This window comes from Amblyraja radiata, chromosome 22 (assembly GCF_010909765.2).
Source record: "Amblyraja radiata isolate CabotCenter1 chromosome 22, sAmbRad1.1.pri, whole genome shotgun sequence".
NCBI lineage: Eukaryota > Metazoa > Chordata > Chondrichthyes > Rajiformes > Rajidae > Amblyraja > Amblyraja radiata.
Genome location: NC_045977.1, coordinates 25,583,867 through 26,737,299, shown reverse-complemented (window position 1 = coordinate 26,737,299; position 1,153,433 = coordinate 25,583,867). Strand labels below are relative to the sequence as shown.

Below are 1,153,433 nucleotides of genomic sequence, written 5' to 3'. Positions count from 1 at the left end.
GGAATGGAGGGTTATGGTATGAGTGCAGGCAGGTGGGACTAAGGGAAAAAAGTTGTTCGGCACGGACTTGTAGGGTCGAGATGGCCTGTTTCCGTGCTGTAATTGTTATATGGTTATATGGTTAATGTGACTTTGTGGTGAATGGCTTTCACTAAACTCAGAAAACCTATTTGCAAATCCATTGCAGCACTGCCTGTGTCTGGGTCATTTCTACTCTGTGCATTTGGTTTCTCAACGTCTCCCGGATTTGCTTTGCTACATCTTGTCTGTAAATTGATATTTGTCAGTCACTACTGGTTGCTGGGTGCATGGCAATAATGAAAACTGAATTTAAGACGTTTGCTTGGTGGAACTCGCCCCTTTTTGTACCACAAGGACAGGACTTTTCTGTTATATAATGGCCCAAGATGATTCAAGTCACTCCACAGTCAATGAAATTCTTTGAATCTGTCGTTATTACTTGATATAGGAAATGCGCTGCCGGTCGAACGGTTTAATGACAATCTGATACTTTCACAGTCATTCTTAATGTGTCCGTTTTTTAATTCCAGCCTTTAAATAAAGTTTGAGTTCAGATTCTCAAGGTTGGATTTGAATTTTCTGGATCATTACACTAGTAATTAAGTGACTATGTTCTGCACTTATGGTCTGCATAAAAGCAGTTTCAGCTGGTAAAGTAGTTGAAATTACAGAATCCTGCAACATTGGAGAAGGCTTTTCAGCCCACTCAGCTTGTGCCAGCCCCTTGAAACATCTATCCAATTATTTTCACTAAGTAAGTAAGTTTATTGGCCAAGTATTCACATACAAGGAATTTGCCTTGGTGCTCTGCCCACACATAACAACATGACATACAGTGACAGTTACGAATGACTCAGAAAACACTAAACATTAATAATAATAAAACACCATTGATCAAACATGTGAACCAACAAAATACCAGATCAAAGGGAAGCTACAGATTTTTGGCTGTTGAGTAGAGCAACTACTCGTGGATAAAAACTGTTTTTATGTCTGGCTGTGGCAGCTTTGACCGTCCGGAGTCGCCTTCCAGAGGAAAGTGATTCAAAGAGTTTGTGGCCAGGGAGAGAGGGGTCAGAGATGATCTTGCCCGCTCGCATCCTGGGCCTTGCAGTGTACAGTTCGTCAATGGAGGGAAGGTTGCAGCTCATAAACTTCTCAGCTGATCGGATGATTCGCTACAGCCTCCATGTGTCGTGCTTGGTGGCTGAGCCAAACCAGACCATGATGGAGAAGGTGAGAACAGACTCTACGATGGCTGTGTAGAATTGGACCATCATTGCTCTCCTCCATCATCTTTGTAATCTTTACCTTTGCAAGAACTTTACCTTTGCAAGTTACTATTGATTGTGCTTCCAAAGGAGTGTTCTCAATCACTATGGCAATGAGGGCCTTCTCCTTAGCTAGTGCCATATCCCACACCACTGTGCTTGCACTCTCTCAATTTTAAGCCATTCCTTCTAGCCAGTTTGTTTTTAATTACTTCATCCTCCCATCAGCCTGAGCGATCCTTCAGTCAAATATTTTCTAACTGGTGCCATAGGTTTGCAAAAGAAATAGGTGGAGCAAAAAACTGCTTGAAAACTATTGCAGCCGTAATGAGATAACATCACTGTCATAGATACTGCAGTGCCAATTAATCTGCTGCAGAGGATATGCTCTACTCATTCTCAAATGGCTGCAATTGATTATATGTTTACCCATGGTTGTTAAAAAGATTAACTAATCATTTTACAACAACAACTTCAATTTTCAAGTCAGAAAATGCGCAAAGCATTTCACAGGAGAAACGAAGGCATCTATACCACGGCCAAAATGTAGACAAAAATGCTGGAGAAACTCAGCGGGTGAGGCAGCATCTATGGAGCGAAGGAAATAGGCAACGTTTCGGGTCAAAACCCGAAGGTTTTTGAAGGGTTTCGACCCGAACGTTGCCTATTTCCTTCGCTCCATAGTTGCTGTCTCACCCGCTGAGTTTCTACAGCATTTTTGTCTACCTTCGATTTTCCAGCATCTGCAGTTCCTTCTTAAACAGTCGAGGAAATGTGGCTGGTTTCAAGTTTGATTGGGATTTTCTCTCCGCTCACCCTATCCCACATTTGGGGTGTCACTAGCAATAGGTTGCCAGTGCCCATGTCTGGCAGCATGAGTGGATATAAGCAAGGCAGCCTCTCTGGCACATGCCACACCTCTCTCTGGAGATCTTTGCGGCAGATCACCTATTAAAACACCAGCCACGTACAGAATTTGTAGCTGCAGCAAAGAAACCAGCCAGTAACTAAATTGCAATGAATTGATCCGTTTAAGTAAATGCTGGGCAGGATTATTTCGTGCTGCTTATCAATTTCTCAGCTGTAGCAGGTAGAGAAGATGTGTACTAGGGTGTTGAGCTAATGAGAGTATTGTTCACATAGCATTTGCACAAACCTGCTCTGCATGCTTCCAACAGGCATTATTTCATGCTCTCTCATGCTTTAACCAGGTGTGTTTTAAGGGGAATCAGAACAAGTGTGGGACGACCCATCCAAGGATATTTTGTTCCTCAAATTTCACCCATAGTATCCAAATGATGAACAGCATTGTGCCCAGTGAATTGTCACCTTAACATCAGACCAGTATTAATCCAGAATTCAGTTGCCAAGCAGCAGATGTAGGCCACAGTCACTACTCCATCTATTTATTATCACAAAAGCCTTAATTTCCCTATGTAACCATTATGAAACCACCTAATGGAACCTCCCCAACCTCAAATCAGATTTCCCACTGATGAGATCAGCTCTGTTGGTTTATGAGCCTCCCAATAGTTAGTAATTGACTTTGTCAGGCTTTGTCACCAGGTGCGAAAAATGGAATGAGAGGGAGAAAAGTGAAATGTTGGGACAAATCGCAAGTTAGTTCCTTCCCCAGGTTGGTCCCATGTTACAGGAACTTCTTCTTTACATTCTGGAGCGGTCCACTTCCAGTTTATCCTGCCTTCTCATTGACTGGTCCACACTTTCAGGAGTGACTGCTTTTGTATATCAGTGCAGGAAGGAACTGCAGATGCTGGTTTAATCCAAAGATAGACACAAAATGCTGGAGTAACTCAGCGGAGCAGGCAGCCTTCTTCTTTGAATATCTGCTTGTCTACCTGTCTACAAATGGTCATTATTTGATTCTGACGTGGTCATGATGGATTAAATAAAATGGAGGAGGAGCAAAGAGCGAGGAGGAGACAGTGGAGGAAGGTGACAATGCTTTGTCAGTGTCTCAGAACACGCAGACAAGAGACACTCCAGTGCAGTATGGGGAGAGAGTTGCATTGTCATAGAAGCTGTCTTTCAGAGGGTCACAGAGAGGTAAAACTTGGAAATAGGCCCTTCAGCCCACCAATTCTGTGCTGACCAACAACTACCCAATTTTTCACTCATCCTACATTAATCCCTGTTATTCTCCTGACATTCTCATCAACTCCTCCTTCCCAGATTCTACCATTTACCTGCACATTATGGGGCAATTTACAAAGCCCAATTAATTTACCAAACCCACACATCTTTGGGTTGTGGGCGGGCATAAGGAGAATGTGCAAACTCCACAGAGATGGCATCTGAAGTCAGGATCGAACCTGTGTTACTAGAGCTGTGAGGCAGTGCCTCTACCTACCTTCCCCACGGTGCCTCACCATTTCAGACGATGAGCTAACCCAAAGCTCCACTTTCAATCCAGGCGAGGGGAAAAGATCCATGGCGATACTTCAGTTACCAAGATTAATATTCATCTCTTGATCAGCATAATTAGGGCGGCACAGTGGTGCAGCAGTGGTGTCCCCGGGTTGGATCCTGACTACGGGTGCTGCCTATATAGAGTTTGCATGTTCTGCCTGTGACTGCGTGGGTTTTCTCCCGGGTGCTCCGGCTTTCTCCCACATTCCAAACACTTGCAGGTTTGTAGGCTAATTGGCTCCTGTAAATTGTCCCTAGTGTGCAGGGTAGAACTTGTGTACAGGTGACTGCTGGTCAGCGCGGACAGTGGCCTGAAAGGTTCTGTTTTCATCCTGCTGCACCCCTAAACTAAACTAAACTAAAAAATAAATCAATGCACAGAATATCTGATCAGCGTTATATTGCTCCTTGCGGGAACTTGCTGTGTGCAGATTGCCTGCTCCAAATCCCCCATTATTCCGCAGTTCAGAACTACTTCAATGGTTATAAATTGTTTTGGTGGGGGGGGGGGCTCCTTAAATGGAGGTGAAAACCACCACATAAATGTAAGTCTTTCTTGCATTTTAAACTTTGTCAAACGAGGTGAAGCATCTCACTGTGGAGCAGCTTGCACGGGGCTGAGAGGAAATGGCAACATCTCAGTACTTCTGAAAGGTACGCGGCCATTCCCGTTCTTGAGAAGCTTGGCTGGCATCAGCATGAACTACACATTGTCAAGCTTATCCCCGTGCTAACACCTTATGATCTGATAGAATTCCCAGAGTTCCAATATTCTGGCACAATGCTTTTAGTTCCCAATCATAGCCATTATGAAAAAGCTGTTCCAATTTGATTTGCTTCAGTCTGTTGGCTTATAGATAAACCTGTCTGTAGTTCCGCTTGGACTGAACGTGCAACTAATTGACAACAAATATCCATGTTTTTATTTTATCAGCTGCTGCACTAGATTTTATGGTTGAATTTTACCTGTCATCCTGAAATAAGTAAAAATACATTTACTGCAAATCTAATCCTTTACCAATAAATAGGTTTCCTTTTTTTTTAATATCCTGCATGGTGTGGGAAGTTAATATTCATATCAGAAAAGTGATAGAATGGCAGTAAACTATTTCTTTGGAGAAATGGGCTGAAAGCAGAGGAAAAAGAGAGACAGTCCTGAGGGGGGGAATTGTAAGGGCAATCGGTGTGGGTTTGCGAGGGTCTATATCGGAAGCACTGGGCAATGATGCCTGGTAACCATTTTTATTTGCCTAATGCCCCCATTTTCTGCCATTTTTTATTTATTGTGCGCCATTCTGGTCACCCCATTACAGAAAGGATGCGGAGACGTTGGAGCAGGTGCAGAATTTCACCAGAATGCTGCCTGGATTAGAGGGTCTCAGCTACAAGGAAAAGCTGGACAAACTTAGATTATTTTCAGTGCAGCCTCAGAGGCAGAGGAGAGATCTGACAGAATGTGTATCAAATCATGAGAGGCATACGGGTCAGGTAGCCAGTCAGAACTCTTTTGCTAGAATGATAATCTCAAATTTCAGAAGACATGGCTTTAAGGGCTGAGGGGGGGAGTATAAAGAGCACGACTTTTACACAGAATGTTGGATGCCTGGGACGCACTGCCAGGGGTGGTGGTGGAAGCAGATATGATAGTAGCATTTAGGAGGCTTTTAGATAGGTACATGAATACGCGGGGCCGGCATGGACTTAACATCACCCCTGGAGGGGAGCTTTGACCGCCGGCCCTGCAGTCTACGGTGCTTCTGGCTGCGGCGGGGACTTTAAATCTTGACCGCCGGCCTGCGGCCTACAACAACTTAAAGCCGCGGTCTCCAGTGAGGAAGAGCCGATCCTGGACTGACTCTGGACTCTGGTCCTGACCACGGGGGGGAAATGGAGGAGGACTGGCCAAATTTTGTGCCTTCCACCACAGTGATGAATGCTGTGGTGGATGTTTGTGTTACAGTTTTATTGTGGTTGTGTGTTCTTTATTATTGTATCGCTGCAGACAACCCAAATTTCCACCAGCCTGGCTGTGTGGCAATAAATTATATCTATCTAATCTAATCTAATATGCAGGGAATGGAGGGATATGGATCATAGGCAGGCAGAAGGGACTAGTATAATATGGCATCATTTTCGATATAGACCTCATGGGTCCGAAGGCCTGTTCCTGTGTTGTACTATTCTATACAGTGTATGTTATCTCCCTCCGAATGGCAATTCTTTGAATTTTAAATTATTCAACTACATCCATGCCCTCTCCCTATCACAATCTGTAACCTCCACTAGCCCTTAACCTATACCAGATATTTGCACTTGTTCAATATTTGCCTCTTGCACACTTCAGACTTTAATTGTTCCAACACAAATGGTCATGATTTCAGCTGCATAATCTATGGAAAGGAAAGGCTTAGAGAGGTATGCACAAACGCACGCAAATGAGATTAGTGTAGATAGGTATCTTGGTCAGCATGGACGAGTTGGTCCGAAGGGTTTGTTTCTGTGCTGTATAACTCTGAGACTATATTCTAACATTCCAACCCCTGCCCCACCCCAACTCTCCTCCATATTAATATTCTTCAAAGTCCCCCACCTGATCTTAATATCTCTTCTGGTTTAGTATCAAATTTTGTTTTATAGCAGAGAAACAAGCATCTGCAGTTCTGGTTTACAAGAAAGAGATACAAATTACAAGAGTAACTCATTGGTTAGGCAGCAACTGTGGAGGATATGAAAAGGTGACATTTTGAGTTGGGACCCATCTTCAGACTGATTGTGGTGAGAAAGCTGGAAGAGAGGAAGGGCGGTACAAAGCCTGGTGAGTGATAGGTGGACACAGGGGGTTCTTTCAGTTAGATAGTTGGACCAAAGGCCAGAGATGAATAGGCCGTTGGATGTGAGATGAGGAAAGACGAAGTGAAAATTGCGAAGCCACAGGAAGGAATATAGATGGAATGGGAGGGGGAGGGGAGAAATGACTGCTCGTCCTGGTGGGACACAGGGAAGAGAGGGGGGAAGTGGGGAGATGATGGGGTGGAGGGTTTTTGTAGATAGCTACCTGAAATTGGAGGAATCAATGTTCACACCGTTAGGTAGTGTAAGTTTTGAAGCACCTCAGTAAAAAGTCTTTGCATGTTTCACCGTGTTAAATCTCCATATGGAAGGGCACATTGAACTTGTTTATGGAATAGAACCTGATGGTGAAGTAGGCAGGAAATGTCTGCTGCTGCTGCTCGATGTCCCCTGTAAAACTATAATTAGGAAATGCACATTGACTACAGATTAGAAGTGCACGGGTTAACGTACATTTGGTCAAATTGAGGGTGGACTGGGCGAAGATATTGATTTGGTCTTTTGGAACAATTAAGTCATGTAAGTAAATGAAGGAGAGAGCTTCTGACTGATAGTATTAGAAAAGCAGGGCGGCTTGGGGTCCCAGTGAATCGAAGACACCATGTTGACCAATGCTAATTCTTTAGTGCTGCTCACTTCAGCGCTATCTTTAAAACTCCATGTTTCATTGTGAAAAGTCATGATAATTATCTGGGTCATTCAATATTACTTTGGAACATTTCCAGGGCTCTTTGTGGGGTGATTACTATGTCAGACACATGTCAGGTCATCGTCAGAGTCACACAGCACAGAAACAGGCCCTTTGGTCCAACTAGTCCATGTCAGCCAAATACCTAGCTAGTCCAATTTGCTCATTAGTTTAGTTTAGTTTAGAGATACAGCACAGAAACAGGGTCCCACTGAGTCTGTGCCGACCAGCGATCCCTGTGCACTATCCTACACACTAGGGACAATTTACAATTCTTACCAAAGCCAATTAACCTGCAAACATATACGTCTTTGGAGTGTGGGAGGAAACTGGAGCTCCTGGAGAAAACCCTCACAGTCACTGGGAGAACACCTGAACTACGTATAGACAGCTCCCGCAGTCAGGATCGAACCCGGGTCTCTGGTGCTGTAATGCAGCAACTCTACTGCAGTGCAACCGTTTGACACATGTTTGACACATGTCCCTTTAAACCATTCCTATCCACATGACCGCATTCTCAGCATTGCCAGGGTATTAAGACTACCTAGCCATGAGAGTGACCACTGTTGGTGGTGGCAGCACCATGCTGGACTGGCAGCCACCCCCTTATCCTACATGGTGTCAGTGGCCAGCCCGTCAAACCAGTGCTGCGATGGCCTATGATGGTTCACTCTGCTCATCCAATGCACCAATTCTCCATAGCATGAAACACCACTCATCTCACTACAACGCACCCCGCCCCTCCTCTCTCATGCACATGCTCTGCTACCACCAACCCTCCCAATATCCTTCATTTTGAACTCGCAAAAAAACAAGGAAGGGGAAGAGATATTCAAAACTAAAATAGGACATGTCAAAGGTTGTTGGGAAAAAAGAGATGAGATGAGAGGAAATAGTGAGAGTTGGGAAAGTGACCCTGATAACACACCTACTAGTAGGTAAGTGATATCAAGCTAATGGATTTTCTGGAGAGCACACGAAGGGGCAAGGAGAAACTTAATATTTAATATAACTACTTCATTCCACTTTATAATTAGTTTTTCTTTAAATACCTCTTCACCTGGGTACAGTAAGAGTGCAGCCATTCACAATGGAATATCCTGGTTGTATAATGAGCATAAATCTAGCTATTAATTTCAAAGTTATCCTGGGATGAATATGAAATATTTTTTGAAGAGTGTATGCTTGCATGTGTCTATATGTGCGTGTTTGAATGTGCGCAAGTGTGCACGTGTGTACGGGTGCGCTTCTGTGTTTCTGTTTGTTTGTGTCGAATTTTGTGTAATAGTGTGTGTGTTTGAGTATGTGTTATGTGTATGAAATTGTGTGTATCCATGAGTTTGAGTATTTAGTTTAGTTCAGTGATACAGCATGGAAACAGGCCCTTCGGCCCACTGTGTCCATGCCAGTGATCAATCATACATGCACTAGTTCCATGTTATCCCAGTTTGCATCCTACATTCCAAGGGCAATTGACCTCTAAACGTGCGTATCTTTGGAGTGTGGGAGGAAACGGAAGCACCCGGAGAAAGCACACCCTTGGCACAGGGAGAATGTACAAACTCCACACAGACAGCACCAGTAGTCAGGATCAAACCGAGGTCTTTGGTGCTATGAGGCAGTAGCTCTACCACTGTGCTGCCCTCAACTTGTTATAGTACCTGCCTGAATTACTTATTTTGGCAATTTGTTCCATAAACCCACCACCCTCTGTGTGAAAAGGTTGCCCCTCAGTGTATCTGAGTGTACGTGATTTTATGTTTGTTTCTGTATGTGTGTATACACGTGTGTGTATGTGTGTGCGTGTGTGCTTGTGTGTGTGCTCACACCCGTGCATTAGGGGATTGAGAATGGACCTGTGATTTAGTGGATATATTTCCTCATTCCTCAACAATGTTTTACGACACAGAAAATGCTGGAAATTCTTATCCAAGCATGTGGGGGGGTGGGGGGGGGGGGGGGGGGGGGATAGGGGCAATTAGGTGAAAGGGAGTGGAGGTCAGGAGAAATTGGGTGATTGAGGGGGGGAATGATGCAAACTGAAGGAAGGGTGGCGAGTGTCTCAAGGAATAGTAACTACAGAATAATTACCTGTGATTGCCAAATGTGTTGTGAGTTCTGAGTATCTAACCTTGCAAATGTCTTGTCAGTGGGTTTATGTATTGAAGGACATTGAGCTGCTATTCCTGGACCACATCTCAGTGGAGTTCGTCCAGGTCACATAATATTTACAATGTCACTGCATGAAAACACATGTTTTAACCTGAAATTAATAGTCCACGATGTTGCACAGGAGTCTAACCAGATGAAAATTGGCACCGAGCCACATAATTAATCAGACAGAGCTTAATCAAAGAGGTAACATTTCAGGAATAATTTAAAGGAATTAGAAGAAGGGGAAAGTCTGAGGTTTTAAACAGGGAGTTTCGGAGCCCAGAGCCTCCAGCAGCAGACAGCAAAGTCCACGGGAGATGAGTGGCTCAGGGGATGACCAGGAGGTTGCAACTGGTGAAAGGTATGGGAAGAGTAAAACATGGGGATAGTCACAGAGCGAGGGCGAGCTGAGACTTTGTGTGAATTGAAAGGCAAGGGTGAAACTAAGACATTAACTAACCACTAGATCAATGGGCATGGGGGTGACCGATAAACAGGCCTCTATTTAACTTCACAGAGAGAAAGATGAGGGAACTACCAGGAGGGCATTGGAATGGTAGCTCGAGGTAAGGATGAGGATTTTGGCAGCAGACATACCGTGGGTGGATAGAGGTTTGTAATCTTATAAAGATTGAAGCACCTTCAAGCCAAAGAGACCCAAATGTGATCCTGAGCTGTCAGTGTGGAGTTTGCATGTTCTCCCTGTGACTGTGTGGGTTTCCTCTGGGTGCTTTGGCTTCCTCCCATGTTCCACAGATGTGCAGGTTTATAGGTTAACTGGCCTCTGTAAAATTGTCCCTAACGTGTGGAGAGTCGATATGCAAGAGGGATAGTATAGAACGTATGTGAAGGGATGGCTGAAGTGGACTCTGATGGCCTGTCTCCCTACAGTATCTTTAAACTAAACAAAAACTAAACTGGTTTTGGTCAACATAGAAAAATCATAGAAAGTTACGGTTTGGTGGGGGCTCATTCAGCCGATGGAATTCCTAATTCTCGTCCTAAACGCCTGCATGTTGCAAAGCTCCAGGTACTTTCTACAGTGTATGTGATGGGATTTTCTGCCTCCACTTCATAATGCAGTGAGTTGCAATCCCCTCCTCTTCTGGGGTGAAGCATATCTCCTCAATCTTCCCACCAATTCATCTGCTCCTCCCAGTCATTGGCCCCTTTGCTACAGGAAACCAGTCCCTCCTTTTCACCGATCGATGCCTCTGATAAGTTTAGATGTTAAATCTCCTCTCTGAATACCGAGTTCCCCCCCCATTGATGTAACCCTCGGCTCTGTCTTCATAGACTTCCAATGTGCCCACTCTGACCCCGTCACAGTCTCCTAGTTCTTTAGCGGGCACACACACTGGTCAGCTGTTGCCTTGCGAGTTTTTTTACTGTTCCTGTCTAAGCTCCCTGTTCGTATATTCCATGCCTAGCTGATAAAGGGAAATATCCTGCAGCTTTTTCAGCAATCATTTTCCCGGTTGCCAGCATTTATTGCCCATCCTAACTACCCTCTGGAAGATTGGAGTGACCTAACTTCTTGAAGTCCTGTTGTGAAAGGCTCCCATTTGCGCTGTTGAGGAGGAAGTACCAGGATTTAGACCCAGTGATGATGGAGGCCAAGCAATGTATTTTCAGATCGGGACGGCATATAATGTGGAAGAGAACCTGCATGTGGTGGTTCCCCGATGCATACGTCGTCCCTTTACTTCCTTCACCCTCCTAGGTTTGGGAGGTGCTGTAGGAGTAGCCTGGGTGAGTAACTGCAGTGTGTTTTTGCAGATGATACACAATGCTGGAAGGAATGACTGTTTAGAGTGGTCAATGGGGTCTCAATCGTACAGGTTTCTTTCTTGGAGAGTTGCAGGAACTGCGCTCATCCAGGCAAGTGGAGAGTATTTCATCAACCTCCTGCCTTGTGCCATGCAGATGGCAGCACGTCTTGTGGGTGTCAGGTGGTGATTCATCCTCCTCCTGCCCGCCTTCTCTACCTGGCTCCCTTCCGTCACTTCATCTGTAGATTTGCTCTCTGAGGTTGCTGTCTTCCTCCATGCCCACTCTTCCTGAGTGATACAGAGAATATTGGCTGGGTAGCTCAGTGTACTGTCAACAAGATGCTTATGTTGCTTCAGCCTGAGACCGAGAGGGATGTGAAGACATTTGCCATAGCCTTGCACTAATGGAGGTAATTACTGCTCATCGGTACTGGCTGTTGGACATTAGGAGTAACCAAGTGATTCATTTTAAATCTGCTGATGTTGAGAATAATTTGCTTAGAAATGTTATTTGTGCTGTGTTCTGAATAACTTGCTAATTGTTATGGAGCTAGAAGATTAAAACCCATCAATCTCTAAATCTGCATATAGATGTCACTGTATTGATGGCGGGATATGATGCACTGAGTTGAAATCTAAGTCTCTTTGGGAAAAAAAAGTCAATTAAAAAAAAACTCAGTTGGGGGAATTTTGCAAGTGCTTCTCTTGCACAGAATTGAATTCTGTCAATGTTTTCTTGCTGTTGGCTCAGTGGCTTGCTTCAGAGTCATTAGGAACATAAGGAAGTGAACACCCTTCCTTTGCTAGCAGTCTAGGTTCTTCAGGCAATGATGTTAGCGATAACAAGGTGACCTGATAAGTGACCAGGCAGATCAGCTCAGTCTTGGGCATTCAGTCAGAGTTGAGGAGAAATTCCTTCTCCCAGAGGATAGTAAATGCTTGGCATTGTCAACGCAAGAGGCTGTGGAGTAGATCTAAGACTTCTGGATATTAGGAGAAACATGGGATAGGGATTTACTGCAGGACAACAATGTTGAAGTAGAAAATGAGCCATGATCTTACTGGATAGCAGAGCAACAACAAGGGGCCGAATGGTTCATGCTGCCCTTATTTCCTGTGTACCTCAGTGGAAAGAATAGATGCAAAGGATTGAATGGTATTCTCTGTGGTACTTTGACTTGACTGTTCATCAACATGGAAATTACATATTATAATAAAAACATGTTTTGATTCGAACAAGAAAATGATGAGAAGAATCAAACTGCTTAAACAGATACAAAGTATTCCTTATGGTGGTCTAAGTGACATCAAATTACTCTGAAGCATTTTCCCCTCTGACTATAGTCTTGACACCAGGATTGGTGAAAAGAATTGACTATTCCACTAAGAAAGACACTGCATATTTGGGAGTATCTGTGTATATGAAAGCGAGAGAGAGAGAGAGTGAGAGAGAGAGAGAGAGAGAGAGAGAGAGAGAGAGAGAGAGAGAGAGAGAGAGAGAGAGAAAGAGAGATAGAGAGAGAGAGAGAGTAATAGCTGATACAGAAGAGAAATCAGAATACTCTCTATCTCTTGAAATCTATCTATAAATACGTACCTCTAGCTTAGCTCTCGACTCTCTGCTCACTATACCGAGAGATGAGATATAGAGCGTGAGATAGAGACAGAGAAAGGGAATGAAGACAGAGTCAGAGACCTCTGCTACTTTGGGTCTAGTGCATAGATTAATGGTGGAATCTGTGGAAGTTGAAGAAAAGTGGAGAAAATAAAATGGCAGTAGTGTAGTATTAGTATAAACTGGTGTTTGATAGCATGTACTAAGTAGGCTGAAGGGTCTGTTTCTTTGTATGGCTGTATGATTGTGTTCAGGATTCTTACCCTAAACCCATGTATTGGACCACTAAGCAAAGCCATGCACAAAAAGAGGGTGCTGGCATTACAGCTCTCTCTCTCTCTAAAATTTAGATCACATCAGAGAGTGAACACAATTCTAGATTGAGATTGAATTATTTAACGTGGGGAGAGAATTTCAGAGACTGATTGAGAAAATTGCTTAATTGGCCCTCTTAAGTTGAATAGATTTATGATTGTAATTATCTTTCATAAATCACCCCTGTTTTAACTGGGATAACAGTTGCTAAATTGCTAGTGGAATGAATTCATCTCAGGTAATCTTTGCTTGGGAAGGCTGCACTATTATTTTAACCTCCTCCTTTATTATTCTTGAAGAACCATTGTATTAACAACTATGCACGCGGTGGTAATTTGGACTAAGGGTGGCGTTCTGTACAAGAACACATTAAAGGGCCTATCCCACTTGGGCGTCATTTGCGCGTCACTCAGATGGCGCGCGAAGATTTTGTACATCCCAAAATCCTGGGGGCGCCACACACGGCCGCGCGTCAATGCCCACGTCACCACGCACCATGCGCGCGTAAATGAGCACCATGCACGCGTAATGAGCACCATGCCCACGAAATGCGCACCATGCGTGCATCACGTGCGCGTCATGATCCGCGCGTTGCGCGTCGTGACGCGTAAATTATGTCGCGTAAATGACGTGCAAATGACGCCCAAGTTGGACAGGCCCTTAAAGATGCAGCATTTCACAGAGGAGACGGCCTGTAGGACTGATGGCTGTGGGCCGAATATTCTATACCTGATAATGTAAAAATGACAGGTTTTTTAAACAATGAGTCAGTGCTCAGGGGCACAGTCGAATGTTTCAGCAGTCGTGTGTACATGTGAGCCAGTTTCACCCACCAGTGTGGAACAATTAGTTTACATCACTTTCTCTTCACCTGCTCGCCCTGTTAATGTGCCAGGAGTCATTTTCTTGCTGCCTTCTACCATAATACATACTGAAGTCATGATAGGCAGTCTACACCCAGAGCTTGCAATACACTGCATGAGGAGCACCATAAGTGCATAAGCACATGACAAGGAATAAGAGTAGCAGTATGCCTTGCGACCGTTTGAGCCTGCTCCACTGATCATCATGTTCATGGCTGATCTACCTCTGTGTGGTTTTCCATACCCATCAACATTCAGAAATCCATTAATTCCCACTCTGAAGGAACTCAGTGACTGAGACTTCAAGGGCCTTTGGAACAGATGATTCCAGAGTTTCGCCACCCACAACCCAATGAGGTTTTTCACAATGTGCCACACCATAATGGGTGTGCCATACAATCATGGTGCACTGCATCAAAGGCCATTTCAGTTACCAATTGCTGCCACAAACATCAGCAGCATACTGTAGGTAGCATTGCATTTTTTTCAATGCCACATTGCAGAGACTTTTGTAGCCATTGTAGCAGGAGGCGATCATATTGTGCCAACATCAATCCTCTCGAGGGAGAGTCTGGTAGAATCGGAGTCAGGCAACCCAGACTCGGGTCCTTTGGCCAAACAAGTCCACGCCAAGCACCTGTTCACATGAATTTAACACCAATCCTATTTTATCCTTCCTACAATCTCATCAACTCCCAACACCCAATAGCATCCCTTGTCTACACACTAGGGGCAGCTTACAGCGGCCAATTAACCTAACAAAGGTCACACCGTTAGGAGAAGGGACACACACAGATTACCTGGGAAAACCCATCTGCCACAGGGAGAACATGCAACCCTATGCTCTTAATATAGTTACAGAAACCTTTGCGATTCTCCTTTGCCTTTTCTACCAAGGAGTTCTCCTGTCATGTATGGGGGGCAATCTCATATGTTGTGATTCTGCCGCTGAGATGGGATGCAAATGTGGCTCTGGCTGGGAGGAGCGCAGCTGAGTTCATAGAGTAATGAGGAATGATCTGGAAATGGTCATCATCGCTCTTCACTCCATCCAAAGTGCATCCTCAATCAGTGCACCTGAGGTAAGCAGCATTTCACCATCAGTCCTGTTTGCTGGGAATCTGTGCTGAGATATGGGGCTGTTCCCCAGCCTCCCGCACAACGTAGTTATTAGTGCCAACAGCTAAAGGGTCTCACTGAGACAAAGACTCCAGCACCTCAGACATGAATGGGTTTGTCCATTTTGTTTGGACAAGATGGGGAGACAGGGCCAGGGTCTGTGGTGAGGAAGGTCAACAGTTCATCTGGACAGTAAGTGATGCAGCACAAAGAACTTTGCACGGTTTATACTGCATACATTTCCGTCTGTACATAAGCTGATCTGAGGCTATGAGGAGGAACACCTCAACTTGAAACGCTGTGTTCCTGGCATGTAAATCTGACTGAACAAATCTCCTCTGTGTTCCTTTGTCTTGCCTGGCCAAAGCAAATGTTTCTGGGCAGCCTTCCCATTGATACCACAGGATCTTGTGAAGAGCTTCCTGATACTGGAGTAAGTATAAAAGATGCAAGATAAATGTGAGTGTATTACACAGAAGTGAATAGCCCAGCGATCGTATTGAGGTTTAAAGTCTCCGAATTTTGGTTATTGAGTGCTGGCTGCAGCATTGAGATAAGCTGTCCTGCATTGATCGCTAGGTATTGATCTAGGGAATAGGTAATAGGCTCATTCGTATGCCAGCTTGCACGTACATTATCTTTGGTGTTCACTGAAAGGCAAATTAATTCTGAAATAAGTACTATTCCTGTAACTGCAAGTTAGATTCTGAGGTAGTTTGAACTACCCTCAGCTCACCTCACATACATAGCCCTACAGCATATCAATGGAGAGAATATAACCTCTTTTCTTTGTCCTGATCTTTGGAGCTGTGGGGTTGCTTGCAAGTTATCTAGCCAAGCGCTTCTCTGATACTAACGATGAGATGAATTACATTCAACTGGGATCATTCAGGGAAACCCACCTTCCTTAAACTCCCTTCTGCTTTATGTTCTATCATAGAGCAGCCCTATCTATTTATATTCAGCCAAGATTATAAATTACAGTGAACATTGAATTCTCCCAATTTTGTTAGTCCTTGCTGTCTCCTACCCTTCCTCAGCCCTCCTGCTGTCTCCTCCCATCCCCCAGCCTTCGGGCTCCTCCTCCTTTTTCCTTTCTTCTCCCCCCCCCCCACCCCCCATCTGTCTGAAGAAGGGTTTTGGCCCGAAACGTTGCCTATTTCCTTCGCTCCATAGATGCTGCTGTACCCGCTGAGTTTCTCCAGCATTTTTGTGTACCTTATAAATTACAATGGCTTCCTCAGCAATCCTCAGAAAAATCCTAGGTTGCATTCTCGTTTTGTCCAGTGCTGCACATCTCACATTGCAAGAACATGCAGACAGCAATACCTCCTTCGCTTCATAGATGCTGCTGCACCCGCTGAGTTTCTCCAGCATCTTTGTGTACCTTCGATTTTCCAGCATCTGCAGTTCCTTCTTAAACAGTACATTTATGATTGTTTCAGAAGAGTATGCAACAGATGAATGTTGTCCCAAGGCAGCCAAGACTTGGGACTTGGACCTGTTCTTTTTCCAACCGTTAAGGTAATCTCTAGTTCAGGAAACAGTGCAAAACGGGAGATAACAATTCAATTGCCCATTTTATACTTCCTCTGATTCTCAATATCATCATAAGTGATTAATCAGTTTGCTATTTATTGACTACGCCATTTCTTGTTCTAAAATTACCAAATACATCTCTGCATTAAATCTTATCCAAAAGCCATCTACCTAAACCGTGAATTCATATCACCCTGAGATCATCAGCTGTTCTCTAAATAGTTCACCATGTTCTCTAATTTGTGAGCTCTGAATATTTTTCCCTTTGTATCTGACTCTAGTTCATCCAGAAAGGATTGGCTGGTCCTATGTGTCAGCAACGATTCTACACCCGTGTGGTCTGAAAAACAACCTCTCTTCTTCTTTGGCACCAGTTACAGTACTTTAAGGAGCCATTGGTTTCAACCTGAAATATTCTGTATTGTTTGGGATCAGTGACTATCAGTGGGCTGAGCAGCGAGTTGCCAGCTCCTGATGTAGGAAACCTTAGCCCCTGCCCCAGGTACTTCCTTCAGGCTTTCTGCTCTACCTGTGACGTGATTGCCCCCTCACCAGCCCAGCTGTCAGCCAGTCAGCAAACAGTGCTCGCTCACTACAGGTGCCCTGCCTCACAGTAACAGCGACACATGTTCAATCCTGACCATGGCTACTGTCTGCTCACAGTTTGTACTTTCTCTTGATGGCTGCTTGAGTTTCCACCCGGTGTTCTGGGTTCCCCTTACATCCCAAACATGTTCAGGTTGGTCGGTCACTTGGCCACTGTAAATTGCCTCTAGTGCAAGTGGATAGTGGAATCTAGAGGGAGGAAATGGGAATTTGGGGAGAATAAGTGACAGAATAAATGAGTAGAGAATGGGATTGCGCTATGAGATTCGATGGGCCAAATGTCCACTTCTATGTCATAGTGATATATGGAATGTTGGAAGGGTGGGTTTACAGAACTAAATGAAGATGAGCCCTTTAGTGGAATTAATGATGGTTTGCATTGAAGTGGTTCCATGCCTCCCTTTACCAGTGTCAAACACTGGCTGACTACAACAGTTGAAGGAGTCCGCCTGCTTCTTTGGAAGACGGTGCTGACCCATGTTCCTTGCTGGGGACCACACTACACTCAGGCAGTGGGCCTTGCAGTATTATGAATTGCAGTATTAGGAAGTCCAAAACCAAATGCATTCTGCTAGTGAGGACAGGTTAACTCAAGGACAGTTTTGCTCACATTTCTAAGACCACAAGCACCCATTAGGAGAATGATCTCCTTATTTCTTGGTAGGATTCACGTTCAACCCGGCACACTGAATTCTATCTGTCTAATCCTCAGCTCCCTTCTGCTTTTGCACTTACAGCCTCCCCTCAAGTGTACCTGAGCAGTTGCAAAAACTCCCAATAGTGGTGAGTTCCATTTTCCCTCTTTGGGTGAAAAGGTTTTGTCTGCATTCCCCGTTGGTGACAATCTTATATTGATGGCCTCTAGTTGTTCTCGTTCCCACAGGGGGGAACAATCTCATCCTATCCACTCCATCACAACCTTTCACGCATTAAAAACCTTCGAAAGATCACCTCAAGAGAAGAGAGACGGGTGTTCACCATCTCCTGCTGTTGTACCCTCACATCTCAGATAACATCCCTGTGAATCACCTCTGCAGTGTTTCTATTTCTTTTGTGCATGACAACCACATTTGTACACAGTGCCGTGTGTGTGGTCTAAACAAGGTACAATTTAGCTTTAGCACAACTTACCGACTTTTCAATTCCATTCCTTTCAAACTAAACCCCTGTGGCTGATCTGCTTTATTAGTGTTCTTGCTGGCGTGCTCGAACCTTTATTGGTTGCCGTGTTTATACTCAGGCGGAGTTGCCAACAATCCCTGATTGTAGCAGACACTCTGTGTCTGTTCTGTGTGACATTGATTGCAAGGCACCAATTCTCCCAATCAGCTGACATCACCCAGAGCTCCACACACACCCCCACCCACAAACCTATCCGTAAGACCACCTTCACCCACAACATCATCCACAAACCCAACTGTAACCCTAGCCTCAGCCACAACGTCTCTCCCAGGCACACCCCCATTCACAAACCCAACTGTAACTGCACCCCACCCACATTACGCACAACCCAAACGTCATCCCACCCCACAACATCCCAACCGCACCCCACCCCACTTCCCCACACCTTTGCACACACATCACCCACACCCCCAACCACAGTTCACCCACTGACCACCCATATGCCATCTATACCTCTACCCACCATATCAACCATGCCCCGCACACAACTCCACTCACACCAACAGTCACAAACCACCCACAACTGCTCCAACTATACATCCCGCCAATAACCCATAGCCCACCTACAACTCTGTCCATTACTCCATCCACAATTGCTCCCACCACATCACCCATAACGTGTCCCATTCACAAACATAGCTGGTAACCATTGAAAAGCTTGGGTAGGTTTTATGTGCCTTTATGTTTTTATACCTGTGCAAGAAGCAGAAGAAAATAACTATTTTTCGATTGGAACTGTCGGGTGAGAATAGTTCAGTGCTGCCCTGCTTCAGCGGTCCTGGGTTCAAGAACCAATCCAGAGGTGGTTAGCCTTTCATTGAGGCAACAAAGACAACTGAAAGCAGAACCGATGAGATCTCTCTGTTGTCCTGCATAATATTTAACAAATCTTCCTTTCTGTGCACAACTAATGTTGCAGATCATTGAAGGATTGCAACGAAATTCCTTGTCTGAAGTGCTTCCTTCTCAAGTTTCTCCGTGTCTTTGATGTGTTTAAAATCTTTCACCAGGTGTAATGCTGTGGTATGCCAAGCCTTTCATTGCTAATTCTGATAGATTGAACAGTACACTTTAACATTTAGTTCCTTCTTAAACAGAAACTCGTGTGCTCAGTAAATGGACTGTGTGACATTGGAAGCAAAATATTGATTCATGTTCCACAGTTAAAGGGAAGTGAAGTGTGTGACATTTTGAGCAATAAAGATCCATAGAGACTGGTAATTTCCACAAAGATACCATGACTTAAAGAATGTAAGTTGGAGCGTGGTGGTATGGTGCATTAACCAGATAGATCTGATCATCTGATTATCATGTCCGAAGTCTCGACCCAAAACGTCGCCCATTCCTTCTCTCCATAGATGCTGCCTCACCTGCTGAGTTACTCCAGTATTTTGTGTCTAGCTCTGATCATCTTTCTAATTCAAGCTACCTGCCTTTATTTTATTGCCCAGTTGGCGTATCAGAGTCGCATGGCAAAATAAAATGCTAAACATAGAAACATAGAAACATAGAAATTAGGTGCAGGAGTAGGCCATTCGGCCCTTCGAGCCTGCACCGCCATTCCATATGATCATGGCTGATCATCCAACTCAGTATCCCGTACCTGCCTTCTCTCCATACCCTCTGATCCCCTTAGCCACAAGGGCCACATCTAACTCCCTCTTAAATATAGCCAATGAACTGGCCTCGACTACCCTCTGTGGCAGAGAGTTCCAGAGATTCACCACTCTCTGTGTGAAAAAAGTTCTTCTCATCTCGGTTTTAAAGGATTTCCCCCTTATCCTTAAGCTGTGACCCCTTGTCCTGGACTTCCCCAACATCGGGAGCAATCTTCCTGCATCTAGCCTGTCCAACCCCTTAAGAATTTTATAAGTTTCTATAAGATCCCCTCTCAATCTCCTAAATTCTAGAGAGTATAAACCAAGTCTATCCAGTCTTTCTTCATAAGACAGTCCTGACATCCCAGGAATCAGTCTGGTGAACCTTCTCTGCACTCCCTCTATGGCAATAATGTCCTTCGTCAGATTTGGAGACCAAAACTGTACTCAATACTCCAGGTGTGGTCTCACCAAGACCCTGTACAACTGCAGTAGAACCTCCCTGCTCCTATACTCAAAGGGATTCAATAGGTGAGAAAGAAGTGTTGGTAAATGGCTCATGGCTCAGTGGTTAGCATCAACGTGGTGGGCTGAAGGGCCTGTTTCTGCTTGACTCTAGAAAGAGAACTTTAGTTCTGATGGGGGATCTGGATGAAAGAGAATATAGTTTAAGTTAGAACCAGGCAATTTAAACATGAGGATAGACACAAAAAGCTAGTGTAACTCAGCGGGATAGGCAGCATCTCTGGAGAGAAGGAATGGGTGACGTTTTGTGTCGAGACCCTTCTCCAGAGATGCTGCCTGTCCCGCTGAGTTACTCCAGCTTTTTGTGATAAAATCTTCCGTTTAATCCAGCACCTGCAGTTCCTTCCTACACAATTAAATAATGAAAAGAGGAACAATTTTGCCCAAGCAATGGGGGGTGGGAATCATCTGCCCCAACAGATTGTTGATGCCGGATTGGAGAGAGAGGCTTCAATTGAAGTCTTGAAAACTGTTTCACAAAAATGTCACTTAATTCACCCCCTTGTAAGTAGGAAACACAAATCAATATTTTACTTCCAAGGTTGGCCGTTGACCACAAGGGCTCCTCGGACAGGAGTGCCACTCCTTCAGCCTGGAGTTCAACTGCACATGACATCATCTCCATCCTACAGGAGTCCTCACTGCCAGACACGTCCAGTGGGTGAAGGGATGGATCTTTGGGGAAAAGGGCTGCTGCCTACTTTCTCTGCCCACTCACGCCTCTGCACTCTCCAGCCTCACAGCTGAAACAGAGAGCTGCACAAGCATTAGCCTAGTGTTGGAAATTACCACAGATCACCAGAACAGAAGCTTATAGAGTTACAGAGAGGCAGAGCACAGAAACAAGCTCATCGGCCCACCGAGAGTACATGTTGACCATCAAGCACCCATTTACACTAACTACACTAATTATTTTTTTATCATTCTCCCCAGAGTCCCATTAATTCCCCCCGGATTTTACCACTCTCCTAGACATTGGGGGCCATGTAATCTATGAACTCACACACCTTTGGGATGTGGGAGGAAACCCATGCAGTCACAGGGAGAGTGTACAAACTCCACACAGACAGTGCCGGAAGTCAGGATTGAACCTGAGTCTCTGGCAATGTGAGGCAGCTGGCTCTGCTCAATGGGATGGGACCACATTGGTTTTGGAGGGTGCCCTACGGAATGGACCAAGCAGTTGGTGAACCTTCATCACTGTGAGACAGTAACAGAGTGCATAATTTATTTTCTAAAATTCTACCCCTTAAGTGAATGTGAATTTTGCTGGTACATATGATTCATCCCTAATTGCCCTGTGGAGGCTGTTAATGATTAGAATTAGAGGGACTGGGGTCACGTACAGGCCAGACCAGGTAAATACGAAATATTTCCTTCCCTGAACGATGTTAGTGAACCATTGTGTTTTTAACCACATTTCCTGGTCACTGTTTCAGAAACTAATACAATTCCAGCTTCATTTAATGACGAGAATTTAAATTCCCAGCTGCCACAGACATGTCCCCAGGAGCAGAGGTCCAGAATTCTATCTGCTGGAGCAGAAACATGATGGACTCCCAGTCAGACAGCTGGTTTACATGGGAAACCTGCAAATTAAAGTTCCCCATTGCAAACCAAGTGAACTACTTCACCCTCCAATACTTAACACCAACACAACACCCAATGATCAGTGGACAGAGGCCAAATAATGCACAGAATAACCTTACACCTGACCGTGTGTCCAGTTGCATTGAATGTGACACATCAATGAAGGAAACCCTGCTCCAATTATTGTAATAGCTCACAATGACATCTCTATATTTGCCATTAAGAAGCACTTCACTTAAAGTAGTCTGTATAAAAAATACATCCTCACTTTGCAGGCTGATCACATTGATTCCATGGAATGTCTATCACATTTCACCCCTCGTTGAGGTCCCACACTTGTGCAGGAGATAGCATTGACCAGCTCCTACCTATGGAAGGCTGGGTAGATCTCCAGGGCCCTCGAAACAGGTCCTCCCTGCTGGCTTGTATCGTGTTGACCAGGCCTTGCTTACCCATGTGAGTGACCGTGGCAGGGGTCTTCCATTCCAACAGAGCCACTACAGTGTGGGACAAATGTTTGGGAAGGGAGGGATATCCCTGGTTTAGTGGTATATTTCTGAGCATAAGCACGCTGACATCATTTCAAATTGGAGTTTGGCCAACATTGCAATCACTTGTAGTGGTCCCAGAAAGGCTATTTCTGTTTGCATGCCAAAAACTAGAGTAACCCAGGGCCTCAGCAAAGAAGTCTGTGGAAGGATATGAAAACACTTTGGATGAATGGGCAAAGATTCAGATTTAGATTGGTTTTATTGTCATAAACATCAGGGTGCAATGAATTTCCTTGTTCAATTGATGCTCATATGGTAAACTGCATACAAAGTAACGATAGGTACAGGGACAAAATAACAATGAGAAGGACAGATGGAGTTAAATGCAGGGAAGTATGAGAAATCCACAAGTACAAAAAAGTTTTCTATTTAAATTGTGTGAGGCTATTAAAAGTTGGAGTTCGGAAAGATCTGTATGTCCTCACATAAGCATCAAAGGTTCCTGGAAATTAGATTCACCCTCTAGTCGTGCCAGACCATGCAGCTCTCTGGATCTCTGGAAGAATTCCTGGGACTGGATAAAGGGCCTGTCCCACTGTACGAGGTAATTCAAGAGCTCTCCTGAGTTTAAAAAAAAAAATCAAACTCGTGGTAAGCACGTAGAATGTACGTAGCGGGTAAGTCGGAGCTCGGGGCGTCTCTTAGCAGCTCGTAACGCTAACGGCGGGCACTCGGGAAACGTGGTAAGCTCGTGAGGACTCGTGAAGATTTTTCAACATGTTGAAAAATGGCCACGAGAGCCCCGAGTACCTACGAGCGGCTATTACCGTAATTCTCCAAGTTTGATTCAGGGGAAACTTGGGAGAAACATAGAAACATAGAAAATAGGTGCAGGAGTAGGCCATTCGGCCCTTCGAGCCTGCACCGCCATTCAATATGATCATGGCTGATCATCCAACTCAGTATCCTGTACCTGCCTTCTCTCCATACCCCCTGATCCCTTTAGCCACAAGGGCCATATCTAACTCCCTCTTAAATATAGCCAATGAACTGGCCTCAACTACCTTCTGCGGGAGAGAATTCCAGAGATTCACCACTCTCTGTGTGAAAAAAGTTTTCCTCATCACGGTCCTAAAAGATTTCCCCCTTATCCTTAAACTGTGACCCCTTGTTCTGGACTTCCCCAACATCGGGAACAATCTTCCTGCATCTAGCCTGTCCAACCCCTTAAGAATTTTGTAAGTTTCTATAAGATCCCCCCTAAATCTTCTAAATTCTAGCGAGTACAAACCGAGTCTATCCAGTCTTTCTTCATATGAAAGTCCTGACATCCCAGGAATCAGTCTGGTGAACCTTCTCTGTACTCCCTCTATGGCAAGAATGTCTTTCCTCAGATTAGGAGACCAAAACTGTACGCAATACTCCAGGTGTGGTCTCACCAAGACCCTGTACAACTGCAGTAGAACCTCCCTGCTCCTATACTCAAAGAACTCTTGAATTAGCTAGTACAGTGGGACAGGCCCTTAAGGAGAAACTGGGAGCAGCTGTGTTACACATTGCAAATAGTCCTATGGTGAAAAGGTCCCCGTTGTATTAACGGCAATTACTTGAAGGTGAATGAAGAGTTCTCCCGACAGCAGCTACAGTATGGTGGCAGAATAGGCTGCCATTAGGGTGAGGGACCCACATAGTCTGCTGTTTCCCAGGCACTCCCTCAATGCTTCTAATTTATCAGCTTGTGATGAAACCTGACAGGGTAGATGGTAGATGGGGTGAGGATGTTTTGCTTGTGGGGGATTCCGAGAATTGGGGGAGGAGGAGGGCTCGTGGCTCGGGATAAAGGGCCTCCTATCTAAGATGGACATGATGAAAAAAATTCTTCTTGCAGAGAGTTTTGAAATTCGGTGTCTCAGATACCTGTGAATGTGAGCCGCATTGTATTCAAGGCTGAGGTAAATGTGAAAGATGCAGAGAAATCAATGTTTACAGACAACAGGGAGGAAAGTGGAGCTGAGGCTAAGTTCAGGTCAGCCATGTCCACATTGAACGGTAGTGCAGGCTCCAGGGACTGCTTGATGTACTCCAGTTCCGACTTCTTCTGTTTTTAATTTTTTTTAAACCTCTGGATAGAGTGTGCTTGGAGCACTACCTTCAATTGTGCCTTTGAGGGAGTTCATTGCCGGTTCACCAGAACGACACTGCTTGAAAGGACTAAAATGCAAAGACAGGTAGATAGATTCGTTATGTAGAATGTAGAGGATATCAGGCTGATGCAATTTGGGTTTTCCAAATGGTGAAATGATGTGACAGGGATGGGACTAGAGAGGAGCTCTTTTCCCTGGAGAGGTAACCTAGTACAAAGGAGGCATAACCTTAAAGTTAGCGCCAGACACCACATTGTGATATCAGGAAACGTCCGATATGCTTCTTACAAAACCTCTGACCTATGCTTCTTACAAAAACCTTGAGGCTGATTGAAAAATTGAAACTGAGATTGTTGGATTTTTGATAGGCACACGTATGATGAATTACAGAGGCAAGGTAGCTGGATAGAAATGGAAAAAAAAAGACAACTTGTTTGGGTGTCTGACTACTGGTCGGGCTGAATGGCCTGCTCCTATAACCAGATCCCAGTTCTGTGCAAGCGAATGATTAGCTCAGAAGATTACTGGAGTATTATTGCTGTGTTAAGAGAGGGGGAGTTGACTCCCTCTTGCTTTAAAATGGACACAACGGCTTGAACGTATCCTTCATTGTAAAATTAGGTGTCAGGTCAGCTTCAAATTGTACATTCTTCAAAAAAAAAGTGTTTCAGGGAAATAGTGGAGCCCACTGTCCATGTTGTTGAATAAGTGGGCATTTTCCAGCTACACAGGTTGTCCAGGCTGGTGATATGAATCAAACGCCAGCTGGCTAGCTGCATTGCATTTGTGATTTATGACCTTCCCACTCAGCACTGAAATGGCCATTAGTAATATTCCGATACCAGGGATGATGCATACTGCTGCAATCTTGTTTTCAGTGCCTGGGAGATCTTTCCCATCACTTTTCTGACCTCCATGGTCACCCTGTTCCCTCCGCACTGCTAATAACAGGGTTCCAATACCTCTTCCTCAGTCAAGAACATTGGAAAGGAATGCCCAGGGGTGCGTTACAGGGCAGAATCTCAATGAAGGCTTTATCAAGGTAAAGTGTTCAATTTGACCCAATTAGTTACTTGTTTGAAAAAGAGTTGAAGTGAGAGCGACAGCCGAAGAAAATAATTCAATTGCAATAAGGAAGGAAAGACAGAAATGCCATTCATTTTTAAAATTCCCTTTCCCCTTTTGTCAGTGGTGTCCTGGATGAGGGAATGGGGAGAGAAATCAGAGAACAGTTGCAGAGAAGAGTTTGCCACAGTTTGATCCCTTGAATTGCAGTCTAATTCTTTTCTTTTGGAAAAACGGGTGATTCAATAAGACAAGGCTATTAAGTTCCTTGAGCCTACTTAACCATTTAATGGCCAATCTGTACATCAGTTCTACATCCCAGCCAAGCCATCCCACCCATTAAGCATCTATTAGTGACAGTCTTCAGAGTAAACAGTTAATAGCCACCATTCACTGCCATTTGTGTAATGAGCTCCAACCATCCAGCACAGCCGGTAGAGCTGCTGCCTGACAACGCCAGAGACCCTGGGTCAATCCCGACCTTGGGAGTTATCTGTGTGCAGTTTGATGCTCTCCATGTGTCCAGGTGGATTTCTTCCAGGTGCTCTAGTTTCCTCCCACATCCCAAAGACGTGCGGGTTTATAGATTAATTGGCCCCTGTAAATTGTCCCAAGTGTGTAAGGAGTGCATGCAAGAGTGGGATAGCATAGAACGAGGTGTGAATGGTGAATGGATGGTTGGTGCGGCTCTGCGGGTGAAAGGCCTGCGCCAAGCTGAATTTTTCAATCAATTCGATCAATCTGCTCCCCTTCACATGAAAGATGCCAAAACATGTCTCTGAACCCTTCAGGTAAAAATCCACACATTTAGAGCATGTCTCTCAGCAAGGAATCAGTTGATTCACAACTCTGTGGCGGAGGTGTAGTGTAGGACGGTGGATTTGTATCACAGGGAATTTTCATTTGAATGAAAAGAAGAAAAGAGTTCAGGAAATAATTCATATATGAAGCCAAAGCAAGAGTCAGGAGCAGTAAATGAATTACTGAGACTTTAGTAGAGAAAACCTGTCTCTTGGGGTTAGAAACTGGAGAAATATAATTTAATAAAGGATGGACATGTGTAAACATAACCTCAGGAAAAATAACTGTTTATGCAATTTGTGCTGGGTCTGGTCGGGAGGACAAGGGGATACTCACAAATGAGGTGAGCCTATTTCTTGACCTGATGCTGATCATTATTGTGGCGCTTGCTTGTATCCTGCAGCCTGCAAAATTTGCTGGCTGGAAGACCACTACATTTTGGGAAGAGTAAGCTATATCCTGAACCAACTTGACAATACTCCAGCGGCACGTAGTGTGTATCCCGTAGATCACAGAATCCTGTATTACAATGCTGCTCGGAACAAACCCATAGCTAAGATCACAACATCTTGTCCAAACAGTCTTGGCCAACAAGCAGTCCACAAGGAGTCAGATAACCTGCTCATCCGCTCTGCAGACACCTTGAGGCAGGTGCCAAGGGGTTGAGACTTTGCCGGTGCTGACAGGGAAGACCCCTCTCACATCTAGCCATGCGAGATCCTGGTGCTTGTTTGAAAGTTCTGGCAATGAGGCATTCTCCCAATTCACATTGACAGTCCATTCAGGGGACCATCATACAGAATCTACTGCCAAGGCTCTGTGGGGCCCTGCCTCTGCTTGGCACTGAGGTGTTTCACTGCACAGATGTAATGCTGGGCATGACAAACGGTGACGCATGTAATGAATTGTTTGGTACAAGGACTATAGATAATCAGAGAGATGTCCACTTGCAGTTACACCAGCAGCTTAGGAGATAGAGACTTTCAGACACAATATCAATGTTATTTTCTTCCGCAGGATATTCAATAATAAAGATCTTTCTAATAGCTATAAATTTTGTTTCATTACTGCAAGTTCAAAATACAAAAGGTTGCACATTATTTAATGGAGTATCTTTACACAATTGTCAATAGAAGCAATACCTAGTCAATTTCTAGGGCCACCCCTGGTGAAACTGTGTTATTAGGAAACAATTGTATCTGATTACTGTTGGAGGTTGCCTGAAAACTTTTCTTTTTCCTGCACTGTTTTTTTGTTTTGGCAAGACAACTTTTCTCATTCGTGTCAATTTCCAAAGTCACTTAAGTAGTTCTCTACTTCTCGAACAAAGTCACATGACAACCAATTCGGTCAGCATAATGTGTACCCTAATTCGTCGATCATGTGATATCTAATTCACGGTATGAAAACGTACGTTATAGCAGAACTACATGTACTGGGGAAAAACAAGAAATCCTTCAGCGGGAGGTAGCAGCCCATGGAGACATTCTGGAGTCGTGTTAGATAAGGTGAATGCGACAGGTCACATCAGGCAAACAATGACTAATGGATGAATCTGCTCTGACAACTTATCTGGATATCGTTGGTATAATAGTAGTAGCTGCTGTGGGGGGGGGATGACGAAGCTAGGTGGTCAGCAAGGAATCAAGGGAGTCTCAAGGAATTAGTGTTGTGAATGTATAATCAGTGGTGGGGGAAATTGGATAGCAGTAATTGACAAGGTGACAGACCAGATGGTCCCTATATCTCAATGACAAAGACATTTTCCTAGAGGATATCAGGATACGTGCTCCTTGCACTTGTTAATGGAGGTCATTGCGGAGGTAATGTGAGAGGGCTTCATGCGGATAGCTTACAGTAACGGAATGGAGTAGGGGTTGTCTTCCCATTGCAGGGTCACCCTGGAACAGTGAACAGTAGTGGATGAGGTAAGGTCCAATAGAATCAGATAAACCTGCATCTGCTGGTGAATTGGCAATCCAATCTTTTGGTCAATAACCTGTCAACCTAAGTAAGTAGAATGAATGCTGTGTCAGAGTGGGTGGTCAGGGGTTGGAAAGGACAGTGGTTTATAATGGGGGTTTAGGACTTCAGAGGTGCAGGCAAGGGCTTGGTTAGGAGATCAGTGACTATGGAAGTGTGGTGATAAGTGGAGCATCAGCGACTGGTCAACTGAGATTTCAGAAGGGCTGCAGTAATTGAATCTTCCTGGGGCAGAGTACACAGAGCTGGGACGGGAGAGGCAATGTGGTCATAGAACAATGCAAGCATGTGACAGGGACGGCTTCATCCATGATATTGAAAGTAGCTCGCTAACATGAGAGCTCAACGTCAAAGAGAACACAGGCTGACAAGTTTACAGGGAGGGAGAGATTGGAGACAAGTGGTGAACATGGAGAATGAGCAGCAAGTGAATTGAACTGGAGGTTGAAATTACCAGAGATGTGAAGTAGCTTTAATGGAAAGGCTGAGGGTGGAAAGCAGTGAAGATAGCTTAATAAGAAAATTATTATTGTACTCGGGTGGGCGGAAGGAAGCGACAATTTTAAATGAGAGGAAAGAAGAATGGAATTGGGTGAGTTGCTCAAAGGAGGGGAAAGTGCCAGAAGAGTAGGAGGACAGACAGAGGCTGATTTTCTAATGCGAGCTTCACTCCTACAGCAACGATCTGGGAGAGGCAAAGGGGGGGATGCATCTCTTTGGGAGCTAGAGTCATCACCGTGATCCACAGTACCAGTGTCTCATCCACAATAATCGTGTTGGCTGGGAACCGTTCTCGCAGTGGGAGGGATGATGATAGCTGACCCACAGGCAGGGTCCACTCAGGTGGGGGCGGGCAAAGAGAATTGGGCAAGGAGGAGATTGAGGAGTTCACCTGAAATGACTGCTGTTATCTCAACACTTCCCACAGTGCAGGTTCAAGACCTTTCCTCTGAGCAAGAGGAACATATTCTGTGTGCCGACCTACTCTGCTTTGCTTCTTGCTGCTGCTGCAGCTCTGACTGTGTCTGTTGCAGCAGAAGGCAAGGAAGTGAGACAAATGCATTGGATTCTGTATAAACATCGCCTCATCACAACGTAAACACTTCAGCTTTTATTCCAACATAGTTGATGCAAATTATACAACATATTTTGCATTCATACAGCCCTGCTAACACAGTCCTACGCCCCTGAGCATAGGGGCAGCATTAAACACGAGGCAGACAGCAAGCTGAAGGAAGAGGCAAAGCTTTGGTGTCAGAGGAAGGTCTGAAAGAACGGCCAGAGGCAGCTGAGTGGGTCGGAGAGGTTCAGAGAGGGGATTCCAGAATACAGGAGCAGAAGGCATGGTCATGGACACTCACAAACACACACATAGGGACATGCACAGATGCACCCCAACATATGTGCGTATGCAGACACATGCATGCAGATACACTCCTATAACCACAGATGTGCACAAAAGCAGGCTCAAACACTACACAAACACACACATACATGTACAAAGGTGCAGATGCAGGCACACACACACATACAGGCAGGTACAGACATGCTTATCCACACAAAGACAGACAGACACATTTTTAGACACACGTACTAACACACAAATAACAACACGCAAACTGACGTGGCAGGCACACATCTACATAGGCACAAAAGCAGTCGCACTCACAGATACCACCATTATGAAGCGATACTGATCTAAATGCCTGTCATTTCTGCAGAGAAGCTTTGCAATTCAGTCAATTAGCTGGAAAAACCATGTCGCTCAGGATATAGTTTAAAAGCCTTGAAGGGAAGCTTTCCAATTTAATGAGGTGCAGCTGGTACAGATATCAATACTTTGAATCCGAAGTTTAGCTGCAAGCCATGATTTGAAAGCCACATATAAGATACAGAATGCATAGGGGAGGGAGGGATCCAGCAAGCCCCAGGACTGCAGCACTGTTTCCCAGTGATAGTGTCCTGTGCTGTCAGGCTCCGGGGTGGGGGTGGGGGGGGGGGGGGAGCAGCCTGACAACCGTAAAACATAATGTTTTTACCCAAAGCAAAGTTCCCCTCACAGAACCATCGCCCCTCCTGCACTAAGCTGGTAAAGAGAAAGTAAAGCTATAGATCACGAGTGAGACCTTGCGGCGAATCTACTTTTGCACACATTTGGGAGCAAGTTAAGACCTTGGAGATGGTGCACTGAATAGTAATGCCTGCTCCATTCCTGTGGAAAGACTGGGAGTTTGGGAGGTTAACTTACTCTACGATAGTTAAGAGAGTTACAAGGTTATTGAGGAGTCTATTTGTTACATAGGTGCAAAAATATAAGAGGAGCTAGAGACAGCCAGAAATTCAGGTAACATCTGTGGAGGGAAATGGACAATCACATTGAGGCCCTTCATCTAGAACTTGATAAAGGGCCCCGACCTGAAATGCTAACTATCCATTTCCCTCCAGAAGTGCTGCCTGTTTCGTTGCTCTCCGCTATGTAGCTACCGGTTTTAAAGTCCGCATTCTCCCGGGTCTCTGTTTTCACACAGGAGGTTGCTCTAATCTAGATTCTCAGAAAGGGCAGCAAAAGCAGATTCCTAAGTAATGTTAGCTAATAAATAACTGAAAAGAAAATGGTAGGCTTGTTTGGTAAGTTAGATAACATGGAATCCAGAATTAGCTACTGGATAGGGGAGGACATTTTTCTGTAATAAGAGAATTCATGTCTGAGGGGTGACATTACTGAGGTGTACAAGATCATGAATGACAACCTTTTTTTCTCATGGCCGATATTTTTAAAACTAGAGAAATAGGCTTATTGAGAAAGGGGAGAGATTTAAGGGGGACATCAAGGGCAACCTTTACACTGAGAGTAGTCTGTATTTAGAAAAACCTGCCAGAGGAAGCCATCAAAGTGGATGCTGTTACACTTTTAAAAGACATTTGATATTGGAGAGGAAGGGTTTAGAGGGCACTGATTGGGCAAATGCAGGCAAATGGAACTATCTCAGTATGAAATTGGCATGGACAAGGTGGGCCAAATGGCCTATTTCCATGCTGTATAGCTCCATAACTTAGTGGTGAGCTCCTGGTTCTAGACTCCCTCAGCCGGAGGACACAGTCATTCACCCTTAAAATCCTGCGGGACATGGACTGAACAACTTCTGCAAAGAACCAATTGAGACACTCTAGTCTGGCATCAGGATAATGAAAGGACGATGTCTGTGCTTCCTGGACTACCAACAATTTCACGAGGTCACGTGGAGATGGAGGATCCTGGTCGCCCATCCAGGAACCTCAGTCTTCACAGGTGAACTCAGACTGATTGTTAGCATCAATCCAAAAGAGAGTGATATTTATCTGCTCCTCTAGTGCGTGACATTCATGCTTCGATATTGATATTGGAGTTAGTTTATTATTGTGCTGAGGGTTGTACTCACACCCTGAGTGTGAGCAGTACCACTGTCACTACACTTGAACACACAGGCTGTTTGAATACATGTCTGAACATGCTTTGAGGACATGTCCAGATACACTGCGTGGGCACATGCCTGTACAAGCTCTGTGTGAGTCATGTCTGAATACATTGTGTGTGGATACATGTCTGTACAGACTGTGAGTACATATTTGTCTGTACCTATTCTGTATATTTGTCTGTGCAAACAATATGTCTGTGCACACTCAGTTTGGGTACATGTTTGTTTGTGTGGGTGGGTGAGAAAATGTGAGTATACCCCTACACACGTACCATGAGCAGTGTACATGTGTACACTGTAAATAGTCTGAGGGTGAACAGTGTGAGGGTTAGTACATTGCTGTAGTGTCTGAGTGTGAGCCGTGCGTCCCATTGTTAGTAATTTCCCATACACAAGCAATGTAAGTGTGAGCAGATGCATGCACACAGTTTCAGTGTGAGCCGTGTGTGGGTGGCCACACATATATGTACACTGTGGTTCATCACTATGTTTGAGTACATAAATGAACAGCACAGGGGGGAGTAATGCTGCACACACTGAATGAGTGCACTCTTGTGCACATTCTGAGTGTGTGCAGATTGTATGCACTCTGTGTGTGAGTACACCACTGTACACACTGAGTGAGAGCAGTATGGGTGCACACACTCCACATAAACAGTACATGTGAGGATATAGCTGTGCGCTTTCTGTGAGTGGAGTGTGAATGTGAGTATACGATATGATACGATAAAACTTTATTCATCCCTGGAGGGAAGTTGCTTCTCTGCCAACGTGAACAGTAGGGAGTCCAAAGCTCACCTTACATATGTGACATGTTAGCAGCTAATCGATGCTAACATGCCTTCCTCTCCTCTCCAAGTGGTTTGCGACCACCATAGCAGGGCAGCGCCCATGATGAATGTCTGCAGCAGGCCCGCTATCTGATGCGACCCGTAATTATGAAGCAGCTTTGGCTCAGCCTCAGTATAAAATCTGAATGTCATTCAAGTGTGAATTCAGCTTGAGTGTACATAGGCTGCAGTCAGCAGCAACCTGCAGGAATAGTCACACATCACTTGTCACACCGTACCAGCGGCAATGGAAACAGAGAGAGAGTGAGGGCTGTTGGCTCTCATTTCCAAAGCTCTATCGCTGCACATGCACTATGCACAACAGCATGCACACAATGCATTTCTCCTGCACGACAGCGGGTGCAGAGCCACTAGTGTAATTCCCATCCCCTGATTCTATATAATACATTTGGCTGGTGGTTGAGAGCAACTCTAAAATGAAATGTTGATACGTTTTGCAGATATGACGCATGTAATTAAAAATATTCATATGCACTTGAGTTCAACTCATATAGAATTAATTATTTTAAAGTGCATCTCATGATATTATGTAAACAAATGAAATAGCCATCTTACATCCAGAAGAGCAAATGGAGAGCGCGTTATGAATATATTTTGGGATGTTTTAGAGTAAAACGAAAACCGAAGGCCATTCGGGGCCTTGAGCCTGTTCTCATCATTAATAACATCTTAAGAACAGGGATTTGGAATTAGCCAGATGGGCCCATCGAGAACGTGCTGCGTTGAATAGTTTCATGGCTGAATTTCTATCTCCAGCCTCTTCTTCAATCACTTGGTCGGTTCCCTTATTGACCCAAACAATCATCCATGAAGAGACCCAATGACTTAACCTCAACACTCTGGGCAGCAGATTCCACATATCCACAGCATGCTACATGGAGATGTGTTTTTATTACAGCTCGAATTGGCCAACCCATTATCATAACATTATGACCCTGGTTCCCAACGCTCTGAGCACTTCCTCTATTTTCTCTTCAGAATTTTATAGGATTCAATTCCCGTTCTTCAAAACACTGGAGAATACGCGCCTATTTCATTCATTCCTCCCCTCAAAGATTCATGGTAACCTTCTCAAAGGGTCGATGTAACTGCTCCGAGACACGTTTGGTTGAGAGACCTAGGGTCAGGGAATGTTGAAGGAAGGGAATGGGTGACATTTCAGGTCAAGACCCTCCTTCAGACCGAAGTAGGACCAAAACATCACCGATTCCTTTTCTCCAGAGACGCTGCCTGAGTTACTCCAGCATTTCTATAGTCTATCTTCGATGTAAACCAGTTTCTACAGTTCTTTCCTACACATAGGTTCAGGGAATGGTCTTGTAAATGCCCTTTGTAGCTACAACTGGCCGTGCTACACCTGTATATGGAGTAGGCCATTTTACTCATCCACTATGCTCTGCCATTTAGCAACATTGTGGCTGATCAATTATGAGTCATAGGATTGTATCTGCCCTCAGGATTGCATGCATGCCCCATGGTAATCTCCTACTCTTTCCACATCCATAACACTGCCAGATATCACCCCTGCCTCAGCTGAGACCTTGGACTACCTAGACCAGTGGCTGACTAAGCTACCTCTGTCCATGTGCCAAGAGCACTTCAAGCACCCTGGTGGCCGCTGACCTCCATTGGCTCCCAGTTAAGCAACACTTTAATTTTAAACTTCTCATGAAGAAGTCCCAACTCTGGCCTTATCCACCCCACCACTACCTCAGTGTGTTCTCAAACCTACAACCCTACGATAGATCCGTTCTTCTCCGGGTCTGGGTTCCTGATAATTGATGTACCTCTGCATGTGAAAATCTAGTAAATGGAAAGTAAGGCGAGGTCACACTTGTCGGTGAGAGGAATGAAAAGGCACATCATTCTCTAAATGGAGAGGGACTGCAAACGAGTTACAGTCAGAGGAACATAGGTAATTACCGACATGAATCACCAAAAGTTACCAGGCAGATCCAACAAATAACTGATAATTGATTGTATATTTATTTGTTGCATTGTTACATTTAATGTGCTTGTGAAGCTGCACCAATTAAGAATTTCATTGATCCAATCCTGGTGCATATGATTATTTAACACTTTTGACTCTCTTGGCTCTTAACTCCCTGCAGATGCTGTCAAGGTCTCCCCTCGGTGTCCCACTCCACCTCTCAAACGCAAATCCTTGCATCTTCCAACTCCACCCATCCATGCCCAAGCCTCACACATGACACCTTCCAAACCCTGCCTGACCCTCTCATTACACCACATGATCTTTCTCCAACACCACCTGTCACCTCCCTTCACCTTTCAACCCCTGTCTAATCATTCCGCTAAATCACCTGGTCCAATGCCCAAGGCCTCCAATCCCAGCCAAACCCTTCCACCAAGTCACCGGATGCATGCCCACCTCTTGTCCCCACCCTTTATATCACATAATTTCCAGCACCCCCCCCCAACCCTCACACCTTCTATTCCATGCCCTGTCCCCCCCCCCCCCCCCCCACCTCCTCGCTCTAGCCCAATCACCAAATCCTTGTCCAGTCCTCCCATCATAGCCCTGTTATCAGACCCTGACCTCCCATCAGACCACTCGATCCATGCTCCACTCCAGTCCGCACCAGTACCTAAACATATGTATCAATAGGCCCTGAAATCACTCTTAAATCTCCATTTCCAATCATTTGAGCTTCTGCCCCAAGTTCTGGCTATGTCCAGGCTCCCTCCACACCCTTGAGATCCTGAGAAGCTGGCTCTTATACCAAGCTATTGGCTGAAATCTCTAAAATGTTAGTGCTTATTTCATTCAATAATGCTCCAGAGACATCTTAAAAGGTTAGCGATCTCTAAATGCTGTTGTCATTGAGAAAGTCCTGAAATTTCCTTTATCTTGTCTGACCTAAGCTTTCTAATGCATGTGGGAAGAACATTGGTCGAGATCTTACAACAAATACCCCTGGACCTCTTGCAGTAGATGATGGGTGATTTAGCCAAAGCACTTGAATTGGTGTGCAGCACCTCAGGTTGATGTTGCAGCCAAAGTATGATGTCTATGACAATCCTTTAGTTATCAGTTGATCAATAGGACCTTTGCACTTTGTTGGAACTGAGCAAATTGTGAGAAGCATGGCGTTTAGAAGGCAGAGGGGACAGTGATGATGATCTTACATCTGAACAATCACTCAGTGTTTCTCTTCCTCTCTTGCTACTACAGGTGAAGATGAACAGTATCCTGCCTTGGTCTTACTTCAGTGAGATTGGAAACTCTTCAATAAGACAGCCAGCTCTGTGGATCTGAGGTAAGAGTTCTATGTCACCTGTCCAACGACAATGCGTATTGTTCAATATTTTTAACAGTTTGATTTACAAAAGACATCCTTTCGTCAGTTCCTCAGGGGTTGCAAGTCACATTGTCCACTATTTACACCTTTTAAACAATTTGAAGAAAGCTGGGCGAGGAGTAACAGTTGAGATTTGTCACAATTTTAGTTAATGTTGAGCTGAATCTGAAAAGGTTTCATCTCCCAAATCCTTTAGAAAAGCCATAATTGTTGCTTTATTGTGCAAAGCAGGATCTTTGAGAGCATATCTATTTATGCAGTGATCTAAAGGCTAACATTATTCACACTAAAAGCATTTGCCTGCAGGCTTTTAAACCTTTCCCAGCACTGGAAAATATCAGTTCTACCAGTTTATGTGGAGAAGCTTTGAAAGAAATACCATTAAAAACTCTCCAATTCGTTCTCCCGCTCTCTCCCCGTCTCCATCTTCTACTCTTTTGTTCTCTCCTTCTCCTTTCCCTACTCCCGCCCCCTCGATCTGTACCACCTCTCCCTTTCTGCCTTTCCCTCTCTTTTCCCCTCTGTCCCTCCTCTCTCTCCCTTTTCTCCCCTTCTCTCTATTACTTCCTCCCTCCTCTCTATTTCTCACTTTCTCTCTATCTTTTCACCCCTCCCCCCCCCCCCCCCCCCCCCCCCCCCCCCGCTAAAAAATGCTGATGTTGTCAGGATTTGAGTATTTGGACACTTCTCCCTCTTCTCATGGAAGTTCTTCCCACTTTGACTCGGATGCTGAAGTCACCAGCATATTCCAACATCTCCCCTTGTCTTTGGCCAACATCTGCAAACTCATCTTTATCAACTGGGGATCAGGGACAGGGCCCCCTGGGCCAGGAACCACAGCACAGAATCATCCAGAACCTGGTGTGGTCATGGGCTGTTTGACCCAGCTAGTCAACTGCAGTATTGCATTTCTCACAAGCTTCCTCACACTCCTGTACAGCTCAGCATACTGTCCTTTTTATTTTCTTCATAATGTATTTATCTGTTGCTCATCCATGCCATTAAAGCCACTCTCTGGGTAAAGACACTGATCCTCACCTTGGTCCTGGATTTAGAAGCTAATTTATATTAATGGTCTTCGACTTTTGACTTGCCACATGTAAAGGATATCTGTTGCTCTCCATAACTGTTACAGCCACCCCACCATTACATGAACCTCCTCCTCTATTAATTACCGGAACTAATTCAGGTAGGCGAACTACTTGAAACCTGCCTGATATGTGCAGCTCAATAATGGACCTGGACATTGGATTTACCAACAGAAAGCTGATCAGTTGTTTACTTACCACCTTCTGAATGAGATAGATTCACCACATCCTGCATCCAAAACCCCTCTCGATATCCATGGTATGTTGAAGCAGGCATTAAGACCTCGCTGAAGTGGTTAATAATGTACAAGCACTTTGAACCATGTACAACTCTTTGTCAGATCGCAGTGGGGCCCAGCTGCTCTCTCATTCCCAACAACAGCTTTATTGTAAAAAAAAATTCCCATCCTCTGATCTCCATTCACGCCTCCTTGTATATTAAACACATACAGACACCAATATCATTCCAATACCTTGCCAGTGATGGTTAGTTTGAACAGAGCCATCAATGATCCACAGCAAGATGGGAACCAGGAGTGCCAGTGACTGGGAAGTTTTCAAGTAAAGGAGATTAATCTAACTTAGCCCTCTGCCGTATCTTTCAGTCAGTCCAACATCCTTCTCAGCCACAAGTTGATAACCTGACACTTCCCAGTCCGTGGTCCATTAGCCTTTACCACAGACATAGATTCATCCCCTTCTGTCATTGTGTCCTGCCCAGCCAGAACACTACAACACTTCTGAAAAGCATTGACATACAACATGTCTTTTGTTGCTACAGCTGAATGCACAAGGAGCATTACAAGCCTGGTTAATGATCGCCTCGTGGTACCCCAGCCCATAGCCAGATCCCAAAAGGATGGATGGAGCTGCAGGGTGGAGAGGAATTGCAGTAATCAAAAGCAATAAAGGGTCAGGAAAGAGGAAGAAAGGTGTGGTGGGTCAGAGAGACACACAACAGCGAGTGACAAAAGCTGAACAACTCAGTGAGGGTGAGTGGGAGGCTCTGGCAGGGAAGTGAAATACCAGAAGCTCAAAGGCCAATGAAGAATAAATGGAGCTTGTTTCCCCCTTAGACTGTGTTAAGACAACATCCACGACCTACATTTGAACAGTGGCATAGACTAGTGTAAGCTTGCAAAGCAATACAACCTGAAATAGGTACCTTCACTTGCAGTGTCTATCTGGAAATGTCCACTGTCCAATACCCTGAATATATTGTTTCTTCTTTATATGTTAAATGTATTAACTCCTGCTGTGAAACAATCCCACAGATCTGATAAGTTGCCTCAGCCACATAACTATTCTAAGTAAATGATGTCAGCTCTGGAAGATGAAAGAGCCAAAACCCTTTTTTTTTTAAATTCTCAGATATGCAGAGCAGCAGAAAGTAGGGAATATAAACAATATAATAGTCATTATTGCTAGAGGGTATGAGTACAGGATTCCTACCTCAACGATACAGGGCCTTGACCAGACTGTATCAGGGATATTGTGTATTTTATCTTCTTACCCGAAAATGCTATACCTGTTAGAGGGAGTGTATCAAAGATGAGCTAGACTAGTTCCAGGGCTGGCTGATCTGTCATCTGAGGAGCGGTTGAGTTGTCATGGACTCTATTCTCCACAGAAGAATGGGAAGTTATCTCAATTAAATGCATTCACTGTGGTGGTTGGGAAGTCCAGAGAGCAGTCCTGAACTACTATCCTGATGACCCTCGGACTATCTTTGATCAGACTTTACTGGCTTTAACTTACCGCTAAACGTTATTCCCTTATCATGTATCTTTGCATTGTAAATGGCTCGATTGTAATCATGTATTCTCTTTCCGCTGACTAGTTAGCACACAACAAAAGCTTTTCTCTGTGATAATAAGCTTTTCACTGTGACACGTGACATTAAACTAACTAAACCAAGTCCAGAACAAGGATCATAGTTTAGCTTGTAAAAGGCTGAAATGAGGAAACATTTTTTCACACAAGGATAGTCATCTTTGGAAGGGGGATGTGGAGCCTCAGTTATTGATTGTGTTCCAAACTAAGATCACTATTTCTGGATATTAAAGGAATCAAAGGATTTGGGGATCAAGCAGGAAAATGGTTCTTGAGGAGGAAGATCAGCCATGATAGACACAAAATGCTGGAGTAACTCAGCGGGGCAGGCAGCATCTCTGGAGTGAAGGAATGGGTGATGATTTAATCCAGTATCTGCAGTTCCTTCCTACACAAGATCAGCCATGACCTTGGCAGAGATCAGGCCTAGTTTGAAGGGCCAAATGGCCTACTTTAAAAGACAGTATTTTATTTCTACTCCTTGCCTTGAGAAAGTGATGGAGAGGTAAAACTCAGCGATCCAGCAACATGGACAGAGAAGGCCGTGTGGCAACTGTTTTGAGAACCAGTTGGAGGGGAGTGTTATCTTTATTCATTCCTCAAACAATACCCAAAAGGAGATTATCCGGTCATTTTCCTTCCCTGCTTTGCGAGCTTGCTGTGCATAATTTGTTTCTAGCCTTTGGAAGGTGCTATATCATGCAAGTTCTTGCCTGGGCTTAAGTTAGGATAAGGCAAGGAGGAACAGGCTGAGGAGCCTCACACAGTGTTTCACTGTGGGGTGCAACAACAAATACGTCCTCACTATTTATTTGGTTTGCTTGGTTAGACTGGTTCACCGAGTCCCCTTGCTGAGCTCACGTTTGTAGTCAACAACTGACAGGCTGTGCTGAAACAATCAGACACTTGATAAGATCGCTTCTTTTGGAACAAGATTAAATTGTGTCTTGAAGACGATGGCAATTTAATAAGTTGTCAGTCAGGGCTCGGCCGAAAGTGAGGAGCGAAATACATTAAATTTCACCTTTTAGATCTATTTTCTGGAATGGGTTGACACTTCTGATGGTTATGAATTCCAGGTTTCCTTTCCCACATTCCTAATACAGGCAAATATGATTAGTGTGGATGAGCAAAAATGTCAGCATGAACATTATGAGCCAAAGGGCCTGTTTCTCTGAAGATAAACACAGTAACTGGAGTAACTCAGCGAGTCAGGCAGCACCTCTGGAGAAAAGGAATTGGTGACGTTTCGGGTCGAGATCCTTCTTCAGACTGAGATACAGGGGAACGGGAAACGGTATAATAAAAAGGTACAAGGAAAAAATGAATGAAAGGTATGCAAATGTACAAATCAAAGCCAATAATGATAATCAAGGAAAGGTGGAGCCCACAATGGTCCATTGTTGGCTGTGGAGAAGGTGATAACGAGTGGATACAAACAGTGAAAGTCAGCAGGGCGACAGTGAAACTAGTACAATACTATTCCATTTATTGTCATTTGGACCTCAAATGAAGTTCAAACGAAATTTGGTTTCTGCAGTCATACAACAAGAAAAGACCCAAGACACACACCAACACAATTTATACAAACATCCATCACAGTGAATCTCCTCCTCACTGTGATGGAAGGCAAAGTCTTGTCTCTCCCCTGCTCTCCATTCTTCTCCCGATGTCAAAGCCCCCGGCGGGCGCTAGCAAGTCCGGGTCGCCTTCAACCCCCCATCGGGCGGGAGAAGTTGCCGTTGTGGGTCTCCCGCCCGATGGGACTCGCGAGCTCCCGATGTCACCATCCACCGGACCTGTGACTGGAGCCTCCGAAGCTCCAGAGTCGGGCCGCAGGGCAGGGGAGAGAGGGATGGAGAGAGAGGTAATGCAAGGGTTACTTGAAGTTAGAGCAATCAATATTTATTCTATTGGGTTGTAAACTGCCCAAGCAAAATATGAGGTGCTTTTCTCTGCTGTACAACTCGAAGACACAATCTCAGCCTCTCCCTCAACTTGCTTTATGCTGAGATCACTATTCAACACTTCATCTCTTGCTCTCGCCCTGAAGCCCTCTGGTGATGTCGGCCTACACAGCTTGCACGAGGATTGACAGCTCAAGAGTTGTGTTGCCTGACTGACTGATCTTCCCCCCATTCTTTGCTCTGATTATGTCCCACACTCACTAGCTCCGGATTCCATCTGCATCTTGCAATTAAAACAAACCACATCTGTGTTATAGCATTCAAAACAAAACTCAGAAAAATAACTCCAGACAATTGCACACAAATTATCAACCCACTCAAGTTTTATGAATAAATGTCAAATATTTACCATGGCAACAGCTCCACAAACTTCATCCTTCACAAAAGCTATTCACTATAAGCTATCTGAAGGGGAAAGCAAGGGTTAAGGTCACAACACTAATCGCTGTTCTGCGTACAGAGAAATAGTGAAGACCTGATTATCAATTACAATGTCGACTGTCCATTTCCCTCCACAGATGCTACTTGACCCACTGAGTTCCTCTAGCAGATTGTTTTGTTGCTTCAGATTTCGGCAGCAGAAAGCTCTTGTGCCTCTATAAATTATATATACCGTATTTAGACTCAATAGTTATAAATCAGGGTGATTTAAATCTGGGATCTGACATCAACAGGAATGTCAGAATGGAAGTTGTTGTTTAACCCTTCTCTTGAAAAAGAATTTGGGGAATGGACTTCAGTGGTTCAATGACATGCTGAAATATATCAGGGAGTAGGGAGCTGAGTGTTGCCCTCCTAACCAAAAATGTTGAAGAGGGCAAAGCCATAGACATTTGTCTATATGGACCAGGCTGCTCTGGAAGATTAGATCAAAAGGGATCCAGGGAGAGCTAGCCGACTGGGTAGAGAATTGGCTTGCTGGAAGCAAGCAGAAGGTGATAGTGGAAGGTTATTTTTCAGACTGGAGGCCTGTGACTGGTGGTGTGCCTCAGGGATAGGTGCCGGGCCCATTGATGTGTGTAGTTTATATCAACAATTTCGATGAGCATATACAAAGCACGATAAGTACGTTTTCAGATGACATTAACGTGGGTGGTAGCGTAGATAGCGAAGATGGTTATAAAAAATTACAGCAGAATCTTGATCAGCTGGGCAAGTGGGCTGAAGATAAGTGTGAAGTGTGGCACTTTTGGAGGTCAAATCAGGGTAGTACCTTCACAGTAATGGGCAGGGCACTGGGGTGTGTTATAGAGCAGAGGGATCTAGGAGTGCAGGTACATAGTTCCCTGAAGGTGGCGTCACATGTACGTGGTCAAAAAGGCTTTTGGTACATTGACCTCCATCAGTCAGGGTGTGAGTATATGAGTTGGGATGTTATGTTATTGTTGTATAAGATGTTGGTAACGCTGTATTTGGAGTATTATGTTCAGTTTTGGTAACTCTGCTATCGGAAGGATGTTGTTAAGTTGGAAAGAGTGCAGAGACAATTTACGGGAATGCTGCCAGGACTCAAGGGCCTGAGCTGTAGAGAGGTTGAACAAGCTAGGACTTTATTCCTTGGAGCGAACGAAGTAGGCTGATGGAACTATATAAGATCATGAGCAGAATATTCTATCTATTGATCCCTCAGCCTTCTTAGCCTGAACTGGACCCTGTCTCTATTCTGTGTGCAATCATGCCAAACTGAAGGAAGTTTCAAAGTAAAAGATATTTCGTGCAGGACAGCACAACATTCAAATGTTGAAATTGAAACTAGTATAAATGTATAACCAAGCATAAGTAGAGGAAGGTAATGCACCACACTTGTCCGTACAATCTATCACATCCATGCTAAGGAAACCAAGAGCAACTTAAGCGCATCCCACATCTTGGCCCATATTTCTGAAGATGACACCATGCAGCCTTTCACTGTATCTCGGTCCACGTGACAATGACAATTATTACCAATACCATTACCAAATTGTGTTCATCCAGATGCTTTTGAAGTGTGCAGAGGGCTTCTACTTCTGCCATCCGATCATCCAGGTGAGACCAAACTCCCACCACCGTGTGAACACACTTTCCTGCAATTTCCCCTCTGATCCTTGCATCCATTTCCTCAAATCCATCCACCAACTGAACACATTGGTAAATAGATCAAGGTCCACCATTCTCCCAGCCCCTGTAGTAAATGGTTGTTGCATTGTGGCATGGTAGATACTGTTCATGGGCCAATGCCCAAGGCATCAATGTCAGGATACCTGACTGGGATGTGTTCAGAGAGGTCACTTTAGGTTGGGCTGAAGAAGGCTTCGTCAGGGCACGGAAGTGAGACCGCAGCATGGGAGGTCCAGAGGTGGTGTTGGCCATGTTGGTCTAATTGAAAGTGACAGGGGATCTCTGCATATTGCTGTGCACCACCTGCAAATGGCCAATGTCCTCCATGCATTAGTGGCCCAGAAGAAGAAAATTATTTACTTAGTAAATCACTCATTTTGGTTTATGTTTTGTTTTTCATACAAATTGGACGGCTTAACCACAAAACAGTTGTGCTGACTGTGGTGTTGTAGTGCCCAGTCAAACCTCTGGTTCTTCCACTGGCACATTCATGGCCTTCTCCTGTGCTATCATAGATCCTTGCCAGCCTATGAACCTCCTGGCGGGAAATTGCCTGGGGCTGGGAAGGATCTATGAGAGTACAAATGCCTGTGATTTTGGCAGTCGGACACTGCAGGTAAAAATCCAGTGATCAAACCAATTTTGATCACTAAATACACATCAACTAAAAGTCGGAAGTCCCTGCATCTGGAACCCAGCTCCCCAAATGATGTTAACCTAAGTGTACCATCAACAATTTGTCTTCAGCAAGATTTTCAGCCACAATGGACTGAAGAACAATCCTAATTCTGTTCCCTCACAGCAACTGGCCAACTTTCAATGAGAGTGACTTTTGCAAAGGCCCAGGCTTATCTCTCCTGCAGACAACCCGTGGCCGACAACTTTAGGTCAATGCCCAAAACTGAGAAACTGTGGTCTTAGCCAATACACCCTCTGGGAGGCGGGCGGGCGGGGGGGGGGTTGGGGAGTTCACCAACACCCGCTCGCCCCTCACTACCTAAAGCGAGTGGCTAGAAATGGCAAGCAAACAGCCTTACAGAACAAGGTATTCTCTCTACTGAGAGAGCACCTGGGAATGTCCTGGGGCAAGGCTCTGAGAGTGAGCAAGACCCTGGCTTTGAGAGTAGTTGCATGTATGTGTGTGATCTGGCATAATTGGAGCTATGATCACAGGCTGCCTCGTGGATGGACAGCCTGCATGGACATAACTCCTGCAAAGCTTGGCTGGAGATGGTAGCGGGTGCTGCCCCTTTCATCAGGTGCCTTTCCACAACATTTCACTGAAGAACATCGCACCAGAAGAACATAAGAACAGGAGTTTGCCTTTGATCCTGCTCCACCAATTGCCATTAACATTACTATGCATACAGAGTGCCCTTTTGTGTAGGAAGGAACTGCAGATGCTGGTTTAAACCAAAGATAGACACAAAAAGCTGGAGTAACTCAACTAGTCAGACAGCATCTCTAAAGAAAAGGAACTCCAGAGCCAACAATATCATGAGAGACCCCTTCCACCCCTGCAACGGACTGTTCCAGCTGCTACGGTCAGGCAAACGCCTCCGTTGCCATGCGGTGAGAACGGAGAGGTTGAGAAGGAATTTCTTCCCAGAGGCCATTCGGATTGTAAACGCCTATCTCACCAGGGACTAACTCTACTGAACGTTTTTCCTTCCATTATTTATTATGTAAAAGAATATGTGTGTTATGATTGTGTTTATAGTTTGTTTGGTTGTTTGTCTTTTGCACAAAAGTCCGCGAGCATTGCCACTTTCATTTCACTGCACATCTCGTATGTGTATGTGACAAATAAACTTGACTTGACTTGAATAGGTGAATTTTCTGGTCAAGACCCTTCTTCTCAACCCAAAATGTCACCTATTCCTTTTCTCCATAGATGCTGTCTGACTTGCTGAGTTATTCCAGCTTTTTGTGTCTATTTTCAGAGTGCCCTTTTCTTCCATAACCCAGGATACTCTAGTCCCCCGTTCTGTGCAAGGGTAGGTGAAAACCACGCAGCAGGAGCAAACAAATTGGGACCTAACCTTTCCAATGTAGGCAACCTGCTCAAGGCTGCATTGACGCAGTTGTCATCTACACATAACCCTGATTTCAGGTGTTGCACAGATGCATTTCTGGGTTTGTTCCTCTGTGATTGCTGTGCAGAGCTCCATCCAACATCAACCCACTTTCACTCAACCTCAAGCTTCACATGTTGGCAGCGAGTTAGTTTGGAGGAATGTGGGCTCGGTCGCTAGCATTAAGTGTGTTATGGAGTCAAACAGCCCTCTTGTCCATGCTGACCATTAAGTCCCCATCTATACTGATTCTATTTACCTGGTCACCAGTTGTACCTCAGTTGGTAGCAAGAAACTCACACGGCACCTCTTTCTCCCTGCTGGTGCCAGGGTGCTGAAACAACTCCTCCACTCCTGAGATGCTGGAGGGTTGGGAACCTCATGGATGGGAACATGTGGACCTGCCACTTACTTTCCTGCTTTACCTTTGATCCAATGCTAGGTTGCCATGGCAACACACTCGATTTCAAGCTTCCACCCCCTGTTGATCTCGCTGACTAATCCGAGCTGCAACCTACACAGGGTTTCTTTTTAATTGTTTTCAGATAAAATGTTATTTTTCACGTCTGAGTGGAGGGCTTGCAGTGGGTGCCGAGAGATGATTTCCTTCTTTTTAATTGGCTTACTGCAGGAGATCTTGGCCAGCGACAGGACGCATTTCTATTTGATGTGTGCGTACCAAACAGCCAGCTCAGGTTGATATCACAGGCAATCTGCAGAGTGCTCCTTTTCCCAGAATCCAATCAGTTTCAATCCCACAACCAAAAAAATCAATGTTGAGCCTTACACAGTTATTCTTCTATTTCCATAACAATATATTGGAATGTATGCCTTCAGAGTTATAAACCAACCATTGGACTTCCTGCCTTATGTGCGGTTTTGAAATTTTGAAGAAGACAAATGGGAGCAGCGGTGCTGGCTCGAAGGGCCGAATGGCCTCCTCCTGCACCTAGTTTCTATGTTTCATTCTTGCGTTTAAATCTCCCCAAGTCCGAGCTCCTGTTTATCTGTATCATCCTATAATTTTGCTGGATCTCTATGCTCCAGAGTCGAAACTTCCCGTGTGATCTCATGGCCTTCGTACCATTACAAGCAGCTGCCCAGCAATGCCTCCACAGCTCTGGCCTTGAAATCCCCCCTCCCCCACCTCTCGACATTTTCTCTTTCTTTAAGACCCTTCACAAAATCTCTCTCCTCCAGCAAGCCATTAGTGACATGTCCTCATCCTTTCTAGGTGGCTGCCCATCAAAAGTTTCCCAACAGTGTTCCTGCAATGTACCTATGATCTTCATTATGGGATAAAGTATGAAAAGTATGAAATACAAGTTCTGCTGTTGGTATGTGTGAGGGTAATTGACCAGTTAGGCAGATACATTTGTCTGCCAGCCCTCATTTCATTGTCCATTTAAACAGCCAACAGCAAAAGCTTTGTTTTCTAAATAAAATGGCCAATTGTCTTACAAATGTTATCTGACACAGGAAGAGGTAATTCAACCAATTGGGTCTCAGCGAGCAATCCTTTCTCTCACTCTTCTTATTCTGCCGGCACCTGCAACTTATTGCTCACATATGGCCATTATCAACTCCCCTTTGATTCTAGAGCCAAAAACAAACTGCTGCAGGATCTTAGTGGGTCGGGCAGCATCTGTGGAGGGAAATAGACAGATGACGTTTCAGATCAGGACCGTTCTTCAGACTAATGGGGTAGAGGGGAGGTAGCTGGGAGAGGTGAGGGAAGGGGTGGATCATTAATGGCAAGTGTGGGAAGATTGGCCAGATGGGTGGAGAGTAACCAAGGCTGTAGGATTAGGTTTATTATTGTTGTCACGTGTACTGAGGTACAGTGAAAAGCTTTGTTTCGCATGCTGTCCAAACAGATCAGTTATGCATACCATAGATGAATGCAATTAAGTCAAACTCAAGTACATAGGTAGAGCAAAGGAAGAAGACACAGTCCAGAATATAGTTCTCAGCATTGTAGTGCATCAGTTCCATCGATGAAGTCTAATGTCTACAATGGGGTCGAGGTGAATCAGACAGTACCCTCGCTTATGGAAGGACTGTTCAGAAGCTTGATTACGGAGGAGCAGAAGCGGTTCCAGAATCTGGAGGTGTACGCTTTCAAGCTTCTGTACCTTCTGCATGACGGGAGCAGAGAGAAGAAGGAATGACCAGTGTGGGACAAGTCTTTGATTATGTTGGCTGCTTTTTCTAAGGAAGTGTAGATGGAGTTAATGGTGGGAAGTCTGGTCTGTATGATGGCTGGGCTACATCTCTGTAATTTCTTGCAGTGGAGAAGATAAAAGGGTGCAGGTGGTGGAATCTGATAGGAAAGGTGGGGGACTTTAGAGGGAGTGATAGTGGGTCTAAAGGAACTATGGTGGGGGAAGGTGGAACAGGAAAATATGGGAACTAGAGTAAGGAGGAGTGGAAGATGAGTAGATGGAGGATGGGAAAGGAATTGGGTGGGGGGGGCAGGGGTAATTGAATGGAAGTTGGGCAAGAGGTGGGTGGGGCTGGGTAGATAAGGAGGGGGCATTACCTGAAATTGTAAGATTAAATGCTCATGTCATTGGGCTGTAGGCTACCCAAGCGGAATATGAGGTGTTGTTCCTGCAGATTGTGTGTGGCCTTACACTAGCAGTGGAGGAGGCCAAAGAGAGAAAGGTCAGTTTGGGAATCGGAAGGAGAATTAAAATGGCTAACAATGAGCAGCTTCAGTGTGTCATGGCAGACCGAGGGCAACTGTTGGGCATGATGGTCACCTAGTCTATGCGTAGTCTCGCACATGTAGAGGAGATACTGTGGCCCCCTTTGATTCTAATTCATCTTGAAGCTTGATCAAAATAGTCGGTTCAAAGAAACATTTTGAGGGAGAGAGGGGAACAGAAAAAGCGATGGAGGGTCTGACAATGATGATTCTAAACGTTAGGGTGGAGGGAGTGAAGGTGGGGGATGGGGAAGCCATTAAACTAAGTATTCAAGAGGTTCGACCCCTGGAACAGCTCTGGGCAGAACACAACTAATCAGCTGCTTTCATGCAAGGCCATGATATTCAAGTTATTCCTGAGCATTGGTGAATTTCTGGACATTCACTGGGTCACACTCATTCTTACCGTGCCCTTTGCCCTCCCAATAGTCAACCCACTCAGAAATGATTTAACGATCTTTGTGATGCAAGAATGATATTTTTTTCTTTTTGTCAAGCAGAGTACTTTCCAGCAGCAGCATTGACATGTCTATTGATCATGACAAGAAATACCTGCCATCCTCACATCATCCTAAATGTTTTAAATTGACTTTGTTTTAAAGAAAATGTCCTACCGAAGGTCATGTCACAAAATGCTTCTCCATCTTTTAGCATTGACAATGAGCACATTTGAAGTAATATTCACCAATAATAGGGCCTTGAAGTCAGAAAATAGTATTCACTGTCCCCGTTTATCAGACATAAAACATAAGGAAAAGTAGCTGGATTAAACCATTAAGTCCATATCAGCTCCATAATTCAATATCATGGTTGATTTTATACCTCAAAGCTATTTTCTTGCATCAATCCCATATCCCTTGATTTCCTCCCTATCCAAAAAGCTGTTCTGAATATAGTCACGGACTGTTTCTGCAGCTTACCTGAATAGTGTTGAAAATGTCAGAACTCTCTGGATGGAGATATTTCTTCTCACCTCAGTCCTGAATGACCAACTCCTTATTCTGATATTCTGTCCCTGAGTCCCAGAGATTGCAGCCAGATTAAATTAGATCCTTGTATCTATCCTACCAAGACCTGTAAGAATTTTGCATATTTTAATAAGATCACACCTCATTCTTCCAAACAGACACACAATCCATTTAATCTCTTCATTGGTGGGGGAGCAAGACACAATATTCCAGGTGCGGCCTCACCAGGAGCTGATGTAATTGCAGCGAGACATCTTTACTCGTACTTGAATTCTCTTCCAATAGAATTTAGACACAAAAAAACTGCAGATGCTGGTTTTACAAAATAAAAAACACACACAAAACAGTGTAGCTCAGCCGGGTCAGGATAGCAACTCTGTTTATCCCCCCTCACTTCCCTGTCCCCCATCCATATGTGCACCCATTTCTCCCACCATCCCGCCCCTCTTTCGGCCACCCCCATCCCCTTCCACCTATACCCCTTCCTCTGGATTCCCATTTCACTCTTCTCCTTATCTTACAGCCTTTTGTCTTATTATCATCTCTGGCCTTTGTCCACCCATCTGCCAACAAAATCCCACCTCACCTGTATCTACCTATCACCTGCCTGGCTTTGTCCAGCCCTCACCTCTTCTCCCTACTACAATTAGTCTGAAGAAGGGTCCTGACCTGAAATGTCACCCATCCATGCCCTCCAGAGTTGTTGTCTGACCTGTTGAGCTAGTCCTTTGAGTTTTCTCTTCCAATAAAGGTCAACATTACAACTGCCTTCACTAATTCATGCAGCCTATGAATATTCTCTTGAAACCAACCATTCTGCAACCTCGTGACAGTCTACACTGCAGCTCAACTCTGTATCATCAGTCAGTCTTGAATATATTATACTTGGGCCTTTCATTCAAATCACAAATATAGATTGTGAACCCCCACCACTCATCCCTGAGCACTGACACCCTCATCCCACACCAGTACACATTCCAAACCTAATAATTTGGTCTTGCCCTCTGTTTTGTGTCCGTTAATCAACCCCTTTAGCACCTTATCCAAAGGCTTTCTGAAACCAGTTCCCCCTTAGCTGTCCTGCTACTCAGAAAGCTCTAATAGATTTGCCAAACGCAATTTCTCGTTCACGACTGCTCAGGCCTAATATTATTTTCCAAGTCCCCTGTTGTCTCTTCCCTAATATTAGATTCTAGCTTTTTCCCTGCTCTTGACGTCAGCATAACTGGTTTGTGGTTCCATGTTTTCTTTCTATCTACTTTCTTAAAAAGAAAGATTATGTTTGGTAACTGCAGTCTGTGGGAATCATTGCAGGAACTATGGACCACTGGTGCATCATCTATTTCCATATTCAACTCCTTCTAAAAGCTGGTGTGCAGGTCATCAGGTCCCGTGGATTTATTGACTTTCAGCCCCATTAATTTTCCCACAGCCTTTTTTTCCCACTAATGCTAATTTATTACCGCAACCCATTCTCTCTAGACATAGTACTCTCACATATTTCTGCAATATATTTTATGTCTTCTTCCCTGGAAGGCATAAAATACTTCTCTAAAATTGATGTGATTTCCTTTTCCCCCATTATCATTTCTCAGCCTCAGTCTATGAGGGACCTACATTCAAATTTTTGTGTGTTTTGTCACTCTTGCTTCCTAAATTTCAATACATTCCCTTTCATAATCATTGACCTGTCCCTCCTTTTGCTGAATTCTGAAATCTTTCCAACCCTCAGCCTTACTACACGTTTTGACAATGTTATAAGCCTTCTCCTTCAATGTAATACCATTATTAATTTCATTGTTAGATTGCTTGAACCATTTTTTTTTGTTGGGTTTTTGGATCTTAAAGGGGATATGTTACATACAGTGCATTCAGAAAGTAATCAGACCCCTTCACTTTTTCCACATTTTGTTACATTAGCCTTATTCTAAAATGGATTACATTCATTTTTTTCATCATCAATCTACACACAATATCCCATAATAAAAAAGCGAAAACAGGTGCGTAGAAATTTTTGCAAAATAATTAAAAAGAAATAACTGAAATATCACGTTTACATAAGTATTCAGACCCTTTACTCAGTACTTTGAGGCACATTAGGCAGCGATTACAGCCTCAAGTCTTCTTGGGTATGACGCTACAAGCTTGGCACAAGTGTATTTGGATAATTTCTCCCAGTCTTCTCTGCAGATCCTCTCAAGCTCTGTCAGGTATGATGGGGAGCGTCGGTGCACAGCTATTTTCAGGTCCTCCAGAGATGTTCGATCGGGTTCTTCATGGGATCTGGCTGGGCCACTAAAGGACATTCACAGACTTGTCACAAAGCCACACCTGTGTTGTCTTGGCTGTGTGCTTAGGGTCGTTGTCCTATTGGAAGGTGAACCTCCGCCCCAGTCTGAGGTCCTGCACGCTCTGGAGCAGGTTTTCATCAGGGATCTCTCTGTACTTTGCTCCTTTCATCTTTCCCTCGATCCTGACTAGTCTCCCAGTTCCAGCCACTGAAAAACATCCCCATAACATGATGCTGCCACAATCACACTTCACCATAGGTATGGTATTGGCCAGGTGATGAGCGGTGACTGGTTTCCTCCAGACGTGAAGCTTGGCATTCAGGTCAAAGAGTTCAATCTTGGTTTCATCAGACCAGAGAATCTTGTTTAGGTACCTTTTGGCAAACTCCAAGCGGGTTGTCATGTGCCTTTTACTGAGGAGTGGCTTCCGTCTGGCCACTCTTTCATAAAGGCCTGATTGGTGGAGTAATGCAGATATAGTTGTCCTTCTGGAAGGTTCTCCCATTTCCACAGAGGAACTCCGGAGCTCTGTCAGAGTGACCATCGGGTTCTTGGTCGCCTCCCTGACCAAGGCCCTTCTCCCCCGATTGCTCAGAATGGCCGGGCGGCCAGCTCTATGAAGAGTCCTGGTTCTTCCATTTAAGAATGACAGAAACCACTGTGCTCTTTGAGACCTACAATGCTGCAAAAATTGTTTTATACCCTTCCCCAGATCTGTGTCTCGTCACAATCCTGTCTTGGAAGTCTACAGCCAATATTTTTCTTGGCTTGGCTTATGCTCTGACATGCACAGTCAACTGTGGGGCCTTATATAGACAGGTGTGCCTTTCCAAATCATGTCCAATCAATTTAATTTACCACTGGTGGACTCCAATCAATTGTAGAAACATCTCAAGGATAATCAATGGAAATAGGATGCACCTAAGCTAAATTTTGAGTATCATAGCAAAGGGTCTGAATACTTACGTAAATGTGATATTTCAGTTATTTCTTTTTCATTACTTGGCAAAAATTTCTAAACACCAGTTTTCGCTTTTTTATTATGGGGTATTGTGTGTAGATTAAAAAAAAAGAATTTAATCCATTTTAGAATAAGGCTGTAATGTAACAAAATGTGGAAAAGGTGAAGTGGTCTGAATATTTTCTGAATGCACTCTATACTGTCATTCCTTTTAACATTATTTCCCAATCTACTACAGCCAATTTTTGCTTGATACCTTGTAGAATCATTTCTTCAGATTTAAGACTACGATTTTGGATTGGAATAAACCACATTCAATGTTAATACAAAATTCAATCATATTATGAGCGCTCTCTCCTAATGACCCCTTAACTAGAAAATTATTCATTGATCCTTTGTCATTGCATAATACTGGATTTGAAATAGCCGACATCAATGGGTTCCTCAACAAAGCGGTTTTGAAAACGAGCTCTTTATTAATTTATCCTTTAACAAAATTACTATTATTTTGGATTGTCTGTCCATATACAGATCGGAATCACTTATATTTCCCTGCATTATGATTGTTACATCTATCGCTGGTTTCCTGTTTACACTCTGATCTGCATTATCACTGTTAAGCGGTTGCTGCCAACTCTCACCAGTGTCTGTTGCCCCTTCTTTCCTACTCCACTCACACTGCCTGGTGGTTTGTCTGAGCTATGATGCTTTCCACCTCCTTAGTTGTCACAGCTCTCTTTCCACCTCTTCCATTTTGCTTGTGCTGCCCAAAGAATCACAAAACACTTCATTACAAGCATGATTACATTGCAAACATGACTACATAATGAAGAGTAGACAATATTCACTTATTTCCCTCCGTGCCATCAGTTTCCCCATCTTACTACACATGCTGCATGGATTCAGATCGAGAACCTTCAGTTTCGTCCCCTGTTCTGACAATTGAAGGGCACTCTCCCAAGTTATGCGCTGTCTGTGTCTAACATCCTGCACTATTGCTTGCCCCTAAAAGTGAATGTCTAAAGGCCATTTCTGAAGCTCCTTTGCCAGTGAATAACACAGGAGAATGAACTTTGCTAATTTCATTGATGGGAGGCAGGTCATAGACCCTATGTGATTCAGAACTTGACCGTCATAGGGTTTGTTCCCTTCAACAAGATTTGAGTGGGTTGGCCAGTTACAGTCAATGAAAATGTCAGAAAACTGCAGATACTGGAACTCTGAAATAATAATAGGAAGTGCTGGAAACACACAGCAGGTCAGGCAGCATCTGTGGAGGGAGATAAAGGAGCATGCTCTTGAAATATTAACTTTGTTTCTCTTTGTCTGACCTGCTAAGTGCTTCCAGTATTTTCAATTATTTATGTCATTACAGCCTTGCCACAGACATTGTAGTTTGAGTCTTCCTTGCTTAGAAATATATCCCCGGTTATCAGAGCTCAATGTAACGGCTGTATATTATTCTGACTCCAAAATTGGAAGCTAAAGAAAGTGAAATCCAGAAGTCGGGATTGTGCTACTGCTATTGACCGAGAATTAATTTCCAAGCAAAACAGTTAATTTTGGAGAGTTCTGCTTTTGTAGCATTTGGATTGGATTTTGTGTCTGTGGCTCAGAAATAACAAGTATTTGATTTTAACAAAACTTGCACTGGTGGCTATCAATCCTTTTAAAGATCCCAAGCCTTAAAAACAAGCTTCCTGTTTGCTTGATTCATTCTATATTAGTTTCCACCATGACCAGCAATGCCAACACTACTTCAATTTGTAAGAAAATGAAAGGAGAAAATGCTGGAAAGACTCAGCGTGTCAGATGGCATCCCACATTGCTTGACCTGCTGAGTATTTCTAGCATCTTCTGTTGTTATTTCAGATTTCCAGGCTCGGCAATTTTTGTGATTTTCATTCCATTTATAACTTGCTTTTGTTGAAGCAAAAATGTCCCAGGACGGCACAGAGGTTTTGTCAAAATACAATAAACCTGTGCGTAATGGGATGGTGTCACCATGGGACACTGTGTGAGTAAGAAACTGCAGAAGAGGCAGGACTAACCTGTGGGAAAGACTGCAGGGACTGGTGGGCTCGCTGGCATCCACTGGTGGGTGAGTGTGCATGGGGGCACGAGGGGAGGCAGGAGAGACACTCGGGGAAGCTCGTGGGTCAGGGGAAGTCAGGGAACCAACAGCGGGAGCAAACCAGCCTGACATGAAGGCATGATGAGCTCCATTGCTGACCCCCAATGGACTGGCTGCCATTCCAACCAGCACACCCCTCCCACGACCACTCCACCTCAACACCACATCTCCTCACACCTCCAGCCCGACATCCCTCACTCTCAAGGCCTCACATACCATAATCTCACAACCTCACATCCACCCACACTCCCAATATCACAACCACTCACACTCACAGCCTCACCTCCACCCACACTCTGCCCCCACATCCACCCACACTCACAGCTCCATATTCCGTCACACTCCCACTCCACATTCCTCACTCTCCCAGCCGCACACCTCCTCACCCTCAGCCCCATATCCCCTCACATTGAATTCTCCAATTTGAGGTAACTACCTACATACAACCCCCGTTCCCTGTGCCCCACCTGGACTCACAGCCATTTCTACCTTTCTCATCTTTTGCCTTTTCATCTTGGCCTTTGTCCAACCATCTGCCAATTAAATCCTCCCTCACCTTTATCCGCCTATCCATCACCAGGCTTTGCCGTGCCCGTCCTCTCTTCCAGCTTTCTCCTCCGCCCACCATAATCAGTCTGAGGAAGGGTCCCGACCCGAAATGTACCTATCCACATTCTCCAGAGATGCTGCCTGACCCGTTGTATTACTCCAGCACTTTGTGTCTATTTTTGTAAACTAGCATCTACAATTCCTTGTATCCATTTGTCTGAATGCTACCCACCTCCCATGAGATATCTATCTCCACAAGTGGTTACATGAAGACAGAGAGTCAACCCCTGCACCCCACTAGCAACACGTCCGAGAGGCTCCCCCTTTCCTGGGAAAAGACCCAGCGCAGCCTGGTGGAATTTAACGTAAATCTACCCTCCGTCTTCTTACACTGGCCTCACTTTGCACCCAAGGAATTGGTGGAAGCCACAAATAACAGAGGCATTCGCACACTTACATATACGGTGCAGCTGGGTCAGCGGTGACGGGAGATTGGGAAATGGCAATGACTAAAGGAAATGACTGGTTTGTGAAAAAAAATAATTGTTGAGAATCCCCCCAATGAATCAATCAGGATAACTGGCGGAAACCTGTATTCTTTCATCGCTCTCAACTGGTGGTTGCCATTACTCATTAAAGCACAATCTGTCACCAATGAGTGTGAGTAGTGGGGGTAGAGTCAGAGCTGATTGTGTCTCACACTGAGTCTTTCAAATCACATACAAGGTGGTGTGTGTGACTCTTGGTTCCTTGGGAAATAGCTCTTTTTGTTTTAGGAGTGTCCCTGTGGGTCGGACCTCTGGGATACTGAAAAGAAGAACAACTCTGGGGTAAGAATAAGGCTGCCAATTCCGGTTGGCGGCATCCTTAAGGTTGTACCCTCCTACCAGCCACGCATCCTCCACCCACACGCCAATCCTCGCCAGGAAACCTGGAGAGCAACAAGGTCTGCGTTACCTGACTGGATATGTCTCAAATACTCACTTTGCTCTGTTTTTTTTGCCACATTAATGAACATAAATATTCAAAGAATATGGAAAAAGGCTTTTAATAAAACAGCTGTGGCTTTACTCCCAGCAGTGCCCAGAGGTGGAGGTTTTTTTGCTATAGCGGGAGGCTGCCTGAGAGATAAAAGCTTAGTGGAGCCTCTGCGTTTGTAGCTTCGGGACTTCCACTCCGCCTTCCATATATGGAAGCAAGGATTCAGCTTTTACCTGCACTCTGCCTGCCTGTCCTGTTGGCCCTTCCAATTTTCCACCTATCCCTTCCTCCTGCCCATTGCTTCATGTCCAAATGCAAATTTCCCCCAGAGTAGAGTTGGCCTGGGTACTTCCCTGGAGCTACACCATAACTTACCCAGGAGTGAAGCAGGGATCCAGACTACTGCCACAGTAACACATAGTTGCAGAACGTTGACATTTCCAATGTTCTTCACAACAGCAATGAGTAAACAGAATTTTACGGCAAGACCTTTGACTAGATGTTAGGGTTTGAACAGCAACTACACAAGAAGAGAGAGATGTGTGAAGATTTAAGGAGGCAGTTACTATCCGGCTGGCCATCACTCATGAGAGAAAGGGACAAAGGCCAACACCTTCAGTCTGGGGAGGTGTAAGAGGCTCCAAGTCACCCAGAAATGTCCCAGTGTGGAAAATTGATGGACAGAGAATGAGCTCTCAATCCTTGGCCTATACCAGTGTTGTGATGCTGGTTCAGTGGCTGTTCCGGAAGGATCATATCAGGAGTTAGAACCCGGGTCATTTATGGGGTGGAAGAAGTATTAAGGCTGGAGTGTGAGGGTGCAGAATGTGTCCATGGGTGGCACAGTGTGGAGGATGTGTGTGTGTGTGTGTCGTGAAATGTGGAGGGGGTGTGGGATAGTGCAATGTATGGGGGTATGGGTGATGCAGCGTCTCTGGGTGTGATGTAGTGTGTAGGGGTTTATGGGTGGTGCAGTGTGTAGGGTGTGTGTGTTTGTGTGTGTGTCAGTGTGGAGGGTGTGTGTGTTTGTGTGGAGCAGTGTGTGTGGGTCAGTGTGGAGGGTGTGTGTGTGTGGAGCAGTGTGTGTGGATCAGTGTGGAGGGTGTGTGTGTGGTGCAGTGTGTAGGGGTTTATGGGTGGTGCAGTGTGTAGGGTGTGTGTGTGTGTCAGTGTGGAGGGTGTGTGTGGGTTAGTGTGGAGGGTGTGTGTGTGTGTGGAGCAGTGTGTAGGGAAGGGTGTGTGTGTGGGTCAGTGTGGAGGGTGTTAGTGTGGAGGGTGTGTGTGTGTGGGTGGTGCAGTGTGGATTGTGTGTGTGGTGCAGTGTGAAGTGTGTGTGTGTGAGTCATGCTGTGTGTGGGGTGTTTGGGTGGTGAAATGTGGGTCTGGGTGGTGCAGTCTTTTGTGGTGTGTGGCTGGGTGGTGCAATGTAGAGAAGATGGGGCAATGAGAGGAAGGTGGAAGCTTGTTGCTGTGTGGTTGCACACGCTGATTGTGGAGTGTGGAGGATTGGTGCTGCTGTGAGGAGTGGGTAGAAATTGGAGTGGTGAAATGAATCTCTAATTCAACATGTAACTTGCCTAAATTGACTCAATGGTAGATGAGGAGTTGGAGACTAGCACCGTGTTTATACTAAAATCATTTTGTACATGACCTGCACAATGGCTTCTATTGGGAAAATTTGGATCAGACCTTTCCAGTCAATATGATTCGTCCTTAAGGGGCTAACAATTTTCCTGTGATATTTGCACAGTTGAAGAAATCAAAGAAAAAAATATGGAGGGATATAGATCAAGGCAGAGCAGAATAGGTTTTGCTTCATGTTCGGCATGGACATTGAGGGCCCTAGACCATGTTCCCATCCTGTACTGTTCTTTCTATATTTAGGAACGAGGCCCACACTGGGGAATTACAACACAGCTACTGTATCTGCATCTGTGAATTGCATGCTCCATATTTATCAGAACATACCTAAGTCTCAAGTGCTCATTGCAAATATGTGTAATAGAAGTGCACATTAATATCTCTGCAGAATAATGAGTAGCTTTTGCACCTCTTGTGGGTAAGACAGGGTTGATTGGGATGTGGGGTGGCCTTACACACTGAAGTCACGTCCTCCCTTCCCCTTCTTTCCTCATCTCTATGCTGACCTGTCATGCTGCTATTCTGTGGTCGGCATGGAGAGAACTGTCTGAGACCTTTCTCCCATGAATACCCAGTTGCAATGATGCAGCAGCGATCTTTGCAGACAGCTCCAGACAAGAGCTTTTAACGCAGCACTAATTTTTAAAAGGAAAGCTTCACCTATGACCTTATTTTTATTGGTGGGGGAGGGGTGGGTTGTTCCTTAATCCAGTGTAAGCTCTACACAAGTCACATATTCAGCACAGGGTGAGGTCCATTTTCTCCTCCATTTGACCCTCGCGGTGATGGAGCGAAAACAGAAAATGGTGGAAACATCCAGCAGGTCAGGCAGCCCCTGTGAAGAAAGAGTTAACATTTCCGGTAAATGATCGGCCATGGATCACTGGGAATGAAAGAAAGTTGTAAAGAGCGTGAGGAGAGTTGTTTAGTACAAAGGGAATATATTTGATAGTGTGAGGACAAGGTTGCCATGGGGATAAACAATTGATGAAGCCATCTGGTTAACAAATGAATGGAACAGTTAGATGAAGAGAAAACAAATCAACATGCAGGAATTGTGCAGTGTAGCCCGGAGCAATGAAATGGGAAGCAGAAATATCTTGCAAATCTGGAGAGGAAAGAATTGGATTCATATTATAGATTGCTAGATTGATAACCTACAGCAGAATTGGCCAGTATTGAAACATTGAATTCAATACTGCATCTGGAAAACAGAGAGAGGGTGGGTGATATTGCATCTGGGATGTTGAAAATGGAAAAGAGCACCAGGAGAGATGTATAGATATTACCTGCTGCCTACTGCTAGTCAAAGAAAAACGGAGAGTGGATACTGATCAGGGAATATGGGAGAGACTGCAATTCTCAGTGCTAAACTCAAGGAGATCTTTAATATTTCAACAAGATTCAATGGGGAAATTGCAGGGAAGCTACAACCGCCTACAGGGAACTTAGAACGAAAGTGTTAGTCACTAATATTTCCCTGAAGCAGACCACTTCAGAGTAGAGTGCTTGTGAAAAGCAGGTGCAATGTGTTGGTGGGAATGGAACATATGAAGGAGAAACAAATAGAAGGTTCTATTGACAGAGAGCAATGAAGTTGGGGAAAGGAGGTTGGCACTGAATGGCATGTGTTGCTGCTGAACTCTCTATATGTTTGGGGAGCAGAATCCCACCTGCAGAACTTTTTCTGACGGCTGTCTGTTGGCCTTCACTGGACAGAAGCAAGAGCAGGATTGTCCAGAGTACGACAGTGCACTGCAGGAGAGTGGGCAGATTGGACTTGCCTATTAATCCAATCGAGCCGAAGAGCTGACATGTATTTGCTCAACCAAATCGCATTCCTGCTGATTTAAACTCCATGCCAGGAACCTCCTATTGGTGAGTGCTCCACTGGTATTGCAGCGAAGGCTGGCATCTTCAGGAGCAGAGTGCAGAAAGCTGGTTGATAAATCGGAGAGCGTGATGAGAGCTGATTCAGCCAAGTTAGAAATCAACGGTCATCTGGTACAATCTGCAGGACATCTCTCTCCTCATTTGCCTGAGAATCAAAGGTGTACGCTTTTCACAAGGAAGTGGCTTACCTGTTCCCGTTTACTTAGTTAGTTAGTTAGTTAGTTCGTTAGTTAGTTAGTTAGTTAGTTAGTTAGTTAGTTAGTTAGTTAGTTAGTTAGTTAGTTAGTTAGTTAGTTAGTTAGTTAGTTAGTTAATTGTCATGTGTACCGACTGAGGTACAGTGAAAAGCATTTGGTGCGTGCTAACCAGTTGCGGAAAGACAATACATGATTACAATCGATCCATTCACAGTGTGCCAATACACGATAAAGCAACTAACATGAATAACGTTTATTACAAGATAAAGCCAGTAAAGTCTGATCAAAGTTAGTCTGAGGGTCTCCAATAAGGTAGATAGGAGTTCAGGACTGCTCTCCAGTTGTGATAGGATGGTTCAGTTGCCTGATAACAACTGGGGGGAAAACTGTCCCTGAATCTGGAGGTGTGAGTTTTCACACTTCTATACCTTTTCATCCTTGATAATGCTGGTGGCCTTGCCGAGGCAGCGTGAGGTATAAATGGAGTTAATAGGTTGGTTTGTGTGATGACCTGAACTGTGTCCACGATTCTCTGCAATTTCTTGCGGTCTTGGATGGAGCTGTTCCCAAACCATGCTGTGATGCATCCCGATAAAGATGCATCCCGATCTGTCACTGTGTACAGATTTCTACGGCGCATCTGTTCAGAGAGCCATCTCTTTCCCTCATAGTCCCACAGACAGGTGTTCTTCCACCGGTCACACTATGCAAAGGGCAAGGCATCAATGCCATCCTGACTACGTATCTCCTTAATTCTGTGATAACCTTCCAGAGTGGAACCTTCCAGAGGTGACACTTGCGTTATTTGTTATGATGTCAATGATGCCCTGGTATTGATTGACTGCTTCAAGCCTTCATTCTTTACTGCTAGTCCTGAGGTCTCTCTTCCTCACCTGATTCAGACCGTTTCTTTCTCTGTGATCCTGAATCGCCCTCTGCCATTGCTTCCCATTGCTTTGTCTTCTTTCAGTCCTCTTCCATGGCATCTTCCTGTCTTCTGTTTCCATTCTGTTTATTCTTTCCTTTGTGCAAGCTTCATGCTGCCTTGAAATTTGTAAGTTGAGTAACTAAAAATCTTGTGGTGATTTTCAACAACGTGAGCCATCATTTGCAGTGTTTGTTATTCCGTATCTATGTTTTAGTCCAAAGTTCTGTTAATAATGGAAATTGTTCCATACATTCCTCGGACATTGTTTTCTCTCTATTTGATGTATCTCCATTGTGTGCAATGTATGTGGAGCTTGTAGTCAAAATCCAATGGGCCCAGTGCTGCTACATCTTGTGAGAAAGAGACACAGCACTTTCTGTTCAAATATGACCAAAATAAGCAGCATACCAGCACATGGCTTCCAGACTCAGAACCCTCTATTGCTCGACAGTTGGGAGGATTGGTTGATGATTAAAAGTATAGCCCCTTGCAATCTCTGAATAACGCAAGCCCAAACAAATGCAATTCATAGCTCACAAAAAAAGCTCAAAGCAACTGTATAATTTACCAAATTAAAACAGTCCTAATTAAATTAGAAGCTGCTGGAAACACTGAGCAGATCAGGTAACATTTGTGGAAGAAGAAACTAAGTCAATGGTTCAGGTCAAAGACGGCAGGCACGGTGGCACAACAGTAGAGACCCGGGTTCGATCCTGACTGCGGGTGGTGCCTGTACGGAGCTTGTAAGTTCTCCCTGTGACCTGCGTGGGTTTTTCTCTGGGTGTTCCGGTTTCCTACCACACTCCAAAGACGTGCAGGCTTGTAGGTTAATTGGCTTTGGTCAAACTTGTAAATTGTCCCGAGTGTGTGCAGGACAGTGTTAGTGTGCAGGGATCGCTGGTCGGCACGGACTCGGTGGGCCGAAGGGTCTGTTTCCGTGCTGTATCTCTAAACTAAATTAAAAGACCCTTTGATAGAACATTCTTCAACGTGAAATATTATCTCTGTTTCTCTTACCACTGACCTGCTGAGTTTTTCCAGTTTTTATTTCAGTTTTTGAGCATCTTGTGATTTTCATAAAATACCAAGCCAATGCTGATCTTGAGAAGTAGATGGCAATAATGACTGAAGGATGCTCTTAAGTAGCCCCAAATATGGTTGCAGAGGAGATAAATAAAGGGTCAACAGCGGAGTGAACGTTATTGGTTGGATTAAGCAGGGAGCATGAGATCAGTGCGGGGTAGCAGACCAATGGGGGTGGGGTGAGGACAGCAGATAATTCAACAATGGGGATAGGGTGAGGGCAGAACAACTGATCAATCAGGGTAGGATGTGCAGAACAACAGACCAATGGGGTTTGGTGAATAAAGATGGACAACTGACCAATGGGGTTGGGTGAATACAGGGAATAACTCACCAATGAGTTGGGGTAGCTGCAAATGGACAACTGGTCGATGTGGATGGGATGAGATCTGGGGAATTAAGGAATTGATAGCTTACAGAATATGGTCGTTTTCTGCATTAGTTTTAGACAGACCCATTTATATGCGAGGAAGAAAAATTAGTATTTAGACTAAATTAGCATTGATACATCATGTCATCACACAACTGAAGCAGCCTAAAGTGTCTCATAAAGAGTAAGTTCTATGGGTAGTCTTGAATGCGATATTAACAGGGAACTTGTGTTTTGTTCCTGACTCTCTGTGCGTTAGCAGAGAGAACAGTCACCCACCCTGGTTTTTTTTCCTGGTTTCAGTGACCACACTTGCATCATGCATTATTAGAGTCATAGATTCATAGAGTCATATGGAAACAGGTCCTTCAGCCCAACTTGCCCCAGCTGACCAACATGTCCCATCGACACTAGTCCCTCTTCTGCCCAGTTGTGACAACTCCTGACATTGGGTTTATTAATGGAAGAGGCTCAACTTGGCCACTTGGACCTAGAAATATGCCAATGTAGCCAGGCCAAGTTTGAATTCAGTGGCTTAACTATTTGTTCTCTGCCTGAATTCCATAGTTTGCTTCAGACACTATGCAGAAGAGGAATAGATGTTGGTTAAGAAGTAAGGATTCCTTTAGAAATCACTACAGGTTAGCAGCCTAAAGTCTAAGATGATCTTCTCACCACTGCTACCCCACCACCATATTGTAATGTAAAATATGTAGGCAATTGATGAAGATTGCATTGTACAGGGTTTCAGTGAAACTCCTATTGTCCAGGAATAAATAGTGTAATGCACAGTCATTTACCTAGAGTATGAGAATCAAGAATCTGAGGAAATAGATTTAAGATGAGGGTGAAAGGATTTAAAAGGAACCTGAGGGGCAACTATTTTACACAAAGGGTGTTAGGTATATAGAACAGGCTTGCTGGAGGAGATAGTTGAGGCTGCTCCTATCACAATGTTTAAGAAACATTTAGACAGGTACATGGATATGATAGGATAAGGAAGGATATGGGCAGATAGGACATGTTGGGCAAGTTGGGCTGAAGGGCCTGTTTCCATGCTGTATGACTCTGAATCTATGACTCTAATAATGCATGAATAATGGGCATGGAGAGAATGTAGCAGAAACACTGTCGTCCTCAAAAATTAGAAGAATAACAATCAAATTCAATGATGAAATTATCTTAAATGCAAAGATATAGAGGGGGAGTAAAGAGGAGAGAACAATTGCGAAGCTTAAGGTCTTCATGTGCCTGTGTATTCTGAGGGCTGTTGAAAGTTAATTATCTCATCATTCACACCTAGGCTTTGTGCTGATTAAAAATAATCTGTATATAAATAGAGTTTAGCTGTGCATTTGTCCCAGAGATTCATTGGTGACCGCCATGTGTGAGGAGCTGCCCAGTCGACTGGCGTCTGTTAATAAAGAGTTCAAGCCCTTGCTTTCAATGGGGGTATATTTGTGGATTTAATTAACACTCATTTACTGCAACCAGAATGAACAGGGCCATAAGTCCCAGAATGATGAGTTTATTCATTTAAGACTTAAATATCCCGCTGGAGTGGTGATCTCTTGCAGCAGATAGACATGCATGGATTAGATCAAAAACCCTGAAGCTGTGAAGTATTTCACAAGAACAGGAGCAGAGGTGGTGAAACTACTAAACCAGCAATCTGAGGTTTGGTCTAATGATCTGGAAATTACAAGTTCCACACTGGAACTGTTAATTGCTAAATCTGGAATGGCAGTACCAGTAATGGACTATGAAACTACTGAACTGTCACAAATACCTATCTGCTTCACTGAGGAAGTCTGCACTGCTTTGCCCCATCAGGCTCCTGACCCAGAGCAATGTGGTTTGCTCTTAAATGCCTGAATTACTACATCAATCTTCATCACACAGATGACACTGACTGAAGAAGCTCACTCACCATCACCTTTGGGAAGGTAGTTTGGGGGTGTCCAATAAGTGCTGGCCTTGGCAACCTTATCCACATGAGATGCAAATGAAAGCCAAAGTTGAAAGCATTATAGTATCTGCCCAAAGGGATCTTATTTTCCATATCGAGGTGCAACTGAAGAGGTGGGTTGGTGGTGGTCTTTTTTTAAGTCAGTCGGTAGCTGATCCTGTGGAGTTTAGTGCAAGTGGCAACTCATCACACTCAACTAGAACAATGACCATGAAGAATTCTCCTTAACTCTTCTATGGGATTGTCTCAGAGTGGGAAATAGTCCAAAACCAAAGTTGCATCAACATTTGGAATCAGATCCAGGCAATAATTTTTTTAAAAGCATAACAGTCGAGAAGATAAAATAATTATTCTAGACTGGAGAACAATTGATGAGTTGGAGTTTAAGGAAGGGATTATGTATGGCAGGAAGAAAAATAAGAAGTTACTAAACAACAGATAAAGACAAAATATTTGTTTTTGTTTTAGGACAAAACTTGCCCTGATTTAAGGATTGGGGGGGGGGGGGATACAGCTACAATAATTAATTCCTAATTCATATGCTCCTGGAGTGGAAAGGGGGAGTTTAAGATGCTATCCTATCTTGAACAAGATCTTAATCACCTTCCAATATAATCGCAAGTGAGTTAGTTTAGGATTTGTCCCAATTTCCAGGAGAGGAGCCATCCAGAGTGTCATTTTTAGTTGTGCCCCAACTCCTGGGATTCGTGAAGGGGACAAGCTGTCTCCAAGTGAGTTATTGGATGCTGTAAACTTATTTCTAATGGGTTTTGGTGAGAAAGAAGTCAATGCATCTCAATGCTTGGTCCATAATTCTTCTCACTCGTCAGGAGAAGTTGATGTTCCTGAAAAAGCTTCCCAGTGCTATCAAGTGCAAAGTTATTTTAGCATTACGGGGCTGCTGGTTTCCCTTTATAAGTAACCGGAGGTACAACTTAACCCGTTAATGACAGCATAATAAGGAAACATATTGGGTTGACTAAACTTGGCAGGGTCTTCCCAACCAACTGTGTGCTGATTTGTATTTGGGCACACTGGGGATAATTGGATCGTGTACCCACCCCCCTGGTGCTCATTTAGATGCTCACTGTTCGTATCTAAATCATACAAAATATTTTTATGGTTTCATGTTGTGAGCTTCCACCCATTGGCCCAGGACTTTGCAAAACCTTGGCAACTGCTGAAGAGACCACCCGTAGCGAGTAAACTGAACCTAGTTGGTCATCATTCCAGTTGAAGAAAACTGGGCAAGATCTGACCTGGTACTTGGGGATAAAATGATCATTGGTCTTTTCACTTTTTTCCCTCTGTTGTGCAATTTCTCAGATCAAGAAGCAAGCTGGGAATGTAGCCCCAAATAGCCTCTTGCATTGCCTCCATTTATTTTACAGTTATAAGTGCAGGATTATGGGCTATCTATTGATCATCCTATTTATTTCAATTCTCTTAGTACTTCCTCAGCCCTGCCTCTGGTTCAAGGAGAGGAGAATAAAATAAAAGCTCTTCCGGCTGTTCACAGTGGAACAGATGCATCTCCCTCGGGGAATGTTTAGCGAGCAGGGAACATACTACCGTGAGTTCAGGAATGCTATTGATGGTTATTGTTCAGCAGGAGCTCCAGGTTATAAGGCTAAGAGGAACAGTGACGGGGAGGGAATGGCCAGTTGGTCCACTGGGTCTGTCCACACCTGTGATATTTCAAGCATCAGGATTATTCACAAAAACATAAGAGGCCAGAATACAGTGAATCTCAAATATTCCTGGGCCACAAAAGGAAGATGGAAAATTAAGTGTTGAAAATTAAACATTTTAAAAGAAAATCAAATGTCATTTTCATTTTATATATTTCTGAGCATAACACTGAAAAACATGAAAATCTAACAAAGGGATATAACCATATAACCATATAACAATTACAGCATGGAAACAGGCCATCTCGACCCTTCTAGTCCGTGCCGAACATGTATTCTCTGCTAGTCCCATATACCTGCGTGATATGTGGTTGCTCAGACTGCAAGAAACCTTCAAATTGCAAGATCCCCTTCTGCTGCAGTGTGGCACAACAGTAATTGCTCCAGTTTCACTGAGGTGATGGCCCCAGCTTGGAGACTACACTTGACAATTCCATTGGTGGACAGGTGCCAGGTACATTCCAGGCAGTTTCATTCTTTTCACCAAGCCGATAGCTAATATATTGCCACTTCATCCTTCCCCTGCAACCAGCGTGGCCACGTTTGGACCAGTTCCAGGAGATTTCATCACAAGACCTCCCACCTTCCATCACACCTGTTACAAATTGCCAGGAATGGTTTTCCTGCCCTTCCAGCTCTGTTGACAAGTCAACAGATCTTCTTATCTAAGTGGATGACACATTCCAGGTCAAAGAGCCTGTCTTCCCAATAATGTTCAAAGAAAATTTAAAGAGAAAATATTTTTGAATGACTATGATTTTGGTCCTGGGTTTGCAGTATTATGGAGGTTAAAAATGAATCCCTTGAAACTCCAAGTCATTCCTGAATGGTTGCAACCCTCTCCCATGTGGAGATTTGCCCTTTGTTTGAATCTTGGATTCTGCATCATTCATGTTTGGAGGCCTGTATTTTACTGGCGCACTTTTGACCTAACTTTAGAATTTGTTTGCACAGAGCATGCTAATTGATGGTTGAGTCCAAAATCAAAATCAATAAAGGGTACAGCACAAACTGGGGCAGCTGAGACATTATTGGCTGACGCACAGGCTCTTCTTTTCACCTTTTCATATGTGTAGACAGGTCAGGGAGACGTTTTGAGTGACACAGTCATTTTGAGTGATACAGCAGCCATTTTGAGTGATACAGCAGCCATTTTGAGTGATGCAGCAGCCATTTTGAGTGATGTGATGCCATTTCATTGAGTTTACTGGTGCATTTTGGAGATTTACAGCCATTTTCATTCTGACGACAAGCCATTGTAAAAGTGTGATCTTCGATTGGACAACGAAATTGAAACGGTAAGTCCAAATCTTTCTTTTAATTTCTTTGCTTTGCTTACTTTAAGGTTTGGTCTTTGGCCTGGTCCATAGAAATATACACATATAATCTGTTTCCATGAGAATGAAGCCATGTTTCCCTGACAATCCTGATACCATACGATCACGTATAAGACATTATCTATTATTGTAATGTGAGTAATTATCAATCTGCAAAACAGACTCTAGTGCTCTTGATGGCTCAATGGGTAAATGCACAACCATGATAAGCCAGGTGTAAGATCATCTATTTAGCCCCAAAACCCAAGTGGTGGCAAGAGAAGGGGAGAAAAAGTGTTATCCAGTTACGTTAGGTGCGAGGGATGAGTGGAAAGGATGGATGTGCGGGCATCCTTCGGTTTGCTGTGACACATGCATGTGATCAGCCATGGGAAAAACAGCCTTACTTGTGACCTGCTGGTGAGCATGGGTTGTTGAGGAGGTGGGGGTAGGGTGAGGTGGGAATAAACAGAGGGCAACCTGCTGCCCCTTCACTGATGAGGCCCAGCAATAACTGAGTCCATTCTCAAGAGCTGCAAGAGCCTTCCTCCCATGGCCCAAGGTCTTAATAGGCTTAAAGGGCTTAAGACCCAACCTCCCATGGGGACACAGGTGGAGAACCAGGCAGAGGCCAATGCCTTCCCTGGTGTTTGTCAGTACCTAGCCTGTACCTCTCAATAGAGCCGATCAGATCAGAAGTGAAGGGTGCAGCTCTAAGATGGTCATCTCACTCACAATGAGGGCACGTTTAGGCCGGCACCAGTGGGAGCGAGGGTCTCCTTTAAATTGGCCAGGTGCGCCTATCATTGATTGGCACTGCCGTTACAGAGATTTTCTTCATCAACTTTGACTCATGCCCTGATCCTTCAAACGAAACTGAACCTTGGCTGGAATGAAGGAACAGCACGCCACCGACACAGGGATTTATCAAGCATCCTAACTCCAGCGGGTCCAAAATGTTTGGTGTGTTGAGTTAGGTGGGATGATTTATGGGTCTATCTTCTGATTTTAATCCAGCTCTTTTGCCGGCTGCAATTTTACTCCCAATTATATTGTGCAGCACGGTTCGTCAGAATGGAACTCATAAATCTCAAGCTACAGGCAAAACACTTTTGTTACAATAATAACTCAAACTCCTTCCTGCTATTGACACTGCGGATGTGGGTCTGTTGTTTAGTGTGTCCCGTTCAAACTGACACCTGTCCATCACAACCAATTATGCCTGTGACACATGACATCCTCTATCAGGAAGGAAGATTGACAGGTTCACAGCAAGCTTTAATAGGTGTCATGGTTTTGCTCGTACGTCTTGTTCGGGGGTTATTGGTGTGCGGTCAGTTCCGGAGACACGCCGAAGCACTGTGGCGTATTTCGCCCTTGGTTGTAGTTCGAGCTACGCAATGTCAGGGCTCTGTGGTCGGCTTCTTGCAAGGAAAGATGAACCCTATGGTCAGCTCCTACGGTACTTGGCAGTGTTATATTGTGGCTATCACACTTTAGAGACTCACTCTGGCACCCTTACCATGAAGTGCCCTGTTGCAGACTTTGCTTAGGGACTCAGTGTGTGCAGTAAATGTGCTAAACAAGTGCTGAAGCCCACCACCAACTTCAGAGTGGAGGTACATGGCCGATCGTGACGTGCGGACATTTTGAGTCCAGCATGAATTTATATTAATTCACTCTTTCATTTCTTATCACTGCTATCTCATTCACTCTTTCTTCTTTATCTTTAGCATTCACCATCCACCTCACTTTCTTATGTGCACCCTCTGTAATCACAGTGGGAGAGGCTCCATAGATGCACCTCGATTAAGCGTGAAGAACAATGTACAGGCTGAATGGATAACAATATTGCAAAGGAATCTCATCACCAACATATGTTTCAGACCTGTTCCACGTAGTCAATTCTTTGTTGAATGTAGCGAAAAAATCAAGAGATAGAAATGACCATCAACAATTGCTCAATTACCTTTTCCCCGACATTGAACAAAATTCATTCCAGCCATACTAGATACCATAACCTGGGTCCAAAGCCTGGCTATGAATTTCAGGCATAAAAAAAACAAACTGCGAGAGGACTTCAGCGGGTCAGGCAGCATCTGTGAAGGCAGGGGGACGGCTGACATCGCAGGTTAAGACCCTGCATCAGGAATCTGCATCAGATCCTGATGCAGGGTCTCAGCCTGGAATATTGGCCATCCCTCTGCCTCCACAGATGCGGCCAGCTCTGCTGTGTTTCTCCAGCAGTTTGTATTTGCTCCAGATTCCAACATCTGCAGTATCTTGTATGTCCTTTCTAAATGCCTCACCCTCACTCCTTCTCCTTCCTTCATTCTCTTTCAAAATCTCCCTCTCCGCTAATTAAATGGTCTAACTTAATTCCCCGACTACCAATTTTTTACCGTCGGGCGCTCTTTCCTCTCACTTTCCCATCCACTCTCTCGGCAAACTTTATCCATCTCTCTCTCTCTCTCGGCAGCCCTTCCCCGTTCCGCATCTCGATCTTTTTCATCCCCAACTTCTCTCTTGTCACCTCCAACTATGAAGTGTCAGGCTGTGACACTTCACTGATAATCATACTGACAATCTGGCTTCTCGTTGGACTGGATCGCTTGACAAAGATCCTCTTGGTGAAGTCCGGAGGGGCTCCTCACTATTCCCGCGGCCCACCTGTCATTGCCTGTCTCATTTTGGGCCTGCCTCGCTCTTCTCTTTTTGGATTAGTTTCTATACCTGTCTCTGTGTATTTGTCCTTGACACACTGACATTCCCTGTCTCCTCCATCTGCACTAGGCTTTCAGTTAAGGACTATTAAGAAGAGGCCTCGTTGCTTAGTTGCATAGAAAGAATTCTGCTGCTGGAATTTTGTCAGCTGCCAGTTATTTTACATTTGGGCCACATTCCCCCCTGGTCACATGCTCCAGTGTCTCTATGTGGTCTCTAATGCTAAGGAAGCAACTTCCTGCCTTATCAACATCAATCATATTGTTGGTGCAGTAGAGAGTTATACCAGACCCTTGGGACATTGGTTTGGCTTCTTTTAGAAGCGAGATTGTTAAGGATGTTTACTCGAGACATTCAAACTCGAACAGGACATTGCGTAAGTGTTCAGGACAAATTGGTTCTATTAGCAGAGGGCTTAAGAGTCGGGGGGGGAGATGTTATTGATAGACAAATGAGGTGGATGGGGACTTAAGAGACATGAGTTTTTATGGGTGACTTTTCTTCTCTCATTCCTTCCCTCCAGAGATGCTGCCTGTCCAGCTGAGTTATTCCAGCATTTTGTGTCTATCTTCGGTGTAAACCAGCATGTGCAGATCCTTCCAACTCATGAGTTATAACGGTTTGCTGGAAAAAGAGGCAGTCTAATTGGCTAAGGTAAATGACCCCTGGTGTGTAGATGGGAGGTGGGAGGAGGTGTTAATGAAAAATTGGGAGAATAACATAAGATTAAAGTAGGATTAGTATAAATGGGTAGTTGATGGTTGGCACAGACTCAATGGGCTGAAGGGCATTGTTCTGTGTGACTCCATGACTCTTTGGTCCAGTGCAGCATATATTTCCTGCAAAAAAAATAGCTTCAGTCTGTGCCACTCCTCATTTCCCACCACACCAATCTTGTGACCTGTAGTGACCCCAGTAGTGACCCCAGTAGCATAGGCAGGGATCAAACCTCTCAACCGAACCCTCTGTACTACATGTGTTACATCATTGAGCCCTCACTGTTTCTTGTGGGAGACCTGTTTCAAAAGTCCAGGTAAATGCCCCTTATCCAGCCCAAGGGTGGTTAGTTGTGCATTGATGTAGAGTTCGATGGGCTTCATAATCATTGGCAAAGAACGGAGTGGGGATCAGACCTCTCACCTGGTGGGCCAGAGGTGGGGATGATCAACACTAAATCGGAGCTGCACTAGAGCACACTTTCTTTCACTGCCCTGCATACCGATGAGGTAGCGCAATTAATTGAGGCTGAACTATGTAGAAGCAAACGCACTAAAAAGCCTCCACATTCCTCTCATTCAGCATTTTCCATCACTGCAGAGATTTTCCAACCCAGAGGTGAAAGGGCAGTCTGTTGACTCACTGGCCCAGGGGTGAAGTCTTTCCTCTCACTTTACACCGTTCTTTTTAATAACATGTCCTTCGCCTTCCCTTGAAAATGCACCATTTTGAAAGTGGACAATATGAAAGTTGGTGTTATTGTGGACAGTGAGAGAAGTTGTATAAGGCTGCAGCACAAACAGATCAGATGGAAATTTGGACAAAGCACCAGCAGATGGGATTAATTCCCAACACATGCAAGGTGGCGCATTTAAAACCGGGTAGGACATTTATAGTAAATGGTAGGGCATTGAAGAATATTGATGTGGCCCAAGTCCATAGTTTACAGAAAGTGGCAAGACAATTGGATGGGGTGGTGAAGGTAGCTTATGGCATGCTTGCCTTCACAGGTCAGGGCACGGAATATAAGAGAATATAAGAGTGGGCCCAACATTTATGTTGCAACTTTACAAAACACTGGTTAAACTGCCCTCAGAATATTGCGTGCAGTTCTGAACACTATAGGAAGAATGTTGTTTCACTCGAGAGAGCGCAGAGGAGGTTCACCAGGATGTTGCCTGGACTGAGGACTTTAGTAATGGGAAGAGATTGGCTGAGCTACACTAATTTTGTCATGAGCAGAGGAGGTCGAGGGTGACCTGGTAGAGATATATACATATATATCTATATATATAAGATGATTGGAGGCCAAGATAGGGCAGATGTCAGAATCTTTCTTCCCACTGCATGGATATTAAATTCAAGAGGGTATTGGTGTAAAGAGAGAGGAAGGGGTTTTAAAGGGGAACTGATAGATGTCTTTTACATAGTTGATATCTTTGAACTCACTGCTAGAGAAGGTGGTGGAATTAGATACAATCACTATCTCTCAGAGGCATCTGGGCAGACAATTAAATAGGCAAGGCATGGAAGGACACGGTCCTAATGAAGGCAAATGGGATTATTATCCATGGGCTGAATGGCCTGGCTCTGTATATTATGTCAGTGTGACTCTGTGGTAGTGTGTTGGCTCACTGGCCCATGGATGAAAGGCTGCATCTTAATTTACTGGGCCAGGGTGAAAAGGCAGTGTTTTGACTCACTGGCCCAGGGGTGAAAGGGCACTGGGTTGACTTACTGTCCTATTCATCTATTGTACACAAAGTCGCTGCCATCTTTCTACATGGTAACAAAAGCCCTACCAAATTAGACTGCACTGGGGACCTGAGGTAGTGATGGGGATATCAAAATCGAGCCTTTCTCTCTTTGATTACTGATTGTTGCCTGTCTGAAGGCAGTCAGAATAACTAGACGGATCTCACAGAGCCGTTTAAAAAGAATTCATCAATATTGAAAGCAGCTCAGTGGCGGGGGATTGAAGGAGTTTCATCTCCTGCAGGCTGTTCCTCGGGCAGCCTCCCCTGAAGGCTCCGAGTCCAGCTAAATTGCCTGACTCAGACTCCAGTGGGAATGCAAACTCCGAAGATTACCATCAAACTTCGCAAATACATTAAAAAGCTGCAAAATGAGTCCCCTAGTCTTTCGATTCAAAGAACTTACACGAAACAGCTCGATAACTGTTCCAGGGGATTTTAAAATATTTAATTCATCCCGGCACATGTTACATTTCCGTTCAATTTCCAGATGAAAAGCTGTCAGAGTGGGTTGGCACAAAGTCTCTGCGATCTCTCCCATCCCTAGAGCCAAGACTGGGACTGATTGTGAAACTGCTAACCTATAACTTCCCAGCCCCTTCCTCCTGTTTAACTCTCCCTCCGCTCTCCGCAATTTTCTCCTCCGACATCTCTCCTTTCCTCAATCACCATCCCTTCATCCACACCTTCCTGCTCCCGCTCTTCTCCTTTTCCATCCTCTCATCCACACTGTCCTCCAGCACCCATTCTCCATCTTCCCTCCATCTTCATCCCCTCATTCACACCTTCCTCCCTCCTCATATTCCCACCCTTTCTCCTCTCTGTCTATTCCTTCCCTCACCCTCCCCAACTCCTCCTCCATCTCTTCCCTATTCCCTGACTCCTCCTGCTCCTTCCCTCCTCCCTTACTCCTTCCTCCTCCCACGTCACCGTATCCACCTCCTCTTCGTTCTCCTTCTCTTCTATTTTAGCTGCTCTTCCATCCTCAGCAATCTCCTCCTCCCTCTCGTTGACCTGTTCCCTGAACCATTGACCGGACACAGATCGATGAGAGAGATTTCCTCACTTCACAATTACAGCCCTCTCTCTGTGCAAACCCTCCCTAACCTGGGTTCATTTAATATGCTCAGCTAATTGGATTTCCTATGTCCTAATCTGTGTGCAGTTGGGGCCCATTCTGTGGATCTCTTCTCGTCACCTTTGCCATTTCCTTTAATTAAGAGGTTTCACTGTGGTCCTGCCTGCAGAGAACTGACTGAGTTTTCTGATGGATCTGTTCCCTGCTTGCCAATTCTATTACATGCTGCAGCCTCTCACTCGAGTGTTCTTTATTAATTACACCAGGGGCAGCACATTTTCAAAGGGCTCTTTGGTAAGGATGGATTGAAGATAATATATTTTCATTCCATTCCCAGCTTTCCTGACTGCACAATTTGGACTTGCACGCCAGGGTAATACTGAAGGCGTCCTGTTCTGTCAGAGATGCCATCTTTCAGATACTTGGTGAAGCCCAAAGTTCATACTTACCTTGTCAGTTGGACTTTGGCCACTATTCGGAAAAATTCTCCCTGGTGTCTTAGGCAAGGGTTTCTAAAGTGCACTGAAATCAAACTCCAGTGGTGTCCAGGGCAAAGAGGGAATGTGATAGGAGAAAGGCTGAGCTGGGGGTTATGAGCCCAACCAAGAGGTGGATAAGGTACTGATGGAGCAAGGATAAAGTGTGTGAGTTGGATTGATTATTACGGTTTGGATTGGTGTTACAATGAATTGGTGCATTTGGTGAGGGATTTTGGTAACCAGGGGCGTTGGGGGTTTAGGATTGGTCAGAATCATTGAGACTCAGAGGATTGGGGCCATTAGGGGTTGGAAGTTTGTATCTAGGTCCAGTTAGGGGTGCAGCAAGGTAAGGGGCCTAGTTAATGGAGATGGGGAGGGATCAGGGGTAGATAGGTGAGAGGATGCTGATACTAAGGTGCCAAATGTGGGTGTGAATGGTAAGCGATTCTTAGTGGGGTCCAGTTCAGTGCCACATTGATAAAATTGATTCATTCTGAAATGACTGCCTTGGGAAAAAGGGGTCTGATTCTGACAACAGTGCTCCCTCTGAGGTGCTGTACATGCTGAAATCAGGACCTGGGATTGGGCAAGATCACTGGACTAATGTAAATGACTGGGAATCGCTTTTGAGACTGGGAAAAGTGCATTTTCAATTGCATTGAATTGCTCAGGCATTTTCTGACCATCATGATGTTACAATGCATGGAATCTTTCCATACACATATTGGCCAGCATGTTAGCTCCTATACAACTGTGACTGCTTTTCAGAAGCACATTAATTGGCTCTGGGTAGCACAATGGTTCGGCAAGTACAGATTTCACAATGTCTCAGCTCTCTGACCCGTGCTGTCTGTGTAGAGTTTGAACGCTCCCCCTAAGACTGCGTGGATTTCCCCCAGGTGCCATTCCACATCCCACAGACGTGGTGATTGCTGAGAATGAATTCCCTGAAGGAAGCCGAGTTGATGGCATGTGAGAGAGGATAAATTGCAGAGACAGAGGGACACGTGTGGGGGATCCACACTGATGGGATTGCTCTGCTGGGAGCTGGTAGGAACACATTGGGCTGAATGGCCTCCTCTGTGCCACAACAGATTAGTGAGCAAGGTACTTTGGGATTTCCTGAGGCTGGGAAAGGTGCCAATTGCAAACTCTTTTACTGTTTCCCTTTTAAAGATGATTATTGTGGTTCACCGACTCCTCCGTCCCCTGGTACTTCTAAATCTTCTTATTTCATCGGTCATGGTGGCGGGGGGCGGGGGGGGGGGGTTGGGGTTGGGGGGGGGTTTGGGGGGGGGATTGAGAGTGCAGCTGTTGCTGTGATGGTTGTATGTCTGTGCCCTATTTAACTGAGATTATATGGTGAATGGATGTGCAATCAGTCAGGGGAAGGCAATCTGAGGAGCAGCTCATCGATATGCACACCCTTTATTCTCATGCACATTGCAGTGAATTCTACTGGAACAAAGGTAAACCATCGAATACCTCTCGCCTGTTCCCCCAATCAGCTAGATAACCTCACCACATCCATCTGCCTTACTTCCATTACCCTAACTACTCTTGCACTGAAGATAGACACAAAGTGCTAGAGTAAAGGGCCTGTCCCACTGTGCGAGGTAATTCAAGAGTTCTCCCGAGTTTTCCCCCGATTCGAAATTGGAGAGTGTCCGTGGATGTCTCGTAGCGGCTTGTACGAGTAAAAAGTAACCATTTTTAAAATTACGAATATTTCTTTACTCGTGGACAATTTTCACAGTGTTGAAAAAACGTCACGAGTTTACCGGATTTCCCGAGTACTTACCATTACTCGTACAAGCTGCTACGAGACATCCACGGACTCCTACGGACCCGCTACGGACATTCTCCAAGTTCGAATCAGGGGAAAACTCTTGAATTACCTCGTACAGTGGGACAGGCCCTTAACACAGCAGGTTAGTCAGCATCTATAGGGAAAAAGGGATAGGTGACATCACAGGTCAGGCCCCTTCTTCGGGGATCCTTCAGGGGTCGGGATCCTTCTCTAAACTCTTGCATTGATTCTTTTTTCCATCTTCATTCAAGGGATCTGACTCTGCAGGCTGAGCCAGCATTTAATTGCCCATTCCCAGCTACCCTTGACAAGGTGGTGGTAAGCTGCCTTCTTGAACGGTTGCAGTCCTTGAGGTGTGGGTACACGCACGATGCTGTTAGGGAGATGGTTTATTACTGACGTAACAGAGGAGATGCTGCAGCCAATTTACATAGAACAAGATCCCACAGTGATAACGACCAAGCAATGTTGGTGCTGTTGGTTCGAGGGTAGCAATTGGCCAGGACGTTGGAGGAAACTCACCTCTCCTCTTCAGAAGAGTAATATGCAATCCCTTATGTCCGCCTGGAAGACCAGGAAGGGCCCTAGGTTAGTGTCTCTTTTACAAAGGGAGGCAGGGCTTCGGTGGTAGAATAAATCACAGAATGCCAGCATTTCTGCTATGTGGCATCCCAAATATAAACTATGGGCCAGAAGTGATAAGTATATCTTGCTGTGTTTTTTTTTGCCATGTTTTTGGACAGTGCCCTACTCCCCCAGGAGCTGGAACGCCAACAAATTGAAATTATATAGCACCTGTCATATAAGGTCATAAAAAGCAGGACAGACCCTTTAGCCTTTCATGCCTGCCTGCCTGCCAGGGCCGATCTATTACCTCCATATGAGAGAGAGAATAAATTGCATTAAACCCGCATCCCTTGTTTCACTCGATATCCAAAAATCGTGTGAATCACAATAATCAATCTTTAGCCTGAATTTCCTGAACATTTGAGCCTCCGCACCACTTTAGCTTAAAGATTTCCGAGGAGTTCACCATGATCTGGGTGAAGAGATGTCTTCTCATCACGGATCTATTGCTTTGCCACCCCCTCCCTCTTGTGTTGAAGCTGTGACCCCTGCTTCAACACAGCGCAGCCAGCGATACATCATCCTTGCATCTACCCTGTCAACACTTGTAAGAATTTTGCACATTTCAATGAGATCATCTTTCATTATTCTAACATCAAGGAACCTGCTGAATCTCCGGGCCGACGATAAACCTGTCATTTCAGGAAACAATCTGATGAACCTTCACCTCACTCTCTTCATCACACAGTGAAAGCTCGTGCCACCTCTCCACAGTGCTATCAAACAAGACTGACGTTAAACAAATAAAGAGGCACAGATAACCAAAGGCTTGCTGGACAAATAGATTAAAAAGTATGTCTTAATGGATAAAATAGAAGAGAGGCAGGCAAGTTTAGTAAGTGGTGCAGCTAGTAGAGCCGTTGCCTCACAACCTGAGAGATGCGGGTTCAATCTTGACATTGAGTACTCTCTGTGTGGAGTTTGCATGATCTCCCTGTGAATTTCCTCCTGGTGCTGCAGTTTCCTCCCAATCCCAAAGACATGTGGCCTGATGGATTAGCCAACCACGGGAAGCTTGATTCTATGCGTAGGAGAGTGGTAGGATCTCCGGGGAGTTAATGAGAATATGTGTTGAATAAAAAAAGGATTAAATCAGGATTAATGGAAATGGGTGGTTGTTGGTAGGTGCAGGCTTGATGGGCCAAAGAGCTTGTTTCCGAGCCGTTACTACCCAAGCGAAACCCCAGCGGTATGAACATTGAAGGTACACAAAAATGCTGGAGAAACTCAGACTGAAGAAGGGTTTCGGCCTGAAACGTCACCTATTTCCTTCGCTCCATAGATGCTGCTGCACCCGCTGAGTTTCTCCAGCATTTTTGTGTACCTTCGATTTTCCAGCATCTGCAGTTCCTTCTTGAACATTGACTTCCCCAATTTCAGATAGTCCTTGCTTTCTCCCTCCTTCCCCCTCCCCCTTCCCAGCTCTCCCACAAGCCTACTGTCACCGCCTCTTCCTTTCTTTTTCCCGGCCCCCCCCCCCCCCCATCCCCCAACATCAGTCTCAAGAAGTGACTCGACCCAAAACGTCGCCTGCTCCTTCTCTCCATAGAGGCTGCCTCACCTGCTGAGTTCCTCCAGATTTTTGTCTACCTGTCATTTATCTATGGTCACTCTTAGAGAGAACCAGCTGGCCAAGTTTGGATAAAAGTCAGTAGAACAAACTTTTTCCCAAAATTGGTCAACGAAAGGCATACTCACTTCAAGAAATAATTAATCCCTAGTCTGTGGGCCTGACTGGCAAGACCAGCAAGTATGTTCATTCCCAGCTGCTGATGAGAAGATTGTTGCAAGGTGCGTCATTGAGTCTTGCAGTTCTTGTGGTGAAAGTACTTTTAACTGCAGCTGGGCGTGACATTTTGGGAATGGTGAAGGTTTACAATATATTTCTAGTTTGGACAATATGTTACTTGGAGAGGACTGTGGATGTGTGAGGGGAAGTGGGGAGGGGGGGCAGGAGGGGGGGAGGGAATGGCAGGACAGGCTAAGTCAGTGACAATAGGGAAGAAATGCAAGGGTGAACGTTCAAATCCCAATATCACTATTGATTGACCATTAATTTGTTGTCCTTTTATGAATTGGATAAAGGGGTAATTCTCAGGGAAGGATTTGTCCAGGGAATCAAACTGCCTGCAGCATAAAACATCCTCAAAAACAACTTATACTGTAGGTGTGGCCACAAGCCCATGCAAGGCATGAGCCCTCTGCGCTATTCCACAACAACCTGCCAGACCTGCTCATGGCCTCAGCACTTTCCCGCTTGTTCCCCACAGTCCACAATTTAACCCTGGACGATTACCGATCTCCGTCTTGAACACATTTAACACCTCAGTACTAAGAGAATTCAAAAGTAGCAGGGACCCCAGAGAGGGAAAAGTCAATCTCACAATGGGGACCAATAATACTGAGACACTGTCCCTTGTTTTTAGATGACCCCCGTGAGGGTGGAACATCCTTTAAGCAACAAATTTGTCAGTCCCTCAGAATCTTACAGTCAGGCACCTTCTCGTTCTTCTGAACTGCAGGAAGAATTATCTAATTCTACTTAATCTTTCCTTCATCACTGCAATCAGTCTGAAGAACCTTGCCTGCATTCCCTCCAGATCACACATTGAGTTCTTCAACTTTAGGTAATTATCTCCTATTCCTTCTTTCCTTCCCTTAACTCCCACTCCCCACCCTGGTGTGCTCACATTTCTCCCACCATCTTCCTCTCCTCAGTCACCATGGTCCTTTCACCCCCTTGTTACACCCATTTCCCCATATATCTCCCCTCTTTCCCCTCCGTCCTGTCCCTTTCTTCCCATATCCCTCCCTCTCAATTTGCATTTCTCTCCTCCGCTTATCTGATACCCTTTTGTCTCATTTTCACCTTTGCCTTTGTCACTTATTCTACTCATCTGCTACCCCCCCCCCCAACACCGCCCCCCCCCCCCCTGGATTCACCTATCGCTTGCCAGGCTTTGTCCCACCCCCCACTTCTCTTTTCCAGTTTTTAACTTCTAAGTACAATCAGTCTGAAGAAGAGTCCCAACCTGATATGTAGCCTGCCTAGTTGTTTAGTTTATTGTCACGTGTACTGAGATACAGTGAAAAGCTTTTGTTATGTGCTCAGTGGAAAGACAACCATCCCCTACCAGGATGGCCTTAGAGCCCTCCGTTTCTTCCTCGATTGCTGATCAATCCAAGTTCCCTCTACTAACGCTCTACTCCGCCTGGCGGAGCTGGTCCTCACACTCAACAACTTCTCCTTTGACTCCTCCCACTTCCTCCGTCCAAAGCACTCACATGGGCCCCAACTATGCCTGCCCCTTTGTAGGGTACACTGGTCCTATCCCCGAACTCTATCCGTTACATTGATGACTACCTCCTGCACCCATGCAGAACCCATGGACTTCATCAACTTCACCACCAATTTTCATCCTGCACTCAAATTTACTTGGACCATCTCCAACACCTCCCTCCCCTTTCTTGATCTCACTGTCTCCATCACAGGAGATAGACTATTGACTGACGTCAATTACAAACCCACTGACTCCCACAACTATCTCAACAACACTTCTTCCCACCCTGCTTCCTGTAAAGACTCTATCCCCTATTCCCAATTCCTCTGTCTATGCCGCTTCTGCCCCCAAGATGAGGAGTTCCATACTAGGACATCCAAAATGTCCTCATTCTTTGGGAATGGGGGGGTTCCCCTCTCCCATCATAGATGAAGCCCTCACTCGTGTCTCCTCGGTACCCTGCAGCTCCGCCCTTGCTCCCCCTCCCCCTAGTCGCAACAGAGAGAGTCCCCCTAACCCTTATCTTCCACCCCATCAGCCGTCGCATTCAACGCATAATCCTCCAAAATGTCCGCCACCTTCCACCCCATCAGTGGTCGCGCCAGCTTCTCATTTTCACCCAACAAACAGCTAACAATGGCCTGTTTCCTTTATCATCATTACTTTATGCATATCTATCATTCAATGTTTTTTATCTCTCCACATCACCGTCTATATCTCTCGTTTTCTTTATCCCTAACCAGTCTGAAGAAGGGTCTCGACCCGAAACATCACCCATTCATTCTCTCCAGAGATGCTGCCTGTCCCGCTGAGTTACTCCAGCTTTTTGTGTCTATCTTCAGTGGAAAGACAATACATGATTACTATCGAATCATCTACAGTGTATATATACATGATAAGGGAATAACGTTTAGATAAGGGAAGAACATTTAGGGTATGAGGGAATGTCCATTCCCTCCCTTGACCCATTGAGTATTTCCAGCACTTTGTGTTTTGCTCAAGATTCCAGCATCCGCAGTGTCTTGTGTCACTGGCTTGAAGTTGATTCCCCTTCAGGGGGCAGCGCTAGGCAAATACCCCTCTGCCTCTCAACACCAGTCACATCTTCATAAGCACTGGTGCTTTGTGCCAGCAGATGGCAGTGTTTGACCCTGTCACTCTCATAAGTAGTTCAGTACGAAGCAGCTTCCAAGTGAATGGGCGATTCATTACTATCTCTTTACAAAAAGGCAGGGGAGAGGAGAGTCACTGATGTCCATTGCCCACGTTTGTGTAAAATTGATGAGAGTGAGGTGACTGTCCAGTTTATAGCCCCCTGGGCTGACTCCACTTTCAGTTACAGTATTTACTTCCCTGGCTGAAGGTGATCCTGAGGCCATATTTTCCTGCTCAGAACAAACTGAACTCACAGATGATGGTCTCCTGTGGAGTCCCACCAGTCAGTACAAACAAAGCAGTGGAGCGTGGAGATTGCCATTGGTATCTGTTTTATTATTGTCACTTGTATTGCATGCTGTACAGGCAAATCATATCATACATGATACATCAAGTAATTTAAAAGAGAAAATAAATAAAGTACAGAATATAATCTCACAGCTACAATGCCATGATCATATTGAATGGCGGTGCTGGCTCAAAGGGCCAAATGGCCTACTCCTGCACCTATTGTCTATTGTCAAAGAAAGTACAGATAAAAATAGTGCGAGGGACACAAGGAGGTGGATTGGAAGATCAGGGATTCATCCGTCTGTTCCAGTGTCTGTAACAATGGGGGGGAAAGCTGTGCTTTAACCTGGTGGTACAAGCTTTCTAGCATTTGTATCTTCTGCCCGACTGGAAAGGCAAGAAGAGGGAATAACCAGGATGTGAGTGGTCCTTGAGAATGTTCGCTGCTTTCCCAAGGCGGTGTGGTATAGATGGAGTCAGTGGGTTGAAACTTGGTTTGTATGATGGCCTTGGCAGTGTCCACAGAGCAGTTGCCATTACAAGCAGTAACGCATCCAGATAGGATGCTGTCTTTGGTGCATCCTAAAGATGTAGGGATGGCCTCAGTCTGACCTCATCTACTCTGGACGATTACTTTCTTTCTGAACAAATGTACAAACCTCCTGCCCACCAACGTTGGCTGTCATTAGGCCAAGCAGCAAAGTGATTAATAGATCACAGCCTTGGATCAGCAGAGTTACTCCATCTAAATACTGGAATGATTAAACGCACTGTTTTCAATCCCAACATACATTCACTATCCTTCCCACTCACTGCACCCTTCTCCCTGCCTGGAATTGAACCAGCTTGTTCACAGCTTTGGTGCCTTTTTGGACCTCGGCTTCGGACCACGTCTCCATATCATCACTTAGATTGGGAATAGACACAAAATGCTGGAGTAACTCAGCGGGACAGGCAGCATCTTTCGAGAGAAGGAAGAGGTGACGCCTCAGGTCGTGACCCTTCCTCAGACGTAGATTGGGAATATTTTAGGCAGGATGTTGCCAGCCTCTGGTAAAATACTCACCCTCTGCTTTGTTACATTGAGACATGTATTTTGGGGTCTTCTCAGAATGCCTGGAGTCTGGGATGCGCTGCCTGGAATGCACTCATGACATCTAAGAAACTATGTCAAGTACAATCAGTCAACAATTAGTCGACAATTAGTCAGGAATTGCCAAGGCATAGATAGCTATGGACCTACTGTGGACATGGTGGGCCACGGGGCCTGTTTCTTTGCTGTGACTCCATGAGTCCATGGATTTGGACTCTTCCATGCACTATAGGTCAGATTCCCCAGTAAACCTAAAACTGGGGGGGGGGGGGGGGGGGGGGGGGGGGGAGTAACAGTGCAGTGTACAGGGCAGAGACCACAAAACAAATGGAAGATTACCCCAAAGATTTCTTGATCTCAGAGTAAATTTGTTCTTTTCATAGAAATCACCTGATCCGCATGAGCAATGTAGTCTGAGATAATAGACTTGGTGTACCTATTGCTACAACTTAAGGCAGTGTGTTCCAGATTCCAACAACATGTACACAGCTTCCACCTGAAGTTTCCTACACAACTTCCCCAATTCAGACACTATGTTACAAACGTCATATTATGATTTGTACACAAGCTGTTGGAACCTGGAATGCTCTGCCTGGGATGGTGGTGGAGGTGGAGACGCTCCCAACAGTTAAGAAATATCGGGACAAGCACTTAAAACGCTCAGGCATTGAAAGGCTAAGTGCTGGGAAATGGGATTAGTGGAGACGGTAAGATATTTGATGGTCAGCATGGGCATGATGGGCTGAAAGGCCTGTTTCTGTGCTGTGTGACTCTATGACCAGAACGCCCCAAGTATATCCTAATTCTCAGCGTTTTCTGTACAGCAGGCACTAGCTGGAGAACCATAATGCCAAATAAAGATATTTCACTCTTACTTCCTCCCATAAATGCTCTGCTCATTCACCCTGTTTTTATTACCCGTTATGCTGTTTGTTCTCCACATTATTAAAAGGACAAAGACGTAGAAGCATTATATCACAACAGTAAGGTTATCTAAATCAGCCTGGACTGGGGACGTTGCATAGAAAAGTGAAGGCAGAAGGAAGACCTAATAGGGATCTCTGACAACGTGAACAGTTTTGGTGAGATAGATCGAGACAGAAAGTATACACTACTCTCAGGGGCCATAAATAGAAAGTAATCCTCAATACATCCATCAAGAAATTCAGAGGGGATTTGTTCAGCCAGAGAGGGTGAGCAAGTGCCCTGCTTACACAACGGCGCTGGACGAATGGAGTTGATATAGTTAAGGGCAAGCTCAGTCCACAGGAGAGGGAGAAGGGTTCATGAGGTGATGATCAAGAGTCAAGAGTGTTTTATTGTCATATGTTCCAGATAGAACAATGAAATTCTTACTTGCAGCAGCACAACAGAATATGTAAACATAGTACACTGTAAACAATATAATAAACGAGAGATAAAATAAAAAGTTCAGTGTGTGTGTATATGTATACATAATCATAAATACACAGTGATGTGAGTAAGGTGACAAGAACATCGGGGGGGCGGGGGGGGATGGGGGGGACCAGGCACCCCAAACAGGTGTGCCTACTTCTGTGCTGTAAATCTGAGAGAAAAACAGATGATGCCACAGATATTCAGCAGATAAGTAAATAAGAGTGGGAGCTGGTTGTTCAGCCCTTCAAACCCGCTTTGCCATAACACCGGGCAATCCTCTGTCTCAATATCTCTGATCTCTCCCCTTTCCCTTCAACACAGACCAGCATCGTCTATGGAGAGCTAATGCTACCTGACCTACTGAATAATTTCCAATATTTCCCATTATTTTCTCATCTGCAACTTTTCATCTTGGAAATCTATCTTTTTATTTATCTTGTTACTATTCTATGTATCTATCCTATAATGTTATAGTGAGTTAAATTATTTACCCAATGATACTACAATAAACTTTAGTAAGTAGGAACTAGAGCAGAAGTGGGCCATTCAGCCCATTGATCCTGGCCCACTGTGCAGCTGGATGACAGCAGCTCCAAAGTTTTGCTTCGGACTTACCCGAGTTCCCAGGCCAGAATTATTAATAACAACTGCCTCTGAGGGAAATTGCTAATCCTATTCATACTCATTCTGCACTTTCTCCAAACCCCTAAGCACTTGTTTGAATACAGTTTGATAGTTCTGACAAGAGTGTGGTGAGGTTATTGTGGACAGCAGGGGGCTGTGCACTGGACATGATTGTTACATGATACATAGATCAGAGTTACAGAAATTCATAGTCGCACTGCCCATTGAGTCCACCATGAGCATCAAACATCCATCTATACTCATCCCACTTTATTGCCCATTCCCACATTCCCATCAGTTCCCACCAGATTCTACCATTCACCTACACACTAGGGGCAATTTACAGTGGCTAGTTAACTAACTGGAAGGAAAGTTAACTATGGGAGGGAACTGGAGCATCCGAAAGAAACCCATGTGGTCAGAAAGAGAATGTACAAATTCCACACAGACAGCACCCAAGTGCTGGGAGGTAATGGTTTAATTAGCTGTGCCACTGTGTCATTAGTGAAGAGGGGTATCTTGGACTGAATTGATTTAGTTCAACTGGCTGACTTTCCCCTGCCCACACGAGTCAAGGTAGACTTCAATCTCACTTATTTGACAACTTCACCTCGTTCCTGACCCTTCATTTCCCAAGTTCACAGAATTTACTCCCCAAAAAAAAGATAATGGAGTGTATAAACCTTGTGCACAGAAACTAGTAGCAACATGTCAGTCACTTGTCTAATCCTGCTATATAATAGTGCTGCATGGATCCGCTAGACTATTTACAGAAAGCCTTTGATAAGGTGCCGCGTGTGATGCTACTAAACAGGATAGGAGCCCATCAAATTAGAGGTAAGGCTCTAACATGGATAGAAGATTGGCTGACTGGCAGAAGGCAAAGAGTGAGAATAAAGGGAACCGTCTCTGATGGCTGCCGGTGACTAGTGGCGTTCCACGGGGGCCGCTATTGGGTACGCAAGGTTTTCACATTGAAAGTAATGATCTGAATGCTCTGAAAGACTTGGACAGGTTGGAAGAGTGGATAAAGAAGTGGCAAATGGAATACAGGGTGACAAAGTGTATGGCCGTGGTAGAAGGAATAAAGGCATAGACTACTTTCTAAATGGGGAGAGGATTCAGAAATCAGAGGTTCCAAGGGACTTGAGAGTGCCTGTGCAAGATTCCCAAAAGGCTTATTTGCAGGTTGAGTCACCATAAGGAAGGCAAATGCAATGCTGGCATTCAGTTTGAGACTGGATGAGACTAGCTTACTAGAACGGTGAAGACAAGTCTGTCTCTGTAGAGCACTGTACAATCTCTTTGGATTCTAATTTATCATCTGCAAAAACTATATCAAGTTCCTTTTTTTGCCCTGATGATTTCTCTCAAAGGGTACTCCTACACCCCCTGTACTCCTCAAGGGAGTCATAATCCCAGCTGCCTATACATGGCAAATCCCTGCTTTTTTTTGTTGACCAAAGCCTCAACATCTCTTGTCATCCAGGGTTTCCCACTCCTGCCAGCCTTGCCTTTCATTCTAACAGGAATATGCTGGCCCTGAACTCTCCCATTCTCCCATTTAAAACCCTCCCGTTTACCTAATATCCCTTTGCCTGAAGCCACCCCCAATCAACTTTTGAAACTTCCTGTCTAATCCCATCAAAATTGGCACTGGTTTTAAACAGCTGCCATTGTACAACAGGCACTGGTATTTCATATTACAATCTGTCACTGCATAACAGTGAGGAACAGCTGTATAACACAGGGATAATATTAGTGGGCACAGGTATGTAACTGTAGAACACAATGGTAGGCTCAGGTGTATACCTGTATACCATAGGGGTGACAGGGGCTATAGCAGAGATATTTGCATCATCTTTAACCATGGGTGAGGTACCAAAAGCCAAGATCATGGCTAAGGTTGTGCTTTAATTTAAGAAAGGGTGCAAAGACAAGTTGGGAACAACAGGCTAATGAGTCCAACATTAGTGGTGGAAAAGTTACTGCAGGGATTCTTGATGTGGAGTAGGGACCAATAACAAAACGTATTCAGTTAGTTCGCCATTTCTTTGATCCCCATTACTACTTCTCCAACATCATTTTCCTGCAGTCCAATGCCCACTCTTGCCCATTTTTATATATATGAAAAATCATCCCAGGATCAGTGCCCTCTGGCACTGTGAGGCAACAGCTCTACCAGCTTGCCACTGTAAGCCTGAGAAAGAGGAGCATCTCTTTGGGCACGGTGCAGCCTTCAAGAATCAATATCAAATGCTCAAACTTAGATAACCCATTTACTCTGTCATCAGTCATTTGCACTGTGTACTGATTCAGGTGTGATATTGACTCTGTTTTCTCTCACCATTAGTATGGTCTCATCTACTGAGCATGTACTTTAGACTGTAGGCTTTAGAAATTCAGCACGGAAATGGGCCCTTTGGCCCACCGAGTCCGCGCCGACCAGCGATAACCACAGACACTAGCACAATTCTGCACACTAGGGACTATTTACAGTTTTACCGAAGCCAATTATAACAAACCTGCACGTCTTTGGAGTGTGGGAGGAAACCGGAGTACCTGAAGAAAACCCATGCAGTCACAGGAGAATGTACAAACTTCCTACAGATGACACCCTTACTTAGGATCGAACCCAGCTCGTTGGCACTGTAGGGCAACAACTCTACCGCTGCACCACCTTGCTGCTGTTAGCAACACGTTACACTTGTTTGTCTGTATTCATCAACCTGTAATTACACCCTCCACATCCCCCCAGTTAGCCCATTGGACGAGAGGAGATGTGCAATTTCTACTGACAGCATTCCTGCCCCACACTATCACAGACTGTCCCTGCATCTTTTCTTCCCCATCCTAAACTTCTCTCAAATTTAAAACTAACAAGTGTTTTTTTTCTCTTGTCCAGATCTAGCAAACTCCTTCAATCTGAAACATTACCTCTGTTTCTCATTCCACAGATGCTGCCTGACCTGTTGAATATTTCCAGCATCTGCAATTTTATTGATTTACATTGCTGGTCGGTGCAGATTAATCAATACTGTGTTCAGTACCAGTGTGTACGGGTCTGTCACCATACACTGCTGTAATACTGTACTGGCTGGGAGAGATGTGTTCCTGTATAACACTGTAGTACCATACTGAGGGTCTCAGACATGTCCTTGTATAAAACTAGGATGCAGAACTGCAGGAAAATGATCCATTGCCATATGACTGGGGTGCCAGCAGGTGGAAATAGCTTTACACAACGGCACATTACTGACTGGGGCAGATTAGTGATTTGAGAACAGTTCAGTATTGTACTGAGGAATGCAGGTCGCGCAGTATAACACTGGGGTACAGCACGGGGAAGGACAGGTCTGCTACTGGTCTGGCATTATCAGGGTGTAGCACGAAAGGACACAGGTCTGCCATTGTATTGCAGGGAATCCGTCGGGCACTGATCTGTCATTGTATTTTCACACAGAGAGTGGTGAATCTCTGGAATTCTCTGCCACAGAAGGTAGTTGAGGCCAGTTCATTGGCTATATTTAAGAGGGAGTTAGATGTGGCCCTTGTGGCTAAAGGGATCAGGGGGTATGGAGAGAAGGCAGGTACAGGATACTGAGTTGGATGATCAGCCATGATCATATTGAATGCCGTTGCAGGCTCGGAGGGCCGAAATGGCCTACTCCTGCACCTATTTTCTATGTTTCTATGTTTCTATGTATTACTCAAGGTTTCATATCTGCTACCACATTTACTAGATGACATGACCAAGGTACATTATTAGTTGGAACAGGTCTGTAACTGTATAATATTGGGGTACAGTACTGGTGGGGACACATCTGTTACTCTATGACACTAGGGTACAGTACTGGTGGGAACGTGTCTGTCACTATATAACTGGGGTACAGTACTAGTTGAGACAAGTCTGGCACCATATAAAACTGGGATACAATACCAGCATGGACTGGTCTGGTATTCTCCCACTGGAGTTGAGTCCTGATGGATCCAGAATGTCACTGTATTACACTGAAGTATACTACAAGCAGCGGCAAATTTATCATTGGGGTAGAGTACTGGTAGGGGCTGGTCTGTCACGGTAGTAATAACGTTCAGTACTGGTGGGGACAAGTCTGTTATTATATACCATTGGTTGCACTACTGGTGGGAATAGGTCTGTCACTGAGTAACACTGGGATACAATACTGGTGTACACAGAAAATGTCACTGTATGACATTTCACTGTTTCACACAGAGGGTGGTGGGTATATGGAAAGAGCTACCAGAGCAGGTAGTTGAATCAGGTGCAATAACAACATTTATAGGTCACTTGGACAGGTACATGGTTAGAAAAGCTTTAGAGGGACATGGACCAAATGTGGGCAAATGGCACCAGCTTAAATGTGTCATCTTGGTCAGCATGGCTGAGATGGACCGAAGAGCCTGTTTACGTGCTGTATGACTCCACGACATTGGGGTGCACAACTGGCGGGGACACATCCATCCCAGTGTAACACTGGGATACGGCATTGGTGGACCCAGAAATGTCAGTGCATGACACTGAGTTGCATCACTGATCTCTGCAGGTCTGTCTGTGTATAATATCGGAGTAATATCAAGGAGGAACAGAAAATGGGTCATGACTCCCCTCCACCATTTAATAAGATCCTGGCTGACCTGACTGTAAACTCAGTTGCCTATTCCTACCTACCAATGATAATATTAACCCCCGTCCCCCTCCTTAGCTTATCATGGATTTATCTTCCTCGCCTTTAAAAATATCACTCTCCTTCCATAGTTCTTAGAAAATGCGAGCTCACAATTCATTGTAAAATTCTCTGTTCTAAATGGACAATCCCTCATTTGTAAACAGTGACCTCCTTACATTGACGCAGTCAACCCTTCAGGGTTCTTTATCCCTTCTCCTCTCACTCTTCTGAACTTCAGCAGACACAAACCTAGACTGTTCAACCTTTCCTCACGACCACCCGCCTACACCACATATCAGTCATGTTAACTCTCTCTGAACATCCTACCTGAGACAAGGAGACCAATAAGTATATAGTACTCCAGATGTCGTATCAGAAATTATCTATATCACTGAAGCATAACCTTTCCTACTTTGTATTCTATTCCTCTCACCATATACAATAACATCCTGTTAGGTTTCCCAATTGGTTGCTGCAACTGCATCATTACCCACTCATATAACCATTCAATATCCCTCCGCAGCCTCCTCTTCACAACTTACTTTTCCATCTATATTTGCTACATCAGCAAATTTAGCAACTGTTCCTCCCGTGCCTTTCTCCAACCCATTTATATTATTTGTGAATGGTTGTGACCCCAGGACTGATCCCTGCGGCACATCACTTGTAATAACTAGCCAACCAGAAAATAATAATAATTTATACCTGTTTAAGAAGGAACTGCAGATGCTGGAAATTCGAAGGTAGACAAAAATGCTGGAGAAACTCAGCGGGTGAGGCAGCATCTATGGAGCAAAGGAAATAGGCAACGCTTCGGGTCGAAACCCTTCTTCGGTCTGAAGAAGGGTTTCGACCCGAAGCGTTGCCTATTTCCTTTGCTCCGTAGATGTTGCCTCACCCGCTGAGTTTCTCCAGCATTTTTGTCTACCAATTTATACCTGCTTGCTGCTTTATCAGTTAATTTTCTATCCATACCAAAATGGTACCTCCTATACCATGTGTTTTTATTTTGCACAGTAAATATTGTTGCTATGCAGTACAGGTCAGTCCCTTTACTACATTGAGATACTCTGCTGCTGGGAGTAGTGAGTACCTGTGTAGTAGTTCTTATTCAGTTACTGTTTCAGGGTGACACTAAACAGAAATAGGCCCTCGAGCATATTGTATCCACACCGACCATCAAGTAACCATTTACATTAATCCTATACTAATCCCATTTTATTCTTCCCGCATTCCCATTAACTCCCACTAGATTCTGCCATTCACATCTGCACTAAGGATAATTTACAGTTGCCAATTAACCTGGCAACCAACATGTATTTGGGATGTGGGAAGAAAGAGATCCACATAATTACAGGGAGAACATGCAAACAGCGCTGGAGGTCCGGATTGAACCCGGGTTGCTGGGGCTGTGTGGCAGCAGCTCTACTAGATGCACCATTGTGCCACATTGGTGCGCTATACTGGGGGTGGGGGTCTGTCACTGCACTACACTGGGATAACATACCAGTGGGTATGTGTGTCATTGTTTAACCGTGGGGTGCTGTTCTGGCCATCAGAGGTCTGACACTGTAAGAAAGGAATATTAGACATTACGAACTGGGCTACGGTACTAGCATTTTCCTGGCATTTCTTCTGGCTTATGATTATCTTGGTATCTGTCTTAAATAGGCATTATCCTGGTCATTCCCCAGGCTTCTGTTGGTCTGGATATTTTGCATTTCTTTTCTCGGTTTGCTGGCAGATGTTTATCCTGGTGAGGGCTTATCTTGGTATTTATTCTGATTATTTTTTTTCATAGTGTTTACACTGGCAGGTGTTCCTCCTTGTACAGATTCCAGCCCATATTATTCCTGGCTAGCACTTCTGGTATTAGAGCTTTTCCTGACCTGTATTTATCTTGTTTTTATGTACAGGTTTGTGCTTTCTCCAGTATCGATCCAGCCTCATGTTCTGCTATTATTGTGGCCTATAGTTTTTAGCCTGACTGGTACAAATCTTGGTCGGTATCATAGTCGATGTTTATCATGATATTCTGGCTGCTAGTTGCTTTCTTGGTGATCCTTATATTTATTATATATGACATATTTTATCATAAATAGAGGAAGGCCATTTGGCCGTTTGTGTCTAAATTGGCCATCAGAGACATCTCTCAAGTGTCGTTCCCCACTATTTCCTTGTAACCTATTGAATTAAACATGCCTATTAACGCTTAGTGATTCTTCTACCATTTACCTAAACTGGTGGTAACTACAGTGAATTTTATAACCAGCACATCTTTAAGATGCTACTGCTTCTCCTGATACTTTATATAGTTCTGGTATTTATCCTGGCTTGTGTTTTCACTCCCACATTTATTCCAACATATATCCATTTAAAATACATTTAAAGACATGCATTTAAAAGAGATTTGGACAGTTACATGCATAGGAAAGGTTTAGAGGGATATGGGCTGATTGCAGGCAGGTGGGACCAGTGTAGGTTGGGCAGGAGTACCTGTATTCATGCTGTATGACTATGTGACTTTATATTGACTGTTTTGTGGGGCACTATGTTCTGTCTTCAATGGCCAACTTGGGTTTCTCTTTGTATTTCAACTCCCTTTCCTTTTCACACACCAACCGGCCTATCCTCAGGCTTCGCCACTGCTAGGGTAACACCAGACACAAACCAGATACACAACACCTCATGTTTCACATGGATCGCAATGGTATGAACACTGAATATTCCAGTTTCAGGTAACCTGCACTGCCAGGGTTCCTCTCCCACTGTTGCCGTCAACTCATGAAAAGGTGCAATTTATTATTTTAAACAAACTAGGGCCATGAAGGCAGAGCTGTACAACATGGACTGGCCAACGAGGTTAGGGCGTGGATCAGTCAAGGTGCAGTGGCAGGCAGTTAAAGACATCTGTCACATTGCAGAAAATATATTCCAATGAGAACGGAAATCACCAAAATGCAGATGCACAATCTGTGGTGAAATGAAGAAGCTTGGTTCAGTATCCAAGGAAAAGCATCTATTTGTACAAACATGGCGTAGATTCAGATTCAACAGAATGATTATCAGATTCAACAGATTGATTAAAAGATTAATATGAAGTAAAATTAGTGTGCAAGATAAATTCTTGAAGAAATGTAAAAACAGTGTAAGGTGCACACAATGTTTAAAAAAGCGAAGACAATGTGTATATTGGTCCTATAGAAAATGAGTTTGGTGTATTAATAATGGAAAACAAGGAAATGGCAAATAATTTAATAGATATGTTTGCAACGGCCTTCATCACAGGGGACACAGGTAGCATTCCAGAAATAGTTGTAAATTGGGATTGGAAGAGAGAAAAAATCAGGAAAATGACATTCACTGGAGCAGAGGCACTGTTGAAACTGTTGGATCCATGGGATGACAGGTCTTGGATCCTTATGGACGTCATCCATGAGCCTTAAAAGAACTAGCTAATGAGGTAATTAATGAGTTGGTTTTTGTTTTCCAGAATTCCCTAGTTTCAGGGAAGGTTGCATCAGAATTATAAGATTGGAAATGTAGCAAACTCTTTGTTTGAAAAGGGAATGCAAGAAAATGCAGGCAACCACAGGCCAATTAGCTTAACATCTGTCACAGGGAAAATGTCAAAAGTTATTACTATAGATGTAGCAGAGCACAGAAAAATTGAAAGTAATCAAGTAACGCCAGCAGGATTTTTTTGGAAGGCAGATCAGGTCTGACAAAATCACTGGAGTCCTTTAAAGAATTAACATGTGCCGTTCCTAAAGGGGAACTGATGGAGGTACCATATTTAAATGTCCATACTTTTAGAATCATAGACACATAGAGTTATATATCATGGAAATAGATCCTTCGGCTTGACTGTCCATGCCAACCATGTTGCCTAACAGGCTAGGCACATGTGACTGCATTTGGCTCATATCCTTCTGCATGTTTTCTATCCATGTACACATGCCAATGTCTTTTAAACATTATGATTGTTCTCACCTCTACAACGGAGAAGAGGCAATGGCTGCAGTCTAAGTGGTTAATTCCCGGGATGGCGGGACTGTCATATGTTGAAAGAATGGAAACATAGAAACATAGAAAATAGGTGCAGGAGTAGGCCATTCGGCCCTTCGAGCCAGCATCGCCATTCATTGCTGATCGTCCCCTATCAATAACCCGTGCCTGCCTTCTCCCCACATCCCTTGACTCCACTAGCCCCTAGAGCTCTATCTAATTCTCTCTTAAATCCATCCAGTGATTTGACCTCCACTGCCCTCTGTGGCAGGGAATTCCATAAATTCACAACTCTCTGGGTGAAAAAGTTTCTTCTCACCTCAGTCTTAAATGACCTCCCCTTTATTCTAAGACTGTGGCCCCTGGTTCTGGACTCGCCCAACATTGGGAAAAATGTTCCTGCATCTAGCTTGTCCAGTCCTTTTATAATTTTATATGTTTCTATAAGATTTTCCCCTCATCCTTCTAAACTCCAGTGAATACAAGCCTAGTCTTTTCAATCTTTCCTCATATGACAGTCCCGCCATCCCAGGGATCAATCTCGTGAACCTACGCTGCACTGCCTCAATCACAACGATGTCCTTCCTCAAATTAGGAGACCAAAACTGTACACAATACTCCAGATGTGGTCTCACCAGAGTGGAGCGACTGAGCTTGTATACACTGGAATTTAGAAGGATGAGAGAGGATCTTATTGAAACATATAAGATTATTAAGGGATTGGATACGCTCGAGGCAGGAAGCATGTTCCCGATGTTGGTGCAGTCCAGAACCAGGAGCCACAATTTAAAAAAAAGGGGTAGGCCATTTAGAACGGAGTTGAGGGAAAAACCTTTTCACCCAGAGAGTTGTGAATCTGTGGAATTCTCTGCCCCAGAAAGCAGTGGAGTCCGATTCTCTGGATGCTTTCAAGAGAGAGTTAGATAGAGGTGTTAAAGATAGCGGAGTCAAGGGATATGAGGAGAAGACTGGAATGGGGTACTGATTGTGGATGATCAGCCATGATCATAGTAAATGGCGGTGCTGTCTCAACGGGCCGAATGGCCTACCCCTGCACCAATTGTCTACTGTCTATTGTCTATTGTATTCAGCCCGGTTAACTATTTTCCTGGTATTGGTCTTGTTTTGTGCTTTTTCCCTAATTCATGCTGGCCAGAAATCTTCCCTGCATTTAATCTGGCTGGTGCCTTTCCTGTTTCTTAGGATAAATTTTTAATCTCAATATATATCATCACTGGGTTTATCCAGGTATAGTATATATCCTGGTGAATATTTATCATTTTCCTGTTTTCTCTTTGTGGGTATTTACTCTAGTTAAAGATTTTCCTAATTTTTTGACTGGCTACTGCTTTTCCTGGTATTTATGCTGGCCTGGATTTATCCTGATCCATAACTGGGATTCAACCTGGCCAGTGTTCCTTCTGGCATATACCCTATACCCTAAGCTATTTATCGTGGTTGGGGGTTGCCTGGTATTTATCCTGGTTAATGCTTGTTTCTTGTGTCTATCTGAGCAAGTATGTTTCTTAGTATTTATATACACACTTACTCACATACAGCTCAAGAGCAGGAGTTGACCACTCAGCTCCTCAAACTCCTGCAACATTTAATGAGATAGTGGCTGACCTGCTCGCAACCTCAAGTCCACACTCGTATCCACCCCCATTAATTTTTCACGACCACCCTTGATCATCAAAAAATTACTGCCACCTGCCTGAGGAGATGGTTCAAAGACATATTCCTCTGAGAGAATTTTTTTTTTCTTATTTATGTCTTCTTACTTTTAAACTATCCACACCCCCCCCCCCCTAATTTTAGATTCTACCATAAAGGGAAACAGCTTCTCCATGTCCACCATGTAAACACTCTATTGACCTTGCATCTTTCAATCTAGTCTCACTATCTTACGAACCTTATGTTACCAGTCCTTTCCCATTAGCCACCCCAATTTGTCTTTCTTAAAACCATGTTGCCTTTATCTGGTTACACATGCTTTGCTACAATATCTTTAATAACAGCTTCCAATATTTTCCTTTTGGTATGTGTTATGCTGAATGGTCCTTAGTTTCTTGTTTTCTGTCTCCCTTTTGGAATAAAAAAAGTACCATTTACCATTTTTAATAGAACGTTACACATATCAAGGAACCATTCCCTGATATTTATCATGGTTGGAGTTTTCCTGGTACTTAACCTGATGAGCACACTGATATTTACCCTGGTCACTATTTCTTCCTGGTATTTACCCGAGTTGCTGTTTTGTCTCATTCTTATACTGACTGATATTTATCATTCAACCATGGGTAGATTAACACTGAATCTCTCATTGGTGATTTTTGGGAGCTTGCTGTGCCCATATTGACTGTTCCCTACACATGCACCAATAGCTAGGCTTGTACAGTTCAGCAAAGGCTGTAAGATGCCTTCCTGAGGCCCAAAGAAAAATGTTATATCACTGCCTGCTCTTTGTATCTTATTTTCCATTACCTGGGAATGAATTTGCTGTTTGCTCATTAAACATGCAAGTGTAGTTTTCCCAGGCCTCGGAGATTACCTTTGGCAGGTCCCTGATTGGAAATCTCTGATTAGCAATGTAGTGATTGATGACTCTGCTCTCTCTAGATGATAGACTCGCTGGCCACCCAGAGGCACTCATACGCTCAGGCAATGCAAACCAGCTTTGTAAATTGGTCCCAGCAATGTATCAGGTCCATGCAAGGATTTTTTTTTAACTTCATGTTTTAGATTAACACTGTAAATAATAACAACCAAATAGAAACACAGAAACATAGAAAATAGGTGCAGGAGGAGGCCAATTGGCCCTTCGAGCCTGCACCACCATTCATTGTGATCATGGCTGATCATCCACAATCAGTAACCCATGCCTGCCTTCTCCCCATATCCCTTGATTCCTCTAGCTCCTAGAGCTCTATCTAACTCTCGTTTAAATGCATCTGGTGAATTGGCCTCTACTGCCTTCTGTGGAAGAGAACTCCACAAATTCACAAAGTCTCTGAAAACGTTTTTTCTCATCTCAGTTTTAAATGTCCCTCCCCTTTATTCTTAAGGCCCTTTAAATGGCCCCTGATTCTGGACTACCCCAACATTTGGGAACATTTTTCCTGCATCTAGCTGTTATAATTTTATACGTTTCTATAAGATATCCTCTCATCCTTCTAAATTCCAGTGAATACAATTCCAATCTTTCCTCATATGACAGCCCCGCCATCCCGGGGATTAACCTCGTGAACCTATGCTGCACTGCCTCAATAGCAAGGACGTCCTTCCTCAAATTAAGAGACCAAAACTGCAAACAATACACCAGATGTGTTCTCACCAGGGCCTTGTACAACTGCAAAAGAACCTCTTTACTCCTATACTCAAATCCTCTCATTATGAAGGCCAACATGCCATTAGCTGTCTTCACTGCCTGCTGTACCTGCATGTTTACTTTCAGTAACACATGCATGTACAGCTTTCAATAACACATAAGATGAGAAATTAGTTCAAAACATTTAACAGGGGCTGCATGGAGTACATTTGCAAAGGTTGTTAGTGTTAGATTAATGAATTCTGTGAAGGCTGTGTTGGTTGGGATCTGGCCAGAAATGGAATTGAAAGTTACATTGATAAATGATTATCGGTGATTAGATAAATTAAGTAGCGATTTTCAGGATTCACCAGTGTTACCAGGAGGAAAGATGATTATGCCTGAAAAATTCCCTTTGGGATGTGTAAGTTCTGCAGGCACTTCTAGTCCTGGATTGATTGCAAGGCTGGGGAACCTGCATCAAGGATCAGTTCCCATTGCACACATTCAAGATATATGTTCCACATTCCCACCAAAAGCAAAGCAACTCGACAATGAGATCTCCTGACCTACACCTCTGAAATACACTGAACAGAGTTCAAAAACAATCCAATAAAGCAAGTGGCTCCAGAGCAGCAGCAGCTGAGAGAAAGGTGGAAGATAAATGACAAGGAGAAACCAGGTCCCTAAACCAACTCATTTTATTAACATCTGAGCTGCCACCTAAACTTTTTGTTGATGTGATTTGCTAAAACCAATTAAAAATCTACAAGGACATTTTTCTCCAGATACACATTAATTGCTGGGAAGAATGTGTGTGTGTGTGAATCTATCTGTCAGTGTCTATGTGTAATTGTGTGTGTTTTATGAGTGTCAGTGTATATGTGGGAATGTTTATATGTATGGGTAGATGAGTGTGTTCATGGATGTGAGCACAGGTATAGATGTGTTTGTGTGTGGGTGAGTAGCTGGGTCTGTGTGAGTTGGGCAGTAGTGTAGATGTCTACATACATGTGTGTCGGTGGATATTTGTATGCCAGAATTGGTGTGTGTGTTTGTGCAGAGAGTGTATGTAGGGCATGTGTGTTAAAGGGGTATATGTGTGAGGAGGTAAGTGAGTGAGTGTGTGTGTGTGTATACATGTGTGTCTGAATGTTTGTGTAGGGTGTGTGTATATGTGTTATAAGGATATATGTGTGGCGTGTGAGTGTGTGTGTGTACCTGACTTTAGAACCCACTGCGTTATGCATCACTACAAACATGCACAAAGTGCTAGATATGGAACACATCTGGCAGTTCAAACCTGGGCATCCATGAGGTGGTGTGAATCATCAGCAGCTACAGGATTGTATTCTAACTGAACCTCTCTCCTCATAGTTAGGCACATCTCTCATCCCTCCACTCTCTTCAAGCCTGGTTCAGTGAGGTGCAGAAAGATATGGTGGGGGCAATGTATAGAAGAGCAAGGTGACTACCTTCATCCCGTTGACCAGAGACTAAACTGGACTAGTGACATGAATACCCCTGGCTTCAAGACCAGGTCCAACACCGGGTACTGTACGCCATCCAGGACAATGCAGCCACTTACTTTACATACCCTCCACTACCCCACACATGCATTCCCTCCACCATCGGATGGTCAGTGACTGCAGTATGCACTGCTACAAAATGCACTGCAGTTACTCACCGAGGCATCTCCAAAAGCACCTTCCAAACCATGAGCTCGACCATAAAGAGGTCAAGGGCTAATGCATGGGACACCATCACCTGTAGAGTTCTCTGCTCCAAAGTAATACCTAATATCTGACATGGATATCTTCTTGTTCAAAAGGGAACTGCAGATGCTGGAATATCGAAGGTACACAAAATTGCTGGAGGAACTCAGCGGGATCAGTTCCCAGTCTGAAGAAGGGTTTCGGCCCGAAACGTCGCCTATTTCCTTCGCTCCATAGATGCTGCTGCACCCGCTGAGTTCCTCCAGCAATTTTGTGTACCTTGGATATCTTCTTCATCACTTGGCCTGAATCTGGCTCCATATTAAATTACACTGAGGGAGCACCTTCAACTAAAGAACTGCAGCAGTTTAAATGCTGGCATTGTCTGTACCACCCACATTCCCTCAATGAAGTACAGGACGGTTGTGCTGAGACCACAAAAGGGGTTGGTTAAGCCACATGGTCTGTTCACCACTCTACAGCGAGAGAGGATAGGATTCAGGCCTGGGGCAGTGAAATGAAGAATTAGTTGGTTTCAGTTCCAGGGTTCTGTGAACCACCCATTATCAGTGCCCAGCTCTGGTTTATGAGTCTGCAAGCTTCCTTCAGCATGGGGATAACTCCCTGTTTCATCCATAGGCTTTGAGCTCCAGTGCACTTCTCAACTCCCGACAGGTGGATGCTGAAAAGAGAAGATACAGTATTGGGGCACCCCATTGAAGATTTCTTACTATGGAGTACAAGCTCAGTATTCACTTTGCAGAGTCCAGTTACACAAAGTATTGGATGTTGGGTCGGGTTGAAGCTTGCTGAGGTGATCCCACCACTCACACATGCCATGGTCTTCCGCTCCCACAGTCGACTAATGCCAACATCAGGTACCCCTCAACACATCAGGCCAGTCCACTGCACAACATTAGTAATTTTTGACCATGTCTCTTGTGCCTTTGGCATTCCCTCAGTACGTTAGAAGAGTCCGGGTACTGGGAATTTATGTGTTGAGTTTACAAGTCAGAATAGAGGAGAGGAAGTTTCATTTTTGCCAATCTCTGCTAATCCCAACCAGGCAAAGTCCAATGCCAGGCTTCCACCCCGAGCTTTACAGTATTGACCTAAAGTCAAGTCATTCTGGTATCTATACTGAAGAGTCTAGGAAGGTACTACAGATGCTGGTTTAAACCAAAAATACTGGACACAAAATACTGGAGTAATTCAGAGGGACAGTCAGCATCTCTGGAGAGAATGAATGGGTGACGTTTCGGGTCACGATTTTGGGTCGTCTGATGAAGGGTCTCGACCTGAAATGTAACCCATGCCTTCTCTCCAGAGATGCTGCCTGTCCCGCTGAATTACTCCAGCATGTTATGTATACGTCCATTGGCCTTCCAGCTCATTGCATGACCAATGGGACCTCCTCACTACAGGGATGGAGTATACCTTAAACACTTCTCCTGCCATTAAATTACAGCCATTGTTATAAACATAAGTATGACAACCCATGTCACCCACTCTGCCAAACACCTCCCAGCTTAACCATGCTTGGCAGGTCCTAATGAGCCTTGATTCCGACCGGTAAACCCATCATCAATACCTATTATCCATCACTAGAAATCAATGATATTTGTAGTGTCAGAAATGGAAACAACATATCGTCAGTAAAACCCAGGACGGGAATAAATAAACAACGGAGCAATTAGGGGGGAAAAGCAGCGAGACAGAGTGAATGGTGAAAGGAAAGTTCCATTTATTCAGAAGATGGAGCCCTCCAAACAGTCACACCAGATTAGGCTGTGTTAATCAAACCAGGCCAGTGCACTCTCTCAAACCACGACCAGATAACACTCTTTCGAGTTTGACCAGATAACATCCATCGAAGTGGATAAGTGTGAGGTTATCCACTTTGGTGGCAAAAACAGGAAGGCAGATTATTATCTGAATGGTGTCAGATTAGGAGAAGGGGAGGTGTAACGGGACCTGGGTGTGCTTGTACATCAGTCACTGAAAGTAAGCATGGGGATTGGTCAGGCTAGATGCAGGAAAAATGTTCCCGATGTTGGGGGAGTCCAGAACCAGGGGTCACAGTTTAAGAATAAGGGGTAGGCCATTTAGGACTGAGACGAGGAAAACCCTTTTCACTCAGAGAGTTGTGAATCTGTGGAATTCTCTGCCTCAGAAGGAGGTTTTCAAGAAAGAGTTAGATTTACCTCTGAGGGCTAAGGGAATCAAGGGATATGGGGGAAAAAACGGAATGGGATACTGATTTTGGATGATCAGCCATGATCATATTGAATGGCGGTGCTGGCTCGAAGGGCCGAATGGCCTACTCCTGCACCTATATTCTATGTTTCTATGTAAGTAAGCTGTGTCCCTCCAGAAGCCAAGCTAAGCAATGCCTAACAAATCATGACCAGTGCCCTCTCTTGTTCCACCCAAGTATCTTCTGTTGAGCCTGTCCAGATCATCAATGTCATGCCAGTCTGGATTCCAGCCATTGAACTATTTATGACCCCTCCCTGGAGCAAGACTTCATCCCTGCTTTGAACCAAATAAAAACTACCATCATCCTAGTTAGTTCCCTTGATCAAGTCCAGCCAAATCCCCTCCATCAAACCAATCTGTTCAGTCAGTTTGAATCGCCTCCAGAAACCAAGCAAGGACCACATCATGGAACTAGGGTGGCATCTTCTCTTTCACACCAGTGCCTGAGCCAGAGCTCTGCCTCCTATTCCCAAACCCCCAGATGATCTACAGCAAGGACGCAGGTGGGGGCTGGGGGCTGCCTCACTCTGTATTGAGCTGCCCTGTTGCAAGTGACCGGGACTTGTGCACGGGTAGCTGTTACCATTGCATTCTTCTTATAAGCAGGGCAATGAGACAGTAAAATACTGTCTATTATACTTACACTGAGCTCACATTAACTCCACCAGCTCTCTATCAACTTCCCCCTAGTGGTATCGCAGGTCCTGAGTTAAAAGCCACAGAAGCTTCAGCAGGTTCTAGTTAGCTTAATTATTTTCCATTTAACGCATGCATCCTTTAAATCATTTTTATTAAAAAAATTATTGCATTGCAATTGTTTACCAGAATCCCTCGGTAATTCAAATTACTGATTTAGGAGTTACTGAAATCCAAATGTGACAAATCCAGCCTGCATGTGGTCTCAATAGATTGCACTGAGGTAGTAAATTATTTCCAAGGATCACCACAGAACACTATAAGTCACCATCTTATATTGAATTGAGTAAGACGATATTTAAATTTCACCAACAGCTTGGTCAAAGAGGTTTGGACGAGTTTTAAGGGGACAAGAGTAACAGAGCATCTCAGGAGTGAGCTCTGGAGTTTGGCAATGTCGGCAGAAGTCAAAGCCACCAAAGATGGACCCTACGGACAGAGAGGGCTTTGATGCTGGAGTGATAGAGTGATGCAGTGTGGAAACAGACCCTTCGACCCAACTTGCTCTCACCAGCCAACAATGTCCCAGCTAGACTAGTCCCACTTGCCTGCGCTTGGTCCATATCCCTCTAAACCTGTCATGTCCATGTACCCGTCTAACTGTTTCTTAAACAATGGGATAGTCCCAGCCTCAACTACCTCCTCTGGCAGCTTGTTCCATACACCCACCACCCTTTGTGTGAAAGTTTGTTTCAGGGTTGGGGGGGTGGGGGGGGGGGGGGTGCTGGGGCTAAAATAAGAATAAGTCCCGCACAATTCCTTGATATCCTAGCAATATCCTTGCATAAGGAGGGTGCTGTTGGAACTGAAGACTCCAACACTGGTGGGGAAGGTGGTGGCTGATGGGGTGAATGGACAGGTGGTTTGTATGTGGTGCATTCTTTGCATGTTTACACAGGACAGTTCCCAGTGCATGGCCTCAAGACTCTCTGTTACACCACAAGTGTTCCTTTTCCACTTTGCATGATCATGGGCCAGGATTCCCATGAATCAACGAGGCTCCAGCACATGAGCTTTGAGAAAATCCCTGAGGAAAGTGCTTCCTCCATCTATGTGGTACACTCTTGCCGTGACCAAAATTAGAATAGAGAGTGCGAGATTGGGCTTGCGGCTGATATGGCCGAGAATGTAATCAGCTCTTCAGCACTGGAGACATCAAGCCGGGAAAGAACACAAACGGGTTCTCTTATCCTGCCAGTGGATTTGGAGGGTCTTGTGGACACAGCCTTGGTGGTAGCTCGTGGTCCTTCGCCATAAGTAGTCCAGGACTCAGACGCATACAGAAGAGCAAGGATCATTGCTGCACAGTAGATCATGATTTTCGTACTGGGTTTAAGGTTTTGATCTTCATACATCCTTTCCCCAATCAACCACTGGCTGTGCAGGTGCACTAGAAGTGGTGGTGAATTTTATCATCGATGTCTGCCTTCAGTGAGAGAATGTTCCCAGGATATGGGAAACAATTCATGTTTTCGAAGGTGTAGTCATGGATATTAATTGTCCAAGAGTGCTGTTATACAGTGGGGCAAGGTTAACTATGTTATTTTGTTGGAGGACATTGTAGATGGCCTTGACATATACATGGCTATATCTTCTCTGCTCTTTCCACCCACCATATGCACTCTAGATCACAGGTTTTCTGTTGAACTTTGGTCTTCAGGTACCTGTAGAGCTGTTTATTTCTCCGAGAGGCATGGTGGAACTTCTAATTCAAGAACACCTTGTGTTTGAGTTTTATTGTTTCCTGGATCTCCTGGTCATTCTCAGGAGCTGTTTCCAAGCTCTAAATCTATGACTCCATTATTTAAAGAACATTGTAAATGTGATGAAAGAATTTCAAAGCTTTACTTGACTAAAAGCAGAGATGAATGGGTTGTCTTATGAGGAAAGGATAAATGGGACATGTATCCACCAGAGATTAGAACAGTGAAGCAACTAGGTTTAAACAAGGGGGTTGGCAAAGTAGATGCAGAGAGAATAAGTTCACTCATGGAGTGACTTTAGAAGTGCTCATGGTTGAGGACTTTGGGGTAGTCTAGAACCCATGAACACTGTGGCCCTTGTTGGCTGAGAGTAAACAGGTTGTCTGTGAGATGCCGGCTGCAAAGAGCTCTCTTTGTGTGATCCTTGTCATCTTCAACACACAGCTTCTATAGCAACTTACATACCCAAAAGATGCTCAACTTGGCTATTAGCAGTGTAGTCATTCTAATGAGGGGATAAGTGCAGAAGCCAATTTTGGCATAGCAGGATACTACTGATAATGATCAGCTGATTTTGGTTAAACAATAAATATGATATCAGACACAGTTCAGCGCCCAATCCCCTCGCCAACAAAACATGGCATATCTATCTGATATCAACAGAGATGGAGGTTTCCAATGATTTGTTTCAATAGGCAGCAACTTTAAAGATCTTCCTTTGTGCTCCAGAATGAGAGATTGAGGCAGAGGCAAGACAGAGCCTTTCAATGGCCATCGGTGACAATCCTTCTAAAGTAATTCTTGTTGTTGTCGTTCGAAGTTAAAAAAAACGAAAGGCAGGTACTATTCAGCACATCAGGCAGTGTCTAAGGAGAGAAAAAATTAGTTAATGTCTCAGCCTGATTGACCTTTCATGGGGACTTGGATAAGTTTGAAATCAAATTTGTTTTAAATTACAAAGAGGGAGGCTGGAGAGAACAAAATAAATATTTGTGAATGTGCAGAGATCAAGAGACATTTTAAATATGATACAATAGGCATGGCAGGATTAGATTTGTTCCCGTAAATGTTGATTTCATTTCATGCTCATAGAGTGACAAGAAATAATTCCACTGTTAACAATAGGAATTCATTAATAAAAAGCACCAAATATTAACTGCAACAAATGACCTCATATTTTTGATTACTTTGCAATCTTTTATTTTTTTTACCGCCTTAGGAGCTATTGCCAAATGAGTAGAATGAATGAATGCATGTATGATTTACAGATTCATGCATTTTATGATTTTACTCTTTGACAGATGGTATCATGAAGCTTTAATAGTATTTGTCCTTTAACATATTGTCTGCCTCACAACCCTAGTTCTGTGAAATGCTGAAAAGTCAAATCAATATACATCAAAATAAATTCCTAAAACTAAGCAGCGATGTTCTCTGACACAATTCATAAAAATAAAAATAAAATTCCATCAAGCCCCAGTTATTGGGCAGGAAATCAGCAGCCAATTTATCATTCACAAACAGCAGTTTGAAAATGACCAGGTAATCTATTTCTGTGATGTTGTCCCAGGGCACCGGGATCAACCACACCCCCGATTGACTTCTAAATATTCCTTTCACATCACTGAAGAAACAGACAGGAGCACAACTTGGCAACTCAGACAATGCATAGTCTTTTCCTGTGACTGGATAGCAGGCAACAACAAAAGCTTTTCACTGTACCTCAGTACAGGTGACTATAATCAACTAAACTTAAAAGACAACCCGCTCCAATAGTGAAGCACTCCTTCAGCACTGCCCAGGACATCATTTAGATTTCTGCAGTCAAGCACTGGTTGGGGGCCTGCGCCCTTATCCTCGGGAAAACAAGCAATGCCACCTGAACAAAGCTCCACATCAGAACCAGTCTCAGAAGGAAGACATTTCTTCTTTTCTCCCAAATTGGATTTGTGAGGAATTCCCTTGTATTTGAGATCTTAAAAATTGGAACATTTCTCTCCATATTAAACTTATCTAATAGAGTCAAAATGTTAATGGTTATCTCTAATTTTTTTTTCAAAATTAAAAATCTCCAAACTATTCAGTCTATTGAGTCTTGATTTGCACTTTCTCCATTGCTTACTAAAATGGGCATAGCTCACTAAGTAGCACCTATTGGCTGTTCCAAATATGTTTAATAACCTTCAGCTTTGAATCCTCACCCCCTGGTGATAAAGTGCCAGTGAACTGTGTTTGCTATCATGATGCTGTTTGCAATGATTTATTTACCTGGTTCTTCAGTCTTTTGATTCTCTGCCTCCATTCAGTTTTGGAGGACTAGATGTTATTCCTGTCCAAGGTGTATTATCTGACACGTATACACCCTAGGAACTCTCTCCTTTGCTTCAGTTTGGTTAACTCCCTTTGCTTCTCAAACTGCTTCTTAGTCAACTGACTCTTCATTCAACTACTTCCCCCCTCCCCCCTTCCACCACCCCACATGCTCTAACCCTGGATATATGACACACTGCCTGCGGCATTTGGTGAACCAAATGGATTTTCATGTCAATCCAGCCACTTCACTTTTGTTGCACCACCACCATCTTTCCAGCGGCAGTCATTTTTGATGGATTAGACGTGCTCAGGGTCGCTGGTTATTAACTGAAACAATGAAAAAGACCAAAGGGCACATTGGATCGACACTCACTCCTTGAAAGCCCATTAAGCAGATTTGCAGGTTTGCGATTGTCTGTGGCTCAGCAGGGATCCACGTCACAGCTTCAAAGGCTAATGTGTTCAATCTGCTCTCCTGAAGCTTAAGCACACAACTTGGGCTGATGCACAGTGGGCGTGCTTCATAGTTGGAGATGCTATTTATGGATGAGATGTTAAACTGTCTGTCTGGTGAGGTTGGTGCAATAGCACTATTTGGAAGACGAGCATTAATTTCTCCCTAGCGTCCTGGATAACATTGATCCATCTTCTACACCACAGTCCCCGACCACCACATCAAAGTATTATCACATCATTATCACATCATTAGCATTGGGAACCTTGCTGTGTAAAATTTGTAGCCAAGTTTAGAAACATAGAAACATAGAAAATAGGTGCAGGAGTAGGCCATTCGGCCCTTCGAGCCTGCACCGCCATTCAATATGATCATGGCTGATCATCCAACTCAGTATCCTGTACCTGCCTTCTCTCCATACCCCCTGATCCCTTTAGCCACAAGGGCCACATCTAACTCCCTCTTAAATATAGCCAATGAACTGGCCTCAACTACCTTCTGCGGGAAAGAATTCCAGAGATTCACCTTGCCTGAAAGACATCATTCATTGCTCTTTGTTCCATTTTTCACAGGACCAAAGATAGACACAAAAAGCTGGAGTAACTCAGCGGAACAGGCAACATCTCTGGAGAGAAGGAATGGGTGTATTTTCGGGTTGAGACCCTTCTTCAGACTAGGACTATTCAGATGGAGCTTCAGGACCATCTTGTTTCAGTCTGATGTCAATACTAGGAACTGCAGATGCTGGTTCTTGCCCCTCTGCCCCTCCTCTCTTCCGGCTTTATCCCCAGCCACCACAATCAGTCTGTAGAAGGGTCCCAACTAAAAACATCACCTATCCATGTTTGCCAGAGATGCTGCCTAACCTGCTGAGTTACTCCAGCACTTTGTGTCTTAAAAATAAAATCAGTCTGATGTCTTCTGACACTTAACTAGTCCTCCTTCTCTCAGGTGAAGATCATCCACTTCAGGCACAGGCCTGGTTTCACTCTCCAAGAATGCCGCAATCTGCTGAGTGTTTCCAGCACTTCATATTTGCAGCATGATTTTGCTTTCACTTAATTTCTCCATCATCTCTCTGCTATTTTCAAGCTGGCTGCTATTTTTGCTCGGGGCGCTTTCACTTCTTTTCCTTGGTATTGTAATTATTTTTCCAAAGCATTAATTTTTAATGTCCTCGTTCCTGTGACTGATGCTGTTTAATAACTGAAATTACTCCAGTGTTCTTAGGACCATTTAAGTGTATGTGTCATGGTTGATTAATCTGTTCAAGCAACCAATTCTCCAACCTGATGAGGCTCCACTGCGCTTGATGTAAACAAGTTCACAAAGAGTTAAACACACTCAATAAATGTTTCATGGGCAGGAAGCCGGGGATTCAATGATTTTAGATTAAAAATAAGCACTCATTCATTTTAACGTATGCTTCCTTTTAGCTCGGGCCTGATTACAAATTTATGATTTTAATTTATTACTATGATCCTTCAGCAGTGCTGGGTCTGGCTTTTGTGAGCCAATTCATCACACTGCGTGACAAAGTGGATCAGACCACCTAATTCAGCAGAGAGGGAAAATAACTTCCTCATGCTGGGCACTAAATCTCCCGCACAAAATAAAAATAGTTAGAACACAGAACTCTCATTTTTGTTGAAATAAAAACAGAAAGTGTTGGAAGCACTCAGCAGTTCAGGCAGAAACTATGAGAGAAAAAAACTCAGTCCACATTTCAGCGTTCATTCTGATAGGAAGGTCTTCAGCCTGAAATGTGAACCATGTTTCTCTCTCCACGGATGCTGCCTGACCTGCTGTGTGTTTCCAGCACTTTTGTATACATTTCTTCAGACTGATTTCTAAATGTATCTCTTTAAATGTATTTCTCCAACTATTCTTTTGTGACAATGATCACAATATTCTAAATGTTTGCTAGAAAACATTCCCTATAGAATTAATTCATTGTTATCTTATAGATATAATCCTTTGTTTTGGATTTATACACTACGAGCATTATATTTCCTCATTTTAGCTTCCTTTATATTGAAACTGCTCAGCCTCATTCTTCCTTGAACCAGGAATGTTCAGCCTTTCCCATAGAAAAGAGTTTAGTTTAGTTTAGATTAGAGATACAGCAAGGACACAGGCCCTTCGGCCCACCGAGTCCGCACCGAACAGCGATCCCTGCACAATAACACTATCCTACACGCACTAGGGACAATTTACAATTATACCAAGCCAATTAACATACAAACCTGTTCGTCTTTGGAGTTAGGGAGGAAACTGAAGATCTCGGACAAAACCCAAGTGATCATGGGGAGAATGTACAAACTCCATATAGACAGCACCTGTAATCGGGATCGAACCAAGGTCTCTGGCGCTTTAAGCGCTGTAAGGCAACAACTCTTCCACTGTGCCACCGTGCCGCCTCTTTTCATCATTATATAATGATTTTCCAGTCTGATCATGAAAGAAAACTAGGTGGAATTATGAGTAAGGATAAGAATCCAAAGAGTCTTCAATAGGCTATGAACAAGCTGGGTGGGCAAAAGCATGGTAAATAATATACTGCAGGAAAATGTGAGATCATTCACTGGGCACAAAATAGATACACAATTTTGTTTTAAATGGTGAGAAGTTGGATAATGTTCAAAGGAACCTAAGCATCATTGTACATGTCAGAAAAAGCAAGTGCCAGTGCAGCATGCAATTAGGAAAGCAGATGGCATGTTGGCAAGAGGATTTTATGACACGAGTAAAGATTTTTCACTGAAGTTACATAGGAGGTTGGTGAGGCCACATCTGGTGAACAGCTTTGAATTCCCAAAATTCTGACACTACTTGGCAGACAGGATTTTTTCCCAGGCTGAGGAGTCTAAATCCATGACCTGGTTAGAACCATTTGCTTGGTTAGGACTAAAACCTATGTGTTCAAGTTCCACTCGAGCACCATGAGCCCTTCACCTTGACTGACTAACATCCGTACTGCGGTAACATCAGTGTGCTGCAATGTTGAGGGAGTCATTTAACAGATGAGAAATTGAACCTAGCCCATGCCTGCCTATTCAGTGAATGTAAAAGTTAATGTTATACATTCTAGCCAGTGTCTGGACCAACATGTACCTTCAACCGACATCATGTAGACTGATGATGTGGTCTTTGTCACATTGCTATTAGTGGGACCTTACTGTGTAACAGCATTACTATACCAACTGCACAAATACTTTGAGATGATCCTGAGAATATGAAAGACAATTTATTTTGAACAATCCTTCGGGTTTGATCTAGTATATGTCCTGAGCAAGTGTTGCAAGGCAATTTCCTCATGCACTCCACTCCTCTTATGACAAAGATCAACAATCCAATTCCCTGCCCAACGTTTGCTGGACCTACATCTTGCATTCCAACTGGCCCAGCCATCTTCAGCTGCTTTCCCAATGACCTTCTTTCCATCATAAGGTTGCATCCGGGCATATGCAACTGAAGCACTCCTCTTGTGCCGAGAGGCAGTCACAGGGAACATTAAGGCATGGGCTGATATTATAAGTGAGACACGCAAGGTGTGTAATGCAAGTCATCAGGGATGGTGCCGGGTCAGCAATGACGACAGCAACATTCGCAGTATGGTAAACACATGTAATATGTTTTATTAATTGTGCCATGAAAGTCCAGGTCCATGTGGGAACACAGCTAGCAGAGAGGCACCACATTCTTTCTACCTTCCAATCTCTATTTTGTTCACTTCCACTATCCCACTATGGCTGCAGTGTGTACAACTATAAAATGCAATGCTCTTACAGACCCAGACTAATGACCAATTTCATGGCCTCTACAACTAAGAAGAACAAGAATATCAGGAACTTGGGAACAGGTTCCCCTCCACATCCTGACTTAAATACATTGGTTGTTTTGTCAATCACCTCCAACCTATGTCTCCTAGATCTTATTCTCTCTACCAATGGGAACAGTTTCTCTCTGTCTATTCCGTCAAGACCATCCATGCTTTTAAATATCAGATCCTCCACTCTAAGGAGAACCCCAGTCTCTCCACAGAACTAACTTATCCCTGGAATCATTTCCAAATCTCTCCAAAGACCTCAAGTCTTTCATGTAGACTGGTGCACACAATGCACCAGTTGTTGTCAAACCTGCTTTTCATGATAGTTCATCATGACTTCCTTGCTCCTGTTCATTAGAGCGGGTCAGACAGCATATCTGACCTGCTGAGTTACTCCAGCTTTTTGGGTCTATCTTCAGTTTAAACCAGCACCCACAGTTCCTTTCTACACTTCCTGTACATTACACCTCTATTTAAAAAGCCCAGGGTCCTGTATGCTTTCTGTAATCACTTTCACAACCTGCCCCGCAACCTCAATAGACTATTCACAAAAATGCCCAAATCTCTGTTTTTGTTGCCCTTTTAGACTTGTGTCCAACATTTATATGGGCTTTTATTATTTTTGCTAAGAAAATGTAACACTTCACATTTGTCGGCATTAATTTTTTCCGCCACCTATCTGTCTATTCAACCAGCCAAGTATATAATCTCCTTTTTCTGTGACTGTCTTCCTCCCAGATCACTGTTCCTTGAAGTTTTGTATCATGCGCATATTGGAAAGAAATGTCCTTTATACACCATTCGAAATCATTGACATATTTGAAGAAAAGCAGTGGTCCTGAATGATCGGGAAGGGACACTGTTGTCCTCTCCATTCTAGCCCAAAGTGCAGGCTTTCACCTCAACTCTGTTTCCTACTATGTAGCCAAGAGACCCATGCTGTTTAAATTTCAGTCCTTTGATTCAATGTGAATTTAATCATTCTCCCTTTGCTGACAGTCTTCCCAGCGGCCAAGATCTTCTCTTAAGACCTTCCCACCTCTAGCTTTCCCGTCCACCTTCAACCCCAGCTCTCTGACCAACATTTGACATTCTCCTTTATATCTGTGTGTGTGTGTGTGTAGCTCAGCGTCAGCTTTTCTTTGATAACACTCCTGCAGTGCAGCTCGGGTCTTTGGCTACAATAAAGACCCCACAGTTGAATGGAAATTTTGATTATTGATGCTGGTTGTAACTTGAAATATCTTGAGTCACCAGAGGACCCGGCAAATGATTCCAGCAATCCAGACAAATCGTCTGCTCTTAACAGAAGTGTCATTTCCATCTAACATAGCCCCAATCCACCACCGTTTTGACGCAATTCAGCTCATTATATCTTTTAATCATTTTAATTTTTTAAAATTTGTTATTGAAGCTCTTGAAGGATTGAGTGTATAATGTAGAGACGGCACCAGGTGGCTTCAAGTATGACCAGGCTTCTCAAATAGATTAGCAATGTCTTCATAGCCTTGAGAGTGTTCAATATCCTTGAAAACACCACTATCTCTCCAGTTTCATAATATAATCTCGTAAAATGACATGTAAGGTTATTGTGCTTTAACTTATTCTCAGAGCCCGCATGTTCGGTTTTCAATGACATTTCTTATTTCCAACTTTCTTCTTTGACTTGCTCCAGATTTGTAATTAACAATGTTCTTGGTTCTGATTTGAGTCACAATGACTCAGCCTGATAGTCTCCTTTTATTTGCTGCGCATGTTATCTGGCAGATCTGCAATAGATGTGGATGGAGAATTCACTGCTGAATTGTGCCCTCCATTCCCTCCTTGGTTGTAGGGATGGGGGAAGGGTTTCCTTTCTACAGTGCATTTTTATAATCTATGGGGTAATCCTCAACACATTACACAGAATTAGATACAGTAAACCCTTGTAATAGTGGGCCATAGGAAGGGAATGGTGTCTGTTATTGCCGATTGTCCACAATAACCGAGTAAGGTATTATTATTGTATGTAGTTAACGAAATAACTGCAGATGATGGTCAATACACAAAAGGACACAAAGTGCTGGAGGAATTCAGCAGGTCAGGCAGAATCTCTGGAGAACATGGATGGCTTCAGACCCTTCTTCAGACTGATTCAGTCTGCTGAGTTACTCCAACACTTTGTGTCATTTCACCATAAAACCAGGTGCCAATGCCACTGGTCTGCACTAACGAGCCCCTTCTTCACCAGATGCTGCACGGCCCAGATTACACGGCTGTTGTTGCAGCTCACGTTACAGCCAGTGGCCGTCAGCTTTCTTCAGGCCACCGCCGGCACCAACGACAGGATGCGCTCAGTCACCATGGGCCTACCTCCCCTCTCACGAGCTACCCCATCACTTTCTCCCCTCCTCGCTTCCAAGGTGGAGAATGTTGGCAGGCAACTCCAGAGGAGGTGGAGGAGGAGGTGGGAGCAATGGAGTGGACAAAGCAACAGCAAAATGACGAGGAGATGGGGGTGGAGTGGGAGGGAGAGCCTGTGGACAAAGCAATGGCCAACAGAAAGAAGCGGCAGTTGGTGAGAGGGGAAGGAACCCCACAGTGATCAAACGAATCCTGTCGGTGAAGAAAGCGCAGTCTCCAGGGGCTACAACATGAGCCGCAACAACAGCAGTGTCTACCCGACAATGCAATGGGTGAAAAAGGGCTCGCTGGTGCACCTTACGAGCTGGGTGTGGCGTCTGAAGCCAGGGCTGGGTTGGCAGAACCGACCACTATAACCAAAATCTGTCATAAAGGGGTCAGTTAAAATGAACGTTTACTGTACCATGTATAGTCGGAATAGTGTAGGAAAGTATCCTATAAACAGCAGTATAATAACAATGTAATTCTATTCATTTTCAGCAATGTGGTTGTAGGGTGGGTATTGGCCAGAGCCGAGGGAACTCTCCCCTACTCATCTTCAAAATAATGTCATGAGATTTTATGTTTGTCCAAACGGACAGTTTTATACCTCATTCAAAAAACACCTCCTCTGCAATCCTTCAGTAATACATTGGAGCATGAGAGTGTACTTAAGCTCCAGGGTGGAAATTAAACCTATGACCTTCTGACCCAGATACCTGAATAAGCCTTGCTAATACTACACTAATTCTTTGAGCTGTTCCTTACCAAAAGAAATGCTGGGAATATTCTGTACATTTGGCAGCATCTAAAGAGGGAGAAGTAGAATTCACAATGATGATATTGATAAGAAGAAATCTTGTGGTGAAAGATCATCAGCTTGAAACATTAACTCTTTCTTTCTCCACAGCTGCTGCCTGATCAGCTGAGTGTTTCCAACTCTTGATTTTTTAAATTTCAGATTTCAGGCATCTGCAGGTTTTTGCTTCTAATTTCTTCCTACTCTTTCTTCATGCACAAGCTAATAACCGTTGCTCCAGCAGTCTGAGAAGCCAATTGCCTCAGCATGCTCCTGGAGTTTTACAAATGGTTTAGGACACAAGGAGTATTTGGTTAAGGATCATGCGTCTGCTTTACCATTGTGTAAATTGCATTGAAATATAATTTACATTAGTGATGTATTTCCTAAGTCACCCTATGCGAGTGTAAACAAAATGATCCACAGAAACCAAATAAATTGGAAGCCCACGTGATTAATTCTCAGTTGCGATTAATGCTCTTGCCCTTACAATGCTGAACAAACAGTAATTTTTGTATCATAAACACACTGGGGTGATTTAATAGAGCAAATATTAATCACTGCAAAGACTAAGCTGTGCGCGGTGCCTCCTCTTTCAGTCAGGCTGGTGGTGGTGTTGCTGTTAGCACTCCTAAACCTTTAACTTTCAATCAAGTCCATATTTAATTGCTTCACCTTTAGCAGCCATGCCTTCAGCTGACAACCCACTGAGCACTGGGTTAAAAAAAAACACACAATTTGCTGGGGAACTGAGCAAGGCTCCCAACCCAAAACACTTCAATCATCCAATGATTATCTTCCATCAATGCTGCTTGACCCATTCAGTTCCTCCAGCAGTTTGTTTCTTGCTTGAGCTTCCAGCATCTGCAGTCTCTTGTGCCTGCCTGACTCTGGGACCTAACACTAATAGTTTAGGATGGAAAATACAAGGAGTTTTTCAAAGACTGATGGGGTGTTGCTGGTAATTGAGCCAGTCAGTGAATGGGTCAAAGGTACACAAAATTGCTGGGGAAACTCAGCGGGTGCAGCAGCATCTATGGAGCGAAGGAAATAGGCGACGTTTCGGGCCGAAACCCTTCTTCATGGGTCCCTAATGGGTCAGTAGTGTTTCCCCAGTCTGAGTCGGCTCTCAATCTTAAATTTCAGTAGAAAGAAGTGGCTCTCCATCACAGCCTGGTGGGTGGACATAGAATTACATCCGAGATTGCTGATCACTCAAAGGGAGTGACTTTAACCCATTTGACCCATTCAGATGCAGCCCGTGAAATATTCATCAGTTCTCCATGCTTAAACACTGTCCCTCAGCCCTAGCACCCTGGCTCCAGTTCCCATGAGAACTCTGGCATCTTCAAGTCACCAACCATCCCAACTTGGGCATGAAGGCCAACCTATCCACCACTGGGCACAAGGGATCAGACAGCACCGTGGGAGCACTTCCTCTACATCGAATGTAGCTGTTCAAAGAGAAGGAGCTTCTCATGGGCTATCAGAGATTGGCATTAAATATCATGGTTAAATAGAAACAGCAAAGTCCCAAAGCTGAGGACAAGATAGAGAAATGGTAACAGAGAATGCTGGAAATAATCAGCAGGTCAGGGGGCATCTGTGGAGAGAGAAAATGTTAACTCTTCAAGTCAAGGACATGAGAAGCTGCAGGTCTGGAATCTGGATCAAAAATTCAAACTGCTGGAAGAACTCAGTGGGTAAGGCAGCATCTGTGGAGGTAAATAGATAGTTGACGTTTCGCGTCAAGACTCTGCATCAGGACTAAGAGTGTAGAGGGGAGACAGCCAATGTACTGAGATGAGATGAAGGGGCAAGGCCGGAGTGACAGGTAAGAGGGGGAATCTGGTGAGGGGAGGGGTGATGGGCCGATGGAGCAAGAAGGAGGGATGGATTCAGTAGACAGTGGCCAATGGTGTTAGGTAGCAATAGGAAAGAAAAGAGAAAAATGGAAGGTAGAACACAAAATGCTGGAGTAGCTCAGCGGGACAGGCAGCATCTCTGGAGAGAAGGAATGGGTGATGTTTCGGGTTGACACCCTTCTTCAGTCCGCCTGTCCTGCTGAGTTACTCCAGCATTTTGTGATCTACCTTCGATTTAAACCAGCATCTGCAGTTCTTTCCTACACAATGAGAAAAATGGGGCAGATGGAGCTAAGTGGGAGGAAGGGATGAATGGAGGTAGAGACAGAGGCTAGACTGTGGTAGGTTGATGAGATAAGGAGGGATGGTGGGCAGATGAAACCAGTGGGGAGGGAAGCAGTTCGTACATTTGATATTCAGGAAGGATAGACAGAAAGGAAGAGGAGGTGGGGTGGCATTGCTGATTATAGAGGAGATTAATGCAATAGCGAGGAGAGACATTAGCTTGGATGCTGTAGAATCGGTATGGGTGGAACTGTGAAATGGCCAAGGGCAGAAAACACTTGTTGGAGTTATATACAGACCACCAAGCAGCAGCAGGGAGGTTGGGGATAGCATCAAGCAGGAAATTAGGGATGCGTGTAGCAAAGGTACAGCAGTTATCATGGGTGACGTTAATCTACATATAGATTGGGCCAACCAAACTGGTAGCAGTGCTGAGGAGGATTTCCTGGAATGTATACGGGATGGGCTTTTAAACCAATATGTAGAATGGAGGGTTATGGTCTGAGTACAGGTAGATGGGACTAGGGGAAAATAATTGTTCGGCAAGGACTTGTAGGGCCGAGATGGCCTGTTTCCGTGCTGTAATTGTTATATGGTTATATGGTTATAGAAGAAACAACTAGAGGACAGGCCATCCTAGACTGGGTATTGTGTTCATCCCTGTCTGGTGAAAAAATAAAACGGGGAAGGCAGCTCCACCTTGGTTAATGAGGGAAATGAAGGATAGTGTTAAATCCAAGGGAAAGGCATATCAATTGGCAGCAATTGATATGCAGCAAGCCGGAGGACTGGGAGAAATTTAGAACTCAACAGAGGAGGACAATGGGGGTTAATTAAGAAGGGGAAAAAAGAGCATGAAAGAAAGCTTGCGGGAAATATAAAAACTGACTGTAAAAGCTTCTTTAGATATCTAAAAAGGAAAAGATTAGTGAAGACAAATATAGGTCCCTTACAATCAGAGACAGGTAAATTTATAATGGGAAACAAGGAAATACAATGTTCTCTCGACTCTAGATCAGTTCCTGTGTACTGGAGGGTAGACAATGTAGCCCCACTTTTTAAGAAAGGAGGGAGAAGAAAACGGGGAATTATAGACCAATTAGCCTTAAATCAGTAGTGGGGAAGGTGCTTGAGTCAATTGTTAAAGATGTTATAACAGCTCATTTGGAAAGCAGTGACAGGATCGGTCAAAGTCAGCATGGATCTATGAAGGGGAAATCATGCTTGACTAATCTACTGGAATTTTTTGAGGATGTAACAAATAGAATGGATAAAGGGCCTGGCCCACTTGGTGATTTGTTCGCTGACTGTCGGCATCATTGACTGACGAATTAGGACACCGAAAAAGTCACGCCGTGACGCGCCGCGTCATATGACGTATTAACGCGCGGTGTTTCCTCAACATTATTTTTGTGTCGCCGCTCGATTTTGAAATGTTCAAAATCTTTCGGCGACCCTGAAACGTCAATCAATGATGCCGGCAGTCGCCGAAAAAACAGGCCTTTAAGGGAGAGCCAGTGGATGTGGTGTATCTGACTTTCAAATAGCCTTTGACAAGGTCCCACACAAGAGATTAGTGTGCAAAACTAGAGCACATGGTATTGAGGGTAGGGTATTGACATGGATAGAGAACACGTTGGCAGACAGGAAGCAAAGGGTAGGAATTAACATGTCCTTTTCAGAATGGCAGGCAGTGATTAGTGTGGTGCCGCAAGGCTCGGTGCTGGAACCCCAGTTATTTACAATATATATTAATGATTTAGATGAGGGAATTCTCCAAGTTTGCGGACACAAAGCTGGGTGGCAGTGTGAGCTGCGCTGGGGATGCTATGAGGCTGCAGGATGACTTGGATAGGTTGGGTGAGTGGGCAGATGCATGACAGATGCAGTATAACGTGGATGAATGTGAGGTTATCCATTTTGGTGGCAAGAACAGGAAGGCAGATTATTATCTGAATGATGTCAGATTAGGAAAAGGGGAGGTGCAAGGACACCTGGGGGTGCTTGTACATTAGTCACTGAAAGTAAGCATGCAGGTACTGCAGGCAGTGAAGAAAGCTAATGGCATGTTGGCCTTCATTGCAAGAGGATTTGAGTTTTGGAGCAAGGAGGTCCTACTGCAGTTGTGCAGGACCCTGGTAAGACCACACCAGGAGTATTGTGTGCAATTTTGGTCTCCTAATTTGAGGAAGGACATTATTGCTATTGAGGGAGTGCAGAGTAGGTTGATTTCCGGAATGGCGGGACTGACATATGATGAAAGAATGGATCGACTGGGCTTGGACAGGCTAGATGCATAAAAAATGTTCCCGATGTTGGAGGAGTCCAGAACCAGTTTAAGAATAAGGGGTAGCCCATTTAGGACTGAGATGAGGAAAAACCTTTTCACCCAGAGTTGTGAATCTGGAATTCTCTGCTACAGAATGTAGTGGAGGCCAATTCACAGGATGTTTTCACGGGAGAATTAGATTTAGCTCTTAGGACTAAAGGAATCAAGGGATATGGGGAAAAGCAGGAATGGGGTATTGATTTGAGATGATCAGCCATGATCATATTGAATGGCAGTGCTGGCTCGAAGGGCCGAATAGCCTAAACCTGCACCTAATTTCTATGTTTCTATGGAAACCAGAAGGACAGAGAACGGAACGCAGGGAATATGGGTTACCATAAATTGTAAGTTCAATATTCACATCATTGGGTTGTAGACTACCTAGGCAGAAAGTAGGATGCTTTTTTTTTTAAAGCTCTTCAGTCGATGGGCTTTAATTGCAGCTGCAAGCAATCAGAGATACAGGAGCTTCAAGTTGCAGAGAAAGGGGGGCAGAACACATTACAAAAGGGGAAAGGACAGATGACAGAAGTTTAAAGGAGGTGAAAATGCAGAATCATTCTCCAAACACGCCAAAGGAATTTGGAACAGAATTTAAAATGTGCTATAATCTTTTGTTGAGTTGTTGAACTTGTTGAGCTCAGGGTCGGGCAGGCTGTCATGTGCCCACTCAGAAGATGAGATGCTGTTTCACAAGCTTCCTCTGGCTTTTCCTGGAACCATGTCGGGGGCTGAAGGAGGAGAGGTCAGAATGAGAATGGAGTGGTCTGGAGAATTAAAGTTACAGTCTGCCAGCAGCTCTAATCGCTTGCAGACGGAGAGGCGTTCAGACAAGGGTCGGCAAATGGCACAAGAGCTGGCCACGTGAGGATAGTGAGAAGGTTTTAGACTGCAGAGAGATAGAGATGGTACACAAAAATGCTGGAGAAACTCAGCGGGTGCAGCAGCATCTATGGAGCGAAGGAAATAGGCGACGTTTCGGGCCGAAACCCTTCTTCAGACTGATGGGGGGTGGGGGGAGAAGGAAGGAAAAAGGGAGGAGGAGGAGCCCGAGGGCGGGGGGATGGGAGGAGACAGCTCGAGGGTTAAGGAAGGGGAGGAGACAGCAAGGGCTAGCAAAACTGGGAGAATTCAACGTTCATGCCATCCGGACGCAAGCAACCCAGGCGGAATATGAGGTGCTGTTCCTCCAATTTCCGGTGTTGCTCCCTCTGGCAATGGAGGAGACCCATGACAGAGAGGTCGGATTGGGAATGGGAGGGGGAGTTGAAGTGCTGAGCCACCGGGAGTTCAGGTAGGTTATTGCGGACTGAGCGGAGGTGTTCGGCGAAACGATCGCCCAACCTCCGCTTAGTCTCCCCGATGTAAATCAGCTGACATCTAGAGCAGCGGATGCAGTAGATGAGGTTGGAGGAGATACAGGTGAACCTTTGTCGCACCTGGAACGACTGCTTGGGTCCTTGAATGGAGTCGAGGGGGGAGGTGAAGGGACAGGTGTTGCATTTCTTGCGGTTGCAACGGAAAGTGCCCGGGGAGGGGGTGGTACGGGAGGGAAGGGAAGAATTGACAAGGGAGTTGCGGAGGGAGCGGTCTTTGCGGAAGGCAGACATAGGGGGAGATAGGAAGATGTGGCGAGTGGTGGGGTCACGTTGGAGGTAGCGGAAATGGCGGAGGATTATTTGTTGTATTTGCCGGCTGGTGGGGTGAAAGGTGAGGACTAGGGGGACTCTGCCCTTGTTGCGAGTGCGGGGATGGGGAGAGAGAGCAGTGTTGCGGGGTATGGATGAGACCCTGGTGCGAGCCTCATCTATGGTGGCGGAGGGGAATCCCCGTTCCCTGAAGAACGAGGACATTTCCGATGCCCTGGTGTGGAACGTCTCATCCTGGGAACAGATGCGGCGTAGGCGGAGGAATTCGGAGTAGGGGATGGAGTCTTTACAGGGGGCAGGGTGGGAAGACGTGTAGTCCAGATAGCCATGTGTGTCAGTTGGTTTGTAGTGTATGTCGGTCAGAAGTCTATCCCCTGCGATGGAGATGGTGAGGTCAAGGAATGGTAGGGAAGTGTCGGAAATGGTCCAGGTGTATTGGAGTGCCGGATGGAAGTTGGTTGTGAAGTGGATGAAGTCAGTCAGTTGTGTGTGGGTGCAGGAGGTGGCCCCAAAGCAGTCATCAATGTAATGGATGTAGAGGTCGGGGATGGGGCCCTGGTACGTATTGAACAAGGATTGTTCAACGTACCCGACAAAGAGGCAGGCGTAGCTGGGGCCCATGCGTGTGCCCATAGCTACGCCTTGTGTTTGGAGGAAATGGGAGCAGTCAAACGTAAAGTTGTTGAGGGTGAGGACCAACTCCGCTAGGCGGAGGAGGGTGTCAGTGGCTGGGTATAGGTTGCTCCTCTGGTCGAGGAAGAACCGGAGGGCTTTGAGGCCATCCTGGTGGGGGATGGAGGTGTAGAGTGACTGGACATCCATGGTGAAGATGAGGGGGTGAGGGCCTAGAGAGTGGAATGCGCGGAGGCGGCGGAGAGTGTCTGAGGTGTCTAGAACATAGGTGGGAAGGGATGTGACCAAGGGGGATAGTATGGAGTCAAGGTATGTGGAGATGAGTTTGGTGGGGCACGAACAAGCAGAGACAATGGGTCTGCCGGGAGAGCCGGGTTTGTGGATTTTGGGGAGAAGGTAAAAACGGGCCGTGCGGGGCTGGGGAACGATGAGGTTGGAAGCTTGGTCGGGCAGGGCGTGGGAATTGATGAAGTCGGTGAGGGTGCTAGATATGGTGGCCTGGTGCTCGTCAGTGGGGTCATGGTCCAAGGGTAAGTAGGAGGAGGTGTCCGAGAGTTGGCGTGTGGCCTCAGCTTTGTAGAGATCGACGTGCCAGACTACCACGGCACCTCCCTTGTCGGCTGGTTTGATAACCCAATCTGGGTTTTTGCGGAGTGATTCAATGGCAGTGCGTTCAGGGGGGGAGAGATTGGAGTGAGACAGGGGAGTGGAGAAGTTGAGGCGGTTGACGTCGCGGCGGCAGTTCTGGATAAAGAGTTCCAGAGCCGGGACGTTACGAGAGGGGTTCCACGAGGAGGGGGTGCATTGGAGACGGGAAAAAGGGTCATCATTGGGGGAAGATAGAGATGGACAGGCAGAAAAGTAGCAATGAAATTTAATCCAGGGAACTGAGGTAATATATTCGGGGAGGCAACAAGGATGGGACGATATTGGGCGATGTAGGGAAACTAAAGAACTGTGGAGCATACACACACAGTTCCTTCAAGGTAACTGGACAGGACAGCAAAGACACATGTGAGATATACTCCTTTGTTAGCCAAGCTACAGTGGCAGGGAGGTTATGATGAAGCGTACACACACTCAGGAGGCCACAACGTGTGCATTGTGTGGACTTCCAGTCCCCAGATTATGGGAAAGGTGCGCTGACACTGAAGAGGCTGCAGAGTGGATTTACAAGGATGATGTTAGGACTGGAAAAGTTGTAACAATGAGGAGTGATCGGGAAGGCTGGGTATGTTCCTTTGGCGCTGAAGAGGATGAATGGATAATTGAGAGGTATAAGATTATCAGCAGCCCAGATGGAGTAGATGAAAAACTAAAAACTACCGATGCTAAAAATCGGAAATAAAAGCAGAAAATGCAGGAAGAAAATGCAGCGTCTGCTGAGGGAGAGACAGGATCAGTGTTGGAGACTTTAAAATGATGGGTCAATGGATCAGAGCGGACCTAGAACTTGTGATGTGGCTGGGTCGCTCTTCTTTGACTGGAACAAACACTGTGGGCTGAGTAGCCTCCTTTACATAGTCCGTTATTCTATTATTCACACTGCGTTTGATTTCCCCAAAGCGGAGGAGCCCAAATCATGAGCAGTGAATGCATGACCCTAAGTTGACTGAAGTATAAGTAAATTGTTGCTTTGGATGGGGAAGGAAGATGTCAAAGGGCATCTCTGTGAATGCACCCCAGGGTTCAGGAGGAAGGGGAACAGCCCACAGAAGCAGTTTTATTTCAGATTTTAGAGATACAGTGCAGAAACAGGCCCTTCGGCCAACCCAACCCACACCGACCAGCGAATCCCGCACACTAACACTATCTTACACACACCAGGGACAATTTACACATATATCAAGCCAATTAATCTACAAACCTGTACGTCTTTGGAGTGTGGGAGGAAACCTAAGATCTCAGAGAAAACCCACACGGGTCACAGGGTGAACGTATAAACTCCGTACAGACAGCACCCTTGGTTGGGATCGAACCCAGGTCTCTGGCGCAGCAATGTTGTAAGGCAGCAACTCTACCGCTGCACCACCCTGCCGCCCTTGTTCCTACAGAATGCTGTAGGGGGAGGGTGGGAATGATGTGTTGGACTGTGGCATTGTGTCAAAGGGTATGGAACCTTGAATGCAGAGGTGGGTGGATGGAAGGTGAGGGCGAAGGGAACACAATCCTGACCCCAAGTATAAGTGGGAACAGAAGGGCAGGGAGTGCCACGGACATGGTCAAGGACTCGGGCCATTCTAGTGGATGGGGAAAACCACAACTGAGGAAAAGCAATGTCAAGGCCAGACACAAAATGCTGGAGTAAATCAACGTGTCAGGCAGAATCCCTGGAGAATATGGATAGGTGACATTTTGGGTCAGGACCTTTCTTTAGACTGATTGCAGAGGTAGGAGGAAAATTAAGCTAGAAGTATGGAGGGGCAGGGCAAAGTATAGCAGATTAGATGTGAACACAGATGAGGGAAGGTTTTGACAGGCAGATGGTTGGACAAAGCAAAGTCACGTTGGAAGCATTAGTATGGAAGTGACATAGATGTGATGTAACACCTTGATTCAGTCCTCAAACATGAAGCCTGGCTCTTCGTGCCACTTTAATGCTCCATTTCACTCACACTATGAGTCCTCCGTCCTCTTGCTTCAAAATTGTTTCAACAAAGTTCAAATGCAGGCGACCTGCTGAATTATTCCAGCACATTGTGTCTTTTTTAGTAAAGCAACATTTGCATTCCTTGTTTCTACTCAATTCAAAGTTTCAGATCATCAGTACATCCTGCAATTTTACTTCAGACTTTTAGCATATTTCTTCAAGTATATTTTTATATCCAGCTCCTGGAGACTTGTCTGACCTTGCACCATCATCCCTTTCAGCATTTCCACCCTCTGATTTTACACACAATGACAGACCTATCTTTTGCTCTCTAACTTTCATTCTTCCCTTAAACCTATTTGTGGCTATTTGTGCAGGTCTTGAGTCATTTAGCCATAGGCCATAGAGAGATACAACTCAGAATCAGGACCTTCGGCCCACAATAATCAGCGAGCACCAATTGACACTAATTCCACACCAGTACATTTCATTCTTCTCATATTCCCACAACATCCCCTTAGATTCTACCATCCACCTACATACTAGGTGAAATTTAGTGATGTCCTTCGGATGTAGAAGGAAACAAGAAGAAACCCGGGCGGTGACAGGATGATCGTGAAAACTCTATACAGACTGCACAGTTATTATCAGCTGCAGCTTGATAAAATTGTTAAAGAGTCTTGATGTGAGGCACTGACTCTATTACTCACTCCAGTGGGGGCTATCTGATCTGCCGAGTATTTAGACTTCCGGATGATAATTCAGATCTCCACCATCCACAGGATTTGTGCTCTATGAAGAAAGGCATGGATAACTCAGAAGAGGTGGTGGCCTGTTTCACTTTGGAATCAGACTGCCGACTCTGAAGATCCATTTGAACACTCACAGGAGTAAGAACAGTCATTGGCAACTCCCTCTGATTCAACCAATCCAAGCCATTTTCTTAATGACATCTACACAAAGAAAGGTAAAAGAGAAAAATAACATTAAAGGACCCAAGCCAATTGAGATATAATCCTTTGGGGATTGAAACCAATCCAGTCCACTCTGGCCATGATTAGCCCATCTTTTGTACGAAGACATCTTATGCAACTCATAAATAAAGGCAGTTCTCCTGAAGGACTGATTAAATATATATAACAAATGATCTTCTTACTAAAGGTGTGATCTATAACTGCTTGGTGTATGGTGAATGATATTGGCAATGCATGTTGTGGGTAGTGTAAACTGGAGACAGCCCAGAATGAGATAGTTTCTGCCATTGTAAGCCAACGACACCAATTTACAAACAGCACCAAGATTCACACAATGGGTTGGAGCCATCTGTCACATAGAAACTCATCCATCCCTCGCCAAGATGAATTCCATTTGAAAGCACAAAATGAGACGAGCTACAGGGAAGTGAGCCACAAATAGATTTTTGCTTCTCTTACGATGTTTATTGGGATGCTGAGGTCCTAACCATCCATTCTGCCATGGACCCTGTGTTCATTGAGCCACACTGGTTCCAAGTCAGATTTAAACTAGCATCAGCTGTCCTTTCCTACACATGTCCGGAGTATTTGAAATACTGTGTGCAGTTCTGGTCTCTCTATTACAAGCAGGATGTGAAGTCTTTGGGGCGGGTACTGGTTTACCAAAATGTTGCCTAGATTATAGGGTTTTAGCGATGGTTCATGAATTGTTTTTTCCAGAGCATTGGAGATTGACGGGTGATTTAATAGAAGGATGAGAATTATGAGAGGCATAGATAGGGTGGTCAGCATGGTTCAGTACATGGGATATTGCGTCTCACGAATCCGATTACGTTTTTTGAAGAAGTGACCAAAAAAGGTTGACAAGGGCAAAGCTGTAAACGTTGTCTATATGGATTTCAGCAAGACATTTAATAAAGTTCTGCATGGTAAGCTGCTCTGGAAGGTTAGATCGTGTGGGATCCAGGGAGATCTAGCCGATTGGGTAGAGAATTCATGGAAGGAAGCAGAGGGTAATGGTGGAAGGTTGTTTTTCAGACTAGATGCCTGTGACCAGTCATGTGCCTAAAGGATTCAGAGCTTGGCCCTTTGCCGTTTGTGCTTTATATCAATGATTACGATGAGAATGTACAAGACATGCTAGTAAGTTTGCAGATGACACTAAAGTGAGTGGTGTCATTAAGAGCGAAGATGATTATCAACAAATACAGCAGGGTCTTGCTCAGTTGAGCATGTAGGCTGTGGAATGGTTAATGGAGTTTTATGCTGATAAGTGCAAGGTGTTGCATTTTTGGAAGTCAACCCTGAGCAGAACCTTCACAGTCAATGGCAGGGCTCTGGGGAGTGTTGTAGAGCTGGGATCTAGGAGTGCAGGTACATAGTTCCTTGAAAGTGGTCAAGAGGCTTTTGGCACATTGGCCTTCATCAGTCAGGATATTGACAGGCAGCCTGTCCCGCAGAGTTACTCCAGCATTTTGTGTCTAACTTCAATTTAAACCAGCATCTGCAATTCTTTCCTACACATATTGAGTATAGATGTTGAGACATTATGTTAGTTGTACAAGATATTGGTGAGGCCGCATTTGGAGTATTGTGTTCAGTTTTGGTCACCTTGCTGTAGGGAAGATGATGTTAAGCTGGAAAGAATGCAGTGAAGATTTACGAAGAAATTGCCAAGACTTGGGGGCTTGAGCCATAGGGAGAGGTTGGGCAGGCTAGGACTTTATTCCTTGGAGCACAGGAGGCTGAGGGTTGATCTATTAGAGGTATATAAAACCATGAAAATTATATGGTAGATGACAGTCTTTTGCCCAGAGTAGGGTAATCAAAAACCAGAGGACATAGGTTTAAGGTGAGAGGGGAAAGATTTAATATTAACCTGAGGGGCAACATTTTCACACAGGGTGATGAGTACTGTATATGATGAGTATATGTCAGAGCAGGCAGGTATTATAACAATATTTTAAAAACATTCAGATAGGTACATGGGTAGGTAATGCCTAAGGTACTAATCCTGCTGAAAATTCTCTGCATTCTCTCCAGTGCAATTGTGTTCTTCATATAATGTGGAAATCAGACTTGCACACAATACCTCAGCTGTCACATAACAAATATTTTATAAAGTCGTACCATAACTTTCTGCTCTTACATTCATTGCTTTGGATGATCAGTATCTCAAGTGTCGGAGTTCAGTGATGATCAGACTGAAGAATGGTCCCGACCCAAAATGTCATCTATCCTGAGATACTGCCGCACCTGCTGAGTTACTTCCGCACTTTGTGTCTCTTTTTGTAAACCAGCATCCGTGGTTCATTATTTCTATTCATCATTCCCAATACCTCTTACACCTGCTTAAGCACATTATCTACCTGTGCTGTCACCTTGCAGGGTCCTTGGACTTGTCGGTCCCTCTGTTCCTTTGTACTCTTTCGGGCACTATTCATTGTGCATGCTAACATTATTAGTCCTCCTGCAATACACTCTGATAGGTCACTCATATCAAATGAACAAGGTTGTTATGGATGCCGCTTCAGAGGAATCAGTACAAACAGATGAAGCTCAAAGGCTGTGGCTTTTAGGTAATATACATTTTCAAGATTTGACAGATGAGTCTTAATAGTTGAGAGACGAGTCATTAAAATAATTGGAAAAGACTTAGAAAAATAATAGAAATATTCTGATGAAAGGTTATTGATCTGAACTATTAACACTGCTTTGGCTCTATCAATGCTGACCTTTGATTTCGAACCATTTCCACATTTAACATTTCCATTTCTAACATTTGCAGTATTTTGGGGCAGACTTGATGGGCTGAATGCCCTACTTCTTATGGTTCATACACACTTTGTCATGTCTTGATACAGTGCATTCAGAAAGTATTCAGACCCCTTCGCGTTTTCCACATTTTGTTATGTTACAGCCTTATTCTAAAATGGATTCAATTCATTTTTTTAAATCATCAATCTACACACAATACCCCATAATAAAAAAAAGTGAAAACAGGTGTTTAGAGAATTTTGCAAAGTAATTAAAAAGAAATAACTGAAATATCACATTTACATAAGTATTCAGACCCTTTACTCCGTACTTTGTTGAGGCACCTTTGGCAGCGATTACAGCCTCAAGTCTTCTTGGGTATGATGCTACAAGCTTGGCACAAGTGTATTTGGATAATTTATCCCATTCTTCTCTGCATATCCTCTTAAACTTTGTCAGGTTGGATGGGGAGCGTCAATGCACAGCTATTTTCAGGTCCCTCCAGAGATGTTCGATCGGGTTCAAGTCCGGGCTCTGGCTGGGCCACTCAAGAACATTAGCAGACTTGTCACAAAGCCACTCCTGCATTGTCTTGGCTGTGTGCTTAGGGTCGTTGTCCTGTTGGAAGGTGAACCTCCGCCCCAGTCTGAGGTCCTGCACGCTCTGGTACAGGTTTTCATCAGGGATCTCTCTGTACTTTGCTCCGTTCATCCTTCCCATCGTTCCTGACTAGTCTCCCAGTTCCTGCCATTGAAAAACATCCCCACAGCATGATGCTGCCACCACAATGCTTCACCGTAGGTATGGTATTGGCCAGGTGATGAGCGATGCCTGGTTTCCTCCAGACGTGACACTTGGCATTCAGGCCACAGATTTCAATCTTGGTTTCTTCAGACCAGAGAATCTTGTTTCTCATGCCTTTTGGCAAACCCCAAGCAGGCTGTCATGTGCCTTTTACTGAGGAGTGGCTTCCACCTGGCCATTCTACCATAAAGGCCCGATTGGTGGAGTGCTGCAGATATAGTTGTCCTTCTGGAAGGTTCTCCCATCTCCATAGAGGAACTCTGGAGCTCTGTCAGAGTGACCATCGGGTTCTTGGTCGCCTCCCTGACCAAGGCCCTTCTTCCCCGATTGCTCAGTTTGGCCAGCTCTATGAAGTGTCCTGGTGGTTCCAAAGTTCTTCCTTTTAAGAATAACTGAGGCCATTGTGCTCTTCAGGACCTGCAATGCTGCAGAAATTGTTTTATACCCTTTCCCAGACATGTGTCTTGACACAATCCTGTCTCGGAGGTCTACGGACAATTCCTTCGTATTCATGGCTTGGTTTTTGCTCTGACATGCACTGTCAACTGTGGGACATTATATAGACAGGTGTGTGCCTTTCCAAATCATGTCCAATCAATTTAATTTACCACTGGTAGACTCCAATCAAGTTGTAGAACTTGAGAACATCTCAAGGATAATCAATGGAAACAGGATGGAACAGACTCAATTTTAAGTGTCATAGCAAAGGATCTGAATAGTTACGTAAATGTGATATTTCAGTTATTTCTTTTTAATTACTTTGCAAATATTTCTAAACACCTGTTTTTGCTTCTTCATTCTGGGGTATTGTGTGTAGATTGATGATAAAATAAATGAATTTAATCTATTTTAAAATAAGCCTGTAACGTAACAAAATGTGGAAAAAGTGAAGGGATCTGAAAACTTTCTGAATGCACTGTATGTGAGTGAATCCTTAATCAATTAATTTGTTCTCTTAAGGCAGTTCCCCTGCAAAGTATCATGGAATGTTTTACAGTGTTAAGGAGGTGATATAAATGCAAATTGTAGTAATTTTTTACGGAAAACAAAGGAAGTCTTATTGACGCAAATATCAAGATTTGCTGAAATTGCTTCCTCCTTTTACTTTATCTCACTGATTTCATTGTAAACAAACCAGGTCTTAAATTTGGAGCCTGAAATGCTCCTCTTCAGAACGCGAGTCAGTCCACATTTCCCAATTCCAAAATGGTATCAGTCAAATTTGATGGGTTGCAACTTGCATTCATACTGTATGATATGGCTCCAACTGTCTCAAGAAGGAACTGTATTATGTAACGCATTTCATTATTAAAAGGGCAATCAAGGGCAAGTGTCCAGTGCAAGATTCCAGGTATCCAGTATTTTGTGTTTTGTTGAGTATTATTATCCAGGCCACCGGGGAATGTGTCTACTCTCAGTAGTGCCATGAGATCGTTTACAGCACTCAGTCAATGCTGCATTGAAGTGTTAGCCTAGATTAGGTGCTTAAAGGGGTTGTCCCACTGCGGTGACCTAATCCGCGAGTTCAGACGAGTTTGCCCTCGACTCATACTCGCAGAATTGTCGACATAAGGTCCTAGGAGGTCTTTGTAACTCTCCTTCATGCTCGGGAGTAGTCCCCGCGTATTCGTGGCCTCAGCTAGGTCGCGGCATATTTTTCAACATGTTGAAAAATGCCCGCGACTAAAAAAAGGTCGCCATGGAAAAAATCAATACTTTTTTTACTAGTAGGTTTAGTTGAAGTAGGTCTTAGTTGGTCGGCATGTTATTCGTAGGTAATCGAGGGTAGTCAAAGGTAATCAAAGGTAGTCGAAGGTAGTCGTATATAGTCTTCAACATAGTCAAATGGAGGTCGAAGGAGATCAAAGGAGGTTGTCTTCACTCTCTACTATTCTGTGTCCAATTTTCCCGAAGCTAGTCTTCAACATAGTAGGAAGTCGAAGGAGGTCTTCTACATAATCGAAGGAGGTCTTCAACATGACATTTTTTCAAACTCTCCTAAACATGCCAATTAGGTCGCCGCAGTGGGACAGCCCCTTAAATCCCTTGGAGGGATTCAAATCCACAACCCTCAAATGGAGAGAGTAGCCTTTCTGTACAAGTACGCAGGACACAATCCTCTATCAGTATAACGCTACTGATTTCATCCTGTCCTGGTATCTCAGTTCTCCAGAGGTACAAAGTATGTCAGATTTCAAGTTGTCTATCCAGGTTTTCGGGTTGGTTATTGTGCTGTTTTATTCATTTATAAAATGTAAGGCAATGCAAGCATTGTCTTGAGAAGGCAGTGTTGAGCCACCTTCTTGAATTATTGCTGCTCTTCCAGTAATGGCATCGCCTTGGTGCTGTTAGTAGAGGTTTCTATTCGGAAATTATGCATTATTCATAAAAATTGCAATGAACATTCCAGTTAACATTGTTAGTACAAATCATGTCATTCCATTTACATTACATCAACATGGCATAGATTTTCCTCCATAAATGCTCCGTGAGCAAACAGCTCATGTGGTTTTACACAGGTTCCAGCCCCACAGTGTGCAGTGGGAAGAAAGCCTGAAACTGGCCTTTCTCGTGCAGCCTTTGCTTTGGCTGCAAGCCTCAGCACATGGTCTTGACCTTAGAATCTGCCGACCTGCAACACTCATCATGGACAACACCTTGCAAGGGCAGTTCCAGAGAGTTGTGTGCATACCAGATGGTGTCTTTCACCAACCTGATAGTCTTCCATCACAGTTGATATTTCTCTCACTGTACCTTCCTGGGAACAGCGCACAGAGTCCTACGATACACAGCTGTTTGGGAAGAACCTCAACAAAGACCACAGCATCTCGGTCCAGATCTTCTTGGCAAACACCATTCCAGGAGGAGATGGATGGCACTCATCTTCAGAGTAGGCACTTTGAGGGTAACACACGTGGAGCATGGATTAAGGATCTGACAGGCGGGATCTTCGTAAGAGCCTTTAGCTCAGCAGCAATAAAGGATATGTGATGTGAAATTTAGAATACCGGCACGTGGTTGTAAAGTATCTACCCCTCAGGGGTTCCTGTATCTGCGGCCCTTGATTGTGGAGGTTGTGTTTGAGAGATATCGATAAGCCTTGATGAGGTACTGTACAGACTGAAGGTGATGGAGCAGGTGAATGACGAGTTGGAGGACAGGGTACCCATCATTCGGGCTACATTGTCCTGTGTGGTGTCATACTTTGGAATGTTGCCGCTTCGTTCACCCAGGCGAGTGGAGGGAATTCCATCACATTATTGATATGACTGGCAGATGGGTGAGTCAGGAGATGAGTTGGTCACAAGGGGATACAAAGCCTCTGAAGCCACTGTATTCATGTGGCCAATCTTGTCGAATTTCTAGTCAATGCTGACCGAAATGGCACATACATTGCTTGTCAAGGGGAGCTGGTTGAACTCTATTGTTGCGAGAGATGATTGCATGGAGCACTTGTGACCTGTATGTTACTGATGATGCAATGTCCCCTCGCTTAAGCTGGCCACACATGTGGGTATTTCCTGCACTGCCCATTCCATGGCCTTGTGTAAAACTTTGAGGAAGTTGAATTTGAGATTAGGGAGCCATGGACTCAAAATTCTCAGTTAATACAGTTGGCAGCTTTGATTTATCTTGAAGAAAGTGAAAGCTTGTACCACTCTGCAGGTGCTTTTTACAGATTTGTGCCAAGGTATTTTGCAACTGGTGAAGTCCAATCACTTTGTTCACAACAAGTTTCATAAACACCAATAATACAGTGCAGATTACGACCTTTAGATGTTGGTCTAGGGGTAAACATTGCAGAATAATGGGGAGGAGTCCTCAGTCTTCTTCAATTAGTATGGTGAGATATTCCTCCTGCATCTAAGAGAGCAGGTTTAATGCTTCATCCAAAAAGGTGGCATCTTTGACAGTGCAACACTCCTCTCAATATTGCACTGGGAATGTGAATCTAGATTTTAGGTTTGAGTTTAAAAAAAACTGCTGGAATTTGCTGGCTGACCCACTGTGTTCCTCCAGCAGTAAGTGTTTTGCACAAGATTTTAGCATCTAACATCTGTTGTGTCTCCATTTGAGTTTTGAGGTTTAACTTCCTGGAGTGGAATATGTTACAGCCTTCAGTGTGAATGCACAAAACTGACAACTGAACGGGTGCATCCCATGACTGGATTATTTCTAGCCACCTTCTGTCTCATGCCCCCCTTTCTCCTTAGGGCATACATCACTGGGAGATGTTTGCGCAAATGTAATATTTCACCTATTTGTCTGTTAATTAGCACAGAAGGCATGACACACAAGCATGGTCTTTCCACCTGCCTTGTGTACTTGCCAAGAAGGGATAGTGAGGAAAATTGCAGCTAATTGATTTTCTTCCCTCTAGCTTAAGGATGTGCACACTGATTAAGAGCAGCTAACTCAGTACAGATCGGGATTGGAACCTGTGAATGTTCGTTCTATATCATACTACGCCATGCATTTATCCATTGAATCATCTGGAGAGATAAGACCTGTTTCAAGCCAGACAAATAGTATCAAGTCCTTAACAAGCTTGCAGGATGACTTTGAATATTTCCAACTCCTTCGTCAAAGAAAGAGAACTTCACCTCTGATCCCAATATTGAATCTTCCCTCTAATGGTAAATTCTCATGGAAAAGTTGGAAAAGCCCAATAGCATAACAACTGTCCAAACCTCCTCCTTTCTCCTGGTTTTCAAGAAGCACTGAGTTGTGGAAATCTTGCTGGACCCGACAGGATTCCACAATTTCAAGGTATTTAAACCCACACAGAATATCAAACAATAAAACCAAAGCCAAATAAATCATGTGGTATTTAAGTTTAAAAGGCCTTGTTAATAGAAATAGGAAGTAATTTTTGGTCAAAAGTGATCATAGATCAGCCTGATTAAAATGTCTTTTCTTCCCCTTTCTCAGGACAACCAGGACAAGCTGTTGAAACTAACTCAAGGAATGTATGCGAATGGGGCACAGTCCACAAAAGAATTCAAAGAGAACTTTGTGCAGAGACAAACTGGACAAGGAAATTGGCATGAAATGTACAAGCAAGGAAAAGAACTCCATCTCAGTTCAATAACTAGCATTTCTAACCAAAATGAATAAACTTGAGCCCTGCAGAATATCTCAACTTGTTTAGCAGTTGCTGCTATCACTAAGTCTTTGCCCTCAAGTCCTCGGAGCAGACGGGGATGGCTCTGCACAGCCTCGCTCTCTGGGTCTGCCTCGCATCGCTGATGAATGCTGTTGGTGTTTCTGGTGACTGCTGGCTCATCGAAGGAGAGAAAGGATTTGTTTGGCTGGCAATCTGCAGTCAAAACCAGCCCCCTTACGAATCCATCCCTCAGCACATCAACAGCACCATCGTGGACCTCCGTCTGAACGAGAACAAGATCAGAAGTGTCCAATATTCATCGCTCAACAGGTTCGGCAACCTGACAGAACTCAACCTGACCAAGAATGAGATCTCCTACATCGAGGACGGAGCCTTTTCCGCCCAGTACAACCTGCGCGTTTTGCAGTTGGGCTTCAACAAGCTTCGGAACATCACCGAGGGCATCCTGCATGGACTGGGCAGGCTGGAGTACCTCTACCTCCAGGCCAATCTCATCGAGGTGGTGAGTCCAAACTCCTTCTGGGAGTGTCCCAACGTGATGAACATCGACCTGTCCATGAACAGGCTGCAGTCGCTGGAAAGCACCACCTTCCTAGGCCTCGGCAAACTCTCCACCTGCGAGCTCTACGGAAACCCCTTCTACTGCTCCTGCCAGCTCCTGGGCTTCCTCAAGTGGCTGGTGCAGTTCAACAACGCCACCAGGAACTACGACCGGATGCAGTGCGAGTCCCCGTCCCTCTACGCGGGCCAAGCTTTGCTGAGCCAGAGCCAGACTCGGAGCGCCTACAGTTTGCTGGTCTCGTCCTGCGGTGACATCTACACCCTGGACCCCAAGCATTTGCCCACACGAGCTCCCCCCAGCACAGCTCCCTCAGATAGCCCCTGTGGGGGCGAGGACTGCTCCTCGGGAGATGATGCCACTCCAATGATAGCCTTCCATTCCCCCACCCATGAAGCTCAGGCTCCGGTGATCAAGGTGGAGAAGGTCACCTATACGACCGCCACCTTGTTGGTCCAGATACCCCGGCCCTTCAGTAAGATGTACATCCTGGTGCAGTACAACAACAGCTTCTACGCTGACATAAAGAAGCTGCAAACGGATCAAGAGGTGATTAGGCTGGATCGGCTGCAGCCCCACACGGCCTACACCTACTGTGTGGCATCCATCCGCAATGCCTTAAGGTATAATCAGACATGCATCACCTTCTCCACAGGGATCGAGCGGGCGAGGGGCACTGTGCCCCCACCGTCCACCGCCACCCACTACATCATGACCATCCTTGGCTGCCTCTTCGGCATGGTCATAGTGCTGGGCTTTGTGTACTACTGCCTGCGCAAGAAGAGGCAGCAGGAGGAGAGGCACAAGAAGGCCAGCGGGATGACCAAGGCCATCATCGAGCTGAAGTACGGGGCGGAGATGGAGGCCAGCGCCATCTCCCAGCTGGCCCACAAGGGCCCCCCGCCCTGCGAGGCCACACCCAGGTCGCCATTCCTGCCGTCGCCGGGGGGGCCCGAGCACCACAAGCCGCAGGAGCTGAGCGAGACGCCCAAGGCCACCAAGGGGAACTACATCGAGGTGAGGACGGGGGAGCACACCGGCCTGCGGGATCCCGAGGGAGGAGGAGGAGGAGGAGGAGGAGGAGGAGGCCAGGGGCGGAGTTCGGTCGCCGAGATCTCAACCATCACCAAGGAGGTGGACAAGGTGAACCAGATCATCAACAACTGCATCGACGCCCTGAAGTCAGAGACCAGCTCCTTCCAAGGCGGCAAATCCGGGGGTGCCGTCTCAATGGAGCCTCAGGTGCTGATGATCACCGAGCAGGCCCAAGGCAAGCCAGCCCTCCTGTCTCCTCTCTCTCAAGAGAGCTACCACCCTCTGCAGAGGCACAGCAGCGTGGAGGCCGCGCCCAAACGTCCCAGTACCTCGTCCAGCGGCTCCGCACGGAGCCCCAGATCCTTCCGCTCGGAGGGCTCGGCGCCGGCCCACGCCTGCAGGTCCGAAGCCCAGTACATCGAGAAGACGTCTCCAGTCGCGGCCGACAGCCCCGGGGCAGTCCCGCGGGCGCATCAACGCAGCGAGCACCGGCACACGTACCCGAGCCGGCGGCAGGGCGAGCAGTCGGCCGCGGAGGGGCCCAGCGGCCACAGCAAGTCCTTCATCCTGGAGCCGCTGAGCCGAGGCCGCAGGGACGTGGCGTACTCGCAGCTGTCGCCCCAGTACCACAACCTCAGCTACTCCTCCAGCCCCGAGTACACCAGCAAGCCGACTCCGGGCATCTGGGAGCGCTTCAAACTGCACAAGAAGAGGCACAAAGAGACGCAGGAAGAGTACGTCGCCGCGGGCCATGCCCTGAGGAGGAAGGTGCAGTTTGCCAAGAATGAAGACTTGCACGACATCCTCGACTACTGGAAGGGTGTCTCCAACCAGCACAAGTCCTGAGTCTTTGACGCATTCAGACTAACATTGGACCAAAAGACCCAAAAACTTTATAGCTGCTGTTTTTAACCTGATCAGTTCACCTGTTCATAAGAACTTTAGCCTCTATCACATGTCTGTGCACCAAAATCTTCCAAACTGAACTCTATAACCTGTACAAAGGATTTCATTTTTTATCGCGCACATATAATATATAAATATATATACACCCAGAAGCCTTGGAATATCAGATATAATTTATCGCATGACTCTCTCCTGTAACTGTGACTCACTGTGGTGTACATGGGGCATTGTTCGTTGTACAGTGCACACTGTGACTGGACTGTACTATGTAATTGTAGCTCACACACTGCTCACACCCTGCGTTATACAGTAATATTTACCAGTTAAACCCCTCCTTCCCTGGAGTTCTGTACAGATAAATTTCTATATTTGCAATGATGTTTCTGGGTTTTTTTCACCTGTTTGTACCAGGTTTTAACCGTGGGTTTTACAGAACAGTTTGTTTGATTTCCGATGAATGTCTGAGCACTGACCGCAAGCATTGGATAAAACTGGACTGACAAAAATGAGATGAACTGAATGGTTTCTTCTGTCGCATTATCACTGGTCCAAGCCACTGGCTCTCTCAGTGAGAGGATATTGTCAGTGAGGTAAAGAGTGCTTTGATAGGGCTGAACTGTGGACTTTCACAGCCTCATAATGTTTCAGTGTCAATGTGCTCCAGCACATTGTAAATTGAGTGCCATACATAGCACTAGTCTCATTGTTATAGAAAAGGACACAGGGGCAGTGGAAATGGTGCAAAGAAGGAATCAAAAGGGCGATACCAGAAATGAAAGCAAAATACTAGTTAGAAAAGATAGAACTGATTGAACGAGGAAGTGGCAATCCAAAGAAGGTACTCGATGGGGCATGTGTAGAGTTACTGAAAATTGTAAGTCATAAATATGGTAGTAAGTCCAAAAAGGGAGTTCAAGGGACATTTGTTTCTTCTGGTGCTGAGGTGGGGACTCCAGAACTAGTGGTCATAAATACAATAGTTATGAATAAATCCAATGGAGAATTCAGTAGGTACCGGCATTCGAAGGGTGTGATTAAAATTTGGAACACACACAACCCTATAGAGGAGTTAAAATTAATAGCACTGATGCATTCAAGGGGAAGTTAGATAAGTCTGCAAGGGAGAAGGCAGTGGAAGATGAACCATCACGTGGAAAGATAAAAGGCTGAAAGGAAACATGGAGCAAAAACATAATGGATCAGTTGGGATAAATGGCATATTTCCAACATGTTAATACTTTGTAATCATTTGCAATAAATTGCCCCATTTTCCTTTCCAATTGAATTTTACCTTTCTGTCTGTCTAAAGATAATTTTACCCGCATGCTCCTCCCATATCGCTCAACATCCCTTTACTCTGAGGCCACTCTGATATTTAAGGTGCTGTTACTAGGTGCTATATTGAATATTCACATTCACTATTAAGGTGCTGTCACCAGCAAATCCCAAGATAATAAAGATAAAATCAGGATTTGCAGTTCAATATTGCCTTTCGCAGCCTCGATGTTTCATTGTCAGTCGCACTGAACTAGTCACTGTTGCAATGTAGAAAGCATGACAGCCAATGTTGGGGGCATATGAAGATCCCAAGAAGTAGCAGTCAAGTAATGGCCAGATGGAAGCGTGGGGCCAAGTAACAGAAAGACATAGGATACTAAATATGTTTTGACCTGATGGATTTTGAGAAGCTTCGTCTTGTGGAAGAATTAAAAACAAACGAGTCATTGTAAGACGAGTGATCAGCAAATATTCCCCAAATAGTTGTCAGAATATTTGCATTGAATATTGGATCTATGGAGCTCTTTTCCTCGAAGGCAGTGGAAGCAGGGTCTTTGAATACTTTTAAGGCAGAGGTAGGTTTCTTGGTAAGAGGGGATGAGAGGTTACAAAATGTAAACATGCATGCAGAGTTGGCATTACAATCAAATGATCTGACATGATCAAATTGATGGGCAACTTTGAAGCATCTGCTTTGGTGATGAATGGTGAGGAATATATGCAGGCTGGGATCCCGGAGCAAACTCCCCCTCCACTTTCAGCCAATGCAATGAATATATTAATGTTCACCTGCGATACATTCATGGCTGCAGGAAAAGCTGCATCTTTAGACAAATTGGACAACTTGCTTTGGCTCCTCACTCAGCCTTCTGGGAAGTTTGTAAATGCAAGACCCATTCCTTCACATCAGCACCCACAGGAGATGCCTTGTTTCAGACCACATGTAATTCCAGCTAGATTAGATGATGCATATCTGTTAATGGAGGCTCCTCTCTAAATTGAGAGATTTGCTGATCATTTGCCTCATTGCTGGTGGAGAGATCTCATTACATAGTATTCACAGGATGTAGAAGTCAGTATTTATGATCCATCCTTCATTGTCCGTGTGCAAAGTAGCTTGGCAGTGCATTTCAGAGTGTAGCTAACAGACAATTGCAATGCTGTGGTCCTGCAAAGGTCAAACTAAGTCAGGATGCTTGACATCTTTCCTTAATGACCAACAGGTGTTCCTGATGGGTTTTATGATGATCAGCAGTTTCATCTTTACCATTTGCCTTTTCAATTCCAAATGTTTTCATGAATAGAGTTTAACCTCTGAAATTTGTGTTTCTGTTCATTAATCAAGTCTTTGGACTATTTCAATAACAGAATCAATATTCTCGTTGTCCAGAGGGCAGCAGAGCGATTTTGTGATTAGGTTGTATTTCAGGATACATCTTGACATTGCGCATCGCTTTAACAAAGGGGACTTGAATAAAAGTAAAGAGTGAGATTTAACATGGGCAATTGATTTGTGAGTGGGCATTTTACAGGTTGCAAATATTAAGATATACTTATGAGTTTTTTCTGTGAACAGCCCTCGGGAACCACATGAGCAAGCCAGACTACCAGATACACCAGGACACCTCCCATTAACTAAGGAACTTTGTCATGAGCTATCCCCCTTCCTCAGTCAGCAGGCCATCCCCTACATTCACTATGTGTAATTTCTAGCTCTTTCCACAGTCATTCTTTGAGTTCCCTTTTGCCGTACGTGGAATAATGTTGAATAAGATGATGGTTATCTCGTCTTAACTCTACAAGAAGATGAAAATACTCTTCCTGGATGACATATTACTTTCCTTTCTCTGTTTTACCAAAAAAATACTATCTCATGACTTATTTTCTAAGCTCTAGATACAGCCTCTGGTCTCCTTCCCCACATCCATCTTGGAAAAGTTTTCCCTCCACTATTTCTTTCCAATTATAATGATTCAATGATACTTTATTGTCAAATATACCTAGGTACAGTGAAATTCTTTATTTTTACATGCAATCCGGTAAATCATATCTCGGTATCAATCAGTCATTCTTTTCTCGTTAAGGTAGTATGAAACGTGGATCAGCTGGAGAAGATTCATTGCCTAAGACACTGTCCCTTTGAATACGTCTTGTGTATTCAAAGGCATCAACCCTTAGATCATGAATCTTGACACTTGATCCTTCCTTTCAGTATGACATTTAAAATACGGGCATGTTCTTACTGGAGTGCCTCTTTGCCCAGAGAATGGTAAAACCGTGGAACTCACGACCACATAGAGTGCTTGAGATGAATATTGGAGACATACAAGCACATAGTAGATAAGAAGAATGTGTTAAGATTGCACAAGCCCGAGCATGGACCTGTAGGGGTGGAAACAAAGAGCAGGTATTAATGGGTCCCTTTCAGAATAGCAGGCAGTGACTAGTGGGGTACCGCAAGGCTCGGTGCTGGGACCGCAGCTATTTACAATATACATCAATGATTTAGATGATGGGATTCAAAGTAATATTAGCAAATTTGCAGATGGCACAAAGCTGGGTGGCAGTGTGAACTGTGAGGAGGATGCTATGAGAATGCAGGGTGACTTGGACAGGTTGGGTGAGTGGGCAGATGCATGGCAGTTGCAGTTTAATGTGGATAAATGTGAGATTATCCACGTTGGTAGCAAAATCAGGAAGGCAGGTTATTATCTAAATGGTGTCAAGTTGGGAAAAGGGGAAGTACAACGGGATCTGGGGGTCCTTGTTCATCAGTCAATGAAAGAAAGCATGCAGGTGTAGCAGGCAGTGAAGAAAGCGTATGGCATGTTGGCCTTCATAACAAGAGGAGTTGAGTATAGGAGCAAAGAGGTCCTTCTGCAGTTGTACAGGGCCCTAGTGAGACCACACCTGGAGTATTGTGTGCAGTTTTGGTCCCCTAATTTGAGGAAGGACATTATTGCTATTGAGGGAGTGCAGTGTAGGTTTACAAGGTTAATTCCCAGGATGGCGGGACTGTCATATGCTGAGAGAATGGAGCGGCTGGGCTTGTATACTCTGGAATTTAGAAGGATGAGAGGGAATCTTATTGAAACATATAAGATTATAAAGCATTTGGACACGCTAGAGGCAGGAAACATGTTCCCGATGTTGGGGGAGTCCAGAACTAGGGGCCACAGTTTAAGAATAAGGGGTAAGCCATTTAGAATGGAGATGAGGAAACACTTTTTCACACAGTGAGTTGTGAGTCTGTGGAATTCTCTGCCTCAGAGGGCGGTGGAGGCCGTTTCTCTGGCTACTTTCAAGAAAGAGCTAGATAAGGGTCTTAAACATAGTGGAGTCAGGTGATGTGGGGAGAAGGCAGGAACGGGGTACTGATTGGGGGATGATCAGCCATGATCACATTGAATGGCGGTGCTGGCTCGAAGGGTCGAATGGCCTACTCCTGCACCTATTGTCTATTGTCTATTGTCTATTGTCTATTGATCCAGTTATTTAATTTCACTCTTTATAATCATAATCAGAAAAGCTGCAACAACAATGATCTAATGAATTTCAGTCAGAATCAGCAAATATATTGTTTTCTGTTTCTCCTAGCATTCCATCAAATGTAACCCGCTGAGGGGGGACCTGCATAGTTCTTGAGTATTATGATGGAGTTCAGAAGGGAAAAGGTTTACAAAGTCTAAGACATCTTCCACTATTTTATTATCTTACCAATGTTCTCTTGTTTTGCAGTGCCTCAGTCTTCCAGTTATCCTTCCTCTCAATGCCCAAATTGGTCTCACTCTCCCTTTCTCTTCCAGTCCTGCAACCTTTCTTTGCTTGCACATTCTCAACAGTGAATGTCTCACTGGCTGCTGTGTATTGAGTTATCCAGCATTAACCTCTCCTTCTGAAAAAAGCCCATTCTTTGCTCATCCGTCTTACTCTGGGTGGCAAATTCTATTTGATAATGCTCTTGTAAAACTCTTCAGCATGCCTTACTATCTTGCTGTATTAAAGCCTTGTTATTCCCTATGTCACCCTTCAATCTTCTTTCTGAAGTAGGTTGGATGGTGTCACTTTAATAAACCTGTCACTCATCTGCCAGCACTTTTATATACCTTTATGACACCGGGGATCAGAAGTTATTGCAGTACTGCAACAGTGGTTTAGCCCTGTTTCTGAATGCTTAACATAACCTCCCTGTTCTTCACTGCTGGGGATGAATTACCATGTTCTTCTGCTTGCCGCTAATCGATTGCTTCCTTACTTCCAGTGAAGAAAATGGTAAACATGTTTTCCACAATTTTGCACTTCCCGCACGAAATGCGATAACAGAAATATTTGTGTTATATACTCGCATTAGCCAACCTTGCACCTATTCCTCAGGTTTTAGTAACATTACTCTGAATGCTGTCTTGTCTCCCCACAAACACCTCCTGCTGCCACCACCACCATATATATTTCATCTGAAATACCATCCTTAAAAGAGCTGTGAAGGTAGTCCAGCATCAACACACTGTCGGCCATAGTACTTTCTATCATTTTACGTGACATATCTTTGATAAAGATTCCTTTATCTTTTCCACCATCAATGTTCGGTATTAGTCTTAGTTCCTTGGCCTCTTTTTAACTTTAGGAATTACAATATCTGCCAGTTTTCTGACACTGCTCATCATTGCAGTTCATTTTTTAATGTTAATATAATAGCACCTGTACTCTTTCTTCTTATGACCTCTTACAATGTGAATGGAAACAATCTATCTGGTTATCCCAAGGTTATATCTTTCGTAGATTTGATTAGTTTATCTATTATTTCATATAGTTATGTTACCTTTTGTGATTTCTTCTTCCAATATCATGTCCACTGAATTAGGCTCCTCGGTAATCATTGAGGTAAATATTTCTACAATTTTACTGCAATTGGCTAAAAGGAAATGGTTCAGTAGAGAAAGTTGCTGCTGGCTTTCAAGGAAAGGTCGTGCTCAAGCCATAGACTGGCCTAAGAGTGAAAATCTTATCCATGGAATACCTGGGAGGGCTGCAATTGCCCAAGTCCTGGTTAAAGACAACAATCATTGTTTTGTTGTCATGCTCCCTGATGGGGTTGTGGTGGAAAAGGTTTGTTACAAACCAGGGGCCATATATAAAATATGGCCAGCAATGCCCAAACAAGAATTTGAATGAAATTCTATAATGAAGGGAAAAAAGTGGATGGGGAACTCCATTCATTTAGAACGGTTACACTGTTAGCATAGACATGTTCAAAGGATAAGCATAAAGGATAGAACGATGGGTAAGGCAATGGGTAAAGACTCATGGGGTACAATAAATGGCACCGACCAACCAGTTGAAATGGCGCATGTCTGCACTGTAAATTTTAATCAGTACCTAATTCCTTTCAATCTTCTTTCCTTATGTTGTCTTTGCTACCTGGACAGAAATGCACACAATATTTTCCTTATTGCCACAGGAATATCGTGCATGAAATGCCCAGTTTAAAGACTTGGTCTAAACAGGACTCTCGTTTTTCGAGCTGTGCTGAAGCTGGATAATTGCTTGTAATGGGTAAAGTGGCTGTTTACATTCCTTAATTAATGCACTTACTGGAGTGCAAAAATTACCCATGTACAGCAACTTGGCTGCCAGGCAAGCACAGCCCTGAAAATTGGTCCACAGTGCAAACTCAATTTAATGCTTGTGTGCACAGCTAGATAACTGTGCAAATATTCAGAGACCATGACAGGGAAAGAACAGAGAAGTAAAGTTTCAGCATTGAAAGGATGTCAGCCAGTTACAGTCAAGTTTGATTTTAAAATTGTGAAATTGGTTCGGTGAAATGCGGGAACAGAAAACTTATATGTGAACAATTTTTCAAAACTTTGATCCAATTGAACGTCTAATAATCATCCAATGTAATTCCTATAAGAATTAAAAGGTGGGATTGAGTGAGGGGTGAACGGCTTCCTGTGTGTATAACAGCGTGGCAAAACAGCCAGAAGCAGGGTCACAACTGTTTGCTAATTGTTTGGATGCCACTGGTTGTGGATTGTTTCTGACCTGCAAACAGTTGTAGTGTGACTTATGCCTGCTGGAAGAACAGACAGACCATGATATCACTCAATGTGCAGCACTGCTTTGCTGCCAGTACTGTCACAGTGGAACCTACCCATCTGATGCCATGCATCAACCTCACACAGTTGACTTCATGCTTCACAGCTACACCAAGGCTACTTAAAGGGATCATCTTTAATACATGGCAGCTTGGTGGCTGATTGCTTCAACTCAGTTTCTGACTGGTGCTTTCCCTAGCCATTCCCAGGCATTGTTACTACTGCCACCGAGAATAACCGAGTTGAGGAGTTTATTGTCATATGCACAAGAACAGTGAGGTACAGGTACAGTGGAGAACCTTGCTTGCAGCAATGTCATGTCTCATGTATCTTGTTCTGTTTATGAGTGTTGGCAGACCAATTTTCCTCCTGGGATAAATAAAGTTCTATCGTATTGTATTGTGTATATATGTATATTACACAAACATTTCTAAATAAAGAAGACTGCAAAGCATTAATGCAAAAACTAAATTGGAAAGAAAAACATAGAAACATAGAAAATAAGTGCAGGAGGAGGCCATTTGGCCCTTTGAGCCAGCACCGCCATTCATTGTGATCATGGCTGATCAGCCACAATCAGTAACCTGTGCCTGCCTTCTCCCCATATCCGCTAGCCCCTAGAGCTCTATCTAGCTCTCTTTTAAATTCATCCAGTGAATTGGCCTCTACTGCCTTCTGTGGCAGAGAATTCCACAAATTCATGACTCTCTGGGTGAAAACGTTTTTTTCTCATCTCAGTTTTAAATGGCCTCCTCTTTAATTTTAGACTGTGCCCCCTGGTTCTGGACTCCCCCAACATTGGGACACTGTGAATCACACAAATCATTGCCCCGTATCTCAGCAGCAACCTTGATCCTGTGGCAGTACTTTGATACTTTAACCCCAAAGTGTGCCTAATGGGAGATAATGGTTCTCCATGGTGATGTGCTCTTTATAATCCCAACACACAAAGCATTAAAGTGGGTACAGAGATACATCTACAATAAACCTACCGACCCACATTTATCTGGGCCACGCTTCCTCCCACCATGCCGCTTGCAAAGACACTATTACCCTCCCTCAATTCCTCCATCTCCACTGCTTCTGCTCCCAAGATGGGACATTTTTTCTTGGACATTCAAGATGTTCACTCATCCCTTCACACCCAAACCACCCTAGTCCAAGGTACTTTTCCCTGCAATGGTAGGACCTGCCCCTATACCTCATCTCCACCAGGGACCCCAGCAGTCCTTCCAGATGAGACAGAGGTTCACGCGCACCTCCTCTAACCTCATCTAGTGCATCCAGTGTTACCAATGTGGCCTCCTGTACATCGGCGAGACCAAGCGTAGACTCGGCCACCATTTCATTGAAAATTTGTGCTACTGAACCTCCCAGATGCTAACTATTTTAACTCCCCTTCCCATTCCCACATTGACCTTTCTGTCCTTGGCCTCCTCCACTGCCAGGGTTAAGCCACATGCAAACTGGAGGTACAACACCTCATATTCCGCTTGGGTAGCTAACAACCCAATGGTGTGAACATTGAATTCTCCAATTTCAGATAACCAACTGACCCCCCACAAACTCCCCCCCCCCCCCCCCCTCCGCCATTTCTCCCCTACATCACCCCCCTCTCATAATCCCCTCACTTTCCTCCCCTGCGCCCCACGCTACTTTCATTCCTCAGGTTTCATATTCCACAACTCTTCAAACATGTCTCACATGTTCTTTTCTTATCTTGGGCCTTCGTTACAACTATCTGCCTATCAATCCCCTCTCCCCCCCCCCCCCCTCCCTTCGCCTATGTCAACCTATTACCTGCCACACCTTGTCCCGCCTCTCCCCTTTTCCAGTTTTGCAAGACAATTTTCTTTTCTTTGTCAATTTCCAAACTTTTAAGTAGTTCTCTTTTCCCGATGGGAAATGCATTATAAGCAAATCAAACTGTATAGTACATATATATCAATGATGTTAAATACATTTTGTGACATGGAACCATGTGTGATAATAAAGCACCCAGAGTGTCCCAACCCTAAACATGACCCATCTATTTCCCTCCATAGATGCTACCTGTCCCACTGAATTCCTCCATTATTTAGTTGTTTGCTCAAAATTCCTGCATCTAATTTCTGGGATAAGGGGACTTTCCCATCAAGGAAGCCGGAAGTTGTGTCTTTGCAGTTCAGAAGAATGAGGGGCGATCTTATTGAAATTCATGTATATAAGATTCTCAGGAGAAACCATAGAGTAGATATTGAGAACTTCAGCCAGTGAGAATGTTACAATCATGGGGACATAAGTTCAAGGTAAGGGGTCAGTCATTTAATACTGATGGACATAGGTCACTTCTTATCACAGAGGATTCTGAATCTCTGGAAATCTCTGCTGTAGAGGGTTATGGACACCAGATCATTAAATTGCTTTATAGTTTTTATTGTTTAGTTTATTCCCACGTGGACCGAGGTGCAGTGAAAAGCTTTTGTTGCCTGCTAACCAGTCAGCGGAAATACAATGCATGATTACAATCGAGCCATCCACAGTGTACAGATACATGATGAAGGGAATAATGTGAATGACCTTTGGTACAAGACAAAGCCAGTAGAGTTGAACATGAAACAGAACAACACAGGAAACAGGCTCTTTGGCCACAAGGTCTATGCCAAACATAATGCCAGGTTAAACTGATTGCCTCTGCCTGCATGTGATCCACATCACTTCATTCCCTGCACCATGATGAAGAGGAACAAGTAGTTGAGGTTTAGTGTAGATCAACCATGATCACAGTGAATGGTTTGAAGGGATGAGAGCAATTCCTTCGCTTGTGTTCTTGCGAGTGGTTTGTGATGTTGCACGTCACATTTTCTTTTTATATATGGTTTCTGCATGTTCCCATCGATAGACTTGACATGCCCAGTCACTTCCAAAGGGTCCATCTCCAGTATGAGCGGTCATAGATCTGTCATTCGCTTTACTCAGTACAGATATTACATTTTTTTCCAAGGAGACTCGAGAACAAACATGTCAAATTTTCTCTGTCTCCCTGAAAATCTCTTTGGTAATGAACATCAGAGGAGAGTATCTGTTTTGGGAGTCTTGTGCCAGAAAATGCTGGCATGAGGCACATCCACCAGAGATGGTTAAGGTGAGCTGAGGCTTTAGGTTGTGGATGTTGTTGCTGGCAGCGGCTGCCTGCAGTCCGTTTGTCTTTTTTCTTTTTTTTTGGTCCTGTTAGGAGTATGTTTTTTGTTTATTTTTAGCTGTGTATATGTGGTGGTGTGGGGGGGGGTGGAGGGGGGGGGGGCTGCGGCTGCGACCCGACTTCGGAGCTTCGGCCGTGGGCCATGTGGACGGTGGAGTCGGGAGCTCGCAGGTCCCTGGTGGGGGACCGATTTTCGGGGAGCTCCCGCAGTGGCAACTTAGCCCACCCGAATCGAGGGGTTTGAATTGGCCCGGTGCAGGGCCTTACATCGACCGGCACGGTTTAAACGGCCGCGGGACTTAACATCGCCCACTGGGGGCTTTAACATCGGGAGCCCTGGTCGCCTCGACATTGCAATTTGGCTGCCTGACCGCGGGAGGAGAACAAAGGACAGAGAAGAGATAAGACTTTTGCTTTCCATCACAGTGAGGAGGTGTTTGGAGATTCACTGTGATGGATGTTTATGTGGAACTGTGTTAATTGTGGGTTGTTTTTTTTTTTTGCTGTTATGGCTGCAGGAACAAAATTTCGTTCAAATCTTGCTTGTTTGAATGACAATAAAGGGCAATTGAATTGAATTGAATTGAATTGGAGAAGATAAGGACCATGTTCATTTATGAAGGCAGAGTCGGTGGTACCTCTCCAATGCTCTGAACTGCCTGTTATAGGTGGTCCAGGTCTTCGGTTGTACAGGAGACCATGCTAGCTGTTAGACATAGAAACATAGAAAATAGGTGCAGGAGTAGGCCATTCGGCCCTTCGAGCCTGCACCGCCATTCTATATTGTCACGGCTGATCAACCAGGATCAGTACACTGTTCCTGTGTTCTCCCCATATCGCTTGATTCCATTAGCCCTAAGAGCTATATCAAACTCATTCTTGAATACATCCAGTGAAATGGCCTCCATTGCCTTCTGTGGCAGAGAATTCCACAGATTCACAACTCTCTGGCTGAAAAAGTTTTTCCTTATCTCAGTCCTAAATGGTCTACCCCTTATTCTTAAACTGTGACGCCTGGTTCTGGACTCCCCCAACATGGGGAACATTTTTGCTGCATCTAGCCTGTCTAATCCCTTAAGAATTTTATATGTTTCTATAAGATGCCCTCTCATCCTTCCAAACCATGACCATGCACTGATAATGGGTTTGAGGCCATGGTCTTTGAATACTCCTTTCCTCAGAGGACTAAAGACTGTGTTGGTGCACTGAAAGCAATGGTGAACATCACGACAGATATATGTCCGAGTGATGTCATGATCCATGTGTAGGAAGGAACTGCAGATGCTGGTTTAACCCAAAGATAGACACAAAATGCTGGAGAGGCGGGACAGGCAGCATCCCTAGATAGAAGGAATGGGTGACATTTCGGGTTGAAACCCTTACTCAAACTGAGTTACTCCAGCATTTTGTGTAACATTTTGGTGTTAACAATGGATGACGTTTCGAGTTGAGACTCTTCCTCAGACTGGGCCTTGATTGGAAACGTCACCCATTCCTTCTATCCAGAGATGCTGCCTATCCCACTGAGTTATGCCAGCATTTCTGTGTCTATGTTGTGATCAATGTTTGCCAGAGTCTTGGTTCATTTAATGGTTTATGATTGTTGGAGGCTGTGTTTTTTAGCAGGAAAACCTTGACAGGGGATATTTGGCTCTGGATGTTGCATGTTAGCCCATCCTTTAGAATGCTTCAGTGAAGGAGTCAACAATGACTTTGAGCACAGTTGCACGTGCACTTGTTCATAGAGGAGATCTGTGTAATACAAAATCAATGATTGAGGTTGAGGTGACTGCATTAAATGTAAAAGTGTGTGACTGGGTCAATGAGTGTCAGTCGCAAGACCTGATTGAAGGAGGTTGATGTTGTTGATCACGTGGTGAAGTCTGTGGGAAATGGGGAGTTAGTACGATGTTTCCCTTGAGTTATTCATTGACCTTGACAAAATAGATAAGATTATTGCATACTTTATGGCATCTAGATCTTTAAAGCTATTTTCTTGACTGTAGGTATCTCCTTCCACTGTTTTCCACTGAGAGAGGTCCAGAGACCCTTCCTGCCCCAATACCAATCCCTACTCTCATCAAATGTGAATGCCTTCCATTTACCTCTCTTGGAATCTTAAGAGCAAAGAGGAAAGTTATTCATCCCATGATTTCTGTGCAAGCTCATTGAAAAAGATTTCCAGTTTGTATACCACTGTCCTTTCACTTGGCCCGAGACAATATGCAATTGTTTTAAAGACTTTTGGCACCATGCTCAGCACAGTTGGTAGAACTGGAATCTCAGAGTCAAACATTTCACACAATCTATGCTATTATTCAGTTACCGTCAACCACCTGAGGAGTGCTCTTCACAATATTGGAAAACCAGCTGGTTACTGACATTCAATAAAAGTTGGCTATCACTTGAAAGGCACTGCTTTGATGTTTATCCCAGTCAGATAAGCTGCAGTTGTGCACTGTTTAACAGTAAAACCATAACATTTCAGTAACATTTTTCTCCACCTCATCCTGTCCCAAAGCAAAAAAAGTGCGATCACTGTTGTGATGAAGGAAGTATGCTATAATTTGTCAACAGCAAGTGATAATCTGTCCCAGTAATGTTATTTCAAGGACTAACATTGGCCAAGACTTCTGTTGACTGAGACATGGACAGACATTGATGTAAAGCCTCCATTGAAAGGCAAACTGCTCTCATGTCCTGCAGCCTTGTAACCTTTTGATTCAGAGGCAAGAAGCAATTCACTGAGGACCAGTCTGAAGCTAGGATGCTTCAATCAGTAACAGAGAGCTGCCTGAATTCTTTAAATTAATCTGAGCTCTTGTCAGGAGAGGGTGGTGGGGAAGGAGGTGAGGGTATGGTGGGGGGTGGGGGGGGGGGGGTCAAGGGATGCTTGGAAACAGTAAATGAAATAAACTGAAGGTCTTTCCAACTCGCATCTGCTATTCAGGCACACAGCTGCCCTTCAGTGAATTAAATCATGCTCGTGTCAATACCAGGAAAGGCTGTTAAATACATTTAGTATATTTTATTAATGAACCATTTATGTAAGCCTTATTAAACTGTGCACTTGGATGGAACTCTCAGGTTAATGACACAAGAAGCCTTGTGTTTTATTAGCAATGAACATAACTGCAAATTCATAAGTCAATCGCTGGAGATTTCATTGAAGCAAATAACGATTTTCTCATTGGGTGTATCTCTGACGTAATCACAGCAAGCTATCTAGTTAGTCATTCATTATCTTTCCTGATTGCTAATTTTATCATATCCCATCTCATTTTGACTCCGATTCTCTCACGCCCCATGCAGCACTTGCCTGACTCTAAGCCAATGTGCTCTCACTGCTTTCAGCTGCTGTCATCTTCACCAGGCTGCCAGGAGCTAGCTTGCCAACAGGCGTCTGTGTTGCTTGGCTGATGGCCATCTCACTGCTGTTTTGGCCAGATACTGGTTCAAGCCCAAGGGCTACATCTTCAGTACGTAATCAGTGCTGGACTATTGGAGACGCCACCTCTTGGGGGACGGGTGGCACTGATGCACCACCTGCCATCCCAGGTGGGCGTTCCAAGGTCCCATGATAGCACAGGTATTCAGCCAACACAACCAAGTTCTATCTATTGAGTGCCACAAAAGTGATAAAATGTCCTATGGAGCATTATTCATTAAAAGGTGACATTGAAGTACAAACAGGCATCCAGGCATGGATGGGGGAGGTGTTAAAGTGCCTTGAAGAAGGAAACAGATTTGGAAGCTGAAGATATGCTGCAAATGGGAGAGCAGTCACATTTTGGGTTGAGTAAAAGGAGAAAAGTGGAGGCTTTGGAGAGTGAGCAGAAGAGGTTCACTAGAATGCTGCCTGTATTAGAGAATATTAGTTATAAGAAGAGGTTGGACAAATTCAGTCGTTTTCTCTGGAGCATTGGAGGCTGAGGGAAGACCTGATAGAATAACACAATTATGGGAGGCGTAGATCAGTAGACAGTCTGAACCCTTTTCCCAGTTTGGAAATGTTAATTAGTAGACGGAAGAGCTCTTAAGGTGAGAAGGGGAAAGTTCAAAGGAGATGTGCAAGACAGGTTTTTTGCGCAGTGGTGGGAGCCTAGAATGTGCTGCCAGGGCTGGTGGTGGAAGCAGATAAGATCATGGGATTTAAGAGGCTTTTAGATAGGTACATGGATATGCAGGAATGAAGGGTTATAGATCACATGCAGGCAGAAGGGATTAGTTTGATTTGCACCATTATCGGCACAGACATAGTGGGCCGAAGGGCCTGTTCCTGTGCTATATGTTTTATATGTTCCATGAGGGTGCAGAGAAATTGAGTTTAAGTTTAGTTTTCGTCACGTGTACCGAGGTACAGTGAATATCTTTTGTTGTGTGCTAACCGGTCAGCGGAAAGACAAGACATGTTACCAATTGAGCCGTCCACAATGTATAGAGCTCAAACGACTGTGGAAGAGACTGCAGACTGGGAGGACCAGTGCCTTGGAGGAATGGGAATTTGTGTTGACGGTATACATAGCTGGTGAGGATGTGGAGAGCAGGGCTCTGAATTAACTAGAATGTGGTGTTGGTTGAAGGCCTGGCTGCACATAAGAAAGCATGTTTGGGGAAGAAGGGGGTCACAACGAGCAATGAGAGGATGTGGTCTGGAGCTCATCTCAGCTCAAGTGTACGAACATGCTGCTTCTATTCCCATATGTCATCTCAGCCTCAGACATATTCCGAGAAGGATAGAGCTAGTGGCTGGGAAACGGGCTCTGCAACTGGTCTCAGTATTGCCAATGTATAATTGGAGGGATTTCTTGTCTGACCAACGGTTGGACAATTTAGAAACGCTGCAGAAGACAAGGGATATGGTGGTGAGCACAACCTGGACATGATCACTATATGCAGGCAGATTGTTGGTTTGAGTTCAGATGAAGAAGCCAAAGAGAGGAATGTAAATGACTTTTGAGATACAGCACGGCACAGGCCTTTCAGCCACCGAGTCCGCAACGACCAGCGATCGCCCTGCACACTAGCACTATCCTACACTCTAGGGACAATTTACCATTTTACCAAAGACAATTAACCTACAAACCTATAAGTCTTTAGAGTATGGGGAGAAACTGGAGCACCCTGAGAAAACCTACATAGAACATAGAAACATAGAAAATAGGTGCAGGATTAGGCCATTCGGCCCTTCGAGCCAGCACCACCATTCAATATGATCATGGCTGATCATCCAAAATCAGTACCCCATCCTGGCTTTTTCCCCATATCCCTTGATTCCCTTAGCCCTAAGAGCTAAATCTAATTCACTCTTGAGAACGTACAAACTCAGTACAGACAAGTGTTCAAGTGTTCAAGTGAGTTTTATTGTCATGTGTCCCTGTATAGGACAATGAAATTCTTGCTTTGCTTAAGCACACAGAAAATAGTAGGCATTTACTACAAAACACCCTTAGTCAGGATTGAACCCGAGTCTCTGGTGCTGTAAGGCAGCAACTCTACCACCTGGCCAGATCTGTCCGTGGAAGATCTTATGCATGAGCAGGATGGGGAGCCTTTATGGTGAGCTTTTGAGCTCAGAGAGAATTATAAATACATATGGGCAGCACAGGAGGATGGTCTGGCCCATCCACTGTAATGACTGGAAACAGATGCCAATGGGTGAGGAGAGTGGGGCCCCAGTCCCTGGGGGTCCAGACGCATTACAGTGAGATGCATACCCTGAGAGGCCAATGCATTTTAACTCAGCTGTGAAACCCAGATCAGCACACAGTAACCAGAGTTCTCTAACGTGTTGTATACTCCATCTCACCAAGTGTAGAGGCCAGAATTTCATTCGTCTTTGTGATTAGTCTGCAGCTACTAACATTTGAGAATGATTGAGGCCCAAGTCTCATTGGTTTAATCTTTTCAACATTTAGGCTCAGAGCAAATAATATCAGAGCAATACAGCAAATAAATAAGCCTTTTGGTCCAATTTGTCTGTGCTGACCAAGTGCCCGTCTAAGTTAGTCCTGTCTGCTTGTGTTTTGATCCATATAGGTCTCTCTATTCTACATTATTCTCTAGAGCCCTACCATTTACTGTGTAAGTCCTGCCCTGTCTCAATTTACCAAAATGCAATATCCTGAGTTAAATTCTATCTGCTATTTCTTGGCCCGGTTCCCCAGTTCATCTGCATTCTATTGTAATCATAGATAACCCCCCTATTCACTGTCCCCGACACCACCTATTTTCAAGATTCAAGATTCAAGAGAGTTTATTGTCATGTGTCCCTGATAGGAGAATGAAATTCTTGCTTTGCTTCAGCACAACAGAACATAGTAGGCATGCCACTTGCAAAAACTTACTAACCATGTTAACAACATGGTCATTCAGATTATTAATATCGATGACAAACACCCAGTACTGATCACTGCAGCACATCACTGGTCACAGGCCTCCAATTGTAAGTGACAGCCACTCTCTGACTCGTTCCATCAAGCCAATTTTGTATCAAATTGGATAGCTCACCCTCGATTCCATGTGACCATCCAGACCAGCTTACCATGTTTAAAAGGCCTTGCTAAAGTCCACGTGGACATCATCTACTGCCTTTCCCTCATTAGCTCGCTTCATAAGAGAACTCAAAGAAACATGTTATACCTGTTTGTGTTCAAACTGGATGATTACATATTCAGCTAGGTTACTAAAGCTTTTACATTCATTGAATTGCTTTCATTTATGTTGCGTATGGTGCTACCTGCCATTGTATCAATGATGAACTGGAAAAAAGTCACCTGCTATTGCAATATCCAAGTCATTAATAAATGTGGTAAACCATTGACATCTCAATAAAGATCCCCACTAACTGTCACACCGACCCACTAACTCTGCACACAGTCTGCGCTTCAGTCCCATAATGACTTTTTGTGTGCAGTTTTGGTCCCCTAATTTGAGGAAAGACATTCTTGCTATTGAGGGATTGCAGCGTAGGTTTACAAGGTTAATTCCCGGGATGGCGGGACTGTCATATGTTGAGACAATGGAGCGGCTGGGCTTGTACACTCTGGAGTTTAGAAGGATGAGAGGATATCTTATTGAAACATATAAGATTGTTAAGGGTTTGGACATACTAGAGGCAGGAAACGTGTTCCCAATGTTGGGGAAGTCCAAAACCAGGGGGCACAGATTAAGAATAAGGGGTAAGCTATTTAGAACGGAGACGAGGAAACACTTTTTCTCACAGAGTTGTGAGTCTGTGGAATTCTCTGCCTCAGAGGGCGGTGGAGGCCGGTTCTCTGGATACTTTCAAGAGAGAGCTAGATAGGGCTCTTAAAGATAGCGGAGTCAGGGGATTTGGGGTGAAGGCAGGAACGGGACACTGATTGGGAATGATCAGCAATGATCACATTGAATGGCAGTGCTGGCTCGAAGGGCCGAATGGCCTACTCCTGCACCTATTGTCTATTATAATAATAATAATAATAATAATAACTTTATTTATAAAGCACTTTAAACAACTACAGTTGCCACAAAGTGCTGTACATGAGAACTCATGAACAAAAAGCTATTACAAACAATTAAAAACCATTAAAAACCGTAAAACGAAGGACTATAAAAAACACACTAAAAATTAAAAGACATTAAAAGCACTAAAAACAGGAGCAATGCCTCAGCCAGTGTCGAAAGCCAAAGAATAAAAATGTGTTTTTAGGGAGGATTTGAAGATGGCTCACCCTCTATTGACTTCCTGAGAGGAATTTGTCAACTGTCTTCTGGAAGTCCATGCGAATGTCATCCATTGACTTTCCTCTCCCCAGGAGTTTAGTCACCTCTTTAAAAAACTTAAATCAGGTTTGTGAAGCTTGACTTTAACTTTACTCATCACACTTCCGTTCACTGAGCAGCTGAAGATTGTCAAGGTGCATGCTTGCATTGTCAGTGCCAGGCTCTCAGCAACAGATATAATTCCCTGTTTTGCGACTCCCGACTCTCTTGAACAACACGGTGACATCTGCGTCTTTTCCAATCGAAAGGACTTTCCCTGAATCACGAGACCTCCGGAAAATTACTGGCAGGATGTTCACAGCATCCTCCAAATACCTTCCGTTAACACCTTGGGAAGGATAACAATTTGCCCTGAGGGGCACATTTAGTGCCACCATTTCATTTTGCACATGCATTGTGCTTACATTCATTATAGTGAATCTTACTTTTTTTAAATACTTATTTTATTGAAATGATTGTATTATTTGAATCCTCTACTGGGAACCCTGACACAATGTAACATATAAAATGTTCTTATTTTTATTTACAATATCACCATTGTTAATGCCAATGGTGTCCACTTTTACCCCGGGACACTCTTTTTCTTAATATAATTATAAAAAGTTTTGGGTTGCTTTAACAATGCTTGGAACTATTGATTCATACTCTCTTTTTCTGGGTCTTATTATCTCGTTTGGCAGTTTTTTTACATTTTTGGTTTCCTTCCCAGTTACTGAAATCTGTGCCAATATTTGCATTTTTGAAATGTTTTTCATTTAATTGTATGTTGTCCATCACCTCACTAGTAACCAGAACCGACAAATGTTGGGCATATAAAACCAGTTATGTATCATGGTAAAGACTTTGCAAATGCTTCCCTTGATCCTCTGTCCTTTTCAGAACTGAGTCTGGCTTGAACTAGTTGGCTGCAGGAAGTGTCCTGAACACATTTGAGAAATTCACTATCTTTCCTGCATGAAGGCTCTATGTATATGTGTGTACAGGTCTGTGCGTTTGTGTGTAAGAATGCCAATATTTGTGTGCGTGTGTTTGCATGTGCATATCACTGTGTGTGTATGCATTTGTGTGTGTGTGTGTGTGTATGAATATGCATGCATTCGAGTGCATGCATCAGTCTGTGTGTGTGCATATGTGCATTTGTGTGTTGATGTATGTGCGTGGATGAGACAATGCATGTATGTGTGTGTGCTTGTGTGTGTGTGTTTGTGTTCATGACTGCACACATATTTGTGTGTGCACATTATTGTGCATGCATATTTGTGTGTGTGAGGTTTTGGAGAAGGGAGTGAGGGTGACTGAGAAATCTTGATAATGCAGTGTGGCTAATTGTGCGTGTGCATGCTTGTGTGTGTATGTTTGTTTGTGTTTTATGTGTTCATTTATGAGTGCACGTAAAAGTGCGTTAATGTGTGCGCACATGTATGTGTGTGCATGCAAGTATGAACATATGTGTATGTGTGAATGTGCAATTGTTTGTTTTCAAGTGGGATTGTGTGTGTGTGGGGGGGTGTGTGTGTTTGTGTGTGTTGGTGTGGGGGTGGTGTTATTTGGTGGTGCAATGTTGTGGATATGAGGCTTGTGAGCAAGGTAAAGGATTGGGAAGGTCACAGCCTACATGGTGCCAGGTAAGACACATCTCGAACCAACCTGAAATTATATTGGAGAGGGAAGGGGAATTTCTAATTATAGAAATCCATGGACCAACAACATTTAAAAGAGTCAGAACAAGTTCCTTATTGTAGAGCCAATGACTATAATTCAAAACTGGTTTATATTACCTGGAATATTACTCAATTTGTGCATTATGCCTGAAAGTGGCATCACAAGTATATAGGGTGGTAAACAAAGCTTTTGGCATGCTGCCCTTCATCAGTCAGCGAATTGAGTACAGAAATTGGGACATTATCTTGTAGTTGGACATGATTGTACAAATGTGAGACCACATTTGGTATATTGCCTTCAGCTTTAGTCACCGTGCTATAGGAAAGATACCGTCAAACTAGGAAGAGTGCAGATAAGATTAACGTGGATGTTACCAGGACGATGGCTGAGCTATAGGGAGGGTTGAGCAGGCTGGGACTTTATTACTTGGTGCTCAGGCTGAGGGGTGATCAGGAGAGGTGCATGAATTCATGAGAGATCTAGATGGGATGAATGCACAATCATTTCCGAGCGTAGAGACATCAAGAACTAGAGGGCATAGATTTAAGTTGAGAGGGGAAAGATTTAATAGGAACCTGAGTGGAACGTTTTCACACAGAGGATGGTGGGTATTCCCTTATCATTATTCTCTTATCATGTATCTTACATACTCTACATGGCTCGATGGTAATCATGTATTGTATTTCTGCTGACTGGGATGGCTCTGCTAGACTCAATGGGCTGAATGGGCTCCTGTGCCATAGGAACTTCTCAGTAACTTATAGAACACTTATTAAACATCCTGTTTCCCAAGTGTCCATCAAAACTTTAAATGCAGCATAAGTTGCTTTTTATTCATTTTTCTCAGAATCGGAGAATCTTATAGCATGGATATGAACCCTTGCAGCCCACTTCATCCATGCTGACCATTATGCCTATCTATGCTAATTTCATTTGCCCGCAGTAGGCCGGTATCTCTCCACTCCTTCCTATCCTAGTGCCCATCCAAATGGCTTTTCAATGTATTCGCCTATCATTAAATGCCCTTGAGAGGTTGGTGGGGAGACGGCTTCATCCATTGCTATAGTCCTTCAGGTAAGATGCTCCCAGTTGTTGGGAAGGGAATTCCAGGATTTAGAGCCACAGAGACATAGATCACAGAAACAGATACTTGAGCCGAATAGGACCTCATAGCATGGGCGTGTCAACCATGCTGCGAGTTTGAGTCGAGGGCAAACTCTTCTAAACTCGCAGATTAAGTCGCCGCAGTGGGACAGCCCCTTTACTCATCCATGCCGAGCAAAATACCCATCTAAGTTAGTTTCACTTGCTCGTGTTTGACGCATATCCCTCTGAATATCTCTTATCCATGTATCTATCCAAATATCTTTTAAATGGTGTTATTGTACCTATTCAACTACATCCTCTAGCAGCTCATTCTCTCTCTCTCTCTCTCTCTCTCTCTCTCTATATATATATATATATATATACATAATATATCTTATAGTTATATATAGGTATGTGTTATATATAGGTATAGTTATATATAGGTATATATATATACAAAGGGGACCTTTTTCAAATAGAAGGTGGTATATACACACACACACACACACACACACACACACACATATATATAATAAAAATATATTTTATATACATACATATATATATATTTATATATTTATATATATATATATATATATATACATAGGTATATAAAATATATATTTATTATATATATGTATGTGTGTGTGTGTGTGTGTGTATATATATACATATATATATATACCACCTATTTGAAAAAGGTTCCCCTCAGATTCCTATTACGGTATATCTTTCAACTCTCATCTTAAACCAATGCCCTCTAGTTTATGATTCCCCAATCCTGGGTAAAAGACGGTGTGCATTTACTCTATATATGCGCCTCATGATTTTATATACCTTTCAGATTACCCCTCGGTCTCGTATATGCCAATGAATAAAGCATAAGCCTGCCCAGCCGCTCCCTATAAATCAGAACCTCGAATCCTGGAAACCATCTCGTAAATCTTTTCTGCACTCTTTCCAGCTTAATGGCATCTTTCCCTGTTGCAATTTGAACAACCCAAAACTGAACACAATATGCCAAGCTTGGCCTCACCAACGGCTTGCACAACAGCAACATATCATCTCCACATTTCTTCTCTAAGTCCTGGCTGATGAAGGTCAGCGCGCTAAAAGCTTTCTTCACTACCTTCTCTACCTGTGATTAAACCATTAACAATGAAGGTGCATCATGTATATCTAAGTCATGATGGTGTTTGTTTTGCTACTCTTCTCATTGGCTGTAAAGGTGATGTGTTCGGGAGACGCTGTAACAAGCTAGTAATTACAGTGTATTTTATAGATGATGCACACGGCAGTTGTTGTGCGTAAGAATGAACATTTAGGGTGGTGGGTGGTGTGCCAACCAAGCACCTGCTTTGACCTGGTCAGTGTTGAGCTATGTTATAATTTGTTGGAGCTGTACCTATTCCACCACACGGCTGAATCCTGCCATAGATGGTGGAAAGCCCTTGGGGTATCAGGGTTTGGTCATTTGTCACAAGACTGGCTCTTTGCAATGCTGTGTTTTTTGTGGCTGAGTTCAATGGTAAACACCAGTGTATTGATGGTAGGGACCTCAGCAATGGTAATGCCATTGGATGTCAAAGACATGGGGTTAGAATCCCCCTTGTTGGAGATGGTCACTGCCTGGCATTTTGAGTGTGAATGTTGCCTGTCAGCTCTTGCCAGAATGTTGTCCAGTTCTTGTTGCATGCAGATGTGGGAAGCCTCGTTGCCAAAGGGTGTAAACATTGTACAGATATTCTTACTTCCAACTTTATGATGTAGGAAGGTCTGAAGATGGTTGGGTCCAGAACACTGCCCTGAGAGAGTTCTGCAGAGAAGTCCTGGACTGGGATGGTTGACCTCCAACAACCACAACCATCTTCCTTTGTGCAAGTTATGATCTGAAGCACCATTGTGTTTACACCTTGATCGTATGAACTTCAACTCCTTGGCTCCTTGGGCAAATGCTGCCTTAATATCATAGGCAGTCACTACCACCTCACCTCTGGAATTTAGCTCTTTGGTCCACGTTTGCACCAAGGCGGTGATCAGGTCAAGTCCATACTACACATCAAAGAGCTGGTTATGAATGAGTAAATACCACTTGATATCACTGCTGACTACAACTTCCATCACTTTGCTAATGCTTGAGATTGATTAGGTGCTAATTAACTAGATTAGAATTGTCCTTTTTTTTAAAATGGAGCTCACCTGGGGTATTTTCCACATTGTCGGGTAGATGCCAGTGTTGTGACTGTACTGGAATAGCTTGGTTAACGACATAGCTAGTTCTGCAGCACAAATCTTCAGTTCTATACCTGGGATGTTATCTGTCCCCATGGCATTTACTGTATTATTTTTACCTACTTTATTATCTATTTTATTAAAGACATTATACATTATTGTAATGTGTAATTATTTTGTATTGTGTATTTACTTTCTATGCATAACTTGCACTAAAACACTGGGAAAAATGTGACATACTCATCGCCTTGTGAAGACACAAAATGCTGGAGTAACTCAGCGGGACAGGCCACATTTCTGGATAGAAGGAATGGTCGAAACCCAGTCTGAGGAATGGTCTCGATCCGAAATGTCACCCATTCCTTCTATCCAGAGATGCTGCCTGTCCCGCTGAGTTACTCCAGCATTTTGTGTCTATCTTCAGTTTCAACCAGCATCTACAGTTCACCTGCACCTCCTCCAACCTCATCTATTGCATCCGCTGCTCTAGATGTCAGCTGATCCACATCGGTGAGACCAAGTGTAGGCTTGGCGATCGTTTCGCCCAACACCTCCGCTCGGTCCGCATTAACCGACCTGATCTCCCGGTGGCTCAGCACTTCAACTCCCCCTCCCATTCCGAATCCGACCTTTCTGTCCTGGGCTCCTCCATTGCCAGAGTGAGCACCACCGGAAATTGGAGGAGCAGCACCTCATATTCCGCTTGGGCAGTCGGCATCCCAGTGGCCTGAACATTGACTTCTCCAATTTCCGGTATCCCTTGCTGTCTCCTCCCTTTCTCAGCTCTCCCTCAGCCCTCTGGCTCCTCCTCTTCCTTTCTTCTTCTCATCCATCTGCTTTTGTTCATTCTCCACTGTTTGACACTGGACTAGTTCTCGATTAGGTTGACTGTCCTCTGATTAAATTTTACTTTGTATGCCTCATTGTCACCTCCCCCTTGCTAACAACATTTTCCTTGATTCCTCATCCCCTTTGATCTCTCATTTTCACACCTTACCCTTCCATATCTCTCGTTTCCCTCTCCCCTGAACTCTTAGTCTGAAGAAAGGTCTCGACCCGAAACTTCACCCATTCCTTCTATCCAGAAATGCGGTCTGTCCCGCTGAGTTACTCCAGCATATTGTGTCTATCTTCGGTGTATACCCGCATCTACAGTTCCTTCCGACACATGTCATTCTCTACTGCTCATTCCTCACTTCAATACGTTCTTGGACCTTGACGCCACCAGCATTAATCCTCTCAGCGAGACAAGAGGGAGAATTATTTCTGTCTCGACGCAGACACATTGTTTCCACAGTTATGAAAGAAAGAGGGACATGCAGGTCTGGGGCAAACAGCAGTAAAATCAGTAAATAAATGCCCTTCATAAGAAAGTGGAGAGTCACCTTCTTGAATCACTGCAGCTCTCACAGCATTGGTAGGGAGGATGGAGGTGGGGGGGGGGGTTCTACGAATTAGACCAGGCAGTAATAAACTGATGTAATATTATTCCAGGTCAACAATGCAGCCACATACATTGAAATATCCTGTGCAAATGTGAATAATTTATCTTCCATCAGCATTCTTAGTCTCAACCTATCCATTAGGGAAACCACCTCAAGCTGCTGATACACAGCCACCAAGTGTAAGTACTGCACCATTTCCACGTCATCCCCCCTCCTGCTGTGCCCCTCTCCCTCCCTGGTTTCTTGAATTGGGGACCAGAGCACATAGGTTTAAGGTGAAGGAGAAAAGATTTAATAGGAATCTGAGGGGTAACTTTTTCACACAAAGGTGGTGGGTGTATGGAACAAGTTGCCAGAGGGAGTAGTTGAGGCTCGGACTATCCCAACATTTAAGAAATAGTTAGACAGGTACATGGATAGGACAGGTTTGTTGGGATATGGACCAAATGGGGGCAGGTGAGATTAGTGTGGGGCTAGAGGCTGGGGACTTGTTGGCTGGTGTAGGCAAGTTCGGCCAAAGGGCCTGTTTCCACGCTGTATCACTCTATGACCCTATAAATCCCTCTCTCTCACTCCACCCTTCTCTCTCTCCATCCTTCCCTCCCTCCATCTCTTTTTCTCTCTGAGAACAGCCTAGCAGCTTTCAACTTGACCGCACACATTTGTTGTATTTAATGACAGAAAATCATCTCCCTCTCTTGTTCGTTCGATAGTTCAGTTCACAAATTGTCCGCTGATCATCAGATTGGACAGTCCCCTGGCAATAAACGGGATTGGATCATCTGTCAATGGGGTCTCCAGAGTTTGAAAGGTCGTAAAGAAAACACCTGAAGCATATCAGTGATTAGATTAGGAGTTTAATGAACAGGTTAAACGACTATGCCTTTAAATCATCTGGAGCAACTTCCAGGATTTTCTACATCAGTTTCTTCGCTACATCGTAAATCATCGCATTTTGTCTGTCAAACCACAAGCTCCATACATTTCTAATTTCTACAACTGGTTGGTAATAACCACAGCCCTGAGCCTTCAGTAATGTTTGGTCCATATGTCTGCGGTTGGTTAGGATCCTCCACCCATTACATCTCCTTCTTTGCCAGCCCCTTGGGTTCGAGGATGACTTGCTCCCACTCTGGTGCTTTGGCTCTGAGCTGGCTGAAGAGGCTGCGGTGGGAACAACAGATTATAAGGGGCAGGAGGTGGCTGATGAGGCAGGCAGGCAGGTGGGTTGTTTGTGAAGCGGTGGGCTCCTTATACTGCTGGTATAGAGCTTCCATGTGCTGCTGATATACATACACAAGGTTCTCAGTGGCATCCCATACCTGCCATGGGCCAGGAGATCAGAGGGATTACTGTATGTTGCATGTCTAGCACATCTTCTTTTGGGCACATCCATCATTTTCCTCTGTCTGTCTCATGAATTCTTCTCCAGCAGAGCTCGGAGTCTACTAGGGGATCCTGATGGCTTGACCAAAGGAGGCAGCTGGATCTCACTAGGACCTCAGCGCCGAGGATGTTGCTTGGGAGAGGATACCAGTGTTGGTTTGCTTCTCTCCCCGGTGAAGTTGGAAAGTATTAGAAGGTGCTGTTGGTGGGATCTCTCCAACACCCTGGGGCGGCTGCAGTAGGTAGTTCAGGTCTCAGAAGCACCATCAGTACTGCACCACCAAAGGACAGCAAATCCCTTGTTGATCAATAATGGGCTGCCCTCACATAGAAACATAGAAAATAGGTGCAGGAAGAGGCCATTCGGCCCTTTGAGCCAGCACCGCCATTCATTGTGATTATGGCTGATCGTCCCCTATCAGTAACCCGTGCCTGCCTTCTCCCCATATCCCTTGACTCCACTAGCCCCTAGAGCTCTATCTAACTCTCTCTTAAATCCATCCAGTGATTTGGCCTCCACTGCCCTCTGTGGCAGGGAATTCCATAAATTCATAACTCTCTGGGAGAAAAAGTTTATTCTCACCTCAGTCTTAAATGGCCTTCCCTTTATTCTAAGACTGTGGCCCCTGGTTCTGGACTCGCCCAACATTGGGAACATTTTTCCTGCATCTAGCTTGTCCAGTCCATTTATAATTTTATATGTTGATTATTCACATGCTGAGTATTCCCAGCATTTTCTATTTTTCTTTCTCCATGTGCGGATCTCTAACCAGAGGACACAAATTAAAGATAATGTGTAGAAAATCTAGAGGGTAAAAGAGAATTGTTCCTTTGCAGTAAGTTGTTATGATGCAGATTACGTTGCTCAAGAGACAAAGGCAGGTTTGAGGATAACTTTGAAAAGGAAGTAAGATATATGCTTGAGAGCCAAATATTTGTGGGGTTACAGGATAAAGTTGGGGGGAGGTGAATTTATTTACAGCACTTCAAAAGAGTTAGCATGGGTGGGGTGGATCCAAAGCTTCCTTCTGCTGTCAAACTCCATGAGCTTATTCCACCTCTTCCTCTTCCTCACGCTTGCAATCCACATTTCTATTTGGTTGGCCAGCATGTTAGTGGGCAATATTTATCTGTTTTCCATGATGGCCATAATGGGATCTTGTTGTGGAGCATGTGTCTGCTGTGGTTCCTGTACATCAGTGAATACACTTCCACCTTTAAATGTGCGTAAAGTGCTTTGGTATGAACTGAGATCATGAAATGTTAGTGGAATCACAGGTTCTTCCACTCTATCCTAATGTTTCTGCTCCCCCTCCTCCTCTGTGTATTCCTGTGCTGAGGAGCCTGTCTCTTTCATTTCTCAGTCACCTTTATCACCAGTCTGTATTCTTCTGCTTCTGGTTGGCACTGCCTTCCCTCCACTGCCAACTGGGCCAATTCAAAGTCTCTATCCATCTGTTCCTGAGAGCTTGTACGCTTTACATCTGACAGATTATTTTAATTTGAATTTTAAGCAGCCTTGGTAACATCTTGAGTGATATTTGACTGACTTTACCATTTGTTTAGTTGCTTGTAGCAAATTAGGATCATCTATAAAACCAAACCTTGTATTTTGTTTTACTGCTGGTCCAAATTTAACAACTATTCACAATCTATTCCCTCCAAGAGCAAAACAATCACTTTATATGGCACAGATAAATGTTCCTGATCATTCAGGTAATAGAATACAAAAAATGGTTCTTCAAATACTAACCAGCATGTTTGACATGTTCTGTTTTGAATGTCTGATAGTATTGGAGAATAGAGACAGGATGATACAGTGGTGTGGCTAATAGAGTTACTGTCTCATAGCTCTTAGTAAACTGGGTTCAATACTCACCTCCCGTGCAGTCTGCATGAAGTTTGCATGTTCTCACTTTAACTGTGTAAATGTCCTCCAGGCGCTCTGGTTTCCTCCCACATCCCAAAGACATGCAGTTTGCTGGATTAAATGGCTGCTGTAAATCAGCCTTCTCATAGAAGTGGTCAGTAGAATCTGGGAGGAATTGATGAGAATGTGAAAAGAAGAATCTTGATCAGTCGGTGGTTGGATTGAGGAATGGTTGATGGAATTGAATACAGAGAAATGTGAGGTGTTGTATTTTGGGAAGACTAACATGGGCAGGACCGACACAGTGAATGGCGGGGCTCTGGGGAGTGTTATAGACCAGAGAGGTCTAGCAGTGCAGGTATATAGTTGATTGCAATGGCATCACAGGTAGATAGGGTGGTCAAAAAGGCTTTTGGCTCATTTGCCTTCGTCGGTCAGAGTATTGAATATAGAATTTGGGAGGTCATGTTGTAGTTATATAAGATGTCAGTGAGACCGTACTTAGAGTATTGTGTTCAGTTCAGGGCACCATGTTATAGGCAAGATGTTGTCAAGCTGGAAGATTTACGAGGATGTTGCCAGGACTCGAGGGCCTGATCTATAGGGAGCGGTTGAGCAGGTTAGAATAGGATGATTGTAATCTGTTGCCTGATGGCAGACTCAATGGAAGAACCTATTTCTGTGCTGTCAGGCTTCGTGTCTCAAGTATAGCAGGACTATGGGATTTTAATCCAGATGCTGTGTGGCGCATGGATATATTCAACAGCCATTCTCACTTCGTATCCCGATACTTTTCCAGAATCCGTCAAAGATTGCAAGAGTTTGCCACATTCATAAAAGCCTCTGGAAATCACTACTATCAATCGCAAGTGATCAATAGCTCCATATGTAGGGGCTGGATATTGTGCACAGAACAGACCTCTCTCTGATGTTCTATAGTTTCTCAAAATTAACTTGATCCAAATTTATAAAACGTTGTAAATAGCATCTGCAGTTCCTTGTTTTCATTCTTCATAAACCATTGTGTCAGACCTCAGCTAGAGTACTTCGTGCAGGTCTAGTCATTATAGTATGAAGGATGTGATCATGCAGCAGAGGGTGCAATGGAGAATCACCAGCATGCTGCCGAAGGGTGGAGTGTTTCAGTTATGAGGAGGCTGGAGAAGCGGGGTCTGTATTCTCTGGAGTGGAGATGAGGGACGTTAATCAATGGGGGGGGGAGATATATCTAATTATGAGAGGTATAGATATGGTAAACCGCAGAAATCCTTTCCCAAAATCAATAGATAAAACTAGGAGGCATAGATTTAAGGTAAGGCACAGGAGAGAAAGGAGAGCTCTCAGTGGGGTCATTTTCACCCTCAGAGTGATTTCCTGGAATGCACTGCCTAAGATAGTGGTGGAAGCAGACTCACGGACTACATTTGAGATGTGACCAGACAAGCATGTGAGTTGCTCAGCTAAAGAAGGCCATGGGCCAACAGTTGAGTGAAGGGATTATAGACAATAGACAATAGGTGCAGGAGTAGGCCATTCAGCACTTCGAGCCAGCACCAACATTCAATGTGATCATGGCTGATCATCCCCAATCAGTACCCCGTTCCTGCCTTCTCCCCATATCCCCTGTCTCCGTTATCTTTAAGAGCTCTATCCAACTCTCTCTTGAAAGCATCCAGAGAATCAGCCTCCACTGCCTTCTGAGGCAGAGAATTCCAGATTCCCAACCCTCTGAGTGAAAGAGTTTTTTACTCATCTCCGTTCTAAATGGCTTACCCCTTATTCTTAAACTGTTGCCCCTGGTTCTGGACTCACCCAACATCGGGAACATTCCTGCCTCTAGCGTGTCCAAACCCTTAATAATCTTATATGTTCCAATAAGATCCCCTCTCATCCTTATAAATTCCAGAGTATACAAGCCCAGCCGTGCCATTCTATCAACAAATGACAGTCCCGGGAATTAACCTTGTAAACCTGCGCTGCAATCCCTCAATAGCAAGAATGTCCTTCCTCAAATTTGGAGACCAAAACTGCACACAATACTCCAGGTGTGGTCTCACTAGGGCCCTGTACAACTGCAGAGGGACCTCTTTGCTCCTATACTCAACTCCTCTTGTTATGAAGGCCAACATGCCATTCGGTTTCTTCACTGCCCGCTGTACCTGCATGCTTACTTTCAGTGACTGATGAACAAGGACCTCCAGATCTTGTTTTACTTCCCCTTTTCCCAACTTGACACCATTCGGATAATAATCTGCTTTCCTGTTTTTGCCACAAAAGTGGATAACCTCACATTTATCCACATTAAACTGCATTTGCCATGCATCTGCCCATACCCAACCTGTCCAAGTCACCCTGCAACCTCATGTGGATGATCAGCCATGATCACTGTGAATCACATGATCGCTGGCTCGAAGGGCCAAATTGGCCAACTCCTGCATCTATTGTATATTGTCTATTGGCTATCTGACCCTATGACTCAATGACAAACCAACCTGGTTTCACCAGAGGGATAACAATCAGAAGAACACCCCTGGCAATCAGAAAACATCCCAAATAGTTAAATCAATATCCTACAGGGCTGAACCAAATTATCTGAAAATCCACTCAACAGAAATACAGATGAAGTACCACACCTCCACTCATACTATTATTCTTTTACCAATATTCTCAAATTTTAGACATTTCCCCCAAAACTTTGAATGCTTCTAACACCTTTAAGATAGCAGTATATCAAATGAATTTTACAGGAGATTATCAAACAAGGCTTTGCATGGCGACTTTAGAACAGAAAACTAAAGTAGATAAAAAGTTTTACGGATTATTTTAAAGGAGCAGAGGAAGGTGGAGTTCAAGGTCCAGACAGCTAAAGGCACGTCTGCTGTCGGTGGTGCCATTAGAACCAGTAGAAGTTGGAATTGCTCCTGCAGAGTTTGAGGCACAGAAGGAGCTTGAAGATAAGAAGGAGCTTGAAGATAAGAAGATAAGGCTATTGTGGGGTTTGAATGCAAGGATACAAATTTACAATTATAATGCAATTTAAAATTTCGACATTAGCTAATAATACAACTGCGATCCATTGCATGCATAAGTGGTTCCCAACTTGAGGAAAGTGTGTCTGGTTCTGCCTTCTCACCAGCAAGAGGAGATTCACGTTCTCTACCCTAGGACGTCCTTTCACTACCCTACAGATCTCAACCCAGTTATCCTCGCTCTGCTCCACTTCAAGGCTCGATACGTAAAGTGTCAACATACATTGATGCTGCAGCAGAGGGTTACATTCACAGGATGTTAGGGCTGAATTTGGGGAATTAGGTGCAGTTAAAGCATTTCAGAGAGAGTCACAGATGTTTGCCAATCAAGCAATTAGTCACACTCATATGCTTCAATGACAATAGCATAGGTTTCTCCCATTTTCATGTCGTGAATCCCACTTAAACTGGGTCCTGTAAGCAGGAATATAGGTACTACTCTGCATTGGTGCCTAAAGATTAGTGTGAATAACGATAAAATCTGGAACTTGCTTTACTCGAGGCAAAGAGTTCATCTAAACATGCAAGCATGATTATGTAATAGCCTTACACACAATTTGTAATCAGCTCCCCATTTACAAGTCCTCATTTTGTGCATACATTACTGCCTGCAATCTGAGCAGTTTATGAATATGCATGTGTGCTCTGATTAAATATACATACTCATCTCATCAAACTGTATCCGAGTTCTTTCCTCCGAGCCTCACCAGCGCAGACATTGGATCAATGAAATCCAGCCTTTCAGCGGTAACGAACAAGCATTCTGGTCATGTTCCTGTCTTGATTTGTTCCATTACACCTGTCTATACACTCGTGAAAGCACTTGCTTTCTTTTTAACAAAATCATAATGTGATCCTTTTGAAGAAATTCTGACCAACGTAAAGAGGTTTCCCTACAATCGGATGCATGAATGAAACCGGACGTTTCAAAATGAATGGATCGGGTTAATGAATGATTTCAAGTCATTAAATGTTATCAGATTAATCCTCCTCATTTGGCTGGGATTCCTGAGAACAGGAGTGTCTCCAAAGCACCTCAATTCAGGCACATTTAACATAACATCCCAAGTAAACTTGCATTCAGATTCTTAAAGCACAGGATGTGGCCGTCCATACCAACAATTTCATCTGGCTCTTTGAAACAGCTATTCAATTAGCTTTTCTCTTCACTCTGCAGTAAATTCCACTGTAACATGGCCCAGTCACACAGACCCCCATTGAGATTAAATTCCACACTCACCTCTGACTTCTCATTTACCTCTCCCTGTTCTATTTTGCTTTGAAACATCTTTGGGTTGCTTTGATCCGCAGTGACCTGTTATTTTGCTAAAGTTACACCAGGATGCACTGCCTCCCCTTGCAATCCCCCACTGGTCAGCAGCCAATGCTGATTGTGCCATTTCACGCTCCATATCGTGTTGGTGGTTGAAAATCAAAAAATAAACTCCAGGTGCTGGAAATGTGAAAAAGAGCAAAACATGCTAGAAACATTCAGCAGGGCAGGCGGCACCTGTGGAGAGAGAAACAAAGTTAATGTTGCAGGTTGGAGACCTTTCTTCAGAATCGGGTGGGCCATTTCCTATCTGGTCAGATGCATCACACACAAAGCACCAGCAACCAAAGACCAATTGCATCCAATCATCAGGGTCTCAGGTTCATTAGACTCCTTCCTTTCCTCAGCAGGTGTTGTTCTGGTCACTGAAAGTGAAAGTCACAGATCCTCCATGCTTCAACATGTGCACTTAGGTAGAGTTGGAAACATGTTCCTGATGTTGGGGGAGTCCAGAACCAGGGGCCGCAGTTTAAGAATAAGGAGTAAGCCATTTAGAACGGAGACAATGAAACACTTTTTCTCACAGAGAGTGGTGAGTCTGTGGAATTCTCTGCCTCAGAGGGCGGTGGAGGCTGGTTCTCTGGATGCTTTCAAGAGAGAGCTAGATAGGGCTCTTAAAAATAGGGGAGTCAGGGGATATGGGGAGAAGGCAGGAACGGGGTACTGATTGGGGATGATCAGCCATGATCACATTGAATGGCGGTGCTGGCTCGAAGGGCCGAATGGCCTACTCCTGCACCTATTGTCTATTGTCTATTGAGTTTGACCTCTTAGTTGACCCCACAATAGTATTTCAAAGGAAAGTGGGTGAGTTGTCCCGAGGCTCCAACCAATCAATATCCCTCGGCCAAAATCACTAAAAGCGATTGCTGGTCTTTACCTCTTTACTATTTCCAGAAATAAAAATCTGCAGGTGCTGGAAACACCAGATGAAAACTGAAAATGCTGGAAGGTCAGGTAGCATCTGAGCAGAGAGAGCGAGAGAGAGACAGAGTTAATGAAGCATCCTTCATCAAAACTCCACTGACACTGTTGTTCTCCCAATCGACCTAATCTGCTGAATGATTTCTGGGTTTCGTTTTTTCCCTGGGAGCTTGCTGTGTGTGAATTGGCTGGTATGTTTCCAAACACCACAGTGCTGCACTTCAAAGCACTTCAATGATGGTGAGAGCCATGGGACGTTCTGAAATTATGAATATAAATGCAAATTCTTACTTTGTTTCTTGCAAGCCAGTCAGATGCAAACTTTTTTTGAGTTATCTTATCTCTTTAGTCTCAGAGGGGTGTTCTGTACTGGAGCATTAGCTCCTCATTTAATATCTCACTATATAAGACATTTAAAAAGTGATAGAGTGTGTCCCTACAGACAACGTCTGCCAGTAACAGAGTCCTTCTTTTCCGGCATTGTTGATACTTGTGTCGGCTAGATTCTCATGGGGACAGCTCTACAGCTCCCAGGGCCTGGACTAACATTACAATTTCAGCTTTGATGCAGTGTTACATCTCATTACTATCTTCATTCACACGTTGCAAAGCAACGGCTGTAAGGGATGGATGCACCAGTGTTTGCAAATTAAAGCAAGGTCATGACTGTATTTATATCTGCATTCACCCAGTATTTTAAAAATTATTTGCACCTTCTGGAGGCACTATTCCTTTCTCTCCTCAATGTGTTGACTGATGGACATGTCCATGCAGTACAAACAACCCTCTAATGCTTTATCTTTATACATTGACCTAGTGGATGTTAACAGACACATTGCCCAAGGTGTGTAAAAGGTAGGGGAAGTCTTATCTTATTCCCGCAAACAAGATGCCTGGTGGGGTATTGATCAGCAACAATATCCTTAGCATAATCGAAAAACCATATCCATCTCCCGGCCCTGGTCCAGGGACAGAAAACCAATTCCTTAGCTCAATCTCACAGAGAATAATGGGCCTGTCCCACTTACGCGACTTTTTCGGCGACTGCCGGCACCCGTCATAGGTCGTTGCAGGCCGCCGAAAATGTTCAACATGTTGAAAATCCAGAGGCGACCAGAACAAGGTATGACTCTTTGGGCGACTACTCACGACCATACAGGCTTCACCCCGCGACATGTTGCCGGGGTGTCGCCTGTATGGTCGTGAGTCGTCTCCTCAATCGCCCAAAGAGACGTAACGAATTGCTGGTCACCACTGGATTTACAACATGTTGACGTTTTTCTGCGACCTGCAACGACCTATGACGGGAACCAGCAGTACCCGAAAAAGTTGCCAAAAAAGTCGCGTAAGTGGGACAGGCCCCGTAAGAGCACTAATCTCTCCCAACAACTGACTACTTGTCCCAGCCAGACAATTCCATGCAGTACTGAGGACTGCAACATTGTTGCAGTTTCCACCCTCTTCCTGGGTGATTTGCTTCCACTCTGGTTCTGTGGGTTCTAAGGTGGCCAAAGAGGGCTACATGGGATCCGCAGACTGTGGATCAACAGATGGAGCAGGAGGTGCCCGACGGAGTGGACATGAGAAAGTTTATGAGATGGTCTGTTCCTTCCACTCATTACACTGAGCGTTGTGCATGGAATCAATGTCCTCTTTCTCCACTTCGGGCACTCCTGGGTCAGACGAATCAGTGAGGATATCATTATTTCAAGAAGCCTTTTCACACATCCTTCAATCTTTTCTTCGGTCCACTGGGTAATCTCTTCCTGTGACAGACCTCGGAATAGTGTATCCATTTCCATGTAGTGAGGAGCCGGCCCATGAAACACAAATGAGTGAAACCAGGACTTCAGTACAGGGGGCACGGATGCTGATATGTTTGTTTCTTTTCCCAGTAGAGTTTGAGAAATTTGCCTTTGGTGGTATCTTTCTAGTACCTTGAGGCATCTGCTGTAGGTAGTCTAGGTCTCAGAAGCATGTCAGAGGCAGTGATCATTATTGGACACACAAGAGATTACAGACGCTAGAATCTTGAGCAAAACATGAACTGCTGTAGCAGCTCAACAGGTCAGGCAGCATCTGCCAGAGGTAAATATACAGACAACATATAGGGTCAAGACCTTTTTTTTCAAACATGCACATATTCAAGTGACTTTTGCCGATATCAGAAAATCCTTCAAAAGGGTGAACCCTTGGAAAAGGTCCAGCCCTAATGGTGTACTTGACCATGTTCTCAAAATCTGCATGGAGCAGCTGGCCGGAATTGTCGCAGAGATTTTCAACTTTTCATTCGTATAGTCCAAATTCCTCACCTGCTTTAGAAGAACATCCATAATCCAAGAAGAGCAAGGTGACATACCTCAATGACTATCGACTGATGGCACTCATGTCCATTGTGATGAAGTGCTTTGAGAGGTTGGTTAAGATGCATACCAACTGCTGCCAATTCCCTCCTTAGTAAGGACTTGGACCCACTACCTGCCCCTCCCCCCCCCCCCCACCCGCCACAAAAGACCAAAAGGGGTTGTTAGCTTGATGGCTCTCCACTCTGCACTGGACCATTTGGACAAGACCATACTTCTCTTTTCCACCATTCTTCCCCCAACTACAGTCAATCTGAATAAGAGTACTGACCTGAAACATTATCTGTCCATTTCCCTTCCTAAATGCTGTCTGACCCACTGAGCTCCGCTGGCACTTTTTTGCTCAAGAACACATATATCAGGCTGCTATTCATCGACTCAGCACCAAACTACTATGACTTTGTGTAGGTTGCCTTACGTACTTCGTCTTGCACTATTATCATTTGGTTAATAAAACTGATTATTTATTGTCTTATTTTTTATTGCATAGTTATTTGTTGTGTTGCCTAGATTGCTGAAACAAATTTTAAAAAATCACAGTTCTGTTCCCAATACAAATAACAATTAAACACTCTTGACTTGACTCATGATGACTGAGGCTGGCCTGACTTTGGCTCTGGAGTACAGGGATCTCTATTATTCAGTAGACCCTGGGCTTTATGCCAGGGCTGAGGTCCAGTTCTTCAAACCATCTATTCTTCAGTTATTTAGTACTAGTGCATGGAAGGCAGCGGTGAATTCCAGAATCTTGACGTGGAGGTGTAGTTGCATGGCGATGGCAGCTTGGTAAAGGGTGTTCGTTAGTGTGGATGTGAGACCCATTTTCTCATACGCACAGTGAACAAATCAATAATCAGTATCAGTATCAGTATATCTTTATTGTCATTTTCCTGAGTACTCACATACCCAGAGGAAACAAAAAAACGTTACTCAACCAGTGTCCATTCAGTGTGCAGTACAAATAACAACAAATAACTAGAAATAAAAAACATATATCATGAACAAATTAAACTAAACACTCTACTCTCTACTAAACATCAACAGGCGTTCCGATCGACAGCTGCTGCAGTGTGTCCAGGTTGATGGTTGGTGCGCGATACTTTGGCAGGGGGCTAAGTCCGTTTATCAGTCTTATAGCCTGCGGGAAGAAGCTGAGGAGCATCCTGCTGGTTTTGCAGCTAATGCTCCTGTACCTCTTCCCAGATGTCAGGATGGAGAATATGTGATGCGATGGGTGGTAGGGGTCTTTGATGATGGAGATGGCTCTGTTGATACATCTCTTCCTGTATATGTCCAGCAAGAAAGGGAGTGGAGCACCAATAATCCTGCTGGCGGTCTTCACAATCCTGTCAAGTTGGTTCAAAGCTCCACATCCACAAACGCCCACCCAAGCAGCTTAATGATTTTGGCTGGAGTGACATAGAAATATAGAAAACTACAGCATTTGAACAGGTCCTTTGGCCCACTATGTTTATGCTGATCATTATGCTGGGATAAACTAATCTCACCTCCCTACATGTGATCCATGCCTAAATCTAAAAGCTTCTTAAATGCCCTATCATATTTGCTACCACCCCTGGCAGCATATTCCAGGCACCCAAACACATTGCCTCGCACATACCCTTTAAACCTCACCCCTCTTAAAATTATGCCCTCCACTATTTGATATTTCCATCCTGGGGGAAAGGTTATGACTGTCTACCCTATCTATGCCTCTCATCATTTTCTATACTTTTAGCAGATCTCCAAAGTCTCCACTTCATAAGGTTCATTTATTCTCACATACACCAATTGGTGCAGTGAAATATCACTGGCCATGTCAATCATACAATTTAAAAAAGCAACAGACTCAAAAAGCACATTTTAACATAAACATCCATCACAGTGACTCCTCCACATTCCTCATTGTGATGGAAGGCGAAATAAAGTTCAAGTCCTTCCTGTCCAAGTACTTCCTCCCTGTAATAGGGCGAGCAGAACTGCATGCGATATTCCAAATGCAGCATAACCAAAGGCATATCGAGCTGCATCGAGACTTCCTGACTCTTATACTTAATGCCCCAACCAATGAAGGTGAGCAAACTATATCCCTTCTTTACCACTCTGTCTGCATGTGTTGCCACTTTCAGGGAGCTATGGCCTTGCACCTCAAGATCCCTCTGCACTTCAATGTTGCTGACAGTCTTGCCATCAACTGTATACTTTCCTCTTACATTTGAGCTCACAAAGTGCCACACCTCACATTTGCTCGCATTAAACTCCATCTATCATTTCTCCGCCTATTTGTGTAGTTGAATTTTTCCTGCTGAATACTTTGACAGTCTTCCTCACTGTCCAGAACTTCAGTTGTCTACACACTTACTAACCAACCAATTTATATTTACATCCAAGTCATTTATATACATGACAAACACCAGGTCCAACACAGATTGCTGGGGAACTCCACTGGGCATAGACCTGCAGCCATAGTAACAGCCTCAGAATAATGCCTTGGCAGTGGAGTGCCAGTGTCCCATTTGTCCCATACATTATCTCCACCCCTGTGGCAAGCTTGTAGGAGTGAGGTGTAGCAGCAGCAGGTGAGATGGTTTGAGAATTACCGGGGCAATGAAGAAGCTTTGCAGGACACCCCTCTGTACTGAGATCGGATCTCAATGTCGTCAGATCAGATCTGTTGTACACATTAATGTATTCAGATTGTACCTAATATACACTTGAGGAGGACTTTGGGACTTGAGGAGGACTCTACATGGATAGGACAGGTTTGGAGTGATATGGACCAAGCGCAGGCTAGTGGGACTAGTGTAGCTGGGACACTGTTGGCCAGTGTGGGTGAGATGGGCCGAAGGGCCTGTTTCCACACTGTGTCACTCTATGACTCTGGTGGTGACTTTCTCTGTGGCGAACAACAAGGAGATCTTCTATGGATACCACTGTTGGAAGGTCCAAAGATGATCACGAGAGCACAGCATCACTGAGGTCCTCCAGCATTTCCTCCTCTTTCTAAACATGGAAGATACAATGGGGTTTTTTGACCAAAGCTCCTGTCCGCTAAGTTTCACAATAGTGGTGATGTTGCCTGTTCCTGAGGCCTCAGCTGACATTTGGCCTTTAGGGTTTCTTGTCAGTTATGATGGATCGGGAGGCCAGACCAGACAGGTTGCTGATAGACATGGTCAAGGATATTCGTAACAAGGTCAAAGCTGAAATGAGGATGCTCTTTGCAGTGTTCCTTCTCAGAGGTGCTGATATTCTTTTCCAGAGAGGCTGGTAGAGAATCCAATCCAAGAACACAGTGTGTTTAGTGTTTCCTGGATCTTCCGATCATTCTCGTAAAACCAATCAAATTTGGTGATTAGTCGAGAGTCAAGAGTATTTAATTGACACATGTACTGGGAAAATAAAAAATAAAACCTTATTTGCTGCAGCTGTACAGGCACAATAACAACATAATAGACAATAATATTATAAACTGTCAGTTATACTTGGTAACTAGATCGTAATATTGCAAGTATATATTGAAACCTACATAAGGTCCAGAGTAGCTCGTTGCTGAGGTAGGGTTGAGGATAGGATTGTGCAGGATAGTTGATGAGTAGCAGTTGTTCTTGAAACCTGGAGCTAATGGTTCTCGGAGTCCTGTACCATCTTCCTTCTGGCAGAAGAGAAATGAAAAACCGGTCAGAGTGTGAGACTTTGATAATGTTAGCTTGAGGCAGTGGGTCCTGTTCAATGGAGGGAAGGTAAATACTCATGATGTTTTGAGCAGTCTTTCTATTTCTGCAGTCTCCTAGATCCCTGGGCCTTTGAGTTACTGAGCCAGGCAGTGAGGCAACCAGTCCTGGTGATTTCTGGTAGAGAAGATAAGAGTCTCTTTACAGGTGCTCATGATGGACGATTTCAGGGCAGACCAGATCCCATGGACACTGTGGCTCTTGCTGTTTGGTGATTTTGGTGTATCATTTGTTTTGGGACCAGACTGTGGGAGATGACTGAACAGATTAGGTGACAGTCATCAGCAGTGATCATGACATGGGCTTCTTGCAGCCTCTGGCATGAGCGTTGATGAAGTCTAACAGGTATCAGTGCTTGCACTGGAGGTGATGCAATGAGATCTTGTATTTATCTCACTGATGAAACAGGGAGTTGGGTATGACAAGACCATTTTGCTGGAGAAATTATTCTACTGAAGTTAGATTTCCAACTCTACACGCTAGAGGCAGGAAACATGTCCCCGATGTTGGGGGAGTCCAGAACCAGGGGCCACAGTTTAAGAATAAGGGGTAAGCCGTTTTGAACGGAGATGAGGAAACACTTTTTCACACAGAGAGTTGTGAGTCTGTGGAATTCTCTGCCTCAGAGGGCGGTGGAGGCCGATTTTTCCAGATACTCTCAAGAGAGAGCTAGATAGGGCTCTTAAAGATAGTGGAGTCCAGGGATATGGGGAGAAGGCAGGAACGGGGTAGTGATTGTGGATGATCAGCCATGATCACATTGAATGGCAGTGCTGGCTCGAAGGGCCGAATTGCCTACTCCTGCACCTATTGTCTATTGTCTATTGTCACTCATTGTCAACCTCACTTTGCTAGAGGAAACCACTACCTCTGACTCACCCAGGAGGATCAGATTGTCTTCCTCTGGGACATGTCTTCCTCTAGTGTTTCCTCAAGGTCAGAGTGGAAATCCTCTTGGACCTCATCCTTGGTTTCCAGCTTTGGGGCATTTGCCCTAACACCCTGGCACGTTGGGCGAGGAGGAGATGTTCACATCCTGGGGGGAGTTATTAAGGTGTCAGACTGGCTCCTTCCTCCATCAGAAGACGCACCCACTGCATTGTTCCGTGTCCGTGTCTCACTTAGGGCAGTGATGTGGGTGTCGCAGATCGAAGGCCAAGCAGTGTTCAGGTGTGTCACTGTCGGGGCTGTTAATATGGTGTCCTGATATCCAAGGTCCCCAACGCCATACTGTGGAATATGAAGCTGCCTGTGTGTGGGCTCTTTTAACAAGTGGTGACTGTTACAATACATACTTCAGAGAGTGAGGTCCTGATCCAGTGGCAAAAGAGACCAAGATGACTAGAGATCAGAAAACAACATGTGGAGGAAATCAATGGGTCGGGCAGCATCTGCGGATGGAAATGGACAGATGAGGCTTCAAGTCAGGTGCCTTTCTCTGACTGGAAATCAAGGACTGCTGCCTGGTCATTAACACACACAAATACACACAGGTGGGCATGCACTTAATCACTTGTCTAAACACATGTGTGTACTCTTGGCACAGATACTCTTGCCCACTGAGGTTGGAAACATATACCAGCTGTAGTCAGGCTGTAAATGCGATTCATTCTACCTGATGCTCTTTCAGACATGACCATGGCGAGCTGATTTCATTGCATCAGATTGAATTAATTGAAAGCCTGTGACACAGCTCAATTAATAACCACCATTCGGAGTTCTGTTCCATCCTAATGAAGTCAACATCTTCAGTTCATCTGCTGCTGTCTCAATCTGAGTTATCGCTTTAATTTATTTGTGACAGCTTTATTTTAACGGCACCTAGTTTCAGTCCCACTGCGAAGGCAGAACAACCACTAAATATACAAATAACTGGTATGCTAAGGCAGTGTGTGAAAGAAGCTGATAAGAGGAAGAGACGAGGGTAAATCAAGGGGCTAAATAGCACTGTCTGTTTTAGTGGACAAGGAAAAGGGGACAACAAAAGTTCCTCAATGGCTGTACAGTGGTGCAGCTGATGGAACTGTTGCTTCATATCACCAGAGACAGATTTTATCCTGACCTCAGTTCCTGTACGCAGTTTGCGTGTTCTCCTTGTGACTACGAGGGTTTCCTCCAGATGTCCTCCAGATTCCCTCCCATGTCCCAAAGATGTGCGGGTTTATAGATTAATTGGCCACTGCAAAATTGCCCCCAAATTGTAGGGAATGGATGCGAAAGTAAGATAACATAGAACTAGTGTGAACGGATTTTCGATGGTCGGGAAGGACTCAGTGGGCTGAAGGGTCGAAAAGCCCGATACCACTGCAAAACATAAGGCCCCACAAAACATTGGAGTTAAATGCACCTTCAATTAATCTTGATCAAGGTGCAAAGAGGAGCCACACGTTGCGATATATTTCAATAACAAAAGCTTGCATTTGCTTAGCAACTATGGTTAAATAGCTCAAAGCATTTCACAGGCATCTTGTGTAATCAGGCAAATGAAACCAAGACCAAGTCACAGACTTTAACCCTCGAGCTGTCTCCTCCCATCCCCCCGCCCTCGGGCTCCTCCTCCTCCCTTTTTCCTTCCTTCTCCCCCCCACCCCCCATCAGTCTGAAGAAGGGTTTTGGCCCGAAACGTCGCCTATTTCCTTCGCTCCATAGATGCTGCTGCACCCGCTGAGTTTCTCCAGCATTTTTGTGTACCTTCGAACTTCCAGCATCTGCAGTTCCTTCTTGAACCCCAAGTCACAGAGTCCAGCTTGAACTCAGTGGCTGAAACGCTCCCACCTCACCTGCACCGTAACTATTCCATGATCTCTTCTGCAGTGACAGGGAGAACTGGTCAAGGAGCTTATTTTTATGGAAGCGTAGAGAATGTTTAGTAAACCACAGAAGTTAGAGTTATGCAGGTCGAATCAGAGTATCTGTGGTGGGTGATGGAAACTTACCCTTCATGATATGTAAAATGTGGTTATTGATGTCATCATGCTGGAGCAGGGGTGTGGAATTGAGCCCGTTCTCCTGCTTGGGCTTCATCCTTCCCCTCGTCCAGTGTTGTTAAATAACATGCAGTGTTAGAAATCCCCCAAATGCCACCTGGCCATTGGGACTATTAAGAAATCACTTGTCACGTTGGATCACAAAAATGTCAGGCTGCTTGGACACAAGCACACACACTCACTCTCACTTTCAAACACACCCACACACGCTCACATGCGCTCACATGCGCTCAAACACATACACGCACACCCTCACACTGACACTCACACAGCATTGAACATAGAACAAACAGCACAAGAACATGCCGTTCGGCATGGACAGTCGGCCGAGTTAAACTAATCTCTCTGCATGCACGTGATCCGTATCCCTCCATTCTGTGCTTATCCCTGTGCCCATCTAAAACCTCTTAAACAAAAGTATTATTTCTGCTTCAAACAAACTTTAAAAAATCAAAGCACCCAGTTAGTCCCAACTGCCTTCTATCGATTACATAATTTAGTTTAAGAAACCCACGCAGCCCCTTGTTGATAAGCATGAATTCACTTCAGGCTATTATGTCTGTAGCTATATATTCCAGCGGTCATAACGAACTCGAAAGCAAAATAAACCTATTTTTTATACTAACTCCTTCTCCTTCATTTGTAGCTAAGATAATATTTTTAAAAACATAGCAGGGAGAACAGTACAGCACAGGAAATGGTCCTTCAGCCCACAATGTCTGTGCCGAACATTATGCCAAGTTAAGGGCCTGTCCCACTTTGCGATTTTTTTGGCGACTGCGAGCGTCAGTGACTGACGCCCATAAAACCATCAAGTTAAACGACATACACGCCGACGTATGCTATCCTGCGGGTGACTCCCGGTTAGGGTTAGGGTTACGGCTAGGGTTACGGTTAGAGTTAGGGTTAGGGTTACGGCTAGGGTATCCATGTACCTATCTAAAAGCCACTTAAACGACACTATTGCATGTGCTTCCACCACCACCCCTGGATGGTGAGTTCCAGGCACCCACCCCTCTGTGTAAAAAACACCCTGCACTTCCCCTCTCTGACCTTAAAGCTACTCCCTCAAGTCTTTGACATTCGCTCTCCTTTATCCCCCGCCCCCACAATCAGTCTGAAGAAAGGTCTTGACCTGAAACGTCACCTATTCCTTTTCTCCATAGATGATGCCTGACCCACTGTGTTACTCCAGCATTTTGTGTCTATGTTTGAAATATAAGATAGGCACATGTGTCGGAAGGAATTGCAGATGCTGGTTTAAACCAAAAATAGATACAAAATGCTGGAGTAACTCAGCGGAACAGGCAGCATTTCTGGAGTGAAGGAATAGGTGACGTTTCGGGTCAGGACCCTTCTTATTCCTTATTTCTTTTCTCCAGAGATGCTGCCTGTCCCGCTGAGTTACTCCAGCATTTTATGCCTAGCTTTGATTTAAACCAGCATCTACAGTTCCTTCCTACACAATTTGGAATATAAGATAGCTGTTTCAGGATCCTGACATCAGGCATGTGAGTGTAGCACAGGTAAATGTAGCACACTGAGTGCATCTAGAAATGTCTGGAAGGGCAGGATTCACTGCTGACCTTGAATTTTGCTCTCTTTCCTATACACATGTAAATACAAACACATTTACGTATGCATGCGCACACCACACACATGCACTCTCATGCAGTTTTACATTCACTCAGGTGCAAATATCCTTTCTCACATGTACACATACATACATACATACATACATACATACATACATACATACATACATACATACATACATACATACACAAAGATATGTATACATACTGATATAGAAACATATATTTACACACACATACAAACTTACAGGGCCATATTCACACACGTGCACAATGTTTTTCCTCACACACACACACACTCATGTACACAGGCACTCACGCTGCCGCTTTGACCCATCCTCATACATAACAGAAACTGTCACAAGAACAAGACCTACATGATACTTTCAAGAGAGAGCTAGATAGGGCTCTTAAAGATAGCGGAGTCATGGGGATATCGGGAGAAGGCAGGAACGGGGTACTGATTGGGGATCATCAGCCATGATCATATTGAATGGTGGTGCTGGCTCGATGGAATGACCTACTCCTGCACCTATTATCTATTGTCTATTGGATACTCACACGTCGCCTTCCTCCACACTGCGCCATTCTCTGACTTCACCCGCAGCCCTCATGGATACAGTGTGTTATTGAGTTCTCTGTAAGGATGAGAGGTATAATCCATCAGAGGTAACTCAATCATGATCAGAGAGCTGGGCATTTCATTGCAGGTAAATAATGGGAACAGTTTTGCACGCTGTGGAAAACAACAGTGTACAAGGTTAAAGCTCACAGACCCTTCAGCGAAGCAGCATCATCACTCTCTCTACCACTAGATTCTAAACTCATCCCAAACCCAACCAATCTTTATTCACTGTCTAGCAGCATCTGAGTGTGGAAAAGTGAGATACTTACATTACAGTACATTCAGCTGAGAAGGAAGAAACATACTGTCTCTTTGAAATAACTATTCATCTAATCCCACTGTCCCCTGCACTTTCTCCACAGCCCTGCATTTTGTCTTCATTTTAATCTAAGTTCCCATTGAAGGTTATGATAGAATCTGTTTCCACTTTGGGGGCCAAGTGTTGTATGCTGGGAAATTTCCTCCTAAATCCTCCTTGATCTTTCTGTCCATTTTCTCTATCCTGCTACTTTGACCTCTCGTTATTGACCTTCCCGGCAGCAGAAACTCTTCCTCGCTGTTTAACTAATCAAACAACCTCCACATATAGATGCTTCCCGATTCCAAAGGTCAAATACATACTTAAATTCTAGAAATAGCATTTCTAGAATTTGGCCTCCTTAGAAGGATATGGAGGCCAAATCAATGGATATTTTAAAGGCAGAGGTAGGTGGATCCTTGATTAGTTTGGGTGCCAGGGGTTATGGGGAGAAGGCAGGAGAATGGGGTTGAGAGGGCAAGTTAGATTAGCCATGATTGAATGGTGGAGTAGACTTAGGCCAAATTGACTAATTCTGTCCCTAACATATGAACCTATGAAATGGTTGGGAGCTTATTTAAGATTAAGGTGGAGGTGAGGATAATTACTCTTAAAAGGAAATTAGAATTAGAAGAGGGGTCAATATGTTAGGGACAGGCAGGGCAGTGGTTAGGATTAGGGGAAGAAGTTTGGGTTAGGAAGAAGTGTGAGGTCTGGGATGGGATGTGGGAGGGAATAGGTGGTAGGTAGGTGCTGAGAACTGGAGTAAAATAGGTTAGGAAGTGGATTAGGAATGGAAATCGGTTGGGAATGAAAAGTATGTGAAGGAGTTAAATTGAGGACAGGGGTTGAGATTAGGAAGGGTTAGTTTAAGGGGCTGGGGCTATGAGTAGAAGGATTTGGTTAGCAAAGGGTTAAGGTTGTTTGGAAGAGGGGTTAGGATTAAGGTGAGGGGTAGTGGTTGTGCAGAGAGGGCTAGGGGGTTATCCTGAGATGGGAAGGTCAACATCGTTCTGAAATAGCCTGAAACCCGGATATGTACTGGTTCTTGCTCGGAGAGAGTTCTTAAATAGCAAAGCGATCCGAATAAAACATGTTGCCCAATTATCTTCACACTGCCGCTCGGTGTTTTGTTTTCCAGAAAAGCGGATGAAATTATCTGAAGATATGAGCTGGGAATACACAACGAGCAAAGGCGCAGCAGAAGCTGAAGAATGGATAGGGAAATAACGGCACTTCAGTTGCACGGCTAGAGGTTTGAGAGCGGTTCTGTTCCTGGGCCCACAGAAATAAGTTACTTGTTTAGCAGTTGCTGCTATCACTAAGTCTTTGCCCTCAAGTCCTCGGAGCAGACGGGGATGGCTCTGCACAGCCTCGCTCTCTGGGTCTGCCTCGCATCGCTGATGAATGCTGTTGGTGTTTCTGGTGACTGCTGGCTCATCGAAGGAGAGAAAGGATTTGTTTGGCTGGCAATCTGCAGTCAAAACCAGCCCCCTTACGAATCCATCCCTCAGCACATCAATAGCACCATCGTGGACCTCCGTCTGAACGAGAACAAGATCAGAAGTGTCCAATATTCATCGCTCAACAGGTTCGGCAACCTGACAGAACTCAACCTGACCAAGAATGAGATCTCCTACATCGAGGACGGAGCCTTTTCCGCCCAGTACAACCTGCGCGTTTTGCAGCTGGGCTTCAACAAGCTTCGGAACATCACCGAGGGCATCCTGCGTGGACTGGGCAGGCTGGAGTACCTCTACCTCCAGGCCAACCTCATCGAGGTGGTGAGTCCAAACTCCTTCTGGGAGTGTCCCAACGTGATGAACATCGACCTGTCCATGAACCGGCTGCAGTCGCTGGAAAGCTCCACCTTCCTAGGCCTCGGCAAACTCTCCACCTGCGAGCTCTACGGAAACCCCTTCTACTGCTCCTGCCAGCTCCTGGGCTTCCTCAAGTGGCTGCTGCAGTTCAACAACGCCACCAGGAACTACGACCGCACCCAGTGCACGTCCCCGGTCGAGTTTGCCGGCTGCCCGTTGCTCGGGCAAGGCCAGGCCGGCTCCCGAGATGCCCTGTCCTCCTTGGCCCTCATGTGCAACGAAGATCTTTACCCTCTGGACCCCAGGTCTGTGTACACGGAGAAGCCCACGACCACCGCCGCCTCCGACAGCCCTTGCGAGGCGGAAGACTGCCCCTCGGGCGAGGAGTCGACGCCGCTGATCTCCTTCCAGACGCCTGTCATCAGGGTGGAGGTGACGCCGGAGCTGAAGCTGAAGGAGGTGACTTACACCCGGGCCACGCTGCTGGTCCGCAGCTCCCCGTCCGCCGCTGCCCCCAGCCTCCTGGTGCAGTACAACAACAGCGTGGCCAGGGACGTGAAGAGCCTCGGCGCCGAGGAAGAGGAGATTGAGGTGGAAGAGTTGTCCCCCGACACCAACTACACCTACTGCGTGGCCTCGGTGCGCGACTCCCGGCGTTACAACCAGACGTGTGTCAGCTTCTCCACCCGGGCCAGGGTGAGAGCCAAGCCGCTGCCCGCCGCTGCCAGCACCACCCACTACATCATGACCATCCTGGGCTGCCTGTTCGGGGCGGCCATCCTCCTGAGTGTCACCTACTACTGCCTGCGCAAGAAGAAGGAGGAGAGAGTGAAGGGCAAGAGGCCGGGAGATGCCAAGAAGACCATCATTGAGCTGAAGTACGCCCCGGAGCTGGAGACCATCACCATCACCCAGATGGCGCAGAAACCCGTGCCGCCTTCCGACCTCATGTCCTCCCGCCTGCCCTACCTGCCCTCGCCCGGGGCATTGGGCGAGTACGACGTGCAGGAGGCGATGGACAGTCCCACCACCAGCCGGGGCAGCTACATGGACGTGAGGACGGCGGAGCACCCGTACCACCGGGACCTGCTGGAGAGCATGTTCGCCGAGAGCCACGACTCGGCTGCCGAGATCTCCACCATCGCCAAGGAGGTGGACCAGGTCAACTTGATCATCAACAACTGCATCGACGCGCTGCAGACCGAGAGCAGCTCCTTCCGCGGGCCGGGGCCTGGCGTGTCCGTGGAGTCACAAGGCTTCCTGTTGGCCGAGCAGTCCCTGAGCAAGCCAGGCTTCCTGTCGCCCGTGTACCACGACAGTTACCACCCGCTGAAGAGGCACAGTAGCATGGACGCGGCGCCGAGGTGCCCCAGCAACGCGTCCAATTGTTCGGTGCGCAGCCCCCGGTCGGTGCGCTCCGAGATCTACGCTTGCCCGCGGTATAAGCCGGAAGGCAAATACATTGAAAGGACCTCTCCGGCACGCAGTGTTGTCCTGGGCGGGACTCCGTGCCGAATTGGGAGAGCTGAAGCGGGCCAGATACAAGCCTACGGTGACCACTCGCACCTCTACGCTGGCTTGCACTCCGGAGAGAGGAAGCAGGCGAGGAGCCCCAGCCCTTGTGTGATGGAGGCGCCGCATCGATCTCGCTCCCGCAGAAACCTGGCCTACACCCAGTTCTCCCCCCAGTACCACAGCGTCAGCTACGCCTCCAGCCCGGAGTACTCCAGCAAACCCGCCAAGGGGGTGTGGGAGCGCTACAAACCCCACGAGAAGTGGCACAGAGAGGAGGAGTACCTCGCCGCCGGCTACGCGCTGAGAAAGAAAGTCCAGTTCGCCACAGATGAGGATTTGCATGATATTCTAGATTACTGGAAGGGGGTTTCCAGCCAACATAAATCATGATCCCCAATTTACCGGGACTTTAAATTGGGCACACGAAAAAAAGGAAACGTTCAAAGTGTCCGTTTTTATTCTTAAAAAGAAAATATTCTTGAAATTAAACTTTGAAACTGTAAAATAATGATTTACAAATATATATTATACGAGCCCACTCATACATATATATATAGAGAGAAAACATCTACCTATATATTATATATGAGAATATAATATATGTTTATAAAGGTGGGACGAGGGAGATAAGGACACCCAGAAGCCTTGGAATATCAGATATAATTTATCGCATGACTCTCTCATGTAACTGTGACTCACTGTGGTGTACATGGGGCATTGTTTGTTGTACAGTGCACACTGTGACTGGACTGTACTGTGTAATTGTAGCTCACACACTGCTCATACCCCCGCGTTGTACAGTAATATTTACCAGTAAAACCCCCCCACCTCCCCTGCAGTTCTGTACAGATAAATTTCTATATTTGCAATGATGTTTCTGGGTTTTTTCGCCTGTTTGTACCAGGTTTTAACCGTGGATTTTACAGAACAGTTTGTTTGATTTCCGATGAATGTCTGAGCACTGACCGCAAGCATTGGATAAAACTGGACTGGCAAAAAAAAAAGAGATGAACTGAATGCTTTCTTCTGTTGCACTCTCACTGGTCCAAGACACCGGCGCTCTCGGTGAGAGGAAAGTCCGCACTGCCCGCGGGGGCAAAGATTCAAAAGGAAGATAGCGAAGGGGGGAGAGGCAGAAAGAGAGAAAAGGAAATAGGAAAATATGAGAGAAAATTAAAATAAACACTTAGAAAGTGCTCTATTTCCACAGCATCATTACCTATGAGGTTGATGAGTGTATTTGCCAAACGCATATTAACTCCTTATCCAGTGAAGCTTTCAGGTGAACCATCCTTGGGAGGTACACAAAAATGCTGGAGAAACTCAGCGGGTGCAGCAGCATCTATGGAGCGAAGGAAATAGGCAACGTTTCGGGCCGAAACGTTGCCTATTTCCTTCGCTCCATAGATGCTGCTGCACCCGCTGAGTTTCTCCAGCATTTTTGTGTACCTTCGATTTTCCAGCATCTGCAGTTCCTTCTTGAACAATCCTTGGGAATGCCAGGGCAATGGACTGATGTCTGGTTCCTGCTCCGTCATTTACTACTTTGACACCCCTCCCCCGCGTTCCCCACCCCATCAACACACACACAACCCGAAACATCACATATCCACTACGTCCCCACGCAGATGCTGCCTGATGCTGAGTTACTCCAGCACTTTGGAGCACTATCTGCTCGGTCACATATATCGGTGGACCTCTGAAGATATTTGCAAACATGACCTCCATTCCTATCTCATGCACCTTTCCTGCTGAGAATATAGAGAGAGGCACAAGGAGCTGCTCAAGGATTCTTGAGCAAAACACAACGTGGTGCTGGCACTCACAGGGCCAGGCGGCATCGGTGGAGGAAATGGACAGACTACGTTTCGGGTCAAACCCGCTGAGGTCCTCCAGCAGTTCGTGCACCGTGGAGAATATCGATCGGTGGGTGCTGCCACCTTGCAATGTTTCAACGCGTAATATCCACTGAGTACAATGTCAGCTCAGAGTGAACTTTAGTGAATGGGGGATTTCAATGAGGTCACAGCCACGGTATAGTAAACCCTCGATATGATACATCTCTTTATAAAGGATTTCGGTTATATCCGACCGAGCGTCCCTGCAATAATCAGACACCACTCTCTTTAAGAATATAGGCTGCTCCTTCCACTGTGAAGGCCATAGAAATTGACAAGTCATGGAATTGACTAGATATTGAAATTTGACAACCAATTGCTCCCATGGACACTTAACTCTATTGAACAATGCAATAAACAGCCTTTAGTATGTTTAGCTTGCAGTAACAAAAATACATTTTTAGCTGTACAAAATAACTTTGTATATTCAGCAAGTTAGGCAGGTTAGTGTCGTTGGAAGAAGATATGGAGTTAACATCTAAGGTTTGTGTCCTTTCACCCTGAACTCCTGGTGGGAAATTGGTGATGGGAATCTCACAGAGCAGGACAGGGTTTCCTCACCCCACCGCGCTGCCCCTGACCTCTCATTTCCCTCTCAATCTCCGAGTGCACAAATTAGCAATAACTGGTGCAGGTCCCCCTCGTGGGCGGCTGCGCTCTGCTTGGTGAGCGAGGTCCCACAGGGCTCTCAGTGACGAGGCTGCAGGATTATGATCCGGTGCCCAAGCAATGATGTTAATGGGGAGGGAGAGCTCACTCGGCAATAGTGGACAATAGGCGACAAAATACAACCCCCCCCCACCATCGTCCGTTATAATAAGGGTTTAATGTACAGCTAAATACTAAAAATAAAATATAACTATAAGCAGAGGGCATTTATCAGGATGTTGCCAGGACTCCAGGGTCTGGGATATAGGGAGAGGTAGAATAGACTGGGACTTCATGCTTTTGAACACAGGAGGCTGAGGGGTGATCTTAGAAAGATGTATAGAATCACGAGGGGGATAGACAGGGTAAATTCACAGTCTTTTTCCAAGGGTAGATGAATCACAAACGAGAGGGCATATGTTTAATGTGAGAGAGAAAGGATTTAATAGGAACCCGAGCTGCAACTTCTTAACACAGAAGGTCACCCATTCCTTCTCTCCAGAGATGCTGCCTGTCCCACTGAATGACTCCAGCATGTTGTGCCTATCTTTGATTTAAACAAGCATCTTCAGTTCCTTCCTAAACATTTAAAAGATATTTGGACATGTGCATCGAGAGGAAAGGTTTTGAGGGCTGTAGGCCAAATGTGGGAAAATGGGACATTGAATTGGGGAATTTTGGTTAGCATGGACAAGTGGGCCAAAGGTCCTGCTTTATGTTGTATGACTCAGGCTCTATGACTCTAAACTCAGTTAATCGCATAATTTAAGATGGGAAAGCAGGTCAGGTTACATGTTGCGACTGCTGTAGGTGGGAGCTGACAAAAAACGTCAGCTGTCTATAGTTCAATGGAGTCGATGAGTTAGAGTTTGAACTTTAGTCACATCAATGCACCAGCAAAGAACATCATTACATATATACTTTCTTCCAAGAAGCAAATACACCTTTCTGATTAAATATTACACAATGTATTTGTCAGTCAAGTGGAGTGGTCATGTGTGAAGAATCAGAAGGCAATGTTAGAGGAGCCCCAGCCATTGCACATATCTAATAGTATGCATTGTTCCAGCCCATGTGAATAAGAGCATAGACTACAGTTGCATGATACAGGGGTCTGTTCAAGTTAGGAGAATGAATAGCAATGTAGAACAAAAAGGGAACAGTATACCACTAACTAGGATAAAATAGATAAACAGTTGACCCATCAGGACCATACCAGCTCCTCCATATTAGTCCCGTTCCTTTCTTATTTTCCCAACAGTCCTGCAACTGCTTCTTAATGCAAGGCTAAGGATGTCTCTTCAGAGAGGAATTAGGTTATTTTAACATCAGAGGATTGAATGTGTGGCTCAAACATTGGTGTGGAAGGAATGGGTTTCAGTTTATGAGTAATGGGGACAGAAAAAAGTCATTCTGTTGAGTTGGATTTCATTTAGATCATACCAGGATTATAGTTGTAGATAAGGCTTTAAACTAAATAGTTAGTGGGGTAGTAGAGGAGTAAATCAAGTTAAAGAGAAGGGCCAGGTTAATAATGCAATGTAATGAAATGGGTCTTGATATCTAGATTGTGTCAGAGAGAGGCAGTGCATTAAAACATTAGATAATCCCTCCAATTAGAGTCAAAACAGGGACAAATGGTGAAATCAAAATGAGCTATCTCAATGCATACAACAAGATAGGAGAATTAATAACACAAATATAATGGATGCAATCTAATTACCTTTGCAGATATATGGTTGCAAAGTGACCAAGGTTGAGAATTAAGTATTCAAGGTTTCAACTTTTATAATAGGTAGACAAAACGGAAAAGGAGGAAGGTTGGCCTTGTTAATTAAAAGATACGATGGTGAATAAAAAGGATTACTGGTCAGAAAGGCAGAAAGTAGAATCAGGTTGGTTGGGTTAGAAATAATAAGGAGCAGGGAACAATGGTGTGAGTTGCCTATTGCCCCCCAAAGAGCGGTGACATTGGGATAAACCAAGAAAATAAAGGCACATGTACAAATGGCAATGGAAGAATCCTGGAGGATTTGGATTTCATATAGATTGGGCGAAATAACTAAGCAGTAATGCTGTCTGTGGTGTACTTCAAGAGGATCCAGAAATGTGAACAAGCAAAGACATTGGAATGGAATATAAGGTGGAAAAATATGAGTTCATCCACTTTGAGAGAAAAATAGAAAGAACCTAAGGGAATACGAGCAGGAGATGGCCATCAGATCCCTCAATGCTGTCCCACCATTGAATACGATCATTGCTAATCTCCCCCAGATCGCAACTCCACTTCTGTGCCAGTTCCTCATAACCCTCAATTCCCCATTCTTTCAAACATGTATTTCCCTTCTCTTTTAAGAGCCTCTGGTGATCTAATGCCTACAACCTTTTCAGGTGGAGAATTCTGGAAATTCGTTACTTCGGCAAGAAAAAAATCCTACGCTGCTCAGTTTCAAATGACTGGCCTGTTTTAACTGTGACCATGTTCCCTTGTTTGAGACTCTCCAAACACATCGTAACATTTAAATGGTGGGAGCTTGAAAGTTGTTTTAGAGGAATCTAGGTAGGTCCTTGTACATGAACCACTGAAAGCTAACATGAAGATGCAAAGTGGTTTGTTGGTCTCTCTTGCCAGAGAATTTCAATGCAAAAATTCGATATTCCTTCATAATTTTGCAGAGCCCTGGTGAGATCAGACTTGGAATATTGTATGCAGGTCTGTTTTCCCTACAAAAAGTAGTGTGTCCTAGTGATGGAGGGGTGGAATGAAGGCTGATTCCCGGGGATTTATGAGTAAACAGGATAGGTCGAAAATGATTAAAGATTTTCTCATTGAACTGTACAAAACTCTTCTAGTTTAGAGATAAAGGGCTGAAACAGGAAACAGGCCCTTCGGCCCACTGAGTCCACGCCAACCAGCAATCCCCATACACTAGCACTATCCTGCATACAAAGGACAATTTATAATCTTTTTCTAAGTCAATTAAATCTACAAACCTGTACGACTTTGGAGTGTGGGAGGAAACCGGAGCACCCGAGGAAAACCCACGCGGTCACGGGGAGAACATACAAATTCTCAGATGATCAGGCAGCATCTGTTTTGTAAGCCGGCATCTGCAGTTCCTCGTATCCATGAAGTAGAAACTATCTGTCCTTACCCAGTCAGATCCAGTCTCCAGTGCTGATGCTTAATTGTTCCTGAAATGGTCTGGCAAGACATCCAGTTCAAGGGCAATTAAGGATGGGCAATAAACGATGGCCTTGCCAGCAGTCCTCTGAGACAAAATGACAGGCATTGCCGTGAGAAATTCACCGCAAAGGAATTCCAGAAACCCATGTTATTTATCTATAACATAACACCCGCAATTGGACATTTGTGGCAGAATAAACATTAATCCTGTCCTCCAATTTATTTTTATGTCCATGGAGTTAGCGAGAGTTAAATGATGAAATCACACAATTTTGGCAGAGCCAACACAACATCAGCTGGAAGGCAGAAATGTGAGTTTCTATGGGAGATTATTCATTTTACTTATATGTCATGTTGTTTCAACAATCCCAGTTAATAAAGTGATGCAACACAGAAGTGAACTCCTCCATGTCCATGGCAACCATCCGTGCTAATCCCCTTTACCAGTACTTGGTGCATAGCTTTGGTGATTCAAGTCCTTTAGTCCTCTTTGTAACCATTTTGCCTGCAAGTATTCAAAGGTGAAATCTAGCTATCTTTTTCTTCAACAATATTCCACCCTAACTGCTTTTCTCAATCACTCCTCTCCCTCTTTGCCTTTGCTAGAAATGAGAATCATAGTACAATCCCATTAACAGTCAATGATACACATTGTGTAGGAAAGAACTGCAGATGCTAGTTCAAATCGAAGGTAGACACAAAATGCTGGAGTAACTCAGTGGGACAGGCAGCATCTCTGGAGAGAAAGAATGGGTGGCGTTTTGTCACCCATTCCCGAAACGTCACCCATTCCCGAAATGTCACCCATTCCTTCTCTCCAGAGATGCTGCCTGTGCCAATGATACACATTGTTCGATCTTTAGACATCAAGGGAATCAAGTGGTTGGTCCAGAAGAGTGGTGCTAAACGGAAAGATCACCCATGATCTTATTCAATAATGTAGCAGGCACGATGGGCTCAAAACCTACTCCTGCTAATATTTTTTTGTTGGTTCCACAGCACATTGGAACCCCACAGTCCTGCACCACATCCAGAATTAAAATCCACCTTTGCTTCTTTTAGAAATTTGGTTTAACGTTGTTTACTTGTTTCTTTCCTTCCTGTTGTGAGCATACCAACAACTTGTAATTATATAGAAAACGAAAAAAACTGCTGATGCTTGAAATTTGTAATAATAACAGCGAATGGTGGAAACACTGAGCAGATCTTCAGCATCTTCGGAGGGAGACGCAGAGTCGAGGTGAAGTGAGAAAAGAGTTATGCTTTAAGTTGCAGAGAAGTAAACGACGGAGGGAACAAAGGGGATGAGTGTGACAGGGTCTAGACCTAGAGAAGCTGAAGGACACTTTATTATTGCCGTGTTGGCTGAGAGAGATGGTTAAGGTTTGCTAAACCCAAATTATCTGCCTGGAGGAGATTGTGTAGTTTAGTTTAGTTTAGTTTAGTTTGGAGATGCAGCACAAAAACAGGCCCTTCGGCCCACCAAGTCCACACCGATCAACGATCCCCGCATATTAACACTAACACCCCCTAATTTGCTAGGGACACTGGGGACATTAGAGACAATTTGCACATACCACTTATACAATTAACCCACAAGCCTGTACATCTTTGCAGTATGGGAGGAAACCGAAGATCTCGGAGAAAACCCACACAGTCACGGGGAGAACGTACAAACTCCGGACAAGCACTGTAAGGCAGCAACTCTACCGCTGTGCCACCGTGCCACCCGAGATGTAGAGAGACATATAGATGGTATACAGGTATAGATGTATAGAGAGAGAGGGAAAAGTAAATAGACCATGAGCTACTTGAACCAGGAGACTGATCGGGGAGAAAAGATGAGGTACGAAGTTAAGCTAGCCAAGAATATAATGGAGGGTAGGGAAATCTTCTTTAGGTATGTGAAGAGGAAAAAATGTCCTTGTTCCCCATAATAAATTCACCTTTTTCGGTCTTCAAGGATCTAACTTTGGTCTTAACTAATTTTTTCCTCTTCACATACCTAAAGAAGCTTTTACTATCCTGATTTATATTCTTGGCTAGCTTACATTTGTACCTCATCTTTTCTCCCCATATTGTCTTTTTGGTTATCTTCTGTTGTTCCTTAAACATTACCCAATCCGCTTGCTTCCCGCTCATCTTTGCTACGTTGTACTTCTTCGCTTTAATTTTTATACTATCCCTGACGTCCCTTGTCAGCCATATTCGTCCCTTTCTCCCCTTGGAATCTTTCTTCCTCCTAGGAATGAACTGATCCTGCACCTTCTGTATTATTCCTAGAAACACCTGCTATTTTTGCTCCACTATCATCCCTGCTAGTGTATCTTTCCAGTCAACTTTGGCCAGCTCCTCCCTCATGGCCCCATAGTCCCCTTTATTCAACTGCAACACTGACACCTCTGATCTAGTCTTCTCCCTCTCCAATTGTAGGTTAAACTTGACCATGTTATGGTCACCGCCTCCTAATGGCTCATTAACTCGAGGTCCTTTAACAAATCCAGTTCATTGCATAACACTACATCCAGAATTGCCTTCTTCCTGGTAGGCTCCAATACAAGCTGTTCAAAGAATCCATCACGAAGGCACTCTACAAAGTCCCTTTCTTGGGGTCCAGTACCAACCTGATTTTCCCAGTCGACCTGCATGTTGAAATCTCCCATAACAACCACAGCATTACTTTTACTACATGCCAATATTAACTCCTGATTCAACTTGCGGCCTATGTCCAGGCTACTGTTTGGGGGCCTGTAGATTAGTCCCATAGGAGTCTTTTTATCCGTACAATTCCTTAGTTCTATCCATATGAACTCCACATCTCCTGTTTCAATGTCACCCCTTGCAAAGGACTCTATTTCATTCCTCACAAACAGGGCAACCTCACCCCCTCTGTCCACCTGTCTGTCTTTTCGATAGGACACAATAGGACACGAAAAGCTGGAGTAACTCAGCAGGACAAGCAGCATCTCTGGAGAGAAGGAATGGGTGACGTTTCGGGTCGAGACCCTTCTTCAGACTCAGATTTGTTAATGCATTTTAAATAACAAATGGTAAAGTTGTTGTAGGTGTGGAGTAAACCACACATTACTGTTGCTGTACAAGTTGGAGAATTTGGACAGCAAGAGCTAAGAATCCTAGTTGTATGGTTTTAGTTAGAAACAAGACAGAAACATCAGCAGCAATGTGCACTTGCATGCTAACTTAAATATAATAACATTTTCTACAGTGCCATGTGGATAAAAGGACAAATTAACCAATAGCTTAGTTAAAGCAATGATTTTTAAAAGATCTTTGTGAAGGGGATAGAAGTAGACAGAATAGGTCAAGTAAGGGAATTCCAGAGGCTTAGACACCTAAAATGACCTCTTCTTAAAACACAGGATAAATACAGGATAGACCCAAAAAGCTGGAGTAACTCAGCAGGACAGACAGCATCTCTGGAGAGAAGGAATGGGTGACATTTCGGGTCGAGACCCTTCTTCAGACAGGTCTGAAGATGATTATGCTCCTTTTATGCTGGAAACATGGTAAAACATGGTGAAAATATGGTTATGCTGATTTAGGTTTACGTTGCAAATGGGAAATTGAGATAAACAATTCAACAGCACTGAGGTATAGTTATGAAGAGCTAACCACATTCCTTAAACGCTCCTGAATAAAATGAATTTCATCGGTTAGAAAGGCGAGGCTACATGGGCTCACCCCATGCTGGTTTCAAACATTCCAACAACAATAAAACAAATGGAGCACAGCACAAGTGTCACAGCAGGTTAACAAAGAGTTCCTCTGAGTGCAGTACAATGATGAAATAATTGCAATGGGGCTTTATTTTCCCCAAGACTTGTCACCGACAATAGTACCAATTACCATTCCCTCCTCTACTTAAAAAAACATTTGTCATCGGGCCTGCAGTCGATTCTGCTCTGGTGTACAGCAGCCAGATGGTACGTTCCATTACAGCTGTGCTTGCAAGCTCTGCGAATGAGAGGGAGTTAAAGATGCTCCAGCCAGTGCCTACTCATCTAGCCCAGAGGAAAGCGAGACTAGGGAGCAGGGATCATGCAGTGATAACAAAAATAGTTTCTCCTTGTCTGACATTGTCAAGCAATGGACTGGGAGAGATAATTGGCTTCAAGTTGAGCACGGAGTAGGCTACTCAGTTGTCTTCAAATTTGTCTTTGAGAGTCACCCACCATGTTGGCTGGTGAAGCTGTGCAGAATCCACACTGACAGAATGAATCACATTCTCCCCAGCTACTAACAATCCGGTTAAGTTTGAGACCAGGAGCTTGTAAGGGCAGTGGATGGTGGAGCGAGATAATGTGAGTTGAAGTCCAGAGGCAGATACTGAGGTGGTAGAAGACTTGTCTTTCTCAAGAATCTTTCACCATCTGAGAAAGTTTTCAAAGTGCTTTCCAGTCAATGGCATTGATTGAATAAAGGAAACAAGTGTCGTTTTACGCACAGCCAGATCCTACTAATGTGATAACAACAGTCTGAGGTGTTGCAATTTGCAAGACAAAGCGACATTTTCCATTGCTGCTCTTCAAAATAGTTATGTTAGATCTCTCATCCACACAGCTGATATGGTGAGAATGATGAGACCAAATACAGTTTAGGTAATGCTCTGCTGAGCACCTGCATTCTGTCTGCTGTGGCCATCTGTATCTCCCAGTTGCCAACCATATTAATTCCCCTTCCCATTACAGCACGAACCTCTCTGTCCTCAGCCTCCTTCACTGACAGGGACAGGCAAAATACAAACTAGAGGACCAGCACACTATATTCCAAATAGGAAGTCTACAGGCCAATGGCATTCAATTGAATTCTCCAATTTCAGATAACCCACACCTATTCTTTCCTGTCCTTTTTCCCCCTTGCTTCCCACATATCCTTTGTCCCTTTCATAGGCAGTGTGGGTTAGCTAACTTTGAGAATACAATGTGTTTAAGAAGGAACTGCAGATGCTGGAAAATCGAAGGTACACAAAAAAGCTGGAGAAACTCAGCGGGTGCAGCAGCATCTATGGAGCGAAGGAAATAGGCAACGTTTCGGGCCGAAACCCTTCTTCAGACTGATCGGGGGGGGGGGGGGGGGGGGGACAAGAAAGGAAAAAGGAGGAGGAGCCCGAAGGCTGGGGGATGGGAGGAGACAGCAGGGGGACTGAGGAAGGGGAGGAGATAGCAAGGACTAACAAAATTGGGAGAATTCGATGTTCATGCCCCAGGATGCAGACTCCCCAAGCGGAATATGAGGTGCTGTTCCTCCAATTTCCGGTGCTGCTCGCTGTGGCCATGGAGGAGACCCAGGACAGAGAGGTCGGAGACGGAGTGGGAGCGGGAGTTGAAGTGCTGAGCCACCGGGAGGTCAGCTTGGTTATTGCGGACCGAGCGGAGGTGTTCGGCGAAACGATCGCCCAACCTCCGCTTGGTCTCACCGACATAGATCTGCTGACAACTAGAGCAGCAGATGCAATAGATGAGGTTGGAGGAGATGCTTGAGAATACAATGTTTTTGCCATGTGTGTTGTAGACTGCCCAGTGGAACATGATGCACTGCTCCTGTTTTGTGTTAGGCCTAACTCTGACAACTCAGTGTGGGAATGTAAAGGGGAATTAAAATGGCTGGCAACCAGGAGATACAGCCGACAACAGTGAGCAAACAAATCACAAATGCAGTTTCACAATATCTAAAGCATGTCCTCAATAATACAGGGAACAGTGGGAAGCACTCACAGTTATGACATTCCTCAGGGTAGGTCACTAGTTTGTTTACTTAGATTATTGAGCAAAGAACGAACTCAACGGGTCAGGCAACATGTGGAGATGGAGGGACAGACAACATTTCAGGTCGGGACCTTCGTTACGATCCAACATCTACAGTTTCCTGCGTCTCTTGTTTAGTTTGTTGTCATATACACTGGGGTGCAATGGAATTGCTTGTTCGCATGAAGCTCACATAGAAACATAGAAACATAGAAATTAGGTGCAGGAGTAGGCCATTCAATATGATCATGGCTGATCATCCAACTCAGTATCCCGTACCAGCCTTCTCTCCATACCCTCTGATCCCTTAGCCACAAGGGCCACATCTAACTCCCTCTTAAATATAGCCAATGAACTGGCCTCGACTACCCTCTGTGGCAGAGAGTTCCAGAGATTCACCACTCTCTGTGTGAAAAAAGTTCTTCTCATCTCGGTTTTAAAGGATTTCCCCCTTATCCTTAAGCTGTGACCCCTTGTCCTGGACTTCCCCAACATCGGGAGCAATCTTCCTGCATCTAGCCTGTCCAACCCCTTAAGAATTTTGTAAGTTCCTATAAGATCCCCTCTCAATCTCCTAAATTCTAGAGAGTATAAACCAAGTCTATCCAGTCTTTCTTCATAAGACAGTCCTGACATCCCAGGAATCAGTCTGGTGAACCTTCTCTGCACTCCCTCTATGGCAATAATGTCCTTCCTCAGATTTGGAGACCAAAACTGTACGCAATACTCCAGGTGTGGTCTCACCAAGACCCTGTACAACTACAGTAGAACCTCCCTGCTCCTATACTCAAATCCTTTTGCTATGAAAGCTAACATACCATTCGCTTTCTTCACTGCCTGCTGCACCTGCATGCCTACTTTCAATGACTGGTGTACCATGACACCCAGGTCTCGCTGCATCTCCCCTTTTCCTAGTCGGCCACCATTTAGATAATAGTCTGCTTTCCTGTTTTTGCCAGCAAAATGGATAACCTCACATATATCCACATTATACTGCATCTCACGGAATAACTCAGCAACAAAAGATTGCAATTCTGTCACCAGGTGCTTCACATGTGCACTCACCCAGAGGAGGGACACCAGGGGGAGGCACAAAATTCTTCAAGCTAGAAGTGGGGAGAATTAGGGAGAGAGTTCTAGAGGCCAGGCTGAAAACTGAATAGAGTGGGAGATCCAGAACCTCTCCCTTTGGACTTACTGTCAATAGAGAAGATGGTGCTGAGACATTGCATCTCTACAAGATGTTTCAATTTTTGAACATAGTATCTTAATGGTAAATTACTGACTCATTGTGGCCTAAGGTGCCCAGATACATCATGTAAGGCAGGCATAACATCTCCCTCATGTCTGCTATCGATAGTTCCTGGTAGACAGCTGGTTACTTATATATCCAAATCCCACAGCATGGGAGAGGCATATTCCGTGCTTTGTGCTTACCTCAGCTCTTTGAAAGTATTTGCACCACCCCTTTGAACTTTCTTCACGTTCCTGCTCGTTTTCTCCACTTCAAATATTGATGCCGTGCCTGGATTCAGATCCCAAAACCTGAAGTCGGTTTTTAGAAGTGGAGTTCTTTGTTGCTAATTGGATCAATAATTCTGCTGTGAAATGACAGTGTCTATGTCAGCGCTTGAATGACTACTGGATGTGTGCCAAAACTTACAACAAAGCAGAAATGCTTTATTTAAAGATCAATAAACTTGGAGGGCAGAGGAGTGAATTGTTGCCTGTCCCTAATGCTGCGGATTGCTGTGTCCATATACGAGGGGAAGGTATAAATAGGTCTGCTTAAACACGTGCATGGGTGTGGGCAAGGACGGTTGGGGAGAATGGGGACACCAGAGATGGAGGTGGGGCCCAGAAGGAACATTCACTCTTCAGCTGGCAGTCCCCTCCTGACCAAGGAGAGAGGAGGCTTTGCAAGCTGCCCACTCTACCACCATCTTGTGCCCAGATCAGTTCTCACTGTAGTCAGGGCCCGATGACATTGGGGTGCCATCACACATTCAAGCTACTTCAATCAACACAAATCCCATATGCAACTTCAACCTACGTTGACCAGATAACATCATCAGGTCCCAATCAGCATGTTTAAAGGAGGGCTCCATTGGCTTGGGGAAGAGTGCTTAATTGCCCATTCCATATCTGGGCAAATTGAAAACAGCAGATCCATGAGGAGCGCCAATGTGGACGTCTTTAGACTTTAGAGATACTGCGCGGGAAGCAGGCCCTTTGTGCACCGAGTCCTGCCGGCCAGTGATCACTCCATACACTAGCACTATCCCACACACTAGGGACAATTCACCATTTTCACTGGCCAATTAACCTACAGACTTGTACACCTTTGGAATGTGGGTGGAAACCAGAGAACCCGGAGCAAACTCAGGCACCCACAGGGACACTGGATAAACTCCGTGTAGACAGCACCCATAGTTAAGATTGAACCGGGCCTCTGGCATTATAAAGCAGCAACTCTACCACTGTGCCAGCACTAATTGCCACCCCTAATAATCATTCATTGAGTTTTTACCTGGTAAGTTCCAGCCACCCTCTGGGTTCATCACTCACAACCCTGTGTCTTACACCATTGTATCTAAAACTGTATTTAAAAAGCAGGCATTTCATATGTTCAGGAAGAGACACAGCACCAATGAAAGGAAGGGAAGGTTTAGCAGAGCGGCCATATTGTGAGAAAGGCCACAGTGAGACTAAGTGCAGAACCGAAGCTTTGGTTCAAGAGGGCTGAGAGAAGTGTAACGGTAGGTTTAGGTACAGTCTCTCTTTCTGTGTACATTTTTCCTAGGTTTTTGTTGTCAGACGGAATAGTGGAATACTGTCCCTGCAGGATGTAGGAAGTCAAGACGATTTCCAGTGCCCCCGAGGACTACACCTGCAGCAAGTGCGTTCAGCTCCAGCTCCTTACGGACCACGTTAAAGAACTGGAGCTGCAGCTGGATGATCTCAGGATAATCCGGGGATACGGTATGAGAGTGTCATAGATAGGCATTACATGGAGGTGGTCACACATATGGCATAAAGCAGATGGGTGACCATTGGGACAGGGCCTAGGCAGAGAGTGCAGGAAACCCCTATGCTTTATCTTGTAAAACTGAAACATGAAGTCTATGCTCAATGCTCTGACTGCTGAAGCCCAATGTGCCGAAAGCCTTCTTGAACACCCTATTTGCCTGTGATGCCACTTTCAAGAAACTACATACCTGCACTCCTAGATCCCTCTGCCCTACAACACTCCACAGAGCCCTGCCATTCACTGTGCAGGTCCTGCCCTGTTTTGACTTCACAAAATGCAACACCTCGCACTCCTGTGTATTACACTCCATTCACCATTCCTCAGCCCATCTGCCCAATCGATCAAGATCCTGCTACCTTTTTTGAGCAGGATGAGCAGTGGATGAGGGGAACGGGAACTAGTGGGAGGAGTGTGTGGCTGATGGGCAAATGGAGTAGGTGAGGAGTGGAGGAAGAAATAGCGTGACAGGGGACAAGGGTGGTGGGGGTGATTTATGTGGGAAGGAAGGAGGAGAGAGAAAGGGACAGAGGGGTGTGGTTTACCTAAAATTGGAGAATTCAGTGTTCATTCCATCAGTTTGTAAACTACCCAGGTGGAATATGAGATGCTATTCCTCCAGTTTGCATTTCGCCTCACCCTGGCAGCAGAGGAGGTCAAGGACAGATAGGACAGTGTGGGAATGGGAGATGGAATTGATACGGCTGCCAACCAGGATGTGTTGTTAGCCAGAGAATTTCACAGCTTGGCTTCCAGGCAGCTGAAGGCGGGTACAGCTGTCAACAATGGAGAGAAGGTAGCGGACACCTTGCAAGAAGCCAGATTTGGAGTAGCACAGGATGGCTGATGATGGGGAGGAGTGAGACAGTGAGAGGATTTGAAAACAAGATTGAGATTTTCCAACAGAACTGACTTGCAGAAGATTTTGCAGGGCCCAAGGCAGTGAAGTGTTCTATTGGTTTACTGATAGTACAAACATTAATTACACTCATATTGCAAAACCGATTAGAAGGCACCTGATTATCCAGTTCTTGAGAGAAATATAGATTCAGCAAACCAGAAATCGCATGTTACACAAAACAGCTATGAAGACCTGGCTGCATCTACCAGAGTGGTCCTGGTCACCGATTAACTTGACAGACATGGGCAGAATCTTTGCAGTCCTGGGCATCTTCTCTAGTCTCTTCAGATCCAACCTCTCCTCAAGCCCAGCCCTTGTATTACAAGTGAAAGCTCAGCCTGCCTGAATAGAGCCTCAAAATACATACCCATGACATCTCTAATTGGAAGCTCCGGTTTTGAAAGAGCTGTCACACTGTCTAGTGTTTGAGAAGCCTATCTCCCCGACTAATCTGAGGAATCTTTAATGACCTGATCAGGTCAAGTACAAAGGAGTGAGCTGGCATGTTGAAAGTTTTATCCTTCTGCAATCAGCTAACAGCACCGAGCAGGAATCAAACCAGTCAAATCTGTCCCTGTGTGAATTAGTGATCATGTCGTGAACCAATTCTATCAATGTGTGCCTTTTTCAAACACAAATCAAAGACAAAACTTTGCGTCAAAACCATTCATCCTTTCCTTTACACTTGAAGCACTGTGAGAGAACAATATTTCTAGTTTCTGGAAGCTATTTTTTCCAGATAACTCTTCAGGTTCAGGCATCAGTGGGCAGGTCGGTATTTATTATTCATCATTGATAGACGGTGATCCATCCTGAAGAAGAACAGTTCTTCCGTGACTCATACCGATACATAACCATCAACCAACAGTATTGATCATGATCATATGTGGCACTTGCTCTGTACAAAAGAGCGGTGCAGTGGTTGCAGCAGGTAGTGCTGCTGACTCACAGCTCCAGTGATCTGGGTTCATTCCTGACCTCCAGAGCTGGCTGTGTGGCATTCGCACATTCTCCCACTGACCATCAGGGTCCTCTCCAAATCACAATGACGTATGGGTTGGTGGGTCAATTGGCCTCTGTAAGTTTCTCCCGACATGTTGGTGGATGGCATAGCCTAGAAGGACAATAAGAATATGGGTAAAATAAAGTCAGATTAATATTGTATAGTTGTTCTTGACAGTCAGTGTGGACTCGATGGGCTGAATGGTTTCCATGTTTCCATGCTGAATGGGTATGGCTGCAATGTCTCCCACATTACAAAATTGACCACTCCAAATACAATTCATTGGATGAAAAGCATCTCAAGGATATCCAGTAGCTGCGAAAGTTTCCGTGAAGATACAAGTCATTCCTTCCTCATAGCTGAGTTGGTTGTAAATAGCTGGTGTAAACGTTCTACTATCATTGTGCCATCTGACTACTGACAGTGCTCTGTTTATGTATGAGTCCCTTTTCTTAGAACAGTCTATAAGACGATTTCTCTGTGACAGTTTTGTCCATTTTCTATAGCTATCCATATTGTATCACCCTGCAGACACTAACCACAGCTCTTTGAATCCATTGAATGATCGCCCACGCATTTCCCATAATTAAACTAATGGAATATATACTGTACCCAGTGATTAATGAACACCATGAAACATTTTTTATTGCGATTACTGGCTTGAAAAATGGTTTATGAATGTTCAGGGGAATTTGCATCAATTCGGATTTGCGTACATCAGGTCATCCTAACCTGAGGAGTCTCTCTGCAGGTACGGTGAAAAGTAAACTGGTTGAGATCTGGTCTTCCTTGCAACTTCACAATTCCTGTTTATAGGAAGATGTTCCTCTGTTTCAGTCGATCAATTGTAACTGAGCCCATCATGGGCATGTGAGAGATGAGTTAATGTTCTCTTAATCTGCCAATATTAAATAAAGCACTCAGAGGTGCCATTCACATCCTCAGCCCATTTCAATGCATTTTATAGCCAATAATGTAGTTTTTACTTTAAATGTTTTCACCATGGAAACACCACCATTAGCTTGCACACAGTAAGACCCCAAGAGCACTATGAGGACAGATAAACTGTTTGTTTTTGCAATATTGGTGGAGGGATATGGATGGAGCTAGATGTTCGGGAGTGCTCCCCAAGTCAAAATAATCGTTTACACCCACTTGAAAAATCTGCACAAAATGTCAGTTTAACTCTTTGTTTGCCAAACGACCAAAACTGCCTGCAAACTGATGACTGATGGAAGAGGGGAGAAGCGAGAGTGACCGGGGTGACACTCATCCTTAATCATGCTGGTGGCCTTGCCAAGGCAGCATAAAGTGTAGATGGAGTCAATGGAAGGGAAGTCGGCAGTGGTCTAGGCTACACTTACAACTCTCTACAATTTATTGCGGTCTGAGAGGGAGCTGTTCCCAAACCATGCTGTGATGCATCCCAATAAAATGCTTTCTGAAGAAGGATCTGAAGAAGGGTCTCAACCCAAACGTCACCCATTCCTTCTATCCAGAGATGCTGCCTGTCCCGTTGCGTTAACTCCAGCATTTTGTGTCTGTCGTCAAAATGCTTTCTACGGCAGATCTATAGAACATAGTGAGGGTTGTTGGGGACATGCTAATCTTCCTAAGTCTTCTGAGGAAGGAGCTGCTTTCTTGGCCATTGCATTGATGTGGCTGGTCCAGGACAAATTGCTGGTGATATATATTTGTAAGAACTTGATGCGTTGAACCATCTCAACTGGTGCCATCAATGTATAGAAACATAGAAACATAGAAAATAGGTGCAGGAGTAGGCCATTCGGCCATTCAATATGATCATGGCTGATCATCCAACTCAGTATCCTGTACCTGCCTTCTCTCCATACCCCCTGATCCCTTTAGCCACAAGGGCCACATCTAACTCCCTCTTAAATATAGTCAATGAACTAGCCTCAACTACCTTCTGTGGCAGAGAATTCCACAGATTCACCACTCTCTGTGTGAAAAATGTTTTTCTCATCTCGGTCCTAAAAGACTTCCCCTTTATCCTTAAACTGTGACCCCTTGTTCCGGACTTTCCCAACATCGGGAACATGTTGGGGAAACTTTGTATAACATCAATGTGCTACTTTGCTTCCTGAATTTGATCACAATCTTCTTTGTCTTGCTGACATTGAGGTTGTTGTCTTGGCACCAGGTTATGAAGTTCTCAATCTCCTTCCTGTACTCGATCTCATCATTATTTGATATCCGGCTCGCTACGGTAGTGTCGTCTGCGAATTTATAAATTGAGCAGGATTGGTATTTGGCTGCACAGTCATGAGTGTATAAGGAGGATAGGAGGGCGCTGAGATTACATCCCTGATGGGAACCAGTGTTGAGTATTATCGTAGAAGATGATTTGTACCTTTCCGCACTGATTGTGGTCGGTCTGTTGGTCAGGAAGTTGAGGATCCAGCTGCAGAGGTGAGTGCTGACTCCAAGTTCCAGGAGTTTGGAGATGAGCTTGGATGGGATAATGGTACTGAAAGCAGAGCTGTAGTCTATGAATAGAAGTCTGACGTAGGTGTCTCTCTTATTCAGATGTTCCAAGGGTGAGCGTAGGGCCAGGGAGATGGCATCTGTTGTGGCAGTAGGTGAACTGCGGTGGACCAAGGTTGCTTGGTCGGATGGATTTAATGTGTTCCATAACCAGCCTTGAAGCACTTCTTGATGGTGAATGTCAAGGTCACTGGATGATAGTCTTTAAAGCATGCGATCTTGCTTTTCGTTGGCACCGGTATGATAGTGGTCTCCTTGAAGCAAGTGGGTACCTCAGAGCAGGGAGAGATTAAGATACTCCCGCTAGTTGGTCTGTGCAGTTCCTAAGGACGGGTCCAGGGACTCCATCCAGGTCAGGTGCGTTTCGTGGGTTCAACTTCAGGGAGGCTGATCCAACTTCTGCAATGAAAAGGCTCACTTGAGTCTGAGAAAATGGATGTCATCACCCAGTTGGCCTTCTACTCAAAGTGAGCACAGAATGTGTTAAGTTCATCAGGGAAGACCGCACTATCAGCAATGATGCTGCCTGACTTTGCTTTGCGGCATGGTATTCAGGCCTTGCCACACTTTGTCCCGGTATTATCTCTTGGGATTCCTGATGCATATACTGCCCTCAATATCAGTAGATACTATGGTCTCAAACTAATAAACAAAGGTATTTCTAGAAATGTTACCTGTTGGTGTCTTCACAAAGCTGAATTTTACATTGCTTTGGTGGAAATTGTACAGTTGTCCACAACAGTGTTTGATCCTGTCTGGATCCGGATGGTGTGGCGGGCACCAGTGCTTATACTCTTAAACATGCATTTCTCCAACACAATGAATCCGTGTTTCATCCAGATCAATGAAGTCAGAAGGAGGGGGCCAGTCAACCTAATGAAGCTGAATGCTCTGCTCTCTCCTCGTTTGTAGTCACTCCTACTTCTACCTCTTTCCATCGTCCTTCCACATCACTTACGATTTCTGTTGTCTCAAACATTTTATTAGTCCCAGTTCTGAGCATGCCTGATGATTGATGGAATTGTTTACACAATTGGATTAGGCAGACCTGACAATTGCAGTTAGTTACCGAAACCAGTTCACAACAGGATCTGGAATAAAATTGCTTACACCAGAAAGAAAAAGAATCTTGCAATTCCAAAGTCTACAGGACTTGCTCTTTGACTTTATGTAACTATTGATTATGGAGGAGCCATCCAATAATTCTGCATTCTCGAGAAGGTGACTTTTATTTCTTTGAATTTTGTTTGCACTTTCAATTTCCCATTGTTAACTTGAATCTCCTGCAGGTCACAGTAGTGCGTAATTTGCCTTCTAATCGCTCTCCACATACAAACTTTCAACCCAGTGTTTATGGTCCATTAGGTTTTCTCCCAACTTTCAACATCTTCAATGTAGAATGTAGATTTCTATTGATCGGGAGAGCGTGTTTGAGGAACCATGTGTCCTATTCCTGTTGCTAATTTCGAAGTTAGTGATACATGGCAATACATTTATTAGACATTGCCTTGGGGCAGAATCATTAAAGTCTGGCCCATCCTGCTGTCTGGGTCACCTTTGGAAAATGTTCTGAGAGCTCCCCCAGATGCCTGGACAAAGTTCATCCCTCCTCTCCAGAATTCACCCCCTCCCAGTCATCGCGTGGAATACAGCTACCACCAAGCTGTGGTTAGGCCAAAATACACAACGCATCAGTTGAGATAAGTATTTACATCCATCGTAGTCTGAAGCATTGTGACTTGACACAATGTGCAGTAGGTTTTGGGGATGGATTGGATGGGAACACATCCGGGTAGGAATTTCACTCGGAAGCAGTAATGTCACTCACCAGCTCATTAAGCACCAAATCGACTGAACATCTTGACACAGTCAAAGCATACAGCGACTGACCTTTGTTACATTCACATTATTAGAACAGTGCTGCCAGAGGAGGTAGTTGAGGTACGTGTAATATTTAAAAGATAACTGGAAACGTACATGGGTAGGGGAGTCTGGAGGGAGCATTGCACACAGAATCGTTTTCCCAGAATGAAAATATCAAATACGAGAGGTCATAGGTTTAAGGTGAGAGGAGCAAAGATTAAAGGAGATGTGAAGGGCAAGAATTTTACACAGAGGGTGGTGGGTGCCTGGAATATGCTGTCAGAGGTGGTAGTGGAGGCAGATACGATAGTAGCATTGAAGAGACGTGTGGATATGCACACGGACATTGAGGGAATGGAGGGATATGGATCACATGCAGGTAAATAACGGCATAGACAATAGACAATAGGTGCATGAATAGGCCATTTGGTCCTTCGAGCCAACATCGCCATTCACTGTGATCATGGCTGATCATCCACAATCAGTACCCCGTTCCTGCCTTCTCCCCATATCCCTTGACTGCGCTAGAAGGGCCTCTTTGCTCCTGTACTCAACTCCTCTTGTTATGAACAAGGGAGGCCCTGACCACGAGGAACAGTGGAGGAAGAGACTGACTTTGGTGCCTTCCCACACAGTGGGGAACTTTGATTCTGCTGTGTGGGGATGTTTTAGGTCAAATTCTATAGTGTGTGTTCTTTATTTATTTTTTTTATTGTATGGCTGTATGGGAATTTCATTTCACTGTGCCATCTGGCACATGTGACAATTAAATGTATCTTGAATCTTGAATCTTGAAGGCCAACATGCCATTAGCAGTTTGGCATAGACAGTGTGGGCCGAAGGACCTATTTCTGTACTGTTCTAGGTTCTATGTTCTCTCTAATCTTATCAGTAAATCAGAGAATTATGAAACTGCACACCGCCATCAGAAATCAGTCTTGACCCAACCCTTCCTAAAAGTAATCCAATTTGCTCTATCGTACCAGCGAGAAGCATTAGAAACTAGGTGTTTCAAGTGACTACAGATGCTGGAATCTGGAGTATCATATAATCTGCTGGAGAAACTTGAGATCAGCATCTGTGGAGGAAAATGAACAGTTGGTGTTTCGGATCGAGACCCTTCATCTGGATTGAAGGTTCACAGAGTAGTTAGATTTTAGATAGCTGTAAAGAAGGGTAGCATTGCATTAAGTAGTACTGTAAGGTTTGCAAAATTCATGAGTTTAGGATAGAAAACTAATCCAAATAGGATGATTTCAAGGTAACTGAGGTAAAGTGGGGACAGAGATTGAGAAGCATTTGCCATATTCTACTAACTCACCAGACGTTCAGGCAAAGTACAAGGGGCCTTGTTTTATGGAAAATGCACCATTGTTCCAAAAAAAAAGGCAAACCAGACAATGATAGCAATTCAGTTTAAATCTAAAACTGGCTCAAAGGTAGAACATGGTAAATGAGACAAGAGAATAGGAGAGGGGACCTACCCCAGGATAAGTGCTGGAAGCATTGTTTTTTATGGTGCACTCGATGACTTGGATGAACATGTGGGGAGATTTTCCTTGAATTTGTGGATGGCACACACCTGGGGTAAGCTGTAAGGAAAATAGTGAGGATGCAAAGTGCTGGAGTATCACAGCGGGTCAGGCAGCACCTCTGGAGAACATGGATAGGAGATGTTTTTGCTTGGGACCCTTCTTCAGACTGATTGTAGGGGGGGTGGGGGGGGGGGGGAAGGAATTTGGAAGAGTGGAGAGGCAGGAGAAAGCATGGCACATGGTAGATGGGAACAGGCAAGGAGGTTTTTAAAAGGCAGATGGGTTGGAACAAAGGCCGAGGATAAAAGGTGAAGGTGTGAGACATTAGGATTGAAGAGTTACAAATTATGAAGCCAGATGGGGGAAAGAAGCGGGGGGGGGGGGGGGGGGGGGGGGGGGGGGGGACGAGGAGGAGAGAAATAGATGGGAGTCCAGATGGGGCACAAGGGAGGGAAGTGGGGCAGAAAGAGGTGTGTGAAGGAGAAAGGGGTGGGATTGAGGTGGAGGTTTGATAGAGGTTACGTAAAATTGGAGATAATAAGACTGAGGTGAGTGGTGCTATGGCCAGAGCTCTTAGCTTCACCGCCAGGAGACTGGAAGATTGGCACTCGGACTTGCGTCCAAATCCCAACATGGCAGCTGCTGAATTTAAATCCAAATGCAAAATAAATATTGCTTTTAAAAAAGTCAGAAATGGGAAGCCCGCAAGTAATGGGTTGTTGTAAAAACCTATCTGACACTGGTTTTTAGGGAGGAATCCTGCCACATTTTCCTCCTCTCGCCTACTTGTGTGACTCCAGCCTAACAAGTTGGTTGAGCCTTAACTGTCTCTTTAGTCCAGGGGCAATTAGTAATGCACGGTGAATTCAACTGTGAGAAGCTCCCTGACTGGCCAAACAAGCAGCAGATGCCCAGTAAAGTGTGAACTGATACACTTTGGCAGAAAGAATAAACAGAAACACCGATCTGAATAGTGTTTCTGCACCAAAGGACCTGAGAGAATGTGTATATAAATCCTTCAAAATAGCAGGGCATGTGTGAGAGAGTAGTTACAAAACATATGGAATCCTGGAATATATAAAGAGTGCTAAAGGAGGGCTATTAGATTGAACCTGTATAAAACACTGGTGCAACTGGAGTACTGCATCACCAAACTTTGGAAGGGTGGAAAAGTCTCAGCGTAGGTGTAGAAGAAATATACTAGAAGGGTCCCAATGTTACAACGGGGAAGATTGGGTTTTTCCCTTGCAGCAAAGGAGGTTTGGAAGAGATTTTCTAGGTAGACAAAAATGCTGGAGAAACTCAGCAGGTGCGGCAGGATCTATGGAGCGAAGGAAATAGGCAACGTTTCGGGCCGAACACCTTCTTCAGACTGATGCAGGGCGGGAAGAAGAAAGGAAGAGGAGGAGCCAGAGGGAAGAGGGAGAGCTGAGAAGGGGAGGAGACAGCAAGGGCTACCGGAAATTGGAGAAGTCAATGTTCAGGCCACTGCTGGGATGCAGACTGCCCAAGCGGATTATGAGGTGCTGCTCCTCAAATTTCCGGTGGTGTTCACTCTGGCAATGGAGGAGGCCCAGGACAGAAGGGTTAGGGTTAGGGTTAGGAAGTTCTCAGGATGTTCTTGAATGTTCCGAAGCTCAGGAAGAGTTTTTGTTTGAGGCCTCACAGAATTTACGAAATGATCAAAACAAGTTAAATGGCAAGGGGAAAAGAATGAATCAAGAAGCTTCCATCGGCTTTTCATCCCAGAGGATTGAAAACACTTGCAAAAGGCTGGCACAAAGAAGGCATGAAAAAAGGAATTAAAAGCATCATTTACAAAAATGGTACTTAACTTCAATCGTCAAGAATAGATAGACTGGGAAATGTCAGTTTCACAGAACACACGTTCATAAATGTAACCTCATCAACTGGTTGTTTCTCAAGGGTAATTATGGAAGGACAATAAATGTTGGCCTTTCCTGTGATCCCCCCCCCACCCCTCCCCCCCAAATAACGAAAAATAAAGAACTTGCATTGAGAGCGAGTTCAGATATAGTTTCACAAATGAACTTTAAACACACTTTTCTGTCCATTTCTGGTGAAGGCTTCTTGGCCGAAATGTTGCCCCCGTTTTTCTTCCGACATATAAATACTCCTGACATATAAATACTCCTGAAATTCTCTGTTTTGTATTAGATTTCCAGTTCCTACAGTTTATTTTCCTAACCAATGAACGAACTGATTCATAAGTTCATTAGCCATAGGAGCAGAATTGGGCAATTCGGCCCATTGAGTCTACCCTGCCATTCAATCATGGCTGATCTATCTTTCCCTCTCAACCCCATTCTCCTGCCTACTCCCCATAACCCTTGACACCCTTACTAATCAAGAACCTGTCGATCTCTGCTTTAGAAATACCCAATGACAGTTTCCACAGCCATCGGCGGCAAATTCCAAAGAAATTCCTCCTCATCACCTTTCTAAAGGTACATTCCTTTTATTCTGAGGCTGTGCCCTCTGGTCCTAGATGCTCAACATTCACTCTATTCAGGCTTTTCACTATTTGGTGAGTTTCAATGAGGTGCCCCCTCGTCAAGGAGGTCCCCCTTATCTTACACTACCCCTCCTCTCCGTGCCAATTGTTAGGAATTGTGAGCCAGTTTTAGCTATAAATTGTTGTACTACCATGGAGTAGTTGGGATTAGGGAGTGGGAAACTGTCACGGCTCACGGTGGCAGAGGTCCATGGACTAGTCCATCCTACCGATCCAAATCCTCTGCATTTATCCCTATTCTGCTGCTCAGCCTATTCCCAGGCAGATCGATAAACTGCCTTCAATTCCGTGAGCTTCAATAATGACTGCAATATTTTCTGAAATAATTTATTAAATACCTTCTGCAAAGTCCCTGTTAACAATATCAATTCGCTGGTCTAAACATCTCTTATCAGAAATAACAAGGACATTTTCAGAGGTAGACAAAAATGCTGGAAAAATTCAGCGGGTGAGGCAGCATCTATGGAGTGAAGGAAATAGCCAATGTTTCGGGTAAAACCCTTCTTCAGACCTGACGTTTCGACCTGAAACATTGCCTATTTCTCCAGCATTTTTGTCTACCCTTGATTTTCCAGCATCTGCAGTTCCTTCGTAAACAGAACATTTTCAAACATGGTTTGCTCTTCGCAAATCTATGCCAGCTCCACCAATTCAATAGAGAATTTGTCTCGTCTCACTGTCATTGAATAAAGATGAATACTTCTCTACAACAAACATCAGGCCCACAAGTAGTCCACATTTCCCTGTTTTCCATCTTTTAATCTTTCATCAATAGCAGAGCGACATACACAGTTTTCCAACCTACAGGGGCAGATTCCATATCAAGAGAACTTTGGAAAATTATAGTGAGAATACTTGCCTGGAACTCATTCATTTCCCTTAAGGGGCTGTCCCACTGCGGCGACCTAATCTGCGAGTTTAGAAGAGTTTGCCCTCAACTCAAACTCTCAGCATGGTCGACACTAGGAGGTCCTATGAGGTCACTGGAACTCTCCTGCATGCTCGAGGGAAGTTCCAGAATACTCACGGCCTCAGTTTTGGCCGAGGAACATTTTTCAGCATGTTGAATTGGTCGGCATGGTTCTTTTGAACTCGTAGTGCTGTGGAGTGGGGTCGCTATGTAGTTACAGGCAGTCGAGGGCAGCCCTAGGCAATCTCCTTCACTGACCGGACATTTTAATTGGCTCATTGGAGTTTTCAGAACCAAGGAAAACTGACCGGTAAGTTAAATGCCCGCTAAACTTTATTATATTGTCTGGCTTCTTACTTTTACTTCTTACTCCACTCCTTCTCCCTCCCCCCCCCCCCCCCTTCTCCCTCCCCCCCCCCTTCTCCCTCCCCCCCCCCTTCTCTCTCCCACCCCCCTTCTCCCTCCCCCCCTTCATCCCTCCCTCTCCCCCCCTTCTCCCTCCCCCCCCACCCATTCTCCCTCCACCCTTCTCCCTCCCCCCCTTCTCTCTCCCCCCTTCTCTCTCCCCCCCCTTCTCTCCTCTCCCCCCCCTTCTCCCTCCCCCCTCCCCCCTCTCTTCTCCCTCCCCCCCCCTTCTCCCTCCCCCCCCCTTCTCCCTCCCCCCCCCTTCTCTCTCCCCCCCCCCTCTCCCCCCCCCCTTCTCCCTCCCCCCCCCTTCTCTCTCCCCCCCCCTCTCTCCTCCCCCCCTCCCCCCTCCACCCCCCTTCTCCCTCCCCCCCCCTTCTCCCTCCCCCCCCTTCTTTCTCCCCCCCCTTCTCCTCCCCTCCCCCCCTCCTCCTCCCCCCCCTTCTCTCTCCCCCCCCTTCTCCTTCCCCCCCCTTCTCTCTCCCCCCCCTCTCTCCCCCCCCCCCCCTTCCCCCCCCCCCCTTCTCCTCCCCCCCCCCTTCTCTCCCCCCCCCCCCCCTTCTCCCCCCCCCCCCCCCACGTTCTCTAAAGGACTTACCGTTACTGTACCAGCCGTCTTTTACCTTCCTGTCCATTGCGGGTGTGAACTTCAGACAGCGCTCCCCCGTTTTCCCTGGCCCCCGCCTTCGCGGTGTGTGTGTGTGTGTGTGTGTGTGTGTGTGTGTGTGTGTGTGTGTGTGTGTGTGTGTGTGTGTGTGTGTGTGTGTGTGTGTGTGTGTGTGTGTGTGTGTGTGCGGTTGGTCGATCTAGCTCGCGGTTTCATCGCTGACGGTCGATGTTTCAGGCGAGTGCCCTTGAGCTTGAAGGTCGAAGACAGTCTCTGAAAGGTTGCGTCAGTGGGACAGGCCCTTTACCCCTTGGGATAGAAACCAGAAATATCTCAAGCTTCACTGATATTATTTCAATTCTCACTGTTACACAGTTCTTTATAATTTTGTTGAGTCTTTCTCCATTATTTATTACTTGTTATGTCATGCTGCGGCAATCATATACTTTTCCTCCATTGTAAATGGTGATGCAATGTTATCATTCATGATAACAGGTCGCCATCCTGTTTTTAGAGATTCTGCATTGTTCCTGGTACCCCACCTTCTTAAGAAATTTGTAAAAAAAAATAGGTGAATTTGATCTCCCTTGAATTTCATACTCCCTTTTCATAGCTCTTCATACCTCTGCCCTCAATGTCACAACCATTTGTATCCGTCTCAGTCACCAGGATCTCAACTGGTTCTCATCCTTCTTTAAGTTTACCTCTTCAATCATTCATGGTTTTGCTTAGCAACCAGATCTCTTGCCCTTGGGGATATGAACTGGTTCTGTGTCACAGTGACACCTTCGCTGGGCATGCCAATGTTCTGCTGTGTTGTTATGTGTTGGCAGATGTACCCACTTTTCAGTGATGAATTTTTGTCTCAACCCTGCTCACACGGAGAATCTTTGTAATTGTTTATCATTTCTGCCTTCTCAGTGGACCTGATCAATTGTAGATAAGTGTTCCCATGCTCAGTCTGTCTTATTGGTCAAGGCCAAAGATGATATAATCTGTTCTCTTGTTGATTCTTAGTTAACTGTTGCACAAAACTATTCTGAACACACTTTAGAAAATCTTTCCCATTCTGATGGTGAGCAATGAATCAGTGTTCTTGTCAGATTCGTTGTGAGTAACCAGCAAAGCAGATTCAGGCCTTGTCAGTTCTGGGACAGGAGGCCCCTTGGGAATACCGCAAAGCTTGGGGAGACAATTGATTCCAGCAGCTGACTGAAAATGATAAGGATTTCAGTTGCACTACACATCTTAAATGAAGAAACCTTTCAAATGTGAGTCTCAGTCTACGGGAAAGATAAAATCCTCCATCAAAACCAAGCGGTCACGGGAGCGCAGCGGTAGGTTTGATGCCTCACAGCAAATGTAGCGTCGGAGACCCGGAGACTACGGGTGCTGTCTGTACGGAGTTAGTTTGTACATTCTCCCCATGACTTGCGTGGGTTTTCTCCGTGATCTTCGATTTCCTCCCACACTCCAGACGCACAGGTTTGTAGGTTAATTGGCGTGGTGAATGTAAAAATTGTCCCTAGTGGGTGTAGGATAGTATTAGAGTGCGGGGATCGCTGGTCGGCGCAGACACGGTGGGCCGAAGGGCCCGTTTCCACGCTGTATCTCAAAACTAAGCTAAACTCAGTCTGAAGAAGGGTTTCGGCCCGAAACGTTGCCTATTTCCTTCGCTCCATAGATGCTGCTGCACCCGCTGAGTTTCTCCAGCTTTTTTGTGTACCTTCGATTTTCCAGCATCTGCAGTTCCTTCTTAAACACTTAAGCTAAACTCTCTTTGCTTTATGTCTTCTGCCATCCCACAGTTACTACTGGGCATGAAATACTCTTAAATCCTTTTCGACAGCATTATTCTCTCCATTAGTTCTCCTCTGCCTTCTTACTTCTCTCTCATTAACGATGAGGATGAGATTTCATCCCTAATCACGAAGGCTATTCCGCCCTCAATCATGTCCTTCCCCCACCAGATTGTTACTACATGGTGTCCACAACCGGATGTCCCCCTCACATTTCTTGTGGAATCCCGGGTGTACTAGCCAGAGAGATATTTATACTAACAGACTCTAGGAAGACACTAGGGAAAGAAAGATGACAGCAAGCACATAATGAAGAGCACAGTGAAGGAAGGATACATGACCATCACCTGGTCAAAGTCAACATGAGGAAGTAGAGTTGAGCCAACACATCTCCATGAACTGACCCTGAACAAAGAAATAACAGGTCCAGTTGTATTGTGAACTGACATCTTGTGAAAGAGACCATCCGATGAATTGCAAATCTTCCACTTTTACAATGAAAGAACCAAATATAGCAGGGGAAGGAGAAAGCTGGGAGGGAGGTTCGCAATTCATGCCTCTTCTATCCTTATTTCACACTTTTTGTGTTTTCATCTCTGGTCTTTATCCAACCATCTGCAAATCAATCCCACGCCCCTCCGTCACATGTATCCACCCATCACTTGCCAGGTTTTGTCTCACCCCACCTCTCCTCCACCTTCCTCCCCCCACACTACTGCAATCAATCTGAAGAAGGATCCTGACCCAAAACATCACCTATCCATGTTTTCCAGACTTTGTCTGGCCCACTGACTTACTGCAGCCTTTGTGTCTTTTTCTGTAAGATCCAAATGGTTGAGGTAATTGTGCAGCATTGCCAGCAAGGATTTGATGGAGTTAAAGAAACATGGCTTTTAGCCATATAATTAACTGTAGGGAACTAAGCAATGAGAGAAAGGTATGCAACAAAATGTAACAAAAGATGCCTTATGAGATATCCAGCAGCAGTGGCTCTAGCTCTGAAGAAGGAGACCTTGAGTCAGGCACCTAGAGAAGAAGATCAAACCCCAGCCAAGATCAAACCCCAGCCAGGTTCATCTGGAGCGGCCAATATCTAAATACAGGCATCAGTCTGAAGAAGGGTTTCGGCCCGAAACGTCACCTATTTCCTTCGCTCCATAGATGCTGCTGCACCCGCTGAGTTTCTCCAGCACTTTTGTGTACCTTCGATCTCCAGCATTTTTGTGTACCTTCGATCTTCCAGCATCTGCAGTTCCTTCTTGAACACATCTAAATACAGGTAGTGAGTTCTGGAAGTTGTAAAAGTAAACTAGAGTTGTGTAACTAAAAAAATTGTGTAACTAAAGAGATAAGTAATTCTTTGAGTTACATAATGAAGTTTGAGTTGGTTTAACTTAATTATTAGTCAAAGACGTTGTCAGGTGCTGCGCCCTTATGTGCTGCATCTGCCTGACTGGACCTCTCCAAATCCAAGTCCTCACCCTTGGCTGAAGTGACCCATACTGCCTGACTGATTGTCTGTTGAAATTCTCCCTGGGCTACAACTTCCAACATTCCCACAAGCCAATTTTTGTAACCCACATTCTTGTTCCTCCAAAACATTCCTACCTGCCAACTTAAGAACTGAATGCATTTCCATTCCACACGCTCGTCGTCTTTTTCCAGCTCCATGCAGAGTTTGAGCTCCAAATACAGAAAGTTATCCTCAGTCTTGACACCTGAGTGAACATGGAAATAATGCTGAGATGTACCACCAACACAGATAACGGATCTGACAGCAATTTGTTAACAAGCAAGCACAGACTGCAAGCAATTCTTTCATTACTACCTGAGCAGGGTTATTGGATAATGACTATTTTGATAAATACAGAGCAAACTGCAGTCTCAGAAGCAATCAGGTAAACCATTGTCTGTTCCAGAGCCCTATTGTTTTGAATGAGAAACCTGCTGGGCTGAGATACAGTACACCAAAACATGATAATCATCCATCCAAGCCTGCACCTTCCAGTGGATCAACAGCAGCTGAAACCGGCAGATACAGCCGGATGTCGGCCCAACTGCTGGGCAGATTCACTCAGCACATAAGCTGGCCATTCAGCCCATCGACCCTATACTGGCTCTTTGGATCATCTATCCAATCAGTCCTCCACATCTTGGCCATTCCCTGCAAAATTACAAAAACAACAAAACCTATCCATGTTTCCCAGAGATGCTGCCTGACCTGCTGAATTACTCCAACATGTTGTGTCCTTTTGTGCATTAACCAGCATCTGCAGTTCCTAGTTTCTACAAAATCTTCCCAAGTGTATATCTCACTTCCTCTTGAAATAATAGTTCCCACCACATTTTCTGACACTCGATTCTGAATAATAACAACTCACGGCTCACTGAACTATCTCTTCTTCATGCCATTAATTCATTATTTTCAAATCCATACACCGACCCCTGGTTACCTCCTGCCATTGGAACTCAATTTCCTCATCTACTCTGACAGAGGTCCCTCGTTTTGCATTGACTCTGATATATCAGCTCTGAGGTGAGAAATCATAGTCACTCGACATAACCTTTCTATGTAACATTCCGGCCAATCTTTGCTGAGAACGTTTCAGTCTGGCCCCAGGACCTTCAGTGAATGGTGAAGATTATTGGGGCTGCAGCGACTTTTGGACGAGTTCTACATATTTGTTCACTCACCAGAATGAGATTTCAATCCATGTCACAAAGGCAATGCCATATGGCACTATTTTGTCTATTGACCGGATTCTGGTACCCCCAGCGTAGGAAGGAACTGCAGATGCTGTTTTAAACCAAAAACAGACACAAAATGCTGGAGTAACTCAGCTGGGCAGACAGCATCTCTGGAGGGAAGGATCCCCAGGGCAGACTACCTGCCATGGCTATTCCCCATTCATTGTGTGTTCCCCTGCCTTGTCAGTCATCACCAGCCATTATGCTCATGGTCTCTAACATGCAGGTGAGAGGTCTCTGTGTCAGCCGACAACTCGTCCCCAGTTGTGTGAATCTGTTTCAAAAGCCTTGAACTCCTAGATAAATGGTGGTGCCTAGAACTGGCCATGATGCTACTTGTTGCTTTGAATACAACCAGGAGACCGAGGTGTGACTTTGTTGTGAGCTGTAGATTAAAGGAACCATTTTGCATCAAAAATCATGCAAATACATCTCAAAACATAACTGCCAGGTATGAGCCTGAGGTGCAAGTGTGATTTCTGTTTCTTTTATGTATCCTCACCCTCTCTCATTCCTTAATTTCCTCTCATCCTCCTTACGTCTTTCCTCACGGCTTGCCCACTGACGGCACAATGCAAGTGGTTTCCCGCTGGGAAGGATAGAGGTGGGAAGGTTTCATTATACAGATGAAATACAAAACAGACACCACCATCAGATTTCTCATTGACTTGAAACGTTAACTCTGTTACTTTCTCCTGCAGACTGTATTTTCGGTTTCCATTTCAGAACATGAGTATCTGCAAACATTTGCATTTTTACTCATCAGTCTCGACTGGAATCAGAGCCAGGTCTCATTGCCCGCACTCTCTGCAGGTACAGACCTAAGGGCCTGTACCACTTGGGAGTCATTTGCGCGTCATTTACGCGACATCCTAAAAATTGGTTGGCGCATGGTGACGCGCGCATGGCGCGAGGTGAGGCATGGTGGCATATGCAGTGACGCGCCGTAATACGCGGCGCCCCAGGATTTTGTGAGGCTCAAAATCCTCGCACGCCACCTGCGCGACGTATCTCTTGTGCATGCTGACGTACTGATGACGTACACTGACGTACTGACGGCGTACGTGTAGCGCGTGGTGACGCATGGTTACGCACAATGACGCACAAACGTTGCCTGTGCTACTTTATTATGCGTCACCGTGTGTCAACGTCCGTAACCATGCTCCGCCCGTACGCCATCAGCGCACCATTTGCGCGTCATTTGAGCACCGCACCACGTGACCAGCCGGGTATAAAGCGCGAGTAGTTTCGAAAAATTTTCACCATAGTAGCTTTGATTTTCACTGGGAAAATCCTTGCCACGGAGATCGGACTAGGTACGAACAACATCACAAATGGCTCCCAAATGGGGCAGGGCCCTCAGGGGCACTTGGCGCTCGACTTCCGTACTGCTAGACGATTTACGCGCGACGGTCACCACCGGCCTGTCGTGTAAATGACGCGCAAATGGCACCCAAGTGGGACAGGCCCTTTACTCTGGTAATGACTCCAACTGCCTGTGGCCGTATCAATACCATCCCAGAGTTCACCTCCATTCACTGTAACCTTGACCAGCTCTTGAGTGTCATGTACCATTCCTTTACCTGCGAGGGTATGGAGGGAATTTTACTAATGTATTGAAATGGTTTCTGCCCCTGTGGCAATACAGCAATCTGACAATGTGCCCACATGTAGTTCAAAAACAGAAATATCCAAACCACAGCTGGCAGCATTGGCTGAATCATGTGGTCAGAATTCCCCAGTTAGATTGTAGTCCTGTAACCCGTCCCTGCACCCACTTTGTATATTTAATGTTATATTTATCTTTCTCCTCAGCACTTGTGCTCTCTTTAACTTCAGTCGATCGCCTTACATATTTGAGAATTCATATTTAAGTTAATCAATACAATTATTCTCTGGAGGTTTGTACAGTTGCTGGAGCTTGGGGGCAGAGCAACTCACGGCCTGGATTTGTTCTGTGGATTTCTTCACTTCACTTAATGCTTTGGTACATTAGGAGCCATAATAGGAGAAGGGGAAAAGTGTGGCTGAGGTTTACAGCGAGATTGCCCATTAGCTGGCATTTCAGACCGATTTCTGATCACTGTGTTCATCTGTGGCCCAGTTGGGCAGTGCCCACACTGCTACATTCGAAGGCTATGGAGACTGATAACAAAACCTCAGCTGATACAAGCGGACCCAGTGGGAGAGGGAGTTAGACAATAGATTAAAAAGCAGGACGTCCAGGGTATTGATCTCCAGATTACTCCCAGTGCCACACGCATGGGTTCAAGTGAACGAAGTGTCCTGTGGGAAAGATTTTTGGGACCAGTGACCATTGAGGCTCTCATCAAGAAAAAGAAGGCATGGGGCAGGTATAGGCAACTTGGCTGAGATTTGGGAACTGAGGAGCTTGCTTAAGAAGGAAATAAGGAGGGCAAAAAGGGGGCAGAAGATAGCTCTGGCAAATAATATGAAGGAAAATCTATAGTTTAATAAGCTCATAGGATTCAAAATGATGGGGCCAGATTAGGTTCGTAATATGGATACCTAGATGCTTTTAAACCATTATTTGTGATTCAAGCTAAAACACACCTCTACTTGGGAAATAGCTGCTAGATTTCACCAGAATTCCCCATATTTCAGCAGCCTGTGAAATATTTGGGATGTCCTGTGCAGCATTGATTTTTTTAAATTATCTACCAGAACAATAATAGAAAAGGAATGAAAATATTTCAACACTGAGCGGGCTTCTGGTGGGATTAGCAACAGGTGTGGGATTTGGTGAAACGATCTGCATCAAAGTCTGTTCCTGAGCCAGGATGTTTGTCCCAATTCCCTTATCTGAGCCTCCAAGAGAAGGCGAGCCAGTGAACTAAGACCCTGGCACCACATGCAACTCCCACCACTGTCAAGGCACCGTGGTGTGAATGAGAGAGAGAAAGGAAATCACGTTGTTCTCTGGCAGAGGCAAGTGGATATGGGGAACTGGAGAGAATTGTGCTCAGCAGCCAAGAGAACTAATTAACTGATTAAATGCATAGTGGAGTACCAAACTGGGGAAGGGAACAAGGAGAATTTAAATTGAACCCGTCCTATTTGAACGGATATTGTGTCTCTGTTGATGGAGTTAGCAGAAGCACATTCCCCTCGCCCTGGTGGAAACAAACATTGGCCTGCGCTGGACTTTGCATCATGAATGCAGAGTCTGTGCAGATGTCAACTTGCCTCAGACATGCTCTTGGATAAAGCTTACTGCAGTGATTAAGCCCTTTCACGCTGGCCTCTTTTGACACTTGCTGCTCTTGGCTCAGTCCCAGTCTCTGCCTCACTTTGGGCTGGCAGCTCGTGGCTTGTGTTGGCTGGCGTCTACTCGCTGTATTCTGAAACCTTGGCCCTTGGCAGGGAACTGAAGATTACAACGCAAATCCCTTTCGCAAGTTCCACAAATGCCAACAATATACTCTACTAGGGAACAAAGTGCAAGTATTTTGCTTATTGAGTAAGAATGCCATTTTGAACATCAATTTCCCAACATCTCCAACGGGAGCAACTAATGGTTCAGGACAAGGATATGGTTACCTTAGTACATCATTAATCCCCGAGTTCAAATCTATCTGACAGCCAGGGAATGCTTTCCATTAATTTATAGAATCAGAATCACACAGCATGGAAACAGGCCTATTGGCTGACAGCGTATGTCCACTGTGGCTTTTTGCCTACACCAATGCCATTTTATTCTCTCCAAATTCCCATCAACTCGCCCCATGTTCTACCAGCACAGGGGCAATTTACAGAGGCCAACTAACTACCAACCCATACGTCTTTGTGATGTGGAAGGGACTGGGCATGGGGGGGGGGGGGGGGAGGGGGGGGTGTGGAAGCCTTGTGGTCACAGCAAGAATGTGCAAACTCCACACAGACAGCATCTGAGATCAGGAACAAACCCTGGCCTTTGGAGCTCCCGGGCAATGGCTCTACGGGTCGCACAACAACAATCTTGCCTTTAAATGCCCTTTGAACTGACCAAGGAAATAATTTGGTTACTACTGATGGGGAAATATTCAAATGATGCACTGCTCCTCATGGAACAAGAGAGCGCACACGAGGATTGAGCAATGCATTGTCAAGATGGTTGAGAGACTAGAGATGAAGTAGAGCAAGAGTGAAAACAAGCGACATAAAGAGAGAGACAGACAGACAGACAGACAGACACGCAGATATAGAAGCAGAGACTGAGACAGACAGAGAGGGGAGCAGGAAAGGAAAGAGAGACAGAGAAAGGAGGAAGATTCCAGAATGGCAGACACAAGACGGAGACAAAGAGCGACCACACCACAACGAGGGAGAGCAAAAGAGAGAGTGGGGAGAATAATAGAGAGATAGTGTCAGAGAGAGTAGATGGGGAGTGACATATGGAGAGAGGGAGGGAAAGTGGCACATAGAGAAAGTAATAGCGGATGAGACAGAGGTAGATAATGACAAATAGACACAATGGGAGAGTGACAGAGAGAGGGCGGCAGATAAAGTGATGGAATGGCTGATAGAAAGAAGTGGAATGACTGAGCAGGAGAGTGACAACAGGAGAGAGGGAGAGTGAAAATGGGAGATTGGCAGAATGACATAGAAGTGCAGAGAGAATAAAAATGGGAAGAAATAAAGCGGTGGAGTGATTGAGAAAGATGGGGAAACATATGAGAAGCAGAGAGAGGAAACGGAGTAGGTCTGCATGAATCAGGTAGAAATAGAGAAAGGGAGAGGCTACTCAGAGAACAGTAGTGAGCGAGATAAAGAAGAAAAGCATCAGGACAGAAACAGTAGGATGAGAGGTAGAGGCGCTACACACTGATACACAGGAAGACAGATAGTGTTGGCAATAAGAAAAGAGAGTGCAAGAGGGGGAGGGGGAGGGGGAGGGGGAGGGGGAGGGGGAGGGGGAGGGGAGAGGGAGAGGGAGAGGGAGAGGGAGAGGGAGAGGGAGAGGGAGAGGGAGAGGGAGAGGGAGAGGGAGAGGAGAGAGGAGAGAGAGAGAGAGAGAGAGGGGAGAGGAGAGGTGGGAGAGAGGAGAGAGGAGAGAGGAGAGAGAGAGAGAAAGCTGTGCAGAGAGACTGAGCTACAAGTTGACAGAAAGAAAAGAGCATTGTATAAAGGGAGAAAGGCAGAGAGATGGGAGATGGTGAGAACAGCCAGCTGCCAGTACAAGGCTGAGAAAAAACAGAAATGTTTCACAGTTCAACAAGAGAGAGAAAAAATTGGATAGAGAGGAAGAGAACGAGAGAAAGGGCACAGGGAGAGGGAGAGAGACAGAGAGGAAGGTAGGGAGACAAGGTGAGATATTAGAATAACAAGATAGTGAATGGAAGAGCAAGTGTGTCAAACTGAGAAAGTATAGCCAAGGAGACAGACAAAGATACAGATTAAGATGGAGAAAGACAGATAAAACATTGTATGAGGGAAAGAAATCGACTCACTAATTGAAATAAAGATCATTAGAGAGAAAAAATACAGGGATGTAGTTAATATACCGGCAAGGACAGGACAGTGGCAAAGTAATAGCAAATAGAGAGTTGAGGATGAAGAGAGTTGAGAAGTTCTCCTCCTACCTTGAGGTTAATTTCAGATTGGCAATCAATTATTAGCGGGTGCCACAGGGATCAATGTTGGGCCTCAACTATTTATATACTATGTATTGTAAATGGCCTGGATTAGAGACTGGATGTATTGTAGCCAAATTGCTGGTTAGTCACAAATGGGTGGATTAGCAAATTGTGAGGAGGATATGTGGAGCCAGTGAAGGGAAGTTAAGTAAGAAGTTGGCAGATGGAGTATAATTTGTGAAAATGTGAGATTATCCACTGGGAGGAAGAATGAAAAAGCAAATTATTACTTTTGTGGAATGAGACTACAAAATGCAAAGAAATCTGGGGGCCCTGGTACACTGAAGGTTAACATGCAGGTATCACAATTAACTGGGAAGATTAATTAAATGTCCGTTTTTATTGCAAGGAGTACGGAATATAAAAATAGAGTCGTTTTGTTGCAACTTTCCAGGACTTTGCTGAGACTTGTTCCTCAATACTCAATACTTTAATGGTTCCTACAGTTAAGAAAGGATATACTTGCATTGGAAACAGTGTGGAGAAACTTTACCTGGTTGAATTTTGGAAAGAAGGAATAGACATATGGGTGAGAGCAGGTTGAGACAAAACCCATTGGAGTTCAGAAGAATACATGGTGATCTCGTTGATGCATACAAAATTCAGAGAGGGATGGACAGGGTCAATATGTGAGTAGGTTTCACCGGATGGGGATTTATAGAACTGCTGGTCCTCATCAATCCTCTTGGTTACTTATTCAAAAAACGTCATCAAATTTGTGAGACATTATCTTCCACACACAGTACCATGCTGACTATTCCCAATCAATCTCCATCTTTCCAAATGCGTACATATCTTATCCCTCAGAATCCACTTTAGTAACTGACCTACTGCAGATCTTAGTTCCTAGGTTTTGCTTTGCACCGTTCTAAATAAAAGCACTACACTAGTTTTTTTGGCACCTCACCCGTGTCTAACAATGATTCATATATCACAGCTAGGACTCCTGTAATTTCTTCTTTTGCTTCCCACAGTTTACATAATATATCTGATCAGATCAGGGGAATGTAATTATCTTCATGCCTTTTAGGACATCTGGCAGCTACTCGACTACAAACAGACTATCCTCAAGACTATCCTGATTCCTGGGATGGCAGGACTTTCATATAAAGAAAGACTGGATAGACTCAGCTTGTACTCGCTAGAATTTAGAAGATTGAGGGGGGATCTTATAGAAACTTACAAAATTCTTAAGAGGTTGGACAGGCTAGATGCAGGAAGATTATTCCCGATGTTGGGGAAGTCCAGAACAAGGGGTCACAGTTCAAGGATAAGGGGGAAGTCTTTTAGAACCGAGATGAGAAAATCATTTTTTACACAGAGAGTGGTGAATCTGTGGAATTCTCTGCCACAGAAGGTGGTTGAGGCCAGTTCATTGGCTATATTTAAGAGTGAGTTAGATGTGGCCCTTGTGGCTAAAGGGATCAGGGGGTATGGAGAGAAGGCAGGTACAGGATACTGAGTTGGATGATCAGCCATGATCACATTGAATGGCGGTGCAGGCTCGAAGGGCCGAATGGCCTACTCCTGCACCTATTTTCTATGTTTCTATGTTTCTATGTTTCTAAGACACGGCTATTAACTTTCCCAAGTTCCCCCATTATCATGTCCATCTCCATGAGGAAAAATATGAATTGAGGACCGTGCCCATCTACTTCGTCTCCACACATAGATGACCACTTTGGTTTCTGAGGGACTTTATTTTCTCTGGTTACTCTTTATCTATTAAAAGAGATATAATCACTTGATTCTCCTTAGCCTTTTCAGCTCGAGCCATCTCATGCCCTCTTTTTGCCCTCCTCATTTCCTTCATAAATATGCTTCTCAATCTCCTATACTCTTCCAGGGATGCACTTGATCCCAGCTGTCTGTACCTGACCCATGCCTCATTTCTTCTGATCACAATGAGCTTCACAAGGAGGCAAAAAGCATATATGAAACTTCAAAATCAATCTGAGTTTTGCTTTCCTTTTTCATTCCAAAACTACATCCCAATCTTTCTGAAATATCAGCTCACATTTTATGTCACAATAGATCAAGGGATTATTTGAATCAAACAAAACTGTTTGCTGAGTAACCTTTACCACATGCTCGCTGCCTGATATGGACAGGAAGCAATACAAAGGGATAAATGAGGATAAATAATGAAGTTGCACAATATCTCACAACAGAGGGCAATGAGTAATGCTCTAAACCCATTAGTGACAGGAAGGATCTATCAACAAGGGCTCCTGAACCAGTCACATTGTCTATTGTAATGAGCCTTTTGGTTAAGTTATTTCTCAAATTGTTTATCTTTTCCACAAAATAAATGTCATCAAATTGCCTGTTTTCTGTGTATTCTTCCTCAAATATGACCCTTTATTGCCTTCCAGTGACAATATTCCTTACTGCAACCCATTCCATGCAGTTACATTGATCCATGAAAGTGGCAACACAGGTAGACAGAGTGGTGAAGAAGGTGTTTTACTTGATTGATTTCATCAGTCAGAGCATTGAGTTGGGATGCCATGTTACAACAGGCCAAGACATTGGTGAGTCACACTTGAAGTATTGCATGCAGCTCTGGTCTCCCAGCTGCATGCAATAGGAACGATGCTCATAAGATAGAAAGGGTGCAGAAAAGATTCATGCAGTTGTTACCAGGACCAGAGGGGTTGATTTAGAAGGAGAGACTGGATAGGCTAGGACATTATGCAGGTGGGGTGAATCTATGAAGGTATATAAAATCATGAGAGGCATAGATAAGTTGGATGTTTGCAGGGTAGGACAGTCTAAAACTAGAGGACATAGGTTATGGTGAGAGGAGAAAGATTTAAACAACACCTAAGGGACAACCTTTCACCAGAGGGTAGTGGGTATATGGAACCAGCAGACAAAGATGTATGACATTTAAAATACATTTGGACAGGTACATGGATAGTGATGGTTTAGAGGAATATAGGTAAATGTTTCCATGCTGTATAATACTCCAAATCAACTTGCACTCATCATACATTCATCCCATTGTATTTTCCTCGCATTCCCATCGACCAAGTCCAGATTCTACCCTGCATCCAAACACTGGGGAGAATTTATAGTGACCAATTAACTTTCCAATCTGCATGTCTTTGGGATGTGGGGGGAAATGAGAACTCCCAGAGGGAACCCACATAGTTAACAGTGTGAACAAGAAGACTGTAAACAATCCACACTGATGGTACCGGAGGTCAGGATTGAGGTCCATCTGTCTGAGACAATGGCCTTGCTAGCTGCACCACTGCCTCACAGGCAATGTGGTGGAGAGCAGGCAGAGATGCTATGGGTACTTTCTGGTCCGTGTCCCTGCCTTACATTTTGGCAACACCAGAGATTTCTATTTGGCTCTGTGAATGTACTGCCCCTCCTGTGTGTGTGTGTGTGTGTGTGTGTGTGTGTGTGTGTGTGTGTGTGTGTGTGTGTGTGTGTGTGTGTGTGTGTGCGGGAGAAGAGGGGGGGCTTCATGTAGGAGTACCCCATGTACTAGGCACATTTTTACGTCTCTCAGTTGTTTATTTATTTTTTATTTTTTAGAGATACAGGACCTTTGTCTCACCAAGCCCGCACCAACCAGCGATCCCTGCACATTAACACTATCCTACACACGCTAGGGACAATTTTTTACATTTATGCCAAGCCAATGGACCTACATACCTGTACGTCTTTAAAGTGTGGGAGGAAACCGAAGATCTCGGAGAAAACCCACGCATCACGGGAAGAACATACAAACTCCGTTATCGGAATCGAACCCGGGTATCTGGCGCTGTAAACGCTACAAGGTAGCAACTCCACACTCGCACCACATGTTCTATTCAGTCATCCAGAATAACATGGAGTCCTTCTGCATTCTCTCTGCCTGGACTATAGGCGCCTCGATACTTGCAGCCCCATACTTACACAGCTAAATGGCACAGTTAAACCCCTGTCCCATGGTACGAGTTCATTCCAAGAGTTCTCCCGAGTTTGCCCTGAATCGAACTCGGAGATTTACGGTAATGGCCACTCGTCGGTACTCGGGGCTCTCGTGGACATTTTTCATCATGTTGAAAAGTCTTCACGAGTCTTCCCGTGCTTACCAGCCATTAGCGAGTCTTCCCGAGTACCTGCCGCTCGCGTTACGAGCCGCTAAGAGACGTCCCCGAGCTCCGACGTACCCGCTACGTTAATTCTCTGTGCTTACCACGAGTTTGATTTTTTTTTAAACTCGGGAGAGCTCTTGGAATGAACTCGCACCGTGGGACAGGGCTATTATACTTAACACCACTGGGTACTGCATGAGTATGTTAACCACAGTGAATCACAGAAGGTCACCAACTCCCACTCAGGACTGGTGCAGTGTCGGTGGGAGACTCCAGGCTCATTACCATTCACACTGGCAGCTGCCCATGAATGAACAAATGTAACCAATTCTGAAAGTGTTCTGCATGACTGCTCTCTGATTTGTCTGAGAAATCACATACCTTCGTCAGAATATTCATTGATCCTCACCTAATCCTTCACAAATAGCTTCTTCCAACATCGGCACCAGAACCAAGGCTGCTCTACTATGGATGCACTAAAGACCGACAGGGATGAGGGGGGTGTGTGGAGCGTTGATGTTGGGCCATTGTAATACCAAGGTCGGGAAATAAAGTTTTCATTACATACTTTCCAGAAATTCCAGAGTTGAGCTGGCCTCAGGGGGCTAGGGATTAAAGAAGACCGACAGCTGGAACCAGAGAGCGAAGGGCACCTGGAACGCAATGCCGGGGTGGTGGTGCTGCAGACATGATAGTGGTAATAAAGACATTTTTGGATAGGTTCATGGATAGGAAGGGAATGGAGGGTATGGATCACATGCCCATAATGTCTCTGCTGCACATGATGCTGTTACACCAATCTCCTCTGTCTGCAAGCGATCCATATCCCTTCATTCCCAGCACATCCACATGCCTCTTAAACAACACTATCGTACCTGATTCCACCACCACCCCAGGCACCCACCACTCACCGATCAAAATTACTGCCCTCCTTTAAACCTTCTTCCTCTGATCTTAAAACCATGCCTTCCAGTCTTTGGCATGTTCACCCTGGGAGAAAAGGTTCTGTGCCTCCCCTATGCCTCTCATAATTTGATGTGCTTCTATCAAGTCTCCCCTCATCCTCCGATGCTCCAGAGAAAACAATCCAAGCTTGATCAACCTCTCCTTACAGCTAATACGCCCAATCCAGGCAGAATTCTAGTCATCCTCTTTGATGCCCTCTCAAAAGCCTCCGCTTCCTTCCTGCAATGGGGCGAGCAGAACTGCACACAATACTCCAAATGAAGCAGTGAATCACTTGCACTTTTTCCAATCTAGCACGCTGCATTTGGTGTTCACAACGTAGTCTCCTCTACATTGAAGAAACCAAGCAGGGAATAGATTACCACTTTGTTGAGTACCTGCGTTAAGGGCCTGTCCCACTTTACGAGCTAATTCAAGAGTTCTCCCGTGTTTCCCCTGATTCGAACTCGGAGAATTATGGTAATAGCCGCTCGTAGGTACTCGGGGCTCACGTGGACATTTTTCAACATGTTGAAAAATCTTCACGAGTCTTCATGAGCTTACCACGTTTCCTCAGTACCTGCCGTTAGCGTCCCGAGCTCCGATGTACCCGCTACGTACATTCGACGTGCTTACCACGAGTTTGATATTTTTTAAAACTCGGAAGAGCTCTTGAATTACCTCGTACAGTGGGACAGGCCCTTAAGCTTCCCGTTGCCTGCCACTTTACCTCACTATCCTGCTCTCACTCTTGGCTACTGGCCTGTGGTTCCTACATTGTTATCTTAAGGCGAAAAGTAACTCAACAAGCAGCACCTTATCTCGAGTCTGGGCATAATACGGTCTTTATATTCCAATAGTGGATTAAGCCTCTCTCCAAACTATCCTCATTCATCTATCAACCAGACAGCTTTGTAAATGTTGAGGTTAGCATCTTATCATAAAAAGATGCTCCTTAAGACGTAACCTCTTTGGCCGTTTTTGTTACCAGTGTTGAGAATGCTGGCTCAACAGGCTACAGATGTTGGGTGCGTTGAGCCGGACAATCAAAGCATCTGGTTATGTGGCGATTGGCTGTGCCACTAGGGTTTGGCAGACTGCTTGTGATGATCCTCTTCCAACTTAACGAAATCTTAAGTCCACACATTTTAATCTTTCGCAAAACCCAATCCTCCAGATCAGCCATCAAACTAGTATCAAACGACAACAGTAGAATCAGAGACAGAGAAGAGTGAACAGGTTTTTAAAAAAAAGTCAGAGCTTTTAAATTCAAAGATAGACACAAAATGCTGGAGCAACTCAGCGGGACAGGCAGCATTACTGGAGAGAAGGAATTTCAGGGTCGAGACTCTTCTTCACACCTGAAACGTCACCCATTCCTTCTCTCCAGAGATGTTGCCTGCCCTGTTGAGTTACTCCGGCATTTTGTGTCTATCCTCGATGTAAACCAGCATCTGCAATTCTTTCCTTCAGCCTTTAAATTCAGCTGGCAGCAAATTTCCCCCATGCAGACAGATACTCTCATCACTGCATCCAACCATGGATGTCACTACACCCCTGCCCACTCCCTCACCTTGACTACACCTTTAACATTCCCACCCCAACAAGCACCCTCACACACCCACCATTCTGATCCACTCAAACCTGTCCTCAGCAGCTCAGGAGATAAAGATTCATCAAGGCACAGCAAAAGTCAGTTAATATACTGCCTCAAGACACTTTATTAGAATATGTCACTACACTCAAACAGAATATGCCAGTAAGCTACATCAGAAGATAGTAAGGCAGTGGCTAAATAAATTAGTGCAGTGAAGGGAGAGTTAGAGTGGCAGCGAGATTTCAATGTGAATTTCTGGTGCATCAAGTTAAGTGGTCAAAACTTAACTTTGAGATATCCTGGAATGTTGTAGAATGTTTTGGAGGTAACAGAGTCATAGATAGAGTCATAAAATAATCCAGCACAGAAACAGGCCCTGCGGCCCACTGAGTCAATGTTGACCATCAGACATGCATGACATTAATCCGACTTTTCATTCTATGCACATTGCTACCAACTGAGAAAACTATATGTTGCACTCTGGGAATAAATAGGGACAGCAAGGTGAGGGGAGGGGGGGGGGGGGGCGGGGGGGGGGGGGGGGGGGGTAGAAGGAGGAGGGATGATATCAAATACTTTTGCAACTTTGACAGTGCCATTTAGATGGTGACTCCTTGCATGCTCATATACTATATTCAAAACAAAGCATTTCACTGTACCGAGGTCACGTGACATAGTATCAATCAACCTTTGCTCCATCTACTGTACTTGACTTTGACTTGTATTTTTGTGTGGTATATCTGATCTGTTTGCAAATCATGCAAAACAAAGCTTTTCACTGTACCTCTGTACATGTAACAACAATAAACCTAAATCTAAACCTAAACTCCCCCCCCCAGATTCTACCACTCACCTACAATAGGAGTAATTTACGTGATCATGTAATCTACCAACCCATATGTCAATGGGATGTGGGAGTAAACAGAGCACCGTGGGAAGGTACACAGTACACACAAAGGGCACCCAAGGTCACACTGGTGTTCTGTTGAAAGCTCTGGGGCAAAGAGTTCACCACATCACAGGAAGCAGGTGGTAGCACCAGAGAAAGTTCAGGGGAGATTTAAAAGGATGTTGTCAGGGCGCAAAAATATTTCTAGTTAGGAAGAGACACTGTCTAGGCTGGAATTGAAACAAGGAAGGGTGAAGAGAGATTTAATTGAAATGTGTAAAAGCACAAGAGATCTGGACGAGGGGACCAGTAATGGCTTATTTCTCAAAGGAGCAAAGCTGATAACCGGGCACCTTTGTTTTAAGGTGAATGGTGGACGATTTGGAGGGGAGGTGTTTTCTCAGAGTGTTGTCGACCTGGAACTCACAGCCTGCAGAAATCCCCACCACTTTAGAAGATATTTATATATTCTCAGCCATTTGATACTCATGAGGAGCGAGAGTGCTAGTTGCAGAGAAGTGCTCAATAAAAATAGTACAATGCATCACACACAAACGTGCATAAACGTGTAAGTAGTGACTGAGAACACAACTGTGCAGGCACTGGTGTTAATAATAATCATGGAGGATGTACTGTGTGGCCTGTCCATACTATGGGACAAAGTTGTGGGTCTGATGTATTGCACCAAGATGCAGTACAGAACACCACATGAGATCCTTCTTCCCTGTGGCTATCAAACTGTACAACTCCACCCCCTTCTGTCATGGGGTAGACTGACTCCCCTTCCCCCCCCCCCCCCCCCCCCCCCCCCCCCCCCCCCCCCCCCCAGAGGGGCAGAGGGCAGATCAACTTCCCTCCTGGGATAAATAAAGTTCTATCATATTATACCGTATCGTATGTGTCCTCTATGCTGTAGAATATGATTAAGACACAGCATGGAAACAGGCCCTTCAACCCACCAAGTTCACACTAATTCCATGTTATCCCCAGGACATTTAACCTGCAAGCATGTACGTTTTTGGGATGTGGAAGGAAACGGGAGGGCCCGGAGGAAACCCATGTGGTCACAGGAAGAACATGCAAACTCCACACAGAAAGCACTCAAGGTCAAGGTCGAACCCAGGTCTCGGGCACTGTGTGGCAGTAGCTCTACCAACTGCGTCACTGTGCCGCCCAAGAAAAATTCCTGGCCCTCAGGAAGTTTACCTCGATTTGTCTAGATCATCTCAGGTTCCAAGTGTTGAATAGGACTTGTTGGATGGGGCAAAGCCGGCTGCACCTGAGAAGCTCCAGGTTATGGCTAAAGGGCAGCTTTGTTTCTGTAAATCTCATAAAATCAATAACTTTATATTCTTTGATCATTTCTCAGTAACAGTAAAAGTAATCCAATTACTTTTCGCACCATTTGTCTGCAGTTCAATCAACAAGCCCAGAAAGTAGTTGTTAGCCTCCTCTTCAGCTGATATTCTGCTACTTTCTGCCTTCATTCTTCCTGCTGGTTTCAAACACAAGCCAATGGCAAAAACATTGAATTCTCCAATTTCAGTTAATCTCCCTCTGCCCCTTACTTGCCCCATCTCATCTATGCAGACCCTCTCACACACCCCTCAGCCACCATTACCCAGTTTATTTCCCTCCCCCACTATATTTCCATCACCTTCACACTCCTCCCATTAGGTCCCTTCCTCCCACCCTACCTCCCTTATTTGCTTCTATGCTATGTCAGCCTTTCTATCAGATTCCATCTTATCAGCTCCCTACCTCTTGTCTCTATTTCCACTTTCCCTCTCTACTTGATTCCAACTGCTGATTCCTCACTACACCCGCTCCCTCCTCCCCTCCTCTCCTCCTCCCCTCCTCTCCTCCTCTCCTCCTCACCTCTGGGCCCACCTATTGATTGCCAGCTTCTGCCCTACTCTCTCACCTCTTTATACTGACATGCTGACTCTCCGCTCTAGTTTTTCAGTCCAGATGAAAGGTCCCGACCCAAAATGTCCCCCACAGTTTCTATCTGATCCATTGAGTTCCTCCAGCGTATTGTTTATTGCTCCAAGGGCAATGAGAGCTGAAGGCTGGGACCTCTGTCAACATCCCACTTACTAAGCACAGCTAATTTATTCCATCTAGCTTTTAATGAACTACAATTAGTTAAGACAGCTTAGAGCCCATTGGAATCAGGCTCCTCATGTTTAAATGCATGAACTTAATCGAAACCTCTAATGATGTTTACTGAGCAACATCTCCAACATCTGTGTGGTAAATCTGCAAAATTATTTCTCCCCTCAGCAAGGTTTGTTTTCAATGTATTCTCTCCATCATCTATTGCATGCAGCACCTCTCCTGGATCTATAGGCTTATAGTGGGAGCCTTGCAATACCCCACGGGTTATTTTATGTCCACAGTCTGAAGAAGGGTACCGACAGAAAACTATGTCTGTCCATTTCCTCCACAGATGTTGCCCGACCAGCTGAGCTCCTCCAGGACTTGGTGTTCTGTTCAACTCCAACATCTGCAGTTCCTTGTGTCCACAGTGAGTAACTCTCTCCACAGACCAGCCTAACTGGTGATGTATCTCCAGTATTTTAGCAGCAGATCACAAGTACCCAGTTGTGTGCATGGGGTTTCTACATCTCAACTGCAATTCCATTTTAGAAGTAGTTTGTTGGCCATAAGATACTCTGCGATGATCAAGGGTATGAAAATTGTAACAGTCTTACTGTCACGTGTATATCTTTCCACCAAGTTTTGGGAGATAGTTAGATTTAGAGAGGAAGACTAGATTTAGGTTTGCCAACTCAAGCTCATCATTCCCTATGGGAATGACAGAGCACAAATCTGAACCATTCCCAATCCCTCCTCTCGCCACACAGTGTCATTTCATCCCATTGTAGAACGTACAGTTGATTAATTGCAGTCATTCAACTCAAGAGGCTCCCTGAGTTACTGAGGTCTGTTTTGCCTTGTTCCTCAGATACCCTTGATGTGAGATAGAAAGGGCAGGGCAGGGCTGGTTGTCCTGTCACCTCACCAGAACTTACTGTCAACAGTTGACATTTAAAATGATTTAGTTGTTATCCAATTGCTTTTTATTGGAGCTTGCGATGCACAGATTGAGTGTTGTGCTTCCTGTGTTAGAACAGAGATAGGTGAAGTAGGCTCCAGCAGGAAGAGCTGCTGCCTCCCAGCGCCAGAGACCCGGGTTCAATCATGATGGCGGGTGCTGTCCGTGTGGAGTTTGCACGTTCTCCCTGTAACCACATGGGTTTCCTTCAGGTGATCAGGCTGCCTTCCACATCCCAAATACGTGCATATTTGTAGGTTCATTGTTCTCTGTAATTGCCCCAGTGTACGGAGGGTGGGTGCAAAAGTGGGACAACAAAGACTAGTGTGAAAGGGTGATAGAAGGTTGCCGTGCACTTGGTGGGCCGAAGGGCCTATTTCCACACTATATCTCAAAAATAGAGACTATATTAGATGTGTAAAATTCCGTGAAGTGTCTTGCGAGGATCTGAGCTCGTTATATTGTATTCTTCATTCCTGTTTTCAACAAGGAGTTTGCGTCAGACTAAAATGAAGATTGACCTTCAGGCTCTGTTCAATACAGTATATTGAAGCATGTACAGCATTTCGAGTGCTTCCTGAGATTAGGAAATGCACTGGATGAATGAATTAGCCTTTTCTTTATCCATGAGTTGCTGCGAGTAATGAACTTGCAACTATAAAACGGGAATACAAGTAATAATGCTGCATAGGGTGGAATGCATTGCAAAGAGCCTACCCCAAAATTAGCCAGTCAGCGGCCCACCCTCTATACCCCCACCAATCATCGCAGGGCTCTCATGCTCAACCTCTACCCAATAGTCACAGGGCTCCAAAATCCAGCAACCATTTGTCACATGGTTCTGATGCCCAACCCCACATCAATCAAGACAGGGTACTATTGCCTAATGCCTAACCAATCATCTCAGGGCTCTGATGTTCAAACCTCATAAGATTCTGAGCTCCAGTCCTAGACTCTCCCACTAATGGAAACATCCTCTGCACATTCATTCTATCCAAGCCTTTCACTATTCTGTACGTTTCAATGAGGGCCCCCCTCATTCTTCTAAACTCCAGCAAGTACAGGCCCAGTGCCATCAAACGCTCTTCATATATTAACCTACTCATTCCAGGGATCATTCTTGTCAACCTCCTCTGGACCCTCTCCAGAGTCAGCACATCCTTCCTCAGATATGGTGCCCAGAATTGCTCACAATATTCCAAATGCGGCCTGACCAGCCCCTCTGAACCAATCATCATGTAGCTCTGTGCCCAACCTGCCCCATCCAAAGCTCACAAGGCTCTGATGCTCATCCATCTCCATCCAATCATCCCAGGACTCTGACGCCCAACACTGAAGCAAACATCCCTGGGCTCTGATGCCCAACCTCGACTGAACAATATAGGTCCGTGAAGCGTACCCTTAATAATCATCGTGCGTCTCTGAAGCAACTCTAACCAATCATCTAACTCCTTGAAGCCCTCCTCAACCAACCACATGGCTCCAATGGTTGCTCCTCCAATCATTTATCCAGGTGCTCCAGCCCCCACCTCTCAGCCATTCTCCGTCTTACTCAGAGCTGAGGAGCAGGGAATGAAAGCATCATTCATGACGCTGTGGAGTGCATCAACCCACCCCCTTCATTGCTCAGTCTGAGCTCTGATTGAGTACATGCAGTGTCTGGAGGGAATCGTGCTGGGCAGGGCAGGAGGATTGAAGGCTGGTGATGGGAGTTGAGCTGAGCTGAGCTGGCAGCCCTCTCAGGAAGCCTTGTTCACATAAGCCAACTGTCAAGCTGCTGATTAATGGAGTATTTTATAATTTCAGGACACAGGAAATGCCGGGCAACTAATTGGGACATTAATCATGTTTGTGATGTTCTATCACCATCCTGCATTCTTACTCTGATTATTACCCAGTCCTTGCCTGGTGCATCAGTGATACACTCAGATTCAGAAAGCCCGTGAAGAGATTCTCAACTAAATTATTTTGGATGGCTCTCAGGTCTGCTTCAATGAGCCGGTTCAATGAAAGACGGGGATGTTTGGGGCAGGATGATTTTATCTGCGATGCAACTTAATGTAATGAGAACAGAGACGATTTGGAAGTTTTGCTTGGTTTCAAAGATAGTTAGTGCTTTCGGAGTCAATGAGCAGAATCTGGCGATCTATGGCTCTTGAAAACAAAAACTGCAGCTGTTGAAACAAAGACTAGAAACATTCAGAAGGTCAGGCAGCATCTGTGGAAGGAGAAACAGAGTTATTTTTTTTTAGCTTGGACAGCGTGGAAACAGGTCGTTCGGCCCACCGAGTCCATGCCGACCAGTGCTCCCCATACACTAACAATATCCTACACACTAGGGATAATTTACAATCTTACCCAAAGCCAATTAATCTACAAACTGTACGCCTTTGGAGTGAGAGATAAAAGTGGAACATTTGGAGAAAACCCACATGGTCATGGGGAGAATGTACAAACTCCGTACAGACAGCACCCATAGTTAGGATTGAACCCAGATCTCTGGCGCGGTAAGACAGCAACTTTACCACTAAACCAATGTGCTACCCTTGGTTTAGGTCTGAGGCACTCTAATGTCTCATTGAAACATAGAGAATCCAAACAGCATCCAAATTAGCAAGAAAATGCTGATGCTTCTAAATTAACAAGTAATTTTTACCATTTGACTGGACTTCCAAAACGTAAAGGAGCAATCCCGTGCCAATCCCAACAACAACATGCATTAAACAGCATCATGAAGAAGGTAAACATCCCTGGAGCATGGATCAGCTGGCAGAGTGATCATATTACTGGACTATCAACCCAGAGGTTGATACAATTCAGACCCTACTGAAGTATCTGGGGATTGAAGTTCAGTTTCTTCACCAAATCAGGAAGAAAAGGCTTGTATCTCTGACTGTGGAACAACCTGGCTTCTTTATGTGTTCTGAAATGGCCCGTATTTCCCCTGGTTGGGCCAAACAGTTGCAATGAACGATCGGTCATGAATGATTGAATAAAGAAACAGACAGACAGATTATGGATGTTCTAATCTATAATGACAATGAATAGAACAGTTAACTTGAAGGGCCTATGACAACTGCACCTACTGTGGTTGACTCTAACAGCTGGGCAACACCAAGTTAGGAGAGGTGTCTTACTGTCTCCTCACACAACTGTTTGGCACAGTCATTGTGGCAGAATCACAGCCTTCAGCCAACATCAGGTGAGAAGGAAACTTGCAGATTTCTGCCTTCAGACGCTCTCCTTCACTTTCAGGTCGAGAAGCCGGAGGACACACTGATTGCTGGCATTCTGGCCAAGATCTGAAGGGATGTGCCCCCCTGACAATCCCTGTGGAAAGTGGTGAGGGGGGGGGGGCAAATGATGTGGGAAAAAAACCCATAAATCTTACCTCAAGTCACTCATTGCAGATACATTTAACCAAGGAGTTGGTTAGGAGAAAGTCCTAGACTCAAACCCGAGGACACTCATCACAACTTTGTGCAGTACCCTTGCTGCACTACATGGGACAGTTGCAAAGCAGAGCTGGGCATCCATGAGTGGTGTGGAGCGTCGTGAGGAGAGATTATTCCAGCACAAACTGTAAGCTCAGGGCCTGACATTTCATTCCTCTCATCCACTCCACTCTGGTTTTGTGAGGATAATTGGTGGCTAAATAACTAACAGAAGGAGTTTGCATGAGTACCCCAGTCTCAACAACAATAGAGCCCAACACATATACACAATACAAGACTGAAGCCTCTTCAACATCATTGTCATATTATCTAATCAATGATCAAGCTCTGGCTTAACTCCAGAATTGGCCACACATCGGGCCAAGATGTTCCAATGTAGTTGTAATACTGGGCATCTATCCAACAACGTGAAAGATCACTCAGGTAAATCCTGTTCACAAAATGCTGAATAAGCTAATCTGGCCAATTATTAATGGACCCAGCAGTCTACATTCAATCATCAGCAAGGTGATGGAAGATATCATCAGCAACAGTGTAGAGCCTCACTTGTAATCTGCTCACTAACAATCGCCATGACCGATCACTACAGTGTGCAGACTGTAGACAGAGTTGGCTTCCTGACATGAGATGAAAAGGACCAGAATCCAGTCAGCATTTAATTAAGTGTGACACCTACTCCTGGTAAAACAAATTAACCAGAATCAATATGAAAACCTGGACAATTTTCAGGCATGGGCAAGGAACAAATATATCCATACAAGTGCCTAGCAAGAATCAGAGCTTTCGTCTGATTGCTCGAGTTTTCTCCCACATCCGAAAGACGTTTGGATTGATGGATGGATGAATTGGACACTGTAAGTTGGCCCAAGTGTTTGGGGGGAGTTGATGAGAATGCAGGAAGTTGCTGTAGGAAATTCTGAAAATTATAAGAAAGATGAGTAGTTTACAATATGTTTAATCCAAGAGTTTAGAGTACATGCTGAGGAGGCATGATGGACAAAGAGGCCAACAGAGTGAATGATGCTAAGAAAGGTAGTAAACAGATTTATTTAAATTAATTAATTGTATTTAGATTCCACAGCATAGTGGGAGATGTTAAAATAAACATTAGGGGTTGTAAACTAAGCCGAGGGCAATAAAACTGATCATGAAATAGTGTATATTATTATACCCATTTGTTAGACAAATGGGAGAGTGGTTTTCTAAATAACAGGGAACAGAAAGTTAAAGGTAGACAAAATTGCTGGAGAAACTCAGCGGGTACGGCAGCATCTATAGAGCGAAGGAAATAGGCAACGTTTCGGGCCGAATCCCTTCTTCAGACCGAAACGTTCGGCCCGAAACGTTGCCTATTTCCTTCACTCCATAGATGCTGCCATACCTGCTGAGTTTCTCCAGCAATTTTGTCTACCTTCGATTTTCCAGCATCTGCAGTTCCTTCTTGAACAACAGAAAGTTTAAGATAACTTTGGGGAAAACAAAGATGAAAGGCTATAGAGACATTGAACGATGATGAATTATTTCAAATATATAAAATCCGCACTTAACCATTGAGTTGTGAGAATAGAAAAATGTGGTGGATGCTGTGAATCTTTGAAACACTTTGGGTTCTCTCCGAGTGTTTATCAGTGTGTACTGTTAAGGCCTTGAATAAACCAATTTGTTTGAGAAACTCACCACTACGAGATATACTTTGTGCCTGTTCCTAACTGAGCCGTACTTAAGAGAGCAACTCAGCCTGACATCAAAGCCAGATTCAGGGTACAGGTTAAACACAAAATTCCACCCAACAGGAGATGGCTGAGGTTGGATTAGTGTAAACGGATGGTTGATGGTTGGCATGGACACAATGGGCTGAAGGGCTGGTATCTGTGCTGTATCTCTCTATGACACTTACATGAGTAATGATTTACTACTTGGACTGATTGAATTGATTAAAAGATACAGCATGGAAACAGGCCCTTTGACCCATTGGGTCCACACCAACCATTCATCACCTACAGTATTCAGACTAGTTCTATATTATCTCACTTTCAAATTGGGGGCAATTTACAGAGGCTAATTAACCACAAACCCGCACATCTTTGGTATGTGGACACCCGGAGGGAAGCTATGTGTTCACAGGCAGAGGTTGCAAACTCTATACAGATAGCAGTTTGCACCAAAGGTCAGGATTGAACCTGGGTGTCTGGCATTGTGAGACTGCAGCTTTACCAGCTACACCACTGTGTGCCGCCCAAAAAATCAAATTTCAATTCAATTAATTTTTCTCTTCAATCATTAGGAGCATTGAATGCAAGAATCAGGAAGTCATGCTTTATAGGACGCGTATTAATGTCGCATTCAAGTATTGCATGTAGTTCTGGTCGTCCCATACCAAGAAGTATATGGCGGCTTTGGAGAGAGTGTAGAAGAGGTTTTCCAGAATGCTGTCTGGATTAGAGGGTATTACCATTAAGGAGCAGTTAAATAAAGTTGGATTGATTTCTCTGGAGTGTCAGAAGCTGGGGGGAGACCTGAAAGAAGTAGATACAATTATGAGAGTCTTGGATAGGGTAGACAGACAGTATTAAAAACTAGGGGCATTAGGTTTAAGGTCAAAGGGGGAAAGTTTAAAGGAAATGTGCAGGCCAAGTTTTTTACACAGAGTAGTAGATGCTTGGAATGCACTGCCAGACGAGGAGTCAGATTTAACAGTGGTATTTACGAGGCTTTTAGATTGGTGCACAGATATGCAGGAAACGGAGAGATATGGATCACGGGCATTCAGAGGAGATTAGTTTTACTTGGCATCATATTCAGCACAGATATTGTGGGCCGAAGGGCCTGGTCCTGTGCTGTGCTGTTCTATGCCATATGCTCTAAGTTCAGTTTCGGTCCAGACTGCTAGCGCTGGATAGCAGATCATTGGTTCAAACCCGACTACACTCTGCTCGGATAATGAAATGAAAAAAGATTGGATTTTTTAATACAGCTTGTCATGACCTCAGCGTGCCAAATAGCACTTCACTGTCAACGAAATGGAAATATTATGGCCACTATGGAGTTATAGCTGCCCATTTGCACACAGTAAATTCCCACAGACAGTCTGGGGTGCAGGGCTTAAGAACTCTTCACGGGACAAAAGTTCTCCCCACTGTGCCAGGACTGACAAATAAAGATTTCAGAAAGATTTTAGGCAGGGTTTTGTGGGCCTGGTGTGAAATCTAATGGACTGAATTTTTATTCCATCTCTTGCTTCTAAGAGTTAAACCTGAGGTGAGTCTGAATGCTCCCTCGAGACAAAGTTCAACCAATCTGATGTTATCCAACACAAGCTGCTCTCATTAGCAGCAAGTAGATGGATTATTTTTCTTTTTTTTGTGGTAGACAGATTAATTGCCTTGCTGTTCAGGAGAGAAGCTGGCTTTTTTCTCCTTGAAGTTCAGAGGTGGATAACAGAAACATGGTTCATTAGTATTCCGAGTGTGGAGACTGATGTTTCGCTGCCCCAAATCCTCCAGCAGGATCAAGGCCGGATCGTATGGTATAACACTTTCAAAATGACTGCGTGTGTATACTCACCTTTAATCCTTTCTGAATAATCTTGAAATGCCAGTGAATTTTTCATGGGAGTGTGCACTGCATCTCCTTGTCTTTCACCCCCTCAGACTTGGCTCAGATAGGAAGTCATGCCTTCAGGGGCTCTTTCCTCATTGCCTTTTGCCTGTACTTTTGATTATTCCATTTATCTGTGTGCATTGCATTAACAGGCCTCTTAAGCTGCAGCAGGTAAGACTTTCATTGTGCTGTTGTCGATACATACCACAATGAAACTCTCTTGACTCTTCTCTCCCTCATCTGATCTCCAGAGTTTCTTTTTAGTTGGCCCCAGATTATGTTATTTCCCTGTATTTCAGCCCAGTGAACCCATGGGAGTCACTGTGACTTAATTAACACAACTGGGCTCCGCACATCACGGTGGTGGACACATTATCAAGCAGTACTTCACAGACTTTAAGGAGTCGTGGGATTACTTGAATGCAACTATACAAACGCAAAACATAGACACCAAAAGGTGGAGTAACTCAGCGGGACAGGCAGTGTCTCTGGAGAGAAGGAATGGGTGACGTTTTGGGTCGAGACTCTTCTTCTTAAATGCAAATCTTTGCCTAATCTTGCAAGCCCACCTGGGAGAAGGTCATGAGTTGAGTTATTAGCCATCACTAGCTGCATCTCCGTCAATACACTGGCCAGGTGAACTCTGGAGGAGGAGTCAATTATTGTGCTTCTGCCGTTATTCCTGGACAACACATCTGGATGGTACAGCTGGAATTAGTGTACCTGCCTCCTGTCAAAACTATTTGCACCAGTTTTGTGGGTGACGCTCACATACCACCACTACACTGCATGGCAGAGGCTTATCCTCAGGTCCAAGATGCTCTTCGTGGACAAGTGGGTGTGGCTTTGTGGACTCAGACCAGGTCAAATAAGGGCAGCAGGGAAGTCTAAATGGTGAACGTGATGGCACATGTCACACAACAATCTGAATGTGTGTTTTACTTTGACTCCCCACCCAGTGAACTGGATGGCGACTGTCCCAGACCCCGATCCCACCACACCTGGTTGGACAACAGCAGGTCTGCAAGGAAGACCCATCAATCCCCTTTCCTCTCATGGAATAATAGAGATACAGCATGGAAACAGGCCCTCCGGCCAACTAAACCCACAACTGCCAAGCACTAATCTTACATGAATGCTATACTAATCCCCCTGGATTCTACCACATTACACCAACCTTCACGCCAAGTCATGTCACGTTTAGTGTCATGTGCACAAGTACGGTGAGGTGCAGGTACAATGAGAATCCAGAGGTTGCAATTGAACCCAGGTCTCTGGCACTGTGAGACAGCAGTTCCTCTAGCTGGGCCTCTGGGCCTCTCTGTCTGTCTGTTAAGGTTTTGCCTTTGAAAGCCAATATTTATTTTAGAGTAGCAGAAGCTCAGTGCAGAAAAAATCTGTTTCAGTCCACTGCTCTCTACCTCCAGTCAACCCTACAATCATACATCCCTTACTGGTGACTAGTGATCTCCTTCCCAAGTACCCAATTAATTCAGTGTTCAAGAAGGAACTGCAGATGCTGAAAGATCGAAGGTACACAAAATTGCTGGAGAAACTCAGCGGGTGCAGCAGCATCTATGGAGTGAAGGAAATAGGCGACGTTTCGGGCCGAAACCCTTCTTCAGACTGATGGGGGGTGGGGGGGAGAAGGAAGGAAAAGGGGAGGAGGAGGAAGAGCCCGAGGGCGGGCGGATGGGAGGGTGGGAGGAGACAGCTAGAGGGTTAAGGAAGGGGAGGAGACAGCAAGGGCTAGCAAAATTGGGAGAATTCATTGAATTCATTGAATCTTCATTCATCCTTCTCCCCCCCACCCCCCATCAGTCTGAAGAAGGGTTTCGGCCCGAAACGTCGCCTATTTCCTTCGCTCCATAGATGCTGCTGCACCCGCTGAGTTTCTCCAGCAATTTTGTGTACACCCAATTAATTCACTTTGCAATGTTTTCTTTGCATCAATTTACAGCACCTTGTTAGATCCTGTCACCTTCGAGAACTCAGTGTGTAAAAAAAAATTGTCTCCAGCTTTTCCTTGATCATTTGCCTCAATTTTGAATCCATAAAAACTGATCGTCCAACCCTCAACAGAGAGCGTTTTTTCTCTACTTACTCCATCCAAACCTCTCCTAACTTTGGGAACATTTTGACCTCTCTTCTCCCAGGAGAATATTCTTATTGCTTACTGATAAGGGCAGCACAGTGGGGCAGCTGGTTGATTCGCTGCCTTGCAGCACTGGAGACACAGGTTCAATCTTGACTGTAGATGCTGTCTGTGTGGCGTTTGCACGTTCTCCCTGTGAGTGCATGGGTTTTCTCCCCGTGCTCAAGTTTTCTCTCACATCCCAAAGTGTGCGGGTTGGGAGATTGATTGACCGCTGTCAATTGTCCCTGTGTGTAGGATGGCAAAATCTGGAAAGAGTTGATAGAAATGCGGGAAGATTAAAATAAGATTGGTGCAGGATAAGGATACGGGTGTTTGACGGTTGGCACTTATTCAATTGGACAAAGAACCTATTTCCATGCTATGTCTCACTGATAATTTTAATCCCTGGTACAAATATCTTGGCAAGCCTCCACTATCTCACTTCCAAGACACAATTTACTTGCTCTCAGCAAGTTCAAGGGTATTGACCCGTTCACATGCATTACCTGTCTCAAGAACCAACAACATTCGGTTGAACTGCAACAACAGGTAGGCTCAATCTGGGCTTCTGTTCTTAAAGGACCTCAGAGAAACCTGGCTGGGTTTTGGTACCCATGGTTATGCTCAGCAACACCAGTTCAACAACGCATCCATCTCCTTCAAGAAATCTAATTTCACCAGTCCATGCCGCGTGACCCACCTTCAATCCGTCAACAGTACCTCTGTCCTAGTTCTCTTCCATCAGTGAGAAAGATGGATTACGGTGGCAAATGGCGAGAGGTGGCAGTGAAGGGTCGTGGCAGTAAGCATCTCCTCATTTACACTTTCCCCTGGGTCCTCAGTGTAACTGAGAGCTGAGAGTGGAAGGGCCAACAAAGAAAGTGTGTGAAATTAAAACATAAGTATAGAGGGAGAAATGGGAAATAAATTACATGTGTTAAAAAACAAAACACGTAAATAGATTCTGAGTATCCATCCGATTTGCATTTAAATGGATTTGACTGCTTTCCTTTGATTGAGAATGTAAGTCTGTAAATTGCTACTCATCTATCATGGGCAAACTAACTGACACCACTGACATCTATCATAGCCACACATACTGACACCAATGAACAGTAAAGAGAGAAATGTGTCTTTCACAAGTAAAAATCTGACAACTTTGCACTACATCTCCCAGAAAGAAAGTATCTGTTCTTGGCAGTCCCTTAACCAAGTGCCAACTCACAAAGGTGGGTTTGGATGAAGCCCAGAACCTGACCTGAACCTTTTGGGATATCAATCCTGCAGTTGTTTTGGTCCAGTTTCCAATACTTACCGACAATTCAGACAATAGAGAGCTACTCGGCGCTGTAGCTGATGCCCAGGTTCGATCTTAACCTCGGGTACTTTCTGTGTGGAGTTCGCAAGCTCTCCATGTTGCCACGAGTTTATGGGCATGAGAAAGGGACTAGTTACAGGTTACAGGTTACAAATAAATGGAGAAATGGAACTGACGGGAATGCTCAGATACCCAGTATAGACTCAATAGGCCAAATGACCTTCTTCTATGTCATGAAACTATGAGTAAAGATAATGTAGTAATCCTGGAATGTGTGCAGAGTTTAATCATCAGGATATTGCCTGGGATGGAATGTTTCAGGTACGAGGAGAGACTGGAGAAGCTAGTTTCCAGATACAGTGCGGAAACAGGCCCTTCGGCCCACCAACAGTCCACGCCGATCAGCAATCCCCATACACTAAAACAATTTTACGTAATTTTCATTCACAATTTACAATTTTTACCAAAGCCAATGAACCTGTATGTCTTTGGAGTGTGGGAGGAAACCGGAGCACCCAGGGAAAACCCATGGGGAGAACGTACAAACTCCGTACAGACAGCATCCATAATCAGGATCGAACCCGGGGGTTTGGCACTGTACGGCAGCAACTCTACCACTGTGCCACCGTGCCACAACTAATAGGTAACCACCATAATAATGCAAGCCAAAATACGTAGTGCAACCTTTTACAATGTAGAGTGGTTTAGTGCTGAGGTAATAATAATAATAATAATGGATGGGATCTATATAGCGCCTTTCTAATACTCAAGGCGCTTTACATCACATTATTCATTCACTCCTCAGTCACACTCGGTGGTGGTAAGCTACTTCTGTAGCCACAGCTGCCCTGGGGCAGACTGACGGAAGCGTGGCTGCCAATCTGCGCCTACGGCCCCTCCGACCACCACCAATCACTCACACACATTCACACACAGGCAAAGGTTGGTGAAGTGTCTTGCCCAAGGACACAACGACAGTATGCACTCCAAGCGGGATTCGAACCGGCTACCTTCCGGTTGCCAGACGAACACTTAGCCCATTGTGCCATCTGTCGTCCCAAAGGTAGGATTGTGGTCAGTGTGGTGCAGTCTGGTTCAAGAACTATTGGTTGATGGGAAGAAGCTGTTCTTGACTCCTGTAACACCTACCCGACATTGGCAGTGAAATGTGAGCATGGCCAGGGAGATGTATGTCGTTGATGATTTTAGCTGCATTCTTGTAGCACCACGTCCTGTAGGGCCCTTTGATGGAGGGGAAGTTATTAGCCCATGGTGGACCGGGCAATGTTCGCCATTTTCTGCAACCTCCTTTATTATTGGGCATTCGAATTACTGAACCACACAGTGAAGCAACCAGTCGGTAAAATGTTCTCCAAAAGTTTGATAGAGTATGGGTTAAGTGCGAATGCGCTCAAACATCTCAGGAAGTAGAAGCATTGGTGTGTATTCTTTGTAATTGCATCAGTGTGCTGGGCACAGGACAGACCATAAGATATGTGCATTTTTCCTTCCTAAAGTTAACAATCAGTTTCTTGGTCTTGCTAATGTTGAGAGCAAGGTTGTGGTTCTGGCACCACTCAACCAGATTATCGATCTCCCTCCTCCACTCATTGTTTGTGTTTGAGCCGCTGTCAAGCATCTCAAATCACTGTGGAAGGCAGAGTGATAGAACAACCACAAGATTACATCAGCCAATAATGGCTCCCTCTGTGACCGCCATCCATTCCATTAACCTGGGACTGTCGCACTTGCCATCAAGCTCTCGTGGCAATACTTCCATTAAGCCTCTTTGAATATTTCAAACAACTGTGTTGTTTAGAGATTTAGATTCAACTAGAATCAATTTAGCAGAGCGGCATGGTGGCACAGCGGTAGGGTTGATGTTACACTGCCAGAGACCCTGATTAAAGGTGCTGTCTGTACAGAGTTTAGATGTTCTCCACATGACCACGCAAGTTTTCCCTGGGAGCTCCAGTTTCATCCCACACTCCAAAGTAGTACAGGTTTGTAGGTTAACTGGCTTTAGTAAAGATTATAAATTGTCTCGAGTGTGTAGGATAGTGCATGTGTACGGGGGGATCGCTAGTCGGCATGGGCTCAGTGGGCCGAAGGGCCTGTTTCCGCTCTGTATCTCTAAGCTAAACTCTAAACTGGCTCAATGGATGCATGGTCAACATCACAAGCAGAATAGCAGACAATAGGACATGTAATTGTCCTCAATTCCCTGTAAGTTTAAGTATAATGGACGTGGGGACTATTTCACCTCCATGATGGAGTGGGAATATTTATTTCTAGAGACCAGCTCCTAGGAGACTCTGAATTGCTTACCTCCTACAGAAGTTCCAAGCTCCAAGACAAGAAAGGATATGAGAGAAGAACTATCATGGCTGCACTTGCAGGTAATCTCTTTGATTGTGCAGGGAATGCCAACAATAATTCATGATTCTCTGGTGTTTCCTTTAAAGGCAAAAGTCCAAATGATATAATGTTATGGGCAGGGAAGTGACTATGGTCGGTTGCCAACCGTTGATTCCAGGAATTTTGATGTCTATAAACATTTTGTTCCAATAATAAGGTTCTCAGTAAATGCAATGTGAAAGGTCAAGCTTCAGTTAACTCTTCATTCTGCAGTACAATGACTGAGGTGGCATTGATAATGACTTGTTGAGCTAGCAATATGCCAGCTATGAGTAACAAAGAACATCAAACATGGATCAGTATAGCACAGGGACAGGTCATTTAGCAGTATTCTTCTGCACTCTCTCCAAAACTCCCACATCCTTCCTGTTATAGGGTGACCAGAACTCCACACAATATCCCAAATGCAGCCTATCCAAACTTTTATAAAGCTGTAACATTAGTTCCTAACACTTCTAATCAATGCCCGCAAAGGTAAGCATACCATATGTCTCCTTTACCACTCGATCTAGTTGTGTTTAAGGGAGATGTGGACTTGGACTCTCAATCCCTCAATAATCCTATGGATCCTGCCATTTACTGTAATACTTTCCCCTTATATTCGATTCCCATATTGCAACACCTTACACTTGCTCTGATTAAACTCCATCCATAATTACATTACAAGAGTAGCAGGGTCAGGTGCAGTGTGTATTAAAACCTAAGAATGTACGGAATACCTTCCGTATAGTCACCCAGTGGAAGACAGTGAGGGCCTCCCTCATTGATGGGCACTGTGGAGACTCTAACCACAGTGCTACATTCAAAGCTGAGACATTGCTTTATACTTTCCTCTGAAAAAAGCAAACCACTGCAATTTGATGATTTCTTATCGCTCCATGTTGCCAAGGATGAACACGCTGCTATGGATCACAATAAGAAACAGTAAAATGCATCCGTTTCTTTTGAACACAGAGTCTATTGTTCTGCACAATATCTTTGTTTTACACAGAACTTCAAAGATGAACAAAAGTACTTTATTCAACAAAAATAATAATCATTACACATCATTACACATACACATAAAAGGCCTTTCATATAAGTCAATTTTAACAAAATTTACAATGCTTTGTTGAAATCAAAAATTAATTCATAATCTATTTTATAATGTTGTGCTTGCTTTCGATGGAGTTCAGTTTGGGATTAATATAATTCTCACGCTGTGCCTGTGGCCAGATGCTTGATGTATTCTCTCTTTCATGTCATAATTCTATATTTCCTTAAGACATAGAAGGAGACCATTTGGCCCATCAAGTCTATTCCAGCTCAATGTGCAACCCCATTGTCCCACTTATTTATCTTGTAAAATATTCTCTCCCATCAATTCCTTCACTTGCACAGTAGGGGCACCACAGCGTCCAAATAACCAACCCACTCCTCTTTGGGATGTGGGACAAAACTGGAACACCCAAAGGAAATCCACGCCGTCACAGGGAGAATGTGTAAACTCCACACGGATCAGGAAGAAACCTGATCCTCGAGAGCCATGGGGAAATTGCTCTATGAGCTGCATCACTGTGACACGAGCAGCAACAAGTTGATCCTCTTCCAGAGACATCAATGACCCAACCCTTTCCTCACACTAAAACGGCAGCAGTTCACCTTCACAGCCTGTCCAGGATGAATGTTGGCCTGTGAGGCAGAGACTCCACAAGCTGTGTCATTGTGTTGTTCTTTGGCGGGGGCTGAAGATGCCTGGCACCCACAGAGGGCTTGGCTTTCAATCGCAACACAGCCACGGGAGTGCCAGCCTTGGACTGAATGAGCAGCGCCCATCTTACACAGGGTGCTAGTTAAGTGCGGCGGAGGTCTTCACGAGGTGCCACGGTCGCAGCGCCCGCCCAGAAGACCCGATGGCTCATCGGCGGGACCCCGTCTGAAGGCTCGTCGGACCACGGGACCCTGCCCGAAGGCTGATCCAGATCAGTTGGGAAAGTGGGTCATAGAATGACAAATGGTATTTAACTCTGACAAAATTGAGATGTTGCGTTTTGGTATGTCAAACCAGGACAGGCCACACACAGTAAATGGTAGAGCCCTGAAAAGTGTTTTAGGATAGCGAGATCTAGGAATGCAGGTTCATGATTCCCTGAAAATGGCCAGTCAGTTGGACTGGGTGGCGAAGAAGGTGTTTGGCATGCTTGCCAAATGACAATGGTATTGAGTACAAAAATGGGGACATCATGATGCAGCTGTATAAGACCACACTTTGAGTACTGTATGCAGTTTTGGTCTCCCAGCAATAGGAAGGATGTCATTAACTTGGATAGAATGAGGAACAGATTCACCAGGACACTACCAGAATGAGTGCTTCAGTTATAGATGCAAGCTGGATAAGCTGAAATGTTTAGCTTTAGAGGGTGATCTTATTGAAACGTACAAAATCATTAGGGTTATGGATAAAGCAAACGCTCAGTCCTTTTTCCTCAGTCATATTAGCGGTTTCTAAAATTAGAGGGCACAGGCTTAAGGTCAGAGGAGGGAGCTTTTACCATGGGAGCGCAGGGCAAATGTTTCACTCAGTGGTGGTCTATACCTGGAACGAGCTGCTGGAGGAAATTGTTGAAGAGGAAGCGATTTTGCTACCAAAAGAATATGCCTGGGAAGGATTTAGAATGCTACAAGCCAAATGCAGGCAAATAGGACCAGCCCAGAATACCAACATGGCCGGCATGGACCAGCGGGGCCAAATGGTCTCTTTCCATGCTATAAAGCTCAATGCTGTAAGACTCCATGACTGACTGTCAGTTAGATGGGGAGAGGGGGAGATCGAGAGAGAGGGTCACTGCATGTCTGAAAATGAGGGGAGGGAGAGAGGGAGCAAGGGAGGCAGTCACTCTGTGTGTGTGTGATATGGTTAAAATGCAGGCAGGTGGGATGAGTGTAGAGGGGACATGATGGTCGGTGTAGGCAAGTTGGGCCGAAAGGGCTGTTTCCACGCTGGTGGCTGAGCTGGTTGAGCTGCAGCCTCAGAGAGCCAGAGACCAGGCTTCGATCCTGTCCTTGGGAGCTGTGCACACGGATATGTGACCGTGTGTGTTTCCTCTGGATGCTCCAGTTTCCTCCCACATCCCAAAGATGTGCGGGCTTGTAGGTTAATTAGCCACTGTAAACCTGCCACTGGTGTGTAGTGAGTGAATGGGAAAATGAGATAACATAGAACTACTAGTGTGGATGGGTGATTAATAGTCAGTGTGGACGCGGTGGGCCGTAAGGCCTGTTTCCACGCTGTATCTCAAAACTAAACTGGATTTATTAAAATAAGAAATATAGACATCTCTTCCTATTGCTACCCGTGAGCCTCGGTTGAGTCCCATCATCTAGGTGTCAGTCAGGCTGCTGGTGGTACGGGGACCTGCCTCTCGGTGGATTGGTGCCTCCAGTGTGTATGCATCGTCTGGCATTTGGCACTGATTGATGGCTGCACTATCGCACACAATCTATCTAGCTCTTCAAGCAGAACTGATAGAGTTTTAGCTTAGAAAACACACAAACTGCTCCCAACAAACAACTGGTAGGAAAACAATAATGGAATCTGAACACTGCCCATGGTACTATTTATGTCCTCTCCATCACCAACCTCTTCTCCGAAATGGAGTCATGGACCCTCTGTACAACACTGCAGCCCACTCTCAGCACTGCACTGGTGGGCCAGCAAGATTTTTGTATTCAGGTCTCTGAAGTGTGACTTAAACCCAGAGTTTACTGGTTCAGGAAACTGTCATCCACTGAACCCTGTGTGGCTCTGGGCCAGTGGGATTAGTTACATGTAATTCAGACAAACAGTTGGCCCAGGTAGATGAATTAAAATATCTTCTGCAAACTTTTGTTATTCATCAATGGACTGAACTGAAAGAATTTTAAATTGGGGTGGCACAAAGGCCAATGCGCCATATTGTTTGGAGACATTAGTTTCATTTTCCAATCATCTTCGCATGATGCTTCACAACCCCCAATGCCATCCAAGTACTTGGCCAAACACCTTTTAAATATTGTAATTGAATCTGCCTCCACCTCTTACTCTGGCAGCTTATTCCAGATATTTACCACCCTCTATGAAATCCTTACTCCTCAGATCTCCTTTGAGTTTCTCGTTTCTTACCTTTCACCTGTACCCTGTGGATCCAGATTCTTCTGCTGTGGGAAAAGGTTTTTAACTATCAATTCTCTCTGAGTTTCTCAAAATTTTAAAACTCTATAAAGTTACCCCTCGGCTTCCTATGTTCCCATGGGAACAAGCCCAGCCGATCCGATCACCCATAACTACGGTCCCTCATTGCAGACAACATTGGGTGATGATGGAACAGCAAAGCTAACACAGATCCCAGCAGAGGTGCAATGCTACAGGTTCTACATCTGAGGCATCAGCAGGAGCAGGTGAACAGGTTCAGGAAGATTAACAACAGCTTTGGGAGAAACTCTGCATAATTGACAATATATGATGTTGTTGCCATCCTTTGGACCCTGCTTGGGCAGAAGACCTTCAGGGCAAACATGAGAACCAGACTAGAGGGAAAAAACAGAGCAAGGTCACCTGGATTCAGTGTGGCCCTCCAACAAATGGCTGTTATAGGAAGTAAAGGATAAATATAACCTCATCGCAGGCCGAGTTATGGAGGGCACCATACCATGACCACTGTATGGTCAAGGGAGACTGGAGTAACATACAAATAATGACACAGTACAGAAAGCCTGGGTTAGATAAGGCTTCTGTTCCTGAGAATTGACTGTAAGCAAATTTCTCTATGTTGGAAACAACCCTTTTCTATAGTAACACAGATAATTTCGCCCGACATACACTTGTAGTAATTTCTTTCATTTCACTGATTAATCACCCTAAACTACCTTTAATTAAACGAATGCAATGTACTGAATCCAATCATTAATCAATACCATGAAATATTTCACTACCACTATTATTACCTTGAAGAATGCTTTATATATGAGAGAACTGGCATAAAGTCAGATTTCGAATCAGAAGGGTCTCGACCCGAAATAATTACCCATTCCTTCTCTCCAGAGATGCTGCCTATTCCACTGAGTTACTCCAGCTTTTTGTGTGTATCTTCAGATTTCAATAAGTCAGGTCATTCAGAGCCGGCAAGTCATTGTATTGGGAGACTGGTGTAGCAGCATGAATTCATGCAGAGAAATTTGTCAATCCCTGCAAAATGAACAACCTGTGGCATCAATGTGGTGAAGGTCCCAGCTGGCAGAGTTGAGAACCAGGCGAACCACACAGTGGACTGCTGGCAAACTGTGACCACTCACTGACAGGTGTGAAGCCAGGAGATGCATTGATCGCGACTACCACATTGAGATGGCCTCCATCAGGATAAATCGGAGGAGTTTGCATTGGCCAAGCAATTTAGATGTAGGATCACGTTCTCACTGATGTCGAAATATTCACATCTTTGGGCAGTAAGGCCATCCAGAACATTTTCAGCAAACATTACCAGGATGTTCTGGAGCTTAAATGAAACCCAGAAACCAAGTGTGAGGTTTACTGGACCTGCACTCATCCAATACTTCTCCATCTTGGGTCCAGCTCAAGGATAGCTCAGTGTAACATTTCCAAATCCTCCTCATTTCAGACGTTAAATACCCAATTAACCAGTGCCTGTGGAGAGGACAACACAGGCAATGTTTCAGCTCCATGACTTTTGATCAGTCATCCATCTGAAGTGTTGACTTTGCTCCTCTCACAGTTGGAATAAACTTTGATTGTTTTCTCTGGAGCTTTGGAGGCTCAATGGTGACCTGATAGAAGTTAACAATATTATGAGAGGCATAGATAGTCAGAATGTCTATACCAGAGTGGTAATATAAAATACTAGGGGCCATAACTTTAAGGTGAGAAGGGGGAAATTAAGGACATTTATGGCCTGGGATGTCAGGATTTTCATATGAAGAAAGACTGGATAGAAGGTACACACAATTGCTGGGGAAACTCAGCGGGTGCAGCAGCATCTATGGAGCGAAGGAAATAGGCGACGTTTCAGGCCGAAACCCTTCTTCAGACTGATGGGGGGTGGGGAAAGAAAGAAGGAAAAGGGGAGGAGGAGGAGGAGCCCGAGGGCGGGCGGATGGGAGGGTGGGAGGAGACAGCTAGAGGGTTAAGGAAGGGGAGGAGACAGCACGGGCTAGCCAAATTGGGAGAATTCAATGTTAATGCCATAAGGACGCAAGGACCCCAGACGGAATATGAGGTGCTGTTCCTCCAATTTCCGCTGTTGCTCACTCTGGCAATGGAGGAGACCCAGGACAGAGAGGTCGGATTGGGAATGGGAGGGGGAATTGAAGTGCTGAGCCACCGGGAGGTCAGGTAGGTTATTGCGGACTGAGCGGAGGTGTTCGGCGAAACGAATACAAGGAGTGGGTTTGTAATGTATGTCGGTCAGGAGTCTGTCCCCTGCGATGGAGATGGTGAGGTCAAGGAATGGTAGGGAAGTGTCGGAAATCGTCCAGGTGTATTGGAGTGCCGGATGGAAGTTGGTGGTGAAGTGGATGAAGTCAGTCAGTTGTGTGTGGGTGCAGGAGGTGGCACCAAAGCAGTCGTCAATGTAGCGGAGGTAGAGGTCGGGGATGGGGCCCTGGTACGTCTCGAACAAGGATTGTTCAACGTGCCCGACACGCACACGCATGGGCCCCAGCTACGCCTGCCTCTTTGTCGGGCACGTTGAACAATCCCCACAAGGTGTAGCTATGGGCACACGCATGGGCCCCAGCTACGCCTGCCTCTTTGTCGGGCACGTTGAACAATCCTTGTTCGAGACGTACCAGGGCCCCATCCCCGACCTCTACCTCCGCTACATTGACGACTGCTTTGGTGCCACCTCCTGCACCCACACACAACTGACTGACTTCATCCACTTCACCACCAACTTCCATCCGGCACTCCAATACACCTGGACGATTTCCGACACTTCCCTACCATTCCTTGACCTCACCATCTCCATCGCAGGGGACAGACTCCTGACCGACATACATTACAAACCCACTGACTCACATGGCTATCTGGACTACACGTCTTCCCACCCTGCCCCCTGTAAAGACTCCATCCCCTACTCCCAATTCCTCCGCCTACGCCGCATCTGTTCCCAGGATGAGACATTTCATACCAGGGCATCGGAAATGTCCTCGTTCTTCAGGGAACGGGGATTCCCCTCCGCCACCATAGATGAGGCTCACACCAGGGTCTCATCCATACCCCGTAACACTGCTCTCTCTCCCCATCCCCGCACACGCAACAAGGGCAGAGTCCCTCTGGTCCTCACCTTTCACCCCACCAGCCGGCAAATACAACACATAATCCTCCGCCATTTCCGCCACCTCCAACGTGACCCCACCACTCGCCACATCTTCCCATCTCCCCCCATGTCTGCCTTCCGCAAAGACCGCTCCCTCCGCAACTCCCTCGTCAATTCTTCCCTTCCCTCCCGCACCACCCCCTCCCCGGGCACTTTCCGTTGCAACCGCAAGAAATGCAACACCTGTCCCTTCACCTCCCCCCTCGACTCCATTCAAGGTCCCAAGCAGTCGTTCCAGGTGCGACAAAGGTTCACCTGTATCTCCTCCAACCTCATCTACTGCATCCGCTGCTCTAGATGTCAGCTGATTTACATCGGTGAGACCAAGCGTAAGTTGGGCGATCGTTTCGCCGAACACCTCCGCTCAGTCCGCAATAACCTACCTGACCTCCCGGTGGCTCAGCACTTCAACTCCCCCTCCCATTCCCAATCCGACCTCTCTGCCCTGGGTCTCCTCCATTGCCAGAGTGAGCAACAGCGGAAATTGGAGGAACAGCACCTCATATTCCGTCTGGGGTCCTTGCGTCCTTATGGCATTAACATTGAATTCTCCCAATTTGGCTAGCCCGTGCTGTCCCCTCCCCTTCCTTAACCCTCTAGCTGTCTCCTCCCACCCTCCCATCCGCCCGCCCTCGGGCTCCTCCTCCTCCTCCCCTTTTCCTTCTTTCTTTCCCCACCCCCCATCAGTCTGAAGAAGGGTTTTGGCCCGAAACGTCGCCCATTTCCTTCGCTCCATAGATGCTGCTGCACCCGCTGAGTTTCCCCAGCAATTGTGTGTACCTTCGATATTCCAGCATCTGCAGTTCCCTTTTGAACACAAAGACTGGATAGACTTGGCTTGTACTCGCTAGAATTTAGAAGACTGAGGGGGGATCTTATAGAAACTTACAAAATTCTTAAGGGGTTGGACAGGCTAGATGCAGGAAGATTGTTCCCGATGTTGGGGAAGTCCAGAACAAGGGGTCACAGTCTAAGGATAAGGGAAAAATCTTTTAGGACCGAGATGAGAAAAACATTCTTCACACAGAGAGTGGTGAATCTCTGGAATTCTCTGCCACAGAAGGTAGTTGAGGCCAGTTCATTGGCTATATTTAAGAGGGAGTTAGATGTGGCCCTTGTGGCTAAAGGGATCAGGGGGTATGGAGAGAAGGCAGGTACAGGATACTGAGTTGGATGATCAGCCATGATCATATTGAATTGCGGTGCAGGCTCGAAGGGCTGAATGGCCTACTCCTGCACCTATTTTCTATGTTTCTATGTTTATGAGGCTTTTTTTTTGCAGAGAATAGGTGCCTATAAAGAACTGTCAGGGAAGTGGTGGAGACAAATACAATGGCAACATTTGTGGCACATATACAGCGAAATGAAGGGGATGAAGGGTTATAGACCACGAGTAGGCAGATGGGATTTGTTAGTATCATTATCATGCTTGGCGCAGACATGGGCCAAAGGGCCTATTCTATGTTTTATGTTCTAGGTGCTGCAAGACCAGCAGAATGTCTAGAGCTTTCTCTGGTGTGATATAATAATAATAATAATAACTTTATTTATAGAGCATTTTAAAAACAACCACTGTTGTAACAAAGTGCTGTACATGACTAATCATGAACAAAAAATTATTACAAGACAATAAAAACGTTAAAAAAGAGTAAAAACAATAAAAAACATTAAAACAGGAGCAAAGTCTCATGCAGGGTCAAAAGCCAAGGAATAGAAAAGGGTTTTAAGACTGGTTTTGAAGATGGACAGTGAGGGGGCCTGTCTGATGTGCAACGGCAGAGTGTTCCATAATATCAGGTTCCCAGTTCATTTGCTTTATATTTTGTGCAATTTGCTTCTGAAAATGCTTCCAATATTTTTGGCCAGAGCAACCTCAATACCAACCTTTCCAGTGTAGAAACAAAGAGCTGCAGATTCTGGTTGATACCAAAGTGGTGGAGTAACATAGTGGGTCAGGCAGCATCTCCGGAGAAAAAGGATAGACGATGTTTCAGATTGGGACTGAGTTGGCCTGGTCATTTCTTGCCTCTAGCTCCCCCCCGACCCACCGAGTTACTCCACCACTTTGTGTGTACCAGCCTTTCCACTGTAACTTAGAAAATGTGAACAGCAGTACTGGTAGGAGATAGTGGTGTAGGGTTGTCCATGGGTTTCAGCTGGAAGCTATTTCCATTCTTGGAAGAGCAGTAAGTCCATGGTGGGGATGCAAAGGTGAGTCACCAAATGATTTCTTCTTGTTGATTTGTTTTTTGGGATCTGCGAGGAACCACTGTCTTAAACCTTGAAGCACGTATCTTAAGGTCAGGTATCACCACTCCTCTCCACAGAAGGTCACTGCCAAACCAACTGCTGGGGACATCTTACAATGTTAAAGGTATGGTGCAGGACACCGCTCACACAGATGCCGGCTGCAAGTATAAATGAGAGTTGTTGGTAACCTGGTATGCCCATCCAGGGGTTTTCACACTGGATATCTCAGGAGGAAGTAGAGTTGGTGGATATGCCAAATGCTGGATATACCAGATGTTGGTTTACACCGAAGATAGACACAAAAAGCTGGAGTAACTCAGGCAGCATCTCTGGAGAGAAGAAGTAGGTGGACGTTTTGAAGAAGGGTCTTGGCCCGAAACATCACCTATTCCTTTTCTTTAGAGATGCAGCCTGACCCGCAGTCACAAATATTCTATTCACACAGGAGGGGAGAACCGGTGGGGAAGTGTGCAAGGTCTCGGCTAGTGAAAACAAATGGAATTTTAAAATAGAAGAATTTTGAAGTCAGTCCATCTTCAACTTCTCAGCTAGATGGATTGCAAATTTGGGAGGTTTGTGAGGCCTGACTCTGCAGGGGGTTTCAATTCAGCTGACAGGGAGGGGCTGAACAGTGGGAAGTCACAGAGAACTCACCTCATTTCCAATACCTCTTAGATAGATAGATATAGATATGCCATTTATTGTCACTATACATGTACAATGAGATTAAAAGCATCTCGTACTCAGTGCATACATATAATTTAGTACAAAAAACAAGAAACAGAAAACAAAACAAGGGGGGGGGGATAGGTGCACAATTCTGCGGCACTATATACATATCTATAAAGGCAAAATGGTGAAGGATGAATAGGTAGTATTCTTAGGCAGATTTTTAAAGATATTAAAATATTAAAAATTATTTAAAAAGATATTAAAAATTACAATTACAATACATATTACAGTTCCAAATTTCAGTACGTGGATGGAGTAGATGGAAGTCCGGGTGTTGGGCCGTGAAGTCAGTGCATGTGTGAGTTAAGAGTAGTTATGACTTTCGGAAAACAACTGTTCCTGAGTCTATTTGTCCTTATCATCACAAATTCAGAAAATTAGAATTCAAAACAAAAGTGAGATTTTAAAAAGTGATAATTACATAATAGGGGTGATTAACCAAATCTGAGTGAGGCTTCACAGTGGGAACCTTGTCAAATGCCAGGCTTTCCAAGAGAATAATTTGGAGTTCTGGAGGACCCTTGAGCAAAAATCAAACTGCTGGAGGAACTTAGTGGATCAGATTGTATCAGTGGAGGGAAAGTGACAGACAACAGTTCGGGTGGGGACCCTTCTTCAGAATGAACTTCTGACCTGCTAAGTTTCTCCAACACTTTGTTTTTTACTTAAAGTGGGCATACTTTGAGGAGATTTTGCAGAGAGACATGAGAGATTACAGCTGCTGCAAACGTGAGTAAATAACAATGCTAAGAAGAATCCCAGCCCGATATGCTGTTTGTTCATTTCCCTTCACCGATGCTGCCTGATTTCTTCCAGCAAATAGATTTTTGCTCAAGATTCTAGCATCTGCATTCTCTTGTATCTCCGTCCTGGAGGGGCCCGTTCTCTATAAAATTACTTTAGCTTTCTCTTTGGATGTAGTTAAGGTGAAGTTCTCACGCTACTGATAAATGCCACATTGAGTACTGGGTCGCCAGATTTATTACTTGTTTTGGAAATACTGGAAAACTCAACAGATCACCCAGTTGTTGTGACAGAGAGACAAGATTCACATATCGGAATGACAGCTTCTCTTTCAGAACATACCCGTCTGAATTGTAGATGCCAAATTCCATCTGAACACACTTCCATTGTCATCTTTCTTTCACGGTTAAAATTAAAATACCATGTTGGAAATCCCTTTGATAAAACGAGCAAAGAGTCACTGGATCTGACAGCCCAAGGCGCTGGTTGATTCCACTGAAAGCAAAATATCAAAAGAACAGCAGCCTTTGTGATGTGAAGCATTTGTACATGGGAGGGAACGTTAAGACCAAAATGCATGCAAATTAAATTAAGAATCGAGTGTACTTGTATCATTAAAGAAGAGTATTGACATCAAGAAAAGGAATAAAGCATAACATTGTAGTGCAGATATTGAACATGGATTTATAGTATCTGTTCATGGTGAGCATTAGGCCTAAACTATAATACATTTAAGTAATACTGGAGCCGTTGTGCGATACAGCACATGAACAGGCCCTTCAGCTCACTGAATCCATGCTGACCATCAACCAACCACTAATGTGCTGGTTTAAATCAAAGGTAGACACAACATGCTGGAGTAACTCAGCAGGACAGGCAGCATCACTGGAGAGAAGGAATGGGTGACGTTTTGGGTCGAGTGTCTGAAGAAGGGTCGCGACCCGAATCGTCACCCATTCCTTCTCTCCAGTGATGCTGCCTGTCCTGCTGAGTTACTCCAGCATGTTGTGTCTATAACCAACCACTAGTCCTACATTAATCCTATTTTTCATACTCCCCACATTCCCATCAGATCCCCCCAGATTCTACCACTAGGATAATTTATAGAAACAGGCCCTTCAGCCCAAATCATTCATGCCATCCTGGTTGCCCCTTTAGGCCAGTCCCATTTGCCATCACTTGACTTATATCCCTCTAAACCTTTCCTATCCAAATGTTTAAATGAAGATGCTGTTCCTGAACGTTACAGTTTTCAGGCTCCTATACCTTCTTCCCAATGGCAGGAATGAAATGAAAGTGTGGTCAGGGTCTCTGATGAAGTTTGCTGCCTTTTTCTGGCAGTAACCCCTGCAAATCCTTTTGATGGTGGGGTGGTCTGTGCCCGTGATGGACTGGCCAGTGTTCACCACTTTTTGCAATATTTTTCATTCTTGAGCATTTGAGTTGCTGAACCAGGCCATAAAACAATATGTTCTCTACTGCACATCTGTACAAGTTCAAGAGACTATTCATTGACATACTGAATCTCCTCAGTCTTCTAAGGGAGTAGAGGTGTTGATTGGCTTTCTTTATGATTGCATTAATGTGCCGATCCAGAGACTTTCAGAGATATGCACGCAAAGGAATTTGAAGCTTTTGACTCTCTCCACTACCATCCCTGTCGATGAAGAACGGTTGGTAGATCCTGTCCTTCCTCTTCCAAAGTCAAGAATCAGTTCCTTGGTCTAACTGACGATGAAAGCTGGCTGTTGTTCTTGCACCATTTGATCAGTCAATCGCTCTCCCTCCTATACTCTGACTCATCGTCATCTGTAGTTCGTCTAACAATGGTGGTGTCATTGGCAAATTTAAAGATGGAGCTGGAACGGTGTCGGCTACACAGTCATGGGTATAGAGCAGGAGGCAGACCACACAGCCTTGAGAGTCTGAAGAAGTGTCTCGACCCAAAATGTGAGTGAAGAAGGATCTTGACCCAAAACGTCACCCATTCCTTCTCTCCAGAGATGCTGCCTGTCCCGCTGAGTTACTACAGCTTTTTGTGTCTATCTTCAGCTTTGAGGTGCTGCTGTGCTGATTGTTATCAAAGAGGAGGTGTTGTTGCCAATTCCTACTGATTCTGTTCTGCAGAGACCCAGTTCTGTGAGCTTGGTAATCAGTTTGGAAGGGATGATAGTATTGAACGCTGAGCTGTAGTTTATTAACAACACCTAACGTACATGTTTTTATTGTCCAAGTGGTCCAGTGTAGAGAGGAGAGCCAGTGAGATCGCATCCTCCTTTAACCTGTTGTAGCGGTAGACAAATCGTAATGGGTCTAGGTTCTTGTTGAGTTAGGAATTGATATGCGCTATAACCAACCTATCAAAGACTTTATTACCATGGGTGTTAGTGCCACCGGTTGGTAGTCATTGAGGCACATCACCTTACTCTTCTTGGGCACCAATATTATTGATGCCCCTTTAAAGTAGGTAGGAACCTCAGACCTTAGTAATGAGTTGAAGATGTCCACAAAATCTCCAGCCAGTTGGTCCGTACAAGTTTTGGCAGCACAACCAGGACTGGGTACACATCCGGTCCAGTTCCTTGCCGAGAGTTCTCCCTCCTGAAGGATCTTCTGATGTTGGCTTCAATGACTGAGATTGTAAAACCACCAGAGGCTATAGGGGGCCTGGGAAGACCTAGAGAGGAGAAACCAGGAAGGAAAGAACATTGTGTTGCTACAATTTTCAGAGCTTTGGGAAACGCAGATTACCTTTACTGAGTTTTTGGCTTCCATCACAATGAAGAAAGCAATTGAGATCCCACAAAGGAATAAGCTCAGATGTACTACAATGAAAGAAAGAAAGAAATGAGCAAATGATTGCAGCACAGATTGTGTGGTCAGGCCCATCTTATACCTGAAAGCGGAATTCCCAAACCAATTCTCACAGCCTGGATAGCAACTGAAACTTTGGAAATAGAACAGTGTGAAATGATAATTCACCAGACAGTGAAGGGATTGAATTCTTATTATCTAAGGAACAGATGAAAACTGACAGTGGACAGAAGTGAACAGAGCAGCAGAAGTGGCACAAGAAACATGAAAGCTGTGACATTATAACCTACAATTTAGCGCACCATTTACACAACATGTTGAGCTAAACCAGGACTTCAAGGTTACAATTTTTTCGTGCAGCCGTGTTGCAAATAACCAAGGAGAAACTGAGAGAGGTATAGAGTCAGATAAAAACTTACAAGCACTGCCTAGGGGTGGGTCAAAATGGCCGCTGTTTGGGGTTGAGAACTGGCGGAGACACACAAAATGATCGGGTGTGACGCCCTAGAGTGACGTGAGTGATGTTCTACAGTAACATGTTCACTGATCGAGAGTGATGATCAGCAGTGACGTGTCCAGTGATTGGATATGATGCCCTACAGTGACGTGTCTACTGATTGGGTGTGATGCCCTACAGTGACGTGTTGTGGGAATTGTGGGAAGAATTGAGCTGGTCTCCCATTTTCTTGTGAACATGGGCAGCACTTCATTCTGTGGGAATTGAACTTTACTCCAGTGAAGTTTCCCTTATGTGCGAGGTTTAATATGTCTGGTAAACCTGTCTCTTTGGTGATAGGGACATGTTTTGAGGGGAACATTACAGGATCACAACAGCTAACCGTGTAAACAAGTGTACGTGACTGACTGTATATTTTTACTATCAAAAATGCTGCATGCTTTGAGTCAGTAGACCCGTCTCTTGCATGACGACTGTTTTCTTTTCCTGACAAGTTATTGCGAATAAAGAAGAAGTTAACTCACTCACGTCTCATGTAAATTAATCTGAAAATGCCCACTGATTGAGACCAATGCCCTGCAGTAACATGCCCACCAACCGGGCATGATACCTGGTACACACGCACCCACTGACCAAGAGTGAACATGATGAGTTGCACCATCACTGAGAGTGAGTTCCAACAGCGACATACCCACTGGGTTGAGTGAATCATGCAACGAAAGGTCCAACAATTCCCACCCCCCCTCCCGCAACCCTTTCTGAAACTCGTCTGGGATTACTCTCCAGATTCCGGTCGTGTGGTGTGGTGTGCTGCCCTGCCCTGCGTGTGACTGGAGAAAGTCAACACTGAGAATGACCACCAGTTCACAGTTTGTACCTTTGGAACCCAGGACAGGGTGAGAGGAGAAAGGAGTGGTGCTGCATTGATAGAACCTAGAGGTTACGTTCTCAAGGCAGGTTAGTCATGTTTAGCCCTGGGTGTTGTGTCTGTCAAGGTGAGGGTTAGATTACAGTTGGCATCTGCTTGGTGGCACTCACTCTTCTGAGGCAGAAGGTTGGTGCCCCAGGTTCCCTTCCTGTGACTGTCCCGAGATATACGCCACGTGGCGGCAGGCGGCGCCGCGAAGCCGGACAACCGAGCAGGTGAACCGCCCGGCGGGAGGCCGCCCTCGAGGAAGGGGGACCTGACAGTGGCAGGCCTGGTTCGCCACTGCAAGAAGATAAGACCGTTCGATAAATTTGTCGGCAGCAGAAACGTGACAACTCTTTGTGTATGGACTAGGTGGGGTCTGCTGTATGATTTTACCAAATTGTATGCAAAAACAAAGAATCTCACCGTACCTAGGTACATGTGACAATAAAGTATCATTGAATCATTGGGTTTCATTTTGCCCAGGTATTTGCAGTATAGCAGAGTGCTTGCTGCTCTGTGGGTGCTGACAGCTTTCAGGTGCAAGGGGTAAAATGCGACCGTCTTTGCTTTTTAGCAGACAGAACTTCCAAAATATTATGGTATTATGATTCTTACACTATGCTTGTTGTTCTGGCTGATAGTGACCTCCCTGCCCACTGCCCGGAAACAGGTCATCATTGCAATGCAGCTTGTGGAGGTCTACAGTACATAGCTCAGCTGTTGCCTTTCCTACTGTACAATGGCAACTATATGGTGCTCTGATACATCCTGGGGCACTGTTTAAATGCAAGTCCTTGCTTTAGACTTCAATGGCCTCCCTGCATTTCCTGACCCTGAATTCTGATTCTGCTTGGGATTTTAGCTGTCTTTCCTTGAGTTTTGGAATCACAACGTCGTGGCTCCATGTTGCCTTGCACTGTAACACGTGCTGGCAGTCTCCTGCAGACTTGTCTAGATGTCACTGCAATTCACTGAACCTTAATGACAGGAGCCTGCTGAACCTTATTCAGCATGGATTAACAATCCACCAACATTCTCTACTCTGTGTGTTTCAGCTATCTGGTTCAATTTGGCTACAAAACCCCTGGGCACAAAAGCAGAAAAGAAATAATTCAGTCGGCACCTTCTGCAAAGTGTCATCAATGGCCTGTGGAAACAGACTAATTCATCGAGATGAAGCTTAACTACACAAATCATCTTCCCAGTAGCTTCAGGAAGTGACAGAATTATTTATACTTCCTTGATTGCAATTATAAGGTACAATTATTCAGAGCTAATCTCAAAAGCAAAACAACGTAGATTCTGCAATTCAACAATGCTGGAAATATTCAGAGGGTCAGGCAGCATCGGAGGAGTGAGAAGCAGTTAGTGTCACAGGTCAATGACATTTCATTGTCAGAGATGAGGCAGGTTTTGAACAAGTATGGAGGGGTGTACCAACACAATTTTAGTTACATGAGGAGAAACATTTACTTGGATTACTGGGCAGCAGTGATCCCTGCCCTCCAACATGCTTCTGCGACATGGACTACCTAAAGCAGGTAGCTACTGGCCACTGCCTCAAGGCACTGGAGAGACATGGCCAAGGAGTCCACCAGTTGGATGAAGAGAGCACCTCCTCACTGCAAATGGCAGAGATGCCCCACTCAGTGCCCCTACACAACTGCCCTAGTCGTCCTCACTCTTGTTTGAACCAAGTATGGTCACCGTCCATCGAACAAAGAATGAAGAGTTCTTCCAAAGCTGTGGTGATGCTGAGGACCACTTTAGTAGGTGGTTGTCTCATGCGGCAAGTGGAGATATGACAAAAATTCTCCTCTCTGAGAAGCCAGGCTCATACCACACCATCCAAGAAAACATAGGGAGATGCCAGCAATCCAGACTGCACCTCTCTGCTGTTCCCCTTTGAGAAGTTCAAGAAGATAATCTCTTCAATGACAAATCCCTTTGACAATGGTTGCCAGTACGTTGTTAGGGTCCCAAGCAGTGGGAGATGAGCCATTCCGCAGATATCCCAACTAGACGGTCAATGCAATTTGCCAAACTATTCCAGCATCAAAGATTTCCCAAACATTTTAACGGAACTCTGCCACTTCCTGGAATGCCCCCCTTGCATGGAAGGTGAGATTTCCATGCAAGTTTCCCAGATCTATAAAACAGAGCTGCCTCTCTCATGAGCCATTCCCAGGGCCATAAAACCAAGACTCAGGTCAATTGCTGCTGATGTATCAACAGCTTGGTGTGAAGGGGACCTGGGTCCACTTGGAACCTTCAGTGGAAGGTCCACAGGCGAGTGTTCAGATCAGCATGCCCCACAGGTCAGGAGAACACACTGAGGTGCAATGAGATATAGGACCTACAGGGGTCAAGGCCTCCTGTTCAACACCCCCTATCCTTTCCAACCTACTTAGTACACAATATACCTGAAGATGGATCTACATGGTGTGTTTTAAAAAATATGTAATGACTGTAAGATATATGTCTAGACATACAGGGATAGATAAAACTGTAAAATATTCCCCAGAATTGTGTATACATTTGTGAATGTTTCCATGAAATAAAGTATTGCGAAGAGAAATGTGACTTAATACTTTGGTGACTGGGTTGAAGTTAAATCACTGCAATCCAGACGCAGAAAAACTTGGGGCCAAAATGAAGAAAACTGCAAAAAAGTATTACAAATGTGAAACCACTGTATACATTAAAATGCTAATCCTGAGAGACCAATAAGGGCTGCTGGTGCTGCAGAAAAACAGAGCTCCTGTAGGAGAAAAACATCAACTTAGTGACATAAATCCTGGTGTTAAAAATAAGTTTTGATACAATCAGAAGAGATCGAGTGCCATCAATGGGACTAACATGTCAGCAATCGATACACAGGATCCAATCTTTTCCGACAGAATGTGTGATTCACACAACACTGTGGTTTAGGGGAACTATCACTTACAGTCAAGTGCTGGAAGTTGAAATGAGAAGGGTGCAACAGAACTTTTAGACAGATGCGCAGTCACTGGCATGAAGCAACAAAAGCTCCTTGGTATATTTGAAAGCACCAGTTAGATAGGCTTGGATTCAAGAGAACACTTTACTGCCACACACTGATGTTTAGTATTTAGGCTTAGCCTGTCACGGTCATCTTGGAATTCTTGAATTCTTCTGGCCTTCCTCCATCATGGGCTCTGAGATTGTGCCAAGTTCAGGACTGCCCATGGTTGGAGGACTTTCGTCAGCTTCCTCCAAACTTCAGGGAGAAGCAGAGGCACCCACTTCCACTCCCACTGTGCGGCAAAGATTCAGCAGAACAAATTGGGGGTCATATGGATTCAATGATGAAAAGTAGGTCTGTAAACCAGTAAACTGGACTGGTCCAGGAACGCTGAGGCCCTGTACAAGAAGGGACGGAGACTTTTTGAGAAGGCTCTGCTCTTTCAATGTCTGCAGTAAGATGCTGCAGATGTTCTACCAATCGGTGGTAGCCAGTTCCATCTTCTTCGTTGCCGTGTGCTGGGGCAGCAGGGCGAAGGCCCCAAATGCCCATAGGATCAACAAAACTCATCAAGAAGGCTGGCTCCATCCTGGGGGTGGAGTTGGATCCATGGGAGGTAGTCTTGGAGGGGAGGCTGCTCCACAAACTGCGGAGCTTTCTGGACAATGCAGCTCACCCCCTCCATGACACACTGGTCAGCCTGGGAAATACTTCAGCAACAGACTGGTTCCACCAAGATGCAGGACGGAATGCCACAGGAGATCCTTCTTCCCTGTGACTATCAAACTGTACAACCCTTCCCCCTTCTGTCGTGGGGTAGACTGAGACCGACTCCCCCCCCCCCCACCCCCACCCCCAATCTTTGCACATCCTCAAACCTTTCCACCCATCACTTTATTTTCATGTTTCATGCATTTTGTGTTTTTATGACTGTTGGCAGATCAATTTCCCTCCTGGGATAAATAAAGTTCTATCGTCTCATATAGAAAGTGGTTGATTACAGGGTGAGATGCTGGAACTGATAACAAGTGCTGACGGAAAGTATTTCTACCAGCAGGGGTCTAGAAAGAGAAGGCTGATCGGAGCTGGTGACTGGCAGTAGTCTCTCATGTGAAAGGGTTAGAAAATCTGGAACTCTCTCCCTCAAGGTGATAACTGAAAATTTAACATTTAAATTCACTAGATTTTTGTTAAGCATGTGTTTTATCGCCTACGGAACCTAAGTGAACAATTGCAGTGAAGGTAGAAAGAGATGTGATTTTCGGTGATGCTAAAATTGTCTCAAAGGGCTGAATAGACATCTCACATTCCCAGGTGGTATTCAATCCTGGATTGAAGCTTTTGCTTCCAGTCCCGCTCTCAGCTGCAAGATCATAAGCTTGGTGCCCATTCTCATTCTGCATTGAGGCAGTAATATGGCGGAAGGAGCTATCCGTTACTTGAATCGTGAATGCCTGCTTATTTCATGTTAAAGATCTCAACCTTCTATCTGAGGAAGAATAGTTAGCATTTCAATTGTCTTCATCTGTAATCCAACACAATCAAGTCAAATAGTCCTACACATCACTCATCACATTAACATTAACACTCCCTAGCTGAATAAAACGCGGCCACACATTTGGCCATCTAAGAACAATATCTGGACTTGAAAATAATTTGTACAAAAGGGATCCTAAATGCGACATAATTTGATGCAGTCCTTCTCATTTTGATTATCATCATCTTTATATTATTGGCATTGCTCAAAGTTCAAAAGTCAAATGTAACATCTGACCTTTTACTTCCTCCATCACCGGACCTAACAGTCGTTCCAGGTGAGACAGAAGTTCATGTACACCTTCTCTCACCTCATCTACCTCATTCAGTGTTCCCGATGTGGCCTCCTATACATCGACGAGACCAAGTGTACCTTAGATTACTGTTTCGCCGAGCACTTGTGCTTGGTCCATCTCAGCTTGCTGGGTCTTCCAGTTGCTAACCATTTCAGTTACTCCAGTACTTTGTGTCTTTTCGCTTAAAGTTTTAACTCAGATATAAAATATAGCATTTTCAGGTCAGGAGAGGTAGATAGAAAAAATCAGAAATTAATTAAATGAGTTAAATTGTGATTCAGAAAAATAGATTGCAGCAGTTAAATAAATGATAACATTTCTTGGCTATGTAACATTAAGAGGGCAGTTAGAGAATGTGAAAACCATATCTAGTTCAATGGGACGAATACTGATGACAATCATGCAGAACGGCAAGATTTAGAATGACATTTTCATACAACGGTAAATAAGCCACAAGCCCTCTTTAAATATAGATCCCAAATTAAAATTAATGACTTTGATATTAATGAGTTGGAAGTTCCAGACTGATTTAAAGGCCTGGGAACAAACAAATCATCATGTGTTGCTACCATTTATCCTGTGCTCAAAGTAACAAAGTCTTCTCAATGTCACTTTTCACAACCTGGACATTAAAGCACGTTACAGTAATGACGCACTCTCAGAATTTTGTAAGGTGGGGAGATCACAGCCAATTTGTGTACAGAAACCTTTCACAAACAGCAACATGATAATAGTCAAATAAACAGCTGCTCATGAGTCACTCAGAGGATCGTGAGGCACAAATTCTGAGTCACTGGACAAGGCAGTACACCAGAACCAGATCAATAAAGGGGCAAACTCATCACAGGCATGAAATATCCTTGGCAAGCAAGCAAGACTATGGAGAATATCACGATATTCATGTCAGGATTAAGAGTGGGGCCAAATGGATAGCCTATGTGTGGAGACAGAGGATGTGGCCAAGGTCCTAAATGAATGCGCCTCTTCTGTATTCAACAAGCTGAAGGATGTGGAAGTTACTGAGTTCAGAGAGAAAAACATGGATATCTGAACAACAATCTTGCTTCAACACTGGCAAGGCCAAGGAGCTGATTATTGGCAGCAGGAAAAAAAGCCAAGGATCATGAACTTGCCTTCATTTATGGGACAGAGGTGGAGAGCGGCAACAGCTGCAATTCCTGGGCGTGCATATCTCTGATGATCTGTTGTGGGCCCGGCACATTGAAGAAAGTTCATCAACGTCTTTACTTCCTTTGCGGATTCAGGACATTTGTCATGTTGACCAATACTCTATTGAACTTCTACAGGCATATGATAGAGAACATACTGACAACCTGGTTTGGCAACTTGAATGCCCAGGATCCACATGACATCACAGAGTGTGGTAGGTACTGCCCACCGCAGATGCTGACTTCCCCACCATTGAAGGGATCTACATGAGGCACTTCCTCAAAAAGATTCAATATCATGAAAGAACTACACTCCCCTCCCGGCCAAGCTCTCATTTTGCTTCGGGTACAATCGGGTAGGTACAGAAGCCTGAAAACCTGAAAAATTTGACCAACAGGTAGAAGAATAGCTTTGTTCCCAACAAGCCATCAGGATCTTAAACACAACATAACACTGACCTCAACTATGAACTTCGATGGACTGTGACTTTGGTTACACTACGGACTTAGGAGTTATTTTGGACAGGTATTACCGTTGCTAATTTATTGAAATTTTTATTGTTATATTTATCTGTGTGTATTGGGTTTACAGGCCTGTCAAGCTACTGCAAGTAAGAATTCCATTGTTAATTGTCACTACATATGGCAATTAAACACACTGAATCTTGATTTACTTGACGCTTCTTGATGCTTGTAAGAGACCAGTATCAGGTCATTGTTAGATGTCATGCCACACATAGGGGTTGATAAATCTGCAGGCTTCAAGCGATCTATCCCAGGTTGCTTTGGGAAGTAAGGAAGGAGATGAATGGGACCCAGACCGGGATGTTTGCTTTTTTGTTAGCCTCATATAAGGTACCAGAAGACTGGAGGATAAATGTGTTTTTCATTTATTTTAAGAAGGGTAGCAGGAGTAAGCCAAGTACCTGTATTTTATTTGAACCATTCACCAGGCTACATCAACAGGAAGGAAATTATTGGAGAAAATCCATATTAATAGAATTTATATAAATTTGGAACGCCAGCAGCTGATCAGGGATAGTCTGCAGGGTTTTGTGCAGGAGAAATTCTGCTTCACTAATTGGGATTTTTGAGGATGCAACTAAGAATACTAATGAAGGCATGGTGGTAGATATTGTCCATATGGACTTTAATAATATATTTGACAAGGTCTCACATGATAGGTAGGTCCATAAGATTAAGCTACATGGATTCAAGGTGAGCTGGCTAATTGAATTTAAAATTGACTTGGTGATAGGAGACGGAGAGTAGTGGAGGAAGGATGTTTTTCTGATTGGAAATCTGGGACCACTGGCGTTCCACAGAGGTCATTGATGAGACTCCAGTTGTTTGCGATACATAATAATGACTTTGTGGACAATGTAGGAGGCATGATCAGTTAGTTGACATGAAAGATAGTGCAGAGAAGGCACAGAATGCTGGAGTTACTCAGCGGGTCAGGCAGCATCTCAGAAGAACATGGATAGGCGATGTTTTGTGTCGGAAAGGTAGTCATGTGGAGAGCAAGGTAGGTTTTCTAAAGTTGCGGTAGATATATATCAGAAGTTGGGCAGAGCCTTGGCAGTTGAAGTTTAAACCTAACAAGTTAATTGAATATTTTGAGAAGGTGGCAGAGGTGATCGATGTGGGTAGGGCAGTGTATGTTCTCAACACGAATTTTAGTGAGGCACTTGATAAAATCCCTTAAGGTAAGCTGATCCTGAAGATTAAGATGCATGGGATCCACAGCGACTTGGTAATTTAAATTCAAAAACTGCCTTACCCATAGAGGATGGAGATTAGCAGTGGAAGGGTGATAGTCTGCCTGAAGGAGTGTGATCAATGGTGTTCCGCAGGGATATGCGCTGGGATGTCTTTTGTTTGCAATGTATATGAACAACTTCGATGCAAATGCAAAAGGGTTGGTTAGGTTTACAGATAATACCAAAATTGGTGGAGGTGTGGACAGTAAGAAAGATTGTCAAAAGATGGGATATGAATCAACGAATGGGATAAGAATATCATATCATATGAATGGGATATTAGTGGAGAAATGGCAGATGGCAGTCTAATCCTAGCAAGTATAAGGCATTACATTATGGGAAGTCAAACCAGGACAGGACTTTCACAGTGAATGGTAGGACCCTGTTGAGTATGGTAGAACATAAGGATCAACGATCTAGGATTACAGGTACATACAGTGGTTCCCTGAAAGCAGTGTCACAGGTAGATAGGGTGGTTAAAACAAACTTTTGGTACATTGGCCTTCGTCAGTCAGGGTATAAAAGTTGGGACGTTATGTTACAAGACTTTGGTAAGATCACATTTGGAGTATTGCATTCGGTGTGTAGGATGTTATTAAGCTGGAATGAGTGCAGAGAAAATTTATGAGGATGTTGCCAGAACTAGCGAGGCTGAGCTACAGGGGGAGGTTGGGCAGGCTAGCAATGTATTCCTTGGAGCAAAGGAGGCCGGGGGTGGTCCTGTAGGGGTGTATAAAATTATAAGGGGAATAGATAGGGTGAATGCACAGAATCTTTCATCCAGGGTAGGGAGATCTAAAACAAGTGCTGGAGTATCACACACATACTAACACACTTTCAAACATACATAGTCACGCAAATATACCCACATACATGCACACAGGCCAGGTCAACAAAGAAGCCATCTCAAGGCTGGCTTCACACATTCACTGCTCCAACATCTAAATGCCTCTCTCTTACCACATAATCACCCATCCTCCCTCCCTTACTCACTCACTCACTCACGCACACTTCCTTCATTTACTCCCTCCCTCAGTCCCCTTTCTTTATTCACATTCACTCACTCGCCCTCCGACCCTTGTTCACCCACCCTCACTCATTCATTCACTCATTCTGCCTCACTCATGCACTCTCTCCTTCACTCACTCTCCCCCCCCTCACTCACTCACTCCGCTCCCTCCCTCCTTTTCCCTCATCCTCCCTCACTCACTCACCCTCTCCTCGTCCCTCACTCACTCACTCCGACAGGTTGCCATCTCCTGTAAACACATTAGAGACTGTGTACACTGCTTCCTCTGTCCTGTGGGAAGGGGAGTTCGGAGTCATCATCTGTGCTGCCCTTTTGTCCATGCTATGGAGGAGCTCCACTGTCTGCACCATCCCACTTTTCCTTCCCCTGGGCACTCCCGCCACCATGACACATCCATTTACTTGTTGGCAGAATCACGGGAGATCCTGACCCCTGTGCCCACCCCAGGCTGTGCACCCTCCTGACCTTGCCCACGCCTGGCTATGCCCCACCTTTCCTGAGGCCCGCCCCACGACAGGGCCCACCCTGACAGTGTCTACCCTTGGCAGTCCCACCCCTGGCTGACAATGAGGGAGAGGACGACACTGGTGTCTAATACGCGGGTGAACCATCCCAAATCCCGGCACAGGGGAAGAGTCTGGACCTGGGAGCACAGCCAGGTCAGGGGCTGGTAACTGGTGCATGAATCCCCTGGGCAGGGCAGAGTGTGGATCAAAGGTACATATCCAGTTCGGCTCCAGACAAATGAAGACCATGATTGGGCAGCTCAGAGACAGACATACAGGGTGGTGCCAGTCACACCTGAAGGATAATTGTGAAACAGGTGGATTTTAAAGATAATCCAGTAGTTTTGTCAGTAACATTGTAAATCACTCTTTTTTGTTAGTTTCAGACATATTTTCAGCAGAATTTAAATTGCATTAGACCTGTGACAGGGCTTGAACTCCTGTCTCTGGGTTTGTCCAAGTCAGTTTTGATTCAGTCTCTCCTTTCCTTTAAAACAAAACATGTCATCTTTAGACACCCTCTCTTTGGCCAAAGAAGAATGGAAGACAATCGTCAAAGACTCCACTATTTCCTTACTGCTCTCTTCACTTTGATCTTGTCCTGACAAGTTATCTCTCTTTAAAGATATTAAACCCTTTAACACTTCTTCCCTCGCTCTATTGATCACATCCAACATTTCACAAGGAGCAGAGGCATGAGCTGCTTGGGAAAGGCTTTCAAAAGAGCCAACACTTGCAGCATGGGTTGGAAGCTTTCATTCTCTCATGGATTAAGGGAACAGGATTTAAAAAAAGATACAAATAGAGTTGATAGATCAGAATTAGGTGCAATGAGCTTTATGCGACGTGACACTAAGTTGCGGTAGTGGAATTACACGTTGATTCCTACCCTTCATGCAAATTGCCTGCCTTAAAGACCAATTCCTTCACATAAATGTCCACTTATTTTAATGAGAGTCAAAGAACTGCTGCTAAATTTCAGTTAAAAATCCTTTCTTTTCATCCAATTTGACATAAACTAATAACAGGCCTTCAATAGAGAAACAAAAGTCCTGTTGAGAATAGAGAGTCGTTAATGGTACGTTTTGCCCATCAGCAGATCTTCCTTTGTTGGAAGAACATCGTAATGATCACTACCTCAATCATGGGTCTTAGTGCCCTTAATTTACTTACTTTTACAAACCAAATTCAATCCTTATCTGGCCCCAAGTAAGGAAAGAGTGTCATGTAATGGTGACTAAAATGGTTTTAAACATTCCGTGCCCAGTTTCCCCATCAATTGTATTTAGTTTGAATGCAAGATTCTGGCAAAAGTCAGAGACCGGAAACATTATTGCAATCGGCTGCAGAAATTAATTCCAATACACAGGAACATAAGAGGCCTCAGAGAGTGGTGGCCAATAGTGTCAGGGCCTTCTACCCTATCAAAAATATATTAGATGATGCCTCAAGAAGGAGACATCTATCATCAAGGGATCCCATCACCAGCCCTCTTCTTGCTGCTACTGTCGAGCAGGAGATACAGAGTGCTAACGTCCCATTTTATCATGTTCAGGAACGGCTACTTTTCTAAAACTATCAGGTCCTTGAACTGGCCTGCATAACCCGAATCCTATCCTGGCAATAAAGTCCATGCATCTGTGATGCTGCTGCAAGATTTTCATTGTTCCTGCACGTCACCATTGTTGGGTATATAAAGGGCCAGTCCCACTAATGCGACTTTTCAGCGACTGTCTTCGACCTTCATCACTGACAGTCGATCCAGCTCGAGGGCACTCGCCTGAAAAACCTCGAGCTGGACCGACAGTCAGCGATGAAACCGCGAGCTGGATCGACCGTCAACACACACACACACACACACACACCGCAAAGGCAGAGGCCAGTGAAAGCGGGGGAGCGCTGTCTGAAATTCACACCTGCGATTAACGGTAAAAGACAGCTGGCACAGTGTACGGTAAGTCCTTTAGAGAGTGTGTTGGGGGGGGGGGAGAGAGGGGGAGAGAAAGGGGGAGAGGGGAGAGAAGGGGAGAGAAGGGGAGAGAAGGGGAGAGAAGGGGAGAGAAGGGGGGGAACAGGAGTGGAGACACTTTTAAGAAGTCAGACAACTTATAATAAAGTTTAGCGGGCATTTAGAATTACCGGTCGGTTTTCCTTGGTTCTGAAAACTCCAATGAGCCAATTAAAATGCCCGTTCTGCAAAGGAGATTGTCTACGGCTACCTCGACTGCCTAGCAACCCCACTCCACTGCACTACGAGTTCAAAAGAACCATGCCAACCAATTTTTGCTTGCGGAAAATGTTTCAGCAAGCTGAAATATTTTCCTCGACCAAACTGAGTCCGCGAGTATGCGGGAACGTCCCTCGAGCAGGAAGGAGAGTTCCAGTGACCTCCTAGGACCATGTGTCGACCACGCTGCGAGTTTGAGTCGAGCGCAAACTCTTCTAAACTCGCAAATTAGGTCACCGCAGTGACATGCCGCCGCACCTCAACAATAAACTAGACTTGACTTAACTATTGTTTCTCTCTCCACAGATGCTGCCGTACCTCCTGAGTGGCTCAAACATTTTGTACCTTTATTATAGATTACAAAGGTCAAGAAATGTTCATTTTTTTTCAATGACATAACTAAGTGTCTTAGCATGGTAGTTAGAAAAATTCGAGGAAATTAGCAAAATGATCTTCCGAAAAAACAATATTGGATTAGAGAAAATAATATGCTGTAGATAAAGGTGAACTGGTGATATATAAAAACATTTGATGAGTTTCTGCAACAAATATTACCTTGGGGAGTAATATTCTCATGGTGTTGAGGCAATATATTTGTGTATATATTGGCAAAGATAGAAAACTGGCTGGCTAACAGGAGAGAAGAGGCAATAAGGTATTTTCTGGATAGCAATATGCTGGGAATGCCATGGGGATTCCCATGGTACTGGAGCCTCAATATTTTATAATTTATATATATATATATATTGGATTCTAACCTTAGATCAATTGGATTCAACATTGGCTTGGAGGAAGGGATCAAAAGGTAGTTGTAAAACTGCATCCAAGTCATTAATGCAGATAACAAACAAGAGCGGACCCTTCACAGACCCCCACAACTCTCCACTGGTCACAGGCCTGCAATTGTTTTTTATCCTTTCTTTTAACGATTGCAGGCCTGTGACCAGTGGAATGTTGCAGGGGTGTGTGAAGGGTCCACTCTTGTTTGTTATCTGCACTAATTACTTGGATGACTTGGATGTAGTTAACAGTGTTTGGTGTTTGCAACTGACACCAAACTTTGTGGTATAGTGGACAGTGGGAACGGATATCTAAGTTTACAACATGACCAATATTCAGAAAGGATGAAATGCCTGACAAGGAAAGGCTGGACAAGATAGGCTTGTTTCTTCTGGTGTTTAGAAGAGTGAGAGAGGGCGATTGAAATATACAAGATCCTGAGGGGTCATCACAGGGTGGATGTGGAGAGAATGTTTTCTCCTCCAGGACAATCTAGTGTCACTGTTTGAAAAAAAAGTTCACCCATTTCAGATGGAGATGAGGTAACTTTGTTTTCTCTTAGAGGGTTGTGAGTCTTTGAAACTGTCTTTCTCAAAGGGCAGTGGAAACAGAGTGAATATTTTTAAGGAGGGGGAGATAGAGGCACAGCAGCCATATCGGGCACAGCAAGCCCCAACAAACAGCAATGTGACAGGTGATGTGCGTTCGGTGATGTTAAAGACACAAATATCACCAAATATCAGGGGATGCTTTGCAGTTGCCTTCAGAATAGGATCAGGTGATCTTTAACGTTCTCCATGGGATAGGCACCTCAATGGGATAGGTCCGCCACCCTCCCCTAAATAACCTGATCACAGGTCAACCATCTCTGTGCTACCAAGGCCCCTGGGTGCAGTCCTCCATTGCAAGCAGCTGTTTTGGATAATCTTGCCTGAAGCAGGTTAAACGGCAATTCTGTAAAAGGAAGAGGGTAAGTGCTGAAAGAAGGGGAGAAAATTGCAGGGCTTTAGGGAAACGGCAGGGGAGTGAGGATAATTGGATGGCTCTTTTCACAGGCCTGGGGTGTTGAATGGAGTCCCTCTGTGCTGAGCTCTCTGTGATTCTGATGTTAAATTACCGACGGCTCTGCAGTGCAGAGACCACATCACCACATGCCAGATCCAGTCATTAAAAGGCAGAAAAGAACTTCACCTCATTAGTCCGTGCTTGAGTCAAACCACGTTTGTTTAGTTGCACTGAGTAATGTAAATCAAAAATGTTGATATATTAAAAGGTCACCATTGAGCCGAAACTGTGAGAAATCCTGTCACTTAATATCAGTGATTGCATGTAACTATGTTTAGAGTTTAGAGAGGTACAGCATGGAAACAGCCGTCCAGTCGACGTCGACTTGCGTTCACCCATACACTAGCTTTAGCACCCTACACACTGGGGAAAATGTATAGAAGCCAATCAACCTGGAAACCTACACGTCTTTGGAATGTGGTTGGACAATGGAGTAGCCAGAGAAAATGCACGTGGTCATGAGGAGAACGTACAAACTCCGCACACACAGCCCCCATAGTCAGGGTCAACCATGGGCCTCTGGCGCGTGATGCAGCAGCTCTACTGCTGCGCCACAGTGCCACCCCCTTGTGAGTTCAACGTTGAGATGGATCTTCCACTGCAAGGAGATTGCCTGGGTCATGCTATTATCTTTAAGATATTTATGGATAGAGATAGGGCAGGTCCACAAGTTAAAATTCTAAATTGGGGAAAGGCTAACTTTGAAGGTACTGTAATAGACAGGAACTCATTCTAGTTGATTGGAGCAGGTTCAAGGAGAAGAGTATTTTACCCAGAGTAGAGCAATCAAGAGGACATAGGTTTAAGATGAGGGGGGAAAGATATAATAAGAACCTGAGAGGTAACATTTTTTACACTAAGGGTGGTGGATATACGGAACGAGCTGCTGGAAGAGATAGTTGAGGCAGTACTATTATAACATTTAAGAAATATTTGGACATGGATAGGAAAAATTTAGAGATATATGGGCAAAGCGCAGGTCAGTGGGACTAGTATAGATGGGGCATGTTGGTCAGTGTGGGAAGTTGGGCCGAAGGGCCTGTTTCCACATTATATAACCCTAATTTTTTAATCTAAGACTCTATGTTGCCTATTCTTGCACAGAACCAAGTTCCCAAACACTGGGTGCACCTCTATGCACCATATCCCGTAAGGCTGGGCTTGTTTTCTCGGAAGTGAAGGAAGCTAAGGGGTGATCTATGAGCAATATATAAAAATATCAGGGGCATAGATAGGGTAGATAGTCAATTATTTAACATACAAAAGGTACAGATTTAAGGTGTGAAGAATAGAATAGAATAGAATGCATTTTATTGCCATTCAAACAGCTTGGTTTGAACGAAATTGCATTTCTACAGTCTTAACATTACAAAAAAAAAAGTAGTTCTAAAGGGGATGCGAGGTGTCTGTTCTTCACACAGAGAATGGTTGATATCTGGAACACATCTTGTGATGGAGTCAGATACTATCATTACAATTGAGAGACATTTAGACTTGAAATGGGCAAGTCATAGAAAGATACAATTCTAATGCAGGCAAATGGAATTCGATGGCAAAAGGGTTAGCAGATGTGGTGGGCTGAAGGGTCCTTTTCTGGCGATTGCACCAAGGGTCTACTAAGGGCAACACAGGACCAATGACAGCCCATGCATATTGGGCAGAAGGTGGTGCCAATATGTCAAGCCACCGCTAACCGTGGGAATCAGGATACTTGAGTAAATCTCAGCAACAACATTGATTGCTGGTCAGCTGTGACGGGTCTGGTTTCTGGTCATCAGAGCATGAAAAGTGCTCTGAAACTGTTGAAAAAGGATTATCCAAATGAAGATAATCGATTCTGAGGAACAGTTGTGTGGTGAATAAAATGGGATTAGTGTCAGATTAGTGTATCTACATGTTGGATGGCTGGAATAGACTGTGGGTCAAAGGGTCCATTTGCAAGCTGCATAACCTTATGATTTGAAATCTGTATTGGATAAAAAGATTGGAAGATAATCTGATTTATCACTGCGATTGGCAGCCACGCCAACAGTCTGTTTTTTTGGTCTTTTTTTGTTATTTTTAGTGTGTTTTAAAAGTTTGTGTAAATGTTCTCTGGTTTGTTTTATGTGGGGGGTGGGGGAGGGGGTCGGGGGAAACTTTATTTTCAGTCCCTTCCCTAGCCGGAGATGCGATTGTTTTGTGGGTCATATCTCCGGACGCTCTGTGGCCGAACATCATGGAGCTGGAAGCCTCTCTTGGGACTGACTTTGGGCCCCACCGCGGGGCGTGGACATACCATCGGGGCCGATTCCTTGTCTGGGATCGACGCTCCAACTACGGACTGCGGACTTTACCCTCAAGGGCTCGCAGTCTCGGGAGAGACAGAGTCGGGAAGCTCCGGAAGCCACAGCTGGGGTCAGATCGCCCAGCGCGCGGGAGCTAAAATTCCCCCCCCCCCCTCCCTCTCGATGCAGGAGCTGATTGCCCCGATGAGGAGCCCTGCCGCCATCTACGGGAGTAAGATCTCTCGTCAACTCTCCCGGCTCGAGGGAAGAGATTTGAACTTTTTTTCGCCTTCCATCACAGTGAGGAATGTGGAGGAGTCACTGTGGTGGATGTTTATGTTAAAATGTATTTTGTGTGTTCCTTTGCTTTTTATTTGTATGACTGAGTTGGCAAATGAAATTCCTCGTATGTCGCAAAACATACTTGGCTAATAAAGTATTATTGTGATTGTGATTGTAGTTGCGGTAGGATGGTTCAGTTGACTGATAATAGCTGGGAAGAAACAGTCTCTGTATCTGGAGGTGTGCGTTTTCACACCTCTATACCTTTTGCCTGATGGGAGAGGGTAGAAGAGGGAGTGGCCAGGCTGTGGCTCATCCTTGATTATGCTGCTGGCCTTGCCGAGGCAGCATAAGGTATAAATAAACCAAACTCAGATGAAACATCCACTCTATTTACCCCTTCTATTAAACATCTTTGGGATGTGGGAGGATACTAGAGCACCTGGAGGAAACCCACGTGGTTCCAGGGAGTACATGCAAACTCCACACAAGCAGCACCCCAGATGGAGAGCCCCAGGGCCTTTCTATTCATTAAAAAGGAACAGTGATACATTTTTGTCAAGATGGTTGTGAAATGGAGAATGGGGTTGGTGGTTTTCCCCCTTGTGTCTGCTGCCCTGTTCCCTCCAAGGAACTGTTGTCAAAGGTTTGCTAAAGGAAACATTAATGGTGTGAGCAATTTAGATGTATCTCGTTTAGAAAATACTGTTTTAGCTTTCAGAGCATGTGTAATCTGAATCACAAGGTGAGGTAAACGTGGTGTACTTGGGAGGAAGGAGTGATTCTAAACCTGTGGCTTTCTCTGCCTCTAAGTTTTGCTGCATCAGCTCTGGATCAGCTGTGGACTAATTGATTTTCCTGATTGCCAAGATTAATTAACAGCTCCATCATTGTGTAAGCATCAGGAAAGTAGAATTTGGTTTTGTATTGGCCAGGGGCTCGTAACTTCAGAGACATGGAATGATAACTCCATGCATCATCCAATCTTCACTCAATCCCCGGGGAAGGGGATGGAATAATGCCATTTGACCAAAACTGAAAGAATATAAAGAGGTTAAAGATGCACCAAGATGACAGCAACATTATTCATGTGGATATAAACCCAGTGGTGAAGGCAGTTGGTATCACACTACTGAACCCATTACACTGAAAATCACACTGTCTGGTTATTATTTTGTGTTTAACACATTTATACGGCAATATTTGAACAAATTAACGTGAAAAAAAATCACTGAGAAATTGCAAAGCCAAATGCTGCAAGTGCTTTTTGATATTACGTCGTCATTTTGACAAGGTCGTTGTCGAAATATGGCTTATTTGTATGTTCTTAAATTGTGTCGCCTAATAGTTAAATTATAATGCAGTATCAACTGCTAAAATTAGGTAATTTACTTGAAAAGTACAACAATGCAACATGCGGAGAAGAGCAAGCAGGTAGCCCCTATATCCCAACAACAGGGACTGAAGTGATTTGCAAATCTGGCATTTTAATTTACATGGAATTACTCAGATATTACAACAACAAACCATCCCATTTAGCCATGTCAATTTAATATTGGATCAGTAATCAACTGTCCTGAATTAGTGATCTGCAGATATATATTCGATCTCACCATGTAATTGGACATTTAAATGCAATAAGCGAATTTGGTATTTCAACTGCGCATGCCCAGGTCATAGGTCATTCACGATAAACATTCTCAGCAACTGTGCTGCTGCATGTATACAGACCTGCGTTTCATCCGTAGTCAGGATCGAACCCGGATCTCCGTCGCTGCAAGCACTGTTGAATTGCTACTGAACCGTCCCCGTCCCCTCCCGTGTGTCGCATCCCTGCCCGGGGTGACCCTGGACTGACGGGACACCGGCCCCCAGCTGTGGCAGCCAGCACGGAGAAGAAGCGCTAACTCCAGCTCAACCCGGAACACCGAACTCTTTTCGGAACACCAAACTCGCATATTAATTAAATAATTTGGATATTAAAAGGAAGGCCAGGGTTAATTAGAGGAGGAAGTCTGTTGTTCTGGTCTACACAAGATTTCATGCAGCTAAAGTCTTCTTCTTCTTGCGTATGGCGTGCACAGCCTAAAGTTGTAGGACAACTTGTTCTATTTGATCTTATTTGATTGTGCACGCCAGGTTGATAGCATTCGTCAAAACAGGGCGGACCACGTGAAGGTTGCAATCTTCCACCCTGTAGCTAAAGTCATATGCTAAGAATGAATTCATGATCTTCCAATCTACCCCATGTGGTTCCTGCACTTTTTTTAAACCATTCCTTCTCTGTAGATGTAACACTATATTCTGCACTCTTATTTTCTCTTCTACTCTACCTGTTATACTCATATACAGTATGATCTGCCTGCCTAGCACCAAAACAAAGCTTATCGCTAGATTTTAGTGCACGTCATTAAAAAAAAAAGATACCTAAAGTCTCACTGGACTGGTCACATAAATACTGTGGCTGTAAGGGCAGGATAAAGACTGATGAAATTCAAGCCTGTGGCTTACTATCTCTTTGTTAGAGAGACATACAGCATGGAGACCATTTGGCCCAACTTGCCCATCCCGACCAAGTCTGAGCTTGCCCCGTTTTGCTGCATTTGGCTCATATCCATCAAAGCATTTCCTATCCATGTCACTACCTAAATGTTTTTAACATGTAATTGTATCCACCTCCACAGCTTTCTCTGGCAGATCGTTCCACATACCCATCATCCTCTCAGATCCCTTTCAGATCTTTCCTCTCTCACCTTAAACCTATGCCCTCCAGCTTTCGACTCCCTACCCTAGGGAAATGAGGATAACAATCTACCTTATCTATACCCCTCATGGTTTTGTATACCTCCATAAGGTCACCCCTCAACTTCCATGATCCAGGGTATAAAGTCCCAGCATATCCAACCTCCCCTAATAATTCAAGCCCTCTAGACCCGATAACATCTTGGTGAATATTTTCAGCCCCTTTGCAACTTAACAACATCCTGAGCAACTAGAACTGCACACAATATTACATGTGCAGTCTCACCAATGACATGACATTGCAATTCCTGTATGCAATGCTCTGACTGATGAAGGCCAGATTGCCAAACTCTCCTTTCACTATCCTGTACACCTGCATCACCACTATCTGGGAACTATGTACCTTGGGTCGCACTTTTCCACAATACTCTCCAGGACACTCAAATGTATTGTGTGAGTTGTGCCCTGGCTTAACATAACAAAATGTAACACCTCACACTTGTCCAATTTAAATTCCATCTGCCATTCCTTGACCCACGCCCCAGTTCTTCCAGATCCCAGCATTTTTGATAACCCTCCTCACCATCCTACACCAGAAATGTGGTGTAATCCGCAAACTTATTGACCATGTTAATAATAATGTCATACAAATTTTTAATATAGATGACAAACACCAGGGAACTCAGCATCGATCCCTGCAAGACACCACTGGTCATTGGCCCCCTAGACTGAGTAACAACCTTCCACTACCACCATCTACTCCTTCCACTAAACTGGTTTTGTTTTGTTTCCAAGCACTCTCAGCACCCTCCAACTGCTTATTGTGTAGGTGGGTGCAGGAGAATTGATGGCCTGTGTGTTAGTTGATTGGAATGCAGTATATGAGGAAAAGTGCAAATGGGTGTTTGATAGTCAGTGCAGGCCTGGTGGGCTGAAGGGCCCGTTTCCATGTCTATTCTGCTATCACCTAACTTGGATTTATTGCTAACATGTGTGTTATTGGAGCTGAGTGGGGCAATATCATAATTAGGATAAAAAGTTGTGGCAGAGCTGATCGTTTTATTTAAATCTCTCTTCTCCTGAAGCACTGGAGAAAAGCCAGAGTGTAATTGCTTTAGTACCATCTGCCTTTCAGGTACAATATCCAAATGACTACAACTTCATCGGTGAGTCTGAGCCTGGCCTCATTCCATCCACGAAGAACGAGCTCCTTGCTTGGACATGAGTTTGGACATGATGAGGTTATACTCTGTTCTCCAGTTATTGTTTCAGCAATGAGGATTGTACTTGGGATCTCTGGATCTGTGTGACTTATGTCTACAGCAGAGGGTGCCATTCCCCACCAAAGGAAAGCTTCTAAATACTGTGACATTGATAGGGCAGACTCTCAGATAATTATTTTTCATAGCACTTGAATCAGAAGGAGAATTCAACAAGGGGGGCAATGTTTCAAAAATAAGTGGAGAGCAAGATAAAAGCTTTAGGTGGGAATGATCAAGAGTGAAGATACTACTATATATAATTGTTAAGAGTAAAACTGAGGGGGAATAAAGCACACTAAAATGACTCAAGTTGCATGTTATTGGAGGTGTTACTTCTCTTTCTTGTTCTGTGCAATTATTGGTATCGATGCTGTGAATTGCAGAGGCATGCATTTACTGGTATGCACAGCTCCACTGTGCTGCAAATCTGTTTCCTTGAACTTCTTGTGGAGAATTGCATGCATTTTATGTATTTTCATACATTTTCTAACTTTAGACTAAAGACTGTAGACCCTTCGGCCCACCGAGTCCGCGCCGATCAGTGATCACCCCGTAACATTGTGCCTTCCTACCTCTCCACTTGAATATGTAAAATAAATGAAATGAAAGGAGTTTATGATGATAGGGAGTCCATAGGATCAAGGGAAACTATTTCCTGGGCATTCAGAATAGGATCTAACAGAACTGGATTGAACCCATTCAAAGATACTATAGCAGGAGGAAGTTTTCACACAACGTGTATTGGAAATCCACACGTCTTTTCCTGAAGTTATCTAGGCTGGGTGTGGGTTAGAAAGACTAATTATTTTCATTTGTTAGGCCAGGACATCAAGTGTGTGGTACCAAGGAAGGGCATCAGCGTTAAGATTCGGATGAGCCATGCCTGACTCTGGCATGTCATTTTGATATGGACATTGTGGACAAAGGACTTGTTCCTGTGCTGTACATATGCTTTATGTTATAGAAACATAGAATGATTTTCCAAAAGATTAGTCAAGCATGATTTCCCCTTCATAAATCCATGTTGTCTTTGACCGATTCAGTCACTGCTTTTCAAATGCGCTGCGATAACACCTTTAATAATCGACTCCAGCATCTTCCCCACTACCGATGTAAGACTAACTGGTCTATGATTCCCTGTTTTCTCTCTCCCTCATTTCTTAAAAAGTGGAGTTACATTGGCTAACCTCCAGTTCACAGGAACTGATCCAGAGTCGAGAGAACATTGGAAAATAATCACCAATGCACCCACGATTTCTAGGGCCACCTCCTTGAGTTCTCTGGGATGCAGACCATCTGGTACTGGGGATTTATCTGCCTTCAGTCCGAATAGTTTACCTAACACCATTTCCTGACTAATGTGGATTCCCTTCAGTTCCTCCCTCCCACGAGATCCTTGGTCCCCTAGTATTTCCGGGAGATTTCCTTAGTGAAGACAGAACCCAAGTACTCGTTTAACTGTTCTTCCATTTCCTAGTTTTCCATTATAAATTCACCTGTCTCTGACTGTGGGACCTATTCATCTTCACTAATCTTTTCCTTTTTACATACCTATAGAAACTTTTACAGTCAGTTTTTATATTCCCCGCAAGCTTTCTTTCATGCTCTTTATTCCCCCTCTTAATTAACCCCTCTGTCCTCCTCTGTTGAGTTCTAAATAGGTGCAGAAGTAGGCTATTCGGCCCTTCATGCCAGCACCACCATTCAATATGATCATGGCTTATCATCCAAAATCAGTACCCTGTTCCGGCTTTTTCCCCATATCCCTTGATTCCCTTAGGACTAAGAGCTAAATCCAACTCTCTTGAAAACATGCAGTGAAGGTCTCCACTGCCTGTGGCAGAGAATTCCACGGAGTCACAACTCTCTGGGTGAAAAAGTTTGTCTTCATCTCAGTCCTAAATGCTTATCCCTTATTCTTAAACTGTGACCCTTGTTTCTGGATTCCACCAACATCGGGAACATTTTTCCTGCATCCACCCTGTCCAATCCTCTAAGAATTTAATATGTTTCTAAGGGATATCCTCTCAACCTTCTAAATTCCAGCGAATACAAGCCCCGTCGACCCATTCTTTCATCATACGTCAGTCCCGCCATCCCGGGAATTAACCTGGTGAACCTACACTGCACTCCCTCAATAGCAATAATGTCCTTCCTCAAATTAGGAGACCAAAATTGCACACAATACTCCAGGTGCGGTCACACCAGGGCCTTGTACAACTGCAGTAGGACCGCCTTGCTCCTAAACTCAAATCCTCTCGCAATGAAGGCCGACATGACATTCGCTTTCTTCACTGCATGCTTACTTTCAGTAAGTACCTGCATGCTTACTTTCAGTGACAGATGTACAAGCACACCCAGGTCTCGTTGCACCTCCCCTTCTCCTAATCTGACACCATTCAGATACAGGTGCACAACCTTTTATCTGAAAGCCTTGGGACCAGACACATTTCGGATATCGGAAATTTTCGGGTTTCGGAATGGAAGATTTTTAGCGTAGATTAGGTAGGTAGCGCTGGCGGCTTGGAAAGTCTGGAGCGGCTGCCTCCTCCCTGGAGACCGGGGAATCATTGTAAATCATTGCTTAAATGTTAGTCAGTTAGTTTGGAGGGATTTTATGTGGTTGGGGTGAAGGGGGGAACTTTAATTCTTAGTCCCCTACCTGGTCAGAGAGGCGGGGAGCGGACAATGCCTTTCCGGGTCGCCGTGCAGTACTGTGCCGCGGCTCCCACTCACAGAGCTGGGGCTGCGGGTGTCCGGCCGCGCTGGATTTGGATTTGTAGCGCCGCACAGCCAGGGGTAGAGTTCGCCGTGGTCGGAGTTACAACCGGCGCCACCCGTGGCTGGACCACCGCAGCCCGGACCGCTGTGGCCAAAGATCATAGAGGAGCAAGATAGACCACTCCTCGAAAAACGCGTAGTATCACGTGTGTGATTGTCGACGCCATTTTATTGAGCATTTTTTTGGGCTTCCCCCATACTGTCACGGCGTCCTCATGTAAATCTTCACCTCACTGCTCCGCTATCAATTGTTCTAATCGTAAATCTAAACGACCAGACCTGTCATTCTTTAGGTTCCCCGATAAAAAAGAAAGGTTAGAAAATATTATTATTATTTTTTGTCGATATTCTGTCGTGAAAATGTTATTTTCTGTTCTCCCATCAACGGTCATTGTGAAACTAGGTTTGTCGGTACATTAGAAAGTTAGTAGACTTATTTTTAATAGATCTTTACTTACCACTATAATAAAGACAATTTTAACACTTCTGTACGTTTTTGGTTTTGTTCTTTGGGTGCAATGGTGGGCCGGGGGGTTCGGCGGTGGCGGCCGCAATCAAAGGTACGAGAGGAGCTCTGCTCTATAATCTTTGGTCGGAATGGGACGGCTGCACGTTATAATGTGCTATCGTTCCACTCCCTTCCCCCCTTCTCCCTCTCCCCCCTTCTCCCTCTCCCCCATTCTCCCTCTCTTTATGGTTTATGTACATCATCTTACAAGACAAATGAATTAATAGTGATTATTTAAATCAAAGTAGCTTATGATCCATGAGAATAAACTTTATTATCTCTAACTTGCCTCTCACACACAGACACATTCATATAAATATATAAAATATATATACGTTAAATTTAATTTTGTGCAGTGTGTGTTAAAGGGAAACTGCCCAATACAATGCAAGGGAAACTACGCAAAGGAGGGGGCTGTTCCCGCTACAAGATACTCGAGGATACACAAAATTGCTGGGGAAACTCAGCGGGTGCAGCAGCATCTATGGAGCGAAGGAAATAGGCGACGTTTCGGGCCGAAACCCTTCTTCAGAAGAAGGGTTTCGGTCTGAAGAAGGGTTTCGGCCCGAAACGTCGCCTATTTCCTTCGCTCCATAGATGCTGCTGCACCCGCTGAGTTTCCCCAGCAATTTTGTGTACCTTCGATATTCCAGCATCTGCAGTTCCCTTTTGAACAAGATACTCGAGGATCTTTGCTTTGGATCAAAGATTATAGAGGAGCTCTATAATCTTTGCTTTGGATCACATCGGGTGGCATACTGGAAGTCGCGTGTCGCTTAAAGAAATGGCGGCCGTGACGTTCCGTCACGTACTACACGTCAGTCCATTGGATTTCGGAGGAGTGGTCTATCTTGCTCCTCTATGATCTTTGGCTGTGGCCGCCAACTCCCAACATCGTGGAGCTGGGGCTGCGGTGGTCCGGCCACGGGCGGCGCCGGTTGTAGCTCCGACCACGGCGAACTCTACCCCTGGCTGCGCGGCGCTACAAATCCAAATCCAGCGCAGCCGGCCACAGCCCCAGCTCCACGATGTTGGGAGCCGCCGCACAGCGGTCCGGAGCTTACTGCACGGCGACCCGGTAAGGCATTGCCCGCTCCCCGCTTCTCCGACCAGGTAGGGGACTAAGAATTAAAGTTCCCCCCAAAAGCCCTCCAAACTAACTGACTAACATTTAAGCAATGATTTACAATGATTCCTACCCTCCCGCGCAATATACACTCACCCAATATACTCTCACCTTCTCTTTTATGAATGGGGATTTAGTTCCCCTTTGTTGGAGGACCGCCCAAAGGTTCCGCTGTCACCTCTGCGGGCCGCCCTCGGGGAACGTCTTCAAGGACCTTTCTTCAAGGACCGAAAAAATGTCCGTTATTCGGAGCTTTTCGTTATTTGGAATTTCGGATAAAAGGTTGTGCACCTGTAATAATTTGCCTTCCTGTTCTTGCCACCAAAGTGGATAACCTCACATTATACTCCAGCTGCCATACTCACCCAACCTATCCAAGTTGCCCTGCAGCCTCACAGCATCCTCCTTGCAGCTCACACTGCCACCCAGCTTTGTGTCATCCGCAAACTTAAAGATGCTACATTTAATTCTCTCGTCTAAATCGTTAATATATATTGTAAACAACTGGAGTCCCAGCACCGAGCCTTGCGGCACCCCACTAGTCACTGCCTGTCATTTTGAAAAGGACCCATTAATTCCTACTCTTTGCTTCCTGTCTGCCAACCAGTTCTCTATCCATGTCAATACCCTATCCCCAATACCATGTGCTCTAATTTTGCCCCCTAATCTCGTGTGTGGGACCTTGTCAAAGGCTTTTTGAAAGTCCAGATACACCACATTAACTGGTTCCACCTTATCCATTTTATTTGTTACATCCTCAAAAAATTAGTCAAGCATGATTTCCCCTTCATAAATCCATGTTGACTTTGACCGATTCTGTCACTGCTTTTCAAATGCGCTGCGATAACACCTTTAATAATCGACTCCAGCATCTTCCCCACTACCGATGTAAGACTAACTGGTCTATGATTCCCTGTTTTCTCTCTCCCTCATTTCTTAAAAAGTGGAGTTACATTGGCTAACCTCCAGTCCACAGGAACTGATCCAGAGTCGAGAGAACATTGGAAAATAATCACCAATGCACCCACGATTTCTAGGGCCACCTCCTTGAGTACTCTGGGATGCAGACCATCTGGTACTGGGGATTTATCTGCCTTCAGTCCGAACAGTTTACCTAACACCATTTCCTGACTAGTGTGGATTCCCTTCAGTTCCTCCCTCCCACGTAATCCTTGGTCCCCTAGTATTTCTGGGAGATTTCCTTAGTGAAGACAGAACCAAAGCACAACAAGATCGCTAAATAATCCTTCCTCTTTACACGATACCCAGTCTAGGTAGGCCTGCCCTCTGGTCGGTTCCTCTACATATTGTTTTAAAACCCCATCCCGTATACATTCTAGGAAATCCTCCTCATCAGCACTGTTACCAGTTTGGTTGGCCCAATCTATACGTAGATTAATGTCACCCATGATAACTGCTGTACCTTTGCTCCACAAATCCCTAATTTCCTGCTTGATGCTCTCCCCAACCTCCCTACTGCTCTTTGGTGGTCTGTATACCACACCAACAAGCGTTTTCTGCCCATGGCTATTTCGTAATTCTACCCGTACCGATTCTACAGCATGCAAGCTAGTGGCTCTTCTTGCTATTGCATTCATCTCCTCTTTAACCAGCAATGCCACCCCACCTCCTCTTCCTTTCTGTCTATCCTTCCTGAATATCGAATACCCTCGCATGTTTAGCTCCCAGCCTTGCTCACCCTGGAGCCATGTCTCTATAATTCCAACTATATCAAATCCCATAACTACTTACTGCGCATTTAATTCACCCACCTTATTTCAAATGCTCCTCGCATTCAGGCGCAAAGCTTTCAGGTTAGTTTTTCTTATCTCCCTTCTACCTTTTGCTTCTATCTCCTTGCATTGGGTCCCATCCTCCTGCCCTTTTAGTTTAAACATGGCCTTTCCTACACTCTCTTTCCCATTAGCTGCACGGATACGCGTACACGTTGTTGACTCCGCCCTGTCCCCCCCCCCCCCCCCACTTTTTAGTTTACACCTACCCGTGTAGCATTAGCAAACCTGCCTGCCAGAATGTCGGTCACCTTCCAATTAAGGTGCAACCCGTCCCTTGTACAGGTCACTCCTGCCCCAATGTTGATAACATTGCGTTGGATAGATAGAAGAGTTAAATGGCCTATTCCTCTTTCAATAACAAATGGAATACTAACACCATTGTGACAATCAATACATTGAAGATGGAACCTGTGACACGACCAAGAATCTTCTCATTAGAGTAGGATTATTTCTGCTCAGAGGATGGTACCTTGTGTACCAAATCAATTCAAGTCACTCCCAGACATAATTGTCAGGGAAATTGCACAATCACCATGGAGAGAAAACAAACCCAGAGTAAACCTTATAAGTTTTCAGAGTTGGATATTGTAAGGGCTGTAATCTAACTAATTAGAAGATGATATGTTTGCTTTGAATGTGCAGTGGGTTGTGTTGGAGCAGTGTAAAGGCCAAAGTCAGAAACAGTGATGTAGCAGTGCAGCTACTAGAGATGCTGCCTCACAACTCTTGTGACCTAGGTTCTTGACACCTGGTTTTGTCAGTGTGGAGTTTACATTTTCTACCCATGACAGTGTGATAGGAAATGGAAAGCTCAGGGTCACCCTTGTGGACTGAATGGAAGTATTCTGCACAGCACTTGCCCAATCCGTATATGGTTTCTGCAAGGTTAACAGGGCTCCCAATCATGTCTGTTCCATTCTCTGCATTTTCCATCTTACACTCTCTCCTCCACCTGGCATGATGAAAGGGTTCCATTTATCCCTACCTTCAGCTACACCAGCTACATTGAGAGGATATTAACTTCTGCCTCCACTAAGCACATATTCCCTTCCACTTTCAATAACCCAAAGGGCTGTTTACTCCTCCTCCACCAACCATTTCTCTTCTCTTGGCACTTCCCCATGCAGCCGAGGGATATGGAACACTGCTCTTTTACCTCTTCTCTTTCCACCTTCCACAAACTCAAGCAAAATACTGTGATGCATTCAGTGCTCACCAATGTGGTCTCCTCCTCACCGGAAGAATCAAATGCAGATTGGGTAACCTCTGTTCAGTCTGTAAAGGTGACATAGATGAATGTTACTTTAATTCTCCATGCTACACTGACCTCTCTGTCGTTGACCTCTGAGAAGGCCAAAGTAAGCTCAAATAGCAGCACCCCACCTTCCAACGGAGTCGGTCACAGGCCTCTGGGCTCAACAACGTCTGATAATCAGCCTGTCCACTCTCTAACCAGCATTCACTGTTATTTCAGATTTCCAACAAATACAACATTTTGCAGTTTGTTTCTATCTGTTGTTTTTATCTCTTTCCTTCATTTCCATACATCTTGTTTCATTTACACCTACATCAGACAGATCGGATGCCATTATCAAAACCTCACCTCTCATATCCAGCACCTACTATTTGCGCCTTTCCTTCTCTTTTGGTCTCCCGCATATCACAAGACATTCCTTGTTTTCTCCGGTTTTCCTCCTTCTCTGTAATTTAAAACATGTTTTATGTCTAACATTTTCCAGTTCAGATAAAATATCTTTGACATGAAAGGTTTACTCTGTTTCTCTCTCCCCAGATGCTGCCTGACCTGTTGGGGACATCCAATGTTTTCTGTTTTACTTCAAATTTTGAGTGTTTGCAGTATTTTGCTTTTCAAATGACTCAGTCCCCTCTATTATTGCTGGGACTTGTAGTGTAATTTAATTCATGCTCGGGCAGCTTACAGCCCAGTGGTATGAATATTGATTTATCTAACTTCAAGTAATCCTGGCATTCCCTCTCTCAATCCCTCCCCTACGAGAGTCGCACCAGCTTCTCGTTTTCACCCAACAAATAGCTAACAATGGCCTGTTTCCATTATCATCGATACTTTTTTTTGCATCTTTCATTCATTGTTCTTTATCTCTCAACATCATCATCTATATCTCTCATTTCCCTTTTCCCTGACTTGTCTGAAGAAAGGTCTCGACCCAAAATGTCATCTATTCCTTCTCTCCAGAGGTGCTGCCTGTCCCGCTTAAGTACTCCAGCTTTTTTGTCAATCTTCGGTTTAAACCAGCATCTGAACTAATTTTCCATCCTCATACTGCGAAAGCGATAAAAGATCGTATATCTGACCAGCATGGTCCAGTCAGCATACAAAGCAGAAAAGTGCGGATTCTGGGAATCTGAAATTCAAAAGGGGCGTGGGTACATGGAATCCGGAGGAGGCGCTGTCCTGAACGGCTGCCTGTCCTGCAGCTGTCCGTTTTTTTTCCCTTCTTTTTTATTATTTTTAGTACGTTGAGTGTGTAGTCAGGGGGCCTAATCTTTTTATGTGTGGGGGGTGGTGGGGGAAACTGCTTTTCGAGTCCCTACCTGGTCGGAGGGGTTGCCTTCCTCCGAGCAGCGACTTCGACCTGTCCTTGCGGCCTACCAGCGGGTCCTGGAGCGACGTTTCCCTGAGGGGACCTGGCCAGAACATCGGCTTTGGCGGCGGCGCAGAACATCGGCTTTGGCGGCGGTGCAGCGCTGGAGCGCTATTGCGGAGCGGGCGATGCCATTCCTCGGTCGCCGCGCTGGGACTCCAGTATGCTTGATACCGCCGAGGAAAACATCATGGAGCCGCGGTTCTGCGGAGCGGCCAGCTGCGACGTTGAACTTACATCTCGCCGAGATCGCCAGTGTGCGGAGCTCCGTCCGGCGCGGTCTGTTGGCTTGGAAGCCGCGGTCTCCGGTGGGAAGGCGGCCGTTCCTAGCACCCCAAGCCGCTGGGGGTTCTCCCGACGCCGGAGTACCATCACCCGGCGAGAACATCGGGCGCCGTGGCGGCGACTGTGGAGGCCTCAATAGGCCCGACTTTGGGTGGACAAGAGGATGGGGACTGGACTTTGTGCCTTCCCCCACAGTGGGAATCACTGTGGGGGGATGTTTTTGTGTTGAACTTCATTTTAAATGCTATGTTGTATTTTTATTAGTGTGCTGCAAGGACATCAGAATTTCCCCTGAATAAGGGGATTAATAAAGTTTAATCTTAATAAAGTTTAATCTTTTAAATACACAGCGGGTTTTGCAGCACGTGTGGAAACCGTAATAGAGTTCATCCTTTGTGTTATAAACAAACTGCTGGAGTGACTTAGCAGTCGAGCAGCATGTGTGCAGGGGAAGAGAATTGTCGACGTTTTGGGTTGAAAGCCGGCATCAATGAAAAGAATAAAAACACAGGGAAGAAAAAATACAATGCTGAAACGCAACTAAAATAAATGACAATTGGTGAATGTAGGTTAGAGTTAATCCTTTGAGTTGTTGACCTTTTATCTGACTTGACAAGAAGACATTGAATGAAAGGTCATTGACCTAAAACATTAACTCTGTTTCTCTTTCGGATACTGCCAAACACATTGAGTTTATTTTCAGCAAGTTCTGTAGAGCAAATTGAATAATTGGTTTAACAGTTGGGGCCAGACCAAAGAACACAAACTCATTCTCTGACTAAGTAGAAATGGATAAAGTCAGGTTCATTTGCCAGGGAATTAAGAGACTCTGTCATACATTATATGGTGGGCAATGACTCCTTAAAGATGGGTTGATTCTTGACCAGAGGACATATGCTCACAGTGAGAGGGGCAATATTTAATAGGAACCTGAGGGATTTATTTCCAGTCACACGTTGGTGGGTACATGGAATGAGCTGCCAGAGGAGGTGGTATAGTAGGCCCTTCCTCGGTCATGACTGACCATGGGTGATGCATCCTAGTTTGTCGGATGCAAACATGGGCGATGTTAAATGGAGGGCAGGCTGTTGTCCATGCAGCACGACCCCTCCACGTCGCTGATCGATCCAAAGGAACAGCAGGGCCGTTACAGTTTGGTACCAGCGTTGTCGCAGGAGCTGCCAGAGCGAGGTTGTAGACAACGACGAACTGCCTTAGGGACTCCGACTCCGGATTTTCTTGAGGTTTACTCCTGGAGCCTTTTCCATGACTGGATATGGCCACAAGGCAGTGGAGGTTTTAAATTAGAGTTTTCCCTATGCTAGATGGACTGCCTTCCCAGGCTGTCGAGCCCCATCTGCCCGAGACTCGTGGGGGCGGGAGCGTCTACCTTCCCGTGCAGGTGTATAGCACCTGCCCACAGCCCAGAGAGGTGGTATAACAGCAATAAAAAAAAGGTTTATAACAGCATTCAAAAAACACTAGGACAGGCACATGGATAGGAATGGCTTCTATGGGGGACTTTAGTCAGCATGGACAAGTTGGGCTGATAGGCATGCTTCCATGCTCATAGGGTACAAATGGCGTGCCATTATGTGCCATCTTTACAAAACACTACATACCACACTGGAGTATTGTGTGTAGTTCTGGTTGCCACACTATAGGAAGAAAGTGATTTCATTACAGTTCAGATTCTCCAGAACATTGCCTGAATTGGAGATTTTAGTTATTGGGAAATATTAGATATGTTGGGGCTTGTTTTCTCTGTGATGAAGAAGGCTGAAGTGTGATCTGATAGAAATATATAAGATTATGAGAGGCAGTGATAAGGTAAATAGAATCAAGATCAAGTAGCTAAGGCAAGAGGAAGTATTTAAAATGGTTCAAAGGGGATTGATTTTTTGAAGTGTGTTGATATCTGGTACTCACTACCAGAGGTAATTGAGGAATAGGATACAATCGCTACATTTAAGGGGCATTCACGGAGGCACTTTAATAGGCAAGTCATGGAAGGAAATTGACCTAGTGCAGCAAATAGGATTTGTGTTGATGGGCAGAATATTCACGTGAACATGGTGGGCTGAAGGGCCCATTGTCATCCTGTATGACACTCCAGAATTTATATTAGTCATGAAATGCGGCCAGTACGATGGACTGGCTGATTTTTTCCTGCAATTCAATTCTTTATGTTCATGTGCCTAATGCAATTGCAATTAGTTGCACATAAATCAGTCAACTAATTATATTTGCTTGCTCCCACTCCTGTAAATAAATCTTGTATCCCCGCCCCCCTCCCCAACTTAGAGGTTACATGAGCTCATAGTTTGTGCAAGAAAGAACTGCAGATGCTGGTTTAAATTGAAGTTATATACAAAATGCTGGAGTAACTCAGCGGGTGAGGCAGCATCTCTGGAGAGAAGGAATGGGCAACGTTTCGGGTCGAGACCCTTCTTCAATCTCATATGTTGATGTCCAACTTTCATTATTGCCACTACATTTTAATCTCCGCAATATCAGTGCAAGAGTGCTTCTCAGTTTATATCTGCTCCTGCAGCTGTTTAGAAGATGGGAATGAAAACCCACATGGTAGCATAGCAGCATAAACGCTGAGTGCCTTGAGACAGCTGTTTGTGAAGAGGCTCGATAAGGTAGATGCAAAGTGGATGTTTCCATGAATATATGGCTCCACAACCGGGGGAAAAAACAAAAGGCTGCCCTGAAGCTAGATCACGTAATGCTGGTATCCACAGTGGGAGGCTTTTACAAACGAGAGTTCAAGGACTGCATGTGCCTGTTAAAGTGAAGAGTAAGCCTGGCAGCAATAGGGAACCCTGGATGACAAGAGATATTGAAGCTCTGGAGAAGTATATGGAATGCAGGAGTATATTTAGGGAAATTAGGAGAGCAAAAGTGGGGGGGGGGGGGGGGGGGCATTTAATAGCTTTGGCAAAGAAAATTAGAAAATCCAAATAAACTTTATGTATATTATAAAGGGAACAAGAGTAGAGAACCCACCTGGTTCAAGAAGACCATCATTCCAGTGCTGAAGAAAAGCAAGATCTCATGATTTAACGATTACCATCCAGTGGCCTTGACATCCACCATCATGAAATGTTTTGAGAGGCTAGATATGGAGCGCATTAAATCCAGTCTACCAAGGAGCTTTGACCCACTGCAGTTCACCAGCCACCACAACAAGTCCATGGAGGATGCCATCTCCCTGGCCCTACTCTCATCTCTTGAACACATGGATAAGAGAGACACCTATGTCAGCCTCCTATCCGTAGCCTGCAGCTCTGCTTTTAACACCATTATCATATCCAAGCTCATCACCAAACCCGCTGGACTTGGGAGTCAGCACTCATCTCTGCAACTGGATCCTCGACTTCCTGACCAACAGACCCTAATCAGTGAGGACAGGGGACAAATCATCCTCTGCAACAATCCTCAATACTGGTGCTCCTCAAAGAATGTGTTCTCAGCCCCCCCTCTTTACTCCTTGTATACCCACGACTGTGCAGCCAAGTACAAATCCAATTCAATTTACAAATTCGTAGACGACACCACCATTTGTGGGCCGGAGATCAAATGATGACGACACCGAGTACAGGAAGGAGATTGAGAACCTCGTGGCCTGGTGTCGAGACAACAACCTTTCTCTCAATGTCAGCACGACAAAGGAGATAGTGATCAACTTCAAGAAGAGTAGCTGTACACATATCCCGGTTTGCTGTACACATAGCTGTACACATATCCCGGTTTGCTGTACACATAGCTGTACACATATCCCGGACAGCACCGAAGTAGAGATGATTGAATTCGTAAAATTCCTAGCAGTAAATATCACCAACAACTTCTCCTGGAGCACCCATATTGAAGCAATGGCGAAGAAAGGACACCAACACCTTTACTTCCTTAAAAGGCTGAGGAGGTTCAGCATGTCCCCAAAAGCTCTCACCAACTTCTACAGACAAATAAATTTATCGGGATGCATCACATTATGGTTTGGGAACAGCTCCATCTAAAACCGCAAGAAATTGCAGGGAATTATTTACACAGCCCAGACCATCACAAAAACCAACCTCTCTTCTATCGACTCCATTTACACCTCATGCTGCCTCAGCAATACCACTAGCATAATCAAGGACGTCGCACCCTGGCCACCTCCATTCTCCCATCAGGCAAGAGGTAGAAAAGTGTGAAAACACACTCACCTCCAGATTCAGGGACAGTTTCTTCCTAGCTGTTATCAGGCAACGGAACCATCCTATCAACAACTCGAGAGCAATCCAGAGCTACTATCTACCTCATTGGAGACACTTGGGCTATCTTTGATCACTCTTTACCTTGCACTTAAAGTTATTCACATTATTTCATGTACATGTATTTGTACACTGTGGGTGGCCCGATTGTAATCATGTGTTGTCTTTCCGCACCGGTCAGCACGCAACAAAACATTTTCACTGTACCTTGGTACACGTGACAATAAACTAAACTCTCTATTCAGTTCTGGTCACCCGGCTATAGGAAATATACCACTAAGATGGAAAGAGTGCAGCAAATATCTATGACTGAGTTAAAGGTTGGGCAGGATAAGACATTATTCCTCAGAGCTCTGCATTTTCAGAGTTGGGTTGTGGATGTAGCTCAGTCCATCACACAAACCAGACTCCCCACCACTGACTCCAATTATATTTCACGCTGACTTGGAAAAGCAGCCAACATAATTAAGGTATGTCCCACCTGTTCAATCCTTCTTCTCCCCCGAGCTAGAGGGAGAGACTGGCAAGGCTAGGACTTTATTTCTTGGAGCACAGGAGGATGAGGGGTGATCTTATAGAGGCATATAAGATAATGAGTGGAATAGATAGGGTGAATGCACAGTCTTTTACCCAGAGTAAGGAAATCAAAAACCAAGGGACATAGGTTTAAGGGGAGTGGGTAAAGATTTAATAGGAACCTGAGGGGCAACCCTTTCACACAGAGGGTGGTGGGTATATGGAATGAGCTGCCAAAGTTGAGGCATGTACTATACACGGGGAAACTATACACGGACAAACACAGGCAGGTGGGACTAGTGTAGATGAGGCATCTAGGTTGGCAGGGACAAGTTGGGCTGAAAAGCCTATGTCCCTTGAAAATTATGTCTATATAGTTGAGTGAAAGGGGTGGGAAGAGGATTGACTGGGTGACAATATGGACAAAGGGAATGGCTCTCTGCTATATATGCCAACATTACTGATTGGAAATTGGAAATGGTGAACGTATAGATATTAACAGAATAACAACATTTATATTATTGCTTTGTTCTGGAAATTGAGGTGCCTAAAAAAGCAAAGGAAAGATTAGTGGTTTTTCATCAGCTTGAGGCAGGCAAAAGTACTTCAATGCCATTGAAATACCTTTTGCATTGTAGTCACTGATGTCCTGTTGGAGGCTTGAATGGAGTGAGTAAGGGTATAAATCAAATGGCACAAACTGTCTGTTTCTGTCCTGTGCAGAATGAGTCAGGTAATGTATCGATCTTGAACACAATATGAAACAGATGTAGACCTAGATTGCTGTTTTGGGCATTCAGCATAATGATCAGAAATTAGGCAATTGCCATTATGTAAGAAGTGCCACCTGTTCAATAGAGATTTATCACTCAGAGTGCTAAGGCAGCTGTTTGCGTTTGCAGTTATTTTCACCCCTCCTGTCACTGGTGCTGTGAAACCACCCTGCCGGGGGCTGTGGGCCAACAAGCACACAATAAGCTTCACAGCCTCTGCCGTTGGCATCCTGAAGCTAACTGCAGAATCTGGATGCAATTTACTTATCCCTTGTGGGCCACATCCACGGCCCTTCTCACAAACCCTGGACATCCCAATATTTTACAGCCAGGGTGTGGCTTTTAAAACATAGTAAATGGTGAGGTGGAGGAAATATGACAGGTAATTTATGCGCCGCAATCAAAAGAGCACCTTTTTGGTAAAATTGACTGAAATGTAAATAGAAGCAAGGCAATAGAAATAACAACTGTTCTCTGATGCAGCACGAGAGGTTATCGTGTGTTGTCTGAAGAGGATGTGCAGGGTCTTCATTTGACAGCCCATTCGAAAGACAGCATGTGTAGGAAGGAACTGCAGATGCTGATTTAGAAGATAGACATAAAATGCTGGAGTAACTCATCGGGACAGGTAGCATCTCTGGACAGAAGGAGTGGGAGATGTTTCGGGTCGAGACCCTTCAAAGACAGCATGTTGTATAGCTGCTTTGACAATGCAGTGACCGGGGGGAACACCAGCTCCAATCTCAGACGTAGGAGTGCATTATGGCTGACACACGATAAGCTGATCTATCAGCCCTTTCCCACAATAATGTGATGCCCTTGCAATTTGTGGATGGACAGGGTGGAACGACAGTGAGACTGGACTCACAAGCCACAGCACAGAAATACTGGTGTTGCACTTCCAATTTCCAAAGCAGTTTCTCAACCAGATTTCCGTCAGATGTTGCCAAACCTGTCTGGTAACTGGAAACAAAAACCTTCCAACCATTTAAGATAACTCATAAAAGTAAATTACAGAAATGAAACACATTTGCTCGCATATAATGGTGCATGATCTGCAGATGGGAAATCCAGCTATTACGGCTACTGTATTCAAATCATCTGCTCAATCCTTTTAATTAAAAATGTAAGAACACATTCGCTTGTAGTCTTTGAACATTGCAGCTCTACTTAAATAAAAGTCAGACAACATTTCCATCCTCAGCATCTTTATTTGTAACTAATCAAATCTCCCGAAAATAAAGCAGTATTTTATTGGATAATATGATATCCTAGCAGAGCAGATAAATTCATTCAAACCTTGTACAAAGGAGACACACCATGTTAAAAACGTATATATAATATTGCTCTCTTTCCTGTTAGTTTGCAGACAAGGCAGGAGGATCGTTTGGATCAAGAAGGGATGAGGGAATTTCACTTGATCGCTGTTCAAAGACCTACGATGGCCCAGCGGTGCCCAGCGGCTAAACCAGGATGGCAAGAGGCTTTGTTTATCCTTAATGCAGTTGAATCAAGTTGCTGACATTCATACAGAGACGGAGGAGAGAGCAGATATTTTATATATTGTTCCCTACAGCTAAAAATTCATGGCTAATAAAGTCACCAAGACTTATTGATACAACGGACACTTAATCTGGATTCTAAATCAAACACAGTTCAGCCAGAAAAATGCACTGATACTACTCTCCCCCCCTCTCCTCTGCCTCCTCTGTCCCCTGCTTCACTCATCTCTCCTGCCCCATTTCTCTTACCCTTCCCCTCCCTTCAACCCAAGTGCAAAGTTTAACGTCATTAAAATATGCAAATTAAGTGAGAACCTTTTTCTATTTCTGCTCAACTGGTGCCAGAGCTTTGGTAAATTCTAACTTGGACTTCAATCATTTATCCACTGTGCATTGCCTACACTCAGGTGCTGTCTCCCTCAGTTTGGTGGTTTGTACCAACTTGGCGGAGTTGCACGTTATGAATCATCTGCTCTCTTGAAGTTTGACAAAGATCTGTCAAGAGAGAGTGCACAGCCTACCTAATAAGTCAAACATGTATTAAGCTGAGCCACTGTATATTGAGCTGTCAGCTGGTGGTGAATAGATATCTTTGTCCCATCACACAAGACTGAACAATGAGTGGAAGTGATAAGGAGTGCATCAAGTAAACCTTGATGGATGTTTAGTGGATAAGAAGTTATACTAACAACAGGATGCTCTGATTTGCACCAGGAGTTTTGCCAAGGACAGCAGGATAGCTTGGCACCACATAGCTAAGCACTTGTGTTTTATGTCAACTGGTGAGAAGAGTTTTATCATTTCTTAATCATGTCCTTCACTCTGATGTCCCTCCATCTGAAAACCCAGCATCTGTCTCGCTCCCTGCATGAGAAGGAGACCCCTCAAGGCAGCGCTGACATCGGCAGCTGCGAAGTTCATGCTCTGCTCAATCTCCTTTCCAGCTGCCAGGAGATGAATGAAAGCAAAGAAATTAATTAAAATCACATCTAAAGCAAAAATAAATGTTTGGAAAACATAGCAAGCAAACACCCTGCTGCAAATCTAACTAAATGTTGAATTGATCTCTAATTAATACTACTAAATCAAGCTTCCTTGCAGCGTAGGAAAATATATCAACCACTCTATTCAACGTCACAAGTTGCACCTCCACTATGCCAATGTCTGGCGACTGAAGAGGTCGAGGGTTATAGCACTGAGGAATGCTGGGATACTGTTCTGGTGATGCAGATGAAGGTTGATCAGCTCATCGAGGGAACTGGAGAAGTCCGTCTGCAGGAGCTGCATCTTTGCTCCCAGACTGTTGGCAGCCTGCAGAGAAAGCAAAAAAATAAATTAGCCACTGACACGGTAAAAATGTGATTGAGCATAAAACATTCTCCTACCCTAATTCTCTCATTATTTCCTTCCTGTATTTAACATGCCCCTCAGACCACAGTCCTATCATATGCTTAATATAAGTGGACGCCGACATTCTAACTCTTATTAAATAGCAAGATCCATTTTGAAGACATTAACAACTTTAACGGGGACCAGTCCAGACCTGGGAGACACTATTAATTCTCTCAATATCACACCCAAAAAAATAATGGCACTTATAGATCTTTGTCATGCATTCTGTTTAACATCATTTTAAGTAGGCGATTATTTAAATAAAAACTGGAATGGTGGTTTTGCTGACATTTGTTTGACATAACTTCCATGAAACGCCAACCTGTCTTTGCAAATCTGAGATCTGTTCAAAGGCAGATCTGTGGGATGGTGCCTGGAGCTTCAAAGTAGACTGGCCTTCATTTGTTGCTGTAATTGTGGAAAGCCAGCTCTCAGCTCTCACCATCTCCATCATTTTCTTTATGTCATAATGAATCATCAGATTTATTTAAGTTGTATATTAATGAATATTTTAAATATTGAGGAACTGAGGGAAATGGGGAACTGGTATCGATAAGGAGTCGAGGCCAGCAGGGATCAGCCATGATGATATTGACTAATAGGGTATCGTAGCCTAATCCTCTTCCTATTTTATTGTGTACTTGTATTATAAAGTTTGAAGTAGTAATCGGAGGTGAGGAGAGATCATCAGCAACAATATCATCATCTAAATAAACTTGTGGAGGCTTCGTAACCTTGGTGATTCACAGACTGCACCCTACTAAAAAAGGTTGTCATGGATTAAAAGAACAGGAATGTTCCATTAGATTGGACAATATAACATGTAACCCCTTTATTCCACAAGGGCAAAAGGTAAAGAGCAAGAAATTAAAAGCCAGTTAGTTTTAATATTTACCATTGGGAAAATGTTGGCTAAAATGAAAATAGAGTGAAAACTTCAAAGTAATCAGGCAAAATCAACATGGTGTTATGAAAGAGAAATCATGTTTGACCAACTTTTGAAAATTTTGAAGAAATAGCTCATAGGAGGATCATTATGTTTGTTGGGGGTCAATTATTCAGCTCAGGACACGGTGTAGGAGTTCCTCGGGGCAGTGTCCTAGATTTAGCCATCTCTAGTAGCTTCATCAAAGAACTTTCCATAATTATACATATGGGAATGTTCACTGATGATTGCATAATGTATTCAATTCAATTTGCATCTCCTCAGATAATGAAGCAGACCCTCCCTATATGCACCAAGACTGGATAACAAGCCGACAAGGCCAACACGTGGCAAATAACATTTGCATCACGAAGTCCATCTCGTGCAAGGCAGAATTTGATCTTAATTCTGTTAATTTGGTTTGCCTTCCCTCAAATGCAGCCTAATCTACTGAGTGTTTCTCTTTTCATTTGAAATGTACAGCATCTGCTTTTTTTTTTTGCCTTTTGATCCTGCAGCTCACCACTAACTGGAAACTGGAACTGGAAAACCTGCCACATTAATATTTTCGCACCAAATGATTCACGTGGTTGGAAATCCATTCACTGCAGTCAGGAGCATAGTGAGATGGATGTTCTGATTATTCCCTAAATGATCACAGTTAGAGAAACACACACAATCTAAATTACCCACTTTAAAGCAGGGTATATTCACTCCCTCCGCCAATGACATATTGTGGTTGTCCCAGTGAAGGGGATGCTGCATTGCATCCCGTCCTGGAAATATATTGCCACTTCTCCTTCATCGCTGGGTCTAAATCATTGAACTCCTTATCCTTCCACAGACTCACTCAAGAAGTTGGCTCCCCACCACCATCTCAAGAGAAAACAGGGATGGGCAGTAAAAACTGCTCTCGCCAGCAACATTCACATCCTGGAAATGAATTTATTTTTAAACTTGCAACCTTGTTGTTGGAAACATGTCTTCATAAATAATCAGAGGTGACAAGTGATTAAAAAGGTTTCATTGATTAAAAAAAACGCTGAAGTAATTTGGCAGCATCGAGAATGGTTGCTGTGTTCAAAGATGGGAATGAAATGTCATGTGATTGGAAGGAGGCCATCAATAGAGAGGCAGGTGCATACACATCAGCTAATAAGCAGAGCACATGTATTTACTGGTCTGGGCTGTACCTGTCGATTGTATGCCAATCCCACCAACTAACATCATCACTCTTCTCATTTTGCCGCTTTTTGTTTTTTCTGTTGCGTCAAATAAATTGTCATCTATTTTGTTCTGTCTTCCACATTTCCAGAATACACCATTGTTTCAAAGTATCCTGGCACCTGGACAACCTTGGTTTCAACCCTACCAAACACTTCCCTCTTTTCTCTCCAACTACACATTACCCACCCAACAACTTCTCCGCAACTTACAATACATTGTTTGCTCACTTATCCAGTTTTGCTGAAGCTCATTGAACTGGAATAAAGTGATACAGCATGGAAACAGGCCCTTCTGCCCAACTAGACCATGCCAACCAAGGTCTTCCATCTAAGCTAGTCCCATATGCCTCTGAACCTTTCCTATCCATGTAACTGTGAATGTTAACTGTTTTATTTTCTAGATTTCCCACAGCTACAGTTTTTTAAATATTTTCAACTACGATTGACAACCAATAGCAATTTTGGTGTTGTGTTAAGACCTCACTCTGAACAGTGCCACGAATCTCAAGCACCCATTTGAGCAAACAGATCAATTTCTGTCCTTCTGATTCAGAGATCAGAGTGCAGAATCATAGGGTTATAAAACACAGAAGCAGGTTCTTTGGCACAACTCATCCAGGCCGCCAACCAAGATGGCTATCTGAGCCAGCCCATTTAGCCCGTACACACTTTTCGGATCCATATATCTGGCCAAATGTCTTTTAAACGTCGTAATTGAACCTTCCTCGACCACTTCTTCTGGCAGCTTATCCATCACCCTCTGTGTGAAAAACTTGCCCCATAGATCCCCTTTAATTATTTCCCCTCTCAATTGCAGATTAAGTTTTATATTCCATTACTCCAAAACAACTGTGATAATTCCTTATCTACGCCCCTCACAATTTAGAAGGTGTCGCCAATGTGTTGGGTCTGAAGAAGGGTCTCGACCTGAAACATCACCCATTCCTTCTCTCCAGAGATGCTGCCTGTCCCGCTGAGTTACTCCAGCATTTTGTGTCGACCTTTGTGTTGAGTTAACCCCTGGTATAACTTTTTCCTTTGCATTTGGTACAATTTTATTAATAATCAATTAAGTACTGACAGCACATTGTGAGGGACTGAACTAAACGAAAGACCTTCATTCTATGAACAAAGTTGTTGTACATTTTACAACCTACAGTTAGTCCACCTGACAAAGAACTGCCCGGTTCAAAGCCCTCTTTTGTGCCTCTGCTTTATAAATCTTGAAGCGCACAAGCACTGACTGTGACTTCTGGTGAATAGAAGTTATCTTCAATCCACAGTTTTCAGTATTACATTACTGCAAAGAATTCATAATTCTACTCAAACAGTATGTAGTTGAACAAAGAAAATAAAAGATAAAGGGATAGGGCTTATTTTGGATCATTTTTTTTTCCTTGGAATATTATACAAAGGGAATAGTTATCAGCTCCCCACTCTATTCACCTGCCTATCAAAGCTTGCTTGAAGGACTTGAAAGCCATACTCTGGAGACTGCCCTGATCTCTTTCTTTCTCCCCTGTATCAATCTGGAAGTAGCAGCATTTGTGAACAATGCTGTGGGATATTAAGCTCTCCGATCTAGAAATATTTTTGTAGCCTTGTATGATGAGTTGCTGCTAACAGAAGACCCAAAGTTTACTTGTGGAAGAGAACTCTAATGGTTAAAACAAATTTAGACTTGCATGGGAGACCAACATCCAGTCCACAACATATTGAATAAGGAAAGCAAAATAATTATTGTTTTATCTAGAGTGGTCAGGATGCGGAAATCAGCACCACAAGTACAGTGGGGATGAAAAACCCAGTCATTTAAAGTAAATGGAAAATGGCCAACATATCATACAGTTATTCTGCCTCTGATACTTACCTTACCACCAATCACATGGCTGACATCCTCGCCATCTCTGCCCAATCATTACCTCCGTTCCCCGTCCATTCATTACGTCTCCAACTCATTCATTGTTACCAACCCCAGCTTATTCGTTACCATTATTCCATAAGGTGACGCCTCGTTGGCAGAGGAGCTGAACCTCTTCTTTGCTCGCTTTGAAGTGGAGCCACCCGAGACAGCCACATCACACCACATGGTCCACAGCAGCCTAACCCTCAAGATAGAGGAGCATGAGGTGAGGCGCACGCTGCGGGCCATCAATCCAAGGAAGGCTACTGGACCCGACGGCGTCTCTGGACGCGTGCTGAAGGACTGCGCTGACCAGCTGGCTGGAGTCTGTACGAGGATTTTCAACCAGTCTCTGGCCCAGTCCACTGTTCCACCCTGTCTGAAGTCCGCAACCATAGTCCCCTTGCCCAAAAAACCCCACATTTCCAGCCTCAACGACTACCGGCCAGTCGCACTCACACCAGTGGTGATGAAGTGTTTTGAAAAACTGGTCCGGGGTCACATCACATCACTCCTGCCCCGAAGCTTTGACCCCCACCAGTTTGCGTACAGAGCGAATAGATCTACAGAGGACGCTGTAGCCACAGCTCTCCATGCTGCACTGTCCCACCTGGAGCAGCGGGGGAGCTACGTGCGGATGCTCTTTGTGGACTACAGCTCTGCCTTTAATACCATCCTTCCCCACAAACTGGTGGACAAACTGGGGGACTTGGGACTTCCACACTCCACCTGCATGTGGATAAATAGCTTCCTGTCGGGTCACAGCCAGAGAGTCAGAGTGGGCCATCACACATCCACGGCCCTCAGCCTCAGTACCGGCTCTCCACAGGGCTGCGTGCTGAGCCCCCTGCTCTACACCATCTACACACATGACTGCATCCCCGCCCACCACAGAAACACCATTGTCAAATTTGCGGATGACACTACGGTGGTGGGACTCATCTCCGGGGGGGACGAGTACGCCTACCGGGATGAGGTGGAGCAGCTGACAGTGTGGTGTGGAGAAAATAACCTGCTCCTTAACACCTTAAAGACCAAGGAGATAATAATAGACTTCAGGAAGAATAAAACGGACATGGTACCATTAATTATCAGAGGGGACTGTGTGGAGAGGGTGGCGGATTTCCGCTTCCTGGGAATCCATATTGAGGAGGACCTGACGTGGAGCGTGAACACCTCTGCGCTGCTGAAAAAGGTCCAGCAGAGACTGCACTTCCTGAGGGTGCTCAGGAAGAATAACATCACTCAGAGACTGCTGCTGTCCTTTTATCGGTGCTCCATTGAGAGCCTCCTAACATACTGTGTATGCGTATGGTACACCAGCTGCACAGCGGCTCAGAGGAAAGCGCTCCAGAGGGCCATTGACAACGCCCAGAGGATTGTCGGATGCCCTCTCCTTACCTTGGAGGACTTACACAGTTCCCGCTGCATCAAAAAATCCCAGAGTATTATAAAGGACATTTCCCACACCGGACACTCCCTGTTTGAACTGTTACTGTCAGGCAGACGGTACAGATCTACAAGGACAAGGACAAACAGACTTAAAAACAGTTTTTACCCCACTGCTATAAAGGCACTAAATGTAGCCGCCAAGGAACGCAGGGGCGATACATACATACATGAAATCGACAGAAGGATGTAGGGCTGGGTGTTTATGCGTGCTATTTTTATGATATTTATTTTAGTTGTTTATCTTTTTAAATATTTTACTTTGTATGTATCGTTAGCTTTTAGAAATGTTTGAATGGTGCACTGACTGGCTGACATTTTACAATTTCGTTGTACATGGTTCATGTTACAATGACAATAAAGAAACTATTCTATTCTACCTCCATTTCCACTTATGACTAATGATGACATGTTACCAACCTCTGCCTATTCATTCCACCTCCACCCCAGCACTGCATCTGCACTCACATCTGCTCAGCACTGCCTCCACTCCCCACCTCAGCTCCAGGATTACTTCCTCTCCCAGATTCAGCCCTGTCATGGTCTCACCTCTCCATTTAACCATCATTATTTTACCTCTATTCCTTGCGCAAGCCCCTAATGTGCCTTTGGTTCACACCAGCTCAGAACTATGCTGCTTTCAGCTTCATAATCACTGAAAACATTTCCACACCTTGGCACTGCTCACCTAATCTATCAGCACTTCAGCACGTCTAGGTAAATAATTACAAAAAAGGCTCGCTGTAGTATACATGGTTGGACCTGTGGTATTGAAAAAAAACTGACATCTATCACAGTGTGAGCCCCCTTCTATTCTTTACCTGTAACTTAACTCTGAAAACTAAGTAAATACAAGAATATGCAGTTACTATCTTGTATAACTTTTAGTGCCATTAAAGCCAACAAGCATATTGAAATTTTGCAGGCAGGCTCTTAATTGATTAATGCAGCACTGTTTTTGCAGCAGTTTTTATTCCCCTATTGTTTGTTAACTGATTACAGTAATTACAACTTTATTATAGTGCTTTTAATTATTCATCGCCCTCGTAATACAACTTTTTCTGATTAATTAGATGCCAATAGTGGCCATTTAAAAAACTATTTCCATAATGTGCACCAGAAAATGACTGCCTCTTGATGAAGCAGGAAGCCAGAGCAGGGGCTGCGAACAGCTTCCTCCCTGGACTTCAATATTTGGATAATGGAGTGACCATGAACCGGTTTGCCTCAAGATGTCATATTTTTCTGCCGACATTGAATCCTTCACTATGGAGGATTCATAACAGAGCAGGTTGCCGCTGTGTGATTCAACGGTGTTAACTGCACTCCTGGGACTGGACAGAGCCCAAAGAAATGAATGTAATATTCATGATGCTTTGCTCACACTATACAGCAGAGCAGTGCCCAAAATGTCTATGCACGGGAACCAGTCTAGTAAAGTAAAGGCCTGCATTTAAAAATGCATTTCAAATGCTCCCTTCACTAGCTAAAAGTAGGGGAAACTGATAACTCAGGGCACATCAAAGGTTCTAGTAGTCCCATGTCAGGAACATGGATGCTGGTTTGTAGACAGCAAGATTCCATAAATAGCCATGAGGAAAGCTATAAAATAATCTGCCTTAGGTGTTGGTTGGGAGTAAATGTTTTCCAGAATAATGGTGAAACTTAAAAAATAATCTGACATAGAGTCTGAAGAATGGTCTCAACCACTATTCCTTTTCTCCAAAGATGATGTCATTTCCGCTTTTTGTGTCTAACTTCAGTTTAAACCAGCATCTATAGTTCCTTCCTGCACAATCTGCCGTCAGTGTTGGTTGAGGGTAAACGTTGTCCATAATAAGGATGAAGCTTTTCTGAAATAGTGCCATGGGATCTTTATCAACGGTTGGGATCTCTCATATATCATCCTAATCTCTCATATATCATCCTAATTTCCTGGTCCGAGAACACTAATGCAATTATCAAGAAAGCTCATCAGCGCCTCTACTTCCTGAGAAGATTACGGAGAGTCGGTTTGTCAAGGAAGACTCTCTCTGACCTCTACAGGTGCACAGTAGAGAGCATGCTGACCGGTTGCATTGTGGCTTGGTTCGGCAATTTGAGCGCCCTGGAGAGGAAAAGACTACAAAAAGTAGTAAACACTGCCCAGTCCATCATCGGCTCTGACCTTGCTTCCATCGAGGGGATTTATCGCAGTCGCTGCCTCAAAAAGGCTGGCAGTATCATCAGAGACCCACACCATCCTGGCCACACACTCATCTTCAGGCTATTAAACCTGGCTCGGACAAAACTCTGATTATTAATAACCCATTTTCTGTTATTTGCACTTTATCAGTTTATTTATTCATGTGTGTATATATTTATATCATGGTATATGGACACACTTATCTGTTTTGTAGTAAATGCCTACTATGTTCTGTGTGCTGAAGCAAAGCAAGAATTTCATTGTCCTATACAGGGACACATGACAATAAACTCACTTGAACTTGAACTTGAACTTGAACTTGGCTCAGTGCTACCTACACCAGAACCATCTGGCCTCTGTAAGGTAGGGCTTCAATCATCCACATTTCTTATACAGAGATGAGAGTACTTCCACTGAGACGTGACTGACAAATTAATAAATTAGACCTGACCAACAATTACTGCTCTATTAGATATCAATAGCAGACAATCAAAGCAATAACCAGATAAAACATAAAATGCCTGAAATGCCAAACAGATCTGGAAAAACTGTGCATAGAAGAGGTTAATGTTTCAGGTTAATGGTGTTTATCGAACTTGCCGATTTGCAACATAAACTTTGCTACTCTCTCCACAGGTGTGCCTAACTGCTGAGCATCCATATTATGTTGCTTTTATAACTGAAAAGACCATCTAAGCTCATTTAACATGTGTTCCAGTGTGAAATGAAGCCTGCAATTACACTAATGCATTTGGCTGATGTTCTGCTGAAAGTGATGGCTCCACCAAAGGTGTGTGCTGGGTCTGGTCATATACAGGGGATTTCACATGCAGTTCATGGATTGTCAAAACGTTCCAAGGACAATTAAGTACTTTTGAAACAAGAACAAAATCTGCTGGAGGAACTCAGTGGACCTGGCAGCATCTGTGGACGGAATGGACAGACATCAGGGGGTAGAAGTTAGAGGAGTGGCTATTACTAAGGAGAAGGTTATTGGGAAGCTGAAAGGTCTGAACGTAGATAGGTCTACTGGACCGGATGGATAGCACCCCAGGGTTCTGAAAGAGATGGCTTTAGAGATTGTGGAGGCATTAGTCGTGATCTTTCAAGAATCATTAAACTCAGGAGTGGGTAAAGGTGATGAAACAATTGCAAATATTACTCTGCTGTTCAAGAAGGGAGCAAAGCAGGTGGAAACTATAGGTGGTTCGCCTGAATTCAGTGGTTGGTAAGATTTTATAATCTTATCCATTATAAAGGATGAGGTTTCTGAGTACTTGGAAGCATGTGATAAAATAGGCCGACGTCAGCATGGTTTTGTGAAAGGGAGATCTTGCCTGATGAACCTGTTGGAATTCTTTGAGGAGATAAAAAGCAGGATACACAAAGAGGAGTCAGTAGATGTTGTTCACCTGGATTTTCGGAAAGCCTTTGATAAGGTGCCACAAGTGAGGCTGCGAAGATGAGAGTCCATGGCATCAGAGGGAAGATACCAGCATGGATGATAGGATGGCTGGATGGCAGAAGGGAATGAGTGACAATAAAGGGGAGCTTATTCTGGTTGGCTGCCAGTGACTAGCAGAGGTCTGCAGGGGTCGGTGCTGGGGCTGCTGCTCTTCATGTTGTATGTTAATGATTTGGATGAGGGGATTGAAGGCTTTGTGGCCAAGTTTGCAGATGATACAAAGATAAGTGGAGAAGCAGGTGATGTAGAGAAAGCAGGGTCTGCAGGAGGACTTGGACAAGTTTGGAGAGTGGGCAAAGAAGTGGCAGATGGGATAGGAAAATGTGGAGTCAAAGACGTAGACTCTTTTTTAAATGGGGAAAGGATTCAAAAATTGGAGGTGCAAGGGGACTTGGGAGTGCTGGTACAGGATTCCCAAAAAGTTAATTTGCAAGTTGAATCAGCAAAAAGAATGCAAACGGAATGCTAGCATTTATTTCAAGAGGACTAGAATATAAAAACAGGGATAAGTTCATTAGTTCTAGGAGCAGAATTAGGCCATTCGGCCCATCAGGTCTACTCCACCATTCAATCATGGCTGATCAATCTATCCATCTGAACCCCATTCTCCAGCCTTCTCCCCATAACCCCTGACACCTTTACTACTGATGTAATGCTGAGGCTTTATAAGGCACTGGTCTAACCACATCTCGGATATTGTGAGCAGTTTTGTGCCCCATATCTGTGGATGGATGTGATGGTGTCGGAGAGGGTCCAGAGGAGGTTTACGAGAATAATCCCCAGAATGATTGGGTTAACATATGATGAGCGCTTGATGGCACTGGGCCTGTACTCGCTGGAGTGTATAAGAATGAGGGGGAACTTCATTAGTGGGAGAGTCTTGAACCAGAGGCCACAGACTCAGAATAAATGGACGTACCTTTAGAATGGAGATGAGGAGGAATTTCTTTAGTCACAGCGTGGTGAATCTGTGGAATTTATTGCTACAAATAGCTGTGGCGGCCAGGTCAATCGGTATTTTAAAGGCGGTGATTGACAGATTCTTGATTAGTACGGGTGCCAGGGGGTATCAGGAGAAGGCAGGAGAATGAGGTTGAGAGGGAATGATATGTTAGCCATGATATCTCAGCCAGGAAGAAGGGTCTCGACTCGGAAGGTCAGAAAGAAGGGTCTCGACCCGAAACGTCACCCATTCCTTGTCTTCAGAGATGCTGCCTGAGTTACTCCAGCATTTTGTGTTTATTCTCAGCCATGATTTAATGGAAGAGTAGACTTGATGGGCCGAATTAACTAATTTTGCTCCGATAACTTATGAACACAACCCAAGTGCAAGTTTGTAAGTTAATTGCCCTCTGTAATTACCCTTAATGTTTAGGGAGTGGATGAGTAAGTGGGATACCATAGAACTAATGTGAACAGTGGGTAATTGATGGTTGGGATAGAATCGGTGGGACAAAGGGCCTCTTCCCATGCTGTATCGCTAAACTAAACTAATCCCCCTCTACTCTGTTGGAGCATGTACTCCTCTTCATGTTTCCTCGTCTATATTCTGATGAATTCTGATCTCTTTCCAGCTGACTATCATTGACCTGAAGTGTTAAGTCTATTTTTATATTTTCACAGATGCTGTTTGATCAGCTCTCTCTGTTTTAATCTTACATTTCTGGTATCTACTATATTTTCTATTCATGGCCATCAACTCAGTTCTCTTCAGCAGTACAGCTTCACAAAGCAATATCATGCAAATTTATTAACAGAAGATATTCTATCTATAAATCTTTGATGGCTCAGAGCAATAAGACAGGGAGTTCACGTTACTCTTACCAGGTTATAGAATGTTTATTAAATATCAATTACAAAGTTGGACAGTGTATTCATTTGTTCACTAGCCTCATTCGTGGAATTTGACGTGTGTATGTGTGCGTGCGCGTCTGTGATTTGTCTATCATCATTTGAAAGGGAACCTTTCACTACCTCAAAGCATCTGAATTGCTTTGCAGGTAATTAACTGACTTTGACGTGCTTTCATTGTTACACTCTATGAAGCATGGCAGCCAATTTGCACAGGAAGATCTCCAATTTAAGTGGTGACCAGATAATCTGTTTTGGCGAAGAAAACTGAAGGACAATTACAGGCCAAGGCAAGTGGAACAAAAAAGGAGATGCTGGAAATCTAAAAATAAACAGAAAATGGTGGAATTACACATCATGTAAAGGCAGATTTGTGAAAAGAGAAACGGTAAATGCTTCAGGTTCACTACCCTTCTTTAGAACTAAGGAAGGGTCTCAGACCTGAAACATTAACTGTTTCTCTTTCCATGGATGCTATTCCACAGACGCTGAGTGTTTCCAGCTTTTGGGTCAAGGTACCAGGTCAATCTCCCCGCTAATTAAAACACTGCCACGAGTTCTGTTAAGGGCAAACCGGAAGCGGGGGCCGCGCGGAGGTCGAGTGAGTGACGTGAAGTTCGAGCGAAGTCCGCGGGAAGTTCGAGCGAAGTCCGCAGGAAGTTCGCGCGTGACGTATGGCGTCAAGATGCTGCGTACGGCGTCAAGACGCTGCGTATGGCATCGAGACGCTGCGTATGGCATCAAGACGCTGCACACGCCCGTCGAGGCGATGCGTACGCCGTCGAGGCGGCTGCGGGCAGGCAGGCCGTTGCCGCGGGGAGTTTTTCGAAGCCCCGCGCGATGTCGGGACCAGCTCCGCACAACTCGATACGGCTCCGGCGATCGAAGTGGGACCGGCCCCGCGAGGCTGTACGGCTCAAGCGACCACGTTAGGTCGCGCTTGCCGCGTGGAGTCGCATGCTGGTGGGACAGGCCCTTTACATTTACCTATGAGAGTGCACTGTTCTCTCCGTACTGCCATGGCATGACTGGGTGCACAACTCTCTGAAGTCAGTCCAAAAAAGTTGCAAGAAGTGTTTCAAATGCAAATTGACAAATCTGAACAGATGATTAATAATCCTGATAGCATCAGTGCGGTGTGCAGAGAAATAACCTGCACTGATTTGCAATGAAATGCCAATGCTGTGTTGTAACAAGATTATAAATAATACAATTAAACCAGTTCAAAAACAGTTCACTGCGTGAAGCGACTGAAACCATTTTAAATACTGCTGTGGAATTACGTGAATATACTGTAAGTGTGATTATTTTTGCAGCTTGTGACTTGTATCACTTAGGGAAACTTGAAGTTAAATTGTCTGCCTGTTTCTGTGCAAGGGTTATGATGTCTGTTTTCATCACCAGCTGCAAAGGAAACAGGAGGAAGCTTTAACAGGAACAGTGAGGTAAAACTGGATATCAATGTACAGCTGGAAGCCAATGCCCTGTGTTTATACGATGCTGCTGAAGAACAGCATGCAGTTGGCAGGTTGAAGGTCAACAAAGATAGGTACTTGTGGGTTCCCAGAAATAACGGCGTGAGTGTGCAAAGACAAGACAGCGCATGATTATCGCAAGGACTCAAAAGTATTCGCAAGGGCTACCACCAAATTGCTCCCCAGCCCCCAAGCCAATGGAAGGAAGCAAGATTTGCTGATGTACCAAATCTCTTGCCCTCCTTTGGTTTCTGTGGAAATGTGTAAATAGTTTTATAAAAAAGAAAATGCTGGAAACACAGCAGATCGGGCAGCATCTGTGGAGAGAGAAACAAAACCCTTCCTCGGGCTTATCAAGCTGAAACATTAACACTGCTTCTCCCTCCACAGATGTTGCCTGACCTGTGCTTAAATCATTTTTTGTTTTCAATTTCAGATTTCTAGCATTGACAGTTTAAAAAAAAAGGTTTTCCATGAGCATAGATATTGGCATGGACACACACACACATACCACTGCCACTTAAAAAGTGCTTGTTGTTTTTCCAGGAGCCTGTAAAAACATCTGAATAACCATCAGACATTTCAAGCTCAGAGGAAAGAACTTTTAAGTTGACTCCTGGAGCAAAAGCAGGGTTGTGACAGTCAGAGGCTATGGCATTCGCTATGACAGCCGGGTCATCCTGCCCAAAACTATTGCAGCGAATGCAAAGGACATCCCTCAGCAGCAGGCACGGAAACTTTTGAAGATAAACATCTGAAAAGAAAGCTGTTTTTTTCCCCCCACAATCTCCCTCACCATATGACGTTGCAGTCCAGAAACAAATTAGTATTCAGGTGTAGTCTGATAACTTGTGTTTTCTCCTCTCTCAGCCGTGACAAAAGAATTTCCAATGTACAACACTGGTCACAGAGAAGCTATTTAAATATCCGGGTGGGCGACAACCTTTGCCTTTCCACATCAAAGGAAACTGTGTTAATTCTTCTGGAAACTGAGCCAATCTTCCAGCAGGATTCAGCACAGCATGAAAGCAATGTAGAGAAATGAGTCAGATTTGGTGGAGGGAACAACTACAAAAGCTATGCAGATTCAGGATAATGCAACATCATACCAGAGAACACACAGAACAAACAGTTCAGGAACAGTCATTTGACCTCTGCTGTGTCGGTGCTCCACACAATCCTATTCCCACTCCTTTTACCACTTCTGACCATATCAGCACAACATTTAGCTCCTCACTTCCCCTCAAATCTTTTTCAGGATATCGCCCTCAACTGTACTGCCACTCAGCAAGGTCCTCGTTGCCATCACTCTCTGGGTAAAGATGATTTTCCTGAATTGTTTATTTGATTTAATTATGATCATTTTATATCTGTGGTCCCTCTTGTGGCTGTCCAAATTCAGTTAGGCAAGTTCTTATATAATATGGAGCCATTAGATGCATTACTACCACTAAGTAAGGAATTCCCCAAAACAATGATGGCATGGAGGCAAGGAGATGGGCTGGATGTTTTTCCGTCCACCAATGTTCTCACTACAGATTCCTCTCGCCAGTATTTGATTCAATGGTGTGGGCCTATGCGTCAACCTTGATACAAAGTATAGGCCTCCCCTACATGCACAAGAATGGGGATAGACTAGGCAACCTTTGATCTATTCTCAACAGTCATCTTGAAGCATGTCACTTCAACACTTCCCATTGCCACACTGATATGTCCTTTCTTGGCCTTCTCCACTGCCACGGAGGCAAATACAAATTGGAAGAACAACATCCTACAAAGACATACAGCATGGAAACCTGTCCATGCCAACAAAGACTCCCTTCCAAGCTATGTCTGGCCCATATTCTTCTAAAGCTTTCCTACCCATGTACATGCCCAAATGTTTTTGAAATTATGTCATTGCACCTGCCTCAGCCACTTCACCTTGCAATTGATTCTATAAACCCACCACCCTCAGTGCGGAAACAGTTGCCCCTCAGGTTCCTATTAAATCCTTTCACTGAAGTAAACCAATAGTTACAGGCCTCCAGTCTGGAAAAAACAGCCTTCCAGCACTACTACCCTTTGTCAAAGCTTATCAAAGATTTTGCTGGTCCATATAGATGACATCTACGACCCTGCCCTCTTCAACCTTCTTGGTAAGTTCAATCAACTTTGTGAGACTATCTTCGATGCACAAAGCCATGCTGACTAATCCTGAATCAACCCTGATCTTTCCAAATGCATGTCTATCTCGCCTTCATAATCCTCTCCAGCAACTTTCCTTTCACAATTCTGAAGTTTACTGATCTACAGTTCCCATATTTTTCTTGTCCATCTTAAACGGAGGACCAACCTTAGCCACCCTCCAGTCTTATGGCGCTTCACTCGTGTCTTACAATGATTCATACATCTCAACTGGGACTCCTGCAATTTCTTCTCCAGCTTCCCACGATGTTCTTGGATGTATCTGATCAGTCCCAGGAGATTTACCAACACATATATACAAACACATATATACACCTCTCACTCAACATCTCCTTAATGTAGATAGACACAAAATGCTGGAGTAAACACAGCGGGACAGGCAGCATCGCTGGAGAGAAGGAATGCGCGATGTTTTGGGTCGAGATTCTTCTTCAGACTGGAAGTCAGGTGAGAGGGAAACTGGAGATATGGAAGGGTACAAAGAGAATGTAAGGTGAGAAAATGACAGATCAAAGCAGACTATGGTTAAGAAAATGTAACATGGTTCAATGTTGGCTAAGGGGAAGATGACTATGAGGCATATAAACAGTTAGATTAAGCAGGAGGACAGTGAAACTAGTCAGAGAATAGGATGGGGGAGGGATGGAGAGAGAGGGAAAGCAAGGGTTCCTTGAAGTTAGAGAAATCAATATTCATACCACTGGGTTATAAGTTGCCCAAGCGAAATATGAGATGCTGCTCCTCCAACTTGCGTTTGGCCTCAATCTGACAGTGGAGAAGGTCCAGGACAGAAAGGTCAATATGGGAAAGGGAGGTGGAGTTAAAGTGTTTAGCAACCAGAAGATTGCCTAGGCCTAGGTGGACAGAGTGAAGGTCTGCGCTTGGTCTCGCCGATAAATAGGAGTCCACACCTGAAACAGCGGATACGGTAGATGAGGTTAGAGGAGGAAATGAATGTCAGCCTCACCTGAAAGGACTGTCGAGGGTCCTTGGATGGAGTTGAGGGAGGAGGTATAGGGAGAGGTGTTGCAAGTGTTTTTTTCTCCAAAGCAAGACCTTTAGCTCTTCTGCAGTGCTAATTACCCGTTTCACAATATTTATTGGGGATTTACCAACTGAGCACATTTCTACAATATGTTGCATCGGGCAATAATCAAGCGATGTTCAATTCATGTTATTCCAAGTGTTCTGATATAAGAATCACTTCATCGTTGGTTCCTAATGCTACTATAGTTGCTCAGCAGTTTTTGGAGTGCTTTGAGTATGTTGAAAAAGGGAGGTACTGGGCACCCTGAGTTACAATTGATCTGACGCACAGAAATCCAACTTTACACAAGTTCTCCAATAGATTTTGAAAGCAATTTTCCAGCTAGTAATAGTAATAATAATAAAATGTTTCTTGGTAGTCATAGTGACTAGATACAGTATGTATTCAATTAGTTTAATTGTGGGTATTGTTAGGATGATTATTCAGTGAAATGAAAGAATTATAACAAGTATTAAAGAATGGGTAGCTCCAGAAAGCGGTTGTCTCTGACACACAGGAATTGCTTACAGACAGTTTTCAGGAATGGAACCCTTACATAACTCAGTGACAGTATTTTTGAAGGCATGGTTTACACTAGACACCACTTTGGATTCCTCTGCCCTGGTACCAAATGTAAGAGATGTGCACATTTTTAGGAATCTAGTAATGACTAATGTTAAAACAAAGGGATAGCCATACAAATGATAATGATTGAGGATTGGCGCATCCTAACCAATACCTAAGATTAATCTGATCTGAAAATTGATTAACTTTGATGGTCTCATGGTATTTAATGATGCAACTATTTAAAGAGGCAGTAAGATGCAACTTTTGCTATAATGTTCAAATTAATGAGTTGGGAAGGAACATTATTTTCAATCAGAATTGGCTGTGAGGTAGCTCAGGCAACCCAAGGAACATTTAAGCCTGAGTCAGTTAAACCTCACAAGAGAGTCCCGGTTCCATTATTATTTATTTGTGTCTCTGTATGAAGTAAATTTTGGTTACTTGAGAAACAATTATGTTTTACAAAGAAATTGTATGTACAATCTACAAATAAAAAAGGGATGTGGATCCTCCTTCGATAGCTTAGAAAGAATGCATGTGATAATATTCATCAGAGTAAGAGGAATTTAATGCTCTACACATCACTTAAGCAATGTTGAAAATCAAACATGAAGTGAATATGTTATTGTAGAAAGAGTTTGAGCAATTGTTTTAATAATATGTTATTGTGGAAGAGCTTTGGGTTATTAATGACCAAAGACATGCATATTTGTTGAAGGCTCTTACAGAAATATTCCATCCTCACGTCAGCCACCATCATGTTTGAGAGTGAAAAATTCACCATGGTTTTCTGGAAGTTGTTTATACACCTTGGGAGCAACCTGGGAGAGATTGAATGGTGCGCCTGGCAGCTTGAGAGAGGAATTAGAAGGCGCAGAGTGGTTAGATATAGAGAGAAAGGCCAGGGGAAACAATTGAGTGAGTGAGTGTGTGTGTGTGTTTATATGTAAGTGTATGCTCGCATATGTGTTCAGAGTGCATCTCGATGCACTCATTGTGTGCAGGTGTCTGCATATATGTGGCCATATATGTGTTTGTTGGTCCGAGCAGCAGAGCTGGTCTCCAGTTGTCTTGGACCTTCTTACCTTGTCATGGAGTCACAGTAGCTGCTGTTTAAAACCACTTCACATTAAATTAATTTGTATTCAGGCATCTAGCACGCCTGATATTTGAATATGGTATTTTATTGCTCTAATCAACCTGTTCTAATTGTCAAGTGTGGTAATTAGCAATTTTATGAACAGTCACAGATCAGTGCCTTTCAAAATGGCATCCGCAGAATCTTAGTTTTCACTAACTTTATTTCAGCCCTAATCAACCTGACACTTAAACGATACAAGTGGCAATGGATTGCAAAATCTTGACAGCATCAGAATTTGAATCAAGCAATCTTTGTGGACATTAATTAATGTTGCAAGTAACTATGTTTACACAACTTTGGATTACATAAATTGTATGTGCAAAAGGGAGATGCTGTCTGACTGGATCAAAGCAGTCGCTTAGATTTTAATTGAATGGCTTTGAAGGGCAACAGTTGGAACATGCTGTTGAGTTCACTAACATAAATGTACAATATTCTCTCAGCTAACTCCTGGCTGAATGGACAGAGTGAAGAATTGAAGGAGGGTGTGAGGGAAAGACAGACAAAGTCAGCTTGGCTTCTTCCACGGCATCTAAACCTGTCACTTCCACTGCCTTGAAGGGCAAGACCAGCAGACTCTTGTGAACAACTGAGAGATGCAACCCACCATTTTACCAAGATGTACACCACCTTAACTTGAAAATATATTAGTGCTCTTCAATGACGTTGGCTCTACATTAACATCAGTTGAGTATCTTTATCCTAGGGACCACAATGGTACAAGAAGAGAGTGGACAACCTCCTTCCCATGAGGAATTGGGGGATGGGCATGCGAAGTGCCCTTGTGACCATTGCTTCTAGTCCTTGAGTGAATAAAAACACAAACAACAACGTCCTTTTCATGGGAGATCAATTGCTGTTTGGCTACAGTCTGGGTTTGGATGATTTCTCTTTGCCATAAGATATAGAAATGATCTGACCTACACAAAATAAAATAGGAACTTCTTGTAATAGTAGCAGTTGCACAATAGGTCCACCAACAAATCCCATCATAATACTCATTGCATAAACAAAACCTTTATTCTTCAGTAAAAACATTACTAACAATCACATTTCTATTTTTACAGTATTTGCCTTAAAAAATCATCAATGCTAATCGCTCCCGTGAGGGCGGCCCAGCCCGAGGGTGGAATGGCGCTCCCGTGAGGGCGGCCCAGCCCGAGGGTGGAACGGAACTCCCGTCGGAGTGGCCCAGCCCGAGGGAGGAACGGCGCTCCCGTCGGAGTGGCCCAGCCCGAGGGTGGAACGGCACTCACGTGAGGGCGATCCGGCTCGGGGCTGGAACGGTGCTCCGGTGGCTGGGACGGCGTTCTGGCGGCGGTGACCTGAGTCCGGGGTTCAGCCGCGGGCCAGCGGCTGTGTCCGCTGGACTGGGGGGCGGCAGCTTCGACCACCCCGGGCCGCGGTGTTTGAGCCGGCCCGTTTGCGGGGTTCGGTGAGCCGCGGGACTGTTTGTGCCATCGCCCGGTGGGGAATCGCCTCAGCGCAGAGGGAGAAGAGGAGGGAAGAGACTGCAGCCCTAAGATTTTTGCCTCCACCACAGTGAGGAGGTGCTTGGAGGACTCACTGTGGTGGATGTTAATTTGTGTTTATTGTTGTTATTATTGTATGATTGTATGTATGACTGCAGGCACGAAATTTCGTTCAGACCGTAAGGTCTGAATGACAATAAAGGCATTCAATTCAATTCAATATACCAGTATATATCAGTAGAATTCAATATATCAATATATCAGCGGTAACCAGTATAATTGCCACTTGTAAATTCTCATTCTCATTAATGTGTTCCTGGCTGGCTTCCCTCATCCTACTTAGCACAAACTTGAGGTTATCAAAACCTGCCAATGTACCAAGTCCAAGTTACCCATGTGTTTGACGAGTTACACTGGCTCCTCACCGAGCATTGTTTTCAGATCACCTTGTGATCTCACTCTTCCCCATCTCTCGCCATTTTGCCCAAGGGTCCTAAATTTGCAGTCAGCGGTGAGCAGCCAAAATTCATTGCTATCATAAAAAGATCAGAAGTGCCCTGTGCAGTCATCCTGAAACCAATTGACTGAAAAACACAAGCTCCCAAAACACTCTTTGGAGCAGTGAATGGCTGCTAACTCATTGAAATGTTGACTGTGTTTTCTCTCAATGGATGCTTTCTAACATTGTTTGTGATGATCAGACAAGCCCCACACCTGGAAAAATGATAATAACTTTCACAGTTAAGTCACGCTCTGGCTTAGTTTTCTGCCAAAACTTGCAAAGTGCAGTGGATATCTCTGGTATTCACAAACTGTAGTGTAATTTAAAAATAAATAAAATACTTTAAAGTCTAAAACAGTTTAAAACAGCTTTGAGACATCATGATGCAGCTGAATCTCTCAGAATGACTCCTCCATTGAGGATCCACTGGAGAACTTTCGGTGGAGTATAATGGGGGAAAGCCCCAAAAAGCACTCAAACACTGGAATTCTGCATTGTTAAAGCCCCTGTCCCACTTAGGAAACCTGAACGGAAACTTCTGGAGACTTTGCGCCCCGCCCAAGGTTTCCGTGCGGTTCCCGGAGGTTGCAGGTGGTTGCAGGTAGTGGAAGCAGGTAGGGGGACTGACAAAAACCTCCGGGAACCGCACGGAAACCTTGGGTGGGGCACAAAGTCTCCAGAGGTTTCCGTTCAGGTTTCCTAAGTGGGACAGGGGCATAAGGGTGCTCCATGTGGTTATTTATACACGTTGTTTCAAATACCCCTATAGCCTTTGTTTTGTTCAGCCCTGAAAACCACCATTTTACCAATTCTGGCTTCATTCCTTGCTCCTTCATGGTCCTATATTGAGATTTACTCCCTGCCACTCTGCTCCTTAAACTTCTCTTTATAGCAAATTTATTTGCTCTGGCATAACATTCTCTTCTATGGCTCGTATCTAATTATGTTTGACAATGCAACATGGGATGTTATTGGCTTCTTAAAGGTGCTGTATACCAATTGTTGTTGAATGTTGGTCATTGGTATCAACTGATTTCAGAAAAGAAAATTAATTTTTTTATGGATTCTTGTTAAACTGTTTCATTGGTATGCTGAAGAAGATCCTTTCGTTCATAGTTTCCAGTGAACGTAGAAATGAATTTGGCTGTTTTGATCTTAGAGTTTGCTCTGGCAAAATATGAAACTTTCATATTCATGAGGAAGAAAGGAATGAAAAGATAAGAGAGAGGGTGGTGTGTAATGTGGTAAGAAGCTCTGTGGTTAGAAGATTTAGAAGATTGAGGGGGGATCTTATAGAAACGTACAAAATTCTTAAGGGGTTGGACAGGCTAGATGCAGGAAGATTGTTCCCGATGTTGGGGATGTCCAGAACAAGGGGTCACAGTTTAAGGATAAATGGGAAATCTATTAGGACTGAGATGAGAAAAACGTTTTTTACACAGAGAGTGGTGAATCTCTGGAATTCTCTGCCACAGAATGTAGTTGAGGCCAGTTCATTGGCTATATTTAAGAGGGAGTTAGATGTGGCCCTTGTGGCTAAAGGGATCAGGGGGTATGGAGAGAAAGCAGGTACAGGATACTGTGTTGGATGATCAGCCATGATCATATTGAATGGCGGTGCAGGCTCGAAGGGCCGAATGGCCTACTCCTGCACCTATTTTCTATGTTTCTATATTTCTAAGCTCATGAGGAGGATGTACTGAAGCAGAGGGCAAAATGGCTTGTTATAGTGAGACGTAAGACTGGTGGAAGCTGGAGCAAAAAATAAACAGCTGGAAGAACAGACTGAGTCAAGCAGCTCTGTGGAAGCAGAGAGATGGTTGACAATTCCAGTTGGGACCCTTGTCGGCACTAAGGTATCGAAAGAGAGGAGGGTGAAGAGGTGAGATAATTATTGGTAGGTGACTGGGGGTGGGGGGGGGGGGGGGGTGCTGGTGAGGGTTGTGGGGGAGCCATGTTTCCTGAACAGAGTAGACTCCTGAAACAGAAGCCTCATCTTGAGAAAAGATGAGGTGCAAACAGAGAAGCTGAGAAAAAGGGATGGAGTCAGGGTGGGAGGAGCAATAGTGGAATGTGGAATCTTGTCGAATGCTTTGCTGAAATCAATATATGCTACATCTGCAGCTCTGCCCTCATCAACCTTTTTGGTCACATCTTCGAAAAACTCAATCAGATTTGTGAGATTTGACCTTCCACGTTCAAAACGATCTTGACTATCCCTAATTAGCCCTTGTCCATCTAAATGCATATATATCTCATCCCTGAGAATATTCTCTAGTAACTTTCTTACTGGCTCACTGGTCTGTTGTGCCCAGGCTGTTCTCTGCAGCCCTTCTTGAACAGAGGCACAACATTTTCCACCCTCTACTCTTCCGGCACCTCACCTGTATTTAATGATTACTCGTAAACCTCAGACAGTGCTGCAGCTGCAATGGTTTTCCACACACCTTCCCCTCTCTTTCTTCTTTCCGCTGGGGTCACTCTCTCTGTGATTCCCTGGTCTGCTCATCTCTCCCCCATATCTCTCCTCTCACCTCCATCACCTTACCACATCCCACAGTGTTGTACACCCTCAAGGGCTTAATATTGTAAGGAATGTGGTAACCAACTTGAGCACAGTGAGATCCTCCAAACTGCAATGTGATAAAAATCAGTTGATTATGTATTGGTAATTGACAAAAATATCAGCTGGAACACCAGGGCAGCTATGATCTACACCGAGAAACAAATATGTTTGAGGACATCTGCATGGGGAAGCAAACAGAGTGATCCTTCCCATCCTCAGCACCCATGCAAAAGGAAACATCACTTCAGATAAGCGGCACGGAGGCACAGCAGTAGAGTTGTTGCCAGACAGCGCCATAGACCTGTCTACGATCCTGACTACAGGTGCTGTCTGTATGTTCTCTCTCTGTGACTCCCTGGAGCTTCCCCGGGTGCTCTGGTTTGCTCCCACATCCCAAAGACATACAGGTTTGTAGGTTAATTGGCTTTGGTAAATTGTCCCCAGTGTGTAGGATACGGCTAGTGTATGGGGATCGCTGGTCGGCGCGGACTTGGTGGGCGGAAGGTCCTGTTTCCACACTGTATCTCTACAGTAAACTAAAAATTAAAGACATGTGAATGTCTCCAAAACCAAGCCAATTTCTTCTTGTACATGCCCTGACCCTGATGGAGTGGTAGAAGGAGAATTCACTGAGATGCTCCATGTGTTTGCAGGTTGTTGCAGCCAGCAGCTCATTAAGGCATCGGTGTGCTGGGCGCCAGAATCTGAGGAGGACGGCACATCTGATCATGGTTTGCCGTTCCAGGAAGTGTCCCCTAAGGGTATAATGGGAGTTTTACTACAAAGGTTCTTCTGATGTTATTTGAGTCAGAAGATGAAGAGAGATTAAAAAAAATCAATAGGACCCAATGCCAATGAGATGAAACACTTTTCATGCTTTCATTATTTCTTTTCCGTGAAATGTGCATGGATAAAGACAAAAGTGGCTCCATAATTTAAGAGGACAGTAACACAGACAACCATGTTCTTTCCCTTTAGTCTAAATTCTTTTTGAAAACATAAGGTGAATTTTTTACATTAACCTTAATGAATAAGCTACATACAAAGTAAAACTATTTCCTTTTTAGGTGTAGCAATTACCAATAGACCGTACATAGACAGTGTACTTAGGATCTTGCTGCCATTTTGAAGAATAAATCAGCAGCAGCACGGGGTGGACTATGGCCAAATACGCAGATTTAAAGAAAGCAAATTCATATGTGGGTTGGCAGTGGGGAAAGCGAGAAGCCTCAAATACCTGGGCGTTAACATCTCAGATGACCTGTCCCGGGCCTAGCACATGGTTGTTAAGACGAAGAAGGTTTGCCAGCGCCTCTCCATTCTTTGAAGTTTAAAGGGATTGGGCATGTCATCACTAACACATGTCTACACATGCACAGTCATATAAGAGTCTGCAGAGAGGCGTGGATTCAGCCCAGTCCACCATGGGGACTGTCTTCCACATCAAAAGCACCAATATGAGGCTCTGCCTCAAGAAGGCAGCATCTATCACCAAGAATCATCACTGTCTGGGCCGTGTCCTCTTCTCGCAGGGGGTGCAGAAGTCCAACACCATCAGGTTCGGGAACAACTAATTTCCGACAACCATCAGGTTCTTGAACTGACTTGCAAACACTAATATCTCTTGCACTATAATGGTCTTGTTTTCTAATTGTAATTTTGCACATGTCTTATTTTTTGCAGTTTGTTTCTTTTCACTGTCTTGCAGAATTTATGTGTTATTTATGAATAATTTATTATGTGAGTCTATATACCGGTGATGCTACTGAAAGCAAGATTTTCAATATACTTGTACCTTATTGTACTTGTGCATTCCTTGGACAGGCACGTGGATAGGAAAGGTTTACAGGATATGGGCCAAATGTGGGCAGATGGGATGAGAGTAGATGGGGCACCTGGGTCGGCAATGGTCAATCAAGGCCTTGTTTCTGTGTTGTAAGACACTATGATTCTCTGACTCTACATGACAATAAACTTAACTTGACATTAAAAATGCAAAGGAAGACAATTATTGCTTCAGCTGTAGTGAGATAAAGTTGAGCAGAGGCAAAATGTCTTCCCCGGCTTTGTGAATATTCCAGCTAGCTGCTCCCTGACATTCTGTTGCCTTCCATCAGTCACCTGGGCCCTCCCGTATAAGTGAGATCTGCTGTCTTGTCTTTGTTGATGCATTCGTTCCACCCTGCCACTCCTCCATCCACCTGTCTATGATCACAATCATGTATGTCAAGTATCTGTCAGGATTTAAATGGAAGGCCCATCTCCATTTGTTCCTTCACATGAACCTAAAGATCCCATGGCTCAATTTCATAGAAGAATAAATGAATCTTTTCTAGTGTCACCATCAATATATTTTTTCCAAACAGTTTCAAAGACATACTGATTCTCTTTTCCAAGATTCTGTGTGATCTGTAATGTTCTGACATTTTCTGTTTTCTGTCTTTGTGCGGTGTTTGACCCGTGTAAATTGGCTGCTGTTTAGCTACAGTACAGAAGCTACAAAGCAAAAAGGGCCTTGATTAGCTGCAAGGCATTTAGAGATGTCGTGAACGAAGCAAGAAAAATGCCACAGCAATACGTGTTCCTCTTAATATCTGACAGAATGCAGACATGTGAGCTGCTCCCTTCCATGACTCCTCTTACTCTTTGCAAGGGGATCTATATATCAAATGAATCTATGAGAATTTTACAGCGAAGCACAGTGTGCAAGACTTTTTAAACCTCAACACAACATATTCACTGCCTAACCCATCAAGTTCCCAATGACTGACAGGCACGTATGAGTTGCAGCTTTCTATCAGCCAACAAACAAGTGTCCATTTTCAATCCCTGTTACAATACACTAGGGTGCATGCCTTTGAAACACCAACACATGCCATGGCACACTAGTGCATTGTACTCCATTGCCTCTGGTGATTAAAGAACTCATGCAGGAGCAATTTCTCAATTACACCGAGTAACCAAAGGCACACCAATATTATACAAAATGATGTATTTTGATCTTCGGGCTGAATTGCAAATACACAGCAGCATGCTTTACAGCTGTCATGTAAAAGCAAGCCTGCTTCCAGAGAAACGGAAGGCTTTCATTAACCCCACTCCCTCAACAATTTCTCCTGCACACTATTCCCAAATACATGTTAAAGATATTTTTACATTCTATTCCTTCTTCTTGAGTCAGTGGTTGATTGGCGAGATTCCAGTGGGTAAGTTGAGGATATCATCTGTCTCTGGCTGCCTTTGGCAGCGAGATTAAAAATTAATGTGATATTCTTTAGGCAATGCTGTGATAATTAGAGGCACCTTCTGAAGAGAAGCACAGTGCTAGCGGGCAGGCTTTATTGATGATTTTGCTGCTAATCCATCCATGACAACACCGGGAGAGAATGACAGCAGCTCCATTTATATAGCATCTTTAACATACAGTGCCATCCATAATGTTTGGAACAAAGACCCATCATTTACTTATTTGCCTCTGTACTCCACAATTTGTAATATGTAATAGATAAAAATCACAGGTGGATAAAGTGCACATTGTCAGATTTTATTAAAGGCCATTTTTATACATTTTGGTTTCACCATGTAGAAATTATTTATACATAGTCCCCTCCATATCAAGGCACCATAATGTTTGGGACACATGGCTTCACAGGTGTTTGTAATTGCTCAGGTGTTGTTTAATTGCCTCCTTAATGCAGACATAAGAGAGCTCTCAGCACTGAGTCTTTCCTTCAGTCTTTCCATCAACTTTGGAAACTTTTATTGTTGTTTATCAACATGAGGACCAAAGTTGTGCCAATGAAAGTAAAATAAGCCATTATGAGACTGAGAGACAAGAATAAAACTGTTAGAGACATCAGCCAAACTTTAGGCTTACCAAAATCAACTGTTTGGAACATCATTAAGAAGAAAGAGAACACCAGTGAGCTTACTAATCGCAAAGGGACTGGCAGGCCAAGGAAGACCTCCACAGCTGATGACAATAATTCTCTCTATAATAAAGAAAAATCCCCAAACTCCTGTCTGACAGATCAGAAACACTCTTCAGGAGTCAGGTGTTAATTTGTCAATGACCACTGTCTGCAGAAGACTTCATGAACAAAATTACAGAGGCTACACTGGAAGATGCAAACCACTGGTTAGCCGCAAAAATAGGATAGCCGGGTTACAGTTTGCCACAAAGTACTTAAAAGAGCAACCACAGCTCTGGAAAAGATCTTGTGGACAGATGAGATGAAGATTCACTTATATCAGAGTGATGGCAAGAGCAAAGTATTGAGAAGAAAAGGAACTGCCCAAGATCCAAAGCATACCACCTCATCTGTGAAACACGGTGGTGGGAGTGTTATGGCCTGGGCATATATGGGTGCTGAAGATACTGGCTCACTTATCTTCATTGATGATACAACTGCTGATGGTAGTAGCATAATGAATTCTGAAGTGTATAGACACATCCTATCTGCTCAAGTTCAAACAAATGCCTCAAAACTCATTGGCCGGCGGTTCATTCTACAGCAAGACAATGATCCTAAACATAAAGCAACAAAGGAGTTTTTCAAACCTAAAAAATGATCAAGTCAATCACCCAATCTGAACCCAATTGAGCATGCCTTTTATATGCTGAAGGGAAAACTGAAGGGGACTAGCCCCCAAAACAAGCATAAGCTAAAGATGGCAGTAATACAGGCCTGGCAGAGCATCACCAGAGAAGACACCAGATGGTGCCAGCGCAATAACCTGGCCCTCAACACCAGCAAAACCAAGGAACTGATTGTGGACTTTGCAAGGAGCAGGAGGGGGACCCACAGCCCAATTTTTATCAACGGGTCGATGGTTGAAAGGGTCAAGAGCTTCAAATTCCTGGGCGTGCACATCTCTGAAGATATTTCCTGGTCCGAGAACACTAATGCAATAATCAAGAAAGCTCATCAGCGCCTCTACTTCCTGAGAAGATTACGGAGAGTCGGTTTGTCAAGGAAGACTCTCTCTAACTTCTACAGGTGCACAGTAGAGAGCATGTTGACCGGTTGCATCGTGGCTTGGTTCGGCAATTTGAGCGCCCTGGAGAGGAAAAGACTACAAAAAGTAGTAAACACTGCCCAGTCCATCATCGGCTCTGACCTTCTTTCCATCGAGGGGATTTATCGCAGTTGCTGTCTCAAAAAGGCTGGCATCAAAGACCCACACCATCCTGGCCACACACTCATCTCCCTGCTACCTTCAGGTAGAAGGTACAGGAGCCTGAAGACTGCAACAACCAGGTTCAGGAATAGCTACTTCCCCACAGCCATCAGGCTATTAAACCTGGCTCGGACAAAACTCTGATTATTAATAACCCATTTTCTGTTATTTGCACTTTATCAGTTTATTTATTCATGTGTGTATATATTTTTAAATCATGGTATATGGACACACTTATCTGTTCTGTAGTAAATGCCTACTATGTTCTGTGTGCTGAAGCAAAGCAAGAATTTCATTGTCCTATACAGGGACGCATGACAATACACTCACTTGAACTTGAACCCAGCAACTGGTGATGTCCATGAATCGCAGACTTCAAGCAGTCATTGGATGCAAAGGATATGCAACAAAATACTAAATATGACTACTTTCATTTACATGACTTTGCTATGTCCCAAACATTATGGTGCCCTGAAATGGGGGGACTATGTATAAACACTGCTGTAATTTCTACATGGTGAAACCAAAATGTATAAAAATGGCCTTTATTAAAACCTGACAATATGCACTTTAACCATATGTGATTTTTTTTCTATTACATATCTCAAATTGTGGAGTACAGAGGCAAATAAATAAATGATGGGTCTTTGTCCAAAACATTATGGAGGGCACTGTAGCTGGACATCACCAAGGCCCTCCACAGTAATCGTATGGAACAAAATGTGATTAAGCAATGAAAGCACATATTAGAACTGAGACCAAAAGTTTAATCAAAGATCCAGGTTTTAAGGGGAGCCCTAACAGGTTTATTTATAGGATTGGCTCAGCCACTGTGGGAGACCAGGTAGATTTGGGACTAATCAAATGCCCAGAACAAGAAAATCTTGGAGGGCTGTAGGGGATTATGAATAGTCAGACAAGTTGATATGATAGAAACATTTTAAGATGAAGACATTGGTTACACAGGAGGACAAAGTAAGTCAACCACCTAATTTATATGTCTGGACAACTTGGTAACACATAAGAATCACAAAATCGTACAGCATGGAAACAGGCCCATCAGATCTACGACGATCGTCAAGCTTCCCTTTACACCAATCCTACATTAATCCCATTTCCTTTCTTCCTCATATTCCTATCAACTCTCCCAATCCTCCCTTGGCCCCACCTACCCCCCCTCTGGGTCTCTGGTGGCGTCAGGCAGCGGCCCTGCTGTCTACACCACTGTGCCGTTCCATCAGAGGAGAACTTCAGCATCATTAATATTGATAGCTCTACTCACTTCCTATTTGAAACATTTTCTTCACCAAAAAAACCACTACTTTCCTTTTTTTAAAACAAAACGAGTTCATTCCAAAGATGATTTATTTATCAGCTGCATATACACTATGGGATAAGAAATGCAAGAATTGCATTAAAACATAGCTTTGAAAATAGCATGCCATTAAATTCTAGCCAAAAGCCAATCTGATGTTCAGGGGCTCAGTTAGGAGGATGAGGAAAAGTTGGTACAGAGCACATTTTTTTCTCTATTTCCAAATGTAAACATAGTGTTCACTAGCTGTCAAGGTAAAACGTCATGTATCTGTTACATGGGAAATAATGTTAAAAATAGAAAATATTGGAAAATACTCAGCAGGCAGATAGCATTTGTGGCGAGAGAAACAGAGTTAATGCTTCAGGTTGACCCGAGCAGATTCCAGATCCTCAGATATTGAATTGAATGAATTGAATTGAATTGAATACCTTTATTGTCATTCAGACCTTATGGTCTGAACGAAATTTCGTGCCTGCAGTCATACATACAATCATACAATAATAAACAACAATAAACACAAATTAACATTCACCACAGTGTATCCTCCAAGCACCTCCTCACTGTGGTGGAGGCAAAAATCTTAGGGTTACTGTCTCTTCCCTCCTCTTCTCCCTCTGCGCTGAGGCGATTCCCCACCGGGCGATGGCACAAACAGTCCCGCGGCTCACCGAACCCCGCGAACGGGCCGGTTCACCGCCCGGGGTGGTCGAAGCTGCCGCCCTCCGCCCTCCAGTCTAGCGGACGCAGCCGCTGGCCCGCGGCTGAACCCCGGACTCAGGTCGCCGCCGCCAGAACGCCGTCCCAGCCACCGGAGCACCGTTCCAGCCCCGAGCCGGATCGCCCTCACGTGAGTGCCGCTCCTTCCTCGAGCTGGGCCACTCCAACGGGAGTGCCGTTCCTCCCTTGAGCTGGGCCACTCCGACGGGAGTGCCGTTCCACCTCGGGCTGGGCCACTCCGACGGGAGTGCCGTTCCACCTCGGGCTGGGCCACTCCAACGGGAGTGCCGTTCCACCCTCGGGCTGGGCCACTCCGACGGGAGCGCCGTTCCACCCTCGGGCTGGGCTGCTCCGACGGGAGCGTCACAGCCCCTCACGAGAGAGTCTCAGCCCCTCGTCAGGCCGCCCTCACGGGAGCGAGCCCAGGGCGAGTCCTGACAGGCTCTGCCTCCGGAGCCTCGAGGTCGCCAGCTCCGCCATTAGGCCACAGCGCAGACGGAGGCAGAGAAGGGGGATACGACAAAAAGTCGTATTCCCCCGAAGGGAGAGACAGCAAGCCCCGTTTCAACCCCCCACCCCCCCCCCCACCACATAAACACAACTTAAAAACCAAAAACGTAACTACACAAAACGAAAAAAAACAACACAAAAAAGTAAAGACAAACGGACTGCAGGCGAGCCGCAGCCGTTCCCAGCGCCGCCACTTCCGGTTTAATTGCTCAACTTGCTGAGTATTTCAACCATTTATAGATTTATATATTAGATTTCTAGCTTTTGGCTAGTAGATTAAAGAAAGGCCTTTGTCTGTTTGTTTCGGAAACTAAAACAATATATCCCTACTCTTAATTAAATTGAACAAAACCCACCAATTTAATTGTTTAAGAAGGAACTGCAGATGCTGGAAAATCAAAGGTACACAAAAATGCTGGAGAAACTCAGCGGGTGCAGCAGCATCTATGGAGCGAAGGAAATAGGCAACGTTTCGGGCCGAAACGTTGCCTATTTCCTTCGCTCCATAGATGCTGCTGCACCCGCTGAGTTTCTCCCGCATTTTTGTGTACCTTCTAGGGTTTCGGCCCGAAACGTTGCCTATTTCCTTCGCTCCATAGATGCTGCTGCACCCGCTGAGTTTCTCCAGCATTTTTGTGTACCAACAATTTAATCGACCATTTTACTCATAGATCGTGCCTTCCCCAGAGTTGTTTTGGCAGGTTTTAAACCTTGAACATAGATTCTGTGAAAGAGAAAAGTAAGTTCTGCACTACCACATAGCTTCACAAGGGAGGCATTTAAACAAGGCTCCATCCCTCAGGAATACATCAAATATCATCAAATATCCTATGGCTCAATTTCAGGAGAAACCCTATCTCTAGCGTCTCAACCAACATTCCCCTCTTTATCAACATCACCAAGAACAGATTTTTTTGGTCGTTATCATGTTCCCTTCTGTGGGACCTTGTTATCCACAAATTATTTGTTGTTTTCCACCATTACAACATAACTCCAGCTGCAGACCAGCTGCTCCCAACTATCGGCAGGTCGTGGTCACCCGGTTGACGTCTCCCAGTGCACCTTCTGCCACGGATTTTTCCCTGTGTTAGCAGGAATATCTCACTTAGCTCGTTCCCTGTTTGCCTGAAGCCAACCCTTCAGATTGGAACGGTCATCAAAATTAATAAGGGGCCTAAAGGGTCTGTCCCACTCAGGCGATTTGTCAGCGGACTGCCAGCAAGCTGGTACGGTGAGTGTCAGAGTGGAATACACACACACACACAAACACATCGCAAAGGTGGGTGCCAGGGAAAGCGGGGGAGCGCTGTCTGAAATTCACATGGTGCAAAGCCAAGGTGATACAGACACACACTGCGATGAGCAGGAAGGTTAAGACGGCTAGCACAGTGTATGGTAAGTCCTTTAATAGGGTGCGGGGGGTGGGGGAGAGGGGGGAAGGGGGAGAAGGAGTGGAGACACTTTTAAGAGGCCAGACAACTTATAATAAGCCATAGATACACAGTTGTGAAGTTCAGCGGGCATTCAACGTTACTGCTCGGTTATCGTTGGTTCTGAAAACTCATGCTTACGTTTTTTTCCCCCAATGAGCCAATTCCCCCTACCTACGACTACCCCGACTACCCATATCTATATGGCGACCTCACCACAACTGCACCTACGACTACAGGATTCTCGATTTTCTCCATGGTGACCAATTTCTGGTCGCAGAAAAGTTTTCAACATGTTGAAAAATTTGCGGTGACCATACTGAGGCCGCGACTAGTTCCCAGAATGCGGGAACACCTCGCAACCATGAAGGAGACTCACCAGAGGCCACCAGCAAACATGTGGCGACCATGTGGCGATCATGAGGCGAGCGCAGAGTCTCCTGCACTCGCCTGAAAAGTTGCCAAAGTGGGACAGGCCCTTTAAGTAGATACAATCTTCGCTGATGTACTAAAATGGCAAATGTTCGTGATGTCTCTTCCATCTGTGAAGAGATCGCTTTTCAAGAAAGGAAACAAGTCTGACAGTGGTCATTACAGAGAGGACCGCTCTGTACCTTGCCACAGGGAAAATCAACATCTATGTCACTTTTGGTGCAGATGAAATCAAAAAGACCAGCATCAAATCAAAGGCCAGATATAAATGGTTGGAAGACAAGTTAAATCATAACTGGTGATAATGGGACGAATGGAAGATGGAGAAAGGCAAACATTTTAATAAATGATGGTATTCAAAGGATAATCTTTAGCTGGTATCGTTCTAAAGATCTTGATTTCAATGCTTATAAGGTAGGGATGCGAAGATGTTCTGGGACTGTGTCTGTAACTTATGCCCCTGTCCCACTTAGGAAACCTGAACGGAAGCCTCAGGAGACTTTACGCCCCACCCAAGGTTTCCGTGCGGTTCCCGGAGGTTGCAGGTGGTTGTCGGAGGTTGCAGGTAGTGGAAGCAGTAAGGGAGACTGACAAAAACCTCCGGGAACCGCACGGAAACCTTGGGTAGGGCGCAAAGTCTCCACAGGTTTCCGTTCAGGCTTCCGTTCAGGTTTCCTAAGTGGGACAGGGGCATTAGGATAAATAAGAAAAGGGTTCAGAGGATGACAAACAAAGCTCGTTACACATGGGCAAGTGAATTTGAATGTGCATTAAAGCCATCGTGATATCTGTTTTTGAGAGGCCTATGCTCTTCACTGCATTGCAACCAGATAAAGTCAGTATCAAAATTCAATATCCTGAACTAACTGGAAAGAAATGCAAGAGTGTAGCCTTTAGGCAGAGACAATATTACAAATTAATCCAATCTGAACATTAACAATCTGAAAACATATTTTTAATTACCATCTATTAATGGGCAAAGTTGGCCAAAGCCCTTTGGCTCATCAACAAAGTGAGAGGGGCAGGGTGGAAAGTGTGGCACTGCTGAAAGAGGAACCCAACAGATTAAAGTTACAAATCAAAATAATAAAAAAGGATTGAAGCAATGCCTACTTAATGCTGAGCGTAAATCTTTTTGAGCAATGTAGGTTGCTACAGCAAAAAAAAATCAAAGGGAAATGTGTGACAACTAAGAAGGCAAGGTTTAAATTAAAACACATGGGATTTCATCAGCTCTCTTTGATTGTGCACTGCAAGGAAAGGCAGATCAAACTGAACCATGAGAATAAGTCAGTTAACCCCTTCAACCATCGGATGGGAGTGATGACAGATATTTTATCACCTATCTGTGATATGGACTAGCTTCATATTTTTTCTTGTTAGCACAGAAGGTGCTGGTAAGGCTTAAATCTAGTCTTGAAACAACTTGCATTAATACACTGAAAAATAGTCTTGTTTCTGTTAGACACAACTATATTGATTTCTGGGCGGTGTTAAAGTGAAGAGTGCATGCCCAGAACATAAAACTGCCCTAAATTAGGGGCACAGTAGCAATAAAGGGATTGCATTTATACAGCATCTTTCATTACCTCAGAAAGACATAAAGTGATTTGCAGCCAATTACTTTTGTTTTAAAGTAGCCACTGTTGCAGTTGTGATGGATTGTAATTTATACTCAGTATGATATCAAAAGAGTGATGTGATACTATTCAATGTATTTCTTATGATGTGAACCCATGTACTCCACTTTGAAAGTGTACCACAAGATTTTTTCTATCCATCTGATAGGGTAAGACTTAGTCTCAAATTAACATCTTGTCTGGAGCACTGTTCAGAGATAGAAAATGCCCCAAGGAGATATTGGCTGGACACTCCACAAACATCCCAAGATTGAAATAAAGACAACAGGAATGAGAGATTCTGAAAAGATTTACAGGATTCGTATCAGGAGTTGAACATGAGATAGTGCATTTGAGATACTTAAAATTAAAGTACTTCATCTTAGGCAATGCTTATTGATTAGGTTCTATATGTTGTGAAGATTATTCCCTTTATATAGCTGCTGGGTGCATAAATGTCTGAATAAGGACGTTCACCGAGTCCGCGTCGACCAGTAATCCTCGCACATTAACACTATCCTACACACACTAGGGACAATGTGTATTTTTACACATACACCAACACAATTAACCTACAAATCTGTATGTCTTTGGAGTGTGGGAGGAAGCTGAAGAACTCGGACAAAAGCCACACGGTCACGGGGAGAACTTATGAACTCCGTTCAGACAGCAACCGTAGTCAGGATCGAACCCGTGTCTCCGGCGCTGCAAGTGCTGTAAGGCCACTACTCTACCACTGCGCCACCATGCTGCCCTGCATAGATTTACTCTATAGATAACAATGGGTAGAGTCGGAAAAGTAAGTTTTAAGTGATGACAGACAGAAAAACTGGAATCGCTCAGTAAGATAAGCAGCATCCAAGGAGAAAGGAATAGCCTGTCTTTCCGGTTCACGACCCCATGTCAGAAATGAGAAAAGCAAGTTTAAAGGAATGGAGACACAATGAACTACAGATGCTAGTTTACAATAAAAGCACAGTGCCGGAGTAGATCAGTGGGTCAGGCAGCATTTCTGGAGGAGATGGAATATTGACGGATGGGACCACTCTTCAGACTTTAGGGAATATTGCAATGAAGGAAAGAGGGGTGAAACATGCAGATTTTTAGGACAAAAATTTTTGAGAAACATTTGGCAGCTGAAAGTTGTGGCAACCAATAGTGCAATTGTCCTCCAGAGAACCAAATTGGTGCGAGTCAAGTACCTCAGAGGATTGAAGGAAATAGATTTCAAACATAAGAAAAGTGAGTGATGGAGGGATCTAAAAAGAAAGATAGGAATTTTAAATGCTAGGTGCTGCTAAACCATGTGTTTAGTAGGGCAGCAACAACAAATGAACACAATTGGTAGCAGAGATTTGGATGACCTGAACTCTAGGGTTTGTGTACCTGCCCAGGACCTCAGTCAAATTGAGTCATAAAAGCATGGACAAAGGTTTTGGTTGCAGATGAAGTGAGACATGGGTGGAATCCAGCACAGTTTTGATCCTGGAAATAAACCGTCTTAATAATGTTGTCCCAAGCTCAGCTCAAAGCAAACTACGGCACCAAGGTTGCAAACAGTGCAGTCAGTAATTGTGATTATACCACAAAACACTTTGGAATATTCTGAGCTGTGAAAGGTGCTGTATACATCGAGATTATTTCTTGCTTCTTTCATCACATCACAGTGGAATTCAAGGTGAGACTGATACAACGGAGAAACCAATACACTTCTAATTACAGTGAAATCAATTTACAGGGAAAGTGATAACTCTTTGGTAAAACTCTCATAAACCCTGTTGTTTATCTCCCCAATGACTTAATCATTGAGGGGAGGTCTACTTTTCTTGATTATTATTCATCCATCACAGTTCATCCAGTGCTGGACTCCAGTTTCCCACTTTTGGCTGTGACTCCTCATTAGTTAGTATCTCAAACGCAAACACTAGACCACAAAGCTCCCCTTAAAGGCACATCTGTCCTAACACTTAAAAGCACATATATGAGCAGGAAAACAGACAATTTGCTACTTCAATTTCAAAATGCATTTCTTTCCTTTCCCTCTACAATTATCATGAGACAATTCTGTAACTTCCAATCCAATTATAGCATGCTAAATTCATTCAAATATGCAATCGGCATTAACATCAAACTAGTTAAATCATGATGTTCTCCAGGCCTGTATTAAAACACAAGAAGTCTTGTTTTTATCCAGGCTGGGTTAAAACATCTCAAATAGATGGATGTTCTGAATAAAAGAACAGATGTAAGCAATCGGTTGTCTTATAAAGGCATTTAACTTAAGATAGAAATAGTTTATTTTACATATATATGTATAATGTATAAATGCTGTGCAGAAGGAATCACTGTTGCTATTATTGATGCAGGTAAAAACAAAAGTGCCACTCAGAAATGGACAGTACAACCAGGTGAAATTAAAGGGGATAACTCCATGGCTGGGGCATCAGGAGCAGACACTTCTCTCTGCTGCCATATCCTCTTCCAATAGGCTTACCATGGATGGCAGTTTAACTGAATGCAATAGATTGTAATTGAAAAATTCACACTTAATCTTTTAATTCAAAGTTTGTTAATGATTTTTCACTGGAGGCTCATTATTTCTGACTGAGGCAGAATCCACATCCACTCATCTAAAGAACGACAGACTTATACAACAATTTGCATTTAAATAGCATCTACAGAGTGGTGAAATATCCCAGGGCCATTGCAGGAGTCTTATCAGATAACATGACACCAAGCTATATGAGGTATTGAATCAGCGAGCAAAGTTTTGCTGAAAGAAATATCTTAAAGAAAGAAAGGCTGAAATAGGATTTCCAGACCTTGAATGACATGAATGGCTAAAAACAGCCAACTCAAAAATACAGATAAAGCCAAATCAGAGGAAGGCAAGGATCGTGAATGAGTGGCTGAGAGAGGGAGGGCAAAGATCACTATGAGAATTGAACACAATCTCATAGTTGGTTAGTCCTGGATACATTTCCGGAGGAGTTTTCAAAACAACGATAGACTATTTGGTCAGTTAAGCTCTGTGGGCAAAAGATTTGACAGACATCTGTCTTCAAAACAGATGCATATCTAGACATTCAACCGTGGCTCAGTAAATCCATAGATATAGAGTTTAATTTACACTCTTTGTTTCTTGTTTGTCATTTTAAGGGAGCTTCATGTTACTTTTATTGAGGTGGCTGCAAAAATTCTGCAGCCCAATTCAGACCAACTTAATTGTGCCTGTTTGACCTTCACAGTTAGTAAATGTAATTCATAATTTAAAGCTTCAGCCCAGCAGTCTGATGAGTATTTATTCTTCCATTATCCAATGCATCAATTTTGTGAGCAATTACACCACTACCTTTCTCTTCATGCAGAAAATGAGGAATCACTTAAACAGAAAGCCTAGTGTTGATAAATCCTTTCTCGCACAACTTTTTTTTCCCCACTCCCCTGACCTCCGTTTCCCACTTCTATCCCTCTGCTCCACCTGCCTATCGCCCATCTTTCTCTGCTCTGGGTCCCCCATTTTCCTTTCCCTTCCACCAACATCCTCCCCTCTGGTGTAACATTTCATTCCTCGCCTACCTCTCTTATCAAATTCCCCCATTTGCCACTCTTTTGTCCTCCTCTCTTATCACATCCAACCTGTATTACTGTCTCTACCCATCTCTTCCCCCACCTGACTCATCTGCTGATTAACCCCACCTTATTTGGATCACTTGCCAGCTCTTGCCCCACTCCTTCCCTCATCCCTCTCCATCCACTTTCTCCCCTCTACTCCACCAGAAAGATTCCGACCTAAAATGGTGTCAGTCATTATGCCTCCATAGATCCGCTGATTCCTCCAGCAGTTTGTGTTTTGCTCAAGATTCTAGCATCTGTAGTCTCTTGTGTCAATAGATCATATGTTCACGGTTTAAGTGAGAAGTTATAATTAGTCATGTTATGCTGCCACAGACACTGTGACCATGGGAACTGATTGGTAACATTGTGGCTGCTAAGACAACGTTTATTATTTAGAAAAGCCTATTTTGAAGTCTGCAGAAGTTCAAGCACTTTGTATCTTCTACTGAGGCCTGTACAGGGGTGAGTCATAGACAATAGATAATAGACAATAGGTGCAGGAGTAGGCCATTCGGCCCTTCGAGCCAGCACCGCCATTCAATATGATCATGGCTGATCATCCCCAATCAGTAACTCGTTCCTGCCTTCTCCCCATATCCCCTGACTCCACTATTTTTAAGAGCCCTATCTAGCTCTCTCTTGAAAGCATCCAGAGAACCTTCCTCCACCGCCCTCTGAGGCAGAGAATTTTGGAGAATCTTGATCAGGCCCTTAAACTGAGCACTAGACAATAGCGAAAATATTTCTTCTTTCATGGAGCCTAATTTTTGTATTTATTGAGATGCTCGATAAAGAGACAATTTATTCTATTCCATTCTTACACTCTGGAACTGCCTCAACCAATACTTCCAAGAGAGAACATTTTAATAATCTGCCAAACTGTCAGTGTAAATACCTACCTTCGAGACTCACTGACACTGTAAATATATATTTTTAATTGGCAGGTCAAGAAAGATGAAGCAGAAGTGTCTCCGTCACTGATGGTTAGCAGTCTGCTGCATGCTGGCACAGATAACATTGATTCATATTCATGTTAATATTCAGAGTGCCAAAAGTCAAGAGAGCCAGAAATCGAAGTGAGCTCTCTGACAACTTTTAAAAATATGTAACCAAAAGAAATAGGCCAACTCACAAACTCAGCTTTAACTCCTGCTGAAACGACTTATGATATGTTACAATCGATTAGAAATATCAGAAGTCTCTTCACTTAAAATATGTAATTAGGTACTTTTCTTGTTAGAATGGCTCATGTTAAAATATAATTATAATAAGAGAACTATTCACTTAATGGACTTTACTATAACTTAGTGGCAAATTTTGTTAGAATCTTTGTTTCCTCCTTAGTGTGAAGGTACCCAGTAGGTAGAAATAATGATAATTATATACAGTATGTTTTCTAATGGGTCAGAAACTCAAAGCACTGGCAGAATAGCAACTTTTAGATTCAGTCTTAAGCCATGCAGATTATCTGCCCATTTGATTATCCGTTCACCAAATGTGGATGGCATGGTCAGCATTTAGTCTACTGCGCGAAGCATTGGACTTGACTCACTTGCCAAGTCATTTCAACCATATTGCTGGGGATTGCAGTCACAAGTAGACTGGGCCAGGGCAACAGATTTCCTTCCCAGCCGGAAATTGTGATGAAATCAATGGTGTATTTGACAACAATTCACAAGCTTCTTAGTCACCATTTTTGATACCAGTTTTTTACATTTCTGAATTTATTTAATTAAGCTGTATTTAAATACCCAAACTGCCAAGGTGCCATTGAACCCATCTCCGGATTAGGCTTCTGGATTGGGATAAGCCAATACCATTCCTATGGCACCATGCACAGTCTCTGAATGTCCTAGAGTGGCTAAGACCAGGCAGTGATGTCTTTTTTGAACACTCTCAATTTTGCAATAGAAGAAACACAGTAGCCAACGACTGCACCTCCACTGACTCCTCTGTCAAGCTTCTCAAGTTTGCGGATGACACAACCCTGATTGGACTGACCCAGGATGGGGAGGAATCTGGCTGCAGACAAGAAGTGACACAGCTGGCATCCTGATGCCTTCGTAACAACCTGGAACTCAATGCTCTTAAGACAATGGAATTGATAGGAGACTTTAGGACCTATCATCTCCAAGGACCTTAAATGGGGGGCCACCATCGACTCCACAGTCAAAAAGGCGCAACAGAGGATGTACTTCCTGCGGCAGCTGAGAAAACACAATCTGCCACAGGCAATGATGGTCCAATGCTATACTGCCATTGTAGAGTCTGTCCTCACCTTCTCCATCATGGTCTGGTTTGGCTCAGCCACCAAGCACAACGACCGGAGGCTGCAGCGAATCGGTTGATCAGCTGAGAAGGTTGTTGGCTGCAACCTTTCCCCCATTGACGAACTGTACCCTGCAAGGGCCAGGAAGCGAGCGGCTAAGATCATCTCTGACCCTTCCCACCCTGGCCACAAACTGTTTGAAGCACATCCCACTGGAAGGCGACTCCGGACCGTTAAAGCCGCCACAGCCAGATATAAAAACAGCTTTTATTCCACGAGCAGTAGCTCTATTCAATAACCAAAAGTCTGTAGCCTCCTTTTGCTCTGGTATTTTATTTCATTCACATGTTTAAACTATAATGTTTTATTCTTAATGTTTTATGTTTTATTCTTAATGGTTTACTATATGTCGTGTTGTTATTTGCGAGCGGAGCACCAAGGCAAATTCCTTGTATGTGTACATACTTGGCCAATAAATTTATTCATTCATTCAATTAATACATTCAAGATCCCACAAACAACAATGAGGTGCGTGACTGGGTAATGATTGAGAAGATTGAACGTATTAATATCAATTGGTTTTAATATTGATAGGGGTGTTAGATGAGATAAATTCTGTTCTCTATTGGTCATAAGGTACCCAAATCTGGCGGTAGTTTATCTCAGTTAAGAAGGGAATAGAATTCCTTCAACTAGTTTCAGCTATTTCATTCATTTCCATGGCCAACTAGGGGATCTTCACTGTCTCTACCCATAAAGAAGGAATAGGCACTTCCATGAAACATACACTCATGCTTGCAGAACCGTATACCACTAAATGCCATCACCTTTGGCAGAAGGGGTTTAGGGCAAGGATGTAGAGGGGGAAACAAATATATGCAGTAGGATGCCAAGATGTGCTCAAAATTGTAGACCAAAGGTCTCTTCACCATGCTATCTGATTTTTTTTCTTTTCATTTTATCTCACATTATAGGTTTTAGCACTCTAAAGAATAAAGCCAAGACTGAGAAGAAACTCAGAAACTCACAACCAAGGTTATCCAATTAAAAATATATCTATGTTCACAGTCTCCTGGAACTTCACCTGCCAATGTCATGTCAGGGGAAAAAACATCATACACAATGTGTGCTTCTTTCATTCCAGCCTGACTGGTTCAGCTTTTCCTGAATTTTCTCACTTGATTTCTGCTATATCGCACATGCTTCCCTCTTTCTTATTCATGTGAAACCAGGCAATGAAACTGGCATTGCATTTGAACAATGAGAATATAAAAATAAATGAATCCGGAACAGTCACTTCTATGCACACCGAGACTCCACCCTTACTGTAATCCAAGAGAAAGGAATTCTGTAATCAGGCAACCTTTAGTTCTTCACAGCCTATTACTCAGTGGACTGGACCCAGTAGTAAATCAGAGGATCTGAAAAACTAACGTTCCAAAGATAAATGTACGCATGATCCACTGGAATCAACACCCGTGCATATCAAACCAACCAACCACTGCAGCAAGCAGTTCAGACAGAACAGACATTCTGAAGAAGGGTTTCGGCCCAAAACGTTGCCTATTTCCTTCGCTCCATAGATGCTGCTGCACCCACTGAGTTTCTCCAGCATTTTTGTGTACCTTCGATTTTTCAGCATCTGCAGTTCCTTCTTAAACACTTTATCTACCATATCAGACTGCTAACTACCATTAACATGCTACATGAGAAAATGGCATTTTTTAAAGTGAGGCAAGATTTTTGTCTGACTTGTTTGAATAGGGTAAAGTGAAACAAGTCAGTAAAAAAAAACCTGTTACTTAATTCTGTTTATTTTTCAGTTCAACAACCGGATGCATCCTTTACCAAAGCAGTAGTGTCATTTATTCATGTCTAACTGGCAAAGCAATAATGGAACTACTTTAAGAAACCTATATCAACCCTTATTAAAAAAATAACTGACATTTATGTAAAATTCTATTGTCTATTTTCCAGGATAGAGCATTTTAAAGCAATATTTAAAAAAACAACAACTTAAAGCAAATTATATTGTGGCTGATGTAATGTACCAAAAGCACCAGTCATTCACCAAGCACCCAGCAATGTGATAATGATTAAATAATCTGTTTTAATAATGTGCAGTGAGAAACGGGCAGGATACCAAGGAAATTTCACATTCTCTTCTTCAAAAGTGTGCATTAAATGTTTTGCCTCCATCAAAGAGAGCAGACAGGGGCTTGCTTTAATGTCTTGCACAAAAGATAATATCTCCATCTTAGCACTGGAATGAAGCCTAGATCTTTGTGCTAAAGTTGTTGGAGTGGGAAAATTACAAACTTTTCATTCAAAGGCATGAGCTCTTCCAAATATGATTACTTTATGTGAGTTGATTGCACATTTGTAATAGCCACCACTGCTTTTACAAGTGAGCTTAATTTGGGCCATATAAAATAGTGCAATATGCCTGAGTGAACCTCGTTTATGCCGACTCAAACTTGCCAAATCAGTCAATCTTCCCAATACCAATTCTTACCTAATTGACTAGATAACTGTACCAGCAGCTGAAATGTTTTCCCCACCCTGACCTGGGGTCCATGGCAACACTTAAAGCCAATTCATTGTTCTCTCCTCTCTGTATGAAGGATAGCAAAAGAGGTGTCAAAAAAAAGGCAAACCATCTGTTGTGCTTCTTTTTAAGAGATCATTTTAGCATCTTTCATTTCTCTGTTAAGCAATAGCATATGTGGAAAAACAATTTCAAAATTGTTGATTCCGATATTGGCATCACAATTATTGTATCTTGTGGGAAGTTTTCAAATATAAAGGGTGTTGTACCAAGTTTTATCGATGGGTTTTCACAGGAATGCAACAATTACATGGTCCATGTCAAATTTTGCCAAATGTACCTTGGAGATTTTTACTCTCATATACATTGGAAGCAAGTCATTGTCTTAAAATTATAAAGCACGCATTGTTGCAACCGACAAAGATTAAGGTTTGGATATTCCTATGTTCTCTGAGCTTCTAGCAAGTAGCTATATCTGGACATGCACCAACTGGTCTTGATGACAGTGAGAAAGGAGCTTCTGAAGCCAGGGCTGTAGCGTGAAATTCAGGGAGTGCAGAAAACAGAAAGAGGCAATATAAGAAAACTTCAGATCAATTTTAGAAAACAGAAAACACCTGGGCATTTTGAAAAGCATATTCAGCAGTGAAAATGTAAAACATTTCTACTGACTGCTGAAGTCCTGTGATATCTTTCAAACTGTAGATTGGAGCCATCACTGTACAAGCTGTACTGTCATCTAGGCTGACATGAAAGAAACCCACACAATGTCTGTGCTGAATCTCATTTCTATTACCCAGCACAGCCCACAGTGCTAACAGCAGACTCTTGTCCACATTCGCGATACGGGAAAGACAGCGTTATTGTATTTTAAGTGAATTTAAATTACATGTAATAACCTTTTGCACACATCTTCTTGCATGCACGCAAGAAAGCACATCATCGTCAAATATTTAGAAATTTAATTTCAATTTTTAGGGACTTTTATGTACTGAAGGAACTTATCTGTGCATGAGGCTGACTAAGCCAGAGACTGGAACATTTTTTTTCACATCACAGCCATTGACAATATCAAATAACTCGCAAGTCAGACAAATGTGTTGTTCCTCGTGTCTAATAACAATTTAGCATCGATTGCAAAGATCATCCCTCTTGAACCTATATTGCTTATCCCATTTCTTACTTGCACTATCCTTAATCTTCTTTAAAGGTCGATTAATTAATCCTTAAACCACAAATGTGCTGCTGCCTGTAGTCACCGCTCCTCTCATCAATATCATTATTGAACAGTTGACGATAAACAAAATGAAATCCTTGCGTTATTAACAACCAAGTCTTGTCTATGTTACAATGAGAGCATTGATTGTTGGAGGACTCTACAACAGCACTCGGCTGGAAAGACTTCACCAGTTGGCCGTTGTTATAATTTCCAAGGCAGCATATGTCATCTACAGTTGCCAGCAAATCTGGCACGTTAACAGTATCTATATCTAGAATGAGTTTAATGTGAAGCAGGGAAGAATAGTAAAATAATCTAAGAGTAACAATATAGTTATGGCTAAACAGTTTTAATGAAGTATTTAATATGATGTATATGGTTATAACTCACACCTCCAATTCAGTAAACTGTGAAATCTCATCCTGTTCTAGATACCCAGCACATGGTTCTAGGCCAGCACAGCCAGACAGGGCTGGGGAACTATTGCACAGCCAGAGGCATCATCTTTCTAATGAGGTAGTTAACAGTTTTCCCTCTCGGGAAATGGTCTGGGCACCATTTCGCAGAAAAGATGACAAGTTCCCTCCAGTATATTTATTGTGCAGGTAATGTAGCTGTAACAGTGGGGCGCCGTTGTGTATGGCTGCTCTGCCTGCAGTCCGTCCTTTCACCCTTTTTAAATTTTATTTTTAGTCCTGTTAAAAAGAAAATGTTAGTTGGAGGTCTTCTTTTATGTGGTGGGTGGGGGGAGGGGAAGGGGGAAATTTTATTTCCTAGTCCTACCTGGTCGGAGAGGTGGCTTCCCTCCGAGCTGCTTCTTCGCCCCTTCCTCGCGGCCTACCATCAGACTGGAGCGGCGTCTCCTGTCGGGACCGGCCAGAACCCCAGCTTCGGCGGCGGCGCAGCACTGAAACACCGTCATGGAGCGGGCGATGCCTTACCGGGTCGCCGTGCGGTAAGCTCCGGAGTGCTGTGACCGCCGAATCCAACATCAAGGAGCTGCGGTCTGCGGAACATCCAGCGGTGCTGGATTTAAAACACCGTGGAGCCTGGGATCTCTCGCCGAGATTGCCAGAGTCCGAGTTCCAACCAGCACGGCCTGTGGACATCGGGAGCCGCGGTTTCCGGCGAGGGAGCGGCTCTTCCAGACACTCCAAGCCGCTGAGGAGTGTTTCTCCCGACGCCGGAGCTCCATCATCCGGCAAGAGGGCCTGAAAGCATCAGACTGGCTGCGGAGGCCACAAATAGGCCCCAACCTCGGTGATCACAGAGGAAGAGGACTTAACTTTCTAGTGCCTTTCCCCACAGTGGAACATTTTGATTCTGCTGTGGGGGGGACGTTCATGTTAAATCCTATAATGTGTTGTGTCATTTTGCTTTTGTTAATTTTTCTATGGATGTACGGAAACCTAATTATTTCCTCTATGTAAAGCACTTTGGTTTCAACGCGAATTGATTTAAACGTGCTATATAAATAAAATGTACTTACTTACTTACTTGTTTGAGACACCTAGTTGTGTCCAATGTTAATTCCACCCCTCCCTTATTTTAAAAACTATTCCTTGGGTTCAGAGTGAATTGAACTTCTTGGCTATATGAAAAAGAAATGCAACAACAACAATTCTATACTAAAATCATATCAGCAAATTTTATGAAGCTCAGTAGGATGAAACAGCCAGGAGAGAAAAACTAACTTTGTGGGTTTACACCATTGGCAAACTCAACATTTTGTGTGAAAACACCTTTATTGAATGGTCAATACATTTTTGTTTAAATAGTCATCCTAAAAGCTCAATTTATTTCAAATCAATGAGTAATCTTCCAAAGGAAGGCAATCCACTACCTGAAATCCTAGCTTTAATTGAATCTTACATGGTTAAGCACCCTCACTGATAATCACACACTCTCCTGCATTGATTTTATCCTCTCCACCTTTAATTTCTGATGCTCTCTGTAAATTTGCAGTCTTGACATCAGAACAGATGCCGCTTAACACTCACTAGCCTACCAATTTTTTTCTAACTTATCTTTAGATTGCATGAATTAAATCAAAACTCGTATCTAAAAACTTTTATCAGCTCATTGCTAGGCACTTAAATGAACCTTAGTACTGCAGTACTAATGGGCCAGTCCCACTTAGGCGATATTTTCAGGCCACTGCCGGCGATTGTCAAGTTGCTGGCAGTCGACTGAAAAACCGGCAACTGGAGCGGCGACTGTCAGAGTCACATCGCTTCCTTCACCAGCCTGTTATGCAGGCGGAGGACAGGGCAAGCGGGGGGGACGCTGTCTGAGTGAAAAGCCAAAGTGATACAGACACGATGAACAGGAAGGTTGATGCTGTAATTAAGACGGCTAAAGCACACAATACGATAAGTCCTTTAAAAGAAGGGGAGAGAGGGGAAGGAGAGGGGGGTGAGAGGGTAAGGAGAGGGGGGAGAAGGGAGGAGAAGGAGTGGAGACAACTTTTAAGAAGCCAGAGATACACGGCTGTGAAGTTGGGCAGACATTTAACATTACTGGTTGGTTATCCTTGGTTCTGAAAACTACTGCTTACGTTTTTTTTCCCCAATGAGCCAATGAAATTCGTCGGTCAGCACCGGCTAGAATCTACGAGAACCTTCGAGAACCTTCGACCTCCTGGCAACCCACTAGGACCAGCTGGCGACCCACCTACGGCACGAGAAATCTCGCTGCTCTTCATGCCGGCTTCATTCTAGTCGCCGCTAATTTTTAAAAACATGTTGAAAAATTTGCGGCGACCATAATGAGGCCGCAACTGGTTCCCAGAATGTGGGAACTCTTCACGCCCATGAAGGCGACTCCCTGGCAACCACCCGCGAACATGTGGCGACCACGTGGTGACTGCATAGTCTTCTGCAGTCGCCTAAAAAGTCGCCTAGGTGGGACAGGCCCATTAAGCTACTAGAATCAACAGGCAAGGAAGGCATTATAATAGATTTTGCTTGATACATTTTACTTCTTTGGTGCAACTTTTAGCTCTACAATAACTAGCACCTTAAATGTACGTTAAGTGATACTTTAGCGGTAGTCACCTTCACGAGCCACCACAAACTCTAGAGGCTAGTTAGATATCTCTCTCGTGGGTCACTGTCTCACACTGTCTTGGCTGTTTGCAATCTCAGCCAGGCTGGAGCTGATTACACTCTCTTGAACACTGAGACCAGCTACTTTAATCTCTATAACATTGCACATACCTGGCCCTAACTCAAGCTTTCTACAATTGAAACGCTCTTTAGTATCTTTGCCACCTCTTGTTTCATTGTCATCCTACCCAACCATCCACATTTCTGAGTTTTAAACTCAGCCAAAACACAGAAAATCATAACCTATCTCATTCATAACCCATTTCATTATTACTGTTGGTCCACATTAGCTCTTGGTTACATTAGCTCTTGGTTACAAAATCCTTAAACTTACCAATTCCTTTCTTGCATTTATAACTGTTCATCACCTCTCCCTGTTTCCATGACCCAAAGAACACAGAACAGTACAGCGCAGGAACAGACTCTTCGGATCACAATGTCTGTGCTGAACTTGATGCCAAGATAAACTAATCTTTGCCAACACACGATCCATATCCCTCTAATCCCTACAAGTGCCTTTCTAAAAGCCTCTTAAATGCCATTATCGTATCTGCCACCACACCTGGCAGCATGTACCAGGCATCCACCACACTCTGTGTAAAAAACCTGTCCCACACATCTCCTTTAAACCCGTGCAGAACGTTGATTTCATTAACTTTACCACCAACTTCCATCTTACATTTAAATTTATTTTGACTATCTCTGACAGCTCTCTCCACTTTCTTGATCTCTCCGTCTCCATCACAGGGACAGACTATTGACTAACATCTACTACAATCCACTGACTCCGATGGTTTATACTTCCTCCCGCCCTGCTCATGCAAAGACGCTATCCCCTATTCTGAATTTCTCCGTCTCTGATGCATTTGCTCCTAAGAGGACTTTCTCCACCCTCCACCCTCCACCCCCACCACCAGACGGAACAAGGATAGTTCCCCTGGCCCTTACCTTTCACCCCACCAGCCGCTACATCCAACACATCATTCTCTGACATTTCTGTCATTTTAAACGTGATCCCACCACCAGTAACATCTTCCCATCCCCACCCCTTTCTGCTTCCGCAGAGACCGTTCCATCCACAACTCCTTGGTTCTCTCATCCCTTCCTACTCAATTACCCCCTCACCAGGTACTTTTGCCTGCAACTGCAGGAGATGTAACACCTGCCCTTAACCCTTCTCGTTCGCGTCCATCAAAGGACCACAGCAGTCCTTCCAGGTGAGGCAAAGGTTCATGTGCACCTCCTCTTATCTCATCTACTGCATTCAGTGTTCCCGATGTGACCTCCTGTACGTTGGCAAGACCAAGCATAGACTGGGAAACTGTTTCGACAAATATTTATGCTCAGTCCGTCAAAGCCTGCTGGATCTCCCAGTTGCTAACCCTTTTTACTCTCATCCCATTTTCATCCTGATTTTTCTATTCTGGGCCTCCTCCACTGCCGGAGTGACCCACATGCAAACTGGAGGAACAGGACCTCATATTCTGCCAGGGTAGCTTACGATATAGTGGTATTCACATTGATTTCTCCAGTTTAGATAAGTAACCTATAAAGTAACCTATAAACAACGTTTCATCTTTGGCCTATATCCAACCATCTACCTATCAAAAACAACCCTCACTTGTATCGCCAGAATTTGTCCTGCTCCTCCTCTCTTCCAGCTTTCTCGCGCCCCCCCCCCCCCCCCCCCCCCCACCGCCCAACACAATGTCTGAAGAAGGGTCCCAACCCAAAACGACACCTATCCATGTTCTCCAGAGATGCTGCCTGACCTGCTGAGTTACTCCAGCACTATGTGTTTTAAACCAGTATCTGCAGGCCCTTGTGTCTCCTTTAAACTTTGCCACCCTTGCCTTAAAGCTATGCCCTCTTGGTTCTGGCATTTCCTGCCTTGGAGAAAGGTTCTAACTGCCGCTCAACATTTCAGATACCACTAATTCTCTGTCATTCAGTTTGTCCAACCTCTCCTAGTAGCTAATGCCCTCTAATCCAGGCAGCATTCTGGATTCTCCGCCCTTCCTACAAGCAGAAGTGCACGCAGCAGCTGAATGCGGCCTAACCATAGTCTTATAGAGCTGCATCACGACTTTCTGACTTTTATACTCATTGCCCTGACGGATGAAGGCGAGAAGACCATATGCCTTCTTTAGTTTAGTTCATTGATACAGCGTGAAAACCGGCCCTTCGGCCCACTGAGCCTGTGCCGTCCATTAAACACTCATTCACTCGTTCTATGTTATCCTAGTTTCGCATCTTACACACGAGGGGCAATTTACAGAAGCCAATTAACCTACAAACCTGCGCATTTTTGGAATGTGGTAAGCACCCAGAGCAAACCCACGTGGTCACGGGGAGAATGTACAAACTCCGTACAGACAGCACCAATAATCAGGATCGTACCCAACTCTACACCCGTGCCACGCATGTTACTCAAGGCGTTTATGTTAGTCAGGAAGGTTTACCATTTTAACCACACTATCTCTATGTGTTGTCACTTTCAGGTAGCTATGGATCTGGACATCAAGATATTCTTCACATCATACCTGTAGGGGGTATGGCTGCCTAGCCTGCAGCTGTCTGTTTTTCATTTCTTTTTTCTTATTTTTAGTTAGTTTAGTGTTTTGTTTTTAAGGAGTTCTAGCTTTTTTATGTGTGGGAAGGGGGGGGGAAGGGGGAAACTAATTTTCAGGGTCCCTACCTGGTCGGAGATGCAGCTTTTCTCCGGGCTGCACTTTCGACCCGTCCTCGCGGCCTACCAGCGGGCCTGGAGCGGTATTTCCTGAGGGGACCGCCCGGAGCATCGGCGGCGGCGGCTGTGGAGCTGCGGGTCCGAGGAGCGAGGGGACCGCCCGGAGCCTCGGCATCGGCATCGGCGGCACCGGCATCGGCGGCACCGGCATCGGCGGCGGAGCTGCGGGTGTGAGGACGGCGGTGCAGCGCTGGAGCGCCATTGCGGGGCGGGCGGTGCCTTGCCTGGGTCGCCGCGCTGGAACTCCGGTGAGCTGGGACCGGCGTTAAAAACATCGCGGAGCTGCGGGCGGCGGCGCTGAACTTTACATCGGGAGCCTGGGATCTCGCGACGAGATCGCCAGTTGAGCTCCATTCGGCGCGGCCTTGTCGGCTCCGGAAGCCACGGTCTCGAGTAGGGAGGCGGCCGTTCCAGGGTTCCCAAGCCGCTGAGAGGACTCTCCCGACGCCGGAACATCATCACCCGGCGAGGACGGCCTGGAACATCGGGCCTCCGTAGAGGCAACTGTGGAGGCCTCAATAGGCCCGACTATGGGTGGACATTGGGGATGGGACTGGACTTTGTGCCTTCCCTCATAATGGGAACCATTGTGGGGGGATGTTTTTATGTTAAAGCTATTTATTATTGTTATGTTTGTATTCTTTTTTATGTGCTGCATTGGCAAAAGGAATTTCACTACATCTAGGTGTATGTGACAATAAATCAACCTTTGAACCTTTGACCTTTAAGGCACTTTCATCACCCAAATACTTTCAACCAAACATTTGACTTTCCAAAGCACATCACCTCATACTTGCTCAAATTAAATTCCATCTGCCAATTTTCCACCTATTTCTGAGGCTGATCTATGTTCTGCTGTATACTTTTGGCAGTCATCCAACCGTCCGCAACTTCAGCAATCTTGGTGTTATTTGCAAACTTACCAGCCAATCGACATTCATATCTAAAATATAGACACAAAAAGCTGGAATAACTCAGCAGGTCCGACAGCATCTCTGGAGAAATCTCTGACCCACTCAGTTATTTCTGACTCCATAGCTTCAAGATGAGAGGGGCAAAGTTTAAAAGAGATGTGCTCACACAGAGGGTGGTGAGTGCCTGGGATGTGGTTGTTGCAGATACGTTAATGGCATCCAGAAGACGTTTGGATAGGCACATGGATATAGAGGGAATGGAGGAATATGGATCATGTGCAGGTAGATAAGTGATGGTCTTGGCATCATGTTCAGCACAGACATTGTGTGCCCAAGAGGCTTGTTCTTGTGCCGGACTGTTCTATGTTCATACGACCAATTTACTGTTAATCCCATGCTCTTAATCCTCTGGATCAGCCTAACATTGGGTACTTTATCAACCCATTCTCTTCCTATCCTCTCCAACACATTCCCCACCACTGACGTGAGGCTCACCGGACTACAATTCCCTGGCTTATCTCCACTTCCATTCTTAAACAAAGGAACAACATTGGATTCTTTCCCATCTTCAGGGATCTCACATCTGGCTAGAGAAGTTGCAAATATCTTCGTCAAGGCTTTTGCAATATCCTCTCTTGTTTCTCTCAATAATTTGGGATAGACCCCACCAGGCCCTGGGGATTTATACACTTGAATATTCAAGAGCCCTCCTCAACTCCACCTCCATCTTGATCTCAAACTGTTTTTGCATTTTATTATTCTTATATTGATCTCACTATCCTCTGTGAACTTCTCCTTTGTGAATGCAGTTGCAAAGTATCAATGTTATCTCAAAATGTTCACTATTGGGATATTAAACTATTCTAAATCCCTCTAACCCAAAAGGGTTAATAGCAATATCTACACCCATCTAAATTTTGTACTGTAAGACATTTTGCCTGCACATTTTGTTGGCCTTCATATTCCTCTTTAAAATTCTTGCTTTCAACATAACCTGTGGTCATGTTGCAGTTTCTCTGCTTGGATCAACATGCACATTCTTCTGGATTATATGTCCAGGAAGATCTTACAAATGTTATCCTATAATATGACAATGCTGTGTCAAAGTGAGTTCTTATTTTTATTTGGATGTGCTTTATATTTCAAAAGGTATAATTTGTTGTTTCCACTCTCCCACCTTTACTGAAGGTATTGACATTTTCTGGGGAGTAGTTCTGCTGTACTCTGGATGTAGCACTTAACCACTCATTCTATGGCAGCCAAAAGCTGAGTGTTGACAATTACGTCAAGAATGAAGTGAGCACAATGTTATCTTCAGCTTGACTTTCATTAGTGCCCAAGTTAATGAAGCTTTCTATTAAAGGCATGAAATGTAATCCAGATGATACTGTACCAAGGCAGATCATTTAGCCTTTTGTCCCTCGGTGAGAATCTAGACTCCCATTCACTTCTTGCACACATAGCTCACAAAGAATGCAGGAACTTCCTCACATTAAATTAGATAATGTAATAAATCCCAACTGTACTGGTGCATTATATGACCAAAATATTTCCCTGCCTTCCCAGAAAAGAGGCTGCTTTATGTCCTAAGTATAATCCACAAGACAACTATGGAGGGAAACATTGTCTATGATTCATTCCTGGGCACTTTGTAACAGGAGGCACAGGAAGAGAGCAGACTGCTCTTTTCCACAAAGTGCTTGAAAGTTCAGCAGTTAAAAGGTTAAACCAATTTAAATCAACTTGTAGGAAAAGACTCCCATGTTTGTTAAATTTGAAAGAAAACAAAAGTAGCTGCAAAAAATGTTGACAGGTAGTGAAGCAATCCTTTGAAAACTATTCATTAGCTCAAACCCCCATTTTAATCCGTCCATTGTACATATTTCAAAGCCCTTACTGCAACACTAATTGCTGCTTTCCTGGATGTTAAATTGGGTCGTGTTTTGTTTATCTGAGCAAATTTTTGACAACAATTTCATTAAAATCTTGGTTCAACTGTGACTTATTTAAAAACATTTTTCATATAGATTTCCATTGCATCAGGTATACAAGGTTTCATGGACAGCCTGAGACAGAACTGACTGACGTATTTGAGTAAAACATACAGCTTTTCTCAGGCTGGTGAGGGATTATATGTAAAGAACAAGCAGTGGGGAAGGTCCAACCAGGAGAGGATAGCAAAACATCTGAAGAGAAACGTGACAAGCCTAACAGCAGCCATGAAAGACAGTTAATGGCAAATAAGCAGAAAGATCTTGGAAAGCACAGGAAAAAAGGAGGACATTTAGGGAGCATCAAGAAATACAAAATATAATTAGGCTGTCATAATGGAATTTTGTTCACATATCTATGAACTGTTGTGGTGGTGCAGAAGTAATTGCTTTGCACTCAATTCATCCATGTACAAAGCGAGGGATCCGGCAACCAACACTGGGCAGATCCAGCTCAGAGTACACAGATTTGCATTTTGCTCAGTTCCCAACTGTCTCTGCTTGTCCTACAAGCCTTGTCAACTCAGATGGTATTATTCTTGCTCTCGATCTTGACTACACCACGTCATCCTGCACATCCAATGGGCAGAAATCTTGCCCTGTCAGGACTGTGTGGTAGCTGACGTGCAACGGTCACCCCATGTTAACAGGAATCACGCTCAAGGCAACTTCCACCCTTCACTGTGGTGGAAACAAATCAACCCCGACTCTGCGACTGCCTAAGAAGACAAAGAAATCCCCCAGTGATTCATGTCAGACATACTTCATTGGTTACAAAGCTCTTAGAAGATTTGAGATTTTGAAGGACATAACATAAATATTAGTTTAACTTTTACTGTCCTACTCATTCAAGAGCGAGTACTCCACTTTGCAGCAATTGAGACCGACTGTCCTGATAGAAGTCAGTTTATGAAGGAGAGGCAGGAAATTGAGCAGGCCCTTTATGACCTCCACATCAAGTTACCACATCAGAAGAAAGATATGGCCACCAAGAATACATATACTTCTATCAATAGCGTTTGTTAAATATTTAGAGGGCCTTCAAGGGACATTTTTGCCCTGGTGTTCCACAGAACATAATTAATTTGTGGTTATATATTTTAAATAAATGCCATCATTGCAACCTCAATGAAGAATCATCGCAAAATTAAAAATCACTCTACTGAATATTCATACTTCATAACTGCATCAGCCATAATTACCCAAAGAAAAATCACTTACTCTGAGTGATTAGAAAGATTGATAAATATATAGGAACGTGAGCTCAGAATTCGTGAGGCCATAACATTAATATTATGATTGGATCTGAAGTAGCGAAACAAACATTATGTGTCTAGAGATTGGATCGGGCATAAAATTAAAACGTGACCGGCTTATGTCAATCTGATAGTGATCTGAAACCCGTGGACACAATGTTTTAAAGTACCCAAGCCCATTGCGTCCCATATGCTCCATGCAGAGAGATAAGCTCTAAACAAACTATTTATGGAAGGGAGACACAAACTAATGAATGAATGAATGAATACGTTTATTGGCCAAGAATTCACATACAAGGAATTTGCCTTGGTGCTCCGCCCACAAGTGACAACATGACATACAGTGACAGTTAGGAATGACACATAAAACATTAAACACTAATAACAAAACATTATCGATTAAACATTAAAAAAGACCACAGATGTTGGAGTCTGGAGTAAAAAAAACTGCTGGAAGAACTTGTGTAAGATGGAAATGCAGATGTTGGTTTAAACCGAATATCTTCTAATATTGCGTCTATCGAACTCAGCGGGACAGGCAGCATTCTCCCCAGAGATGCTGCCTGTCCCACTGAGTTACTCCAGCTTTTTGTGTCTATCTGCTGGAAGAACTCAGCAAGCTGGGCAGCATCTGTGGAGGAAAATGAACAATCAACATTTTGGGTTGAGACGGTTCCTCTGGACTGAAGGGAAGGGAAATTAGCGAAGGATTAGAGCATTTATTTATGAGGAGTTTGTCTGGTCTGATCTGTCCAAAGTGCAAGGACTTACATATTTTCTACTGCGAGTCTTCCCCAGATTACGAACATCGAACTAATGTATGGCCTGCACAAGACCTGCAGTCATGTGCAGGGATGGATCTGCGGCCTGCTGCAGGGCTGCAGTCATCTTCTGCTATGTAGGAACTCAGTTCACGGCCGTATTTGCGAACTGTCTGGGTTACAAGCAGTTCTCAGGGATGGAACCCTAGTATAATCTTGTACCTAATCATAACTGACACACATGTAGTGGGTCTCATCAGGTTTGGGTAGGGTACCTGGACTCTGCTGAAATATACAGTTTAAGCAAAAAAAACAGAGTGCCAGAGGAATTCAGTGGGTAAGACAGTATTGATGGTATGGCCGGGACAGGTTTTTGTATCGGGTCCCTTCTTCAGACCAAACGTTGGCCATCCATTCCCTCCACAGATGCTGCCTGACCCGCTGAGTTCCTCCAACACTGTGTTTTGCTCAAGACTCTAGCATCTGCAGTTTCTTGTGTCTCTTCCACACAGCTTAATCTGTTTTCAAAACGTTCGAAATTTGCACGCAATTGGAGATGTGCAATTTTATGAGATGTTCTGAACTACGATTTGGAAAACCTTATATTGCGTGCTTAGGAAAATATAACTGAACAACATGACACTGAGATATATCAGTGTCACTTGCAAACAATGACCACAAGAATGATGAAAATGACACAGAGTAGTCAAACTCTGGCTTGTTAAACGTGAGTGAATAATGACATCGGAGTCGTTGCCTCAGCATCATCAGAGGCCCACACCATCCTGGACACACACTCATTACACCCCTGCCATCGGGAAGAATGTACAGGAGCCTGAAAACTGTAACGTCCAGGTTCAGGAACAGCTTTTTCCCCACAGCCATCAGGCTATTAAACACTACTACCTCAAATAAGCTCTGAACTACAATAGATTATTATTATTATTATTATTACTATTATCGCACTACTATTGTTTGTTCTTTGAGTATGTGTGTATGTGCGTGTGCGTGTGTGTGTGTCTATACATTTTTTTCTCTCTCGTTTATCATATTGTTTACAGTGTACTATGTTTACAAATTCTGTTGTGCAGCAGCAAGTAAGAAATTCATTGTTCTATCTGGGACATATGACAATAAAACACTCTTGACATTTGTGTTTTTCTGTCCTCTCTGCTCTTTCAACCTTTCCGTGGTGCTGGTCACCCAATTTAGAGATATGAACGTTGGGGAAACCATCAATGGAATGCTATGTTCAACGCCTGGGCTGACTATGAGCAGACAATAACTTAATAGTCTCTGATGTAAAACATTAACTGTTTCTCACTCCACAGATGATGCCTGATCAAATGACCACCACCAGCATTTGCTGTTTATATTTTAGATTTCCACCATCTGCAGTGTTTTGCTTTTCAATGACATGCTTATCACTGGACTCAATCTTCATTTACTGAACTTTTCATATTTTCTTATTTTTTACAGTCTTGCCCTGCACTCAGAGTAACTGGAGGCAAAAACTAAAACCAGACTATTTCCAACAAGAGAATGGAAATATAAAAATTACGGTGAAGAGTTCTGCGCCAGAGGAAACTGATTCTAAAAATACATGCTCTACCCCTCCCTCTTTCTCTTGGGTATAACAGGTCCAGCTTGAGCCCTCGCTGTTAACAGGTTTGGGCAGATTAAAGAGCACTCAAACATAGAGAGTCAGGAAACAGTAAAGAACAGTAAGCCTGCCCATTTATATGAGTGTCTCCTTTGGGCACCATTAACTGCAACACATAAAGAGAAAGCCCAGAGCCACCTGCATGTATCTACATTTTATCCTGAAACTAGAGGAGCCAAGCGAGAATCAACGTGCTGCTGTGAAAACAAACATAAATCAGGCCCTGCAGCTTCAGTGTGCTGAGCATCTTCTTGTATTACTGAAGCTTGGAAATGAGTACATGAGTATTCAGCACTAAGCCTCCTTGCTTGTTCATTTCAGGCTTGGAAGCTTCATACAGCAAATTCACTGATCCCCATTGGCATGCACCCACTATCTCTGAATGTCCACGGGAACAACCCTCCAGGTAAAAAAGTCTAGGATAGTCCCTCAAGCACCAACGTAGATATGATGAGCTTAAAATAAAATTAGAGCTATGCACCTTTTGTTTAATTTGACAAGAAGAACAGCCACAAATTTGATAAGATCAATCAATTATTGTAACATGACTTACTTAGATTAAAATGTTCAATTTATGGCACAGGAATATTACAATATTGTAGAATGTCACGAATGCTGTAATTTTCCATAAATGTAATTACATGCCTACATTGGAAAGGCTTTGTTTTTGTTTAAAAAACACTTCTTTGTGCAGACTTTTGATACAATGTGTTAAGAAATTGACTGTTATTAATTTATCACACTGATGAAAGGCAGAAAAGCTTATAGTGAGTATCTTCATTTCCTTTTACATTACGAATCGCTCAGACTTGGTAATGAATAGACTATCGACTCAAAGGTTTTTATTCATCCCCCAGTGATCAAAGTCAGGTTTGGCATTTATAGCATCAATTACGTAGCAATCTCTCATGCATTTTGTAAAAAAAAAGGACTATTACTTGAGAATTCCCAGGCTCTGCGAGGTTAGTTCTACACCTGGCTGGCAATTCCAAGCTTCCTAACAAATTGGAACTTTGAAATTATCAGCAGCAAATTTTAATGCAAACCATGTGTCTTTCTAACAAATTGCACCAGCTCCTATCAGAGATACCTTGCTACATCTCAATTGGTTTCCGTGAAGTGAAACAAAATACGAGTCAGCCGGGTCCTTGGGACTTTTAATTTATTTTTATTAATACTGACTAAAGGATTACTTCAGGGCCCAAGATTAGTCACAGGCTCTTCAGTAAATTGTGTCAGAACTTCATCCTCTCAATTAGCTCGGCCCTGTACAGACAGCAGTACAGCATTGCTGAACTATGGTCCATCTTTTAGAATGTAAGAAAACATGGTGGCTAATGTGCATAGTAAACCAAATGTGAAAATGGCCTGATAACCGGGAGTGGTTTAGATGTGAAGAGATATTTAACATAGGATTATTTGAACAGTTAGCATTGAACCACATTAAAAACAAGGCTTAGGAACGACGATGGTTGGCCTTGGTTTCATCTCTCACTTGAAAGGTAGCGTGTCGAGCGTGTTTCTCGGAAATCATAATAGTAGGAGTGGGGCAACTGAGAGAAAGAGCTGCATTGAATAAAATATCTTCTACTTAAATAGTTGGGGTTCTGGGACGAAGAGAGTGTGGTCCATTGTCATTAGACTTCAGGATGAAAAAGAACAAAAATCTCAAAGCAGTGATGATAATAGTGTCAACAAAATTAAAACAGATAGGGAGAGTTGTTAAGGGGAGAACTCGAATGCAGCAGATGAAAAATGTCTTGGGTGTTTAACAGTAAACTGGTGTTTCTCTCTTGTTTAGATGGGGTAGATAGGTGGGAAAGAGAAACAGGAAACACCAGAGGGTTAAGAATTATACAGAGGACAAAAAACATTGACATAAAGGAGGAAACTAACCATTCTGGGAACAACTTCAAAACTAAAAGAGGGATGGGAGTTTCACTTCACTTGAGGTCAAGAATATCATGGATAAAGAAGTAGAAAGAGTGAAGTTGTTAAAGCTGAGATGTGATATCCAACGGAGAGAATGAAGAAAATAAGTCTTTGAAGAATGAGTTGATGTCCTTGGATTCTTTCAGTCCTAAATGGGCATTTATTAGACTGCCAATCAGATCCAATACCAGACTTGACCTCATGAATATCATATGAAGGGAGCAAGCAGATTGAGTTTCTGTGGGGCTGTTGTCTCTAAAAATGCAATAATGTAGAGCTGCCATGTTTACTGTCCCTCCAGAGGTTTTATTTTGTCCACAACCTACTTGCCACATCACAATTAATCCTAATATTTTCATAATAGCTCAGTTCCTGAGCATCTGGAGTGTAAGGGGAATTATGGTGGAACCTTCCCCAAATCTCTATGCTGTCTTCTCAAGTTTTCTCAGCTGTCTTTATTTACTGGGCAGATTTGTGGAATGAATGTATTAGCATCACAGCTATGCAGTAGATATGTAGAGGTTTACACCAAAATAAAGTATTTAAAAAAGATAGCGGGAGTGACCTTTTGTGCTTTCCTTTTTTATCTTACTTAAGTGATCTAGAAGCCATTCCATTCATTTTTATTCTTAAAAAGGCACGTAACATTTGTTTTAAGAGGAATGTTGCTTGCATGGATCTGCAGGGTTAGGGTTACAAACTGCCGGAATTAAAAAAACAGCAAGAATTAAAAAAACAGCATTGTAAATTGCCCTTAGTATGCAAGGAGTGGTGGAGAGAGTGGGACAACATAGAGCTAGTGTGAACAGCAGAGTCTCGGTGGCTGAAACGCCTGTTTCCATGATGCATCTTTAAACTAAACTAAATGATCTGACAAGCAGAACCTAAAAGAAAATTGATTGGGTCATTAAACAAAATAGTTTTTTGTCATTTTCGTATCTGTGTTATCACAAAGTTCACCTCTCTAACACTGCGCAGTCCTGACTCTCCTTCACCTCAGCTGCTGCTTATGCCCAACTTAGTTATCTCCAGAACTGATATTTTACAGGACTCTTGGCCAGTGCCCCTCATTTTATTCTTCATAAGACAGAAATCACAGAGAGCACAGTAGGAATGTTGTGGCTCATGGCAAGTCTGTGCCGCATTGGCTCCTGGTTTCAAAGTTTTTACTATTCCAATCTCTCTATAGATTTTCTTTGTAACTTCCTCCAATCCGGTATCCCCAAAATGTCTCTGCTCCTTCAGATCTGATTTCTTGCTTATCTCAGAATTTTACTCCTCCACCTTCAGCTGGTGAGATTCCAAGCTCAGGCCCTGGTGCCAGGTTTCGACACGTGCTGTTCGAGCTGCTGTGTTTCTCCAGCAGATTGTTTTAAGCTCCAGGTTTCATTCCTTTGCCTCTTTTCTCCTTGAAGATGGTCCTTCAAACTTAGCTTTTAGACCAAGCTTTTGTTCATATGTGCTAATACTGTTCAAAACTGGCTTGTCAATCATTTGTTTGATAATTTCGCAAAGCATCATATTTTTGTTTCATTAGAGTTGCTATATAATGGAAGCTATCACCTTCACTTGATAAAACCTCTGGAAAGACACGTAACAAGAGGCATTAACTATGGGTACATATTATGCACTGAAATACCTTTCCTTTTTGCACATCTACATTATTTTGACTAATCCTGAAAAATAAATTGCACAAAACATATAGTAAGCTATAGTCTCGCTTACAACAACTGAATGTTAATTTGTGCAGATAGGATAAATTTTCACAAAGTGAGGATCATGCACGACTGGAAATAATTGAACTTGACCAAGTGGGGGAGCGATGGAGGGTGTGCACCAATACTGGTGCAAGGCTGTGTCAGTGTTTTGGCCAACAAATGGGTTAACTATTTGGTTAACTGATGCTGGAGTTATAATGAATTTGCTGCTGGTGTAGGATAACTCATCATATCCGTCAGTATTCTAGTCTTTATTTTGGAAGAGTACTAATATTAAACCAGACCTAATAGTCTGAATGGTTTCATTTGGTGCTATATATCATTCTGTGGTCAAAAGATAAAAGTATAACTTTGTAACAATCCGAACAACTTTATGAGAGTTGTAGCCATTGTACTCACACAGCTGAGCAGAGTTGCGTATGATACGTTTTTAAATTATTTTGTTTCCAAATTATTTTGGAAAATTAGTTCTTCAACTTGAAATGTTAACTTTGTTTCTCTTTCTACAGATGCCGCCTGAGCTGCTGATATTTCCAGCACTTTCTGTTTTTACTCCAATCTATTTGTTTCTCTCCTTAATTTCTTTCCAGCAAATATATCATCCATGTGCTCAAGGCTACTGCATCAGCATTCCGTGAAACATCACACACACACACCTCCACATGACATTAAATTTTATAAAACAATGATTGGGCAGAAAAAGGTAAATACCAACTGAGGGACAGATGCTTAATTCGGCAGTGTTGTTTCACCTGGAGCTAATAATATGATGGAATGAAAAAGCCTCAAGCTTTTTGGGAATCTATGCGTCTCTTATCAGTATTCATTCATTGTCCTAGCACTCAACGGAACAACGGTAATTTATTTCTGCAGATACCTGATATTTGCGCGTACTCTCTCTTTCAAAACTCATTTACAATTCAAGCTGCCTTGCATCATTTATCATTAAGTGCTGTATTGCTATTTTTATTGTTGAAATCTTCTGCAAATTATCCTTTTCGCACAACGAAATAGACTGATAATGGGAGTTTTAAAAATGTTGTAATTATGTTAGTGTCATCTCTTTCCACTTTTAGGCATGATAATATGCTGCCTGTCCCATGGCAGAAATGAAAAAAGCTCATAAACGTGTACATTATTGTTACATAAATTAGGATTAGTAAGCACTCTGTGTTGGGACTACAATACTTGAAGCTTCAGGCGGAGGGAGATCACTGTTGCAACAGCTGTGTCGTCTGTGAAAACAGAATCTATTCACCAATGCTTGCAGTTCTGGTTTACAATGCTGGAAGGCGTATTCAGAAAATGGTTAATGTTCTCATTAAAAGCTTCAGGACATCCCCACTAATAGACATGGAGAGACATTTCATGCGTGACACCACCATCTCATTTTTTGTGTGTCCAAATCACATAGTTCTGATATGTTGGGGTTTCATGTGGTCTATATTGATACTTTCAATGCTTCTCACAAGCTTTTACATTTTAACTGTTCATGGTCCTTTATTCTTCCGAAATTTGATTAATTTGAGATTGAATCATACAAAAATGTCTGCATAGTCATGCAGCATGGAAACAGGCCCTTCGGCCCAACTTGTCCACAGCGACCAACATGACCCATCTACATTAGTCCCACCTGCCTGGGTTTGGCCTAAATCCCTTTAAACCTATCCTATCCATATACTTGTCTAAATATTTCTTAAATGCTGCAACACTACTTGCCTCAATTACCTTTCATGGCAGCTCGTTCCATACACCAACTACTCTTTGAGTAAAAAAATTACACAGGTTCAAATTAATCTTTACTACCTCATCCCATATCCTCTGGTTCTCAATTCCCCTACTCTTGGAAGAGACTCTAGCGTTTACCCCATCTATTCCTCTCATGATTTTGTACACCTCTATAAGATCGCCCTTCATCCTCCTACGCTTCGTGGAATACTTGCTCAACCTCTCCCTATATCTCAGGCCCTCGAGTCCTGGCAACATCCTTGTGAATCTTCTCTGCCCCCTTTCCAGCTTCACAACATCTTTCCTATAACATGGTGCCCCAATACTCTAAATGTGGTCTCACCAATATATTATATAACTGCAACATGACCTCCCAACTTCCATGCTCAATATTCTGACTGATGAAGGCCAATGTGCCGAAAGCCATTTTGACCATCCTATCTACCTGTGACGCGGCATTCAAGGAACTATGTACATGCATGCCTAGATCCCACTGTTCTACAACACTCTCTAGAGCCCTACCATTCATTGTGTAGGTCCTGCCCATGTTAGACTTCGCAAAATGCAACACTACACATTTCTCTGTACTAAATTCCATCAACCATTCCTCAGCCCACTTTCCCAACCGATCAAGATCTTGCAGCAATTTTTGACAGCCTTCTTCTCTATCCACAATTTGTGTCATCTGCAAACTTGCTAATCATGTCAGTCTCATCCAAGTCATTGATAAGAGATGACAAACACCGAACCCCGAGTCCTTTCATGCCATGTTATAGCTTGATAAAATATTGATTGCCAATCTTTTTGGCATCCCTTTCAATGCATCTACTTTTCACTTTTTACACATCGTGGCACCAAGTTACACACTCAAACCTTCTAACACAGCAGAAAATAGTTTTTTTTTAAAGTCAGATGATGCCTGAATATATTTGGCATTGGTTGAAGAGAAGTGCTTCTTACTGAATTACCAGGGCAAAACAGACAGCAGCAACATTAACAGACAAAGAAACAGTCTGAAGAAGGGTCTCGACCCGAAACGTCGCCTATTTCTTCTCTCCATAGATGCTGCTGAGTTTCTCCAGCATTTTTGTCTACCTTTGATTTTTCCAGCATCTACAGCTCTTTCTTAAACATTCAGGTCGATCTTGCTTTCTCCCTCCTTCCCCTCCCCTTCCCAGTTCTCCCACAAGCCTACTGTCTCCGCCTCTTCCTATCTTTTTCCCGTCCCCCCCCCCAACATCAGTCTGAGGAAGGGTCTCGACCCGAAACGTCACCTATTCCTTCTCTCCATAGATGCTGCCTCACCCACTGATTTTCTCCAGCATTTTTGTCTACCTTCGATTTTTCCAGCATCTGCAGTTCTTTCTTAAACTAAACGTCTAATTCTAAATGTTACGTTTACTCTTCTGGTCTTACACTTTCAAAAATAGTCTCTCTGTTCAACCACCCCACCCCCATCTTTTCTACAACTGAAAGCTAACCTGTTTCTCTCTTTCCCAGTTCCGACAAAATGTAATCTGGCAAATCTATCCCACTGCTCTCCCAAATGCTCGATCATATCTATGGGCAGTACTTAAATCAGGCATCATCAGCTGTGGAGGATCTGTAGAATGCTCGAGGTAGGACATCAATATAGCAAGACATCTTTAAGCCTATACTTAAACTATTTTCATAATAAAATCCAACATATCATTAGTCCTCCTGATTGCTTGCATCCCCTGCACAGGTCACACAGGGTCCTTTGGAAGATGTTAATCTTCAGTCTGCCATCATTTAAATACCAAAATACAACACTTGATCCTCTCAGCCAAATTGTTGACATGAATTGTGAATAGGTGGGATTCAAGCAGCAGTGCATGCAGAATCTGACTAGTCATGGCTGCCACGACAGGAATACCCTTTTCCCATTCTTTAACCAGTTCTCAGTCCATGCAATGGGGTGGGAGATTGCAACCTTCATGCGGTCCGCCCTGTTTCAACGAATGCAATCAACCTGGCGTGCGCAATCAAATAAGATCAAATAGAACAAGTTGTCCTACAACTTTGGGCTGTGCACACAATACGCAAGAAGAAGAAGTCGTCCATGCAATATAACATGCTAATTCCACGAGCTCAAACCATGTCGATCAACCTGCTGTGTAGGACCTTATCAACAACCTTCTGAAATTGTAAATACATCATGCCCACTGGTTCCCCTTATCTATTCCATTTGTCGTTTCTCAATATATTACTCAAATAACTTGGAGGAGCTCACTGGGTCAGGCATCTTCTGAAGAAGGATCCTGAACCAAAATGTCCTCTGTCCATTTCCTTCCACAGATGCTGCCTGACCTGCTGAGTTCCTCCAGCAATTTGTTTTTTCCCCCTCAAGATTCCAGCATCCACAATTTCTTGTTTCTCTAGACAAACATGATGTCCTTTTCATCAATCTGTGCTGACTGACCAATTCTAATGTTTTACAAGATGAAATGTTACTACGTCATTCAATTCAATATTTTCACTACTACTGATGACAGGCAAACAAGTTGGCAGATTCTTGTTTCCTCTCTCTCTCTCTCTCTCTCTCACCTTTCTTAAACAGTTTGGGCTGGCGGGAGAGGGGGTCAAATTTTTCCACTTTTCAGTCTACTAGAGCCTTTCAAGAAACTGTCGAATTTTGAAGCATGATAACTAGTGCATCCACTAATTCTAGAATTACCTCTTTTATAACAGGGATGTAGATCTTCAGGCTTTTGTGATTATTTGCCTTTTAGTCTCACCAACTTCTCTTGTATTCTTTAAAAAAAACGCAGCTCTTCTCTTCTCACAATACCTTGGGTTATTTAGTATTTCTGGTATTTTTTTGTGTCTGGCTTCAAGGAAGGCCCCTTTAGAACAAAATAGTCGATTTGGCCTCTTCTCTGCAATATACTAGATTGGAAACAGCCTTTTTGTCTTATCAGTTCTCCAACGTATTGACATAGAACATCTAGTGTACCTTCCAAGAGTTCATCCTACACATTAATACTAATTTGTCTTCTCCAGTATCTACACAGATTGCAATCCTCCATGATTACTATATTAACCCTGTTACATGCCCTTTCAATTTCCCAATTTAAGTCTTGCCCAATAATAGTAATACAATTACTATTCTAAATGATTTTCACCAATGTTTACTGCCCATCGCTGTTTCTTAGCTGCACTCAAACTGATTTGCTTGATAGCCATGGCTAGATCACGTTTCCTGTTGGGTTTTTTTCTTGCCTTGAAGAGAAATATATTATTTGTGAACCATGTATCAATTCGTTAAAAGCTACCTGTTGCTTGCTTTCTGAAATACCCTTCAAAGTGCATCTTCTGTCACAGTTAATTTACTCTCAATTGGGGACAAATAAATCGTCAAATGAATCTGAAATACTGGATGTTAAAGGCCATGCCAAATTGTTAGGATAACCACAGGAGTGTTTCACTGGTCAGGAATTATTAGTGCTGCACATATGTATGCAAGAAAGATCAATTTCTATCAGGTTTTATTGAGCATTACAGGGAAATGACAAATAATTGTATTTATACTCCTAAAAAAATTGATGATACTTGGCATTAACTGAAACATACAGAAAGAAGTGGGAGAATCAGTAGTATTCGGAACAAAAGAACATGAATGTTTCTTCATATGGCAACCTTCCAGCCATTGTATGGGAGGACAAATGTTTACCTACTCTATTTAAAATTGTAACGTTTAATAATGAAAGAATTTTTCACAGTTACCCTATTGTATGCTCTGAACAAACAACTACATCCTTATCCAATCTCCTCTACCTCATATTGTGGATCTCATCTTTAAAATAATCAAACAAATGCATAAGCACTTATGCTAAAAAGTCAGAAAAAAATGGCAGTGAAGACGGGACTACTATAAAAATGATTTACCTACTAAGTTTTTAATGGAGTCTGAATATAAATTTATCAACGATCACAAACCATCCAAATTCCATTGCAAACTAGGCAGAACTCAAACTGTGAGGTTACCTGGCAAAAAGCTTCAAGTTCTTGTTTCTTGCTGTTGTTGCTGCTCCCTGCCCTTATGCTCCCTCTCTCACTCCTCTAATAATAAAAGCAGTAGGTAAATGTCGATATCTGGCACTTTTAAGAGCTAATTTGATTAGATGTGGCACATAGATTTTTGTGGGCGGGCTGGTCTGCCTCACTGACAAGGATTCACATCAGCAGGGGTTCTTATGGGGAGGATCAATGCAATGTATGATTGAATTCAATTTGTATGTCAGCAGTCTGCAATCACCAAGAACTACTGTCCAGGGTGAGTTTCAATACATTGTTGTATCAGCTCTTGCCGATGGTCACTACTTCAGGTCAAAGATGTTTGTTTGTTGTCTAGGATTTGTTAACACCTTATTGAACTTCAAGACACAAGAGTCCACAGATATTACAAGACATTACATAAGGCCAGTCCACGATACAAACTTTGTAGGTGGAGAAAAATTATATAGAAAAATATCTGGCCACAATGATATGGGGAATATGGGATTAAAATAGATGTAAAAATGCTTGCTGTTCAGACCTGGTGGGACAAAGGGCATGTTTTTTTGTACTGTATGTGGCTCTATGACATTTGATATGTTAAATTTTCACCTAAATTCGAGACATTTTGGGAGATCCTTGACCAAGGAACAATATCTCATCAAAGGGTTAGTCAGTAAAGCAAAGGTGGCCTTGTCTGAGATATGCAATTTCATAGAAGCCTTAGCCATACAGCTGGAAGTCTCCTGGTTCCTACGTGCTCAGCAGCCATTTGTAGAATTATGTAGCTACTCCTTGCAAGCTAACAGCATAAATGGTGCCAAGTACCATGTCCTTGGCTCTGTACCTGTAAACCTCTTCCAGAAAATGACTATACAACAAACCTTATTAACAGGATTGAGCTATGCCTACCTCCAACAGCTAATCTTGCTGAATAAAATGAAATTCAAGGCAAGTGTCTTAACAAAGGCACTTATTGAAGCTTTACCTTAACGCTGGTGAATAGCTGAGAATGTCATAGTTGACGCCAGTTTGGCTTTTGCCAAACAATAAAGGCATTTTACTCTCATTTCATTGCATTTAGCACTAATTTTGTGCTCCTACCAGTGTCCCCTACTCCCATCACTCATGTTATTTTATTGCATTGGGTCCTGCTCCAGCTGAACCTCACTTGTCTTTGTTTACAAGTCATTCTATATCTAACTATGTAACTGCCCTCCAATTCCACAATTCTCTGAAATCTCTGCAATGATCCATTTCTGAAGAAGGTTCGCGACTCGAAACATCACCCATTCCTTCTCTCGAGAGATCATAAGATCACACGTGATAGAAGTAGAATTAGGCCAATCGGCCCATCAAGTCTACTCCACCATTCAATCGTGGCTGATCTATCTCTCCCTCCAAACACCATTCTTCTGTCTTCTCCCCATAACCCCTGATACTAATCAAATCCCTTTTTTTTAATGTAGAGTGCAGTATGTTCAGATGAATTACTATGTTAAAAGGGCTATACTGTAGCAAGTTTTATGTAAAGAGGGTAACTAACAGAGAAAAGGGTCCCTCAGAAACCAAAGCGGTCATCTATGCGTGAAGCCATAGGAGAAGGGCAAGTTCCTCAATGAGTAATTCTCTGTTTTTACCGTGGAGAAAAACCTGAAGGCTATGGAACTTGGGACAGATAATGGAAATGACTTGAGCCCAGTCCTTATCAAGGTTGAGGTAATGCTGGGTGTCATAGGGCATATGAAGATTGATAAATCTCCCAGGGCTGATCATGGCCTGATCAAATATATCCAAGGACACTGTGCAAAGCAAGAGAAGAAATTGCGGGAACCATGGCTGAGATACATGATTCATCATTAGACAATGGTGAGATGTCGGATGACTGGAGAGTGGCTAATGTGGTGCCTATGTTTAAGTAGGGCTGCTAGGAAATAAACCAATGAGTCTGACATCTGTAGTAGGTAAGTTACGGGAGAGGATACTGCGGGAGACGACATATATACATTTGGATAGAAAGGGGTTGATTGGGGATAGTCAACATAGTTTTGTACATGGGTGGTCATGTCTTAAGAATTTCATTGAGTTTTTTGAAGAAATAACCAAAAACGTTAAGCCATAGATACTGTCCAAATGAACTTCAGCAAGGCCTTTGATAAGGTTCTGCATGGTACATTGCTCTTGCAGATTAAATCGCATTTAATCCAAGGAGAGCTAGCTAATTGGATACAGAATTGGCTTCATAGACAGAAGCAGAGGGTGGTGGTGGAACAGTTTTTTTCGGACTGGAAGTCTGTGACTAGTGGTGTGCCTCAGGGATCAATGCTGGGCCCATTGCTGTTTGTATTTATATCAACAATTTGGATGAGAATATGTGAGGCATGATTAGTAAGTGTACAGATGTAAAAGTGCACGAAAGTAAACAGTATTGTAGACAGTGAAGATGGGCTGAGGAATGGCCAATGGAGTTTAATTCAGATAAGTGCATATTGCATTTTGGGAAGTCAAACCAGTGAAGGACCTTCACAGTGATTTGTTGGGCCCTGGGGAGTATTGTAGCACAGAGGGATCTAGGGGTACAGGAACATAGTTCCCTGAAAGTGGTATGCGATGATCAAGAAGGCCATTACTGCATTGGTTTTCATCTGACAGCTTGGTTATATCTGGTCACTCCCCTCAAGTTAATACAAACAGCAGACAGCGGCATGCTGTATCTGTTGATTTTCATTATAATCTGTAATTTCCTCAAAATACCAAAACCAACTGAACAGAAATATTCCAAATCACGCGAGAAATATGACCTCATTCATATTTACCAAGGCTCATTTTAAATTGGGACGCAGACATTTCAGGAAGTCCGAAGAGTGAGAAACATTGCAAATTTGTTCAGAACAAATGTTATTGTACAATTGTTGGGCAGATGGGCTGAAGAATGGTCGATGGAATTTAATACAAAGAAATGTGAGGTGTTGCATTTTGGGAAGTCTAACACGGACAGGATCTACACAGTGAATGGCAGGTCTCTGGGGAGTTTGCAGGGCAGAGGGATCCACGAGTGCAGGTACAGTTCATTGAAAATGGCATCGCAGGTAGATAGTGTGGTCAAAAAGGCTTTCAGCACATTGGCTTTCATCAGTCAGAATACTGAGTATAGAAATTGGGAGGTCATGATGCAGTTATATAAAACGTTGGTGAGGTTGCATTTAAAGCATTGTGTTCAGTTCTAGACACCTTGTCATAGGAAAGATATTGTCAAGTTGGAAAGGGTGTAGAGATGTTTTACGAGGATCATGGGAGGAATAAATCCGGTTAATGCACAGAGTCTCTTACCCAGAGTAAGGGAATCGAGAACCAGAGGACATAGGTTTAAGGTGAGGGGGGAAGAATTAATACAAACCTAAGGCGTAACCTTTTCACACAAAGGGCGGTGGGCATATGGAATGAGCTGCCGGGGGAGGTAGTTGAGGCAGGTATTATTACAACGTTTAAGAAACATTTAGACATGTATATGGATAGGAGAAGTTTAGAGGGATATGGGCCAAATGCACGCATGTGGAACTAGTGTAGATAGGACATGTTATTACTGAGAATCATAGAAAATGCATGAAACTATTCTTACTATGTAAACAAGAAACAAGCTGCTGGATAAAACTGAGCAAATCAAACAGCATCTGCGGAGGGAAATGGACAGCCAACGTTTCGGGTCAGGACCCTTCTTCAGACTTACTATGTGAAAATCAGCTGCTGCATTTTTAAATTATAGTTGTGTTTTAAGATTGTTTTGGAGGTTATGAAAAGCACATGGACTTAATTTCCTTTCTTACCGCAAGATTAGCTACAATTGTATTGCGCTTTCACTCCTTCCAACATATTGTGCAGATAAGATCTGAGAACAGAGAGGGAGACACAGGATGCACTTCAAAAAGTCATTCTAAATCTCAGGATTTATTGTTTATTATGACAATGTCTGCATTTCGAAAATATTTAATTAGCTGTGAAGCACTTTGACAGAGTCCATTGTCAAATAACAATCTTACTAATTCAAATTCCTTCTCTCCATAGATGCAGGGAGCCTTGATTCATATACTTTGTCACTAATCATAGTGGTGTGGCTTTTAATTCTTAGGACTGGAAAATGCCAAATGAGTAACAAAAAGATAGAAGGATCTAGATAAGAAAGGTAATGGCTGTTTAATGTCAAGAAAGATAAGGTTGCTCTCTTTCAGTGTAGTCAGGCTTTAAGGTACAAGTCAGAGTAGCAAAGAGCTGGGAGGCGCAAGGACATGTTTAGTTTAGTAATCTGAAAAAAACGATAATAATCATTCGGGCATATTGCTATGAGTCAACAGTACAAAGCCCTTCTTGACCTGCCTTCACTCATTAAAACAGTGATCATCTTCCTCTGTCGTCCAGTTTCAATGGTCTGCTGGTTCAATTCCAAGCTATCTTATCAATGGCAGTGGTTCGTCTGCCAGGTGTTCCTCCTATCGAGAGATGCTGCCTGTCCCGCTGAGTTACTCCAGCATTTTGTGTGTATCTTCAGTGTAAATCAGCATCTGCAATTCCTTCCTACACAAAAGTAGGCAGGTTATCCTAGAATTATATAGCGCATTGAAGCGACTACATCTGGACTACAGTGTTCTGTGTTGGCCTCTACATTTAAAACAGCAAGTCAAGCATAGAAAGCATTTCCAAGATGTTCATTAAACTTACATCCGGATTGGGTGAGTTCGCTTTAGAGGAAGGTCTGGAAAGGTGAGGTTTCACATATTGGAGTTTGGAAGATTGGCAAGAGAATTGATTGAGACATAAATCCTGAGGGAGATACAGACATGGAGAGGATATTTGTGGAAGTAACTAAAACCTGTGATAATTGTTTATAAATAAAGGATTTTCCATTTAACCCAGCGATGAGGAGACAACTTGACCTGTCCAAGGATCGCAAGTCTTTAGAACTCTTCCTCGATGCATGGTTGAAGCAGAGTGTTTGAATGTTTTAAATTTTCCTCAATTTTTTGTATTGGATAAACATACATAATACAGGAATTACGTTTTTAACAAAAATGAAAATTTGCATTACTCTAAAGCCCTGCACTACCTTGGGTCATCCTATTTTAATTGTAGTTGATGCGTTTCTGTTAAATGTTTAGACGGCAGCAGAAAAACCTTTCTACCAGAAAAAGTATTAATTGACATTGAAATAATACTCTAAATTTAAAATTTGATCCATTTCAACCCATATGGTCTCTGTCACCACTCCTGTTTTCCTTTTGCCTCACCTTAGCTGTGTTTCCATGGCTAGTAACAGGAGAAAGGATGCGCTGACATCAACATGCCACATGTAACAACAACATTACAGCAGAGGGAAAGCAGGTGATATAGATTAGTATTATGGTGAGATTAATCACACACTTGGGAAAGACCATCTGGTACCGGCAGGATGTGTATAATTGAGATCTGCACCTAAGCCGTGTGTATTATTTGTAGACATTCAGAACACAGACAGAGACACAACTTCACAAAGGCTGCCATCAGCAGAGTCCAATTCTTTGCATCCTCTCCTCCAGTGAATAGCAGGTAATTCAAGGGGACCCAATACTGTTATGTGGATTTCTGCACAACACTAGTCTTCCAATCACTTCCATTAAAAAAGCTCAGCCATAAACAGTCCAAAGAAAGGCAGTCAGCTTTAATTCAAGGTTTCAGTAAAAGCAGATGTTCCTTTGTAGCCACAGTGATCTAGGCCCACCAATAAAGAAGGCATCCCTCATGAACACCATCAATATAGTCCTTTTTCAATTACACTCCACAGTCATTTTACTCATGCTGCCTCATTACACACAGCCACTTTTTCATCTGAGGGTTGCAATTTTATGCCAAGACAAAATTGGGAAGAAAATTGAGCTCAACAGTAAAGTACCAATGATTGCGATTTATACGAAATTTTACAAACTCCTTGTGCCTTTCCTTCTCCCAAACAAATCTACACCAACGTTTACCAAAGCTACACGCTATACTGTTTTGTGATTTGGGATGAGTTACCTTTGTTGAATATCACAATATGTACAAATAAACATCAGCAGTCAAGCTCATATGTATATATAACTCCTTGCTTTAATTTTATTTTTCTCACTTTGCAGCCAAGTTCAACAAGTGGATTTCTCCCGAGTCTGGTTTCCTCCCACATCCCAAAGATATGTAGGGGGATGGGGTAATAGGGTAACCCCAAAAATGTTGGGGGCTATAATTATCCTCCACTGTAGTTTGCTGGTAGAAATGTGGTAAGAATAAGTCACAAGGTAAATTAATTGGGGGGGGGGGGGGGGGGGGTGGAGATGAGATTGCTCTGTAGACTTGCACAGATTTGATGAATTGAAAGGCCTTCAGTATCAACAAGAAACATGGACAATGAGGGAAAGTTAAAATCTATTAATGGTCTCGTTTTTGAAATAATGTGAAAGGAAGTATTCATCTTCCCAGGAGGACTGATCAGGCCAATGTTTTAACTAAACCAAGACTTTAAAGATGGTGACTCCAGCATTCCCAGAGTATAGCACAAAAGTCAAAGGAAAAAAATGGCGATGCGTTCTTTGTTCTTTTTAAAGTTAACTTTTGCTTTCCGACAAATGCATTATGGAAATGACACAGATATAATGGAAGACGATCCATTCATCAACTCAAATGTCAATTTTAAAAAAATCAGATTTTTAATTTAAATAGTTGTGTAATAAAGGTCACCTCAATTAGGTGGCATTTTAGAAATTAAATGCATCTTTCTTCCTCCAAATTGCAGCTACTTATACTGAATGACTGTAATTAAAGTCAATATTAGGCACAGATTTTAAGCATCAATACAGCATTTAAATACCTTATGTACTTTTGCAATGCAGATCTTCTGCAGTTCAGGACATACATCCAGGTTTTAATGGTCTTTAGCATTGACATCACGCGCCATGTTCCATATACTCTCTGTCACCACCTGATTACTATGGTCATTGAGTGCTACTTTCGGCTGTTTACATGAAGTGTTGATAATGCAGTGTGAATATAAAATATAACTCGTTCACTGTGGGGGTCAATGATTTTACATGAGTGAATCTCGGTACTTTTAGAAAATGTGACCTATGTCACACTATGGGCTATTAGATCAATATTTGACCACTACAAGATTCAACATTGGTTCATATTATTCTGGACCGAGGCTTGAAATGATTCTGTGAATTATCGTCATATTACAATAAACTAAGGCAACAAAAAAGTGCAGCAAAGCAACTTGCGAAGCCTTCTTCTGTGTTATTTGTTGCACCCCTGGCATCTACTACCCATATGTACAAATGGACAGGGAAAGAGCAAAAGCTTCAACTTTTCCTCTAACTCCCACATCATCCTGACTTGGAAATATATCCTGATTCTACAGTACTCCGTCACTAATACCAATGTTTTCACCTTAAGGACTGCAGCAGTTAAAGCTATTTCACACTCATCTCTTCATCGGTAATAGGGATGGAAAATAAATGCTTGCCTTGGCAGTGACACTTCCTGAACCCTCCACCCCCACCCCTCTCCCATATTCTCCAAATAAATAACAGGAAATAATTGCTGAAGGGAAGGCAAAAAAGACTGTTAGGCAAACCTTGTAGTTTGGAAGTTCTGAGGTAGCTAGTGGAGGCTGGCTAGTGATTCTACACACAATGGGATCCCTTAAAGAGATCCTAAATCCCCTTGTGCAGAAGTGTTATCTTCTACGCTTTCCATTTGTGTCACGTAAACCGTACAAAATCTCTCTTCTGCCGAAGATGCCACCCAGCTGTCCACTGGGAGATGGAATGCGTTTAAAATACTCCAGTGACTTGTGATACATCCAGCAACTACAGACAATTTCAACACCCATATTGATTTTTACAACCAACATCCTAAAAATAACCGTTAAAAAGGACAACAAAATACTTATTTTTTCAAAGATATCTGCAATGTTTTTAATCAACACATATAGACCACACGGGGAGCAACAATTCAACAAGGCTGTTCGCCGCCATCTACTCAAGTGCAATTGGGGATGGACAACTATTGATAATCTTGCCAATGATGCTCATCTCCTCAAAAAATAAAATAAACTGACTGCAAACTTCTGATACACAGCAGAATAATCTAGAGTATGGGGAATAGAAAGGAGATCAGGTGTTAAGAAAGGAAGGAATGGAACTGTAAATGGATAAATTTGAGTGATTGGGCAATATCCTTAAGAATAATTCACTGGAAGCCAGAATAGCATGTTTGGGCGATTTGGAGTTGTGTTCACCAGTCACCGCAAACATAAATGGACCAGTCACATTAACATTTTGATTACAAGAGGAGTTCAGAAACTGCGCAAAAAGTCTGGAAGATTGCTAATGTTCTCTCCTTGTTCAGTAAGGGCAGTAGGGATAACCCTTGAAACTTAAGGCCAGTGAGCCTTACATCAGTGGTAGAGTTGTTGTTGTTGGAGAAGATTCTGAAGGATGAGATTTATAACCATAACCTTGAGCAAAAAATTAAATGGCTGGAATAACTCACTGGGTCAGGCAGCATCTATGCAGGGAAATGGACAGAGTTTCAGGTGAGAACCTTTATTCATGACTCTGGGAGGACAAATTCTATGATGTCATGTAGCTTAAAGGACAGGGACCTTAGGATCATTGATGTAGAAGAAACCTTGGGGTGTAAGTCCATTGTTCTCTGAAATTGGTGACACAGGTGCATCAAGTAATGGAAAGGGCAGTTTGTACGCTTGCCTTCAAAGGGCGAGGCCTTGAATGTATGAGTTGTATAAACCACTGGTTAGATTCCACTTATAGTGTACATTTCTGCTCACCACAGTATAGGAAGGACATGGTAGCAATAAAATGTTGCCTGGAATGGAGGTCTGTAGTTATAATGAAAGATTAGATAGGGTGGGTTTATTTTCATTGGAGGTTTGTAAGTATGAGCGGCACAGATAAAATAGATAGTCAGAATCCTTTCCCCAGGAGAGGAAAGTCTAGAACTAGATGGCAGAGGTTTAGGGCAAAAGGGGAGACATTTAAAAGGGATCTGAGGGGCACGTTTTTCACAGAGAGGGCGATGAATATTTGGAATAAGTTGCCAGAGGAGGAAGTTGAGGATGATATTATTGCTAAGTTTAAAAGTACAGTAATTAGTATAAGAAAAGAGGGAAAAGGGCATGGCATGGGCACATGAGATTAGTGTTGGTAGACATTGATTTAAGCATGGACAAAGTGGGCGTGAGGGTCCATTTCTGTACTGGGCATTTTCATGATCCACATTATGTCCCCCAACTTTCAAAGAACTTTCTTCCATGCACAGTGCATTAGGTAGAATATACTCTTCCATCAACTTGGCTGAGTATAGCTCCAAAAACACTCAAGAAGTACAAGATCCAGGAGCAAGAAAACCTGCTTGGCATTCAACCAACCGTATCATTCACTCCCAACATGACAACAAACAATGTAATAGAATAATTCACTAATGCTTCTTCAATAATACTTTCTAAATTCACAACCCTGACAGCAAGATCCACAAGAGTTGTAGGAGTTTGGAAACATTGCCATCTACAAGTGTCCTTCCAAGTAACACTACATTATGACTTGCAAATGCATCAGTGATCTTTGTTTCTTCAAAATACCGAAACTCCTGACTTAATAACACTGTAGTAGTATCTTCACCACAGGACTAAAGCAATTCAAGTCTCTAGTTAGCTACTCTTAAGAACAATTAGGCATGGGCAAGAAATGCTGGCCTTGCAAATGATGCCATATCCTTTCAAAGAATGAAAAGTAATGGCTGAAAGTAACAGGAGTGCAGAAGTCAAGTCAAGTCACATTTATTTATATAGCACATTTAAAAAAACAACTCTCGTTGGTGCTTTACATTTGTTATAAGAATAGTATAAACAAACAAACTACATACATATATACATATAGCCCTCGCTCAGTGGATGTCAGGAAAGGCTTGGGAGTATAGATAAGATTTTAGTTTTGACTTAAAGGAGTCGATGGAGGGGGCAGTTCTGATGGGAAGGGGGATGCTGTTCCACAGTCTAGGAGCTGCAACCGCAAGAAGGCTGCGGGAAGTGAGATATATTCACAATCATAACAGATGTCTTTTATATCTTGGTGTGATCAAGCTGTGTAGATTGTGAATAAGTTGAGAGCTGAAAAATATAATGGAAGTATAAATGGAAGTTTGCTCTTTGAAGAAGTGTGTTGGTGATATTTGGATGGTTAGATCAGTCTGCAAAAAGACAAGACAACAAATTTAGACCCGTCATCTATTTGAGTTGTCCTATTAGCAGTGGGATGAGCTTCACGATAGAATCGTGTGGTTCAATGACAACTTGATGCTGGACAGGGAGATGCTGCAGAATGTAGAGAGTAAAGGAGTTGAAGAAGGATGAGATAGATGAAACTGAGAGGAATGATGATAAGGTGAAGATGCTGGATTATGAAAGCATACGCAGAAAATACGCAGAACATCAGGTGGATAAATGCCTCTTGAGCCCATTCGACCATTCCAGGCAGACCATAGCTGACCTTCCTATACTCCGATTCCCATATCCTGCAATTCCAAAAAACAACTGATTTTAGCCTTGAAAATATTACATCGTCCTGGGTAGAGGAATTTCAGTTACAAACCTCTGCATGAAGACATTTTCCTTGATCTCAGCCTTAAAAATCAGACAACTTATTTAAAGATTACGACCACAGTTTGAGACTCTCCAGCGAAAGGACATAACCTCTCAGAAAACCTCATAAATCACAGAGGGCGCACCTCTCGTTTTACTTAAAATTCAGTGAGTTGTCCTATTTGCGGTCAACCTGTTACCCTAGTTAATTATATGAATCTATACTGCAGAGTTCTTACTCAACCCCCCACTCCCCCTCCCCCTTCATTGGTGTTGCAATCTTAAAATGTATTCAACATTCAGAGACTATCTATGCTAATATGTGATCATGAACCTCTTTATATAATGCCCTTATTATGGCAGCTTATCAAATACTTTGCTAGTTATATTGCTTGTTATTTCCCTTCGTGCAGCATCTCTGGAGAGAAGGAATGGGCGACGTTTTAGGTCGAGACCCTTCTTCAGTCTGAAGTAGGGTCTCGACCCGAAATGTCGGCCATTCCTTCTCTCCAGAGATGCTGCCTCACCCGCTGAGTTACTCCAGCATTTTGTGTCTACCTCCGATTTAAACCAGCATCTGCAGTTCATTCTTACACATGATTTCCCGTCATGTACTGATACTGAGTATTCCTAATCAGGTTAGGATTTGTGAACAGGCTAATTACCATGTGCTTAAATATGGATGTTAGCAATTTTTCCAGCAACAGGTCAACACAGCTAAAATATAATTCTCTATTTTGTCCTTCCTGCTTTCTTCAATAGCAGTGAAAAAAAAATGTTCTTTTGAATCTGCTATAAATGTTCCAGAATTTTTAAATATCATAACTAATGCATTCACTGAATCAAGTCACATTCCCAACTTGTGTAGGAATTATTTAAATCGAACGTAGACACAAAATGCTGGAGTAATCTAGAGATGCTGCCTATCCTGCTGAGTTACTCCAGCATTTTGTGTCCACATTCTCATCTTGTTGCATTGCAGGCCATTCATTCAAGGGCATTTGCCTGGTTTTACTTCTCTTTTCTCCAGTACTTTCCCATCAATAAAAAAATCATTTCTTTATGTTCCCCACTGTAACCTTGGTTCTTTGTTATGTTCTATTTATTGTACCATCTGCAGCGAACACAGATACAATGTATCCCTTAACCATTTTAATATTCCCCACTACCATTTTTTCATTATTTTGTGGCCAACATTTAGGTTTGCTATTTTCTTCTTTTATTCTATTGTTGTGGATACTCATGTTATTTTTTGTTCATATTTCTTGTTCATTTATTTCCATATTCTATATCCTCTCATTTCATTTAGTAATTGCTGCTTTCTGAAATTCCCCACATGATCTGGCTTTCATGGTAAGACTTTAATCCATCATATCCTTAACCTCAATTATTCACAAATGGAACATTTTATTACAGAAGGTTTTCGTTCTCAATGGAATGTAAATGAGTAGAGAATTCTGAAATATTTCTGTAATACTTACCTTTCAAAAAAATATTGGCAAACCATTCTCAATCTATCTATGCAAATTCACTCCCCCTATTTAAATTACTGCCTTTAAAGTTCAGGACATTATTCCAGAAAACCCTCCCAGTTGCATTTTCTAAATTAACCTTTTAAACTACCTTTGACAATTTGATTTGCACAATCTATATAATGTTTAAAGTCCCTCGTGATTATTGTATTACCTTTGCTACATGATCTTTTTTAATCTCTCTCGGACTGAAATACCATTATTCCTTGTTCTCTCTTTCCGCCCACATTAATTATATTTCCTCCTTCTCTGGGCCACGACCATACCCCACTGCTGCTTTTATGCCATCCGTTATTAAAAGGGCAAACACTGTTATCCACTTTTTCATTTTGCCCGTTAGTTCCAAACATCCATCCTGGAATATGTATACTGGACACGTGCAACTATATCTGGGTTTATAGGTTGGACCGATTTGTATTATTGGTTCACTTAATTTGTTATGTATATGATTAATTCAGCAACGTTTTAAACTTTTACTTAAATTTACTTTGTTGATGCACTATTAAACTCTGCCATTTCCTGTCTCACTGGTTATCTACTTTGTTCTATAATTTTTTTTTGATCGTTCGTCTTAAATCTATCACCTTCTGTCATCTGGCACCCCTTCCTCTTGTCTCCTGCTATCAGCTTAATGCTTTGTAGATTTCTTTAGTTACCTGATTCATCAGGATATGATGTGTCCAGCTTAAACACAGCATTCCAATGGAAGAGCTCTCCTCCCATTTCCCAGTCCCCCAGAACTGCTGCCAATGTCAAAAGAATAAAGACCTTTCCGCTCATCTAACTCCAAGTCAACATAGAGTGACAGAAAAAGGAACAGTACAAGAGATTTAATGGCTTGGATCTTACCAATATTCAATTGAAGAAAATATTTGCTCATCCAATTATATCAGATTCAGCTGTTTGACAATATGGAGACAGAAGAGAAGAAAGTGGATTTTTCTGAATAATGTAATGTGGAAAAAATATGCAATGACCAGCGGTCATTGGGGAACTCGAGGTTGTCGTGTGAAAGTGGATAGAGAACACAAACATTATGGAGGGCACTGTATCTGCTACTCGACCATGTACCTGTACTCCTAGATCCCTCTGCACTACAACACTACCCAGAGGCCTCCATTTACTGTGTATGTCCTGCCCTTGTTCGACATCCCAAAATTCAACACCTCATACTTTTCTGTTAAATTCCATCAACCATTCCTCCGCCCACCTGGCCAATCGATCCAAATCCTGCTGCAATTTTTCGCAACCATCTTCAGTATCTGCAAAACCACTAACTTTTGTATCATCAGCAAACTTGCTAATCATGCCCCCCTGTATGTTCTCATCCAAATCATTAATGTAGATGACAAACAGTAACGGGCCCAGCACCGAACCCTGAGGCACACCACTAGTCACAGGCCTCCACTCTGAGAAACAACCTTCCACCATCACCCTTTGCTTCCTTCCATGGAGCCAATTTACCATCCGTTCAGCAATCTCTCCTTGGAACCTACCATGCGGAACCTTGTCGAACGCCTTACTGAAGTCCATGTACACAACATCTGCAGCTCTGCCCGCATCAACCTTCACGTCTTCAAAAACATAATTCAGATTTGTGAGACACAACATTCCACGGACAAAACCACGCTGACTATCCCTAATCAGCCCTTGCCCATCCAAATGCCTGTTTAACCTATCCCTCAGAATACTCTCCTGTAGCTTACCAACTACAGATGTTAACCTCACCAGCCTATCGTTCCCAGCATTTTACCTGCAGCCTTTCTTGAAAAGAGGCACAACATTTGCCACCCTCCAGTCTTCCAGCGCCTCTCCTGTATTTAAGGACGACTCGTAAATTTCAACCATGGCTCCCGCAATTTCCTCTCTAGTTTCACGTAATGTCCTTGGATATATTTGATCCACTGATTTTGTCACCAACTCCTTGGAGATTATCGTAACCCTGATACTGAGCAGACTTTCATACCCCTTGTAAGAATTGAAAAAATATAGAATGTTTCCACTCCTCCAGAGAACTATATTTTTTCTGTACATTCTTTTGCAGCCCCACATTTCTGTGACAGAAATGCAAGCAATGTAATTGTTCCAGACGTAAGGCACATTCCAATTTTATTATATTTATTGATAAGACGAAGAGAGTCCCTCAGAACATAACATCGCTGTACTGAAAACTCAAATATAATCATTAGGGTCAGCTCTCTCCAAATACTTGCTATATGTAGCACATCTAATCCGTTGTACTGAGAGGCAGCACATGGAAATCGTTCAAAAGAAGCAGAAAGCCGTTAAAAGGAAGCTGTTTCGTAAATACATAGAAGTGCTATTTCAGGTTGTTTTTAGTTACACCCTTTGAACATGACAATTCCTGCAAAATATCCGAGGGGAAAAGGGGAATCTTTTTATATAACAGACACTGCGGGGGAAAATTGTTCATACGGATTAAAATAAATCAGACACTGAAGATCTGTAGTAAAAGCAGAAGCTACTGGGATTAACGAGGGGTTACATGCAAAACAGTAGCTCATGTGCTACTGAATGTGATTCACGTGTACATTGAAACAAAAATACATTTATGTGGCAGAGGTGGGCTCAGCGTAGTTTGTTATCACTTAGCAACAATCTTATCACATTGGTCGACATCAGTATAAGCACTGATACATCCTACACTCTAGGTGCAGCTGCAGGGCCAACTCGTAATATGCATTGACTGAGTGGCGGTGAGCCGATTTCATTTGCTGAAGCTCAGGATTATTGCCTTACTGTTTGTCCTACAAAAGAAGCTCAGGGATTTTCTCAGTTTACTCTCGTTCCTGATCCTTTAGGAAGATAACTCCTCATGGCACAAGGTCAATGCAAGGCTGGTGATGTTGGCAGTAACCTCACACAAGCACCAGTTTATCTCATTCACTTCAGAACAAAAGAAGAACATAGCCACATTGCCCCTGGGAGCTCAGGGGAAGAGTTTTATATGGATCAATGCTTTCTCATTGCCTTCTCTTCTCCTCACTATCACAGAAGCATACACAATGTGCTCATGGGATTGTGGCCCTGCCTGAAAGCTTGCACAAAATCTGAGATTTTATTATATTCTCCAGGTGGATATGTGTCTACCAGCTGAATGACAATCTGTTCGCTTCTGTGAATTGAAAGTTACTTTCAAACATATTGCAATTTGTTTTGAAATCTATCTCAAATTGTTAACATTGTATGACACTCGACCTACAGATAAAATTAGACATAAAGACTTGTTCTCATTCATTGTAATTTCAGGAAACTCCAAACTGCCTTGCAACCAACAAAATACTCTTCAAGTGTAACCTCTATTGTTAGTAGTAAATGAGGCCGTCAGTTAACTGCAATGTTCCACAAACTGCAGAGAGATAACTGAACATCTAATGCTGCCTGAGGAATCAATATTGGCCAGAATTCCCCTCTATATCCCAAAAGAGGATCTAAGTTTAACATCTAATCCAAATGCAAGCACCTCAGACCAAGCTGCATTCCTCAAGTTGTGCACTGGAGTGTCAGTCTAATGGGCTTGTCCCACTTAGGTGATTTTTCAGCGGAATCGGTGACTGTCAAGTTGCCGGTAGTCGCCTGAAAAACCGGGAACTGGAACGGCGACTGTCAGAGTGGAAAACACAAACACATCGCAAATGGCGGGGTCAGGGCAAGCGGGGGGAGCGCTGTCTGAAATTCACACGGTGCAAAGCCAAGGTGATACAGACACACACCACGATGAACAGGAAGGTTGGTGCTGTAATTAAGACTGCTAGCACAGTGTACGGTAAGTCCTTTAAAAGAGGGGGGGGGGGGGAGGAGGGAGAAGGAGTGGAGACAACTTTTAAGAAGCCAGCCAACTTTTAATAAGCCAGAGATACACAGCTGTGAAGTTTGGCGGACATTTAACATTACCGGTTGGTTATCCTTCGTTCTGAAAACTACTGCTTACGTTTTTTTTCCCACAATGAGCCAATGAAATTCACCGGTCAGCACCGGCTACAACCTACGCAAACCTTCGACCTCCTGGCAACCCACTACGACCTCCTGGAAACCCACCTACGGCTCGAGAATTCTCGCTACTCCCCATGGCGGCTTCATTATAGTCGCCGCTAATTTTTCAACCAGTTGAAATTCTCGGCGACCATAATGAGGCCGCAACTAGTTCCAAGAATTTGGGAAATCCTTACGACCATGAAGGCGACTCCACAGCCACCATCCGCAAACATGTGGCGACTGCATAGTCTCCTGCAGTCACCTAAGTGGGACAGGCCCATAATTTACAGGCTGAAATTTCTGGAGTAGGAATTGAACATGCAATTTCTGACATCAGTGAGAAAGTTACCTCCTGATCCAAGATGCACATCAAGCATTATCACTGCCTTTGGATGCTGAGGGAATAAGAAATGCAATGGTCATCTTTTGTGCTCTGCATTTACATGGCCGATGGACTTTCAAGATCAAGGTAGAGGCGGGTACTATCACGGTAATTAATAGACAGTTGGCAGGTACATGGATAGGAATTGACTGGAGGGATATGGGCCAGATGCAGACAAATAGGTGAGGTCGGTCAGATCAATAGCACGTGGTGTGGTTGTAATAGGCTTTGATTGGGGCTGTAAAGGATAACATATTGCTGTAAACACATATTGAGCATTGTTATGCTGTAATGTTGTTTACTGGGGTATTTTTTTCCTTGACTGAAATGCCCACAGATAGAACAAAAAAGATGAAAGAATTCCAATCTCTGTATTTATGAACAAATTATACATTTCAAAACCAAAATCCTTTGCCAAATATTCAGTCAATCTGATATGTTTGCACAAAAGGGAAAACTGATACAAACTAGAAATCTTTCATTGTGCATAAAATTGAGAGGTCAATTAAGGGCCATCCTATAAACATCACAACAAACCACTGGTCCCTTGACATTGACATTGTACACCGTTGTGGGACTCAGGCAGTTTAGTTTGTGGTCGCTGCATTGAAATCAATACAAAATAACAAGATGTGCATCAAATACCACAATTACTTTATATGCTCACATTAAGCAGCCCTCTACTTTATTGTTACCAGTTTTAATCTTCATCAATGCAACACAAATTATTTGAGTAACCTAGCTGGTTAATTCAGTAAACAACGGAGCCACAAATTCTACGAATGCGCACCCTTCATCCTCAATCTGTGGACTCTGGTTAAGGCAAGCAAATGTAGGGGAAACTACCACTCAGAAAGGCAACTTCGTGGAGAGAACTGGGACCATCAATGACACTAATGCTCACAATTAGTGTCAGAGTTGTACAGCAGAGGGGCAGGCCCTTTGACCACTTCTTCAATGCTGACCGTCATACCTGTCTGCATTAATCCCACTCGCCTGCATTAATTTCACATCCCTTTACAACCTGCTCATTTAAGTACCAGTCCAGTGGCTTCTTAAGTGTTGTTACTACTCCTGCCTCTACCATTGTTCATTCCAGATACCAACTCCTCATTATGTGACAAATTTACTCCTCAGATTTTCTATAAACCCTCTTCCTCTTACCTCAAACCCATGCCTTCTAGAATCATGGTGTCACAGCATGAAAATAGACCCGACTTGTCCGTGCTCAACCAAGCTAGTCCCATTTGCCTGTGTTTGCTCCATATGCCTCTAAACCTTTCCTATCCATGTACTTGCCCAAATAACCTTGCCTGCCTCAGCTACTTTCTCTGGCAGCACACTCCATATATCCACTGCCCTCTGTGTGAAAAGGTTGCCCATCAGTTTCCAATTCAATCTTTCCCCTCTCACCTTAAACCTATATCCTCTCATTCATGATTCCCCTGTACTGGGAAAATAACTCTTGTACATCCACCCTATCTATTTCCCTCATGATTTAATACAAATCTGTAGGATCACCTCTCAGCCTCCTGCAATCCAAGGAATAAAGTCCTCTAGCCTGCCAAAACTCTCCCTCTAGCTCAGACAACATCCCTGTAAATCTTCTCTGCACCTCTGCAGCCCAATGGCATCCGTCCCACAGGACCAAAGCTGAACACAATAGCCTAGTCATGCACAACTGCAACATAACATCCCAACTTCTATTCTCAATCCCTCAATCAATGAAAGCCACCGTGCCAAATGTCTTCTCCACTACCCTATCCACATGCAATGTCACATAGAAGGAACTAGCTGTATTTTCCACTGTGAAGATCTTGTCCTGGTCTGACTCCCCAAAATACAATACTTCACACGTATCTGAACCGAACTTCATCAGTTGTGCTTCATCAGCCATCGTTGTTCATCCAGGCCTTTCTGCATGTGAGCATAGATTACTTCATTTTCTGAAGCATTGTCAATGGAGTTGAGGAGCTGTAAATCTAGGAGAATGATAGCAGAACTAAGCATGTATATTGACCATAAAAGATCGACAGGCTAGGGATCTTTTCTCGTGGGATTGGAAGTCCAGGGTAAGCAATGACAGAAATATTTAAGATTACTAATGGGAATGACAGGGGAGATGTAGAGAAGATGACATTTATGAATGACTAAAATGTCATTAATATTTAAAAAAAGCCTTCATAAATCTAGTGAGTAATTCAAGAGAACCTTCTTTCCTCAGAAAATTATAACATGTGGAACTCATTATTGTTTAGAGTTATTGAGACAAATGGCAGAGCTTCTTTTGAATGGAACATGGATAAGTTAATGAGGGAGAAAGGAATTAGAAGGATACGCTAGAGGGTTAGTTAAAATATAATTAAGATATATGCACTAGCAGAGGCTGGCATTGGGCCTACCCTATGCATCTAACCCATTGACAAATACAGAGGAAATAAATCAGAGAAATCATGAAAAAATGATGAAGCAGCGTTCAGTCTCATAGACAATACAGCAGGAGTTTATGCTGATCTAAGAAATGGTAAACGTCACTATTTTCAAGAAAGGAGATCAAACTAAGTGTGGAATTTTGTGTGGCTACTCTCTTCTTTCCATTTTGGGGAAGCTCCATGCCTGAATTCACTTTGACAGACTTGTTCTCTCTGAAGAAATCATGCTGGAGTTACACTATCACCTTAAGATTAACGAGAACGCAATCTTTGCGGCTAGGCAAATCCAAGGGAAATGTTAAGAGAGATTGTTTGTCGTTTTTATTGATGACCCAAAGACCTTTCACACTGTTAACCATGTGGCAACTGCTGTATAGGTTAGGCTGCTATCTCTTACATAATCATTTGACCACCACGGACTTCAGCAGTAGTTTAAAGATGCATTCTTTGGCCATAGGTATCAGTCCAGCAAGGCTGTGCTATTGCCCAAAACCCCTTTCTTGTATCCATCCTGTTCTTCATTGTTCCGCTAACAATTACCACTGAGTACCAAGTAGACAGGAATCATTTCTGTCGGCACGTTGTACAAAACCAAGAGAACATTGTTAAACTTGTGTATGCTGCTGTAACACACAAAGAAAGGTGCAAAGATCATTCCAAAACTCTTTGCCAATATATACAAATGCCTAGGACTCACCATCAAAACAATAGTATCCCATCAACTAGCTTCTGGCCAACTCACACCACAACATAAATAAAGATTTATGCACAAAAAATGAAATTGTGGCACACTTTGTTTACTGATGTAGCTTAGTTTCCCAAGAAGCACAAAGATATCCCACACAGGATGAGGAGCACAAGACATAACAATGGGAATCAACACACTATTTTTTCAACCTCACTACCCAAGCAAGCTCTATGTGTACGTATGCACGCAGTCCTGGTGCAGGGGTTCTGCCTGAAATGTCCTCCAGCAGATTGTTGCTCCAGATTTCAGTATTGCAATCTCTTGCCTCCGTGTACAATGCTGCAGTCATACCAACCCTGCGTTCTACCTTACTTTGAAGAAGGGGGGGGAGGCGGGAGGTTTGAAGGTGTATATAGGCTGGAGCAGGTAAGGGCAGCAGGTCCTTAATGAATGATAACAAACCAAAGACAGTGTATAAAAACTGACCAAAACAAAATGTGAATAATATTAGCATCAACCAGCATCTTCAGGCCTATTCAGCGCAAGTATCTGCAACTAAACGTCAGGCAGGTCAATTTTAGCACAGAAGTATAAGAACCTAAGTAACCCTGAGCACAGCCAAACGTGTTCCAAATTCTCAGTTATTTGCAAACAAGCTTTGATCAGTTGTTGAAGACCTGTGTGCCTTTTCATGCTTCTGACACAATGTCGGAGCACTGTGCTGCCGCTTCACTTCACTGCTCATCGCCAGAACAGGTGCTGTCTGTTACCTCTGTGAGCAGCCTGTCACTCACCCAAAAGTAAATTCACATAAAAACAACAGACCTCTCACATTTGGCAAGTTCAATCACAATCCAGCATTTATGCATCCATCAAATTTGGTCTTTTATTACAACTATTGTATACTTGGATCGGACAACTGGGACAAAATTGTTAATGCAACTAGAGTTTGGCAAATAATGCAATTAAACAGGCCATGCAGAGGGGTTTCAAATGAAGATAACATGGCCTTTAAATCTTCAGGCCTATTCAGCTCAAGTATCTGCAACTAAACGTCAGGCAGGATCAGTCTGAAGAAGGGTTTCGGCCCGAAACGTCGCCTATTTCCTTCGCACCATAGATGCTGCTGCACCCGCTGAGTTTCTCCAGCATTTTTGTGTACCTATGGCCTTTAAATGACTGCTTATTTTGTGGTTGCTCTGAGTTTATAAGTCATATGTCTTCTTAAAATTACTGGTGGTTAACAGTCACCGTGTCTGCACAGTTGGATAATAAAAAAATTCCAGTCGCATTACTACATAATGCATAGAGTTCTCTACTGTAACACAAATACATTGTTTTGCAGCCAAAATGGAACTTTGCTTACTAGCCAGTCCCTTTATAGCCCCAAAGGCAAATTACTGTTAAATAAACAGTATGATGTCAATGCACATGATTCTTGGAAACAGACATTTACAATTCAGTTGCAAGTTAATTTCCCACTAAAGGAAAACAACCTTAAATAACTGCCTTTATCACCCTCATATTTTGATAGTTAAAAACACTGCAAATTCTTTTAGCATTTGTGGCAAAGCCCAGAAGAAATCACAAGTATAATTGGATTTTGGGAGCAGTTCACAATATGAGGTGAACATTGCTCAAAAGTATGAAAGAATTTCAAATGATTTCTTTGCATTTATTGGTTGGTTTTGTTGCCCCCATTTGATTTTTAATTTGTCCTTACATTTCCTTGGAGCTGTCCATTAGATTGCAATTCGTTACTGCATTGCGATCATTAAATCTAAATCAATAGGATAAGGTAGAACAAAATACAGACTACAATACATTTCCACCCATATTTTTAATAGAACAGTGACATAACATGGCTCTTCATGGGACCATTATTAAACATACAATTCATGGCAAGCTATAAAAACAGGTAAAGTGCAAGTGATCAAAAGCTTGAAGGAAGAGTTGGATTTTAAGGAACATCTTTGAAAGAGGTGAGGTCTCCAGCCCCTCATGACCCCTCCTACACCTCACCTTACTTTCTTACGGTATTATTCCCTTCAAGATTCTTAGCTACCTCTATTTCTGCGTTCTTCTTGAGTATAATATGCAACCCCTCCCCCTACCCAGTTTCTAAATATTTCTTCACCTATGGGGTTCTGTGTATTTTGCCTGCTCACTGGTTTAGGGAGGGAATTACAGTGGTTAGCGCTTTAGAAGCAGAATGTACTGGCTCTGGTGAAGCGATGAAGGTCAGATATTACGCCAAATACAGCACTACAATGGAACTGGCCATCTGTCTGGCAACTTGTTTCCAAATTAAAGACTTTCACAACGTTTCAGAGAGAAGGCCAATTAATATTAATTTTTGCAAGAGGTATGAAATTCGGTTTACTCAATGCTGCATATTCCTTAATTTAGTTTCTAAGAAAGCACTTAGTGCTACTGATAGTAATTACAATTGACAAATCTGTTGTCAAAATGGTTTCTGTCTGGCATCTGTTCAGCTATGTGTGACACAAGAAGCACTTAATTAACTGCAAAGAACAATTAGCTTCATAGAGGATAACACATCTTTCAAGAGGTTCAATGTTCATCTGCAGTAAACCTGAAATTTAGAGAAGTTGGGGTGCACATTAAACCTTGTCTGCATTGCTTTTAAGCAAAGCAGGAGAAATGTATTTGTTTCCACTCTCTCAGGAGCTCCAATGAAAAGTTTATTGCATCATAATTAATGATTTGGCACTTAGATTTGCAATTAGGCAAAATAGAATCATAAAACAATGAATGTCAAATAAAAGGAAATGAGAATAAAGATGGAAGCAATCAGTTTTGATCTGATTCGTTAGAATGCAGACGGATAGAAAATGAACCACTAAATTATAGAAAAACACAATACTTCTAGACTAGTCTTCCACATTTAAACATCAATCGTTTGGATTAAATAGTGCCTTTAATATAGTTAAAGCTGCTTCACAGTCATATAAGCAATAAAACATTAATGCCAAATCAAAGTAGCAACAATTAGGCCAGGTTCAAACCTTAGTCAAGGGGCTCGGCTTTAAGACGGGATTTAAAGCAAGAAAGAGAGATCAATAAGTGGAAAGCAAAGAATTCCAGCCAATATTGTTTGATTGACTAACTGAGAGTGGAGCCACAAACTCTGGGCTGAAAGGTCAGAATGCTCAGAAGGTCCTGTCAGAGAAAGAAATATTTAGAGTTTGGGGTAAGAGACTGACAAAGAATGCAGTAGAAGGGAGTGTCAGGATCTTATCATGAATAGCACTGGTGTTATTTTTTAATTTAACTCAGCTGAATTCCATGAGGGATCATGAGAGTGGAGCTCTGAGATCCAAAATAGAGAAGGAAACCAAGAATGGTACTTCAATTGGATGAAGTAAGGATACAACAAAGTTGTGAACCTAACAGAGCTTGAAGGAAAGATAGATGAGGGAGCGTTTGAGCAAATGATTGAGCTCTAATCATGAATGAAGGGTTCAATAATCTATAGGCTAAAAGGAATAAAGTACTCCAATTTTACATTAAATTGCAGAGAAAGACACGGCCAGAACTCAGTGATCGTGTTGCATTCCAGATTTATCTCTATATATGCAAAATATCTTTATACTCAAGCCAAGTTTATGGTATGACAGGATATCAATACTAGTTTGGATGTTATTAAAATAAGTAGATAGAAACCAGAAACAGGAATTTTAAAAATGGGAAAAGTCTTAAAAGTAGTTTCTTTATGATAGATCAATTATCCTTCTCTGCCTCAAATGCATCCAATTAACTCCTAAATTGATTTTTACTGGAATTGCATCTATTCGTAAAGCATTCAATTAGTCTACTATCCTTTGAGTGCAAAAATAAAGAACTTGCATTCATACCAGACTGATTCCTGGGATGTCAGGGCTTTCATATGAAGAAAGACTGGATAGACTCGGCTTGTACTCGCTAGAATTTAGAAGATTGAGGGAGGATCTTATAGAAATTTACAAAATTCTTATGGGGTTGGACAGGCTAGATGCAGGAAGATTGTTCCCGATGTTGGGGAAGTCCAGGACAAGGGGTCACAGTTTAAGGATATAGGGGAAATCCTTTAGGACCGAGATGAGAAAACCATTTTTCACGCAGAGAGTGGTGAATCTCTGGAACTCTCTGCCACAGAAGGTAGTTGAGGCCAGTTCATTGGCTATATTTAAGAGGGAGTTAGATGTGGCCCTTGTGGCAAAAGGGATCAGGGGGTATGGAGAGAAAGCAGGTACGGGATACTGAGTTGGATGATCAGCCATGATCATATTGAATGGCGGTGCAGGCTCGAAGGGCCGAATGCCCTACTCCTGCACCTATTTTCTATGTTTCTATATAGTGCCCTGCCATGCACATAGAAAATATATGCAAGTGTTCAGACAGTAAACTGCTTGAAACTTAGTAGAGCAGCTCTGCATACAGTAGAGCAGCATACTATTTTGCTGTTACTTGAAAACAAAAGAACAATGATGGGATGCCAGAGAAATTTACAGCTATTGTTTAACGGAACAGACAAATGGATATTAAGTTTTAATGCCTCATCTAAAATAAACCATTCTGAGTAAGTGGAAGTTGTTCAGTATATGACCTGGGGATGGATTAGACCTATTATCACATAGACAAAGGCACCACTGACCGAGCCAAGTTAACATTGAAAAATCAGTTTCTTACGTTGCGATTTCTATTCTTTTTAAAAATAAAACCCCACTTCCATTGGTTTTGTAACTCTATACCACATGCGCCTCCGCTAATAGATATCAACCTAAAAAAAATATTGTTCAAGTGGGTAATTTGTCCCAAATATTGCCTGCTGCCCAATAGAAAGCATTCTTATCAGTTTGAGTCAGAAGCAACATTGATGTAGTTCATGCAGTGCAAATGGTACAATCTTGGAAAACAAAAGTGCCCCAATCATTTGAAACTGGAGAAATCAACACCAAAATGTCCTTTATACAACCATTAGTCCAACCCAAAACATTTAGAGATACAGCACAGAAACAGGCCATATCAATCGAGGTGATTCTGAGTTAGTCCCACTTGCTGCATTTGGCCCATATCCCTTCAAACCTTTTCTATCCATGTACCTGTCCAAATGACATTTAAACATTGTAATTCTAGATGCCTTTACCACTGTTTCTGACTGTTTGTCCCATATACCCACCAGCCACCGTGGAAACACTGCCTCACAAGCCCTCTTTAAAAGTTTCCCCTCTCACTTTAAACCTATGCTCTCTTGTTTTAGGCCTCCCTACTCTGGGAAAAAGACTGACCATCCACCTTATTTACGGCCCTCATGATTTTGGAATCCTCTATACCCCTCAGCCTCCTTCGCTCCATGGAAAACTATCCCATCCCATCCAATCTCTCCTTATAACTCAAGCTCTCCAGTCCTGGCAACATCCTTGTGAATAGTTTCTGCACCTTCTTTCACTGAATTATATCATTTCTATAATATAGCGACCAGAACTGCACACAAGACACCAGTGTGGTCTCATCAGCATTTTGTAACATCCCAACTCGTGTATTCAATGCGCCATCTGATGAAGGCAAGCATGCCATACACCTTCTTCACCACCTTTTCCACTTGTGTTGCTGCTTTCAAGGAATCATGTGTTGCTACTTTGAGGAAACTATGTACTTGTATCCCTAGGTCTCTGTTCTAAAATGCTCCAGAGGACCCTGACATTAACTGTGTATACACAACCTTTCATTAACTTCTCAAAATTCATAATTTTGCACTTGTCTGGGTGAAATTCCATTAGCTATTTCTGTCCTTTCCATTTATAATGTGTTACAAATTGATAGCTGGGCTAGTATAAATATTTTTTGTGTGAAATTCAAATGTCACCACTTGTGAATGCATGGAAGAAGAAGGAGGCAAATATAGAAAGGACCAATCGCCAGTTTTGCCAATAGACAGGATGGCGCAAGATCAATAGGCCAAAAATATCTTAAGGATGTAAAACTTGAAGGAAATAGGAATAAATTCTGCTCCAGTAAAATGAAAAATAAAAAGTTTGCATTAATGCTCATAGTGAATATTTACAGAATATCATTTGAAGATCCTATTTAAATTGTGTTGATTTTGAAAACTGTAAAGATTACTTGGTGTTTAAAGCTCTTGAGCAGAAATAAACATGACAATTTTACCACAGAATAGATAAGACTGTATTTTGTGTCAGTAAGGCATGTATTTTTTAATTGATTTTTTAATGAAATCCGATAATGGGGCATGGAGGAGGAGGTTTGCAGTAATACTGTTAATGTCACTGATTAAATTTCCGTTTAATTTCAAGGATGACAGACATACAGCAGAAAGCACTCACCTGGCATACAGTTAAGGTCCAATAAAAATGCATTGGAGCATTCACACAAATTTCAAATGGAGCTAAAAGGCACATTTATCAAGAAGAAATATTAACTATCACAGTACTGAACTGTCTAGGGATGATTGAAGCATGTTAAATATTAAAATCCATAGACTTAAAGATACAACATTTTAAATGAAAGGAATAGATTAATGCTGAAATGAAGATGGAATGTACTGAGAGAGGACTCGCTTGCAGGGTAAATTCTGATATGCATTATAGGCTAACTGGCCCTTTCTCGGCTGTAAGTTCCATGCATTTTCATGATCTCCCAGGGGCTTCTGTAGCTGATGGTCTGGAATGTAGTGCCAGTTAAATTGGTCACAAAGTAAACTTGTAGAGACAGTGACTGGCAGACATCCTGGGGTTATGTCAGTTAATGGTCACTGAGGTGAAGTTGCAGTTCCTGTTTACATGCTGGAATAGACCAATATATACCCGAGGGGTTTAAATTGGAATCAGAAATCTGAATCAGCCCAAGGCCAAAAGACTGCCAGCAAATATAAGCTTGAGGATCTGATTTTAAACAGTAGACCATGAGATGAGCAGTGTAGATAAGCTTTGACCTTTTCAGCTGACAAATGGCACATAACTATTTTGGAAAGTAGATTTTATTTCTTGGTCGCCGAACTAATGCTCTCTTAATTATTGAAGGGATGTGACACACTCTAGTGAGAGAAAGTGGGGTGTGAGTACTCCAATATCTGAAATGGAAACTCCAGAATTAATGATTAAACTCCTAAGCAAGATGGGGAACTGTCAGAAAAGAAATTGCAAGCACTTTTGTTTTCAAATGTTATTAATTTCAAAAATAGTGAAGATGGGAAAGTTCAGATCAGAGCTGTTTGATTGGGAGGAGTGGTTGGGGGTAGGGTCAATCTGGTGAAACCTGCAGAGTATGTCTAATCAAGAATGACAATCCTATCACAATGTTATCACCATGTTACTGGCCGCTTTGTCTGTGACTTTCAGTCCAGTGACATGAACTGGAGAATACTATTAGAATACATGCCTGCGATTGATCATCTGTCAGCTCCTGTCAAGCTGCCAGAAAGTTCCACGTACAGTTCACATCAATGTCTGGTGTTAAAATTGTAGAATAAGTTGAAATCGATGAGAGAAGCAGGATTGCTTCAAGATTCAGTATAGTATTACAGTGCCCTCCATAATGTTTGGGACAAAGACCCATATTTGCCTCTGTACTCTACAATTTGAGATTTGTAAAAGAACAAAATCACATGTGGTTAAAGTGCAGCATTGTCAGATTTTATTAAACACCATTTTTATACATTTTGGTTTCACCGTGTAGAAATTACAGCTGTGTTTATACATAGTCCCCCTATTGTTTGGGACACACGGCTTCGCAGGCATTTGTACTTGTTCAGGGGTGTTTACTTGCCTCCATAAGAGAGCTCTCAGCACCTAGTGTTTGCTCCAGCCTTTCCATCACCTTTGGAAACTTTTATTGCTGTTTATCAACACAAGGACCAAAGTTGGGCTAATGAAAGTCAAAGAAGCCATTATAAGATTGAGAAACAAGAATAAAACAGTTAGAGACATCAGCCAGACCTTATGCTTACAAAGGTCGACTGTTTGGAACATCATTAAGAAGAAAGAGAGCACTGGTGAGCTTACTAATCACAAAGGGACTGGCAGGCCAAGGAAGATCTCCACAGCTCAATCGACAATAGATGCAGGAGTAGGCCATTTGGCCCTTCGAGCCAGCACCACCATTCAATGTGATCATGGCTGATCATCCCCAATCAGTACCCCGTTCCTGCCTTCTCCCCATATCCCCTGACTCTGCTATTTTTAAGAGCCCTATCTAGCTCTCTCTTGAAAGCATCCAGAGAACCTGCCTCCACCGCCCTCTGAGGCAGAGAATTCCACAGACTTGCCACTCTCTGTGAGAAAAAGTGTTTCCTCGTCTCCGTTCTAAATGGCTTACTCCTTATTCTTAAACTGTGGCCCCTGGTTCTGGACTCCCCCAACATCGGGAACACTCTCGTCAGCAGCGGCCTCTGCAGTCCATCTGTGTTTTATTATTTTTTGTCTCGTTTTTATGTAGTTTTTGTTATTTTTTTTGTTGGGGTATGTGTGTGGGGGGGTGGGGGGGAGGGGGTAACTTTAAAATCTTTCCCCTGCACGGGAGACCCGACCTTTTCTTTGTCGGGTCTCCGTTGTCGTTGGGGCTGCAACGTGGAGCGGCCTCCAACAGGAACGACCTGGGGTTCCAGCTGCGGAGCTGCCGACTACTCACCATCACGGGGCTGGCCGAGTCCGGAGCGGGTGGAGCTGTGGTGGAGCGCTGCTGCCACCCGACCTCCGGAGTTTCGGAGGCTGCAACTGCGGGTTTGGCGGACGGCAACACCGGGAGCCCGCGGGTCCCTGCTGGGTGACCACTTTTCGGGGCTTCTGCAACGGCGACTTCTCCCGCCCGAGTTGCGGGGTTGAAGAGCACCTGAGCGGGGCCTTACACCATCGCCCCACGCGGCTTGGAATGGCCGCGGGACTTTGCGAGCGCACGCCGGGGGCTTTAACACCAAGACCCGGTGCGCGACCTTGCATCACCCGGCGTGGCTTTAATGGCCGCGGGACAATCGCCATCGCCAGCCGGGGGCTTTGACTTTGACTCTGACTCTGACATCGGGGGGGAGAGTGCAGTGGAGAGATAAGTTTTTTTTGCCTTCCATCACAACGATGTGATGGATGTTTGTGTAAACTGTGTTGTGTCTCGGGTCTTTTTGTTTTGTAATGTATGGCTGCAGAAACGACATTTTGTTTGGACCTCAAGGGGTCCAAATGACAATAAATTGAATTGTATAATTGTATAACATGTTTCCTGCCTCTAGCGTGTCCAAACCCTTAACAATCTTATATGTTGCAATGAGAATCCCTCTCATCCTTCTAAACTCCAGAGTGTACAAGCCCAGCTGCTCCATTCTCTCAGCATATGACAGTCCCGCCATCCCGGGAATTAACCTTGTAAACCTACGCTGCACCCCCTCAATATCAAGAATGTCCTTCCTCAAATTAGGAGACCAAAACTGCACACAATACTCCAGGTGTGGTCTCACCAGTACAATTGCAGAAGGACCTCTTTGTTCCTATATTCGATTCCTCTTGTTATAAAGGCCAACATGCCATTCACTTTCATCACTGCCTGCTGTACCTGCATGCTTACTTTCATAGACTGATGTACAAGGACCCCCAGATCCCGTTGTACTTCCCCTTTTCCCAACTTGACGCCATTAAGATAGTAATCTGCCTTCCTGTTTTTGCTACCAAAGTGGATAACCTCACATTTATCCGCATTCAACTTCATCTGCCATGCCCACTCCCCCAATCTGTCCAAGTCACCCTGCATTCTCATATAATCCGCATCACAGTTCACACTGCCACCCAGCTTTGTGTCTTCTGCAAATTTGCTAATGTTACTTTGAATCCCTTCATCCAAATCATTGATATATATTGTAAATAGCTGCGGTCACAGCACTGAGCCTCACGGTACCCCCACTAGTCACTGCCTGCCATTCTGAAAGGGACCCGTTAATCCTACTCTTGACAGAAGAATTCTCTCTATAATTTAAAAAAAACAAACACCTGTCTGACAGATCAGAAACACTCTTCAGGAGTCAGGTGTGGATTTGTCAATGACCACTGTCCGCGGAAGACTTCATGAACAGAAATACAGAGGCTACACTGCAAGATGCAAACCACTGGTTAGCCGCAAAAATAGGATGGCCGGGTTACAGTTTGCTAAGAAGTACTTAAAAGAGCAACCACAGTTCTGGAAAAAAGTCTTGTGGACAGATGAGACGAAGATGAACTTATATCAGAGTGATGGCAAGAGCAAAGTATGGAGGAGAGAAGAAACTGCCCAAGATCCAAAGCATACCACCTCATCTGTGAAACACGGGGGTGTAATGGCCTGGAATGTATAGCTGCTGAAGGTACTAGCTCACTTATTATCATTGATGATACAACTGCTGATGGTAGTAACATAATTGATTCTAAAGTGTATAGACACATCCAATCTGCCTCAAACAAGTGCCTCAAAACTCATTGGCCAGTGGTTCATTCTAGACAATGATCCCAAACATACTGCTAAAGCAACAAAGGAGTTTTTCAAAGCTAAAAAATGGTCAATTCTTGAGTGGCCAAGTCAATCACGTGATCTGAACCCAATTGAGCATGCCTTGTAAATGCTGAAGAGAAAACTGAAGAGTACTACCCCCCAAAACAAGCACAAACTAAAGATGGCTGCAATACAGGCCTGGCAGAGCATCATCAGAGAAGACACCCAGCTACTGGTGATGTCCATGAATCGCAGACTTCAAGCAGCCATTGCATGCAAAGGATATGCAACAGAATACTAAACTTTAATTTACATGACAATGCTGTGTCCCAAACATTATGGTACCCTGAAATGGGGGGACTGTGTACAAATACGGCTGCAATGTCTACATGGTGAAACCAAAATGTATAAAAATGGCCTTTATTAAAATCTGAGAATGTGCACTTTAACCACATGTGATTTTTTTAAATTGCAAATCTCAAATTGTGGAGTACAGAGGCAAATAAATAAATGATGGGTCTTTGTCCCAAACATTATGGAGGGCACTGTAGTTCAATGAGCTTGTCTTCAGTCCCCTGCAAACCTTTATCACAACAACATATCTCTTGGATTTGCACAAACTATGCTATTGATTTCTTTACCAAAGATCCTCAGCTTACAACTTACAATAGAAACATTTAATCCAAACTGGTGAAATATTATAGTTACAATATACAAAGTCAAATGCAAATCAGTAACAGTATACGAAAAAAAATAAAGGAGCAAACAATATTCAACAATAAAGTCATGGTTGGTCAGAAAGAGAACATTGGCACTGTCAAAACTGGACGGTGAAAAGGTTACTGCTGAGAATTCTACAATAATTTCTATGGAAATTGTTTATAAACCATCACTAGTAATGTATCATTAGTGGTCAACGTGCTATCAAGTGTAAGAGACAGTTGAGATAATCCATCAAGCAAAGTTATTCAAAAGATGGACTATTTCAGACAATCCCATCAGTTAAAGGTTAAAACTGTCAATTTTAACGATGATTTGGCTGACAGCTCTTACGATTAGACAAACATTTCTGGACTCTCGATGTTGCTAGAGTAGTAGCATGTGTACAAATATGATAAAATATATATTCCGTAGTGTAATGCACTAGACTAAAACTACATTGGAAGGTTGAGATAATGTCACAGAAGATGAGATGAGATTATAGGTTTCCCAAGCAAATATCAACTGTGGCAGCTTAAAATGCTATTGACATGTCTTCCTACTTTGCTTTAATAGTCTTAGATACTTCAACTCAGTCAGGTTTTTTTTCAACTATTCACTATGAGTAAAGAGTCATGTGGAATGACCCAGAGATGTATGTAAATGCAGCAAAAAGTCCAGTTAACAACTTATGGTCATAAAGTTTCCCTGGTGCCCATTTTCTAGCCCATGAACCTCTTCATTCAATGGATCATACATCACAATTTTATCTCCACCAGGAATCTACGACTAGACATATATTCCCCCTCCATTCTCTGACCTACCTGTCTATAGTCTCAACCACTGTACCCAAGTGGGCCCAAAGCAAGCTAGAAGAACAGCATCTCTCTGAGCACGTTACCACCTTCTGGAACTCAATATCAAATTATTTCAGGTCAGGTCAAGTCAAGTCGTCAATTTTATTTCTATAGCACATTTAAAAACAACTCTCGTTGACCAAAGTGCTTTACATTGGTGCACGTACTAACGTGCTACAAACAGTGGTACATAGATCAACAATACATACAGAGATACATAAATACAGCGCTCCCTCAGAGGACCTCAAGAAAGGCTTGAGAGTAGAAATAAGTTTTAAGTCTAGACTTAAAAGAGGCGATGGAGGGGGCAGTTCTGATGGGAAGAGGGATGCTGTTCCATAGGCTAGGAGTTGCAACCGCAAAAAACGCGGTCGCCCCTGAGCTTAGGCCTAGACCGCGGGATGGTCAGAAACCCCAAGTCGGCTGATCTGTGGGACCTGGAGGTGGTATGGTGGGTAAGCAGATTTTTGATGTAGGTGGGGGCAAGCCCGTTAAGGGCTTTGTATACATAAAGAAGGAACTTTAAATTGATTTGGAACCGCACAGGGAGCCAGGCCAGAATCGGGGTGATGTGGTCCCTTTTTCAGGTGCCCGTCAGGAGTCTCGCTGTGGCGTTTTGGACCAATTGCAGGCGGGACATGGATGATTGGCTGATGCCAGTGTAAAGGGAGTAAAGGCGACTCACTTTCTCTGATTACAACAGAACTGCCAAGTTCTGCTCCAGGTTACCTATCTGTAGGATTAACTCTTTTTTTTCCATTCCCTAGACACTGCTTGCTTGGTTGCGCATTTCCAATTTTACTGAATTCTTCCATTTTAGATAACTAACCAACAATACCTCCAAGAAGAATACCTGAAGAAGGGTCTCGACCCGAAATGTCACCTATTCCTTCGCTCCATAGATGCTGCTTCACCCGCTGAGTTTCACCAGCATTTTTGTCTACCTTCAATTTTTCCAGCATCTGCAGTTCTTTCTTAAACAATACCCCCCAAAGCTCTTTTTCTTTCTCTCTTCCTTGTGCCCTAACTGGATGTAGACCTATTTCTCCCACTGTCATGATCCCCCACCCTCTTTTCTCCTTCCTTCATCTTCTTCCATTATTTCCCTTTCCCTGCCTTCACATTTGAACCTCTCCTCCCTTTATTTCACAGCCCTTTGTCTTCTTCCTATCTCTGGCCTTTGGACACCCATCTGCCAATCAAAAAAAAAACCCTGACCTGTATCCACCTATAATTTGCCTGGCTTTGTCCTGCCACCATCTCTCTTCCACCTCCAACCCCCCCCCCCCCCCCCACCCCCCCCCCCCCCACCCACATCGCCTAGCCACCTAACCCACTGAGTTACTCCAACACTTTGTGTGGTTTTTTTTGTAAACCATCATCTGTAACTCTCCTTTTCACTTCTCCTCTCTACAATAGCTCTGACCTGTGACAGCTTTTACGTGTCTCTTTGTTTGCTTTGTGTTTCTCTCTTTTTAAACTGCTCTCCCTGATCTATTAACCAGAGACAGGGCAAGGCTGTGATTGTTGTGATTTTCCTATTTGACACAGTGCCATCTGACCTTTCCTGATTCCTCCTGCGAGTTAAATCTACCTTGTTTTTCCACTTTCCAGATTCAAACGAAGGGTCTCCGTCCTAAAATGTTACATTTCTACAGATCCTGCTGTTCCCACTGGACTTGGTGAATTATCACTGCTCTGTGCAGCTGTGGATGCACTACTTTGCATTTGAAAACCACTACACATGTCAGTGTCAACAACAGAGAGCAGAAATTTTGAGACCAAAATCTATGTTGCCTGAAAAATTCTGTGTAAAGGAATATTTTCAATGTTGTAACATGTTATAGATCAAATGTCAGCTGATATTTTGATGCTGCTCCCTTGGTCTACACACAATATTTCACATCAATTTTCCATTGCATCTAACAGCTCTTTCTGAATATCTTTCCGTAGTGCGAGAGCTGAATTACATTGCTGTGTAAGCTATAATCTATCACAGGCAAACCTGGAAATAAAAAAGACAACAGATACAAATCTGAAATGGATGGATTTTATTTCCTGGCATTGTTAATAAGCCATTGAAATTCCAAACTATACCAGCACACCTGAGCATATTGTAACAAAAAATTAATTATGCATTTATAGAACTATATCTCTTGGGTTGGACAATCACTAGAAAAACAACCTCCATCCTTCCTCAGATACTGGCAGATGGCTTAGATACATCTGCACTAATGTTGCTGTTTTCCCCTCTCGATGATTTCAATGCAAAGCTATCAACCAGAAAACACTTGGTTTAATTCCTGCTTAATCCAGCAAAAGAGAATTTTTGCAAGACATCCTCTCCCCAAGGCCAATGAGAACAAAGAAGCATCTCTGAGAAACTTCATTTCTACTCAAATACGAGGAAAAAAGCCCACAAGGACAAAAAGAAAGGGGTTCAGAATTACAAATGGAGTTTAATCAATGTAAGAATGAAATGTCAAACCATGGCAGGACTTTCACAGTGAACGGTAGAGCCCTGTGGAGCGTTGTAGAGCAGAGGGATCCAGGAATGCACGTACATAGAGTCATAGTCATAGTCATAGAATGATACAGTGTGGAAGCAGGTCCTTCGGCCCAACTCGCTCACACCGGCCAACATTGTCCCAGCTACCCTAGTCCCACTTGCCTGTGCTTCGTCCATAACCCTCCAAACCTGTTCCATCCATGTACCTGTCCACTGTTTCTTAAACGATGGGATAGTCCCAGCCACAACGACCTCCTCTGGCAGCTTGTTCCATACACCTTGTGAAAAAGTTACCTCTCGGATTCCTATTAAATCTTTTCCCCTTCACCTTGAACCTATGTCCTCTGGTCCTCGATTCCCCCACTCTGGGTAAAAGGCTCTGTGCATCTACCCGATCTATTCCGCTCGTGATTTTGTATACCTCGATAACAAGGCTTCACAAGCTGGGGTAAATTTCACCTACCCAGGGGGTAAATTTGTTGATTCTGGATATGTACATATTTCTTCTCATTGACTGACTGTGTTTGGTTCTGGTGTACTGGTATCTGTTCATCATTAGTAGTTCATAAATAAGTGAAATAATATAGTTATGTGCTATTAAAGTTGCCAGGGGTAAACGGGACAAAAAAGCTTGGGAATCCCTGCTCTAAAAGATCTCCCCTCATCCTCCTACGCTCTATGGAATAGAATAGAATAGAATAGAATGAAATTTATTGTCATTCAAACCTAGGTTTGAACGAAATATCATTTCTACAGTTTTTTACATTACAAAACAATCCAAGACCCACACTTAACACAGTTTACATAAACATCCATCATAGTGAGTCTCCAACATCTCCTCACTGTGATGGAAGGCAAAGTCTTTATCTCTTCCCTTTGTTCCTTCTCCCGTGGTCCAGCAGTCCAACTGCAGTGTCGAGGCGAACTGGGGCTCCGATGTTAAAGCCCCCGGCGGGCGATGGTAAGTCCTGAGGCCGTTTAAGCCACGCCGGGCGATGTTAGGCCCCGGCTCCATGTCCTTAAACCCGCGATTCCAGCGGGAGAAGTCGCCGTTGCGGAGCTCAGAAAAGCGGTCTCCCACCAGGGACCTGCGAGCTCCCGATGTTCCCGTCCACCGGGTCTGCGGCCGGTGCCTCCGAACTCCAAAAGTCGGGTCGCAGCCGCGCGCCACCACAGCTCTTCCCGCTCCGAAGTCGGCCAGCTCCGCGATGTCAGTTCCGCAGGCTCTGCAACTGGAGCCCTCAGGTTAGTCCCGGCCGGAGGTCGCCGCCGGCTCCACGATGTTAGGCCCAACGACATCCGAGACCCGACAGGGAATAGTTGGATCTCCACACAGGGAAGAGATTAACGGTTTCCCCCACAGCCCCCACATATACACAGCTAAAAAAAATAATAAAAACGAACTCAAGACATACATTTAACAAGACAAAAATAAAAAAAGACAGACGACTGTAGTCGAGCCGCTGCCGTTAGGCGCCGCCACTGTACAAACCAGCCCAGCCTACTCAACCTCTCCCTATAGCTCACACCCTCTAGTCCTGGCAACATTCTCGTAAATCTTTTCTGAACCCTTTCAAGCTTGACAATGTCTTTCTCATAACATGGTGCCCAGAACTGAACACAATGTTCTAAATGCGATCTCACCAATGTCTTATACAACTGCAACATGACCTCCCAACTTTTAAACTCAATACTCTGACTGATGAAGGCCAAAGTGCCAAAAGCTTTTTTGACCATCTTATCTACCTGCGACTTGACCTTCAAGGAACCATGCACTTGTACTCCTAGATCCCTCTGCTCTACAACACAACCCAGAGGCCTACCATTTACTGTGTAGATCCTGCCCTTGTTCGACGTCCAAAAATGCAACTACATAGAACTCCTCACACTTCTCTGTATTAAATTCCATCAACCATTCCTCCGCCCACCTGGCCAATAGATCGAGATGCTGCTACAATCGTTCACAACCATCTTCACTATCTGCAAAACCACTAACTTTTGTATCATCAGCAAACTTGCTAATCTTGCCCTGTATGTTCTCATTCAAATCATTGATGTAGATGACAAACAGTAATGGGCCCAGCACCAAACTCTGTGGCATATCATTAGTCACAGGCCTCCATTCTGAGAAGCAACCTTCCACCTTCACCCTCTGCTTCCTTCCATGGAGCCAATTTGCTATCCATTCAGCTATCTCTCCTTGGATTCCATGAGATCTAACCTTCCAGAGCAGCCTACCATGCGGCACCTTGTCGAACGCTTTACTAAAGTCCATGTGCACAACATCTACAGCTCTGCCTTCATCAACCTTTTTGCTCACTTCAAAAAAATCAATCAGGTTTGTGAGACATGACCTCCCACGTACAAAACCATGCTGACTATCCCTAATCAGCCCTTGCCCATCCAAATGCCTGTATATCCTATCCCTCAGAATACTCTCCAGTAACTTACCAACTACAGATGTTAAGCTCACCGGCCTATAGTTCCCAGCATTTTTCCTGCAGCCCTTCTTAAAATGAGGCACAACATTTGCCACCCTCCAATCCTCTGGCACCTCTCCTCTATTTAAGGACAACTCATAAATTTCAACCAGGGCTCCCACAATCTCCTCTCTAGTTTCCCGCAATGTCCTCGGATATATCTGATCAGGCCCCGGAGATTTGTCTACCTTCAAACACGACAGTACCTTCAGTACTTCCTTGATGGTAACCCTGACTGCTCTCATGGCACTTCCATTGACACCCCCAATTTCCTCCGTCCTACTGTCTTTCATCTCGGTAAATACAGAGGAGAAATACATAGTTCATTGAAAGTGGCTTCGCAGATAGGGTGCTGAAGAGGCCTTTGGCCTTCATCAGTTAGGGTACTGAGCATAGAAGTTGGCACATTATATTACAGTTGTGCAAAATGCTGGTAAGGCCGCATTTGGGGTACCAGGTTCAGTTTTGGTCACCCTGCTATAGGAAAGATGGCATTAAGCTAGAGAAAGTGAAGAGAAGATTAACGAGTTTGTTCCCAGGACTTGAGGGTCTGAGCTATAGGGAATGATTGGACAGTCTAGCACCTTTATTCCTGGGAAGGCAGGGGTGATCTTACAGAGATGTATAAAATCATGAGGGGAATATATAGTGCATGGATAGTCTTTTTCCCCATGGTTGGGGAATCAAGAACGAGAGGATTTATGTTTACGGTGAGAGGGAAAAGGTTTAATATGATTCTGAGAAACAATCTTTTCACACAGAGAGTGGTGGATATATGGAACGAGTTGCCAGACGAAGTAGTTGAAGGACGTACAATACAACATTCAAAAGATATTTGGGCAGGCATACGGCTAGGAAAGGTTTAGAGGGGTATGGACAAACATGGCAAAATGGGACCAGCTTAGATGAGGCATCTTGATCAGTAAGGGCGTGTTGGGCCAAAGGCTGTTTCGGTGCTGTACGACCCTATGACTCTTTAAGATAGTTTGGGTTGAGGAAGAAAGAAGAGGTTTATGTAGCAGGCTATAAAGAAACAAAATAAAGCTCTCGACTAGCTGCAATATTTAACAGCAAATCTCTTGTCAGCACCTGCGACGTGGGAAGACGGTTAAAAATAAATTCTGATCTGAGATTGGTAAACGTGACTCTGATGCTCTGAACTGCCTCCTCAAACACTGAATTCCTTGAGAGTCCACAGCTTCAAAGGAACTGAGTGCGAGGCAGAGGCCACTGAAAAAAAACATTAATTTGTTGGTGCTGCCTGGCTTGCTGAGTATTTCCAACAGTTTCTTGTTTTATTCATGGAATAGTGATAGGGATGAGAGGAAGCAGCGTTAGAGGACCAGCGCAGACACTGGCAAAGACCAACTGGTTCAAATAGACTTTTCCAATCAATACTTTCTGCATGTCATTGTACCATTCTTGGAAGCTTTACTCGGGTACAAATATGAAAATAAGGTTGCAAACAATTTGTTTCATTTTTAATTGCGAAGGAGAGGGATTAAGTCAGTGATGAGGGAAAATTGTGGCAGAGACTAATGACAGTCTTTTCAAAATTTAGCATCAGGACAAAATGGTTTGAAAGTGTGGGCAGGGAGAAGAGGGAAGAAATCGAACACAGACTGCTTTGCTGTGCAGCACATCGAATTCACCAGAACATTTTTCTGAAGAGAAATGAAACTATGGCAACAGATACAAGTTTAAAAGAGTCAAGAAAATTCTTTACTCACATGAATTGTAAACAGTACAGATACCCTGCTGTGAATTTAAAGCACGAATCTACTCTCAATGTTGAACCTACAAATGCTGACTTGCTGGTGTTTTGTCCTTGCGGTTAAGTATGTCATTGGAATGTATTGATTGGATTAATGCTTTGCGATTCACAGAAGGTATCATATGTTCTCCATGTATATAATCTTATTACATTTACTCTTCAGATGGTGATTGTGCTGCACAGTAGCCACTTTTTGGACAAGCAAGTTCAGTGTTGACACACCAACGGTATCTGAAAATAAAGGGTGCACTGGAAAGTTTCTTCTTAAATGCTATTTGTGTGATCCTGCATTCATTCAAGGGAAGAAATGCAGGGAAGTTTTTATCTTAACATTTTTTTCTAAAGATAAACACCCCACTATGTCTGAGTTATAATCCCTTAGTCAATGGATGATCTTTATAAACTCATTCCTTCTTTCTTCTGTATGTAACACCAAGATCAGTGGGATGCATAGTGTCATGACACATGGTACCACAAATGTAGTTAGTATACGATGCAGTTCAAAATAGTGTTATTTTGGCTCTTTTGAGCAACCTGCTGTTAATCATTGTTTCTATCAATGATTAACAATCTGTATATCTGCTCAGTAATTTAGTCTGACGACCAATGATAATCTTCTGAAATAATGAGGGAGAACTGTAGATGCTGTTCGTAATGTAGACTAACTAATCAATTCAGATAGAGAGTCACACTTCATTAATATAAGAGAACAAAGTCTTATTCTACCCAGAAAAGGAATTTGAGAAATCACACAACATCTGTTAAACGTCTTAATCTGTTAAAGTGCCTACTCAGGCAATGGAAGAACTTCCTCACTTTCCTACTAGAAATATGGAAGTGAGAGTGATGGACACTGCCCAGTCCATCACAGCTACTGACTTCCCACCATGGAAAGGGATCTAGAGGAGGTGCTACCTCAAAAAAGGAGGCCAATATCACCAGACCCACATCGCCCTGACCACATTCTCATTCACTCCTACCATCGGTAAGAAGGTGTAGGTGTCTGAAATCTGTGACCACCAAGTTTGCGAATAGCTTCTTCCCACTAACCATCAGGCTCTTGAACATTACACACCATAATCTCAACTATGAACTTTGATTCAGTGTCTTTGGTTGCACTAAGGACTGTGGGTTTTTTTGCACTAGTATTGTGGTTATTAATTTATTGATTTTTTAATTATATATATCTGTGTGTATTTTCAATTATCGGCCTGTTATTCTGCAGCAAGTAAGAATATCATTGTTCTGTTGTCGGTACAAATGAGAATTAAACACTCTTGATTTCGAGATTATGTTTGGCAACGAACAAGTCCTTAATTAAGCAGGTTATTGGAGGTCAATCAAAGTAACCACTTTGGAAACCCTCCACCCCTTCCATCTTACCATAACCACATTCAGGGGGCAAACACATTGGTTTGCAGAGGCACAAAAATCATCACTATTTATTGGTTACACAAATACAAATAACCAACTACTTATGACCTGCTGCCATCAGAACACTGCAAAACACTATCAAGTAGTCGATTCACAACAAATTGAAACAGCTTTGCCAATATAACCAACATTGCCAACAAAACCTTTTGTACATTAAAGCAACTAATACCAGCAAGAGTTGTTCTGCAAGATCATTGCTGGGTTAATCTTGGCCTTAACGCGGCTTTCCTTTCTGCTCCCTTTAACCCGAGACTCCTTTCCTGTACAAATTCTACTTACTTAATTTCTAATACTTTCAATATTTGTTTAATGTCCTTGAAATGGAGAAGTTTCTAAGTGGCCTACTGGATGTAAAGAAGATGGTTGTAACAGAATTTGCAAGAACATCAGGGCATCATGCTCACTACTGTAGACCCAGTTATACTGTAGCAGCACCTGCTGGTGCCTGCAAGTAATCGAACCCTGCGGTAGGGTGCTTCTGTCACATGACTGTGGGTTGGTGTTCGCGCACTTTCTGGGCGATGCCCCTCCAGTCGTTCTCAACCACTGTTGTGGTTTGACCTTTGTATTGGCTGTGTTGTGTTACTCCGTTGATTTCGTCATTTTGTTAATAAAACTGATTTTGGAAATCGACTCTCGTCTCAACCTGCCAAACTACCACATGTAGGACTTTGTTATCATATCAAAACTAAGCAAAAACCTTATACTAATGATAAAGAATACCTCAATTCTCTAGCAGGTAATATTTTAGGTGAAGATCACTCGCAATATTGATCACACAGGTTTGATTCTATATTGGTACTTATCACCTCTACATAAAATGATTTCTGATTGTGCTATACTATGGACATCACAGATGTCTGCAACACAACAGGCACAACATTAAAGCTGTCAGGAGTGTTCTGAGCCAGAGAGTGAAAGTAACTGTGTTGGACGGTTAAGTGTCTATGAAGAGAGGACACATATGATGAAGGTAGCTCAACAGACAACCTCTGAGCTCTAAACTCTCTTTATCTCCAGCAAAGGACTTATCGACAACATGATCCCACAGGTTCATTTGTACAGACAATGTTTACTTTACTACTCAAGCTCTATCCTTCTGGCTTCTTGACAGCCATGAACGATGACTTGGCTAAGGTGACAAATTAATATATTTCATGTTGGCCTACAACACGCTCTATCAAAACTCAGTCAATCTATTTCCTCTTCCACTAAAAACAGACACAAAGTACTGGAGTATCGCAGCGGGTCAGGCAGCATCTCTGGAGAAAATGGATAGGTGACTTTTCGGGTTGGGTCCAGTCTTCAGCTTCCTCTTCCACAAAGTTAGTGTCAAATAAGACCCTCCCACTGTATATAGAGTACTGGCATGAGACAGGCTTCTGAACCTTGATGAAGATGTGCAAAGATTTAAAAAGATCTTGGAGTAAACTAATGGTTTGTGGAGAGCTGAGATTGAAACATTAAATAATTCAGTCTTGCCTGCCTCTGTGTTTCTTTAGCACCAGTTGCCTCCCACCTACACCCAATGGACATCCAGCTGAATGCAATCATGCAGATTACATCATGAAGTGCCAATCTCCCTCCCAAGACCTCTGGTATTTATCACTTTTACATCCATCCATTGACAGTTGGTGACAACATCACCCAGTGAAAGGATGATCTGACTGCTGTGCGAGATCTTGCACTGCACAATTTAATTCATGACTTTTCTATATTACAATAGTTACTACCCTTCACACATACTTCATTGGTTATAAAATGCCTCGGGTAGTCCTAAGATCGTCAGTCAATGTAAAAGTTTAAAATTCTTTTTTTCATTGTTATATTCCATTCTTGTTATGAAATAAATTATTTCACTATGCGTACACAACAATACTGAGAGAAGGCATCCTAAAGAAAGATAACAAACATTTGCCTGTTTTGAGTTGATATAAATAACTACTGCATCATTGTGACAAATGGTCACAAGGAAGAAAAATTAGTTTACTCTAAAACAAATACCAGCTATGTATTCATGTAACTATCTGGTAATGAAGCTGCACTATTTGATTGCATGTAGTCTGAATTCAAATAGGAAACAGAGCTGATTAAATACACAGAGCTGTCACCTTGTGCTTTTAATCAGTGTTTTGTTCCTTCTTTCCAAGCACGTCCCAATCAATCACACAGTGCAGCCATCAGGAGGCAGTGAGAGCTTAGGGGTCAATCTGCATCAACTCAAATATTTGCTTTCATGATTTTATTCCATTATCTTATGCAAAAAAATCGTTGGAAAATAAAATTATATGGAATGATGATCCAGTGTCAAATTCCAGTTGCTGATTGCCTCATTTCCCCCAGAATTAGATTGATTTAATCAAGGAATCAGATCAAGAAATAGTCTTTGTGACTAAAATCTGGTTGACAAACGTGCCAAGGAAACGCACACAACTGTTTGCCTGGGCTACGTTTGAAACCAATCCTAATAAACCTCCAGGTGCATTATCCTGCTCTCAAGCTGATTGATGCAATCTCCCCCATCTCACGGTTTCATCAGGTACCAGGCCTCGTCGAAGTACAAACATGATGAAACATTTCAATGTGGATAGAATTGTTAAAAAAAAAGTCAATTACAGTGAGATAAATTCAAATGCACTTCAATGCTCCAAGGTCATAATTTATTACCCATCTCTTGAGAGGGTGGTGGTTCTTGACCTGCTCCAACCCTCCTGGTGAGTGTATTCTCACTATGCTGTTGGGTAGGGCGTTCCAGGTTCCACATTAAATCTGCCTACTCATGTCATGATTTTTGAAGTGCTCTGTGGAATCCAGTATTTTCTTGAAAATAGACTAACTGGTCCAAGTTCACAGCTCACTGAAAGTGACAACACAAGTAGATAGAGTGGTAAGAAGACGTATGATATGATAAAATCAGCCAGGGCAATGAATATAAGAGTAAAAACTTCTTGTTGCAGCTTTATAAAACTCTTTTTAGGCCCAATTTGGGGTATTGCGTGCAGTTCTGGTTATCCCATTATAGGAATGATGTGGAGGTTCTGGAGCGGATGCAAAAGAGGTTTATCAAAATGCCTCCTGGGTTGAAGGCTATTAGCTATAAGGAGAGGTTGGTCAAACATGAATTGTTTGCTCTGAACCATCAGAGATTGAGTGGAGTAGGTGAGAAGCATATAAAATTATAAGAGGCATAGATAGGGTAGGCAGAGAGGACCTTGTTCCCAGGGTGGAAATGCCAGACTAGAGGACATAGCTTTAAGGTCGGAGGGAAAACATTTAAAGGAGATGTGCGAGGCAAGTGTTTTTTAAACGGAGAATGGTAAGAACCTGGAACACACTGCCAAGTGTGGTGTTGGAAGCAAATATAATACAGGTGTTTAAAATGTTTTTAGATAGGCACTTGGATATGCAGGGAATGGAGGGATATTCATTACGTGAAGGCAGAGATTAGTTTAACTTGGCATCATGTTTGACTCAGATATGTTTCTGTGCTCTACTATTCTATGTGCTATGTTTGATCTGCAGTTCCCCACTTTTTATTTCCCTCCTAAATTACCTTTACAGTCCCCCCCCCACAATGGAACTACATCTAAGATTATTTGTTAAATCTCAATGTGCATCCACTATCTCTGCATGTGATCAATATCCCTTCTTTTAGGATCTGGTTCAGGGGCCTAGTCACTTTATTTCCATTGATTTACTTGGTACTTTTTTCTGGAGACAATGTTTGCTTTAAGTTTCTTCCTTACATATTTTTTGTTATTATTTTGTTTCTAGCATATTTCATAGTGAAGTCAAATAGTAAATGTTTGGCATCTTTGCCATTTCCTTAATCCCCCTCCCTTGTTAATTATCTTGTCTCTGCTATTGAGGGATCCCCAATATATTATTTTGTTGTTCTCTTCCATTTTGTCATCACAATATTTTCTAGACCAGCACAATCCCAGCGAAATAGTTTCATCTTCACATCCTTTCCTTACTCATGTAACGTGCAGGTCTTTAAAAGCTTGATGAATAATCACACCACAACCATGTCTATTTAAAAAAAAAATCTTCTCATGCATTGCACAATTCTGTTTAAAGAAACACAGACCTATTGGTCCTACCCCTGGTCGCTTGAAACCACTATTTGCTGCTTCATTAAATGTGAACTTGTCGCCTGCAGTCTTTTCAATATTTTGCCATCTGCTAAACCAAAGGAGATGAAACTTTTGAAGAAGATTAAACGTTAATGCCAGAGTAGAGATACGGATGCACAGCAATGCAGCAGGTGTTACACTGGAGCAGAAAACAAATAGCTAATTAAAACAGATGATGAAAGCAATTGCTGACATCCCTGGTGGATTGCTAATTACATAGGTCAGCATAATCCAGAAGAAATTGCTTTTTAAAAAAGTGTTTTGATCTTTTTTTATTCACTTGTTATTGAGAACGATCTTTTACCTCACATCTGTCAGTCGATCATTTGATAGGAATTGGATAAATGACCATCTAATCTATGGTGGTGTTACATGAGGGATAATTGTTATTCCTGCTTTTCTTCAGTGAATGTCACGACTTCTTTGATGAACATTTCAGCAAGCATACCTTCCTCTGAAATCTCAGCTGAAAGGAATATTCCCTCGGTATTAATTGATGCATTGACCAAGGTTACTGTCAGAAAACCAAACCAAAAATAGAAAGTAAAAGTTGTGTACCAGCCAATTCACCCCCAGTCATAGTGTTTAACAATGCATAGTAGCAGCAGTACATTACATTCTGCCTTATTTCCATTTAACACACACATTTATAAGCATGTCATAAAGGCCTACACAAGAGATATTACTTAAAATAAAACAATTGTTATGGTTGAGTTTGAGGACAGAACATTGGATAGATGGAAAAGCACTTTCAGCATTTCAGTACAAAAATGGCTTATATTACCACGTGGCTAAAATTATGATCTCTGAGTGAGGTTGAAAAGTTTGGGGCTGTTGTGTATCCACGAGGAGCTAGGTTGGGATTAACTGCACAAAAGGCTCAGTTCTTTGACCTAGGTTTTGTTCATGAATTATACCAGGGTTATAGGTATTTACTAGTCATAGTCAATGTATTCAGCCAGTGGATCGAAGCTTACCCAACCCTTGATAATAAAGTGGCTACTGTTGTCAAGGTGTTAATGAGAGAAATTGTCCCTAGATTTGGCATCCCTATTCAACTTAGTTCAGATAACGGTCCACACTTTATTGGACTAATTAATAAAGAATTTTGTGAACAGCTGGGGATCCAACAGCAACCACACTGTGCTTATTAACCACAGGCTGCTGGACTTGTAGACCCTTAAAACTAAAATAGAAAAATTGAAGGCGGAGACTGGACTTGGTTGGATTAAAGTACTTCCCATAGCTTTATTTCAGATGAGAGTCACGCCTGTAGAGAAATCTGGACTGAGCCCAACTGAAATTGTTTATGGGAGACCCTTGACAACACCTTGGAATCAGATTGCAATGAAAATAATTAACTTCCATCATATGACTGTGGAGATGACTGACTACATTCTAACTTTGACCCGAGCACTAAGAGACTCACACTGTAGAGTAAGAGCAGCATATAGTGAGATGCCGTTGTTAGCAGCTTCAACTAAAGTGAAACCTGGAGACTATGTCCTTATAAAGAACTGGGTAAGGAAAGGATTTGAGGTTCGCTGGGAGGATCTTACCAGGTTCTCCTAATGACCCCAACAGCAGTGAAAGTAGACGAAAGGAATGTATGGGTACATCTCCACCACTGCAAGAGTATCAGTGGGAGTATGGGCTGCTAACTTACTTTATTCCAGGTTCTTTTAGAAACTTCATACTCTATTATGGATCAAGCACAGATGAGTTATTTAAATGGATGGAGGGGATTTGCGCCCATGAAAACTCGGGAGGTGAAGACTCATCAGACGGAAATCGTGAAGCTATGCCCACGCAAATTCGGGAAGCTTGATGAAATTCTGGGAAAATACATCAGCATCTCTTTGTTAAGATATCTGTTAGAATAAAGCAGTCATTATTGTATTCTGGTTATCATTAATGATGGGTTATCATTATGATAAAATGGAGGAATGTTAATATAGATAGATAGATTGATAGATTCAAGATGGAGGAATGTTAATATAGATAGATAGATTGATAGATTCAAGATGGCGGCGCTGGCTTAACAGCTGCGGCCCACCTGCAGTCCATCTGTTTTTTTTCTTTCTTTTTGTTCCTTGTCATGTTTTAGTTAATTTTGTTTTATTAAGTTGTGTATGTGTGTGGGTGGGGTGGGAGAAACATGCTTTGGTCTCTTCCTTCAGGGGATGCGACTTTTTCTTCGGTCATATTCCCCGTCCCCGTCTCCGTCTGCGCCGAGGCCTAATGGCGGAGCTGGCGGCATCGGAGCTGTAGCAGCGGCGGAGACCCGACGGCCCCGAAGCTGCGGCAGCGGCAGCAGCAGCGGGAGCGGAGACCCGACTCGGCCCCGAAGCTGTAGCGGCGGCAGCAGCAGCGGAGACCCGACTCGGCCCCGAAGCTGTGGCGGCGGCAGCAGCAGTAGCGGAGACCCGACTCGGCCCCGAAGCTGTGGTGGCGGCGGCAGCAGCAGCGGCAGCGGAGACCCGACTCGGCCCCGAAGCTGTAGCAGCGGCAGCAGCAGCGGAGACCCGACTCGGCCCTGGAGCTGTGGCGGCGGCAGCGGCAGCAGCAGCGGTAGCGGAGACCCGACTCGGCCCCGAAGCTGTGGTGGCGGCGGCAGCAGCAGCGGCAGCGGAGACCCGACTCGGCCCTGAAGCTGTAGCGGCGGCAGCAGCAGCGGAGACCCGACTCGGCCCTGGAGCTGTGGCGGCGGCAGCGGCAGCAGCAGCAGTAGCGGAGACCCGACTCGGCCCCGAAGCGGCGGCGGAGACCCAACTCGTCCCGAAGCTGTGGCGGAGGCAGCGGAGACCCAACTCGGCCCCGAAGCTGTGGCGGAGGTAGCGGCAGCGGAGACCCGACTCGGCCTCGGAGCTGTGGCGGAGGCAGCGGCAGCGGCGACCCGACTCGGCCTCGGAGCTGTGGCGGCTGCAGCGACCACCCGCGGAGTTTGAACCGTCGCCTCGGCGCAGAGGGAGAACAAAGAGGGAAGAGACAGAGACTTTAAGATGTTGCCTTCCACCACAGTGAGGAGGTGTTTGGTGAACTCACTGTGGTGGATGTTAAATTTGTGTTGATTGTGTGTTTTTGTCATTTTTTTAATTATATGTATGACTGCAGGGAAACAAAATTTCGTTCAGACCGAAAGGTCTGAATGACAATAAACGAATCTAATCTAAAAATCTAATCTAATTGGCCAAATTAGAAGTATTATAAAATGGAGGATCTTTGCATTTGCAAGGCCTGCTTGGCCTCTGTCTGTGAAAAGTTGGAAGCTGTGAGCTGGCGCCAAAAAGTCTGGGTCCTAGATTGATATGCAGGATACGGAAAGATCCAGATGTCCTCTCCATTGTTAAAATGTATGAGGACTTTGCAGAGAAGCTCAAAGATATTGCAAATGCATGATCAGGATTGGCCAGCTGCAGAGGGGTTGTAAATACTGTTAATAATGTGCACGATGTTTGTACTGCTGTTTGATGATGAGCCAGGGGAAAGAGAAGGGATAAAACGGAAATGAGGGATTTGGGACTGGCTGATAAGTGTGTGAAGGAGAGGAAAGGAGCAAAGTAAGTGGGGTAGGATAGTGGGAGGAAAGGGTGCGCACCAGGAGGGGATAGGCGGATATTATTTAAAGCTGGAGAATTCAATGTTAATACCACTGGGTTGTCAGTTACCCAAATGGAATATAAGGTGCTGTTCCTCCAATTTATGTATGGTTGCACTCTGACAATAGAGGCCAAAGATGGTGTAGGAACGAGAAGGGCAGCTAAAATCATTAGCTATCGGCAAATTCTGTATGTCATGTGCTCATTGTAATGGTCGACTAATCTACTCTTGGTTTTGGCCGATGTAAAAGAGGCCACAGTGGGAGCATTGAATGTAGTAGATAAGATGTGAATCTTTGTCTCACAAGGGCTGTTGAGGTCCCTGTATAGACGAGGGAAGGGATGCAAGGGCAGATGTAACATCCCCTGCGATAGCACCTGGAGAAGGGGTGGGTTTGGATTGGTAGGGATGAGTGAACCACGGAGTTGCGGAGGGAATGGGCTCTGCGGAAAGCAGAAAGGGGTGGGGAACGGCAAATGTGACTGGTGGTGGGATCATGTCGGAGGTGGCGGAAATGTTAAGAGAATGATGGTTGCACGTGGAGGCTGGTGGAGTGAAAGGTGAGGACCAGGGAGGGGGGAGAGCAGAATTGCAGGACACTGAGGAGACACAGGTGAGGGATCCATCCGCAACACCTGGGAGAGACCATGTTTGCCAAGGAAAGAGGGTATCTTAAATGTCCGAGAGTGTAAGGCCTCATCTCAGAGAAATTGAGAGCAAGGGATGGCGTACTTGCAAGAGGCATGGTGGGAGAAGGTGTAGTCAAGTTAACTGTGGGAGTCAGTCGGTTTGTAGTTGACATCAGTCGATAGTCTGTCCCCTGTGATGGAAACTGTGAGGTCGGGGAAAAGGAGCGAGGTAGCATAGATCGTCAAGTGAATTGTTTGGCAGGGTGAAAGCTGATACAATCAACGTTTTCTGCATTGGTGCAGGAGCCTGATGCAGTCGCCAATGTAGTGGAGAATGAGTTGGGGAATGGTGCTGGTATACGTTTGGAACAAGGACTGGTCAACATACCAACAAAAGGCAGGCATAGCCTGGGACCATGTGAGTGCCCATGGCTACATGTTTGACTTGAAGAAAGTGAAAGGTGTCAAAAGACAAGTTGTTAATGGTGAGGACATGTTCTGCCAGGTGGTGGAGAGTTAGTTGAAGGGAACTGATTGGATATCTATTCAAGAAAGAACGGGAGGGCCCTGAGGCCTTCCTGGTGGGGAATGGATTTGTAAAGGATCCGGGCATGTAAAGGGACTGGACGTCCATGGTAAAGATGAGGCGACGGGTTCCTAGTAATAGAAAGTCACTGAAGTGTTGAAAAGCGTGTGAAGTGTCTCAAAAGTAGGTCCACAAGGACAGGTCAAAGTGGGGTCAAGATAGAATCAAGGTATTTGGAGAAGAGTTAGGCAGGACAGCACCACGCTGAAACAATGGGTCTGCCAGGCTGGTCTTGCTTGTGAATTTTGGAAATGAGGTAGAAATGAGCAATGCAAGGTTGGGAAACTTCAAGGTTGGAGGCTGTGGAGGGGGATATCGGTGGAGGCAATGGAATTGATGAAGGTCTGGGAGATGGTAGCCTAGTTTTTGTCCACAGGTTATGGTCAAGGGATAGGTATGAGAAGGTGGCTGATAACTGGCGCCTGGTCTCAGCACATTAGAGGTCTGTCTGCCAGATTACAAATGCACCTCTCTTGTCAGAGAGGTGACAATATTGGGATTGTTAATAACATAGAATTCTCCAATTTTAAGCAATGCCCCCTTGTCCTCTCTCTCTTTCCCCACCATAGTACACACCCATTTCTTCCACTATCCTGTCCCAGTCATCATGATCCTTTCATCTCCTTCATACACTAAAAACCCATTCCCAGAATTCCTCATTTATTTCTGGTATTATCCGTGTAAACGAGTCAGATTCTGCAGCACTAAATTTAAATTAGCAGCTTTTTTACTATCCATTTGAATTATAAAATTTAAGCTCTGACAATACATGAAAATTGTCAAACAATCACAGACTGGTTCTTATGTAAACAATTCTCCACTGTTTCAAAAGCTTGCGGTGGCTTGTAAGAACACATTAAATGACCATCAATTAATAACAGGGTTCAGAAATACAAACAAAACCATTCAAACGTTATCAGCATGATCAGTCAGAGATCATAAAATAATAACTTTTGGTCACTGAAAAATGGATTGTGCACATATTGTTTGGTCTCCAAGTAAGTATCCACACTCTATGTTGAGACCAGTTCAATTATACATCTGTGTTGCGATTTAAGGGATTGGATAGAATTATAATTAATTATAAGAATAATGAATTATAATGTCTAAATTATAATTATTTTTGATTCTTTGTATAAAGAAACTAGCTGATTGAATTGATATTTCTAAGGGTCCTTCTCATTCCGTGTAACCTACTTACAGGAGTCAATGAACATACTGGGAGAAGAAACTGGACCTACATTTTCAACATTGGTAAAAGATCCAAGAATTTGGGTGGGAGCCATTTTAATTCACCCTAAACCAAATGAGCTGTTTGGCTACAATATCAATTGCTTATAAATCTGATCACATAATATGGTTTCCTTCAGAGTTACAGCATTGAAAATTAAGTTGACCCAGAGGGAAATAAAGCATCACTCCAGAAATTCAATAATACACCTCATGACGTGATTCATCTTGATTCGATATGCATCAGTAATGCATGGATGACATTATTCTCCATGCAACGCTCCTTATTATGGAGAATTTAGATGAGTGACAACCCTAGGTTACTGCCCGGTGAACCAGGTTTCTTCCACAGTCATTGCATTCTCTCAGCTTTTCTGACTTTCTCATCTTTATCATATTTACTTTCATAACCAGAACCTCCTAATCTGTGTTTCCAAGGTGTCTTCCTTTTCCCTCAACATTGATCAACTCCCTACCACTGCCCTCACACCACCTTCCCCTCATTAGTTGACAGGGCTCTGTTCCATTTCTTAAACTTGGCTACATGCCCTATGCTCTCCCCAGAATAAGGAGCGGGTCCCTCCAGGCTTCAACTTTCGCCCACTAACAGTTAGTTTAAAAAATAAAAAAATTAATTTTAGTTTCTACAATGTTCCACAATCGCCTTCAAAGGTATCAAAGGTATTTTATTGGTCACATTCACATACACCGAGGTGTAATGAAGTGAAATGCTTTTTGCCATTTTGCAGCACACAAAAAAAGAATACAGACATAACACCAATGAGAGTCTTAAACACAAAGAACATCCCCTCACAATGGCTCCCACCATGAGGGAAGGCACAAAGTCCAGTCCCCAACCCCAGTTCACCCATAGTTGGGCCTATTGAGGCCTCCACAGTTGCCTCTACGGAGGCCCGATGTTCCTGGCCGTTCTCGCCGGGTGGTGGTGCTCCGGCGTCGGGAGAGTCCTCACAGCGGCATGGGAACCCTGGAACGGCCGCCTCCGTACTGGAGGCTGCGGCTTCCGAAGCCGACAAGGCCGCGCCGGTTGGAGCTCCACAACTGGCGATCTCGTCGCGAGATCCCAGGCTCCCGGTGTAAAGTTCGGCGCCGCCGCCCGCAGCTGATCGCTCCACAGTCCCGCAGCTCCGCGATGTTTTACCCGGCGGTCTCAGCTCACCGGAGCTCCAGCGCGGCGACCCAGGCAAGGCATCGCCCGCTCCACGATAGCGCTCCAGCGCTGTGCCGCCGCCAAAGCCGAGGTTCTGGGCGGTCCGCGACAGGAAACACCGCTCCAGGCCCGCTGGTAGGCAGCGAGGGCGGGTCGAAGCTGCAGCCCGGAGAAAAGCTGCCTCTCCGACCAGGTAGGGACCCTGAAAGGCAGTTTCCCCCTCCCCCTTTTCCCTAATCCTACTCTTTCAGCATTCTGTTTATTCACAATGCTCTTCCTCAATCTTCCAACTGTATAAACTATTCTCCTTCTCAACTACCCTCTACATAACTTCTGTCTCTTCCCTTTGCAATATCTCGGGACCCAACCGCCCTTTTTAGGCGAAGCAAAGATATTTTTGCAATCTAGTGCAGATCCGGAGGAGGCGCTGTCCTGAACGGCTGCCTGTCCTGCAGCTGTCCGTTTTTTCCCCTTCTTTTTTATTATTTTTAGTTCGTTAAGTGTACAGTCAGGGGGTCTAAATCTTTTATGTGTGGGGGGTGGTGGGGGGGAAGGGGGAAACTGCTTTTCTAAGTCCCTACCTGGTCGGAGGGGTTGCCTTCCTCCGAGCAGCGTCTTTGACCTGTCCTCGCGGCCTACCAGCGGGTCCTGGAGCGACGTTTCCCTGAAGGGACCTGGCCAGAACATCGGCTTTGGCGGCGGCGCAGAACGTCGGCGTTGGCGGCAGTGCAGCGCTGGAGCGCTATTGCGGAGCGGGCGATGCCTTTCCTGGGTCGCCGCGCTGGGACTCCAGTATGCTTGGTACCGCCGAGGAAAACATCGTGGAGCCGCGGTTCTGCGGAGCGGCCAGCTGCGACGTTTGAACTTACATCTCGCCGAGATCACCAGTGTGCGGAGCTCCGTCTGGCGTGGTCTGTTGGCTTGGAAGCCGCAGGCTCCGGTGGGAAGGCGGCCGTTCCTGGCACCCCTAGCTGCTGGGGGTTCTCCCGACGCCGGAGCACCATCACCCGGCGAGAACATCGGGCGCCGTGGCGGCGACTGTGGAGGCCTCAATAGGCCCGACTATGGGTGGACAAGAGGATGGGGACTGGACTTTGTGCCTTCCCCCACAGTGGGAATCACTGTGGGGGGATGTTTTGGTGTTGAATTTCTTTATGAATACTGTGTTGTATTTTTATTAGTGTGCTGCAAGGACATCAGAATTTCCCCTGAATAAGGGGATTAATAAAGTATTTATCTATCTATCTATCTAGTGGATTGCATCAGCGTTCATATATATTTTTTCATTTATCAGAACATTTATCCACTCTGACTTACCGTTCCAATGGAAACTAATATGTTTGAGGAAAAGCATCCTAATTTCTAACTGGTTACATTCTAGGTCTTAACTCTGGATTCATTACATTCCAGCTTATTTCAGACCGATCAGTTATGGTGAAAGGACAACATTTGAAATATTAACTCTGTTACTTGCTCTATCGATGTTATCTGCCTTACTGAGTTCTTCCAAAATTCTATTTCAGACTTCTAGCACCTATTTTTCATTTTTAACACTTCACTGCTGGATTTTGATCTCTTTGAGGTCAATCTTATACTTACTTTTCATAATTTGTGTCTGCCCCCCCACATTCCATTGGCCCAACCCCCCTTTTATCTGCCTTGATGCAGTCCCAAACATTTTTATTTCCATGTACCAACTGGCCAGCCTGTTTTTTGCCATGTCAAGATGTATTCCCCTTCCTTTGGCCACGGTTCCATAAGATCCTTGATAAAGGTTTCGATTTCATAATCTGCTCCCTCTCACTTTGTCATCCCTGACTACATGCCCCCATAATTCTTGCAAATCCCTCTCTTGAACTTAACTCTTCCTGCAGGCCTAACTGTAATCATCACCACCAATATAATCCCCAGGCCCTAATCCATCACCCACAACCTTTAGCTCTTGCTCCATGTGATGGTATTTCGGTCACGGTCACTGAGGTCGACGTCAGAAAATCCTTCAGAGGGGTGAACCCTCGGAAAGTGCCTGGACCTGATGGCATACCCGGCCGTGTTCTAAAAACCGGTGCGGACCAACTGGCTGGAGTTTTTACGGACATTTTCAACCTCTCACTTCTGAGGTCTGAGGTTCCCACCTGCTATAAAAGGGCATCAATTATACCGGTGCCCAAGAAGAGCAAGGTGATGTGCCTCAATGACTATCGACCAGTGGCACTAACGCTGGTGGTGATGAAGTGCTTTGAGAGGTTGATCATGGCGCAAATGAACTCCTATCTCAACAAAAACTTGCACCCACTGCAGTTCGCTTACTGCCACAACAGATCAAAGATGGATTCGATCTCACTGGCTCTCCACTCCGCTCTGGACCACTTGGACAACAAAAACTCATATGTCAGGCTGTTATTCATTGATTACAGCTCGGCATTTAACAAAATCATCCCCTCCAAGCTGGTTACCAAACTCTCAGAACTGGGTCTCTGCGCATCCCTCTGCAATTGGATCCTCGACTTCCTCATTCACAGACCACAGACTGTCCGTATTGGTGGAAATGTGTCAGCCTCGATAACAATCAGCACGGGAGCACCACAAGGCTGCGTGCTCAGCACCCTGCTGTACTCACTCTATACTCATGACTGCGTAGCCGGTCATAGTGCGAACTCCATCATCAAGTTCGCTGACGACACCACTGTTGTGGGACGTATCACTGATGGAGATGAGTCAGAGTATAGAAATGAGATCGATCGTTTGACCAAATGGTGCCAGCACAATAACCTGTCTCTCAACACCAGCAAAACCAAGGAACTGATTGTGGACTTTGGAAGGGGTAGGATGGGGACCAATAGTCCCGTTTATATCAACGGGTCGATGGTGGAGAGGGTCAAGAGCTTCAAATTCCTGGGCGTGCACATCTCTGAAGATCTCTCCTGGTCTGAGAACATGGATGCAATTATAAAGAAAGCACATCAGCGCCTCTACTGCCTGAGAAGATTACGGAGAGTCGGTATGTCAAGGAGGACTCTCTCAAACCTCTACAGGTGCACAGTAGAGAGCATGCTGACCTGTTGCATCGTGGCTTGCTTCGGCAACTTGAGCGCCCAGGAAAAGGCTACAAAAAGTTGTAAACACTGCCCAGTCCATCATCGGCTCTGACCTCCCTACCATCGAGGGGATCTACCGCAGTCGCTGCCGCAAAAAGGCTGCAAGCATCATCAATGACCCACACCATCCTGGCCACACACTCATCTTCCAGCTGCCCTCAGGTAGAAGGTACAGGAGCCTGAAATCTGCAACATCCAGGTTCAGGAATAGCTGCTTCCCCACAGCCATCAGGCTATTAAACTCAACTCATACTAAACTCTGAACATTAATAGCCCATTGCACTTTATCTGTTTATTTATGTATGTGTATATATATATTCAATGGTGTATGGACACACTGATCTGTATTTATGCTTACTATATTCTGTTGTGCTGAAGCAAAGCAAGAATTTCATTGTTCTATTTGGGATACATGACAATAAAGTCTCTCTTGAATCATGCAGACTCAGCCGCACACCTCTTGGTGTTTCTTTCATCTGTAGCAGTTATGTGACCCTGTAAACACAGCTGGTTGAGCAGCAGAAGAATTATTTTCCAAAGGACATGCAAAAAGGGAAACCCTTCCTCCCAAAATTCAGGAACCCACATAGGGAAGTCAAAATAGATAAAGAGGCTGATAGATCAACTTAATTGACTATTGGCAGGTGTTGTGCGAGAGATTTTTGGTATCTGTGCATTCAATTAAATCCTTATAACAGATAAAAAGAATAGCCAACAAGGCTACTGACAGTGTTTATCTGTAACTTATTTCACTGGTGGTCTGCAATGGTGGAGTGATGTATCTGTTGTCGAGTCTTGTTCAGCATTTCTAAGCGGGGAGGCTTGTATGGGGTCCAGAAGATATCAACATAATCTATCTCAAGGCTAGAGCTTAAAGGGTTCAGTTTTAGATCAGACTGCATGGTTGTATTTTCTTGAGCAGTGTCATAATCAAAGAATCAAAAATGATAAAAGGAGTTTAAGAGGCAGATCCTCAGACACAATTTCCACTGGTGTAAAAACATAGAATCAGGGCACATAATCCCATAATAAGAGCTGGACCATTTAATGGTCAAGCTGCAATGGTCTTTACCCACATCACATGGAATGGAAATCTGCACTTCTCTCCCCTGAGAGGCTGTGGATGCTGGAAGCCAACTTTTCAAGTTTTCAAGTCTGGCAAACAAGCTTTTGTTGGATAAGGATTTTAAAGGATAAGGAACAAGTATGGGTAAGTGAAATTGAGATAATAATCAGTCCTGATCTTACTGAAAGTGGACAAAGTTCAAGAGATTGATTGCCTTATGGCCCTTTGACCAATTGTACCGATGCCTGACACATTATAAATTGCTTATAGGCATAAATATACACAAAATATATTGTATCTAAAATCCTAAACTTTCATCTCTCTTCCTCTTCATTTACAATCCATACTTGAGGCATTCTTGAAAATATGTTGACGCCTTGTCTCAAGTTTAACCAAACAGAATGCATTAGACATCTAACAAGCCAAAATGTAACAAAGACAATGCATCAAACTATCAAAAGCCTTAGCTCCATATCCCATGTGGATTGCATCCGTCACTGCAGGTCACTTCTTGTCACCAATGTTTTAAAATCATTTTCATTTTCCAACACTAGTTCTTCAAAAGAGAGGCAGAGCAGTGGAAAGAGGGACAGGGAGAATAAAGCTCATATTCTGTTGTCAAGATGCCACCATTAATACATCTGTTTCACAGCGTTCCACCTATATTTTTTCTTTTGCACCTTTATCAAGTGTTCATCCATCCCCCACTACCTCACTCACCCTGCTCCTGTCCCCTCCTCTGTATACTCATCCACTTTCCCTCCGATCCCCATGTTCCCATTTCCCTTTCATCCACTCCCTTCCCCTCCCCTCTGTCCTTCCACCAATATTCCTTCCTCCAGCTTTACATTAGACCTCCACAAACTCCATTATTAAATTTGCGGGTGACACCGCAGTGATCGGACTCATATCAGGAAGAGACGAGGCAGCGTACAGAGATGAGGTCCTCAAGCTGCCAGAGTTTGGTTCCGCGAACTACCTGGCACTTAATGTCAGCAAAACAAAGGAAATGGTCATCGACTCCAGAAGGTACAGAGCAGACTCAACATCTGTGTCGAGAAGGTTTCCACCTTCAAATTCCTGGGAACGCACATCGCGGAGGAGCTCTCCTGGTCTGCCAACACTTCAGCGGTGGTAAAAAAGACCCTGCAGCGATTGCACTTCCTGAGAGTGCTAAGGAAGAACAGTTTAGAGGAGAAGCTACTAGTGACCTTCTGCCGCTCCACCATCGAGAGTGTGCTGGCATATTGTATCACGGTGTGGAATGCTGGCTGCTCAGCAGCAGAAAGGAGAGCACTGCAGAGAGTGATCAAAACTGCCCAGAAAATCATTGGCTGCCCTCTGCCTTCCCTGGAAGACATCTCCAGCTCTCGGTATTCCCTATCTGAGACCCTTTTTGCTCCGCTTCTTCCTTAACCTTTGTTACTATCTTCAATCAGCCAATCACCCACCCATGGACAGGGAACCCTGACCTGATGAGTTCCTCCAGCACTTTGTTTTTTGTTCCAAGATTCCTGCAGCTCTGCGTGTTCGTCAGAACCTGCCACACTTCACAGAAGCAAACTTTCAATATTCTCAAAGACAGGCTAAGGTATTCTGGCTGAGATATATTTACAAAATAATCAAAATCCTATGTTTCAAAATATTCTCTAAATGCCTAATAGCATTGGGAAATTCTAGAACTACCAGACCTATCGAAGCTTTAAACCTTTTATTGAGCAAATTATTTGAAGCAATCAAATCTGAAGCACTGAATGTATTTTTATTTTGATGATGGCCTCCGATGAACAATCTTGCATAACAGGGACAGAGTACACCTTGTCCTCACCTTCCACCCCATCAGCCGTCGCATTCTTCACATAATTCTCCTACATTTTTGCCACTTCCAACGGGTTCCCACTACTAGCGATAACTGTCCAACTCCACCCCTTTCCGCTTTCCGCAGAGACCGTTCCCTCCACAACTCCTTGGTCACCTCGTCCCATCCCACTCTTCCCAACCCCTCCCCAGGTACTTTCCCCTGCAAACGCAGGAGATGCAACACCTGTCCCTATAACCCCCCTCGACTCCATCCAAGGACCCCAACAGTCTTTTTAGGTGAGGCAGAGGTTAACTTGCCCCTCCTTCAACCTCATTTACTGCATCCACTGTTCCAGGTGTAAGCGCCTGTATATTGGCGAGACCAACGGCAAGCTCGGCGATCGTTTCGCTGAACACCTCTGCTTAGTCCGCCTAATCCTACCTGATCTCCCGGTTGCTCAACACTCTAAGTCCCCCTCCCATTCCCACACTGACCTTTCTGTCCTGGGCCTCCGCCATTGTCAGAGTGAGACCCAGCACAAATTGGAGGAACAGCACCTCATATTTCACTTGGGCAGCATACACTCCAGCGGCATGAACATTAACTTCTCTAACTTCAAGTAGCCCTTGCTTTCCCTCTCTCTTCATCTCCTCCCCTTCCCAGTTCTCCGGCCAGTCTTACTGTCTCGATTATTTTATCTTTGTTTGTTTTGTTGTTAACTTCTCCCAACTAACAATGATCTATTCAACATCTTCCTTGATCACCATTCCCTTGGTCCTGTTTTCACACCTTATACATCCTTATCTATGTACTGCCCACTCCCCTGACATCAGTCTGAAGATGGGTCTCTACCCGAAATGTCAGCCATTTCTTCTCTCCAGAGATGCTGCCCGTCCCGCTGAGTTACTTCCGCTTTTTGTGTCTGTGCACAAATGTAAGTAAGTAAGTTTATTGGCCAAGTATTTACATACAAGGAATTTGCCTTGATGCTCCGCCCACGTAAAAACAACATGACATACAGTGACAGTTACGAATGACTCAGAAAACACTAAACATTAATAATAATAAAACATTAATGATAAAACACCATTGATCAAGCATGTGAACCAACAAAATACCAGATCAAAGGGAAGCTACAGATTTTTGGCTGTTGAGTAGAGCAACTACTCGTGGATAAAAACTGTTTTTATGTCTGGCTGAGGCAGCTTTGACAATCCAGAGTCGCCTTCCAGAGGGAAGTGATTCAAGGAGTTTGTGGCCAGGGTGAGAGAGGTCAGAGATGATCTTGCCCGCTCGTTTCCTGGCCCTTGCAGTGTACAGTTCATCAATGGAGGGAAGTTTGCACCCAATAATCTTCTCTGCTGATCGGACGATTCGCTACAGCCTCCAGGTGTCGTGCTTGGTGGCTGAGCCAAACCAGACCATGATGGAGAAGGTGAGAACAGACTCTACGATGGCCGTGTAGAATTGGACCATCATTGCCTGTGGCAGATTGTGCTTCCTCAGCTGCCGTAGGAAGTACATCCTCTGTTGTGCCTTTTTGACTGTGGAGTCGATGGTAGCCCCCCACTTAAGGTCCTTGGAGATGATGGTTCCCAGGAACTTAAAATACTCCACAGATGTGACTGTGGTGTTGTTGATGGTGAGTGGGGTGAGGGGAGGGGGAGCTCTCCTAAAGTCTACAATCAATTCCACTGTCTTAAGAGCATTGAGCTCTAGGTTGTTGCGACGGCACCAGGACGCCAGCTGTGACACTTCCTGTCTGTAGGCAGATTCCTCCCCATCCTGGATCAGTCCAATCAGGGTTGTGTCGTCCGCAAACTTGAGAAGCTTGACAGAGGTGTCTGTGGAGGTGGAGTCGTTGGTGTAGAGAGTAGAGGAGAGGAGAGAGTACGCAGCCTTGCGGTGCTCCTATGCTGAGCGTTTGCGGGTCAGAGATGTGCTTTCCCAGCCTCACATGCTGCTTCCTGTCTGTCAGGAAGTTGGTGATCCACTGACAGAGGGGTTCAGGCACAGTCAACTCGGAAAGTTTGGAGTGTAGTAGCTCTGGCACAATGGTGTTGAATGCAGAGCTAAAATAAACAAACAGGATCCTCGCATAGGTCCCCTTGCAGTCTAGGTGCTGTAGGATGAAGTACAGGCCCAGGTTGACTGCATCATCCACAGATCTATTGGCCCGATATGCAAACTGCAGAGGGTCCAGCAGGGAGTTTGTGATATTTTTCAGCTTGGCCAGCACAAGCCTTTCGAGTGTCTTCATGACTACAGAGGTCAGTTCGACAGGCCTGTAGTCGTTAAGACAAGTAATCCTTGCCTTTTTGGGTACAGGGACAATAGTGGAGACTTTGAAGCAGGCAGGGACAGTACATGTTTGCAGGGACTGGTTAAAAATGTCTGTATAGACCGGTGCCAGCTGTTTGGCACAGAGCTTAAGAGTAGAGGGGGAGATATTGTCAGGTCCTGGAGATTTCCGGCTCTTTTGTCCTCTGAAAAGCCTCTCCACCTCCTCTATTTTTATTGTTGATATTGGATAAGTTATGTTGTTGCAAACTTCCACTGCCTGTAAATCACACTCTGTTGCTTTGGTCCATGGCTCTACGTTACAGCTAGTGTGCTTACTTGCCTAACTTCAGAAGCAAATTGAAAAATTTGACAGACTTTAATTTGTTCTTGTTTTTTAAACCTTAATGAAATCATTAATCTTACATGACTTTGATGGGTAATTTAATTAGTGCTTCTTTGTTATAACTTAATATTGTCAATTACTTGGGCTGCCTCTTACACATAGCTCATCTTCAGGGACTGCCACCAGGAAGCGGTTTATTTAATAATTACAACCCATTTCTATATGCCCCTGAAGCAACTTTTACTGGAGAGTGCTGCAGCTCATGTTGTTCTGTTGATAATATACAGGCATTTGAAGAGATTTTAATTTTTTCTTCATTTTCTTGTATGACAATGAGGTACAACATTAACAAAAAAAACTCATGCAACTCGAAACATAGTACATTTGTACCATGCACCCATCTGGAGCATGTGCAGTTGCATAATTATCAGTTGTTTTGCACCAGTCAGCAACCAGAGAATAAAAGAAGAGACAGGAGCATGGAGTGCCACAACCTGAATCCTGCTACTGTTAGCCGAAATGCATACTAAGGTGAGACATCTCACCAATGAAGTTATGTCACGGTTCAGTTCACGTTCTCTTGCATCCCGCTGCCAGATCCCCCATTCACCGCACACTTTTCTCAAAACAGTAAATAATAGTAAACACAAACAGTAAACTCAATATCAGTAACTCAGTGACAAAATCTCCCTCTGCTCTTGTGCATCTTTTCAGAGCAATTCTCATGCATTTTCTGATAGCTCCTCTTCTCCATTGATTCCTCTTGGCACTGGCTGTTCTTCTGAACTTCATCCAAACAGTTATTTTTCACACACTGGGTTTGACAGCAGGAATTGCAGGCAACCTCCGCTCTGACATCACCTGATACACATGCACACTTTTGAAAAGAACTCAATAACCATCAATCAAGACTGAAAGCCAATATGATTTTCTCACTTCACAGCTGCTGCCATCTATAACACTGTAATTGTTATTTCAGTTGAGATCAACTCATGCAGAACAGATTGGACCTTTCTTGAATTTATCTGGCCTTTTTAGTTCAGCATCGTGCCAGCAACCGGCATTTATTCAGTGGCCTCAATGGAGTTAAGCACTTTGATCATCAAACTCCCAAAACAGATAGTCTATCCCGAGTTATTTCATGGAATAGATAACTGGGTGTGCAGAGGAAAAGAGTCACGGACTGGTCAGTCCGTCAAACTGTAAAACAAGGTAATCTTAGAACTTCAGATCAAAGAGATAGGTTTTAGAGTCACCAGGCTATTCAGCATGGAAACCCACCTGTTCTCTCCACAAAGGTGTCTTTCTGCATGGTAGATTGGCCTATTTATGCTATCCTTTACCAGAGGTCATTTGTGTTTCTACTATTGTGTTTCTACTACCATTCTGATGGTCCACCGATTGAGGATGAAATGTGAACCAGTAGACTCCACTATTCACTGAAAAAGACGCACGGTTAAGTTGTAACTGTTACAACTTAACGGTGTGAACATTGAATACTCCAATTTTAGGTAACTAATTTACAAACCACACCCCCTCCCCCTTCTTACTTACCGCCTATTATGCCTCCTGGCATGTAGGGCAGCAACAAAGGTCCTCCACTCAGTAGTGTTGATTCCTTCAGTTGCTGTTTCTGTAACATATTTGTTTTACGAGACAGGGTTGTTAGCCCTGTGCTCAACCTGCAACCTGCAGGACCAGTGGATCGCTCGTTGTCTCGCATCTACCCTTCGACCTGTCCAGCATGGGAGACCCTAACAGGAGATGAATCTCCCGCTGGCATAGCTCTAGGGGTCACTCAGACACACAAGCTCCCCGACCACAACAAGGTTGCAATCCAACGGGGAGCCCTCTCCCTTCATCCCTCCCTTTTTACCCCCTTCCTTTTCTCCACGGTGTCCCACCTAGATGTGCACCCATTTCTCCCCTCCCCTTCCACCTATATTCCATCCTCTGGTCTCACAATTTGCACTTTTATCTTTATGTCACAACTTTTGTCTTTTTACCTCAGGCCTTTGTCAAACCATCTGCCTATAAAAAAAAATCCCATCCTCACTTGAATCTACCTGCCATTTGCCAGGCTTTTGTTCTGCACATCATCTCTTCAGCTTTCTCCTCCTCCCCTCTCCCCCATCATAACCAGTCTGAAGAAGAGTCCCGACCCAAAACATCACCCATCCATGTTCTCCAGAGATACTGTCTGACCTGCCGTTCCTCCAGCACTTTGCATCTACAGTTCCTTGTTTCTCCATAGCTCACTGAATTGACTCGCTGGGTTACCCAAACAATGTGTGTTGCATTGATGGGGATTAAAAATTGGAACAACAAAAGAGAAGATCGTGTAATGTGAGCATGTAAAGTAACGGTGCTACTTTGGTGCACATCTTGTTATTTTGTATTGATTTCAATGCAGAGACCACAAACTAAGCTGTCTCAGACCCAGCAATAGTGTGAATATCAATGTCAAGGGACCAGTGGTTTGTCGTGATGTTTATTGCATGGTGCTTAAGAGGCCACAATTTTATGCACAATGGAAGATTTCTAATTTGTATCAGATTTCTCTCTTGTGCAAGTACATCAGATTGACTAAATATTTGGCAAATAATTTTTTTAATTGAAATATATAATTTCTTCATAGATAGAGATTTTATTTTTTTTCAGTGTTTTTGGTCAATCTGTGGGGATTTCAATATGGGCGTCAACAACTTTGTAGTTTTAATCAGAAGTATAACTTAATTCAATATACGTTTACAGCAATATGTCACCTTTTGTATTCCCAATCAAAGCAGAGATTAGGTAGATACTGTATATCACTCCACCATGTACTTTTTGCCTCAGTCATAGAGCTATTATACAGCAAGGAAACAGAACTTCAGCCCAACTTGTGCATGCAATAAGTTGCCCGATCGAACTAGTCTTACTTGCCACACCTGGCCCATACCCCTGCAAACCTTTTCTATTTATGTATCTGTCCAAGTATCTTATTAATGTCATAATTGTACACACCTCTACCCACCAATGAGAAAGGGAGAAAATATCAAAATATATCATGCCTGTCAGTGGTAGTGAAAAATCATAACACATTTTTCACCGAGTCATGGAAATGAAATTCCCCCCCTCCCAATTGGGCAAAAGGTCTAGAAGTGTGAAAAGGCTCACCTCCAGGTTCAGTGACAATTTCTTCCCAGCTGCTATCAGGTAACTGAACCATCCTACCACAACTAAAGAGCAATCCTGAACTACTATCTACCTCATCGGGGACCCTCGGACTTTCTTTGATCGGAGTTTACTGGCTTTATCTTGCACTAATCGTTATTCCCATTATTCCCTTTATCATGTAGCTGTATACTGTGGATGCCTCAATTGTAATCATGCATCGTCTTTCCGCTGACTGATTAGCACAAAAGCTTTTCACTGTACCTCGGTACATGTGACAATAAATTAAACTCAAACTCATGAAATTCACTTATTGCAACAATAACATACAATGTAACCACAAAAAATATTCCTCTCTAACATCATTAACACATTCAATTGATCAGTGAAATTTGTAATAAAAGAAACAGGTGCTGGAAATCTAAAAATAATTAATACCAAAGACACTCAGCAGGTTAGGCAGCATCTGTGGAGAGTGGAATGGTAAACATTTCAGGCCCGAGACCCTTTGTCAAAACTGATCATTCATCTGAATCTATCATAGAAGCACAATTGAATGAAACCCTATCTTTTTGGTCAGACAATTCAAGTGGCATTAAGCCTTATCAAGTATTTTAGCCAATGATCCAATGAGTTGCTGAACGCCACAATAAGTAAGCCAAATTACTGTGCTTATTTTATGTCAGATTTTGGAAATTGCTGTCTAACAATTGTGGTAACTTTACAAATTTAGAGGGTGAAGGTCTAATCATATATGGAGTAAAATATATTGACCCCAGCCGCGAATTGAGATGATGAGCACTGTCTGAATAATTGACAGATCAATACTTGCAAAAACGAGATTATAATTACTGACCGATATTCAATATGTGTAAACGGGAATCGTGCATTACTATTAGCAGTAAAAGATCACTGAGAAGTAGATTTTTTGAATAAACTAATATTGCTGGGATCTTCATTTCAAGGCAGACACAATACTTGGTTTGAAATTTCCTCTAACTCTTATTGACAGCTGTGAAAGGTCTGTACTAAAATGCACTTTGCAAGTTTCAAACATCCAGAGATAAGAACACAGTCACCTGTAATTTGTTACTAATCTCTTTTATCGAGTGCATTAACTTTAGTTGCCAATTGTAAATCAGTGGATGGACATGGCGTCCAAGTCAGAAGCCTGCAAGTTAACAACTGACCTGGAGATGTTAGCATGAAACAGGTGCACAAATAAAGGTTTAATCTCTCAACCTGAACACATCTAAAACATATTCCTTACTGCACTGCAGTTTGTGGGATCTTTGTCAGCAAATGGTCTGGCTCATTTCATATAATAGCCAAATAGCTTTCATTGTCTGCCATGCAATTCCTCATGTTGGGGAAGGTGTAATAGAAATGCAAATCCATTTGTTTTCTTGTTTCAGTTGGAAAGGTGGGTGTGAAATAGAATGATGTATGCGAGAACATGAGAATTCATTCTCAAAATGTATCACAAGTAATGAAGTGCTATATAATGCAGTAGCTGCTCCTATGGTGATAAACTCTCAAATCAATAAATCTTGTGTGATGTGTAAATTTCCTGCAGACAAGTTTACATATATTATTAAACACTTTGGTGAAGCTTGGCATCATGGAAAGCTCTGTGTATGAATGCAAGGGAACATTTGATATTTACACAAGCATGCATAGGTTTGACAACAAAACAAACTCACAAAGTTTGATCAAGAAAACATTTAGAAGAGTCTAGCGGGCAGACAATCACAATGTACAGAGAAAATGACAATAAATATGTCTTAGTAGAATAATATTCAAATCATTTGCCTATTTCCAGCAAACAAGAGGGATTTATTCAAGCTCATATGTAAATAAATAATGTTATGGTTTCCATGAGAAGATCTATGTGTAATATATATACACAAACTATCACTTGCACAAACTATTATTTATTTACTGAAGTTTCAATCATAAGCGAGACACGTTTAATTGTGTGAACAAAGAAAGATTTTTCATTGAGATTCTTCCTTGCACATCTTGATTTCACTTGGCCCACTACCAATCACCATTCCTTCAACTGGCAGTTACAAAGCTTGTGAATTTTCCCTTCTCCACAAACCCTTCTATATGTCCTCCTCCAGGACACTCCTTGAGAAAGGGTAGAATTTGTAATTGACAGAGAATCTACAGAATCACATTGTGTTTAATTTTTGCAGTTGCTTCCAAAAAAAAGCCTGGCCCGTCCCGCAACAGTAAATGCACTGTGTCATCTATGAAATGGATTCCCATGTGGATGGGACTATGGTTCGTAGTTGATGTTAAGAATATGACAAATACTTGCATTAAAATGGGTAAAAGGAAAAACATTGGCCAAAATTTAAGGAAGTTCAATTTATGGGGAAAAAAGCAAAATCCCTTGCAGCCATCCTCCTTTACTGAAATCCACGGAGAAACTGCACTTATACACTGTGCTCAATTACACTGCATATCTCACCAGAAGTAGTGGGGTAGCCCGTGGGATTTTCACAAGATGGGTGTGAAAGGGATACTTCTTCCGGTGGGGATTCCAGAACTAAGGATCTGCTTCAAATGAGGAGTGTCCACATTTAATATGGCAATTGAGTGAATTTTTCGCCCCTCGTGGTTGGTGTGTCTTTGTAACACATTTCCATAAAAGGCTGTGGAAACCGGGCCTTTGGAAGGAAAGGTAGATACACTTATGATGAACAAAGGGTGGAACATTACCAGGATAGACGGAAATGCTCAGTTGAGTTTATAATCGGATGAGCCAAGATTTACTGAACAGCGAAGCAAGCTCAAGAAGCTGAGTAGCCTAACCTTGTGTGTAATTTGTTACTTCATGCTTCATTGATGGATTCCATGAAGATTGAACCAATGAACCATAACCGTGCACTCCTGACTGGAGCTTCAGCACTTCCGCATTTACAAAGAAATAAAAAGAATGGAAACATTTTGGAGCACCAGTAGGCTGAATTTTCCCTCAAACCAGTTCTGCCGCTCCAGACGATCTTGGTTGATCTGATCTTTGACCGCAATTCCATTTTCCTAACAAATCCCCCAGTGGAGCTCAGGAACAGGCCCTGCAGCCCATAATATCTGTGTCGAGCATGATGCAAATTAAACTAATCTCTGCCTGCATGCGATCCACATCCCTCTATTTTCAGCATATCCTTGTGCCTCTCTAAAAGCCTCTTAAACACTGTTAACATGTCTGCTTCCACCACCACCACTGCCACAAGGCACTCTGATCTCCCAGAGGAAACAGCATTTAAATCATCACATACATTTAAATAATCTGTTCTTCAATTCTTCTTGCAGAAATACTATATATGCTATATTTTTTCCCCAGTCACTTAGTCTTTGTTTTTTGTGTCCTTCACAGCATCTATTGATGTGTTATGTACACAATTGCTTGAGGGGACAGATGTATTATATCAAGGTGTAAAAAAGCCAAGTCGCCAGCATCAAACAATATAAGGCTTTGCCAACCTGAAAATGACCTATTTATCATTGTTTTCTATCAATTAGTTCTCTATACATGATAATGTACAAATTTAAACCACAATCATGACCATCTTATAGGCCAGTGTGCTTTTCCTACAGAGGCAGTAGCAACCATTATGAGTGGGAGGGGAAGATCAGTGTCTGTAACTACTGACGATGCGACTGCCGCCTTTGTGGTGAGACTGGTTCCTCACTCCTTTCGGTAACGAAAGTCCCACTTTGAGATTTTTTCGGCGACTGCGAGCTTCAGTGACTGATGCCCGTAAAACCGTCAAGTTGCACGACATGCACGCTGACATATGCTGTCCTGCGGGTGAGGGTTAGGGTTAGGGACCACAGATGGGCTGTAAAATATTCTTCCTTTAATGCATGGATTTTAAACATGAATATCTTAAAATTAATACAATAAAATCAATTGTGCAAATGAAAAGATGTCCGAGTTGTTCAGTTTTATTTACAGATGTGTTGGTCCGGTTCCAGATCCAATCACCGTCTCTAACCTTTCACGGGGATGGATTCAGAGAGTGTAAACTGAACTCTCCTCTCCCCTCCACCCCCCTCTTGCCCCCATCCCTCCTTCTCCACTCCCCCCTACCCTTCTCCCCCCCCCCTCACCCCCACTCCCCTTTCTTCCCTTCCTACTCCCCGCTCCACTCATCTCCCCCTTCTCCACTCCCCCCCCTCCCATCTCCCTCTCCCCCTCCCTTCTCCCATTCTCCAACTCCCCCCCCCCAATTTCCCCGACGCCCCCCACTTGCGGACCCAGCCTGTGACAGATAGATCCCACTAATAGTACTGCACAAAGGCCACATCATCTGTTTTAGTAACATTGACTATGGGATAAATGCAGACTTTGGGAACAACACCCCCCCACTCCCCGCCCCCTTGCCTTGCTTCAAAATGGGTGGTGGGTATTTAGACTCAGTGGCTGGAGCAGGTGGGTGGCACTGGTACATTGACAACATTGCCTGTACCCAGTTGAAAAGCCCGCTGCCTCTGGGGGTTTGGAGAGACCATTGGAAGAGAGATCTGCCTCTGGGCCAACTCGTGGCCAACAGTTTAATTCCCATGTGGAGCAGGCAGAACATTGGGAGTTCGAGTCCAACCCCTGCGGCCCCTGTGTCACATTTAGTTCAGAGATACAGTGCCCTTTGGCCCACCGAGTCTGCACCGACCAGCGATTACCCGCACACTATCCCACACACGCTAGGGACAATTTATACTAATACCAAGCCTAGCAACCTACAAACCTGTGCGCCTTTGAAGTTGGGGAGGAAACCCTAACCCTAACCCTAACCCAAGCCCTAACCCTAACCCAGCGTCACCCGCAGGACAGCATTCGTCAGCGTGTGACCGGGCGCACAACATGATGAGACACTCAGATGTCGCCCGAAGATTTTGAACATTCCAAAATCCAGGGGCGGCAGGGAGACACCGCGCATCACTACATGTGTCACCCCGCGTCACGCCCCAACAACCTCTTTCCAGGCTGTCGCCGAAAATGTCGCTGAAGTGGGACAGGCCCTTAAATCTCTCAACCCTCATAAACCCGACAGCCACCCCTTCCAATGACGAAGGCTCCACCAAGAATTTTGAGTGAGATTCTGGGTGGGAAAATAAGTCTTGAAATAGGGCCTGCTAATCATGGTGTGGAGGGAGGCAGTGGTGGGATTGATTATCATCAAATGAAAAAGATGCTGGAATGTTTACGAGTTATTCTTGCCTTGTTCCTCAGAGAATTTTGCAAGAGTTAGTTTTAATGAATTTATTTTGATACATAGACAGTCAAATAACACCAACTTTTAAAAAAGTGTCAAAGGTGAATAGTGTTTAATAAACAAACATTGATACAGTTTCTCCCAATACTGCAAATAAAAGAGCAATTGTTAGCCTGTCTCAGCATTTGAAAAACAGCTCCCAACACCCACTGTGTTGGGAGTTCTTGATTCACAGCAGGAAAACAAGGTATGGCAGATCATATTCCAAGGCCTGCCATAAATGTCATATCTTTCAAATTTACCAACCACTTGTGGATGAGATAACACCAACCAATGTTTATTAACCTATGAGTAACCATTAATATAAATCGGCATAGAGACATTTATTGTAGTTCAATGTATTCAAAGATAAATCTTGAGATTATAATGCCTCAGCTTGTGTTAATTTATCTGAATAATCGAAAATAGCATGGTTAAATATTTCTGAATTGCATTATTTGATACATAAATTAGAAAGAAGAAAAGTAATTCAAAGTGAAATTCCATGAAAAATATATTGTGAGGAATTTATTTGTATTTAGAATTCTTTGCCAGGAAAGCTCACATACATGTATCATATATCTTTGATTGGCCTTTGCCTTAAAGCATAAGAAATAGGAATAGCAGTAGGCTATTTGACACATCATGGCTACACTGCCCTTCAATAAAATCACGGCTGATCTTTTATATCAGCACCAATTTTCTGCCCTTATCATAGTCATGGAGCCGTCTAGCACAAAAATTGGCCCTTCGGCCCATTACATTCATGATGACCTTTTTGCCCACATACATTAATCCTATTTGCTCGCATTAGGAATGCATCCTTTGATGCCTTGACTACTTTAATATCCATCTAAATGTCATTTGAACATAGTAATTGTATCTGATGCCAACATCTCCTTTGACAGCACTTTCCAGATACCAACCATTTTCATTGTACAAAATGTACCCCACAGATCGCCTTTAAACCCGTTTCCTCTCACCTTAAACCTGTGGTTTCTTATTTTTGATACACATACCATAGGAATGAGATTTTGACTAGCTACCCCATCTATGCCTCTCATAACCTTATACACCTTTGTCAGGTTACCACTCAGCCAACCTTTGCTCAGTGGAAAACAAACTCATTCTTCAATTTCCTAAACATCCAAAAATCTAACGGCCTATTCAGCACAGCCAATACGTTCATAAGTTCTAGGAGTAGAATTTGGCCATTCGGTCCATCAAGTCTACTTCGCCATTCAGTCGTGGCTGGTCTATCTTTTCTTCTCAACCCCATTCTCCTGCCTTCCCCCCATAACCGCTGACACCCTTCCTAATCAAGAATACTATTTATTGTATCACATGAAGCCAGAACATCATCAAATCCTATAGGAAGCAACAAGCACTGGTTGAGATAATATTTTCTGCAAAATCACACCCTACACTATAATCTATCCATTATATGTTTACGAGACTTTCAATTATACTCTTACGGTTATAGATTATTTTAAGATCATTACATTTTTTTGTTGAATGCCTTGGTCTGCAAATTATGCCTTAGTCGGCAAATTATTTACAAATGTTACCGAGTGTTTTTTCTTCTAAACAGATGAAATGAGTAAAATTATACCAAGTTATATGCCAGCAGTAGCAGAGATGACAGACATAATAGCTTAATTTCCCGTCTGTTTAGAGGTGAATGCCCATCCTCCTTGGTGCCTCCAGGCTACAATATATTTCTTCAGCATTAATCTTAGCATTGAATTATGGTACTTGGAAATCAAAGCTGTAAACATGGGGAATGTGTGTATGGTATTGGATTGGAAAGCAACAAGGCAGTTAATTTAGCAAGTCTAGTTTTACTTCATTGGACAAAATCACAAATAATGATTTGATTTAATTTGCTGCCCGATTAGTTTCAAAGTGCTCATGTAAGAAGATCATCTTGAACGCCACCTAGACAATGCATCATCTCTGGGAGAAAGAGTAGGGACTGGGAACGACAGGGGAGGTTGGGAGGGATAGGAGGTGCTGGGGGTGAGGAGGGACTGGTGAGAGGAGGGGACTGGTTGAAACGGTACTACGAGAGGGGGGAATGGGGCACTGGAAGTGTGGGGGGGAGAGAGAAGGGGGACAGAGAACAGGGTAGACTGGGAGTGCGGGGAGGACTTAAGAGAACAAGGGAGACCCTTGGGAGAGTGGGGTGGACTCTTGAGAGAGCGAGAGGGGATTCTGAGTGAGTGGAGATGGGGAGGGGGAGGATGGAAAGAGGAGGGAGAATAGTGAGAGGGGGAAGATGGAAACAGGGGGAACAATTTTCAATTATATGAATAATGGTGTTGGTGTTGATAGTGAGGAGGTAGTCTTAGGCTACAGAATGATATTGATCAGTTTTAAGAGGGGCAAAGCAATAGCAGAAGGAATTTGATCCTGATACATAATTTTTGGGAGAACTAATAGGGATAGAAAATAGACAAAGACTGATAGGGCTGCAGAGAGAATTGAGGAACAGAAGGACATTGTGGTGATGGATCTTTAAAGGTGACACCACAAGTAAATATCCAAATTAACATGGGATTAGGGATACGTATTGGATATAAAATATACATGACATGATTAAAAACCTTCTTTGGATTTCTCCAACCGTCCAACTCTTTACCATAAAAATATTCCCCTTATATATTGGGAAAATGCTATTTTGGGGAATAACGGGGAATTATGTATTGGGTGAAAGCTTCTAGCTACTTCTTATCTACTCTGATTATTTCGCTCATAATTTTTGATGAATCTATAATGTTCAATCTCTACTTCTTCCACTCGAAGAAAAACAAACTCAACCTAATCAGTTTCTCTTCATAATTCATAATTTAAAAACTCCATCGCAGACAAAATCCTGGCAAATCTTCCATTCGGCACTTTCTGATTTAGTTTCAGATTACCTCCATTTACAGTATTTTAATTTTTGGTTACCCAGTCAAATATAATTTCCTTTTAATTGGTGATTTACTTCATTCAGTTTTTTTCCTAACAATAATTTCTAAAAGCTTCTGCACTGTTGAGGATAAACTGCCTGGCCTGGAAGTCCTTATATTCTTATATTGCAAATTACATTTTCCAAACCTCCCCTGTACAACGATGATTGAAAGATTATGACAAACCCTTCTGCAACCCCTGCACTGACTATATTCAGCAGCTTTTCATGCATCTTACTTAAATTTCAGCATAGCCAATTTTTCTAATAACTATTCTTTCTCAATTTTCACCTCATCCATCATCACTACTACCTCTACTATTGAGATCTTGGCAACATCTTCATCCTTTATAAAGGCTAATGCAAAAGTATTAATTAAGCATTCTCGCCCTGCCTCCATCACCATGCCAAGATTACTTCTTGTCCAAGCCCTGCTCTTACTACTAGCTTTCTATTCATGTGCAAAAGATATTTGGGTTCATTTGTGTGTAAACGGTTATTTTATCCTATTATTTCTCTCTGTCTGAATCATCATTTTACTCCCTCCTCTTTCAGCTTAATATATTCAGGCTAGTTTATTCACATGACAAGCATCATGGATCCATTTATTGTTTCATCACATTTTCTGCCTCCTTTATCATGTTATTCTCCTCAGTATTGTTCTCCTGTTCTATTGTTCCAATGCACTGGGCCAAAGGCATTCCTTGAATTTGCCCTCGACTATCTTTGCTAAATTAATTAGCCCAATTTAAATGAATATCAAAATCACTCATGATTATTGCATTACCCTTGTCGCAAGCTCAGTCCCACGGTAAATCAAGCGTTAGCCTCCATAGGCTGCCAATGATTTCTTTCCTTTGTTGTTTATCATCAATATCCAAACTAATTCCATTTCCTTATGTTCTGAGCCAAGATCATTTCCCCAACCGATCCTATCTTCACTTTTATTAATAGAGCTACGCCACTTCCTTCACTACTCTGCCTATCCCCCTGAGTTCTCTGTTCCCAGCTCAGTTACATTGACAATGGCTATTTAATTACAGCTATTTATCACTGATTGTATTTTTTTTTTTAAACCTTTGTTATAAATGCTTCATGCATTCAGATACAGACCTTTAATTTTGACTTTTACCATTTCTCCTCTTTGCTGTTGCATTCTTATTGTTGGAAGCTCCATCCCTTTCTATCACATCCAGGCTTCTAATACCCATATCTCTATGCTGCACTATTACATTGCTCTTTAATTTTCCAAATACTCCTTAACCTTACACCTCTTGGCAATTCATTCCTTCACATCCAATGTTATTTGATTTCCCAGGAGACTGGTGTAGCTCAGTTCAAGTGAAGCCTGTAGAAACAAACCGCACAACTGGTACTAGTGCCACAAACTGAAATGTCTTTCTATTACACTAGATTCAGTATTATAAATATGTCGGTTACTCCATGAACCATTAACAGTTGGATCAGCCATGATTTTAGAAGGATGAGATTATTATGGGATTGGACTTGCTCGAGGCAGGAAGCATGTTCCCGATGGGGGAGTCCAGAACCAGGGGCCACAGTTTAAGAATAAGGGGTAGCCATTTAGAACTGAGACGAGGCAAAACTTTTTCACCCAGAGAGTTGTCAATTTGTGGAATTCTCTATACTAGTGGCTTGTATACCGAGGCCGATTCTCTGGATGCTTTCAAGAGAGTTAGATAGAGCCCTTAAAGATAGTGGGGTCAAGGGATATGAGGAGAAGGCAGGAACGGGGTACTGGTTGTGGATGATCAGCCATGATCATATTGAATGGAGGTGCAGGCTCGAAGGGCCGAATGGCCTACTCCTGCACCTATTTCTTATGTTTCTATGAATGGCGGTGCTGGCTCGAAGGGCCAAATGGCCTACTCCACCTATTGTCTATTATCAGCCATGATCATATTGAATGGTGGTGCTGGCTCAAACGGCCTAATCCTGCACCTATTTTCTATGTTTCTGTGGATTGTCACTTTCCATTCCAAGTTCCACTTCAGGAATGGAGAGAATGGACAGGTGACGTTTCGCTTGTATCCACCTATTCCTTGCAAGGCATTATCCTGCCCCCCCCCCCCCCCCCCACCTCTCTTTGCCAGCTTTCTCCTCCCTTCTGCAATCAGATCGATCTGGAAATCATCCAACTGCCCACCAACCAGATTCACAATGATGAATTGCACCATGTCTGTTCAGCTGAAGTTTGAAACTGTGATGCTGAAATGTACTGCTTGGAATATTATCTAAAATACAAGTTTCACTCCAGCCAATGGGGTCTGAAAGCAATGTAGAGAAAGGTGAATAGGCATATTTCTTCATTAGTCTTCAACAAGAAAGCCTTTGGGGATGTTGAAATAATTAAATCCCTTGCCGATTACCATAAAGTTAACACCCCTCCCCCAGACAACGCCACCCTTCCTGACGAGCTAAACCATTTCTATGCTCGCTTTGACTGGGACAACAAAACCCCAGCCATCAAAGTTGCTCCACCCCCGAATGAACAACCCCTCAGTCTCTCCACCTCTGCTGTACAAGATGCACTGAGCAAGGTGAATGAGCGCAAAGCTGCCGGCCCCGATGGCATCCCTGGCCGGGTGCTTAGGGCATGTGCTGGACAACTATCCCCAGTCTTCACCGACATTTTCAATCTCTCACTGGCCCAGGGTGTTGTCCCCACTTGCCTCAAGACATCAACCATCGTGCCAGTGCCCAAACAGTCAGCCACAGAGAGTCTCAACGATTTCCGCCCAGTGGCACTCATCCCTGTCATTGCTAAGTGCTTTGAGCGGCTGATCTTGGCTCACCTCAAAGCCAGCCTCCCCCCCACACTGGACCCCCATCAGTTTGCCTACCGGGCCAACAGGTCTACAGAGGACGCCATATCGGCGGCTCTACACTCTGCCCTGACCCACCTGGACAACAACAACTCCTACATCAGGTTGCTGTTCATTGATTTCAGCTCTGCCTTTAACACTGTCATCCCCGCCAGCTTGATCACCAAACTCAGCGGACTTGGCATCTCCACCTCCCTCTGCAACTGGACACTGGATTTCCTCACCAACAGACCACAGTCTGTTAGGGTCAACAACCTCACCTCCTCCACTATAACACTGAACACCGGCGTGCCACAGGGCTGTGTGCTCAGCTCTCTCCTCTACTCCCTCTTCACCCACGACTGCATCCCTAAGTACGGGTCCAACGCCATCATTAAGTTTGCTGACGACACCACGGTGGTAGGACTGATCAGTGACAACGATGAGTCAGCCTACAGAGAGGAGGTCCAGCACCTGACAACCTGGTGTGCCAACAATAACCTCTTTCTCAACTCCAAGAAGACGAAGGAAATTATTGTCGACTTCAGGAAGGTCAGAGGAGGCAGTCATACCCCCATCCATATAAACGGGACTGAGGTGGAGCGCGTCTCCAGCTACAAATTCCTCGGGGTACATATCTCGGAGGATTTGTCCTGGTCCCTCAACACCTCCAAGCTGATCAAAAAGGCACAGCAGCGCCTTTACTTCCTGAGGAGACTCAAGAAAGCTCACCTGTCCCCCCAGATACTGACCAACTTCTACCGCTGTACCATCGAGAGCATCCTGACCACCTGCTTCACGGTATGGTACAGCAGCTGCACTGTTGCGGACAGAAAGGCACTACAACGGGTGGTGAAAACCGCACAGCACATCATCGGTGCCCCGCTCCCTGCCATGGATGCCCTCCACCGAAAACGGTGTCTGACACGGGCTGGGAAGATCATTAAAGACCCTGCCCACCCCAACCATGGACTGTTTGCCCTCCTCCCATCAGGGAGGCGGTACAGGAGCCTCAGGTCTCGTACCAGTAGGATGAGGAACAGCTTCTACAATTATACCATCACATTGCTGAACTCGGAGTCCCGCCGATAGATTTCTCCGGTCCCTCCGTCCCCATTGTTTAATTATTCTGTATTTTTGATTATTCTGTATCTTCTTTTTTTTTAATTTCTATATGCACTACTACTACGGACTGACGCAAAACTGCATTTCGTTGTACCCATACTTAGTATTTGTGCAATGACATTAAAGTTGAATTGAATTGAATTGAATTGAAATAATGGTGTTGTGAACTAAATGAAAAGTGATCGTGAAACAGAATTTTTTTTACATGAGGACCTAAGGGCAAGAAAAGGACAAGAAAGCAAAATGTAAGTTCAGGACTGATATCAGGAAGCACACCTGCAAAAAAAGAGAAATCAATACTTGGAAAGATTATCAGTTTTTGCAGTGGAGGCAAAGCTTCTGATGTTTTGATGGAGAGGTTTTGCTTTTCTATGGAAAGATGAGTTGAATGACATGCTTACATTGTACTCCATGAGGACAGCTAGTAATTGTTTTAATATTTTATTAAGCACATTAAATTGAGGGATCAATGATTTGGATCTGAACTTACAGGGCAAGATTAGCAAGTTTGCTGATGATACAAAAGTAGGTGGTTTTGCAGATAGTGAAGATGGTTGTGAACGATTGCAGCAGGATCTGGATCAATTGACCACACGGGGTGAGGAATGGTTGATGGAATTTAATACAGAGAAGTGTGAGGTGTTGCATTTTGGGATGTCTAACAAGGGCATGACCTACACAGTGAATGGTAGGCCTCTGGGGAGTGTTGTAGAGCAGAGGGATCTAGGAGTGCAGGTGCATGGTTCTTTGAAGGTCGAGTCGCAGGTAGACAAGGTAGTCAAAAATGTTTTTGGCACAATGGCCTTAATCAGTCAGAGTATTGAGTATAGAAGTTGGGAGGTCATGTTTCAGTTGTATAAGTAGTTGGTGAGACCGCATTTAGAGTATTGTGTTCAGTTCTGGGCACCAAGTTATAGGAAAGATATTGTCAAACTTGAAAGGGTTCAGAGAAAGTTTATGAGGATGTTGCCGACCAGAGGGTCTGAGTTATAGGGAGAGGTTGAGTAGGCTGGGTCTTGATTCCTTGGAGAGCAGGAGGAAGAGGGGTGATGTTATAGAGGTGTATAAAGTCGAGAGGAATAGATTGGGTAGATGCATTGAATCTCTTGCCCAGAGTAGGGGAATCGTGACCAGAGGACACAGGTTCGAGGTGAAGGGGTAAAGATTTAATAATCTGAGGTGTCACTTTTTCACACAAAGGGTGGTGAGTGTATGGAACAAGTTGCCAGAGGAGGTAATTGAGGCTGGGACTATCCCAACATTCAAGAAACAGTTAAACAGGTACATGGATAGGACAAGTTTGGAGGGATATGGACCAAACACAGGCAGGTGGGTCTAGGAAAATTGTTTGTGTCCTCCTTAGTGAAGACAGATCCAAAATACCTGTTCAACTCATTTGCCATTTCCTTGTTCCCCATAATAAATTCACCTTTTTCGGTCTTCAAGGGTCCAACTTTGGTCTTAACTAATTTTTTCCTCTTCACATACCTAAAGAAGCTTTTACTATCCTGCTTTATATTATTGGCTAGCTTACCTTCACACCTCGTCTTTTCTCCCCGTATTGTCTTTTTGGTTATCTTCTGTTGGTCTTTAAACATTACCCAATCCTCTTGCTTCCCGATCATCTTCGCTTTAATTTTTATACTGTCCCTGACGTCCCTTGTCAGCCACAGTCGCCCCTTACTCCCCTTGGAATCTTTCTTCCTCCTAGGAATAAACTGATCCTGCACCTTCTGTATTATTCCTAGAAATACCTGCCATTTTTGTTCCACTGTCATCCCTGCTAGTGTATCTTTCCAGTCAACTTTGGCCAGCTCCTCCCTTATGGCCCCATAGTCCCCTTTATTCAACTGCAACACTGACACCTCTGATCTACCCTTCTCCCTCTCCAATTGTAGATTAAACCTGACCATATTATGGTCACTACCTAATGGCTCATTAACCTTGAGGTCCTTTATTAAATCCGGTTCATTACATAACATTAAATCCAGAATTGCCTTCTCCCTGGTAGGCTCCAATACAAGCTGTTCTAAGAATCCATCACAAAGGCACTCTACAAAGTCCCTTTCTTGGGGTCCAGTATCAACCTGTTTTTCCCAGTCTACCTGCATGTTGAAATCTCCCATAACAACCACAGCATTACTTTTGCTATATGCCAATTTTAATTTGGCCGGTGAGAGCAAGTTGGGCCAATTGGCCTGTCTCCACTATCTCTTTATAATTCTATGGAAGAGAACTAGCAGGAAACTTTCACAACATCAAGATATTTTTAAGCAATTTACAACCAATTGTCTCAGTTGGAAAATAACAGCACAGAACCATGAACTATATAATCATTTGTCGAAATTAATGAACATTCTATGTGAGGGGATTTTTCTCACTTGAAATAATGTTCATTCCGCCTAATTTGAAATTAATTCTGCTGAATCTAGTCTTGGCTGATTGTTCCCATTTCAACCATTTCCATTGTGATGGCACATCTTCAGCCAACAGGGAAAACAACCAAACCATCATTAATCTTTCTCTCTTCGCACACGTGATGAAGCCGAATTTTAGTTAAAAATATAAGAAGATATTAAATTGGCTTCTGGGCTAGCTTACAGCTTATATTTAGTCTCAAATTAGGCTTGCCTCAGGTTGTGGTGTGTGAGATAATAAATCCTATAACATTGTCTCCCAAGTGACAAGCAGAGAGAAGCTAGAGAGATATCTGTGAAGTAAGATGCCATAAACCAAATGGCCAATGTTTATGAAGGACGAGAGAGGAACCAGGGAAGTAGAAAGATAAAATGTCGTAAACCAAATGGCCAATGTTATCTTGTACCATGTAATAAACAAAATGCCTTTGATGTGATGCATTCAGTGGAAACCTTTTCCTGTACCTCTGACCATGACTAATGTCTGTGGAATGTGCTAAGGGGACAAAAAAACCCTATTTAAGGCAATGTAATTCTGTTGTACAGGGTAGTGGACGGAGGACGATCAAGTGTCTGTATTGGTCACTTGACTGGAATTCTCGCTCCCTTCCATCGGCCGATGTTAAGTAAAGTTTTGAACTGGTCTACCAAACAGTTGTGTGGTGTCTGTTTATTAAGAAGCGAACCTGGTTTAGTAGTTAAGAAAGTAGCTTTTTCACACGTCCACAACTTGTAATGTGTACCACTTGTAACCCCTTACCATACCATGTGCAAGAGAAACAAAAATGTAACAATACATTCACCTACACAGATATCTTCAGCAATGTATAAACAGTTATGTGGTCTTGTGCAACATAGTGATGCAGCTTTGGAGCTGCTGCCTCACAGCACTAAAACCTCTGTCGATGTGGAGTTTGCATGCTTTCCCTGTTAACACATAGGTTTCCACCAAGTGCTCCAGGTTCCTCCCATACTACCTGTACTATACACTTTTAAGATTTGGCAAAGGACAGATAAACTGTGATGACAGTGCTGGTAGCACATAACATTTAAATAAAACATCACAAAATGCTAGAGTAACTCAGCGGGTCAGGCAGGATCTCTGGGGAGCATGGCTCGGTGACATTTCAGGAAGGGACCCTTCTTCACACTCACAGTTTGTGTTTCAAGAGACTCGGACCCTTGTCTTTCCATCAGTAATATTTCAAATTGTGAATAGCTGAAAATGTAGGATTTAATCCTGTGGCATTCCATTAGTTATAGTCTAGCAACATCCCACTCATTATCGTCCTGCAAACTGACATTATTTCGGCCCAAAACGTTGCCTATTTCCTTCGCTCCATAGATGCTGCCTCACCCGCTGAGTTTCTCCAGCACTCTTTTATCTTTATTTATACTTTGTCTTTGAAGTATCATCTGTCTTCAATAACATGTTACCCCCAATTCCGTTCACCCTTTTTGTTAAACTAATTAATCTGTTATCTCAGCAGCCAGCTTGTTTAGAACCCTGGGATCCCTTGGACCAGAGACCGACTCAAAGCTTCTCCTGATCTCTCTCTCTCTTACACAAAGGCTTACAAAGATAACTGTAACTATAAAAATTCAGGATTTTAGAAGAAAAAAAGCGAACATAAAGAACTTACTTGGCAAGACCCAGGAGACTTGAAAAAATCTTCTAAAATACTAAATTCCTGCTCGCCTAGCTGTTTCGTTTTTCTCCTCCTGTCAGCATTTTCTCCTAGGAATTCTAAACCTGATCAATATTCCTGCTTGCTCACCGGACAGCAAAATGTTTATTTCATCAGTATCTTTTCTGCCGCTTTAACTCATTTTAATCATAGAATTTTGTATTAAACTTACTTTTGAATTTCAAAGTATAAAGAATAAGGAGGCCACTTTATCACACTTCCTCACTTGCTTTGGGTGAAAGAAAATCAGGATTTACCCACGTCTAAGCCATAATAAGAGCATCAGCCTCACTATTTCATTACTGGGCTGTAATCCTTAAATAACAACTGCTATATATCCACTGGAACTGCTTCCATTATCAATTTTTTTGTGTGGTTACTATCATAAAGATTCGAGGATATTAAAAATTAAATTCCTTTCCTGGATTTTGCATTTATTAGCAGGTTTTAATACAGCCAGCTCAGCAATTTCAGAAAGCAATCCGTCGTGTAATACATTAACAGTCATCTGCCCGGCAGCACCATGCTTACTGACTGGTAGTGCCTCTTGGCTAAGTAAAACTTTGATTTAAATATTCTCATTCGTGTTTTCCAAATACCTCTGTGATCTCTGAACTTTACCACATCTCCAGAAACCCTATCCCTAATATCTGATTTTCTCAATGCACCACCTGCCAAGATAGCCGTGCTCCTCGAATTCGAGCTTCACGGCCATTTGAGAATTGAATTATTCCACCAACAGTGGTCGTGCCTACTTCCCGCAACACTTTATCCCATGTATGTCTTACACGAAAGAACAGCTGGGTTCCTCGGATGGGTGTGAGGGGAGAGCTATTGGGACAGGTGGTACATCTCCTGCGGTTGCAGTGCAAAGTACCTGGGGAAGAGATGGTTTGGGTGGGGAAGGATGAGTGAATCAAGGAGTTGTGGAGGGAGTGGTCTCTGCATATATCAGAAAGGTGTCAGGATGGGAAGTTGCTGTCCAAATAGAAATTGAATGCAGATCTCCTGCATCACTATACCTTAAGTGTTGGGGGATGCCCTGAGGTTATTAAATATACTGTAGAAATGTTCAATTATTTCTTTCTGGAGGCTGCTCCATATAGGTTGGTCAAGGGAGCAACATTCACAGTGGGTTCACTGACCGAAGAGCTCAACATTACCATATGTTAGAAGTGATCATCGGCAGTTATACAGGTCACCTGATGACCTATCGCTTGTAAATTCTCAAATCGTACAAATGAACCAGGCCCTGTCTTTTTAAAGCAAATCAGAAAATGCTGGAGGAACTCAGCAGGTCTGGCACCATCTGGGGAGGGAATGAACAGGTGATGTTTCAGGTCAGGATCCTTCTTCAGATTGATTATAGTTGGGGAGAGAAATCAAACATCAATCAAACACCTCTCTCATGTATCCACCCATCACTTGCCAAGTTTTTTCCCGCCCCAACCTCTCTTTTCCAGCTTTCTCCTCCCTACTCCTTCAGTCTGAAGGGTCCCAACCCTGTCCATTCCCTCCATCAATGCTGCCCGACCTGCTGAGTTCTTCAGCACTTTCTGCTTTGTTCAAGATTCCAGCATGTGCAGTTCCTTGTGTCCCTTTTGTATTTATAACACAACTACTCAACTTCGATAGCACATTCAGAGTGACGCAGTTACAACTGTCTAGTGGAGGTGACAGAATGTTGGAGATTTAGAGGCATATTCTTTGGGATATTTCCATTTTAATCACATACATTCTCTCCTTATTTTTAAATGTGATTTCTTCATGTTTGTCATTTTTAAAAAGCGGCATGGGATTAAAAAATGGTGAAGCACAAGTGACTGCAGATGCCAGAACCTGTTGCAAAAAAAAAAGGAAAGCAGTGAGAAGAACTCAGCAAGTCAAGTAGCATCTGTGGTGAGAAATGGACAGTTGACATTCCAGGTCGAGACCACAGTAGTTTGATAAGTCTGGAAATGTAGAAGAAAAATATTAGAATGGCTTCACAGATTGGAGGTATAATAATTACAGCATAATAGTTCGAGGGCAATTTTTACTATAAAGTTGGTCACTGGATTTATACTAGGAAGAAGGATTTATACTAGGAAGGCTAAAGTGAGGGAGAAACACAATAAAATGAAGTAATGAGATACAATACGATAGAACTTTATTCATCCCAGGAGGGAAATTGGTCTGCCAACAGTCATAAAACACAATAAGACACATGAAACATGAAATTAGATTGGGGATGTGCAAAGATTGGGGAGGGGGGGGGGGGGGAGAGGAAGGGGAATCAATCTACCCTATCCATGACAGAAGGGCGAGGAGTTGTACAGTTTGATAGCCACAGGGGAAAAGGATCGGTGCTGCAATACCTTGTGACCAAGAAGCCAGCTTGGACAGGGATTCTGGATCCCATGGGAAAATTGGCCAAACCGATCTTAGACAAGTGGTAGATCTACATCAAAACTAGCTGCACCAGACATTGTCTGAGCTCTCAGGTTAGGGTTGTTTGCCACAAAAGCATAAAGCAGATGTACTTAAATAGAATAGTCATCTTATGTCCTCAGAAAGAGTAGGAGGAACAGCCTTGTTGACATAAACTATAGGGAAAGATGAGAAAATGGGTTCAGATGCAAGATTTTGAATATACAGAATCCTTTTGCAGTGTTGAAAAAAATGATTGTTTTAAACAACACAAAAATGGGAAAAAAGAAATAAAATATGTTTGACAAGACTTTCAAGAACCACCAGAATTGTTCATGCCAAAATAAAACCAGCTGTGTCCTCAATGTCCCACTTGCAAGTTGGCAAGTCCAGGGGAAAGGGACACACACAGAGAAAGAGACAAAGGAGAAACAATGTCTGGAAGAGAAAAAAAAACAGGCAGAGAAAATAGGTAGAGGAAACAGAGTAAAAATAATAATAATGGAGAGGGAAGTAGAGAAAAGAGAGATTGAAGAAAATATGCCAACCAAAAGCAACAGAGAGACAAGTGAAACATCTCAACCACCCCCAGCACTGCCTGGGGCAATCTGCCGCATTTTAATATTCACAACAAAAAATTCTTATTTTTAAACCACCTATGCATACGAGTCAGCCTTTGAAGGAGCTAGTCTTCATAAATGCTTGCTCTCTGCTGCTATATTTTTCTCAGGAGGTTATTTTATATCAAAACTCACTAAACATTGTTCTAATCTAAAACCCCTTGACTAAATGTTTTGTCACATATACAGCTGGTATTTTGATGTATCAATCACATATATGATGCAAAATGTCACAGCAGAATTAGGATTTGAAAACCTAAGAAATGAGTGGTGCCTGTAAACAGTCAACAGCTGCAAATTGTGGAGTAAAACAGGGCGCGAGGAAATGAGCCTTGTCCAGGTTTGTGTTCTGATGGCCACAACTCCAGGATTGGGAGTGTGGGGCAGACATGGAGTCAAAGAGTTAGGTCAAAGCTTTGGAAGTTTGTCCTTCAGGGTTATTAAGTCAGACCAGGGTCACTGGGGGAGTTGTTTAGTGAACTAGCTGAGAGATTAATCTGAGAGTCTGGGCAAAGGCTGAGCATTAAGGAAGATGTCTCAAACCTTGAGATCCACAAAGGTTCGAAGCAATACTTGGATGGATATCTAGTGGATGGGCTCATAATATTGCTGGGGATGGTGGGGCTCACAGAGGAAGGGCTGCCATACTGATTCCCAGCCAGAGGCTTCATGGGTTAGGGCTGGGAATGCTAGCCCTAACCCATGCTTTGGGACATGCTGGGTCCTGCATTCATAGATCCTTCCCAGTGATTTGTGATTTGGCCACAAACTATATGTAGAAATTGGATGAGATTTGGAGCAGGTTCACTTAGTTAGTGTCACTCAGCCAGAACTGAGGAAGCTTTTGCATTTTTCAGTTTGAAATTGTGGAATCTGGTGCATACTTTTAACTTACACTTGATGCAACATTTATGCTTCAAATTGGATTAGGTGTGAATAAGGTTAGGCAAAATTACATTCCTAATTACATTCCACAGTAGAGCCAGGCTCTGATCAACAGGTGCAGCACATGAATGACCTTAGTATATTCATGTATGGAAATCAGATTATAATTCATATATAGAGCTGTTATGCATATATAGAGAAACAAAAACATAGAAACAAGGCAAGAGGAGTCAGGCTTCCATCAATGATCTGCACAAATAAATCAATTAACCTTACCCTTTGACTATAGAAACAAGATTAAAATAATGCCACACATTCAACCGTATATGGTTCAATGAAATTAAGATATATATGTAAAACATATATATGGAAACAGGCCCTTCGGCCCACCAAATCGACACCGACCGCAATCTATCATACACATGTTGTATCCTACATGCCAGGGACAATTTACAGAAGCCAATTAACCTACAAACCTGCACTTCTTTCAGATGTGGGAGAAACTGGAATTTCCACAGAAAACCATGTGGTCATAAGGAGAATGTACAAATACTGTACAGACAGCACCCATAGTCAGGATCAAATCTGGGTCTGTGGTGCTGCAAGGCAGCAACTCTACCGATGCGCCACCGTGCCACCCCATTAATATTTTTTTCTGTAATATATTTATTATGCTGTCACGTCAATAAAGATGAACACATGATTCTGATTACTGGCTTTAGTTGGATAATACACCTCTCCAGTCATTGTGTTTTATTGCTGGTTTTCAACCTCTTCAGTCTGAAGGTTTCGACCCGAAACATCACCTATTCTTTCTCTCCAGAAATGTTGCCTGTCCTGCTGAGTTATTCCAGATTTTAGTATCTATCTTCAGTTTAAACCACCATCTGCAGTTTCTTCTTACACTCTTTATTAAGCAAAACAGGTCCTATTCTCATAATATTATTCACTTCAACAAAGTCTCTTCTTCACCTCCGTTGCTGCAGAGAATACAATTCCAGTTATCAAATCTTTCTTCAAAGTGAAACAAAAATTCCAGCTTTGCCAATATGTCCATAAATCGCCCCTGGATCCTCTCCAGAGTAATTGCACCCTTTCTACAGTGTGTCATAGTCTTACAGCATGGAACCAGGCTCTTCATCCCAACTTGTCCATGCAGATCAAGATGCCCCATCTAAACTAGTCCCATTTATCCGCATTTGGCCCAAATCCCTTTAAACCTTGTGTGTGTCAGTATGTGTGTGAGAGTGTGTGTTAGGTTGTGTGTGAGAGTGTGGGTCAGTGAAGCGGCGACAACACCCCGAGTGAGCGGAGACTTGGCGATGTCCGGGGAGCATTTCCCTCTCTCCCCCCCTCCCCGGGAATGCGGGCTGGCCCAGGTGCTCTGTGTCCAGCTGGGGTCCGGGGGAGGTGAGGGTCAGTGACCTGGGGGTCGGGCATCGGAGCGGCGTCTTAGCCCGAGATTCATCCCCTGTGGCTCCGGAGGCGGCATCGACGCCCCCACTCACCCGGTCCGGTCCTGGCTCCTGGGTTAAAACTCCACGCAGTGTGGACAGAGCGGTCACCGGACACAGAGCCGACGGAGGTGAGATGTGAGCAGTGCCTCGGGGGGTCGGTGCTGGGACCACTGCCGTGTCTCACTTATCACACCATCTGCACGGGAATATGAATGCGGGTGAGGCAGCATCTATAGAGCGGTAGACAAAAATGCTGGAGAAATGCTTGAGTATGAAGAAGGGTCAAACTCAGACATAGATGCTGCCTCACCCGCTGAGTTTCTCCCGCACATTTGTCTACATTGCCATTTTAAATAGTGTGCGATGGGCTGAAGCCAATTAAATTGCATGTTCTCTACAGGAAACTCGCCGACAAAAAACTATTCTCATTGGTGGGTGTGGAGGAGTGCGACTTTATTTATTTATTCATACATTTAAAAATAAATTTTTTGGAGCGTGAGAACTTCTGTCATCAGCGTGAGAGCATGAGAATTTCCTCAAATGCGTTAGTCTCACGCTGAATGCGTGAGAGTTGGCAGCCCTGTGTTAGTGGTGTTGGGTCTGGCTCTGAGGCACAACGGTGAAGGGAAGGGTCAGACAGAGTCATTGTGATGGGAGTTAGGGGCACAGACAGGAGATTCTGTGGCAGCAAACAAGACTCCAGAATGGTATGTTGCCTCCCTGATGCCAGCATTTGCAGTTCCTTCCTCCACTTTAAAACTGCTATCCCCAAAATGCTCTGCTACTGAAACAGATCACCTGGCCAGGCTCATTTCACAATACATGTTCCAGTATGTTCCCTTCTCGGGTTGGACTATCCACACATTGTTTCAAGTAACCCTCTTGGATACACCTCACAAACTCTACCCTGTCTAAATCTTTGCACTGAGCAGGTCCCAGTCAACATTGGGAAATTTAACATCACCCACTAAGACAAACCTGTTGTTTTCGTATCTTTCAGTAATCTGTCTCCATATCCATTTTTCTATCTCTAGCCTAGAAGGCTGTATTTGTGATATTGATTTTATAGACACTGGGTGGTAAATGTGAATAACTTTACTGTTCTTTAAAACAGTACATAGTATCTTTAATGTCCATATGAGACAACTGGCATAATTTAGACAATTTAAACTCTCATTATAAAATTGCACCTTCACCACTACCATGGTTCCTCGGTACTGTATCAACCTAGATTTTAGAGATCAAGTCTCTGGAGAATAACTTGGATTTGGCACAAGTATGTCACTGTTAACAAACTATGTTGAGATAGGGAGAAACAGTGGTTACATTTATTGATTGTGCCTAATAGAAACTAGGACCACTGTATAGTTAGTTTACAGTTCTGCACACCCACAATAGCCCAGCTTCAATATAGGCAATCAGTTTTTAATGGCTCGGTTAGCAGTGCCTTGACTTTAGTGGGCTGTTGTTTTAGTACACCCAATTAGCCCTATTTCTAAGTCAATCTGTACTGCTTTCAATCCCCGATGAATGCACCAGGCAGGTTTAATCAGATGTGTGCTGCAGATGTCAAGCCAAACACCCACCTATGCGTCCATATAAATGCATGTTTAAACAAGGCGGAATGCCAAGATGAAATTTCAGATCATCTGGGCACTTATTTCAAAGCAACTCTAATATTCCAGCACGAGTTTTCATTTTTGTTTTTGAGAAAGCCTTTACGAGAAAGTAATAACTTGTAATGTCACAGGTGAGTGCAAATTTCTTGTTTGACATTCACTGTACAATGCCTTTGAAGGAGAAGAAGGTTCTTTTGTTTCTCAAAGTACAATGGAACTTAAATTCATTTAAAAAGCTCATTCAATGGCACGTGTTGTTTGCACAAAGGAGTACTACAGAAAAAGGCGGGTGTGAAAAGCGGAGGAAGAGATACATAGGCAAAACTAGAACGATTACAGAGGCTGCATTTCCATCAATTTCTTCCTGTCCCACGAATTCATCTAAATTCACCAGACCAACGAAGGAAAGATTGATTAAAATAGCATTATAAACACGATTTAGAATATTCTCCAAAGCATTGCAAATTTAATAATTTAAAGCCTTTTCACATGTCCCCACTATCATGAATAATAGTTGACAGTATGGATAAGTTTGTTAATAAGATATTTTACAGTAAATATATTAATACCATTTCTCTGATTTAAAGTTCTGTTGGGAAAATATGAAAAAACACTTAGAAATTAATTAATGTCTAAATACACACACACACACACACACACACACACACACACACACACACACACACACACACACACACACACACACACACACACACACACACAGATAAGCACGCACGCACGCGCACACACACATACACACCAAAAGCGGGGGCCAGAGAAAGCGGAGGAGCGTTGTCTGAAATTCACACCCGCGATGAACAGGAAGGTAAAAGACGGCTGGCACAGTTACGGTAAGTCCTTTAGAGAACGCAGAGGGGGGGGATAGAAGAGGAGAAAAGGGGAGAAGGAGGGGGGAGAAGGGGGGAGACACTTTTAAGAAGCCAGACAACTTTTAATAAACTTTTAATAACTTTAATAACTTCGCTCCATAGATGCTGCTGCACCCGCTGAGTTTCCCCAGCAATTTTGTGTACCAACTTTTAATAAAGTTTAGCGGGCATTTAACATTTAAAAGGGTTGGTTTACCCTTTTTTTCTCAATGAGCTATACCTTCGACTACCCTTAATTACCTTTGATTACCTACGAATAACATGCCGAACTACTACGACCTAACTCGACTAAACCTAGGAGTAAAAAAATAGCGATTTTTTTCCATGGCGACCTTTTTTTACTTGCGGGCAATTTTTCAGCCTGTTGGAAAAAATGCCGTGACCTAGCTGAGGCCTCGAGTACGCGGGGACTACTCTCGAGCATGAAGGAGAGTTACAAAGACCTCCTAGGACCGCCTGTCGACCATGCTGCAAGTCGGGGGTAAACTCTTCTAAACTCGCGAATTAGGTCGCCGCAGTGGGACAGTCCCCTAATGTTGTATCGTTATTTAGGAAGGGCAGCAAGCATAAGCCAGGAAATTACAGGTCAGTGAGCCTGACGTCAGTGATGGGAAGGTTGTTGGAGGGCATTCTTAGGGGCAGCTATATCAGCATTTGGATAGGTACAGATAGTCAGCATAGCTTGGTGCATGGTAAATCGTGTCTCACAAATCTGATGGAAGTTTTGAAGAGATCTCCAAGAGAATTAACGAGAGCAGGGCAGTGGACATTAACTATATGGACTTTGGACCATGGATGGCTAGTCTGGAAGGTTAAATCATATGGAATCTAAGGTGAGATGGTCAATTGGATTCCAAATTGGCTTGGAGGAATGAGTCACGCATAGTTGCGGAAGGTTGTTTTTCTGATTGGAGGCCTGTGACCAGTGAAATGCCTCAGGGGTTAGTGCTACAGTGGACAGAGAAGAAGGATATTTAAGTTTACAGCAGAATCTAGATCAGTTGGGAAGGTGGGCTAAAGAATGGCAAATGGAATTTAATACCAACAAGTATAAGGTGTTGCACATTGTATGTCAAACTCGAGTAGAACTTACAGAGTAAATGAGCAAAGGAGAGGGCTGTAGAATAGAGAGACCTGGGAATGCAGGTGCATGGTTTCCTGAAAGTGATGAATCAGCTGGATAATGTGATTAAACCTTTTGGCACACTTGCCTTCATTGGGAAGGGTGTTAAGGCCAAAGGTTGTCACATCATAATACAACTGTACAAGTAGTGGTGAATGATCAGTATTTTTTCACGGAGTTGAAGATTCTAAAGGGCAAAGGCTTAAGTTGAGAGGAGAGAGATTTAAGAGGGACCATGGGGCAACTTTCATACAGATGGTAGTCCATATCTGGAATCCATACCTGGAATCACTGCCAGAGGAAACTACAGAAGTGTATACAAGTACAACTTTTAAAATACATTTAAAATGTATTTTAAATGTATTTTTAGAGGGATATAGGCCAAATGCAAGCAAATTGGACTTGCCCAGAATGCTACCTTGGTCGGCATGGACAAGATGCGTATCAAAGGGCCGTGGATAGGAGGGATGTTGGAGAGAGGTTGTGAGGGCAGGGGGAGCTAAGTAGTAGATTATGCTTAAAACATGAGGGCCTTCAGAGGAAGGGGAGGCCGGGGAAGAATCTCAGAGGGGACTAGAAGATCGCAGAGGTTTAAAGACAAGAAGGGGAATGGATGATGTTGTGATCAGGATGTACAGCACCAGAAGATGGTTGGGCCTAAAGAACAATAACATGACAGGTCCAGTGGGGGAGAACAGTGTTTAAATGGTTTGTTTTGACAGATCTTATAAAAAAAAGTTGGAATAAACCATTTAAATGCTGATATTTCCAATCATAATTTTTCAGGAAGTATTTTTATATATTCATTTGATTCTGACATTACTGGTCTCCCAAGCAGCAGCAATGAACATAACTGAGCTGTGCCATCAGCAAAGTCAACCTGTGCCATTTGCTTCACTAAATGGAATAACACTGCTCATAAAAGCATTCTATTTTCCTGCCTCATTGCTCCACAGCATTTATTTATCAATCCTCTGCAGTACAACTTCCCACAGTACTTTATATTTCTTATCAATAGCAAGCCGTATAAACACGTATTAAGGTTAATGGAGAAAAACAAGGACAAAAGGCTTGGTATGCAGAGTGTCATAATGGAGAAGGAGCTCAACAAGCAAAGAAAAACAACTGCAGAGGAAAGGGCTAAAGCAACTGAAGGAGCAGTTCCTCGTATTGGAGTGACCAAAACTAGGGCTTATATCCATGGATGCACCATGCTCCAAAACTGGAGGAATGCAGAAATCTTGGAAAGTAGTAAAGTACGGTGCAGAAATCTGAGATGCGGAATTTGAAACAAGAAAAACAATTTTACACTGCTGATGGGCCTTACTAGAAACTGAAATCTTTCAGAATTAAAGTCAACCGATTGAATGATAGACAGCTTGGGATCTTAAATTGCTTTCTATTTCTTTAAAGTTGAGCACCATTGCAGTAGGTAGACACAAAGCGCAGTAGCTACAGGCTGAATAATATGGACCCCCTATTTTCTCATTGCGTATATTTGAAATTATGTATAGGAAAGAACTGCAGATGTTGGTTTAAATCGAAGGTAGACACAAAATGCTGGAGTATCTCAGCAGGACAGGCAGCATCTTTGGATAGAAGGAATCGGTGACGTTTCGGGTTGAGACCCTTCTTTAGACTGATGCCAGGGTAGTGGGTGGGACAAAGATAGAATGTAGTCAGAGACAGTAAGACTGGTGGGAGAACTGGGAAGGGGGAAGGGATGGAGTGGGAAAGCTCTCTATCAATGTTTTAGATGAAGACAACTTGACTTGACTTAGTCTCGGTTTCTCTGTCCCATTTTGACAATCATAAAAGTAATTTGCTTTCAAAACAAAGTCTAGCTAACTCAAGTATTCATAATAAATTATCACCTTCTAGGATTTCAATATAGCACAGAACTGGAAAATTTACTTCTGTAATGTAAATCTGTGAAACTCAAAATGAGTAGAACACGTCAACACATATGCCTCTCATAAGCAGTTGAAAACCCAGGATTCACTTAATAATATTTAACAGATGGAATTACAATCATTTGCCATAACCATCCCATTACTATCAATGTTATGATGTAATATCTAATTATCTGAATACTTCATGTAGCATTTTGTTTTGTGTTATCTTGAATAATTGTTTTTCAATGTTGTGTAATAGAAAAGCTAGTTTTTACAAGAAACCATTTCAAAAATCAGAGCTGCAATGAAAGAATCAATATTTACATTTTCATCTCAGGCTTTGTTTTTTTTTTGGTCTTCTACACAGAGATAATCTCATTTCACTTAAAGTCTTATTTTGTGTTAAGAGTGTTACAGTTATTTAGAGACACAGGAAACTACAAATGCTGGAATCGAGCAAATATGAAAGTGTTGGAGGGAACTCAGCAGGTCCAGGCAGCTGCCTGATTAGCTGGGTTACACTAGCACTTTGTGTATTTTTTTGTAAACTAGCATCTGCAGTTCCTTGTTTCTACAAAGACATCTACATATCCTAATTTTACACCAATCCAGCCAAACATATGTGTACGTCTTTCCCACACTTCATTTACTTCCTTTAACAGCTCATTCCAGATACAGACTGCCCTGAATGAAAAGAGTTGCCCGTGAAGACCCTCATAAATCTTTAATACCCTCGAGTTTTAGTCTACCCGGGGAAAAAGACTGTGGGCATTCATGTTATCCATGCCTCTCATGATCCTGTACACCTCAATAAAGTCACTCCTCAGCCTCATACATTCCAAAGAAAGAAGTCCCAGCCTATCCAACGTCTCCCTATAATTCAAGCCTATGTCCAAGTAACTATTTCCAACTTAATGACATCCTTCCTATAGCTGGGCGACCAGGACTGCACATAATACTCCAAGTGTGGTCTTGTGCGGCCTGTACACCTGCATCACGATGTCCCAATTTTGTGCCAATGTTTTTCTTCGCCACTCTGTTAACTCACTCACCACTTTCAGGGAACCATGTACCTGTACTCCCAAATCACTCTGTTCTGCAACACTCTCCAGGGCTCTACCATTTACTGTTTAATCCTACACTGGTTACAGGCCTCCAAACAGAAAAACGATTCTCACAACTGCTCTTTGATTCTTTCCTCCAGGCCAATTTTGAATCCATTTAAGCTAGCTCCATTTCAAAAAGATTCTGTGTGCTCTGATATGCCAGACTAGCATATGTCCACTGCCCTGCCCTGGTCAATCCTCTCAGTTACCTCTTCAAAAAACTACCAGATTTGTGCAACAAAATTTCCCACACTCAAAGCCACGCTGACCATTTATAATCAGTCTCTGTTTACCCAAATACTGGTAGATCTTCTCACTAAGAATCCCCTCCAACAACTTTCCCACTACTGACAATAGGCTCACTCGCCTGTGGCTCCCTGGCTTGTCCTTGCTGCCCTTCTTAAATAACAGTAGAATATTAGCCACCCTTTAATCTTCTAGAACTGTGCCTATGGCTAAAGATGATGCAAGTATATTTTCAAGGTCCTCTGCAATTTCCTCCTGAGTTTCCCACAAAGTCAGAGGATGTACATGGTCTGAACCTGGGGATCTATCATCTTAAGGCACTTTAAAACTGCCAATACCCCATCTTTAGTAATTTGTATCTGATCTAAGACATCACAACTCCTGCGCCTCAATTCCTTAGCTTCCATGATCTTCTCTTCAGTAAAAACAGGGGATAAATATTTATTTGTGTTTCTGCATTCAGCACATCTTAAAATGATGCAAACTAGTGAGTCAGCATGGTTACTGCTGCTCTAAACACATGCAGTTCTTAAGTCACAATAACTGGCAACTTAGAAATTAATGCAGGTGCAAATGGCAGTATCCTTCAGCTGATATCAGCAAATACCTTCTTGAAACTGAAATGGAAACTTCCAAAAGCTGATTGACCTGAAATGTTACCTCAATCAGTCTATACATGCTGCCAAACCTGTTGACTATTTCCCGCAGTGTCTGCTTTTATTTCAAATTGGATCTTGCATAGATCTGTACATACGCTGATGCTCCCACAAATATGAAAAACAACAATTAATTTATATTTTTGTTGTGTTTTAGCCATCTTCCTATTCATTCAACTTACGTCCTTCGATACCATAAAATAGGGGGAAATCCAATTAAGCGAACACAGTAGAAATGCCAATATAAAGATTCCTCAGAAATCTATTGCGTTACCCTGGAAACGATAATTGCAAAAGGAGCCAACAAATGGCAATCCATGGACAAATTGATGGAGATTGTGCAGCAGTGTGCATCTTGCAAGATAAAAAGACAACATTTTCATTTAAAGGGATTTAGTGTAAATGCGAGAAAATCTACTGAAGATTTGTATTCATAAAGCTCTTTTCACAATAAGAGGACATTCCAATGTACTTTACAGCCAATTAATTTTGCTTTTTGAAACGTAGTGGTGTTTGTAATGGAGAGAATACATGCAGCAGGAACTCACAAACAGCAATCAGCATGCGGTTTCCAATGAAGACAACAAAGGTTAAACACATATTCTCCAGCTTTTAAGCACACATCAAAAACTGGTAAAATATTCAGAAATCAGTAGAATTTTCCAACACCAGTGCTAGCATTTTCCACTGGTTAACTCTCCTAGCCAGTATGGCAAAAGCAAAAAGTGAAAGCTAGTGAGGTATATCCACGGGTACCATTTCTTCAATTTCTGAAAGTGGAATCCGTGATAGTGTTATTAAAATTACAATGTTACAGACGCCATTGCTGGAATGCCTGGTGGAGGGGGAAATATATAAAAAATCAAGCACATTGCTCCACTAGCAGTTCCTATAATGGAGCAAGGAAACATAATTAAAATGTTTGCAACAGTTCAGAGAATGTATTTCAGGACTTAAGATGACATAATGGCGAAACCCCACAGTGCTCTAATTACTGGCAAAGCACTGTATGAAATAGTATGGTTCACAGTTAAGAGCTGTTGTGGGCACTGTTCAATCAATTTAAGATAGGGAGAATTGTTAGTGTGCTTCTAAAGCAACAAATATTCACAATTTCAAATGGATGTTAAACCGAGAGTCTTGAATCACATGAGCTTAGATTACGCAAACGGAGGGACAGAGTGAGACCATTCAGTTCCACAACTGTGTTTCACTATGTTGCTTAGCATGATTGATGTATGTCCACCTTAGCCCCTCATCTAAGTTTCAGCCACTCTTTCTCTACTAGAAGTGTTTATTGAACTCATCACCATAAGGCATGTTCTAACTTTAGACTGTCTAAATTTAGACATAACCTCACAATTGCCTACTATGAAATGTATTTACACTGTTTGGCCAAATTTAATGGTTCAATCATCATAATTCGCCATCTATCTTTTCCCAAGTATCGGTAAATTTGGACAAACGGCTTCCTATCGCAGTATTCAAGCTTAAAGGTGGTGCAACAGCGATATAGCTCCTTCTGGGACACTGGTAATCATATCTTGCTAATTTGAGTTCCCGTTCATTATCTCTATCTCCTAGCTTCACTCAAATTTCCAACCATGTCTATAATCTATCTTCAATTCGAAAAGATGCAACTTGTGAGGGATGAACCAAATACCTTCTGGCAATCCTTGTAAATAACATGCACAGATATTCCTCTAACTATAACTCCAGAAATGACAATGATCACCTCTTCCAAAAATCTATTCAGCTTCATCAGGTACGACTTCCCCTTTACAAATTTAAACTACCTCTCTGTGATCCATTGTGATTTATAACAGCCTTCAGTTACACCATCCTTTAATATATTATCCAGTAGTCTCCAGACAACAGATGTTGATAATGGTTATTTAATTCCCTGGTATTTGTCTCTTACCTCTCTTAAATATTGGAGCAATATTCACAATTTTCCGTTTCCAGCATGAAGGAACAGTTCACAAACGCAAGGAACTTTGGAAAATTATAACTGGACAACTGCAGTATAACCTCTTCCTTTAAAATCTTGTTGCTTATTTAATGTCAAATTTCTCGATAAACCAAGGATACAACCCTTTTCCTCGACTGTAAATACTAACGTCATACAATTGCTGCTTTTGTCTGGGATCAATTAACAACGAAAATAATGGCTAATTCTGTACCCAAAATCGGTGATATTGGATAGAAATAGAGAGCAATTAAATAATATTCAATATTAAAAAAATTGTATGAAAACCAGAATAAATAAAATAATTTTCACCACAGCGTGCAGTTATTCTGTCCTAATAAAGGACAGTGCACAGGTAGGTTCATTTGTTTACATGAAAGACTTTCAGCATCACAGCTGTATTCATACTATCCCACAGTTGCGACATGTTTTTCCAAAACCGAAGAACTTTATGACACAATTTAGTTGAATGGTTTGTGCTGAAGGAAACAGCTTCAATCCTTGGAGATTCCAAGAATTTTATGTCACACATATATATACTGTACATTTGTATGCAATATCAATTAATTTCAATGTGTTTTGGGTAAGTGCAGGGTTTTTCAATTTATGAGAATAGGTTTGGATTAAATCTATACAATGACAATCAAGAATACTTTACTGTAGAGCAGTAGAACAGCACATGCATGATGAGTTAAAAATTTATGTTGCATCATACCGAAAAGAAAGCCAGTGGAAACTAATTTTCTGAGGCATTTTGTCAGTAATTTTGTGTAGGCCGTGACAGATTAAATCTGTCCGGCACATGAGGATGTATCCCTAATCTCTCAGATTAATGGAGTATGGGGAATTGCACAGGAAATTAAACTACCATAACATCACTTATTCTTGTAGTGCAGAACAAAATGCTGGAGCATGGGACGGACAGCAGAATGTATCACGCAAGACAAACGCTGCATGAGAGATAGTGCAGTTAATTTCACTGGGGTTCTTAATCGAGTCGGGTTACTGTGAGCTGTCTGCTAAGCGTGTTAACAGAAGAACTGTTTGTGCTGGTAACATAAGAACCAAACACAGATGGTTGACATGTTATCCGGTTTGCAACGGTACACAAACCACTGTTTGGAAATTTGAGCAGCCTGTCTGTTGGAATTTAGCCATGATATTTTTCACATCTGATATACAGTAGTTGCTGTACATATAGAGTCAAAGAGCCATACAGCATGGAAAAAGGTCATTCGGCCCAACATGCCCAAGCCAACAAAGATGCCCGATCTACACTACTCACCTGCCTGCATTTGGCTCGTATCCCTTTAAACCATCCCTACATATATGATTTATGGAATATAGAAAGCCCCCAGATTAATACAAGGGATCTGTTCTTGAGGATTGTTCTTAAACCAAACAGTTTGTATGTTGGAAATAAACAGAAACAGCTGTGATGGGAGATTGAACAGGCACAGCAAGAGCTGTTGTCAACCGGCCTCGCTGACGCAGTGAGTGAGCTCTGCTCGGCTCCACCCAGCCCAAGATTAGGGCGGTTCTGGGCGTGGAGAGATGGCACGCGGAAATGCACTATTACCACCGGGCAGAACATGCCTGCAGCCCTGCAGAAGCTGCCAATTCCATTCTATCCATCCTGCCAGTCTTCCAAATGCTGATATATGTGTATGTGCTGTCCAGCAGTCCAGGGGCTCCTAATCTGGGTGGACTTCAACAACCCAGCAAGGTAACTTCAGCACCATTTAGACGATCTGTACCACGTAGAACACAAACAGCAATACTGGAATTGCACCAATCCCTTTTACACAGTCAGATCAATCTCTCAAGGCATTTTGCCCCTACTTCTTTGTAGGCTACTATCAAACAAATCTGTTAGGACCTTGTGATGTATTTCCCTGGTCTCTCAGATAAATGGAGCATAGGAAGTTGTATTTCGAAGTCTGACACCATCTTGGATGCACATGAGTGTTCCTTTACTGTCACCGGGTCAGTGCCCAGGAATCGCTTTCCTAACTTCACTACAGGAGCACTTTCAGCCCCCGAGTGAAGAAATCTCTCATCTTATTCCTAAATGCAGTGACATCCCTGTTGCCAAATCCCACAGCCAGGGGAAACTTCCTGCAAGCACTCAGAATGATTAGTGAGTTCTTATTTTTCAATGAGATATCCTCATTCTTTGAAAGTCAACCCAATTTCACCTCATACCATTGTCACACCCTCTCATTTACCAGTCTAGTGAACCTTCATGGAAGACCCGGCTTGGTGGCACAGCGGTAGAGATGCTGCCTTACAGCGCCAGAGACCTGGGTTCGATCCTGACTACGGGTGTTCATCTGTACGGAGTTTGTACGTTCTCCCTGTGACCTGCGTTGGTTTTCTCTGAGATCTTTGGTTTCCTCCCACCCACCAAAGACATACAGGTTTGTATGTTGATTGGCTTGGAAAATAAATAATCCCTAGTGTGTGTAGGATAGTGTTAATGCACGGGGAACGCTGGTCAGTGCGGACTTGGTGGGCCGAAGGGCCTGTTTCCGTGCCGTATCTCTGTACCTCTAAATTAAACTATATCCTCGATGGCAAGTATATCCTTTCTTAGGTGAGGAGATCAAAGCAGCACACAATGCTACATGTAAGGTTTCCCCAAGACCCTGTGTAATTGCAGTAGGACATTCTTGCTTCTGTATCAAAACTGCCTGTGATTATGCTCAACACAACCTTCTTAAATGTTTGCTGTACCTGCATCTTTGCTTTCAGTGACTGGTGCATTGGAACATCCAGTCCTATCTGCAAGAATAATTTCCAATATCTAGTACTCAATTAATTCCCTCTTAGCAACATTTACAAAAAGGGAGCACAGAAGCCAATTCACATATAGCAAGCTCCCACAAATGGCAATGGAATAAATGACAAAACAAATGGTATTGGTTTCGGAATAGATATAGGCACGGACTCCAAAGAGAACTCCCAGCTATTCTTTATAAAGTTTGAGGATCCTTACATGTCTGTATGAAAGCACAGGCAAGATCTCAACATAACTTCCCATCTAGATGCTGCTTGAAGTAAGTCATGAAATATTCACTTTACAATGAGTTCGATCCAAACCCAATGAATTAATTTAACCCCATTAGTGGTTTTGCTGGAGTGAGTGTAACTGACTACAGAAGTGACAGCTTCCCTTTGTCAACACAAATGTTGGGTAAACATACTCAAATTCCAGAGAAAGAAGATATCCCAGAGCCATGAAAATATGGATCCATTATTCTACAGTCAATCTAATAAATGCCAGTAATAACAATAAATGTACATGGAATCACATGACTGTTTGTGTGTCTTTATAAAAGAGGAGCCCAGTACTCTTGCAGAAACCAGCACCTCAGGGCTGAATAAAAGGTCAGGGAAAGCACATGACAATTACTGAATATGGTGGAAATACAGAATAATTATTATGTATAAGTATCATTAGTATCACCACTATATCTTTAGTGATTTTTGTGTAAGGACCATGATTTATTTCTCCCCGAGGCTTTGAAAACCATGACACATCAATAAAGGTTCGTGAGTTCAGCATAATAATGGCGACTGAAGCCTCAGGAAATAAGAAAATAAAATTTGAAAATAAATCACTTAAATATTGTTAATTATTTTACCTGGTTTAAATGCGACATAAATGTGATCAAATACAGGAACGCACATTAATTGAGAAAAAAAATCAAAAAGTGAGGCAAAAACTAGGGATCAGGATGGGAAAAAGCACAGAAAAGGGGTCAACAAAGCCATCCAGACAGAAAGAATATGCATGCAGGCAGGAAGAGAGAGAGAGAGAGAGAGGGGGAGGGGGAGAGAGGGAGAGAGCAGGCGAGGGGGAGGGAGAGAGGTGGGAGAAAGAATTGTAGAAAGGTAGTGAGAGAGGTGAATCACCGACATAGAAAGACAGAGGCAAAGAGAGAGGATACAGGACAATTAGGCAGAAAACAGGGACACATGTTTGAAGAAGGGCCTGAAGAAGGGTTCGGACACAAACCACAAACAGTGTTCTAGCTGTAGTCTAACCAATATTACATAAAGTTGCACGATAACTTCCCTGCTCTTATATTCGGAAAAGTTTAAAGAGATTTGGCATGTCACCAAATATTCTATCCTCGCTATACTTGTGAGTAGGATAATAAACTCGACTTGACTATGGCCCAGCTAGTTTCACATATGAATTCTTCAGCATCTTATCTACCTGTGCTGCCACCATCAGGGATCCTTGTACTTGCACACTAAGGTCTCTTTGTTCCTTGTTACTCCAATATGCTCTGGGCCCTCCCATTCATTGTGTAAATCCTAGCTTTATTAATCCTCCCAGTGGCTTACCTCACACTTCAGGATTAAATTCCATCTGCCGTTGCTCTGTCCACATACAGCCGATGGCTATCCTCCTCATTACCCACAACAACTTTCATGCCATCTACATATTTACACATCGTATTTCCTTCATTGGCATCCAAATCATTGGTGCATAGTGAGCAGTAAAGGTCCCAGCACTGATGCCTGTGGTACACCGATGGTCACAGGTTCCAAATCACAAAATAGCCCTCTACTATTGTTTCTTGTTACCAAGCCCATTTTAGATCCAATCTGTCAACTTACCTTGGGTCTCATCTTTATGGTCAGTTTCCCATGTGTGGCCATAATGAAGTCGGTGCAGACTATATCAACTACCCTACACTGCTGTCATCAATACATTTTGTTGCATCTATGATCTAACCCCCACAATCTTTCAGTAAAAAATTCCAGAGATTCACCACCTTCTGCAAGAAGTTCCTATGCACCTCAGTTTAGATGATCCTCCTAATTATGTAACTACATCTCCTCATTCAATTCCCCAACTCGTTCTCTGCATCGGGGCTGCCTCGTGTATCCATGTAGAACTTTGTTCACTTAGCTTCACCACAAAATTCATCACCCTGCCCTGAAATTCACCTGGACTCTCTCCCCTTTCTTGATTTCTCTATCTTCATCACAGGGGAGTGACGTCCACTACAAACGTACCAACTCCTACAGTTAGACACAAAATGCTGGAGTAACCCAGCGGGACAGGCAGCATCTCTGGAGAGAAGGAATGGGTGACGTTTCGGGTCGAGACTCTTCTTCAGACTTCAGTCTTTCCTACAACTCTTAGTTATCTGGACAACACTTCCTCCAACCCTGCCTCTTGAAAACATGTAATTCCTTACTCTCAATTTCACCGTCTCTGTCGCATCTGCTCCCAAGATGAGGCTTTCCATTTCAGCACATCCAATTTTAGGAAACCAACCCCTGAACAGCTCCCCTCCTCCTATCTCCCAGCCCCCACCCCCTTCTCCTGAACCCTGGTTGAATGTGTGTCGGTTTCTCCCCTCCGCCTCCACCTACATTCCTTCCACTGGCTACACAATTTGCAGCATTTCTACCCTTAAGTTTCACTATTAGCAACTCTATCATTTTGGGGCCCACACCTGTCTTTTCATAATTGGCCTTTGTCCAACAATTTGCCTGGCAAAAAAAAATCCTAATCAATGTTTACCTTTTACCAGACAGGCTCTATCCTGCCCCTCTTTCTTTTCCAGCTTTATTTCCCACTACCCCCCCTGCAATGAGTCTGAAGAAGTGTCCCGACCCAAAACGTCACCTATCCATGTTCTCCAGAGATGCTGCCTGACATGCTGAGTTACTCCAGCATTTTGTGTCCCCTCAATCAAGATTCTCCTAATGCTGGGAATATCTCAATATCTACCCTGTTATGCCCCATTCAATAAGATCACCTCTCATTATTCTAAACTCCAAAGAATATAGATCTTGATCCACACATTCATTTAATCCATTCTCCTATTGCAACACTCACTCGCAAGTGGCTTTGGAAGAAATCCAGGGATCTTTTAAATTGCTATATAGCTCCCTAAATTCAGGTTGCTGCCCTCATCCCTCCTGCTACCAATGTTGTAAGTACCCATGTGTATGATAACCATTGCTGTTTACCTCCGCTTTTGGAATGCCTTGCAACCCTTCTGTGGCACTCTAGACGCTGCCACCAGGAAGGCAGCACACCACCCAGCATTCATCTATTCCCCTCATTATCGAATTGTTTGCTGCCACTGCCCTTAGGACTATTGTTACTCCGCTGTGCTGACCAGCCACAGTGCTGCGATCTTAGCTCTGGCTGGATTCCCCAGAATCATATTCACCCTATTCATTTTTCAACACAGAGAAATGAATTTGGAGTGAAATGCGTTTTTAAGTGTGATTACCTTCCTCTTCCTCTGCCACAACTTCCTCTGACTGGTGTAAAGGAGAGTATCAGAATGAAAGAGAATGCAGATCGGCTGGCAGAATGGACGGATAAGAAGATATAATGCAAAGAAATGTAAAATGATTTATTTTGGCAGCAGAAAGAATAAGGAGACACATTACAGACTAAATAATCTAGCTCTAAAAGATTGGCAGGAACTGTGCGGCCTGGATGCATACATCTTTGAATGTGACATGCTGAGTATGCACTATGCAAATAGATCCGGGTCTTCATAAATATTGACACAGTGGAAAAAAAAAAATGTGAGGTGCATGTTAATGATACAAACATGGATCAGGAGGGTAGTTTATGTTAAACGTGTCTAATAGACTGGTCAGGGCCACAAATGGAGTACTGCACACAATTCTGGTTGTCACACTTTAGGAAAGATGTGAAAGTCCCTGAGAGGGCAAAGATAATTTAATAGAATGGATTCAGGAACAATATATTTTAGCTCTGATTAGGCAGAGATGCTAGATTTTCCTCCTCAGAGGAATGAGGATGGAAAATTGATTTGATGGACGTGTACAATATCATGAATGATTTATATGGGATGAACAGAAAAAGCCTTTACCTACTTTATCATTGACTTGCACATGAAAGGAGACAAAAACAGGCAAATGTGAGAACATTCGTTTTTTTTAAAATGCAGAGTTTGGTTATGATTTGGAACACTCTACCAACAAGGTTGATCGAAAAAGACTCAAAGAGAGAATGGGACTAACTGTATTGTTCATTAAAATGGAAGCATAGATTGAATGGGCCTAATGGATTCTTGATAGGTTCTCTCTGTGTCAAACCATTCTATAGTTCAACAATTCCAGAGGAGTCCGACATTGCTGGATGAGACAAAGTCAGCTAGTTTGGGTACCAGGACATTTTGACTTGCTGCAAATCTGCACTTAATATGTTTAGAGAACATCCCAGCTGGCCGCCGAGAACAAAGATGCAGCGGCTGGCCTGGTTCGCAGAGAAGGACCCGTCAGGCCGTCTGCAGGCGAAGCTTGGAAGCCAACAAGTTCGGCCCCGAAGACTGGCTTGCGAGGAGTGGAACGATAGGAGAGGAACCGGGGTATTTCTTACAGCGCCTTCAAAGTCGTCTGTAGGAGGCGCCACCGTGACACAAAGGCGGTCGGACGAGGAGAGGGACGTCGGTGGCCAGCCGAGCTGGTTGAGGGCGACGGAGGAGACCCTGCAGGAATCCAGGGCTTAACTGGGCTTCCTGGATTGAGGGTGCTCTAATTGGCGCTCCAATCCGTGGACTGTGGACTTTGGACTTTTTCTTTTTGTACATGGTGCCAAAATATGGCGCCTGTGCATGTATGAGGAATACAAAAAAGACTTTCACCGGGCAGCACATATAATAAAGAACCATTGAAACGTTTTCAAAATCTCTCTTTTGTTCACAAAATTATCCAGCCTCTCCTTAAATGCAACTGTGTCCCATGTTTCAACACTACCAGTCACTCAAATTCAACATCCCAACCGATTTCTATGTAAAAGTATTTCACTGGAAATCTTTCTTGGACTATAAAAAACTCTAGTTTTAGAAAATCTCACAAAATGAATAAACACAGCAAAATTCTATCCGGCAATCCTTTTGCTGATTTTTAGTGAAATGTAGAAAATGGTGATCCATAAACTTCTGTTTCCAAGTAACTGCTGCTGCTACACAATTCACAGATTTCAAAGACAAGGTGTATTGCAAAGCACTTCAAATCTTTTGATTCATAAATGATAAATTAAGTAGGAGGCACCTGCTATTGAGACAAATGCATGGATAAATGGAAAATGTCATGCAAGGAAATCACATTAAGAACTCACAGCACCCCAGGATCCCTCATTTCACTGCTGAGAATATGATAATCAAGGGATTACTTTTGTTATGCCAATCAGAGTCAGTGCTCTGAAATCTCTTAACACAATGCTAATATTTACTGTGTTTCTATTCTTAAGTAATCAGGTCATTTCAGTTAATACATTGCATAAATGGAAAACACTTCAACATAACCAAGTTTATACATAAGATGTAATCTAAAATGATGTTGTTTCATGTTAAAAGCCACAGCATGTTCTTTTTCTTCCATGCATGGAGCAACAAATAGTTCCTCTTTGCACTAAAGTTTGCAAATCCAATAATAAGAATAATTATAGTATTATCTCTTTCATTATTACACACATTTTATAATCAATAGGAAATACTATCATGTACAAAATCATGAGAGGAATAGATCGGGTAAATGCACACTCTTGCCCAGAGTAGGAGAATCGAGGACCAGAGGACATACAGTTGGTTCAAGTGAAGGGGAAAAGATTTAATAGGAATCCGAGGGGTAACTTTTTCCCACAAAGGGTGGTGGGTGTATGGAACAAGCTGCCAGAGGAGGTAGTTGAGGCTGGGACTATCCCATCGTTTAAGAAACAGTTAGACAGGTACATAGATAGGACAGGTTTGGAGCGATATGGACCAAGCGTAGGCAAGTGAGACTAATGTAGCTGGGACATTGTTGGCCAGTGTGTGAAAGTTGGGCCGAAGGGTCTGTTTCCACACTGTGCCACTCCACATCCAGTGGCTGTGAAAGGAATGGCATTAACCAGTTCTTTATTGCATGCATGAGGCAGAGATCAGTACCTCAGCTACACTGTCTCATCTTCGCATCATTTAATGATTTGGCAAGGATGGCTGTGAAATCGCACTACCACCTTGAAATATAGAAACGAGGAACTGCAGATGCTGGTTAATACACAAAAGGACACAAAGTGCTGGAGTAACTCAGCAGGTCAGACAGCATGTCTGGAGAACATGGCTAAGTGATGTAACGAGACCCGAAACATCACTTATCCATGATCCCTAGAGATGCTGGCTGGTCTGTTGAGTTAAGGAGCTGTCCCACTTGGGCGATCTAATTGGCGAGTTTGGAAGAGTTTGAAAAAATGACATGTTGAAGACCTTCGACTATGTCGAAGACCTCCTTCGACCTCCTTCGACTATGTTGAAGACTAGCTACGACTAACTTCGGGAAAATTGGACACTGAATAGTGGAGAGTGAAGACGACCTCCTTCGATCTCCTTCGACCTCCCTTTGACTACGATGAAGGCTATCTACGACTACCCTCGACTATCTTCGACTACCCTCGATTACCTACCACTAACATGCCGACCTACTACGACTAAACCTACGAGTAAAGAAAGTATCAATTTTTTCCATGGCGACCTTTTTTTACTCGCGGGAATTTTTTAACATATTGAAAAAAACGCCGCAACCTAGCTGAAGCCTCGAGTACACGGAGACCACTCTCGAGCATGAAGGAGAGTTACGAAAACTTCCAACGACCTCGTGCCGACCATGCTGCGAGTATGAATCGAGGGCAAACTCACCAGAACTCACGTGGGACAGGCTCAATACTTAGTGTCCACCTGGAGATGTGTTATAACCAGAAAGCCCAGGAGAGTGACTTTTAATACAAATTATTCTTCTATACGTTTCATAACTGGATATCCTTGACTCAATAAATTTATTTTTGTGCCCCAGATATTTCCAGTTTCCCTCTACTGTCCTTGCTCAAATACATGTAATTTATAAGGTGGGCCACAATCTGCTTCGAAGTACGTTTAGAAACTGGAACAGGGATTTGATTTAAATTAAAATCTATGTTTCCTTCACAATCACACACACAATCACAATATTTCTTTATTAGTCAAGTATGATTTGCCACATACGAGGAATTTCATTTGCCAAGTCAGTCATACAAATAAAAAGCAACGAACACACAAAATACATTTTAACATAAACATCCACCACAGTGACTCCTCCACATTCCTCACTGTGATGGAAGGTGAAAACAAGTTAAATCTTTTCTCTTCTAGGCTCTCCCGTGGTCGGGGGCCTCGAGCCCTCCGTTGACGGGACGATCTTGACTCCCGTAACCAGCGGCGTTTGGGCCCTCTGCATAGGGGCGATCAGTTCCTACATCGGGGGAATGTCAGCTCCCCCGCGCCGGTGATCGGACACCGGGTCGGGGCTGGTCGAGCCACTGCATCGTTGGAGCTTCCCGACTCGGCCTCTCCCGAGACTGCGAGCTATTGATAATAAGTCCGCAGGCCGCGGTTGGAGCGATCCCAGGCAAGGGATCAGCTCCGATGTTAAGTCCACACCCCGCGTTGGGGCTCAAGACAACAATCTATTTAAGAACAGATTAAATGGAGCTACCAATAAAATTTTAACTCTCTCCATAGATCCTGCATAACCTGCTGAGTATCTGTAGCATTCTTTGAATTTCTTTCACATTTCCAGCATCTGTAGTATTACTGCGTACTTTAGAGAATCAAGCTATTTCTACAAAACGATGGATGCTGAGGGGCGAGATCCGAAGAAAAATATAATATTTTCTTTGATTCTTCAATATTGAAAGATTATTATATACACTGAAAATATCATCTCCCAAAAATCAATTGAAATTTATTTCTGTACAACCTTATTAGAATTAGAACACATTTAGTTATCTTAAGTGGAAGATAGTGAAAGGAAAAAGGACTCACTTACGCAGCACCGTAGGAGGGAAAGTTAAATATTCATCCACAACAGCAAACGGCATGCAGCGCCATTCTGAAATCCATTTCCACTGGTGTTAATTAAATAAAATATAAATAAGCATCGTAAGCTGATCCTCAAAGTTGCTGGGTGTTTCCGCTTAAACGTTATTCCGGAAGTCAGAATTATTTGAAATTTCATCCTCAGAAAATCATTAAAAAATTATAATACCGAAGACGTCAGTTCGATCTAATGTGCTGGTTCATGGTCTTTAAAAGACCCTGCAGTTATACAGGTTTGGCATTCTGCTGAAGTATTGTGCCTGCAGTCAGAATTATCCAAAATGTTAACTTGATGAAATCATTAAAATTAAATGCAACGCCGAAGATAACAATGTGGCAATCAATGCTGGGGTGAACACAGTTCATGGCTGCCCAGCCAGCAGCTGTCTGTCTCTTCATCTTTTTTATTTTATTTTTAGTTAGTTAAAGTGTTTTGTTTGGAGGTCTAAACTTTTTTATGTGGGGGGTGGGAAAGGGGGAAACTATCCTTCAGGGTCCCTACCTGGTCGGAGAGGCAGCTTTTCTCCGGGCTGCAGTTTCAACCCGTCCTCGCGGCCTACCAGCGGGCCTGGAGCGGCGTTTCCTGTCGGGGACCGCCCAGTACCACGGCTTCGGCAGCGGCACAGTGCTGAAGCGCTATCGCGGAGCGGGCGATGCCTTGCCCGGGTCGCCGCGCTGGAACTCCGGTATGCTGGGACCGGCGATAAAAAAACATCGCGGAGCTGCGGGTCTGAGGAGCGGCCAGCTGCGGGCGGCGGCGCTGGCTTTTCATCGGGAGCCTGGGATCTCTCGACGAGATCACCAGTTGTGGAGCTCCATCCGGCGCGGCCTTGTTGGCTTTGGAAGCCGCAGTCTCCAGTACGGAAGCGGCCGTTCCAGGGTTCCCATGCCGCTGTGAGGATTCTCCTGACGCCGGAGTACCATCACCCGGCAAGAACGGCCTGGAACATCGGGCCTCCGTGGAGGCAACTGTGGAGGCCTCAATAGGCCCGACTATGGGTGAACTGGGGATGGGGACTGGACATTGTGTCTTCCCTCATAATGGGAACCATTGTGGGGGGATGTTTTTATGTTTAAATGTCTTTATTATTGTTATGTCTGTATTCTTTCTTTATGTGCTGCACGGAGAGGACGCTGGCGCTGTTTGTTCGCCGCTTCTCCGTTTGCTATTGTCTGTTACTATTGTAAAGCGACTTTGAGTCTTAGAAAAGCGCTATAAAAATTAAATTTATTATTATTATTATTACAGTTACACAGGTTGCTTCAGGATGTCAGTATATTCCACAGTGCTTGACAATCTTTATCGACAGATTAAAATGTGAAGAGCTGTTGGAAAGCAGACTGTATGCAAAGAACCAGACTCCGATATAACAAAATGGTATAAGATGGTATAGAGGAAACATCAGGGGAGGATGGAGGATAAATTGGACTTAAGCCCCTGTCCCACTTACGTGTCCTTGGCATGCTAATTACGCGACCTCGTGGTCGCATTGAGGCGCGACGGTCCCACGAAGGTCGCGCGCGACTTCATGCGCCCGCACAGCCGTCTGGAGCGCGTGACGTCATTTGAATATGGTGCAAAATGCAGGAGTAACTCAGCGGGACCGGCAGCATCTTTGGAGAGAAGGGATGGATGATGTTTCGGGCCGAGACCCTTTTTCAATCTGAAAGAAGGGTCTTGACCCGAAACGTCAGCCATTGCTTCTCTCCAGAGATGCTGCCGGTCCCGCTGAGTTACTCCAGCATTTTGTGTCCATCTTCAATTTTCTTGGCCCCGCTCTGGGAGTAGGTGGGGGCAGATCCGGACCGCAACGGCCGTGAGTCCCAGGCTGAGCTCGGCGATCGTTTGCCTGCTTCTGCTGCTGTTGAAGGTGAGATGTTGCATCGCGCCAAGGTCTTGGGCCTGTCCCACTTTGGCCGTCAGTTACGCGGCAGGCCGTTGGTGCGCGAACATTTCTTTCGTTACAAAAATTTCGGAGCCCCGCGCAATGTCGCGCACAACTACATACCCCTCCGTGCTTCTCAATGGGACTGGCCCTGCGAGGCCACACGATGCCCGTGCGCCTCAACGCGACAACGGTGTCGCGTAATTTGCGTGCCAAGGACACGCAAGTGGGACAGGCCCTTAACTGTTAAGAACATAGAACTGCACGGCACAAGGTAAGGCTCTTTGGCCCACAATAACTGCGCTGAACATTATGCCAAAACCATCACTTATCTATCTGCAAATAACCCACATCCCTCCATTCACTACATATCCATATGCCTATCCAAAAGTCTTTTAAATGCCACACACATTTCTGCTTCAACCACCACACCCAGCAGCGTGTTCCAGGCACTCACCACCCTCTGTGAAAAATACTTGGTCCACATAGCTCCTTTAAACCTTGCCCCCTCACTTTAACGCTATGCCCTCTAATGTTTAAATTTTCCATCCTGAGAAAAAGATTCTGACTGTCTACCCGATCTATATCTCTTATAATTTTAGAAACCTCTATCAGGTCTCCCAGCAACCTCCAGCGTTCCAATGAAAACAATCCACCAATGTTCAACCTCTCCCTGTAGCTAATACCTCCAAATCCAAACATGATTCTAGTAGACCTCCTCTGCACCCATTCCAAATTCTCCACATACTTCCTGTAATGGGGCAACTGGACTGCACACAATACTCCAAATGCAGCCTAACCAAAGTTCTATTAAACTGCATCATGATTCTTCCTGACTCTTATACTCAATACTCCAACCTGTAAAAGCAAGCATATCATATGCCTTTTTTATCTGCTTGTGTTGCCACTGTCAGGGAGTTATGGACTTGAACTCCAAGATCTTTCTGTACATTAATGACGTTATGGGTCATGCCATTAATTGTACATTAATGTGCAACACCTCACACTTTCTTGGATTAACTGTTGTTATTATTAATAACAAAGACCTTTAATACATAATATCTATAAAACGGTTAGCATAGTTTCAGATACATCAGATGCAAGATCCCTTGTTATATTCAGCATAATTACAATTACACTAATTTCAGACAGGTAGGACAACCAGAGATTGTAATCTACTTCATAAAATTAGTATCTTAAAAAATAAGTTATGAGCCAGAATACTGGTTTCATTACCAGTATTATGTTTAATTAGGCACTGTGTTTTTAATTCCAACTAACTGTTTTGCCCTTAAGTTATTTTAATCAGAAAAAGTAGAGAGCAAAGAAAATTAAACCTCGCACTAAGCCTGCAGGTAATTCACCAAACCTCAAATTCATACGTCTGAAATATCTAAACTGGTGCCAGGAGAAACCTGAGACGGCCAGCACCTCGTCTCGAGGCAAGGGTGAACTGCAGGGAGAAGCCTGTGATCGCCACATTTCCTCCTTCGAAACCAGGACTGAGTTGCCGGGACACGCCCAAATTCGCCAGACCACCGCATCTGCTCTCTGATGGCGAGGGAGTTTCTTGCCACTGCAAATAAAATATAGTGTACGAGTTCACCCTACTACGGGTGTCGGTGTGGTTACTACTGAACCCGGCGTTATCCCTGATGCCACTCTACACCCTTTCACATTTTTCGCGTATCATATATACATCTCTTGAAGGCCACGATAGAGCTTGGTTCCACATCTCCAGACAATGCATTCCAGATTCCAACCATTTTTCCACGTCACTCTAGTTCGCCTACCCTTAATTTGATCCCTAATCCTCAATGTTCTACCAACAGGAATAGCCTCTAACAATCTACTCTGTTCAGACCTCTCATCATTTTTTACTTGAATTAGATCTCCCCTCAGCCTTCTCATAGTAAATAGTCTCAGGCTCTTTACTCTACCTTAGCAACTGTGGTCCCTCATTCCAGGAACTATTTTTATATATTTGCTCTACATCCTCTTCACTGCTCCCATATCTCTCCTAACGTATGACCAGAATTGAATTCTATAGCCCAAATGAGGCCTGACTAGCGCTTTATAAAAATTTAGAATGATTTCCCTGCTTTTATACTCTATGCCCCTTTCGATAAAGCCTAGAATTGAGTATGCCACGTTCTCAACCGGTCATATTTAGTGAAATTAGCATTCCTTTCACCAGGTCCTTCTGCTGTTGCTGCACCCCCTATAGAACAGTAATCTTTATTTTACATTACAATGTATCACCTCACCTCCATGTCTTTGTATTCATAAATGTTCAAGAACTAATAAAACATTTAAAAGATCAATTTTGTTTATATGCTATGTGTTAAAATAAATGCATTTAAAACCAATGAAACAAAAAGGTAGATAATAACAAGAAAGCTCTGCTTCTACTTGATAGTTCAAGACTGTACTGAAATCAATATAAATGGCCTGGGCTGAATGGCCCATATCTATGCTGCATCCTCTCTGTAATCTGATATATGGGGATTCCATTTGTATCCTTGTGCCATGCCTCAAATGGATAAGCTTCCTCTTGGTGTCAGAGAAGATATTACCACTTAGGCCCACGCTGGATATTAGGACCCTTGGGAATAGTGGGTAAATCCCCGCTTGGCGTTAGAAGATTTAGGCCATTATAAATGAGAAGGAAATGGCAGTCAAATTAAATAATTATGTTTACAAAAAAGAAAGCATATCAGACCGACACCTTTGCTAAGATTTTGGTCATTTGCATTGAGATTTATAAATCCATGGGGAGCTTTTAACTTAATAAAGTGAGAATAATTCACTTCATTATGTAATTTACATGGTTTTCGTCTTTTTGAAATTACTTCAGGACTACAGATCAGAACCTGTACTGCATAAGTAACTAGCAACTAAATGTGAACATCTTATAATTGCTGAATATGCTTCAGGTTTAATTGTATCTGAAACACTCAAAGAGCAGACTGCTGAAATGTGAATAGTGCAGTCAAAGGGCATGTTCACTTTCACAGAATTTCAAATGTAATACTTTTCAAATATATGTTTTCTGAATACCGGCTGTATTGCCTATTGCTCTACAGAGAATATGATCTTCTTAAATCATGAATTCAAAGAGATTATTATTCATTGACATGAAAGCTTTTTTAAGGATTTATGTTCTGATGTTTGAATGGAATGAAAATACTTTGTGTTCAGGGTACAGATTCTACTGAAAATACACAATAATGTTAACAGTATTGGATAACTCTAAAGTAATATTATTTTATAATTCAGCAGCAGAGGCTTCCTGTATCCTGAGAGTTTGAAGGTTCAGTTTTGAAGGCAAGCATAAAAATTGAGGAGCACTCTCAGTATAGTATTGAGGGAGTGCTACAACAGGAGAGGTACCATCTTTTGGATGAGACTTTAAATACGCAGCATCTGCGCCCAAGATGAGGTGTTCCATAACAGGTTATCGGAGATGTCCTCATTCTTTAGGGAAAATGGGTTCCCCTCTTCCATTATACGAGGCTCTCACTAGGGTCTCCTCGATATCCCGCAGCTCCGCTCTTGCTCCCCCTCCCCCCCATTCGCAACAGGGACAGAGTCCCCTTGCCCTCAACTTCCAGCCGTCGCATGCAGTACATAATCCTCCAACATTTTGGCCACCTCCAATGGGATCCCACCACTAGCCACATCTTCCCATCTCCACCCTTTTCCGCATTCTGCAGAGACCGTTCCCTCCACAACTCTCTGGTCAACTCGTCCCTTCCCACCCAAACCGCCCCTTCCCAGGTACTTTCCCCTGCAACCACAGGAGATGCAACACCTGTCCCTATACCTCCCCTTCTCTCCAGAGATGCTGCCTGTCCCGCTGAGTTACTCCAGCAATTTGTGTCCATCTTCGATTTATACCGGACCTATTTGGTCCCTCGGGACGCTTAACGCAGCTCTTGAAAAACAACAAGCTAATATTTTGCCCCAACCCATCTGATCATTATCATAATACTGTGAGAACTCCTGGAGTGCAAATTGGCTGTCTTTTAGAATCAGAGAATTATACAGCGATCAGAATTATGCGATCAAGTGTAGAATAGTCAAATTTGCTGTTGATCTAAAAATGGTATGATTTGAGATATGAGGAGGAGCCAAATAGACACAGATTGGTGAATGGGGAAGTAGTAGGCAAATGTAAATAATGTGGGAACAGGTGGGATTATTCAATCGGGGAACAGATTACATAATATTGTGGCATGAAGCAATCCGGGGGGGAGTTGTCCTGGCACATTCAAATACAAAGGGTTGGCATGAGGTTGATAAGGTTCCATGTGGTAAGCTGCGATGGAAGGTTTGATCGTACATGACCTAGCTGATTGGATAGGTGTGACTTGATGGTAGTAAACAGAAGGTGGAAGGTTGTTTTTCATACTGGAGGTGCCTCTGAGGGCCAACATTTTAACAGAGAGGGTGGTATGTATATGGAATGTGTTACCAGAGTTAGTGGTTGATTCAGATAAAACAACAACATTTAAAAGACATTAGAACGTACATAGATATGAAAGGATTAGAGAATATGATCTAATGCAGGCAAATGGGACAAGGTTAGATGAGCATCTTGGTCACCATGGACAAGATGGGATGAAAAGCCTCTTTCTGTTCTGGATGATTCTATCAGCCGTCTCACGAGTCTGGGGACGAATGTGGAGATCGGATCATTCAATACATTTAAGTCAGAGACTGGTAGATATGTGAATTACAATGGGAGTGCAGTGGTGTTGAAAATGGATCGGCAATAGTCTTGTTGGTAAATTAAACAAGCATGGGGAAAATTAGCCAACTCCTGCTTCTGTTTCTTAATCTAAATAAAATATGGATCCCGATTTTGGCTGATAGGTTGGATGAAAAAGTTTAGGAGGCTCACATGGAAATGCAGCAGCATGAATCTGTTAGGGGTAAATACGATGCAATTCTATGTAAGAATAATCCATGATGGTTTCCAAAGGGAAACCAAGCAATCCATTTCCAGTGATTGCAATTTCTGACATAAAATAGCTAGACTTCAAAAACATAATGAATGTAGGAATGGTAGATATTAACAAGATTAAATAATATATTACATACCTTAAGTAAACCTGTATATTTAATAATATTCAAAAAGTAAATCACAAGATCATATGTGTTGTCATATTAGCGTGAACTGCCATTATGTATTTGTGTGTTCACGTCTTCCTACACTATTTTAATTATTGATTAAAAAATATGGAATTTCATTATGTTAGTGATTTGTGACTGAAATGCACATGCAAAATAATGAGATTCACAAAAAAAAGGTAAGGTACAGAGTAAAGCTCATCTGCACAATCCCATCAAACACTCCCAGGGTTTCCCACAGCACAAGTTAATTACAGAGTAAAGTTCCCTCTACACTGTCCCAGGACAGGCATGGAGATGAAGGTCAACTTTCCATTGGTACTGAAATTTGTTAACAAGAAAAAAAGCACACACCTTAACCTTACCAAAACATACATCTTATTCTATTTTAACCAAGGGCAGGATGGTAGATGCTAAGACCACTATTATTGATATATAGCGAAAATTGTTTTTCATCGACCGAAGATTCTATTGAAAATCTAAACATTTTTGAACTCCAGTGGACGATGGCCAGAAGAGGAAACCCATTTGTAATCATTGGGATTTAAGACCCTCTGTTTGAACAATCCATGAGTTATTAGTGATTCCCGCTTCTCCTCAAACACAATCAATTATATCTGGGCATTTTATGACTGAACAAAAATCTAAATATTACAATGAGGACGGGGGTAATTCCTAATTATCAAGAGCATATAAAATCACCACATAGTTACAAAACAAGCACTGTATATGCACAGCGTGAATAGTAATTATAAAGGGTCGTACTGAGCCTGTTAGGGCACTCTCCTGCAATTGGACTGAGGCACAGTAGAAGCAGAGTCATTATGTGTACAATTGAATCAGAGCTGACCGGCCTTTTATTATCAATAAATATCTAAAATGGAAGCTATTCCATTTGGAAGAAATAATATCCTATAATTACAGGCGTATAAATCTTAAATATAATATTGATGCACATTGTGAAAGCTAACATCCTTTGGCAAGACAAATTTGACACAAAAGAAAGTTTCACTCTGCCCTGAAAACTAGATTGATTGGAGATTTTGCACTTGAACAATGTATTCAAGCTAACGGTGTCTGTAAGGCACTCTTCAGTGACACAAAACGTCATTAACCTAAAGGTTAAATGCTTTTCAATCAGCTGGAATTCAAACTGCCTAATTACAGATGCGCAGCATCTACTGTGGAATCGATACTTGGTGAATTAAGATGTGGAGCTGGTAACTTAACACAGTGCCCTCCACAAGAAACACATCACGCACCTCCGCATTGGTTGAAACTCTGTTAATTTGAAATGAAACACACACACACACGTAAGTAATCTATATATTGTTTCATTCAAAAAGTGGGAGAAAACAATTCTGACAATCTCCTCCATAATTTTAATCCCAGTGTCTTCAATATCATGACAGATATTCCGATTACGAAGCAGAGATGTTGAGCTAAGCCAGCAATTCTTCAGCAAAGTGAAGGACCTGCTGATTTGTAACAATGCAGCAGCTGAATGCATCAGCAACCTTGAATTCACAACTGGGACACCTTCAGCACTGTCATCACAACAAGAACTACTTTTATAGAACCAATAGAATTGACCCCTATTTACAGCACTACATGCGAATGCCTTGCTGGTATGCCTGAGCTCCAGATGGAATAAATGAGAAGAGCCAGGAGGCACGCAGCCATAATAATAACATTTGATAATTTCAAAAGTTGATGACTGACCACATAGAACAAATGGAATAAATATATTGTCAGATTTGTTAATACAGAATAGTCCAATGGAAAATTGCAGAAGGGTTCAAGTTCCAGTACAGAGACTTGAGCACAAAATCTAGGGTGCCAATCTGAGCACATTGTTGGAGGAGCACTGCACTATTGCAGTTCTCAGCTTTTGAATGAATTCTTAATTATTCTGCTTCCCCCGAAGGAGGGCATAAAAGATCTAGGGCATGATTTTATTTTTAAAAATCAAGAGAATTCTCACTAATGTTCTGGCCAATTTTTACAGGATCAGTTCACGGAGCAATTGAGTCCCTGCCGAACATCAAGCATCCATCCAGACTAATCCCAGATTATTCCCTTCTATCACCCGTACAGTATTTTTATCCTACACACTAGGGGCAATTTACAGAAGACAATTAACCTACAAACCTGTACGTCTTCGTAATGTGTGTGGAAACTGGAACACCCGGAGCAAACCTATGCAGTCATCGGGAGAACATGCAAACATCATACAATAGTCAGTCAAACCCAGGCCTTGGCACTGCAAGGAAACAACTCCTGTGCCACTGTGCTGCCTACGTGACCCTGCTGATCACTCTCTTTAGGCAATGCACTGTACACTTATTGAACTAAAGAGCAAGAGTGCCAAGATGTATTAGTGTGACAAATGTAAAAAGTACTGATTGTTGGGGTGAAGTCTTAGCACGCTTTACAACAGAAGGCTTTTCAATTTAGTGGACGAACATTGAGATGTGTTTGCCTGAACAGTATGCCACCAATCTCACACATACTGAACGATTATATTCTAGTATTATTTTCCATTCTGTAATTCTGTGTGTTTTCCTCTTGTTAATGTTCTTTCCTATTTTTCTTCACAGATGTCCTTCTTTCATCTCCAGCAAATGCCGTTTTGTGAAATAAAATAATGTATTATTATAAAGTAATAATTATCTGTGTATCCCATTAACCCACATTGAGTCTGTAGCCCTCTATGCCTTGGTGATTCAAGTGCTTGTCCAGCTGTTTCTCAGAGCTCCTGTGGATTTTGAAGCAACAAAGGGAAGCAGGAGAAAACACTGATTGGCTCTAGCCCGAGTGGGAGGAGAATTAGAAGTGAGTCAGAGGGGGAAAACAGTTTAAAACTGAGGTATTTGGTTTGTAAATTGGTAAATTAGGTAATCCATCAGTCAATATAAGTAATCAGTGAATAACAGAAACACTTGTCCATTGCATTGTTAATGTATTAATATTGGTCAAAATTCAGGAAGAAAAGCACATCTTTCCACTCACGTGCACAGCTATCTTTTATATCCATCTGAGAGGGACGGTGGGATCTTGTTTAACAACCCATCTGTGAAATGGCATCTCCTGTATTCTCTCAGTTGTGCATGGGTAAATTGAACTCTCACCATTGTGCAAGGGGAATGGCAGTCAGTCTTGATTATATATTCTAGCCTCTGGAATTGGTCTGCCTGTCAGATCTCCTCCAATGCAAGAGAATAATTCACTGAACCAACTAAATGGGCCAATTTGATCCATTGACATGACCTTAGTTACACAGTTTACAAGAGCTTCGATGATATTATCCATTATGCTGGGAGCATTACAGCATGATTTTAACAGTGATAATAATCAGCAATGCAGAGGGTCGCAGCATCTGTAAAGTCCTGGGAGAACTCAACAGAATCTAAACTATCATTTGCTCCTTAAGAAACAAATCTACAATTATAGTTCCATCTACCAGCCCACATGCCTTGGTTAATTGTAATCTCCTGCTCTCCTCCTTTCTTTCACTACGTTTCTACCCTTGCAGGACAATGTTAAAGCATTCAAGGATACATTTACTGCCTTTTAAAATTAACTAATGGAAAAGCTTGGGCTGTGGATGCATCATTGCTCTTCAGTGACTTTGTTGAGTCTGTTAATAAATATAGATTTCAATTAAAATTTGTTTGAATTCTGAGTTTCAAATCATGTACAGGTATATATAAAATTCTTTATGTCCAAATTGATCAAGAATGTTTTCATAATCATGTCTCATAAAATCTATTTTATAAACAGTATTTTGGTTTTAATTTCAAACAAATCGTCAAAAGAACCTTCTCTGTAATTCTAAAAACAAATCCATCAAAGCTCAGTCTTTTGAATAAACTTAGACTTTGAAGCCTACAACTTTAAGGATATTAACTATGACATCTCTATAATGTTAACAAAAAATGCAAGGCTGAATTCAAAGTCAGTCATATATAGCAGACTTCGTTGAAATGAGAATGGTTTATCAAATAAAACAGGAAGACACTGATATAATAATTGAAATGATGTAAAAATGAGACATTAAAAAAATCTTTACAAATGAAAATACAGGATGCATTGGACGGCGTGCCATTTAAAAAAAATATACATAGACATTAGTTAACCTTTCCATTAGTTCCATTGATCTGAACAAATGCTGCAAAACACAATCACATTTCACATACATGTTACCTGTTACACTGCTGCCAGTGGAGAAGGAAACATGAAGCCTGCTCCAGTTAGCTCAGGATCTGGGTATCTACATCTACATGCATAACAGAGTAGGGATTAACGGGTCCCTTTCAGAATGGCAGGCAGTGACAAGTGGGATATTGCAAGTCTCGGTGCTGGGACCAGCTATTTATAATATACATCCATGATTTAGATGAAGGGATTCAAAGTAACATTAGCAAATTTGCAGATGACACAAAGCTAGGTGGCAGTGTGAACTGTGAGGAGGATGCTATGAGAATGCAGGGTGACTTGGACAGGTTGGGTGAGTGGGCAGATGCATGGCAGATGCAGTTTAATGTGGATAAATGTGAGGTTATCCACTTGGGTAGCAAAAACAGGAAGGATACGCTAGAGGCATGTTCCCGATGTTGGGGGAGTCCAGAACCAGGGGCCACAGTTTAAGAATAAACGGTAAGCCATTTAGAACAGAGATGAGGAAACACTTTTTCACAGAGAGAGGTGTGAGTCTATGGAATTCTCTGCCTCAGAGGGCGGTTGAGGTCGGTTCTCTGGATACTTTCAAGAGAGAGCTAGATAGGGCTCTTTAAGACAGTGGAGTTAGGGGATATGGGGAGAAGGCAGGAATGGGGTACTGATTGTGGATGATCAGCCATGATCACATTGAATGGCGGTGCTAGTTCGAAGGGCTGAATGGCCTACTCCAGCACCTATTGTCTATTTTTGACCTTTTGTAATAATAAGGAATCTGGGAACATAGAGTCACAGAGCTGTACAGCATGGAAGTAGGCCCTCTCACCCACCTTGTGCAAATCAGCCATGGTCTTTTGGGCTCTATCAAGATTGAAGGTCATAAATCTATCAGTACTGGGAGAGGGGTGAAAGCAAGTGATGCGATGCCAAGACTTACGTCAGGCATCTTGGTGTTTTATAATTTTTTGTTTAGAGGGACATAATAAATATGCATCAAGTTTACCCATGTATCCATTCTCTTAGCATTTAAAGAAATGTATAATAGAAATATAAAAATAAGCTCAGAAGGCATAATGCTAAAATGCAACAGAATTTAATCTACCTGCCAGAATTCTATTATTTCATGGGGATCTAATCCCTGCACATCTGAATAATAGGCTTTGTGTTGCTTAGAGTTTATAATGCAGTGAGACAATAAGTTTATGTTGATTGTTATATTCCAGAAATGCCCGCAAATCGACTGTTTCATCTCACAATCGCTGCATATCTTCCTTCCTTTCTCCCTCTCAGTTTTCATCTCATTGTCTCCATATCTACTCTATGTGGCGGCAAATTCCACATTCTAATCTTTCTGGGTGAAGATGCCTCTTTTAAGATGCGGACTGCAGGAGTGGGGCGCCGTTGTGTATAGCTGCTCTGCCTGCAGACCGCCCTTTCACCCTTTTTAATTTTAATTTTTACTCCTGTTAAAAAACAAATGTTAGTTGGAGATCTTCTTTTATGTGGTGGATGGGGGAGGAGAAGGGGGAAACTTTATTTCCTAGTTCCTACCTGGTCGGAGAGGCGGCTTCCCTCCGAGCTGCTTCTTCGGCTCTTCCTCGCGGCCTACCATCAAAACTGGAGCGGCGTTTTCTGTCGGGACCGGCCGGGACTACAACTTCGGTGCCAGCGGTGCAGCGCTGGGACACCATCACGGAGCGGGCGATGCCTTACCGGGTCGCCGTGCAGTAAGCTCCGGAGTGCTGTGACCGCCGACTCCAACATCCGAGGAACTGTGGCTGTGGCTGTGGGCGTACAGTCGTGGGCAGCGCTGGATTTGGAATACCGCCTGGGATCCGAGGTCGCCAGAGTCGGAGCTCCAGCCAGTGCTGCCTGAGGACTACGGGTGCCGCGGTCTCCGGGGAGGAAGCGACCGCTCCAGACATTTCCAAGCTGCCGAGGAGTGTTCACCCGACGCCGGAGTTCCAGCTTTCCGGCAAAGAGGACCTGAAAACATCGGACTGGCTGCGGAGGTCAAATAGGCCCTGACCTCGGGTGTTTCACAGAGGAAGAGGACTTAACTTTTTTGATGCCTTTCCCCACAGTGGAACATTTTGATTCTGTTGTGGGGAACATTCATGTTGAATTCTATAATGTGTTGTGTCAATTTTCTTATTTTTAATTTTTCTAAGGTTGTACGGAAACTTTATTATTTCTTTTATGTAAAGCACTTTGGTTTCAACATGAGTTGATTTAAACGTGCTATGTAAATAACATTTACTTTACTTTAAATTCCTAACTCCATTTTTCGGTTTTACCTGGATCTGAATTCCCTCTGCAAGCAGATCACTTTCTCTATGTTGTCTATACTCAAGTCTATATGTGTATCACCATGAGAGAAGGGCTGGTTACGTACTTATTTTTACCAGTTCTTTTTTTGCAAAATCATGTACCATCCTGAGCTTAAGAAATGCCATTTTGGAACACGTAACATGCTGTGTTGTCAAATTATAGTGATCTCCAGAAAATCCATTATCATTTATATTCCTAAATAAATAGTCTGCTTACTTTTCAGGTTGAAAGCTGACCTGCAATGTTCTCTGAAGTAAAATCAGTACACATATTTATGTTATCATTACATCTATGATTCAACAAAACCAATAAAATGTTTAGATAAAAGATCAAAGACTTCAAAGCCTTTCTGACATTATTAAACACTCATTTTATATCTTTTTTGGGGAAAGGGTTTAGGGCAAGAGGTTCAGAAGGGTAGCAGAAATACATTCCAGGTGTGCTACCATATGGTATTTTACTTTCTCGGTTCCATTTATATTATTATTTTCAATAATTTCCTCCATTCTTTAAAAAAAACAGTCTGATACAGGCAAAAAACAGGGAGCCACCGAACTGATGAAGATATGAGCAAAGTTAAGGTCGAGGAAGCTCAGTTAATTTTAATAGACAATAGGTGCAGGAGTAGGCCATTCGGCCCTTCGAGCCAGCACCGCCATTTAATGTGATCATGGCTGATCATCCCCAATCAGTACCCCGTTCCTGCCTTCTCCCCATATCCCCTGACTCCGCTATCTTTAAGAGCCCTATCTAGCTCTCTCTTGAAAGTATCCAGAGAACCGGCCTCCACCGCCCTCTGAGGCAGAGAATTCCACAGACTCACAACTCTCTGTGAGAAAAAGTGTTTCCTCGTCTACGTTCTAAATGGCTTACCCCTTATTCTTAAACTGTGGCCCCCTGGGTCTGGACTCCCCCAACATCCGGAACATGTTTCCTGCCTCTAGCATGTCCAAACCCTTAACAATCTTATATGTTTCAATAAGAATCCCTCTCATCCTTCTAAACTCCAGAGTGTACAAGCCCACCCGCTCATGACAGTCCCGCCATCCCGGGAATTAACATTATAAACCTACGTTGCACTCCCTCAATAGTAAGAATGTCCTTCCTCAAACTAGGGGACCAAAACTGCACACAATACTCCAGGTATGGTCTCACTAGGGTCCTGTACAACTGCAGAAGGACCTCTTTGCTCCTATACTCGACTCATCTTGTTATAAAGGCCAACATGTCATTCGCTTTCTTCACTGCCTGCTGTACCTGCATGCTTACTTTCATAGACTGATTAACTAGGACCCCCAGATCCCGTTGTACTTCCCCTTTTCCCAACTTGACGCCATTTAGATAGTAATCTGCCTTCCTGTTTTTGATACCAAAGTGAATAACCTCACATTTATCCACATTTAACTTCTTCTGCCATGCATCTGCCCACTCCCCCAACCTGTCCAAGTCACCCTGCATTCTCATAGCATCCTCCTCACAGTTCACACTGCCACCCAGCTTTGTGTCATCTGCAAATTTGCTAAAGTTACTTTGAATCCCTTCATCCAAATCATTGATGTGTATTGGAAATAGCTGCGGTCCCAGCATCGAGCCTTGCGGTACCCCACTAGTCACTGCCTGCCATTCTGAAAGGGACCCGTTAATCCCAACTCTTTGTTTCCTGTCTGCCAACCAATTGTCTAGCCATGTCAGCACTCTACCCCCAATACCATGAGCCCTAATTTTGCCCACTAGTCTCCTATGTGGGACCTTATCAAATGCTTTCTGAAAGTCCAGGTACAAAACATCCACTGACTCTCCCTTGTCCATTTTCCTAGTTACATCCTCAAAAAATTCCAGAAGATTAGTCAAGCATGATTTCCTCTTCGTAAATCCATGCTGATTCAGACCGATCCTGTTACTGCTATACAAATGTGCCTCTATTTCATCTTTTATAATTGACTCCAGCATCGTTCCCACCAACGATGTCAGGCTAACTGGTCTAAAATTATCTGTTTTCTCTCCCACCTTTCTTAAAAAGTGGGATAACATTAGCTACTCTCCAATCCACAGGAACTGATCCCGAGTCTATAGAACATTGGAAAATTATCATCAATGCATCCACGATTTCTAAAGCCACTTTCTTAAGTACCCTGGGATGCAGACCATCAGGCCCTGGGGATTTATCAGCCTTCATGCCCATCAGTCTACCCAACACCATTTCCTGCCTTATGTGGATTTCCTTCAGTTCCTCCGTCACCCCAGATCCTCTTCAAAAGACTCAATCAAATTGAACTCTAAAGGCTCATGGAATATTGCCTGGCTGGCTTCCAAACTGATCTTGTTCACAACTACCACCAGGAATAATCAAACACAATGGCTTTCTCTACGTTCCCTGTCTGTGCCCTTTCAAACATCCACATTTGGATGTAAACCTGAGAAGGTTTCTGTTTCTTTTCTGCTCCTAAAGTTACCCAGCACCAATATAAATAAATGTGCCTCCAGTTAGCTGTAAACAGCTACAGTATGTAAGATTGACTGCATGCCTTTAACTCTTCCTGGTATTAACACATAATGGACGACTGTTTGCTTTAGTTTACTGCTCTCATTATAGATAATTTTCATTATTTCAATATCTGGTAAATCACACAATAAGAATTAGATTGAATACTGAAAGCACAAGAGCTCAAATTAATCAGAATGAAATGGAACACATGGCTAAGTTGGCACTTGGGGGAATTAGAGCTTAGATTTTCAGCACAGACACTGCCCCTCTCTGAACCTAATAAAACTTATAAATCAGTGATGCTACACTTGATGGTAAGCTCGGTTCTGAGAACGTGAAGCCAGGGCATAGAAGAACATTATTAATTCTTCCCATTCTACCACACGTTAGATAATTGACTCCTGCGCACTCTCGGCGGGGGTGCAAACCAACAATTTGAAAATAAAATAACCCTCAACTACATTGATTAACTACTTGACAGCTTTGAAAAGATTCGTCCTTATTAGCTAGCTTTCATGTATCTGTACATGATAAAATCATAAGAACATATAAACAGCCAGCAGCGACTTCTTACACACCTTTTCCAAAATGAGTCTGTGAAATACAGCAGATTTACTACCTGAAGATAGTCATGGAAGATCTACCGAATACATTCAACAAAATAAAGTAATTATAGTAAATACTCTGCAGGTCAGGCCACATAGGTGGGAAAAGAAATTGAGAACATTTCAGGTCAAAAAACCTTTTGTTTAGCCCAAAATATCAACTTTGTTTATCCTCCCACATATATGGCCTGATCAGCTGAGTATTTCTAGTGATTTTGTTTTTTATTTTTGTTTTCTGGCATCTGCACTTATTTGCAATGATCTATATGAGGCACTGCCTCAGGAAGGGAGCATCTATGATCAAGGATTCCCAGCTCCTTCATGCCCTCTTCTCACTACTACTATTAGCCAGAAGCCTTGAATTCCCCAATATTCCCCAATATTAGATAACTCCTCCCATTCGCCTCCCCTTTCTCACTGTCAACCGAGGTCATCTGTTGCGGTCCCTAATTTGTTCTGCCTCTTTTCGGTTCCAGTTTTTCCCCCCCTGCTCTCCCTACTACAATCAGTCTGAAGAACGGTCCTGAGCCAGAACGTCACCTATCCATTTTCCCCAGGGGTGCTGCCTGACCCACTGAGTTACTCCAGCATTTTGTTTCTATCTTCCACTTCTCCCATGTGTCTTATCACATCCATTGGTATAAGCCAGCATTTGCAATTCCTTTTTATTTCTCAGGGATCAGTCAGGTAGCCACAATGAACGAGCAGTACATCATGCCACAGCTATTAAAATACATTTACATAGTTGGCAACATGATGTGTGGTATCTTCCTTGTTTGACAGCACGTATAGCTTGCACATTTTGCCCCAGACATTACAGACACCAACTGTATCATTAAAAGCTAAATGACACTAAGGAAATGTCATTCGCAGTAAGGTGAACGAGACAGGTAGTCTTATCTAATTTCTTGAAGGAATAAACCATAGCCAGAAATTGATGCATTTGTGTAAAAACACATGCAAAATTATATTCATGTGCTTTACATAGATAAATAGAATGGAAATATGTCCATTCCGGGACAATAATCTGACTGAATCACACAGGCAGAAATTAAAGTGTGTGACCAAAAATGTATTTAAATCGGTAGATTTTAAGCAGTAGAAAAGGGCAGAGAGAATTGGAAAGGGAGAAGGTATACAAAAGTGCTGGAGAAACTCAGCGGGTGCAACAGCATCTATGGAGCGAAGGAAATAGGCAACGTTTCGTGCCGAGACCCAAGGGAGAGATGTTTAAAGACAATATTCCAGCGTCTAAATCTTAGGTAGCTGAAAAAAAATCAGCAAACGGATGGAGTGATTAGAATCAGAGAGGATTAAGATGCTAAAATTGGAGTTCTGAGGATTGTAGGTCAGAACGTGATTAAAGAGAAAGGTCTGGGGCGATGGGCAGTGTTTAGTATGAAGAAGAGAGGTTTAAAGATAATGAGTTGGCTAGATCATGAACCAACATCAATAAGTGAAAATAGTTTATAGGGGTTAAAATAAGGTATGGACACGGTTTTGGGAAAATGTACTTCCATCAGGTGGCCCCTCTATTGCTTACCAATTACATGTTTGTCATACATACATCTGATTAATTGTCCACCCACATCACAAGATCACTGGTCAGCATTCATGCTATTGCTACTATTGGTCTCTTAGAATGTAAATGCACACATACCAACGTGGATATAAAAAACTATTTGTCTGTAGTAATAACAAAGTTGTTATGCACATAAAGAATTGGTAAACAGAGGACCTTTATATTAAAGTACATTAAGGTCCACAATAAGTAATTCACCACTTGGAAGGTTTTTCAGTAACAAGGACAGGCCTCAATTAGTAAATACTTGATGTGAGAAGCAACGCCGTCCCAATTTCTAAATAAATTGCCCGCACATTCTCTACATTGCAAAAGTACTTCGAAAATTGCTTCTCTCTCTGTTCTGCCTACTACAAAATTATGTCCTTTTCTCAATTTTATAGCCAATACCCGTTTCCCTCCTCAAAAAATTAACCAGCCAAGAAATGCACAGAACGAGCCCCGTTGCAAAACAATTCAGCCACCGTGGGAAATGCTGATCCTGTACTTGCTGCTACCTCATTACTTTATGAGAGCTTCAGATTCAAGGTGCACCAAGTGGCCAGACCTCCAATGGACATGCTAGTGTGATTTTGTAGGGACTTAAAATTTGTTAACACTGCAGTAAGAAAATCATAGGTACACAAAAATGCTGGAGAAACTCAGCGGGTGCAGCAGCATCTATGGAGCGAAGGAAATGGGCGACGTTTCGGGCCGGAACCTTTCTTCAGACTGATGGGGGGGGGGGTGGGGGGGAGAAGGAAGGAAAAAGGGAGGAGGAGGAGCCCGAGGGCGGGGGGATGGGAGGAGACAGCTCGAGGATTAAGGAAGGGGAGGAGACAGCAAGGGCTAGCAAAACTGGGAGAATTCAACGTTCATGCCATCCGGACGCAAGAAACCCAGGCGGAATATGAAGTGCTGTTCCTACAATTTCCGGTGTTGCTCACTCTGGCAATGGAGGAATGAAGAAAATCATTTTTGTTTACGTGTGAAAAGAAAATAGTGAAGCCTATTGCCTGTTCATCACCTAGTACTTGGCTTTAGGAGTATTTCTGTGATAAATTGCTGGACACTGGCAAGGACAGTAATTCTAACAACCCCTGTGCATCACGCGCACCATCCAATCACTTGGCTGATCCAGTGTATATGAAACACGCAGCAGTTCTGCATATCAGCTTATCACCGCACCTGCCAGAATTCAATGGGATGGTAGATTGCGATATCATAAAACTGTGACAAAGATATTTACAAATAGAATCACTTATCTTCCTTGGACAGTATCTATTATCATTAATGCTCTATTATGTTTTGGAATTAGCCAACCAAATTATTTATAAAAATTAAATAAACAGCAATGAAGAGTTTAATAGATTATTTTATTTCTGTTTTGACAGTTTAAATTCTAAAGTTAGACATTGGGTACTCTGGTATCCAGAATGTTTAAGTAATTTTCTCTTCCTCAAACAGTGCCAACACTTACAGGCTCGGTGTGGATAAAGAAGGACTCAGCTAAGCCACAATTTTCATTCTCGCTTTCAAAAATAAATATTAGTGATTTAGATTTACATTAAGAAAGATGATTAAAACATTTCAGATTAAAAATGGCAGCAGAGTTGTCAGTGAGAAGGAATGCCCGAAACCACAGAAAGGTAAAAGTGGCCTGGTCAGATGGGTAGATCAGAGGCAAATAGAATTTAATCCCGATAAGTGCAAAGTAATGCATGTGCGACATGGAACAAGACAAAGTAGTATGCAATAAACAGCAGGATAATTGATGATGTAGAGGTGCAAAGTAACCTTAGAGTCAGAGTTATATAGCAAGGAAACAGGCCAACTCATCCATGCCGACAGGTTATCTACCTGAGTTAGGTTTAAATTTATGTTCATTATTGTCACATGTAACGAGGTATAGTGAAAAGCTTTGTTTTGTGTGCTATCCAAATCGATCAGATGAACACAAAGTGCTGGAGTAACTCAGTGGGTCAGGGAGCATCATGGGAGAAAAAGGATGGGTGATCTTCGAAGGAGGTTGAAGGAGGTCTTCTACATGTCATGTCTCAGGAACAAGCTCCATGATGGCAGACATCAATAAGAGGATTCACCATCTCCCTCAAGGCCCCATCACACAAATTTTGTTTAATTGAGGAAAATCAGAAACTCAAACCAAGAACAAAACTCAGTCCACCTGCTCTTCTCTATGCTTATGAGATCTTGACTTTCTACAGCAAGTAACTCAAGGGGAAATATCGCTAATCCCACCATTGCAAAATCTTTCAACTACAATGGAAGGAGAGGCTAACCAGTGTCAGAGTATTTCTCAGTCTAATATCCTGAGTGTCAATGTCCTAATCGCATATAGTCAGCTTTGTTGGATGTTCAAGTTCAAGTGTTCAAGTGAGTTTATTGTCATGTGTCCCTGTATAGGACAATGAAATTCTTGCTTTGCTTAAGCACACAGAAAATAGTAGGCATTTACTACAAAACAGATAAATGTGTCCATATACCATGATATAAATATATACACACATGAATAAATAAACTGGTAGTGCAAATAACAGAAAGTGGTTGCTAATAATCAGAGTTTTGTCCGAGCCAGGTTTAATAGCCTGATGGCTGAGGGGAAGTAGCTATTCCTGAACCTGGTTGTTGCAGTCTTCAGGCTCCTGTACCTTCTACCTGAAGGTAGCAGGGAGATGAGTGTGTGGCCAGGATGGTGTGGGTCTTTGATGATACTGCCAGCCTTTTTGAGGCAGCGACTGCGATAAATCCCCTCGATGGAAGGAATCCCCACGATGTCATGTTGTTTGCATGACCAACACCACATGACCAACACCACATGACCAACACCACATGACCAACACCACATGACCAACACCACATGACCAACACCACATGACCAACACCACATGACCAACACCACATGACCAACACCACATGACCAACACCACATGACCAACACCACATGACCAACACCACATGACCAACACCACATGACCAACACCACATGACCAACACCACATGACCAACACCACATGACCAACACCACATGACCAACACCACATTCCTGGAACAGGCACTCTATTCTCAGCTTTCTCTCATGAAAAGATTATTAGGTAAAGGTGTAAGAAGGTTATCAAAGCCTTCTTGAAAAATGCAATACCATCATTGACACAGGAATCTCTGGCTATGCTCCTTCCTGATTATTAAGCAGAAACTGAAGATCAAGGATCAAGGAAGCAGATGAGCTGCTGCTTCAACCTTCGCCAACCTGCCTTGCTATCCACAAGCAATTCACGCGTTATCTGCAAACGTACTAATCATACCTTCTCCAACCACATCCAAATTATTAATCTATATTACAAACAACAAGGGTGCAAGCACCAATCCCCATAGTACACCATGAGTCACTGATTTCCTCTCATATAACAACTTTTCAAAACACCCTCCAATTTTGGTCTGAATTAGCCAGCTCCACTTGGATCCCACATGCCTTAACCTTGAGGAGCAGCTTACCATGTGGAACCTAGTCAAGTGGCACAGTGGCAGAGTTGCTGCCTTACAGAGCCAGAGACCCAGGCTCAATCTTGATCTTGGGTGCTGTCTGTGTGGAGTTTGCATGTTTTTCCTGTGACCACATGGGTTTTCCCCAGGTGCTTCAGTTTTCTCTAATATCCCAAAGATGTGCAGCTTTGCAAGTTAATTGGCCTCTGTAAATTGTCCCTAGTGTGTAGTGGAATAACTAGTGTGAATGGATAATCAATGGTCAGCATGGGCTTGATGGGCGGAAGGGCCTGTTTACATGCTGTATTTCTAAAATGTCCTACTAATGCCCATGAAAGCTAAATCTACCAATATACCTTCATCAATCTTCTTAGTTACCTCCTCAAAAAACAATTATATTCGAGAAGCTGGATTTTCCCTGTATAAAGCCATGCAAACTATCCCTGATCAGCCCCTGCCTTTCCAAACCTACATTAATCCTATCCCTTAGAATTAAGTCCAGTAATTTTCCTACCATTAATGTAGGGCTCACCTTCTTATGGTTTTCTGGTTTGTCCCTGCTGCCCTTCTTAATTAATAAACAACATTAGTATCCTCCACTCTCCTGGTACCTCACCTGTGACTAACGAAGATGCAAATGTTTAGTTTAGTTTAGATTAGAGATACAGTGTGGAAACAAGCCCACCGAGTCCACACTGACCAGCGATCCCCGCACATTAACATTATCATACACACGCCAGGGACAATTTACACTTATACCAAGTCAATTAACCTACAAACCTGTACACCTTTGGAGTGTGGGAGGAAACTGAAGATCTCGGAGAAAACCCACGCAGGTCACGCAGGAAACTGAAGATCTCGGAGAAAACCCACGCAGTACAAACTCCATTCAGACAGCACCCATAGTTGGGATTGATCCCGGATCTCCGGCGCTGCGCGCTGTAAGGCAGCAACTCAACCGCTGCCATTGTGTGTGGTGTCAGGAGATGTGGGCAAGGACCTAAATGAATACCTCATCTGTATTCACCAAGGATTTCACACAGAAGAGAGGGGGGGTTCAGGTAGAGGTACACTGCCTAAAGCAGCTCAGCATTAAGCAGGAGGTGTTAAATCTCACAGAACATGCAATGGATGATAAGGCCCCAGGGCTGGATGAGATCAGTCTCAGGATATTATGGAAAACATGGGTGGCGATTGCATATCTATATACCTCTCCCTGAACCCACTCTATTCCATGTTTTCTCCTTGGTGAAATCAGATGAGAATGATTAATTTAGGACTTCAGTCACATCTCCTGATTCCACACATAATTTACCCTTTTAAATCCATAAGTGGTTTTAAGAGGGCTATGCGCCAAATGCAGGCAAATGGGACTGGCTAGGGAAGGCACCTCAGTTAGCATGGACAATTTGGGCTGTAGGGCATTCACATACACAATGCCTCAAAAAAAATTCCTGGCTGCACCTAACAATTTCTATCCCATCCAGGCCCTTTGGCATAGAGCAATCTCAGTCAATGGGAAAGTTAAAATTTTGCATTACTATAACCCTATGATTGATTGGAAAATAGTCTGCAACATTGGGACATAGTGGTTGTGAAAGGTACATACAAATACAATTATTTCTCGGTTCTCATCATTTCTGCCGGTTTTTTAACCTCAGTGACATTCAGCATTCTTCAGCATTAGTCTTTCTCCTGAACGACCAAATAACAAAAAAATTCAATACCCAAACTTTTCCAATTGTACTTTACCGTTTGCGATTTACAAATTAGAGTGTTTAGTTTTTAATAATGGAATTAACTGAAAAACTGCACTTGTTGCCCAAGGAAATGAATGAAGCAGCATCTATCAAACAACACTTTCAGAAATTGAGATACATGAGATGAGTGGACTTGTTTAAATAAATCTCTAAATCTGCTTCTCATTCTAACCTCATGTAAAAATTCAGGTCTGATGACAGAAGAAAATGCAATCTGCTGTTTCATTGTTTTACTGAGTGAGTTCTGATATGAAATTGCAAGGTTTTAAAATGTGCATAAACCTTTTGCCACAAAGCTGCAAACTCAGAATATAGCATGGTATAACATTTAGTAATTCAGGAAAAATCACCAAGAAACTAGAGTGAGAATTCAAGGCTGAAAATAATATAAAATATAATGAATAATATCCTGCCAATTTTCTCGCAAAATAAACAAATATGTGATCAACCCAACGCAAATCACAAATTTGGGCTGGGTGGATCAGATATTTGTTCCTTTTGCTAGAAAATCGGTAGGATATTATTGCAAGGAAGCCACTGGGAACTGGGTTTCCTAAATGAGGTGTGGCATTAACAATGTGTGTGGCATCAGCATCACCCTCAATGGAAAAAATATTGCAAAGATTAATGGGGAAGGCAGATCGTTGAAACGCTATTAGAGTAATAAAGGATTAAAATATTTGATGCCAAAGAATTATAACCATATGATTTAGAGGTGGCATAAATAAATTCATAGTCCACAATTTTTAACATCTGACTTCACAAAACAAAATGCAAGTCAAGGCTATCAAGGCCACCTACCAAGGTTATCTTCCTCATCCCTTCAGGCAGCCAATAAAAACTATAGAAGAATATGACTCGCATTCCTATAGCTTTTTTTCCCTTACAACCAATTTACAACCATTGAGGAAATTCTGAACTGTGGTCACCATTAAATGTGCAACAAATGCTTTCACAAATGCGAACTCAGCCACACCCACAAATAGTTATCTGATAATGACTGGACAATCTATTTTAGCGAGATAAATTGAAAAGTAAACACTACCAGGACATGGGATATCGCCTCTGCTTCTATTTTTAAATAGTGCTTCAACTAGTGCTTTTTACTCTCACCTGAAATAACAAAAGAAGCTTGGTTCAACAACTGGACATGATCGGTGTATTTATAGTTGTTCTAAAGTTATGATTCACAATCACGTGATTTAAAGTCTGCCTTTACAGTGCCCTCCATAATATTTGGGACAAACCCATCACTTATTTATTTGCCTCCGTACACCACAATTTGACATTTGTAATAGAAAAGATCACATGTGGTTAAAGTGCACATTGTCAGATTTTAATAAAGGCCATTTTTATTCGGTTTCACCATGTAGAAATTACAGCAGTGTTTATACATAGTCCCCCCCAGGCACGTGCCATCAGGGTAGGCAAGGTAGGCACTGCCTACCCTGACTAAAATTATAAAATGGTAATAACTAAAGGCAAGGGACAATTATGCCTATCTAAGAGATCGATCTCTTAGGTAGGCATAATTCTCTGTGCCTTTCATCTGCAGCACTTGTAACCCTTGAAGGTCGTGCCGTCGGCGCTGCTTCGAGCCATCAATTTCAAGTGGGGCTGAAGGCAGCTGAAATTCTGCCTTTGCAGCACTGTGCATGTGCAGCGCTGGTTTCTTGGCGGGATTTTCAAATATGGATTGTCATTATTTTAAGTGTATCTTAGGAAACAAAGAGAGAAGAATGGAATTCGTGTACCGATAATGTGGTAAGTACATTTTGTGTTTATGTTTTTAAATACCGTATTTCCCGGGGTGTGGGAGAGTTCCTTTCACAGCGTTTGGGGAGTCTGGCCCGGGGTAAAGTTGCGGGGAGGGCACGAATGTTGTGAAGGAGGGGATCGGGATCATGCCACTTACGACACTCCTTGCACGGAGGCGTGCAATGCCATCCACATTGAGGCCGGGGGGAGAAGTAGCTCGGGGGGCTGTGAGCAGCCGCCAGGCCGGACAGCAGAACCGGCCGCCACCTCAGCGCCTTCTGCCGGCCCCCGCTCACCTCTGGCAACTCTCCGTCTAAAAACTCTCTCCTGCCGCTCGCTGGCCTCACTCATGTCAGCCGCTTCCCGCAAGACGGAGAGTACTGCCAGAGGTGAGCGGGTTGGCAGAAGGCGCTGAAGTGGCGGCCAGTTCTGCCCTCGGCCTCAGCTCGCACCCATCCGCCCAGACCCCGGCATCTGCTCCCGCCACCGGCCCTCTCCCTCCCTTCTCTCCTTCCCTCCCTCCTCTCCTCCCTCCTCTCCTTCCCTTCCCTCCTTCCCTTCCCTCCGTCCCTTCTCTCCTTCCTCACTTTTCCCTTCTCTCATTCGCTCCATCCCTTCTTTCTCTCCTTCCGTCCCTCCTTTCTCCACTTCCCTCCCTCCTGTCCTTCCTCCCTTCTCTCCCTTCTCTCCCTTCTCTCCTTCCCTCCCACACACACATCACGCACAGACAACCAATACACACAACTAAGTTAGGATGGAGTAGAAGCCCAAAGGGTAGGATGGGGCTGAAGCCCAAAATGTAATGCCTCGACTGGTTTTTCACCAATAATTATTGGTTTTCCAGAATCTATTTAAATAATTTACTTTTTTTTTTCATTTCACAGTCACTAAAACAAGAGGTATTGTAACTATTTACTTTTCAGAGGTGATCTACACATTTTGTTTGTTACTTGTAGGCTTACATGTATGCAATTTTATATTAAAATGTAGCTTAGATCTGTTTGGTCCATTAAGTCACATTTTGATTACTTTCCATTCTACCATAGCGATATAAAGTCTATAATAGACTTTAACTATATTTCTATGAATCTACAGACCTTGGCTGGGAACCTGGGGCTCACCAAAATTGTTCCCAATTGGGCCCCGCACCTCCAAAGGCCGGCCCTGTCTGTATTTCTGTTCATGAAGTCTTCTGCAGACAGTGGTCATTGACAAATCCACACCTGAAGAGTTTTTCTGATCTGTCGGACAGGTGTTTGGGGATTTATATAGAGAGAATTCTTCTATCATCAGCTGTGGAGGTCTTCCTTGGCCTGCCAGTCCCTTAGCAATTAGTAAGCTCATCAGTGTTCTCTTTCTTCTTAATGATGTTCCAAACAGTTGATTTTGGTAAGTCTAAGGTTTGGTTGATGTCTCTAACAGTTTTATTCTTGTTTCTCACTCATAATGGCTTCTTTGACTTTCATTGGCACAACTTTGGTCCTCATGTTGATAAACAGCAATAAAAGTTTCCAAAGGTGATGGAAAGACTGGAGGAAAGACTAGGTGCTGAGAGCTCTCTTATACCTGCATTAAGGAGGCAATTAAACACACCTGTGCAATTACAAACACCTGTGAAGCCATGTGTCCCAAAGGTTATGGTGCCCTGAAATGGGGGGACTATGTATAAACACTGCTGCCATTTCTACATTGTGAAATCAAAATGTACAATAATGGCCTTTAATAAAATCTGACAATGTGCACTTTAACCACATGTGATTTTTTTCCTATTACTAATCTTAAATTGTCGAGTACTGAGGCAAATAAATAAATGATGGGTCTTTGTCCAGGTTTACTGTAACTGGAAACTCCGGGATGACCTCCAGAGCCGACGGGCTGGATCCTCCAGGAACAACGGAGCTTGAGCTGGAGCTGCCGACTTTGAGGAAACCCCTGTTCGTCACGGAGCTGGAGCTGCCGCCTGTGAAGGAATCCCCGTTCCAGCGCAGGTCCGCAGAAACAGCAGGTACAGTAAACACAGTACCTGGAAACAAAGGGGAAGCTTCCATTGTGTCCGGAAACGTGGCTGGCGGGCAGGACTTCAGGTCAGACTGAAGCGCAGGGGACTTTGGCCCCCTCTCCCTACTATCCTACTGGCAAATGTACAGTCCCTTGAAAACAAAGTGGAGAACTTAAGGGCAAGGCTGCTTTATCAAAGGGAGCTGAGGGAATGCTCTGTGTTCTGTTTCACAGAGACATGGCTCACCCCCAGCTCCTCAGACTCAGCGGTCCAGCCTGAAGGGTTCTCCATCAACTGTATGGACCGTACACTGGCATCTGGGAAAGGGAGAGGAGGGGGCGTCTGCCTCATGGTCAACTCTACATGGTGCTCAGACGTGGCAGCCCTGTCTAACTCCTGCTCTCCACACCTCGAACATCTGGCGGTGAAGTGCCGCCCCTTCTACCTTCCGAGGGAATTCACCTCCTTCATCCTGACCGCGGTCTACATCCCACCCCAGGCAGACGTCCGTCTGGAACTGGAGGAGCTGCACGCCATGGTCAACAAACACCAGATGTCTTACCCAGAGGCATTTACCACCATTGCTGGGGACTTCAATAAGGCAAACCTAAAGACATCACTCCCTAACTTCCACCAACATGTCTCCTGCTGCACCAGAGGACCAAACACCCTCGACCAGTGCTACACCACCATCAAGAATGCCTATCGCTCTATCCCTCACCCTCACTTCGGTAAATCCAACTATACCGCGGTGCTGCTTCTCCCTGCCTACAGGCAGCAATTAAAGAGCACACCCCCAGAGGTGAGGACAGTACAGAGCTGGTCGGGGGGGGGGGAGAGGAACAACTACAGGACTGTTTGGAGCTCCCTTTAGACTCTGACCTCCCTTCCATCGAGGAGATCTATCGCAGTCACTGCCTCAAAAAGGCTGGCAATATCAACAAGGACCCACACCATCCTGGCCACACACTCATCTCCCTGCTACCTTCATGTAGAAGGTACAGGAGCCTGAAGACTGCAACAACCAGGTTCAGGAATAGCTACTTCCCCACAGCCATCAGGTTATTAAACTTGGCTCGGACAAACCTCTGAACATTAATAGCCCATTATCTGTTATTTGCACTTGATCAGTTTATTTATTCATGTGGGTATTTACGTATATAATGGTATATGGACACACTGATCTGTTTTGTAGTCTATGTTCTGTTGTGCTGAAGCAAAACAAGAATTTCATTGTCCTGTCAGGGACACATGACAATAAACTCTCTTGACACTTGACCCAAACCTTCTGGAGGGCACTGTATTTCCAATCACAAATACTTTCCAGCAGTCTGCATTTAAATGGAGTAGCCGATATGAATTCACTGCCAAAGGAGGTGGTGGAATCAGATACAATAACTACATTTAAAGGGCATTCAGACAGGCACTTGAATAGGCATAGAATGATACCAAATGCGGATGGGAAAATGATCAGTGTGGTGGATAAAAGAGCCAGTTTCTGTACCAACACTATGACTCCAACCTACATCTCAGAGATTATGTAGAAATCTACATAATAATGCTACAAAAAAATCATTGCAAATCGCAATTTATAAAGTAATCAGGATTTTTTAATTCGAGTGAATTATATCAGTTCTTGTGTGAGAATATGTCTGAAGAGGAAGATTAGGTTGATATAATCTTTGACTAATGATGTACTTTTCTGCTTGGCATGCACATGAGGAATGCTTTGATAATCATTTCTGGGAAAAAATAACCTTCAAACATCATAGCTTAAGTTCAGGGAATTGATGATGAATCTTTGTTTCTGCCACTATTAGCAGAAACAAATAAAAAAAAGTTAAGCATAAAGGAGAGGAAGAGAAAAAAAGGTTATTACAAAATGGGAGAGGGTAATGAATGCAAGAGAAAAGAATAGGAAGGAAAAGGGATAATTCTGACAAGCACAGTATTTGACTATCCCCTGTGGTACGCATGAGGAATAAATGCTGCAACTGCGAACCATGATATTACCTTTTTATGTGAAACAATGTCTCAGGTGTAACATTCATGGTTCAAAGTTCCAAACCCATCATTTGTTTGCAGTCGACATTGCTTGCAGCCAAGACGGTTACAGGGGTTTTTATTATTGACATCTTCTTTGATTAAAATCATTAATGTACCGTGTAACCGCAAAATATGGATGTTAAAGAGGGTTTTGTTCCCTCTGTATTCCAATCATATTGCCATTGGGTCTGTGCAGCTCATCAGCCATGGATGGGTGTCTGAATACTTGATGAATATAAGTGCTAAGGTGCCTCCTCCTCATTAAATCAGATTATTAAAAAGCAAAATGAAAATCAGTTATCCACTTTATAACATTAAATATTAACGTTTTATCCATTATTAAAATTGTTATTCCACCAAGAATTTTTGATATTTTTATGCCCCTGTCAAACTCAGCATTTTCTATTCATAAAAATTGCAACTTGTTACTAAAGTTGCCTCATGATGTCCCTGTGAGGTTTTTTTGCTCTTTTATTCTCGCAGACTATAAATCCTTCTGTGGCAATGCTTGCTATTATTGTGTGTTAGGGCAATCCACTGTGGGTTTAGCTTCATTAAATAGAGAGGTGGGATTTTTCAACTGATTAATTAACTATAAATAAATAATTTCTCTTGACACTTGAGCTATGATCTTTGATTACATTCATGATTAACACTGACAGGACTCCACACAAGAAAAGATTTGTTCTCAAGAGGAGCCAAATGGAACCAAGATTAAGAAAGCAAAGGGAAAAATGATTCAGCAAATGTTATTAGCTGGTAACCTGGGCTGTTGCTCTTAGCCAATTGCTTCATACTTCACATATATACACCTCTATTTCACTCAAGAATTGTGGTTACAAATTGAATTCAGGCAAAAATCAGGGTCCAAAAATAAAAAGCGTTCTCTCTCTAGTCCCTCTGCAGGGTAAAGGGAGCTCTAACCTTCCGGCCTCATTTGAAAGTGCCTAATCTCACCCTAAGCTGATAAAAATGTTTAAATCTTCCCTTTATTCATTTTATTTATTTTATTCCTCGCAGTTTAGTTTGATAAAATGGAGACTGTGGAGGAGAATGAGAATTTATTCTTAAATAAATCAATAAAAACCAATGGATAGATAAGCAGAAAAAGCAAGCAAAGAGACAATGAGAATATTGACTTTTGTCAGACTTGTCTGGAGTTAGCCTTGAAGGTGGCACGATATATGTTTACTAGAATTATACCAGTGTGAAAGGTTAGATTAAGAAACAGGCTGCAGCAATCTGTATTTAAGGAATCTAGGAAATGATAATGGAAAGTAGAGTGGATGCAGATAAATAATGTTCTTATAGAATCATATAGCATGGTAACTGACCCTTCAGCCCACCTTGTTCAAGACCCATCCATAATAAGTGCTTAAATGTTGTGAGAGTACCTGCCACCACCATCAACTCGGGTAGTGCGTACACATTCCAACCACGTCTGGTGAAAAGGCTCTTCCTCAGGTCCCAGTTAGAATTATCTCTCACCTTAAACGTGTCCTCTGACTTTATACATTACTGTTATGAGAAAAGCTTCTTAATATCTTCCTGTTCCACGTCCCTCATAATTATGTAAACTACAATCAAATTCTCCTCTGCTATATGGAAAACAAACCCAGTCAATCCAATCCCTCCTCATAATTGGTATCCTCCACACTAGGTAACATCTTGGTGAATTTCCAATACAATCATGTCATTCATGTAGTCTGGTGATTGAAACTGCACACAGTAACCACAGGGCTGCCAACATTGGGTGAGAGTTGAGAGTGAGAAATCTGGATCCACCCTACGACAATGCCTACGGCAAGCTACCACCTAGTCGACGTCAAGCTACGACAAGCTACTTCGACCGGCGACGCAATTCCTCGCGAATTGGGACATCCACCTACGACCACACAGGCGACAACCTACGACAACCGAAGTCAACTTACGTCCACCCACAATAAGATGCGACAAGCTACGTCCCTGTCGGTGACAACTGAAAACATCAAATTCTGTGATCAGCGTGAGAATTGCGTGAAATGCGTGAGTCTCATGCTCAATGCGTGAGAGTTGGCAGCGCTGTAACCAGTTCTGACCTAACCAAGGGTGTATTATACATTTTCATATTTTATGCTCTAGTCTAGTTAATTAATAAAGTCAAGTGTCCTATCTGCTTTCTTCATTGTTTTATCTACCTGTGCTGTCACTGTGTGGCATCCTTGGGCGTACACTGAAGTCGCTCTGATGCTCAGTACTCCCTACTGCCTCATCATTCATTGTATCTGTTCTAACATTTTTAGTAACAAATAACACATAACAAATTAACACAACATTAAAGTTTCATGCAAGGGTAGTGAAATTATGGAACTCTTATACAATGACTGTGGCTTCATGCTTATTTTAAATGTTCAAGACTCTTGATGGATCAGTGTTAGTTGAGGGCAGAAATGAGACGGAGATCAAATTAAAGATCAGAACAACCTTGGAAACAAATTGAAAATTTGAAAAATTCTGGGAATTGCTCAGCAGGTCAGATTCTGATGGAAGATCATTGAAACGCATTTTCACTGCTTCCTCTCTGCTGACCCTGCCTAATCTGCTGAGTACTAACAGTGGCTTCTGATTATATTTCACTTTTCAGGCATCGTTGGTAGTTTACTTTTGGAACAGACTTGATGGGCTGAATGGCCTGCTCCAGTTCCTGTGTGATTTGCATATTTTGTCATCTCTTGGTTTGTGAGTGAATCCTTAATCAATTCTTTATTATGGAAATGCACGTACTCTTATGTTATCCTTTCCCTCTGTATTTCTTATTCTTATCCTTTCACAAACCATCTCACTGCATGTCTTAAACCTTGCTAAGGAACGATCCCACTTATATATCCCTGTAACATGGAATAAATTGTTCCAAATTTAGTCATAGAGTTGTACGTCAAAGAAAATGTCCTTTTGGCCCACTACATCCATGTTAACATATACAATTTATTATTTTGATACAAGTGGGAACAAATAAAGGAACAAAAAAAACAGAATAATTTTTCAAACTGAAACAAACTTTCTAAACTTCACAGTGTAAACTCACCTGAAGGAGTATTGCTAAGTTAGTGAAAACTCACCTAACTGACACTTCATCAATGGTATGGAACTTACCATGCTTTAAAGCTTATGCAGAATGTTTCTCAAGACAAGTTTCGAAATTCAGCCATATTATTGTGGAGGGAAATTCTGGTGTGCTTCTCTTTAGTTTCCAAAAGTTATGAAAAACTTTGAAAGATTAATATGAAGCTTCTGGCCACATTACGCAAACTTAGTCCAATTTGCTTCATCAATATCTGGTTTCTGAATTCTCAGCAGATGTGAAAGAAACATCATTCAATTATCTTAGTGTGTGTTCATTTTCACAAGCCTTAAAGCAATTGCTCATCAAATAATCATCCTTTTGTTAGGAAGAGTAATAGTTGACAGCACTAATTATTTATAGTTGGAGGTCAATTTCAGATTCATTACTTTTGAAGGAAGGGTGAAATTCCTAGCACAAGATCTTATTTGAATCTTGTTAATTTTATCTCATGCCCTGGGAACCTTGCTTGGAGAAATGGGAAAGGCTCAATTTAACTGTCTAGTTATTTAGATCAGTGTTGAAAACTCACTCATAACACTTTCCTCTCCTCATGCCTTTGCATTGAGATCAAATCCCTCGAACTCAATTAAAATTTACAATCTGCCTATCCTTTACTGAGTGTTTAACCAGGCCTGCAATCACAGCTTATTAAATTATACCCGTAAGCATGTTTCTTCCTGCTATTAAGTTGATGGGACTCTAAGCTTTCAATTATATCCTTCTCGACTGCCTTCATTCCAACAATAACTTTCATAACCTAGCTATCCCAATTACCTCCAGTTCCTGCACATACCTTCACAGCTTAACCATCTCAGGAAGGACCATAAGAAAAGAGGAAGATGCACACTTCTTTTCTTTTCAATCATATTCATGGGATAATGGCATTATTCGTCCATACCTAATTCCTCTTGGAATGCTCCAGTCTTTCTGGTAAACATGCTCTCGTAATGTGGGTGTGGATAGAGTTCCAGGATTTTGACCCAGTGACTGTGAAGGAAAAGCTATGTATTTAAAAGTCAGAATAGCATACAATGTTGAGAAGAACCTTCAAGAACTGGCATTCCTATACTTCTGCTCCTCGATGGCCATCTTGATTGTGGCTTTGATATCAAAGTCAACTTAGTGAGTAACTGCACTGCAACTTGTAGATGCCACACACTGTTGCCACTGTGCACTAGCAGCGGAGAGAATGACTCCTTAGAATGGTGGGTGCAAAACCAATCAGGAAGATGTTCTATCTTCAAACATGTTGAGAGTTCTAAGTATTGTTAATCCAGGCAGGTGGACTAATGTCCATCACACTTCTGAGTATGCTCTTAAAAATAGTAGAAGGATCTGCGAGCAAGGGGGTGAGTCATGGGCCTGTCCTACTTAGATGACTTTTTAGGCGACTGCAGGAGACTATGCAGTCACCACATGGTCGCCACATGTTCGAGGGTGGTTGCCAGGGAGTCACCTTCATGGTCGTGAGGAGTTCCCGCATTCTGGGAACTAGTCGAGGCCTCATTATGGTCGCCGTGAATTTTTCAACATGTTGCAATTTGCAATGACTAGAATGAAGCCGTCATGGAGAGTAGCGAGAATTCTCGAGCCGTAGGTGGGTCGCCAGGAGGTCGAAGGTTCTCGGAGGTTCTCATAGGTAGTAGCCGGTGCAGACCGGTGAATTTCATTGGCTCATTGGGAGAAAAAAGGTGAGCAGTAGTTTTCAGAACCAAGGATAACCGACCGATAATGTAAAATGTCTGCTGATATTCACAGCTGTGTATCTTTGGCTTCTTAAAGGTTGTCTCCACTCCTACTCCCTCCTTCTCCCCCATCTCCCCCACACTGTGCTTTAGCCATCTTTTTACAGCGCCAACCTTCCTATTCATGGCGGTGTGTATCTGTATCACCTTGGCTTTGCACCATGTGAAATTTTTAGACAGCACTCCCCCCGCTTGCCCTGTCCCCCGCCTGCATAACGGGCTGGTGAAGGAAGCGATGTGTTTGTGTGCGTGTGTGTTCCACTCTGACAGTCGCTGTTCCAGTTGCCAGTTTTTCAGGCGACTAGTCCGCTGAAAAATCGCCTAAGTTGGACAGTCCCATCACTCACCACAAGATACCCACCCTTTGACCTGTGGTTGGTCCACTTACAACTCCGGACACAATGGCTGAGGAACTCCGGGATGATAAACCAGCAAAGCTTCAAAACAAGGTGGTTAACCATTGTCATCACGGTGACTTGTGTGATATGACTGTTATTTGCCACACATGCACTTGCCTGAACTTTCCCCATCTTGCTGCATACAGGCATATTCTGTACCACTACTTGAGAAGTTGTGAATGGAATTGAATCATTAGTGAACATACTCACCTCTGATCAGACATTGATGAAGTAGCTGAAAATGGTTAAGTCTGGAATACTGCCTACAGTTATGTTTTGAGCTGAAACGGTTGGCTTCCAACAACCACAACTTTATGCAAAGTGTGACTACAGTGTGGAGAATCCTCTCCTTTGTTCCCATGGACTTTAGTTTAAGATCATTATTCTTCAACACCATAACAGGCATGTTCTCTGATCTCATGAACTTTGGTGCATCCAATGGGCAATCATTTTCTGACACATAAGAGTGAATTAAAGTGGCTTGAGAGGCTTTGCTTATGAAGTGACCACAAGCTGAGATGGATCATCCATTTACTTTTTTTCGTTTGGGCAGCTCACAACCCAACGGTATGAACGTTGACATCTCTAATTTCAAGTAACCGCTGCATTCCCTCCCTCCACCTTCCCGCACCCTAGTCACCTAACTAATTCCACTGTTCGCATCCCTATATCCCTTCGTATCACCTCTTCCCCAGCCAACAAGGAGCCATTATGGACTCCACCCATCCTTGGTCATCTGATGCCGACCCTGATTTGTTTTAGTCTTTTCCTATCTTCAGTCGTCCCGTTTCCCCCTCGTCCCCCGTCCCCCGTCCCCGTCCCGCCCCACTTCTACTTTCAGTCTTAAAAAGTCCAAATTGTCACCCATCTTTTTTCCAGAGATGCTGCCTGACCCGCTGACTTACTCCAGCACACTGTGTCTATCTTTGGATCATTCATTCACCACTTATGGCAAATGATGTTTGCAAATTCTTCAGCATTCGTCCAATAAGGTAATCCTTAGAACATCATCCTTCCTTTATACATAGCTATCCACAATTTTGGGATGTCTAACAAGGGCAGGACCTATACAGTGAATGGTAGGCCTCTGGGGAGTGTTGTAGAGCAGAGGGATATAGGAGTGCAGGTGCATGGTTCCTTGAAGGTCGAGTCGCAGGTCCATAAGGTGGTCAAAAAGGATTTTGGCACATTGGCCTTCGTCAGTCAGAGTACAAAGTACAGAAGATGGGAGGTCATGTTGCAGTTGTGTAAGATGTTGGTGTGACTGCATTTAGAATATTATGTTCAGTTCTGGGCACCATGTTACAGGAAAGATATTGTCAAGCTTGAGAGTGTTCAGAGAAGATTTACGGGGATGTTGCCAGGACTAGACGGTGAGCAATAGGCAGAGGTTGAGTAGGCTGGGTCTCTATTCCTCGAAGCGCAGAAAGATGAGGGGTGATCTTATAGAGGTGTAGAAAATCATGAGAGGAATAGATCGGGTAGATGCAGTCTCTTGCCCAGAGTAGGGGAATCTAGGACCAGAGGACATAGGTTCAAGGTGAAGGAGAAAACATTTAATAGGAACCTGAGGGGTAACTTGTTCACACAAAGGGTAGCGGGTGTATGGAACAAGCTGCCAAATAAGGTAGTTGAGGCTGGGACTATCCCAACGTTTAAGAAACAGTTAGACAGGTACATGGATAGGACAGGTTTGGAGGGATATGGACCAAGCGCAGACAGGTGGGACTAGTGCAGCTGGGACATGTTGGACGATGTGGGCAAGTTGGGCCGAAGTGCCTGTTTCCACACTGTATCATTCTGTGACTCTTTGACAATAAATGCTGGATAAAGAATATACAATGTGCATGAGATTACACTGCTATTTAACTAATGGTACTGATGACCCAGAGTAACTCAAAATCTGTTCTAAATCCACCTCATTTAGTATCAACACGACTATTTTTAATTTTGAAATTATTTAATTAACTGAGTTGAAATTCTCCTGCTGGAATGGTGAACCCATTCCCTGGACCTTTTGTCAATGCCACTGGAATACCGGAGCACTAATTTAGCCACTATACTACAGTTCCTGATATGTCATGCCTTCCACGACCTCATGATTCCTTAAAGCACTTGATCTACTAGCTTATCCTGCATCTGCAATCACTTAGTGAAGAAATTGCAACAGCCAATTTGCTCATAGTAAGTACTCATGAACAAAATAGCATGATGATTTGTTAGTCTATTAACATTGGGTATATTTATTGATAAGTCATAGTCAGGGCCCTGACCTCATTTTAAATAATGTCCCCCGAGATTGCAGGCACGGTGGAGGTTTAATTCATTTTGATTGCATTGCCTCAATACTAGACAGGAGAGTCACAATTCTTCAATAGCAACTCACAATCCAAAGGAATACCCACCCATAACCTTATATTTCATATAGGAATGTACTGTCAGCTAAGTAATGGAACGGAGCTTTATACTTTAATCGTTTAATGCCATAGCTACATTTTACTTGTATGATTCTCTGAACAGTACAATAATTAAAACAAAAATAGTTTCATGGAATTGCTCATTAACAGATTGTTCAAGTCAGAGGACACAACTTGATTTATATAGCTCCTTTGATGCCGTAAAAAACATCCCATGGCGCTTTATAGAAATATTAACTAAGAAGAAAGCAGAAAAGAAGAAATTAAGTGGATGACCAAAAGGTTTGGTTTGAGTAGTGTTCGAAAAGGAAGAAGCAGATTCATAGAGCAAGGAGACATTGAGAGGTGGACAGATTTAGAAAGAGCATTCCAGAGCCTGGGATCACAGGCTGGAGGAATTAAAACAGTGGATTCACAAGAGGTGAAAAAACAGAGTATAAATAATCTCTTAGAGTTGCAGGACTCAGAAGTTTCAAAGATAGTATGAGGGAAAAATCATCTGAAGGAATATAATACAAGCAGTAGAAATGTTAACATTGAAATTAAGGTGGACTTAGATCAATAGTAGATCAAGTGTTATGCTGATGGGTAAATAGGGCATGGCATGATTATGACTTGGAGGAAAAATCTAAACTAAAGATTCACTTTCAAACACACCGACAAGTTCAATAGTTATTGCTCTCTATTCTGTCACAAGTATTTCTTTCATTTGCAATAGAGCAAAAAAGAAAAATAGTATCATCATCATCATACACTGATGCCACAGTTCTTACTGTGTCCAAACAAATCAACAATATCAATGGTTATTATAAACCAATCTGCTGCCTCAAACTGTCTTCCACTCTTTCTCTCAGGACAAATGAATTTTTAATCAATATATTACCTCACGGAAAACTGCAGAATTAAAAAACTGTTTAATTCTAACACCGTCCTTACAAAAAATACAATAATATCCCCCTTAAGAGTTTTTCAACTCAGCTATCAAAATAAATCTTGGTGTCAGGTTTGTAAAGAACTGAACCTCAATAGCCGTTTCCATAACAACAATTGTCATGAATCTACTGCTAATTCCTCTGCTAATTTCACTGAACCTTCATAGTAATTCCCACGAGCCTCTTCTAACAGAGGCCTCTCTGTCATTCAATACATTGGTTCTACTTTAAATTGATGTCAAACCTGCAACACTTTCTAATTGTGTGCCAAGTTTAATGCTCTATGTAGTACAACATATTATATGTAAAATACTAATTGTGACCTCGGGCCATCATTCTGCAGCATGATCTGTGCAAACACCCCCTTGCTTAAAAATAAATTATTTTATTTTAAATTATGAGAACAGGTGAAGTCATTTTAACCTGGACATATCTAAAAGAGAACGTATTTGAAAGATCCTATAAAATTTCCCCTGAATAGAAGGACTGACTAATCCTTGGAAGCTCAGAATACCACCATGGCAAGTCCCAAATCATTCAAAAATCAAATTGTTATTTAGGTCAAATTTTCAATCAATTTCACCAGAACGGGTTCAGGAATTAATCAATTGCACTTCCTTCAGAGAATATAGTAACAGAGGACAATCTATATAGGTATTGGCAGAGATTATGAGTTAATAACATTTTAATAATATTTAATCTGTCAGTCAATTTTTAACACGCAATAGAATGCTAGTTCAAAATTCAAACATTTTCAAAAATGCACTTAATGCGATTCTATTTTTCTTTAATGCTGTTAAAATCGAATCACTTTCCCATATCCCTGGGCACAACAATTCATCCTCAATTGCAGCAATCAGCATGCACGACCATAGCAGCTGCATCTAGTACTCTACATCTGAAATTCAATTCCAATGGAATCCATGGAATTGCATTTCAGAAGTGGATTACAACCCACAGTCATGAGCATAGTTTTATGCTCCCCTGAGCAACTGAGGATGAATTTCACCAACCCCACCCCCTCCCCAACCCCCAGCTTCTTGCAATCTTTTTTGTCTACAGATCCTAATACACATTACGGAAATACACACTACAGTATTTACTAAAACGGTTATTGTTTAGTGTGACACCCTACAGCAGCCTTTTTGGTTGCCCAGGTTGAATCCTGACATCTTCTCCATTCTGCGTGGAGTTTTCCCCCGAGTGTACTAATTTCCTCCTACGCATCAATGGTGTTTGGATTGTAAGGTTAGATGGTAGGATTGTGTAGGTTGGGTAGGATTTGTGGAGGATTGTGACAGCAGAATCGGAAAGGGGGGGGGGGGGGGGTTTTTGGGAGTTTTTACAACTTCACCAGGACCCACAGCACTTTTTAAAGTACCAGATTTTAGCACTGTTGTTGCGCAGGTCCATTGGAATCCATTTTAGATGAAGGAGCTCCCACAAGTACAATTTGATATGTAATAATAATTCGTTGTTAATAAATTTGATTGATAGATACACATCAGCTACGGCACTGAGCCAAACTCCACTGTTGCTGATTAAATCAGAGCTGCAGTCTTTTACATTCAAGATTCAAGATACTTGTCATGTGTCCCAGATAGGACAATGAAATTCTTGCTTTGCTTCAGCACAACAGAATATAGTAAGCATAAATACAGATCAATGTGTCCATATACCATTGAATATATATATATACACATAAATAAATAAACAGATAAAGTGCAATGGGCTATTAATGTTCAGAGTTTTGTATGAGTTGAGTTTAATAGCCTGATGGCTGTGGGGAAGCAGCTATTCCTGAACCTGGATGTTGCAGATTTCAGGCTCCTGTACCTTCCACCTGAGGGCAGCGAGGAGATGAGTGTGTGGCCAGGATAGTGTGGGTCCTTGATGATGCTTGCAGCCTTTTTGAGGCAGCGACTGCGGGTAGATCCCCTCGGTGGTAGGGAGGTCAGAGCCAATGATGGACTGGGCAGTGTTTATAACGTTTTATCTATTCCACTCCTGGGCGCTCAAGTTGCCGAACTAAGCCACGATGCAACCGGTCAGCATGCTCTCTACAGTGCACATGTAGAAGTTCGAGAGAGTCCTCCTTGGCTTACCGACTCTCCGTAATCTTCTCAGGCAGTAGAGGCGCTGATATGCTTTCTTTATAATTGCATCCGTGTTCTCGGACCAGGAGAGATCTTCAGAGATGTGCACGGCCAGGAAGCTCTCGACCCTCTCCATCCATTGACCCGTTGATATAAACGGGACTATGGGTCCTCATCCTACCCCTTCCACAGTCCACAGTCAGTTCCTTGGTTTTGCTGGTGTTGAGAGCCACGTTATTGTGCTGGTGTCATTTGGTCAAACGGTCGATCTCACTTCTATACTCTGACTCATCTCCATCAGATATGTCCCACAACAGTGGTGTCATCAGCTTGACGATGGAGTTCACACTATGACCGGCTATGAAGTCATGAGTATAGAGTGAGTACAGCAGGGGGCTGAGCACAGAGGCTTGTGGTGCTCCCGTGCTGATTGTTATCGAGGCTGACACATTTCCACCAATACAGACAGACTGTGGTCTGTGAATGAGGAAGTCGAGGATCCAATTGCAGAGGGATGCACAGAGACCCAGTTCTGAGAGTTTGGTAACCAGCTTGGAGGGGATGATTGTGTTAAATGCCGAGCTGTAGTCAATGAATAATAGCCTGACGTATGAGTTTTTGTTGTCCAAGTGGTCCAGAGCGGAATGAAGAACCAGTGAGATCACATCCACCGTTGATCTGTTGTGGTGGTAAGCGAACTGCAGTGGGTTCAGGTTTTTGTCGAGGTAGGAGTTAATTTGTGCCATGATAAACCTCTAAAAGCACTTCATCACCACCGACGTTAGTGCCACTGGTCGATAGTCATTGAGGCAAGTCACCTTGCTCTTCTTGAGCACCGGTATAATTGATGCCCTTTTAAAGCAGGTGGGAACCTCAGACCTCAGAAGTGAAAGGTTTAAAATTACATCTCGAATAGAAAGCAGTTAGGTCTTGGTTTAATATTACAAAAGAAAGGCAACATCTCCACTCTTCTTCAGTCAAATTCAGTTTTGATTTTTACACTCAAATCTTTTAACACACAGAGGGAATACTGCAAATAGCTGTGATTATGGACTGCATACTCGGGATTTTAAATACAACCTGCTTATTTTCCTTCCTTTTCAGCTAATTTCAACAAACGTATTAACTTCTAAATAAATAATGAGCTTGTACACCTCTATGTCACAGGAGTATAGCAAATAAGGAGAAGTGAATATTTTGCTATAGATTTTTGACAACTACGTTTTATACGATTGGAACCTTGGTTTAGCTGCACACAAAGAAAGTTGATACGGAGCAAGAGAATGCAGATTATAACTGTACAGGGGTCTTTCTTACATTTATTAAATGAGTTTATATCTAGTAGTCAAAATTATCTTGGAACCTTCATGCCATGATTTATGATTCAGACAACATAAATACATTAAATGATTTATCTTTGATTTTTTTTTCTGTGCAGTCTCTGATCCATTAAAAATATGAAATTTTAATCATGAATAAAACCAAAATGTACTTTGTACTTTATAGCGTAGCACCAGGTCTTGCAAATCATTTTCATATGACTTATTTTTCTGAAGTTCATAATTGATATTTTATCATGATGGATGCTAAATATTAGTACGACTGTAATTTGAGATACTGCATTTGTTCATAGATTGAATGCAAAGGTCAAGTATAGTACAAGTTAACCTCCATTTATAATGAAACAGGGTAATCCATATGGTAGGACCAAAATTAAACCAGAACATGAAGATGTACTCAACTGGTTGGGCTGTATCTGTGAGGAGAGACACAGTGTCAATGGTTCAGGTGAGTGAACTGCTCTTTCAACAGAATAAGAAGTAATTTGAGATGCAAGCATGCACACAATCATATGTGTTCTATGTGTCAGATCCTGCCGAAGAGCTGGGGAGCAAAGAGGAGAGATTTGTGATTGAGTTAAAGGCAGGAATGGCTGAAGTGAAAAATGTCATAATGGTACAAGGCAAAGAGATTGGAAGAGGGACACGAAAAGAGATAAAAGAAAGATTGAATGGAGGTATGAATGGCAATATCAGGAGTATTACCAGTCTGTCCAAAAATAAAATAGTAATTAATCTTAAAATTCTTGAATTTGATGTTGGGTCTGTAAGCTTGTAATGCATGGCCACACAAGATAAGGTGATAGATACTCCTCTGGATTCAATTGAGCTTCATTGAAACAGTCTTTAAAATTCCATGGTTAATATAAAAACAAAAACAAATTCCCTACGCAGCCCACAACACTAGAACCAGCCTTGATATATCGTGATCGTTGTTCTCAAGAATAATACATTTTTCTTCTATAATCTTTCTTCTATAACTCAATGAGAAGAAAAAATATCTAATCTGATATGAATTAATGCAATTAAAAACAAAACACTTCCGGTGTTTATTACTTGCTTATTTTGTGGACTTCTGGCGCAACATCCTTCATAAAAAAGAAAAAGGTGAAAGAACAGGGAAACAGACCTAGCTGGATTAGTCTTAAATCAAGATGATTCGGAAATGATGGGCCAAATAACCTTCTTCCTTTCCATAAGCATTTTGTGAGTCTGTGAAATTATCAATACCTGCCACGTCAATACTCCATGTAGCCGTTGCACTTTATTGAATCTACAGCCATGTGCTGGATCTATTACCACCAACCACCACCCCCATTCACACCCCCAGGTTGGGTCTGTGTGATTGGTGAGCACTTGTCACACCAGCAATTGCACAAGATCTATCTGCTTCTTCACATCTGTCTGCCTGGCCCAGTAGATGAACCAACTGCTGACTTGCCAATTGTTCCCAAGACTGCCCAGGACAACCGCAACTCAATAAAAAAGCCCAACCCGTAATGTCATCTGGCAAAAGCATGTGAAATCCATGGGGAATGCTAGACCACAATGAATCACTAACCTCAAACAGTATTGGATCAACGAGCAGAGTGGCCACAGGATCAGGAAACCATGTTGGTCCCACATGAGTAATTGGGCCTGAGTTCAGATACAAGTCCGTATTGAACTGGTACACAGAAATAATTAGTACCTATGAACATGAGCCTATCACCATATTACTGCTCAGCTAAGCGATTAGAAATATTGGATTTAAAAGGCGTGAACACCAGCTGCATGAAATGGCTGAGACAAAATAAAATGTTTTTTGTTAAATGACATCGGTTGCAGATCAGGTACTTCTTGCCAAAGTAAGTGTGCCATGGATCTTTAGTGTGAAAAATAGTTGCTTAACACTTTTGGTTGTAGATGGTCATTATCGGGCAACTCCAAAGTATAGACAATTAAGTCATCTATCTATAGTACAGTCTTAAGTCCTTGCATTTCTGTGATCCTTCCAAAGGTGTCACGCTCGAGGTGCAGTGATTCATCAGTTAAGGAAGGGCAGTAGGTGGTAATCAGTAGGAAGTATCCTTGTGGTATCCTTGCCAAATGTGACCGGATACCACAGGTTTGCATAGTCAACACACCCAGTCCCTCTTCCTTATAGCTATGTATTACTGTGTCACCCTTGTGAAGTCCATAGAAACATAGTTTTTCTTGTAAATGGTAGGTCTGGAAGAAAGACAAATAGATACCAAAATTAAAGACATATGAGGCTGAATGACTTCACTGATTTATATAGTTGGAAACAATAGAATGATTGACACAGAGGCCACAACTTCAGAATCAATAAGATCAAGGGCTATTAGTTGTCAGGAGAATACAATCCAAAATGGCTAAATGAGAGATTGCTCCTGTCTTACAATTTTTGCCGTGATTTGATCTGATCTTGCAAACATTAATATACCTCTTTGATGACACTCGGACTATCCTTGATCGGACTTTGCTGGCTTTACCTTATCATATACACTGTAACTGGATCGATTGTAATCATGTATTGTCCGTCTGGTGACTGATTAGCAGGCAACAAAAGCTTTTCATTCTAGCTCGGTACACATGATAATAATCTAAACTAAACTAAACTAAACAAACAACTAATTTTTCATGCACAGGCAAACTACCAGATATTAAATATGGCCAAAAAATCATTCACAAATAAGAAGAAAAGCCCCAAAACTCCAATGAGTCAGGCTTGGCAGTGAGCAAATCACCCTTGCAACTTCCAATATTCTGAGAAATCTGCAGCAATGAGTGCTTGAGAGCAAGCAATAAAGTAAAATATAGCAGCTCGATCGTGTCACCATTCTTTAGTCAGCGTCCATCTCAACGATTTACTGCAGAACTTCAGTACGATAAAAAAATCAATTATCCATAAAGTCTAATATACTGTTCTCTCTTTTGAGAATGACACTGCAGTGTTCTGCAGTAGTACTTAGGTGCAGCACAAGGTGTTGGTGTATCACCTCACTGATACAAACACGCAAAGAATGAAAGATGAAATGAAAATCTAATTTATTTGAAGGATTTAAACACTCAGATTGATTGCAACTGGTTTCTGAAGTCCCCAATTAAATTAACACTTCATACTCCTAACCTAGCTTCTTAATATTATTTATGAAGTAGCATTCTACATGGGTTGCTTTTAAATGTTAAATTAAAATGTATTGCATTTCTGGAAAACTGAATTTAACCTTGTGCTAGTAAAAACTATTTTAAAAACTCCTATACGAAACAGATAGGCACAAAATGCTCCAAAACATTTGAGAGGCACAGATATAACAAACCCATCAATATTAACACGAGAAACACAGGCCATTTCTGGTGATGAATGGAACAATTAGGTTTGGCCCAGCTCTGCCAAAAAATAAACATTTCTTACATAAGATGACATATGGGATCTTGGTTTAAAACTTCTTCCAATAGGCAGCGCCTCTGACATTCTTGTCATTATCTGTAAATCTGCACCTTGACCTCAGTGCTGTACTGGAGCAAACACTAACATGTTACACTTAAGTAAATTAAGCAGGCCTTGAACTTATAACCTTCTGACTCGGTGGCTACTCATTGCAATGAGATTGACATATTTCCTTTTGATGCCACAATTGAGAACACCACAATGCATTTTTTGTCATTCATACTCCAGGTACATTGGACTTTGCTTGGAATGTGTGTGGATCTTTGTCACAAGAAGGTGGGCATGTAGAATGCAATAGAGTTTCTAGGCATCTATATTTTGGTTGAAATAGAAAAAAAACTCCAAAGACTGGACACAATGTTCCCTTAGTTAAGTTACTCCACAGCCAGGTTCTGCCATAATGTCATTCCTTCAAACTTCATCAGATACTCAAGGAAGGTGCCACATCAACACCTTAAATAACTCTAATGGCAGTTGAAGAGTTCAGACTGGTGTCAGAAATATACAGAATGGCTGTCAGGAAGGTCTGATTCTTCTGTGCCTTTGAGCATCAGAACCAGGTCAAAGCATCACAGAGCAATGACACAGACCTTTTGGCTCACCAGACTATGCCAACCATCAAGCATCTGTTAATATTAATGCTGTGCTTTCCCTTCATCCTCATTAACTCCCCTCCCTGATATGCTTACCACCCATCCATACCAGAAGTAAATTTAGTAGTCAATTAACCTACCAACCAGCATAGCTCTGAACCAAAATATCTGTGGAAACCCATGCATATATGGGGAGAACGTGTAAACTTCACATAGACAGTACCCAAGTTGCAGCTCGAACATACGTTTCTGGTGCTATGAGGCATGGCATCACTGCATCACTGTGTTATCCTGGCATGAGATATGGTCAGTACCTCGTCTTACGAACAGCTGCTACTGCTCATTGTGGATTGGAAGCATTGAATGCACTGGAAGGCATCTGAATTCTTGCCTTGCCACATCCCTCGGTCTCCATGTTCTCCAGAGATGCTGTCGGACCTGCAGGGTTACTCCAGCAGTTTGTGTCTTCTTGAGGAATTGGGGAAGTTAAAACAATTAAAACCCTGTTGTTTTCATGTTGCCATCTGCCTGCATATCAGTTTCTCTATCTCTTGCTGGCTATTGGGTCGCCTATAGTATAACCCCCATTATAGTGTTTACACCTTTCTTATTCCTAAATTTCATACCAAGCATACTTTTGCTCCCCTCACGTCACAGCGGCCTCTGCAGTCCGTCTGTATTTTTTTATTTTTTGTCTCGTTTAAATGTAGTTATAGTGGGGTTTTTTAAAACTGAGTATGTGTGTGGAGGGCTCCAACACCAAGACCCGGAGCGCGGCCTTGCATCACCCGGCGCGGCTTTAATGGCCGCGGGACACTTACCATCGCCCGCCGGGGGCTTTGACTCTGACATCGGGAGGAGTGCAGGGGAGAGATAAGACTTTGCCTTCCATCACAGTGAGGAGGAGATTCACTGTAATGGATGTTTGTGTAAATTGTGTTGTGTCTTGGTTCTTTTTCTTGTGTGTATGACTGCAGAAACCAAATTGCGTTTGAACCTCGAGGTTCAAATGATAACAAATAAATTGTATTGTATTATTTGATATCACTAGAAGTGATACACTAGTAGTGGAGACAGTCCACAATAGATTTGCTAAGCTATTTGCTTGGATGAAAAATCAGAGGGAAAGGCAGCATCTCTGGAGAGAATGAATGGTGACGTTTTGGGTCGAGACCCTTCTTCAGACCCTTATCCAGCATTTTGTGTCTTCCTGTAGTACAGGATCAGTTGGTGCAGGTGTCTGAGCAATCAATGGACCATAGCGATGCAGCGTACACCAGTGGCACAATGGATGCTGCCATTTAATGCCAGTGGCAGTACTGAAAAGAATGTGTGTCAAACCTGTAGAAGAGCTGGTGCCATCACAACAGAGGCTCACAACACCAGTAAAAATGCCAAATTCACCAAAGCCACATATAGCTGTCAGATCTACAATGTTACTGCCACTGATTTTGAGGCTCATCATGTCCAGAATTGATAACACAAATTCAACATAGCAGAACAAATGACAGCAGCAGGAAGATATTTTTGTCCCACCTAACTATTATATTCAAATTATTCAGGGACATTTGTTAAGAACTTAATGCACAATGAGGAATGAAGAAACGGCATATGAGTGGACCTGGTAAAAGTTGGTTGAGGGTAGATGTTTATGGGTAAACAGCATCTGACAAGTGAGTGTCTTTTAACAGCGATTTAGTAAGAGTTTAGGGTTAGTATGTTCTGGTAAGGGTGAAAGATTATGGAACAGTGGATGACAAAGGATCATTAAAGTTTGATCAAGAGAAATGGAAACATATGTCAGGTATAGGTAACTGGAATCATGCACATTTCTTGTCGATTAGAGATTATAGGAGAGAATTTTAGAAATAAATTAGGATGTCAAAAATGGGCTATGAAATATCCTTGGCAATATGATTAAGGAGAATCCCAAGAATTTTGATATCAGGTGCAAAATTATAGTCAGGGAAAGAGCAGGTCCCCTTTGGCATCAAAGCTGTAATCTATATATGGAGCCTGGGGAAGTGGGCGGTCCTATAGGAATACTTCTCAAATGTATTTGCCAATGAAAAGGACATGGAGGACAATGAGTTCAGTGAGGGTTATGTTGATAGTCTTAAGGAAGTTAGTATTAAGAAGATGGAGGTGCTTGATATCATGGAAGGCATAAAGATCGGCAAATCCTCAGGGCTGGAAAATCTATCCCAGGCTGCTTCGGAAAGCAAGAGAGGAGATAGCTGAGGTTCTGTCGGAGATTTTTTTCATCGTCATTCTAGATGCACATGGGATTCAAAGCCGTCTGGCTAATTGTATTTTAAATTGGCTTGGTGAAAGGAGGCAAAGGGTGGTTGTGGAAGGATGCTTTTCTGATTGGAAGAATGTGACCCGTGGTGTTCCACGGAGTTTGGTGCTGCATCCTTTGTTATTCAGGGTGTATGTTAACGTCTTGGGTGCAATGTAGAAAGCATGATCAGTACGTTTGCAGACAACATGAAAATTAGTGATGCGATAAACAGCGAGGAAGGTTGTCGAAGGCTATTGCAGGATATAGACTAGACGGAAATCTGGGCAGAATATTGCAGATGGAATTTAATCCTGACAAGTGTGAGGTGATGCATTTTGGGAAATCTACTAGGCGTGGGACATATATGGTTAACAACAGGGCTCTAAGGACACAGGAATCTTGGGGCTCAAGTTCATTGTTCCCTGAAAGTGGCAACACATAAGGTGTAAAAGGCCTACAGGGCCTGTCCCACGGCGATTTTTTCAGCGACTGTCAGCATCATAGACTGACGTATCAAGTCACCGAAAAAGTTGCGGCGTGACGACGTATTGACGCCTGGTGTCTCCTCAAGTGTCACAATATTTTTTTGTCACTGCCGGATTTTGAAATGTTCAAAAAGAGCCGAAGAAAATCATCAAGTGGGACAGCCCCTTATGTCCTGTTTACCTTCATAAATCAGGGCATAGAATATACGCGTTGGAATATTAAGTAGCAACATTACAAAACAGTGGCTGGACTGTACATGCAGTCCTCTTATACAGCTCTGGTCACCACACTATAGAAAGTATGTAATTTTGATGGATCGAGTGCCGAGGGTATGTTGTCAGGATTGGAGGATTTTAGTTATGGGGAGAGATTGGTACGCTGGGATAAAGTTTTCTCGGAATGAAGGAAGGGTGACGATAGTATTTAATATTATGAGAGGCTTAAATCGGGTAGATAGTCAGAATCTTTTTCCTACAGGGGTATCAAAAGCAAGGGAGTCACGGTTTAAGGTGAGAAGGACTCGAAAAGGGGTTCGAAGGATTGAAATGAAAATTAATCTAATACAGGCAAACAGCATTTGTGTGGATGGGCCTGCATGGATACAGTGGGCCAAAGGCCCATTTCTGTGCTATCCAACTCCATGACTGAGAGTGTTTGAACCCATCGAAAACATTTCTTGTAAAGAACAAATACAAACTTATTTACCATGGCATTTATGACCTATTGAATCGCCTGTGGAAGAGTTTGCAATTACTTCCTGCATCTCAAAAATATCCATATCCATTGATTCTGTTAGCTCTAAGAGTTATAGCTAACCCTCTCTTGAATGCATCCAGTGAATTGTCCTCTATTGCCTTCTGTGGCAGAGTATTCCAATTCCCACCAAGGAAGGGGGACGCGGGGTGGGGTTTGGGGAGGTGGGGTTGAATGATTAAGAAAATGCATATGTGTTCATGAAATCTAATTGATTGGGAGCTTGAGAATATGATTAAAAACAGTCCGCTCCATCTTCAGTGCCTGCATACACTTGTGCCTAATTATGGAAGAATACTTACATTTACAAATTACATTTTTTATAGACACCTCTTTCGCAAAATAAGACACAATATTCATGGACACATCAATAGAAGGGACCTTTTGATTCAGATTAGTCAAATAATTTCATTCTAACTATTTCCAAACACTCCTCTCTTCTCCCATGTAACCATTGCCCCTTACCCTGTATCATGCCTGAAACTCATAGTGACTAGAAACGGACAACTCTGTGCAAGAGTTCAAAACTGTGTACTCCCTAATTGTGTTTACTTACAGCAGGAGGTAGAGCTGTTATTAGTTTATACATTTCCATGTGAAAATAAAGGAAGAATTTGATCCATCATTAAGCAGCAGTCTCATGTGCCAGACTAATGACAGTAATATCAACGTTTCAAGCTATCAGTGCACAAACGCAACCTTCTGTTCTAGGCTTCCATTAGCAGCCAGAGATCTCATTTGCACAAATATCTACGCAAATCAAAATACAGAGAATTAGGCTGATTGGTACAGAAAAGGGACACAACTACAATGTGGGGTTCTAGATTCCCATTTGCAACAATACATCCATACTTGCTAGATTAGCAGAGATAAAGAGAATGTTTCTCCTGCCCTACACCTACAGTTTATAATTGGAATTATTATGGCATGGGAGGGACAGCATATCAGGCACATGCAATTAATGTCAAATCTGAGCTGAAATCAGCAGGAGATTCACATATTAGCTTAGAATGAGCAAGCATTAACATTCTCTTCCTTTTGCAGCTTCAAATAATTTGAGGTCATTTTTTTAGCAACAACTTACATGGAGCCTTTCAAATTCAGGGTAACAAGGCTTCACAGAATGTTACCCTGACATCAATCTGCATGACAAATCTGGATGTGAACAAAGACCTGGTCAAAGAAATAGGTTTTAAAAAGCAATTTAAACCTTAGAGATGTGCTGAGGTTCACAAAGAAAAGTTAAGGGCTGATAAACTGAGCACACAGCCGATGAAGTCAAATCAAATAAATGCACCATAGAATCATTTTCTGAAACTGCAATGCATCTTCACAAAAAATTAGTCAAATGAAAAGGCAATAAGCAGAAAACAGTATGAATCTTCTCTTCCAACCTTGCACACAAATAGCTGTGTTGATATTGCCTTTGAGCCTTTGAGGCTTTTATCTCATGTGGTCAATGTCAATCAATATCAATATCAATATCAGTTTTATTCCTCACATAAATAGGTCAGACATGGTTCCAAATAACATCATAATAAGAATTTATATTTCAGAGCTGTTTCCCCTTGCTGATCCTCAAGAATTTCAACCTGCTAACCATGAAAACATGTTCAATGATTGCAACTGTAATGCCAGGGTGCAAATGAAATCACCTGACCTTTGGACTATAACTTAGTCACCACAAGTCATTCAGCTGGGTATGATGTGCAGGTAACTTTGTACTGCTCCTGAATAGAAAGTTTTTGGTTGATGTTGCTGGAGATTTTGTGAGCCATGGAGTAAGAGCTTATTTTATCTTCTTATTTTATTAACAAATAATTATTTATGTATGAACTTTTAAATCATTAGAATGTCCCAAAGAACTTTACGGATAATTAAGGACTTTCTGTTATGTTACTGTTGTTATAAAGCAAAGACAGTCAAGTTGTGCACAGCAAAGTTCCACATACAGCAACAGCCAAGTCAGCTGACTGACTAATGCTTTACATGGGCTAGATATTGGCCATGATATGCTTAATTCAACCTTTCAAGTTCCACTGAGAGAGCAGATAGGGCTCCTGTTAAACATCTAAATTGTAAGACAGAAGTACTATACTTGGTATGTCAGTATAGATTTTTTGAGCTCAGGTCCAGAGAGGGTATACAGTGGTGTTCAGTCAATCAAACCCTGCTAATTCTCTATCTAATCTCTCAATGATTTGTTTACTGGCATAGAGTCATAGAATCTCGCAGCTTGGAAACAAGCCCACATCGGCCAACTATTCCCATCTACCATTAGGAGACCATTCTGGTCTCCTAATCTGAGGAAAGACATTCTTGCCATAGAGGGAGTACAGAGAAGGTTCACCAGACTGATTCCTGGGATGGCAGGACTTTCATATGAAGAAAGACTGGATAGACTCGGCTTGTACACGCTAGAATTTAGAAGATTGAGGGGGAATCTTATAGAAACTTACAAAATTCTTAAGGGGTTGGACAGGCTAGATGCAGGAAGATTATTCCCGATGTTGGGGAAGTCCAGAACTAGGGGTCACAGTTTAAGCATAAGAGGGAAGTCTTTTAGGACCGAGATGAGAAAATCATTTTTTACACAGAGAGTGGTGAATCTGTGAAATTCTCTGCCACAGAAGGTAGTTGAGGCCAGTTCATTGGCAATATTTAAGAGGGAGTTAGATGTGGCCCTTGTGGCTAAAGGGATCAGGGGGTATGGAGAGAAGGCAGGGATGGGATACTGAGTTGGATGATCAGCCATGATCATATTGAATGGCGGTGCAGTCTCGAAGGACCAAATGGCTTACTCCTGCACCTATTTTGTATGTTTCTATGTTTATACACTAGTCCCACCAGCGTGCATTTGGCCCATATCCCTCTAAACCTGTCCTACCTATGTACCTGTCTAAATGTTTCATAAATGTTGCGATAGTACCTGCCTCAACTACCTCCTCCAGCAGCCCATTCCTTACACCTACCACCCTTTGCGTGAAAAGTTACCTCAGGTTCCTATTAAATCTTTCCCCCCCTCACCTTAAACCTAGGTCCTTTGGTTCTTGATTCCCCTACTCTGGGTAAAAGAATCTGCATTTACCCGATCCATTCTTCTCTTGATTTTGTACATCTCAATAAGATCGCCCCTCGTCCTCACTCTGTGTCTTTAAAATATCCTGGTAAAGGTCAGCATGCTCTATATCACCAGCAAACCTGGGTGTATATTTTCATCTGTCGTTAAGTGTAAGTTAGAATATTGTAGCTAGTTCTGATTACCGTGGTCTCAACTAACCTGAAAGCAAGAGTCAAGAGTGTTTTATTGTCATATGTCCCGGACGGGACAATGAAATTCTGACTTGCTGCAGCACAACAGAATATGTGAATATGTAAACATTGTATATAACGGGGAAAAAAGAAAAAGTTCAATAAATAACAAATATAGTGCAAATAACAAATAATAATAGTCTTTTGCAGTTCAGAGCGCTTAGTTTATTCATTGTAACAGCCTGATGGCTGTGGGGAAGGAGCTGTTCCTGAACCTGGACGTTACAGTCTTCAGTCTCCTGTACCTTCTTCCTGGTGGCAGTGGTGAGATAAGTGTGTGGCCAGGATGGTGTGGGTCCTTGATTATTTTGGCTACCTTTTTGAGGCAGCGACTACGATAGATCCCTTCGACGGTGGGGAGGTCAAAGCCTGTGATAGACTGGGCAGTGGTCAAAACGTTTTGTAGTCTTTTTTGCTCCTGGACGTTCAAGTTACCGAACTAGGCCACAATACAACCAGTCAGAATGCTCTCTACCGTGCACCTGTTGAAGTTTAGGAGACTCCTCCTTGACATGCCGAATCTCCGTAATCTTCTCAGGAAGTAGAGTCACTGATGTGCCTTCTTTACAATTGCATCAGTGTGCTGGGTCCAGGAAAGACCTTCTGATATATGCACGCCCAGGAATTTGGAGTTATTGACCCTCTCCACTATCGTCCCATTGATATAAACAGGATTGTGGGTCCTCATCCTTCCCCTACTAAAGTCCACAATCAGTTCCTTGGTCTTACTGATGTTGAGAGCCAGGTTGATATGCTGGCACCATTTGGTCAGTCGGTCGATCTCACTTCTATACTCTGACTCGTCCCCTTTCTGTGATTCGTCCAACCACAGTGGTGTAATCGGCAAACTTGATGATGGACTTCGCATTATGTCCGGCTATGCAGTCATGGGTAGAGTGAGTAAAGCAGGGGGCTGAGCACGCAGCCTTGAGGTGCTCCCATACTAATTGTTACTGAGGATGAAGTGGTTCCTCCAATTCGAACAGTGGTCTGTGGATGAGGACGTTGAGGGTCCAATTGCAGAGGGATGCGCAGAGGCCCAGTTCCGTGAGCTTGGTAACCAGCTTGGAAGAGATGATGGTAGGAGTTGATGTGCACCATAACCAACCTCTCAAAGCACTTCATCACCACAGATGTTAGTGCCACTGGTCGATAGTCATTGAGACACGTCACCTTGCTCTTCTTGGGCACCGGTATTATTGATGCCCTCTTAAAGCAGGTGGGAACCTCAGAAGTGAGAGGTTGAAAATGTCCGTAAAAACTCCAGCCAGTTGGTCCGCACAGGTTTTTAGAACACGGCTGGGTATACCATCAGGTCCAGGCGTTTTCCGAGGGTTCACCTCCCTGAAGGATCTTCTGACGTCGGCCTCTGTGACTATGACTGTAACACCGTCAGGACAAATAGGGGCTCGGGAAGGCACATCAGTGTTCTCCCTATCAAACCGTGCGTAGAACGCATTGAGCTCGTCAGGGAGTAATGCTTCGCTGTCGATTGAGCCGCCACCTGATTTCACCTTGCAGAAGGTGATGTCATTCAAGCCCTGCCACAGTTGCCGAACATCCGTCTCATTCTCCAGCTTAGAGCAGAAGTCCCTTTTGGCCTTTTTGATGGCCTTACCAAGGTCGTATTTGGACTTTTATAGACCTCTGCATCGCCAGACCTGAATGTCCAGGATCTTGCCCTCAGAAGAATGCGGATCTCATGGTTCATCCAAGGCTTCTGGTTAGGAAACACTAGGAAGGTTTTTGTTGTAACGCAGTACTCCACACATTTCCTTATGAAGTCTGTAACGACTGTGGTGTATTCATTCAGGTCTGTTGCCGAGTCCCTGAACATTGCCCAGTCTACAGACTCCAAGCAGTCCTGGAGTTGTTCCTCTGCCCCCACCCCCCGTCACCCCTGACCCCCCCCCCCCCCCCCCTGTCCCCTGTCCCCTCCCACCCAACCAGCTCTGTACAGTCCTCACTTCTGGGGATGCTTTCTTCTGTTGCTGCCTGTATGCAGGAAGAAACAGCACTGCTGAATGGTCGGATTTTCCGAAGCGAGGGCGAGGGATAGAGCGATAGTCGTCTTTGATGGTCGTATAGCAGTGGTCAAGGGTGTTTGATCCTCTGGTGCTGCAGGAGACATGTTGGTGGAAGTTAGGGAGCGATTTCTTCAGGTTGGCTTTGTTGAAGTCCCCGGCCACAGTGGTAAATGCCCCATGCTTGTTGACCACGACATGCAGCTTCTCCAGTGCCAGATGGACGTCTGCCTGGGGTGGGATCGCGGTCAGGATGATGGAGGAGAATTGCCTCGGTAGGTAGAAGGGACGGCACTTCACCGCCAGATGTTCGAGGTGTGGAGAGCAGGAGTTGGAATAGGACTGCCACGTCTGAGCACCACGAGGAGTTGACCATGAGGCAGACGCCCCCTCCTCTCCCTTTCCCAGATGCCTGCGTATGGTCCATACGGTGGATGGAGAACCCTTCAGGCTGAACCGCTGAGTCTGGGGAGCTGGGGTGAACCATGTCTCTGTGAAACAGAACACAGAGCATTCCCTCAGCTCCCTTTGGTAAAGCAGCCTTGACCTTAAGTCCTCCACTTTGTTTTCTAGTGACTGTACGTTGGCCAGTAGGATGGTAGGGAGAGGGGGCCGAAGTCCCCTACGCTTCAGTCTTACTTGTAGTCCTGCCCGACGGCCACGTTTCCGTACTCCATGAAGCCCTCTTCGGTGTTTAAAGGTACAGTACTTGCGTGTGTCCGCGAGGTCGGGGATTCCCCTGAGATCAGGGATTCCCTTACAGTCGGCACCTCCAGCTCCGTTGGTGCTGGGAGATCCTGCCCGAAGGCCTTGATTCCGGTCTCCATGAAGGCCTCCCCGGTGTTGATGCGCGCCTCCGTGAGGTCGGGGATTCCCCTCCGATCGGGGATTCCCTTACCGCCTCTATCTTCGGGAGTTTGCAGTAGCGCTAATGAATTTAAATGCGTTAGCAGCTCGCTACTTACATCGTTGGTTTCTGCAGATTCTTTGATACAGGTGAGCTCAGAAATACTATATTTGAAGATTTTCTGTTGTGCCGCTGGCAAAATATCGCCGCAGGTCAAGATGAGTTTATTGCATATGCACAAGTATGGTGAAGTACAGTTAAGCCCCTGTCCCACTGTACGAGGTAAGTCAAGAGTTCAAGGATCTCCCGAGTTTTCCCCTGATTCGAATTCGGAGAATGTCCGTAGCGGGTCCGTAGGATGTTCGTGGATGTTCGTGGATCATCCCTGCAGAAAATGTCCACGAGTAAAAAAATACTCGAGATGAAAAAAATGATTACTTTTTACATCGTACAAGCCGCAACGAGACATCCACTAACTCCTACGGACCCGCTAGGGACATTCTCCGAGTTCGAATCAGGAGAAAACTCGGGAGAACTCGTGAATTACCTCGTACAATGTAAATCTTGTACGAAGAAAATCTTTACAATGAAATTCTTGCTTGCAGAGGGACATAGACTCACTCAACACACATAACATAAAAACATCTTATGTCCTGTGACAATGTAACAAAGCAGTCTCCTTAAGTATGCTTTTGCCTTGTAGCTAGAAACGACAGCACGACAACCACAAACACACTACCTAAAGGGATCAACAGATATGAGGGCCAAATAGATTCTTCATGTGCTCTATACTTTCTATGATTCCGTGCACATGCTGAACTCCCCTCTGTAATTCCAAGAACACAGTGACTACCTGTGACATACAGTATGTCATGAGACAAAAATCGTGCTAAACCCTGTCACCAAATGGATAACGTCAGTGAGCCATGCAGTGGCATACTTATCCACTGAGAACACTAACAAAGCATGCTTAACACTGACAGTGCAGGATGTTAGTGAGCTGTGACCATCCTGCAGCACCTCTTGGCGTCAGAAATCGAGAACTGCAACACCATAATTTTCAAGCGATTTTCCACTGATATTTTTAACATTAAACTTCCTTCTACTTCATTGAAACCATCAGCAACAAACCATATCCTGTGCCTGCAGCATTTAAACCACTACAGACATCAGAAAAAAATGTTCTTCATTTCATTTTGCGGTGAAAGTAAATGTTTTTGCTCATTACCTTTCATGGCTTTAGAATGACCAAATTGCTTTCTAATCTGTTATTTTATTTCAGAAACGCAATCATTGTTGGAATGTTGGCATTGTTGGCACAGAACAATTCACCAAACAGCAATGTGAGAGAATGTCACAAAAGGAAACAAAATGCTGGAGTAACACAGCCGGAGTAACTCAGCCAACATCTCTGAAGAACCTGCATAAGTGACATTTCGGTTCAAGACCCGTATTCAGGCTGATTGTGGTGAGGGAGAAGAGGGGAAAAAAAGCTGGAAAGAGGCGAGACGGGAAATGTGTGACAGGTTTGATGAGTTGTGGATTGTAAATCCAGCTGGAGGAAAGAAGTGGAGGGTAGAAATAGTTGGGAGTCCAGGGAGGGAAGGCGAAGACGAGAGGAAGGGGTGGTTCGGGTAGAAGAGGGGAGGATGGAGGTTAGTTAATGTAAAACTGGAGAATTCAATGTTAATATCGTTGGGTTGAAAGCTACCCAAGCGGAATATGCAGTGCTGTCCCTCCAGTTTGCATGTGGCCCCACTCTGACAATGAAAGAAGCCCAGGACAGAAAGGTCAGTGTGGGAATGGGCAAGGGAGTTAAAATGGTTAGCAACTGGATATCCAGTAGATCTTAGATAGGCACAAAAAGCTGGAGTAACTCAGCGGGCCAGGCAGCATCTCTGGAGACAAGGAATGAGTGACGTTTTGGGTCGAGACCCTTCTTCAGGCTGGTTAGGGATAAGGGAAATGAGAGAAATAGACGATGGTGAGAGATAAAGAACAATGAATGAAAGATATGCAAAAAAGTAACGATGATAAAGGGAACAGGCCATTGTCAGCTGTTTGGTGGGTGAAAATGAGAAGCTAGTGCAACTTGGGTGCGGGAGGGATAGAGAGAGAGGGGATGCTGATGCTACCTGACGTTAGAGAAATCAACATTCATACCACTGGGCTGTAAGCTGCCCAAGCGAAATATGAGATGCTGTTCCTCCAATTTGCATTTAGCCTCACTCAATGGAGGAGACCAAGGACAGAGAGGTCTATGTGGAAATGGGAAGGAGAATTAAACTGTTTAGCAACCGGAAGATCAGGTTAGTTCAGGTGTGAAGGTGTTCAGCGCAATGATCACCCAGTCTACTACTGGTCTCGCGGAGTCCACATCTTGGACAACGGATACAGTAGATGAGGTTGGAGGAGGTCCAAGTGAACCTCTGCCTGACCTGAAAGGACATTCGGGGTCCCTGGACAGAGTCGAGGGAGGAGGTATAGGGACAGGTGTTGCATCTCCTGTGATTACAGGGGAAGGTACTTGGGGAGGGGTAGTACTTTGATAGTGCTGCACTCCCTCAGTCCTCCTAGAATACAGCCTGGAACATAGCTGAAACCCACTCCCTTTTGACTACAGTCGATGAGCTGCTACTGGATTAGTGGTAAATCATATATAATATGCCCAGCTGCACACCAATTCCACCTCCAATCTTCCACACTTTCACATTTATAATTTCCAAGATTACCCTTCTGTTAGCACAATTACACAACTGGTCCATTGACCTGCTAGAAATTCTGTTACTTGGTTGAGATGCACTATAATGTGTCAGATGCTCACTCATTAAATACAAATATACTATTATTTCAGTTGAGGGATCAGAAAGAATAAAAGGCTGGTATTTACATCAGGATTTCTATGAAACATCTCTAAGTACTTCAATACATGGTGTTTTTAAATGACTTAACACGGCATCGGGCGGTGACATCATCACGCAATGGCACGCCGGGCGGTGACGTCATCGCGCAATGCCACACGCTAGGCGTACGCTGTCAAGATGCTGCGTACGACATCAAGACGCTGCGTACGCCGTCAAGACGATGTGTACGGCCTCAATGCACCTGCAGGCCCACAGGCCATTGGCGTGCAGAATATTCGGAGCCCCTCGCGATGCCGGGACCAGCCCCGCACAACTCCATACGCCTCCGTGCTTGGAAATTGGACCGGCCCCGCGTGGCCCTCTGAGGCAGAGAATTCCACAGATTCACAGCTCTCTGGGTGAAAACGTTTTTCCTCATCTCCATTCTAAATGACCCACCCCTTATTCTTAAACTGTGGCCCCTGGTTCTGGAATCCCCCAACATCGGGAACATGTTTCCTGCCTCCAGCGTGTGCAATCCCTTAATAATCTTATATGTTTCAATAAGATTGCCTCTCATCCTTCCATATTCCAGTGTATACAAGCCCTGTCGCTCCATTCTTTCAACATATGACAATCCCGTCATCCCGGGAATTAACTTCGTGAACCTACGCTGCACTCCCTCAATAACAAGAATGTCCTTCCTCAAATTTGAAGACCAAAACTGCACACAATACTCCAGGTGTGGGTCTCACTTGAGCCCTGTACAACTGTAGAAGGACCTATTTGCTCCTATACTCAACTCCTCTTGTTATGAAGGCCAACATGCCATTAGGTTTCTTCATTGCCTGCTGTACTTCATTGTCTGCATGCTTACCTTCAGTGGCTGATGAACAAGGACACCCAGATCACATTGTACTTCCCCTTTTCCTAACTTGACACCATTCAGATAATAATCAGCCTTCCTGTTCTTGCCACCAAAGTGGATAACCTCACATTTATCCACAATAAACTGCATCTGCCATGCATCTGCCCACTCACCAAACCTGTCCAAGTCACCCTGTATCCTCATAGCATCCTCCTCACAGTTCACACTGTCACCCAGCTATGTGTCATCTGCAAATTTGCTAATGTTACTTTGAATCCCTTCATTCATATCATTGATGTATATTGTAAATAGCTGCTGTTCCAGCACCGAGCCATGCGGTACCGCACTAGTCACTGCCAGCCATTCTGAAAGGGACCCGTTAATCCCTCCTCCATGTTTCCAGTCTGCCAACCAATTTTCTATCCATGTCAGTACCTTACCCCCAATACCATGTGCTCTAATTTTGCCCACTAATCTCCTGTGGGACCTTATTAAAGGATTTCTGAAAGTTCATGTACACTACATCCACTGGTTCTCCCATTTTCCTAGTTACATCCTCAAAAAATTCCAGAAGATGTGTCAAGCATGATTTCCCCTTCGTAAAACCATGCTGACAGACCGATCCCGTTACTGGTTTACAAATGTGCCGCTATTTTATCTTTTACAATTGACTGCAGCATCTTCCTCACAACCAATGTCAGGCTAACTAGTCTATAATTCCATTTTCCCTCTCCCTCCTTTCTTAAAAAGTGGGATAACATTAGCTACCCTCCAATCCACAGGAACTGATCCTGAATCTATAGAACACTCTTCAGGAATCTGTAGAATTTACTATCAACTGCAATTGCTATATACAGTGCCCTCCATAATGTTTGGGACAAAGACCCATCATTTATTTATTTGCCTCTGTATGCCACAATTTGAGATTTGAAATAAAAAAAATCACACGTGGTTAAAGTGCACATTGTCAGATTTTATGAATGGGTATTTTTATACATTCTGGTTTCACCATGTAGAAATTACAGCGTGTTTATACATAGTTCCCCCCATTTCAGGGCACCATAATGTGTGGGACACATGGCTTCACAGGTTTTGTAATTGCTCAGGTGTGTTTAATTGCCTCCTTAATGCAGGTATAAGAGAGCTCTCAGCACTTAGTCTTTCCTCCAGTCTTTCCATCACCTTTGAAAACTTTTATTGCTGTTTATCAACATGAGGACCAAAGTCGTGCCAATGAAAGTCAAAGAAGCCATTATGAGACTGAGAAACACGAATAAAACTGTTAGAGACATCAGCCAAACTTTAGGCTTACCAAAATCAACTGCTTGGAACATCATTAAGAAGAGACCACTGGTGAGCTTACTAATCGCAAAGGGATTATTGCAAGCCAAGGAAGATCTCCACAGCTGATGACAGAAGAATTCTCTCTATGATAAGAAAAAACCCCAAACACCTGTCCGACAGATCAGAAACACTTTTCAGGAGTCAGATGTGGATTTGTCAATGACCACTGTCCGCAGAAGACTTCATGGAAAGAAATCCAGAGGCTACACTGCAAGATGCAAACCACTGGTTGGTTAGCTGCAAAAATAGGATGGCCAGGTTACAGTTTGCCAAGAAGTACTTAAAAGAGCAACCACAGTTTTGGAAAAAGTTCAAATGAGACCAAGATTAACTTAAATCAGAGTGATGGCAAGAGTAAAGTAAAATACTGCCCAAGGTCCAAAGCATACCACCTCATCTGTGAAACTCAGTGGTGGGGGTATTATGGCCTGGGCATGTAGGGTTACTGAAGGTACTGACTCACTTATCTTCATTGATGATACAACTGCTGATGGTAGTAGCATAATGAATTCTGAAGTGTATAGACACATCCTATCTGCTCAAGTTCAAACAAATGCCTCAAAACTCATTGGCCCGCGTTTCATTCTACAGCAAGGTAATGATCCCAAACATACTGCTGAAGCAACAAAGGAGTTTTTCAAAGCTAGAAAATGGTCAATTCTTGAGTGGCCAAGTCAATCACACGTTCTGAACCCAATTGAGCATTTTATATGCTGCAGAGGAAACTGAACGAGACTAGTCCACAAAACAAGCATAAGCTAAAGATGGCTGTGATACAGGCCTGGCAGAGCATCACTAGAGACGACACCCAGCAACTGGTGTTGTCCATGAATCGCAATGAAACTTCAAGCAGTCATTGCATGCAACGGATATGCTACAAAATACTAAATATGGATACTTTACATGACATTGCTGTGTCCCAAAATTTATGGTGCCCTGAAATGGGGGGACTATGTGTAAACACAGCTGTAAATTCTACATGGTGAAACTAATATGTATAAAAATATCCTTTAATTATATCTGACAATGTGCACTTTAACCACATGTGATTTTTTTCTTTTACTAATCTCAAATTGTGGAGTACCGAGGCAAATAAATAAATGATGGGTCTTTGTTCCAAACATTATGGAGGGCACTATATCTGGCTTTAACTGCTGCAATACGCAACATTTTTGCAAGGTAAGTTCAACATTCCTGAAATAGTTTGTAGATCCCATGAGATTATCCTATTTACATGCATGATCCAGCAACTCAATACTTCCCTTAGTTAATATGAAATATAGATATGAACCACAAATGAAATCAAAGTCTGTTGAAAAATTGATTGGCTCATTAAATTTTCAGTAACCAAGGGTTAGTGCAATGAATGAATGAATAGTGGATACTGTGGTTTCTAACCACAACTCTTGATTTTTTAAACAAGCTTCTTTTTCCAGTCCAAAAGAATCTGAAAGCCAAAGTAAAAGCCTTCATTTTCTCAGTGTCCCTTCTGATACTCAAGGTTTAAAATAGATGTCTATAATTAACTGAATACTAAAGCAACAGGTGATCGCACACAAATCTTTCAGTGGTGCTGTTTGCTGATGACAACACTCCGGTCACCAGTTCATACGTTCATAAATGAGTCAGCACCACAAGCCCACCAAATGAACATCTCAAACTAACAGTGCTACTATTAGATGCGCGTGGTTCACTCCAGGGCTGCCAACATTGGGTTTGAGTTGAGAGTGAGAAATTGCAAGGGAATGTAGCAACCGAAGGGGGGGGGGGGGGGGGGGGGGGGGGGTGGGGTGGGGGGGGTGGGGGGGGGGGGGGGTTGGTCCCCCTCCCACGGTAGGGAGCTTTAGCATTTTTCAGCTTGAAATTGTGCAATCTGATGCATACTGTAGCAAGTCTTTTAACTTACACTTGAATGAAACATTTATGCTTCAAATGCTTCCTGATTTATGCTTCGCTTAAGCCCATCGCACTACACGTCCATCCAAGAGATTTCATAAGAGCATAAGAGATAGGAGCAGAATTAGGCCATTCAACTCAGCAAGTCTACTCCACCATTTGATCATGACTGATCTATGGTGGAGTAGACTTGTAGATCTTTTTCCTTTCAATCCCATTCTTCTGCCTTCTCCTTGTAACCTTTAATGCCCTTACTAATCACTGCTTTAAAACCCAATGTCAGCCTCCACATCCATCTGTGGCAATGAATTTCACAGATTTACCACCCACTGGCTAAAAAACAAAATCCACCTCATCTCCATTCTAAAAGTACACCCTTTTATCCTGAGGTTGTGCCCTCTGGTTCTAGACTCTCCAAGATATTGGAAACATCGTCTTCCTTCATCCCTCTAAACTCTAGCGAGTACATGCACAGAGCTATCAAACGCTCCTCATACGTTAATCCAATCATCCCTCGGGTCATTCTTGTAAACCTCATCTGGACCCTTTCCAATGCCAGCACATTCTTCCTCACATATGGGGCCCAAAATTGCTTACAATATTCCAAATGTTGGCTCAACAGCATCTTATAAAGTCCCAGTTGTACATCTTTGCTTTTATATTCCAGTCCCCTCAAATTGAATGCTAGCATTGCATTTGTCTTCCTTACCACTGACTCAACCAGCAAATTAACCTTTTGGGGATCCTGCATTAACACTCCAAAGTCCCTTTGTAGCTCCAACCGTGCACTTTGCTATGCTGTATTCCATCTGTCACTTCTTTGCCCACTCTTCCAACCTGTCCAAGTCTTTCTGCAGACTCCATGCTTCCCAAAACTGCCTGCCCCTCCACCTATCTTTGTATCATTTGCAAATGCCCACAAAGCCATCAATTCCATTATCCAGATCATTAACATATAACGTGAAAAGTAGTGGACTCAACAATGACCCCTGACAAACACCAATGGTAAATGGCAGTAAAACCAGAAAAGGCCCCTTTCTTCCCACCCTTTGCCTTCTGCCAGTCAGCCAATCTTCTATCCATGCGAGTGCCTTGCCTCTAATAGCATGGGCTCCTATCTGATTTAACAGCTTCACGTGTGGAACCTTATCAAAGGTCTTCTGAAAATTCAAGGAAACAATATCCACCGACTTTCCTTTGCCTATCATGCTTGTTACTTCCTCAATGAATTCCAATAGATTTGTCAGACAAGATCTCCACTTCACAAAACCATGCTGACTTCAATCTATTTCAAGTACCCCGAAACTTCATCATTAATAATGTACTCTAAAACACAGAAGTTAGACTAACTGGTCTATAATTTCTTTTCTTTTGCCTCGATCCCTTCTTAAACAGTGGAGTTACATGTGCAATTTTCCTGTCCTCTAGATTCATTTCTGACTCCTGTGATTCATGAAAGATCACTACTAATGCCTCCACAATCTCAACAGCTACCTCTTTCAGAACCCTGGGTGAGGATAGTCCATCTACTCTGGGTGACTTATCCACCTTCAGACCTTTCAGCTTCCCAAGCACCTTCTCCTCACTTCTGCCCTGACTCTCTTAAATTTCTGGCACATTGCTGGTGTCTTCTACTGTGAAGACTGATGCAAAAAACCTATTCAGTTCATCCGCCATTAGTAATTCTCCAGTATCATTTTCCAGTGGTCCACTCTTGTCTCTCTTTTACTCTTTATATTTCTGAAAAAACTTTTGGTACCCTCTTTTATATTATTGGCTAGCTTGCCTACATGTTTCATCTTTTCTCACCTTATTGCTCTTTTATTTGCCTTCTGTTGGTTTTTAAAAGCTCCACAATCCTCTTACTTCCTACTATTCTTTGTCATGTTACATGCCTTCTCTTTTGCTTTTATGCTATCTTTGACTTCCCTTGTCAGTTCCAGTTACCTCATTCGCCCCTTAGAATGTTTCAACCTGTTCAGGATGTTAGCTGGTAATCTGTTGCCTCTGTGCATTTTTCTATATTCAAGGGCATGGATGGAGCCTGTCAGCTTCTCTAAGATCTGTGGCTGGTCCAGAGGCTATGGATCTCAGACCTCATTGTAAACCTTTTGAAAGATGTAACGTGAGACCATCTCTTCCTGCTCCATGGAACAGACTCTAGATTGGAAGATAATCTTGGAAAAATGCGAGGCAAAAAGCTTTGCAGTGTTCCTCCCTCACATGCCATTGAATGCAGAAGGAGAAGATATTGCAAGGTCTTCTGGAGTTGTCTAGCTTTCTGAATCCTTTTGAGGATGAAGAACATATTGATGTTCTCCTTGTTGTTTTCCACCAGTCAACCTTCGAGTCAAAGGGGTTTCATATTTTTCCAATATGCTTTCGTCCCTCTTTTGTCCTCAACATTCTCTGGAGTCAGCAGCTTTAGATTCAACTTCCACATCCCCATTCAACTTCCACATCCCCCTCCGGAAGTGGCTGCGGCTCGCCTGCAGTCCGTCTGTCTTTACTTTTTGTTGTTGTTTTTTTTGTCTTGTTTTAGTCGAATTTTAGTTATTAGGCTGTGTTATGTGTGGGGGGGGGCTGAAACAAGGTTTTCTGTCTCTCCCTTCGGGGGAATGCGACTCTTCTTGTCGTATCCCCTTTCTCTGCCTCCGTCTGCGCTGAGGCCTAATTGCGGAGCTGGCGGCCTCCAACCTGCGACCGACCTCGCGGCTCCGGAAACCGAGCCAGCCAGGACTCACCAGCGCGAGGCTGGCCATCTTCGAGCTGCGGCGGCGCTCCGGCGGCAGCGGCACGACTCGGGGCTGGGACGGCGCTCCGGTGAGGACGGCCCGGCTCGGGGCTGGGACGGCACTCCGGTGAGGACGGCCCGGCTCGGGGCTGGGACGGCACTCCGGTGAGGACGGCTCGGCTCGGGGCTGGGACGGCGCTCCGGTGAGGACGGCCCGGCTCGGGGCTGGGACGGCACTCCGGCGGCAGCGGCACGGCTCGGGGCTAAGACAGTGTTCCGGTGGCTGAGGCGGCGGCGACCTGAATCCGGGGCTCGGCCGCAGGCCAGTGGACGACATCGTCGGGAGCTCGCAGGTCACAGGCTGGTGCCTGTTTTCCGGAGCTCCCGCGACAACAGCTGCATCCGCTAGACTGGAGGGCGGCTGCTTCGACCACCCCGGGCCGCGGAGCTTGAACCGGCCCGTTCGCGGAGCTCGGTTGAGCCGCGGGACTGATACCATCGCCCGGTGGGGTATCGCCTCAGCGCAGAGGGAGAATGAGGAAGGAAGAGACAGTAACTTTAAGATTTTGCCTCCATCACAGTGAGGAAGTGCCTGGTGAACTCACTGTGGTGGATGTTAATTTGTGTTTATTTGTGTTTATTGTGTGTTTTGTTGTTTATTATTATATGTATGGCTGCAGGCAACGACATTTCGTTCAGACCGAAAGGTCTGAATGACAAATAAAGGATCTAATCTAATCTAATCTAATGTCTTCCGGTGACAGTCAACCGGAAGGAAGCAATGGTCAGAGAAAAGCACCGGTGTGACTTTGATAGATCTGACCATACCTGCCTTCGACACAAAGAAGTTGTCCATCTGGCTAATCTGTCCGATACTGACAACGTGAAATCAAGTACTGCTGGAAGATCTTCTTCTTGTTGAAAGACACACTTTTGTCTGCCGAAAACCCGTTGGTCTACCAGTACACCAGGATGTTCTTAAGGAAATTCTGCCGACAGCAACATTCCAGGCTGCAGGAGGATGTGCCGTTGGATGCACTCAACCTAGGTGCAGCCAACACAAAGGCTTTATGGGGAAGGATGGCACGCTAGGGTCCTTCTGCCACTAGGCATTGAAGGACTAAGCCTGTGCAAAAGCCACTCATCACGGACCATTTTGTATCCCCCAAAGGGGGCCACATGGTTGGCAATGGTACTCTGCACAGAACATGCTTGGACTACAACTATATGGAACCTGTAACACAATGGATGTGTAGACTGAATTATGTTGTGAATGAAAGCCAAGCACTGCCTTTTTTGTATTCTTTGTTTATACTTTTATGACTAAAGTTTATATATGAAATAAAAAAACATATCCAGTTCACTGTGAATTTTTCCTGAATTAAAACACAAAAATGCAAAAGCGATTTTAAAAAGAAACATTTGGTATGGAACTGATTTACCATGTCTGAACTCAACCTTCCATCTTCATTAAGTTGCAAATCTTAGCGAGGAAGGACCACTTATCTAAGGTCTTGCTGCCATTGGAGGCTGCGGGGCTGGTTCTTGTATAAAAGCCTCTCAAACCCTTTACTGAAGCAATGGTTAACAGTGAAACATTAGTGGTGTTGATGTATTGCATGGAAATGTAGTGAATTCTTGGTACTGTGAATGCAGATAATTACGTCCCAATTGTATTTACTGAATATATTATGAGCAGAGTACATTTTTGAAAGGATGTAATTGTATCAATTTACTTTACCCACCTGAAAATTTTAAACAAACTTGTAACTTAAATGTTAAGGTAGTGCAGTAGTGCAGTTTGAATGGCCAATAGTTCAAGCCTTTGAAGTCAGCAGCTGTTTTGATATTCCAGTCTAGTATCAATTTGAGTTTCACGCGTTAATAGTTCAACAATAAAACATAGAAATTGTGACTTTTTGATATAAAGGTGTTCATAAATCCTCACACTCATCCAATCAAGAGAAAGATTACTAACATTTCAAATAACTTTGCAGCTTTTGTTATTGATTCATTTTTCTGCCCGGTAATAAAATAATCCACTCCCACGCAACCAGCCAAATCTCAAACTACTTTCTTCCCAATTTATGAGGACAAATAATGGGAACACGTGCTCCAGTTCAGGCCCCAAGATACACAAATGCAAGTTTTACACAATAAAGAGCTGATGAGGCCTACTCTTGCTGATCAGGGCCGTCCATTTATACGTGTTCTTGCCAATTTTTCAATTTTTGTTAATAAACTATTCCAATGAACTAGTGCCTCCTGTATAATCATTAACAGATATGAACATCTGGACGGTTCTCTCATTTCTTTCCAAATTTGCTTTCATCAGTCCCATAAAATTTGCCTGGATGTGCATAGTGAGTAGTGTGTTAGCATACATCACTTTTCATGAAAAACCTCATTCAAGCGTTTAATATATTTTCCCTTTTCAGATGTCAATGGAAGCATCACATACTATTTTTATTTCCTATTGTTACAATGCATATTTGTTTAAACCAAATACATTCATTTTAAATCAGAGAATTTTCTTGGTAACTTAAATGGCCTTGGAATCTCTACTGCCATCAGACTCCTTCCTCTACCTGTTTTTAACATCTTTCAATGCCTATACCATCAGACTCAGGAACAGGTTCTTCCCCTCTGTTATCGGGCTTCTGAATGGTCCTTCCATAAACAAGGGTTCTGTCCAATTCACCTCTATCACATTGCAGACTTTGGGCTTTGTCTCTGGAACTGGTGCACTACAATGCTAAAAACTATATTCTGCACTCTGTATCTCCCCCTTTGCTCTACCTATTGTACTTGCTTGATTGTATTTATGTAGAGTGTTATCTGATTTGATTAGACAGCATGCAAAACAAAACTTTTCAGCATACCTCAGTGCACGTGGCAATAATAAATCTAAACCTATTCAATGGAAAAAGCTCATATTGTCCAGTTATGCACCAACCCTCCAAATGGTAGATGATATCCTCAGCTCCTTTATCAATGGCTTTTCTTCCATCAGAAATGGATATGCTTGTTTTTAACTGTACACGTGTTCACTTCCATCACAACCCGCTGGCAAACAAGGTGGCCTATGTAACTGTACACCAAGACTTTGATTAACTTTTTCTTTATGAAAACCTAGTTAAATAACATGAATATTTTGTAAAACCCCAAAACAAGGATTCAGTTAATTTACCAATGAAAAGATCATATTACACTTGCGCTCTTGTGGAACAAATGGCACAGAACTCAGTCCCATAGCTGTTTAAGAAGCAACTGCAGATGCTGGAAAACCGAAGGTAGACAAAAATGCTGGAGAAACTCAGCGGGTGTGGCAGCATCTATGGAGCGAAGAAAATAGGCAACATTTCGGGCCGAAACCCTTCTTCAGTCTGACCTTCAGGAGACATGGTGAATAGAAAGATCAAGGTATACTACATGTGGATTCCTCAGTACTATCAATGGCTCAAACAACCAAAGCACCACAAGATTGAAGGTAACTTGGAGAAGGATCAGTGTGGAGAATTGTTTTGATGCACACTGTGGTAGAATTTGGGAACTTACTGATTAAAACGTTTGTAGAGGCAGAATCTGTCATCACATTTACAACAGACCCTAATATATACATGAGGAACGGCCCAGAGCCGCGGACCAAGTGCTTTAATATAGGACTATGCTGGGAATATCCTTTCTCGCATGATACGGACATGATGGCAAATTGCCTCGTTCTGTATCCATGGTTTCTGTGATTTTTTTGGCATTCAGTCAGGGATTACAATGTGACAAGCAACACTTCTGTAGCACAAGAGAGAATGTCTGAGTATCTAACACTGACTTTTAATAGTATAGCAATATTTTAGTCCTTCAGCACCAACCAGAAATACAACTGAACCAGACCCAACCAGTGTGGGCAAACCAACATCAGGGGGACTGCTGGTTTTAAGGCAGTGGCTGGTATTACGGTTTCAAGGTGATTAGAAATGGGTTTTAAATAATGTCCTCACCTGCAAGAACATCCCATAAACAAATAGAAAAAAAGTCTGCTCCAATTTAACTTATTTAGTGCTGTTTATTTGCATTTCCTTGATGAATCATTCATTACTGAGACTCAAAAAAAACTACATTGGAGTATGTTCTTTAATTTCACAAACATTTATTCTTAAACCGCTAATCTAATTCTTTATCACACTTTGTTCAAAGTTGACTTTGTGTACAGTGGGATAGAGTTTGGCTATTCTACTGATTCACAATTCTGTGCAGGGATTAGCAGAGAGAAGATAAATCTGAATCTCTAATCTTGTTAATTGAATTTTGATTACATGTGGCACTTTTCAAAGATCTACATCAGGCTTCTCAACAAAAATCAATTGCATTTAATACAATGATTTTGTGACTTTCTAATGTAATTGTAGGATCTAGGGCAGATATCTGTACTTCCCAAACAAATGTGCAGAGTTGATTAATTTTGACTTTTGCCTTTCCTAATCTAAATGTGCTTTTAAATGTCAGGATAGAATCAGTGATTCCATGCATATCCTTTTCCAAAATCAGAGGTATTTTTTCATGGGTAGTACAGTTAATTTGGCCTAGCTTCCTACACAACTTCTCCATTTCTCAGTGTAACAGTACCTTTGGCAAGGTACTTTGGATTAGAAATGTTGCACAGAATCAAAAGTAACTAACTTAAGGAATATTAAAAAAAACTTTACACCTTCAGTACATATTTAATAATTGGGAGGAAAACCTAATGAAGGATGATATGACTGAAATGCTCCCGTAGTCATTCCATTCACAATAAAGCGCACGTCTAATTTAAAGTACAGGCTGCCAACACATTTATTGAATAATATTACTTTCTCAAAGATATAAAGGTTGCTGTCAATTGGTTAGCAGTTAAGCAGTGATTTATAAATCACTATTTATAGCAAGAATGTGCAAGAACTGCTTTATTAGCAATTCCTAGTCGCCTTGGATTTAAAACATCATCAAGCAAATTACAGCAAGAGGCAAATCTATATTACAGGCTTGATTGCAGTGCGCTTCGTTCCCTGATACGTGGTTCACACAGTGACCCTCCATGCAATACGTCAAGGCACTTCAGACTGTGGCAGAAATTGCAGAATCTCCACTACAAAAGGCAATTCTGCCCAGTTGTTCCCTTTATAAACTCCCAAAGGAATCACAGAACTGCTACAGCACAGAAGGAAGCCACATGGCCCATTGAACCCTGATGAAATAAGATGAAAGGTTGACTAATGAAATGACTCATCTTGTTTGCTCACGCTTGTTCCAAACCACAACCATACATAGTAAGTGGCCACCTCATGCAGAATGAAAAATGTACAGCTATTTTTATAATGGTGCTTGCATAGGTCACATTCGGGGAATGTGACATCCATAACATGATACTTGACAAGAGAATATTAAATCCCGCTCTGTTATTCTGGTGATAGATTGCAGTTTTGGCATATTTATGGATAGGGTTATTGAATTTAGCAGTGCAGACACCGGCAGCCAATTGTCTATTGGCATTGATGCGTTTGCTCACGAGTTGTAAGTGGGACATGATCTATTTTATGGTTTTCTATTTACTCAGCAAAAGAAACAATAGTCCGTTTGCAGACTATTTAAAGAATCCTCAGCATATATCCAGCCCCTCAGACTTTGAGAGCCATTGAAGAGCCGACAGCTTAATCCCATTTGACAGCCTATGGTTTGTATGCTTTGGCACCTCACCGGCTAGAGTCCAAGTTCCATCTGTTCCTTTACACATGTCAATAACCCACCGTTTCCCGTGCATTCTCATGGCTTCCTTGCCCCACTCAAATGCATTAGCTCACATACGTCCAAACAGAATTCCATTTGTCAGGTTTCTGGTCACCTCATCAGGACTCGGAGGAAAATTATGTGCATAAAAACATTTGAAGTCCATTAAGAATGCTACCTCCAGGCGTGAACAGCTGGGTATTACTTGATAATCTCAATTCTAGCCAAGTCTTAATCTCACAGATATGCAGGCCTTAAATTTGACTCTGGGAACGAAATCATAAAAGGATTTGGGTAAACTACTCACTCAACCTGCTAGTTTACCACCTGCACTGCGTAGTTAGTGTTGACTATTAGAGTTTAACCTGATCAACTTTCTCAGATTAGTCTCAGAGCACTTATTCCCAAACATTCACAAGCTTGGCCCCTTCCGCTTAAATATAAACCGCTATTCGAAATGTGACAATACATCTTTCACATTAACATTAAATAGCCTTTGTTTTGATGATTTTAATGAAAGTGTTACCATGCTGGATTGAAGCCACTGAACACGCAGTAATTTAGTTGAGCCTCAGAGGGCTTCAGAGGTCCCGCAACGTCCCGAGAACTGCCGAGGCTCGCCGCCTACTCGCCGAGTTCAGGTCCGCCCTCTCCCTCCCCCTTCCTCCTCCCCCTTCCTCCCCCCTCTCCTCCTCTCCCCCCTCCCCTCCTCTCCCCCACTACCCCCTCTCCCACTCCTCTACCTCCCTTCCCCCATCCTCTCTACCCCTACTCCCTCTCTCCCCCTCCCTCTCTCCCCCATTCCCCTCTCTGTCCCTCCTCTCCTCCCTACTCCCATCTCCCCCCCCTCTTCCCCTCCCCCCTCCCCCTCTCTCCCCCTTCCCCCTCTCTCCCCTTCCACGCCTCCCCCCTCTCCCCCCACTCTCCACCCCCTCTCCCTCCCCTGCTCTCCCTCCCCCTCTCTCCCTCTCTCTGCCCATCGAAGGTGGGGATGGGGTAAAAGGAGCCAATTAATAATATTAATATAATATCAAGGAGGGTGGTTAATGTGTGTGTGTGTGTGTGTGTGGGGGGGTGGTTAGTGTGGGTGTGGCAGGGGGGTGGTTATTGTGTGTGTGACACCGCAGGCCTCCCCCCCCCCCCCTCCCCTCCGCAACCACGCGTTGAGGGGACGGACCCTTGGTCTTGTTAAATATTAAAATCAAAAGATATCCACTAATAATTTTACTTATCCTGATTAATTTATACAATTAGTATGACTTGCCTTATTTATAAGAGGAAACATTTCATGTCACTGCTTGTGTTAAAATAAGAACATAAGAAATAGGAGCAGATGGTGACCACGTGGTTCCTGCAGCCAGTTTTGCCTTTCAATAAGATCATGATTGATCTTGTCTCAACTCTGCTTTCATGCCTGTTCACCATAACCTTTATGCAGCCCAACTTTGAATAATCAAAGACCTGCTGGTGACATGCTCTTATTTCGCTTCTTCCATCAGGACAAAAGTACAGGAACCTGAAAACTATAATCACCAGGTTCAAGAATAGCTTCTTCCACACAACCATCAGGCACTTGAACACCTCACACTAACCGTACCAACATTTAACTTATATGGACTGTGTCTTTGGTTGCACTAAGGAACTTGTTTTTTACAAGCTTATGACTGCCTTATTTTTGTACTATTTTCCCTGATTAGTATTAATTTATGGAATTTTTAAAATATATATTTTATCTTTATGTCATGAGTTGCTGCGAGTCAGAATGTAATTGTTCTGTTGTCAGTTATGTGACAAACACTGTTGTCTCACCTGACTCAAACTCAGCTACCACATTTCTTCAGAATTGAGAATTCCAAATATTCACAAAGAAGACAGTGAATAAATTCCTTCGCGGTTTCTATGGGCGCCTTGTTATCCTGCCCTTGAGTTGAGCCTTCCTCGGGGGAACACCCTCTCAAGAATCTTGTACGTTTCATTGACATTGACTTTCATTCCTCTGAACTTACATCTACTTGATTTTTTCCTCACAAAGTTATCCTTTTATGCCTGGAATCAATCTGAAGAACCTTTTGTGTACTGCCTCCAAAACAAGTAAGAGCTTCCTCAAATTAGATCAAAGCTGCAGTCCAGCATGGTTTCTCTAACACCCTGCATCACTATCACAAGACTTTACCATTTTGCTCTCTCTTGAAATATAGACCAATATTCCTTAATCACCCAAACATGTGCTGTACTGCATAGTTTCAGTATTTCTTGTACAAGAAAATCCAATCTTTTCTAAACACCAGCATGCATTAATCTATGAATATCTATGATGTTCAAGTTCAAGTTCAAGTGAGTTTATTGTTATTTTGTATAATACGCACGGTTAGGATGACTATAGCTTTAGTTTTTATCTCCATGCAATGTGCCACTTTTGAGCCAAAGTTATTTCTCATGCTTGTCCTTTAATATTAAAACTATCCCACCTCTTTCATTCTATAGGTTTGATGGAAATTCGAATAAGCTGGAATACAGTCATAGATCACAGCCATGGTCAATATTAGGTTACAAAAAGAAATGCATTTTACAAAATGAAATAGTAACAAGAGTATAATTTCTAAACTCCTCGACCTTGGACTTGGGATCTCTACTGCAAATCGCTTCTGGTCTTCCTGACTGGCAAACCTCAGCCCGATAGAATTGGTCAGAATATTTTCTCTTTTTGTGTGTTCATTCCCTGCTCCTCTCCCTGTGCATCCATGACTGTGTGACCAAGTAGTGTGCCAACCCGCTTGTTAAGTTCACCAATTATATCACTGTTGTCAGCCGCTTCAACAACAATAGGAATGAGATTGGGAACCTGGGGTCATGATGTTAGAACAACAACCTAGCCTTTAACGTCAGCAGGACAAAAGAGTTATTTGACATAAAGAAGTGGGGGGGGGCTAGCAGGGCGTAAATGTAGTTGCCACGTTGATATTGTCAAAGATAATATTTTACATATTAAGATAGATACTTTTAAAAAATATTTCCTACCTGAGCAAATAGATGTTTTCATTCTTTATATTAAACCAATGCAGAAAATACAAAAGATAAAAGCTGATGAAAATGTTTTTGAATGGAAATAGTGAATGTAAATCTTGATAAATAAAGAATACCGTTACATCCTGATTCAAACCCACCAAACAGCTCCAACCATGCTATTTGGATTTTTCATTCTGAATCAAATCTTTCTTCTCAGGTAATCCCTCAGGATCAACAGTGACACAAGAACCTGTACATGCTGGAATCTTGTGCAAAACACAAAGTGCCTGGAGGGGCTCAACACCTGAAATGTTGCCTCTCCATTCCCTCCCGTTGAGTTCCTCTCGCACTTTGCGGTGTCCGCAGAATTGATGTTCCTCTCCAGCTTTCTGAGGTGATGAGGCAATTGGGAACCTTAGACTCTTCCACAGATTAGAATGGACATGCCTAACGGAATAGGTAGGTGTGTAGCTTGGGACGGCGAGCTTCTGAACGCTCCTGATGCCATTTAATATCCATGTATAATTTGGGGGAAAGAGTCGGACTAAACAATGTGGAATGGCTAACTATTTTTTTTCCAGAAAGCTGGCATGTGTCCAAGTTTCCTTCCTTGAACTTCCAATATCAATACTGTTCACAGTCAATTTGTCCCATTGAATCGCATTTCAGTTACCTGACTAATAACCACCTTTTATCAGCTTTGCTGCACAAATAATTTCAGATAGCACATTAATCAGGCAATGGGTCCCAAGCAAGCACTCAATAAGCAAGGAATTATCCATGTAATTAGCTAGTCAATGGGTCCCCGAAATTAAAAAAAATGACAATTTTATATAATTTGGTCAAGTTGCGAATTAAATGCAATACATTTTTCAGAGAGCAACATAGTCAAATATTAATTTGGAGCCTGCTGTGGGCTTCAATGAAAAATAGTCTAACACAAGCTGCAGTGATCTCATTGCAAGTCAGTGATGAGTCCATTCTCAATCAATTTAATTGCAATAATCATATCATTCATAACATGCTGAATGCAAGTTGAGTTTTGTGAAAAGCAGCATCCCCAATTAGATTAATCATTTTCAATCAGTAAGAAATCAAGCACCGTTGAATTATTCTGCAATTTATAAAGTTAAGCTTGGTGTTTTAACATTAAATTATAGATTCATTACGCGGCACATAGAATAATGTACTTTGTGTATGTTATAACACTCTCGTGTCGCCTTCTGTTTTAGCCCATCAGGCCAGCTAAGAAGGCCAGTGACACCCAAATAGTTAAGAAATTTCACATATACAAAAAGTGCAACATCAAGTGAGTGCCTCAATTAGTGCAAGTGAGAATCAGGGAATTAAGAGGGTTTAAAGAGAATTTAGGCTCAAGAAATGGCCACCAATGATAAGTGAGACAAGTTGCTTTCAATACCTGTTTTCTATAAAGTCTTTCATCTATCTATAAGGTCCATGCCCACATAAAACCTCAGAGAAGCTTCCATTTCTACAGTATCTCAAAAAAGCATTATTTGACATATCTTACTCCTCAACTAATGAACTCTGAGTTAAGACCAAAAAAACAAAATTTTCAGCAAATCAAGCAGCTTCAATGAAGAATGAAGGACCTTTCATCACAACTAAGGAACGAGATGGGCAAGTAAAAATTAAGTAGTAGGTGGAAATTGATCAAACAATTTCTGCACAAGAGCACGACCCTATCGTTAATTTACCAGAAAATAAGCCACAGGAAAGGGTGTATAGTATGTAGACATATGTGTATTATTCCATATTACCCACAATATGACAAGTATAGCATGGACTCATTTGATTCCCATTGCTACACGTTAGATCATCAAGTTGGGTTATTGCCATATGTAGAAGTGCGGAGAAGTACGGGCACAATGTAAATTCTGCTTACAGCAGCATCACAGGCACACAGACTCAGAATAAACACACAAATACAAATTGTACATAAATGATACAGATATTACACGCAAAATTTATAAAAGAAAGAAGACTGTAAAAATCAAGACGTTTGTTGCAAAAAACATGATTAGAATAAAATATTTGGAGAAAGTGAAGAGAATTGAAGATGTTCTGGCAACGTCCGGGTGGGGGAACTGGATTCATTGGGTCTCAGTTCAAGGTAACCACAAAGCTAAAGTGCTGGGTTACATTGAAGAGAAAGGGGTGTTGGGGTGGTGGGATATAGAAGAATGGAATTAGGGAGCCTTTATATAAGGGATAAAATACTTAACGAGGAGGGGACAACAAAGACAAGAATTCAATCCAGCAAAGTTTGGCCGTATAAAACACAAAACCTGAGCCTCTGTTTTATCTCCAATACTAATTCCATAATTCCTTCTGTTTGTTAACTCATCTCTCTCTCTGTTCTACTCATTCTGGCTCTCATATAATTGCTTTTGTTTTCATTTGCTTCACTCATGCATTGCCTGCGCAAATGTAATCAATGTGGCTTTACTGAGATCGAGGGTAGCTCTGACATTGACTGGCAAGTGACCAGAAAAGATGCTGCTATTCGATATCACTCTTCATTTATCTCATTGGGACTTGGCTACATATTAGATCCATTATCGCCATAATTTTGATTTTTTTTTGAAGGGTTGGAGTCTCAGGTACAGGTCCATCTAAACTGAGCAAAAGCATAGACTGCATAAACTATCATCTCTCTCATTCTGTGTCACAGAACTGGCTTTCTGGAAGATATTGATTTATCAAGCAGTCAGTGCAGACTTATCGCATTAAGAAACTACTTAGATCTGACGAGGAGGAATCAATGTGGGTTGCATTAATCTGTGAGGATCTCATTAAATATGGGAAATAAAGGTAACTTACTCAGATGGAGCTTTGAGGGAGGCCTTGAGGAGAAACTAGAGCAGTGAAAATAGGGAGAAAACAACCACTATAGGGTCTGAAGGACTATCACCCAGGTGGTAAAAGGGTAATGCTGATGAGTTACAGAAGAAAATATTTCAATGTAGGCTGTTTTATTAGGCACGGCACCTCGAGCCTGGATATGTGATTGCACCTGTAGAAATTAGTCCAATTCGAGTTGATGATCTGCAGCCTGAACAAATAGAGATCATGCAATGTAGGTGATGTACAGTTTGTCTCCAGCTTATCAAAGTTCAACTTATACTCAGGCCATGCATACAAACAAGCGATTTATTAGGCCAGGGCAGAGGATGTTGTTTATATGCACTTGAGCAAGGCCTTCACAAGTCCCGCATGGTAAGTTAGACTGGAAGGTTAGATTGTAGGGAATCCAAGGTGAAATCACCAATTGGATTCAAAATTGTCTTGGAGAAAGTGGTCATCAAGTAGTTATGGAGGTTTGTTTTTATAATTGGAGGCCTGTGACAGTGGAGAGCCGCAGGAGTTGATGCTAGGTCCACTGTTGTATGTTATCTACCTTACAATATGGATGCCAATGTTGCTAACATCGTTTGTATATTCGCAGATGATGTCACAATTGGTGGGATAGTCGACCGTGAGGATGGGTATCCAAATATACAACAAGATTTAGATCATTTAGGAAGGTGGGCCAAGGAATGGCAAATAAAATTTAACTCTGACAAGTGTGAGGTATTGCACTTTGGTATGTCAAACCAGGGCAGGACATGCATGGTAATTGGTAGAGCCTTAGAGAGCGTTGCAGAACAGAGAGATCTGGAAGTACGGGTGCATGGATCCCTGAAAGTGGCGAGTCAGGTGGATAGGGTGGTGAAGACGCCATTTGTCATGCTTACCTTCACTGGCATGGGTACTGAGTAGAAAAGCTTGCACAACATAATGCAGCTGTACAGAATTTACCAGAATGTTTCCTGGACTTGCGGCTTGAGTTATAGGTAAAGGTTGGCCAGTCTGCGACTTTTTTCTTTGGAGCATAGGAGTCCGTGCGGTGAGATTATTGAAGTGAACAAGATCAGGAGGGGCATGGATAAAATGAATACAGTCTTTTTCCCAGGGTAGAGGATGCCAAAACTAGAGAGCATAGGCTTAAGGAGAGAGATTTAAGAGGGAGCTCAGGGGCAACCAGAGGGTAGTCTGTGACTGGAATAAACTGCCAAAAGAAGCTACAGAAGCGGATATAATTATGACTTAAAAAAGACATTTGGACAGACATATGGATAAGAAGGGTTTGGAGGGATATGAGCTAAATGCAGGCAAATGGGATTAGCCTAGAATTCCAACTTGCTCGGCATGAACAAGGTGGGCTGTTGTGCCTGTATCCATACTACATAGCTCTATGACTCTAAACATTTGTAAGACCAGCGGGATGGATTTGCCAGCTGCTGCAGGACTACAGGCATTTGCTAACATTTCAAACTTGCAAACTGTGTTTCAGTCACATCTAGCAATCAGTTGGAAGACCACTGCAAAACCACAACCGTACCATACTAGAACACACATTGTAAAATATTTATTTGAATATTTTTAATATGGGTCATTAGTTTATTTAAAATCTGAACCAATAATGTTGACAAGATTTACAAGAGTAAACCATTAAAAAGGCAAGATAAAGGAATGCAATTAAACCATGGAATGGAAGTTTGACTCAGAAATAATCTTCATACTGTGCCCTAGGACCGAGAGGTTTGTTAATAGATTAGCTGAACAGCTGTTGTGCGAAAAAAGTGTTCATCTGTTGGCAACGCTGCGCTTTGGGAGGTATTACAAAAGAAAAAAAAAAAGGTTTTAGCATGAAGAGAGAGTGGGATGCAGTTTTTAAACAGTGAAGAACTTCCTTCCTCCCTCTCGCCACTTAAGAGAGCTTGGAGTGGACAGTAGGTTTGCGAAAAGCCTCAGAAAATAGATGTAACTATACTGGTTCAGATAACCTGGAAACAACAGTGCACTGCTGTAAACTGCTGTAATCTGCAGCTGCAGTTACTACTTGTATAATGCGTGCACCTCATTACACAAGTCACTTGTACCGAGACAGAAATAGCCAGGAGTGAAATTCACCCATCAAGCTCAGGGTTGGGAAATACAACAGAAAATAAGCTGCTCCTCTATCAAGTCCAAGCAATAATAGTTAGAAAGAACCATTTATTCTCCTGTCGAATATAATTCCAAAACATAAGCTTGCAGCCATTTTGTTATGATTCTTCTCTCAGTGAGTGCAAAGACAGACCCTGTTCCCTGACTGCTATTAATATAATTTCAGGGATTGATTTCTGCTCCTGCAATAATAGGCTCATTAACTAGATGCATTACTGGGCCTAAGGTGCATAATGTTTTTTTGTCGCCGATATGCCATTTATCCTGGGTTTTCTTTAAAGCTTTTTTGAAAATTGCAGAATAACAATCTGGCAGCTCGGTGACGTGTTTAAGTTGGCTGCTGCAGAAATTGAGATAGCCTGAAAAATCTCTAATGACCCAACATCGTCCCTTCCATAACACAATCAATCATTTTTATAATCTACTCTGCCATTATAATGCCAAGCAAAATAAGTTAAAAAAAACCCAACTTTCTCAAAAACGTCTATAATTTCCACATTTGGTGTATATCAAAGTTCATGGGTGCCAATTATATCAGCAGTTTGTCCGCATAGTATGATCCCGTAAGAATCCTTGAGATGAAATAGAACTAGCAGATTGTAATACTTTGTACAGGGTTATGCGTAGATCAGGACACTAGAGGGACTCATTTTCAATGTCATGGGACTTATAACCCCCCCCCTCTGAACTAGTGAATGGGGCTTCATTTTATCTGAAATATTATTGCCTGGAAAGTGGTAAGTGGATTGCATATTGTTGATGCACTGAAACAAACAATGAAGCAAACTTACAAGGAATTCAATGACCTCTTAAGATATGGCAAGGTGAGAGCTGCATGAAATATATACTGCTCTCTCATACAGACACATTCTCTCACACACACACACATTCAGAGAATCTATACCCCCATTACCATTTAATCAACATCGACCCAATTATTAACATTGTTTTTGCCTCAAAATGAGGCTGCCTACAAATACAGGACAATGAACAAATTATTCAGGGTCCTTAATCACCTTCATTTAGGCTCACAGAACAAATCATATATGGTGATAACAAGTATGGAGATCATTTAGTTTACGTGGGGATAATGATTGTGCGGACTGTTCAGAAGTATCAGCCCTCCAAAGGAATCTATTATTGCCCATCTGAACATGTGTCTCCCTCTTTTCCAGTTCTCGATGAGGAAACATTCTGATGTTAGAAACATAGAAACATAGAAATTAGGTGCAGGAGTAGGCCATTCGGCCCTTCGAGCCTGCACCGCCATTCAATATGATCATGGCTGTTGCGCATGAAGATTCATATAAACACAAAGAATGCTCTTCAACACCTCTGTTTCCTTAGAAGATTGAGGATATTTAGTACGCAGGAAATACCCTAACATCGACAGATTTATAGGAGACAACGTACTCACTGGTTGCATCACGGCCTGGTTTGGAAACTCAAGCCAGGCAGGAAGATTACAGAGATTGGTAGATACTGCCCGGACACTAGTATTACAGTGTTTAAGAAGGAACTGCAGATGCTGGAAAATCGAAGGTACACAAAAAAGGTGGAGAAACTCAGCGGGTGCAGCAGCATCTATGGAGCGAAGGAAATAGGCAACGTTTTGGGCCAAAACCCTTCTTGGGTTTCGGCCCGAAACGTTGCCTATTTCCTTCACTCCATAGATGCTGCTGCACCCGCTGAGTTTCTCCACATTTATTGTGTACACTAGTATTACAGTTATTGATTTATTTAATTTTTCAATTATTATATATTATCTCTATGTATTGTGTTTACGGGCCTGTTAAACTGCTGCAAATAAGAATGTCATTGTTCTGTTGCTGGTACAGATGACAATTATACACTCTTGACTATCTCTTGACTCTTGAAATTTCCCTTGGAAACTTCATGCTCCTCCACTTCTTGCTCCCTGAGGCTTGAGATCTCCGGGCTGCCTTTTCTCAAGTTCTGTTTGGCAAATTCTATACAGTGCAGAACACTATATTGAAGTCTCTACTCCTGGTTGATGTGTACTGATAAAGGCAGCATAATCTGATTTACAGGAGACCAGCAATGTTTTTTACATCCACTCTTATACTTACATGCCCATTGTTGTAATATAGCTCACCTAGAATGTGGACAGGTGTCAAAAGCCATTGAACAGAAGGAAGCACTTGTCTGCCCAGATCTGATCCCCAGACTATGGTGGCAGCTGAAAATGACAAGCAATGCAGACTTTTGAAGGATGAAGGAGTTTGAAAGCTGACAGCTGACATTGACCATCATTTTATCATGACCCATCCTGGACATTTAAGAAGTCAGAAGCCCTTTTTATTATGAACATATCCAGATTATTCAAGGGAGCCTAATGGGAATGTGAGACCTGCACACCAGGGCATGTTGACAAAATTCAATACCCGAGATTCCAAATTCCCTTCACTAAAATGATAGCAAGGAAAGTCATTCCTCAGTTCCTAATGCTGTGGTGTGTAGCAAACTGAAAAAGATGTCAGTAATCAGTAGCAGCCGATGGAACGAGCTGAAGAACATGAAATTGTGAGTTGCGATGATCTTCAGAAAGACCAGTTCAGGCATGAGAATGTCACAGATCTCTGTTACTATAGCCTGTAAATACAATGCTCATCAGAGAGGCTTTGTTGCAAACGAGTCTCCATAGACTCTCTGTTCATCATGTCTTTATGGAAAGACATTCTTGGAGGGCCACGAGTCACTTACCTCAAAGCCTTTGTGATTAAGTGCTGCCAGTGAATGAGTGAACAGGTGGCCAAATGCTCCAACAAGCATTATCTGCTGGTGTAAGTACGTAATGTTCACTTTTGAGAGGCTGTAATCAGTTCCGGAGCTGCCTTCCAGAACTGGGTCCCTGCTCATCCCAATGCAACTGAATTCTCCACTTCATCATTGGTGGACCACAAACAGTATGAATTGGCAACAGTACTTCCTCCTTGATAATCATCAGCACCTCAAGGTTGTATGCTCAATTTTCTGGTCAACTCACTCTATACCCACGACTGAGTAGCCAGATACAGCTCCAACGCTATCTTTCAATTCACCGATGATACCATCATAGTTTGCTGAATAATGGGTAATGATAAATCAGAGTATAGGAGGGAGATTGAAATCTGATTGAATGGTGCCAGAACAACAATCTTGCTGTCAACGCAAGAGCTGATTGTTGTCTTTATAAGGGGAAATCCGAGGATCCATGAACCCATCTTCATCGAAGGGTTGGCGGTGGAGTGAACTTCAAGTTCTTGAGATACATGTCCTTGAGATACATGCTTGGGCCCAGTACATCGAGGCAAGCATAAAGAAAATCCGTCAATGCTTCTAATCCTCAGAAGATTGTGGTGAGTTGGTATGTCAACGAATGCTCTCTTGAACTTCTACAGGTGTATGTCAGAGCATTTTGACATTGCATTATGGCCTGGCTTAGCATCTCAAACACTCAGGTACAAAAGAGAACAGAGAAAGTGGTAAACACTGTCCGGTCCATCACAGGTACTGACACCACCACCATTAAAAGGATATAATGGAGTCACTGCCTCAAAAAGGCAGCCAATATTATCAAAGACCCACATCACCCTGACCTCACTCTCATTTCACTCCTACCATCATGAATACCATCATCTTAAAACTGTGACTACCAGTTTCACAAATAGCTTCTTCCCAGCAAACATCAGACCCTTCACTACACAACACGAACCTCAACTATGAACTATGAACTTTCTTTAGTTGCACAAAGTACTTTGGGTTTTTTGCACTAGTATTGTGGTTAATAATTTTTTTGTTGTTATATATTATCTATGTGTATTTTATGTACAGACCTGTGATGCTGCTGCAAATAAGAATTTCATTATTCATCAAACACTCTTGTGAAAAGGCCCAATGTCAGCAAAGTCACTTTAAATCCCAAATAAATCAAGAATATAAGCATGTTCTGCTCTTGGTTCTCCTGTGGCTGCTCCCTGTAATGGTTGTTTTGTAGAGCCAAGAACTCCAACTTAAGTTAAAAGGGGATGAAACGTGTGTTGCATGTAGACTAAGATTATTAGGTGCATTTCTGGCACTGGGAAAATGTCAGGCCAATAAAGCAGAAGTGCCTGGTTTATTTTCACAATTGGTATGATTTCACCTGAAAATTATCATTAATAAGATTTGCTCTGCCTAAAATTAACATTGGATTGTATAGAGTAAACACAGTGCCTCACCCTCCAATTTCTAACCACATAATTTCAACATTATGAGGGAGGATTCCACAACTTCTGACCATATTATTTTCTTACGTATTTACTGTGCCAGTTCTAGTAATGTAGTACTCCCTTGGTTCTGACTGATGTCACCATGGTTGGTACTATTTAGAAGATCAAAGTCATCATTCCCCTTTCTCACAGGTAGGGAATACTAGCTTCTGAGACAAGACCCAATTCCAAGAAATAGTTGATTTCTACCAAGGATTTAGCATTTGGCTGTGTTACTTGCATAACAAAATGGAAGGAGTGTAATATGATGCTAACCTACCATCAGTACAATTCAGCTCTATCTAGGAGGAAATATTCATTTGGTTTTCCAATGCATGTGCTACAATAGGAGTTGTATCAAAATTCAACTCAAGGTGTACTTCGATTATTTTTTTATAGCTCAATTTCATGTTAGTTCATTGGTTACTTTTCATTTTATTCCCAATTCTCCTCCACCATCTCCCCAAACTCTCACTGCATTAGCACAAATCACAAAAAATGCCACGATTGATTAACCCAAATGTTTGTTTAGTGGCTTTAAGAAACACAGCTTGCAGAATTTTTAAAGTTGAATTGATTCTTGTACACTTCATTGCAATCCTTTTGATTTTACCTCTTTTTTAAAAAAATTGGGGCTTTACCCCATCAGTCAGAATTATCATCAGTGGTTGTCACCCAAAACATGGACTAACAGTCTTGAGACGTCAGTGCAAATACAACTGTGGCTGCTGTGGAATTTAAATTCAGTTAATAATCTGGAATCTTTAAAAAATCTCACGTTATTAATGATAATCATGAAATTACCAGATCATTGATAAAACCCATCTGGTTCACTTATGTCCTTCAGACGTGGATATGTCACCCTTCCCCTGTCTAGCCTGTACGTGACACCAGACCAGTGGCTGATTATTGAATGCCCTCCAGAAAACTATTCAGTTGCAACACATTAAAGATGACAAAGTATAAAACCAGATGGACCATTTGATATCAAACTAGGTACCAAATTTGGAAACAGCAAGTTATTTCACAACGCAGATGAGTTTGCAATTTCCATCTCACAACATCAGGGAACTGATGTCTAGTTTAGACGAGCTATCCCACACATTTTTTAGGGCAACAGCTTGACTTGATCTCCTCACAGAGTCATATCCGACAAATCAATATCCCAGACTAGTCCCTCACAATCCTTGTGTACGGACTGTTTTTCAGCCCGAATTTTATTTAGCGAATGCAAAGTCCTTTAGCCAAGCAGTTGCCTCTTGATCTGCTGTATGAAGGGTGACAAGTCCTCCTTTGAGTCTTTGTTGTACACTTCACAGCCTTCACAAATGGGGCAGCAGTCCAACCCCATGGTGTGCTTGTGGAGAGCAGCAAACAATGCAACACATCATTGAAGCATGCCCTCAACAAAGACTCAGCCCGAATGGGGCAATACAATGGGAAACAGGTGGGAAGAATAGTACTGGTAATCCTCAAATTTGACTCCAAACCCAAACTTCCATGCAATTAAGTCAAATATGGGAATGGAAACTGCCTTCTTATTGCTACCTACATTCCTCTCTCAATTGATGGATCAGTGTTCCCACATGGTGAACCATGTTTGGAAGAAACATTGAAGTAGCAGGGAGAACAAATGAACTGTGAGTGTGGGGTTTGGGGGGAGCACCATCACACAGCAAGCTGGCTGAGTGAAGGACATAACTATCAATGGAATTGGTGTCAGTAACTGCGTGAATCTACGATCTACAACCAGTTGTAAGTGACACAGCTTGTGTGATGGTAGAAGCGAGCATCAAACTGTACGTATGATAATGTTCCATCTTCACAGCAAAGGCACCTTCTGTGTTCATGATATAAATGAGGTAGATTCATGATCAATCTGGCAGTTCAAAACAGGGAATGCATGAGGTGAGTGCACCATCAAGCAACACATGAAATACACTGTAACCTGTAACTCACGGTCAGAGGATCAAGTTCCGTAGTTCAACAATGAGCACCATGCTGAAAGCAGCAATGTGAATACCTAAAAATGAAATTTCAACCTGGTGAATCATGTTTTACTTCTCAGTCTCTTAAACCCCTCCAGGGTTACACTTGATCCCAGTTGTAACATAGGAATGCAGATACGTTAGTCACTAAAGACAGCTTACCATAGACAGATTCAAGTGGTTCTTGGTTCATTCTTTTATTTCCACCCTTCACAGAACACTTGCCCACGCAACTGAAAGCGAGGTGCAACACCTGCCCTTTATCTCTCCTTTCTATCATCCAGCGATCAAAATATTCATGCCGAATGAGGCCGTGGCTGACTTATATTTCTCTCTATCCAGTGCACTGCATTTAGCATTTATAAGGTGGTCTCCTCTGCACTGGAGAAACCAAACGTATCATTTTGCAGAATGTTCAGTCTGCAAAGGCAACTCAGAGTTTCTGCTCACTTTCCTGTCACTTTCATTCTCTGCTCCACTGCCACTTAAATCCATCTTTTAGTCTTTTACAATATTCCAATAAAGCCCAACATAAGCGTAGGAAAGAGAATCTTCAATGAGGCACATTACAACCTTTAAAGCTCAATATCAAATTCAACAGCTTTAGATTTCCAACCTGGCCAGTGCAGATGAAAGGTCATCAACCTGCATTATTGACTCTGTGTTTTGTCTTTCTCAATGCTACCTGATGATGAGTATTTCTGGCATAGTCTTTTAGTTCAGATAGGCAGAGCAATTGCAGTATTTTGCAGCACATAGTTCCGACATTGTAACCAAGTGTGGGCTCATCAGGCTATCCTGTCTATTCAACTTACTTTCATCACCTACTATACCGACTTCCAGCCTTCTTACCTACCTCGCTCCTTCATTGGATCCCAGCCCTCTGCCAAACTAGTTTAACCCCTCCCGAGAAACACTAGCAAACCTGCCCGCCAGGATATCGTTTCGCCCCTCTAGTTCAGGTACTCTTGTAGAAGTCACCTCTGCTCCAGAAGAGATTCCAATGGTCCAAAAATCTGAATCTCCGCCTGCTGCACCAACTCCTCAGTGACGCATTCATCTGTCCTGTCTTCCTGTTCCTACCCTCACTAGCAGGTTAATGGTAAGGCATTCTCCTGTGAGAGCCTCATCTCCAGCTATTGCAAAGTCTTTCCACCTTCTCCATATCACGTCATGAAAATAATACCCTCCACTTACCTTGATGAGTAGGGATCTACAACATTTAAGAGGTTTAAAACTTTGTAACTACCCATCTTTCAAAGTTTTTCTTTCCTCCATCAATGGTGTACTGTGTACCAGCTACAAAATACATTGCAGATACTTGTCCAGGCTACTGTGACAACTCTAACATCAAGGTCAAGGGAAAAAGATGTCAAAGAACACCAGTACTTGCAGACTTCCTTAACCTTAAATGCCACCCTGACATGGAAATATATCATTTGTGATTCATCATCTCAAGGTCTAAATCATGGAACTCGCTTCCCAACAGCATTGTGGAACTGATTTCACTGGAAGGACTGCAACAGGTCAAGTAGGCTGCTCACCCCCACCAGTCCACGGGCAATCAGAGATGGACAATGCCCAAATGTCATCAACAACCACATCCTGACAAAATGATAAATACATAAATTACTTGCTGAAAGTTATGCAAGAAATTGTAAAGGAATTACTGTTGATGAACCTTTGCCCTGTATTCCATATGGGCACACGACAATATTTCCAGCAGATTGGCAAGGCACCAATCAGCAGGGTAGGAATTCTCATTTACTGCAAAAATGCACCTGGCATCTATTATAATAGAACAATAATAGAATAGAACTCTGGAATGCAAATATTCTTCACCATCGGATTCTGGATCCTTCACACCTATGCATGTAGAGACTACAATGAAAATTCCATTAAAAAGGCTGACTGATTCTAATAAAAGATTCTACACAATAAAATGGATGAAACACAATAATAAAATCTTGAACATTAAGTGATCTCACCATAATTTCAATATGTACTACACTTCAATAAAACCCCATGAAATTAGGTCTCCTGTAACACTGTCCACACTTCACTCAGTAAAGACACCCACCTAGAACATACAACAATAATGTTCTGCTGGAGATATAGCCCTGGTTCGATTTGCAAATTGTATACAATACTACATTTGTCAAAAGAGGTAATGACAGCAGATTGATGCTGCACTTCCTTTTTAATTTATAATGACAGGTTATCCAATTTGGATCACTTCACTTACTTCTATTATTCGTAATTAGAATGTCAAAAGAGTACTGGACTTACATGGCTGGATCTAACTCTGTTATTAACTGTAATCAAAATTGCCCAAATCCCTGCAGCTCTGCAATAATTAGATTTTTGCCTCCAAGGAGCAGGGTCAACTTTTAACAAATCTATTCAAATCCATTTTGAATTTTAGGGTTTAGGCAGCAAGAGATCTTGGCACACAGTACTTAATTGAACCATTCTGCCTTCTGATATCTCAGTGGCTAAATAAAAAGTGCAGAGTAATCCGCACAATATCAGGAAGACTGCAGCGTCAGAGTTTTTGATGAACTGAGTTCACAAGCCTTAGCTGTGGCAACTGTCCAAAAACCACAGAACTTCCTTCTGCCACGTGTAACAGAATGGATAATAACATCTTTTCTGCTGGCCAAGTTTATACAACAAATCTGTTTCCTTGGAAGAAAAGATATTAAACTGCCTTTTAAATACCCAGTAGACTTGAAGACAATAGTTGTTTTGTCACAAGAAGAGTAGGAATATGCGTGGCCACATTATGTGCAGGAAAGCAGAGCGCACTAAGTAGGGTCAACAGCAACTCAAAAGACTTTGGATCTTAAGATACCACACTACTTTTAGTTTTTTTCGACCTACAAAGAAAAAGGAAATGATGTCGGCAAATTAACTGTCTGCCATTTACAGACTGACAGAGGCATACAGCACAGAAAAAGGCCTTTTGGCCCAACTCATCCATGACGATCAAGATGCCCCATCTAAGATGGTCCCATTTGCCCACGTTTGACCAATATCCCTCTAAACTTTTCCTGCTTATGTACCTGTCCAAGGGTCTTTTAAATGCTATCATAGTACCTGCCTCAACTACATTCTCTGACAGCTCGTTCCTTATACCCACCCATCCTATGTGTGGGGAAAAAGAGATTAGATCAAATTAGATCAAAACTGATCTGTTCATTACTATTTAACCATCTTAAAGGGGCTGTCCCATTGTACGAGCTAATTCAAGAGTTCTTCTGAGTTTACCTTGATTCGAACTCGGAGAATTACGGTAATTGCCACTCGTATGTGCTCAGGGCTCTTGTGGACATTTTTCAACACGTTGAAAAATCTTCATGAGTCTTCACGAGCTTACCGCATTTCCCGAATACCTGCTGTTAGCCTTACGAGCCACTAAGGGACGTCCCGAGCACCGACGTACCCGCTACGTACATTCTACGTGCTTACCACAAGTTTGATTTTTTTTTTTAAACTCGGGAGAGCTCTTGAATTAGCTCGTACAGTGGAACAAGCCCTTAAGTCTCTAAAGCATCACTGGCAAACAAACAATTATCAAGCTGAAAAAAAAATCGAACCCATTCCTTCAACTGCTTTTTGGAGGATAGACCAAGATTTCCATTCATGAATTTTTGCCCATCTATCATAGTAACAGCTGGAAGCTTATTAGTGGTAGGGAGGTGATCTGTCCTAATTTTGACATGTGCTTTTGTTTTGCTCTACCCTTTAATAGTTTCTCCCTGTCAACCCTACCAACTCTTCAAATCATGTAAAACATCATTAAAATTAGATTCAATCACCTCATAATCTATGTGAAGGGGTAAAATCATCAAGACTTAACCTCATGACCTCAGAGCTTTCTCAATATTCACTCCTGAAATATTGTGTTTAACCCCTAAAACAAATGGATTGCCTAACTGCCTCCAATTTATGATTTTGATCTGCAATTGCGGAGGAGTTAAGAGGAAACGTAACATTGCTTTTGGTCAATGCCACTGTAATGGCAATGAAAGGCAAAACTTGAAGCCGCTTATGGAGGAAATTAAGTAATTATGAGATATAATTTCAAAATGCAATAATGACAATTTGGCTGTACATTTAGAACCCTAAACATTCCCATAATTTAGATTTTTCAGATTTAATGGTTAGCCAACAGAGGAGAACAAGTTAGATAGGATTGGTTTATTAACACCGCAGGTAGTCACAGATTTATTCACCGCAGGTAGTCACAGATTTATGTAGCAATGTACTGCTGTGTAAAGCAAATCATGAGCTATAAATTCCTGCAATTTTCTCTTGATTATTTACTTTGTTAGTCATAGTATATATATGCTGGCATTCCTTCTATGTAATCACCTAATCTAATTCCACAATACTACTTGATCCACATAATCTGTAATATTCTTTTATAAGCAATTAAAAAAAATACTGATTGTGCTTCAATGTTTTTGGCAGTGAATGCTACAATCAAACCATCTGCTATGCAAAACATTCCTCAATCTTCCGCTTGAAGACTTTTGTGATTATCTTCAATCCATGTATTCTTGTTGCCATCTCACTGAACCTAACAGTTCGGCAAACACGAAGACCTCTGTCAGGGTAACCGTTAACTTTCTCGGTTTCCGCAGAACAAAAAACTCCTCTCCTTACTCATCTCTTCATAAATGGAACCATTCATCCTTGCTAACATCCTTATTAAGTCTTTCTAATTACTATCATATCTTAAAAAAGATAAGGCACCCAATGTTGCACATAACAAAACGATGAAAGCTTAACTAAACACTCGCGTGGTTACACCTTCATCCTTTTGGTTACACCTTCTCCATCTCCATATATCCAAATATAAGATTACTTTGTTAAAGTCCATTTGTATCTACTTTGTGATCTCTATTAAAGGGTCATCCTTGAGTTGTGGCACTCTTGCTGATGGATCAAAGAGAAATGGGATCAATCCACACATAAACCAGAGTGATACTCCAATGCAGTACACTGGCTATGGTGCACATTTGGAACAGTTTTCGGATAAAATGTCAAACTGAACCCACACCTCAGTGTTCAGGTGAGAGATAAAAAATCTTTGGATGACCAGAGCTTATGAAATGCACTATGCCATTGAAATTTCTTTCATCTTCCTTAATATCAAGATGATTATATCCCCTATTTTTACTTTCAAAATGGATTTCTTCAAATTTTTCAATAAAAGTATCCATTGAGACATCCAACCTGTTGTCCCAAAATAAATTTCATTGTATTTTGCCATTTTAGCTCCATTTACCATTTTTAAATTGCAGTAGTTTTTTCACAAAGTCTACATTCTTTATTTATATACTATGAGTGCAGATACAAGTAACTGTAGATGCTGGTTCATAGAAAGATACACAAAGTGCTGGAGTAATTCAGCGAGTCAGGCAGTATCACTGGAGAACATCGATACCTGACGTGTCAGGTCAGGACCCTTCTTCAGACTGATTGTGCTGGGTTGGACAACAGCTTGAAGAGAGGAGGGCCAGGACAAAGTCTGGTATATCACAGGTGGATACAGGTGGGGGTGGGGGCGGTGGGGGGTGTGGAGGTTAGTAAGCAAATGGTTGGGCAAAGGCCAGAGAAAAAAAGACAAAAAGTGTGAGATGAAGATAGAACAGGTGTGAATGTGAAGCCAGAGGAAGGAATACAGGTCGAAGCCAGGTGGGAGGATGTAAAATGGGTGTGAGTCTAGATGGGGAAAGGGAAGAGAGAGGGTGAAAAAAAGGTGGGTGGGGGGGTGAAAGGAGGGGGAAAAGGAAGCAGGATGGCTGTCTGTAGGTTAGTTACCCATATTTGGAGAATTCAATATTCATATCATCAGGTTGTAAACTATCCAAGTGGAATATGAGATGCTGTTCCTCAAGTTTGCACGTATTCTCACTCTGGAAATGGAGGAGTTGTGGTGGGGACGAATAGGAGTCCAGCCAAAAACTAATCATACACGTGTTGCGTGCACTGGACATGTTATTCTCTCCAATACAGCTCCCTACTCCACCCAGGTCATGGGCGTTGCCCGGCCTTAAATACCAAGCCCATGACTAGCGCCTCCTACACCAAGATGCCGCCCTCTAGAGCCGATGGTTCATTGTGCCCTTGGGTTGCCACCAGGTGCCGCCACAGAGTCCGCGATGGAAAGTTCAGTATAGGGATGGGGAGTCTACATTTCGGTGTCGCCGTTGTAAAGGAGGCCACATTGGGAACACTGAATGCAGTAGATGTGGTTAGAGGGCGAGCATGTGAACCTCTGAGGGAGGTGGTGTAAGGACAGGTGGTGGATCTCCTGTGGCTCAAGGGGAAAGTACGTGAAAAGGTGGTGGTCTGCGTGGGAACGGATGAATGAATTGGCTATGGAGGCCAAGTCAGTGGATATTTTTAAGGCAGAGATAGATAGATTTTTGATTAGTACAGGTATCAGAGGTTATGGGGAGAAGGCAGGAGAATGGGGTTAGGATGGAGAGATAGATCAGCCATGATTGAATGGCGGAGTAGACTTGATAGGCCGAATGGCATAATTCTACTCTTATCACATGACCTTAGGACCTTATAATGAACCTAGGAGTTGCGGAGTGAGCAGTCTCTGTGGATGGCAGAAATGGGTGGGGATGGGAAGATGAGACTGGATGGTTGGATTATGAAAATGTTAAAGAATGTGGTGGAAATGTCAGCGAATGATGTATTGGATGTGACGGCTGGTGGGGTGAAAGGTAATGGACATGGAAACTCTGGAAAGAGAGGGAACGAGAGCGGAATTACGGGACGAAGAGGATACATCGATGAGGAAAACATCTATTACAGCAGGGTGGAAAACACATTTACAAAAGAAAATGGGAAATCTTGGGAGCCGATGCAGCAGAGACGGAGAAATTAACTCTAGGGGATAGCATCTTTGCAAGAAGTAGGGTGGAAGGTGTAGTCCAAATAACCGTGGGAGTCAGTAAGTTTGTAGTAGAGGTCAGTTGATAGTCTGTCCCCTGTGGTGGAGACAGAGAATTGAGAAAGGGAAGAGAGGTGACAGAGATAGTCCAAGTGATGGGCTACCCAACACTGATATCTGTGAAATATTCTGCATCAGCAAATTATAACTCTGAACTTTGGTTTAGTGTATTTTCAATGCCTAACCTATAAACAGTGGGTGCAGCAGGTGCAGGAATAGACCATTAGTTTGCTGCATTATTCAATTGATTATGGATGATCCACTCAAGACTAGAGGTTGAATTTTGTAATCCACCTCAGGTAAAACATAATACATCTCAAACACGGTACATTTTCACTGAAACATAATTGACAGTGGTACATGAATATTATGCAAACATTTTCTGGTAGACAAATGTTTTCTGGTACAAATTACCACAAAAATGCATGTAAAACACATTTTGCATTAGCAACCTGTCAACTGGACTAACAAATCATTCATGGATGGTTTATTCCAGAGTGTGCCCCACTGGAGTAAAAGAAGGAATGGAGCCCAGAATGAACTGAAAGTGGGCAGAATGTAATTGCCATTCTCTGTCGATCAAATGCACCTGTGGAAAAGAATCACACACAATCATGAATTATTTGTATCAAGGCACGCTTAGTCACAGAGCGAGGAATCACAGAAAATGCACAAAGCCACAGGACAATTACCAGCAACTCAACCAGAAACGTAGTGATGTCCTCATGAACAGGGCAGAAGATATTTTGAACAATGGAGCAGAGGAGCCGTAAAAGAGAGTAATAATCCTCACAAGCTGATTTTCTTTTTCTAACCAACCTATTATTTGCAATTTATGGTATACCAACTGCAACTTTGCTCATGTAATACTGAAAGGCAAAAGTAATTGATTAATTGCCTCATGGATGTGAAGGAGCTACATAAATCTAAAGACCCCCAAATTATTTATGATCCTCACCACGGGTGCTGTCTGTATGGAGATTGTACGTTCTCCCCGTGACCTGCGTGGGTTTACCCGGGTGCTGCAGTTTCCTCCCACACTCTAAAGATGTACAGATTTGTAGGTTCATTGTAAATTGTCCTTAGTGTATGTAGGATAGTGTTAGTGTGCGGGGATCGCTGGTTGGCATGACTCGGTGGGCCGAAGGGCCTGTTTCTGCGCCGTATTTCTAAACTAAACTAAACAGAATAGTGTAGATGGCATCAAATGACATTTTGTAGTGCATACACAATCATTTTTCTTCTATATTCTACTGTGCAGTAACATTTCCAGGCTCATTTCTTTCTAACTTCATTGAAACCCAAGTAACATAGAACGATCTGGCAAGATTTCTCAATTACACCTAATAAAAAACATCAAATGGTCTAACCTTCAAAATTGTGCTTTTGCTTTCTAACAGAGGGCTCGTTAGAATACAAAGTCTGGGAACCTCCAGAATCCTCCATCCATTATTTTGAGATGATTTGGCAACATTGCAGAGGAGGAATGAAAATTGTCTCAAATTAAACAAACCTGTTCCTCTGGTGGCTTTCTTTTCCAAATCTATTTTTCTTTTTACAAGGAGCCTATTGAAGTGTCATTAATTTTAAGCTGAATGTTGGGGGGGAAATATGTGGCTAATATATTTACCAGTCTTGAATGGGTAAAGCTATGCCTTGCCAATCTTTAATGGCACTTCTCAAGACACAAAGCAATTTTGAAATATATTACTACCAGGTCAATTCCAACATTACAAAGCTGGCACCTTCCTTTACTACACCACGAATGCCAATATAAAATTCCAGATGTTTCACAACTAAGCTTGGGGAGAACAGATGCCAAGCCCAGATGTGCAGAAGCAATGACTGTCGGATTGAGAAGAATACTGAGTGTTTTGAAGATGGAGGAAAATACCTTCAGGAAGGAGTTCTCTAGTATTGAAAACATTAGTTTAAGGCTCTGATGGTTGGATAGAAAGATGCTGAGAGGTATTTAAAAGTCCACAGTCAAAAGAAAAGGGGCAGCACAGTGGTGCAGCTAGTAAAGCTCCCGCCTCACAATGCCAGAGACCTGGGTTCACTCCTGACCTCGGTTGATGTCCGTGTGGAGTTTGCACGTTCTTCTTGTGACTAAATATGTATCCTCCATGTGCTCAGGTTTTCTTCCACGTCCCAAATTATAGGTTAATTGACCTGCATAAAATGTGTAGGGTATGGATGCGAAAGTCAATGAAGTACAATAATAATTACATCTAAAATGAATGTGGGAAATGAAATAGCCACTTGATACAAAGCTGTACCCATCAAATATCACTTAGATAATGATCCAATAATTTGTTTATCATGGATAATAAAGACAATTATTTTGAGATTAATGTATAATGGGGTAATGAGTCAATGCAGGTCAACAAAAATAGAAAAGAGGATTTATTGCCCAATGCAAGGCAACGTGTACAGAGGAATTATGGACCAGATGGCACTTGTAATGGGTGCTGGATGAGAAACGTGCAAAGATTTAGAGGAACAGTTAAATGCCCAAGTGAGGATTACATTCTATAATTCTCCTCCATGTTTTCAAACCACAACATGACTTGCCAATTTGGCCTCTTATAAATTCAATTTTTGATCATTCCACTATTTTATATATACTTTGGTATATATAAAATATATATGGTAACTGGTTGGTATTTTAGCTATGGTGTGGGGGGAGGGGGGGGGGGTCCTCAATACTCCTTCCTGCCTTCTTGCCATTTTTCACATGGTAATGGTCAAATGAACAAAATGTAGCTTTGGCCTTATTAATCATCATCTGCATTCTTCAAATGTCAGATAGTGTGCTTCCTAATGGATCCCACATCCACTGTAGAGAAGTTCCAGCCTCTGAAAAAAAGCAACTAACTGGAATAACTCTTTGGTAAAGACCAATAGGCCAGCAAATTCATCTGGAAAACATGAATGCTGGAAATAACTTTAGAATTCCACCCAGCAAGGCGCATCTCTAACAAGTGATGGGATGGACAAAGAAAGTCCTCAATATAGTGTGTTTCTTCATGTTCTGAAGTGCAAAGAAGAAAAAGTGACTGAAATCAAAGGAAGCTCCCTCCTGCTCATGTTGTTATACAGAATTACAATTAGATTTATTTCAGTTAGTCTTGCCTGGCACTTACCCAAAAAGGATGTTAAGTCACAAGTGTGCATTGAAACTGAAGAGAAAATTGCTCTGGTTGAGAGCCAGTAGACATACATAGGACGAAACAGCCTTCTGTCTTGCAACCATTTTATGATTCAGTAATCTATTTACATCGTTTGGTGTCAAATTTTGTCTAATATGAATCCCCTGGCAATGGTTTATAATAAGACAACAATGTATTTTTCAACCACTGAATGTGTTAATTTACCTTAGTTAAACCACAGGTAATGCAACCAGCGTAAGTGCTCCTGAGGTAAAGAGCACAAAGAAAGTCAAATCAGCGAGGGGTCTCTCTCTTGATTAACGTCCATTAAATCCAACCACAGAGTTGATGAGAAAAGGCTCGACTCTGACAGTGACATTGCGTCAAACTCAAGAGACAGTTAAAATTTCTTGAACAGAAAAGGTGAGAAAAAGCTGGAAGTCAACGCTGGCAATTGCAGGATTTAAGGACAGCTTGAGTGAGCCTGAAAAACAGTTTCTTTATATTTACACCACTCAATATTTAGATCATATTTGCACAGGGAAAATACTATTAAAGACAATGGCTTTTTACTGCAAACAAATTATTAATTGGTTAATATTCAGTTCTTATTTTCAATCCTGCCTGACAATTCCCCAAACAGAAAGTTAAATTGCCAGTCATATATCTTTCTGAGAGTCTACATAAACGTGGAGTGTTATTAGTCCAGATGACTTCCAATATATTTACTGGCAAAAATAAACTAGATTGCATGTTTACTTTCAAAACACTTGATTTGTTAAATGGGGATAACAAATTACTCAGTCACTTTAATCCAGTGGATGCGAATCCATATATGTTGTATATTCTACTGATCTCTACTGTATAGGGTATACTGCATTAGGATAAACTTTCATAGTTATTATGTCCACACTACAGAACTGACAGGAGTCAGTTTCGGCCCGAAACGTCGCCTATTTCCTTCGCTCCATAGATGCTGCTGCACCCGCTGAGTTTCCCCAGCAATTTTGTGTACCGTCATGTTATACATCTGTCTTCACAATTTACATCTCTTCAATCCTTCTGCTTTAATCTTTGGCCATTGTTCCAACCATCTGCCTATCAAAAAAAAAACCCTTGCCCATGTCCACGCTTTGTCCTACCTCTCCCAGCTTTCTTTCCACTCACCTACAATCAGTCTAGGGAAGGGCCCTGACCCAAACCATCATCTATCCATGTTCTCCAGAGTTGCTGTCTGACTGTAATCAGCATCTGCAGTTCCTTCTTTCTACATCATGTTATACCTCGTGGTTAGACATCATTAATAATTTTGTGATCTCATTATGAAGTAGTATAAGAGAATGAGCTTGATTCACATAGGCTTTGATTTTTCCTTTTGCTCAGGGAATTTCAGGCAACATCATAAAAACATATTCTACGTCATAATCACATTGCTGCTCGAGGAAACTTCACGTGTACAAAATAATTGCTGCATTTTCTACATTACAGCACTTCAAAAGTTATTCATCAGCAGTAAAGAGCAATTTTTTTGGCACAATCAGAGAAAAACACAAAATGCAAGTCTCACTTCAATTTCCTTCTTAAGAAGATGTTTTTATCTCTGTGTCAACAAAGCACAGGATGTCACCTTTTTTCCTTTCCAGCCCACTTTGTTGAAGGTTACAATTCCGGCAATAGACTTAGTCCCGTGTGCACTAAGTCAACGTAGTTAATTCCTGAATATTTCAAGGAGAGCAGAGGTTTTTAAATAGAGCTTCGTGTTTGAAGATTCCTTCCCATGCCAAATTTAAAATTATGGCAGAAACAGAATGAAAATAATTGTTCTTTATAAAATGTGGTCATTAGAACATGGTATGCTTTTCCACAATAGGGAAAGTATGCCCAGAATTTCCAATGATTTGTACTTGGATTAAAGCAAGTTATAGTGCAAAGTAAATAATGAACCACAAAGAAGACCAAACAAAACACTTTGAGCATTCCTGCGCACATGCTATGCAGATATCAGAAGCATGCCAATCATAAGCACATTTTTAGAGTCATTTATCCTGCAAATGAATTTATACATGTGGTGTCTTAGGATAGCTTCTAAAGTACTGACTCCTGCAGCCACAAACATATTACTGGCACTACACCATCTAGGTTGCCTTAGCAGTGTTCTCATGGCATCGTTATATGCCACCTTTAGTCTCTGCATACTTGTCTTTAAATAGTTCGACCACAGGTGCGCAGTGTAGAGGGGTGTGCAGTATGCTCTAAATAGCGACATCTTCACCACATCTGCACACGCACCAAATTTACGCAAGAGGATATTTGCCAGTACATACAGCATGGGTCGTTGCCTATAAATATCCTCATCATCTGTCATTTGTTCTGTAATAATATGCCCTAGATATTTTATCTTATTACAGGCACTAAGATTGTTGTCAGACAATTTAAAAACAGGATATTTTAGGCATTTATCCTCTTTGGTTCTACAGACCATAACAGCACTCTTACTAGCATTATATTTAATGTCATGTTCCACACCATACACGGAACATATAGTATGGAGCTGCTGGAGACCAGCGCTAGATGGACTAAAGACCACAAGATCATCTGCATACATAATATGGTTCACTAAAATATTACCAATCACGCACCCAGTGTTACAGGCTTTCAATTGTTTAGACAGATCATCAATATATAGATTAAAAAGGACTGGGGACAAATGTCCCCTTGTCTAACACCATTGCTAACCCCAAATGGGGCTGAGACCCTATTGCCCCATTTTATTTGCATTGTCTGGTGGGCATACCAGTAGGCCAGAATTCTAACAATGTATTCAGGCACCCCTCTTTGACTCATTTTACCAAACAGCTTTCTGTGATTAACACTGACAAAGGCTTTGGAAGCATCAATAAAGCACATAAGGATTGAAGAGTTTTTGCCTCTATATTTGTTTACAATCTCCTTTAGGGCCCATGTGCATAAGTCAGTGCCATGTTTAGCTTTAAAGCCAAACTGGTTATTTGTGGAGTTAACAACTCATTTATTCTATCCAGCAGAACTCTTTCTAAGACTTTTGACAATATGCTGGCTAAAGCTATGGGTCTGTAATTATTTCGGCTGCCTACTTTACCAGCTTTGTCCTTAATGACCGGCACTAACAGGGCAGACAACATTGAGTCTGGTAACAAGCCATGAATCATAAAGCCAGTAAAACAAATAGCTAGGAGAGGAGCTATCCTCATACTCGCATACTTAAGATGTTCAGCAGAGATATGATCCAAGCCACTTGCTTTGTTGTTGGACAGCTTGTTCATGGCATGATACACCTCATGTGACATAATCACCATCGAGTCATTACTCTCAATATTTTCCACCCTATACAAGTCACCTTGGACACAGTTGAATAAAGTACTATAATGTTGTCGCCATAACTCCGCGATATTAGCTGTTCCGGAGATTCCATCTACAGTACATGGTAGAGATGTTTTGCAACTGCTAAGAGCTCTCACTTCCTTCCAAAAATCTATAGCATTGTTACTTAGCAGCTTCTTAGCCATGGAATCAACCCTCATAGCTTGCTCATTTTTACAGATGAAGCGAACAGCATACTTATAATTATACTATAGCATACTTATACCTTGCATTAGTGAGCTTCCTGTGCTCAAACACAGGCCCCTGTCTGGGTCTACCTGCCATAGCCCATGATTTGGTGGCTTTACGGGCTTCAGTATGATACTCAGCTACATACTTATTCCAGCCAGGTCTGATGTTATGTGTCTTATTTTTATGCTTGCAGTAGGGCTTACTGCCTACATACAAGGCACTTACTATATCATTATACATGGAGCAGATATCTCTCCTATGCTTCATATCTTTACAATTAACATTGCTACATATGATTTAGTTACAATGGAAGTCTGAAATTACTGAGACTCAGACATGTACCATCTTTGCTGAATAGATTGAATTGAAACAGAAACAAAAGCTTCCATGTTTAAAGTTGCAGAATTACATATTTTATTATTTCACTGAAATAATGTTAATGTTACATCACAATAACTACATTACATTCCTTATACTGCACATTGGCTCTGTAGGATTTTTCAATTAGCTGAATGTGAAAGGTGCCATTTTCTGACAGTAGCTGCTTTCAGTTGTAATGTCTCCTGTCTTAGAGATATTTGAGTCTGCTCAAATTACCAGCTGGACACAGAACACATGAACAACAAAGTAACTGATCCATGGGAAGTCTGCTGATTTCTTGTAGATGGCAATTAAACAAATACTATTTGAGTTAATAATAAGCAATATTAGAAATTGCTAACTAAGTTAAGATTGTTGTAAAGGGCAAGGAATGTTTTGTTCTGCTGAGTCAATTACAATTTGTGTTTAAATATTATCTTTAATGATGTAAGATATCGCACATGCCTCGCAGAGTATATTCAGAGCAGGAGCACAGTACTGGGGAAACAGCCCATGTAAAACTTTCAGATGAGGATAGTTCAGCATTTCAGTTCTCTCAAAATCCATCTGCATATTTAAGGATCCAGTTCTATTCTTTGGCCAGTGGCTCATAAAATGAAAGAATTGCCACAATAGCTGGCCTTGACAACACTCTCCACATCTCATGAATTTTGGGGACAGAGCCTTCTCCAGGGCAGCTCCCAGGCTCTGGAACTCCCTCCCCCAACTGATCCGCAATTCTGAGTCCCTCACCATCTTCCAGTCCCGCCTCAAGACCCATCTCTTCACCTCTGCCTATCCTTAGCCCCACGTCCCCCTCCCTTTTCATCTGTGCTTGAATTGTTGCTCATTTTTTTGGGTTTGTTTTGTTTTGTCTTTGTTTTTGTTTTTGTTTTTTGCCTTGTAAAGCGACTTTGAGTCCCTGAAAAGCGCTATATAAATTCAATGTATTATTATTATTATTATTATGAATGAGTAAATAAATAATGGATATGATGTACCACATATTAATATCGGAGGAGGAGCCATCTTGGGGAACGGCTGCTAGCCAGCAGCCGTCCGTTTTAATCCGTTTTAAAAAAAAGTTTTTAGTGAGTCCTGTTTAGTGATGTCTGGAGATATGGACTTTTTAATGTGGGGGGTAGGGATCAATTATACTTCTAGGTCCCTACCTGGTCGGTGAGGCAGCTCTTTCTCCGGGCTGCCCCGTCGACCCGTCCTCGTGGCCTACCAGCGGGCTTGGAGCGCCATTTCCTGGCGGGGACCGCCCAGCACCTCGGCCTCGGTGGCGGCACAGCGCTGGAGCGCTATCGTGGAGCGGAGCGGGCGATGCCTTGCCTGGGTCGCCGCGCTGGATCGATACGCTGGAGCTCCGGTGAGCTGTGACCGCCGTGTTCAACACCTCCGGGCTGCGGGTCTGCGGAGCGGAGTGGGCGGCGCCGATTTCAACATCGGGAGCCTGGGAGCTCCAAACCGGCGCGGCCTTGTCGGCTTCGGAAGCCGCGGTCTCCAGCTAGAAAGCGGCCGTTCCAGGTGGCCCAGCCGCTGAGAGGACTCTCCCGACGCCGGGGCAAGATCACCCGGTGAGAACGGCCAGGAACATCGGGCCTCCGTAGAGGCAATTGCAGTGGCCTAAATAGGCCTGACTTTGGGTGAACTTGGGGTTCGGGACTGGACATTGTGCCTTCCCCCACAGTGGTATCCATTGTGGGGGGATGATTTTTTGTCTGTAAGGTAATCCTGTTAGTCTTTGTCCAAGATGGCTGCCGTGAAGGGAGAGTGGACGCTGGCGCACTTTGGCTGCCGCTGCTCTCGCTTCACATTGTGTTTTTGATTTTTTGTTTTTGGACTGAATTCTGTTTTTAATTTGTGTTTCTGTGATGTCTTTATTATTTATTTTATTCTGATTATATGTTTATATTCCTGTTAATCTATGTAAGGTGTCCTTGAGATGTCTGAAAGGCGCCCAATAAATAAAATTTATTATTATTATTATTATTATTAATACATAACGATGCGAAAATGCAGCAATTATCCAGTTTTCTGATAATTAATCTGATAAAAGAGAGATAAATCAATGTCAGCAAAATAAAATACGTCCTGAATCATTTTGAGTGATTTCAAACAATTCATTAAACACGTGGATTTAAAACAAATAATTCAACTGTTTAGAATTCAAGGCTGCAAAAGGCGCATAAAATAAAATGGCCCTGGTTTAAATCAATAAAATTGCACAGATAACAGTCCACCCTGTTGTGAAATGGTTCTTTGCATTTGTGCATCGTATGTCTTTTCACACGGGAAACCTTTCAAATCATTCAGTTGTGATTGTTTTCCAAGAATTCTCTGAGAATTAAGAATGAATTCTGCAACTACTTCCTATATTAAAGAATAAAATGGACAGTGAGTCTGACAACATTTCCATCACACTGCGACTTATAATGAAACCCCATTGTAGAATTTAAAAAGAAAACTCCATCTAATAGTCAGTGTAGTACTCTTCACAAAAAATAAAAATATCAGGAAAATCCAAATACACATATAGTCAGTCGTAAGGCTGATCATGCTGGAAACAAAAAAACAAGCCCCTTTCTAAAACACTGTGCTTGGAAGCTATGTTAAGAGTGCATTACACCAGGAGCAATACTCACGATAATTTCCTGTGAGTAGTTCATCTTGTATTTAATATCATCATAAATGTACATTACAACAATGACTCCTAATTAAAGAGTCATGTAAGCAAGAAAAGTTGTATTTTATTTCCATGGTAATTCAGTCCTTACTAGATCATATGATCTGCGGAGCCCACTGCATTACCTTTCCTTCCTTTTGAAGTTTCAGGATTCTGATTCAGTTCACCTTTTGTGTGGCTGAATCAGCCTTAGCCAAAAAATATTCTTTGCAAATGCAACGTTCACTTATTTTAACCTTCTACCATCTTACACTTCAAGTGTTTTATGGCAAAGAAAAGCCAACCAGCGTATCTACTGACACTGGTTGATCAGATGGCAAACAAATGGAAAGCAAGTCACTAATGTCAGAACTCTGAGACAAAGGCACAAATGCCATTGATGTGTGCATGGGATAGAGATTTCAATGAAAAATACAAGAAAAAAAACAAACAAAAAACAACCAATATCCCAAAAGCAATTCACTACCTGTGAGCTGTGATCACTCTTGTAATGTGGCAGCAAATTCATTGGAATTCAAGAAACTGCACAGGCTGGAAATCTGAAACAAGCTAAAAATTCTGGGAGCATAGAATCGAATAGAATAGAATATAGAATATGTTTTATTGTCATTGCACAAAACAGAGCAACAAAATTCCATTTGCTTCTCCTCCGTTAAAAGAAATACAACACAACAACCAATACACATATGTACAGTTAATAGTAAAACAATAGATACATTTTTAAAAGAGTTTAAAAGAATTTAGCGGTATTCCTCGAAGTTACTTCTTGCTTCCCAGTGTTCACTATTGGAGTTAAGCTCTTTTACCGCACATGGGTAGAAACTATTTTTTAGTCTACCGGTGCGAGCCTGCAGAGACCTGAGTCGCCTCCCCGAGGGTAGCAGAGTAAAAAGGTGGTTGGCAGGGTGGGAAGTGTCCTTCTTGATATTTATGGCCCTGCGCAAGCATCGGGCCTTGTATATGTCATCCAAGGAGGGCAGGTTAGCGTTTGTAATGCGCTGCGCAGTTTTTATAGTTCCCTGCAGCGCCCTCCTCTCAGCCACAGTACAGCTGGCAAACCACACCAGGATTCCATAGGTGAGGATACTTTCCACGGCGCATCGATAGAAGGACAGCAGCAGCGGCTGTGAGACGTTAGCTCTCCGTAGAGACCTCAGGAAATACAGCCGCTGATGAGACTTCTTCAAGAGAGTGACGGTGTTCATTTGCCATTTGAGGTCCTGGGAGATGTTTATTCCCAGGAACCTAAAGTCGTTGACTCTCTCCACCATGTCTCCTTTGATGTATAAGGGAGCAGGTTCCTCTCTCCTCTTCCTCCTGAAGTCAACGACAAGTTCTTTTGTCTTTGATGGGTTTAGTACCAGGTTGTTTTTGGTACACCAGACGGTCAGTTTTTGGACTTCATCCCTGTAGCACTTAGCAGATCAAACAGCTGGATGAAAAAGAGAAAAACAGGCCCGATGAACGATCTCTAATCTGAAACTGATTTTCTTCCTGCAAATGCTGCCTGACTTGCTGAGTGTTTCCTGTATTTTCTGTTTCTGAGGCAATTAATTGTGTTGGTCCTAAACATAAGATTCAGGTCAGTGAGAATCACGCATGTAAAACCAGCAGCAAGTTACAATATGCCAATAATCCTAAAAATACTTTGTAGTGATATATAATAGAATAGTACAGAAGATAACGATTAGCATGTTATACGGTTAAGGCAAAGCCATTAATGGCAAATCAGAGATCTTTGCAATACATTTACATTGTCTAGACATCACATTTAATGAATAATAGTACATGCAATTGACCCATGGTGATAAATAATTTACAAACTGGCATTAATCTCCTCTGTGCTCAATGGTGTAGAGATTGCAAAAACAATATTTTACAATAAGAACGACCTAATATGAAGTATTCTTCATAAGTTGATTTAAACTGTCCAAAACTGTTCAGTTGATGTATTAAAGATGAGTATCCCCTCAGCATATACAATGAGCAAACTAAGTACACTGGAAATGCTTCACACATGCCGACATTTCTTCGATCTGGAGGTTATGACAATGTTGTTTTCAGTCTTTTCATTTTAAATACCAGGGTTTTTCCAAAAGCATTGGGTATGTGAGAATTGAACCAATAAACCAATAAAGCAGTAAATATGAATGGTAAACACAAGCGAGGAAACAGAGTCATGCCAGGCATCTTTTGTCTTCCATGTCTCAACCTTCAATGTAAAATTTCCCAAGTTGCTTGATATGCACGGCATCACACGGAAAAGAGGCCATACCAAATGTTCAATTGGGTAAGTAAATGTTAATGAGCAGGGTGGGGGAAGGGGGGGGGGGGGGGGCTGTGAGGTCAAATTTTAATCAGGGGAGAAAGAAAGTCAATAAATATCCTGGAGAACAAGTGAGAAGACAGGATCTAAGTGAGAAATTCAGGATAATTAGGAATCACAAGGAGACGGATGGGAAAGTTGTAATAATAGCATAGAGACAAGATCTGAGTGAAATTGAGCTGAGTCCTCCTTTACTTGGATCATTCCTGATGTTACAAAGCATCTCTGCACTTACTAAGACCTCTGGCAAAAAGCCCTGTTGTACTTCAAGGTTACAATGTTAAACAGTTTGTCAAATGCATTGCTATTAATAGCATCACGGTAACTAAATTCAGCCTTCATCTCTAAAAGTAAATCTAGCCTATTTACAATGTTATTGTACTCAATATAATCTATATCTCAGCACTAATTCTACATCAAAGAATACAAAATGAATGAAAGAATTTTCAAGACAAAATTCTTGAATTCTTTATCTCAAACTATCCACGTCTGCAACTTCACAAATAATCCTACCTTGTTTCTGCATTGAGCACAATCAATATGCTCGCCATATCTACACGAGAATGTTATCAACATCTAAGTGAATCCACTAAAGCATTTACAACAATAAAACAATTCATTGGATAACTTAAATAAGTGGAAGCAAGAGCTGTAACTTATTGTGGTAAAAAAAAAACAAGCCTTGAACATGTGGTTATTAATATTTGATATGCAGAAACATACCAGGAAACATGTTCGATAAAATGTAATGATAAGAGTTAAAACAATATTTGAAAATACAGCCACATCATTCACAAGCAACACAGGGTTACCATGGTTCCAAAAAACAATATGAAAAGTTATCATGTTGTTTTCAAAGAATATTCCACAACTGGTGTAGTAAATCCATGAAATATTTTTTCTTGTATAAAATTGATAGCAAGACACATATTCTTGCAGAGTCAAGACAATAATGAGAAAATAAAACCTGTTTAAGCGATTGAATAAGGCCTAAGGATAATGCTCAATCAAACACTTCATAAACCCTCATCATTTGAAAACCATTGATGTTCCTCCTGAGCAGATCGATTCACAGAGATGCGGCTATTCACTTGAATTAGTCTGTAATGGCCTGTAATGTTAACCAGTTCGCTGCATCAAGTGGAATCATAGCTATCCAACCCAAAGATATAACAGTCACAATTTCTAAAGAATTTTCTGGATAACATCTATCCCCAAATTGAAAGGCATTCTGAAAAGGAAACTGCACAGTTCAACTTTGCTGGGGGATCAATGCAGAAAACTTTCTAATGCTCTATGCAGTAATTCCCCACTCCAGCTGAAAATCTATAACAGAATGCAACAAATTAAAAAAATCAATGTGGGTTCACTGTTAGTCACCAAATTAATGCACTTTCAGCCCTTACAATGCAGCTGTATCTGATTTCACAAACTTTAAACCTGACATTAATTCCTACCAATTTAGACTTCAGAGTTATAATTCCTCTTACCTCTTCTCCACTAGCTGTAAAAGACAGAAAGGTGAGTAAAGAAGAAGTGAATTGTAATTTTGGGTACAATAATTTTTTAGGTGGATTCTTCATTGCCCCTCCTCCCATCTTGCCTTTTTATTTCAGACTATCCAAAAGACAAGCAATCATGGCTCAAAAGAATTGTAATCAACTACAACTTGGGAGGATTATGCTCAGTGAATTTGTTTCTAGTATACAAAGTGAATGCTGTCGTAATAAACCAGTCATACAAAATTAATTTGGTGCTTTCCAGATCCAAGTGATGGCCTCTCAAAGCACTAAACCAAATGAAGACTTGTCCATAAAGTATTATGTTTGCAGCACAGCAATTTACAACCGGCAAGATCTCGACTGTGTACTAGATATAACAAAATCAGCTATGAAGGTCCTTAAAGCATCGTGCTATATTCCAACTGACAAAAGGAACAAAAAGCAAGTCAGCAGGATCTTTCATTAACAAGCATGATGATTAGCATTTTCGATGAAAAATCTTTGCTTTTTCTGAAAGAGTGTTAATGATGTGATCCTTTAAATATTGTATGCAATTTCTGCTGTAGGTCAGGGATTGGAACCAGTTTTTGTAACATATGAAAAAACCTGAGATACACAACTGAGCAGCTGAGCTTTCATATCACTTTACGAGCAAAGGCCCCTTTCAAGAAGTACTGTCCAAGTACATTAATGAGCCTCAAGAGACACAGAAACTTTGTGGAATTCACCAAAGAGAAATTTGCCATATTACAAGTAATTATGCACACGTTCATTAAAAAAAGATTTTAAAAATGCAGCATTTGAATATTATTGGTATATTAATTACTTACTGTGTGGTCTTTAACTGTACCGTCTGGCTACACCTACAGCCATCTGGCTAAATCTTGGTGTATCAGATATCTGAAGCACAATTTATCCTTAATTACACATTTATATTTCAAGATAGAGCAAGTCCCTGGACAATGACACCTGCCAGCACATTGATATCTTAATAAAATAATACCATTTATTTGAGTTCACATTATAGGTACTAAGCCATCCATATCTGCCAGGTTCATATCTTTTGTTAATAAATTATATGAAAAAAATTAGTTTGTAAGACAGTTAATTCATTTTCATTTGTCAATATGAAACTTGGTTACTTTCTATTTGCATCGGAAATGCTGGGCTCCAATGCTGGCAATCAAACAATACTAGGACAATACTGTGCCGTTCTAGTGCTCCTTCTCTGTTTCGAGGAGGTTTTGAGAACATCCAATGAGGAATTCCCTCTATCCACCCTAACCTATTGGTGCGACAACATTTTGGCCTTAGCAAGGCCACCAGCATAATCAAGGACTCGTATCACCCCGGTCACTGTCTCTTCTCCCCTCTCCATCAGACACGAGGTGCAGATGTTTGAAAAGGCATACCTCCAGAATCAGGGACTGTTTCTTCCCAACTGTTATCAGGCAATTGAACTATCCCCTCATCAACCAGAGTGTGCTCTTGGCCTCCGATCTACCTCATTCAAGATCTTTGAACGATCTTTAATCGGACTTTATCTTGCACTAAATGTTGTACCCTTTATCCTTTGCAGTGGACAGCTTGATTGTAATCATGTAGAATGGTCGTTTACTGGATAGTACACGACAAAAGCTTTTCAATGTACCTTGGTACACATGGCAATAAACAAAACTAATAAAGTGCCTACTTTAGGATTCCGTTGTCAGGTAAGTGATTTTCAGAGACTGCTCTTCAGAGGATGGATCTGAGGATAGTAGCCTGAAAGAGCACATAGAATAGTAATTTATTTGTTTATTTGGACAGTTAGCTTGTAGAATTTTGGAGAGATCTCTCTCACGTTTTTGAACACTTGCTGGAAGGTATCTTATATCTCTGAAGCGTACAGGAGGGGCAAGGTCACTGATAGATCATGAGGTTATGAGTTAATTTTTAACACGCTTTTCCTCAGTCAGCTAGTGGCTGTACAGTGGTGAACTTCATTGTCATTGGTACCTTCATTTGAGATTGCTCCCAAGGTATGAAAAGTAGTTCTGGTTATCTTAGATCTCAAGGTTTTTCTATGTGGTGACGGTGGTTGTGGTTGAGTGCAGAGGGGACAATTTTTGGCCAGGTTGTGCAATGGATATGCTGGTTGAGGAACTTTGTTCAATGTAAGGCATCAGTGAAGGTTAGCAGTATATCCATGATCTCCCATTATGAAATAAATGGAGCAGACGTTCAAGACTGGGGAAGGGATTTAGGAGTACTGGTGCAGGTTTCCCAAAATATTAATTTGCAGGTTGAGTCAGCGGAAAGGAAGGCAAATGTAACACTAATATGCATTTCGGGGGGAATAGAATATAAAAGCAAGGATATAATGCTGAGGCTTTGTCATGTGCTGGTGAGGCCATATTTGGAGTGTTATGAGCAGTTTTTGGCCCATACCCGAGGAAGGATATGCTGGCTTTGGAGGGGATCCAGAGGACGTCTACAAGAATGATCCTGGGGATGCTTGGGTTAACAAATGAGGAGCATTAGTATGCTCTGGGCCTATACTCGCTGGAGTTTAGAAGGATGAGACGGAATCTTATTGAAATCTACCAGATAATAAAATGCCAAGATAGAGTGGAGATGGAAAAGATGTTTCCAGTAATGGGAGTCTAGAATCGAAGGGCATAGCCTCAGAATAAAATGACGTACCTTCAGAACGCAGATGAGGAGAACTTTCTTCAGCCAGAAGGTTGTAACTTTGTGGAATTCATCGCCACTGAGAGCTGTGGAGGCCAAGTTATTTTTAAAGCAGAAATCGATAGATCACAAGGGTGTCAAAGGTTATGGAGAGATGGCAGGAGTATGGGGTTGTGAGGGAAAGAGAAACCATCCAAGATTGAATGGCGAAGTAGACTCGATAGGTTAAATGGCCTAATTCTGCTCCTATGTCCCTTGTGGCATGATGGGGAGTGTGGAAAGAATATCTATGCATGGTGAGGGACGGAAGATAGGGATGGTTGAGGTCAAAATTTGGAGAGAATGAATAGGACATTGGAAGGAAGAAGACTCTAAGGAAAACACCATCAATTGGAAGAATCTACTTCCATTTCCCTCCATAACGCACAAAATAAATGTCTAATTCAAGGGACCCTTATGGAAAACATAAACTGGCAAATGGGCCAAATGGGGTGTCTGCTCTGTAAGTGGTTGGGGTGCCATGACAATCAATTTACAGCAACCACTGCTGAAGAAATGTCTGTTATGTTGTATTCATTTCATCTTTGCAATATTGTGAAGGTATTGCATATCATCTCAAAAAATGTAAATTGGAATCAACAGTTCTGCCACTGCACACTGTGACAGAAAGATCGTTTCAGAAACGGGCTATTTATAGACACTTTTTAAAACAGATTTTTTTTTTAAAGCTGAAGTTAAATTGGATGCAGCTTCAGATCTGCACAGATGAATCCAATTCAACTGAATAATATTCAGTTGATACACAAGAGGAGACAAGGAAATGTCATTATATTTTGTGGACTGAGAATTAGAGTCAGCACACTTATTGATGTCCTTAGAAATGACACTACAAAACAGACAGGAATAAAATGCAGAATGAATGATCAAATACAACACATTTCTTTGAAAGAAGTTAATCTCTTTGAAAATCAGGTTACCAACATCTTTTTTAGTAAAGATATTTTTTCTGGGGTAAAATAAGAGTCCATTTATTTAACCGGATAAAAGCAAAAGTAAGATGACCCACTCCATTGCTATAATTTATTAGGAAAAACAATAGTAGCAGATTGGACAAATGGGACATCACCACGTGTGTCAGTGCTACAAAATTGTAATTCAAGTTGTTGAGTTGAGGGTATTTTTTTTACATGGGACAATTTTAAAACATTGACACTAAACAAATACAATGACATGAATCAATGACCTCTGTCATGGATTCAGACACAACATGAGAGATGCAAGCCTCTGCTTGCGTGCATTAAAACTCTTCCATAAGTATTGGCCATCAGTTATATTCACCCTCACTGATCCAATATCAGAGTTCAACTGAGCTGAATGCATACAGAGAAGTACAAAAACAAATTAAACCAAGTAAAATATTTCACGATATCTCACCAGAGCAGAGTAAGAACAAAACAAACACCATATGACAGGTGATCAAAAGCTGGCTCAAATTGAGTCAGTTTCAAGGATTATCTTAAAGGAGGGGAAGGAAAAGAAAGTTCAATGTTGAGGGAAACAATTTCAGCACCTAGAGCCCTACTGACAATAACGGAGCAGTGGTAATTAGGGTTGTACAGGACATTCCTGGAGGAACTAAGAAATACAGCAGGAGTGGCAATGGTGCCTTTCACAACAAAGTACAACATCTGGCAATCCAACTCAATTTACAAATTCGAGGAGGACACCACCGTAGTGGGCTTGGTATCAGATAGTGACAAGAGGGAGTACAGGAAATAGATTGAGAACCTCGTAACCTGATGTCAAGACAACAACCTTTTTCTCAATGTCAGCATGACAAAGGAAATAGGGATCGACTTTAGGAAGCCCGGTATACTTTGACAGCGTTGAAAGCTTCAAGTTCCTAGGAGTATATATCATCAGCAACTTGTCCTGGACAAGCCATATCGAACCAATGGTCAAGAGAGCAGACTATTGCCTCTACTTCCTTAGAAGGCTTAGGAAGTTCAGCATGTCCCCATAAAATCTCACCAACAGATGCACCTATAGAAAGCATTTTATCGAGATGCATCAGAGTATGGTTTGGGAACAGCTCCATCCAAGACCGCAAAAAGTTGCAGAGATTTACACAGTGCCCTCCATAATGTTTGGGACAAAGACCCGTCATTTATTTATTTGCCTCTGTACTCCACAATTTGAGATTTGTAATTAAAAAAATCACATATGGTTAAAGTGCACGTTGTCAGGTTTTATTAAAGGTCATTTTTATACATTTTTGGTTTCACCCTGTAGAAATTACAGCTGTGTTTATACATAGTCCCCCCATTTCAGGGCACCATAATGTTTGGGACACAGGGCTTCACATGTGTTTGTAATTGCTCAGGTGTGTTTAATTGCCTCCTTCATGCAGGTATAAGAAAGCTCTCAGCACCTAGTTTTTTCGCCAGACTTTTCATCACCTTTAGAAACTTTTATTGCTGTTTATCAACATGAGGACCAAAGTTGTGCCAATGAAAGTTAAAGAAGCCATTATGAGACTGAGAAACAATAATAAAACTGATAGAGACATCAGCCAAACCTTAGGCTTACCAAAATCAACTGCTTGGAACATCATTAAGAAGAAAGAGAGCACCGGTGAGCTTACTATCCAATCCAATCCAACTTTATTTGTTAAGCACTTTAAAACAACCAATGTTGACCAAAGTGCTGTACAGAAGAATAAACAAGACATCATAAACAGACAACATAACAGCTCACATGAGGCGCAAAAATTACATATGAAATACAACAATAAATTAAAAGACATAAAACATGAGTAAAAATAATAGCCACGCAATAAAAGCAATCAAAATAAGAAATTAAATCAAGTAACTAAAGTCGACATCTTACTGGGTATCAAAGGCCACGGAGAAGAGATGGGTTTTAAGGAGTGATTTAAAAACAGACAGAGAAGAGGCCTGTTTAATGTGGAGAGGCAGATCGTTCCATAATTTGGGTGCCGACACAGCAAAGGCACGGTCCCCTCTAATCACAAAGGGACTGGCAGGCCAAGGAAGACCTCCACAGCTAATGACAGAAGAATTCTTTCTATAATTTAAAAAAAATCCCCAAACACCTGTCTGACAGATCAGAAACACTCTTCAGGTGTGGATTTGTCAATGACCACTGACCGCAGAAGACTTCATGAACAGAAATACAGAGGTTACGCTACAAGATGCAAACCACTGGTTAGCCGCAAAAATAGGATGGCCAGGTTACAGTTTGCGAAGAAGTAATTAAAAGAGCAACCACAGTTCTGGAAAAAGGTCTTGAGGATAGATGAGATGAAGATTAACTTATATCAGAGTGATGGCAAGTGCAAAGTATGGAGGAGAGAAGGAACTGCCCAAAATCCAAAGCATACCATCTGTGAAATGAAGACGTACCTGCGTCGTAGACGCACCCCCGTTTTGAGCCCGGGACGGAGCAGCCAGCCTTTCGCCCAGTAGCTACCTGCCAACCACCACCTCCACCAGTTGCGCCTGTGCCGAAGCACACCATGGCGCGCAGGCCGGCAGAAGGCGCTGAGGTGACGGCCGGTTCCGCGGTCTGGTCTCGGCGGCTGCTCACAGCCACCCGAGCTATTTCCCTTCCCGGCCACAATGCGGTGGTTCCGCACTCGCAATGAGTGAGTGAACTGCTGGCATGATCTCTGACCCCCTCCTTCTCAATGCTCCTGCTCTCCCTGCAACTCCCTGGCGGCCCAGTCAAGTTTACTACTTTGTGCAGCCCAGGCCGTGCTGACCCGGGCCAGACTCCCCACATGTTGTGGAAAGGAACGTTCTCCCCCCCCCCCCCCCCGCCCAGCGGCGCTGTCCTTTTACAGCCGCTTCCCACTTCACACAGTTCCAGGGTCGAAGGCGTGTCAGGTTCCGCGGAGCAGTCGCCGGGAAATACGGTATATCAGAGTGATGGCAAGAGCAAAGTATAAAGGAGAGAAGGAACTGCCCAAGATCTAAAGCGTACCAATTCATCTGTGAACCATGGTGGTGGGGGTGTTATGGCCTGGACATGTACGGCTGCTGAAGGTACTGGCTCACTGATCTACATTGATGATACAACTGCTGATGATAGTAGCATAATGAATTCTGAAGTGTATCGACACATCCTATCTGCTCAAGTTCAAACAAATGCCTCCAAACTCATTGGCCAGCAGTTCATTCTACAGCAAGACAATGATCCCAAACATACTGCTAAAGCAACAAAGGAGTTTTCCAAAGTTAAAAAATGGTCAATTCTTGAGTGACCAAGTCAATAACCCGATCTGAACCCAATTGAGCATGCCTTTTATATGCTGAAGAGAAAACTGAAGGTTACTAGCCCCCTAAACGAGCATAAGCTAAAGATGGCTGTAATACAGACCTGGCAGAGCATCACCAGAGAAGACACCCAGCAACTGGTGATGTCCATGAATTGCAGACTTCAAGCAGTCATTGCATGCAAAGGATATGCAACAAAATACTAAACATGACTACTTCATTTACATTGCATTGCTGTGTCCCAATCATTATGATGCCCCGAAATGGGGAGACTATGTAAACACTGCTGTAATTTCTACATCGTGAAAACAAAATGTATAAAAATGGCCTTTATTCATCTGACAATGTGCACTTTAACCACGTGATTTTTTTTCTATTACAAATCTCAAATTGTGGAGTACAGAGGCAAATAAATAAATGATGGGTCTTTGTCCCAAATATTATGGAGGCCACTGTAGATGCTGTCCAGACCATCACACAAATCAACCTCCCTTCCACTGATTCTATCTACACTTTATGCTGTCTCGGCAAGGCCACCAGCATAATCAAGGACGAGTCTCACCCCGGTCATTCCCTTTTCTCCCCTCTCCCATCAAGACTTGACCATCACAAACAAGCTTGGCAGCACCACCATTGACCTAATCCCAACGGATAAACCTGCCAGATTCTGCAGTGGCAGGTATTGAGAAACATGGGAAAGCTTGACTTCAATAATCTGGCAGATGCATCTGTCCATTATAACAAACTTCCAATTCTGATATCACCCTTGTGAATTTGTTGTACCTTGTTCAGTACCTCTCCGACTTATATGCTGATGTACTCTGACATACTGACTAATGTTGTACTCTCTAGAAAAAAATATTTTGATTGTACACAAAAATATGATGAAGCTTCTGCCGTAGCTTCACTTAATCTGTTTACATCAAAACTTTTATCAACATTCAAGTCATATGTACAAAAGCTAAGTAGAGATGAAATTCTTCTTCTCTATTCAACTGACTTCCATCTGTTGATCCAATATTCGATCAATTGCAATCCTGCCAAAGAATAGCATGTAAAAAAAATAAAAGTAGGCCACATCTAAATTCTCCAAATAAATATAGCAATTTTATTGCTAATTTTATTGAGTCCCTCAAGGTTTGGTCTAACCAGATGACCGTGAGCTCAATGGAACTGGACCAATTAATGTAGTCTACATGGTATTCGCACTCACACCACCCCTTCAATTAGCCTTTCAGCTCTATTTGAATTGTTTTCCAAGGAAAGATAAGAAAACAGTGAAGATGACATTGATCTTTCCCATCAAAGAACATGAAATTCCATGAATTAATTTAATCTTTTACAGATAGTTGAAGGCCCATGAAACTGAACAAGTGGTTAATACTGAATTTATTCTAATGCAAAATAAAATCCAGACCAGTGTGGTTGAAAAAAAAGTATTTAACAGTATACACTAATTAGTTCTAAAATAGACAGGATTAACATGGTCGGTGAGCTCATTAAATCTTTCTCAATGGATATGCTCCCTCTGAATGAGGTACATTAATTATCCAGCTACAAATTTACAAACCTAATGATAAAATGTTGAAAAAATTGAATGGAAAAGCCTTTTGCTGGCTTGACTTGACAACAAAAAGGATGTCATTGCTGGCTGTGCATGGGATTTATATTGACATCATTATTCTTGTGATTTCAACTGCAATATTTGTTCAGGGAAGCAAGACACAAGCAAATAAAAGAGTAATGGATTTGAGAATATTTGGCAGATCACTGAATTGGACTGCCAATGTTGTATTCATTGTGGTGAAATCCAGGTCTTGTCATTCATCCCAAATATATTGAAATAAGAAGAAAGAGTGAGCACCACAGGGTACTCAGTTTGGGTGTGACAGCAGATCAGCGCTGTGCAGGGCAGGGCTAAGCAGGCCATCTCCAACACCCTTTGCCCGGTTGTATCCCTGGGCCAACAATTAATAAGATCATGCAAAGGAACTTCTAGATCGTAGGAAGATACCAAAGGACCAGGTCGAATGGAAGTATCTGCACAAACCATTAGTCCCTTTATCGGTACACTGTGGATAGCTCGATTGTAATCATGTATAGTCTTTCCACTGACTGGGTAGCACGCAACAAAAGCTTTTCACTGTACCTCAGTACACGTGAAAATAAACTATACTAAACTAAACTTTCATGCTATTAATCAAGGAGGAGAAAGCAATAGCTGGAAATTACACCTGGGTCATTATGGAATTAAGTTTGGTAGAACTCTTTATGCAAAAACTGTCTACTATTTGCTGATTAGTTCACTATAGCCATTTATCAACTTCATACAAGCCATCAAATCCAGCTGCAGTGAGAGACTCGCCCTAAAGCCCACACTTATTTAAAGCCCTCCCTGTTATTTAGGTTTTTGTAAGTGAAGCCATTTTGGAGCAGCTTTTTGTTGGAGTGATTGTGCCTGTAATTGAGGATAAATGTTGAGTGCTGTGATTGAGGATAAGTGTTGAGGTCTGGGCTCGAGAGGAGGTTAATCAGCGTGAAAGTAAGATAAAGTGATGTATTTTTAACTTTCCTCTTTCGTCGGGTTGGCAGTTCGGGCAGTGGCAAGCTCCTTCTATGGGATGGACCAGAGTGTCGCTGGTGTTAAGTGTGTCCAGCTGCAGCTCCTGACTGACCAAATTAAGGAACTGGAGCTAGATGCACTCAGTCTCATCCGGGATGAGCATGATAGATAGGATTTTTAACAAAGTGGTTACACCTAAGCTGCAGGCAAACAATGCCTTGCTGACCACTAGGAAGGGCAAATGGAGTAGACAGAGAGTATAGGGAGCTGGGGAAAATGTTAAAAAAACCATGACGTCGAGGGCAGCAATCTCTAGATCTCTAGAGTGCCACATGTGTGAATGTAGAAATAGTCGAACAGGACCAATGAGTTGGTGCAGGGGGGAGGGATTCAGATGTTTGGAACATTGGGATCTCTTGTGAATCAGAGGTGTTGTATAATTGAGGGACAGTTTGCGCCTGAACTGGAGAGGGAACCAACATCCTCATGGGCAGATTTTCTAGTGCCACGAGGATGGGTTTAAACTAGATTACATTGGGTGAGTAATGGAGTGGGAAAGGCAGATAAGAGGTTAGAAGTTGATGGAGAAGTCAACAACATCAATGACAAGATGGGCAGGAGTGTGGCAGGGAACAAAGAAGGACTATTGGATTAAACTGCGTTTATTTCAATGTTCGACAGAAGTAATAGCTATTACAGAAATATGGCTACAGCACAATAGTAGTCCGAGATTAGATTACTGAGGGATTATCCAGTCAAATCTTATGGGTGGAGCTGAGAAATAAAAAGGAGATGATTACCTTGTAGGGATATACTATAGTCCACATACTATAGTCCACATACTATAGTCCACATACTATAGGCCAATGGGAATTAGGGACAAATGTACGGGAAGATTGTGGAGATTTGCAAGAATAATTGAGTTGTCATAAAAACAATATTTTGCTATTGTGCCCGGGCTTTAATTTGTTAACTTTGGATCTTTGTAAAGCTTAACCTACTCTTGGGAAATAAGGCCGGGTAATAGTCTGAGCTGATCTTGAGAAGCACTTTGGAACCAATTACCATAGTTCCATTGGTTTTTAAATAGTTATGGAAAAGGACAGAACTGTTCCACAAATTAAAGATCTAAATCGTGCGATGGTGAGTTTTACAGTATTGGCCTGGAACTTACAAAGGTTGATTGGTGTAAGTTGGCGACACAAGGAACTGCAGATGCTGGTTTACAAAAAAAGCTAAGTGCTGGAGTAACTCAGTGGGTCAAGCAGCATCTCTGTAGCACATAGATAGGTCACATTTCAGAATGGGCCCCTTCTAACTTCAGTAAAGTGTTGATTGCGGGCAAAGGGTACACATGACACGTGGGAGGCTTCGGAAAGTGTGATATCGTGAGTTTGGTTTAGTTTAAAATTACAGCGTGGAAACATGCCCTTAGGCTCAATGAGTCCGCGCCGACCAGCAATCACACATACACTAGTTCTATCCTTCACGCTTGGGACAATTTACAGAACCCATTTAACCTATAAACCTGCACGTCTTTGTAATGTGGGATGAAACCGGTGCACCCGGAGAAAACCCATGCGGTCACAGGCAGAAAATACAAACTCTGTACAGAGAGCACCCATAGTCAGGATCGAACCTGGGTCTCTGCTGCAGTAAGGCAGCAACTCTGCTCCTGTGCCCTGTGCCACCCTGGTCTGCATGTTCCTTTAGAATGAAGGCAAAGCTGACAAGAGTAGGAAACACTGGATGTCAAGAGGTATGAAGACTCTGGTTAGAAGAAAAGAGGCTGCATGGGTCAGGTACATGCAGTTGGGATCAAGTGAATCTCTGGAGAAGTAACAAAGATACAGGAATGCACAAGAAAATCAGGGCATAAGATAGCTTTATAGATCAGTGGTGTGAGATAGCTTTAATTGTTAAAATTAAGTAGAATCCAATGAAATCTTATGTATATTAAGGGAAAAGGGTAATTAGAATGAGAATAGGGCCACTCAAAGACCAAATTAGACATATATCTGTGTAGATGGATATGGTCCTCAATAAGTCCCAGCCCACATGTCAGAGAGTGACAAATCAATCTTTCGCTATGAATTAAATGGTTTTGGAAAGGTGTGGTTGGCATGGCGGGAAGAAAAATAACTCCAATAATGTCTACCTTCTGCCAAAATGGTTAGCGCATGTTATTATCATAACCAGTATTTTGTAATGACAGAGAGTCATGCATGAGATATCATGGCAACACCTATATTCTATGAAGTCATCTGTTAAATAATATCGTATTCTGAGCATGAGCCACCAAGAATGTCTCTACATTAGCTCCACTATGATAGGCACCTATATCTGTTGGTTTATTCACCAGCTAATCCCTTCCATTACTTCAATCAGCCTGGCCCCAAAATAATAGCAGTACAAGACACTATTAATATTGAAATGTCAAGGATCCCAGAAAGATGGCTCTTCACAGGGAGCCTTATATCACCCACGCAACACGAGCTGCAGTATGTCCACAACGTCTGGATTGCCTGAGGTATACCACAATCAGAATCTAGAAAGGGATAATAGCATCCTCTCACAGGTTAATATCACAACACTGAAGCCCTCATCACACTCCATCAGTTCCAATAGGCAGAACAGATTTGCAGCCCAATGCCAGACATCTAAAACAAACACGATATTCTGAGCTCCATTATGCCAACGATTACCAGATGAACAAACAAAAAGACCCAAGGATGTAATCAAAGTTTCCCCAATACACTGCAATACCTGCATTACCTTGTGGGAACCCTTTACCCATGACTGTTCTAAATGGATGACAAGCACTTGGGATGACATTGAAGAATATGTCAATATAGTGGAATACGAATTTGGAAACAATTTAAAAAAGTTTTAAAATTGAATAATATACCACTATGCCTTCCCATTGTAAATAATCCCTTATTCAAACCATCCTTTTTGGATAAGGGTTTCACACAATGGAAGAATTATGGAATTAAAAAGATTGGACATCTTTATGGGAAAGGCACTTTTCTTTCATTTCAGGAGTTACAACAGAATCATGGACTGCAATCAAATAATTTCTTCAGATATCTACAAATTAGAGATTATGTTAAATCTAACACACAAGTCTACAGGACTAGGGAACCAGAAATCCTTGATGAATGTTTGAACAAGCATCCTAACACTGAAAAATTAATAGCTTATATTTATAACACCCTCCTAAACAACGAGGTACCACCGACGGAACCATATAGACACACATGGGGAAATGAATTAGGTCATCCTATGACGAAAGATATTTGGGACGAAAGTTTACAACATATACATCAATGTTCGTTAAATGCCAGACATGCTTTAATACAATTTAAAGTCTTACATAGATTACACTACTCTAAAATAAAACTAAATAGAATCTTCCCACAAATCTCTCCTATTTGTGATAAATGTCTACATCTAGATGCTAATTTAACACATACGTTTGCAAATTGTATAAAAATTTAACATTTCTGGACTGATATTTTTGAAATAATTTCAGAAGTTATTAATACAAAACTGGATCCAAACTCAAAATTAATAATACTTGGAATATCAGAGCAAAGTTTAACACTCACAACAAGCCAAAGAAATTTCCTCGACACAGTATAATAACCGGGAAAAAATTAATATTAAAATTTTGGAAAGGCCCTACGACCCCCACAATTAAAATGTGGATTGTGGAAATGTCGGAGACCCTATATCTAGAAAGAATTAGACTTGTCTTAATGGACAAAGAAGAACTTTTTGATAAAATATGGGCTCCATTCATTAATTATCTGACGGGATAGATTGGCCCAGCACGAAAACCCAACTGAAACTTGAACTCAGGATTAGATGAAAAGCCATACTTTATAATCTACGAACCTATCTCCAATGACGTATTATAAGTAATCCATTCCACCTAAAAGATATTTGTAACTCTTTTATCTCTCTTTCTCTCTTTTTCTATATAAAAAAAACATTAGAAGCAGAAGTAATCGACAATTGAAAATTTTAATAATGTATGACTGATGTATATGAAAAGTTTTTTAAAGTTTTTTTACTATAATATGTAACTATACTTTATAATATGTCTACTTCTAATAAAAATATTATTACAAAAAAAAATAAACTAAAAAAAAAAAAAAAGAAGCTCGGTGTAAATAGTCTTCCGTCTCCATCCACGAAGAATTAGATTAATTATTTCCCAGGTATGTGCATCTTCTTCAGATTTTAGCTCTTTTGACAACAGAGTGTCCATGGAAACAATTTTTAGAATAGTCACTTTGTATAGGGAATAATTCTTGAACAAACATTCCAGCAATCACAAACTTTAAAACTTGTCTCATCAGCATAATCCAAGCAATGTACTCATGTTGCTTAGATATAAGCCACATGATCCTTTCCGTACAACTGGCGTATTAAAGGATGATACTATTAGAATGAATAAGTAACAAATTAAGAATCATCAATAGCACCTTGGGAAATGATCAATATTGATAACGATACTCGAGGATCTATGAAACTCATCAGACCCAGGTGAATGGATTAGAATGACCAACAGCCCTTTGACAATAACTGGTAAAAACCCTCATATTACTACTACATTCCACGGAACAGCACAGAGCAATTTGAATCAGAATAAAAGGAAACCTTCAACAAATAATCATTATAAATGAAATGGTACCATTTTGAGGTAAGTACAATGAAATTCAGATGGAAACTAGTCCGTGATGAAGAGAAATAAAAAGATTTGCTTCAAATGCAAACAGTTCTGGTAATGCTGCATTCTCCCCTCTCCTTGTGATCTTACCTTAAACATCAGATAGTCATCCGGGTGCTCTGCATATATTGATGACAGCTTGTACTGGTTCTCTGTCGTGACATCAATCTTGTAACCCGTCAGGGTGTAGCAGACAGCTCGGAATTCCTGAATCTTCTTATGGAACACCTCCTTCAACCGTTGGTTCTTCAACTCTGCACTGCTTACTTGCCTGCGCATCTCTGAGTACAAAGTTAGCAAAATATTATTTTATCACTGCTAAATGGTGGACATCAATCAATTTTAATGAATATCCCAATGGCAATCAATAGCAATCAAAGCTGCAATTTTTCAAGAGAGTTATAAATCTGCTGTCTAATTGGATGAGTTCTGATAGATTTTATGGAATGAAATGAATGCTAAGTTGTAACCTTATGAGTGGTTCAGATAACATATGAAATAAAGAACATAGCATCATTAACCAACTCAGTGTTGTCAATAAAAGGTTATTGCATAAATCCCCCAATCACTCACAATTTTGATTTGGTTGCAGTGTTTATAGGATACAACATCCTTCTAAAGAATACATTTCTTCCATTTCAGCATTGCTCCATCAATCACATATCACACATTCTTCCACACATATTATAAAAACTGAAGATAGACACAAAATGCTGGAGTAACTCCGCGGGGCAGGCAGCATCTCTGGAGAGATGGAATGGAAATCACATTTTAATCATAGCTAAAGATGGTTATCATCCCAAACCACTGTAGCATTCCTTCATTGTTGAACAATTTTGCAGTGCTACAAGAATGCAACTCGGAACTATAATGAGAATGTAATTCTTGGCTGTTAGAAACATCACAACTTGCTAATTTCCATGAATTAATTTTGGGACCCATAACCAAAGGATGATCGTTATAAAATCTAAGAAATTAAAGAGAAATTCCTTTAACCAGAGTGGTTACAATATGGAAAAACAGTAGGAACAAAGAACTGGTTTATACCAAAGATAGACACAAAGTGCTGGAGTATCTCAGCGGGTCAGGCAGCATCTCTGGAGAAAAAGGCTAGGTAAAGTTTTGGGCCAGGACCCTTCTTCAGACTTTTCAGACCCACTGAGTTACTCATGCACTTTGTGTCTGTCTTTGGTTACCTGAGCAGCGTCTCTTCCCAAAACATCGACTACCCTTCTGTCTCCACCAATGCTACTTGACCACCTCTGTTCCTCCAACAGTTTGCTTTTTTGGCTAGATGTTACTCATTTCATTACTCACATGACCTTATGGAAGCAAGCAATATAGGCTAATAATATAGCTAGATACAAATGGAAATTAAGATATGCTGAGTGAATAATGGCAGGAGGCAACTTATGTCGTGCATAAAATCAATGAGAACCACTTGGGCAGATTAGACTGTGGTGCACATATTATGTAGTTTTATACAGTAATGTGACAGTTTTAATCTATATCACAACAAGCTACTCTCGACATATGTTTAAGACCTTGATTGTTGTGCTTTTTTATTGATAGCCCAATCAAACAAAATAAATAGTAGAAGTGCGCCAAATAGCCTCAAGTTGCTCTCACAATGAAGATCCTGGCACATCTAAAACATGCTGTGGCTCTATCAGGCGTGGGTGAGGCCGTATTTGGAGTATTGTAAGCAATTTTGGGCACCATAGCTGAGGAATGATGCGCTGACCCTGGAGAATGTCCAGAGGAGGTTTACAAGAATGATCCCAGGAATGAGTGGGTTAGCATATGATGAGAATTTGACGGCGCTGGGCATGTACTCGCTGGAGTTTAGAAGGATGAGGGGCAAAATTTCAACTTACCGAATAGTGAAAGGATGGATTGAGTCGATGTGGAGAGGATGTTCCCACAAGTGGGAGAGACTAGGGACGGAGGTCATTGCCTCAGAATTAAAGGACGTCCCTTTAGGAAGATGAGGAGGAATTTCTTTAGTCAGATGATAGTGAATCTGTGAAATTCTTTGCCACAGAAGGCTGTGGAGGCCAAGTCATTGGATATTTTTAAGACAGATAGATAGATTCTTGGTTAGTACTGGTGTCAAGGGTTATGGAGAAAAGGCAGGAGAATGGGGTTAGACAGATCGGCCATAATTGAATGCCGCAGCAGTCTTGATGGGCCTAATGGCCTAATTCTGCTCCTATCACTTATGGCCTTATGAAACTGCTCTCAACTCCCCTTTTATGCCTGCCCTCATAATCCTCAACTCACTCAATGCCCCAAATTCTGCCTCTCAGCCTTGAACATATTCAATAATCTTCCCACCATCTCTCTAGGATAGGCATTACCATAGATTCAGACCTCTCTGGGAACCCACTCGCTCGGAAACTTTGACCCTTGGTTTTAGACTCCCCTAAAATTGGGAATCATAATCTCAACATTAGCTCATTAAGTATTGATATTTCAATAAGATCACCATTTGTTCTTCCTAGTTCAAAACATTGATCCCAATAGTTATGGCAAGGTTTCATTACTTTTATACCCCGTCCTGAACTGTGAGTCTGTTTCCATTTAAATTGCTTTTCAGTACCTCCTTTCTGTGTGTAACTTTACATTTCCCCACACTACATTTGCCAATTTGTTTTCCCACTTTCTCCCTTTTCAGACCCTCCGTGTCTTTCTCACCAATTGTATCCCCACCAGTTTTGATACTCAAAATAAATTTAGAAGCAATATACTGAGCCTCCTTATCCAAGTCATTAAAATAGTTGAGGCTCCAGCACTTATCCTTGTGGCAACCAATTGGTTTCAGCTTACTAACATAAAAATGATCTTTCCCAACTATTCTATTAGTTAGCCCCATTCTATGTGCAAGCTATAACACCAAATGCCATGAATAGTAACCTTTTAGGTGGCACTTTATCGAATGTGATATGGAAATCCAAATATACCACATGTACTGGTTAGAGTCATAGGTATAGATTCATACAGCATAGAAACAGGCCCTTCGGCCCAACTTGTCCACGCCAACCAACATGCCCCGAATACACTAGTACCACCTGCCCGCGATTGGCCCATATCCCTCTAAATCTATTCTATCCATGTAAATGTCCAAATGACCCCCTCCGGCAGTTCGTTCCATATACCTACCACCCTTTACGTAAAAAAGTTGCTCCTCAGGTTTCTATTAAATCTTGCCCCCCTCACTTTAAATCCATGTCCTCTGGTTCATGTTTCCCCTACATTGGGTAAAAGACTGTGCATTTACCCTACCTGTTCCTTCCCAAGATCATCCTCCTGTGCTCCAAGGAATAAAGTCCTAGCCTGCTCAACCTCTCCCTATAGCTCAGGCCCTCCAGTCCTGGCAATATCCTTGTAACTTATCTGGACCTTTTCCAGCTCAACAACATCTTCACTATAACAGGGTGACCAAAACTGAACACAAAATGTGGCCTCACCAATGTCTTGTACAAATGTAATAAAACTTCTATTCTCAATACTCTGACTGATGAAGGTCAATGTGTCTAAAGCCTTCTTGACCACCCTATCTACCCCATCATCTACCCTGCTCATTATATCCTGAAATAACTCAAATACAATTTCCCTTTCATTAAGTCACCTTGACTCTGTTTGCAATATGGATTTCCAAATGTCCTGTAATCACTAGCATTTTACCAAAGACAGGCTCATCTATATTTCGCATCACATTTTTGGATGGAGGCTACATTTGCAGTTTTCCAACACTGTAACAAGGTAACTCTGTCCGGTAATAACCAATACATACATTATTGTTGCAGATACCTTCTTTATTACATAAGGATGCAGGCAATCAGATCCACTCGTTAGCCTTTAGATCCATTTGTTTGATAAGAACCTTTTGCTCTAATTAGAATATTTCTTCAGTTCCTCCTCTTCTGTTCCCTCTCATTTTTATGGTATTATTAGGATGCTTCCCTCATCTTCTGCCTAGGTGATGGATGGATAATGCTCTGCCAGTTGCATATTTCCCATTACTCATTCCTCACTCAACCTCTAAGGGGCCAACTACTTGCTACTTTTTAAAATTATTGTGAACATTGTTATTTTAACATATTTCTTGCTACTTTACTTTCATAATTTAATTTAACCTTTTCATTTTATCTGAATCACCTTTTACTAGTTTTGAACATTCACCTATCTGCACCATTAATCTTCACAGCGCACGCCTTTACTTTTACTCTGACACTCTGCTTAATTTCTTTTGTTAGTCACGGATGAATTACCTTTCTCTTAACAGTATTTCCAATGAGATATTTCTTGGTTGAACATATTTATTTAAACCTTCCACTTCATCAACTTTTAATCTATTTTTCTAGTCCACTTTAGACCTTTGCAATTACCTTTATTTACATTTAAAGCACCAGTTTCTTACCCTCAAACTGAATGTGAAATTCTATCAAGTTACGATCACTCTTCTCCAGAAGTTCCTCCTCTAGAGCTAGTTCCTCTTCATTCCACATTATCAAGTCTAAATTGGTCAATTCCATGATTCATTATGTAATTTACTTTTCTAAGAATCTATCTCAAATATAATATAAACTCGTGTCCAAGGTTAACAATGCCAGAATATATCTGAAATAAAATATTCTGCTTCAACAAACAAAGTATAAACAATATTTAAACCTAATTCACTTTTTTTTTGCACTGAAGAACACAAGATATATTTTTGTATTGTAAATTCCGTGCAGGCTAAGCATTGAATCTTTTATTTAGAAAGTATCAATTTTGTTTTCCGTTCTTCAGGGATTTTAAATTAAATATTAATGTGAGGTTGTTTGAATGAATAATTAACAAAATATAATGACATATTCAAAAACATGTCATCATCATCCAAGGATGCAGGATATAGGAGAAAAAAGTTAAAACTCTGATTGTAAATATTGGATTATATTTCAAGATAATGCACCATCACGGTGGCAAGTCTGATGAACAAGTCTGAATAAAATAATTTATAATGCAAAATAGTGAGATAAAAGATGCATTAACAACATGTCAACTAGATGCACATAAAAATGATTTAATATATTACATGGGCATCTGCATGCAACTGTGATTTACACAAATTGATAGCCTATCACAATTCATTCTACACTACTGATGTCATTTTATCAGTGAAAATGTCAGCATGGATCATAGGGACACTAGTGGAGAGGTTGGATTGTTTTTTCAAAGAGATGGGTGATCAGTTCGCTAGAAGTAATCACCAAGAAAAAACAAAAACTACATGAGAGAAGATGGATTTCTCAGATGTTCCAGGTAACATAAATGCAGGCCAATTGAAGCCAACACTGTTCGCAGGCCTCATATACATGGGCTGATTTTGTCTACAGAGGCAAACTGAGCATTGCGCGCTCATTAACATCAATGCATATGCCAATTGCCCTTGGTGCATCTGACCCTCATTCGCATGAAGTACCTCAAACAAAAAGCAGGTAGAGCTACTGCCTCATAGTGCCAGAGATCTGGGTTTGTCCTGACCTCGGGTGCTGTCTGTGTGAAGTGTGCACGTTTTCTCTGTGACCTTGTGGGTGTCCTCCTGGTGCTCTGGTTTCCACCCACATCCCAAAGACATGTGGGTTGGTAGGTTCCCCGAGTATGTAGAGAAAGTGGATGCAAAAGTGGGATAAAATAGAATGAGTGTGAATGGGTGATCAATGGTCGAAGTGGACTTCGTGGGCCGAAAGGCCTTTTCTGGGCTGTATCTTTCAATCAATTTCAATCAAGCAGTATATTGAGTACCTGATTTCATTTCGAGGTAGGAGAAAGAAAAGTTCTGTAACTCTTAACGGTCAAACAGCTGAACTGTTCCATTCTTTGAATAAGGTAAAGACAGATGTATAGAATTTTAAAGAGACTTATTTTTGTATACATGGATGACAGTCAAGAGCTCAGTAAAATAGAACACTGCCTTAAATAATTGTCCTTATTTATTTGTCTTTAAATTATCTCAGTAACACATAAATGTGTTTCATGTCTCATATTTAATAATCTAGCTAATCAATGCAATCCTTGTGGGTTTTCTTTACTGCAGAAGAAATCACCCGATTTGGCTTTCTTGTAAAACCAATACAATTTAGTGCTGCTGGTCGATGGGAGTAAATAGCTGCAATTACATTGGAATCAAGATGTGATGAAAGAAAATATTACTCACTGACATTCAGCACTGGCCTTTAATAGTTAATCAATTGGACGTTTGGAGTTCATAATTTACTTTAATAGATCTTACTTTGGTCAACATTTCGGCTGTTAATAGCTCCAGCCTTTTAAAGAGACGTTATCCATTTATCTTCCTCCTCTACTAATGATTTGAAACCCATTAAACACTTTTCCATAGAATCCTGCAGCTCAGGAGGCACACTTGGACCAGCATCTCATGCTCTTTTTCTGGTTACTTTTCTTCAGTCTCCAGACTGTGCTCGCACATTAGATACTGAAGTTCTCAAGATCAGCAGCAAAGCAGATGATTGTGTAGTTCCCCAGCCCTTACACACATCAATCTGTCTGCAGAACCTGTGTCAAAACTGCCACAGAATATCATCTACGTTTATTTGAATAGATAGCGACAGCTGAGGAACCAAGAAATTGAGTTAATGCCATTTTTTAAAACAAAGTTACATGCTCGAATTGTTTAAAAGTGTAATGTATTATTGCGTTTTGGTTTTCTTTTATATTTTCAGTAATTTTAATGAATAATTATTTTGTTTTTCGTGTTTCTGAAAGTCAAAAACATTTACTGTTTGACAGCAGACCCCAGGTGTGGGGATTGGCATGGAGGAGGCTCAGCCATCTCTCAATAAACTTTCAGCTATTTTATGAGAAGAGATATTTCTGTAATTCCTGCACCATCCACTCCCCCAACATGATGCCTTTAGCACTGTCACATAGAACCTTTCCATTGAGGCTTGGTTGACACAAAAGCTCAAATTGACATAGAATCTGCAAAAAATTTACCATTGGCAAGAATGCATGGGTCGTTTGTCAATGGCAAGAAATTGTGGTCCGTAACTTCCCCTAACCCGAGAAAAAACATACTGTTATGCCAAACTTTTCCGTTAAAGGAAAAGATACATGATACATGATATTAGATATAGATAAGGCCTCATTTGAACATGCATTGTAATAGGTGACAGAAGTAAAATACTTGCACCTTTATTCTTCAAATTTGTTTAAGTTTCCTATTGCAAAGTACACTTCACTAAGGTCATGCTCATCCGTTTTCCCAAGAGACCAGATTAGCTTTATTTCTTAACAAGTTATCTAGATTCACAGACATACAAAATGTATTTGTAAAAATTATTAAAGAAAAAATTAAACTGTGAAGTTCAACTACAGAGATGAGAAATGTAACAACTTTTAATGAGGCGAATTTGGACAATCATTTTTTATTAGTCAAACTGAAATTTTGAATAATTATTCATTTCTGAGGGTTTCTTCTGCTCTGAGAATAAATTGTTTCTCAAGGACATAATGGCTTTATCAGCTCCAAATTAATTATGATTTAAATTTTATAATGGCTAGTAAAATAAATGAAAGTTGCACCCAAATGAATACTAATTACATTATTTTTCAGATTAGCATCTTATCACAAGTCAACTATGAGAGCATTTAAATCCTCTTAAATAAATAATCTGCTTGCAAAAAATATTTTCCAATTTATGACAGGTAATCAGTTTATATTAATTCCGAATTATCGCAACTCCAAGTGCCACATTAATTATTTTTTAATACAATCTCTTTTTCAAAAAAGGTAACGTGGAGCCTCTCACTATTTAAATTTGTGCTGGTGAAGAATACAGACTCTCCATTCCAGAAAACCTCCCAGCTTCAGGCACTCAAGTTCCGCACTAAGTGTGTCTAGAGTTAGAAAATGGATCTTTGGAAAGTTATTATTAAGATGATAGATTTTAAAATCTTTTATTCAAAACCATCATGGAGATCAAGCACATAATATTGACTGTTGACCACACTGTTAGTCTACATAATTGAATCCTTTATTTGTCATTCAGACCTTTCGGTCTGAACGAAATGCTGTTGCCTGCAATATGTTAGCTCACAGAAAAATTCATACTATATTTGTTTAAGGGAAGTAAAGATAATCCAAAAAATTATAGGCCGGTGTGCTTCATGTAGGGAAACCATTGGAAAAGATTCTTTGGCATAGCATTTACTACCATTTGGAAGGGAAATGGTCTAGTAAAGGACAGTCAGCATGACTTTGTATGCAGCAGGTCATGTCTTAGCAACTGGATTGAGCTTTTTGAGGAGGTGACAAAAGTGATCGAAGAGTATAGGGCAATGGATGTCGTCTACAGGAATTTTAGGGATTTTAAGTAAACTGATCTAGAAGATTAATGGGCCTGTCCCACTTAGGCTATTTTTCAGGCGACTGCCGGCGATTGTCAAGTCGTAGCAGATCGCTGAAAAACCGGCGACTGGAACGGCAACTGTCAGAGTGGAACACACACACACACACACACATACACACATCACTTCCTTCACCAGCCAGTTATGCAGGCAGGGGACAGGGCAAGCGGGGGGAGCGCTGTCTGGGTGAAATTCACACGGTGCAAAGCCAATGTGATACAGACACACACCACGATGAACAGGAAGGTTGGCGCTGTAATTAAGACTGTGAAAGCACAGTGTACGGGAAAGGTTTTTTAACCACATGTTTTCATTTGTTTCTTGCATCACTATCACTACTTTATGCTTTGCATCATTGATAAATCATTTCACCCTGGTTTTTTTCTGGATCAGTTATGGTTTCAAAAGTTAAATCTTCTGACTGTTAGCTCAAGTTGTAGAATGGGGCATGAACACACAACATTCCTTGATTCAAAGTCAAGATTTTTATCAACTGGGCCAATTTGCTTCTGAAGTCTTAAGTATCAATCTTAAATAATAATCTCAATAATTAGATGTGTAGACACATTTACCCAAGCAGAATTCAAGCACAGGTCTTGAGAGAGAAAAATGTGCTAATTCAATGCATTAACCAGAGACTCAAAGATTTTACATGATGGCTCCCCCTCTTTTCATATTCCCATGACTTTCAAGTCAATTGTGTCATTCATTATATGGACGAATATTAGTAGAATTAGAATACACACTTCATGTAAAATTGTTCATTGTTCTAAAGCAGACAGCCTAAAGAGTGAGCAAACTAATACCATGTCTTACAGAACAGAACCATGTAACTAATGCAATCAGATAACATTAATAACGCATTTAATTATGAAATACCTTATTAAAAAAGATTTTAGTAGCACTGTCTCAGTAACATTTGCTTCCTATCCCAGACCAGCACACCTACCAAATTTATCGACTGCACTCTCACCTATCTTGTTTCATAAGGCTCTCATTGTTTCAGAAAATCTCAACCATAGTAATATCCAAATAACATAGCCTTCAAGATCCATGTCCTTGCGTTGCAGTACTGAAACTGAACCAAGCAATGATCACTAACCTGGAGAAAGCCAATTACACTAAAGGCATCTGATGCTTTCCTGCATGTATTCAGCCACAATCTCTATTGCTACTAAGTATTTTGATGAAGGGTCCCAGACCTGAAACGTTAACTGTTGCCTGACTAGCCGATTGCACCTGTCATTCTCTGTTTTTGTTTCAGATTTCCAGCAGTATTTTCATTCATTGATGAATTCACTGCCGCTTCTCTTCCAGGAATGACAATTTGGAGATGCTCTCTCTCTCTCCTCTGCTCTGCAGGAGGACTTCCGTCTGTCCATTTTGCCTGTTCACTCTCAGTGGTTTACTCACTCTTCAAATCTTCAATAAGGTGCTGACGCAAACTCATTTCCACGGACACTTTTATGATGAAGGGTCCCAGACTCTGTTAACTTCCACAGATGCTTGGCCCACTGAGTATTCCCTGCATTTTCTAGTTTTGGCTGGTGGTATTAATGTAGTTCTGCAACACTCATAATTTGATGCATTCTCCTGTAGTTTTACTTTGGAAAAAGATCCTTCTCACTAAAACTTCCAGAGAATTTTTCATCATGGTGCAATCCTACAAGAATTTTACAATCAGGTTATTCCTGAGGAGGGTCAAACTGTATGTTTAATATCCAGCTTTGTCACCCTGACAGTTATCCAAAGTCATCTTACTTGGGTGGTGACAATGGTTTTACAAGCTGTTATATAGAAACAAAATGCACAAAGCCAAAGTGATGCTCGGAAGCAAAGTACTACTTCAACAATGTCCGAGTCAAAAATTCTAATTTTTTGTTCATGGCCTGACATTGTAGCTAAGACCCACATTCTACCTCTTACGGTATTCGGAATGCTCATTTTCCATTCCTCAATTCTTATATTGTATTAAATTTATTTCCATCCAAAGTCTCTCATTTCCGCGGACCATCAATTTTTTTTTAACAGTTTAGTTTATAATTAAAATTCATGCAACTTTACATTTCTTCATGCTGTAGCACGATTCTATATTTCCATCTCATCTCACTTCAGTCACAAACCTGTGCTTGACTATTTGAACCTTCTATTCACATGAATGTTTCATTTCATAACAATTAAAAGTTCCTTTAATATAGTAAGTTTTTAAAAACTCGGTTACTGGGCATGCTGATGTAATTTTAAGATAACTCACTCCAGGTGAGATCTAAGTGATAGAGGGAATCATGGTTTACAATCTTCCCAATGATTTTAATGGAGTGTAACATTCGGGTGTTAAACCAGCCTTCACATGAGCAAGTGTGTGAAATAACTGCAGATGCTGGTTTACACCGAAGATATCAGACACAAAATCCTGGAGTAACTCAGCATGACAGGCAGCATCTCTGGATAGAAGGAATGGGTGATGTTTCGGGTTGAGGGTCTCGACCCGAAATGTCACCCGTTTCTTCTATTCACATGAGCAAGATTCCTTCTGGTTCCTGTAGATCTACAGAGTATTATTTATTTGTCTCAGCAGAATAACCCAAATCTAGCATTAATCCAATGCCTGTTGCTGAGCTACTCTTAAAACAGATTGTTGACCAAGCACCAAATATTATCATAAAGGTTCACTTCCTGAACCAGCTTCCTTTGCATCACTAAAGTTGTAATAGACACACAACATTATTCATCAGAGTCTTTGTCTATTGCTTCCTCCCAGTGGCAGCAGAGCTGTTTCACAGCATAGATTCCAAGATTCAAGAGAGTTTATTGTCATGTGTCCCAGATAGGATAATGAAATTCTTGCTTTGCTTCAGCACAACAGAATATAGTAGGCATAAATAAATACAGAACAGATCAATGTGACCATATACCAATGAATATATATATACACACACATAAATAAACAGATAAAGTGCAATGGGCTATTAATGATCAGAGTTTTGTGTGAGTGGAGTTTAATAGCCTGATGGCTCCTGTACCTTCTACCTGAAGACAGCAGGGAGATGAATGATTGGCCAGGATGGTGTGGATCATTGATTATGCTGGCAGCCTTTTTGAGGCAGTGACTGCGATAGATCCCCTCTATGGTAGGGAGGTCAGAGCCGATGATGGGCTGGGCAGTGTTTACAACTTTTTGTAGTCTTTTCCGCTCCTGGGCGCTCAAGTTGCCGAACCAAGCCACAATGCAACCGGTCAGCATGCTCTCTACTGTGCACCTGTAGAAGTTCGAGAGAGTCCTCCTTGACATACCGACTCTCCGTAATCTTCTCAGGAAGTAGAGGCGCTGATGTGCTTTCTTTATAATTGCATCAGTGTTCTCGGACCAGGAGAGATCTTCAGAGACATGCACGCCCAGGAATTTGAAGCTCTTGATCCTCTCCACCATCCATTGATATAAATGGGACTATGGGTCCCCATCCTACCCCTTCCAAAGTACACAATCAGTTCCTTGGTTTTGCTGGTGTTGAGAGCCAGGTTATTGTGCTGGCACCATTTGGTCAAACGGTCGATCTCACTTCTATACTCTGACTCATCTCCATCAATGATACGTCCCACAACAGTGGTGTTGTCAGCGAACTTGATGATGGAGTTCGCACTATGACCGGCTACGCAGTCATGAGTATAGAGTGAGTACAGTAGGGGGCTGAGCAAGCAGCTATCTACTATCTACATGCACAATGGACAAGATCATCAAGATACTGCAACAGAAACGTAGGGAGCAGTATCAACCACAATGCATGCCCTTTTTAACCTCATCAACATCTGTAATTACACTATGATGAAAGGGCCACATTGTTTCACGAATGACACTAGATGATGGAAACAGATACACGAGTGTAATGTCAGTCATGGCAAGAGATCATCAGGTGAACAGAGAAAGATTCAAGGGTGTTCTCCAAATCATCTTGAAGATGTGTAATATTGTCACTAACTCATGGGAATCTTTAGTCCATGATCAGTCAAAATGGAGTTGGGGTTTTTGGATTGTCATTGAGAACCATGAGTCCATGCAGCAGAAATACAAAGAAGCCAGCGTTAATAAATTGAACAGCCCTCCCAAACTACCCGACCCTGTCAAGAACATAGAAACGGTAGAAAATAGGTGCAGGAGTAGCCATTCGGCCCTTCGAGCCAGCACCGTTATTCAATATGATCATGGCTGATCATCCAAAATCAGTACCCCGTTCCTGCTTTTTCCCCATATCACTTGATTCTGTTAGCCCCAAGAGCTATATCTAACTCTCTCTTGAAAACCTCAAGTGAATTGGACTCCACTGCCTTCTGAATAAGGGAATTCCACAGATTTGCAACTCTCTGGGTGAAAAAGTTTTTCCTCATCTCTCTGGATGAAAAAGTTTTTCCTGCTGTGGGTCCCACATTGACCTTAACGACCATCTCAGAATCCAGAAGTGGTATGGAAGCAAGTCATCCTTGATTCCAAGAGACTGCAAAAGCAGAAGCTGAAAATAAATAAATGATTCAGCTGCAATACACTGTACATGAAAAAACACTAAACTCCCAACCTGATATTTTATTTTTAAACTACAAAGGAGCTTCCTCAATAAATTATAAGGTGTTTGGAGAAGCTACAGGATCAAAAATACTTTAAACAGCATTGTGACAATAGACCCACAATCAACAATGACATCCAGCACAGAAAATATAACTATTTTATGACCCAGCAAAGTGTTCCCTTGAAGGGAGTGACAATTTCTCATAGGTTTCAACTCATTCTTTCTCAATCAACAAGTGATGTTATAAACTAGAGCATGAATCAACCTCATGAATGCAAAATATGATTACAATTCACAACTAACAATCACCTCCTTCACATGTCAATGGTTTTTTTTCACAGTATGTTTTTTTTAGAAGTTGCTTCAAAGTTGCAGGAGATTCCAGCAGGTGTCACAAAAGAAAGAAAAAATGGAAAAACCTATCCATGTTCTCCAGATATGCTGCCTGACCCGCTGAGTTCCTCTAGTTCTTTGTGCCTTTATTATGCAAGAAAAAATAGATCAAAAAGAGAACATGGATAGGTGACGTTTCAGGTCACAACCCTTCTATTCTGTAGGTTTAAGGTTGTTTTGAATAAGGAGAAGCCTGGACCTTGCAGAAAAGTACTAAATTGGAGTAAGGCAAACAACTTTATTAGGCAGGGGCTCGGGAAGGTACACTGGGCGCAATTATTATTGCATAAGTCTGCAACTGACAAGTGGGAGTAATTTAAAGACCAATTGATTGAAGTTCAGAACCTGCATGTTCCAGTGAGGAAGAGGGATAAGAATGGCAAAGTAAGAGCATCCTGGATGACCAAAGAGGTTGTAAACTTAGTCCCAAAAAAATGAAGTGCATGCAAGGTTTAAGAGGATGGAATCAGACAGGACTTTTGAGAAACATAAATAAAGGAGGAAAGATCTCATGCAAGTGATTAGAATGGCCAAAAGGGGCCACAAAATGGCTTTTGGTGAGTTGGATTAAAGAAAATCCCAAAGATTTTTATACCTATACTAAAATCAGGTGGGTAACCAGGGAGAAGGTAGGTTCAAAGATCCAGAAGGGAATTAGAGTCTGAGAATGCAAGTGAGGTATTAAACAAGTACTTTGCATGTTCTCACCACGGGAAGGGATATGGAGGACAGTGAAATCAGTGTGGAGAATACTAATATGCACGCTTATTTTTAAAGTAAGAAGGAAGAGATGTTGGGGATCTTAAAGAGCATTGTGGATAAATCCCCAAGATCCGACGGGATTTATCCCAGGTTTTTATGATTGGAGATTGCGGAAGCCTTGATGAAGATCTTTGCATCATCGCTACCCATAGGTGAAGTCCCAGAGGCCTGAGAGGCACTAATGTTGTTCCTTTACTTGAGAAAGGAAGTAGAGAGAATCCATGGAATTATAGGCCAGAGAACCTCATTTCAGTGGCAGCGAAGCTATTGGCAAGGACTCTTCATGATAGGATTAACACCCATTTGGAAGAGAATGGATTAATTAGGGATAGTCCGTATGGCTTTGTACATGGCAGGTAATCTTACCAGTTTGATCAAGCTTTTTGAGGAGGTGACAAAGGTGATCGAAGAGGGTAGGGCTATGTTATGTACATGGATTTTGGTAAGTCATTTGATAAAGTCCCCCATGGTAGGCTGATCTAGAAGATTCATGGGGTTAACAGTGACTTGGTTGCATGGATTTATAACTGGCTCGCTGATAAAATACAGGATTGTGTTGGAAGGACAATATTCAGGCCGGAGGTCTGTGACCAATGGAGTGTTTCTTAAATTTTCTCCATCACTTAGGTAACAGGTTTGCATTCACTGGGCTCGTCCCACTCTCTTTTAGAACAAGACGGTAACATTTACAATTCTTTAATCCTAAGGAATTATCCCAGTATCAAAAGATCTGTAAGTTTGTGATTAAAAGACTACCGAAAATATTTATTTTACCTTTGAAATAATACATTTAAATGCAGAGATTTTTGTTCTAACCGTATAAGATTTATCCTTCTCGAACCTGATTATTATGGTGTGCATTAATCATGTTTTTGGTCTATAAATAGCTCAAAAGGTTTCCTGAAATAGTTGGCCGTGCTGGCTATGTCTGATTGTACAAGTAAGCTATGTTAGGGACGAGGCTTCAGTGTAAACCATAGCCAATGAATAGTGACAGCTCCTTTGACCAGAACAAAAATAAATCATTATTGCAATGTTTGGCTATTCACTAAACAACGATTGATGAATTAATAATGCTTAAAGTACAAATTTACAAAGCCCTAATTATTATTCTTTAAGGAACAAAGAAACAGAAACCATACAGAAACCAAGAAGTCTTGGCTCTTTGATTTGAATTGAGAGTGCTGATTGCGTCAAAATAATTTTGACCTGTTAATGTGAGCAAGCACTCACTCAGCAGGTTCTACACGTGGTCCAACCAATATTTGGATATTATTATCCAGGCAGCAAAGGCTAGTCTCCAGTAGTCTTGGTCATCTTTGTCATAGGATCAAGAATTTATGCTGTGAATTCCATGTGGTAGTCCGTGGAAAATAAACACAGTCTACTCCACTCCACAGTATGAAGTTTATCATCTGGAATCCTCTTGGAAAATCCCAACAGCAACAGATCTGGAGATTTCTACAGACTCGGGATAGCGCAGTAGTATAGTGGTAGAGCTGCTGCCTTGCCAGAGACCTCGGTTCGATCCTGACTACGGGTGCAGTCTGTATGTAGTCTGTACACTCTCTCTGTGACCGCGTGGATTTCCTCCGGATACTAGTTTCCTTCCACACTCGAAAGACGTACAGGTTTGCAGGTAAATTGGCTTCAGTAAAAATTGTAAATTGTCCCCCTAGGGTGTAGGATAGTGTTAGTGTACAGAGTAACTGCTGGTCAGCATGGACTCAGTGGGTCGAATGAGCGGATTCTGCGCTGTATATCAAAAGTAAAATAAAGTAAAGAATAATATCCTGGAGGTTACCATTGACCAGAAACTGAACTGAAATAGCCAGATATACAAAGTGGTTACAAAAGCAGACACAAGAACCCTGTGGCATGTAACTCACTTCTTAATTCTCCAAATCCTGTCCACCATTTTCAAGCCTCAGGTGACAAAATACTCTCCACTTGCCTGGATGAATGTAGTTTCAACAACACTCAAGTTCGACACATACAAGACATAGGCGCCTCCTTGATACACATGCATCCACAACCATTACTGCAGCAGTTTGTACCATCCACAAGACGCACTGCAGCAACTCTCCAAGTCTCCTTACATAGGAGCTTGCAAACACATAACCTCTACCAATTTGATGGACAAAGGCAAAACAGATTTATGCTCTTAAGGTCTGTTAACTCCATTACTGACAGCCATGCTTTCAGTTGCCTTGATCTTCTCTCACTTAAACTATCAATTTCACCTTTTCTTAAAACCTAATTTCAGTGACAACACTATAGAAAGACTTTATAAAGTGCAAGTTGTTGCTGTCATTGTTGTCAGCAGGAGGCCACTAGTTTCTCCTGCCTCTGCAGCTCCCTGATAGCACTATTAATTAATCACATAAGCCTGCCTTCTCCTCACAGCCATGTTAATTTTTCCCCTGAGGTTTTCATCCAATCCCCTTTTGAAAGTTATTGAATTTGCTACCACCGTTCTTTCGGGGAATTGTATTCCTGATCATAACTCGTTGCACAATAACATGCCGTACATCTAAGGAGGATTAACACCTCTTCTTCCTGAGAAGATTACGGAGATTCGGTATGTCAGAGAGGATTCTCTTGAACTTCTGCAGGTGTACCGTAGAGAGCATCATGCCCTGGTTCGGCAACCTGAACGCCCAGGAGCGGAAAAGACTACAAAAAGTTGTGAACACTGCCCAGTCCATCACCAGCTCTGACCTCCCCACCATCTAAGGGATTTATCGGAATCGCTGCCTCAAAAAAGCAGCCAACATCATCAGAGACCCACACCCCTGCCATCGGGAAGAAGGTACAGGAGCTTGAAAACTTTAACGTCCAGATTCAGTAACAGCTTCTTCCCTACAGCCATCAGGCTATTAAACACTACATCCTCAAATAAGCTCTGAACTACAATAGATTATTATTATTATTATTGCACTATTGTTTGTTTTTTGAGTACGTGTGTATAAATATATATATATATGTGTGTGTGTGTGTGTGTGTGTGTGTGTGTGTGTGTGTGTGTGTGTGTGTGTGTGTGTGTGTGTGTGTGTGTGTGTGTGTGTGTGTGTGTGTGTGTGTGTGTGTGTGTGTGTGTGTGTACTTTTTTTCCCTCTCATTTATCATGTTTACAGTGTACTATGTTTACATATTCTGTTGTGCTGCAGCAAGTAAGAATGTCATTGTTCTATCTGGGACATATGACAATAAAACACTCTTGAACTATCAACCAGTTTTGATTCTCAGTTGTTTCGGAGTGTGAGTTCAATAATCTAGTTTCACAGTATATTCACTGTCATGAAGCTCTCATCAGCTGCATCATTTTCATATAATTAAAATAAAATTCATGATATTAACCACGGTACATTGAGTATTGCTCTTGTTTTCAAATCTGAAGATTGTGGACTCAAAACTCACGCAACATGTGATTAGATCATCAATGCTGACACCAGGGGATTTAGTTAAAAAGCAAGGAAGGCTTGCTGCTACAATACAGGGCTTTTGTGAAACAACATTTGGGATTCTCTTGTGGTTTCCATGCAGGGCTATTCTTGCGTTGAGGATGGTACACACTCACCAAATAATCCTGGCTTGAGGAGGTTAGACATCAACTGGATTGCCCAAAAGTGGTCTCATTGGGACACATAAGACCCTGAATTGTAAATGTTGAAAGGATAATTCCTCAGTCTGAAGAATCTTAAACTATGAGCATGGTCAGTGGTTAAGGAGTTAACACTTAGGACAGATATGACAGGAAATGTATTTGAAAGATTTTAGAATTCCCTATTTTGAAGGCTGTATGTTCAAAGCTGAGATGACCAGATCAAATGAAAGAAACCTAGTGACATGGGGTCTGGGCATAGAAATTGATGCAGAACTGAATTTTACTGAATGTAGAACTGCATTGATGAGGCTTAAAGTTTATTATACACTTTGATCCAACACTGTCAGCTCAATGCAGCATAGCAGGCGCTGACTTTAGAAGAATGTTAAAACCACCTGCATATGCTGAACGCTCGGATGAAAAGGATCAAAATTTAAGAAAAATTTGAATAGACTAGGCTTTCAAATTACTTCGGATTGGGAGATAAAAGGGCCGGCTCACAATTTCTCCCAAACATTTCCATTCATCTGGCTCACTGCGTTTCCAAGGGGAAAAAAGCAGGATCCATAGGATTCCAGAAAAAAAACTATTGGAATCTGCATGTGAGGTAAAGATCCATTCTTTGGAGCTGTCGGGGAGGGAGAATATTATATGAAACAAACTATGCAAGTTCCAGCAGTTGCTACATCATAAGCCCAACATTAACAAAAAAGCTGAGAAGTAGGTCAAAAACAAACCTTGTGCACAAATGACTCCCAAAAAGCATAGTGTAGACGCAAAATGACACAAAGTGCTGGAGTAACTCAACAGGTCAGGCAGTATCAAAATGTCAAAGTCAAAGTCAATTTTATTTGTCACATGCACCCGAAGGTGCAGTGAAATGAATTTGCCAGCAGCGATACACTTAAAAAGAACACACAATACACAATAAAATTTAACACAAGCATCCACCACAGCATTCTTCACTGTGGTGGAAGGCAACAAAGTTCAGCCAGTCCTCCTCCTTTGTTCACCCGTGGTCTATTTGCTTCTTCCTTTACGGCTTCACACCGGTTATGGACAGATGTTCATTTATAAAATGTTACAGTTGTACAAGATGTACATGTTACAGCTACAAGACATTAGAGAGGCTACATTCGGAGTACTGTGTTCACCCTGGTATAGGAAAGATATTCTTAAGCAGGAAAGATTGCAGAGAAGAGTTACGAGAAAGTTGCCAGGACTTGTGGGCCCTAGCTACAGGGAGAGGTTGGGCAGGCTAGCACTTTATTATTTGGAGCGCAGGAGGATGAGGGGTGATCTAATCGAGGTGTATAAGATTATGAAGGCAATAGATAGAGTAGATGCACAGAGTCTTTTACCCAGAGTAAGGGAATCAAGAACCAGAGGGCATAGGTTTAAGATGGGTTGAGAAAGATTTAAAGGAATCTGAGACGCAGCTTTTTCATTCAAAGTGTGGTGGGCATATGGAACGAGCTGCCAGAAGAAGTAGTTGAGGCAGGTATTATAACAACATTAAAAATACATTTGGATTTAAAAGCCACCAGGGGCTCCGCAAGAATGCCAGCCCCGCCAAGTTTTTCTTCTTTTAAAATGTTTGTAGTGTGTTAAAAATTGTGTGCACATTTGTTTTATGTGGGGGGAGGGGGAGGGGGAGGGGGTCAGGGGAAACTTTTTTTCAGTTTCTTACCTTGCCGGAGATGCGATTGTTTTCCGGGTCGCATCTACAGTCGCTCTGCGGCCTACCATCGATGGAGCTGGAGGCCTTCTCGAACTAACGAGCCCCACTGCGGGGCGTGGACTTACCATCAAGAGCTTGCAGTCTTGGGAGTGGCCGAGTCGGGAAGCTCCAACGACATAGAGGCTCGACCAGCCCCGACCCAGAGTCCCTGACATCACCCCGATGCAGGAGCTGATCGCCCCGATGCGGTGGGCCCAAACGCCGCTGGCTACGGGAGTTTAGATCGTCCTGTCAACGGAGGACTCGAGGCCCCCGACCACGGGAGAGCATAGAAGGGAAGAGATTTGAACTTTTTTTCGCCTTCCATCACAGTGAAGAATGTGGAGGAGTCACTGTGGCGGATGTTTATGTTAAAATGTATTTTGTGTATTCCGTTACTTTTTATTTGTTTGACTGACTTGGCAAATGAAATTCCTCGTATGTTGCTAAACACACTTGGCTAATAAAGTATTATTTGTAATTGTGATTGTGATTGGTATATGTATAGGAAAGGTTTAGAGGGACCTGAGCCAAATGCGTGCAAATGGAACAAGTGTAGATGGAGCACCTTGGTCGGCATGGGAAAGTTGGGCCAATGTGCCTGTTTTCATACTGTATGACATATAAGCCTTTATCTGTGCGATTCCACAAACTTGATAGTGTTTTGAGGAGGTGTTGAAGGTGATTCACGAAGATAGGGCGGTGGATGTTGTCTAGATGAATTTTGCTAAGACATTAATAAAGTTCTTCTCGGTAGGCTAGTTCAGATTAAGATACATAGGATCGACATTGACTTGGTCGTTAGGAAAGTGAGCTAGCTTACTCATAGAAGACAGAGGGTTGTGATGGAAAAGTTATTCTGGTTGGAGGTCTGCGATCAGTGGAGTTCCGCAGGGATCTGGGCTGGGACCTCTATTCTTGGTAATAAATATATATATAAATGACTTGAATGCAACATTAGATTGGTTAGTTTGTGGATTACATTCAAATTGGAGGAGTTGTGGTCAGTGAAGAAGGCTGTCAGAGTATATAGTGCAATATGGATCAGCTGCAGATTAGATGTGAAAGGTTGCAGTTTGAGGGGTCAAATGTAAGGGGAGAGTATACAGCTAATGATGTATTTTAACAGCATTGATGTACAGAGGGGTCCTGGGATCCAAGTCCATAACATCCTGAAAGTGGCTACACAAGGTTTAGTGGTTAAAAAAGGTGTATGATATGCTTTTCTTCATCGGGCGAAGCATCGAGTACAAGAGTCAAGAAGTCATGCAGCAGCTTTATAGGGCTTTGGTTAGGCCGCATTTGGAGTATTGTGTGCAGTTCTAGTCGTATCTTTACTGGAAGGATGTGGAAGCTTTGGAGAGGGTGCAGAAGAGGTTTACCAGAATGCTGCCTGTTTTATAGGGTATTAGCCATAAGGAAAATGTTGTACTGTTTTCTCTGGAAAACTGGAACTTTTTAAAGGAGGCTTGAAAGTATATAATATTATGAGAGACATAGATACAGTCAGAGATTTTTTTTTCCACAGGGTGGAATGTCAAAGACTAGAAGGCATAGGTTTAAGGTCAGAGGAGCAAAGTTTAATGGAGGTGTGCAAGGCAAGTTTTTTTTTTTTTTACACAGAGTGGTGAGTGCCTGGAACATACTGCCAGGGGTGGTGATAGAAGTAGATGGGATAATGACATTTAAGAGACTTTTAGATGGGCACATGGACATGCAAGAAATGGAGGGATGTGGATCATATGCAGGCAGATGAGATTCATTTATCTTGGCATTATATTTGGCACAGACTTTGTGGACCAAAGAGCCTGTTCCTTTGCTGTTCTATGTTCTAGTCAGAAGGTCATACCAAATGCCAGTTTCATCATTTCATAAATCATAGGAGCAGAATTAGGCCATTTGGCCTATTAAGTCTGCACCACCATTCAATCATGGCTGATCTATATTTCCCTCCAAAACCCATTCTCTTGCCTTTTCTCTGTAACTTTTGACACCCTTACTAATCAAGAACCTGACAATCTCCGCTTTAAATATACCCAATGACTTGGCCTTCACCGTCATCTGTGGCAATGAATTCTACAGATACTGACTAAATTCTAACCCTCTGACTAAAGAAATTCCTCCATCTCCTTTCTAAAGGTATGGACTTTTATTCTGAGTCTGTGACCTCTGGTCCTAGACTCTCCCACTAGCGGAAACCTCCTCTCCACATCTACTCTATCCAGGCCTTTCACTATTCTGTAAGATTCAATAAGGTTCATTCCTCTTCCTTCTAAACACCAGCGAATACAGGCCCAGAGTCGTTAATTGCTCCTAACCCTATAATCCCTGCGATAATTATCATTAACCTCCTCTGGACCTTCTTCAACACCAGCACATCCCTCCTCAGATACGAGGCCCAAAACAGATTACAATACTCAAAATACGGTCTGACTAGTGCCATAAAATGGCTCAGCATTATATTCTGCTTTTATATTCTAGTCCACTTGAAATGAATGCTAACATTGCATTTGCCTTCGTCACTACCAATTCAACTTGCAGTTTAACTGACACTCCAGTACAATACTGAGAAAATGCTGCACGGTAGGAAATGTGATCTTTTAAATGATATTTAAGACAGATTAAAAGTATACAATCTCTTATCCTGAAGAAGAAATATGGATTTAACTAGTTTGCTAGTTAGTAAATGTCTATCACTCACATAAACATTACTATATTATCTGATCATTGATTTCATTGTGGGAACTTGCTGTGAACAAACTGGTTGCTGTACTTCTCTACGTTACAACAATGAAGCTCTCTGAATGCCTCTAACTTACCAAGAGACACTTTAGGAGATTCTACGTATATGGCAGATATTAGGATTTTCCCGTTTGAAATTGAATGCAGTCTTTTTGAACTTTAATGCAGTCTTCATCATTTAACAAACAAAATATGTCTGCAAAGCATAAGCTGAATTGGATTCTGAAAACATTTCCCAACGCCCTTGATTTGGCACTTACACTGAGTGCAGTAATTCTTACCAAGTTAAAATAGGTGATTACATCATGCTTTGAAATTTCATTGATGTGAATACATTCAATAACTGTAAATGTACACTGTGAGACTGTCCAAAAGGCAACTAAGAAAAGAAATTCAGTCAAGTCAAAACTTATCAAAAATCCCTTTTTAAAACATCTCCCACTGACTTTCTCAACTCCTTGGAGACCTGTCACTGCATATTGCTTCTCTGCAACAAAATGCTCAGCTCATAACAGCCGTGGGAAATCAGCAGTTAGTTCCATGGGGATCTCGGAAGATTACCATTTTAAGGTCCTGGGTGCCAATCAGGATTCAACCAAACCAGAAACATTTCAGCGCTGAGAACTAGAGTGCATATTGTCAAGGCTGTCAAAATCTGAGAGTTAAAATACTGAATTTGAAAGAGAGAAAATTCATGTTTTTATTATTCATCCAATTCATACGTTACAATAAGAATTTACTCATTGCTGTATCCTTACTTTTACTCTCTGGACAGAACAACTGGCAATTGCAATGTATCTTTAATATTACCAAGATGCTCCAAAGCATTTCAGAAAACTTGAATGACTTCCAAAAAAATGTCATCATTCCATTTTTTGTGATGGCAGTCAACATGTGGATGGTCTGAAGAAGGGTTTCGGCCCAAAACGTTGCCTATTTCCTTCGCTCCATAGATGCTGCTGCACCCGCTGAGTTTCTCCAGCATTTTTGTGTACCATGTGGATAGTAAGAATGGTTCCAACAAACAATGAGAAATGAAGAATCGCATCATACAATGCCTTTATCAACCTAAGAACGTGTAAGAACATGCAACCAATTCAGTACTTTTGAATATAAAGACTGTGGTAAAGTAAGAAAATATAAATTGTTGTCTTGCCTGGAAGCTAAATATTGATAAGGATCACTGGAAAATCCTTGCTATTTTCTTTAATATTTCATTTCCGTTGTCAAACCCCAACAACCCATCTTTAATTTGCTTCAAAGGACTTGAGGTAAGCAAATTGGAAATGTAAGGGTGGAGTTAAAAGGAAAGAGAGTGCAGGAAATGTTACAGAAGTCTCCCAAATTAATTGGACGAAAAGTTCAAGAAGGGGTAAGAGAGTAAGGTGGGGTAGAATCGGGAGAAGGGAGGTGAATACCGAATTAAAGGAGTAGTATTTGAAAGCAGGTAGTATAAGAAACAAAGTGGATGAGCTTGTAGCACAGTTAGAGATTGGTGGGTACGATGTTGTAGGAATTACAGAGAAGTGACTGGAAAAGGATCGAAGCTGGGAGCTAAATATTCAGGGTTATACGTCATATCGGAAGGACAGAAAGGTGGGCAGAGGGGGTGGGGTAGCTCTGTTGGTTAGGAATGAAATTCCGTCCTTAGTGAGGGGTGACATAGGATCAAAGTCAAGTAGAGTCATTGTGGATAGAGCTGAAAAATTATACGGGTAAAAATACCCTAATGGGAGCTATTTACAGGCCCCCAAACAGTAGCCAGGATATAGGGTACATGTTACATCAGGAGATAACATTGACGTAAAAAGGTAATGCTATGGGAGATTTCAATATGCAGGTAGACTGGGAAATCAGGTTGGTACTGGATCCCAAGAAATGGAATTTGTAGAGTGCCTCCGAGATGGATTCTGAGAGCAGCTTGTCGTGCAGCCTACCAGGGAAAAGACAATTTGGATTTAGTGTTATGTAACGAACCGGATTTGATAAGGGAACTCAAGGTAAAGGAACCATTAGGAGGTAGCGAACACAACATTATAAGTTTTAATCTGCAAGTTGAGAGGGAGAAGGTGAAATCGGATGAGCAGCTGGGCAAAGGGGACTACAGAGGCATGTGGGAGGAGCTGGCCAAAGTTGACTGGAAAGAGACCCTAGCAGGGATGACGGTGGCAGGAATTTCTGGGAATAATCCAGAAGATGCAGGATCTTTTCATTCCAAAGAGGTAGAAAGATTCTCGGGGGAGAAAGAGGCGACCGTGGATGACAAGGGAAGTCAAGGACAGGATAAAGCTAAAAGAGAAGGCGTATAACATAGCAAAGATTTGTGGGAAGCTTTTAAAGAACAACAGAGGATAACTAAAAAGAAAATACGGGAAGAACAGATTAAATACGAAGTTAAGCTAGCCAATAATATAAAAACGGATAGCAAGAGTTTCTTCCGTTATATAAAGAGCAACAAATAGGCAAGAGTGGATGTTGGACCGCTGCGGAATGATGCAGGAGAAGTGATAATGGGGAATAAAGAAATGGCAGAGGAGTTAAATAACTTTATTGCCTGAAATCCACGAGAGTCAGGGGGTGGAAGTTAGTGGAATGGTTATTACCAGGGAGAAGGTGCTTGGGAAGCTGAAAGGGCTGAAGGTGGATAAGTTATCTGGGCCAGATGGACTGCACCCTAGGATTCTGAAAGAGGTGGCTTTAGAGATAGTGGAAGTATTGATAGTAATATTTCAGGAATCACTAGAATCAGGAGTGGTCCCAGATGATTGGAAAATTGCCAATATTACCCTGCTGCACAAAAAGGGTGCAAGGCAGAATATTGTGAACTATAGGCTAGTTAGTCTAACTTTGGTGTTTGGCAAGATTTTAGAGTCCATTATAAAGGACGAGGTTACGGAGTACTTACAAGTTCACGATAAAATTGGCCAGTCATCATGGGTTTGTGAAGGGGAGGTCTTGCTTGACAAATTTGCTTGAATTCTTTGAAGAATTAAATAGCAGGACAGATAAAGGAGAGTCCGTAGATGTTGTTTACTTAGATTTTCAGAAAGCCTTTGATAAGGTGCCACACGTTAGGCTGCTTAGGAAGATGAGATCCCACGGCATCAAACGGAAAGTATTAGCATGGATAGCAGGTTGGCTGGATGGCAGAAGACAAAGAGTGGCAATAAAAGGGATTTTTTCTGGGTGGCTGCCAGTGACTAGTGGAGTTCCGCAAGGGTCGGTGATGGGTCGCTACTCTTCATGTTGTATATTAATGATTTGGACGAGGGGATTGAAGACTTTGTGGCAAAGTTTGCGGATGATACAAAAATAGGTGGAAGGGCAGGTAGTGTGGAGAAAGCAGGGACTCTGCAGAAGGACTTGGACAGGTTGGGAGAGTGGGCAGAGAACTGGCAGATGGAATATAGTGTAACAAAGTGTGGAGTCATGCATTTGGGTAGTAGGAATAAAGGCATAGACTAATTTCTAAATCGGGTGAGTATCCAAAAATCGGAGGTGCAAAGGGACTTGGGACGCTGGTACAGGATTTCCAAAAAGTTAATCTGCAAGTTTAATTGATCGTAAAGAAAGCAAGCAATTTAAATTTCAAGAGGGCTTGTATACATAAACTGGGATTTCATGTTGATGCTCTATAAGGCGCTGGTAAGGCCGCATTCAGAATATTGTGAGCAATTTTGGACACCACATCTGGGGAAGGATGTGTTGGCTCTGGAGAGGGTCCAGAGGAGGTTTACAAGAATGATCCCAGGAATTATTAGATTAACCTATGAACGTTTTTCGGCACTGGGCCTGTACTCGCTGGAGTTTAGAAGAATGAGGGGCCACATCATTGAAAAATTCAGAATAGTGACAGGCTTGGGTAGAGTGGATGTGGAGAGGATGTTTCCATTAGTGGGAGAGTCTAGAACGAGAGGTCATACGCTCAGAATTGAAGGACGTCCTTTTAGGAAGATGAGGAGAAATTTCTTTAGTCAGAGGATAGTGAATCTGTGGAAATCTTTGCCACAGAAGGCTGTAGAGGCCATCAGTGGATATTTTTACGGCAGAGATAGATAGATTCTTGATTAGTGCAGGTGTCAGAGGTTATGGGGAGAATGCACGAAAATGGGGTTGGGAGGGAGAGATAGATCAGCCATGATTGAATGGCGGAGTAGACTTGATGGGCCGAATGGCCTAATTCTACTCCTATTACTTATGATTTATGACCTTATGACTATCTTCCCTCTACTTACTGACCTTTTTTAAAAGCTTTAATTGTACTTGATGTGTTGTGCCAATCCTCTCTTAATAGCCCTTCAAATTTCACCCAATTAAGGCAAATGGCAACACTACCTGCAGGTTGAATGCTGCCTGAATTTGGAAATATATAGTCTTTTTTGTAAATCATTGTTGGGCTAAAATCCTGGAACATTCTCCCCGAGTAGTTCTGTTGGAATATCTTCTGCAATAGTTCAAGATGGCTCCTCAATCCAATTTTCTCCACAACAATTTGGGATGGGTTAAGCCCCTGTCCCACTTTCACGACCTAATTCGCGACCTCTGATGACCTAAAAAAAAACAAGGTCGCGGTGACCTACGACCTCCTACGACCTTCCACAACTATGTCAACGGCCTCCTAAGACTATGTTGAAGACCTCCCACGATTATGAAGAAGACCTCCTTCGACCTCCTTCAACGATGTTGAAGACTGGCTTCGACCATGTACGTTTTACTGCTGTTCGCAGTAGCCCTTTTGCTTCAGCAGCCTTTTAAGAAAGGCAGAAGGGGAAGAGCAAGGGTGAAGAGGAAGCACAAGAAGAGGTTTCAAAGGGTGAATGGAGATGATGTGATGGACTATCCCAGTACACCAGATGACTGGAAGAGAGTGGCGCTGGACTTTGACAAAAGATGGAACTTTAAGCACACAAGTGGGGCAGTGGACGGCAAGCATGCCATTCTTGTCCCTATCCCTGTACCCCTCATTTTACTTTTCGTACAGGATGGCATTCTGCTGGAACCATTCCTCAAGGTCCCCCTCCTGCTGCCTGGTGAAGGTGTAGGGCATAACCTTCCTCCAGCCCTCCCTCACCACCAATGGGGCATCTGCCTCTGATGCTGTGTCAGACACAGGAGAAAGGGCTGCTTTGCTGCCTTCAAATGAGGCAGTGAAGGATGGGGTGGTGGTGGGGACATATACTACTACCCTGGTCTCCTCCTCCTAATCTGAGGAAAGACATTCTTGCCATAGAGGGAGTACAGAGAAGGTTCACCAGACTGATTCCTGGGATGGCAGGACTTCCATATGAAGAAAGACTGGATAGACTCGGCTTGTACATGCTAGAATTTAGAAGATTGAGGGGGGATCTTATAGAAACCTACAAAATTCTTAAGAGGTTGGGACAGGCTAGATGCAGGAAGATTATTCCCGATGTTGGGGAAGTCCAGAACAAGGGGTCACAGTTTAAGGATGAGAGGGCAGTCTTTTAGGACCGAGATGAGAAAATCATTTTTTACACAGAGAGTGGTGAATCTGTGGAATTCTCTGCCACAGAAGGTAGTTGAGGCCAGTTCATTGGCTGGATTTAAGAGGGAGTTAGATGTGGCCCTTGTGGCTAAAGGGATCAGGGGGTATGGAGAGAAGGCAGGTATGGGATATTGATTTGGATGATCAGCCATGATCATATTGAATGGCGGTGCAGGCTCGAAGGGCCAAATGGCCTACTCCTGCACCTATTTTCTATGTTTCTATGTTCTATGTTCTCAGGGGTCTCTCATGCAGGGCTACCTCCTCCTGCACTATCACCTCCTGTGGCATCACCTCCTGCCTCTCGTCCTCCTGGGTGGGCAACACCTGCAGGGCCGGTTTCTTTGAGGGTTGTGCCCTCCCACTGCGCTGCTGCCTTTTTTATGCCATCTCTAAAACACAAGTCTCCTCTCCAAAAAACTCCAGCTATGAATGAACATGCCTTGGAGTGACAGAGGTGACGTTCTGCTGTTTAAATAACCTTTTTTTTCTACTGACCTTTTTTTCACCCAGGAGCTATTACCTTTGACTGCCTCCGACCACCTACGACTAGCATCACGACCTACTACGACCTACCTACAAGAAAAAATATTGATTTTTTCCATGCCGACCTTTTTTTTAACTCGTGGACATTTTCTATCAGGATAGAAAAAACGCAGTAACCTTCTTGATGCCACGCGTACATACGACTAGCATCACGACCTACTACGACCTACCTACGACCTCCAACGACCTCGTGGCGACCATGCTGCGAGTATGAGTCAAGGCTCAAACTCGGCAGAGGTCGTGAATTAGGTCGTGACAGTGGGACAGGGGCTTTATAATCCTTACCTTGTCAGTGAGAGTGGAATAACTAAAAATCCTATCAAATCCTTTAATCAATACAGCATTTCATTAAAGTCACCCTTCAGCCTTTTACAATGAAGGAAAGAAGTTTGTCCATTTAACATTCATATTATTTATCTCTTTCAATCTTGTTACCACTCTGATGACTTTTCACTCCACTAACACCAATCTATACTGTCTGAGGTATGACAACCAGAAATTAATGCACTATGTCAGATGGGATACAATCGGTTTTCTTGGGATTAAGGCTAACATTCTATCAACTTTGTTAAATTAATTTAGTGTTACATTTACTGATTTCTGTTCTTAGACCCTGACATTCAGCTGCTGATTCAAGCTTCTCATCTGCATGAAAATACTTAGGCCTATTAAAATTGATGACCACACACTTAATCAGATTGAATTTACTCAGCCTTAATTTTAATTAATTTACCAGTAGCATATGATAAATTTCTGCTTCCATTTACACTATTCACAGTGCCACCTGACAGGGAATTGCCCACAAATCTGGATAAACACTTCTCTACTCCTTTATCAACAGTCAAAAACATTTCTTTGTTATTGCCACTGGATATGAAATGGAACAACGAAAATATTACTTTACAGGCACAGTAGATACAATAGTAAATATACAATAAACGATAATAGTTCAAGTTCAAGTTTACATTTATTGTCACATGCTCCAATAGGCAGAGTGAAATTTGGGTTACCATACAGCCATACGAATAAAAAAGAACACAACACACGACAGACTTTAACATAAACATCCCCACACAGCAAAATCAAAGTTTCCCACTGTGAGGGAAGGCACCAAAGTTCAGTCATCCTCCTCTTTGTTGTTCACCCGTGGTCGGGGCCTCCAGAGCCCTCCACAGTCGCCGTTACAGGTGGCCCGATGTTCGGGCCCTCTCGCCGGGATGATGGAACTCTGACGTCGGAACAGAAGAACATTCTCAGCGGCTTGGACTTCCGAATCGGCCACATCTTACCGTAGACCACGGCTCCCGAAGTCCACAGGCCGAGCTGGGCGGAGATTCACACTGGCGCCCCTCGGCTAAGTGATCAGAGGACTACGCGATGTTGAAGTCAGCGCCGCCCGTGGCTGGGAGCTCCGCAAACCACAGCTCCACGATGTTGAAGCAGCAGGCCCAACATTCCGGAGCTTCAAACGGCGATCCCAAGTAAGGCTCGGAGAATAGTCGCATCCTCGCCAGGAAGTGACTGAGAAACGGTTTCCCCCTTACCCTCCCCACCTCCCCCACATAAAAATAGTAAGAAACCTCCAAAACATACTTTTTAAACAGACTAAAAATAACAAAGAGATGGAAAAACAGACAGACCGTAGGCAGAGGCTGCCATCATACGGCACCCCTGGAATAGTTATTCGATATAAACTAGACCATATAACCATATAACAATTACAGCACGGAAACAGGCCATCTCGACCCTTCTAGTCCGTGCCGAACACGTATTCTCCCCTAGTCCCATATTCCTGCGCTCAGACCATAACCCTCCATTCCTTTCCCGTCCATATAACTATCCAATTTATTTTTAAATGATAAAAACGAACCTGCCTCCACCACCTTCACTGGAAGCTCATTCCACACAGCTACCACTCTCTGAGTAAAGAAGTTCCCCCTCATGTTACCCCTAAACTTCAGTCCCTTAATTCTCAAGTAATGTCCCCTTGTTTGAATCTTCCCTACTCTCAGTGGGAAAAGCTTATCCACGTCAACTCTGTCTATCCCTCTCATCATTTTAAAGACCTCTATCAAGTCCCCCCTTAACCTTCTGCGCTCCAAAGAATAAAGCCCTAACTTGTTCAACCTTTCTCTGTAACTTAGTTGCTGAAACCCAGGCAACATTCTAATAAATCTCCTCTGTACTCTCTCTATTTTGTTGACACCCTTCCTATAATTAGGCGACCAAAATTGTACACCATACTCCAGAATTGGCCTCACCAATGCCTTGTACAATTTTAACATTACATCCCAACTTCTATACTCAATGCTCTGAGTTATAAAGGCCAGCACACCAAAAGCTTTCTTTACCACCCTATCTACAAGAGATTCTACTTTCAGGGAACTGTGCACAGTTATTCCCAGATCCCTCTGTTCACCTGCATTCTTCAATTCCCTACCATTTACCACGTACGTCCTATTTTGATTTGTCCTACCAAGATGTAGCACCTCACACTTATCAGCATTAAACTCCATCTGCCATCTTTCAGCCCACTCTTCCAACTGGCATAAATCTCTCTGTAGACTTTGAAAATCTACTTCATTATCCACAACCCCACCTATCTTAGTATCATCTGCATACTTACTAATCCAATTTACCACACCATCATCCAGATCATTGATGTACATGACAAACAACAGTGGACCCAACACAGATCCCTGTGGCACCCCACTACTAGTCACTGGCCTCCAACCTGACAAACAACCATCCACCATTACTCTCTGGCATCTCCCATTCAGCCACTGTTGAATCCATCTTGCTACTCCACCATTAATACCCAACCATTGAACCTTCTTAACCAACCTTCCATGAGGAACCTTGTCAAAGGCCTTACTGAAGTCCATATATACAACATCCACTGCTTTACCCTCATCAATTTCCCGAGTAACCTCTTCAAAAAAGTCAAGAAGATTAGTCAAACCAACGCCAACTCTCCAATGGCTGGTCTAAATGTACCGGGGTATAACATCTTCAGAAAAGACAGGTCTGAGGGTAGAGGTGGGGGGGGTGATGTTTTATGTAAGGGATCACTTAAAGTGTAAACAAATACAATGGTCATGTGTAAATAACATAGAATGTATTGGTCTCACGATAATCCTCTCCCCACAAATGACGATCACACTAATTGGAATTTATAGACCTCCATCAGCCCCTAGTATATTTTATGAGGAACTGCAAGCTATTCTTAAAGAATGTAATTTTAAGAAAGAGGTTATTTTACTTGGAGATCTTATTATAAATTGGAATGACAAAACAAATCGAAAACGTTTAAAATCAATAACAAATAGCTTTGATCTCTCACAACAAATTACAGGACCTACTAGAATAAGTAGCTCATCAGAAACATGTATAGACTTGGTCTTCAGCAATAAATATGACAGAATACAAAAAACATATAATATGGTTACAGGTCTCTCTGACCATAATTTGATCCTCTTCTCAAGAAAACTGTCAAAAAATAGGTTCACCTGTCACTCCAGTAAAACGTCTGAGCAACTAAGAATACCCAAGGGTGAAATAAAAAACCTGGAAAATGCCTTGAATGAAATTAACTGGTCTGATCACCTCAACCATGAACACGTTGATGAAAATTGTAATGTATTTATGGCAGTTATTCAAGAAAAAATGAATTGTTTTATGAAAAAGATAAAACCAAAACCACGGAAAAAGAATCATCTTCCCTGGCTAAATAGTGAAATATGGTCACTGATGAAATTGCGAGACCATACCCTTAAGATATCCCTGAAGACAAAAGCAGCACATAATAGACAAACATTTACCTCACTCAGAAATAAAGTCACTAAAGAAATTAGGAATGCTAAGGCAAACTTTTTAATTTATGTAATAAGCAACGCAAGAGGTAATGCTAAGGAGATTTGGACAAACATAAGGAAACTAACTGGAAATAATATCATCAACAAGAACATTAGGGAGTTACAACTAAATGAAAATCTGACTAATGATCCAAATGAAATTGCAACAGCCCTTAACACGTATTTTATAGATTCTGTGAAGAACTTGACTCATAGTTCCTGTTCCACAGTCCGGCATGCTATGCCGCTGAACACTGCTTCTCCGGTTCTTATTTTGAATGAAGTGTCTCAGCCATGGGTTAACAGGATTATTCGTGGTCTTAAAAATTCAAAAGCCGAAGATGCTTTTGGTATGGATATAATGTTTCTTAAAGCTCATAAGCAGTCACTCATTGCTCCAATTACCAGCATCATCAACAAGTCCATAAACGAATGTGTATTCCCAAATTCTTGGAAATCTGCAGTAATAACTCCAATTTTAAAATCAGGAGACCCCATACTATAATTAGTAATTATAGACCAATAAGCATTCTTCCGGCAATTTCCAAGATAGCTGAAAAATGGGTTGCAGGACAGATAATTAAACATTTAAACAATAGTCCATATACCCTAAACCCAATGCAGTTTGGCTTCAGAAAATATCACTCCACTGAGACGGCACTTTGCTTCCTTTTGGAAAATATGAAGTCCAAAATTGATGCAGGTGGTGTTATAGGAGCTGTTTTTCTTGATTTACGAAAAGCCTTTGATACTGTGAACCACCAGATCTTGATGACCAAATTGTCCTATTTTAACCTCTCTTTGAGCACGATGAAATGGATTGAGTCATATATGGTACAGAGAAAACAATGTGTTAGAGTGCACAACAGTAAATCTGCAACTTCTAAAAACCCTCTTGGTGTACCTCAAGGTTCAATCTTGGGACCGCTATTATTCAGTCTGTACATTAATGATCTACCAAGTAGCTATACATCAAATGTAACTTGCCAGATGTATGCTGACGATGCAGTTGTGTATGTACATGCCAAAAACAAACATCAAGCTGCACAAGACCTATCAGCTGCTATGATTAATGTGTCAAACTGGTTGCAGTTTCCTGATCTACATCTTAATGTGTCAAAGACTGTCTGTATGTTTTTCTCCAAAAAGGCAAGTACTGATGGAGATCCTGATGTGTTTGTACATGGAACAAAACTTAAAATTGTACATGAGTTTAAATTTTTAGGAATCGTGATCGATTCACAGCTCTGCTTCAAACAACAGGTGAAAAGAACAGTAAATTTAATAAAATTTAATTTGTCCAACTTTAGATATATTAGAAATAATTTAACTATTGATTCAGCCAAACTATATTTTAATGCAATGATTGTGCCATACATGACCTACTGTATGACAACTTGGTCACTGGCATGTAAGTCCACACTAAAGCCTGTTGAAATTGCTTATAAACAAGCCCTAAAAACTCTTGACAAAAAGCCCAGAATGTACCATCACTGTAGCATCCTGAAGAAATTTGATCTGCTGAGCTGGGAAAACGTAATAAAATATTCGGACCCGATTTTGGTTTACAAAATCTTCCGTGGACTAGCCCCACCTCCGTTAAAGGACTTCATAAAGAAAAACACAAATAGGTCGACAAGAGCAGCCTCCAGGGGTGATTGTATAGTCCCGTTTAGGAAAAGTGTCTTTGGGCAGTCAGTATTTTCATATCGAGCGTCGCAGACCTGGAACGCGATACCATGCGTCATACGGGATCTGCCAACCCTTACCTCATTTACCAAACATCTAAAAACATGGTTACTGCAAAATCAAAATTGCAATCATAATCTACCTTAAAATTATCCTATGGTACTCTTTTATTGCTACTTTTTTACTTTATTGTTTGTTTTGTTTTGTTTTTGTCTTTTGTTTTGTCTTTTTTCTTATTGAATGATTGTGTTGTGATGTGTTTACCTTGTTTACCAGAGGGACTAAAGATGGAAATTAGCTACTGGCTACAATCTTGCGTATTACATGTAAATGTTTATTAATATGCACTGTCCCCTAAATAAATAAATTACAATTACAAATTACAATTACAAACATGACCTTCCAGGCACAAATCCATGTTGACTGTTCCTAATCAGACCCTGTTTATCCAGATGCTTATATATATTATCTCTAAGTATCCTTTCCATTAATTTGCCCACCACTGACGTCAAAGTAACAGGTCTATAATTGCTAGGTTTACTCTTAGACCCCTTTTTAAACAATGGAACAACATGCGCAGTACGCCAATCCTCCGGTACTATTCCCGTTTCTAATGACATTTGAAATATTTCTGTCATAGCCCCTGCTATTTCTACACTAACTTCCCTCAATGTCCTAGGGAATATCCTGTCTGGACCTGGAGACTTATCCACTTTTATATTTCTCAAAAGTGTCAGTACTTCCTCTTCTTTGAATCTCATAGTTTCCATAGCTACTCTACTTGTTTCCCTTACCTCACATAATTCAATATCCTTCTCCTTGGTGAATACCAAAGAAAAGAAATTGTTCAATATCTCCCCCATCTCTTTTGGCTCTGCAGATAGCTGTCCACTCTGACTCTCTAATGGACCAATTTTATCCCTCGTTATCCTTTTGCTATTAATATAGCTGTAGAAACCCTTTGGATTTACTTTCACCTTACTTGCCAAAGCAACCTCATATCTTCTTTTAGCTTTTCTAATTTCTTTCTTAAGATTCTTTTTACATTCTTTATACTCCTCAGGCACCTCATTTACTCCATGCTGCCTATAATTATTGTAGATCTCTCTCTTTTTCCGAACCAAGTATCCAATTTCCCTTGAAAACCATGGCTCTTTCCAATTTTTACTATTTCCTTTCAACCGAACAGGGACATAAAGATTCTGTACTCTTAAAATTTCACCTTTAAATGTACTCAATTTCTCTTCCACATCTTTCCCATAAAACACTGTCCCAATTTACTCCTTTTAAATCCTTTCACATCTCCTCAAAGTTAGCCTTTCTCCAATCAAAAATCTCAACCCTAGGTCCAGTTCTGACCCTCTCCATAATTATATTGAAACTAATGGTATTGTGATCACTGGTCCCGAACTGTTCCCCAACGCATACCTCTGCCACCTGACCCGTCTCATTTCCTAACAGGAGGTCCAGCTGTAGAAGGTACTTCTATGTATTGCTGCAAAAAACTATCCTGCACACATTTTACAAACTCCAACCCATCCAGCCCATTTACAGAATGTGTTTCCCAGTCTATGTGTGGAAAATTGAAATCTCCCACAATCACTACCTTGTGCTTACTACTAATATCTGTAATCTCCTTACATATTTGCTCTTCCAATTCTCGCTCCCCATTTGGCGGTCTATATTACACCCTATAAGTGTTGCTACCCCTTTCCCATTTCTCAGTTCCACCCAAATAGCCTCCCTAGACGAGCCCTCTAATCTATCCTGCCAAAGCACTGCTGTAATATCTTCCCTGATATGCAATGCAACACCTCCACCTCTTGCCCCTCCAATTCTATCACACCTGAAGCAACGAAATCCTGGAATATTTAGTTTCCAATCACAGCCCTCCTGCAACCATGTTTCACTGATCGCCACATCATACTTCCAGGTGTCAATCCAGGCTCTAAGTTCATCCACCTTTCTTACAATGCTCCTAGCATTAAAATATACACATTTCAGAAACCACCCTCTCTTATTCTCTGTTTATTGTCTTTTTCTTCTCTCTCCCCTACATTTTTCCCTCCTCTTCTTTTCCTTACCCTTCTGAGCAACAGGACCGGTCTTTATGCCAGAGGCCCGGCCGCTGTCGCTGCCCCCAGGTAGGCTGTCTCCCCCACCCTTACTCAAACATGAGTACTTATTTTCAAGGTGTACAGGCACCGGGGTACTCACCAGTCCCTGCCTCTGCCCGTTGCCCTTCCTAACTGTGACCCAGTTTTCTGTCTCCCGTGGTCTTGGAGTGACCAATTCCCTGTAACTCCTTTCTATGACCTCCTCGCTCTCCCTGAGCAGACAGAGGTAATCGAGTTGCTGTTCCAGGTTCCTAACACGGTCCCTTAGGAGCCCCATCTCGACGCACCTGGCGCAGATGTGGACGTCTGGAGGGCACTCAGACTCCATGACCTCCCACATCTGACATCCAGAACAGTAAACTGCCCTGGCCCTCATTCTCCCCCTTATCCGAATACAATAAAGCCTTACCCGGGATACAAGCCAATCAGCTGCTTCCACTAGTCCGTTCGACCAATCAGAGGCTTCCACCAGCCCCCTTAATTTGAAGTGTGATCTGCGAATGGAACGTTGCAGATTTTGGTTCCTCCCTCACCAACGGCTCCTGGGCCTCTGCTGAAACAAGCCCCGCGATGGGTTTTTTAACTCACCGCACGGAGGTCGCTCCTCCCTCACCAACGGCTCCTGGGCCTCTCCATGATAGTACAAAAACAAATAGAGTCATCATCGTAGCGCATAATCTGTAGTGGTTCAGTAGTGTTGTGCAGGGCGTTTCCACAACCTGATGGCAGATGGGTAGAAGCTATTCTTGAACCTGGATGTAACGATTCTCAGGTTCGTATAGATTCTTCCTGATGGTAACAGCAAGAAAAGAGTGTGACCAGGGTGGTGTGAGTATTTCATATTAGCTGTCCTCTTGAAGCTGCGCTTCCTGTAAAGTCCTTCAACGGCGGGGAGATCGTGATGGATCAAGCAATGTCCACTACTTTCGGCAGCCTCCTCCGTTCTAGAGTGTCTGAATTTTCAAACCAGGTCATGAAGCAACCAGTTAGCGTGCTCCCCACCATACACTGGTGGATGTTCAATCGTGTATTCAGCAACATGGCAAATCTCCTCATCCTCTGAGCCTTCTTTGTAATTGCATCAATGTGCTGGGCCTAAGACAGATCATCTGAGATGTGTACACTCAGGAACTTGAAGTTGTTGACTCCGTCCACTGTCGCCCTCCTCCTCCCCAATATACATGCCAACTCATATTCATGGATATTGCCTGGACCTTGCCACTTCATAAACCTTGACCAAATAGAACAATATCTAATCAGTCCCTTGAATCACTTGTTTGCCTCCTCCCTCCTTTCTATGTTTACTCTCTCCAAATTAATTTACGATTGCACTTTCTAAATTCCAACTCACAACTCAGTGACCCTCCCACACAATGTTCTGTAGCCACCAAACTGTTCAACCATATCTGTGTCCACTTTTGATGTTCTACATACCTAAAATTCACAGCTCTCTCATTTTAACTAGCAATAATATGTAAGAAATCAGGTTTGAATGGATTGTGGCAGGTCGTTGGTTTAATCATTCATACCCATTTCTAACTGGTCCTATTTTTATTTGCCAACACTGCCAGTATCAATGTACTTATTGCAAATCTTTATTTTAATCCCTCTTTCCTTCCACTACCAAACCTAATTTTTCCTTAACAATAAGATCAAGATGAGCTACTTCTACAACACAATGCAAAGGTTCTGCAATGCTCTGCCCAATCTCTCACTTGCCTAATGTTAGTTGCTGGTGAGTAGTGGAATCTGTTATTTAGGAGGTAGTAAATGGGTCTTATGAAAATTAACATGGATTTATTAAAGTAAAATTACGCTGCACAAATTAAAGAGCAAGATATAACTTGCAGGATAGATATGGGTAACTATTGTGTATATTTGAATCATCGGAAAGCATTTATAGATGTGTCACATTGGTGGTTGTATTGTAAAATAAATGGAGGGCCCAGACTCAAAATAAGGGGCCAGAATTTAAGATCATGATGAAGAGAGACTTCTTTAACTCTAAAGGATTGTGCATCCTTAGAATTTTCTAATCATGGGTTGTGGATGCCCTTGTCATTGAACATATTCGAGGACTGGTGCAATAGATTTTTATCCACAGATATTGGTCAGGAAGATAGCTGACATACAGAACATGCCATGACCTTATGGAATGACAGAACACATTTAAAGAACCACATGGGAATCTCCTGCTCAGTTCTTATGTAAAAGTGTAGCCTGAAGACTGCAACAACCAGGTTCAGGAATAGTTACTTCCCCTCAGCCATCAGGCTATTAAACCTGGCTCGGACAAAACTCTGATTATTACCAACCACTTTCTGTTATTTGCACTATCAGTTTATTTATTCATGTGTGTATATATTTATATCATGGTATATGGACACATTTATCTGTTTTGTAGTAACTGCCTACTATTTTCTGTGTGCTTAAGCAAAGCAAGAATTTCATTGTCCTATACAGGGACACATGACAATAAACTAACTTGAACTTGAACTTGAACTAGTAAAATCCATAGAACATCTTTGTCAATTAAGATAAGTAATATTGGATTCGGAAGAATTAAAAATAAACTCCTGAAAAATTAAAATCTTTGGGAGGACTCCACATGGAATAAGTTAATTTTCAGTATTAGGTGTATTACTTGACTGATTAAGTACTATCATGCTGCTAAAAGATAAATCTAGCATGTTAAATGTCTAATACATTTGCATGGCAAGCCAATTGACGAAATTCCACTTCCACGAAGGTTTTTAAATTTAATCATAACTTGACTAGCATATTTAATGGCACGTGAGCCGTCAAGAAACACTTCAGTCTGATTTCCGTTTCAATAACATTCAATGCTATTAATCTTGTCAATTAACTTGCTATTAATACTACAGCAAAATCCAGACCATTATTGTGTAATTCTCACTTATAAACCATTAGGGAAATTGAAAGATGACCTGAAAGTGCAGAACATACATGAACGTTAAATGCACTGATATATTAAAAAAGCTAGGAATGTTTTTTTTTTAATATAGTGGTGCACAGAAACAGTTACAAATTCCTGAAAGTGAACTTATATCGTACAACTCATATATTATTAATTTTTTTGACAGGTTTCAACAAAGCCTTGGAATGGAGAAAGCCTTCAACCTGTGAAATGTACATGGGTTGTCTGCTCAATATTAGATGAAGTTCGCACCATTAAATTTTCACTAATAAGTTCAGGGATGATTTTATTTTAATTTTAATGAACAGAAGAACTGAGCAGATCATTCCCAATTGAAATGTAATGCTTTTTAGTCATAGAGTCAGAGAATGATACAGTGTGGAAACAGGCCCTTCGGCCCAACTCGCCCACAACGGCCAACAATGTCCCAGCTACACTAGTTCCACTTGCCTGCGCTTGGTCCATATCCCTCCAAACCTGTCCTATCCATGTACCTGTCTAACTGTTTCTTAAAACGATGGGATAGTCCCAGCCTCAACAACCTCCTCTGGCAGCTTGTTCCATACGCCCACCACCCTTTGTGTGTAAAAGTTATCCCTCGGATTCCTATTAAATCTTTTCCCCTTCAAGTTGAACCTATATCCTCTGGTCCTCGATTCCCCTACTCTGGGCAAAAGACTCTGTGCATCTACCCGATCTATTCCTCTCATGATTTTGTATACCTCTATATGATCTCCCCTCATCCTCCTGCGCTCCATGGAATAGAGACCCAGCCTACTCAACCTCTCACAAAAGCTCACACCCTCTGGTCCTGGCCACATCCTCGTAAATCTTTTCTGAACCCTTTCAAGCTTGACAATATCTTTCCTATAACATGGTGCCCAGAACGGAGCACAATATTCTATGGCTGATGTCTATTCAAAGAGGAACATATAAAAGAACTAACTAGATTGTAGACGATTGATTATTTCCAAGACCACTCTCTCTACTCTCACGGTGTCTCTTGTACAAAACAACAATTAAAATGTTCAACTGTCTCACCAACATTAGGAAAGTTATATTCAACATGAACATTCTGGCCAATGTTGGTTCATTTGTTCTAAATATAAGAATCAGCCAAACATTCAATAAATTAACACAGGGACGATCTAAGGCCAGGGTCATCAGAGATCCTTCTTTTCACAAAGTGCTGTGGCTAGAATTCAACATTTTCAAACAGTTTAAAAAATAAAGTCAATAAAATATGAAATGTCTGCTTATTTACATTAAAAATATGCAGTAGGTGGGACTCGTGACTGAAAAACTCCACGAAAAATATCCTCAGCTACAGTATAAGACAGAATTCCTCCTCATAGGCTCCAAAGCCACACTCAGCAAAATCAATAACCCCACTCTCACCATCGACGGCACCACTGTCTCCCCATCTCCCCAGGCCCGCAACCTTGGCGTGATCTTTGATTCCACCCTCTCCCTTGAGCCTCACATCCGCCATGTCATTAAAACCTCCTTCTTTCATCTCCGCAACATCGCCAAACTCAGACCCTCTCTCACACCGCCCGCTGCTGAAAGACTCATCCATGCCTTCATCTCCTCCCGACTGGACTATTGCAACTCACTTCTCCTTGGCATCAGCTCCACCTACATCAACCGACTCCAACTGGTCCAGAACGCAGCCGCCCGACTCATCACCCATACCAAATCCTGGCATCACATCACTCCAGTCCTCAAACAACTTCACTGGCTTCCCATCTCCCACCGGATCACCTACAAAATCCTGATCCTCACCTACAAAGCCCTCCACCATCTGGCCCCCCCATATCTCATTGACCTCCTCTCCCCCTACCAACCTTCACGGTCCCTAAGATCCACATCAGCCGGTCTCCTCTCCATCCACAAGTCCAACCTCCGCAGTTTTGGGGACAGAGCCTTCTCCAGGGCAGCTCCCAGGCTCTGGAACTCCCTCCGCCAACTGATCCGCAATTCCGTGTCCCTCACCGTCTTCCAGTCCCGCCTCAAGACCCATCTCTTCACCTCTGCCTATCCTTAGCCCCACGTCCCCGTCCCTTTTCATCTGTGCATTAATTGCCTCATACTGGGTTTTGTATTGAATTCTGTCTTTACTTTGTGTACTAGTCATGTCTCCACTATTTATTTCATTCCCCTTACATGTTTTTCCTCTACATACTCAATTTTTGTAAGGTGTCCTTGAGACTCTTGAAAGGCGCCCATAAATAAAATGTATTATTATTATTATTAGTATGTTTTCATGATAAAAAAAAGCATTTGCATTAGAAGTAAAACTGAGTCAAAAATTCAAGACACATTTGTTTCAGTTAATGTTTTTCACAAAAATAGAAACGCTAAAGACACAATCTCATGCAGCTATTAGTGATGTTCATAAAAGATTTGGACTATTTAAATGTCGTTGGTTTGCATTGAAAATGCAAGACTGTTACTTAACCACGATTCGATGATGCATAATGTATTCAGTAATTATAACATGATTCATTTCTTCTTAGATTACAGCATTTTCATTGAATTACAATATATTCACCATCACATTATTAAAAATCAGGGTCCTTGCTTTTTGATTAAAGATTACTCTGCTTATATCATAGATGCAAATCAGCCAGTAACTCTGAATAAGGGTTTCGGCCCGAAACGTTGCCTATTTCCTTCGCTCCATAGATGCTGCTGCACCCGCTGAGTTTCTCCAGCATTTTTGTGTACCAGCCAGTAACTTGGAATATCCCAAGACTTTCCATTAGAATTCCTGAAGTTTTCCATGATTAACAACACTTCTTATGCGTAAATACTGAAGAGAAAACACAGAGGGGGTAATTTACAGGTTACAAGGATCTGGAGAAAAGTCTGAATAAATGAAATTCAGTTATTAAACAATCTGAAACGTGCAAAAATTCTCTTCAAGAACATCTTGGGTTTGGCATCTAAATTGGGCCAGCTGCTCCACAAACCCATCAAACAGAGGGCTGACTATCTCAACTAAATCCCAAGCACAATCCCTCAATATGTCCTATCCCATGACAGTATAGACTGTCAGGGGTAGTTGCACAATCAGGAAGCTGAGTCTGTAAGAATAGTAAGATTAAACGAGAACTTACCAGTTTGAAGTTTGATCTGTATTTTATGAGGAGTTACGATGAGGGATTACGTGAAGAAGCCCGCCAGGCGCATGCGTGTCATTCTTCAAAGCAGCGGTGTGGAATCACAGATAACTGTAATGACTAAACATAGTAAGATTAGAGAAGAGGTACCAGTTAAGTATATGATCTGGGTGGGAGCGGAGGGCACGTAATCCCTCATCGTAACTCCTCATAAAATACAGATCAAACTTCAAACTGGTAAGTTCTCGTTTAATCTTACTATTTTACTTCGGAGTCACGTGAGTGACTACGTGAAGATTTTAAAGCTCTGTGATTTCATGCCGTGGAACGAGTCCATGCATCACGTCTGCCTTGACTGTTGGGAGGATTGTGTTAACATAATTTGGACATGAATTCGACATTGAAATCATAAAAATTTTAACACAAGTTTATAACCCCTTTATATGGGTTTAAATTAATTTACAGAACTTAAATTGTTTTTGCAAATGTTCCAGGTTTCATTACTGGTTTATTACAAATAATTGGAATGTTTTTCCCCTCCAGACCATCCTGCTGCCTCGAGGATTTGGTCCATTGGTACATCCAACTGTATCGCTGCCGATGTAGCTGCAGCCCTGGTGGAAAGAGATTTTTTAAATTTTAGTATCCACCCCAGCCTGTGTTTAGCAACTGTTTCAGCCATCTTGAGATGGTCTGGACCGTCACTCTTGGTGTGGTTGCTAGTGGCTGATAAAAAATGTGCCTTTTCATTGCCTCTTAGGATATTCGTTTTCTCCATGTGTAACGACAGATGTTTTATTATACACAGACGGTCATCTGTTGGGTATGACCTAATTGTATATAGAGGCCTGCTGATCCCTTTTTCTGTTCTGCTTACTATCTCATAAATATGAAACGTAATATTTTCCGTTGAGAAAGTCATGTTGTCCAGTCTTGTTTTGCAGTGACTGTATCCTCTGTGCCGTGACCAATACCATTAGCATGACCGTTTTAATGTCAGTCTGTGTAAGGACAGAACTGTTGCTGGAGACCTGAGCATCTTCAGGATTATACTCACATCCCATATATGGGAGTATCTGGTACTCCTCATAGGCTTTCTACCAGTGGGTCAGTCCCAACAGTGTAATGGTCTGTCCCCTGCCATAGGTAAGTCGATAGGGCACTTCTGGCGCAGTTGATGGCACTGTAACTGAGCCCCTCATCGTAGTGGAGGCCTGCCAGATATTCCAGAACAGATGGGATGTTCATGTCTCTGATTCCATGTTTGATACCACTGGGAACCATGGTTGTGTAGGCCAATCGGGTACTACCAATTCCAGATGCAGAGTCTGTTGTATTTCCTTAATACCCGACTGATGAGGCAGGAAAGGAGGGAATGCGTAAATAAACAATTTCCCCTCCCCTCCAATGCAGCGAAAAATGCATCTGTCACCGCTGCCCCAGGGTCTGGTTCCTGTGTAACATAACTTGATAACTGGGACCTGGTGTCTGCCCCTGAATTTAGTCTTCCTGGTAGATAAGTGGTTGATATCCAAATATCTTTCTGGAGACACCATTGCCAATTTGTATGGCCAGATTGTCACATGATGTCGATTTGTTTCCACCCTGTGGTTAATGTATGCTACCACGGTGGTATTGGTATTGGTGGCTCCGCACCAATTGTACTGGCATCAGTTTGTAGTACCATGGAAAAGGTTACTGACAATGCTTGGATAGGAACAAGGCTAGAGTTATCTATCCACCATTTTAGTTCCATTTTAGCCTGATTGGTAGTTTCACAGATCTGTCAAAGTGACCTGCATAATTTAGAGTGCTTGTTTTTTGCTCTCTGTATGTTTTGGTAATGTAGAGGTCCAAATTGTGTGGCTGGAAAGGCAGCCATCATTATGCCAATTACTTTGGCTACCAATCTGATGGATGGTTTGCTGATGTCAGTGAGGTTTTTATAAGCCTCTATTAAATCTGTAGTGAAACCCCAGGTAGTCCATAGTAGTGGAAGACGTTAGTTTAGATTTAACTGGATGAAATGAATCCCAGTTCCCCAAATAACTTTTTTGTGGCTGTTAGTTTGTTTGGCCAATTCCAAAGTTTTTGCACATAATGAGTATGTCATCTAAATATGCCATGACCATGTGTACACGTTTCCGTAGAAATGCTTGGGCTGGTTTCAAAAATGTTTGTGAACAGCCTGGGCTGATGATAACCCATTTGGCAGTGCTTTATACTGCTAGAGTTATCCCATCCAGTTGAATTTAAGTAACATCTGTGGTCACCTCGTATAGGCACTGAATGGTAAGCATCTTTTAAAATGATGCTGGCCATTGAAGTAACCTTTGGGAATTAATTGTTAAGCAGTAACAAAGGTATCTATTTTGTTAGATCTATGATGATGCGATGACCATCATCTTTTTGTTTATATATCGGACACGAATTTTAATGGTTCGTGTTGAGTTTTCTCAATTACACCTTTTATGTAAAGCCGCTTCAGTTCAGCTTGCGCTTTTGATTTCTTTTATCAGAAAGCACGAACATTCGGTTCAGTATATGTTGAACTGGAGGGCTGTACTTGTGTATAAACTCTATTGTATATCCCTGGATACTGCTTAAGATGTAGATATCGGTTGTTATCATGCTCCATGCATACAGAAGAGAGTGTTATCTACACCCAATCTCCGTGCCCACTGTTTGTAGGGAACCAGACCCACCTACCTCCATAGTTACCAGTGGCAGGTTTACCTTTTTGTAGGTTCTTCGCTGTTGTAGCGCTGGGGTCTGGATTTACGGTTGGTTTGCGTTGGAGGTCCCGCATCTTCCGAGAAGGCCGGTCTGGGCCATGGCCTAAAAGACTCATGTTTTTAAGTACCGGTCCTTCGAGCTTTCACCAGTTTTGCTGGTGGGTGCGTGGGGGTGCTAGGTTCCGGTAGGTTCTCTTGTTCCTGCACCCCTTGCACACTTTCTTCTGCGGACCCCTCTTCCAGGTCAGCCCAGAACTGACCCGCAGTGCTTCCCTCTGATGAGGTAGAAGCACTGTGCAGCCCTGAAAGAGGTACTGCTGTGGGTTATCATAGGGCCCACAGTGACTCCATGTCCCGGAGTCTGTCACGTTGGAGCAAAGCTCCATACACCGCTTCTTCCCGCTCCAGCGCTCTCGGGCGCTGGCCGGCGGTGATTCAAAGTCGGACTCCTCTGAGTCCACGACCTTGTTTGTTTTGTGTCTAGCCTTTCCGCCCGGCCGCGTGGATCTGGCCGGTGCGGAGGCGACTTCGGGCACAGCTGATCCCACTATGGGTGATCCAAGTGCCGCTGGCTGCTGCTGGCCGCCCGCTGCTCCACGGTCCTCCTCCTCCAGCTTTGTCCTTACTGTCCTTCCGTAGAGTGGATATGGCCGGTGTGGAGGACATCTGGCACAGCTGATTCCATCTAGCCCACCAGCTTTGTCGCAGCCCGTTGTTTCTGCACCTGCAATCAGCATAGAAATGCAAAAAAGACCGCAGCTCTTACCTGCAGGTCCAAGTTAAATCGTTGCTACGGGTGATCGTCATTCTACCCCGTCTGCTGCCGTTAATGACTGGTCAAGTCAACGGCCCCATTTGAATGGTCTCCCGCCCGGCCGTGGTGTTCTGGCCGGCGCGGGACAAAAAGTCGGCACTGCTCTCCTTATAACGGGAGATAAACGTGCCTTTGGCTGCTGCTGCCGGCTGCCTGCGACTCCGCTGTCTTCCCCAGCCAGCTTCACTAGCAGCACTGTGGACACTCCTTTGTCCAGCTTCCCCTCCTGTACAGACCTAGCGCGGGGAAAACATTAGTTTTGCTCCCTCTCCCGCCCGGCCCGGTGCGGGAGCGAGTCGGGAGCGAAAGTCGGGTACAGCTATTCCCATTACGGGAGCCGATTCCGGCCGCAGCTGTAGTCCCCTGTTGCGCTTACTCCACCTGGCTTAGCCACGGCAGGAGCGCAATCTCCTTTTGTCCCCTAATATTAAAAAAGGGGACAGAGCACAAATACAACCCACTGTCTTTGTGGGTTGTTGGCTCCGATTTCCTCCACCCGTTTGGGGTGAAGTTTGGCACTCCCTCCCGTTATGGGAGATAGTGGTGCCGACGTCCGTTGCTGGCTGCCTGTTGCTTTTCAGCGACAGCTCGGCAGCCTTCCTGCAATGAAGAAAAAGGTAAGGAAATCTCTTACCTGTGTTGCTGGTTCTCAACCTGCCGTTTCGGGAGGAACGTCCTTCCCCCCGCTGTGATTTCCGCAGCTCCACGGACCCATGTAGCGTCCTCGGGGCTGTTGTCCGAGTTTGTCGGACTGACGGCTCCGGAGTCGGAGCTGAAGACGCACGGACTCCCGCTAAGGGAGACTGTCGTGCCACTGGCCGTTGCTGGCTGCCTGCTGCTTGCAGACTCCTCCCCCGCCAGCTTTCAACAGCCTTCTGTAGAAAAAAGGTAAGTATGGAACGAAGTTCCCTTACCTTACTGTTGCAGGTTCGAAATCCTGCCGTTCGGAAGGAACGTCCTTCCTCCCGACAATGAGGAGTTGCAATGCGTGTAGCGCAATGACACGCATGCGCCTGGCGGGCTTCTTCACGTAGTCACTCACGTGACTCCGAAGTAAAATTCTGAACGTGTTGGCATCAGGTCAAGCACTGGAAATGAAATCCCCTGCTGACTACCATCTATCCTTCTTCACCCACTGATGAATTGGAAAGGCAGGAAGACAGCGAGTGTCCCCAAGACTAAATCTGCAGAAGTTACGTCCAGTAGCAGCTAATTAAAGACCGTGCTAGTGAAATGGAGCTGCAGATGGATGACCTCAGGCTCATCTGGGAGAGTGAGGAAGTCATAGATAGGAGCTATTTTGAGGTGGTCACACAAAAGATGCAGACAGTGACCATCAACAAAGAGAGCAGGAAAAGAGTTCAGGAGTCCCCTGTGGCCATTCCCCTGCAAAGCAGGTACGTCACTTTGGATACAGTCGAGGGAGATGACCGTTCAGGGGAGAGCAGCAGTAGCCGGACTGTGGCACCAAGCCTGGTTTTCAAGGGGAAGGGTGAGGAACCGGAAGTCATTGTTCCAGTTGGCACAAATGGCATAGGAAGGAAAACGGACAAGGTCATGCAGAATGCATATGGGGAGTTAGGCAAAAGGTTAAAATGCAGGACCTCAAGGGCAGTAATCTCTAGATTACTACTGATGCCAAGTGAGGGTATTAATAGGAGGATAGGCAGATGAATGCGTGGCTCAGGAGTTAGTGCAGCGATTCAAACTTTTGCACCATTGGGATCTTTTCTGGGGCAGAGGTGACCTGAACATGATGGACAGGTTACACCTGAACAGGAGGGGTACCAATATCATTGAGGGAGGTTTGATAATGCTATTTATTGAGGGTTTAAACTAGAATGGTGGGGGTTGGGAACCAGAGCAGCAGGTCAGCAAAAGAAAAGGCTAATGAGAAAGTGGAGAATATGATATGTAGTCTCAAAAGAATGACACGCAGGGAGAAGTCTCTGAATATGAAAGACTGAAGTGTGTTTACTTTAACGCAAGGTGTATTATGGGTAAAACTGAAAAACTTAGAGTCTGGATCAGTGCTTGAAATGATAATATTGTGCCATCACAGAAAATTGGTTGCAAGAGGGACACGACTGGCGGTTCAATATTCCTGGGTTTCGATATTTTAGACGAGATAGAGAGGGAGATGAAAAGCTGGAGGAGTTGCTTTGCTAATCCGGGAGAATATCACGGCGGCACTTAGAGAGGACATACTGGAGCTCAGCCCATATTACCTCATGGGAAATACGGTATGTTAAAAATAAGAGAGTAACCTGCGAGAAGGTAGAAAGTTCAAAGAAAAAACAAGCAATCTGTGCTACAATGGAATGGAGGCGAGGTAATAAACAAGTACTTTGCATCTGTATTCACCGAGGAGACAGATTTGGAGAACACAAATATGCTCACCTTGAGATTAAGAAGGAGGTGGTGCTCAAAGATCCTATAGCTTGCTCTAGGATCTTTGGTGGTGCTGAGGCTCATGAAAAACATTAAGGTGGATAAGTCCGCATGGCTAGATGGGATTTATCCCAGGTTCTTGAGGTAAGCAAGAGCAGTGATTATGGGGGCCTTGACGAGGATCTTTGCTTCTTCTCTTGCCACAGGCAATGCCCTGGAGGACTAGAGAGTGACCAATGTTGTTCCTTTTTTTAAGAAAGTAAGTAGAGAGAATCCAGGGAACTATTGGCCGATGAGCCTCATGTCAATGGTAGGGAAACTCATTTTAGACCACTGTTTTCTCGACCATCCTGGCAAGAGGAGATGGATCACCTCCACTGCAGACGTTTGAAGACAGCGTCCTTCATTATCAGATCTTTCAGGCGCAGCTGGGTGCCAGCCGCGCCTGAAAGATCTGATAATGAGGGACCTTCTCACCACATGCCTAACGGAGCGAGGAGGTGAACATAACTGTCCTCATCAACAAGGCTGGTGTAGAGATGGTCAAATTCAAAGACATCCATATCACTTGTAACCTATTGACAAGGCCTGCCTCACTGGACATTCTTTTTTCTGTCTTCTACCTACTGAAAGCTCAGATGTCCAAACTTAATGACAGCCTCTTCTTCATTGTTATACGACTCCTGAACCAATCACCTCTTTCACACCCCTTTCCAAGAGGTGCTGTCACATATTCTTACCCTTAACTCCACCTCCACCTCCGTTTTGTACTTTAAATTTTCGTTTGCACGACTCGGATTGTACACCACAATCTTTGCACGATTCTGCTATTTTGCACATGTCATTGTCTCTATTGTTGTACTTATCATTACTGTATCTTTACTGTTTACTTTGTAATTAGAGGAAATGAAAAATGGCTCAAGTGACTGCTGCAACACAAGAGCAGGTTAAGGGCCAAAGCAGGGCAACACCGACCGAGAACATTGTGGCAGGTGACAACCTGCTGCTTCCCCACAATCAAGAGGGGGCATCACTCCCAAAATACAAATTTCTGCTTCACCATGGCTATAAACCACCCTGTCCTTGCTGCGCACGCACCCCTTTACCATTCATCATGCAGTCAACCTTAGCCTAAAGCCGCTTGTTATACACGCTTGTGTACACTCCATCAGGTCACCCATCGGCCTCTTGCACGCCAAGGAAAAAAAGTCCCAGCCGATTCAACCTCTCCTGAAAATGAAAGCCGACAAATCCAGGTAACATTCTGGTGAATCTCTTCTGCATCCTTTCAAAATTAATGACTTCCTTCCTATAACTGGACGATCGGAACTGCACGTAAATATTCCAAATGTGGTCTCACCAATAACTTGTACAGCCACATCAAGATGTGCCGACTTTTGTACTCAATACCTTCTCAATGCAGGGAAGCATGCTAAACATCTTCTACACCACTCAGGGAGCCATGTTTCTATATGGCCAGATCTCTCTATTCTACAATACTTTCCAGGGCTCTACCATTTACTGTGTATGTCCTGCCCTGCCAAAGCACGATATCTCACACTTATCAGCGTTAAATTCCACTTGCCATTCCTTGGCCCACATACCCAGCTGATCTGGATACTCTTGTAAACTTATGGATCCTTCCTGAGATGCTATTAGATCGTCCTGTTGGATGTTTCTTGTCTAATGAGAATCTTATTGGATAGGTGGTGCAACATTTTTTTCAATTACTGTTCTGAGATTGGGACAGTTTACAGATGTTATTAGTTAAGATCACATACGTATTGCACCCTGCCACTAAAGCAGCTGTAAAATGGGTTTGAATGTCTCAAGGCAGCCACATTTGAGAAGATACTCCACAGGCTTACTTGATTGGTGACTGAGTCAGAGACATTTGTGAGGTAAAAGGAAACTCACATTGCCTTTATAACTTTATTAAAAGAAAGATTATTGTAGTGGTTAATGTTGCCCCTTGAATTTTTCTTGGAGTTGTTCAAATCACAACACTCAGAACATATCCTTGTATTTTTAGAAATACACAGGATTTTGAAAAGTACATTTCAGGTGCAAATACTGGTCTGATGTAACTGTAGGCACAAAGGTAAAACAGATTTTTGTAATTTGGTAAATGGTAAACTGCCAGCTTTGGTTGGGAGATGATTAATTTTTATTCAACTTGAACAAATATAAAAGCACTCAGCGGGAAATAATGGTCACCCTTCAGAGGAGCTCAGCACCCTCTACACTATTCCTTCTTAATCTTAAATGGCTTGAGGCAGACACACTTGCTACGGAATGTGGATTGTCACACACTGTTCAACCCTAATTGACATTCTGACTTCATTACTTCCATTACTGCACTAAATTTATAAATATCTAGTTTGGCTACTTAGTCTGAACTTCAATTCCAGATTCATTAGTTTCTGAACCCAACAGTTAAAAATACTGCAGTTTACATTTGAAATATACCAGCAACTACTCAAAGATATGGCATTCAGGCAATTTTATTAAGTGCACACTATAGAACAGATCGAGTAAATGGGGAACAAATTTAACTACACTTGGAATTATAATGTTACATAAATGTATATTTTAGAATTGATATAAACACCATAAAATAAAAAAGGGATAACATAGCGGAGACACAGATATTGTGCAAAGAAATATATATTTGGAATCACAGTAGATTTATGACAGAATTGGCAATTCTGCCCTTTGTGTCTGTTCCAGTCAAATAAAAAGTTCCTCAATGTAGTCTAATTTTCCACCATGTTAGTTATTTAAACTTTTAAGCAATTATTAAAAACCTATGCCCCATTTTCTGACCTGCTGCTGAAGAAGATAGGCCCTTCCTATTTACTCCATGTAGGCTTGCTCATAATTCTATGCAGTATTCCTCCTTGTTCCAAACAAACTACCCCACCTGGCAGCTCCCCTCCCCTGACAAACACCTCCCCTGGCAGCTATCTCCGGCCACCCATCAACTATGAAACTCAAAAAACTAGCTTCATAAATCTCACTAGCCTCATAAATCTCCTTAATTTATATGCTCTTGGTTTAACGCAAAAGCAAAGATATCAGACTGCTGTCATCTCATCAAAGAAGAGTTTTAACATTAATTAACCTCTCACAACATTAGGTAACGCACATTTATACACAAACATATACAATTGCAAATTGCAAGGGAATATTATAACTTTTAAGTGTTAATTATTCCAAATTTCCAGAAAGAAATCCATTCACTTCTTTCTCATTTACCCAACACGCTTCAACTATCTGTCCATACCAGAATGATGCCAGAAAACTAATTCTTCTTACATTTTTTACCAAACTCACAGTATCAATACATTACTAATTGCAACTCTTATTCAATGCCAATAGTTTACAAAAAATCACCAAATTACCCAATTTACTCACATCCTCTGTAAAAAGCTGGTGGGAAGAAAACGTGATTGGAGATAAACATCACGCGCCACTTATGTTGTAATTCCACTTTTATAATTATTAAGGAGCAGAAGCATTGGAACATTACAACTGCAGTCTTATGATGGTAAATTTCTGCTTGGTGCAGCTGTTCCATTTACCTATATTATTTTCTGCTCCTCAATCTCCACAATGCCATGTTACAAATAGACACTTAATACATGAATGAATTAAACACCAAAAATAAGGTTATAACTAGAGCCAGGATGTTTAGGCACTAAAAAGACTCTGAAATAGGCAGGCAAAAAGGCATAATAAAATTACAAAAAAGGCACGAAAAAGGCATTTATTGACAAAAAAAATACAAAGGCATGTATTTTCACCACCAAAATATGGTTAAAAATGATAATATAAAGGTATTCCACATTAAATGACCAATGTTGCCTGGTTCCACATAATTACTAGCATTACTTTCAAATTATCTGGTGTTAAGCTATGCCGTCTGTCAGACAGAATATGCTTCAGTTGTGAAAAACTTATTTCTACTTCAGCTGAGGTCACTGGTGTATACCCGAAACAAGCTATGTTTTATATTTGTATTTCCTCAAGATCTTTGTTAGCTGAAATCACTCTCTTACATTTTCCTTGTACATCTTTACCTACATCGCCAGGAATTTTACAGATATCGTCAGTTACTTTGTTGAAAACGTGCAAGTTATTCACTAATGTTTCGCCACGTTTCTCAAGGGAAGTGATAGCTTGTGGGAAGTTTGCAAAATAGGAAGCAATAAACACAAGATCTGCATGATTTCACTGACGATCCTGACTGCAGCAGATTCTCTTCTTCAAAACAGTTGACGATTTATTTTATCTTTTCAAAATCTGCAGCATAGTAGAGTACAGCCGAGAGCCATGTACCCCCACCTCGTCAAAACGGGCTGAGGAGGTAGAGGAATCTTGGGTGCCATTTCCTTGAACAACTGCACACGTGACGGTGCTTTGAGGAGGATTTCCTTGACATTGGAAACTAGGCGATCGACCAATGGAAACAAGCTACTACGTATGAGCTTGACAATTCTATGAAGTCCTTGAGCTAAGCATGTCAAATGCAACATTTTGGGGAATAAAACTTTAAGAGCACGAGCACCTTTTTTCATGTACGGAGCTGCATCAGTCATAAACAGAAGAACATTCTCGTGTTTTATACTTTCTGGCCAAAGTATAGCAAGTGAAGATGTAAACAACTGAACAATAGTTGAGCTATTTGACCTCCAATACTTTCTGATGTCAACAAATACTCCTTTGATGATTGACCTGCCTCCAGTGTACCGATGACCACATTGGCAACAGTTGTCTCGTCTATTGAGATCCATATTTTGTTGCATGCAACTTCATCTCTACTTTTCTGCACAACAATGTTGAAGTTGCTGTCAACATAATTTTCCCACAATGATGACTTGCTTGGTATATGTTCCTCTGTGAATTTCTTTTAAAACCTTTGAGAGATTTGTATTCCAATTTCCACAGTGGAATTCCAGCATCAATGAATGCCTTGCACAGATTTGCGACTGGAGCCAGCGGTAAATGTAGTGAGGAGACAAGCTTGGGTATTTCGCTTGGGTATTCTACACCCCAGAAGTATCAACATTGACTTCTCTAATTTTATATAGCCCTTGTCTTCTCCCTCCTCCTAGCTCTCCTTCTAGTCCTACTGTCTCCGCTTCCTTTCTTTTTCCGCCCCCCCACATCAGTCTGAATAAGGGTCTCAACCCGAAACAACGCCTATTCCTTCTCTCCATAGATGCTGCCTTACCCGCTGAGTTTCTCCAGCATTTTTTGTCTACCTTTGATTTTTCCAGCATCTGCAGTTCTTTCTTAAATAGATCTTGGACAAGACTGAACCAGCGGGCAGCGGCACGAACGAATGAATGACCGACGGTGGCTCCCCCGGTGGTGGAAACTTTCTTTTAAGTTATACCATGTTAACACGTTAATAATAACATTAATATTAACGTGTTAACATAGAAAACATCATTGTAATCATGATACAATTAGAGAAAATAGCACAACCTTTCAGCAAAACGGCAAAAAAAGGCAGATTTTGGCAATCGATCGTGAAAAAGGCATTAGAAACATAGAAACATAGAAAGTAGGTGCGAGAGTAGACCACCAGGTCCGTCGAGCCCGCACCGCCATTCGCTCATGGCTGAACACTAAACAGACACACTTACCCACAAACAGTAGACACAAGACACAGAACACAAGACACTACCCTCCCCTTTATACCGCTATCACCCCTCTCCACCCCAAAAACCTCGTGATCTCCTGGGGGAGGCAAAAAAACGGATAAAAACCCAGGTCCAATTCGGGAAAAAAATCCGGGAAATTCCTCTCCGACCCCAATCTAGGCGATCGACACTTGTCCAGGAGATCACTCAGGTCTTACTATACTAACCATACCTAGGTCCATATCCCTGCCCTCTCCCCGTAGCCCCTTATCCCCTTGGCAGCTAAAAAACCATCTATTTTAGTCTTAAATATATTTAAAGTTTCTGCTTCCACTGCTCCCTGGGGCAGTGAATTCCATAAATTAACCACCCTCTGGGTGAAGAAGTTCTTCCTCATCTCAGTTTTAAAAGAGCCCCCCCTTATTCTGCAACTATGTCCCCTAGTTCTAGTTTCCCCGATCATTGGGAACATCCTCGGTGCATCCACCCGATCAAGGCCCCTCACGATCTTATATGTTTCAATGAGATCGCCTCTCATTCTTCTAAACTCCAAAGAGTAGAGTTCCAGCCTACTTAACCTTTCCTCATATGTCAATCCCCTCATTGCAGGAATTAATCTTGTAAACCTTCGCTGCACTGCCTCCAGGGCTAGTACATCCTTTCTTAAGTATGGACCCCAGAACTGTACACAGTATTCCAAATGTGGTCTCACTAATACTGTGTACAGCTGCAGCAAGACCTCCGTGTTTTTATACTCAATCCCCCTAGCAATAAAGGCCAAAACTCCATTGGCCTTCCTGATTGCTTGCTGCACCTGCATACTAACTTTTAGTGATTCATGTACTAATACCCCTAGATCCCTTTGCGTTGCATTACAACGCAGCTCCTCCTCATTTAGAAAATAACTTGCCCTATCATTTTTTTTCCCAAAGTGAATGACTTCACATTTATTAGTATTAAACTTCATCTGCCAAGTTGTTGCCCACTCACCTAGCTTATCTATATCCTTTTGCAGACTCTTCCTATCCTCCTCATCCCCTACTTTTCCTCCCATTTTTGTATCGTCCGCAAATTTTGATATATTACACTTGGTTCCCTCCTCCAAATCATTTATATAAATTGTGAACAACTGGGGTCCCAGCACCGACCCTTGCGGAACCCCGCTAGTTACCGGTTGCCATCCCGAGTATGAACCATTTATCCCCACTCTCTGCTTCCTATTTGTTAGCCAATCCTCTACCCATGCTAATATATTACCCCCAATTCCATAATTTTTTATTTTTAGCAATAGTCTCTTATGTGGCACCTTGTCAAAAGCCTTTTGGAAGTCCAAGTATACCACATCCACCGGTTCCCCTTTATCCACCCGGGTTGTTACTTCCTCAAAGAATTCGAGCAAATTCGTTAAACAGGACTTCCCCTTCACAAAACCATGCTGGTTCTGTCCGATGAAGTCATGTTTATCCAAGTGCCCCGTTAGTGTTTCTTTAATAATTGTCTCTAACATTTTACCCACCACCGATGTTAGACTAACCGGTCTATAATTACCCGCTTTCTGTTTACTTCCTTTTTTAAATATAGGTGTTACATTGGCCATTTTCCAATCCACTGGGACCGTTCCTGCCTCCAGGGAGTTTTGGAAAATTATCACCAATGCATCCACAATCCCCACCGCTATCTCCCTCAAGACCCTTGGATGTAATCCATCAGGCCCAGGGGATTTATCCTCCTTCAGTCTCATTAATTTCCCTAATACCACCTCCTTGGTGATCTTAATAGTATTTAGCTCCTCCATTCCTACCGCCCCCTGTTTATCCAACATTGGAATATTTTTTGTGTCTTCTATGGTGAAGACTGATACAAAATACTCGTTTAATGCCTTTGCCATTTCCATGTTCCCCACCAACAACTCTCCAGTCTCACCCTCCAATGGACCAACGTTCACCTTAGCCACCCTTTTTCTTTTTATATAGCTATAAAAACTCTTACTATTAGTTTTTATGTTGTTTGCTAAATTCCTTTCATAGTCTATTTTCCCCGTCTTAATTAATCTCTTAATTACCTTGGTGAAATCATCAAAAAAGGCATGAAAAGGCACATGGCATTTATGGCAAAATCCTGACTCTAGTTATAACATTCAAGCTACTTAAATTGTTATTCTTACCCATTCATTCACCAAAGAGATGCTAGATTGTTGGCCCTTGCAAACATTCAGTCACCATCACAAGTTAACTGTTTTCACATTATTGTGGGAGTGAGAAAGGAGGAGGAAAAGCATAATGACCTCCATAGATGCCACCAAATAGTTTTAAAGTTTGTAATTATCTTTAAACTAAGTGTGCCTAAGCTTAGTGCTAAGTGTGCTAAGCTTAAGATACAATCCTCAGATAAGTTCAGTTTAATGTCTCGAATGATGTACATGGTAGTTGAGGCTGTACAAGTCCACAAAATATCTGTCATCTCCTATTACTGCTTCTTTCGTCTCCCTGTTTTTTTTTAGCTACTACTGCAGGTTATGCCTTCAATTAGTTAAGCCCGTCCCACTTTCACGACCTAATTTGCGACCTCTGCCGAGTTTGCCCTTGATTCATACTCGCAGCATGGTCGCCACGAGGTGCTAGATCTTCGTAACTTTTCCTCATGCTCGTGAGTGGTCTCCGCGTATTCATGGCCTCAAGTAGGTCGCAGCGTTTTTTCCAGCCGAGTAAAAAAAAGGTCGACATGGAAAAAATGTATATCTTTTACTCGTAGGTAGGTCGTAATGGTAGTCGGAGATAGTCGTGGGTAGCAGTAGGTAGTCGTAGGTCGGTAACTGGCCCGAGAAAAAAATGCAAACATGACATAATTTTATCATGTGATCATTTTCCACTCGTAGCTAGTCGTAGTTGGTCTTAGGTGTGGAAGACTAAGGTCGAGGGTGGTCGTAGGCGGTCGCACACATAGCCGTAGGAGGTCGTAGACATAGTCGTAGGGGGTCGTAAGAGGTCTTTTACTTTGGCGAGTCAACACGACCTTGACATTTTTTTCAACTCGTCTAGGGTCTTCTAAACTCGTGGATTAAGTCGTCTAAGTGGGACAGGCCCTTTAGGCTTCAAGCTTCAAAACTCTTTCATTAAATTATTCACCTCTCCTCCTCCTCCTTCAAGATGCCACATGGACCAAGCTTTTCATTACCTCTTCCAATATCTGGCCTGATAACTATGCTTTTTTAAATTATGTCACTATCAATCAATTCAATCAGCTTCACCAGCTCACAAGACTGCCCTGCATGAATCTACTCCTAATTAACCAGATGAATTACATCTCAAGAAATTTTCCCTTTCAAATCTTCCCTGCAATACTATCCCCAGACAATCAGAAGATCTCAAGTAGTCCATGTTGACTCAAGCGACAGGAAGAGATTTGATCTGCAAGGGATGGTCAGAAATGAGATGATGGAAAGGATGGGGAACAGGAATCAGTCAACATAGGTACCAGATTATGCAAAGTCTATGTTAATCTCTTACGCTAACAGATAAAAGGCGTACAACACTGGTCGTCCCGTTCTAGGATGAATGTGAAGGCTTTGGTGATGGCGTATGCAGCCTGGATTACGTGGTATTAGCTGCAAGGAGAGATTGGACAATTCTGAATTGTTTTCTCTCGAATGCCACAGGTTGAGGAAAGACCTGATATATGTATATACTATTATGAAAGGCATTGATAAGTTAAACAGTCAGAACCAGGGTGAAAACATCAGAGACTAGAGGCTTCACTTAGATGGTAAAAGAAGCAAAGTGTAAAGGAGAGGTAAATTTTTTTTTTCCACATAGGCTGGTAGTGCATTGAATGCTTTGCCATGGGTGGTGGTGGAGGCCGATGCTACAGTGGTGTTTAAGAGGGATAAACTGGTGATGGTGGAGTAAGGATCATGTGTAGGCAGATTAGGTTAGCATTTCATGACATCTTGTTCAGTACAGACATTATGGGCCGAAGGGCCTGTTCGTATGCTATATTTTTCTATGTTCTATGTTCTTAAAGTTTCACCATGAGCGATTTATGTGCTGACAATTTCATCTACCACCTCCACTAGGGTAGCGCGGTGGCGCAGCTGTAGAGATGCTGCCTGGCAGTGCCAGAGACGCATGGTTCAATCCTGACTGCGGGTGCAGTTGTACGGAGTTTGTATGTTCTCCCCGTACCTGAGTGGCTTTTTCCGAGATATTCCGTTTCCTCCCAAAGACGTACAGGTTTGTAGGTTAATTCGCTTGGTATAAATGTAAATTATCCCTCGTGTGTATAAGATAGTGTTAATCAGGGATCGTTGGTCGGTGCGGACTCAGTGGACCGAATGGCCGTTTTCGTTCCGTATCTCTAAACTAAACTAAAAACAAATACAAATCTCACAAATTGCAACCATCAAATGCGATTCTTTTTAAACATATATTGTTAAGTGATGAAAATTGATGCATATATTTATATGACATGAATCAAACACAATTTGAAATCATTACGATTGAATATTAATAAGCAATTTCTGCAAGAGGAATTGTTCAATTGACAGTTTCAGAGCCTGATTAACAAGGAGTTTAACATCATATCAACAACTGCTTTCCAAGATGTAAATTATTGTTTTTATGCCCAATTTGTAAATCCAAAGGGAACTTCTGTTACATATTCCCCCAAAGTTTGAGATCAGTCTAATATCTACATCATAACCAAACCACAAATCATCCCTAAAATTATGTACAGATGTGCGCTGTCTCCTCCAAGTAATTTTTTTTGTTTCAGGACAAGTATCAATGCATCAATCATGTCAATCAATGAATGAGGCTAGGCGTGACAAAATATGGGAACTAGAGATAAGAAGAAGCAATCTGAGCCTGTGCACCACAGGAAACAGATCCCAAGGCCAAAAATCAGGTAAAAATAAAACTGAATTATTTATCTGATAAAGTACAGCAAACGGAGGAAAGATACAAAAATACAAAACCTGTGGTCTCCAGGCATGACAGAGAAAAAAAGAATTATCAATATCTTCCATCCTGCTAAACTTAAGCTATTAGATCTGATGTCAGATGGGCATTACTGCATAAACCTACCAGTCACAGGCAATAAAGCATTGTCCAGCTGATCTTAATTGGATCACAATAAAGCAAAAATATATATTTAGCTTGCCAGAGTATCAATGCTTTTGAGCAAGTGATGGGCCCCCCACTTACGCGACTTTTTCGGCAACTGCCACCACCCGTCATAGGTCGTTGCAGGTCGCCCAAAATATTCAACATGTTGAAAATCCAGCGGCGACCAGAGAGACGCTACGACTCTTTGGACGACTGAGGAGACTACTCACGCCCATAAAGGTGATACCCTGGCGACACGTCGTGGGGTGAAGCCTGTATGATCGTGAGTAGTCGTCTAAAGAGTCGTACCTTGTTCTGGTCGCCGCTTGATTTTCAACATGTTGAAAATTTTCGGTGACCTGCAACGACCTATGACAGGTGCCAGCAGTCGCTGAAAAAGTCGCGTAAGTGGGACAGGCCCATAAGACTCCTTTGGCCATGAAGCAAGTAAGACTTCTTTGGCTGTGCGGCTTTGATTGCAAAAGAGAATGCTGCATTTACAGTGATGTTAAAGTTGCAAAGGAAAATTGATTTATATTATAAAAGAATAACACCAAATGGCTGAACCTTGTTGATGTTACAATGTTTAAAAGTAAGTTAATTCATTTTTTATCTTTCTTGACAAGGTAAATACAAAAAGATGAGGAATGTCATATTGAGGTATAAACCAAAAGAAAGTGGTCCAGAAAATTACATAAATTGCAGTATTCTGAAATGGTAAAACTTTTCAACCAAAAACAAATCCACAAATAACAAACAGATAGGTTAATTAGCTACCTAACTCTGAAAATATTGATATTCAGCAGTACCCAGTTAGAAATAATTATAACTACATAATTAACAAAACAAAATATAGGCTTATGCCTTGACGATTTTCTAAATCCTTAACAATTTCCATGTGCTGTTTCTGTAAAGCTTTCACCAATTTTGCTTTTGTTTGTCACTTTAAGCTGTTTATTATACTTGCTAAAGTCTGACTGCGCTAATCTATATTGTAGTTTCCAAACACCCTGTTGTTGTGCTGATTAAATGCTTTTCAAAGCAGGTTATTAAAAACAATCAGAAAATATAAATGTGTTTCAGGGTAGGATTTTTCCTTTAATCAGTTTAAAGCTTCAGCAATGAACAATTAATTGCTTATTTAATAAGTACGCATCAATTCTTCTTTGCAAAGCCTCAGTGCTGATAACATGCACCTGTATCTCCGTGACCACACAAACAGTAGGGCACATGAATAGACATACTCAGGTGTCAAGTCATCGCTATGAACTTCCCCTACGCAGATCCCACATGAAATGGGATAAAACATCCAATAATATTGCAGTAGAATGTGACTATACAGTTAGAGTTAGGGTTATGGTTTTGGGGGTTTAGTGCAATACATTTTTTTTCAATTTATATTTTTCCTCATTTATGTTTCCTGTGTTACAGAGCTTTGCCTGAATGGTAAAGTACACCAGTCACAACTCTCTTACTATGCCATTTCGTATCAACCAACCAGTAGGACCGTGGGAGTAAAACGGTTCTTCTTCTGAGAAGGGAAAAACCTGACCTTCGTGCAATAGAAGAGTTGGAGAAATAATTGTGTGGAAAGTTTACCCTCCCTGCTTCACTTTACAGCATGGTGAGTAAATTACTAATATTTGTAAAATTTCCATTCACCAATTCAGCAGCAATCCTTTCTACATTCATTAAAGAATTAAGTGTAAAAGAATGTTATAACAATTTGTAACTAATTTCTTAAAAAAATACCCTGAGGCATAATTAGACAAATTTTAACTAAATTGTGTAATAAGATTAAAAGGGGGCCATTATATAAATTTTGAGGATTACAAAAGAAATTTGAAATCCACATTAAAATACACATTGCATAAGTTGACAAAAATAGAGGAACACAAAAAATGAAGATTTTCAGGGTTGGCAAGGCTTTTCAAGTATGGGCATGGAGCAATTGGAATAGAAATGCAAGACAGGAGCATCATTGCTCATTCTATGAGACAGTTTACATTAACAAGTGCAGTAGTGAGCAGGAATTTGTGTGAATTAGAATTTATGCCCTGTGGAAGATTAGTCAAGACAGCATTGGAAGAATTAAGAAGGCACAGCTGAGGTCCTTAGTAATATATGACGATGTATTTTTCCAACAACAAAAGATACCTGCAATTTCCTGAGATGGTGGCACGTTTCTGAGTGATCCCACTTGTTCATGTTCTGCACCTCCCTCAAGGACCCGCACCCTCTCTCTGAGTTGCTCGCATTCCTCCTTCAGACTTTTCAGCTCTGCTACACGATACTCCTTTGCCAAACTCATGGGGTTCATGCTCAGGTGAAGCACCTTTGTTTTCCTCGGATCATAGTCACCCTGAAATATAGGAAATCTCCATATTAACTTCATGAGTAAACTGCTTCTGATGCCACAGCATAATAAATTGCTTTCCAAATGCATGAAATGTTTCAAAGCAAAGCTGTCCAAAACAAAAACAATGCACATATTACAAGGAGCATAGATTCAACAATTAACAAATGTGATATATTCATAGTTCACTTTACACTTGCCCGAGTAATAATATTAGATTCCAAATTAGATTGTGAACTGATGCAAAAGTTGGCATATTCTTTCAACTCACTTGGAAGACCTTATTGTTAAGTAGATTTTTATATAATTATATCTCATTGAATGAAGAGAAATCGAGTTGATCTCTATCCAGCTGAATGCTTTAACAGCCTTCCTCACTGTGTAGTCAGCAATTTTGATGTCGCCTGCAAATTTACTAACTGAGCCATCCACATTTATGTTCATGTCATTTATATACATCACAAACAACTGAGGTCCCAACACAGCCTTGCAGAACTCCAATAATCACCAACCTCTAGCCAGAATAACACCCTTCCATCAGAAGCCGTCTATCAGTAAGCCAGTTCTGAATCCACACAACCAAATCCCATGCATTTTAATATTCTGGATTAGCCTACCATGGGGACCTTTATCAAATGCTTAATAAAATCCATGTAGACGGCATCCACCACTCTACCCTCATTGTTCACCTTTGTCATCTCCTCAAAAACTTGATCGTTAGTAAGACACTAGACCAAGGGGGACCCGTTACGGGGGGGGGGGGGTGGCCTTCGGCGTCACACACACTAACCACCCACACACACACTAACACCCCCCTTGATATTATATTAAAATTATTCATTCGTTCCTGTTACCCCATCCCCCGCCCTATCCACTCACGCATAACCCCCAACTACGCAGGCGCGGCTAGAGATTGGGGGGGGGGGGTGGAGAGGGAGGGGAGGGGCTGGCAGAGCTCCTGTGAGCGAGAGGAGCCATTGTGACGTCATCCAGCTTTTTAGATTTAAAAAAGATGTCAGATTGTAAAGTCGGGGGGGGGGGGGGGGCGGTGGGTTAACGTAACTCGTCAGCTGCTTTAATCCAGAGCCCGGGGGGGGGGGGGCGGCTGGAAGGGCTCCTGTGAGTGAGAGGAGCCATTTAAAAATATGTCAGATTGGTGAACAATTTTAGTAAAAAACTCGGGAAATAAAAAATCAAATTTACAGACAAGGGGATTGTTGAAGTCATGAGATAAATCTCTACCAGAATATGTGAAATTTTCACCGTTACCACGTCGGGTTTTCGAGAAGATGTGAATCAAAGAAAAGGTTCAAACAAGCAAACATCCCCACAATCCCCATTTATATTATACTAGACCAAGTTGTTCCCCCAACGCGCGGTTGCTGGGGGGGGGGGGGGGGGGGTTAGGGGGCGGCATGCGGCGTCACACACACACACACTAACTACCCGCACACACACTAAATACCCCCCGCACACACGTGAACTACCCCCGTTTATACATTAATATTATTAATTTGTTCCTTTTACCCCATAACCACCCTATCCACAGACGCATAGCCCCCAACTCGCAGGCGCATCTAGAGAGGGGGGATAGAGAGTGAGGGCAGAGAGAGAAGGGGCAGAGACAGAGAGGGGCAGAGACAGAGAGAGGGGGTGGAGGGGAGGAGGTGGAGGGTCGGTGAGGGGGGAGGGTGGGCTAACGTAACAGTCGCCTAAAAATAGCCTAATTGGGACAGGCCCTTACCCAAGAGACACTCGTTTAACAATTTGAGACGCCTGTTTTAATATAATGTACTCACATAGAACGATAAAAGAAGACATCAATTATTTCATTAGACGCAGATAAAGCATTTGACCAAGTAGAATAGGAAATATCTTTTTACAGTATTGCAAAAATTTCAGTTGGGAGAAAATGTTATTTCATGGATAAAATTGCCATATGACAAGCCGACTGCCAGAATACTGACTAATCATGTACTCTCACCTAAATTTCAGCTATCCAGGGGCAATAGACAGGGATGTGCATTATCACCCCTGTTATTTGCCCTCGCGATTGAACCTTTGGCGGAAAGTATAAGAGTACATCCGAATATTCACGGCTATAACACTAAATATTCCAATAATAAAATATCATTATATGTAGATGATGTATTACTTTATATTACCAATTCCCAAGTTAGCATTCCAAGTATACTAAATCTTATAGAGGAATTCGGTTCCTTTTCAGGATATAGAATAAATTGGAACAAAAGTGAAATTATGTCAATAGAACCTCAAGAGCCGACACACCTCCTAAAATTCCCTTTCAGAATTGCTACGGAAAAATTTAAATATCTTGGAGTTCACGTAACTAGAAAATACACTTCTCTATTTCAAGCAAACTTTCCTCTACTCCCGCACCTATTTTTCTGTGTTTCTCTCTTGCTTCTCTTAAGAACCTGGGATAGATATCATCAGGCCCAGGGGAATTATCCACCTTAGTGCACTTCAACCTCCACACCACCATGAACTTGATCTCAAACTACCCTTCCATTTAAAAATCACCACAGTCTACATGTCCCTCCCTTGGTGAATACAGATGTGAAGTACTTGTTTAGCAACTTACTTATTATCTCACCTACAAGCATAAATCCCCTCCTTGTACCCCATTGTTTCAATGGCTTTATATAATGTAGAGTTCAAAACTGCACCAAAACTGTAGTCTTTGAAAAGAACATATTGCTACCCTTATACATGCTCAAAGTCAGAAATAAATGTGAGGTGTTGCATTTTGGGAAGTCTAACATGGGCAAGACCTACACAGTAAATGGTAGGGCTCTGGGAAGAGTTGTAGAGCAGAGTGCAGGTGCATGGTTCCTTGAAGGTGGAGTCACAGGTAGATAGGGTGGTCAAAAAAGGTGTTTGGCACATTGTCCTTCATCAGTCAGAGTATTGAGTAAAGAAGTTGGAAGGTCATGTTGCAGTTGTATAAGATGTTTGTGAGGCCACATTTAGAGTATTGTGTTCAGTTCTGGGCACCATATTATAGAAAAGACGTTGTCAAGTCGGAAAGGGCACAAAAAAGATTTACAAAGATGCTGCCAAGGCTAGAGAGTCTGAGCTATAGGGACAGGTTGAGTAGGCTGAGACTCTATTTCTTGGAGCGCAGGATGATGAGGGGTGATCTTATTGAGGTGTATAAAATCATGAGAGGAAAAGATCGGGTAGATGCACAGTTTCTTGCCCAGAGTAGGTGAATCGAGGACCAGAGGACATAGGTTTAAGTTGAAGTGGAAATCCCAACATTTAAGAAACAGTTAGACAGGTAGAGTCAAGAGTGAAGAGTGTTTTAATGTCAGATGTCCCGGATGGGACAATGAAATTCTTACTTGCTGCAGCACAACAGAATATGTGAATATGTAAACAAGAAAAAGTTCAATAAATAACAAATATAGTGCAACAATAATATAGTCTTTTGTAGTTCAGAGCTCAGAGCTTATTCGTTGTTGTGTTTAATAGCCTGTTGGCTGTAGGGAAGAAGCTGTTCCTGAACCTGGACGTTAGGGTTTTCAGGCTCCTGTACCTTCTTCCTGATGGCAATGGTAAGATGAGTGTGTGGCCAGGATGGTGTGGGTCCTTGATGATTTTAGCTGCCTTTTTGAGGCAGCGACTATGATAGATCCTTTCGACGGTGGGGAGGTCAAAGCCGATGATGGATTGGGCAGTGGTCACAACTTTTTGTAGTCTTTTTCGCTCCTGGACGTTCAAGTTGCCGAACCAAGCCACGATGCAACCAGTCAGAATGCTCTCTACCGTGCACCTGTAGAAGTTTTGGAGAATCCTCTTCGACGTGCCGAATCTCCGTAATCTTCTCAGGAAGTAGAGTCGCTGATATGCCTTAGTTATAATTGCATCGGTGTGCTGGGTCCAGGAAAGATCTTCGGAAATATGCACGCCCAGGAATATAAAGTTATTGACCCTATCCACCATCGTCCCATTGATATGAACAGGATTGTGGGTCCTCATCCTTCCCCTATCAAAGTCCACAATCAGTTCCTTGGTCTTCCTGATGTTGAGAGCCAGGTTGTTGTGCTGGCGCCATTTGGTCAGTCGGTCGCTCTCACTTCTATACTCTGACTCGTCCCCATCTGTGATTCGTCCATCCACAGTGATGTCGTCGGCGAACTTGATGATGGAGTTCGCATCATGTCCAGCTATGCAGTCATGGGTATAGAGTGAGTAAAGCAGGGGTCTGAGCACGCAGCCTTGAGGTGCTCTCATACTAATTGTTACTGAGGATGAAGTGGTTCCTCCAATTCAAACAGACTATGGTCTGTGGATGAGGAAGTCGAGGATCCAATTGCAGAGGGTACATGGATAGGACAGGTTTGGTGGGATATGGACCAAACGCAGGCAGGTGGGACTAGTGTAGCTAGGACATGTTGGCGGGTGTGGGCAAGTTGGGCCGAAGAGCCTGTTTCCACACTGTATCACTCTATGATTATCTCTATTACGTATTGCAATGCAGTTTGGATATTTGTGCAATGTATATATGGCAGCAACTTTAACGACAATAATATAATTGAGCAATTCTGATGATGTTTTATGTAAAACCAAGCAAGGTTCAAGTAATTTAGGAGCGACCACAGAAGCATGACATTGAATTATTGTACTTTTGTAAATTGATTCTTGGCATTTGCTACTTCTTTGAAGTATGTTTTCATATTATGCAATATTTTAATCAATTTGAAAGTAGATATTATAATTTTATACGTTTTGATAGTGATTATTTTGTTCCCTGCAACAACCTGCTTTGAATGTGTGCATCTGGGACTTTCAAAGTATATGACACAGAATTAGCAGAACTAATAATGGTAAAAAATACTTGAAATTATAATGAAAAGGTAGTCATAAACCTGAGGCTTTATGGTATTTTCAGAAAGCGAGTTTAATTTGAAAATCTTGAAGACAGTGCCTGTAATTCAGCAGACTATTTTTCACCTTTTCCACCAGAATCCAAGGAAATTGATGGAATAGTTGTAAATTTAAGCTACCAAATAAGTCTCACTTTAAAATACACTGAAAATCATATGCTTACAATGATATATTTAGTCCTAACCACTGGCCAACAAATGACTGAGATTAATTTTCCTTATTGAATATTCAAATGATTTTAATAGATTACAATGTTATATTTGTATAAAGTTCATTACATTTAATCTTTTACTGTAATCATATGTCCCTTTCAATTCTTAATTAGCACTCTGTATAATGTTTTAAAAGTTAAGTAAATAAGCATTTATTGAAATTACTCTTAGGTTTGCTGCCTGTGCGATTTCTTTGTGATAGGCTATTCTTCCAGCTTGATAAAATCAATTTTGGGAGTCCAGTATCAAGTTAATTTCACTATATTCCAGTCATGCCTATTGACTTAACTAATGAGAGGCCACTGTCATTGCCAGAAAAGCTCTGTGGTCAAGTGGGCAGTCACTGAAGAGGCATGACGATGTAGCAATTTAAATGAGTTCAACATTTCTGTTCATTGATGGAAACTGAATAAATACGTACTTACTAACTCAAGTTACAAAAGTAATTACAAAATACGCAATCAAAATTATAGCACAGAAAAACTCAGCAATACTGGAGGCAAACAAGAAATCCCCTGAACATTTCAGAGGATGATCTGGTGAGGCATTACAGGAGCCAAATGAATTGGTATGAATTCAGGTATGCTATATTCCAATGTGCTTTAAAAGTGGATTCTTTGGATATTGCTGTAATGCATAAACCAGATACATAATTTTCTTTTATGAGATTGAAAAAATATTATGCAGCTTAATTCAGATAGGCATGTGGGTAGCCGGAGGGGACGTTGAAGGACGAGAAGCTAAAGCGAAGAAGTGGAAGCTAAGATATCGAACGGAAACAACGCCGAAAAGCCAATTCACCGAATGGACACGACGCCCAAGTGCCAAATAACCAAAAGGGTACGATGCTTAAAAGCCAAATAATCGAAAGGGCACGACGCGGAAAGGTTACGAACCCGAACGGACTCCTTGCCGAAAGGACAATACGCAGAACAGACATGACGTCGAAAAGCCGCCAAATGGACATGACTCTCCAGGGACGGGATTTGTCCGATACCTTGTCAGTGATTGGTCTAGACCCCCGCATCCATCACATCACTGGCCGGGGGAGACGGGAGGGTGGGGGGATTTTTAATTTTGCTTCACCACTTTTGGACTTTCCTGAATATAAGATAAAACCCCGTGTGATTGGAACTTTCAGTTGATTTAACAAAATAATAATCCAAATTAGTTCCATAGATATTTACACCAACAGTAACGCTGTAACAATTATATTTTGACTAGCACAATACACACACCAACATGCATTATGAAGGCCAGTGGTCCTTTGGGTGTGAATCGAGAAACCAGACGAAAAAATATTACTGTTTTTTTAAAGAATATCTTAGCTCCCTGAGTCGGTTCAGTGATATGACAGTACTTGTCGTTTTGCGCTCGGCGATTTCCTTCGGGTTGGAAAAGTGGGTCAGTTGTAGAGAAAACTTTTATACAAAGAAGCATTGGGCAGAATTAAACAAATATCAGAACCAGCTTTCGTCTGATCTGGTTTGAAGGTGCAGGGTACAAAGGCAAGGAGATTGTGTTGAACTTCATTAAAACATTGGTTTCATTGAGGCTGGGATATTTGGCACAGAGAGAGAGGGGGGAGAGAGAGGGGGGAGAGGGAGGGGGGAGTGGGAGGGGGGAGAGGGAGAGGGAGAGGGAGAGGGAGAGATTCCAGCCTCTTAACCCCAAGCAACGTTTACAAAAATCAACGTTTACAATCCACACTATGATCTTCGGTAATGACTCCAAGCTGCTGCGATCCAATCACACGGGGTTTTATTTCATATTCCGGTCTGGACCAATCGCTGACAAGGTCTCGGACAAATTCCGTCCCCGGAGACGTCATCTCCGTTCGGCGGCTTTTCGTCGTCATGTCCGTTCTGCGCATTGTCCTTTCAGCGTGTAGTCCGTTCGGGTTTGTACTCTTTCGGCGTCGTGCCCTTTCGATTATTTGGCTTTTAGGCGTCGTGTCCGTTTGGTTATTTGGCTTTTAGGCGTCGTGTCCGTTCGGTTATTTGGCTTTTAGGCGTCGTGTCCGTTCGGTTATTTGGCTTTTCGGCTTCGTTTCCGTTCGATATCTTGGCTCCACTTCTTCGCCTCGGCTTCTCATCCTTCGACGTCCTGTCCGCACACGGGCATGAGGACGTTCAAAACATAGTCAGCGTGGCAATGGAGGCATCCTCAACAGTGCCATAATCAAGTTTTCAACACTTGCTCATCTACACTTGCTTCTCAATTCAGTTATGACAAAACCACCTAGCTTCCATCACAGCTTAAGTTCAGAGATGATGTAACAGTGGTTGCCATTGACATCAAGCGACGTGATAACACTGAAAACAGTGGGCATCAAAAGGAAGGCACTCCATTGGCTGGAATCATGCCTTGCAAAATGGAAGAAGGTTGTGGTTGCTGGAGAGCATTTCTTTGGGACAGGGTCTGAGACCAAACCATCTTTCCCTGCCTCATCAATGGCCTTCCTTCCATCATAAGGTCAAAGGTCAGGATTCTCACTGATGATTGTGAATTGTCCCTGATGTGTAGGATAGTGTTAGTGTAAGGGGGTCACTGTTCGGCTCGGACTCGGTGGGCCAAAAGACTTGTTTCTGTGCTGTATTTCTAAAACTAAAAAACAGTGTTTAAGCACTTTCAGGAGGGGTGGTTCAGGAAGTAAGCATCACCATAGGCAATTGGGGATAGGCAATAAATATTGGCCATGCTGGCAGCACCCAGGTTCCAAAAGAGAATGTACAAAGAAATCACAGATGTGTTCGCACTGAAGAGGGTGCAAAAGGGCCTCACCAGGATGGAGCACTTCAATTATGAGGAAAGACTGGAGAAGTCAAGTCTATTTTTCCTGGAGCAGAAAAGGGGATTTGATTCAGGTCTATAACATTATGAGGGGTGCAGATGGGGAAGGCTGTAGGAAACTATTCTTTTTCTCAGAGGTAGGTAAAACTATAGGATGTAGATTTAGGGTATGTGGTATGAGATTTAGAGAGGCTCTGAGGGGGGACCTTTTTTTATCCAGAGTGGTGAATACCTGCAATGTACTGCATGAGAGAGAGGGTGGAGGCAGAGCGATGACAGCATTTAAGAAGTACCTAGACCAGTGCTCAAATTGCTGAGGCATAGAAGGCTATGGCCAGGTGATATAAGAGGGGGATTAACGCAGATTGGTACCCACGGGTTGACGTGGAAGTGGTAGGGCAAATAGCCTGCTTCCACGCTGCATTTCTCTTTGATATGATTGTTATAAATGTTAACAGAAATACTGTAAATCTGTTGAAATGTTTCTCAAAGTCTAGTTTGCTCCAGTTATTAAATTAATTCCAAATTTTATTTGTTGGAATCAGATAGCGATGTTTATACATACATGGACGTGCAGGAAATGGAGGGATATGTATCACTTGCAGGCGGATGAGATGTCTCATCTGATGCTCGGCATAAACATTATGAGCCAAAGGGCCTGATATTTTGTACAGAAAATATGAACAGACTACACTCAATTAGATTGTCATGCTGTACCAATTCAGATTGTGATGTAATCCAAAAATAAATCAAAGGAAACAACAAATGTGCTCCTTAAAAAAGTTACAAACTTTCAATATCATTGCAATTATTAAACAACTGGGTGGTGATTCATTCAGGGTTTTGCCGTCTTTAGTTCAAAGCATGATAAGATGGATTCCCTATAGGTCACTTCAATGACAACAACATTCAAAAGTATATATTAAAAATTGATATGTTAGATTGAAGTTAATAAAAAATAGCTATGACATATTTTCAAGTTACACTGCTGGAAATTCTTCAAAGCACGCCAAAGAAGATACTGGAAATCTGGGCAATGTTCACCTCTTTACGTTACACACTGTTCCAATATAAACGTCTGTGACCAGGAAAGATGCTGATTGATGTTAACAAAATAACAGCCATTGGTTGTGTGATCAAAGGATCCAGGCTTTTTAACTTGGCATCCAAACATTTCTAGTAAGTTGTCAGAAGAAATAGAGATTTCTCCTAATGAGTGATGTTTAATCATCTTCTGGAACCTTATATAAAGTAATTTTTCCTTTCACCACCTCCAAACTGTTAATGCAAAACCCTCTTAAATTTTGATCAAGCATTTCCAAACTCCAAGCTAAACTGACCACATTGGATATTTATAGACACAAAATGCTGGGGCAACTTAGCAAGTCAGGCAGCATCTCTGGAGAAAATGGATAGGGGGTGATGTTTCGGGTCAGGACCCTTCTTCAGACTGATAGTCCAGGTGAATTTGAGACCACACACAGTACCCCATATTCCATTTGGATACCTTTAAGCCATTAGTATGAACATTGAATTCTCCAATTTTAGGTAACTTCTACAAACACTTCCATTCCCCTTCCTTCACCCCCAACATTCCTCCCCTCACTCCACAACTAATCTTGTCTGACCGTACACTCCTCTCCTTTCTCTCCTACTCCCCCAATCCTCCTCCTTCTTTCTCTCCTACTCCCCCAATCCTTTCCACCAAAAATCCTCAACAAGTTAGATGGCATTGTGCCTTACATCACCAGAGACCTGGGTTCAATCCTGGCTACGGGTGCTGTCTGTATGGAGTTTGAAAGTTCTCCCCGTGACGTGCGTGGGTTCTCTCCGAGATCGTCTGGTTCCTCCCACACTCCAAAGACATACAGGTTTGTAGATTAATTGGCTTGGTGTATTAATAAATTGTCCCTAGTGTGCGTAGGATAGTGTTAATGTGCGGGGATCGCTGGTCGGTGTGGACTCGGTGGGCCGAAGGGCCTGTTTCTGTGCTGTATCTTTTTTTTAAAAAGCTTTGTATTTCTTTTGGGCTCACACCTGCTTCTATTCAACAATTTGCCTATCAGGGAACCCCCCCTCACCTGAAATCATCTGTTGCCACCCATTTGGTATAGGCCATCATGTGCAGTTCCTAGTTATTACACATTAGGCACTGGTTATCTGGTCATGATTACAATTACTAGGCAGTCAACTTTATGATTCATTCCAATATCAAATGAATTTGGCGCATGTGCACTGTTCCATTTAATTTGTTCTATTTTGATGATAAATTGGTTTTTGAATGGAATACAAAATGTCTTCCAGTTTAAGAAAATAATGAAGGCTCCTTCAACAATCAGTGAGACCTTGGGAAATGTTCACAGCATATTGTGCATGATTCACAGATGGAATCAGTTGTTGACAGTTTCACATGTTGGGAATTATGCCCTTGTTTGTCACTACAAGGAAAGAAACTTCTGATTTTGCTGACAATCAGTCTACCAAGCTGAACACCCTTTCATGGCTGTTACATTCAAAAATCTCAAACAACTCCTTGACATCTAGCATTCTATTTTTATACACTCCCTTGCTTTACCTGTTATAACCATATACAGGTATAACCATATAACAATTACACCACGGAAACAGGCCACCCAGACCCTTCTAGTCCGTGCCGAACACGTATTCTCCCCTAGTCCCATATACCTGCGCTCAGACCATAACCCTCCATTCCTTTCCCGTCCATATAACTATCCAATTTATTTTTAAATGATAAAAATGAACCTGCCTCCACCACCTTCACTGGAAGCTCATTCCACACAGCCACCACTCTCTGAGTAAAGAAGTTCCCCCTCATGTTACCCCTAAACTTTAGTCCCTTAATTCTCAAGTCATGTCCCCTTGTTTGAATCTTCCCTACTCTCAGTGGGAAAAGCTTATCCACGTCAACTCTGTCTATCCCTCTCATCATTTTAAAGACCTCTATCAAGTCCCCCCTTAACCTTCTGCGCTCCAAAGAATAAAGCCCTAACTTGTTCAACCTTTCTCTGTAACTTAGTTGCTGAAACCCAGGCAACATTCTAGTAACTCTCCTCTGTAATCTCTCTATTTTGTTGACATCCTTCCTATAATTAGGCGACCAAAATTGTACACCATACTCCAGAATTGGCCTCGCCAATGCCTTGTACAATTTTAACATTACATCCCAACTTCTATACTCAATGCTCTGATTTATAAAGGCCAGCACACCAAAAGCTTTCTTTACCACCTTATCTACATGAGATTCTACTTTCAGGGAACTGTGCACAGTTATTCCCAGATCCCTCTGTTCACCTGCATTCTTCAATTCCCTACCATTTACCATGTACGTCCTATTTTGATTTGTCCTGCCAAGATGTAGCACCTCACACTTATCAGCATTAAACTCCATCTGCCATCTTTCAGCCCACTCTTCCAACTGGCATAAATCTCTCTGTAGACTTTGAAAATCTACTTCATTATCCACAACCCCACCTATCTTAGTATCATCTGCATACTTACTAATCCAATTTACCACACCATCATCCAGATCATTGATGTACATACAAACAACAGTGGACCCAACACAGATCCCTGTGGCACCCCACTAGTCACTGGCCTCCAACCTGACAAACAACCATCCACCATTACTCTCTGGCATCTCCCATTCAGCCACTGTTGAATCCATCTTGCTACTCCACCATTAATACCCAACCATTGAAAATTCTTAACCAACCTTCCATGAGGAACCATGTCAAAAGCCTTACTGAAGTCCATATATACAACATCCACTGCTTTACCCTCATCAATTTCCCGAGTAACCTCTTCAAAAAATTCAAGAAGATTAGTCAAACATGACCTTCCAGGCACAAATCCATGTTGACTGTTCCTAATCAGACCCTGTTTATCCAGATGCTTATACATATTATCTCTAAGTATCCTTTCCATTAATCTGCCCCCCACTGACGTCAAACTAACAGGTCTATAATTGCTAGGTTTACTCTTAGACCCCTTTTTAAACAATGGAACAACATGCGCAGTACGCCAATCCTCCGGTACTATTCCCGTTTCTAATGACATTTGAAATATTTCTGTCATAGCCCCTGCTATTTCTACACTAACTTCCCTCAATGTCCTAGGGAATATCCTGTCTGGACCTGGAGACTTATCCACTTTTATATTTCTCAAAAGTGTCAGTACTTCCTCTTCTTTGAATCTCATAGTTTCCATAGCTACTCTACTTGTTTCCCTTACCTCACATAATTCAATATCCTTCTCCTTGGTGAATACCGAAGAAAATAAATTGTTCAATATCTCCCCCATCTCTTTTGGCTCTGCAGATAGCTGTCCACTCTGACTCTCTAATGGACCAATTTTATCCCTCGTTATCCTTTTGCTATTAATATAGCTGTAGAAACCCTTTGGATTTACTTTCACCTTACTTGCCAAAGCAACCTCATATCTTCTTTTAGCTTTTCTAATTTCTTTCTTAAGATTCTTTTTACATTCTTTATACTCCTCAGGCACCTCATTTACTCCATGCTGCCTATAATTATTGTAGATCTCTCTCTTTTTCCGAACCAAGTATCCAATTTCCCTTGAAAACCATGGCTCTTTCCAATTTTTACTATTTCCTTTCAACCGAACAGGGACATAAAGATTCTGTACTCTTAAAATGTCACCTTTAAATGTACTCCATTTCTCTTCCACATCTTTCCCATAAAACAAACTGTCCCAATTTACTCCTTTTAAATCCTTTCGCATCTCCTCAAAGTTAGCCTTTCTCCAATCAAAAATCTCAACCCTAGGTCCAGTTCTGACCCTCTCCATAATTATATTGAAACTAATGGTATTGTGATCACTGGTCCCGAACTGTTCCCCAACGCATACCTCTGTCACCTGACCCGTCTCATTTCCTAACAGGAGGTCCAGCACCGCCCCTTCTCTAGTAGGTACTTCTATGTATTGCTGCAAAAAACTATCCTGCACACATTTTACAAACTCCAACCCATCCAGCCCATTTACAGAATGTGTTTCCCAGTCTATGTGTGGAAAATTGAAATCTCCCACAATCACTACCTTGTGCTTACTACTAATATCTGCAATCTCCTTACATATTTGCTCTTCCAATTCTCGCTCTCCATTTGGCGGTCTATAATACACCCCTATAAGTGTTGCTACCCCTTTCCCATTTCTCAGTTCCACCTAAACAGCCTCCCTAGACGAGCCCTCTAATCTATCCTGCCAAAGCACTGCTGTAATATCTTCCCTGATATGCAATGCAACACCTCCACCTCTTGCCCCTCCAATTCTATCACACCTGAAGCAACGAAATCCTGGAATATTTAGTTTCCAATCACAGCCCTCCTGCAACCATGTTTCACTGATCGCCACAACATCATACTTCCAGGTGTCAATCCAGGCTCTAAGTTCATCCACCTTTCTTACAATGCTCCTAGCATTAAAATATACACATTTAAGAAACCCACCCTCTCTTATTCTCTGTTTATTGTCTTTTTCTTCTCTCTCCCCTACATTTTGGGTCAGAGTGCTACCATTCTCTGCCTCCTGCCTCACACACTGACTGCTAGCTTTCCCAATTTGAGTCCCTCCCCCCAACCATACTAGTTTAAAGTCTCCCCAGTAGCCTATGCAAATCTCCCCACCAGGATATTGGTCCCCCTCGAGTTCAAGTGCAACCCGTCCTTTCTGTACAGGTCGCACCTTCCCCAAAAGAGGTCCCAATGATCCAGAAACTTGAATCCATACCCACTGCACCAGTCCCTCATCCACTCATTTATCCTCCACCTCGCTCCATTCCTACTCTCACTGTCGCGTGGCACAGGCAGTAATCCTGAGATTGTTACCTTTGCAGTCCTTCTCCTTAACTCTCTACCTAATTCCCTAAATTCTTCTTTCAGGACCTCTTCTCTTTTTTTACCTATGTCATTGGTACCTATATGTACCACAACCTCAGGCTCCTCTCCCTCCCATTTCAGGATTTCTTGGACACGTTCAGACACATCCCTGATCCTGGCACCAGGGAGGCAAACTACGATCCGGATTTCCTGTCTGCGTCCACAGAATCGCCTATCCGACCCCCTGACTATAGAGTCCCCTATTACAATTGCCCTCCTCTTCTTTTCCTTACCCTTCTGAGCAACAAGACCGGTCTTTGTGCCAGAGGCCCGGCCGCTGTCGCTGCCCCCAGGTAGGCTGTCTCCCCCACCCTTACTCAAACATGAGTACTTATTTTCAAGGTGTACAGGCACCGGGGTACTCACCAGTCCCTGCCTCTGCCCGTTGCCCTTCCTAATTGTGACCCAGTTTTCTGTCTCCCGTGGTCTTGGAGTGACCACCTCCGTGTAACTCCTTTCTATGACCTCCTCGCTCTCCCTGAGCAGACAGAGGTCATCGAGTTGCTGTTCCAGGTTCCTAACACGGCCCCTTAGGAGCCCCATCTCGACGCACCTGGCGCAGATGTGGACGTCTGGAGGGCACTCAGACTCCATGACCTCCCACATCTGACATCCAGAACAGTAAACTGCCCTGGCCCTCATTCTTCCCCCCCTTATCCTGGATACAATAAAGCCTTACCCGGGATACAAGCCAATCAGCTGCTTCCACTAGTCCGTTCGACCAATCAGAGGCTTCCACCAGCCCCCTTAATTTGAAGTGTGATCTGCGAATGGAACGTTGCAGATTTTGGTTCCTCCCTCACCAACGGCTCCTGGGCCTCTGCTGAAACAAGCCCCGCGATGGGTTTTTTAACTCACCGCACGGAGGTCGCTCCTCCCTCACCAACGCGCTCCTCACCAACGGCTCCTGGGCCTCTGCTGAAACAAGCCCCGCGATGGGTTTTTTAACTCACCGCACGGAGGTCGCTCCTCCCTCACCAACGGCTCCTGGGCCTCACTTTGACACTCAGTCTTTCTCACTTAAAGTAGTCTGGGACTTTTTAGTTGACATAGTTAAGTGAAAACACCATTGATGCCAATGTTTTACAATCTGCCAGTTATTCATGAAGACATGCCAAACAGAACCAGTGCTACCAACAGCTTCTGAAGTGCAACTATGTCTTGTTTAAAAAGTGATACTCATATATATAGATGTTAAAATGTGACAGCAAACCAAAACGCTCACTTCTCCATAAATGGTAGTATGATAAGGTGGTAATGTTACCAGACCTTACGTCCAGAGACATGGACCAAGTGTTCTGGACAGTGCAGCTATGGAATTTAAATTAAGTTACTAGAAGTGCAGAATAAAAGAGCAGCATCACCAATGGTGCCTACAAACTGCGACTATACTCATGGATAATATGTTGTTTCTTAATTGTAATATCAATTATTCCATGTTTGTCCAACCTCTCCTCCTAACTAATACTTTCTAATTCAGGCTATAATCTCTCTGCACCATCTCCAAAGCTTCCACATCCTTCTTGTACTAGGACGGCCAGAACTGCACCCAATCAAAAACATTCCCACATATTGCAGTGCACACTGTGATACTTATAAAATGAATGAAAACTTATAAATCTTTGGTGATGCCAACGCTTGATTAAGATGTCAGTGCTTTATCATGTAGTACATTATTGAACAAAAACGTTGATAGTCTTTTTACAACCTCAGGATGTCTCTTTGTACTTTATAGCAAATGATGAACATAAGATAACAAAGAGAAGTAGGTCACTTGTCCCCTCATGTCTATTAAGAAAGTAGCAAATCATATCATAGCTAATCTGAGGAAGGACATTCTTGCCATAGAGGGAGTACAGAGAAGGTTCACCAGACTGATTCCTGGGATGTCAGGACTTTCATATGAAGAAAGACTGGATAGACTCGGCTTGTACTCGCTAGAATTTAGAAGATTGAGGGGGGATCTTATAGAAACTTACAAAATTCTTAAGTGGTTGGACAGGCTAGATGCAGGAAGATTGTTCCCGATGTTGGGGAAGTCCAGAACAAGGGGTCACAGTTTAAGGATAAAGGGGAAATCTTTTAGGACTGAGATGAGAAAAACATTTTTTACAGAGAGAGTGGTGAATCTCTGGAATTCTCTGCAACAGAATGTAGTTGAGGCCAGTTCATTGGCTATATTTAAGAGGGAGTTAGATGTGGCCCTTGTGGCTAAAGGGATCAGGGGGTATGGAGAGAAGGCAGGTACAGGATACTGAGTTGGATGATCAGCCATGATCATATTGAATGGCGGTGCAGGCTCGAAGGGCCGAATGGCCTACTCCTGCACCTATTTTCTATGTTTCTATGTTTCTATCACATTTCTGCGCAAACCCCATATTCTGTCAATATCCATAAATGTATTAACTAGTGTCCACCATCGAAGGGATTTATAGAAGGCGCTGCCTCTTGAAGGCAGCCAGCATCATCAAGGACTCACACCACACTCACATTTCACTCCTCCCGTCGGGAAGAAGGTATAGGAGTCTGAAAACAATGACCTCCAGGTTCAGAGACAGCTTCTTCTTAACAACCTCAAACTCTTGAACATTACGTACACCAACTAAACTAAGAACTATGTACTGTCTTGGTTGTACTTGGAATGTTTATGTACTTATATTAGGGTATTATTTTAATTTATTGAACATTTCTTGTTTATTGTGTTATCTATGAGTACTGTTTACAGACCTGTTGTGTTGCTGCAAGTAAGAATGTAATTGTTCCATTTTCGGGACAATTAAAAACTCTTGACTCTCAACTATAGTCAACAACTGAACTATCCTCGAGTAGAGAATTCCAAAGATTCACCATCTTCATTGTGAAGCAATTTCTTGCCATTCCTAAATTAATTAACCCCTTATTTTGCGATTGATGCCTGGGACTAGATACCCAGTCGGGAAAAAACACCTTATCTGTATGTATCCTGTCAAGCCCTGAAAAAATATGTGCATTCCAATGAGATAATATTAAATGCCTTGCTATCACTTGCTTCGTATCTGACTCAATGTTTTCCTTACTACTGATATCAAGCTAGCTCAAATTACTTATTTCTCTCCCTCCTTGTTTAGTGTTATTACATTTATTACCCTCAATCTGTGAGAAACACTTTGGAATCTATTGAACCAATGTGTTCACTATCTCCTTAGTGAACATATCTTTGAAAACATTTTGTTGGTCAGAACTAATTTAAAAAAGGCAGGGATCCACACTTAACTGGTTTATCTCCCATTATATGTTCACTTAATTTTTACAAAAGTATATTCTTGAGCCATCATGAAGCTAGCTTGAAGGAATCAGTGAATTTAAAATTGTAAAATAGTATATCACCAAAATTAACTATATCTTAGAAACCTCCAACTAGAGAACCTTTTTTTCCTAAAACAAGTTCAAGGTATAGCAATTGTTCCCACAGAATGAGCATTAGTAATTCTGAAGAAAAGATTACTTTGATATTCTGCAGGAGCACAAAATATGTAAAATATTTGAGGATAAGTTGAAAGTAGAAATGAAATTACAGTGAGATAATAGTTGTTTCAGCTTTCTGATGTTTAGAGTGTAATCTGTAAAAGAAGACAATTGGCAACACTGAACATATTCGCTGAAATTTCATTGGGAAGCCTGCAAAATTTGAGAGAAATATTTTTGAAAGCTAACTACAAGATGCTCTCAAAATAATTGCCTTGATAACATCTGAAATAAAAGTGGCCAACAAATTCATTTAGTGTTCCCATGAAGAAATGCAACTATGATTGATGTTACAAGAAATGTGTCTTGTGTGGATGTATTCATTTATAAAATACAAAATTAAGATTCTATTCATGGCTTCTCAGTAGTGAGTGGGGAGACTTCATTTCACAGTCCAGATGTGAAACATATGAACCATTAAGATGACAATGAGAAGAGATGGCTCCAAATGGAATTCTAACAGATTTGGAGATATTTCTCCTCAGTGGGAGTGCTGATAGTACTCAAAAGTGAATTACGTTTTTTCTTAAATCCTTAAAGTAAGATATTTGGTCGTATTAATTTGATTCATGTTGACAGTTTTGTGGAACTGTACTGCGCTTACTGTACATATGAGACACCAAAAAATGCAAAGAATAGCTTGAGAAAAGAGCGTGTTTTCATTTAATAAGATTCTTAAAAGGTCGATCATTTTATCTGATTACAAGTGTAAATGTCAGAACTAGAATGTCTGAAATGTTAAATTCTCCCAATTGACTGTAATTTTAGAATCCTGGTTTAATCAATACCCACCTGCTCGTGCTCATTTCCATAAAGTTACTTACTATCTTGAAGATGTACAAATGGTTCCAATATTCACAATTCATATTTTTGTATTCATTTGCATAGTTGATGCTTATAAACATCAGCAGTTAGTATATAAAATTTGAACACCTACGTGATAGTATTTGTTTTCACCATTTGGGTCTTGCCTGGTGCAGCTGATTGGGAGTAATGACCTGGGGTGCTAGAAGGCATATATTCAATTCCTCCACTCTAATTCATTCATATCTTCACTGCCATATATCACATGAAAGGGAAGATATTTAAGATGAAATTAATTTAAATAGTTAGGTTTCTGTTTCACATTTAAGCTATTTCAATAATAAACACTGGAAACTAGGCCTCCTTTCAGTCCTTACAAATATTTCTCTGATCTCCATTACAGAATCTCTCCAAAATTTCCCCAGCAATTCATCCTCTCCCAGAATTAACCAAACAGATACAAATCATATTGAAACTTTCCCTGTGCAGCAGCACAACTCTCCCTGATTCGCCAAGAGTAATTTATCCGCAGTTAAGTATCAAATATTAGCTACCTATTGGTGGTATATAAAGGCACCAAAAACTGTATGACCAAAAGGATAAAATGAAGAGATTAGATTTGTGGTCCCTTGGAGGCACAACGAACTGCAAATGCTGGAATCTTGAGCAAAATACAAAGTGCTGGAGAAACAACAAGTCGGGCAGCAGTCCGAAGAAGGGTCCTGACCAGAAACGTCACCTGTTCATTTTCTCTGCAGATGCTGCCAGACCAGCAACACTCCTCCAGCACTTAGTGTTTTGTATACAGTGCATTCAGAAAGTATTCAGACTTCACGTTTTCCACATTTTGTTACGCTACAGCCTTATTCTAAAATGTATTCAATTCATTTTTTAAAAATCATCAAACAACACACAATACCTTATAATATAAAAACAAAAACAGGTGTTAAGACATTTTTGGGCCGAAACCCTTCTTCAGACTGATGTAGGGTGGGGGGGGGGGGGGGGGGGGCGGGGAGAAGAAAGGAGAAAGGAAGAGGAGGAGCCCGAGGACTGAGGGAGAGCTGAGATGGGGTTGCAGGAGGTAGCACCGTGCAGTCATCGATGTAAAAGAGATAGAGTTCGGGGATAGGGCCACGGTACGCCAGTAATAGGGATTTTCCAATGAATCTTACAAAGAGGCAGGAATAGCTGGAGCCCATATGAGTACCTATAGCTACGCCTTTGATTTGGAGGAAATGGGAGAAGTCGATGGAGATTGGTGAAAAGGGAGAAAGGTGTTAAGGGTGAGGACCAGCCCCGCTAGGCGGAGGTAAGTGTTAGTAGATGGAAATTGGATGATCAAGGAAGAAACTGAGGGCTTTAAGGCCTTCCTGGTGGGGGATGGAGGTGTAGAGTGACTGAACATCCATAGTAAAGATGAAGGGAGAGGGGGCTCAGAAAGCGGAAGTCATAAAAGTGACGAAGGACATGTGAGGTATCTAGGACATAGGTCGGGAGAGATTATACCGGGGGGGAACAGTTGTTTAATTTCCTGCAGTTGCATGACAATATACCTTAAGAAGGGAACAAACCAGGGAATCATGAAAGGGACGGTCCCTTCAAAATCCTGGGAGTGGAGGGGAATTTGTATCTGCTGGTGGAACTTTGTTTAAGCTGATAACATTTGTGTAGGAGGATCTGTTGAAAGCAGAGGATGGAGGAAGGGGATGCTAGGTGGTAGGTGAAGACCAGGTGAACTACATCTAAGATGGGATGGTGTGATAGCACAAGTGCTGGAAATAGATAAGATGCAATCAAGAGCTCTGACAGCTCAGAAAAGTAGAAACTGTAGTTCGGGAAGGAGGACCACTTAGATGTCCATCAGTCCACAAAATTATCAATTTTGGGTTGTTCATCTGTAAGTCTGTGGATATATTCTGCAAGAGTTGTCCTCAGACACATGACTTTCACCAATACAAAGCCTATTAGCTGCTTTCTTTAGACAACATCTATTCTTCAAACAGGGTAAAAGTTAATGGCAAGGAAGACAAAACCTTTGAATCCAACACCAGGTTCAGCGATTTCAGTTAAACGGTATCTGTATTTTTATTTCACTGATGGCATTCACAGCACCTCATCGGATAATTTCACACAATGATTCTACCTACTCGTTTTAACACTTTTGTTCTTTTACTTGTCCCATTACCACTCACTTTTACCCATACATTATCCTAATTCCTTCTCTCCAGAAATGCTGCCTGTCCCGTTGTTTCTCCAGGTTTTTGTGTCTATCTTACGCTTTCCTTTTTGTTCTCTGCTTCCACTACCCTTTACCTTGCATTTTAATACCTATTTATCTCTAACTTTACCCGTTTTATTTTAAAGGGCATCAGCCTGAAATGTTAACTTTGAATCTCTCTCCACGATGTCTGGCAGATTGAGTATTTTTTAAAGCTTTCCTAAAAATAATATTTTTCTTTTAACACACCTACCTTTAACCATTAGGTTTTCAGATTTCTGGCCTTGAATCCAATCATTTATTTCAAATGCAAAAATATGTGAAATCTCTGCAATTGTCAATTGCTATATTTCAGCTTTGTAAAATAAAAATAACACAATTTTAAAATAACTAGGTGGGAGATCCTTATTCACAGTTTCTGTTGAATTAGTCCATCGGAATGGAGGTTTCTAATTCCTTAATGCCGTCATGATGGAAATGTATCAAGTTTGCATCACGTATAGCAGATCCTCAGACATAGCATTTCAGGATCAGAAATTAACCACTGTCAGTTCCTACTTTAAACAGGGTTGGTAGGGCATGCAAAGATATTCGTGAATATGTATGAATGTGGCACATACATCTCCCCATATTCTTAGAACAAAACCACAATTTAGTGTTTTTGTGTTCATTAATCATCTGCATACATCCCAGTTCAAGGCAATAGAATGATGAATAAAGGTTAATGCAGCTGGGAAATATGTTGCAGAAGGGAAGCAGTTACATTTGATTACTACCACTATTTGACGTCTGCAGTTGCTGGTGTCAACACACTGGAATCAAAATCATACATCGTTCTCACAGGAGAATAGAATTGATTGCTGGGAAGGTAAGAATGTGGTCACCAAGACGAAGAGTTCCCAGAACAGCAAACTGACTCAATTCCCACTTTGAACAGCCAATGTTAACGAGATAAATACTTGGGTCAAAAGCAAAACGAACCAGATGAAAAGCATAGCCTTACACTGTCAATCCCAACGGCAGAATATGACATCACCCTCTCCTTCAGGCCTGTGTAGCCAGCTATCCATGCTTACGTTGACCCAGTAATTGAAAAACCAAAATCTGACTGAGGGTTTTCAATAAATTTTAAAAAAATCACAGAATTCTTATTCTGGTGAAATGCTTTGACTCAAGTTTGGGAGATTCAAGTTGACATAACAACTAACCATAAAATAACCTTAGGTAGAGACAAAATGCTGGAGTAACTCAGCGGGACAGGCAGCATCTCTGGAGGAAAGGAATTCCTTCTGGAGAGGAGTTGTTCCAGCATTTTGAGTCTATCTTCGATTTAAACCAGCATCTGCAGTTCTTTCCTCCACAATAATATAACCTCCCCTTTCTCTCTACCCATCTTTGCCATAAGCAAATACACCTTGCTTCCCTGAGAGTCAATCCACTGTCAACCCAATGAGGCACATCTTCCGAGGACTGACCAGGCCACCCTTGTGACTGCATTGTGTGGCAGTCTTCCATTTAAAGAAAAACTATTTGCTTTACACAATTATAACTGCAGCTTTCTCTTCAGATCTAACACTACCTATCAAAGCACCACCAACCCACCCCTGGTCTTCTGCTCTTTTCACTCGCCTGCCTAGTATTTTTGTCGTCTTCTTGATGCAATTTTTAATGTTACTAAGTGATAATTTCTAAATTAGTTTCCAGGTGATCAAACAGAACTTTAATTGGTGCAATGGAGTTACAGGTGGAAAAACAAATGTAATAGAATTATATTCTTACAATGGAGGGTGATGACATTTAAAAAAATCTTCCCACCTGCTTTCTGCTAAGGTGATCAGGTGAGGTATTAGCATGAAATGCCATACATAAATGATAATATCCTAGTTGATAATGGACTATTTTATAATTAGAATGGATTAAGTAAAATATTAGCTTGAGTATAGCCTGAGTATAACCCAGCTCTTTCTGGGTGCTGAAATAAGCTGAAGTTGCAGAAATGTGGGAATCAGGAAATTGGAGGCCACCTTTCAAACTGCCTTTCAAGCTGGTTCCTGTTATGTGCCAAGTAGAACACCATTCACAATGGTGAGAGGGATATACTTCCTGAGAAGGTTCAAGCTTCTGTTTACAGAAGCCTTGAGCGAGGATGAGCTTCTTGAGAAAACTGGTATTCTAACCAACATGAATTTCTGTGGTTAGCTGACATTCAGAGATTGTATTGTTAAGACAGAATTGTAATGTTTGTGTTTTTTGACTAACGTCCTGCTTTCGAATGTTTGGGATCAACAGTTTTATTATCGATAGAAGCACAGGATGGTTAGACTATTGTATCATTGACAAGCATGCTTTGAATGAGTAGAGCTGTGGTTGATTTGTATTAGACGTCATTGCTGCCATTCTGTATGAACATGTGACTATGGTTCCAAAACAGTATAAAACTATGCTGTATGTCTTCATTCTTGAGAGTGATGGCCTGGGAGGAGTTAAGCATCTGCTATATGCTTGACTTTGTATCTCCTAGCACTCTCTAGCTAAATGATCATTAAAGCTTGTATTGGTTTTACCCAACTTATTGTAAGTTGTCTGTTTTAAGAAAATGAACCTTAACATAAACAAACAAATTGGTTAAACCCTATATCTGCAGCTTTCAATTAACTTCATAATATTGAGCTACTAGCTTTTTCTTAATATTGTAGGAGAGAACTCCAGATGTGAATCCTTTATTTTACAACAGTATTGTGGATATTATACTGTAGCTCTGTTGGCAGCCAATAAAGCACAGGAGTTAAAGTTTATGTCTCCCTCTTTCCCTGACTATCCTCAGCTGGTACATATACTGACCCTTGTTTCCCTTTCGATACATTGATATATTTCTGGATTTATGGGCTACAAGCTGTCTTTATTGCTTAGCCGCCCTATTAATATAGGTAGACCTTGGCCATTCTCACTGAGTTATTGCAGAAGACCTTAATTTGTAATTTCATTTTGGTGTCAGAGGTCTTTCTGTGTGGATAGATTCACATTAACTATGAACTGGGTTGAGAACAACTAAGCTCATTTAGCCTATAACAGCAATTAGAATTAAAGTTGGTTCACATAATAATACAGCACGGAGTGACACAGTGATGGACGAGCAGTACTGCTATCTCACAGCTCCACTGTCACTGTGCCTTTTTGGACGATTTCTACAATTGGCACCAAGGAAGGCGATATTCTTCCTCCAACTCCGTCCCACCCCAGACCATTTTCTTTCCATTCTACTTCTACAGGCCGAGGTTCATGTGGGATACACAAAAGAATCTTGAGCAAATACAAAGCGCTGGAAGAACTTAGTAGGCCAAGCAGTGGAGGGAAATAGACAAAATGTGTAGGAAGGAGCTACAGATGCTGGTTTATACCAAAGATGGACACAAAATGCTGGAGTAACTCAGCGGGTCAGGCAGCATCTCTGGAGAAAAGGAATAGGTGAAATTTTGGGTCGGACCCTTTCTTTAGACTGAAAGATAGAGGTGGGGGAAGAAAGGGGAGAAACTGGAGGCGAGAAGTGGCCAGCACAAATCAGGGCCGGCAACAGATGAACTCTAAGGGTGGAGCCCATAATGACACATTGATGGCTGAGGAAGATGTGCTAATGACAGGGAGGCACAGCAGTATGAACAATGATTTCTGTCATTTCAAGTAACTCCCGCATACCCTTCTCCCCCCCACCCCCCCCCCACCCTTGTCGTCCTACCAGTTCCATTGTTTGCATCCTTGTACTACAATTGTGCAATCAACCTAAAATCTCAAAAGTATTTTACTTTTCACTAATGCTGCCTGTCCAGCAATTTATACTACCAATTACCATTATCCTGGTAAAATATTCTGCTACTGTGACTTCCACAAATCCCCTTTGTGGACACAGCGAATCCTTTCCCTTTCTTTCACAACTAACTTATTGCATAGCCAAGGATAGTAGCTTCCTTAGTATCAAACCAGTTCCTAGTTGAACTGACATTGAGCAACTTGTAAATCTTTGGTACAACCAGAAAAATGAATGCAAAGGCAACCATTTAACGTTCAATTTGGTGACCATAATCAAAGACATTAGCTTTCATGTCCCAAAATGAGATAAGTGAAAATTCCTGCTGTTGTTGTGTTTTGATGATAGAGGGTTCATGTTGATTTCACACCATAAAACTATTCATAACACAAATCGTCTTCTCTACTAAAGTCACTGGCAATCACTTTCCCAATCTTGCACTGCTCGGAAAAAGAAATGACAGAAACCTAAGTAGCTTTGCAGGTGTAAATTAAACCGAAAGGACGATGACTCAAAAATATTCTTCTTTTAATACTACTCTTGAAATCTTCTTTAGGCAGGCACCTCAACTATCCATACTTTTTTCAAATTCATGGAACAGGATTACAAGCAGTCACTTGTAATCTAAAAAGCATTAGAAGTAAGCATTCTCGACAGATGAAGAATTCTTTGGCTGTAAATTTATACAGCAGGATCCTGCCTCTATCAGCAGCATCTGCATAATCCCACATTTTAATTAACTCTGATATTGCTAATACTCAGCTCAAAAGATTAAGTCCCAGTTTTCCCTTTTAATTTACATTCTTAAAAAGCAGTGCTTGCATAAATGCAATCACATCATATGAGTCATTTGAACTGGATATCCCATTTTCCTTTAATTGTAAAATAAAATCTATAGCATGTTTTATTTCTCATTCAATAAAGTTATACTGCAAAACATAGTAACCAATTAAAACTGTTTCTCTGGCAGAAACTGTGAAACAAAAACAAATTAATGTTTTAAGTTTAACCCAGTACTTTAGTTTCATTCACTCGTAAATTCAATTATAATTGTATTTTATAATGGATTTGTCCTTCCAGAAAACATGTCAACTTTGATTCTTATTTATTTCTACATTTTATTTGTACACTTTAAAAAAATCAAATGCTGTTGCCCGAAAAGCATTTCTGGGATTAAATTTCTCTCATCTCTTATGACAGATGGAAGCTATTGAGCTCATCTTGTTCATTGTGCCTGAAGTGAGCTATTCAATTGTACTTCCAGTTCCTGGAGTTTACAGTATTTCCAGTGCTCACCAAGTACGTTTAGATTGTGCTGAGGATTTCTTTCCTCCGCCATCCATTTACTGCATTGAGTTCCAGGCACAGGGGAAAAAAGAATCACTCAATACCACTCTACTCTTTCTACATGAACATATTTCACAGATCAGGTAGTCCTGTTGTGCTAGTTGCGCTCCTACAGTTTTATGGAAAATCACATTATAAAATAAAGGAGTGAATGGTGAGAGAATTTCAGACATCATAAAGTTTTTTTCCCCCATGTTGTATGTTGTATTGTTTAATGGCGTAATATTACACAGTATCAATTGAAGCAATTACGTGTTAATTTTCAACGGCCTAACAAACCATGTTCTTAAGACACTCATTGTGAGTGTCTCAAGACACACAATAAGGCACGTAAATGTCTGATTACTGCAGGGTGGTTACATGGAAATTTGGACTGTTTTCTCGATATTCCGTGTTTTTTTCCAAGACAAAATAATTTTTAAACGTTTCCATCGTTCTTAATTGCACTCAGATTAAAACTAATTCAACCAACATAACGCAAATAGTTTTCCCCAATTGATCAGTTATAGCTAATTCGCATTGTGGAGACGTGTTATAGCAGAACTTTACTCTCTACTTTAAATTTATGCATCATTGGTTATTAACCTCTCCGCTAAAGATAGAAGGTCCTTCCTATTCACACTAATATTTTGAATATGCATGTAAATCTTTTATCACCCCACAAAACCACAGCTGTAATTCCCATGAAATTTTCTTTTGCATGTTTTCTTATGGATCATATGTTTCCTGTAATGTGCCACAGCCTAACTAGTGTCTAAAATGTCTTACTCTGACTAGAGCCTTTTGTTTCCAATGCATGAAAATTCTAATGGATCTTCCCATTTTACTATATTTCATTCAGTGTGTCAATTCTAATACAAGACAATACTTTACATACAATTGTGAACCAACTGCACAATATATTCCAATTATCTCTTTCAAACCTGCCAAGATAATAAAGTTAACTTAATTGCAAATCAGCTTTACAATTTAAAAGTCTAATTACTCGTGTGTGGAGTATATTTTACCTGTTTCCTTTAAAAGCAAAACTGTTCTTGGATGAATAATTAAACAGGGTACAATGCAAAGACTTGCCTGTGGACTATTTTTATCTGGCATTCATTAAAATTTTGATTCAAATGAGGAATTTCTTCATTAATAGGCTCACTTTTCCAAAGATTTAGCTGTATGGCTTTTTTCTCTTTCCCTTTGGTATAGTTGGACTGCTGCAAACCTTCAGCATCATGCCATGCAAATGCAAGTTGTTATTCAAAATTAAGGAATAAAGCGCAAGAATTCAAAGCACAGGAGGTTAACCACCTATTGCGCTCATAGTAAATGAAAACAAATTTGAACTGACTGACTTCATCAGGTTTCATTAAAGAAACAGTGTCCCAAGGCCAAAGACTATTAGACAGTTATGAGAGCAAGTTGCAAACGTGTGTTAGTATGTTGACAATGCCATTCTGTAATTGGCAGCTTGTATCTTCATGAAAACAGACTAGCAAAACTCATCTCCTAACTGGGAGGGAGAACACAACTTAATTCTTAGTCTTTTCACTTCATGGCGATAAACACTGAGACCTCACCGTGCAGCACAGGGCCATGGAGGCTGCAACTAATGAGTAAATTTGTAAATAGTCATTGTGCATCACTTTTATTGGAGATCCAAAATCAATGCCGAAATTAATCAAGACAGTGAAAGTAGCAAGTGGTAGGCGTAAAGCAGTTGAAAGCACATTATTTAAAATTAACTATAAATTCAGAGCAAAACAATGAAAGTAGTACATTAAGAAACCATGAGCCAACCTATAAATTACAAGCTTTCTTTTCCCCTATATAGAATAATGGCTATGTAAAAATATAAACAAATGATTAACGTTTGGAATAGTGAAGGAGATTATCATTAAATGTGCATGAGAACAAGTAGTTTCATGCCGTTGGAAATCAATTTCCATCAAACAGAAGAATGCCATATCCCGACTCATGCACTGATGATAGGAGGTCATGTTGCAGTTATATAAGACTTTGCCGAGGCCACATTTATAATATTGTATTCAGTTTCGGGCACCATGTTATAGGACAGATGTTGTCAAGTTGGAAAGGTTGCAGATAAACTTGATGAGGATGTGGCCAGGACCCGAGGAACTGAGCTTTAGGGAAAGATTGGGGAGAAATTGAGCAGGCTAGGGCACTATTTCTTGGAGTGCAGGAAGATGAGGGGTGATCTTACAGAGGTGTACAAATTATAAGTAATAGATTGGGTAAACGCACAGAGTCTCTTGCCCAGAGTAGGGGAATCGAGAACCAGAAGACATAGATTTAAGCAGAGGGGGGAAAGATTTAATGGAACCTGAGGAACTTTTTTTACATAAAGGGTGGTGGTGTATGGATGAGGTAGCTGAGGCAGGTGCTAATGTAACATATAAGAAAAATTAGACAGGTACATGGATAGGATAGGTTTAGACGGATATGGGCCAAATGCAGGCAGGTGGAACTAGTGCAGATGCGACATGTTGGTTGGTGTGGACAAGTTGGACCGAAGGGCATGTTCCCACGCTGTATGACTCTATGACTGAAAAGTAACAAGGCTTTGCTATTCCAATTGAGTTCCTAAAATTTGTTATGAAGAGTTTCAGTTACAAAAGAGGAATCTCATTGCCCAAATCTGAGAAGAGGTGGATATTGCTGAGGCTCTCAAGAGATGTTGTGATTGCAACTAACCTCAAGACTGTGATAGCCACAGAGGGATCTTCTTGTTGTCTGCTTTGGGTGGCACTGTGGTAGAGTTGCTGCCTTACAGCCGGAGACCCGGTTTCGATCCCGACCATGGGATCAAAGTTACTTATCCTTGATCATTGCCTTCAAAGGAGTCATCATTGATTTAGTCAATTATTTGAGAAAAGTATATTTGAGGAACATTCCTACACAACAATTATCTGCTAAATTGGAACCTCTTAGTTGATTGTGGCTTAAATGGTGAGAGAGTAAAACAATGATGTCGGATCTAAAAGCAGTTTTAGTAATTTATAACAGTGCTAAGAGCATTGATAAAATCTGCAACATGTATAGAATGGTGAGTGCATGGAACATGCTGCCAGGGATGGTGGTGGAAATAGATATGGTAGTGGCATTTAAGAGACTTTCAGATAGGCAGATGGATATGCAAGAAATTGAGTTATATGCATCACATGCAGGCAGAGGAGATATGGAGACTTGCTATCATTTTCAGACATTGTGGGCCGAAAGGACCAAATGGCCTATTCCCATGCAGTATTATTCCATGTTTTACATTACCTCAGTAAACATGTAAAAATGAAACCTGGTTTTTCTGTTTTCACAAAACTGAACTTCATGATGGAAGGTTTGATGAAAAGCTCAAATCCTATTGTAGCAAACACAGCCACTCAGCTAGAGCTCTTGCTTAATTTTGTGTTTCACTCGTGTCTTTCTCAATCAACCACTTGACATCTCATGCCAGAAAGAACTACTGGTTCTTGATAAATGTATGCTTGTTCTTTTTAGATTCAAGTTTACTTCAGAGATATAGCATGGAAATAGGTCCCTTGGCCCACCGAGCCCATGCCGCCAATCGACCACTCGTTCAATGTTATCACATTTTCTCATCCACTTCCTACACATTGGGGGTAATTTATAGACCAATTAACCAACAAGTCCGCACGTCTTTTTGGTCTGTGGGAGGGAACCAGATCACACAGATGAAACCCTCGGGATCACAGGAAAAATGTGCAAACTGGACAAAGTGAGAAGCCAAGGTCAGGATCGAACCATCGTCTCTGACACTGTGAGGCAGCAGCTCCAACAGCTACACCACTGTGCAACCCTTTAATTCTCCCCTTTAATTCTTCAATTTTGATTTCTTGTGCATCCACCTTTTATTTACTCTCCAATTGATGGCTTTCCCATAAATTCTAGAATTATCTCCCTCAAGTTTATTACCTGTCCCTCAACCCTTTTCAAATTATACATCTTTGTGCTGATGGGTCATTGAGTCAGATCATGTTGCACCAGTTACCTGGTCTGAAATGTCTTCATAATTTCTTAGCACAGCATAGTCTGTAAAATAGCAGGCCTCCATATCACAGCAAGGAAATGCTGCCCTCCCATTTACCACAACCCCCCAACTCTGACAGTTAACAAAAGTCTCATACTGGATTTACTTGTGGAAAAAATTATGAAGGTAAGTTAATAATCTTTAAAAAACATATCACATTCAGAAACACTTAAAATTATTAAAACTGAAGGTTAGAAAAATTACCTTCAAATAATTGAAAAATCTAATTACCCCTTTGCCTTCATTGAACCCCACTGACTGCCAGTGTGCAAAGTAGGGGTCACGGCCATAGTGGGACTGGGGCAGTGCCAGGCTGGGGGAAGGCTAAGGCAGGAAAATGCCTAACCCTAACTCCCTCCCCCCCCCCTTCCAGAGCTGCCCAAGGTTGGTGCTGGAGCAGCTTTGGAACCGGCTGCGGGCTCCGTACGTGTGGCCCCGCAGCGCGTCCACCTCGGCCAGCATGCCCTTCTGGTGGTGATGATGGTGGGGAGCAGCACTGCCCTGCACGCCGCCCGCTCGCTTGCTGTTGCAACGCCGGCCGACAGCCCTACCGACCCCTCGCAGCACTCACCGGATGCCCGGCCCGACGGTCACCACCCGGCGGCCCGATGCCCACCGCCCGGCGGACCGACGCTCACCACCCGCTGGAGACCCGGCCCGACGCTTACCACCTGCCGGAGGCCCGGCCAAACTCTCACCATACACCGGGCCGCCCGACAGCCCTACCGATCCTCCACAGCATCCATCGGCCTACCGACAAGCCCGACCGACCGACAGACTGACCGACTGACCCTAATCCTAACCCTAGCTCTACATTTGTTACTTATCATTTTTATTTAACAGTTCACATTATAATAATTATAATAATAATAATAATAATAATAATAATATCTTTTATTGTTATTGCACATAAGCGCAATGAGATTTGGTATGCAGCTTCCAACCGATGTCATAACATAAATAACTAATAAAATTTGGATTTAGATATCCCGAGAACATGGATTGTAAAAAGAACAGTAAAACAGTCGAAACAGTTCAACAGACTAAAGTGTAGATGTGCGACGTGACCATCCGAGGGAGACAGTCCAGGGGGGGCACTCAGCAGGGCCGGTTCAGAGCCGCTATAGCTCTGGGAATGAAGCTGTTCCTGAGTCTGGAGGTTCGGGCATAGAAGGCCTTGTAACGTCTGCCGGAGGGAAGTAGTTCGAACAGTCCATTACAAGGGTGTGAGGAGTCTTTATGGATGCTGACAGCCTTCCTGAGGCACCGTGTGTGGTAGATGCCCTCCAAGGCTGGTAGCTGTGTCCCAATGATCCTCTGCGCTCTGTGGACGACGCGCTGAAAAGCTCTCCTCTCCGCCTCTGTGCAGCTGAGATACCACACAGAGATGCCATACGTTAATACGCTCTCTGTGGTGCAGCGGTATAACTTTATAACAATAAATGAATTGAAAAACAAAATGAACAGCAAGGTGAGCATTACCTTTATCCTTGGAAACCTTATTATTGTTTTGATGTAATGTGGAGGCAGCTATGATCCCAGGGTCCTCGCTGCCTAGCGACCATAAAACAAAGTGCGGGAATGGTCAATTTGCGTCCGCCCTCAATGTCAAACATGCATTGATTGGACAATTACTACTAGGAAAATTTGAGGTTTTTCTCATATTTCTTAAAAATGTGCAGGTTTTGGTCTTGACGAGTTTCAGGTATGATTTATATAATATTTTTACACAATATGTTAAAAATTTAGGTAGTTCTGTGAGTTGGGTCACAAACCTGAACGAAAAAGCTCCTCGGCCCACAGCCTAATAAATATATCAGCCAACTTGCACTCAATAAATCACAGATTTTGGGAAGGCCAAATTTTGTGCCTTCCACCAGTGATGAATGCTGTGGTGGATGTTTATGTTACATTTTTATTGTGTTTTTGTGTGTTCTTTTTCATTGTACCGCTGTTGGCAAATTCATTTCACTTGCACTGTATGTGCAAGTGACGAATAAAACTGATTAATTGATTGATTGATTGAAATAGCAATAATAGTCCGATAATTTTAGTTAAGAAATAAACATTGGCCTCAACATTAGAGTGAAATTCAGTGCTCTTTTGCAAGAGAGGGCAAGGGAAACCGTGTTTTAAAATCTCAGTATTATGCTAGTCTAAGAGAGAGGAGGGGGTGGGGAAATATATATCAAAAAGAGAACCGGAGCATGAGTGGATGAGAGAATGAGATAGAAAGTGAGAAAATAGAGAATGGGTTGAAAAAAATAATAATTTTCTTCAGGGACATTACTTGCAATATCAGTATTTTCAGTGCACCATCTGGCACATGGTAACTAATTCTTCTTTCCGATTTGAGTGTACAGCGGTGCCCTCAGAATAAGCAAATTGTGCAATAAGGCAGTTCCTGAGTGTGTGGTAGAAATGAAGACTTCGAGGGTTTTAAATGATGAATCTAGCTAAGGACAGCTTTCTGACATGCCCTTTACATAATGGATGTTTTCAAGAGAAAAGAAGAATGTTTGCAGTCCCAGTGGTGCTGGTAGTTTGGCTGTTCTACTTCATCGATTTCCGGAGAAGTATTAGAAGCTTTTTTGAAGTCAATTCTTTCCATACAATTCCACGGGGGATTTATTAAACGAGGCCTACAGGGAGATTATGCTTATCTCGTTGACAGACACTAACTGTACTACTGGAATGGACTTTCACACTCACTGAACACACAATCTTATAAGTTTAACAAGACCTATGCCATTAATTTGCATTTTCAGTTTCAGCACTGAATTTGTTTGCTGCATTTCAACTTGGCTTGATTTCTTTACAATAATTAGAACTTTTTCCAAACTTATATCATAGAAGTTGTGAAAGCGAAATAACAGTTCAACCTCCTGTTTCCATGGCAACATATTTCAATAAACAACTCATCCTATTGCAGTTCCAAACTATAATGCATGTACAGCAGGGCATGTAGAAAAATCTATGTAATAAATATTGCTCCAGTAATGAGAAGAATATTTGAGAGGAGTCATGCAACAATTTTTAAAAAAGGCAATCTGAAACTATCTAAAAACTAAATTGTTTACTTTTTATATAATATTTTCAGATTGCCATACCTCTCAGTATTCTGGTCAGCAGGAGGTTGAATTAAGGGGAAAAAAATTAAGGACCTAAAACTTGTCAGAAATTACCAGGAACTTCCTGGCAGCACAGGGATCCAGCAGTGCAACACAAACATGCTGATTTCCTCACAACGTGCACCGGGGAATCTGCCCACAGAACCTGTCGGTGGTGAGACCGAATGCGGGATCACTAAGTCCATTCACTTGAATGGAGAACAACAGATGCAAGGAAGAACAGTTAGGAGATAAATCAGATATTTTTAAAATGATTATATATACTTTTAATTACTTTACAATATTTAATTTCAATTTCTTTTGATGAGTCAAAGGTTTTTTTCAACTTTTTCATGGGAAGGATTCCCTGCTCCCTACTTCAGTCCCATCTCCAGGTGACTATATTGCAGCTTGTAAGGCGCAGCACTCCTCTATGATCCCAGTTCCTTTTCAGTGAGTTCAAGTAACTGGATCAGGATGAAAACAATTCCATTTTTATTTTCAGTAGCAAATGCAGGCAGTGAAACACAACGTCAACACCTAGACTTAGAATTTTGAATTGATCAGTTGAATTTACTTTCGACATTTAAGAGAGTATTTTTGTTTTCACTGATTAAAATTTAAAAACAGACCATAAGTTGGCACTTGTGAAATGGTAATTTGTACTACACATACTCTTGTGTTTCATAGTTCAAGAAAATTTAACAAAAATAGAAAGAATGACAATCAGCATTTCAATGCCATTAACATTAAAAACATACTTATATCTAACTATCCATTGTATAATATGAATATACTACGATATAGGGGTGAAAAACAAACAAATCCTGAAATGTTATCCAATAAAATCTGGAACAGTGCCTCATAGATCCAGCAACCGGAGTTCCATTTTGACCTCCAGCAGTTTACACTTTCTCCCTCTGACAGCAAGGGATTCCTTCGTGTGCTCTGAATTCTTCCCACATCTCAAAGAGTTGTGGGATGGTATGTTAATTGGCCTTTAGTGGGTCGGCAAGTGATAGAATCGGAGGTGAGTAGAGAGCAACGTGGGGAGAATAAAATGTTATTAGTGCAGGATTAATATAAATAAATGCTTGATAGTTAGTATAGACTTGGTTGCCAAAGCAACGTAAAGCAACTCAATTATTCTATGTTACCGCAATTATTTGGAATACACAACAAATAAGTCACTACGAAAGTGGAACACCTTCAGATTACAAAGATCACTATCTTACTGAGCATTTTCATTATCCTATACATTTATACTATATTACGATACAGTAAAATATTTCAACTAATTTATAATCATGGCATTAACATTAACTCGAAACTGCGGCCTGTGAGTTATCATATAAATTACACATGGGATGCACGATTTTTCCATGCTGTATACTTTAATCACACCTAATCATAAGCCATTATGTATTTTGCTTTTAGTTCCGTTTGATATTGTGCACATTAAAATAATGTGCCCCATATAACTATTAACTAAAAATAGATGTCCGTGCTTTTAAAAAAACATGTTGGCTGATGTCTAATATACACCTCAGTAATATATTTGTAAGCAAATCACTCCTTGTAGGGCAACTTTCATTCCACAGGATCATACATTTCAATCACAGAGATAATAGATTGCAGAAACAACATCTGATTAAAAGTACTTCAATGACATTGCATTAAATACACATTATCACTAGCCTATATCAAGTCAAGAGTCAAGTCAAGAGAGTTTATTGTCATGTGTCCCAGATAGGACAATGAAATGTAGGCATAAATACAGCAGATCAGATCAGTGTGACCATATACCATAGAATATATATATATATACACACATAAATAAACAGATAAAGTGCAATAGGCTGGTGTAGTTCAGAGTTTGTTTGATGTTGCGTTTAATAGTCTGATGGCTGTGGGGAAGACGGTGTTCCTGAACCTGGATGTTGCAGATTTCAGGCTCCTGTACCTTCTACCTAATGGCAGGTAGCCTATATATTCCCTAAGCAGTGAAGCAGCAATGCTTGCTATTAGCCTGGAGAAAATGCCCACAAAATTCTAACAATGCCAATGGAGTGGATTTCAGCCTTTTTGACAATGAAACCCCAGCATTCGGGGACTTCCATCAATCTGTGTTATAATGATGACAGTATAAGGTGGCCTGAGCAACTAACAATATTGAATACACCACGTGTAAAAAAGAACTGCAGATGCTGGTTTAAATCAAAGGTAGACACTAAATGCTGGAGTAACTCAGCGGGACAGGCAGCATCTCTGGAGAGAAGGAATGTACTTTTTCAAATACTTGTTAAGGTCTCTTCACAATCGCCCTGTTCCAGGGATGACACAACGGTACACGGTACATTAGGTTAGTGCTGCTACATCACAGTGCCAGAGACCAGGTTAAAACCTGACTGCCGGAGCTGAACGTGTGCCCCTTCTTGACCACATGTGTTTCCCCCGGGTGCTCCAGTCACCTCCCACACACCAAAGATGCACCAATAGATTAAATGGTCACTGTAAAATTATCCCTGATGTTAGTGGGTAATACGAGAATCTTCTCTGTGGATTGTCACCTTGTCGTGGTGGAGGAGCTTGGGTGGACCTGAGATCCTGAGAGCGATGCCGTCTGGAGTTATGCTCCTGGTAGAGCCACCCATGGCGGTAAGATCACGGGGGAGGTCTCTGACAAAGAGCAATCCAACCAAGATCTCAACGGTGGAACAGGCGGAGGACGATGGCTGACCTTAGTGGAGCGTCATAACGTCTGGGAAGGCTGCAGCAGAAAAGGCTGCAGCAGACTCCATGTCACTGGATCCTGACCCAGATCTGTCAAGGACCACGGGGTGATTGTCTGTGCACCAGTCTCCCCACGTTAAACAAAATCACAAACAGGCATCCTCCATATAGGTAATAGCACACTGGAGCACCCATGAGGTTGGCCAGATGACTACTGTTTTAGTGGGAGAGCATTTTGGTAACAGTTTTCATAACTCCTTAAGTATTAATATAGCTATGAATTAAGATAAGCCTGGGTCTTGGGAGAAACTACTCGGGAGAAGGAAAATTATTACATAATTAGGTAAGAACTAGGGAGAGTAAGTCAGGAGCAGCTGATATTGGGAAAATCTACATCTGACACACTGACCCTTGGCACACAAGCCTTTTCAGTCAGGGAATTGAGTATAGAAGGTATGTTACAGTTGTACAAGATGTTGGTGAGGCTAGATTTGGGAGTATTATGTTCAGATTTGGTCACACTGCTATAGGAAACATGCTATTAAACTGGAACGGGTGCAGAGAAGATTTACGAGGATGTTGCTGGAATTCGAGGGCCGGAGCTATAGGAAGAGGTTGGACAAGCTAGGACTTTATTCCTTGGAGTGCAGGAGGCTGAGGGGTGATCTTATGGAGGTGTATCAAATCATGAGGTGAATAAATAGGGTGTATGCAGTTTCTTTTCCAAAGGTAGGAGGATCAAGAACTGGAGGTCACAGGTTTAAGGTGAGAAGGGAAACATTTAATGGGAACCTGAGGGATAACAAAGATGATGAGGAGGGTAGGGCTGTGGATGTTGTCTCTGTGGACCAGTTTGACATTTGACAAGGTCAATTAATAGGTGATTGATCCATAAGACTAAGATGCATGGGATTGCATGAGATTTGGTAGTCTGGATTTCGAACTGGCCTCGTGAATCTGATGAAATTGTAACTAGGTTAGTTAGTAAGTTTGCAGACCACTAAAAATTGTCTGCACTGAAGAAGGCTGTCAAAGAGTGACGCAGGATGGACATGGGCCGAACAATGATAGATGAAGTTTAATCCAGGTAAGTGTGCGAGGTTACAGTTTGGGAGTCACTAAGTGGAAAGGTGTGCGGTAAATGGCAGCATCTTAACAGCAGTGATATACAGAGGGATATTGGGGTCCAAGTCCATAGCTCCCAGTGAGTAGCAGTACAAGTAGATAATAGTGGTAAAGAATGCCAGGAGCATGCTTGTATTCAATCGGCAGGGCACATAGGAATCAGGAAGTCACATTGTAGGTTTATATAACATTGGTACTGCATTTTGAGTATTGTCTGCCGTCCTAATCGCCACATTATAGGATGGGTGTAGAGGCTTTGAACAGGATGGAGAAGAGGTTTACCAGGATGCTGCCTAGGCAAGAGGGCATGGGCTATAAGGAGAGGTTGGACAATAGACAATGGGTGCAGGAATAGGCCATTAGGCCCTTCGAGCCAGCACCGTCATTCAATGTGATCATGGCTGATCATCCCCAATCAGTACCCCGCCCCCGCCTTCTCCCCATATCCCCTGACTCTGCTATTTTTAAGAGTCCTATCTAGCTCTCTCTTGAAAGCATCCAGAAAGCCCACCTCCACCGCCCTCTGAGGCAGAGAATTCCACAGACTCACCACTCTCTGTGAGAAAAAGTGTTTCCTCGTCTCATTCGAAATGGCTTATTCCTTATTCTTAAACTGTGGCCCCTGGTTCATGTGTTGTTTTCCCTGGAGCTCTGAAAACTGATGGGATACCTGATAGGTTTACAAACTGATGAGAGAAATAGATAGGATAGATCCCCAGGGTGGAATTGTCAAATATTAGAGGGCATAGCTTGAAGTTAAGAAGTTGAAAGGGAAATGATGGGTTGCATTTTGTTCCATTCACTTCACTCTCAATGCACTGTGGCAGCAGTTCGTACCATCTACAGGATACGCTGCAGCAACTCACTGAGACTCCTTAGGCAGCACCCTTCCAACCCAAAATTTTGATTAACTAGCAGGATAAGAGCAGCAAGAGCATGGGAATACCAACACCTGGAAGTTGCCTTCCAAGCTACACAGCATCCTGACTTGGAATATATATCTCCGTCCAAGGACCCAAGCAGTCTTTCCAGGTGAGGCAGAGGTTCACCTGCACCTCCTCCAACCTCATCTATTGCATCCGCTGCTCTAGGTGTCAACTACTCTATATCGGTGAGACCAATCGCAGGCTTGCCGATCGGTGAGACGAATCGCAGGCTTGGCGATCGCTTCGCCCAACACCTCTGCACAGTTCTCATTAACCAACCTGATCTCCCCCCGTGGCTCAGCACTTCAACTCCCCCTCCCATTCCTAATCCGACCTTTCTGTTTTGGGCCTCCTCCATGACTAGAATGAGTCCCACCGCAAATTGGAGGAGCAGCACCTCATATTTCGCTTGGGTAGTTTACACCCCAGCGATATGAACATTGACTTCTCCAATATCAGGTAGTCCTTGCTTTCTCCCTCCTTCCCCTCCCCTTCCCAGCTCTCCCACAGCCTGTCTCCGCCACTTCCTTTCTTTTTCCTCCCCCCCTACCCCCACATCAGTCTGAAGAAGGGTCTTGACCCAAAACTTATTGGGATCTTATTGAAACATAAAATTATTAAGGGTTTGGACACTCTAGAGGAAGGAAATATGTTCCCGATGTTGGGGGAGTCCAGAACCAGGGACCACAGTTTAAGAATAAGGGGTAAGCCATTTAGAATGGAGACAAGGAAACACTTTTTCTCACAGAGAGTTGTGAGTGTGGAATTTTCTGCCTCAGAGGGCAGTGAAGGCCGGTTCTCTGGATACTTTCAAGAGAGAGCTAGATAGGGCTCTGAAAGATAGCGGAGTCAGGGAATATGGGGAGAAGGCAGGAACAGGGTATTGATTGGGGTTGATCAGCCATGATCACATTGAATGGCGGTGCTGGCTCCAAGGGCCGAATGGCCTACTCCTGCACCCATTGTCTATTGAAACGTCAGCTATACCTTCGCTCCATAGATGCTGCCTCACCCGCTAGTTTCTACAGCATTTCCGTCTACCTTCTAATATATATCAGAATCAGAATAGAATCAGAATAGTACTTTATTTGCCAAGTATGTTTTGCAACATACGAGGAATTTTTATACATCTCCTTTCCTTCACCGATGTTGGGTCAAAGGAGGATACGTGAAACATTGGATGGGATAAGTATAGTCAAATAAGTAGTATTAAGGAGTTGATATCTTTGAAAGTAGCTGAAGCACACACCGCAAATAACATTTATTTCAGACTGTTAAAAGATGCAAGAGCAGTGATACAAAATTGTATGGTCGATGATATTTTTAATAAAGGATGGGAAAAGTAATTACAAAATAGTTTGTATAACCAGTCATGGACAAATTACTGGAATCAATGTTCGGTAATAGTATAAACCTTCCCTCAGAAAACCACAGATTCATCAGGTACAGTCAGAATGGAAAGGTTGTGCCTAACCAATTTTATTTTTCAGGAGATAGCGGGGAGATCAGTGAGAACAGTACAGGTGCACAACCTTTTATCCGAAAGCCTTGGGACCAGACACTTCACTGATTTCGGAATTTTTCGGATTTCGGAATGGAAGATTTTTAGCGTAGATTAGGTAGGTAGTGCGGGCGGCTTGGAAAGTCTGGAGCGGCTGCCTCCTCCCCGGAGACCGGGGAATCATTGTAAATCATTGCTTAAATGTTAGTCAGTTAGTTTGGAGGGATTTTATGTGGTGGGGGGGATGAAGGGGGAAACTTTAATTCTTAGCCCCCTACCTGGTCGGAGAGGCGGGGAGCGGACAATGCCTTACCAGGTCGCCGTGCAGTAAGCTCCGGAGCGCTGTGGCCGCCGACTCCCAACATCGCGGAGCTGGGGCTGCGGGCGTCCGGCCGCGGGCGGCGCCGGTTGGAGTTCCGACCCCGGCAACTCTACCCCTGACTGCGCGGCGCTCCAAATCCAGCGTGGCCCGCTGCCGGTGACCCGGTAAGGCATTGCCCGCTCCCCGCCTCTCCGACTAGGTAGGGGACTAAGAATTAAAGTTTCCCCCTTCACCCCCCCCCCCCCCCTTCACATAAAAGCCCTCCAAACTAACTGACTAACATTTAAGCAATGATTTACAGATGTTTAAGTGTCTCCCCGGTCTCCGGGGAGGAGGCAGCCGCTACAGTAGTACAGACCTGGGTTGACCGTGGGTCGTTTCGGTTCAAGTTTGGCGCCAAACGCGAGCTTTGGTGTGCAGACGACATCCTGGGAAAAATGTCCGGTTTTCGGAGCTTTTTGGTTTCCGGAATTTCGGATAAAAGGTTGTGCACCTGTATTTCTAATGGATTTTAGGAAGCTGTTTGATAAAAAAGTAGCACCATTTAGAATCCCAAGATAAAATGGTAAATTAGATCCAAAATGGGCAAGAGAGAGAAGGAAAATTAAATGGAATGGAATGGCTGATAGGCATTTTACCTGGCTGCAAGTATTTGATTCCATGCTTTCTGTTGTATATCCCAATATTCAAATCTAATGATCTCCATGCATATTGAAAGCATGATAAAATGTTTGGAGATAATACCGAACTGTGGAAGACAGTGAGCCTTAAACTATACAACTTGTTCCTTTTAGTTGGAATAAAAAGTTGAATGTGCAATTTAGTTTGGAGATGTGTTAGAGAATGCAACAAGGCAATATAATAAACAGAGGATATTGAGTGACATGGAGCCCAATTGGACCTTCGAGTACAATCACCGATTCGTAATGGTGACAGGACAGGACAATAAGTTGATTGAAAAGGCATACGGGATGTGTTCTTCTATTTGTCTAGGCATATAATTGATGAGCTGGGAGGTGATGCTAGAAATGCACACACCACTAATTAGTCCAAAGCTTCTGTACTACATATAGTTCTCAACACTACATTATAGGACAATATGAGACGGGGCAGAGAATGCTGAAAATGTTGTTGTGTCTGGAATACTGTGGTAAAATAAATTTCCTCTCTGGAAATTGGGAATACTGGGAATGGTTTTTTCTATTTGTGAGAGGAAAGTTGCTGATTAGAAATATGTAATTCAAGTGATTAGATATGTCAACATCCCAATGAATGGTGGAATAGGTTCAAGGGGTTGTGTGGCCTACTTGTGCTCCAATGTCATATCTGCTGAGTAAGATTCAAGAAATTAACTTTAAGAGCCATGAAAATGACCCAGGGGAGCTGCTTGAATCTTTCAACAAAAGGAATGCTAACAAAAGTATGGAATGTAAAAGTTGCATCAGTATAAATACAGCAACTCTCACACCACCAATTCAGAATTTAGAATGGTTGGATTTGTTTTGATTATCAGATGTGACACAGAGCATGGTACCCTTGGCTTCACACTTTAATTCCCTATCCATGAGTTACATTTCATCAATGCTACCTTTTGGTTGTTAAGATGGCATCAGGATTCTGCGGCCAGAGTTTACAGTGGAACTGATTAATTGCTGCCTTAAATTGGTTTGGATCATTTGATACTGACCAATAGGATTTGCCTCATCTTTCAGTGCAAGTAAAGGACAATGACTCCTGACAATCGTGACAAATCAAAGTGGAAGGCATAACTGTAAGGTGCATTCAGAGTGTCAATATTCCCTTGCATGAGACAAATGATTCCACTTCCTCACTCTGGTTTCGTTATGAGCCACATGGAAATAAAGGAAAAAGAAAAAGAGACATCTGAACAAGGGAGATGGATTAAATTAGGATGGGATTGTTGAATTTGAACTTACAATGTTTCAGTCTGAAGCCCAGTAATCTGTTGCTAGGAATGAGTGGCTGCTTTCATTATTTCTCTATGACTGGCACACAAAATTATAAATCAAGACTGTGCAGAATCATTTTGAAGTACAAGAGACCTCATCAGTGCTACCGCATGTTCCTACTATGAGCAAAAAGTCTTGAAAAGAGCCATCAAAAGGAACAGAAGTGAAGCTTGAAAGCTCTGTCCTGGTGACATTGCCCTGTGCCATATCTCATTGTGCTCTTCCATTCTACCTCTGATTATTTATTCATTGAAAGTGCTGAAAGCCATACTGCTCAATCATCTCCTGCCTTCCCAACACCTGTCCATTACAACAGAAGAGTACATCAGAGTTATTTTTATCCAGAACTGAAATCAAGGCCAATAAGTTGACAATGATAGCTTACTGACCAAAAGAAAGATTTGTTTCATTGACAAAACAAACATACACCTATGCTTTGTAATATTTGTGTCTGCTCATATCATAAATATATACTTACAGAAGTTTTCTGTTTAAAGACTAATCATTAAATTGGTAGCTCTTTACCACAAACGAAGACCTGTGTTCTGGGTAATATAAATGCAACTAGAGTTACTGAAAAAGGCCACCCAATAGCAAATGGAAGTTCCATAATAGACCATATATTAAAAGCATTTGCTTCATATCTAATATATATCCAAGTTTCTGAAAATTAGAAAAATTGCAGTTGTTACAAATAAATACAAAAAATGCTGGAAACTCTCAGCAGGTTAGATTACATTAATGGAAAGAAAATAGAATTATGATTTCAAATCATATATTTGATGAAGGATTTGAAAACATCATTAAGTTTGTTTACCTTTCCACACACTGTGTTTGACCTACTGAGTGATTCCAGCATTTTCTGTTTTTATTTCACATTAAAGTTCTGTTGTTTATTCACTTATCAGATGATCAAGATTAACTCTGCCATCATCTGCTGAACTGCTCTTGCTCATAGGAGCCCTTCCAGCCGCCCTTCCCCCCCGGGCTCTGGATTAAAACAGCTGACGAGTTACGTTAACCCCCCCCCCCCCCAACAGTCATTTTGTCGCCTCCCGCCTAGCACTCACCCGGCCGTCCGCAGCGCACGCCTAGCCCCGCCCACAGCCCAGCCGCTGTAAACGAAGTACGCTCGCACCTCGGCTCGTGTTTCCTGGGTAGGTGCTGCCTCTACCCCCTCCCCCTCCATCTCTACCCCTCTCTGGGGCAGAGAAAGAGAGAGAGAGAGAGGGGGGGGGGGAGAGAGGGAAGGGGGGAGAGGCAGTGGAGAGGGAGGGGGGAGGAGAAGAGGGGGAGAAGAAGGGGGGGAGGAGAAGGGGGGGGTAGGAGAGGGGGGGAGGAGGAGGAGAGGGAGAAGGGGGAGAGGAGGGCCCTTCCTCTCTGCCCCTCTTCCCTCTCTAGGGAGTGGTGAATATTGGGACCAATGGGTGAGTGGTGAAGTATTGCGTTTGGGAATCAACCCTACCCTGTGATGCCGCCCCCCCATCCCTCAATCTCTACTCCCTCCCTCTCCCTCTTTCACTGAAACGTCACCATTCCTTCTCTCCGAAGATGCTGCCTGTCCCGTTGAGTTAATCCAGCTTTTTGTGTCTATCTTTCACTGTAATGCCTGTGGGAGTCTCTTTACCAGTTGGTTCAATTGAATTCCTCAAAATCTTTTAGGTTAAACACATTCTACAGTTCGTGATTGTAAATCCCAAATCTATAAACATTTCCTGACTGCCTAACTTTGCTTTCTGTTGGTATCTTATCAACCTTTTTCATCTCTGTTGATTCGTTCCTCTATATTTAATAACTTTCGCTCATGTCACTCTTATTGTTTTGTTGGCCCGCAGCAGCCGGCAGCCTGAAGCCACGGTCTGCACAGCTCCAGCTGGCGCGGCGTCTACAGCCCGGGATCCCTCGTGGGGGACCCGGGGTAAGAAGAAGCTTCCACCGCCGGCCCGCGGCCGTCTTCTACCGCGTGCGCGGTATGGACTTAACATCACCCCTGGAGGGGAGCTTCGACCGCCGGCCCTGCAGTCTGCGGTGCTTCTGGCTGCGACGTGGAGGGAACTTTAAATCTTCGGCCGCCGGCCTGTGGCCTACACCAACATAAAGCCGCGGTCTCCGGTGGGGAAGAGCTGACTCTGGACTTACCTGGACTCGTACCTTGTCCTTACCATCTGGACGCCCGCAGCGGCGGCTGCGGAGGGTTGAGGTCCCGACCACGGGGGAAAATGGAGGAGGACTGGCCAAATTGTGTGCCTTCCACCAGTGATGAATGCTGTGGTGGATGTTTATGTTAAATTTTTATTGTGTTTTTGTGTGTGCTCTTTATCATTGTATCGCTGCTGACATATCCAAATAAACCGTATTGTGACAAATAAACCGTATTGTATTGTATTGTATTGTATTGCTCCACCGAGTCATCTTACTCAAAGTACATTTCTGAACTTGTTTTCCTTGTGCTACTCGTTGTGAGTAAAATTACTACCAGCTAGAAATAAGGATTCAAAATTTGATAATTAGTTAAGAACCCATGCTTAAATTTTGAACAAAATTATCTTATGAAATTTTCGATTCCTGCATTAAATGTTTTCAAAAACTTTCAGAAAGGACTTAGTGAGGAAAGATGGCTGTGCAGTTAAATTGTGTATTTACACTTTGATACATTTACATATGTGATAAATTGTATAACTTCTATCTATCTATCTGTCTATCTATATCTATCTATCTATCTATATCTATCTATCTATGCTATTACTAAAACTCTCATCTTGTCCTCATCCGGTTCGCGTCGTTTTTAAATTTGCGCAAAAATGGTACCCTATATTGCTAGGATTTTTTCGCCAACTTACTGACCGTTCTCCTCTGCTCCAAGCGCACCAAGTTTTGTTCCGATCGTTATTGTTATCTTATTGCTGTTATTTGCTGGGACGGCGACACCCCTTCCGTCACCCGCTGTTAATCACCGGCGCTGAGAATAAAGCTGAAGGAGCGGAGTGTGGGCTGTGTTCCGCGGGCTGGCTGTGTTCGTGGGTGGGGGCTGTGAACGCGTCAGGCGGGACGGGAGCCGCTGAGTGAGTCCGGAGCTGGGTCCTGGAGCCGGTGAGTGCGGTCGAAGCCGGGGCCGGGAACCGGTAAGTCCATACACCCCCCCCCCCCTCCCACGCCCCCCCTCCCCTACACCCCCCTCCCCCACACATCCCCCATTCCCCACACACATCCCCCTCTCCCCCACACACCCCCTGTATACACATATCCCAAAGCTCACTTATTTCAACTAACATACTTCACAGGTACTCAATATCATATTTTTTGATCCAGGTTTTTATCCATTCTTACATTATTCTGCATTCCCAAGATTTTTAACTTTATCAAAATTGTCTCATGTGGGATGATGGGCGCTGGTGGCAGATCAAATGTTGCATACACCAACATCAGCACTGAAATTGTGTCTCCACAAACGTCTGGCCTAACATGGATCTTGAAAAGTTTAGACAGCTGGAATATCAGATGAAATTACTGGAAATAGATATATAAACTCTGAAGCAACCAACACAGGAACGTAAATCAGGCTTTACAGAGAAAAACTGATCATCTGGGGAAATGAATTCACTTTAAAGACAGGCCTCTCATTTTTCACATGCCAGTTTTTCACTGTTACTAAAAGGCAAAGGCAAAACATCTAGAAATTATGTGAGAAACTGAGCGGTAGCCAGAAAAGATAAAGGAAAAAATAAAACAATGTTGTAAGCTTGTTGGAGATAATTCGTTTTTATTCATTCTTGGGATGTGGCAGCAAGGTGATGATAAATGCCATGTGCCTTTTTTGATGATTTCACTAAGATAATGCCTTTTTCACGATCGAGTGCCTAAACCAGCCTTTTTTTTTGCCATTTTGCTAAAAGGTTGTGCTATTTTCTCTAGTTGTACCGTGATTACAATGACGTTTTCATGTTAATACGTTAATATTAATAAGTTACTATTAACGTGTTAACATAGTACAACTTACAAGAAAATTTCCACCACCGGGGTGAAACCGGGGGCGCTACCATCGTTCATTCGTTCCTGCCACTGCCCCAGTCTTCTCCAAGATCTATTAAAGAAAGAACTGCAGATGCTGGAAAAATCAAAAGTAGACAAACAATGCTGGAGAAACTCAGCGGGTGAAGCAGTGCCTATGGAGAGAATGAATAGGCGACTGATGTGGGGGGGGGTTGGGGCAGGAAAAAGAAAGGAAGAGTCAGAGACAGTAGGACTAGAAGGAGAGCTGGGAAGGGGGAGGGGAAGGAGGGAGAAGACAAGGGCTATCTAATATTAGGGAAGTCAGTGTTGATACCGCTGGGGTATAGACTACCCAAGCAAAATACCCAGGCTTGTCTCCTCACTACATTTACTGCTGGCTCCAGTCGCAAATCTGAGTTTGACTGATCTGTGCAAGGCATTCATTGATGCTGGAATTCCACTGTGGAAATTGGAAAACAAATCTCTAAGGTTTTTTAGAGAAATACACAGAGGAACATATACCAAGCGAGTCATCATTAAGGAAAACTTGTGTTGGCAGCAACTTCAACATTGTTGTGCAGAAAATTAGAGATGAAGTTCCATGCAACAAAATATGGATCTCAACAGTCGAGACAACCGATGCTGTGGGGAGATATGTTGCCAATGTGGTCATTGTTACACTGGAGGCAGGTCAACCATCAAAGGAGTATTTGTTGACATTGGAGGTATTGGAGAAGTCAAACAGCTCAACTATTGCTCAGTTGTTTACATCTTCACTTGCTGTACTTTGCCCAGAAGGTATAAAACACGAGAATGTTCTTCTATTTGTGAGCTCCGTACATGAATAAAGCTGCTCATGCTTTTAAAGTTTTATTCCCCAAAATGTTGCATTTGACATGCTTAGCTCAAGGACTTCATAGAATTGCCAAGCACATAAGTAGCTTGTTTCCAAATGTATATCAACTAGTTTCCAATGTCAAGAAGATCTTCCTCAAAGCACCATCACATGTGCAGTTGTTCAAGGAAATGGCACCTGAGATTCCGCTACCTCCTCAGCCCGTTTTGACTAGGTGGGATACATGGCTCTCTGCAGTACTCTACTTTGCTGCAAATTTTGAAACGATAAAATAAATCATCAACTGTTTTGAAGAAGAAGAATCTGCTGCAGTCAGGATCGTCAGTGACATCATGCAGAAAAAGGCCCTCCACCGCGATCTTGTAGTTTACTGCTTCCAATTTTGCAAACTTCCCACAAGCTATCATTTCCCTTGAGAAATGTGGCAAAACATTAGTGAATAACTTGCAGGTTTTCAACAAAGTAACTGACGATATCCATAAAATTCCTGGCGATGTAGGTAAAGACATACAAGGAAAATGTGAGAGAGTGATTTTAGCTAATAAAGATCATGAAGAAATACAAATACAAAACATAGCTAAAGTTCTTAAAGGTAGTTGTAACGCACAAGATATCAACATGAATATAGACTCTGTGGCTTGTTTCGGGTAAGCACCAGTGACCTCAGCTGAGGTAGAAAGAAGTATTTCACAACTGTCTATCAGACGGCATCGTTTAACACCAGATAATTTGAAAAATATGCTAGTAATTATGTGCAACCAGGCAACTTTGGTCATTTAATGTAGTAATAATAATAATAATAATACATTTTATTTATGGGCGCCTTTCAAGAGTCTCAAGGACACCTTACAAAAATTTAGCAGGTAGAGGAAAAACATGCAAGGGGAATGAAATAAATAGTAGAGACATGACTAGTACACAAAGTAAAGACATAATTCAATTCAAAACACAATATGAGGCAATTAATGCACAGATGAAAAGGGAGGGGGGCGTGGGGCTAAGGATAGGCAGAGGTGAAGAGATGGGTCTTGAGGCGGGACTGGAAGATGGTGAGGGACACGGAATTGCGGATCAGTTGGGGGAGGGAGTTCCAGAGCCTGGGAGCTGCCCTGGAGAAGGCTCTGTCCCCAAAACTGCGGAGGTTGGACTTGTGGATGGAGAGGAGACCGGCTGATGTGGATCTGAGGGACCGCGAGTAGACCTTTATATTATAATTTTTAACCATATTTTGGTGATGGAAATACATGCATTTTTATGTCATTTCGTGCCTTTTTTGTGCCTTTTTTGTCATTTTATTTTGCCTTTTTGCCTGCCTTTCGGAGTTTTTTTAGTCCCTAAACATCCTGGATTTAATGATGAGTCACTTTCATGAACTTCTGCATTAGTTTAGGAAAAAGTACCCCCATATGCTATGAGGTAGTGAGTTTCAGGCTGTAGACCCAACCATGAAGTGTGACATTTCCAAGGATTGCAGATAACAGGAATTTTATTGCATATTCCAAATTGCCTTTTCTACAGGTGGTCAAATTTATTGGCCTGGACTTTTTGGATAAAACTCTGAAATTCCACTCAGTATGCATATATTTAGATAATGAACTAAAGCTGAAATACTGGACTTCAAATGTTTAATCCCTGACAGCTTGCAGGTAAAATTGAACTTCCTTAAAAGGCTTCTCAAGGGAGTAGGGCCACACTGATCAACAGGGAGGCAGTTTCCAAGTGGACAAAGAAAGGTCCAGTCCAGGTGAGGTTAGAAAACTAGCAAACTTGGGCAGCTCATAACAGTGGTACATTTGAACCATGTGATCAGATCTGGTAACTAATTTTGTACAGGCCATTACTATTATAGGAAAATTAGATAAATATACTGTAAATATGATTTTTGATTGTGTTAAGAAAATATTTGTCAGGACATGTCCTGATTTAATTACATACGCATGTTGAGACAATGTTGTTGCCAGCTTTTCAATATAGATACAGAGCTGTGCACAAGCACCTTTCACTGCTATCTCAAAGTCAAGTCAAAGCCAAAGTCAAATTTATTTGTCACATGCACCCGAAGGTGCAGTGAAATGAATTTGCCAGCAGCGATACACTTAAAAAAAGAACACACAATACACAATAGAATTTAACACAAACATCCACCACAGCATTCTTCACTGTGGTGGAAGGCAATAAAGTTCAGTCAGTCCTCCTTTGTTCATCCGTGGTCGGGGCCATGAACCCTCCGTAGTCGCCGCTACAGATGGCCAGATGTACAGGCCCTCTTGTCGGGATAATCGAAACTCCGATGTCGGGCTTGGAGTGCCCGAACCGGCACTTTCCTACCGGAGACCGTGGCTTCAGGGTGTTATAGTCCGCAGGCTGGCAGACGGAGCTCTTCTCCGGCGATCCTCAGCAAGGGATACCAGATCACAGCCTCATGATGCCAAAGTCACCAGGCCAGCGATCGGAGCACTCCTCTCTGGCGACCCCCAGCATGGGTTTGCCCCACTCTGCGATGGAAAAAGTCCATGCTGCGCCTGCTGCTGAAGCTCTGGGCCCGACTCCGGGAAAGGCCGCTCCAATCCATGCTGTTAGGCCGCGAGGGAGACGACCTGGAAAACAGTCACCTCTCCGTCGACTGTTTACTGCCCCAGTGCAAAGGCTCAACTCTTCCTGCGGATACTTCCACTCTAGGACAACTGGGTTGTCCTCTTTCTTAAGTAAACATGGTTCCCCCCTGCTGTTGCAGATCTGTAGTTCTGGTCTAACACCCCATCTCTTCAGACAGGTCTAGGATAGAGGTCCCTGGTCCTTGCCTTTCACTCCACTAGCTTCCACATTCAACACAACATTCCTGCCACTTTCAACATGATCCCACCATCAGTCATATCTTTCCATCCCCACCCATTTCCATTTTCCGTTGAGACCACTCCCCCTGCAGCTCCCTGGTTCATTCATCCTTAATGTGTAGAGCATGGGTGCAAAGGTGGAATAACATAGAAACATCATTAACAGCTTTTCACTGTACATGTGACAATAAACTAAATTGTAAACAGATGATGGTCAGCATTGACTGTATCATTAAACTAAACTAGAGGGGCCAGGGCATTCGCTGCACACATGATGTAATGGATTGACTGTAAAAACTACTGGGCTTGACACATCCAACTTCAACTACACTGTATAGGTATGTTGCAAAGCCTACCTGAAGCGTCGTTGAAAATCTGTCGCTGCGGGTGTGCGCGATTTTGGCGCCGTTTAGAGGGGGCGGGTTTTAAACGCGATTTTCTCTAGGCTGTTCAAATCGAAGATGTTCAGCCTAGTTAATTATTAACGAAAAATCGCTGGAAGACCCCGTCGCAAAAGCTATTATTAGTTTTAAAGGCCTCGTATAATAGTTATAGTAGTTTAAAAATCAATCTCTAAACCCGCGACCGCCAGCAACCGCAGGGTCCCATAGAGCAAACCACAGAAGGTATGTAGCTTATTTTTACATTAAAAAGGGCTTCTAAAGATCCCTTTATACAAAGTTTAATATTGCGAGTAGCTCATTTTGGGCCCATTATATCCCGCAGTATTTTTCTCGGCATTTGGGGCACAAATCTACCGCAATGTGAACGTTCTAAACCAGCGCGTTCCACAGAGACCCACTGGAAAGCTGATTTAAATGGGCATTTATTTACAGCAATTGAACACTGAATTCCTTCCATTTGGTCTATAAATTAATGTAAATGAGATTTAAAAATCATGTTTTATTGTGAATTATTTGTGAATATTATTTGGACATTTAGGCTATTTAAAAATGTTAATCATTTATTAAGAAATGGATAGATGTTTAGATCTAGTAATTGAAGTCTGAAATTAGCTACAATTAGGTTAACTAATTATATGCTTTAATTTCAAGTCATCCAAGTAAGATTATTTTATATTTGTTTCAGAATGCTTCACTCTATGATAACTGAAAATTTCATTCAGTTCTCTTAATTTTTAAGAAAGTTATGGGCTTTTGACTGTTCACGATCACAGCTTTTTTGTTATGTCCATAGAAAATCAATAGGGAACAAGATGCTCATTTCCGAGTATGAAAATGGCCATAACTTTTTAAATACTTGAGATATGAAAGTGAATTAGGTGTCAAATTAAACTTGTTTTTATGCTTTATCTGATGGGATAAATTACAGACTTGATTTTTTAAATCTCAAAATTTTGTAACATTGCTACACTGTACAAACTTCATCCTGTTGTGAACAACACTCAGATAGGCAAGAATATTAATGTAAATGTACCTACAAATGCTTTTGTACATTCTTTTATATGGTGAGACTCGCAGCAAAGCCTGTTCCCTTCATTCCACTGAGGAATGTCTTGCACCAATACAGTACACATCTGTCTAGGAGAGTTATCAAGGTGAGAAAGTAATGCCATAAACACAACCTTGTCAAAATGTAACGTGTGGCTGCAGAAAGCAGAAGTCTGCAGCTGGGGATTGAAGTATACTATGGATGGGGATTGTTGTATACTATGGATAGGCAAGTATATTTTGATGTCTACTGCATTTTATGTAGATTGTTAAACAGACACTGCAGTGCCACTATGATATCCTGGCAACAATAATCCCAGTCAAGTGGCATCAAATGGTGACAATAAACTAAACTCAACTAAGTTGTTTCACTCAAATTCTAAACACACATGGGTTTTAACGTGCGGGGTAAAGAAAATATCAGGCTTCACCATTTTTTCCCTGCTTATAAAACAATAATAGGAGAAAAAGGCTTCTTTAAACTTGCCTAGTTTTTGCAATAGAGAAATTGATGAAAAAAAATCAATAGATCAAAATGCAGATGGGTTTGATCAATCAAATAAAGTTGATTGATGCATATTCATTTTTAGTGTTATAATATAAAAAGCAAAAATTGACCTCACTAAATCTTTCTGTCTGATGTTCAGCTGAGGAATCAAACAGATCAACAATTGTAAGCAAGTTTCACCCTACCCAGTGCTTACATCATTCACCTTTCTAGGGATTGAAGAAATATACATGCAAACATACAGATAGTCATTACAGGCCTAACCCTTTTGATGTCAGATCACAACTGAACAACAAACAGAAAATTTGGTTCAACTTGCATTTCTTGACGCACACAGAGATGATCATGCTGTAGGTATGCAACCTCCTCCCCAGCCTGATGTAGGGGTGGGGGGTGGGGGGGGTTGTTAGCCAGCACATATATTCCCTGACAAATGTAACCTGCAAGATTTCAGTGAAACCATTTATTCTTCTTCAACAGTCCCATACCATTGAGGGTGCTGCCTCCATCCCATTTCCAAGGTGGGCTATGCAATAATATCAATGTGGGATGCTGCCGCTATTAGGGAGGAGTATGTGGCAGGATAGGCAGCTGGGTGGCTTCCTTCCACTCTTTATGCAGGTTTCTGTATGCTCCCATCAATATCCCAAATGGTTGAATAGTTGTGGACCAGGAATTCTCACATTATTACACTTTTTCAAGGAGTCTGTCCACCTCCTATGACAAAGCTAGGAATACATTGTTTGCAGACAGCAAGGCAAATCTACAGATTAAGGTCTCAGCTGGTAGTTTTTACATTTCAGGGATTTGTTTCCCTGAGACAATTAGTAGTGTTTTGTTTGATTGCAAACAACTAGTTCATTCCTTTGTAAAGATTTTATATTTAGCACAGGCATGCAAAGCATTGACACTGAAACAGATGGAAAGACTTATGTTTAACTGTAATATTTCTAACAACCGATGTATGTGGTCATTTTACATTGTCTTCCCTGAATTGAAGATTTGAGTTGAATATGCATGTTTTCATGAACAAAATCTAGCACCTTTCATATTGAAGAATCTGGTCATAATTGTTATGCAAATATATTTGATGCTTGCTTTCTCCTGGATGTAATTAGTTCAAGATAAAAAGCCTTGATACGGTTAAAAAAAAAGACTTTAATTCTAGCATCTGGCCATACCCAGAAAGCTATCATTTGATAAACAGCAACCAGTGTTACATTTTTGAGGAAACAAGAGAAGAGTCCCAATACTTCTCAACTCGTCAATATTCCATGATTGTTAACAACGTCTTGAGCATCATATTAAGTTATGTACACTAATTCAGATTTAGCAACTTGAGAATTCGTGGTTTATTTATATTTTCAATGATGTGCAAATGGAATAACCTAAACAAATGGTTTATTTGACTAACACTTCTATTCTTTTGAGATTCCTGACTCATTGGGAAAGAAATGGGGATTACGTATCTTTACGACCATTCTGCTTGACCACTAATTGAAATATTGTGCAGTTATGCTCATCCTTTCAATTGATAAGAGATGGTTATTTCAGTGTGATTTAAAATAATATTCAGATATTCTCTGTCATAAACATGGATAAAGGAACAATGACCATAATAGGAACATTTCACTGGACTAACAATCAAGAACTTGGACTAATGATACAAGAACATGAATTTGAATTCCAACAAAGCAGGTCAGGATCTTAAATTCCATTCCATTAATCAAATAACTTTGGAATGTGGAGTTAGTATCAGAAATGATGCCCATGAAAATAAACGGTACCTGTTAAACACAATTTGGTTAATTAATGACCCTTTGGGAAGAAAATCTGCCAACTTTATCTAAATTGTTTTATATGCAACACCACACTTGCAGCAATGTGGCTGACTCTTAACCGCTCTGTAATGGGCTAGAAAGCTACTCCGTCTCACACATCAGAAGAAATTAATAAAATGGCAAACTAAATATAACAACATGATTCTGAAGAGAAATGAATAACAAATATATGTCCCTGCCCAATTACTTTCTTGATCACTCACATGAATGGAATCTAGAAGTGGCACTTTTGGGACCAAAAAGCATAAACTCAATTTATAAGAACTGCTGTTACAAGAGAAGGTTATATAAAATAATTAAGAGACACCTTTAGCTGCACAGTGGTATTAGAATATTTCTGCACAAATACATCATTGGTTTGAACTAAGAAAAAATATTTATCTCTACCTCACTAAGTTGGTAAACTTACCAACATCAAAAATGGTCCTTCTGCTGCCACATCGGCACAATGTTGAATATAAATCAATCTCTTAATTTAGAATGATTGGCTGCATACTACAAAAGTCATTAAAGTCCAACTGAACAACATTTTTCACTTTCATCATTTGGCACCAAATCACCAATTAAGTAACCAGTCGGCGACAGGTCTGTGTGCAAACACTCAATCGTAAGAAGCTAAGTGCTGTCTTTCTTCCCTTTATGTGAACTGCCAGCACATTCTTCCCTGAGATTTGGTAATAAAAGAAGATTGGACACAACCCTAATAGATGCTGAAATAAAATCAATAGGCCTCTTGAGTCGCAAGCCAGAGCAAATCTATGGCTTTTCTGTCAAAAGCTCAAATTGAACATTTTCTAAAAGGTTACAAGTGTGAACATTTACCTTTGAAGACAGCAATGTCACAAAAAATAACATTTTGCACTTTGTTAAAAGAATGTCTGTACTTGGAAAGTTATAGATTGCAACTATATACACTACTCTTCAACTATCAATTCCATTGACAGTATCAGCCTGGTGCAATATGAGCAATAATGCTGAATTCCAAACAGCCATAAAAAGATTTTGCATCCAGCAAATACTTCAAAACCTTTTTCCAAGTGGGAAATATAACAATATGAAACAAGAAAACAATATTACTTAAATGTTCGTGTACAGTATGTGCAAAAATTCTACACTGTATAAGTATTCTACTAAGTACAAATCTCACATCCCAAGGTGCTTCATGGTCAATGAAAACTTTGATATGTGGTCACCTGTACTGGAAAGCAAATGAGACAGGTAATATGTGCACAGCAAATAAGATGACAGACCAGTTAATCTGTTTCCTTCAGCACTGATTATGGGATAAATCTTGCTTGGAGAAATGAATGTATTCCCGATCCATCTTCAAAATAATATTGTGATTTTGTTTTAAATATCAATCAAAGGAGCCACATAGGATATTATAGAGATTAGTCTGAAAGATGAATGCCCAATAATATAGTAATTCTTCAACCTGGCTGAATTACTGGCCTACAATACGAGGTCAGGTCCTGGAGCTTTTTATTTAGTGTGCTAACAAGACAAGCCAAAATAATAAGTTAAAACATCGTAAAAAAAAATTCAAGCATGTCTCTGGTGCACTATACCTGATTAGCAGAAGGAGCTTAAGCATGCAAAACCAAACAAGCATTCTGCTGTGCAAAGTACTTTTAACGAACCCATCTTTTTTAACAGCATGATTTAACTGCAATGGCAAAATTGTGCGGGACAGAGCTGCTGTCTGACAGCTCCAACAATCAGGGATCAATCTGGTTTTTGGTGCACATTCTGTGTGTGTGTTTGCATGTTCTCGTTGAGACCATGTGGGTTTCCTCCAGGTGTTCCGACTTCCACAATAAAAATGTGTAACGGTAATTGGCCACTGTAAATAGGTCCTAGTGAACTGCAGAATCTGATGGTCACTTTGAGGGGAGAATAAAATAGGATTAGACTAGGATTAGTGTCAATGGGCGTTTAATGGTCAGATCAGATTTAATGATATGATTGATCTGTTTCTTGTGCTGTTTCTCTCTCTTCCTGTGATAAACTAAATTAATAATTGCAAGAGATGCTTTTAGTCTGGCAGGGTATTGTAAAATTCTGGCTCAGACCAAAAAAATGAAATGACTGATTTGCAGTTTATTTTTACTTTAAAATAAAGCAACACTTCAAAATCAGATCTTGCAAGTATAAATAGAAAACTATTTGCAATTAGTTGGAAGTCAAAGTAGGACTAAGCTATGATAGGAATAAAGTAAACTTGTCCCTTCATATAAAAGAGAAGAAATATTTTAAAATCATAGTAAAGCTAAAATAGAGGTAAGCAGTTAGCCTGTTGTTCTTTTGCCAGTTCCTTGAAAGAGCTATCCAATTAGAGTATCCATACCTGCCCTAAACTCACGGCACTGATTTTTATTGTCCTTCAAGAAAGTATCCAGTTGCTTTTGCAAAGGAGGTATTGAATTTCTGTCCATCGCTTTTTCAAGCAGTTCCTTCCCAAATCATAACAGTGCTATTTTGGAAAACACAACTCACTTATTTTTACATTTTTCGGACTGTTCTGCAATTATATCCCACCTCCCCCACAGAATAAATCTACAATTTTACTCCCAAGGGAGAAAACCACTCTACTGGCATATGCTTGCCGATTTCTTCCACTGTCTTTACGGGAATAAGTAAATTAAAGCATATGTTATTATTGTGCACTCTCCAAGACCGCACATGCCTGTACCTGAAGGGTGCACCGATCCAGTTTCATTTCCAAGACCTTGTTTGCTTCATCAAGCCGCCCTCTCTCAGCTTCCAACTCTTCAATCTTCTGCCTGCAACAAAGCAGAATTGGGAGTCATGTCCATACGTTTTCTTGTCCAATGTTTTCTTTTGGTAGCCATCATCCCAAATGTTAATTAATATTGGAGCCAAATGTAAACACTATAATATATACACACACACACACATATGATACTAGACCAAGTGTAGACCCGTTGGAGGGGGGGGGGGGGGGGCTGGGGCTGGTGCAAAGGCATATGTAAATGAGATCCATTCCGATTGGACATCTGTGAGGGATGGTATTGTGACATCACACAATGCAACGTGCTGCGACATCAGGCAGGGGGGGGGCGGGGCTGGAGCAAAGGCATATGTAAATGATTCCATTCCGATTGGACATCTGTGAGCATTGGGCATTGTGACATCGCACGATGGAACGTTCGCCAACATTCTATGGGTGAGAGCTTTTGGGGGGGGGGGAAGGATTTTATTAAAATGTGTACATAAACACGACACAATTTAATGAGGAGTGGATTTGAGAATGTAAAAGTGAAATCTCTACCGAAATGGAAAAAATCTGGGAGAATTTCAGTTGTTTTGGCGTAGCGAGATATCAAAGGCCAAATCTGGCACCCACAAACACAGAAACACACACACACACACAGTTTTAATATATAGATATATATATATAAATATATAAAACTATATACACACACACACACACACACACATATATATATATATATATATATATATATATATATATATATAGTTTATATTTGGCTCCAATATAAGTGCCCTCCATAATGATTAGGAAAAGACCCATCATTCAGCCCACTGAGTCTGCGCCAACCCGCAGACCTGAGTATAGAGCGAGTAGAGCAGGGGGCTGAGCACAAAGCCTTGAGGTGCTCCCATACTGATGGTTATTGAGGAATAAGTGTTTTTGCCACTTCGAACAGACTGTGGTCTGTTGATGAGGAAGTCAAGGATCCAGTTGCAGAGGGATGCACAGACACCCAGTTCCTTGAGCTTGGTAACCAGCTTGCTGGGGATGATGGCATTGAACTAGCCTGACATATGTGATTTTATTGTGCAAGTGGTCCAGTGCAGAGTGGAGATCCAATGAGATAGCATCCTCTGTTGACCTGTTGTGGCAGTAGGCAAATTGTAATGGGTCGAGGTTCTTGTTGAGGTAAGAGTTGATATGCGTCATAACCAACCTCTCAAAGCACTTCATGTACAGGTTGATCGCGGGTCGGCGCAGACTCAGTGGGCCGAATGGCCCGTTCCTGCGCTATGTCTCCAAAGTAAAGTTTAAAATTTAAAAGTTAAAATAAAAACATGCTTCACTGTTGTAACCACTGAAGAGGCACCTTGTACCTTCTGAATATTTGTAAATAAGAATAAATACTATTTCATAAACCCACAGAAAGTTTAACATACAGACTTTGGACAAACATAAATAGTCAGTCAATACTTTGTTAACATTCTGCATTATACTAAACCTGTATCAACATTAGTAATACAAATGCAAGAATATGCCAAACCACAGAGAGCCTCCAGTTTCTAACTTGAAAGCCGATGGTCATATTTTATCGTCTGAATTGCCAGATGTTGACCACTGAACTGTTCATCAAGTGACTGAGAAGAATCTCCTCTGGAAGCTGTCACATCTTTCAACTATTGTCAAGATAAACTCCAGACGCAAGTGCCTTCAGGGGAATCTCATTGTGACAAACAATGACAAATGTTTCAGTTCTGCAGCCAAGTAAATTACACTGATAAGGACTTGACAGTCATGATCGCTTAACCTTGAAGACATATTTAGTATATTAGACAGCAATATGCATCCACTCCAAATTGGTGAAAACAGTTCATAAATACATAGATAGCTTCATATGCATCCATGGATGGAAATAATGAATAGTATGGGAAGGAAAACAAGGGTGTGAATAGTATACAGGCCATTAAAGTGTTGCTTCTTGATAGGAAAAAGTATAAATATCAAAGCCATTTAAAGGAATTTGCAATTATCAGAGGTGATCTTAATCTGCAAATCAGTAGGACAAATTAAACTGGTAAAGATACTATGGAAGGCAAATGTGTGTAGTGTGTCGCAGATTTCTCAGAGCAGTAGGTTACAGAATCTATCCAAAAACAGAGTAGAAACAAGGAAATGCAGACACTGTTTAAAAAAAAGACACAAAGCACTGGAGTAACTCATCATGTCAGGCAGCATCTCTGAAGAACATGGACAGGTAACTTTTTGGGTCGAGTTCCTTCTTCAGACTGATTGAATTTTTCCAGCTTTCTCTCCCCCCCCCCCCTCCCTATAATTAGTCTGAAAAAGGGTCCCAACCCACAAGGTTACGTATCCATGTTCTCCAGATATGATGCCTAGCTCGCCGAGTTATTCCAGCACTTTGTGACTTTTTTTCTATTCAAGAATAGGTTTAGGTTTGGTTGTAATATGAGGTAGTTTGAGCGCAAACACCTTTGGTCCAAAATCACAGTCCCTCTAAACCTATCCTAGTGTGAGCCTTTCCAAATGTCTTTTGATCATTGTAATTGTATTTGCCTCTCCTAAACCGTTGTAATTGTACCCGCCTCTGCCACTTCTTCAGGCAACTTGTTGCATAGACCCACCACCCAAAAAACTTATGAAAAACTTGCCTTTCATTAATTTCTCTCACCTTAAACCAATGCTCTCTAGTTTTTGACACCCCTGCCCTGGGGTGATTAAGTGGATTAAGCATGATAAAGGGGGTGATAAAGTACATTCGGCATGACTGCATGTGAACCATTCTCTTATCCATCACCTTCACAACAAACCTGACCTCAATGTAGACTGGTATCCGATAAGGCTGCATCAACACACAACAGTTTTCTCAAAATTTTCCTGATGAAGTGGAACTCATCTACAGGACAAATTGCATCCAAATCAGAGTGCGAAAATAGGAAGATAATTCAAATCAATGTATGGCCGCTGAGATGTTGCAAAAGGGAGGGCATTAGATTTTGAAGGCCTTTTGACCATTTGCAAACAAATTGCTCATATACAAGTTACAAAGAGATAGTGCAGCAAAGCATTCAACTAGGTCCCACATGGTAGGCTGCTCTGAAAGGTTAGATCACATGGGATCCAAGGAGAGATAGCTGAATGGATAGCAAATTGGCTTCATGGAAGAAAGCAGGGGGTGAAGGTGGAAGGTTGCTTCTCAGACTGGAGGCCTGTGACTAGTGGTGTGCCTTAGCGTTTGGTGCTGAGGCCCGTTACTGTTTGTCATCTTGTATCAATAATTTGGATGAGAACATACACGGCAAGATTAGCAAGTTTGCAGATGATACAAAAGTGGGTGGTTTTACAGATAGTGAAGATGGTTGTGAAAAATTGCAGCAGGATCTTGATCAATTGGCCAGGTGGGCTGAGGAATGGTTGATGGAATTTAATACAGAGAAATGTGTGGTGCTGCATTTTGGGAAGTCTAACATGGGAAAGATGTTGTCAAGCTGGAAAGCATACAGAGAAGATTTACAAGGATGTTGCCAGGGCTAGAAGGTCTGAGCTATAGGGAGGGGTTGAATAGGCTGGGACTCTATTCCTTGGAGCGCAGGAAGATGAGGGGTGATCTTATTGAGGTGTATAAAATCATGAGAGGAATAGATCGGGTAGATGCACAGAGTCTTTTGTCCAGAGTAGGTGAATTGTGGACCAGAGGACATAAGTTTAAGGTGAAGGGGAAAAGATTTCATAGGAATCGGAGGGGTAACTTTTCCACACAAAGGGTGGTGGGTGTATGGAACATGCTGCCAGAGGAGGTGGTTGAGGCAGGGACTGTCCCAACATTTAAGAAACAGTTAGACAGGTACATGGATAGGACAGGTTTGGAGGGATATGGACCAAACGCGGGTAGGTGGGATTAGTGTAGCTGGGACATGTTGGCCCGTGACGACAAGTTGGGCTGAAAGGCTTGTTTCCACACGGTATCACTCTATGACTCTATGAAGTTCAGCGAGTCGGGCAACATCTGTGGAGGGGACGGACAGGCGCTGTTTCATTTTACTCTGCTTCACTTCCAGAAATCAACCACAATCTCCGTTGTCTAGCTGACATTGAGGGAGAGGTTGTTGCCTTGGAATTAGGTTACGAGGTTCTCAACCTCCTTCCTGTACTCCGTCCCGACATTATTTGATATCCTGCCCACTACGATGGTGTCGTCAGCAGACTTGGACTGGTAGTTGCATTGGCTGCACAGTCATGAGCAGAGAAGGAGTATTGTAGGGCGCACTAGAACTGTGGGTGGTGTAAGCAAAAGCAATTGCGGCTTAAATAAAAATTGCTTGGACACTTATGACGAAATATTTACAGGGCTTCAGTGAAAGTACAAAAGTGGGATTAATTAGAATGCTGTATAAGGAGCTGGCATGGACAGAGAGAGGGCTCACTGTTTCACTCCTGTGCTGTAATGATTTTGAGGTCCTGAGGGCATTGAGGGTAAACAATGATAAGGCTTGAAATTAAAGAAACAGTTCCCTGAGATTTGATATAAATATTCTTAAAATGGTGTATTAAATGTTATTCACGTGCTTTTTTTTCACTTTTTCTCACACCAAAACCCAAATTTGATATTGAATGTTATGTGTGTCCCTCACAGCTATTGTAAGTGGCTTCCATTGCACATATTGGCTTATGTGACTAATTGGAAGCGTTAGCACTATTCTTCAGTTCTTGTACAAATATTTTATTTCAAGTCCTACAGCTGTGAAACTTTCACTGTTGTATCTCTTGAACCTTTCCATGTTCAGACTGACAATATTGCTCTGATGATAGGATTTATTTGAAATGCCATATTTTGCAGGTAATTCTGTGCAGAACATTAGGGTCAGAACAGAAGATTATTAGCACAATATCATGTCGCGATAGAAAGTATTCGGTGTGGAGTACAAGGCTGTAATCTAATTTTAAGGTCTGAAATGACACAATGCTGCTCCAGATTCCTACACTTTGATGACATAATTTGAAGAATGACCTTCTGATAATCACTCATGGATACATTAAGCTTGAGAGTGGGCACCATAGAGTTCATGGGAGTAATAGTGGCTCTGGTTTTGTGCCAATATATCATGTTTATTAAAGTATGATGGTGTACTTAGAAATGATGATGCGATTTAATTGCTACAGAATCATTGGAGGTTATTATTGTAAAAGTTTTATGTGCCATATGATTTAAATATCATGAAAGCATGCATCACCAGATTCAATAGCAGCTTCTTCCCCTTTGATATCGGGCCTCTTAAATGTCCTCTCTTTTGCTAAAGATTAATTCCATATCTTCCAATCTACCTTGTTGAGACTTTTGCACTTTTTTTTATCTGCAGCTTCTCTGTAGCTGTAAAATTATATTTTGCACTGTTCATTTTCTCTTCATCACTCATGCATGGGATGATTTATCTGGATAGCATGCGAAAGAAAGTGTTTTTTACTATATCCCTATACACATGGCAAGAATAAACTAATACCAATGTAAGTGCAATGCCTCGGCAGTGATGTGACAAATCAGAAGCAATGCTTGTTTATCATTGGACCATAATGTCATATACTGCATAATATATCATAATTACAAGAGGTCATAAAATGGACTTTAATACATTTGAAATAGAATAATTTACCATGAGAATGTTAGAATGTGGGCTACTATCAACTGGAGTGGCTAAAACAAACATAAAATAGGAAAAAAACAAGATTTACATAATGGAGGAAGTAATTAAAGGTTGGAAAAGAGACTCCTGTGCAGTATGAAGATCTGTTGCCTAAAATGACCAGTGTGTACTGCAGTTTCTATGCAGACATTGATTTATGGTGATAAAGACTGACATTTTCTTTCAGTCAGCAATAATTGTGCTCATGACAAGCTGCTTTTAATTCTATGAATTCAGCGCCCTTGTACCCTGATGAGGTGAATGGTCAGGGATGCAGCCAAGGGAAGTAAGAATGCTGAGAACAAAGCCATTGAATAATGCATACTTTTGAAGGATATTCTCGAGTTCTTTCAGTGTGATCATTTAATTTGGGAGTCATATCTCAGCAATAAATTCCTTTGTGTTTTAACATAACATGAGAAAATCACAAAAGAACAGTACTGGAATAATGCAGCGGATCAGGCAGAATCTCTGGAGAAAATGGATAGATGACATTTTAGGTCAGGACCCTTCTTCAGACTGATGATCTGAAACATTGTCAGATGCTCCTGACCCACTAATTTTCTCTAACATTTTTTATTAACTGAAATAAAAGCAGGAATAAAGGGGCTGTCCCAATGCGGCGACCTAATCTGCGAGTTAAGAAGAGTATCTTCGACCTTGAAGCTCGAGGGCATTCGCCTGGAAAACCTCGAGCTGGATCGACCGTCCGCGTTGAAACCATGAGCTGGATCGACCAACCGTACACACACACAAACACATCCCAAAGGCGGGGGCCAGGGAAAGCGGGGGAGCTCTGTCTGAAATTCACACCCACGATGAAGAGGAAGGTTAAAGACAGCTGCACAGTGTAAGGTAAGTCCTTTAGGGAGCACGTGGGGGGGGGGGGGGGGGGGGGGGGAAGGGGAGAGGAGGGGTGAGAAGGAGTGGAGACACTTTTAAGAAGTATACTAAAGTTTACCGGGCATTTTACCTACCGGTCAGTTTTCCTTGGTCCTGAAAACTCCAATGAGCCAATAAAAATGCCTGGTCAGTGAAGGAGATTGACTACAGCTGCCCTCGACTGCCTGTAACTACATAGCGGCCCCACTCCACAGCACTACGAGTTCAAAAGAACCATGCCTACCAATTTTTACTCACGGAAAATTTTTCAACATGCTTACTCAGTTATAACGGCCAATCAGCAACAGCGGACACCATTCCCCCCCCCATGACCTGTTATAACTAGGGTTTACTGTACTTTATACTCTACCGTCCAAAGTCATCAATATACATAAAACAGGTTGAACCGATTTTCTGGCTCCTGGTTCCAGAGCCATTCTGGATTATCCGGTTTTCTGGACCAACAGAAGTCACATGATAATGAAATGACAGAAACGTAAATAAAAAAAATATATAAAATGTAAACTGAATATGAATGGAATGACTTGTCGACCCATCTCTATTTCTGTGTACGTATACTAATCTATGACCCTAACAACTATATTGATTCCAATCAAACTCTAGGTGAAAACATTTCTCTTCACATCTCCTCTAAATCTTTTACCCCTTACCCAGAGCTATGCTCTCTAGCTTTAACACATCCGCAAGACAATAAAGTTTCTACCTTTTATCTGGTCTCCATTCTGTCTCCAGTTTCCACCTCTGGAAGGAAAACAAACTCAGACACTCCAGTCTTTCCTCCTATATTTCATGCTGCTTCAGAAAAGCAGCCAACATAATCAAAGACTTGTCCTGCTTATTCCTTCTTCTCCCTGCTCTTGACCAGCAGACTGTTTAGAAGCTTGAAAGCACGCACAACCAGACTCAGGAGCAGCTTCTTCCCCTCCGTTATTAGGCTTCTGCAGTCCTTCCATAAGTTAGGGTACTGTCCGATTACCATATAACCATATAACAATTACAGCACGGAAACAGGCCATCTCGGCCCTTCTAGTCCGTGCCGAACACGTATTCTCCCCTAGTCCCATCTACCTGCACTCAGACCATAACCCTCCATTCCTTTCCCGTCCATATAACTATCCAATTTATTTTTAAATGATAAAATCGAACCTGCCTCCACCACTTCCACTGGAAGCTCATTCCACACAGCTACCACTCTGAGTAAAGAAATTCTCCCTCATGCTACCCTTAAACTTCTGTCCCTTAATTCTCAAGTCATGTCCTCTTGTTTGAATCCTCCCTACTCTCAGTGGGAAAAGCTTATCCACGTCAACTCTGTCTACCCCTCTCATCATTTTAAAGACCTCTATCAAGTCCCCCCTTAACCTTCTGCGCTCCAAAGAATAAAGACCTAACTTGTTCAACCTTTCTCTGTAACTTAGTTGCTGAAACCCAGGCAACATTCAAGTAAATCTCCTCTGTACTCTCTATTTTGTTGACATCCTTCCTATAATTAGGCGACCAAAATCGTACACCATACTCCAGAATTGGCCTCACCAATGCCTTGTACAATTTTAACATTACATCCCAACTTCTATACTCAATGCTCTGATTTATAAAGGCCAGCACACCAAAAGCTTTCTTTACCACCCTATCTACATGAGATTCCACCTTCAGGGAACTGTGCACAGTTATTCCTAGATCCCTCTGTTCAACTGCATTCCTCAATTCCGGAAGTGGCGGCGCTGACCTGGCAGTAGCGGCTCGCCTGCAGTCCGTTTGTTTTTACTTTTTTATGTTGTTTTTTTTCGTTTTGTCTAGTTAAGTTTTTGGTTTTTAGGTTGTGTTTATGTGGGGGGGGGGGGGGTGGGGGTGTTGAAACAGGGCTTGCTGTCTCTCCCTTCGGGGGAATGCGACTTTTTTGTCGTATCCCCCTTCTCTGCCTCCGTCTGCGCTGAGGCCTAATTGCGGGGCTGGCGACCTCCAGGCTCCGGAGGCAGAGCCCGTCAGGACTTGCCCTGGGCTCGCTCCCGTGATGGCGGTCCGGCTCGGGGTTGGAACGGCGCTCCCGTGAGGGGCTGTGACGCTCCCGTGAGGGCGGCCTGGCGCGGGGCTGAGACTCTCCCGTGAGGGGCTGTGGCGCTCCAGTCGGGGCAGCCCAGCCCGAGGGTGGAACGGCGCTCCCGTCGGAGCGGCCCAGCTCGAGGGAGGTACGGCACTCCCGTCGGAGCGGCCCAGCTCGAGGGAGGAACGGCACTCACGTGAGGGCGATCCGGCTCGGGCTGGAACGGTGCTCCGGTGGCTGGGATGGCGTTCTGGCGGCGGTGACCTGAGTCCGGGGTTCAGCCGCGGGCCAGCAGCTGCGTCCGCTGGACTGGAGGGCGACAGCTTCGACCGCCCCGGGCCGCGTTGCTTGAGCCGGCCCGTTTGCGGGGTTCGGTGAGCCGCGGGACTGTTTGTACCATCGCCCGGTGGGGTATCGCCTCAGTGCAGAGGGAGATGAGGAGGGAAGAGCCCTAAGATTTTTGCCTCCACCACAGTGAGGAGGTGCTTGGAGGACTCACTGTGGTGGATGTTAATTTGTGTTTATTGTTGTTTAATATTGTATTGTATGTATGACTGCAGGCACGAAATTTTGTTCAGACCGTAAGGTCTGAATGACAATAAAGGTAATTCTAATTCTATTCCCTACCATTTACCATGTACGTCCTATTTTGATTTGTCCTGCCAAGATGTAGCACCTCACACTTATCAGCATTAAACTCCATCTGCCATCTTTCAGCTCACTCTTCCAACTGGCATAAATCTCTCTGTAGACTTTGAAAATCTACTTCATTATCCACAACACCACCTATCTTTGTATCATCTGCATACTTACTAATCCAATTTACCACACCATCATCCAGATCATTGATGTACATGACAAACAACAGTGGACGCAACACAGATCCCTGTGGCACCCCACTAGTCACTGGCCTCCAACCTGACAAACAGCCATCCACCATTACTCTCTGGCATCTCCCATTCAGCCACTGTTGAATCCATCTTGCTACTCCACCATTAATACCCAACAATTGAACCTTCTTAACCAACCTTCCATGAGGAACCTTGTCAAAGGCCTTACTGAAGTCCATATATACAACATCCACTGCTTTACCCTCATCAATTTCCCGAGTAACCTCTTCAAAAAATTCAAGATTAGTCAAACATGACCTTCCAGGCACAAATCCATGTTGACTGTTCCTAATCAGACCCTGTTTATCCAGATGCTTATACATATTATCTCTAAGTATCCTTTCCATTAATTTGCCCACCACTGACGTCAAACTAACAGTTCTATAATTGCTAGGTTTACTCTTAGAACCCTTTTTAAAACAATGGAACAACATGCGCAGTACGCCAATCCTCCGGCACTATTCCCTTTTCTAATGACATTTGAAATATTTCTGTCATAGCCCCTGCTATTTCTACACTAACTTCCCTCAATGTCCTAGGGAATATCCTGTCCGGACCTGGAGACTTATCCACTTTTATATTTTTCAAAAGTGTCAGTACTTCCTCTTCTTTGAATCTCATAGTTTCCATAGTATTGTTTCCCATACCTCACATAATTCAATATCCTTCTCCTTGGTGAATACCAAAGAAAAGAAATTATTCAATATCTCCCCCATCTCTTTTGGCTCTGCAAATAGCTGTCCACTCTGACTCTCTAATGGACCAATTTTATCCCTAGTTATCCTTTTGCTATTAATATAGCTGTAGAAACCTTTTGGATTTACTTTCACCTTACTTTCCAAAGCAACCTCATATCTTCTTTTAGCTTTTCTAATTTCTTTCCTAAGGTTCTTTTTACATTCTTTATACTCCTCCTCATTTACTCCAGGCTGCCTATAATTACTGTAGATCTCTCCCTTTTTCCGAACCAAGTGTCCAATTTCCCTTGAAAACCATGGCTCTTTCCAATTTTTACTATTTCCTTTCAACCGAACAGGGACATAAAGATTCTGTACTCTTAAAATTTCACCTTTGAATGTCCTCCATTTCTCTTCCACATCTTTCCCATAAAACAAAATGTCCCAATTCACTCCTTTTAAATCCTTTCGCATCTCCTCAAAGTTAGCCTTTCTCCAATCAAAAATCTCAATCCTAGGTCCAGTTCTGACCCTTTCCATAATTATATTGAAACTAATGGTATTGTGATCACTGGACCCGAACTGTTCCCCAACGCCTACCTCTGCCACCTGACCTGTCTCATTTCCTAACAGGAGGTCCAGCACCGCCCCTTCTCTAGTAGGTAACTCTATGTATTGCTGCAAAAAACTATCCTGCACACATTTTACAAACTCCAAACCATCCAGCCCATTTACAGAATGTGTTTCCCAGTCTATGTGTGGAAAATTGAAATCTCCCACAATCACTACCTTGTGCTTACTACTAATATCTGCGATCTCCTTACATATTTGCTCTTCCAATTCTCGCTCTCCATTTGGCGGTCTATAATACACCCCTATAAGTGTTGCTACCCCTTTCCCATTTCTCAGTTCCACCTAAACAGCCTCCCTAGACGAGCCCTCTAATCTATCCTGCCAAAGCACTGCTGTAATACATTCCCTGACAAGCAATGCAACAACTCCACCTCTTGCCTCTCCAATTCTATCACACCTGAAGCAACGAAATCCTGGAATATTTAGTTTCCAATCACAGCCCTCCTGCAACCATGTTTCACTGATCGCCACAACATCATACTTCCAGGTGTCAATCCAGGCTCTAAGTTCATCCACCTTTCTTACAATGCTCCTAGCATTAAAATATACACATTTAAGAAACCCACCCCCTCTTATTCTCTGTTTATTGTATTTTTCTTCTTTCTCCCCTACATTTTGGGTCAGAGTGCTACCCTTCTCTGCCTCCTGCCTCACACACTGACTGCTAGCTTTCCCTATTTGAGTCCCTCCCCCCAACCGTTCTAGTTTAAAGTCTCCCCAGTAGCCTTTGCAAATCTCCCCGCCAGGATATTGGTCCCCCTCGAGTTCAAGTGCAACCCGTCCTTTCTGTACAGGTCGCACCTTCCCCAAAAGAGGTCCCAATGATCCAGAAAATTGAATCCATACCCACTGCACCAGTCCCTCAGCCACGCATTTATCCTCCACCCCGCTCCATTCCTACTCTCACTGTCGAGTGGCACAGGCAGTAATCCTGAGATTGTTACCTTGGCGGTCCTTCTCCTTAACGCTCTACCTAACTCCCTAAATTCTTCTTTCAGGACCTCTTCTCTTTTTTTACCTATGTCGTTGGTACCTATATGTACCACAACCTCAGGCTCCTCTCCCTCCCATTTCAGGATATCTTGGACACGTTCAGACACATCCCTGATCCTGGCACCAGGAAGGCAAACTACCATCCGGGTCTCCTGACTGCGTCCACAGAATCGCCTATCCGACCCCCTGACTATAGAGTCCCCTATTACTATTGTCCTCCTCTTCTTTTCCTTACCCTGAGCAACAGGGCCGGTCTTTGTGCCGGAGGCCCGGCCGCTGTCGTTACCCCCAGGTAGGCTGTCTCCCCCAACCGTACTCAAACATGAGTATTTATTTTCAAGGTGTACAGGCACCGGGGTACTCACTAGTCCCTGCCACTGCCCATTGTCCTTCCTAACTGGGACCCAGTTGTCTGCCTCCCGTGGTCTTGGAGTGACCACCTCCCTATAACTCCTCTCTATGACCTCCTCGCTCTCCCTGACCAGACAGAGGTCATCGAGCTGCTGCTCCAGGTTCCTAACACGGTCCCTTAGGAGCCCCATCTCGACGCACCTGGCGCAGATGTGGACGTCTGGAGGGCACTCAGACTCCATGACCTCCCACATCTGACATCCAGAACAGTAAACTGCCCTGGCCCTCATTCTTCCCCCCCTTATCCTGGATATAATACAAAGCCTTACCCGGGATACAAGCCAATTATCTGCTTCCTCTAGTCCGTTCGACCAATCAGCGGCTTCCTCAAGCCGCTAATTGACCTCTACCACATTGCAGACATTGAACTTTGTCCATGGAACAGATACGCTACAATGCAATATTCTGTACTCTGAATCTTCCCCTTTACTCTATTGTAATAATGTTTGACTTGATTGTATTTATGTATGGTACATCTGATCTGTTTGGATAGCGTGCAAAACAAAGCTTTCGTCTGCACCTCGGTACACGTGATAATAATAAACCAAAACTTAAACTTCTGAAACGAAAAAGCAGAACAGGATTTGATGTTGTTTCAGCCTGCGACGTTAACTTCTGCCTCTACAGATTCTGCCTAACCTGTCTAGTTCTTACAGCATTCAGTTTTTTGAACCAGAATGTAACATCTGCATTCTCATAGAACATGGTACAGTACAGCACAGTAACAGGCCTTTGCCCACAATGTCTGTGCCAAACATGATGCCATGATAAACTATTCTCATTTACCTGCACATGAACCATATCCTTCAATTCCCCACATATCCATGTAGCAACTATCAAAGCTGCCTCCACCATCAACCTTGGCAGCATGTTCCAGGCATCCACCACTTTCTGTGTAAAAAAAAATTGCCCTGCACAATTCATTTAAACTTTGCCCCTCGCATCTCAAAGAACCATCCTCTAGTCTTTGCCATTTCCACCCAGGAAAAAAGGTTTTGACAGTCTATCCTGTTTTTATCTTCTCTCATAAACACTTCATCCACAGCAGCATGCTGGCGATCCTCTTTTGCACCCTATCTGGTGCAATGATTTGGCTGCAATTCTCCAGGAAGTACATTATTGTAGCCCGACCAATGTTTTTATATATGTGTGCCCAAACTTCCCTGCTCTTACCCTCAATGCCCCAACTAATAGAGTGAAGTATCTCATACCTTCTTCACCACCTACTCCACTTATGCTGCCACCTTCAGGAATCCTTTGACCTGAACACCAAGGTCCCCTGTTGCTCAATTTTTTGGGGGGCCTAACATTCATTGCGCCTGTCCTACCCTTATTAGTCCTCCAAAGGTGCAACATTTTACACTCATCAGGATTCAATTCCAGTTGCCATTGCTTGCCGTTCTACTTGCTCTTTGCCCTTCTCCATTGTCAATCTGGACATAATAACTTTCTCAATCGGGCTGTTTCAGCTTGGACTGAATCTAACATATCAAGGAACCATTCCTGCACATTTCAAAAATGTCTCGCCTTCGTCACCATTTGCTCCAATCAACACTGCCGTAGGTGACGCATCCCAACCCCACCCCAATATTACCTTTCTACAGTTCTTGCAAATATCTGCAATTCTGCACAGATTTGTTCCTCTATCTCCCTCACAGAAGTGAGGCAGCCCCACTTGCATCTTCACTCAAACCACTAGATTCCGCCATTTGGCCTGCAAGGGCATCCATTCACCAGCATTTCTTCTTTAAACAACATGTCAACATGCTTTCGGTCTGAGTTCATCATGCTCAATCCTGGTATTTCTTGAGCATTTCCAAGCTTCAACACTTCATTAGAAACCCATATATGTCTTTCTAGCTGCAGCTCTCCAGCCTTATTACCTTATATTTTGCATTGAAATGCATACACTGTAAACCAGCATTTATTTTTCTCAGTAGTCTCTCACCATTACAAAATCCAAGTTAAAAAAACCCCCACAAAGTGCTGGAGTAGGTGGGCAGCATCTCTGGAGATCATGATGAGATGATGTTTCCAGTCAAGACCCTTCTTCAGGCTGATCTTGATCTTGGAAGAGAAGTGGGGGCAGGACAAAGCCTGGCAAGTGATAGGTGGATACAGTTGAGAGGGGGGAGGGGGTTGATTGGCAGAGGGTTGGACAAAAGCCAGAGATGATATGTCAAAAAGTATGAGATAGGATAGAAGAGATAGAACTGTGAAGCCAGAGGAAGAATCATAGGTGGAAGAGGATAGGGTTAAGGGAGAAACGAGTGTGAATCCACGTGGGGCACAGGAAAGTAAGGGTGAGAAGGAGTGCATGGGTTGTTTTTAAGTGCGTTACCTGAAATTGGAGAATTCAATGCAAGCTACCAAAGTAGAACATGAGATACTGTTCCTCCTGGTTGAGCGTGACCTCACTATCAGTATGGGAATGGGAAGGGGAATTAACATGATGAGTGACTGGAAATCCAGGGGAAAGTACCTGGAGCAGAGTTGGTTTGGATCGGAAAGAATAAGCGAACCAAGAAATTGCGGAGGGAGCCGTCTCCGCAGAAAGGATGGGAATGAGAAGATGTGACTGTTGGTGGGATCATGTTGAAAGTGGCAGAAATGTTGGAAAATGGATGCAGAGGCTGGTGGGGTGAAAAGTGAAGACATGGGAAGCTCCATCCTTGCTCCGTCTGGGGGGAGGAGGATCGTGAGCAGACGATCCGTGGGTGAGGGTTTTATCTATGACAACAGGAGGGAAACCACATTTACTAAAGAGAGATGAGATCTCAAATTACCTAAAATAGAAAGCCTGATCTATGGAGCAGATGCGGTGAATGCGGGAAATTAAGAGAAGGGCAAGAGGCAAGGTGAGAGGAAGCGTAGTCCAAATATTTGTGGGACTAAGTGGGTTTATCGTAGGTTTCAATCGATAGTCTGTCCTCTGTGATGTATAGAGATCAAGAATGGGAAGAAAGATGCCAAATACGGTCTGTGAATTTGAGATCAGGGTGGAAGATAGTGATAAAATGAATGAAATCAACGAGTTCTCCATGGGTGCAGAAGGAAGCACGATGCAGTCATCGATGTAGCAGAGAAAATTGTGGGATGGTGCCAGTATATGTTTGGAACAAGACTGTTCGACGTAACTAGCAAAATGTTAGGCACAGCTGGAACCGGTGCAGAGTGCTCATGGTCACACCTTTTCCTTGAAGAACGTGAGGGGAGTCAAAAGAGAAGTTATTGAGGGTGAGAACAAATCTCTCCAGGAGGAGGAAGAAAGTGTTAGTATAGGGGAACTGATTTGGTCTCCATTCAAGGAAAAACCAGAAGGCCTTGTGACCTTCTTGGTGGTGGATGAAGGTCAAGGAAGAACCAGAGGGCCTTTTCTTGGCATAAATGCAGAGGTTTTTGGCCAGTGTACTGCGACCACAATTCAAAATAATTCATTGGAAGCATATAATATGATCAATTCACCATGATTTGTGAAAGCTTGTGATCGTGCACAGTTTAAAATTATTCACATCACAATCTACATTTTCCATCACCTCAACACTCTTATGAATAGCTGGATTTAGTCTTTCTTCTGCATGTTGGTTGCATAACTAGTCCTATGCTGCCTCCTGCATCATCAAAACTTTTAACTAGAGTTGAAAAAGAAACCTAATTCATATAACAAGATAAATGATAAAAGGTTCGTAGAAAAGTATAATTGTTGGACATTCAATCATAAAATAATCGTCTAACTCAGCAACTTTAGTATTCATGAGCCAATGACCTGTAGTCAAGAACTGTTTCCAGCAAAAACACAGGACCTTTGCAATTTACGACAATTAATCTGTAACCTCTGAAGGATGAATCATTGTTCTCTATCCAGACAAAAGGCTGAATGATAGTGTTTGTGAATGCAAAGTAAGAAACGTCAACATCCAAGGGACTTTTATCACGCTTAGCTTTATAAATATTTCAAATTTGAATCAAGGCAAGATTTCAAATGTTATATCACTGAAAAGCTATAACATTATGCAAATTAAATCATTATTGAATTGGAGGCCGTTAACAACAACAATGCTTAGATTTCTGTATACCTCTCCTGTGGCAGTCTCTCAGGATTGAGGATCACTTCACTTAGGTTATATGGGTTCCAAGGTGACTAATAGATTCAACGAGAGAACTATGGACTCTTCCACAAACAGGCCAGGTGATTGATGGTATGGGCCTTTAGGTAGTTTGTGAGATGGTGCACCATTTCTACTATTTTATGCAGGGTTTCGATGTGTTCCCAACACATGGCCTCAAGATTCACAATTCCATCTCATTTGGTCCTTCTCCACTTGAAGCTTGGTATGCTAAGATATGCCAAGTGATATGCCAAGAATCAATATACACAAGTCCTCCACCGATTTTCTGGCACACCTGGTTCCAGAGCCTTTCGGGATTATCCGTTTTGCCAGACAACAGAGGTCACAATCTCCGAGAGTAGTCGAACGATATCGGAAAGGTCCATCTAGGCCGCCGAGGCGCCGAGATACCAGCCCATTGGCCTCATAGATTAGCTATAGGAATGGAGCTGCTGTCTCCGACCAGACCAGAGTTTCAGAGCCCAAGATGCAGGGGGTTAATTCGACCCGCCAATCAGCCGCAGAAGTCCCGATGAGGTCGAGAGGTTTGCATGATACACCCAACTTTGATTAGCCTGCACCCTTTGTGCAGAACTGAATGGCCAACCTCTTATTTTGGGATTGTGGTTCCAGACCCACTAACCAGGAATAAGATAATGCCTGCATCCATCCCGTCAAAACCCTAAGTCATGTACATTTTAATGAGAGAGGGGATGGCAAGGTGGTGGCAGAGCGTGGCAACTCTTTGCATGCCAACTAACTGTAGTAACTAGGGCTTCAGTGTTGGGGATCTCGACTTCATGAAGGAGATTGATGTTGGTGTACCTACCCCACCAGCGTGGTTGGAGGATTTTGCAGAGATAGCGATAATGGTATTTTGGTGCCTTCAGTACATATTCAAGTCACAGAGCATAAAATAACCTGGTAGAATATTCTCTGTGCCGGGTGGAAGATCTTGATATTTTAACACTATTTTCCTCAATCATTCAAAGACTATGTTGGTGCTTTTTAATGGGTTGGCAATTTCATTTCCATTGCCAGCCGTCACTGGCTTCCAAGAATGTTCACTGCACTACCTTCAATTGCAAGTACATCCTTCCTTAGTTCGCAAGACCTAATCTGTACACAATATCCACAAGCAGTCTGACAAGGCCACTACCTTGTTTATTTCCCCCTCTGTCTTTCCTGTGCAAATTCCCCACCCCAATGCTAACCCATTTCTCCCATTATCCAACCCCAGTCACACTACCTTTTTCATTAATTCATACATTCATAGTCATCCCCAATTCCCACATTCTAAATTATTCATATTTCCTTGTACTCTCATTTTGTTTGATAATCGTCTGTGTGGTGTCTCAGTGTTTGCCTCCCGAAAGTCCAAATACACATCAGTAGCCGCTTGCTTAGCTATGCTGCTACTTGCAACATCACAAATTCCAGCAGATTTGTAAACATGATAAACATTTCATAAACCCATACTGACTCTGCCTATTCCTGTTATTATTTTTAAGCGCCTTCAACATATTCCCCATTACCAATGTCGACTAATTGGTCAGTGCTTCCCTGTTTTCCCTCTTCCTTAAATAGCTATATCTATTTGCTACTTTCCAGTTTGAATTTTTTTAAATGACAACCAGTGCATCCACGATCTCATTAGCTATCGTTCAAAACTCTAGGGTGCAAGTCATCAGGTCTTGGGAATCTATTACTTTTCAGTCCTAATGATTTCTTCTTCCACTCCTGACATGTTGCTTTCCATTATATCCAGGAAAACATGCTGTCTTCTTCTGTGAAGATGACTATGTTTTTTTTTAAATTATCTTCCATTTCCTTATGATCCACAATATCTTCTCTTATTTGAGTCTACAGGATAGTCTCATTAGCTTACTGATCTATTCCTTTTTACATAACTATTAAAGCATTCTCAATCTGTGTTTGTGTACTCATCATCCCACTCTCATAACCTCCAAGCTGGTTACTAAGCTCACGGAACTGGGTCTCTGCGCATCCCTCTGCAATTGGATCCTCAACTTCCACAGTCTGTTTGAATTGGCAGAAATACTTCACCATCATTAACAATCAGTACGGGAACATCTTAAGGCTGCGTGCTCAGCCCCCTGCTCTACTCACTCTATACTCATGACTGTGTAGACGGATATAGTGCAAACTCCATCGTCAAGTTCGCCGATGACACCACCGTTGTTGGACGAATTACAGATGGAGATGGGCTAACCCCCTCCTTTTCCATTTTGACATTTTCTTCAAAAACAAAAATTCTCATTCCAGATTGTTTTGAAATTGCTTTTGGATCATACATATTTTTAGTTTTATTTATACGATCAGGAATATAAGACACTTGTCCAGATCAAAATCTGTTCAAACCATTAAGGCAGAATTACTGAAGCGGAACACTCAGAAGAGTCCCAGTGGTGAAAACAAAATTATAGCCGAGTACATGAGAAAGGTCAGAGAAACACTGACCTGTAACAGAAACTGTTATATACAAGAAGATCTCCAATTTTTACTTTGCAAAAGTGAGGCATTTATCAAATTTGAGCTAGATATGATCTGAAGGAGGGTACCAATAAAGGTCATCCAGGTCTAACTGGAAAACAGGTGGAAAATGCTCAGTTACACCATCATAGCTCAACTTAATAAGAACTTATGACAGGGAAAATATTATAGGAAAGGACAGGAGCACCAGTTACTGGAGAGGCATGATCAGTTATGCATTAGTTAGAAAGTTTGAAACAAAAAATGCCAACATTCGGTGACTTTTAAAATTAGACATTACAAGAACTGGTAGAGTGAGGTCAATACCAAGAAATTGTGATTACGTCCTGACAGCTTCTACTACCTTTTTTAGTCATCTAAATCTTTTATGGTCTCAGTTTATTCTGGAGCTTATGTCATGTTACTCCATTGCAAAACTGCAATGCATTCATTATCTTCCCTCATAAAATACTGAATACATTTAAATGTATTTGCAATTACCTAATTCTTTAGTGCGTCTCTGCCGCATCTGCTTCCGAGATGAGGTTTACCACGCAAGGACATCTGAGATGCCCTCGTTCTTTAGTGAATGTGGTTTTTCCCTCTTCAGTGTTAGATGGGTCCCTCACACGTGTCTGCTCTGCGTCTCGCAGTTCCACTCTCGCTGCCCCCCCCCCCCCCGACGCAACAAGGGCATCTCATCTTTCATCTCATCAGCCTTTGCATACAACATATCATTCTCCGACATTTCCATCACCAGTGTGATCCCACCACTAATCACATCTTCCCATCTCCACCCTTTCCTGCCTTCAGCAGAGAGCGCACCCTCTGCAAATCACGCATCACTTCCCATGCAAACCACCCCCTTCCCAAGTACTTTTCCTTTCAACTGCAGGAGATGAATGAATACCTGTCCTTACACCTCCTTCCTCGACTCTATCCAGGGACCCCGACAGTCCTTCCAGGTGAGACAGAGGTTCACATGCACCTCTAACCTCATCTACTGCAATGGGTGTACCCGATGTGGGCTCCTACAACAATTGGCCTATCAGGGAACATTCATTCATGCGGTCATCTGTTGCCGGCCCTGATTTATCCTGGTCTTTTCTTGCTCCGAGTAACCCCATCATTACAACATTTTTGTTCACATCTACCATTATTGTCATCTGACTTTCATATATAATCTATCAGTTATTCACCTTAACTACACTTGTGGTGACAATTTCTACTCTCTTACCATTCCCTGAAAAAATGGTTCCGTCTGTACATCGTATTGGCATTTCATTCTAAGATATTAGTTAAGCCACAGCTAGAAAACTGTAGTTAAGAGAAAATGCAAAACAATGTTGCCAGGACTGGACAATTTTAATGGGAAAGGGAAATTGGCATGGTAAGAATTGTCTTTCTTTGAGACAAAGTGGAGGCTTGCGATGTACAAACTTATGCAAGGCCTACAAATGATGAACAAAAAACTGTTCTTTAAACAAAGAACAGTTACTGTATAGGGTACTGAGGTATATGATATACATGCATTTGGAAAGATGGAAGTTGATTAGGAATAGATAGCGTGATTTCGTGCATTTGAGATCTGTCTCATGAATTTGATTGAGTTTTTTGAGGAAGTAATCAAAAGGTTGATGAGGGCAGCACCATAGATGGAAGTCTATATGGACTTCAGAAAGGCTTTTGATAAGGTTCCCCATGGTATGCTGCTCTGAAAGGTTAGATCACATTAAGTTGGAAAAACGTGCAGATATTTACGAGGCTGAGGCCAGAACCTGAGCTACAGTATAAGGAGAGGAGAAGCAGGCTTGGACTTTATTTCTTGTAGCATAGGAAGCTGATTGGTAAACTTAAAGAGATGAATAAAATGTGGACATTATGGCTGAATGGGCACATGTCCAAAAAAATTCAATGCGTCTATAAAACATCTCCATAATTTTAAAGGCCTCTGTTAGTGCGCACCTCTGGCTTTCTCATCCTGTAAAAGAACCCACCCGAAATATACACAGTCCATGCAACTGGGACAGAGCCTGTCACACAATAAACTAATTACTTAATAAGTAAATCAACAATATTCATTAAACAAAAAGCTTGCGTATGATTACACATTTGATTGATCTCCACATAATATCAAAAGCAAACAGATTTCTTCTAAGTCATTGCTAAATAGTGGTTACTCCATGAAATGAATTGAAGAGCTTCGATGTCACTCTTCCATAATCGTTGCCTGATATTTCTACATGGTGAAACCAAAATGTATAAAAATGGCCTTTATTAAAATCTGACATGGTGCACTTTAACCACATGTGATTTTTTTTCTATTACAAATCTCAAATTGTGGAGTACGGAGGCAAATAAATAAATTATAGGTCTTTGTCCCAAACATTACGGAGGGCACTGTAAATGAAGGAATTAAAAGTAACATTGGCAAATTTGCAGATGACACAAAGCTGGGTGGCAGTGTGAACTGCGAAGAGGATGTTATGAAGATGCAGAGTGACTTGGACAGGTTGGGTGAGTGGGCAGATGCATGGCAGATGCAGTTTAATGTGGATAAATGTGAGGTTATCCACTTTGGTGGCAAGAACAGGAAGGCAGATTATTATCTGAATGGTGTCAGGTTAGGCAAAGGAGAAATACAACGAGACCTGGGTGTCCTTATACATCAGTCATTGAAAGTGAGCATGGAGGTACAGCAGGCAGTGAAGAAAGCTAACTTGTTGGTCTTCATAACATGAGGAGTTGAGTATATGAGCAAAGAGGTCCATCTGCAGGGACCTGGTGAGACCACACCTGCAGTATTGTGTGCAGTTTTGGTCTACTAATTTGAGGAAGGCCACTCTTGCTATTGAGGTTCACAAGGTTAATTCCCGGGATGGCGGGACTGTCATATGATGAAAGAATGGAGCGAGTGGCTTGTATTCACTGGGATTTAGAAGGATTGCAGGGGATCTTATAGAAACATAAAATTATTAAGGGATTGGACATGATAGATGCATGAAACATGGTCCCGATGTTGGAGGAGTCCAGAACCAGGGGCCACAGTTTAAGAATAAGGAGTAAGCCATTTAAAACTGAGATGAGGAAAAACATTTTCACACAGAGAGTTGTAAATTTGTGGAATTCTCTCAGAAAGCAGTGGAGGCCGATTCACTGGATGCATTCAAAAGAGAGTTAGATAGAGCTCTTAGGGCTAGCAGAATCAAGGGATACGGGGAGAAGGCAGGAACGGGGTACTGATTGTGGATGATCAGCCATGATCACATTGAATGGCGGTGCTGTCTTGTAGGGCTGAAGGGCCTACTCCTGCACCTATTGTCTATGTATGTATGTATGTATGTCCGTGCCAACCATCAAGAGCATGGGGTGGCACGATGGAGCAGCTATAGAGTTGCTGCCTTACAGTGCCAGAGAACGGGTTCGATCCTGACTATGGGTGCTGTTTGTATGGAGTTGGTATATTCTCCCCGTGACCTGCATGGGTTTTCTCTGGGAACCTTGTGAAGAGACCCTTCTTCAGACAATCACAAGTACTCTCACCGACGAGAGTTCAGTCTGAAGAAGGGTGTCATCATCCATTCCTTCTCTCCAGTCGTTGCCTGTCTGAGGGGGGAGGGGGGGAGAGAGGGAGGGAGGGAGGAGAGGGAGAGGGAGGGAGGAGAGGGAGAGGGAGGGAGGGGAAGGGAGGGAGGGGGAGGGAGAGGGAGGGAGGAGAGGGAGAGGGAGGGAGAGGGAGAGGGAGAGGGAGAGGGAGAGGGAGAGGGAGGGAGAGGGAGAGGGAGAGGGAGAGGGAGAGGGAGGAGAGAGAGGGAGAGGGAAGGACGGAGAGGGAGAGGACGAGGGAGGATGAGAGGGAGGAGGGAGGAGGAGGGAGGGGAGAGGAGAGGGAGGAGACGGAGAGGAGGGGGGAGGAGAGGGAGAGGGGAGGAGGGAGAGGGGAGAGGAGAGCGGGAGAGGGAGAGGGAGACGGGAGTATGGAGAGGGAGAGGGATGAGGGAGAGGGACTGAGGGTGAGAGAGGAGAGGGAGGAGAGGAGAGGAGAGGCGGAGAGGAAGGGAGAGGAAGGAGAGGGTTGAGGGAGGAGGAGAGGAGATCGGAGAGGGAAGAGGAGAGGGAGAGGGAGGACGAGGGAGAGGGAGGGAGGAGAGGGAGAGGGAGAGGAGGGACCGAGCAACCGCGGGAGAGGGATGAGGGAGAGGGAGAGGTAGGGGAGGGGAGGGAGGGAGAAGGGAGAAGGAGAAGGAGGAGAGGGGGTGAGGGGGAGGAGAGGGGGAAGGGGGAGGAGAAGAGAAGGAGAAGGAGAAGGAGAGTGAGAGGGAGAGGGAGAGAGGAAGAGGGATCGGGAGAGGGAGAGGAGAGGGAGAGGGAAGAGGGAGAGGGAGAGGGAGGGGAGAGGAGAGGGAGAGAGGGAGAGGGAGAGAGGGGGGAGAGGGAGAGGGAGAGGGAGAGGGAGAGGGAGAGGGAGAGGGAGAGGGAGAGGGAGAGGGAGAGGGAGAGGGAGAGAGAGCCTCTTTTGTAATAAATGTACTAAAGAGGGTTTTATCAGTAAATGAGCCAGATCAGTACCAGTTGCAACAATATCCCATCATGGGCCACATCTTCTCCTCCCCAACTCATTCCACCTTCCACAAAGACCACTCTATCTTTGACTTCCTGGTCCACCCAACACTCACCTCTCCCTGATCCCTGGCAGTTTCCCTTGTGACTGCAGGAGGCAGGCCACTTGCAAACACAACACACACTCTCCGGGTGTCAGCGGTTATGGGGAGAAGGCAGGAGAATGTGGTCAGGAGGGAGAGATAGATCAGCCATGATTGAATGGCGTAGACTAGATGGGCCGAATGGCCTAATTCTGCTCCTATCACATGAGCATGATGTTGCTCCTACAGATGATTCGTCATCCCCAACCAGAGCCCTTCCTGGTCACGCGCTCCTCCTCCAACCTTCTTACTGCATTTGGTCTTCACGATGTGATCTCCTCTACATTGCTGAGACCAAGCTCAGGTCAGAAGACTGATTTGCAGAGCACCTGCACTCTATCTAAATGACCATCTGAGCTCTCAGTTACATGTCATTTCAACCCCTTCCCACTCCCATATTGACCTGTCCATCTCAGCTCTTCAATGCTTGTGGGAGGCCCAGCTCAAGCTTGAGGAACAACACTTTACATTCTATAACCCCATTGTATGAACACTGAATTTTCTAATTTCAGCAAATCTTCATCTCATATGTTGCCTTCCCCCACCTTCTCCTATCCCGCAGATCCACCTCCAGTCCTCCTATTTTGCTCCATTTCCCACTCCCATCCTCCAGCCCCCATTCCTGTCCCTCTCTCCTGGTTCCATCTACTGACTACTCCTCACACATCTCACCCTCCCCATCCATCCCTCACCCAGCCACACAGATTTGATTCTATCTGCCCCTGACCTCTGTTTGAATGGCTCCTATTACACCCTACCTACCGATCAGATTCCACCACTGGTAGCCTTGTGCTCCTGCCTATCACCTTCCTAGCTGTCTCTATTTTCACCTTCCCCAGCGTGGCTCCATCACTCTCCACCTATCATCAACCTGCCTCTGTCTCCAAACTCTACCCTACCCCTCCCATAACTGGCTCCATTTGCCCATCATCCCTCTTCAGCTGATACATCACTCTTTGCCCCGGTGCTCTTTATATTGGCTATCGTCCCTTTCGGCATCAGGACTGGTTTCAACCCAAAACCTCGGCAATTCACGGAGGTGAATTAAGCCAGTGGCTAATCAATAGATTTTGCAATAGGATTAGCGACAATGGCTTGGGTCTACCCAGTATTTACTTGGGAGGAAATGTTGCCTCATCTGGTTCGAGACATTGGACAATCAATCTGTTTGTTAGAAGTTAGTACGGGGCATCAGAAGAACTGGGTGAGGTAGAAAGTGAGATAGGAAAATGACAAGTTTTCATGCAGTTACATAAAACCCATAAGTATTGTCATATCTTTGTTAAAATTCACAGCTGGCTATCACACTGATCATCTTTATTGCAATGAACTACACTGTAATTGGAAAGTTCATCGTTCTTTTTTTATTCAGGACGCTGTCCTGTTAGCCTACCTCAGTAGATTCCCTTCATCATTGGTGATGCTCTTGTCAATTAGAGCAAGCTGGCTTTGAAGAACACTCAATTCTGCTTCAAGCTGTGAAAGTAAACAAAAGTATATGTCAATTTAGTTTCCCAGATGGAATGTTACAGCTTAGACATCAACAAAAAGACCATTCCTTCACTGCATATCATCAAGTCGGGAAACCACTTCCAATATCTAATGGGAACAGCATACCCTGACATGTGATGTTGTCATCAGCTTGAGGTCGCCAAAAACATATACCTCCATTTGAAAAGTACGTTTTGTTGTGAAACGGTGTTACACACTGAAAAGTACAAGACTTTATCGATGGTGAAAATACTGGGCAATGAGATGATGAAAACATAATGTAAGGTCTAGAAGACAATTTGAAGCTATCAATAACTACTCTTCATAACTGTCAACATATTTCAATTTATTTCAGCCTGCACCCTTTTATTTTTTATTGCAAAAGGGGATTCAGAGCAAAATATGAACATTTATTTGTATTTAATGCTGAATGCCATTTGTTACTAATTATCAGCAATTAATTTAGTCTGTTACTCCTTCCAACAAATCACTTCAAGGAAAGTTGCATTTTTATCATTTTTTCCATAATTTACATGAAATTTAGTCTGCCAAATTGACGTATACACATTTGCTACTCTGATAATGATGCATGTTCAATTTGCAGGGTATTAAAACTATGGTACAATCATGACGACAAAATAATTTCCAAAATTTTGGGAGAATTTTTATACATGGGAATTAAATCTATTTGAACCAAGACTCATTTTGTTGGTGAACAGATACTTAAAACAGATTCAATGAACTGAGTGCAGATGGTGCCACCTCCTGCACAGAAATGTAACCAGTTGAAAATGGTTTAAAAACTAAAATCAAATAGCTATGTTTACTCATTGATTGAAATGAGCTCACCACTTTAACTCAGCTTTCCAATTAAACAAATCTAAAATGCATGCCCAGAGAGTCTTCATTGATCAGTACATCAATGGAACTGAATGGTAGAAGCAGAGTACATTGCATTCCTTCTATAGCACATATGGCACAATAGACAACAGGTGCAGGAGTAGGCGATTCGGCCCTTCGAGCCAGCACCGCCATTCAATGTGATCATGGCTGATCATCCCCAATCAGTACCCCATTCCTGCCTTCTCCCCATATCCCCTGACTCCGCTATTTTTAAGAGCCCTATCTAGCTCTCCCTTGAAAGCATCCAGAGAACCGCCCTCTGAGGCAGAGAATTCCACAGACTCACCACTCTCTGTGAGAAAAAGTGTTTCCTCGTCTCTGTTCTAAATGGCTTACTCCTTATTCTTCAACTGTGGCCCCTGGTTCTGGACTCCCCCAACATCGGGAACATGTTTCCTGCCTCTAGCGTGTCCAAACCCTTAACAATCTTATATGTTTCAATGAGATCTCCTCTCATCCTTCTAAACTCCAGAGTGTACAAGCCCAGCGGGTCCATTCTCTCAGCATATGACAGTCCCGCCATCCCGGGAATTAACCTTGTAAACCTACGCTGCACTCCCTGAATAGCAAGAATGTCTTTCCTCAAATTAGGGGACCAAAACTGCACACAATACTCCAGGTGTAGTCTCACTAGGGCTCCGAACAACTGCAGAAGGACCTAGTTGCTCCTATATTCGATTCCTCGTTATAAAGGCCAACATGCCATTCGCTTTCTTCACTGCCTGCTGTACCTGCATGCTTACTTTCATAGACTGATGTACAAGGACCCCCCAGATCCCGTTGTACTTCCCCTTTTCCCAACTTGACGCCATTTAGATAGTAATCTGCCTTCCTGTTTTTGTTACCAAAGTGGATAACCTCACATTTATCCGCATTCAACTTCATCTGCCATGCATCTGCCCACTCCCCCAACCTGTCCAAGTCACTCTGCATTCTCATAGCAATAAAGGATGAATTCTAGGCAACTGAATATTCAGGCCAAGTCAAGCTTTGTAAACATGTTACGCTGGCAAATATTTCAGATCAGATGTCTTATTATCAAAGATAGACACGAAAAGCTGGAGCAACTCAGCAGGACAGTCAGCATCTCTTGACAGAAGGTATGGGTGACGTTTCATGTCGAGACCCTTCTTCGGACTGAAAGCTCCAGGAAAGCAAAACGAGAGATATAGACGATGATGTAGAGAGATATAGAATAATGAATGAAAGATATGCAAAAAAGTGACGGTGATAAAGGAAACAGGCCATTGTTAGCTGTTTGTTGGATGAAAACAAGAAGCTGGTGCAACATAGGTAGGGGAGGGATAAAGAGAAAGGGAATGCCTGGGTTACTTGAAGTTGGAGAAATCAATATTCGTACCACTGAGTTGTAAGCTGCCAAGCGAAATGTCAGATGCTGTTCCTCCAATTTGTGTTTAACCTCACTCTGACGATGGAAGAGGCCTCGGACAAAAAGGTCAGTGTGGGAATGGGAAGGAGAATTAAAGCGTTTAGCAACCGGGAGAGCAGCTAGGTCCAGGCGGACTGAGCGAAGCTGTTCAGTAGATGAGGTTGGAGGAGGTGAAAGTGAACGTCTGCCTAACCTGAACGGACTGTCGGGGTTCCTGGACAGAGTCACGGGAGAAGGTATAGGGACAGGTGTTTCATCTCCTGCGGTGGTTTAGGTGAGAAGGGATGAATTAACCAGGGAGTTGCAGTGGGAACGTTCGCTGCAAAAGGCGGAAAGCGGGTGAAGATGGGAAGATGTGACTAGAATTGTCTTATTATCAACAATATTTCCATTGAAAGTCCAAAAATTCCTTATGTACTTTCATGTAATTGTGGGCTTCAATTTTACCGTAATCCCAGCTTCACAGATATTACATTTGACAGCAAGCAATATTACAGCAAGAAAATTATCCCAAACTTACTGTTAAAGCAACAAAAGAGTTTTTCAAAGCTAAAAAATGGTCAATTCTTGAGTGGCCAAGTCAATCACCTGATCTGAACCCAATTGAGCATGCCTTTTATAAGCTGAAGAGAAAACTGAAGGGGACCAGCCCCCAAAACAAGCATAAGCTAAAGATGGCTGTAATACAGACCTGGCAGAGCATCACCAGAGAAGACACACAGCAACTGGTGATGCCCATGAATTGCAGACTTCAAGCAGTCTTTGCATGCAAAGCATATGCAGCAAAGTACTAAATATGACTACTTTCATTTACATGACATTGCTGTGTCCCAAACATTATGGTGCTCTAAAATGGGGGGGACTATGTATAAACACTGCTGTAATTTCTACATGGTGAAACCAAAATGTATAACAATTACCTTTATTAAAATCTGACAATGGGCACTTTAGCCACATGTGATTTTTTTTCTATTACAAATCTCAAATTGGAGTACAGAGGCAAATAAATAAATGATGGGACTTTGTCCCAAACATTATGGTGGGCACATATGATAGGGGCATTTAAAAGGCTCTTTGATGGGAAAATGCAGGTAGAGTAGATTAATTTATCATGGCATTAAGTTTGGCATGGACACCGTGGGCCAGAAGTGACCTGTGCTGTATTGTTCTATGTGTAAGAAAGATCTGCAGATGCTGGTTTAAATCGAAGGTAAACACAAAATGCTGGAGTAACTCAGCAGGACAGGAAGCATCTCTGGAGAGAAGGAATGGGTGACGTTTCAGGTCGAGACCCTTCTTCAGACTGAAGAAGGGTCTCTACCTAAAACGTCACCAATTTCTTCTCTCCAGAGAAGCTGCCTTTCCCGCTTAGTTACTCTAGCCTATATTGTTCTATGTTCTAACTACGCCATCAGTCTGAAGTAAGATCCCAACCCAACATGTTGCCTGTCCATTTCCCTCCTCAGATGCTCCCTGACCCGTTGAGTTCCTCCAGCAATAAAAGATAAGATAAGGTAAGATGGAGCTTTATTTATCCCAGGACGGAAATTGATCTGCCAACAGTCATAAAAACACAAAATACACGAAACACATGAAACATGAAATTAAAGTGACGAGTGGAAAGGCTTGGGGGATGTGTAAAGATTGGGGAAGGAGGGAGGGGGATGGGAGTCAGTCTCAGTCTACCCCATGACAGAAGGGGAAGGAGTTGTAAAGTTAGATTGTCGCAGGATTGAAGGATCTCCTGTGGCATTCGTCCTGCATCTTGGTGGAACCAGTCTGCTGCTGAAGGTACTCCTCAGGTACTCCAACGGAGCCAGCCTTCCTGATGAGTTTGTGGACCCTATTGGCATCCGCAGCCTTCGCCCTGCTGCCCCAGCACAAGGCAGCGAAGATGATGGCACTTCTGTGTGTTGAAGTTTACACTATATGTTGAAGCTGAGAGAATGTTATATTGGACAATGGGGACAGGCAAGGAGCAAAGGGAGAGTGGAGAGATGGAGAAGGGCAAAAAGAGGGTGAGGAGCTCTGGGTGTGAAGATGGATAAGGGCCAAATGGGTGAGGGTAGGAGGTTGAGGTGAGGGAGGTGGAGTAACTAGATGGAAAGTGGGATTAAAGGGAGTGGGTAGAATTAGGCACCAATCACAGTGGGAAATGGTGAGGGAATGGGGAATGGGATAAGGAGGAGATGGAGAAACGGGCAGGGAGGCATAGCTGGGACCGGATTGAGGAAAAGCAAAAACTAAGAAGGGAAGGGAATGAAAAGCTGAGCCGAGGAGCGTTGAGTAAGACAGAAAAACAGAAATTTTTTTCGCAAATTTGAAGGGCTTACATTTAGCTCCTTTTCATAAAGCAAAAAAATAGCTTTAGTGTATGCTTATTACAGCAATTAAAAAGAGAGTTAAGGGCCTTTCCCACGGTGAATTTTTCGGCGACTGCCGGCATCATTCACTGACGTGTCAGATCACCAAAAATGTTCCGGCGTGATGACATATTGACGCACGGTGTTTCTTCAAGTGTCGCAACATTTTTTTTCTCCCCACTGGATTTTGAAATGTTCAAAATCTTTTGGCGACCCTGATATGACGCAGGCAGTTGCTGAAAAAATTGCCAAGTGCGACAGGCCCTTTAAGACTTAGATCTGTCTCAGCAGCAGAATAATATGCTGTGCCTAAATGTTATACTTCTCCTTGCTGCAGGAAGTAGAATGTTGCAATGTTTCTGGTGAATAGGCCATTAAGATAAATCGCAATACCAGAGACTAAAATCAACCCCTTACAGAATGACAAATGTGTGATTTATTTGTAATGTCAGAAAATATAAAACTTGCTGCAAATACCAGGGTCAACTGATCTGCTAACTATTTCTAGCATTTCCTATATATATTTCAAGTATCCAGCACCATATTTTGTTTCTGCATATTTATTTGCAGTACCTGTTTTGAAAAAAGCAAAACTATACTTTGATGGAGAAACACTGATCTAGTAAGCAGCATCTTACAATTTAAAAGTAGAATCAAATAAAAACTTCAATAAACTATAGTATCAGGACTTGTAATTCACACGCATCACTTCCCTTTTAAATTCAGTGAAATTAAAGTTCACATCACTGCAGAAAACGTTACAAGACAGTTATTGGAAACTGCTGGAGGATTTGCGTAATTCTTACAAGAGAAGCACTTGTCTTCAATATTAAGAAATGGAACTATTCATTGACACAGGATTGCAATTCCTGCAACAATGGCGACCTGAGATACAGAAGCATGATTAATAAACCAAACAAGCTTTGCACTTAAACAGGTAATCACCTGAAGAAACGTGTTTCCACCCACTCCAATTTAATGGTACATTGCATTGCACAACTTGACACTATACCATAAAGGGTATTAGAAGCTCAACCCTGCACAAAATTTTATTGTCAACAGGGCAATTGTGATCTCTCCAGCCTGACATGGGCTTCCTTGGTTACCTGACTTGTGGAAAACCAACTTTACACAATTTCTCCCATACTTTTTTTAAAGCATTTTTCAAGATAAAGGTAAAAACAACAATGTTCTGTGGTATTCATTAATGACGTAATTATTTATTTCATTACTTTAATCATGCTATAGAACATTTTCCTTTGTTCTACCCATCCCTCAAACTCCTCTCTGCTACTGAAAAACATTTTTTTTAAATCACTTGTCCAGTTCTGATGAAAAGGTTTAGGCCTAGGTTCTGTTTCTCTTTCACAGATGCTGCCTGATCTGCTGAGTGTCTTCAGCTTTCCTTGAATATAGAAAGCATTCTAGGCTGACATTGATAGCCAGTGATGCTCCTTCCTAAAACAAAGCGCAGGCATATGATAAAACAAAGTGCCAACCCAGTTCCCAGTGGTATAAATGATTCGATATCAAATACTATAAGTTACTTCAAACGCAAAGGATGCCTTTCATCAAGCTGACAAGCTCTAATTCAGAATAGTCAAGGGAACCAATTTAAATATTCTTACACAGGGATAGGAGTTAATTTGCATTTTTCACTTCTTCATCAAAACACATAGACAGAATTATATCTTGAAGAGAAAGGCTAAGAAATTAAGACATTGAAAAAAATGCTTACAATGAAGATAAATATGAAACCATCTACTAAACTAAACCATCTACTAAACTGAATTCCACTGATATTGATAAAAGTGCCACAACTTTGTTGGGCATAACCACAGAACACAGAGTTAGTGTCTAGCCTAAGGAAAATTCACGATGAGGATGTGACTGTTTGCATTGGTCCCATTTACACTCTCACACCATTTTCCTCAGGGAAACACCAGGCAGGCTTCCTGCTTCTTATTGTTACTCATTTACACCTGCTGGAGATGGATGTGCAGACACTGGATAAGCACAGGTTTGATCTCTGCTTTAATGCTTTCTGTAATCAGTCAAAAAATATATAAATCAGGCATCCTACCCCCAGATGTGCTCCGTAAAATACACCTGGACGAGGGGGAAAGAACAGAATGATGTTTTCACTACATTTCCAGTCAAAAACTCAAGCTCCTGTGAATTTCAACTACATGATGTGCTATCAGGTAAAACTACCTGCACTGAATTTTCTGTTATATTTTTCTAAATAATAGCCAATAGAAGATTCACAACAACCCCAATTAACTCTCAGGTCTCCAACTGTTAAGTAATACAAATCAGGATTAGAGTTCCTGATGTAATTGAAAAATTAAAAATTAAATGAGAATTTGGAGGAGAGAACTCAAGAAAATTACAATGACCAGAAAATGTTACTGAGCAAATTGTTTTATCTGCAGACTGACAAGTTTTTAGGACCTGATAGGCTTCTGCCGAGAAACTTAAAAGAAGTGGATGGTTGATTCCACACATTGAGGAAAATTACATTTCGATTGGAAAATAGCAAATATCATCAAAAGGGTTGAAAGAAAGGAGGAAACTACAAGGCAGTTAGCTTATCAGTCATACGTAAAATGTTAGAAGCTATCACTGAAGAATGTAATAAAGGGGACTCAAAAAATTCTAGGAATAATACAGAAGGTGCAGGATCAGTTCATTCCTAGGAGGAAGAAAGATTCCAAGGGGAGAAAGGGACGACCATGGCTGACAAGGGACGTCAGGGACAGTATAAAAATTAAAGCGAAGAAGTACAACGTGGCAAAGATAAGCGGGAAGCAAGAGGATTGGGTAATGTTTAAAGAACAACAGAAGATAACCAAAAAGACAATACGGGCAGAAAAGATGAGGTACGAAGGTAAGCTAGCCAAGAATATAAAGCAGGATAGTAAAAGCTTCTTTAGGTATGTGAAGAGGAAAAAATTAGTTAAGACCAAAGTTGGACCTTTGAAGACCGAAAAAGGTGAATTTATTATGGGGAACAAGGAAATGGCAGATGAGTTGAACAGGTACTTTGGATCTGTCTTCACTAAGGAGGACACAAACAATCTTCCTGATATAGTAGTGGCCAGAGGATCTGGGGTGACAGAGGAACTGAAGGAAATCCACATTAGGCAGGAAATGGTGTTGGATAGACTGATGGGACTGAAGGCTGATAAATCCCCAGGGCCTGATGGTCTGCATCCCAGGGTACTTAAGGAAGTGGCTCCAGAAATCGTGGATGCATTGGTGATAATTTTCCAATGTTCTATAGATTCAGGATCAGTTCCTGTGGATTGGAGGGTAGCTAATGTTATCCCACTTTTTAAGAGCTAGTGGATGTAGTGTACCTGGACTTTCAGAAAGCATTTGATAAGGTGATTAGTGGGCAAAATTAGGACACATGGTATTCGGAGTAGAGTGCTGACATGGATAGAGAAGTGGTTGGCAGACAGGTAACAAAGAGTAGGGATTAACGGGTCCCTTTCAGAATGGCAGGCAGTGACTAGTGGGGTACCGCAAGGCTCGGTACTGGAACCGCAGCTATTTTCAATATACATCAATGATTTGGATGAAGGGATTCAAAGTAACATTAGCAAATTTGCAGATGACACAAAGCTGGGTGGCAGTGTGAACTGTAAGGAGGATGCTATGAGAATGCAGGGTGACTTGGACAGGTTGGGGGAGTGGGCAGATGCATGGCAGATGGAGTTTAATGCGGATAAATGTGAGGTTATCCACTTTGGTAGCAAAAACTGGAAGGCAGATTACTATCTAAATGGCGTCAAGTTGGGAAAAAGGGAAGTACAAAGGGATCTGGGGGTCCTTGTACATCAGTCTATGAAAGTAAGCATGCAGGTACAGCAGGCAGTGAAGAAAGCGAATGGCATGTTGGCCTTCATAACAAGAGGAATCGAATATAGGAGCAAAGAGGTCCTTCTGCAGTTGTATAGAGCTCTGGTGAGACCACACCTGGAGTAATGTGTGCAGTTTTGGTCCCCTAATTTGAGGAAGAATATTCTTGCTATTGAGGGAGTGCAGCGTAGGTTTACAAGGTTAATTCCTGGGATGACGGGATTGTCATATACTGAGAGAATGGAGCAGCTGGAGTTTAGAAGGATGAGAGGGTATCTCATTGAAACATATAAGATTGTTAAGGGCTTGGACACGCTAGAGGCAGGAAACATATTCCCGATGTTGGGGGAGTCCAGAACCAGGTGCCACAGTTTAAGAATAAGCAATAAGCCATTTAGATCGGAGACGAGGAAACATTTTTTCTCACCGGGAGTGGTGAGTCTGTGGAATTCTCTGCCTCAGAGGGCGGTGGAGGCAGGTTCTCTGGATGCTTTGAAGAGAGAGCTAGATAGGGCTCTTAAAAATAGCGGAGTCAGAGGATATGGGGAGAAGGCAGGAACGGGGTACTGATTGGGGATGATCAGCCATGATCACATTGAATGGCGGTGCTGGCTCGAAGGGCCGAATGGCCTACTCCTGCACCTATTGTCTATTGTCAATAAATCAACATCCTCTTTTCTTTTACCTCCACATCTTTTGTAGACTTTTATGTGGTCCCTGCACCCTGGAATATTAAGCTGCGAGACCTGTCCCTCTCTTAGCCAGTTTTCCGTAATGTGTACAACATCCCAGTCGCATGTACCTATCCACATCCTAAGTTCATCCACCTTACCCCATCAAGCCTCTCACATTATAATAAATGCAATTCAATCCAACAGATATTCCTCACACCCTGCCATGCTCCTGCCTATTCTGTCCACTGAACTTTCTTTCATCAGCCTCCCTACCGACCACCAGCCTCTTACCTTCCTCAGTCCTACCCATCCTCCTGTCAATAGTTTAAACCCACCGTGTGGCACTAATAAACCTGCCTGTTAGAATATCGGTTCCCCTCTAGCTCTGGTGCAATCCATCCCTCTCGTGCAGGACACCTCTGAAGAGATTTCAATGGTCCAAAAATCTGAATCCCAGACCCCTGATTGATGGAGACAAGATATTCTCGCGTCCCAGGCGATGATAACCAGAATCGTGAGTCAATTTTGAAAACAGTGCAAGCTATGCTGGATTTCTATGGCTTTTCTGCACCATTCACCGTCCCTTCATTTTCCTATCCTAAAACCTTCATCCCTATTTGACCATGAATGACAGATGGAACTATTGTCGGTGCAAACTTGCCTGAGCAGAAAACCAAAATATCACTCTGTTACAACGAAACATAGAAAATAGGTGCAGGAGGAGGGCATTCGGCCCTTCGAGCCAGCACCGCCATTCATTGTGATCATGGCTGATCGTTGCCTCACGAGTTCAAGAAAATAATGGACTCTCAAACCAGACAAGGCAATTCTGTCCAAAAATGAAGTGAAAGGAAATTCAAAATAATTGAGCACCTATTAGAATCATTAAGTATTGCTCAGAGACCTCAGTGGCTTAGAACAACTCTCCACTTCCAGTTAACTGCATTGGCTTTAGCCTTCCTACCTATATTTTTTGGTTAAGGTTTCTAATTATAAAAGAAAATGTCAACGTATTCCGCCAAAAACAATTTAATTCCTGTCCTCTTCCAAAATCAAAAAACTCTTGGATTACACAATGGGTCTAAGGATGTTGCAGGGAAGGTTAATAAAGCATTCATAACCAGCACTGCAATTCTACTTTCGTGAAATGCTCTCCAGTTCTACACTGACAACAGAAAACAAATAGGTTCCAGCTGAATGCCCCGTGGGCTGCCACTGTACTGTCTAGCCAAGAATTCAAATGACTACCTACGATTTCTACTTCTGCACAGTAAATTTGGAATACAAAATATAAAAATTATTTTTGTAAATGGTCTCCAAATGAATAATCTTATGGATTTTTTTTAAACAAATGAAGAGAACCGCTACTTTTAAGCTAAGGAACCGGAAAAATAATTAAACACATTGCTAATTATATCAAGCCCTCCGGGCCAGTTTCTGGTTAGCCTTTCATCTGAAATATTTCTGCAATATGTCACAAATTTCCAAGGTGCTTAGTACCAGCGGATTTGGAAGCTGTTTATAACATTGACTAAATTCAGATTTCATTCCATCTCACTAACAGTTTTGATCTTTGAATTTGATTAGCTCTGGATCCTTTTGATTGGTCAGCTATCTTCGTGGATAACAGAAAATGGTTGAAACACTTGGTAAATGAGATACAAGGGATTAATATGTAAATCCATTTGGTAGTAATATAGAGTTCAGTTCTATTTGGACTAGGCCCAAAAGGGGAGCAGCATACAAAAATATTAGATGGATTTTTGAACTATCAAAGAATGAAAAAATACATTGAAAAAAGTTGAGCATTACTCAATTAGGAAAATATAAACTGAAAAAATTGTATTCAAAAGGGTGTTTTTACTGAGCAATTCTTTCATGCAACATTGGATTTAAATAGCTGTTGTATTTAATATCTCATACCTTATTTTGCTTGTATAACTTGGCATCAAATAAAAAATTACACTAACTCCCAATATTACTTAACTCTATCTGACAGACATTGTCTTCGATCAAGGAGCATTCAGTCCAACCCCTTGGTTTGCTCTGTCAATTCTTTTACATCCCAATTTAGCCATTCTGCAAACCAGTCACGGTTGCCCAAAAAGTTGATTCTCAAGAGTTTATGTAGAACTCTGTTCAAATCTAAAGAAAGTCAACAGATGAAAAAAAATTGACGCGTATTTAATTTCCCGATTACCACATCCATTGTTTCTGACAGCCAATTGATATTGCTCGTCTACAAAGGTGCTGGATCTGAAATACCTAATTTGCAAAGCACTTGCATTCAGTATATGGGAGCATCTTAGATCACCGTTTTGTCAATCTCTTCAATTCTTCATCCCACTTCCCACTCTGACCTATTTGTCTGTGGTCTCTTGCACTGTTACAATGAGGTCCAACATCAACTTGAGGTATAGCACATTGCAACTTTCTAGACAGAATATTGAAATCTATAACTAGAGCTAACTCACTTTCCCTGGATGACCTCTGCAATGTAACCACATGGCAACTCTAACCTGAACCAAGCAAAGATGATTTATTTGTCCTATCTCTTCAATCTTCTCTGAAACTCAAAATGAACTTGTTTGCATTCTTGGAGACACAAGGAACTGCAGATGCTGGAATCTTGAGTAAAACACAAAGTGCTCGAGTAACTCCAGCACTAAGCTTTACTCATCTTCACTCATTCTAACAAAATTTGTTCAATTCAAAATGCTTTTTCTTTTTTACCTTCCACAGATACTTCTGAATCTGTTGAGTTTCCAGTATTTTCTATTTCATATTTCGATGATCTAGTTTCTTTCGATTTTCAAGATCAGTATTTCAACAGGGTTTAGTTGAAAAAAAGGATCAGAAAACTCCGGTGAGGTATAATTAATGGCACAGACTAGTTGAACTAAATGGGTTGTTTCTATTATATAAAATTTAAGATATAGTGAGTATTCTCTGTGGAAGGCCGGTTCTCTGGATACTTTCAAGAGAGAGCTAGATAGGGCTCTTAAAGATAGCGGAGTCAGAGGATATGGGGAAAAGGCAGGAACGGGGTACTGATTGGGGATGATCAGCCATGATCACATTGAATGGCGGTGCTGGCTCGAAGGGCCTAATGGCCTACTCCTGCACCTATTGTCTAATAAAAATAGAAGGCATGATTTTTGATTTTTCAGTCAAAATTATTCCTTTTCTGCATGTACTGTACTAGATGCAAGAATAGATTAAATTTCAATTTGGCTTTATGCTCATTTTCATTGTGCATTTTGTAAATTGGGCACCCGTGCATTTCAACCTTATTCTGCAAGTACATCAACAGTATGTAAGTGCAGGCAGAACAATCCATGAATTCTGAAGGGAACCCCCTTCATGAAATGAACAGCTCATACACTTTTGATTTCACACCTTTCTTCTGATTGTCCAAACATCTTCAGTTCTGAAGTAATTGCTCAATTCAGGTGGGTGATACAAAAATTAAGAAACACACAGCACCAAATTGTTAGTGGTCTATTGAAATTCTCTTCTTTAAAGACATGTTGCATGATGAATTATTGAAACAACCCGTTTCAGAAGGGACACACTAAACTTCCTGAACAAATCATGATTTTAACTATTTGTATCAGTTTCACAATATATTACATTTTTGCTTGACCACATTTGTTCAATGTTGAGATATTTATCTAGAAATACAAGGTAAAACGGCCTCCAGCCTAAATACCTTATTTCATTTCATCTCTTCAAAGAAAAAATGATTAATTTCTTTCATTGTAATATATGTAAGATAAAGCTTGATAATTATTATCTCATTCATCGTGTGACAGGGACTTTCACATATGAACAACATAGTTATTTACTACCTTGTGAAGAATGTGGTAGGCATCAGAAGTAATCACTCATACACTGCACTATAATCAAAAGATAATTGAAAGTCTTGATGTGCACTACGTCCAGCACAGTGGTCAGTGCTTTAGTCCTCTAAAACCACAGTCCACTTAGAAAAATGGAATGTCTGATATAACTACAAAATGAAAGGATTTAAAATGAAAGTTGAACAGAAATTTCAAGCAAGTTTAACTAAAATACAAATTTTTCTCCCATTCTTGTGACATATAATAGCACCTTTTTTACATAATGAGGTTCAGAAGGAGAAGAAAATGTAATATTTCAAAAGTAAGTTTCAGAAACGGTGGATTAAAAGTCCATTCAACGTCTGCAAACTTTTCCCTGTTCTGCTCTGCCAAACTTAGTGATATTTTCGCTGCTTTACATTTGGTCTGTTAAAGAGCAATAATGGCAACTGCACAGATAAATGATCCAGAATGTAAATAGTTGTTTTGAATGCAAGGGAGTCTAGAATGAATACTACTTTCATAAAAATGTGAAAATTAATTATAGACACTATGAATCTGAAATACTAAAAGAAAATGCTGGAAATACTCAGCATGTCAAGCTGTACATGTGGAAAGAAAAACATTTCATCCTTGATCTGACAAAGGGTTCAGGACTGAAATATTTAAACTGTTTCTCTTTCAACAGAGCTGTTATACAATCTGCTCAGTGATTCCAGCAGGTTCTGCTTTTATTCCAACCTTCACCAAGATCTTCCTTAACCTTCAAATAAAGTGGTCTTCGTAGACCAAAGAACGTTTGATTATATACGAACAATAAGATGGTCCAACCAGCTGCAGTATTTTGATATCCTGTTCCAATGGGGGGCCTCTTCCGGTTCTGTTTCTGCATTAATTTGATTTCTGCGTATTATCTCATATCCAGCTAATCCAAGAATCAGGTTAGTATTTAGGACACAATGTGGAATAAGTGTTGAATGCATCATTCACACTTAAGTTGAACAGAAATTTCATGCAAATTTAACTAAAATGCTCATTTTTCTCCCATTCTTGTGTCGTATAATAGCCCCCTTTTAAACATAATGAGTTTCAGAAGGAGAATAAATGAAATATTTCAAAAGTAAGTTCCAGAAGCAGAAGATTTACCAAAATTGTAATGGGATGTATCGTAAAAGAAGAAATTCTGATCACTTGCAATGTGAGAAAGAAAGAAAAGTTTTATTTTCCTATTTATCCTAAAAAAATATCAGTATTGTATACAACAGTCGACAATAGACAGATCCACAGTCCATTTAAATAACAGGTTAATACTGAAAAGCACAAATAAAAGCAGAGCCTCGCATCCAACTCCAAATCAAAAGCCAAAACTGCAGGTTGGAAATCTGAAATAAAAACATGAAATTGTTGGAGCCACTCAGCGGGTCAGGCAGGATCAGAACAGATGGAAATAGCGTTAATTGCTCCAACTTAAGATATTTCATCAGAACCAGGAAAGCTCAGAAATGAAACAAGTTTTAAGTTTCAAAAAGAGAAAGTGTGACGAGACCAAAAGAGGTGGTCTGTGACCAGCACTTTGTGTCTTTTATAATCAGTTCTGCTTTCTTTTTCCTCTTCTGCAATTTCAGATTTCACTTTCATATCATTTTCTGTCCTGGATTGTCTTATGTTTATACACAAAATATTATCTCCCATTCAACTTCACTAGATATGCTCATCAGTGGAAGACTGTTCTCCCTGATCCAAGAAACTTCCACATCCACAAACAATATTATACAAAGATATTAGTTTAAAAAATTCTCCATCAACTAACCACAATAATATATTAGAAACCAACAAATGACCTGAATACGACAATCGCCAGATGAAAAAAAAGACAGAGTGTATCTTAATTTGATCACGCTGGATCAAGGCACAGTGGCACAGCTGGTAGAGCTGCTGCCTGATAACACCAGAGAACCGGGTTCGAAACTGCCTCAGGTGCTCTTTGTCTGGAGTATGCACGTTCTCCCTGTGACTGCATGGGTTTCCTCGGGGTAATCCAGTTTCCTCACATATCACAAAGACGTGTAGGTTTGTAGGTTAATTGGCATCTGTAAAATTGCCCCCAGTTTGTCGAGAATGGATGAGAATAATAATAATAATAATTAATTTTATTTATGGGCGCCTTTCAAGAGTCTCAAGGACACCTTACAAAAATTTAGCATGTAGAGGAAAAACATGTAAGGGGAATGAAATAAATAGTAGAGACATGACTAGTACACAAAGTAAAGACAGAATTCAATTCAAAACACAATATGAGGCAATTAATGCACAGATGAAAAGGGAGGGGGACGTGGGGCTAAGGATAGGCAGAGGTGAAGAGATGGGTCTTGAGGCGGGACTGGAAGATGGTGAGGGACACGGAATTGCGGATCAGTTGGGGAGGGAGTTCCAGAGCCTGGGAGAATGGTGAGGTAACACAGAACTCGTGTGAATCGGTGATCGATGTTTGACGTGGAATCGGTGGACTGAAAGGCCTGTTTCCATGCTGTATCTTTAAACTCACCCAGGCAATATCTGTGGAGAGAAATGGACAGACAACGTTTTGGGTCAGACTCATTTTCAGACTCAACGGGAAACGTTGTCAGTCCACTTCCATCCACAGATACTGCCTGTCTTCTGAGTTCCTGCAGCAATAGGACATAAAATGCTGGAGTATTTCTGGGACACGGGCACCATCTCTGGAGAACATGGTTAGGTGATGTTTCGGGTCATCAACCTTCTTCTAATTCTGAAGGAGGGTCCCAACCCAAAACAACCCCTACCCATGTTCTACAGAGGTGCTGCCTGGCCTGCTGAGTCACTCCAATACTTTGTGGTTCTTTTTTGCAAACCAGCATCTGCAGTTCCTTGTTTCTACGAGTTCCTCCAATAACTTGCAGTGTGTTCAAAATCCCAGCATCTGCAATATCTTACGTATCCAAGCTAGATCTAGTGATCTGTCATCAAGGCAATTCAGTTAAAGTTCATATGTCGTCTGAAATACCCCAAGGAAGAGAAAACCAGAAAAGGGATTCAAGGTCATGAAAATATTGCTGAGGGTCAAAGACCAAAGATGAAATGAGAGTGTCTGTATTTGTCAACAACTAAAAAAAAATAATAAACTATAAACAATTATCTAATTGCCCTTTTTGCATTGCAATCAACTAATAAAACTACTTTGATTTACCGACATAAAGCTTCACATAATAGGCCAAATAGGTTATCTATGGACCATAAAATATATTTAGAAATAATCTGTTAATATAATTACTCAAAACAGCAAAGTTCTGAATGTCTTATACCAAAGGTATAATTTACATAATACAAACAATTTATGTTGATATAAAAGCCTTGATATTACTCCCAGATATTGGAAATTTACTCTGTTCAGTTCCCTCAGAAACGTAAATTAAAAAAGTTAAAAACAGCAGATGTTGGAACTCTAAACTAAAGATACAAAATGCTGGAAATACTGAGCAGATCAGGCCACATTTGGGAATAGAGACAGGTTAATATTTTAAGACATAGATGTTGTGATAAAGAGTCTTCAACCCATAACTCTGTTTCTCTTCTCCTGGAATCATGTTTCATTAATATCACCCCTCAAAACCAACCAGCATAGGCCAAGCTAGTCAACTCTTGCTTGTCGGTCAATCACTGGAATTAAAACTTCAGAGGTTTGTACTGAGAAATAAGTACCTGTGAGATGTAGGGTTTAGTTTAGTTTAGTTTAATTTACTATTGTCACGTGCATCAAGGTACAATAAAAAGCTTTTGTTTGTGTGATATCCAATCAAAGACTGTCATGATTACAATCAAGCCGTTGACAGTGTACAGATAAAGGATAAAGGGTTTCACATTTAGTGCGAGACAAAGTCCAATAATGTCCGATCAAAGAGTTCCAGGGTCTCCAATGAGATAGATGGGAGATCAGAACCGCACTCTAGCTAATGAGAGGACCGTTCAGTTGTCTGATTACAGCCCCAGTCTCTGATTACAGAAACTGTCCCTGAATCTGGAGGTATACTTTTTCAAACATCTGTACCTATCGCCTGATGGGAGAGGGGAGAAGAGGTAGTGAGACTCAGCCTAGGTGAGACTCATCCTTGATCATGTAAGTGGCCTTGCCGAAGCATCGTGAAGTGTAAATGGAGTCAATGGAAGAAGGTTGGTTTGCGTGATGGTCTGGGCTGTGAAAAGAAAAATAAGTTACGATGAATAACAGGGTGAAAGCAGGCTGGGAAAAGAGTGAACTGGTGAATAAGAGTGTATACAAGGACTTTATATCTGGAGGTCACATAAACCTGCGCAAAATGCTACTACATAATTTTAGCATCTTCGAGAATGTAGAGGGTTAATTCCAGGCTATAAATAATCTGATGCTTTGGTGAATTAAGGATGCGGACTCAAGTGCTGTACTTTAAAGGCGTGGAAAAGCTCAAACAGCATTTGGGGAGATTGTGGAAATTTGTAATCTCTCAACATCAGGGGATACAGCATTTAGATATTGCAGGAATCTGTAATTGTTGTGCACTTGTCCTTACACCAAGGAGATCCGAAGTATGCAAAAATTTAAGAAATTAAGTATGCGATGGGCCAGTGTTAAAATGGGTAAAAGATGGAGAACTGCAGAAGAGCAGGATAATGTGGCAAGCTGCTACCCTTTCCAATTAGTTACAATTTATATAGCCTTAACCAAGAATCAGTTAATATTACAGATTTAGATCATTTAAAACTCAAAATGACAAGGTATAATATTTGTATCGACTTACGTAAACAGTGAAAAATTAAACATTAATTATACCCAAGTTAGCAATAAAATTCTGGCTTTGTTCATGGCAATTAGAGCTCTCAATAATTTTGTTTCATTCCTTTTGAGTTTTATCTTATTTGCAAATGATTGCTGTTATTCCTGCATAGAATTTAATGATAAAGTAGTCTGTTTCTATTCAACCTCTTCCACCCTTTCATATTCTTAATACATCTTTCACATTGAAACAAAACAGTGTATAGGGCAATGTGTTGGAAGTCTGAAAAATACAGACTTCATACATTTTTATCATATATACACTTCATACCAGGTAGCATCCTAATGCATCTGTACTATACTTTCTCCTAAACCTCAAAATCCTTCTTAAATTGTGCAGAAGCTTATTGCCCACAGTACCCTGAGGCTTTGCTGATAATTTATGTATGTTTAATATTCTACACCTTGTGTGGTTATATTTAAAAGTGCAACACTCTTCGTTTTTAAGTTTTCAACATTCAAATTGCTCTCTTTAATATCAATTAAGTCTTTCTACTGTCGCAAGCACCCATCTGAAAATAATTTCTGGTTTACTTAAAATATAAATGCATTTATAAATACAACTAAATGGCATATTACACTTCCATCTGCAATTTCTTAGCAATTCCACCATCTCAGTGATATCTACTTACAGCTTCCCCTAGTTTGTAAATAATTAACTATCCCCTTTATTTTGATTTTATCACAAAATTGGTTGAATTGGTTGCCTATGGTTGAATATAGACTAAAGAAGTGATCATGTCAGACATCACAGCTCACTTCAAATCACAGAAAGATATCGGCAGTTTTGCTTCCAGTTAATTTGTAATGTGCCCATCCATCCTTCACACTAATTCTTCATTGTAAACTCCTGTGCGCCAAAATAATTTCTTAGAATGCACGCGTACTTCACCATCTTTTCAAAGAATCTCCGAGACGGCCACCAGATTATATTTTTGAAACATGCAGATAAATCTTTTTTCTCTCCAGGTAAATTCTCCTTGCCACAAACAATACATAAAGCATATTGGTTTGTTCTCCAAGTCTGTTTTTATGTATGTACCACGTGGCAGTACCCAGTCATTTTTTCAAATATATCTCTTCACTCAATATAATATCTGGGATAATTGCAAATTCTATTCTTTGGATCCCAGGAAGTCTCCTACTGGCCTTAGGGACGTGTGATTCTTTAGCCTGAACAACGCCTAAAGTTTTATTTATTAAAAACCTCTGACATTTTGTGATCTTAATATATTGTTCAGCACATGTATATTATTCCCCAGTATTTTATAATATGGCAAGAGTTGTAAAATGCATTTTCTATCTTGTAGAAAAAAGTGGCATCCAGAGACCTGAATAGGCGAGAGATACAGTGCTAACACAGGCAAATGGGACGAGCATAGAAAGGAAAAAAAGGTCAACATGAACACAGTGGGTTGAAGGGCCTGTTTCTGTGATGTGCAACGCTGTGACTGTAAGGCACCATTCTGAACCTTGAGAAGTGTCAAGCCATTGTCAAATGTTGTAAAAACAATCTACTTTAGAAATATATTTTAGAAGCCAAAATAATACAGATCCTTGACATTTAACCTCCTCTCTAAACCTCATCCAGTCCTGCACAAGCAACTTCTCTCGTGTGGTCTCTGCCCCTTCAGCTGAAACACAGCATCTGAAACATTGATGTTGAGCAAACTGTGCATTTTTCAGTAATTCTCTTTAAAATCTATTTCAAAATTTATAATCACACTCTTTGGCCCCAAAGGAGCTGCTCCAGAAAAGTTACGTACATCAGCTTGGCTGAGAGAAAATAAAAGCTGTACGTATGTAATTGACGTGTGTTATCAACACAATGACTCACATTGCAACCATCAGCATGTAAAGTGTAAAAAAAACAACATCATCTTTTCATTCAATCTTTCTCTGCTCTGCGCAGTATTAACAAAATGTAAATGTTCCTGACTTTTTAATTAAAACAGCTACTACTGTAGCCTGGCAAGAGCCTCGCCCAGTATTCAAATTGAGAGCATTAAACGCGCAGATTGGCAGGAATGGAACATAAACTCCTTCATATTAGCTGGAGCCACTTCATTTTACATTACTGCTCCACTCAGCATGCTAATCAAGGGGAGCTGAAATTATCCTTAATATTTCCAGCCATTTGTAACTAATTGCTGTATGCTTGCCATGTTAATATCAAAATGATACAACTCCATTCAAATTAAATTATGGCTTCTCTTTCACGGCAGTTTTGAAATTGTTAGACAAATGACTTAAACAATGAGAATAGGATAACAAAGTCCGCTTTACCCCCAAGTTCCATCTGTGAGCCATGTTGACACATCAGTTCAATTTCACCTCAACGTGAAAACAAAATCAATAACCAATATTGCTACTAGCTGGACTTTCAGTGCCAATCCTGAGAGCTCAGCCCACTGCAGCATCTCTATTCCAATTATTTTAGTCCAGGATACCCCTTGGGAACTTAGGTATGCATTAACCTGCCACCCCTCATCACCCACACCAAACATACACTAACCAACCTGACTTCTCCCATTATCTATCGACTCTTTCATTATCACAGTGAGGATTAAAAATATCTAAATAATGTTGAATATACTGATCAAAGTTGATATGCTGTCTAATTTAAAAATCCAAATGGCTAATGGATAAAGCAAGAAATATTTTTTAACATTAAAGTTACTATTTTCGTTTGAAATTAAGGTGACCAAGAGGCGGCAATTGAATTACAAATAGGTTTGTAGGGTAGATACAGACTTTTATCGCTTTGGCGAAAAGAAACTGTACTCCATAAATAGATAATAGTGACTTAACAAATCCAATAACAAATTAGGATAAACTATTTTATCCAGAAAGCAATAAGAATACAAAACATGTTTGCACAAGAGACTACACACTGAAGTGAATAAGTGCATGGGCTAAAATCCAGCATCGCCAGTATTTTGCTTTTTGCTCAACATCATTCACTGATTTCATATATTTAAGTACTGCAGAAGAGGAGGTAGGGAACTTGTAGAATATATATTGTGAACATGCTGAACAATAACAAATGCAGCCGGGTAAAAAGGTCCCATCACATTGAATTGCCAATTAACCATTATCGCTGTATTCACACCTTGTCTTTGGAAGAAACTCAAAATATAGATAAGATATTTATCATACAGTTCATACAATAGTTCATGCAATAAGGAAGCAGGCCCTACAGCATATAGTTCCATGCCAGCTATCAAGTACCTATCAATACTAATCCCATTAACCAGCACTCAGGAAATTGTCTTCGATACCATGCCATTGCAAGAAGTTTAGCTTTAGTTTAGTTTAGAGATACAACACGGAAACAAACCTTTCAGCCCATCGAGTCCATGACAACCAGTAATCACTGCACACTAACACTATTCTACACACACAATGGACAATTTACAATTATGCCAAAGCAATCAAGCCAGAAACTTGTAGGTTTGGAATGTGGGAGGAAGCCTGAGCTCCTGGAGGAAACCGACGCAGGTCACGGGAAGAACACACAGACAGCAGTCAGACAGCAGCTGAAGTCAGGATCGAACCTGGGTCTCTGAGGCTGTGAAGCACCAACTCTACCGCTACGCTACCATGCCACCCTTCTGACCTAAATACTTTTCTCATCTACTCATCTTAACACTCTTTAAATGTTATTTGAGTCTTTTCTTCCTCAACTCTTCTAATTCTGATAACCTTTACTTTAAACCTATGCTCTCTGATTATAGACACATATGAAGGACAAAAGTTTCTCACTATCTGTACAATCTATTGAAATTTGTCAGCAATTATGATTCATATTTGTCACCATTTTTATGTTGATCACCAAAGATTCTCTGTAGCAAGGGTTCCCAACCTGGGGTAAATTTCGCCTACCCAGGGGGTAAATTTGTTGATTCTAAATTTGTACATATTTTTTCTCATTGACTGACTGTGTTTGGTTCTGGTATACCGTGTACCTGTTCTCCATTAGTTGTTCATAAATAAGTGAAATAACATTGTTATGTGCTATTAAAGTTGCCAGGGGTAAACGGAATGAAAAAGGTTGGGAACCCCTGCTCGATAGCCTATTAACAATTATTCTTCTATAAAGTTAGCAATCAATACACGTGAATGAGTTCAACTTCAACTTTAGTGAGCTGAATTTCATTGTAGAAATTCTTCTCAGCCAAGATACTGTTTGATTTTTTTAGAAACTACTTAATACTGAATCTCTTGGATTCCACGACCTAGAATATACCTGGAGCACATTTGTAGTTGCTTGAAATAGCAAAGATAGTTTTGGAATTTTAATAAGTTCTTAGAACATGAAATTGTTATGTCTGCATCTCTCATTGCTGGCTTCTCTAATTAAGGAAGAACTCACCAATGAGGCCCTTTCGTGACCTTTCACTGTCTGATGGAAATGTGATTGGAATAACTGAATCATTTTTAATTCAAATGCTGGAAAATAAAGTCCATCATGCTTAATTGATCTAATACTTTGGTGTCTGTGGCACGAAAGAGAAAACGTTCTTAAAAAAAGGTGAAGATTGCATTGTGACAAATAAGCTTTTTCCAAACATGATGATATCTAATGTCTGCCTCAGCAACTCGCATTCAGTGCTGATAGCTGGATCTGAAGCACGTTTGGTCATCTCTAGACTGAAGGCAACTCCTCTTGGGTAAGTTGTTCATTTCATTGTATTCATATATTACCCTGAACACCTTATTCAAAATTATTTTTCCGTTTTGTGCTGTCATACATTATTTTCCTTAACAATATCTGGTCATGTATACACTGAACTCTCATTTTAATTCAAATCACATAATGTTAATTAGGTTGGTAGCAGGAAACAACATACTTTTATATAAGGTGTGCAAGCCATTTATTATTACAGATTCACTGGAGGAAAATTAGTTACCATTATAATCCAAATAGCCCAAGCAAGTAAGAGAATAAAAATCTAAAAAATGAAAGAATATAAAGACAAGCAAGGCAGATTGTCCTCTTGTACAATTTTACCGCAAAACATTTTCCTCTGTTTATCATCTGCCCATGATCTGCCCATAAGTTAAAGTGACAAATAGCTCAACTGGTCTATTGCAATATTCCTCATTATTTTCTAAATTTGCCCAATTCTGTAAAGGCATTAAAAAACAAAATTATGAATTCAACTTCAAAACATCTTAACATCTAAGTTCAAATAATGGCTGGACAGACCCTGATTTTTTGGATTCTACCCTGACAGATTAAGGAAACTAGTCTGCGAATGTCAGGAATTGTAATAACATACATGCTTGGGCAAAAATCTTGGGGTTCAATTTCAGAAGACAAACTTTGCAAATTTTTCACTGGGTGACAAATGGTGTTTTGCACAAAACGTAGTATGACAGATTATGAATGAAAAAATGTAATGATTTCAAGAGCCTTTCCTCCTACAATCTTTAATTGTGGTTTTTCAACACAATGGTAACACAAACAAGTGGAGAGGAAATGTTAATTTTATCATAAATTTGGTCGCTAACAAAGAAAAATCTTCTGAATTTACAAGTGATTGTTCCTGAACCCGTTGGCCGCTTGTGATACTTAAAACAAGTTTTCTCAGATTTTCAACTTTGGACAGTGGGAGGAAGAAGCTGATGTTGCAAATTTTAGAGTGAAATTCAGAAGGTGAATGGGTATTCTTAGATACCCTCATTGGTATTCTTAATTGATAATTAATAATCTATATTTCAATTAAAACAGAAATTAGAATGAACATTTAAGTAAGAAATTCAAATACTTTTCATGATTTTTATTCATGATTTTGGTCTGAACTTAGATACCAACTGCGTGGAATGAAGGCAGAAGATCAGAGCTGTCTATCAATACACTTTATTGAGAGACAAAGGGAAAGTTTAAACATTGATCAGTCAAAGGAGACACGCTGTAAATGTCTACATGATTTTAGATTGTCATCTTGTGCAGTAAAACCATACACTGATGGTCATACCCAAATTAAAATATTGTAGCCTCAAGTCTCACTTCAAATAATCTTGGCTGCCAAATCAGCACTGTACTGAGATAACACAAAAGATCACTTGGCATCATTTTAGATAACAAGGCTGCTCTTTCCCATCTTCTCACCAATGTTATCTCTGTACCAAGAGACTATCTGATCATTATTTCGGGAACCATACTAGGGTTAATTGAAATGCAATATTTCATATATTGCAAACTAAGTGCTTCATTGGTTTTAAAGCACTTTGGGACATTTTGAGGTAATGAAAACCAATGCTTGTCACAAAACATTAATATAATTTTAAGTAGGAATATATGAGAAATATTTGACCAAACAACATAAGATACGTTTAGGAACTGAATGGAGCATTATTTCATGAATAAAAATCATGAAAAGTATTTGAATTTCTTACTTAAATGGTTATTCTAATTGCAGTTTTAATTGATATACTAGTTATCAATTAAGAATACCAATTAGGGTTTCTAAGAATACCCATGTCAATACAGATTCTACAGATGCACCATTGAAAGCATTTTATCAGGATGCATCACAGCTTGGTTTGTGAACAGCTCCATCCAAGACCACAAGAAATTGCAGCACATTGTAATGCATCCCAGACCATCACACAAACCAACCTCTCTTCTAATGACTCCACTCATACATCACGCTGCCAGCAGCATAATCAAGGGCTAGTCACGCCCTGGCCGCTCCCTCTTATTCCCTCTACCACCAGGCAAAAGGTATAGAAGTGTGAAAATGCACACCATCAGATTCAGGGACAGTTTCTTCCCAGCTGTTATCAGGCAACTGAATCATCCTACCACAACTAGAGAGTAGTGCTGAACTACTGTCTACCTCATTGGTAACCCTCGGACTAATCTTGATCAGACTTTGCTGGCTTATAGTGCACTAAATGTTATTCCTTATCATGTATCTATACACTATAGATGGATCAATTGTAATCATGTATCGTCTTTCTGCTGACTGTTTAGCACACAACAAAAGCTTTTCACTGTACCTCGGTACACGTAACAATAAACCAAATTGAACTGAACTGATTCATCAGGACTCCATGAACATACACAGGTAAGCAGAGGAACTAACATCAGGAATAAGCAACTCAAGCCTGCTTTGCCATTTAATAAAATTAAAGTTGACTGCAACACCAAATCTGCATTTTCAGCCACCCGGATTTACCTTTCATTCCCATGCTGATGAAATCTTTATCGACTTCCACCACAAAAATATTCAAAGACTCATAACTCACAGAGAAACAATTTGCCTCACCTCCACCTTATTCACTCCAAATTCCAACCAAAACAAATCTAACATGTCCAACCTTTCAATTACCTCATCCATTCAAGATATTAGTCTAATAAAATACTCAAAACTGCTTTCAATTAATTTATACCCTTCCTTAAAAATGACGACCAATACTGTACACAGATATGATTGCAATGCTATATAAGCAGGGCATAATCTCCCTATCAGAACTGGAAAAGTTAGTACACATGTGAATTTTACATTGCAAAGAGTGAAGTAGAGGTGAATAGGTCAATGGGAATACTTTGAGGAAGGGTGTGCCAAGTTGATCTGAATGTTTAAGAAGTCATCTGACTGAGAGAGAGAGATTAGAAAGAGAGAAAACAACATAAGTGAAAGTATGACTGAGCTGTATTGAGTTCAAAAGTTGAAATATGGCGAGAAGGAAAACGAGATGCTGCCCCACAAGCTTACAGTGTTTTTTGTTGAAGCTGCATTGGTGGTCAATGAGAGATAGGTCAGGGTGGATGTTGGATAGGAAATGAAGTGACAGACAACTGGAAGTTCTTGCCCTTGCAGATCAAACAATTTCAGGAAACTTGCTTGCTCTATTTTAATCAAAATTGACCAATTCTGCTGTAAGGTTATGCATCTATAATATAAACCCAGTTTTATTCTCTCCACTGACACTCCATGATCTACTGGATATTTCACTATGTACTACGTAGCATATTTACATCTCTTTCTCCCACATACTTCCCTAATAAGAAGAACCAGAGGAGCTACGTTGTCACAGAGGGTGGTATATGCATCCAGCTGCCCGAGGAGGTAATTTGGGCAGGTACTATATTAGACACTTGGGCAGGTACATGGATAGGAAGTTACATCGAAAATAGGTGCAGGAGGAGGCCATTTGGCCCTTCGAGCCTGCACTGCCAGTTATGAGACATGTGTGCCAAATGGAGGAAAATCTGACTAGTTTAGATGGGGCACCATCTCGTTATGCACCATTTGATGCTCCATCTGGAAATCCAAATACAATATTTCAGCAAGTTCATCGTCATCCACAGCATGTTACTTCAAGAGGAGGAAAATCTGACTAGTTTAGAAGGGGCACCATCTCGTTATGCACCATTTGATGCTCCATCTGGAAATCCAAATACAATATTTCAGCAAGTTCATCGTCATCCACAGCATGTTACTTCAAGAAACTCCCAATAAATTAAACATTATTTCCCTTTCTCAATATCAATGCCATTGCCCGATTACCTTAAATCTTTCTTAAGGGCTCAGTTCTAATGTCTTCAACAACAGTTTAAACATTTTTCTCTAGTAACAAATATTCCCTATGATGCTGCCTAGTCAGTCTCAATCTCTTCTTGTATCATAATATAGGGGAGCAGACAATAAAAAATAATTCTGATGCCTCACCCTGGCAATCGAAATAATTTAAAATGGAAATATTTGAGGTAATCTACAAACACCTACCTCTCCTCGCTATGCCTGCTTCTTTGTGGGGTACGTCGAACAGGATCCCACCATTGGCCACATCTTCCCATCTCCTACCCTTTTGGCTTTCCGCAGAGACCGCTCCCTCTGTAATTGCCTGGTCAATTTGTCCCTTCCCACCCAAACCACCCCCTCCCCTGGTATTTTCCCTTGCAACTGCAGGAATGCTACATTTGTCGCTTTACCTCCCCCCTCGACTCCATCCAAGGACCCAAGCAGTCTTTCCAGATGAGGCAGAGGTTCACCTGCACCTCCTACAACCTCATCTATTGCATCCGCTGTTCTAGGTACCAACTGCTCTACATCGGTGAGATCAAGAGCAGGCTTGGCAATCGTTTCGCCCAACACCTCCGCTCAGTTCGCATTAACCAACCTGATCTCCCGGTGGCTCAGCACTTCAACTCCCCCTCCCATTCCAACCTTTCTGTCCTGGGCCTCCTCCATGGCGAGAGTGAGTCCCACCGCAAATTGGAGGAGTAGCACCTCATATTTCACTTGGGTAATTTACACCCCAGCGGTATGAACATTGACTTCTCCAATTTCAGGTAGTCCTTGCTTTCTCCCTCCTTCCCCTCCCCTTCCCAGCTCTCCCACAGCCCACTGTCTCCGCCTATATCTTTGTTCTTCCCGCCCCCCCCCCCCACATCAGTCTGAAGAAGGGTCCCGACCCGAAATGTCACGTATTCCTTCGCTCCATAGATGCTGCCTCACCCGCTGAGTTTCTCCAGCATTTTTGTCTACCTTCAATTTTCCAGCATCTGCAGTTCTTTCTTAAACAAGTTATTACATGAGATCATACGCAGTATAAAGGTTATGCTAAAATGTGACTGACTCTGAGATATGAAGAATAAGGAGTAGCAATTTCAGATAAGGTCCTCCTCATTAATTTTGGAACTCATGGACCAATAACCAGTGGACCACGACTAGATGCTACGTCCAATTCCGGCCATTCAATTTGAGGAAGCAAGCATTATAGAGGCTGCAGATAAGATGTACAATGATACTGCATTTCAGATTTCAATCACAAAGTTGGACCTGAAGAGTAGAGTTTCCTTTTTTTTGAAGCAAAGAAGCTTCAGAGATCATGACTAGTAAAGGGGGAAATTATTAGCAGCAACTAATCAGGGGGTATGGGGAGAAGGCAGGCACGGGTTACTGATTGTGGATGATCAGCCAGTATCACAATGAAGAGCGGTGCTGGCTCGTAGGGCCGAATGGCCTCCTCCTGTACCTATTTTATGTTTCTAACTGCATATCTGAAAAATAAATGCATAACCCTGAAACACACACCAAATAGAAGTTCATTTCAATTCATCCAAAAAAAAATCAACTCCACGAACTCCCATATGGCTTATAAAGATTTTGATCAGAATATAATCTGATTTTAAAAGATCAAAAATCTTGATGAATTCTGAAAATTTGCACTTTGCACTGCCTCACATATCAGCATGTCACAACTCCATTTCAGATATCATTAAAAGTCTTTTGCGCATCCACATCAATTCAAGTGTGCAATGTAGGAAGTTTCCTCCTCTATGGACACTCAGTCACTGCAACATAAAAGCGTGGTGCTTACTGTCTGTGCTTTTAACTTGTGATTGCCAACATCCTCCAGGGCCTGAGATAGCTGCTTCTGTAAAAGGAAAAAAAATTGCTATTAGTCCTACTACAGTTTCATATAGTGAAATAAACTCAGAATCAATTATAGAAATTATTATTTGGTTGTTGAAAATTATTTAGAATTCTTTAAACATGAATTGTAGCGCTTACATTATAACAGCGTGTAAGCTTTTAGTACAACTCAAAATTACTCTGCGTCAATGGAACGTTGTAAATATTCCTTCACTGCAGAAATTGGAGAAAATGCTATTGAATTTTACCCTTCTGTTCCAGTTAACATGCTCTCATAGTTTCTGAAGAGGGGTCCTGGCCCAAAACGTTACCTACACGTCTGAAGAAGGGTACACCCAAAATGTCACCTATCGATGTTCTCCAGAGATGCTGCCTGACCCGGTGTATCACTCCAGCACTGTGTCTTTTTTTTTTGTAAACCAGCATCTGCAGTTCCTTGTTTCTACCCTTCGCATATTTTCTGTCTGCACTTCCATCCATATAGTTGAACATTTGCAAATCATTAGTGCCAAGAATAACCGTCATTCCCCAACTCACATCATCGTCTCAAAGTTGTTACAGTTAGTTTTCATCCAGCATTGGAAAAGCAGAAGTAACGGCAACTAAGCTTGGGGAAAAAATTGAATTATTTCATCAACTACAACAATCCCACTCTCAATCTGATAATTCCATCACTTTTCTTGGCAAGAATTCTGTCTACAATCTTACTAATTTGACCCTGATCTGCACTTTAAAATTCCACCATGCCTTTACTCTCCATAATCGTAAATTTGGTTTCACCCCTCTCAATATGCCAAAACAGGTTTCACAGCTCTCAATATCCTACAACAGGCTTCACCACTCCCAATATCCCCACCTTCATCAGTCCCCTCTTCATTCCCCTTAGCCATCTTCATTTCTCCTTATAATGCCCCACTGGCTTCACCCAGAGGCAACCGACTCTACATGAAAGCACTCAGCCTCCATTGTATGTAAAATATTTTAAAAAAACAAAGCACTGGAGAAACTCAGCAGGCCAGACAGCATCTGCAGAGTGAAAAGGACAGACTACACTTCTGGTCAGGACCCTTCTTGAAGTAGAGGAGAGAAAACTATTAAAGAGGTGGGAGGGGGAGGCGTGAGACAAGAACTGACAAGTGATAGGTGGATAGACATAAAATGCTAGAGTAACTCAGCAGGTCAGGTAGCGTCTCTGGATTAAAAGGTTAGGCGACGTTTCAGCTCCCGACCCTTCTTCCGACTGAAAGTAGGGGATTGGAGGATGGAGGGAGGGGAACGGGAGGGTAAATGAAGAGCTGAAGGTGAGAAAAGATCCAGACCAATCAGGGTTGGCCACAAATGATCTCAGGCAGGGTAGTTCCTTGTTAGACTCATTGTTAACCTGTCGAAAGTGTGATCTCAAGAGGGATACAATGTGGTGAACTGTGGAACTGGTTAAACGACGAGGGTGGAGGAAGGAAACAAGGGGGGGGTGGGGGGGTGGCAGTGGTGGGGGGATGGGAATGTAGATAGAAGTTACTTTAAATTGGAGAATTCAACATTCATACTGCTGGGATGTAAGCTACACAAGCAAAGTCTGATGTGCTGTTTCTCCAATTTCCGTGTGGCCCCACTCTGGCAATGGAGAAGGCCCATGACAGAAGGGTCAGTATGGAAATGGAAGGGGAGTGCAAACGGTTGGCAACTGGAAGATCCCGTAAGCCTTGGTGAAATGTTTTTCGCTGGAGTAACTTCTACCTGCACTCCCCTCCCCTTCGCCTCCTTCCACCGCCATAGTCGTTTAACAGGTAATGATAACTGTGTAATGGAGGTAGGGGGAGTGGAAGGAAAGGTATGTACAATGTGGGTGGGGGTGGGGGGGGGAAGGAAGAGGGGAGTGGAAGAGAGAATAGATGATAAGGAGGTAACATTTACCTGAAATCGGAGAATTCAATGCTCATGTCATAGGTTGAAGGCTACCCAAAACAGAATACTGTTCCTCCAGTTTTCATGTGGCCTCATTCTGGCAGTGGAGGAGGCCAGATAGGTTATAAATGGGAAGGGAAATTAAAAGGGCTTGCAACCAGGAGTTCCAGTAGGCCCTGACAGACAGAGCACAAGTAAATGGTGAGATAGCCTCTGCTTGGTCTCACTGATGGAGAGGCCACATCGAAAGGACCGAAAGCGATGGACAAGGTTCGAAGAGCTACTGGAAGGGCTGTTGGGGTTCCTGACTGGAAATGAGAGGTGGTGTTTAAAACTCACATTATAAACCCTCATAAGAAAATCACTGATAATGCATATACTAGTGCATAAATTCCCATATCAATTTTACCAGCAAACTTGCTGATAGGTTGGTTCCAAAACAAGTGGTCTAGAAAGCCCATTTAAGTATGTATATCAAACATTTAAACCATATTTCTCATTAATGCACATATATGGTTTGGCTTTCAGTCAACAATCTATATTACTAAAAGTCTGTTCTTGACCGGTTTTGGCGATCTGTGCTGCGATTTCCGAGAACGCTGCCACCTACGGCCGTCATTTTTGGCCACCTCGCTCAGAGCCCCCCTCCGCTGCATGTGTGCCGAGGATTTTTCCAGTCGATGAAAAATGACAGAGATATTAATGATTTTACAAAATTCCCCATTCTCTCTGCTGCCCCCGCTGGCGGCAGTGGGGATGGACTATAAAACCAGGAAGTGGTGTGCCTCAATTAGTCTGCAAGCTGGAGGAAGGCAGAGGGTCACGTTTCTCTGAGCTGTGAATAACACTGAACACATGTACACACAACTGTGAGTAAGTACCCTTAATGTGGTTTGAAAATGAAAATATGGTTAAAGTAAAAAAGCACTGCCTGCAAATGGTTGTTTGGGGGGTTTGGGTTGAAATAAAAAGGCACTCTCTCTCCCCCCCCCCCCCTCCTCTACGCTCTTACATCTCCTCTCCTCTCCCCCCCCCCCACCTCTCCTCTCCCCCCCTCTCCTCCCTCCCACATCTCCTCTCCCCCCCCCTCCTCTCCCCTCCCCCCCCCCTCCTCTCCCCCCCCCCTCCCTCCTCTTCCCCCCCCCCCTCCTCTCCCCCCCATCCTCTCCCCCAAGTGTGTGTGATGCTGCATGCCGTCTCCCCCCCACAACCGCACGTTGGGGGTACAGACCCAACGGGTCTGCACTTGGTCTAGTTTCATATATAATTAATACCCAATATTTCCCTACCCTAATTTACACAATGTAAGTAAATGGATTTATTGTCATTGTTTGCTGACTGAATTACAGTCATCTACAATACTTGATGTTGCAGTGTCACAGAGCACTGTTAGCAAATATGGCTAATTACTTCATCACAAGTTACATTGTTGGGTTATTAATTCGCTTTAGGGCGAGAGATTGATTCGATGTCAGACCATTTCAGCACTTTATCATTACAAAAACATCCATATAATCCGAAAATACCACCCACTCTATTTTTTAATTAAATGAAACATCTTACAAATATTGAACAAAAGACGCATTTTAATTAGACAATCAAACTCGAGACAACCTGCACTACGCTGATCCATTCAGCCTCGATGGTAACCACAATGCATATGGTATAAAAAGGTTTGTTTAAAATCACCCCCCTGACCCTCAAAAGCAAATTACTGACAGTGCATATACTGTTAAGTAAAACCATATAGCTAAAAACAAAATTACCCTACCCTGTGGGTGAATAACATCTTGTCAACGAAGGAACAAGACCAGACTTTTAATGAGTTCATGGGTGATCTGCATCTGTAATTCTAAACTAGTTCTTCTGTGGAAGGAAAACCTCTGAAGATTGTTTTCATATTATTGTTTGACCTTCACCCCATCCACACAGCACCTAACTATCCCCAGTTGCCCAAACCTTCTTCCAAGCTTAAACTGCGCTTTGGGCAAAGAAGCTACAGATTTCCATAAATTTTCTTTGTAAGAAGTGTTTCCTGACATCACGTTTGAATAGCCCAGATTTAATTTTAATTTTGGACTCATTTAAGACTAATCAACCTAGTAATTTCTCCCTTTCCTCTCATTGTAGCGCAATGCTATTGGCTCTAAGTCAACAACAATTGGTGTTGAGTAAGGAACACCTACTTTTTAAAAACAAGTCAAGCTTCACTAACATTACAGCAGAGCTTCACGGGTGAGTGTAAAGTGAACCACATGATTTGAAGATAACTATGTCAAAGCCTGGCTGTGTAGCTGTATGCTGCCGAGGCAGAGATAATATTTTTGCCTGGAATTAGTATTTTTCAGCCACCGTGACAGCTGTTCACAGGTTTGTATGGCGATGGATTTGCCTGCTGCTTTAGGCAAGTTCTGCCAGATATGAATGGGGCATTTCCACAACAAGCCACAACAATTGGGGAGTTGGGTCAGGCCAAGTAAAACTGATAGCACTGAGCAGACCATCATTCACTCATTCACTGAGTCAGTGAGGCTGGCTGATGCCAGCTGGCTCACCCATCACGGTTGTTTCTACAATCTTCTCCTGAATGCTTTTTGTTCATTTCCAACTTACAAAAAATGTGGGTGATGAATCTCAGGAACAGAACCATTTCATAACCCAGGAACTGGCTGTACATTGATCCTGTAACACTTTTGGAAAGCAGGACTAAATTAAGGAAAATTGAAGGAAACTATTACATTCAGTTGCCTATTACATTTTAAACTACACTATGTCCTATCATCATTCTCGGTGCAGTTTATGCCATTTGACAACAAGTTTTCAGTCTGTCTTTGCCACAAGCAAACTGGAAGGTCTGTCAATTGTGTCACAATCACAATGCAATAACTAATTATTCAAAATGAACAAAGGAAAAGTGTTGGTCCAAATGGAGTTCATACACCTTGTAATATTCCAAAAGCCCGTGTAAAGGATGAGCCCACAGTTATTTAAGTTGTGTATTATTGTCACATGCATCAAGGTACAGTGCAAAGCTTTGAGTTACGTTATCCAAATGGATCAGATAAGCCATTTAAAGATACAATCAGTTCAAAAGTACAATAGATAAAGCAAAGGGAAAGCTACAGTGCAGAGATAGTTCTCAGCATTGTAGCACATCAGTTCCTTAGACAAAATCCAATGTCCTCAATGCTGCAGAGGTGAACAGAACCGTAACCTAGCTTATGGCCTAGCTTAGGGCCATTCAGAAGCCTGATAATGGAGGGGAAGAAGTTGTTCCTGAGTCCGACAGTACGTGCCTTCAAGCTTCTGTACCTTCTGCCGGACGGGAGAAGAGAGAAGTAGGAATAATTGCGGTGGGACAAGTCTTTGATTGTGTTGGCTGCTTTTCCGAGGCAGTGTGAAGTGTAGATTAAGTCAATGGTAGGAAGTCTGGTCGGTGTGATGGACTGGGCTTTATCTGCAACCCTCTGCAATTTCTCACGGTCTTGGACAGAGCTGTTCCCAAACAGGCTGTGATGCAACCCAGCAGAATGCTTTCTACGATGCATCTGTGGAAGTTTGTAAGAGAAATGGGAAATATGTCAAACTCCCCAGGAAGTTGGTATACCTTTTTGGCTGTTGCATCAATGTGCTTGGTCCACGACAGAACATTGGTAATGTTAAAAGCAAGGAATTTGAAGCTTTAAATCATTTCTACATCCGTACCATTAATGCTGATTGGAGTATGTACTTCACAATGCTTGTCAATAACTAGCTCCTTTGTCTTGTTTACATTGAAGGAGAAGTAATTATCCTGTCACTATGTCACTAAGATCACTATCTCCTTCCTGTACTCTGTCTCATCATTGATCGTGATTCAGCCCACCACAGACAGTGGTGTCATCTGCAAATTTGTAGGTGGAATTAGAATTTGGCCGTACAGTCATGAGTGTTAAGAGAGAATAGTAGGGGACTGAGAACGTATCCTTGCAGGGCACCAGTGTTGAGAGTTATTGTAGAGGATCACTGATTCTCGCTGATTGTGTCTGTGGGTCAAAACTTTGAGAATCCAGTGGTAGAGGAGGGAGCTCATTCTTATATCCCGAAGAGGAGTTTGCATGGGATCATGATGTTGAAGGCTGAGTTATTGTTGATGAATAGGAGTCTAAAGTAGGAGGTCCTTGTTGTCTAATTGTTTCATATTTGAGTTTAGGGCCAAGGAGATAGCTGTGGACCTGTGGCAACGGTAAGCAAACTGCAGTGGATTTAAGCTGACTGGCAGGCTGGAGTTAATGTGTGCCATCACCAGTCACTCATAATAACTTCATGATGGTGGATGTCAGATCCACTGGACAATAGTCATTAAGGCACGCTACCTTACTGTTCTTTGGTGCCGGGATAATAGTGGCCTTTTTGAGGCAGGTGGGGACCTCAGAATGGAGTAGTGAGAGGTTAAAGATGTATGTGAGTAACTCTGTCAGCTGATCTGCACATGTTTTAGAGGATGGGATCATGATGTTGAAGGCTGAGTTATTGTTACTGCATTTCGTTGTCTCTGTACTGTACACTGACAATGACAATGACAATTAAAGTTGAATCTGAATCGGATGTGGCCAGGGACTCCATCCGGACCATTTGCTCTCTGCGGATACACTTTCAGGAAAGCCAATCTTAATTCTGCCTCAGTAACCGTTTGTACAGTTGCGCCCAAGACTGGCGGGCAAATGACATTCCATCACCGACCTTCTATTCAAAGCGAACGTGGAATGCAATGAGTTCACCGCCTAAAACAAAAGTAACTAAAGAGCCCAGTTATGACTTTTAGTTTGTGTGCTGCAGGTCAAATTGTGCCCATTATGATCAATAAAAAGTCCCACTTGAAGCACCTCCCTATGCCATCATGCGCTGCAGAAAGAAAGCTGCATTTAGTTGCAAATTGCAAAATGCTAAATATTTTTGTTTTTTATATTAGGTGCTGGGAGAAGCAGTTTCAAAAATAAATTTCAAAATAATTTTTACACAATTGAAGAAATCTGAGGGAAAAGGCATTAGGATTGGATTGCCAGATTTCCCTCTCAGTGACAGAATTGCTGAAAGTCCATTGTGTTTAATACATCTAGACACAAGGAATTGCAAATGCTGGTTTACAAAAAAAGACACAAACTGCTGGAGTAACTCGGCCGGATAAGCAGCATCTCCAGAGACATGGGTAGGTGACATTTCGGGTTGGGGCCATTCTTCGGACACGAGTCAAGAGATGCTGCCTGACTCTCTGATTTACTCCAGCACTCTGTGTCTGATAAATCACTAGATGACTGTCAAAGAGCTCCGAAAACCACATCTAAGAGAATATTTCATGATTTATCCAGAATCATGTTAACAAACTAAAAGTTGGGAGTCATTTCACCTTGCACTTTGTGAAGTATATCAGGACTGACATCAATGCTTGGTGTTTGAAATAAGGTTTACTGTAATTCATCTGAGTATGCTGAACAATTAATGTTTCCTTGCCAGGAGATGCATTATAGCAATGCGCCGCCGATGACATAGTGGAATGCCCAATGGACTTGTTGTTTACAAGCCCAAGGAATGAAGGACCACTGCAAAAGAAAAACAGGCTAGCACTTATGAAGCTTTCTTCACAACTTTAGAATATACCTTGGTACTTTACCTCCAACACTACAACAATGTTGGAAACTATTTATTTTTTTTAAGCCATTCTGAATATAACACATGTGAAAGAACACTTCACTTGCAAAAGTCTTTTCAATCTCTTAGATTTAAACGGGTGTGAGTAGATCCTTCAGTATACTCCAGGTTCCAAGAACCGGGTGTATTATTATTCTTCTCTCCTATAGAATATTTATACATTTAGTTCATATATCCATTAAAAAAGCAGAAGCCTAATAAAATTAACTTTCCAAAAATTGATCTTGTACATTAGCATGATACATATGTTAATATCTTAATTAAATCTTTCTCAAAACTAATGATATAATTCTCTCTGCAGTTGGATAAATTGTAAATATCAGTAAATTGATCAAGTGTAAACTGGAAACTATAAAAAGCGTAATAATCTCAATGCTGCAGATAAAAACAAGACACATAATTAAATGGGAAATTACTTTACTTGCACATTACATTACCTGCTGGGTTAGTCGGTAAAGAAAAAGCTGAAGATAACCAAATGAGAACATAAAAAAGAGTTGTCACAGATTTTATTCACAATGCAAGCATTCTTGCATTTCCTCGTAGCTCTACTTAGCATGTGATGTTACATTTGAAAATTTAATTAAACATCAATTGATTCATATGAAACTCAGTTAATACTTCTCAAAGTCAGCTCATGATAGCATTTCTGTTTGTCATTCTGTCCTTGACCCAAAATGGCAACTCAATTTCTTTCCCTACTAACGTTGCCTGACTACTTCCAATATGTTGTTTTTGTTTCAGATTTCTAGCATCTGTGTTTTTTGGAACTAATTAGAGCACTTCACACTAGAATTCATATCTATCTCATTCACTACACTGATGGATGTTATCCTAAAGCAGTAACTAAAGCTCAAGACACCCAGCAAATAAATATGTAATTCTCAGAGTACGGAAATTAGTTAAACACTGTGTAATTAAGGAAGGGATTCTTCTGCAACCTCGGCACATTGTGCACCTCAGGCATTTCATCAGAATGTTTAAGAGCCTGATCTTAAAATGCAATTAAACATGGCAGTCAACTTAAACAAACCATTTCACAAATAATTAGTTCACCACAAGATATGAACTTGTTCTGCCAGTCAGAATTCAGGGATGCTCCTGAAGCCAAATCAGCACTATATCATTCACTTGCTCCCACATCATAAGGAATCCCAATAGCTTTTTATTGATAGATAAATAAATCTGTCCCATATACACTTATCACAGAACCCATTAACGGAATATTTTAATGTTTATTTATACCAACAATTTGAAGGTAAGTAAAGACAGCAATTTGAACACAGCAAATCTTTTTAAACTGCTTGTGTTGTAACAACATATCTTTAAATCACCATGATGACATCCAAACTGTCAGGGTGTGACCTCTCCACACTATCATCCATACTCTTCCCACCCACACTTTACCTCCCCCTCCTTCCCTCCACCCATTCCTGCCCTTGCCTGCAACCATTATCAAAAGGGTTTCTGTGAAAGATGGAGACTGGAAATGTACTACCAATAATAAATAACCTAAAAGGCAAATACAGTGCCCTCCATAATGTTCGGGACTAAGACTCATCATTTATTTATTTGCCTCTGTACTCCACAATTTGAGATTTGTAATAGACAAAATCACGTGGTTAAAGTGCACATTGTCAGATTTTATTAAAGGGTATTTTTATACATTTTGGTTTCACCATGTAGAAATTACAGCTGTGCTGTTTTATATAATGGTATATGGACACGCTGATCTGTTCTGTATTCATGCCTACTATATTCTGTTGTGCATAAGAATTTCATTGTCCTATCTGGGACACATGACAATAAACTCTCTTGAATCTTGAATCTTGAATACATAGTCCCCCAATTTCAGGGCACCATAATGCTTGGGACACATGGCTTCACAGGTGTTTGTAATTGCTCAGGGGTGTTTTAATGCCTCCTTAATGCAGGTATAAGAGAGCTCTCAGCACCTAGTATTTCCTCCAGTCTTTCCATCCCTTTGGAAACTTTTATTGCTGTTAATCAACATGAGGACCAAAGTTGTGCCAATGAAAATCAAATAAGCCATTATGAGACTGAAAAACAATAATAAAACTGTTAGAGACATCAGCCAAACCTTAGGCTTACCAAAATCAACTGTTTAGAATATCATTAAGAAGAAAGAGGGCACTGATGAGCTTACTAATTGCAAAGGGACTGGCAGGCCAAGGAAGTCCTCCACAGCTGATGACAGAAGAATTCTCTCTATAATAAAGAAAAATCCCCAAACACCTGTCCGACAGATCAGAAACACTTCAGGAGCCCAGTGTGGATTTGTCAATGACCACTGTCCGCTGAAGACGTCATGAACAGAAATACAGAGGCTACGCTACAAGATGCAAACCACTGGTTAGCCGCAAAAATAGGATGGCCGAGTTACAGTTTGCCAAGAAGTACTTAAAAAAGCAACCACAGTTCTGGAAAAAGATCTAAGATGAACTTATATCAGAGTGACGGCAAGAGCAAAGTTTGGAGGAGAGTAGGAACGGCCCAAGATCCAAAGCATACCACCTCATCTGTGAAACACGGTAGTGGGGGTGTTATGGCCTGGGCATGAATGGCGGCTCAAGGTACTAGCTCACTTATCTTCATTGATGATACAACTGCTGATGAGAGTAGCATAATGAATTCTGAAGTGTATAGACACATCCTATCTGCTCAGGTTCAAACAAATGCCTCAAAACTCATTGGCCGGCAGTTCATTCTGCAGCAAGACAATAATCCCAAACATACTGCTAAAGCAACAAAGGAGTTTTTCAAAGCTAGAAAATGGTAAATTCTTGTGTGGCCAAGTCAATCACCTGATCTGAACCCAATTGAGCATGCCTTTTATATGCTGAAGAGAAAACTGAAGGGGACTAGCCCCCAAAGCAAGCATAAGCAAAAGATGGCTGCAATACCAGATGGCAGAGCATCACCAGAGAAGACACCCAGCAACTGGTGATGTCCATGAATCGCAGACATCAAGCATTCATTGCAGGCAAAGGATATGCAACAAAATACTAAACATGATTAGTTTCATTTACATGACATTGCTGTGTCCCAAACATTATGGTGCCCTGAAATGGGGGGACTATGTATAAACACAGCTGTAATTTCTTTTCTTTTTTTAAATATATTTTTATTTATTAGAAGTACAGTAAATTACAGTAGTACAAGCCAGATATATCTTATTACATTTATTGTACCCCTTCATTTTTTAAGCTTTAAGGAAAGATAGCAATAAAGAAAGCAGAGAAAGTGAGAGAAAGAAAGTTGTGTTCAGGTAAGAGTGATCAATTTTTTTAAAAAAAATCCATTAGTTAGAGAAAAGAATTAAGAAATAGACCCTAGAAAAGAAAGAAGGAAAAAGGAAAAAAAAAAACAAAAGCTGTAATTTCTACATGGTGAAATGGCCTTTATTAAAATCTGACGAAGTGCATTTTTTCTATCACAAATCTCAAATTGTGAAGTACAGAGGCAAATAAATAAATGATGGGTCTTTGTCCCAAACATTATGGAGGGCACTGTACATTTCAAGAGACAAGAATATCTGAAAGATATGCTCCCAGTTCCAAGCCATTTTCAAGAACTTATTCAACACCTGTTGGAATTAATTCAGACATATCCCACTCTGAGAAACTGTCGAGGTTCACAAATTATTGTAAAATAAAGCTTTTACTGACATCCTAACCTAGAGCTTTGTGAATGTAACTGACTCTTTTATCACTTTTCCCTCCATTTAAAATCTCTATCAAATCTCTTTGAAGTCTATGTTTTGCTGGAAGAAAGATACTCACCTCTTTGGGCCTATCATGGTAATTGAGGTACCATAAATTATTTAGGAAATTTCACTGAACATTTTCAACAAACTCTTTATAATGCACTGCATAAGAGCACCAACTCCAGATAAATCATTGCACAATTGCCATGTAGAGTCATCAGGGAATCCAACAGATATTTCTGGACCAAGCTACAGTATAAGCACACAGATGCCTGTCAATTGAGGCAAGGCCTGCTTTCTATAACAGAATTCAAAGCAAAGTCACACAGTATTGCTGGTAAGAACTCAACCTCCCCAACAAGCTAAATACAATCAGGACTCATATTGAACAGAAAGTCAGTGAAATGACATCACGCATCTGAAACAGCCTCGGGTGCACCTGTAGTCATAGTCATTGTTACAGACGTCAAATTGGCCTTCTGAGAGTGAAATCACAGAAAGCAACTGGGCAGATGGAGTCACCAGACATGTCCTCAGAACATGCGTGGGCCGGCTGACAGTATTTGCAGACATATTTAGCCTCTCCCTTTGCCAACCTTTGGTTCGTACCCGCTTTAAAAAGACCACTTTCATGCTGGGGCTAAAGAAAAATAAGGAAGTGTGCCTGAATGAATACCATCCAGTGGCTCTGACATCCACCATTATCAAGTGCTTCAAGAGACTAGCACTGTCTCACAATAACTCCAACCTCCAGACAGAAAATACCCAATACAATCTGCCGTCTGCTGCAACACGTCCATGGCTAATGCCTTCTCTGGCCCTGCACTCATCGCTGGAGCATCTGGATAGCAAGGACACCCAAGTCAGACTCCTATTTATTGACATACCTCTGCCCTCAACACCACAATTCTAACCAAACTCATTCCCAAACTCCTAGAACTTGGATTCTGCACCTCCTCTGCAATTGAATCCTCTACTTCTTGATCCACAGATTACAATTTGTAAAGATAAGTGAGTAAATATCCTCCATAATAATTCTCAACACCATAAGGAAACCTCCAAGCTGGTTATCAAGCTCACGGAACTGGGTCTCTGCGCATCCCTCTGCAACAGATATAATTCTGTGGACCATGAAATCCAACAATCCATAACCAATCCCTGTCCAGTGAAACCAGGCTAAAATTCCCCAGACAGTGAAATTCTACATTTTTTCTAACCGGAATGACATAGATAAGAGTCACAGTGAGGTGGTCATTCCTAAGGTACAAGCAGGAAGTAGATGGGTGACCACCAGGAAAGGGATTAGGCAGAAAGTGCAGGAATCCCCAAGAGCCATTCCCCTCAACGACCTCCCTAGATGTCAGCAAGATAAAGGAGAATGTGACTGACTTCAGGAAGCGAAGCAATACACACACCCCAGAATGTATTGATGGAGCCAAAGTAGAGATGGTCGATATCTTCAAGTTCTTAGGAATAAATATCACCAGCAATTTGTCCGGGACCAGCCACATTAAAGCTGTAGCCAAGAAAACACACAAACGCCTCTACTTCCTGAGAAGACTTAGGAAGCGTGGCATGTTCCCAACAACCCTCGCCAACGTCTACAGATGCGCCATAGAAAGCATTTTATTGGGATGCACCACTGTCTGGTATAGGGTCTGCTCCATCCAAGACCGCAAGAAATTGCAGAGAGTTGTGGATGTAGCCCAGATTAGCAGGCATACCAACCTTCTTTCCGTTGACTCTATCTACACTTCACGCTGCCTTGGCAAGGCCACCAGCCTTGGACCGGTCTTACCCCGGTCACTCGCTCTTCCCCCTCTCCTGTTAGGCAAGAGTTACAAAGGTTCGGAAATGCAAATCTCGAGATTCAGGGACAGTTTCTTCCCAGCTGGTATCAGGCAACTGAAGCCTGTCACCAGCTAGAGTGCGGTCATGACCTCCCATCTACCTCATTGGAGACCTTGAACTATCTTTAATTGGACTTTATCAGCCATTATCTTGCATTAAATTTTGTATCCTTTATCTGTACACTGTGAACGGCCTGATTGCAATCATGTATACAGATGCTCCCCGAATTACGATGCTTTGACTTACGATATTTCGACTTGTGGTGCAAACACTCGGCAATGGCGACGAGTCGCAGCTCACTTCCGGTCACGTGATCAAATTGTATTAAATGCGTTTTCAACTTACGGTATTTTCGATTTTCGATGGGTTTATCGGAATGTATCCCCATCGTAGGTCGAGGAGCAGCTGTAGTCTTTTCTTTGACTGGATTGCACACAACAAAATATTTTTCACTGTACCTCGTTACACCTGACACTAATAAGCAAAGCTAAACTATACCTGTTGTCGAGGTGAATGGCTCCTGGGGATTCCTGCATTTTCTGCCTACTGAGGTCACCCAGCTGCAGCTCCTTAACACGGTGCTGAAGGAGTTGCAGCCGAATACACGTACTGCAGGTATAGACCTCAGGGCACTGGAAATGACAGGCAGGAGAAGCATTCCACCATCCCATCTGCCTTCACTATGACTCCGAAAACATAGGAAGAATTACCCAGGCAAACAGATTGTAACTTAACCTGTTGTTATCCTTTTCTCAACTACCTCAACGAAGCGTCATGAGCCAGCCTCAGTGTTGCACTTTTCCTCAACATAGCTTCTCTCCCAACATGACCGCTCAGAAAGAACAAAAAATGTTCTTTGCAGATAACACACATCTGAGCAATTTTTCACACTACAAGCATTATAACCAGAACTTTGTCCAATAGAATAGCCTTTACAATATCCAATACTCTTACTTTATTTCTTCTGAAACTGCTATTTAAGCCAGGAAATCAGGTGGGCAAGTTAGCACCAGCCTTCAGATGAGTAGCGCAGAAAAGAAATGATTAAACAAAGTTAACTGGTAAGTAGGTATAAAATTGTTTGCTAAAATAGTGCTGGATTTTATGATGAAGGCCACATATTTCAGTATCTACATTAATAATCATCAAAGCCTGCTTGTACAGGGATTCGATCACCTGCAATGCATATTGGCTGGTGAGAAGGTTAATATGAAAATTGCACTATATTTGAGCTGACGTGATTTATGTCTTAACGGAGCCAATGTGCACTTAGATCAGTTAATTGGAAGTATGACAAGGTTGGCATATTAAATGCCATATGTTCAGCTTCCAGCTGTAGAAACAATTTCTAACTTCAAATGCACTGTATATACAGAATTTTGAAGTTGATAAAGCATAACACTAATAGACCTTTCTTGATAATAGAGGTCATAAACTCAAATTCCAGTCATCTGGAGAACTCTACTCATCAGACACAATTAAGAGTTTCACCAGCTAGGTATCAGTAAAAATTGTAATGGACCTGTCCCACTTAGGCGACTACCAGGGACTGATTTTAATGGAATTCGCCTACGACACCTGCCTGTGACACCCGAGACAACACCTACGTCAACCTACGACAGCAAAAATTGTCGCCACTGTCGCCAAAAAATTTTCAACAAGTTGAAAATGTTGTGGCAGTCGCCTGTAGTCACCCCAAAAAACGCCTAAGTGGGACAGGCCCATAACAGACTCAAATGAAACCCAGAAGCACTCAGCATGCCATGGAGAAGGAAGTTTCATTTAACATTTCAGGTCAATTGTATCTGATGCACTATACAGAATGCAAAATACAAAGACAGAGAAGCACAAGATAGTGAAATAAATGTTTTCAGCTATGATTCTGTTTCAACCTATCGTGAACTTTGTTCGTGCTACCAATCACAACTAAGAGAAAAAGCAGAAAGAGAGCTGCCATCGGTATGAAAATTGACTTCTCCAATTTCAGGTAGTCCCTGCTTTCTCCCTCTTTCCCCTCCCCTTCCCAGCTCTCCCACAGCCCACTGTCTCCGCCTCTTCCTTTCTTCTTCCTGCCCCCCCCCCCTCCCACCCCGACATCAGTCTGAGGAAGGGTCTCGACCCGAAACGTCGCCTATTTCCTTCGCTCCATAGATGCTGCCTCACCCACTGAGTTTCTCCAGCATTTTTGTCTACCTGCCATCAGGCCACTGTTGTTTTCCCGTGTCGTGCGAATAATTATTTTGAAAATATGGCCCCAAATGCTTGACTCCTGATCTCCTGAGTTTTGTGGCGATGACAAATGAAAGATGTAAGAAATAAATATGAACATGGCACTGAGTTACTCTCTTGAACCACTGCAGTGCATGTGACAGAGGTGCTCCCACCGTGTCATTCATGAGCGATTTCCTGTAACTTGACTCAGAAATTAAGGAATGAAGAGCATGATATATTTCCAAGTGAGTGTATTGTAAAATTTGGAGCAGAGCTTGGAGGTACAGGCTTACCAATATGCCTGCTGTGTTTTTCCCTTCTGAAATAGTGCAGATCTTTACTGCCCGAAAAAAATGATCTGATTCATACTTTTGCTGAATCGGTTTTCTTTCGGAGGGGAGGTTCACGTTTTCCTTTTTAACATCTAATGCCCACAAAAATTGGCAGCAATTAAATGCAGCAAGGAACAGCTGTATTTAGTTGCCGCAAGTTTTTGTAGGCGTTAGATGTTAAAAAAGAAAACGTGAAGCTCCCATCCTATAGAAATCCAATTCTGCAAAAGTATGAATCAAACCCAAGTTTTTAACCAAGTGACCACTTGTTTCAAATCAGTGCATCCTCTTTAAATGCGTTGGTTAGATGTCAATATTTGTGACCACTGTCGTTACTTGACCACATCTTTGAGCTTTTGTATTTATCACCAGGAAACAGCTCAAAGGTCAAGAATTAGAGAACAGCTGGAAACTGCCAGAACAAGTTGGAATTCCTCAACAGGAGTATACCATTGGGGTATAATAATGTATATGATGATTGGATAGGATACAAAGGCCAAGGATTATGCATCTACCTCGCTTGCTAGAATGCATTTCCAATACATTCCCAATAAAGTCCAGCTAAATACCACAATATTTGCATTTTACAATAATTTAATATAGTGAACCATCGTTTTAACCGACCCCTTTATAACGGATTTTGGTTACAGCAGACAGATCTATCGATGTCACCCCGGCTCGCTCCACCTCCCTGGCCCCGGCTTCCGACACCACCCCGGTTCACAAGGTGCACCACCAGCAAGTCCTTCTTCACCCACCACACAGTGCAGTTGAAGCAGCTGTTGGCGTGGCTCATACTATAGCTCCTGAGGATAGCGCTTTCTGCAGGCTGCTGCCACCGATAATCGGCAATAACGAACACCATTCCCCCCCTATGGTCTGTTATAATGAGGGTTTACTTTAGTGGAAAATGCTGTGCCAACATTGTTCCTCCTGTTTAGATTGTTACAAAGTTCCATATAAACCGGTTATCCATATAAACAAAAACCCATTCCACCCCATCCTTTCAGATTGAATTAAACTCTCAGTTCACTACCTGGTCTCCCACAATTCTTGTAGATTCATGTCTAAACCCTTGTTGGGCACAATTTGCAGTCAGAAGAAATGCATGGAAATAAAAGTGATAATTTAACCCAGTGATCATTTAATCTCAAAATCAACTGTATGACCAGCATAAACATAGAAGGCTCCAAATAAAATCCAAATGGGGTATATCTTTTTGCCACTTTTTGCACAAAATTACATGGTAAGAATTATGCAGATGTGACTGAAACAATGTAATATTTTTTCCTTTATACAAAGTTTAGTGACATAACATTGGGTGGGGAAACAGAATGAAAAGGCAACATTTCATTTCTTGAAACTAAAGCACAGTACTAATTTTAATTTCACAGATTAAGATATAAAGAAGTAAATTGTGATCTGAATGAATATCTGGGTGATTTTAAGAAGGAATGGTTTAAAATGAGGGAAAAATTCATGAAGCAAGGAGCACATTCTAAAATTGAGAGCAGAAAATTGAAGGCTAATATTTGGCATAAATTTACATAATTGCCTTAACTGGCAGATAGTCTCATGGCACAGACACAAATGGGATGACAAAGTCATCCAGCACAGCTATTCTATTTTAGTGAGGAGGTGGAGTGACGAGGTGGTGGATCCACAACACAACATTGTTAATTGAAAAATGTTTTGATCCAAGCTTGTCCAATATTTGATGAGGGAAATGGAGCTCACTATGGGACGTTAATTAGGCATCTGTGCCAAGTAATTGGGATCTGTTCTGCAACATATAAAACATTCCAAGTTCTACTTCAAAATATGCAAAGTTCATGATAATTTTTCTCACTTGGCTGTACCTTTAAGAAAATAATTAACTGATTTTGTATTCTGTGCAAAAAGTACCTTCTCACTTCATAATTTGATGTTTTATGCTGAATGTATCTCATGCATAAACATAATTGCAGAGACCACTGCAAACAGAAAGATCTAAAACGTACTTTTGCTCTGACAGAATGCCCAGTTAAAATGACGAATAGTTTAGCAGATCCAATGCTCTGGTTGTTAAGCCATAATTTCCAAACAAAGCAAATTTTGTGCAACACTTAACAGCAGCATTCTATTGAATTTTCCCCTAATGAGCAATTGGCTGGTGTAATTAAAGAAATAACCTGCATTATTATTGGCATACAAGTTACTCTGAGTTAATCTCATGTTTTAATATTCTGATTACATAAGGTTTTTGTCAAGGTCCCTCAGATGGAGTCAGTGGCCAGGAGTTAACATTAACTAGTATAATTCTCACACAATTCCTGAAGTCAATAAAAAAAGGGAGAGGTGATCACAGAGATTGTGCAAGCACCCTTGAATAATTGTGTGTGTTTTACAATGATTACTGTAGCAGCTAGAGAGGTCAGTATTCCATCATGCTCTGGTAAGACACTCTACTCGTTGGAAGAGATGCTAGGATCCGAGCAAAGCAGCACCGTGAATGAAGGTCACACGATCGAACCCTGGGCAATATCAATATAAACACATGAACAAAGCCAAGATAGCTTCACATCCCATGTATTTTCAATTACAATTTTAAATTGTAGTTTCTCTGCGATTATACCACTCGCCCTCTCCAAATTTATAACTTTTTTCCATCAATTTGTTTCAATGGAGTTTTGCAGGTTATACCAAAATACATTCATTCTTAGAGCGACCTTCTAATGATTTAGAGCGATCTTCTAATGATTATACCATGTACATTCTACAACCTATATTTATGAAGCATTAAGGATGGGACAGTGATAATGATCCAGATTCATCCTGACCTCTGGTGCTGTCTGTGTGGAGTTTGAATACTCTTCCTGTGACTGTGACTGTTACTCTAGTTTCCACTCACATCTCAAAAATTCACGGGTTGGTAGATTAAATTAGCCCTGATATTTATGTGAGTGGTAGAATCTGCGGATAGTTGATGGGATTTGTAGGCGATTACTGTACGTTTATCATGAATAGATGCTTAACGGTCAGCACTGACTCAGTGAGATGAAGGTAGACAAAAATGCTGGAGAAACTCAACGGGTGAGGCAGCATCTATGGAGCGAAGGAATGGGTGACGTTTTGGGTCGGGACACTTCTTCAGACTGATGTGGGGGTGGGGGGGGGGGGGGGGGCGGGAAGATGAAAGGAAGAAGCGGAGACTGTGCTGTGGGAGAGTTGGGAAGGGAAGGGGAAGGAGGGGGAAATGAGATGAAGGGTCTGTTTCCATATTATGCGGCTCCATGACTAGATTTACATGAAGATTGACCAAAAGAAAATTCAAAACTTCTCAAAATTCCCACAATCGGGAATCTCAAAAACTCCAATGGTTATGTCGACCCAGAAGCTGCTTACCTCCAGGTCAGAAATATGAACCTGCAGATCCCGAGTCATGTTTTCAGATTCACGAACCCGCCGGTTCAGCTGTGGTGCATAATTGGTAACCAACTCATTGTCGTAGGAATCCAAGATGCATTTCATGCCATCACGAGCCTAAACACATCAAAAGCATGGATTAAAAAAACTGAATTCTTCATTTTCTTCCTTGAATGACTTTCAAATATAAACCGTTGGAAGAATACCCAGTTACCAGGAGAGCTTGGCCACACAGAACTAGATTTACTGATGACATGATAATTGATACAACCAAGCTGAAAAGGTTCATACTCAGGCACTGCTAGATTCAATAGGTCTTCACACGTTCCCAAAGATCATGGAGGGAAAATTACCTCCATGATCTCTTACCAGGTTAGACTTAATGCTGAACTTGTAGACTCCCAGATTGGAGAATAGGGAATGTATATTTTACTCTTTATTTTACAGCAATTTCTATTCATTTTATAGTACATGTGTATTTCCATAAGTATTTTTATATTAACAATTTTTTAAAAATTACATCACCTTTGTAAGTTTTTAAATGTCTGAATAAAGAAAATGTTTTAAACTGTTTAAATGACTCACATGGTTTGACATAGACAGAGTGCTTAGTAGGATGATGACACGAATAATCTCTCCCAATGTCACAAAATGAAGACGCTGTTTATGGATTTCAGGAAGTGGGATGGAATACTACAGATCCATCAATTGTGCTGAAGTGTCAAGAGCTTCAAGTTGCTATGTGTAAATATCACCAACAATCCAACATGGTCCAACCACACTGACGCTACAGCCAAATTCGGCACGTCCCCAATGACACATACCAGTTTTACAGATGCATCATAGAAAGTACCCTAGCAGGTTGCAGCTCAGCTAGGTATGGCAATTGTTCTGTCCAAGACCAGAAGAAACTCCATACCGTCGTGGCGCAGCCTAATCCATTACTCAAACCATTCTCGTCTCATATGCTTAATATATTCACAATCTTCCAACCTAACTTGTTGCTTCCCTTGCACTTTTTTTTATCTGCAAATTCACTGGAGCTGCAACGCTATAGTCTGCACTTTATCTATTTTATAATTTGCACTACTTGTTGCACACATGTATGGTACAATCTGCCTATATAGCATGCAAACTAATTTTTCACTGTATCTCAGTACTTGTAACAATAATAAACCAATGCAATACCAATTTTACATGTCAAAGATTCAGTATCAGATTTGCCTTCTATCAATATTGTCAGGGCAGTCTGGAAATAGGGCATCAGCACGGCACTGCCTGGATTTCAGTAAGCCCTTTAAAAAAAGTTGTAGAAGGGAGAGTAGTCCAAAGGATAAGAGCCTGTGGAATCCAGTTCAATTTGGCAAATTGTTTCCAAAACTGACATGGTTAAGGAGTGTTTTTATAAATAGGAGGGCTGTGGGGTTTACAGCAGGGATCAGCATTGGGACTGCTGCTCTTTCATGCAGACATTAGCGAGGTGGTGCGATAAGTAAGTTTGCGGGTGACATTGGTTATGTTGTTGATAGTGAGGAGTGTAATCTTTGGCTATAGAACAATATTGTTGATAAAATTGACATTTAATCACAGAAAATGTAAGGGGATGCTTTGCAAGGATTAATAGATATACACATTAATACACATACAGTAAAACCGAGGAAGTCTGTGAGACAGTATTCGCAGGAGTTTAGAAGAGAGGGGGATCTCATTGAAACCAACCGGATACATTCTTGCGTATGGCGTGCACAGCCTAAAGTTGTAGGTCAACTTGTTCTATTTGATCTATTTGTTTGTGCACGTCGGGTTGATTGCATTAGTCAAAACAGGGTGGACTACGTAAAGGTTGCAATCTCCCACCCCAGCGGATACTGAAAGGCCTAGAAAGAGAGGATGGAGAAGAATATTTCCAATATTGGAAGAGTCGAGAATCAGAGGGCACAGCCTCAGAATAAAAGGACAAACCGCTAGAATAGAGATGAGGTGGAATTTCTTCAGCCAGAATTTGGTGAATCTGTGGAATTCATTCCAACAGACCGCTGGGGAGGCCAAGACATTAGGTATTTTTAAAGCGGGGATTGATAGGATCTTCATTAGGAACAGTGTCGAAGGTTACAGTTAGATGGCATGAGAATGGGGTTGATAAGGAAAATCTGAAGAAAGGTTCAGACTCAAAATATCACCTATCCATTGGGAATTGATTAGGGCTTTGTTCAAGGAAAAGGTGATAGGACCTCAGACCATCCTGGTCTGGGATGGAGGTATAGACAAATGAGTTTGATGGGACTTAGGAAATGGAAAGTATCAACATGGTGGAGGGTGTTAGAATTCCATTAATGTAAGAGGATCAGTGAAGGACGCATAAAAGAAGAACTGTTTGGTGAAGCAAGAAAAGTCTGAAGCAGTAGGTCTGCCAGGTTGTCATGCTCATGGGTCTTTGGTGGGTGGAGGAAGTGGGTTATTCTGGGCCAGGGAACAACAAGGTTTCGAAGCAGTGAATGGAAGATCTGGTAAAGAAATAAGGTTTGTGACTCTCTGAGAGATAATCTCCTGAATTTGTATATAACAGTGCCCTCCATAATGTTTGGGACAAAGACCCATCATTTATTTATTTGCCTCTGTACTGCACAATTTGAGATTGGAAATAGGAAAAATCACATGTGGTTAAAGTGCACATTGACAGATTATATTAAAGGCCATTTTTATACATTTTGGTTTCACCATGTAGAAATTACAGCGGTGTTTATATATAGTCCCCCCCATTTCAGGGCACCATAATGTTTGGGACACATGGCTTCACAGGTCTTTGTAATTGCTCAGGTGTGTTTAAATGCCTCCTTAATGCAGGTATAAGAGAGCTCTCAGCACCTAGTCTTTCCTCCAGTCTTTCCATCACCTATGGAAACTTTTATTGCTGTTTATCAACATGAGGACGAAAGTTGTGAAAATGAAAGTCCACTATGCCATTATGAGACTGACAAACAAGAATAAAACTGTTAAGAGACATCAGCCAAACCTTAGGCTTACCAAAATCAACTGTTTGGAACATCATTAAGAAAGAGAGCACTGGTAGGCTTACCAATCACAAATGGACTGGCAGGCTAAGGTACACCTCCACAGCTGATGACAGGCAAATACTCTCTATAATTTTTTTTTTAATCCCCAAACACCTGTCTGACAGAACAGAAACACTCTTCAGGAGTCAGGTGTGGATTTGTCAATGACCACTGTCCGCAGAAGATTTCATGAACAGAAATACAGAGGCTACACCGCAACATGCAGACCACTGGTTAGCCGCAAGAATAGATGGCCAGGTTTGCCAAGAACTGTGTCCCAAACATTATGGTGCCCTGAAATGGGGGGACTATGTAAAAATACTGCTGTAATTTCTACATGGTGAAACCAAAATGTATGAAAATGGCAATTAAAATAATGTTTGGGACAAAGACCCATCATTTATTTATTTGCCTCTTCTCCACAATTTGAGGTTTGTAATAGAAAATATCACATGGTTAAAGTGCTCATTGTCAATTACAAATCTCAAATTGTGGAGAAGAGGCAAATAAATAAATGATGGGTCTTTGTCCCAAACATTATGGAGGGCACTGTGCCTACTAACACTCGCTAAAATAAATCAAAAAAATACTATATCAATATCATGGTATGCATTATTGAAAATTGTGAGAGTTTGGGATATTTCTGGGTTGTAATCTATTTTGTGGTTCAGATAACATGTGCAAGTCTTGCAGTTTTGATTTGGTGGTTTATTATGTCAATAAGATTTCTAACTACCCATAGATATTCCATTATTCATAATTCATCCCACTACCACTTAGTGGAAAAATGCGGGCAGGGATAAGATAGTGCATTGTAAATCGTTTGCATAAATTGTAAAACTTCAAGCATTTGCATCCCCAGGATGACAGAAGAAAAATTGGTGTGGACCTGCAGACGTTGAAGACCTATTTGAGGTGATGAGATCGTTAACACCTCTGATGAAGAAAATGAAGAAGTTTGACACTAATGACACTTAAATGTTTACAGTTTCTCCGCTGTCTGATCTTTTTCTACATTTCTTATTGTTAGCTCGCAGATTTCAATGTGTACGGCTTATTATTTGTGACATTTGGAAGGGCTGGTAATTTGAAATGCAGATTGATATTGTACAGTTATAATAACAGGGAAACCTGCGTTTATTCCCCCAGATTTATTCGATTGCTAGCTACAATTATATTATATATGAGAGCAGGAGAACATTTTTCTCCTCTATTCTTGGAAGAAAATTCTTAGGCTCTACTAAATTAGAAAAGTTTGAGGTTGTAGATCATGTCTTGTTCCCTTGATATCACATTGACATTCCAATCATTTAGTCCATCATCTACTCTTTTGTAATGGATTTTAATATCAAGGTAATTATAATGTTGATGTCACTGTGACTGACCTTAAAAGATACTACAGTTGTGTATCCAATGAAGCCCAACAAGTAATTGGTTGAGAGAAGACCACGACAGGCCACTCATTGTTCCACAGTACAGGTGTTACAGAGGTGATAGAAGTATATATAAGATGTGTGAGGACTTAATAACGATGCTTAGGGAGGATATTGTTGGCGAATCATCCAGTGAGGTTATATGAGTATTCAAGAAGGAACTGCAGATGCTGGAAGATCGAAGGTACACATAAATGCTGGAGAAACTCAGAGGGTGCAGCAGCATCTATGGAACGAAGGAAATAGGCGACGTTTCGGGCCAAAACCCTTCTTCAGACTGATGGGGGGTGGGGGGGGAGAAGGAAGGAGGAGGAGGAGCCCGAGGGCAGGGGGATGGGAGGAGACAGCTCGAGGGTGAAGGAAGGGGAGGAGACAGCAAGGGCTAGCAAAACTGGGAGAATTCAACGTTCATGCCATCCGGACGCAAGCAACCCAGGCGGAATATGAGGTGCTGTTCCTCCAATTTCCGGTGTTGCTCACTCTGGCAATGGAGGAGACCCAGGACAGAGAGGTCGGATTGGGAATGGGAGGGGGAGTTGAAGTGCTGAGCCACCGGGAGTTCAGGTAGATTATTGCGGACTGAGCGGAGGTGTTCGGCAAAACGATCGCCCAACCTCCGCATAGTCTCCCCGATGTAAATCAGCTGACATCTAGAGCAGTGGATGCAGTAGATGAGGTTGGAGGAGATACAGGTGAACCTTTGTCGCACCTGGAACGACTGCTTGGGTCCTTGAATGGAGTCTAGGGGGGAGGTGAAGGGACAGGTGTTGCATTTCTTGCGGTTGCAACGAAAAGTGCCCGGGGAGGGGGTGGTACGGGAGGGAAGGGAAGAATTGACAAGGGAGTTGCGGAGGGAGCGGTCTTTGCGGAAGGCAGACATAGGGGGAGATGGGAAGATGTGGCGAGTGGTGGGGTCACGTTGGAGGTGGCGGAAATGGCGGAGGATTATTTGTTGTATTTGCCGGCTGGTGGGGTGAAAGGTGAGGACTAGGGGGACTCTGCCCTTGTTGCGAGTGCGTGGATATGGGGAGAGAGAGCAGTGTTGCGGGGTATGGATGAGACCCTGGTGCGAGCCTCATTTATGGTGGAGGAGGGGAATCCCCGTTCCCTGAAGAACGAGGACATTTCTGATGCCCTGGGAGCGGATGCGGCGTAGGCGGAGGAATTGGGAGTAGGGGATGGAGTCTTTACAGGGGGCAGGGTGGGAAGACGTGTAGTCCAGATAGCCATGTGAGTCAGTTGGTTTGTAGTGTACCATGTGAGTCAGTTGGTTTGTAGTGTAGCCATGTGAGTCAGTTGGTTTGTAGTGTAAGTTATATGAGTAGACTTGAATACAGGAAGGGGATGATCACCTTGATGAGACTGTATTAGGACTGTATATGAGGAGCAGATGTGCAGGGAGATCACAAATAGCTGTAAGAATAAAAGGGTAATATTCGTGGCAGATTATTTCTCCCACTTTTTTAAAGTTATGAGTGAAATGAGCAGGAATTTGAGAAGCTATAACATTAATAAATTAACATTGGGTGGTAGTTATCAAGGATTGGAAGGCAAGGATTGGTTCATTAAGAAAAGGAATAATGATAGTAAATTGGCTTTACATTACCTACTACTCTGTATCATCATTTTTATATGTACTCAATAAATTATTTTGTTGACGAAATGTGGTATTCTGCCGCATTTTTTTATTTAATACTAATTCAATTGATATTTAAATATTTTGAAACATTTTATAAAACAAAGTCTTACAAGTTAGTCTTTCAATTTACTCATCCTCATTCAAAAATGTATTCTGTGTCATAATGGGTTTACAACTTCACAATTGTCAACACATAGGTTCAAAGGCCACCACTTTTGCTGCTGACTAATAAAAATAATTGACACTAACTTCAAAATAAATAGAAGCAGTAATTGGCCATCGAGCCCTTTGAGTCTGCTCCACAATTTATGAACAACATGATTGATCATCTTATTCAGCATCATTTTCTGGCACTCAGATCTTCAATTCCTTGCATAAAAATCTATTAATCTAGTTCAAATGAATACAACTGATCTTCCTTAGTCATCCTAGGTAAACTTTTCCAAAGATGCACCATCATCTGAATTTTTCCACATCTTAGTTTTTAAACTGTGCTTTCTGGTCCTAGTCTCCTCAGTCAAGGAAATATGCACCTTTCCCTCCATGAACTTGATGGGAAACGCCAGCCTAATCTTTATGAATGAGGCTACATGCCAATGATAATGGCCTTATGAATAACCTGAAAACCCCCAACAAAAGCCAATTGAACAGCTAACAACTGGTTATTGCACTACTGCCGGTTCAGCCAACAGTCAAAGCTGGCAAAAACCATATGAATAGTTTTTATTTGTTTAATTTTCTAAAAGAAATAAGACCACACGTAAAAATGTAAATATACGGAAAATTATTTTAAAAATCTAATATTATGAATTCCCTCATCCTTTTTCCCCCCATTGTTACGGAGAGAACGGTCATGAATGAACTCTTTGAATCCTAAGTGATGAGGAATCTCCACAACATCCTATTCCATGTTGGCGTCCAATGCATTCAGGAAAAAACTATAAACATTCCCCAACAATTTCAGGACTTGCATGTTTATTTGGAAAGTTGAAAGTTGGTCTCAACTCAACAGAAAAATATTGATAGTTAAATAGAAAATTAATAGCTCCCTTCAAAATACAGACTTATAATTCAAATTTCACTCATGCTCATCATCCACTCCAGTTAACCAATTTACAAGTCAGCAAACAAGCTCAGAGCCTCCAAATCCAAATATTCTTTCGATATGTAAAAAGGAAAAGATTAGTGAAGACAAATGTAGGTCCCTTACAATCCCTTGCAACCCAGACAGGTGAATTTAAAATGGGAAACAAAGAAATGGCAGAACAGTTAAACGAGTACTTTGGTTTTGTCTGCACTAAGGAAGATACAACCAATCTCCCAAAAATACTGGGGGACCGAGGATCTAGTTGGAAGGGAGGAACTGAAGGGAATCCACATTAATCAGTAAATGTTGTTCGGTAAGCTACTGGGGCTGAAGGCAGATAGATCCCCAGGGCCTGATGGTCTGCATCCCAGAGTACTCAAGGAGGTGGTCCTAGAAATCATGGGTGCATTGGTGATCATTTTCCAATGGTCTCTCGACCCTGGACTCTGGATCAGTTCCTGTGGAATTTAACCCCACTTTTTAAGAAACGAGGGAGAGAGAAAACAGGGATTTATAGACCAGTTAGCCTTACATTGGTAGTGGGGAAGATGCTTGAGTCGATTGCTAATGATGTCATAGCAGCACATTTGGAAAGCAGTGACAGGATCCATCAAAGTCAGCAGGGATTTATGAAGGGGAAATCATGCTTGCCTAATCTTCTGGAAGTTTTTGAGGATGTATCAAGTAGAATGGATAAGGGACAGCCAGTGGATGTGGTGTATCTGGACTTTCAAAAAGCCTTTGACAAGGTCCCACACAAGAGATTAGTGTGCAAAATTAGAGCACATGGTATTGGGGGTAGGGTATTGACATGGATAGAGAACTGGTTGGCAGACAGAAAGCAAAGAGCAGAAATTAACGGGTCCTTTTCAGAATGGCAGGCAGTGACTAGTGGGGTGCCGCAAGGCTCGGTGTAGGGACCCCAGTTACAATTAGACGAGGGAATTAAATGTGACATCTCCAAGTTTGCGGATGGCACAAAGCTGGGTGGCAGTGTGAGCTGCGATGAAGATGCTATGAGGCTGCAGGGTGACTTGGATAAGTTGGGTGAGTGGGCAGATACATGTTAATTATAGCAGGAGGAGCAAAACACCTGCAGCAAAAACCAGACCCAGTCCACCACTGGATTCACATCGGTAGTATGGTGTAGTTACAGGGGAATCATGGATCAGCATGCTGAGTAGGCTAAATTTACGACAATACATGACAAAATCGATAATCAGGAGGTGTTACTGTTTCTCACCAGCAGGCATGTTTTAGGGAATTTGGAATTTTACTAATGACACTGAATATTCCATGCTAGACCTGACAGTACTGGCCTTTTGGAAATGTATGTTTCAGTACCGACTTAATTCCAAGTGCCTGTTTGACACATAGGGTGGGCAGTAGGGCGATGGTCGTTTCACATTGCAACTTAGCGTAGTAGCCTTTGAGCACACCAAAATAAGTCAGGCCTGTAGGATTTAGGCATGGATAAAGAGGCAGGAGGAGCAAAAAGGCAGCAACTATGCACAGAAACATATCATAAAAATGGTATTTGTTCCTTTTGAGTTACCCAATATTTTTGTGTTGCTATCCAACGAAATACTGCTGCTTTCTGGTGCCTGTTGTCACTGCCGTATAACTAACTTAACAAATATATTAATTATAACCTATATTACACATCATTGCAACGGTTCATAGCTTATCTATAGAACTTTTGTGGCCTAATGATGATAACTATGATCGCCGGCTTGGCTAAGCCTATTCAAAAGATCAGGCATCCCATATTGTGCGTTCTGCTAAGCCAATTATTTTATGCTACAAAGAAACTTAAGTAGGTGTGCAATTTGTACGTGGATCATGAAAAGGTAAAGTGTATATTAATATACAACATTAAAAATCGGAATGGCATTTATCGTTGGCTGGTGGATGTTGACATTACTTGAACTTAGCTGTAGTACAGGTGCACAACCTTTTATCCGAAAGCCTTGGGACCAGACACTTTTCGTAATTCGGAATTTGTCGGTCTTCGGAATGGAAATTTTTTTGCGTAGATTTTAATGGCTGGCTCAGTGGTAGAGTGCTCGGCTCATATCCGCAAGGTCGCGAGTTTGCACCTTGATCCCGGCAGTTCCTCGGTCGCGAGTTTGAGACTTCAATGTAGTTTTTCTTGCAGAATAAATGTCTGTATGAAATGCAGTGTGTTGAATGAATTCCTGAATTTATAAATGTGACCGCAGCATTGAATCACCTCTCGCACTCATGTCACCCTAGCGGGGCTACATGCCCTTAGGCGGCCTAAGGCGACATTTTCACACTCTTATATCCGTGTGCAGCAGAGGCGACGTGCGTTTGGCGCCAAACGTGAGCTTTGGTGTGCAGACGACATCCTGGAAAAAATGTCCGGTTTCTTCCAGGTAGGCGATATACCCTCCCGGGCAATATACCCTCCACTTCTCTTTTATGAAGGGGATTTAGTTCCCCTTTCTTCCAGGACCGACCGGAGGTTCCGCTGTCACCTCTGCGGGCCGCCCTCGGTGAACGTCCTGTCTCCCTGTCCCTGGGATAGTAGGGGGCGATCAAACAGCACAATACCCCCCTCCCCCTCCAACTCCAGAGGAATCCGCTCCCCGATGGGCCGCTACGGCGACAAGTGGCAGTTCGCCCACAGCCCGAGCTGCGCCACCCCAAGAACAAGACGTACCTTGCACATCAGCTTCTGCCCATACGGGGAGCGTGTTCCTCTGGAGTTGGAGCGGGGCTGGGCTGGAGTTGCTGATCTGGGATCTCCGTGCTTGCAGTGGGCCTGGGGGTCGGTGTCCCGATGAGGGGGCTGTGGGCGAACTGCCACTTGTCGCCGTAGCGGCCCATCGGGGAACGGCTTCTGGTGGTCCTGATGTCTCCGGCCAGTTTGCAGTTTTCCTCTGGAGTTGGAACGGGGCTGGGCTGCTGCTGGCTGTGGGTCTCTGGGATCTCCGTGCTTGCAGTGGGCCTGGGGGTCGGTGTCCCGTTGGTCCTGACGTCTCCGGTGACTGGCACTGACCTGCTAGCATTGCCGACATGAAGACAGTGCATAGCCCCCGCGGCGGTGCAATGGGCGGGGAGCTGGAGAGGGGAGGGAAGGGGTCACACACATGGCCGGGAAGCAGAGGGGTGTAGGTGGGGTGAAACTGAAGGGAGCGACAATCTGCTGCTGCTGCCCGCTGAGTTAAAAAGTTCCCACGCAAGACTCACGATACACTGTGTATCGTGCTACCGTGGGAACTTTTTAACTCAGCGGGCAGGCAGCAGCATATTGTCAATTATTAACCCTCCCGCGCAATATACCCTCACCTTCCCTTTTATGAATGGGGATTTAGTTCCCCTTTCTTCGAGGACCGACCGGAGGTTCCGCTGTCACCTCTGCGGGCCGCCCTCGGTGAACGTTTTCAAGGACCTTTCTTCAAGGACCGAAAAAATGTCCGCTATTCGGAGGTTTTCGTTATTTGGATCTTCGGATAAAAGGTTGTGCACCTGTAGTATGTTCTCTTAAATGACAATCTACGTCATGTTAATTATAGCAGGAAGAGCAAAACACCTGCAGCAAAAAGAATTCCCATTATTTATGACAAAGTCATACAAAATATGACTTTGGCTTCAAGTTCATTATCTGTCCCCTGACTCACAAAATGAATTTATTGTAGAATACATTCTACCTTGTTTTACTTTTTACTAATAATTGTCTTCTGATGATCTGATCTGCATTGTAATATAAAAGGATTTTTCGATATGAATTCTTTCTCCTTATCTATATTGTAGCATAAACAAAGATGTTCAAAACAAATGTGCTTTCTTCTCTCTGATCCTTTTATTTTATTTATATTTACCATGGAGGGAGTATAGGAGCATAAGGCCTCAAATAAGGCCACCCCTGCCATAGTGGATAAAAATAGGATGTCAAATGGAGAAGGGAAGGTGGCTCAAAATAAACTTTGTACCCACCGATAAAATTCCTCTCAGAGGCCCTGCTCAAGTAGTGTTTGTATGCAGCTTGCAAGTCCTCCCTGTGGACTTTCCCTGGGTGCTCCATTTCCCCACGTCCCACAGCTGTGCAACTGATTGGTTATTTGGCTCATTTCCCTTAATATGTAGGTGGGTGGTAGTAGGATAAAGAAGGGAACTGATGGGTTTATGGCAGAGAAAGAATTACAGGATATTAGTGGGGGGATGGAATTGATGGGGTTGCTCTGGGAGTTGCCATAGGCTCTATGGCTCAAATGTAAGAAAATACTGTATAAGAAATACAAGAACATTTCAATATTGCTAAAGTTATTCAGATGCTTTTCATACATTAACAATTTTCATGTCAAACACCATGCATAATGCATGATTTGTCAATTTTATCTTCAACCTTGGACTGCTTATTCAGAAGATCTGACCCCTACCCCAATACCACTTAATTCCCTTCTTTAAGGTTCAAATCAATGTTAACTATGGATAAAATGCGTGATTCAAAAATAGTTAACATTAATATTTAATGAATGTGCTTTTTATGTATTCAAATCATGATGTTTATATAAGTCTTGAAATTACACCACAAGAAATGCAAAGCTCATAACCACCAAACACCTTACACTTAACAACTTCTCCTTCAACTTTTCGCACTTCCTCCAAATTCATGGCGCTGCTATGGGCCATCGCATGGGCCCCAGCTATGCCTGCCTCGTTGTAGGGTACGTGAAAATGAACAATCATTGTTCCAGGCATACACTGGCCCTATCCCCAAACTCTACCTCCGCTACATTGATGACTGCATCGGTGCTACCTCCTGCACTCATGCAGAACTCACTGACTTCATCAACTCCACGATTAATTTCTATCCTGCACTCAAATTCACGGACCATCTCTGACATCTCCCAACCATCACTGGAGACAGACTATCGACTGACATATATTACAAACCTACTGACTTCCATAGCTATCTAGACTACACTTCTTCCCAAACTGCTTCCTGTAAAGATTCTATCCCCTACTCCCAATTCCTCCCTCTGCACCACATCCGTGCCCAGAATGAGGTTTTCCATACCAGATCATCGGAGATGTCCTCATTCTTTAGGGAAAGGGGAAACCCCTCTTCCATTATAGATGAGGCTCTCACTAGGGTCTCCTCAATATCCAGCTGCTCTGCTCTTGCTCCCCCTGCCCCCATTCATAACAAGGACAGAATCCCCCATGTCCTCACCCTGCACCCCATCAGCCATCGCATACAGCACATAATCCTCCAACATTATTGCCACCTCCAAGGTGATCCCACCACTAGCCACATCTTCCCATCTCCACCCTTTTCTGCTTTCTGCAGAGACCGTTCCCTCCGCAACTCCCTGGTGAACTCGTTCCTTCCCACCCAAACCACCGCTTCCCCAAGTACTGTCCCCTGCAACCACAGGAGATGCAACACCATCCCTAGACCTCCCCCCTCGATTCCGTCAAAGGACCCAGACAGTCTTTACAGGTGAGGGAGAGGTTCACTTGCACTTCCTCCAACCTCATCTACTGTATCCGTTGTTCCAGGTGTTGACTCGTGTATATCGGCAAGACCAAGCGCAGGCTCGGCGATCTTTTCACTGAACACCTCCGCTCAGTCAGTCTTAGCCTAACTGATCTCCCGGTTGCTCAGCACTTTAACTCCCCATCCCATTTAAAGAGCTAATAGTCAAATCTAATAGTCAAATCTAAAATGGAGTCGTTCTTCTACAAAAGCATGGACTAGTATAACAAAAGAATGGCTCGGTGCCAAGTCTGAATGACTTTGTAAATTATATGGAACACAATATGGAGGACAGGTTGTCTTTTTAATAAAGAAATTAAGATGGAATTCTGCAGTAATAACATGTGCTCTTTCAAGGCCATAAAGAAGCCAAGATTGAAAAAAAAATAGCTGACGCTCCAGAGATAAGTAATAACTTGTTATTGGATGAGCTTGATTTGGACCCAGCTTTCTTATATTCTGAAAGGCTATAAAATCTTTCAGTCATGCCATATACAGAGTTGGTAGGAGTGTTTTACTGGTAAGAAAAATATATAATTGTGCTAACTTTCCTTTGTTCTGTGAGTGGAGCCCGAGAAGCACTGAGCAACGTTGTGCTCATTGTAGATCTTGCCACTCCCGTCTGACGAATCAATTAAAGATTGCTATGGTTTACCTTTAACATTTGTTGCTATCTACTTTTTAAGAAACGAACTTTGACACCATTCCCAATCTGATATTTCAGTCCTGGGCCTCCTCCATTGTCAGTGAGGCCCACCGCAAATTGGAGGAACAGCACCTCACATTTCGCTTGGGTACCTTACACCCCAGTGGTATGAAGAATGACTTCTCTAACTTCAAGTAGCCCTTGCTTTCCCTCTCCATCCCCTCCCCCTTCCCAGTTCTCCCACCAGTCTTACTGTCCCCGACTAAATTTTATACCTGTACCGCCCACTCCCCTGACATCAGTCTGAAGAAGGGTCTCGACCTGAAACATCACCCATTCCTTCTCTTCAGAGATGTTGCCTGTCCCGCTGAGTTACTCCAGCATTTTGTGTCTACCTTCATACTCCTAGTTAATTACAGTTATAGTACAAGGTGTAGCATTGATTTAGATAAGTATTTTTGTAATAATCCTAATTTATCAATAAATGAAGGGATTATCCAAAAAATAACGCTATTAATATAAAACATACTTATGACCTTTGGATAGGCAATGTTTCAAACTGCCAATATACAGCACACAGAATTTGTCATTGTCTGCATATACTTATCTGAAGTTGAAGGGAAACTAATTAAAGTGAAACTAAGTGATACTAACATGCTCTCATCTCTTACATAAAAAACCTCCAACATCGGGAACATGTTTCCTGCCTCTAGCATGTCCAAACCCTTAATAATCTTATATGTTTCAATAAGATTCCCTCTCAATTCTTCTGAACTCCAGAATATACAAGCCCAGCCGCTCCATTCTCTCAGCATATGACAGTCCCGCCATCCCGGGAATTAACCTAGTGAACCTATGCTGCACTCCCTCAATAGCAAGAATGCCCATCCTCAAATTAGGGGACCAAAACTGCACACAATACTCCAGGTGTGGTCTCACTAGGGCCCTGTACAACTGCAGAAGGACCTCTTTGCTCCAACACTCAACTCCTCGTGTTATGAGTCTGTGAATACCACAAACTCAATAAATAGAGCCATCATAGCAAAATATAAAAAACACTCTTGAACTCGACCATGGAAAGGATAATCATGTACAACACGTTTATTTATTTTAAAGAATTACAAATCAGAAAAAAATACATCCAATGAATAATTCAAAAGACAAAGAGAGAAAATCAACATTGAGAAAGGGAAATCTGAATGACAAGATAGAGCAAATGTATAAATAGTGAGCAAGGGTCTAGAAATGAAAAACAACCTACAAATTATTAGAAACGGAGTGCACACATTCCAGGGAACTAACATCAAGAATGGATCAGGGGGGTGGGCCAGGCAGGCGAGGGGACAGTCAAACAGGATTGGGAAAGGTGGACATGAGTTAGGGCTTGGAGTCGGCAGCAGAAGGCTGGGAGAAGGCAAGAGCAGCATTGTCAAAACTGTGGTAGCTGGGGTCTCATAACTCCCCTCTAAGTAAGGTCCCACTTAGGCATCTTCATTAAGTGGGAGGCCGTAGTTCTGGAGGAGGACAGAGTGGGAAGAGGATCAGTCGAGGAAGAGAATTGTGGAGATATCATAGAAACATAGAAAATAGGTGCAGGAGTAGGCCATTCGGCCCTTCGAGCCTGCACCACCATTCAATATGATCATGGCTGATCATCCAACTCAGTATCCTGTACCTGCCTTCTCTCCATACCCCCTGATCCCTTTAGCCACAAGGGCCACATCTAACTCCCTCTTAAATATAGCCAATGAACTGGCCTCAACTACCTTCTGCGGGAGAGAATTCCAGAGATTCACCACTCTCTGTGTGAAAATTTTTTTCCTCATCTCGGTCCTAAAAGATTTCCCCCTTATCCTTAAACTGTGACCCCTTGTTCTGGACTTCCCCAACATCGGGAACAATCTTCCTGCATCTAGCCTGTCCAACCCCTTAAGAATTTTGTAAGTTTCTATAAGATCCCCCCTCAATCTTCTAAATTCTAGCGAGTACAAACCTAGTCTATCCAGTCTTTCTTCATATGAAAGTCCTGACATCCCAGGAATCAGTCTGGTGAACCTCCTCTGTACTCTCCTGCAGGGGAGAGAATGCATTTTGATAGAGCGAGAGTGAGTATGAAAGATGGATGACTAAGTTAGGGGGAGATAAAGATGTTATAGTCATGGGGTTACCGAGTCATTTGGAGACAAACAAGGGAGAAGATGGGTGAGTGTGCGGGCACGAATGTGTATTGTACCCATGTGTGGTTAAACTAGTGCACATGAAATAGAAGTACAATTACAGGAATCACCTGCCGTGAACTGCTTCTGATGTAAATTATCTTATAATAAATAAGGAAATATCTCAACATCAACTGTCACCAGATTTCCCTACTTTTGTGTTCCATTCACTTTGCAACATCAGCTGATATTCCATCACCTTCCTAACAGCTTGCGTGCTGAGCTTGATAGAAAATCTCACAGCTTATTTTTATGTTTTTGTGTGTGCGAGAGCGAGTGTGCGTATGTGCACCTATGCAAATGGCCATACAATCTCATTCCCTTAATTCCCATGGAGCCAGGTCCTCAAACACCTTGGCTGTCCTACAGTTGGGACAAAGGCCCCACTCCATCAAGATTGTTGCAGAACTGATGTGTAATGTCTACCTTGTGTTAGAGAAATTCATGTGTAGGCATCCATGCAGTGGAAATAAGTCATCCTTGATCTTAAGTGATGGAGGGGGTGAATAATAATAATTTTCTTCAATTTTGGCATGGCATTTGATGAAATCAACATAACAGATTGATTAGAAAATTCAAAGTTTCAGAGATGACAACAAAGTGCCAGGTTGAATACCAAACTGGTTCAGTTGCATGAAACAAATGGTAATGATCCACTGGGTGTTTTAGCAAATGAAGGGCCGAGTCCAATGGTGTTCTACTGGGTGCAGTGCAAGCTCTTTTACCTTTCTTCACGTGTTTCAATGATTTAGGTTTAAGCGATCACACAGTTGAAGATGATTCCAAATTTGGCCATAGGTTTGATAATGAGGAAGATATCCAAGGTTTTCAAGATCATATCAATGGACTTGCTTGGTGGGCAACAATGCAATCCTGAGAATTGAGAGTTAGTGATTGGGAGTATGAAAGGGTAGGGGAGAGGAGAAATGTAGTGATGGATACTGGTCATGAAATATGTGATGAATAAGTTGAATATTGAGGAAGGATTCCAACTGTGCAAGTCTTTCCAACAATTTCACATTTGAATGTCTCAGTACTGAGATGTCCCTTAAAAGTCAAAGTTAACCATTTTGTAACTATGGTAACTACTATTCATCACACCTAGATGTACACAATTTAGTATACTACCACACCGTGTCTCCTTCGCCATGAGGGACAAAGTAGTATCGGCGCTGCACAGCATGGTAAAAATGGGCATCCTAAAGGCGGTCAGCGAACCCACCAAGTGGGTCTCCACCATGGTTGTTGCCGCGAAAAAGGACAAAAGCGAAATACGCATTTGCATCAACCCCAAAGATCTAAACCTTGCCATCAAACGCCCGCACTACCCCATGAGAACAGTAGAGGATGTCACTGCACAGGTTGGTCCGGCCACAATCGTTTCTGTCCTCGATGCCAAGAGCTCCTTCTGGCAGATACCGCTAGACGAGCATTCCTCCAACCTGACAACTTTCAGCACCCCCTTCGGCAGATTTATTTCCTCCGAATGCCATTCGGAATCAACTCTGCCAGCGAGGTGTTCCAACGGACAATGGAGCAACAGTTTGCCGGTCTACCGTGTGCCATGATCGTTGACGACATCCTGGTCTACGGTAAGGATGCCGCTGAGCACGATTTCAACCTCCGCCAAGTCCTAGACCGGGCCCGGAAGATCAACTTGAAACTCAACCCCAAGAAGTGCCGATTCCGCGTCCCCGAGGTCACATATGTTGGACATGTATTCACAGCCTCGGGGCTGAAACCCGACCCACAGAAAACGACTGCCATCTCCGAGATGTCATCACCCACTGATGTGCCCAGCCTGCAACGTTTCCTGGGCATGGTAAACTACCTGGGGAAGTTCATCCCCGACCTCAGCGAGCTGAGTGCACCCCTGAGGGATTTGATAAAGAAGGACACGGCCTGGGCTTGGTTCCCTCAACACCAAAAAGCTTTCGACATCCTTAAGTCCAAGCTGATCAGTACCCCCACACTTACATTTTTTGACCTGCAACGTCCCATTATTATCACCTGCGACGCCTCTCAGTTCGGGCTCGGTGCCGCTTGCCTGCAGCTCCATGACGGCCTGCAACTGCCAGTCTCCTACGCGTCCCGTACCATGGCCCCTGCCAAACAGCACTACGCACAGATCGAGAAGGAGCTACTGGCCGTGGTGTTTGCCTGCTCCAAATTCGAGGACTATATACTCTGCAACACATTCACCATCGAAACAGATCACCAGCCGCTTGTCACCATCCTCAACAAGTCGATCCATGTTGCCTCATCCCGACTGCAGCGCATGATGCTGCAGCTCCAGCGTTTCACTTTCAAAATCGTTTTCCGGAAAGGCAGACATGTTCGTGGCCGACACGCTATCCCGCGCCCCGCTAACATCCACCGATCGCCACCGCTATGAAATGTCTGACCTGATGGTGCTCAATGTCAATATTGTCCCTTCACAGCAGATGAAGTCCCTGGTCAAGCACACTGCCGATGATCCTGCCCTGCAACAGCTTGCTGCCATCATCCAGCAGGGCTGGCCCAACCGTCGTTCCGCTCTGCCGGCTGGCGCCGAGCCCTACTTCCTGGTCCGTGATGAGCTCGTACTCCACGACGGCGTGATTGTGAAAGGACACAAGGTAGTAGTGTCTGCACGACCACTATTTTCAGGCCGCTCATAACGGTCATCCTGGGGCCGAAGCCACCTTGTCTCACGCCCAGAGCCAGTTCTACTGGCCTGGTATGGCTCAATACATCCGGGAGAGGGTATCTTCATGTTCCACCTGCAACAGCCTCGCCCCCCACCAGCAACGACAGCCGCTTCTGCAGCAGGCTACACCCGAACTGCTCTGGATGGCGGTTGCCACTGACATTTTCGAGTGGCGAGGCAAACACTTCCTGGTACTAGTCGACTCCTAGTCCAACTGGTTCGAGGTTGACCAGCTGCATTCCCTCACCTCTTCGGCCGTTGTCGAAAAGCTGCGCCGCCATTTCTCTACCTTTGGCACCCCGGCCAGCCTGCAGTCAATTCACGAGCTCCGAGTTTCGGGCTTTCGCAACCAGCTGGAACTTCCGCCACTACACCAGCAGCCCTGAGTACCCGCAAAGCAACGGTCTGGTCGAGTGCGCCGTTCGCAGTGCAAAGAACTTACTGGAACAATGTCGTTTGTCTAACTCTGATTTCTTTCTAGCCCTCCTCAACATATCCCGTGACCCTGCCATGGGCTCCCCTGCTCAGCGGCTCATGTCTCGCACTACCAGACCACCGATCCCGGTGGCCCAGCGCTCACTCGTCCCCTCTGTCCTCAAGCCCGCTGCTGTTCAGGAGCGCATTGCCCTTAAGCGCGATGTTCAGAAACGCTCCCATGACAAGTCCTGCCGCCTTCTGCCGCGCCTTTTCCCCGGTCAAGTTGTCCACATGCAGACCCCCACCGGTCACTCCCGGCTCGCTACCGTAGTCACCACTGCTGGGTCGCCTCGGTCCTATCTCGTCGACCATGCAGGAACCATCTACCGCCGGTCCCGCCAACATCTGCGGCTCGTCAACGAGCCGCGACCACCACCAGCAGATCCTTTTGCTCCCCTGCTGAAATTTCAGCCTCCAGGCGATGCTCGGCCCATCGCTCCTCGCATGCCACGGTCTCTACCCTCACAGCTCTATCCGTCCGCTCCTCCTCCGGTTCACCCTCCCTCACCTGCCCGCGCGCAGTCCTCTGCGAGTCCCGCATCCCCTCGTGCCCTTCTGCCCTTGTCTTCTCCGTTCCCGCCCGGCTCACCTGTTCCAGTGCAGCCGTCTGCACCTGTCGCCGTACTGCCTCCACTTGTTCCTGCAGGGAGGGGAGATGGCGAGATGCGAACCCGGTCGGGACGTGTTGTCAAGCCGCCTGTCCGCTATGGCGATTTTGCTTAACCATTTCTACTCATTTGATTGTCAGCGCATGAGACGTGGTTGCCCTGTCACTACTTTGTTTGTCTTTCGTTTCCAAGGGGAAGGATGTAGATGACATATGCATGTGACCCTTAATATAGTTACCTCATCACTACTAACCACTCCCCATATCACAAGTATAATTACAACCTCCCCACCCACATATCGCTCTCTAGTTTCCGTGACAGACCACGTACAGCTAGTGCTCTCTGTAATGCCACAGTATGAATGTAATAAAGAAGTAAAGTCACAGTGTGTCGATAACACTTCTTTACACTATTCATTATCTAGATATAAGATTGCTCAACTATTACCATTCATACTTACTAAATAGCAGCCAAAGAATTAAGTCATGTTATGGGTTTTTGAATAGATGTTGACTCCCTCCACTACCAAAGCACTTATGAAGACAGGTTTATGGATCCTCAGCTTTCCCTTCCTGAAATTAACAATATGCTTCTTGGTCTTGCTAACATTGAAAGCAAGATTGTTGTTCTGACACTTCTCAACTAGATTATCAATCACCCTCCTGTACTCTTGGCTCATTGTTCCCCATTATTTATCCAACAATATGGTTTTGTCAACAAATTTTAAAATGATGTTGGAATGATGTCTGGCTACACAGTCTTGGGTGTGGAGAGAGTACGGCAGGGGACTGAGCATACAATCATTTGATACCCCTTGAATATACTGATGGATTTCTGCATATTTTCCAACTCGCAGACAAAATCAATGTATGGACATCTGTAAAACTGGAACCCATTCATTAATCAAAGATAGCCTGTACTATATTTTAAGAGACCAAATATAAACTACTTGGTATACAGTGTGTATTGAACTAGTCAATTAGCAGGAGTGACACAAAATTAATGAAAGGAATTTAATCCAATTACAAAGACTATGACTAAGAACATAAGAACTACTCATCAGCATCCAGAGTGGCCAACTTCTTATTATGACACTGTCACTCTCCCCAACTGTAGGATGGCATCTCCATTATTATTACTCAAATCCTTATGCAGTAATGTACATCAAACCACTTGATTTCCTAACTCCTTCTGTACCTGCATATTAACTTTCAGTGATTTATGCACAAAGGCATCCAGGTCCCTCTGAATATCAACACCTTGCAATCTGCATTTTTTTTTAAATAGCTTGCCTTTCTAACTATTCTACAAAAATGGATCCAGCTGCCGTGTTCTTACCCATTAAATAAACGGTCTATATCCCCATCACGTGCCTTTCTACATTCGCCCCTCAACCAACATGCATCAGCAAATTGTATCAATTATATTTAATCCCATCAAAAAAATATTGGTAAATCCCTGCAGCATTCCACTCATTACAATTTTCTAAACTGAAAATGACTCAACTATTCCTGTGATTTCTGTACATCAATGTTCAATTCACATCAGTGTATTAACCCTTTATTCATGATCTGAGTTTGTCCAGTAATGATTGGTGTGGTACCTTCTACATGGCCTTCTGAAAGTCCAAGGACACTGTCAACTGCATCACCCTTATCTATTTCACTAGTTAAGCGGCCAAGAGCTCAAACAAATTTCACAGATATAACTTTCATAATTCCAGATGCCAAATCCCATTAGTATTTTCATGGAACCATGCAACCACTTTCTTAATGATAGATCCCATCACCGATACTACTTACATTAGTTGAGCTAGCTAATCACTCCGTTTTCTTCTATCTTAAATTTGGGATTTATTATGCTACCTTGCAATCTGTGGAATATTCTAAAACTCATAACATTTTAGAAAATAATAACACATACACTATTACCTGCCATGCTTTGTTCAGCCGCTCTTCTCTCCCAGCTTTCTTCCTCCCACCCCGAACAATTAATCTGAAGAAGGGTCTTGGACCCAAAGCGTCACCTACTCATGTAATCCAGAGTTGCTGCCTGACCTGCTAAATAACTCTAGTAAATTATGACCTTTTGTGTAAAACTAGCATTTGCAGTTCCTCGTTTCTACAACTATCCCATAATGGTTTCCTTTAAGATCCTCGATCATCAGATTATGGAGACCATTCAGTACCATTATATTTTCCAACACCAACACCGATAAAATGCTAATTTTTAAAATTCCTCTTTCATTACAGTCTGCAATTCTGCACAACGTCTGATTGTTAATACTGGCCAAATTGAAAACACCATAAAATGGAGGATCCCTGCACTTGTCAGAATTACTTAACCCTTCTCAGCTGAAATTTACAGGCTTTGGATGGCGCTAGCCAGTCTAGGCTCAGACTGGTATGCAGAATGGTGAGGGGTCCAGGTGTTCCTCCTTGTTTCTCCTAAATTGTTAAAATGTATAGCAGTTTTGCAAACAAACCCCAAATGCATCATTTCGATTGGATCGCTGCAAGGGCATTGTAAATAATATAAATAATGTTGCGAGACGGTCATCCTGTTGGTTGATGATTGGTCGAACTGTTGAGCCTTGGAGAAACCGTTTGAATCTAAGGGCATATGTTTTAATGTTTATTCTTGTTTACTTCTTTCTGGAACTTTCTTTCAAATACATTGTATTAGTTACTGTATTATTGGGTTAGGAAAATGTCTATCATGTACCGTGTTAATCGATATCTGTTATTGGACTGTAAACAGATCACCCCCATATGGTTCGGCCTCTCAAGGTTCGGGGATCTATAAAAGGTAGCTCCCACAAGGTCCTGTGTCGATCTTCTGGAAGAACACTTGGGACTGCGTGAGTGTCTCTGCTTGCACGAGGCTAGAGGGGCTTGGCCAAGCAGATACAAGGATCAAACCCGCGGTGGTTAGGTATAATGGTGGGGAGCTGTTATTATGTTTTTCCAAAATAAAGTTTAGATGCGCAAGTGCTTGACTCGGTATCTTATTGACTGAAACTAGACTGGGGGGGAAGCTTAGAACGAGCTATTTACATGATGGTTCTATGCTTCTTCTGCCATAGAAGTGACAGAAAATATTTGCTTATTTTCTCCAGCATTTACATCCAAATATAAATATACTGAAGTATTTAAAGCATTGGCGACACTCTGGCTTGCATTTTTTGAAGAAGCAACAAACAACAGTCAATCTGGATTGGCCTCTGGAACAAATATCTGGCGATTAGTTTCTTCCTTAGACTACGATAACATTATGAAGGTAGACACAAAATAGGTGACGTCTCGACCCGAAACATCGTCTATTCCTTATCTCCAGAGATGCTGCCTGACCCGCTGAGTTACTCTTGCACTTTGTGTTTATCTTCGGTGTAAATCAGTATCTGCAGTTCCGGCCTACTATAATATTATGTCTAGTTCTAACCAGTCTCATCACAACATTTATACATTTTCACCGGTTACTAACAAAGGATAAAATTACATTAAGGTAAATTTACAATACAAAAGGTTACGCAAAAAAACAGGAGTATGCAAATGAAATAGTGATCATATTGACGGATAGCTAGGCTTGAAGAATCAAAAGCATTATCCTAATGCCACTGACCTGTTTTATGTCTTCAACTGCAACGAGGATGTGTGATATTTAGACAAGAATTAGCAGAGAGCTAATTGGTCCATTGAGTCAAAAAAGGGTATGAACATTTTCCTTTGGCACCCCAAATTATAGTGTTAGAGCTGTTAGATGCTATTGATTCAAAGGTAACCTACAGCATATGCTTCTCACATTTAAAAGAAGTGAGAAAAATTATGCACAAATCGTACAGCCAACTACCCAAGTTTCAAACAAAAAAAATCTTCAATTAATGCAGGTGAATTTAATAATCTTTGAATCCATCAAGTTCAACTAATCAATTTCAAAACCATGACAAGTGTTCAAATGAATAACATTTGTAAGAAAAAAATCATGCTGGAAATCAGCTATTGAGTCGATTCTGCTCCACAGAGCCAGTTACATTTGAGGCAGTTTTGGCAGGTACTGTAACAACATTTAAAAGATATTTGGACAGGTACATGGATAGAAAGGGTTTAGAAGTATATGGGCCAAACACAGGTAAGCAGGACTGGTGTAGATGGGTCATCTTGAATGTCATGGGAAAGTTGGGCCATGCTGTCTGACTCAAAATCATTTCTCAAACTCAGCCTAACAGCAAAATGGATACAAAGTCATCTCAAATGGATACTACTTTGGCATTTGTTCTTGATAGGGTCCTTGCATACTCGGCAGCAAGACTAGCAAGTTTAATTCTGAAGAAGGGTTTCGGCCCGAAACGTTGCCTATTTCTTTCGCTCCATAGATGCTGCTGCACCCGCTGGATTTCTCCAGCTTTTTTGTCTACCTTCGATTTTCCAGCATCTGCAGTTCCTTCTTAAACACAATAGCAAGTTTAATTGATTCATCAATCTCAATCATTTGGTGTCTCAGCTTGAAAAAAGATGAATTCATTATCTTGATGTACCAGTAATGAAACATCAACTGTTTTTCTCCCCACAGATGCTTCATGACCAGCAGAATACTTCAATCATTGCCCATTTTTCCAGAATCTTCCATATTTTGCATCAGCAAAGTTGATTTGAGTCTATTTGCATCCACTTGCATAAGAAATGCAAACCGGAGAGGGATCAGTGAAAGTTAAAAAAAATGATTGCGCTGGAATTAAATCAAAATATTCTGACCAAAAGAAGGAAACAAATAACAATAACATTGAGAGTTCTATAGAATGCAAAATTGGGAATTAATCATGCAAGATAAAGAGATGGCAGATGAATTAAATAAATAATTTGCATTGACCTCCATTATAAGAGAAGCAAGTCACATCCCAGGAATAGCTGTAAATTGGAAGGGAGGAACTCAGCACCACCTGACAAATTGCAGGAAATGTAGGCAACATTATCCGGATGGACCACAGAATCTTAAAAGACGTAACTGGCAATATTGTTGATATGTTATTTCAAATTATGTGTTCCTCCAAAATTCCAGAGTTTGCGGTAAGCCCATTAGATTGGAAGACAACAAATGTAACTAATTCAAAAATTAAAAGTAGGAAATTGGGTCAGTTAGATCAACATCTGTCATAAGGAAAATGTTAAAAATGTTATAATTAATGATGTAAAGGTACTCAGACAAATTCAAGGTAGTTGGTAAAAATGAACATGGTTTATGAAAGGGAAATCACGTTTGACCAATTCACTCAAGTTTCTGGAAGAAGTAGCATGTACAGTGAGAATAGAGAACCAATGTACACATTCTTCATGGATTTCTAGAAGGCGCATGATAAGATGCCTCATCGAAGAATATTATAGGAAAAAAAGGTTACTAGTGTAGAACGTATCGTATTAGCACTGATAAAAGATTGTTTGTTTAACAGGAAACTCTTAACAGGAGTGGCTCTTTGTTTGGACAAGAGGGAATGTGTGGTAGACAAAATAGATAAATGTTGAGGCCTCAACTTATATTACAATTGATATAAATGATTTGGACACCAATTTTTTTTAATGAAGCATATTATCTAAACAGTGAGAGATACAGACCTCTGAGATGTAAATGGATTTGGGTTTCCAGTGTCTAATTTGCATTCGGCAGAAATGAGAATGTGGGATAGATCCTTTAGTGTTTTTGAGATAACTGTACAGATGCGACATCTAAAGTACAAATACAGTTTTCATCTCCGATTAAAGGAAAGCCGTTTCTGCACAGGAAACAGTTTTTAAATACATATTTTCATCAGTTTCCTCAATAAAATTCTAAATCAGGTTGGGAAGGGCATTTCACATTACACAACTCAATTTAAACTAAAATAATCGAAAACTCCAAAGGGCACAAAGATTCTACAATGCCGAGAACGGCGAGGTTTGATATCTGTGCAAGAATGCCTGCTGAGTTTGATTAATTGGGATCAAGGGTTGGATAAATATGCTAATCTCTCAGTACATTCACCCACACTTTTGACAATTTGCCCTCAGTCATAGACGTAGAATGAAGCATATTAAAATTGGAGATCAGTCACAGTTAATGATCTGGGAAGGTACTTTTTATGCAAAGTCAAAATTTAAGTAGTTCTTGCCTGAAGTGCAACCAAAGTTTCTTCTGTATTCTTAAGGCTAAATATTTGCCCATTTACATGCAGGGCCATCTTTTCAAAGAGAGGGAAAATAATGGCATTTTGCAATAGTTCTATTGTAATCATTATGAAACAAAATCAATTCCAAACAACTATCTTGCGAAATTGAACAAACAAGAGGAGCAAGCTCCAATACAAAGCATTTTTGGCACTCAGACAAGTATCTACCCTTCAAACTTCCATCTCCACTTCATGCTGCCTCAGAAAGGCACCAGTATAATCAAGGACCACTTTCACCCCGGCCACTCCCTCTACTCCCCTCTCTCATTAGTCAATAGGTACAGCAGTTTGAAATGCATACCTCCAGATTCAGGGACAGTTTCTTCCCAGCAGTTATCAGGTAACTCAACCATCTTCTCACCAGCTAGAGGACAGTCCCGACCTCCCACCTACCTCATTGTCTTTATCTTGCACTACATATTATACTCTTTACACTGTGCACTGTGGACAACTTGATTGTAATCATGCATAGTCTTGTCTTTGACTGAATAGGACGCAACAAAAAACCTTTTCACTGTACCTCAGTACACGTTACAATAATAAACTAAACAACTATCTAAGCAAGGTGTCAGCATTCAGATCACTTCATTACTTCAAATGTGTAAGAAGGAACTGCAGATGCTGGTCAAAGATGGACACAAAAAGCTGGAGTAACTCAGCGGGACAGGCAGCATCTCTGGAGAGAGGGAATGGGTAATGTTTCGGGTCGTGACCCTTCTTCAGTCTGTGCATGGTGGCGCACAGTAGAGTTGCTGCGCAGCGCCGGAGACCCGGGTTCGATCCCAACTATGGGTGCTGTCTGCATCGAGTTTGTACGTTCTCCCCGTGACCTGCATGGGTTTTCTCCGAGATCTTTGGTTTCCTCCCACGCTCCAAAGACGTGCAGGTTTGTAGGTTAATTGGCTTGGTATAAATATAAATTGTCCCTAGTGTGTGTAGGATGATATTAATGTGCAGGGATCACTGGTCGACATGGGCCCGGTGGGCCGAAGGGCCTGTTTCCGCACTGTATCTCTAAACTAAACTAAACCTATCACCCATTCCTTGTCTCCAGAGATGCTGCCTGTCCCACTGAGTTACTCCAGCTTTTTGTGTTTATCTTCATTACTTCAAATGGAGATCATGGGAAAATATACGCTTGATCTACTTGTAATGCCCCTACAATGTATCCTCAACCTGACAATATACATATTTTGAAGATGTTTTCATAAGTTCATAAGTCATAGGCAATTTGGCCTATTGTGTCTACTCCGCCATTCAATCATAGCTGATCTCTTTCCCTCTCAACCCCATTCTCCTGCCTTGTCTCTGTAACCTTCGACACCCTTACTAAGCAAGAACACCCTTATTAATCAGTAATCTTAAAATAATTTTCTTTTCATAATATGTTCTATTCATATTCTTGTCATTCACAAAAATAAACAGTAAGTTTCCATGGGAAACTTAACACAAGTTATAACTCAACATAAATCATTTAATCAATTAAGTAGGCCACATTTACTTGAATTTGGAATTTACCAATTCTTTGGATTTTTGACAATGAGGAGTAGTTTCATTAAAACATGCAAAGATCCCAACGGTGATGGGGAAATGTTGAGGTATTTCCATTAGTGGAAGAATCAAAATGGCTGGACATAGTTACAAGATTAGAGGAGGACATTTAAAACCAAGAAGTATAACATCAACTTGACACAGAGGGTAGTGAATCTCTGGAATTCTCTACCTTGGAGGGATTTGGAGGCAAGATCATTGTAGGCATTTTAAGTCTATATATGTTTTGAAAGATCGGCGTTGAAGTAGAGATGAGACCCGGGCAGATCAGCCATGATAACACTGAAAGACAGGAGAGGCTTGAGGTGCCGAGGGGCCTACTCCTACACTACACTTCTTATGGTCTATCCCAATTGGGACTTGTCAAACAGTGTGAAACCATCAGTAATTCTGATGAAAGCTCATTAACCTGAAATGTTGACTTTCTGCCTCAATGGAATTTGTGGTACAAGTCCTTTCAGCATTATTTTCCTAATATTAATTCATCTTTGTTATCTTATAAATTTTATCTTTCTAGTTCACTGTTGATCAAATGCAATAATCTCCTGTACCATGAAAATCCAATATGTAACAGATTATATTTTTTACCTAGATTCTGTAACGTAAAATGATGGTTTGTAAGTGAATGTAATAACCCTGGAAATTACTGGCACACTTTAACAATACTGTCCAAACCTATGTAGAAAATATTACCTCTCCATAAGAACATGAAAAATAAAAGCATGAACGTATTGCTGACTTTTTCCCACAGTACTACTTTCCTGCACTAACCCCATATCCCTGGAGTCCCTTTGTAACAAAAAAGCTATCAATCTTTGTCTTGAATATACTGAGTGGCTGAACCTCCACTATCCTCTGCTTAAATAATGCAAATACAGAAATGTAATATATAGAAATTCAACAAGTCAATCAGTTGTCAAATTTAATAACCCCCAAAAGAGACCTCCAACAAGTTGATTTTTTTTCTGGTGTTAACATACAAGCTTAGCATTAAATATTTACCAAAAGAAAATTTGGTCAACGCAGCATGCTAAAACACACTTTCATGGCTGGATTTATTATCTGGCTCAATGAGAGAAAGCTAAAAGGGACATTCCCTCTTAAAAGGTTTGAGAAACAGTGTATAAGAATGAATAATATTCAGAACGAGTGGTCATAAATTAGATTCAGCAATCTAATCTTTGCTGGCACATTAGTGGAGCTGCAAATGGTCATCTTTCGCTACAGCTACTGTGGCGCAATCTGGTGAAAAACACAAGACCCATTTCCATCAGCATTTAGTCAGAAAGCTCTTGGCTAATTAGCTGTAAAGATGTAATGGGAGAAAATGTGAGGTCATTCAAAGAAGAATACCAAAATATAGTTGATATTCAGTGACAATATATGTTCATAAAATGCAAATTGTAACAATGTGGATTAAAAATGCTCTACCAACAGAAAATACTGTTCACAATTCCATATATTCTTCTATTACCATGATGATAACAGGCAATCAAAATGAGACAGTTGCATATAATTACATTCAACTTTTGGATGTTCCATTCACTAAAAGCAGCATACTAAAAATAACTTCACACAGCTTCAGTTACTGAGGAGTATATGGTCAAATGATCTTTAAATGAAAGAAACTAGCCTGTTTTTTAAAACAGAACTTCAGACTGCTGTAAAATAGACATATTCACAAAGGCTATTGCAACTGTTGCAATATTTAAAAAAAAAAAAAATTGCTCTCTAAAGTGCAGTACAATATATAGGTTGGCACTGCTTTACTTCAACAGATTGGCTTTCCTGTTCATATCTGCACTTCTAAGAAATTTTAAATGTTAAGCAGTCAGTGGTGTTTGAAGTCATTAAGGAGAGCTATTGATCCCGTGCAGTATTGCTATAAAAGTTGCAAAAACATGAGATTTTAACGATAGATGCAACACTTGACTAAATCGGAAAATTAGGTTAATGCCTTCTAATCAAAACAGTTGTAAAATATTATAACTTAGATGGGTACAATAGCATACTGATAAGGACATATAATTAGCATTTCATAGTCTGCATATTCATTTTCACCAATGGCAATGACTTTCATGAATTAATCAAGAAAGCCCAATTGGTTCACTGATGCGTCAGGGATGGGAATTTACTACCCGGTGTAAATCGACTAGCATTATACTCCAGTATATCCAATAGATGCCCAAACTTTCATTCCTTCAAAAGAGACCTTGCTGCAAATATTGTGAAACTAGGTCTCTTGTAAAAGGACCTGGTTGGTCTGAAGAAGGGTCCCGACCCAAAACGTCATCTATGCATGTCTTCCAGAGATGTTGCCTGACCCGCTGAATTACTCTAGCACTTCGTAATTTTTCTTGTAAACCAACACAATCAGCACACTTAAAAATAATCCGCCTAATCCCTTCAACCAAATCATAATAGATTGTGATTAACAGGGGCCTCAGCATTGAATGGTGTGGCACCTGACTGATGACTGCCTTCCAATTTTAAACTAAACTCCAGAGCTAATCTGAATATTCATTGCTTTCAAAATAAAAAATTGTTTCAGCTGATTAAAATGTTTCTTTATTTTGAAATCATGTGACTTCTGCTCTATTTTATGTGCATTCTCAGTTTGCTATGTTACGCTAATTACTGTACACTCTAATTTTGCTTGATTATCACATGTAACGCCTTACTAAAGGCCTCTGAAAGGCCAAATGCACCATATCAACTTGTTTGTCCTTATTTATTCTTCTTACAACTGCAAAATATTCCAAAAGATTTGGCCAACTTAATTTCCCTTTCATAAATCCATGTTGATTCTTTCTGATCCTATTATTATTTTCCAAGAACAATTTCCTTACTGTTACTCAGATTCCACAAATGATGTCAGGCAAACTGATCTCTCGCTCCCTGTTTTGTCATCCCCTCCGATTTTCATTTAATGCCATCATTTACCACTTTACAATCTAAACAAACAGGAAACATATTTAGTCTAAACACTAAAGCTGCTAATCTGTTCCAACAAGGGCTTTCATCCAAATATACCGTAATATGTCTTGTAAACATCTTTGAATTATTTCCTGCTTTATTTCCCATTCCCAATTTAGTAGAATAACTAGACACTAGCTTTTTATGAACTGCTTTAATCATACTGTTAATTCTCACACAAACTTCCCACATTTCAGCTTTCTCGAATACTGCTTGCAGCTGTCACACCGCATGTCTCTCCTTCTGCATAAAATTCTGTTTCAGTGTCTAAAAAAGTAACTCTTGTTTGGCAAGGATATCAAAAAAATCTTCCCCATTGCAACTGATTTTAGAATTTTGATTTAAACACACCAAAATTGCCTTTTGAAAGATCAGTTCTTAACCCCAATCACACAACAGTAGCACGGTCACAAAACAAAAAGGTCTCCACGTATATTGAAACATAAAACATTAATTTTTTTTGAAAGCATGACATGTTCAAATGTCAGCTATGGAGAACATTAAACTTTCAACACATGAAAATCAAATCTGATTAAGAATTGAGTAAAATGTCATAATTCTATTAAAGAATCAAAACAGTTGTGTGATGAGAAGCTAAGTGAGTACATAATTTTATGTAAAGCAATTTTATTTTGAATTAGATATAAAGAAAAACATTACAACTTTAACAATCTTCAATTGATTTGATCAAAGCATCCAAATCTTTGCCAATTTAAAAACAAAATTCAATCTTGACTGGTCAGTAAAAGTTGCAACTGCTAACAGGTTCACCATATTACTTTTTTAATATTACCAATGTTTCCAAATATTGGCAGGTTTAACATTCCAGTGATGTTCATTGAGAAGAGTGATAAATAAAATTCCAGAACATTCTAATGTCCATTGCTTTACAGGTACCAAATAGCTATGATTTAAAGCAGGAAAGGTGGTGGTCACTGAACATACAGTGCCCTCCATAATGTTTATTATGACCCATCATCTATTTATTTGTCCCTGTAATCCACAATTTGAGATTTGTAATAGAAAAAATCACATGTGGTTAAAGTGCACATTGTCAGATTTTAACAAAGGCCATTTTTATACATTTTAGTTTCACCATGTAGAAATTACAGCAGTGTTTATACATAGTCCCCCCATTTCAGGGCACCATAATGTTTGGGACATATGGCTTCACCGGTGTTTGTAATTGCTCAGATGTGTTTAATTCCCTCATTGATGCAGGTATAAGAGAGCTCTCAGCACCTAGTCTTTCCTCCAGTCTTTCCATCACTTTTGGAAAAAACATTTTAATCAAAATCTTTTTTAGTTAGTTTTCATGACATAACAAAGTGCAAAGTTGTCCATTTGTTACAGAGTGAACAAAAAGAATAAATAAACTTATGCCAACATATAACAAGACAACACCAATAAACGAAAAACAAGATACCAAAAATAATCCCTCCCCGGTCACTGCCTTTGGAAATTATAATTGCTGTTTATCAACATGAGAACCAAAGTTGTGCCAATGAAAGTCAAATAAGCCATTAGGAGACTGAGAAACAGGAATAAACCTGTTAGAGATATCAGTCAAACCTTATGCTTACCAAAATCAACTGTTTGGAACATCATTAAGAAGAAAGAGAGCACTGGTGAGCTTACTAATCGCAAAGGGTCTGGCAGGTCAAGGAAGAACTCCACAGCTGATGATAGAAGAATTCTCTCTATAATAAAGAAAAATCCTGTCTGACAGATCAGAAACACTCTTCAGGAGTCAGGTGTGGATTTGTCAATGACCACTGTCCACAGAGGACTTCATGAACAGAAATACAGAGGCTACATTGCAAGTTGCAATCCACTGGTTAGCTGCAAAAATAAAATGGCCAGATTACAGTTTGCAAGAAGTATTTAAAAGAGCAACCACAGTTCTGAAAAAGGTCTTGTGGACAGATGAGACGAAGATTAACATATCAGAGTGATGGCAAGAGTAATGGAGGAGAGAAGGAACTGCCCAAGATCCAAAGCATACCACCTCATTTGTGAAAAATTATGTTCCCAAGAAAAAAACTAATTAGAACTATGTTTTTTTCACCCTTATTGCAATATGTCAAAATTGTGTTTTTTCACACTTTGCCCCCTTTCTTGGGGTCTGTGAATTTGGTACTTGCAAATGTTTCTTAGTAGATACATAAAAAATCCACTAAATTAGGACCATATCATCTTAAACTCTATGAAAATCACCAAGCTCTGCCAGAGGTTTCACAATTTTTTTATGCTGTTGCATCAGTTTGATTGGCTTCACTTTACCGATTCCTTTGAAGGCACTTGTTCAGTCACAACTTGAGAACGCATGCAGTCCAAGTAATGCTGAGCAGTATTCTGAGGAGGACTGCTTTGCAAAATAGGTAAAATCTATTAGCCTTTGCCTATTGATTCTCCCGGTGTCAAAGAACACTGTTTGCATAGTGAAGCAATATGAAAAAGATATCGCTGTCTGGGCTTTTGACTTATATGTGGTCGTATCCTTGCTCTTTGCCATAGTTGCAGTATAGGATGACTCGCGAGTCTGTTTCTTCTTGATTTGACTTCAGGGATTGAATCTCAGACTGCAGTGTCTCTTTCCCATTCTGAGAAGTAAGAAGTGTGATCTCTCCTTCCTTAATGAAGATCACCTTCCTTCCATGTAGCCTCTTTGCCATGTCATGCTCACTCCACACATCAAGAAGAAGTTCAATGAGCTGTTTCTTGTCCTCATCATAACACCTTTCATAGAACCAGTAGACACGAGTCCCGATTCCATGAGGACATCCTAAAGCCCGGATCCTTCCATTTTCTTTCCAAGCATTTTGAAGTATGCACAAATGACATGAAATGTGCCATTCAACACAATGTGTTTCTTGTACTTTGCAGGATGACTCCACACGAGAAGATATGCCTTCATGCAGACACCCAAGTCGAATGTTGTAATGAAATATACTTGGCCAACCTAATGACTTGCTTCTTCAGAAGCTCGTAAACACTCTTGAACTGTTCTAAATTCCGTGATTGGAAGATTGATCTCAGGATAGTGGTCAATTGTGGTCACATTTGAAGGCAGCTCACCTGTTGCTGAGACAAGTCCAGCCCAAACTGGAAGCTCTTGAACTTTCTCACCACTCGCTTTCCGGGAAAGCATCCATGCCAGATCTTTTCTTGTACATGGTTTGAATTCTTCATCCCCATCATCACGCTTCCAGTGCTGCACACAAAAATTTGGATTTGCTTTTCGATTGACATAGGATGATGGAAGAGGGCCACAAGAAAGAGGGCAAAGTGTGAAAAAAACACAATTTTGACATAGATTAAAATAAGAGGTTAAAAAACATAGTCCAATTTAATTTTTTTCTTGGAAACATAATTTTTCCGACGGAACGGATACCAATGAACAAAATGACACCCACAAAGTAGGATCATAGGGGGGGGTGCACGGTAGGCCCCTCTGGCCCACGGACTAATTGGCCGGCGGTTCATTCTTCAGCAAGACAATGATCCCAAACATACTGCTAAAGCAACAAAGGAGTTTTTCAAAGCTAGAAAATGGTCGATTCTTGAGTGGCCAAGTCAATCACCCGATCTGAACGCAATTGAGCATGCCTGTTATATGCTGAAGAGAAAGCTGTAGGGTACTAACCCCCAAAACAAGCATAAGCTAAAGATGGCTGCAATACAGGCCTGGCAGAGAATCACCAGAGAAGACACCCACCAACTGGTGATGACCATGAATCGCAGACTTCAAGCAGTCATTGCATGCAAAGGATATGTACCAAAATACTAAACATGACTACTATAATTTACATGACATTGCTGTGTCCCAAACATTATGGTGCCCTGAAATGGGGGGGCTACATATAAACATGGCTGTAATTTCTACATGGCGAAACCAAAATGTATAAAAATGACCTTTATTGAAATCTGACAATATGCACTTTAACCACATGTGATTTTTTCTATTACAAATCTCAAATTGTGGAGTACAGAGGCAAATAAATAAATGATGTGTTTTTGTCCCAAACATTACGGAGGGCACTGTACATCAAGGTACAGCAAGATTTAGTTTTGTTGGTTGAGAGATAAAGATTTGCCAAAAAAACAGGGAAATCTCCTTGTTCTTCTCTTAACAGTGATAAAAGATCAACATGTTCACCTGAATGAGTTGGCACGTCCTACTTAGATCAAAATTGAATGGTTACAGGATGAAGCCATTCAACCCATAAACTTTCTAGTTCCACCAACCAACCCTTTCACTGCTACCATTTATTTTCAGACATTTGTCATTTCCTCCACAAGAATGCAGTAGAACCTCCTCCATGCTACATGTGCAGTAAGTACATTCCAGATACTAACCACGTTGCATCAAATAGCCTTTCATCCTGTCACTCTTAATTCGCTTCCATTTATTTTACACCCATGAAGTCAAGACCCCCACCCATCCACCAGACACAACTATCTAAACCATCAACTTCCCTTAACTCTTTTCTTTTCTGAATAAAACATTTTTTTCTTCCCTAATATTTGCTTGCAAGTACAAGTACAGTCCCCATTTGCAAATCTTCTTGCAATGCTTTCACATCATTCCAATAATGATGTGACCTGAACTGGACACAACACTCAGTTGGAGCTGGCCTAGTATTTCATAATAAAGGTTCAGCACTGCTTCCTGCTTTTCTACTCCATCCTTCTACTGATACAGGCTAGAAGTTAGCATGCCTGATTAACTGCTTTCGCAACCTACCCTGCTACTTTCAATAATGTATGTACACATAGCCCCAACTCACACTGTTTAAAAGAGATGCACGAGTACCGCTTACCTCTCATCATTCTTCCCATCAAAATGCATTAACTCATTTTATTTTACATTGTTTCAACCGCCATGTGTCTCCCCGTTACACTAGCCTTCTATATACTGCTGTAATCACTGTCCTCTTTACAGTTCAAAATACTACCAGTTTTTGTGCCATGTCACTTCCATCAGAGTAGCACACCCTCAATATTGAGGCATTACCTGAATCATGTGTTTGTCTCTTGTCGAGCTTGAACACGTGACCGTCTTATTCAGAGACATGAGCATCAACACTAATGCCTTCTTCAGATTTCAAGCTGTTTGTAAATTGTCCTGTTACAAGTTATATAATGATTTTTAAAATATTTATACACGTTCTAAATACATTTGCGCAATGCATGGAATCTTTACTTCATCACTTACATCTTACTGATCCACCAGAATTGGTCACAAATTAGCTGACGTCATATATTTGTAGAACTTGGATTTTCAGTTTTAACTAATGCTAATACAAAAAATGTTCCCAAAGTCTAAAATGAAAAATAATTTGTAATTCTTTATTGCTGACAATAAACAGCAACCATTAAGAATTGATATGATTTTAAAATTCTCATCTGACTACTGAAGAACCCATCTGCCAGAAAAAGTGAAACATTGTAGATGCTGTAAATCCCAAATCAAAAATGTTGGCAAACTACAATATCCACCATCTCTTCAAAAGCAACAAATGTTGTTGTGCATAACAAGGTTAAATGATAACACAGTTTGACTTAAAATTTTGATAAACAAAATGAATCAATTTTGATGAACTAAAATAAATATATAAAAATAAATTACCCTTGAACAGAACTAAAACAACTAAAATTTCAAGCCCTGTTATAATATAAACTGTAACAGGCTTGTCATTGTTAGGAGACAAAAGTGCTGGAGAAACTCAGCGGGTGCAGCAGCATCTATGGAGCGAAGGAAATAGGCAACGTTTCGGGCCGAAACCCTTCTTCAGACAATGCTGGGTCAATGTTGGTCTAGTTTATCCAATTTATTCAACGGTCATTTTAATCAGAGAAATTCAGTTACGACAATCTGTAAACATATATGAATGCAAACCGAGGTTAGGAGTTTATTTTAAGCATAAGTAGTAATGTAATAACTATGAAGGCACTTCCAGAAATGGAAGTGTGAGGAAGCGCATAGGAGTTTTTAATACAGTAAAAGGTGAAAAACAGACCACCATTACGAATTTAAGAAAAGTCAAAAATTGGGACACACGTTGATTGTTCTGGATAAACCAACAAACTGGACAAACTAAAATACTGCACATTCTGAAAATCGTAAATAAAAACAGAAGGAAGGACTCAGCAGGCAAAAATGTTTCAGATCTGAGAGCTTTCTTCAAAACTAGGAAAAAATGACAATAAGTGGTAAGTTGTGCAGAAAGCGGGAAAGGAAAGTAGAAGACTACTGGACATCTGCCTCTCACCCCCACATTAATCCATTTGGTTTTGTCTATCAAATGGATTAATGTGGCAGTGAGAGGCAGATTCTTTGTCTTCTTGAGGAAAATAAATCAATGCATTAAAAAATGGTAATTGAATGTAGTACTTGGTTTAACCTGCAAATTGATAATCCAGCATGATAGTTTTTATATCCAACAGATGCAAATACATTTTCCTAGGTAAATAGTGTCATGATATTGACCAGGAGTGATCTTAATTAATGAAGGAGCAGCCTTGATTGAATAATAATAATAATAATAATAATAATATATCTTTTATTGTCATTGCACGTCAGTGCAACGAGATTTAGTGTGCAGCTCCACTGATGTACAAGAAAGGTAAATAAATACAATACATAAATAAGCAAGCTGAATTGATTGACGTGACCATCTGAGGGAGACTGTCCAAAGGGAGTGGGTGGGGGGGCACTCATTAGGGCCGGTTCAGAGCCGCTATAGCTCTTGGGATAAAACTGTTCCTGAGTCTAGAGGTTCGGGCGTAGAAGGCCTTGTAACGTCTGCCGGAGGGAAGTAGTTGAAACAGACCGTGGCAGGGGTGTGATGAGTAAGGGTGTGTGAATAGAATACTCCTATTCTTGCCTTTCTTACTATATTTCTAAAACTAATAGGCCAGAGGTACAACCAAAAAAGCATCATTTCATACAAGAGTATAGTGGGAGTAGAAGAAAGAAAAAGAGAAAATTAAATAAATATGCATTTTAATAACATACTAGTGCAGTCTAACCCCAAGCTGAGATTGCATACATTTTCTGCAATTGTGTCACAATCATTAATCCCTTAGTGAGGACTACATTGTGAATCATCATGCATTAAGTCCCCTGGCCAAATCATGTTTTGCAACAAACAAGTAAAGGAAATCATCAAAACAGTAAAAGCCCTGTCCCACGGTACGAGTTCATTCCAAGAGCTCTCCCGAGTTTGCCCTGATTCGAACCCGGAGATTTACGGTAATGGCCACTCGTAGGTACTCGGGGCTCTCGTGGACATTTTTCAACATGTTAAAAAATCTTCACGAGTCTTCCCGTGCTTACCTGCCGTTAGAGATTCTTCCCGAGTACCTGCCGTTAGCGTTACGAGCCGCTAAGAGACGTACCCGAGCTCCGACGTGCCCGCTATGTTCATTCTCCGTGCTTACCAAGAGTTTGATTTCTTTTAAACTCGGGAGAACTCTTGAAATGAACTCGTACCGTGGGACAGGGCTATAACAATACAATAAATTACTTTTAAATAGATATTTGGAAGTGTGTTTTTTTGCAGCAATTCCAAGTATCACAACCATAAAGTGTTCAACTCTCGTTATTCAGGATGTTATCCGGATCCCACAATGAGGCAACTGTATATAATCACTGGCAGATATCCATTATTTAAGAATAAGGGGTATGTCATTTAGAACGGAGATGAGGAAAAACTTTTCAACCAGAGAGTTGTGAATCTGTGGAATTCTCTGCCTCAGAAGGCAGTGGAGGCCGATTCTCTTTCAAGAGAGAGTTAGATAGAGCTCTTAAAGATAGTGGAGTCAAGAGATATGGGGAGAAGGCAGGAACGGGGTACTGATTGTGGATGATCAGCCATGATCACAGTGAATGGCGGTGCTGGCTCGAAGGGCCGAATGGTGTACTCCTGCACCTATTGTCTATTGTCTACTTCATATGAAGGCTTGATATGATTGAGCATTCAATTTAAACCTCCAAAAATTGAATGCTGTAAACTCTTGTTTCTCAGCTGACAGCAACTTCTCACTCTCCGTTCTTCTCATCCTTCCTGTTTGCATTTTGAATTAAAATATTGTGTTGGCCATTAGCTTTTGGACAGTTCAAAATGACAGTGGTAGACTTAAAATAATGCATTACTACATAGACAATGAAAATAGTGAAACCGACAAGCAGCCATATCACCAACATGACATGAAAACATAAAAGTGCACATTAAAGAGAAATCCAACCAGATGGTGAGGGTGGAGCCATTGGCTGCTTCCAATAGAAACACAGCCATCACTACAATTCACCCCTTGGCACATGCCCGAGTTGCACAGCTTGCAAATCAGTTAGGGAAAAGAGGTAATGTTTGTTTTCTCTTCATTTCGCTGTTGTTCACAGAACTATTACATATCCGTCTGTCAGAACCAGCACTCCACAAATCTTGTCATCTGCAGTGCAGTTGCATGCAGTTTGAAAAACAGCAGGGCTCACAATTAGTGCTTGCAACTTGCATATTTGACTTGTCTTTTGTTAAATCTTCCCTGACACATGGGATTCATTTTCCTCGGCGTACGTGAAACCATGTAGGGAAACAACTTTTAAAATCCAGAGTCTTAAATACTGCAACCAACCTCAGGCCTATTGACAGGTTGCATTACGCATCAGCATCTTATTTTACATTTATTTATGGAATCTAAATTTGCTGTTAGTGAAGACAGCCAGATGATAAAAAAAAGACCTACAACCAAATTAACGGTCAGTTATTACTAAACCGATGCAATTATTAAAGCATACATTATTAAAGCATGCATGCCGAGAACTTATTTGTTACACAGAGTGGATTTTACAGTAGAAATAAATAAAGGTGAAATAACTGTTATTAAGGAGTTAATCAAGAAACAATTTAAAAATCTGCATATGCAAAGTTAAACAAGTTGCCACAGGCATTGCAAGAACCTCACCAAGAAATACAGCCTCAAATTACAGGTGGTGAAGTCATGGTACTCACCCACATTAACAACTAACCACTGCAGAAAATATTAAGGCTTGCTCAGTTAAATGATAACTGGTAATAATTTTTAACACTATGACAAATTTTACTCACTATCACACAATACCATTGGCCTGCCTTCATGAAGAAATTTTATTCCTTTGGATTTTAATTATCTAAGATTTTAGTTTTGAATCTTATTCTCTTCGTCTTATGATTCCACCTTTCTGTCTCTCTTTCTCCATTTTATTTTCTGTACATGATTCTGTACATAATCTACTTATATTTAATGGTTCAGGCATACACAGCCTCCATAAAGATTTTCAGTCTTCTTGAGGATACACCCTTGCTCTCTTCACATAGGTCTCAAATACCCCATATCTGAGTCTCTATGACAGTAGAGTGATAACAAAAAGTGCACAAGAAATCTGTTGGCAAGTCTCTGCATCACAAAGGATGTCTGTTTGCTTGTTTGCCATTGACCGTAACACCACCCAATATTTCAAAACTGTGCCCAATGAAGTCACTCCATGCAGACACTTGCTCTCAGCTCCACCTGTTGGTGACATGTTCTATGCATCCTAGAGGTTTCACTTTGATGAAATCAGAAAACTGCATCTTAAATAGAAAATGCTGGGGACGCTCAAAAGGTCAGGAGGTGTCTTCCGAAAGAAATACAAATTAAACAATTTCAGCTAACTTGCTTTTTTTGTTTAACAGAACTAACCAGTTCTGCTGCAAGGCTACTCATCTGCAATATTAACTCAGTTTATCTCTCTCCACAGACACTGCCAAGACTGCTGAGTATTGCCATTACTCTCAAAGAATCAGCGTTAGACAGCACAGAAACGTTAACACCTACATTTTTATCCTTGTGCAATAATCCCATTTCATCCTTATTCTCTATGCCTTGCGATTTCTGGGGGAAAGAGAGGGAGGGGGAGAGGGGGAGGGGAAGGGGAGAGAGAGAGGGGAGAGAACACACACACACACCAGCTTTCCGCCCAGTAACCACCATCCACCACCGCTTGCACCTGTGCCGTAGGACACCGTGCTGGCGTCGCGGCAGCGGTGAGTGAGTTGCTGGCATGATCCCCAACCCCCTCCTTCTCAACGCTCCTGCCCTCCCCGCAACTTTACCCCAGGCAGCCAAGCCAAGTTTGCAACTTTGTGCAGCCCAGGCCGTGCTGACCCAGGCCAGACTCCCCATGTGCTGTGGAAAGGAACTCTCCACCAACTCGTTGGAAAGTTTCTTCTGCATGTTGTTGAAGTAAGACCAAAATGTTTTGTTCTTTGAGGTGGGATTGGCATGTTTCTTGATTGTCATAAACCAGAAATGCACAGCAGATGATTGAGAATGGAGTTGATAAAAAAAAGAATTTTACATCTTGCTTCAGACTCAATATCTAATGGAAGTTTATAAACTCAGTCACACTTAATTCGACACACTAAACAGCAAAAGTAGACTGTATATAATCATTTGTTTTCCCAATCTTTTGGTTTAGATTTCATAGGTGGGTATGTCATGAATGGCTAGTTTATAAACAGAAACTTTCCATTTTTATTTGTTTATATCAGTACACAGGATGTACGAAAGAAAACACTACAATCTCATAATAATAATAATCATGTCTTGGACCGGTCTCCTTTTGGAGAACATTGTTACTTCAATACAGTTGGGTATTACTCAAAGCTGAACTCTTTCAAACGTATGCATGCACAGTAATCTGCAGTTCACTCTCTTGCAAAAACTAGATGACAACTTGCTGAAAGTTCACAGTAATCATCAATCATACTGTGGATACACAAAAAAGCTGGAGAAACTCAGCGGGTGCAGCAGCATCTATGGAGCGAAGGAAATAGGCAACGTTTCGGGCCGAAACCCTTCATAATCATACTGTCATGGTTTATTATGGTGTACGATAATCATGTGAGGTTATTTGTATTATTATTTTGACAGTTAAAACCTCTTGCACTAACCTTCCTCTCCGCCATGATCCCAGTGTACTCCCTGCCTAGCTAGCCTGAAACAAAGCGCGTGATTGGTCAATAGGCGTCCGACTCAATGTCAAACATGCTTTAATTGGACAATTAGTACTCGGAAAATTTGAGTTTTTTTCCATATTTAAAAAATGTGCAGGATTTTCTTGACGAGTTTCAGATATGATTTCTATAATATATTTACGCAATATGTTATAAATGCAGGTAGATATGGGATGTGGGTCATGAAATGAAACAAAAAAGGACCTTGGTCCACAGTCTATTACTGACTTTGGCTGCTCTGTCCTTACTTTTATCCTGCTGAGAATGATTCTTGCTGTTCCTAGCAATTGAAGTGTTTATTCATTATTCATTTGTGGTCAATGGATTTCAGAGGGCTTTTTCTATCCTTAAATTCCAAATACATTTAACATTCTCCTCCTTCTTCTTCAATATCATTGCTTCATATTTGTGGAACACTGCAGGTCATTTCACAGCCTACCAGTGATTATTTTTTTGGTTCTGAATATTACAATTCTTAGGCGTTTTTCGTTAAGGCAGTCTAGGTTTCAATCTCTGCTAACTCCTGGGTTTTGAGACTAAGCAATTTAAAATATTGGAACTGACTAGTTCTACAGTGCAAAAAAAAAACTGAATGCTGGAAGTCCAAAAATAAGACAGATAATTCTAGAAATGTTCAGCCTTCTGGAATCAATAGTGGATCAATCCAAGGAGTGATTCTGAGCTTCTGGTTGCCTGCCACTTTAATTCCTCATCCTCCTCACACATCTGCCTGTGGCCGTCTATTAGCCTGAATTGTTACAGGGGCCCTATACAAACTTGAGTACAACACTTTAACAGACAACACTGGGCAAGTTGCAGTCTTCAGGAGTCAATATTTAAATTTAAGAACTTTAGGTAGCTCACTCTTTCTTTCTGTCTCTATAAGAAATGGCCTTGTCTGTCTATCTACCAATTGCGATTTTAGCTCAAATTTTAAGGTCATAAGTGATAGGAGTAGAATTAGGCCCTTCCGCCCATCAAGTCTACTCCGCCATTCAATTATGGCTGATCTATCTCTCCCTCCTAACCCTCCTGCCTTCTCCCCATTTTCCTTTTCTGTTCATATGATTTTACCATTTTGCTGTACTGATAATTATTTATGGATAAGTATTGGATGACCTCACATTCTCACTATTGTTCATTGGACATACATACATTGACTTCTGTTTCCTTATATGTAAGTAAGTCTTTCTTTAATCATTATTTCACCTTAACAGATGGAGACTGCCTCTGCTCTTTATGGATTGAATTGCTGAACAAAAAAATGTATAAAGTTGTGAGAATGCCATCGCCATGGCAACTCACACTGCACTCACCCACCTGGACAAAGGGAGTACATATGTGAGAATGCTCTTCATTGACTACAGCTCGGCATTCAACACTATCATTCCCTCAAAACTCGCCCCCAAGCTCCTTGATCTTGGACTGGAGACCTCCATCTACGCTGGATATTTGACTTCCTGACGGGCAGTCCCAGGTGGTGAGAATCGGCCGCCACACCTCTTCCTCACTGATCCTCAACACAGGCACACCACAGGGCTGTGTGCGCAGTCTCTCCTGTATTCCCTGTTCACGCACGACTGTACTGCTAAGCACAGTTCTAATATCATCTTAAAGTTTGCTAACGACACGACCATCCTGGGCCTCATCACAGACAACAATAAGACGGCCTATAGAGAGGAGGTAAAGGAACTAAACAGCTGGTGCCAGGAAAATAACCTCTCTCTCAATGTCAGCAAAACTAAAGAGATGATCGTGGACTACAGGAGACAGCAGGGGAGTGGATACCTCCCCATCCACATCGGTGATGCTGAGGTTGAAAGGGTCAGCAGCTTCAAGTTCCTCGGTGTGCACTGAGGACCTCACTGAGGACCTCTCTAGGACACTGCACACGGACACAATAACAAAGATAGCCCGCCAGCGGTTCTTTTTCTTGAGAAGACTGAGGAAGTTTGGCATAAACGCCAGCATCCTCACAAACTTCTACAGATGCACCATCGAGAGTCTGCTGACGGGCTGCATCACAGTCTGGTATGGGAACTGTTCTGCCCACAGCCACAAATCACTACAGAGAGTGGTGAAGGCGGCACAGCACATCACTGGCAACTGTCTCCCGGCCATTCAGGACATTTTTCACAGACGGTGCCTGCGGAAGGCACACAGCATCATCAAGGCCCACAGCCACCCAGCCAGCTCGCAGACTGTTCTCCTTGTTACTGTCAGGCAGACGATACAGGAGCATGGCTGCACGTACCACCAGACTTAAGAACAGTTTTTACCATCAGGCCATCAGGCTTCTGAACTCATAAACACATCATATATGTTGATTATTTTATTTATTATTGTCTTTTACCTACCAATGTCACTTTTATCTTATTTTATTTTAATCCTTGTAATATCATTGCTGAGGTGACCCGTTGTATTGTCAAACACATTTCATTGTACCGTTGACCCTGTTAACCTACATATGACAAATAAAACTGAACTGAACTGAATTAGTATTGCAAGGATTTGACTTTCCCTTCGTTCATTTCTTGCATCAATCTCTCCTTTTTGCCAAACGACATTAATCCCATGTCAAGAGAAATTCATATGTTACAAACCTCATTGTCACCCAGGTAGTCAGTAGGAATGTGCGAGATTTCATACTCTGTGCCAACTGATAATGTAGTAGAATATAACTGAAAGGGGAAAACATGTTTATTAAAATCTACATAGACTCCCCAAATATCTTGGGATTTTTTTTACCCAATTGGAGAGAAAATATGGAAAGCATGTTCAAATACACTTCTTCTATAATATCTTCTGTTTTTTGCCTCAAAAACCATATCGAAAAAACCCCCAGCAATTCAGTTGGAGATATCATTCACCAAGTCATTCATCATTCATAGGCTCATTGGTTATACAATGTACATTGCAACACAAAGCATTGCCAAAACTGTCAATTATCACAATAAATATGCAGAATTCTAATCTTTCTGCAGACCCCCAATACTGCCTTGTTTTTGTGAGTTGCTTTCTCCTTTTCTGCAGTGTTGATCCGGTCATTTGACATAGACCATAAGACCTAAGAGCAGAATTAGGCCATTTTGCCCATCGAGTCTGCTGTGCCATTGGATCATGGCTGATCTATTTTTCCCTCTCAACCACATTCTTCCGCTTTCTCCCCATAATGTTCATATGTCAGTGGAGCAGAATTAGCCATTCAGCCCATCGTGAATTCTGCCATTCCATCATGGCTGATCTATCTTTCCCTCTCAACCCCATTCTCCTGCCTTCTCCCCATAACCCTTGACAACCTTACCAATCAAGCATTAGTCAATCTCCACCTTACAAATACCCAATGACTTGGCCTCCACCAAGTTGTCTGTGGCAATGAATTCACAGATTCACCACCCTCTGACTGAAGAAATTCCTCCTCATCTCCCTTCTAAATATACGTGCTTTTATTCTGAGGCTGTGCCCTCTGATCCTGGACTCTCACACTAGTGGAAACATCCTCGCCACATACACTCTATCGAGACCTTTCACTACGATACGATAAGAAACGATAGAACTTTATTCATCTTTGAAGGGAAATTGGTCTGCTAACAGTCACAACACACAACAAGGTACAAGAAAACGTGAAATGAAAATTAAATTCAAAGTGCAAAAAAAAGACAAGCGACTGTTGGCTGGCTGCCATGAGCACGGCGCCTTAACGAACGAACAAACAAACTAACGCAGGCTTATCCCCTGGGCAGAGGAATCTAAAACTAAAAGCACCTCCCCCACACCGGGTCCCCCTTTGTTCTCCCACCGTCCCACATGGTGGTCCCCCCACGCCGGGTCCTCCATTGTTCTTCACGGCAGTTCCCCCACGCCGGGTCCTCCATTGTTCTTCATGATGGTCCCTCCATGCCGGATCCCCATTGTCTTCCCCTCCACCCCCCCTCACGCTCATCGATCGCGAGGCTCAACCGCCACCGAGGCTCCCGTTGGCGCCGAGGCTCCACCGCTGCCTACGTTGAGGCTCCTGCTGCCGCCGAGGCCCCACCCTTGCCAATGTTGAGGCTCCTGCTGCCGCCGAGGCTTCCATCGCTGCCGCCGTTGAGGCACCTTCGGCCCAGACAGGCCTCGCTGCCCGGCTTCTCCGCAGTACCCTGGGGGGGGCCTGTGGGCGATACGGGCCGTCCGGGGCGTGATTCAATGAGGTCCCCCATCATCTTTCTAAACTCCAGCGAGTACAGGCCCAGTGCTGCCAAGCACTCATCATTCGTTAACCCAATCATATCTGAGATCATTTTCATGAACCTGCTCTGGACCGTCTCCAACGCCAGCACATCCTTCCTCAGATAGTGGGCCCAAAACTGCTCACAATACACCAATGAGGTCTGACTGGTGTCTTATAACGCCTCAGCATTACATCCCGGTTTTTATATTCTAGTCCTCTTGAAATAATGCAAACATTACAAAAATGTTAAAAATGGTTCACACAAGCAGAACTACATATTAAAAATAACATTTATTAAGATAGCCAGATACAATGTATGATGATATAAATCATATCAAAATATATAATTATACTACTTGTATACTGCATCCCAAGAAAATCAGTTATTGAGCTATTATACGTTCCTCTATAACACAAGATTGGCAAACACTATTCCATGTTATTCTCAGTTAGAGCCTAACTTAAAACTTATGCATCTTTGTGTTAGGTACAGCTCACGAGAAATTATCTCTGGTGCACATTGTGTATACTTTTCTAAATTATTGCAGGAATATTGCCAATTCGATGTTTTATCAGAAATAGCCACTGATCTGCTCAAAACCCAAAGAGAAAGCAAATGTTAAGGTCAAGTAAAATGCCGCTGATAGCAACTACAATAAACTCAGTATTATCAGATCACACCACAAGAAAATATAGGCACCAACCAGCAAGATTATTTCAACATAATGTTCCACAGTCCACCTTTTGACAAACATTATGTGGAGTTAGGAAAAAGTGATTAATCCGACTGGCAAAGGAATTTTTAAAAAAATGCAGTATATCTGGATCTCACACAAAATAATTGTTAGAAAGATTCTGCCTACACCAACTTGAAGTCATGGTCTCCGGTGGGGGAGGCACCGTTTCAGGACTTACCTGGACTTTTTACCTTGTCTGCACATCTGGACGCCCGCAGCGAAGGCTGCAGAGGGTTGAGGTCCCGACCACGGGGGAAAATGGAGGAGGACTGGCCAATTTTTGTGCCTTCCACCACAGTGATGAATGCTGTGGTGGATGTCAGGACTGTCATATGCTGATAGAATGGAGCGGCTGGGCTTATATACTCTGGAGTTTAGAAGGATGAGAGGTTATCTTATTGCAACATGTAAGATTATTAATGGTCTGGTCATGCTAGAGGCAGGAAACATGTTCCTGATGTTGGGGGAGTCCAGAACCTGGTGCCACAGTTTAAGAATAAGGGGTAAGCCATTTGGAACGGAGATGAGGAAAAACTTTTTCACACAGAGAGTTGTGAGTCTGTGGAATTCTTTGCCTCAGAAGGCGGTTATCTGGATGCTTTCTAGAGAGTTAGATAGAGCTCTTAAAGATAGCAGAGTCAGAGGATATGGGAAGAAGGCAGGAACAGGGTACTGATTGTGGATGATCAGCCATGATCACATTGAATGGCAGTGCTGACTCGAAGGGCCGAATGGCCTACTCCTGCACCTATTGTCTATAATCATCTTTAGTTGCTGCTGATTATTAACTACTGATAACATTCAGACAATAGCTTCCTCCAATGTTGGTGTTTTAAATGTTGTGGTTACAAAAATAATAATTAAATATTTCATCCATTGGCGACTATGCAATACAACCTCAATACTGATTTGCTGGATTTTATCTCAAATATTTACATTAGGGCTTGATTCGTACCTTTCTGACCCAACGATAGGAGATCTACCACTGAGCTACAGATAAATAAAAATCCCTTCAGTGTTTAGTGATGCCAATAGTACAGAACCTCAGAGTTCACATCAGAGACGAACAAAATTTGATCCTCAGGAGACTGACCCTAAATAGTCAAAGTTAGCCCATTTATATAGTTTGAAAAGTTATTAATATGTGTGTATGTACTTTTGTTCCTTGGCATAAATTCCAAGCTGTTTTATAATAACATTCATTCACATACCGAGAAAAAGCACCCTTATTTCACGTCTCATTATACAGCACAGATATCAAGGCAAACGCAAATTTGACACTCTTTTTTGCTCCCTTTGTCTGGAAGATGAGGGAGAAACTGTCACATTCTGTAGCTGGCTAATCAGCAATGGTTCCTTATGACGCAGGTTTCATTTGCTCAAGCCAGTTTTATTTGCCTGAAAAAGATGCATGAATTTTAAGGGCTGGATTTTTTATAACTACAGTACTATTTTTAGAAATGATGTTTTGTGATAGCTTTGTTATACTTGAAGAGAAATGGAACTGCAACACAGCAAATGTCTGAACATCAAGCAGCACATTACAACATCCTATATATATATATAACATCCTCTGTTCTGGACTTTATAAACTCCACCATCAATAGTGTCACCTCCCTCAAACAGGTGACCATATTCCCGAATCAGAAGCCATGGATGAACAGCGAGGTCAGGCTACTGCTGAAAGCACGGGACACCGCTTTCAGGTCAGGCGATGCTCGAGCCTACAGTTCAGCCAGGGCTAACCTGAAGAGGGGCATCAAGAAGGCCAAGCACTGCCATAAGCTCAGGATTGAGGAGCACTTCAACAACAACTCCGACCCCCGACGCATGTGGCAAGGCATCCAGGCCATCACGGACTACAGACCCTCCAACACCACCCCCACATCCAGCGACGCCTCCTTCCTTGAGGAGCTTAACCACTTCTATGGCCGCTTCGACAGGGACAATCTAGAGACAGCCATCAAGGCTGTGCTACCTGCCGATCACCAACCCCTCACACTCACCCCCTACGACGTATTCGTGGCACTGAGTAGGACTAATGCACGTAAAGCTGCTGGCCCTGACGGCATCCCCGGGCGCGTGCTCAGGGCCTGTGCTGCGCAGCTGACAGACGTCTGGACTGACATCTTCAACCTGTCACTTGTCCAAGCAGTTGTCCCCACGTGCCTTAAATCCACCTCCATCGTGCCAGTGCCAAAACACTCCACTGCGGCAAGCCTCAACGACTTCCGCCCAGTTGCACTTACCCCCATCATCACCAAGTGCTTCGAGAGGCTGGTCCTGGCACACCTCAAAAGCTGCCTACCCCCCACACTGGATCCCTATCAGTTTGCCTACCGCAAGAACAGGAGTACGGAGGATGCCATCTCAACGGCACTTCACTCCGCCCTCTCCCACCTCGACAACAGAGACACTTACGTAAGAATGCTGTTCATCGATTACAGCTCAGCATTCAACACCATTATACCATCAAAACTGATCACCAAACTCGGTAACCTGGGCATCGACCCCTCCCTCTGCAACTGGATACTGGACTTTCTAACCAACAGACCCCAGTCTGTTAGGTTAGACAAGCACACCTCTTCAACCCTCACCCTGAACACCGGCGTTCCACAGGGCTGTGTGCTGAGCCCCCTCCTCTACTCCCTCTTCACCTATGACTGCACACCTGTACATGGTACTAACACCATCATCAAGTATGCAGATGATACAACGGTGATTGGCCTCATCAGCAACAACGATGAGTCGGCCTACAGGGAGGAGGTCCAGCACTTAGCAGCATGGTGCGCTGACAACAACCTGGCCCTTAACTCCAAGAAGACCAAGGAGCTCATTGTAGACTTCAGGAAGTCCAGGGGCGGCACGCACACCCCCATCCACATTAACGGGACGGAGGTGGAACGTGTTTCTAGCTTCAGGTTCCTGGGAGTCAACATCTCCGATGACCTCTCTTGGACCCACAATACCTCAACTCTGATCAAGAAGGCTCACCAGCGTCTCTTCTTCCTGAGGAGACTGAAGAAGGTCCATCTGTCTCCTCAGATCCTGGTGAACTTCTACCGCTGCACCATCGAGAGCATCCTTACCAACTGCATCACAGTATGGTATGGCAACTGCTCTGTCTCCGACCGGAAGGCATTGCAGAGGGTGGTGAAAATTGCCCAACGCATCACCGGTTCCTCGCTCCCCTCCATTGAGTCTGTCCAAAGCAAGCGTTATCTGCGGAGGGCGCTCAGCATCGCCAAGGACTGCTCTCACCCCAACCATGGACTGTTTACCCTCCTACCATCCGGGAGGCGCTACAGGTCTCTCCGTTGCCGAACCAGCAGGTCCAGGAACAGCTTCTTCCCGGCGGCTGTCACTCTACTCAACAACGTACCTCGGTGACTGCCAATCACCCCCCCACCCCCCGGACACTTATTATCACTTATTATTATTTATTTAAATCATTTGCTATGTCGCTCTTCCAGGGAGATGCTAAATGCATTTCGTTGTCTCTGTACTGTACACTGACAATGACAATTAAAATTGAATCTGAATCTGAATCTGATATATCTGGTGTTCAAAAGGGAACTGCAGATGCTGGAATATCGAAGGTACACAAAATTGCTGGGGAAACTCAGCGGGTGCAGCAGCATCTATGGAGCGAAGGAAATAGGCGACGTTTCGGGCCGAAACCCTTCTTCAGACTGATGGGGGGTGGGGGGGGGGAAAGAAAGAAGGAAAAGGGGAGGAGGAGGAGGAGCCCGAGGGCGGGCTCCTTCTCCACCAGTCGCCACATCTTCCCATCTCCCCCCATGTCTGCCTTCCGCAAAGACCGCTCCCTCCGCAACTCCCTCGTCAATTCTTCCCTTCCCTCCCTTCCCTCCCGCACCACCCCCTCCCCGGGCACTTTCCGTTGCAACCGCAAGAAATGCAACACCTGTCCCTTCACCTCCCCCCTCGACTCCATTCAAGGTCCCAAGCAGTCGTTCCAGGTGCGACAAAGGTTCACCTGTATCTCCTCCAACCTCATCTACTGCATCCGCTGCTCTAGATGTCAGCTGATTTACATCGGTGAGACCAAGCGTAGGTTGGGCGATCGTTTCGCCGAACACCTCCGCTCAGTCCGCAATAACCTACCTGACCTCCCGGTGGCTCAGCACTTCAACTCCCCCTCCCATTCCCAATCCGACCTCTCTGTCCTGGGTCTCCTCCATTGCCAGAGTGAGCAACAGCGGAAATTGGAGGAACAGCACCTCATATTCCGTCTGGGGACCTTGCGTCCTTATGGCATTAACATTGAATTCTCGCAATTTGGCTAGCCCTTGCTGTCTCCTCCCCTTCCTTAACCCTCTAGCTGTCTCCTCCCACCCTCCCATCCGCCCGCCCTCGGGCTCCTCCTCCTCCTCCCCTTTTCCTTCTTTCTTTCCCCCCCCCCACCCCCCATCAGTCTGAAGAAGGGTTTCGGCCCGAAACGTCGCCTATTTCCTTCGCTCCATGGATGCTGCTGCACCCGCTGAGTTTCCCCAGCAATTGTGTGTACCTTCAATCTCAGTATCACTGTCCACATATTTTCTTCAATCAATGTGTTATCTAAACCTCCCTTTTCTGGTGAAAGATCATTGGCTAAAAGTACTAACCACGCTTCTCCCTCCATAGAAACTGCCTGATGTGCTTAGTATTTCCAGCATCTGCATTTATTTTAAAATAGTCGCCAATTCCCTAAACTGAGCCCATGCCAATCATTTATGGCAAAAATCATACTCAATCTCCTCGACCCTCCACATTATATTTTCACCAAAAAGGTTGCAATTGCATGCAAAGTTTATCTAAAGTAAAATTAGAATAAAGGAAAAATATCCCCCCCTTTGCCTCTTTTCCATTTCATAGGTTTATTACTTAACTCTTTTTAACCTTTAACAAAACAAATCGATCATTTCAAAATCATAAGCTTCTTTATCACAACTGATGTAGCATTGTAGAGGTCACTCTCTCCCTCACTTCTTTTCCTATGCTAATTTATGATCCCAGCCCCTCTTCTCACATTCTAATTTAAAAGATTATTCATACAGGAATATTTTTTCTCCACTTGGTCCAAGTTTGCTTTTTAAAATGAATGCTTCCTCAGTAAAGCCTTTGAAATTGTTCAAATTATTAATAAAGATATGTATAATAAATAATATATCATTCTCCAAACCTTTGAACAAAACTGCAAGAAGGTAGCTGGAAAATTATTAAAATGAAAAAACAAAACAATATTTTTTAAATATGAAGGCTACCTAAAATTATTCAATTCCAAATGGGCACAGGAACCAAACTTCCTCCCAAAAAAATCTTAATATTTCTCGGCATTATCAATACTCAGAATCAGCAACTGCTGCACTCTGAAGCCGAGTGGAAAATCAATTGGGAATATTGAGTTTGAAAATTACTGCTGAGAGACTGGGCATACAATGTGGAGATGGATGGGGGATGGTTGGAAATCAATAGCATTGGCACTGCATTGAAATACCAATATGCTTCAATACATAGACCCAAATTAAATATTCAATTCTGGGGTAAATAGCACTTGGGGAAACAAACCAATGCAAGCAATTATTCTGTTTAGTTGAACTCTCATACTGTTCCTTAAACACGGAATGCAACCATTAAACCAATCAAGTCTATGCTGGCTCTGAGAACAATTCTATCAATCCCATTACCCCCACTTGATTACCCATTCTTACACAAGGATTTTAACTCTCCTGATTCCTCTGCCACCTACCGACACCAGCAGTATTTTACAGTATTGAAAAATATTTAAGATTCTTACTCTCTGGTGATTAACATTGGGGGAAAAAAAATCGCAGTTATTGGCAGTGAAATCAACCTCAGTGACGAAATCTTTCCTATTCAGAGTTAACGATTACACCATTCTGATTACACCAGAGATGATTATTTGTTGGCATGCTGGAGGCCTCCCAGCATCTTTATGACAGTACCTTGTAAAAGTCACTGTCTTCAGTAGAGGCAGTAACAATAATTCATTTTTCTTCTTTCAATGTTTATTAAATGCAACATTCTAAATTAAATTAGCTGTCACCCATAATTTTATGTGCACAACCTGTTTTGTAGCTGACAAATTAAATGACGATATTAAAACACATATAATACAGCATAATACCAGACATAAGAAAATAATTATCAATTATGACTGCCAATTCTTTCTAATGCCCTTAGGACATAATTAACATTTACTAAGATTTCACTTTTATTAATTCAATCGTATTTCTTAAAATCACTAAAATCTTGCATTCATGGGGCATTCTTAAAGATAAAACTGAAGCAGATGCTGGTCAATTAATACTTCAACAAAATGTGTTTTGAATATTTATGATAATGCATGATGCTGTGCAGTATATGTTAAGAACCACCTCCAGTTTAAATTCCAGTTGTAATATTTTGGAGGACCCAAGAACCAAGAACCAAGAACTCATTTTCATTGAGTGAGAGGGCCCGGATTTGCCACAGGTAACAAAAAATAGAGGTATCGCGTAAGCTCCCTCCTTTAATATCCTGCACGTCCTCCCAACTAAATATAAGCATGCCTTAAATGTTTGAAAAGCAATAACAATAAACACATTAAAATGGTTAAATATCTGAAAAGAAATTAGATTCGCTACTTCCATTGAAAAATACATAGTAATCGGTTTTGAAGTTCACTATAATAACACCATAGAGCAGAGAGTCACTTGATCTGGAAATGGTCCAGAAATTTATTATGTCATGATTCAAGAGAGTTTATTGTCATGGGTCCCAGATAGGATAATGAAATTCTTGCTTTGCAACAGAATATAATAGGCATGAATACAGGACAGAGCAGTGTGTCCATATACCATTATATAAATATATACTCACATGAATAAATAAACAGATAAAGTGCAAATAAATAGATAATGGTCTATTAATGTTCACAGTTTCGATTGAGTTGAGTTTAATAGCCTGATGGCTGTGGGAAAGCAGCTATTCCTGAACCTGGACGTTGCAGTCTTCAGGCTCCTGTACCTTCTACCTGAAGGTAGCCGGGAGATGAGTGTGTGGCCAGGATGGTGTAGGTCCTTGATGATGCTGCCAGCCTTTTTGAGGTAGCAACTGCAATAGATCCCCTCGATGGTAGAGAGGTCAGATCCGATGATGGACTGGGCAGTGTTTACTACTTTTTGTAGTCTTTTTCGCTTCTAGGCGATCATGGTGCCGAACCAAGCCACGATGCAACCGGTCAGCGTGCTCTCTACTGTGCACCTGTAGAAGTTAGAGAGAGTCCTCCTTGACAAACCAACTCGCCGTAATCTTCTCAGGAAGTAGAGGCGCTGATGTGCTTTCTTTATAATTGCATCAGTGTTCTTGGACCAGGAGAGATCTTCAGAGAAGTGCACGCACAGGAATTTGAAGCTCTTGACCTTTTCCACCATCGACCCGTTGATATAAACGGGAATGTGGGTCCCCATCCTCCCCCTTCCAAAGTCCACAATCAGTTCCTTGGTTTTGCTGATGTTGAGGGGCAGGTTATTGTGCTGGCATCATTTGGTCAAACGGTCAATTTCTCTTCTATACTCTGAGTCCTCCCTATCAGTGATACGTCCCACAACAGTGGTGTCGTCAGCGAACTTGATGATCGAGTTCATACTATGGCCGGCTACGCAGTCATGAGTATAGAGAGAGTGTGTGTGTGTGTGTGTGTGTGTGTGTGTGTGTGTGTGTGTGTGTTTTCACTGGTATATTGAAACACGATACACTGATCTGTTCTGTATTATTAATGCCTGCAATATTCTGTTGTGCTGTGCTGAAAGCAAAGCAAGATTTTCATTGTCCTATCTGGGACACATGACAATAAACTCTCTTGAACCTTGAATCTTGAATCTTCCTCAAGCATTGATCCCTGCAGAACCATGGGCGGCACAGTTGCCCAGCGGTAGAGTTGCTGCATTACAGCTCTACATACCCGGGTTCGATTGTGACCGTCTGTACGGAGTTTGTGCGTTCTTCCTGTGACCGCGAGGGTTTTCTCCGGGTGCTCAGTTTTCTCCCCACATACCAAAGCTGTTTAGGTTTGTCGGTTAATTGACATCTGTAAATTGTCCCTGGTTTGTGGATAGAACTAGTGCATGTGTGATGGTTGGTCAGCACAGACCTGGTTGGTCAAACAACCTGTTTCCACTCTGTATCTTTAAAACTAAACAAAAAAACCTAACTGAAAGCATATTCCAGCCAGAATAAAACCCTTCCACCACAACTAAGTCTTCTATGAGTAAGTCAGTCCTGAATCCAAACTATCGTCACATTGGATACCATCTGTCTCAATCTTCTGAATATCACAAACAAATGTTTGTTGGATGTCAAAGTTATAAGGAACAAGAAGAAAAGTTAAACAGAGGTCGAGATTGAATCAGCTATGATCTTATTAACAGAGCAGGCTTGAGTGGCCAGGAGAGCTTCAATTTAATTTGTTCTTATTTATACCCCCAGATGCTCAGATGGAAACCATCAGGAGCTGGTTTATCAATCTTAAATTTGAGTAAGTGAGAAACTGTTCAACAATTCAGTTAGTTGTAATCATGCCCTTGTTCTCCAAATCTTACTAGCCTTCTTTAACAAAAAATAATAAACTTTGGTCACCAACAGCTCTGGCTGGAGGTCTGAGGCTAGCAGTGTTCCACATGGATTGGTGCTGGGACCTGAATTACTCAAGTCTACAGCATGGGATGAAATTGCCAAGCCTTTAAAAAAAATAGATTAATTTAAATTTGCTGGCACCAATATACAAAATCCATATTATTGTTGACAACATGGAAGTATTAAGAGAAGATAAACCAAGTCCAATTGATATGCCTCATACAGATTTCTAAAGTCATATTTGATCAATTATAATTGTAAAAAACATTGAAAACAAGTGCGTGATATTAAGGAAACATGGCAAAATTAAGACATGCGTAAAATGCGGAAAAAAAAGAAAAGCAACTGATCTATTTCATGATCAGTCCGCAATAACCTACCTGAACTCCCGGTGGCTCAGCACTTCAACTCCCCCTCCCATTCCCAATCCGACCTCTCTGTCCTGGGTCTCCTCCATTGCCAGAGTGAGCAACAGCGGCAATTGGAGGAACAGCACCTCATATTCCGTCTGGGGACCTTGCGTCCGTATGGCATTAACATTGAATTCTCCCAATTCTGCTAGCCCTTGCTGTCTCCTCCCCTTCCTTAACCCTCTAGCTGTCTCCTCCCACCCTCCCATCCGCCCGCCCTCGGGCTCCTCCTCCTCCTCCCCTTTTCCTTCTTTCTCCCCCCCCCACCCCCCATCAGTCTGAAGAAGGGTTTTGGCCCGAAACGTCGCCTATTTCCTTCGCTCCATAGATGCTGCTGCACCCGCTGAGTTTCCCCAGCAATTTTGTGTACCCCCCCCCCCTGATCTATTTCATGGCTACTTTTATATTCATCATACAAAAACAATCATTGAATGAGAAACAATATTAATATTACACAAGGATACACAAATTGAACACATGGTGAATTGTTATCTGGAAGAGTCGAAAACGACACAAAAATCTGGATGTGTTCAGAAATAGTGGCTGAGGTATTATAGCAACCATGCAATGTAGAAAAATATTAAGTAAATTGTAACATTTTAATCAAAAGAGAAGATTTGGTATAGAAGCACAAACATCATTTCAGCATCTGTAGTTCCTTGTGTGTACACATCATTGCAATGCAGATTGCCAAAATACAACACAATAGGTCAAACTGAATACTAATTCAACGCAAAGAACACTACATAATGCCTTGCTTAAAAACGTTACGTATATATGTAATTAGCAACGCACAAACCTTGATAAGAAGGATATTGCGTTTCTCCATACGTCGAGCATTTGCTTCCTGTTGTTCCCGCCTCTTCTGTTCAGCCAAAAGCTGGGTTCGCAAGTTCAAAACATCATCCTGAAATTGCCGTAGAGATTTTTCCAATATTCGACCACTGTAAGACAACAAACAGCATTAGAAATGTATTGTATAAAAAAACAGAAAGCATGAGGAGGACGTTTCCGCACAATATTACATCTATTATTTCTTCCAGTGAAGAGCTGTGGTTTAGAAAGTTCCAGATAAACAAACCATGGGACCACTGCTAGAATTTTGATCATTTGTATTAAACTCCATGGTCGCTCAATGTTTCAATGCTTTAAGGATAAGTTGGAGGCCCATTTTCATTTACCTTGCTAAGTATACAATTGGGAAACAAACATTTGGAAAACATTAGAAAATGTACAAATTTAGTTTCAGTGTTCTAAAAAAAAGAGACATACAAGGCAAGTGACAAATACGTTTCAACTCAATACACAATATAACTGATTCGAATTAAAATAAAACACCAATTAGAAAATAAGCAACTAAAAAAAGTAGCTAGATGCCTAAGTCTTGGCTAAGAAGCTAGAAACATTTTTGAGGTGGTGGTATCCCCAACAAATTAGTGAATAAATATATAATGCTGAAGTCAGCTAATTCCTCTTTCAACACTGAGCATTGCATTTTATAACTTACTTATCAAAGGGAACTGGCTCAAGAGTTTCTCCAGCATTTTTGTCTACCTTTGATTTTTCCAGCATCTGCAGTTCTTTCTTAAACAAGTGTTTTAATAGTTTGCTGAATGTTTACAATTCACCACTTTATTTCATCCGAATACAATGCATTAAAATAAAAGAACTTACAAAAAAGGCTTATTCGTGATAATGTTTAAGTAATGAGCATTTTCTCATTTTAATCTATAAAAAAAACTTGAAAGATGGGTGATTAAATTGACTTGCAATTCATATAAATTCTGATAAGGACAATCTTGATCAATATATGCATATTTGTCAAATAATTTATGCATTTATTTTACGCAAACTGCATAAACAGCCAAGTGATTGACATAGCCTTTGATCAATAAGGATGTGGTCTTACCATCAAGGATGAAACGTACCGATTTGATATGCTCACAATGCTATTTCGTTAAATTATCCTTTAATAACATGTCACATTTCTCACATCTGAAAATGTTCCCACTTTCCTCCTCCTAACAAACTGAACTAGAAATTTGAACCAAACCACAAAACGCATTTCCAATGGGTGGGGGGGGGGGGGGGGGGGGGTGAGAGGAAGGTGGATTAGAGGAGGGGCTAGACAAAGCCCTGTCCTGCCCTTTTTTATGTTCTGCTGTGTATCACTTTACTGATGTAATTTGAGTTATGGCAGCATATTTTCTTTTAATTTCCAGATTATGCTGATTTTTCAAACTGTCATCATGGGTTTTATTTATAAATTATGAGAGTGAAGCATCAATATTGAGAGTGTTGATTGATTTCTGGAATGCAATGTATAACCTGTATTTTCTCGACTTTTGACAATTTCATAGATTCAAAAGGTCAGCCCCAATTAGTGCTTATTAGACTACCCGTACTGTCTTTGGTTATCAATTTAATTATTTGTATAATTTGTTTGGAATTTGATAATGAAAAATCTACTATGATCACATAATCACAGCTTTCTCCCATCTTGTTTTATATCTTCTTTACTTGGAATCTTTCAAACTGGTTCATTGCGTGTCTCTATAGGATTATGTCTAATTGTATAAGGTCTGATTAGTTTGCTGTAAGAGGCGTGGAATATGTTACTTTGTTCTGAGCTGATGTGGTCTTTTCTCTTTGTTACATACTGTTTATTGTCTAACAGCTCAAATTAATTTATTCCTGGTGCCTCCATATTGTTGGCTTTTTTTTCATATGTTGAACCCTTTCATGATTCATATTCAAACATGTCTTCTATCTTTGACTACACATAATCTAAACTCCAGCCAGCTCAATTCCACTAGAGCAATTCAGATCGATGAGTTGCATTCAATGAAGGTGCCCATAGATTGATTGACAGAAGTGTAATTTTAACAGCAATGTAGTTTCTTGTTTACGTCAATGTGGCAGCAATATGTTTTTTAATTTGAGTCTCATATTATAATCTGAAAGGTGTGCATCAAGTGATTTTTGTTTTAAACATACAGGCAGTTTATATGGAATTTAAATGTTTTTCCCCAAAATTAGAAGGCGGCTGAGAAGACTGATAGAAGTAGATAAATTATGAAATGCATAGACAGGGTAGACAATCAAAATCTTGGAATGGAAAAATCAAAGATTAGAGGGCACAACTTTAAGGTAAGAGAGGCAAAGTTTAAAAGAGATGTGCATGGCAAGTTTTTTTTAAATTAAGTGATGAGTGCCTGGAACGCCCTGCTGCAGGTGATAATGAAGATAAATACTATAATGGCATTCAAGAGTCTTTTAGATAGATACATTGTATGCATGGAATAGAGAGATATTGATCATGTGCAGGCCAAGGGCATCATGGTCAGTATGGATACTATGGAACAAAGGGTCTGTTCCTGTGCTATGCTGCTCCATGTTTTATGTTCCGGTAAATTCACCCCCCAATTGAGTACTAAACCAAAAACAATATTGCTAATTTAATATATGAACAAAGTGCCAGAAATGTATTATGGCTTTGCCAGTAATATTTTCCAGATTTGTTTGCCTCTCCTATGAGAGAAATGCAGACATAGTCTTTCGTGTGCTTTGTGACCAGATTAGGTGTAAATCGACTGTAAACATGGTATGCAGTTTCTCATGTGCTTAACACTAAATGCACCTGTGAATTTCTCACTTTTACACAGTAAAGATGTCTCCTTACCGACATCATTGTTGAGGAGTCTGCTGCAGAATGACGAATCAATAATGAACTCGAATTCTCATTACTTTGCAGTTGAGATCCTTTTACCTGCATGGCTTGAGGCCTGTTGATTACTTCATTCCGCTCCCTAATGGTACATGTTAATATTGCTGCCATCATAATGTCAGTGAATGTCAGGGATGATAGCCTGCATGCTTGTCCGCATTTCACAACATATCCTGAACTCTACATCCAATAGCAGTTGTAATTACGAACCACCGCTTTAAGAACACTCATCATGGCAGAACATGCTTTGTGCATTGCACAAACCTCCTGATATTAATGTTACAAGTCAGCAATTCCTCTTCATATATTTCTGATGATTTATGATGAGCCGTATCTGGCCCGAAATGTTAAATGCTTCTCCCGCCACAGACATTATCTGGCCTGCAGCTGCCAAAATGAACCTCAAGAGGACTTGTGACAGAGTGAACCGTGGCTGTTTATTCGTTTAGAAATGCAGGAGGATGCATATGTAAAAAATCAAGGAGCGAAGAAAAAGTAGAAAAACTGGAAACAACCCTGTATGACGCTGTGAATTCACCATTTACCCCGCTACTCCTGTCGCCGAGAAACAGACAAATTGACTTGAAAAACTGTCAAAAGTAATTGATTTACTCATTAATGCCACTTTGGTTTAGAAATTTAGCTTTATTTACCTTGTTGGCCAATTATTCCCATTCTTTTAACCCTGCTTACCCGAAGACTGCACATAATCTAAACTCCAGCCAGCTCAATTCCACTAGAGCAATACCTTTGGATATGAATTGGTACCAAAGTTAATAACTGCAACTGCACTCATACTAATTTAGATTATCATTAGTGTCTCTTCAGTGATCTTGGAATAAAATACACAGAAAGATTGCATATGTATGAACATATGACACAACAGGAATGTGCCATCGAGACTGCTCTAATATTCAGTGAGGTCATGGCTAATCTTATTTGAATCAACCTTATTTTCCTGCCCGATCTCAATAACCTTCAATTCTTCGGACTCACACATTTCAGTTTGCTTTGTTAAGACTTCAGAACCCACTTTCAGATTTTGATATAAGATTGTTAAGTAGCCAATTATTAATTAAACTCTTTACACAATATTAAATATACACTCATCTCTTCCCTCATTTGTTCCTTAACAAACTGATTTAAAAAACAATCCCTAATACAATCCATGAATTTAGCTGTCGCACTCTTACAGCTAATTTGTTTTGCCCAGTCTTTATGTAATTTACGTTTCCCACAAATATTCTATTATCTTTGTTACATGCAGCCCTAATTTCCCAATTTAAATCCTACATCACTCTTCATATTTGGGGACATATTGACAACTCTCATTAATATTTTCTGTTCCTTGCTTGTTCTTAGCAATTTTTTTCAATACTTGATAGTTTTGAGCCAAGATCTTTTCTCTACTTTATTTATATTTATTATCAGGCCAGCCCCACTTTCTAATTTGCCCTTTTCATTTCCAAGTACACATTAATTTACCTATCTTGTTAAATATGTTGAACATAATCAGATTAAGAGCATTCAATCTTGTCATCTTATCCTTTTCAGCATGAAAGTGAGTGACCTATCGGGTGTGACTGCATTAAGGTGATTTTCTCTGGGTGAAGTTTTATGTTGTAGCTCAAGAGGTTCAACAGAGGGTGATGGCAAGGTAAGGTTAGGTGTTGTTTGTGATTTTCTTCTTTAGTTTAGATGCAAACAGAATGGAAGTGGTGGTATGCTCCTCCTGGGGGATGTCAGGGAATTTTCCACCTATGAGGAGTATGCCCAGCTGCAACTCCTGACTGGCTAAATGAGGAAACTGGAGCTGCAGCTGGACAAACTCAGGGTGGTCTGGGAGAATGATAGAGTCATAGATAGGAGTTATAGTGAGATGGATCACTAGGAAGGGTAAAAACAAACAGTGCAGAAATCTCCCGTGTCTATTCCACTCAAAATAAAATCATTTTTGACACTATTCTGGGGGGGGGGGGGGGGGGGGTTGACTGTACAGGAAAAAACAGCAGCTCTGTGACACCAAGTCTGGCTCTGAGGCACAGCAGTAGGGTGAAGTCAGGCTAAATTGATAGGAGATGCTATACTAAAGGAGTCAAGCAGAAGATTCTGTGAATGCAAACCGTACTCTAGGATGGTGTAATCTCATGGAAATTACAGAACATTCTCAAGGGGGTGAGCAACCAGAGATTGTTGTGCACAGTGATACCAATGATATAGGTTTTTAGTTATACAGCATATTTAGAGATACAGCATGGAAACGGGCCCTTCGGCTCACCCTCCAAGCTGGCCATCGATCACCAATTCACACTAATTCTATGTTACCCCACTTTCTGATCCACTTCCTACATATTAAGGGGATTATTATTTTACAGGGGCCAATTAGTCAAGTCAAGTTTATTCGTCACATACACATACGAGATGTGCAGTGAAATGAAAAGTGGCAATGCTCGCGGACTTTGTGCAAAAAGACAAACAAACAACCAAACAAACTACAAACAGAATGTAACAGAATCACATATTATTTTCCATATTAAATATTGTGGGCGGAAGGAAAAAGGGAAAAAACAGCAATTTAAAAAAACAGTAGCGTGGTACAATAAAGTTAGTCCCTGGTGAGATAGGAGTTTACAGTCTTAATGGCCTCTGGGAAGAAACTTCTTAACCTACAAATCTGCGTGCCTTTGGCAAGGAAAAGAGATGAGATCCTTTGGAATGAATGTAGGGAGTTAGACAAAAGGTTAATAAACAGAACCTCGAGGGTGGTAATCTCTGGATTACCCCACATGTTGGTGAGAGCAGGAATAGAATACCACATGTTGGTGAGATTAGGAATAGAATATTGGCTAGAAAAATACATGCTGCGGAGCTGGTGCAGAAGACAGGGATTCAGGTTCTTGGATCATTGGGATCGCTTCCAAGCAGAGGTAACTTGTAGAAAAAGGACGGGTTGCACATGAACTGGAGGGGTATCAATATCCTGGGAAGGAGATTTATTTGTGCTACTCCGCAGGGTTTAAGCTAGATTTGAGCACGAGGGGAGAGAAACAAAACAGAAATGAGGCAGAAGGTAGGTTTGGGGCAAATAATGAAATTAAAGAGCACAAGATTAGAACCGACAGGACAGGGGCATATTAAAAAAGAGTAAGTTAGAAAGGGTGCAGAAGAGATTCACCTGGATGTTAACTGGCTTGAGTTATAGGGTTCTTTAAACTATCATTACTGTCTAGATTTGACTCCTGGTATGAACAGACATATGTTGGAAAACAATATTGGCATTTCTACTACATCAAATTAAGAGCATTGTTTAAAGAATGCTGCGGATGTAGACATATTCTGACCATTTCAATGCTTGAACATTGATGGCCTGTGCAGAGGTGTTTTTCGTCTTAAGCTGTTCTGTACTGTGTGGGGTTTTTTTTAAACCGACATTTACCCGAGAGGAGAACTCTGGATTAACACATATTATAAGAAAATCCATTCTATTACACAACACAGATCAATCTTAGAGTCATTGAACAAAGACTGGCATAGCAAAATTGAGTCTAGGAAACAATGACTGATGAATGATTGCACTTGTTCCTGTTCTCAGCCTGAGAAACTGCACACAAATGCCTTAAACAGCCCATTCTATTGATAAATGATATTTGTGCAATAGTTCAAGATGGAACCCTAGATCACCTTGTCTTGGTGACACAGTGGATAAGAACAATGTCACTTTACCTTGAGGGCCTGGGTTCACATCATCCCACACAGAAATCATTGAAAGTCCCCAACCTGAAATAATTTCATAAATATTAGCCCAGAGCACATGCCTGATCTTAGTTAAGTCCTAAGTGATACTAAATTGTAAACTATATTCAGTTGCCGTGGAAAGATTGATATGGCAAATGAAAACACAAGTTCAGCAAAGCTTTCTGTGGCTGAGATCAATTGATGGGGAATGGTTAAAAAGTTTTTTTTCCAAATGCTAATATGGCATATCTGAACTGGATGTATTTGATGCCAACACTAGCTCAAAGATCCATTATCTTCACACCATAAGATTTAATCCTAATATATCATGCTTCTCCCACTTAGGCAGAGATTGCAGTTCGGACTTTAATACAAACTCTTAAATTTGCTTGCACGTTGCACCTTCCACCGCAAAGATTTAAGAACATCTAAACAAGCCCTGGTATATTGACATAGTGTTGAAATTTTCAAAAATAACAATGGTGTTAGAATAATCATCAGGTCTTTATAATAATCATCAGGCAGGAACGGGGTACTGATTGTGGATGATCAGCCATGGTCCCTAGTGGCGGCGCGGCTCTGGCTGCAGCGGCTCTCCGGCAGTCCTGTTTGTTTTGTGTTTTTTGGGTTGTTTATTTTCGTTTTGGTTAGTCTAGTTTTGGTTTTTAGTTTGTGTTTTGGGGGGGGGGGGGGGTTGAAACGGGGCTTGCTGTCTCTCCCTGCGGGGGAGTGCGACTTTTTTGTCGTATTCCCCTTCTCTGCCTCCGTCTGCGCTGAGGCCTAATGGCGGAGCTGGCGACCTCGAGGCTCAGGAGGCAGAGCCTGCCAGGACTCGCACTGAGCTCGCTCCCGTGAGGACGGCCCGGCTCGGGGCTGGAACAGGGCTTTCGTGAGGGGCTGTGACGCTACCGTGAGGACGGCCGGCCCGAGGAAGGAACGGTGCTCCCGTCGGAGTAGCCGAGCTCGGGGAGGTACGGCGTTCCCAGCCTGAGGGAGGAGCGGCGCCCGGTCGGGGCGGCCCAGCCTGAGGGAGAAGCGGTGCCCGGTCGGGGCGGCCCAGCCTGAGGGAGGAGCGGCGCCCAGTCGGGGCGGCCCAGCCTGAGGGAGGAGCGGTGCCCGGTCGGTGCGGCCCAGCCTGAGGGAGGAGCGGCGCCCGGTCGGGGCGGCCTGGCCCGAGGGAGGAGCGGCGGCCTGGCGCGAGGCTGAGACGGTGGCAGTACTCACGTGAGGGCGATCCGGCTCGGGGCTGGAACGATGCTCCGGGGGCTGGGACGGCAGTTCTGGTGGCGGTGGCCTGAGACCGGGGGTTCGGCCGCGGGCCAGCGGCTGCGTCAGCAGGTCTGGTGAGCGGCAGCTTCGACTACCCCGGGCCGCGGTGTTTGAGCCGCGAGGACAGGTTTTAACATCGCCCAGGGGGTATCGCCTCAGCGCAGAAGGAGAAGAGGAGGGAAGAGACTGCAGCCCTAAGACTTTTGCCTCCATCACAGTGAGGAGATGTTGGGTGGACTCACTGTGGTGGATGTTAATATGTGTTTATTGTTGTTTTTTATTGTATTGTATTATATGTATGACTGCTTAAATTTCGTTCAGACTTCGGTCTGGATGACAAATAAAAGGCTATTCTATTCTATTCTATTCTATGATCACATTGAATGGCGCTGCTGGCTTTAAGGGCCGTATGGCCTACTCCTGTACCTATTGTCTATGGTCTTGCTTGTAAAAATATGATTTTTTTCAAGTGAAACATAGCTTATGCAGGGAAAAATGGCCACGTTAAACACTACCAGCCATCCAGTTACGCCTTATGTGAGAAAACAAAGATTATACATCTCGAGAGGTAAAGCCATGGACGAACAATCGCCTGCACATTTTAACAACATAAAACAACCAAACTAACAACCAAGTCAATAAGGATTCTTTCCCCAAAACCACTTGTACAATACAGATGGCACTTGATCCCAAATGGCACTTTGCCCATACACAATATTTTCTCTGCTTCTCTTCTCCAATTTAAGTGCCGAAGGAAAGTCTTAAGCACAGGCACTTGCAGAAACGTAATACATCCTACCCAAAATTCAGAATAGAATTTCCCTCATCACCCACAAGACATTTTAAATATCCACTTTCTTACATGCCCGATTTTAATAACTCTATTAAATGCTATCAATCTCACTTCTATTTCACATCTTCCCGAGAATGACTGAGAGCCGAGAATTTCTTTCTCCCCCACATCATGCCTACGTGCAACCATCTTCTCTTTAGAATCAATCAGTACAAAATCTACTGTGCCCAGAAACATGGTTGTCAGGGTGGCCTGCAAGTAAGAACGAAACGGCAAGGACTATGACCACGCCTCCCTTTGGGCCAATGTATAGGTTCTAAAAAATAAGATTGAGTGCCTAAGAGTAAGACTGCTTTACCAAAGGGATATAAGGGAATGCTGTGTACTGTTTCACAGAGACATGGCTATCATCAGCTCGTCGGCGGCAGCGGCAGAATGCATTTTTTCAAATTTCCCTTCCAGGATTACACTCCTGGGCGTCGGTGGTCACCAATGTGGCGGGGACTCGCAGGAATCCAGCCAAAAACAAGTCGGACACGGGTTGTGTGCAATAGACGTGTTTATTCTCTCCAATACAGCTCCCTACACCTCGCCGGACACGGGCGTTGCCCGGCCTTAAATACCAACTCGGGTACCGACCCCGTGACTTGCGCCTCCCACACCAAAACGCCGCCCTCTAGAGCCGATGGTTCGTTGTGCCCTTGGGTTGCCACCAGGTGCCGCCACACATATAAGATTATTAAGGGTTTGGACACGCTAGAGGCAGAAAACATGTTCCCGATGCTGGGGGAGTCCAAAACCAGGGACCACAGTTTAAGAATAAGGGTAGGCCATTTAGAACGGAGATGAGGAAATACTTTTTCACACAAAGATTTGTGTGACTGTGGAATTCTCTGCCTCAGGAGGCGGTGGAGGCCGGCCCTCTGGATGCTTTCAGGAGAGTTAGATAGAGATCTTAAAGATAGCGGAGTCAAGGGATATGGGAGAAGGCAGGAACGGGGTACTGATTGTGGATGATGAGCCATGATCACATTGAATGGCGGTGCTGGCTTGAAGGGTCGAATGGCCTACTCCTGCACCTATTGTCTATTGTCTATTAACTCTCAACATGCTCCTCATCTTTAAATTTCAGGTTGTTCTGGAATTAGCATTGATCATTCTCTGTACTTCACCCTTTCTTTTGTTTATAATTAGGTTTAGGAGAAAGAAAATAAACAAAAATAATGGAAAACGAGTGGGGATATCAATATACAGTGCCTTACAGTACTCCAAGAATAGCAATTATGCATGCCAACTATAATTCTTTCACCTGCTATCACTATAAACCCACAATTCTCAAATCATTTAATCATGACATATACTTATTGCAGCAAAACTTTTGACGACCTTGGAAGGTGACACAGAAATTGCTCTCAGCAAGTTCAATTCAAGTTACAATAATGAAGAGTCAATGAAAGTCGCATAAAACTCATTTACCTGTAGCCATCAATAACATTTGTACTTATGAACTTTAAATAGCTATCATCTGACTCTGGTATGTATGCACTGGCTTTTTATTTTTTTTATTTTTTTCATACTTTGACAATATCCTTGAAAATAATTTGCATGGTATATCATTGCTCCTTGATGAATACATTTGCTTTGGAGCAATCAAAATACAAATTGACAATTTTTGCATTCCTTTCTTACTTATTTTCTCTGCTCTGAACCATATTTCTCAGAATACAAGGGAGGCAATGTTGACATATATGCAGAATCTTGGTAAACATAAATTATTAATGAAGCTCTTTAATAAGTTTAACATAAACTTTGGGTGAAAGAATAATAACAGCATAGGAGGTAATTTAACTTTCCAACTTCATTTTCACTGGAACGTAGGAGGCTGCAGAGTGACCTAACTGCAGCTTTAAAAATTACAAGATGAATAGATAGGATGGTCATCATTTTTTTCCAGGTGAGAAGAATCGAGATTACCACGTACAGGTTTAAGTGAGAGGGATGAAATTTAAGAGAAATTAAACAGAAATTTAAATGGGAAAATTTTCCACAGAGGTTTGTCACGTGCTGAAGTACAGTAAAAAGCTTTGTTTTGCATGCAATCCAATCAGATAATACAATAATGAATTCAAGCAAGTCAAACTATAGGTGGACCAAAGTATACAGAGTGCAGAATATAGTCAAGGGATTTAATTGACATATGTACCAATACAATCAAATTCTTACTTGCAGCAGCTTGAGGTTTGCAACATAGGTACGCAATAGATCACAAAATAATAAAACAAACAAAAAATGTTCAATAATTTGTTTTAAACAATATTGGTGTAAATAAATGAGAGCCCGAACTCCCTAGTGCAAACCAAGACAGTTTGAAGTTTAATGGGTATTTGTAGTGTTCAATAGCCTGATGGTTGCCGGGAAGTACTGTAGCTATTTGTGATCCTGCAGATCTGTTTTTTCCGACTCCTATACCTTCTTCCCAATGGCAGGAATGAAATGATTATGTGGCTTGGGTGGTGTGGACCCTTTATGATGCTGGCTACCTTGAGGCAGCGCCTCATATAGATCCGTTCGAAGGTGGGGAGGTCAGTACCCATGATGGACAGGGCAGAGTATACCACTTTTTCTAATCTCCTTCTTTCCTGGTCATTCGAGTTGCCGAACCAGGCCATGATGCAGCCAGTCAATAAGCTGTCTACTGTACCCCTGTAGATGTTCAAGAGAGTATTCGTCAACATGCTGAATCTCCACAATCTTGTAAGGAAATAGAGGTATTGATGGGCTTCCTTTATGTTTGCATCAATGTGCTTGCAGTTCTCAGTATCTGGATTCTCAATGTGCTTATAGGTCTCAGGAATGAGCTGCCAGAGGTGGTGATGAAGGCAGATACAATGACAGCATTTGAAGCAATTTGAACAAGAAAGGCGTAGGGGGATACAGCCCTGATGAGGACAAGTGGGATTGAAGTAGAAAGGCATCATAATCAGCATGGAAAAATTGGGTTGAAGACACCCGTTTCTGTGCTGTCTGATTCTATGAACTCTATTCTCCCCAGTATTTCCCCAAATCCCAGTGATTAATCTCCCCTTCAAATATTTACCCAATTCCTTTTGTAAACCATACTGCACTAACAGAAGATTTAAATAGTGAAACATTAACTTGACATGAAACAGAGAAGCAGGGTGACAGTATAATAGCAGGACCAAGACTTGGTACAGACAACTGAAGCACGATTATTGCCCAAGTGCAAAGCATCAGACCTCCAGTGCCCAGAGTTGAACCTTGACCTCGGGCACTATCTGTGTGGCAATTGAAGGTTCTCTCAGCAACCATGTGGCGGTCCCTCTGAATTCTCAAATTTCCTCCCACATCCCAAAGACAATCAGGTTGGTATTGGCCATTGTAATTGCCCCTCCTGTGTGGGTGACTGGTTGATTAGAATTTGGGAAGAATAAAATAATTGGGATTAATATTGGATTGCTGTAAATGGGTGGTTGATGGTTATGGCTGATGGTGGGCCAGGCGGGCATTATCTGTGACTCCATGCAAAACACTAAGAGCAGGACGACTGTTTTAGCTTGAGTATTTGTTCCTGGTAGACAGTTATGTTACCCAGAGCAGCTCTCAGTATGGCCCAAAATTGCAGTTCACTCTAACAGTTACCAGATAATTCATTCTGAGTGACATAGTATGTTTAGCCAAGTAAGAGCAACTCAAATCTAGAATGTAAAAAATGTTTATCATTTTAAATAAAATAATAAAATAGAAGATCCTAAACAGAAAATATTTCCTAGATTTTCTTTGCAATTGATTTCCATTAACAATGATGTAATATTCCAGCTCCATCCAAATCAAAGCATTATCTTGATGCCATCTTGAAAAGAAAATTACCATATGCCTCAAAATTAACTCATGTTCCAAAAAGGTACAATTCACATTCATAAATACAAATGCAATAAAGATATTCATTCTTGCAAACCTACAAAACAAATTGTTTCATGCTTCTCAATGTCTATTACCTCCTTTTTTCCCCAAGCTTCATTTTACCTGCACATATTTACTGTGTTGTAACCAAGAGAGAGCTCTTGAACTTATTCTTTGTAAGGGCCTCAATGTTGATTTAGCCTTCCTCGCTCCATCTTCTAGTCTTTCAGCAAACTTAATATTTTTAGAATGAAAGACAGCTGTTGGCAATTCACTCTTTTCTCATTTACACCATCTTCAATCTCACCTTAACCTTGATGATATTCTGCAATATGCACCTTAGCCCTTTATTTATGTTTCTCACTAAAGGAAAATAATATATTTTATAGAAAATCATATTACAAAGCAAGAATGCTTAAAATGGTTTTGAATACTGCAGTGATCAAAACATGATTTTTCACAATTTGAGAGAGGCTTCAACAGGATAAGCTTTTACTGAAACACTCATTCTCAAAAAGTGTTTTGGTCATGTAGCAAATCTACCAGCAACTGTAAAATGACTTCAATAATTTCAGAGATTTTGACAAAGTTCTTTAATATTTCTAGCCTAAATCAAAAAGAAATGCACAATAAATGACACTAGAGTTGTTACAAAAGCAGAAACTGAAGACAGTGGCAGCACTAAACAAATCTGCACTGTAAAAAAACCCATGATATCATCTGTTTAAAAGACATATCCTGCCTGATAGCACAAAGCTTTCAAACTTTTAAACTGTATTCTTGAATGATGACCATAGTTGTATCCATTTGGTTTTCAATGTGTAATGATTCAAAACCCTAATAAAGCGATGACATAACTCTCAAAGAGTATAACACGAGCTCTATCATTGCTATCTCGCACACAGGTCTTTGTTGCACATAGAGAAGTGAAGCAGACAATCAAGATCCAGGTTGTAAAACTGCTGTTGCTGGTTAAAAAGTTGAATAAAAATAGGTGATTGCTTTGTGATTTCAGGAAGCTAGGTGTAAAATTAGTGCCATTTATATCACCAAAGATTTATATAGAATGCATTTTCACTGTGGAATATTAGTAAGAATCCATCGTATTCTTAGCTCCTTATTGTTTGAGTTGCTACTATATTGTGATATATTGTGAAGAAATATTTAAGCATGAATAGTTTAGACCTATTAAGCGTTAAACCATCCAGTTTAAATACATTTGATAGCAATAAGGCCAAACTAGATAGAGATAAAATAGCGTGGCAAAATCACAGTTAAAGTGGAATTATGCAAAGTAGATGATACCTTCATGGATCACACGAGAATAATAATCAACCAAATATTTTCTTGCAACGAGCAAGTACTATTAACTACTGAAACAGTTATGTCATTCCTGATTAAAAGAACAACCATGATTAATAAACAGACTGTGAATATAGCATTTACAGGAGGTTGCAGCCTGCTTGCCCATATATTTCATCAAAACAAATCCTGCCGAATGCATGACAGTATGTGGATGAAAATAGCAACAGTTTATCAAGGCAGACAACTGGGTATGTTATCAGACACAGACCGTTTCGCTTGAACCATTAATCACAATTACCCTAACTCATTCCATCCTAGCTAGTGGCGACAGGTGGCAATTCCCAATTTCCAGCTAATACAAATCCAGAAAAAAAGCACAATATCTTTAGCCGAGTGCATCTGCCTCCACTTATTTCTTCTATGACTTTTCAAAACAAATAAAGTTTATTTCCTTAGCTCACTATCATCAACAAACTATAACCCTGCCCTTGGGTGACAATGCAAGTTTTCTCCCAGTGATAAATGCTGCATGTGGTCACTTCATTTGATTTATTAAAAAAAGTCATTTAAGACTCTGGACAGGGACTTCATGTTTCCATTAAGATTTTTCTTCTTCGCAGATATTAAGAAATACACAAAATTTCCTGGTTTGAGGTTTTATCGATTTTTCTGCACTTGCACCACACTTTGAGTTAGCACATCAATCTTCTATCTGTCTGTCTGTCTGTCTGTCTGTCTGTCTGTCTGTCTGTCTGTCTGTCTGTCTGTCTGTCTATCTCTCGTGCCATCCGACCGGCTGCCGTCCGGCTGCCTTTCTGCCTTTTGATTCGTTCACGGCTGCTCCTTCCTATCAGCTTCCAACACACTTCGAAACAAAGTTGCAAGACAGGAACACTCTGAACTTTTCACTGCTGCAGCAGGCAGGGGAGGTGCAATTGGATTTTTTTTTTAATCCACTGCTGAGGGAGGCAGGGGAGTGCTGGAATCTTACATTTGGGAACGGCTTCAGTTCCATTGGAGGAGACGGGTGCATGGTGGAATATTGGGTTGGGGGATCACACCATTGGGGGAGCAGACCCAACGGGTCTGCACTTGGTTTAGTATACTATTAAAACTCTGTGCCTGCCGCCTGCCGTCTGGCTGCCGTCCGGCTGCCTTTCTGCCTTTTGATTCGTTCCATCGTGTGATGTCACAATGCCCAATACTCGCAGATGTCCAATCGGAATGGCCGATGCTCGCAGATGTCCAATCGGAATGGATCCATTTACATGTACGGCTGCCGGCTGCATTTTTTCCTTTGATTCATTGCCACGCCGAATCCAGACGCTCAATCTCCGAGATCTTTTCCATTTCGGTAGAGATTTCGCTTTTCTTTCTAAGTATCGGCTCCTCATTACATTTCGTCGTGTTTAAGTACACGTTTTTAATCAAATCCTTCTCCCCCCCCCCCCCCCCACCCCCCAATATTTCAAAAATAAACTGGCTTCTCACCCATAGAAGCAGCCATTTCGGTAGACATTTCACTTTCCATTCCAACAATCCACTCCTCATTAGATTTTGTTATGTTTATGTCCACATTTTTCATTAAAACCTTCTCCCCCCCCCCCCCCCCTCCCCCCCCCCACTCACCGCCTCCTGCTGGCCAGCGACCATAACGGCTGCTGGCGCCCGCAACTCGCCTCAAAGACGCCATTTAAAACCAGCCGCACTCCTCATTCCTGGGCCGCTTGTTGGAGGACCACGTCTCCCGTGGGGGCTTCGGGTAGGGAACGGCTGCGTTGGGGGAGCAGACCCAACGGGTCTGCCCTTGGTCTAGTACATAATTAAAACTCTGATCTTGTGGTCTTCCGGTTTGTGGGCTTTTCTATTTGCGCAAAAACGGTACGCGATAGTGCTGCGATTTTTCGCCCACTTACTCACCATTCTCCTGTGCTGCGAGTGATGGTATATTGTAAATGTTATCGCGGTTTAAAAATCGTAAAAAACGCGCATGTGCAGATTGCTGTCAATTAGGAAGGGGCGTCGCCTGGCACCATCGCCTCACTGATTGGCCGCGTCCGCTGTCAATCGGCTGGAGGTCGCCATGGTGAAGGAGTGGCGCCAACCTCACCCCGCCCCCGGCACAGCGAGCCCGGCTCCGTCGAGACCCAGGTGCGTGAGTGCTTCGGCCGCCTACAGCCAGGGCAGGGCCAAGTATGAGAACCAGGCCGAGTTTCAGGCCCTGGCGCTGCAATACGACGTGGGTAGGTGCCGGGGCAGGGAATTGGAGTGAGGGGAGGAGGATGAGGGAAATGAGGAGGAGGGAGATGGGGTGGTAGAGGAAGATCGGGGGGGGGGGGGCAGCGCCGAGCCCCACTGTCTACCCGCTGGCGAGGGACGCCGCGGGTCCCGGGACGGGCAGCGCTCCAGCGGCTCCTGCCCGCGGCGCGGACACCGGGAGGAGCCCTAACACACCGCAGCGTTACACGGTGAGAGGGAGCGCCGCAGCCCGGCGCACAGCATGGGAGGGGTGGGAGAGAAAGAGGGAGGGGGGAGAGAGGGATGAGGGAGGGAGGGGGGAAGGGAGAGGGGAGAGAGAGGGGAAGGGAGAGGGGAGAGAGAGATGAGGGAGGGAGGGGGAGGGAGGGGGAGGGAGGGAGAGGGGAGGGAGGAATGAGGGAGGTAGAGGGAGAGCGAGGGGGAAAGAGAGGGAGGGAGTGGGGTAGAGGGGTAGTTGAGTGTAGGGGGGTAGGGAGGGGGTAGAAGGGGTCCGGGGTGATGGGCAAGGTGAGATAGAGGGGGGAGTAGAGGGAGAGGGGGACAGGGAGGGGTGGATTTGATGGGAGGGGGTTAGGCTTAAGTGGTGGAATATTGCATTGGGGGAATTGGTGAGTGGTGGAATATTGCGTTGTGGAACGTTCCAGGCCTCCTGTGTGACAGGGACCCAACAGTGTTACAAAATTTTGAGATTTAAAAATTCAAGTCTGCAATTTATCCCATCAGATAAAGCATAAAAATAAGTTTAATTTGACACCTAATTCACTTCCATATCTTCAGTGTTAAACAGGTTATGTCCATTTTTATACTCAGAAATTAGCATCTTGTTCCCTATTGCTTTTCCATTGACTTAACACAAAAGCTGTGATCGAGGACAGTCAAAAGCCCAAAGCTTTCTTAAAAATTAAGAGAACTGAATGAAATTTTCAGTTATTATAGATTGAAGCATTCTGAAACAAATATAAAACATCTTACTTGAATGACCTGGAATTAAAGCATATAATTAGTTAATTACCTAATTGTAGCTAATTACAAAATTGACCGTTGTGACGGAAATAGTAATAAACACCCTGACTGCCTTGAAAATTCAAAAATGTGATATTCTCAAGATCAGAACGTCAATATTATTATATAATATGCTGTAAATCCGTAACAGATAGGTAAATAAATTACAATTTCTAGAAATAGACCAAGTCTTTATGGAGAAGATCAGTTGCTAGCTGGTACATTGGCATATCATAATCAGTAACATCATCATACTCCTCAGATTGTAACCAATAAACAACTCTGTACACCTTGTATTTCCTCAACTTTTCAATTTTGGCATTGTAAACTATAAGTTTTTGATCTCCAAACCACGCATGACATGCCTTTCTGCCCACTACTTTCCCATTAAGAATGTCCTGTAGATTCCATTTCTTAAGAAAAGGATACTTTTTTTAAATTGCTTAAGTATCCAAATAACAAATTAATCCCATTCACACAGGAATTCACAATATAACATGATTTTTAAGTCATGAATTTATATGTCAGATGGAAGGAATTTAATGTTTAATTCCCATAAATTAATCCAGAAACATCCTCTCAAAATATAATCAAAATTATTGTTTTTTGCACAATACATGTGACTCATACTGTTGTGAATATTTAGTTTAAAAATAATGATCATGGAGAGAGAATAACACATAATCTAGACAATTTGGTCGGCTCATGACATGATTGTCCAAAAATAATGGGCATTTTAATCATCTTGCTTCTGGAACGCGATCGATTGGAACGTTGCATTTGCGGTGAATTTGAACTCCTTATCGGCAGGAAAAACACTGCCGGTTCGTATGGGGCCCAAATAACATCATGGTACTGTCTAACTTCTGACCTAATCTAGAATCTTTTTTTATAAATTGCAAACCCTTTTATTCTCCGAGGGAATTTACCTCTTTTATTCTCGTTAGAGTTTACATTTTCCCCCCCCCCCCCCCCCCCCCCCCAAGCCTGCGTGCGTGAGGCGCAAACGCAACTCGCTGACCAGGTAATGAGAGTAGAGAGCGACTTCCCGGAGTAGAGAGTGTACTTCCTGCAGCAGCTGAGAAAACATAATCTGCCACAGGTAATGATGGTCCAGTTTTATACTGCCATCATAGAGTCTGTCCTCACCTTCTCCATCATGGTCTGGTTTGGCACAGCCACCAAGCACGACATCCAGAGGCTGCAGCGCATCGTTTGATCAGCCGAGAAGGTTGTTGGCTGCAACCTTCCCCACCCCCCCCATCAACGAACTGTACACTGCAAGGGCCAGGAAGCGAGTGGGTAAGATCATCTCTGACCCCTCTCACCTTGGCCACAAACTCTTTGAAGCACTTCCCTCTGGAAGGCGACCTCGGACTGTCAAAGCCGCCACAGCCAGACATACAAACAGCTTTTTTCCACGAGCAGTAGCTCTACTCAACAGCCAAATGTTTATAGCCTCCTTTTGCTCTGGTATTTTATTTCATTCTTCACATGTTTAAATGATAATATTTTATTTTTAATTGTTTACTGTATATCGTGTTGTTACCTGCGAGCAAAGCACCAAGGCAAATTCCTTGTATGTACACATACTTGGCTAATAACATTTATTCAATTCAATTCAATTCACTTGCACTTTGCTGCATTAACTGTCATTGAAACAGTTCTTTCAGGAAGCACCTTTGACCACAAGTCTATTCAGTACTGCACAGCTTGGAATGCCCTGCAGGACTTACAGGAAAAGCAAATTCAACCCTGTGGGATGGTTTCTCAAACAAACTGTCGAAGCCATTTAGCAGAATGTCTCACTGGCAGAACATATCAACAACCACCAACACCTTGTTTGACTAGCAGTGAGAAGGACCCTCCTGATCAGGTCCTTCTTACACATTTCCCATCTGACCTGCAGCGCATGCTGCGCTCAAGACAATTATTTTGAGGGTGAAGTAATCACCCACCTCCTGTGATCACAATAGTGTACATCAACAGGTTGGGCCTTTGTAATTATGCTCTCAAACACCTCATAAGTACATTGCTTAAGGAGCAAAATGCAATTGATGTTGATCTGTGGCAACTGTGCAATTGATGGTACAATGAACAAAATATGCCCCAACTGCATTTCATGCATAAATTATGAACAAAGCATAATTTTGGGAATAAAATCTTACTTAAAGTTGATACAGCTGAATGAAGAGGGATGCGAGTCAACACAAAATTAACTCATTAAAAACAAGCATGACATGTTCTTGCTTATTGAAAGTCAAGTGATTTTTGAGACGGTAAGTTGCAATCAATATTTCCTGGCAGCACAAAAATCCAATAATTTTAGTTTTCCTCAGGTAACAATGAACATACCATCTCTTCAAGAACGGCTGTGAATTAAAACCACAGCAAAACTGGCTGTAGGGTAAGATTTTAAAACAAAAATGAGTAATGGTCTCAATTTTAAAAAAAAATTCAATACTGAGATAAGAAAGGGATTTCTCACAATGCACAAAGGGATGGTAGCTACCTGAAATCAATGTCCATTGATTTTACCTAAAAATACTCACCATAAAATCCAATTCCAACTGAGTAGATTGAATGAGTAGAGAAACATTATAGCGTTACTGTACTTCAAACAAATTGTAGAACTTAACAATTTAGAGGCCTATTTGATAAAGCTGATTACTACTGAGAGATCATTTGTGCTTGATCTAAGAGTTTTGCCTTGAAATCCTTTTTAAACCATGAGTCATATTCAAAAAATAAATCATTGCATTCCCACTATTATTAAAAACTTGCTCAATGATAAATTTCACTTTTAAAGCTACACCTAAAATTTTAAGGGTCTAAAAATAGCAGATAAAAAACATGTGTAACTATTAGAAAAGAAGTACAACCAGAAAATTGAATCAATATGGAACATGTTCAATATTGTCACCGAAATGCTGATGCCAAGAATTTCAAACTGAATGTTTAGATCAGAAAATTTGTTTCTGCTTGCATCATTTGCACGCATAGAATAATATTTCAAAATATAACTTCATTTTGAAATTCTCTAGTAATCAATCCGCTAGCATTTAAAATATTGTAATAATGTTTGAATAAAATTTTGTTTTCAGGTTGAGTGGTACTCACTGGGATAAAATGAAATTTAAGTGTCATCACCAGGTTCACCCAGTCATAATACAACAATCACTGTTTTGTCCTCACATTAGATTTCCTATTTTATCCCTTTTATGGATCCAGTAGTAACTGTACAAACAATGCCTCAAACAAATTTAATTGAGACACTAAATGAGGCCAGATAGAAATAAGGTGGTAGAAATTAAAAAATAAGGTGACCTACTGAAAGTCCAATCATATTAGTGAAAATCAATGAATTGCAGATACCAGAAATTCTGAAACAAAACAAAAAATGTCCGAAGTACTCAACAGATCAGAAGCATCTGTTTAAAGATACTTCAATAACTTTCAATTTCTAGGCCCCCCATTGCCCTGTCTTTACCATGGATGTCCAGTCCCTTTACACCTACATTCACCGCTAGGTAGGTCTCAGGGGACTGTGATTCTTCCTTGAACAGAGACCCAATCAGCTCCCTTCTAATAATATTCTCCTCCGCCTGGCAGAACTTGACCTCACCTTCAACAACTTCTCTCACTTCGTTTCAGTTAAAGGAGTAGTTATGGGCACTCGTATTTGTCTCAGCTATGCCTGCCTTTTTGTTAGTCACACCGAATAGCCCGTGTTCCAAACATATACTGGCACCATTCCACAACTTTCCCCACTGCATCGATGACTGCATTGGTACTTCCTCCTGCATCCATGCAGAGCTCGTTAATTTCATTACCTTTACCACTAACTCCCACCCTGCCCTCAATTTCACTTGGACTGCCGCTGACATCACTCTCCACTTTCTCAATCTTTCTATCTCCACCACAGAGTACAGACTATTAACCGACTCCCTCGGTCATCTGGACTACACCTCCGCTTACTCTGCCTCTTACAAAGACACCGTTTCCCCAATTCTCAATTTTTGCTGCCTCCAAAAATGAGGCTTTCCTCTCTAGAAACATCCAGGATATCTCTTTCTTTAGGAATCGTAATTTCTCTGTTGCTGTTGTAGATGACACCCTCATCCATGTCTCCTCTGTGTCCCGCAGTTCTGCTCTCACCCTTCTTCTCTTCACCCCCCTAATTATTTAAACTTCCTTTCCAATTCCCATATTAACCTTTTTGTCCTGGACCTCTTCCATTGCCAGAGTGAGGCCATAAACAAAGTAGAGTAACACCACCTAATATTCCGCTTGGGTAGCATACAACCCAACATTATGAACATAGAATTGTTTAATTTCAGTTAATAACCCCCTCCCCAACTCGCTTTTGCTCTTTCTCCTCTGTGTCCCATCCAAGTGTGTACCCATTTCTCCCAATATCATGCCCCCTTTTCCCCCATCGAATTCCACCCACATTCCTCTTACACTCCTTTGTCTCCTTTTCATCTCTAGCCTTCGTACACCCACCAGAAAATCAACTGCCCCCCCCCACACCACCACATTTATCCACCTATCATTTTCCAGACTGTCGCACTTCCAACTCTTTTCCAGCTTTCTCACCTCTACTACAATCAGTCTGACAAAGGGTCCTGACCCGAAACGTCACTTATCTATATCGTCCTTACCCGCTGAGTTACTCCAGCACTTTGTGGGAGTTTTTTCCCAAAAATTAACATAGTTTACACTTCAGTGCAAAGACAGCAATGAAACTTGGAAAGAAAAAAAAAAAAGCTAGACATTAAGTTACAGAGTAGGTGAGGATAGAGTGGAATGGATAGACAAAGGAAATATCTGTGATAGGACTGTGTGAATTGCCATGGGTGCAAGTTGTAGAGGTCATTCAGTCAAAGGATTAATGGGGCTGGTTCAAGGTGAGAATACAAAGATGCATACATTTTTGCAAAGTAGAGGCCCGCGGGACCTGTCAAGCAGGCCAAGTTGCACTAATGGAGAGGGAAAAACCTGAGCAATATCACACATTGATAGTTTACAAAATAAATATCCAGTCTTATTACAGACAGAGGAAGCAAGTTCCTCTAAGTTCCTAAAGTAATACAATTATTTATTGAGTCCAAAAGTCTACACGTACCCAAATCGAAGATGAGATGCTGTTTCGTCAAGCTTGCATTAGGCAAGGCTGCCAACATGGGGTGAGAGTTGAGAGTGAGAAATTGCGAGGGAGCGTAGCGACCGAGGGGGGGGGGGAAGGTGTGGGAGGGGGTGTTCCCCCTCCCATAGTAGGCTCTGGAGGCGGCACCAACTCACCTGGTCCGCTCCTGGCTCCGGGCCGGGGTTAAAACTCCATGGGGTGTGGACAGAGCGGCCAACGGACATTGAGCCGCCGGAGGTGAGTGTGGGAGGTGTGTGCCGTGCCTCAGGGGGAGGGGGGACAGTTGGTGCTGGGACCACCACCGTGTCTCACCTATCACACCATCTGCATGGGAGAAACTAAACTACTTTTTTTCCCCCCAAAATCATCCCGCAGCCCTGCTTTAAACCAATCCCCTCTAGTGCTTGAATCACATATCCTGGAAAAAAGACTATGCATTCACCTGATATTCCCCTCAAGGTTTTTACACGCCTCTAAAACAATTTTTGCTTTATTTTGAACTTTCAACACACGCAGATATTTGAGCGTGAGAAATTTTGTGATCAGCGTGAGAGCATGAGAAATTTGTGAAATGCGTGAGTCTCACGCTCAATGCGTGAGAGTTGGCAGTCCTGCTAATAATGCAAAAATTTTATGCAAGTTCCAATTGTTTGGACAAAAATCACTTATTACTGCTTTATAACAGTTAAGTTACTTTAAGACCATTTCAGAAATGATGGCACTCAACAAACAATCAACTAACAAATTAAAGCAAACTAAAAAGAAATAACATGTTCCCTTTCCTGACTCTAGCTCATAAGTACTTTAACGCTGTTAACAGAGCAATGGGATATTAATCTCAAGAATCAAAATGGGGAAAGTGGGGGCAATTTTGCTTAAATGGTCATTCTAAGGCCCATTCAGATCTTCATAGAGTCAGAGTTATACAACATGTACATGGCTGGCCAATTTGCCCATAATGATCGTTGGCATTCTGCGTGCCCAGAGACAAGCTGCCGTTCACAGATCAGCTCGCGTCCCAGGGACTGGCTGCAGTTCTCAGGTCGGCTCGCCTGCCCTGACCCTGCGAATTGAAAAAAAAACACGTTTTTTCAGGTTACGGGCCGGATTCAGCCCGTGTGCCGTAGGTTGCCCTGTCCTAGATGTTTGGCCTCATTGTGGTCCTCCCCATGTTTTACAATCGATTCACCTGGTTAGTTCCATCTCCGGCTGCTTCATGTTGTCAGCAGCTGCACATCCAACCAAGAAAGAGAAGAGACGTGACGTCACTCACAGCCGCCAATTGACGCGCTTCCCCAGACTGCACAGATCGTTATGCTGTGGCGCAAAAAGACAAACTGTACAGGGACTGAAGGCAGCATGAGAATTCTGTCATCAGCATGAGAATTGGCTGAAATGCGTGACTCTCACGCTCAAAGCGTGAGAGTTGGCAGCCCTGTCTAAGGCCAGGATGTGACAACAGACACACAGGGAGACACATACACAAAGACACACACACACACACACACACACACACACACACACACACACACACACACACACACACACACACACACACACACACACACACACACAGGGAGACAGACACACACACAGACACATACACAAAGGAATACAGACACACACACACAGGGAGACAGAGACACACACACGGGGAGACACACACAGGGAGACACGGAGACACACACACAGGGAGACACAGAGAGACACACACACACAGGGAGACACACACACACACACACACACACACAGACACGCACACACACAGGGAGGCGCACACACACACACACAGGGAGGGACACACACAAAGGAAACACACACAGGGAGACAGACACACACACACACACCTTTCCTTCCCCCTCCCTCCCTCTTTCCTCTCCCTCCCTCTCTTTCCTCACGCTTCCTCTTTCTCCCCTTTCTCCTTCCCTTCCTTCATCCCCTTTCTCCATTCCCTCCGAGTCTCTCTTTGCCTCCATCCCTCCCCTCCCTTTTTTTCTTTCCCTCTCTCTCTCTCTCTTTCTCCCCTCTCTCTCTCTCCTCCCTCTCTTTCCCCGGCTGCCCAATGGGGAGTCTGGCGGGCACGGTGTAGCGAGGATTGGCGGCGCTGGCGCTGCCGTGTGAGTTGAAGAGCAGGATGGAGGGAGGGAGGGAGCGAGGTTGCCGCGGCAGCCGGCAGCGCAGCGCACGCAGACGGTGCACAAAAGCGCTGACACCCGCGGCACCCGGGACCGACGGGCTTCCCCAATCCGTGCAGATCACTGTCATGTGGCGCAAAGAGACAAACTGTGCAGCAAAGATCCTATAGCTCTGCTATAGGATCTTTGCTGTGCAGGGACTGAAGACAGCGCGAGAATTCAGTCATCAGCGTGAGGGCGTGAGAATTGGCTGAAATGCGTGACTGTCACGCTCAAAGCGTGAGAGTTGGCAGCCCTGCATTAGATCACTTTATAACAGTTCCAATAGGTCAGACAGAGAGTGGCATACAACTCCAAGGTCACTCCTGTGGACTGATGCAGGTGCTCCACAAATCATGCTTGGTTTTCTTACAACATAGAGAGATTGCCTAGCACTTGTATTGCACAAAAGTTACTTGCTACCATTAAGGCCATAACTGAATGCCCAGGTTTTGCTACATACAGGAAAGAATTAGTTCATTATATGAGCAGTTGTGAATGGAATTGGATATTGTACAATCGAGAGCAAATATCTCAAGTACGAACATAATCACAGTACATGTATGGTTATGTAAGTAACGTAAAAGCTTGCAATTATAAAATGGAGTGCTGAGAAACAGCTGAACAGAAAAGCTAATTTTGAATTGCTGACACATTTAAAAGTTTGGTATGTGAATATGGACAGCTGCTTAGCAACCAACAGATAAGGAAATGTCCATAGTTAGAAGACTGTTTCAGAGAATATCATGCCTTAGCAAAAGCAATGAGAATAAATTATTGCCCATGTAGTTAGCTTTATCTGATGGCTCTGATCAGCTAATGTTATTCCTTCCCCCCCACCCCACCCCCCCCACACTTTTATTGCAACTTATTTCAGAGTAAGGTTTTGTTATAAATGTAGAATCATATCTTCTTGTAATTGAGATCCAAATATTCTTCACTTTTACCACACTCCTGAACAGACCTCTCATATGCTAAGAATGTATTCCCAATCTACCTCATTGCAGCTCTTGAATTTTTTTCTGCACTTTTTCTATAGCTTCAACACAATATTGTGCACTATGTTTATTCAGGTGGTGCCGTCAGCGACGGCAGCCTTGCCTGTCTTTTGGTCTTTTTTGTTATTTTTAGTGGGTTTTAAAATTTGTCTTAATGTTCTCTGGTTTGTTTTACGTGTGGGGTGGGAAACTTTTTTTCAATCTCTCACCTTGCTGGAGATGTGATTGTTTTCTGGATCGTATCTCTGGTCGCTCTGCGGCCTAACATCATGGAGCTGGCGGCCTTGCTCGAGTCCGTGGGGCCGTGGACTTACCATCCCTTGCCTGGGATCAACGCTCGAACTGCAGCCTGCAGATTTCACCATAGAGGGGTTCACAGTCTCAGGTAGAGACTGATGTCGGGACGCTCCAAAGTTGCAAGAGATTAGACTAGCCCCGACGCAGAGGGCTCGACCGCCGGCTACGGGAGCTAAGATCGTCCCGTCAACGGAGGGCTCATGGCTCCCGACCATGGGAGAACAAAGAAGGGAATAGATTGAACTTTTTTTTCGCCTTCCATCTCAGTGAAGAATGTGGACAAGTCACTGTGGTGGATGTTTGTGTTAAAATGTTTTTTGTGTGTTTTGTTGCTTTTTATTGGTAGGACTGTATGGCAAATCAAATTCCTCATATGTTGCAAAACATACTAGGCTAATAATATATGATTATGATCTCTTCTGCACTACCTGTTGTGCTAATATGTATGTAATCTGCTTCAATAGCATGCAAAACTTTTTTCACTGTTTCTCAATATATATGACAATAATAAACTAATACCAATGTTTCTTGTGGGTCATTTGGAGTTATAGGAAACTACCATCACTTCCTAATTCACGATCATTCATTCAACAATTTTTATAAATCGCTATTCTCGTCTTATGTTGTGTATGCAATGATTCACGTGTAATTATGTTAAATAGCCCATTTCAAAATTTAATTTCAATTTGCAGAATTAATCTGATGCCAAATATAAAATTACAACAGAGAAACAATGGCTTTTAAATAAGTCTTCCTGATGTAAAAATAATTTCCCTACAACTGTGATTTGCTGCAGCTGCACTTAATTTATTTTCGCTCTATCCCTGAAGTTAAAAATTAGAAAGTAAAAATAAATTAGAGTTCTGCTCTAACTAAGAAACAGCTGGAATTCCTTACAGTCAAGCAGATGCCAAAAACCTATTGTAAAAGCGGCTAATTTTCCCATGATATGAACGGAAACAAAATTATTGAACTGAATATATACACCACGCAACTAAAGTGAAGTTCCATTTTTAAATCAAATATTCAACCTTTTATATTTTACAAAGCAACTGGATAGCAGAGGATATCCTGGATGTCAAATATGAATAGGACATATTGTTGTCACAAGGAGAATTCAAATCTTTCATTAGTTGAAGGCTAATTTTAGCATAGTAATGAAACTGAAATATTTACTCTCTCCCAAGCTGTCCAATGTCCAATAATAGGACAGCGAAGAAGTGTGAGGAAAAATTAAACATGACTTTTGTTTAATGTATTTCCTCACTAGTGTACATTAACATGCAAGACGGGAAACATTCAGGGAAGGGAATACTTTTTCTCTGCAAAAAAAAGGTAGTCACAGAGGGAGTGGGCCCTGATGAATGCAGAAAGGAGTGGGGAAGGCAATGTAACTGGTAGTGGGATGAAAGATTGGTAGCGTGAAAGGCATTGACCAAAAAGGACACTTTGCTCTGTTCTGCTTTGGGGACGACTTGATCACTTTTTTTGTATTCTGTACCATTCTCTCATAAACTATTTGAGTATGGAATAAGCGGGAAAAAACATACAAAAAGGAAATGCTGGAAGGTCAGTCAATGAACATGTATGGAGAGGTCAGAAGGGCCATCATTTCTGTTTTTTGTTTCAGATTTTAGCATTTAGTTTTGTTTTCCAGCAAAACACTCATTTGTGACTTTTAGTTCTGGTTTAAGTTTTGATATTAATCCATTTGGTCATCAGTGGTTAACACAGCAGCCTAGACAGATGTTTCTACACATAGTTAAAAATCACTCCAGAGCCCCCACACACCCACAATTCGGACTGTTTATACTGCTTAACTCTGGGAGGAGGTACCGCAGCATGAAGAGCGGGACAACCAGGTTCTGCAACAGCTTCATCCCCCAGGCCATAAGATTACTGAACAATCAACAAAACCGAGGCTAGAACTTTTTAAATATCGACACTTTTTAAAAACTTTTTATATATATTTATTTTACAGAACCATGCACATGAGGCATTTTTATGGACGCACCTAGCACTTTTACTTTTACTATTTACCTGATTGGAGAGTCAAATGCAACGAAATTTCGTTCAACGTGCACTGTGTCTAGGTGTATATCTGAATGACAATAAAGTTTTCATTCATTCATCATTCATTAGGACCCACCAATACTTGGAGTCATAAATGCACAAACATCCGGCAGCACCAGGTAGCTAGCTCAAGATTCCCCCAAGATTCTCTAGAAGAGATTACACATATCTCGGCTCAGCACCAGCTTCCAGTTGTTCCAAGAGGGTTGGGAGGGAAGGAGGAGACGACAAAATGGCTGGTGGTAAGGTTTGGGCAGTTTCACGTTGGGAGAAAATGAGTAGTAGGCTGCTAACTTTCACTCTTCAACTTCCAAGAATATTATTTTGTTTACACAGTCTACACCAAAGCCTCCAAATAGCTCGTTCATTAAATTTGGTTCTCTTAATGTGCAGAGAAATTAACCTTTCATTTCAGATATACACAATTCAAAATAGCATGGTCCACTGTTCAGCACCTCCTCCCAAATGCTGGAGCAAGTGCAAAATTAAAAGGTGAAAAGTTGCTCTCAAGACTTTTTTGATGAAGTCAGATTATTTCACCTTAAATAAACATGGATTTTAGATTTCTACAATGCAACCTAACGATAGAAGTCTTGGGGAATGGGAAGTGAAAGGGGAAGAAAAGAAGTACGGATGAATATCAAGTGCTGATGCATATTGGTAATATTGCACAGAGTTGAAGGAAAAATATCCGATGCCATAATACTTCAATGGAAAAATTGAGAAAAAGACACAAAACTAAATAACCAGTCCACAACGGCAGTTGCAGGATGTTAAGGGTCAGCCTACTCACCTAAATGAGCAACTATGAGAAAACACAGCAATTTCCACAAAAGAAACTCCCAAACACACAATGCGACAATTATATAATCCCTAAAACAATGCAATAATTATATAATCAATTTTTAATGGTGCTCATATTAGCCAGCATCATCAGTGATAGTATCCTGCTTTTCTTTGAAATAATTTAATGGCCATTTTCATACGTCAGAGGAACAGCGAAGTTAACTGGTAATATTAATGACAAAACCAGCGATATCTGTTGAAAAAATCCACACAGTTCAAAAAACACACACCAAGCAAAAATCCCAAAGTTACAGATTTTAAAAATCCATATTTCCAGGCTTTAAAATCTCACCTCCAGAGAACATCCAGGGAATGTGACAAGAGTATATTCGCTTAAATGATTTAAGCTTTATAGCTTCCTGCAGTTTGCAACGTTTAAACAACAGCACTCTAGAGCAGTGGTTCTCAAATGGGGGTACGCGTACCCCTGGGGGTACGTGAAGGCACTCCAGGGGGTGCGTGAGATTTTAAAATATATATTTTTGCGCTGGTTAGGGGGTACTTGGTTGAAAAAATATTTCACAGGGGGTACATCACTGAAAAAAGGTTGAGAACCACTGCTCTAGAGAATAGACAATAGGTGCAGGAGTAGGCCATTCGGCCCGTCAAGCCAGCACCGCCATTCAATGTGATCATGGCTGATCATCCATAATCAGTACCTCGTTCCCGTCTTCTCGCCATATCCCCATATTTTTAAGAGCTCTATCTAACTCTCTCTTGAAAGCATCCAGAGAATTGGCCTCCACTGCCTTCTGAGACGGAGAATTCTACAGATTCACAACCATCTGTGTGAAAAAGTTTTTCCTCATCTTCGTTCTAAATGGCTTACCCCTTATGGCCCTGTCCCACGGTACGAGTTCATTCCAAGAGCTCTCCCGAGTTTGCCCTGATTCGAACTCGGAGATTTACGGTAATGGCCGCTCGTCGGTACTCGGGGCTCTCGTGGACATTTTTCAACATGTTGAAAAATCTGATTTCTCACACAATTAACTCTTCTTCAACTAGTTTGTCCAAGAGAACTCAGTGATTGTGTCAACATATTAAGATTTGGACAAAGCAATGCAGCATTGACTCTGTCAACAAATGTGAGGTTTGCTATTGCTAAAAAGGTTTCATTTTTGTTTTAACATCGTGAATGAAGGAAACTTTAGTGCTTCACCGAATGGCTGACTTGCTCTAAAAGTCAACAAGGCAGCTGCAAGATCTGCACTGAAATTGAGAGGTATGCTGCTGAAAGCTGCCAAGAAGAATTCATAGCATTCATTGAAAAATAATAATGTTAACCATGAGCTCTGCAAAAGCAACTGCCTCAAAGCAGATAAAAATGCTTAATTGGAAATGATTCCAAACAAGACTAAGCCATATGTTCTATACTTCAGACTTTAGAGATACAGCGTGGACACAGGCCCTTCGGCCCACCGAGTCCAAACTGGCCAGCGATGACCCCATACGCTAACCTACACACATTAGGGATAATTTTTACAACTTACCAAAGCCAATTAACTTACAAACCTGGAGTATGGGAGGAAACCGGAGCACCCGGAGAAAACCCACAGTCATTGGGAGAACATACAAATTCCATACAGACAGCACCCGCAGTCAGGATCGAACCCAGGTCTCTGGCGCTGTAAGATAGCAACTCTAATGTTGCGCTACTGTGTCGCCCTAACCTACAAGGCTAACATTCCTGCTATGCAAATGCAACTGCCTCACATGAACACAAACATTATGTGATTGAAATAAACTGAAAAATACCATTAAATTATTTCAGCCAAAAATTGGTATGAATGGCATTTTCCAAGATTAGTGTAAGAAGATATCTGTTGCTGTATCTATGATCAAAGGGATTGTCAGAAAATATTGCCATCAATGAGTAATTGTCTTTCTCATCCTCATAAGGATGATTACGCTGTGGAGAAGATAATATTTTGTCAATTAAAAAAAAAATTTAAATAAAAAAAACATGAAAGCTGCCATTCAACCCAGGACATTGACAGATATATCTTGATAAATCCTGTTGTTTGCTGTGACAGTCTTCTGAACTTCCCGCAACTTTTTTTTGCTTTACTATTTCTTACATTGTTCTCCTCAAAATCGATAGGACTCAGGAACAATTTATTTTTCCAGAAGATAATGAGAATGTAGAATGCTATTACAAATAGCCAAGATTAACAGCATAGATACATTTAAAGAGAATCTAAGTAAACACAGGGCAGAAGAGAATAGGAACATGTATTGACGAGGATAGATTAAGGGTGAAATAATGTTCATGCTGAACATTTATTAAAGAGGGATATCAGTGTGCTGACAAGGCCATATTTATCATCCATTCCTAACTGCCAATGGAAAAGTGATAGTGACCCACCTTTTAAATATGGTGCAATGCTACTGATGAAGTTATTTCTAACGTCAAAGTTAATTGTGGACTTGTATGCTTTAGACCCAGCAGTAAAAGAAAATGTTAAACAAAAGCAGTATGAGAAATAACTTGGAGGGGAACCTGTAGTCATTGACATTCCCATTCACCTTTATATCTCGTTGGTAGAAGTCACAGGTTTGAGAAGTGCAGTCAAAGTAGGCTTAGTATGTAACAGCAGCCCATTCTGTAGATGGTACACATCACAGCCATGGTGCACCAATCATGACGAGAATACATGGGTGCCAGTCAATGGGTACTTTTGTTCTGGATGATATTCAGCTTTAAGTGCAGTTGGAACTGCACACCTATGGGCAATTGGACAAAATTCTGACAAGCTTTGATTTGCCTTGCAGATGGTGCAAAAGCTTTGGGCTATCATGGAGCAACTGCTGACAAATTCTAGTAGTTTACATGCGGACTGGTTAGTTAAATCTTTCGGCAACTGTGACACCGTCACCCACAACCTGGCCCAGTCTCCACCCCACACCAGAATACTAATGGTTCGGATGTCACCTATAAATATTCTGTTAAACATCGAGGCTAACTGGTCAGATACTCTTATTAACAATCATTAACGGGCACATTTGGCATTACTGTTAAATGTCACATAGCAGCCATTACCAATACATAAATGCATTTTCTGTAGATATAATGTTAAATAAACATCACCAATTCTGACCTTATAATGGCTGGCCCTTGGACGTTGTTGAGGAATTCCTGCAACAGTTTATTTTAGCCAAGATGAATGAGCTCCAATAACCTTAACCATCTTTTATACAAGGTATGACTGGCCATTGACAAGGTTTCCCATTATTTCAAATGACTTTGGTTTAACCAGTGTTCCTCAATGCCATAGGTACACAAAATTGCTGGAGGAACTCAGCGGGTGCAGCAGCATCTATGGAGCGAAGGAAATAGGCGACGTTTCGGGCCGAAACCCTTCTTCAGACTGATGGGGGGTGGGGAAAGAAAGAAGGAAAAAGGGAGGAGGAGGAGCCCGAGGGCGGGCGGATGGGAGGGTGGGAGGAGACAGCTAGAGGGTGAAGGAAGGGGAGGGGACAGCACAGGCTAAATGTCCCCAATTCCTCAATGCCATAGTTGGCCAAATACAACCAAGGTCAAGATCAGTCTCTATTCACATCTGGAGTTCTGGTTTTTTTTTCAGGCTTGAATCAAGGCTATAATGAGGACTAGCTGATTAAATCAAAAAGGCTTATCTCTACTACACTAAGTCCAAGGAAGAGTTACACACAAAAACAGACCTTAACCTGTTCCCTCTGCTCAGCCCTCTCACCAAAGTCTCATGAGCCAAAGCCTTTGCACTTTCCCTCAACACAGCCTCTCTCCCAACATGGCCACTCCACTGATGCCTGCTGTTTCTCCCAATGAGCCAATCAAATGGCTGCTTTTTAAACAGTTCCGTGTATCACTTTAGAAAAAATCCCTCCTTGATATTGCAAACCGCTGTTTATTTCAACTTTTGCACCACATTTTCATAAAAGCTAACTCTGATCTTAAGGTGGGCTGCTCAACTCTCCTTGTTTTTGATGTTAAAAAATAGCTCTTTGCACTCAAGACAGAATTCGCTACAATTCAAGGTGCGGAAGCTTTTGATATCTCCTCCTCACATCAGTTTTTTTTAATTATTTACCATTTTTAAGCATGTCTGTGAGCTTTGATTTGACTTGTTAGTCATTTAGCTCTGAATATTTCATGTTTCCATTTGTTTTTATAATTTATATGCTGCAATTCCATTTTCAAAACAAATTTTTAGTGCTACTCCTGGGACATAATATTGCAGCAATATTTCACTTTGCATCCAATGAAGTCTCCATTAGAGTGAAATTGATCTACATGAAAAATGGGAAACTGTTTATTTTTCATCATCTCCACAACCGGAACCAAGATCACTCCAACCTTTACTCACTGAAGTGAGTAAAGGTTACGTACATGCACTTACGTACATGCACTCGGAGAATGTCCAAATTAACAATGATTTGTTCACTAAAATGAATGTTCTATGTTCTCTGAAGGAGAGAATGAGCCTCACTTTAAACATCCAAACAAAAACTGAAGATCCAATAATCACCCAGTCATTCCCCGTTCTCCCCTTTACCATCAGGCAGAAGATGCAAAAGCTTGAAAGCATGTACCACCAGATTCAAAATCAGCTTCTCCAGTTGATCACACTACCAAAACGACCGCTCATAAACTAAGATACCAAGGCTGTCTCCACAAAGCAATCTAAAATCTTCCAGATCCATTGACAAGATAAACACCTAACATGTGTCCTCTCCAAAGCAACAAAATAATCAGAGACTTTCCTATTTATTCATTGTGCTTCTTCCATAATGTCCAACATTATGGGATATTAATTCATTAGCTGTGGCAGGAGGATTCCTTGCCTGCGTATTACAGATGCCATACAGATTACTTGACATCATCAAGTCATAACGAGTTAGATATTAACATGGTCCTATTGTGTTAAATAGTCCTTCCTGAAAATAGCCTGTAATAGCAATATTTTGAACAGGCAAGGATGACCAAATTTAATATTTTAATTTGGTTAAATTATCTCTCTCAATGTGCAAGAAAAAATCATTTTATCAAGCGCAAATGATAGAACATAGAAAAGAACAGCACAAGCGCTTCAGCTGTTGAGTGAACTAATAAAGGATATCTAATCTAATCTAATCTAATGTTAATGTAATGGAAATAAATTATATTTATCATAGAAAGGATAAGGGTTCGGAACTTCAGTTTAAGATGACAAATTGCATAAATGTTAACCTAACCCGATCAAATAATTTGGTGATCAAAGAAGTGATGCTCCATGTTCTGTTTGACCAGGTTCAATCTCCACATTCCAGACATCAAGCTAAAGGCTACGTTAGGGATTTTATAAAGCATGTAATCTCTGATTTGTCATACCTATCAATTTATATTATTTTCTCATTTTTCTTGTGCTATCTTGATTAATTAATCTATGTGTCAGTAACAATTATCAAAGAGCACATTTTATTTCATGGCGGCAATGGTAAACTAAGCAATAAAAATTTGCTTAGACAATGATTTAATCATTTTAGGCTCTAGAGACAAGCCAATTACTAACACCTGCACTACATTTAAATGTAAACTCTTAAAATGCAAACAAACCAGGCAAGTTGACTGTGATTGTTTTGGAAAAACTACAATAATAAGCAGAATATTATGCAGGCATTAACGATTTAAAGAAATACACGTCTTGCAAAATAAATAAATAAGGCACAAAAAACCAACAGAAAAAATAGTCTGGCTGATAGGGGAAATTAAAGAGAGTATTATTTCAAATGAGAAATCTTGAGGATTTGGAGCATCTTGAAACTCAGAGGACAAGAAACTGTGCAAAATGGAAAATAAAGTACAATTGCCAAAACACAAAAACACACTGCAAGAGCTTCTTCGAAAATATAAAAAGAAAAGGCTTGCAATGACAATGTGGTCTTATACAGCGTCAGAGATAACATCACTTTTAAAGGGAAATGACAAAAAAAATTAAAGAAATACTTTCAGCGTTTGCTTTGTAGAGAAAGTACAAATAAACCTACCAGAAATATTAATGCAACCAAGAATCAAGTGAGAATGAATAACTGATGGGAATAAGCATTAGCAAAACAAATGCTGGAGACGTTGATGAGACAGAAAGGCAAATATCCCAAGCATCTGATGATTTACTCCTAAGTAGACATTCAATGACAGGGCACAGTGACAAAATCGTCAACTAATTTCCATTCATAAGTTTAGGGTTTCAACATTCATGTTGGAATCCCAAAACCTACTGTGCAGAACAGCCAGAAAAAAACCCAAATAATTATTGTGAAGCTAAACAGGAACAGGTAACTGCATATAATCAATTATCAACTGGGTCGAAGTAGACAAATGATGCACTGCGGCCTTTTTTAATTACTGATTTCCACTTGCAAAGGATGGCACACAGTTAATATTCATCCATTTGCCTATGGATACAACCATGAAAGTGTCTGAACGCTCTAGCCCCCAAACCCCCCATTCCCCTTTGACACAATTGTATTGAAAATGGCGATTTTCTTTAACATTCATAAAGCTTCTTCAGAATACTACTACAATGTTAAAGCAGAACTACTAACATTGAGTACAATTTATGCCAGAAGCCCACAAGCTGTTGATGCGATAAAGGAAATACTGATAGAAAAATTATACAATACATCATTTCTGCTATTTTTTTGCCTGCAACCTTATCCACTGTGAATTGAAATTTAAATACTGAGCTGTACCCATATCAAATTACAAAATCTGGGCATAAAATAGGTTATTAGTAATTCATGACTCCTTCATTCGTGCAACTGCATAATTCTGTAAAATTGGCACAAATTCTTGTATAAAGTTACTACAAATAGGATCCTTTTTCATCTGACAAATCATGAGCCATCTATAAGAGCAGACTACACAAAATAATTAGCCTCTCAATCATAAGTAATAAGATTAAACTGTGGGAACAAAGAGTCTAGTGAAAGTGTGAACAGTAGTGTAAAGCTCCAAAGTAGCAATAAGGATATAAAAATCCTTCTCAGATTTCACATTAACCAATCATGTACACTTTAAATTTTCAGGTAAACAGCACCATATAATCGAACAACACTTTCGCCACCTCCAACGGGATCCCACTACTGGCCACATCTTCCCATCTCCATCTCTTTCTGCTTTCCGCAGTGACCGTTCACTCCATAACTCCCTGGTCAACTCGTCCCTTCCCACCCAAACCACCCCCTTCCCAGGTACTTTCCCCTGCAACCACAGGAGATGCAATACCTGTCCCTTTTTCTCCCCCCTTGATTCCATCCAATGTAGCTTACACCCCAGCGGTATGAACATTGACTTCTCTAACTTCAAATAGCCCATGCTTTCCCTCTCTCTCCACACCCCCCCCCCCTTCCCAGTTCTCTCACCAGTCTTACTACATTTTATCTCTGTCCCATACTCCCCTGACATCAGTCTGAAGAAGGGTCTCAACCGAAAATGTCACCCATTCCTTCTCTCCATTGTCTTCCCCTCGCAGCCCATTCTCATCGACCGTTGATCGCAGGTCGATCGCAAGGCCCCACCGCAGCCGAGGCTCCCGATGCTGCCAAGGGTCTCATTGCCACCGAGGCACCTTCGGCCCAGGCAGTCCTTGCTGCCCGGCATCTCCGCAGTCCTCTGGGAGGCATGTAGGGCGAGTCGGGCCTACCGGGTTGCATTCCGGTCTGCGCCACAGTTGTTCGGCGGCTGGATCGGGCCCACGCAGCTCCCCGAGACACACCCGCCATGTGGGCGACTCCCTGGGACACCGACATGAAGGAATGTATGGCTCAAGGTATATTCAGAGGTGTCAAAGCCAGTTATTCAGATCAAGGGCAATGGATTAATGAATGCTGGCCTTGACACCAACACCAATAGCCATAAATATATCAAACATGTTTCAAGACACTGAAGGGTAAAGTTATTTTCATGAGGTAATTGCCTATGTGTTGCAAATTTAATTTGTTGGTAGCAAATGTCTGCCCTCATCTCTGAAGCCTACAGCTGAAGTAGAAGGGCACCCACAGAGTCTTTGGTGCATTTGGTTCTCTGTATAATTCTAGCAGCTTGAATTATGCCATTTACAGTATTATTAATGGGTGGGTTCGTATCCATATCACACATGAGACTATGAATAACAGGAAACTAATGCTTTAGAGGACAAACCGCAATTTTAAAAAGGATTAATTATTCTATTTAGTATTTGAAATTGAAATAAAATTCAAGAATATATTCCTTTCAACATCTATCCTATAGCTCATTACCAATGCTAATAATAGGCTATGGGCCGAGGAGCTTTTTTGTTCGTTCGTGACCCAGCCCACGGGACTACCTGAATTTTTAAAATATTGTGTAAAAATATTATATAAATCATACCTGAAACTTGTCAGGCCAAAACCTGCACATTTTTTTGAAATATGGGAAAAACTTCCAATTTTCTGGGTAGTAATTGTCCAATCAATTCACGTTTGACATTGAGATCGGACGCAAATTGACCAATCCCGCGCTTTGTTTTATGGTCGCCAGATAGTGAGGACCCTGGGATCATGACTCCTCATTACATCGAATCAATAACAAGGTTTCCAAGGAATAAAGGTAATGCTAACCTTGCTGATAATTTATTTAATGTACTCTGTTTAATATTGATGTACTCAACACATCCATGTGTTTCAACTACATCAACAATTTTCATGTTTGATGAGGTATATCGCAGTGGACAACTGGAGTTAGAATTATACTATTATACTCTAAAGAAAATAGTGATCTGCCTTCTAATAATAATAATAATAATAATAATAAATACTTTATTGATCCCCTCAGGTAAATTCAGATGTCCAGAAGCCCCCAACCAACAAACCCACAGATTCAAAACGAACGCAGACAGAAAATACATAGAATACAATGTGGACACTACCTGAGAGCAATAAATACTTAAAAAGACCAATAATTAATAATTAAAAATTAAAAATTGCAAAATGCATCCCCCTACAGCCTAGCGGTCCGAATTATAAAATCTAATGGCTGCAGGGGTGAAGGATCTCCTGAACCGCTCCGTTCTACAGGGCAGGGAGAGGAGCCGGTTGTTGTTCCGAGTGCTCTTTTGACTCTCCAGAATTACATGGAGGGGATGCCCGGGGTTTTTCAGGATGACCTGCACCTTGTGCCTCATACGCCTCTCAAGCACATCCATCCCATAGTCTACTCTCCCCTCCAGCACTGAGCTAGCTCGTTTAACCAGTTTGACCAGCTTCTTGTTGTTTTTTGCACTAATGCTGTTGCCCCAGCAGACAACAGCGTAGAAAATAACACTTACACCCACAGTGTTGTAAAACATGTGCAGCATATCATTACACACATTGAAGGATTTGAGCCTTCTGAGGAAAAAGAGTCTGCTCTGGCCTTTTTTGTAGAGGGAGTCAGAGTTGACAGACCAGTCCACTTTGTTATCAAGGTGCACTCCAAGGTATTTATATGTCTGCACCACCTCAATGTCAGCCCCTGCAGCGTTGACCGGCTGAAGGGGGAGCTTGGACCTGCCAAAGTTAACCACCATCTCTTTAGTCTTAGTTGTGTTCAGGATGAGACAGTTCTCTTCACTCCAGGCACAAAAGGCACTGGTCAAGTTCCTGTATTCCTCCTCCTGCCCGTTCCTTACACATGCCACAATCGCTGTATCATCTGAATATTTCTGTACGTGGCATGTGTCAGACTTATAGTTAAAGTCTGCTGTATACAGGGTGAAGAGGAACGGGGCCAGAACCGTTCCCTGTGGGGCTCCAACATTGCACACCACTGTGCCAGAGACACTGTCCCCCAGCTTGACAAACTGTGGTCGACCCGTCAGGTAGTCGTATATCCAGGAGATAAATGTGGAATCCACCCCCATCTTCTTAAGCTTGTCATTCAGAATCAGGGGTTGGATGGTGTTGAACGCACTTGAGAAGTCGAAGAACATAATCCTCACATAGCCACGGGTTTGTCCAAAAAGGAGTAGATCCGGTGCAGCATGTAGAGGACTGCGTCATCCACCCCAATGTTCTCCTGGTATGCAAACTGTAGTGGGTTGAGTGCATGCTGGACTTGTGGTCTCAGTAGACGAATGAGTAGCCGCTCCATTGTTTTCATGATATGGGATGTAAGGGCCACCGGTCTGTAGTCGTTGATCTCGGTCGGCCGCCCTGCTTTGGGAACCGGCACGAGACATGTTGTTTTCCACAGACCTGGTACCCTCCCTGACTGGAGGCTCAGGTTGAAAATGGTCTGGAGCGGCTCCGCCAGCTGAGCCGCACAGTCTTTTAGTAGCCTGGAACATACACCATCAGGGCCAGCTGCTTTACCAGGGCGCAACCTCCTCAGCTCAGCTCTCACCTCGTCCGCCGTGAAGAACAGTTGAGGAGATGCCGGCATAGGAGGTGCTGCAGCTGTGGTGTTGGGGGGGCTGCCTCGTGGAGGTGATGGTGGGGGAGACGCTGCACCTGTAGAGGTGGGAGGGGATACCAGATCAAACCTGTTATAGAACAGGTTAAACTCATTGGCCTTGTCCACGTCTCCTGACGGCTGGCTTCTCTTCTCCTTGAAGCCAGTGATGGTCTTCATTCCTCTCCACACCTCTTTGATGTTATTGTACTGCAGTTTCTTCTCCAGCTTCCTTTTATAGTCCCCTTTTGCCTGCTTCATACTCCTTTTCAAGTGGTGCTGTACCCTCTTGATTTTTTCCCGATCACCAACCTTGAAAGCCTCCTTTTTCTCGTTTAGGAGGCTCTTGATGTTGCTTGTAATCCAAGGTTTGTTATTGGGAAAGCAACAAACAGTTCTTACTGGCACAACAACATCCCTACAGAAGTTGATGTAGTCTGTTATGCATCCAGCCATCCTGCCGATGTCCATACAGCTGTTTAATTCCTGTGGCTCCATCAGTATTTCCAAGTCTGTGCATTGAAAGCAGTCCCTCAGTGATTCACTGGCCTCTGGTGTCCACTTTCTGAAAGACCGGGTGGTTGTAGGCTGTCTCAGTACACAGGGTTTGTAAGAAGGCCTTAGATAAACCAGGTTGTGATCTGATTTGCCAAGCGGTGGAAAGGCTAAGACACTATAGGCCTCCTTGACATTGACATAGCACAAGTCCAGTGTCTTATTGTGCCTTGTGGGACAGTCAACATACTGTGAGAAGCCTGACAAGTGGGGGCTGATGTTCACATGATTGAAGTCCCCTGATAAGGCAATGTGTACGTCCGGGTGTCGGGTCTGTAATCTCGCGACAGTCTCTTGGATGACGTCACATGCGACTACAGGCTCCGCTCGAGGAGGAATGTAAACAATAATGGCGACGATGTGGGAGAACTCCCTCGGTACATAATAAGGTCTCAGTCCAACCGCCAGGAGCTCAATATCCCGACAACAGATCTTATCTTTCACAGTTATGTGACCTGGATTACACCATCTATTGTTCACAAGCAGAGCAAGTCCCCCACCTTTGATCTTCCCACTCGCCTTCGGGTCTCTATCTGCTCGTACCGTAGTGAAGCCGGGTAGATCCACACAGGAATCCGGGATGATGTCCATCAGCCACGTCTCGGTAAAACACATTGCAGAATTACAGAAGCAAAGTAACTTAATAGACGCACAACCTTTCAAACTTTAATTCTAAGCTTTAAGGAGTATGTGTCTTTCTATTTAAAGTCAGAATTGGTTAGGGTTAATCTCAGGATCTTTAGAACTTCCAAGATGAACAATGGAGGAGAATATTTCTTTTTTTACATGTAAAATATTAACCATAAACATTATCAACATATGTTCAAAAAAAGGACCTTACGTGGCTGAATGGCAGAACGTATAACACTACCAGAATGTGATCCTATTGGTTTCAGCAGGTTTAGCTTTTATAGATATTTTGTTTAAGTGCTGAGGTGTCTTTTCACCTTCAAAAATTTGCTGATATAGAAGGAAATTAATAAAGCTCTGTTCAGTAACTCAGCAAAACTGGAGTAATTGGACCCTTATAATATGTAGAAAATAATGACCTCCTAGCTATCACATGGAAAGATGCACTCTCATTTAAAAAACAAAATTCAAATCTCAGTAATATGGATATTCAATATCATTTGCATTTATACAACCTTCGTGATGCAAAATATCCCAAACTACTTTATAGGAGTATTACTAAAATCTAACATTAAGCCACAATATCACATTAAGGAGTTTTTACCAAGAGAATCCAGGCGATCAGAGATATTTAAAGAGAGGTTTCGGGAAGAATTCTAGTTTATGTCATTGCCAATAAAGGTGGACTGGTCAGATTTAGTTTAATGAATAGCAGCCAGACATGAACACACCACCAACTGAAAATTAATCAATCTTTTGTATGCCACTCAGAACTTTCCAAGTACTTGTTAAAAGCAGTCACTATTCTCACACAACCACTTCATACACAGGAAGCAACAACAAATAGCAACTGAAAAAATGTTTTTGAGGATGAGGAGAAACATATTTAGATGACACCATAAATAATTCCATGGGATATTCTTAATACAGTAACAGGAACCTTTCTATGTCCACCTGAAGGAGTTATCAAAACCTCTGATTAAGTTCTCATCTGAAAGAAAGCACCTCCAATGGTGTTGTACTCCCTTAATACTGCACTTGATTTCTATAACCAGGTTGCTGCAGTGTTACTTGAACCCTCTGTCTTCTTACTCGGTAAGTATCCAATCAAACCGACCCAGTGGAGTGAAGTGGATACGTGAAGAGTATCAAAGATAGACACAAAATGCTGGAGTAACTCAAGGGACCTTCAGGAGTCTGAAGAAGGGTCTTGACCCAAAACGTCACCCAATCCTTCTCTCCAGGGATGATGCCTGTCCCGCTGAGTTACTCCAGCATTTTGTGTGTATCATAAATCAGCATCTGCAGTTCTTTCCTACACATGTGAAGAATATCAAACAGCTTCAGGGCAGGGCAAAGATAATAAACTACCTTCTGAAACTATTTGTGCCCCAATCAAGTGAGGGCTTTGGTGTGTAAGAAAAAGCTCAGCCAGACTGAGAGAGCTTGATATGGAATGAAGCAAAGTTTGTTAGTATAAAATGGGTAACATCATTTAGATAGATTTGGGGTAGGAATCGGACTGGATGAGCAGAAGAGAATATTAAATTTGCCTAATGTTAAATTTATCTCAGCAAGAGGGCTTATGTTGCTGCACCTCATCTCTCGGAAGCTTTCTACTGCAATGAAACTAATCCACATGACTAACAGGAAACCGTTCAATCTAGTCACTTCCAGTTCAGAACCAAAGTCACATAAATCTCAATAGTTAAACATTAGTTTAATTAATAATTAAGTAGTCTGCAGACATTTCTATATGCCCTCTTTTGACATCAACAACAGGTCATCAATGATTTGTTTTACATTCACAATCTTCAAAACAAAGTCGTTCACCATCTGGCACTACTGTAGAACTTATCTCCATTATAAAAATGAAAGAATCACAGATGAGACATTGGAAAATGTTTAATTCAAGTCTCCCCTCACAGATAGACATCGGTAATAAAGTTCACCAGTGTCTTTAGTGTACCAGCACTGCCTCTGATTGTTTGAAGAAATGAATGTTTGAAGATCAACACCCGAAGTTTGGCAAAAACTCATAATCTACTAAACAGCAGTGATGCCCACCCTCTGTATACTTCAGAGAAATATAATCCAGTTGCACTGCCAATACCTTCTTAGCTGATTCAAGGCATCGTCATCCAAAAAAAATCAATTTTTACCAGAGTAAAATATAATCTTCTCTCAAATTTTCTTCTCCAAATATAATTATGATTCACCCAGGGATGTTCATTGTAAAATATTAAATGTACAAATGGAAAGTGTACATGTACCTACTGTCTTAATAATTAGGAACAGCTTTTTGACTGCATAAGACTTTTCAATAATTTAAAAGAGTGCAAACAAAATTACTAAAACATAATTTACATCCTCAGAGTTCTTTTTTAATGCTTTCTTTAATTAATGGCAGATATGGTTTAGAAACTAGTGATTTATAACATCTTCTGCACACCTTGCCATGATTTGAAAACTCCTTTGGTGTTCCGTCAATAATGACCGAGGCTCAGCATCACATTGAGCTAACAGCACCACCTACAGCATAAAGAAACAACATTCCCCAAATCCTGTTCTATTCATATAAGATGAAAACAGTATTCACGTGAAAGAAACGTCTCAAAAATTTGGCTGTAAACAAAATAAATTTGATGTATAAAGAGGCTTGTTAAAGAGAACCCCGTGCTCATTTGGAAAAGCAGTAAACCTATCCAATTGCCAAGTTAAATGATGCACTTTGCCTTCACTACTGGTGAGCAAACCAACAAAGAATAATAATTTGATATGACTTCTATCCTCACCAATGTACCTGTATCAGAAATATTTGCCAGCAATGACAGCATCGGTAGGAGCCTTGTGGAGACTCAAGTCTCCATGTTACACCAGCAACACCCTCCATCATATTGCATGGCATTTCAAACATGCTGTAGTCTGAGAACAGATATGGTAGCTCAAAAGCAGGCATCATGAGGCACAATGGACTATCAGAAGCAGCAAAAATAAACATCACCACAACATATAACCTCATATGGTTCAGTATACTCCCAGTCTATCATTCAGATTAAGCCAGGGCATCACTGCTGATTCAATGAGCAGTGAAGAAGGGCTTGCCAGGAACAGCATCAGGCTGAGAGGAGGGCGCTGCAGTGAATTATAAAAATTGCGCAGCGCATTACAAACGCTAACCTGCCCTCCTTGGATGAGATATACAAGGCCCGATGCTTGTGCAGGGCCATAAATATCAAGAAGGACACATCCCACCCTGCCAACCACCTTTTTACTCTGCTACCCTCGGGGAGGCGACTCAGGTCTCTGCAGGCTCGCACCGGTAGACTAAAAAATAGTTTCTACCCATGTGCGGTAAAAGAGCTTAACTCCAATAGTGAACACTGGGAAGCAAGAAGTAACTTCGAGGAATACCGCTAAATTCTTTTAAACTCTTTTAAAAATGTATCTATTATTTTACTATTAACTGTACATATGTGTATTGGTTGTCGTGTTGTATTTCTTTTAACGGAGGAGAAGCAAATGGAATTTTGTTGCTCAGTTTTGTGTAATGACAATAAACATATTCTATTCTTCTATTCTATTCTATATACCTAACATGAAGATGTGTCATCCTAAGGAAGCTGCAATGTTAGACCACTTACATGCAAAACAACTAAAAAAAAAAGCATACATGGGCAAAGCAATCTTACAACCAACATCAAATCAAACCTGTGTAGTCCCATCACTAATTGTGAATAGTATCAAACATCCAAGAGGAGAACTCCAAAAATATCCCCATCCTCAAAAATGACATTGGCCTGGACGTGCGTGAGAGAAACAGCAGAAGCATTTGCAGGCATGTTCAATCAGAAATGCAAGAGACTCGAATCATCTATTAACATTCAATGGCATTGCCGTCACTGGGTTGCTTACTGTCAATATCCTTGGAGGCACCTTTGACCAGAAACTCAGCACATCAATCTGAATAAATACAATGGCTACAAAAGCAGGTCAGGAGTTGGGGGTGGGGACTGGAAGCAAGAAAAGACCAGGGCCAACAACAGATGACCTCAGGCAGGGTGGGTCCCTGATGAGCCAATTGTTGGCTAGGGATAGTGTTCGCTTGGGTAGCTTACAACCTAGCGGTATGAATGTTAAATTCTTTCATTTTAGGTAACTTCTACAAAACAGTCCCCTCCCCTTTCCCCTTGCTCCCCCTCACTAAAAGTCAGTTCACCAGTTCGCAATGACGTATCCTTCTTGGAATTACGACATCCTTAGCCAACAATAAAGGGCCTGTCCCACTTTCCCGAGTTACTCACGAATTCTCCAGAGCTTTCCCCTTGATTCAAACTCGGAGAATATCCGTAGCGAGTCCGTAGGTGTCTGTAGTGATGCCATAGGAGTCTGTAGATATATCGTAGCGGCTCGTTATGCCAGCCGTAGGTACTCGGGGCATCAGGTAAGTCGGGACGTTTTTACAGCATGACAAAAAAGTCCACGAGTAAAAAGATAGTTCGTAGATCACATAAATCTTAATTTTTTTTTAAAGGTCCTTTCATCTCGGCAGAGGACTCGGGAAAGTGGGACAGGCCCTTTAGCCTATCAGGGAACCACCCTGCCGGAGGTCATCTGTTGCCGCCCTGATTTTCCTGGTCTTTTCTTGATTCCAGTACCCCACCCCCCCCCCCCCCCACCTCTTCCTATAATCAGTCTGAAGAAGAGTCCCGATCTGAAACACCCTACCACTTCTTCCCACCCTGCTTCCTGTAAAGACTATCCCCAACTCCCAACTCCTCCGTCTACATCGCATCTGGTTCCCCTGTTCTGTTATAGATGAGGTCTCATTAGGGTCTCTTCGATATCCTGCAACTCCGTCCGCTCTTGCTCCCCATCCCCCACATTCGTAACAAAGACAGAGTCCCCCTCACCTTCCACCCCATCAGCCGTCGCATGCAGCACATAAACTTCCAACATTTTCACCATCTCCAACGGGATCCCACATCTTCCCATCTCCATCCCTTTCCACTTTCCGCAAAGGCCGTTCCCTCCACAACTCCCAGGTCAATTAGTCTCTTCCCACCCAACCACCCCCTCACCAGGTACTTTCCACTGCAACCGCAGGAGATGCAACACCTGTGCCTATACCTCCCTCCTCGACTCCGTCCAAGGACCCCGAGAATCTTTTCAAGCGAGGCAGAGGTTCATGGCACATCCTCCAACCTCATCTACTGCATCCGCTGCTCCAAGTGTGGACTCCTGTATATCGGCGAGACCAAGCGCAGGCTCGGCGATCGTTTCGCTGACCTCCGATTTGTCCACCTAAATCTACCCTATCTCCCGGTTGCTCAACACTTTAACTCCCCCTCCCATTCCCACACTGACCTTTCTGTCCTGGTCCTCCTCCATTGTCAGAGTGAGGCCCAGTGCAAATTGGAGGAACAGAACCTCATAATTCGCTTGGGTAGCTTGCACCCCAGCGGTATGAACATTGACTTCTCTAACCAAGTTGCCCTTGTTTTCCCCCTATCTCCATCCCCTCACCCTTCCCTGTTTTGCTACCAGTCTTATTGTCTCCGACTACATTTTCTCTCTGTACCGCCCACTCCTGATATCAGTCTGAAGGTCTGAATCAGTCTGTATGTCTCGACCCAAAAAGCCACCAATTCCTTCTCTCCAGAGATGTTGCCTGTCCCGCTGAGTTATTCCAGTATTTTGTGTCTAACTTCGATATAAACCAGCATCTGCAGTTCTTTTCTGCACATTTTGTTTCCCCTTTAAAATTGTACTCATGTTTTATCAACTTTCATCATTCTTGCTACCACAAAGGATTACTTCACACCTCTTTTCCCAAACCTTCTGCCATAACTAGATTATCGTGAACATCTATTGTACTCCACAGTTCCTTGCTGATGTCAGTTTTATTTTTACACCTGTGCTATGTATGCCCAAGTTCAAGTTGTGAATATAGATCAAGAAATGCTCCTTGGGGAACATTGTCGTCTTCGTCCAGCTAGAAAAACAATTACTCACTATGACTATTTCCTGTCCAGAAATTTGTATTCATGTTGCCATTCCCACTTTTATTTCATGGGTTTCAATTTTGCTGACAGGTTTATTTTGTGGCTGTTTGTCAAACGCCTTTTGGAATTCCAAAAGTGCAACATTAACCATAACTCAATCTACTCCATCACTCAAAAATCCAGTTAAGTACAATTTGATTTTCACAAAGCTGTATCCACTTTGCTTTGTAAATCCATATTAGCCAAAATAACTTGGGTAGCCTACAAGTTAATGGCATAAATACTGAATTCTCCAATTTCAATTAATACCTATTAATGTCACTATTTCCACCGATCTGCCAATCAACCCCTCGCACCTCGATCCATCTATCACTTGCCAGGCTTTGCCCCACCACCCCCTCTTTTCCAGTTTTCTCATCCTGACTCTATCAGTTTTAAGGTTCCTGAGCCAAAATGCTGTATTTCCATTTCCCTCTACAAACGCTTCTTGGCCCACTGAGTTCCTCCAGCACTTTGCTCCAGATTTCTGCATCTGCAGTGCAGTGCAATTAACTATTAATTTTACTTACTAATTACGACACAGGAGGCCTTCGGCCCTTTGAGTTCTTGCCAGCTCCCAGCAGGGCAATTTCATCAGTCCCATTTCCCCCTCATTACTTCCTGTAGCCTTTAAACATTATTGCTCAAATGACAGTCAATTTCCCTTTGATTCTTCCTGTCACATCTCTCCTAAGAAGCCATTTTATCTAATGAACCTACCGACATATCTTTGGGATGTGGGATTAAACTCAAACACTTGACAAACACACTTATAGTTAAAGTAAGAACATCTAAACTGCACTCAACACCCAAGATCAAGATCAAACCTTAGTTCCCAGACCTCGTTAATTGTCATTTTATTTCTGGGTATCTTTGCTGAGAATTTTCCCATTACTAAAGTTAAACAGACTGGACTGCATTTCTGAATGAACCCTTACATTCTATTTTTCTGAACAAGGATATAACTACAATTATATTGTAGTTATATTATAATCCTACCCGTTATCTGGGGATCATGACAGAAGTCTCTTCTTGCGATCCCCGGAAACAACGACACGATGCACTCTGTGACACATCGAGTGACCGATTCTGTCAACATGTTGGACGACGACAGAAGCCAACAGCGAGCTATACGCCGTCTGACACACGAGCGAACGAACCAGTTATCTCAATTGCTTTCTCTTTTACACTAACACTACCTACTTTCTTGAATAATACACTTCTAATATCTCTGCTGTGCCTTCTCCCCAAGAATTGATCTCAAAAGGGCATGTCCTACTTAGGCTATTTTTAGGCGACAGCTGGCGACTGTCATAGTCGTAGCAGGTCACTGAAAAACTGGCGACTGGACCCCTCTTCGACATAAAATTTGAAATAGAATCATTACTTCAACAAAAATAAACCGAAGTCAGCACCGGTGACAACCTACGTCACCTGGCGACAACCTACGTTAACCTGGCGACAACTACGACAGCACCTACGTCAGGAGAAGTCAAGCTCCGCTCATTGGCGTCAAACCCACTGTCGCAGACTGTCTCCGAAAAATGTTCAACAGGTTGAAAATCCAGCAGCGACCAGAAAGACGCTACGACTGTTTCGGCGACTGAGACTACTCATGACCATACAGGCGACACCCCGACGACCATATGGCGACAGCCTAGTCGCCTAAAAAATAGCTAAGTGGGACAGGCCCCCTAATCTAGTCTAGAACCACCCTTTTTTGCTTATATGCCTTTTCTACCCCTTTAATGTTTATATGCTTATGCAAGACATTTTTTGATTGACCAAAACTTTGTTCATATTCTTCCTTTCTGCCCAATTTTTAAAAATCTTCATTACTGATCTTCAGCATCCAGCCCGGGATCCACTTTCACCTGCTAATCGAATTCAAATCTCTTTTGGAACACTTGAACACAGAAGAATGAGAATGTGAACAGTTCAGCAATGGCTGATATTGATTGTTGGGTCCTGCCTTGGCCAACTCAGTAAAAGGCAATGTTGCCCTTTTTCAGGCAATGTCAAAGCCATGAATGAAAGAAAATCATTTAGGTTTTCGTCAGGTGTTCAACTATTGCCATGATTTGTCAAATATGCTCAGCTGCATCACTATATGTGTATACAACTTTATTCCTGACAACGTGGGGTTTACAGAAGATGATTTAATGTGGGGTTTACATAAGTTTATTTCTGCAGTTTTCCACCAAGCAGAGAATCTGTTTCCTGCTGCAGACACATGAATGAGACAGAAGCACTCACATTTTACAAAATAGGAGGCTTCAGCCCACTGAGTTGATACCAGATCTATTCAAGAACAATCCAGCTAGTCCTACTCCCCTGCACTTTGCCTCATAACTTGTACATTTTTGCTAAATGTTTATGCAGTTCCCTTCTGCCTTTTGAAGAAAGGAAGGGTCTGAGAATATGTTCAGCAACTGTAATAGGCCTTTCAGCAGATGCAGAGGAGAACCCGGGGTAAAAAAAAACAAAAAAAAACAACACTGGTCTTGACCAGAGCATTTTCAGACACAGGGAAATTAGAATTGGATGGTCTTATAGATCATAGTGCGAGAGGAAGTGCAGTCAAAACAACTGTTAATTTACAGTGGGAATAGTCATTAACCTATCATTTGAAATAGAGGCGTCTTATAAAGGGTAGTAATGGAAACAGATCATGGAAAAGGGCTGGGTGGACTTTTGACAGGAAAGGTTGTGAAACTTTAGTTCTGAACAAAAGCTGGAAGCAGCTCAAAAATACTCAAAAGTACCTGTCAGGTTAGGAAGGATTGCTGAATCTGTTTGAAATAAAGAATGGACCACTCACAAAAGTGATAGATATGTCTTGAAATAAGATTACCACAGTTACAATTTTAATTTGGAAAAGTGAATGAAAGAAGTTGTTCAAAGTGAAAAAAACTTCAGTCAGACAATGGAGGATGATGGTAGTCAAATGAAGACCCTAGAGACTGCAGATGCTGGAATCTTGAGCTAAAACACAGTGCTGGAGGAACTCTGTGGGCCAGGAGGCATCTGGGGACGGAATAGGAAAATGATGTTTCAGTTTGGGACCCTTCTTCACACCAATTGGAGTAGGGGGTAGAAAGCTGGGAAAGGTGGGATCTGGACAAAGCCTGGCATGAAGGAATGAATTTATTTCCTTACCAGCAGAGCCACCCGTCCCCCTCTGACCACCTGCTTGTTTTATCAATACGATGTGTATCCTTGGATGTTCAGTTCCCAGCTCTGATCCCTTTCCAGCCACATTTCTTGATGCCCGCAATGTCGTATGTACCAATTTCTAACTGCGCTAGAAGCTCATCCACCTCGTTCCGTATACTTTGTGCATTCAAATATAACACCTTTAGTTCAGTATTTACCAATTCTCTTCTCAAATTGGTCCCCATTTTGCCTGACCTTAGACTCATCCCTTTTCAAATTTTCTGCCCAATTACTTCTTCTGGAGACCTCACTAACTTCTCCTGTGCTCTCTTTCCCTTTAACTGCATCCATACATTTCCTATTTGTTGAACCCACCCTCCCACTATTTAGTTTACAGCCCTATCTACGGCCTTAATGATGTGGTTTTCCAGGACCATGGTCCCAGCAGGGGTCAGGTAGAGTCCATCCCATCAGAACAGCTCCCTCCTTCCCCAACACTGATGCCAATGTTTCACAAATTCAAACTCACTTCTCCCACACCAATCTTTGAGCCATGCATTCAACTCTTTAATCTTCTCGGTCCTATGCCAATTTTCTTGTGGTTCAGGTAGCAATCCAGAGATTATTAACATTTTTTATCTGTTTCTTAATTTAGTCCCTAACTGCTTAAATTCCCTCAGCAGAATCTCTTTCCTTATTCTACCTACATTATTTGTACCCACATGGCCCACAACGACTGAATCTTTCCCTTCCTATTCCAAATTCCTCTGCAGGTCAGTAGAGATGTCCCGAACCTGGGCACCAGACAACACAGCCTTCAGATTTTCGACCCTTGTGACAAAGAATCGTGTCTATTCCCCAAACTATACGATCCCCAATGACAACATCTCTCCTGTTTTGAATGATTCCCTGCTCCATGATGCCATTAAGGTTTGATCATCCTTCCTACAACCTCCACATTCACCTGCACAGGGAGAAAGAATCTCAAACCTGCTAGACAAGCACAAGGGCTGAGGCTCCACTAACACTGCCTCTTGAATCCCCCCGCCTGCCTCACTTGCAGTTACACATTCCTTGACCACAGACCAAATTGGAAGCAGGATGCGTCTGCCACCAGAAACAGGTAGTTCTCCCCATCCCTCATGTGCTGCAGCATTTGAAACTCAGATTCCCAGTCATCAATTTTGAGCCCGAGTTCCTTGAACAACCAATACTTGCTGCAGATGAGGTTACCTGGAAGTACAAAGGAGTCCACCCGCACCCACACCATGCAGCTGCATCACATTACGTGATCCTGCATGCCTCCTTTATTTATTTTCAACAGCTTCGGACCCGATAGGCCAGCGCTCATTTCTCACTGAAGCCTTGCAAGCCAAAGCTTCAAGTGCACTTTTCCTCAACAGCACTGCCACAGCACAGCCGCTTCCAACAGGCCACTTCAATGTATCACACTTTGCTTTTATTTGCTACTCTGCCTCTTGTTCAGTCAATCGTATGCCTGCTTCTCTCTATGTTACAGACTCTGATCGGATGCCTGCTTCTTTCTTTAATGTTTCTTCATGTTATCAAGCAGTTCTTTCTGCCCCTTAATTGCTTGGCTTGATGCAATTTATTATCCATTTATTATACCTATATTTTCTCCCCCTCTCCACCCCCAACACTTTGGTAATGTACAATTCCATTAAAAAATGTTTCTGCTGTCCAAGCTCGATTTTGATGAACATGATTTCCCTTTACGAATGTTGCCAGACCTGCTGTTTCTTCGAGCATTTCTCATTTTTATTTCATATACTTCATATCCCTGAAATAATTTTGATGGAAGATGGAATTATTTTCCAATTGTTCATCAAATTTATAATGTTCTAATTTTGGTTTGGAATATTAGATACTTTTAAAATGGAGATAATAAAGATCCAGACATTGCATGTAGCCTTTATGGAAAATTATAAAATTCTCTTCCCACCACAAGGCCAATCTCAAGCCTCACCTTCTTAGCTGTGAGGGCATTCATCCGTTGGTCATAAAGCTGAAATTTACATCCTCCTTATTGTTTAAACATGAAGCAAAAGTGAGAGCATATACTGCACAAAGTTCTTGGTAGATTAAAATTGTGTTGTGAAGGCTCCAAAAATAATATATCAACAGAAATACCAATCCAAAATATCAAATCTTGCGATACAACTTGACGTGGCTTATAGGGCATAATTCAATCTTGGTAAAGTAGCAAGAGCTGGTGTCATTTTTCATGCAGAAAAAAAGAAAAGTCACCCAAGCACCAATATAATTTGAAACACTGTGCATGTCTTTTAAAATTAGATCAATGCATTTTAAACTCTAACTAGGCAGAAAGGTTAATTGACATCACTGAACAAACGAGAGCTCATAGTTTTAATACAGTGGCAGAGCCAATTTATCTCTGGGACAATTAGGAAACAACCATAGGAAACTACAAACCTAATAGTACAATGTAATAAAAGGAACTGCAGATGTTGGTTTATACCACATATAGACACAAAATGTTGGAGTTACTCAGCGGGTCAGGCAGCATCTCTGGTGAAAATGGATAGGTGACCTTTCTGGTCGAACCTGAAACGCCATCTATCCATTTTCGCCAGAGTTGCTGCCAGACCCACTGTGTTACTCCAGGAGTTTAACAATACACTTGTACAGATACAGAAACACAGAAGAAAATATTTACAGAACTGCTTTCCTTCAAAATGTTGTGCTTCATGGCACTTCTGCATCAAAATGGATAATGAAAGGCCTAGATACAGTGAACGTGAAACGGATGTTCCCACTAATGGAAGGGTCTCAACTTTCAAGGGCATTTTCAAGTTAAAGAACTTTGATGATGCTGAACTGGCAAATTTTCCAGATTACAGTCATCAAAAAATATAGTATGGAAACACTCCAAAATACAAAAACAGAGATGTCATGTTGAGGTTCTATAAGGCGCTGGTCAGGCCACATTTGGAGTTCACGCCAAATCCACCCAAATTGTTATCGTCCCCCTAGATTCTATCATTCACCTACACACAAGGGGCAATTTACAGCGACCAATTAACCTGCAAACCCACAAGTCTTTGGGATGTTGGAGCCAAACATCCCAGAGGAAATGTATTCAGTCACAGGGAGAACGTGTACATTCCATTACAGAAAGCTCCGTTAAAGAGACATGGGTCTCTGAAGCTGTGAGGCTGTGGCTCTATCAGCTGCACCAAAGTGCATTATGGGTGTGGGACAAAACTGGAGCACCTGGGACAAAACCAACATGATCACAGGGAGAACACATGAACTCCACATAGATAGCACACAAGATCAGGATTAGTATTGGTTTTGTTTATCATTGTCACGTGTACCGAGATAAACATCAAATAATACTATATGAAAATAAGCAAGCAATATGCAAGTATAAAACGTAGTGCAAAGAAAAAACACCAGAGTGCAGAATGTAGTGTCGCAGCATTATAGCATTATAGTTACAGTGAAAATGCGGGTTAAAAAAAAGTGCCAGGTCCGCAATGAGGTAGGCTCGAAGGAATGCAGTATCTTATGGGGGTCCTTACAGTAGACTGATAAAAGTGGGGTAGAACCAGTTCCTGAATCTTATGGTACATGCTGTCCAGCTTTAATGTATTCTGCCCAACGCAAGAGCGAGAAAAGGGAAAGACCAGGATAAAATTATTCTTGATTACATTAGCTGTTTTGACAAGAAGTATAGATGGGAGTCATTGCGAGAGAAGGCTGGTTTATGTGATGAACTGGGTTACATTCACAACTCTGCAATTTTTTGAGGCCTTCGGCAGAGCTGTTGCCGAACATGCCATGATGCACCGGGATAAGATACTTTTAATGGTGCATCTGTAGACGTTGGTAAGAGTCCCGACACCTCCTACCTCACATTCATCCAGAGACTGGTGGTGGAATCTCATCTTCCTATCCCTACCACATTCTACTGTTGGTAGAGAGAACGCTCTTTGCAATTCATGGTTCACTCATCCCATTCCTTTTGAACCGCAAAAGATGAGAAACCTGTCCCTATACCTCTCCCTCACATCCCTCCAGTGACCCAAGCAACGCTTTCAAGGAAGACAGAGGTTCACATGCACCTCCTCTAAACTCACCTACTGTATTCAGTGCAAATTACTTGGCCTCCTTTACATCTGCAAGAACAGGATAAATTAGGCAAATGTTTTGCCAAACACGTGCTGCATCTCCTGTTTGCCAACCATTTTAATTCCCCTTCTCATACTGACCTTTATGTCCTGGGCTTTTCCATTGCAGGAGACACTGCAAATTGGGGGAATATCACCTCATATTCTGCTTGGGCAGCTTACAACCCAACAGTATGATTATTTAATTCTCTAATTCTAGGTAACACCCTCCCCCTCCCTTTTTTTCCCTCTTCCTTTCCCTGTGCCCCACCCTGGTGCGCACAGATTTCTCCATCTCTCCCTCCCCACTTTCTTCTCTTCCCTCCTCCACCCACCCATATTCCTTCCACCTAGATCCCTCCCTCTGGCTTCACATGTCACTCATCTTTCCTCATCTTGCACCCTGATCGCCTTTTCATTTCTAGCCTATGTCTACCCATCTGCCCATTTAAGCTCACTAACACGTACCCATCTATCACTTGCCAAGCTTTGTATTGCACCCCCATATCTTTTCCAGCTTTGTCTCTTCTTCCCCCTCACTCAGGCTAAAGAAGGGTCCTAACCTGAAACGTTGACTATCCATGTGATGTTTACTGACCCGCTGAATTACACTGGCACTTTGTGGTTTTGTTTTGCTCATTACATTGATTCATTTCCTCCCAACATTCATATTTACCATTGATGACCATTTGTTTTTTGTGATATTTACAATCACAATCTGCAGCTACATACCTCAATACCGCAACTTAAATACTTCATTAAATGCTTCTAATTAAATTATGCACTGGTTTCATCAGGAAGACTTGAAGTCAAATTTAATCTATATTTAGATTCAAACTGCTATTTTCTTCTCTTTGCAATCTGTCAAAATTCACAGCTAGAGTAAAAATACATTCAACAGATGCTATCCTAATAGCCATTTTAAACATGCTTTCTTAACTAAATATGTTCAAAGTGGCATTATCTTTGCAGTGCAAAACAAGAAATCAGAGGTAAATAAGTTGAATATCATATGAAGGATACATAAGAGGTATGCTGCTTGAAATCCATGGTTAAAATCAATTATAAAAGTAGTATTCTGTAAATTATGAAATGGAAAGAAATTTTCATACCTCTCTTTCCTTGTCAGTTCAAAATGCTTTATACCTATATCTTATTATTACATAAAACTCTCATCTTGTTTGTTTGTATGCGTGCGTGCGAGTGTGATCCCGAAACTGCGGCAAAACGGTACACGATAGCGCTACAATTTTTGGCCTATTTTACTCACCATTGTCCTGGGGTGAGCTGTCGCAAGTTTTATTTGGATAGATGTTATATTTTGCAAGTTATTCACATTTTAAACTTTACAAAAACTACTTTTACAAAAATCAATTCCATGTCCTGCCCGTTAGCTGCATACGACGTCACAATGATGTCACAATGGGTTCCCGAATCTAATTTACATTAAAAATTGTGATTTTCAAAACAATCCATTTTGATCAAATTCTTCCGTTTTCATTCACAATGACATCACAATGGGATCGCGAATCTCATTTACATGTTTAAAAAATCGCGATTTTCAAAAAAACTCTTTTAATCAAATTTTTGAGGCGGTTTCATTTTTTTTTTAAACACGATTTTCATCATGGGGGTTGGGATAGAGGGGTGAGCAGGGGATACAGGGAGAGAGGGTAGGGAGGGGAGAGGTAGGGGAAAGTGGGGGAGTTAAGGAGGGAGAGTGGGGGTGGAGGGGGGCTAGAGGGAGAGGAGGGGGGAAGTGGGGGAGGTGGGGAGTGTGGGAGGTGGAATAGGGCAATGGGGGAGGTGAGGAGGGAGAGTGGGATGAGGGGAGGTGAGGAGTGGGGGAGCAGAGAAATAGAGGGAGAGGAGGGGGGTAAGGAGAGGAGGGCGGGGATCCGGGGCTTGGGCGCTGAGGCTGGGTCTGAGGGCAGCGGCGCTGCTGCTCCGGGCCTGCGCGGCGAGGTTCGGGGCCTGGGCGCTGGGGCTGGGGGCGCTGCTGCTCCAGGCCCGCGGGGATGGAGAGGAGCGGGACCCTCGAGATACTGGGGAGGTGAGGAGGAACATTGGTGGGATTGAGAGAGAGGAGGGGGTAGGGAGAGGGAGGGGAAAGTAGCGGAGGTGAAGAGGGAGCATGGGAGACCGGGGGGGGGGGGGGGGGGGAATAGTGGGAGAGGTGGGCAGTGAGGAAGGTGAGATGGGAGCGTTGGGGGGTGGGATAGGGGGAGGTGAGGAGTGGTGGAAGGCAGAGTGGTGTCATCACATAGGAGGTGACAGAAATGGCAGAGGATGATGTGTTGGATGCGGAAGCTGATGCGGTAGGGAAAAAAAGGGAGGACCAGGGATACTCTGTCCTTATTGCGTCTGGGGGGAGAGGGTGTGAGAACAGAACTACAGGACACAGAGAAGACACGTGTGAAGGACCCATCTATGATAGAAGGGGAGACATTTTTAAAGTATTATCTTCTCAATGCTTTGTAAGCATGTCATAAAACTTGCAAAAGTATAGTAAATTTAGTAACAATATTATCATTTGTTTTTGTTTATTCTGACAACATGTCTAATTGTAACATCCTTAAGCTGTTTTGAGGCATTTGGAATATTGGCATTCATTGACTTCTTTATATTAGGTTTTAATTTAATTGTGGCACTATCCTGTGATTTTTAAGTGAATAGTGGGTTTTTGTGTGTGATTGCCTTGGGGAATTAAGCTAGAGCAGGTAAATTCTAATGCAGCTATTCAGCATTTGCACAATTTCCCCCATTTTTGTCATGTCTCCAATACCAGAGAGAAAACAAGATGGGTGTTTTATTCCCAAATAAAATAAAACCTATTCGGCCCAAATTGGTAAAGTGTGCTCAGCTCTAGCAAAGTATATGTATTTGGAGTCATAGAATGATACAGCATGTAAACAGGCCCTTCGGCCCAACTTGGCCACACTGGTCAACATGTTCCAGCTACACTAGTCACACCTGCCTGTATTTGGCCCATATCCCTTTATTTTTTGTTGCTTTACTGAGCAATTTGCTTTGATTTCTATTAAGGTGTTGTTTAGTGATACTTTTGTATTGTTTTCTGTCATGTATTTTAATATTTGATAGAAAAATTATTTAGAAATTAATTGCTTGTCATTGGGGTATATGACTAGGATTCATAGAATGACACAGTGTGGAAACAGGCCCTTCAGCCCAACTTGCCCACACCGGCCAACATGTCCCAGCTACACTAGTCCCACCTGCCTGCGTTTGGTCCATATCCCTCCGAACCTGTCCAATCCATGTCTAACTGTTTCTTAAACGTTGGGATAGTCCCAGCCTCAACTACTTCATCTGGCAGCTTGTTTCATACACCCATCACCCTTTGTGTGAAAGAGTTATCCCTCAGATTCCTATTAAATCGTTTCCCCTTCACCTTAAACCTGTCCTCTTGTCCTCAATTCACCTACTCTGGGCAAGTATCTAATGATCTGATGATCATATCTAATGATTTTGTATAAAATGTTAAATGTGCAATTGCTCTTTCTATTGATACTTTGGTGTTGAGTTTCTTCAGGGACATGGTGAGGGTTGATAGATAATTTTGTTTAGTTCAGTTTAGAGATACAGCACGGAAACAGGCCCTTCGGCCCACCGAGTCCGCACCGACCAGTGATCCTCGCGAACTGACATTATCTTACACACAGTAGGGACGATTTACATTTATACCAAGCCAATTAACCTACAAACCTGGACGTCTTTGGTGTGGGGGAGGAAACCGAAGATCTAGGAGGAAACCCATGCAGGTCACGGGGAGAACGTACAAACTCCCTACAGACAGCAGCCGGCGGAGTCAGGATCGAACTCGGGTCTCTGCTGCTGTAAGGCAGCAACTCTACCGCTACACCACAGTGCCTTGCAAATTAAGGGTTTAAACTTTAAACAGCATATGCAATACAGGACCTTGCAAATGTAATCAATCAGAATAATTACAGTTTCACCAAAATGTGTCTCTCTAAAATTTTAGAAATAAGGTTAACTGCCCACCCTGAAATTCTACCCACCTGCTGCTGACAGACGAATTTTGTTGCTTGAGTACAAGTTCACGTTGCTGTAACATAATAATCTCCCTTGATAGATCTTCGGGACTCCTTAAAATACAAACAGAGGAAGGTGATGCAAACAATTAAAAAACATTGGCAATAAAATCAGTGCTGGAAAGACTCAGCAAATCGGGGTTTCTGTGGAGAGAGGAACATAATTAATATTTCATGCCAATGATTATACATCAGAAGGGTCTGATAGACTCTGAGAGTCACTGACCTGAAATATTAACTGTTTCTCTCTGCACAGATGCTGCCTGACCTACTGAGTGTTTCTGATACTTTTTTAATTTCAGATCCAAAATAATCCATTTTGATTTCCAATTTAAACTAAATTAAAACTGCATATCTGCATACAATCATTTATTAATAATTGTCTTTTATTCATGATCTTTTCACCAATAAGAATTCATTCTATTGCACAAATTATTTTTCAGCTCTCAATTTCAACTAGATAAAATAAGAAACATCAATCACTGTTATCACACTGAAAACTAAGTTTTAAAAATACATTTCTTCAGAAATGCAAATGAATAAAATGATAGCACTGATAAGACTTGCACTGTAGGATTAAAAGAACTTGCATTAATTAAGAAATTCAGTTAGATTCTTTCACAGCCAATAGTGACCCTTCAATTAACTATTATATAAAATGAAACACAGCAAGACGTTATTTTCAACTATACCCAATCAAACTGTTAAAATACCATCACATTCACATTAAAATACCATTAGATTATCTTTAGCATCTTTTTACTGTCAATACCATCACAGGCTTGAACTATTTTGCATAAATATTGAATATCTAAAGGAAAATAACTCAATTTAAGGACAAAGTCGGGCTAATAATAACATTTTACAGATTGCAACATCAATATTGTGTGTGCAATTGAAAATTTGTATTTCACTGCTTATTGAAAAGCCCTAAGACAAAACATGCTGTTAATCAAAATACTTAAAGAGTTATGCCAAATCAAGCATTTCGGGATGACATTTGTTTTCCTTCTGTGACCAATCACTTGATTAATCCATCAGCCTTTCAACTTATTCACAAAATGTTATTGAAAATATTCTTATTAAAATAACGATCAATTAAATTTTCCTCTGTAATACTGCGGAACTACATGCATACTTTATGCTCATTTGCAGCATTATCAAAGCCAGCAGTACATCATGCAATGTAAATGCAATAAAAAATGGTTGTCAATTTTAAGATAACTGCCAAAAGAACCAGGAGAAAGGACAAGAGGACATTCCTGTTTCACAAAATTACAAAATTGTTCTGGTAGGATAATGGAAAGCAAATGACATAGGGTATATATCTGAACAGAGTTAAAAAAAACTGCTGATAGAACTCTGCAGGTCAGGTAGCATTCACAGAGGTCTCAACTCGTAACACTGACTATCAAAGTTCAAATTTATTTGTCACATGCACCATAAGGTGTAGTGAAATGTAATTTACCATGCACCTTTATAATTAAAAAAGGACACAATACACAACATAATTCAACACAGACATCCACCACAGCATTCTTCACTGTGGTGGAAGGCAACATAGTTCAGACAGTCCTCCTCCCTTGTTCACCCGTGGTCAGGGCCCTGATCCTCCGTAGTCGCAGGTACGGATGGCACGATGTTCAAGCCCTTTGGTTGGGATGGTCGGAACGCCGATGTCGGGACAGGTCGAACACACCCCCGCGGCCCAGAGCTCCCAAATCGGCCGCCTCCTTACCGGAGACCGTGGCTTCCAGATGTTGTAGGCCGTATAGTATGTACTAGACTAAGTGGGACCCGTTGGGTCCCACCATCACACAGGAGGGCTGGTCCCCCAATGCAATATTCCACCTCTCCAGCAATTCCAATATTGGTGGCCAGTGGGGGGGGGGGCATCTCTGGAGCGCCAGTATGGGTGTTGTGCGCTGAAGGGACTGGTTTCCAGAGGGCTAGTATGGACATTGTGGGCCAAATGGATTCTTGGGCTGGCGGCTCAGTCACTCAAGCCTGTTGTGCTGGCAGCTCACTCACTCACAGCTGGTGGGCTCGCAGTTGACTCACGGCTATTCCTTGAAATTCCATTTCAAGCAGGGTGCAAGGGCACCAAATTCAAGTGCAATCTCATACCATTTCAAGCAGGGTGAAAGGCCTCTTGTAGTGGCTTGCCCGTCCCCGAGGGAACAACAAATTTAGAGGCAGGAGCAGGCAGCTTTTCCTTATGCGACTCTCGCACATCATGCAGTAAAGCATGGGATTCAGGCACATACTCATATTCGGAGTCAGCTCCATAATGATCTCCGACACTCCCCTCATCCGAGTGGGAGGAATATTGCAACCCTGAACCAGGTGTTGCCACAGGCGTACGACTCGAACTGCCTATGCATGCCTCCGTAACACGGAGCATATTCTGTGCCACCATCTGACCCTCATCCGAGTGGAGGAATATTGCAACCCTGAACCAGGTATTGCCACAGGCGTATGACTCGAACTGCCTGTGCATGCCTCCGTAACACGGAGCATATTTTGTGCCACCATCTGATCCATCAGATGTTCCAATTGAGACAAACGGCCAATCACATCTGCCATAGATGTGGGGACAGAATCCTCTTGTCCCGAAGCGTCCGACAGGACTTGTCTCACATACTTGGCTTTGGCTTTGCCCCGACTCGGGGTTGTCAAGCTGTTCCCTCTAGGAGCCGAATCGGTACTAGCTGTGCAGACCGGCGCTGCCGGCGACTACGAAGTAGAAACGGATGGCCGTCGGCTTTTCGCACTGCCGCGATCCTCTGCTGCTGGAATAAATCATCATTATTTATTGTACTTACCAGACAGGTTGCGCTTGCTAGTGACTCCGAGTCTTTGCTCCCTTCTGGAGCCTCAACGGAGTATTTCAGAGAAGGAAACAGAGCGCAACTCTGAACCAGGTGTTGCTTCCTCAGGCCCCCATATGACCCAGTCGAGCCGGCATCATAATCAGAGTCACCTCTTTCCGATACACCCCTCGACAGAGTGGGAGAAATACTGCAACCCTGCCAGGTGTTGCCACAGGCATATGGCTGGAGCAGTACACGGAGCATAGTTTGTTCACATGATTAAAAAGAAGCATATCCCCATTAGATCAGCGATTCGATTGCTTTATCGATACCCACAGTTGGAGTCACTTATGAAAGAATCTCCAACAGTCCCCTCTACTGAGCAGAAATTATCATGACGCAACCCTGAACCAGGTGTTGATCCCACAGGTGTCTGATAGACACAGCTCAAAAAGCTTCCTAAGCCAGGAGCTCCTTTCTGGAGCCTCAATGGAGTTTCTTAGGGGGGGAAATAGAACGCAACCCTGAACCAGGTGTTGCATCCTCAGGCCTCTTGCTGACTCCCTTTCGGAGCATCAATCTGTACAGGCATTGCCCGTAAGATGCTCTGAACAGCCGCCTGCTCCAGTGGAGCCCCATTCTGCTACGATAGTCACAAACGTGACCGAGCGTCAACCGATATTATAAACTGTCAGCTCTATTTATAGCTGCCTTATAAATAGAGCATACACTATACACTGCTCTACAGCGTATGCTGAACCGACCTCAGCCGGCAGCAGCTATTTTTAAATTGCTAGGTGCTGCGGAAAAAAACCCCACAGCGAATACTGACCCGGCAGCTAAGCTTTCATGGCGGTTGCTGTCCTGGCCGCGGCTATTTAAAAAACCCCCGGCTGCTGCAATATTGTATCCCGCCAGCTCCTTACAGAGCCTCCACGGCGGCCTCCAAATCCGGCCGCCTGCTCCCGTTCGGAACTCCAACGGCGACAGCAGCACAGGCTGCGCCCGTCAGCTACTCCGGGCCCGCTGTACCGCAGCGGCCCGTTCCTGAAAACAAAATTGGCTTACCTGCCAGAGCAGTTTCGAACTGCTCCGATTCCCGCGCCATGCGTCGACGTATTGACGCGCATGCGGGCTGGCAGGCTCTTCACGTAGTCGCTCACGTGACTTCGAAATAAAATTCATAACCTAGCTTTCTAAATTACATTTCAATGGGGAAATTAGATAAATATTTGAGGAAACTAATTGAATAGTCTCTATCAAAAAGCTGGCACAAGCACAATTGACTGTCTCAAGATGCTAGACTCGCTCTTTCTGATAGCAAACCCCTTCTCATGAAAATGGTCTTGTCTGATTCTGTGAGCATGGCCAGGACTCAGCAACTGCACAACACATCATGCTTGATGAATAATAAGTACGTTCCATTCTCCCATAAACTTCAATGAACAAGTCAATAATTACTTGGGTTTAGCCTTCGAATACGCCTATGCAGGGGGGTCGTCTGTGCACTGCAGGTATCATGCCAAAGATGGAATGACCTTGGATCTGCTGTGGAAATAACTGTAACCCATTTGCCCTGTATATTAGCTCTGCTGTAGTAGGACTCTTGCTGTTGATATATAGCATGGCGGCAAAAGGGATGGAGATACAGTGACCTCCATTATGTTTGGGACAAAGACCCATCATTTATTTATCTCCACAATTTGAGATTTGTAATAGAAAAAAAATCACATGTGGTTAAAGTTGACAGATTTTAATACAGGCCATTTTTATACATTTTGGTTTCACCATGTAGAAATTATAGCAGTATTTATATATAGTCCCCCCATTTCATAGCACCATAATGTTTGGGACACAGCAATGTCATGGAAATGAATGTGGGCATGTTCAGTATTTTGTTGCATATCCTTTGCATGCAATGACTGCTTGAAGTCTGCGATTCATGGACTCAAGTCAGTCCGAGGAGGCCTCCAGCTCCATCTATGGTAGCCCTCAGAGCGACCGGAGATGCGATCCGGAAAATAATCGCATCTCTGGCATGGTAAGAAAATGAAAAAATGTTTCCCCCTCCCTCCTCCCCCTCCCTCCACATAAAAGAAAATGGAGAACATTTACACAGACTTTTAACGCACGCTAAAAAAATTTTTTAAAGACAAAAAGAAAGCGGGACTGCCAATCGTTCGGCGCCCCTGGGACACATGGCTTCACAAGTGTTTCTAAGTCAAAGAAGCCATTATGAGATTGAGAAACAAGAATTAGATATGTTACAAAACTTACCTTCAGCGGCGCTGCAGTTCTGCCACTGGCCATGTGCACGATTTTGGCGCCTTTGAGGGGGGGCGGGGTTAAAATGTGGTTTTCACCTACCTGTCCTGGATTATATTTTCTCGGAGTGCAAGCTTTTGCTGAAGAATTGTACCGACGGGCGTTCTGTGAAATTATTATTTATTTTATTTTTTTAAATCGCCCGACAAGTTCAGCGCTGGAGTAATCTAAAAATCAGCTTCTAAAGCCGTCAACGCTGACAACGGGGACGGATTTCGCGTACGGGACAGGTAAAGGAAAGCCGTTTATTTTATGTATAAAAGTGCTCCTTAAGATGCCTTTAATTCACATTTTACGTTGCGAAACGCTGATTTTTTCCCCATACGAACCGGCAGTATTTTTCGTGCCGATATGGGGTGTAAATTCACCGCAACCACAACGTTCCAAATGATCGCGTTCCAGAAAAACCCACTCGCAAGATGATTTAAATGGCCATTAATTTGCAGGTATTAAACACTAAATTCCTTCCATTTGGCCTATAAATCCATGACAATGAGATTTAAAAATCATGTTATATTGTGAATTATTGTGTGTATGTCATTTGGACACGTAGGCTATTTAAAAATGTTGATCTTTTCTTAAGAAATGGATGGATGTTTAGATCTAGTAATTGAATTATGTAATTAGCTACAATTGGGTAACTAACTAATTATATGCTTTAATTTCAGGTTATCCAATTAAGATTGTTTCATATTTCTTTCAGAATGCTTCAATCTACAATAACTGAAAATTTCTTTCAGTTCTCTTAATTTTTAAGAAAGTTATGGGCTTTTGACTGTCCTCGATCACATCTTTTGTGTTGTTAATGGAAAAGCAATAGGAACAAGATGCTAATTTCCGAGTATGTAAATGGCCATAACTTTTTTATTACTGAAGATATGAAAGTGAATTAGGTGTCAAATTAAACTTCTTTTTATGCCTTATCTGATGGGCTAAATTGCAGACTTGGTTTTTAAAATCTCAAAATTTTGTAACATTGCTACAAGAATAAAACCAAACATTAGGCTTACCAAAATCAACTGTTTGGAACATCATTAAGAAGAAACAGAACACTGGTGAGCTTATTAATTGCAAAGGGACTGGCAGGTCAGGGAAGACCTCCACAGCTGATGACAGAAGAATTCTCTTTATAATAAAGTAAAATCCCCAAACACCTATCTGACAGAACAGAAACACTCTTCAGGAGTCAGGTGTGGATTTGTCAATGACCACTGACCGCAGAAGACTTCATGAACAGAAATACAGAGGCTAACTGCAAGATGCAAAACACTGGTTAGCCGCAAAAATAGGATGGCCGGGTTACAGTTTGCCAAGAAGTACTTAAAAAAACAACCACAGTTCGGGAACAGGGGCTTGTGGACAGATGAGACAATGATTGACTTATATCAAGTGATGGCAAGAGCAAAGTATGGAGGAGAGAAGGAACTGCCCAAGATCCAAAGCATACCATCTCATCTGTGATCCCTAACAGAAAATCTCACAATTCCCCCACAACCCCCTCCCCTGATAGTGACTCAGTCAACTAAAACCACTAAATAACCACAAAAACAAAGCTGACCTCAAGAGAAGTAAACAATGTAGGCAGTTGAAATCCAAGACTCAACAGAGTCAATGAGCTTGTGAACTGATGAAAGATGGAAAGACTGTTGGACAAATGCATAGACCATCTACAGCCCCAAACATCTTGCTGAGACAATGTAAAAGAACAGAGTTGGCATTATCAAGGGCAAGGGAGGCAGTACCAGCTAAAAGGAGAAAGAGGTAGGCAAATTTTAGACAAAATACCTCAGAGATATTGTTATTTTGACCATCTTCAAGAAAAGAGAGAAGTTTGATTAGGATAACAACAAAGATGTCCCTGCTTCTGGTACAGGGAAAAATAATGTGCCCTCCTCAATTGCCTCCTCCCAATGGCAGAAGAGCAACTCTCCAATTCACCGTGTGAATTCCATTCAATTATAGGTAAAATGGGCATAATCTGCACTGCTCATCATCTTCAACAAAAACACAGGCAATGGTGTCAGAGACCTCTCCAAAGATTTTAAGTCCATCAATTGAGAGAGATTGTAAAACATCCTTTTCAAATCTAGCTACCAGCAGGTTCATTTCCATCATACTAAACAAGATAGATTATGAAGGTGATGCAGCATTATCTCATTGGCTCAAAATGTTCATGGAGCAGCAAGATGCTAATGCTTCGAACAGTCCAATGCATTAATTTCAAGCTTATCATCGTTTTCCGAAGGAGAACTTGCTGGATGAAGCAAGCTCCATCGGCAAATACTTCCTTTCTGCAACTCCTTTCATTTCAATAAGGCAGAATAAGCCTCAACTATAAAACTGACAGATGGATAAGCCAGATCCCTGGCTTAACAGCTACTAAAACTGTCATAAATTGAATATTTAAGTAAACTAAAACAATACAAAAGTGTAAAATGAAATTTCCCTTAATCCATCACAGTCATCCCTTTTCATTCAAATGAATGGAGAAAGCTCCAATAAAATGCAAACCATTCAAGCATTTTTCCCCATCTTAAATAGTGGGAAATTGACACCACAGTGCAAGGGTTGAAATTTTCTAATGAATGGATTTCAGGAAATTCAGAGGCCTCCGCATTCACAAAATTCCATGCAAAAGTTCCAAACTTGCTAACACTCAAACAGAATTGGCAACATTTCCTTGTTAACATAAATGGCAGTTGTTTACATAAGAAATCACTTCTGCAAGAACCACAAGAAATAGTAACAATAACAAATCATTCTTATCATACACAAAACATTATCTATCTATCTATATATTAATAAAAGTCTCGTCTTGTTTCTATCAATCTATGCGTATGATGTTATATATTTTTATATTTATATATTTTTTAAAGTTTAAAATGAGGGAGGGTAAATAAGACAAAATGAGCAGGCAGTTGGGGGCTAAGGGTGAGTGGTGGAATATTGCATTGTGGGAACGGGTTGAGTTGGGGGAACGGGTAAGTGGTGGAATATTGCATTGAGGAACGGGTTGTGTTGGGGGACCAGGCCTTACGTGTGACAGGGACCCAACAGGTCCCACTTGATCTAGTACATTACTAAAACTCTCATCTATCTATCTATCCATCTATCTAGCTATGCGTATGTGCTCCTGGAACTACGCCAAAATGGTACATGATAGCGCCAAAAATGTTTGCACCACCTTAATCACAATTGTTTGACAAGTGGTTGTTTTGTGTCCAGTTTCGTTCAGATTGATGTTATATTTCACAAGTTATTGACATGTTTAGATTTACAAAACCCCAATTTGAGAAAAAAATCTTCCCTGTGCTTACAGCTAGGTTCATAAGGTTCATTTATTGTCACATACACCAATAGGTGTAGTGAAATTTCACTGGCCAGGTCAGTCATACAACTTAAAAAAGCAACAGACTCAATAAAAATATTTTAACATAAACATCCATCACAGTGACTCCGACACATTCCTCACTGTGATGGAAAGCGAAATAAAGTTCAAGTCTTTCCCTTTTTGTTCTTCCTTGGTCGGAGAGGAGGAAGAACAAAAAGGGAAGGACTTGAACTTTATTTTGCCTTCCATCACAGTGAGGAAAGTGTAGGAGTCACTGTGATGGATGTTTATGTTAAAATATGTTTTGATGTCACAATGGGATTGTAGCCCTGCTCGCAACATTGTTGCTATTCAAGTACACTGAGTCCTGCTAGCTCTAGCAGGTCCAAATGCATTTTTCTTAGTCACAGAGCCCTGGTTCAGTGACGTAACTCGTACAGCTCGACGGGAGTGTCGCAAAGCTGAACGCAAGTGGAAGAAGGACAAGCTGCAGGTTTCATTTCAAATTCTAAAGGACTGTTGGCGTCATTACCAGAACACTGTTAAAGAGGCCAAAAGAGAATACCTGTCAAACATTATTGTGTCTAGGCGTCACGACCCACGTGTGCTATTTAAAATCATTGACTCTGTTCTAAATGCCCCGCAGCCTGTCTGTCTGGAAGCATCGTCTGAAATGTGCAATGACTTCCTGCACTTTTTTATTAATAAGGTTGTTTCCATAAGGGCTCTTATTTTAGCTCCTGCCTCTGACCCCTCTGTTTCTGTCCCATGCCTGGTGGTATTGGATAAGTTTGTGCCTGTAACATTGTCGTGTTTAGAGGATGTGGTTAGCCATATTAAGCCATCGGGTTCCCCTTGTGATGCTGTCCCTCCTCATCTTTTTAAAGAGGTTTTCCCTAGTATAGGTCAGTCGGTTCTTGCCATTATTAACAGCAGCTTGTGTTCTGGGGTTGTCCCCGTAAGTTTTAAACATGCAGTAGTGCAACCATTACTTAAGAAACCTGGCCTGGATCAAACTGTTCTGGCCAATTTTAGACCGATCTCCAAGCTGCCTTTTATCTCTAAAATTCTGGAGAAAGTTGTTTATGCTCAGCTAAAACTCTTCTTGGACGAGCATAATATTTGGGAGGTTTTCCAGTCTGGGTTTAAAACTATGCATAGTACAGAGTCAGCATTGCTAAGGGTTTTTAATGACATCCTCCTAGCTAATGATTCTGGTAATTATGTGGTTCTTGTCCTGCTGGACCTATCTGCCGCCTTTGATACAATGGACCATGGTATCTTAATATCTCGGTTACAGCACCTAGTGGGCATTTGTGGCAGTGCCCTGGGATGGTACAGGTCTTATCTGGCAGACAGAACTATGTGTGTAAGCCTTGCTGGTTTTGAATCCTCCTCCGCTCCTCTGTCATATGGGGTTCCACAGGGCTCAATTTTAGGGCCCCTGCTTTTCTCACTGTACTTGCTTCCTCTGGGTTCCATTCTTAGAAAGCATGGCATCCCTTTTCACTGTTATGCTGATGATAGCCAGCTATATATGCCGCTGAGGAAGGAAGATGCTTTTTCTGTCATATCACTTCTGTCATGTCTTGAGGACATTAAGTCCTGGATGGCCCTAAACTTTCTAGGGTTTAATGAAAAGAAGACAGAGGTGATATTGTTTGGTCCCAATGGCTGCCGTGAACCTCCCCTTGTTGACTTGGGTTCCTTGGCACGGTATGTGAAGCCAACAGTTTTAAACCTGGGTTGTAGGATGGACAGTGATTTTAAATTAGATCATCAAATAGGCGCGGTGGTAAAGTCCAGCTTCTTTCACTTAAGGCAGCTGGCAAAGGTGAAGCCCATTCTTGAGCGGCAGCATTTTGAAACAGTAATCCATGCCTTTATTACATCTAGGCTGGATTACTGTAACGCACTCTATTTTGGAGTTGCTCGATCTTCACTGGCTCATCTCCAGTTGGTTCAAAATGCTGCTGCTCGCCTTTTAACTGGAACTCGAAAGAGGGAGCACATAACGCCAATTCTGGCCTCCCTCCACTGGCTCCCGGTGTACTTTCGAGTTCATTTTAAAATTATTTTATTTGTTTTTAAATCTTTAAATGGGCTCGCCCCGCCTTACCTCTCTGAGCTACTTCATCCATACGCTCCTGCCCGGTGCCTCAGGTCAGCTGATCAGCTGCTCCTGGAGGTATCGAGGTCTAAGCGGAAGCTCAGAGGGGATAGAGCCTTCTCTGTTGCTGCTCCGGCACTCTGGAACACTCTGCCATTGCACATCAGACAGGCCCCCTCACTGTCCATCTTCAAAACCAGTATTAAAACACATTTATATTCCTTGGCTTTTGACCCTGCTTGAGACTTTGCTCCTGTTTTAGTGCTTTTAATGTTTTTAATTTTATTGTTTTTATTCTTTCTTTTAATGTTTTTATTGTCATGTAATAATTTCTTGTCCATGACTAGTCATGTACAGCACTTTGTGGCAACAGTGGTTGTTTTTAAAGTGCTCTATAAATAAAGTTATTATTATTATTATTATTATTATTACAGTATACTGAATTTTTTTTTGTTTAAAATGAGGGAGGGTGAAAAATATGAAATTAGCAGCCCCTGAGCAGTTGGGGGCTATGGGTGAGTGGTCGAATATTGCGTTGGGGGAACGGGTGAGTGGTGGAATGTTGCGTTGGAGATCGGGTTACGTTGGGGGACCAGGCCTCCCGTGGGGACTATTGGTTAGAGGTCGAATATTGCGTTGGGGGAACGGGTTGCGTTGAGGAACAGGCCTCCCGTGTGACAGGGACCCAATGGGTCCCACTTGGTTTAGTTATACAAAATTTGATCAAAGTAAAAACCTCCTTCTAGTTTTAGAGATTTTAGTGGCGAAGTGTAAATCCGAAGAAGTCTAATCAGAAAAGTCAAAAATGATTCAAGGTATAGATCCATTTCTGCCTGCACTGGGTACAAACATTGCGCATTAGAAATGCATTACTCAACTAAACAACATATCATTAAGACTGCTATGGTAGAAATGGACTTTAAATTTGAAAAATTAGTCTGTGCTTTAGATATCAATCCAGCTGTGCCTGAAATAAACACAATTGTATTGGCAAGTATAATTTCTATCCTGTTTATATTTCAAGTGAATCATCTGCAGAAATAAATTTAAGCACTTAAAGAAACTGCAGGGTTAAAGCATTGGAGTGGTTTTAGTACCATTACCGTAATAATTCATTTATTTAAAATTAACCCTGATTGGTGATGAAATATGTGAAAGAACATTGAAAAAAAGCTATGTTTTGGTGATCTAAATAGAAAAACAGTTGTATCAGCAGTTTACAAATTGGTTTTTAGTTGAATCTCTCAACAAAACAGTTCACGTTGGAGGTTATCACTGTCTGGTGTGTTGTTTATTTGATTTCTGGAAATATTGGGGAGGTTAAGCAAGGAACAAATTCGACCCAAGAGTAAGCAATAAGCAACAGCATTACAAAAGCTGACTGAATTTGTGGCCAACCTCGGTATTGCTAGTACAGGTGCACAACCTTTTATCCGAAAGCCTTGGGACCAGGCACTTTTCGTAATTCGGAATTTTTCGGCTTTCGGAATGGAAGATTTTTAGCGTAGATTTTAACGGCTGGCTCAGTGGTAGAGTGCTCGGCTCATATCCGCAAAGTCGCGAGTTTGCGCCTCGATCCCGGCAGTTACTCGATCGCGAGTTTGAGTCTTCAATGTAGTTTTTTCTTGCAGAATAGGAGAGAATAGGGAGGGTTAGGCTGGGATCATTCTCTGCGAGATGATCTTAATGCGGGAGACAAGTGTAGGAGAGGTGTACTGACTGTGTGGGCAGAACTTTGGAAGTGATTGCCCACCATTCTCAAAAGCCGCTGTGTCTCCCTGTCCCTCCAACTCCAGAAGAATCCGCTCCCCGATGGGCCGCTACGGCGACAAGTGGCAGTTCGCCCACAGCCCGAGCTGCGCCACCCCAAGAACAAGACGTACCTTGCACACCATCAGCTTCTGCCCCTATGGGGAGCGTGTTCCTCTGGAGTTGGAGCGGGGCTGGGCTGGAGTTGCTGATCTGGGATCTCCGTGCTTGCAGTGGGCCTGGGGGTCGGTGTCCCGATGAGGGGGCGCAGCTCGGGCTGTGGGCGAACTGCCACTTGTCGCCGTAGCAGCCCATCGGTGAGCGGCTTCTGGTGGTCCTGACGTCTCTCAGCTCCTGTCCAGGGGGGTGGCCGGAGACGTCAGGACCAACAGGAACCCGCTCCCTGATGGGCCGCTACAGCGACAAGTGGCAATTTGCCCACAGCCCAAGCTGCGCCCCCTCATCCGCAACCCCAAGAACAAGACGTACCTTGCACACCATCAGCTTCTGTCCCTACGGGGAGCGTGTTCCTCTGGAGTTGGAACGGGGCTGGGCTGCTGCTGGCTGTGGGTCTCTGGGATCTCCGTGCTTGCAGTGGGCCTGGGGGTCGGTGTCCCGTTGGTCCTGACGTCTCCGGTGACTGGCACTGACCTGCTGGCATCGCCGACGTGAAGACAGTGCAAAGCCCCCGCACCGGTGCAATGGGCGGGGAGCTGGAGAGGGGAGGGAAGGGGTCACACACATGGCCGGGAAGCAGAGGGGTGTAGGTGGGGTGAAACTGAAGGGAGAGACAATCTGCTGCTGCCTGCCCGCTGAGTTAAAAAGTTCCCACGCAAGACTCACGATACACTGTGTATCGTGAGTCTACCGTGGGAACTTTATAACTCAGCGGGCAGGCAGCAGCAGATTGTCAATTATTAACCCTCCCGCGCAATATACCCTCACCTTCTCTTTTATGAATGGGGATTTAGTTCCCCTTTCTTCGAGGACCAACCGGAGGTTCCGCTGTCACCTCTGCGGGCCGCCCTCGGTGAACGTCTTCAAGGACCTTTCTTCAAGGACCGAAAAAATGTCCGCTATTCGGAGCTTTTCGTTATTTGGAATTTCGGATAAAAGGTTGTGCACCTGTTTAGAGAGTTGCCACAACTACATCATGCCCAAACCTCAAGGCAGTGAATCCATTGTGTCTTGCTGCCAACAAACAAGAAAGGGAGGAATGTTTAATTCTCAAAGAATGACACTTAGAAAATTGCAAACAGCCTGCTGTGGCTAATGAGGAGGGAGGGGGTGGGCGCTGAGTGGGGTTAGGTTGAGCTGTGCGGAGCGCCTGGGTGCTGGGTTCGAATGCTGAGAGGAAAAATGGTGCGGGCTGCGCGGTGGATACTTTTCTCTTTACACTGGGTGGAGTAGCATGGAAGAGAGAGCTCAGCCGACCGGAAAGCGTCTCTGTTCTTCCCAATCCCAATCGTCCCAGAAACCTGAACTGACCAGATGAGGCCCACAATCTCTCTTGGATGCGACCGCTAAAATGGTGGCGGAGAAGTAGACCTAACGAAACAACAATTTGTTTTGTTTGGTCTACATTTGTGTCTGCTAATGTTCGATTTCAAATGGTTTATTAATGGAAAGGGTGTGGTTCCCAAAACAATCTTAGCCAAAATAGCATCGTTTTTACTCTTTCGTCACAACTTTCATGTAGCCTAAGTTAATACCAATCATAAAAGTAATGCTTGCTAGGCATTCTTCTTCATAAGAAACAAAATTCGTAAAGTGAAACACTTTATAGTCATAGCAAAGACTGAGATACATGAGAGCAGGTTGAAAAAACAAAGGCAACAAAATCTGTGGGAGTATGCACGCGTACGTTTGCACAACTGATCCGGCCCGCATGAATTCACATTTTGCCCAATCCAGCCTGTGACCTAAAATGAGTTTGACACCCCTGAACTAGACCAAGCACGTTGGGTCCCCCTCCCCCAACGCAATATTCCCCCAGTAGCACTCACCTATACAAAACGCTGGATGTTAAAATGGCGATCCCGGCCTGGCAATCCTCCAACTGCGCATGTGCGGCTGACGGGTCCCCGTTGTGAACCCAGAGATTGCCATTGTGACGAGAGTCAAAATGGCGATCCCAAAATGGCAGCGGGCCCGGCAACCCCCAACTCAGGGGTTTTCTGAGACATGAAAATTATTTCAAGGGTTCCGCAAGGGTAAAAATGTTGAGAAACGCTGCTCTATACCCACGACTGTGTAGCTGGACATAGTGCGAACTCCATCATCAAGTTCACCGATGACACCACGGTTGTGAGACAAATTACAGATGGAGACGAGTCAGAGTATAGAAGTGAGATCGACCGATTGACCAAATGGTGCCAGCACAACAACCTGGTTCTCAACATCAGTAAAACCAAAGAACTGATTGTGGACTTTGGAAGAGGATACAAGGATACAAAGGACATTTATTATCACATACACCAATTGGTGTAGTGAAATTTGACATGCCATTGCAGCACACAAATAAAGATAAGACACAACATTAAAGAATTTAACAATAAACATAAAAACATCCCCCCACAATGGTTCCCACTGTGGGGGAAGGCATCAAAAGTCCAGTCCCGTCCCCTGTTCACCCATAGTCGGGCCTATTGAGGCCTCCGCAGTCGCCGCTACGGCAGCCCGATGCTTCAGGCCCTCTCGCCGGTTGATGAAGCTCTGTCGTCGGGTGAACACTCTCAGCGGCTCGGAGTGTCTAGAGCGGCCGCTTCCTCCCCGGAGACCGCGGCTCCCGAAGTCCAAGGGTCGCGCTGGTCGGAGCTCCGACACTGTCGACCTCGGCGTGAGATCCCAGGCTCCGCGGTGTTTAAAGTTCAGCGCCGCTCGCAGCTGAAAGCTCCACAGACTGCAGCTCTGCGATGTTGGAGTCGGCGGTCACAGCACTCCGGAGCTTACCACACGGCGACCCTGGTAAGGCATCGCCCTTGCACGACGGTGCCTCAGCGCTGTCCCGCCGCCGAAGCTGAAGTCCTGGCCGGTTCCGGCAGGAAACGCCGCTCCACACTGTTGGTAGTTCAGTCACTCAACACCATCCACCACCAGGAAGGCCTTAAAGCCCTCAGTTTCTTCCTCAACCGCAGAACCATTTAATTTCCCTCTACTAACACTCTAGAGGAGCTGGTCCTCACCGTTAACAACTTTTCCTTCAACTCCTCCCACTTTCTTCAAGTCTAAGGTGTAGCTATGGGCACCCGCATGGGCCCCATTTATGCCTGCCTCTTTGTAGGGTACGTTGAACAATCCCTGTTCCAGGCATACACTGGCCCTACAATCATGCAGAACTCATGGACTTCATCAACTTCACCACCAATTTCTATCCTGCACTCAAATTTACTTGTTTAAGAAGGAACTGCAGATGCTGGAAAATCGAAGGTAGACCTAGTCTGAAGAAGGGTTTCAGCCCGAAACGTTGCCTATTTCCTTCGCTCCATAGGTGCTGCTGCACCCGCTGAGTTTCTCCAGCACTTTTGTCTACCTCAAATTTACTTGAACCATCTCTGACACCTCCCTCCCATTCTTGATCTCACAGTCTCCATCACATGAAATAGACTATCGACTGACATCCATTACCAACCCACTGACTCCCACAATATCTCGACTACACTTTTTCCCACCCTGCTTCCTGCAAAGACTCCATCCCCTACTCCCATTTCCTCTATCCACACCGCATCTGCGCCCAAGATGAGGTGTTCCATACCAGGACATCTGAGATGTCCTCATTCTTTAGGGAACAGGGGTCCCCTTCTCCCATCATAGAAAAGGCCCTTACTCGTGTCTCCTCGGTACCCTGCAGCTCCACCTTTGCTCCCCTTCCCCCTCGTCTTTACTTTCCACCCATTAGCCATCGCATACAACACATAATCCTGTAAAAATTCCGCCACCTCCAACGGGATCTCACCACTAGCCACATTTTCCCATCTCCACCCCTTTGCACCTTCCGTAGACCATTACTTCTGCAACTCCCTGGTTAACTCAACCCTTCCCACCCAAACCCCAGGTACCTTCCCCTGCAACCGCAGAAGATGCAACACCTGTCCCCATACCTCTTCCCTCGACTCTGTCCAGGGACCCCGACAGTCCTTTCAGGTTAGGCAGAGATTCACTTGCACTTCCTCCAACCTCATCTTCTGTATCCATTGTTCAAGATGTTGACTCTTATACATCAGCGAGACCAACTGCAGACTGGGTGATCGTTTCACTGAATACCTTCGCTCAGCCCGCCTGAACCAACCTGATCTCCTGGATGCTAAACACTTTAATTCTCCTTCCCATTCTCACACAGACCTTTCTGTCTTCGGTCTCCTGCATTGTCAGAGTGAGGCTAAACACAAATTGGAGGAACAACATCTCATATTTAGCTTGGGCAACTTACAGCCCAGATGTATGAATGTTCATTTTTCTCACTTCAGGTAGCCCCGGCATTCCCTCTCCCTCTATCCACCCCACCCCCCCCCCCCACCCCACCCCCCACCCCCCCCCCCCCCCCCCCCCAAATCGCACTAGTTTCTCGTTTTCACCCAACAAACAGTTAACAATGCCCTGTTTCGTTTATCATCATTACTTTTTTGCATTTCTTTTATTCATTGTTCTTTATCTCCCTACATCATTGTCTATATCTCTCGTTTCCCTAATCTCTAACCAGTCTGAAGAAGGGTCTCGACCCAAAACGTCACCCATTCCATCTCTCCAGAGATGCTGCCTGTCCCGCTGAGTTACTCCAGCTTTTTGTGTTTATCTTCAATTTAAACTAGCATCTGCAGTTCCTTCCTACACAACCAAATAATTAGCTGGAATTAATTCTTATGGCATAGGCATACTGGTACTCTGGTTTCCATAAAACCTGGTCATCTTCCAAGTCTCATCGACATGGAAACTTCATCTGAAAACACAGTATCAGTTTGCAGATTTGCATCGACAGCCGTCAGCACGATCTCACCACCGGCTAGCATAGGCCTTATTCATGAATGGCATTTTTACTCTATTTTTTCAGAACTATTTTCCAATATCTGGCATTGGATCGATGAGCAGAAATTTACTCCAGTTCAATACTGGAATGCTGAACTCAATACTGAAATCTTTCACCATGTTACCTTGCACCATCTTGTTCAAACACCCCTGAGCCTAAGATAAACACAAAAAGCTGGAGCAACTCAGCGGGACAGGCAACATCTCTGGAGAGAAGGAATGGGTGACATTTCAGGTCGAGACCCTTCTTGTCAGCATATGCAGTACCTACTTACTGATCTCCTGAGCCTGCTGACCTACAACAGATGGCACAATGGGCTAAGTGTTCGGCTGGCAACCGGAAGGTAGCCGGTTCGAATCCCGCTTGGAGTGCATACTGTCGTTGTGTCCTTGGGCAAGACACTTCACCCACCTTTGCCTGTGTGTGAATGTGTGTGAATGTGTGTGAGTGATTGGTGGTGGTCGGAGGGGCCGTAGGCACAGATTGGCAGCCACGCTTCCGTCAGTCTGCCCCAGGGCAGCTGTGGCTACAGAAGTAGCTTACCACCACCGAGTGTGACTGAGGAGTGAATGAATAATGCGATGTAAAGCGCCTTGAGTATTAGAAAGGCGCTATATAAATCCCATCCATTATTATTATTATTACAACATTTGCTAACTAAGCAACACTTCAATATTAAAATATTTTCCCTTGCTTTCAAATTTCTAATTGGCACTATGCCTATTTCCAGTGACCCAGGTCTGTAACTCATCACAATCAAGTTCATCCAATTCTGGCTGATCATCCTCAATTTGAGTGCTCTGCCATTCGTAACCATGCCTTCAGTTGCCAAGATATTTAAGTTCTAGAATAGCCTTCTAAATTCTCAACACTTTCATTATTTCAAACCACATTCATGAAAAAGCTTCTGTTAATTTGTCCTAATATTTCCATAAAAAACTCAGTATTAAATTGTATTTGATATTGTTTGCTAATGTTCCAGTGTAGTGCCTTAGGCTGTTCTGCTACATTGAAGGAACAATATAATTACAAGTTGTTGCTGTAAGTTTCGATTTAACAATGAGGACAACATTTCTGATGCTGTGTGTTCATTCTGTGTGTGATAAAATACATCATAAAAATTAACATGCTCTCAGTATACCAATGATCAGTGTTACACATTAATATAGTTTAGTACATGCCATCTCAATGCAAAGGGCTGCCAATATCTTTAACGGCATTGGGACATTTCACCTGTCGGATACAAGTTAGAAATTTGCAAAAATTAATTATCGCAAATAAAGTAAAATAAAAGGTCTCTTTTTTCCAGCAGGGAACATTAGATTTACAATCTTTAAAGAACTAAAATATGTACATTTCACTGGTGGATTTTGATGACTTTACAATTCAGATTATTTCCGATATACCTTAAATCAATTATATGTTTATTAAATTTGCAGTTAATCAGTTGAAAATTCAGAGTCAGGACAACATTCTCAGCAGATCTTCCATCAAATGGACACAAATTATATCTCACAATGAAACAAGTGTTCAGCCTGTTAGGAGTGGACATCCTTCCACATTAGCATCTGTCAGCAACCTGTACAACTGGTGTCAATGGCATCAGAGAACTGTTAAATTCAAACAAAGCAATGTTTTTGCTCTAGAAAAATCAATTACACACACTTTCCTTGGATACAAAATAAACAAGGATATCTAAAATTTACAGCAGGCCATAATCACGTGAAGGATTAAATGCTTAAAAGAGGCTTTCATATCAATTTAAGCAGAAAATATTATTTTCAGACTTTATCTGCATTCTACACAAGGTATTTAAACACCTTTAAGACTGTGCATCAACTAGCCAAAAGAAACACTGTCACGAAGGAATACAACAGCAAATATAGAAGTCCATTCGTCTAAAGTATATTTTTAAACTTACAAACTACCTGTCTCAATTTTCCATTATTAGTGAAATAAGTTATTTAAGTACTGATGAGAGGCAGGTTCGATATTTCTGAAATCAACTGCACAGAGGCACCTAATGGTCACAGCCATGACAGCAGATTAATGAAGCTAAATTTCCTTGTGAAATGCCAAAAGCGCCATGTGTTAGAAAACTCAATACACACAAATACGAGCAAGAGTTCTTGTTAATCAGTTGAAAAACAGTCAGGAGCGCACATCAGGGAGCACCCTTCAGAATTCTAATCATTCTGAGAGCACTCACTAATGTCTCTGAGAATTTCTCTGAGAATGAATCCAAATAAAAAATTCTACCTAGTCTCCAAGACATTGTTAGGTGCATTCACTAGGGCTTCTTAAAACAGTATGTGGATAGTCCAACTGAAGGAGGGGCAGTCCTGGACCTTGATTTAGAAAAGAAGCCTGGCCAGGCGATTGCAGTTCAGTGGAAAAACATTTTGGAAACGGCGATCACAACTCCTTAAGTTTTAGCCTGAGCCGCAGCTTGGGCCTTGGGGGTGAAAAGCACTAAATTTGGAGCCATGCAAATTACAACATTATTAGCATGGAGCTCAGGAGCAAGGGTGGCAAGGTAAGGAAACTTTAAGTGACGATGACAGACGTTTAAAAATTTGATCAAGAATAACAAGGAAGCAAAGGAAGATGAAATTAGACAGGCCTTTGAGAAAAATTAAGCAAGCAGGAAATAATTCAAACTGGCATGAAAGGCCAAAAGGAGCCATAAAGGAGCAAATGAAAGGCTCGTGAGCATCAAATCAGCAGTATTCTTCAGAATTGGATTAACTCGCTTTTTGAAAAATAAGGGCTAATTCAAGTTTCACTGTACCTTAATTGGCACATGTGACAATAAACTGACCTTTGAACCTTCTTTTAAATTAGGGACAGTTTGGACGACAATTCGGCGACAAACCACATAAAATTCTAGCACGTCAGTTGAGAAAAGTGGGAAAGGATCATAGTATTCAAAAAAATCAGATCAGATAAAGGTGAACTGTTTACACTTCCAAAAGATATTAACGAAAGATTTGCCCAATTCTATCAAAATTTATATACATCCAAAACATCAACAGAAATGAGAAAAATTACAAACTTTCTTGATAACTTTAATCTTCCGACAGGTAATGCGGCGGAACGAGATGAATTAGGAGCACAGATTACAATTAAAGAAATAGAAGAGACTATCAATTAATTGAAGAATGGCAAAACACCAGGCCCAGACGTGTTTAGTAATGAATTTTATAAAAGATTTTACGAGGTAATCTCCCCGTGTTTACATAACCTTTATATACACGCATTTAAAGAAGACGTTACCACAAACCTTAGCCGAATCAACAATCACACTTATACCCAATAAAGATAAAGATCTGAAAGATCCGGGATCATACAGAGCAATTGCCTTGTTAAATACAGATCAGAAAATATTAGCTTAAACCCTGGCAAGAAGATTAAGTAAATACGTTAATAAATTAATACACTCTGATCAAACTGGGTGTATACCCAAGATACACTCGTTTAACAATTTGAGACGCCTGTTTAATATAATGTATTCACATAGAACGATAAAAGACTTATCAATTATTTCATTAGACGCAGAAAAAAAATTTGACCAAGTAGAATGGAAATATCTTTTTACAGTATTGCAAAAATTCCAGTTGGGAGAAAATTTTATTTCATGGATAAAACTGCTATATGACAAGCCGACCGCCAGAATACTGACTAATCATGTACTCTCACCTAAATTTCAGCTATCCAGGGGCAATAGACAGGGATGTGCATTATCACCCCTGTTATTTGCCCTTGCGATTGAACCTTTGGCGGAAAGTATAAGAGTACAACCGAATATTCACGGCGACAACACTAAATACTCCAATAATAAAATATCATTATATGCAGATGATGTATTACTCTATATCACTTCAAGACTTCGCCCTCCTCCATCTTTCTTTCCCAACTCTCTTTCCCTTCCTAAATCAGTCTGAAGAAGGGTTCCATCCCAAAATGTCACCTGCCCATTCACTCCACAGACATTGCCTGTCCCACTGAGTTCCTCCAGCACTTTTGTGTTTTTTGGTCAAGATTCCAGCATCTGCAGTTCTTTATATAGCCTCCAAATCAGAATAAGAGGGTAACTTTTGAACAATATGAAGCAATGTGGACAACTGAGCAGGGTTGGTATATAATTAATGTGATAAAGGGTACTGAAAGTCAATGAAAATGATGGTTTTGAACTAAAACTTGTTGCGCTTGGTATTGCCAAGTTGCATTTAAACATCATATTTAAGCCAAGCGCTAACAAATTTGTGCTGATAAGAATAAATCTATTTTGGAATTTTGGCAGTTTTAAGTACTTTTGTACAATGTGTGTTGGTTGAAAAAGCCATATTTATAAAATATTATTAAATACTCTGCAACATTCTGCACCTAAATTTAAAAATGTGTTTTAAAAGGACTCAACAAATTTGCTTGTAGTTCCTATTATAACACTTGATTATTCAATTGTTTAATTTATTTGCAAAGTTTATATATTTATATTATAATACCCTTATATTTACCAGGGTTAACATCCATGCAATATGTATACAAGTCCACCACCGATTCTACCCACCACCCCCCCGATAGTCCCCACAAAAATGTGGCTCCTTGGCAGGGTGAAGTGGCCGAACTCGACCTCATCGGGTCTTCCTCACCGATCGGAAAGTCGAATTTACCGCCTGCCGGAGCCAGCAGATCGGTTTTAATAGCCGACTACCACAGCCAATGAGCAGGTCGAATTTGCTACCTGCGCTGACAGATCCGTTCCAAAAGCCAACTTCCTCAGCTGACTTTGTGCGCCGGTATCTCGGCGCCCCAAGGCCGTGACCGCTGTTGGTCCGGCAAGACGGATAATCCAGAAAGTCTCTGGACCCAAGGGTGCTGGAAAATTAGTGGTGGACCTGTAAAAACATTAAAAGCATGGGAGGTAGAAGCAATGAAAGGAAGTTGAAAAAGATTTACAGACGGAAAGGCAATGATAAATAGGAAAGATAACAGATTCAAACTCTTTCCTTTAGAAAAAACTTGTATCCAGGGAATTAGAGAAAATACTGGAAATGTAAAAGGAGGGAGCTGTAAATCTTGCATGGAGCACTGACAATGTCCGGGGCCAGGCCATCCATCTATTCTTAGATGATGTCATACAAGAACCGCTAAAAGAGAAAACATTACTATGGTGAAACCAAGATCAAAACAAAGCTATCATTTTTTTTGCAAATTCATCATGAAAAACCACAAACCACTGGCACTCTAGAATACACAAAATGTTTCGCCAATTACACCGAGGCAAATGGTAAAATCCCAATTCAATTCTACTCAGTAGCTAGCAGATCTCACTCACCAAACTTAGAGATATATCAATAAGCTCACTGGGAAATTTCCAGCCTTAAATTACATATCATCCATCAATCTCGGAAATACATTGAAGCGTTATTGAGATATTGCTGCTTATCTATTATACATCATTCATCAGATCCAAAGACAGACACAAAAAGCTGAAGTAATTCTGCGGGAGAGGATGCATCACTGGAGAGAAGGAATGGGTGACGTTTCAGGTCGAGACCCTTCATTAGACTGGTTAGGGATAAGGGAAACAAGAGATATAGACGGTGATGTGAAGATATAAAGAACAATGAATGACAGGTATGCAAAAAAGTAACAATGATAAAGGAAACAGGCTGTAGGGTGAAAATGAGAAGATAGTACGACTTGGGTGGGGGAGGGATAAAGTGAGGGAGAGAGGGAATGCCAGGGCTACCTGAAATAAGAGAAATCAATATTCATACCACAGGGCTGTAAGCTGCCCAAGCAAAATATGAGATGCTGTTCCTCCAATTTGCGTTTAACCTCACTCTGACAATGGAGGAGACAGAGGACAGAAAGGTCTGTGTAGGAATGGGAAGAATTAAAGTGTCCAGCAACCGGGAGATCAGATTGGTTCACGCGGGCTGAGCGAAGGTGTTCTGCGAAACGATTGCCGATGTATAAGACTCCACATCGAGATAGTTGGCGATTGGTGGTGAATGAACGGGGGTTCCCCTCTCCCATCATAGATGAGGCCCTCATTCGTGTCTCCTCCAAAGCCCGCATCTTCGCCCTTGCTCCCCATCCCCGTAGTCGCAATGGAGACAGTCCCCTAGCCCTTACCTTCCACCCCATCAGCCGTCGCATACAACACATAATGGCGTCAGCTGATAGTCAGACCACTTGCGGTCGACCCCTCGTTAGTGGTTACGAGGGCTGTCACGTGATGTCATGGGGTTAAGGGGAGTGTCCTGCTACATAAGCATATCTCACTTTGCGATCAACCAGTCAGCAGGTAGTTGAGCTCGAGAGAACACCCTCGCTCAGCTGCAACAGCAATGACATTATTATGTTAGAGGACCAAACTATATTTCAAACCTATTATCTCACTGAATAAAGCAACTGTTTATTCACCACATTTGGTGCCGCTACAACATAATCCTCCAAAATTTCCGCCACCTCCAACGAGATCCCACCACGAGCCACATTTTCCCATCTCCACCCCTTTCCGCCTTCCGCAGAGACCATTCCCTCCGAAGCTTCCTGGTTAACTCATCCCCTCCCCCCCAAACCACCCCCCCCCCCCCCCCCCCTCCCCAGGTACCTTCCCCAGCAACCGCAGGAGATGCAACACCTGTCTCTATACCTCCTCCCTCGACTCTATCCAGGGACCCTGACAGTCCTTACAGTTAGGCAGAGGTTCACTTGCCCCTCTTCCAACCTCATCTACTATATCCGTTGTTCAAGATGTGGACTCTTATACATCGGTGAGACCAAACGCAGACTGGGCGATCGTTTCACAGAACACCTTCGCTCAGCCCGCGTGAACCAACCTGATCTCCTGGTTTCTGGACACTTTAATTCTCCTTCCCATTCCTACACAGACCTTTCTGTCCTCGGTCTCCTCCATTGTCAGAGTGAGGCTAAACGCAAATTGGAGGAACAGCATCTCATATTTTGCTTGGGCAGCTTACAGCCCTGTGGTATTAATATTGATTTCTCTCACTTCAGGTAGCCCCGGCATTCCCTCTCTCTCTCACTCTCTCTCTCTCTCTCTCTCTCTCTCTATCACTCCCCCACCCGCTAGCTGAAGTAACTCAGCGGGACAGGCAGCATCTCTGGAGAGAAGGAATGGGTGACGTTTCAGGTCGAGACCCTTCTTCAGACTGGTTAGGGATAAGTCGCGCTAGCTTCTCATTTTCACGCTACAAACAGCTTACAATGGCCAGTTTCCTTTATAATCTTTACTTTTTTGCATATCTTTAATTCATTGTTCTTTCTCTCTGCACATCACCGTATATATCTCTCGTTTCCCTTATCCCTAAACAGTCTTATGAAGGGTCTCGACCCGAAATGTCACCCATCCATCAGATCCACGCAGAGGCTAACCTAACTCCAAGCCCCATCATTTAGCAACTACACATCTAGACAAAGCTTTAAGGATTAAAAAAACATCTACAATTAAACAAGTCGAGCCACATCAATTCAATTCCAATCATTGTTCTCCATGCGCACTCCTTCTCTCTCCATATCAATCATATGAAATAAAAATTGATAATGTTTTACAAAGTTACAAAGGAACTTTGGACCAAAACACTTGCAAGTGACATTGGCTTACGAGTCATGAATCTCACACAGCTGGCTAAAACATTAAATAACTCTCCCAAACTTTCCATAGAAAGTGATCAAAAGGAACTCCACCCAAACCAAGTCTTCAACTAAAAAAACACATATCACAGCCTAATAGTAAAGATATTTATTCTATCACCACTGATGAAAATGCAAAATGATCAGTGAGGGCATTCATAACCATACGAATGTCCCAGGTTCTCTCAATTTAACATATTCAGTTATAGATGCAATGCAAAGTTTTAATTAATCTAAATGAAAGTAAATTGCACTTTGCACATATGCTATCTATTAGTTAGGCAATAACAAAAATAATGTGCATGTTAAAATCATTGTGAGACAGTTATTTTTTTGATAGTGAAGTCTCTAAAGCCAAACGGCTGCTAGTACACACATCCTGCTGTAATGACAACATTGCCCTCTGCTGCAGCAAATGAATACAACATACGAATTGAATTGCTGATAAAAGTGAGAACCCAAACCATTTGCTTTCCACATCTCATTCCTGCTTATTACAAAGTCACTTGAAGCACACGTGTGCTTCAAGTGACTTTTTCTGCTACATATAACTTTCAAGCACATGTTCATCGTCTTATATTCTTCGAAAATGCACCGCCCACCTGTGGTCTTGCATGTCTTTTAATTATTTCAGAACTCTGCCATCCAAGTCCCCAGGATAGCCATTATTTCCATCATCCCCTACAAGCACTGTGTCCTGTACGATAAAATACTAATTTCCCCTCTATTCCCTCCATCCTTATCGCATTGTAGTTTATATGGATCATGAAATGCCTTTAACTGCTGTCATTTCTGACATTATACCACTATCCACATTGCAGAAATCCAGGATATGCTGAGACCATGAACGTCATTCTACAAATCTTTTTTTTTTCTCTATTAGCAACTAAGACTTCCCAAGAAACCTCTTAGTTTGATCACCAAACACCTTCAGAGCTATTTTCATGTGTTCTTTTTCACCTGAACTCCAACTCAGCCATTTCTGTGCTATGAGAAATTCTGGTTGCACGTGATTCTTCAAATAGCCAGATAGTCCAACTGTACTCCGAGGCATATTTCTACATCATCAGTTCTTCTAGGTAAACCTTTCCATTAACATACTCAAAAAAAATAACCTTCATGTCTGCTTAAAGGAGGTACTGCATGTTTACAACAAATGTTATTCAATTTTAGGACCAAAGCATACAAGCATCAATCACAACACATCCAGTCCTAACCCACGGGAAATATTCCCAGTCACAGATCATATATCATGTATCATGTATCACATATCATGTGCTAATGTTTCAGTACAGAATTTGTTTAGGGAATACATCTGACAAATGACTGTAATTTAGTGGAAAATAAGATTATTTGCTCCAAGAATTGTAGATACTCCCTTCTGAAACCTGCACAGGGCCATGGGCTCACGGATCACAGGTTTTGGATCAACATTAGTTTTCTAAATGTCAATCTTCAACAAAAGTTGTTTAAAAATTCCAGTATTTGCAAAAATTCAAATAAAAGCTCCTCAGGTTTTCACAAGGGCATGTCATTGCCTGCAGCCAAGTTGTCCATTTAAAAGCAGTTAAGTGTCCTCTCATCTTCCTCCAACATTTGCCTTTTAATTTTCCCTTTTCTTAATAAAGTGTAGTTCCAATGCGCTGGCAGTCCTTCGAAATTCCAGTTTACTGTCAGTCCCGGATGGCCACATTTCAAGTATGAACCTGGAGGCCAAACCCCTGGGGAAGGTAAATAGTTGGGACAACAATCTACCCTGATCTGATAACTACACAACAGGGACACTGGGTAAGCATTCGAAGCAGTAATGTCTCTTCATTTTATTTCTTTATAACTTAGGGATGTTACCCACCACAGCATGTCGAGCACTCTAAACGATCTCACAAAATGTTGAAAACTCACAAAATGTTGAAAACTTGAGATTTTTCCAAGGTGATTCCTACTATTATTATCTGCTCATTTTTGGGATAGAAGTAAATCTAGCACACATAACATTCTCACCAAAATCTATCCCAAACTCTGATTCCATGCCAAAACCTCTGTACATTTCTCCCCCTCTTAAATCCTATTTGATAAGTATTTAATCATCTGCTCTAACAGCTTTTTGTCAGACCGTACAGAATTCTGACTATTTACACTCCTGTTGTGGTATTCTGATCACAACTGCATCAGGTGCTCCATAAATGCATGTTTTTGGATATTAAGATTAGTACAGGAAACAATTGTAGAGTAAAAGATCAACTATGATCTAACTGATTAGAAGAGCAGCCGTGAGCGGTTGAATGGCCCTTCTTATTCTATTGTTTAATCATTGAGGTGTTTCAGAAGAAAGCTGTAAATGATGACTGGCAATAAAATGTGTTCTATTTCAACATCAAAGCATACAAGCTACACACAAGTTTAAAAGGTGGAAATTAAAAAGTGGAAATTCTAGGAATTGCTCAAAATGGAGATAAAATAGATACTATCTGAACCCTCTATGAAGTATCAATTTCAAATCCTGATTTCTTAAGACACTTCAGCCAGACCTCAAAAGTATACTTATATTCACTTAAGCAACAAATGACAGACTTAGGGTGCTTTACAGATGAGAAAGTATTACATTCAGATTGGTTAACTCATTTAAATAACCTCTCACTCACTGAACAAAGTTGTATTAACATTTATAATATATGAAGCATTTACTGCTCAGGTGGTACTCATAAGAGTAGAATGAAAATATTATACCCACACTCAAATGTAATCTGTCATATGAAAGTATCCTACAACCGTCTCAAGGTTGCTCAGTAACAATGGAATTTAGCCCTTTCTCCAAATGCATCAAATTCTCTTCCCATTTTTTTGATGAGAAGTCCCATTTGAATATTTAATTCACAAATCACATAATTCTCTCTATCACTCACTACTTTGTGGCAAACTGCAGTATTGCTTCCTGGGAGCACACAATACTTTCCAACTTGTGTTTTTAATAGGGCTATTTCCAAGAATATCATCACAACAGTTAGCTGTCAATAATGTTCTTTCATTGCAAAAAAAATAAATAATCTAATTATTTATTGACAACTTTGTGATTTGAATCACTAGCTTCAATACCTTAGTATAAATTCCATCAAAGTCAACAGACAAAGATGGGTCAGATTCACTCTCGTGAAAACAGTTGATAAATTAACATCGTGAGAAGTTAAAATGGGAAATAACAAATAATGGAAATAATGCGAACAGCATATCCGACAGCCGACAGAAAAAGTTGATTCACCTAAAACAATGACATTTGCCAAAAACTGATGGAACAAACCACTTGGAAAACCTCCATCCTTATTTCAGAGGCTGACAAGCCTGTTTAACATTTTCTGTTACTAATTTGCTTTTGCTTTTTGGTTGATAATGTCACTTGGAGCCTCTTAGGAGTTATGTTAATAAGCGAGTTTGGTATTCCGACTGCGCATGCCCAGGTCATGGGTCACTCGTGATAAACATTCTCGGCGGCTGTGCTGCTGCGTGGGTGCAGACCTGCGTTTCATCCATGGTCGGGATCGGGCCCGGGTCTCCGGCGCTGCAGGCGCTGTTGAGTTGTTGCAGGGCCGTCCCCGTCCCCTCCTGGGTGTCCCGTCCCTGTCCGGGGGTGGCTGGAGAGGCCCTGGACTGGCGGAGCGCCGGCCCATTGCAGTGGCGGCCCGGGCTTGCAGCCGGCACGGAGAGAGAAAGTGCTGGATCCGGCTCGGCTCGGCTCTGCCTATCCCGTCAGGTTGACCGGCGGCCCTGGACTGGCAGGGCGCCGGCCTGTTGCGATGGAAGCCCGGGCTTGCAGATGGCGCTGAGAAGAATCGCAAGCTCCAGTGCTTCGGGCCAGTGTCCCATCAGTCCAGGGCTGTCGGTTAACCCGTCGGGACAGGCAGAGTTGAGCCCGAGTTGGCGCTTCTTCTCCGCGCTGGCTGTGGGCCTGGGCCGCTGCTGCGGCGGGCCGGTGCCCCGTCGGTCCAGGGCTGACGGTTGGCCCGGCGGGATAGGCGGAGTCGGGCTGGAGTTGCCGTTTCTTCTCCGCGCTGGCTGTGGGCCTGGGCCACCGCTGCGGCGGGTCGATGTCCGGGGCTGTCAGTTGGCCGGGCGGGCCCGGCGGAGTTGGTGCTTCTTCTCTGCGCCGACTGTGGGCCTGGGCTGCCGCTGCAGCGGGCAAGTGTGCCAGCGATCCGAGGTCGCCCCGGGCATCTCCGACTGCCCCGGACGGGGATGGAGCGCTCGGGGTTGGTCCAGTGGCAGTTAGGCAACACCAGAGGCCTGGGTTCGATCCCGGCTGCGGATGGGGTGCGGGTGGGGCGGCAGCACAGTTGCCGGGGTTGTTTATCGTGAGTGACCTTTGACAAATCCCATGATTCCTTGCGTTTATCGGAATACCGAACTCGCTTTCACCTTTGACAAATCCCATGATTCCTTGCGTTTATCGGAATACCGAACTCACTGAAGTGCAACACAATCAGTTTCTATAATCAGATTGTCCTAGCATCTTAAATTTGCATTACAATGTATCAACGATCCCCAAGCAGTAAAGGTTGAACTGTGGACAAATAATGGAGGAGATGGGCACTGCTTTAATGTCTTCCCAGCCTTACAAACTAGTATGAAGTCGGGAGGTGAATATTCATAGGGAACCTATTGGAGAGGATTCTTCTGGATAGGATTTATCATGATCAATAGATATTGGATCAGAATTAGACCATTCGGCTCATCAAGTTGCGCTACTATTTGATAATTGCTGATCTATTTATCCCTCTCAGCCCCATTCTCCTGTTTTCTCCCCCTAATCTTTGACACCATTACAGATCAAGAACTCTCAATTTTTGGAGGAAAATAGGCCGATAAAAGACAATCACCACTGCTTTTTCTGTGGCAAGTCGGGCCTTACAAATTTGATTTCAGTGTTTTTAGGAGGTAACAAAGGTGATTGATGAGGGTAGAGTAGTGGATGTTATCTCCATGGATTTGAGTAAGACATTAAGCCCTTATGTACAGGCTGATCCAAAAGATTAAGATGTATGGGGTCCTCGGCGACTTGGTCCTTTGGATTCAGAACTGGTTAACTCAGAGAAGACAGAGGGTTGTGGTAGAAGCGTTATTCTGGCTGGAGGTCAGTGACCAGGGGAATTCCTCAGGGATCTATGTTGGGAAATCTATCGTATGTGGATTTGGATGATGGAATTGATAGTTTAGGCCAAGTTTGTGATTGATTCGAGGTAGACGGAGCATTTGGAGTACTCGTACTCAACAATACCCCAACCGATGAAGGCAAGTGTACCGTAAACATTCTTCAGCAGTATCTACTTGCAGTTTTCATTGCCCCAATACAGGAAGGCTAGGAATTTTTGGAGGGTGGAGAAGAGGTTTATCAGAATGCTGCCTGAATTAGAGGGTATTAGTTATAAGTAGAGGCAAGATAAACTTGGATGGTTTTCTCTGGAGTATTTAAGATTGAAGGGAGGCCTGATATCAAATTATAAGAGACATAGATAAGGCAATCAAAACCTTTTACCCATGGTGAAAATGTTAAAGATTAGAGGGCATAGCTTTAAGGTGAGAGGGGCAAAGATTAAAGGAAATGTACTGGGGAAATTTTATTTTAACACAAAGCAGTGGGTGCCTGGAACACATTTCAATGCATGGTGGAGGAGGTAGATATGATAGTCGCACCTAACAAGCTTTTGAATAAGCATATGGATATGCGAGGAAATGAGGGTACACAGATCATGTGCAGGAGATAATTTTAATTTGCCATCATGTTCAACATGAACACAGTGGGTGGAAGAGCCTATTCCTGTGCTATATTAGAGAAATATAATTAAACAATCGATTAAGGAAAATAAGTACAAATGCTCTTTGCTGTATTTTATCAAAAACATTCCTTATTTGCAGAATCTTACCGGATATTTAGTCCTGAAGTTTGTTCCACATTTTCCCAACTTTGCAATTTTGACAATAATTTCTAAGATTTAAAACAAAAGTATGCAATATTACCTAAAAACATTTGGTAAGATATCTACAAATTAAAATAGATTAAGTACGCAATATTCATAGGTTTGGGGAACCTGTCGCAGATTCGCTTCGCCTCTCTTAATAATCCTTAAAACCTACCTTAATGCCCAAGCCTTTGATTCAGTGAACCGATACCATGTCATGTGCAGTTGTTTCAAAAATCAAATGATGGGATTGTGCAGCACAGAAAGTGCCCTTTAGACCCTCCTATTCCATGTTGTTCAGGATGTCCTATTGATCCTACGTTGATCCTATTTGCTTCCATTTAACTAGTAACCTCCTACTCTTTTCCTATCAAATTATCTGCCCAAATGCCGTTCAAATGCTGTGATCGGAATCTGCCTCTACAACCTCTTGTGGTTGCTCTTTCCAGATAACCACCATAATTATCTGGAAAGTAATAGTAATAATCTACTATTATAGGCTTAATAATACAATTAAATGCTCTTACATTACAGGTACTATATAGATGCTACTGATTGTGATTTTATCTGAATATTCATCACAGATATTATGTATGTTAAAAAGAGACTGATTATCAGTTGATTTATTTTGCCACCCTTGTCTTGCATTCAAACTCACCAGAGCCACCAGTAAGCAGGAGATTCTGTCCAAGAAATGCAATCTTGTTTTTATCCAGAAGAAAAGCATACATTTTTGTAAAACCAACCAACCTCTTTCTCCAATTCCAAAGTAACATTCTCTCCCTTTAACTTCTCAAGACGTTCACATTTTTTGCGGAGACTTTCCATTTCTTCCTTATGAAGCGAATAATTATCTTCCATTTCTCTGTTTAAAGAAGAAAGATTAGTTCATATTTGGCATGTTACAGTCACGTATCCATGAAATCAAGCTCTTCAATCCACTGAGTCCAAGATGACAATCAATCACTCATGCATTTCAATCCTATTAATTCAACCAAGATTCTCATCAACTCTCATTTCATTCTCATCTTCGCTGGCCACAGGTAGCAAATGACCAGAATACACCAAATCAGCTCTCCCTTTTAAAAACGGCAGCAGGGAAAAGCCTGGCAGTTACAGTCCTGAGTTTAACCAATAGGAAGCAAGTCATTCCAAAAAAATGATGAAGGTCAAGAGTAATGAGCACTTGAAAAAGCAGAGATTTTTTTAAGAACAGATCCTGTCTGACTAATCGGAATTAATTTTTTGAGGAGGTAACAAAGTGCATGGACGACGTCATTCCAATAGATATGGTCTGCATGGCATAAGCGAGTTTGGTATTTCAGCCCAGGTCTTAGGTCACTCGAGATAAACATTCTCAGCAGCTGAGCTACTGCATGTACACAGACCTGCGTTTTATCCGTAGTCAGGATCTAACCCGGGTCTACGGCGCTGCAAGCACTATTTAATTGCTACTGGACCATCCCCATCCCCTCCCGAATGTCCCATCCCTGTCCGGGGGCGGCCGGAGATGTCCAGGATGACCCTGGACTGACGGGACACTGGCCTGGAGCAGTGGTGGCCCCAGGTTTACAGTCAGCGCGGAGAAGAAGCGCTAACTCCAGCTCAACTCTGCTCCAACTCCCGAGGAACCCGTTCCCCGACGGGCCGGGGACCATCAGCTGCACCTCTCGCCTTATCCAGTGGCTGTCAGTTAACCCCCTCGGTGCTGGCGAAAGTTGAGCACCAGTCATTAACGGGGATACACACAAAATGCTGTAGTAACTCAACGAGCCAGATAACATCTCTGGAGAAGGGTCTCGACCCGAAATGTCACCTATTCCTTTTCTCCAAAGATGCTGCCTGTCCAGCTGAGTTACTGCAGTATTTTGTGTGTGTCCCCGTTGATGAGTGGTGCTCGGCTTTCGCCAGCACCGAGGCGGTTAACCGACCGCCACTGGATAAGGCGAGAGGTGCAGCTGACGGTACCCGGCCCGTCGGAGAACGGGTTCCTCAGGAGTTGGAGCAGAGTTGAGCTAGAGTTAGTGCTTCTTCTTCCCGTTGGCTCTAAGCCTGGGGCCGCCACTGCTCCGGGCCAGTGTCCCGTCAGTCCAGGGCTGTCGGTTAACCCAGGGGGTGTGAGAATGCAACCTTCACATGGTCCGCCCTGTTTCAATGAATGCAATCAACCTGGTGTGCACAATCAAATAGAACAAGTTGTCCTACAACTTTAGGTGCAAGCCATATGCAAGAAGAGAAAGTTTACCCAGAAGGACAGGCACAGTTGAGCTGGAGTAAGCGCTTACTGTCAGTCCAGTAAGCGTGTCCTATCAGTCCAGCGCTGTCGATTAACCCGGCGGGACAGGCAGATTTGAGCTGGAGTTTGCGCTTCTTCTCCACGCTAGTTGTAAATCAAGGGCCGCCACTGCTCCAGGCCGGTGTCGTCAGACCAGGGTCACTCCGGACATCTACGGCCGCCCCAGGACAGGGATGGGACACTCGGGAGGGGACGGGGACAGTCCAGTAGCAATTCAACAGCGCGTGCAGCGTCGGAGACCCGGGTTCGATCCTGACTACGGATGAAACGCAGGTCTGTACACAAGCAGCAGCTCAGCTGCTGAGAATGTCTCTCCGCCGGTCCAGTCTCTCCCCGTCTCCCACTCACATCTGCCCCCTCTCTCTCGCTGTTACACCCCGCTTTCCCACTACCTGGCACCCCCGTTCCTCAGAGTAAATATATTTTTACATATAAATTATGAATAAAGATAATTTATACAGTTTAACCAGCCAGTGCTTCATTCGCTTTTTCTTTATCACGTATGACCTTTGACAAATCCCATGATTCCATGCGTTTTTCGGAATACCGAATTTGCTTATTCAATAAGTCACTCAACAAAGGTCACAAAGAGAAACTGATCCATAATGTTAGGACCCATGCAATTGGATCCAAAATTGACTTGGTTTATAAGAGACAAAAAGTAATGATTAAGGGTTGTTTTTGAGATTCAATGCCTGTACCTAATGGTGTTCCACAGAGATCGATGCTGTGCCTCCAGACTGCTTGTAATATATAGCAAGATGGCCATATGCTGTTCTGGCATGCTTGCTGAACCCAGAAGAGTCATATAGCACGGATATAGGCCCTTCAGTCCAAGTCAACCATGGCAACCAAGATACCTCATCTACGCTGGTCCCATGTTAATTTGTGTTTATTGTGTGTTTTGTCATTTTTACTATATGTAGGACTGCAAGGCAACAAAATTTCGTTCAGACCGCAAGGTCTGAATGACAATAAAGTCTACTTGTTACTTGTTACTTGTTACTTGTTACTTGTTATTTGCACACCTTTGGACCTTTTTTCTTGGTTCTTGGTTTCTTGGTCCTCCAAAATATTCCAAATGGAATTTAAACTGGAGGTGGAATTATGTACCTACCCAAATGCCTTTTAAATGTAGTTTATGCACCGGTCTCGACTACTTCTTCTGGCCACTGTGCAATAAAGTTGCCCCTCAGGTTCCTATTAAATGTTCCCCCTCTCACCTTAAACCTGTGCATTCAGGTTCTTAATTCCCTATTCTGGGAAGAAGATTATGCATTCACCCTATCTATTACCCTCATGATTTTATACACCTCTATAAGATCACACATCAGCCTCCTGCGCTCCAAGGAATAAAATCCTGGTCTGCTCAATCCCTCTATAGCTCAGGCCCTTGATTCCCAACAACATCTTCTGCAGTCTGCACCCTTTCCAACTTAAAGGCATCTTTCCTATAGCAGGGTGACCACAATAATCCATGTTTGGCTACAACGTCTTGTACGACTGTAACATAACACCTCAGCTTTTTACTCAAACTGATAAAGGCCTGTGTACCAAAAGCTCTCTTAGACACAGATCTACTGCCATCCACCACAGTTGGTTCACTCCTACATCTTTACTCCAAGGCTATCTTCTGCACACCAGTTATTCTTTCCACATTGCACTAATTGTTGTCCTTGTATATGCTATGATTTGACTGAATAGCCCGCAAACAAAGTCTTTCCACTGTGGCTTGGTATATATGACAATAATAAACCAATACCATATATATGAATTATGTGGGTAGCACAATTAATACATTCACAGAGTACTCCCAGATTGGTGGAGCTGTTGACAGAGTAGAAGGTAATCTTAAACTATAGGGTGATATTGATACTGTATGTTGATGAAATAGACTGAGAAGGCAGATGGAGTATTAAAAAAAGCTACTCGAGTGACTCAGTTCCTCAAGCAGTTTATTTGTTGTCTCAGATCAAGCAAGTGCAGTCCCTTGCATCTCCAGATGGAGTTTTATTACGATGAATGTGAGGTGAAATATTTTGAGTGTATTGAGGTTAGGACATACACCATGAATGCTAAGGTCCTAGCAATTATTGAGGAACAGAGGGACCTTGGTGTGCGATTTCAAAGATCACTGAAAGTGGCTGCACAGGTAGATAATGCAAGGCATACAGGAAAATGACCTTTAAAGCAGGGGTATCGAGTTCATTTCAAAATTCTTTTATTTGTTTTTAAATCGTTGAATGGGCTCGCCCCGCCTTACCTCTCTGAGCTGCTCCACCTATATGCTCCTGCCCGGTGCCTCAGGTCAGCTGATCAGCTGCTCCTTGAGGTACCAAGGTCTAAGCGGAAGCTCAGAGGGGATAGAGCCTTTTCTGTTGCTGCTCCGGCACTCTGGAACACCTTGCCGTTGCACATCAGACAGGCCCCCTCACTGTCCATCTTCAAATCCTCCCTAAAAACATATTTTTATTCTTTGGCTTTCGACACTGGCTGAGGCATTGCTCCTGTTTTTAGTGCTTTTAATGTCTTTTAATTTTTAGTGTGTTTTTTATAGTCCTTCGTTTTACGGTTTTTAATGGTTTTTAATTGTTTGTAATAGCTTTTTGTTCATGATTTCTCATGTACAGCACTTTGTGGCAACTGTAGTTGTTTAAAGTGCTTTATAAATAAAGTTATTATTATTATAAGAGCAGAGAGGTTCTGTGCTAACACTATAAAACATTTGTTAGACCTCAGCTGGAATACTGCATACATTTCTAATCACCACGCTATAGGAAAGATGTGTTAGCACTGAAGAAGGTGCAGCAGGGATTCACTCGGATGTTGCCTGGGACAAAGTGTTTTAATTATGAAGAAAGATTGGATTGGTTCACTCTGTTTTCCGTGGAGCAGAGGAGATTAAGGGGGGACATGATTAATTAAAGAATATAAAATTATGAGGGGTACAAATAAATTGCAGGAGCCTTTTCCTCTTATCAGAGGTGAATAAATCTCAAGGACACAGATTTACGGTAAGGGGTATTTTGAGGGGATATGAGGACCCTTCTTACCATGAGAGTGGTGAGTATCTGGAATGCACTACCTAAGAAAGTAGTGAGAGCAGAATCACTGACAGCATTAAAAAGGTGTCAAGACAAGTGTTTGAATCACCTGGACATTGAATGCTACGGGGTAAGTGCTGGATGATAGCATCACTATGGATAGTGCATCGTGGTTCGCATGAACATGGTGGGCTTAATGGTCGTTTCCCTGCTGTTTTAATTTCAGCTGCCCTTAAAGTTTACTGTATTTTTATTTTGTACCACAATTTTATAAAGAAATAATGCATATTCCGTGGACCGGTTTCACAATAGTAATTTAATCAAATAATCTTTGCAAGGTTTGGATAACATCCTACCTGAAATACTCATTTTTCTCCTTCAGCTGTCGTAGTTCTTTCTCCAGCTCAGGAACTCGAGCCAATTCTGACCGCATATTCTTTACTATTACAGAATCCTGTTCCTGTTGGCTGAATTTATTCTCCAAATCCTAAATATAGAAGGACAAATAATTGGGGTTTGAAAGCATTTATTTATTGTTCTTGATTTCTGTTTTCTCTCTCTTCTCTTTGTATTATTGAGAATTATTCCAATTAATTCTACAACGAGTGCAAAATACAACAGGTGCTGCCTATACGGAACACGTTGCCAGAGGAAGTAGTTGAGTCAGGTACAATAAAACATTTAAAAGACATATGGACGGATACATGGCTGGGAAAAGTTCAGAGGGATGTGGTTCAAACGTGTAAAAATAAATCTAACTTAGATGGGCATTCTGGTCTGTTCAGAATAGGATTGTTTCCATGCTTTATGACTTTGACTATGACTGCAGAGACCCAAAACCAATTATCAAATACTTCTTAAACATAGGTGGAATCATGGTCTGAAGAAGGGTCTCAACCCAAAACGTCACCCATTCTTTCTCTCCAGTGATGCTGCCTGTCCCGCTGAGTTACACCAGCAAGAGCCTGAAAAGTCACCCATTCCTTCTCGACAGAGATGCTGCCTGTCCCTCTGAGTTACTCCAGCATTTTGTGTCTACCATGGTTACATCAAGGTACATAGGAGGGGTCTGAGCAGGAGAGTGGATGAGATAGATCAGCTATGGATTTTACTGTAGAACCAGATTCTAATTTTTACCTTATTTTCTAATAAATTAAGAAGATTTATGCCTTAATATTAAAATGTGTGAATGATTATTGCATCTAAGTGTTTTCTTGCTTGTATTTTAATGTTAAATTTCTAACTTATTTTCAGCATTAGTCAGTAGATGACAAATTTTGGACAATTTCCCTTCCACCAATCATGGCGCTGAGCCCAACTGGCCAGGAACCCAGATGGGTAAAAATTAATGATAACTGAAACACTGCGCATTTGGCTAATGTGTTAGGCAAGTCCATTTTAATTGCAATAATCCCATCTGAAACCTCCACAAAGTCTAGAACTCCTCTGTCATATCATATTTCTGGAAACTCAGTTGATGGCCAGTCCTCATCGTTTTTAATGAAGCATACAAACTGTTTATTTCTCAGAGTAGACAATCTGGAACGAGCATGGTTCACCTTCAATCTCTGTTCATTGCCAGCATTGGCCACTTGACCTGCGTCCAGTTCTTGAATATTGTGCACAGCATCTTGCCACTTCCTGTTTATGGAACCAAAACAAGAATTAGCCTTCTTGAAAATATACTGAGAAGAGAAAAATTGGGAGGAATCACAGCAGCAATCTCTAAGGATTAAAGAATGTCCCATGAAACCATTTCCTTTCCTTATCAACTTCCAGAATTTTTCTAATTAAGGCTATAAACATTTCCCACTTTGCAGTGTCAACAGAGGAATAAAGAAAATATTAATCCATCAACCATCTAGCCAAGCCTGGGGCAGCACAGTGGCGCAGCGGTAGAATTTCTGCCTTAACAGGGACCCGGGTTTGATCGTGACTACGAGTACTGTCTGTACGGAGTTTGTACATTCCCACTATAACAGCATGGGTTTCATCGGGTGTTCCGGTTTCCTCCCACACTCCAAAGATGTATAGGTTTGTAGGTTAATTGGCTTCTGTAAAGGGTAAATTGGTCCTAGTGTGTAGGATATTGTTAGTGCATGGGGGGGGGGTGGTCGCAGCCAACTCGGTGGGTCAAAGGGCTTGTTTCCACACTGTCTCACTGAAATCTAAAATACTAAAAGTCTAAAGCAAGACCTCAAGTCACTCTCCTTACACGCCGCTTGGTGCAACTAGCCACAACATTCCTTAAGTGAGGAGCTATCGTGGCAAAAATATGAATGGGCATTTTATTTAATTGATTTATACTGTCAAATAGCATGGGGGAGGGGGGGGAGAGAAAGAGTTCTTAATGAGAGATTAAAAATTAATATAGTTACAAAGAAACAGTTATGATTACCTTCTATTTACATTAAGAAGTTTTTTTTTAAATGGCAGAAGGGGATGAAAGTAACCACGACAATGTAGTTCCCAAATGATTTCAATGATTCCCAAATTGTTTTGACCTACTTGCACTGTATTTCTACTTGCTCAAGCAGCTCCTGGCGCTCTGTGGTCAATGTCGCCAGCTGCATCTCCTGGGTCATATGTTTCAGTTGTTGCTCTGATATCTTGGCCTTCAAAGTTTCAATTGTCTGCATTACAATATAAAGAAAGCAATATCATAAGAAACATAATTTATTTTCAAAACTTAATTTGCAAGATTATACTCCCAATATTGTCTATTTCTTTAACCACGTCAATATTGTACCTTTGCAAGAGGCTCAATTCTGAACCGTAATTTCAACCACTACACAAGTTCCATCAAATGATTGATAAAATGATTAACAGTTGCTGAAATTCAAAAGCAATCAGAAATAAACAAACTAATTTGTCAGCATTGTTTGAAAAGGACACAAAGCATACACATTAGCAAACAAGCCAGTGCACTTGACAGCAGGAATTCCCGCAGAGAAAATCCCATTGTGGGAAATAGAAATAAGGGTGGCAACTTAATTAATGAAAACACAATTTAAATAATTTCTGTAGGAAGATATTAAACAGTATGAACCCAATTGGGTACAGACTTGATTCCTTAATCTATGCCTAATTAACATTTTGTAGTTTAGAGTTTATAAAAGAGATAAGGGAGATAAAAAGGAAATGGTTATTGCTCCATAAATCAACTGCTGTTCACTGACACAGATAGGAAATACATTTGAAATCATGACGAAAAATAAAGCTTGGTGTGTCATCTTGTCCCCGTAAAGTAACACAAAAAACCTTCGCTCAGACATGAAGAACGACCTCTACCAGGAGCAAATCGACTTCCCAATAACAACAATAACACCAGTCCCAAGCACAAAACTATATGCTCAGTATTCTAACTCTGTTCAAATATCTAACTTCAGAAAAAGCAATTGTCATGACGTGCCAGTATTATTGCATTACATATGGAGGCACATGTCAAAATTGCATGATTATAGCTTAGTTTTTAGTTTTGAGATACAGCGTGGAAACAGAACACTATCCTACACACACTAGGCGACAAATTAGGGACAAGCCAATTAACCTACAAACCTGTACGTCTTTGGAGTGTGGGAGGAGACCAAACATGTAGGAGAAAACTCATGCAGGTCACAGGGAGAATGTACAAACTCGTAAAGACAACACCCATAGTCAGGATCGAACCTGGGTCTTTGGCGCTGTAAGGCAGTAACTACAGCTTTGCCGGTTGAGCTAATTAAGTTTACATTCTTAATTAAAACATTATAAGTACCGGTTAAAATAAAAACTCATACAGAATTTAATTTGGTATTGGAAATTTCAAGAATTGAATATTTACAGATGAATTGACTGATGCATCAATGCAGAGAAAATGTTGTTAATTGTACATTCCCTTCCTGTAAGAAGAGTTCTCACATGTTTCTTGTATTACACTCCTTCAGGATTTCTACCATGAGAGATCCTCACAATGAATATGAAGATGCTGGTTTAAACCGAAGATAGACACAAAAAGCTGGAGTAACTCAGCGGGTCCGACAGCATCATTGTAGAAAAGGAATAGGTGATCTTTCGAGTTGAGACCCTTCCACAGTCAATTCCGAATCCTCACTGCAAATTGATGTCCTCTGGTTCTTGATTCGCCTACTCTGGATAAAAGACTCTGTGCATCTACCCTATCTATTCCCCTCAAGGGTAGGAAGGAACTGCAGATGCCAAAGATAGAAACAAAATGGAGTAACTCAGCGGGCCAAGCAGCATCTCTGGATAAAGGAAACGCAACTCATTCCTTCTATCCAGTGACAATGCCTGTTCCCCTGGGTTACTTCAGCATTTTGTGTCTATTCCCCTCATAATGTTATTATACACCTCTATAAGATCACACCTCATCCTCCTGGACTCCAAGTAATAGTCCTAGCCTGTCCAACTCTCCATATAGCTCAGGCCTTCAAGTCCTGACAACATCCTCGTAAATCTTCTCTGCAGTCTTTCCAGCTTAACAATACCATTCCTATACCAGGGTGAGAAAAACTGAATAAAATACTCCAAATGTGGCCTCACCAATGTCTTGTACAATTGTATCATAACATCCCAACCCTGACTGATGTGCTGAAAGCCTTCTTGCTCACCCCATCAACCTGCAATGCCACTTTGGAGATATTAATCCATGGCTCCTACCTACTATTAACAGATACATGTTAGCAGAGAAAGTGAGAAGTAAAATGACCATGTTTTAAATAGATATATTCCAATTGGGAATCTGAATAAACAAATTAAGTTTTATGCAGTCTAAAAGATAGTCATGTTCCATCTTTGTTGCAAAATCAGTTTACCAGATTGGCTTCAGCAAGTTTATCTTCCCTTTCTTGTAACTTCTTATTCTGGACCACAAGATCCTCTTTCAATGATTTTTTCACATTAATCTGATCCTTCAGCTTTGCCTCAGCCTCTGCTTCCTTTTCCTGCAGTTGTTTAATTTGGGTAACCAGCTCCTGGTTTCGATCTGCCACCCGCTGCATTGGGAGAGGAAAAGATATCAAAGAAATAAATCACAACAAATCAGTCACGGAAAATATTAAGTCACAATATGAAGATTTACAATAGCTCAAAATTGATTGAATTCATACCATGTCATGCAAACAATTACATTTTAGATTATTAGTTTAGAGATGCAGCATGGAAGCAGGCCCTTCGCTCCACGCCTACCATTCATCACCCATTCACACTAGTTCTATGCTATCCCACTTTTCCCTCCACTCCCTACATATTAGGGTAATTTTATAGAGCCAATTAGTATACAAACTCGCATATCTTTGAGACTGGGGATAAACCGAAGTCACAGGGGGAACGTGTAAACATTCTCCATATTATATTAATAATAGAGAAAGTAAATTCAAATCTCACAAATCCTGGAACTAATGATACCAAAGAGCGACTATAGAAGGGTAGCACAGAACTATATGAAGTACAAAGAATGTTTTAAACCAGAAAGGTTTACACTGCAGCAGCCCATACAAACCTCATAGTTCCAGGAGCTGGTCTGTGCTGCCTTCTCCAGCTCAATTCTGGCTCGCTTATGATTAACTTCCATCTTCTGCTTTTCCCGTTCCACATCTAGAAAGCGAGAGTGGGAACGAATATATTCAGCCTGCTCCTCAGCCTGGAAAAAGTGATTTTCAACTTTAGTTATTTTGGAATTGAGGGCTAGGCAGATTGGGAGAAGAAGCTATTAAGAGCACAGTATCAGCACATACTACTCAGCTAAGACATTAAATTTAAATAAATGAAGCTATGTAAATATCCATGGCACAATATATTTTGATTAGGTATATTTAAATGTGATGTTTTTAATGGTATAAATATTCTTTAGTTTGGGAGAATGTATGATTAATGTGTAAATAAGTAATATTTATATAATTAAGTGTGCATCTCATGAAATACTAACCATGCTGACAGCCTATTTTATCCTGAACTTCTGAGAACTCAGAAACATCATTCTTTATAATGGACACTAAAATCTTACCAACCACCGAAGTCAAGCTAACCAGTCTATAGTTTCCATTCTTCTGCTTTGCTCCCTTCTTGAACGGCAGGGTAATATTTGCAATTTTCCAATAGTCTGGAACCAACCCGACTCTAGTGATTCTTGAAAGATCACTGCTAATGCCTTCACAATCTCAAAGACCACCTCCTTCAGAACCCTGGGGTGCAGTCCATCCAGTCCAGGTGACTTATCCACCTTCGGACCTTTTAGTTTCCCAAGCACCTTCTCCTTAGTAATAGCCACTTCACTAACTTCAACACCCTGACTCTCTTGAGTTTCAGGCACATTGCTGGTGTCTACTGTGAAGAACAAAAAAGTTATTCAATTCCTCTGCCATTTCTTTATTCCCCATTATCACTTCACTCACATCATTTTACAATGGTCTAACATACTTGCCTCTTTCTTACTTTTTCTATATCTGAAGAAACTCTTTTATATTATTGGTTAGCTTATCGTCATTTTTCATAGTTACCTTCTGCTGTTTTTTAAAAGCTTCACAATCCTCCAGCTTCCCACTAATCTTTGCAATGTTATATGCCTTCTCTTTTAGTTTTATGCTATCTTTGACGTTCTTTGTTAGCCACGGTCACCTCATTCTCCCCCTAGAATCTTTCTTTCTCTTTGGAATGAAAAAATCCAGCATCTTCCAAATTATTCCCAGAAATTTCTGCCATTGCTCTTCCACCGTCAATCCTGTTGGAGTCCCTTTCCAGTCAACTTTGGCCAGGTCCTTCCTCATGCCTCTGTAGTCCCCTTTGCTCTACTTTTTCTCTACTTTTCTCCACTTCCGACTCCATTACACCCAATTCAATTTCTTCCCCTCAAAGAATCATTGCACATATATTACCTAATCAGTTTCAAAAACTTTCATCTGCTAGTAAACAAAGATTGACCATTGGTATTTCTGGAGGTTTGCAGCATCCAGTGGATTAAATTACTGGATAAGCACTATTGAAGCCACAATACAATATGAAATGTGAGCTTGGAACTGGGAAGCAAAAACATTTATTTAAAGAGAGAAAATTAAAATATGATGTAATATTTACCATAATCAGTAACACAGTGACACTGCAAGATCAACAATGTACTGACCTCTATTCTCTGCTGGTACTGCAACTGCAACCGCTGCGAAGTAGAGCTCTGTTCATTTGTGCTGGGCACAGCTGAACTTAATGACAAAAAGTTGTTGAAGGAACGCAAAGTGGAGACGACAGTAGTATTCTCTCCTAGATCATCCATTCTGACTTTGCCCAGCGACAACTAAACCACACAAAAAAACTAAATTCAGCAAAAAAATATCTTTTTTTAATTTAAAGCATTTAAAAAAAAGTTTTTTCTTCCACTGTACGTTTCCCTAACCTTGCTAAAAACACAAATAAAAAAAAAAATTGCTGCAAAACCTCACAGATCAGAAGGCATCTGTAGAAAGAAACAGTTAAATTTCGCATCTATGACTTTTAATCACAGCTGACAGAATGAGAAACAATTTAGTTCAGAGGGCAGAGGTGGAGAACGACACTGGGTAGAACAAAGGAAATTTATCTTATCGGGCAAAATAGGCGTGAAAAAATATATACTGCTAAACAATTGCTTTGGGGTTAGAGGCACTAGAGTTGTAAAGCTCAGAAACAAAACTTTTCAGTCCACCACAGCCATTCTGACCATGATTCCTATCTTCAGAAATCCAATCTGACTGCATTGGGTCCGCATAATTTTACTCCTTTCCTGTCCAAGTACCCGTCCAAATATCATTTAAACATTGTAATTGTGCCTTTGCAGCTTTAAATGTCATTTAAACATTGTAATCACTCCCTCTACAGCTTTCCATATCAACACCTCCCCTAGTGTTTCCACAAATCTTTTTTAATTTCTTCCCTCTCATCATATCTTTCTCAGCTGGTAGAGCCGCTGCCTCGCTTCAATCCTGACCTCGGGTGCTGTCTTTGTAGTTTGCGCATTCTCCCTGTCACCGCATGGGTTTCCTTCAGGTGCAACGATTTCCACAAGTTTGTACGTTAATTGGCCTCTGTAAATTGCCCCTAATGAGTGTGGGGTGGGAAAGTCAGATACTATAAAATAGCAATGTTACAAAATTTTGAGATTTTAAAAATCAAATCTGTAATTTATCCCATCAGATAAAGCATAAAAATAAGTTTAATTTGACACCTAATTCACTTTCATATCTCAAGTATTTAAAAAGTTATGGCCATTTTCATACTCGGAAATGAGCATCTTGTTCCCTATTGATTTTCTATGGACATAACAAAAAAGCTGTGATCGTGAACAGTCAAAAGCCCATAACTGTCTTAAAAATTAAGAGAACTGAATGAAATTTTCAGTTATCATAGATTGAAGCATTCTGAAACAAACATAAAATAATCTTACTTGGATGACCTGAAATTAAAGCATATAATTAGTTAGTTACCTAATTGTAGCTAATTTCAGACTTCAATTACTAGATCTAAACATCTATCCATTTCTTAATAAATGATTAACATTTTTAAATAGCCTAAATGTCCAAATAATATTCACAAATAATTCACAATAAAACATGATTTTTAAATCTCATTTACATTAATTTATAGACCAAATGGAAGGAATTCAGTGTTCAATTGCTGTAAATAAATGCCCATTTAAATCAGCTTTCCAGTGGGTCCCTGTGGAACGCGCTGGTTTAGAACGTTCACATTGCGGTAGATTTGTGCCCCAAATGCCCAGACAAATACTGCGGGATATAATGGGCCCAAATTGAGCTACTCGCAATATTAAACTTTGTATAAAGGGATCTTTAGAAGCCCTTTTTAATGTAAAAATATACAGTCTAACTTCAATTATTTGCTTTATGAGACCTTGCGGTTGCTGGCGGTCGCGGGTTTAGAGATGGATTTTTAAACTACTATAACTATTATACGAGGCCTTTAAAACTAATAATAGCTTTTGCGACGGGGTCTTCCAGCGATTTTTCGTTAATAATTAACTAGGCTGAACATCTGCGATTTGAACAGCCTAGAGAAAATCGCGTTTTAAACCCGCCCCCTCTAAACGGCGCCAAAATCGCGCACACCACAGCGGCAGATTTTCAACGACGCTTCAGGTAGGCTTTGCAACATACCTATATAAAACAAGTGTGAACGGGTGATTGATGGTCAGCGTGGGCCAAAGGATCTGTTTCCATGCTGTATCTCTAAACTAAACGATAAACCTACTCCCTCTAGTTTTAGGCTTACCCACCATTGAAAAAAGACTTTACTATCTATCCTATATCTGATTCTCAATTTAATAAACCTCCATAGGATTGCTCCATAGCCTGCATTCTGGTGAGAAGAAAACCAGCCTATCTAAGAAGTGTCTCGACCAGAAACATCACCCATTCCTTCTATCCAGAGATGCTGCCTGTCCCGCTGAGTTACTCCAGCATTTTGTGTCTATCTTCGGTGTAAACCAGCATCTGCAGTTCGTTCCTACACACGACCTAATCTCTCTTTATGTAAAACCCTTCATTCTGAGTAATGTCCTGTACATCTCTTCTGCACTCTTTCTAATGCTACCATATCCTGTAGTGTGACAATCACAATTGTACACTACACAACATCTGAGCAACGTTTTGTGCAGCTATAACATGATATTCCAACTCGTACTCAATGCCTCGACCCATGAAGATAAACTTGCTGAATGCCTTCTTCACAACCCGGTTCTATATATACTCCATCAATTGTTTTGTCAGCAAATTTACTGATCAGTCCACCTACATTCCCATCCAAGTCATGTATAAATATGGCAAATAATAATGGCCTCAGCACATGGCCATGACCACTAATATTTTGGACCAACCTAACATGTGTGATTTTGTCAAAGCCTTGCCAGAGTCAAGTAAACCATGTCTATCACCTTTCCTTTCCTTCAATTTTCTTAGCCTTTCCAAATGAATGTAAACTGTGTCCGTAAGAATTTATTCCAATAATTTCCCTTCTAATTATACAAGGCTCACCTGCCCGTAGTTTCTTGGCTTATCCCTACTACTTTTTTCCCAATAAGGGGACAATATTAGCTATCTTCCAGTCTTCTGGTATTTCGCCTGCAGCTAACAAAGATACAAAAATCGATGTAATCACCTCTGCATCCTCGTCCCTTTCCTCCCATGGCATACTGGGAAAGATCCCAACAAGCCCTAGGGATTTATCCAACTTAATATGAGCTGATATATTCAACATTTCCTCCTTTCTGGCACAGAATATCAACTCTCTCCCCCATCTCTCCATCTTCCACATTCTTCTCCTAGGATTTATTTATGATCATATCCATATCCCAAGACACCACACATAGATTTCCCCTTTGGTCAATGATGGGTCCTACTCTTTCCATTGCTAGCCTCTTGCTTACAATAAACGTAAAAGATTTAGAAATTCTCCTTAATCCAGCTTATCAAAGCCATTTCATGTTCTCCTTTTGCCCTTTTAATTTCCTTCTTAAGTCTCCTCTTACATCCCCTATAAACCTCAAAGTATTCAAATGATACTAAATGTTTATGCCTGACATTACTTCCATCTTATTTCAGACCTAATCTTCAATTTCCTTTGTTAATCCGACATTACCTAATGCTACCAGATTTGCTTTTGCCTTTACATGACATGCTGACTGGGCTTATACTATTTTACTTTTCAATGCATCTTTTTTTTTTTTTTTCATTACCTGCTTTTAGAGCAGGGGTTCCCAACCGTTTTCGTCCCGTTTACCCCTGGCAACTTTAATAGCACATTACAATGTTATTTCACTTATTTATGAACAGCTAATGATGAACAGATACCAGAGCCAAACCCTCAGTCAATGAGAAAAAATAAGTACAAATCCAGAATCAACAAATTTACCCCCTGGGTAGGTGAAATTTACCCCCTGGGAGTAAATTTACCGCAGGTTGAGAACCCTTGTTTTAGAGGGATAAAACAGTAGCTGTGGGAAGGTTGGAGAATCTGCCTTCTTTCCAAAAGTCACTGATGTACCCTACCTTATCCCTTTTTAAACACAGAAACAATTGTACAAACCCCAACAATTTAAGGACGATTTAATGCATCATGAAAACAACTGAATTTTACTGCTTCCTTAAACATTCAAGTGCAATGAATGTCTAAGAAAACATAGCAAACAACTTGCATACAGCAAGATTTCCCACAGATGATGTGACAATGACAAAATATCTATTTTAGTTATGTTAGTTGAGGGACAAATATTGCTGAGATGCCATGAGTGGAAATTTAACATCTTATCCAACAACCAACATCAACATTTCCATGTAATCAAGGATATACCTCCCTAAATTTCAAGGCCTCCTCCCCAAGTAGAAATGATACTTAAGGGAATCCTACGAGGCTATACAAATATAATTGAAGATTGATTGACTGATTGAAAGATACAGCATGCAAACAGGCCAATTGGCCCACCGAAACCAAACCAACCATCGATCACCCATTCATACGAGTTCTGTGTTATCCCACTTTCATCTCCACACTACACACGGGGGGCAATTTACAGAGGCCAATTAACGTACAAACCCAACATCTTTGGGATGTGGGAGGAAACTAGAGCACTTGGAGGAAAACCCACATAGTTACAGGAAGAACATGGAAACTCCCCACAGACGGCACCCAAGGTCAGGAACAAACCCAGGTGTCTGGCAGCAGCTCTACCAGCTGCATCACTTTCTGCAGCTCCCTTTATCCAAAAAACTCTCTTTTTTAATTAATTGATTCATTTCCACAGCAAGCTATTCACCTCAGAGCACTATTGATAATTTGATTACCTCTTCCTGTTCTAAAAGTATTAAAACAATAATTGACATGCTAAATGTAAATACATTTAAACAACCTACCTGTGAGCACTTAGATTTAAAAGGATTTGGTAGCAGTGAAAGAACCTAATATTGCCCAGGGTCTCCAAAGGAAGAATAAACTAGAATGGCCCTCTCAGTTAATAAGGGTAAGTTCATGATTAACAAAAGGATATGAACAATGCTCTGAAGTGTGATACAGTGAGAGATACAAATCTAAAAAGAACAGTTGAAAAAATAGAAGGGGAAACATTAGCATTCATGACAGGATAGAGGAGTTGGTTGCACATGGAGAAATGGGTAGGATCTGATAATCATCTCAGAGATATAGCTACAAACTACCAAGATAGGAAATAAATACTCAGGGAATCTGACATTTTAAGACAGGTGAGGGGGAAAAGGTGAGTGAGAAATAGATCTATTGCTACATCATAAAACAGTATGATGGTGAAGAACAAATCCAGCTCAGAAGCTGGATTTGTGTTCCAAGTGTTCTAAACTTAAAACAAAAGCAATTATGTAAGAAGACAAAGTCAGCTAAACTGAAAATGGAAAATAGATTAAAGGATAAGACTATTGATCATCAGTGGCAGACAGTTAAGAAGATATTTCATAAATCTCAGCAGAGATATGTTTTAATAAAAAAGATCTACAAGATAGATGTAACATTAATGGCTACCTAAGGAAGTTAAGGAGAGAGTAAAATTGAAAAGACATGCAATGTATCAAAGATTAAGGGATTGGGAATATTTTAGAAACCAGCAAAGAGTGACTAAAAATTATAAGGAACGAGAAAATACAATGTGAAAGTGAAATATCAAATAATGTGAAAAGAGATTAGGAGAACGACTGATATATAATGGTAAATAGAGAAATTGCAACTTTTCAACATAATTATAGATTGATGTTCACGATAGAAGATATTGAGGATTGTTAAAACACAAATGTAACATCACTGTTCAAGAAAGGAAGTGGAGATGAACTATAGACCAGTCAGCATTGATGTGACATTGAGAAAATGCTGGGACGCATCGTTAAGGAGGTAACAGCAGGAGATTTTTAAAAATCCTAAAAATCCTAAAACAATCAAGCAGTCAATGTAGTTTTATAAAAGAAGAACCATATTGAACAAATTTGTAGGAGTTCTTTGAAAATAACAAACAGGATGGATGAAGGGGATGCACTGTATATCTTTAGAAGCCTTCAATAAGGTGCCACATACAATTTTGCTACAGAGGAATATGTCTCAATGGGAGTAATTCTGAATTCTAAAACATTTTGATTTTCAACCAGTACTGAATACAGCAAAGGGTGAGCAATCAGACAACTTAGTTATCCGTAGCCAAACCTGTACATTGTAGTTACAACACTGGCAGCTTTCCACCTTGACCTACACTCAACTCCATGTAGAAAACTGCCTAGCTACAGTGCCCTCCATAATGTTTGGGACAAAGACCCATCATTTATTTATTTGCCTTTGTACTCCACAATTTGAGATTAGTAATAGGAAAGAAAGAAAAAAAAATCACATGTGGTTAAAGTGCACATTGTCAGATTGTAATAAAGTCCATTTTTATATATTTTGGTTTCACCATGTAGTAATTACAGCAGTGTTTATACATAGTTCTCCCATTTCAGGGCACCATAATGTTTGGGACATAGCAGTGTCATGTTTAGTATTTTGTTGCATATCCTTTGCATGTAATGGCTGCTTGAAGTCTGTGATTCATGGACATCACCATTTGCTGGGTGTCTTCTCTGGCAATGCTCTGCCAGCCCTATATCGTAGCCATCTTTAGCTTATGCTTGTTTTGGGAGCTAGTCCCCTTCAGTTTTCTCTTCAGCTTATAAAAGGCATCCTCAATTGGGTTCAGATCGGGTGATTGACTTGGCCACTCAAGAATTGACCATTTTTTAGCTTTGAAAAACTCCTTTGTTGCTTTAGCAGTATGTTTGGGATCATTGGTAGACAAAAGTGCTGGAGAAACTCAGCAGGTGCAGCAGCATTTATGGAGCGAAGGAAATAGGCAACGTTTCAGGCCGAAACCCTTCTTCAGACTGATGTAGGGTGGGGGGGGGGGGGGAGAGAAGAAAGGAGAAAGGAAGAGGAGGAGCCCGAGGGTAGAGGGAGAGCTGAGAAGGAGAGGAGACAGCAAGGGCTACCGGAAATTGGAGATGTCAATATTTATGCCGCTAGGGTGCAAAAATTGGTATCATTGTCTTGCTGTAGAATGAACCATCAGCCAATGAGTTTTGAGGCATGTGTTTGAACTGGAGCAGATAGGATGTGTCTATACACTTCAGAATTAATTATGCTACTACCATCAGCAGTTGTATCATCAATGAAGATAGTGAGCCGGTACATTCAGCAGCCATACATGCCCAGGCCATAACACCCCCACCACCGTGTTTCACAGATGAGGTGGTATGCTTTGGATCTTGGGCAGTTCCTTCTCTCCTTCAAATTTTTGCTCTTGCCATCACTCTCATCTGTCCACAACCTTTTTCCAGAACTGTGGTTGCTCTTTTAAGTACTTCTTGGCAAACAAACCTGGTCATCCTATTTTTTTGGCTAACCAGTGGTTTGCATCTTGCCTCTGTATTTCTGTTCAGGAAGTCTTCTGCGGACGGTGGTCATCGATATATACACACCTGACTCCTGAAGAGTGTTTCTGATCTATCGGACAGGTGTTTGTGAATTGTTCTTTATTATAGAGAGAATTCTTCTATCATCAGCTGTCGAGGTCTTCCTTGGCCTGCCATTGCCTTTGCAATTAGTAAGCTCACCAGTGCTTCTCTTTCTTCTTAATGATGTTCCAAACAGTTAATTTGGTTAACCCCTAGGTTTGGCTGATGTCTCTAACAGTTTTATTCTTGTTTCTCAGTCATAATTGCTTCTTTGACTTTCATTGGCACAACTTTGGTCCTCATGTTGATAAACAGCAATAAAAGTTTCCAATGGTGATGGAAAGACTGGAGGAAAGACTAAGTGCTGAGAGCTCTCTTATACCTGCATTAAGGAGGCATTTAAACACACCTGAGCAATTACAAACACCTGTGAAGCCATGTGTCCCAAACATTATGGTGCCTGAAATGGGGAGGACTATGTATAAACACAGCTGTAATTTCTACATGGTGAAACCAAATTTATAAAAATTCCCTTTAATAAAATCTGACAATGTGCACTTTAACCACATGTGATTTTTTTCTATTACAAATCTTAAATTGTGGAGTACAGAGGCAAATAAATAAATGATGGGTCTTTGTCCCAAACATTATGGAGGGCACTGTATATGCTATTAACTAAAAAGATAAATCCAAACCAGCCAATTACTACCTGAATCACCCTGAATGAATGAATAAATGAATGAATGAAACTTTATATCATTCATTCATTCTTCGTGCGCTTAATCATCAATAAACTGATGGGAAGTGTTGTTCTATACTGTCCCCAATTAATACTCAGGGAAATAGTATCCACAGTAAATCACACACATCGACTTCGGAGCTAGGCACAAAGTGCTGGAGTAACTCAGCATGTCAGGCAGCCTCCCTGGGGAACATGGATATGTGACGTTACTTGTTCTCCAGGGATGATGCCTGACCTGCTGAGTTACCCCAGCACTTTGCGTCCTTTTGTATTAACCCGCATCTGCAGTTCTTTGTTTTTTTGTATTGTATTGTATTTTAATGACCACACAGCCAGGCTAGTGGAATTTGTTATCAGTACAGCGCGGTACAGGTTCCAACATTTCATCAAACATTAAACTTGTGACATAGATATACATACAAACAGACACATTTCATAATACATAAGGGCCATGCTTATTCGTATTTCCTCACCGTAGAGTTTAAAAAGTTAATTGCAGCGGGATTGAAACTGTTTTTGAAGCGGTTTATTTTGGAGGCAATTGACCTGTAACGCCTCCCAGAGGGCATTAGCTGAAAGGCATAGTGTGCATGGTGAGTGGGGTCAGAGATGATCTTGCAGGCTTTGTGAAGTGTCCGTTTGTGGTAAAGTGATTCAAGGGATGGTAGGGGTAAGCCAATAATTTTGGATGCTCTGTTTATGATGCGCTGTAATTTCTTCCGGGAGAGTGAGTCGAGACTGCCGAACCAGACTGTGATGGATGAAGTGAGGATGCTTTCGATGATGGCTGTATAGAAGCGGAGCATGAGATGAGACCTTACTCTGAACTTCCTTAGCTGTCGGAGATGGAAAAGTCTTTGCTGGGCTTTTCCACAGATGTGGTCTGCGTTTGTCCTCCATTTGAGGTTGTTGCTGATGTGGGTTCCAAGGAGTTTGAAAGTGTCAGTGATGAAGATGGATTCACCTTTAATGAGCACAGGAGTTTTGGGGGATGGCTGGCGTCTTAGGTCGATGATGAGTTCTTTTGTTTTTGATGAGTTGAGTAAGAGATCATGGTCTGTGCACCAGGTCACTGCTTGGTTGACCTGTGCACGGTATTCAGTTTCTTGGTTGTTGGTGATGAATCCTATGATGGTTGAGTCGTCCGCGTACTTGACAAGTTGAGCTGTGGTGGGATGTGAGCTGGTTTGTGTAAAGGGAGAAAAGCCAGGGTGAGAGAACACAGCCTTGGGGTGTGCCTGTACTGAGGAACAGAGGGGAGGATGTATTATTGTTGATCCTCACCCTCTGTTTCATGTTCCAGAGAAAGCTGTGAATCCAGTAACAGATGCATGGGTCAATGTTCATGTCCAGTAATTTATTGAACAGTATGGCCGAGTTTATTGTATTGAATGCCGAGCTGAAATCCATGAACAGGATGCGGGCATATGTGTTTGCGGACTCCAGGTGGTTCAGAATGTGATGAGTTGCTAAGTTGACGGTGTCCTCAACTGACCTGTTGGCTCTGTATGCAAATTGGTATGGGTCCATGAGTGGGGTGGTGACAGTTTTCAGGTGATTGAGTATGATGCGCTCAAATGATTTCATGACTGCCGATGTCAAGGCAATGGGTCTGTAGTCATTGAGGCTGGAGATGGTCTTGGTCTTGGGAACCAGGATGATAATAGATTATTTGAAGCAGTTGGGTACTGAGCTTTGACAGAGGGAGGTGTTGAAGATGTTGGTAAAAACCCCAGCCAGTTCCGCAGCGTAGTGGTGGAGAACGGAGGGGCTGATGTTATCTGGGCCGGGGGCTTTATTCCTCTTAAGTCCCCTGAAGGTGCTCCTCACCTCCTCCTCATAGATGGTGAAAGGGAGGGGAGGGAGGGGGTCGGGGGAGATGGTGGTGGAGCCAGTGCCTGCTCAAACCTCCCATAGAAAAAGTTGAGTGTATCAGGAAGCTGATTGTCGCTGTCAGGTGTGGGGGTGGGTTTCTTTTTGTAGTTCGTCATGTTTTGGAGTTTTTTTCCAGATGAAACGTGTGTCACTAGTAGTGATTTGTTCTTCTAGTTTAGTGGCATAGTTGGATTTGGCTCTTCTTATAGCAGATCTCAGTTTGTATTTGGCAGCCATATATTGTTCTTTGTATATACGCCACATTTATAATCAGAGTTAGCACAACTCATCTAACAAGTTGCGCTAACTCTTTCGATCATCAAACTCACACGAGGCAAGAAGAGGAATAGTGCATATGTCCACGCTACCTTGGAAAAGCAACCAATATCATCAAGGAACACTCACTCCCCAATCATTCTCTCCTCTCCAGTCAAGTAGAAGATATAAAAGCTTGAAAGTTTATACCAGCTTCTTCACTGCTATTATCAGATTCTTGTATAGACCTCTCATTCATCCCAAAACTTCCAATCTACTACATGGCAGATCTTGCATTTTTCTTTCATCTGCACTTCCTCTGTAGCTGTAACTTTATAAATAAAATTATTTTTTGCCTTACCTATTATACTAATATACCAAAGGCAAGCAGCAACTCTGGCATTATCTCGCCATGCCATGGACCCAGATCACCTCCTCCATCAGGCTATCAGCAGAGAGCCGAGGCCACCCCGACTGAAGTCACGTCACCCCTTTGCTCCACATGGAAAACAACTGCTAGAATCCATCCAGCCAACTGACAAAAGCACACTGGATAGCCACCAAGTGGTCACAGGAGTGGAAGGCAACCTCATCCCCATTACACAGCTACATCTCTTCACCAGATAAAATCTGTCCAGGGTCTGACCTCCCAAGAGGAGCATGGGTGAACCTCAATGGACTTCGTACTGGAGTTGGGCGTTTCAATGTGGAGATGTGGACTCCGCCAGAGCCCAGCCTGTGAATGCAGAGCAAAACAACAGACAGCCAACCATGTCATCTCTGGGTGCCCACTCTCCCACGCAGCAAATGGAGCTCAGGGCCTGGCAGACATTGACACAGAGACAACAACCTGGCTGCTCAATACCCGGCTTGAGATCTAACTATTCCTTTGGTTTATGGTTCATTCGCAAGAAGACAACCTATTATACTAATGCATGGTATGATCTGCCAGTATAGTATGCAAAATAAAAATGTTTACTGTATCTTGGTACACAAGGTAATAATAAACCAATTCCAAAGATATCAGTTTTTCTTTAGGTTATGGAACAGAAAATTCACCAAAGTTCCTCTTAAGCAACCCCTGCCACACCTTTGTGAGCTTAAGCATTGGTTACAAAGTGGGAATCTAAAACCAGGGTCACAGGAGTCAGCCATTCAGCACAGAGATGAGATGAAATCTCTTCATCCAGACTTTAACAAGTCTTTGGAATTCTCTACTCTGGAGCACAATGGGGGTTCAATCACTGGATATGTTCATAGCAGAGTTAAACAAATTTTTAGATCTCAAAGGTACTTGGTTACTGCAGGAATGTGGTACTGCAGTAAATCAGTCAGGAAGGGGAGAGACAGGTAAAATAAGTCATTCAGCCTTCTCCTACTTCTATAGATAACTCTGCTTATAACATGATAGTTGTATTCTTAAGAAACAATGTTATAGAAAATCACTTTATAAAAACAAAAAATGTTGCTTTACAAAAAAAAAAAAAAAAGTGACTCAGCGGGTCAGGCATCATCTCTGGAGGACATGGGTAGGCGGCATTTCCATGTCCTCCAGAGCTGCTGCCTGACCCGCAGAGTTACTCCAGCACTGTGGTTGTTTTGTATCCCGCCATCTGTAATTAATTGTGGCCACATTATAAAGACAACTTTGTCAATGGGTGAAAGGGCATTAGAAGCTAAAGAGTTTCTCAGTCACAAAAAGTTATTTTTCCCCACAGGATTTTCAAAAATAAAGGTGTTTTTAAAAACTATAAGTTTATTTTGGTATATTTCACTTGCAACAACAAAAGGCTGTATATTACATCGTTTAATAGAATATTGTTGCACAAGTGTCAATAGAAATTATTACTTAGCAATTTAAATGAACACCTGATGTTAAAACAGCTGCTGTGTTTTTGAGATAATGGTGTTTGATTACTGTGGAGAGGTTAGATGGAAACGTTCTTCATTTTGTCGATTTCAGTTTCCTATCGAAATTTGCAGAAGATACTAGTTCGAACATCACCCAGCAGATGGCAGACACTGGCTCAACTCCTCCACAGCCAGCCCTGCAAAACGCAGAGGAGTGCAATCACCACCACCTTGTCCGGAATGGGGAGGGGGAGCACTTGTGCCACACCAGCCCACACCACCCCTAGGAAGCTGCTTAGCCCCACCTGTTCTGCCACACACCTGTCAAAGGGCAGTTCCCAACCCTCTGCTCCAACACCCAGCCTCCGAGTATGGATGTTGTGTCTCATCTCATTTCATTTCCAACTGAGGAAGTGGCTGCTCAACACCATCCGAGGAGCAGCTCGGCACCAAACACCCTTCCTCCTCGAGGGGTAGTTATGCCCCCAACTTACCCTCCTCTCGAGGGGCGGTTATGCCCCAACCCACCATTCTCGTGGGGCAGCACTGCCCCTATCTCAGCCCCCACTGGGCTCTGGTGTTAAGTACGAGCATCTGACCGGGTTGGTGCCGAGACGGGCACCTCGCGCACGATTTAAAAGGACCACGGTGGAATGTACCTCTCACTAACGTCTTTCCTATCTCTCTCTCTCTTTATCCGTCCGCGTCCGCGTCCGCCGCCGCCGCCACGCTCCTGCCCGCTGACCCCGTGACCGCGCTCGGATCTCCCTCCTTTGCTCCTAACCGGCGTCCGCGTCTCGCGAGATCTCCCAGCGAGAGCTCAGCCAACCTCCTCCTCCCGCGCGCGCCCGGTGAAGGTGCCCGCGACCACACTTACCAAAATATGTGGGTAGGTTTGTGCGTAGGAAAGGTTAAACTTCCCTTTAAATGCTATTTTCTCTGACTGGTAACAGCAAGTAATCCTTTCTTAATCCCAAGTATGTATATTTTTTTTATTTAATTAATTAAATTAATTTAATTTTAAAAAATTTAATTTCATGTCTGAAAAGCTGCCATTTAGCCTTACATTTCTGCTTTCGCTGCCTCAAAAAGGCTGGAAGTATCATCACACGATCCTGGCCACACACTCATCTCCCTGCTGCCTTCAGATAAAAAGTACAGATGCCTGAAGACTGCAACAACCTGGTTCAGGAATAACTGCTACCCCACAGCCATCAGGCTATTAAACCTGGCTCGGACAAAACTTTGATTATTAATAACCAATCATCTGTTATTTGCACTTTATCATTTTATTCATTCATGTGTGTATATATTTATATTATAGTATATGGACACATTGATCTTTTTTTGTAGTAAATGCCTACTATGTTCTGTGTGCTGAAGCAAAGCAAGAATTTCATTGTCCTATCAGGGACACATGACAATAGTGGGCTTGTGAGTTTATTACTTTCGCTCAGGGTAAGTTAGTCACTCAGTTTATGAAAGGAAGGTTTCAGAGGAACCCTTCCTAGGTATAAAATGTATAGTAAAACGCAGGCAGGTTAGTGAATGAGAGTAACTTGACAATGACCGTGTTGAATTCGTGGATTTTTGAAAATAGTATAAATTATTAGGCAGGAGTTTAGGATAGTAAATTGGGAGCAGTTATTATTGGGTAAGTCAAGTGCTCTTAGGACATGAAGGAGTTGTTTAAAGGCCAACTGATCAGAGTTCAGGACCAACATGTTCCAGTTAGGCTGTGGGCCGGGCATCGAAAATGTGTTGAGAATTTAACTTTCGTGACCCATGTCTCGGAACTACATTAAATTTTGCACAGATTTAGATAAAATATAATTGAAAAGGAAGTCATAACTCGTCAGTGCCAAAAGTTGCACATAAATTAATTAAACGAATTAGAAAATGAGATCGAAAAAGTAAGCGCCCTCTAGTGTCCAATGCCCATATTACACCATGGCGAGCCTAATTCCGTGCTGTGGTCTATTTAAACCATATATTATTAAACTATATATATATGACTTGTGAATATGACTGTAATCATATATAATTATATTATTAAATATAATATAATGAATATAATTGTGAGTGTTTTTTGAATGAGACTGCCGCAGAGGTCCGGCTCCTGAACCAGCCTAATTAATGGATGAGGGCAGTTCCTGTGGGTTCCCCTGTTTACTGAACCCCACTGACTGCCAGTGGGCAGAGTGGGGGTCACGGCCATGGGACTGGGGCAGTGCCAGGCTGGTGGAAGGCTAAGGCATCTTCCACTGACAGGAAAATGCCTAACCTTAACGCACCCCCCCCTTCCAGAGCTACCCATGGCTGGAGCTGGAGCCGTTTTGGGACCGGCTGTGTGGCCCCGCAGTGCATCCACCTCAGCCAGCATGCCCTTCTGGATCATTGTGGTGATGATGGTGGGGAGCAGCACTACTCTGCACGCTGCCCAGGCCGCCTTCAGCAGCCCCATAGCGCCGGCTCCGTCAGTCCGCCCGCTCGTTCACTGCAACACCGGCTGTCCGACAGCCCGACCGACCACTCGCAGCACCCACCGGCTGCCCGACCACTCTCAGCACCCACCGGCCACCCAGCTCAACTGACCACTACTCTCAGCATCCACCGGCGGCCCGACAGCCCGACCAATCCTCCACAGCATCCATCAGCCTACCGACAGCCCGACCGACAGACTGATCGACTGAGTGACTGACCGACCGACTGACCGATCCTAACCCTAGCTCTACATTTGTTATTTATCATTTTTATTTAACAGTTCACATCATAACTTTATAAAGATAAATCAATGATCAGCCATGATCATATTGAATGGCGGTGCAGGCTCGAAGGGCCGAATGGCCTACTCCTGCACCTAATTTCTATGTTTCTATGTAATAGAAAAACAAAATTATCAGCAAGGTTAGCATTACCTTTATTCCTTGGAAACCCTGATAGAACTTTATAAAATTATGAGAGGCATAGATTGGGCCGACATTTGCATCTTGGGAAAAAGGTTCTGATTGTCAGCCCAATCTATGCCTCTCATAATTTTATAAAGTTCTATCAGGTCTCCATTCAACTTCCGATGCTCCAGACAAAACAATCCAAGTTTGTCCAACATCTCCTTACAGCTAATAACCACAAACCAGGCAGCATTCCAGTAAACCCCTCTACAAAGCCTCCATATTCTTCCTGTAATGGGGCAACCAGAATTGCACACAATGTTCCAAATGCAGCTGAATAAAAGTTTTATAAAGCTAATTTTTATATTCAATGCCCTGAACAATGGAAGCAAACATTTCATACGTCTTCTTTACCACACGTATCTACTTGTGTTGCCATTTTCAGGAAGCTAAGGAGGTCTTGGAACCCAATATCCTTCTGTATATCAATGCTTTAAGGAGTTTTGTGATTAACTGTTAAAACATGGAACTGCAGATTCTGGTTTACAAAAAAAGACGAAGTGCTGGTGTAACTCAGAGTTGTCAGGTGGCATACCTGGGGAACATAGATGGGTGACATTTTGGGTTAAGACCCTTCTTCAGACTGATTGTGGGGTGGGGAGAGAAAGCTGGTATGATAGCAACCTGTATTCTGTAACACTCAATATCAGAAAAATGGCCAAATAGTTTATACAAGCATTGTGTATGGTTCTGCATCTGTTGTGAACAATAGATATGATTGCCTATGTGTTAACCACAGCTGAGCCTGACCCAATCTAACCTTACACCAACACATTCCAACGTGGTTCATTATACAGTTAACCCACCCAGGACAGGAGGTCAACTGTGCAACTACTGAATGTTTAAGAAAGAACTGCAGATGCTGGAAAAATCGAAGGTAGACAAAAATGCTGGAGAAACTCAGCGGGTGAGGCAACATCTATAGAGCCTCATCAGAATAAGGGACTCGACCCGAAACGTCACCTATTCCTTCACTTCATAGATGCTGCCTCACCCGCTGAGTTTCACCAGCATTTTTGCCTACGTGTAACTACTGAAGTTCAGATCTGGATTAAGATCTGTAACCTGCTGACCTATGTACAACACGAGGAGAGTAAGAAAAAACATAATAAGATTACTATCAGCGTACAATGTGATCTTTACGATAAAGCGGCCACTCAATTGCATTACAAAAAGTGCAATGTCCCTAGGATAGTCAATAGGCTGATTGCTATCGGGAACAGGACGCAGGCCTTTCTTGCTCTGTATGCAACAGGCCGATCCATACTAAATTCGGCCTTGGACAAAATTAGCAACACGTACCCAGTTGTGAGGAATGCTGATAGGGTTGAGGTTGCTAAAACTAAGGCCTCATTAGGTGATAGGTCTGGCGCAAGGAAGGGAGACCCACAACCTCATGAGCAGAGGAGAAAACTAATCTTCCTTTAGAGTTAGAATGTGAATATATGGGGAATAAAGATGTTAACATTTTTATCGCTAATAAACTATACACGAAAAGAAGCAAATCCCAGATAGGTTCTGTACTGTGAAGTTTATTAGAAGGCAGATATATAAAAATCTTTCAAGAACTTAGATTTTATTCAGTTGAGTGACTAAACATTGATTTTTATTCTTGATGAACAGAATGGTATTCATCCCCTTAGGACAGACCACTGTCCATTGTGGTAAGGAATGAATGTTGACCATCTGCTTGTGGGTATGAGTACTGACACGCAATACATTGTAAAATTGACAAAATCCCACAAATTGTTACAGTGCACCAAAGTTCCTTTGAACATTATCAACCTTTCTTCAGTTAATATTATCAACCTCTTATGAATCTTTTTGCTAAAAAGTAGATCTCTGATGACTCCTTTCTGCTTGCAGATGGCTTTAAAATCTTCACGTCTCCAAACAATTTGGTAAGTCGTTTTTGGAGGAGGCCAGTGTTTGCTCCATCCCAGAATTTACAAAGCAAGGTGCCATTGGGACACAATACCCTTCCAGCCAGTCCCAGGATACAAAGGAAAAGATCAACAAATTGCTGCTGGTCTAGCTCACGAATGCCACTTGCGTTTGGTGCCGCATCGCTTAGGATAATCTGAGCCTCTCCCCCTGGCAGGGCCTCCAGTATTCTAGCTTGGTCCTTTGGCTCCAGGAGGTCGCAATGAGACAGGAACAAGGCACCATCCAGCAAGGGGACGCGCAAAAGGTCAACTCCCACAACTGAACCCACCGGAGCCTTCAGATCTGCAAAAAAAAGACAATTACCAACAAGCTAGAATAAATTGGACACATTGTGGTTTGAACTTCATTATAATCACGTAATATTCTATTTTCTTTGTTTAAACCAAGTTATTGCCAAATACCCACTGTATCAACCCGAGAAACAATACAGGGAGACACCCTTTCAAGGCAAGAGCCAAGTAAATGCTACATTGTAAGAATACCAGCTTTCATGTACAATGCCCCAAGTGAACATTTAAGTTTCCATAGCACTGATAGTTAAATAAAGTGGTTGTTCTCCCCAGTGTCCTTGGCAGTATTTATTCCACCGCCAATGTAATTAGAACATGTTACATGGGCAATATGACTATTTCCAGGATGGTGGGACTGTCATATGCTGAGAGAATGGAGCGGCTGGGCTTGTATACTCTGGAATTTAGAAGGATGAGAGGGTATCTTATTGAAACATATAAGATTATTAAGGGTTTGGACACGCTAGAGGCAGGAAATATGTTCCCGATGTTAGGGGAGTCCAGAACCAGGGGCCACAGATTAAGAATAAGAGGTAAACCATTTAGAACGGAGTTGAAGAAAAACTTTTTCACACAGAGTTGTGAGTCTGTGGAATTCTCTGCCTCAGAGGGCGGTGGAGGGCAGTTCTCTGGATACTTTCAGAGAGGGCTCTGTCCCCCGGTCCCCTCCATATTTTGATAGCGATTTCCGTCACTGACTGCAGTTGCTGGATAATACACAAAAAAACACAAAGTGCTGGAGTAACTCAGCAGGTCAGTCAGGCAGCATCTTTGGAGAACATGGATAGGTGACGTCACTGGTCCAGACCCTTCTTCAGGCTCTCGGTCTGGAACTGGACCTGGAAATCCAGGTGAGATGATGGTCTGGGGAGGGGTAAGGATCTGTGCAGTCATTGGTTATGTCCAGGTAAGGGGACAACGGTGGTGGTGGCGGTGGTGACTGCGGCGGCGGCGGTGGTGGTGGCGGAAGTAGTGGCAGCTGCGATGGTGGTAATAACTGTTGAGAAAATGTGTTTGATTCACTGATGTTAAGGAAATAAAATCTCCTTGGTCTGACTTGAATACAGCCATAAACTTATAGAAAGGTGGTGGGCTCCAAATTGCGTCCTAAAGAGAACTTCACAACTCATTTAATTCAAGGAGAATTAGGAATGGGAACTAGACGCTGGCTTTTGGAATGACATCCACACCGTGTGAATGAACAAAGGATTTAATTCCATGTCACTCACCAGAACTAGTGGCATTAACCCTGTTAACTGCAACCTGACTCCAGGCACCTGGTGCTGCACCGCAGTCAAGCACGCTGAATCCTTTCTGCAAGATACCATGCTTCTCGTCAATTTCCAGCAGCTTAAATGCACTACGGCAGCGATAGTTTTGTTGCTGAGCAGATTTCACAAACGGATCCTGCAGCTGTCTTGACAACCATCTCTGCTCAGCCGGAGTCTTTTTCAGCAATTCCGCTGCTGCATGGAATAGACGCCGCTGAATACCAGAGATCATTTCGTGCTGTAAATACTGGAAGAATGAACACACAATAGTAGGTTAACCTATGATGACCCGAAAAGTCACCCATTCCTTCTCTCCAGAGATGCTGCCTGTCCCGCTGTCTAAATCCAGCTTTTTGTGTCTATCTTCAGTTTAAACCAGCATCTGCAGTTCCTTCTTCCACAACCTATGATGAACATTTGTCGGCACTGGGCCTGTACTAGCTGGAGTTTAGAAGAATGAGGGGGGGACCTCATTGAAACATACAGAATAGTGAAAGGCTTGGATAGGGTGGATGTGGAGAGGATGTTTCCACTAGTAGGAGAGTCTAGGACTAGAGGTCATAGCCTAAGAATTAAAGAACATTCTTTTAGGAAGGAGATGAAGAGAAATTTCATTAGTCAGAGGGTGGTGAATCTGTGGAATTCTTTGCCACAGAAGGCTGTGGAGGTCAAGTCAGTGGATATTTTAAAGGCAGAGATAGATAGATTCTTGATTAGTACAGGTGTCAGAGGTTATGGGGAGAAAGTAGGAGAATGGGTTAGGAGGGAGAGATAGACCAGCCATGATTGAATGGCAGAGAAGACTTGATGGGCCAAATGGCCTAATTCTACTCCTATCACATGACCTTATGACAATACTTGCACCGATTTTATGGAAATCAAGCAAGCATCTCGCCTTAATTCCATGTTCTAGACTTCCCTTTCAAATTTCAAAAATAAGCGTTATTCACAATTTAAAAAAAAACAAACCTGTGCAAAACTCAATGCACTCTTATTGCTAGTGTTATACCCAGCAGTGTTAGAACCTCCCTTTTTAATTACACATGGCACCATTGCACTCATTTGGCCCACTAGGGTGATATTCCTTTCTTGTTTTACCTTCAGGCATGTTTCACAAGGTACCAGGTCAAGTAAAGTCAAGACAAGTCAAGATCTATATCAATGATTTGGATGAGAACATACACGGCAAGATTAGCAAGTTTGCAGATGATACAAAAATGGGTGGTTTTGCAGATAGTGAAAATGGTTTACCACCCACCTGCTTTAAAAGGGCATCAATTATACCGGTGCCCAAGAAGAGTAAGGTGACGTGCCTCAATGACTATCGACCAGTGGCACTAACGCCGGTGGTGATGAAGTGCTTTGAGAGGTTGATCATGGAGCAAATCAACTCCTACCTCGACAAAAACCTGGACCCACTGCAGTTCGCGTACCGCCACAACAGATCAACGGTGGATGCGATCTCGCTGGCCCTCCACTCCGCACTGGACCACTTGGACAACAAAAACTCATATGTCAGGCTGTTATTCATTGATTACAGCTCGGCATTTAACACAATCATCCCCTCCAAACTGGTTACCAAACTCGCAGAACTGGGTCTCTGCGCATCCCTCTGCAACTGGATCCTCGACTTCCTCGTCCACAGACCACAGTCTGTTCGTATTGGTGGAAATGTGTCAGCCACGATAACAATCAGCACGGGAGCACCTCAAGGCTGCGTGCTCAGCCCCCTGCTGTACTCACTCTATACCTATGACTGCGTAGCGAACCACAGTGCGAACTCCATCATCAAGTTCGCTGATGACACCACTATTGTGGGACGTATCACTGATGGGGATGAGTCAGAGTACAGAAGAGAGATCGAGCAACTGTCCATATGGTGCCAGCGCAATAACCTGGCCCTCAACACCAGCAAAACCAAGGAACTGATTGTGGACTTTGGAAGGAGTAGGAGGGGGACCCACAGCCCCATTTATATCAACGGGTCGATGGTTGAAAGGGTCAAGAACTTCAAATTCCTGGGCGTGCACATCTCTGAAGATCTTTCCTGGTCCGAGAACACTAACGCAATTGTCAAAAAAGCTCATCAGCGCCTCTACTTCCTGAGAAGATTACGGAGAGTCGGATTGTCAAGGAAGACTCTAACTTCTACAGGTGGACAGTCGAGAGCATGCTGACCGGTTGCATCGTGGCTTGGTTCGGCAATTTGAGCGCCCTGGAGAGGAAAAGACTACAAAAAGTAGTAAACACTGCCCAGTCCATCATCGGCTCTGACCTTCCTTCCATCGAGGGGATTTATCACAGTCGCTGCCTCAAAAAGGCTGGCAGTATCATCAAAGACCCACACCATCCTGGCCACACACTCATCTCCCTGCTACCTTCAGGTAGAAGGTACAGGAGCCTGAAGACTGCAACAACCAGGTTCAGGAATAGCTACTTCCCCTCAGCCATCAGGCTATTAAACCTGGCTCGGACAAAACTCTGATTATTAACAACCACTTTCTGTTATTTGCACTTTACTAGTTTATTTATTCATGTGTGTATATATTTATATCGTGGTATATGGACACATTTATCTGTTTTGTAGTAAATGCCTACTATTTTCTGTGTGTTTAAGCAAAGCAAGAATTTCATTGTCCTATACAGGGACACATGACAATAAACTCACTTGACTTGACTTGGTTGTGAAAAATTGCAGCAGGATCTTGATCGATTGGCCAGGTGGGCTGAAGAATGGTTCATGGAATTAATACAGAGAAATCTGTGGTGTTGCATTTTGGGAAGTCTAACATGGGCAAGACGTACACTGAATGGTAAGGATCTGGGGAGTGCTGTAGAGCAGAGGGATCTAGGAGTGCAGGTGCATGGTTCCTTGAAGGTGGAGTCGCAGGTCGATAGGGTGGTCAAAAAGGCTTTTGGCACATTGGCCTTCATTAATCAGAGTATTGAGTATAGAAGTTGGGAGGTCATGTTGCAGTTGTATAACCCGTTGGCGAGGCCGAATTTAGTATTGTGTTCAGTTCTGGGCACCATGTTATAAGAAAGATGTTGTCAAGCTGGAAAGGGTACAGAGAAGATGTTGCCAGGGCTAGAGGGTCTGAGCTATAGAGAGAGGTTTGGTAGGCTGATATTCTATTCCTTGGAGCGTAGGAGGATGATGGGTGATCTTATTGAGGTGTATAAAACCATGAAAGGAATAAATCGGGTAGATGCACAGAGTCTCTTGCCCAGAGTAGGTGAATCGAGGACCAGAGGACATTGGTTTAAGGTGAAGGGGGAAAGATTTAATAGAAATCTGAGGAGTAATTTTTTCACACAAAGGGTGGTAGGTGTATGGATCAAGCTGCCTGAGGAGGTAGTTGAAGCTGGGACTATCCCAACGTTTAAGAAACAGTTCATGGATAGGTCAGGTTTGGAGGGATATGGACCAAACGCGAGCAGGTGGGACATGGACATGTTGGCTGGTGTGGGCAAGTATAAAAGAGCGTTTCCACACTGTATCACTCTATGACTGACCACATCAATCAGGTGTGATCAAGAAGCACTTGTGCATAAACATTTGAGTATTGCTCAGTTGTGAAGAGGATGCAAAAAAAAAAAGGGATCTACATAATTGTTTGTGGAAGGTGCAAGAGCCAGGCTGGGAATCAGAAGCACCAGAATCATAACAGCTGAGTAGTATGAGCAGCGGTGGGAATGTAGGAGGGGCAGAGTTTTACATGTGTAGTTTGAAGCCTGCTTTATCATGAGTGCTAGCTCACAGGATCGGTCAAACCAACAATTCTCGCCCCAGTGACTATCACCTCACACCACCTTTCTGCGGCGCCTCGCACCAGGGGTCTGACAATCCATCTATTTCTCGGCCCGTGGCTCTGACCCCCACCATGGCTCGACCTGGGACTCTAACCTCCCCCCCTCCCATTTCTCGACCCGGGGTTCTGACCAAAGCTGATTTTGATTTGACCCTCCCGCACCTTGTTCAAATAAATCTTCAATTCGCCCTGGTAATCACCTACGGAAATCTCTCCGTTCGCGGCCCGCTGTCACCTCCATCGTACAACGTGCATCTTGCTCTTCTTTTCACCGGCGTTGTACAGAAGTTTTGTCAGGGATGAAGAATGGCCGTCAATAAACGCCTGGCGCAGGGAAATCTCACCTCAGCGGCGATCCTCGGCAAAGATCCTATCCGCTATAGGATCTTTGATCCTCGGTGTCACCGCCTGCGCCGGAAGGATGTCGCCGCCGTTGGCTGAGTCCGGTGGGAAACATTGTTCCTGCCGTGGAATACGCGGGAGGCTCAGAAAACACAAATATAGCGGGTGGGTCCAGTCGATTATCCAGCTACCTGGCTCATTGTAACAAATCTTCCATTCACCGGAAGCCCAAATTGTATGCAAAAGAAAGCAACCCGGCCTCTAACCGGTCCCCCCGTACCAAAGATACTAGAGGAGTATCTTTGCCCCGTACTTCCATTCACACAACTTTCAACGAGGCTTCAGGTCGAGTCGCGCCAAAGTGTCTCACAGCCTGTGAGCAAGAAGCAGTAAGTAACGAGTTTCATGTTCAATTATGGGTTTTTTAAAGTCAGGTTAGTGTTGTCGTAAGTACAGCAGTCACTTTGTGCATGCAAAATTACTAAAAAATATCTACGTGCTAACGCCCAGACATCTTCATATTTTACTAATTCTGGATATGGAGCAAATATTGCCTAGGCCACCAGCCTACATTATAAATTAATGGCGGGGGGGGGGGGGGGGGGGGGGGGCACATGAGAGATCATCAGCGTCTCCAATACTCCAGTCCTGCAGTCTTACGAGACAGAGTCGTTGTCAGGATTTTGCAAAGATTGTAATGCAACAGTCACTGCCCATAAAAATATTATTTAACTATAATCTCACTCCTGTAGCAGTGTCTGATCCCAAATTCTTTCCAACCCACCCGAGATGCTGCTCCGAGTTCTTCTCGTATATAGGGGGGGTTGCACGAAAGGTCACTGGGTCATAGGGCTCGACGCACGGAGCCGCTAAATCCAACTGGAAGACATCCGTCACTTCCGGTACATGTTATTAATGCTAGAAACGCGTACTTTCCTACCTGTTAAAAACCTCCAAAATGTTGAATTTTTGCGCAGAAAAAAAATTGTGGGAGTCGGGGTAAATGTGAGAGACATGTACCCAACTTCAGAATTCCAAACGGGAAGCGAAATGAAGGTATAGGGTGATTTCACGAAAGGTCACTGGGTCATAGGTCTTCACGCACGGAGCCGCAAAATCCAACTGGGGTACAAACGTCACTTCCAGTACATGTTATTAATGCTAGAAACGCGTACTTTCAAACCTGTTAAAAACCGCGAAAATGGTTAGTTTTTGCGCTATAAATAACTGTGCTAGTCGGGGTGACCGTGAGACACAGCTATCCTACTTTAGAGTTCCAAAGATTAAGAAAAATGAAGGTAAAGAGAAGAGAGAGCTGAAGGGAAAATAACAGCGGAAGTTCAGTTGTTGGCCGTGCAGATATAAAGATAGAAATATTGGGAATTATCGCATTTGCTCACTGCATTTCATCAAGTAAGGCATTATTTGTGTTTTTTCTTGATTCCTTTGGTATCTGAAAATTCTCAGAAGTGATAAATCTGGCTGTAAATTTTTCTTCAGATGCGTTTTCATTTTGTATGTAAAAACCCACGAGAACCATGGGCGATTTAAAAAAATTACAACCAGATTTATCACTTCTGAAACTTTTTAGATGCCAAAGGAATCAAGAAAAACACAAATAATGCCTTAGTTGATGAAATGCAGTGAGCAAATGGCCAATGTTCGCTAAGCACTTTGTCTGTTGTTGTCCCTTCAGCTCTCGTTTTTTATCTACCGTCATTTCTCCTCACTTTTGGAATTCTGAAGTATGCTAAATGTTTCACACGCTTATCCCGATTTCCATAATTATTTACAGCGCAAAAATTGACCATTGCAGCGGGTTTTAACGGGCCCGCTACGCTGGAAACAATGGTTAGTGCCTACCTGCAGTTCATCGCGTGTAATCCATTTGGAGTAGCGTAGCAACAGTACGGGTCATGGGTCGTGACCCGACTGCCGTGAAACCTCCCTATTGCTTTTCGCTTCAGATTCCACTGCCTGCGGTCTCGTGTATCCAAACCTCTTAGAAAGCTCAATAGTCCTAAAAGATACAACATTGTTTTTTTATATATATCCCCACGCTCTTGCGTTCAGGTGATTTAAAATAAACATAGTTGGCCTATAAAGTGAAGATAGACACAAAAAGCTGGAGTAACTCAACAGGACAGGCAGTTTTGGAATTGCACGTTTCCAGTTGCTGATTAAATTTGCTACCCAGCCTAACAATCACCACCTCCAGTGATGTAGTCTTTGGGAATTGCATATTCCACAAACTCTGGCATCAACTCAGGGTGTTTCCAGCTCTTCAATCCCTTTTCTAAATCTCCCTTTCTCTTCCTGCAACTCACTTCCTAAAACCTGCCTGTTTATTGAAGCTTTTAATTACCTTTTCTGGAGTAATTTTGTCTAATTATATACATTTGTCTTGACTGATAGACATCAGCTGTGGAGGAGCCAACAACGTGGAGAAATGGTCACTACAAAGTTGCTGACACTCGTGATGGTGATAAAGCAGCATCAGATCCTATTGGGGATGAAGAAGCGGGGATTTGGGGCTGGTCGGTGGAATGGGTTTGGAGGAAAGGTGCAGCCTGGAGAAACCATAGAGGAAGGAGCAAAGAGGTAAAGTTTTTCATGATTTTTTAAATTATCTGCAATTCCTCAAGCAGACATTTGGTCATTATATCTCAAGCCGACTGGAGTGAATTCACTGTTTATTGAGAAAGGGTATTAAAAGTAAAGCAATTGTCCTGATTCAGAAACATGTATTTTTCCAACTTGAATCTCAAGCCAGTGATTAGTCATGAATATCCTAACAGATTCCCCTCTCCAGATGTAAGTGTAATAATGCTATTTGTAAAACCCTAGCTCAGATCCACAGAGCAAAGGAAAGAAGTCCGTGTTGCCTCTTTAAACGTATTAACCAATTAATCCCATTTGTGGCATTCTTTCTCCATATGTATTTGTCTAGGTCAATCTGCTTCCATCCCTCTGTCAGATGTTAACAGCAGAGGGATGGAATCTACTGGTAGAAACTATTATTTAATTACTCAATCGTGACTCCTCCATTAAATGTCCCCTCTATTGCATAGTGGACATTGTCAAAATACTTTCAATTTGTCTCTAAAGATACTTCCTTCCTCAGGGAATTATTTGAAGAAAGTAGTCTGACGGTGCATAGCTTGGAAAAAATTGGACGGATCCTCTTCGAATTTGTCGGTGAGACTGAACTTATGGACGTTCACATATTCCGAACAGAGAGTTACCAAGGCGAACCAGAGGAATCGGAAGGTAATGAATATGCTGCAAGAATAATTAATTGCTTATGAATTGCATCAATACACAGTATGCTTGATTTTCTCCTCCGCCGGGTCCATATCGTCTCTCCGTCCTTTGCAGCCCAACAGGCTTCCAAGATCTTCACTGAGCTCTGGCGCGACCTGCTGTGGCTCAATCCTATTAGAATTAATTCCTTAAATTTCCCTTGTCTTCCTTTGAGGTGCTGTTTAAAACTTACTACTTTGACTACCTGACCTCTGCATATCTTGTACTGTTTTTGTCTAATAACAGTTTGCAAAGTGTGCCATACAAAAACAACGATGTTGTACAATTATTCAACCTTTTCTTTTACATTTTCACTTTTGAATTAAAAATAAATTGTTCAGCAACAGCCTCCTCATCTTTGTGTTTCAGAGATGCGCCCACAGTGGTTTGACCTGGATAAGCTCCCATTCAATGAGATGTGGCCCGATGATTCCCTCTGGTTCCCTCTGATGATTCAGAAAAAGATGTTCAGGGGCTATTTCAAGTTTGAAGGACACAACAACATCCTTGACTACACACTGAAGGAAGTGGATGATCTGGCAACTGACAAGGGATCCTGATTCTTCCACACACAAATGAGGGTTGGGCTGGAGTTATTTTATGGTCAACTGTTTGTAAAATACGGTTTTGCAAAACTGCTTATAACAATTTTGTTAAGCAGTTTTCATTTCTGTTAATGGGAGAACTGAATGCTAGTATTTTTTTTAATATTCTTTCTTTTTGGCTTAATAGATGATGTAAGATTAATCATCCAAATGTAGTTGCAGATTCTTTTAAAGTTTATCCCCATCTTCAAACATCACTCCCATCATTTTATCCAAAACCATTGGGTCCCCGTCACACGGAAGTATTACATCAAAAAGGCGATCTGAAAATGGCGATCTCATCCCGTCAGCCGCGCCTGCACAGTTGGGAGAGGGTTGCCTGGCCCGGTATCCGCATGTGTGCAGTTGGGGAAGGGTTGGCGGGCCTGGCGCCATTTTCAGTTGTGACGCGGCCAACAGGCCCGGCAAGTGGTTGATTAAAGTCTTTCCCCGTTGTGACGCCTTAAAACATTTCAGATTAAAATATTCACAACATATGTAAAAAATAAATCTGCCATCTTTGGTGCTTCTTTCCAATCCACAGCTAATGATATAAATCATTATAAAAATAATCTTTCTATGCTTATACAATTCTGCAATATTCCCATTTAAAAAAAAAGCAAATGCACATATACAGGTTCTGTCTTCAGAAAAAGTCTTATTGGAATATAACCATTAGTAGATAAAGTGTTCAAAAGGGAACTGCAGATGCTGGAATATCGAAGGTACACAAAATTGCTGGAGGAACTCAGCGGGTGCAGCAGCATCTATGGAGCGAAGGAAATAGGCGACGTTTCGGGCCGAAACCCTTCTTCAGACTGATGGGGGGTGGGGAAAGAAAGAAGGAAAAAGGGGAAGAGGATTCCCCTTCCCCTTTTTCCTTCTTTCTTTCCCCACCCCCCATCAGTCTGAAGAAGGGTTTCGGCCCGAAACGTCGCCTATTTCCTTCGCTCCATAGATGCTGCTGCACCCGCTGAGTTCCTCCAGCAATTTTGTGTACCTACCATTAGTAGATACCTTTATTCCTGGTTCAAACCTATACGACCCGTGGTCCTGTTGGGAAATGGATTAAAATGGCGATCTGGAAATCGGCAAAGACAACCCTCCCCAAACTGCTCAGGCGCGGCTGAGGACCCGTTGGGTGCCCTTAGTGACACCAGTCAAGTAAACACGGAAGTATTAGATTTAAAAAATTAAGTAGATTAAAGTTTATTAAGGGAATTACTTTTTCAAATTGAACAAATCTTGATACAGCACACCCCAGGCGTATGGTGAGTAAGGTGGGCCTAAAATTGGTGCGCTATCGTGTACCGTTTTGGCTGTATTTCAGGAACAAACATACATACATACAAGATGAAACTTTTAGTTTTACATATATAACATATATTTATATTAGATGACCATTGGGTCCCCGTTGTGACGCCAGAGGTCCCCGTTGTGACGCCAGTCAAAATGGAGATCTGAAAATGGTAGCGGGCCCAGCAAACCTCACCCAACTGCGCACACGCGGATAGGTCCCTGTTGTGACAACCCGTTTGGTGCTCGTTGTGACGACAGTCAAGTACACACTGCGCACGTGCGTATACGGGCAATTCTCCCCCAACTGCGCACGCGCGGATAGTGGGCGGGTTCTCGTTGTAACGCCAAAGATCCCTGTTATGACGCCAGTCAAATTGGCGATCTGAAAATGGCGGCAGGCCTGGCAGCCCTCCCCTAACTGCACACACGCGGATACCGGGCACAGCAATCCTCCCCCAACTGCGCCGGCACGGCTGATGGGGCCGGCAAGTGGGAGCGCTGTGCCGTTCGCGGTATAAAGTAAATTAAAGTTTTTTTAATGGAATTACTTTGTCTAATCAATGGAAACTTGCTACTGCATACCCCAGGTGAATGGCAAGTAAGGTGGGCCTAAAATTGGTGCGCTATCGTGTACTGTTTTGGCTGTATTTACCCTTATAACCCAGCACTCGCCCTCCTCTTCACCCTCCCTCTTTTTAAACTTTAAAAAAATTGACATTTCACTTTAAAAAATCCAATTGCACTTGCTGCCAGGACATCAGTGTCGTGTGAATTACAACATTGTGATCGGCAGGGCCAGCAAGTGCAATTGGATTTTTTTAAGTGGAAAGCAGTTTATGTAAATGAGATCCCATTGTGATGTCATAGCTGCTAACTGCCACTTCAACTGATTTTTTCCTCAAACTGGATTTTCTACAGTTAAAAATGTGAATAACTTGTAAAATATACAATTACTCCGAACGAAAATGGATACAAGACACCACAGGACAAGGGTGAGTAAGGTGGTCCACAAATTGTAGCGCTATCGTGTACCGTTTTGGTGCAATTCAGGGCATGAATCACACGCAGACACACAGACTCACAAACACAAGATGAAAGTTTTAGTAATGTAACACCAAGTGGGACATGTTCCCCCAACACAAAATTCCACCACTCTCCCGTTCCCCCAGCGGAACCCGTTCCCCCAAAACAATATTCCACCACTGACCCATAGGCCCCAATTGTGCAGATGCGGCTCATTTCCCCTCATCCCCCAGCACTCACCCCACTCTTCACCCTCCCTCTTCTTTCCCTTCTCTTCCCCATTCCCTCACCTCTCCCTCTCCTTTCCCATACCCTCAGTCACTCCCTCCCTCCATAACCCCTCTCCCTACCCTCTCTCTATCCCCCTAATCCCCACTCCTCACCTCCCCCCTATCTCACCCCCCACTCTCACTCCTCACCTCCCCCACTGCCCTCCTATCCCTCCATCCCCCACTCCCTACCTCGGCCACTCCCCCTCCTCACCTCCCACACTTTATCCTCCCTACCCCCTCCTCTCCTTCAATCCTCCGACTCTCCTCACCTCAGGATCTCGATGGAGCCCGTTTTCTCCATGTCGGCGATGGTTGTACTTGAGGCGGGGGCTGTCGCGGGGACGGGCCGAGCGGCCGGGGGAGGGAAAGGCTGCAGCCTAGTCCTTGCTCCGGGTCCCGCTCCTCTCCCTCCCCACGGGCCCGGACGCCACTGCCCCCAGACCTCGTTCCAGCCTCAGCGCCGCGGTCATTTCAAATCCCGCACGAGCAGGGAGCCTTTCAGTTATCCGCGCGTGCGGAATATAAAATGACAGTCAGTCAGTGACTTTAAAAACTGATTTTTCAAAACGGATCTCATTTCTCGATGTAAATGAGATCCCATTGTGGGGTGGAACACTGCTGATGGGCAGTTTATGTAAGTGAGATCCCATTGTGACGTCATACGCTGCTAACAGCAAATAGGGGCGCTGTTTTAATTATTTTAAGTAAAAAATGTCAATAACGTAAAATGTACCATTAATCTGAACAAAAGTTGATAGACACACCAGGTGAGTAATGGTAGGCCACAAATTGTAGCGCTATCATGTCCTGTTTTGGCGAAATTTCAGGATCACATTTCGAACAGACACACGCACAGACATAGAAACAAACAAGTTGAGAGTTTTAGATATAGACCAAGTGGGACCCGTTCGGTCCCTGTCACACGGGAGGCCTGGTCCCCAAACGCAACCCGTTCCCTGACGCAATATTCCACCACTCACCCGTTCCCCCAACACAATATTCCACCACTCACCCATAGCCTCCAACTGCGCAGGGGCGGCTCATTTGCCCTTATCCCCCAGCACTCCCTCCCCCTCCTCTTCACCCTCCCTCTATTTGACCTTCCACTTAGAAAAGTCCAATTGCACTTGTTGCCAGGACTCAGTGTCCTGTGATTTGCAACATTGTAATGGGCAGGGCCAGCAAGTGCAATTGGACTTTTAACAGTGGAAAGTTAAGTCAGCAGTTTATGTAAATGAGATCCCATTGTGATGTCAAAGCTGCTAACTGCCACTGCAACTTCTCAGACTGGATTTTGTAAAGTTAAAAATATGAATAACTTGTAAAATATACCATCAATCTGAACTATAAATGTAACATTTATTGTCACATGTAACACAAAGTGAAATGCTTTTTCTAGCATACAACCCAGTAAAGTCATACAGCAAAGTCACTCACCTTGGCAGTACACAAGTGTCGCCACATTTCTGGCACTGAAGAGTGACAAAAGTTTACCAAACAGTCCTATCTTCTGCCTGCCACTGCCAAAGTTACAAAAGTTTACAGACAGTCCTATCTACACATGTGGCAGCAGGCGGCTCCCCTCGCTGGATGCCCCCTACGCTCTCAGTGGTTGCCGGCGGCAGCCCTCCTCGCTTGCGGTGGTGAGTCCTGTCGACACCAGTGGCTCAGGGCTGAGTTTGGAGTCCGCGGTGGGCGAGCCGGGCCTATTGGGCGATCCTTCGTCCTCGGTGAGCATGTCCTCGGTCCTCAGCAGGACCATGTATGAATATGTAGAAGTTGCGGCAGGAGTATGTTGAATTTCAATCTTTTGTACTGATTTCACTACTACAAAAATTAAAAACTAAACTGATTTTTACTTTTGGTCACTTAAACTCACAAGTGGGGAAGATTAATTTTTCTTGAAAAGGCAACTGTTTTAACTTGTCTGCTGCTCCAAAACTGTCCACTTGGTGGTGCAGAAAAGCAACATTTTTTTGTTAATAATCCAATTCCAGAACCAATTGTAGCAATCGCTCTGAAGCTGCCAAAACTTTGCATTAATACAGAATAAAAATATCAATGTAATGAAGTTCCATAAAATAATCAGAATCTTGAAGTGCAGCATTTGGTCTTGTGACCTTTCTTGCATTAAATCGCAATTCTGTTGTTCTCTTAATGATTTACCATGATGTGGAGGGTAAATGACGAAAGAAGTGATTGGCAGCCAAATGCTAACTGTTAACATAGTTTAATATTTGCTGTATTCCGTCTCAAAGCGAAACAGCTCCCTAAAAATTTGACAATTTTCCAGTGTATGAAATAAATCTGGCAGGACAGGAGGAGTAAGTTCTCTTGTTTGGTGTTCACTCTAGCTGAATGGACGCAGTTTATCTTTGGACTTTCTGTGGAGCAAATAAGATTGACATATACATCAAAAGATATTGAATTAATGCCATGTGCAGCTTGGCATGAAGGGATAAACCTGGAGCTTGCAGGTGGGAAGTAGGTGGTGTCAGTTTGCAGCCAAAGTGTCTATCTGCCACCTCATGCCACTGTTACATGGAAAGCAACAGCACAGGAACAGGCCCTTCAGCCCTCAATGTTTGCACTAAGCATGATGCCAAGTTAAACTGATCTCATCTGCCTGTACATGATCCATATCCCTCTGTTCCTTTCACTTCCATGTGCCTATCTAAAAGCTTCAAATGTCACTATCTTATCTGCCTCCACCGCCACCCCTAGCAATGCGTTCCAGGCTCCCACCACTCTGAAAAAAACGTCCCGCATATATCCATTAAACTGGTTCCCTCTCACCTTTTAGCTATGCCCTGTTGTGCTGAACATTTCCACATTGGAAAAAAGGTTCTGTCAGTCCACCCTATCTCTGCCTCTCATAATTTTATATACTTACTAGACCAAGCCGGACCGGTTGGGACCCGTCCCCTCGGAGGGGAGGGGGGGGGGCCTTCGGCGTAGCACACACACACACACACACACACACTAACCCCCCCGTCATATTAATATTATTCATTTGCTCCTTTTATCCCTTTACCCGCTCTATCCACTCACGCATAACCCTCAACTGCACAAGTGCGGCTAGAGAGGGGGGGGTGGAGAGGGAGGGGGGTAGAGAATGAGGGGTGGGGGGGCACGGCGTCACAGGGGAGGGCTGGTTCCCGAACACAATACTCCACCACTCACCCATAGGTCCCAATATTCACCACTCCCTAGAGAGAGGAGCGGAGAGGAGGTTGTCCCCTGTGACGGCCGCCACGGCCATGTTTCCCACTGCGCTTGTCTGCGCCCGCGCTGCGATAACGACCACCGCCGCCATGTTGTAGAACTTGAAGATGCCCAGCGGAGGGCGCTGCACGACTTGAGCACGTGTTCAACGGCTTCAATCCAAAACCCGGGGGGGTGGGAGACGGTGGCTGAGCCATGTAACTCGCAGTTCGTGGAAAACAGAGGCCAGCAGGCTGCGCGTTGAAAACTCTGCGCAGCTAGCCACGAGGAGCAGAGGCATTGTGACGTCATCCAGCTCGCTTCAGCACATTCGATTTTTGAGATCATGAGGTAAATCTTCACCGGAATATGTAAAGATTTTACCGTTACTGCATCGGATTTTCGAGATGTGAATCAAAGAAAAAGCTCAAGCAAGCAAGTAAACCCACCAGTAAACATCCAAGATCAGAGTTTCATAATAATATAGATAGATATCAAGTCTTCCCTCAACCACTGACATTTCAGTAAAAAAGCAACCCTTAGTTTATCCTGTTGCGGCGCCTGCTGGCGCACGGTATCGAACCCGGCATTCGGAAGCCGCGGTCACGTGACTCGGGGGGGCTGCTGGTTTTTCGAGCGGTTTCGCTTTCGCGCAGCAGTTGAGTGCTGACCATCGCGGTCAGACGTGTTGTAAGAACCTGTGAGCTAAGAAGCTATTTTGAGAATAAAATAAGTTACAAAGCGTAGTTGCCGTTCTTGCGACCGCCAAATTGATGACCCCGACCTGTCTAGCCGTCGTTAGACAAGCAAAAGATCATGCAGGAAGACTACGTTCCTGCAGAATCGGCCGGCACGAGGCAGGGCTCACCAGGCTTCAAACTACCCTAGTTTTGGCCGGATCAGCCTCAGGTGTGGTTCGCCCACGTTGAGGCACAGTTTCATCTGCACCACATTATTGCAGATGACACCGTGTATTTCCATGTGGTAGGAGCTCTGCCACAGGACTGTGCCTCGAGGCTGTTGCCTTACATCAGGGACCCGCCGACGATCGCCAAGTATGAAGGTCTGAAGGCCCTCCTGCTCCACACCTTCGGTCTCAGTCGCAGAGACAGGGCGGCGAAGATTCTACATATGGACAACGTCGGCGATCGATGGCCATCCACCATCATGGCAAAGATGTTAGCCCTGATGGACGGGCACCGCCCATGTCTGCTCTTCGAACAGGCATTCTTAGAGCAGATGCCCGTCGAAGTTCGACTGATGCTCGCCGGGGCTGATTTCAGCGATCCCCAGCCAGCACCTCGCTGAGAAAGCTGATGAATTATGGGCCCCACAGACGGCGGGACGTTTGTGCCTTCAACTTTGGTCCTCATGTTGATAAACACCAATAAAAGTTTCCAAAGGTGATAGAAATTCTGGAGGAAAGACTGGGTGCTGAGAGCTCACTTATACCTGCATTAAGGAGGCATTTAAACACACCTGAGCAATTACAAACACCCGTGAAACCATGCGTCCCAAACATTATGGCTCCCTGAAATGGAGGGGACTATGTATAAACACTGCTGTAATTTCTACATGGTGAAACTAAAATGTCTAAAAATACCCTTTAATAAAATCTGACAATGTGCACTTTAACCACATGTGATTTTTTTCTATTACAAATCTCAAATTGTGGAGTGCTGAGGCAAATAAATAATGTGTCTTTGTCCCAAAAACATTATGGAGGGCACTGTATCTGCTCTGCTATTCAATGATTGAGACTTTTTGAAAATAAATCTCTGCCATTAACTGGTCCTTCAATTCCTTTCAAAGCCAAAATCCTATTGATTTCCTGAATACACTCAGTGAGTAAGTCTCTGCAGGACTCTTAGGTGCCACCTTTAAACGGTACCTCTGGATGATAACTGCATGTAAAGAGTTCAAATGTCTCCTCCAATTATGTAGTTAAAAATTTTTTTAAAATAAGGATTTTTAAGATTAATCTTCCCCAATATATTGCAGCCACTTCTGCCCGCAAACTAATGTTATTCACAGAAATACTGTTTGCATCACAATGAGATTTACTGGCTGATCTGATGAATTACAGTATTATTGATTGAACATAATTCTTTCCATTCTCCATGTCCTTCAAAATGTCTGTGCTCCAATCATTGCCCTTTGTGCATCCCAGATTTTTATTAAGCTGTATTTGGGAATTGTGCATCAGCTGTTTCAACTTAAAACTCTGGAATTTCCGCCATAAACCTTTCTAGCCTTACTCCATTAAAATGCTCTTCTTTAATTTAGCTGTTGGGCATCAGTACCAATATTTTTTGCCCTGGTACTCTGTTTTGTTTGGAAATACCTTTGAAAGAGCATTGGGATATTTTACTATATTTAAGAGCACTATATGAATTAAAGTCATTTTTTATTTCAGATAACATTTCAAAATTCTTTTTAGTGGATCTATATTTAGCCCCAGTGGTCTCCACCTGTGTGCAACAATTCCATTTCCCACCCATCCCAGAGACCTGGGGAATAGGTCTGAATGAAGTTTACTCTCGCTATTCATAGAATATAGGTGCAGGAGAAGGCCATTCGGCCCTTCGAGCCAGCACCGCCATTCATTGTGATCATGGCTGATCGTCCCCAATCAATATCAGCCATGATCACAATGAATGGTGGTGCTGGCTCGAAGGGCCGAATGGCCTCCTCCTGCACCTATTTTCTATGTTTCTAATAATCCGTGCCTGCCTTCTCCCCATACCCCTTGATTCTACCAGCCCCTAGAGCTCTATCTAACTCTCTCTTAAATCCATCCAGTGATTTGGCCTCCACTGCCCTCTGTGGCAGGGAATTCCACAAATTCACAGCTCTCTGGGTGAAAAAGTTTCCTCTCACCTCAGTCCTAAATGCCCTCCCCTTTATTCTAAGACTGTGGCCCCTGGTTCTGGACTCGCCCAACATTGGGAACATTTTTCCTGCATCTTGCCTGTTCAGTCCTTTCATAAGTTTCTATAAGATATCCCCTCATCCTTCTAAACTCCAGCGAATACACGCCTAGTCTTTTCAATCTTTCCTCATATGACAGTCCCGCCATCCCAGGGATCAATCTCGTGAACCGACACTGCACTGCCTCAACCACAAGGATGTCCTTCCTCAAATTAGGAGACCAAAACTGTACACAATACTCCAGATGTGGTCTTACCAGAGCCCTATACAACTACAGAAGAACCTCTCTACTCCTATACTGAAATCCTCCTGTTATGAAGGCTAACATTCCATTCGCTTTCTTCACTGCCTGCTGTACCTGCATGCCAACTTTCAGTGACCGGTGTACAAGGACACTCAGGTCTCACTGTACCTCCCCCTTACCTAACCTAAGCCCATTGAGATAATAATCTGCCCCCTTGTTTTTGCCACCAAAGTGGATAACCTCACATTTATCTATATTATACTGCATCTGCCACGCATCTGCTCACTCACTCAACCTGTCCAGGTCACCCTGCAACCTCCTAACATCCTCTTCACAGTTCACACTGCCACCTAGCTTTGTGTCATCCGCAAACTTGCTAGTGTTGTTCCTAATTCCCTCTTCCAAATCATTAATATATATGGTAAACAGTTGCGGCCCCAACACCGAGCCTTGCGGCACTCCACTCGCCACTGCCTGCCATTCTGAAAAGGACCCGTTCACTCCTACTGTTTGCTTCCTGTCTGTCAACCAATTTTCTATCCATGTCAACACCCTACCCCCAATACCATGTGCTCTAATTTTAGTCAGTCTCCCATGCAGGACCTAATCAAAGGCTTTCTGAAAGTCTAGATACACTACATCCACTGCATCTCCTTCATCCATTTTACTTGTCACATCCTCAAAATATTCCAGAAGATTAGTCAAGCATGATTTCCCTTTCATAAATTCATGCTGACTTGGACTAATCCTTTTACTGCTATCCAAATGCCCCATTATTACCTCTTTAATAATTGACTCCAGCATCTTTCCCACCACCGAAGTCAGGCTAACTGGTCTGTAATTCCCCGTTTTCTCTCTCGCTCCTTTCTTGAAAAGTGGGAGAACATTAGCTATCCTCCAATCCACAGGAACTGATCCTGAATCTATTGAACATTGGAAAATGATCACCAATGTGTCCACTATTTCTAGAGCCACCTCCCCGAGGACCCTGGGATGCAGACCATCAGGCCCAGGGGATTTATCATCCTTCAGTCCCATTAACCTACCCAATACTATTTCTCACCTAATGAACATTTATTTCAGTTCCTCTACCCCTTTAGATCCTCTGTCCTCCAGTACTTCTGGGAGATTGTTTATGTCTTCCTTAGTGAAGACAGATCTGAAGTACCTGTTCAACTCTTCTGCCATTTCCTTGTTCCCCATAATAATTTCCCGTGTCTGCCTTCAAAGGACCCACATTTGACTTTGCTACTCTTTTTCCCTTAACATATCTAAAGAAGCTTTTACTGTCCTTCTTTATATTCCTGGCCAGCTTCCCCTCATAATTCATCTTTTCAGCCCGTATTGCCCGTTTTGTTTCCTTCTGTTGTCCTATGAAAGTTTCCCAATCCTCTGGCTTCCAGCTACTCTTTCCTGTATTACACATCTTTTCTTTTAGTTTTATTCTATCCTTAACTTCTCTTGTCAGCCACAGTTGCCTCCTACTCCCCTTAGAATCTTTCTTCCTCTTTGGAATGAAATGATCCTGCGCCTTCCGGATTATGCCCAGAAATTCCTGCCATTGCTGTTCCACCGTCATTCCTGCTAGGATCCCTTTCAAGTCTACCTTGGCCAGCTCCTCCCTCATGCCTTCATAGTCCCCTTTGTTCAACTGCATCACTGATACTTCCGATTTAACCTTCTCCTTCTCAAATTGCAGATTAAAACTAATCATATTATGATCACTACCTCCAAGTGGTTCTCATATCAAATCTGGTTCATTGGACAACACTAAATCCAGAATTGCCTTTTCTCTGATCGGCTCCATTACAAGCTGCTCTAAGAATTCATCTCGGAGGCATTCTACAAACTCTTTTTCTTGGGGTCCTGAACCAACGTGATTTTCCCTGTCTACCTGCATATTGAAATCCCCCATCACCACAGTGGCATTGTCTTTGTTACATGCCAGTTTTAACTCCTGCTGCAACTTACACCCTACATCCGGGCTACTATTTGGGGGTCTGTAGATAACAGCAATTAGTGGCTTCTTGCCTTTGCAATTCCTCAACTCAATCCACAGTGACTCTACCTCGTCAGTCCCTATGTCTTCCCTCGCAAGGGGCAGAATTCCATCCCTCACCAGCAGAGCTACCCCCTCTCCTCTGCCCACCTGCCTGTCCTTTCTATAGGATGTATAACCCTGAATATTAAGTTCCCAGGCCCGATCCTCCTGCAGCCACGTCTCGGTAATCCCCACAATGTCATATCTACCAACCTCTAACTGAGCCTCAAGCTCATCTACTTTACTTCTTATACTTCGCGCATTCAAATACAATACTTTTAATTCCTTACGCATCTCACCTTTCACATCGATCCCCATTACATTTGGCCATACTCTCCTATCCCTTTGTGAGCTTTCTTTCCGGTTAATTCTGGGGTCATTAACTATCCCTTTACTCCTTTTCCCTTTAACTCCGTCCTTGACTATCCCATTTGACCCCCCCCCCCCCCACTTATTTAGTTTAACACCACCTGGGTCGCAGTGGCAAACCATGACCCTGGAGTTTGAACAATGTCATTGTCTAGCTAATGGGGATTTGCTGGTCATGGACCCATTTTAGGCTGGAGAAATTTAACCCAACCTTCAGCGTATGGGGCAGGGCAATCCAATATGACTGGGGGAAACTATCTCATCTGCACACGGCTGGGGAGATCAGGAGCCAATGTGTCTTCTCTCAGAGTAAAACAATGTTCATTGCTAGGAGAAATAATAACCTAAGGCAATTTCTCTTGAAAGTAAAGTACCTGTACTTCCTTAAACCTCCCTCAACGTGTCATGAATGTATTCTATTCAAAAGAGCTTCCTGCCACCCACTTTTAATTTCACACCTTTTTGGTTCCTCAACTAACTCCCTGATCTCCATGTTATTTGAAATCACTATTCCTTTAAAATTGCCAGCAGCAGATAAAAATCAGCTCATTTTATCCTCAACTGTCCACTGCTCAAAAATATAGGAGTTACTATTTTCCCCCAAATATCCTTTCCTGCTTATCACCAGTCTTTGTGAACCTCCCCTTGGCAGAACTGTAAATTAATAGTCTGGTGGTGGGCAAACATTCAGGTGTTCCTTCTAACAGCAGCATGTGTTGTACAAACTATTTGTCAAAAGTTTTTCATTTATTTAGATCAATGCTGTACTCTTGGCTCTTCCTGCTTGAAATAATGAACTATTCCAAAAGTTTCTTCATACAAATTTATTGTAGATATAATTCTTATACACAGTAAATATATATATATCAAACCAGTTTATTTCATATTCTATAATACTTCAATAACGCAAAGATTTTAATAAATGTTCAATAAAGTGCGCCATATTAATACTCCAATCAATTGAATATAGATAGCACGTATATAAGGCTAATTTTACAATGCCGATAAACACTTAATTTTCCAGATTTGCCAGAATCATTTACACTTCAATGTTCTTCCCTGTAAACATCAGCCACAAAGTTTCCTGTGCCATCAACCTTTTCCTTCCTCCCTACAACCATACACAAGATATCCGCTGCTTTTAAAGGAATGGCTGAACACATAGTTCAGAAGTGAAACCACTTGCAGCATCTAAGCCAATGAGTCAACCCCAAGTATCACGCATTCTAATTGTTGAAGATTACGTTGAAGCCAGTGAAGCACATTACTGAGAAAATACATCATATGGCCTTTTCCCTTCTGCATTAAATCACAATTAATACATCTTTACTCCCATCCAAGATAACTCCATAAAGCACTCTCTTTTAGTAAGACAATGTTATCCAGATAACTACAAGTTGAGGGCCCTCTCTCTACCCATGCAGTAACTCATCCAGTACAAGTCACAGCTTCATCTTCCAAAGAACAACATTGCAAGCTGCACCACTGGAAGCTTAGGTTATTCTAATCTCTAGGACCTTTTTAAATTTTTAATGCTGAATTTATGCTAAATTATGTGTAGTTTCTACTATTAGCAGGATTAAGGCTACCCAAACTCATTTTACAGTCCAGAAAATATAATAGAAATTTAATTAGTAAACTGCAACACATTTCAACATACGCCACAAAGGCATTGAGACAACCTCCAAATAGTGAGGCATACTTGGATTAATGAAGACTGCATATAGTGATACTAGTATTAAGAAGATTGTGCGTTTCCCCAATCAATTATGCCTGGTAACCACAAAAGGATGGGATTCGGAGAAACCCTACATAGAAACAGTAAATTTTGGGGGAAATCTCAGCTGATCAGACCAACTGTGGAAAGAACAGTTTCATTTTAATGAAACAAATGTAAATGTTTAAATGTAACAAAAGCACTATTTGGTTTTAATGATTGTTCATTAGAACTGTAATCTGGTTTTCCTTGCTGCTCAGTTGCTGCCTGACCAGCAGGGTATGTAGCATTTCCTGATTTGAGATGTTAACACTGTTTTCCCTCTCCACAGAAGCTTAGTATCTTCTACATTTTAAACTAAAATTTCCAGCATCTGCAGTATTATACTGCAGGACTTTAAACAGTTGAATCTACATTTTGCTGAGTAAATTCGGCTGTTTGTAAAAATAAAATATTTATTGAGAACCCTGCCTTGCCTGCACTGTGGATAACATTTTAATGGATTATGTCGAAAATAAAATTAATATTTCACTTGGCATGTAGATATTTCACATCTGCTCACCTCAGGTCTCCACAAGCAGTTACTTTAAAATACCCTCTGCCTCTCAGACTTCCCATTGCTGCCACTTATCAATTTCCTATTTGCTAAGAGCAACAGCTGACTTGGTGATGAAAATATCTCTTCACACAATCTCATAGCCATCCTGCCACAACCGAGTAAAAACATTCAAAACTTAGGTGTTGAAATGTCTGAACTGCAGACCCATTTGTGATTTTTGAAAATGGCAAAGTACAATTCTCAGAGAACCTTCCTCTGTGACTTAACATTGTGTGTCATTAAACCTCTCCCCTCTGCTGCTTTCAACCAGTAATATAATCAGTTATACAGTACAACTAGGTAATGGTGTTCTGTAAGGATGCACTCCAGCGAACAAGAAATATCAATGGGCATTTTTCACTCTTGCATAAAAGGACCAGCAATTGTAGCTATCATTTATACCTAATGAACTACATTTGTTTGTTTGTAGTCACTGTTGTATCATTTTTAGCGATATGACGACAATAGGAATATGATTATGACCAGACGTTTGTTATGCATAAAAGCGATTGATGTTATTTGAGTAATATTGCTGGCTAGAACTTTCCTGTTCCTCTTTTAAAAAATCCCTAGCATTTTAATTACAAAAATTACAAAAAGTTTCAGAACTGTATAAAGTGAAAATGGCACTAACCCGTTTTCAAAAATAGAAATTCCATTTCAAAATGGCAGCTTGACAGATCAACATTTTGAAAGCAAACTAACATTGGCCAGCAAAACCCACGTGGATTGCAGGAATATAAACCACACAGGCATTATTGAAGTCTGATCAAGGGTCTGGACCCAAATCGTCACCCATTTCTTCTCTCCAGAGATGCTGCCTGTCCCGTTGAGTTACCCCAGCTTTTCGTGTCTACGGTTTAGACCAGCATCTGCAGTTCCTTCATGCAGACATTATTAAGATCACTGGTGAAAAACCAAATGCTGGCTGCTTGCATCAGTAGACAATTAACTGATCTAACTGTTAACGGGAAATATATTGCAATAACCACCTAGACTTTTTTTGTCACCTCGCCTCACAGCTTGCTGTTGTGTGCAAATTGACAGACAGTTATGAGTCAAAGCAAAGGGGTGGTGAGAGGGTTGAACATTTCAGGAACTAATTGATGGAACAAGAGCATGTTTCCTAATTCCTAATAGGTTCTTTTTGGTTGGAACCCGGTCAGTCAGTCTGGCGTGCAATACCATGGTGTCTTCGTTGTATATATTGGAGTAGTTTCAAGTCTCATCAGAAGCTACAGTCAACAGGTTCACACAGTAAGTTGAAGGGAGCAGAAAGAGAATGCTCTCACTCAAAGCCACTCTGACATGGATACTCGGATCCAATTACAAGTGAAAAGTTGATTTAAGACTAAATATTTGCCTTGAATGGGATCCGAGTATCCATGTCAGAGTGGCTTTGAGTGAGAGCATTCTCTTTCTGCTCCCTTCAACTTACTGTGTGAACCTGTTGACTGTAGCTTCTGATGAGACTTGACACTACTCCAATATATACAACGAAGACACCATTGTATGGTAATTATGAGCTTGACTATTGCAAACCTGTAATAGGACAATATGATAAATGGTGTTTCAAGAGTCCAACTTTATAATCTGATCTTCATGCACCCTAAAACATGATTAGAACAATTTTACACACTCTTTCATAAGCACAATGTGGTTGAACACTCAAGGCAATAGAGAATTTCAGTTAGAACAAAGTTACATAGTACATCCATTGCAACGTATCCAGTTCTCAATGAACCTTTAAATCCATGTCTGTTTCTGGGTCATAGAAATACACAAGACTGGACAATTTTTAGAGGAAGCAACCTCACCAACCCCATTTTAAAACCACTTTCCTTTATACAAATCTAATGCCAACCTAGTTTGAGAGAGGACCAGCAAGTAATTAATAAAACCACTGCTCTAGCTCTGTTTGAACACAATCTCAGAAGATATTAACCATAAACCCTGAAGCCTCCTATCCATATAGATTAATATACAGTAAGACAGAGACCTCACTGTCATTTAAAAGTCAGGTAGCCAGGTTAATAAATTATAGCAGTGAAGAATATTTGTAGTCATATCGCCCATTTAACAGGGTTTATTTAACACTAACCACTCCCCCTTTCAGGCACTGTGGACAAACAAGTCAAATCAAGACAATTGGTTACCTGCTTCAATGTAGTCATCCTCCTAATTATAAACTTAGCCCATAAATCTAAATCAGAGCATATCAGTGGGGGAGAAAGAACAGAAATGCTAGAAGAGCTGAGTCATTCAGGCAGCATTTGTGGAAAGAGAAACCAGTGATTGTTTCAGGACGAAGATCCTTCCTCAGAACTGCAAAAGTAAGTGAGTCTAAGAAAGAGAAAGAAAGATTGGGGAGAGGAAGGGGGCTGGGGGGCAATAGGTGGAATAACAGGAACATTAGTAATGGAACAAAATAATGGGCAGCCATTGCATGGACAGTGAAGCTGTGTGTATGAGGACTGCCCATTTGTGCTGCCATTCCTCTCCCCCTTTTCCCTTTCATTTGTATATTCTGGGCTATTCAACGTATCCCAGCGGGCCAGACTGTAATAAAATCAGTCACACTTCACATTAGTAACACATTACACGAACAAAGGAGCTTACCTGTTCACTCAATGGCTGCCTATTATTTTACACCATTTCGCCCAATTTCTTTGTCCCACCCAGTGCCCTCCCTGACTTTCTCTGCAACTTAGAGCAACTTGCTTTCTCTTTCTCAGTTCTGATGAATTCTCTACAGCCCGAAACATCAACTGATTTCTCGTTCCACAGATGCCATTCAACTGGATGAATTCTTCCAGCATTCCTGCTTTTGTTTCAGATTCCAGCATCTGCAGTTCTGCTTTCCAGATCAGAGGGGGAAATGAGTTATTCCGGTAAGTCCAGTTTTAGCGTACGCACACAAACCAGACCCTCACACATAGCCATATATTTGTTTGCTCCCTTGATAGGTGCAATTCTGGAATGTTTTCTTGAAGAGGAGACAAAATAGAGAAACATTGTAAATTGAATCATAATGACATGTCACTATGGGAAAAGAAGACATTGGGCTCTATCAATTGCCTAGAGTTTAAGCAGATGATGGCATTCCATTAGGCAAGTGACCTCCCAGCTTTGGTTTTAATTCCTTCCACACTTCACTCATCTAGAATGGGGAAAAAACAATATTTGAATTATTTGACTGATAATGAAAACAATACATTAATAATTTACATATGTAAAAATCTTTTGAAGCATCAGTGGATGCGACTTGAGGGCCTGAGCTATACAGAGAGGTTTGGCAAGCAAGGACTGGAATACTCGGAGCGTAGGAGACTGAAAGGTGTTCTTATAGTTGTGTAGAAAATCACGAGGGAAATTGATAGGGTGAATGCACAGAGTCTTTTACCCAGGTTAGGGGAATCAAGAATCAAAGGATGTAGGTTTAAGGTGACAGGGTAAATATAGGAACCTGAGAGGCAACCTTTTCACTCAGAGGATGATGGGTTATATGTGAAGAGCTGCCAGAAGAGGTAATTGAGGAAGGTACAGAGCATTTACGATACTTGGACAGGTATGTGGATAGGAAAGGAATATACAAAAAACAAGGATTTCCTTGATTATCATCTATTTGGATGTGTTGAGTGAATAAACAGTGACAAAACTGCACAGAAAACATCACAACTGGACATTCAGAAGCCATATGCAGCTGGATGCGCAAACACACTCAAGTTTGAGCTCAAATGGTTATGAGGGGGCACAGAGTAGAAGGTAGGTGATGTCTGTCGATATGTAACTGTGCAAGTAAAGCTGAGAGGAAAAGAATATTAGGTATTTTGCTGGGCTAGCTGTACCTCGTTATGCCCTTGGATCTGGGAGTCAATGAAGGCTGTCAGCACATGGGAAGTAATATGCAGGTAGATGTGGATGAGCTGAGTCTCCTGGTGCAGGCAAAACAGGGAGAAATAGTTCCGAAGTTCCATGGTCAGGATGGTGTTCTCTTGCTGAAAAAGCAGATTAGATGAAGGATACATCAATGGAAAATGAACATTCCAAGATAACAGCATTACTCCATCCTTGTTACTCCACATCACAGAGAATTACTTTTACCAAACAGGTCACCAAGCTTTTGACATCCCCATTAGTATTTATGGCCTTGAAAGGCCAAGAGCAGGTTTGCAACCAGGACACACATAATGCCCTTTGCCCAATTACTCATGGATTAGATTGTCGACTGCCTGCATCTTCCAATATTTCTTAATTAATCAAATCTCCCGTGTTAAATGTTTGATGTATTTGGGCAAGTTCTGAAATCTCATCATCATTTCATTCCCCATCCATCACCCAACATTGACGGAATACAAAATTATTTTTTTCATTCACATCCCGTGGATGTCAATGATGAGGATAGCAATGAATACCCAACACATTTCTGTGCATTGTATGTGCAGTTTATCCCCCAGCAGGAGTGTGAATGGTCATCCCTATTATTGTGGAGCTGGTCACTTATTGCTGGCATAGATTCCCTTTTGTAAAGGATACTGCGAAGCCACATATTAATAACATATTGAATCTTGATGATCCTTGGGGGTATTGTGTCTAGTTTAGTTGCAACATTATTAAAATGGCCAATGCAAATCAAGTGCAATAGGTAGCATGACGCGGGGTGAGGGATGGAGCCAGTTAGGGGAGGAGTTGGGAGAAGGGGATAGGTGATAGGTGGAGGCAGACCAAAAAAATGGAGATGCAGCCAGACGAGAGGAGGGGAGAACGAAGATGGAGGCAGCTGCTGGAGGATAAGTCAGAACACAAACATCACCAGTGCTGGAATATGATGAGTAAGAAAGACAATGATGGGAATTGTTGGGGAAGAAATGAACGGCAGATGGGACCAGAACCAGATGGGGGAGGTGGGTGATCTGGTCAGTGAAATATGTGGCTAATAGGTGGATGGAACAAAGTGGTTGGTGACAAATTGGGAAAGAAAGTGAAGGGGAGTTGGGGGCAAGGGAAGGAAGAGGGTATAGAAAAGGGGACAAAAAAATGAGTGGACTGGAGATGGGTCAAAAGGAGAGCGAGAGGTACACAGGATTGCTTGAAATTATAACATTCAATGTTCATACCACTGTGTTTTAGACCACCCAGATCGAATACAAGGTATTCCTCTAGTCTGCAGTCCTTAGCCTGGCAGAGTAGAAGATTGAGGACAGACAGGTTGAGTAGGGACAGAAAGCGGAATTGAAATGGCATGCAACCGGGACCCAAAGAACTTCAGTTTCAGGCAGCAGGGCCTTGATGCTTAATTTCAACAACTTCAAAGATTTCCGAATCCTATGTTCATTACGATACAACTTAAAACCTGCCACTCTTACCAAGCTTTTGGTCTTATGTCCAAATGCTCAGTCTCAACTTCTGTAGTTTCTGGGGTATTTTGCTTAAGGTACCAAACAAATGCAGACTGTTGTTTGAATCCACAGTTTGAAATTATTTGACCAACAATACAGATTAAATTTATCGGATAATGTCCAAACTTGGGGACCATGATAAGACGTGCTTTGAATTGCTCTTTTAAAATCTAGGACTGGCTTGGACTGAGAATGTACTTCAAGAGCTCAGCATGATCACAGTACTCAGCACATCCACTGTAATCGTTACATCTTCAATGAATTCCCATACATGAAGATAACCATGAAGTCCACACTACCACCTACTATTATTGATGCGAGAAGAGTTCCCATCCTGTTCAGGAACCAGCCAATACACACTGTTCGGTTACTTCAAGGAAAGGCAATTTTCATAAGATATTGAAGGGTTACATTCAATCCAATTTTCCTGAAATTCTAAGCACCTGCATTATTCGTGATTCCAGTTGCTCCGCAGAAATCTGCTCTTTGCTTTGCACAGTCACACTCATCATCTGCCGTTTCATAGAAGTGTATTTTTGTAACGCTCGCTGGTGCTCGTGAAGGACACCTTTTTCATGACGTTCACACAAGTCCTGGGGGAAAGTACGGGGGAAGGAAGGAGAGGAACATTAGTTACTGGCAGGAAATCAATTCAGATGCAATTCATCTCCAAACTAAAAACTCCATTTCCTATTTCCAGCTGTTGGCTGATATATTTGACTCGGATGTGCTTCATTATCACTGACCTTATAGGACTGCAATAAATCCAAGAAGATATTGAGTTTTTCCACCACTTCCTCCTCTTCGCGCTTACCCTATAAAAAAAATGGGAGCTAATTAAAAGATCTTTCAATGTATTTTTTTAATCCAATAATTAATTTGTTATTTTTCTTCATCTTCAAACTATTTGTAACTTATTTACTCTTTTGGACCCAACCACATCACTCATACTGGCCAGTGGAAGCTCACACAAGTTCTCTCTAAATATTGAGAGACACCCACCAATGCAATGGTGGTCAATGAGCCTACAATCATAACATTATTCACCCTCAAGAGTCAAGAGTGTTTTACTGTTATATGTCCCAGATAGGACAATGAAATTCTTGCTTGCAGCACAACAGAATATGTAGACATAGTACATATAAGGAAAAAAGTTCAGTGTGTATATAGACATGTACACATACTCAATCTCAATAAATAAGTTCAATAATAATGATAGTCTGTTGCAGTTCAGAGTTTATTTGTTGTTGTGTTTAACAGCCTGATGGCTGTAGGGAAGAAGCCGTTCCTGAACCTGGATGTTACAGTCTCCAGGCTCCTGTATCTTCTTCCCGATGGCAATGGTGAAATGAATGTGTGGCCAGGATGGTGTGGATCTTTGATAATGTTGGCTGCCTTTGAGGCTGCGACTTCGATTGATCCCTTCGATGGTGGGGAGGTCAAAGCCGGTGATGGACTGGGCAGTGGTCACAACATTTTGCAGTTGTTTCTGCCACAGGACGTTCAAGTTGCCGAACCAGGCCACGATGCAACCAGTTAGTATGCTCTCTATTGTGCACCCATAGAAGTTCAGGAGAATCCTCTTTGACATGCCGAATCTCCGTAATCTTCTTAGGAAGCAGAGTCGCTGATGTGCCTTCTTTGTAATTGCATCAGTGTGCTGGGTCCAAGAAAGATCTTCTGATATATGCACGCCCAGAAATTTGAAGTTTTTGATCCTCTCCACCATCGTCCCATTGATGTAAACAGGATTGTGGGTCCTCATCCTTCCCCAATACTGCTCTAAAGTCCACAATCAGTTCCTTGGTTTTACTGATGTTGAGAACCAGGTTGTTGTGCTGGCACCATTTGGTCAATCTCACTTTTATACTCTGACTCATCACCATCTGTGATCCGACCAACAGTGGTGTCGTCGGCGAACTTGATGATGGAGTTCGCACTATGTCCGGCGACGCAATCATGGGTATAGAGTGAGTAAAGCAGGGGGCTGAGCACGCAGCCTTGAGGTGCTCCTGTGCTGATTGTTACTGAGGATGAAGTGTTTCTGCCAATTCGAACTGACTGTGGTCTGTGGATGAGGAAGTCGAGGATCCAATTGCAGAGGGATGAGCAGAGGCCCAGTTCCATGAGCTTGGTAACCAGCTTGGAGGGGATGATGGTATTGAATGCCGAGCTGTAGTCTATAAACAACAGCCTGACGTAAGTGTTTTTGTTGTCCAAGAGGTCCAATGCAGAGTGAAGGCCCAATGCATCCTCCGTTGACCTGTTGTGGTGGTAGGCGAACTGTAGTGGGTCGAGGTTCTTGTCGAGGTGGGAGTTGATATGCCCCATAACCAACCTCTCAAAGCACTTCATCACCACAGATGTTAGTGCCACTGGTCGATAGTCATTGAGGCACGTCACCTTACTCATCTTATTATGGATGCCCTCTTAAACCAGGTGGGAACCTCAGACCTCAGAAGTGAAAGTGAAACCCTGATATAGTAGCTCCGAGAAACATGGATATAATTGACTCTGCAACATTAATAATAGCCATCGCATACAGCACATAATCCTCTGATATTTTCACCACCTCCAACGGGATCCCACTACTAGCCACTTTTTCCCATCTCCACCCCTTTCCGCAGAGACGGCTCCCTCCGCAACTCCCTGGTCAACTCTTCCCTTCCCACACAAACCACCACAGGAGATGCAACACATGTCCCTATACCTCTCCCCTCGACCATCTAAGGACCCCAACAGTCTTTTCAGGTGAGGCAGAGGTTCACTTGCACCTCCTCCAACCTCATCTATTGTATCCGCTGTTCCAAGTGTGGACTCTTGTATATCAGCAAGACCAAGCGCGATAGTTTCGCTCAACATCTTCGTGCAGTCCACCTAAGCCTACCCGATCTCCCGGTGGCTCAACACTTTAATTCGCCCTCCCATTCCCACACTGACCTTTCTGTCCTGGGCATTCTCCATTGTCAGAGTGATGCCCAGTGCAAATTGGAGGAACAGCACCTCGTATATCGCTTGGGTAGCTTACACCCCAGCGGTATGAACATTGACTTCTACAAGTAGTCCTTGCTTTCCCTTTCTCTCTCCTTTCCTGTTCTTCGCCCAGTCTTACTGTCTCTGGCTTCATTTTATCTCTGTACTGCCCAATCCCCGACATCAGTCTGAAGAAGGGTCTTACCCCAAAATGTCACCCATTCCTTCTCTCCAGAGATGCTGCCTGTCCCACTGAGTTACTCCAGCATTTTGTGTCTATTTTCACATTAATAATAGCTATGGCTCAGTGTAGTCCTGGAACTTGAAGAATGTGGGCTCCACTCCAAAGACACAACTGCATAAACTTAGGCCAACACAACTGGTGCAGCAATAATACAGTGCTCCACTGCCAAAATTAGTCAGAGAATTATACAGTATGAAAACAGGTCCTTAGTCCCAGCTCTTCCAAGCTAGCCAAGATATCTTCCTGAGCTAATCACATTTGCTTGCATTTAGTCCATACCCAACCATACATTTCATATCCATGAACCCCTCCAAATGAGTTTAAAACATTTCATTGTAGCCATCTCTACCACTTCCTCTGGCAGCTCGCTACGCTTTCTTGATCTCCCCATCTCCCACACGGCTGATGTCTACTAAAAATCTACCAACTCCCATTTATTTGGTCGACACCTCGCACCCTGCCTCTTACAAAGATGCTATCCCAGATTCTCAATTTCTCTCTCTGCTCTGCATCTGCTCCCAAGACAAGGCTTTTCATTCCAGGATATCCAAGATGTTCTTGTTCTTTACTAAGAATTATTTCCCTGATGCTGTCATAGGTGGATCCCCCAGCCACATCTCCTCTGTGTCCTGGAGTTCTGCTCTCACTTCCCCTCCCCCCTAGATGGAACAAAGGAGGGGTTCCTCTGGTCCTCACCTTTCACCCTCCCAGCCTCCACATCCAACACATCATCCTCTGACATTTGAAGAACTGAAAAGGTTGATGTGGGCAAAGTTTAGACATTGTAAAGTCTGGATTTTCAGCAAAGCATTTGATAAGGTTCTGCATGGTCGACTGCTCTGGAAGGTTAGATTACATGGGATCCAGGGAGAGCTAGTCGACTGGATAGAGAATTGGTATCATGAGAGGAAGCATGGAAGGTTGGACTTGAGGCCTGTGATTAGTGGTGTGCCTCAGGGATCGGTGCTGGAACCCTTGCTCTCTGTAGCTTATATCAACGACCTGGATGAAAATGTGCAAGGCATTATTAGGAAGTTTGCAGATGAAATGGAAATGGGTGGCTATCAAAAATTATAGTAGGATCTTTATCATTTCGGCAGGTGGGCTGAGGAATGGTTAATAAAGTTTAATGTAGTTAAAAAAGAAATGCAGGACCATCACAGTGAATGGCAGTGCTCTGGGAAGTGTTGTAGAGCAGAGAAATCTAGGAATGTAGGTACATTGTTCCTTGAAAGTAGCGTCACAGGGAGATGGGGTGTTCGAGGAGGCGTTCTGGCACATCAGCCTTCATTAGTAAGGGTTTTGAATATAGAAGTTGAGATATTACATTGCAGTTGTACAATACGTTGGTGAGGTTATTTATGGAGAATTGTGATCAGTTTTGGTCACCCTGTTATGGGAAAGATGTTGTTAAGCTGGAAAGGGTGCAGAGAAGATTCCGAGTTTTTTATTTATTTATTTATTTATTTTAATAAAAAGAGTGGTGCATGGCTGGAATGCGCTGCCAGAGGTGGTGGTGGGATGCAGATATGATAGTGGCATTTAAGAAGTTTTTATATGGGCACATGAATATGCAGGGAATGGAGGGATATGCACCACGTGCAGAGGAGATTAGTTTAACCTGGCATCATTTTCAGCATGGACACTGTGAGCTGAAGGGTAAGTTCCTGTGCTGTACAGTTATATGATCTATTCATCACCTCTCCAATCCTGCCCAATCCACTAACAGGAAGACGATAAATGAAATCATCACCGCACACCCAAGTACATTTAAAGTCCATGCTATGACCCCAAAGAGGAGCAACAGAATGCCTGGGCCTATTTATTCTCTGAAATAAATATTAAATTAGCCAATAATTATTTGATGACTTTCTGTGGACTTTATTACTTCAGAAAAAGATAATTAGTTATTGAGAGCTTTGGGACATCATTAGGATTTTAAAGAAAAATCCAGTCCCGTCCTCATGTTCGCCAGCACTGGACCTACCTGCCTTGCAGCTTTGTCGGCGAGTAATGCAAACTCCACAGATAGGCTTTTAAGAGTCTGTTTCAAGGTACCCCACATGCTGCTTGCTGCCGATACCCACGATGGAATTGGTGTTGTGTCAGAGCCCAGGGTACTGAAGCACAGGGAGGGAGGAGAAGAAACAGAACGTTAACAGTTGCTTCACCTCCGGGTTTGTTAAAAGCAAAACGAGACAAGAACACAGAAGATTTCTTTCTTTCAACAAACCTTCAGTCACTTTCCCTTGCATTTATTTTTCACTCAGCAGTAAGCTTTTCCTTTGAAAATGCTCCTATGAAGTGCCTTGGAATATTTTTGCTATATTAGATGTTATAGACCATGAACCTGGAGCAACTATTTAATATTGGCTACATTTCAAGAGTATTTCAGTGGCTGTAAGAACACTGGAAATGCCCACGCTTAGAGAAAATGTTATGTGTGTTCATTTTTTTCTTACTTTGAAAGTGGCAAACATAAGTTATGGATACTTAGACCTTGTTTACCAAGTGAAAAGCAGTGTGCCCAAATCCACTTTCCTCAACTACAATCAGTTCCTTCAAGTCTGCAGATTGAGTTCCATTAGCACACACATTTCCTTCCTGTGCCGTGCCAGAACTATTTTCCTGATCACAACAGGATGGCCCCCAGGCTTCTCCTGGGGTAGGTGGGAGTGCTGGAGGGGAGGGGGAAAGAGAAGAGTTGTTGCTATTTTAAGTTTGTTCAGTTGCCAATGCACAGCTTCAAGCTCTCCATAACCCATTCCTGACCCCTTCTAGCAAATACTTGCAATCTGCAGCTGTTTCCAATCACACTGACTGACAGGAAACTAATAACTGTATTATTTCTACTTCTCCGGCCAGCTTTTGCTAAATGCACGGTGTTGCCATAAAATCATTATTCAAGTCACTGACATTGTGATTAGTTAACTTTCACTCAGTCTTCACTGCAGGAAATTCATGAGGATTATTTGCTCACTCTGCTCAAACAAAATTGAACAGCATAAAGTTGAATAATTAACAACTTCTTGCCATGCAGCCACCGTCCACCTCACAGTTTCTGTAAATTCTGCAAGTTTACAACTTGCCTTCTGGAATATACCCAAACCCAAATCGGCTCCAGGATCTACTGTAGTTTCCCCCGATTCATTATATGGGCTGACTTTGTAACATTGAGCACTGGCCTAATCCATGTGATCTTTGCAAGCAACTACCTTAGTTCAACTCTCCACTCTTCTCAGCACCTCCCAAGCATAGATACAATAAGTATCCTACTCAGTATTGCTAGAATACAGTGCAGCAAATATCACACAAATGTCTGGTTATTCTCTGTGACAAGAGAAGCTAGCATGGGTGGAAGATACTTTCCCTGTAAGGTGAGGAATAGGATGCATTAGCAAGAGAGAAGAAGCAAATAAGTATTGCTCCCATCTGCAGGCCATTAAAAGTTGCATTGTTTAATTAAATTTAGTTATTAAAATTTAGTTATTAAAATTAAAGTTAAATTCTTGTATCTTCTGCACGAGAGAGAACAGCATTCAGTATATCGGTCTCATTAGACTGGCACCGTTGGCAGGTTTTAAAAAGCACATATTAGGCAAACCGAATACACGGAATATCTCAACTCTTGCCTCAACTCCTTGCCGAACAGTAGGAGATCAGTAGCATTCTCAGCAGATCTAAATGCCATTCGCTCTGCCCGGTCTCTCAGCTTATGGAAACTGCTGTAAATGTTTCGGATCAGCTCCCGACTGGCACCAAATTGAGCCTGGATATCAGGAGGGAGAAGTTCCTGCATTTTGAAAGAAAAGGCAAAAAACAAAAACAAAATAGAAGTTTCCTTCTACAAATGAAAGTTGTACAATAATTTTCTGAAACACACAGTTAAACAAAATACTCCAGACTTAATGTATGGTCGGATAATCGATTTCCGCATTCTACCTTGTTTCTCTACCTCCAATTTCCATCTTAAAACACACTGATGAAGAATCCTTGACCCTAAATATCAGCTTGGTTTCTCATTCTACAAATGCTACCTGAGCTGCTAAGTATTTCCACATTGTTTTTGTTTTCATACCAAATTAGGGTTTTATAAGTCCTAGTTCCATTATAAAAATCGAGGCAGGGACGAATACAATACTGACAAGTGCTACACAGTTGGAGGTACTAATTTTTGAATGAAATTCCCCACCTATTCTTTAGAGTGGAAATGAAAGAAGCAGAGGAAATCCCCTTGGTGTCAATATTTAGTCCTTAACCATTCTCACTAAATAATCCGGTCATTTTATTAACACCAATTCTCCCATCTTCAAAATACATTTGGATTATTGACATGATGACAGGTTGAGAAAGAATATCAAGGGAAATAGATCAAAAGGTAGCACAATGGATCTGTGACGCATTCCAACTTTGAAAGGTAAATAGACCTTTTCACACAGTGAGTTATGAATCTGTGAAATTTTCTATCACAGAAGGCAGTGGAGCCAATTCACTGGATGTTTTCAAGAGAGAGTTAGACATAGCTCCTAGGACTAACGGAATCAAGGGAATGGGAAGAAAACAGGAATGGGGTACTGTTTGTGGAGAATCAACCATGATCATATTGAATGGCGGTGCTGGCGCAAAGGCCGAATGGCCTACTCCTGCACCTAATTTCCATGTATAAGGGTTGGTTTGTGGTGCTAACCAGCCAACTCCTATTTCAGTGCATCATTTATCTAGCCTTTGTTCTGAAAACTAGAAAACAGATCCTTTCAATGATTTAGGCTACTTATGCAGAACCTTGACGTGAACACGTTCACCATTAGAAGTCGGAACTACAGCCTCCATAGTTATATTAATCACTACTCTTACATCTTGTCCCTTGCAAGGACTCTATTTTATTCTCCCACTTTCTCGGGTTTCATTGTATCATGTCTGGAATTCTCAAAAACCTCTTTTTTTTTTTTTTTACATTTCTGCTCTCACCCTTCCCCTCCCAACCAGAGCAAAGATAGAGTTCATGTCATCTTTATCTTCCACCCTAAATGCCAGGACAGTCAACTGATTACCTTCTAATATCAACCAGATTCAACCAGCAAATCCATCTTCATCTCCCCTTTCAGCATTCTGAGACGACCATTCCCTTCTGCTTCATTTGTCCATCTCCACAAATTACTTCATTCCTCACTGCATTTTCCCATCCAACCGCAACAGATGCGATACGTCCTTCCCTTTTCAACTCTTCCCTCCTCATCACAAGCAGTCTCCCAATTAAAGCACTAAGTATTTTCAGTCAACTGTACTGCATTTGGTGCTCACAATAGGGCCTTCTTCACATTGGCAGATCTAAAAGCAGCTTCAATGTAGTCTTATGGAACACCTGCTCAGTAAACAGGATTGTCCCCAAGTTTCCAACTGCCTGCCACTTTACTCAACATCCCATGCTGACATCTCTTCCAATGGCCTTCTATATTGTTGGAACAAAGTCCAAAGTGAGGAAGAGCACTTTATCTTCAGTCTAGGCATACTGCAGCCCTCAAACTTAACACTGCAATCAACAATTTCAGATCACCATCCTTTCATGTTGGTTAAAAAAGACAGCTTAGAAGCAAGGTCATTCATCTGTAATGTTAACTACTTTGTTCTCTACAAATGATAAAGGATCCAGTAAGTATCCCTTTTAATTTCAGATTCCCACTGATTTGCTGTGTTCTGCATCTCACTTTTCAGAATGTTTACTCCTCTCTAGCTTCCTCAATTCATCCCCCTCTATTTACATCTCCTCCATTACCCTCTCAAGGAATCAACAGGATTGTGTCACCTTTAAAACTATGGTCTTCATGCTATTATCTCTGCTCTCTCCATCCGTTCCCTCAACAACTTTAAATATGCTATTTTCTCACTCATTTTGTGCTGATTAAAGGTCATTAACCTGAAACATTAACTCTTCCCAGATGTTATATGACTCGCTGGCTTTGCCAGCATCTACAGTATTTGCTTCTATTATACCCTTGGTTGCTATAGGAGTAGATGCAGTATAAAGGTCATATTGTTACACTTCAGTGAAATCCCTGCAGCAACACTAATGGCTCACCAGCTCAAGACGTTTTCATGCAACACTGGAGCTCAAAACACTACCTTGGCTGTTGGTGCTATTCCACACGTCAGAAACTCATCACCCACTCCTCGTAACGACTCACGGATTCTGTTTTGAACGTCCTTTCAAAACAAAAATGAAAAATAAAAACTTAATTTGTTTCGAGGACTCTATTTTAATTAGCAATTTATAAAAGTTATTAACAAAGGCAGCATTAATTGCATATTGCTGGTTGGGCAAGTAGTGACATGAAGGGAGTTACTCCTTCAAACACCGATCTCAGAGATTATTTCCCTTCACCCACCCCACCACGGATCCCATAAGGCCAAACTAACCTTTATAAAAAGATTAACATCAGTAGCATGGTGTGGATTCAAAAACAAATATTTTACCCATATCATCCCTAGGTGGTGGTACATGGTAATATTGAAGGGCTCCAGGCAGAGAACAGTTCTCATTTCTTCCTCAGAGTCAATTCAAAGATTGAAGGAAACATGATGTGAAGAAACAACTCAACTAGTGCATACATTTAGTTAATATACTCACAGGACCACTGAAGCACAGGAAAATCTGCAGAATTTCATCTTTGGAGAAAAACGGGTGGCGAGCAACCAAGTTAACAAAACGCTTCAGAGCTCGCCGTCGAGATTCAATGAACTCCCTGTCGGCTGTGTGGGCGGGTAATAAATTCCAATAGTTTAATACGAACCAGAGTGAACTTAAAACACGGAAAATCAAATGAACTGCAGATGCTAGAAATCTGAAATAAAAATACTGAAAAGATTCAGGTCAGGCAGTATCTGCTTTGATTGAATTGATTGAAAGATACAGCATGAGTAAAGGCTTTTGGGCCACTGTGTTCACTGACATTGATTACCCCCTCACACAAGTTCTATGTTATTCCACTTTCACATCCACTCCCTAAAAATTAAGGGCCAATTTGCAGGGACCAATGAATGTACAAGCACGCCATGGTCCTTGGGATGTGGAAGGAAACCAGAGCACCCAGAGGAAACCCTAAGGTCACAGGGAGAACATGCAAACTCCACACAGACAGCATCAGAGGTCAGGAACGAACCCGGGTCTCTGGCTCTCTGAGGCAGCAGCTCCACTAGCTGTTGAAAGAGAATTTGTGTTAACTTTTCAGGTTAAAGACCTTTTGACAGACAAAGTTTTAGCAAAAGGTCTTCAATCCAAAACATCAACTCTGTCTCTCTTTTCACAGATGTTACCTGATGTGCCAAGTACTGAATATATCCAACATAAGTTTTATTAAAGCTGTAACATAACCCAGTATTTTGCTTTTTTTTTTTTTTTAAACACTATTCAAGAGTTAAGCATTGGCTGGGTCATTGTTATTGTGCTCAAACTTAGCAGAGTTCTGTGCCCATGACTTCCATCTCCATATGTGAAAATGGTAACAGCAAGATTAGTACAGTATCTGTTTCATCAGTACAAGGCACCATCATGAGCAATATTTCAGGCGACCATTTTCTCATCTCCGATAACAATACAAAAAAATGAAGCATGACCAGGCCCCCTTGAGCGGCCTCTGCAATTCAATAAGACATTGATTCATTGTTGGTTTCAATCCCACTTTCTTACTTGATCTCCAGAATCATTAATTTCTTAAATTCACACAATTTATCTTAAAAATGAAGCATCCAGATATCTCTGGATTGTAATCATAATCCCCAGAGAAATTCCTTGTCAACTACATTATAGATGAGCAACTCTTTATCCCTAATCTCTCATTTAAGGTTTCCCACCATGAGAATTGTCCTCACAGCAGCCCCCTCCCCTCCTCAAACACCCCCCATTAAATTACCCCCTTTCATAAATTCCAGGTTAGAGGTCAAGCCTACTCAATTTGTCCTCAATAGGCCACCCATTTATTCCAGCAGTCAACCTTCTATGTATCCTGTGTAGGAAGGAACTGCAGATGCTGGTTTAAACCGAATGGACACAAAAAGCTGGAGAAACTCAGCGGGTCAGACAGTATCGCTGGAGAAAAGGAACAGGTGATGTTTCGAGTCGAGACCCTTCTTCAGGCATACTGGTGAACTTGCCTTGGTCAACACAATCTAGTCTCATAGTCGCATTCCAGGATTCAGTCTACTGAAGTTTTGTTGCACACCCTCAATGAATATTTTTGAGCTATAGAGATCAAATGCATTTAGTACTTCAGATATAGTCTCAACAAGGCCCTGTACCATTGCAGTAATACATCCTCACCACTATACTCAATTAAACCCAATTTCTCATTTGCTTTCTTAATTATGAAATATGAAGCGTTGTTCTTCATTTGTATTTGGCTTCACCGGAGAAGACGGAGGACTCTCACCGAAGAAGACTGAGGACTCTCAGCGCAGAAGACCGAGGACAGACAATGGGATTGGAAATAGCGGAGAAGACCGAGGACAGACAGTAGGATTGGAGACAAGAATTCAAATGACATGCTTCGGGAGCTCAAGGTGGCCACTGTGGACGAAGCACTGTGCGTTGCAAAAAGATCACATGGTCTCGTCAAAATGCAGGGGAACACATCGAGAACAACAATTGCAATAAACAAGGTTGAGGAGGTGCATGTAAAATAAATCATTGCCTCCCATTTCCAACAAACACTCAATTCCGTCTCTGAAGTTCCCCATCCACCTCCCCTTATTTAACCTATTCTTTTGTCCCTTTATACTGGCCATCTTCCCTCCACACTCTCTGTCCTGACAGAGGATCTCAACTTGAGAAATCTACCATCCTTTTGCCTCCACAGAGGCTGTTTGACCCACAGACTCATTCAGAAGTTTGTTTTTACTCCAGAATCCATTATCTGCAATCTCATGTATCTCTATAAAACCTATTTGACCACTTACATCCACCTTCATTTATGCTATTAACTGAAATGCATTCTTAGTAAATGCCTCATGAGTGCATGTAAAGACATTTTAATTTATCTTTCCAAACCAATTTTCCTGCTTTGACATATTTGCTGCTCTGCCCTTACAATTATAAGATCTGTTCTTCCCCGTCACATTCTACTTATCAATAATCATAAAATTACACTGTACCATCACCTTGTCTTTTCTCTAACTTTCTATATCTTCTCTTACTTGAGTACCTTTACCTCTTAGCATTCTCTTTGGCGGCAGTGCTGGCACCATCCTATATGGGAATCGCTGGAGCAATATCTCATGGAAGACAACAAAATCATTATATCTTCTATAAACGGATGACTTGAATCGCTGAAAAGAAAACACACGATGAATAGATTTTTCTGTTTTATATCTATCTTCACACCCTAAACTTCTAAATATTCCACCCTCTCCCTTGAGCCTCACATCCGCCATGTCATTAAAACCTCCTTCATTCACCTCCGCAACATCGCCAAAATCAGACCCTTTCTCACACCTCCCGCTGCTGAAAGACTCATCCATGCCTTCATCTCCTCCCGACTGGACTACTGCAACTCACTTCTCCTTGGCATCAGCTCCACCTACATCAACCAACTCCAACTGGTCCAGAACGCAGCCGCCCGACTCATCACCCACGCCAAATCCTGGCATCACATCACTCCAGTCCTCAAACAACTTCACTGGCTTCCCATCTCCCACCGGATCACCTACAAAATCCTGGTCCTCACCTACAAAGCCCTCCACCATCTGGCCCCCCCATATCTCACTGACCTCCTCTCCCCCTACCAACCCTCACGGTCCCTCAGATCCACATCAGCCGGTCTCCTCTCCATCCACAAATCCAACCTCCGCAGTTTTGGGGACAGAGCCTTCTCCAGGGCAGCTCCCAGGCTCTGGAACTCCCTCCCCCAACTGATCCGCAATTCCGTGTCCCTCACCATCTTCCAGTCCCGCCTCAAGACCCATCTCTTCACCTCTGCCTATCCTTAGCCCCACGTCTCCCTCCCTTTTCATCTGTGCTTGAATTGCCTCATATTGTGTTTTGAATTGAATTCTGTCTTTAATTTGTGTACTAGTCATGTCTCTACTATTTATTTCATTCCGCATACATGTTTTTCCTATACTTGCTAAATCTTTGTAAGGTGTCCTTGAGACTCTTGAAAGGCGCCCATAAATAAAATTTATTATTATTATTATTATTAAAATGTTAAAATATTCAACAAGCAGGCAGCATCTGAAGAGTGAGAGAGTGAGCGGGAGAGAAAGAGAGATAATGCTTCAAGTTGATGACCAGAAACCAGAAATCAGAGTTGGAAAACTGCAAAAAGGTTTGTCTGTAAGAACCAGAGGGAATTACAGATATAGTTTCAAAGAAAGTGTCAAATATAGGGAGGGATATAAACGTAAGAGCTCAAATATTGAAATGAAGTCTTTGTGGAACCAAGACCCAATGTATGTTAGCAAGTACTGGAGTTGAAGGTTGAGAAATGTGGAAGAATAAACCCAAAAACATCTTGGAACACCAATGGTTGGCCAATGATGGATCAAAGCCTTGGCCGAACTCACCTGACTGGAAACCTCATATTCCACGTGTTTTAGGAATAGACCCTTCTTCTCCGGAATTAGTTCCACCTGCACCATGTCGATGTGTAAAAGGTCTTGCAGAGTCCATGTGAGAAGAATGGGATTCCCCCTAGCCTGCATCCGGAGCGACTCCAGCCCACTCACGTCACCCAATTGAGGCTTTGGATACTCTTGGGAAAAAGTAGCTCGTTATGAAGCAATACTGGAAATCCCAATCACCCATGGTCTTACTCTTGTTTAGAACTTTTGGTATGCATCCCATTAACCTGCTGGACACCAATAACACAACCTAGATTAAAGACTATTTATTCCCTCTATCAGGTACTGTATTCTTTGCAATTATCCATTATAAACTTTCTCTTCTTTCTACATGTTTTCAGTTATATGTGCCTGCTACAACCTAGTGTTTGGGCCTCAGGCCCAGATGATGAAAGGCTCAGATTCCACTCCAAAGGCACAATACAAGCCATCAATTGCAGTACGGTAATAAGTACTTCATTGTTGGCAATACAGTCCTTTGCATGGGTTATTATGGGGCATGAGAAACAGAAATGATATTCCAGTACAAGTGGGAAGTACAACGAGACCTGGGTGTCCTCGTACATCAGTCACTGAAAATAAGCATGCAGGTACAGCAGGCAGGAAAGAAAGCTAATGGCATGTTGGCCTTCATAATGAGAGGAGTTGACTATAGGAGCAAAGAGGTATTTCTGCAGTTGTACATGGCCCTGGTGAGACCACACCTGGAGTATTGTCTGCAGTTTGGGTCTCCTAACTTGAGGAAGACATTTTTGCTATTGAGGGAGTGCAGCGTAGATTCACCAGGTTAATTCCCGGGATAGCGGAACTGTCATATGATGAAAGAATGGAGCGATTGGGCTTGTATTCACTGCAATTCAGAAGGATGAGAGAGGATCTTATAAAAACATATAAAATTATTAAGGGGTTATACACGATAGAAGTAGGAAACCTGTTCCCGATGTTGGGGGAGTCCAGAACCAGGGGCCACAGTTTAAGAATAAGAGGTAAACCATTTAGAACGGAGACGAGTACAAACGTTTTAAAAGACATTAGGACAGATACACGGATAGAAAACATTTAGAGGGACATGGGCCAAACACAGATAGTTAAGACTAGTGTAGATGAGGAACCTTGGTTGGCATAGTTTCTCAGTAATTATTAGTCTTTAAACATAAACTTCTTGGGACAAAGTAAATAGATAGAACTCAACCAATTTCCTTTTAACTTTATTTCCTGCAATTATTAAACACCATAGATATGCTTCCTCCGGTTTATTCCTAATGAAGGCACAAAGTACAATTACTCAAAATATATTCAACCGGTTGGGCCCACTTTGGTCCCAAGGGGTGCTGAAGCAAAACGTAGCAACGACAGCCGGAATCATCACTTTTAAAAAAAAATTCACAAGAAGTGGGCATTAAACCAACATTTATTCCCATCTCTTATTGCATTGATCTGAATATCCAAGGACAAAATTAGTTAAGTACTAACCAAATTACTATGTTCAGAATCAGATATAAACCAGACCAGGAAAGAATCACAGATTTCTTCCCCCAAAGGGCATTACATTACCAGTTATAGTCACTATTACAGATATTTGTTTTTATTCCAGACATATTCCAGTGCCAGAGACCCGGATTCACTCATGACTACGGGTGCTTGCCTGTACGGAGTTTGAACGTTCTCCCTGTGACTTGCATGGGTTTTCTCTGGGATCTCCTGTTTCCTCCCACATTCCATAGACGTGCAGGTTTGTAGGTTAATTGGCTTGGTATAATTGTAAATTGTCCCATGTGCGTGTAGGATAGTGTAAGTGTGCGGGGATCGCTGATCAGCGCGGATCCGGTGGGCCGAAGGGCCTGTTTCCGTGTTGTATCTCTAAACTAAACTAAAAATATTTAACAGAATTGAAATTCCCCAGCTGCCATTGTGGGAATTGTCTAGGACACTAACAAAGCTTCATTTCTACACTTTTATTCATGGACTCATTTCAGAACATCAAATACTTTGAACTACTGATCTTTGTGGGCCAGAGGGATGCATTGTAAGAACAGGTTTCATTATATAAGAAACCATTTAAACAATGTGCCTATTTGTTTTTAAATCACACACAGTGCTCCCATAGATTCTAATTACCCATCTCATACAACCTGACACTTGAAGATGTGTGGATTAGAATTATAAACAGTATAGGAGACCCATTGGCCTTTTACCAGCTTTTGGAAAGGGCAAGAGGATTTACCGCACGTCCCTAGAATTTCCCTACAGTTCTGTAAATGTCTCTTCCTGACATCATAAAATATTTCAGAAGTATCAAACAGGGGTGAGCTACAAATTTGTTTTACAGCAGAAATTGTGATTCCCAGATAAACTACTGAGGATTACAGTGTTTATCCTGCTCTTGCACATCTTCTACTAATTAGTACCATATTGGACATTATCTGGATACCATGACCCAGCCCTGAACTCTGCAGGACATTCTAAATTAAACATGGAGGGCATTGAACACATGGAACAATAAAGTGGCCATGGACAGAAAAGAAAAGCATAAAGTTAGATGGGTATGCTCAGTAAACTGTAACCTTGAAACCTAAAGTTGTCATCCTCTCTACCATTACTCTGGAATCTTACTGACACATTCACTGCAAGGACTGCAGCTACTTAAGAAGGTGGCATGTTCATAGAGGCAACTGGAGATGGGCAATAATTGCTGGCTTCCCCAGTAACACCATCATTTTAAGAATTAGCTTAGTTCGAGAAAGTCAAAAGCACAACATTGAACTGATTGACCTTAAAGCTTTGCACTGGGGATAAACTCAATTTACCTTGAGCAATATTCTCCAGCAGTTTGGCCGAAGGCTGCTTCCCCTGCTGAGCCAGGGCAATCAACATCAGACCTTTGTACAGAGCAGACCTTGAGAGAGGCTCTTCCTTTGACGATTCCACAAGTTCAGCAATCTGGAACCACAGCACATGGAAACAAAATAAGTAAAACAGTTTAAGTGGGCAATGAAAATCTTCCAATTTGTGGGACAGTATCAGTGAATTATCCCCGTCAGGTAAATTAATTTGTTTGAGAGATCTATGTATAAAACACAATAATAACTAATACAAAATTAAGTTTCATAAAGCATTTACTGGCTGCTTAGTGCTTGGGAATCGTCTTAAAGTACATAGGGGCTTAATGACTATATTGCCACTCCCTCCCTCCTAACACCAGCTTTTTACATTTGTAATACAGATTTAACAGACCAAGCAGTCTAAACAATCCGTAGATCTGCCACAAAAAGCAGCGAGATTCCAGGTTCAAGCATCGTCCCTGTTGAGTTAGACATAAAGTAATAATGTTATAATGATGGGGGCGAAGTGGAACGGTCAAGCAATAATTCATTTTACAGCTTCTCGTCCCTCTCCAGTATAACCAATGCAAATAATTCAACAACACTGACTTAGAATCCAAAATTCGCAGGTGAATATTTTACTTGCATATATATAAACCTTTCAATACTTCAGGATCGCTCATGTACTTTGGCTATATTTGATTGAATGATACAACAAAGAAAAATGCCACAGTCCATGGCTGCCAATTGGTCACGATCCCCTACATGCTCCCCAGGACTTCGCTACTTTTTAAATTTAATATCTTTTAGATGATTATTATTGAATTTATCCATCACCTACTCCCCCCACCCCCTTCGAGCAATCATGGCTGATCATCCAGAATCAGTACCCCGTCCTGCTTTCTCCCCATATCCCTTGATTCCGTTAGCCCAATGAATTATATCTAACTCTCTCTTTAACACATCCAGTGAATTGGCCTCCACTGCCTTCTGTGGCAGAGAATTCCTCAGATTCATAACTCTCTGGCTGAAAAAGTTTTTCCTCATCTCAGTCCGAAATGACCTACCCCTTATTCTTAAACTGTGACCCCTAGTTCTAGACTCCCCCAACATGGGGAATATTTTTCCTACATCTAGCCTGTCCAATTCCTTAAGAACTTTATAGGTTTCTATACGATCCCTTCTCATCCTTCTAAATTCCAGTGAATATAAACCTTGTCGATCCATTCTTTCATCATATGTTGGTCCTGCCATCCTGGGAATTAACCTGGTGAACCTACGTTGTTTTCCCTCAATAGCAAGAATGTCCTTCTTCAATTTAGGAGACCAAAACTGCACACAATACTCCAGGTGCGGTTTCATCAGGGCCCTGTACAATTGTAGTAGGACCTCCTTGCTCCTACACTCAAATCCTCTTGCTACGAAGGCCAACATGTCATTTGCTTTCTTCACTGTCTGCATGCTTACTTTCAGTGACTGATGTGCAAGGATACCCAGATCTCGTTGCACGCCCCTTTTCCTAATCTGACACTATTCAGATAATAATCTGCCTTTTTCTTCTTGCCTCCAAAATGTATCCACATTATACTGCATCTGCCATGCATCTGTCCACTGACCCAACCTATCCAAGTCACCCTGCAGCCTCATAGTATCCTCCTCATAGCTCACACTGCCAGCCAGCTTTGTGTCATCCGCAAACTTGGAGATGTTACATTTGTCTAAATCATTAATATATATTAATCATTAATACATATCAATCGTTAATATATATTAATCATTATTTTTATAAAACACTGATAATCACACATTTGGAAAGTCCATTAGTACACATCTGGCTCACCAGGGCTCTGGCTCCCTTCTGAAGAAACATCACCCATTTCTTCTATCCAGAGATGCTGCCTGTCCCGCTGAGTTACTCCAACATTTTGTGTATATCTCACTTTCTACTCATCAGGTTCTGTTTCTCACTCTCCCTCAAAACCTATCTGGTTGTTTCCCCATGCTCCTTGAAACTTACCTAGTGCACTGAAAAATGTATATGATGCAATTGTCCCATCTAAGAAAAGTGAATTAGATGTGTTTTGTGGTATTAATGGATTAACATCCACCAAGTAAATGAGATAACAGTTCTGTAAATTAATTCACCAGTGTCCAATGTACAATTCATGCCAATTAGTAATTCTCCAACATTTAACAATCACATGCATCCATTAACCATTCAGTAAGGCCCTCCAATAATTACTATATCCAAAGTGTTCAAGAAGGAACTGCAGATGCTGGAAAATTGAAGGTACACAAAAATGCTGGAGAAACTCAGCGGGTGCAGCAGCATCTATGGAGTGAAGGAGATAGGTAACGGTCTGAAGAAGGGTTTCGGCCCGAAAAGTTACCTATCTCCTTCGCTCCATAGATGCTGCTGCACCCGCTGAGTTTCTCCAGCATTTTTGTGTACCTTCTATTACTATATCCAACATGCTTTACAGATCAGATGCATGTCAATGCATGCTAGGAGATTGCATTATTACCTGGTTCTGTGTAATGGGTGGCAGCTTGGTTCTATTCAACAGTTTGTGAAAGACACTTCCCTGCACTCGGTCTTCCAGCTTACAGCAAATTGCATCATATACTTCTCGGTAATAGGGAGGCACGTCACCTGGAGTTATAAAACAAAATAATGTATGGATATAAAAAGAAAGTATATTCCAAAGTGAGTGACAGAGGAGGGTGAAAGAAAAGAGATCCAATTACAATCTTAAGTATCCCAAAAACTCTTATTGGAAGGCTTACTAGATCTTCCTGTTGCCGACCATTTTAGCTCCTCTTCCCATTCTCATACGAACCTTTCTGTTCTGGGCATCCTCCATTGCCAGAGTGAGGCGATACGCAAACTGGAGGAACAACACCTCACCATCTGCTTAGGTAGCTTACAACCCAATGGTATTAATATTGAATTCTCCATTTTCAGGTAACTACACGACCCACACTCTTCTTCTCCCATATAAAGCACCTTTTCTTTCCCCATTTTAACCCTAGCTACACCCCCATTTCCCGGGCCCCACCTGGACACACACTCATTTCTCCCCTCTCATTCCACCTTCATTCCTTCCTTTAGCTTCATAATTTGCAACACTTCAATCCTTTTATTTCACACTTTATATCTATTCATCTCTGGTCTTTGTCCAACCATCTGCCCATCAAAAAAAACCACCACCTGTATCATCTATTACATGCCAAGCTTTGTCCTGCCCTTCCTTATTTCCAGTTTTTGTCCCCCCTGCACCGGACAATCAGTTTCCCAACCCGAAACGTCACCCATCCATTTCTACTTTTGTAAACGAGCATCTGCAGTTCCTAATGAATAATTCTCATTTGGTGCCATTTGCATACATTTATTTCCCACAAAGCATCCAAGCAAACTCAAATATTCACTGTTGCATTAATTTAATACTTTTCACATTACCTGCACTGCTGCCAGAAAGTTCAAAGCATCCATATTTCTAAAATGGTGCCTTCTTGTGAATTGTTAGCCTTTAACAATGTCTTCCTTGTCACTCTCCACTCAATAATCCGATCAATCTATCCTTATACTTCCCTATGCCCTAGCCACTTCTGGCAATACTTCAATTTCTAGCTTACTCTCCCCAACTCACTTCCTCAGAAGGATACTGCAGAGAGAACCCCCATGTGATGCTAGAGTCTCAGGCACAGTAGAATTTGAAATCCTTCAGCAAGCCAATGCAAGAGGTGCTACAGGCTGCTCGCGACCATAAACATTTGGAAACATTTTGATTTTGTGTAACGCCGAGGGACCTTATTTTGGTTGCACTGCATACTTTGGTTTGCAGTAGTATGGTCTGGTTACTCAGTATTACTGATTAACTTATTGTATTACTGATTACTGCATATTTATTTGTGCATTATTGCATTAATGGGTCTGTAAAGCTGCAGCAAATAAACATGTCATTGTTCAGTTATCTGTACATAATTCTTAGCGGGTTGGACAGGGTAGATGCAGGAAAAATGTTTCCGATGTTGGGGCAGTCCAGAACCAGGGGTCACAGTTTAAGAATAAGGGGTGGGCCATTTAGGACTGAGATGAGGAAAAACTTTTTCACCCAGAGTGTTGCGAATCTGTGGAATTCTCTGCCGCAGAAGGCAGTGGAGGCCAATTCACTGGATGTTTTCAAGAGAGAGTTAGATTTAGCTCTTCGGACTAACAGAATTAAGGGATATGGGGGAAAAAGCCGGAACGGGGTACTGATTTTGGATGATCGGCCATGATCATATTGAATGGCGGTGCTGGTTCGAAGGGCCGAATGGCCTACTTTTGCACATATTTACAATGTTTCTATATGACAATTAAACATTCTTGACTCTTGGATGCACTGTTAAATACATTATTTTCCAGGAACACCATTAAACCCACCTGCAATGCGTAAATGGCCAAAGCTATACAGGCACAAATTAATCTTACAATTGCAAACCATAATGGATTGGTTCATTGCAGAACTTCACATTGTTAAACATTCCCAGAGCTGCATAGCTAATGCAAGCTTGAGATTTTTAAATAAGTCAAACCATTTGTAACTTTATTTGATTTACAAGCGGGCATAAAGCAACCAAACTAAATTCTAGAGGTCATTTCAATGAACACAGCAAAGATGATTCTCATATTCATAACGCGTTCATGGAAACTGTCGAATTACATCTTTACATTGCGATCAATAAATATCCTTGCAGAAATCTCTTCCTCTTATTAAAATCCATTGACAATAACATTCAGAATGGGCTTCATGAAACAAATTCAATGCCAGCCACGATCACCTCAGAGGAAACAGGGTAACCACCTTTCCTTGACATTCAACAATACAGTAAACCCTCGCTATAACAGACTACATGGGGGAGACAGTGTCCGTTATTACAGGTTATCCGCTGTAACCGAATAAGGGGGTTACTATGTGCAATACTATTGGAAAACAACCCCAACAAACCAATAAGGATACACAATACACAATACACAATGTCTTGGGACGGCACAGTGGTGCCGCGGTAAAGTTGCCACCAGAGACCAGAGTTCGATCCTTGCCTCAGATGCTCCCTGTGACACCATGGGTTTCCTCAGGGTGCTCAGGTTTCCTCCCACTTTGCGAAGACGTGCAGCTTCTGTGGGTCGCTGGTGGCGCTGGAGACCCGGATTCGATCCTGACCCAGGGTACTCCCTGTGGCCACGTGGATTTCTTCTGTGTGCTCAGGTGAACGGGTTCTATCCTACACACAGTTATTCCTAGTATGTGAAGTGGAGCTGGTGGGCACCCGGGGAAAGAGCGTTGCGAGGGGCACTCGGGGACTCTGGCACTGTGGGGTGGTGCCTCTGCCAGCGGTTTGGAAGGTTCACTTGGGCTGCAGACTTACACATCTTTGCAGTGGAGTGGGAGGGGGGCAGCGCTCGAGGGAAACCCACGTTGTCACAATGTCCAACGTGAGAGGAACGGATAAACCACTGTGGATTGTCTCAAGTGGGCAAGATAGAACTAGTCTATGGGTGATGTTTGATCGGCACAGGCTTGGCGTTTCCACGCTGTATCTCTAAACTAAACCAAATAAAATGATCCAGAAACACCATTCACTCCACCCACCTAGTGGTGTTCCGTAATAAATACAAACTTGATTTTAAATGATTTGGTTCGTTATAACTGAATTCATTATAAAGAGGTCAGTTAAAATTATGGTTTACTGTATTAACATTATAGAAACATAGAAACATAGAAATTAGGTGCAGGAGTAGGCCATTCGGCCCTTCGAGCCTGCACCGCCATTCAATATGATCATGGCTGATCATCCAACTCAGTATCCCGTACCTGCCTTCTCTCCATACCCTCTGATCCCCTTAGCCACAAGGGCCACATCTAACTCCCTCTTAAATATAGCCAATGAACTGGCCTCGACTACCCTCTGTGGCAGAGAGTTCCAGAGATTCACCACTCTCTGTGTGAAAAAAGTTCTTCTCATCTCGGTTTTAAAGGATTTCCCCCTTATCCTTAAGCTGTGACCCCTTGTCCTGGACTTCCCCAACATCGGGAGCAATCTTCCTGCATCTAGCCTGTCAAACCCTTTAAGAATTTTGTAAGTTTCTATAAGATCCCCTCTCAATCTCCTAAATTCTAGAGAGTATAAACCAAGTCTATCCAGTCTTTCTTCATAAGACAGTCCTGACATCCCAGGAATCAGTCTGGTGAACTTTCTCTGCACTCCCTCTATGGCAATAATGCCCTTCCTCAGATTTGGAGACCAAAACTGTACGCAATACTCCAGGTGTGGTCTCACCATACCCTGTACAACTGCAGTAGAACCTCCCTGCTCCTATACTCAAATCCTTTTGCTATGAAAGCTAACATACCATTCGCTTTCTTCACTGCCTGCTGCACCTGCATGCCTACTTTCAATGACTGGTGTACCATGACACCCAGGTCTCGCTGCATCTCCCCTTTTCCTAGCAGTGACTTATCAAGTCACTGCTGTCATATTCAACAGTATTAATATTGCTAAGTCCCTCCCAAACATCTTGAGAAGCCACCACAGAGCTGAAACATAACTGCACCTTACCATAGCCCTTACACCATTCACAAGGCACAGGTCAAGAATGTAACAAAAGACTCTCTACTTACCTTCAAGTCAAGAGAGTTTATTGTCATGTGTCCCAGATAGGACAATAAAATTCTTGCTTGCTGCAGCACAACAGAGTATTGTAAGCAAAAATACAGAACAGTTCAGTTCAATATACACATAAATAAGCAGATAAAGTGCAATAGGCTGTTACAGTTCAGAGTCTGTTTGTTGGCGAGTTTAATAGCCTGATGGCTGTGGGGAAGTAGCTGTTCCTGAACCTGGATGTAACAGATTTCAGGCTGCTGTATCTTCTGCCCGATGGAAGCGGAGAGATGTGTGCGTGGCCAGGATGGTGTGGGTCCTTGATAATGTAGGCTACCTTTTTGAGGCAGCGACTGCGATAGATCCCTTGATGGGTGTAGTTTCAATGCATTTTAAGTTTGATATTCCAGGACAAAGCAGCCTGCTTGTTTTCAAACATTGCCACTTCATACATTATTTTAAAACTTTCACTCCTACCACTGGTGTATGGTGACTGCAGAGGGAAAGATCTTCAAAATGCCATGCAGCTTATGTTCAAGATTTCCTTGGCAGCAATGTCCAAACCCACAATTTCTACAACCTAGAAGGTTAAAGGCTGCAAGGTGCATGGATACCCACAGATTCCCCAAGTGAGATACCAGCCTGACTGGGGTCCCTTCATTGACACACAAAGTCTAAACCCTGGAACTCTTCAGCCAGCCACTGTGGGAGTATCCTCACTCCAGAGACTTAATAAGCAGCTGAAGGCAATGCAACTCAACACTTTGGGGCAATAAAAGCTGACCTTGCATTTTAAGCCCACATCCTGCAACAATGAATAAAAAATCCTTCAAGGTCTCACCACTGCCTATCCACATAACCTTCGGCCTACCATGTCTGTGCAGACAATATTGCTAAATTAAACTAATTCTATCTGTCTGCACATGGTCCATTTTCCTCAAATTCCTCCATGTTCACGTGCCTGCCCTAAATTGCCAACGTATCTGCTTCACCATAGCCCCTTCCTACTGGCAACACCTTCCAAGAAAAATGTTATCTTGCACATTTCCTTCAAACTCCCCCCTATCTTAGACATCATGGTCGGCATGTACAAGCCTGGGAACCACAGACAAGTGAACCAAACATCTGTGGTGGATAAGATATTGGAGTGGATTACGAGAGACAAGAGGATGTTAGTAGAAGGTTGCTTTTCAAACTGAAGTCCTGTGACAAGTGGCATGCCACAGGGATCAGAGCCTGATCCATTGCTGTTCATTATTAATAATAAGTTTAGATGAGAATGTAGGTGGCATGATTAGTAAGTTTGTTGACAACACTAAAATTAGTGATTTAGTGGACAGCACAGAAGGTTTTCTCAGATTAGATCAGGATCTTGATCAACTGGGCCAATGGGCTGAGGAATGGCAGATGAAATTTAATGCAGGTAAATGCGGTGGTGCATTTGGGAAGGTGTTGCATTTGTTTTTTTAGGGCAAGAATTGCACAATAAATGGTAGGGCTGAGGGGATAAATGAGGAAAGTGTTGTAGAACTGTGTGCCCAAGTGGTGCTGAGTTACTCCAGCATTTTGTGTGCATATCTTCACTGTAATCTGCAGCTCCTTCCATTGATTGTAACCAACCTACAACCCATCCATGGTGCAACTTTGTGTTCCAGTCAGGATGCCAGTTGAAACACTAATCATTCACTGCTTCCTAGGAAATTGTACAAGAGCTGCAGATAAATGTATGATGACTCTAACTGGAAAGTTCTCACCTCAATTTGTCAAAACTCTCTCAGAGATTCTATTATTTCTTAAACTACAAAGCAGAAATTAGTTCAGTTCAGAGAAGCCACCTATCAAAGGATCTTGTACTCTTGGTGACACTTGAATCACGATGAAATGATTAGACTATTTAAAAATTCTCAACTCATTCTATGCAAAGAAGATCAGCTATCAAAGGTAAAATAAATCTGTCTGTTCAAAAAGAAATATAATTCTGTTGCTGAAAAATTGAAATGAAAACAAAGGCATGTACTGAATTGCAGAGGAAAGATGGAGAGAACAGAGAGAATAATTGGGTAAAGAAAATGCTGATCAAGATGAAAAGCAAACGACCAGTGGGAAGATCGGTACAATAAGCAGATAGTTTAATGTGCAGAATAATACTTAGAATTGTATTGGCCAACAGTCTGTCCCTTCCTTCTCTGTTGTTTCTTTAGTATGTTAAATGTATATTGTTAGTGTTCTTTAGCCTGTTTTATGTGGGGGGTGGGTGGGTGGTTGGCGGGGGGGGGGGGGGGGGGGGGGGGGTCGGGGAAGCTTTTTTAAAAATCACTTAACTCGACAGAGAGCTAATTTTTTTCCGTATCGTATTTCCGTCCGCACTGCGGCCTAACATCGAGGAGCTGGAGGTCTCTTGCTGGAGACAGGCTTCGGGAGCTCCAACCGCAGGCGCCTGCAGGACTTTAACATCATGAGCTGGCGATCCCTTTGCCAGGGATCAACCTTTGAGTTCCAACCGCAGGGGACTGCGGACTTTAACATCGTGGAGCTTGCGGTCTCTGGTTAGAGACTGACTTCGGGAGCTCCAAGCTGCAGGAGTTTTGACCGCCCCAACGCGGGTACTTTGATTCGCCCCGACGTGGGAGCTTTGACCGCTGGGCTGCGGGAGCTTTGACCGCTCCGACAGATGGTTCGACTGCCCTGACCGCAGGAGAAAAATGAGGGAAGGCGATTCGACTTTATTGCCTTCCAGTGAAGAATGTGGATTCCACTGTGGTGGATGTTTATGCTAATTATGTAGTGGTGTGTCTTGTTGCTTTTTTTAGCATGGCTGTATGGTAATACGAATATCACTGAACCTTAATGTTACACGTGACAATTTGAACCTTTGAGAATTCTCCTCATATGAAAATAAGGTCTGAAATTCTATTCTCAGCAATCTTGAACACCTCATGCCACTGACAGGATTTGACCATGAACAAAATAAATCCAGGTCAGGTGCATGTGGCAAAGCCCAACGTGATTTTGAGTGCAACAATCTCCTCCACAATCTGCACAAACTAATATTTTAGTGTTAAAGTGAAGGGCAGGTTTTTCAAGACATGAAAAATGTTGGCGTAGTCCGTATAAAATGTGAGTAACTGTAATAACCCCTGTGGTATATCCTTGCTAGGTTTCATTGGAAAGCTTATATGCCAAAAAAGGTTCCCTGTGAACACTCGAGACACTTGTTAATACAACAATGTTCTCATTTTAGAGGCTGGTACAAGAAATGCATGACGGATAAGGAAAACACTTATAAACAGCAATGCTTGTCCTCAAAGGTTTTGACCTAGTCAGCTCGAATGATTTTATTTCCTGAAAATAAGCTTGAGGAAGTGCTACCCTCCCGAGCCTCCTCAAGCCTTACATTATTCTGCAGATCAATAGATCACACCAAACAAGGCTGTGCTCTTGCTAAGATTTTCTGTACTATTTTACTCAACTATTCATTCAGTAACTCATCAGGAGAATATCTTCAGACCCGGTCCAATGGTAAACTCTTTAATCTAAAAACCGAAAATAAAACCCAAGATGTTTGTGATCACAAAATCTGCTTTGCCAATACTGTGGCACTTGTTAGTAATTCAAAGACAGGACTTCAAAGTTTTATGGATAGCTTCTTTTGTGCTCCTAATAGTTTCAGCCTAAAGAATGTAATCATGGGCCAATAACATAATTGCCCTTGTAAAGTTTGAGTGAAAGCCTAGCAACATCTGGAAAGTCCACTTACCTGGGCTCCGCCGTTTCACAAAATCCTGACTTGGAAGCAGAAATCAGTGTACACTTTGGAAAGTTAAGCAACACCATGAACAAGTCTCAAAAGAGTTTGGAAAAGTATAGAATGAGTGTTGAATGCTATGACAAAATGATCCACCTAGAATCCTTGCATACTGGCTTGCTATACAAAGCAGTGAAACAATGCTGTGACTCCTTATATCTGCAATAAAAGGGAATAGCTATCTTCTTCAAGGTCTATTCATCATCTGAGACATAACAGGACAAAGTCTTCAACTTCCAAGTTAGCATACTGAATTTGTCCTTTTTGCTCACAGTCCTCTAAACCCTATCTATATATCAGTCCAAATGTATTTTAAAAGTCATAAATGTATCCACTTCATGAGCTACCTCTGACATCTTATTCCAGATATCGACTACCCTCCAAGTGAAAGGCTTACCCCCGAGGTCCCTCATAAATCTTTCCCCTCTCACCTTAAACCTGTGCCCTCTAGTTTTAGAATTAAGTATCTTGCAGAAACAAAAATAAAGCATTCACTTCATCAATGCCCCTCATGATACTATACACCTCAATGAGGTCACTCCTCAACCATGAGCAAGTCTCAAAAGTGTTCGGAAAAGTATAGAATGAGTGTAATGAGTGCTATGACAAAATGATCCGCCTAGAATCCTTGCATACTGGCTTGCTACAAAAAGCAGTGAAACAATGCTGTAACTCCTTATGTCTGGAATAAAAGAAAAAAGGGAACAGCTATCTTCTTCAAGGTCTATTCAGCATCCTAGACATAACATAACAAAGTCTTCAACTTCACTGCTCTGGAATAGGACAAGATACCTAGTATGTTCCTGCTCCCAAAATAGAGACACCTCCATTGGTTAAGATGTAAATTTATCAGTGTTGACCAAACTTGCAAAGGCACATTCTAAGCAAGCTAAACACTGGTAAATGTCAACTTGAATACCCATATTCCATTTTGTTTGCATGAAAACAGTAAACACTGCCTAGTCCATTACAGAATCGCCACTTCCTTCCATCCAGTCCATCTTCATGGTACATTGCATGAGGAAAGCTGGAAGTATCATCGAGGACACCTGCCAATCTTGCCATTTCCTTTTCTCTCACAAGAGTTGCATTGCACATAAATAAACCTTTTGGCCCATCTTGTCCATGTTGGCCAAGATAGCATACTGATTTTGTCCCTTTTGCTCACAGCCCTCTAAACCCTATCTATATATCAGTCCAAATGTGTAGGAAGGAACTGCAGATGCTGGTTTAAACATAAGATAGATACAAAATGCTGGAGTAACTCAGCAGAACAGGTAGCATCTCTGGAGAGAAGGAATGGATGATGTTTCAGATCCAGTCTGAAGATGGGTCTCGACCCGAAACGTCACCCATTCCATCTTTCCAGAGATACTGCCTGTCCCACTGAGTTACTCCAGTATTTTGCATCTATCTTTTATATATCAGTCCAAATGTATTTTAAAAGTTGTAAATGGATCCACTTCTAGAGCTTTGACATCTTATTCCAGATATCGACTATCCTACAAATGAAAGGCTTACCCCGGAGGTCCCTTTTAAATCTTTCCCCTCTCACCTTAAACCTGTGCCATCTACTTTTAGAGTTCTGTATTTTGGAGAAATAGAGACCAAGCATTCACTTTATCAATGCCCCTCATGATAGTGTACACCTCAATAAGATCAGCCTCCTATGCCCCAAAGGAAAAAGTCCTTGCCTATCCAACCCCTTTCTGTAATTCAAGTCCAGGCAACACCCTGTTGCGTTTCAACTTAATGATATCCTTCCTATAACTAGATGACCAGAATTACACACAGTATTCCAAGTATGGTTTCACCAACGACTTGTATAGATACATCATGATGTCCAACCTTGTGTACTCAATACCCTTCCCAATGAAGGCAATCATATCAGAAGCCTTCTATCTTCTGCAAGAAGATACAGGATCTTGAAAGCCCAAGCGTCTAGACTTCAGAACAGCTTCTTTCACACTGCTATCAGACTCATGAACTAATCACTTTTCTACTCCTCCTTCCCAGAGGCGCAGCCATGTACTATTACTCTTAACGCTGCCTCATTCAGTTATTTCATGATTGCACTTTAGTATTCTTTTGCACCACAATCTTTGCCCCATTCTGCAGTTTTGCATTTGCCATTCATTTTATTGTTGTATCCATTATTACAATTTACTTTGCACTTTATGCAAACAAGGAATTTCATTGCTCCCTGGTGTATATGACAATAAACTCATCTGAATCCAAATCGCAACAATCACGAAGTCAGATATCTCATCCTTTCCTCACATTTGCACAAGACTGTCATCGTTGACAGTTCAAATAGTCGATGCTTTGATCGTGTGGCAGTTTGCGGCACGAGAAACAGCAACACCATTTCTCCTTCAATGCAACGTGTAACGACAGGAAATTACAGCACTCAAAAACTGAGGAGAGCAAAATGTGCTCCGTATCCCAACAATATGGTGAAATAGAATGTAGATTAAAATTATTTATAATTATTTTTCTAAAACTTGAATTCGAACGACTAAATATTAAAATTATTTGTCTAACTTATATTCGAACGACGATGCAAATTATTCTTGCATAAATGTTTAAAAAAGGAAATTTGCTACCCACAATTCTATGCAAAGGTGAAGTTTTAAAAGTGACAAATAACCACATTCCACAAAACTGAATATCGCCTTGCATATAAACAAATGCGGAGACGAAGCGTGGTGGGCAGTTCACCACTCTATCGTCGAAATATCATTATAAAGGTGGTAGAAAGTAAATTGCACAAATTAGTATATGGACTAAACTAATAATATTCAAACTGTACAGTTGGTTATATAAGCTAGTGACACGGCTTTATTCAAAACGGATAAAATTGTCTCCGTGAAATATGTGAATAATGTGACTCTTTACACTGCAGAGTGCCCCAGCAACAGGTGAAGGGGGGGAAAGAGGGCGTTCGATTACCGTGGGGCTTGGAGTGAACACAGGGGAACCCTGGTGAGTGGGTGACAAGAGGGAGGTGGCGAGCGGAGTCTCGGGGAGTGGACGAGGGTCCGTAAAGAGATTGCGGCGGCGGCGCCCCGGGGGTAGCTCGGCTCGGAGGTCTCCCCGCTATTTACATTGTAGGACTGGAGAATCTCTCTGCCCAGTCTGTTGCCGCCGCCGGGCGAGTAGGCTAGCGCTCGCTGCATGGCTCCTACCTTCGGTAATCTCTGTCTCCATGCCCCAATCATGTGAGCTGCGTCTGGTCCTCTCCACAGTAAACTGTTCAAAATAAATGAATGCGGTCCTCGAGCCGCGTTCCTATCCGCTCCTGGTGCTTCAGTTCAGTTCAGCTCATGTCGTCTCCACGTTGCCCCGCTTGTCAACACTCCGCTCCCGTTATAATCGCCCCCCCCCCTCTCCTCTCCTCCCGTCGGCACCATCGCGCCTGCGCCGCCCTCAGGCTAACCGCCAACCCGATCCGCCCGGCGGCCTGGGACGGCGGAGCTCCGGCTGGCTGGCCGACCGACGGCGCTACGAAGTGAACACTCGACTCAGAATTCCGCCAGTTCGCCGTGGCTTAAAAATCTTGCCGCACTGCAACAATCGTCTCAGTGTTTCAGGACGATTTTCTATGATCAACAGCCAGGAGAGCAGGTTCCAATTCTGCTCCTGGAACTCGAGGAGAAAAAATGTAGGCTGCGGCAGTCCGGATGAACTGCTGAAGATAGCCCCTGCCGACTCTCGGAGTTTTGGGTGAGCACAAAAGGACCCACTGTGAAATTTTAAAGAAGAGCCGAAGAGCTATGTCACTAAAGTAGATCGTAGAATCTGCAAGACAGAAGGCGCTCAGTTGGTCCCATGCATGTGTCAAATTCCTAATATTTCTAATTGATCCTACACCCAGCGTTTCTCTCCAAAATGCCTGCATAATATTTAAATCCAGCATGCTTTAAATTGCAAAGCGGGGTAGTGGTGGGGAGACTAGGGAGAATGTTTGTGAGAGTGTGGAGATCAAGAAAGACTAAATAACAGTTGATGAAGCAAAAAAAAACCACACAAAGTGCTGGAGTAATTCAACGGATGAGGCAGCATCTCTGTATAGAATGGATATGCAACGTTGTGGGTCGGGACAGAAGAAGGACGCCGATCTGGAATATGGTCTATCCATGTTCTCCAGAGATGCTGCCTGACCCAGTGAGTTACTCCAGCATTTTATGGGGGGGTTTCTGTAAACCATCATCTGCAGTTTCTTGTGACAACGTGATGGAACAACCTACGCACTAACATGTCCATTGCCAATTTCTTTCTCTGTTGTCCTCTTCTTCTTAGGTAATCCCTCAGGATCCAGGATGACTTGCATCCCACTCCAGTTCCATGAGTTGGCTGATATGGACAACGCGTGATTCATGGACTCTGCCTTAGATGAGGCAAGATGTCCCCGATGGAGGAGGTGGAAGGTAATTTGCAAGATGGTGTATTCCATCTGGCATTTACATAAGAGTTATGTCTATTCCCAGTGCATGGACTTGGGATTCTTAGTGCCAACTCTATTGCCCCTCAGTTTTGAGAGGTCATGGGCCAACAATTCCCCATGTTAGACGTGATGGAACACTTCTCAAAGGGTTGGGAACTGCATTGAAACTATTCTTCTCTCCAACTACATAATCTTTTCCGTGCCAGAATTTGGCACAGTGAGTGTGTTTCAAGAATCAGGCATGTGAACTTGCCCATCATAGCTGAGTATAATTGAGCTTCGGTGTTGGTGATGTTGGCTAACAGGAGGACCCTCGACCCAGTTTGCTTCTAGTAGATTTGGAGGATTTTGCAGAGAGAGCTTTGGGTATCTCTCCAGTACTTTGAGTTGCCTGCCGCAAATAGTCCAAGTCACAGAAATATACAGGATATGGAACAAGCTGCCAGAGGAGATAGTTGAGGTAGGTGCTATAACACATTTCAGAGACATTGGGATATGTACATGGATAGGAAAGGTTTAGAGGAATATGGACCAAACACAGGCAAGTAAGACTAGTGTAGATGGGGCATCTTGGTTGGCATGTTGGTCCAAACAGTCTGTTTCTGTGCTGGATGACTCTATTACAGGGCTCACTGTTGTCCATAAGACCAAGAATTTTGTGCTGAATTTAAGGTCTTAATCTTCAAATACCGTTCACCTCCGTGGGTCAAAGACTGCACTGGCATTCTGAAGAATACTGCAAATTTCATCATCAATGCTTGCCTTCATTGACAGCTGGTTCTAGAAAACGAACAATTCACGCTGAGTGGTGCTCATTGCTGTTCTCTCTGCTTTGTGCGGCTCCTGTCAAGTTCTGAGAGCCATTTTATGGTTTCTGATGTCACTTTGTGGATTTCTGCAGTCCCTGTCTGGATGTCTAGAAATTGTTCACAAGGTGGATTCTGTGAATTTCTTTACCTTAGTATTTAGGGTTGTCCACCATTTTTCAATTTTGACTAAGATATACTGTAAGTCGTCCCAATGCAAACAGCATCCGACCGGAGAAAGAAACCGAAGAGCTCAGTCTCTGGAACAGTGATTAATATTTGGGTGGAATAGAACTGGGTACAATTTTCAAGCAGCAGTGGGTGGATAGATTGTTAAGGATTGTTTGAGTTGGATGAGCGAGTGAATAATTGTGCAAGAATGAGAAGCATTTTAATAGAAATGTGTTTCATTCTATGAATTGCACCATCCATGCTATTTGTGATACAGTTATGTTTCCAATCACTGGACACCCATCGGGAGGGATTGAGTTAAGCTCATCTACGTCATTGGCAATGCATCTTTCATCTGGGGTTCATCTAAACTAATACCACCTGTTTGGCTTGGACTAAAGAGATTGTTTATGTGCTCTATGACTCTGACTTCAGTTCACCTTAGATGTCTCCCCGATGTTAAAGATGACATGATGGTCAATTTATAACTCCAAGTTTACAGGGCAGGTATAATGAGGTGCTTTTGTTTTAAAGCCAATTTACAGCTCCTTTCCTGCTCTGATGTTGGTTAGGCAGAAAGCTGTGCCTGCTTTATTGGGTTAGGCTTTGGATGCTATTTCCAGTTGGTTACCTATTAAGATCGGAATAAAGCATGAGCAGCATGAAGGCCTGAGGAAACATTTTTATAGACACCCAAGGCCCCCAAATAGGAGCAGGGGCACTCAGACCTTTGGACCTAGTCTGCCATTTAATAACATCATGGCTGACCCGATTGTAACCTCAACTCCAAGTTCCCCTCCACCCATAATAACATTTGCGTATCTAAATCTAACTACCCCTGGCATTAAAATTAACTGGGAGAACAATCAGATATTGTTCTCCAGCTATATGCCTTGAAAGTCTGCTTCAACCGCCATTTGAGGAAAATGTCCCATAGATTCGCAATCCTGCGAGAGAGCGAAATGTTATAATCAGTGGAATGAGAATGAGTGGCCAAAAACTCACTGATTTAATCACAATTGTACCTGTTCATTTAGGCATACTTTCATTCAAGTGCACATTCTTGCGTCCAGTAGTCCCTCCCTTCCAGCTGATGCAGCCGAGCCGAGCACATTTTCACGCTTCGGGAAGGTTGTCAGTCGGCCAGCACCGTATGCTCCCTCCGGTTGCTATAGTCCCGCCGTCCAAACACCTGGAGTCGGGGCCAGGCCTGAGAGTGAGGATCGAGGGCCCCCGGGGGCGAGGATGTCGCTGAGCGACGGCTCCGAGGACGACGTGGGGGTGAGGGAGGGGCGGTGCCCAGGGAGACGGCGAGCAGTGAGCGCAGCGGGTCGTGAGCCATCAGCCCTCGGCTCACTCCTGCCCAAAGATCTTCCGCTCTAGGATCTTTGTTCTTGCCTCCACCTTCCGCCCCCAACCAGGCTTTCCCTCTCCTCTGCACCCCCTACTCCCCCAGTGAGCTTTTCACTCACCTCGCACCCCGCTGCGGTTCACACCCAACCCCCGTCCTCACGCTTCCTAGCCTCTCATCTACCCACAACCTTGTTTTTCCTTCGCCCGCCCCCCCCCCCCCCCGACCCCCGTCCTCCTGCTGTGAACCCCTGCCCCAAACATACCCCCAGTTCCCAACAACCGCCCTGGTTGTTTGTCACTGTTTCTGTTGCACGACCATTTACCCCCGTCCCTTTCTCGGGTCGCTGCTGCCGAACTGGAACTTACTATCAAATAGAACTGTTATGCTGAGATGTTTTGGTGAGGGTTTGTATATGTTGTATCGTAATAGAATGAAGCTGACTGTAAGTTCGGTGATTATTTTACCTTTTTATTTCAGGGTGAGGATGGATTGTCCATCATTACATATGAATCTGACACAGAAAAGGTAATGCAGTAATGTTAATGCAGTAAATTACCAGAAAAGGTAATGTTGGCAATGATTTGACAACATTCATCCTGTATGCTGTTTCAAAGTTGACACACTGCCACAGACACCTCTCCTTGTTGCCCACATAAATATTGCCAAAACTCCTTCGAATCTCCACCAACATTAACTACCGTATCGCTGACCAGCATCCCAGAGATCACTCATAAATGAAATCCTGGGAGTACAACATCACTTCTTGCAAATGCCCTCAAATATTGCCATACACCTGGGAACCACCAATAAATATTTGCATGCTGTTGAACATCAGACACAAATATTGACACATAATGGGATTATCAGCACACTCTTGGGATTCAACTGCAAATACCAGCTAGAATTCCATCACCCTGGCAAAACTGACACATCATTCCTCAATAGTTTTTTTGAATTCCATTTGCACAAAAGGCAGATGTTTTATCATTGCAGATGACAGTTTTTACTGGGTTAGAATACTTCAGCATTGTGCTCATTGGTCAACAGGCACAGAATAAAGTATACTGTACAATGCATGATTGTGAGTTGGTGTGTTCACGAGTGTCAGGATGAAATCTAAAAGCATGGTAATACACAGAACATAGTAAGATAGGAGTTGACGTAGACCACCTGTTCAGGCCTGCCCCACCTTTTACTATAATCACGTGATCCATGCTGGACTCGGCTCCTCTCCTGTGCAAGTTCTCCATACCCTCAATTCCCAGCTCTTTCAGAAATGTATCTACCTCTTCTTCAATACAGGTGTCTTCGCTTAGCGCTACCCCGCATAGCACTACTTAGCTATAGCGCTTTCATTTTGGAGCCTTATTTTTTCCGAAACTAAACAATAAAGAGACTGCAGAATGCTGCGGCATAAAGAGATTTGCGATTTTACCGACACAAATATTGCCATGGGATAACTTTTGCATCCACCTGAGTGAGTTGATGGGATCTCAATTTAACATCTCATCCAACAATACAGCACTTCTCCAATGCTGCACTGGAATGTCAGCCTATGTTTTCACTTACACCTTTGGGGTGTGGGGGTTTACCTGTCACCTCCTGACTTGGAGCTGAGAGCGCTATCTTGGCCAAATAATAAAGTATATTTATAGGTTAATACATTTTATTTTCCTTTTAGAAACCTAGAAAGAAGAAATCAAATAAACCACCCGTGTCCCCAAGTAAGTAATAATTTGAGTTCAGCAAAGCAGCTGCTTTTATGTTCTGACTGTGCCTAAATCATAAGCTTGTACGTAAATTACAACACTGAGGGAGGGAAGATGAAAATAATGATGGTTTTAAACCAACTGATTTGGAGAGACGCTCATGGAAGCAGGTTCAATACTTATTTTGCATGCCACCCAATATTGCACTAGGAATGTCAATCTGTACCATTATGTTGAAGTTTCTGCTGCGAGATTTGAACCTCTGGTCTTCTGAGTCCGGTGAGAGTACCACCATTAAAACACAGTTGATATTTGCAGATAGATAAACCATGCTTTTTGGCCAGATACCTCTAAACAGAACCACTTTCATCCTTGCTTGACGACCAAATCTTATCTCATCCTTCTTTCAGAATCTCCATATCTTTCAAACACATACCTGCATCCAAAAAAAGCAGCAGTTTGGAGGTCATTGAAAGGCACAGGAACCATCCACATTGAAAACCCATCAGTCAAGGTACCCAGAGAGCTGTGGGTGGCATCACTCAAACAGAGTTTTGGTAAGTGACTACAGTAAAGATTCATTCAGTCTCCCACTCTTTGCTTCCCCTCTCGTCCTTTTCAACTTGCATTGCCATTTAATATGGCACCTTGTATTTAGAAAATAACATTTATGTCTTCAAGAGAGAGCTAGATAGGGCTCTTAAAAATAGTTCAAGAGACATCAAGAGTTCAGAGTCTTTCCTTTGAACATCACAGAGGACACTATCAAGGTGTCCTATTTTAGGAATTTGGGGAGAAGGCAGGAATGGGGTACTGATTGGGGATGATCAGCCATGATTTGGCCATTTGGCTCAAAGGGCCGAATGGCCTACTCCTGCACCTATTGTCTATTGCCTATTGATATGTGGTGCCTATTTTCTGATCCATCCATCAGAAGTTATGGGGCAGCCCCTACGCCTGAAAAAGATGTAATCACACTATTTACTGGCTTAGAAGCTCAATTCCATGATTTGGTGACCATGAGTGCTGTAGAATAAGGCTGTTTGAAACTAAAGAATAGACCTGAGAGCTTAACAGACTTCTGATGTCAGGCTTGATCCAATACACTGGGCCTGAGTCTGTATCCAATACCAGATACAGGAGCATGGCATTGGTGGCAATGTATAGCGCGTTACTGGGGCAGACAGGTGGAAACTGGTGCAGACCTATGGACTGGACAGGTTCTTCTTATTAGCATCACCATGCTGGCCTCCCTTCTGAATTTTATTCTTGTTTGAGAAGGGCCTGTTTACGTGAACCTGGGTGATTCCAAGACAAAACCAATATTTGGAAATGCAGTGGCTGTGCAGGATGGTAAGGAGAATGTGAACCACTTCCAGTCTTAGGGATCGTAAAATCTTTTCACTTTAGGAGGCAGATATGAACAGGTAGCTTTTATATATTTTTTTATGAAAATGCTGGCGTATTGCTTATAGACATTGGCTCTGAAATGTAACAGCACATACTTTGAGGGCTACAGTGCTTTCAAAGAATGGTTAAATATCACAGAATGCTTTCAGGATGGAAGGAGGCTTTTGGCCATTTGAGTCCCTATCACTCTACATGAGACCAAAACAGCTCCCACTATCATTTCCTCTAATAGATAGCTATCGGGTTCCAATCTGAACAATTGAATCATTCAAACTCTAATGACCCACTTTGTCAAACAGAAAGACCTCCTCCCAGTCAATTGCATACATTCTATCTCCCATAGTTCTTAAAGATTCTGTCAATGGGAACAAATTCTCTTCATATTCTCTGTTACATTATCAAATATCTCAGTTTGTTAACTAGATTCAATTTACCTTTAACAATTCCATACATTCTCTACTCAAACTGCACTTGTTCAAGCAATTGCTAATTTTGTCCTTGATTATTGTTTTGTAGAGCACTTTCCCCACTAATAGGGCTAAAGTGATTAGTTTGTAGTTACTGGGTTCATTATACATTTTTCAACAAGAATACAGTATAATATTTACAATATTCCAGTTCTTGAACACCATCCTGACTCCTAGCGTCAGGAAGTCTGCAATTTCCTCACTTATATTCCTTATCAATCTTGGATGCATCTGTCTGCACCAGGTGATTGAATTAATTGGTGGTGCTGCTAACCTTTCATGTGCCTCTGTATCAATAATAAGATCATCCAGAATCTCAACTAGATATTTTTGTACTGATATTCCAGCAGCATCATTTTCCTTGGTGAGATATTAATTTAATACCTGACCATGTCCTTTGCTTCTCATGAGGTTTATTTAAAGCCCTCTGATAGGTTCTACCTTTCTTCATATTACCTTTTTCCTGTCAACAGATCTATTTTGAATTCCATTTTAAGTTTGCTGTCAGACTTTTTACTAATACTTTTGCTTTGCATCTTTCTATTTATCCTACCTTTTTGAATTTTCTGTAATAAATCAACTTTCCTCCAACAATCATCTGTAATATGCACCCTTTTGCTTTATTTGAGATATTTTGTTATCCCTTGCTTTTAATTTCCCCAATCCTTCGCCCTCATGAAAAGACATAGATTATAGCTGAAATTTCACCACCTTAATTGTAATTATTTAATTACAATTCTGTCTGCAAAGCTTTGATCCCATTTTACCAGAGTTAGATTTTTTTCTCATCCCATTGAAATTGGCCCTTTCCAATTGACCGTTTTTAATCTTGAAATAGTCCTTTTTCATACCACATATTATAATCAATGTTTCCCTCATTGATACTTACTTTGGCTTAGCTCATTTCCCTGAACCATGTCTGACAATATTGCTTCCTTTGTTGTGCTGGAAGTATTCTAATAAAGTGCTCCTCAATGTATTTCAGAAATTCCTCCTGTCATTTGCTTGTTATGTTTTTGTTATCCCACTCTATATATTTGAATGGTGGAAGTCTTCCCATTATCATAATTTCATGCCTTTTGTGCATCTCTGAACTTTACCTGCAATTTTGCGCCTGCATTGTTATTGTTTTATTCAGGAATTTTAAGTTATTCTTTCACTTACCATACTTAAGATCATATCATACATTGTCAATGGTTACAGGAAATGTTTTGGCTACATTGAAAATGTACCGATCACGGGATTTTCTGTTGTGCAGTAGGATTCCTATTAATTTCATGCACAAATCCACCAACAATTTATCTCATATTGTAGGAAAACCATATTGGTAACCCTATTTTCAATTTAGTCTTTTAGTTGCCACTCTCCTCGTATCTTCCCACCCTTCCTCTTCCTTCAATGTAGTTTGTTGTTTACATGTGTCGAAGGGCCTTTCTGGCATCTTTACTAAATTCCTACTTCTTGAAAATGTTCACAGAAAATGTCAGTTCCCTCACTATTCATATGAAATCAGGTAACTGAACCCGATCCTGTAATTGCCCATTTCTCCCACCCTTTGGGGTTACAAAATGTAAGTATTTTGACAGGACATTACCAGAAATAGATACTGTGGCTTAATTTAACTAATTGTAGGAAATCTCATCTCATACCTCTGCACATCAGCCATTTCCAAGGCTTCAGTATTGTGCTAAGTGAGCGTGTAATCAGGATAATCCTCATTCTTTTCCCTTCTTAAAAACAATTGTTCCCACAGCTATGTCCCAGTCACTGAAACCTGAATGTGACTCTGCGTGTAGTCGAAGCTCAGGCTACACAAGTACACCAGAATATTTGAAAGAGGCGCTGGGCATGAAAAAACCGAAGCATTCACGGTCAGCCAGTAATGGTGAGTTTTCTGCGTGAAGCTATTTCCCTTCATTTTGGACACAAATAGTAAAAACTATCCTTCCAGATCACCTTTCACTTCAAATTGATGATTCGCAATGATGTTCGCATTGCTGTTGCCCTCTACACTCTTAACATGTCCTCATAGAGTGAGTAACAACAAATACAGTCACAAGGCAAACTCAGATTGTAGTGCATGGAACTCATCTTGCTGATATGCACCATTTGATGCACATCACTACATCCAATCTATTTCTTAAATGGTTCGTTACATGACTCAGGACTCTCACTTTCAATCTTTCAATATTGAAAGTTCAGTTTGTAACTCAGTTCAGTACTAACTCTTCATATCGGTTTAACTATTACATTTATGTTTCCTCGCTTTCATTTTCTTTAATTTGATCTCCTACTTTCACTTTTTTCCCTTCCTGTTCTCTATCATTTTCTTTCTTCTTTCAGTCTCCCTTTATCTTACTTCCCTACCGTCTTCTCTCTCAGTTTCCTTCTCCCACCCTCTTTTTTTTTTCCTTTCCTTCATTATTTCCTTTTTCCTTCATGCTGCAGGTTATGTCCCTGGCACCCCTGACTACAAGGAGAAAGAAGACATGTATGATGAGATTATTGAACTAAAAAAGGTGAGTGTTGCACTATTCGAGAGGGAGTGGCCTGACACATGAACACAGTATTTCCAACGAAGCGTTTCTTCAACAGAAAAACAATGAAGATTGGGAACTTTAATTCATAGAGTCATACAGCGTGGAAACAGGCCCTTTGGCCCAACTTGCCCACACCGACCAACATGCCTCATCTCCACTAGTCCATCCGCCTGTGTTTGGCCCGTATCCCTCCAAATCTGTCATATCCATGTACCTGTCTAATTGTTTCTTAAACATTGCAATTGTCCCAGCCTCAACTACATCCTCTGGTAGTTCGTTCCCAACTCCCACAACCCTGTGTGTGGAAAACGTTACCCCTTAGATTCCCATTCAATCTTTCCCCCTTCACAAACCTATGTCCTCTGGGTCTCAATTCCCCTACAGTAGGCAAGAGACTGTGCATCTAGTAGCCACTTCTGGAGACTAAAGTGGAAATGTAATCTAAAGGCATCACTGCTTCCAGAGAGCCTGCCAAAACAACTAAAATGAATCCCTTATGGTACTGGATACCTTAATTTTATTTATTGGTCATCTCCCCAATATAGATAAACTATGACATTTTTGTTTTGCATTGCCAACAAATAATCAGATGTGAAGCAGAGACTAATGACTGAACACACAGCAGACAGCATAACAGCAAGTGTCAACAGTTATTGTATTGTAATGTCCCAAAATGGACCAATGGAACTCTTACTTGCAACAGCACAACAGACATGTAAGCATAGCATAAACACTATAATTTTTTTTAAAGTTCAGTATATAGGGCCCCAAGTCCATGTTTTTCACAGCTTATTTGGAGAATGTAGTGTTTAATAGCCTGCTGGCTGTTGGGAAGAAGCTGCTCCTGAACCTCGTTGAACAACGGGGCTGTCATCAGCAAATTTGAAGATGGAGTCGGAACTATATTCGGCTACACAGTCATGGATATAGATTGAGTAGAGCAGGGGACTGAGCATGTAGGATTGAGGTGCTCCTGTGCTGATGGTTATGGAGGCGGAAGTGTTGCTGCCAACTCATAATGATTGTGGTCTGTTGATGAGAAAATAGAGGATCCAGTTGCAGAGAGATGCACAGAGACCCTGTTCCATGAACTTGGTCACCAGTTTGGAGAGATGACGGTGTTGAACATTGGGTTGTAATCTATGAACAACAGCCTGACATGTGTATGACCCTTTGATGATTTTTTTTTGCTGTATATACAACAATTTGTACTCAAGAACAATCTACATAAAGAGCGAACCGGACATAAGCTACATTAATTTCTACCAATAATAGTGGATTAAAATCTCCATAAAATGCAATGAATAGAAGAGTTACAGACAAATTATCTTTATAGTATTTTGTTCAAGAAGGATCTGCAGATGCTGGAAAATCGAAGGTAGACAAAAACTCAGTGGGTACGGCAGCATCTATGGAGCGAAAGAAATAGGCAACATTTCGGGCCGAAGAAGGGTTTTGGCCCGAAACGTTGCCTATTTCCTTCGCTCCATAGATGCTGCCGTACCCGCTGAGTTCCTCCAGCAATTTTGTCTACCTTATCTTTATAGTATCAATTTCATTTATAAAGAATGGTATGATCACCAAGCTTTGTTAACAAAGAAGTCATAAAATATATAGAAACAGCCCATATTGACCATAAAGCACCTATATACTCAGCTCATTTTATTTTCTTATGTTCTGCATTACTGCATTACTAAGGTTGCACTATGTACTGTAGTTTACCTTATCATGGTCAGCAATTAGAGAATAACTTCTAGGATGAGGGGTGATCTTTTAGAGATGATGCAGGAGAATGAGGGGTGATCTTATAGAGATGTACAAAATCATGAGAGAAATAGATCAGGTAAATACACAGAGTCTTTTGCTCACACTAGAGAAATTGAGAACTAGAGGGTCAAGGTGAGGGGGAAACGATTTAATAGGAACCTTAATGGGCTTGTCCCCCTTAGGCGACTTTTTAGGCGATTGCAGGAGACTATGCAGTCGTTGGTTGCTGGGTTGTCACCTTCATGGTAGTGAGGAGTTCCCGCATTCTGGGTACTAGTCGCGGCTTCATTATGGTCGCCGCAAATTTTTCAACATGTTGAAAAATTAGCGGCGACCAGAATGAAGCCGCCATGGGGAGTAGCGAGAATTCTCGTGCAGTAGGTGGGTAGCCAGGAGGTCCTAGTGGGTTGCCAGGAGGTCGAAGGTTCTCGTAGGTTCTCGTTGGTTGTAGCCGGTGCTGACCGGTGAATTTCATCGGCTCATTAGGACGGTAGATGGCACAATGGGCTAAGTGTTCGGCTGGCAACCTGAAGGTGGCCGGTTCGAATCCTGCTTGGAGTGTGTACTGTCATTGTGTCCTTGGGCAAGACACTTCACCTACCTTTGCCTGGGACTAGAGACGGAAATTAGCTACTGATTGGCTACAATCTCGCATATTTACATGCAAATGTTCATTAATATGCACTGTCCCTATAAACAAATTATTAATTATTATTATTAATTGGGAAAAGAAAACCATATAACCATATAACAATTACAGCACGGAAACAGGCCATCTCTGCCCTTCTAGTCCGTGCCGAACACGTATTCTCCCCTAGTCCCATCAACCTGCACTCAGACCATAACCCTCCATTCCTTTCCCGTCCATATAACTATCCAATTTATTTTTAAATGATAAAATCGAACCTGCCTCCACCACCTTCACTGGAAGCTCATTCCACACAGCTACCACTCTCTGAGTAAAGAAGTTCCCCTTCATGTTACCCCTAAACTTCTGTCTCTTAATTCTCAAGTCATGTCCTCTTGTTTGAATCTTCCCTACTCTCAGTGGGAAAAGCTTATCCACGTCAACTCTGTCTATCCCTCTCATCATTTTAAAGACCTCTATCAAGTCCCCCCTTAACCTTCTGCGCTCCAAAGAATAAAGACTTAACTTGTTCAATAACGTAAGCAGTAGTTTTCAGAACCAAGGATAACCGACCGGTAGTGTTAAATGTCCGCCGAGCTTCACAGCCGTGTATCTCTGGATTCTTAAACGTTGTCTCCACTTCTTTCTCCCCCCACCCACGCCCCCCCTCTTTTAAAGGACTTACCGTACACTGTGCTTTAGCCGTCTTAATATCAGCGCCAACCTTCCTGTTCATTGCTGTATCACCTTGGCTTTGCACCGTGTGAATTTCACTCAGACAGCACTACCCCCGCTTGCCCTGTCCTCCGCCTGCATAACTGGCTGGTGAAGGAAGCGATGTGTGGGCATGTGTTCCACTCTGACAATCGCCGTTCCAGTTGCCGGGTTTTCAGGCGACTGCCGGCAACTTGACAGTCGCTTGCAGTCACCTGAAAAATCTCCAAAGTGGGACAGGTCCATAAGGGTAAGTTTTTTACACAAATGGTGGGGGGTGTATGGAACGAGCTGCCGGACTTGAGGCAGGTACAATTACAATGTTTAAGAAGCATTTAGACAGGTACATGGATAGGATAGTTTAGAGGGATATGGGCCAAATGCAGGGAGGTGACATTAGTGTAGATGGGGCATGTTGGTCAGTGTGGGCAAGTTGAACCGAAGAGCCTGTTTCCATGCTGTATGATTCTATGACTATGACTCAAAGCTGAAGCAAGAAAGAATGTCATTGTTACGGTCCCGGTGCATATGCCAGTTAAACACTCATGACTCCCCCCCCAAATACTATCACTCACTTACAAACCAGGGACAATTGAAAGTGAGCAATTACTCTACCAGTCTGTACATCTTTCAGATGTGGAAGGAAACTGGAGCACTCAAAGAAAACCCACGCAGTCACAGGAAGAACATGCAAACTCCGCACAGATAGTGCTGGAGATCAGGATTGAAACCAGGACTTCGGAGCTAAAGGGCAGCAGCTCTGCCAGCTACAACAGTATGCCATCCCGTTTGATTTCCATTCTGATTAGGAGCAGCATTGCTATGAAATGTATCTTTTAATCTCTCAACAGGGATGATCAGACTATTAAAAGAAAATTACATTTTTCTTCAGCACTTTTCACAACCTTGGGATATCTCAAATGCTTTGCAAAATACTTAATTTTGAAACATAATCTCTGTTTTAGTGTAGGGAATTTGCACACAAAAAAGGCCCCACAGAGAGCAGTATGGTTACAATGATTTGGTTGGGAATAAATACTGCCTTAAATTTCCCTGCTCCTCTTCAAGATCCTACTGGAGATGTTTTAAAAGTGTGGGTGTGTAAAATTCAACGCACCTATCTGTGCTTTGCCACCCCTCTAATCCTTGCTTCCCTGCTCCCTCCCCACTCTCCTTCCTGCTAAATCACCCACTGTTGCTTAAGAATGAGAAATTTTAAGGGGACCACTAAGGGATAATGTTACCTTTGGCAGAGGACATCAGGGTTACAAAGACTTATTATGCACTCAAGTCCCTGGAGTAGAGCTTGAACACACAACTTTTTGCTATGGATATGAGCGTGTAGGCCTCTGACCTACAGCTGACACCAATTAAAGCTGTTATGGTATTATTGATAGAAAAGCAATTTCTTTCCCCAGGCAATGCAATCTAAAGAACAACATCTTCGAATGAAGTCAAAACCTTTGAGCGTAGAGATAGGAATAAATCAAAAAAAAAAAAAAAATTACTGCTTTAGTTACAATAAATCTATCAGACCATAAATTGCAAACAGTTAATGAGTAATTTATTTTGCTGTCCTGCAAAATGCCTTTGTCCTTTCAGATTATACAAACCCTTAAGGCCGATAATGATATCCTGAAAACAAAACTGAGACGATCAGAGGAGGAGAACAGCAGAAAAGAGAAGCAGATTGAGCAGTTGTTGGAACCTTCAAAGGTGAATGAGATGCATTAAATAACTACTCATCTAATTTGTTATGAAGGATCACATATAATGAACTAGACGGAGTAAAGCTTTTCATACAAGGACATCTGTCATATCCCCATTCTTTAGTGAACGTGGCTTCCCCCCAGTTGTCATAGATGGGTCCCTCACCTGCATCTCTTTGGTGTCCTGGAATTCTGCTTTTACTCCATCTCCCCCCAGAAGCATCAAGTTCCCCAGGTCCTCACCTTTCGACCCACCAGCCTCCACATCTAAAACATCACCCTCCAACATATCCATCACCTCCAACACTAATCACATCTTCCCATCTCTATGCCTTTCCACCTTCCACAAAAGTCACTCCCTCCGCAACTGTGTTCACTCATCCCTTCCCACCCAAACTACCCCCTCTCCCGGTACATTCCCCTGCAACCACAGGAGATGTAACACCTGTCCTTATACCTGCTCCCTCAACTCCATCCAGGGACCCCCAAATGATCGTACAAGCAAGAAATAAACAACCAAATGATATTGATCAAGGGGAGGATATTAAAGGTACATGAGAAACTGTTTCCAAATAATGATTTAATCTTTTGGCGAGTGATATTATTTGTATTAATGCTGTAAATTGTCCATGTACTGTCTTGATTTACAGAGTTCGGAGTATGCTAGGAACTTGGTTGATAGAAAGAATGACACTAGTGGGGTAAGACCTTTTATAAAGTCTTTGACAATTGGCCTTTTAAAGGCTATATACTTGATTATGGTTGTGAATTATAGATCTCCCAATGTGGCTATATAACTCCTACCAAAACACAGATGATTGTCTTCTTGTTGATCGTTTTAGATTTTTTAATTAATTTTTAGAACTTGCTGAAATTTGTTGCCCATCTCTAGTTATTTTTGAAAGATGGAGGCAAGCTTCATTGGAGGTAAGTAGTCCACATGGTGAAGGTACCCCCAAAGTAAGAGTTTAAGGATATTGGCCCAGTGACAATGAAAGATGAACAATATATTTCCAAAGTTGCTGGACCTGGAGGTGAATATGAATGGTCCTAATCGCCTGCTTCTCTGGTCTCTTCAGTTGCTTTAAGTAAACTAAGGTTTCATCCATTTTCTCTGTAAATTATCATCCACGATCCTTCTACTTCTTCCTTGAATAGAGAACAAACCACTTCACCTCTACCACCAACCACTTACGATTCATGTTGGACAACCTCTCCTGAATGTTCTGATGTAAGGAGTCTGCAAGCTGAAACGTTAACTGTTTATCTGTCCTGCTGAGAATTTCAGCATTTTCGTTTTTTATTTCAGACTTCAAAAATCTGCATTTTTAACATTTTCGTTTATTCTCTCTTAATTTAGTTCAATTCCTCCAAATAAAGATATTTCTAAAGGAATATCCATCAGTTCCAGTTATAACTGACACTTTTTGTGCACATTTTATGTTTGGCCCACTCAGAATTCCTTATCTTTTTTTTCTGGTATATTCTCTGTATTGGAGCAAATTCATGTTTTAATGCTAACTAGAACGTTTCACCACCTTTGCTGTAAATTTTTATCTTTTGGTCAATCTTTCCTTTTCCTCTTTAACTGCCATTTATTATGTTGAGCTAACAATTAAAAAGCCCACTGATTCCCTCAGCAATCTTAACTATACTTAAACTCTCAACCAGCTTCCTGTAAGAAAGTCATTCAATTTTCCCCAAACATTTCAGCCTTTCATCTGTATGTTCAACAGTTTATCCTCTAATATTTATGACACAATGTGGTAATGTCAACACCAAATACATCTTACCCTTTCTTCCCATATCAACATTCGCTTCTCAATCATTATCAATCCCACCCTCCTTTTCTTTTCAACCAAAGGAAATGCAACATCTACTCTTACCTTGTCCCATCTTGTCTGTTATTTTATAAAGGCCAAAACACTCTTCCCAAGCAAAGTGACAAATTACCAGTATTTCTTTGAATTTAATATTTGCTGCTTTCCCAAATATTTGAGTTCACTTTGCAAGCATTGCCCTCTTAGAATTGCCTGTCATTTTTATTTTCCTGACCTAACTGTCCTTGACCTCCTACACTGGAAAGTAAACTCGAGGAAAAGTACCTTGCATTCCAATTATGCACCTTAAAGACTTGAATACAGTAATTTTTGATAATGAGGCTGTTATTTCTATTTACACTGTGAACATATATTTTAGCACCCATTCTGTAATTTAATCTCTCTATCATTACTTCCCACTTCCTCCCCCAAAGCCCTAAGATATTTAAAAAACATTTATCTCTAATTAATTCCCCGTTGCTTTTCTTGCCTGTGAGAGCTTCTTGTACATTCTTGTGCAAGTTTTAGAAGTGTTTCTTTACGTGGCTGAAACAATACCAAGAATGCAATGTTATTGCTGTGCTGCACCACCAGATGGAACTGGAGAGCACCTTTTGGATTATGCCTCATGTTTAGTGATGCCATCTGACCTTAACTCAGTACCTGACTCTGAAATCTCAGAAAGAAGTGTCTCGACCCGAAACGCCGCCTATTCCTTCTCTCCAGAGATGCTGCCTGTCCCGCTGAGTTACTCCAGTTTTCTGTGTCTATCTTCTGAAATCAAAAAATCTGAAATCAAGGCAGAAAATGCCAGAAAAAAACTCAGCAGATCAGGTGAAAATAGCAGTTAATTTTTTGGGTCAAAACCCTTCATGTATCCAGGATTGGATTTCCAAAAATATATATATCCTTGGATTTGGAAAGGTCAGGCTGGAATCGGGCTTTAAATATGCCCAAGGAGACCTCTACTCAACATACCCAAATCACTGGAAACGAGTATTGCTGCAGTATTGAGCACCTATTCGAATTTATCTATACATTCCCCAACCAATCTTTTAAGCGTATTTTTCAAAAATTAAGAGTCTATGCTTTCACATTAACCAAAAATGATTTCAGCATATTTTTTACAAATAGAAAAATAAATTAAAAATTGAAACATTACAAAAATTGCTAGTAATTCACAAAATAACAACACAAATTAAATACATAAACATCTAACCAGGAAAAATAGCAACAAATCTCCTTTTTGTTGAATTTAAATCAAGTTACAAATGATGAGATGAGTTTGATTGTTATGCATTTGTTGTAGGTTTTACTAATAATAATAATGATGGATGGGATTTATATAGCGCCTTTCTAATACTCAAGGCGCTTTACATCGCATTATTCATTCACTCCTCAGTCACACTCGGTGGTGGTAAGCTACTTCTGTAGCCACAGCTGCCCTGGGGCAGACTGACGGAAGCGTGGCTGCCAATCTGCGCCTACGGCCCCTCCGACCACCACCAATCACTCACACACATTCACACACAGGCAAAGGTGGGTGAAGTGTCTTGCCCAAGGACACAACGACAGTATGCACTCCAAGCGGGATTCGAACCGGCTACCTTCCGGTTGCCAGCCGAACACTTAGCCCATTGTGCCATCTGTCGTCCCTTGCGCCATCTGTCGTCCCAACTAATTGTCTATTAGCATGCTCCACCTCCCTGATTATTTACTGCTTGCTGTGAAAGGTTGTTCCTCATATATCCTGCTCTCTCTTGAATGAAATTTGGGTCACCTTGTTTTCAACCCCTCTCCCAATGAAAATAGTCTCTATCTAAATACTTCATGATTTTTAGCACCTCTCAATTAATTTGTGTTCCAACTTTCTGGGCACTATACTAAGTAATCCCAGTTTTTCGTTGATCCACTTCAGTACGACATCCCTGGATCCATTCTAATCTTGTTGTATTGATTCCAGTTACTGTTTGCAGTGCATCAGTTGCACTCAAACGACTGTTTTATAGAGGTTCAACATAATCAATTTGATTTTAGGTTCTGGATCTTTTATAAAATCCAGCATTCCATATGTTTTTTTTATTAACTGCTTATCTGTCCTGTCACCTTCAAACCCTTATGTGCATATACATCCTACTCTTTGTTAGAATGTTACCATTCCTATTAGGTTTCCTTGTTCTTCCTAAAATAACACAATATTTTGTTCTCGGTTAAATTTCATATGCATTCCATCAGTCTGTATCTTGACAACTCAAATTATCCTCCTTGCCATTTATAATGCACGTTTTGAAATGGTGCCTTGTACATTCAAATCAGAACATCAGGTCCATACCGATCCTTGGGTAATATCACTGCATTTCTTCCTCCAACCTGCAAAACTGCCATTCACTGAGAACTTGCTTCCTGCCTCAGAGTAGTTGTTGTATCCGTGCTACCACCTCCTTTAATTACAATAGCCTTTAATTTTTCTGATAAGCTTATTTGTGACATTTCATCACCTTTTGTAAGTCCTCGTGCACACTATCAACCACTGTTTTCTCATTATCTCTTTGTCATCTCATCAAAAGCTCGATCAAGAGTTAAGCACAATTTGCCTATGAAAATCCACACTTGTTTTCCTGTATAATTTCTTCACAAGTAAATTTGCTGGTGGACTGACCAGTTCACGGTAGTGATCAGAGAATAAATGTGATTCTTCAGCTCTCTCTGGTTGCCTCAAAATATCCCACCAGAGATCACATTAAGTGAAGATAATCCTTTGGTACTTTTAATCTCAACCTTGCAGAACTGTAGCCCCATAATAACTTCAGCATCCATCTCCACACAGCCAGACAGGTTTTACAGCTCAACTGAAGGACAATTCCCCTTGTGTGAGGCAGAATTTGCAGAGTCTATATTCCCAAAACTGCACTAAAAGATATATTTCTCATCAATACCTCTGCTTTTTGTTTTTGTCCTCCAGATTGTTAATGGATTAAAACAGAGGATCTTTAAATTGGAGCAGCAGTGTAAAGAGAAGGACGGCATCTTAAAGTAAGATACTATGCAAATCTCTTCTAAAAATGGCATTAGAAGTGTATTTAGCATCTGATCTTTTTCTTCCTCTGTGCTATATTTTACGATCCTCATTCCCCATATCTCCACTTCCTGTCATTTAACAGTGAGAATTTCAACCCTCCAATATCACTCTTGAGATTTTACCCCTATAATAATTTAATTTATGTCTCAGTTTCTCATAGACAGAAGGAAAAATTGAAACAGGAACATCTCCAGCAATAATAAAATGTTTCTGGCCCAACCGGCCTCTCTTGGAAATAACTTTTGTTCCATGTCACTGAGATTCAGGATAATCAATAGATAAAATTGTGGTTTTTTTTCATCTTATTTGACTATTTACACTGATTATATAAACCATGAGTGAGGATGGCAACTGCACATATAAGTCAACAAAAGTATGAATGGTAAATTTGCTGATGGCACAAAGAGAGGAAGGAAAGTAAGTTGTGGAGAGGACATAAGGAGACCAAAATATAATGATAATATGAGTGGATAAAGATCTGGAAATTGGAAAACAACGTGAATAAAATGTGAAATTGTCCACTTAAGCAGGAAAAATTAAAAGCATCATATCATCCGAATGGCAAGAGTTTTCAGAGTTCTTGGATGTAGAAGAACAACGTGTCCCAGTGCAGGATTCACAAAAGGGCAGGATACACTGAAAAGCGAACAATGTTACTGCTCTTTGGAAGGAGATTTAAAGAAAAGGACAAAACCGTTACGATGCAATTAAATTGTGCATAGGTGCAACCATATCTGGAATTCTGTGTACAGTATTGGTTTCCTTATTTAAGGAGGAATGTTAATGTGCCGTTAATAGTTCCCAGAGAGTTTAACAAGGAAATAGGAACAGGAATAGGCTTTTCCCGCTCCACCGTGCAGTACAATGGTGGTTGACCATTCTCTGTCCTTGCTTTCTCTACTAATCCTTTGATCCGTTTAGCATTAAGAAATATATCTACATTCTCCTTAAATACATTCAATGCTGGCCTCCACTTCTTTCTAATATAAAGAATTTCACTGGTGCACTATCCATTGCGTATCTAGTTTTCTCCAAGTTCCAGTTTTAAATGGCATACCCACATCCTGAGGCTGTAATGCTTTGTTCTGAATTCCCCAGTCAGGAGAAAAATATCTAGTCTGTTCTGTTTTTATCAGAGCCCCTCTCGTTCATCTAATTTCCCATAAATGTAGGACTAATGGATCCAACAATATCCATATATAATATGTAGGAAGGAACTGCAAATGCTAGTTTAAACCGAAGATAGACACAAAATGCTGGAGTAACTCAGTGGGTCAGGCAGCATCTCTGGAGAAAAGGTGTAGGAAAGAACTGCAGATGCTGGTTTACACTGAAGATAGGCTATTCTAAAACATGGCTTATTGGACAGTGCAATAGTCCTTCAATCTGAATTTTAGGGTTGAATATTTTCAATATTGTATCCAATCAATCTCTGTTCAGCAACTGCCCTCCACTTGCTCCATTTTTATTGGGGGAGGACAGTGGCAGAGCTGGTAGAGCCAGTGTCACACAGTGCCAGAGACCCAGGCTCGATACGAACCTCAGGTACTGTCTGTGTGGAATTTCCACATTCTCCATATCACCGCATGGTTTCATCCAGGTGTTCTGGTTCCGTCCCATATCCGAAAGGAATGTGGGTTGGTAGGTTAAATGGCCTCCTTAAATTGCTCCTAATGTGTAGGGGGTGGGTGGAAAAATAAGATAACATAGAACTGGTGAGAACAGATGATCGATGGTTAGCATAGATTTGATGGGCTGAACGGTCAGTTTCCATAATCTATCTTTCAATTCAATTCAATTTTACTGGCATACTCAATCCTACCATACTCAATCCTGACATTGTTTCACCTGAATCTGCCATTGTAAGCTCCTCTAGACCAATAACCATTAGCGATATCTAAAATCCTCTATTTCTGATAATTGATAATATATCACTGGTATTACAAAATATATGTTGTGAAATTACAATTTATTAAATGTAGAAATTTAAAACGTAGCATCCCCTGATTTAATTGCTCCACAATTGACCAGGCCCTAATGTGTGGGATCTCCTTTTTAATCCTCTCTTTAAAATGTATCTCTTCGACCAAACATTTGATTATCTATCGTAATCCTGTAGCTCTTTACGATGCTCGCAATAACTTTTCTTTGATAATGTTTCTGTGAAGTGTCCTGGGATGTTTTCCTATGTAAAGGTCTTATATAAATGCAAGTTATTTGTGTACTTGACAGTTGCTGCTGTAGTTCAAGGTCATGAATGTGTGCACTCTGCTTCCTGCTTCACGCATTGACTATTACACAGTGTTAACATTCACCCTGTGTTTCTGAATGTCATTCCAATTTTCAGCAAATTTCAAACTGATTTGAAAACCACTAATATTGAGGAGATGAAGATTGCCATGGAGACTTACTATGAGGAGGTGAGTGCACTCTATGTTTGTGGCTCATTGTTTTCAATTCATTGATTATAAGTCAACAGGGTTCTGAGAGCAGACAGCTATCCCAGTTATGCCTATTGTTCTCCCTGAACTGCATTTGATATTTGACTCGTTTGTTAGCATTTTATGCAGAGTTTAAAGAAGGCACTTTGCAGAAACAAAAACAGTTGTTACATTCAACTCTTTCTATATTTTACAGAGGCATTTTTCTGTTTTTTAGATTCAGAGACTCCGACTTCTGTTAACGGACAACGATACGGCAGAGAAAAGGTAAGCCAAAGCCAAACTATATAATGTGGTCCCTTGGGGAACTAGTCTGAAGATGGGTCTCGACCTGAAACGTCATCTGATCTGGTCCTCCAGAGATGTTGCTGACCTGCTAAGTTACTAATGTACTTTGTGTCCTTTAGTGCTGTACAAGCGTTGAGTTGTCGGCAGGGTGTGACTGTCGGCATATCTTGTGATGTCATTCTCTGCCTCGTGTCGCTGGCGAGAATTCATCATCCACGGACCTCCCTCCAGATTGTAACACTGTGATTGTTGCTGGCAAAATGCAAGGTAGGCCTTGTGCCTTCCTTCTACCCCAAAATGGACAATCCTCAATGCTAGGAATGAAATGAAGAATAGCCCAATTCTGAAGGAGTGCTAGAATGTGTTTCACAGGTCGATATACATGAGGCCTACAAGTTGAGACCAGTAGGAAAAAAAAGGTGGGATTGAAAATAGCAATATGGATCTCCCCAAACAATTAGAGTTGTATAAAATAGTGCCTCGGTCCTAATCTACAATTTATAAATTATTTTGCTGCCTGCCAAATGTTCAGTAACAGTTCCAGACTATTTTTTACTCAAGTTATTAGCATTCATTAGTTGAAGCAGTGAAGGAATAAAATTAGCATTCAGCATTCTTCATGACAATGGGACATCTTAGTCAGCACTTGGGCATTTTGCTCGGCATGGAAAAGTTGGCCTAAGGGGCTGCTTCTGTGCTGTGTAACTCTATGACTCTGGATCTTCCAGTACTTTACATCCAATGATGTACTATACTGAGTTATAATGCAGGAAAGCAAGACAGCCAACATGTCCCGCATCAACAGTGTAGTGATGATTAGATATGGTGTGGTGATGCTGTTTGAGGAATTAATATTGGGTAAGATATTACAGAGAATGTGAACCCATGGTCTAACAGCTACAGTATGATAGCACCTGATAGAAGTATCAGGATACCAGTCAGTACCTTTTTCCTAGGTTGAAAATCTCAAACACTAGAGGGCATACCTTTCAAATGAGAGGGGGAAAGTTTAAAGCAGATGCGTGGGGCAAAAGCTTTATATAGAGTAGTGGGTGCTTGGATCAGCTGCCAGGAAGGTGATTGATAAAGATTGATAAAGATATGATAGAACTGCTGTAGATTTGGGAGCAACAGCAGGAGGAGATTAGCAAGAGACAAGACTGATTGGCTCTAGCCCGAGTGGGAGGAGAGAAGTGAGTCAGTGCCGGGAAAACTGTTGAAAACTGAGGAATTTGGTTTGTAAATTGGTAAATCAGGCAATTTATCAGTCAATTTAAGCAAGACTGCTCTTAGGGAGCGGCCGTGAGTGAGCGGCCTTGTGAGTCTTTGGCTCGAGAGGAGACCACGCAATACGCTTGAGAGGTAGAGACGAAAGAAGGAGATGTCAGGCAAGCTGATTCAGTGCGATGCTTGCAGTATGTGAGAGGTCAAGGACACCGCTGGTGCCTCTGGCTGCTACAAATGCGAGAAGTGCATCCAGGTAGAGCTCCTGAAGGACCGTGTTGGGGAATTGGAGAAGCAAGTGGATGACCTCCGGTTCGTCCGAGAAACGGAGTCGTTCCTCGACAAGTCCTACAGTAAGATTGTTACACCTAAGGTACTGGAAGAGAGAAGGTGGGAGACAGTGAGAAAGGGAGGGAAGCATGGAATGCCAACGTCCCCTGGTGTTGTACCTCTTGTGAACAGGTTCACCCACTTAGAAGCTGTCGGGACAGAAGACGTGTTTACACTGAGCGGCGGACTGGCTTGCGATACGAATAGGGCTGTTGAGCAAAAACCAAAAAGGCCTAAGGCAGGCAACGCCATTGTAGTGGGAGACTCCATTGTGAGAGGTACGGACAGGGGTTTCTGCGGCAACAGACGGGATGCGAGGATGGTGTGCTGCCTTCCTGGTGCCAGGATCCAGGATGTCATGGACAGAGTGCAGAAAATCCTCAAGGGCGAAGGTGAACATCCGGAAGTGGTAGTGCATGTCGGCACAAACGATGTCGGAAAGAAGGGGATGAATATTCTGCAGCGTGACTTTAGAGAGCTCGGAAAAATGCTGAAAAGCAGGACCTCCAGGGTTGTTATCTCCGGTTTGCTTCCAGTTCCTCGTGTTGGCGAGAGCAGGAACAGGGAGATACGGGACCTGAACGTGTGGCTGAGGAACTGGTGCACGGGGCAGGGATTTAGATTCTTAGATCACTGGGATCTGTTTTGGGGTAAGGGGGAACTGTACAAAAGGGACGGATTGCATCTTAACAGGTGTGGGACCAGCATTCTGGCAGGCAGGTTTGCCACTGCTACATGGGTGGTTTTAAACTGAATAAGGGGGGTGGGGTGTCGAATGGGATAGTGGAGGATGGAGTTAAAGGGAAAGGGTTTCTTAAATGTGTGAGCGTAGAGACAGAGGGGTGTAAAATGAGGGTAGAAGCAATAGGTAGCAAGGCGAAAAGTAAAAGTGGCAGGCCGGCAAATCCAGGGCAAAAATCAAAAAGGGCCACTTTTCAGCATAATAGTATAAGGGGTAAGAGTGTTGTAAAAACAAGCCTGAAGGCTTTGTGTCTCAATGCAAGGAGCATTCGTAATAAGGTGGATGAGTTGAATGTGCAGATAGCTATTAATGACTATGATATAGTTGGGATCACGGAGACATGGCTCCAGGGTGACCAAGGCTGGGAGCTGAACATCCTGATATTCAATATTCAGGAGGGATAGACAGAAAGGGAAAGGAGGTGGGGTAGCGTTGCTGGTTAGAGAGCAGATTAACGCAATAGAAAGGAAGGACATTAGCTTTGAGGATGTGGAATCGATATGGGTAGAGCTGCGAAACACTAAGGGGCAGAAAACGCTAGTGGGAGTTGTGTATAGGCCACCTAACAGTAGTAGTGGAGTTGGGGATGGCATCAAACAGGAAATTAGAAATGCGTGCAACAAAGGTAAAACAGTTATAATGGGTGACTTCAATCTACATATAGATTGGGTGAATCAAATTGGCAAGGGTGCTGAGGAAGAGGATTTCTTGGAATGTATGCGGGATAGTTTTCTAAACCAACATGTAGAGGAACCAACGAGAGAGCAGGCTATTCTAGACTGGGTATTGAGTAATGAGGAAGGGTTAGTTAGCAGTCTTGTTGTGCGTGGCCCCTTGGGCAAGAGTGACCATAATATGGTTGAGTTCTTCATTAGGATGGAGAGTGACATCGTTAATTCAGAAACAAGGGTCCTGAACTTAAAGAAAGGTAACTTTGAGGGTATGAGATGTGAATTGGCCTAGATAGACTGGCGATTGATTCTTAATGGGTTGACGGTGGATATGCAATGGAAGGCATTTAAAGACTGCATGGATGAACTACAACAATTGTTCATCCCAGTTTGGCAAATAAATAAATCAGGGAAGGTAGTGCATCCGTGGATAACAAGGGAAATCAGGGATAGTATCAAAACAAAAGATGAAGCGTACAGATTAGCCAGAAAAAGCAGCCTACCAGAGGACTGGGAGAAATTCAGAGACCAGCAGAGGAGGACAAAGGGCTTAATTAGGAAAGGGAAAATAGATTATGAAAGAAAACTGGCAGGGAACATAAAAACTGACTGCAAAAGCTTTTATAGATATGTGAAGAGAAAAAGATTAGCTAAAACAAATGTAGGTCCCTTGCAGTCAGAAACGGGTGAATTGATCATGGGGAACAGGGACATGGCAGACCAATTGAATAACTACTTTGGTTCTGTCTTCACTAAGGAAGACATAAATAATCTGCCGGAAATAGCAGGGGACCGGGGGTCAAATGAGATGAAGGAACTGAGTGAAATCCAGGTTAGCCAGGAAGTGGTGTTAGGTAAATTGAATGGATTAAAGGCCGATAAATCCCCAGGGCCAGATAGGCTGCATCCCAGAGTACTTAAGGAAGTAGCCCCAGAAATAGTGGATGCATTAGTGATAATTTTTCAAAACTCTTTAGATTCTGGAGTAGTTCCTGAGGATTGGAGGGTAGCTAATGTAACACCACTTTTTAAAAAGGGAGGGAGAGAGAAAACGGTGAATTACAGACCAGTTAGTCTAACGTTGGTAGTGGGGAAACTGCTAGAATCAGTTATTAAAGATGGGATAGCAGCACATTTGGAAAGTGGTGAAATCATTGGACAAAGTCAGCATGGATTTATGAAGGGTAAATCATGTCTGACGAATCTTATAGAATTTTTCGAGGATGTAACTAGTAGAGTGGATAAGGGAGAACCAGTGGATGTGTTATATCTGGACTTTCAGAAGGCTTTCGACAAGGTCCCACATAAGAGATTAGTATACGAACTTAAAGCACACAGTATTGGGGGTTCAGTATTGATGTGGATAGAGAACTGGCTGGCAGACAGGAAGCAAAGAGTAGGAGTAAACAGGTCCTTTTCACAATGGCAGGCAGTGACTAGTGGGGTACCGCAAGGCTCAGTTCTGGGACCCCAGCTATTTAAGATATATATTAATGATTTGGACGAGGGAATTGAATGCAACATCTCCAAGTTTGCGGATGACACGAAGCTGGGGGGCAGTGTTAGCTGTGAGGAGGATGCTAGGAGGCTGCAAGGTGACTTGGATAGGCTGGGTGAGTGGGCAAATGCATGGCAGATGCAGTATAATGTGGATAAATGTGAGGTTATCCACTTTGGTGGCAAAAACAGGAAAGTAGATTATTATCTGAATGGTGGCCGATTAGGAAAGGGGGAGATGCAACGAGACCTAGGTGTCATGGTACACCAGTCATTAAAAGTAGGCATGCAGGTGCAGCAGGCAGTGAAGAAGGCGAATGGTATGTTAGCATTCATAGCAAAAGGATTTGAGTATAGGAGCAGGGAGGTTCTACTGCAGTTGTACAGGGTCTTGGTGAGACCACACCTGGAGTATTGTGTACAGTTTTGGTATCCTAATCTGAGGAAAGACATTCTTGCCATAGAGGGAGTACAGAGAAGGTTCACCAGACTGATTCCTGGGATGTCAGGACTTTCATATGAAGAAAGACTGGATAGACTCGGTTTGTACTCGCTAGAATTTAGAAGATTGAGGGGGTATCTTATAGAAACTTACAAAATTCTTAAGGGGTTGGACAGGCTAGATGCAGGAAGATTGTTCCCGATGTTGGGGAAGTCCAGAACAAGGGGTCACAGTTTAAGGATAAGGGGGAAATCTTTTAGGACCGAGATGAGGAAAACTTTTTTCACACAGAGAGTGGTGAATCTCTGGAATTCTCTCCCGCAGAAGGTAGTTGAGGCCAGTTCATGGGCTATATTTAAGAGGGAGTTGGATGTGGCCGTTGTGGCTAAAGGGATCAGGGGGTATGGAGAGAAGGCAGGTACAGGATACTGAGTTGGATGATCAGCCATGATCATATTGAATGGCGGTGCAGGCTCGAAGAGTCGAATGGCCTACTCCTGCACCTATTTTCTATGTTTCTATGATAGTGGCCTTTAAGAGGCTTTAGATAGGCAAATAAATATATAAGGAATGGAGAAATGTGGTCATGTGCAGGCAGAGGAAATTAGTTTAACTTGGTATCATGTTTGGCATACATAAGGTGGGCTGACGGGCCTGTTCCTGTACTGTACTGTTCCATGTTCTATTTGAGTAATAGAATTTCATTGGTAATCAAATGTGATCAGGTACGTTGCATATTGAAGTTTGCAGTTTTGTCTCTGGGCCCCTTGCATTTGGCACATAATGCACGGAGCTGCCCAGAAAACCAGTCAAAGGAACAGGAACCCTGAGCGGAAGCAAGTTTTCACAAGAAAATGAAAACAACTGCTTAAATTATATTGAAAGGGGACCTATATAAGCAACCTGGTTAGTGGAAGCTGGTGCTAGAAACTGGTTGTGGTTCAGTGCCTGTGCTCTCTTCCATGTCCCAACACCTGGATCAGCCCACCAACATCACCAACTCCACTTCACCATCCAGGTTCTTCCCCCACCCACGTCGCCACTCAATTGTGAGTGTTTTTGCATTCCTCACCATGTCCCAACGTGTATTTCAACAGCTCTAATCTTTCCTGACTGATTCCCCAAGCCAAGAGACTTTGTGTGTTTAATGTTTAAGAGCTATTCTAATGCACATGGCACTGCACACATTGTATGGAACAGAATTTTGTATTTGGGTCGTTCACATAATATGGGTTTGGCCCTCTGCAGAATTACACAATCAAAACACCTTGCCTGATGAGGTAGAATTTCTCAGTCAATGTCTCCAATAGTGCAGCACATCCTAGGTAATGCTCCAATGTGTCAGCAGCAGGGTTTAACACAAATTCAAGAATGCTGCAGTTGAGCAGAGATGTTGGGAAATATTGCTCTTATTTGAGTTTGCTACAGAACAGAAACATTGCATGTTTAATCATGCATGTCAAGGTTTCAAGGTCAGTTTATTGTCACATGTACCAATTAAGGTACAGTGAAATTTGAGTTACCATACAGCTTAACTTGGTGAAAAGCAACAAGACACAACCACATAAAAGTTGACATAAACATCCATCACATTGGATTCCACATTCCTCACTGTGATGGAAGGCAATAAAGTTCAAACTTCTTCCTCTTTGTTCTCCCACGGTCAGGGCAGTGAAACCATCCACAGTCGGGGCGATTGAAGCCCCTGTCGGGGTGATCGAAACTCCCGCGTCGGGGTGGTTGAAACTCTCTCCGCTGCATGGAGCTCCAGAGTCGGCCTCTTCTTACCAGAGACCGCGGGCTTCATGATGTTAAAGTCCACATGAACCCGTGCTCCAACCTACAACTCCATAAATCTTTCAGCTGATATACCTGTGGGGAAGATTTGGGGATCTCCTCCTAAACCAAAAGGAAATGGAGGGCAAAAGATAAACACAAGTAAACATATCATTATTTAGTAATTATTTTTCTATTTTCTTCCATTCTGTAGATCAATAGTAGAAAGCAGAGAGTTGCAGAAAGAAATAAAAGTGCTCAAATCAACAATCCTCAGATTATCCAGAAGCCTCAAACAGTTACAAGAGGAGAATAAAACTCTGAAGGCCAGCGTGGAACAAGAATGCAGCAGCTCTTCCACATCCAGTACAGCCCGAGGTCGGCGTTGGTCAATATTTTTGATGTTTCTCTCTGCAGTTCTCATGACTCAAGAAATGCAGATATGGAAAGAACAACTTTTCATGCAATGCTGTATTCTCCTAGCCCTGCTGTAATTTGAATATCTGGGGGGGTTTCTATAAAGGAACAAAGTAGGCCACTCTGCCCCTCAGGCTTTTTCTACAATTCAATTACATCATCCCTAATCATCCCTCTTAAATCCATCTGGTGCCATAACCATTAATATCTTTACTCATGGTGCTTTATTTTTTTATGTGAAAAAATGATTCCTCATATCACATTAAACAATCTAAATCTAATTCTGGGATGAAGAAATAGTTCTGTCTTTCTACCATGTTAATTCCATTAATCCTCTTGCATGCCTCTAGAATATCACCTCAACTGTGCAAGACCACTGGGTGGAACAAGACACGATAAGAGACATTTATTGTCACATGCACCAATTGGTACAGTGAAATTTGTGGTCACCATACAATCAGACGAATAAAATAAAAAACACAGAACACGATAGTCTATAACATAAACATCCCCACACGGTATCCCACTGTGAGGGAAGGCACCAAAGTTCAGTCATCCTCCTCTTTGATGTTCACCCGTGGTCGGGGCCTCCCTAGCCCTCCGCAGTCGCCGCATTGGGCGACCCGATGTTCAGGCCCTCTCGCCGGGATGATGGAACTCCGATATCGGAACAGAAGAACATCCTCAGCGGCTTGGACATTCAAATCAGTCATTTCCTACTGCGGCTCCTGAAGTCCACAGGCCGAGCTGGGCGAACACCGACATTCTGTCATTTTTTGTTGCCGCTGCCACGTAACCTTTCTGTCTTTGATGTCCAACATGGTTACAATGAGCTCAATGAGATTATCCTCCATCTAGGCATATTACAGCCTTCTGGATGCAGAATATACTTCAACAATTTCAGATAATCAGCAGTTCCTGCACTTACATTTAACTCTGTTTCTCTTTCCTTAGATGCTGCCTGTCCAACTAAGCATTTTCACCATTTCCTGTTTCTATTTCAGATTTCCACCATTTACAGTTTTTTCAGTCTTTTGCAGCTTCCCTTCTGTTTTCCCTATCCACTGCTTCCACCCCCATCCAGCACCTTAAAATTTGTGTTCACTAACTTTCATTAGTTCTTACTAAAGGCCACTGATCTGGAACAACTGTTTCTTCCTTTTGGATACTATGTGACGTGCTGAATATTTCTGCCATATTTCAATTACATCAGCTTTTAATCCTCAGTGAATTGTAAATCTAGTCTATGTAACACCTTCATTATGTAAACAAGGTATCATTCTAACAGGCTTGTATTGCACTCACTCCAAAGCCAATTTTATTCTTTGTGACGTGTGGCGTGAACGCAGTTTTCAAGATGGGGAATAACAGGTGCTGTGTACAAATGTGACCATCAGTAAATAATCAAACAGTAATTTAGAATATCAATAACGAATATTTAAATATTTTCTATGTTGTTTCTAAGTCAACTAATTTAATTTCACAGACATTAAATATTCATGTCACACATGGCTAACTATTTTTCCCACTGCACTTATTCTCTTTCAGGCTACAATGAATGGAGCAAAAGCAGGCTAGTGCGAAAGGTCCTTGAGCTGGAGAAAGTGAGTTTTGGAGAAAGTGAACATTGTGTTTCAGGGAGAGCATAGCTCTCTGTCATTAGGGTTTGCAAATGTCGATATTTTTATTGAGGATAAAGGAACTATCTACATTGAAGCTGTTTCTTTCTTGAATTTAACAGAAAATTAACAGTCATGAGCCATGCAACTCAAAAGTAGGTGGCATGAATTTGGAAGAAAAGCTCCCACAAGCTGAATGTATCACAGTCCAAATGCAACAACAGGAACAACAGCAAATCAGCCATCAGCAGGAATGTAACCGCCTACGGGAACTAACAAAGAAACTGAAGGAGGATCGCATCAATTTGCAGACCCAGCTGGCCAAAAAGGAGTGAGTAACTTGGACAAATTGAGCCTACGATCTTAGTTAAAAAACCTGAATGCAATTTTTTTTGGTGGGATACCCACACACAGTGTCATACTCAAAGAATGCTACACTAACATCAATGTAGTTGTTTGGTCAGGGTGTTAAACTCTGTCCATTTGCTTAAATTATTAAACTGTCCTGAAAATGTACTTGTGTAAGAAGGAACTGCAGATGCTGGTTTAAACCAAATAAAAAGTTGCAGTAACTCAGCGGGACAGGCAGCATCTCTGGAGGGAAGGAATGGGTAATGTTTCGTGTAGAAACCCTTCTTCAGACTGGTTAGGGATAAAGGAAACGAGATATACTTGTTAGGGATAAAGAGAGCGAGATATTTTATATACTATTAGATCACCCCTCAACCTATCCAATCTCTGTCTGGAATAAAGTCCTACAATCCAGACAACCATCCTGGTCAATCTCCTTTGCACTCTCTCCAGTACAATTATATCCTTCCTACACTGTGTTATAAACAGTGTTTTGTAAAGTTGCAAAATGATATTTTTAACTCTGACCCATGAAGGCAGGCATGCCATATGCTATGTCACCACTCTATCAAACTGTATTGCAACCTTAGGGAACAATGGACTTCAACCATGAGATATCTCTGTTCATCAACATTCCGTAATGCTCTCCAATTTACTGTGTATATCTTACTCTTATTTGACTTACAAAAATATATCACCTTCAATTTACCATGGTTAAATTCTATCTGCCAATGCTCTGCCCAAATTTCCAACTAATTGGTATCTATATCCTGTGTCCTGTCGGCTTAGACAACCTTCCTCACATTCCTTAACATCCAATATTCATGTCACCTTCAAACATATTAATTGTACCTCCTACATTGATGTCCAGATTGTTAATACATATTACAAACGGCAGAGGTTCCAGCACTAATCCCTGTGACAGACTAGTCCAAGCAAAAAAACTAAATTGTTCCACCAGCTCTCTCTGCCTCCCGCCATTAAGATAATTTTAGATATCATTAGCTCATCTTGAATCCCTTATTCCTAAACCTTCTGAACCAACTTAACATGTGGGAAAATGCCATACTAAAGTCCAGAAAGACAATATCTATTGTCCTGCCTTTAGTAATCTCCTTTGTCACCTCCTTAAAAAACTCAATCAAATTTGTGACAATGTCCCCTCAGACACCTAATCATTCCCTGTCTCCCAAATGTACAAACATCCTGTATCTTAAAAATGTCTCTAAACAACTTACTAATTGTTTTAGTCAACAGTGACCCCACCATACTGATCATTTGGGACTCCTTGATAGTAATGCCATCAAATGTCAAGAGTTAGCAATGCATTGAACATAGAATAATACTGCACAGGAACAGATCCTTTGACCCACAATGTTTGTGGTGAGCACGATACAAAGTTAAACTAATCTCTGCCTGCACATGATCTATATCCCTCCATATCTGCTTACATCACTACCACTGGCATCATGTTCCAAGCATCCTCTTTTGTAAGATTATTTTGTTAGAGGTGGTCATTGCCTAGCACGTTTGTGTCATGGCTGTTACTTGCTGCATCAACTCATGCCTGAATGAGGACTTGTTCTCGATACAAGCATGGGCTGCTGTATTTGTTGAGTTACAAATAGAATTGTATATCGTGCAGTCACTTCAAAAACTGAATTGTTACTTGTAAACCTCTTTGGAGTCCTGAGGTCATGAAACATGGAGTAAAAATGCCCATTCACTTTAGAGTGATTTGAGGATAACTTCCTTGATATCTTCACCAGTAAAGAAAACTGGTGAAAACATTTGAAATTGAGAGCCAAAGTCTGTGATCAGTCAGACATCCCATTGATTATTTTCAATTGGATATAGCCACAAAAAAGTAGAAGATGAGAGCACAGTTTATCTTCAGCTTTATCTCGAAATCTTACTGACCCTGAATATGTTTGCACTTCAGTGCTGAAGTAAAGCAACAGCTTCAAGAAAAGGCAAAAATGGAGAAAGACCTGCGGAGATTAAAGGAAGTGAATAAACCTGCTGAAGAAAACAAGTGAGTGCACGCTTTCTAAACATTTGGTAAATCCTTCTAATGGTACAAGTACCTCTGGGACAACTATTAATGAAATCCCACCAACTAAAACATGGGAGATATAGACCAATAATCCCGACCTCTGGTAGGAAAGTTACTGGAGAGGATTCTGAGGGATATGTAGATTAATTTGGAAAGACGGGGGTTAATTAGGAAAAGTCCTGTTTTGCAATTTGACAAAGAACTCCACAGATTCACCACCATCGAACTATAGACATTCCTTATCTCCTTCCTAAAGGAATGCCATTTAATTCTGAGGCCGGGGGCGGAAAACCCGGGGGGGGCCAGAGGGGCCACGTCCCCCCCCCCCCCCCCCATGTTTTGAAAGATGGGGGACGTCCCCCCCCAAGTTTTTGTAATCTGGATTTTAAAACTCGGGGAAATCTCCGCTTTCCACGAGACAGTGGGGGTGGGACTGCTGATCGAGGGTGCTGATTGGACGAGAGAGACGTCGGTCAGCAGGCAATGGGGGCAGGACATAATGATTCAGCGCGATCATTGGAGGAGGGAGGAGTGGGACTGAGGATAGAGCTCGGTGATTGGAGGAGGGAGACGTGGCACAGACTTGCGCCTCATCCGCAGCCAGGATCGGCTGTAGTTAACCCGGCGGGACTGGCAGTTGAGCTACATTTAGCGCTGATTTGAACCTCCAAAGCCGCGTGCGCGTGTGTGCGCATGCAAATTGTGTCCCCCCTGTCCCCTCCATGTTTTGATAGCGAGTTATGTGCCTGTCTGAAGCTGTAATCTCTGGTCCTAGACTCTCTCACTAGTGGAAACATCTGCTCCACATCCACTATCCAAGCTGTGATGAGAATCCCTGGAGACTGTCCTGGAAGGCTATATATTATGAAGAAGGATTTTATCTCATTGGTCATTATCAGTCATAGTGGTGTATAAAATCAAGGGGGGATTGATAGGGTGAATGCACATGGTAGGAAAATCAAGAACATAAGGGCATTGAATTAAGGTGAGAGGGGAACTTGAGGGGCAGCTTTTTCACATAGAAGATGGTGAATATATGGAATTGGCTACCAGAGGAAGTAGTCGAGGCAGGAATAATAACAACATTTAGACGGACATATGGATAGGAAAGATTTTAGGAGGGGTATAGGCCAGGTGCAGACAAATGGAACTAGCTTAGATGGGGCATCTTAGTTGAAATGTACAAGTTGGGCCAAATGGCCTGTTTCCATGCTTTGTGACTCCTTAGCTAAATGCAATGAATCAGAAGGACATTAAAATATAGGCATTCCTTCTCAGAAAAAGACATCCAACTAGTTTGCTTTCTACTATTTGCCAGTCTTGCAACACAATGATAATGGAAATCGTAGAATCAAATACGATCGTCGACTGACCATTCTGTTGACTCTTTGAAAGAGAGTCAATTAGCCCAATTTCCCTGCTATAGCCCATATCTATAGCCCTGCAATTTTTCTTTTCCAAAAAATTCACTGTTGGAAATTACTGCTGAGCAACCTGCCACAGCCATTTCAAGTCATACATTCCACATCATAATGGCTCACTACTGTGTTTTTAAAACCTCCAGCTTCAGAGGTAGACACACCAATACAATCTAGTTTTATTAATTAGCAGATGTAAACAAGAGCTAAGAAAATTCCAATGATGGAGACCTCAGGCAATTAGTCCCAAAGATCTATTATAGCATGGATGTAGTTGACCAATGGGTATATTCCTGCACTGCATAACTATGACTCTATCCTCTTGTCCCCATGGAAGCTGCATTTTAATGAATCATGAATATCTGTTTCGATCACACGTTCCTCCAATTTTTCCTCAAATAGCCGGTTTCCATTTTTGGCTGACTTGCACTAGTTCATCACTTGATTTCACTTGCCGTGTAGCTTTGAAAGATTAATTCAAATGATGGATACCAGTGCTTGTGCAGTGTGACCCAGCCTGAGCCAAAGCCAATTCACACATAAACCTGTTGGAAAAAAAATAAACGAACTAAATCTGCTGGCAGTCATATAGAAGCACCATTGGAGACCTATTTCTCCAATGGGTATGTTGTAAATAAGATAGAAAACAGAAAGGTGGTTTTGTAACTAAGAAGTGCAAAAGGAGTGGGATTATAATCTCCAAATGTTAGAATTTGATCTGCTGCGTTGCAAAAATCGATCTGTTCTGTGCTGCAGGCATGAGGTTAGTAGTCTGAAGGAAAGGGTAAGACAACTGGAAGCAGAGTTAGAAGATCATCAGAGAGTGAAGAAACGACTGGAAGCGGAGTTAGAAGATCAACGAAGGGTGAAGAAAAGAATGGAAACAGAGTTGGAAGATCATCGGAGGGTGAAGGAGAACAATGACTTCGCTAAGGTAAAACTGGAGAGGGGGCTTACATATAGGTGGGAGGTAGTTAAAAAGAAATGTGATGATTGTGATAGTGGAATGGTTCTTACTGGGTCAGTAATCCAGAATTCTCTATGCTGTGTTAAAATACCACTTTAGCAACAATGGAATTTAAATTCAGATTAACAAACTAGAATGTAGATAAACATTTCTCAATCATAACCGTGAACACCCAACTGCAAGATTGTCATTTAAATACACACTAATATCTTTGGCCACTCTTGCCTGCATATTTATATGTTCCATATTGAACATAATTTGGAAGAAGCACTGAAAGTACCAATGAAGGTGGAATTGCAGCTAGGTAGGATGGTCAAAAAGGCTTTTGGCACATTAGCCTTCATCAGTCAGAGTATTGCGTATAGAAGTTGGGAGGTCATGTTGCAGTTATATAAGACATTGGTGAGGCCGCATTTAAAGTATTGTGTTCCGTTCTGGGCACCATGTTATAGGAAAGATGTTGTCAAGTTGGAAAGGGTACAGAGAAGAATTTCGAGGATGTTGCCAGGACTCGAGGGTCCGAGCAATAGGGAGAGGTTGAGTAGGCTGGGACTCTATTCCTTGGATCGCTGGAGGATGAGGGGTGATTTTATAGAGGTGTATAAAATCATGAGAGGAATAGATCAGGTAGACGTGCAGAGTCTTTTTCCCAGAGTAGGGGAATCGAGGACCAGAGGATGGCCGAGGCACTGCCAATCGCCAGGTTTAAGAAACAATTAGACAGGTATACGGATAGGACAGGTTTAGAGGGATATGGGCCAAATGCAGGCAGGTTGGACAAGTGTAGCTGGGATATGTTGGCCGGTGTGGGCAAGTTGAAACATAAAGTAAGATTAGCAGTGTATCCATGAACCTACGGCATTGTCATGAAGATTCATCTGGTTCACCAATGTCCTTCAGGGTTTTGGTTTGGTCTCTGAATGGCATTGGCTCACCATCACCACCACATTCTCAAAAGTCTTTAAGGACAGGTAATAAATGCTGGCCTTGCAAACGATGCTCATAATCATGTAAAGTGAATTTTTATAAAAGTAGTCTCTAAAGGACCTTTAATGTTCCCCAATTTCAAGCTAGGTGCTTGGAACAATGATCATATATTGATATATAATATTTAATAATAATGTTTATCAGCTCAAGGCTGTGCATAGCACATTTAATTAGTTTTATCAAGATGGGAGACGTGGCTTTGAAAAGTAGGAAGTTTTAAAACTCTTTAATCACTTTCTTATAAGTCTACGTTTCAATTATGTTTTTTTCTCTTTGATACATATAGAAAGAAGACCTTGAGTTGGTGGAGGTAAGTTTGACCCCATTCTCTAAAGCATTGCTTATATTTAACACAAGAACCAGGAACAAGAGTAGGTGATACAATACATTGAACCTGACCTGTCATTTGAAAAGATTATGATACATTTCAATTTTTATCTACTTGTTCAATTTATCACCTGTGATTTTCCTGAGTTCAAATAATCGATCTCAGCTTTGAAAATGCTCAATACTTAAGCATCTGTAGTTCTCCCAGGTAGATAGTTCCAAAGAATCACAGATGTCCCAATGAAGAAATTCCTCGGTTTATGCCCCACAGAGCAAGAATTTCCTGTCAATACCTCCCCTACTAAGCGCTTCAGGTTTTTACTTGTTTCAATGAGATCATGTTTATTTACAATAGTAAAAAATGTAGGTCTACTCTACTCAATCTTTCCTCACAGGACAATGTTTTCACCACAGGAATCGATTTAGTAAGCCTCTGTTGCACTGCCCACAAGGCAGGTATATTCTGCTTGAGATGTGAAGACAAGTTGAAGTCTCACCAAAGCTCTAAACAAATACACCAAGATTTAATTACACTTGGACTTCGACCCCTGTGTAATAAAGATTAACACACATTTTTCTTCTAATTCCTTGCTCTACTTGCATACTAGGTTTTTATAATTTATGCAGAACAAGAATCACATATCTCTGAATATCAACATTAAGTTATTCTCTATTCTAAAAATGTTGCTTTTATTTTGTTTTTCAACAACCTCTCAATTTCCTACGTAAAACACCATTTATCATAACCAAGGGTTTACTGTACGTCCTGAATGATTTTAGTGAACTATCATAAGGACAAACAAAAAAACATGCTTAATATCTCTTTCACTTCCCTACTAATCGTTTTGACCCCATAACTTAACATGTTTACCTTTATTACTCTTCTTTATTGCATACTTGTCGTTACTATGTTTTTTTCAATTATTACTTGTTCATTCTTGATTTCAATTTGTTTTCCCTTGTAAATTTTTGAGCAGACTTTTGGTGTTCTATTAAAATCTTCCCAATCCCCATTTTCTTCACAACAGTATAAGTAAGGCTTGAATTTCAGGTATTTATTTTACATGCTGATTTGATTGGATATCATCCGGGGTGGCACAGTGGTGCAGCAATCGAGTTGCTGATTTTGATTCTGACTACGGGTTCTGTCTGTACGGAGTTTGTACATTCTTCCTGTGACCATGTAGGTTTCCGCCGGGTGCTCCGGTTTCTTCCCACACTTTAAAGATGTACAGGTTTGTAGATTCATTGGCTTTGGTAAAATTGTAACAATTGTCCCTAGTATGTAGGATAGTGTTAGCGTTTGGGGTGATCACTCTTGGCATGGACTCTGTGGGCCAATGGGCCAGTTTCCGTACTGTATCTCTAAAGTTTAAAGTATTATGGGCCTGTCACACTTCCGCGACTTTTTCGGCGACTGCCGGCACCCATCACAGGTCGCCGTAAATTTTCAACTTGTTGAAAATTCAGCAGCAACCAGAAAGACGCTACAACTCTATGGGCGACTTAGGGGACTACTCACGACCATACAGGCGACACCCCGGTGACATGTCATTGGGTGGAAGACTGTATGGTTGTCAGTAGTCGCCCAAAGAGTTATACCTTGTTCTGGTCGCCACTAAATTTTCAACATGTTGAAAATATTCGGCGACCTGCAACGACCTATGACGGGTGCCGGCAGTCGCCGAAAAAGTTGTGTAAGTGGGACAAGCCCATAATGCATACAGAGCAAATGCTTTCACTGTACCTGGGTTCACATGACAGTAATAAACCTCAACCTACATATTTAAGACAATCTTTCCTTAACCAAGGGGCAATGTTTCATTTTCAGTACTGTTTTACTCCAACATTATTGTGGCTTGATGAACCAAGGCGGACAAATACAATTAGTTTAGTTTTGATTGCCATGTGATCTGAGGTACAGTGAAAAGCTTTTTGTTGCATACTATTCAGTCAAGGAAAAGATATACGTGATTACAATCAAGCTGTCTACAGTGCACAGACACAGGATAAAGGGTATATCATTTAGTGCAAGATAAAGTCCAATTAAAGACAGTTCAAAGTTCTCCTATGCGGATCACACTCTAGCAGGTGAGAGGACGGTTCAGTTGCCTGATAACAGCTGGGAAGAAACTGTCCCTGAATCTGGAGGTTTGCATTTTCAAACTTCTGTACCTATTGTCTAATAGGATGGGGGAGAAGAGGAAGTGGCCAAGGTGAGCGTGCACGTGGCCCTGCCGGGGCAGCATGAAGTGTAGATTAAGTGTAGTTAAGGTACAGATCAATTGAATGGCAAAACAAGCTTTAGAGGCTTTTGACGAAATGAGGGTGGGATCTGCAAAATGTTATCTGTAAACAATTATGCCACATCGGAGATTAAAGAAGTTATTTACTGTTAACATCACTTGGTGTGCACATTTTGTAGGTTCTACTTTGAAGTGGACTTTAAACTTTTTTGGATATGAACACTCAATCCTTTTGGTTTTCTCCAGGCTATTACTATGATTCAAGCTTGTGCACGGGGGCACTCAGCACGGCAGAAGTTCGAGGACATGTACTCTGTAAATCTGAAGCAGATGCCTGGAGCCTCCTCTTGGCAATACAAGGTATTTAACACCACATGGGAACTTCCACAGCCCTGGTATCTAAACTAGACTCATTAAACAGAGGAGAATGTTCCCACTATCATTGTTACAGAAACAAAATGCAATTGATGCTGGAAATCTGAAATATAAGCACAGAATGCTGGAAATACTGAGTAGGTCTAGCAGCATCAGCAAAGAGTTAGTGAGCTATACTAACAATACGTCAGTGACATATTATCAGAACATCAATGACTTGTTCTGATGAATAATTATTTCCAGGAAATGTTAACTCTTTTCGTGACCAATACTGCCTGCTCTGTTGAATGTTTTCCAGTATTTTCTGTTTATATCATAATTAATACCAAGTCAAAAGAAGAATTGCTGTGCTTCATGTTGCAATTAATGACAACACTGTTTGCAAGTTTATGTGTGGAATGAATTTAAGGAGTGAATGATATTGACACAGCATAACAGGGACATGCAAATTGGAACAGGTAATCAGAGCTAAAGAGGCTTGAATTTTGACAATTCCAACAATTGGATGTGTAAAAGATGTTTCTACTTGATAAGGACCGTAATAATGTTACTAATAAGTTTGGTGCGACACAGTGGCAGATTTGCTGCCTTACAGATTTGATCCTGATTACAGGTGCTGTATGTCCGGAGATTGTACGTTCTCTCTGTGAACGCGTGGGTTTCCTCCACTTTTCTCCCACACTACAAAGACGTACAAGTTGTAGGTTAATTGGGTTCTGTAAATTGTCCTTAATGTGTAGGATAATGCTAGTGTACGGGATGATCACTGGGAAGAAAGGCCTGTTTTCACATTGTATCTCTAAAGACTTTACTTTAAAGTCATGTAAGTAACCTAAAGAACATGATTTTACCAAGAAAATGGGTAAGAATGTGAACCTTATTACCACATCGAGAGAGTGAGATAAATGCCATGAAAAGATTTAAGGAAAATCTAGATAATCGTGAGGTGGAAAGGAAATGGTGGAACTGTTATTAAAAATAACATAGATGGGTGACGGATTTAAATTCATGCAATTGTGAGCTGCATTTTGTAATGTGTATTTTGCAATATATTTTGATTTCAGAGTCCTGACATTTCTCACAACAACACTATTCAAAACCAAATCCAGACAGGCGATGAGAGAGATGAGGCCATCTCCTTAATCCAATCCTCCTTCAGGGCTCATCTGACTCGGTCACGGTATCTCAAAGGAAGGTAAGACTGGGACATGATTTTGGTAAATTCTTGAGGGACCACCTTTCATGCACTGTGCTATCCCATTTCTATCAGTTGTCACCGCTGAGTCTCTAAGAAAGATTTGTCTAGATTGAGAAGTGTAAGATTGGGACCCCATGTAGTACGCCCCATCCCCTACCACCTCCCCCCTCTCCCCTCCTGACAATCAAGAAAATCTCTTTGCAGATGCACTGCGCTGCATTTGAGATCCCTGAACAGACTGCAGACAGAGCAGCACTTTTCCCCCCCAATTTTTTTGGAGCCAATCTGTAAGGAAATAAAGGTATTTTCAAGCCCATATCAGCAAATTTTATTTGTGAAATAGACATGTCTCCAGGACATATGCTTATCTCTAGAGGAAGAAGGTTCATGAAACCCCATCGATTATATGGTGGAGGAGTCATTGACTACTGGGAAGGAACTGGAAGACTGAAACGAAGAAACATGGTGGTCTGGATATAAGGGGGTGCTAAATCCAAACCCACTCTCTTAGTTCAGTTCTGTGTTAGGAATGAACTGTTATAAGGAGCAAACAATGACTATTTATACAATAATCAGATAACCAGCACTCAAGATGAATTTAAAAGGGAAGGTCCTGTCTGATCAGTACCTTTGAGCGTTTGGCAGCTCAAAATAATCCTATGATGCTGTGTCTTTAGGCTTTTAAAAAGCATTTGATAAAGCTTTAGGTGATGATTTTACCTGTAAAGATTCAAGGTCATTTGTGGGAATGAATAAGGACTGGTTTAAAAGTAGGAAACAAAAACTTTGTGGAGGGTAAATACTGAATGAGATAATAATAATAATAATAATAATAATAATAATTTTTTTTTTTTTTAATATTTTATTTTATTAGAAGTAAGTACAGTCATATGGCACCAAAGTGCCTAATATATATTTTCATAATACATTTTATGTACAACTTCTTTTTTTTTTTTTTTTGTTACACTGAAAAAAGATTAGAATAAGAAAAAGAAGTTAGATAGTAAAGGATAGAAAGATGTGAAATATATAGTGTGTGAAAAAAGAAAACGAGTAAATGAAGAAAGTTGAGAGAGAGAATAGAGAAAAGAAAAGAAAAAAAGATGGAGATCATTATTTATAGTCTTGACCAACCCTCGTCCAGTCCTGAAACAGTTATTTTTTACAATTGTGTTGCACCATATGATTCCAAAAAAACGACGAATGGAGACCAACTCGTTATGAATTGGTCTGATTTATCCATTAGGAGGAATCGCATTTCCTCAAGATGAGCGGTGTCCAACATACTTGCAATCCACATTTTAAGCGTTGGTATTGATGTACCCTTCCAAAATTTAAGAATTAATTTTTTTGCTATTATTAAACCATAGTTAAGGAATAGATTTTGAGATGTGTTCAATTTATTCCCATCTTCCATTACGCCAAATATAATCATTTCAGTATTAGGTTCCATTTTTGTCTTGAATAATTTTGTAAATATTTCAAAAATATCATTCCAAAATCTATAAAGTTTTATGCAGGAGACTAAGGAGTGTGTTATAGTTGCCTTTTGGGCTAGACATTTATCATAAGTGGCGGATATATTTGGATAAAATTTGTTCAATCTTGTTTTTGAATAATATAATCTATGTACAATTTTAAATTGAATTAAATTATGTCTTACATTAATTGAACATTTGTGAATATATATCAGGTATTTTTCCCATTTAACCTTCGTAATTTTTATCATTAGTTCCCGTTCCCACTCTTCTCTAAGTACCTCTGTCGATGGTAGGTCTATATTTAGAATACTATTATATAAATATGATATTAATTTTTGTGAGTCAGCTTCAATATTCATTGCCTCTTCCAATAAGTCAGGAGTTACTTTTTGATATCCTTGTATATATTTTTTCACGAAATCACAAATCTGAACATATTTAAAATATTGGTTGTTTTTCAATTTAAATTTTAATTGTAATTGTTGGAATGATAGTAAGTTTCCCATTTCATACATATCCCCGATCCTTCTAATTCCGAGACTTTCCCATTGGTTATATGTCTTATCAATAAGAGATGGTTTAAATAAAGGGTTATTCGCTATTGGCATTAACAGTGATAGATTTCTTAATTTTAAAGATAATTTTATTTGTTTCCAAATTCTTATTGTACCATATATAATTGGGTTCTTCTTATATATTGTGTTATTCAGTTTTTTTGGGGAGAAGAGGATCGTTCCTATATTACTAGGATGGCAATCCTCCTTCTCCATTTTATCCATTCTGTCTGTTGGGTAGAACTATCCAACCAATAAATCATATTCTTAATATGCACTGCCCAGTAATAATACATAAAATTCGGAATAATAATAATAATAGTATCTTTTATTGTCATTGCACGTCAGTGCAACGAGATTTAGTATGCAGCTTCCAACCGATGTAAAAGAAGAGTAAAATAAATAAATAAGCTGTGTTACGTGACCATCCGAGGGAGACAGTCCAGGAGGGATGGGGGGCACTCAGCAGGTCCGGTTCAGAGCCGCTATAGCTCTGGGAATAAAGCTGTTTCTGAGTCTGGAGGTTCGGGCGTAGAAGGCCTTATAACGTCTGCCGGAGGGAAGTAGTTCGAACAGTCCGTTACAAGGGTGTGAGGAGTCCTTATGGATGCTGACGGCCTTCCTGAGGCACCGTGTGTGGTAGATGCCCTCCAAGGCTGTGTCCCAATGATGGCACTGGGTCTTGCTACTGGATGTGACATTTACATTAAATAGGACATAGATCTCAAACAAATTGGTCAAATGTTGAAGATATTCAATGTTAAAACTTGGAAGGTCTGTGAAGGCACAACTCAGAGATACAAAATAAACAAATATGAAATGCAAGTGAGCAGAGATAATCTTAATCTTGAATAATCTTAAAATTACTTCTGTATAAGGCATAGAAGTCAAATGGTGTCATAGGATCTACAAAAGGACAGTTTCTAATTATGTGCACTATCTGTCGAGCCAACCCAGTTGACAACTTCAAGTAAATACAGGTGATAAATGGGTCACATCTAATCGCACCTTGAGTCCAGACTAGGTTAAAACTGACAATTGAGCTTTGGAGCCAGTGCTGAAAAGCAGTTGAAACTGTTTTCAAAGATAAGAATAATGGAGAAAGACTGGAGATCCTTTGTCATTTTAGCCCTGATATATGGCAAAGACCAGTGATCTCAGGGCTGCACAAAGACACAGAAATGTTGTCTATAATAAATTGTGGGAGCAAAGCAAGGGATCACCTACTTAAACATTTTTTTAAAGCTGGAATGCAATAGAAATTCTTCTTACATTAGTTGAATAACAGCTTGATAGTGGTGCTAAAAGCACACATAATATAATAAATAATTGTTTCATTAATTAACTTTAGATTTGTTTCTGGTTCTTACAAACTAAGATGGCTGAATAATCTTAATCGTTGGTTAGCTAGCGATAAGAACATATTCTTTCTAATGCATTTGACCTGCACTGATATAACTGAAGCAGTCAAACCGCTTTCTGTCTTTTTAATGCTGATGGACCTTCTTTGCATTGTCTAAAGTCACTTGTGGTTTTCTGATTGTGGATAGTCTAAAGGAAAGATGCCCTTCATTTATGTTTTGTCTCCCTTTCACAATGTTGTGCAAAGAAAGAACATGTCTGCTGGAGACACCAGGAGTAACTCAGTCATTGTGAGGAAATCCAGTGATGCCCTTCACCAGCCAAAGTATTCAGGTAGGTATAAAAACCTGCTGTGTCAAAAGCTGGCAGCCTTTCTTTCACAAATGTTGAATGTATTTATTGTGATTTAATAAAGTCACACAGCAACTTCAGCTACAATAAGGATTTTTTATCCACATTACCATTTGAACATACAACAGTACAGCATAGGAACAGGCCCATTGGCCCACAATGTTCATGCCGAACATGATGCCAAGTAAAATTAATTTCCTCTGCCTTTATGACCTGCATACCCATGCACCTATCCAAAAGCTTTTAAATACCACTGTCGTATCTGCCTCCACCACCTGACAGCGTGTTCCAGGCGTCCATCACTTTCTCTATAAAAATACTTGCCCTGTACATCTCCTTTAAACTTTGCCTCTTACATCTTACAGCAATGCTCTTTAGTTTTTACATTTGCACCCTGGAAAAAAGGTTCTGAGTGTCTCTTATCTATGCCACTCATAATTTTATATACTTCTGCACTGGCTGACCACAAAAGGACACTCGGAGCTTTTCATTGGCGAGCCGATTGCTGAGGTGAAAGGCAGTGACAGTTGTCTTAGATAGGTTAGGGCGAAATCGCCAGAAGGTGAAATACTCCTCCATCCCCTTCAAGTCTTGGGTTAGCACTCTGCTGATATCCTCAAGGGCAGTTCCCTGGCAGACTGTACCTTAACCTCCTGACCCCCTTTGCTCAGCCTTTGCTCAGAGCCTCACACTTGCCCTCCACACAGCACTTCCCTTCATCTTAATTGCTCCCAATAGAATGCTCTGCTACACCTTTAATTATTTTTATTAGCTGCTTAATTAGCTAATTTTGGTTACTCAACCAAACCAACGGCAAGCTTTTGAAATCTCCTGCTGGTCTTACGCTGAAGTATTCTCCCTATAACCGTGTGGGTTTTCTCCAGGTGCGCCAGTTTCCACCCACATACCAAAGATGTATGTCTCAAAAAATCGGCACTAGTGTGAAGGGAGAGTTGAAATTGAAATAACATAGAACGAGTGTGAGCAGGTAATCACTCGTCAACATGGACTTGGTGGGCTGTAGGGACTGTTTCCTGCTTCCATCACTAAACCAAACCAAACCAATCCAAACCAAATTATGCAGCACTCCATAGTGCTGGGATAATTATCTGCTCAGGTCTGTAGTGTGGTTTGAACCCAGAACCATCCGACTCCCAAGATGAGAGTGCTATTAATCAAGCTAAAATGATAATTGAATTCTCTTTTTATTCCTATCCCTTTTCTAAAAACCTGCACTGTATTTCCCTGTGTGAAACCGGAATAATTATTCACTAACTTAGCACCATGCAGTTTAAACACAAATCTGGAGAACAGAATTGTGAATCCTTCATGGGCTAGGTCTTCATGTGAAAAAGAGATTTGGGAGAGGAGACACACAAAATGTGTTCTCACATGTGTGAGTCTAAAATTATTGGCCAGAAATAAAAAAATAAGTAAGAAATAAATCCAATAGGGAATTAATGACAACAATTCTTTATCCAGAGTGCGGTTAGAACTTGTGGCTGGCTTTCACAGGAGTAAATAAAGTGAACAACATAGAGTCATTGAAGGGCAAAGCTGGATCAACATCAGGGGGAGTGGGGGATAAAGGAAAGGAAGATATGGAGCCTGGGATAGATGTAGAAGGAATGGCAGGAGGTTGGTACAGAACACAAGATTAATCCCGCTGGACTGAAGGGCTGAGTTCTGCTGTAAATTCTATATATTATTGTTCTAGGTTCCTGCAGAGATAATGAAAGTAGTGATGAAATAGAAGAGGATCTATTCAGGCATAAAGGCACAGAAGATGCAAAATACTTAAATAAATTTAAACTCTCACCAAACAGTCCTTCATCGGGTAAGAACATGCGGATTCAGGCCACAGGTACTTTTATTTCCATTTACACTATGAACTATTTCTTCCTCATGCCTCAATTTTTGTCTCTTCTTGTCTCATGGATGTTGATTTTTTAACTAATCTGTGGTAATCTTTACTGTCTGAAACTGGTAGAGCAGGTTCCAGACGAAGTAGTAAACATTACCAGAAAAGCCACTGCAAATAATAGACACAGGAATGAGAAATCGGACTTGTCACCGGTGTTAAAGGGACCAGTGGAAACCTTTTTCAGGTTCTTGGTTTCCTTTAGAGACTCTATATTAACACTAAAGATGTCAAGCATAACAAAGGCCAATGTTATGGAATTAATGGAGATCTTTGCATGCTGAGACAGGAGGACTCTGAGTTCAGTGACAGAAAGAAAACCAGAAGCAGACCAACTGCACAATTCCTTTCATCTCAGGATGAGTCAACAAGTTCACTCCTGCATTGTCAGTGAGAAAATCAAATGGTTTATCCCATCCCCTCGTTTCTCAGCTTGATGGGAATGAGCAGGAGCTTTGAAGAGGAGGTGTCAGACCATGGGTTAACCCTTATCCAGAGAACAGAGAATCAACATGCTGGCTACAACTATTAAAAAAAAGTGTGATTAATAAATTGTAAAAAAAAATAATGAAATTAATATATGAAATTGGTAGGCAGAAAAAAACTGTTGCTCCTTCATTAGTTTAGTTAGTTAAATTTATTGTCACGTGTACCGAGGTACAGTGAAAACCTTTTAATGTGTGTTGAACTCAGGCCTATATCACACTGTGACCTTTTTATCCCACCTGACACTTTTCATGTCCACACCTATGGCATTTTTCTGGGAAATTAGGGGGAAAGGCAATAAGTTAAAAAAAAAAAAGTCCAATAGGTTTAAAAATGGTTTCCAACCTTTCTCTCCAACTTTTTCTGGTGCTAAAACCCCATATATTGGAGGTTATTTGGTTTAGTTTATTGTCACATGTACTGAGGTGAACAAACTTTTTTGCTGCATTCTATCCAGTCAGCAGAAAGACTATACATGATTACAATTGAGCCATACATAGTGTACAGAGAGGCAGGATAAAAGGGATAATGTTTAGTGCAAGGTAAAGTCCAGTAAAGTTTGATTAAAGATAGTCCAGGGTCTCCAATGAGGGACCACTCTCTAGTTGGCAATGGGATGGTGCAGTTGCTTGATAACAACTGGGAATAAACCGTCCCTGAATCTAGAAGGATGTGTTTTCACACTTCTGTACCTTCTGCCTGAAGGGAGAGGGAAGAAGAGGGAGTGACCAGGGTAAGGCTCATCCTTGATTATGCTGGGGCAGCGTGAAGTGTAGATAGAGTCAATGAAAGGGAGGTTGGTTTGTGTGATGGTCTGGGCTGCGTCCACGACTCTCTGCAATTTCTTGCAGCGTCAGATGGAGCTGTTCCCAAACCATGCTGTGATGCATCCCGATAAAATGCTTTCTATGGCGCATCTGTAGAAGTTGGTGATTGTTGTTGGTGATGTGCCGAACATCCTAAGGAAGTAGAGGCATTGGTGTGTTTTCTTGGAGATTGGTTTGATATGGCTAGTCCAGGACAATTGGTGGTGAAATTTACTCCTAGGAACTTAAATGTTCAACTATCTCTACTTCAGCACCATCAAATTATACCGTGTGTGTACCGCTTCACTTCCTGAAGTCGATCTCTATCTCCTTTGTCTTGCTGACATTGAGAGAAATGTTGTCTTGACACCAGGTTACGAGATTGTCAATCTCATTCTTGTACTCCGTCTCATCATTATATGATATCTGGCCCTCTACAATTATGTCATCTGCAAATTTGTAGATTGGATTTGTACTTTGCTGCACAATCTTGGGTGTATAAGGAGTAAAGAAGGGGGCTGAGAACGCATACTTGTGGATGACCAGTGTTGACCATTATCATAGAGGATGACTATCCTCACTGATTGTGGTCTGTTGGTCAGGAAATCGATGATCCAGTTGCAGACTCCAAGTCCGATGAGTTTGGTGATGGGCTTGGATGGGGTCATGGTATTAAAAGCAGAGCTGTAGTCAATGAATTGAAGTCTGACATAAGTGTTTCTCTTATCCACGTGCTCCAGGGTGAGTGTAGGATCAGGAAGATGGCATCAGCCTTGGATAGGCAAACCACAATGTGCCAAGGTGACACACTGCATTATCAATGTGACATTCTGTATGATGAGATCTAATTACTTGTCGGTATCTCGTCTAGCTCTATCCTGAAGGGAAAGAGTCTGTTCCCACGATACCAAATGGCAAAACATTCCAAAGGATTCTTAGGGAAGCAGGAACTGGCCAATATGCATTTTTTCCCAGTTTAAATTAAAGTGTTTAGAATCCAATAACAAATGTAATTGTCTTCTCTTCCAGCGAGATCCAGCCAAAGCCTCTCTCGGGTATCAGGAGAAGTGGATTCTGACGATTCTGACGATGTCATTTTGTTTTAACTTCATGGCTACTGAAACATCAAGACTGACTTTTAGAGGTGGATTGTTCCACTCCAGGAGCCTTCCAAGAAAAATGTCTTGAGAGTTGATAGGCGAGTAGTTGAGGAATTTAATTTTGTTTGATGATAGATAAAAATACAGAACTCATGGTGCACAAATGGAAAGGGCTAATTGTTAATGGTGAATTTAATACTGTTTTACAAATATATATGATAAAAGTGACAATTTGCCAGATATGTTCAGCAGGTCAAGCAGCAATTGGGTACATAGAGGTATGTTTTCTGAGGACTACTTAGTGCCATCTACAAAATGCTTTTTAGCAATTCACCAAGGCTGCTTTAACACAACTTCAGAAAACCATTTCCTTTGCCACCTTGAAGGAAGAGGTCAGAAGCCACATGAGTATGCCATCACCTGCAAAGTTCATTCCAAGTCACATGCCGTTCTGGCTTAGAAATATATCAGCATTTCATGGATTTCTGGGTCAAAAGAATGGAGTTCCTCATTCAGCAGCAATATGGGAATACGTCTAATAGAGGTTCTGCAGCACGAGAAGACAACGGCTCACCACTACTTTATGAAGAGGAATCAGGATATAATTTAAATGCTATGCTTCCAAGCATTGCCTACAATTTATGGCCCAAATCTAGCATCATTATCCCTCAATGGAAAGAATTTTTACCTCAACTTCAGAACATTTGCTTATTTGAATTTAACCTTACAGCCTATTTCTTTGTGTAATAACTCAATCAAAAAAGAAAACACTGAAACAGCTGACATCTGAAGGTTTGAAACATAAATTGCTGAAAGCTACTACCTAATTCCAAGAGGCTATGGACGATGAGTGTCCTTTCCACCTTGGGAAGCAGTTCACTAGCAGCCCCGAGCCTCTTGTTGCTGCCACTCACTCCCACCCTGCCTTGTCTGTCTGTGGCCTCCTGCACTGATTTAATTATGCCTAATGTAAGCTTGAGGAACAGCACCTTAGTTGGGCACATCCTAGACATTTGGGCTACGTCAAATTCAAAAATGTAGGTGATTTATTGTCTCTAACAGAATGGGCCAAGCCATTCACGTGTGCTCTTGGCTCCGTTCTTCTCTCTCCAATAGGAAAGCCTGACCTATTCTGCCCTGACAAAGTGCCTTCAACCTGAAATATTAACTCTGCTTCTCTTTCTACAGATACTGCCTGATCTGCTGAGTATATCCACCATTTTTTGATCTGGCAAAATAGTGTTATGGAGAACGGTGCAGCATAGGAACTAGCCCCATCGGCCCACAATGTCTTTGCTGATGCCGACAAATTCTCTTAGCTAAATAATTTCATGCCATTTTCTGTATATCCATGTGCCTATCCAAAAACCTCTTGAACACCGCGACCATATCTGCCCACACTACCCAGGCAGCGCATTCCAGGCATCCACCAACCCCCTGTATGAAAAAAAAACCTGCCTTGCACTTCACCTTTAGACTTTGGCCCTTTCACCTTAAAGCTATGCCCTCTAGTATTTCATATTTCATTCCCGGAAAAAGTCTGCACTATTTATGCATCCCATCATTTTTTATACTTCTATCAGACCTCCCCTCAACCTCCAGCTTTCCAGAGAAAACAATCTAAGTCTGTCTAACATCTTGTTGCTAATACCTTCTAATCCTGACACCATTCTGATGAACCTACTCTGTGCCCTTTACAAAGCCTCCACACACATCCTGTATTGGGGCGACCAGAACAGCACACTATACTCCAAATGTGGCCGAACTAAAGTACTATAAATCTGCATTGTGCCTTCCTGACTCTCATACTCAATGCCTCGACCAATGAAGGCAAGCGTATCATGTGCCACCTTTACCACTCAATCTACTTGTGTTGCCACTTTCAGGGAGCTATGAACCTGGGCCCCAAATCCCTCTGTACATCATTGCTGTTAAAGTTCTTGCTGTTAGTTGTATAATTTCCTTTTACATTTGACTTCTCAAAGGGCAAAACATCACTCCTGCTTGGAGTAATCACCACCTTCCATTTCTGTAGCTGATCTATATCCCACTGTCTACTTTGACAGCCTTCCTCACAGTCCATGCCTCCAGCAATCTTGGTATCTGCAAACTTACTAACCAATCCATCTACACTTACGTCCAAGTTATATTCATATATATATATATTTAATCACAATAAACAGCGGTCCCTGCAGAACTCCACTGGTCAAAGAGCACCAACCTGATTATTAGCCTTCCACCACAACCGTCTGTCTTCCAGCAGTAAGCCAGTTATGAATACATACAACCAAGTCACTGTTAATCCCGTGCATCTTAATTTTCTGGAACAACCTACCATGATGAACGTTATCAAATGTCTAACTGAAATCCATATAGACAACGTCCACTGCCCTACCCTCTACGATTACCTTCATTACCTCTTCTAAAAACTCGATCATTAGTAAGACATGACCTGCCGCATACAAAGCCATGCTTACTGTCCCTAATTAGCCCATTCTCTTCAAATTGGAGTAAATCCGATCCTGAAGAATTCTCTCCAATAGCTTCCCTACCACAGACGTGAGGCCCACTAGCCTGTAATTCTCTGGATTTTCTCAACTTCCCTTCTTAAACAAAGCAACAACATTAGCTACTTTCCAGTCCCCCTGGACCTCGCCTGTGGTTAGAGAAGAAAACTCATTGTCAAGGCTCCTGCAATCACCTCTCTTGCCTCTCTCAATAATCTGGATGAGACCCCATCAGGCCCTGATAATTTACTACCACCTGATAATAACACCACCACCTTTTTAATCTCACATTAACATTGCATGTTAGTATTCTCCACATTGATCTCCATGTCCTTCTCTGGATGCAAAGTACTCGTTTAGTGCCTTGCCTTCATCCCCTGAGAGGTCCAGAATTTTCCCTGGCTGCCATCTTGCTTTTAATATAGGTATAAAAAGATGGGATTTCCAATATTCCCACTCGCTAAAGTCATTTTGTGGCCCCTTTTGGCCATTCTAATTACCCGCTTGAGTTCTTTCCTCCTTTCTTTATATTTATCAAAGGCTCTGTCTGCTTTTATCTTAAATTTTGCATACATATCCTTTTACTTTTTGACTAAAGTGACTACTTTAGTTAAGTTTAGTTCCCTTACTTTGCCCTCCTTATTCTTCCTCGTCACCATCATGCATCTATTCATTAGATCTTGAGGTTTGTTTTATAAACTGCAATCTGAACAAAACCCCTCAGAAGCCAGAATGCTATTAGAAAAAGTTGCATCTGACCTTCATGAACATGAACGAGATATTTGTCACCAGGAAAGCCATGCAGGTTTAACACTTAAACTTCAATATGGCCTGACCAGTATCTGATTCTGTATAAACCACCCAAGTTTCCTCCCTACATAAAGTACAATAATTTAAATAGTTTGTCAATTGGGTTATAAGACTCAACATTCCAAAATGGGCAGCTTTGTGGGATTTAGAAATGTGCTGGATGGAAATCATTTTACATGTCTATTATGACGGGGTAATACATTTGACCAGAAAAAGTGTCTCCTACCTTTCTCATGTACATTAAACAAAAACAGAACATTGTGGACACTGGAAATCAAAATAGTAATGGATATACTCATTTGGTGAGACTATCTGTGGAGAAGCACAACTGTTACATTCGCGTTCCATATCATTTCATCAGGTCTTTTATTAGCAGATGTGACCTGACCTGTGGACTGTTACTCGTATTCACATAATTATGGAAGTTATGACACTAATTTGACCCATGGTGATTGTGCTTGTTAAAAAAGACCGCCTAATTCCAACATTGAGTCCATTACTCTGCAAGTCAAAACTCTTCAGGTTCACATCACACTTATTAAATGTGATGAAGGGTTTTGCTGACCTTTGAGCATTAATTTCCCGACTACCGCTTTATGTTTTGTCTCTTCTCCCTGCTACTCCCCTATCCCCATGGACTTATTTTCTTTTTATTAAACCATTTGTTGTGTGCTGACTTGTTAAAAACCTTGCTAGATATCATAAGACACTGACCTTATTAACCCTCCTTATATCTTTCATTAAAAAGTTCTCATACTTGAGCTTTTATATCTTATTTCTATGCTTTGTGGCTTTCCTGTTGCAGAAGTGTACGTTGCATTTTTTAAAAACCATTCATAGAATATAAATGGTGAGACTGGCAGTTGGTTCCCATGCATAGTTTCCCATGGGGTGAAAACCTTGGGTTTAGAATTGTCACAATGCTGTTAGATATGGGGTTGCAGAGCATTGATCAAATAACAATTTAAAACATCTGGTCTCAAATTGGAATATTGCAGCCCTTGGAGAGGAACATTTGAAATGGTTTACTCGGGTATCTCCTGATCTCATAATTTCTAGATTATTAAGCATTGTGATGAAGCTTTGACAAGATTCTGTTGTACATCCAGTAAATACATTGCACTTCAGCCACATGGTGATGGAGCTGCCTGAAGAATGGATTACTTTATCATGGATAATGTTGAGCTGCTTGAGTTGGAGCTGAAGCCATCTTAGCAAAGTTGACAGTGCTTTCACAATCCTGACTTGTGCCTTTCAAGTGGTAGAGATGCTTTGACATTGTAGAAGATTCATGTATTGGAATATTGGGGGAATTTGCAGTGATGAGCTTGGGTTAAGGAACGGATATCATTACTTTTGAATAATGTGACCTATCTGAATATTTTGATAATAGCATCTTCCTTGCAATTTATATTGGAAGAGAGGATATTTATGATATTTTCTGATTCTTATCAATCGTGTATTTATGATGCATAATTTTTGTCGTATTTTTGTAATATAAGATATATATTTTAATTTTTATTGTCAATAAATATTTGAAATAAACTTTTTCTCAAATTTTACAAATATTTGTGCTGTGTCTATGTTGGATCTTATCAAAACATTTCTGAAACTCCAAAGATACAACGTCCCCTGATCCAGTATATAGAACAGCGCAGCACAGGAACAGACCCTTTGGCAAATAATGTCTGTGCCAAATATGATGCATGTGATCCATATCCCTCCATTTCCTGCATACCTATGGGCTCTAAATATCTCTTACATGCCACTATAATCTGATTCCATCAGCATCTCTGGCAGCACATTACAGGTATCCAATACTCCCTGTGTAAAGATCTTGTCCCACGCATCTCTTTTAAACTTTCCACCTCTGACCTTAAACCTTTGCCGTCTAATGTCTGATATTTCCACCCTGTGAAAAAGGTTCTGACTGTCCACACTATCCATGCCTCGCATCATTTTATATACTTCTATCAGGTCCCGCCTTAACCTCCATGCTCCAGAGAAAAGAATCTAAGTTTGCACAACCTCTCCTTATAGCTAAATGCCGTCCAATCCGGGCAGTATTCTGCTAAACCTATTCTGCACCTCCTCCAAAGCCTCCATATACTTCCTGTAGTGGGGTGAACAGAACTGCACACACTAGTTGAAATGCAGCTTAACCAGTTTTATAAAGCTGCAACATGACTTCCTGACTGTTATACTCAATGCCTCGATCGATGAAAGATAGCATACCATATACTTTCTTTACTACTCTATCTAGTGCTGCCATTTTTATGGACCTATGTATCTGGACCCTCTGTACATAATGCTTTTAAGGGTCTTGCCATTAACCATATACTTTCCTCTAACATTAAACCTCCCAAATTGCAACTCCCAAGTGTCTCTTTATTTTTCTAATGGCCTTATCGAGGACTACCAATATAACCCTGCATATAGCCAGACTTAAAGGCCCACGATCTGGTCTTCAGTAGATTACAGACCTCCTGGTTCATCCATGGCTTTCGTTTCAGGTTCACTCGGATTGTCTTGGTGGAAACACACTCCTCCACACATTTTCTTATGGAGTTGATTACAACTGTAGCATATTCTTTCAGGTCCTTTGCAGAGTTCCTACTCATTGCCCAGTCTATGAAGGCCAAGCAATCCCGGAGTTGTTCCACTGCCAGTTCTGGACAATCCTCACCACTGGAGCTGTGCTCTTCAGTCGCTGACTATAACAGGAAGGGGCACAGCCATGTGGTCTGATTTTACAAAATGAGGGCGAGAGACAGAGTGATAGATCACCGTCTCTATAGCCACCAGCTTCATAACTCTGTCGTGTGCATTGAATCCTGGGATTTATTAAGTTTGGTCTCAGTAACATCTCCTGTACCATTTTCTTACTAATTTTAAATAAAACAGTATACATACATTTAATGTGATTTGTTTACTGATGTTGGTAGAGTATAAATATTGGCCAGAACACCAGGCAGGCCTCACCTGCTATTCTGCCCACGTGCGGCGGGAGAATTCCGACAAGCCACGGCCAGACCCACCAACAGGCCCGGCTTGCCCGCCATGGCCTGCGCTGAAGACCGGGAGCCCTCACAGAAGGCCCTGCTTGCCCACCATGGACTGGGTACCCGGCCGGAGAGACCCGGTGGGTGGCACTGCTGGACGCAAGAAGACCTGGAGGATTATGGCCAATTAGTAGGAAAGCACGACGGCCAGCCCCTGCTCATCCCTTAAAGTCTGGATTACCGAAGAGGAGGGAGTCGGTGAGGATGGTTGGGAGAAGCAAGGTCGAACACCGGCATACCGAGGCCAGACCCAAGCACAGACCTGGCTCGCCTGCCTAGACAGGAGAGAGTAGGACGTAAGGTGACCAGCTGCGGGAGACAGTGTTCTGCCTCAATGGTGGTATGGGCCTTGGAGGCACTGAAAGAGTCTGGGGCTTGGCTGGACTGGGCACTGTTCCAAGAGGCCAAGCTCGTGGAACAGACGCCGGTGGAGGACACCACGGCTACGCTTCGCCAGGCCAACCCTGCAACACCATCAGGCCAACAGGCCTTCATGGTCAGGTCAAAAGAACGCTTCACTAACAACAACTGGGACTTAAGAAATTGAGTCAAACCTTACGACTGTATACTGTCTAGGTATACTACTACTATACACGTACTGTATCTGAGATACTTATTTAAGATGAACCTAAGTGCTTATGTATAGTGATACTCGTACTGTATTGTATACAAAAATGAATTTTGCTGTACCTCAGTACATGTGACAATAAAGCACCATTGAACCATTGAAATATTTCCATGGGTGGAAATTTATATTATATCCACCTTTGAGAGCAAACAAAATCTCAGTTTACTGATTTATTCAAAAGGATTCACCTCCGACAATGCAAAGCTCTGTTAGAACTGGCACAGGGGTGTCGGCATCTCACAAAAGTATTAATTAGTTGGCCTTTTGGAACTAATTAGACTGACTACTGAAATTCAGGAGAAACGTGTGAAATTATAGTGTTTAGTTTATTTAATGCCAGATTTTAACATTAGGGTCCCCAAATCATATTGTCAGACAACTGGACATAAGGCAACACAAATTTATTATTGAATGTAAAGGTTGTAACATCCATTTACTGGAGAGATGCTGAACACAAGAAGGTTTCTGAATCAGACATTAAATTTGCAGCAATGATTTATGCATGCAAGTTATTTTTAAAATCAGACTTGCCATAATATTATTTAGCATTGGAAATTCCTTACATCCCACAATTTTTTTGTGGAGCTCTGGAACTCTCTCCCCCAAAATACTTGAGGGTTAATTTGATATTTTAAAATGATAACGATAGATTTTTGTTAATCACTGCCATACGGAACCAAAGTAAGCAAAATTGTATCATTTCTGCAATAAACAGATCAACATTGAACTAATTAAATAGTGAAATAGCCCAATGGATTAAATGGGGATAATTATTAATATTTAGAGGTGCAGACATGGGACATGAGATTGTTTTATGAAGCTTCTCGTTACCACGAAGCTGTACTCTGAAATAAATCAGCTTGTTCTGAAAGAGATGAGATGGAATGGAGGAGACCTGGTATATAAAAACACCCAGCACAAATTAGATGGGTTGACTGGCCAGCCTTTATGGTGTAAAATCCAGTAACGGGACAAAAAGCTAAAATGAAAATATAGCTCCACTGGATAGCAGGAGGAGAAACGCTGTTTCATAATGTGAGACATTTCACCAGTTTTATCTCTGCAGGTGGCAGTGGCTTGGCTTTTAATTAGAAATCTCTAATGTATTGTTAGAAGCTTGTGATCTGCCTGCTGTTGCCTAGTTCCAACCGGAAGTTTCTATGGTAATCTGTAACCTCAGTAAAATGAAAACGGAGGAGCACATATGAAGAGCAGCAAAGAAACGGGACTTGTGTGACAATGCCACATCAGGGGTCATTCCACCAAAGAGACCTCACTGGAAATGTTTTGATTACGTCAATTGGACAGTTACATCTTAAGTATTCAATGCTGTTTAAACATTATGCAAAGGAACAATGCTGCCCAACATTACTGTGAGGTAGGTAACTTAGTTTACTAAAATGAAGTCTTATCATCTCGAAAGAGGTAATGACAATAAAACCTCATTCTATTTGATGGTACAGGCATAACATGTTAAAATGCCTTGGGTTCAACAGCCAAGAATGTTTTATTTTCATAAGAACCAAAACTGAACAATGAAACTCTTACTTGCCGCAACACAACATATCTGTAAACAGAGTACCCAATCGTTAATATAATAAACATTTTAAAAATAAATAAATAAAACCCCAGTATAGTGTAAAAAACAAAACAAAGCCTGAAGTTCCTAGCAATCAAAGCAGTTTGTAATTCAGAGTTTACTTGGAGTTCTTGGTGTTCATTGGGAAGAAGCTATTCCTGAACCTGAATGTTACAGTTTTCAGACCCCTATACCTTCTTACCAAAGGCAGGATTGAAATGAAAGAGTGGCCAAGGTAGTGTGGGTCCTTGATGATGTGGTTCAAGATGCCACCTCAGAGACTTGAGACAAAATTCATTCTGACATGTATAGGGCAAGGACTGGCTGCACTTTTAGAAATGGCTGTCAGACAAAACGTTCAACATGACTGGAAGAACTGCACTATTGTTTGGATATTGCTGAAGGAGCCACTGCTGAGGAGTAGCCAATACCTACAAATAGAAAGACTGACCGTTCCTTCTGTCTGGATGATAGGTTTTTACTTCAATAATACACTAAGACCATGTCACTATTAATCGGTCAGCTAATGTCACTCAAACAATTTCTTAAGATATTGTTATTTACACTTGTAGGAGATGTTTGATTGCAATTTGACTGCTACATTCCAAGCATTAGAATGATGACACTTTTTCAATGTCCTTCATTACTGAGGTTGTGAATGTTACTGTAGAAGTGCAATTAATTTTGTTCAACATAAGGATATTTTTCTATGCTCCTTTTAAAAGGAATTATTTTATTTGGGACTAGGTCCTGTTGGCAGCTCACAACTAACAAGCGCAATGGTAATGCATTAAATTTTGAGCTGTTTTGGTTGCTGCAAGGACTGCCCCGTCCAAGATAATGACCTTCCAACAACTCTATGTGCCTTTCTTTCCCAGATGGATCAATGGACTGCGGTCATCCTGTTGGTTTTTTTTCATTGCTCATTAGCCCAAGGTGTCTTTAAACCAACTTAGGCCCAGTGTTGATTGCTTACCTTCCCATAAGTCAAGGAATGAAGCAATTCACTAAGGCTTCATTGATGGCCCCTCCCAAACTCACCATCCAGGAGGTCAAAGGCAGTAGGTGCATGAAAATACCACAATTTGCAAGGTACCCTTTGAGTCATCCAAATCTGGAAATATATTATCATTTATTCATTATCAATTGATCAAAATTCTAAGCACATTACTAGATACTATTAGAGATATACTGTGTTCTCATCACAAAAGTTGGAAACAGTTTAAAAAAGTTAGTCTTTTGAAGGAAGAGACATTAAATGCTGGTCTTTCCAGTGAAATCATATCAAATGAATGGATAATAAGGCAATGCCAAATGGAAAATTAGATAGTTTAGAAAAAAACTTGCATGTTTAAATGCCTCAGGACTTCCCAAAGTATTCTAGAATTATTGAACTACTTTTTAAAACGTAGTAGTGAACACAGTGGCCGATTGGATATTGCAAGCTCCCTCAACCGCACGTTGGGGGAACAGACCCAACGGGTCTGCACTTGGTCTAGTAACAAAATAAAATTGATTGTATCATCTGAGAGAGATATACTGACAGAGACATCAGAGAGAACTGCTTTTTACTTAAGTGATACAGAATGCAAACAGGCACCTCGGCCCACAAAGTCCACCGATCACCTGCACACTAGTTCCATGTTATCCCACTTTCGCATCCTACACACTTGAGGCAATTTACAGAAGCCAAATAACCTAAACACTTGCACGTTTCTGGAATGTGGGATGAATCACTCGAAGAAAGCTAATAGGGAGAATGTACCAACTCTGCACAGACAGCGCCTGTAGTCAGGATCGAGCTCAGGCCTCTGGCGCTGCAAGGAAGCAACTCTATCGCTGCGCCACTCTGCCACCCTAAATAGTACCATGTTTTTTATGTGCACCTGTGTGGTTAACTTGGGTTTTAATTTAATTTCTCAACTAGGGTGGCACAGTGGCGCAGCGGTAGAACTGCTGCCTCACAGTGCAGAGATCTGGGTATGATCCTGATTATGGGTGCTGTTTTTGCGGAGTTTGCACGTTCTCCCTATGACCACATGGATTTTTTTTGGATTTTGTCCCACATTCCAAAGACGTGCAGGTCTGTAGGTTAATTTGCTTCTATAAGTTGCCCCCGGTGTGTAGGATGTGAAAGTGGGATAACATGGAACTAGTGTGCAGGTAATCAATGGTTGGCATGGACTCAGTGGGCCTAAAGGCTTCTTTCCATGGTGTCTCTCTAAACTAAAGTAAACTAAAATGATAATGCAATACTGCTCATACTACTTCAGCAGGCCAGTTCAGAGGGGTTTATAAACCCCTGCCATTCTGATATAGGACCAAGGCTAATACAAATTAGTTACTACTAACACATTTGTGCTTTAGTCCAAAGCTTGCACTGATCAACGTATAACATCACTAATACTATGGTAAGGAATTACACTCTTTTGATTGCTCTGTACCTTGTCTTCTCACCATATTCCTCAACCCTTCTGCATCTAGAAGTAAATGAATGATTTAACCATATTTATATTCTCTTTTAAGTGGCCCATCGCTGTTAGTGTGCGTGAATCGTTGGTCGGCGCTGTCTTGTTGCGCAGAAGGGCCTGTTTCCATGCTGTATCTCTAAACTAAACTAAACTAAACTAAACTAAACAACAAGCAGTATTGAGATGAAAGTGCATTTAACTTTTGCTTGATTTTAATTGATTGCTAAATATTGGTTGAGCTAACTGTGTAGTCACATTGCTCTTCTTCTAAAGTGGTCTTGAGACCCATAATGCAGCTCCGAATTACTGCAATGGACATACCAGGTTCCATATTCATATTTCAGTTGATGTGCAATCTAATATCACACAATAAACTCACTTGAATTTGTGTGTTGAAGATGTAATTCTAGTTCTGGCCAGAAGGAGTTGTGTATTGTCTTTCTCTGTAACAAGACAAACTGAGAGTGGATTAACCCGCTTGAAGGCACATGATATGCTTGCCTTCATTAGTTGGGGCATTGAGTACGAGTCAGGAAGTCATGTTGCGGTTTTATAAAAGTTTGGTTAGGCTGCATTTGGAGTGCTGTGTGCAGTTCTAGTGACTCCATTACAGGAAGGATGTGGAGGCTTTGGACTGGGTGAAGAGATTTACTATGTGGTGCTATCTGGATTAGAGAGTATAGCTACAGTGCATTCAGATGAATTCAGACCCCTTCACTTTCTCCACATTTTCTTACATTATAGCCTTATTCTAAAATGAATAAGAATTTTTGTTTATCATCAATCTACACACAATACCCCATAATAAAAAGCGAAAACAGGTGTTTAGAAATTTTTTGCAAAGTAATTGAAAAGAAATAACTGAAATATCACATTTACATAAGTATTCAGACCCTTTACTCAGTACTTTGTTGAGGCACCTTTGACAGTGATTACAGCCTCAAGTTTTCTTGGGTATGACGCTACAAGCTTGGTACACCTGTATTTGGGTAATTTCTCCCATTCTTCTCTGCAGATCTTCTCAAGCTCTGTCAGCTTGGATGGGGAACATCGATGCACAGTTATTTTCAGGTCCCTCCAGAGATGTTCGATCGGGTTCAAGTCCGGGCTCTGGCTGGGCCACTCAAGGACATTCACAGACTTGTCACGTAGCCACTCCTGCGTTGTCTTCGCTGTGTGCTTCGGGTCGTTGTCCTGTTGGAAGGTGAACTTTGGCCCCAGTGTGAGGTCCAGAACGCTCTGGAGCAGATTTGCCTGGTTTCCTCCAGACGTGATGCTTGGCATTCAGGCCAAATAGTTCAATCTTGGTTTCATCAGACCATAGAATCTTGTTTCTCATGGTCTGAGAGTCCTTTAGGTGCTTTTTGGTAAACTCCAAGCGGGCTGTGATGTGCCTTTTACTGAGGAGTGGCTTCCATCTTGCCACTCTACCACAAAGGCCTGATTGGTGGAGTACTGCAGATATAGTTGTTCTTCTGCAAGGTTCTCCCATCTCCACAGAGGAAATCTAGAGCTCTGTCAGAGTGACCATCGGGTTCTTGGTCACCTCCCTGACCAAGGCCCTTCTCCACCGATTGCTCAGTTTGGCTGGGCAGCCAGCTCTATGAAGAGTCCTGGTGGTTCCAAAGTTCTTCCATTTAAGAATGCAGAGGCCACTGTGCTCTTTGGTACCTGCAATGCTGCAGAAATTGTTTTATACCCTTCCCCAGATCTGTGTCTCGACACAATCCTGTCTCTGAGGTCTACGGACAATTCCTTTGGCTTCATGGCTTGGTTTTTGCTCTGACATGCACTGTCAACTGTGGGACCTTATATAGACAGGTGTGTGCCTTTCCAAATCATGAACAATCAATTTAATTTACCACTGGTGGACTCCAGTCAAGTTCCAGAAACATCTCAAGGATAATCAATGGAAACAAAATGAACCTAAGCTCAATTTTGAGTGTCATAGCAAATGGTCTGAATACTTATGTAAATGTGATATTTCAGTTATTTATTTTTAATTACCGGTACTTTGCAAACATTTCTAAATACCTGTTTTTGCTTTTTCATGTGTGTGGGGTATTGTGTGTTGATTGATGAAAAAAAAGAAGAATTTAATCAATTTTAAAATAAGGCTGTAACGTAACAAAATGTGGAAAAATTGAAGGGGTCTGAATACTTTCTGAATGCACTGTATAAGGAGAGATTGGACAAACTTGGACTGTTTTCTCTGGAGTGGCAGAGGCTGAGGGAAGAACCGATTAAAGTATATACAATACGAGTGGCATAGATAGGATACTGTCAGAACCTTTTTCCCAGGGTGGAATTGTCAAACAGTTCCCTAGAGGGCATAGATTTAAGAATGGATGGGGAGGGGGGGGGGGGGGGGGGGGCGGGGTTTAAAGGAAATATGGCAAAGCAAGTTTTTTTACACATGGGGTGGTGGGTACCTGAAACATGCTGCCAGAGATGGTGATGGATGCAGATACAATCATGATGTTTAAGTCTTTTACATGGACACATGAATATGAAGGGAAAAGAGGGATATGGATCATGTGTAAGGGTAGCGATTAGCTTATTTTGTCATCATGTTCGTCACAGACATCGTGGGCCAAAGAACCTGTCGCTATGCTGTTCCATAACCTATAATTGAGGCGAGTGTAGATTGATGGAAAAGAAAATCACAGCAATTAAAAAACATTTTGGACAGATACATGGATAGGATTGGTTTTGAGCGATATGGGCCAAACACAGGCAGGTGGGACTAGTGTATATGGGTCAGGTTGGTCAGCGTAGGCAAGTTGGGCCACTGGGCCTGTTTCAACACTACATAACTCTTTGATTCTAATTCTCTGGGTGTATGGACTGAATGGGAAGATGAGAGATCTATTTGCATTGTATGCAATGGGAGTGGAAAGAGGTTTGGTCCTCAAATTGTGAACAGAGGGGTGAATGAAAGCAACAACAACTTGAATTTGTCTCAGCTTTCATACCATGTTCCTAAAGCATTTCACAATCAATAAAATACTTTTAAAATAGTCACTGTTGTAAAGTTGTGTATATCAAGCATCCATTGTAGAAAGAGAGGCTGAGTGGGTGGTCAAGACAAGGAGAAAACAACCTTACTCTTGAAATGAGCATTGGGGGGTCTCACATTCACATGGGGGGCCGGGAGGACCGCAGTATAACAGCAGAACACCATTTTCTGCTCCTTCATCACAACTCTAAAGTATCACCAGCCTGTTGTTTGAGCAGATATATTGTCTGCCTGAAAAAAATGTGAGTAAATGGGAGGGTGATGCATCCATGTATTCTATAAAATAGGAATAAAATGGAAAGAATCACCCATTTGAAACATGTCGGATAGGAGTGAATAGGAAGTGGTGCTGTTCTTCTTTAATTGTATGAACAAATGCGAGAAAAGTATTTGATCCTTTGGAATCCTACTTTGAAATGGGGATGTTGAATGTGAGAAACTGGATATGCCTCCAAATATTTAATTAGTTTTTACAGTGCAAAGAATGTGCCATTTTTAGAAGACGTGACAGGATGATTCTATTTTTTCCCTCACAATAAACCCCCCTTTTCTCTCCTTGTGGGTACCCATCAGCATTTTAAACAAATCCAGTTATTGTGGATTAACGATGAATTAATCCAACAGGCTTTACACTTCTAATTAAAACATTTATAATTCATTAAGAAAGTGCACTCATTAGGATGGGGAGCTGGTCATCACCTTTTGAAGCAGGTCCCGGTGCGAGCTCCTCCTCCTCCTCCTCTCTTCCCATATTCCCAACACAACCGGACAGCTGCCAGCAGAACTGCATCTGCGAGTCTACCTGACAAGGGGAAGTACCTCTTCACAGGGACCTCCCTCCCCTGCCCCAGCTGCGAGAAATCTACGATTTAGCTATGTGTGAAAAAAAAACTGTACACGGTGGACTTCAGAGATTAGTACCCATCCATTTAGATGCCACTGGGTTTTAATTGTTTTTTTTTTCTCTCTCTTGTGAGTTGGAACAACATGGCTGCTGAGATTGCGCAGAAAGAATGAAGAGTTAATAAAAATTCTGCATTTTTCCTCTCTCTGGATTTCTGAAGGATCTAGATTGGGTTTTTTTTAAATCTACCCCACCCCCCTCCACCCCCGTCTTCCCCCCCTCTGTCATACACACACATTCCCAGTGGAACAGATAAAGAAGACCTGGGAAACAGAAAATGACTGCAGGTAAATCTTCCAAGCTATTAGCAGTGCCCGCAACAAAAAAACAAAGCACCTACCCGAGGGCAAAGGATTGCTGTGAATTAATGCGTCTGACTTGATCTAGTGAACGGGAGGAGGAGGCGGGACCGGGGGGGGGGGGGGGTAATATGGGGGAAGATCAGAGTCGATCCTAATTCGGATCGGCGTCGCAGAGCAGAGATCCGGAGTGGCCAGTGGTAACTGGTTTTCCTATCTAACGCATGCTTTGGATGTTCGATTTCTTTCTGCAGCAGGGAGACTGGACAGGATCAGCTGGGCATTTCAGTCCCTGATATTTTCAATTCCAAACTCTAATACCTTTTAAGAGGAGAAGGGGAAAGTACTGTTTGCAGGGGTAAATCTCTTCAGAAACTGAAGAAGCACCATCCGATGTAAGTCTACTTGGCTTTTCATTTTTTCCCTCTGCAATGCTTTTCTCTCTTATTTCGCTCTCTCTCTCTCTCTCTCTCTCTCTCTCTCTGTGGCGTGTCTTTGAAGAGAGGAGAGGCCCCTCGGCTGACTGCTGATGCAGTCTGTATTGCCGGCTATACAGAAAGCTCGAACAGGATAACCTGTCTGCTAGTATCTGGAGGGCTGGCAATGCAAATTGAAACCCACGGATTTTTTTAAACTGGTTTTAAGTGCAAGGCTGTCTGTCCTGAGAGGCATATGCAGAGATCTTAAAGGGAGGATGATTCAACGTAAGGAGTCGTTTTATTTATATGTGCATGTACGTATTACATTTGGAATTGTATATTAGGTTTACTAATTAGACTGACTGAAATATAAGGGCAACATGTTACCAGTGGGTTAAGGCACACTCTGAGGCTTGTCTATGTCACTCTGTGTGAGGGGTATGGGGGAAGAGTGGTCCTCTTTTCTCTTCTGTCAAATTAGGTAATGAAATTGAAGCAGGGTAATAATGGGTAACCACAAGTTATAAATGTGTGATGTTCTGGCTGCATGTCAACATTGGTGTACTTGGATAGTACTCTAGATAGTAAAACTCATTCCCCACCCCAGTGAATGGTTGAAAGGTGATGATCGCACTCTTGCCTCAGTCAGAAGGCTCAAGTCCTGCTCTGGAGACTTAAGCAGGACGGTGCAAGTATTGCGGAAATGTTATATTGTGTTAAGTGGTGCCTTTAACAATAGAAAATGTAAATGTAAAAATATCATGGCCAATATATTGCTGAAGAGTTTTTTTTCCCAATCTTTTGTCCAAAATTTATACTTCAACCAGCACCACAATGATTTGGTTATTTTCATATAGTGTGGGAGTTTGCTGTGCAAAACTGACTGGTTTTGTGATATTGCAACAATGATTACACTTTAAAAATAAATCTCTATTGCTTATAAATCTCATAAGCACTTTGGGATGCATACTTTGATCATAGGTTTGTTTTTTTTATAACCCTTAATCAAGCAAAATATGCAATAATTGTGTTAATTCTGTGTTCATTAATCTGGTATAAGGTTGAACATTCATGTGGTCCATTCCTATATGCATTACCTTTGAACCAAATGGCAGGTTGTTTTCTCACCTCCATTATCTGCATGTTATGGGATTCCACCAATTTCAAAAGGGAATGCTGGAAGTTTCATCTGATGAAGAGTCATTGACCTGAAATGCAAATTCTGTTTCTGACATAAGTTTTTTTATAAAAAACAAATGTCACATCCTATTCTCACTTTTCAAATTGCAAGAAGGACTGGTTCATCAGAGGCAGTGACTAGTCTACTGACCATTAATCAAGTGTTGTCCAAATAAGTGAGTATCTAGTGGATTGTAGTGAGAGTCATAGTCAGACTCTCACTACAATCATATGTAGTCAATGCACTCCTACTTCCATGTTCTAACTGCAACCATGGATTAGACAAATACCATGTTTGCATCATACCTACACTAAAGTCACTGAACATCTGAAGTAATTTGTTACATGATTCATTCAATGTGTTTCTTCTAAAATGCAAAACGCCTTTAAGTGTACAGATAATTCACTATCTTGGAAAAGCCCAAGATAATCTGCGATCAGGAAATTAATTTGAATTCATTATTACACAGGCTAAAACAGCAGAGATTTTCACCAGCAAGGTTCTACAAACAGAAACATCATTATATTGGTAGACAAATAAATGTTAGTCATGATGCTGGAAGTACTCTATGGTCATATGTTCAACAGTTATTTCCGCATTAATAGACACTGTATCAGGTTTTTTTTTAATCTGAGATTTGCCTCCACTGACAGTATAGTCTCAACATTTTGCACTGTACAATTGTTGTTTTGCATGATGACAATAAAAAGGATGACATGGCACTGGAATTGATTTAAATTACGTGTACAAGTCTGGAATTGTGTTTGAACAAATGTCCTTCTAATAGAGATCAAATAGAGAGGCAACACATAACTTCACCTCTCTCCCATTTCCCACTAAATTCCTGGTCCTAGAGTGATGTTTGAAGAATTTTCCTGTTCCTGTGCTGCAATTCTCAGTAAAAACAAAGGAGTTTAAAGAACATTTTTTTTAAATTCCTGGATGTTCACAAACCCTAATGCAGGTGAATGTAGAACATATTCCTGTTCCCTCTAAAATGTGGCTATCTGTGTGTACCCTTGCATCCTAAACCAATCAACACCAGTCTGTAGTGGAAAACCTGTATGCCCATAATTGCCCCTTTACCCACTGAGATTATTTGAGATTTCCTTGGAGACATATCACCATGGAGACAGCACAAAATGTATTATGGTTATCTTTGCTTTTTTCTAGAAATGTATCAATGGCTGGAATTTGCTATCAGTGGTGGGGCTTTCTAGTACAAGAATTTTCAACTTTATTCTTAATTGTGTACCATTAGTAAAACTAGGATGGAGTGATTAGTGTTGACATGTCATATTGAAGATACTTCTGGTGATTTTACCTTGCGATTCCTAATTTCATTGTTATTGGTTCCTGATATGTCCATTATTGTGAACCACATCCAATTGGATGGAAATAGAATCTATTAGCAGACTCGATGATCCTTGCTTATCAGTCAAACAGCCACCGCTCACCATTTCAAAAAATTCATAACTAATAAATATGTTCAAATGGGGAACAAGTGTTTTTATGATTTTTTTTTAAACCCCAGTTATATTACAGGAAGGATGTGGGTGCAAAAAGGTTTGCTATAATCCTGCTTGGATTGATGGGTATTAACTGCAAGAAGTTGGACCAACTTGGGTAGTTTTCTCTGGAATGCTGGAGGTTGAGGGAAAAGCTAATAGAGGTATGGACAATTATGAGAGGCACAGATAGGGTCGGCAATTAGCACCTATTCCCCAGGGTGGAAATGTCAAAGATTAGAGGCCTAGCTTTAAGGTGTGAGGGGCAAAGTATAAAGGAGATTTTATACAGAGGGCTGGTGGGTGCTAGTATGTGTTGACTGGAGTGGTGATGGAGGCAGATATAATGAGGCATTTAAGAGGTCTTTAGATTATCATATGAATATGCATGCAATGAAGGGAAATAGATCATGTGCAGGCAGATGAGATAAATTTATCTTAGCATCATGTCTGGCACAGACCTTGTGGGTTGAAGGGCCTGTTCCTATGCTGTACTGTTCTGCTTGAATGTTTTTTTTAATCTTTCTGTTAACTTGCATTAAATGTTGCACGTGGATTTGAGATTCTGTAAATATTTATTATTTTTTCACTTCTATGATTAATACCAACTTTATTGAAATCTGATTATACTTTTTAAAATAATGACATCAAAGGTGGAGACAATGTTTCTGCCTGTCCTCTCAATAAAACTAACTTAAAAGTTAAAATAATTCTTCCCCATTGATTAACCAATTGCTGGTGATATTGGTGACGCACGTTTAGAAAGCCATTCGGAATTTGAGAGAGTTGCGTGGGTCAGATTGTTTATTTTAAACCAAAGAAGGCTGAGGAAGTGTTTCCATTAGCAAGTGTGTCTTTCACCAAAAGAACTAAAGAATCGAAAATGAGAGTATTTCACTGTGTACAATAGAGTCATACAACCATTGGCTCACCCAACAAGTACCGCTGCCAGGAATAAGAAGAATGAGAATTTCCTTCCCATAGTCATGGGTGTGTCTAACCGTGTGCCTGAGCCATTATCCTGGGAATCAATAAATTAAGAAATCTACAAATCCATAAATTAATATGATTTGGAATTCAGTTTTTAAAAAGATAAAATTTGAGTCGTAACTTTCAGAAGGAATTTAGATAAATGCTTGAAAAATATTTGCAGAAAGCAGAACTAATGGTTTACCGTTTCAAGGAGTCTGCTCAGGCATGATGGGTTGAGCAGATGCCACCTTAGGTGAATTAATCTATTCAACATCTAAAACTAATGAATGATCTGGTTTATCCCTCAAAATCCAGGGATAGGAGCAGGATGAGGCCAATTTGAGCCTCCAGGCAGTTTTCATGTTTAATGAGATCATGGCTATCGCATAACCCAACTCCACATACCTGTCTCTGTGGTATCTACTGTTTGTCACCTTTTGAAAAGTGTTCTGATCAGTTTAGGACCATTTAACTGCATTGTATTTTATTTGCCACAACTTTATCTAATTGTTTATTATCCTTTTATCATTTATTGTTTTCATCAACTCTATGTACAGTTTTGTCTATCTTTGATTATTGCATGAATATCTGAGGCCAGTTGTCACATTATTGCCAATTAAACAGCACATCCACAATGATCTCAACCACTTCCTTCAAAACAAAGAGATATATCGAATTTGTCATTCATCAGTTGCTTTATTTTCTTTATTACTGTGATTTTGCTTCTACTGATTTTGTTCCTATCCTTGATTCAATATTACAAGGGGTGCCTAGCGTGCTATTATCTTCCCCTGCTGTAAATATTGATACATGTAATTAATCGACACAACGGCCACTGCTTTATTTTCGTTTCAATATTAACATCATCTATTTTCAAGATTTTAACAAATTTGTAAAAGTATTTTGTTGGCTTTTATATCCTTTTCATACTCCCTTTTAGTAGATGCTATTGTTTGTCACTGTTTGTTAACTGGGATAGAGACAAAGACCAGTCATACCAGCTTTTGCATTAATAGCATTTTTTCTTTAATTTTATTTTGTTCATTTTCTCATTAGTTGTTCATGGCTGGTTTTTATTTGGAAAATAGAGTTCTTGTTTCTGCACAGTATTAACTGTGTTTTATATATATATATATATATAAAATATGTATTTGAACACCTCCCACTGATTTTGCAATTTTTCTAGTTTACCATGGGTGATCTATGACTCATCAGAGAAATTCTGGCAGAAGTCTAAAAACATAGGAAGTAATTGTCATGTTTCCTTTCATATACAATATTGTATAGCTAGACTATTTGCCAAACCTAACTCGTAACTCATTAATAAATGTAACATGATCTTCTTTCTTTTAATTTCTAGGACCTATCGTGGCAATAAACTTCCTGAATTCTCTCAAGAACATGAGCTAGAATATAATCAGGATAAGACATGAGTTGGGTTGTTTGTCCCAATCTATATGAAAGTTAAAATCCCTCATACTCTCATTCATACTTGTCTAATGTCTGCATTTATACATTCCACCACTTCACAATTGGTGTTGGAGGCCTCCAAACGTCTCCCACTGTTGTCCTAAATCCTTACCTATTTCTTAAAAGGACTTAAACACTCCATCAACTGCTTTCTGAAATGATGTTTTTTTGAACAACGTGATATTTAATTCTTAATCACACAATCTGCTGCTCTCCATTTATCAATTGTCCTACCTTTCCTACCAATCTTGTACTTTGGTTTTGATCCCAGTCCAAACCATCTTGGAGACATGCTTCCATAATGCACACCATGTTATTATCCTGCATTTCATTCAATGCTTTCTTCAAGGTCTCTTGTTTGTGAAGAATACATGTTAGCCTCACTTTTAACCTACTTTTAGTGTTTTTTGTATTTCTTCTTGCTTAATTATTTTGTCTTTTAGCTGAATGATTTCTGTACTTCCCTTTGATTTTGATACTTATTAAATAGGCACAGAAGGTCTATGGTAAAATATTAGCAGGTAAAATCAAGTAAAACACTAAGTTGCTTGTTAAATACATAGAGGGAAATAGAATCAATGAAGAGTAGAAACTATTGCCAACCAAAAAGGCACTCGAGTGTGGAGGCAAATGAAACGTAGAGTTCCAAAATAATGCTTTACACATGTTTTCATGAAGGAAGGTGATGATAAATATTGTTACTGAAGAGAACAAAGTAATATGTTAAATAAGGTAAACTTAGAGAAAGAATATTTTAAGAGATCCAGCTTCTTTAAAAGGGAATAAATTCCCAGGCCTAGATAAAATATATCCACACTCGTAAGGAAAAGAAGTCCTGGTGGGGCGTAGCAGAGCTGATCATCTTATATGGTCCTTCTAGTCTAGGGATATATAGCCAGGGGTCTAAAGGACTGCTAATATGGTATTGCCATTTAAAAAGAGAGAAATATATATACTGAGTAAACTACAGGCCAGTTTGCCAAAAATAGGTGAAGAAATTATTGGTAAATATTCTAAGATTGTGTTAGTCAAGATGGGGAGGTGCAGATATAATTGAGGATGATATTATAGAGTGATAAAGGGATATTGTGAGAGTAAGCAGGCTGTAGAGAGTTTATGGATGGATTTAAGAAACAAGCAAGAATTTAAGGCTGTAGCGGGAGTTATATATAGGGCTCTGGCAGCAGCTGTGAAGTAGCACAGGTTATTCAATAATTTTTTTAAAGGGAAGTTCTGTCTGACTAATGATTAACCCTTTTTTAATTTTCTCAAAAAATTGATGATGGAAGCACAATGACACTGCTGCAGAGCAGCCTGATCTGGAAATCAGGGATCCAACATCGAGGGAAAGTGGCAAGTTGCATTCAAAATTCGCTCAGTGGGAGAAAGCAAAGGGTAAATGTGAAGGAAAGTTTTAGATTGGAGATCTGTACAAAATGCAGATCTGCAGGGCTCAAATATATATCCCTTGTTTCTTTAGAGTATATATATATCTCGATTCTAATGTAGAGGCTATGTTCACGGTGCTTGCTACATATTTAGGGCTAGAAATGGGGTTTAACTTAAGAAAAGTCTATTTTTTGCTTGCATGGATATGGACGTCTGACTGATATCCTTCCTGTGATTTTCTATGATTACTTTTTCCTATGTCATCCCTTTCCTACTTGCTCATTTTAAGTTATTCTGACTAACATAGAAACATAGAAAATAGGTGCAGGAGTAGGCCATTCGGCCCTTCGAGCCTGCACCGCCATTCAATATGATCATGGCTGATCATCCAACTCAGTATCCTGTACCTGCCTTGTCTCCATACCCCCTGATCCCTTTAGCCACAAGGGCCACATCTAACTACCTCTTAAATATAGCCAATGAACTGGCCTCAACTACCTTCTGTGGCAGAGAGTTCCAGAGATTCACCACTCTCTGTGTGAAAAATGTTTTTCTCATCTCGGTCCTAAAGGATTTCCCCTTTATCCTTAAACTGTGACCCCTTGTCCTGGACTTCCCCAACATCGGGAACAATCTTCCTGCATCTAACCTGTCTAACCTTGTCCTTCAACAAAAATGTAGTTCACATAGAGCATTGTCTCAATATACGCTTCCTTTCTGATCCAGTACTGTGCTAGTATCCCACAATACAAACCCTTCTTTCCACAGCACTGGGATGAGATGTTAAATGTTTCTCACTCCACAGATCCTATCTCAGCTGCTGAATATGTCCAGCATTTTCTGTTTTATATTAAATTTCCAGAATCTGCATTTTGAATCCTCTTTGAAAGTCTGGGATACTACTTTGTCACATATGTAAGACTTTTAAGATAGATGGGTGGTAAATAAAATTGCTGCTCTTTTATTGAGTGAATTACTCAGAACTTCATAGGATTGAGACCTGTTCAACAGGATTTCCATGTTCTGCTTGGTCTCTGGCTTGTAGTGAGATACTGGATCTCAGTGAAAACAACAGGGTGGGTATTATAATTTGCCCCAGAGTCCCTGGAGTTTGGAAAGGGAAACTGTGACGCTTGGGTGCTGCAAAATGGTGAATCCATGTGTATCACCTGAGGTTTGAGTCACACTAGGTATCGATGGTCCTCTTTTACAGTACTATATCATCCCTAATCAGATATCCTGACCAGTTACTAACATAGAAGAATTTGGGAGTAACAGAGTCATGTGCCTTGAGAGGTAAAAAGAAAATGTAAATCTATATACATAGGATTTCAGTGGAAAGAGCAGTATGGTTTCTTAGCTAAGTCTGCATCTGTCTTGCTGATTTTATTACACACAACAGATGGCTCCACTCTGACATCCAGCAGGCTAATGAGGAAGAGACGTGATTCTTGGAGCATCTACAACGTGGAAGAGATGTAATTCCTGGATAATTTCAAGTATAGCAATGTGCAAATGCAGAGGGGCTAAAGACAATGACAGACAGTGAGAGTAAGGCCTAATGAGTCTGACACTCAAAAACAATGCGGTGTATTAAAACCATCAGACGAATAGATAGGGTGAATGTACAGACTCTTTTTCCTAGGGAAGGGGAATCATGAACTAGAGGGCATAGGTTTATGGTGAGAGGGGAAAAATTAATAGGAAACTGATGGGCAACTTGTACACACCCGGTGGGTATATACAATGTGCTGCCAGATGACATAGTTGAGGCAGGTACAATAACAAGAAGTAAAAAATATTTGGACAGGTAAATGGATAGGAAATGTTTTGAGGGATATGGACCAATCGCATGCAAATGGGGCTAGGTTAGATGGGGCATCTCGGTCAAGATGAACGAGTTGGGCCAAAGAGCATGTATCCATTGTATACGACTCTACGAGAGTCTGAGGGTATGAGACCATTATGTGGGCAAAAAAGTGATGGAATATGAGAAAGTGACAAATGTAGAGACTGACATAGGAAGTCAGTGTGATGGAATGTGAGGGCAGAGAATGACCTCATGATAGAGGAGGTTGGAAAATTGTCACTTGCGAACCGAGTGATATATTAGAAAGAAAAAGAGAGGGAAACCTGAAATCAACGGCTAAATCAGACAGAAATATAGTCTGAAAAGTGAGAGAGCATATAATCTCAAATTTCACTACACCATTTGGTGTATGCGATAATAAATGTCCTTTGTATCTTTTGTAATCTAAAATGGTACTAATGCTATAATCTATTTTGCAGTCTTTAAGCTGATGTGGTTTTAGATTTTAGTGACATTTTGGGCATTTGGGCTTCACCCACTGTTGAGGGATCCCTCATTTCATCTCTAAGACTACCTGATCTCCACCTCCCTGATCGGAAGTGTTTGTAATACTACCGCATCTCTGTTGCTTAAACTACCTCCAATCCTCATGTTGCCTCCCTACTCAATTATTCAGATGAACTCTTGGCCTGTTTCCCATCCTTCACCCTCCATCAACAAACTCATCCAAAATTCTTCTCATGACATAAAAGAAAATGATTTGGCCCGTCACTTCTGTGCCCCTCATAATCCCACTCCTCTATGTATTTCCACACACTTGCTCTCTCGCATAAACACATTGTTTCTCCCCAATTCTCTTACCACATACTCATAAATTTACAGCAGCTAATTTAACATAAACCTTTTTTTGAGACATAGGAGGAAACTGAAGGACTCTAGAGAAACCCACATATTCAAAGAGCATGCAGACTCCATCTGACCTCCACTCAGAGGTTGCTGGAGCAGTGTGGTAACGGGACTGCCTGCTTCTTCACTGTCCCATCTCTGTTGTTGCTTTGTAGTCTGTACCATGTTCGTGTATCACCATGTGGCCTCGTTGACCTCTGTTGGCTCCTAGTCTGCCAGTGTCTCAGGTTAAATTGTCATTCTTGTGTTCATGCTTCTCCACGGTCTTCTGCCACCCCACCCTGTCTCTCTCTCTCTCTCTCTTTCTCTCTCTAACCTTCTTCAAAAATATACCTCCAAGAAGGTTGTATTTATTCATATCTGAACATTTGGGATGCATTTCATAATTTGCAAACATGCCTATCTACCTACAGCTGTTTTGTTCCTCAGATCAGAGACTTATTCATTAACATTCTGCTTCTCCATCTTCCTCAAGACACATGAACATCTACCCCATGATCACGCTTTGGTCAGCTAACCTTCTTTTGCTTGGAGCCAGTTTTTTTGTCACATTATTCTCACGTGAAACAACTTCAAGCGTTTTTCTATCTGTGAAGACTGCTATATAAATGAAAATTATTGTCAATTCTTATTTAAGATCTGATTGAACAAGTTGTGCCATCTAGCCTGCTATTGTATTATAGGAGTTCCTTCCTTGGTATTGATCCTGGTTTGCGTCTGGGATTTTAGTTGCTTGATAATCATTTGTCGTTGTAAGCATGAATCTAGACTAGCTGGATCTTGTTGCTGAGGTACACAGAATCAGTACCACTATAGGCACATACAGCTATTTATAAAGTATTCCCAAAAAACCTTATAACAAATATTAAGAAAGATGCAAAGTGCTGGAGTAACTCAGCAGATCAGGCAGCATCTCTGGAGAACCTGGATAGTTGACGTTTCAGGTTTAAACCCTTCTTTGGACTTCTTAAATCTGAAGAAGGGTCCCGAAATGTAACCTATCTATGATCTCCAGAGATGCTGCCTGACTCAGCACTTTGTGTCTTTTTTTTAAACCAGAACCTGCAGTTCCTTGTTTCCACATTTTTCTGTCCATTATAAGTTACTTGAAGAAAGCTTTCTCAATAATGTTTGCTACTTCAAACATCACGAGGGGGGGGTAGGTATGCATTGATTCATAGAAGTGGAAGAAAGACTTGCAAGGATATGAAAAAAATCTTTGCAATAATGGCATTTAAAAAAACCCAGCCTCCTAGCAACCAGGCCTCAATGGCAACCGTAAAGGATTATACTCTTGCATTGTGATTCCTGGGTTGAATTAAATGGTGTATGGTTGGTGGTATTTTGAAACGTTAATGCTTTTAACTCTCACAGGTAAAAAAGGAACTTGGTTGTTCTAAGTTTAAATAAAAACGTTTTATTTAAAAAAATGTTTTGTTGATATTACGTGTTCCTGCCCCAATCAGTAATGACAATTTTTCATCCCCTACTTCAATTTTAACCAACCCTTCGCCGATTCAGCATCCCTTAGGTACGGAATGTGCAAATTTAACATTGTCCATTGTTTTGATAGTCTTGACATTTTTTAAACAAGTTGCCAGTATTTAAAACATGCCATATATAAAAGTCAGTTCTGTTTGGGGGGGAGAATGATAATTTGAAATCTGCTATTTCTTTTCAGTGTATGCTCTTGTGAAGAGATTATTAATTGGGATTTAAATATAGTGGATTTCTTTTAAAAAAATCTCTATATGGTATATGCTGATTGCATGTAGAATCTTACTGATTGCTTCTTGCTGCACCAATCTCCAGTATCTGTTTGTGATAAAGGTCGGGCATTTTGCTGGGGAATGGATGAGAGCTCAACACATGGAACAGAGGTTGGGAGTAGAGGGGGGAGGCACAAATATAGCCAAAACATCAAGCCCTATCCTAGGTGACAGATGTTCTGATTGGAAGATAATGTAAGGTGGATGGGAAGTTGAGGTCGAGAAATGTCAAAAGTCTCATCCACTACTCGCAATCCAACTTTCTTCACCTTCCTCAATCACCACTCTGTATAATTGCATTCTGAAGAAGGTCCCAACCTATAACATCACTTATCCTTGTCCTTCAGAGATGCTGCTTGAACTGCTGAGTTACTCCAATGCTTTGTGTTTTTTTGTAAACCAGCATCTGCAGTTCCTTGGTTCTACTGAATACATATGTCTTCTTTCTCATTTTTTTTTCAGTTTCTCCTTCCTTTTCAGTGTCTTTCTTACCTCTCCCCTCACTTTTACTAACCTCATTTAAAAATTGAATTCACTCACCAGATTATCACCCTTATCTCTCACCTCTTTACGTCACATTCACTCTACATTCTCGTTCCTTTCACAGGGTCCCAATCTGAAATGTTAACAATTTATTTGCCTCCACCTATGGTGCTTGGCCCACTGAGTTCCTCCAGCAGTTTGCATTGGATTAAAGTCCAGATCTCTGGAATACTGATCCAATCATATGCATTATCTTACTTGATTAAAATAATCAATATTTTGACTGATTTGGTTCAATTTCATTCTTCCAAATGAACAGGACTGAAAGAGGTATTTTAACCTGCCTGAGATTATTTTACATTTCATGCATTCTGGCAATTTAGTAACAGGTCTCCTGGGCAAGGTGAGTGGTTTCATCTGTTTTGGTTAAAGAGCCAATGCCAATTATGACCACATTTTATCCATTATCTGCATGAGTCTGACTCCAATTGTTACTCAGTTAAGGGGTATGCATGCATTTTCTGTGATGCAACATCTAACAATGATCAGGTGAGAGTGCAGGGGCAGACAAAAGTGCTGGAGAAACTCAGCGGATGCAGCAGCATCTATGGAGCGAAGGAAATAGGCAACGTTTCGGGCCGAAACCCTTCTTCAGACTGATGGAGGGTGGGGGGGGCGGGTAGAAGAAAGGAAAAAGGAGGTGGAGGAGCCCGAGGGCTGAGGGAGAGCTAGGAAGGGGAGGAGACAGCAAGGGCTAATGGAATTGGGAGAATTCAATGTTTATACCACTAGGGTGCAGACTACCCAAGCGGAATATGAGGTGCTGTTCCTCCAATTTCCGGTGGTCCTCACTCTGGCCATGGAGGAGGCCCAGGACAGAGAGGTCGGATACGGAATGGGAGGGGGAGTTGAAGTGCTGAGCCACCGGGAGGTCAGGTTGGTTAATGCGGACCGAGCGGATGTGTTCGGCGAAACGATCGCCAATCCTACGCTTAGTCTCCCCGATGCAGGGGCAGTGTGTAAAGTAGTTGCTCTTCTTAGGTAATCTCTCAGCCAAGGATTACGCCTTTCCACATTGTGGAAGATGTCTATGTGATTTCTTTCGACATAGGATAAACTTTTCAAACCAGCCACTACATGGGCTTAAAAGTGTGAGGTCTCGACAGCGTGACAGGACAATCTGTGATAATTGGTGACAAGCTCTGCTGCAGACTGAACACACACACACACAGAATATGATTCTCTCTCCACACAGATATATGCTATTCACACACACACACACACACAGCTCCTACATCCCACTACCCTAGCCATTCCATCTGGCCTCAGTCTCCCCCTCTCTTAAAACACCAGGTTTTCTCAGCCTGCCCCTTTCAATGACCTCTCTGACCTCCATGCCCTTTCACACCGCCTTCCTCCAGCTCTCCCCTTTCCCTCGCACTTTACCCACTGTTTTTCCATTCCCTCCCTGATGTCTTTGCTTCAGCCTCTGTCTTTTGCTTGATGTCCCTGCCCTATCCTCCAGTCTCAAGCCACTCATTCTCACCTGGAGTGAGATATGACCACTGTCCGTATACATGTATTGCACATCAGTGCAAAGTGTTATATCGCAAGTGATGGCCCAAGTCACCTAGCAACCATTTTTTGATTTGCCATGGAAACTCAAACGCAGGTAGTGTTGAATGCATAGAATAACTGGGCACTGACCTGCACGATTTGCAACATAGTTTGCACGGCAGCTTGACTCTGAGGGGGTGAAAATAATTTACTTCCAGCACAGGGCAAGATTGAGGAGCAACCACTATGCACAGTGGGAAGCTTCCAATCTTAGCACAGCAGAACAAACAAGTAAAAGAGAATGAAATATAGTGGGTTTCCTAAGTAAATTGTATCAATGAACTTCCACATGGAACTATGGATAGAAAACTTTGAGATACAGCAGGGAAGACAGCCCTTTGGCCCACCAAGTCTACACTGACCCATCAACAACCTATTTACACTCATCTAATTAAACGTTATTCTCTCCAACAAAAAAAAGAAAAGTGCTTTTTTCTCCAAAGTGCTGGAGTAACTCAACGGCTCAGGCAGCATCCCTGGAGAACATGGTAAGGTGACATTTCTGGTCACAAACCCTATTCTCTCCATATTGTTATCCATTCCCCCAGATTCTACAAGTAACCTAAACACAAGGGGCAATTTACACAGCATCCAATTTAATTATCCATCGGATTTGTCAGTCCCCCTTTAAGCCTCTTCCCTCTCAACTTAAACCTAAGAGAGCGGGAGAGTAGAAAATAGAGGGAAAGATGATATTCAAATTAAGGGACACAAGGGATGATGAAGTAGAAAGTCGTCGCCCATTCCTTCTCTCTAGAGATACTGCCTGTCCCACCGAGCTACTTCAGCATTTTGTGTCTATCTTTGGATGAAGTAGAAATATGCATTGATGTATTGGGTGACTTTCCATTTGTCTTAGTACCTTCATCGTGTAACAGCTCACCTCCATCACATCTATCTTATCCCAGCTCTCTCTTGAAAGTATCCAGAGAACCGGCCTCCACCACCCTCTGAGGCAGAGAATTCCACACTCACAACTCTCTGTGTGAAAAAGTGTTTCCTCATCTCCGTTCTAAATGGCTTACCCCTTATTCTTAAACTGTGGCTCCTGATTCTGGACTCCCCCAACATCAGGAAAATGTTTCCTGCCTCTAGCGCAGGCACGTGCCATGGGCAATTACTCAGGGTAGGCAGTCAGTCGGCTTTTTTAAAATCTTAAACCACGTATGCGCAGATTGTTCTCCTGTCCGTAAGCTGTCAGTCAACTTTTATATAGTCTTGAAAAGCCATATCTCTTAATAAAGTACCGTATTTCCCGGCAATGAAGACGCACCTGCGTCGAAGACGCACCCCCATTTTGAGTTGCTAAATTTTGAAAGAAGGTTGGCGGGACATAGAATTTCTCACGCTCAAAAAAATAAAAAATAAAAATAAAGAAAGTAACAATTGAATTTGCCCAAGACTTCCAAATCTCCTTCATTCTGAATTACTGAATGGGTGGGGGGTGGGGGGTGGAGGGTGACGGTAGGTGGAGAGATGGTGGGAAAAACGGGAGCACACCGAGACAAGTTGAATCAGTTGTGATCTTATTGAATGACAATAATAGTCCAAGGGACCAATTGGGGGGAGAGTTCCTTTCACAGCGTGTGGGGAGTCTGGCCAGGGGTAAAGTTGCGGGAAGGGCAGGAGCGTTGAGAAGGAGGGGGTCGGGGATCATGCCAGTAACTCACTCACCGCTACCGCGGCGCTCCAGGCGCGGAGCCACCGCATTGTGGCCGGGGAGGGAAGTAGCTCGGGTGGCTGTGAGCGGCCGCCGAGATCTCAGCGCCTTCTGCCAGTCCACTCACCTCTGGCAATGCTCTCCGTCTGAACACCTCTCTCCTGCTGCTCGCCGGCCTCGCTCATGTCAGCCGCTTCCCGCAAATCGTTAAATTCAGACTGCCGTCGGGAGCAGGAATTTGCTCTGCCCTCACTTGCTGCGCTGGGTGATACTGCATGGTATTCACTGCCCGGTCTGTGTCTTTCAATGAAGACCGGACAGTGAGGGGACCAGCTCGAGAGCAAAGATCATAGAGTGGAGCGGCTCAGCGGGCAATGGATAACAGGACAGTGGGTGGTGGAGCTTACCCCTGTGTCAGCGTGAAGAAGGGACCAATTGAGGTTACCCGCGCTGACACAGGAGAAAGCTCCACCGCCTGCTCTCCTGTTATCCATCGCGCTCTGACCCGCTCTTGAGCTGGTCCCCTCACTGTCCAGTTCCGATGCCTGGTCCCGGCGGGCGCTCGCAGCCACCCAAGCTACTTCCCTCCCCGGTCGCAATGCAGTGGCTCCGCGCTGGAGCGTCGTGGCAGTGGTGAGTGAGTGAGTTGCTGGCATGATCCCCGACCCCCTCCTTCTCAACGCTATCTTTCTTGGCTAACAACCTAACCTTCGGCCTCCAAGACGCAGGTAAATATTCGTGCCTTATTTTTGGGTAAAAAATAGCGTCTTCATTGCCGGGAAATATGGTATTTAAAAACATATAGCTCAAAGAAATCTACTAACTACATTATTTGTACACAAACTCCATTCGTCTCTCTTTGTTTCTTAAGATACTCTTAAGATAATGACAATCCATGTTTGAAAAACCTGCCAAGAAACTTGCGCTGTGCGTGCGCAGTACGCAGTCCACGGTGCAAATGCAGAACTTCAGCTGCCTTCAGCTCCCCTTGCCATTGAAGGCTTGAAGCAGTGTCGACGGCCCGAGAGCTGCACATACTCTTGCGTATTACATGTACTGCGGATGAAAGGCATGGAAGAATTATGCCTACCTAAGAGATCGATTTCTTCGGTAGGCATAATTCTCCGTGCTTTTACTATTTATATTTAATAATTACCATTTTATAATTTTAGTCAGGGTAGGCAGTGCCTACCTTGCCTACCCTGATGGCATGTGCTTGCTCTAGCGTGTCCAAACCCTTAATAATCTTATATTTTTCAATAAGATACCCTCTCATCCTTCTAAACTCCAGAGTATACAAGCCCAGCCGCTCCATTATCTCAGCATATGACAGTCCCGCCATCCCAGGAATTAACCTGGTAAACCTACGCTGCACTCCCTCAATAGCAAGAATGTCCTTCCTCAAATTAGGGGGCGAAAACTACACACAATACTCCAGGTGTGGTCTCACTAGGGCCCTATACAACTGCAGAAGGACCTTCTTGCTCCTATACTCAACTCCTCTTGTATAATGGCCAACATGCCATTCGATTTCTTCACTGCCTGCTGTACTTGCATGCTTACTTTCATGTCTGAAGAAGGGTTTCGGCCCGAAATGTTGCCTATTTCCTACACTCCATAGATGCTGCTGCACCCGCTGAGTTTCTCCAGCATTTTTGTGTACCCTGCTTACTTTCATTGACTGATGAACAAGGACCCTCAGATTCCGTTGTACTTCCCCTTTTCCCAACTTGACACCATTTAGATAATAATCTGCCTTCCTGTTTTTGCTACCAAAGTGGCTAACCTCACATTTATCCACATTAAACTGCATCTGCCATGCATCTGCCCACTCACCCAACCTGTCCAAGTCACCCTGCATTCTCATAGCATCCTCCTCACAGTTCACACTGCCACCCAACTTTGTGTCATCTGCAAATTTGCTAATGTTACTTTCAATCCCTTCATCTAAATCATTGATATATATTGTAAATAGCTGCGGTCCCAACACCGAGCCTTGCTAGTGCCCACTTGTCACTGCCTGCCATTCTGAAAGGGACCTGTTAATCCCTACTCTTTGTTTCCTGTCTGCTACCAGTTTTCTATCCATTTCAGCACTCTACCCCCAATACCATGTGCCCTAATTTTGCCCACTAATCTCCTATGTGGGACCTTATCAAATGCTTTCTGAAAGTCCAGGTACACTACATCCACTGGCTCTCCCTTGTCCATTTTCCTAGTTACATCCTCAAAAAATTCCAGAAGATTAGTCAAGCATGATTTCCCCTTCGTAAATCCATGCTGATTCGGACCGATCCTGGTACTGCTATACAAATGTGCCGCTATTTCATCTTTTATAATTGACTCCAGCATCTTCCCCACCACTGATGTCAGGCTAACTGGTCTATTATTCCCTGTTTTCTCGCACTCCCGCCTTTCTTAAAAAGTGGGATAACATTAGCTACCCTCCAATCCACAGGAACTGATCCTGAATCTATAGAGCATTGGAAAGTGATCACCAATGCGTCCACGATTTCTAGAGCCACTTCCTTAAGTGCCCTGGGATGCAGACCATCAGGCCCTGGGGATTTATCAGCCTTCACTCCCATCAGTCTACCCAATACCATTTCCTGCCTAATGTGAATTTCCTTCAGTTCCTCCGTCACCCCAGATCCTCTGGCCACTAATACATCTGGAAGATTGTTTGTGTCCTCTTTAGTGAAGACGGATCCAAAGTACCTGTTCAACTCATCTGCCATTTCCTTGTTCCCCATAATAAATTCATCTTTTTCAGTCTTCAAGGATCTAACTTTGGTCTTAACTTTTTATTTCCTCTTCACATACCTAAAGAAGCTTTTACTATCCTCCGTTATATTCTTGGCTAGTTCACCCTCGTACCTCATCTTTTTCCCCCGTATTGACTTTTTAGTAATCTTCTGTTGCTCTTTAAACATTACCCAATCCTCCTCATGATGATACTTTATTGTCACTTGTACCTAGCTAGGTGCAGTGCAATGCTTTGTTTTTGAATACAAAGTACACAAAAGAGTTGCCACAAAGGCAGTGACAAAGTTACAGAAAGTGCAATGAGCTCGTTTTAAGGGAGAATTAATATTTTGATGTGGGAAACTGCAGAAGCTGATTTGTTCACAAACAGCAAAGTGATAACATATGGTCATAGAGACAGGAACAGCTCCTCAGCCCTCGTTCTAACCCATTTTATTCTCCCAACATTCACAGCAACTTCCTCCAGTTACCATCACCACCTGCACACTGGGGCCAATTTACAATGGGCAATTAACCTATCAACCTTTGTCTTTGGGACATGGTAGGAAACTGTGGCACTCAGCGGAAATGCACATTGCACACAGACTGCACCCGAGACCTGGGTCACTGGAGCTGTGAGGCAGCAGCTCCACTACTGCGCATCACTGAATATATTGGCCAAAACACCAGCAAGAAATCTGTTGTCTTTTGAATATTGTTAAAGGATTATTTCTATTCACTCGTAACATATGAGCATTGCTGCAATATTTACTGCCTGCCTCTAATTGCTCGTTATTGATGTGCCCAGTGGTGTCTCTGCAGATTGTTTGAGCACGATCCAATTGTACTCTTTGATAATGCAGTTCTAGGGACATGACACTGCAGCAAAGGGGGATGAGCAAAATTCTTCCAAGTGAGGATAATGTATTGGTGTTGGTTTTGGTTTATTATTGTCATGTGTATTGAGATACAGTGTAAAATCTTTGTTTTATGTACTATCCTGGCAAATCATACAATTGATGTGCATAATCAAACTATATATGAGCACAACATGTAGTGCAAACGAAAAGGGAAATAAGAATGCTTACAGATACAGAGAAAGTGCAGGTAAATAATGTACAAGTGCCATGATGGGATGAGTTGGGTGATTGAGAATACATCCTGACCGTGTGAGAGGTCCATTCGAGAGTTTGATAACCGAGGAAGAAATCGTTCTGAATCTGATGGTACATGCAAAAGATACAGGTGTTCGTATCTTCTGCTTCAGGGCAGAGGAGAGATCCTTGATTAAGTTGACAGCTTTTCTGAGGTAGCATGAATGTAGATGGAGTCAGTGGGGGTGGGAGGGCAGACTGGCTTGTGTGATGGCTTCATCCGCAACTCTCTGTCATTCTTGTGGTCTTGGGCAGTTGCCAAACCAAGTTACGCTGCATTCTGATAGGATGCTTCACAGCATGGTTTAGGAACAGATCCATCCAAGACCGCCAGAAATTGCAGAGTTGTGGACATAACCCAGACCATCATGCAAACCAATCTCCCTTCCATTGACCCCATCTACACCACGCTACGTCGGGAAGGCCACCAGCATAATCAAGGACGAGTCTCACCCCGGTCATTCCCTCTTCTGCCCTCTCTCATCAGGCAAGTGGTACGGAAGTTTCCAAAACGGAAACCTCCAGATTCAGAAGGTAGACATAAAAGCTAGAGAAACTCAGCGGGTGAGGCAGCACTATGGAGCGAAGGATCAGTTTCTTCCTAGCCGTTATCAGGCATCTGAATCATCTGATCACCAACTAAAGAGCAGTCCTGACTTGCCATCTACTTCATTGGAGACCCTCAGACTATCTTTAATAGGACTTTACTGGACTATTTCTTGCACTAAACATTATTTCTTTTATCCTGCATCTGTACAGTGGACGCCTTAATTGTCTTTTTGCTGACTGGATAGCACGAAAGAAAAAATGTTTTCACTGTACCTTGGAACACGTGACAATAATACACTAAACTAAAAGGTTGGATTATCCATTCAGCTCTTCTGCCTGCAAATAGTAGCAAATACTACAACATTTGTTTGCACTCATGAATGTGCTTCAAACAATGAGTCTGATAGTGGTCAAAGGGTTTCCTGCTCATGGTTGTTTAATTATTTTCTGCATAACAGGAGCAGGAACAGGCCACCATGCCCTCAAACCTCTGTCATTCAATATGATCAAGGCTGATCTCAACAACTCCTTCTCTCTACCAGTGCCTCATAACCCTCAATTCCTAAATCTTTCAAATATTTATCTATCTCCACCTTAAATATATCCAACGATCTGGCCTCTTCTGCCTGCAAGGTCAGAGTTCCAGAGATTCATTACCTTTTGAGAAATGTAACCCCTAGTCACCTGAGTTTCAAATGACCATTCCTTATTTTATAGCCATGTGTCTTGTTCATGGAGTCTCCCACTCCTGAAAATATGTCACACCCATTAGAATCTTACGTGTTTGAATAAAGTAATCCCTCATTCTTCTAAACTTCAATACAGATACAAGCAGTTTCATGCCACCCTGATAGGCAGCCCTGTCATTGCACAAATCAGCCTGATGAATTCAATACTGGTAGAACTGCAAATCTTGAATCTTATCCATTCGTTATGGGACTGTTTAGTTCTATTTCCAGTATACTTCTTTTGATATTTACCACACATATAATTCAGCATTGCAGTTCAAAAGGTTAACTTCACATTTGGTTGCTGAATGCAACACCTGGTTGATAATGTTCATTTTATTATTCATGTTTTATTATTTACAACTTATTTACAATCTCCTAGTTGCCAAACATTATAACTCCCCTTCCCATGCCCATTATCTTTCTGTCCTGGGCCTCCTCCACTGTCACAAGGCCACACACAAAGTGGAGGAACAGCACCTTATATTTCACTTTGGAGGCTTTACAGCCCAGCGGTATGAATATTGATTTCTATAATTTCAAGTAACCCTTGTACTCCTTCCCTCTCTGTCCCACCCCTATCCTAGTTGCCCTGCTGGTGTCACTGTTCTTATCCCTTTGTTATCACCTCCTCCACAGCCAACAATGGACCATTGTGGGCTCCTTGGCCATTGGTGCCATCTCTGATTTGTTCAATGCCTTTTCGTACCTCTGGTTTCCCTCTCTCCTGACTCTGTCTGGGGAAGGGTCTCGACCCAAAACGTCACTTATTACTTTTCTCCATAGATGCTGCCTGATCCACTGAGTTACTCCATCCTTTTGTGTCTATCTACAGTTTATAGCAGTTTGTTACAACTGAATGTCTTACTGAGTCAATCAGGAGATATTAACATTCTAACACATTTTAAATTAACTTGAGAAACCTGATGGGGTTTTTGTAAAATCTCTTGCAAAATGTGTCCATATTACTGCACTGTAACATTAGCTGAGTCTCTAGAGTGAGACTTGAACTAGTAACCTTCTGACACAGGGGTGAGAGTGCTACCTATTGAGTTACCGAGATTTTGCTGTTTTGTATAATATGCAGTGCCCTCCATAATGTTTGGGACAAAGACCCATCATTTATTTATTTGCCTCTGTACTCCACAATTTGTGATTAGTAATAGAAAAAATCACAAGTGGTCAAAGAACACATTGTCAGAGTTTATTAAATTACAGCTGTGTTTATACATAGTGCCTCCCCCCCATTTAAGGGCACCATAATGTTTAGGACACATGGCTTCACAGGTGTTTGTAATTGCTCAGGTGTGTTTAATTGCCTCCTTAATGCAGGTATAATGGGCCTGTCCCACGTAGGCAATTTTTTAGGCAACTACAGTTTACTAGTTTGTCACCATATATTTGCCAGTGGTCTCCGGGAGTAGTCTCCTCAGTCGGGCAAAAAGTCATAGCGTCTTTCTGGTCACTGCTAAATTTTCCACAAGTTGAACATTTTTCGGTGACAGTGGGTTTGATGCCAATGAGCATAGCTTGACTTCTCCTGATGTAGGTGGTGTTGTAGGTTGTCGCCAGGATGACATAGGTTGTCGCTGGTTTTTCGGCGACCTGCTACGACTATGACAGTCGCTGGAAGTTTCCTAAAAAATCGCCAAGTGGGACAGGCCCATTAGAGAGCTCTCAGCACCTAGTCTTTCCTCCAGTCTTTCCATCACCTTTGGAAACTTTTATTGCTGTTAATCAGCATTAGGACCATGTTTATCAACATGTGCCAATGAAAGTCAAAGAGCCATTATGAGACTGAGAAACAAGAATAAAACTGTTAGAGACATCAGCCAAACTTTAGGCTTACCAAAATCAACTGTTTGGAACATCATTAAGGAGAAAGAGAGCACTGGTGAGCTTACTAATCGTAAAGAACTGACAAGCCAAGGAAGACCTCCACAGTTGAATACAGAAGAATTCTCTCTATAATAAAGACAAATCTCCAATTGTTATGGCCATGGCTGCTGAAGGTATTGGCTCACTTATCTGCATTGATGATACAACTGCTGATGGTAGTAGCATAATTAATTCTGACACTTCCTATCTGCTCATGTTCAAACAAATGCCTCAAAACTCATTGGAAGGCGGTTCATTCTACAGCAAGACAATGATCCCAAACATACTGCTAAACCAACAAAGAAGTTTTTCAAAGCTAAAAAATGGTGCTTTCTTAAGTTGCCAAGTCATTCACCAGATCTGAACCCAATTGAGCATGCCTTTTATATACTGAAGAGAAAATTGAAGAAGACTAGCCCCCAAAACAAGCATAAGCTAAAGATGGCTGCAATACAGGCCTGGCAGAGCATCACCAGAGAAGACACCCAGCAACTGGTGATGTCCATGAATCGCAGACTTCAAGCAGTCATTGCATGCAAAAGATATGCAACAAAATACTAAACATGATTACTTTTATTTACATTACATTGCTGTGTCCCAAACATTATGGTGCTGTGAAATGGGTGGGGGGGGGGTGGGGTGGGGTGGGGGGAGTGGGGGGACTATGTATAAACACTGCTGTAATCTCTACATGGTGAGGTGAAATCAAAATGTATAAAAACGGCCTTTATTAAAATCTGACATTGTGCACTTTAACCACATATGATTTTTTTTTCTATTACAAGTCTCAAATTGTGGAGTACAGAGGCGAAGAACTAAATGATGGCTCTTTGCCCCAAACATTATGGAGGGCACTGTCTGGTGCCCTGCTGTTGCCAGGCATGACATCAGCACTAAATGCTCAAGGCAATGTTCTCCTCTTTCTACCTCTCTCCTCTTCTTTATGTCTCTCCTTATAACCCACCTAAGCTTATGGTGACCTGTCAAGACATCCACGAGAGCTTGGTATCTATTTTCTGCCTGATTACATTCCTGTGAAGGGACATCTTTCAACTTTAATGGTGCCATATAAGTGAAAGTTTCTTTTGTCAATCTCAATCAGCCTAGCATATGAGTATTAGAATGAAAAAGTAGAAACTATCTAATTGGTTCAGCAACTTATCATTATCTTGACCGATTGAGAGATAAAAATCCTTAGACACCAGCAAGAACCCCTACTAGTCTCTGAATTTGCATTTACAGGAGACTAGACAGAGGCTCGATTGATACCTCTACCAAACACTCTCTAGGTAATACATGCGACCAGAGTCTTGAATTTGTGTTAAAATGTACAAGTGGGAACTGAACAGTCTGACTCAGAGGTGAGCACAATCCACATTCCTACAGATGACAGTTTGAGGGATCCTTGTAAGTTGACTGTGTACCTGTTACATTTTAACTATAAACATATTTTCTTGCCCTATATTCAAGTATAGTGACCATAGTCAGAAGATGTGGACAGTCTCCCAGACAGTGGAGGATATCTCCCTGAGTGTGAACTTTACTGTTTGTTGTACCTGCTGAACCCCACTGGAGTGTTTGATGCTGACAACAGTGTTCCATCACCTCCTACCTTTTTCACAACCATGAAATCCCTTAACTCTGATCAACATGAAACATTATATGGAAAAAGAACAATATGATCTAAAACAATAAAAACAAATTGTCCTTCAAACTTGCCGTAAATCTCTGTTCTGCGAGGTGTAAATGTGACTGGGGGGGGAAGCTTTATTCCTGGCTGCCTGCTTCAGCGCCTGTGGTTGGTTATTACTGTCGGCACGATTCCTTCTCTCTGAGCGCACATACTAATATACATTGGAAAGATTAAAATGCTAATGATGCACACAGGCAGCTGCACAGTGACATGGCAGTGAATGCACCAATGTGTCCCTGATATCAGGTTTCAAGGAACAGAGAGGAATCTGACAAATTTGGGCACACCAAATTGTGATATTGTAACGTCTGGAACCAGCAATCATATTGTAACAGAAATCATGCCTGCAATCTCCATAAGAGGTGCAGGGGACATGTTATCCTTCAGTAACAGATACAGGTATTCTTTGTATCTATAAGGGGATTCTGATAGTTATTAGTACAATTTGCTGGACGTGTGTAAATTCTAGAAAATAGCAATGACTGTAGCAGCAATGTGTCAACATAGAGAATAACAGAGACTGCATGTCATGGTATATATTTTGCACTGTTGTGGGGTTCATAGGTCTTAACGTGTATTACAGAGAATAGCAGAGACTGCTGGGCCCAGAATAGGAGAGGCTGTAGATAAATGTGTACATCATACAGAACAGAAGAGACTATAGGGAAAGGCAGAAACAGTAGATAGCTTTCTATTTTACATAGAATAGTAGACTCCAAGTGCCTACAGATAGTGTACAGAATTTCAAATTCTGCAAGTGCTCGTCTACGTTAGACAAAATAGCAGAGGCTGCAGTAGCTTGTGTATATTCAATTTAAGAGCAGAGACTGCAGGTGCCTGTGTGTATATACAGATTAGCACAGCCTGCAGTGTCTTGTAATACTGAATCGTGGAGACAATTGATGCTTGGATATATTATACTGCATAGCAGCGACAGTGAGTATGTTGTGTACTTTGTACAGCATGGCATAGACTCATATATATTATGCAATTTTGCAGAGATTGGAGGTTTCTGTACATATTGTATAGAGATTGTAACTGCCTTTGTATTATGCAGTATGCCACAGATTGTGTATGTTGTACAGAGATGCAGAGATTGTAGATGTATTATACACCTTATGTACATTGTACAGCATTGCAGAGACTGACGGTTACTATGTATGTATATTCTACAGAGTCAGAGGTCCTTGTATTATTGTATTGAACAGCAGAGACTTCAGAGCTGGTATGTTCTGGAGAGGAGCGGTGACTGCAAGCCACTTTGTGCACCAAAACCAATACTGACCTGGGATCCCGGGGTGCCCGCCGTTGAACAGCAGGATTTGCGAGTTTAAGGCAGAGTCTGCTTGTTTTATGAACTAACAGTGATTGTTTACTCGAGCATGCTCGTCTAATTCTGCTCTCGTCCGTCCACAGGGCCCAGTAGGGCGAGCTGAGTGGCGATGCAGTCCTTCCGAGACCCGGGGGGCTTCCAGGGCGCCCAGCAAAACTTCCAGCAGGCGAGGGCTGACTCCGCTCGCCTGGAGACCTACAGACAGCAGAACGCGGTGGCTCAGACCTACGAGGCACATGGGATGGGCTCAAAGGAATACTACAACCAGCAGACTTACCAGGGTTACGGGAACAGCGCCGCAGGCAGTTACTTCAGTGGCACTAAACAAGTCTCTGTCTCGCATACACAGGGCAGGTCTTCCAACTATCAGAGCGGGGGCTACTCCAGGCAGTTTCAGAGTGAAGGACAGCCCTCGAAATGGGGCTCTCCCACCTCTTCGGTCACAGGCCTATCCCAGTACGTGCAAGACTCGTTCAAAGGCTCTGTGCCTTCGACCACCAGCGTGGCGGTGTACCCACAGCAGCACATGGCGGGCGGCGCCGCCCAGAACCCGCAGCCAGTGCCCGGGCCGCACACACACTTCATGCAGCAGCAGCAGCCTCATCACAAGCCGCTGATGCAGCAAGCCTCACCCTATGTGTCCAGGCCCGCGCATTTCAACCAAGCCTTTCAATCCTCGCCAAACGCCTACCAGGCGGTGCAGGATTACAGCCACACCTCCCGCTCGTACGAGGGCTTCGCACAAATGCCCTCGAGTCCTCGCTACGACCAGCAAAGCGCGGCCGCCCCGGACTATCCCACCCAAGCCGGCTACGGGTACAAAGCGGCCATCGGCAAGGCCGCGGGTTACGAGCAGAATAAGGCGGCTCATGTCAAGCAGCAGAACCTCCAGTACCACAGCCAGGCAAAGATGCACCTCCTGAACCAGTCCCCGCAGGTGTACTACCAGCCCGATGCCCCCGTGAAATCTCCGGAGCAGTTCTACCAGACCTTCAGCCCCGCGTCCACACACTCTCCCGTATCCACGGTGGTCAGGTCCCCTTCCTACAGCTCCACTCCGTCTCCGCTGATGCCCAACCCCGAGGCCTTGCAGTTTGTGCCGTCCTCAGAGGGGGGCTCCATGGCGCCTGACATCAAGGGCAACGTTTCTCACCTGATGCCGGCAGCTGCCACTTCCACCAACCAGGGCTCCGGCAAGACCCAGGCTGACGCCTGTAAAGTCTTCCTGAAGGAAAAAAATTCCGAAAAGTTGTTGTCGGACGGAGCTTTCAGCAGCCTGGTGGCGCTGAGCTCGCAGGTGGAAAACATCCCCCGGACTGTGCAGCAGCTCTTGCTTTCCAACACGCTGGCTCCGCACAGGAAGATGGCCAAACGCCTGCCCAAAAAAGCCGAGTTCCTGAAGGAGTTGAGGAGTCCCAAGGAAAGCATGTACTCAGGCGAAGAAGCCCTGGGCACGCCTCAAGCCGACCTGCAGGAAGGAGACTATTCCAGCAGCTCTGAAGATCAGATGGAGAAGATACAGTTCTTTCAGAACCATGCCGCCAATCTGGACGCACTGAGGAAGAACTTGGACAGCATCCTGGCCTGCTCTGGGACCTCGCCGAGCGAGGTGCTGGCCGAGATCAAGTCAGAGGACTCGGTGATGTGCGGGGAAAGCTGCACAACAGCATCGTGCCTATCGAAGCTGGCAACAGATGGACACGCGAGCCTGTTCGGAAATGAGGACGCGAAAACCTCCAGCGTCATTATTCTCAAGGACTCTTTCAAGGAAAGGTTGGAAACCGAATTTAAATTTAATCACCTGGAGGGGGGCAAGGAAGGCAAGTGCTCCCCGTTAAATTTGGAAAGCGCCGACAACTTTTTCGGCCACCTCATCCATCCGAAACGCACGGGACAAACTCTTGGCTCAGACTGTAACGACGGTAGAATTAAGAGTGAATATCCAATGATGACCAAAAGGTTTGCGGATGATAGTGGCAGCGAATCTCAACTGTTCCCCAACAGGTCGGACTCCGCAAACTTGCTTCAGCCCATGGCAGATTACAAAGATAACCTAGTGTCCTCTCTGTCAGGCAGCAACCGGCAGTTCTGTTCCTCGCTGATTTCAAGTGCCTCGCAGGACCTGGAAAAGTTGAATCTTTTCGATTTGCCCGATAGGAGAGGAAGGGAGCAGCCGGGAGAGTGGGGAGAGCTGGATGCCGACATCGCTCAGTGTCACCTTCAGAACCAGTATCTCCAGAAAGTACACGCCAACTACAAAGGGCAGAGTCCTCTGGAGACGGACTTGGCTCCACCACAGTTCACCCAAGCGGTGGACGGGACGAGGGGAACAGGACAGGTGGGTCCCGAGGTTGGGGAAGGCAGGTATTCCGAACTAAGACTTCTTGCCAATGACCAGGAGCCATCAACGGGCAAAGTGACGGCCGACGAGGAGCCAGAGGTAGAACCAACTGATCCCACTGCCCCGCAAGATCATGCTGCTGCTTTAGCTGAAAGAAAATCCGTCATCTGCGATGTTTCTCCAACGCGATCCGCCGCTAAGGAGGTCGTCTCTCCGGGGAACTGCGGGAATGCAGAGGGAAACGCGACCGGCGAGGCGAAGGTGGGACCAAGTCTTGGTCCCCGCTTGCTCGGGCACTCCGTCATTCATGTGGGGCCAGCTATAGTGGCAGAGTCCAAGGCTGACGAGGAAGACCCCTCGAGTGCCGCGCTAAAACCCGAGGGAGAGTGTGGGCGCCACACGGACCAACTAGCGGAAGGGGTTCTGAACCCCGCGGCGGCAGAGACACCGGACCTGCCGGCACTTTCCTCTGACTTAATCAGCTCGGCGCTGACTGAAATAGAAAATGGTCCCACCAAGGAGCCGGCGAGCAGAGGCGCCCGGGTCCGGAGGCTATCGGCGAGGGTGGCGCAAGGAGCCGGGTCCAGAGGCAAAGACCACTCGCCGCCACGGGCAGACGACAACATGCAGCATCTAAAGATGGTGCCCACCAAACAAAGATGTTTGGCTCCACAGAGGGACCGAGCTAGAAGCAAGCTCCCTCAGCAAGGGTTCGCAGCAGCCGAACCCGTGGAGAACACGCCGACCAGAATGTGCACCCGTTCCTCTACCGTTCTGGTGGACGCTGAACTACCCCTCCAATCCCGTACGCTGCTGAGAAGGAGAATGAGTTCTCAGCGAGAGGATGCCCCGAGGGAGCTGTGCTGCTGCTCCAGGCAGCGGCAGCACACCGACCCGGACAAGTGTCTGATCCACAGGCAAGCTCCCAACGCGAGTGTCCGAGCGCATCTCCCCACCTCGGTCTCCCACAGTCGGCCCGCCTGCACTGCCCATCCCGACCACCCCGTGAGCCAGGACCCCAACTCGTACAAGTCGGTGGTGCTCAGGGCCAGGACTAGGGCGCAGGGGCAGATTTTGCACAAAGATGCCAAACAACGAAAGAACTGCGATCTGGCTCACAATCGGTGTCTCGCTCCCAGAAACAACTCGTCGGTGGCGAGGATTCAAAAACAATTAACATCCAGACAAGAGCCGCTGGACCACATCGCGGCAGAGGTCGCGACCGAGAGGTTAAAAACACGAAACTCAGCTTCAAGGCTGGAAGGGGTAGAAGACCAAAGGTTTTCCCTGTCGCATCCTCTAAAAAGAAAAGGTTATTGTTCGTTTCCGTTAATACCGGCGAAAAGGCAACATCAGATGGTAAAGGCGAGTGATACCCGGACAGAGAAACAGAAACAACTGCCTGGTCCTTCCTCAGACATTAACCTTGCAGCTCCAACCAGCGTGGTAGGACCCGCCCAAGGTACCAGCAGTGAAGGATCTTCAGAGCATGCAGTCAGTAAGGGGACCGATCCCAATTTCCAGTCCGGTATTTCTCTCAAGACCCCGCCGAAAACTAAAATTCTCCCTCCCCGGAAAGGCAGAGGCCTCAAACTCGAGGCCATTGTGCAGAAGATCACATCTCCAAACTCCAAATCATTCGCCTGCAGCAACTACTCAGACAGCAGCGCGCCCTGTCTAACCCTGGATGAGATCCTGTCTTTGAAAGAAGATAAACTGAGTGAAAGTGCCATCGGCGAGGTGCCCGAGCAGAACAAAGCGACGGCCAAAGACGCTGCTCAAAAGATCGCCCCGGTAGATACAAGTAAAAAATGCCTTATCGCTTCTAAAAGACTCAAAGAGGCACACGAATGTAGAGCGCAGGAGAAGAGCAGTCTTCGCGGGAAGAGTGAAGTGAAGGCAGCGGTCGAGCCAGACGTCGGTGAAGCTGGAGAACAAACCACAGTAGAGGTGACGGAGGAACAGATCACTACTCCTGACCGTTCCCCTCCGCTCGCTTCTCCCTCCTCGGGGTTGGCTTCCACTTTGGATCCAGGCGCAAGGGTGGAGCTGGAGAGTAGTCAGGACGTCGTGGAGCCCAGAAGGCAGGCGTCTCCCAAATGTTGCCTCCCTCCCACGAAGAGACGAGGTCACCCGACGGGGAACAAGGCCAAACAAACCAAGAGCAATTCCAAAGTCAAGAGGCCCAGCGGGCGAGGCGCCAGGAGGAGGAGGAAGCATCTCAAAGGGACCAAGGTCACGAAAACAGTCCACAGGCGGAAGAAGCAGTTGAAAAGAAGGAATCTCCCGATGGTCGACAGTAAGGAACCGGTGATACGCCTGAAATACGTATCGTACAAAATGCCCAGAGCTGGCAATACAGTCATGGCCTTTTCTCCTTACGTTCGCGTCGAGAAGAATAACGCGGTCTCGTCTATTTGCACCATCATCAACACGTTGTCAGAAGAACAGTCCAGGTTCCAGAAGATGAAGAAGAGGTCTCCGGCTTCGCAGGCGCCTCTGTCTGTCAGCAAGACGCTGCCAACAACTTCGGCGCTGTTACCTGGACCGGTGGTGCTGGATTCCACCAAGCAGGGTTATCTGCTCTGCTGCTTGTGTGGCATGGCCAAGAACCACAAGGGACTCGGAGACCTGTTTGGACCCTATTATCCGGAGGACTACATCCCGCCAGTGACAAAGAACCAACACGTCCGGGGGAAAATCGAGGTAAAGAATGGGATTAAGGAGACGCCAAGTCGCCTCAGCATCGAGCCTAAAGTTGCTGACTCAGAGAGTGAGAGTCCGGTCAGTAGCAGGGCCGAGGCGCCGTCCCATCTGGAGAAGGCAGCCGAGGTGGAAGATCAGAGCCCGCTTCGGACAAGCTCAAGGGAGAAGTGCAAGAAGCTGAGCTGCTACTGCTGCGAGAAGACGGTCGAAGACACGGAGCTGAGGAAGGCGAGGAGGAGAGCAGGCGTGGAGGAGGAGCAGCAACCTCCCGAGCTGCCCATCGATCCACAGGAGCGTTGGCTGCACGGCGCCTGTGCGGTGTGGACCAGCGGCGTGTACCTGGCCGCCGGGAAGCTCTACGGTCTGCTGGAGGCGGTGGAGATGGCCAGCGAGATGGTGAGCGAATAGACCGCCCGGCGGGCAGGGTTTTGTTTACCAAAAAATAATTGAATCAATTATTTACAATAATATTTACAGTACGAAATAAATCAAAACAAAACCCACCACCATAATACAAGGCAAACAAATATAGTAAATAAACTATGGTACAACTACATCACCATCCTTATTGAGGATACATACGGTCCCGGGAATCTCTCATGGTGCCCGTGTACAGCGCGCAGTCAGTCCCTCGCTAACACCACCCAGCCGAGCCCTCCCGCCTGGCGCCGTGACTCGCCGATGGCCAACTTGGCCAGCGAGGGCGGGTTACTGCCGTCAGGAAGCTTGACCTGAAATTATTAAAACACATTAGGAACTATAGAGTGAAAAAACGCCGGCAATACCCAGCGGACGGAGCAGTGTATGTGGAGAGGAAGGCAGCAACCTCCCGGGCCTCTGTGCTGTCCAGCCCGCGTCATAGAAATTAGCTCTGCGATGTTGCAATCCCTTTAACCAGGCCACAATTGTAGGACAACTTGTTCTATTTGATTGTGCACGCCGAGTTGATTGCATTCGTATAAACACACTGAACGTTTTTTTCCCCTCATGTTATTTCCAGTGTACTATGTTTACATATTCTGTTGTGCTGCAGCAAGCAAGAATTTAATTGTTCTATCTGGGACATATGACAATAAAACACTCTTGACTCTTGAATACAACACAGAAACTGGCCCTTCAGCCCAACATATCCGTGCCGACGATCAAATGCCTATCTATACTTATCTCAGTTACCGGCACTTGTTCTGTAGCATTCTATCCATTGATAATTTAAGTGCTCATCTATATACTTCACAAATGTTGTGAGAGTATCTGCCTCTACCATCCAGTATCTTCCAGATTGCAATCATCATCTGGATAAAATAAACTCCCTCAGTTCCCTTCTAAACCTATGTCTTCACCTTTAATTCCTCTCTAAACCTCTCTTCACCTTTAATTCAGATACTCACTCAGCTCTCCTTTGAACACTACATTTGAGTCTGCTTCCTCTACTAACGCTGCCATTTCATTCCAGTCCCCACCAGAACATCACAGTCATAGACTCATATGACACTAGAGGCCAACTCGTCCATGATGGCCCTTTTAAGTGTGTCCCATTTGCCTGTGTTTGATCCATATCCCTCTAATCTTTTCCTATCCATGTACTGGTCCAGGTCTTTTAAATGCTGTCTAATTTTTGTACCTGCCTCAACTAACTCCTCTGGCAGCTCGTCCATGTACCCATCACCCTCCGAGTGAAAATGTAGCTCCTCAGGTTCCTATTAAATTTTGCCCCTCCCACCTTAAACCTATGTCCTCTAGATTTTGATTCCACTACCCTGGCTAAAAAAAATTGCACTCACCCTATCTATTCCCCTTATGATTTTATACACCTACATAAGATTATCACTCAGCGTCCTGCACTCCAATGAATAAAGTGCTAGCCTCCCCAACCTCTCCCAAAACTGAGGTCCTCACGCCTGGCAACATCCTTGTACATCTCCTCTGCATTCTTTCCAGCCTCTCACTTTCATGACGACAAAAACATGTGTGAGGGAACACCAGAGCTTGCCTTACAGTGCAGATCAAAAATACTTGAAAATAATTTGTGCAGATTATGGGGAAAAATAATGTCCTGGTCCATAGAGGAAAAGAGGAAAATTAGCTGAGGTTTGTGGTATTTTCCAATTCTTCAGGCAGTGGATGAAAATGTAACCATGTGTACAGTTTTGATTTCTGAAACTGAGTTAAATTATTTGAAGATTTGGAGTCAATTCCATTGATTTTATCAGTTTTAGCAACTTTGCTTCCCACTAGCAAGGTAATAACTTACTAATCTGTCCTCTATAAGTCTTAAACTTTGATGTTAACTCTTCAAACCAATAGCGTGTGCAAAGATATTTCTCCTTTTGCCAGTTCATTAAGTCCTAACAGGTTCTCAGTTTCAGAATGATGTATTCCTACTCCCTTGCCTTGAAAGCCCGTGGTTTTGTTCCACTTCGCAGACTCATAAAATGATTTACCACCAAAGGAGGCCATTTGGGCCATCTTGTCTGTATTAGCCAAGAAAACGCTGCAGAGCCCAATCCAACCCTTCAGCACTTGGTTTTTAACTAAGTTATGGCTCTTCAAATGTGCACCCTAATTTTTATTAATGTATTAAGAAATCCTGCCTACATCACTCTTACAGACTGGTAGTTCAAAATGTTAATGCTGGAAATCTGAAATAAAACCATAGTGTTAGAAACACCCAAGGCTCAGGCAGTGTTTGCATGCAGAGTGTTTCCAGTATTTTCTGCTTTTACCTCAGATCTCTGCTACTTGCTAAATGATATAGATATTTTCTCTTTGCTCCACATAGGCACCTTATTTTATGTACCTCAATTAAAATCTTCCCTTGCCTTTCCCTTTTCAAAGAAAGTAACAGCAGCTTAACTAATCAGTCCTCATCCTCATAAATTTCATCTCCAAGAGCCCTGGTATTTGGATATTTGCAGTCTTTCTGCAATCGTAAATTACCTATGGATTCTTGCGTCCTCTTTATTTTTCTAATTTTACTTCTAATTCCCTACCTTTTCCACATTCTCCTCACCTTCTCCATATCAAACTCTGTCTGACATAAGCTTCCCTTTCTCCCTATCCTTTTCCTATGCACCCTACCTTTGAGGGTTTTAGATTTTGCAGTCTTCACCTCTCCTCTCCCTCCACTTTTGAGAACACTTTACTCTGAACTCAGAATTTCCTTCTTAAATGTTATGACACTGGTTTACTTTCCATTAGCTGTTTCCAGTTAATTTTTATTGTCACTTTACATCCCAGTAAAATGAGTCTTTTCCCTAAATTATAATCTGTACTCTAATTTTGTCTTTATCCTTTTCTATCAAAATGCTAAATCTAGGTGAATTACGATTCCCACCTCGAAAGCACGCTCCCACTGATACACAGCCACTCCATTGCCTAAACATAAACCCAGACGCACCCATTTTGTTGGACCTGCCACTCATTGGATAAAGAAAGTTAATCAAAATTGAGTTTGGGTTTTCCCATCTTCTGTACCTGTTGATGTTTTAGAATAATTGCAATCATCAAATTGACAGAGCATAGATCAAATGCTTCAAAGAGTAATTATCAAGTAGAAATTTGACATTGAGACCCATATTAGGAAAAAAGCTAACTTGAAGATGGTTTTCATGGAACAGGTTATATATGAGGTGAGAGAGGAATTGGGTTGGGCCTGGCAAAACAAAAATATTTAGGGATGGATTTGCTGACCTGGGGGCAAGACACCAAAAGGTGGAGATGCTATGGTGGGATTGTTGAAGGAATGGCGAGTTCCCAGAGTCTGAAAAAAATAGGCTTTTGCACATTTTGTGTTTATGAATAGTTAGATTTTGTTCCAGTTGCTTGATGCAAAGATTATTTAGAGATAATCCTGGAATGTTTTGTGTTGATATTTATTTACTTTTATTCTTTCTCCACAGAGATGCTCTATGTGTGAGCAGACAGGGGCCACTCTTGGCTGCTATACCAAGGGATGCAATCAGAAATACCATTATATCTGTGCCATTGAGTCGGGTAAGAAAACCAGCAATTCACATCAACTTTTAATTATGTTTATTACAATGAATGGATTTTGATGGATGAACAGAAACAACTTCATTAGTAGGACAGATGGTAGGTAGAGACCAACAATGTAAAGCCAACTGTGTAAAGATATGCGTGTCAGGGGTTATGGGGAGTAGGCAGGAGAATGGGGTTATGAGGGAAAGATAGATCAACCATGATTGAATGGCGGAGTAGATTTGATGGGCCGATTGGCCTATTTCTACGCCTATCACTTATGAAAAAGGTAGGGAAGAAATGTTTGTAATGCAGGATTTTAATGATTTACAATATGCTGCCTAAAAAGATGTTGGAAGTAGATTCTATAATAATTTTCCATGAAGAACTAGAGATATACTTGTATTGATGAAAAAAAACTTTTTTTTGTGACGGGAGGAGAGCAGGAAAGCTTTGCGATGTCAAGACAGGGAAGGCAAGCTGAATGGCCTCCTGTGTTCATTTGAAAAACAGTAAGCATCTATTGATATTAGGTTCCATTTTATATTATCGCTAAAATTAAAAGGTGATATTTAACCGTATCTATACAGAGGTTAGACAGACATAGTTTCTGTAAGAGGTGCAAATTTAGATCATATATTAACTGTAGCTAACTTCAATGATGCATTCCATGTATTAACCATAGACACGTGCATTTTCTCTGTATCTGCAGGACCATACAATATCAGAAGTTATTGTTTAGCAGTCGTGATAGTGCTAGAAAATTATAAAAATAATTTATACTTGTATGGCAACTTTCACAACCTAAAGATATACCAACATTTTTACAAATTAATTACTTGTTGAAGTTATTTGTAACATAGCAATGGCAAGAATCGATTATTCAACATAAAAGCTCTATCAACAGCAGTGTAATAATGACCACATTTGTCAAATAAGTTGAGGAATAAATATTAGAGAACCAGAAAACTCCTGCTGCTCTTTGACAAAATGTCATGCAATTTTGTTTTTCTCTCAGTTCATGGCAGAGGGCTTAACATCTCATCGAAGCATGCTGCACTGTACTGCATTGGATTTCAGGCTAATGCATTGCATGAGTTCCTGGAGTGTGGTTGAATCTATACCACCTGACTGTGACAGTTAACACCGACTGAGACACAGCTTACATTGTCCCCAAAAATGTTTCCTCATGTTGTCTCTTTATAAATACTAATAGACCTGTGCTAATTACTGCTCTCTTGTGTTTTCACACATCCCGTCTCCCTGCAGGATGCCAATTAAGCGAGGAGAATTTTTCAATGAAGTGCTCGAAGCACAAGGTAAGAAAGAAATGTGCGTGGGGCGCCTTCCTTCAAAAACAGCATACCTCACTTTAAGCTTTTTCTTCAGAGTGAAGATTACAATATAAACATAAGGCCACTGTCATTCCAAACTGCAGGACAGAAACTGCTACTATATGAAATTACCGTTCCATATTTTAATATATTACCGTTACATTTATTTTAAGGATTCCTGTCACTTCTCTTCTCTTAAATATAAAACTGTTGTTCACTCTCTCACAATTAGCCCAATGCAATGCCAAGTGTGGTGGTGAGACAAACATGAGAACCAAATTTGCAGAGGTGATTACAATTTGCAACCGTTAGTCTTGCGACTATTTATCGTTGGTAAACACATATTAATTTCTCATTCTAGCAAGCCTCAGGAGCTTCTGATCAGGCTTTAATTTGAGACACAATTGTAATGGAGGTCAATATACCTGCTAATTTCTGCAAAGCAAGGATTCATAAATAGCAATTAATGATCAGGTAAAATGTTTTAGGGTTACATGGAACTGCAGACGCTGGAATCTCGAGCAAAAGTCAAAGTGACGGAGGAACTCAGCAAGTCAGGTAGCATTCGCGGAAGGAATGGAAAGGCTATGTGAGGAAAGGGGAGATAGAAGAGAAATGAAGGATTCTGGGATGGGAGATTAGTGTACAGAGAAAGGTGACTTGGAGGGTGGGACTTAGTGGTTAATACTCATTCTTTTGGGTTGCAAGCTACCCAAGTGGAATACAAGGCAATTTTGCACGTAGCCTCATCCTGGCAACAGAGGAGGCCAATGGCAGATAGGCAAGTATGGAAATGGAAGAGTTGAAAAGGTTAGCAACCAGGAGAACCAGCAGGCCTTGTCGAAGCACAGGTTTTTGGCAAAACAGTCGCCATGTCTATGCTTGGTCTCACCGATGTAAAAGAGGCCACATCAGGAGCACCGAATGCAGTAGACAAAGTTTGAAGAAGTGCAGCTGGGCCTTTTTTTCATCGTGAAGGGGTGCCGGGGTCCCTGGATGGAGGTGAGGGAGGAAGTGTAAGGAGGCGGTGCAGTTGCCAGGGAAAGTACCTAGGGATGTATTGTGCTACGCGACAGTAACCCACATGTAGGTGTTATAACAGACTGCAACCTGATAATGTTTTGTTAGTTTAAAATTAAATGTTGGTTAAGACACAGAACCCTGTAAACCTACCAATAAAGCAGTAGGATCAGTTCAGTTTGCAACTTTCGTACATTAATGGAATACAAAACCATGATCTAACTTTAATTAAGGTATTACATACTTGCAAGATATAATGCTCTTGTGTATAACGGCCAATATTCCTGTATATATTATTTTAATAAAAATTTGAACTAATTTCTTATCACTTTCTCCTTTTAGAGCATATCGTCTAAAACACTATAACACCAGGAAAGCTCCACTGTGCCAAGTGACATTATCCCATAAGTAGGTGTTAAAACAGACTGCAACCTGACAAGTGAATGAATGTATCGTGAAACAGTGCAGTTAAAAGGATGGAAGAATGAAACGTCCTAAAGCAACATCACCTATCCCAAAATACCAAGAGGATGCCAATAGGTTGACACTCTTAATCAATGTACGTTCTCCACCATTGAATCCTTGCTGTATTTTTCTCCGGGGGTGATAGGGATGGGGTGAGTTGGGAAATGAGCGTCAGTGGGTAGATAAATAAACAGTTTTGAGTTTCTCTGAACAGAAAGGTGCCTGTGCCAGCACTTAAAGAAACTCCAAATTGTCAGTTGTCTTAATGTTGCTGTGCAGATAATCTTATGAAGTGGGATCCAGGGAAATGTGAGAGGAGTTTGGAACAATACTAACCTGCAGTCTGCTATTAAATGATTTTTAAAAAAGCTTCATGAATGAGCATAGTCTAATTTGTTAAAGTTGGTAATGAAATACATTTTGAACCAAGGACACAGCTGATTGCCTCACTATGTTTTTTAAAGTTCAGCTCAGTGGTTATTTTATACAGTAAAACAGTGATATTCATGGGCCTTCCAAGTGAAGTACCAGGGAAGATTAACAGTATGATTCACGAAGAGCAAGTATTCCCTTTATCACACTTAGCAGTGTTTGTTTATTGATTTTTAAAGTTAAAAATTTTTTTTTAAAAGTTTTTTTTTTCCCGAAGGCAAAGGAGGCCAACAGGCACTGTTATGGAGACATTCCCAATATATCATGTTTGGAACAGGTGGAAATATATTATTCCTAAAATTATTCATGCTACCATTGTGAAGATGATTATTGAAGATTAATGGCGCCGCATATGTCTGGACGGTTTGATACCTACTGAGAACTGATCCACAACTCTTAAGCTTTCTTTCAATGTGTAATGTACTGTACATGTAATGCAATGCCAATTTTTAGGAATAAAAAGCTGCAGGAAGCAATCTGGCCCATTGGAATAATTGAATGGGTCTTTGTAATTACATTTCTCCTGAATTTTGTGGAATTGCTGGATTAAGGAGTGGTGCAGAACAGGAAACATTCTTGGTTGCACTATCGAGAATCTCCTCTTTCAAAGTGTTGCAGATGCTGGGGGTCAATTATATCTGAAATGGACTTTTATTAAGCAGTTAGGAAGCATAAATAAAAATAGAATTGGACACAAAATGCTGGAGTAACTCAGCGGGACAGGCAGCATCTCTGGAGAGAAGGAACAGGTGATGTTTCGGGTCATGACCCTTCAGCATCTCTGCAGAGAAGCAACGGGTGACGTTTCGGGTCGAGACCCTGAAGAAGGGTCTCAACCCGAAATGTCACCCGTTCCTTATCTCCAGAGATGCTGCCTGTCCTGCTGAGTTACTCCAGCATTTTGTGTCAATTTTCGATTTAAACCAGCATTTGCTGTTCTTTCCTACACATAAATAGAATTGGATATGATCTGGTGGAATGGTGGATGGAGAAGGGCAGAGCGGTAATGTTTGCTCCCATTAATCATCCTATCACAGCACAGAAACAGGCTCTATCGCCCACCACTTACATTCCATCCATCAAGTTCCCATCTATACTAATTCCGCTTACGAGCATTTGGCTAATACCTTGGCAATTCAAAAGCTAGCCCAAATACTTAAATATTGCAAGAATCCACTTCCACCACCAAACAGCACAGGTGAGGAGACTAATGTTGGAACCATCTTTTCTTTGCTTCCCTGATGCTGCCTGATCAGAATCTCAGGTTAATGCTTTGTTGAAAAAAATGCAGCCACAACTATCTAGATTCCCGCAGTATAATCACTCTTTTAAATCTTTTGTGACACAGGCCCAGCAGGCAAGGAAAAATTATTCTTGAAGCACCCTGTCTCCCCAAGCTACCAAGCAAAGGAAAAAATGTGGAGTGCTCAGAAAAAAATTATACTGGTGTATATATGCAAACAATTTAGTGTGAAAAAAGACAACTGCATTACAATGTTTCATTTCGGTTATTTTAATTATATCAAAGTATATTGCACAGAATTCAGCCCAGAAAGGCTTTGTCATTGGTGCAGTATTACAGGGGAAGCATCTAGACAGAAGTGCTTTTAATTCTACAAAAATGATTTTGACTTTTGACTTAAAAAATTATAAATATTTTATGTACACTTTTAACCTATGAAAATATGATTTTTATTTTACCAAGTCATTATTTTAATAAGATATTAAAAGGGCAGTGCTGCTTCATCGGGGGCATGTACACTACACAGTCACAGTGCTTTCAGCATATAGGTGGAACCTCCCTTTAAAAAGTACCACCACTTCAACTCGTGGTGACTGTGGTGCCACTGCCCAGTTTCATGATCATCTGCTGACAGTCAAGAAGAGTCCTTTTGTCACCAATCTTTTCCAGTGTGTGGGCTGCTTCTGCCAGCATGCCAACTCGCTGGCCCGGTGCAGACAAGAAGCTTGGTGGAAGATAGCGGCACGCTAGTAGGAGAGCTTCAGCATGTTCACGCCTGCCAGGGTGTGTCTCTGTCTCGCCTTCCAACACACAAAATGGAAAAAAAAAAAAAGATGGTCAGAAGGGAATGAAAATCAAGCATCCTTTGATGAGGCATCAGTGTGGCTGTGGAGTGATCTCTTCTTCCATTTCCATTGTAGGTTGAATCAGTTGGTGTAACTGGCATATCAACCTCAATACCTCTGGGATAGAGACCAGAGGATGTTAGCCCTCCTAGGCATCTTATTACCAATCACTGGTGTGATCATGTTGCCTATCACAGCTCAGCTGCCTGCTGATCAGAGTGTTCAGCAGAGTTTTCTATTAAAAGCAGCTATTTGAGCAAAGTATTGCAGGATTACAAACAGCTCTTACTAAGGTTCAGGCAAACACCAAACAGGCCAACAAACTACACAGGCCAAACCAGAATGAGCACTCTCAATGTCTTATTGCGCAGAGCTTCTCAGAATACTTGAAGCTCCAGGTGTACAGGGGAACAAGGACTTGGCCTCAAACAGAAAGCTCAAGTTTGCATCCAATCTATCTTTGTAACAAGAAAATGCTCAGAACTAAGATGTATCCATTTAAGATTTCTGCACTTCAAAGGATTCAACCCCGGCTGTTTAATAGCAGTGCGTAACAACCAGGATTAAGAGTATTGTAATAGGTCTGTTCCCTAAATATAGCTACTCACCATCTTTGGGCATTGGGTTTGTGACCCGTCTCCTGAGACTGCGGTCTAACAGTTGGTGAGTACGGGTTGGACTGGCTCCTGCCATTAACCTGGCTGTTGCTTCATGTAGGAACACCTGAAAAATAAATAAACTAAGTCATTAAATTATAACTTATTCACAATAATGAATCTTCCCCTTTAAGCCTCCCTATCTCATTCCTCCTACCCAAACCATCACTGCGTTGAGGTTAAAACTTGTTCTGCCAGCTCTAATTTCCACATTTCACATCCCACATTCCAAAAAATTCAACTTTGCAGCTTCTTTACCCTGAGAAACCATAATACGGAGGTTGTGCTGTAGTGCTGACATTCAGTTGATATTTTTTAATTCTGTCCTCTCTGGTGAAAGATAACGAGCTTTGACTCACAGTGCCCACCATAATGTTTGGGACAAAGACCCATCATTTATTTGTTTGCCTCTACTCCACAATTTGAGATTTGTAATTGAAAAAAACCACATGTGCTTAAAATGCACATTGTCAGATTTTAATAATGGCCATTCTTATACATTTTGGTTTCACCATGTAGAAATTACAGAGACACTGTAAGTCATCGAGTTACTCCTGGTATCCTGGAGAATATTTAGTCCTTTATTGGCTTTCGTTTACATTATTCTCTCCAAAATCAAGTATTTTGCTCCTCATTCACTCTACCTGTTGTTCTCCACTGTTTCCAGGAGATTGCGTCTCCTCCAGTGTCACAAAATATTTGTTATATTTCTCTGCCATTTCCTTATTCCCCAAATTAATGTCCTCTGCCTTAATCTATAAGAAACTTGCATTCATTATTTGCTAGCCTTTCCCTCATCTATAGAAGATTTGTTTCTTGTTAAATTACTTTTGTATTCTACTTTCCCTTTCCCCATCAATCTTTTGGGTCCCCTTCTAGTGAAATCTGTTGTTTTCCTAGTTCTCAAGCCGTTCGCCTTTCCTTTGATTCAATATCATCAAATACTTCTCTTATTAGCTGTAGTTGGACTACTTTACCCCTTGAGATCTTGTCTTAAGGAAATATGAAGTTGATGTAAAATATGTATTAATGTTTTATATGTTAGCAATTGCTAAACAAAATTCTCTACCATGATCCAGAGAACATAAGGACCTGCACAAACTGGAATCTTGCATGGAGTACCACAGTGGGCCAGCCAGCATCTCTGGAGAACATGAATAGGAGACATTTCAGGTTGAGATCTTTTTTCAAACTGAAGGTCCTGACCGAAATATTGTCTATCCATGTTCTTCAGAGATGCTGCTGACCTGCTGAGTTCCAGCACATTGTGATACCATGATCACTCTTCCCTGAAAGCCCTGTATCTACAATTATTAATTAAATCATTATCATTGCACAATAGTACAGTAAAATGGTCCGTACCCTCATTGGTTGCTTATTATATTGATCGAGGAAAACATCTTAGACACGCCAAATATTAATTCTCCAAACTATTATTGCTAAATTAGTTTGCTCAATCTAAATGTGGCATCTATTATATTAAAGGTTGACAAAAATGCTGGAGAAACTCAGCGGGTGAGGCAGCATCTATGGAGCGAAGGAATAGGTGACGTTTCAGGTCGAGACCTTTCTTCAGGCAATGTCCTTGTAACGTGCATCTCCAATGTCCTAGTGTGTAGGAAGGAACTGCAGATGCCGGTTTAAACCGAAGATGGATACAAAATGCTGGAGTAACTCAGCAGGTCAATAGCATCTCTGGAGAAAAAGAATAGGTGACGTTTTGGGTCGCGACCCGAAATGTCACCTATTCCTTTACTCCAGAGATGCTCTTGACCTGCTGAGTTGGCTGTTTTGCTTATAAAAAGTCTTGGGATTTTGCTTAATCTGTGCTAGCGAGATTGTTTGGTCCCTTTTTGATCTCAATTTCTTTTTTATGGCATCCTCCGACACTCTATACTCCTAAAGGTTAAGGTTCACTCGGGTTACATCCAGCATTGCCCTATCTCTAGTACTGAACTACTTCCTGCCCAATATCAATCATGCACATTCACTCCACACTGAGCCATACAGTGATGAAATCACTGCTTCACTGCTGCAGGAACACCTCAGCCAGGATCCCAGCACAGTGGGCTGTCAGCAATGCATCTCCAACAGAAAACCCAATGGAACAGCTAATGCAGCTGTCAGATTACACCTGGATTCAATCCCAACCTCTGGTGCTGTCTGTGTGGAGTCAGAGTTTCCTCCCACATCCCAAAAATGTGTGAGCTAGTCATTATGTTTTGCTCTAGAGTGTGTCACAGGGTAAAATTTTACTGGGACAGGTGGGCAACTTGATAGGAATGGGAGGAGAAAAGATGATAGGAAAACATTTAGGGAGAATGGGATTGCTTTGTGAATCAAAATAGACTCAATGGACTGAATTTAGGTTCCTATGTTGTAAGAAGATTTTGTACGAAAATGATACCTTCACATGTCGATTTCACTGCCGTTCATGTTCCTGGGAACACATTGTGAATTCTAAGGCGCCATTATATTTGTTTCTGATGATGTTTGTTGAAGGAGAGACTGGGAGATTAACACTCCTTTTCAATCAAAGGTACATCGTAGAAATCCATTTGAACAGATGGACCGAAGTTTAACTGTTCATCCGAAAGATGGCACCATTGACATAGCAAACTTTGTTCTGTTGAGGTTATATTCACCATTTATTGAAGGTCATTTCACAAATTATTGATGTTCGTGAGGTTCTAAGGACATTTCTCCTTTGATGATCTTTTGTTCCATTTGCAGTATTTGAGCACTATTAGTCTTTCTCCCCTCTATCATGGGCCAAGATCAGGAATTCAACCAGATGACACAGCTCACAATCTAGAGATCACTATTGAATCAGCAACTATTTTATTTTAATCGTGGTATCCCCCCCCCATATAAGTGTTCCAGTTCCACCAGTTGCACTGGCGCTCCTCAACCCATTACCGCGTCACAATTTACTTACCCTACGGAGGGCAGGTTTGAAAGTCTGAGACAACTTCCTGAGACTGCTAAGGTCCTGCTGAAAGCCTCTGAGTTCTAGCGAGGATGCGTGATGCATGCCACTCATGGGCTGACTCCCGTTGAACTGTTGCTGCCATACACTGGTCCTGGTGACGAGCAAGAGATCACACAGCAACAGCTGCACTGCCTGGAAAGATAACAGACAATCTCAGACACACAACCTCTCTTCTAGTGGTGGAATTAGCACTAATTACTTTGCCATAGTTTTTATATGACTAACTATGTTTGCTCAGATTTGGCTTTTTAAACTACTCAAAACCTCCTTCAGACCACTTTAATGTGGTTATTTTCAGCATAACCTTAGTCCCACAGGCATATGTTACTGAGCTGGGCACTCATTAGGGTGCCAAGATTTCAAGTTTGCAGCTACGATTCTCCACATTAAGGCAACCAATCCCCAGGTTACAGAGCAGTTGTATTCCTAGAAAATGGTCTGTATCATAACTTTTCATAACGCAAAACTTTGTGATCTGTGAATGCATCAATAATAAAAAAAAGTGCTTATTTATTTACTTTTTCACATCAATTCAATGAGCGAATTTTATTCTGCATCTCAAATTTTTGGGTAGTGGGTGCGAATTCTCCAAGAACGAATTTCCATTTCCAAAATCGCCATAATGAGGGGATCGTAGCTTGTTTCTAATTTGGTTATCAAACAACAGGGATATAAAAGGGAGATAGGCCACAGATTGTTTAAAATATATACATCACAGTGAGGCAAATACATACAAACTGAGAATTAGACAAGAAGTGGAAGAGATTAAAAACTGCAGAAACATACTATTCAAACAATGCAGCACCATTCACGGAGCTCTGGTCAGCTCCGATTTTCAGATATGTGGCTTTTCCTTCTCAGTCAGTGTGTAGAACTGGTGTTGGGGTCTGGCTCTGTATTACATTGCAGGTGCATTGCACTTCGAGAACACATGCAATGCAACTACAATGCACCACAGCTGCAGCCATTCATCCAATAGAGTGGGGGTGGTGAGGCAAGAAAGAATAAAATACTGAAGGTTCGGAATGTCCCAGGGTTGCTCCATGCTTTGAATCGTCAGCAGATTTCAGCTGCGATGGCACCGCTGGGCTACCTTCAGCTTCGGTGGTCTTCAACCCCAGTTGCAGATCACACCCATTGATCTCTTCTGGTTATACATACAAGTAGGACAGGATGAGGGTGTGCAGTGATGCTTGGTCTATGGATGTGGATGTGTAACATTCTGTGGATGCCTACTGACTTTACTCACATCTGGATTGTGACCAGTGGCGGACTGGGTCCAAAAATATTGGTTGCCAGGAGACAACGGGGGCCCACTTCATCAGGGGCTCACTTGCCATCGGGCAAGCTGACACCTTGGCCAGTGCGCCACTGATTGTGACCATGAACCACACATCAAGAGCTAATGAACCCGTAGAATCAAATATTTAAATAAACCAGCATTTTCAGTAGAAAAACAAATGTGGTACAGTGGGTGGGGGGTGAAGAACATAACTACCTGAATAAGCTGCCCAGATGCTGAAGAAAATATAATTCAATGTTCATTAGACTTCAGGAAATGTCAGAACTGTCTATCTTCCTCATCCCACACTCATGTACCTCTCTTCAAGTTTATGCCAGACCTTTCAAATCTATACCAGAATCCTTCCAATGACCCAAGGCATTATTTAACTAGAGCAAAGATGCTGACCCACAGACCTGAGTGGTTATGATTAAGATTAAAGTGAGGAAGGGATAGGAAATATTGGACAGAAGAGTGGGAAGCAAAATGGCAGGCACCTGCTGAACAATGGAGTACTGGGACCCTTGAGGTTTTTGAAAGCAGCAAGACTTGCTGGATACTCCTTTAAAGAGCAGAAATATCTGTTTGACTGAGATATGTGGCATCACCATCACCACCACCATCCTGACATCTCCCATAAAATTTGAATTTATATACCTATCAATCCATCTCCCAGGGAATGCCCTCTTTCCATCTCTTTGCAAGAAAAAAAATCTACTTTTGTCATTCAGCAAAGGCAGATAAAATGTTTTTTTAAGAATGCAAACACAAGACATTAGAGCAGTTTTATTTTATTCTGCAAGCGTTTCCACCCCCCACTAAACACTCTTTAACACTTTCCTCCCTAAACTCATCAATACACAAGGAGCATTCACCTCTTAATGACAACTGCAAGCTGTTTAAAGACCTAAATTGAAAGGTGATGAGCAGAGGCTGCAATGCCTCCCAGCAGGGAGCAGGGACGATTACAAGGCTGAGTCACACTTGAATAATCTCCGATATCACTTGGCAGTCAGCCTGCCAGCATCTTTTGCATTCAGGAATAAAAGTAAGTACATTTCACCGCTCACCACCTCCAATATATCATAAAAAGAAAAATGTTAATTATTTATTCAATTGGTAAAGCAGATCATTTGAATTTTGGGGGTCAAATAGATTAGAGATAAAACTAGTGACTACATCATATTGCTAATAGGATATAGGGAGAGTTTTCATCAAGGTTTCTCCAACTTCCATTATAAACATTCTGTTCATTTTCATAAAGAATCAAAGTATACCCAATATTTTTTCGACTTTTATTGCATTAAACCGTATCACAGGTTAGAAGCATGAGGTTCCCTTCCCTCCATACCTTATCAACGGTGTTGCATGTGGAGGATGCCATATTGAGACTGTCCCTCAGGTACCCACTGGCCTTCTCACAGTGCAAGAAGCTCATCTGACTGCCATCCTGTTTACCCAATATTGCACGTACAGCCTTGAATGCAAACAGCGCAGCCCTTGGCAATTGACTCCTGCAAGAAGTTAGCATTTAAAAATCACGATGGAGGTAAAACAACTTTTCGTTTAGCTTTTCATCTGATGTGGGTAGCTCAATTCTGTACCTTGAACAAGATTAAAACCTATAGCTAAATAACCCAATGCCACTCATTGTTAAATGGGAAATGCTTGCAATCAAAGAACTACCTTTACCCAGTAGCCATTATTCCATGTACATATCAACCTTGTCCTAATTTCTGAACCAAAAATGCCTCTGTAGGTCTATTTCACCAGATGACAGAAGTCTACACAATTACAATAGCTGATTTCTGTTTAAGCTCAAATTAAAGCATGTCAAATCATGGGTATTCTGTAGGGAGCAACACACCTCTGAACTCCCAATAACATCTACAAAGCACAAGTCAGGAGTGTAGGTTCATAAAAATGTACAGCACAGAAATTAGCTCTTTTGACCCACCTTGCCACATTGATGATAATTCCAATCGACACTAATGCCATTTGACCACATTAGGCCAATATCCCTCAATTCCTTTCTTATCGTAAGTACTGTTGAATCACATTTTAAACATCACCTCCAAAGATATATCCCAAGAATATCTACCAGTCCATTAGTTTCACTATTTGCCACCTAACAAAATGCACTCAAATTCACCAAGGTTTTTTTTGACAGTACTTCACAAACCATACGCTTGAATACTCAGGACAAGAGTAGAGATACAAGGGAATATCACCAAGTTACCCATCTGTTTTCATTGGTAACATCCCAGAACTTCCTAAAAATAGTACGTACCTTTACCACGTAAATTGTTGACATACATTAAGGTTCAATATCACCACCTTCTTAACAAATGAGCAAGCAAATTAAGATACAGATGGCACAGTAGGGCATAACATTTCTCAAGCCCACTCCAATGTTCAAAAAGACTGACAGATTCTATCTCTTCACCTCTGCCTATCCTTAGCCCCACGTCCCCCTCCCTTTTCATCTGTGCATTAATTGCCTCATATTGTGTTTTGAATTGAATTCCCCTCCCTTTTCATCTGTGCATTAATTGCCTCATATTGTGTTTTGAATTGAATTCTGTCTTTACTTTGTGTACTAGTCATGTCTCTACTATTTATTTCATTCCCCTTACATGTTTTTCCTCTACATGCTAAATTTTTGTAAGGTGTCCTTGAGACTCTTGAAAGGCGCCCATAAATAAAATGTATTATTATTATTATTATTATTATTATTATTATCCCCTATGTCTGTGCTGCGAGATCCCAACAGTCTCCGATATCCTTAATGCTCAAGAAAATGATGCACTAAAGTGGTATGTTTAAGAAAGAACTGCAGATGCTAGAAAAATCGAAGGTCGACAAAAATGGTGGAGAAACTCAGCAGGTAAGGCAGCATCTATGGAGCGAAGGAACAGGTGACGTTTTGGGTCGAGACCCCTTTTCAGACCGTGGTATCGTAATTTTCCGTAATGCGAAATAATGTCATCGTGATTGTGTCAAGAAATGTCAGTTGACAAAAAAAGATTTTGTACCGATTAATCTACATTTCTTTCCACACAAATGCCATGAGTGTGAATTTTAATCTGTATATCAGGTTTCTGTGACTTCAATAAGGGTACATTTCCATAAACTGACCAGCCGTAAATTAGCACGCATGCCTCTATTAGCATGTAGCATGGAGCAATCTTTCCTCATATCATGACCACATCATCTTTGGAATTATTCTGGTGAATCTATGCTGCACCCCACATTAGGGCAAGTTTTGGGGACTGTCAATACATGCTGACCTTATCAGCACCCATGTCCTGTGATTGAATAAATGCGAAATAAGATTTTGGTGTGCCTTTGCTCAGTGATCAGCCATCTAAAATTCCGACCATATTCCAAACAGAGAGTATGTGAAATCCTCAGCCACCTTCCCCACCACTCCCCACAATTCCACATAGTAATAATGCAATTTCAACACTAGGTGAATTTTAACATGAGATTACAAATCTATTTGGTGGTGGAAACCATAATACTATAGTTAAGCACACGCTTAAATTAGAAGGTTTGGTGATACACAATTAGAACTGATACTGAATCTTATACGTTTGGAACCATCAAATGATCAAGATAGTTAGTCAGGGGCCTGTCCCACTTGCGTGTCCTTGGCACGCAAATTACGCGACCTCGTGGTCGCGTTGAGGCGCACGGGCATCATATGGCCGTGCGGGGCCGGTCCCACTTAGATCGCGGATGGGTATGTAGTTGTGCGCGACATCGCGCGGGGCTCCGAAATTTTTGTAGCGAAATAAATCTTTGCGCGCCAACGGCCTGTCGCCGAACTGCCGGCCAAAGTGGGACAGGCCTAAGACCCTGGCGCGATGCACGTCTCGCCTTCAACAACAGCAGAAGCAGGCAAACGATCGCCGAACTCGGCCTGGGGCTCACGGCCGTTGCCGTCCGGATCTGACCCCACTTCTACTCCTAGAGCGGGACCAAGAAAATTGAAGATAAGACACAAAATGCTGGAGTAACTCAACGGGACCGGCAGCATCTCTGGATAGAAGCAATGGGTGACGTTTCGGGTCAAGACCCTTCTTTTCAGACTGAAGAAGAGTCTCGGCACGAAACGTCACCCATTGTTTCGCTCCAGATAAGCTGCCGGTCCCGCTGAGTTACTCCGGCATTTTGCGTCCATCTGCAAATGACGTCACGCGCTCCAGACGGCTGTGCAGTCGAATTAAGTCGCGCGGGACCGTCGAGGCTCAACGCGACCACGAGGTCCCGTAATTAGCGTGCCAAGGACACGTAAGTGGGACAGGGGCTTGAATCTTAAAATACTCTTGGCTAAAACAACACTGTTCAAGATACTTTGAATGTATATACAGGTGCACAACCTTTTATCCGAAGATCCAAATAACGAAAACCTCCGAATAGCGGCCATTTTTTCGGTCCTTGAAGAAAGGTCCTTGAAAACGTTCACCGAGGGCGGCCCGCAGAGGTGACAGCGGAACCTCCGGTTGGTCCTCGAAGAAAGGGGAACTAAATCCCCATTCATAAAAGAGAAGATGAGGGTATATTGCGCGGGAGGGTTAATAATTGACAATATGCTGCTGCCTGCCCGCTGAATTAAAAGTTCCCACGGTAGACTCACGATACACAGTGTTTCGTGAGTCTTGCGTGGGAACTTTTTAACTCAGCGGGCAGGCAGCAGCAGATTGTCGCTCGCTTCAGTATCACCCCACCTACACCTCTCTGCTTCCCGGCCATGTGTGTGACCCCTTCCCTCCCCTCTCCAGCTCCCCGCCCATTGCACCGGCGCGGGGGCTTTGCACTGTCTTCACGTCGGCGATTGCAGCAGGACCGTGCCAGGACCAATTGGACTCCGACCACCAGGCCCACCGCAAGCACGGAGATCCCAGAGACCCACAGCCAACAGCAGCCCAGCCCAGCCCCACTCCAACTACAGAGGAACCTGGGTTGCGGATGACGGGGCGCAGCTCGGGGCGTCGTAGGGGCCCATCGGGGAGAGCGGCCACTCAAAGCCACGCCGGGAGATGTAGGGCCCTGCCCCGGTCTTGATGTTGGAGCCCCCGGCGGGCGCTAGCAAGTCCGCGGCAATTTTCAGCCGCGCCGGGCGTTGTAAGGCCCCCTCCAGGTCACTCTCAACCTCTATGATGTTTGCTCTCAACCCCGTAATTCGGGCGGGAGAAGTCGCTGCTGCCGGTGCCCCGCAAAGCAGTCTCCCACCGGAGACCCGCGAGCTCCCGGTGTCACCATCCACCGGAGTCGGGTCGCAGCAGCTCGCCCCCGCAACTCTCCACGCTCCGAAGCTGGCTAGCTCCACGGAGGTAGGTCCGTAGGTCCACAGCTCCCACCGCCGCCCACCGACCCCCAGGCCCGCTGCAAGCACAGAGATCCCAGAGACCCACAGCCAGCAGCAACTCCAGCCCAGCCCCGCTCCAACTCCAGAGGAACACGTAGGGGCAGAAGCTGATGGTGTGCAAGGTACGTCTTGTTCTTGGGGTGGCGGATGAGGGGGTGCAGCTCGGGCTGTGGGCGAACTGCCACTTGTCGCTGTAGCGGCCAAAGATCATAGAGGAGCTCCTCTATGATCTTTGGTAGCGGCCCATCGGGGAGCGGATTCCTCTGGAGTTGGAGGGGGAGGGGGGTATTGTGCTGTTTGATCGCCCCCTGCTATCCCAGGGACAGGGAGACACAGCGGCTTTTTAGACTGGTGGGCAATCACTTCCAAAGTTCTGCCCACACAGTCAGTACACTTCTCCTACACTGTATTTCATACAAACATTTATTCTGCAAGAAAAAACGACATTGAAGACTCAAACTCGCGATCGAGTAACTGCCAGGATCAAGGCGCAAACTCGCGACCTTGCGGATATGAGCCGAGCACTCTACCACTGAGCCAGCCATTAAAATCTACGCTAAAACATTTCTATTCCGAAGACCGACAAATTCTGAATTACGAAAAGTGTCTGGTCCCAAGGCTTTCGGATAAAAGGTTGTGCACCTGTACTGTAGAAGAGGTTAGGTGGAGATAATTTAGGCAATGGCACCTACTCTGTTGCATGTAATGGTTTTGGCATGCATTCCACCATAGGATACAGACGTTCTGCTGCCTCATCATCACCTTGCAACCAGTTGATGGCAACAGCAATCATGGATGCCCACCACTTTGTGACTGGATCCGTGCCTATGAATATAATGAACACCAAGCATTAAAATCAGAAGTAACAGCCCAGGTGGGCACAAAGCCATATGTACAGGAAGATAAAAGGGTTTATGCAGTTGTGTAATTACAGAGAAGTGATGACTGGCATCAAGGTCCTGATTTGGGATCTGTCGCCTGTTTGCCAAATAAAACATAAGGTGCGGTAATTGATATCATTGAATATCAAACAGCCTCCCACATCAACTGTCAGGGTTCACACAAAGCCAAACAGATCAATCACACTGATGCAACTGGACTGTCATTGTTCACAGGCAAAATATTGCAGAAACCAAAAGCACAAAGTACTGTAATCACTCAGCAAGTTATGCAGAACCTGAAGCAGGGAGAACAGAAATAGTATAACAGGTCGATCACATTTCATCAACATTGTCCAAAGTGGATAAAATGATGCTATTTAGGAGTGAAGATGTGGGTTCATAGATTGAGTTGAAAAATTAAGAAGTCAATGTCATATGCCAGCAGATTGTGATAAATAGTTGGAGAAACGTGTAGTCAGAGTGATGGGTCCATGATGTCCACTGCATAAAGTGAACACACCCAGCCACAGAAACAGCATCAAAAACACATATTTTGGAAAGGATCCACACATTATCTTATGACATAAATGAAGGCTGTACAGCCCATTGAGTCTAGGATAGCTTCCTGAGCAATTGCACTCTCCCATATTTGACGATGTGACAAATAAAATGGATGAAGGAGAGCCAGTGGATGTAGTGTATCTGGACTTTCAGAAAGCCTTTGATAAGGTCCCACACAGGAGATTAGTGAGCAATATTAGACCACATGGTATTGGGGGTAGGGTATTGACATGGATAGAGAATTGGTTAGCAGACAGGAAACAAAGAGTAGGAATAAACGGGTCCCTGTCAAAATGGCAGGCAGTGGCGAGTGGAGTGCCGTAAGGCTCGGTGCTGGGGCCGCAACTATTTACAATATACATTAATGATTTAGATGATGGAATTAAAAGTAACACGAGCAAATTTGCAGATGACACAAAGCTGGGTGGCAGTGTGAACTGTGAAGAGGATGCTAGGAGGTTGCAGGGTGACTTGGACAGGTAGAGTGAGTGGCAGATGCAGTATAATGTAGATAAATGTGAGGTTATCCACTTTGGCAGCAAGAATAAGGAGGCAGATTATTATCTCAATGGTGTCAGATTAGGAAAAGGGGAGGTGCAACGAGCCCTGGGTGTCCTTGTACATCAGTCTCTGAAAGTAAACATGCAGGTACAGCAGGCAGTGAAGAAAGCTAATGGCATGTTGGTCTTCATAACGAGAGGATTTGAGCATAGGAGTAAAAAGGTCCTTCTGCAGTTGTACAGGGCCCTGGTGAGACCACATCTGGAGTATTGTGTGCAGTTTTGGTCTCCTAATTTGAGGAAGGACATTCTTGCTATTGAGGCAGTGCAGCGTGGGTTCACGAGTATAGCGGAACTGTCATATGAGGAAACCTTACCTACCTGTGGCATCACAGGTAGATAAGGTGGTCAAAAAGGCTTTTGGCACATTGGCCTTTATCAGTCAGAGTATTGAATATAGAAGTTGGGCGGTCATGTTGCAGTTGTATAAGGCGTTGGTGAGGCCACATTTAGAGTTTTGTGTTCAATTTTGGTCACTATGTTATAGGAAATATGTCGTCAAGCTGGAATGGGCACGGAGAAGATTTACGAGGATGTTGCCAGGACTAGAGGGTCTGAACTAGAGGGAGAGGTTGTGTAGGCCAGGACTATTCCTTGGAGCGCAGGAGGATGAGGGGTAATGAGTAAAATCATAAGGAATAGATTGGGTAGATGCAGTCTCTTGCCCACTCTACCTATTATTGTGGATAATTGGCCTAAACGTCACGTGTGAGAGGGATGCCTGCTGTGTTTTTAGAAACAGGTTAATCTTGTGATTGAAATTCAATTGCTGGTACATAGCTCCTTGAAAGTGGTGTCACAGGTAGATAGGGAGGTCAAGAAGGCTTTCGGTACATTGGCCTTCATGAGTCAGAGCATTGAGTATAGAGTATTGTGCTCAGTTTTGGTTGTCGTATTATAGGAAAGATGTTGTCAAGCTGGAAAGGGTGGGCAAAGTGTGCCTATGGGCCTCTTTCCATGCTTTAAGAAAAAACATTGAATAAAATGAAGAAATTGGATGTTATTTGCATCATGTACAACACGGATATTCTGGGCCGAAGGGCCCATTCCTGTGCTGGACTGTTCTATCCTTATTCTATTCCATAACAAAGGCTATATTCTGCAAAAATATGCTATATTCTGTTAATAATAACGATGATATTTATATTCTTATGCATCAATATATATGCTATAAGGTCATAAGTGATAGGAATAGAATGAGGCCCTTCGGCCCATCATGTCTACTCCGCCATTCAATCATGGCTGATCTATCTCTCCCTCCTTTCCCCATTTTCCTGCCTTCTTCCCATAACCCCTGGCACCTGTACTAATCAAGAATCTGTCGATCTCTGCCTTAAAAATATCCACTGACTTGGCCTCCACAGCCTTCTGTGGCAATAAATGTCAGATTCACCACAGTCTGACTAAAGAAATTCCATCTCATCTCCTTCCTTAAAGAACCCCTTGTCCTAGACTCTCCTACTGGTGGAAACATCTTCTCCACTTCCACTCTATCCAAGCCTTTCACTATTCCGTATATTTCAATGAGTTCCCCCCCTCATTGTTCGAAACTCCAGCGAGTACAGGCCCAGTGCCGACAAACGCTCATCATAGATCAACATACTAATTCCTGTGATCACCCTTGTAAACCTCCTCTGGATCCTCTCCAGAGCCAGCACATCCTTCCTCAGATATAGTGCCCAAAATTGCTCACAATACTCCAAATGAAGCTTTACCGAGCCTGATTGTATGATTCTATGTGCTGAAGTTTTCTCTCTGTGTGTAGCTGCTTTGCAGCAACAGGGTTTTATCGACATGGCAATGTGTGAGATTAGACGGCAGATTTATAGTGTGCAGATACATAAGGGGATAACGTTTAGTGCAAGGTAAAGCCAGCAAAGTCCGTTCAAGGATAGTCCGAGGGTCACCAAAGTGGTAGATAGTAGTTCAGCGCTGCTCTCTGGTTGTGGTAGGATGGTTCAGTTGCCTGATAATAGCTGGGAAGAAACTGTCCCTGAATCTGGAGGTGTGCGTTTTCACACATCTGTACTTTTTGCCTGATGGGAGAGGGGGGAAGAGGAGTGGCCAGGGCGAGACATGTCCTTGATTATGCTGCTGGCCTTGCCGAGGCAGCGCGAGGTATAAATTGAGTCAATGGAAGGGAGGTTGGTTTGTGTAATGGTCTGGGCTGCGTCCACAATTTGCTGCAATTTCTTAATGCTTGCTGAACAATTATTTTCTGGGGAGAGTTCAGTTTATTATCATGTGGACCGAGGCATATTGTCAGCATGGCCTGATTCTGTTCAGTTTAGCTTTATTACCATATATTCATCTTCAGAACATACACGGCATGATTAGCAAGTTTGCAGATGGTACTTAAGTAAAATTGGTTAGTACAGTGTCAGAGGTTATGGGGAGAAGGCAGGAGAATTAGGTTAGGAGGGAGAGATAGATCAGTCATGTTTGAATGGCGGTGTAGACTTGATGGGTCGAATGGCCCAAGTCTGCTCCTACTTGTGGGAGAGTCTAGGGCGAGAGGTCATAGCTTCAGAATTAAAGGGCGTTCCTTTAGGAATGAGATGAGGTGGAATTTCTTTAGTCAGAGGGTGGTGAATCTGTGGAATTCTTTGCCACAGACGGCAGTGGAGGCCAAGTCAGTGGATAAGGCAGAGATTTACGTACACTCTGAAATTTATGTTGAGATCGGAGTCGGGACTTTTTTACTGACTCCGACAGCACCAAAATTACTCTGACTCCACAGCCCTGAAAGAAAGAGAGAGAGAGAGAGAGACAGACAGAGACAGAGAGTATGTATTATGCAGTGTCTTATGTTTATCTCCAGTCAGAAGTGGATCCAATTTTGACATTTGGTCATTTATTTGTTCAAGTGAACGACTGCTGACCTGAAACTTGAACTTCTATCCCGATCCACAGCACTGGAATAATTTAAATAATCAATTATTTGATTGATACAATGACCAAGAACTACAATAATAATAATTAAAAGCTAACCTGTGACAGTTGCCATACTAGAGCCGATGGCAAAGGTTTGTGTGGTGATTGCGGCCGCATCAGAGCAACTATTCAGGAGTTGTAAGTACTCAAGAGCATCTGAGAATTCTCTGCAACAGAAAAGTAGTCAAAGGATAATGGACATCTGCGCAGGATCTTGCTCGGTTGTCCAAGATCACAATTGAATACATTTGCAGGATTGTGTAACCGATTTAATAGCTACATTTCTATAATACAGAACAGCAGCTACTAAAATAAATATGGAATACCAGCTGTCAAACAATGCACTATTCCTCTGATAGACTCTTGTCGTTATTATTTCTTTGATTGAGTAACAGACAAGGCAGTAACCTTATCATCCTTCAAAGTCTCAACAATCACATTAGTAACAGACTGTTACATAAAGATGTGAAACATAACTACTTATGATAGCAAGTCTGTGCCTTTCTTGATACTATTGCTGAATTCATTGATCTCAGCATGACAGTTAAGTAGACTGGAGTTGCCATTTAACCCCAAGGATCTCACCAATATTGTACACAAAGGTACCGAATTGCATGGAAACTGTTCCAACACTTCTAGCAGCTCTTTCCTCAGGTATGAATTATTAGTGCTTGGGCCAAGTCTGTGCACACTGTTAATTCAGTCAGAAGCCCATGGGTCAAATTTCCAAATCTAAGTGCTGAAAAATCTTAAAACATCGATCTGGCTTTTCACACCCTTTATTCTTGCAGCAACTCCACCCCAACAGATGACACAACTCCATTAATTTTTACTCACCCTCCCTCTCCAGTCACCGGCTTGCTGTTCTCTGGTTTGGCAATGCAATATAATGCTTTCTCCAGGAGATGTTCTCGGAAAGCCTGAGTAACCTGAGCCAATGGATCAACTAAGGAGAGAAAAATAGCTGTGCATCATACATTTAATATTGATGTAAACCATCGATAATTGCAGCAACCCTTGCTGCTGATTACTGCCAACATCTATCCTAATCCCCACTCCCCTCTTGTAATATGCAAAGCAAAAGGAGGATGCAATGAATCTACAAAGGGATGCAGACAGATTGAATGAATAGGTAAGTTAGTAAATGGAACATAATTTGGGGATACGCAGGTATACAATAAAATTTAAATAATTTATTATCCAACTATTTGGCACTCCTGAAGTTTAGGCATCTGACTGACTGGGGCCCTGGTACCATGCTTCCTCTGCTAAACCAGGACCCCACAATCTGCACTTTTTTTCCCCAGCCACCAGTGCCCCGATGCTGGCACTTCCTTTAAACTCACCGAGGCCCCTGTGAGTTTCCCTGCACTCTCTAGTCCCAGCAGTAAGGTGAATTAGAGGTAATTGCCTAGGGCCCCAGTCAGTTTCAAGGGAATGCAGCAACTGGGTCCCAGGTGAGTGAAAGAAAGCGCAGAGGCAAGGACCCTGCTTTAGCAGATGTAGTGTGATAACCTGGAATATCTGAAGTTCAAAACATGCCAGATTATGGGAATTTTACCATATTTAGCTTGGCAGAAAGAACTGTAAATGGAGAATAATTTTTAAATGTAGGGGAATAAATGTTCAGATGATTTTGGCATTGTCGCACACAACAGTGTTGGCACAGCAGATTAACTTATTATATGAAGTGGGTGTCCCATGATGAGGGACTGAGTAGGATGAGCACAAAGAGTTATGAATGCAGAGTTGCTGAGAACAATACATCTTTGACTGAAAGAGAATTAAGGAAGTCAGGAAACTTGCAGCAAAGCGACAAAGTAGATGATCATTTAGATTTTATTGAATTGTGAAGCTGGCCAAGGGAGCCAGAAGGCTCACAACTGTTCCAACATTTTTCATTTCCAGAGCTGCTGTGGGTGTGATTAGCTACTCTAGTCTGGAGACATACATAACATAAATTCATCTACCTGGCCTCATTCCAAGAGCGAGCTGCTGTTACTGGTCAACTGAATCTCAACATTAATAAGGATTTTCAGAAATGGATGATGTGGAGGTAAATGCAGAGCATAAAAAGCACCTGATGCTATTATGCACCCTCCTATCAATATGTGGCTGGGAGCATAACATCAACTTTTCTTTGTATTAATAAATGATTCAGTTACCTGGGTTTCCAGTAACACTATAAATGCTGTCTTTAGGGGTGCTTTTAACAGTCCAGTCCTCATCAACAAAGAACCTGTGCCCCTGAGGATGGCACAGCCATTTCATAGCTGGTGGTATGGTTCCCCTCTGTGACAGACAGATCTGCCTGGCACTGCTCAGAAAGATTCGCTGCAAGACAAAGATATAGAGATCTTAAACAAAGATAAGAATCAAAATGCCAGATTGATTATCAAAGCGCACAGTATAAAACGTTGACATAACTCATTTTAGCCAAGCAGTGGCATGAGGAAATGGTTCCTGCCCCTGATCACCATCCAGCAACCATCTCAAATAAGACAGATTTTGGCTGCGACATGGTTCTTTTCCCCAAACCCGGAATGCCAGCCATCACTTTCATCCCGAAGCTTCCCAACTATTAAAGAGGTAATGCAATCATAAATAGAGAGTTTCCTCGATGTGTTAAAACAATATGAACTTGCAAATAAAACAGCAACGTTGCATGTTTCCCACCATTGCTCATTTAAAATGTGCTTATGAGAGAAATCACTGCTCACTGGTTTCAGGGTACATAAAATAATAAATGTTTGGTAAAATCATTAAATAGACTTGGACTTCTCATGGACGTATCAAAAAGTAGGAAAGCAGAATCACGAACATGCAAGTAAAACAGAGCCTTCAACTGATCCATGCAGGCAGTGGAATGCAGCCTACCTACCTCTACTGGGCAGGAGCAGCACAAGGCACTGATCGTCATGAAGTGATGGAGGAACAACACAAACAGCATGCATAAGTACAGTGCCCTCAAGAATGTTTGGGACAAAGACCCATCATTTATTTATTTGCCTCTGTACTCTACAATTTGAGATTTGTAATAGAAAAAAAAACCGCATGGTTAAAGTGCACATTGTCAGATATTATTAAAGGCCATTTTTATACATTTTGGTTTTACCAAGTAGAAATGACAGCTGTGTTTATACATAGTCCCCCCCATTTCAGGACACCATAATGTTTGGGACACATGGCTTCACAGGTGTTTGTAATTGCTCAGGTGTAATTTCTACTAGGTGAAACCAAAATGTATAAAAATGGCCTTTATTAAAATCTGACAATGTGCACTTTAACCACTTGTTAATACCACCGGGTGGTGCGTTGATGGCAGCCACACCTACAGTCTGTCTGTTTGTTTCATCTTTTTTGTCGTTATTTTTAGTGTGTTTAAAAAGTTTGTGTTAATGTTCTGCGGTTTGTTTTATGTGGTGGGTGGGGGTGGGTGTCGGGGGAAACTTTTTTTTCAAACTCTTACCTTGCCGGAGACGCGATTGTTTTCTGGGTCGCATCTCCGGTCGCTCTGCGGCCTAACATCATGGAGCTGGAGGCCATGCTCGGACTGACTTTGAACCCCACCGCACGGCGTGGACTTACCATCGGAGCCGATTCTATGCCTGGGATCGACACTCCAAAACCACATGACGTTCGACAACCCCCGAACTGAGGTAAATCGCCCGGTGCGGAGGAGCTGAGATTCCCCCCTGATGCAGGAGCCTGATCACCCCAACGAGGTGGCCCGTCGCCGGCTACGGGAGTAAGATCATCCCGTCATTACAAGGTTAGAGGCCCTCAACCTCTGGAGGACAAAGAAGGGAAGAGATTGAACTTTTTTTCACCATCCATCACAGTGAGGAATATGGAGGAGTCACTGTGGTGGATGATTATGTTAAAATGTATTTGGTGTGTTCTGTTGCTTTTTATTATTATGACTGTTTGGCAAATCAAATTTCTCGTATGTTGCAAACCATACTTGGCTAATAAAGTATGACATGACTATGTGATTTTTTTCTATTACAAACCTCAAATTGTGGTGTACAGAGACAAATAAATAAATGATGGGTCTTTGTCCGAAACATTATGGAGGGCACTGTAATATGCTATTGTTTTTGTTTCCCTGATTTCTCGCCTAAACTTGTGCGATCTCCTGGTTGCTAAACACTTTAACTCCCCCTCCGACACTGACATTTCTGTCCTGGGCCTCCCCCTCTGTCAGAATGTGGCTCAATGCAAATTGGAGGAACAGCACCTCATATTTCACTTGGGCAGCTTACAACCCAGCGGTAAGAATATTGATTTCTCTAACTTCAAGTAACCCTTGCTTTCCTTCTCTCTCCGTCTCCCACCCTAGTTCTCCGACTAGTTTCACTATCCTTCTGATTAATTTTACTGATTAGACAATAGACACAGGAGTAGGCGATTCGGCCCTTCGAGCCAGCACCGCCATTCACTGTGATCATGGCTGATCATCCACAATCATTACCCCGTTCCTGCCTTCTCCCCATATCCCATGACTCCGCTATCTTTAAGAGCTCTATCTAACTCTCTCTTGAAAGCATCCAGTGAATTGGCCTCCGCTGCCTTCTGAGACGGAGAATTCCACAGATTCATAACCGTCTGTGATTGTATGCCTTCTTGTCATCTACCCCTCAGCTAATGAATCATTCTACATGTCAATATCGTCTGCTTTGATATGTCATTTTCACTCCTTACCCCTCCATATCTCTAGTCTCCCTCTCCCGACACAGTCTGAAGAAAGGCCTTCACCCGAAACATCACCCATTCCGTCGTTCCAGGGATGATGCCTGTCCCCCCGAGTTACTCCAGCATTTTGGTCTATCTTCAGTGTGCACCAGCACCTGCAGTTCCTTCCTACACTGTATATTCACTGACTTTTGTATCTAATTTGAGTCTCCTCTCTTTTAATATTCATTCAGTCTGATTCCACTCTCCCCTCATCCAGTATTCCATCAATTCCAGTCACCAAATCCCTTGAAGATAGTACCTCCGGAACCCTGCTCTCCACCACTATCATGCTCCTATCTCCCGTCACTGGGATATACATTACATTACTAACCAACACCCTGCTTAGCTTTAAAGTTTTGCAAAGCAAAAAAACTGAAGGTGCCAGAAATCTAAAATAAAAACTGAGATTGCAGAAAATACTCATCCATTCATGCACTGTCTGTTCAGAGAGAAAGAGAGTTAATGTTTGAGGACATTTAATTTTATATTAGAACTAGGAATCAAGTGTGTTTTTAATTTGAATGTATGGAAGAAACTAAGGGAATGCCAACACTATTGGGGAAGACCAAAGAAGGTTTCATGAAAATTCAGCATTTTTTCCTCATTTATTGTAAATTTCCAACTACAGGGCTCTGAATCCCACAATTCCAAAACATTGTTTTCTTCCTTTGTCTCATTTGCCTTCACTCATCTTCCACTTGCACCTCCTCCAGAATGGACATTTGCAATTAGTAAGACTTTACCCTCCTCTTACGGCTAGCTGAACCGCCACTTCATCAGTTTCCCCTGGCCTTCACCCCTCAGACAATCCCTTTGCAATGTCCACTCTTTCCTTTTTCTCTGAAACTTACCAACTTGTTCAATTCTGATAGGTGGCTAAGCAGCTGTGGAAACCTCCTGTTCACATACATGTCCTAGTAAATGTTACCAGATTGGAAGTGTGAAGCTTTGATGCCAGACATAATATTTTAACCCGTGCCTCCCGTGTCCATACACAGGCACAGATGGCACATTCTGTAGCAAACATCAACACAAAGCAGGAAATGAGACAGATTCCTCATTTGTTTCGGGGAGGATGTGCCATAGCACAGACTTGCCAATTCAGTATCTTTCAACAAATAAGAGAAGACATGAATATCTACTCACGGTCATGAAATGGAGCCTTCTGTGCAGGCTGATTTTAATACGAATTGCTGCTGCCACGTACATCTCTGCCATAGTGGCAACAGAGATAGCATCTCCAGCACATTCAGCAAGGTTTACTGCACTCAATGCCATGTTAATTGCGGTTAAGTAGCTGCCAACCAATTTGCCTAAGAGTTACAAGAAACAAGACGGTTGTTAATAACAAATCCATACTTATAAATAAATAAGGTAATGCAAGGATAAATCGGTAAAATACCGCCAAAACAAAAATCATAGTATCATTTATACTGCTAGCAATACCCAGCACCCCCATCCACTCAATGGGTCTGCATTATTCTTAATGGAATCCCACAACTTGAGAAAGCTAAATATGATGTACAACTGAATTTTTGCTAGCACATTTATTTCAAAATAAAAAGGGACAATTGCTTTCATCAAAATGTTCATAAGCTCCTTACTTTGTTCTATTATTTCCTTTTCTAGACATTTATCTTTACAAACTGGAATACACTGCAGTGCAGTACCCTTTGTGCAAAAGAATACAAGAAAAATCGGAGCAGGAACAGGCCATCAGACCACTCAAGCCTGCTCTACCATTTACTATGAACATGACTGATCTACAATGGCCTCAAATTCTCTTCTGTGCCAATTCCGCATAACCCTTAATTTTCAGTCTTTCAAATATCAATCTATCTCTACCTTAAATATGTAGAAGAACATAGAGACATGTTAGAACGTCTCCACAATTTCCAGTTACTCCACCAAAGCTCCACTGTACAGGTAATTTACTAAATGGAAATGCCAGTTCTAGAGCAGAATTGTTACCAGTCACATGTCTAAGTGGCAATGATGCAGTCAGACCTCCCAACAGTCAACCAAGCAAGAGACTGGGACAAATAGTAAATGTGTAGTAAAAGCTATCAAGTTGAAACTTGTTTCCTGACCATCTCTACAATTGTTTGAAATTCTGAACACAACACGATGGGAGGCCACCAGGCACCAAGGGAGTTAAAACTATATGTGCCATTAAATCCCACATCTCATGAGAGCTTTGAAGACTACATAGTGCCACGGAAGAGCAGGGAATTTACATTGGTTTTCTTACCAACCCTCCAGTCATTATCTCATTTGTTTCTTTTATTGTGTATCTGATTGTTGTGTATCCTACATTACAAAAGCAAACACGTTTCAAAAATAATCAATTGACTATGGAGCACAATGTATGATATAAATGTAATTTCCTTCTTTCACCAACAAACTAAAAAATTGGCTTTATCTATCATTAACCTGCATTTTCAAGCAGGAGCCACAGGTATAGGAATCCAACTTTACTGAAGCCCACTATGGTACAATGGAACATAGAACAATATGGCACAGGTACAAATCCTTTGGCCCACAATGTCTGTGACGAGCATGATGCCAAGTTAAAATAACCTCCTCTGCCTGCATGCAATTAATTTCTCTCCATCCTCATGCATATCCACGTGCACATCTAAAAACCTTAGTAGCCACCATCGTATCTGCTTCCACCACCAATCCGACAGATAGGCGGCATTCTAACTGGGACCAGTAAACCTACGGTTGGCTAGGGTATGACTGAGTTTGGATCATTTGACACTGGAGTGCAATATCAGTTCTATTGATTGCTGAACCAGTTCTGTCCCAATATTTATGTCTTCCTCCGAATGGATTTACAATACAGTGAAGTTAACTGATTATGAATTCAATTTTTTTCTTGTTGCCGGGAACCACTAAAATGGTTGACTGTCAAGGCTTATTTCATAAATCGTGAACTAATCTGATACAAAACTGCATTTGCTGTGGTCACTGTACACTCAATATCATTCCATCATTCCTTCAGTTTTGTGTGGATTACATACCAGTCATATGAAGCTGCTGCAGCTTGTGATAGACCAGCGCAGCCTCTTCAGTGCATTTCCTCATGTCGTCCTTCAGCTCTTGGTCCCGTCTGAAACCACCAGCCTGTGCAGCAAACCAGCGGCCGATCCACAGTCGCTGCAGAATATGTCGGATGACGTTCCACATTAGGCTGCAGGCAAAATCTAAATTGGAAGTTGGCAGGGGGCGCCCCAACGCTTTCAAACAAATCCAGAGGTTCTGGGAAGCCTGTGCAAAATCTCCCTAATAAAAACACGGACTGTTACTTTTCCAGAGATTTCAAACTACTACCACATTTTTTTTTTTTTAAATAGCCCTTATCTTTTTCTTTGCAACGGAAACCACCGCATTCTACTGGCATGTAGCTGATGATTTCTCCAAAACACTTTGGGACTGTCAGGATATATAAAGATGCCATATAATTGTTTTCTATTTCCTTGTTTGGGAATCATAGATTTCTGGTCCTGCCTGATGTGAAACAATCAGTTAAATTAGACACCAAAAATGTCTGAAGTTGTGCATGGCAGCAATTCTTCACTAAAGAAGAAACCTAAAACACCATTATGGCAAAAAAAAAAAAATCATTAATGTGTTCGGAGCAATATCAGGGAGTAAAGATGATGTATAAAAATGTTTTGCTTGGCAATTAATTAATGAATGGTTCATATAATATTGGTCTAGAACATCTAGAAATGGCAGAACATTTTTATGGACCACTTAAATCAAATTTGATTGTATTTATTCTGTGCAAGTGTAGCATGTCTTTAATTAATGTATACCCACACAACACAAACACACACACACAACAATGGAGACCACTCGGCAACACAGTGAAGCAACTGGTGTACAATCCCAACCAATGCCATATGTACAATTTACTCGTGTAAATCATGCAGCTTGTACAGGCATCTCTTGCATGAGCAACTCTTAACAGGAGTATTAAAGCCTACTTGTTATTTGATAGGACCATCTCTTAGTGGATCACTGCCAATGAGTCCAGTAATTTCAAGGGGTGGTCATTTGCCTATGTTCCTTTTCTCAATCCTTGATGGATCCCATTGTCCATAGATGACTTTCACAGCTCCATCTCTGGCCATGACACCCACCGTGATCTTTCCCAAACAACTCCAATTAAATCTGCTGCTCATCTTCCCCAATGCTCCTCCTAACCTCTTCTTCCACGCACCCTTCCATAAATCTTCTCACTGACTAGCCAGCCTTCCTCCAGTAATCTTCCCAACACCCCAACCATCCTCATAACCCTATTCACTTTCACCTGACACTTTGTTTTTGAACAAATGTGTGCAAGGACAAAACTGCAGTTTAATGCAGGATGTTCAAAGCATTACTTTGGAATTGGAACAAAACACTGCACATAATGGAAATCAAAACATAAAACACTGTAAATACTCTGCATGTCAGAATGCATCAGTGGAAACAGAATTGGAGCTCATGTTTCAAAGCAATGTCCTTCATCAATAGAGAGAAAACAGCTTGCTTACAATTGTAGAAACCAGATTTCGATAAAACGCCTGGAATGTCTTGGATTTATTATTATTGTCACTTTTACCAAAGTACACTGAAAAGCTTTGTTTTACATACTCTCCAATCAAATCAGATAAACTGTACATCATTACAATCAAGTTAAGTGCAAGTATAATAGGTAGAGCAAAGGGGAAGTTACAGAGTGCAGAATATAGTTCACAGCTTTGTCTGTGATAGGGTGTGGACCATTGTTCAGGTAATGATCATTTGCAGAACTGTCTAGTTAATAGATGAAGGGATGTCAGAGAGAGCGAGGGAGAAATAAAACTAAAGATGCTGTCTCATCTGCTGGATGTTTCCAGCGCTCTGTATCAAATTTCCAGCAACTGCTGTGCATCTCAATGTTCCAATATGTTCTTTTGTTCCCCCCCCCCCCCCCCCCCAAATGCCTTCATTTAATGATTAGCTGAAGAAAAAATACTTTGTATGACTCAGACACCATGGCCACACTGGATCACAAAGACTTGCTTTGTTCTCTTCACCCCTTGCCTTCCTGCAACTAAAAATGGGCTTGTTTTCTCAATTTTCTAGTTGTGATGAAGGATACTAACTGGAAATGTTGACGCGATTTCTCTCTCCACAGGGCTGTGCTGTGGCAGTACAAGTGGTGTAGCAACCGTACAGCTCCAGTGACTGGTGTTCAATCCTGACATCAAGTCTTATCCATTGGAGTTTGCACATTCCTCCTATGCCCAGGTGAGGTTTCCTAGGTTCTCCAGGCTTCTCCCTCACCCCAAATTCATGGGGTTTGGTAGGCTAATTAGGCTACTGAAAATTGCCTCTCGTAGGTAGGTGGAAGAAGGATCAGTTAATAGCCACATCATAGAATCATACAGGATGGAAACAGGCCCATTAGCCCAGCCCATCCATTCCCAACAAGATGTCTACATGAGGAAATGTGGGTTAACAAGACTAATGGATTGCCCTGCGAGTTAATGCCATCGCGATGGGCTGAACACCCTCCATCAACGCCATATGATAGTATGAAAAATAACATGAGGTGCTACCCATTCTGCTAAGTGTTTCTAACATTTTCTGCTTGTTGGACTATTAGATACCTGGGCCTTTCATCAAACTGGCACAGCACTTCTGCTATCCATTACTGTGTACGATCACTCTAATGTATCGGAACATGCACCAAAGATTTTTTTATGTATATTATTGTTTAGGCTCACTTTCGACTGCATAAATTAAAGGTTTCAACTTGATTCTAGTAAATAGGAAGGTGCAAATTTTAAGCAATTGCTGCAAAAATAAAAGAATGGTGAGGGAAGGCAAACATTTATCCATGGTAAGTCAACCATATAAAGAATAGACCAGCATTTGCTTAGCCAAACCATCCTTACCCTTGCTAGGTCCAGATCCGCCTGCTTTCGGTGCCTCCAAAACAAGACAGACGACTCAGAGTGTAGCCTCGTGACCGGCTCGCCGTAGACAAAGATCTTAATGAACACGATCAGGACAATTATCCCATTAATTAACCATAGGATCAGTGTTGGCCACAGCCAGGAAAACCAGCTAGAAGAAGCTATTGGGGGAAAACAAATTCACCAAAAATTATTTGTTAGGCAAATTAGTTATTGTCCCAAACAGTAACAATGTATCATAGAATAAAACAAGGAGACACTTAATCCATCAGAATGTCCACCTCAACACACACTTATATGGATTAGTCCATCATGGGAAACTTGTGCAGTTATCCATACAAGCTTCCAGAACATAAAAAAGAGAGACCAGTCATCCATCTTCACAATTTACCATAGCAATACAGTTCAGTTCAGTTCAGTTAAAAAAAAAGTGGCCCTCAAATATTAAAAATTACTGGCTTTAACTCAAGCGTAAATTAATGCAATTAAAAAAATTGCTCAGGTTGCTTTTCCACTTTCTACAGGAAAGTAGCACATATTTCAATTAACCATGACAAACGTGCCAGGGAAAAGCAACCTATTGGGAGAATACAAAAAGGTTTGAAAATAATTGTTATAGAGCTGGACAGTACAAAAGTAAAACCAGCTAAAAATTGAGTCCTTATTAACACTGTCGTGTGTTTTTTTAAATTGATACATTGATGAAGGGCTTTAATACATTATTATGCTCAGTGGCATAAAATATACTGATGCAGGTTTAAATTATGTTCTAAAGTCCCTCCCAACATCTATTCCATTCAGTAGTTTGTCATGAAAGGTAATTGCAGAAACTTTGAAGGGCAAAGTCATTCCTGGATTGCAAGTTATAGGGGGCAGTGGTAGGGAACAGCATAAGCGTCCATCTTCGCAGTTCTAGGGTTCCGGCCAAATCCGTCATGTCAGAAATATGCAGCATGCAAAAAGGTCATTCATCAGGCTAAAAGATCATGCCTGTGTTTGTGTTTCATATTCCTTTTCATCTAACACCTTTCACATGCAAATATATATTGCAGAGTAAAACATTTTGTTTATTAGCTTTTGATCACTTACCTTCCACAGATAATCCCAGCATGCTTCTGCCTGCTCCATGATATTCTTCATTCTCCATTGACCTGATGTCTGACCCACCCATCAATGACGCCAGTGGGTTAAAAGAAAGGCAAAGGAATACAAAGGTACAGAGTACTATCCTGGATCGATCCAACATACCAACACTGGTAGGCAGCGTTTGCTCTTGTTTAACAGACATCTACAAGTTAACAGAATTCACCATCAGTCATAATACATCACAGATTAATCACTGCATTGATGCAACTCTCGGGACTATTAATACAACAAATATTTTTTTTAAACTTAGTTTATTGTTCTGGTTTTACATATGCTTTATAATCCACGACCTTTATAGCAACATTTACAATTGTCAAGGTCAGTTTATTGTCACATGTACCAATTAAGGTACAGTGAGATTTGAGTTACCAATTGTTAGTATAAAATGGTTTCTAATCTCTCAAATGTTAGTAAGTAACCTCACCTTTCACTAGATTTGTGGATAAATTTACTCAAAGAATTTGTATGTTATGGCTTTCTTCAAATAGTCCCCATCTGAACTAATTACAATATTCATACAATACAATGCACCTATATATACACACAATGCACCTTGAACATATCCCAAACAGTTCCCCTCCACCAACTCATGCATTTGGCCAACCTTGTTCAATGTGAGGACAACTTCTCCATCAACACTGATCACTTTCTCCAGATCAATGTAGTTATGGGAATGTATGTGGGCTCAAGCCTCTTCTGAATTTTTGTACTAATTTCAACCTTTTACTCACCCTCTCTTGGTCTATCTTGACTGTTCAATTCCCCCTCTGGACCTCTGTCACATACTCAGGGAGAGGCTGGTCAGAGCCATCCATGATAAGCCCAAAGCCCCCAGAGCTACCTCAACCGTACTCCTAACTCTGCCGCCTATATGGACTCCACTCCATTCTCCCAGTACTTTCTTGGAGAAGGAGAATGGTAGCATTTGCTGACGATGAAACATTCCACATAGGTGGCTCTGAGACGTCTACATCCACCCTCAGCTGTGGCTTCACTCTACCGTGGTTGACCGAACCTCTGATTACAATTTATTTAATACTTCTAAGCTCTCATCCAGTTTCCTCCTGGACAGAGCAAGGATGGGAAGATGGAATACAGCATAGCAAAGTGTGGAGTCATGCATTTTAGTCATAGGAATAGGCATAGACTATTTTCTACATGGGTAGAGAATTCAGAAACTGAAGGTGCAAAGAGACTTGGGAGGGCTGGTACAAGATTACCAAAAAGTTAATTTACGTCGAATCGGTAATAAAGGAAGGAAAATGCAATGCTGGCATTTGTTTCGAAAGGACTAAATAAAGACAGGGTTTAATGCTGAGGCTTTATAGGGCACTTGTCGGACTGTATTAGGAAGATTGTGAGCGGTTTTGGGATCCATATCTAAGGATGGATGTGCTGGTATTGGAGAGTGGTCCAGAAGAGGTTTACGAGAATAATCCCAGGAATGATTGAGTTAACATATGATGAACATTTGACAACACTGGGTCTGTACTTGCTGGAGTTTAGAAGGATGAGGGGAGACCTCATTGAAACTTACCGAATAGTGAAAGGCCTTGATAGAGTAGATGTGGGGAGGATATTTCCACTACAGGATCAAATCAAGCTTAACTTGTCTCGGAAAGTGAAATGGAACAGAATTTAAACTCTTAATATGTTTTCACTTTCCATAATGGTGGGATCACAAATGGATTTTCATTTAATTTTTAGGGGTGGGAGATTGCAACCTTCACGTGATCCACCCTGTTTCGACTACTGCAATCAACCCGACGTGCACAAACAAGATCAATAGAACAAGTTGACCTACAACTTTAGGCTGTGCATGCCATACACAAGATGATTGAAATTTTAGATAATAATAAGATAATAACTATTCTTTAGGACAAGAGAGTAAAGCTTTGTTTATTTTTGGCAAAAACACTTAAAAAATTATGTAAAGAAATTAGAATTGAAAAAAAATCACCAAGGCACAGTTTTAAGCTAGCTGATCTTAGCTTGGATACTTGCAGAATTAGAATTGCCCCCTGGCTTTCTTCCCAAGGCAATGAAAAATATCTAGATGAACATATGACCAGTATCGTAATGGGCTATGTATTAAAAGCAAAGGGCTACTGTGAAACTCAAACTCAGCAAGCTATGGGGTAAAGTGTGTCAAAAGAAACAGAGGGGTAGGAAGATGGATATTAGTCTCGAGTCATCTGTGAACTCAGAACATAAAAATAATAAATTGCCCGACAGCAATCTTAAGTACCTTGGTATCATCAAAAAACGGGCTGTCTGTCTCAGAATCACTGCTGCTCACAGAGAACGGGCTGTTCTGAGGTGGTGAACCGACATCAGATGGTGGTGGGCTGAGTAGATCAGGTTCCTGCTTGAACCCATTTGTCATTGTGTCCAGACTTATTCCAGAGGAAGCCACAATGTCTTTCAAAGACTCTGAAATTGGACACAATGCATTCAGTGAATGCGACCCATTCTAATGACAAATTCAAATTTACACTTACACAGATGGATATTTGTGATTTAGAATAAAGAAAAATAGGAATGAAGATATTACATTGAAATGTCACTAAGGTCACTAACCCAGAAATTCTAAATTCTGCAGCTTCGTGCATTCTTCATTTTAAATGTCTCTAAGTTTACATAGCACTTGTTATTATATATATGGACATAAGAAATTATATCAGAACATAAAAGTGAGGACACATCCACGTATAGATTGGTCAGTTTCTAATCCAATTAAAATACTCATCTTCATGACCAGACTGCCAAGCGACATTGACTATAGTTAAATACTTGGCAATCTGTTCTCACTGCAGTTAATATGCACCCTTAAGAAAATCAAGCATTTTAATATTTTACAAAATAACCACTATTTTGTATTTTACACTCTAGTCATTAAAAAAAAACGGGCAGGCCAAGCATTCCAAGTAATTTATCAACAGAAAATGTGAGAGAACAGTAGAGATTGTTTCACTAATCTTTGGAGATGGGATTGGGGAGAGACTACCTAGGCCTGTTAAGTCAGTATGGCAGCGCCACACATACATAGAGTGTAAAGTTCTTCACTGACATGCTTAGGGCCTAGATATTAAACTACTACAAACATAAACAAGTATATTTTATTTATGTCCTAATAGGGATTTACTGAACTTTATTTTTGTTTGTGTATTATGTTATCTATTGAGTACTGTGACAATAAAACACTCTGGACTCTCTCTTGACTCTTGTAAAACTGACTGCCCAAGATTCTAGTTTCACCCTTTCTGATCAGTGAGATGTGAGTGCAACACAGAGTACTTACGGTTTTTTTGGGTAGCCAATCTTAACACCATGTTCTCTTGTTTCAACTTCTGATTGGCTTGTTTCAAGAAGCGGATATGATCAACAGCTTTCCTGAGTATTGCTGACTTGTTCAACTGCCAGAGTAAAGAAAATAAAAAGGTTTCAAAAGGTCACACGTTCATGTTTTCAAAATGGGGGTACACTGATGCTTCCACGCTCTAGTGACCTGGATACCATTCTGATCTCCAGTGCAGTTTGCGCGGAGTTTGTATCTTCTCCATGATTGCTTGAGTTTCTCCCAGGTGCACTGGTGTCCTACCACATCCTAAATACATGCTCGTAGCTTTATCGTCCACTGCAATTTGCCCCTGCTAATTTGCAAATTGGTGGGTGGCAGGAGAATCAGGGAGTTGATAGACACATGAAAGAGAAAGGGTCAGTGGGAAATGAATGGTGTCATACATGTAAGGAGTTATGAAACCCAAGACATGTCATAAGGAAATCTGATCATTGTGCTGCACCCAATGAAGCTGTGCTACAGTGTCATCGGACAAATTACAGCATCTAATCCAATACTCAGGTGGAAAAGTTCCAATTCTGAGCAACCCATTGTGACAATTCACTTTGTAACAAGAACAAGCTTGGAGAGAGCAATGGCAAGACTATAATTGTGTGATTATCTACAAGGTGGTTACCAAGTGGCATCAATGGTTTCCTTCTGTCAGGACTGGATGTATTCTGAGTGGGGAAGTGCAAGGAGAAAAAGTGAACTGAAGTTATGTCTATATATTGACTTGTCTTTCCACTCTAAACCAATAAGTTATTCCACGTTGATCTAGAATCTGATTTAGCCATACCAATGACAATGTTCTATAATCATACTAGGTGCTAAGAAAGGTGAGATACTGCCAAAATACAACAGACAATAGGTGCAGGAGTAGGCCATTCGGTCCTTCGAGCCAGCACCGCCATTCAATATGATCATGGCTGATCATTCCCAATCAGTACCCCGTTCCTGCCTTCTCCCCATATACCCTGACTCCGCTATCTTTAATAGCCCTATCTAGCTCTCTCTTTAAAGTATTCAGAGAACTGGCCTCCACCGCCCTAAGGCAGAGAATTTCACAGACTCACAACTCTCTGTGAGAAAAAGTGTTTCCTCGTCCGTTCTAAATGGCTTACCCCTTATTCTTTAACTGTGGCCTCTGGTTCTGGACTCCTCCAACATCGGGAACATGTTTCCTGCCTCTAGCTTGTCCAAACCCATTACAATCTTCAGTGTTTCAATAAGATCCCCTCTCATCCTTCTGAACTCCAGTGTACAAGCCCAGCCGCTCCATTCTCTCAGCATATGACAGTCCCGCCATCCCGGGAATTAACCGTGTAAACCTACGCTGCACTCCCTCAATAGCAAGAAAGTCCTTCCTGAAATTAGGGGACCAAAACTGCACACAATACTCCAGGTGTGGTCTCACTAGGGCCCTGTACAACTGCAGAAGGACCTTTTTGCTCCTGTACTCGACTCCTCTTGTTATAAAGGCAAAACATGACATTCGCTTTCTTCACTGCCTGCTGTACCTGCATGCTTACTTTCATAGACTGATGAACAAGGACCCCCAGATCCCGTTGTACTTTCCCTTTTCCCAACTTGATTCCAGAAGATTAGTCAAGCATGATTTCCCCTTCGTAAATCCATGCTGACTCGAACCGATCGTGTTACTGCTATCCAAATGTGCGGCTATTTCATCTTTTATAATTGATTCCAGCATCTTCCGCCTCACCGATGTCAGGCTAACTGGTCTATAATTCCCTGTTTTCTCTCTCCCACCTTTCTTAAAAAGTGGGATGACATTAGCTCCCCTCCAATCCACAGGAACTGATCCTGAGTCCATAGAACATTGGAAAATGATCACCAATGCATCCACTATTTCTAGAGCCACTTCCTTAAGTACCCTGGGATGCAGACCATCAGGCCCTGGGGATTTATCAGCCTTCAGTCCCATCAGTCTGCCCAACACCATTTCCTGCCTCATGTGGATTTCCTTCAGTTCCTCCATCACCCCAGATCCTCTGGCCACCACTATATCAGGAAGATTTTTTTTTGAAAGAGAGTGCAGATGCAGGGAATACAGGGAAGTTTTTTTTTTTGAAAGAGAGTGCAGATGCATAGAATCATTTACTGACATATGAATATCTGTTCACAGCATTTATTTTTTACAGATTATGGACGTCTCTTTTACCTTTCCTTCAGCGCCAGCAACAAGATCTTTCAGCTCCATAATCTTGTCATTGATAGATGACCTGTAACGTTTCTCAATGGCATTGTGTGCTGTGCGTTTTTCCCCTTTCATTGATGCATTGCCAGGTCTGCCACTTGCAAATATACGATTGATGGGAAGCTTGTCTGCATCTACCATCAGTGGGACTGTGGTTAAAATTGTGTTCCCACTGACAAGAGTCTGAAGAATACAAGTTTATAATCCAACTTAGTTCACATTTTTACAATAATAGAACAAGTTTAAAATAAGATAAATCAAATCATTCTTTTATCAGCCTATAGAATAAGTCATCCGCAGTTTAGTGTTGGGTTCCATTCATGACACTTGTTCATCACCCGGACAATTCGCAAGTTGAAAACGCGGCTAGGAATCAAATACCTACCAGGCAATCCCACAGCAGTTGTCAAAGCCCCACCGCCGATCTTGTACATTCGCTTGTACGTAAGTGATAGAGAGATATAACAAACTTCTATAATCATTATTCCATTATGGACTCTACTATTCACACCATTTCTTAATGTCCATTGATTTGTTTCATTGATCAGTCTTTTCATATCAGGGTTTCTAAAATGCCTTCCTTTTCCTGAACTGTGCCATGCCATTTCTCTTATTCATAAAGCTCCTGACCACTTCTCATCCATTTCCTGCACCTCTGCTCTCATCTCTCCGCCACCAAAACAGAATAACAGGATAAAGTTCCCAGGTCCTCACCTTCTACTCCACAACCACCACATTGAACAGATGATAGTAATTACTGCCACTGTCAAAGATTTCACAACCAGATATCTTCCCCTATTAATCCAGGGACCCAATCTTTCTAAGTGAGGCAATGAATCATGTGCACTTCTTCCTTTCATTTAATGTTCACAATGTGCTCACCTCTGCACTGGAGAAACCAATACAGATTGGGTTACTGCTTTGTGAAGCACCCGTATTCAGCCCGCAAAGGAAACAGTCTGCTGCCTGCAATTTTTAAGTCTTCATCCCACATCCGGTCTGACCCGTCAGACTGTGGCTTCCGACACTGCTACAATGAGACCATCCTACCATCCGGGAGGCGCTACAGGTCTCTCCGTTGCCGGACCAGCAGGTCCAGGAACAGCTTCTTCCCTGCGACTGTTACACTACTCAACACTGTACCTCAGTGATTGCCAATCACCTCCTCCCCCCCCCCCCCCCCCCCCCCGGACACTCCACCCACCAGGAAAAAAAAACTATGACTGTTTGCACATAAATAATTTATTTATTGCTCATATTTATGTCGCTCTTCTAGGGAGATGCTAACTGCATTTCGATGTCTCTGTACTATACACTGCACAATGACAATAAAGTTGAATCTGAATCTGAATCCGAATCTGACAGGCTTGAGGAATAGCACCTCATCTTCCAACTGTCACATTGCAGCCTTCTGGACTTATAACTGAATTCCACAATTTCAGGTCACTTGATTTCTTTGTCTGTATCAGTATTTCTGACTGTTTGTTTTTTGTTCCCTTCATTCCTCTCCGAATTGGAGGACATGCCCCACCTGACCTGCGCCGCATCTTTTCCTGCCCCGCATTTCACAATTTCTGCGTTCTTTTGTCTATGTTTTCATTTTCTAACTGTTCCCATTCACTCATTGACCAGATATCCTTGTTTGCAGTTTATCCCCATGGCTACCCAGTTTTACCCTTTTTGAGACATTCCCCCTCCCCTTCTTGCAGTTTAACAACATTTTTTTCAGTTTGGACAAAGGGTTTATAATGTTAACTTGTTTCGCATCCCATGGGTGTGGCCTGACATACTCAATATATTATAATCCAGAATTTTAGAATCATTATTCCTGTGCTATTTTCTTGTACTTCCAAATCCCTAACATATTATTTGCCTGCTATCCAGTCAAATCACACTGTACATGACTACAATTAAGCTACACACAAGTACAACAGGTAGTGCAGTGATAAATATCAGAGTGCAAAATATAGCATTACAGCATGTGTTCCAGCTACAGAGGAAGTGCAGATATAATAAAGTGCAAATGACATAGGAAATCATCTGAAATAGAATGCATAACAGTATTCTCAATGTACTTCACTTTGACAAGATTTATCAAAACATCATCAACCATCCTCTCCCTCAATCAATGTAACACAATGATCATAAAAGTCATGGTATATCTACCGGCATCTGAAGGGATGTAGTTTGAATGGGAGTAGTGGTTGTTGGTAAAGTTGTTATAGCAGAGGAGTTTACTGATGTCACAACAGTACATCCATCTGGCTTCAAAGCCGTCAGAAGCAAGGAGTCAGCTTTAATGAACTGAGGCTGGAAGAGTACCTACAGAGAAATAAAGATGCATTTTCACATTTTTATTTGATTCATTCAATAAGTGAGTTCGTTCGGTATTCCAAATAACGCAAGGAATCATGGGAATTGTCAAGGGTCATTCATGATAAAGAAAAAGTGAACAAAGCGCTGGCTGTATAAACTGTGTATAAATTGTTAACTATTCTACCAATGCATTAATCTAGAATTCTGTCAACTTAATAGCGGACAGACGTCGCTCTTTTATGAACATTAATTCGATCTTACTTCTATCTCACTTCACAAACCCACCCTCTGGAGTTCTGCAGAACCTCTCCCAGCAGCGTTGGAGGACATTCTCTTTCTCTCTCTCTCTCTCTCGTTTATTCGATATTTGATATGGTAATCGTTACCATGTTAAATACCGTGTAGGAAGCAACTGCAGATGCTGGTTTACACCGAAGGTAGACACAACGTGCTGGAGTAACTCAGGAGGACAGGCAGCATCTTTGGAGAAAAGGAATAGGTGACGTTTCGGGCCGAGACCCTTCTCCAGAGATGTTGCCTGACCCACTGACTTATTGCAGCATTTTGTGTGTATTTCCGTTGATGACTGGTGCTCGGCTTTCGCCGGCACCGAGGGGGTTAACTGACAGCCACTGGATAAGGCGAGAGGTGCAGCTGACGGTCCTCGGCCCATTGCGGAACGGGTTCCTCGAGAGTTGAGCTGGAGTTAGTGCTTCTTCTCCGCGCTGGCTACCTCTCTCTTGAGTGACGTATGACCTGGGCATGCGCAGTTGAAATACCGAACTCGCTTATACCTTCTTCCATTGCAACACCATCTCTGGGCTTTCATCAATGGCATCTCAACCAAACATATTTCAAGAGCAAAAAATAATGTTCTTCAGTATCATGTTTGCAAATTTTCTTCTGACCTTGACAACCAGTGGCAGCGTAAATTAATCCAGTCCTTCAAACAAGATGCTCACCAGACAGCCATTATAAGCAAGAAATATAGACCACCACCCATCCAGGGCACTTTGGAAAATTGTACTACATTCTCGCATACATTATTTTACTACATATAATTAGACCTGTCCGAGATCACCACTTCAGATCTTATTGTTCAATTTGATCAAGTTCCCAATGGCAAACAAAAAGCTAATTAAACAATTCGTCAACTTGACATGACAGCAGACATAATATTAGACAAATCATTCACTGAACAGGTGAAGGTGTAACAAATAATCTCATTTACTCCCCATTGTGAAAAAAACATTTCACTGGTTGTTAGAATTTGACAATTCACTTGATGAAAATATGAAATCTTACTCCTGGATTCAATATCAGTTAATTATTTCATTCACTAGCTAGTTTTGTACTGATGACTCAATTCACAAGTCAACTTTCATACGATATTCTGCTCATGAACTACCAGCAAATTCACAAAAGATTAAACTATCAGCTATTCAGAGAAATCAGGCTCTATGCCAGTGTGTCCTTAACCAACCCTGCCAACTCCCTGCATTTAAAAAGACCTGTGCCTGAAATAACACAGAATATCCTCCATTCTAACAACTTGTGCCATAATAGGGATGTCATCTGTACTCACAAAATGTTGGAGTAACTCAGCGGGCAGGCAGCATCTCGCCAAAGATGCTGCCTGTCCCGCAGAGATACTCCAGCATTTTGTCTACCTTCGATTTAAAGCAGCATCTGCAGTTCTTTCCTACTCATTTGTACTCACAATGTCAACCATTGCGTGGTTCAGAATAGAGGCAACAAAGGCAGAGGACGATGGGTACATGAAAGAAATGAATAACATCAACACTCAAATTAACCAGTGATAACTTTTGTACCTCTCAGTTTTCAGATATGACTGGATGTGCAAATATAATTTCCTACAAAATGTTTGTTTTCTGAATAATCCAATAATTCTCCTCATTCAATCTCTCAGGATGGCCTTTCGCGGGAAATGTATTTACTTACTGGTACTTGCTGGAGCTGTGCTGAAACAGTTGGTGTAGAACTGGCTGTTGCAGTTGTTAAAAGATGCTGGGTAGAAATATTCTGTACCTGGGCCTGGATGGTCATGGGCTGCATCTGCTGAGGAACTGCAAGACCCTGGAGCTGCTGGGTGGGCATCCCCTGTTGTAGTGCTGCATGAATTAAAGCCAGAGCAAAATTGAATGTCAATACAAAGTACTTTACTGCAGGCGAGTCCCAGTTTTAGTTCAATGGTAGCACTCTCATTGACGAGTCAGAATAATGTGTGCGCAAGCTCCATTCCAGCATATCCTGTCACTGGAATACAAGGAAACACTACAATATTGACAGTTATAATATTGAAAGATATTAAGCACAGTTGTGTATGCTGCCTCAAATAGCATACTGTCTGGGGCAAATACCCATCATTTATTTATTTGCCTCTATACTCCATAATCTGAGATTTGTAATAGAAAAAAAAAATCACGTGATTAAAGTGCACATTATCAGATTTTAATAAAGGTCATTTTTATACATTTTGGTTTCACCATGTAGAAATTACAGCTGTGTTCCTCCCAACTGGTCCATGCCGCCCAAGATGCCCCATCTATGCCAATCCAAATTGCTCACGTTTGGCACTTATCTTTCTAAACCTTTCCTATCCACGTAATGTTGTCATTGTGCCTGCCTTAAGTACTTCCTCTGGCAGCTCTCCTAAATACCCACCACTTAGTGTGTGATCCTTCAGTCTCTGTGCTCCAAGGAATGAAGTCCTAACCTGTCCAACTTCACAGATAATTCAGGTCCTCAAGTACGGGCAACATTCTAATATATCATCTCTGCACTCTTCCCAGCTTCATGACATCTTTCCTATAGCAGGTAACCAAAACTGAACATAATACTCCAAATGGCACCAACGATATCTTGTGCAACTGCAAAATAATGACCCAACTTCAATACTCACTGGTCTTGCTGATAAAAACAAAATGCCAAAGGTCTTCTTCACCACCCAATCTACTTGTGACATCACTTTCAGGGAACTATGTACTTGTACTCCTAGATCTCTGTTCTACAACACTCTCTCATACTCTATCATTCAATGCGATGGTTCTGCCCGAATTTTGACTTCCCAAAATGTAACACCTGAAACTTATCCAAATTAAACTCTAATTGCTTTCTTGTCCCAGTTGCCCAGCATATCAAGATCCCTTTTTAATCGCAATCTTCACTGTCTTAAGGACCTGTCCCACTTACGTGTCCTTGGCATGCAAATTACGCGACCTCATGGTCGCGTTGAGCCGCGACGGTCCCGCGAAAGTCGGGCGCGATTTCATGCGTACGCACAGCCGTCTGGAGCGCGTGATGTCATTTGAAGATGGACACAAGCTGGAGTAACTCAGCAGGACCGGCAGCATCTCTGGAGAGAAACAATGGGTGACGTTTCGTGTCGAGACTCTTCTTCAGTCTGAAAAGAAGGGTCTTAACCCGAAACGTCACCCATTGCTTCTCTCCAGAGATGCTGCTGGTCCCGCTGAGTTACTCCAGCATTTTGTGTCTATCTTAAATTTTCTTGGCCCCGCTCTGGGAGTAGAAGTGGGGGAAGATCCGGACGGCAACGGCTGTGAGCCCCAGGCAGAGTTCGGCGATCGTTTGCCTCCTTCTGCTGCTGTTGAAGGTGAGACGTTGCCTCGCGCCAGGGTCTTGAGCCTGTCCCACTTTGGCCGTCAGTTCCGCGACAGGCCGTTGGCGCGCGAAGATTTAGTTCACTACAAAAATTTCGGAGCCCCGCGCGATGTCGCGCACAACTACATACCCCTCCGCGCTTCTAAGTGGGACCAGCCCCGCGCCGCCATACGATGCCCGTGCACCTCAACGCGACCACAAGGTCGCGTAATTTGCGCGCTAAGGACACGCAAGTGGGACAGGCCCTTAATTTAGTTCAACAAAGAAACTGACAAGTTACTAAGAACTCCAAGATTTTATTGATCTCAGGTACAGCAGGAATAGGATAATTGGGGTTGGATAAGGACTGCGGAACAATTTTAAGATTACATCAGAACCTGTACATCTCACTGCATCCTCTGCTAGAAAGGCAGAAATCCATAAACTGAAACAAGCCCCAGCTGAATTAAGCAACCTTGGATGGACAAAGGTGAAGAATGCAAATCTGAGTTTATGATCCTGGTATGCCACACTAAGCGCTGCAGTTTGGGTGGCAGAGTAATAATACTGCTAGAATTAATATTCTGTAGGCACCAGTTCTGAGATCCAAGAAAATTTCCAACCCATTCAGTTGAAGAAATTATTGTATCAATCAAAATATCTTGATACTGAAATTGATGATGATATTTTATAGCAGAAAACTAGGTCAATTAGCTCTGCTCATGTATCTCGTACTTGGTCCTAAATACCTGTCCTTTCCATAATCTATAAAAACAAATGTACTAGCATCTAAATTAAATTGTGGGAAGAAGTTTCCTGACTTGGTCATGTTGTCCCTCAATCACCTTGTTCTAAAATTCTGCAGTTTTACAATATCTCTGCAGTCCTAATACGAGACCAGTGAATATCTTCTACGCTTTGCCATGACCTTGATGTTACATCTGAAATTTTATGCAGTATTCCAGCTGTATACTAACAATCTACCCCTTTGATAAGCACTGTTTTGTAACCTGCTGTGCAAATAGACTGTGCAGACAAGCTTGGCTACAGTCTTGGTGTCCACTCAATTAACTGGACTCAGATTCGAATAATATAACAGCTCTAAGGCAAGGGATGTTCCATAATATTATTTAATTACATGGAGGTGTTAATTTTCATTGCTTGAGACTTTGCAAAGAGAATGTTGGACCAATAAATATAATTCTAATGGTTCCCCATATTCAAATATCCCACCAACAAAATCCCAGGTGAAGAATGATCAATGGGATGCCACAGAACCAAACACCAAAACAACTTAGTGTCTTCAGAGAGGACAGAAGATAGAAAAAGAGGTAAAATATAAGTGACTGTAATACCATACAATATCCAAAATAATCAGCTGAATATGTTCCCTTAACCAACAACTTCTTGCTTTTGGCTCTTGTGGTGAACAAATCTAAAACTAAGTGGTTGCATTTTAATTCACATCAACTGTACACAAGACAAGAAATAACAAACTGGTGTAAGCCCGTCTTAAAAGCATTAAAAATCACATTGTTTTTTTAAATCCTATTCTAATAATTATAAATTACCTGTAAATCCATTGGAGTTTTGATAACCCAGCAAAGGCTGCTGTTGTTGCACAAACTGAGGCTGTGATTGTGGAGAAGCTGTAAAACTCTGTGCCATGATGAGAGGCTGCTGTTGCTGGCCCTGTTGCAACTGAACAGCCTCTTGCTTGACGTGTTGTGTAGAAGGGGCTTGAAGAAGTTGTGACTGCTGCGGAAGTTGAAGCTGCTGTTGGAGCGGAGGCCCTTGGAACATTTTCACAGGAATTTGAGTCTTACTGCTATTCCCCAAGAGGCTGTCAAGGGATAGGGCTGATGAACTACTATCTTGCAAAGGGGTGCTCGTGCCAAAGTGGTTGTCAAACAACCCAGAGAACTCTCCATCCTGGTTGTTAATCAGCTGCAACATATCTGCAAATCAGGCAGAACACAAAGGACAAGACGAGATAAGCAAGTTGCTAGCTTTGCATGGGGCCAAAAACAAAGAAGGAGGGGAGCAATAAGTGCAGATACAATGTACTTTTTTAAAAAAGTAAGCGTAATGACATTACACTGATGGCTGCACGAATGAGCTAATGGGAAATTCACTTTAAATTTACAATATGCACAAACTATTCGATGAAAACTGGTATTTTCTGTTAATCAAAATGTAGAAAATAAAAACTGGAGCTTTTATTTAGAATTGGGAATTAAAACTCAATGAATTTCCAAAGACTATAATATCATTAGAGTGTGCCATTGTCATTAATTCTACTTCCAATATGTCTTTGGACTGTTTTAGATTTTAAATATTTTGCAAATGTAAGCAGTTTTCATTGATGGCATCCTGTGCATTTTCAAAGGCATGCATTAAAGTCTTGCACTTTCAAAATAGTCCATGATATTTTGTGATGCATTCAACGAGCATATTAAAGTTACAACATCTAAAATAAACATCGACAATGTCTTGATAATATACAAAAATGAAATGAGGATGCCAAAACTAACTTGGCTTCTGAAAGATTTTGAACGTAACATCCCACATAAATATAATCGTAACAAAGGTCGTTGCACCTACTTTTATCTTTATAATAAAACCATATTTTAATAGTTTTACCTTCAAATAGGCAATCCATTGCTGCAACCTCTGCTCAAAACTCAAGAATTAAATTGATAGATTTGGAGCAAGATTTTCACTCATACATATATATTTAAAATGTTATCTCCTAAGGGGTAAACATTTTAGATCAGAGCAAGCACGAAAATATATTGCAGAGCAGTATGGATACAGTACTGCCGACACCACCTCCTTCCAAGAAAAAATGCACTGACTGTATTCAAATTTAGGGGTGGATATTGGATATTTTTTTTCATGAGGTGATCTGGTTGAACCAATCACTGCAGGGCCCAATCGCTCGCTATGTTTGGCTTAGTTCTCAGACATGACAGAAATAATTTGTTTAATAGTCTAAATTGGCAGGAGTATTGATTAAATGAGAAAGGTGAATAAAGTAAGGTTACTATCGGACATCTGTTAATAAAGTTCATTGCAACGGCAAAACATGTGCGAATTAAAGCTTAAATTTAACGTTCTGACACAATTCGAAATTAAAAGAATGATCATACTTTTCAAAATCCTCTATATTTACTTTATGATGTAGTGAAAATTCAAACTTTTGTTACTAAAAAAAAATCATAAGCAGCTAATTAAATTGGAATTATGTTGAGGATTAAGTGCTCATAAAAGGTACTCCTTTGGTTTTATACCAACTTGGGTTCCGAGTTGTACGTGTCTGAGAGTAGATGAACTTGAGAATACCCCCACAGCAGAAAGCAATAACCGCTAGTAACCCTGGCATGATGTCACTGCTTGAAAGGGTGAAAGGGGCTTGGTTCAAACAGAACACACGACTCAGCAAGTGCAATCTTGATAAAGCTGCAGCGTTGCCAATATCCACTTTACACATTTAAAAAAATCAACTAAAGTCATAACTTTTGGTATGATGGACATTTTGATTAAATCCATAAATGTGTTCCGTTACCAATAACCCACAGCAAATCAGATCTACATATCATTTTTTCTAATACATAATATTTCAAACATGCAGACTTACTAACTAACTCATTATAATCAAAATATAGCCGGACAGACAAGATATGGAGTTGTGCGCAACTGTTCGGAAATGTGATTTAAACGCAAACTTCATCTGTTCCAAGTCCCAAAGAAAATAATATAAAACAATATAAATAAAAGCATTTAAAGATGTGCAGCACATAACACGTCAGTGTCCATACATGTCAGTACTTTACAAGTACTTTCAAATATTAAACAAAAAAATGTTTTCAATTCTTTTCGGACAAAATCCCAAATTCTACAAGTGGCCAGACCCATCCAGCAATGTGTCCAGAAATCAACTCCAGAGATGGGAAAAAAAACATTTCCCAATGCCCAGTTGTCACTCCTGTTGCCGCCAGCTAACAGATATACCTGCCGCGCCATTCCCACGGATGCCATTCCATGCCAACCCTCGCTCACCCGACCCCTCTCCCCATCACTCACCATCAATGTCACTGAGCAGCGCATTATCGATCTCGCTGCCCTCGGGCAGAGACGGGTCCAGGTTGTCCAGGGAAGAATCCTCGAACATCATGCCCGCGTCAGGGAGTGTCTGGAGATGCCCCACGTTATTCATGTTCAATGTAGCGGAGGGGGTAAGGGGACGCGTCGGGGAGGGGGGGAAGGGAGAAGGGGGGAGGGGGGGTGCTCGGGGATTCCTTGTTTACGATCTTTGGTTTACAGCAGCCTCACGCGCCACCACACCATGTCAATACGCGACAAGACCAACCAAACTCGCTTCCCCCACTGCAAGCGGCCAGTAGCCTTCCTGGTCCCGCCCTCTTGTTGTGATTGACGGCTAATCGAACCGGTGAATGAGCAGAGTGGCGGGCGCGGGCTGCCCGATTCCACCAATCACGCTTCAGGTTATCCCCAGGTTAGGTTGAGAGGGCGCGGAGGAGGAGCCGGTCCGCGTGCTGCTAGAACCAGCGGTGAGCAGCCAATCGCCGCACACAACGCGCTGTGGGGTGATCAGTCGTCATCGCTTCAG

At 42.5% G+C, this 1,153,433-nt stretch overlaps 7 protein-coding genes and 1 long non-coding RNA gene across 22 annotated transcripts; 5 read left to right on the top strand and 3 right to left on the bottom strand.

Annotated features, from left to right (window-relative positions):
• The first annotated feature begins 36,124 nt into the window (after positions 1-36,124).
• Positions 36,125-182,923, top strand: elfn1 (extracellular leucine rich repeat and fibronectin type III domain containing 1). 2 transcript variants are annotated; one of them, XM_033040806.1, is made up of 2 exons: positions 36,125-36,206; positions 179,726-182,923. In XM_033040806.1, the coding sequence occupies exon 2, from the start codon at positions 179,943-179,945 to the stop codon at positions 182,307-182,309; it is 2,367 nt and encodes a 788-aa protein (XP_032896697.1). In that variant the 5' UTR covers positions 36,125-36,206; positions 179,726-179,942; the 3' UTR covers positions 182,310-182,923. The 2 variants fall into 2 exon arrangements, with proteins under 2 accessions (XP_032896697.1, XP_032896698.1); XM_033040807.1 differs by lacking the exon at positions 179,726-182,923 and adding an exon at positions 130,996-135,419.
• Positions 182,924-293,445: 110,522 nt separating this feature from the next.
• Positions 293,446-943,358, bottom strand: mad1l1 (mitotic arrest deficient 1 like 1). 2 transcript variants are annotated; one of them, XM_033040804.1, is made up of 18 exons: positions 943,225-943,358; positions 930,486-930,653; positions 928,869-929,009; positions 928,183-928,362; positions 925,877-926,001; positions 924,928-925,009; positions 923,725-923,855; positions 918,779-918,893; positions 917,993-918,054; positions 887,029-887,115; positions 829,290-829,434; positions 773,351-773,488; positions 754,197-754,253; positions 725,891-725,973; positions 700,904-700,994; positions 645,280-645,484; positions 584,547-584,737; positions 293,446-295,067 (listed from the first exon to the last, which is right to left on the bottom strand). In XM_033040804.1, exons 2-18 carry the CDS (start codon positions 930,630-930,632, stop codon positions 294,909-294,911), a joined length of 2,139 nt encoding a protein of 712 aa, XP_032896695.1. In that variant the 5' UTR covers positions 930,633-930,653; positions 943,225-943,358; the 3' UTR covers positions 293,446-294,908. The 2 variants fall into 2 exon arrangements, with proteins under 2 accessions (XP_032896695.1, XP_032896696.1); XM_033040805.1 differs by having other exon boundaries at positions 943,060-943,235.
• On the top strand, positions 776,230-795,887 carry LOC116985791. Its single transcript, XR_004415350.1, has 3 exons — positions 776,230-776,696; positions 779,219-779,221; positions 795,877-795,887. It is a non-coding gene; the product is annotated as an uncharacterized LOC116985791 (long non-coding RNA).
• A 5,617-nt stretch (positions 943,359-948,975) lies between the features above and the next one.
• On the top strand, positions 948,976-957,699 carry nudt1 (nudix hydrolase 1). Of its 4 annotated transcripts, XM_033040799.1 has the most exons (6): positions 948,976-949,271; positions 953,181-953,199; positions 953,237-953,343; positions 955,572-955,779; positions 956,303-956,448; positions 956,851-957,699. In XM_033040799.1, the coding sequence occupies exons 1-6, from the start codon at positions 949,109-949,111 to the stop codon at positions 957,039-957,041; spliced, it is 834 nt and encodes a 277-aa protein (XP_032896690.1). In that variant the 5' UTR covers positions 948,976-949,108; the 3' UTR covers positions 957,042-957,699. The 4 variants fall into 4 exon arrangements, with proteins under 4 accessions (XP_032896690.1, XP_032896691.1, XP_032896694.1 ...); XM_033040800.1 differs by lacking the exons at positions 948,976-949,271; positions 953,181-953,199 and having other exon boundaries at positions 953,246-953,567; positions 955,594-955,779; XM_033040803.1 differs by lacking the exons at positions 948,976-949,271; positions 953,181-953,199; positions 953,237-953,343 and adding an exon at positions 953,460-953,571 and having other exon boundaries at positions 955,594-955,779.
• Positions 957,700-969,972: 12,273 nt separating this feature from the next.
• Positions 969,973-1,006,655, bottom strand: snx8 (sorting nexin 8). Its single transcript, XM_033040798.1, has 13 exons — positions 1,006,454-1,006,655; positions 995,338-995,465; positions 992,798-992,930; positions 989,934-990,121; positions 988,580-988,697; positions 986,005-986,126; positions 985,500-985,580; positions 983,012-983,172; positions 981,367-981,499; positions 976,909-976,977; positions 976,606-976,755; positions 974,612-974,761; positions 969,973-973,923 (listed from the first exon to the last, which is right to left on the bottom strand). Exons 1-13 carry the CDS (start codon positions 1,006,473-1,006,475, stop codon positions 973,849-973,851), a joined length of 1,530 nt encoding a protein of 509 aa, XP_032896689.1. The 5' UTR covers positions 1,006,476-1,006,655; the 3' UTR covers positions 969,973-973,848.
• Positions 1,006,056-1,060,198, top strand: iqce (IQ motif containing E). 6 transcript variants are annotated; one of them, XM_033040787.1, is made up of 23 exons: positions 1,006,056-1,006,250; positions 1,007,580-1,007,695; positions 1,010,521-1,010,568; positions 1,011,725-1,011,767; positions 1,012,163-1,012,309; positions 1,015,383-1,015,514; positions 1,016,078-1,016,148; positions 1,020,881-1,020,994; positions 1,021,638-1,021,688; positions 1,025,770-1,025,840; positions 1,028,234-1,028,306; positions 1,028,545-1,028,594; positions 1,035,512-1,035,675; positions 1,037,263-1,037,318; positions 1,037,456-1,037,664; positions 1,039,627-1,039,719; positions 1,041,915-1,042,092; positions 1,043,399-1,043,422; positions 1,045,932-1,046,045; positions 1,047,125-1,047,255; positions 1,050,903-1,050,988; positions 1,052,724-1,052,870; positions 1,055,249-1,060,198. In XM_033040787.1, the coding sequence occupies exons 2-23, from the start codon at positions 1,007,645-1,007,647 to the stop codon at positions 1,055,323-1,055,325; spliced, it is 2,130 nt and encodes a 709-aa protein (XP_032896678.1). In that variant the 5' UTR covers positions 1,006,056-1,006,250; positions 1,007,580-1,007,644; the 3' UTR covers positions 1,055,326-1,060,198. The 6 variants fall into 6 exon arrangements, 5 of the variants coding, with proteins under 5 accessions (XP_032896678.1, XP_032896676.1, XP_032896677.1 ...); XM_033040785.1 differs by lacking the exon at positions 1,006,056-1,006,250 and adding an exon at positions 1,006,667-1,006,991; XM_033040786.1 differs by lacking the exon at positions 1,006,056-1,006,250 and adding an exon at positions 1,006,667-1,006,991 and having other exon boundaries at positions 1,007,568-1,007,695.
• A 9,939-nt stretch (positions 1,060,199-1,070,137) lies between these two features.
• On the top strand, positions 1,070,138-1,108,636 carry rai1 (retinoic acid induced 1). Of its 2 annotated transcripts, none has more exons than XM_033040779.1 (5): positions 1,070,138-1,070,586; positions 1,095,945-1,101,304; positions 1,104,808-1,104,901; positions 1,106,156-1,106,205; positions 1,107,583-1,108,636. In XM_033040779.1, the coding sequence occupies exons 2-5, from the start codon at positions 1,095,971-1,095,973 to the stop codon at positions 1,107,604-1,107,606; spliced, it is 5,502 nt and encodes a 1,833-aa protein (XP_032896670.1). In that variant the 5' UTR covers positions 1,070,138-1,070,586; positions 1,095,945-1,095,970; the 3' UTR covers positions 1,107,607-1,108,636. The 2 variants fall into 2 exon arrangements, with proteins under 2 accessions (XP_032896670.1, XP_032896669.1); XM_033040778.1 differs by lacking the exon at positions 1,070,138-1,070,586 and adding an exon at positions 1,070,811-1,070,993 and having other exon boundaries at positions 1,107,583-1,108,613.
• A 996-nt stretch (positions 1,108,637-1,109,632) lies between these two features.
• srebf1 (sterol regulatory element binding transcription factor 1) lies at positions 1,109,633-1,153,164 on the bottom strand. 4 transcript variants are annotated; one of them, XM_033040780.1, is made up of 19 exons: positions 1,152,887-1,153,163; positions 1,150,372-1,150,758; positions 1,147,142-1,147,311; positions 1,145,030-1,145,185; positions 1,142,828-1,143,046; positions 1,140,607-1,140,721; positions 1,139,554-1,139,738; positions 1,137,249-1,137,447; positions 1,136,139-1,136,320; positions 1,133,229-1,133,490; positions 1,131,349-1,131,515; positions 1,127,631-1,127,799; positions 1,126,303-1,126,411; positions 1,125,523-1,125,632; positions 1,121,222-1,121,354; positions 1,116,507-1,116,669; positions 1,113,820-1,114,005; positions 1,110,834-1,110,948; positions 1,109,633-1,110,180 (listed from the first exon to the last, which is right to left on the bottom strand). In XM_033040780.1, the coding sequence occupies exons 1-19, from the start codon at positions 1,153,017-1,153,019 to the stop codon at positions 1,109,960-1,109,962; spliced, it is 3,381 nt and encodes a 1,126-aa protein (XP_032896671.1). In that variant the 5' UTR covers positions 1,153,020-1,153,163; the 3' UTR covers positions 1,109,633-1,109,959. The 4 variants fall into 4 exon arrangements, with proteins under 4 accessions (XP_032896671.1, XP_032896672.1, XP_032896673.1 ...); XM_033040781.1 differs by having other exon boundaries at positions 1,147,229-1,147,311; XM_033040782.1 differs by lacking the exon at positions 1,152,887-1,153,163 and adding an exon at positions 1,151,444-1,151,658.
• Positions 1,153,165-1,153,433: the final 269 nt, after the last annotated feature.

Coding starts and splice junctions, on each gene's coding strand:
- snx8 (XM_033040798.1), bottom strand. CDS start 1,006,475: ATGGAGACAGAGATTACCGAAG. Junction 990,122..992,797: donor GCTGGAGAATATTGCTCAAG/GTAAATTGAGTT, acceptor CTTTTTCCCAAG/AGTATCCAAAGCCTCAATTG. Junction 976,756..976,908: donor ATTTATTGCAGTCCTATAAG/GTCAGTGATAAT, acceptor ACTTTCCCCCAG/GACTTGTGTGAACGTCATGA.
- iqce (XM_033040787.1), top strand. CDS start 1,007,645: ATGGACTCTGCCTTAGATGAGGCAAGATGTCCCCGATGGAGGAGGTGG. Junction 1,043,423..1,045,931: donor AAGACCTTGAGTTGGTGGAG/GTAAGTTTGACC, acceptor GGTTTTCTCCAG/GCTATTACTATGATTCAAGC. Junction 1,046,046..1,047,124: donor CCTCCTCTTGGCAATACAAG/GTATTTAACACC, acceptor TTTTGATTTCAG/AGTCCTGACATTTCTCACAA.
- mad1l1 (XM_033040804.1), bottom strand. CDS start 930,632: ATGGATGATCTAGGAGAGAATACTACTGTCGTCTCCACTTTGCGTTCC. Junction 918,055..918,778: donor CTTTGGAATTGGAGAAAGAG/GTTGGTTGGTTT, acceptor TTTAAATCTTAG/AAATTATTGTCAAAATTGCA. Junction 754,254..773,350: donor TTCATATTTCTGACCTGGAG/GTAAGCAGCTTC, acceptor TTCCTTTTACAG/AAGCAGCTATCTCAGGCCCT.
- elfn1 (XM_033040806.1), top strand. CDS start 179,943: ATGGCTCTGCACAGCCTCGCTCTCTGGGTCTGCCTCGCATCGCTGATG.
- nudt1 (XM_033040799.1), top strand. CDS start 949,109: ATGCACTACGGCAGCGATAGTTTTGTTGCTGAGCAGATTTCACAAACG. Junction 955,780..956,302: donor ATAGAGGAAGGAGCAAAGAG/GTAAAGTTTTTC, acceptor TTCCTTCCTCAG/GGAATTATTTGAAGAAAGTA. Junction 956,449..956,850: donor CGAACCAGAGGAATCGGAAG/GTAATGAATATG, acceptor TTTGTGTTTCAG/AGATGCGCCCACAGTGGTTT.
- srebf1 (XM_033040780.1), bottom strand. CDS start 1,153,019: ATGAATAACGTGGGGCATCTCCAGACACTCCCTGACGCGGGCATGATG. Junction 1,133,491..1,136,138: donor CGGATCTGGACCTAGCAAGG/GTAAGGATGGTT, acceptor TGTTTTTATTAG/GGAGATTTTGCACAGGCTTC. Junction 1,114,006..1,116,506: donor CATGCAACACCGTTGATAAG/GTATGGAGGGAA, acceptor TTATCTTTCCAG/GCAGTGCAGCTGTTGCTGTG.
- rai1 (XM_033040779.1), top strand. CDS start 1,095,971: ATGCAGTCCTTCCGAGACCCGGGGGGCTTCCAGGGCGCCCAGCAAAAC. Junction 1,104,902..1,106,155: donor TATCTGTGCCATTGAGTCGG/GTAAGAAAACCA, acceptor GTCTCCCTGCAG/GATGCCAATTAAGCGAGGAG. Junction 1,106,206..1,107,582: donor TGAAGTGCTCGAAGCACAAG/GTAAGAAAGAAA, acceptor TTCTCCTTTTAG/AGCATATCGTCTAAAACACT.